The sequence below is a fragment of the Molossus molossus genome, unplaced genomic scaffold (genome assembly GCF_014108415.1).
Source record: "Molossus molossus isolate mMolMol1 unplaced genomic scaffold, mMolMol1.p scaffold_m16_p_17, whole genome shotgun sequence".
Lineage (NCBI taxonomy): Eukaryota > Metazoa > Chordata > Mammalia > Chiroptera > Molossidae > Molossus > Molossus molossus.
Window position 1 is genome coordinate 17,347,589 of NW_023425352.1, and position 1,153,433 is coordinate 18,501,021.

General features: G+C 43.3%; 3 protein-coding genes and 3 pseudogenes across 10 annotated transcripts; 3 read left to right on the forward strand and 3 right to left on the reverse strand.

Moving 5' to 3' along the window:
• Positions 1-251,807: 251,807 nt before the first annotated feature.
• LOC118632843 lies at positions 251,808-251,900 on the forward strand (annotated as a pseudogene).
• A 242,160-nt stretch (positions 251,901-494,060) lies between these two features.
• Positions 494,061-968,919, forward strand: SORCS1 (sortilin related VPS10 domain containing receptor 1). 6 transcript variants are annotated; one of them, XM_036264894.1, is made up of 28 exons: positions 494,232-494,789; positions 663,285-663,352; positions 746,497-746,596; positions 795,602-795,760; positions 806,308-806,381; positions 834,666-834,730; positions 849,684-849,802; positions 852,459-852,548; positions 858,080-858,259; positions 867,816-867,962; positions 876,125-876,227; positions 876,488-876,564; positions 878,570-878,661; positions 879,908-880,015; positions 881,454-881,571; positions 883,213-883,343; positions 886,454-886,567; positions 900,320-900,491; positions 919,573-919,759; positions 928,762-928,895; positions 930,964-931,087; positions 937,016-937,128; positions 941,678-941,809; positions 951,404-951,503; positions 966,745-966,850; positions 966,973-967,133; positions 968,479-968,539; positions 968,634-968,919. In XM_036264894.1, exons 1-28 carry the CDS (start codon positions 494,232-494,234, stop codon positions 968,698-968,700), a joined length of 3,660 nt encoding a protein of 1,219 aa, XP_036120787.1. In that variant the 3' UTR covers positions 968,701-968,919. The 6 variants fall into 6 exon arrangements, with proteins under 6 accessions (XP_036120793.1, XP_036120788.1, XP_036120792.1 ...); XM_036264898.1 differs by lacking the exon at positions 968,479-968,539 and having other exon boundaries at positions 494,227-494,789; positions 968,565-968,919; XM_036264896.1 differs by lacking the exon at positions 968,479-968,539 and having other exon boundaries at positions 968,835-968,914.
• A 58,999-nt stretch (positions 968,920-1,027,918) lies between these two features.
• On the forward strand, positions 1,027,919-1,035,418 carry LOC118632696 (annotated as a pseudogene).
• Positions 1,035,419-1,125,104: 89,686 nt separating this feature from the next.
• LOC118632697 lies at positions 1,125,105-1,131,042 on the reverse strand (annotated as a pseudogene).
• Positions 1,131,043-1,142,249: 11,207 nt separating this feature from the next.
• LOC118632014 (leukocyte immunoglobulin-like receptor subfamily A member 3) lies at positions 1,142,250-1,144,791 on the reverse strand (the record flags this gene model as incomplete). The annotated part of the gene is made up of 4 exons (XM_036264579.1): positions 1,142,250-1,143,214; positions 1,143,521-1,143,802; positions 1,144,024-1,144,335; positions 1,144,482-1,144,791. Coding segments are annotated over 4 exons (1,443 nt in total), but the record flags the coding sequence as incomplete, so codon positions are not given.
• A 1,110-nt stretch (positions 1,144,792-1,145,901) lies between these two features.
• LOC118632015 (leukocyte immunoglobulin-like receptor subfamily A member 6) lies at positions 1,145,902-1,148,190 on the reverse strand. Of its 3 annotated transcripts, none has more exons than XM_036264582.1 (6): positions 1,148,026-1,148,190; positions 1,147,683-1,147,740; positions 1,147,524-1,147,559; positions 1,147,068-1,147,352; positions 1,146,621-1,146,923; positions 1,145,902-1,146,212 (listed from the first exon to the last, which is right to left on the reverse strand). In XM_036264582.1, exons 2-6 carry the CDS (start codon positions 1,147,714-1,147,716, stop codon positions 1,146,034-1,146,036), a joined length of 837 nt encoding a protein of 278 aa, XP_036120475.1. In that variant the 5' UTR covers positions 1,147,717-1,147,740; positions 1,148,026-1,148,190; the 3' UTR covers positions 1,145,902-1,146,033. The 3 variants fall into 3 exon arrangements, with proteins under 3 accessions (XP_036120475.1, XP_036120474.1, XP_036120473.1); XM_036264581.1 differs by having other exon boundaries at positions 1,147,683-1,147,766; XM_036264580.1 differs by having other exon boundaries at positions 1,147,683-1,147,869.
• Positions 1,148,191-1,153,433: the final 5,243 nt, after the last annotated feature.

The following is a 1,153,433-nucleotide window of genomic DNA, read 5'->3' on the forward strand; positions in this document are numbered from 1 at the left end:
CATTATGACCACACTGACTGTATTGAAGACTTTGAGGGAGAGTCTCCAGGAAAAGGCCTCTTATGTGAAGCATCAAGGAGCCTTTCCTACACTTATTTCTCTTCATCACCCACCTCAGGAGCTATTCCAGGAAAATTAATCCCCTTCATTCAACAGAGCGCCTTTCTCCCTCTGAAACCTGGGCATCAACTAGCATTTGGGCAATTAGGCTGAGGTGAGGGAAGTTCAACTTTGACCTCAAGTCCATACCCAAATTGTATCCAACAAATTTCTCTCTCCAAGAGAAATCCTTGAGTTGGTGCTAACATAATACTGTTTTCTCTAGTGTGTTACACCAGCTTATTTCCCTCATTAGATTGTAGGTTACACGAGAGCAAGGAAGTGGCAGGTAGCAATTCTGGTGCTGATTCTTATACCCCTTGTGTGACCTTGAATGCATTACTTCTTCTTGTGGGATGTACTGATATCATACATAAAAGGTTGTTCTGATGAATTGAGTGCATTTAAAACCCTGATAAACAGTTAGTTTGGAGGCTGGAGAAGGAACCAGGGATCCTCTGAAGGTGTGGGTTGTGCTCTATTTATTGATTTCAATAAATCAATTATCAGTTGGTCACAGGCTCCATTCATTTGGTGGAAATTGATTGAGCTGTGCACTTACAATTGTTCACTTCTCTGTATTTATGTTTGTTCAGTAAAAACATTAGCTCTAAAGGCAAATAAACAGCAACAACAAAATAGTCTAAAATCTTTGTTAAAAAAAAAAATAAGGCAGGTATAAATGCATAGAAAATACACAAACAGACAGACGACATCCCCCTCAAAAAAACCTCACATGAATTCTCATCTACTTTGAGAGATTTCTATTTTCAGGGGATGCTGAGATGAAGAGTCACTCTTAGAAGAGAAAGATGTCCCAGAAGTGACCGCAGCTGTAAGGGATGAGTTATTCTAATGTAATCTTCCCTTTGAAATATGGCTTGACTACTTGCAGTCTAAATTTTTAATTAAAGTTTATTCTGAAGCATTATGGTATTTACTAACTTGAACATAGGAGTAGGGAATTGAAACCCACAGTTACCGAAACCTCAGAAGCTCAGCTGCCAGGTTGTCGCCCTCGGGTGCTGTCACCACGTAGCAGGATATGAAAGACCCTAGAACACAGGAAGACCAGATGCAGAGGAACAGAGACACAGTCAACTCTGTGAACACAGATCAATTTGGATACATGCGAGTCTTTCTTTGTCATTAATGGTTACCTTCAATTAGACTGAAAACTGGGTTTGCAATACCGGTCTGCAAATAGTTCAGAGAAGGAAAGATATCTTGGCCTCCAGACACTGAGCACCACTGTGACTTCAAGTCACAAACTGAAATTGGAACTCAGATGATGGCAGGTCCAGTTCTGTTCTTGAACACACAGGAAGTTTCTCAGGAGCTTTGAGACACAGCTCCTTGGGCAAGCCAGGGAGCAAAGACTACCTTCTTGTAGAAGTCAGTGCCCATAAGGCTAAGAGTTTGTGTTGAAAAGTTGAAGTTTTATAAAATAAGGAATCATAGGAGTGTAAATTGAATAATCATTTTTGAAGAGGTGTCTGGTAATCCATAGTAAAACTGACTATATGTATATCCTATGGATGAATGGTTTCACTCCTAGGGCTATTCCGTAGACACACCTGCTTACATGTGCAATCTAAGACATGTATAAGAATGTATATAACAGCATTTTATTGAAAATAAAAAACTGGGGGTGGGGACCCAAATTTCCATCAATATAAACATGTATAAATGAAATATGCTTTGTTTGTCCAATAAAATCCTATTGAGCAGTTAAAAGAAATGTGTTAGAATCTCTCAAGTGTGTAAAAGTAAGCTGCAGAGGGAAGAAAACTATAGTAATATTAAAAACATAAACTATAATGCTGTATATTATTTAGGGATTGATTTGTAAGTAATAAATATGAGGCACACATGAATGATAGCATGAAGTTCAATAAGTGATTACCTCTGAAAAAGTATATAAATAATTAAAAAAATAAAATTATAATCCATCTACCTACCCAGATACCCATTTCTTCATATATGCAATAAATATTTTCGGAGCTGCTTTCTTGTCCTAGTCTTGATCCAAGGGCAAAGAGACCAGCAAAGAGAGTGTAACAGAGTCCTTTTCCTCCAAAGAGAGTCTAAACTAATTGGAAGACACACAGGGGGGTTTAGACCATAGTGTCAGCATTTCATAGTGGAAAAAAACTGTCACAAATGAAGATACAGCTTGAAGCAAAAGTGTACACAAAGCCTGACACCCAGAGTGTGATGAAGGATGGAGAAAAACTGTGTGGGACAAAACCAACTCTGCAAGCACAGAGTTTAAATCCCCCCATTGGCTTCTTCATTTTTCTTTCCAAGATGCAGTGAAATCCATTGATTTGAAAAATGACCCCATTCAAGCCTAGGTATTTCAAACACTTCTTACTGCAGCCCAAAGTTCTGTACAAGGGTGATTTTTATAGTATGGGGTATGTACCTTTTTTTTTTTTTAATGTGGATTGACTCTCCTCATGAAATCATATCAGTCATAGGTGTCATAAAAGTAGTCATTTTTATCTGGAGAGCACATTATTTTCCACACTGTCCTTTATTAAAGAACACAGTGGGACAGACTGGAGAAGAGTCTTCCTCTTAAGAGAAAACAAGGGATGTTTATAGAGAGCCCCATTGTCATTCTTGACTACGTTTGTGTTGGATCATGTAGGGGATGTAAAGGGACAGGTTCAGTTAGATCACTTGCAAGAACCTTTTTCTAGATCCGATACTCAGAGCTTCAGCTTTCAAAAGCAAGAAACATCTTTGCTTCTTGCCATATATCTTTATGAAGCTACGGTGAGGCCATTCTTTAGTATCAGCAATCCCGTGTTTAAGTTGTATTAACACCAGTAATTTTAGTTTAGTTATTGCTTGGGTGATCTTGAAAATAACAAGCTTAGTGCAATTATTTCATTTATTTCTGTCCCAAAATTATCTCTTTTGAAATTCAGGGGACTCTATGTGACTTGTGTTTCAGAAATTTAAAATAAAGGACAGTTCTTCTAATCTGAATTTTTCATAATTTTTACAGCTTGATGCTCCACTCCTTATTCTGACTTCATTTCTCTAGAATAAGAAGCTATTTAATTTCAAACCCAGTTTTACACATTTTATTTTTAACAATTTAAAAGTAGGCAGGGTAGCTACTATTGAATCCATTTTTCAAATAAGCAATTTATCCCACGGAGAGGTCGCTTTCCCTAGAGTATCAAGGTCACCACCATGGCCTGAGGAAATTAGTTTTGAACTCATATTCTTCTCTGCTACCTGATCTTAAACTGTAGGAAAGTTTCACACACACACACACACACACACACACACACACACACACACACTGAGATTGGGTGGAGGGAAAGAGGCTATATACATTTTATTAAATCTGTTTATTTCCCTACAATAAGGAAAATGTGAGGCGAGTTCATCATGAGAAGTTATAAATCCTGTTACATAATTGGGCAGTCTCATATTGCAACAACACCATAGTTTTTAATTAAAAAGGAACTTTTATTGTTTTTAGAGCATTTCTAGGTTCACAGCAAAATTGAAAGGTACAGATATTTTCCATATACTTTCTGCCCCCACAGATGCATAACCTCCCCCATTATCAACATCCCCCACCAAGTGATACATTTGTTATAATTAATGAACCTCCAGCAACACATCTGACCACCCAAAGTCCCCTCTGTTCCAGATCATGTAGAAACCAGTATAGTTATGTTAGGGTCTGATGACTGGCATTTCTGTGACACTAAATATGGTGACATTGCTCGTCTTTGACATCTTTACAACTTCTCAATGGAGCAGTAAAGACAAGTATCACTTCCACTTGATTGATGAGGTTATCTAACCAGTAAAGTATCCAAAAAGGAGCCAATCACCAGACTGTCTGACTTCTTTCCCCCATAAATTCTGGTTACACTATTACAAACTGGGTCCTTTCTATATTCCCACTCTCCCAAACCTGTGAGTCGACTTATCAACAGTGCTAAGAGCACCTGTAACTGCTTTCACTGGTCCTATGTCAGTCTCAAATAAAAGCCATTCTGCAGAGCAGCAAACATGGGGTGACACCCAGACACCACAAAGAACCCCTCTCACTACAAGCACCTTCTTGGTCCATTGGAGAGATAAGCATAACACTCGTGAAAGTTACGAATGGAAGTTATTTTGGAAGCATCATAAGAACAGATATAAATTTGCATCTATTATGAAAAGGAGGAAAACTTGAAAGAACCTGGCTCTTGCATTAGGACTCGGTTCGGCACAGGCTAGATGCCCAACTTTGCATAATTACTGTTTCCTTCTTCGGTTTCATGTTTCTCGTACAAGGCTTTGGTGTATTCCTTAGACCTAAAAGTATAGCAAGCAAGTGTAGCTAAATGGCTTTTCCTGCTTAGATCTTGTCCCAATTTAGGGGAAAAGAGCCTTATCTTGAAATAAACAAAAACTTATGAATGAAGTGGTTGTATGATATGAATAAATAAATAAAACTTAGAGTAAAAGTGCCAGAATAAAAAACCAAACCAAACCATTTTTTTTAAAGTCAAAAGCAATAAAAAGATTGTAATGCCATTTAGTGTAGGGATGCATGATTCGCTTCCTGTTAGAAATCCCAGGATTTGATGTTCGGGTTGTTCAGTGGCTTCTGTTGTCCAGCGAGCATCTATTTATTTGTGAAATATTGAAGAGTAGAGTGAAGCAAACTTCTGAGAAAACGCTTGTAATATATTTGAAAGATGACAGCCCACCAGGGGAAACTAACTGGCATTAAGGCTGTTATAGGTTAAATTGTATTCCTCCCCCCACTCCAAAAAATTACATATGTTGGTGACCTAGACCCCAGCACCTCAGAATGTGAACTTATTTGTCAATAGGTTGTTGCTGATATAATTAGTTAACATGAGGTCATACTTGAGTAGGATCCTAGGGCCCCTACCCCAGTATGACTGCTGTCCTTAGGTAAAGGGGGTATTGGATGCATGAGTGAGAATACCATGTGAAATGAAGGGGAAATGCTTTCACAAGCCAAGGGTACCAAAGGTGGCCAGCAACCCACCAGAAGCCAGACATGCCGGGAACAACTTCTCCAAGCGCCCAGGAAGAACCAACCCTGCCCACACCGAGATGTTGGACACTTCTAGGTCCAAGAACTGTGAGATAAGACGTTTTGTTGATGTTGCAGCCAGTGTGCTGGTTGTATTTTGTCACGAAAGCTCTAGAAAACGAATACAAAGGAAAGTGCGACTTGTCAGGAATTGATAAAAGCCACTCACACCATTGGATTCCTTTACAAAGTAAATTGTGTGCATAAGAAAATGTTTAAAACGAAAACCTCTCACAAAATGGAAAGTGCTAAGTACATTCAGAGCGATCTCACCCTCGGGGTTTAGGTCCGCTCGGGAGAAAATTTCAGATTTTTGTTTCAATTTAAAGCCTTTTCCTGATTTATGATGTATTAAAAATCCAACAGGTAGAACTCATTGAGGAAAAATAACGTTCTTCAAAGATGTATGAATCATTCATCCTCCTGTCTAAGCTATTTAGAGGACATTATCTATGGGATTGTATCATCAATTTAAAAGCTGCTGCAATTGTTTTTTGTGTCAGTATGATTTTAAGCCGTGTAAGAGCATTCGTTTAAAACACACACACACACACACACACTTGAAAAAGTGACTAACATTTTATTATGTTAAAAATGTGATTTAAACAATATTTGGCCCTGGCCAGTACGGCCCAGTTGGTTGGAACACCATCCCATGCACCAGAAATTCACCTGTTTGATTCCCAGCCAGGGAACATACCCATGTAGCCCTTTGATCTCCAGTGGGGGTGCCTATAGGTGTCTCTCTTATATCAAGTATTCTCTCTTTCTCCCTTCTTCCCTCTCTAAAAATCCATTAATAAAATTAGTTCTGGACCTAAGCAAAATAAGTCAGTCAGATAAAGACAAGTATTACATGATATCACTTATGTGTGGAATCTAAGGAACAAAATAAACTAATGAATAAAATAGAAACAGAAGCATGGAAACATGGAACCGAACCGACTAAGCTCAGAGGGAAGGGGAGATGTAGGGGCGGGAAGGGGAGATGTAGGGGCGGGAAGGGGAGATGTAGGGGCGGGAAGGGGAGATGTAGGGGCGGGAAGGGGAGATGTAGGGGCGGGAAGGGAGATGTAGGGGCGGGAAGGGGAGATGTAGGGGCGGGAAGGGAGATGTAGGGGCAGGAAGGGGAGATGTAGAGGCAGGAAGAGATCAACCAAGGAACTTGCATGCACGTATGCATTATCCATGGACACAGACAACAGGGTGGTGAAGGCCTGGGGGTATGGGAACCGGGAGGAGGAGGACAATGGGGGGGCAGAGAGGAGGACATCTTTAATACTCTCAACAATAAAGATTTAACAAAAAATAAAACATTGTTTGGCTCTTTATCTGTAAGTAGTCCCATAGATGGGGACAGGGTTGAAAACAGAACCACCCCTCTTCTGATGTTTTCAAGGCTATAATTCACCTCTAAATTCTCCAGTAGAGATTGCTATGTAGTCAAATACTAATATCACCTGGAAAAATATGTTTTCTTCCAAAGTATAGAGACCTGGATTCCAGATGTGCTGAATCCAGTAAAAAATAACATTTTACAATAAAGGACAATATTTTATCCAAAAAATATTACCATATATGCATATGTGCTTAATAAGAAAGGTACACAATACACATAGAAAAAAATGAGAGAATTCAATCTAAAAAATTCCCAATCACATTTCAAAACTTAAAATTTTTTTTCTTTATTAATTTTTAGAGAGAGAGGATGGGAGAGGGAGAGAGAGATAGAAACATCAATGAGAGAGAACATCAACTGACCACCTCCTGCATGCCCCCCACTAGGGACTGGGCCCACAACCTGGGCATATACCCTGACCGGGAATCAAACTGGCGACCTCTTGGTGCATGGTTCAACCACTGAGCCACACCGGCTGGGCCACATTTGGAAACTTTAAACACTTCTCTCAGCAATTGGTAGAAATACCAGATTAAAAATTCAGTAAAAACATGGACAATTTGAAAAAGCAACTTGATCTAATTTTATTTCCAACTGCAGAGTACAATGCATTTTTTAGTGCATGAGATACTTTGCTCAAATAAACCATTTGTCTATGCAATAAAACAAATGTCAATGTATTTGAAAAGACAGACATCATTACGTTATTCTGAATCACTAATAAGATTAGCAATAATATGTCTAGTAAAATATCATATATAATGATTAAACAATACATTTCTAAATAATGAAAAAACAAGCCCAGTGAGAGTATGATGAAATCTTCGGCAAGTTTAACTCAGTGGTGGGTTGGATCAGGTTTTTTCTGGATCATAAGAGTCAGGAAAACCTTCCTGGGACATGTTGATTCACCAGAGAGCAGAAAAATCAACCACAATTCTAGTAAATCTTCATCGCACTACATATAAAATAAGCTCACATATGATGCTCTGGTACAAGGAGAAGGTAGATGGATATAGTCAAGGGGTTCTTCTTAATTCAAGGAAGATAGCTCAGCAATAAGGAAATGAACAAATGTGGAATAAATAGCCAGTCATATTTTTAAGTATTTACAAGTATTGTTCACCTAACACACACGGAATACTTTTGGTTTTATAGCTACGGTTAAACCCATGTTGTAGATAAAGAATTGGAAGGAAAGAGAAATCAAGTGGTTATAGAGTGGGTGGATGAATTAGAATTTAAGCTTGTGGATAAATAATGGATATTCATTGACAATAAAAAAAGAAAGATATCTTGTCACGTGTGACAGCATGGATGACCTGAAGGGTATTTTGCTTAGTGAAATAAGCCAGACACATAAAGGCCGGTGTTGCATGATTCCGTTTCTATGGGAAATCTAAAAAAGTCTAACTCCCAGAGGCAGACAGGAGAATGGTGGTGGCCAGAGGCTGGAGCAGGCATTGGGGGAACGGGGAGATATTGATCAAAGGGAACCACTTTCAATTATAAGATCAATACATTTTAGAGGTCTAATGTACAGCATGGTGATTAGAGCTAATAATACTGTATCATATGTTTAAAATTGGCTGAAAGTAGATCTTAACTGTTAGCACTACATATACAAAAAGTGGTAACCATGTGAGGTGATGGTGTGTTGATGAACTGGAATGTGGCAATTATTTCACAATGTACACATATATGAAAACATCACATTGTACACCTTAAATATGTACAGTTTCATTTGTCAACTGCACTTCAACAAAGCTAGGGGGAAAAATAAAAAAGCCTTATGCAAAGTTTTGGGAACTGACCATGGTACTATTGGGGCCTCTGGCCCACAGCACATAATACATGGACATTTAGAGAGCATTTGGGGAAAGACGTTGTAGAGGGAAAGTGACAATGGTGAACTGAAAAAGCCACTTAGTGTCTAATTTTTCCTGCCAAAATCTAAAAGAGTATCTTCCAGGGACTAAATCAGATACACGAGGGAAGGTGGAACTTGATGGTAGAACCCTGTGAACAGTTCTAATGCCCTAGAAGGATCATGATTCTCTGGCAGAAGGTCACCAGTCTCCCCCCAAAACAACAGTTGCCCTCTTAGAAAAACCAGGAAATGCATTTATAACTTGCATTTTAAATGAAGGCAAATCGGCAAGTGATATTTTTAAATCCCATTTATTTACATTTGCTGTCTCAGAGAGCAGAGGTAGTATATCTTAACATTGCGGTAATTAATACATGATGTGTGATGTCTTATTTTATTCAATGTATAGTATGAAATGCCTGCCAAGATGCAATAAAAGAAAATTAAAATGACCAGAGAGGCATAAAATATGGCACTTTCTCCCCCCCACCCCCTTGAAGCCTGCTTCTAAATAACATTCAGCAGCGCAGTGTCATCCAGGCCATTTGGGGATTACACATTGTATTATTAATACATTGTTTGCCTGAGATGAATTGGACTGGCAGAGGCTATGCAAGTCGGATGTGTCTTGCAAAGACTGAAGAAACGGACGCATCTGGAAAGATGCGGGGTTCACATTTTGCAAAGACAAATTAACCCATGGTAGGTGACAAGAACAGAGGGGAGGTCTACTTCCAGCTGCCCAAGTCTTTTCTTCCTACTGTTTGTATATACAAACAGCCTTCTTCTCTGTGCGTTTCCTGAACATTGAACCCAGAAAGAGTGGGGACAGGGTCTAGATTGCAGACTAGAACCAAGGTCACAGGTTTCTGCTTCTACCAGCCTCTACAAGGGTCATTATCTCCAAGATGTGTGGTGATTAATTAAGTCTTTGTCCCTATCAGCAACTCTTGCTCTTAAATATTTTCTTATAAATATTCTAAAAAGCTGGATAAAATCAAAATATTTCCTCCATGTAAATGTATGTGGGATATGTGTGTGTGTGTGTTTAATTTTTTGATTTTTCAAGTACAGTTTACATTCAATGTTATAGTAGTTGCAGGTATACAGCATAGTGGTTAGACAATTGCATAACTTAGGACATAACCTTGCACATTAAATCTGCATTCATTCTTAGCAGTCACATTTTCCCATGGGGCATCAGAAAGCCCCTCTCCTCTTCCTCTTCTCTTCACTTCAAATTTGATGGGGGTTGTTTTCTTGGTTTAGATTGCTGTTTGAGATATTTTAATGGCTAAGAGAAAAAGCAGGTAATGTATCTGCATGTTCTGCTTTCCTGCTCAATTTAGATGTCCCCAATTATTCTGGGTAATAGATGACCTATTTGTCCTTTTTCTAAAAATATTTCTCTAAATCTAGTGTTCTGCTTAACTTCTACCATAGAGTTAGGGTTAATGACTGTGTCAGGCTTCATGATACTGTTAAGATGTTCATTTTAAAATGCTTTCTGCCCAAAATTTTATTGTTCATGCTTCTGCTCTATCCCATAATCATACTCTGATTTTTTTGACCCTGACAAATGTACAACTTGGTTGCCTGATTTTCGTGCTGCCTCTCACTTTCTATTTCCAAGGACATGAAGGTCAGTGGGAAAGGCTGGTGGTGGGGAGGAGCCATGGAAACGGCTGGGACATTTCTGGATTTCGCCAGTCACTCTGGACCGAGGTGTCGTGCAAAAGTAAGGCAGGAAGAAATTCAGGTTTTGTGGTGCCTGCATATTAAAAATAAGGAAGCCTCTTTAAGAAAAATATACAAAACTATTAGTATAAAACTAAATAAAAAGAAAAGTTGGTATTTCTTTAGAATGAGGAAAGAAGAGGTCTTGAAAAGGGGCAATTTTAAGTGAGGAACCCTAAAATGGAAGCTAGGTTAATTCATACTGAAACCTGTCATGGGGAAAAGGTAGATCGGGCATTTGAAGAATTATCAACGAGATCCTTTATCCTTAGTCTATTGAACAGAAGTCCACTAGAGATTCGTTTAAATGTAGTGAGAAACCCCCAAACTGTTTTCCATAGTACCTGTACCAGTTTACATTCCCACCAGCAGTGAATTATCTCATATGTGGGATATGAAACTGGAACTCAGACCCAGACAACAGTGTGGTGGTTACCAGAGGCAAGGGGTCGGGGTGGCAGTAAAGAGTAAAGGGAGCACATATATGATGACGGAAGATTTGACTTAGGGTGGTGAGCGAACAATGCAATATACTGATCGCGTACCATAGAGGTGTACACTTGAAATCTATATAATCTATTAACTAATGTCATGCCAATACATTTAATTACAACATTTAAAAATTTAAAAATAAATGTAATGAAATGACAGTAATCTTGTTTACTGAAATGAATCTACGTGAAATGCCCCCCCTTTGTTAAAACGAGATATAGTTGACAGTGCATTAGTTTTATGTGTACAGCCAAACAATTTAATATTTGTATGTATTGCCAGATGATCACTACAAATCCAGTTAACATCTGTCAACATACACTTACAACTTTTTTCTTAAGATGAGACCTTTTAACATCTACTCTCTTAGCAGCTTTCTGATATGCAACATGCAACATAATACTGTGAACTCTCGTCTCCATGATGTTTATTTTAGCACTGGAAGTTTGTACCTGTTGACCCCCTTCACCTATTTTGCCAACTACCACCCCCCTCAAGCAACACACCCATCTCCACCTCTGGAAACTGCCAATTGTTCTCTACCTGAGAGCTGGATCTTTCATTTCACTTAGCGTAATGCCTTCAACGTCCATCCATGTTGTTGCAAATGGCAAGATTTAATTCTCTTTATGGCTGAATAATATTCCACTATGTGTCTGTTGGGGGTGTGAAAATATACATGTGTGTGTGTGTGTGTGTGTGTGTGTGTGTGTATGCCATATTTTCTTTATCCATTTATTCATTGATAGAAACTTAGGTTATAGCCACATGTTAGCTTTTGTAAATAATGTTGTAATAAACATAGGGGTGCATTTTTCTCTTTGAGTCAGTTTTTTTGTTTTCTTCCAATAAATATCCAGAGTGGAATTGCTGGATCATGTATGAGTTCTATTTTTTATTTTTTTAGGTACCTCCATACTGTTTTCCATAGTGGCTACATCAATTTACATTCCCATCAACAATGCACAAGGGTTTTATTTTCTCCATATTCTCACCAACACTTTTATTTCTCATGTTTTAAATAGTATTCATTCTAACAGGTATGACATCATATGTGGTTTTGATTTGGATTTCTTTGATCATTAGTGATGTTGAGCATCTTTTCATGTACCTATTGGCCTGCCATCTGTATGTCTTTTTTGGGAATATTTATTCAGTTACTCTGTCCATCTTTTTATAATTTTTTTTTTTTTTACTATTGAGTTGTATTAGTCCTTTATAAATTTTGGATATTAACACCTTATCAGATATATGGTTTGCATTTTTTAAATAAATAAATAAATACAGTTCTATGACTTGGAATAATCAGTAAGACCTGGACTGCAAACTCAAATGCCCTCATTTCTTCTGCTATGACAGAGATAACACATTACTGTCCTGAGAGAAACAGTAGACAAGAGGGAATAGAAAAGAAATGTTAAAAGAGGGCAGATAAAGTATCTCAGGGGATGTTTAGTGCTGCCTTGGGGAGACCCAGAGAGGGTGATCCTGTTCACAGATGGGCCAAAAGTCCCTTTATAGCAAGTCTGTGTGGGAGAAGGGGAGTTTAGTGGTTAGATTTTTATTTTTTGAGAAGTGTACCATGTAATCCACACCCAACCCCCTCCAGCCCATGCTTGAACCCTCCTTCTATATTGCTGAGGCAAATGCTTTGAAAGTGTCTTGTTCTGAATCTGATTTCCCATTGACCCAAGCCTAGAAGAGATAATATCACAGATTTTATGCAAGAAGTGTGAGATAGTAAGCAAGTGCACGTAAAACTATGAGAAGTGGAAATTCAAAAGTCCTCACTTATATTTATGTTAAAGCATTTAATTCATGTTCCATTAGCCCTGACTCATAACTGGAAACAAAACTAACCAGGTGCCAGTTCCAGGGCGCAGCTTTCTTGCTTCCAAATCCAGCTCCTCAGTTTGCCTGTGCACATGCAGCCCTTTTCTCTTCCCCAAGGAAAAGAACCTCTTACCTGCACTCAGATTCACCCTCTGACATCCACCTGGAGTCTGTGGGCTCGGTCTGCAAAACGCTGCAAGCATCTAAGTTTGCAGAGCTCTGTGAGGGTCTGAGTCACGAAGACGGAGCTTTCAGGGAGCAGAACACTGGTGCAGAGATGCCCAGCTGCCTGCTACACTGTTCCATGTGCTCAGCCTCACAGTTGTCTCCCAGGCCAGGGCAGTCCCTTCGTGAGCAATGCAGTGACCTGGAACAGTAAGCAGCAATGAGAGTCCTCTCAATGGTGCCATACTTTTCAAATCTAATGATTGAAGGAAGAAAAAAAGGAAGAAAAAAGAAAGATGATGACATTATTTTTTGCTTTGCACTTATTTAAAGCTCTCTCTAGGGCACCATGCCATGTACATAAACACAATTAAATGGTGAGTCATCCTGTCCTCTCTGTCTTATGACAGTCCCTTTCTTGGAAGCTTGTAACTCTACCATGCTCTTTTCTGCCGCATCTATTTGAGCCTGATAGAAGCAGGAATCATGCGAGGTGAGGATGGTCTCAATGCAAGGTTGCCAGGAATTGGAAGCCAGTTGGAATAAAGTGTTCATGTTTCGGGGGGAACAGACATGATAAATTTTGAGTGTCAGGCATGGCTTAGAGGAATTTGTGAGTGATCCCCTATTTGTAACACCTTTGCCAATTGTATTTTGGAGTTACTCAGTTTTATTTGTATATAAGGTTTAAAAACTTGAATCATTGTACATCTGCACAGGTACTTTAAGTCTATTCTATATGCCAAAAGCTACATCCAGGCTTCTTTTCAGATACTCCTCTTTGGGTGCATGCATATCAGGCTCTGTGAGACCACATCTTCAGTGTTTCTAAAACCCAGCTGGATATATTTGTCTAGCTAAAGGGATCTATGAGATGTCACCTTAATACTTTCAGAGATCTCAGCAAAAGAATAACAGTCACATCCTTTATTGTGTTTTTGCCCTGATTCTTGGTCTTAACAGCAGTGCCCTGGATTTTATATTTTTAGCAGCTTAAAAATAAACACAATTATCATGCGACAGTTCCTGGGTATCAGCACTCAGGGTATGGCTTAGCTGGATCCTCTCCTCCAGTCTCTCTCAAGGCGGCAGGGAAGGTGTTGGCAAGGCTGGGATCTCATCTAGAAGCGTGACTGGAGGCAGATCAGCTTCAAAGCTCATTGGGTTGTTGACAGAATTCAGTGCTTTGAGTCTTTTTGGAATGAGGATCTCAGTTCACAGCTGGCTGTTGATGGGAAACTTCCTTAAGTCCTTTGTCTCATAGACTTTTGCAACATAGAAGCTTGCTTCATCAAGTATAAACCTTGTAGGCAATAGAGAGATTCTGCAGGTGTAGCAGGAGTCACAATCCTACATCAGCTAATCACGGAAATGACATCCTATTACCTTTGCCATATCTTGTTGATCACCAGCCTGTCATGAGACTACATTGCAGGGGAGAAGATTCTACAAGAACATACATACCAGGGAGTGGCGATGATTGGGGGGGTGGGGGGCATCCCAGAGTCTGTCTGCCACAACAATTAAGCACTTACTATTTTAATTGTGTGGTTAAATTAATGTTGTAAACTACTGATTTAAAAGTAGGAAAGAGAGTTGTTGGTGTAAAAACTACTTTATACCTGGTAAAAACATAATAAAGACAAGTTTGTCGAAGACAAAGATTTTGAATTTATATTTGAGCTGGACCACTGAAAACACGAAACCTGTGATTACATCCGCAGATTCTTTTGTGTGCCCAATTTCTTATTGTATTTTAAAGAAATGGGAATTAGAATTATAGATGATCATTACAGATGTGACTTCAAAGCTCATTGGGTTGTTGACAGAATTCAGTGACAATAAAGACAACGTAGAAACCCTTTAGCTATACTCGAAAAGGTCATGTAACTGCATAAAAACATGGGCAGCACAAAATCATTTAAACAAGTTGACATGTTAGGGAAAAATTATAGGATCTGCATATTAAGTGCTAACTAGGAGAAATTACCTACTGAGGCAAATGTTCCTCAGAGATTTACAGAAGAGTTTAAGGCATTTGTTAGAAGAAAAACTAGATTAAAGAATACCTTTACAAAATATCAGAGGTGAGTCTAAATAAATATATATTATATTTGTCTACAAGAACATAGCAGTATAAAATCAAAATAAGTAGCATCTATATTCAGAAGTCCAAATAAGAAATCAAATAAATTTGTTTTTGGTCTTAACGTTTATAATGTTCAAATGTCCACAGCTTTTAAATATCTGAAAATGAAAGTTTTATTTAATAACATTGCAATTCTCATATTTCTGAGCTCGCTCTCTCTCTCCTTTTTTTTTTTTTTTTTTTTTCTTTTTCTCTTTCTATTCTGTTTGTAAACCTGAGATACTTTTCTGGGCTCACCTCTTCCTTGGGAACCGTATCAAATTCAGCTACTTGCAGCTTATCTTTTCAATATTCTCCCTTGACATTCACTCTGATGAGGCTTTATGTTCCTCAGGTACGTTTTCTCTCTTCACATTGTTGCAAAGGTGTTGATATTTTTCTACCTCCTATAATACTGTTCTTACCTTCTCCTGTCTTTTCCAGTACCAATGCAATGGATGGATTTTAAGTTTTGTGAGGGAATAGTGCAACCTCCAGTACTGATTTCTATATTGGCCAATTATTATGACAGCATTATTGTATAACAACCTACCTTAACCTTTAAAACAACATTATTCTTACGCTCATGGAACAGCAAGTTGAGTGGAGTTCAGCTGATCTGGACAGGCCTCAGCTCCCGGCTGTTGCTTCAGTTCATGTCTACTCCTGGTATTTTGGTTTAGGACCCCGGCTGAAAGTACAACAGCTGCATGGAACAGTCCTTCTCAAGAGAAGAAGCCCACGCATGCAAACACACCTCAATCCCATACCTGTGTCACCACTGCTAGTATTCTGTGAGTTAACCCAAGTCATATGGCAAAGCCCAAACTCAGCTGGGGAGGGATGTATATCCTGCCAACTCTATGGCTATGGCAACAGGGTGGAAATGTGACTCTGTTACTGGCAGTAATAAAATGGAGGCTAAATAATTAATTAACTTACCATTGTATCAGACCAAGCCTGGTCCCTGAGTCCTTTCCTTGGGAATGGGGACTAAAAAACGGCCCTTGTCAGTATGATCTATAGAACTCATTCTACAATAAGATTTGGGCAAAGAGAGCCAATCTGAAGAGAGAGAAGATTGAAGTTGCTTTTATTGGTCTCTAAAAAACACCTTTATCTTGATCATTTATTACATTTTTAAAATCTGAAACTCGCTCAAGTGATTCAGTGTAACTTGAAAGTAAATGCACCCAACCAGTGTTACGGAGGCCAAGGTCATGGACCAGATCCCGAAGAGAGCAGCTCTCTAGCCCCAGGCACTGCAGATACAGACTAGCTGGTCTCTTTGGGCTCCTTGACTTCTAAAAGTCTGTGGGGTGACCCCACTGTCAAGGGGAGCTGGTGTCTTACAAAAAACAGCAAGTGAAGACCACCTAAGAGTGAATGAAAAACTAAATATATCACCATTATTAAAAAAAAAAACACTCAAAATGCATGCTAAACAGGCAGCATGAGTGACTAGTTAAGAATTCACTGAGTATATTCATTCTGGGTCCAGTTCCAGCACACTGACTTTGGGTTATTAAATTTTTCTTGTTTATGTATGTGAAAATAAAAAAGAGTAAGCCATGGCATGGCTAGAGAGCAAAATTGACTTATTTTATAGATTTAAATGGGCTTTGCAGGTAACAATGACTGTATCTATAAAAATACTGCAGCCTGAGGTTGGGGGTGACTAACTCCTTTTATGATGCATAACTTTATGGGGATGCTTGTGCAATTATGTGCTAGGAAGGTTAGGAAATCACTCGTACTGGGAATCTATCACATTAAACATCTAACTTGATGCAATATATAGATCGACCCCTAAAGTTGTCTGCCCTTAAGGGATGGTGGTTCTATTTCATCTTGAATTGGACAGAACACATCGTGTGTTTTCTGAACACTCCAGCTCCTATGACAAAATCATGACATCAATGCCAGGTTAAAGGTACGTACTAATGAACCTGTCTTGTGTGTATGATGGGGGGAAACTTTGTCTGCGCTTTCTACAGAATCCTGCAGCCAAATTTTAGAATGCCTTTTCTCCCTTGATATCCATTTATAGACTTTTTTCCCTACAAGGGACATTTTGCTGTTCTCAGAAAATTCCACGTTCTAGGCTTGAAGGTTAGTCCTATTATATTTTCCCATGCAGTAGGGGCAGGGGGTTTCATGTAACATCATAAACACTACTGGTCATGGGGTGGTTAGTTTTTCTCATCATGACAGTGAAATGATGTTGATAATGTCATAAAGATAATGAAATAAAAGTACCACAGAGTTTTCCTATTGAAAAAAGTCAATATTTCACTGTTCTGACGCATCATTTTTTCTAGTATTTTCGGAATCTCCTGAATTAATGTTTGTTGAAAACACAAGTGCTTTGTTTCATTTATTCCAGAGTATAGAAACAGTGGCTTTAAAATGAGAAAGATGTGCCCTGGCCAGTTTGGCTCAGCGATTAGAGCATCGGCCTGTGGACCGGAGTCCCAGGTTTGGTTCCCGCTAAGAGCATGTAACTTGGTTGCAGTTTGTCCCTACCCTGGTTGGGGTCGTGTGGATGGCAACCAGTCAATGTGTCTCTCTCACATCAATGTTTCTCTCTCTCTCTCTTCCTCCCTTTCTCCCTCCTGCTCTGTCTGAAGATAAATGCAAAAATGTCCTCAGGTGAGGATAAAAATAAAATAAAATAAAATAAAATAAAATAAAATAAAATAAAATAAAATAAAATGAGAAAGATGTGAGTTTGATGATGAGAACACAACTTACTAGCCATGCCACTTTGCTCTCTTTTGCCTTGGTCTTATTATACGTTAAGTTGGAGATATTGTGGTCTCCTTTGCAGAACTGTTGTAAGGATAATAATAATAAGACACTAGGGGGAAAATGTTAGCACAGTGTGGCTGAAAATACATACTTATTTTCATGGGTACTGCTTCACTTATTAAAATTTGATTTGTAAAATAACATTGAATATGAGTATCTCCTTGGTAAAAATTACCTAATGGGTTTCTACATTCTATAAATCTTTATTTAATTCATATATAAATATTTACTAGACTAAGGCAGGTGTATTTCCCTTTTGGCTTTGAAGTTTTTGAACCCTGTGTTTACAAAATTTTAAGTTAGAAAAGATGTCAGAACTGGTTGATGTAGTCTAAGCTTTCGTCTTATAAAGGAAGACACAAAAACCTCAAAAGACGGGGTGATATTTTTCAGGAGAATTAAGTAGGGTAGTGACAGCTGAAAATAAAATCTCTAATAGACTGCTGCAGTAATCACACTCAATCTGTTGATGTCTCCCTATGCACATGTCCAAGTAATTGGAGGCCTCCCACTGCAGTGACTCGGGGCTGAGGCATGATAGCTTGCTTTCAGCAATGAGACATTAGCAGTCTGACACATGCCGAGGCCTCACGAGGGACTGTGCATTGAGAGTTGGGGTGTCATGGAGTGATCCCTACTGCACAAATCAAGGCGGCACTTGGTGTCTCTTAGAATGTTGCCACTAAGACGTATAAAGGCCCATGTGCTAGGAGATAAGAGACTATTTGGGTAGAGACATGGGTCATCACAGCTATCTCATTCAGTCATCCTAGCCAGGCCTCATCCAAAAATAGCAGAACGTTCCCTGTGAGTGAGATGGCCAGCTGAGTTCAGCCCAGATGTGTAATCCCCACCAATTTAAGGAGCTGTCATTTAAAGCCACTCTGTTCTGGGGAAGATTGTTCCCAAGCAAAATCCAGTGAATATAGAGAATTGATCCCAGTCTACCTTGTGCTCTGCCATCTAACTTAAGGGCAGAAAGAGAAGATGTCGATTCTTTTATGGGTTGACTTCCTACTAATTATTCAGCTAGCATAAGTGGATTAAGGACCTGATTTACTTTTCTCTCTTTGTCTTAGCTCTAGTTTCTGCACATAAACATTAAATTTCAAGCCTCATATGCAGGAGGCAGGAACAGGGATAATTATGAGTTTATTTCAGATACCAAAGCAAAGTAAACAAATTCATCAGTCACACAATTTCTAGAAAGCCATTTTTTAAAAAAGACTTCAACCACAATTTCCAATGTGAGATGAAAGAGCCCTCTCATACAGTCTTTGTATCCAGGAACACCTAGTAGGCAACCAGAGACATAACTTACAAAGAAGCCTAATTAAGTAAACAATAGTAGACAAATCTGGACCTCCTGCACTGGCAAGACCCAGTACTTTTGGTAAGCAGAGAGAAGGAAAAAAAGTCAGAGAATTCATCTATTGTAGTTCCAAGAGAAACATGCTTTGGCTGCTACAATATTCCACCAGAGTACCTGCATCAGACAGCCAGGCAAACTGCTGTGCTGTTGAGTATCCAGAACTAGAGCCAACACTTATCGGGAGCTTGTTACTAGAACTGCACTTGGTGATGATGACTGTGATCTGGATGCATGACAGGGCTATTTTAAAACTTAAGACTCTGCATAGGCAACCTATTTTCTGCCACGTACTGTGCTGGCCAAGAGACTAACAGAGATGGAACACGGCCTTCTTGACCATGGTCTCCTCGACCTTACTGAATAGATGAGGCATACAACAAGGAAAACCAGCACCTGAAATATTGAAACCTCATTGCCATCGGAATAAAATGGGCAGGGAGCCGCAAGAGGAATCCCGGTGAAAAGAGAGCTTGCATGTTGGAGGAATGAAGGAGATCTTGATGGACTAGGTTCAGTTAGCCCGTTCTCTTTGGAACCCCTTCTTGAACTCTCCTGCTTGCCCATTGGTCTTGGCATTTAAGTTCGTGGCGTGCGTGCTATAGCTACTGCTGACCTTCACGTTCCAACTTACAGTATTTAGAGAAGTCGCAACCGCAAGCTGCTATTCTTACATTTAGCGTTGTGGGTGGGTGGATGTCTGCCCTAGAGCCTCTTCCCCAGTTCCATCTGAGCATGGCAGCAACAGCTACGCCCTGCTGGCTCGCATTCTAAGCCCTCTGACCTTCCTCGTGGAGACCCTGTCGCTATCCGTTCACTCCCACTCCACATTTTAATACTTTTATACTGATAACGCCTCTGGAAGAGTAATGTCCCTCCCCCAGAGTAATGCCCCTCCCCCAAGCAACAAACAAAACCAGCATTGCTTATTTGCACATGAACCACTGGGATTTCTGTGTTTCTTTTCCTTTTATGCATACCTTTGAACGAAACAGCATCTGAATGATACATGATCTGTACCAGCCCATGAAATACCTGAGAATCTCTTCACTCTTGTAATGCACTGGCAACTTGTATTTAAATATCACAGTTTTACCCACTACATAAGGGAAAAGTACACTGAGGGCCTCTTACATTTCCCAAGATATGTGCTGTGGTCGTTCTCCTTATGTAGTATTGTAAACATTATTTAATAATGTACTGACTGCCATGGGGGAAAAAGTATGGTTCTTTCTCTACAGGCTTACGAGTTTAACTATAAAGATATATAGATGAAGTGGGGAAGGCACAGGGTGTAAATAGAAAGGATGTTCAGGAACGTGAAATTGTTATGCAGGGTTGTGTAATCTGTGTGGCGAGAAGCAGGCTCTTGTCCTTTGGAGCATGGCGTTGATGACTCAGGCAGGCAGCAAACTAGTCGACGTTTGGGAAAAGCTTTGTTTACTTATTTTGCAAACAGGTAGTTGGTAATGGTTCTAGCCAGATGTGGCACAGCTTCCTATAAACAGACATATTTTTATTATGAGCTGTAATCTGCGCAGTCGTTTATTCAACAAGAGCTTGTGGGGATTCATACATCGGTGGACAAAGAGCAGGCACGAGAGGTATGATAATGAGAGAGACAAAGTCTAGGTCCTCTTGGAGCAGGTAGTTCAATGAGGGACATAGTTTTACATTTTGCAGTGCACGTATTTATTATGCCCACGTTAGAGGGAAAGTTCTGGGTCATGTGGAAACTTACAACAAAATAAATGACCCAATCTAAGGGTGAAGTTAGTTAAGGAAAGTCTTCCCGAGAATGTGACAATGAAGCGATACTCCCAAAAGTAAGTAGGAAAGAAAGAGGATGAAGTGGGGTCGAGAAGGAGTCAGTAAAATCCAAGAGAACTGCAGCATGTGGAGACCGTGGGGCATTAGAAGGTGAACCCCATTTGAAGAGGTCCGTACTGGCCAGTGTAGCCAGAAAGCAGGTAAGACTGGCCAGAGGTAAGGCTGGAGGAATAGCCAAGGGCCGGATCACTCAGTGTCCTATTCATTATATTGGCATTTCTGAGTTTTGTCTCCAAAGCAATGTGACCCATTAGATTTGAATTTTCTGGAACTTTAGCTACACACACACACACACATACACATATGTGTGTGTGTGTGTGTGTGTGTGTGTGTATATGTATATATTATAGCAAAGTTCACTTTGAATTAATGCCTAAGTTGGGCTAACAGGAATAAAATACTCTGAATCTCTTTCCCTTTTAGGTATTTCCCAAAAGTACCCAAAGAACTTTTTTTTAATTAACTTTTTTTTTCTCCTTTATTTAGAGAGAAAGGAAGTGAGAGGGAGAGAGAAGTAGAAACATTAATGAGAGAGAACATCGATTGGCTGCCTCCTGCACTCCCCTCCCTGGGGATTTGGCCCACCACCTGGGCATGTGTCCTGACCAGGAATTGAACAGGCGACCTCTAGGTGCATGGGTTGATGCTCAACCATTGAGCCACACTGGCTGGACTACCTGCATGAGTTTATGTGATACTTGTGTCTTATAACGTGGATCCGGAGAACTGTCCTTGACTACCTGAATACCAAGGCAGGGTAGGAAAGAAGCTAGTTCCAGAAAAGCTATTCTGTGCCCTGTACGTCGGCTGTTTCATTTCAAACCCACAAGTTTGGGAACTCAGGTGCAAAGACGACAGTCATGGATATGTAACAAGAAAGCGAGGCTGCATTATCTGTGAGAAAGCGACACTTGCATTGAAACCTGGGGGAGAGTGAAGGTTTCACTCATCGCCACCCCAAACGCCCCCCACAGCTGATGTTTCCCATGTTAGGCCTGTTACCCTGGATATAAACAGGCATTTACATATTAATTTGATGTGAACAATGTGAGATTAAACCAATCCTTAGATGTTGCTGCACTCAGTTTTCTTTCTGGTCCACGGGCCGATGCTCTAACTGCTGAGCCAAACCGGCCAGGGCTGTAATCAGTTTTCTTTAGGATCATTGTACGTCAGAGAGTGCGAAGAATTCAGGAGAGAATTTTCCGTTGATCCCATTGATGGTACTGCCTTCTCAGATCCCCTTGAGAAGCTCTTCTCCTCTCCAGCCCGCCTTTGCTGTGGAAATGACTTGGCTTCCCCCCTCCTTCCTTCCCTGCATGTGCTCTGTGAGCTGGGCTCCCCTACCCCCACCCCACCACTCCCTCACCCCAGCCATCTGCAAAGTGCTTTCTTCTCTGGTTCTGATTCCCATTGATTTCTTTATGGAGGTGAAATTGTGTAGAGGACATTTTTTCAAGAATTGAGCCCAGGGGTAGTACATCAAGAAGAACTTACTCACCTTTAGTTCTATTATATGCCAGAAGAAGTTCCCAGGAGCTATAGTAAGAGACGAATCCCCAGAGTTATTTAAAACTCAACTGGACAAAGTCATGGTGGATGTGCTGGCAGGAATTCCCTGGTTTCAGCCATAAAAGAATTAAAAAGACAAAAAAAAAAAAAAAATCATGAAAAGATTTTTTCTTCTCATCACAGTTTTTCTCTAAGCTGAATTCTGTAATTTCTGCTGAAATCATCTAAACTAATAGACAGCAAGGGTCTCTGCTTTTCTGATGCCAATTTAATCAAGAACTGGAACAAAAGAATGTGGTCACTAAGGAAAATTGTTCACTATAAAAAAGTAGCCTGATCTTATGAACAAAAACGTGAACTTTGAGTTTGGGAGCTTGGGTCCTAATTCCACTTCTCTTTGTGACGCTGTGATCAAAGAAAAAGAAATTGCATAGGGACAGGCAGTAAATCCTGGTTACATCTTATATTAAACGTATATAATTCTGTCATTTCCTGCAGTGTCTACATATTAATCTTGTCATCTAAAATGTATAATTAATGTTAAATTAGTATTTGTTTTGCCATTAAAGTGTTAAGATAATTCTTTTCCTTTTCACCTACTATGACTAGTGATGCCACTTCTAATATCAAGACTTTGATTATGATTATGGTACATACCAGCCTTGAAAAACATTCCAGAAAATTCCCCTAACCCAAAATATGTAAAATATATGCATTGCCATTTCAGGGTACAACTATGTTCCCAGTACTATAGTATTATGGCTTTTCACTACGATATCATCAGAAAGAAGATATATTCTTAAAATGTCCTGAACCTTTAATAAAAATCCCACCATTCTAGCCAGTTTGGCTCAGAGGTTAGCGCATCAGCCCATAAACCAAAGGATCATGGGTTTGATTCCCAGTCAAGGGCATGTGCCTGGGGTGTGGGTTCGATCCCCAGCCCTGATCAGGGTCGTGTGGGAGACAACCAATTGATGTGTCTTTCCCACATTGATGTTTCTCTTTCTCATTCTTTCTCTCTCCCTCCCACTCTTCCTTTCTCTAGGAGAAATCGATGGAAATATATCCTGGGGTGAGGATTAACAACAGCAAAAATCCCACCATGGTTTTATAAGTCAGTAGCCCAGCGTAAATGCAAGTCATAGTTTACAAAATTCTTTCATAAGCATCTTCTCATTTCAGCCCTGTTTGGTATACATTATTATTAACTTTATCTGATACATGAAAAAAACAAAACACTAATGTTCAGAAAGAGGAATGGTTTGATCACAGTAAGAGTAAGTTCAAATTCAAATTCAGCTTGGATTCCAGAGCCTAATACTCTTCTGTTTTATATATCTTCCCTTCCCAAGCATTTTGGGGGCCTCATACTCTAAAATTATTCAGATGACAAGTTGTATATACTAATTACACTTTCCCCTTCCCCTTCCTCCTTATACATTCTATCACAACACAACAAAAACAAATATCACGGTATTTTAAGGAATGGCTCAGTTAAAGTAGAGATTTATTTGCAGGTATTTTTATTTTTTACTTACAAGGAAACAATCATGTTAATTTCTTTTACCTGGATGCCTCTTGGTTGAAGTAATTAACCCTTCACCTCATCACCCAAGAACAGGGTTTATTCTGTCTGCTTTTTCTGCAGGACCTTCTGACCTCTAGTCTTCTTGATCAATTTCATTCACCCACCAGATCAGAGACCATAGCATGTGTCTTTGTTATTTGAGAAAAGAGTGAAGAAACAACTAGTTTTTGGTTAGTTTCAACAGGTAGGAAAGGTAATGTGTACCTTCCATAAGTTGTTAGCAAGAGATGCATTATACATTTCTATTAGGAGAAAGGGGATAGACCTTCAAAGGCCTTTTATTTTATGTTTTGGATATTGTCCTGTAGTAAATGGAAAACACAATGTATATTAATCAACTAAGTGAATACATTTGCATTTTTGAAAGACCACTTGTTGAATCTCTGGAGGATTGATTGTAATAGTAGAGAAGTTGGAGTCAGGTACCTACTCCAGAGCCTATTTAAATAGGCCAAGTAGGGTTTAATGAGAGGAGAGAAAGACAGAGAGAAGCCAATGACTGTTAAGGAGGTTAAATCAATAATACCTAGTGAATACTTGGCTGTGAAAAATAATAGTACAATAAAAGTTAAGGGTTATGTTAAAGTAATGTGTGATCATCTTAACTGAGATAATTTAAACTAGATGATCTAGTACAATAACTCATCAAATTTAAGGATAAGCTAATTGTCTTCCTCCTATATTTGGGGGGAAATATACAAAGAAGTATAAGAGTATGTTTCACCAAGGAGATGTCTTGGTTGGTGAGGTAAGCTTATGAGTCAATAGCATAAACAAATTCTAAGGCATTATCATGTTAAAGATTGTCTGGGGATGTTATTTAGTCAAAGGAAGAGGGTTAGGAATGAGAATATATTAAAAAAAAAATAGTAAAGGATGAGCAGAAGAATAGAAAGCAGAAAGCAAAACAAAGAGGAACAATTAGGAAATCAGAAGAAGATCCAGATGGTCACAGAAGTCAAGGAAGGAGAGAGTTTCAAAGATTAAATGGTCAATGATACCAGATTTACAAAGTTCAAGTAATATACAGATTTTACATTTTCCATTGAATTTGGGTATTAGTGATTCTCAGCAATGCTTTTAATGAAGAGAATTGAGATTAATAATGTGAGTAGAGATGGTGAAACTGATTGTAATGAACCTTGGGAGAATGTGGAAGTGGGACGGAAATTGTAAAAATGACTGTTCAAATCAGAGCGATAGTTAAAAAACATTGAGGTCAAAAACTAGATTCATAAGGTTTTTAATTAATGCTATTTTTATAATATTAGAGACGTGTGGAACTGCACTTGAGACCAAAGTATATAGTTGAAAAAAATGAAAAGAGAAAATAGAACAGCATGGAATTTAATGTCTTGGTGAAATAATTAGTTTTGGACAGAAGCGTAGATTTCCATGCACTTGACATTGTAGGCAAAGATGGATTATAAGCAGTGTGAGAGAATGCAGAGTGTTCCGAATTGTTCAAAAAGGAGGTGGTGAGGGAGTACATCTATGTTATAGAGCAAGTAGAGAAGGTTTAGAATAGATAATGAGCAGAATGGAAGAGGGGTTACAAGCATGCTTGCCCACCTTTTATCCCTTTCAACAGTCTAATACTTGGCTTGAAATATTGAAATATGGTAGCAGATAACCATTCGGATTTAAAAGGTAATTGTAATATAGTTGAGTACAAAACACTACAATCTCTAAGATCAAGAAATAAAACATACCAACTATACCCTGACCCGAATCCCACGTTACCACATAACTGAATGTAAACCCGCCCCCCTTGGTCAACGGCAGCCCTGCTTGAGTACCCATGCTTCAGACAGGCAAGACCAAGGTGAGGCAAGAGAGGCATTCACCTGGGACTCAAAATTTAAGGAAGCATCAAATAACTCAGTAATCCAGATATATTGTAAAGCAATATCTTAAAAATCAAAATTAATGCAAAAAAGCCATACCGAACAAAATAAAATGTTAATGAAACATAGGTCCAGACATACATAACATGACCTGTTTCACTCTCTTCACCCTAATTTCTATCCTGCTTTTGAAAGTTGAAATTTCTCTGAACCACCTGTCTACCACTGTGCTTCTGAAAGTCAGCCAATCCCCGAACCCAGGATTCCTCACACTACTGTGTATAATTGGTTCCCTACTTTGTTCTAAATGACTGAGCTCTGCAACCAAAGTTGTGCTTTGCTTTGCAAGTAATGAATAGAGCTTTGTTTTGGATGTATTTGACCACTGATCTTTTCCCTCAATTCAAGAATAATAGCAGACCATCTATATTTTCAATGTTGAACAAGAGTTCCTAACCCAATCTTATCATTAATGTACTGTGAGATGTTGCTAAAAATTGCCCTCTCTGGGTATCTTTTCACTTGTATTAAGCAGGCTCCTGGGTTTGTAATAAAAAGTATTGTTTTGGATACCTTTAATGAAGAGGGTTATTGTAAGAACTCACAGAAATAAACCCCCCCAAAAAATAATTCTGCTTTATTCATGATAGAGCCAAAGTACTAGTGACTTTCTTTCCTTTATTCTTCAATATCAAAAATACAACATTTTAAAGTGATAAATTGTCCCAGTGGTACTCTCTCATAAAAGAGGATGATAACCTTTGAGGGCTTATAAATAATCTCTAATTATGACATAATCTAAGTTACTGTACTTAAAACAACTAACAAACAATTTGGGAAAGAGATTATTGTGAATTTATGTCAGTCATTGCTAGCTTGGGATGCTAACAAAAATATTATTCATCAATTGCCAATAATGCTCAATGCCATAATCTTTATTGAGATTTTCTTTTAATCATTATATTAATTCTGAGAAACAAACACTATTATTATTCCACTTCATAGATGACGAAATTGAGAAGAGAGCGGTAGAAATTTGAACAGGTATGATAGAGAAAAGCAAGATTTCAACATAGGCCATCTCTCCCTAGAACCAACATTTCTAAGCACTGTGACCTCTTGCTTTTAAAATGTATCATAGCAAATCATATTTTTTAATTAAATAAAACTAGAGAGCAAGACATTTTAAACAAATTTAATATTCATTCAGAGGAATATGCCTCCACAAGTATAAATCATTTGTTATTGGAAATAGTCTTTTAATGATGGCACTATGAAACAACACAGTCTCTTACTTTTGTGAAGTTAAGACGTAGAGATCATAAATATACATTTTAAGGCTGGTTAAAAATATCACTTTAATATTATGTAAATGGATATGTGTGGCTTAGGATAAAGTCTTTAATATTCATATTGGATACTGATTTAAAGAGTGGTGTGTTTCAAACAACCTCTCTTTAGAAAACACAATATCCCTCCTCTTTTTGTGTTATTTGACTTAAAAAGTGGTTCTAGTGAGAAGTCCCTAAGATTAAAGATACCTGTGACGAGTTTAAACGTCCACATATGTTTCCTGTTCATTTGTAGCAGTCGACTGTAGTAACAACTGCTTTGTTTTGCTGGTTCATTTTGTCCAAAAATTCTTCATGTATTTTGTCAATGTGAAATGAGATATCCTTTTACATTCAAGACAAATATGTGAGCACACACAGCTTCATACTTCCCACAAAGAATTTTCATCGTGTCACATTGCAACTAAGATACGGAGCACCCGACACCATCTGAGAGACAGCTGGCCTTGCTCTGCTCTGATCACACATGGTTCCTTTAGCCCAGATGCTATCACCTGTGACCATGTTAAAGGGCTTGATTTCTCTTCAGACGGACTGAGACTTGAAACTGTGAGCATGACAAGCACCTGAGACATTATGGACAACTCCATAGTCTGATCACAAATTCCCACATCTACCCAACAGAGGTAGCATCACCATTCAATTCCTTTCCCAGAGAGGAGATAACAGAGCTGTCATTTCTTTTACCCAACTAGTAATATTAGAAAGTGCTGTAGGAAAGGCAATACTTCTTGCATTATTTAGTGGAATACTTGGATATGTTGTATTGTGTACACCAAGAAGCCTTACAGACCAGTTCTATGAATGTGAGGTGTTTATGACAATAGTCTGCAACCCCACCAGAGTTTTTCTTGCTCCAAATGTTGCCAGACCCTAGCCTGACATTCATTGACATATTCTACTATTTACTGAATTGCCAAAAAAATAAGGGAAGCCTAACCAGTGTGGCTCAGTGGATTGGGCGTCCTCCATGGACTGAGAGGTCCCGGTTCGATTCCCAGTCAGGGCACATGCCCTGGTTGCAGGCTCATTCCCTGGTAGGGGACATGCAGGAGGCAGCCAACAGATGTTTCTCTCTCACACCAATGTTTCAATCTCTCTCTCTAAAAAATAAATAAAAACATATTTTTTAAAAAAGAAGGGAAACCAATAATCTGTCCATCCAGTGTCCAGTGTTAATTGTATTTTCCTCTGGTTCCCCCACATCCTCCAAACTCTGGGCTCTAGCTAACTCTTATATCCCTAATATTTTTTTTCCCAGAGTAAAGTAATGGAAGTCAGAAAATGTCACCCAGAACTGCTTATACTCACATTATCTCTGTATTCTCTAACTGACTGGTTAATAGAAGAATTGTGGAATAGCAAAAAGAGAACCAGTATTGTAATCGGTCATCTCAAGGTTTAATCATCTTACTTGCTTTGTGACTTTGGGTAAGGAACTTCAGCCCATGGATATGCTTTTTCTCCTCTGTAAAAGGAAGGGTTTGAATTACAAGATCTCAAAGTTATTGTTAAGGTAAAAAATATCTAGGTCAATGGTTGCATGGATATCAGTAAATTGAATCATTCTCACGAAAGTTTTGCTGAAGGAAGATTGGCACCTTAAATATGGCTGGGTCATTCGTGAGGATGTGCTCTGACTATTTCAGTGTCACTATTACTGTGACATGACAGCTAATTAACATCCCTATTAATGTGTCATCAATTTACTTGTGTACAGAAAGTCAGCAGATCTCAGGCACCTGACATTAATGAAAAAGCTTGACTTTATGTGTCAGAAAATCAAGGGATCAACTCTAAGCTGTGTCACAGATCAGGTGCTCATGTCATTTAACTTCTCTCTCCCTCAGTTTTTACACCCATTAAATTTGGATAGTTATACCTACTACCAAGGACGTCATGAGTATTACAGGAGGTAGTATAAATAAAGAATATAACGCAGTGCCTGGGCCATATAGAGGACACGTGACAACCTAATTTTCTTTGCTTGCAAGTCTACTAGATCAATACATATCTAGTTCTCAAATAAAATTCTTATCAAAACTAGGCTGAATGAACACTTCTCCCTCCTGACTTCTCTGCCTTGGGATTCAGAGATATGAAATCACTGGAAAACACTAATAACTTGCATAGACAGTAAGATAAATGACTTTTAATGTTTGCCACAAAATACTATACAAGAAATTATCTTTGAGGTGTATATGTTTAGGATGATGCAATCCAGAATTTTTATGCATTATAGATAATATCACTTAAAAATTATTAGTTGGCTGACTTTTTAAATTATTTTTATTATAAGGCTCTATATTTATTAAATATCACCCTGTAATTCTCTATTATGTCAACATCCTAATTCATAATGCATTTGAATTTATATGGATATTGTCCTCTATTTTAATACAGATATAGATATATACATTTACAGAAACTGAAACATATGTGTCTCAGATGTTAAGTCTAACAGTTATTATGTGTTATTTAATCTTGAAAGTGGCAAAACCCAGGCTCTGCAAACACCACTCTTGAGATTACAGCCACCTGAACCTTCTATTGTAGCCTGCATTAACCTTCGTTCATGATGAAAATGCTTTTTTTCTATAATTCTTCTTGTTAGACATCCATATTCTTGACCTTGGGCATTGGGCAATAAACAGCTCATCACTAATGGGTCAGAGTGTCAAGTCTAGTGAAGTATTACCTCAAGGGTTACATCACCACTCTTATATTTATTTTGAATTTATTTGGGTCAAATGTTTAGCTGCTCTAGACATTCTCTGAGGTCCTCAATCTATATAATAGATTGAAGGTAGGGCAAGTCATTTTCTATCTCAATGTAGTCAAGCCAGCAATAGGAATCTCTTCCTATTACTATGGCAAGTACCTTCCACCTTTTTGACTTTATTATTATCATCAGCAATATAGAAGAATTGGACTTATTCATGTGCCATTGCATCATCCTTTAATATTTTATGACTCTAAGTATTTTTGAGTAACTATTATATCTCAGATATGGATTTTTAAAGGAAGAAACCTTTCCTGACTGGAGATTCTCCTATTCCATAAATATGTACAGGCACTGGGGTCATGGTACATTCGACCAGGGGAAGAATATGGAAGAATTGTTCTGTGTCTTCTTATCAGTCTCTTGCCCTGAAAGCAACAAGGAAGTGTTCAGATATTCCTGGGCTGCCCACACAAATAAAGGCATTTTTATTTCCTTATTGATGGTATACAGGAACAATGAAGAAGTTGCCAACAAAAATCTCTTCAATGATAACTGCCCATCTCTTTGATTTAACAACTGTTTAATGAGCCGCCATCTTGGTCAGGTATTGTGCACTGTGCAGGGCACACCAGAGCAAATGGTATACAACTGCTGCTCTCCAGGATGTAAAATCTGCAACAATAATGATTCTCATAGGGAGAAAAATTGATTTGGGAGAAGGTTAACCCATTAAGCATGGCATGTTGAAAAGGGCTAGGTTCAAATCAGGCCTTTTTATCTGTATGACTTAAGAACAATTACTTAACTCTCTGATCCTTGGTTTTCTTATTTATACTCATGATTACAAATAATTTCTTTCTTTCTAAAGACTTTAGTGCAGAGCAGGGAATGAGAAGACAGAGCAGAGACTGATCTCTGGGTTAATATTGCCCTGTCTCAGCTCCTTGTTTCTTCACCTTTGTCACTGAATAGTCTTTAGGTTCAACTTTCTTTAAATGTGTTACTATCAAGAATATTCACTGAATCATTTTTATTGTATAGATGTTTGTTATTTACCTGTTCTATATTCAACCCTGCTGGGTGATGGGAGGCTCATGGAGCTTATTTTATTGTCTCGACTAGTGGAAGAGAAGAACACCAATATATTCAGTGGACATGTATCGTACATTTCTCCCTCGATACCCTCACCGCAGCAGCAGTTTTAATGGCAAAGGAAAAATGACCCAGCCACTCTAGATGTCACATGTTGTACCTTCTTAAGCCTACCAAAGAAAGTCATTGCTTTTTTCCATGGTGTCTCCTTATCCAAACAATATATCTGCAGTAAATTCAGAATGGAAGCTGTGGAGATGAGTTGCATTGGCCAAATTTGCCTGTTAATGGTATTATAATCCTCAGGAAAACCTTGAAGAATAAGTGCTGGTGTGTATGTGTTTCTTGTTTTTCCTTGTTCTCCCTCATTCCCATGTATTCCCTTGTATCCTGGTCATATGTTCCCTCCTCTGCCTTGGCTGTTTCCATAATGAGCATGGGATGGATATTAAGGCCACCAAAAGCCTAGGTAACCATCCTGACCAGTAGTAACAGAAGGTGACTCAGAATTGTTCTTACCATAGTAGTTCGTTAATATTTTAGGTTTGGGTTTTGTTTAAAAGGATGTCTCCATTTTGCCACACCTCTGTCTCTCTACATTCTGTGCCTTACTTTTAAAAAATAAACAAACACACATAACATGACTTTCCCTTTCCCTTTTTGATTCAGTATATAGTGTTTGTTTGTTTGTTTTCCTTTCCTAGATGAGCAGCTGCAGGTGTGCACTAGGGTTCTCACAACACCTAGATTCCTATTCTGTTGATGAACAAAAATAATTTCTCACAAACATTCTCTGTCTGGGAGATTATAATAACTTCTGAAATATTCATATTTTATATCTGTAAATTCACTGATCTAATATTCTATGAGAGCATCTCATACTATTGAGGAAGACCATTCTTCAACCATTATTTACTAAATGTCTATTAATAAATATATGATGGGTGATACGGATGGAATCAAAGTTGAGCAAGGCACACTTTCTATTTCTAAGACACTTATATCTGATAGGACCAGCAGGCATATAGACCCCCCAAAAATCACAAGTGTGTAATTAATGCACAATTTCTATTACCACCATACCCTTTTATGTGCACAATATAAATATTGAAAGTGCATCGTGGGAGATATTTTATAGTCAGCTCTCACTAAAAGAGCCACAGAAGATCTAACGGGGAATTGCTTAAGCAAAGACTTGAAGGAAGAGAAAGAACACACTAAGTGGACCTCATGGGGGAAGGAAGAAGGATTTTCTAGCAAAGGGAACAGCTTGTCCAAAGGCATGGCAGCATTACATACTTTGCAGCGTAGTGTTTTTCATGGAATGCTATGGTGGGAGTAGTGTGAGTGGTCCAGGACCATGCGATTCTTTAATGAAAAGGCTTAAGGTCAAGTTCAGTGCTCTTACCATAGCATCTTTCTCCCCAGTCCGAAGTGTCTGGTCTCTGCCTCGTACATTGAGCTTCCTGAATGGAATGCTGCCCTACAACTGGGTACTCAGAAAAAAACAACCTTTGACATTCTTGATTTCATGCCACATTGCCTTGAATGATCTTCTATAGTGGCACACTGAAACCATTTTGATTATAGTAAGAACACTTGAAGAATAATCAAATGCAATTAAATCGAAAATGCACCATTTTAACCTAGGTTTCTGCTTTTAAAATGTGTATTTAAGTTACATGCCTCTTTAATAATCTGGAATCTATGAAGACTGCCTCTGAATTTGATTTAGTTTAGCAAGTCATCTTACCCTACCCCCAAATTCTAAAGGAAGGGCAACCGCCTCTTTCTGAAATCAGATCGTGTATGCCCACTGAGCTGGGGCTACAGCAATGAAGAGACAGGCAGTTTATAGATAAGTGTATTTAAAATATTATCGCCAGTGGGCCCAAACTAGACTATGTAAAAAGATGTGTAAACAACCTTTATTTAACAAGGGGTTTAACAGTTTAGGCCCTTTCTCATTTTCCTGATGCAGGGCAAAGAGAACAGTCTCTTGCCGATGGTTTATGGTCCAGTTGCAGGTGCTTGATGATTCACACCATATTTATTAGGGACAGGAACTGCTAGATCATAAATGGAGCTACAACAATTGCTTTGAAGATGCATTTTAATATCTGATACTAGGTGTTGTCTTTTGTTTTCCAAAGATTGTATGTTTACTGGAAATGGTTTGGGAGGTGGTTAATGGGGCCTGGAGTTGTACAAGTAGGAGTCTTACGTTACTCAGAGAGACAACACTGGTTGGGGGGCAGGATTCCTTCTACCCACCGTGAATGCAGCAAGCCTTGCCCGAGGTTGATTTTTTTCAAGTAATTGAGCAGCTGTGTATACAGCTTTGCGACAAAACTGAGGCTTTGTGACAATTCACACCATCAAATTGAGATCCAGTGTCCCTTCCTGGCTTCACAGTCTTCATGGGTAGATGGGAAACAGATAGAATTTTGTTGCTCAAATTGGAAGCTTGCTGGAGTGACTGATATTGCATACACTTTGAGGGGACCTGAACTATGATATTGACAAGTCTGAAAATTAAAGTTGTCTATTGGATTTATGGATCCGCACTGTGTACATGTACTGAGGTAGCCTTAAGTACGGTGATCTAAGTCTCATATGCTTTCTGGCCAATGACGTGATCTGTGAGGTCACCAACAATCTCTGAGAGAGGGAAGGAAAGCCACTCCTAGAAATACTATTACCCTCTGTGGATTCTTGATGTAAAAATATCAAAATAAACCCAATGGAATTCAAGTCAAATGTCGCCTACATGATTTTATTATAAAGTACTGTGGACAAAAAGACTGTCTGATAACAGAAATAAAAGAGGCATTTTGAATTAATGGTTCAGAATTTTATTTTTTTAGAAGCTTCCTGGAAAATAAATAAATATCTACTATGGTCTATTTTAACACATTAAGAGAAACCCTGAAACCATATATATTTTTTTAAATGGAAGGCAATAATAATAATAATTTTGTTAATGTATTTATACTACACCCACAATTACCCAGAGCATCTTATAGATATCATCTTATTTAATTCTCATAATAACTGTTTTTAAAAAAAATAGACTTTATTGTTTAGGGCAGTTTTGGGTTCCGAGCAAAATAGAGAGGAAAGCACCTGGATTTTCCATGTACCCTCTCCCCCTTTTGACTGTATCTTTTGCTGAGCAAAGAATTTAAATTCACTGGAGTCCAGCTTATCAATTCTTTCTTTGTGGATCATGCTTTGCTGTTGTATCTAAAAAGTCATCCTTAAATTCAAACAACTTTTTGTGATAGTTTTTACCATCAATAATTTACAGATGAGGAAAGTTAGAAACTTAGATATCAATGACAACCTGCCTGAGAAAATGCTTGCTGAAGGAACAAGTCGAATCAGAACTTGAACCCAGGTCCACCTGCCCACAAAGCCTCTGCTCTTATTCCTTTAGCCTACCTACCTCCACAAAGGGTGGCTCCATTTACTTTTCGTCAGTAATTTGAAAGTCTATTGATTCAAATACATCTAGCATTTTTATAACTTCTCATTTTATTCAAGGCAACCTGCTAAGCATTTGGGACATACAGACATGAATAAGAAATAGCCATGTCCCCAAATAGCTTTATTTTAGGTGTCAAAGTGCTCCACTTAAAAACAAATAGTTCTTTTGCTAAATGTGAGCTCTAGAAACTATTCACATTTTCAGGGCACTCAGTTTCACTCAGTGGTTCAAAACCGCTACTGTGCACTTGAATCATCCAGAAGGCTTGGTAAACAGAGACCGCAGGGCTATTATCCACTCCCTCAGCCCTAGTTTGGTAAGTCTGTGGTGTTACCTGACAACTTGCATCTCTAACAAGTTTCCCCAGGATGCTAATGCTGCTGGCTCAGAACTGCAGCTTTGTTCCTTGATTGAACTAATTTGCATGGATTATTGAATCAATGGTAGATTTGCCCTTCCTGAGGGCGGGAAGCAGATAGAAATGTTGCTGTTATGAATGAGGATAAGAGTGGTTATGGATAAGAGTGGTTATGGCTTAAGGAACATCACAAGGCAAGGTAAGAACTACCTATGTCCTAGGAGTTCGGAATGATGGAAAGCAATGTGGGAATGCTGGGAAACTATATACATGGATGGCAAAAGTATGATATAATATAGAGATGGGCATAGATGGCCCTGGATATCAGACTCACCCCCTGGGTGATTTAACCTAGAGCCCAGCATATAGTGATGTGGGTCAAGGAGAACAGTGCAAATCAGTGCCATTGTTTCTCTGTTGCTGTTGTTGCCTTATTGGGAGAGTTGCATTGACTGGACAGCTGTGTGAGATCTTGAATCTCCCAAATCCCCATCTGATGGAGCTCAGGTCTCAAAAATGATAAGAAGGGTAACACAATGCCACTTCCAGAGAAGTCATCCGTAGTGCAGGTTTGAGGTGATTGCATGCCTGGGTGAGTTACTTTATTGATAATCTCATGGATAGGAAGACTTCTTGTCTCCCAACTGCTTGCTAAAATCTTGGGACAGTTTACAGGCTTCTCCCCGCTACTATCTCTGCAACAGTGAGGTCATCTGTCTGGACCTGAATAATTCTGAGCTTCCTAATTAGAGAATTTCAAGACAGGAAGAAAGAAGAGTGCTTTTGTCCCCCGCTCTGATGTGGTCAGACTAAATTTGTATTGATGGCTTGGACTCCAGTATCCTGGGTCTCATCCGAAGATAGAAATCTTAAATTAAGGACTCTGAAACCACCAGGGTGATTTTAAATTCAAATAAGCTTCTTAGACAAAAATGGGACATGTTGGTACAGCCATCAGGAGAAATGAAGGCTGACAGTTTAATTTCTCTGAATACTGTAAGCAAAAGGCTGTCAGCCCCCTTGACTGGTAGGGTTGCCCGGGTTGAGTGTAATAGACCATGGTGGAGAAATATAATACCAAAACCTATATCTGAAAGATTTTGCATGGGGAAACAGGAGGGACCCTTTTGGGTATTTCAGGCTGTACTTTGTTTCTGGTCCTAATCTTTACAGTGGACTAAAATGGGTTGATTTATTTATGAATACCTAAAACCCTGAAATGATCCTTTCTGTGTATTAAAGTGGCTCTCGTGTCTCCCGCACGTCAGCACAGCAAGTACCTGTCACTTGCTGGGGCAATCACTCTGAAGGACCCTGTTGTCAAAATGAATGTCTAGGCCCAAGATGGATTCCCTCTCCTGCCCAGGTGGTGTGTCAGCAAACTAAAACTTGGATAACTTCCATATGTCTATAAATGCTTTGCACTGATCCTCACATATATATTAGCTATTCAGTGAAGCAATAGGCCCTGTTTCTTCAGTTCTTCAATCTCTCTCTCTCTCTCTCTCTCTCTCTCTCTCTCTCTCATTCTGTTTGGAACATTAGTCTCTCCACAGAAAGATACATTTTTCCTGATCACTCCCAATGAAAAGGCTGAAAGAGAGAAACAAAATTCCATAAATTGTATTTCAGTTTCCATGGGTTCAGTTGGATTTTAAAACATCAAGTGTAAGGAAAATACTTGTGATTTTTCCATCTGGAATGGCAGAGGTGTGAAACAATGGAAATAGACTGTGTGTGTAGGTGCTGGGGTGAAGATGGTGTTTCAGAGGGGCTGTTTTCTTCCTGAGCTACAGTGGGAGACATTGTAAAGAGTTGCTCCAACCTTTTATTCTGTAACTGGACGCCACTTCTTCACCGTCTCTGCTGAGCTTGGTGTTACTGAAACCAGGACTCCACAGAAGAGTTCTGTAGCCACAAATCTGTGGACAAGTTGAGCCAGGGACTGTGCAGAGAAGAGATTCTTTTGTGAGACTGGACATCTCAGGAAATTGGAATACTCTTTCCCTGTAAATATCTATCTCATAATATGAAACGCCTGCCTTTGTTTCTGACCTCGACAGTGGGTGGAACGAAAAGGACAGTGGGTGGAACGAAAAGGAGTCACAACGTGAAGGAATCACTTTCCATCCCACGGTAGCCTTGCCTTCTGGGGAGCCTGAAGATAAATTCTAGTGATCCCCTTTTGCAGTTTCGAAGCAGGCATTCCAGGGCTCCAGGAACCGTGGTCGGTCTTTGGCTTTGTGCAGGAAAGAATTCAAATGAAAGCCAGCATAGAGTTTGGAGTGAAAGCTAGTGCATTAGTGAAGCAATGAGACTGCACAGACAGAACAACTCCTCCTTAGGGGGATTTACTTCTTTTATTGAGGTTCATTTAGTCAAGGGACAGGGCACTCAATAAGGGATAGAAATATTTGAGATTTTTCCAGAATAAGAGTAGAGACTTCTCAGAAGACCACCACTGGCCACTGTGTGTCCTTATATAGGCTTTTTGTTTCTAATCACGGCGGCAGGGACTGTGATATCTAGTATGCTAATGTATTACAATGAGTGCATAATGAGGCTAGGGGTTACCGCAAGGCAAAAGCAGTCACCACATTGGGTTGAGCTGGGCTGGTTTCCTGCTGGTTCTAAACCATAAGCCCGTTGAGTATTGGTCTTACGATCTCCTTGAGAGTTCTTGTAGACCTTACTGGTCACAGCCATTTCGCCACATACCTAAACTCAATCTAAATCTACTTCTTCATCATTAACAAACATGATACTATTCTGAGAAGTTCAGGGAGTTATTTCTTTTTTAAAAGCTAAATCAGTTCCTAATGAAAATCTTTTCTCATCTAGAGGGGGTGGAGTGGGCGTGTTTGATTCAGACTCCCCACTACCTGCTGTGCTGTGTAGCCTGTAGTAGTTTCCCCGTAATGTGTGTTAATTACTAAATTAATGCATTGACTATTCATTTAATTTACCAAGCATTCTATTACTTGGTAACAAATTACCAAAGACTTAGTGACTTTAATAACACCCATTTATTATCTTGTAATTCCTTTGGATTTGGAGTCCAGGAACAGGTTAGCTGCTTAGGATATCACCAGGCTGAAATTAAGATGGCCAAGGATTTAATTCCCCTCTGAGGCTCAGGATTCTTTTCCAAGCTCACAGATTGTTAGCAAAATTCATTGTGTTGTATAAATGAGACCCCATTTTCTTGCAAGCTGTTGGCCAGGGATAGCTCTCAGCTCCTGGAAGCGAACCTCAGTTCATTGCCTCATGGTTTCATAGGCAGTTCACAGGAAGGCTTTCTTCCAGTCTCAGGATTGCATCTCCCTGGCTTCTTCATTCCTCTCCAGTGGGCTATGAGGAGGTCTCATATAATACAAAGTAATCATGGGAGCACTATCCCATCACCATTTGCACAACCTAAGCAACATATGTATTTACAGGTTCTGCTTCAGGAAGAAAGAGGACCATATAAATGGTTGGGAAACTTGGGACATCTAAGAATTCTGCCTACCACAAGTGGGAGATATACCCCCTCTCTCATGATGAAGAATACATATATTTAATTGATATGTAAATCTCATGAGTCTTGTTTAAGACGTGGCCAGATTTTAATTAGCTATCATGGTTAGTCTATTTCCTGCATTAAACAAAAACAAAAACACTCTCTGTCATTAGTGTGGCAGGTAAAAATGATCCCCACACACTAAAAATTGCAGGTAAATTTATCCACATGTGCACAGGTGGTTTGGTTTTTCAGATAGTCCTATTCTTGGTCGGAAGGAAGACCCCTTCACGCTAATGGTCCTTTTATCATTGCCTGCTGAATCTTGGTAATCCTTTGATAGAGAAATTAACTGTTAACACACACTCATGATAAAAAAATTTTTTGACTTGCCATCTACTGTCTTCCTGTGTGACCTCAAACCCTTATCACTATTTATGGACAATGACTAGTCACCAGAACCAAGGTAAGCCAACAAGATCCATCTGGGAATGGGACATAATAAATATGCTCTATGGAAAGGTTGCCATGTGCTCAGGCATATACCTGCCACCGCGAGAAACATGAACAGAGATAACAATAGCCCTTCAGACAGAGCCAGGTATAATGCATCACTTACTAGGAGGAACAACACAGGCCTTCAGTAGTGAGATCTAATTGCCATGCCCAAAAGTCTTTTTCAGCATAGCTTTTGATTATAACTAGGGAATTATTGCTCCATTTACAGAAAGTAAGGGATATCAAAAAGTACAAAATAGGCCTGTAAGGGTGTTTTCAGCCACAATATTGTAACACGTCACCCAGGCCTCCACAGACGTGATTTCCTGGAGGTGCTGAAGCTGAGCCGGGCTCTTTCTCCAGTATTTTTGCATTGACCTGGGAGTCATTTGGAAGCCTTCAAGATCATCCTTCTGTATTTGTCCATAGTGGTAATGTGGCCTAACATTCCTAAGGTCACTTTGTGGAACTGTTTCCTCATGGAGAGGGATTAGATCACATCCTGCCCACCACTGTCTCACTGTCTTCTGCTCAAACCTGATAGTTCCAGTGCAAATATTTACTCCTCGGATGTAAACTTGGCAGTGTGTGTTGTTGTTTTTTTTCCTCGTGAAGTGTGAGGTGTCAGAACATCTATTCATCTATTCTCATATCCTCCAACCTATTAACACTCAAGGATGTCTTTATCTAGTGTCCTCCAGCTTCCCTTTAATGAGTTTATAAACTATTCAACCGTAGGGTAATGACTACCTGCGTTTGTGAAGGGCAACATAGAAGTGAACATCATTATCTTTTCTATATAGAGCTTTATATTTATTCACGGTCAATACAAAATTGTATACATTAAGAAGTAGAAAAGGCAGTGGTCATCAAGTGTTGAAGTAGAATAGACCACCCAAAGCCTCACCGAACTGTGCCTAGACCGCAGGCACAGACACCTGAGCACAGCTGGGACCTTCGGAGTCTCTCCCACAAAATTTGAATGATGTGAGTCTGCACTGGACATTAGAACTGGAAGAACATATATGACTCAGGGAGCCCAGGCCACATCATATTTATGATGTCGCACAGAAAAATTATGTGTAAGGCAGGAATAAAGATAACAAACAAAGGGAGAAGGAGAGTAAAAGAGAGAAAGGAAACAGCAGCTTTGGTTGGTTCTTCAAGGTGTTCTGGTCTTGGTTTAACTCCCTCATAAGGTCCACATACGACATATGCCTTTGGGTTATAGAAGATCCCCGTTTGTTTTTATAATTCTTTCCTCTTACTTGTTTAGCTAGTTTGATTGGTGTCTGCTACTTTTAAGTAAAAAAGTATCTCACAAAGAGAGGCACTAATAATCTTTATAGTTCCAAGCGTGCTTGGAATAGGAATTCAGAGACAGATGAGGTTTATACAGACTGAAACAGTCAAGGCAGGATAAGTTAGTCCTGAAAGAATGAGGGGTATTTGAAAGGCATTACAGGTGAACAGCATGGCCAGAGGCAAAGAGATGGTCATGTGCATGTTGTATACTGAGACCAAATACAACCTGGTTTTCATAGAAACTTCATAGTATATGTTTGTGACACATTTAGGCTTGGGTATCAGAAACGCTTGCTTTGTAAAAGATCATAGTATTTTTCTCTTTGATTATTCATTTCAAACTGTCAGGTTTGCAACAATGAGAGTCCTCATTTGTAATCGCTAGTTATACATTTAATCTAATTTGTTTTGCGAAACGTTATCACAAAAATGAGGAACCCTTGTGGTCAAACCTCTCATATACTTTGGAGGGAGTTAGACCAGGGCTCAACATCAAGCTCCATCTCTTGCCAGCAAGTTATTTCATCTCTCTGAGTTTCCATTTTCTCATCCATAAACTTGGGACAATAATACCTTAGTCACAAGGCTCATATGAAAAGGAAATAAAAGTATCCATATATAATGATGATAGAGTTTCTTACGATGAATGGTGTATGTGATTTTCTTCCCTACCCCACCTATTGTGCATTTATGTCTTTGCCAGATCAGCACCGATCCAAGATGATGGTGATAGCTATTGGCATGACTAATTGAGACAAACTATGATCCAAGGGCTTTGCTAAATGCCTTATGTGCCTTATCTCATTTAATTCTCACAACCTCAAAAAAGCAAAAACAGTAAAGGATTATCATTATAAAGATTTTCTATTGTGCTTACCTCTTGAATTACTTCCAGCTTGTTATCGATTCTGGATACGTAAGTGTGTCTCCAAACTCTGAAATGGAATTAGATTCTGTCATTGAAACAAATGTTATCCCTCCAACCTAAGCCATTAGGTGGGCTTAATGAAAGGCAAGCATCAGTTTCAGAACGTGTGTCTATTCTCAGGGGGAATTGTGGGGGGTGAGTGCTGAGCTACAGGTACATATAGCTTAGTCACAGTTAGATTATTTCTGTAACTCTTGGGCAAGTAACTTGACCTCTCTGAATTAGACTCTCTTCCCTTGTGATAATGAAATTAATAATATGCAATATAATGAAGTTCAGTGTTTTTAGGCCATGGTTTCAGTATCCAGACCCCATCTCAGACCAATTAAATCAGGATTTCTAAAGGGCAGAGCCTAGATATAGACATTTTAAAGGAAGTATACAAATAATTTAAATGTGCAGCCAGGTTTGAGATTACTAAAATAGATGACTCTTACTATCTAGTCTATGTCTAACACTTTAGATACCAGGTACAAGTTACCAGAAAGAAAGAGTAGGAATACTATTGTTGGAACTGAAAAGGGTTAAGGAAAATAAAGTGTTTCAAATAGAAGTCATATACACTGGTGAGTTTGGGAAACTATTTGTAACACTGAGTCCAGCCTAGTGAAAATGATTTTGAAACAGAAGCAGGTATTGATAATGAACTTAGAGGTAGTCCTGCTGACAGATTAGTGTAATTCACTTAGTCAAATGTTTTTGGCTATCTATTATGTATAAACCACTACTGGGTATTATAGTAAGAATAGAGATAAATCGGACATGGATCTTACTTATGAAACACTTGATATTTGGTGGTGATTGATTATGGGCTTAGGAGTGGTGCTCATATTTCTGTATGTGGGCTTCTGAAAGCAGTGCGTGGAGAGAGTGGTAGGTGAGCTGAGCCTGTAAGAACAGCTGGAGGCGCGTGTGTGGACTCAGGGCTGAGGAGGTGGCTAGAAGCAAGTATGCTTTTCTCTTTTTACTCAGTGCCACTGAATTTTGCATGTTGCTTAATGCTGTTGCATCATTCTATGTTGTTAATCAAGCTATCCAACCCTATCTTGAGTGCCCTTCACCTCTTTTCTATCAGGAAAACTCCTTGTTGCACCTGATCTGGTCTGCTACCCCAAGTCCCTGTGCCCATCTCCATGATAATATGTAGAAAGTGGTATCCCAAGTAGGATTTTACTTCTTCAAAGTAGGAATCTTTCATTTGCAGGGTTGTGCCTAGCATATGATCTGGTTCAAAATAGACCATAAATAACTGTTGCATTAAAATGTAAAATCTAAGTAATTTTAAAAAATATGATAAATTGTAATGATTCAATCCCTAGCTAATTTTCCTAATATTATATATATATATTTTTGGCTACACTTAAAATAAAACATACCACCAAATTTTAAGTTCTTTGCAGGTAGAATGTGCATCCTCACCTTAGCCTACAAAGACCCATGCAACTTGCCTTCATAATATTTTTCTACTGTTGTCTCATACCCTTTTCCCTGGTTTTCACTCTGTGCCATTCACACTGTCACCCTTTCTCCCTCTCAGCTGTGAAACTCGTTCCCGTCTTAGGAAATGTGTACTTGCTGTTTCCACTTTCCGAAACACCGTTTACTCTTACATGGCTGACTTCATGTGGTTCTTTTTAAATCACTATTATTTATGCACATTTTCCAGCTTTCCAGTATAATCGACAAATGAAAATTGCATATATTTAGGTTATACAATGCGATTCTTTTTAAAGATACACAATGTGATAATATACATGTACATTGTGAATTGATTCTCATAATCAACTTAGTTAACATATTCATCACCTCACATAGTCATCATTCCTTTTGTGTGGGGGAAGAACACAAGATCTACTCTCGGCAAATTTCAGATATACAATCCAGTATTATAAACTACAGCCGTCATGCTGTGCGCAAATGACAACTCATAGAAGCCTCCCCTGGCCACTTCGTCGCTTTTCACCAAGTCAAGCCCTCTCTCCGATCTAATGTATTCCCTCGATTAATCTGCGGCTTTCTCATTTACCACTTGACACCGTCCTGACTGGAATGTAAGCTATGTGGTAGCTTATCTCTTTTATTCACTCACGTGTCCCTAGTCCTAAGTGGAACGAGACATACAGTTGGTTATTCATATTTATTCTGTTTTAATACTTGAAAATAACTGCATGGGAATGAATAATTTGCCCAATTTGCCAATTCATCTGGTTTGGAAAGGAGAATAATGGAAGGCAGGGTTATAAAGTGTGGCTCATGATAGCCATGTCCAATCTTAGATGACATTTGTCACAGGTCCAGGAGATTTTTGTTGGCAAAAATAGCAGCCCGATAGAAAAAGTGGAGAGGTTCCTAAAAAGACAGGTGCTGTTGTATTTCACACAAAAAAGGCAAGTCTTCCTTTTAACTTCTGAGTTTGTTCTGCACAGGAAAAATTAATAGTGACCATGCATTTAGCTGCCCAAACCCCAATGCATAATCAAGCTGGGTGACATTTAAACAATGGTGACATTTACACTGTACATTCAGAATCTTTCTTTAAAAAAAAAATGAAAAGAAAAGAAAATGTATTTGTAAACTAAGGAGTAAGCATAATCTTTGATTGGCCTTAAATCCATAAAAATTTAAGAACAATGTTACCCAAAAAGTATGAATTTTATTATTATCGTTACTTCATTATTATTTTCATTGTAACATATTTTTTCAGCAGCCACCAGCCCTAAGGTTATTGAAATGAAAGGAATAGCAAGATGTAGAAAAATTATGATTTTTGCCTTGTTTTATGTCAGTCATAGCAATTCTTACTTGATAAAACTTCAGCCCTGTTATACTCTAAAAATAGCCTTTGACTCATTAAATATGACAGAGACAGAGATAAAAATAAGAACTTTCCAAATTATATTAACCAGCCAGCTGCATTGGAAACCCTGACATACCTCCTTCCCCAGAAGAATTAAATTCAGGAAGGTTAAAAAAAATAACTTTGGACATAAATAAATCTGAGTTCAATCATTTCAATGAATGACTAAGAGCTACTTTGTTCCCCCAGGAAGGACAGTAGACAAAAAACTTGATTATTCCTAAATATGTGGGCTAGTTATGCTATGGTAACAAGGGCTCAAGCCCAAGAATCAGTCTGAATTTTACTCCTGGTTTTACCCCTAAATAGTCATGTGAGCTGGTCTAAGTCATTCAGCCTTTCTAAGCAATGATGTTCTCATCTCTGAATGATAGCATTGCATCAGATGACCTCAAAGTCAATTTCTAGATTGAAAATTCAAGGTCAAGGTACATATCTATACTAGAAACCCCACCTATGTGTGGAAGATTTTACACCACTTATCTTGACTCCCACAAATTTGAAAGGAATGAAGTGACCCATACCCCAATTTTATTATACCTCAACATGACTGCCCATACACTCAATGTTCATTTTGCAGTTTAAAAAATGGAGATTTTGCTAAGTTCAAAGACACATGCTTGCTTAGCAATTGATAGCTCTTTTCTGAGCTCCAGCTCACTTACCTTTTGAATTATGGATGTAATAAGTAAAGTGGCCTTGGAAGACATTTAGGGAGTACTACCAGCTCCCTAAGAAGACCCTTAGGTGTGCTCTTGTCCCAGCTATGCCTCTGTGCTGAAATCTCTTGCACTGACTCACAGACAGATGGTATTCTACCCTTTCTCCCACAGACTTTGAGCTAAGCTGCTCCTTGAGTGACTGGCTCAGCCTTTCACAATGTGTGAGCATCTCTGTCTTGTACTTTAAAATGTGAAGGGCGATATATAGACTTCAAATAGATGAAACTCAGCAGCATCTTCCTTTAGTGATGATAAATGCCTAATGTCTTTTTAGGTGAAATCATAGAATAATGTTACAAAAAATATAGGCTTCAAACCAATGCACTTGGGAAGCATATATTCACTCATCATTTCAGGGTAGACTGAAAGTGAATAGGAATCCTTCCCACCTGGAAAATGACAGAACTATAAGATGACCCTTGGAGACTACTGGGAGGGGTTTACTTTGCAATGATTACCACTAGTATTGATAACTTCCATAACATCCATTCGTTTACTTTGGGGCTGATAATGACACTCCATTGCTAGAGTAAGAAAACAGCTGTATTATAATTAACTGAAGTAAAGCCATGTCAGTTTGGAACATCAACATATTTCCACTTTGGCCCCTTTAAGGAAAGAAGGAGATAATTCATTAAAGCTCTGTTTTTATCGAAATAGGCTGCTACATTGTCTTTGCTCACATTCTTCCCTAAACAGCTAAATACTAAACAACTTTAAACATAAGTGACAAAAATATATGTTGAATGTTGATTATTAGTTATTACTTATGTGTTATTCTTTGAGGCCACTATGTATTTGATTGCTCTTTCTAATACCCCCCAAAATTTGTAGAATAGATGAATAATTTCTATCTGTATCTTATGACATGTTTCTCCTAGAAAAATAAAATAAAATAAAAGAGCTGATAATCTTTGTAATATATAATCCCTCTATCATCTGGAGTATTTGTGCTTGGTTCTAACATACTAGTAATAGAATTAATGGTGTGATATACTGTAAATCTTCTGAAAAATTTTGGTCTGAAAGGAAATATTTTTATTTTGATTCTTTAAAACATAAATCACATGGTAGGCACATAATGCAAAATGCAGAACATATATCAGAAATGTACACTTGAAACCTATAGGATCCTATTAACCAATGTCACCCCAATAATTTAATAAAAAACATTATTCAGCTAAATAGCAACCCATATACTTAATCATCATATATATTTAAAGCCATGGAATAATTATAATACCATGCCTAGGGTAGGTGAAATATAGTGTATTCACTCTTCAGTTTGGTAAACTATGAAGATTCAAAGTGATGCTTTAAAATGATTATGCAAAATAGACCCAGAGACATAGAAGTAGGGATCAGACTGACAAACCACAGAGGAGGGGGGCTGAGGGGAGGAAAGAGACAAACCAAAGAATTTATATGCATATGTGTACACCCAGTGGACATAGACAACAATACTGTGAAGGACAGGGCGGGAGCAGGGAGGAGAGTATCAATCGGGGGAAAAGGAGAAACATCTGTCACAAAAATAAATTAATTAAAAAAATAAATAAAATAAAATGACAGTGCTATCGCAAAAGGTAAAGTTCTTTATCCGGACAACTTTATTTGTATTTAGAAAAGTGCTCTTTTGCACACACGTTCAGAGGACACAAATAAATCTGGGCTGTGCCATCTCCCCACAGCCACATTCTGTCTTTGGCTCTGTCATTTCTGCACAGATAATAGTGCTACTGCCACTCTTTACGGGTACAGCTCACGCTGAAAGTGTCCTTCTGAGGACGTTGTTTACTAAATGAATAAAACATTGGCTCCGTCGGATTTTCCCTGGTTTGAAACCACTGCCCCGAACCATCTCGGAGCCTCAGAGGCAGTGCTCCCTCCATCAGAACCAGAGGAAAGGTCAAGACATCCCTCTACCGCCCCCTGAACCCGTTTTCCACTTTGATCTTTTATTCATCTGTCTTTTAAAACTGGGTGTCTCTTTTATCCTTTGGTCTAATTGTCTGCAAACATTATCCTTAGCTTGGCTTTATTTCCTTATATTGATATTTATGAAATTCAGTTTTAGGTCACCAAGTAATATTTATGGAATAGGGAGAAATAGATTCATAAAACTTTCTTATAAAGTATAAAATACAATCCTAGGAACTATACCTAGAACACTGAAAAATAAACAAACTTGCTTGATGTGGTGATTTCTCACTCTAAAGAGTTGTGGCTTTCGCCTTGTTTTATATCACTCGTCGCAATTGTTGTTTGATAAACTTCAGCCCTGTTATACCCTAAACACAGTCTTTGACTCATTAAATATGACACAGACCGGAATAAAAATAAGAAATTTCCAAAGTGTATTAACCAGCCAGCTACACTGGAAAACCCTGACATACCTCTTTCCCCGGAATTAAATTCATGAAGGTTAAAAATAATTAAATAAATAAAAACTTTAGAAATAAATAAATCCGAGTTCAATCATTTCGATGAATGACTAACAGATACCCCCCCCCACCACCACCACCCAGTAAGGACAGAAGACAAAGAATTTGATTGTTCCTAAATATGTGGGCTAGTTGTGCTATGGCAACAGGGGCTCATGCCCAAGAATCAGTCTGAATTTTACTCCTGGCTCTGCCCCTCAATAGCCATGTGGGCTGGGCCAAGCCATTCAGCCTTTCTAAGCAATGATGTTCTCACCCCTGAATGACAGTACTGCACCAGGTAATCTCAAAGTCAATTTCTAGATTAAAAATTCAAGAACAAAGTACATGCCTATACTAGAAATCTCTTTCTCTTTCTCTCTCCCTCTCTCCTTCTTTCCCTCTCTGTCTAAAAAATCAATAGAAAAGATATCTTCTGGTGAAGAGTAACCAAAAGTGGGGAGGGGTACAAATAAAGGATTAAATAAATTATAATACACACATTCCATGGAATTTATGCTCCACACCCACCTGCTAATTCAATGAGCAATTGATGGTCCTTTCTAGACGCTGGGTCTGCAAGTGCACCAGTATAAGCCCTACTATGAATACTGTGTAGTTTATTATGCACTCTAATTAGTAAGCCCATTCCTCCTGGAATCCTTCCATAAACTTTCATTTCTGAAGCTCTCTGTTGCTAATTTGGTTTGCACTGCCCCTATCGGTGTACCCAGCTATTATCTCCAACTGTGAATTTCACCATTGCCAAAATCGCGTGATGTTTGCTAAATACAAAAAAAAAAAAGAGTTGTCTTTAATTTATTATGTTGTTAGGAGAGCCAGAGCATCAAGAGGAAGATTATTATTAATGGACACTTAACCTACAGGAAACCTCCATGGATGATGACTTCCTGTATACTGTTCATTCCATACTTGTTCACAATAACAATGCCCTAGACAGCAGACCAAATTAAAATGCATACCCAGTACAGCTATAATTGTTTAGTTCTAATTAACTAATTCTGTCTTCTTGAATGTAAATGACCTCTCTTCCTACTTTGAGATTTTGCTATTTAAGATTGACTCAGTAAAAATTTTTAAGTGGATTAAACAACAATCTTTTCAAATCTATTTCAAAGATAAATGCCTCTTACAAATTGTGTCATCAGAACTACTCAATAGATTCATGTGAGTGTGAAGCCTTATCAGTGATGTTTGGGGTTGGTAGAGTTTTTATTTCTAATTTGTATTCTTTTCTCCCTCTCCTAACCCCTTTGTTAGCATAGGTAGCTAGATGTTAAGAAAGAAAGCAAAAGGCCCTGGCTTGTTTGGCTCAGTGGTTAGAGTGTCAGCCCATGGACCAGAGAGCCCCAGGTTTGGTTCCCACTAAGGGCACATACCTCGGTTGCAGTTTGTCCCCGGCCCCAGTTGGGGTCCTGTGGGTGGCGAGCACTCAATGTGTCTCTCTCGTATCGATGTTTCTCTCTCTCTCTCTCTCTCTCTCTCTTTCTCGTCCCCCATCTCTCCCTCCTGCTCTATCTGAGGATAAATGTAAAAAAACATCCTCAGTTGAGGATAAGAAAATAAAAAAAGAAAGAAAGCAAAAGGAATTAGACACTGTTGAGCCTAATGGGCCGGGAAGCAACAGTTTCACACACACTCCAGGGGATCAGCACTGCCCTGCCAAAGATGAACCCCCTCCCTTCCCCTGTCCTCATGGGCTTGCCCATTGCTGGGGTTGTGAGCAGGAGGAGGGAAGCACAGCACATGAGCAATAGAAGTCAAAATGGTGCTTGACCCTAGAAGCCTGTTAGTCTAACCTGGAAAGATTAATTGGCTGGGGGACGGACCCATCAGAAGCCCTGGAAAGCTTGGTAAGTTGATTGGTTATTTTGAAAAAGCACCTGGTCTTTCCCAAGCCCCAGATGATATAATCCCAGGGGAGGGACGAAGACGAGCTTTCTCTCTTACTCTGTAACCCAAGTTCCTCGTTCCCCCACTAACTGGAGTGCTCTCTCTACGTAGCCATGTGTCCTTACCAGCTGAGTGGCCAAGAGCCGGCGCAGACTCCAAATGCAGGCTCCAGGCGGGATAGCACAGCACAGCCATGGATCACAGCTGGGAACACAGGCTAAGCTAACCAGATGCTGGACCGGATAGGCTTTAATATGGCACAGGATCTCTGGACATGGGCCCTACTCCTGGCCCTGATTTCCCCTGGTGGGATGGGCAGAGACAGGACATTGGGAACCCAGGAGAGGCACTCTTGATTTTGTATTGAGCATCCAAATAAATCTTACCTTTAGACCCCATCCTCTCTTGTCCACAAAATGCTTTTTCTTGCAACACTGCAGGGATCCCACTCCCACTGGTAACACTCTGAGTGAGGGGTGCAGGGTGGATTTACAGACAGCAGCTCTCTCCTCTCCTGAGCTACATGCAGAGATCTCATAGTTAGTCTTTGACCCCAGGCACTGATATAGGGCTCCTAAATCCCTTTGAATTTTCCAGGTGATAGAGGTGTCTTTTGTTCTAGTGAGGTGACTATGGGCTCCTGGGTGGGATCGGTCACTTGAAAGACCAAACCATGAGTAGAAGCTTGGAATTTTCAGCCACACCTTCTATTCACAAGGGAAAGGAGAGAGGATGGGAATGGAGTTAATAACTGATCATTTACTTAACAGGCTCAAAAAATATTGATCAATAAGTTAACAGGCTCAAAAATAAAAATTGTCTGCCCTGGCCGGTTTGGCTCAGTGGTTAGAGCATTGGCCCGTGGACCAGAGAGTCCTGGGTTCAGTTTCCACTAAAGGCACGTACCTCGGATGCAGTTTGTCCCCGGCCCCGGTTGGGGTCGTGTGGGTGGTAACCACTTGATGTGTGTCTCTCACATCCATATTTCTCTCTATCTCGTCCCCTTTTTTTCTGTCCCACTTTATCTGAAGATAAATGCAAAAATGTCCTCAGGTGAGGATAAAATAAAATAAAATAAAATAAAATAAAATAAAAATTATCCAACAATCTAACTTCTGCGGTGCACTTCTGCTTGGAAAAATAAAGTGCACTAAAGACAAATACTTAAAAAACCGTGTCCCAAAGCAAAGTCTTCTCCGGTTGGAGGAATTTCCCCAAAGGCTAAAACACAACCTTACTCTGAGATCTGAGATCAAACATTATCATAACACAGACTCGCCTCTGTTTTCACAGAAATTGATCATTATCAAAAGAATTTTAGACTTACTAAGAAAAACATATGGCCAGTAGATCAGAAAATGGAGAAAGGGTAGGTGCTTAACTACATTCCTTTACTGGGTCATTTGTAGGTCTGGAAGAATTTCCTGCACTTGTCTTTAAACTTTCCCCTCCTCCTTCTCATTTTGTGCTACATTTTCTGTCCTTGTGTTTCCAGTGGCTGTTAAGAATGAATGAGTTTAGTTGATAATTAGACAAGTTTGTCCTTCTTTGGGAGTCATTAATCAACACAAGGTTTATTGGTAAAAGGACGCAATTTTTTTTTTTTTTTTTAATTTTTTATTTCTCTGAAAGACAGGCTCTCATGTCTGTTGAAGATGAGTGAGAAGACAGCCTGGCCATTCGGAGTGCTTCCGTGCTGTGTGCAAGAAACGTAAAGACCTGACTAGAAGGAACATAACCAGTGGAACAAAGTGAAGTTCAGGTCTTTTTGTGGTCAGTGAGTGTAAAGTACACCTCTTATTTTTCTGTCCAGCATCTGTGTTTTGCGGGAGTTGGCTCTTTTCCACTCTGTCATTTTCACGGGACTACAGATGACGAGACTTCATCACGACCATCACAGAGAGGGCTTAGGTGGTAGGTACCTGCCTCCAGCTAAGCCAAGAAATGGACACAATCTAAGCATCCTTTGATTGATGATTGGATAAAGATATGGTACATAGATACGGTTGAATACTACTCAGCTCAAATCCTACTTCAACTCACAAACAACCTCAAATCAGAAATTAGCGTGTCCAATTCAAGTTTAATCAAAAGATTGAACTTAATTTAGCATTAAAATCTCTCCTCTCTCCCATTTGTAGCCTACTTTGATCTAAAACCTACAGTGAGAGGAGAAAGGGGCTTCTCTACTTCTCTGCTACTACAGTGTATTCAACACAAACAGGTACATTCTATTAGGACAGTAGGGTCCTCACATTGACTGCATTTGGATTCAATTAACCTCAGTCCCGTATGAAAAAGCTCTTTAAAAATAGATGGAAAGAATTAATGGCTTCTTTTGACATGGCCTGTCACTATTCCCTAAGAGAAACATTTGGAAAGATGTTCACTTTTCTTGCTGACCTTCCTCTAGCTGGTGATCCCAAAGAAATTGTGATGAACAGTTTGGGCTCCTCAATTCATTTGTTCCATTTACGCCTTTCAGAGTTGGCTTTGTGAATGCAATACATCATGCTGTTTGTAACCTGGACTAGTGTGTTAGGGAAGTGTAGGGGTTGGTTGAGGATAGTTCATTTTAAGTGAATGTATGAAGTGACAAAACTAAAAAAACTGCGTATATTTTGATCTAATAGTTTATTTTAAGGCTTTACCATAAAAGAAATATTGTGGAAAATCTAATACAGTTGAGATTCTTGGATATGTAGATTAAAACTGCAAAATTTGGAGGTTTTTTTGCCATCATTTCGTTGAATATTTCCTCTGTTCCTTTCCCCAACTCCTCTCCTGGTCCTCCCAGCACACAGATGTTGGAGAGTTTAAATAGTGTCCGCCATTTTTCTAAAGCTGCGCTCATTTTTCTTCCTTATTCTTTTTCTTTCTGTTCTTTGAGCTGCATAATCTCTACAGATCTATCTAAAGTTCTCAAATGCTTTGTTGTTGTTGTTGTTGTTGTTGTTTGCAGTGTAAATCTACCATTGGGCTATCTACTGAATTATTTTAATTATATGTACTTTACAATTCCAGAATTTCCATTTGGTTCTTTTTTTTTTTTTTTTTTATCATTTTTCTTTTTCTTTTTTTGATAGTGTCTATTTGAAATGACATTGGTATCATACCTTTATTGTTTACTTTAATCACAGTTTCCTTTCTTTGAACATATTTATAATGACTGCATCAAAGCTTGTTAAATCTGACATTTGTTTGCTCTCACGGGAAGTTTGTATAATCTGATTTTTTTTCTGGGGGTATGAAAAAATACCTATTTTCTGTTTATTTACATATTGCAATTTTTTTTTTGTAATTGGACATTTCAGATAACATAATGTAGAAATTCTAGGCCTTACCCTTCCTTTTCCAAGGTTAAGTCGTGTTATTTCATTGCTTGCTTGCTTGTTCAGGGCTGGCCTGGATTATATTAGTGAAGTCTATCGCCCAAACACATATTCACACCCAGTGTGAAACCTCTGAAATTCCTCAGAGGACACAGACTTGAATATGTCCACAGTCCCTCTATGATGACAGCAATTATGGTTAAGCTCTCTTGACTGTCTTTTCCTGGGCACACACAGCTGGTAGATCCTTTAATTACTGGCCAATTGCTCTGCTCTTTTCAACAATGCTATAGGGCATAAATTCCTGCCCGATGAATCCAGTCAAATTTGGACTCCTTTGGAAGGCTAGTGACAGAGGACAGTGTCTGATATTTACCGGACCCAGGAGGGCTCTTCCCAGCTGGCACTGTCCTCATTTCACTGAAATCAGGACAACCTCCCTTGTGGCTTTTATCACCTGCGAATCTATCAGTCTCCTCTCGGTTGCCTTCCCCCATAACTCTTACTGTTTCTCCTTACTTCATTGCAAATACAAGCAGTTTGGGGGAAATAGTGGGATTAGAGCTCTCTATTCTAAAATCTGCCTCTCCTCATGGACAAAACTGTTCAGCCATTGCTCTGGTCCTGGAGGTGGGAACAATGGTAGGCTTCTTTAGGGGTGGAACTCCACTTTGAGACGCTGAGTGCTCAGCTGGTCCAAGGCGGACAACAGCCCGAGATTTCTTCAGATTGCCATCTCACTAAGGAACTCCTCCCAACTTATGAGCCAGGACACTGGTTGTAGTGGCCTCCATCCACCCTTCTTTATTTTGTAAATTTACAAGTGTTCTAAAAATATAGCTTTTTTTTTTTCAAATATCCTGAAAAAAAGTGTTCATCCTCAATAAATTCCCATAAATAAATCTCCATTTGGACTTTATAACAGCAGCAGCAGCAGGAACGCTGTCTCGGGAGATACTGTAGTTGTGAGATTAAGCAATTCCAGTCTTGGAAGGTTTTAAAGGTCATTTAATGCAATTTTTTCATTACATTTTTATCATACCAAATTTCTTCATTTTCATTTCTAAATAGTGTCAGACTACAAAAAGTTACTAAAATAAAATTCTTACATACTGTTCATTCAGCTTCTACAAAGACAAATACCTGATACAAGAACAGGGCAATTTCAAAATAAGAAATTAAATGTGATAAAATGCTGTCAATTGATCTATAGACGTTATTTAGATTTTACCAACTGATCCACAAATGTTCTTTTTCTGATCTAGGATCCAATCTAGTATCTCACAATTTCTTTTCTTGTCTCCCAAATCTCTTTTCATCTGGCACGGTTTCTTAGTTTCTTTGACTTACAGGATGCTGACATTTTCAAAGGGTACTTGCCCTTTATTTTGCAAAATGTTCCTCATTTGCTACCCATTCATTTTCAAGCTTAGGTGACCAGGAGTGGTTATGCTCAGGGACCTCGTGGCATAAACTGCTGGCAGAGCACCTTGTACCACACAGAAGCTGCTAACTGTAAGGAAGTTCATCCCAAGATTTCAGGTTTGCTTCATGCTAGAAGGGTGAGGACATGAGTAAATTGGTGAATTTATTCAACAATTATGTAATAGATGCAATACACATATGTCTCTAATGGATTGCTGATTTCCTGTGGGGTCTTGGGTTTTGTGCTAGGCCCTAGGACTGCAATCCAGTGGGAAAAACAAAAATGATCCCAAGCCCAGTTTGAGCTCCTTCTTCCTTCAGTGCACCCCCACCCCCACCCCACCCCAACCGGCCCCACCACAGGATTTTGTACTGTTTTGGAGAACTTTAAAGTGTATGCCCACAGAATATTTAGAACATGTCTAGTAGCAAAGTGCTCTTTCCAATAGAATTATGCAAGGAGACTTGTTTTAGACAGAATGAGTGTTTTAGAAAGTCAGATAAAGGAAGCAAAGCATGGCGACTGATGGGAAAACAACTAAATATACTATCACCATTACTGAAAAGGTGACAGATGATATAGATAGATAGATAGATAGATAGATAGATAGATAGATAGATAGATAGATAATAGATGAACAGCTCTTCTTAGATATACCTAGATGGCAACATATATAGATACTAGATATATCTATACATAAATCTATGTATAGATATCTCTTTATGTATAGATATCTCTATCTATCTATCTATCTATCTATCTATCTATCTATCTATCTATCTATCTATCTATCTATCATCTATCTATTGATCTATCTGTATCTATCACACAACCCCACGCCATCCCCTCTACTGCCGTTGCGCGGAGCCTCTCCCAGGCCAGGACGCACTGCCTGTGCGGTGGTTCCTTAGAGGTGTCAATTCACGGAAACTTAGGAGGGAAAGAGTAGGAATCCCTAAGCCCTCTCCTTCCAAGGACGGGACCAGAGTTCTGGCGACAGAGGATGTGGTCTGCGGAGAGGAGAGAAGTAGACGGATCAAAGTCAGAGGCAGAGAGCAGGAGAAGCTGGCAGTAGGGTCTGAGTCCCCAGGCGTGCAGGTGGGAAAGCGGGACAGGGAACCCTAAACCCCAGTTCCGGCCCGCGCGTGGGTCGCCGGCCAGCAGCGTCCAAGTCCGAGACTCAGCTCCGGCCCGCGTGGCGGCGCCTCCCTCCTGCCCGCGCCTCCCCCGCCCGCCCCGCCGCAGCTCAACTTGGATGGAGTCGGGTCGAGCGCCTGTCCCTGCCGGCCAGGGGAGAGCCCGCGCCGCCACCTCGGTCCGCTCCCCTCCACTGCTCTCCGCCCCGTGTAAGCCCAGAGATGGGACAGTCGGTGCCGGCGGCTGCTCCCCATCCGGCTGGCGGCGCTCCGTGACCCCGGGTCCCCCGCGCGGGCGCCTCCAGCGGCGGCTCCTGCTGGGTCCCGCAGTCCCAGGGCCCACCCCGGGGGCACCTCACCCGCAGCTGCGAGGACCGGCTCTTGCCCAGACCGACTTTCCTTTCCCAGAGCGAGGCGGAGGTGAGCGGCCGCGCAGCAGCGGTAGGAGCCGGGACTCGGGCAGCGGCAGCCTACGGGCAGCGTGGGGAAGCCAGGCTTCCGATGGAGGAGCGGAGGCTGACGCGCAGCGAGGCAGGGGGGCGCCGACCTCGCCCCAAACGCCGCTCCACTGGTCTGACCCCGGCAGCGCTGTGAGTAGAGAGTGCTGAGGGTGAGGGTTGTGACGGTTCAGGCGGGCTGGAGGACCCGGTGGAGAAGGGCATCTGACTCGGGAAGTGTGTGAAATGAGCCTCTGCCGCCTTTCCCGGCAATCAGATCACCTCCAAGGTGTGCCCCAACCCTGCAAGAAACTTCCAAGTTAGCATGTGCATCCTACTGCCCTCAGAACGGCGGGTGGGGTCGAAGACCAGGCAAGGAGTGGGCTGTACTAAGCATCTGGAGTGTGGAGGTGACAGGGTTAACTTGGAGAGCAGTCTGGCATTCTTGGAGTGATTTCCCCTTTACTCGCTACCAGCTTTCCCATGCCTCCAGTAAGCCGAAAATGACGCACTTATAGGGAAAGTGGATGAGAACTGCAGTGGGCAACCATTGCCCTTTAGTGTGGTCCCTTCCTCTGGGCACTCAGGGGACACAAATTAGAGAGAGACCCTGCCTCACCTAAAAGCCCCAGTGTGTGCATGTGTGCTTGTGCACGTGTGTGTGTGTGTGTGTGTGTGTGTGTGTGTGTGTGTGTGTGTTTAGAGCTGGGGCTGTGCAGTTTGTGAATTATTGATTTTTCTCTAGTGTGATCCAGGCCTAGACACATCAATATCCCAGTGACAACAATATCATCCTGCTCTCCCTGGTTACAAATAAAGGCTGGACCTTCCGGTGCGTGGTGGCAGGGTTGAGAGATCGCAGAAGGCTGGCTCCAGGGAAAGGGGCATGTGGTGGGCTTGTTGGTCACAGAGAGGGTGGTAGAAGTGAAACGTGGTGATCTGGGGCCATGCCCGGAGAGGTTTGAGATGTTGGGGAGCAAGCCTGCAGCTCTTCAATCTGTCGAGGCTATTGATTCAAAGTGAATCTGGAAACTCTTATTGGCAGAAATAATAAAACAACATTGGTGGTAATAATTAAAATCCGTTTGCAAAAGCGTGTGGAAGTTTTCCAGGCTATCCGAAAGATCTTGAGAATATCATGACCAAGAATGAGCAAAAAAATAAAAATAAACATAAAAATAAGTGAGGATTCAACCAGGAAACTGAGATTTACTCTTTGAAATATGCACAGATTATCCAGCCTAGCACCTTCCACCATGTCTTCATTTTGCCAGAAACCTTCCCAGAGACATGGCACTTCAGTTATGTTCATTGTTAGCTTTTGAAATAAAAATTTTGAACATTTTAAGATACATATCTGCTCATTAGGAATTACTGAAACAAATCATGATAACTGGATTCAGTATCCGAGCCCAGGCCTGAGAACATCCACATGGCCCTCATATCTAACCTGAGGACACGGGTTTTGCTTTGTACATATAAGTTTACTGAAATATTAATGCTAAAATCATTCACCCCATAGATATTTGAATTTTTAAAACTTTTTAATTCTTCAAATAGTTAATTCAAAATTTGTAGTTTTCAAGGGGAGCTTCAAATGCATCAAATAGGCAGGTACTGGAAGCAAAGAACTTTGGATTAGAAATATATATTGCTATCCAAACTGCAAACTATCCCTTGAGAGATTCTGGACAAAATCAGAAAAGCAAAGGATGTATCTTTGGTAAACCAGATACTCATTTATTTAAGAAATGACTGAAACGTATTGCCAGGCTGTGTGTGTGTGTGTGTGTGTGTGTGCGCGCGCGCGCGCGCACATGTGCACGTGGGTGGCTACTTACTGTAGTAAGTAATAGGGGTGGTTACTGCTGATGTTGAGCACCCAAACTTTGCTAACTAGTGAGCTTTCTCCCTCATCTGAGATCTCCTATTTCTTAATGCCAACCACACCTACACACACACACAGAGAGAGAGAGAGAGAGAGAGAGAGAGAGAGAGAGAGAGATAACTTTTTCAGTATAATGTGCATGTCCTTAAAAACAGAGCTAATCAATTTCTTCTAGCCAAATTTATATGTCTGAGTATCATGGGGATGGGCAAGCTTATAGTTATTATTTTTGTAAAAACCAGAATATGGGGAAACAAGAAACTTCCAGATGTAGGCAACTTGATGAGATGAAAAGCAGAGTGAAGATTTGATTTCCACCATTTATTTGCCATGGCCTTTGGCAAGTTGGCACAATAATCTGAGTTTGAATTTCTTGGTCTCTAATGGGATCAGTGCCAATCAGGATTAATGGGGAGAATTACATTGTTGTGCTAGTGTCCTGTCCAGGCGGGCGTCACTGCCATTCACAACACTTTTCTTTCTCTCAGATCTTTAGAGGGATCAGTTCATCAACCTCAGACCTGAAGACAAAATTACAAACTTAGGTTTGTCACTTAGATTTCCTCCCACAGAAAGAACTGGGCACAGGCATCACAACCTTTGGACCTGTCTGATCTTTATTAAAGCAGGGCTACAAAAGACTCATGATTAAATAACACCTCAATTAAAGGTATGAATTTATGTTGGTTAGGGGATGCCCATCTAACTTTTCAGGAACTCTGGATGATTTCCCTGCCTCTTTCCCCTCTTCTTCCTTTCTCCCTTCTGTGCCCTTTGTTGATGCCCTGGGGGCAACATTTGAAGATGTAACTTCTGCCTTGCCCATGATTGGACCACTCACTCCCTGTCCTGTGTGTGTGTTCAGAGAAGTTCTCAACATTTGAGAGTCATTATTGGAATTCAGGTCCTGCTATTTGAACTCAGGTTCTGATATTGGCAACCTTGTCATATAGAATGGGCTTTTTTAATGGGAGCCTTTGCAAGATCTGGACCAAATGAGGGGTTCCTCTGGCATGAAGGATACTGAGGACAGTTAACGTGTGAGGAGCAAGACGGTTCCCTCTGTAGCACTCCTTGTACAAGTGATCTAATGTTATATAATGATATTTACTGTGTTGTGGTGTGTGTGTGTGTGTGTTATGTCTTCCATTAAGTTCCAAAATGCTAACCAGCATTAGCTCATCAATCCCTATGTAATTCTTTTTAGGTAGGCGGTAAGCATTTGTATCTCTTCCTTACATTTTTTTATGCTGAATATGATTTAAATGTTTGATTTCTCACCCCCAGTCTTTCGCACTTGCGATGTTGCTCATAGACAGTCATCTGCAGTATATTACAGAACTTACGTCATTACAATGATATCAGTGTTGTATTTATCAAATTGCGTTGACTAGCTGCTTGTTTGACATGCATGTCTTTTCCCTCAGCTATTTGTAGACCTGAGATGGTCAACACAATCTTGGTCATTAAACTGGGCCAGTTTTATTAAGTGCCTTATATTTATCATCTTTTAAATAACCTTGTGAGGGTCAGTTTATCACTCCTATTACACAAAGCAGGGAACTGGGGTTCAGAAAAGATAAATTACTTGGCCAAGCTGCCAAGCTGTTGGGGCAGGGAGTCAAGGGTGGAGTGAATTCGAACTTGCTTTGATTATGACTCCAAAGTCTACCCTTGCCTTGTAGATTTTAAGGTAGAACTTAGAAATCAGCCTTTGAAGATCTGTTTGTGAAATTATTCATCATTAGTGGATTTCAGAGGAGTGTGGGAGGTGGCAGGCCGTTTGTGGAAGCTCCATCTTTCCGTGGTAAAGACGTGTTTTCACATGTACCTGTCATATTCCCTTTCTTAGCTCCAGAACGATTGCATGGGTCTCACCTCCTCCTCTTCCTCTTCAGAGAGTCCTAAAGTCAACAACACCTTGGTGATTCATTCAGCACAAGATCATCTGCAAATCTGAGACTGGTCTTGATTAATGTATTTCTGAGTTAACAAGAAAATCTCATTATATTTCAACATTGGCTGCGACAACCAAGTCTCGTGATCATTGTATAAGATTCTTTTACATTTTAATAGAATTGTCTTTCTTTAGCAAATGTTTCTCATCTGAGTGGTGAGGTTGTTCCAAAAGTTGACATCTCCATATCCTCAGGGTCTCTGTCCAGTGATTCCTTTGCCATTTTAGCATGAGTGGTTGGCTTCCAATTCGTGATTCTTCTGAAAACAGGCTGCCGTTGTACACTGTCTTGGTGTTGGGGACTTCCTCGAGCTGGTGACCTCAGAGCTTCACTGAAGGCGTCTTCATGAAACAGGTAACTCATTAGTGCCAAGGGCTGGCTGGGTTCACCTCTACCACACCAGCTGCATGTGTGATACATATTCTTTCTACCTCCATCTCCAAAGTCTTATTTCGATTTAAAAAACATGCATCTGTTCTCTTCTTGTTGTGAAGGCTTGCCTCCATCACTCGTACTTGGTCTGTGGTTTTGGGGCCCTCACAGTCAATGAGAGGGTAACAGGGAGACCAAACCTTAGAGAAACCTACCTCTTCCTGGGAAGGGCATTACTTCCGTGAAAAGCCGTTGCAGACATCCGCAAAATTACCTGAGGGAGGGTGAAACTCCTCATTACAGTCGAGCCAGGGATCCTGCTCATGAGCTCGATTTAATTAATTATTAAAGGTGAAGGCATTTAGAGAAAATTTTAAAAGCGTTCTACTCAGGTCAAAGTGGCTAAGACTCAAGTTCAGTTGGTTTTATCTATTGTGTTGTTGCAAGAAGCCTGTCTTTCATTCTGGGAGGTGAACTGAGGTGTGGGGGGAGGGCTGGACTGAGAGCCAGGACCTGCTGGTATTCCCCTGGCTCCGTTGTTGACTGTCTCTCTGAGCTCAGATGCGGTCCTTCCTCTCCGTAGATGACTGACAATCCCCAGAAGAGAGAGAAACCACAGAACGTATATGCATGTATGCATGAACAGTGGACATGGACAACAAAGCTGAGGACAGGGCGGGGAGGGAGAGGGAGGGGGAAATCAGTGGGGGGGAAAGGAGAAACATCTGTAACAAAAATAAATTAATTAAATTAAAAAAATGCTAAGAAAAAAAACCCCAAAAAACAAAAGCACCATTTCCCAGACTCACCGTGAGGAACCCATGAGCTGTGAGAACGCTGTCAGAGTACATGTCCAGTGAGCATTTGGCTCAATATCTATGTCAATCTCTTCTAAGAGAGTTTATTCGGGAAGTTTCTGTGAGCCAGGAGAACATGGGTCTAAAATGTTCTTTTAGGCTGGGGAAAGGTCAGCAGGCGTGATCTAGCACATCAAGGTTTTCACTCTGATCTGTCCTTCATTCGTCGCATGACTTTGGGGCAAGTCACCTGGCCTTTCCTGAGCGTTTGATTTCCTGGGTGGGGCCACCAGCATCTACTGCAGGCCGGTGGGGAAGCCTGCCTGAGTCTGAGCCTCCGCCCTGCGTCTCACTGCGGGGTAACCTTGGGCAGGTTACAAACGTTCTGTGTGGTCTCCTCATCTGTAAAGTAAGCACAGTGATGACAGCCAGCTCATAAGTGCTTCCAGAGGCTGACACGAGTCACCACGTGGAACCTGCGGGAGCAGAGTGCCTGCCACGTGACGTGGGCTCCATAGACATCCCTTGAATGGTTTTTACTTCCTCCTAACCCTCACTGGAGTGAAATCACCCATCACCGGAAAGCTGTCTACACTGTTCATACATGGTTAATGCCACAGCAATGCTCTGAAGAAAAAGACAACCTGCCGAAGGCTCCCAGTTTTATTTCACCTGAATTTTGTTTCCCTCTTTTGTTCTTTCCCCTGATTTCTCTCCACGGCAGAGCAGCAGTAAGGACAGGGACAGAGTCTGGGGCCAGACTGCTAGACACCAGGATGAGAAAGAGCGCCCCTCTCCAACCCTGCACTTGCCCTAGGTTTTCTTTGGCAGGAACGTTCACTGTCCCTTCAGGATCCACACGCTGTGGGCAGAATCTTCCCGGAACCCGAGGCTGGAGTTCCCTGCTAGGGCTAGGGGATGCATGTGGCTGTCCCTTCCTGGTTCAGCAGCTCCCACCCCAGCCTCAGATGCAGCCTCAAAGCTTTGTGACTTCAGCTGTGACTCTCTCCTACCAAAAGGTGATGTTGGATAAAACAAGGAGGTACTCCATTCACAGGCCAAGGTTGAGGGAAGTTGTCATTTTTCTCCTTCCTGCCTACCATGTAAGGGTCTGATTCCCTGAACCCCTTGTACATAAAGCCTGGTGTTCGAGGGCACACACCCGTACTCACAGCGTTGGCCTGACATCAGTGCTGTGCCGCTCTCTAGCTATATGACTGGCCATTCTTTCATTTCGCTGAGCCTCTCATCGGTATGATGGGAGAGGTCACGCCTGTCCTGCCTGCTTGGTCACATGAAATCTCAGCTCTGTGAATCTGAATCCTTGGTGTCGCAGAGCTGGGCAGGAAACTTGCAGGTTACCTAATGCAGCCTTTGCTGCAGGCGACCACGCCCTCACCAGCACCCTGGACAGGTGGTCTTCCAGCTTCAGACTGAGCTTTGTCTGGGGCACTGCCCTCAGGACTCTGATTGTTCGAAAGTTCTTCCTTGTCCTGGGCTGAAGCCTGAACCCGCCAGTAACTTCCCTGCTGCTTTCTCTTTCCAGCCTGGATGCCACAATACATGTGCTCCCAAAGGTGTACTGTATGTTGAAGAGCACTGTAAAAAATACCATCACAGTTTTTTTAACTGCTTATCAAGTCATTTTCACTTCTTTGCCTGCTCTGTCTTTGGGGTTCTGATCCAGATTGACTTTCCTGGAACAGGGCACAGTGCCAGGTGTTCCTGAGCATTCGCAAGGGTCCCTGTGGCACTGGTTGGAAAACGATCCCTGAGTATCTCCGGAGGAAGCTGTGATTCTTCCTAACACAATGGGTCTGCACAAATCCGAGAGTCATAAGTGGAAAAGCATGTTTCTTAAAATGCTTTAAATTATTTTATTTAACTTAGAAGTAATTCCTGTGCCCTTGTCATCTTGAATTATTTTTTATTCTGAATAATAATACAGATACATCAAATAATAGTTTAAAAAAAAAGAGACCTAGCAAAAAATCTAAAAAACAAAACAAAATAAAAGTTAGGTGTAACCCATCCATTTGTAAAAAGAAAAATTACATTGTTATACCTTATTCCTTGGTCATGTCTTCACATATATGAGTATGTGTTCATGAGCAATTGTTGGAATTAATCACCATATGCTTCCATGGCTGCGTTTTGTTCGCTCACTGTATTGGCCTATGATGGAGGAATCTATATTTTTTACAAACTCCTCAAATGAATATTGTCAGGTAACCTTAAGAAGTAGATCATGACTCGTGCACAATAAACGATCTCTAGGCCCTCAGTTTAGCCTGAAATACAGTTGCTTTACCTGGTCTCCACACCAGTATTTCCGAGGAGTTTTAGTGTCTTTACTTCAACAACTGTTTCATCTTTGGTGCTTATGAAAATCACACCGCTGTTTAGGACTAGCTCCGTAAACCTGCATCAGGGCTGAGGGGAGGGATTTTTCCAATACAGAAGTGATCATTTTCTAAAGAAGCACCCGGCATCTCCCCAAAGACACTATCGCAGATGAAGAACCGACCGCATGTCTCCACCCTGGGCCAGTACTTTTCTTTTGGAATGAATAAAAACTATGCTGTCACCTAGGGGACTGGATGACTTGGGGCAGCAGCATGTGGTTGACTTTTAAAACAAAACAAATACAACCAGAGAAACTTCCGGTTGTTCAGCCCCTCAAAGCCAGTAGAGAGGCTGAGCACAGTCCCAGCCGCGCCCCTGCGCGTCCTCTGCAGCCGAAGAGACATCTGCCCTGCGGGGCCGGGAGGGCGCTTCGCCTGGGGTTTGCTCAGACCTCCTGGACGGCGCAGGGTTCTGTCTGTGTGGGTGAGAAACTGCTCATCGTGTATCTCACGTGCCTATTAGGAAGGAGGAAAAGTCACCTTCCAAGATGACACCCTGGTCCCAGTAGTGAGCGTGCCCGTAACCGGGGGGCGGGTTCTCATGGTGGTGGGCTGCGGTAAAGTTCTGAGTTCTTCTCTTTTCCATGTATAACTTTAACAATTTCGAACACCTGAGTTTCTTTCACGAAAATGTTCCTAACAGAATCATCTGCAATAGGAAAATGCGGAAACAACCCAAATGGCCATCCACAGAGGCATGGACGAACAGAAGGTATATCTGCACGGTGGAATATTCCTTGTCAACAAAGGACAATGAAGTACTCGTACGTGTCACAATGGGGATGAGCCTTGCAAACACTATGCCCGGTGGAAGAAGTCAGTCACAAGAAAAGCTGGATCCTTAAACCTCTAACTGTGACCCTAACACAGACAACAATAATAAATAAGAAGGGCCGTGTGAGGAAGCAGGGAAGGGAGAGTATGGGAAGTAGGGGTGGGAGACAGGAGGATCAGTCTTCTCTACTCTTCACATTTAAAAACAACTCACAAGTATGGTTGTCCTGAGTCTGAAAGTTGTGGGCTGCTTGGAAATAACCACAGCTTCTCTGTTCTTGGGTGGGCCACCTGCAAGAGGCATTTATTATGTTTTCTGTTCCCTAAATATTGTGAGGCTGTTGGATTTTGTGGGTGGGAGTTGGAGGTACCTGCCGGCCCGCAGAGCAGAGGCCATAGCAAAGTGAGGGCATCATCCCTCCATGTGTCTACTTGCTATGTTTCCCGGAAAATTAAAGAAATGAGAAGCAGATTTCTTAAGCATGTCTCAGTTCTTCCCCGGAGGAGGAGGGGAGAGGTGGAAATGGCCCCTTTGTTAGTTCTGGTCATGCTGGGTCCATGAACCCTTCACTAAAGCAGCTGCTCACTCCCAGGGTCTGGGTGTCAGTCCAACCCAGAGGGTTATGGATATTGATAAGGAAGTACTGTTGCATTGTTAATTACCAGGCTTTGGGAATCAGAACACGGAGCGATTGTCCTTACCTAACATACAGCTGTGGTTTCCTGCCTAGACCCTTGGTGGTTCCCTGGGAGGGGCAAAACTACTCACCAGGTAGAGTGTAGGGAGCATGGATTTAGGGGTCAAAAAGACCTTGACCCAAATTCCATATTTACCATATATTGTCTGTGTGACCTTGGCTAAGTTCTCTGTATCAAGAGTCCAATGGCAGGGAGGGTACTTAATTCCTACAGTAAAGTCTTTGGACACCAGTGGATGAACTATCTCCCGGATATAAAGGGAAAGACAGGTCCCCATGCCCTCCCCTCTCTTGGACTCCACCTTCTGCCCCATGGCATATGGAATTAGAAGACAGGTGTGTCTGAACCAGATGTGATGCTAATTAGAACTATTCCCTTATCTCTGTGTAAAACAATGTTCATTAATTAAAAGGGAATTCTCACAGTGACTATAAAAATTAAAATAAGTGAATCAGGAATAGTATATCCTGAAGCAGAAACACAGCATATTTATTTCTGTTCTTGCACTTTAATATCAATCACAGCATATTTATTTCTATTCCTGTACTTTAATATCAAAACTACATCATTTGAAACTGTACCCAATCTAGGAGGTTTTAAGAAGCTTCTCTTTGCTTCTCCTGGGGAAACGTCATAGCTTCAAATCCTTGGGCTCTGAAAGATAGTTTTCTCTGTCTTTTGGCAATGTCACAAAGTGAAAAGTGTGTAACTGTTTCATCAAACACATGCTTTATTCCATTGATACCAGGAGGACATAGAAAATGTGTTATTTACGTTTGAAAATTAATATACATTAGGGTGATCACAGAAACTGTTGTTGTTTGAAAGCCAAGAAGAAATAAACTTCATTTATCTTTTTAAAACAAAAATAAAGTGCATAAGTAAATAGCTATTTTTAAAAGGTGGGAGAGGAATTTACTGGACAGCTGTCATTAGCCCTGGGAATACGGCAGCAGGTACCACAATTAAGATTCTGCCAAAGAGACAAGATGAGTAAAGGACCAGAGAGCTTCAAACATTTCCTAACTTTTGCTCAAGAGGCAAAGTATCATTTGATCAAGGGTTGAAGTTCTAAAAAAGAGGATCCGATTGACTAACACTCAGTCACCAACCCACCTCTCGGCTTTTCCAGGAGGCGGAAGAGGCACAGTGTGGCCCCTTGGCTCTCATCAGGGGAGGTGACAGAGGAAAGCTGAGTTTAACCTTTTCCCAACATCTCACACTTTGGAGAATTCACTCAAACAGGAGATGGCGATGCTACGGAACAGAGGTGGAGACGTTGAACAAAATAAGCTGTCCGTCAGAATAGATCCAGAGACATGGGAGCAGGGAACAGACTGACAAACCACAGAGGGAAGCGGGTAGGGGCTCGGGAAGAGATAAACCAAAGAACCTATATGCATATAAGCACCACCAAGGGACACAGACAATAGTCTGGAGAAAGCCTGGAGGGGGGTGGGAGCAGGGAGGAGGGGATCAATGAGGGGGGAAGGGGTCACCTGTAATACTTTCAACAATTTAAAAAAAAACACAAACCTGTTGAATGCTAAACAGCCAGAAACAATTTTTTTTTCTAGAAACAAATGTAAAGACTACATATATTATGTTTATTTTACATGTGTGTGTGCCTCTCTTACCTTATATAAGCTTCTAAAAAGCTGCATTTATAATGCCTCTTATTTAAGTTGTGGAAGAGTAACCATTTATTTGCAATAATTGGGGTGTTGCATCTTTTCACAACTAGTAATGAAAAACAGAGACTCAAATTGATTTTGTTTAAATATAGAATTGTCAAATAATGACTTCCTTTAAGAGAAAGAGGCTGAATATGTAACCGAACTGCCCTGGGGAAGGAAATTGTGAATTCTGCCAGCAGGAAGCTCCTCTCTGTTCTCTTGGGTAAATCTTGATGAAAATGTCATAACAGATCCCATTATTTAATGTATTTATTATTTCTTTATTGATTTGAGAGAGAGAGAGGAAGGGAGAGGGAGATAGAGAGAAAAACATCGATGAGCAAGAACATCAATTGGCCACCTCCTGCATGCACCCCACAGGGGATTTGGCCCACAACCTGGGCATGTGCCCTGACCAGAAATCGAACTGGTGACCTCTTGGTGCATGAGTTGACCACTGAGCCACACCAGCTGGGCAGATCTCATTATTTTAACCAGACAGCTATTCCTTAGGAAGTGAATGTTCTGGAATTCTTTCTCTCTTCTTTTTCTTTTATAAGTATGTGTGCACACACGAGCATGTGTGTGATTTTTCTTTGCAAGGATGCATGCTATTTCAACACTAACAGGAATGACTGATTTTATCTTCTTTTCCAAAGGATCATTGATATTCCCTTTTAAGAAATACCAATGATTGGTAACTGGTTTTTGTGTCTGCCTTCAATGACCTCACTGGGGACATTGGTTTCTGTTGTTCTGTCCATACCCATACCCTTCCTTCTCTAAATACCCAACTCCTACCATCCTTTGAAGTTCAGCTCAGATCCCATCTTCGTTTTGACTGCCCTGATATGTGCTCTGCCCCTAAAATGGAAGGATTCTCCCTCTCGCCCATGCATAGGAAATATAGTCAATACCTAGGTATGGTTCCAGGTGGGTACTGGAAATAGCAGGTGAACACTTCTTTCTCACGCCTCTGTTGCAATAGTCTTGAATAAAGTCTTCCTTGCTTGTATAACTCTATCTCGTGCATTTTTTTTCTCTGACATCGTCTTTCCCTATTAGTCGTGTTGGCAGGCAGGGAGGCTAGCCGGGGAAGGTGGTTAGAGTCAGCAGCCAGGCTCGGCCAGTAGAAAACTTAGATCTTTTATTATTCTGTGGATGCCTCCCAGTCAGGACCATAGGAGACTGTAAGTGTCCCTTTAGTTAGACTTACAGAAGGACATCAACAGTGTATCTGCTGATATCTTGGAACCCCCACTTAGAATGAGTTGGCAAAGAGCTGGCCTTCGGGAGCCAAGCATGAGAATTAGGCCTAGACTCTGGCTTGACCTGAATGAGCAACTGAGATTTCAGGCCTCAGGCTGCGCAGGCTCTAAACGATACCGAGCATCCAAATCATGATAAACTTGACTATTTCCAAGGGCTCTCCCCACTCTGATGGCTTCGTATCAGCTTCTGTAAGTACCCACATGGGCTTCAGAGAGTTTCTTTGTTATTGTTACACAGCAGTCTATTGACCTGACACACTGAAATGTATTTTACAAACTCCTAGTATGACTCAGGTTACCTATGTTTTGCTGGTTTTGTTTGCTTGCTTTGATGTTATTTTTTACTAGGATAAATTGCGCTAGCACTGGAATTACTGCATCAAGGTGCGTATCATCTCTCTGCTTCTTGTTACCTGTTCAGATTGCCCTTTTGAAAGGTGAAAAAGAAATTACTTTTCTGTCAGCACTGGCTGAGGACACCAGTTATCCAACAGTCTTGTCTATTTTTTTAAGTAATTTAAATTTGTTATTTTTGTTATCTGTTTGATGAGATCTTGTAATTATTTAATATAATTTTCATGTATTTAATTGCTGTCTCGTCTATTTGTCCTCTCCCAACTTTAACAAATTTATCAACTTTCCAGTGAGTCTGTGAATCTGTTTCCCTAGGTTCCTTTTCCTCAAGGGTCTAAGAAAGAACAACTGGAGAGGTAAATCCTAATCCGCAGGAAGCCTGGGGCCACTTTCACACCGATAACTAAGGAGGCCTTTCTTCCCTCGGGGATTTGAGATCCTCTCCTGCCCTCCGCCTCCCCTTGTCTAAGGGGAAATAGTACGGTCAAGCGTATTCTTAGAGCTGCTTACAAAGCACATACCCAACAATATGTCCTGGCACAAACGAAGGCGAGAATACTGATAGGATATTTCTACACAAAAATACAAGGAGCATAGGCACAGAGGAGAAATCAAGCTCAAATGAACTTCTTGCTAATCCCACTGTCTCAGGGGCCAATAAGACCGAGAGTTTTGTCTTCTTTTGGTTTGTTTTAATATTTTAATTTTAGAATATTTTAAATTTATCCAGAAGAGAAAAGTACGATGGGCTCCTATGTACCGTAAAGTATCCTCAACAATTATTAACATAGTTATATTTTATCTATACTCTTACTCACCACCACCCCCAAGACACATCGTGGATGTGGGCTGTGGGCTACTTTTTTAATGCATTGCCAGGATAAGATATTATTAGCCTAAAGGAGTGTGTGTGTGTGTGTGTGTGTGTGTATACATATATATATATACACATACACACACATACATACATATTTACATACATATACACACATATACTTTCCAATGGCATTTCTTATTTTCTGGGCTAAATCCATAGGTACTCAGGTAATACAACTTTGCCTAGATCTTCTGTCTGTTAAGCATTATCTTATTGAATCCTCACAACAATGCTATGAAGACGGTATTATAATTAATTCCATTTTACAGATGTAGGAAGTGGTCTGGTAAAACGAAGTCATTTGCTGAAAGTCACAGAGCTGATAAGTGGCCAGCCGATGATTTGAAGGGGCATCTGTCAGAAAACTGATCAGTACCCTTTAACCAAGACTTCCTCAGTTTCCTCAAAAGAGTTCAATTTTCCTCTTTCCTAAAATAGGTGTGTTGGGTGTTTCCCATGAAGAGGAAGCAAGGTGAGCCCTCACTTTTTTGCTCGTTGCTGAGGTAAAGTGAGATGCCCGAGGGCCGGCGTGATTGTGCTGAAAGGATTTGGGGACCAATAGCGAGGGGTCAGCGGAGCACATCCAGCTGGGATGATGGGGAATAAAGAATAAGAGCAACTGGATCAATGTTTACCAAATGAAACTTGTCTAGAATAGCACTTATTTCTTAAGTCCCATAGGCATTACAAGCTGAGACAGGAAATGAAAAACTATTAAAATAAGTGATCCAAAAGTATTCTTTATACAACTATCAGCACTGTGTCCAGAAGGAAACCCATACCTGCCCCGATCTTCTTATTTTCCCTATGTCCCGACTCATGTATCTTTCTTGGTAGGTCAGCACCAGATTTGGGTAATTTCTGCCAAGGGTTAGACAATACTACCTAAGTTTTAAAAATAAAAGAAAGGGTTTTAAAAATATATGAGTGTTATTCTGGTAAGTAATTTGTTGCCAGACCTAGAAGAAAGTTGAAAACATAGCAAAAAATATATATATGCGTCAAGTGTCACTTTTAATTTAATGTGCTGGATAGAAATTAAATGAGATTTCTAGAATTTCTCTTTCCCTTTCCCCACGAACTGAGAAGACTTTGTTGCTTTCTTCCTTCAAGCTCTAAGAAGGAAATTGGGAAAAGGTAAGGGGAGAAAAAACAGGAATAATGGTCTTCTTTCCCAACATTATTTGTCGTTGGCGCCTGAGTTCTGATTGCTATGTAGTTTTATAGGGCTGAGAGCCTTTTGAAGGGGTTTTGAGGAGGGCAAAGTAGAGGTTACTGTAGTAGGAGTTGAAAATGTGTATGAATATATTCCATTGTATGTATTTATCACAGTTGCTTTATTCATTTTTCTGTTGATGGGTGTCTAGGTTGTTTTCATATCTTGCTTATAGTGAATAGTGCTGCAATAATCATGGAAATGCTAATATAGTATCAAGATTCTGATTTTAATTCTTTTGGATAAATACCCAGAAGTTGGACTGATGGATTATATCATAGTTCTATTTTTAACTTTTGAGGAATCTCCATACTGTTTTCCATAGTAACTACACCATTTTGTGTTCTCACCTATGGTGTGTATGTGTTTCAGTTTTCCCACATCTTCACAAGCACTTGTCTTTTTTAAAAAAAAACATAATAGCCATGCTAACAGGTGTGAAGTAATCTTTCATTGCAGTTTTGATTTACAGTTTCCATAAGTAAGAACTTACTGATTAGCAGGTATAAAGTTTTACCTATACACATTAATGCGCTCTAGAGATCTGCTGTGCAACATTGTACCTATAGTCAACACTACTGTGTGAGACACATGACAGTGTGTTAAGAGGCTAGATCTTGTGTTAAATGTTCTTAACAAAAGTAATTTTTTTTATGTATATGAAGAGATCCAAGTCATTTTGTAAATACTTATGCATATCTGGATTTGGATATTGATCCAAATATATCTGGATTATTCCTTTAAAATGTTCCAGGACTGTCCGGCTGGTATGGCTCAGTGGTAGAGCATCAACCCATGCACCAAGAGGTGGTTTAATTCCCAGTCAGGACACATGCCCAGGTTGTGGGTCTGATCCCCAATGGGGGGTATGCAGCAGGTTGCTGATTGATGTTCTCTCTCATTGATGTTTCTATTTCTCTTTCCCTCCCCCTTTCTCTCTCTCTCAAACCAATACAGTACAATACAATACAATACAATACAATATACAATACAATAAAATGTTCCAGGTCTGAACCACATGTCACAACTTTCAGAAGCAATGCATCCAGTCTGTAAGAAGAGGTAAGCTACATTGTTTTTCTCTGCATTCTTTCCTCCTGTATTGAATTTTGCTGACAGTAGCAAGTGTTGATTTGAATGCCGGGTCAGTGGAGTGGAAAAGTCCTGAATATGCTCAAAGTAAAATTTTGGTAAATTAAATGTGTGAAGGAGTGCTAACAGTCTTGCAGAACTCTGGCTTCAGTTTTTGAAGTTGTGCATGTATTGTCTCCAATTCAGTTCCTATATCAGAGTCCCTTTCCATTCTATTAAACTTCTGTCTTCCCAAGGATGCTCAAAGCAGGCTTCCCCTTAAACTGACTTGTCTGAGCGGCTCATCCACATGGACTGGGATTTACTGAAGCGGAGACTGGTGCATTTGCAGAATACTCAATATCTAACCTTTTGTTTTTGGCAGAGATGTTAGTAACCTTGGGGGAAGTTCAACAGACATGGTTGTGACTGGGGAAGAAGGCAGGGACTTCTGCTGAACATTAGCAATGTTGACTGGGAACAAAGCATCTTGCCTTCTCGGGGCCTTGCAATGAGGCTGCCAACACATCACCTTTAGTAATATATGTAGATTAGTGCACACTGTACCTTCATACCGATTGAATATATTTGAATTCTCATCATGAATCTTGCACCCCTACATATTATTTTGAGAATGAGTTAGGCTTAATAATTACTTGACTGCTGAGTGCGAACCATTTACCCAAACACGGTCACAGTGTAGTGTAGAAACAGAACAGTCAGGACTTGGACAGGCTGTTTACAAAATCAAAACCAACACTGTCTTATGTACCTTTACTGATTTTAATCTGCATCCTTTTGCTGTCATAAGCTGTAACTATGAGTATAAAAATAAACAATTAATAATAAATGACCTGAAAACTCCCATTTAGGGACTTCATTCTAAATAATTATTACTCTTTCTCTCATTCTTTTATTTTCTAAATTTTGCTATAAACCAAAATAATCTCAAACAGTAAAATTTCCCCACTTACAAATATATATATACCTATATAAATTTCCCCACTTACAAATATATATATATATATATATATATATATATATATATATATCTCCAAATAAGTTGCTTTAACAAGATACATTCAAAGTATTTCTGTGTGGTAATTACAAGTATTACTCAGATTTAAAAAATTATACTTTAAATTTTGAGCTTCTCTTATATGTAAGGAGTTTCAACTTGCTGAACCTCAATTTCTGTGCAAACTCTTTTAACAAATACAGGGAGGCTGTAGACAGAGCAGGCACACAGCAGTGCTTAAGGTAGAATCCTGGCTGAAACAGTACACAGGTTGGCTCTAACCCTTATCTGTTGCTGGACCTAGAAGAAAGTTGAAAACATAGCAAAAAATATATATGAGTCAAATGTTAAAAATAAATTAAAGCTCATGGTTTTCTCAAGATCCTTCTCTTTGACTATGGTAATAATAGATGGGTTTGTTAGAGAAAATGGGCATCTTACTGCTGGCTATGTAGACGTTTTCCTTAATAAATACACAAACACTGACATTGACAATTTGCTACTACCCTTAGCATGGTATTATTCTGCAGCGTGTACCTTTCGTAAGCATAGGCACTGGATTGGTGGTTTAGGGAGCGAGTGAGAAGTCCTGTCTATTTTTCACTCTCTTTGAGCCCCGCCCGCTGAGAGCTGGGTGGTGCTGGACCATTGAGACGCTGAGTGATGCTCAGATATCTTCATCTGGCAGATGTGAGCCCTGGAGGCTACAGTAGTTTCTACAGAAGACCTTGAAATGTTGATCCAAAGGTAACGCCTTTCAGGCTTAGCAGGTGTCATCTTATATTACATTCTAGCAAGTTGAACCAAGCTTTGTCGATTAAACACTTATTAAAATTTTTTAAAAAGGCTTAAACTTACAAAAATGTCAACGCAACAATTTAGTTTCTTTTCTACAGTTGGATGAAGTGCCCCTTTGACACGTTATCAGCAGAATTTCTCTGTGAAGTTTGTTCATGAATGAAGGTTGGAAACCTCTTCCCTCCTTCAAGGCAAGGCAGAGATGCTAACATTTGACTTAACCAGGAGCTCCATTTCCACCGTGAGAAGAAACCAAGAAGATGAAAGCACCACAGTTGCCATTGGGGTATTCCTATACAGGGGTGGCAAAAGCAGGTTTACAGTTATCCATATGGAAAGTAGTACAAGAGTTAATAATAATACAAGAATAAACTCTGTGTGTCAGGTACTCACAACTATAAACCTCCTTTTGGCCCACCCTGTCCATTCTGCTGCTGCTATGTGGTATGATTGCACCTGAGATCACGTGTGGACGTGGACATGGGGCACGGCCTCTCCGCTTGTATTGCCCAGTGACGTGTAAATGAAAGCCATAGGCTTGCTGGGAATCGCTCCGATTCTTGGGCCTTCCATCGGGGTGACTTGGAGCAGAGCCCCGAGGTAATGCGCATGCTCTGTGAGAGAGAACTAGGCCTCTTAACGCTGCTGAGATTTGAGTGGCTTCTCAAATGTAAGTTTTTCAGAACCACCAGCAGTGCTTTTAAATAGATTGCTGGGCCTCTCTGCAGTTTCTCATTTAAGATGCAGTTGGTTGGGGGCCGAGTCCGCACTTTGAAAACCACGGAGAGAGAACAAATTGAGAAACAGAGAGGGTGGGTGTGGGACGGGCGGATGCCCTGGTCTAACTCAAGGAACAGAAATAACACAAAAATATATCAGTCATCTATGATATAGTAGGTATCTTATTACTTCACGGTAACCCTAAGACACCGTTTATGTTACACTAATATCTCTCATTTTACAGATGGGAAACCCAAGAGCTATAGGACTGAAACCATTGTCCACCATCACTGAGACAGTACTCAGAGCTGGAATCTAAGGAAGGCGTGTGTTAAAGGTTGTGTGCACCCTGTTCGGTTGCTTAGCGGTTGGAGCATCGACCTGTGGACCAGAGAGTCCTGGGCTTGGTTCCCGCTAGGGACACGTAACAAAAAAATTAAATAAAAAAAGATTGTGCATTTATTACTCCATTTATTCACTGATTCAGACGGTTTAGATTTTGTTTGATCACCAAAGGATGCTGGCTATCACAGTACTGAGTTTTGAACATATTCTCACTTTGTAAGAATATATTAAGTTACTTCTATTTCAGTATAATTAGGATCTTTCAAAATAGACAAATACATTTTAGTATGTTTTCGTGGAATTTACAGTCGGTTAGAGTGAGTATCTCTAAGCAAAGCATATGATAAGTGCCATAGGGCAGGAATAAACAAGGACTATGGAAGTCTAGAGAGGAAGGGGTTTATTTCAGAGTTAAAGAGAACCTGTGCATTAGACAATAAAGGGTGAGGGGTCTTTGGAGAAAAGTGAGAAGAAAATAGTACAAATGGCATATTGCACTACAGTTTACTACTGGGGAAATTGGTTTGATCCATACATTTTTAATTTAAAAATATCTCGGGGCACTCTAATTCTTCCAAAGGTTAATTAATAGATGCATTGATGGTCATGATGAGGATTAGCTGAGGTGATGCTGAAGGAATGATGAGGTTTATGTAAATAGTATTATGTGAATTTTCTGCTAAGTCATTTTCCCATAAGATACGTAAATCTGATGATAGTGACATTACTAAATTCCAAGTGATGTTGCTAAGTAAATTGTAGAACTCCTCAATCTAGTTGTTTTCTAATCTGAAAAATATAATAACAAGCAACCCTAAAACATGCACACAGATGAAAATAATTTGTGTAGACTGTGATTTAAGAAGTGTTTTGACCCTGGGTTAGGTCCAGGGGGGTATGCTAGTCCCTCCAGCAGGAAAGGAATAAGACTTTATCTCAAGAAGGATATTCTAGCATCTTGTGACTTCCATAAAATCGCTGACACTAGTTAAAAGGCTACATTTGCCAGAAATAGGTAGAGCTGCTTTTTTTCCCCACACAAACATGCCACAGCAAAATCACTGTGTAAGCTGCCTCATAAATTTGATTGGGTTTTGAACCTCACTGTAACCCAATTGCTTGCTTGGGACATGTCCGAAACGTTGCTTTGAAACTGCCAGTAAAGCAAGTAGTTGAGCATTTATGGAGACATTATCATGCAGTGCCCAGGCTATTTTTATTTTCCCAAACTTCCCCACGGTATCCCTGCCTTTGCTTCAGCAACATTTCGGTAACCCTGGGATGACGAGCGAGGCCTGTGTGCAAATTGGAGGATTTCACTAACCAGGGTCTGACCACCAACCCCAGCGTGCTCTCTGCAGGCCCCAGAGAGGAAGTCATTAAGGGTGTGGCCTCTACACGTAGGTTGTCTGGATTAGGGTTCAGAACTCCACCTCCTGTTACTGGAGAGTTAGGGCATTATTCCTGTTTGAGGAAATTAAGAGCAGGGATGGACTTTGGAGTCAGACAGTCAGATAGTTTTGTTCAACCCTCAGCCCTACTATTTAATTTTAGGGTGTCCTTGGATAAGTTCCTTAACTTCCCATAGGCAAGGGTTTGGAGGGCCAGGGGGCTTTGTTAGAAAGAGAGATGTAAGAGAGCTGAAATATGGGTTTCAAGGCTCTACTGAGACTCCAAGGCTGCATTTGATAACATCAAATTAGAAGCATCCACAGGATTGATGTGGACATTCTGGTGGGATAGATTTGGGCAATAAAGTTGGCTGCTGTCAAAAGAGAATTGCATTAAATTCTCTGAAAGATTTCCTCTTCTGACTCTGTTCACGGATGTCTCCTGGGCACCATGGTTTCATATGTGTGTGTTCTCTTCACTTAGCCTAGAGCATCCAACGTGAGGCTGAGGGTGACACCCTGTTAGAGGAGAAGAGGAAAGGGCAAGAAAAGTGTGTGTGTGTGTGTGTGTGTGTGTGTGTGTGTGTGTTAGTATAGAAGTGTGTACTCTCAAACTCAGACACATGTCTTTTTTCCAGTCATAATCCATGGTACATACTGCTAGGTCCTATGACTTTTCCTCTTCCTTACAGCCAGCGGGTTTAGTTTAATAACTGCAGGGGGAGTTTACCAGGCGTGGTAAACAGTTCTGGTCATTTTAGTGCTTTTGAGGAACATGGATGGATTTATATAAAGATGACACAGAAATAATTATAAATAGTATACATGTGTGTGGGGGTCAGTATCCATATATATTTATTTCATAAATCCAGCAGGACCATTCTCCCTCCAGGGGCTCTATGGAATAATCCTTCCTTTTCTCTGCCAATTTCTAGTAGCTACCCTGGCATCGCTGGGCTTGTAGCCACATTTCTACCGATGTCTTCACATCACCCTCTCCTCTCTGTGTTTTTCTCTTCTGTGTGTCTATCTTATAAGAATATTTGTAGTTAGGGCCCACCCAGATAATCCAAGATAAACTCCTCTAAACATCTTTAATTAGATCACGTCTTTTGCCATATAAAGTGGTATTCACAGGTTTCTGGGATTAGGGCATGGACATGTATTTGGACCTAGGGAGGAGGGGAGGCGCCATTCAACACACTGTATCTTCTAACTCAGGTAAAGACACTTGTTCAGTGGGAGAGAGAGGAGAGTTGTGTGTGTGTCGTTGTTGTTTTGTTTTCACTGGTTAATTGCTTTTCAATCTCAGCTCCAATAGAGTCAAGAAAAGTTGTATTTCTGTGTGCGTCATCATTGAGAAATTTATTTTGCCAATTTACTTGTTATAAAATGACATCTTGCTGTTTTAATTTTCAAATCCATGATTACTAGTGAAAATGACAATGTCCTATGTTTGTTTAAATCACTGAAAATCCCACTTAAATTTTTGTTTATGAAGAAACATCATCAGAACCTTTAAAGATGGGATAAACTGACAAGCAAAGCCATGCATTTAACATGCCCGGAACTAGTTAAGCATGGGCTAAACAACTACTTGGTAGGCAAGTGTTTAAGATAATTAAAGAGTAACATTTGCAATAAAAGACCTTCAAGTCTCTGAATACTGACAGTGTAGTTGGGGATAAAGATTGCATAGAAATGAGCTGTATCTCAAAATGCTAAATTTGGGGAAGAACTTTTGAGGACTTCTCCCCTCCTTGAAGTTATTTCATTTCCACTCTTTCTTTTTCGTCTTTGCCTCTCAGGCATGAGATGTTGACATCATTTATCTAATGACCACTTCCAGATCAGTTTTCTAAAACTGACAAGTTTAACTAGAATTTGCTGTCTCTCAGCTTAATTGTTTTAAGATTTTTTTTTTTACAAGAGAAATTTCTCATCAATAACTGATACTCACTTTATTTTACAGTGAAGTAGCTGGCCTGGCTGGTGTGGCTCAGAGGTTAGAGCATTGGCCCCCAGACCGAAGGGTCATGGGTTCAATTCCAGTGAAGGATATGCTCCTGGGTTGCAGGTTCAGCCCAGTCAGGGTCCAGCGGGAGGCAATCAGTCAATGTCTGTCTCTCACATTGATGTTTCTTCCCCTCACCCCGTTTCTCTCTCTCCCCTTTCCTCCCTTCTACTGTATCTAAAAATCAATGGAAAATATGCTTGAAAAATATACTTGGGTGAGGATTATTCACATCAATGTCTCTCTCTCTCTCTCTCTCTTTCTCCCCCCTCACTATCTAAAAATCAATGGATAAATATCCTTGGGTGAGGATTAACAAAAATAAATAAAGTGAAGTAGCTATACGAAAGGAGGATTAATTTAACAAATTGCTATACTAATTCTTAGTGACGGCTTGATTTAAAAGAGTGCATAATGTTGCATGAAAGTCCTACAATTGTTGTTATGGGAAGTCACAATTAGAAAAGAAAACACTTTGTTCCCCTTTTCATTTTTTATTTTCTCTTTTCTTCTGGACTATAATGCGGGGATTTGATATTGTTGGGGTGTAAGGGTTCACACACATACACACACACACACACACCTTCTCCAGGAGTCTATCCCTCTTAGTAGGAGGCCAAGGTAATGGTGAGGGTGATCCCAAAGGATACAGTGTAAGGAATAACATTACACAATGTTTGTGACTATTTCCCCCATGATATAAGTACCAAGGGCTGGATAAGAGGAAATAACTAAATTCCACTAAAATTTTATTTTGTATCAATTGATAGAAAACTCCTGGGGCTGTTTTAGTCCAGTCAGAGATCAGTGAGGCCGATACATCCGTTTCCCACCTCTGCAGTGTTTCAAAAGGAAGATTAAACATTTAATATCATCAAAAGATTTGTAGCTAGCAAGTCTGCAGAACTGAATCCTTAGCGTAGTTTTATCATTGACTAGTTTTGTTACTGGAAATTTTTCTCCATGTGTCTGGGTTCCAGGTACCTCAACTATAACATGACAGAAATAGAGCTGAACATTCCCAAGGAGAGCTATAGAATTCTGTGGGACAATCTATCATTTTTCCTCTCAAAACTGCCAAGCAAAGTAACCTCATACATTCCACAATAAGGTAGACCCAAGCTTATGGAGACAGTATATGCCTTGTGATGTATCTAAGTGTCTTAGTGTATAGTATTTAAGACATGGATCAGATGCACTTGAAGTAGCTCCCATTCCAAGCTTCTCCACCATATTCAATAATTGTTCTAACATTGAAGACCTCAGTGGATGTGAGAATGGTTGGTACCTGGTACTTCTTTTTTTTTTTATCCTCATCCAAGGACATTTTTCCATTTTTTGTACAGACAGAGTGGGAGGGAGAGAGAGGAAGAGAGAGAGAGAGAGGGAAACATCGATGTGAAAGGGACACATCGAGTGAGTGGCTGCCACCCGCACGACTGACCTGGGCCGGGGACAAACTGCAACCGAGGTACGTGCCCTTAGCGGGAACCGAACCCGGGTCTCTCCGGACCGCAGGCGGACGCTCTAACCGCTGAGCCAAACCGGCCAGGGCGGTACCTGGTACTTCTGTGGTCAAGAAAAGTCAAATAAAATATTGTAGTAGTTAATTATATTGGGTTCTGTAGTCAATTGACCTGCTTTAGAATTCTAGATTCCCTCTTACTAGTCACATGAATTTAAGCAAGAAATTTAATCTCCTTAGTCATAATTTTTCTTACCTGTGAAATTATGGTATCCTAAACCAACCTATTCAAGTAACTGAGAACATGAAATTAAGCCTTTCATGTATATCATGGTGCTGGTATATAATGGAGATTCAATAATGTTTAGCTATTATTTTTATTCATCCAAACCCTTTTAACTGAGTTAGAAGCCATAAAGTATTGTTTAAAATATGACTGTAATGTCACATGTTTGTGGTGTTGAGGTCTTTTCCCCACTTTATTTTCCTTCTATAATCATGACTGTCATTAATTATGCTAATAGACACTGACTCATATTTTGTACTTCTTCCTCTATCCCCTTAGATTTGGGGGATTTTAGGGATGCTTTTTCTTTTACATAATAGTTTTCTGGTAAAAAAATTTTAGGGACCTAGGAGAGTTTTCTTATTATTTGATTTCTATTCTGTTGAAAAGAGAGACCCTAACTTAGCTCTACCAGGTTATTTAAACCATTCCTGCATTTATTTATTCCTCAAATATTTATTGAGCACTTACTGTGTGACATGTAAACTCTAGTTGGCATAGTGGATGGTGAGAATATTAGGGAGTCTAACTTTTTCTAGCCTCAAGGAATGAATGGACTTGCCCACCTGAATTCATCACTGAGCGTCAGACTTCACATTCTCAGGACCTGAGATAGCTCTCCATGGGGTGTGACTGGGGGCGTGGAGGAGGGTTGGGTTGGAAAGGGTCAACACTCATTCTCTCTTGCTGCAGAGACCCTTCTCATCAGCACCACACGTGGGGATGTAGCCTGAAGGATGGGGCTTTTCTTTTTCCTCTCTTCAGTTTTCACACAGTTACTTTACAGTCCGTGGATGTCCCTCTGCCAGGGTTGAAGTATCTGATTCTATTTTTCTCCTTCCCTCGTCTTGGCTTCTCCCACTCTCTCAACGTTACGTCTCTCCTCTGCACTACTCTTTGCATTTTCTCTTTTCTGACCCTCTCATGGGAGGGGGATTGCAAGTCATGCAGTTTTTAAAAAGGAAAGTGCTTTGTTTATTACACTAATAAATTCCCTTTGGGTTTGTCACATATCCACAGTGGGTTTGAAGATTTTACATGGAAATTAAGGCAACACCACATCTGCCTAATTAGGCAGATATACTCATAAAAGGAGACACGTGTCTGGCTGGAATGGGAGGTGGGGTTGGGCTAGGAGGGGCACTCTTCCTTGACTGTTTTCGTGGTTAATGCAGGGGCTATCTCACAGGCTCCCATCTCTTGAGACACTTCCCTACTTTACAGAAAAGGAGAGGATACATTCTTTTTACATCCAATAAAGTACTCAAATTAACCGCCCTCCCCACTATGACATACTTTATGTCCAATTTAAGAAAAGTAGGTGGCATATTTTCAGAAGAATGTCAGGGACTTAGCTACTTTCCCGGTACAAAGGCTCTACACCCTGGTTGCACCCTGGAATTTCCTGGGGAGCTTTACAAGTTCTTGTGACTAGGGCCACCTAACACAACCCTGTTCATTCAGCACCCTTTCCCAATCAACTTGAGGCATCGGAAATGCAGCTCAGTGTACCAAGCACCAGAATTTAAAATCATCGCCCTGTGTTTTCCATTTCGCCTGTTTGAACAGTTTAGTAACATTGACAGGCCAAGTTAAAGTTGCTCCCCCTCACCTTTGACTACAAAAATTCACATGACAAGTGCTCAGAACTGATATGGACCCGTCCAAACACACGGCACAGGCCAGGCGCAGGGAGACAAACACTTAACATGTCTAGAAACCTACCCCACACAGACACAGACACAATTTCAGGCACACGGGTTCATTCCCGTAACCTCACAAACAGACTCATGGGCGTACACACACTCGGACACACATGGGCACGGAAATCTCACAGGAAAGAGCCACAGACACAGGAACCCACAGACTTGGGCATTGGTACAACAGAGACACAAACACAAACACACACCTAACCAGATGCCTTCAGAAGGGCCTGTGTATAAATGTAGCCCCATACACACTGAACAACCATCAAAGATAGTCAATAAGTGATAAAGAAAAATTATAGAATAAAACTCACTCATGATCAACTATGTCTCAAAACCGCCGTTAAACAATAGAGGAAGAGTCACAGAGACACACTTAGACAACCAGCAAAAGGAGATGCAAGAGGAGACGTACACACTCAGACCCTCTTCTTTCACAGTTGTGGGGTCTTTTTCATCCGTGTGTGTGTGGGTACAGGTCCTCAGGGTGCCATCGTGTTGTCCCCTTGCTTCCTCTTGGTGGATGTGACTTCCCAAACTCACTCGAACGCTTTCTGGCCCTTTGTACAGGTGAGTCATGTGGAAGGCAGGGTTAGCGCCTCCAAAGACAGAATAATAAAGACAGTTCTTGAAAAAGGAGACTGTACTGAAAATGATGCTTTTATGAAAACCTGAAAATTTGAGGAGCAAGCAAAGACTTCGTCACCATGGTTTGGATGCTGATAGAGATCCAGACAGCAGAAAAAAATAAGTCTTGTAATAATAATTAAGAAGCAGTATCTCTGTGGCCTTTTATAGTATAGTAAGTTCTCTTGAACCTATTCACTCAGGTAATCATATCAAGAGCTGTTCAGTGTGATCTCATTTGATCTTCAAAGTAACCAAGTAAATAGAACCATTACATTTGCTGAAATTGCTACCAAGAGAGGTTTTGTAACATTTCTGGGGTCCCCCAGCCACTAAGTTAAATGTCTGGAAGTCAACTTCACGTCTGATGGACGCAGAGTCAGTGCTCTTAGCAGCTGGGTGGCACGGCCGCAGCAAACCCTGAGCTCGGGCTCGATCTAATGGCAAGTTTTATGTTGCATCTGAGAAAACTGAAGATCAGAGTGGCTAAGTACAATACCTCAAGCTCCCACAGGGAACACAGTAGACCCAAATCTAGTATTCTGATTCTCATCTCAGGGTTGATTTCAGCAGAGAAATGAGCCTTTGGACTATTCCAGGGACTGTCTTTGAACTGGACTTGGCGAAGAGACTGAAGCTTAGGGAAAAAAACAGATCTAAAATGCAATGGCTGTGCCTTGAACACCTTTAGAAGGAGACTGGGTTCCCCTAGAAGGCCGTGGGGTCCTCCTGAGCTCTTTGTGGCTTCCCTGAAGACTGTGAAACTACTCTCCCCAGCACGCGGTCCAGCAACATGTCAGGCAGCTCTTGGAAGGGGTTGCATCTGGCCACAAGAAGGCCATGGCCTTGACTCAGGAAGGGGCTTTTTGTATTTGCCATTTTCTCAGGGTGTGAGTCTGGCTAGAATGAAAAATGTTCAATACATGGAAAACCATGTTGATCATATTGTAAAAATTTCTCTAAATTGTCTGCTCAGTATCTGAGTGCGATTATAAAATTTCTTGTATGAATGATTAGAAACCATTAGACTGTTTGAACAAGTCAAGGGCTCATTCTTGGGGGGCATAACATTATTGATGTTACAATGATTTGTAACCCTTCCTCCAAATCTCAGACTTATCTGATAAAATCATTTTATTTTATTTATTTTTTTATTTTTTATCCTCACCCGAGGACATTTTTCCATTTTTTGTTCAGGTAGAGTTGGGGGCGGGAGGAGGAACAGAGAGAGAGAGAGAGAGAGAGAGAGAGAGAGAGAGAAACATCGATGTGAAAGGGAAACATCGATGTGAAAGGGACACATCGAGTGGCTGCCACCCGCACGACTGACCAGGGCCGGGGACAAACTGCAACCGAGGTACGTGCCCTTAGCAGGAACCGAACCCGGGTCTCTCAGGACCGCAGGCCGACGCTCTAACCGCTGAGCCAAACCGGCCAGGGCTGATAAAATCATTTTAGTATTTAATTCCATGGATTATTGATTAAGAAAACATATTTTTCACCTTAAGGAGGTGATAATGACAGAAAGATGGAGAAACGATGCCCTAGACCACACATCACAGATCCTTATATAGTATTTTAAACATTTAAAATTATAGACAACTTTAAAAATTAGGAGATTTTATATAAAAATTTAAATTCCTGGTTTCTTTTTAAAACAAAAATGAGATCAAGACCTGGCAACTGTGGGCCCACGACTCCCATGGCAATAATGGACCAGATGTTTGTGGCGGCTTCACCTGTTAGGTGGGATATGTGCTCTTTGGTCCATCACAATCTTCAACACTCCCCATTAACTATGTTCCTTCTGACCCATTTAACTTCTCGAGGTTACCTGTCAGGACACTGCAGGTATTTATTTACATTTCCAGTGTTCAGATAGAAATCAGTACAGAGTCAGAGACAGACAGATGGTTTTTGCAGTCCAGGGAGGAAGAACTAGATAAAGGGTTGGGAGCTCAGAGACGGCTCTACAAGCTGTCTTATAACAAATCACAATTTAGGGGCTTCAATGGAGGGTCCATGGGAAGGGGAATAAAAAGCAATCCAAAATGAAATTCTGGTGGACCAAAAAGCAACTGTGCAAAGTAAAACTTTTAAACACTGAAAATAAAATGTAAAACATGATATTTACAGCCTTAGTTCTGCAAATTTTTTTTTCCTTTTAAATGACATATAAAAGGCAAATCTAAAAGGAAAAACTGAATATGTTTGAATCAATTCAGTGAAAAGCAGCTGTTCATCCAACGACATCATAAACAAGGGAAGAAGACAAGGAACAGGTTTTGAGAAGATATTTTCAATGCATAAAACTGACAAAAGATAAGTACTTTGAATTTAGAGAGAGCTTCTGCAAAAAAAGATAAATAGCCCAATGAAAAAAAGTGGGCAAAATATATGAATATTTCATTCACAAAAGTTAAAAGACAAATGGTCAATAAGTACATGAGATTATACTCAATCTGACATGTTATCAGAGAAAGGCAACTACAACAATAAGACATTATTTCATACCCGTGATACTGATATAAAGTCAAACAACTCCAAAGGGCTGGGCATGGATGTGGCAAATTGTGAAATTTCTTACAGTATGGTAGTAGTAGTTGGTACCTTCTTTTTTTTGGGGGGGGGGGGCAATTGCTAATAGTAAATAAATTGTATTATTTACATGCTTTTTAATGCTATATATGTATGTACATTGAAATTTTCACATATGTACAATAAAAAGATATAGACTTCACTATCCATTATATTATTGTATGTGGTTAGGAAAAATTGAAAACATCTTAAATGATCCTCAACTTAAAAATTGATATATAAGTTGTGATATAGTAAAAAAATAAAAAACTAGCCCTGGCCGGTTTTGCTCAGTGGTTAGAGCTTCGGCCTGCAGACCAGAGAGACCCAGGTTCAGTTCCCACTAAGGGCATGTACCTCGGTTGCAGTTTGTGCCCGGCCCTGGTTGGTCGTGTGGGTGGCAGCCACTCGATGTGTCCCTTTCACATCGATGTTTCTTTCTCTCGGTCTCTTCTTCCCACTCTGTCTGAACAAAAAGTAAAAAAATGTCCTCGGGTGAGGATAAAAAATAATAATAATAAAAAGCTATTATTTAGTAAAAATAATTATATTAATACAGTACATATCTACTTAGATAAATCTCCAAAACCTTTAAAAAATAAAACATAAGCCCTGGTTTGACTCAGTGGTTAGAGTATCAGCCTGTGGACCGGAGAGTCCTGGGTTCGGTTCCCACTGAGGGCACGTACCTCAGTTGCAGTTTGTCCCCGGCCCTGGTTGGGGTCAATGTGTCTCTCTCACATCAATGTTTCTCTCTCTCTCTTCTCCCCTCTCTTCCTCCTCCTCTATCTGAAGATAAATGCAAAAATGTCCTCGGGTGAGAATAAAAAAAAAAATCAAAATTGAGAAAAATATACACAGCATTATAATTTTTACCAAATATAAAATCATAAGAATCAAAAGAGTGAATAACCTAATTGGTAAGGAATCTGTCAGAATATTATCTGTGAAATATCTGTTAAGATCTTTTGCCCATTTTTAAATCAGGTTGTTTATTCTTTATTGTCAAGTTTTAAAAGATTTTTTGTTTGTTTTGTTTCTGTTTTTTTTTGTTGTTGTTGTTTTTAACTTGGATACTAGTCCTTTATCCAATATATATATATATTTTTTATCCTCACCCGAGGACATTTTTCCATTTTTTGTTCAGGTAGAGTGGGAGGGAGAGAGAGGAACGGAGAGAGAGAGAGAAACATCGACGTGAAAGGGACACATCGAGTGGTTGCCACCCGCACAACCGACCAGGGCCGGGGACAAACTACAACCGAGGTATGCGCCTTTAGCGGGAACCGAACCTGGGTCTCTCAGGACTGCAGGCCGACACTCTAACCGCTGAACCAAACTGGCCAGGGCCCAATATTTTTTTTTGGTCAATATTTTCTCTTACAAAGGAGAAAATGGTTTCTGTTCTCATTTTGTTGACATTTTCCTTTGAAGAACAGATGTTTTAATGAAGTCTAGCTTGTCGATTATTTCTTTACTGGACCATGCTTCTGGTGTGGTCCAGCCTCTGATTTTTGACTCCAGCTTTACTTTCTACCCTTTCTCACCTGTTCACCTCATATGTCAACCAGTGTTTACTGTGAACTTTGTTGTTAACACATAGAGACGAGAGGGAACAGGACAGACAAGAACGTTCTCATGTAGCTCATTTTCCAGGGTAGAGACGGACCATAAACACATGGACAAACGAGAGCATTTCAGAGAGTAGAAGTGCAATAAAATCTGCAAAACAAAATATGGTAGGGTTGACCTGGGCACGCTGCCGTGGGGGTGATCAGGCCAGGTCGTGTTGGGGAGATGAAATCTCAGCTGACACCAGTAGGGTATGAGTCAGTCAGTCACTCAACATCCGTGGGAGGGATGGGTCGGTCTTGTCTGTTGATCTCTGGGCCAACTGGTCTCCCTGCCCTGAATACATGATACTCTTTCAGGTCACCGCAGCCTGTTCTTTTCTGCCTACACAACTTTGCCACCTTCTCTAGGACGACTTGCCTGACTCAACTAATTCCATGCTGTCTATCTTGCAGCAGTAAGGTCAGCACATTCTCTATTTTGATTACAAGTGAATAAGAGGGGAAAAGAGGGTGTATATTGGATTAGTGAGCATGTCATTAAGAACTGATAACTAGTAAGAGATTCCAACCCAATCTAATTTGGTGCATGTTATTATTCTGGCCCAATCTCACTTGTAAGGTGCTTATAAAATGTATGTTGAATAAGTCTGTGTACTACTGTTGTTATTGGCTAATATTCATCAAGCACTTATTATGTCCCAAGCCCAATGATAAGAATTGCTTATATTTGGTCTTATTTAGTTCCTGCATGTAATCTGTGAGTTAGACATTATGATTTTTTTCACATTATAGGTAATCTTTTCAGGAAAAAATATTTCACTACAACAATAACAAGACAAGGGATTATATTTTGACCATTTCTTTGGGCCAGAATAAGCTGGTGAAGCACTTCTCCTTCAAAAACTTTCAGCTAACCTGCCATTTCCTGTTGATCAAATGAAATAAACTCCTAGTGTCCTAGAGTCCGGAGCTGACATATTGGGTCATATCAGTTGGGCCTAAGACTATTTCCCAGGTCATCACAGCCCATAGGTTACGTGCAAGATTATTTTGTTGGCTCCTATTATTTATGCTTCCCTTGACTCTTTTTCTTTTCTTTTCTTTCTTCCTTTTTTTTTTCTTTTTTATTGCATGCTTCCAGCTTTTTCTCTAAAAAAGGTGGAGCTACCTGCCCTCTACTTGCCCCTGTGCTTGGCCTTGTGACCTACTTTGAGCAGGGAAGCGTGGGAATAGGTGACAAGGCTCCATTTTCAAGTCTAAGCCTTAAAAGGTTTGTATGTTTCCACTTACCCTCTTGCACCCCCGGCATCTTCCTAAGAAGGGTTTTCCCTGGGTAGCTCCCACACCCAAAGGAACTCATGTGAATCAGGGCTGCCCCAGCTGACCACCCACCATGGATTGTAGCACCAGGCACGGTGGCAGCTGCCTCAGCGGAGCCATCCTAGGAGAAATATTGTGCATTGTCGCTTATCACTGTTGGTTATACAGCAATAAAATTCAAATACCTCCCTAATATTTTTTAACTAGGAAAACAGGAAGCAGTGTTAGGGGGAAGTGGCCACCACAGGAATTAATATTCTTCATCATCATAGCATCTTTATCCTGAGACACAGTGTCATTTGTCATTTTCTCCTCTCATTAGGTTTCTTGTTTCTTCCTTCAGTATTTTTTTTTTCCCCACATCAGGTTTAATAGGGTTGTTAACTTAATGAGCATGGTGAAGTTTTTTGCAATAGCGGCATCACGCTGTGCTATACCGAACTCCAGAAGAAACAACAAAGGCGACAAGACAGAAAGACGGAGCTGAGAGGAAGCCAGAGTGGATTAGAATGGTGTGATTTGCTCTCTGGGAGTAGAGGAGGCTATTTCATTCATTCTCCATATTGCCGGGGTCTGTCTGCTGCCCAAGTTCAGAGCTCCAGCTTCACAGAGTATTTCCAGCAAAGAAAGAGGCATTCTTACCCGTTCTGGAGGCTGGGGTCTGAAATCAGGGTGTTGGCAGGGATAGACCCACCTGAGGGCTGTGGGAACCTATTCCAGATCTCTGTCCTTGGCCCATAGGTGGCCCTCTTCGTGTTCTTCCTGCCTGGGGATTGAGTAAGACTTCAACACAGGAATTTTAGGGAAAAAAACTCAACCCCTAGCAGGGAAATTCATGGAAACAAATCTGCCTGAACCACTCCTCACTGCCTATGGAATAAAGTATATGTTCCTTATTAGGAGCCCTGAGACCCTTCCCGATGTGGCCCTTCGCTGGCCTCTGCCGAATCTCTCGCCGCAGCGGGGGCTCTAGCCACACTGGACCACTTGCTAAAAATAACTCATATTTATCAAGCGCTTACGGCACTGGGCTGAGTGTCTCACACGTGTGCTTAATGTAAATATATTATGTTTATTTTCTTATTACCACCATATCATTCATTTAGCCATTCAAAATGGTTTGAATGCCTTGTATTATGAGGCTTTGCTCAAGGTGCTGGGGGTACAGCTGCCAATAAAATGGGGAAAAATATCCCCAGCCTCCCAAACCTATATTCTGGTAGGGAAAATAAATAATTGTAGATGAAAACATTATGTAGCACGTTAAACAGTGGGGAGTGCTGCAGAGAGAAATGGGGTAGGGATAAAGATGCTCTAGGGAAAAGATGCAATTTTTAAAAATTATATGAAATAATATGTATGAATGGAAAGGCTGAAAGAATACTCTTCATCCAGATGCCCCAGAATTTATTTATTCTGAAATAAATTTAAATGTATAAAGAAGTTGCAAGAATACAAATATCATGCATTCCCTTAATCTAGGACAATTTCCAATTTCTCCTTTCCACTCTTTCTCTTCCTATTACATTATAGTACTGGGAATCCTTATATAATATACATTTAGTACTTCAACAAATTACTATTCTTGAGAATTTTTATTAGGCTAATATTAATCTATCACAACAAGAACTTGGATATGATTTGATCTTATACATCAACATAAAAGTTCAATTAATTTTCAAATTATTGAGCATTGTACTCTGCAATTACAAATTAGATGTTAGTTAATGCTTCTTTTACTTGCTCATTTATTTGGAATCATTTTTTTTTCTGTCAGACCCCATGAAAGTATGTAAATTTCATTGTTTTTATTAACTCATTAAATGAGTTGTAAAACAAAGTAGTAATTTTGAAAATTATAGCTATCTAAAACCTACATTTGAAAAAGATGCAATATTCTAAAGGATATTGTTAACTAGGCAGCAATTAAAAATCACAGGGAGAATGCTTCACAGCCAGATTTGTGATCATTTTAATGAACTTCTGAAACGAGACAAGCAGATTCTTTAAAGGTCATGTCTGACCTTGATATTCCATGAAATTACAACTAGTGAAATGGTTGAAAAGAAAATATCAGTTAATATGTTTTAACATGAAGATTATTAGAAGGTGTCTAATTATGTTGAACATATTTAGGAAAATTTATTGAATATATAATACTTGTGTTTCATAGTTACCAACTCAGATCTAAAGTTATTTTATTACAATTTTATAAATGAGACAGCTGAGGCCTGGATTTGCTTCGTAGTTTATGTTCTTCTAATGGGAGCCTTCCAGGCAGGGGGGCACATGTGAAAATGTGAAGCCAAAGGGACTCAAGGACTTAGAGAAAGTAAAGGAAGGTTAACAAGCCCGGGCATAAGAGTTGGGGGAAGCGGTCTGAGCTGAGGCCCACGAGGTAGGAGGTAGGAAGAGGTAGATTGCGTATGTGGGGTTTCCAGGAAATGTTAAGGATCTGAAGCTTCGGCCATAATGGTTTGAAAATATCACTGTTGCCACAGTGTAAAGAATTGCTTGAAGACTTGGAGGGAACGAATGGGTGAAAAGATGCAGTGATTAGTCAAGTCCTTGGGAGATGATGATGATGATGATGACGACAGCACAGCCTGTAGAGGGAGAGCTGAGTTGGTGAGAGTTGTAATCGGATCACTCATCGATTGCAGAAAGGTTGATGATGAGGGAGAGAGAGGTGCAGGATGATTGCTGCGTTTTCAGACTTGCTCAGTTGTGTGGAACGTGGCATGGGGCACAGGAGAAAGAAGTCAGCAGAGAATGTCCAAATTTGTTCTACATGAAGAGTTAAATGTGAAGGTACAGATAGGGAGTTCAGAAATTTTTCGACTGGGGATGTAAGTTTGAAAACAAAAGTAAGGAGCATTTGACAATTTTATTTGCATTTTTTTTTCAAAGTATTATTAGGCTACTTATAGCAGAAGCCCTTGCATATCCAGCTCATTAACTCGATGGTTTTCAGGCTTTAAAATACCCCAGAAGCACCTACTTATCGGGTAGTGAGGAAGACGGAAGGTCTAGGGTCCTCTTGCTTTGGTTTGAATAAGCTCAGACAATTTCTAGAATAAAGTTGAACAACGTACTACGCTTCTGTCCCTCAGGTTTTTTTCATTTTGTCCCCTCTGTAAAATGCAGTTAATAGTTCTTACTTCATTGCATTTCTTGAAGATTGAATAAGAAAATAATAAACCAAATAAAATGTTACTATAAAGGCTTTAGAATACTTAGTGACACTTAGCAGTCAGAAAGGGCCAGGCTAGCCATTACTATCTTCTGATAGTTTATTAAATGCAGATTCATGGACCCCGGGGTCAGGATTTTGTTGTAAATATTGAGTTACAGGATAGAGTGGGTATTTCAGTGTTGATTTGGTTGTGTTTCTGGTTGGAGATAAAGGATGAATTTGCTCAGTGGTTCTGCTCTGGATAATCCTGTACCCTTACCACACTTATTCAACCACAGTGTCTTTGTTCTGAAGTCTGAAAATCTGTATTTTTAATAAGCTCCCATGTCTTGACGAGGCTGATCTACAGCCTTGCTTGACAGGGATTATATGAGAAAAGACCCAGTGGTTCTTATTATGTCAGGGCTGGATGTCCACCGGCATGTGCCACCCCCTTTTCAGAGTGGACACTATTTTGCTGGGAAGTGGTTGGCCAGCCAGTGAGCCCACTGCATGCCGGGTATGAATACATGGCTAGTACTGACAGAGAATGTAAATAGATGTGATGACGGTCACTCCTGGGCTAAGGCTTCTAAGAAACTGCCATGTCCTTTCGCATTCTCTTTGCCCCTATGGCCCAGCAGTGCAAAGGACGATAGGTTCTAGGTGATGCTACAGCCATAAGATGAAGGGATCTAGGACATTGCATTGATGACACTAAGTTAGTCTGCTGTTATACGAATGAGAAAAGAGACTGCATCAAGGAGAAAACAACTTCCGATATGTTACATTAGGGAAATGTTGGACATTTCTTCTAAAAGCAATTGGTGTTAGCCTAGTTACTGCTCTTAAACATGAGATGGCACTTCTAAGACAGCAATTTTCAACTGGCATGCTGCAAGAATTTTTAAGACATGCAGTACCAGACTATTTAGTCAGGGGCACTGACCTCTCTTCCCTTAGATTTAAAAAAAAAAAAAAAAAGACAACAGTCAATACAACAATAGCCATCTAGTGTGAGTGAATCAAAATTACACCCTTTCTTTTTTTCAGATAAGCAAATCATATATTTTTTGGTGTGCCACAGAGTTTTAGAAATTAGTTTATGTGTGCCATGAGATGAAGAAGGTTGAAAATTGTTACTCTAAGGCAACATGTAATCAAAAGCTTCTTGATGCCTAGTGTCACTCCATTACAATCAAAGTGCTAGACTCTTACGATACAAAGAATCAAAAGAGGTTGCTCGGTTTTGGAACATAACTCTGTGTTTGAATACTCTTAATGTTTCAGTTGTTACTGGTTTGTATTTTGTTGTTGATTTAGGGAAAAAGTGTGCATTCGAAGGGAATTTTACATTTTTCTTAGTAAAATGTGGTCATGGATTACTTAAAATTAGTAGCTTTCTATTTTGTATTACCACTCTTCTTTGTTAGCTAAAGAAATATCCCAGTGGTTTTGTTTCTTGGAAAGTAGGAGATGGGCCTCTTCTGTATCTCTTCAGATAACCGAGCACCTGTTTTCATAGAATGAAAGAATGTTGTTTGAATTTGAATTGTTACTTAAAGTAATAAAAAACTATTGCCAAGCAATGTAAACATCAATACTCATGAATTATTATTATTTTAAGAATGTTGGCTAAATTTACATATAGATTAAATTTAGAATTTATGAAATGTGATCTTCTTTCAGTATGATGGCTTAACGTCACTAGTGTTTTATGGGTAAGGTTCCTGCACAGAATGCTGTTTTTCCATGTGACTGAGGACACGGAATACCCCATCACTGGCAAACTCCATGGCATTAAATTGTAAATTGAATTTGAAATAGCAGAGGAAGGATGTGTTGGGGAGTGACTGAAGGTTGGAAGTTAAAACTACGGGGAGCTAACTTATTCCAGAGAAACTCACAAAGACATGCCCCCCCCCCTTTGAAGGGGTTTACAGAGGGCAGATTTTATTATTGAAGATAGATGTTTGATATCAGCTTTGAGCAGCCCCAACTCAACTTGATCCCTTTAGGGATAAGCCATCAATCTGCTTTCCGTGAGGTTTATTACACACACACACACACACACACACACACACCCTAGGCCAAGTCCTCTCTCACAGAGCCTGACTGGGGGTAGAAATGAAGCCAGATGCTCACACTTCACCTTGATTGTTAGTGCTCCACACACTAATGACTTCACTTGCAACTTGAGGGACAGGGTGTAATTTCTTTGGTGGACTCGGCACTATTAAATCGCAAAAGGATACAGCAGAAAGTGACTTGAGGATTGGAAATTAGAATGACATGGAGTCCATACATGTAACCTGAGAAACTTAATGATCCTTCCTGCTTTCTGATGAGGGTTTACGAAGAGCAGGTTTAATTTGGGGGCCACATGTTTGCCACCAGCCCTTCATCAGCTTGTTCTCGGATCTCCTTTCCTGGTAGTCTGTTACACACATGCACACGCATACACACCGCACACGCACACACAGCACACAACTGCCTCTCCCTCACAGCTTGACTGTGGAGAGAAGACAAACCACATCCTTATGTTTCCATTTTGATTCTTTTATGCTTTACATCCCGTGGCTTTCCCACTGGGACTTTGGTGACAAAACCTAAGATTTTGCTTCTTTATTATGTGATTTTTCCCAAGAGCATGTGATTTGACACAGTTCCTTGGTGATGACTGACCCCTCAAGAAACAGCCATTGTGACCGGACCCACATATATTGGGCCCTTCCTACACCTTCCACTCCTCTTAACCTTGGCTCAGTCCCTTGACCTCTGCAAATAGTAGTGTCCTCAACTGCTAATTTGTCATACATTGTAATATCGTCCTTCACATATTATTGGGATAATTAAACAATATCATAATATATTTTTCCAAGTGTGTACTTCTACAACTATCATTTAATTGCTGAGAGAAGCAGGGACCGGTGTTCTGAGTAGTCTCATAGGAGATTCCCCCAGTGACCACCTTAAACTCTCCAAGTGGTTGACGGAAGTAGAGGTTGGGGTCAGTGGGAGAAAGGAACAGAAATTGACCAGCAAGTCATGCACAGAATGTTAACAACTTAACCAGCCAGTTTCGATTGCTACGTAATTCCTCAAACATGCTTTCCAGGCCAGCAGACTCTCCTTGAGATTCGCAGACCTGACTCCAGACGCAGGGAGAAAGGTCTGGAGCTGGAGCCTGGGAAGCTGCTTTTAAAACAAGGTGACCCACCCTGGCCCGTTTGGCTCAGTGGTTAGAGCATCGGCCCATGGACCAGAGAGACCTGGGTTCGGTTCCCACTAAGGGCACGTACCTCGGTTGCAGTTTGTCCCCGGCCCCAGTGCAGGTGGCAACCACTCGATGTGTCTCTCTCACATTGATGTTACTCTCTCTCTCTCTCTTCCCCCCTCTCTCCCTTCCACTGTATCTGAAGATAAATGCAAAAATGTCCTCGGGTGAGGATAATAAATAAACAAACAAACAAACAAACAAGGCGACCCTGGCAGTCGTGTGCGTGTGAGAACCACTGGCCCAGTGCTTACTTATTGTGGTGCGAGTTCGAAACTGGATGTAAATAAATTCAATTTTCAAAATAAATGGTTTTCTGTTTTGATGATTAAATGAAAACCCCTGTCCTCTTTCCCTCACCACACTCACCAAGCTGCCCTTTGCTGTCGCTCAGAAAAACAGAGCCAGCCCCAGCCCCTCCCCAGGGCGAGGACAGAGGCAAATCAGAGCCTGGCGAGGACAGAGGCAGGGGCGCTTTAAACCCTGGCAAATCCCTCTGGTAAGTGCAAAGGTGTAGCTTGGGAATAAACACATCAGAACTTCAACAACGACCCGGTGAGCTCCAAAAGGAGCCCTGAGCCTCTCACTCAGGTCCAGGCGTGGCCAGGAGATGGGCCACGTCAGTCACAGGGCTTGCAAGGGCGTCAGCACCATCGCCAGCCCAGCAAAGCAGGCATGGGAGGAAAGGGTCTCTTCTGGGAGGGGATTGTCCTTTCCTAGTCCCAAGCCCAAAGCCACGGGTGAAACACCTCAGTCATTACCCTGCTCGGGTGTCTCTCAACACCTGTGCGATGGGATTCCTTTTCACTCCCGTCCATGGTGACCCGCGCTATGCTATTGGTGTTGGTATTTCGTTAATTTAGGGACAAGCATCACTATAGTTCATGCATTTATTTTCTTTTTTTCTTTTGGTACAGATAGAGCGGGAGGGAGAGAGAGGAAGGGAGAGAGAGAGAGAAACATCGATGTGAAGGGACACATCGAGTGGCTGCCACCCGCACGACCAACCAGGGCCGGGGACAAACTGCAACCGAGGTACGTGCCCTTAGCGGGAACCGAACCTAGGTCTCTCTGGACCACAGGCTGATGCTCTAACCGCTGAGCCAAACTGGCCAGGGCCATACATTTATTTTCAATCTCTAGAGTAATGAGTGCAGTTTTTTCAGTGGGGGTACAGAAAATACCTTCAAGTTTCCCGATTTTTCTGATGATCTGGGGACTCTAATTTGACCATAAGGAAACCATGGATGAATTAGTATACCCTCTGCGGTCATGTTGCTCATATTTACTCTATATGTATGTTGTATGTATTCTATATATGTATTATGTATTCTATATATGTTGATGGAGATATGTTTTTACATGACACAATAAACAAACCCACACCCATACCCTCATTCATGCCAGAGTGTGTGGGAACTGGTCGGTGGATCATTGTGAGAAAGCAATATTCATGATGATTCTCTGATACTTGGTCCTACAAAGTAGAAGTCTAAATTGTAATTGCATTCAGCATCAGCTTAATTTTTATTATTTCATTATTTTCTCTGAAAGAGTCGGAAGTCTTAGATTTGTAATTGGTTATGCTTCCTTTTGTTTATGATAGATGAGTCTAATACAGGAAAGAACACTTACTAAAATGAAAATAATGGATGGATGGTTTTGTCTGGTTTTGTCTTCCTAAATTTAGCCCCCTCAATTTTGCTTAACGCCTGTCTTCCTTTCTCTAAATTTCATCTGCTAATGATTATTGGACATTTAGTATAATCCAAACACTGTACTATGGCCTTTGTGAACATTGTACTATGTCCACATAACTACCCAGAAGAAGCACTTGGTTTTAGAAAAGGAAAAAATTATTCAGGTCATAAAGCTAGTAAATGAAGGCATTCATTCATTCATTCCTCCAGTATTCTTAGGTCATTTATGTGCCATTGTCCTTGACCCTGGGATGCAGCATGAAATAAAGGACAGTCTCTGCCTCATTCTTAACTTTCGTTCTTAAGAGGGGAAAAGACACACCACACACACACACACACACAATACGTATAGATGGACTATAAATGTTGTGGAGAAAAATAAAACAAGGTAAGTATTAGAAGCCTTTGAGGGTGACATATTAGTCTGGCTATGGTGATCAGAGAAGGCATTTATGAAACTATGACATTTGAAATCAGGGGTCTGAATGATGTGTGGGCATTTCTCAGATAAGAATAATACTAAGTAGTATTTGTAATTCTTTATTATTTAAATCAGTCTACCAATTCATTTTCTTTATATTATTTATTTAGATTTTTTAAATTGATGTTTAGAGAGGGAGGGAGAGAGAGAGTAAGATCAATGTGAGAGTGAAACATTGATCACAATTGACTGCCTCCTGCACACCCCCTACTCAGGATCGAGCCCGAAACCTGGGTCATGTGCCCTGACTGGGAATCAAACAAGCAACCCTTCAGTTCATGGGACAACAGCCAACCAACTGAGCCACACTGGCCAGGGCTTGTTTTTATTTTTTAAATAGTATTTTCAATAGAAAGAAAGACATCATAATCACTTAAGACCCTTTTGTTCTCATTTTCCCCTACTCCCCAGTTACCAATGATCACGGGACAAAGTTCAAAGACTTTCTGGAGTTAGAAGACTGCAGTGTTTCCTTTCCTGAAGTTTTCTAGAAAAGGCAAAAGTATCCAAAGAGCACAGGTGGGTAAACGCCGGCTTCCTCCCTCCACATCCTTCAGATGGAGCTGTGGCTCACACGCAATGAGTGAGGCAGTGTGCAAGGGTTTGACCAAAGGGAATAATAACACTGGGCTTTTATCCTTTTCAAAGATCGGTTTACTCTTGGAATCAAAGCCACGGATCCCAGCTCACCAGCAAACATCTGCTGTTGGTTGATAGCACCCTCAGGCACTTCTCAATCAACTGTGAGTGCGGCTGCATAGTCGCCTCCCAGCAAGTTATTTATTCTGAAATGACATGCTGGAGGTTCACCTGCTCCTGGTGGGAGTAGATTGGCTTACTGTTTGAGAAAATACATATTAATAAACTTAGTGAGCAACTTGAAAATAAATGTGCTTATCAGCATTTTACCTAAAGCTAATGGGCATGTAATTTCTAATCTGAATAATGTATTTAGAAGGATGATTATGACAGGGTGGATAGAGCAGCCGCTGTCATGTGACCTTCGGTAGTGCTTCTTAGAGACCTGATATCTTTTAATGCATCCATAAACGTTGCCCAAATTCAATTAGTAGCTCCTTGAATTATTGATCAAACACTTAAACTTCTGAAGTGTCTTGACATCTCAGTCATGCCGGAGGAGCCAAATTAGTGTGGTGTCATCAGAGGAGGCCTGGATAGAATATTTAACTAGCTGTGTGACCTTCAGTAAATGACTTGACCACACTGAGCCTCACTTGTTTTGTTGATAATAATATACCTGTCACATCCTGACTTTAGATATGAAGACACTTAAGTTGGATAAGCTATATCAAAATATACGATGAGCAGCATGGATAATATGTATGTTTAATATTATTCACGGTCTCTTTTACTTCAATATCAAAATTTGATGAAATAGAGTGGGGTTCATTTTGTGAATTTGTAGAAAGTTGATTATATATTTGTAGTAGGTATAGCTATTACATTTATATAGATATTTCATATTTCTAGATATGCAGATATTTATAGATATTGAGTACCTGTTTTGTGCACTAATTGTCTCATTCCACTTGCTCTCAGTAAATTACCCCCAAAAGAGCACTGTATCTTGTTTGACTGTAATCCCTTATAATTTGAACTACATAAATGCCATAGAGTTCCACCGAGTGAGCACCATTATTTGGGGGTATTTGTCTTTAGTCCCACACTGGTTTATCATCTCAAGAGAAGAAACTATGGTATGCTTTTCTTATGCATCCCAAGCAAAGAAATGAAACTTTGTATTTGGAGGCATAAAACACATTTCAATTGATTTATTATCAGGGAAAAACAGAGAAAATTTTGAACCATTTTTAGTTTTGTTGAATGTATTTAAAACTACCAAAGTGGCAGTCATAGATTCATATCAGGTTTCTATGAATACTAAGGACATTACTTATTTGCTTCTAGACGACACTGATTTTTCTTTTTCTTTTTTTTTAAAGCACCTTGTGGAGCCAAACAACACCGACGTCTCATTTGGAGGACAAACACACTAGAAACTGAGGCGTTCCGGTGGATTCAAGAGTCCAAGCATAAAGCCACGCTTAAATGCCTGAGAGGGCCTGAGTCTATTTCTGAAAAGATTAATGCAAACCTCAAGCCAGATCACGGTGTTTCATTAGAATGCGGGGTGGGGAATGTCACTGGACAGTCTGAAGGCCTGAAGCCTGTGAGCAGAACAGGGAAATCACAGAGGACTGGCCTGGAACACTTCGAGCAGTGTGAGGAATCCGAGGTCAGTTATTTCTGAGCCAGTGCAGCAGAGATGAGTGCGGAAGTTCAAAGTTTACCACTGGGACCACATCCATCCGCTCCACAGGGACATAACTGAACCTTAAGACGCATTGAATTAGATGAGGGGGATAGGGGAAAAGCTGGATTGTTTAAATATTTTCCACCCCATCCCAATTTTGATATTAAAAGGAGGGTCAGGGCTGGACTTCGGACGTGGAGAAGAGCAGACCTGAAATTGCGGAACTGGAGAACAGCCAGTGAAGGGGAGCCAAGGGCGAAGGATGGCGCGGCCACCTGACAGCACACCATTCCATTGACAGCACACCATTCCACTGACAGCACACCATTCCGCTGACAGCACACCATTCCACTGACAGCACACCATTCCGCTGACAGCACACCATTCCTCTGACAGCACACCATTCCACTGACAGCACACCATTCCACCGACAGCTTCCACAGTGCGGTGGTGCTGGGCACCTTCCGAGCACACTGCTGTTTTACGGGACACAGACACAGACCTGGAGATCCGACCACCAAGCAGCTGGTATTCGTGTGCTGAGCCCAGTATCAGATCAGAGAAGTCAGTGCAGAATGAGGGGCAAAGGGCAGTATCGGTTCCCTGAAAGTCCTTGGCTTCGAGACAGCGGTTTCTGTGAGATCGAGACTTGGCGAACTTTCCAGAGGTTGGGGAAATGTTGGGAGACATTGAAACTGTGGCTGAACCAAAGTGAAGAGAACTCACGAATCACGGTAGGCATTTCATTGAGACTCCAGCAAGGCCAAATGAGGAGTAAAGAGCATACTCAGAATAAGGGAGTGGGGAGGGATTTAGTACTAAGAACAAAAGAAAAATAAAACCACACTAGCCAAGATTTAAAGAAAAAGTCTATCAATGACAATAGGTCCACTATTAATTGAAGTACTCGATAAAGCAAAATTGAAAACCCTGTAATAGAAGGTATATTTTTGATCCCCTATAACATAAAATATATAATGAATCATACGCAAAAAAAAAAAAAAAAATACTATCCCCAGGAAGAAGCCAGAATATATGGGCCTTATTCAAAGAAAAAAGAGTAGCAACCAGTTAGAGAAAGGACCCAAGTTAAACCTGATGTTGAAATTAGAAGACAGGGTCTTTAAAGCAACAATGGAAATTAAGTTTAAGGACTTAGACAAAATGTGGTAATAATAAATGAACTAATAGGAAATCCCAGGAAAAATTAAGCCTATATTTTTATTTTGGAAATAAAAGGCAGTTTCTCATAGGGAAAAACAATCAATGGATGGACCGAACAACATATTTAAGGCTTCAGTGGAAGTGGCCTATTAATATGAAAATCAACAGAAACTATCCAACCTGCAGAACATAGACAATAATTACTTTAAAAAATAGACACTTGGAAAAGTATGCCACAATATCAATCAATCTAGATAATTGAGTTCCCAGTACGTTTTGAAAGGAATAGCAGGTCATTGGCATTATTTGAGGAAAATAGACAACATGTTCAAATTTGGTGAAAAACATCAAACTGCATATCCACATTACATATCCAAATTCTTGGAGTCAAAAGGATCAAAAGGAATAAATAAAATGATAATATTATATAAGCACAGATAGCATAGTCAAATGGATGAAAATCAAAGATAAAAAGAAAATCTTAAAAGCAATCAGACAGATATATTACAGAGAGGGAAGAACAGTATGAATAATAGTGGGCTTTTCATTAGAAAAAATATATAAAGGTACATTGAATCACATTTCTAAGGAAGAAATCTTACACAAAATCTTTCAGAAAATAGAGAAGCGAGCACCTCCCAATTTGTTTTATGGGGCCAGAATAGACTATTAACAACACTAACAAAAGTGGTTGTAGTAAAGAAAATTACAGTAAAAAACTAATGAATATCGTTGTAAGAATTCTTCACAAAATATTAGAAAAATAAATCAAGCAACATAAAAAAGACAATATATTATTATCAAGTAGGGTTTATTCCAGAAATACAAAAATCAATCAGTATAATTCACCATTGTAAGAGAATGAGAAAAACAACTATATAATCATCTCAATATATGTATCAAAAACAGAGATCTATGATTGGATAAATTAATGAACAGGGATATCTGTGATAAAATTTATGTTAAATATTAAAAGCAGAAATTATTCAGTGGTTATATAAGTATTTACGTTTAAATTGCCAATAATTTTTAAAATGTTCATAGTATATTGTTAAGCAAAGGTAATTTTAAGCATTTTGAAATATACTTTTTTTCTTCTTTAGACTTATTTTCTAAGAATAAATTTCAAGCAATGGGACTATTAGATTAAAAGATCTCAATAATAAATAAGATTTCTAAATTGATAGAAATTTTTTCTGCAAATAGTCTATAATTTATACATGTCATAGTGAACTGAGCATGTCTAGCATGACTTTCCATTTCATAGTTGTAAACACTGAATGTCCTAAAGGAGATTACCTGACTAGCCTAACGTCCAATAAACAGTAGGTATCAGTATGGACTCTTTTATTTCACATTTATTTCTTTTTGTGTTTCAAATCAGGTAATTTATATTAATCTCTCTTCAATTTCACTGATTATTTTTTTGTTGTATCTAATCTGCTAATGAGCACATTAACATGTTTCTTCAGCCCAGCCAGTGTGGCTCAGTGGTTGAGCATGGACCCATACACCAACAGGTCACCAGTTCGATTCCCAGTCAGGGCACATGCCCAGGTTGTGGGCCAAATCCCCAGTGGGGCATGCAGGAGGCGGCCACTCAATATTCTCTCTCATTGATGTTTCTATTTCTCTCTCCCTCTCCCTTCCTCTCTCTCTAAAATTAATAAAGAAAATTTTTTTTAAAATATTTCTTCACCTCTGATATTTTTTACAAAATTGTTTTAATTTCTCATTTGTTCATGTATCTGTGCATTTTCTCAAGACCTTTGAACATGACAATAATTATGTTAAAGTTCCCTTCTGATAGTCATAGTATGTAAGTCATCTTTGATTCTGATTCTATGGAAGTGATGTTAATAGGAACACCCAGATGTGAACACCACTCCTTTTCTCTCCAAATGTTAGTGTGGAGTTCTGAGATAGTCCAGAGAGAGTTGAGCCAAGTCTTGGGTTTCGTTATTGCTATAATTATCTTCAGTGCATTATGTGCTCTCCCTGCTTTTATTGGTGGGCTTCTGGTATCTTGTGCTTAGAATAATACCTAGAATACATGACCTGGTATAGAGAACCCTGACTTTGCTTATCATTTTCATTTGTCAGTTTCCTTAAAATGTTTCCACATATGTCAACCTATAACTCTTCTCTATTGTTTTATTAGGAGAATATTATAGTAATGTTATGGGGACCAAGAAGCTGAAACTTCTTACTGCAACCAGTTTGGTGATAGTTGCTGAAAACTTTATGTTTTTAAATTCTTAGCATAGTGATTTAGGGTAGTTGATGGAGAAAACAAAATTGGTACACAAGGTGACCAAGTAGAACAGAGTGATGTAGGAACAAAGTGAAAATCCTCTAACCTTCATAATGTTAGTATAATATTAAAGTCCACATATACATGTAAATTGCTTATAAAAATTAACTAGGAACAATGCAATCTGAAGTTTACCTTGCTCAATATAGAGGAAAGGGTTAGGGAAGAGTTTTGGAAAATGCCCCAAAGCAAAGGAAAATATCACAAAAATCACCAGGACTAAAACAGTTTTCTCAATTTTGTGTGCTAATAAACTTTAAAAATTCTGTACACTTATTCCCCAATGATGTTAGTCACAGTCTGGTAGGTAGTACAGAATATTGTTGTTGTTTTCTTTCCTTTTTCTTTATTGACTTTAGAGAAAGGAAGGGAGAGAAAGAGAGAAATAGAAACATCAATGAGAGAGAACATTGATTGGCCGCCTCCTGCATACCCCCCACTGGGGATCAGGCCCACAACCTGGGCATGTGCCCTGACAGGGAATTGGACCAATGACCTCTTGGTGCATGGGTCGATGCTCAACCATTGAGCCACACCGGCCGGGCAGTACACAATGTTTTGTGCATATGTATTCCCTTTATCTAACTGATGCCATTACTGTAAAAAAGTGCAAGCTAGAAAAAATAGTTTTATTAATGTGAACTCCAGAGTTAGAGGCAAAGCTAAGAAGCATAATTTCTTTTTTCATGACTCAGTTTTAAGAACACTTGTGTTGCCCAGCTGGTGTGCCTCAGTGGATTGAGCATTGTCCCATGGACTGAGAGGTCCTGGTTTGATTCCCAGTCAGGGCACATGCCCAGGTTGTGGGCTCAATGCCCAGCAGGTGGTGTGCAGGAGGCAGATGGTCGATATTTCTCACATCAATGTTTCTCTCTCTCTACAAAAGTAAAATAACAATAATAATAATAATAAAAGAACACATGTTGAAATGTAGTGCTGAGCCAGTGGTGAGTAAGTCGTCTTATTCCCACTCTCACTCCCCATACCTGTCAATGGATTTTAGAAAATAAAATTAGGCATACCAAATAACAAAGTCAAAATTTTCCTATAATTCATGTTCCAGAATGAACTGATGATATTTTCTTGTTAATTCATGCAATTATTTTTATGCATATTTTACAAAATCGTGTCCTATAACTCTGCTACTTAATCTGCTTTCTTGCTTAATGATTTGTGATAGTTTTCTCTTGCAATTAATTATTCTTCTAAAACTTGAATTTTAATGGCAGAATGTTGATATGTGCTAACATCTTCTGTACTAACATTTAGTTGGTCGATATCCTCTTATTAGAATTTGAACTTTTTCAAGTTTTTGATAAATCATCATGTTTATCAAATATTTGGTGTTTTCAATTCCACATATAAAATATATTCCTGCCCTGGCTGGTCTGGCTCAGTGGTTAGAGTGTTGGCCTGTGGACCAGAGAGTCCTGGGTTCAGTTCCTGCCAAGGGCATGTACCTCGGGTGCAGTTTGTCCCCGGCCCATGTGGGTGGCAACCACTCAATGTGTCTCTCTCATGTTGATGTTTCTCTCTCTCTTCTTCCTGCTCTATCTGAAGAAACATGCAAAAGTGTCCTTAGATGAGGATAACTATATATATATATATATATTCCTACATAGAGAACTGTTAGGCTAAAATACACGAACAATTTTTGTTTTGAAACTTTGATAAAAGCCCAAGTACCTTCTTTATGTCCAAGAACAGTTATTAGCAAGCACAATATACACCCATATACATTTTAGAATTTGGATAAATCAAAAGTGACATTTGATTTTGTTTTTGTGACTACTGTAAAAATATTTTTTCTTTTATCATTCATATTTTTGTCATTTAGATCTATTTATCTAAGAAATATTGGAATTTATCCTTAGCAAAAGAGAAAGAATAATGACTATGCTATAAACTCACATGTGGGTAATTCAGGATTGGTCTTTAATCAGCCATAGCTCCTGTTGGTACACCTATGACTAGAAGACTAAATTCAATTCTGATGCAAATTATATAGTTTCCCTATAATTTGTGATAAGTTTTTCTTTATCTTTGTGCCTTAATTTTACTTTTGGGGTAAAAAGTGGTAACAATGATGAGTTCTGTACTTTGAATTTCATCAAGATGTCACTGGAGCAAGTGAGGTCATATCCAGGTGCTGTCATGGCCTCGGCTACTGATGGAAAGTAAGTTTACACTTGTTCATGTCATATTCTACAATAGTGGCAGCATGACATTTAATGTTATACATTAAAATAAGGCCCTCACGGTCCTTAGCTGCATTGCCTGTGGCTCCCAAGATATCAGGAAGGAAATGGTTTTAGGAGTTATTACACACTTATTCTGTGCCTGGTGCTAAGATAAGGACTTCATTAGCTTCATCTCATTTAATCTTGCCCAAAATCTTACATGCGTGGTGCTATAATCATACTTATATGTTAGATGAAGAATTGAGACTAACAGCATTTTAAACATCTGCCCAAAAACATATAGTTAATACTTCAGGTGGGAGTTAATTCCTAGATGTCCGACTAAAACTATTATGTGATAACTGCTTTGTGAGTCTTGGAATAAAAGATGATTTGGATGCAACATACAGTTACCTTTCAAATACACACAATAAAATTATGGCAGGTTAATCTCTTTCTGACATTCAACATATATCCAGGTCATCATTCTCCACTCTCAGTAAATGAGTTCTCCAAATACATAAAATAGATTTACTATTAGCTTAAACCAACTGTAATTTTCTAAGTAAATCAATGACTGAAAGACATAAAATAACCAAAATTCATTTCCCAGGAAATGCATTCTAGTGACCAGATGTCAACAAGATGGTGAACTAGGAAATCACAGCCTTTTTTCCCTCCACAGAGACACAGCGTTGACAGTATCTAGACCGGAAGACCTCTGTGAGAACTCTAGCGGCAAGTTGAGAAACTACAACAACCAGGTGTATTTGCTCTTCCCCCGGGGTTACAGGTATAACCATGGGGGATGTGCCACTGGGCAGCAGAGGGACTGAGTCTACATCTTGCGATGATGATTTCAAAGTGAGTTGAACACTGAAGACAGAGATGCTGCACACGTTAATGGTAGCAATTTGGAGTTGTCCTCATTAAATTTCCATTCTGCATGTTGGTTTCTTACAGTACTCCAGGCCTCTCTGCTCTCTGCAGCAATGTATTTCCTTCCAAATACAGCTTCCAAAAACCATTTCCTATTTGTAATGGATTTTTTAAAGCCCCCCCATACTACACTCTTTTTATATTTGTTTCCATACAAGCATTCTGCTTTACTTTCATCTGTTTTTTTTTTTTGATTTTTTTTTTTTTGTCTATACTTTCAAAAATTAGTCATCTCAATTTTAACTAGTAATCATTCTGCAATTAGACACTTGGCTATTTGACATTCTTGGCCCATGGGAGATCCTAGTCAGAATTCAGAATCAATTTGTATAATTTGCATTTTATACTCCCATTTAATCACATTGAGTTATTAAAATATAGCTATATAATAACATTAGGAGACATTTGTCATGTGGAGCCCAGTGTCCTGCTTCATAATTAATATTGTAAAGAAATGTAGGAGGGAAGGCTATAAGGAAGTTTGTGTCCATTTACTGATGGACTCCATATTTATTTACAGATTAACTCTTGCTTCACTAAATTTGTGTGAATCTGGATTTCTGGAGATCAGTTTTGTAATCCATTGTAATTCATCTTATTGTTCTGATTCATTTTTATTTTTTTATTTTACTTTTGTTAATCCTCATCGAGGATATTTTTTTCCATTAATTCTTTTTGATAGAGTAGAAAAAAGGGAGGAAGAGAGAGAGAGAGAGAGAGAGAGAAACATGGATGTGAGAGAGGCACATTGGTCACCTCCTGCATGACCCTGACCTAGGCTGGGGAATCAAGCCTGCAACCCAGGTGCATGCCCTTGACTGGGAATTGAACCTGTGACCCTTCAGTTCTTTGACACTCTAACTGCTGAGCCAAACTGGTCATGGCTTCTGGCTCATTTCTAAAGTTTTTTTAGAGTAATACAACAACTTCTATTGACATAATGTAACTTAGGTCTGTGAGGAAGTACAGGATGATGATGCGCATCGTTCCCGTTGAATATTTACTGAATGCTTCCTAGATACCAGGCTGCACAGGTCTGCGTGCACCATCTCCTTCCCTTTGCAATGGGACCGAGAGGTTTCGTTACTCAGTCACAGCTATAGTTAAGTGGGAAAAGCAGGTAAAAAATCTTTGCGTTACTAGAGCACGTTGTCTAAATAAAGATGAAAACTGTGTATTGTTATGTGCCTTGGTCACTTGGATTTATGAGATCAAAAAGGAAATGGATGAACTCACCCACTCTCTGAGTCTCAGTTTATCTGTAGATAAAGGTTATACTCTAAGGACCCTATAAGCTAAAGCAATATACATCAATGAAGCACCAAAATATTTTATGCCTCTTAGTTTCTGCCACTAATTCCAAGCATAGCTATGCTACCCTTCATAACGCCTGCTTTGCTCCTTGTTTGGCTTTTCTTTTGCTTTTTTAAAAAAAACCTATCTCCAGAATGGCTGCTGAGATGGTGACAAGGAGGCCAAGCTGCTGCCGCGCTGTGACATGGCCTGAAGGCTTCCAGCGGGTTCTATCAGCTCCTCTCATCCAGCCCTGCCCCCACCTGTGCCAGACTGCCAACGACCTGCCACCTGCTTGTGGGCTGTCTGCCATTCTCACGGAGGAGCCACAGAGGAGAGAGTCAAGAAACCACCTAAGGAGATCAAACCTGGTTATTAGAAATTATTACTGACAGCTGTTTAGCAGACACCATGAAATGAATTGACCTACCCTTCTAGGGCCCGGAAGAAATGATGGGTCTGTGTGGTTGAATCTTTCTGTGCAATATGCTATAATTTAGACATTTCACAGATAATTTTTTTCAGCCGCTTGAAAAGAATTTGGGGGCTATATGGACTAGAGCAAAAATAACTTCCTATGTGATATTCCTGCAAAAAAATATGTCACTTCAAGTAGCTCAAGGCACTCTAAATTTGGTAATGCCTCTATTGCCACATCATTCATCCACACCCATAATACATGTATACATGCACACTTACATATATTCATCTATACATATATTCCACTTTGTACTAGGCATCTCGTTGATTTCTGGGAATATAGAAACTGTGTTTAAAAGAAGACCATTATTTCCCAAAAAAGCTCACATGATATTTAGACATACTGCTTTTTAGGATTTTACCGTCATCCATTTAAGATAATTGTTGGCACAAATATGTAGGATGCAGAAAATCTAGAATTTTCAGGACGGCATATAGAAAAAAAAATGGAAGTATAGTCTTGAACTATGTCTTTTGGTAATTATTTTGGGTTCTGTACCCAGTTCCACCACCAAGCAATTCTACATTTCAACTCAATTTTGATACTATTTACCTTGAGATAGTGTCAGATTTGATATTGTGTCAGATTTCACAGGTGAAGGGTCCAATCATTCAAGACCCCCCCCAACACACACACACACACACACACACACACACACACACGTGCGCACGCGCAAACACACACATGCACGCACACACGCACACAAACACTCCCACACTTCAGATGCCAAATGCAAGCCCAAGTTGTTACCTGTGTTTTTGACCAACCGGCTACAGACCAGAAGTTTCCATGACCCCCTCCTTAAGTTCTATTAATTTTTTAGCACAGCTCACAGAACTCAGAGGAACATGTTACGTAATGAATGACCAGTTTATTATAAAAGGCGATAGATAACTCATGCACATCAAGGTATGTGGGAAGAGGCACAGAGTTTCTTGGTCATGCGAATTCTCTCGTCTTTCTGTGAAGAATGGTGAGGACCCACATAACAGATTACTGGTTCTGGACTAGAAAATGCCTGATTAAGATTATGTTTCTGGGAGAGGCTGTGTTAAGAGTCCAAAGTTTGTGTGCCTGAGGCTTTGAAAGGCCAAAACTGAAAACGTCAGAGTTTGGACAAAGGAAAGTTTTATGGATAAGAAGGCATCAACAGAGAAGATAGAACACCCAGTGCTTCCTCCAACCCAACTAACCAAAGAACAGAGTTCAGGCTTTTTCAGAGTATAAGGGGAAGGGAAATGGGGGTGGCTGTTTTTGTAAAACCCAAGCCTTAAGCAGAATTCCTGTAATAATTAGCATGTCTGTATGCAGAAGCTATTAGTGAAGGCCACGGAATCCTGAACCGGATGGAGTCAGAGAGACTGAGCATTTCGCTGTTACAGTTGAAACCACAATTAAATCAAGCATTAAATCTAGATTTGGTATCGTGGGCTTGTAGCATAAGTGATGCCATTTTGGACTTGTGGTTCTTTAACAATATAAAAGTGCCTAATTTGCAAAGAAAAGCGAATAATTTTCACATATATGGGTGAAGAGGGGAGAGAAAGGGAGAGTATCGCTGACTCTGTGTTTAATAAATCTTGTTAAACCCTTTCATATCAGAATAATTTAGAAGCAGAGAAGATAATTATACAGTCTGTCCACTGCGAAGCACAGTCATACGTGTAACACCTGTGATGAACGTATTTATTTTCTTATTCAAATAGAATAGATTCCCAGTGTCCAGTTTGTTCTCATTTTGAACACACTGACTTTTTTCAGTGAACCAATGCCTCCGTGAATTGCAAATCAGTGACTAGCTGAGACAAGATCAGTCCCAGCCTTGCTGAAGAAATCTCTAAAAACTTGAAATTGTTCAAATTCCTTTACCCTTCTTGGGGGATCACTGTGGTTCAATTTTATTTATCAACTTGACGGCGCTAACAATATGCTGAAACAGCTGGCAAAACATTATTTCAGGGTGTGCCTATAAGCATATCTCAGGAAGAGATTCACATTTGAGTTGGACTGAGTAGAGATGTCCTGTACCAATCCTGGTGGGTGTCACCCAATACCTTGAGCACCTGAATAGAAGAAAATGGTGGAGGAGGGATGAATTCACTCTCTCAGCTAAACCTGGGGCATCTGTCTTCTGCCCTAGGTCATTATTCTCTTGGTTTTCTGGTTTACATACAAAACTGGGATTTATACTATTGCCTCCTCTCCCCCATTATTAGGCCTTTGGACTCAGACCAGCTTTCCTGGTACTCTAGTTTGCAAAGGGCAGATTGTGGGATTTCTTGGTTTCCATAATCAAATAAGCCAATTTCTATAATACATTTTTTCTTTCTATCTATCTATCATCTATCTATCTATCTATCTATCTATCTATCTATCTATCTATCTATCTATCTTGTCTATCATCTATATATTCTATTGATTCTGTTTCTCTGGAGAACCCTGACTAATATCAGGGTAAATCTACAAATAAAAAGTCACCAAAGGCCCTATTTATGTCAGTGGTCCCAACATCCTTGCTGATTTGGATCCTTTTTCCCTCTCGAAAGTATCCTTGTTTGGAAGTAAATTACACAGTTACACAATTACCTTAGCCATGACCAACCTTCTCTGCACTCCCCCACAAGTCTAAAGGGACCAGAAAAAGCATGGTGCTCCAATACATTCCAGGGAGAGATTTAGCTAATAAAGGTGACTGAGTCATAAGACGAAATGCCTTCATTCCTGTTCACTATAATTTGATTCCTCTGCTCACAGAGATATTTCCATATACTTTTAAACTTAATGCGATATCGGCCATAATGCTATCGAATGCATACACGTGGAGATAATAGCTAACAATTAGATAACAATTAAGCTCAATTGCATATTTAGCGGGATCCCCATGACCCAGGAAAATGTAATACATTTTTAACAGGCAGTGCTAAAAGCCGTGTGCCCATAAAGAGCAAAGTGGATAAAAAAAGTTACTAATAACATACTAAGCCTCTGCTTTCCAGTGTGGGAGTGAGGTGGCTCCACTGGAACATCTGCAGCCTCGATTTCTTCCGAAGAGCAGGATCTCAGCCACAGAATTTCGTTACGAACAAAATGGAGTGGTGATAACCAGTGTGGCTTTCTGCAGAGAGCAGAGAGGCTTAAAAGCACAGGCTTTGAGATGACGCAGATCGGGGTATGAGTTCTGGTTATCGAAATAAGTAGCAGGGTGACCATGACCCTGTTTCTTAATACTTTGAACTTCAATTTCTTCATCTTTATCAGAAGAAGAGTAATTCTTCTCTGATAAGGTTATGATGTTTTAGTAGAAACCCCGTAGTGCCAAATAGTGTCTGATACCTAATGCAAACTGGTAAACGGAAGGGACCTCCTCAGACTGTGCTGAGGACCTTCATCATCCCGTTCTCTTTCTTCTTCCACTATATTTCGGGGTCTGCCTGAGTCCAGGTAACCTGGCCAAAGTGAATTGTGTCTCTGTTGTGTAGAATTCCAAAGTATTCCCATCACTCTGGAGAGGAGTGTGGACCAGCACAGTGCCTCCGCGTTCCTGTTCATCCGATGCTCCTGTGACAGCTCAGGGGAGGCGGGCACTGTACTCAGGAAGTGTCTCAACTCCCCGCCTGGAAATTATGATTCAAACATTTCTGTGTGTGTGCAGACAAACAGAATAGCGTTTCCCCATTTCCCCAGTTCTTTAGTTAGTCTATTTTTTATGCTCCCATTCCAGAAAAAAATGCTTCAGGCCCCCTGTTTACCTTTCCTTTGCTTGGATTCATGCCAGCTTACCTCTGTGATCCTGACTACAGCGACAGCAGCAACAGACAGCCCTTTCTGATGGCTTTGTTTCCTGATTTCAGTCCATGCTGAATTCAGAAACCAGAAGCTCCTGCACCTCCACTGGGTGGAAATAGAGGAGTCCCTCATCCTTTTATTAGAATACAGACTTGCCTTCAGGAGTAGCTGTGAATGGGAAGCAAGCGTCTGAAGATCAACAAGATAATGAACCAGGGATGACTCTTGAGGAAGACATGATAGCTCCGGAAAAGGAAGATAAAGACAAAGGGGAAGAAGACTTCAAATATCCAGAGGTGATGAGGAGGGAAAGGGTATTATTTCCTGTTTCCAGTCTGACGTACATGGAGCATTGAAATGATCAGTCCTGCTATTACTGTAAGAAAAACACCAAATAAACTAAAACCCAACTCTTTTTAGATTCATCAGAAAATTGAGGTCACAAAACAAACTAGTACCCCCAAAATTAGGGGGACAGATAGGCAGATACAGACATCACAGCTCACTGGGGAAGAATTCCAGGACCAGTGCCCACCACTCTAGCCAACAGTGGGGTAAAGAAACACAAACTTTCATTGCTGAACCACTGGAGGCTGCGCAGGAATAATTTTGAGACTTAAAAACTCCAAGTCTTAAAGGGACCTGACACTTTCCTGAGATGAACCTCCAGGAGCCAAAGTTCTTAGAGAGAAAAATCAGAAAAACAACAACAACAACAAAAAAACCCCACACATTCTGCTTTAGGTATGGGAGGGGAAAAGTAACTATTTTGAAATATACCCAATGCATTTTGTTTGCCTTAACTAAGGCAGGTCCTTAAGAGGAAGAAATTCACTAGAGCCTGGCCACCTTGAGTTCTACCAGAGACTAAATGACCCATGAGAAGGGCAACACCCATCCATAGCCCCTGAGTCTTCTATCTCATTTAAGTGTGTGTGTGTGTGTTGGGGGCTGGGGGTCTGAGAAACACTTGTGATGGATACAACTCAGGGCACAGGCACACAAAGGACTCAGATCTAATTATAGGACTGTCACCTCTTACCACCACATCTTCCTCCTGTATAGGGGGTGACAATGGAATGAACTGCACATCAGAAATTATTTACATGTCTAGAGAAACACGAAGACAACAGGAGACAGGGACAAGAGAGGACACTTTAGGCTCTGAAACCTACGTGACAGCAAACAGTAAACTCAGCCTAACTGCAGCCAGGTAAACATAGGAGTCCACACGGAGGCATATTCACTCACTTCAATGACTTCTACCCAGTACATCAAATCCAGCTTCATCCCTAATTACAAGGCATGCTACTAGACAGCATTATTTGAGGAGACAGAAAAAGCAGCAGAACCAGACATAATTATGACAGAGATTTTGGAACTGTAGATGGAGAATTTCAAATAACTATAATTAATAAACTAAGAACTCTTAAGGGGAAATGTGGAAAAACGTAAGACCAGATGGTTAATGAAAATAAATATGCAGAGAATGAAATAACTTGGTCAATACTGAATAAAAAGCAGAATTTACATTAAATTTCAGATCTGTCTTATTTCAGAATATATTCATTCTCTCCGCTACTCCACTGATATATGTCATTCTGCATGCACTTTAAAATAAATGTATCTATATGATGCATATAGTTACTCAGATTTGTCTGCTTCCAAATTAAATACCAATTTAGGTTGAAAATGTGAATCAAAACAGGAAGAACAAGGTAGAGATGTTAGGACTGGATTATTTTAATATGACCATCTTTAAATGCCATATGTAGACTGCTAAATTCAAGATGTATAAACTCGCTAAAAGATCTGATTGGTAAAACATCCACTGTTAAACTCTGTTGGAGTCACCCTCTCAGAACATCCACATTGAAGCCAGGAGGACCCCGAGGATTCTCTGGTTCACTTCCTGCTGTTAGATCTGCCCCCCCTGAATCACAGAGCAGTGGTCCCCTCCATTCCTCAGACCACATCTGCCCAGAGCTGAGCCTGCCTTTTCCTCTCTGGACTTTAATTCCCTGAAAACATGTACATGATCTTCCATTTGGGATTTCACAATTTAGAACAATGTCCAGCATATAGAAGATTCCAAGCATCGTGTGTGTGTGTGTGTGTGTGTGTGTGCGTGTGTGTGTGCGTGCGTGTGTGTGTGTGTGTGTATATGTGTATATATATATATGAACATTTCTGGTCTCACATGAAGATTTTATTTTTCATTTTTATAATCAAAATTTCTCTCTCTCTCTCTCTCTATATATATATATATATGTATATATATATATACACACACACATAATCTTCTTTCTGTTTCTCTCTCCATCCCACCATCTCTTCCTTTCTCCCTCCTCTTTTTCTCTCTCTTTTTCCTCCTTTAATTTCTAAAAAGACCACTAATATGTTGACTGATGTTAAAAAGGATCCACTACCTCTTTCCTCTAAAATTAGTATCTGTTAACTAACTTAGAGGCTTTATGAAACCTCCTTGGAAAATTATTTCAGTATCTATTTACTCCGTATTGCTTTGTCTTTCTTGTATCTGGCCTCAGTTTACCTGTGTTCTGCAGTCCTATTGCTTTCTTTGGTTCTAATTTGTTGTTGTTTTTTACATTGACATCTGCTGTATAATAACGTATATTATTATAGGATTTCTCTTCTTCCCTTTTCCTGGTTTCCCAAGATCAGAGGTTAATGCCGTTCCTTTTCTGAGGCTTACGCTATGTAGGCCTGTGTCATCATGGGAACTTTATTTAAAGTTTTGGGATAGAAAACAGCATTTTTCTGTTCTGGCCTCAGAACAACAGGTTGAAATGTTCAAGGTAGTTGGTTATCCCGGCTGCTGCCACGCTTATGGGATATTTCCCCTACACATCAAAGATTCTCTCTGCTTAATAAATAAAATCTGCTATTTCTTCTCTATTTTGGAAGAAGGTATCACATAAGGAAACTATATTTGAGGTTAGAATGAATGAATCAAGTTACCTTTGGAAAGAAATCCAGTTTTCATTGTACTAAATGAGCTTTTTCACTATTCTATTAAAATCAGATATATTTTGTAATGTCATGTGATTCTTCCTCCTGTTTCCATCTCATTTCTATCGTCCACTGTAACTCCTGAGGAGACGCTTCTGTGTGTTGACATCTGCAGCTCCTGTCCTCCACGGTTCCCATGGGTGGATGTCAGGGAAAATATTGACACCCATAGGGAAGTGACTTTGAGAAGCATTTTGCAATGAAGGAATACAGAAGAGTTCATCTAAACTGTAAAGAGTTATTCAAGCTCATGAATTTCTGCTATGATGTTTGCCCATTTTTAAAACATCAGAATATTTCAAGCTGAACAGAAGGAGACAAATATAACGATTTTGAAAGGCCATAAGGTGAGCAGGCTTTGAGGGAAATGACAAGTTTGTTTTGAGTTAATATTCAGGGGCAAGTGCATTAATAATACGTAAAGATAACCCTTAATTTCACTCAAAGCTAAAGTTGATGATGGGTTATTTAAAAAATGCCGGTCATAATTTATAATGAAAACTGCCATAAAAAGATTAGAGTTAGCAGACTGATATTGATTCATTTAATGGGTTGTAGCAAACTTACTTCTTTTCATCAGCTTTGCATTTGCACATTTATCTTTTCCAGAGGTCAATGCAATAAAACCTCTTACTTCACATTGCCTTCCTGTGTCCTGCAGTACTTTCTTTAGTTGGATTAAATTCTGATTATTGCTACAACTTCCCATGAGCATTGGTATACTTACAATTAAAGAATTATTTCATTCACAAGACTTATTTTTCTTCCTCCCTTCGAGATGGTTAACCTTCCCTCTTTTAAATGACCTAGGTTTGCAAGCAAGAAGATAACTGTGGTATCTGACTGTAACATCACCCAATAACACCTGCTATGCTTAAATAACTTTCCAATTATGTGACCTTATTCAATATTATGATGAGGGACCTGAATAACATTTTCTGTTATCTTATCCACCTCCAGGTAGAAGTTCTAATCTTTGAATGAATAGCATAATAAATCTTTTGGTACCACAAACACCAAAGCCCCTTATTTTCAAAGAGAAGATACTGAACTTTAGAAAGAACAAAGGCTCCCAATTTCCAATTATATGTGATACATTATTAAAAATGAAATTATTTGGGGTGTGAGCATTTTAATACTCTCCCATGCGTTCATGAATTTGCAGCCATATATCTGCTTCTTATTCATAAAATGAAGGTTTGAGATCTTTTTTTCTTTTTTTTTTATCCTCACCCGAGGATATTTTTCCTTTTTTTTTTTGTACAGATAGAGTGGGAGGGAGAGAGAGACAGAAACATCGACGTGAAGGGACACATCGAGTGGCTGCCACCCGCACGACCAACCAGGGCAGGGGACAAACTGCAACCGAGGTACGTGCCCTTAGCGGGAACCGAACCCGGGTCTCTCCGGACCGCAGGCCGACGCTCTAACCGCTGAGCCAAACCGGCCAGGGCTGAGATCTTTTTTTCCATAAATAGAATGAAATGGAACAAAGAAATAGCTTAATGCATCCATGTGTTTTATTTTTCCTGCTCCCCTTTACTCTATTCTGCCCCGTTTACTTCAACACCCTTGAACAGACAGTGTGCCTTTGAGGACAGCATAGTATAGAGGTTCATAGTGTAGACTCCTGAGACAGGTAATCTGCCTTCAGCTCTCACGTCTGCCCTAGTTCTCTCTGTGCCTTGTTAGCCTTAAATGTAAAATAGGAATGAAGACTGCACTTGCGTATAGGATTGTTGTCAGGTTTAGATGACATGAAGAATAAAGGCTTACTGAAACATAAGTGTCCTGCCTTCACCCTATTCAGTAGCCACCTGTTGATTTGCCTGCACAACATCTCTCCTGTCCTTGGTAATAATCCTTCTAATTTTCTCGGGAAACTTTTGTTCCTTAATGTTATTTTGTGAAACTCTTACTCAAGGTGCTCCAATCTGCCCAAGCTATGGGGTAAGCATGACGGCTTCTGTGGCCCATCTTAACTTCATGACATGTAATTTCGTGCTAAGCAAAATAAGTCAGACAGAAAAGTGAAGAGCTATATGATTTCATTCTTATGTGGGATATAAAATGGAAAGCAACAGATGAACAAATAAGAAAAAGAAACAAGAAAAACAAACAACAACTCATAGACACAGACAACTGTGTGGTGATTAACAGAGGGAAGGGGGTGGGGGCGTAACAAAGGGTAAATGGAATCAATACATGGTGATGGAAGAAGATTTGACTTTGAGTAGTGGGCACACAATGCAATATACAGATGATGTATCATAGACTTGTACACTTAAAACCTATAGAGTTTATTAAACAATGCCACCTCAATAATTCTAATAAAAATAATAAAGAATGTTTTTATTGGTGTACTATGCATATGCAATATAGTACACACACATGAAGTGTCCAGACTGATGAATTTTTATATCCATATAAACCCATGGCACCATCCAAAGATAAAGATAAAAAATAGTTCCTATAGCACAGAACTCTGCTTCATGCCTCTCCCTAATCATTACCCTTAAGGTAGCCAGTATCTTGGCTTATATTACTATAGAATAGTTTTGTATATTTTTGAAGTTTCTATGAATGTGATTATATAATATGTACTCTTTTATGTAATACTTTGGCATGGATATTTCCCAAATTAATCCATGTTGTATGTAATATTTTTTCATTGTTGTGTATTATCTGATAGTAGGAATATATCATACATTATCCATCTTTCCTGCTATTGATGAACATTCAGATTTGCTAATTTTAAATAAAGTTTACTGAGTGCTCTGATACATATATTTTGAAGAGAAAATACATTTGCTTCCATTAATATATAACTAAGAGTTGATTAGTGGGTCATAGACTATCATGTATAGAACATTAGCTTTAATAGACACTGCCAGAGAGTTTTCCAAAGAAGATGAATTATAGCTTCCGGTCAGGATGGCGGGTAGGTAAATGCGGTCTCGCCTCCTCCCTCAACCACAATAAATTACAACCAAACCACAACACAACCATCATTCAGAACCGCCTGAAATCCAGCTGAATGGCAGTCCTACGACTACGGAATGAAAGCAGCAGCCGCATCCAGACTGGTAGGAGGGCGGAGGGGACGGGCTGGGCCCACACCCACGTGTGGCGGATAAAATCAGGAGGATACCCCAGCTGGGAAGGTCCTCCCTGAGGACTGAGGGGTCCCCGTCCCACACCAGGTGCCCTGCTCAGGGTTCCAGTGCCAGGAAGAGAATCCCCATCACTTCTGGCTGGAAAACCAGCGGGAACTGAGGCTCAGGGAGGCTGAGGCAGCTGGAGCCCCAGGCAGCTCCTTAAAGGGCCCGCGCACGGACTTACTCAGACTTGCTCCCTCTGAGCTTGGAGGGGAGGCAGCTTGTGGGGCGCCAGAGACATCCAGGGAAGAACTGAGCTGTTTGGCCTCAGGACAAGAGCTGGAGAGGGGGTTTCTCCCGGACAGACGTGCTGGCAGAGGCTGATGTTCCTTTGGTGAGCCCTTCCACAAAGGGCTGGCAGACGCCGCCATACCTGGGACTCCAGCAACCTGGCTCACCTGTTTGCCCTGCCCTGGTGATTCCTGGAGACAACGCCCCACCCAACTTTCAGCTGTTTCCAAAGGCTTTACCATAGGATTGGCCTGTCTTGGATCCTGCTTCAGAGTTTCCTAAAATCTCTCAAACAAGCAGCATCTGGTCTCAGCAAGCCCCATACCTCTCGTTAAGTGGCCCCAGGCCTGGCACTAGAAGCAGCCGGTTTTGGTTCACAATTTGGCTTTTCCTGGACACCTCCAAGCCCAGCAAAAGTAGCAGCCATCAGCAGATCACTTTGTAGCTTAAGCCTGGTGGCCCCAGATAGAACACAGGCAGTGGCTGACCTTGCCCCAGAGCCAGCACACCCAGTGGACAGCTCCAGACCACATCAAAACACCGCCATCCAACCACCTCCACAAGTTACACACTCAGTGAGTGGACTCAGTGGGTACCAGAGACCTACTAAAGTAAATCTTGCTCTGTGTGGTGGGCTGCTACACCAAGGTAGTCAGAGGCCAGTGGTCAGAGGGAACAGCCAGTCTTTGCAGCTGAGCAATCAAGCCTTAATTATAACAGAAGGGTATACAGTCCATACTAGGGGTCACCTCGAGGGCACAGCTGGGGTGATCAGGGAGGCTGTGCCACTGGATCCTACAGGACACCTATAACAATAGACCACAGAACAACTGTACCTAATACATAAAAAGAATCACAGAGAAGCAGCTAAAATGAGGGGACAAAGATACAAGTCCCAAATGAATGAAAATAACAAAATTCCAGGAAAAGAATTAAACAAAATGGAGATAAGCAATAAATGAGATGCAGAGTTCAAAACACAGGTTATAAGGTTGCTCAAGGAACTTGGTGAGACATTCAAGGGATTTAGTGAGACCTTCAAGGAACTTAAGGAGACCCCCAAGGAACTTAGTGAGAACATCAACAACATAAAAAAGGACCAGTCAGAAATGAAAAGTGCATTAACTGAAATAAAGAATAATTTACAGGGAATCAATAGTAGAGAAGGTGAGGCCAAGAAGCAAAACATCAATTTGGAATATAAGGAAGCAAAAAGAGAAAATAATCCAAAAAAAATAAGGATAGTGTAAGGAGCCTCTGGGACAACTTCAAGCATGACAACATTCATATCATAGGGATGCCAGAAGGAGAAGAGAGAGAACAAGAAATTGAAAACCTATTTGAAACAATGACAGAAAACTTCCCTAACTTGGTGAAGGAAACAGACACACAAGTCCAGGAAGCACAGACAGCTTCAAACAAGATGAACCCAAAGAGATGCACACCAAGACACATCATCATCAAAATGCCAAAGGTTAAATAAGAAGAGAGAATCTTAAAAGCAGCAAGAGAAAAGCAGTTCCCATACCAAGGAGTTCCCATAAGACTGTCCGTTGATTTCTCAAAAGAAACTTTGCAGGCAAGAAAGGAGTAGCAAGAGATACTCCAGATGATGAAAAACAATGACCTACAACCAAGACTACTCTATTCTGCAAAGCTATCATTTAGAATCAGTGGACATATCAAGAGTTTCCCAGACAAGAAAAAGCTAAAGGAGTCATCACCACCAAACTAGTATTATATGAAATGTTGAAGGGTCTTCTTGAAGGAGAACAAAAATATGAACAATAAAATGGCAATTAATACATATCTATCAACAACTGAATCTACAAACAAAATAAGCAAGCAGAACAGAAACAGGCCTATAGATACTGAAAACTTTTGTTGCTTGCCAGATGGGCGGAGCTGGGGATGGGTGAAAAAGATGAAGGAATTAAGAAGTACAAATTGGTTGTTAGACTGATTACCTCAAAGGGAAAGGGAGAGAAAGGGCGGGATGAGATAAACCAAAGAACTTCTATGCATATGTGCATAAACAATGGACACTGACAATAGTGTGGGGAAGGCTGGAGGGGGCAGGATTGGGGAGGGGGGGTTAATGGGGAAAAAATTGGGGACATCTGTAACACATTCAACAATAAAGATGAGTTAAAAAATTAAAGAAGTTAAATTCTATTTTACCATTTTTGGATAGTTTCATATCCCTGCCAATATTTGGTATCCAATATTTGTTAACCTTTTTAATACGAGTTAGAATTAGTGGCATCTCATTATTTTACTTTGTTATTCCCCTGAAGATTACTTATATTGAGTTACTTTATTCAATTTTTTGGTAATTTGGATATCTTCTTTTGTAAAGTAACTGTTCAAGTATTTTCTTTATTACATTATCAATTTTTTTCATAATTTCTAGGAATTCTTTGTTTTGATCTTTATTGTTGATAATATTGCCCCCCCCCTTTTTTTAGGAATTCTTTATATATCCTAAAAATGAGTCCATTGCTGAAACATTCACTGTGATTATCTTTACCTATCATAGTTGCATTTTGCTTTTTAATGTTATCTTTTGAGGAATAGAAGTTCTCAATTTTTAAAAAGTTCATTTTATCTTTTATTTTTTTACTAAGATTTTGTGTTCTGCATAAGAAATCCTTATCTATCCCCCAAACTCATAAATGTAGTTTTTTAGGTTTACCTATGGAAGACTTATTGTTTTATCTCTCATATTTCTGTCTGTGATCAACCTTCAATTAAATTTTGTATATACTGTGTAACCCAGCATCACTTATTCAATAGATTATACTGTTCCTATTAAATTACAGTGTCATGTCTAATCACAAATCAAGTGATCTCAAATATTGGTTCTGTTGATGGACTTTTAAAAACTTATTTAATTGAGCTACTTTCTATTTTTAGTTCAACATTTACACTGACTTTATTGCTGTAACTCTATAATTTATATTATTATTTGGTAGTTTAAAACCCACAGTATAGATTTCTTCTTTAGAAATGTCTTGGCTATTCTAGTTCTTCTGTATTTTTATACAAAATTTAGATTCAACCTCTCAATTTTTATAAAAATAAAATACTGGGACTTTGGAATTTTTTAATTTTTACTCTACAGACAAATAACGAGAAATTGATGTAAGAAAAGATTGACTCTTGCACAAAATATAAACCTGGTATTTCTCTCTATTTTATTTATGTCTTTTTATTTTCCTTAAATACTTTGTAGTTTTCAGTAGGAAGTCTTACATATATTTTGCTGGGTTTATAAATAGTTATATGGTAGTATTTTAAATGGTTTTTTATATTTAATTTTTTATTGTTTATTGTTACTATATAAAATACTATTGATTTTTGTGTAATGACTTTATGGCAAACAAATCTTTTAGATTTTTTTATGTGCACATTCATGAGGTTTTTTTAAAAAAAATTGTAATCTTTACAACATTTCCCACTATGTCATATTACAATGGATAGAATATCTAGGAAAATGTTAATTAGAACTTATGAGAGGAAGTATGCCTGATGTGTTCCTAATCTGAAAGAGTTCCTGATTTGTTGAAAATTTTTATCATAAAGAGTATTAATCCTTAATAAATGTTTTTTCTGCAACTATTTGAATTGTTATTTTTTCTTCATTTTTTAAATATGTTTTTCAATTAACATGTCATTTACCTAAGTTATCAAAAATTATTAGAATAGGATTGTTAATAATACAGTTTTATACTTTGATGTAGGTAGATTTGAAGCATATTCTTGTGTCTATTCCTGATGTTAATAATTTGTGTTTTTCCTCCTTTAGAATCATTCTTACTAGGGCTTAAGAGTGGTCATTTAATAAGAAAAACAAGAACAAATTTTGGCATTGATGATTTTATTTCATTTTTGCTTTCTATTTCAATATATTTCTTCCCTCTATTATCATTTACTATCTCTGTCTCCTGAGTTTAATTTACTGTTATCTTTATAGCTTCTTGACATGAAATCTTAGATACTTAATATTCAACTTTATATAATTCTCAACACCCCCCTCTAAAAACAGCTTTAGTTCTATACAGCAGATTTTGATGTCATATTTTTATTTTATTTTGTTCAGAATTCTTTCTAATTTTTATTGCGATATTCTCTTTGAACCATGCAATACTTAGATGCATGTTTCTTAATTTTCAATTTTTTAAAGGAATTTTAATCTTGAGAAGGATACCACAGGGAATTGGTCAGACATGATCACACTAAGTGCTGTGGCCTGACGAGGATGTTTGAGACTCTGCCACTAACATCTTCACAGATACTACATCCCTGTCCTGCTCCCCTTAGATTGAATGAATTGCTCCCTCTCTATCCAATCAGCTCTTCTTTTGCTTGTTACCAGAGTTGCTTTCTGCTTCATACAAGTCCTAACTGACACTCTATTCACAAAATGCCCGTGCTATGATTCCTTGTTATTCATTCAAATCTGCCCCATAGCCATAGTCCAATTTAAGTCACACTTCCTTTTAAAAATGTCTGCAACCTCCTCCTGGCCGGTGTGGTTCAGTGGTTGAGCGTTGACCCATGCACCAAGAGGTCACCAGTTCAATTCCCCATCAGGGCACATGCCCAGGTTGTGGGCCAAATCCCCAATGGGGGCATGCAGGAGGCAGCCAGTCGATGTTATCTCTCATTGATGTTTCTATCTCTCTCCCTCTCCTTTCCTCTCTCTATAAAATCAATAAAGAAAAAATTTTTTTTAAATGTCTACAACCTCTTATTTTTTTAGTGTTATTTATTTATTTTTAATTATTTTTATTAATTTGCTTTTGTTACAAATGTTTCTCCTTTTCCCCCCATGAATTTTCACTGATTCAACCCCTAAGGCAAGAGAAACAAAGGAGAAAATGAACACATGAGACTACATCAAACTAAAAAGCTTCTGCACAGCAAAAGAAACAATCATCAAAGTGGAAAGGGAACCCACTGTATGGGAGAGCATAACTGCCAATGATACATCAGATAAGGGGCTAATTTCCCAAATACATAGAGGTCTCACACAACTCAACAAAAGGAAGACAAAGAACCCAATTAAAAAATGGGCAGAGGACCTAAACGGACGCCTCACCAGACAGGACATGCACATGGCCAAGAGACATATGAAAAAATGCTCAGCGTCACTAATCACCAGAAATGCAAATTAAAACAACAATGAGGTATCACTTCACACCTCTTGACTTATTTACAATCTAATAGCACCGCTTTTTCTGATTTATTCATTAAATTATTTTATATTTAATTATCATTAAGCATTCTTTCAATAGCCAGACTCTTAGAGCTGAGAAGTAGTTAGGGGGCTTAGAAATTATATAGAAGATAAGACCCTGGGTAGGAAGTCTCAGAGATTCCGTTTGAACAGTACCAGTAACTGGATCCAAGCATAGTTCCCTTAACTGTTACAATGCCTACACTCTTTTTCCTCAGAAAAAGTCTGCCAGTATTTGGAAAACATTATCCTGTCTGTACTAAATCTTTTCTTTGACTTTCTGGCCCATGAATTATTCCTGAGGGGAGATGGCCTCCAGCCTGCATATAGCTTCTGGATTACATTATACTTACCTCATCAATGGCTTTCGTCTCATAGAACAAAGCATGTCACTCACGATGTGTTCGGATGATTGTAGGTTAGAGTAGAACTCCTACGTGATATCCCTAATCTAGTTTAGCTTTGTACTCACTTGGAAACAAAATAAATTAGTATGTTGCAGTCAAAAAGGCTGATGCTAAAATATGATTAGAAATAATTTTCTATTAAGGCATTTTAAATAAACTTCCAGTGCAACTCCTAACCACTGAAAGTAAGACTGTGGCACAAGAATAACCGCTCCTTTGACAAAATGTCTTATGGGTTGGATCTAATTCTTTAAAAATTATACATTCAAAAAGTAATTTATGAGCTAAGTATGTTTCAAAGAGATTATTTATTTCCCAAAGGGCATGCCACAATTTTTATCAGATTCACTAAATTTCATATATATATTTATATATACAAAATTTTAATTTATATAGAACTTTCAGGAATGTGTCAATCTTTCACTACATGAAAATTATCCAGTGTTCATTATTGTTTAAAATAGAAAGTCAGTATTTCAAAATGATGAAATAATTTAACAACAATTAAAGATACATAATTTTAATCCAATAAAATTTAATACATGCAATATTAGTGCATTGTGTGTATGTGCGTGTGTGTGTGTGTGTGTGTGTGTGTGTGTGTGTGTGTGTGTGTAAACATTAAAGGAAGATATATTGTGGTAGATATGGATCATTATACCTTTGTCAAAGCCCATAGAATATATAACATAAAGTGTAAACCCCAGTGCAAGCTATGGACATTAGTTAATAGAAATATATCAATAGTGGTTCATCAATTGTGACACATTTACCATACTAATGTAAAATGTTAATAATAGAGGAGATGGTGGGGGAGGCATGAAAGGGGTTATACAGTAACTCTGTATAATATCTGCTCAGTTTTTCTGTAAATGTAAAACTTTTCTTTAAAGTCTATTAATTTTGAAAGGCAAAGTGTAACTATATGTTAATTATAACAGACTCACTTGAATATGAAAGAATAGATAAATGAAAAGAAACAGGATAAAAATAGATAGATATACCAGGCAAACCCGAATCAAACACTAATTAAAGCTGACGTGTCTATACTAATATCAGACAAAATTTAATTAGGAAACAAACATATTACAAGAGGTTAGAGGAGAGGTATCGTATAATAATAAAATGTTGAATTCAACAAAATGACATAAAAATCCTAAATGGGAATGCACTTCAAAAGAGAACTTCAAAATGCACGAAGCAAAGATAGATAAAAGTGAAGAACAAAGAGGCAGATACAAAATTTGAGTAGGAAATCTCAACACTCTTCAATACTACTATTCAGTAATAGAATAAATAACTAGAATATTGGTAAGAAAACAGACCTGGCCCAGGCTGGTTTGGCTCAGCCGTTAGAGTGTCAGCCCACAGACCAGAGAGACCGGGGTTCGGTTCCCGCTAAGGGTGTGTACCTCGCTTGCAGTTTGGCCCCGGCCCCGGTTGGGTGGCTGCCACCCACACAATGTGTCTCTCTCACATCGATGTTTCTTTCTCTCTCTTCCCCCCTCTCTCCCTCCCACTCTACCTGAAGATAAATGCAGAAAGCGTCCTAGGGTAAGGATAAAAAAAAAGAAAACAGACCTGAACATTAATTACAATCAATGAATGTGAACTGATCAATATTTATTAAACACTTCATTCAATAATAGCAAAATACTAACTTTTTAAAAGTGCACATAGGACATTCACCAAGAGAGATCATATTCTGGGCCAATGGTCAGCACTTTTTAAAGGGCAAAATAAATATTTTAGGTTTTGTGAGCCACATAATCTCTCCTATCACAACTGGTCTTTGCTCTTGTTATGCAAAAGTACCTCTGAGCAACACAGAAACAGTCTGATTTTTTTGAATAAAGTGAAACATATACTTACCCATCCCACTCAACAATTTGACTCCTCTCTAGATATTTCCTCGTATGAAGTAAAACTTTATGTTCACACAAAACTCTGTATTCAGATGGTTATATGAACTAATCATCCAAACCTGAAAATACCTGAAATGTCCCACCACTAGGGAAGGGTTCACAGAGGTGGTACAGCCACACAATGAGAGTACTTGGGGTAAAAGGGAACAGGGTTCTGGTATCTGTGTGTACATGGAAACATCTCAAACACTCTGTGCGAAAATGAAATACGGTTTTTAAAATGCTATATACTGTATGAGTCCATTTACTTGTAACCATTCGGGGGAAAGAATACTCTGTCAGGACCACGTATGTCGGTGATGGCCACGGGCTGGGGTTGGTGGAGAGGGAACCACACAGCCCTGGGGCAATGTGGGCGGCGAGGGAGCGCTTGAGATACCTGTGATAGTGATCATATTAATTGATGTTGCTTCTTAAAACTCATAAAAACTGTATACTGTTTACGAGTAAACTTTCTCGTATGTAAATGCGAGGCTGTATTCCAGAGAGCCCCTGAAAAGGGCCCAGAGGCTGACTCTGCGTGGGGAAACTGAAGAGTCCTCTGGGTACTCCAAATACCTCTCAGTTCATCAGAGAAACTCCCTTTGCATCTGTGTTATAAACTAGAGTTCTTAAAAAATATCTATCTAACTTGTTCTTAAAAAATATCTATCCAACTTGAATGGGAGAGTTCACATCCTTATGTGCTTGATTCCGGTTTGTAAGAAAGTCCACTCAGCTCACCACATAAGTCCTGGATCTCATTATCCTCAAAGGCTTGAGAGGATTTTCTGTAAGAAGCTGCTTCTGCTGGGTTGTTGTCACTTCTTGCATGGACTGTTACATGATTTCTTCTTCTTTTTCCTGTATTTGCCAATGCTATTTTCTTTAACTCCATCCCGCATAAAATGATAATACAATATTTAAAGTGAAAATCCAGTCATGTCCTTAAAAATGCCTCGCTAGCTCCCTGTAGTCATGTGCTGCATAATGACATCTCAGTCGCGCGCAGACCACACATACCCTGGTGCTCCCATAAGATTATTTTGGAGCTGAGAAACTCTTACCACCCAGTGACATTGCAATTGCTGCCACATAGCACAACGTGTTACTTACATGTTTGTGGTGTCGCTGGTATAACAAACCTACTGTACTGTGCTGCCAGTCACATACAAGTAAGCATATACAGCCCGGCCGGAGTGGTTCAGTGGTCGAGTGTTGACCCATGCACCAAGAAGTCATCGGTTCGATTCCTGGTCAGGGCACATGCCCAGGTTGTGGGCCAGATCCCCAGTGGGGGCCATGCAGGAGGCGGCCAATCAATGTTCTCTCTCATCGATGTTTCTCTCTCTCTCCTCCTCTCCCTTCCTCTCTCTCTAATATCAATATAGAAAAAAAAATGGTTTTAATTATAGCATATACAATTAAGTGCAGTACGTAAAACTTAATACTGATAAGAAAAGACTGTTGGTTTATGTGTTTACCAGACTATACATTTTACTGTTATTTTAGAGTGTACCCGTTCTACTTATTAAAAAGCAGAGTTTGCTGTAAAACAGTAAGCGTGTCCAGCCAGCAGCAGCCTCACACGTCTCATGCTTACTGCACCTCCTGATCGCATCACTCTCTCTCGAGCTCAATTTAGTCTCGTGTTGTTTCGTGCAGGCCTGTTGCTGAGGAACCAGAGGCCAGACCGTGTATCCAAGGTGAGTAGTAGGCTCTAGGTTTGCGTAAGTGCACTCTATGATGGTGAAATTGCCTAACGACACGATTCTTAGATTATAGCCCTGTTCTGGAGCAGTGTGTGACTGTATTTTAAAGTTCAAACCCTGCAGATTTTCTGGAGGTGTCTTAGGGGCTGCCACCTAGAGGGAGCAGACTATGAATGATGGCCCCTTTCTTTCCCTAATGCACCAATTTCAACAGAGAAACTCCCCTGAGGTTTGTTTTGTGGATTTAAATTCTTTCTCTGGTTAATGAAATAAAATATTCCACCTTCAGAAATCATTTAAAACCACAAACTCTGCTGATAAAAGATGTTTTCTTATCGTCGCAAATAAGTCTGTGGTGGGTTTTTTTTTCCTACTCTCTCCTCCCCAGCACGTTGACTCTCCCTGCCTTTCTCTTCTGCTACAATCACTGAACTACAGTCACGCTGTGGAACCTGTCTTCGCTCGTTTGTCTTATCACCGAGGAACGCCTTCTATTCCTTCCTTTCCTTGGTTAGCTTTTATGTATACACTTAGACTCATTTGAAAAGGTATCTATCCGTATGTAACTTCCCTGAAACCCCAAACTGCCTTAGTTATTCTACCTCGTAATTCCTTTCTACATACTGCTTTGAGCACATTTTCACATTTTATTATAATGCTTCTTAAGTGAGTCAGGTTTGTCCTTTGGGTCTCTTTTGGTCTGGGCTCTTCCCTATTTACACCCACTCCTCGGTGATCTCATCCAGCTCCATACCTTTTTATATCATCTCTATGTAGATGATTCACAAAATTATCCCCAGTTTTGACGTCTCCACTGAAATAAGACTTGTATAAGTTTCTTATTTAAAATTCTAACTAGATGTGTAATAATTTAGGTGGCTCAACTTGTTCAAACTGAACTTCTTGACACCTCCATCCCAAACCCATTCCTTCTGAAATCTTCTTTTTTTTTTTTTTAAATTGATTCTAGACTGGAGAGAGAGGAAGGGAGAGGGGGAGAGAGATAGAAACATCGATGAGAGAGAACATTGATTGGCTGCCTTCTGCATGCCCCCCACTGGGGATTGGGCCCACAACCTGGGCATGTGCCCTGATTGGGAATCGAACTGGTGACTTCTTGGTGCATGGGTTAACATGCAACCACTGAACCATACCAGCTGGGCTGAAATATTCCACTTTTAAGCTCATGGCAATAGCATTAACCACAATATCAGTGCAAATCCATGAACTTACTCCTAAATTTGTTCTCTTTAAAAATTACTATCTGATATATATAATATTATCCCTTTACCTTTATCATCAAACTATACTCAAGTAGTTTGAGTTCTGCCATTTCAGTGTAATCCTCTTAAAGACTAACCCTCCAACTAATTCAAATCCAGCTCTGGACGAAAGTGACTACCTGGAAACTAAATAGATAAAATAAAATAGGCAGATTGGTGGAGGGAAGTTAAAATGTGGAGAAGTAATCAGCGTGTTAAATCAAATTCGGTACTTTTCCCCTACTGTGGCTTCATCACAAGGGTATTTCCCAATTATAGAGCAAAGCAGCATGGCTAACACTGTTGTAACCAAGTCATCTTTATGGCCAAAAGAACCCCAGAAAGAAGATGGTGTAAGCCAGAAGCTGAGGGGAAACTGTGGAGGGGGGAGAGCTAGAGAAGATGATACCTAATTCTATGAATGGATCTGAACATTTCCAGTCTGAACACGGAAACTCACAGGTACAAGATCACCCCCAAATCAGCAGATCAAGAGCTTTGAGAACTGAAGTGAGATTTGTACCACACTGCCCAGTCTGAACCTCACTTGATTATCTTTGAAGACAAAACTATAAACATTCTCCAGAGGATTTTAATAGGACCCAAAATTTGTACAATAGATCATTTATAATGTCTGACATATTTTACTTAGCTAAATGTCCTCAAGGTGCATCTATGTTGTTGCAAATGGCAGGATCTTCTTCTTCTTATGGCTGAATAATATTCCATTGTGCTTATCCATTCAATCACTGATGGACCATCATGTTGTCTCCATATCGTGGCTACTACGAACTGCTGTAATGAACAGGAGAGTGCTTCATGCCAGGTGAGCTAACAGGAGTTTTCCTAGGAACACTCTGCTTTCAGACAGTGAGGGGAATGTGTACTATGTATTGTTCTACCTTTCTCTCCTATAAACAGTTCAGCGCTATGAATGTGGATTTTTTTTCATCTGTTGGAAAAATTGCTAGTACATAGGGTTCATATAATAAATATTTGTTGTTGGCTAAGCTTCTGACCGTTTTGGGGGGGCAGCACTGTTATCTGGTTACCTGGAGATTCCCTGAGATTCCACTGAAGGCCTATCGGCTGGTATACTTTGGGAATGATGATGTCCAAACCCTTTGGCTGTTAGATATTGCTACTCTCACTCCTGATTATTTTCTCTGGAATGAGAAGAATAAACTTTTTAAGATCCTGAAAATAGATCACAAATTACTAATTACCATTTGGTATACTTTCTTAGCGCTAATTAATGCATTTTGTGAAAAAGGTGCTGCTGCTACCTCATCATCAGAATGATTCATTTTTCTGGGCCATGCTTTAAATATAACCAAAACCCTTCATCACTTGGTAAAATCATCCGCAACCTTTCAACTTCTAACAGCCATTTCCCATTACACCTGCTAGCACCTCCACCCTCGACGCACACAAAGTGCTCTGCTGAAAATCTCCATCTGTCGCTCTTGGGGATAAAGCAATAGCTTCTATTACCCTGTTTCTAAGCTGATTTCTTCAACAAATACAATAATCCCAGATTACTAATAAATATGTTTTTCTATATATTATCCTCTTTTATTGATTGTCTTGGGAACAATGGCGGGGAATACCAAGATTGAATTCAGTGTAGGAGAGAAGGAGCAGACAATGGAGCAGTCCCGAGCTGAAGAGCGGTAGCTTTATTGTTACTTAGGATGCTTCAAAGTCGAGCCATACAGCACAAATCACCCTTGATCATTCTGTGAAGGCTGTAAGTCTGTTAAAGTTCGTGACTGGGCACCATCAATTTATTTAGCCTCATTCATCTAGCTATCCTTCAGGTACCTCTAGGCAGCGTAGAACTGAAATACACGGATCCACAATTTGTGATATTACATTTCTTCATTTATTTGTGTAACTTGTTTTATGGGAAGATTTTGAGTGCTAGGAGAGCAAACATGAAGATGGAGGACCTAACCTCAGGACTGGCTATCCCTCCACTGTCTGCAATACTTAGGTTCTGTCCTAACGTGCACTTCCTTCTCGGTGCAGGAAGACATCACAGTCCTGTAGACTCACCCTCTACAGACGGCAGCTGAATGGTCCTCAGTTGCTGCCCTCCTGGGGATGTCAGGCTTCACCTGAAAACATCAAAAAAGTAAAAAAAAAGGCTACACATATATATTTTTTAAACTATCCTCAGTATTTACCTTGAGCTAGTAGCTAAGAAACTCAGTTTTATTCACATCTTGTTCAATGACAGTTTTTAATTCCCAGGTAATATGATTAAAGGCCCTTTTATGCAGGTATATCTGGAAACCATCTGACTTTGCTTTCAGGACTGACTTCAACCCCAAGATATATTTATAGATGACAAATCACATTTATTGAATTACCCACTTATTATTCTTCCCTTTGATTTAAAGAGTTTCACTCTCTTGTTCTTTCAGATGTGTATTTTTAGCCTGAATTTAATAAATATTCATGAGTTGGTGATTTTTGCCCAAATAGCTGTTAGCAGAATAGAAGGAACTGTTACAAACGGAAGCAATTACTCTATGTAGTTTCTATGGTTGGACCTCATTGTAGGGATGTATGAGCATCTGATATACGTTTAACATTTACTCTTTCATTCCTTCATGAATTCACCTAACATAGAATTCTGACCTTGTACTAATTACTGTGCTTAGTGAGGGAAAACTAGGGGAGATGGCAGAGTCTTTGCTGTCAAAGGGCTTATTTTCTAGGAGTAGAAGTGTGTATCTGGTATGCCACCAGTGTTCAGAGTTTGAAGACAAACCATGTCAAATTAATATTTAATCTTGAAGTCACAATGATGGGCAGTCCCACCCCACCCCCAACTTTCTAAGCCATGCCAGAGGCTCTCTTGACATAAAAATCACCCTGAATAATTTGAGAAGCCATTATAGGAGGTTAGCTCATCACATGGGCCATAAAATCATTTCTATACACACGTTCCACTGAATTCTAGCACCATTTAAACACTTTATTTTTTTAATTGTAGGTTTTCTTGTCTGTTGTTTTGTTTTTAATGTGTTTTTTTTTATTGATTTTGGTTTTTTAGAGAGAGAGTAAAAGGAAAAAGACAGAAACATTGATGTGAGAAACATCGGTCAGCTGCCTCCTGCACGCCCCCTACTGGGGATCGAGCCTGCAACCGGGGCATGTGCCCTGATGGGGAATTGAACTAGAACCTCTCAGAGGATGGGGAGACCCTCAATCCACGGAGCCACACCCGCCGGGCCATTCAAACACTTTAAAGGATGTATTTAAAAGATTTTAAACTCAGAATTTTAAAATGCACTGATTGCGAACGGTGACTTCTGCTCACGAAGGACGTGCTCTGTGCGGCCTGTGAGGGGTCAGGGATCCTCTGCTCAGATCTTCCCGTCCCCCCGGCCCCCTTCTGGGTCCCTCCCAGCACAGTGGAGGCCAGACATGTTTCAGCTCATACAGCCGTGTTCACTGGAGCAGTGAGACAGCAGGACCTTAAAATCAGCCGAAGTCTCTGGAAGCAGTTGAGCTAAGTTATTCTTTTCTGGAGCAGCATCAGCAAGTACCAGATGAGGTAGGAAAATATTCACAGAAGGTACCTTGGCCGTGACCAGCATTTAACAATTCCTGCTCGAAGGTACTCTATTCAGCCTCGATATTCTTCCATAGCACTTGCCAGGTTTTTATTTCCCCCCCAAATTTAATTTCCAATGCAGGGCAGTTATGATGAATGTGCGACAGTGGGTCTGAGTCCTGTGTGCATGGTGTGCAGAAGGCCTGGTGGGGAACTCAACAGCAATCCCACTTCGCCCTGTAAGAGAGCGGGTGTTTTCCGTAGGGCAGCCTCACAGCCGGGTATTCGCCATCGTAATTCCGATGTAAATTCGGGGCCCCTCAGGCCGACCTTGCAAGCCGCTTGCAGGTTCCTCAGGTTCCCTGCTAGTGTCTCAGCTCCGCCTTTAAATGGCCCTTGATGCACCACCGCTCTAAGCTGTGCTGCATTTGTGCTGCATCAGGTACTGACCTCCGCGTCTCTTTCCCTTCCCACTCAGTTTCCTAGAAGACTGTTCTTTTCACTTTTTAATGAGAGAGAACGGGTTTGGTGGAATAGTCATAACTCTGATTAGGAAAGAGGTTTTCACGTTCAAAACAATAAGGTCTTGAGATCTCGGCGTCTTACCAGTCTGGACAAAACCTCACAGACATTCCTGTAGAGAATGATTCCGCATCGTGTCCAGGGCTGAATCGGGCCTTTCTCCCCTGTGCTCACATCCCTGATCCTATTATGATGGAAATGGTCTCTGCAAATGAACTCCAATTGCATCCAAACTTCAAAAGCTATCTCATGACTGCTTTCAGTCTGACTGTTTAAAAGTATAACCTCCAGATAAGATTCTCCATCTACCTCTTATCGAAGCAGAGAGCATTAATAAGACAGGAGCAGTATCCCCACATTCCCCTGAGCACAAGAATTTATGAAATTATGCTTCCCTCGGGTATCTAAGATAGAGGACTCATGTCACCGTAATTAAAAATACACCAAACTGTTTTATTCATACGGAAAAAAAATCAATCCAGAAATTGCCTACTGATGGCTTAGAATCAAATGTGCAAATAATATGCTTAACGAACATTAACACAGGCCTAATAAGGTGGCAATTTATTTCCTTTTCAATATATAAGAAAAGAAACTTTAATAATGGCTACCTTTAATGTATTCGCCATGAAGAATGAAAGTCCACACTAATGTGATTTAAAAATCTAGTGTCGCCTGCAAATTTCAGAGGAAGGATTAGAAAGAGCAAAAGCTTAGTAACAGAGATTCCAGGCAGTACTTTTGCCAAATATACAGACTAGATCATCAGCTCTTGCTAAACATTTTCTTCCCTTAACAGTAACCTATGCTTCATTTCCTTTGCTGAATTCAGTATACGTTGCTACTATAAAACCAGAAAGAGTTTTGTTTGTTTTTATGGGCTAGTTGAGACCACTGATTGTGCTGTGGGGCTCAGTTTTGAAGACTGCCTTGCTCTAGGGCCCTATGAGGAGCTAGTTCAAAGCCCCAGGGGTCGGGCAATGTGTTAGGCTAAGCACTGAATTGTCTGTGATCCTCAAGGCAATGGACCTAAGTCTGCCTCTTTCTCACTTAAACATGACCGTCCAGAGTTTACAGCATCCAAAATATTCCTAGTAATAAGTAACAGAGTGATTTAGTTGCTCCTTTCTGTTTGGGAAGGAGTACGGGGTTAATATCTTATAGCACCATAAGGACAGAGCAAATTTGTAAAGGATCATTTGTTGGGCGCCAAAAACCATAGACGTGAATCCTGAAGAGGCCTATTTTTGAAAATGTAACTGACATACCTTCACCCCTGCTTTCTATTTTTTCAGGTCTTGCTGTATTTTGGAGTATTGTTGCCATAATAGAATAATGAGCTGTTATTTATTCTTAAAAATAGTTTCCAGATTTTTGTTACTTATTTATTTTTATTTTTTAAACATATTTTTTTCTTTATTGATTTTTTTAGAGAGAGGAAGGAGAGGGAGAGATAGAAACATCGATGAGAGAGAACATTGATTGGCTGCCTCCTGCATGCCCCTCACTGGTGATCGGGCCCACAACCTGGGCATGTGCCCTGACCGGGAATCGAACCAGCAACCTGTTGGTACATGGGTCGATGCTCAACCCCTGAACCACACCAGCGGGACTGTTACTTATTTCATTAAAAATTTAAATAAAGCCCTGGCCGGTTTGGCTCAGCGGTTAGAGCGTCAGCCTGCGGTCCAGAGAGACCCGGGTTCGGTTCCCGCTAAGGGCATGTACCTCGGTTGCAGTTTGTCCCCGGCCCTGGTTGGTTGTGTGGGTGGCAACCACGTGTCCCTTTCACCTCGATGTTTTTCTCTCTCTCTCTCTTCCTCCCACTCTATCTGAACAAAAAATGGAAAAATGTCCTCGGGTGAGGATAGAAAAAAAAATTAAATAAAAACTGTATACATTAAAGTGCACAACATAGTGTTTTGATATATATATATATACACATAAACTAATTCCAATACTCAAGCTAATTAATATAGATATCTCACATACTTTTAAAAATTTTTTGGTGGGCTAATGAGCTTTAAAAATAAAAATGCTAAATTAGGAAATCATCCTATCTTTGATTAAAAAATCATCAAGGCTCAGTCTCCTGTCCTGGTAATTAAAGCCTACCATGGAATATTCATGGTAGTTACACTTCCTTCATTACCTTTGTCAGCGTGTCTGTGAGTGGCTATTGATATCCAAGGATGGGCTTCCACTTAATTATCATGTTCTTCTCATTAATCCTACATTTTTTTTAACCAAAAACTTCAGCCCTATAATTGTTCATGACTCATTTCTTCTATATGTGAGATGTCGCCCGAGATGAATTGCCTTGAGTTTTATTTTATCAAGTGCTTAATTTTAATGATCACCTGCTGTACAAATAAAATAAGAGAGGCAATGAAGCTCTTATTATTGATAAAAGTCACATGTAATTTTGATACAAAATTATATTTAGCCACTCTCCTTGATGTTTTCTGTAAATTTTGCATGAGCTAGCTAGCAAGGGGTAGAAGAAAATCACAAAGACTGCACACAGAAGTAATTAACAGCACCATGACGTGTTTGAATTGCAGTCTCATTTTAAATTGTCGACAGTGGTTTTATCATTGGCCTTTTGTTTAAAGTTCACATGCTTTGTTGTATAACCAAGGCCATAGTATTCTTGAAGGCAGTTTCTAAAATGTCTCAGTATTTTGAATTTCTTAGAGTGTCTAAAACACAGTATGAACTCAAAACCAGCTCCTTCCTAACTAAGTTTAGGGAATGACAGATAACATGGGTTAGGACAGGTAGGCTGACATAAAAGATCTTGCAAGAAAAGAGATTACCCAGGAGTGTTTAAAAGGTTATACAGGAATTAAACATGAGGATTTATGGGAATATCCGCTTGAAACAGTTTTGGATTTCTGAATAAGCATCAAAGGGCAAATAGAACCAACTACTTTGTAGCCAAGGAAATAACGCATTTCAAAGTTTAGTATGCTTTGATAATGCTCACATTTTCTGGCTGCCAGAAGTACCAAAATCTATAGTAGTGCTGGTAAGTATAATAAATGATGTTTACGGAATAAATTGTCACATGTTATTTGGTAGCAAAAAGGGAAGATTTTTTTTTTTGCATCCAAAAGTAATTTTGCTTTTTTTTTTTTTTTAAACAAAGGAAATAATAGGTCCTTTAGGATGGTATACAATTATTCTAACAATATTAAAATCGAGGTTCTTTTGGGAACAAATCTACTGTGTATGGTGGATACAGGTGATGTTGTAAAGTTCTGATTCTGTGCCATTTCTTACTTCGCAAATATTTTATGACACCTGAAATTCACAGCAGTAAGAATTAAGCATCTTGCTTGGACTTCCTGGAACTGGTGACCTGGGAATATGTCTGTCAGACAGAGGGATCAGAGTAAATTAAGGAAAATTAGCATAGACTTTCAGATTCTCTAAGATTGTAGTGCCCGTCTTACAGTCTCTTCCTAGGGACGAAATTAAATTTCCCTGATGAGGCACAAGGTGATGAGAAGAGAGAGTTCAGCTGCTCTTGTGGTTCTTCCTAATTGGCTATGATAACCCCGAGGCAGGTAATTAGTACAGAGAAATTGGAGAACATGAAATGCCCTATTAATTACTAATAGAGTGTGTAGGTCTAGTTCTAGGACACACAGGGTGGAAAGGGAACCTCTCCTCTTGCTGTTGTTCCAACCTTTTGCCTTGAGCACATCATTCCAGGACTTTCCTGCTGAGGCGCTTCAAGACTTCTCACCTGGATTTCAATCCTCATAAGTAGCTCAGGGAAGGAGTAGGGTAAGAGGGGAAGGCGGTTGTCACCGTGACACCAGAAAAGAAAACATTTCCATTTCCGCCATCCCCACCTCTCAAGCAGCCGTGAGGATGGAGCCCACGCTCCCCTATAGTAACAGTTGGTTTCTGATGGCATGTTCCTGGCTATGACTGCTTTCTCTTTGTATATTTTCTTATTGTATACTTATTTGGCCAATCTCCCCCCCCCCAAAATTATTGAGACATAATTATGTGCCAGGAATTGTGGTACGCCTTGGGATTATAAATGAAAAACAAATCAGTTTAGTGTTCAAGAAGTCTGGAGTCAGACAAACCACCTAAAACATCTCAGTGCCTAACTAGTGTTGTGAAGATAAGCACATGCATATATTTTCTTTACTTCATTTTGCTTACTTAAATTGTGAGATTAGTATCTACATTAACAGAAGTCAATGACTAGTAAATAATGAACATAAAGCACTTAGAAAGGCGTGATTAAAGTTTATATATTGTCAGATGTTAATATGATTGTTTTAGCAAGATTAACTGTGTCAGGCACTATACTGTGTGCTGGATTAGAAAGATGCACGCGTTCTAGTCTGTGTGTACCTGGGACAGAATCCAGAATCAAGCATGCTTCCCTGTAGAATGAAGTTCCTCCTGCTGGGTCTCACCTGTAGGGTTTTCTGGTGAGGAGCTTCTACAGTGCCGTGCTGGTGAGACCAATACCAGGCATTTGAGCAGAGAGGTACTCCTCGCTAGCCAGGATTCTTAGGTATGTCTATCTTTGTGAATTAAGAATTCTGCCCCTTTCCCAGCAGCTCCTCTGGCCAGATTGTAAGGAAGGTGCTTTATTCACTGAGGTTCCTTTCCTCTATAGACCTGGCATCTGATTTTAGGAAGCTGAAAATGGGGCAGGCTGACCCTTAATGAGATTAAGATTTCTCAGTGAAGAAAGAAGGGCAAGCTGGAGGAGAAATGTGGAGAATGCAGTTATTTAGCCTCATGTGAATGTGATGAGTGGTAAGGGGAAAGGTTTTACATTCGCTCTTTTCTGAGATCTTTGATCTGCCTTTCAAAGCTGCTTGAAATGAGCAGTCAATTGCTCTCAACCTCAGCTTGCCCGGCCGTGCAATGAAGATGATCAGCAACTTCACCTCCTGGTACTGCGAGGTGATGGGCCTTGTCTGGTATCTAGCACAGTGCCTGACTTATAACAGTCTCTCAATAAGTGGAAGCAATTACAATGACCCACTGTGAATAAGTCAGGAGCTTTTTAAGTGTGTTTTCCCCCTACCCACAGGGGAGGTTAAAAATCACACAACACAATTTCCAAGTGCGTGTAGGGTGATTCCTAGTAATCGTACAGACTTGTTTGACGGCTGCCTATTTTTCCAATTTTCTGAAGCATCGACCTCTGTTTTCTTTTTTTTCCCTTCCCTTCTACTTTGATTCTTAATAGAAACAAACTCTAAAGATAAGGACTTTCTGTTTGTCAATTATTTTAACGATTTCTGTCAGCCACGGTGCTGTATTAAAATAAATAAAATAAATGTAATATAAATTATAAATGGGAGAGAGAGGTGTGACTGTATATTGGGAGGCTGTTAAATTCCCCGTGCTACCTGTCATTTTCATCTATGTGATCAAACAGTGAGTGCACAAAATTGAATGAGTAACAAGAAATAAAAATTGTGCCATAGTTCTATTAAGCTCGGGATGATATAATACCACAGTTATTTATATGAAAGCCTTGTTTATATTGTTTACAAAAAATTATGAAAGTGAAGATAAAGTTTTAAACAATCCGTTCCTTCATAGAAAATCTCCTCTAGTTGAAATGTTCAATTCTGTCAAGCCTTATGAAGCGACTATTCCACGGTGAAGCAGCCAGGGGTACACCAGGCCAATTATACCGCTGGTTCCAGTCCAACCATGACTTATTCTTAGAAGTTATTAGTGAGTTTATTGGACTGCTAAATCAAACATTTATTAAAATAAACTGTGTTTTTCCTTAGTTTGGCCAAAGCATCAGGGTTATAGAGGAAAGTATTAAAGGCATAAAACTTTTTTAAAAAGATCATACGCTTGAGTTTCTTGTGAAAGTAAAGCTATTTTGATTTAAAATTAACAAAGCTTTCGTGTCAACCTTGAAATTCTTAGCAAAATAATGCCCCTTATGGGGGAAATTTGCATTTTGATCAGAAAGCTCTGCTGTGTGTGTATGGGGGGTGTTGGGGGTGTAGAGGGATGAGCAGAACACTAGAGAGAACTCATGGACATGGACAACGGTGTGGTGACTGTGGGGGAGGGGGCGGAAGGGGGCATGGAGGGGCTAAATGGTGATGGACAAAATAAAATCAATTGGGACGAAAAGGGGAATGTGGGGAAACACCTGCTGCCCAAGTGGTAGAGGAAGAGATGGCTCATTCTTAGAGCCTTGCTTCTAAATGGCGGGTGGTTTCAGCATTATTTGCTGGTGACCACTGTCTTAATTCTCACTGGATTTCCAGTAAAAGCTGCTCTTTCTATCATATGAAACTCATCACTGGTGGTTAGAACCCACCTGTAGAATCTGAATTAATAGAAATCATTGGCAACATGAGTGGTATTTTTTCACTTGGAATGACCACCTCTCCCACTAGCCAGTTTCTATTAATATGCTGGGATGCACCTTTATTGCCTCCCCTCTGTGAATTTTCCCACGACTATTTTCATTCCCAGTGAATTTCTGTGGTAGATCCTGTTCTAACAAACCGAGTCCTGACTTTGTTCCACCTGCAGTTCTCGCCCGAAATCTCATGAGTAACCATTCGGTCTCCCAAATAAACTGAAAACTATTCAGTAGCAGAGAGAGGGTGGTCACGTGCTGAGGAAAAGTGGCTCTAGTTAAAAATCAGGCACCCTTGGAACTGTCCGAAGGACACTCTATTTTCCATAAAAGACCTCAGGATAAGGAGTGTGATCTAATTTATGGGTCATGGTCAGACTAGGCTGAAACTGAATTCAAGATGTTTGCTTCTTTGCCCCCCCACCCCCTACACCACCTCCTCACCCCACCCCTGCCCCAGTAACCGAGTAAACTAGCCATAGATTTAAAAAAAAAAACAAAAAAAAACAAAGATAGGGTCTACATAAGGAAACAATAGCAAGAAAAACATAGTACTTGCTAATGCAGTAATGGGGCTAGAAGGTGGGAAGGGGGAGCCATACGAGGGCAGAGCAAGTGAATGAGAATCATATACTCCTCCCAACCTGTGGCAGGGACATTTAATATCTTTTTGCAGATGTTCCTGGAGAAAACCTGTTCCGCGGGAGAGGAGCGATAATTCTATGTATCCCGGATTCCATCTCTTGGCTGTGTTCCCGGTCCACCCCTTGCACAGTTCATCTCTGAGCTGCATGTGAAACAATGGTTTTCAAATTAATAATAACAAAAACAAAACAGGAGAAATGGTTGTACTCGGATCTCTGAAACATTTTGGGGACATGAGCAGCATTTCTTATGAGCTACTCTGGCTTCCTGTGACCCACGGGGAGAGAAAATATTTCTCCCCTAGGGAGAGTACACCCTACTGCTGTGGCAGGGCAAGACCCGGATGTGCTGGGGGCAACAGCAGCCCCTGGTGGGCAAGTGATGACTCATCAGGGTCCAATAGGCACTGGGCAATTCTGCGGAGCAGAAGCGGTGGGAGGCAGCAGGAAATCGCCTTGTTTCTGAGTGTGCTGTTCATCTCCTGGGGCTCCCTGATATGTTTGGCTGGCGTGGGGGAAGGACTTCTAGAGGACTGGAGATCAGAGTTGATGAAAATTGCTTTATTATTATGGTAAGTCTGTTAAAGCATAAATAATCTTTGATTTCAAGCAAATCTTTCATACTTTAGGAATAAATCAGAATAAAGGATACAAACCTTCTCTAAAGTAAAGTTATTTATAACTTTTGAGTATGAAGTCAGTAAGAACTAGTTGATTCGGGCTCATATTGTAGGAGATAACAATTAATTTTTCCAGAGATACCAGCAATCATCCAAAGGGATAATAATTCCTTTCTTCGAAGGGACAACTGAACAGATTTCCTGCTGCTGGTGTGGGTGACATGGTGACGGACACAGATAAAAAAAAGGAAAACCAGCCCTGGCCGGTTTGGCTCAGCAGTTAGAGCATCCACCTGCGGTCCAGAGATGCCCGGGTTCGGTTCCCGCTAAGGGCACGTACCTCGGTTGCAGTTTGTCCCCGGCCCTGGTTGGTTGTGTGGGTGGCAGCCACTCGATGTGTCCCTTTCACATTGATGTTTCTCTCTCTCTCTCTTCCTCTCTCTCCCTCTCGTTCTATCTGAACAAAAAATGGAAAAATGTCCTCCGGTGAGGATATAAAAAAAAAAAAGGAAAACCAGACTTCAGAATAAAAGTACATTCCATGCTGGTAATTCCACAACAAAAGTCAATACCAGAGAAAAGATGGCATGTTCCTTTATTTTTAAGATAACGCTGCGGTCACAGTAAACAATAAAGGTGAGATGGAAGCTTCTGTCACCACAGAACCAGCTGCAAAGGAGTGTGCGGCCCTGTGGCCCACGACTGCATCCACTGGCAACATAAATCCTCTTCACTTTATTCTGATTATTATGGTGGATGTAATAAATACAGTGAGTTTTATTTTTTATTTTTTTTACATTTAATAAGGCGAGCGTATTTTGGACAAGAAATGGGAGTGAAACTAAGGAATTTAAGCACAACCTGGAAAATATTTCTGCCTCTCAAAAGTGAACTTTTACACCAGATACAGAGGTATTTGGGTAATGTCCTTATTAAACCCAGAGAACAAACTCTTAAGATATCTGGAAGGAACGCAATTCTAGACTGTATTTTGAGCGATCACTGGGAAGGGCAGAGCAGAGGAGGGAATGAGCTCTCACTGATGCGCTGTGGAGCGTGCATGCCTTCCCTCCGGAACGTGTGCGTGCCTCCCCAGACTACCCGAGGGTGGAGAACACAGATGGGCAGATCCAGAGGTCTGGCTCCTCTAGCCAACCACATTCATAACAGTATTTTCACCTTCATCACTATCATGAACGTTTAATGAAATACTTAGTATATACCTGGCAGTATATCATATTTATTGAGTACTTAGGATAGGCTGGCTAAATTATCTACTTATACATTTATTTGATTCTCTAAACAACCTAATGAATAAAGTGGTTTTAATCCCACTTCACGTGATAAAATTACAAACACGTAACGTGTGCAAGTTCAACGGATGTAAGAGGCGAGAGCTAGGATCTGAATTCAGGTAGTGTGACCACAGATCCTGCCTTATGGAGCACTTTATCCTGCCTCCCAACAGCGCCCCGTCATATAAATCCAAGTGCCATTTTATCCACCTGAGAGAAATGATGGACTTCCACATGCTTGTTTTATATTCGTCTAGATAAGGGATTCTGCTGTTGTCTCTCAAGGAGAGCTGTAGCCAAGCTGTTTATGGATTTGCTTCAAGTGAGAAAAAATAGTGGTTAGCCAAAAACAATTTGTCTCCATTTGCAAAGTGATCAGACATGGACTTTCATCTCGCTGCAAAACCAGGACGCGTGCATGTGGGAGAGAATATTAACCCCTTTCATCCTCAGAGTGACAATCCGCATCCCACTCAGTTATGGTGGTCTTTCCCTTCCTGCTATTATTATTAGCTGGAAGAATACTGCCTGAATGACTATCATAATCTCCACCATCACCCCTCACATTCCTAGCTATCATTGTTTTTGAAAATCTAGCAAACGTGTCATTTTGATGGATTGAAGTTGAGATCTTTTTGTCACAATCTTAAACGCAGATTCACCCATTTACAACTTCCTTCCCTCTGTTTCCTTCCTCTACATTCTTCCTTTTTTATTTCTCTTAGTCCCTTCCTTCTAAAAGGAAAGGATATGCCAGGCTCTGTGATAAAAACTGGGTTTTCGATTAAAAAAAAAAATTATAGTCCTTGCATCTGAGAATAGAATACGTGGAGATCAACATAGGCATTCTTTATTGTAGTGCAGCAGAGACACTGTGTACTGGGGACTCAGAAGGGTGGGAGCAGAGGAGTCTTGGTAAACCAGTTCTCAGAGAAAAAAACGATGCGTAGTGTTTACCAAATTCCAGATTGTGAAAAGTCCCATGCTGAAAGGTAACGAGCTACCGAGATCACAGCACTGAACGTGGAGCTGGAGAGGGACCTGTGAGTTTTGCTCTCATAAGCGGGTCCAGCACTCTTGGCCAAGTGAGTATCACTCTCGGGCGCTGGAGAGAGTTGTCACATTAGAGTTGGCATTGATTTGTTTTCCCATGTCTCCTGAACTCTCGACTCCTTGATATCCCCACCCCACGCATGTTTATTTTAAATATATCATAAGTTCACTAGTTTAATACAGAAAAATACTAACTAGTAATATATATTTTATTTATTATTTTGTTATCCTCACCCGAGGACATTTTTTTTTTTTTGTATTTATCTTCAGATAGAGCTGCAGGGAGAGAAGGAGGAAGAGAGAGAGAGAAACATCGATGTGAGAGAGACACATCGAGTGGCTGCCACCCAACCAGGGCTGGGGCCAAACTGCAGCCGAGATATGTGCCCCCAGTGGGATCCAAACCAGGGTCTCTCTGGTCCACAGGCCGATGCTCTAACCACTGAGCAAAACTGGCCAGGGCATAATATATATTTTATTACGAGGCTGAACTAGAAAACATGTAGATAGATAGATAGATAGATAGATAGATAGATAGATAGATAGATAGATAGATAGACAGATAGATACGGATAGACAGAAGCTAGAGAGATACCGATATGGATATAACTACAGGTATATATTCCCAAGGTGCAGGATTATTACAAGCACACCTAAGCTATACCGATTCACTTTTCTGGTCTCTCCTTGCTGCTCCATCCTTTCATTCATCCCTTTTTGACTTCCTGACACTTTCTCATTGCTGTTACAATCGCGTCCACTGTTTTGCAGCCAACAATTTGACTTTTGAGCCATTCCAATCCCTTCCCTTCTGGGATCAAGTTCAAAGCATATGAAGCTCTTCCAATCGGGTGACTCAAAATGCTGCTTGTCTTTGACTGCCTGCTAACGGTTTCCATGGGTGCTCCGGTCACTTTTATTTCTGACTTCTCTGAAGCCTTGTTGCAGCATTCTCCAATATTTGCTCTCACACTTCATACCTCCGTGTCTGTCAGCTGTTTCCCCACACCTATACACAGACTTGACCTTTTGCTTCTGTGAGAGGTTTTCTCCAATTGGATATATCTTCAAACTATACTTTCAACTTTCTTTGTCCCTGCATTGTGTACTTCTCGGGAGGGTTTTCCAAACTAGTTTCCTCTCTTTCTCTTTTTAACTTTAATCCCTTAGTTATAGTCACTCTAGCCTTTAGCCCCACTTCTCTGTGGTAATTTATTTCTTGAAGGTTGCTGAAGAGGAACTCCTGAGACTGTTAGCCGAGTGTGTGGTGACTGGCCTCCTAGAACCTTGTCTTCTGGAAATGTGTTCGATTCTATCATTTTTCGGTCTTCCTGTTTCTCTGACTGCTTTTCTGTCTCATTCCATGGCTTCTTTCCCGATCCCAACTTCATAAGCATTTTTTCCTTTGGCTCCTTCGTATGCCAATTACATCTACTCTGTAACTCCAGATAAGACCGTTAAATTCTCTACATCCTTCTGAATAGTTAGCATTAGACATTTTACTTGAGTCTCTCTGGTGGGTGTGCAATGAAATCACATTTTGTTTCCATCAATGACTCCTGATGTCGAGTACTTTTTCATGCACTTATTTGCAGTATTATGTAGAAATATATAATATTTTCCCTTGGATGGTCTCCTCAAGTCTTTTGCCCATCTTTTCTTGCTTGGTTTGCTCTTGATGGACATGGAGGAGTACTTGATATATGTTCTGGATGCCAGTCTTTTGACCAATGTAGATCTTCTTTCTGGTACCTTGACTATTCACTTTTAAGGATGTATTTTAAAAAGCTGATGTCTTAATTTTAATGAAGTCCAATTTATTTTATTTAAATCTATGACAGTTCTGTCAGTGTCCTATTAAATAAACATATCTTATCTCAATGCTATAAAGTTAGCTTCCTTTATGACTTTCTAGAAGACTGAAAATGTTGGCATTTATATTTGTCTTTGATGCATCAAATATTAATTTTTGTATATCATGTGAGGTAGTGGTTGAAATTTATTTTTCATCCTTATGGAAATTGAATTATTCTGGCACCATATGTTTTAAAAAATACTTTTGTCTTTGAATTGTGTTGGAGGAGGTCATTGAGAAGTATGTGGCCACTGGTTGACCTGTGAACTGGACCCAGGATATCAGAGCCTCCGCACCCCTTCCTTGTCTCTGGGAAGGATGTTCTACCCACTGTTCCCATTGTGGGAACTGTCCCAAGGATGTAGTCTTCAGAAAGTAATGTGCTGTTGAGACCCTCTGGATAGTATACCTAACGAAACCCAGTTTAAGCCTATATATAAAATTTTAATATTCTGGTGACATGATCTATTTATCTTGAGGTTACAAAAAGCAAGTCTCATATGTAAGTTCCCTTGCTTATTAAACCTGCCAACTACCAATCTAGAGTCTCTCCTTGACTTCTGTGTACAAGGCCCAATTTGAGAACCAAAAATGGCTTGGCCTTTTCCTAAAATAAAATAATGGTGTTCCAGTGATCTATTTTTCTATTTCTTACATTACTAACAAATTATTTTGACTAGTGAAGCATTACAGAAATCTTGAAATTACATAGTGTAAGTCCTCCTACTCTGTGCTTCTTTTTCAAGGTTAATTTTAGAATTCTAGGTCATTTTCATGTCCATATAGATTTTAAAATAAATTTGTCAGTTTCTGTAAAAAAAATAACATGGATTATCTCTCCATTTTTCCTATCTAATTTAGTTTCTTTCAGCAATGTTTTCCCTTTTGTCCAATGTATAATTCCTGCACATATTTTATTATCATTATCCCTAAATATTTTATGTTTTCTATATAATGACAAATCATGCATTTCAATATAATATCACAATTCTTATTATTAGTGTATAGAGGTAAATTTATATTGATGAATGACTTTGTGTCTTGTGATTTTACTAAATACACTTACCAAGTTGTAAAAAAAAAAATTTGTACATTTGTTAAAGTTTTATGCATACTTAACTTTATCTGAAAAATATATTTTACATGATTTCCCCAATCTGCATGCTTTATATTTATCTTGCTGTAGATAAACCCTTTGTACAATGTTTAAAAGACATGAAGGCAGTGAATATCTTTGCTGTGTTCCTAATTATAGGGGAACACATTCAATATTTTACCATTAAAGTACGTTGTTTGTAGGTGCTTTGTGAGACTGAGGAAGTTTATTTTTATTCCACGTTTGCTAAGATTTTTTTTTTTTGTCATGAATGTGTGTTGACACAGGCAGCTATGGGAGCTGGTACTATTTTAAAATAGCATTTTTTCTGTTAATGTGAGAAACTATATTTGTCTACTTACAAATATTAACTCAAGTTTGCATTTTTGTGTAAATTTCCTTGTTTCAATGTTCATTTGATTTGCTAGTATATTATTAAGGATTCTGCATTTAAATTCATGATAAATATAGGCTTTGTAATTTTATTTTTTGTAATGTTCTTGTCTTGTTTTGATATCAGAGTTATTCAATTATTCTGGTCCCATAAAATGAGTTGGAAATGCTTCCTCCTTTATTATTTTCTAAGATAGTTTATGTAGAATTGGTATTATTTTGTCTCTAAATATATAATATAAAAATCTGGGCTGGGAATTATAATTGGGGGAAGCTTTTTGAATGTAAACTCGGTTTCTTTAATAAGTATTAACCTCTTCAGATTGTATATTTTGTGTGTCAGTTTTGAAATGAAAGCTTAGAGTGTATAAACTTTACAGTTAACAAAGCACAATTCAATTTTAAGATGAACAACATTTGAAATGTTGTAGAGTTTTAAGATGTATTTACCTAGAGAGGCTTTATTGTGTCAGATAGAGGTAAACACAGATAACGCCAACTTTTCCAAGGGGAAAGGAAATACAGGCAGACCTCATTGGATTGTGTTTCACATCATTACTCTTCACAGATGTTGCATGTTTTACAATTGAAGGTAAGATCTTCCACCAGCCAAAAGACTATAATTCACTTTATTATGACACTTGGTTTATTGCAGTGGTCTGGAACTGAACCTGTGATATCTTTGAGGTATGCCTGTATTTAAAATGTAAAACTCCCCAGGGTTCCCACAGGTAATCACTCACTCAGGTGCTGCCTACTGCACACTGACCACGATGTGGATGTCAAGAAGCACGCAAGCTGCCTGTGGAGGCTTTGGCTGAGTGTGACACTGCACACCCAGCTAATGGGCAAGTGAGCACATCCATGTGGTTGAGACCCTGTCCAGTGTCAGTACAGTTGAACAGTGGTGGAAAGAAAACTGATGTATCTGATGCACTTTTAATGATGAAATCACTGTAATTCTACTTATGACTATTCACCTTCTTTAACATGAACTCATTCTCCAACTAGTAAGAACTCATCTAACAAGAACACTTAAATATTTTAAGTTTATTGACACTTAAAAAATATCAAGTGTAATATGAACATGATCCTTGGAATATTTTGGAGAATACAGAAAAGGCAACAAAGAAACCTCAGAATCCCATTTTCAGAATTAATCCCAGCATATTTACTTAATAAAAGTATGTGTTTATAACAATAGGTAACTAAGCACAATTTAATAGGTAATAACTTGTCAGTGTACCTTGTGTTCATTCTTTCATTATTCCAAAAATATTAGTTGTGTTTTTTTTATATGTTAGAAGGATGGATATTTCCAGCTTTTAAAAAGCATACTACAAATATTGACTATGTATATTTCTGGAATACAAGATAAAGAAGACAACTTTCCACAGGGTAGGCTGAAGAATGGTCATAGAAAAGGGAGAGAAAGAAAGAGAGAACATTCTTTGAACTAATGAGGGAATAATAGAAAGTTTATTTTCACAAGCAGCTTTTGAGCTTTGAGAATTTCCCAGACATGCACCATATGTGATCTAAGTCTTATCATTATGAAATTGTCAACAAATCAAGAATGTGGAATATTTTTTAGGACACTGACCTGTAGTCATCAAAGGAGTCAATATTATGAGAAATATAGGGTGGTGGTGGGTCTACTCTAGATTTTGAAGACTAAAAGAACATCACAGTCATATTAAATGTGTGTATTTTTATAAGAAATGATAAGTATGCACTTTTAGTTAATTGGAGATGGAAAGTGGTTGGAATGTTACAGGGTATAGTTGAATTAATGTTGTTTTTTTAATAGATGGTGGTAGACTTGTGGTTTTGAATGGGAATATCCTTGATGTTGAGGCATGAATTCTTCACTATTTTAAAAAATTTATCTTTATTGTTGAAAGTATTACAGATGCCTCTCCTTTTCCCCCCATTTACACTTTCCTCCCTACTCTTTGCCCAACCCTACCCCCGGTCTTCACCTCACTGTTGTCTGTGTACATTGGTTGTGCATATATGCATATAAGTTCTTTGGTTTATCTCTTTCTGACCTCAATCACCCATCCCTCTAAGGTTTGTCAGTCTGTTCCCTACTTTCATGTCTCTGTATCTATTTTGTTCATCAGTTTAATTTGTTCATTAGATTCCACATATAAGGGATATCATGTCTACAGGACATTGAAAATAGAAATAGAGGAAGATATAAAAATGAAAGAATATACCCTGTTCATGGATTGGAATAAACAACATTATTAAAATGTCCATACTACCCAAAGCAATCTATAGATTCAATGCAATCCCTATTAAAATACCAAAGGCATATTGCACAGAACTAGAACAAATACTGCAAAAGTTTATAGGGAACCTAAAAAGACCCCAAATAGCCACAGTAATCTTAAAAAAGAAGAACAAAGTTGGAGGGATCACAATACCTATATCAGGTTATACTACAAAACCATTGTAATCAAAACAGCCTAGTACTGGCACAAAAACTGGCATATAGATCAATGAAACAAAACAAAGAACCCAGGAATCAACCCAAGACATTATGCTCAATTAATATTTGACAAAGTGTTCTTCAGTATTATTTTTTGAGACGCACATTTGAAAATGTTGCAATGGATGTATCTTACCTTCAAATGGTTTTGGTATATGTAGCATGTGTAGGGAGACAAATGGAGCAGTTAGTGAATATAGGGGTGTTTATTGTAATTATTTTCTAACTGGTTTTATTGGCCTGAAAATGTTTGGAATACATATATGCATACATGCATACATACCTAGGATACTAGCAGTTCCTATTTCATAGGCATGTGATGAGCACTAAATGTTCTGGTCCATGTAAAGAGCTTACCACTACATTTGATAACTTATTACTATTTGATACATGTTAGTTAATAATAAGTAACAGAGAACCTTGGTAAGAAAATACTGAGACTAAATTTTCTAATGGATGATGATGATGATGATAATGAATTATTATTATTATTTAGTCTAATACTTCATGTAATGCCTAAATCTTTCCAAAGCAATCCTGCCATATGATTTTTCCACTTATGGTTGAATGTCTCAAATAAGAGTATCATTTTTATTTTTAATTGTTACCCTTGAACAAACCAATTCTTTTTAAAAAATGTTTTTATTGATATTTTAGAGAGAGAGAAGAAGGGAGAAAGAGAGATAGAAACAGGGATGTGAGAGAGAAATATCAATCGGCTCCTGCATGCCCCTACTGGGAATCAAGCCCACAACGGAGGCATGTGCCCCGACTAGGAACGAACCTGGACCTCTCAGTCCATGGGATAACGTTCAATTCACTGAGCCACACTGGTCGGGCACAAACCCATTCTTTATGCCATTTTAAATCCCTTGTCTTTTCTGAGGTTTATCAAGAGCATTCTTCTCAATTTAGATTATCTTTTCCTCTGAATCTCTGCAACCTGATTTATATTACTGATCTGGGCATTTAGATGACTACCTCTTGTTGCCCCTGCCTTGAACTACACTAAAATACTAACAGCATTCAGAATAGTACCCATTTGTAGAATAAAGCCAAATACAGTGTTAGAGCACAAAGAAAAAATTTAGGTTAAGAAAAGAGGAATAATATATACCATGGCAGGAATAATCCTTTAAGATTGTGCCCAATTGTGAAAATAAAGTTATCCTAAAATCTCTAAAATTTAAAGTGAGAAAAATCATGTGCCTTAAAGTTCCCTCTGATTGCACTATACAACTCAGAGTACAAAGAAGAACTGGATTTGTCTGTGCACTTTAAATTCTAATACCCCTTGTCTACTTTCTAAGGGCACATATATTTTCTGTAATAAAATTTGGCCCCAGAATGGGATTAATGTAGATGAGATTCCCTCAAACACAATACCAACCATGATCCCTTCAATTAAGCTTTCTACTTTCATGGGATTTGCAAGGAAAGAAACTTAATTTTTCCTGAAGACAAATGTATTAATATTTAATAAAAACACAGGAGACAGTGTTAGTAAAAAAAAAAAAAAAGAAGAAGAAGAAGAAGAAAAAATATACCTAAAGCCTTTCTGTGTTTGAATAAGATGACTGAATTGAGCAGCATGATGTGGGTAAGAAGAAAATTTTCAGGCACAAAAGAATGTTTGGTTATTTAGCTAAAATGGTGAATGGATTTATGTTAGGGAAATAGATCACAGATTTATTCTGTAAAAGATTGTCCTTTCAGATACTGGTTAATATAAACATGAATAACAATGCTCTAGAAAACTAGCAACTGTGTTTAGTATGAGTTGCCCAACATAAGATAAATAAAGGTTTTAGACTATATAGTGGACATTTAATTCATTTTCTACCTCTATTCCTTGCATTTTGACTTCTCCAATATTCTATATGGTTTGCTTTTGGGTAGTTTCAAGTTGGGACTGGCTATCCAGATTATTCTAAACCTTTGCCATAGTACTAAATTCAGACATTGGCATGCAAGACAAGTTAGTCCATCAAGGTTTATCTCTGAGACTTGCATTAATTGGGTAGTTGTATTAATCAGGGCAGCATAGAACATGCTGCAGCAATAAATTAATCCTGGATTGTCAATAGCTTAACAAAATGAAGATATATTTATAGGTCAAGTAAAATCCGAATTGGGTTGGGCCACACTCTTGCTTGTGAATTCACCACATAAAACATGTGGTCTTTGAGATCACTATACCAAAGTGGGAAAGGGTTAGAAGACAGAAAAAATATTTCTAAAAGCTGCCTTTATCAAATTAGACCATTTCTTCCCACAACTCATTGGCTAGAGCTCAGTCACATGACTCCAACAACATGAAAATGAAGCTAGACAATGTCTTTCTGTGTGCCTAGAGGGAAGAATTGAAGTGGTGAAAATATCTTTATTTTAATGCTTTTTCTCTAGAGGTTAATAGTCCCATAAAATATGGGCCTTGAGTAACAGGTGTCCATATATCTCTATCTATCTATCTATCTATCTATCTATCTATCTATCTATCTATATCTGTCTATCTATCTATCTATCTATCTATCTATCTATATCTGTCTATCTATCTATCTATCTATCTATCTATCTATCTATCTATCTAGATATATTTTACTCAAGATGATAAAAACAAAACAAAACAAAAAAACCTTCTTAAGAATGATAGCAGACAGAGAGGCATTGCCCTGTATTATATCATTTGAACCTTGCATATGACTTCATAAGTGCTCCCTTCATTTTTTCTAAGTAGAGCTTAATCTGGATTTCTCCTTCTTACAACCAATAGTCATCACTAATTTAGGGCATTTAGACTACCTAGCCCAATGCTTCCTAAAATTAGTTTATTAATTGGTCAGTCAATCAATACATTCACAGGAAAGAATTTATTAATTAAAAATAACATCCTTAACATTATAGTACACTCAGTAAATTTCTACTCCTCTGTCAAAATTTGTTCTAGTGTCACTTGCTCAATGAAGTATCTTCAACTCATTTTGTACACAGCTCTATCAATTCACCTAACTCATGGGCAGCATGGTATGGGAGATAAAAGTATAGGCACTGAAGTTAGACCCCATAGATGTAAATGCTGGTCCTTCCAATTATTCATTAGCTTTGCAGCATTAGCATTGTGTTTAATCTCTCTGCGCCTTAGTTTCTCCAAATGTAAACTGGAGATGGTATAAAGTTATTTTCAGGAACAAAAAGTTAATATATAGAAAGATGTACAAGAGTGGCACATTCAGCCAAGTATCAATAAACATTACATATTTTATTGCTGTCATTATGTTGTTGGTTGAAGTTATGCTCCTCCATGAGATCACAAGAAAAGCATTTTACAAATTCATTCACAGGTGATTACAGTGTGGCAAGATGACTTATAGTCAAACCTCAGTTTTAGAATGTCTCCCATCTTTAACAATTTGGTTCTCAACTGAGTTTTTAATGAAAAAAATGTTTCAGTTGTTGAACAGAACTTGACCTGACTTCCATACCACTACCTGTATGATCAGTCATGAGTCTCTTGGGTGAAAAACAAAGGAGAAAATGTGTGAGTATGAGTCAGTTTACCACTAAACCTCACATTAACATCTCAGGGAATTGTGCTGTGCATATTTTTGTGGTGTTTTATTTTTGTTGTTGCTTATAATTATTAAATGCATACAATAAGTCACCGTGAGTCCCAAGAAGGTTAGTGAGAGCAGCAAAGTAAAAAGGGAAGTTGTGATAACAACAACAGAGCTTTAAAAAGTATGAGAGAAGTGTTCACATGTCTGATCTAGCTTCTGAGTGTGGCATGGCGCAATGGATGACTAGCACAATTTTAAACCCTAAAGAGGCCATTAAGAGTGCTGATGTTGCTAAGGGCGTCAAAGTGCTCTGAACAATGATCTCAGGCAATTGAAGAGGTAGAAAAACTGTTGTGGATTTGGATAAATGAAGAGCACTTAACCGGTGATAGCATTTCAGAGGCAATGATATGTGAAAAGGTGAAGATGCTGCCTGCTGACCTCCTGAAAAACACCCCTGGGATGATTGCTGAAAGTGATTCATTTAAGACTACCAGGGGTAGTTCAATAAATTTAAGAGAAGTGGCATTCATGGTGAAGTGAGGCATGGGGAGGCTGCCAGTTCTAACAAAGTAGCTGCTGATAATTTTGTGATAGGATTTGGAGAATATGTAGAGGCTGAGGGATTTGTTCCCCCAACAAGTGTTCAGTTGTGATGAGACATACCTCTCCTGGAAGAAAATGACAAAGACGACCTACATCACACAGGAGGAGAAGTCATTGCCAGGACACAAGCCATGAAGGACAGGCTGACCTTGTTGTGTGGAAATGTGAGTGGGGACTTTACATTGAAGCCTCTACTTGCCTGCCATTCTGAAAACCCGTGAGTTTTCAAGAAAAATAATGTCATGGAAAACATCATTTGAATGTGATGTGGAGGGTTAATAGCAAAACTTGGGTAACCCAGTAATTTTGTATTGAGTGCATTCATGAAGTGTTTTTCCCAAGTGTGAAAAAATAACGGGAAAAATAATGACCACTCAGGGCACTTGTAATGGACAATACTCCTGCCCACTCTTCAGCCTTGGAGGCCAAATTGGCGGAGGAGTACAGCTTTATCACTGTTAGGTTCTTCCCACCTAACACAGCTCCTCTCGTCCAGTTCATGGACTAGCAGGTCTTTTCTAATTTTAAAATACTCTACACAAAGGCACTGTTTCAGAGGTGTTTTGAGGTGACCTCTGAAATGAATTTAACCTTCAGGGAGTTCTGGAAGGAACTTTTTATTTTTATTTATTTATTTATTTATTTATTTATTTATTTATTTATTTTTAATTTTTTTATCCTTACCCAAGGACATTTTTTTTTTATTTTTTGTTCAGATAGAGTGGAAGGGAGAGAGAGGAAGGGAGAGAGAGAAACATCAACATGAAAGGGACACATCGAGTGGCTGCCACCCACACAACCAAGGGCCAGGGACAAACTGCAACCAAGGTACGCGCCCTTAGTGGGAACCAAACCCGGTCTCTCTGAACCACAGGCTGATGCTCCAACTGCTGAGCCAAACCAGCCAGGGCTTATTTTATTTTATTATTTTATTTTACTTTATTTTTTGGTACTTGCCCCTAGCAGGAACCAAACCCGGGACTCTTTGGTCCACAGGCCAATGCTCCAACCACTGAGCCAAACTGGCCAGGGCTGGAAGGAACATTTTAATATCCACACTTGCTTGAGGCTCCCAGATAAAGCAGGGTCGGGGAAAAGAGTCTTCCAGGACCATGCTATCAGACTGGAAGGAATTGTGGGCTGAGTATGCTGCTGATATGGACTTTGAGGGCATTGAGGATGAGCCTGAGTCTCTTGTGAAGGATACTGTGTCTCTGGACAAGTCCATGGCTTGGAGGTGGATGATGACGATGTGAAGGGGTTGGTAGAGGACCACAACACCGAGCTGACCACCAAGGAACTCCAAGACCTTCAGAGGGAGCAGCAGACAGCAGCTGAGGAGCTCTCTTCAGAGGAGGAGGGAAAGGAGGATGTTCCTGTTTCACTAGACAAGGAAATGCTTGGGAAACAGGGAGAAATGCAAAGCTTTATTGAGAACAATCATCCTGAGAAAGAAGTAGCAACCCATGTGATAAACGTGTTCAACGACAATGCAGTGTTTCCCTTCAGGTAAGTGTTAAATGCAGGCAAAAGCAAACATCATTGGATGGGTTTTAAGAGAGAAAGAGGCCCAGTGAGACTGAAGCAAGTTCTAGTGGAGCAAAGGGACGAAAGAGAGAAAGAGCCCCAGAAACTCCAGTGTGTGTTCACAAATTTCTTTTTTATAGTACATTTCATTTACATCTCACATCCTTTTTGTTTTTAAAGTGTTTATTTATAGATTGAGCAGTACATTAAACATGTACTATATATAAGAAAAGTAAAAATGGTATCATTTGAGGGGCCGGAACAAATTAATTCAATTTACGTTATTTCTAATTAGAAAAAAATGATTTGATTTTCGAACAAATCACTTCTCCAACCGACTTCCGCAAAGAATTAAGTTCGAGAACCAATGGTACACTGCATTTGTGATGCAAAATCAAAGGAGTTCCTCTCCTGGGTTCCCAATGCCCCATCTGTCTGTCCTGCCATGGAAAAAGTCCAACCTTGTCTTCATCAAGGCCAAGATAAAGGCCAGTGACCAGAGTTTCTGTTTCATATTAAAGCTTAGTTCTTTGGAGCCCACACGGGTCCACAGGTCCCAGTTGCTACTAGACCAGCATGGGGGTGTGCTGCTGGTGAGGGAGCATGCAGTGAATGGGAGAGTGAGAAAGACTGAGAGCTCTTTGTCCACTCTGGGTTTTAACCAGGAGCTTTTTCAAAACAACCAATTAACTTCCCAAGCTTTCAGGAGCTTCTGATGGGTCCACTCCCTAGCCAATGATCCCTTTCCCAGGCTAGACTGATAGGCCTCTATGATCAAGCTCTTCCTCTGTGCCATTTGGACCTCTATTACAGATCTGTCAACCTCCCCTTTGTTCTATCCCTTCCCCCAGTGATCTAGGGCAAACAGACTTTTGGGGTGGGGGTTGGGGGTGAAGCTGTAGCTTCCTGGTAAAGAAAACAGGCTTATTCTGCCCAGTTTTTTTATATTCAATAATATCTGATTTCCTTTGCTTCCTTGCCTTTATTAATAACTTGCGAACTACAGTAACATTTACTATTTTATTTGTATTAGACAGTGAACTGCTCAAGAACAAAGATAATGGTTGTTAACTGAATTTTTCTACAGTGTTCAGAATGTGCTTAGTACCTAGTGAGTACTCCTTAAATTTTAGTTGAAAGAACTGCACTAGTAGTAACTATATTCGTAGTAATAATTACAATGACAGCCAGCATTTTTCAGCACCTGCTACGTATCAAGCACAGTTCTAAGTTCTGTGAAGCTCCACTGAAGAACATGCATGTGCCCTGCACGATGAGAAAAAGTTGGAGTGGTGGAAAAAAGAGGAAGGCATTCCAGGTGAGGTGATTGGAACAAGTAAAGGTGTAGAAGAAGACTTACCAGGAAAGTTTCCTGTTAGATACACAAGAGCGGTGAAGAACTCAGACTCAGCGCAAACAAGCCCAGCCACAAACACAGCAAGCACATGGTCATCATGAGCATGTAGCAATTGATACATGCACCTTCTTTCCAAAGAACCCTTTTGACATAGACCCAAATACATTGCTGGTTGCAGGTTGAGATTGACTCTACTGCACCTGCCTGTCAGATAAATAGATTCTTTATATCTGAATCCACTTTTTTTTTTTTTTCCAAATTACTGTGTTCCACAAAAGATGGTCCATTGATCTGGTTTAGGATGATGTTCTGAGCAACACTTTCTGATCATTTCAACCTGTTGCACCAATTCTGAACACTGATTCTTTCCCCACGGTTTAGTCTTACCTCCTCACCCAGACTATACTGTAGCTTTAAAAAGAGACTTGAGCCCTGGCCAGTTTGGTTCAGCGGTTAGAGTGTCAGCCTGCGGTCCTGAGAGACCCGGGTTCGGTTACCGCTAAGGGCATGTACCTCGGTTGCAGTTTGTCCCCGGCCCTGGTCGGTTGTGTGGGTGGCAGCCACTCGATGTGTTCCTTTCACATCGATGTTTTTCTCTCTCTCTCTCTGTTCCTCTGTCTCCCTCCCACTCTACCTGAACAAAAAATGGAAAAATGTCCTCGGGTGAGGATAAAAAAAAATAAAATAAAAATAAATAAATAAATAAAAAGAGACTTGACTCACCCCATGGTCCCAATCACAGTACAGCAAGCACATTGGTTGTTTAAATACCATTTCTTATCTCTTGATTCACTTGACATTTTTGTAGATGCCTAGTACCACAGTTTTTTTTCACTCTGTACAGAGGCTTCTGAAAGGAAGCAACAACATAATTCCTGAATCCTATGTATATTTTTTCTTTTTTCATATTTTCTGCCAGATAGTAAAGAAACAAAAAGCTAAGTTGTGACATTTCAAGTCATGGACGTGTCTTGGTAGCTGTAATTTATTTTGTGAGACTCAGGGCACAGCTGACCATCATTAAATGATTGATATTTGTTATTTCTCCCTGTTCATACAAACATCAGTAATGCATGTGTTGTGGAATGTGTTGGACTTTGATATGTTAATCTTTTGCTCTTCTGCCATATTTAAAGGTTGGGTGCCATGTTAGCTTGTGTGGGTGTCCAAGCTTGGCTTCAAAGTCTAGTGCTTTCTCTCTTCAAGTTCTAAGGCATTTGGGGGAAGTATAACAGTTTCCTGGGAATGTATCTGCCAAATGAAAAGATTAAATAAGCCAAGAAATAGAAATAACATATCATGTAAAACCCAACTGAGGTATCTCCAAGAAGTATCTTTTTAAAACAAATTTCTAACCTATGTTAAATTTGTATCTTTGAGTAAGTGGTCATAGGGCATAAATGGATTATTCTTCTACAGGAGGAAATAACTTACATCAACTGAGCTTCACACTTAATCTGAAACTTGTTTACTAAGAAGTTCAAAATAGGTTCATTCACAGTATTCTATTCTTCAAAGAATCATATCTTTAGGCTTTTGAAGTTAAAAGAATCAAAATCTATATTTCTTCTGCTGAATCAGTGAGATCTGGCCGAAGACCTCTGAATTGAATTTGGGGTTCTGTTGTTAAAAATGCATGATGCCTCCTAGGGTATGTACTCCCATGTTTATAGCAGCACTATTTACAATAGCTAAGATCTGGAAACAGCCCAAGTGTCCATCAGTAGACAAATGGATAAAAAAGCAGTGGTACATACACACAATGGAGTGCTATGCGGCTGTAAGAAAGAAAGATCTCTTATCCTTTGAGACGACATGGAGGGACCTGGAAAGTGTCATCCTAAGCGAAACAAGCCAAAGAGAGAAAGACAAGTATCATAGGATCTCACTTATTTGTGGGAATATAATGAACATAACAGTCTGAGGAATAGGGTAGACCCAGAGACGTGGAAGTAGGGTACAGACTGACAACCCACAGGAGAGGGAGTGGAGGAGAGAGGGAAGAGATAAACCACAGAACTTATATGCTTGGACGCATAACCGATGGACATGGACAACAAAGCTGGGGCCATGGTGGGGGGGATGGGGAGGAGGGTGTCAATGGGGTGAAAAAGGAGAAACATCTGTAACAAAAATAAAATAAAATAAATCAATATTTTAAAAAATTACAATGTTAAAAAAAAAAGTATGATGCCGACTGGAGGTGTATTTTATCTTCACTAATACAGGAAAAAACATTTCCAAGGAGGGGATAACCAATGGGCTAAATGAGGCAGCTTTGTTGTTCTGCGAAACAAGATTTGACTACTAGCCTAATTAAGTGGGGCTAATGAGAAGCCCATGAATGCAGGGCCTCTTTGGGAGCCAGGAAACGTCGTGGTACTTTGTCTTCATTGCCTCAGGATTCAGGGCTGTGGAATTAAACTAATGGAAAAGAGCAGGATTAGAATGAAGACTTTTCTGACAAAAAAAGGAAACAAGGTAGGAGGTTGCTAAAACTGGACTCTCCTCTCCTCTCCTCCCCTCCCCTTTCCTCCTCTTCCCACCCCTCCTCTCTCTCCCTCTCTCTCTTAATTTCCATCCGGTATGGTATCCTTTAGCCTTCAACTTATGACCAACTTTGGTACAAAAGATTTGTGAACAGAATAGAATAGCAGGGTTAGTTTCCTTCACTCAATACATGCAGAAGTAATACATCTTCACCACCTAGTCAGGAAAAAACATGTCAAGGATGCTTTCCTGAGGCAACATGTTCTCCAATTTTTGTAAATGAATAATAAATAATTCAAGAGTTCAACGATCAGGATCAGTGATGAGGATGCTGATCAACTGATCAATCCGTCAATAGACACGTAATGATGCTCCTGCTGACCATTATGGTAATCAGCATGGTAGTGATAAGGAAGTAATTATTAACACGCACATTTTATGTTCTCTCGCTCAGGCTCTGTTTTATAATGTCATTTAATTTGTGTAATCTTCACAATAATACTTTAAAATAAATACTGTTATTATCCCATATTCTAAAGAAAAGAAATTAATTCAAAGAAAGGTTAAATAATTTGTCTTGATCCGCAGAGTAGGTAAATATCAAGGAAAACATAGTAGTGATAAAATAAAATTAAAAAATTAGCTCTAAATTGCAACAGCTGATTCTTTGGGGAAGAAAATAGCATCAACAAGCCTGGTGAATTTCTGTAGATTTTTTTCCCCCAAAGTAGCACAGATCTTCTCAGGGAATTTTCTGTAGAAGAGAGACCATTTTAAACCCATGTCGAACAGAAGAATGGAGTTCCCAGGCATCCCAGTGCCTAAGGCTAATTCTCTTTTCTTAGTGTTATTTACCATTGACTATAGAATGTAATTTGCACTAATTACAAAATTACAGTTGTAGAGTTAAAGAATTCTGTTCTCTCCTTCAACTACATTAGGTATATGTTACAAAAAACTCGGACTGTAAACAATTATTTGCCAATTCCAAATAAATTGCCCAGAGGACTAGATGTGAAGACGTGGGTATACTAGGACTTTTGTGTACACTGGCAGTGGCCACACAGTGAAGTTTCCTACAACACAAGCTTGCCCAATTCCAGGTTAGATAGAGCTTAGAAAACAAAGCAAACAGGACATGCAGGATGGGGATGTGCTCGCACCCAAGCTGTGTGAGATCAAAATGCTAGCTGTGTCTCTGCAGTTGTTTACAGTCCAGGCTCACATCTAGAAGCAGCTTCTTTTGGGCCTTTCTTAGAAGGAGGAGCTGGCCAGGCTCCCAAGGTCTAACAGTCTGCTTACAGATGGCCTTAATCATATTCCCACAGGGTAGGAGGAGATGTTGGAGCTTGGACGGGGTCCCATGTCCTCACATACAACACAGTGTGCATCTAAATCCCAGTAGATACAATGAATGGCTTAGACACTGTCCAGTGACCTCATTCTATGTTTTTACCTCCTCATTAATGAGCCTGCAGTAAAGCCTGCATGCAGACATTCAGGCAAGTTCTGTTTGACTCCTTATATGTGGGGGCTGGTCCTCTGAACAGACTAACAAAAGAACACTCCTCGGGTCACTGATTCCTCCAACTGTGATTCCAAAATCGCATGCAAATGACTTGTTTCAACATTTCTCCTTTCCCGCTATTTCCTTGCTCCCGTGGATTGGCATGTTAGAGGTTAGGCTTTCTCTCACAGGTATAAATGTAACATGTCGACATTCATATAGATTACATGTTAATATGGGATCTGGGAAGAATGGTGCTGGCCAATAAATCTGAGGAGAAGCGTTACATTTCTCTCTGTGTACCAGCGTTGGCAATTAGGTTTGGTTGAAAAATGAGTTGTTCTCCCTGGCACTAGAAGCAGCAGACCTTAAGTATTCATATATCACTCAATAGCTAATAACAGACATTGTATATATCATTAAATAATCATAACAATTATTCTTGCTCAATAGGACTAGAGTACCTTGTGTGCTGCAGCTGAGTAAATCACGCTTGATGGTTTTCTGTTTTACTCTAAAAAGCAAAGACTGTAAATAACATAAGCTGTTAGCTGTCACACATCTCACATCATTAGTAGAAAGAATATTTATAGGACCCTAAGCAAACCTAATGTTATAGGAAAAAAGGATGAAAGGAAGACAGCAAAGGCATAGCTAAAAAGATTAGTAGGAGAAATAGCTAGTAATACAGGAGATGCAATGTAATTATGTAATGCAATCCACCTGATTGTGTACAGGTATCCTTCCAGTCAACTAATAAGTTGATGCCTAGAAGTTGACTTATACTTGATTAGATATTTGGGTGGGAAAATATGTCCTGAGTTCTATTGTTATCAGGACAAGAACAAAATATTTAGTTAGGGTCCAGCCTGTGGGGGTCAGTGGTTGAGCATCGACCCATGCACCAAAAGGTTGCTGGTTCAATTCCTGGTAGGGCACATGCCCAGGTTGTGGGCCAAATCCCCCATGGGGGGCATGCAGGAGGCGGCCAATGGATGTTCTCTCTCATCAGTGTTTCTATCTTTCTCCTTCTCCCTTCCTCTCTCTAAAATCAATAAAGAAAACAAATAGAGCAGGATGAGGAGAAAGGTGTTTGGGGGTGGGGTGGGGGGAAGAAGAAACATCTGTAACAACAATAAAATAATTAAGTTAAAAATAAATAAAATGAAAGTAAAATATAAATACAAATAAAATAGTTAACAGTTCTGTGAAATTGTATTTAGATACGACTTCTAATTTTTAAATGTTTTTTTTTTGCTATTCATATTACATATCATGCATCTTCAAATATGTCTTGTACTTTGAAATGATTTTCTAAACTAAGGAAATCATGCCTGTGTGCTAGGCAACATAGAGGAGTAGGACCAAAGGGGCGGCTCAGTACTTTTAAGAAACTTTCCTGGAAATTGTATGCAACAACTTCTACGTACCTTCATTGTTCAATAGGCTAACATAAAGGAGACTGGAAATATAGTAGCAAAATGGACACATTACAACATTTATTAAGATTAGTATTATGATTTTCTCTCCTAATAATGGCTTAATGATGACCAATGTGCCCTCTGATACCAACTAAAAATATTGGAAGAAAATCATAGATGATAGATAGATAGATAGATAGATAGATAGATAGATAGATAGATGGATGATAGATAGATCATCTGCATGCATTGAGAGCTGATAAGACCCTGAGAAGTAATGGAGACAAGACATATAAGAGGAGAAAACCCAGTGATATTAGCCAGGGATTTGAGGCTGCTGAATTCCAGTTCCTAAATCAGTGGCTGAGAAGCTGGATAAAACTTCTGATATATTTATGGAGTTGTTGACACATCAAAAGAAAAGCCTGATAAATACCTAAGATTTTTGGTTGATCAAGATAAAAGAAAGGTAAAGATGAAATCAATCAGTCCCTGCATCAAATAAAACCCATCTCTAAGTAACTTTACTCCTTAGTTAGATTAAGATTATTTGGGATTTCTAGTGCCGCTGGTTTACCTGCATGTCAGAAGTAGAAGTAAATCCTTCTGGAAGAAAATAGTTCTATGTGGTGCTTATATTATATCTATAGTTACATACTTAGCATCTGGATAGCAATAAATGTACCTACGCACAAGAGAAGAGACTCCCCCCTCCCCAGAAAAAACAAAACAGATAGAAGGAAAATCCACAGGGACTCCACATAATGGAGTCATTATATTCATAATTAAAAAAGAAACTTGATCTTAATGTGTTTATGGAATTAAACAAGACACTGAAGATTTCAATAGAAAAGCAAAAACTATAAATAAAAACAAATATAAATCACATAAGTAAAAATACAACTACTGAAACCAAAATCAATAGATTTACCAAGAGAGATAGACAAAAAGGGGATTATTGAACTAGAAGACAGAAAAAGAAGAGAATATCCAAATATGGACAAAATGATAGATATTGTGAAGAGTATTTGATCCATAGGAATATTACAAAGATCTAGCATCCTATAATTGAAATCCAATGGTGGGGGAGATAACAGGGCAATTGTAAGGATACTGGTATATTGGTGAGAAGGAAGAAGGTATGTATTTAAATACAAAAGGGAGGAAATAAGTGGATAAAATTAAACTCCCTCACTCACAGCATTTAACCAATGTCCTTCCCTGTGGGTCATTCAGAGTCAAGTTTTCTCCCTTGGCTCAAACTCCCTAGGTGGGGTTCAGAACCAATGCCATCCTCATGTGACTACAAGGAGATTATCATACCCTCGATAACTGCCTTTTGCTTCCTTGCCTGACCATGGGAGTGAACCCATTCCTGGTTCAACAGAGACACTGATAACTAAGCCCCCCCCCCCCCATCTGTGATGATGGGAGGAGACCTGTGAGCTATCCACTTAGGTGCTCGCTGGACCCTCTACTATGCAGAAGAGAAATCTTTCTTCCACTTAGAGTGGTAAACCGAATTATCTCACCAATGTTTGTGAGGCCCTGGGATGCTTCTCTGATAGGTCCAGTCTCCACTAGACGTCATAGAGTCAAGGGTTGAAAAGTGAGAGTCTCCTCCAATAGGGTGAGTGGTGGGGAGTCTGATATCTCATTGAACACCAGACGCTGCTTCAGTGCCTGTGGCCTGCCTCACAGATCACTCCTCATCTGTTGGTCATTGTAGACCCTATTTTATCTACTGACAATACCTCTATTACAGTATTTCTGGTGCCTTTCACCTTTTATCGCAGCAAATTAATTGTAGCACCTTATTCACACACAAATGTATGTGATAAAACATCAGTGGGACTATCTACAAGGCACATACAACCTTCACCTTCTTACGCCTTTATCTTTACTTGTAACATTGGAATAATAATGGCTACTTTCAGGGTTGTTGTAAGGATTATGTGAGTCAATATGCTCAGGTACCTAGAACAGTGCCTAGTAGGTGTAAGTCGTACAATAACTAGAAGCTAATGATACTACAGTTATTTAAAATGGACATCTAAATTCAGGCTTGTTAGTAGAATAACAACATTAAGGAGGTGCTCTACAACTATTGGACAGGCACCACCCCGTCCACTATTACCAAAGTGCTATTTCCAGGATGGCAGGCTGCTGTTCTGAGCTAGAATGTCTAGTCTGTCTCTCAGGCCACCAGGTAGCACCAACTGGTACACTGGTGGAGAGAGAGTCTGCTTCTTATTCCCCATCACCTCACCCTTCTGTAACTCAGGATTACAGCTAAATGGGGGCAATTTTTTTGTTTGTTTCTTTTAATTCATCTTTATTGTTGAAAGTATTACAGATATCCCCATTTTCCCCCATCGGCCCCCCTTTACCCCACTCCTGCCCCACCCCAAGCCTTCACCACACTATTGTCTGTGCCAATGGGTTATACAATTCTTTTTTTGATTTGCAATTTCAAGGGTGTGATAGCTCCCCAACAAAATCCCAAAGGTGTATTTCTTTTTCAAACATACTTCCTAGCAGAATATGCTACTATCTTTGCCCCAGAATGCTGTAAATATAAAAGGAATAAACAAAACAAAGAAAACATCCAGGGGCGGTAGTCTGAGTGTATGAGATGTACCCTCAGGAAGAATTCATTCTGTCTTAAAGCAGAACTCTCTGCTCCTTTCCCTTCTCTGGGACCCAGTGGAAAATGTGCAAGAGTTCAGGAGTAATTAAGAATAATGGCAGTGAAAACCTTAGGACAAATGATAAATCTTAGTTTGTTTATGACGTAGAGATGTTATTAATGCTTACTCAGAAGACTACTTCTGAGTTGTAACTAAAGTGGGCTAGAGTAATTCTTTAGCTTCAGGAAGTATGCAGGTATGACCCAGCTAGGGACAAGCCCTAAAACTGTTTTACAACCTATGACACAGGCAGCTATGGGAGTATGTGGGCTAGTTCTTGAGGGCAGTCTTCTCGGCCTTCTTGAGAAGCCTACAGTTCATCTGGGGAATGAAATAAAAACTGTGAAGATAGCAGTACATGAAAGCATCTTCCTGGGACAACCTGAATAGATGAAGAAGGAAGGAGGGAAGAAAGAAGAGAGGCTTAAAAGCATTTTTAAAAATTATTGGGACATTTTGATTTTTGCTATTTTTTTCATTATTTCTGGGGCTTTTCAGTGAACAAATCTGTGCATTAACAGGAGAGCATTGACTTTAGGTAAAGTAGGGCACACAATATGTATTTTTAGAGATTTAATATAGTCCTCAACCCTTTCCTCTGCCTCTTCCATCATACACCCGTTTTCCCCTGCAATGAAATGTAATGAGTACTCTCAGTAGCATCTTGTTTAAATATTTTTTATTTCTTACGTTGCTTTTTTGTTCATGCTGGCTCCATGGAATTTCATATCGAGTGGGAATCACTAAATTTTTATCACCGAGGCCTTCTCGGTTCCAAGAATAACAAACCGTGGCATATAATTTTTACCGAAAGGAAAGAGGATTCTAGCAGGGTTTTGAAATTGAGAATCCCCTCTAAGCAGGCTGTCTCGGGAAGGTGGTCGGTCACCAGTCACAACCGGCGGCTGTTGCAACTTTGTGTTTTCAGAAACTTTCCGCTGCCTTTTTGTGATTCTCTCCCCCTCGAGCCACATTCTCCCAGAACATGATGCCGAGAACTGTAAAGACAGTAAGCAATTACTGATGGGAGTGTTGACCTAGGCTGGTGCTAGAGAAGACGATTTGGCCACTGCTTTCAAAATTATATACGAGGGATCTGACCCCGCAATTCTGAATACAGGCATTTACTCCACGGAAGCACTTCCTGTACCCTCGTGGACGGATGGAAGAGAAAAGGCACCTGTGCTTGGACAGTCAGGCATAATTATAATGATAAAATAATGGGAAAAATTAATTCACCTATAAGAAGACTAGTAAAATAAATTATAATATCTTCATAAAATGGAATATTCTACACCTGTATAAAAGAACACTGTAATTTTAAATGAAAAAAAATCAGCTATAAAGCAATGTGCACACACAAAGTAAGACACGGACATTCAAATATACATGTAGACACACACACAAACATATATCCCTTGTTTCATATTTTATCTAGGATTATTTTTTCCAGCTAAATAATTTTTTTTTATTTCTGTTCATATGACTTATTCTGATAAGGCTTCTACACATCAGAGCCAGAAACAGAAATTTCGCCATTGCTTCTTCATTTGGAATTCTTTCTCCAGCTGAGAGAGAAGACGGGAAATACAAAAGAACTGCTTACATCACAGCAAGAAAAATAGACCTGTGACCAACTAATTATATCCCAAGTTGGAATAAGTACTAAATAGAGGCAAAAGTACTTTGGGGGAAGAAAGAATAATAATGAAAGACAATGGAGGGCAGTGGTGATGAGTGTTGATTCTTATGTCTGAAGATTTAGGTCCAAAGTCCAAGTCATCCCCTATAAACTTGGTAAAGTTAATAGGCAAACAAACAAACAAACAAAATTGTTGAAGCTTCCAGTCACGGTCCTAAAATAAGAAGACGAACAGTTTACTTGAGAGGAAGGATGTGAGGAAATGTCTGATTACCTAACAGAAGCTCTATAAATCATGCAGTTATTAAAAATTCAAGAAAGGCTTCATAGACACTGTATCATTGGTGTTGGTTTAAAAAAATTAATTTGTGTTCAATGTAAGGAGACCAGAAGGCGAAATCTGCCTGGTGAAAACCCAGCAAGAACAATGGCCTGGAGTGTGGGGACAAGCATGTTGAGGGCACAGCAAAGAGCTAACAGGTACCCCCTGAAGTACGGCTCTGGAGGAAGGTGCTTTGGAGCATCATCATGAAATACTTGGAGTGCAACTCAGAGAAGGTAATACCTCATGAAATAGGCAGATGGCCTTCAGTGCAGACATGTGCTCAGCAGATTAAGCATCATTATGGATACCTGTACAGCAATACACACTTGACCATCTTACCACCCAAGGGCAGACTTGTTTGATAAGTACCTGGTATAGAAAAGAGTCATCAGTTCTGAATTCTCTGCCTATTACTCACCTCCCACTCCACTTCCAGCCCCCTTGTCAGCTGAGCAACATAATAAAAGGCTCTCTCTGGGGTCTCCTTTATAAGGGCACTAACATGTCAATGAAGTTTTAAGCAGATGATTTCAATGAACCCTGTCCTTTCGTGTGCTGTAGAGAACTATAAGGTGATGCAGGATCTCAAGGCATATAAACTCCCGCAACTTGATTGTCCTAAATCTGAAAATGGTGGTAAAGAATGTAACTCCAGCCCTGGCCAGTGTTCCTCAGTGGTTAGAGCATCAGCTCACACACCAAAGGGTCATGGGTTCAATTCCTGGTCAAGGGCACATATGTACCTGGGTTGCAGGTTTGATCCCTGGCCTGGTCGGGATGCCTGCGGGAGGTGACCAATCGATGTGTCTCTCATCTGTGTTTTTCTCTCTTTCTCTCTCTCTTCTTCTGCCTCCCTCTCTTCCACTCTCTGTAAAAATCAAAGGAAAAAATATCATCGAGTGAACTGCTCCCGATGTCTTATTAATCCATGCAAGTATTGTGACCTCTACGTCTAAACTGTGACCCCTTGCAACTAAGTTTATAGCATGAGAAGCCACTTTGTAGTTTACAGTTTAATATGCTCAGTTACTCTAATGGCACTTTTTTCTTCACCAAACACGAAGAATTTCCATGACTGAACATAAAAGTAAACTTTGTGCGTGTCTATTGCTTTTGCTTTATTTTCTGTTGTTTGACCCATATGCTGTCACCTTAACACAGACAATATGCTTCCAACCCCTTCTTAGCTGTGTTATTTTCTGCTTTTCTCTGTTTAGTCTGCAAAGACAAAACCAAGTGCAAAAGGGGCCTTCCACTCTGCTGCTCAGGCCCGCGCCACATCAAGTTAACAAATCATGCAAGCAGACATCATTTGTCAAAATTACATTTATCGGAATAAGAATTACTTCATGTCCAGAGAGTGCTGGATTGGTCTGCCAACTATTACTAAATAAGTTATCAAGTCCTGATTTGCAAGGAATGTAATACAAAAGGAACACAAATAAAATTAACCAAAGTGCTTGTATCCTGTAATAGTACTTCAGAAGAAATAGAAATACATCTCATTGACGTATCATAAATACCATCATGTTGAAGTCAGTAGTCAGTATGCACTGATATATTTCAAAATAGACATAATAATCAGTGCTTATATTTTATTACTGTTCTTGATTCAAAATAATAAATATTTTCTGATCCTCCCCATAACCCCTTCCCACGTCTTTCTCTTGCTGATGAAGAAAAAACATAATAATAATCCTCTTTGACAAAGACAAAACCTTTGTCCCCTGAGTTTCCAATTAAACTCCAAGTACTTTTATTTGATACTGAAATGCTATATTAAGTAATATTTTACTATGTATTTCTGAAAAAGATCATGGGAATATCCCTCTAACCAACCCTTGAAATTCACTAGTCTACCTGCAAATTAAAGAAAAAGATGTAGTCTTTAGGGTTTTCTATATATAATATCACCTCACACCTGTCAGAATGGCCACCATCAACAAATCATCAAACAAAAAGTGTTAGCGAGGGTGTGGAGAAAGGGGGACTCTAGTGCACTGCTGGTGGAATGCAGACTGGTGCAGCCACTGTGGAAAACAATATGGTGTTTCCACAAAAAATTAAAAATTGAACTCCATTTGACCCAGTGATCCCACTTCTAGGAATATACCCTAAGAAGCCTTGAAACACCAATCAGAAAGAATATATGTACCCCCATGTTTGTAGCAGCACTATTAACAATAGATAAGATCTGGAAACAGCCCAAATGTCCATCAGTAGACAAATGGATAAAAAAGCGGTGGTACATATACACAATGGAGTACTATGCAGCTGTAAGAAAGCAAGATCTCTTATCCTTTGAGACGACATGGAGGGACCTAGAAAGTATTATAAATGAAACAAGCCAAGCAGAGCAGAAAAAGACAAATATCACATGATCTCACTTATTTATGGAATATAATGAACATAACTGTCTGAGGAATAGGGTAGACCCAGAAACATGGAAGTAGGGTACAGACTGACAACTCTCAGAAGATGGGGTTGTGGGGAGAGGGAGGAGATAAACCACAGAACTTATATGCATGTATGCATAACCAATGGACATAGACAACAAAGCCGGGGCCGTGGGGGGTGGGGTGGGGAGGAGGGTGTCAATGGGGTAAAAAAGGAGAAACATCTGTAACAAAAATAAAATTAAAAATAAAAAAGAAATTAAACAAAATAAAATTAAATTAAAAGTAAAGAAAAAGATGTAAAGCCTTTTCAAAAATTATTACAATGCTTGCCACTGAAGAGCATGATAGTAAACCTTCCTGTTAGCAAATGTGTTCTGTTAATTTATAGCATGATGAGAGCACATCATCCTTGTAAAAACTCATTGGGAAACTTTCTTTCAGCTTCCCGTATAAGACCTGCTTCTGAATCTCTTAAATGTTGTTTCATTTTATATCTTGTGAACCTCATAACTCACTAAAACACAAAAATGCTAGGATTGATTTGGATCCTTACAGAATAGTTTGTTCTGAAATTCTGGCCAATATAGGTTGCTGATTTATAATTCTTCCTGGAATCAAAAGATATCTAGAACAAATGGATACAGTTAGAGGTCTTCGGAACCTTTGCTTCTAGGATTTTGTGTTGCTTAACAATGGAGATACTTTCTGAGAAATGTGTTTTTGTCACTGTGCAGACCTGATAGACTATACTTTTAAGCAAACCTAGGTGGTGTAGCCTATTACACACCAGGCTATATGGTATACCACTGTTGTATATGTGGTCCCTTGTTAACTAAAATGTCATTATGCCGTGCATAACTGTATCTTCATGGCCACTAAATTATACTGAATTTCATTATACATCAATGTTTTTCATATTCATTAAATTCTGATTGGAATGCAGCTCTTTATTTCTACTTTTAAATTCTCTATATATATATATATATATTCTTTATCTACTGTGAGCAAGGCACTCTGACCTTGCACAGGATACAAAGATAGTTAAAGCCACCCTTGTCTTCAATGAACTAACCTAGAGATTGAACAGTCAGTCACCAGTTACAATAAAAAATCAAGAAAAGATGTTTTTATCAAGAATTTAAATGGTGCTAACATTATGGGAATACAAAGGAGAGAAAGATCTCATATGGTTGCGAGGGAGTCAGGCAGGAAAAGATTCATGGAGAAGAAAACATTGGAGATGGTTCCTATTCGGTTTAGAAAGGTCAGTAGTTTCAGTTTATTCATGAAGTATCTCAGAAGCAGTCATTATGTCTGTGTAGGAAGTCAATGCCCCTACCCCCAGGCGCTTCTATCCTTGGATGTGTGTATCTGATGTGTGTGGTGGGTAGAAGTCACAGGTGACATTGAATGTGGGGATCCCTCATAGAACCTGGCAGGTACTAGAATTAAAATGACCAGCAATTGGTGGCTTTGGATCATTCTCCTTGATTTTGTATCCCATGAAATAGGGAATTACCAACTAAAAGACTTTGAAGTTTCTGTTATTTTATAGGGAATTTTGGGCAAGTGAAGGTGCTTGAGGTAAGAGTCTCCATCGGTCTTGTCCCCTTGAACTCTGGGGACTGGTAAGAAATAACGTCATCATGAGGGACAAAGGGACTACGCTGGGATACCCTTTATGTTTGCCCAGCTTTCTTCCAAAGCTTCCTGGAAGACTTCTAGCCTCAAATGCATTAAAATAAAATCTGTCACGTAAATTTAATTTGCTAAAAACAGTTATAAATAAATAACCAAAACCACACTCTAGTCAGTATTTTAAACTGGCATAATGATGTGATGCTGGGCTGGAAGACAGAGGGGACCTCACTGCCTTTACATCCTGCCCAGCATTCACCTCCACACCTGCCTCCCTTCCTTTTGAGGCTTTAATTTATAAAAATGTTTCCTTTACATATGAGGACTGAGAGATAATTGATCAAGGATGCCTTTGAAGGCTCTGACCTCCAAAGGTCAGGGCTAACAATTTAATTTAACACCTGGACATCCATATTCATTTCTTTTCCGTTGGTACCATCAGAATGGCCTTCCTGGGAAAGCAGGACATCTAATTACTAAGCCCTTTAAGTGACATATGCTATCTAGGGTTCTTTTAATATGATGTAGCTTGGCCTCCCATCTCTATCCCAGTTTATGAGGGATAATGCCACATTTCACATTTTACCATGCTGGAGGTTACAATACATAGATGACTGAGGGAGAAAGTTAGAGAGATAGATGATAGATAGATAGATAGATATTTAGATAGACAGATAGATAGATATACAGACAGACAGACTGACAGATGATAGATAGAGATAGATAGATAGATAGATAGATAGATAGATAGATAGATAGATAGATAGATGATAGATAGGTAGATGATAGATAGATAGATAGATAGATAGATAGATAGATAGATAGATAGATAGATGAAGAGAGAGATGGTTCACATTATAGGATACAGAAATGTGAGAGAAAATGTATATGATTTAAAAGTGATCTGACAATGAAGCCAGGTACATCACTATACACAAAAGTGTAACTTTCTGTGTATAATGGTTTCTATATGGATAAATAATAAAGAAACAGAGATCAGAATCAAGTCACAGAAGCAGAGAAATTGGCCATTGTTAAACCTGGTTATGTAGTTGATTGAAGTTCAGAGTAAGTTGTCTCTAGAAGAACTTTTCAAAGGTAATGATTACTCACCCTAAGCTACTGAGATATATTCTTAAGGGATTTTATTATTGGAATAGCCTGGAAAATGTCACAGGTGGAGAGAGGGGTCTGTATTAACTAATATGCCAATGCTGCCAAATGACTATGGTCTATTTCTGGGGTCTCTGGTCCATTCTCCCACACTCTGGATCTTGAAGCCAGCTTTGACTGCTGAGAAGGACATAGTATCATTTCTAGAAAAAGATCTTGGGGCAAACAGTATCAGGTTTATGTTCATTAGGTGACAGATTGATATATCTAGTTGTGCAACTCCAAAAATGTATTTGTATGGGGCCATGATAATAGTATCTATAATGTTAGGGTTTTTTTTTTTTTTTTTTTTTTTTTTTTTTTAGTCTCCTATTGGCAGCGGCTCTAGAAAATATGGAAAGTTAGTGGAGAAAGGCTGTTTTGAATGAACCATGAACTTGGAAAAAGAGGTAGAAGACCACTGAGTAATAACAGATGTGGAAGGGGAGAAGGCAAATGCAGGACTTCCCTGGCTGGGGTTGTGAGAAGAAGGCATATCAGGAATAGAACAAGTCTGGTTATGAGCCAGGCTGAAAAGGAAGGGGTGGTGGTGCCTAAGATAATTAGCAGCCCTGACCATATCACAAACTGCAGAATTTTCAGTCGTTGGTCTGGTTACCATCTTCAGCCAAAGACCAAAGGCAACATCCTTTGTTAACTCGGCACCAGCAGGTACAAGAACCCATACATGTTCACCACTGTCATGGTCATTGACTACGTACAGGGTATGTGCCAGGATCTCCACACATTTCTTCATAAGCATATTATCTACCTCTCACAATGGTCCTAGGAGGAGGTACTATTGTCAATTATGCCGGTGGAAGGAAAAATTGAGCCTTAGAGAAGGCAATAAATTGCTTACAATTTCACGACTAGTGTCTATAAGCAGTGATGTTTGAATCCAGATCTTTATTGACAGAAATGTCTTACTTCTTGGACTGTATAATTAAGATATTTTTGTTACTATTAGGCAACTTTTGAGACTATTGGAATCAAAGAAGCACTTTCTCCTGTTTAGGGGGAATGCTTTTCTGAGGAAGAGAGAGGACACAGACATTCCAGGGCTGTGTTCTATCCTGTCAAGGAGGCCTTCAGCCATTTGCCATTCAGTGTGCGAGCCCATACGATTACCCGAACACTACGGAAGGGAACTCAGGCTCTGAAACTTAGAAATATGCTTTTGAAAGCAATTGTAGGAGGGTCAGGGCTAAAAAAAAAAAAAAAAAAAAAAAAAGTCAGGGTTTTGAAGCAGAGAGAAAAAGGTTTACAAAGAAAGTTCCCTTAAAGTCATCCACTTTCCCTTGCTTCAGGTTAAAAACTTACAGCATGCTGCAGTACTGTTATATCACAAATGAGTTCCAACTGTCACCTCTTTTCCTGTTCTTGTCAGGTCTCTGCCAGGGGTCTTTCTATTTGATCATCGTGTTAATGACCGTGAAGCAATGAATGAGAAATGATACTTAGAGGTGTAAAATGGGGATGGTGGGGAGAGACTATTGGATTGGATACTGTTTTACACAATGGAAGTCAATCTGGTATAGACATTTAATTTTCAGTTGAAGGCAAGGAAATCTGTCGGGGAAGTTAAACACCAGCACATAAACCCTTCTTCAAAAGCAAAAGCCTAAAAGAAAGAAATATGGGAGGCAAGTCCCTCTTCAATATGTGTTGGGCCACCTCACTGAGATCAAAGTTCTAATTCCCAAAAGTAATGCTTCAAAGTGAATTAACCTATGTCATTTATGTAATACATCAAGGTCGGGAAGAACCTTTTAAGTCACTTAATGAAACAAACACATGACTTGTATTTGAATCTCATCAAAGATAGAGACTTGAGCCAGAATATGGATATGTCAGTCAAGGAAGGTATATCGGATTTTTTTTTTTATCCTCACCTGAAAACATTTTTTTCCCATTTTTTGTTCAGATAGAGTGGGAAGGAGAGAGAGAAAAACATCAATGTGAAAGGGACACATCGAGTGGTTGCTACCCGCACGACCCAACCAGGGCCAGGGACAAACTGCAACCGAGGTACGTGCCCTTAGTGGAAACCGAACCTGGGACACTCTGGAACGCAGGCCGAGGCTCTAACTGCTGAGCCAAACCAGCCAGGGCTATAGGATATTTTTGAACTTCCCTAGGGCAAGTATATGAAGAGCAAGCACTTAATAACTATATGAATAGATGGAAGAATGGAAGAAAAGGAAGGGAAGGAGAAGGGGAAATGAAGAGTCTTAAGTGTCAGGATTTATAAGCATGTTCTGTAACTTTAGACCCATCATTGTGTATCAGAATTTTGATCTATAAAATGTTAATGCCTTGGGGGAGAGCATATCATCCTTGGGTCTATGATTTAGTTCTACAAGGAATTTCAGTAGTCATCTACTCTCTAATATTTACAGTAAAAGTTTTAAGGATCAAGGAAATTTAATAATTAACTAAGGTTAAAACCAGTCAATGCCAAAGCCAGATTACAATCCAGAATTCCTGACATTCTCTTAAGTGAATTATATGGACTCTCCATTATTTTGTGCCCAAGGGCAAAGTCAATAAAATTATTGTTTTATTTGTATTTCTTCCTTTTCTATTGATATTAAATATTATCTAATTTTATGTGCTTTTGTCTAATATCTATTGAGCACCTTTTGAATGCCAAGGACTAAGGTTCAGTAATGGATAAAGCAAGTGTAGTCTTTTGCTCTCATTGAATTTATCATGAGAATTAAACAAGTATCTAAGTATAAACAGCCTTTGGAAACAGGGAGTTTAATAGGGTCCTTGTCAGAACAGGCTTTATTATTTCTACTTTACAGGTAAAACAGACCCTCTAGGAGATTGTTATGCAAGTTTTGCAGCAAGAATCTAGGACTTTAATGGTTCAAGAGTCTTTATATTTTTTATTTTATTTTTTTTTAAAGCTTTTGTTTATTTATTTATTTTTAATCCTCATCCGAGGACATTTTTCCATATTTTTGTACAGAGTGGGAGGGAGGGAGAGGAAGAGAGAGAGAGGGAAACATCGACGTGAAAGGGACACATCGAGTGGCTGCCACCCGCACGACCAACCAGGGCCGGGGACAAACTGCAACCGAGGTACATGCCCTTAGCGGGAACCGAACCCGGGTCTCTCCGGACCGCAGGTGGACGCTCTAACCGCTGAGCCAAACCGGCCAGGGCGTGGTTCAAGAGTCTTTACACATTACGCTTTACATGTGAACCTAAAGGATCTTGGGCTTATATCAGATTTTAACCATTTTAAAGTTAGGTGACAACAAAAAATTATACCTTGTGGTTATATTGAGTCCACCTGGATAATCCAAAGGCATCTCCCCATCTTAGTTTTACCTGATGAGCAAATTCGATTCTATTTGCCACCTTAACTTCTTTCAGCCATGTAACTGAACCCATTCCCGAGCTCAGGGGACTAACAGAATTCACAACCTCTGCTGAGCATTCTGACAAGAATGATACCCTGGATCCCTGGTGCGGCAGGTCTCATAGCTCTTCAAGGGGCAAGTTTAGCCAGGAATACCAACAACACCTGACCTGTGTCTGTGTGCCCATCCTTCCTAGACATGCTGCAATCTTCCTGTTCCCAAATAAATCATGGAAGAATGGTAGTGTTCCTCTGTGTCTTCCAAAGTGTGATCTGTGGACCATCCACATGAAAGTCACTTTAAGAATTGTTTTCAATGTTAATTCCTGCTCCTCTTCTTCTACCCAAGATTGTTTCAGTTAGAGCCTCAGAATCTTTTTTAAAAATTAGCATTTCAGATGATTTTTATTCCATCATTTCAGAGCCACACATTGCAAAACACTGGCAAATGTATGTAAAGATGCCAAAGAATACAGACTCTGTACGGTACTATACTATGTATTAGTGTGTGTGTGTGTGTGTGTGTGTGTATGGGAGAGAGAGAGAGAGAGAGAGAGAGAGAGAGAGAAACAGAGGGAGAGAGAGAGAGAGAAACTATGAATGGGAACATGCCTAAATTATAAAAATAACTTTCACTTGGCCTGGCCGGTTTGGCTCAGTGGTTAGAGCGTTGGCCCACGGACTGGAGAGTCCCTGGTTCGTTTCCCATTAAGGGCACGTACTTTGGTTGCAGTTTGTCCCAGCCTCTGGATGGGGTCATGTGGATGGCAGCCACTCGATATGTCTCTCTCATATCATGTTTCTCTCTCTCTCTTCTTCTCTTTCTCCCTCCTGCTCTATCTGAAGATAAATGCAAAATGTCTTCGGGTGAGGATATAAAAACAAACAAACAAACAAAAACTTTCACTTAATCATTTAATGCTTTTTCTAAATCTTGCTCATTTTACTTCATATTGTAGTAATGTATCTTATATTTTGAGTTTATTCTAGTCACTTCACATCTTGTTTTTAATTTTTTTTAATTATATCTTTATTGATTTTTTTAGAAAGAGAGGAAGGGAAAGGGGGAAAGAGATGGAAACATCCATGTGAGAGAACCACCGATTGGCCGCCTTCTGCACGCCCCCCACCAAGGATCGAGCCTCAGCCCGGGCATGTGCCCTGATCAGGAATCAAACCCATGACCTCTTGGTGCCTGGGTCAACACTCACCCACTGAGCCACACCGGCCGGGCTTCACATTTTGTTTTTAATCTGTACTTTGATAGCAGCATATACTACAATGCTTGTTGCCTTTTGAGTCTGAGTAAGAACCTTGTTATTAGTAAAACCCCTGAACTACCACTTTTCTCACCATCATTCAGTGGTGAGGGCTGGTGAAACATCAGCTTGCCTTCTGGCTCTACGCTGAAGCGAAAATAGTTCAAGGACTGGAGCAGCCTGTACAACGTAGAAAATATAGAAAGAAAAAGCAATAGAAGGAGGCGGAGCAGCTTTTCCCCTCTCCTCCTCATCCCCGAGTGAGTCAGCTGAACTGAGAATTTAATACAAAAGGCAGGTTTCAGCCACCTGTACAAAACCAATGTCCTTCACACGCAGACTCCCTGCTCTAGGAGCCGATTGCTGCATGTTCACGGAGAACATCGAGTCCCAGGGCTGTACGTCTTCTGTAATTCCACGGAGTGTATTCCCCCGGAGGAGGGTGGCGAAGAGGTAGCGAACCCCTGGGGAATCCAATCTCCCTGCCGTCTGGAGAGATGAGGTTTCGGAACAGGAGGCCCCACGCGGGACCGTTTCGTTCCAGGCAGTGCAAAGCTGGAGCTGGGCAGGGCCACTAGCCCACTGACCGTGCAGGACCCCTGTCTCTCCGAGATTGGCATCATGGCACTTAGAGCTGCCCGATCTATTCCGCCCTGTCCGTCCCGGGAAGTGTCCTGCTCGGTATTTCCGTGCCTTCCTCTGATCTTGAAAACTTACCTTTGTGGGGTGTGTGTGTGTGTGTGTGTGTGTGTGTGTTCATCAGAGATGTCAGAAGACTCTGCGTGAAAAGTATTTTTTATAGGTAGTCTCATTTAATATTTTAATAATCATAATTATCCTATGCAGTAGGTTATAGTAGTATCCCCATTTAAAAGATACAGATTTCTCTTGTTTCCTGCTACTTAAATTGGAAAAAAAAAATTCCTCAAACCAGACAATGACTTCATGGTAGAGTCATCCTACTTTATTACTTGTGACTGTTGCATAGGGAAGGTTTAATAAGTATGCTCGGACAGAGGAGCAAACTGGGACCGCCCCAGGCCACACAGGACCTGTTGTCACTTGACGTACAGGCTACTCTTAACCATACTCTGCGTTAATGCCAGACTTTCCGGGCTGCACATCTTTTCTCTGTAGTCTCGCCTTTGCTCTTCACGCCAGCCTCTGAGGAAGACGGAGCACTGGGCTCAAACTGCTCGAGACATCCAGGCTGCTGCTGGCCTGCACCAGGGCCGAGTCCCTTTCCGAGGGCCACAAGCTCTGCTGACCGCATCGAACCACCTCCCCCAGCACTGTGCTCGGAGGGCCATTCCCCAGACCTGACACAGGTGAACTCACAGACCTCGCAGTAGGTCTGGAGAGGAGACACAGGGACAGGGGGAGTCTCTGTGGTGTCCCTTCAGTCACAGAACCGAGGCCACCTCCTTCCTCGAGCTAAAGGCAGACCCCTTTAACCCAACTCATATCGAGTGGACCGGAGTCATGTCACAATAAGATTGTTACGCAGTATTGTGGGGTCCTGGGGATTTGGGGAAGGGAAACTCATTTTCCTGTGGTGAAGAAGTATTTAGTTGAAATTCAAATTTTCCTTTATTTTCATATTTTTTTTTGTCTGATAAGTAAAGTCATACACACACACATGCACATATATATGTATGTATGTGTGTGTGTGTATATATATATATATATATATATATATATATAAATGGTAATGCATTAATAGATAAAGATATGTGTGGCTTTCTGTATCATTAATTATATATAATTAAAAATAACTGGACTATGTGATCTAATTTTCATAAAATTATTCTGTCTATGCATACATCCACTCATTCATCTATTCATTTATTCCTCATAAACAAAGTGGTTACTACAATAACTCCATCAAGCAAAAATATTACTGTTTCCCCTTGGTTGGGAAAGCTATTTTAGGTGCTTTCTTTCTTGTCCTATTATATTTTGTATTTGTTTATATACCTTAACAATTATAATGAACATGTTAACTTTTTTAAAGGTAGAAACAAGACACTTAAGGTTGCTTTTAAAGGTAAAAGGCTAATGTCCCGATGGTGTGGTCAGTGGTTGAGCTTTGATCTATGGATCAAGAGTCACGGGTTCGATTCCCAGTCAGGGTACATTGCACATTTCCAGGTTGTGGGCTCGATCCCCAGTAGGGTGTGTGCAGGAAGCAGCCGATAAATGTTTCTATCTCTAACTCCCTCTCTCTCTAAAAATCAATAAAAACATATCTTAAAAAATAAAAGCAAAAGGTTAATTAATGATGTATCCATACCCTGTCTCCTCTGGGGATATCCGCGGTAGGAAACCCTCACCAAAGTAATTCCCTGCTTCAGCTATGCTAACTGAGGGTGACCATACTTCCTCTTGGCCATGAACAGTATTAGTTTAAATCTGTTGTCCCAGAAAAATTATTAACAGCATCTCTTTCCTCTTTGGAGTGTCCTTATTTGAAAGATAAATATAAGGACACCGTAGCAGGTTGGGTTCTTTAGGAGATCAATCCTGATAAAGAGTAGTGCGCAGGATATTTATGTGGAAATGTCCTTGTAATCATCATCAGAGAGGATAGAAGCCCGGTTAGTCAGAGAGTACGCTGGGATGCAAGCCCACCAATAGCACTGGCTGATCCCATGGGGAGTTCTGGAGACAGAATGGCCCTTGACCCAAGTCACAGTTGTCCACGTTGGGCTGAAATGCACAGATCAGTCCTTGGACGTGGGCCACCTTGATAAAAGCTCTCTCCTGCTGAAGAATTTCTGAAGGACCCTTCTGCTGACAGCTCTCAGAGTTGGACAACAAGATCATCGTTAAAGGGAGATATGGGTGGCATCTCAATGTTTCTCTACTCTCACTCGAGTATAGTTTCATCCGGTCCAAGCACCTCTCTGGGGACCACATTGGTTGTCCCATTTCACCACAATGGATAGAAGAGTTGCCTCTAAAAGCAGCTACTTAGCAGTGCTATGAAGAGATCCGTCAGACACTAGTTGAATTGCAGAGCTTTCCCTAATGGTTCAGAGGGTGTGTGTGGTCATAGTGGCTAATAAAAGTCACTTAAGTTGCATTAGGCTCCTTTGTTGTAACTTCCTCTGTAATTATGTCTTGTGATTTCACAAAAAGAACAAAGGCTTTCTCTGAAGTCTTTCCAGCACAAAACTTTCGCCACTGGAGAGAACAGCCAAGATTCCTTCTCCATTTTCTTCTCTGGGGAAGTCAATGTTTTTTACACACACACACAGACACATGCAAGACCAACACCACTAGCACCAACATACCAACAACAAGAAAAAAAGTGAATTGTTGTTACCGATGACCTTAGGGATTCAGGACCCTGGAAGGAGGTTCTGTCTCTTTCAAATTCACATTTTTCTTATTTGAGACATTTTCAATTAACATCTAGAAGGAGACCTTAAATTAAGGGCAGAATTCTTCCAGAATATGCCATTGCAGGTCTTTTATTAGAAGATGTATCTGGATTCTTCTTTTCTTTTTTTATATTCTACTTTTTTTTCTTCTCATTCTGAATTTATTATTTTGTATTATTTAAACTGTTGCCAATAACCCTAAATGTAGGACATATTATTATATCCTTTATTTATTTATTTATTTTAATCCTCACCCAAGGATATTTTCCTATTTTATCTTCAGATAGAATGGGAGGGAGGGAGAGAGACAAAGAGAGAGAGAGAAACATCAACATGAGACGGACACATCGACTGGTTGCCTCCTGCATGTCCCTGACTAGGGCCAGGGATGAACTGCTATCAAGGTACATGCCTTTGACCAGAACTGAACCCAAGACTCTTTGGTCCACTGGCTGATGCTCTAACTGGCCAGGGCATTATATCCATTTCAAATAGACTAAAAAATATTAAGTAACTTGCCCAGTGGTTATTCACCCTGGGATGAAGCTGGGGTCTGTCTAGCTCCAGAATCATTCTGTTCACCAGTAAGATACAACTGTCTTCCTTGATTAGAAGGTCACAATTTGCCCTGGCCAGTTTGGCTCAGCAGTTAGAGCATTGGCCTGCGGTCCAGAGAGACCCGGGTTGGGTTCCCGCTAAGGGCAAGTACCTCAGTTACAGTTTGTCCCTGGCCCTGGTTGGGTTGTGCGGGTGGCAGCCACTTGATGTGTCCCTTTCACGTCGATGTTTCTTTCCCTCTCTCTCTTCCTCTTTCTCCCTCCCACTCTATCTGAACAAAAGATGGAAAAATGTCCTCAGGTGAGGATAAAAAAAAAAAAGGTCACAATTTTAAAACAGGCAACCCCTCAGAATGGACACTTTCCCTTCTTATCCTGTTTCATTGACACTTAGAAAACGACTGAGCGTAGAAGGACTAAGAGAACAGCGAATACTCTAGAAGAGACCTTTGAAGGACCCAGATGCATTCTGGGTCTTGGAGATGCATAAGTCAATGCGATATGTGGGTTATCCAACTTAAAATAACTGATGTTGTGGTAACAATCAGTTCTTTTCAGGGTGGATTGTGCAGTGTGTACAATAGGGTGCAGGGGAAAGTGTGTTATTTAGCAAAGCACCATTACAGCTTTAGAGAAAAACCACCCATCTCTTGTCTTTAATTTCAGTTTGTTTTTTTTAATTCTGGTCCCTAATTTGGACCCAGGGTATTCTCATTAATTGTATAAATGAGATTAATGATTTCATACCAGCAGAGAACATAAAGTACTAACATCCAGCCATATGACACATTATTGTAGTAGCAAATGGTAAGATACTTAGCATTTATATAGGACTCTGTTTGCAGCGTGCCTGTTCTGATTGCATATTCACACACGCATTATAACTCTAATGAACACTTTGTGCTTTTCTATTTGTTATGCTTGTATGTATTTGCAGCATTTAAAATGTCTAATATTAAGTAAAATTAATGTTCATGAAAGCCTGCAGCTGCTACCCTGTGTGGTTTGGTGCTTCATTTATTTATAGAGTCTTTGCCTTCCCTACTGAGAATCCTAAAACCAACTGGGCGGGCTGTTTGGAATCAAGGACTCCGGGTCGGTCATCTTCTGTTGGAGATTGGAATAAGGCCCTAGGGTTATTTGATTCAATGAGTGTCCTCTGTTTAGGGCAGCTTCTTCATTGAGAAGTTTCTGTTTCTGGTTGCAAATTCTATAACCTTCAAGCCCTTTAAATAGTCTTAGGCTTTTCTTGAGGTACCCTGTGTTCTAAATGACCAACTCCAAGTTGACAGCAATCTCAGAACATGTGGAATAGGCTATGGGGCTGTTGCACACCTTTTCTTTGAATGCCATTTATGACTCTTCACGTCTCTGTGTATTAAGTGGTGATGATGACAATATAATGGCAGTAAGAATAATAGAATAATAAATATCACCCAAACTGCTGGGTAAACACTCTCCATACACTGTCTTGTTTAATCCCCAGGAAGCCTTTGAGTTAGTTACTAATATTACCCTCATTTGATAGAGGAGGAAGCTGAAACTTGAACCCTTCAAATGATTGTCTGTCCATATCCCATATCTAGAAAGCCCTGTTTTAGTTTTCAAATTCCATAAAAACAACCAAGAACCTTAAATTTCACCTCAGATCTCACAGTTGAGAGAGAATTTTATGCTGCTCATTGAAAACACACAGTGTCATCTATGATCTGCTGTGTGCACTTGGACTGTTCTGATGTTTACAGTTAAAGGTCAAGGAATTAGCCCCAGTAATATACTCCTCCCTGTATTCTCCTTCCCTCCCTCCCTCCCTCCCTCCCTTCCTTCCTTCCTTCCTTCCTTCCTTCCCCAGTAATATACTCCTCCCTGTATTCTCCTTCCCTCCCTCCCTCCCTCCCTCCCTCCCTCCCTCCCTCCCGTCCTCCCTTCCTTCCTTCCTTCCTTCCTTCCTTCCTTCCTTCCTTCCTTCCTCCCTTCCTTCCCCCTCACTTTCGTCCGTTCAAGAGTGATGAGCACTTTCTCAGCATTGGGCTTTTCCTATTCAAGTAGAATTCGGAGTTTAGCCTCTTTCTGCCCCATATGTTAACAGGATTTAGGTGTTTTTGAGACACTGGTAATACCGAGGTAATGTCTGGCAAGTGGTGTTCCTATTTTTCTGTAAAGAATGTAAGTTTCACAGACGAGAAATTGCAAGCTCTTGTTTGTTTGCTCCTTTCTCTGCCCTCTTGTCTCTGGCTGCTCTAGTTCCCTGAATCACTTGTAGGGACAGTGACCTGGGACCTGATCCATCCCCGGTGGTGTGACTTAATAAAGTGCATCTGTGTCCATTCAAGTAGGTATTTTCCTGGTTTCTGGAGGTGAGGTGAGGGGCTGAGACACATCTCTAAACCCAACTATTGATGAAGGAGCAGTTTGCTCTCATCCACTCAGAGAATCTTCCGGGGTAGCTCCTCTTTGGGCAGAATGAACTCTCCCTTCAGCAATACTAGCAGGAGAAGACCAGGATATCTTTGTGAGGAAGGAGGGGGACCTCTTTTTGAGCACCTACTGTGTACTAGGCACTAGAAGTATCTCATGGAAAATGCATTTTTCAAAATTTAGAGTTGGGGCCTTAAACACTGCCCCATGAGGCAGAGGGTGGAAACAAACCCTCGGAAACTCAGTTTGAAGAAGCATTGCCATTACTGGCTTCATCACGGCCTTCCTTGCCCAAGCGAAGGATCTAGACTGAAGCCTTCCTGCACCTCTCCAATCTAGACTGCTCTGGCACACACAGCCAGGACTCGCTTACTCTGAAACAGATGTGACTCCTGTCCTTTCTCCCAGATTATATTCCTAAAATCTCAGCATGGACCTGAACTTCCTTTTTGTTTTTTACTGTCCCCTTGGATCTGGAGATGAGAGGATCTCGTGACTGTGAGTTATTTTTACTATCAACCCTTCTTCCCCCAAAAGTCAAAACAGAACACAATGTGGCTGAACAATGTCCTCAGTGGTCTGGGGTTGCCTGTCACAGACTGTTTCACAGTGGCATTCCTGTAAATGCCCCCTGGAGATTCTGCCTCAGCCTGCTACCATTTCTAATATCACATCAGATTGAGTAAGTTCCTCTCGGACAGATTTAAAGTCTCTTGAGACCCAGGGAAAAGATCATCCAAAGGACCCGAAGATTAACTGATCTTCGTCTCCTCAATAGGAAGTGAGTAAAAAGTGTCAGTCGGTTTCATTTCATAAATCTGTCAGCAACCTGAACTCTACATGTACATTAAATTAAGCAAACCATTTTTTCTCTCCAATTTTAATTGGAATTTTGCACTCTGCATTATAGACAGATTAACGACTTCCCAGCTGGTAGCCACACTTGTGGTTAGATACGGATGTGCTTGAATTTTAACCTTCTTTGGAGTCAGTTGCTAGCGTGACAGGTGACCAAGTATCAGGTTGGAAAAGTAATCTGTAATAGTTAGGCACAAACCACTTTTGATGGCACCCACTGACATATAATTGGTGATACTGATGACACCTTGAATTTCATTGATTTTTCTACCCAGTTGAAAACATTGGGGTTACTCTTATTTTCACCTGTACTACATCTTTTTTTATGAAACAATTTTACAGTGATAAAAACCCCAGGTAAAATATCAGTTACGTTTCATGCATGTATCTGTGCTGTTTTCTGAAGGAAATGCATTGAATATGTCATCTTCAAAGGCATTGGACTAGTGGTTGGTTAAAGATTGCTGAGTGTTCAGGGCTTCCACAGACTGGTATGCAGGTTTTACATCACACCAGTGCACCAGGCAAGGAGCAAAGTGGTGTCTGGAACCCCACCCTCCTCCACCTGCCAACCTGGCACACAAAGAAAGGGGTATCTTTCTTTAATTTACACACACACATCATATGAGCAAACAGAAGTCAGCTACCATGTGCCAGGAGCAGACTAGAAGCTCTAGTATGACTATATTTAATGTGTACAAACCCATAGGAAATACTTATTCATTTACCCACACTAGAGATATGAGAACTGGGGCTCAGAGGAGACAATAAGCCAGGGCAGCTTAGCTGGGAGGAGAACACGCTGGGCTTTAAAACCTGGTCTTTGCTCACTGCCCTGGATTCTGAGGTCAATATTGACCCTCAGAAATGCTTTCCTGGGTAAAGGTGCCATGTTGTCCTCAGATAAAGAGAAATAAAGGGGCTTCTCTGTGACTGCCCAGCCAGTTTAGAATCTTTTTATTTGGGGCGAGGGTCTTAGTCCCCTGAATTATTCTCACAGCACCAACTACTGTGCACTGGCTGAAGTGAAAAAAATAAGTTAGTTTACAGTTCAGTCTCTACTTTCAGAATGAACACCGGGCTGTTCTTCTAGGGAGGACTCCTCTTGTACCAAGAAAGACAAACAAGCTCAAATTCATAGAGTGGATGGAGGGGCCATCCTCATGAGGTTCCACAGGACACAAAGCAGAACTTCAAGCCTCCGGAAGACTAAGACTTGACATTCTCTTGGCTTCATTGCGTCTTCTCGTGGCTTCTCTGGGTCTCTTTATTCGTGTGACACTCTATTTTCCTCATCTTCTTCCTTTGGGACTCAAATCCTTCATAATTCTGTGTGTACATGTTCTGATACTAAGGACTCCGAACTTGACTTTGTAGCACCTCTCATGTCCACCTCTTGGAATTTAAGTTTGTGTCTTCTGATTCAAATCCTCAACATTGGGGATCCCAGAGCCTTATTCTTCATTCCACACTAGATGTCCTCTTCAGCTATCTTCTTCTGTGACATATCCTGGTTTTCTGTGATGGATCTTGTTTCTGCAGAGATTATGTTGGGGGAAGGGATTTAGGATTAGGGCACATGGTATAACATACACTTCAAGGTGCCAAGAGTAGGAGCCAACATTAGTGGGCACAGATTGGCAGTTTCCAAAAATAGATTGAATGTACTTTCTGAATTCTCTAGTAGATATTACACTTAGGAAGGGTCATTCATAGATCCAATCCATGGGAGGGCTACAGTAGCCAAAGTCTTATTCCAAGGATGAAGTTTGAGAAGATAAAAGAATAGACAAGCCTTATGGTGAAGATAAAGCAAGTGGAATGGCTGTTAGAATTTGGTGAAGAAGATCTAGCTCTCTCTTTATTTTTTGGTGCCTAAACTAATACCACCCCTTTAAAATCTCTAGCCCTTCTGATGTCATTGGCCAGGGGACCTTCAGCGCCTTCAGCCACCTGCACGTCAGATCTGATATGATGCTAGGCTCTAGTTCCCACCCTCTGCTTGAAACCTCCCTTGACATCTGGTCATCTCAGCTGCAGATGTCTTCAGTCTCACGGGAGTGGCCCCCTTCATTGGCAATCAAATTTCAGAAGATCTTCTTTGATTTGGCAGAGAACACTCTTAAGGTGTGGCTTCTCATTTGAAGCCTTGAGCTCATCTGGTCATATCCAGGCTCACCATTTTATTTTTCTTTATCTAATATGTTTGGGGCATTTACTTAAGTCAGACACTACATTTACTTCTTCTCCTGTACTAAGTCATATAATCTTCTAACAGACTCCATGTGGTACCTAATATTATTATCCCTATTTTACAGAGCATAATATAAAGTTCTAGAAAGATAAAATATAATAATCAACATGACCCATAAATTAGGAAGCTTAGATGAGATTTACACTCTAACTCTGGAGCCTATACTCTGAGGCACTACACCACACTGGTCAGTGGCAAAATACCAGATGAAAACACCGAACACTGAGTCTCTTACATATGAGAAACAACTCACTTGTTTCTCTAGGGGTTAGATGTCTGAGAGTTGTTGTAGGATTAAATGATATATATGATCACTTAGTGCAATGCTGACACTTAGTTAATACAGTAACATCACTGTTCTTAGCAGCTATAACGAGTAGTAGTGTTTTTTACATAATGGTTAAAGATCTTTGTCCAAGTCACCCAGCTACCTCCTGCCTTTCAATTCAGCTCCACAGAAACTTTGTTCTCTTTAGTTTCTCTCACCCACATTCCCCAGGGGCTCCCGATAGGTCAGGGAGGTGTCCTCCTCAGGGAGTCAGGCTACGCACAGAAGACTGTGACTACTTTAGATTGGTGCTCGGATCAGCAAGGCCAAATCTGATCATTAGCTGACTCAGAAAGCTGTCCCTCCAGAGTCATAGTCTGGCTGATCTCTGCCAAGACCAGACCCATCTTGTGTTCTTCAGACAATAGCTTATTCATAATTAATAAGATCCAAGGACATCGCCATCATCCACCACCCTAATGTAATGAAATATATTGTCAACTAAAACAGTGGTGCTCGAAATGGCTATCCATTCCAACTTTCAGATGAGGACAAACTAATTTTCTCTGAACGAGGACTTCAATAACAAAATGAGATGAATATCCAAGCCTTTCTCTTTCCAGCTCGTCTGAAGCACAGTGTCACAATTGCTTAAGCGACCAGACATTGACAAGTTGAGCACCAGGAAACCAAGAAAATATTCCTTATGAAACTTCTAGTGGGGAAAGGGCAGATATCAATTCCTGTGGCTCCTAGTTGGAAACATCCTTCTACCATTGGACAGCGTACTGTGTTGCTGGGCAAGAGAAGAGAGGGGCAGAGCTTACCCACCTGCTGCTCAACAACCATTGGGAAAGCCATTCGGTGGACCTGGAGAGAAGCCACATTTTACAGCGTCAGGGGATACTTAGTCAAGAAACCCAGCGTATTGGTCTATTGCTGCATAACAAATTGCCACAGATTTATCAACTTAAAGCATTGCTCGTGTGTTAGCTCCCCGTTCGGAAGGTCAGGAATTCAGCCACGGTGTCACTGGGTCCTCTGCTCGGAGTTTTACGAGGCAGACCAAGGTGTCAGCTGCATCCCCAAGAGGGGGCACTTCCCAGCTCTACAGACGGTTGGCAGCATTCAGTTCCCTTTCCTTGTAGGGAGCCACCTGTATTCTTCAACACACGCCACTCTCCATCTTCAAAAATGAGGAGAATGTTTTGTTAAATCTCTCAGACTTCTAATTTCTGACTTTTTTTTTTTTTTTCTCTAACCTCTAGACCCTGATTTAAGGGGCTCATGTGATTTTTTCCAGGCTCACTTAGATGATCTTACTGTCTTCTTTTTTTTTTTTTTTTTTATCCTCACCCGAGGACATTTTTTTCCATTTTTTTGTTCAGATAGAGTGGGAGGGAGAGAGAGGAACAGAGAGAGAGAGAGAAACATCGATGTGAAAGGGACACATCGAGTGGCTGCCACCCGCACAACCCAACCAGGGCCGGGGACAAACTGCAACCGAGGTACATGCCCTTAGCGGGAACCGAACCCGGGTCTCTCAGGACCGCAGGCCGACGCTCTAACCGCTGAGCCAAACCGGCCAGGGCTGATCTTACTGTCTTAAGGCCAACTGATTGAGGGCCACAACTGCATCCGCAAAACCCTTTGTACCGTTACCTACAATCGTGTTTGGGTATCTGGGAAGGTGTGCATGTACACCAGGTGTGAGGAATTCGATTCTGCCAACCACACCAGGGATAAAGGTTAGAGGGACACCAGTTTGGAAGGCCTCTTAGGGCACCTCAGCTGGGGCGAATAACTCTGGCCAAAGTATGAGCTGCAGAGTTTTGGTGACTGTTTCCTGTAACCACTCTTGCAGAAATAAGAGAAATTCTATTCAGTTCATGTGAGTGGTCATGGAACACTGTATATCGAATGTGTGACTTAGGCATCTTTGGACCAAATAAAGGCAAAAGAATTTCCTTCAAAAAGCAAAACTAATTTGTGGTCTAGAATGTAAAGAGCATCACAATTCATTAATCTAATAATACTAAGTATAATAAATAGCTATGTAATTACATATTTTACTTCCATTATCTCATTAGGTTTTCCTTAAAAAAAAAAAATCTAAAATAGGTGACATGCGGTGGTTTATGGTTTTTAAAACTATGATCCAAAAGTTAATGCTTCAGGCTCAGTGAGGAAGGAAGTGAATGTAAAAATTACAAATTCATGAGCTATCCCAGAATTGACCAAGTGAGAACCAGAACTGACCAAGTGAGAATCTTTGTGGGTTTGGAAACATCAATGAGAGAGAACACTGATTGGCTGCCTCTTGCATGTCCCCCAGCTGGGGATCAGGCCCACAAGCTGGGCATGTGCCCTGACCGGGAATCGAACTGGCGACCTCTTGGTGCATGGGTTGACGCTCAACCATTGAGCCACATCGGCAGGGCTGCATTCTTAAACAAACTTCGAAAGTGATTCGTTTACATTGAGAATGACGGTGATAAAAGCTCACAGTGTCATTTCTGAGCTCTACCACAAGGATATAGAATGATGTTGCTTTTGGAAAAGTGTAAAGTTGCAAAGAATCATGTAGGCATGCTTGGCTTAACTCACCTTCTTTTCCTTGAGGGGATCGGCGTGTGGGAGAAGGTGTCCTCTGCTGTTCTCCTGGGACAGGCTCTTTCTCAGCACCCTACATAAACTGGCTGCTCTGGTCCAAAGTTACTAGATCATAGATCACCGTACGGTTTGTCATAGGTATTAGGTTCCTATATAAGCTATGTCCTCCCATCTAGCCTGTTTTATAATGAAGATGATGTTTTGGCCTCTTATCTTCCCTACGATTTACTTGGTTGCTCAGTTCTTTCAGAATTCAGGTGGGGTAGAGGCAGTTGTTTATAGAGCCTCTCCAAATCCCAGCATCTTTCATCAGCTTTTCCTCTGTTTCCTGCCAAGGTCACTCATCACACAAGAGCATTCCTCCAAAAACAGCACCTTTTCTTTGGTCTGTCTACCTCCATCCTTTCACGCTGGTTGGAGAAGCGCCTTCTTTATAGGACACTGACAACCTATTTTTCCCCAGAGAAAGTATAAACTGGCATCTTTTCCTATAAATTACAAACTCTCTTTCCTCTGCAGACTCTCACTCCCCAGTCTCATCTGCTCACAATCATTTTATCGTTTTGGTATTCTAGCACAGAATTTGTTCTTCAAGTAGAAAAAATAATTTTTTTTCCATTTGATCTTATTTAAATTAAATATCCCTTCATGTATTTACATCAAAGTAAGAGACCCTCAGAGCACCCAGCTGGCCCTGTTACCACTGGGGACTGTAGCCAGGAGAAGCTCCCCTGCCAAGGCCCCCAGCAAACCAACGCCCCTTCTATTGAGCATCACTGTTCCTTTAACCCTTCTGCTCCTTCCTCTCACCTCCCGGGACATGCTACATGCAGCTTTTTAAAAAATTAAACTGTGAGCTTCTTAAAGGTAAGAAGCTTGTCACGTGATTTCCTTCAGCCCTGTGAGAATCCAGCATAGCACCAGGGCAAGAGTAGCTGGGCGACAAGTGTATACTGAACGTGATATTCCTTAGAGTCTCTTACTATTATTTATAACCATGTCAGTAATACATGCAATTGTAGGAAACGTATGGAAATGTGAAAATAAAAACAAAATAATATAAAGCCATTTTTGCTATTGTGTTTTAATACATTTAAAAATAAATTGGGCCCAGCTGGTGTGGCTCAGTGGTTGAGCATTGACCCATGCACCAAGAGGCCATGGGTTCGATTCCTGGTCAGGGCACATGCCCAGGTTGTGGGCCTGATCCCCAGTGGGGAGCATGCAGGAGGTGGCCAATCGCTGTTCTCTCTTATCGATGTTTCTCTCTCCCTCTCCCTCCCTCTCCCTCCCTCTCCCTCTCTCTCTAAAATGAATAAAAAAAAAATAATTTAAAATAAATAAATAAAAATAAGTTGGATAAATATAGTCTTATCATTAACAATGATACGAATATCAACATCTCCCAGTGTTATTATAAACATAAAAAGTAAAAAAAATATATAATGTACTTGATTTATGTAGCAATGGATTTACTAATAAATATATTATCACTTTTCATTTGACTATCGACTATACTGGACATTTTTATGTATAACAGCTTGTTGAATTTAGAGAAAACAAGTCCTTATTGTTTACTTTCATTCTCGAGTTCCTGGGTTCAAACCACTACTGATTACATGATTTTTTGCAATATACCTTTTACCCAGCATTTATAGCAAGTTCCTTCCCTTGCTCTTTGGTGAATGTTCATCAGAGTTGAGTATGCATATCTATGAATGATCTTTGTAAATATATAAAATTATATAAATCTTTAAAAATTTGTAGGACACATTTTTTAAACCTTCTCTTTGAGATCAGAGCTCTTCTGGGCCATTGTATTACATCTTCGCACAACACAAAGGCTCCTGGGCGAGGGAGTAAGTAGGAATTAGTATCAAACTAGTGCTGCACTCGCCCAGCTATTCGGGTTGGGCTGTCTCGGCTCAGTGGCGTTCCTTTACCTTCGTCCACAGGCGTCATATCCTCGCCAAGCCATTTGCCCATTTGCTCATCTGCAAAAAGTACTTTTTCTAATTAGCACAAATATCTCTTGCAGGGCAGAAGGACCCTCACTGAGATGATCAAGGTTAATGAATCCAATTTGTTCAGGGGTGGGCAAAGGTAGGTTTACAGGTGTCTGCGTGGAGAAAGACATGCGTGTTATGATTATTACAATAGCTTTATTAACTCATAAGAATGTCACAATGGCACAGTAAACCTCCTTTTGCCCACCCCTGTAGATTAGGTTTTCGTGCTAATGCTGCTTTCTGAAGGAAAGGAAGAAGCAGTTCTCCAAAGGTCCCTTACGTTTCTGTGAGCAGAGTTATTAACTGTCTTTTTTTCCTGGGTTATCTTTCCAAAGATGCTTGTTAATGAACAATTTTGGCATCCAGAAATAGCAAAGGGCAGGTTCAGTTACAGCCTTGGAAGATAAAATACCACCACCCATTGAAGTCAACATTCTCGTTTGCTTACTGTCCATTATACAAGATTTGCATCCCCCAAACTCAGGGTCCCCTACTGTAGCGTGCTCCTATAAATATTGGGCATTGAGAACTCAGTGGAAATGCTGATTGCTGTGAGTAACAGTGCCCCTGGTCTCTGACCCAGAAGTTTGGGATCTTCTAGCAGCATCCATGAACCTCTGGCAGGCCAACTTGTTAGCTGGTAAGTAGGGTAAAAACATCGGACCCTTTACAGTGTTTGACATATCTGTGTAAATTCCTCATCACTACAATTCATAATTAGCCATGACATCTTCATTTGAAATGTGCTGCATCTATGTTTATGACCATTATATTATGTAGTAGAGCACCTTGTTTAAAAAACAGGTTTGGTGGGTATAAATCTCGTTTTGTCAAATCAACTCTAAGTTATTAAAGGCAGGGCTTTCTCCTCCCCTCCATTGCTGTGTGTGCACGTGTATTTATTTCTCTCTCTTAATTGTTATAGATCATTGCACACGGCAGGTAGTATTTGTGTTTTTTTAAATAAATAACAAAAATGGGCAAGCAGTGATTTGACTGAATTACAGGTTATATCTTTTTTCTTTCCTACTTTCTTCTTCCCTCCCTCCCTCCCTCCCTCCCTCCCTCCCTCCCTTTCTTCTTTTCATGGATTAATGCCTATTTCAACATCCAGGGCTTCAGGGGATCATGACCTAGACCACAGAAGCCCCCAGAAGCAGACCCATGAGCAGGTGGTCGGCATGGGGTGAGAACAGTGCTATTGAGCTACGCCCAGGAGGTTTTGAGCGCCCAGAAGGGGATGACTGACCTGGATGAAACCAGGAGTGGTGTACACATAGCTAAAACCAGGGGAGGTGTACACATAGCTAAAACCAGGGGAGGTGTACACATAGCTAAAACCAGGGAAGGTGTACACATAGCTAAAACCAGGGGAGGTGTACACAAAGCTAAAACCAGGGGAGGTGTACACATAGCTAAAACCAGGGAAGGTGTACACATAGCTAAAACCAGGGAAGGTGTACACATAGCTAAAACCAGGGGAGGTGTACACATAGCTAAAACCAGGGAAGGTGTACACATAGCTAAAACCAGGAGTGGTGTACACATAGCTAAAACCAGGGGGGGTGTACACATAGCTAAAACCAGGGGAGGTGTACACATAGCTAAAACCAGGGGAGGTGTACACATAGCTAAAACCAGGGGGGGTGTACACATAGCTAAAACCAGGGGAGGTGTACACATAGCTAAAACCAGGGGAGGTGTACACATAGCTAAAACCAGGGGAGGTGTACACATAGCTAAAACCAAGGGGCCCATTGTTACGTCAATCCTGACTGGAGTGACACTTGTACAGTATTAAAAAATAGATCGCAGGTGCCAATGAATGATTTGGAAACAATGCCCTCTTGAAAAGAATGCCAAGTCAGCTCTGAGAGTGTTTCTTCATGAACGAGGGCCCAGGTTTACCAACTTATTATAATAATGACTTTCCTATGCAGATACCTATCCTAAATGAGAAATAAAATGAAAAAACCAAAGGAATCCTTTTACACATTATTAATATTCCTATCAACTTCCATCCTGATGAAAGAAACACTTTGGGGATATATTCACAAACATTTTAGCTGAGTCAAGTACTTTTGTTTGATGCCGGTTCAGGCATAAACCAGGCACCAAGCCACTTGTGGCTTAATTACTAGATCCTATTAAAACAAGGCAATTTAATTGCAATTAGTGTTAGAATAAATTATTCATAAAATGCCTGTATATGTAATTTATTTCCTATAATCCATTACTTCTTGCCTGGTACTATGTGTGCTCCATTAAATTATAAAGTACAAGGTCATTAACCTACAATTCTGCTTACAATCATGTTTTCAGATTGCATTCTGTTTGCTCTTTGGTTAGGATTAAATTGTTAACCCTCTTAGGTCATTTTTCTTTAGCTACTTAATTTCTCTGTGATCATCTAAAGGCTCTTATTATTGCTAATTAAACAGGTGTGACGTGCTAAGAAAACACTTGGCTTTGCTCGAACATCTGGGAGGAATCCAAAATCGAGGCTGTTCCCTTTCGTTTTCATTGTTCTTTATCATTGACCCCTGCCATGAGTGATTCTGAAATTGTAACACATGTCTGCATGTTCTGGATTATCAAAGTTTTGGAGGCCTTCGCACAGAACATTTGGCTCATGGATAAGTTCACACGTAGAGACTCTCTTCAATTTTTATTTTTTATGCATCCAGGTTAAGACGTTGGTCAGCGGTGATCAGTTGAGCATACACATAATGAACTTAGAGAGTGAGGTTTCCCAGGCAAGTAATTTCACATGGAGAAAAAACCATGTTTCACCAGCACAGAATGCATGTACCCCTAGTCAAGGCCAGCCTTCCATATATGTCTCTAAGTGTGCTTGGTTGAGAGGGAGTAGATGGGTCAATGGTTAGCCCACCCACAGCATTGGCAGATTGACTGCTTGTTGGTAGAAGGGAGAACTCCAATGTATTAACTTCCTCCTGCCAAACTAGCTGGAAATGTAGAGATAGAGATTTTCAGATCCATGGTCCCAGGCAACTTTCCCAAGTCTTCAAGAGAGGTACTACTACAAACATCATTTTATATAGAGGGATGAACTAGGACCTCGAGATAAAGCTACTTACTCAGGAGAGCTAGTATATAATCCACACCTAGGTTTCCAGGATGCCAAATCTCAATAAATACAACACACTATTTTTTCTTCAGCATTACCATATGCAGAACAATCGATAATTCAGAAATTGGTTAAACTGTTTGTACCCTTTTTTTTTTCCCTTCCATATTTTGCTATCCTTTACTAAGCATGAGAGACACAGAGAGAACATGTGAGCCATCTATATTGTGCATTAAAGTGCATCATCAAGGTCACCTTTTAGGACTAAGGCATCCGCAGCCCAGCTTCAGGGAAGGTTGCTGCTGATGGTCCTCAGCTGAGCTTCTCCCCCAAAAATGTTCTTGGCCAAAGGGAGAGGCTTCACCCATGTTCATAACCCATGGCACTGCACCCTCTTCAGAATGGCAAGACCACTGTAGGAAATAAAGGTCTGGCCCTTGACTCAGTTAGGGGTGTCTCTGGCTATCCCAGGTTAGATCTCCCTGTGTGTTTAGCTGAGGCCTCTATCGTAACTGGCTAATAGTTCATCTTCTTCCTCTGTCTGTCCTTGCATCCCTCACTCCCAAAGAGGTGTCCGAAAAACACCAGCATGCCAATGTGCATCTCATAGTCTTTTTCCTGATTCTGACCCTTAGAACTGAATAAATAAGAAATGGTCCGAGAGAACATTCGAACACGGTGCTTTGGATCAGGATCTCCCACCGACTGGCGGGGGAACCCCACACTGATGGCAGGCAGGACACTGACGTGTCTTTGATAGGTGTGCAGGGCACATGTTTAGCGTGCACAGTGGTGAAATGGGATGAGAACATTGAGAGAGGGAGAGCACTGGCCGGTTAAATATCCGGGGTGTTTGAGAAGCATAGAGGAAGCAGTCAGTATAGGAACAACGGGCAGGATGGTTGTGGCTAGAGTTGTTCAATGTATTGTAGAAAGATAATGAAACACTGAGGGTGATTAATCACCAGGTTAAAAATAAGGGCAATTGGTTTGGGAAGTAGAAGTCAGAAGATACCTAAGGACCAAGCCTGCTACTCAGTTATAAGGGGAGAGAAGTCCAGGGGAGGTAGAATTCTCGAAAGCATCAAGTCTGCTCTGTTCGGGCAGAGCCCTGCATGGAGAAATCCTGAGAAACAGACTGTGGAGGATGTAGGAGGAGCCCCATTATACATGAGTCCCAGTGACCCACTGGGGTTCCTACAGATCTAGTGATCCCTAATAATTCCACTTACTTTACATTGTCACTGTGAGCATACAATTGAATGAGGTAATTTCTGAAAAGTGATTTAGTAGTGTTCAACACAGAGTGAAAATTCACACAATGTGATTTATTGTTGGGATATTTAATTGAGCCAGGATAAAATCTCTCTTTCAATGGTTTCAGATTTATCTAGACCTGCCAATTACCCTTTATAGACAAAATAGTTCATCCATTTCAATTTATATTTAAGTACTTAATCTATTTGACTAAAATTCACACTAAAGTGAAAATGACTAAAAGATCCAGTGTAAAAGAAGGAAACTGGACTAAATCGTGTCCCCCGCAAACAAAACCAAGCAAACAAACAAAACAAAAAAACAAACATACATAAAAGACATTTTGAAGTCCTAACTCCCAGACTTCAGAGGGTGACTTTTTTTGGAAGGAACTTATAAGGGATGCTAACCTAAGATGAAGTCATATGGCGGTTCTAATCCAATATGACTTTTGTGCTTATAAGAAGAGATATTTGGACACAGATACATACAGAGGGAACCTGACATAAGGCTCAGGAAGAAGACACTATCCGCGCACAGGCCAAGGAGAGCAGCCTGGAACAGGTCTTTCCCTCTGAGTCCTCAGACCAACCCTGCTGACCCTGGATCATGGGCTTCCGGCCTCCAGAGCTATGAGACAGACTTCTGTTGGGTAAGTCACCCAGCCTGTGGTGCTTTGCAGTAGCAGCTCTGGTAAACTTTGAGTCAGGGAGGCATTCCCGAGTTCCGGATGAGGACCATTTTATCTTCCTCTGAAGCCTGGCAGAGGAACCGAAGTCACGTGATTCTTGGTACATGCTCTTGAAGGAATTAGAGCCAGATTACACTTTTTGAGGCACCACAAATTGTTCTCCCAGGTGATCAAAGTTAAATATTAGACCAAGCAAGAAGGAAAAGAGAATAAAAGGTTTCCTTAGCAGAGATACTCTGTTTTTCATCGAAGGACAAAGCTGTTGATCTCTTGCTATATTTATGTTGATATTTACAAACATTAAATTTATCTTTTTTTTTTTTGTAAGTGTAAAAAGTCTGGCTTAAAATGTTTTCTTTTGGTATACTCTTGATATTATTTATGTAACTCTATCTGAGGTACTTCAGTAGAATTTCAATTAAGCAACATAATCACAGGACATGAAGGAGCCAATTTGTTGTATGTTATTTTCTTTTGTTTTCTCCCAAATTGGCTTTGCTCTCTTCTGGCTCAGAAGAGTAGGAAAAGCAAAACATTTATCCGCCTCATGTGTTGAACTACTTTGGTAACGTCACTTACAATTTAGACAAATAAAGGCAGGTGCTGTTTTCATCGTTTTAAAGATGAGAAAATAGTAGTTCGGGGACATTTAAAATGTTCCAGCAGCCTTTGCGTAGAGACCACTGAAGCTCAGTTTCGGGTGGACAAGGGCTGCTGCTGCCTCTGCTGTAACAGTCGGAGGAACGCAAGCTCCTACTGTGACCACACTGATTTTCTTTCTTCAGGTGGGTCAGCAAACACGGTGCCTTTTGCACGAAGGGGGAGCCATTTTGCTGAAAGTTTTTGCATTCTCCCCATAGAAGAAAAAGGAGTGTCTAATAAAATAAAAGTATGAACTATTTTCTGTTTCTGGACGGGCACTCTCCTTCTCGTTAGGAATAAGCAAACATCTTTCTCTCTTAGATGTGAGTGGTCCAACTTTGCGTTTTGCTTTTACCATTAACATTGCATAATCAACGCTTATTCCTTCTTTTAGTTGTTCAGCCCCAGCTCCACCCTTGCCCTTGTAGAAACAGAGGAAGGTTAAACATGCCCTTTGCACTTACAAGCCTCACATTCTTTGGAGTAAACAGATACGGATACCAAAATGGTAAGAGTTATACCTGGTCCCTATGCCTGATCAAGTCAAGGACACTTAGGGCGCATGGAGGAAGGTCTCCTTGGTTCAAGTGGGAAGAGTACGAGACAGTGATTGTATATGGCTGGAATACTTATGAGAGGGATGCCAGGTAGTACAACTGAAGGGAAGAGTAAAGATCAGATCATTAAGCTGAGCATCAAAGGATTTGGATGTAAACAGTAAGCAAGCACTTTAACCTCTGTTGCTTGCTTCATAGTCTCTGTAATTGGCAGTCAATGAAAGCAGCATCTTTCTACAATGCCCTGTCCTGACATCTGGTGCAAAGTTACTCTACCACAGGGGGAAATAGAGTGGTTTACTAGAAGTAGAGAAATTTGATGACCATGTTTTCAGAGTAATTTTCAATTTATGCCTGACCACAGCCAGCATATATTAAATTAAAATGGTTAGATGGAATGGAGGATGATTTACTGCCTTTTAGTGTTTTCTAGGGCAGTGAAATTAGATTGCTGTTTTCTTGTTATTCTGTCCCACAGGGTCTGTCCTATTCAGATAATTTGAATATATATCTATCTGGCTCAGAAGTCTGAGAGCTGCAATTCTGACATGGTTTCTAGGTTTAATATTATATCATTCTGTAAGTTTGCTGTTTTTCTTGCATCTCCGTTCACAGGGTGTGTGTTTTTGGCACCACGGAGCTTGACATATGAACTCCCTGGGGCTTGTTGTCTGAATAGCAGCATCACCCAGAGGTGTTTAAAAGCTGTGATGCCCGAATAAGAAGTACAAATTGCCGGCTATAAAAATAGTCATGGGGATGTAAAGTATAGCACCGGGAATACAATAATATTGTAATAACTATGTATGGTGTCAGATGGGTACTAGACTTATCAGGGTGATCACTTCATAAGGTCTATAAATGTCTAATTACTATGTTGTACACCTGAAAATAATATAATATTATATGTCAGCTGTAATTAAAAAATAAATTAAAAACATAAATAAAAGCCCTGACACCCAAGCCAAACCAATGACAAATTTAATCAGAATATCGGATATCTGGAGATGGAACAAAGGGGTGTGTGTGTGTGTGTGTGTGTGTGTGTACACATATCCATATCTACATATAATATATACTTATTTATATTTTATTTCTTAGGTTATTCTAATAGACAGTTAATGTTAAAAATGACCTATATGTGGTCATCAGCCATGACTCATTTATTTTTTTAAGTTCACACACTAGATGTTCACTACAGAGTGCACCTGTTAGCAGAGTGTCAAGCAGGGATTAGAACAACACGGGAAAATATAGCGTCTCTGTTCTGTAGGAGATGACATTTTAAATTGAGGTCTAAGTCAAACATATGAAATGGTTAAATGAAAAATCAACAGGTAGTAGTAATTAGTTGTCACATATATAAGCCCACAAGTATGTAGCCTTCTTAATCTTAAGGGTGACTACACATTTAAGTTTGTCAGAGACAATAATGTCTTACACCTGTTTCCTTGATATAATTATAGCACGCCATGCACTCTCAAGTTTCCAAGCTTAGCATATATGCTCTCCCTAAATATTAAATAATGAAGGGATGGGAGATCATGGAATGGAACTGGGGAAGAGGCAGACATTGATGGGCAGCTATGGAGGAATTGATCAGAGAATAAGAAAAAGAACAACTCACATACATAAGCACTTAGAATTAAGAGTGATCATGGCCAGTGGAAAGAGAGTGAGTGGGAGTTCTAGCCAGCACAAAGGAGATTTGGGGAAATGAATCCATCTCCCGATACAGTACGTTGAACACAGTGGAAGACAAAGGAAATTTGTAAGGAGTTTTCCTTATGTGGGGAAAGCTATTGAGAGTGATCTGTTCTCCCTATGTTTTCTGTACCTAACACGAAGTTCCCACAGTTAACTTCTCATTCTTTGACTTTACTCAATACAGTTCAGATAGCATTGTGCTCTCTCTGTCCAGGCTTATCCTCCACCTTCCTTCCTTCTCCTCCCCTGTTATCTAGGCTATCTTTTGTCTACCCTTTAAATATGAAAGGTCACATTTTCAGGTAGACGTTCCTTAACTCTGAGAACAGGTGACCTCCATGAGGGGTCAGGACTGAATCAAACTTTGTCCTAGGAGTTGGTCTGGACCAGTGAGGGGGAAATGCAATTCAGGACTCACAGAGAGTTCATCTTCATTCTCATTTTCTTTCCTGCCCACCTAACATGGTTTAAAGTCGGTATAGCTTCAATTTATGGATAAGCCCTTTTTGTATCTGGAGAGCTTAAACTACTACTTCTTTTTCTTTTTTTTGTAAAGCAACCATTAGGATCACCTTTTATATTCCAAGCAATAAAAATTCATTTTGCACAAATGAAATGGCAGTTTTGGCTTCTGCTTTGACTTTTTTCCTTTTCTTGCAATAACTGTTTTGTGGTCAGACCTTCAGTTCCTGAGAGTCCATAGCCTGTGCTGGACTCCTGTTTTGGTTTGCTCAGCATCGACTGGCCCACCAAAGTTTTAGAGGATTTTTGTATACTCTGATTGCCAACCCCAAAATAATGTGATTTGCTGAGAGATTTCCGGCTCTGTCACTGACAATAAAATGGCCACATTTGTAATATGTTGACTTTAAGCAACACTTTGGACGAAGTTGGTATTCAGTAGGCTGAAGAAGCAGCATGAAGGCAAGAGAGTAATCAGGTATCTATTGTGCATGACAACTTTTCAGGACCAATACCTCTCCCTTACAGAGTCAAGATAAACACAGGAAGTCAGTTAATTCAACTTATAGTGATTAAATACCAATAGAGTGACAAGCCCTGTGCTCAATCCTAAACACCCAGGTCGGACCCTAGTCCCCATTAGACCTCATGGTCTACCTGCCTCATGTTCTGCACAGAGGTCTACATGGAGTTGTTAAACAAACTGGGGAACTAAGATAATTATTTCCTGCAGCTCTGCCATACCATACTGTCTCTGCTGGCTCCAGGACCCACAGTCTACATGATGTAAAGCAGCTAAGAGTTGCTATATCACAGCACTGGAGCTGTATTATATTTATACAGAGAAATCTGCTCTTCAGCAACTTCTTCAGCCATAAGTATATACAGTTATTTGTTCACAGATAATTTTTATGTCGACATGTCCAAGGAAGCTTAATAAAATCATTGACTTCAATCTGAAATTCCCCAAGGAGCTTGAGGGCTGGCAGGCTAGAAGACTGTAACCAGGTGAAATCAAGGAATATCCAGTGCCTAGGTTATCACAGAACATTTCCCTTAGGGGAAGATTGTCCCTGGGATGAACTAGTTGAGTGTCTCTAGAAGATAATTTAGAGGAATTACTCCATGTCGGTGAATAAATAATTTACCATCAACATATACACCCTGCAGTGCTATATTACATGGTAGGATCAGCCCAATCATTTAGCCTATTTTCCTCTTTCTTTTTCTTTTTCTTTTTGTAAGCCTCTCATCATCTCTCTGGCTTTAGTTCTGTTTTCTTTTTTTTTATCCTCACCTGAGGACATTTTTCCATTTTTTGTTCAGATAGAGTGGGAGAGAGAGACAGGAAGGGAGAAAGAGAGAAACATCGACGTGAAAGGGACACATCGAGTAGCTGTCACACGCACGACCAACTAGGGCCAGGGACAAACTGCAACTGAGGTATGTGCCCTTAGTGGGAACCGAACCCTGGTCTCTCTGGACCGCAGGCCAACGCTCTAACCGCTGAGCAAAACTGGCCAGGGCTGTTATCATTTTTAACCAAACTATTAACTGAACAAAAAATTGGCAGTCAAGCAATTATTGTGCATTGAAAATACAGGTTCACTTAAAACCTCTTGTACACAAAACCTGTACAGTACTAGGCAAAGGGTGTGACAATAATGAGTTTATTTCCTGGAATTTCTTTTCTAGAGTTGGCTTTCCTTAAATCTTATTGGCACGAAACTAGGTTTAAGGGCCAGGTTTACACTATAAGTAGCAATTGCATCAATAGCAATTCTTTTCTATTAACACCTATTAAAAAATAGCACCATGGGGTACAGGGTATGAAGAGGCCCGATCAATCAGAAAGTACAAGAGCAATAAAGTGTTAAAGGCCTTATTTATTTATTCAATATGTCCATCCTGCCTTCTATGTCTTGGACAGTAGCCTAAACTGGGGGATACAAGGATGTGTGACAGAGCACCCTCTCTCCTCGAGGAGGCCACAGGTCAGAGGTGAACACAAACTCACAAGTATAAAAGATATAGATAAAAAAATGGTGGGGCTGGGAATGTAACCTCATCTAAGGAAACTGGAGAAGATTTCTGAGAAGAGGAGACCTTGGAACTAAGATCAGAAAGAAGAATGATGAAGATTGAAAGACAACCAAGGGGCAGGGAGGGAAAAGTGTTTTAGGCAGAGGTGGAAAACACAGAGATGAAAGAGCTCAGGAGAAGTGTCTGTTCAGGTCATCTACCCATTTTCTAACTGGATTGTTTGTCTTCCCGCCCTGGTATATTCTGGAGAAACACAGTTTGTATTTATCAAAAGTATAGAATCCCTAAGATAATCACAGAAATTTAAAAAAAGAAAGAATCTCATTCAAGGTGTCCAGATGGAATTTAGATTAGAAAAATGTTTCTGATGCTCTGCATCTAGTTTGAAAGAATAACCTTGTTTCTGGAAGCTCTGTCTTTCCGAGGCCCCCCTGTGAGCACATTTACTCATAAAAGCCACAAAATGTGACTTAGATATGAAAAGTGATCTTGGGTGTGGGGTTATGGTCTTGGTTTGAGTACACCAATAATCCCTTAGGGGTAGTCCCAGTTTATGGGGTGAGGATCAAATGTTCTTCCCTAAATATCCAGTACCCCACTTTAGGATAAACTGTCCATTCAAAACAACAAGTAATATCAAAGTCATCTTCAAATTCTGAAAAGACAAGCATTCTCTTGATTATGGAAAGTACCTGCTATAACACAATTAGGCTTTGAAATGCTTCTCTGTTTCTTCTTTTTCCTCATTTTCCTTCTATATCATAGAGTTGATGGTGATCTCCAACTAGTGTGCCTTGAAGATCTCTTTATGGGTCCCTCTAAAATGTTAAAGGATCTCTACCATAGTTTACTGCATTTCTATAATGCATCCAGAATTGGTTTAAGGACTTAAAATTCTGATAGGTTTCTTGGTGTCCAGAGACATAAAGGTAGGTAATGAAGTTGTAAAGGTTGTTTATTAATTCATCGAGAAAATACTATTGAGAGGTCATTAGGATTCAGTACTAGGGTAAACACAGGGGCTACAAAGGAGAGTAAGCATGGGTTGTATTTCTAATGTCCTAAAATATAAAGAGTGGATAAGGAGAATTGTTAAAATGATGATAAAGATTGACTAAACTTTTATAATATAGAGTTAGTATCTTGATGAATTATAAATATAATCAACTCTTTGTTGACCATAGTAATGTATTATCTAAAGGAAATATCACACTATAGTGTAAAGAAAACCATTAGATACTGACTGCTCAGGTTTCAATGCTGACTTGGCCACTTATGAGCTATGCAACGATGGACATGTAACATGCTAAGTTGGGCCACCCCCTCCAGGAACAGTGGGCAGGCCATGAAGTGATACACACATATGAAACAATGTAGTTTCTGAGATTGTCCTTTTACAAACATTCCTCATGAACCTGCAGGAGCCATATATTAGAGTATCCTGATTCTCATTAATACATAACTTCCTATGATTAATATAGATAAGCCAACTCCTGTCAAAGGCCATGTAATCACCATTTCTACTTACAGAGTGTTAAACAAATAAGAAAGACTTTCAAAGTGGAAAGCTTTTCTGAAAGGAAGGATTATGGAGCCAAATGCTAGCCAGAAAAAGGCCAGGCCCTGGGCATGAAGTCTAAACCACCAGTAGCAGCGCTACGTGGAGAAGGCGGCATGTCTGCCATCCTAGAGCTGATGGACGTTCTGTTTGGGGAAAGAAAATACAAGATGTTTTGAAAAAATTGACATTAGCCACAGATACAAGGTGAAGTGGAGGCAGTTCTAGGATAGGTGCACAATCCGTGTGAGGAAGAATACTAACTGCTTTTCGTTAATGGCAGGTGTCCTGAAGGTTCTGCACGAACCTATGCAGGATGCCATGGCATCTGCTGCTCGTTACAGAGGTTGACTCAAAGCTCCAGCATACATTCAGGAGTGTGAACAGTCTATTGTTAGTTGGCCCACAGCTATTGGCCCACCTGTCTCTTTCTCTCACTCTCAGGCCCAATGTAATTCAATTGAGAACATCACAGAATTTATTTTTTTGTCAAGGAAAACACATGCATACACAATACATATATACATACATGGGCCTAATTCTAGAGAATAGCCTACCAATGTTTTGTATATTAAGAAAAAAAGAAATGCTACAACCCCACTGTCAGCAGACCTTTTCTTTGAACATTTCTCCTAATAGCGGAGATGGGTTTGCTCTGAATCATCTCTGTATTCTAAGCTAGGTCTCTGTGGAAAAGAGCTGGTTGGCCACTACCTGTATAGACTGTGGCATGCCTCATCCTTTTGGGGACAGTGAGTACCAAACTATTTTTTAATGGCAATTGTCTCCTGCTCTATTGATCTCATCATTCCTATGTAATAATAAAACCTGTATTTTACAATACATCCTGGGGCCCAAAGTCACTCATTCGCCTGGTCTTTAACATTTGGTTTTGGTCCCTTACATGGCCACTTCTTCTTCTTCTCTTGGGGATCCATTCAACCACTATGACTATTTGCTTTTCCCGTGGAGTGTCATGGACCTTCTCGTGTCAGTAGAAAGCCTGATTCACATTTACCACATATTTGCAACAAGGAAGACAAGGATGATTAGTTAATAAAAAGTATTCTAATGTTACCCAGGAACAGCTTACTATATGGAACAAAGTCTTCTTGCACCGGAGTTTAAAGTACCTTCCGAAACAATACCTATTATTCAACACTTTCATAACTAATACCTTATGACTTTTACCTTTTAAAGGACATCTTGCCATTTTCTTATTTGATTATTATAGTAACAGTCTTATTATTTCCACTTTCTAGATGAAGGACATTAAGTTCACAGAGGCTGTGATTCACTAGCAGCAAAGCTAACGTTGGAACTCTGATGGCCTTTGTCCGGGTCTTGTGTTCCTTCCTTCATATCATTTTGTCTGCCATTAATGACATTACTCTTCATGATGAGACACACAGCATGATGATAATGATGATAATGAGATGCATTCAAAGTCTGACATTCTTGTTTTTATTTCTGCAAAAGTAGACTTTTCTTTATGCCCAAACATAAATAAGAGGTCATGTTTCATCATCTACAGAAAAGAAAGAGTTCTTCCAATTTTTCCCTAGGCTTTTTTTTCTTTCCACCGTAACAGATATTTTTTAATGCTATTTTCTTAACTGCGAATAAGGTAACAGGAGTGTATTCAACCAAAACAATTATAATTGGCTACAAACATAATCTCAAGAACCTCATTTCACCCGTACTGTTAAAAGAGCTAATTGGGCCTATATTACTGTGTGCAAACAGGGATCCGATTTCGCCATAAACATCCCTGCACAAAAGAGGCATACATAACAGAGGAAGCAGTGAGGATACTGCAGCGTGAATCCCACACTTTAGCCATTTCTCTATTTCATTCTAAGTAACCCTCTCGATTCTGAACGAGAAGGAAAAGAGAGAACGTGCGCGAGAGAATATGTATCTATATACCTTTTTGAGTGATGCAGGTACATGATAAAAATATATATTTTTTACATTGCAGCCAATCTCAGAGAACCTCTCCCCCTCTCTGCCCAGATGACTAGTAAACATTGCACCTAACATCTATCCACATTCACCTGGACGAGAGGTAGTCATTTGTTCTGGGCACATCAGCAAATATGTTTCACTTTAAAAACGTAAACTATAGTAAAATCTTATTTTTTTCAGATCTTACTGACTTAGAAGTGTTGCCATTCAGATGGGCAGTTACCTCATCCGAGGTGCTAGAAAGATAGCGCGTGTCTCGGGCGTCTGGTCCCACTGCACTGCTTACCCACACTGCAACCTGGAGCAAGTCAGGAGCACCTGTTCGCTTCCGAAAGGGAGTCTCATCCAGCTTTTCTTTTACCAGAGGTGTCATGAACGGGTGTGAATGGATTTTTAAAATGTGAAATACACACAGGCCTGTGAAAATATCACACAAACTCGCCAAGTAATGATGTAAATAAGTGCAAAAATGAAAATTGATCTTAATAGGACAATTTGGGGTAGGTTTTCTTTTTATTTCCAAGTTTAGTTTATTGGTTATGTAGAGTACTGTTTTCTTCCCCTGAATTTCAAAACAGTTGGCTATTTTTTTCTTCACTTTATTTGTCCTCTTTCCTTCTTTTTTTTTTTTTTTTCCTTTTTTCTACCACCCTTTCTTCTCTCTTTCTTAGACTCCAATTATATGCATGCAGAAAACATGCTACTGTCATGAATTCTTTGGTTGTTTCTAATATTTATTTATGTTTCCTGATTGCTTCAATTAAGACAATTTCTATAACTATGAGGTTTATTATTCTGTTTTTTGTTTTTTATTTTCTGCTGTGTCTAATGTTCTGATGCACCGGTGATTTCTTTTTTCAATGTCAAGGTATCTTCCATTTCTGGAAATTCTATCAGGTTCCTTTTAATATCATCCATTTTTCTCTCATTCCACTTGTGTCTTTTCCTTAACTCCTTGGGTGTATTTATAGAAGCTAAGGTAAAGCCCTTCCCTGCATGTCCCATCTTCTCTCTCATCCTCAGAAGGTTTCTCCTGATGGACTTTCCTCCTCATTATGGAGTGTTTATTTCTTCTTACATCTAGTTATTTTTACTGGTTATTTTTACATGGTGTTTTCTGCATTACTTCGCTTGATTTTATTTTATTTTTTTTTTATCTGGGTTTACAGATTAGTAGACTTTGATCTAGAAGACGAGTTAAATTACTTATGGAACAACTTAATACTTTCAAGATTTATTTTTAAGTTCTGGTAAGAGTTTAGAGTAGCCTTCATGTTGGTGCTAGTTTGACACCATAGACACTGCTAGGGCTTCTGTGGAATGTGCTAGATGTTTGCAGTGATTCCTCACTCTGGATGTTTGGAATGTGAACGCCCTCTACCCCTGTGTGAGCCCCAGGAATTGTTCAGCTGTTTGATAGTTCTTTGCCCAGGATTATGGAATTCACATAGATTTCTTAGCATTTATCCAAAGCTTAAAGGGACTTGAAGGTAGATTTCTGATATTCTTTTCTCTAGGAAAAAAATCTCTCTAGCACTCAGCTCCCCAAGTTCCACTTGCCTCAATCACCCTAATTTTCAAACTTTTATCTTGGAGTTCAAGTCAGCAAACCTGCCAAGTTCTATCAGGTTACTCCCTTGAGTCCTCAAATTGTAATCCGCAAAATATTTCTAGCCAGGATAATTATAGGACGCAATTATTAGTTTCCCTTCCAGCAGATATCATAGCGCGCATTTCTGTTGGTTAGTATCTGGAAACAGCTGTTTTACATATTTAGTTCTGCTTTCTCATTATTAAAAGCAGGAAGGTAAGTCCAGATTCAGCTACAGAGCAGAAGTTCCAGTATCTCCTAGCTGATTTTTAATTCCTTGGCATCCCCTCCCTCCATCCTTTATGTAATTAACAATTTTTAAATGCACTAAAAGATATATTACAACAATAATAGCAAAGGCATGAGTGTCCTGTGCAATGCTCCCCATTTTCCACCAAGCCTTCCATAAACAAGTACTTGTTTTCTTTTGAATCTGTCTCTGGAAACAGATTACCCAGTAGTTCCCTGGATCTTCCTTCCAGTGCTCACACCGATTTGTTCTTTTTGCTTAAGAAAACTTCTCCTGCACGTAAATAAGCCAGCCTTACTCTCTATACTTTAATAACACTATAGTCAAGGACAAAACATGTAGTTAATTAATCACTCCAGCATGCACGGAGACCTCCGCACCGGACTTCGGACGTGCTCTCAGATGAGAGGTGGCAGAGCATAATGGCCAACGTCTCAGGCTCTAAATTTAGAAACACGGCTCCATCTCTAGCATTTGCGAAGGTGTTAGCCTTTTGAAGTGGCAGGACTGTTTGATTTACATTTGGATAATGCCTATAGTGAAAGGCCCCACATCATAGGACATTTTTCCTGAGAAGTAAATAAGATAATGGCAGTGAAGTATTTAGCTTAGTATATGGTGTATAGTAGTATAAGGTGCACAGTTATTTTATTAGTATGGCATCTAAGTAGAAGGAGGAAGTGGAGAAAGGAGGAGCAGGAAAAGGAAGGAAAAGGGAAGAAAATATAAAGTGCCAAGAACTATCAAGAAATATGTAAGAGCCCAGCTGGTGTGGCTCAGTGGTTGAGTGTTGACACATGCACCTGAGAGGTCGCCAGTTCAATTCCTGGTCAGGGCACATGCCCGGGTTGTGGGTTCAGTCCCCAGAAGGGGGTGTGCAGAAGGCAGCCAATAGATGTTTCTCTCTCAGGATTCTCTCTCATTGATGTTTCTATCTCTCTTTTCCTCTCCCTTCCTCTCTCTCTAAAAAAAATCAATAAAAACATATATGTATATATTTTTTGGTATGTGCCCCTAGCAGGAACTGAACCCAGGACTCTCTGGTCCACAGGCCGATGCTCCAACCGCTGAGCCAAACGGGCCAGGGCAATAAAAATGTATTTTTAAAAAATGGTTGCAATCATTGCCTACCTTTTAAAAAAAAGTATATAAGAAGCCCCGGTAGGATCTTGCAAAGTTAATTTTTTTTTTACATATTTTTTTCTTTATTGATTTTTAGAGAGAGAGAAAGGGAGGGGGAGAGAGAGATAGAAACATTAATGAGAGAAAACATCGATTGGCAGCCTCCTGCATGCCCCCCACTGGGGATAGAGCCCACAACCTAGACATATGCCCTGACTAGGAATTGAACCAGCAATTTCTTGGTGCCTGGGTCAACACTCAACCATTGAGCCACACTGGTCGGGCTGCAAACTTAATTTTTAATATAGGAGTTTCCTTGTGCCATTGCAGTGGGCATTTGTTTAGGCTCTTGCTATTGTGCTGTACAACTTGTTTTCTCTACCAGAGGAAAATTGGATCTGTCACTAGTGAACTACATGAGTTAAATATCTTGGTAGTGGGAAGAACTCAATGGGAGCAATATCTCCCATATCATTCTGAAATCTTTGTGTGGGTGCAGGTAATGGTAGCTGCATGACACATTTAGCCACATGTAAATATACCTTGTGGCTCCGGGGACTGCCATCAACATTGAACTCCAGGAAAACAACACTATGAAAAATAAAGGAGATGGATGTTTTCCATAGTGTTTTAAAAATAGTCTTCAGGGAGTACAATAGGAAAGTTTTCTGAATCAGACTGATCACTGACAGGTAGATAAATATCATTAACTTCAGTCCCACTGAGATTTTCTTCCTCCATCATCATGCACCTCTTCTTTCTCTCAGGGTGCTGTTAAGACTGCAAGTATGACACAGAGTCACCTGCTCTCAGAACCCAGGTATTTTGTGGACATGGTGGGTGCACTTCACAACCTAACTCACAGGTAAATCTCAGCCAGGGGTAGATATGCAGCTACATCTCTCTGGGGTTCCCAGAAAACTTCTGGACGATGCTTCAGAGAGTCAGACATTGATCCTGTCCCCTCCCAAAGACAACCTGGCCCCTGAGTACGTACCAGGTAATACGATCAAGGCTTCATACAGGTGAACCACTGCATGATGATGATAGGCAGAGCAACCACTAGCAACTCACAGAAGGGTTCAGCTCAAAACACACAATTGATTTGCAACACATGAATGTTGAACTGATCTCAATTCTCTATAAAAGAATGTAACAGCCAGGCTCACCCCACCACCCTTCCAACATATTCCTGGTCAAACATTAAGTCACAGTTTGGTGTTCTAGAAATAGTGGTTTCTTTCACAATAGCTGCCATAAAACTTACTTAGGAAAACAACCTGCTATGAATAAAAATATAAAGCCCTCTGGAGATGATATTAGAGTTTAACTGGTTCTCTATATTCCCTACTGAGTGAAATGGGCTGCCGCATTATATCTGCCAGATCTGGAGGTAAGTACTTAGACAAAATCAGCATGCTAGCTTTGGGAGCCATATTCATAATGATTTAACTAATGCGGGTTTTCATATCACATGCACATATACGACTATATATGTGTGTGTGTATGTATTCATATGCTTATATGTATATATTCAAATGTGTATATAAATATCTGTGAGCAAAGTAAAAACAGCATAAACAAAACACCAGACAGAAGGCCAGTTATATTTGGAACAGGTGTGTTTTTTTATCACAAGTGTACGGCTTGTACATGATACTCAGATAATAAAGCAACACCCACTGCAGACAGTCCATCTTAACACTACGTCCTTTCTAATTTCAAAGCGGGCCATTTTCCCTGAGGAATGTACATATTTTCTTTCAATGAATCTCTGTTGTCAACATATGTCTTTCTGACATCACCAACACCAAAAGTTACTTCTGAAGAATTGCATTTTGAACATGTGCCATAGGGCACACAACACAGTTGCTGGATAGATAGGGACCCAGAATCTGTTTATTGATTGTTTTGTGCCAGGAATTTTACATTTATTCTCATAATAACACTGTGCCTTACAGTGTTCTTTTCATAAATTGAGAGAGGAAGGCTCACAGACATTAAATACATTGCCTAAGGATACACAGCTGGTGACTTACACAGAAGGGATCCCCATGAGTTCTATTTTTATTCAAAATTCTTGCGTTCTCTATTGCATCAAGATAAAAATAAAAGGGAAGAAGGTGCATGGCAGTATCTTTATTGTATATGTCAAAGCAGAAATTACACTGGACAATATTAAAGAAGGACAATTTTATTTGAGGTTATTGCAATAGAGAAAAGAGTCCAGGGACTCAAGTCCACTGGACCAAAAAGACAGTGTGGTTTTAAGAGCTGGTGTGAGGAGAAGATTCTAGCCATTTGTGTTTGCCAGTTGGCTTTACACACAGGAAAATAAACTTCGTCATATCTTCAGGACAAAAGGTAGTTTCAGTACTAGGGGCAAATCAGGACCATGACCCCCACTAGCCGCCTCTCCTCCCATGAAGTTAGGCTCCTACCCTCCCACAGAAACTGGAAGACGGGGGCACCAGGTCCTTGATGATGACATTTCAAAGGTATGGCTCCCAGGTCCTTGACAATGACATTCCTGAATTCTAGAACTGGCAAGAGACTCTTAAAATGATTTATATCTCAAAGGGGGCCAAGAAAGGGATATAATTACAAGTTTTCAACGGGAAATCAGGAGCCTAGAGGCAGAAAGAGTCCTGTTTAAATGCAGTCACGCAGAGGGGACTGGAAGGTAGTCCCGACGGTGTGAAGACCTCTGCGCCTGTTTCTGTATCTTCCCATTTGCCTGTCGTGCTTTCTCTGTCTTCGTAACCTCTTTTGTTTGCCTCTCTACCGCCTCATCACTGGTAAAGGATAAGAGGTGAATAGGACTCTTATGCAAATGTAAACACTGTAATAGCTCACTCGTTGTGCCCATGATGGTGGCATAGTGCCCATAAGGGCCTTCTCTCTGGGCATCTCCTCCTGTCTTACATCTCCTAAAACTGTTTCTTTCAGACTCTTCATGTCCTCCAAGGCATGTGGGTTGTCTAAAAAATATGTTGTTGTCATAGTTACCCTGCATTTATCTTTTTAAATTAATTTATTTATTTTTGTTACAGGTGTTTCTCCTTTTCCTCCCCAGACACCCTCCTCCCTATCCCGCTCCCCCGCCCCCAAGCATTGTTGTCTATGTCCACTGGTTACACGTACACGTAAGTTATTTGGTTTATCTCATCCATCCCCCCAGCCCCCTCTGAAGTTTGTCTTTTGCTCCAGCGTTCACGGAATTAGAACTCAGGTAAATCATGTGTGATGAGTGCTTGGACTTAATTTTAGGAATGCATCTCACATGGAGACTTGTGAGTAAAATGAAATAGCTGCTTGGTAAAATGAGGGTTTTATAGTGTCTTATAGGCAGTTCTTTCACCAGGTGGGTGTCATCTCTCTCTCTCTCTCTCTCTCTCTCCCCCCCTCTCTCTCTGCCCCCTCTGTCATATCTCTACATCTCTTCCTGCCTCTCTGTGTCTCTCTCCCTCACTTATTCTCTTTCTTCTTTCTTAATTTTTTTTTTTATCCTCACCCAAGGACATTTTTCGATATTTTGTTCAGATAGAGTGGAAGAGAGAGAGAAACTGACGTGAAGGGACACATCGAGTGGCCGCCACCCACACAACCCAACCAGGGCCGGGGACAAACCACAACCGAGGCCTTAGTGGGAACCGAACCCGGGTCTCTCTGGACCGCAGGCCGACGCTCTAACCGCTGAGCCAAACCGGCCAGGGCTCTTTCTTCTTTCTCTCTGTCCTGAACGCTGCAGCCTTGCCTGAGCTCCTCTGGGTCCTGGGGAGACCACAGAGCCCCTGCCTGAGGGGTAGCCAGGCGGGTGCAGACCAACCCGAGCAGGCTGCGGCTGAGACACCACCCTGTTTCACTAACCAAATACTCCCTCTGGGCAAATGCTGTTCCCGTGAAAATATGGTCTTTAGAAGATGGATTTTTGAAAAATGAGCACAGAAGGCTGCGAGTGGCGCAATGAACGTGAGGCAGAAGAAGAATTCGAAGGGAGAGTGAACATGCGACAGCAGGGGAGCCTCGCCGCTGTGCATGGAGCGCTGGTGCCGCCCATCCCGGTGCCGCGCGGGGCCCAGGCTGGGGCAGCCCCGGAGGGGTGGGGCGGGGAAGCTGAGTCACAGCCCCAGCTCCAGTTTGCAGGAGGCGACGCTGCCGGGATAGCGGGACAAGAAAATCCGGGCACAAACAAGGGCAAACATCCATCTTTATTTTCTTTCCCTTTTGCTTTCTGTAACATTCCCTTATAAAATGAGAATGTCAGAAAATAGAAATACAAACACTCATACTCTCCGTAAGATGTTGAACTTTCTGTAGACATGAAGGAGACAGACTCCGTCTTTTTGAGACTTCTGTGTTTCAGGAGTATTTACATGGATTTTTGTGAAAAAACAGAGGGAGTCCTGTTGGTGGGGGACTCAGAGAGGGAGGGGTACAGTCTCCCCACCTGATGACACTGGCTCCTTGCGAATGCGGGAGAGCCAGGATTCAATCGTCACCACTACACTAGGCAATGTCTCCCTATGGAATGAAGGCAAATGAGACCCTTCACTCACGCAAGGTGTGTCCACAATGTGCAGGAAGTCCTGGCGGAAGACCAGTCTGCAGGGTCCCTGGGAATGAGGCCCTGTGCCCATAAATATCTCAGCGACCCTCTGCCCTTTTACTCCTGCTAACTCTCAACTAAAGAGACTTGCTCTTCTCCTTTTCCTTAAAATGCATTTCTAGAAAGCAAGCTAAGGAAATGGTGACTATATAGAAAATAATGAATTCTAATTAAGTTTCCAAGAAAACCAGCCAACAATACTGTTGAACTCTTTATTATGAAGATCTATGAACAAGGCCACCGATGCTGCTGGAGAGTGCAAATTGCCTGAAATGCTAAAAATGCTAGTTGAACATTTACTTAATAAATGTATAAAAGACATGAGCCTGTTTGCCACTAGAGATCCTCTGTTCTTGCACTCTAAAATAAAACAACGCAGTAACCTTCACCAATTTTTATTCAATGACATAACTGAGCCCGTCAGTATCTGGTATCACAAATTATTGACGCTTAAAATAAAACTCGGTCCAGTACTTACAGTCAAGAACATTCAGTAAATAGATGAAGGAGGGGGAAAAGGAACATTCAGCAAAATAATGCAGTCAGGGTCTGCTCACACTTCCATTGTAAAAAGTAATTAGTGTTTCATATGCTCAGAGTTCATTATAAAAAGAGAACTTAAGGGGAATCCTGATGTGAAATAATAAAATATATAAATTTAAAAGAAAAATATACAGAGAAAAACATTTTAATGGCCACTAATGTCTTAATTAGGAGAAACAATCACACTGTTAACAAATTACTCTCCCTGGTAGATAGAAGCATACATAATGGATTTGACCATTATTTTTTTCTGCTCCATACTTGAGATAGTTATTGATCTCTATGATACATATTTCTAATGTACTTGTCATCAATCTTTGTGTAGCTAGAAGCTGGTCAGTGTTCACCTGTTGTTTCTATATTTTATTCATGCAACTTCCCTTGACAAGTCCTACTTGGGAGCCTGGGGTGTTAACTGACTTCAAAGCACCGGTTTCTGGCTGGTTGGAAGCACTCAGTCAGAATCAAATGCCTCTTACCTCTTAATTCCATGTGAAACAGGCCTGCCAATGGCTACGTTTTCCCACGTGTCTCCAGCTCTGATTCTATTTGGCCACATAGATAACAGGATGCATGTAAAGCATTGCACTCTTTTTGCCTACGTTGCAGCTCTTTGCTTCTGGATGGACTGAGACTTACAAGCATAGTACATTACACTACTGGGAATTACAGAGCCCACCAATCCGTCTCATTATACTCACTACACAGAATTCAGAGAGAAACTTACATGCCACCACTGAAAGCATGCAATCTTCATTTTAGTCCCTTCTGGGATAGTACTTTTATTTAAGGAAAGGAAGGAAGAGAAAAAGAGAGAGGGAGGGAGGAAAGAAGGAAGGCAGGGAGGGAGGGAGGAAGGGAGAACAAAGGTTTATGTCTTTCTACCCTTTATGCCTTTCAGACCATGGCACAGTTCAGAAGCAATATGCTCTCCCTGTTGTGGCCGAGATTTGGTCAGCAGGAAGAGACAGACTGCAGGCACTCGTAGGATCAGAAAAGGACTGTTTAATGTGCACTGGTGCTGTCCCAGCAGTCACCTCCAAAGGCTGAGCCCTGAGCCCAGGTTCCTGACCCCTTTTATACATGATAAGCCTCAGGGCATTTGGGAGCCTTCTAGTTCCACTGTAGTTTAGGTGGTTGGTGGATGTACGGGAATTACAAAAGCCAAGGGCAGGGTCTCTGCATTGCCCAAGGGGCTGCACCTGGCTTGCCTTCTCATCCCCATTCCACCCCAAGCTCACCAACCAAACAAAAAGGCTAAAAGAAGTGGTGGATAGAACTGCTTTGACTTGTTTACTCTGGAGAAAATGTCTATTTTTTTTTTTTTAAGTACTCACCCGGGGATATTTTTCCATTTATCTACAGATAGAGTGGGAGAGGGAAAGAGAGAGAGAGAAAAATATCGATGCATGAGAGACACATCGATTGGCTGACTTCCTCACTAGCCTGACCAAGGCTGGGCACCAAACCTCTACCGAGGTACTTGCCGCCTTTGACTGGAACTAAAGTCACGACTCTTCGGTCTGAGGGCCGATGCTCTAACCACGAGCCAAACCGGCCAGGGCAAAAGTCTCTATTTTAAGGTTGGAATGAAAAACCACATCATTTTAGTGGCTGAGTACAGGTATCATTGCTGCTTTTCAAGCTGCAGGGGAAAGCTACAAGTTGACTGGTGACTCAGCGGTGGCCGAGAGGCCAGAAGCCTGCCCCCTCTCCACTCTTCCCACCATTTATAGCAAGTTCTTCAATCACTCTCCCTGGCTTCATGAGCTGCTGGCTTCCCGCGAGGACATGCTTGATTCCCCTCAAGAGCTCTGTGTTCTGACATTGTTTGCTGGCCTGGTTTGAAATAGCTCAACCCAACAATGATTTGACGTGGGCGGGACAGTGACAATACTGAGACAACTGATTTGATTTTTATGAGTTCTCATGCTAACCACTGAGCAATATCTGGTTGCTAAACAAACTTTGTGATAGAGGTTCTCGTCCATACTCTGTGCTGCTCACTGGTAGCCATAGGAGCCTTCTCCGAGCAATGGCACGGCTTACTAAGAGACGCCTGCCCCTCGGGGCAATAAAGCAGTTACCTCCAATTCATTGCTTTCTTCTATAAACCTCACTAATCTGAAATTTAAGGTTAAAGAAAAAGTGAGAATCTAATTAGAGAAGATGTGGTGTGAGCAGGGCACTTATTATATATTGTTTTTGCAGCCTTCAAAACACAATAGCTCAGAGAAGGCTATGAAAATATAATTTCCTCATTGTCATTTCTCCTTCCTCCTCACTCCACTGTGTCCCTGTTGTCTTTCTAACCTGCTCTGGGGGAATCCTTCCCAGTTTCATGTAACCAGGTCTTAAAAGAGCATCTTTGCTTGGTATCTGTACTACTTTGCTCATCGTCACAAGAAAATCCATTAGCTTCATAAATCAACAAATCTGACCCAGAACTCCTCCTCTTTTTTAAACAATCTTCTCCACTAGTATCAACAACTCAGAAAATGGTATCGCTTTCTTCTTTGCCATCCAAGCATAGATATGTATTCCCACTTTCTCTTGCTCAGACCTCACCTCTAATTGTAACCAATAGTTGTTGATTTTGCATTCAATATTACTCCCCAAGCTATCAATGCTTTGACAACCACAGAAATTTCATATATATATATATATATATATATATATATAATTTTTTTTTTCTTCACTGATTTGAGAGAGAGAGGAAAGGAGAGGGAGAGTGAGAAAAAAAACATTGATGAGAGAGAACATCAATTGGCCATCTCCTACATGCCCCCCACTGGAGATTTGGCCCACAACCTGGGCATGTGCCCTGACCAGGACTTGAACCAGCAACCTCTTGGTGCATGGGCTGATGCTCAATCACAGAGCCACACTGGCCGGGCATATATATGTTTTCAATTGGATTACTACAAGATCTACAAAGCTATAGACTCCAGTTTGTCCCTTATCATCAATATCCCTACTGTCCCAGTATGATTTTACTAATGCAAACTAAATATTGTTTCAGTATTATTTAAAATTTCAAATGTCAAGTTTCCTAAATCTGTGTATAAAGCTTAAACTTCTTGGTGAGAATTACAGACCAGACTCTTCCTAATCTGTCAGCTTTCCTTAATTATATTCTGGTCTGCCCCTGTTGTATTCTTCGTTCTGTGGCATTTCAAATGTCATGCCCCAAGTGGTTCTGCACTAGTCCATGCACTATTTCTTTTTCCTAAAATGCTCCCCTCATACTTCTTTCTGGAAACCAAAACCAAGACCTCAAAACAAGGCTTGACTATCACCTTCTCTTCTCTCCAGCTTATGAACTAATGACTTTTTCTTTGTGTTTTAATTTTTACCCTGTACTGCACTATTTTCTAATCCAGTATTTTTTGACGTTTCCACAGAACTGTGAGCTCATAATGATAGTAAACTTGAAGATATATGAGGAGACTTTCACTTCCAGCCAACAGGGACTAACCAGAGCCAGATTTGCCTTACTGCACAAAAAAACTAAAAAACTGGAAAAATAACATATATGAAACACTTTTCAATACATTGAATGGTAGGAAACTGAGAACAGTGGTCTCTGAAAATAAGAAAATGGACAAGGGTAACTATGATTAGCAGCATGTTGCCCGGAGAGCATGTCTAAGCCATGACACAGGGACAGGAGCCAAGGGCTGGCCTGGTGGCCTCCGTGTGTGGAGGAGACGGAGCTGGGAGTCGGAGCCAAGTCAGCTACGGCTCATGGAAAGAGTACAGGAGAGGAGAAACCTGCATCGAGAAGAAGAACCAATTAAATATGTTGTGTCGTTCGCGAATTATCATTATAAAATGGCCTTCTCCATCCCTGGGAATATACTTCGCTTTGAAATCCAGTGTTACATAGATTTAGTCATTCCCTTTCAGTGTTGTTTTTTTTAAATTGGTATTGAGTGACATATCATTTTGTACCCTTTTACTTTTCACCCACTTCTGTCTTTGTATTTCAAGTAGATTTTCCCCAGATTTATTGAAATATAATCACCATACAATATTGTGTAAGTTCAAAGTGTATGTTATCATTTGCAAAATGATTACCATGATGATGTCATTTAATACCTCCACCACCTCACATAATGGTGTGTGTGTGTGTGTGTGTGTATTTCACTGTGAAAAGAACATTTAAAATATACTGTCTCAGCAAGTTTCACATATATAATACATATTGATATATGTTCAAAGTTCTAAATAGTCATCCTGCTGAATATTAGATCCCCCTCACTTATTAATTTTATTTTTGAAATTTCACCTTTGAACGACATATCTATAACAAACACTTGCCTTTTTTTGAGCCAAGTTGATAACCTGTCTTTTAATTGGGATGCTTAAACATTTAATTTATTGTAATTATTGATACGATTGGATCTAAAATCTACCAAATTCTTTGTTTCCTTTTTATTCACTTGTTATTTTCTTTTTCTTTTTTTCTGCCTTTTTGGGGGCTTTGTGTATACAAACAGTTTCTATCCATAAATTAAGCTTATGGTTTGCAAAGTAAAATTGTAATCTAAAATGATTCTCTTTGTTAGTATTATTTCTCTTTATTATGATACTTAACAATATAGTTATTATTTAAAAATTAGGAATTTGCAAAGTAAATTATCATGCAGAAAGAAAATATTTGATTCTTCACTTAATAGAGGCCTTAGTGCCAAATCTAACCTAGGAAGGAAAGAATTAATCCCACGGCAATAAAAGCATAGATAATGGAGACAGCGATCGAGATTATAGAGATATAGACAGACGATAGATAGATAGATAGATAGATAGATAGATAGATAGATAGATAGATAGATCTGACATTTCTATCCCTTGGTTGAAGTATATACGAGATTTTGTCCTAATATCTTGACACCTAATTTTACCAATAGCATTAATTTCTCAGAAACATTATTTTAATTTGAGCACACATGCTAAATCTTGGTGACTTCATTCCACCCCCATCCACATTTTTCTTTAAACAGGGCTTACATTTTGTCTCTCTTCCCCCTGACATCTGGTGGCAGTTTTACAAAGGTCTAAGTTGGAAGAGAGATTACTGTTGTTTTATATTTTGCCTTGCTCTGAAATAAATGATCAGAGCAAATCAATAGAGAATGGGTTTGAAGAACATCAGAGGGAGACAGTGTAATTCCCTTCTTATAGCCAAAGCCACTTGTACTACCCGAAATCTTAGCACGCTCCCTGTCAGTGAACCACTCTCATCACTTATTGTTTTCTCTCTGGGGCTGAACATTATTGGGAACTGGGATCAGTGTGCATAATAGTGACCAAGTTAAGCCACTCCTGTATAGAGCTCAGAATCTGAGATGGTTAGGGATTAAGAGCCTCCCCTGGTGGGCAGGGCTGTGGCCCATTCATCACGCTGATTTCTGTATCTTACTGAGTTTGGATAAGCTTTCTGATAAAGGAAATATGATTCTTTACACTTTATATATTTACATATGTTAGGGGCTATATTGCATTCCCCCCAAAAGTTATATGAAGTCCTAACCACAGTACCTCAAAATATAATTCTATTTGGAGACATTTAAAAAGGTAATTAAGGTAAAATGAGGTCATATGAGTGGGTCTTATTCCAACACGTTCTTATGAGAAGAGGATATTGAGACAGGAACACACAGAGGGCAGTCCATGTGCAAACACCAGAAGAACATGGCCAGCGACAGGCCAAAGGCAGAAGCCCTCAGAATAAAATCACACCTGCTGATACCTTGATCCTGGATGTCTAGCCTCCAGCCTGAGGAAATGCATTTCTGTTGTTTAAATCACCCGGTATGTGGTACTTAATGATGGCAGTTTTAGCAAACTAATGCGACTTATTGATTTACTGCATTAAATTGCACTAGTTCACGCTCATTTTTTTAAAATATCACTTTTTAATATTTGTGCCATTTTCTACCAAGATAATTTAATGGGGAAAGAATAGTTTGTTTTTTAAAGATCCTGGGACAGCTGAATCAATCCATGCAAAATAATGAAGTTGAACCCCTTCATTACACATGAAAAATTTAACTCACCATAGATTACAGACCTAAGTATAAGAGCTAAAATCCAAAGGAACAATATATCCAGCAGTTAGCTTTGATGTGGAGAAGACAGAAGGTTTCTAATGGAGAGGAGGCTTCTAAATATCCCTCCATAGTGGTGGGTCCCACCACAGTATGAGGCAGGACGTTCTCAGGATTAGGAAGCGAAATTCAAGGTAATAGGAGGAGAGGAAAAAGCAATGGAAGGAGGGAGAGTGGGAATAAAACTAAACTTCTGTTTTGCTAATGCTGAGTCTAGAATGAGCCCTGATAAAGGTGGGTACATCTATATAAATACAATGTTGTCTGGATGGACTTTAGGGAATGCCCCCTTTCCTTTCAGAGTGTGCATAGGGCTGAGGTGTGGTTCTAAGAAGCAAGAAAAGGAAAGAGAATATAGAAATTCCCAAATGGGGGCAGAGTGGATGGAAGCTACACAGACCATCTCCCAGGACCAAACTGGAATTACAATGAAAATAAAGACAAATCGTCAGGAAAAAGCAACAGAAAAGCATCTTGTAGGACCACATAACCATGGACACTGATTCAATCCTGGTAGGTTTGTGGAGACTTGGGAAGGGGGCTGAGAACCCAAGGTCCTCAGCAGCCTTAGCTGGGAGCAGCCCCCGCAGATTAAACACACAAGCGGCTCCACAGCGCAGAGCAGGGACAGAGGCTAAAATAGTCACAGCCACTCACCTTGGGCTCCGGCAGAGGGAGGGCAGCCTGGACTGGAACTGCGAGGAGACACTCGGGATTTGGAGGACGCTCAGAGCTTTTGCTGAGTTGCAGCCACACAGGACTGTGGTCATCTTACTCCTTCCCAGGGTTCTGGGGAGAGGCTGCAGCCCCTCTTTGGAAATTCAACCACACCCTGTGGGCTATTGAAATGCTAATTGAGGCTCCTTAACAACCAGCATCTGCCCCACCCTCAGGAAACCCCCTTACACTGAGCACCTGAGGGAGTTTTTCATTCAACTGAGAAGCACAGGCTCTTCAGGTAATCACTACTGATAACCTCCAGGCAAAAAGCGGGAGGATAACTGTACCATCCCTGGGCTAGCAACTTTAACCAGGAAAGTAAGACTTGACAGTGGTGTCTGATGTGGGTCCTTCCTAGCTCATCCAAACCCAGAAGAGGGAGCCACAAACAGCAGAACACCAACACCCATAGGGAAAAGTTTGCAGGCTCCAAAGCCCACTGTGATAGCCAAAATGGTGAAACATAGAAAGAAAAGCCAAATGAAAGAACAGAGACCTCTACCGAAGGTGAAATAAATGAGGTGCAGTTAAGCAAATTAACAGAAATAGAATTCAGAGCCATGATCTTGAGGAAGCTCAACAGCATGTGTAAGGACATGAGCACCGTGAGTAAAGACATAGAAATGTTGAAAATCAACCAGTTGGAAATAAAAACCATCAAGAAGAAATGAAGAATGACATATCAGAAATAAAGAACACATTAGAAGGTCTAAATAGCAGAGTAGAGGAAGCTGAGGACCGGATCAGTGAATTAGAAGATAGGATAGAAAAAAATCAACCAATCAGAAAATCAAAAGGAAAAAACAATTAAAAAACAGGAAGACAGCTTAAGAGAACTGTGGGACAACTGGAAATGTAATAATATTAGCATTATAGGAGTCCCCGAAGAAGAGGAAAATGAGCAAGGGTTAGAGAATATATTTGAAGAAAAAGTGACAGAAAATTTCTGTCACTTTTTGGTGAAGGAAGAAGGCATTCAAGTTCAAGAAGCACAGAGAGCCCCAAGTAAGAAGAACCCAAACAGGCCCACACCAAGACACATAGTAATCAAAATGCCAAAAATTAAAGACAAAGAGAGAATCCTAAAAACAGCAAGAGAGAAGCAACAGGTAACTTAGAAAGGAACCCCCATAAGGCTCTCAGCTGACTTCTCAACAGAAACACTATAGGCCGGAGGTAATGAGGTAATCAAGGTCATGAAAATCAAGAATCTGAATCCAAGACTACTCTACCCAGCAAGGCTATCATTCAAAATAGAAGTTCAAATAAAGAGCTTCCCAGACAAAAAATGCTAAAGGAATATATTACCACCAAACCAGCACTGCAAGGAATGTTAAAAGGACTGCTGTAATTAGCAGGAGAAATAGGAATAAAACTATAACCACACTAAACAAAAATAGCAATAAATAAATACATATCAATAATCACCTTAAATGTAAATGGATTGAATGCTCTGATGAAAAGACACAGAGTAGCTGATTGGATAAGAAAGCCTGACTCATCTATATGTTGTCTACAAGAGACCCACCTCACAAAAGACTCACATAGGTTGAAAGTGAAGGGATGGAAAAAAATCTTCCAAGCAAACGGAAAGGAAAAAAAGCTGGGTAGCAATACTCACATCTGATAAAATAGATTTCAAAATGAAGACCATAACTAGAGACAAAGAAGGCCACTACATAATATTGAAATGATCTATCCAACAAGAAGATATAACCTTGATAAACATATATGCACCCGATATAGGAGCACCAAAACATATTTAAAATCTTCAAGAAGACTTCAGAGGAGAAATCGATAGCAATACAATCATAGCAGGTGAATTCAACACCCCACTGACATCACTGGATAGATCTTATAGACAAAAAATTAGCAAGGAAACAGAGACTCTAAATGAAGCACTAGACCAAATGGATTTAATAGATATCTACAGAGAATTAAACCCCAAAACTTCAGAATTCACATTCTTCTCAAGTGCACATGGGACATTCTCAAAGATAGACCACATGTTAGGACACAAACTAAGTCTCTACAATTTCAAGAAGATTAAAATCATATCAAGCATCTTCTCAGATCACAATGGCATGAAGCTAGAAATCAATTGCAATAAGAACATGAAAAGACATTTGAACACATGGAGACTAAACAGCATGTTATTAAAAAATGAATGGGTCACCTAGGAGATCAAGGAAGAAATGAAAAACTTCCTAGAATCCAATGAAAATGAATACACAACAACACAAAACCTATGGGATGTGGCAAAAGCAGTTCTGAGAGGGAAGTTCATAGCACAACAGGCCTACCTCAAGAAGCAAGAAAAATCTCTAATAGACTACCTAACCTCACAACTTAAAGAACTAGAAAGCAAACCAAAAGAAAACCCCAGAGCAAGTAGAAGGAAGGAAATAGTAAAGATCAGAGCAGAAATAAATGACATAGAGCCCAAAAAACAATTCAAAGGATCAATGAAACAAAGAGCTGGTTTTTTTTAAAAGATAAAAAAGATTGATGGACCCTTAGTTAGACTCACCAAGAAACAAAGAGAGAGAACCCAAATACATAAAATCAGAAATGAAAGAGGAGAAGTAACAACTGATACCCCAGAAATACAGAAGATTGTTAACAACTACTATGAACAATTATATGGCAACAAATTCGACAATCGAAGTGAAATGGACAAATTGCAAGAAACACACAGTCTCCCAAAACTGGACCGGCAAGATAGAGAAAACTTGAACAGACCAATGACAACAGAAGAAATTGAAGATGTAATCAAGACTCTCCCAGCAAACAAAAGCCCAGGCCCGAATGGCTTCACAGGGGAGTTTTACCAAACATTCAAAAAAGAACTAAAACCCATTCTCCTCAAACTATTTCAAAAAATTCAAGAAGAAGGAAGACTTCCAAGCTCGTTTTATGAGGTCAGCATAATTCTAATTCCAAAACCAGAAAAGGACATTACAAAGAAAGAAAACTACAGGCCAATGTCCCTGATGAACATAGACGCCAAAATCCTGAACAAAATATTACCAAATCAGATCCAGCAACACATCAGAAAAATTATGCACCATGACCAGGTGGGATTCATCCCAGGGATGCAAGGCTGGTACAATATTCGCAAATCAATAAATGTGATACACCACATAAACAAAATGAAGAATAAAAACCACATGATCATATCAATAGATGCCGAAAAAGCCTTCAACAACATCCAGCATCTATTTCTGATAAAAACGCTCAGCAATGTGGGAATAGAGGGATCATATCTCGACATAATAAAGGCCATATGTGAAAGACCTACAGCCAACATCATACTCAATGGGCAAAAACTAAAAGCATTTCCCTTAAGAACAGGAACAAGACAAGGATGCCCACTTTCGCCACTCTTATTTAACATAGTACTGGAAGTCTTAGCCACAACAATCAAACAGGAAGAAAAAATAATAGGGATCCAAATTGGAAAGGAGGAAGCGAAACTGTCATTATTCACAGATGACATGATTACTGTACGTAGAAAACCCCAAAGACTCCATCAAAAATGTACTAGACTTAATAAATGAATTTGGCAAAGTAGCAGGATACAAAATTAACATCAAGAAATCGATGGCATTCTTATACACCAATGATGAACTCACAGAAAGAGAAACTAAGGAAACAATCCCATTTACCATTGCGGCAAAAACATTAAGATACCGCCCTGGCCAGTTTGGCTCAGCGGTTAGAGTGTCAGCCTGCAGTCCAGAGAGACCCGGGTTCGGTTCCCACTAAGGGCACGTACTTCGGTTGCAGTTTGTCCCCGGCCCTGGTTGGTCGTGCGGGTGGCAGCCACTCGATGTGTCCCTTCATGTCGATGTTTCTCTCTCTCCTTTCCTCTCTCTCCCTCCCACTCTATCTGTACAAAAAAAATGGAAAAATATATCCTCGGGTGAGGATAAAAAAAAAAAAAAAAAATTAAGATACCTAGGAATAAACTTAACCAAAGAAATAAAGAACATATTTGCAGAAAACTACAGGTCATTGAAAAAAAAAATAGAGGAAGATATAAAAAAGTGGAAGCACATACCTTGTTCATAGATTGGAAGAATTAACATCATTAAAATGTCCATACTACCCAAAGCAATCTATAGATTCAATGCAATCCCCATCAAAATACCGACATACTTCACAGAACTAGAACAAATACTTCAAAAGTTCATATGGAACCAAAAAAGATCTCAAATAGCCACAGAAATCTTGAAAAAGAAGAACAAAGTAGGAGGGATCACATTACCAGATTTCAGGTTATACTACAAAGCCACTGTAATCAAAACAGTCTGGTACTGGCACAAGAACAGGCATATAGACCATTGGAACAGAACAGAATGACTCAGAAATGGACCCAAGACAATATGCTCAATTAATATTTGACAAAGGTGGCAAGAGCATACAGTGGAGTAAAGACAGCCTCTTTAATAAATGGTGCTGGGAAATTTGGACAGCTACATGCAAAAAAATGAAACAAAACCATCAACTTACACCATACACAATAATAAACTTAAAATGGATAAAAGACTTAAATGTGACTCATAAATGCATACAAATCCTAGAAGAAACTGTAGGCAACAAAATTACAGACATCATATGCAGCAGAATTTTCACTGATACATCACTTAAGGCAACAGAAACAAAGGGGAAAATGAACACATGAGACTACATCAAACTCAAAAGCTTCTGCACAGGGAAAGATACAGTCATCAAAATGGAAAGGCAACCCACTGTATGGCAGAGCATAATTGCCAATGATATATCAGATAAGGGGTTAATTTACAATATATAGAGAGTGCTCATACAACTCAACAAAAGGAAGACAAAGAGCCCAATTAAAAAATGGGCTGAGGAACTAAATAGACACCTCTCCAAACAGGACATACAAATGGCTAAGAGACATATGAAGAAATGCTCAACATCACTAATCATCAGAGAGATGCAAATTAAAACAACAATGAGGTATTGCTTCACACTTGTCAGAATCGCTGCCATCAAAAAATCATCAAACAACAAGTGTTAGCGAGGGTGTGGAGAAAAGGGGACTCTAGTACACTGCTGGTGGGAATGCAGACTGGTGCAGCCACTGTGAAAAACAATATGGTGTTACCTCAAAAAATTAAAAATTGAACTCCATTTGACCCAGCGATCCCACTACTAGGAATACACCCTACGAAGCCTGAAACACCAATCAGAAAGAATATATGTACCCCCATGTTCGTAGCAGCACTATTTACAATAGCTAAGATCTGGAAACAGCCCAAATGTCCATCAGTAGACAAATGGATAAAAAAGCAGTGGTACATATACACAATGGAGTACTATGCAGCTGTAAGAAAGAAAGATCTCTTATCCTTTGAGACAACATGGTGGGACCTGGAAAGTGTCATCCTAAGTGAAATAAGCCAAACAGAGAAAGACAATCATTTGATCTCACTTATTTGTGGAATATAATAAACATAACAGTCTGAGGAACGGGGTAGTCCCAGACACGTCGAAGTGGGGTACAGACTGACAATCCCCAGGAAAGGGGGTGGTAGGGGAGAGAGAAACCACAGAACTTATATGCATGTATACATGAACAGTGGACATGGACAACAAAGCTGGGGACAGGGCAGGGAGTGAGGGGGAGGGGGAATCAGTGGGGGGGAAAGGAGAAACATCTGTAACAAAAATAAATTAATTAATTAAATAAAATAAAAAAGAGAGAGAGAACATAGATATTATTGGGCCTAATCAGAGGTGCTGGTTACTCTCGATTCTCAGGTGAAATGTGAGACCTCCAGGAGCTTGATCCCTTTCTGTAAGGTTATTATCTGTTTGAGCCAAAGCAAAGCTGCTTGGGAAACACCAGGAGGGCACAGATCACATAGGTTCTGAAGAACAGTTCTGAGCAAGGAACAGTTTGTCCAGCTTTCCCTGTGTTTTTCTTTTTCTCTTTTTGCACTTGTTATTAACAGCACCACGGGCCACCATCTTAGCTCTTGGGCACTGCTATTGTTCCTGGATCCTAGCACGGCCAGAGTACTTTTCTTACATGTTTCCTGCCACACTTAGGTACGCCCTGGAAGAAGCAGTGTGCCAAACTCTTAATGGATTTACAGTGATTGACATAAAGAGAATGTGCTAAATGTTAACAGCACTTATCAGTTACTGAGAACTAGACATTTGCAAGAACCTGTGTTTTGCGCTTCACATATCCTGCCGCCTTGAATTCTCATAGCAACCTCGAAAATTCTAAAAATAGAAAATATATATGTATATGTAGACACCAAGATACATACACATATAGACACATATGCACATACATGTACATTTACATGTACAATGTATACATGCACACATACACATGTGTTTATAATATAATTATATAAAAACACATTCTTAAAATTCTAGGTCTTCCATCAGCTAGTTTGCTCTATATTTATTCCCCATATGTGCCCCTTATATTTTACCTACTTCTAGGGAAATTATTCTTCTGACTGCCTTACTAGAGACATATAGTACAATAATTCAATTCACAGTACCCCAGTGTGTAAGGCAAAAGCAGAAAACAGGAGTCTTCAGGACTCACGCTTTATATCACACTAGTATGCCTATCCGCATGATGCTAACTGGAGAATTTCTCAAAATGGCAGGGGGACTTTTGGGAGGAAGAGGATGGGAGAGAGAAACAGACAGAGAGAGAGAGGAAGAAATAATAGATTATGGACTATGCCGCACAAAATGAAAGAAGAGAGCCATGAACTGAGTGTATACATTATCCCCTTATGGCTGGAAACATAGGCAGATACACATCATGTCATCAAGTACATATTCAATGTAAAAACTAAATAATTACCATATTATTATCTATGTTTCTGGACTAAATGGATAACTGATATGCTGTTGGGGAACTCAGCTTACTCCTTCAATGAATTCCTCTTCTTTCTGTTTCTGAAGGTCACGCATAAGAGAATAATTATTACAAGAATGTTTCTTTCCTTTAATTTTTTCCAGAAATGCTTGACAACCCTACATGTGCAAAAAGCATTTCTAAAAAATGCAATAAGTGATCCAGAATTTGCAATTTCAAAAAATATCACCTAAGCACTCTCCCTGTCCACTATGATTCATAAAAATATGCAATAAGATATTCTGAGAAAGACTGAAAAACAAGAAGAAATGTGTTCTCCTAGCAGAAAAATACTGCTGACATTTTAAATAATAATGAAACCCAAGATTTCAATCCATTTTGCATGTCAAAGAACAGGCACTTCATTTGTTTAGGTTACTTGGTTAAGTTTTATGTTTCTTCTGGAATAAGTTCACGGGTATTAAAAGTAAAATGAAAGTCTAGCGATTGTAGAAAGGCAAGTAACTGATAGTTGACATTTCCAACAACACTTATTTATGCAACAAGTGACTTCTCCTTGGCTTCATCAATATAGCTTTGTTTCATTTTCAGAACTCAATTTACACTAATATGATCTATGTCTCTGTGGCTGGGGAAAGGAAAAATATGATGCTCCTCCAGCATCTGGTAGCACCAAAAAGGGAATAGGAGCTTTGGGTAAAAGATAGGATGGGGCATGTCAAAAAACACAGCTGCAACAAGATGAACAAAATTAATAACAACAGAATTGGATTATAACACATGGAATAAAATAAATACAATGAATATATACAATATATATACACACAGAGAGACACACACGCATATATATATATCGTATATGTTAATTTTTTTAGAAAAAAACAAATGGTAGAGAATAGATATCTTTCTCACATAAGAATTTCAAATAACAAATGGAGAAAATATGGGAAATAGAAAATCACCATAACTACCATAGACAAGATCCTGTGAGAAGTGCAAAAATTAATGGGCCAAACTTGAAAAAAGAAAAAAAAAAGCAAAACACCAGGATCTTTGCATAACCTGAAAGTATCTCTGATCTAATATTTATTAATGGCTGTGGTGGCTCTAATGTATGTCCATAAATGATTTGATGGTCCTCCCTCCAGAAAGTGGAGTTTAATTCCCTCCCCTTTGAGTGTGGGCTAGATTTAGTAACTTCTATCAAATATAATATGAAAAGGGGAACTTATTGTTATAAGAAAATATCTGAAGAAACCATAAAAAATTTTGGCAGACACTACCTGATCCAAGCAAAAAGTTATCACCAGTAGTGAGTCATGCTGATATCATGTCAGAAGGACACAATGCCCAACAAAGAACTTCTAATGGCTAATGTTGGAACAATATGAAGAACAAAATAAATAACATAAAAATATATATATATAATCTCAATGATATAATGCAATTTGTAGAGCATGTCACTTCTGTGGTATTTTTTTCTGAAATATCCGTAACCCCGGTCTAACCATGAGATCTATTCTCTCAATCTACTTTGAGAGAAACTCCACAAAATATCTGACCATTGCTGTAAAAATATAAGGTCAGAAAAAACCTTGGAAATTGTTGTAGATTGGAGATTAGTAGACATGATACTAAATGCTTTGTGGTATCCTGGATTGGATTTTAAAACAAAAAAGGACATGAGTGAAGACACTTTTGGAATCCAACAGTCCAAAGTTCAGTTAATGGTGGTTTTGTTTTTTGTTTGTTTTTGTATTTTTTAAATTTTCACCCCAGGACATTTTTCAATTGATTTTTTTTTAGATAGAGTTGGGAAATGGGGGTTGGGGGGTTGGAGAGAAAGAGAGGCATCAAGGTGAGAGAGACATATCTATTGTTTGCCTCCTGCCTGACCCCGACCAGGGCCTGGGATGGAACCTGCAGCCCAGGTACATGCCCTTGACCAGAATCAAACCTGAGCCTCTCTGGTCCTCAGGCCAACGCTCTAACTGCTGAGTTAAACTGGTCAGGGAAATACAGTGTTTAATCAATATTAAGGTTTTTTATTTTGGTAAGTATACTACGATTATGCAAGATGTTAGGGGAAGCTGGTGAAAGATGTACAGAAATTTTGTGCACTATCTATGGAACTTCTGTAAATCTGAAATAATTTAAAATAAAGTGGAAAAATGAAAGTTACCTTCAAATAAGATCTTTTCGAACTATTTGGTCCTGCACATGGGTCCTAGATACTAAACCCTCACTCTGACGGAGTTTCATTTATCAAAGATGATGTCTGTATATTTTTTAAAGTAGCAGTGCATTTTATTATGTTAATTGAAGGTTTCTTCTAAAATCTGTAATTCCAAATAAGGGTAATACTGGGGTTCACATAACCTGTCCTCCACCTCTACTAACTGTGTGTGGGGTGTGTGTGTGTGTGTGTGTGTGTGTGTGTTTCTGCTTACATATGTGGATGTGTGCTCACACAAATGTTAGGAACTCCAAAGAAACACAGGCAACCAAACTCTAGATTTTCTTTTTTTTTTCTTTATTGATTTTAGAGAGAGAGGAAGGGAGAGGGAGAGAGATAGAAACATTGATGAGAGGGAACATCAATTGGCCGCCTCCTGCATGGCCCTCACCAGGGATTTGGCCCACAACCTGGGCCTGTGCCCTGACCGGGAATTGAACTGGCGACCTCTTGGTACACGAGTCGATGCTCAACCATTGAGCCACAACGGCCAGGCCAAACTCTAGATTTTCATATCGGAAATGTTAATGATTAAGCAGTCAAATCAATTAATAAATTAATTGGAAGTTATTGAGCGCACGTCTCTATAACTATTGCCAAAAATAAATCAGAGCGCGAGACAGAACGACTGAAGGTCCAGGTGAATTCTGAGAATGAGCAGTTCACCTAGATGGACTGACAGTTCTTTCTGCCGTAAGCACACTGTAAAGCACATACATGTTCGCCTCAAGCGTTCCTTCAACCAACACGGTCTGACGATGAGGGTCAGCGAGGATGCCTCGGAAAACAAACGGCCTGTCGTCAGACAGCGTATGTTCTAGCAGGTATAGGACTCTGGGGAAATGAAACAATAAACACATTTTTAATGTGTGTATATAAGTTCAATCCAGATACTGAAAAGCTGCGATGAAGAAAATATGATGAGATCCTGAAGAAAGAGCCACGGGCACATGGCACCCCCACCTGGTATCTATAAATGCAAGATCTTCTGAGAGTTTCAGATTTACTATTCGGTGAAGTGGCGCTTCTCTGAGCGGCCGCTGCATTCGCTCGCGGCTCGCGGCCCTGCATCCACCCTTTAACACTTTGTCTGGGTGTTGGGGCTGAAACTCTGCAAACTGCGAGTTTACTTTGTCAGCTGGCCCTTAGTAGAGTCTCCCAACAAGTGGCACAGAGCGGGGTCCGAGCACCTCTGGAAGGACAGCCACGCTCCCTGTTGCTGTCAGCATCATCTCAGCCAGTGGTTCCCGCCGGGGCGCTGGGAGCTCATCCCAGGAGCAGCACTTCATTCCAGAGCAATTCACTGTGTTCCCAGTGCTTACGTGATGGGCCTGGGGGCATCCCAGCGAGAGGGCAGCACCAGCTGCCTGGTGCCATCCCCTGGAGGTCCCTCTCCTGGCTCCTCCGGGCCCCACGGCCCACCCATGAGGTGCTCACGCCAGCACGTGGCACCCCCACCTGGTATCTATAAATGCAAGATCTTCTGAGAGTTTCAGATTTAGTGATTCTCTCCCCCAGCCTCCACTGTTGGCAGTTGCCTTCTCTGAATGATCCAAACTCTTCCCATTTGGTATTTTCAGTTCCCTGATACCGGCTGACGAAGACATTGTCTCTGTTGGAATGGCCTGTGTGGCTGTCACTGCCAACCTGATCTCCCTCTCTTCACCCTGGCCCTGCATTGAGGAACGGCGAGAGGGAGACGTTCAGAGAAGAGAAGGTTCGCTTTTTAAAAAATCATTACATGTTCTTAAAAACAACTGAAATTTTCATCGTTCATGATTAGGTCACATCCACGTATCTCTACGTGAAAATGGTTATCATGCCAACATTGTAGACTCCTGTTTCTGGAAAGGGGAGACACACTTTTCCTATTTTTCCCACAAAGTACAGCTAAAACCCTGGAAATTATACATCAAGCCCACACACGAAGTGTCTGAAATGCGGTCAGAAGGCAGACGGCACCATGGGAATGGCAGAGTGGTGACTTCCCTGGATTGGCTTTTTGCTTCATGTATCACACGGAGCTAAAAACCTACAACTCAGAAATGTTAACGGATGCAGACTAAATAAGGCCCGACAAAATCCTGTGCCCTCTAGCCAGAGGGCCATGAAGGAGACAGCCTAGCAAAGCTTTATCACCAAGGACTCTACTTCCACAAAACACTACAGAAAATATGCGGCCGCCCTCAGGTCTGAAAGGCTGAGCAGAGAGCGAACTTCCTCACTCACCAGGCTGAATGAGGCTCCCGGTCCGATGTCCGGGTGGTACCAGAGAGCTGAGCAGGGAGCCAGGATCCCATGCCTACTGGGCGATGACAAACTCCTTCACTTTACGGGATGCCTGCCTTGCACACCCACTTGGAAGTAATGAGGCACTCCCTCTCCTCCAACCTAAGACGATGTCAGTGACGTCTGATAGAGAGTCAGGACTTTGAACTTTACAATGACCTTTACTACTGCCCAGTAGTGAGACAGACATGATGTCGATGGAGGCCAGTGTGGGACAGTAACAAGCATTCTACCTCCTCCCAGGGAGGGTAGTACTAGCAGAGGCTAGTGGACCCCGACCTCCCGCCCCACCAGGCAGGGGAGCCCACCGCCCTGGGGGGCCATGGAGGCAGCGTGGAGGACGGGACTTCTACTCCACGCGGCAGGAATAAATCAGGACTCCCCCCTTCCCATGCTGAAACGTTGTCAGAAGAAGCCAGTTCACACAGAGGATGTAAATAAGATCTAGATTCTCATGATAACCAAAGGTCTAGGCTTCGACTGAAAATCACTCATCATGCCAAGAACCAGGATTATCTTAAACTGAATGGAAAAGTTAGTCAATTGATGCCAACATCAAGATAACAGAGAGGGAAAGAAGGACCGAGGCCGAATATTCTCCCTGCCCCTTGGGTGTGTTTTCAAAGATTTCTGTGGTGGATGGCACCCTGGCTGGAGCAGAGGCAGCAAAGAAGTCATTGTGATTTTTTTTTTGGTTTCCTAAAGGTTAGAGGTGATGACACCGAAATCTAAATCAATTTGGAATAACCAGCCTGAGTTTCAGCCAGCATCTGAGAGGCGGGCAGGTGACTTGATCAGGACATTGTGGAGAGGGTTTCCCTGGTGATTGCAGGAGTAATGTGTATACTAGACCTCAGGAAAATGAGGCGGTCTCATACAGAATAAACTGCACTCTAAGGCTTCATCTGAAAAAGAAATAGGAACAAGAATAAAGCTCCATCTGTTTCCAGTAAGATACATAGACAATACAAACTTGAGTTTTTCAAGAAAATTTCTTTTTGACACAGCTTATAGTAAATGTTGATTACTGGACAAATGTGTTGTACTATTTAAGTCAACTAAACCTCATCATAAAAGTATTTTTTTTTCCATATTTTCAGGTATGATCAATAGTTCTGGTAAAGAACAATATGTAAACCTGGCATCTTTTACATAACTCATTATCTTGGTCAGTTAATGACAAACGGCCTGGGTGGACATTTGATTCCATATCTAGAACCCAAATTCCTTGAAGAAGAGCCTATGCTTCGTTCTTTTCATGTAACTCAAGGTTTCCTCTCTTTGGCCCTATTGACACTGGAGATGGATAATTCTTGGTGTGGGAGGCTGTCTTGTGCATTGTAGTCGGTTTAGCAGCATGTTTGGTTTCTAACAATAGACACCATTAGCGTCTCCCCTTCAAAGCTGTGACAACCAAAAATATCTCTAGACATTGACAAATATCCTTGAGGGGCAACGTGGTCCCTCAGTTAAGAAACACTGATATAAATAAGTCTTTCACATAGCATTGTGGATAGGGTTTCAAACAGAAAAGAGAGAGAGGTGTGAATGGAGTTCTCCCACCTAGAGGAACGGCATAGGCAAGAGTGATTGGCAGGTGAGCTGCTGGAGGTGAAAACCGTGTTTATGTTCTGATGGCGTTCAGGACAGGGACCCCCACATATGACACCTTCTCCTATTGAGTATTTTAAGCTGAAGGAGTATGAGAGGATCCAAGATGGCAGCAGAGTAGGTAGAAGTGATGCTCACCTCCTTCCAGGAAAACTGAAATTTCAACTAAAAGATAGAACAATCAAGTCAAATAGCCAGATGAAGACTAGCCGAAGGAGTATGAGAACATGGCAGAAGCAGGTAGGACTCTCTGATGATCCCCTCGCCGCCCTTCCCCCCTGAAGCAGATCCTAACACCCTTATGTGAGAGGTGCCCCCCCCCCCCAGGAAAGGAACAGAAGAATCTGTAGAATGGGACTTGGTAAGCTGTCCACTTTACCACACTTAGCTTATGCCCTTCGCCCTGTTATATATCTCCATGACGGTCCACGCTTCATCAAACCTAGCATACAAACTCTCAGGTTTATCTACTTCCTCGGGTCTTCATTTCCTTATGAAGGCCTCGTGTCACATAAAATGTATACTACATAAATGTATATGCTCTTCTGCTAACCTGTGTTTTCCAGTTTAGTTTTCAGACCTGGCCAGAGACCCTAAGGGCATCAAGGAAAACTTTTCACTCTTCTGTAGTTTTCATCCGTTGTAACTGTAGGGCTTAGCACATTGTCAAGAAATAGAAACTGGATTATGGATCAATTAATAAATAAATGGATATCGACAAAAATCTTCAGCTTGTAAATAGGACTTGAAAGACCCTTTGAAAATCCTTATGAATATTTTCTGTGGGAGAAAGTTAGACTTGTTGTGCTTAGTGGTAGGGATGTTACCCCACAACAGTGCATGGAATTTGAGGTGGGAGAGTACAGTTCCAAATAAGGAAAAATGCTATGTTATGATGGCTGATTCGATTTTATCTCTCACTATATTCTTGCTTCTCCAGAGTAGGAGTCGTATATCCCTTGATCACTGTTGTATTTCCCTCGCTAGCAGAGTAACTGCTCAATATTAGACATTTTGAAAAATTACGTACACTCATAAGTGAAAAAGTTTAGAACTATTCAAACATAAAAGTAGTGAGCTCCCCATCACTGAAGCTATTTTAGCACTCCCCAAAGGATTACACAATGAGAATCTTATAGCAAAGATGCAGACATCTGGCTGAGACTGAACTATATGCTATGTAGGACTATTTGCTTATTCTGACCATAATATTTTAGAATATCATTAAATGCATGTGCCTGATTTGTCTACTCTTCACCATTGCTTGGAATATCCATCCCACCATCTGTAAAGCATCTTGTGAAAAAGAAGCTCCTTGGACCACATGAGATGAGATCTCTTACCCTGGGGTTATGGGATGAACCTTTCATTATGGTTTGCAGACACCAAAAAGCTTATCCCTTCCAGATCATCTCACTGTGTTCCATACAGTTCAGAATGTTTGTGTTTCCCAGACCCGTGGTAGGAGCCCCTCTAACTAGAAGCTAACTGAATAAAAATTTTTTCCTTAATGGTGGCTGCTTATGGGGTTTCGCTCAGGGAATACACCACGGAAGCCAGGCCACCATCAGTAAAATGCATGTCGTTGAACGTTCCTGAAGCATTGCTCCAAAGTGCCATGCAGATGCTGTATCTTGTGATGTGTGTGTCTTTTCTTCCTCGTGGGTGCGTCACCAGAGTAAACAGCAGTAATAGCAATGTCTTCAGGGCCTTCCAGCTCCTGGAGCACTTTTTCCTGGGGACAAAGTCACGCGGGTTGAAATTCCTTTTCTGGTGGAAACAGTGTGTTATGGGAAAGACATCTCCAGAGCGGCACTGTTTGCTGCCGCAGAAGAGCATCTTCGTTTTAAAAATAGCACCTGCTGAGGATTTCTTAATCTGCCCGGAAATGACTGTGCGCCATTTGGGCATGTGCCTGTTTATTTCATCTCTTGGGCACATATTTCTCAACAGAAACATAATTTACGGTTTTCATTTTTTTTCCTCAATTTAAAAATATTATCATCTTTTGAGAGCAAATAGAAATAATAAACCGTAACACACAACAGTTGCCGGATGTTGAAACACCTGCAAAGGAGGTTGCACTAGGTGATAAAGGTGGTCACAAGGCTTTGCAGGAGCTGGATTAAGTGGTGGGGTTTGAATCCCCAGGGCCGTCTGCTGAGCTGTGGCACTTTGGCTTGCTGTGGCAGAGGTGACCTTGTGCAGCTCTGGGCCCAGCCTCAGCTGCTGTGGCTCGGGAGCCCCGTGCTGCATGCAGAGAAACTGAAGCTTGCAGACAGACTGCTGGCGATCCTTACTCCATTATTTTGGATGTTTTTCATACTAATGGCTTTTACTTTTGAAAAATCCAGAATGGAATAAGTGTGCTTAATGAATATTCAGCCAAAGTTAAGAAGGTAAGGCTCATGTCTCAGTCTTTCATATAGTCATGCGTGACGGGACTTCCATGTAGGGACTAGTATAGGGAAATCTTCCCAAATTACTTGACTACATATACTTTTTATTTGGAAGGTTTGTTTATTGATGGTACAAGTTTTCTTGCAGAACATGCTTTGGGGAGATGCTGGGATAGGTAGACATTGGCTATTCTCACTAAGCGTGAACAGTCGAGTGTGCAGAGAGTCATCAAATAACCACTGAAATTTCAGCCACCATCCCAACAGGCCCTGGATTTCTGTGTGACAACTAAAAGGATGCAGCCATTGCCCAGGAGGGTGCCTTCTCAGCCTCCTTCCTACAGTTTTAGTAGTTTATTAAAAATCAAACCTCACACTAATAGCCAAGCTTTCTGCAATCTCTCCAAGTGATTTAGAAGGAGAACTAAATCACTAAAAATCACTAACATTGTAATAAATTACAAAATCTTTTAAAGGGGGTCCTGCATCTCATAAAGGGAAAGGTATCATAAAATCTCAAAGAGTCATCTTCATTGTCAACAGATAATTAGGACATAGTAATAAGCCGTCTTATTTAGGCTAATATGTATTGACACCCACTCTGTGACAGGCAACAGGCTAGAATGACCTGCTACCTTATTTAAGTGGTAAAGAATTAAAATGTGAGCTCGTTTATGCCCTGTGAAGACAGCTGCAGCAGATCTTCAAACCAGGTGTGGGAGCCTTCTGAGCACAGGCCCTGTGTGATGACCTAGATGCACGCCCCCAAATCTGGCCCCTAGTGTCAGGTGTGCTCGCAGGGGCGTCATGCTTAACAAGGTAAACTTCTAAATTCTCTTTATGGGGCATTTAGGTCTCAAAAAATGAAATGTTTGCCCAAGTAATAGAGTTTATCTTGGGTTGAGTTGAGATGGGAAACCACGGCTTCTGGTTCTATCAGTCCCTTCCCGTCTGCCCAATCACACCACGAGCAAATCTGACTTATCCTTGGCGGCCAAGAGGAGAGATATCAGAGGAATACATGAAAAATGAATTGCTTACAAATAGAGAAATGAATTGCTAAGTTAAAATGTTTTATTAAAAGCATGTAGTGGAAAAGCATGGGGCTTGCTAATAAAATAACGACCATTAATAGCTGTGCCTGTTAGAAGACAGGCATTGAGCACAGGGCCGTCACAGCTATCGTCACTTATTCTACACAATGACCCTCTCAGCACGGTACTAGTATTATCATCCTTAATTGATAAATGAGTTAATTGAAGCTTATAAAGAATGAATTTCAGGCCAGTTTGGCTCAGCAGTTAGAGCGTTGGCCTGTGGTCCAGAGAGACCCGGGTTCAGTTTCAGCTAAGGGCACATACTTCAGTTGCAGTTTGTCCCTGGCCCTGGTTGGTCGTGTGGGTGGCAGCCACTCGATGTGTCCCTTTCACATCGATGTTTCTCTCTCTCTCTCTCTCTCTCTCTCTTCCTCTCCCTCCCTCCTGCTCTATCTGAACAAAAAATAGAAAAATGTCCTCGGGTGAGGATAAAAAAAAAAAGAATGAATTCCGTGTGTAAGATCACAGAGCTTGGGATTTACATTTGAACAGCCTAATCACTACATAACCACTCGTTGGAGTCAGGAGTTCTGGCTCTTTCAGGGACTCAGGTTGTGAAATTCTAACCGAGTTAACATTAGATGACTCAGAGCATCACTTATCCATAGACATTTGGTCAAGTCAGTCACTGATACCACACCAGATGCAACAGGATAGAATCTGATTCCACCTCCTTACAAGAAAAGTATCACATGAGTTTTCTGACATCTTTAATCATAAGGAATTTCATTTTAGGTCGTTTTTCATGGGGATGTGAAGTGTAGGCTGGCACTAGGGAACAATGTCAATGGCAAAGAATCCTTTGTTCTTTTTTTCTCTGAAACCCCAGTGTTTTCTCAACTCTATATTTTGTTGAATAATCGATGTTGATTAATCAATTGGCTTTTTAATGTTATAGGTGACTAAAATCTGGCAAAAATCAGAGTTTTAGATACAAATGTTTTAAAAACTCTTGTTCAAAAGAACAAATTTTCTGACTCAAGTAATGAAAGAGATTTAGTGGTGGCTGACTTCAGATGAGGATTAAACTAGAAGATCAAATGAGGTCGTGGTCTCAGTATCTCCATCTTTTGACTCTGTGTTGATCAGTCTCAGGTCTATGCAAGGGCGAATTTTCTAAGTTCTGTAGGCCTATATATTCCTATGTTTAAATCCAGTAGCAAAGATGTCTATTTTTTAAATAATTCAAAAAATTAGTTCTGGTTAGTTCTGATTGGACCTGAAACAACCATTATAAACAGGAAAATAGAATAATGAGCCTAGATCGCATGCTTGTGATCACATACATTCCTGGAGCATGTACACACGAGTGTGTGTGTGTGTGTGTGTTGTGTGTAAAGTCATCTGAATTCAAAAAGCAGGAGAGTGAAACAGACACTTTCACAGAAAACAACTGGGATATTTTTACCTAGAAAATAGAGACCTGATGCCAAGAGGGAGATAAAACTTTGCATCACACACGTATTCATGCTTCACGTGAATAACTGTCCTTCACCATCTCCACCCATGGACTCCCACCCAACCCTGCATGTCTGTCAAAAATGCTACTTATTCTATGAATGTCTTGATTCATTCACCCCCGTCTGTTAGTAGAGGGAGTGAACTAATTATATGCCCTCTCCAATTTTGGTCAAATGAAATTTTGACTTTCTCAGATGGCTTTATATAATGAGCCTGCCTTACAGCTGTTGTTGTACATATCTTAGATTTTCACTAGTATGTAGCATTCTTAAGAGGAGAAACTGTGTTTTAGCCATTTTTGATGTCTTTGCACATCTAGGCCACCAATCCATACTTAGCAGATGCATGTAGAGATCTGTTGAATTGGATGAGCTCAGTGCCACCATGATTATAAGATAGGAATCATTATTATTATATTTTATATATAATCTGTCATTAATATATTATTATATTTTTATATATTTATATAAGACTTTTATATAAATTTATGCAACCAGCCAAAGACATAGTACAATAAACACTGCCTCTTCCTACCCAAAAGATCTGTCCTGGGTAGTAACTCTTCCACCATGTAATTGAAATGGGAAACATTGGTTAATTTAAGCCAAATTTGCCACATTTGTTCTTTTTATTCTTTTAACCTTTATTAGTTAAGGTACGCATGTGACTGATAAAAAATGCGTGAGGAATTATCTTCTGGAGGGGTCTCTGTGTAAAATGTCTTTGCTCTTAAGAAACAAACAAGCCCCGGCCGGTTTGGCTCAGTGGTTAGAGCGTTGGCCCAGAGAGACACGGGTTCGATTCCCGCTAAGGGCACATGCCTCGGTTGCGATTTGTCCCCGGCCCTCTCTCGGTCGTGTGGGTGGCAACCACTCGATGTGTCCTTTTCACGTCGATGTTTCTCTCTCTCTCTCTCTCTCCCTCCCACTCTATCTGAACAAAAAATGGAGAAATATCCTCAGGTGAGGATAAAAAAAAAAAGAAACAAACAACAACAAAAGCATGAGAAGAGACACTCCATTTCCTGGGTTAGACGTTTTTATATCTATAGGTCACATGGACCTGTCGTGGATAATTTGTGGCCATTAAAGGAGCGAAATTTGATGGATAGGAAAAACATGACAAGCTAGAAAGAGCACACACTGTGAAGATGCTGTTAAATGTCTGTCTTCATAATCCTTGAACCGCCAGTCTCGTCACGTTAATGTGTTCATTGTTGAAGGCAGTCGGTGTTCGGTTTTCCATGACTTAGAGCATACAGCATCTTCACTGATGACCAGAGTCAGAGATGGAATGTGGGCTGATTGATTCCCAGCCCAGGGATTTTCCCAGGAGATCTTCACAGTGAGTGAGAGAGAAGACTTTGCCTGGAGTGTGGGAGCAATGCAGTCTGTGGGTCTGGCCCAGGATGATGGAGAGCACTATGCCCCCCGACAGCCGTCGCGTAGACGTAATGCCTAGGAAAGGCCATGTAGAGTCTTTAGATATTCTGGGAACAATAGGACAATATTCAAAACATAGCTTCTGTCCTTATATATCTTTCATTCTTACTCTATGCCTGAGCACTGACCTGCTCAGAGGTGTGATGCATTTCACGGCAGATGTTTCTGTTTGTATCTCCGCGGTGCTGGGTACAAGGTAGGCGATAGGCACACAGTCACTTCACATATACAGGATGGTCGGCGATGGTGTAACTCCAGAGAGGAAAAATATCAAGAGGCAGGGAGGGAGAAGGGCAAATGCGGGTGAAAAGGAACATTTGGCCAATTCCATCTTTGAGGTGGAAACATGATTTAAATTTTCACTTTGAAATGCTGTCGGGCCTCATCTTAGAAACCGACAATGACAGGCACTGAGCGTTCTGAGCTTCCACGTGGATAAAGGAGGAACATCTCTTTTAAATTATAAATTATAAAGCAGACGCTGTCTCTGTAACTCTTTCCAAATTGCCACCTTAACATGGTGATTATTCTGTGTGTGTGTGCCCCGAACACATATTTAAATTGAGAAGCAGAGAGGGAGAGAGGAGAGACGTGGTTGGGTGTCAGTAATGTTTCTTTGAAGCAATTTTTAGCTCCTTAGAGACGAGGTATGTTTCAGAAACATATCACAGAATCAATTGTCACATTTTCCCGGGGATGTGCGGTACCATTGAAACAAAATAAAACCAAAAAATAGTCAGCATCTCCTCATTTGTCATGATATATGTTTTCTGTTGTATCATGTAAGCATCACAGTAGAATCCAACCTGACCCGTAAATGATGGACAGATGAAACTGAATTATAATTTAAGGTCCACAGTTTTAAAATGTGTTTTATTTACTGAAGGAAATATATAGCTCTGAAGTGTTTTGTTTTTTTTTTCCTTGTGAGCTGATTATGACCTTTTAAATTGACATGATTGAAAGGACCCTCTGTTTTTATTACTTGTGGTGTATTTGAGATGAATTTATTCATTGGCTATTAATTGAACACCTAAAATGGGCTGAACACCCTATTGGATGGTGGTGCATACATCTCCTTTCGCTCCTGTAACAATTTACCACAAACACAGTGGCGTAAAACGGCACAAATATATTTTCCTACAACTCTGGAGGTCAAAAGTCGGAAATGAATTTCACGGAGCTAAACTTGAGGTGTCAGTAGGTTGGCTCCTTCCGGAGCCTCCAAGGGAACATGTGTGCCTGCCTCGTCCACCGGCCGTGGGCATTCCCTGGTCCGTCACTCCATGTCTCCAATCTCAGGCTCTGTCCCTGTCCCCTGCTCCCCACTCCGATCACCTGCCTCCCATTGCACATGTCCTTGTGATTAAGTCAGACCCACCCGCATGATCCGGTAAAATCTCCCCATCTCAGGATTCTCTGCTTAACCCCATTGGCAAAATCCATTTTCCCACTTCACGTAACAGTTATAGCTTTGGGGAAAGAAGTGGACATGTGGGGGGCGCTATTCAGCCACAAATGGAAAGGAGATACCTTGCTTCTTAAGGAACATATAGTCTAGTAACAGAAATGAATATATTTAATTACAGTGCTTAATAAAAACAAATGCCAAGAGAGAAATACTGGGGAAATGTAAGGTCGGAAGGGAGAAGGCTCACACCCAGCTGAGGGCACAGGAGAGGTTTCCTGAAGGAGAAGGTTGAGCTGGAATTGGAAGGTTAGGGTCATCTGGGACTGGAGTGATGACACCTAACATGCTTTGAGTACTTTCTAAGAGGCAGGGCACAAAGTGCTTTATAAATTACTGTATTTGTTAATCCATTGTAACAAATCATTAAAGGGAGACAGAGACGGGTTAAACTGTTTGCCCAAAATCACACAGCTCATGAATGACAGAAACTCTGTTGCTGCAGGATACCCCGGGCTGAAGTAATAGTGCCATCCAGGCAAGGGCACCGTCCATGGAAAATGGCTTTGATTCCTGCATCCCCTACACCTCCCCACGCCCGTGGCCCCTGTCACATACAGTGGTCTCAAGTCCCTATCTAGGCAGCAACCACAAGAAACATAGAGACTGAAGACGTGGGGAAATGAATTGCTAAGAGGGTAATTCTTAAGTGTTCTCATCACAAAAGGAAAAAAGGAAGGAGGGAAGGAAGGTAGGAAGGAAAGAAGGAAAAGAAAATCTAACTATATGAGGTGATTAATAATTAGCTCGACTGTGGTGACTATTTTACAGTGTATACATATATTAAAACATCGAGTTACATACCTCAAATATATATAATTTTTAATTTACATTACACCTCAATAAATCTGAAAAAAAGTGAATTGAGTTGGGTGGAAGACTCTGTCCCTGAGCCATGAGGCCTCTGACATGTGGGTGAAAATCATGCTCATGCTGGAGGGAAGTCCCAGACCAGACCCCCGCCTGGACTATAGGACAGAAAGAAACGGAACCAAACACACTGGCCGCACAGACACAGCTGATATACAACAATGGAAAGTTGGCACCTAACTTGTATCTAAGCAACCATCACAGTATTTGGAACTCGAACTTCCGAGATGACTCTATATTTACAAACATGAAACAACACACTCTCTTGTTAATTGAGAAAAAAGGAGATGAAAAATAGTCTCGGCATCTCAACTTTGTTTAAAACACATGTATGTGTACAATGTGAGGATAAACAAGGTGTTAGCAGTGGTTATATTTGCTTGATGAGAGTGTAGATTTTCCTTTTCTTTGTAATTTTCTGTGTTCTGTGTTTTATTCTTTTTTTTTTTTTTTACAATGAACATGGATTTCATTTGTAATTAAAAGAGAAAATGATACCAATAAAAACCTTTAAAAAAGAGTTTCACATTCCCACCCCAGAAGCTGAAAATATTTTATAGGATCATCTCAAGGATATGCCTGAGGCTCAAGAAAAGAAGGTTCCAGAGCAGAGAGGCATGAAAGTAAAAGTGTTTGAGAAAATAAAGATGTTTTTGCTGCTTTTCCTCTCACTGACTTATCATTTCTCAGTGGAATAATTATAACAATGAAGTTGGGGGAAAAAAATGGTACAATTATATTTAATTAGTTCCAGTGGCTATTGGCTATTTTAACCTTCGCCTGTGAATATTATTAGTAGGAAGATTGTATCTTGTGTTGTAACCTGTATAAAACAGTTTTATTCACTTGCTTATTTTGTTTTTACTCCTTGTTTGTTTTTCTCTCCCTTGGCAAGCGCGATCAGGGTAATAGATTAGATTACCGTTAAGCCCATTATATGATATATTATTTTAGCAGTGCCTATAAGACAGTAATAAAGAGAAAACTCAATAGTATTGGCATGATAAAGTGGAAACTATTAATACGGAGAAAGAGTTCATCATAGTCATTACACTTGAGTGCTGGAAACAAGCATAGTAGGTTAGGGGCTGGTGAAATTGCATTACAGAGTCATTTAATTTCTATATGGATTTTTTTTTTTTTTTAGTGAGTAATTAGTATAAATAAGGCTGGCTACTTTTAAAAACCATGGATATTGACAAAAATAAAGGAGTAGATGATGGGAAGCAGATGGATCATTTAATTTATTTCTCAATTATAGTTGACACATCAGGCTCAGAAATCTGCAAGTCATCTATTTCTTTATGGTCCATTTTGCAGCTGTGTTTATTGTCATAACAAATAAATACATTATCTCATTAATGGAGCAGTGAATAATTTTTATTCCAAAAAAAACACAGCCATACCCAATGCTTATGCTTCAAAGAGAACACAAAAAGGGGAGAATATTTACTTCACTGAATTCAGCAGAGGGGGAGGGCCCACGTGGAGTGGGGGCTTTAGAAAATAAGATGTGATCACAGCAGAGTGTAAGCTGTCACCTTTCAGGTATGACCTATTGGTCATCGGGACAGTTTCCTTCTCAGGTAGCCACACTATCAAAAAGAGTCACACTTGGAAATCTGCATGCATGTCCTGGTTCCTATGTATTGAGTCTGATATGCAGATGGATTATAAAGTTTATTACATTTCATTTTAGGATCACTCTTTAACTGGAAATGCCAGAAACCCTGGGGAAATATCAGAGCCTGCCTCGGGGCTGCATTTATAGTTGTAAAAGCAACACACATTGGTTTAGGAGCAGATAGGTCCTTTATTCTCAAGTGAACAACAGATGGACTGTTACCTTCCAACAGCTTCCCCATTGGAGTAGTGCAGCTGGTGGTAGGATTGTGGGGTGGCTGCTAAACATTGGGTCTAACAAGCAAGAAGCATATAAATTCTGATCACCTACTATTTTTTCACCTTGGAATAGGAACTCCTCTGGTCTATGAGATTTCAATATCGGCAAGGATTATAGAAATAGGCATGCTATTGGAAACATAGCATGTTTGAACTTATAACCCATATATTGGTTCCATTCGCTAATTCTCTCTCTCTCTTTTTTTTTATCCTCACCCAAGGACATTTTTGCATTTATCTTCAGATAGAGCAGGAGGAAGAGAGGGAGAGAAACATCGACATGAGAGAGACACATTGACTGGTTGCCATCCACATGACCCCAACTGGGGCTGGGCGGCAAACTGCAACCGAGGTACGTGCCCCAGTGGGAACTGAACCCAGGACTCTCTGGTCCTTGGGTCAATGCTCTAACTGCTGAGCCAAACTGGCCAGGGCCCATTCATTAATTATCTTGACTGGTATACCCTTTGCTATCTGACCAGGAGGCTCTCCTTTATTCGATAGCTGTATTCATGAAAAATACATGCAAATGAACTTTTAGGAATGTTAGAGCTAGCCTAGAGATTCATACTAATCCACATTCAAATCTCACTTTTGCATATTTTAGTTTTATGACCTTAGAGCATTGACCTAATACTGCTGGGCCTCAGTTTCCTCATCTGAAACATAGGGGTGATAAGAGCATCTATTTCACTGGATTGTGACATTCAATAACATAATTCCTTGCCTGGCACAGAGTCTGGGCTAAATTAAGTTTTATATTAGAAGATATATGTCTACATTGCGTTCATATTGTATATTATTATAATTTTTGCTAGACAGCAAAACAACATCAAATACTCCTATAAAGAGAAGAAATATATTACATGTGTTATATCTCATCTTCCTTGGATATAAGCTTGGGGATTTGGGTTGGAAACTATCTTAAAGCAAATTATTTGCGTGCCAGTTTCAGATACAGAAAAATGACACCCGTTTAAGTAACACATGCTGACACAATAAGACTTGACTTCAAACACTTTGTATCTCTGATTTAAGCTGAGGGGGGCGCTGTGCAAATACTCAGGCTCCAGAAGCATCGCCTGTGGTGAGACTAGAGCCAAGTCAATGGTGCGATGACAGATTTAGTGCCATTCAAGAGGTAAGAATCAATCTAGGAAAACTTGTTTGGATACCAGACTATTAGAATGTCTGGTACTTTTTGTAATCCTCTTTTTTTTTTTTTATCCTCACCTGAGAACATTTTTTTTTCCATTTTTTGTTCAGATAGAGTGGGAGGGAGAGAGAAAGAAACATCAATGTGAAAGGGACACATCAAGTGGTTGCCACCTGCACGACCCAACCAGGGCGGCAGACAAACTACAACCGAAGTACATGACCTTAGTGGGAACCGAACCCGGGTCTCTCCAGACCGCAGGCCGATGCTCTAACCACTGAGCCAAACCGGCCAGGGCTTAATCATAATTTCTAAAACTCAAAGACTGTGAATAGAGAGATCCTTCTTGACACACCTATCACACACACACATCCAGGATTCCAGGGTCTATGCATTTTTAGAAATCTGGTGATATGTAGCTGCCCTGTTCTTACCCCAGAAACCGCCTGATGAGTGTCCAATGGTGAGTCCAGAACAGAGAGAAAGGAGAAAGGCAAGTAGGGAAGAGAAGGGAGGAGCTAACAGGGAAGGGAGGGTTGGGTCTAGATCCAAGCTGTAAGTTACTAAAAAGGCTCAGGAGGAAAATGTCTAATGAATACTAACAAACTGATCACTATATAGTTTGTCATGTGATTGATGCTTTCTTCATGACCCCTACATCGTCAGTGAAGTAGAAGTGCGTGAATGAAGTGTGCCGTTGTAGCACTGATGGAGAAAGCATTGCAGGATTGAGTTTCAAGTCTGGATCTGGGTCTAAGAAGTAAATAAGGCTACTTTCCCCAAGAAACAAGAAAGGGCAAGGTAACTGAGGCCACCATAAAGTTCACAGAAATCTGGGGGGGAGCCATGAACCCCCCTAGACCATGAAATGGTGTGTGTCCGCATTTAAGGCAATTTTGCCTAGATCGTCAGGGTCAGCAGCTATGGCAACCATCTGCTTGATAGGTATAATTTTGTAATTTTCCAGACCTTTACCACCGAGAGAATGTTGCCTAGATATGCTGTGTTGTTCAAAGCGTGGTTTCTGCAGACAATGTGGGGAGGAAGGATGGACACAGCAGCTACAGCCTCTATGGAGTCACCTTCACAGAGGATGTTTTCATCTTTCAACAGATCCTCATCTGTTGAAAGAGAATTCAGCTCATTCCACGCCTCCTCAGAAGTACAGTCTGTGAAACTCTGAGCTTTCTGGAACTCCATTTTCCTGAGATTGCAGCTCAACTTACTCATGAGCAAACTCAGACAATGACTCTCGCTCCCTGCCGAGTGGAGGTGTTGCGTGAATACTGGTGACAGCTAAAGACAAGCCATCCTGGGGAACAATTGTGAGAAAGCAGGGGTGGTTGGCAGTGATTTTCAGGAGTGTGAAGGGATGTGTGGGTTTCTTTAAGATGCCAAACCCATGAGTGCCAGTGGGCAGCAGTTGGAAGGGTAAATGGGGAAACACCAAAGTTTTCAACTCAGGTTTAGGTCACAACTGCAGAAGAAAAATGGGTGACAGGTGGTGGCTGCTTCCCTACTGTGATTTTAAACTTATTTTAAAATTATATAACTTGGCTATCAAGTGTTAAAAAACTAAGGTTGGAACAGATGACTTCTAGTTTTTAGTCCAAAGTTGCTTTCTTCCACACATATCATCTCTATCTAAAGTTAGAGCAAGGATTAGACTTGAATTTGTGCATGTTTAAGAGAAAACAAAAATCTTGGTATTAGAGGTACCTGGTATAACCATCCATGGGCATTTCTGCATTACAGAACTTCATACAAATAATCACTTACTCTCAGCAAACTGCACAACACTGATCATTTCTTCCTACATATGGATCCTGAGTCCTCATTAAATTTCCAAAAATGGAAAACTTCCTGTTCACTACCATAGTTATACACCTGTATGTTTGTGCTCTCCAAAGCAATGAATGTAAACAATCTTGCAGATGCTGCCAGTTATGGGTTTCATTAGACTGTATGTAACAGAAACCCCATTATAATGACCACATGGGGGCTGGCGCTCATCATGGAACAAGAATCCAGGGCGAGGCAATCCTGGGCTCCTTCAGCCGTCAAAGAACCAGGCTCCTTCTGTTTCTCCGAATCTTAGGCCGTGGCCTTCTTGCTCAACTTGTAGGAAGAGTTCTCCTCCTCTGGCCTCATGTCAGCAATTCCAAGCAGAAGAAAAGACAGGAAGTGGTAACATCTGCATTCAAAAAGCAAACATCTCCAGAAATTTCCAGCAGATCCCTGCTTCTATTTCCTTGGAAAGTCCTATGTCACTTGGCCTCCCCTACCTTCAAGAAAACCTGGGAAATTTACTATTAGAGTTGGGCACATCACGAACCAAAATAGAGTAAATGCTACTTAAAAGAAGAAAAGCAGAAGGACATCGGAAAGGCAATCAGCCATGTCTACAATGACTGTGATGGTCTCATGCAGAAGAGCTTGTGCTGTGGAGGAACCTCAGCCATGAAGCAAATGGTATTAAGTCATCCATGTACGCATTTATTCATTAAGCAAATGCTGATGGAGTTATTGTAACAGTGGTGCTGATGGTACAATGGTTAACGCAATCTCCTCCCTCAAGCCCATCGTGGTCAGTGGAAGAGGACACACACACAGATGAGGGCACTGTAGTGTGGCACCTGCTATGCGAAGAGAGCCCTGGTGCAGGTAAGGAGCACAGTGGAGGGGCAGCTGGGACCCCAGGAAGGAGGTAAGGAAGACTTCCCAGATGCGCGGCTCTCTAAAGAAACACGCTTCCATTTCCGAAGGCTGGCCTTGAGTATCCTGTTAACGTAAAGGTGAAATATTTCAGAGCAGATGTGCCATTTATTAAGTATGTGATCTTGGCCAAACTACTTAATCTCTCTGAGACTCAGTTTCCCTCTCCTGTTTTTACCAACGTGTTTGGGCCAATATAAAAATCCAATGAGGTACATATAAATGAAACTGCTCGGAACCAGTAAACATGAAATCAGTACTGAGTGAGCACAAGACAGAATGCAGATTCGAACACTATCTCCATTTCTCAGTAAGAACAAGGAGGTTCAGAAAGGGGCTGTACCCTGCCAACAACCTCACAGCCAGCGAGTGACAGACGTCCGGCTGAAACCCCTGCTTCACACCTTCCTCACCTCCACCTCGGGGTTTAGAAAACACCCAGTGGTATCAAACAGACTGCACCGTGTATTGTGACATGCACGCAGTGTCTGTGAGGACAAGTGTCAGTTCTGCGAAGTCAAGTTCGGGCAGTTTGGCCTTGCTCTCCCTTCACTTCGCATCCCAGCGACGCGAACAGCAGTCACGGGTACCTCCTGCGTGGGAAGCTCTGTGAAGACATAGAGAATGCATCCCATGGTGCTCTGTTTCATGGAACTCTGGTGTGTACGGGAACGTGTTTCACTTTCTATGAATGTCTAGTGCATTTATGAACATCGCTTCTTTTTCTCAAGAGCTTGTGAACAAGACTTGAAGCATTATTTAACAAAATGTGCAACTACCAAAACGGGCCAAAACTCACTAACCAAAACTTCCAACTCTACAACAAGCAAAGCTCAGCCACCAAAAGTAAAGGGAGGATTAAGCAATAATGAGTAATAACGATAGGGATGAAATCAGACCATCTAAATGTAAGAACTGTGAGATCATGAGATATAAAACTCAGTAATGATCTTTCTCAGAACCAAGGCAAAAAAAAAAAAAAAGAAACAGAATGAATGACAGAATTTTTATGGTATAATAAAAGGAAGGGGCTCTTCCTGTGTAATAAAAGGAACAGAAGCCAGATTTGAATGTATTTTACTAATTCTAAAATTACGGGAGTTTGTCATTTGAATTTTTATGGAAAAGACACTTCATGGCCTAATTGTCGGTGTTTTTTAAATTACTTACCTATCAATCGTCTTGAAGAACTGGTTTAAAATAGGTAACATGTCCATAGATACGCCTAAGACTAAAAGTGACTTGATGCTAAGGTACAGAGTAGACAGAGGAGCCTTTCGGGGAGGCTTTCTGTCGCCCTGGACAGGAGGGATCTGTAGTTGGGCTAATTCTTTGGTACCAGCTAGGCCCTAGCTCTAGCTGAAACATTCCAGGCAGCTGTCTGCAGACAATCAACAAATTACATCCCAGACAACAGGGCCGGACCCTTTGGTCTCCCTTTCAATTGGCATGATTTTGTTTGCACACATCTTTTCCCAACGTCCATGGGTAATTGAAAAAGAAAGCTTGTTCAGTTTCATTGCAATTAAGCAAGGAGAGAAATCTAGAAACCTCTGATACATGATCAGGCAAATTTACCCTTTTCTTCTGGACATCTCTACCATTTTAAAGTTTACATTTACTCATTCGGGGGACTGCCAGGTGCAGTGTCTCTTCAAGGAAGAATTATTTTGTGAGAAGAAATACCCAAGGATATTGGGATGTGTTTGTAAGTATACAGCTTCTGTGTTTTCTTATTGAAGCATTAGAATGTCATACCAATACAACAGAAATGGAAATGGAATCCGTTTTGTGTGTGTAATTGGAGAACTGGATACTGGAGAGACTTGGAAGTGATCTTATCTGGCAATCAGTGACAAAGGGGGAGTTAAAAAAAATAAGTCCATGCATTTATTAAAATTGCTGAACCGAAGTCTCAGCTTCATATGAACAGGCATAGCATTTCTCCTGTTGTATTTTTCATATACTTATGGGGGCGGGGGGAATCTCGCTTCAACACCGACAGTATCATCAGAGCATTTTGACTTACAATTGGCATGCAAATGCCTGTATAAATTATTCAGCAGATTCATCACTATTCAGAACAGAGAAACACTCCGGGGAGACAGCAGAATCACTGACCTGAACCTTAGTAAACACACATAATCCAGACCCAGAAACTGCCTCGATATGAAAGACCAGGTATAGCAGAGGAGCGGAGATTCTTTGTCATTGATGAGGAAGTTAGGGACCCGTGGCAAAGACTGGCTCTGTTTTTCATCTCCACTTCTCCAGATATGCTCCCTAATCTCTTGTGACCTCTACAGCAGATATGCTTCCCTATCAATTGTGACCTCTACAGCTTACCCAAATGTTTGTCTAACACTATTTCAATTTTATCACAATAATAATGAATTTACTTTACTGAGAAAGAAAGGATTGTTGTTTCATACTTGTAATATCCCTTCTCTCAGCATCACACACATAGATTAGACAAGCACATAGACCAGTTACTATAAATTCAGATATTATTACAATGTCCTGGAGCCCCACATATAAAATCAAGGATTTTAAACATAGCTATACTGTGTTTAAACATAGCTATACTGTGTTGCATCACCATCAGCTTTTAACATCCTAAGTGGAACCAGAAACTATTCATAATGTTTATAAGGTTATTCTATAGGATATTTGAAGCTTATACCCAGAAGAACCTTTCAAATGTCAATCAGCAAATATTGATGGTCTCTTGTATGAGAAAGGCATAATGTTAGTTTCCAAAAGGCTTAAAAACAGCATCTCAGCTATCATGGAGCTTACAAAATACAAGGGGTAAGAGGACAATCATCACACATTGGTTCTACCACATGGAGCTCCAGGAAGTTAAGAGCTAAGAGGACACAGTCATGTATTGATTCTACCACAATTAGTGACCATTCTGATCTGACCACTGTGGTAGGTCCTGCAATTACATTAATGAATAAAACACAAGACTCTGGTTTTTCTGAAACCGCCAATGGAATGAAGAACAAGCTTTAAAGAAGCAATCAAACACATAATGCAGTATCGAATTCTTATGAAAGACGAATCCAGATTACTGTAAAGGAGAAAACACGGGACTTCATTTATGTTAGTCTCCCAAGACATGCTCTTCGAAGATGGGAATTTTGTTGTGAACAAGGAATATATGAAGAGGAAGAGGAGTTAGGAACAGGGGAATTCTGAGAAGACAGAACTAGAACCCAAGGGAGACGTGGTCTTGATATAAGTAAGAAACGGAAAGAAGACAAATGCGAACAGAGCATGCTCCGAGGGAAACACGTGTGGTCCAAGTGAAGGGAGGGGAGGTAGGCGGGGCTTCTCCCTAAGAAGGAACTAGAGTCCTGATGCCCCTGTGGGAAGCATTTCTCCTGTGCCGGGCAAACAAGCCTGACCCTCTCTCACCCGGGTTTCCTCCTGAGACAACTTAATGTCATGGTCTGTGGTCCTGAAGGGGGGCAAAGTCTTGCCACCCCAAAATATGCCTCTTGAGAAATCGATTTTAAGCTGGTGATTAAGAAACAGAAGACTCAGAAAGAACCTTTGACCTCTCCCTGCCTGCCTAAAGGAACCCAGATAGAAATATCTGTTTAATATAAAGTAGATGCGGCAGGCATGGAGAACATTAGCAGAGCCTGTTTGTTATACTTCTGTTTGCCTTCCACTGTTTCGGGGTGGCCCTGAAAAGTTTATTACCACATGTTTGCTCTTCCTCATCTACCTGTGAGTCCCTTGCTTTTCCCTTGAAACCCCAGCCCCTGCCTCCCTCTCTGGTGTCCAGAATGGCATGTCAACTTCAATGCTTCCTTAGGTCTCATGTTCACATGGTATCCCCCACATGTACATCCATGACAAATGTTGGATATGTTTGTCTGTTCATGGGTCTCATGTTAATTTAAATATTAGCCCAGTCAGAAGAACTTAGAAAGGTGGGAGGAAAGTTAGTTTTGGACCCCCACAGTCCTAATAACTTTGATCAGTTCTCATTACCCATTCCGAAGACATTTTCAGGGAAGCCCGTTAGAAAAGCAACATGTGAAACAGATTAAATAAAGCAGTATCTTGGAAAAAGCCTGTGGTTTTCTTATAAATCCTTTGCTTTCCATATGAAGTAATATGCTAAACTATTTCTTTTCAGATGCTCTAGTTCACCTCACTAATCGTGTTGGGCTGAATGAAAGGCCAGTGGTGTCTGTGGAAATTGAAGTCGACAGTCACAGAATTCAATTTTTAAAGCTCCGTATAAAAATGCTCAGTGACATTTTTGCCACTCGGGGTTGATTTAAATGTACTTGTGTTATCAGTGGGGTGCCCTCTGTGTCCCCACCTGTTACCAGTGGAGGTGGAGTTTATGGGGTACCATGGTAAAAATTTCCTGGGGCCCCCAGGGGTGGATGAGGTATCACAGAAAGCTTTTTGTTGATGGAACATTATGGAAGTTCCCTTCCAAGGCCCCATCTTTCTCCACCTCTCCAAAGAAAAATTCCCATCCTGTCTTCAGCAGGGCTAGAATTCAAACCACTGCTCAGTCTTAGCTCCATGAGCTCCATATTAAAGCACAGCCCAGCCCTGGCTGGTTTGGCTCAGCGGTTAGAGTGTTGGCCTGTGGTCCAGAGAGACCCGGGTTCGGTTCCCGCTAAGGGCACGTATCTGAGTTGCAGTTCGTCCTCGGCCCTGGTTGGGTTGTGCGGGTGGCAGCCACTAGATGTGTCCCTTTCACATTGATGTTTCTCTCCCTCCTTCCCACTCTATCTGAACAAAAAATGGAAAAATATCCTCAAGTGAGGAAAGAGAGAGAGAGAGAGAGGAAGGAAGGAAGGAAGGAAGGAAGGAAGGAAGGAAGGAAGGAAGGAAGGAAGGAAGGAAGGAAGGAAGGAAGGAAGGAAGGACAGCCAGTTCAGCATCTGGCTAGCTTAGTTTGTTTTCCCAGCTGCAGTTCATTGTGTGTGGGGTCCACATGACCATGGACCATGTGGCTTCCAGGACCGCATGGCTATGGAGGGAGGACGGGCTAGTGTGGGTCACAGAGCAAAAGAGTACAAGGGAGTGGGAGCAAACAAGAGGAACAATAAAGAGAGAATTTTTTGCCTGTGGATTTTATTTTATTTTCATTTTTTATTTATTAATTTGTTTTTGTTACAGATGTTTCTCATTGTTCCCCCATTGGCACCCTCCTCCCCTCCCCCCCAACCACATCCCCAGCTTTGCTGTCCACATCCATCGGTCATGTTGAGTTGTATGAGCACTCTATATATTTTGGAAATTAACCCCTTATCTGAAGCATCTTTGGCAATTACGGTCTCCCATATGGTGGGATCCCTTTCCGTTTTGATGGTTGTTTCTTTTGTTGTGCAGAAGCTGTTTAGTTTGATGTAGTCCCATGTGTTCATTTTTTCCTTTGTTTCTGTCTGTGGATTTTAACTGGGAGCTTAACCAATGAACCCCTCAAGAGTTCACACATGTGCTTTGGCTCTTCCTTCCTAGCTAATGATCTTTGTCCCCAGGCTAGACTGACAGGCAAGCACCTTTCCTACGTTATATAAACTTCACCGTGCATGCGCCCATCTTCCCCTTTGTTGGACCCTTTCCCTTAGTGATCTGCAGGGAATGGACCAGCAGTTCCCTGGGGAGTATAAAGTTGCAGTTTCCTGGTGAAGCTGACCAGATGACCATGCTTAGAATGTCTGGCCTTCCCTTTGCTCCTTTGCCATTATTAATTTTTGTTGTTGTTATTGTTAATCCTCACCCGAGGATATTTTTCCATTGATTTTTAGATAGAGTGGAGGGCCGTGGGGAGAAACATCAATATGAGAGACACACATTGATTGGTTGCCTCCTGCACAAACCCGATCAAGGCCTGGGATCAAACCTGCAACCTAGGTACATCCCCTTGACTGGGAATCAAACCCGAGACCCTTTGGTCTGTGGGCTGACGTTGCCCTAACTGCTGAGCCAAACTGGCCAGGGCTCCTATTATTAATATTCATAACTAGCTAATTACAACTATAACACTTTCACTGATCACCTGAACAGTGAATGAGCAGTGGATGCTAAATTTTTAGAGTCCACTCCAGGAAAGACTAAATACAAATATTGTATCTTTATCTTGAGATTGTTCTTTCTAGAGGTCTTTGTAAGCTACTCATCATTTGGGGCCACCATAATCTCTTCAATCTGCCTGGGAATGAAAGGTTTTGCATCCAAAATACCAATTAGTTCAAAATAAAAACAGACTCATTAATACAGAGAACAAACTGCCAGCTGTCAGAGAGGAGGAGGGTTAGGGGGCGGAGTGAAAAATGTGAAGGGATTAAACAGTAACAAAAGCCAAAACTCATAGACACAGACAACAGTATGGTGATTACCAGACGGAAGGGGGTTGGGGGGCGGTAGAAGATGGTAAAGGGGGGTAAATGGTGCTAAAAGGAGACTTGACTTGGGGTGGTAAACATACAATATACAAATGAGGTATTCTAGAATTGTACCCCTGAAACATATAATTTTATTAATTAATATCACCCCAATAAGTTCAATACAAATTCTTTAAAAATTGAAAGCTTCAATTAGAATGGACTTGAAGATCTCATTTTCAAATAGTTTGTAGGTTTACCATTGGAAGAATTTTGCTTTGAGGAGACTAATGTGTCATCTGCCATGACCCTGAGTCAGCCTGGATCAATTCTGAGCTGAAGTAAGGACAAGAAAGAACCAAAATTCATCCTTTATTAACAAAACATGCATGCATGCATATACATGTATAAATATGCATATATATGTGTATTATAAGCACATATATATATACATTTATATATGTGTGTGTGTGTGTATATATATATTTAAGAGAAGGCTGTAGACCAAACATAATAATGTCAGCACATCTCCCACGGGTTTTCCGGGCACACACAAATGATCACTCCCACCTGAGAGGCATGTTACTCGCACCATGGGCAGACTTTCTCACAACATTTGAGATGTGAGCACTCTTTGGTATTGAATTTTCAAATCAACTTCTTCAAAAGAAAGGGTAGTGATAGCTATTACTTATTGAGTAGTTACTGGTGTCAGACACTGGGTTAAGCACTTTATAATAACAACTCTATAACAAAGATATATATTATAATATCATCTCTATTTTTTATGTAAGCAAAGTGAGGCTTATATTGGTTACTTAACTTTCCCAAGAACCCACACGTGCGATAAAATCGTATTGGACGTCAGTTCAGGATGACCACAGGGAGGGAAACAGCCCTGGATCTGAAGCCAGAACAACTGAGTTTAAGTTCCAATCGCTCCAGTTTCATGGGTCCCTCTTACTCCACCCTCCCAGTTAGTCAGAGGTGAACCCCTTGAGAAAAAGTTTTTTTTTTTGTCTTGGAAGAAGGGACAAAACCTGTGTGAAAAATGTACAGCACATTACTTGGTATTAAGGTAGGAAACAATTACTTAATTCGAACTTTAGAATTGTACCAACAGTCAGACAGAGAGTCATGATTTGTGTTAATGCGTGGCTACTATGCTGCAATACAACACATGTTGGAGTAATTAGCCATTCATATCCTCCAAACAATTAGGAAATCCTGCCTTTGATGACATTGATACCAATAGTATCCAGGATACTGGAAGACTATACTTTCAGGGATCATTTCTGTAGTTTGCTACCAGTATATTGGTTGGTCAGAACTACATATTGGAAATAATCACATAGAATACTGAGTTTATCAATGGCTTAAACTATATTGGCAATATTCTATTTCTTTGCTGGGAAGTAGGTACACAGATATCAAGTTACTTGATATACACAGAGCTTATGGGAAAAATTAATAAATAAAAAATTTACACATGAAAGTGTTAGCTCTCACATTGCCTAAGGTTTCTATACAGGACTCTATTACACTTCACTGTGCTTGCTTTCCTATGCAGACCTCCCAGAAGCAGACAACTTTCCCCTTATGCCCGGGATCCTCTGGGCTATCACACAGCTAGTCATGCATGGTTCGTCAGTGAACTGTTTCATGTGCAATTCTAATGTCTCCAGGTAGAATATATGAATTCTGAGGATAAGTACTACATCTTTTCATCTAGTGTCTGTTTCCTGATGGCATAAAGATGACTGTAGGACCGCCCTGGCCAGTTTGGCTCAGCGGTTAGAGTGTCGGCCTGCGATCCAGAGAGACCTGGGATCAGTTCCCACTAAGGGCATGTACCTCGGTTGTAGTTTGTCCCCGGCCCTGGCTGGTTACGCGGGTGGCAGCCACTCGATGTGTCCCTTTCACGTCAATGTTTTTCTCTCTCTCTCTCTCCCTCCCACTCTATCTGAACAAAAAGTGGAAAAATGTCCTCGGGTGAGAATAAAAAAAAAAAAAAAAAAAAAAGATGACTATAGGACCAACAAGACTTAAGACCCCAGCTTAACATTTGGCAAGTTACTGCATTGCTCTGGTCCTGTTTCCTCCTCTGGGGAACAGAAGGTTGAATTTGAACACTGCCTTTTCTAGATTATATTCTATGATTCTATGAATTCTTATGGAGAAACACCTATGAATAATCTGAAGAGAACAGATCTCAAATTCTAAGATGCCCCTCAGATTGTAATGTAAGCAAAGAAAGGTGTTTTGTTTATTGTTTTCTAATCTGCAGTAATCAGAACTATACTATAAAAATTGGGGGAGCAAAAAGTCTGACTTTGAAGAAAATGAACGGTGGCCATCTTTCATAAAAATAATGTCTTTTTCTAAAGGCTACACATTGCCCTTTCTGAACTCTGCCATTTAAGTACCAAAGCTCAAAGACTTTTTTTTTCGGATATCCCATATATGATATCCACAGTGCAATCACACTGGTTTTTAAAACGCTTGCCTGCCAAGCAGTCATGAAGTTTCCGAACCGCGCTTTTGAGCATCCTTCGATGCAGTTTCCCAGATGATTTCCCAAGTAAATGAGATACTCTGGTTTTGGTCCCTAGCTAGTTCATGTTTGGAGGCAGAAAAGGCAAAACTGAAGCTGTCCCACTTTGGGCACAGCCTGGGAAGGCAGGGTTCTTTGGAAAAAGACAACAATGCTGGGGAAAATAGAAGGCTGCAGGGAGAGGAGAAAACCAAATATGAGATGGATTGACTCCATAAAAGAAGCATAGATATGAATCTACATGGCTGGAGCAGGACTGTTGAGAACAGAACAGAGTGGACACCACTCATTCACAGGGTCCCCATGTCACAATGGCGTGCAACAGTTAGTTCATGGATGCCCAATGGTGAAATTGGGTTACGGGGAAAGCTAACCTGAAGATCCCTTCATGTCTTCCCCACTCTGCATGCCCATCTCTTGCCCTTACCCTTCCTCCCCACTTCAGCGCACGTACAGGGTCCTCTACGCAGACTGCTGGGATTTGAAGGGTGAGGTTCAGAGTTGGTACCACTTGAACTGAAGTGGTTTCAGGGCTTTGACTCTCTCCATTCTTTCTTTATTGCTCATAAAGGCTGAAAATTCAGCCATGTACTTGATTTCCTAGCAGACCTTGAGGTTAGCTAGCCCTTATGTTACTGACAATCCCACTGATGCCTGATGGATGAACTCTGTACCCTCCAGATCTTGGTTGGTACAACATAGATATACTTGTTCTAAGACATTTTTAGTTGGTGTATCCCATTCATTCCAAATGAAATCTTTCTGATTCAAGTCCAATATATACTCTTTGGGTTTCTTCACCCCACCACCTTTGGTACTATGTTTTAATTCACAGCCATGGCCGGTTTGGCTCAGCTGTTGGAGTATTGGCCTGAGGACCAGAGAGTCCCAGGTTCGGTTCCCTCTAGGGGCACGTACTAAAATCAATCAATCGATCAATCAATCAATCAATCAATCACAACCATGGCAGAGGGAGGTGCTATATTCTCCTCCATGTTTAACAGACAGAGAAATTTTAAATGTAATAAATGAAACTGAACCGTGAAAAGCACATGGATGGCTACATTTTGGGGGTGGGGGAGTCAGAATTATGTATTCTGCAATTATACCAGAAAACATAATTTTGATTAAGGGAGATATAATACCAGTGAAAATCTGGGCACTAGGAGCGGTTGGACAGAAGCTCTGTGCCCTGTGTGTGGCTGGGGGATATAAACATACTTCCTCACAAAATAATAGTTTAGAACTAAGGCTAGCGACACTCCAGGCTCATTCGAGGCTGACGTTTGAGTCAGGCTGATGATGACTCCTGTAGCTGGTGCTCTGGATGGGCTGAGGTCACGTAAATGTGGCTAAGTCAGGGGGTCTATTCCTTGTCTCCTGGCTCTTGTCAGCAGCACTCTAGGGAACGTCACTGAGTCAATAATAACTACATGTCTAAACTGTGGCCTTCGTCTTACTTTAGTGACCAAATCATTTCTTGCACATAGTATTGAAATTCACCGGAAGACAGCAGTTTCTTTCCCCAGAATCCTGTAATAAACAGTTACTTTCCCCAGAATCACTTCATACATAGCTCCCGTGCTATTGGAGACATTTTTAAATATGGCATATTTGTGATCACTTATTAACGCTTTGCTCGCTCTAGAACATTTTTCATTTGTTTAATTATTTTGGAGGTTGGCTTCTGCCTCACACTCACCGATCTCTGGGGATCATACTATGATCCATCCATCAGCTGGGACGGACCGTGTGGAACATATTGCTAGCAATGCTTAGTTGGGTAGCTAAAATAAACAAGGATGTTTTTATTATTGGAATAAAACTAAAGAGTGCAATTTACTTCTGAGAACATAGCCTGGTCAAATGGGAATGAGGGGCATACGGTTAATGCATGGCACCCCACAGATGCTCTGCGTGTCCTGGGCTGGGCTGCCGTCCCTGGTAGAGTTGGTGCTGCTTTGCTGCTCCCATCAGTGTGTCAGACCGAAGTTGTAAAACAAACAGTGTGTTTCAGAATGTCTTCACTTTTACTGAATTATGATAGGGTAATTTGCTTCGATCTTAAGCTAACTCAGAACTTGACAATATTTTTCTTAAAATGTTAAGAAGAACAAGTTTAAAAATGTGTGGAATAAAAGGATGTGCCCTTGCACACTTTTTTAAAAAGAAGTGCAAATGGTTTTTACCATTTTGCTGAACTAGCTGTTACCGATATTAACTTTTTAAACTGACATAATCCTTATATAATCATTAATGAACTATGGAAAACGAGGTCCAGATGCTGAAAATCATTTGGCAATTATTCAAATAGAGTGTCTTTCCCCAGGAAGAATTATGAAAGGTGAAGTGTCAGTTTTAGACAGGAGCATATTTTATACATTCATCAGTAATTGGATAATCAGTGGAGTTATTTCTGATATTGGGAGTGCTGAGAATTTTACAGAGTACTGAGACAAGGTATTCAAATATTTATTAAACCTTTACTGTGTTTATGGGAACCATCCCTCCTGTCCCACGTACTCCTAGCCAATCAGTTACAAAACTGAGATTACAGATAGTTTCCTACCCATGAATAAAAACACCTGCCATTTACTGAGGGCACTTAAATCCAAATCAAAAGGTCTGTTATATTCAAAACAACCCGATAAGAATTTATAACAATGCCCACTTTACAGCCGTGGAAAACGAAAAGCAAAACCCTGGTGGTTTTGATTTAACAGATAGAGCATCAGCCCGTGGACCGAAGGGTCACGGGTTCGATTCTGGTCAAGGGCACATACCTGAGTTGCAGTTTCGATCCCTGGCCCTGGTCAGAGTCATGTGGAAGGCAACCAATCGACGTGTCTCTCTCACATCAGTATTTCTCTGTCTCTCCCTCCCTCCCTTCTACTCTATTTAAAAATCAATGGAAAAATATCCTTGGGTGAGGATGAACAATGACAAATAAAGAGCAAAGAGTTTACAAATCATATTCTGAATCTGACTGAATCAGGATTCAGACAGAGATTTATTTTGTTATCTTCCTTTTACCAGTAGAAGTGGGTGGGGTGTCTTCTTCCCCACTGGGTGCTTGGGGTGAGGTCCTTACAATACCTCAAGAAAAATTATTTTCTGAGACTCGCACGGGGGGATGAGTGGTGCTGATTTACATGATATTCTCTCCCTGGGTTTCCAAAGCCCCATTTCCCTTCCTCCAGGCCTGGAAAAGTGTGACTGGGGCTTCAGCAGAGCTGAGAGCAAAGCCAGCAGCCAGAGTTTCCAGTCCATGTTGGAACTGGGTCCATGCAGCCTCAGGCTGGTGGCTGTCCGTTAATCCGTCGTGTGGGGTCCACGTGACTGTGGGACATGTGCACAAATGCAGAGGATTCAAGATAACACAAACCAGAGCATCCAAGAGGGCCAAGAGCTAAGGGGATGCTCTGGCAGTGGCCATGCTCATTCTGGCCAATGACCTCTGTTCCCAGGCGTGACTGACAGTCAGGTAATTTCCCTATTTCACCCAGACTTTACTGGATGCGTGTCTATTCTCCCCCTGTCCAGTTCCTTCCCCAAGCGATTGGTGGAGAACAGACCAGTGGCTTCCTGGGGAGTGTTGAAGTGTCGCTTCCTGGCAAAGCTGCACAAATGAATGCCTGTGATATCTGGCCTTTCTCTTATTAATAACCAGGTTAATTACAGTGGTATCATAATTAAGCTCTGTTCAACTCAACACGTGTCTGTGTGTGCACACACACACACTCACGCACACTCACGCACACTCATGCACATAAGCAGACCTAGGAGGATGGCTGTAGCACGGTTGCTAGTTGTGGGGAAGGAACAGAGAAAGAAGCCCATCCTTACAGGAGAAATTAATGAAGGTCCATTAACCTTCTCCCACCCAATTCTGTATTATAGCATTCCTTGATGTCACATCAAGCCATTAACAATATGATTCTATATAAAACTCATTAAGTCTAAATGATCATGTGTGGCATTTCCATAGTGGCCAATCTCTGCTCTCAGGCTATTTTTTGTTGTTGTTGTTGTTTCTAACAGATTCGAAATTGCTTTTGATCCACAGATGGTCTTAAATCATACCCTGTTAGTAATCCACAAAACCCACAACATTCTCATGAAACCTTTGTTCTCAAACACAGATCTGTTCCCTTCACAGACAATTCCAGGGCTCCTCTCTCCTTCTACTAGATTAAACTCATTATCATTTTTTTTCAGTCAAAGGATATCACAAAAGGGACGGACCATGTCAGAAACACTGCTCTCGGCCACCTCCCTGAGGACTGCCCGGTGCAGCGCGTCCTCAAGCCCAGGCCGTCCTCCCGCTGTCCCCGCCTCCCTGGGCCTGGACCCTTCCCTGCGGGGGACCCGACTGCAGAGGGGCGCCTGTCTCACAGAGCGCGGGGAATGGGACTCTTCAATATTTCTACTGTATTTCCGCTCAGACTCCGTGTGAGATGCTCAGTGAGTCACCTCACCATTTTGGACCTTGGTTTACTCATCTACAAAATGTAAACCCTGGAACAACAGTCGTGAAAATTCACTAGAACTAAATATTTTTTTTTATTTTATTAAATTTAAATTTTATCCTAATTGCTTGTAAGCTGAAAGAGCCTTATCACTAGCTTTTATAGAAATAAAAAAAATCATTTCTTTCATTATTTTCTGGAAATTAATATATATGTTAATTAATTAATTAATTTATTTTTTTTTGGCATGTTCCCCCAGCGGGAACCGAACATGGGACTCTCTGGTCCACAGGCCGATGCTCCAACCACTGAGCCAAACCGGCCAGGGCTATTAATTTTTAAGGAAATGAGACTCCCCTAGAGTTGTCTCATACACATCCTAAACACTTGTATGCAGTGGTCCCATTAAAAAAAAAAAAGAAATATTGTATGTTAACTAATCTCTAGGCAGGGCCTCCTAGGTACATGATAGGTCTCAATGTGAAGGAAAGAGCATAGAAGAGAATGTCAGGGGGATGAATGAAGTTGCTGGTGTGCGAACAGGAGAAATGGCAAGAGGTCAGGGTTGTCCTGGGGCAGAGATGATACCCGTTTCCACCTGGCATGCCAACTGGAATATATGGTGGCCAAACACTGTTTAGAGAATGACTCTGAGATTGCACCAAAGCAACAGAAGAGAGTTGGATGAGTATTTAACAACAGGTGGAAGGAAGGAGAGGTGTGCATGTATTATCCATCCCTGCCCTAGAGGTAACCCTCCTTCCCAAGCACGCATGGAAACAGGATACTCTTGAGGACAAGAACCAAACGCCTTTTCCCAGGTCCATATAGCCAGTCGGACTCAGTGTAAGGTCTTCAGCTGGAGAGTAGGTATTTGTTGGAGAGAGGGAGCAAGGGACAGTAACATAATTCAAAGGCCTTGATACCTAACCCATTTCACTTTCTAATACTTGTTTATCTGTTCTCACATTTAAGTAGTTTCATAAGGTTATAACACATTGTAAACCAGACTTGATCTTAGAATCTGTTGGTTCTGCTTGAGCAGTTCTAAAAATGGAGAATTCATAATATTCTAATTTAGACATCAAAAAAAAAAAGAAAGAAAAAACACAAAAGATGTTGCCAGCTTTTGAAAGGACATCTCTTCTTGCTGAGAAACATCAACTTGTCCCATTTATACATATTCACCAACTACAAAATTAGTTTCCATTTTTCCCTATGGACAGCTCTTTTGAATATGTGAACCTAACCTTCACATCAAACCAGTTTCATCTCTAGGTGAAACAGTCTCAAAGCCTTGAACTTCTCCTCACTTGCTTGGTGTAGAAATGCCCATCTCTCTGCTCCCAGTACAGTACAATATATTTTAGTTGGCTCTGAAATTAGAACTTTAGATGTAATATGAATAGCCTAAAGGTAGAGGATAAAAAATGCTCATACTATTTAAGAGCTCATCCACACTTTTGAAGACCACATTACAATGAAAAATTGTATTTGAACCCAAACATCTAGGTTATTTAAAAATAGTTAGCTACACCTATCATATACTATGCACAAACACAGAAAATTAACTCAAAATGAATTAAGAACTTAAGTGTAAGATATAAAATCATAAAAAGAAAACATAGGGGAAAAGCTGGACATCGGTCTTGGCAATTATTTTTTAGGTATACCTCCTAAAGCACAAGCCACATAAATAAATAATACAAACAAGTGGGACTGCATCAAACTAAAAAGCTTCTGCAAAGCAAAAGAGGCCATCAACAAAACGAAAGGGCAACCTATGTAATTGGAGAAAATATTTGCAAACCATATATATAAGGGTTAATATCCAAAATATATAAAGAATGTATACAACTCAAAAAAAAATAATAATGTGATTTTTAAAAGGGGAAAAATACCTGAAAAGACATTTTCCCAAAGAAGACATACAGACCAACAACAGGCACATCAAAAGGTGTTCAACATCACTAATCATCAGAAAAATGCAAATCAAAACTACAGCGAGATAGCATTTCACATCTGTTAGAATCCCTTTTATCAAAAAGACAAGAGAGAAGAAGTGTTGGCAAGTATGTGGAGGAAAGGAAACTCCTGAACACTGTCGATGGGAATGTAAATTTGTACAGCCACTACAGAAAACCGTACAGGGCTCCTCAAAACACTAAAAACAGAACTACCCTATGATGTAGCCATCTGGGTTAATTAACCTGACTGTGGTCATCATCTCACAAAGTACTTGCATGTCAAATCATCACACTGTACATTTTAACACACAGTTTTGTCAATTATACTTCAATAAAGCTGAAAAATATGTTAGATAGTAACAAAATGTGTGCTTCTCACTGAAAAATGATTTATAGGTGCCAGATATTGCCTCTTTAGAATGCCTTGATCTCGGGTTCCATTGTACACCAAAAGGGTCATCTGGTTGGGACAGCAGAAAACAGTGATTAGAACCCCCAGGAAGGTAAACCAGAGAGAGACCTATTTTGTCTCAGGAGAGTGGGGAACAGGAATTTCTATGCAGGCATGAGCTGGGAAGCTTCTGAGCCTCCAGGAGACTGTACAACTATTGGGTGACCTGGGCAGACACTCCAAATGCAGTAGAGAACTATCATGTTATGTAGAATTATCACTCACACACACCACCACCACTTCCTCTCCCCCATTCTCTTCATAGAGGTATATCACATATTTTAGTTAAATATATAATCATTTTAAAAATTATTATGTAATCTACATATAGATATGTTATTATGTAGATAGATAGATAGATAGATAGATAGATAGATAGATAGACAGATAGATTCATCACTGGATAGGCACCTATATTTCTTCCTATCAGCTGCTCACTAAATAGACAAATAGTACACAATAATCATGGGCTTCTTTGTTCAAAAGTTTTGGCTTCTACTTCCTAGTGTTAATACTGATTTTTTTTTTTACTTCCATAGTCTGTAATATCCTTAGCATTGCTGATTTTTATCACTATTATCGTGTGCTAATCAGCTGTTGCTGTTCCTTCTGTTTTGTTTCCCCCTGGCACAGTTAAATCTCTCAGAGATTCTTAAATTTCTCTTTTTAAGATTTCCTTAGAGCCTTTATCTCGGAGCTAGCGCCCTCTGTTGCACGGGTTGCTCATGTGTTCTACATCAGAGTTACTATTTCATGAACTTTGTATTCCATGTTTGGGGTTTATAGCCCACATTTTGTTGGGGACATCCTTGGCAGCTTTCTCAGAAAGGATCCTGGGAGAAAAAAAAATGACTCTGCCTAACTCAACATGCTTTTACTCTACCTCATACTCACTTGACATTTTGGCTGAATTCGTAATTCTATTTTAAATTTGTTTCCCCTCATAATATTATTGACATTGTACATCTGATGTCTTTGACAATGAGGGCTTCTATTGTGAAATCTAATGGCATTCTGATCTCCACATTTTTTAGCCATTGTGAAACCCTTTAGAATCTTCTCTTTATTGCTCACATTCTGAAATTCCAAAATATGTTTAGTTTTGGATATATTGACCTTTATTGTGCCAAGCTAACAGTACACTCTTTCTGTCTATAAATTAGTATCATTTAGGGTTCAGATAGTTGGGAAGTGTGGTCAAAGTATTGATTCCCATTATGCTCATTGGAAACAAATTAACATTTTTACATCCTTCTTTCTTCTCTGTGTCTCTGGAGACATTGTTTGAAATAGTCACGATGATTTCTAAACTCATAGCTCACTTCCTCCACTTCATACTGTGCTCAGTTCAAGCTATATGCTGTCTTCAAGCCCTCTCTCTTCTCCCTTCCGCCCATCCAAGTGTTGTGAGTCACCAGGCTGGGCGCATGCCCCGTGCTCTCTAGCAATAACTGACAAACCTAGTTTCCATATCTTTATAAGTTACTGAATCCTGTTGTCAATACCTCACACTTATAACCTTAGCACCAAATCATGGACATGACCATAGGCATGAGAAACTATAAAGTTATTAGCTTTTTAAAAATTAAGTGTATTGAGGTGACATTCATTAATAAAATTATTTAGGTTTCAAGTGTTCAATTTTATAATACGTCATCTTATATTGCATCGTGTGTTTACCACCCAAAGTCAAATCTCCTTCTGTCATCATATATTTGACTCCTGTTGCCCTTTACTAACCACCCCCCTTTCTCTCTGGTCACCACTGCACTAAATTTGTAGACGTTGGTCTTAGAGAGGATTTTATGACTTTGATCTTAAAGGCAAAGGAAGTAAAAACAAAAATAAATGAGTAGGACTATATCAAGCTAAAATGGTCTGTACAGCAAAAGAAACCACCTACAAAACAAAAGGGCAACCAACCAAATTGGAAAAGATATTTGCAAACAACACCTCCAATAAGGGGTTAATATCCAAAATACATGAAGAACTCATACAACTCAACAACAACAACAACAATCCAATTAGAAAGTGGGCAGAGGACCTGAACACACACATCTCCCAAGAAGACATACAAATGGCCAAAATAGCCCTGGCCAGTTTGGCTCAGCCGTTAGAGCATTGGCCTGCGGTCCAGAGAGACCCGGGTTCGGTTCCTGCTAAGGGCACGTACCTTGGTTGCAGTTTGTCCCCGGCCCTGGTTGGGTCGTGTGGGTGGTAACTGCTTGATATGTTCCTTTCACGTCGATGTTTCTCTCTCTCTCTCTCCTTCCCACTCTGTATGAACAAAATATGGAAAAGTGTCTTCGGGTGAGGAAATAGATAAATAAATAAATAGCCAAAATATATTTGAAAAGATGCCCAACTTCACTAGCTATCAGGGAAATGCACACTAAAACTACCATGAGATACCACTTCACACCTGTTAGGATGGCTATTATCAACAGGATAAGTAATGACAATTTTGGAGAGGTTGTGAAGAAATATAAACCCTCATCCAGTGCTGGTAGGAATGCAAACTGGTACAGCCACTGCGAAAAACAGTATTGATTGGTTTTTTAACCTCTTCTACTCAAGTATTTCTTTCTCTCTCTCTTCCTTTTGTTGTCAAAAGACGGTGATTTAAATAGCATAAGAACTAGTAATGGTAAAGTTGCTGATAATTATAGTAGATCACAACTTTAGCTTAATAGATAATTTACTATTTTTTCAATTACTTTCACCTGAAATCTTTCTCCACCATCTTATCTCCCAAATAAACTATATAAGTTACTTTCAACTTTCCCAAGAAAAGAAGTTACACTATTGAAAATTACTAGGAAGTTTTCTTGAAGAAGACAAAAAGTTTTCTGAAGGCTTTAAAAAAATTTAATTTAGAACATTTAATCCCTTACGTTCTTATGGTGAGTAAAATAAATGCGTACACCAATGAAAAGGATCATAAATCAATTTTAATGTTCGCTGAGCTGCAAACTTTGTTATAGTCCCTCTAGCACACTATAGGTGCCATAAACCATGTCTAAGTAGGCAGAAAAAATTACTTCTATTATATGCTTTCAGTTGTATAAGACTCTTTAGGTCTCTGTGTTCTACCTTACAAGTGTATTTTAATTTAAATGCATTCTTAATCATAGCTTAAGAAAACTCATCTTCTCACAAACTAACCTTAGTGCATTAATTTCTACAGTAATGGCATATTTAAAAATTCATTAAAAATATGCTCAGTCAAGGTCTTCAATTATTCTACTTGCATTATTTTCTAGATATGTTCAATTGCACTGTAATTATATAGAGCTTTTTTAAGTAACGGAATACATGATATGATGCGAACTTTACAACTCCCATCTCCAGACACATTATCAGAGAGCTCACCAAAAACAGAGGCCTTCGGGAAGCCACCTAATGAATAGCTGAGAGAAGCAAACTTCTGAAGATTAAGGCAAATTTAATCAAAGACAAGAAAGTAAGGTTGTGAGATGGGAAATAAAATAATTCGTCATTTACACACAGTACATCAGAGAATAGATGACCTGCTGAGATAAAATGGCAACTTCCTGATTTTCATTTTCATGGCAAATCCTCACTTTCAATGCCTTCATTTCGAAGGAGTCTTTGTGAGTCGACGGAAGGGGTTAGTTTGGGTATATGAGTGATAAAAAGGCAGTTTCAGATTTCCGGACATATACCCTTCGAAGGACAAACTGATGGATTTCCACAAGACAGCATATGGATACCGTTTCCATTGAGATGCCCACCCTCCTCAGAATCCAGGTGGGCATAGAATTTGTGTATAATCCATAATGTGCAGAAACACCTGCATTTTCAGAAACACCTGCATTTTCAGAAACACCTCTCTTTGGAGCCTTGAGCTGCAGTGGAAGAAGTTTACCCTGAAGCATTTATGCTTTGAAGAAGCCAAACCAAATAGAATCATCATATGTAAACCTTAATGCCGGCAGTCATTTCAACCATGTGAATTATCCCTCTGATGGTTCTAGTCTCTGGCCCCTGAGTCACCTCTGGTCCCTGAGACTACCTCCCTGAGGCCCCAGAAATCATGGAAAAGGGACCAGTATCCCACAGAACAACAACCAAGTTCCCAAATCACACAGTCTACAAGAATTATAAAATGACTCTGTTTAGCAAATGAGTTTGTAGGTAATTTGTTACACAATAATTTGAACTAGAAAAACATTGTTTGATTTGCAATTTGGGACAAATAAAACAACTTATATCCACCATCGGTGGACAAGGAATACAAATAGTTTGAGTGAAACAGGTGATTTTTTTTGTTCCTAACTTTATTTGGATAGGGATTGGAGTTTCATAGAGAATAGTAAATAATAAACAAACCTAGAAATGTTAGCTTGAAACAATATGTTCTTTGAGTAGAATTTCATTTTTTATACTATTTCAAAAGAGCCAATGCAAAGACCGCCGTGATACCATTTCTCTTCATATCACTCTTAGCAGATTTTGCCATATGTTAGCCTTAATTTTAAAATCCAGTACCCAAGATTTTGCCCACTTTCCAGAGTGTGCCAAAGAATACTCAGGCACAGAACTATTGCTAGTCCCTTTGGGCATTACACACTCATCAACAATGAATGCCACCCTATGGAGCTGTCCTTGAAACAGTTAAGATTCCAAATTGTGTTGTTTATGAATTTCATTTGTTTCAGTCCTAACACAGGGCCTGTAATTAAACCCGAACTTTTATAATAATGTTTTCCGCACTGGCCCGGACCTTGATCAGCCCCTGATCCGTTGAATCCCATTTTACCCAACATCAGTGTACAGGTTACAGAGTGTCTCATACTTTTTTTTTAAGCATGTTTTCTTTGATTTGGAATGAATCCTTCATGGTAAGTGTGACAGAGGCGTTTTTCATATTTTTTCTGAATCTCCAAGCTTTCAGAAATAGAGCTGCTTTTTTCACGATTAACAAGCTGGTCAGGAACTCATTCGGGACTAGAACCCACGCCATCGAATTTAAGAGGTAATTTAACAAATTTAAAAAAAAAAATGAGTCCTTTCCACCTTCAGGTTCTGGGTTAGGCACTGGGCTTGCAAAGTGGAAGGAGACATCCTCCTTGTTCATGGACTGACGTGTACCACAGAAAGGAGATGTTGCAGTCAGCGTGGTGATAAAGCTGAGGTCTGAACCCATCACAATGTGGTTATTCCAGAGGAAGAAGCCTGTGACTTAGAGGCAAAGGAAAAGCTGGTGTGCTTTAAGCTGAGTCATTGAAGATGAAAATGATGAGTCAGGGGGAAGCAGAGGGGCATTTAAATGTGGTCTAGAGACTTCCGGGCAAGACGGCGGGTAGGTAAACGCGGTATCGCGTCCTCCCACAACCACATCAAAGTTACAACTAAACTACAGAACAACCATCATTCAGAACTGCCTGAAATCCAGCTGAATGGCAGTCCTACAACTACAGAATTAAAGCAGCAGCCACATCCAGACTGGTAGGAGGGGCAGTGGCAGACGGGCCGGTCCCACACCCACGTGTGACGGATAAAAATCAGGAGGCTCCCGCGGCTGGGAAGGTCCTTCCTGAGGACTGAGGGGTCCCCGTCCCACACCAGGCACCCAGCTCAGGGTTCCAGTGCCTGGAAGAGAATCCCCATCACTTCTGGCTGGAGAAACCAGCAGGAACTGAGGCTCAGGGAGGCTGAGGCGGCTGGAGCCCCAGGCAGCTCCCTAAAGGGCCCGCGCACGGACTTATCGGACTCTCTCCCTCTAAGCTTGGAGGGGAGGCAGCTCCAGGAGCGCCAGAGACATACAGGGAAGAACTGAGCTGTTTGGCACTGGAGTGAGGCCTGGAGAGGGGGCTTTCTCCAGGACAGACGTGCTGTCAGAGGCCTTTGTTCCTTTGGTGAGCCCTTCCCAGGGGCGGCAGACAACCACCATATCTGGGACTCCAGCAACCTGGCTCACACTGGTAGCCCCACCCTGGTGACTCCCTGAGGCCCCGCCCCGCCCCACCCAACTTTCAAGCCCACCCAAGCTGTTGCCACTTGCTTAACCATAGGATTGGCCTGTCTTGGGTCCTGCTTCAGGTTTTCCTAAATTCTTTCAAACGAGCAGCATCTGGTCTCAGCGAGCCCCATACCTCTCATTAAGTAATACACAGAAACAAACACAGGAAGGCAGCCAAAATGAGGAGACAAAGAAAGAGGTCCCAAATGAAAGAACAGAACAAAACCCCAATAAAAGAATTAAGCGAAATGGAGATAAGCAACCTAACAGATGCTGAGTTCAAAATACTGCTTATAAGATGCTCAATGAACTTAGTGAGAACCTCAGTGAACTTAGGGAGGGCCTCAAGAGCATAAAAAAGGACCAGTTAGAAATCATGGATACACAGTTAGAATTGAAGGAGACATTAACTGAGATAAAGAATAATTTACACAGCTTCAATAATAGAGTACGTAAATCCAAGGAGCAAACCATCGATTTGGAATATAAGGACGCAAAAAAATGCCCAATCAGAATAGCAAAAAGAAAAAAAAATCTAAAAAAATGAGGGTAGTGTAAGGAGCCTCTGGGACAACTTCAAGCGTGCCAAAATTCGCATCTTGGGGGTGCCCGAAGGAGAAGAGCGAGAACAAGAAATCAAAAACCTGTTTGAAACAATAATGGCAGAAAACTTTCCTACCTTGGTGAAGGAAACAGACATACAAGTCCAGGAAGCACAGAGAGTCCCAAACAAGATGAACCCCAAGAGGCCCACACCAAGACACATCATCATCAAAATGCAAAAGGTTCAAGACAGAGAGCGAATCTTAAAAGCAGCAAGAGAAAGGCAGCTAGTTACCTACAAGGGAATTCCATTAGGCCGTCAGCTGAATTCTCAAAAGAAACTTTGCAGGCCAGAAGGGAGTGGCAAGAAATATTCAGAGTGATGAAAACCAAGAACCTATACCCAAAATTACTCTATCCTGCAAAGCTGTCATTTAGAATCGATGGACATATAAAAACTTTCCCAGACAAGAAAAAGTTAAAGGAGTTCATCACTACCAAACCGTTATTATATGAAATGATGAAGGGTCTTTTTGAAGAAAAAGATAAAATGTATGAACAAACAAAATGGCAATGAATACATATCTATCGACAATGGAATCTACAAACTAAATGAACAGGTAGAACAGAAACATTCTCATAGATACAGAGAACATTTTGTTGGTTGCCAGTTGGGAGGGGGGTTGGGGGAATGGGTGAAAAAGGTGAAGGGATTAAGAAGCACAAATTCATTGCTAGACTGACAAACCTCAAATGGAAAGGGGTTGGGGAGTGGGAAGAAATAAACCAAAGAACTTATATGCATAACCAATGGACACAGACAATAGTGTAGGAAAAGGTGGGAGGGGGGCGGGAGTGGGGAGGAGGGGGTCAATTGGGGAAAAATGTGGAACATTTGTAATACATTCTACATTCAACAATAAAGACCTGAAAATAAGTAAGTAAATAAATAAATAAATAAATAAATAAATGTGGTCTAGTCTCAGAGAAGAGAACGGGCAAGGATACTAAGTATCCCACATGTTTAGGGAACAAGAGCATGCAGTGCAACTGGATTAGGGCCAGAAAAACACAAGTAGGAGGGTGAGCCACCTAATATCTAAATGCCCCTTTAGACAATTATAAATAAATAGATTTCAGTATACATACACACACATACAAACACACATAAACATTCCTTTATTTGAAAAGGTGTGGCTTACTGTCAATTAGAATAAAAGCCAAGAAAAAGGACTACTGGGAAACTGTCTGATTTCTATTACAGTGAGACATTCACGTCTGTCCTAACTTCACCTCTAGGCAAACTTATGTCCATAGCCCCGCTTGTCTTAGATGGAATCACAGTGACCAGATAATGAAACTCAGGCATACGTTTTTGGAAGTCTCACTGTAAATCCAATATAGCCCAGCGAAATTTCACTGATAACCATCATAAAGTTACCCCCAAATAACATGTGGTCAGTGAAATATTTTTCTTATTGTAACAATTTGAGAACTCTTTGAGAGCTTTTTATAGATTAGTGTCCGGGCAAGTAGTTGTCATTCTGGCAAAACACAGACAGAGACATGGAAGAAGGGGCAGAGGACCAGGTTGATGGTGAGTAGCCTTGTGCGTCAAGTTACAACATTTGGACTACATTCTGCAGCCCATTGGATGTGTGTGTGTGTGTGTGTGTACGCGCGTGTGGGTGTGTAGACCTCAATCTGGCTGGTTTTAGTTGATAACTAGAGATGGATAAATGCCTCTTCCCTATTTCTAGCATATTTTGAATAGAAAGCCAAGTGCCCCATGGAAAGAGCAGGGACATCTCCTGACTATGTCAGTAGATGCGTGAAGTAAGAACACAGGTGGGAAGGGCGGCTGTGACTTCCTGTGTGGCGATGGGTCCATTACAGTTGGGCCACCTTCTTGGCCACTGAGCCATGGAGCAGGAGGACGAGCTGCACAACCGCACAGGCTTCCTGTAGATGTGAAGAGGAAACACATTCCTTGTGCCCCAGAGGAAGCCCTGGGCCTTCTGCTGCACCACCTCCTTGTGCAACCACAAAGTCAAGGGTCTCTGAAATATTTGCAAACGTTCTGCCTCTCCTAGCAATAATCCAGCTTACGCCAAGGGAGAGGCGGTAACAACAGCATTTCTGTGTCTTGATCTTGGCCCTATAATTGCGATGGCTCATGAAGACACTGGCCTTAACATTTATCTTTGGAATCAGCAGAAAACAACCGTTTTCCATTGTGAAGCCGGCGCAATGACTGATTGGAGTAGTTTAAAAATCAGTTTCTGCTTTATGATGTGTGGATTAATGAAAGTATTAAACCATTCTAATGACAGATAAGGAAATTATTTCCACTGTAGCTGAAAGAAATGAAAACTGTTTCATCTGACATTACAAAGGTCTAAAGCTTTGCAAGCTCATCATAAATGCCCGGGCGACAAAGAGGTACAAGCATATAACCCATTCTGCAGCACCTTAATTCCTTAACATCCATCATGTTTCTGCTTCACTACTATCGGTGTGCTTCCCCAAAGCTTCTGGGAAAACTAATTTTTGCAGAGGAGGATAATAAATATGGGCCAGGCTAATACCATTTTTAATAGGAAATACTGGGATTTCCCCATTTTATTCGATGCCGCACTGTTAATTTTATTCCACTGACACTGTTGCCTTTGAAGGGCTGCGACCTAAGCTTGAATGGCATGACTTAGCACTCACAGGTTAAATCTGGACTTGGACAAAATCCAGGCAGTATCGCTTCTGAGAAGGCCACAGCCTGTGTGCATACCCCGCCCCCCAAATTGGTGAGATGTGGTCAAGTTTCATTTATAGAGACAGAACAGCCTTAAACAAAGATACAGAAATACAAATCCCAGGGTCAAACGTTCCCTGTGCAACATTCTTCCCTGTCAGTCCTCCAGCCGATTTCAGGAACAGCTGTGGTCCCCAGTTCAACACAGACTTTGACCAGCTTTGTTCAAATTCAAACCTCAGGCCCTGGGCCACCTACTCCTTGCTAAATGAAGTCATGACCTGGGAAACTGAACAGGAACTTCTTCAGGATTAATGCATGCACAGTGTGGGAGGTCGGTCAATTTATGACCAAGGAGCTACCCTGCACCGATGAGCCGTGGGCTTGGAAATGCATTCTTTCATCTTTCGCCTCCTGGATAAGACATGTAAAGAGCCATTTCAAAAGCTCTTCAGAAGGTGTCTTAGGATTTGTCACCCTTAACAGTGGCCAAATCATTAACTTGCCTTTGTTTTGGCTTTATTTCCCCTGCACCCCATACCTGCTGTATAAAATTACATGAAAAATAAATGACCTCCTCAGAAGCCTTTTTCATGCTTAGCTTTAAGAGAAACCCATACAAAGGCAACATTTCTTCTAACCTTCAAAGATGTTAATTATAAGTCACATGTGCTGATGCTCTAACCTCCCGTACCCACCACCAATAAATCACGGAACTCTTTGGTATTCAGCTGAGGAATGGCCCCTTCATTAGAAGGTGCACTTAGATTTATCATTTGCTTAATTTGGCTCATATTTAGCCTTCCTGGCTTAGGTCCCTTACCTCTGCTACAGGGGGAATCCAGTGTTAATGTGGGACTTCAATGCTATTTCTGGAATCAGTAATTTTCCACAAGTGCATGAAAATGGAAGGTCTCCACCACTCACCAGGTGTTGCTTTCATGGGTCCCAATCTGGATGCTGGGCAGTAGGCTAAGCTACTCAGCTCACTTTCACTCTGACAGGTTAGCCAGTGGCATTTGGGATTCAATTTTCTGGGATTCACAAAGTATCAATCACTATTGGATTTTTAGAGCCATTGATCACAGTTGAAATTTCAATGTGAGCTCTGAAAATACGTTTCTACCATTTAAAATTACCCAAGAACACGTGTTCCCTGACCTCTGTGCTTGCGTTCTCCCCAAAACACTGACGTTTTTGAGTTCTAGGATTTTGTGTTCCGTAACGAATTACTTTTCTACAACTTACTAACTTAAGTGTTCATCTCTGTTTTACCAAATTAGACCTCTGAGATGCTAAACCATTTCTTGATTTCTTGAATCTAATTTATTTTCTTATTCCAGTCCTGAGACCCTGGAATAGTATCCTTACTCAAGGATGCAAAAGTTATGTCCAGAACTAACAATGAGGAAACTGATCGTATGGACGTTCTGATGCCTGTTTCTCTGCAATGATTCCAAAGCAACGTGAAGGTGAGGTCTATGTCCAACTAGTTACTATGTTCTCCTGAACACCTTTGCACATTAAATACTTACCATAAGTAATTGTTGAAAGAAGTTATTAATGAATGAGCGGATGCTGCCTGGAGAAATGTCAATGATCATGAAGGATGTGGATATCCTGACAAAGCAGAACGAAGAATTTCAAACAGCAGAGGAAAGAGAGCGGCTCCCTGGGCTCATGGTACATAGGCGACTGTGAATTCCTGAAACAGGTCCTGGGAATTGTTTTATCTTTATTGTTTCCTAGAGAAAGAGGAAGGGGGAGAGAGAAACATCGATGAGAGAACATCAGTTGGCCGCCTCCTGCATCCCTCTACTGGGGATCGGGCCCACGACCTGGGCATGATCGAACCAGTGACCTCCGGGTGCATGGGTCGATGCTCAACCACTGAGCCACACCGGCCAGACAGTCGTGGGAATTGCATTTATCAGGAACCTAAAGGGAAATGCACGTGGCCGGGTCCCTGCACGGAGGGGTGAGTGTGCTCCAAAGGGTATCACTTTACTCAGACTCACCACTTCTCAGTACACATCTCGTGCCAGCCCCGCGGCAGCCCAGGGCATGCAGGTGCAGGTTGGCAGCACTTCCCCTGAACTGCATGTGTCTGCCCCAGAACATTCCTGCTCACTCTGAATTGGATACCTGAGAAACCCGCTCCGCCATGGTGATGTGTGTGCAAACCCAGGCTTGGAAGGTATTTACACCCCAGTGAAAATCTTGTGATAAATAGAAAAAGAAAATCTTTGTTTATTCTACATGGTACCTTAGAAGATGCATAGTGGGTTAAATCATAGTTGTGATACACTCAACAATTCACCCTTTAATTAGTTTTCTTTCCTTCCATTTTCCATTTTATTTTTAAATATGCTTTTATTGATTTTTGAGAGAGAGAGAGAGAGAGAAACATCGATGTGCGAGAGAGACATCGATTGGCTCCCCCACATGGTTCACTAGGAGGGTTGAAAGAAGGCCCATTCCTATCTCTACCCCTTAAATCCCAGACCCATCTATTCTACCCATTGGAACCATAATGCCATATAATGACAGTGGATTTAAAATACTGTCAAACACTCACAAAATGTCAACTCAATCTGGTGCCTCTGCTGTGCCTTCGAAAGGCAACTCTTACTGAAGCTTGTTACACTATCCCTGGTGTATTCGGCCTTTTGATGAGGTGAAAGGATTGTCGTAGCTTAAGAGCCTTTTCATGGATTGGACTTAATGTAAACGCTGGTGGATCTGAGCAGCCCATGTCAGACTATACCAGGTACCTTCTGTGGCCTGCTGAATGGAACACCTGAAAGACCTCATTTAGCCAATTTTAATACCTGTGCAAATCCGGAAGTGGAAAGAAGTTAAAACCCCAAGGGGCAATTTGTGACCCACGGAGATAGGCACCAATTCATTTATTCCATTCCTTGCTCATAGAACACTGAGGCTTAGCTGACATGGATTCTCACAAAAGCTGGGACGGGATCCTGCACCATTTGCTCCTAATGGTGAGAAGCTTGATAACACACTGTCGGATTTGCCTCCTCTCTGTCCCTGTTTCTCTCCTGTTCCTTGGGATCAATTATCAGAATAAACTACCTGTACGCAAACCTTGTTTTGCCTACAATTTGTGGGGTGTAGGGATGAAACAGGGGAGCATCTAGCCCAAGAGCAATGTCTTAATGCTTTGTGCAAATCAGAACTCTTGCAAGTGACAGAAGTTGAACCCAAACTGGTTTAAATACACAGTGACATCTTAGCTAAATTAGCTGTTAAATCTAGGCAAGCCTGGAGCCCGGGGCTCTGACACTCCGGCGGGGCCCTGCTGCCTCGTTCTGCTCTGCTTGTTTTCTGTGGCCCCTTGCAGCTACAGACATAGAGTGCCTCGTTCCCAGTCCAGCACAGAGACATTTCCTTTCCCCAAAATTCCAACACACGGCTTGAATTTGGATCTCATACCACTGTCTTAGTTAGGCCTGGGATGCACCTACTTCAGAAAAACATCCTAGCCGAGGATGATGGGTTGCTCTGGAGGAAGGCTCCGCAATTACATTTCAGTCCCTGGAACTGAGGGCAGGGGACACCGTGTCCCTACGTTAACCACACGGTTTGAGAGTAGGCAAGGGAAGCTTCACCTGGGAAAATGAGGAGGCGATGGCCTCCTAAGGGGACATGGATGTGGCAAAATCCACAAGGGTCCACTGCACACTTTGACCCCCTCCATCTTACTCCCACCTCCTTTCACGCATAAAACTCAGGAGCTTGTACCCTTCCCTGCTCAACCTCTGCCCCCGAGAAAACACACACAGCCCTCCCGCTGGGACGCCCACTGCTCTCCCTGGGAAACACGGGTCCCTTTACAAACCCTCCGTTAGTTTGTGCATGTGCCTTTGTGCTCAGGTGTGCTGACCGACTTGTCTAAGATCGGCCGAATCGTCTCCAGTGCTCTCTGCACGATTCTTCCTTTCTTTGCAGGACCATCATTCAGGGGAAGTCACCCTCTTCATCAATATCCTTTAACACCTTTCGCGGGAGTGTGTGACAGCAGTCAGCAGCAGGGAGGACCACGAGGTCATCAGAACTTCACTGAGGCATTGTGTCAAGTACCAGGGAGTCTCCGGAATAAACACAGAGGGAGGCTGAGGCATCTGACTGCTCCATTCATCATGAAACTAACCGGACATCTGAGGTGGGGTGGCGGAGGGAACATCGACAGGATGGGGGAGACATCTTGCTAGAAATGTCTAGCAAGAGCCTCCTATTTTTTGTGTTTCCTGAACAACAGCAGGACTTGAAAATAGACCCGTTTTTAAGAGGTCATGCGACAATTATATCTTAAATCTCCAGGGACGGTAACAGTCTCTGTTCTCTGCTCTGTCAGCTGTGCAGTGGGGAGAACTCGTTGCCCCTGACTGGTCATAACATTCAGCTAATATAAAAGGGACTGAAAATTGAAAATATTGCAACAATACTAATTGCTTGTCCATGGCTGTTGGTGCCCAGTGCACGGACCACAGTGAAGGATTCTGTTCCTGGGTGTCCCAGGTAACTTTAGTTTCTGCCTTGGGCTGACATAATTCTTACTAGTCACTTCATAAAGCGGCATCTCTTTGTCACAGTGTGAACAGGGAGAGAGCATATGTAGGTCAGTGCATAAGCCCTTACACGACGGAAAAGGGGAATCAACATGTGTGCTGCATTCATGGTAAGTTCAGGAATGTTATCTTCAAGGTAAAAAACACTCAGCGATTAGAGCATGATTCACACATGGGCAGGTGGCAGGTGTCTAGTGGACTTGCCAGAACCTCCCTCCCTTTTTATAGCTACAGAAAAGGGTGGATTCCCAGAAGTCTTAAAAGAGTTAATCCTCTCTATCTCTATTTAAGATCTTCATCAAGTGGCTCTATCAGAAGGATTATGCCACCATTTTTCAGAGTTCCAAAGAATTTCTGAATAGCTGGGAACATATATTCTTCCAAAACTGGTTTGTGTATGCACTGACATCGTATTTAAATACCCCACGCTGTATCTCCACAGCGATAGAACATTTCTCATGGCTTTGTATTGCCTATACATTCATTACATTCCAAATACGTCTCTTGCAGGTTAAGATTTTATCACAACCTGACATTCTATAGCTATAATCACACTTTGGCCATTTCCCAAATATACCAGGTTCACTGAGGCCATTGCAAATGCTTTTAGTTTAGGCTGAAACAACCTTCTCTGACTGGTGATATTCTATATTTAATCAATATACTACCTGTGTGAGAACCTTTCCAAATCCTTGAGCAGATTGCTAGACTTTCCCTCCTCTATGCCTCTTAAATAAAAATAATTTAAAATGATTATTATTGTTATTAGTATTTTGCTACCAGACCAAGCTTTTGTCACTATACGGTACATACATGGTTTGTAATACATTTTACTTTATTTTATACATAAATGAGTGAATAGATAAATTATATCTTAACGTATCTTTTCTTCTATTACAATGATTTGTTTTTCCTTTTTCTTTTCTTCCCTTTTTTGGTTCTTTCTTCCTGTCTGTTTCTCCCTTCCTTCCTCCCTCCCCCAATCCTCCCTCCCTTCCTTCTTTCTTAATTTATCCTTCCAGTTTCTTGTCATAGTCACATAGTAAGGGTGTTCTTTTCCTGAAAGTCTCATTACTCATATCTAGAAGCCTGTTAAATAAATTTTCTTCCAAGTTACCAATGATTGATTTACCAATAGTTTTACTACTGTGTAATGTAAGTTGACATTTTTCTAGTTATGCATAACAATTTCTTCATCGTATTTCCAGCCCATTTCTGCTGCTTGCTCTCAAAGGCACTCACCACTACATATTTTTAATGTTTCTCGTGACAATACCTTATGTCCAGCTACCGATAGCTACATAACAAATGACCTAAAATGTAGTGGCTTATTATTACTACTCATTATTGCTTATGACTCTACTGGTTGGCTGGGCAGCTTTGCTGATCTGGGCCAGGCTCAGTTGGTCTCACTGGGACTTACTTATCTGTGGTCTCTGGTCAACGAGTATGCCATTCGGGGGCCGTCAAAGCAAAAATTCCAACATGCAAGGAAGTCTTTATTCAAGGCTATTGCAATAGAAAAAAAAAAAAGACAGAAATCAGTCTAAACATAACTTTGCTAAAACAAAGGGCAGGAGAGTTCTAAACCCGTAGGCTGAGCTAGTGGAAATACACGGAAGGATGTTAGAGGGAGTCACAGAAACTTCTGTGTATGCTAACTGCCTGAATCCTGAAAATAAATAAACAAACTTCTCTTCACTTTTTGACGGGAGGTAGTTTTGCAGCGCGGAGGAAGCTGCCTGTGGGAGTTAGGCTCCTGTTTGCCCAAAGAGACTGAGAGGTAGAGGATCTATCTTCCTTGATGATGCATTTCACAGAGATGGTTCCCAGATATTTGAGAAAGACATAAAACTGTCTTTTCTGCTGTAAAACTGGCAAGATGTCTTTAACAAGCTTTATGTCTCAAAAAGGCAAAGAATTTACAGTGACGAGTTTTCTAAAGAAAAGATTTCCAGCAAACGGAAGGCAGGGGCCTAGAGTCAGGAGAAGCCTGTCTGCAGCTTAGGTGACCTGGGAACCGGCAGGGCCCTCGTGGACTCGGTGGCAGGACTCGTCTTGGAGGAGGCCCCCTGCTTTTGCTCCGTAGCCCCATAGCCTCAGTAAACCAGCTCGGGCTCATTCTCATCGCAGACTCAGAGGTCCGAGAGTGCGAACAAAATCGGAAAAGGCCCCTTGAGCCCCAGGCACACGGTGGCTTCTGCTTTCTACTGACCAAATTATAAAAGGATTTTACAACGGGGCCCAAAAGCGTGGCCGTCAACTCCACCTTTAATGGCAGGAATATGGACGTGTAGGAATATGCAAGTCACTTTGCAAAGCGGTGTGGCTTAGAAAGACGGGGCCCTTGGCACTCAGTCAGTTTCAGCGATTCTCCTTGCAGGTCTGCAGCTGGACAGGACACATAGCAGTATATGTTATTTTTTAAGCTCTTCTGAAAACCAAGACTTGCTTCTCTATAATCAGGGAAGATGGATTTGTGAAAAGCAGATTCTGAAATTTTCTCACAATACTTAGTAATCCATGAAATACATTTCATCGGTCACATGCTAACTTAGTTCAGATGTCAAACGATGGATGTACGCCCCATGTTCACAGCATGTGCAGCCAAGCATCCGGCGCTCTTTGCGGTGCAGAGCGAACACTGATGTGCTCATTGCCTCCACATGTCTGCCTGGTCCCTTGGCTTCCCTCTGTGCTCCACAACCTCCCAGGTTCTTTTGTTTGTTTGTTTGTTAATCCTCACCCGAGGCTATTTTTCCAATGATTTTTACGTAGAGTGGAAGGGAGAGAGGGAGGAGGAGGAGGGGAGAGAGAGAGAGAAAAACTGATGTGAGAGAGACACATCCAGTGGCTTTATCCTGCACAACCCCAACTGGGTTTGGGAACTGAATATATATACTGTATATATAAAAAGTTTGCCTCATTGAACCCCTATGGATTTTACAGGATTCTCAGTTTTCAAATATGAATACACTTAGCAATCCACAAATTAAAAGCCCAAATTCAGAGTGACCAGTGTGCTGATATTCCCAACCTGCAAACAAAAACTGGAACAAGACCCGTGAACATTTTTTCCCTGCGCCAGACCTTTGGAAATGGAAATTAGTCAGCCTTAGGCCTTAGCTGCATTTCTTTGCAAAAAGTGAGCGCTTGTCATTTCCTTACAGGCACTGCTAAAAAACGCTCCCCGTCTCCAGACAACTGCGCAGGAACCTTAGGTTCCTCGGGGAGACGGGGCAGAGGGAGGGCTGCTGGAGGATTTGCACACGCTGCTTGCCTGTGTTTATTGTACGCATTTCCAAATATTTTCCTATAACCTTGACTTATGTATTCAGAAATCAAATAAATTTGAAAACAAGGAATGAAATTCAGAAAAAGTGTGTTTGTGGTGGCAGTCATTTTATGCTCTCAGCGTGAGGGACCTGGTGAAAGTAGCAGAATCAATGTGTCAGAATCAAGCGGTAATATGCATATGTTGAGTGTCCAATGTAGGTCACCTTCGGGCTTAAAGGCCCTGTTCTTGAGTAGTTTGTCATACAATATGGATGCATTTGGGTGTGTAAGATTTATTAGTGATAAATCTACTAAATGGTAAGTGCTTTAGAAACATTATCTCATACCAGCCCTATCAGGTTATTATTCCCACTTGAAAGAACATTAAGCAATTGATTCGAAACGTATAGTCTTTAACTATATACTCAGAATATGTAGTATGTAATGTGTTACTTTCAATGCATGGTATAGACAAAATTTTAGCGTCACTGGGAAACTAAGTATGGTATGAAATGTCTGTAAATAACACAAAACGCACGACTTCAAGCACACGTTGGGTGTTTCAGGCTGTGAAGGAGTTTCTAAGCAAGGGGAGGTCTCTTAGGGGGGCCGCACGGAAATAAGGGAAGACCTTTTCCAGCATGATCAACTGCACACGCAAAGACATGCAGGTGGAGAAACGCAGTGACAACTTTGGGGCTCAGTGGCTTGTTGTATGTATCATGTGCAAACCTTAGGAAGGAGGGAGCAGACTTAGGGGAAGGAGAGAGAATCTGGGAAAAATTCTCCCAAACACCAGGTGTTATGGACTCTCAGTCTTATGTGTATTTCCCCTTCCCCTCCCTGGGATTCTGCTATGGCTGTTAGGCAAGGGATGTCCCACATTTCCTCCCCCTCACCCATCACCAGCTAATTACCCATCGCGTTCCTTTTTTTTTTTTTTTTATCCTCACCCGAGGACATTTTCCCATTTTTTTGTTCAGGTAGAGTGGGAGGGAGAGAGAGGAACAGAGAGAGAGAGAGAGAAACATCGATGCGAAAGGAACACATCAAGTGGCTGCCACCCGCACGACCGACCAGGGCCGGGGACAAACTGCAACCGAGGTACGTGCCCTTAGCGGGAACCGAACCCGGGTCTCTCAGGACCGCAGGCCGACGCTCTAACCGCTGAGCCAAACCGGCCAGGGCCCAATCACGTTCCTTTTGAAGATTGACATGGAGAGACCAGACCACTTCTGAGCCCATGGGTGTTAAGACCCCTTAGAACAGCAGCTGCTGGAAGTCAGGGTGCTACCACGTAGGACAGAATCTGCCTGAGAGAGAAGCAGACGCCAACGAGCCAAGAATCAGAGAGAGAGAATCCTGGCGATGTACTGGAAACCCTAAATCCAGCCTTTCCCACAGGTACAGTTTCGATTTCCTTTCTTTCTTTTTTTTTCCCATGAAGGAGAATTTGATAGCATTAACTGCACTGAGCTAAAAAAACTTAGACATCTCTAAACAAAAGGTACATCAGGAGGAGAACATGAATACGTATTACAAAACATCCGAAATGAGTGTTGTTCCCCTTTGATTTACTCAGAAATATTACAGTGTGTGAGAAGCTGGGAATAGATGCATGTTTCAATAATCAAACATCATTGAGGTAACTCACACTGCTGGTTTCTTTCTTTTACAGGAGTAATTTCACACGCCGCCCTCAGGAGGGCCGCTTCTCCCTGTCGTTTCTCCCCTCCCCCCTTCTATCCCTCGGCAGGCGACTGGATGGTCTGGGTGCTTGGCTCTCTCTTCCCTTCCTTTCCTCATCATTTCCCACCTCAGACAGAGGATCTTCTGGCTCTGAACTGGGTAAATGACAGGTGACCTAGAAAATTCTCTTTAAAGGGGTCGCATTATGTTTCCATGCCCCACCAATACAAGCAGCAGTGACTTTCCCGTCTTCATGTCTTAAATGGAAGTAACCTTTGCTCATCAGCTCCGGTTTCTCATGGTCATAATGTACACTAATAAAGGGTGAGCCAAGCGCGAGTTTGTAATAGGGGTGAGCCTTCGTTGTTCCAACGGATCTTGTGCTCTGGGTGGTCAGTCACTAAATAAGTGTCTCAGGAGTTATAAACACATAAATAAGCTTCATAGTAACAGATCTTTATTAAAGCTAAACTGGGATTGAGCTTAGAATAGCTGCATATGCTTTCTTGTCAAGTGCTGTTTCAGAAATCATGCTGGTGGGAAGAAGATTGGGCACATATGTTGAGGTCCCAGTTGATGGCTGGCTGTAAAATAAAACGTTCAGTCACCAAACGTAAAAAATACTGGTATCTAAGGAAGAGCGGTGAGTGGTCCGTGCTCCTGGAAGAAGTTAGCCTGGGCAGGTGTAAAACCTTCTGAGCACATGGATACAAAAGCTTTAGAACGGAGGCCAGAAGGTAACAATCGGAGCTACATCTCTCTAGGTCCGCACAGGACAGATTCTCGTTTGCCATAGAAAGTCCCACAATGCCCTTACAAGATTACTTCCTTTTTTTATCTTTTCTTTATTGATTTTAGAGAGAGAAGAAGGGAGAGAGAAACATCCATGAGAAAGAACATCGATTGGCCGCCTCCTGCATGCCCCCCGCTGGGGATCTGGCCCAACAACCTAGGCGTGTGCCCTGACTGGGAATCACACGGTGACTTCTTGGTGCATGGGTCGATGCTCAACCACTGAGCCACACTGGCCAGGAGCAAGATTACTTCTTATTACACAAATACATGTTAACACAAGTGTTTGAAAAAAAAAAAAAAAAAGCATAAGAAAGAATAAATTAGATCCCCATGGTTCTGTCTCTAAATTCACTCTTCAGAGAAACGAGAGGAAGAAAAGAATGAGGGGTTAGTGGAGAGAATGTGGGAGCGACCGACTAACTGAATGAATGAGTAAAATGAATGAGGAACATGGCGGAAGTATGACAAGGAAGGAACAGGAGGCAGGAAGAGAGCTCACGGTACATGCATCCGCCATTCAGTGACCCGCAGGCCAGGTGTCATCAGGCTGGAATGAACACGGGCAGTGCTCAAGGACTAGGAACAGGAAGCTGTTACACACACGGTGGCAGCTTTCAGAGTGATAGGTGACGTGTATGACAGCTAGGAGAGGGATGTTACTAGAGTCAACCATCCCAGATACGTCCCCCTCCAACCCCCGCTCAGGGTGAGGGGATGACTTAGACCTGAGATGCTTCTTGTCAATTACACGAGTCCTTGGTTCCTTTTGTGATCTGTTGGGAGTGACGCATCGCTCTTGCTCTCCCTCCATTCTCCTTTCCGTTTCTCTAAATGAGTACATCAAATTATCTGATCTTGAAAGCGGCACAAGGCTAAGCCAGGTGTCCTCATGTGACACATGCTGATTATGGCTGGCAAAGAGAAGAGGGGTGAAGATCTGGAGCCAGCGACTTGGACTGGGAGAGCAGCCGGACCGAGCTGGATGTGATGTGCTGCCTCACCATCTACAGTGCTGGGGCCTCGCCAAGTGTGTGAAGCTCCCCGAGACTCAGTTTCCTCGTCTTCAAAATGTGAATAAACACATTAATATTGGGATTATAATAAACAATTAGACACAACGTACTTAACACGGTTCTTGGCACTGAATATTATAAAATCTCACAGCAATGAGGTATGCAGACTCCAAGACTGAACTCTTGATGCCGAGAAAAAGCAAGTGGCAGTGCCCACAGGGAGCTAGAGAAAGCGTTGGCTTAGGAGACAGGCAGTCCTCAGTTAAGATTCCAATCCTTCGACGGACCAACTGTTGTTGTTGCATTTGCCATTTGAATTTCCTAGGCTTCAGACTGCCCACTCCTACATGGAAATAATGCATTATTCCTGTAGGCTCTTGTACAGATTATTCAAAATGCTCAGGAGAGAGCAGCTTACTAATGAAAAGGGATGATTTATGGGAAGAAGATATTAAAAGAATATGGGTCCATCTTATGCCTCCTCTTGACTTAGGCTACAAAGATTGAAATGGTAATGAGTAGTCCTGGTAAAGATTATCAATCCCTGATCAGAAGATGCAGAAATTTCTTTGATGTGTTCATTGAGGCTTGAAGAACATCTCTTGTTGGCAGTGGAATTAATGTCTAAAGGTTGAAGAGGGAAAAAAACGGGGTGAACTGGTGAGTGTTCAGAGATGACAGCTATTACTATGGCTGGCCTGTAAAAAAGGCAAATAAGCCTAAAAAATGAACCTATCAAATAATCGCCTGTCACATTTACTCTGAACTGTGCTCCTGTACATGCAGCCAGGCCTCCAAAAGGTTCCAGATCCCAGAAAATTAAAACTATCAGGAACCCAGGACATGGCTACTGAGCTTCTCTATATTCCTCATTTTCACTTCTCTCCCTCTCTCCCTCCCTCCTCTTTACAGAACCACTTTCTTTGCTACAGAGGCTACATGATGGCAGAAGATAACTTCTCTCAACTCTTAAATGCTCATGTTGCAATTTCACACATAAGCAAAGACTTATTCTATCCAAATCTTTCCAAGCTTGCATTCAAAACACCTCTTAGAAAGCACTATTTACTCAACTTGCATAAAGTACCAGTGGATGCTTCAACTGACTAAGACCAAGGGGTCAAGGTCATCCTGTGGTCAAGGAAAACAGTAGGAGCTGTAGATGCCACAAACTATGAATAAACAAGATTTCCCCAAAGGGACAGTCCCACCATATCCCTCTTTACAAAAGGCATTCAGTGAGGGGCGGGTTTTCTCTCATTGGCTGTGTTCAGGTGAACTGGTGGGAGGTGGAATTGTGAAGAGAAGAACACAGAAGAAAGAAATAGGGTGACTGTTGTTCCTCTGCCAGTCAAAAAAATGTCATTACTATTTCCATATTGAAGTTTCCCATCATGAAAGAGTTGTTTTTTTCCTTTAGGTTAAGAACTCTTTGCCCTGGCCGGTTTGGCTCAGCGGTTAGAGCGTCCGCCTGCGGTCCGGAGAGACCCGGGTTCGGTTCCCGCTAAGGGCATGTACTTCGGTTGCAGTTTGTCCCTGGCCCTGGTTGGTCGTGCGGGTGGCAGCCACTCGATGTGTCCCTTCACATCGATGTTTCTCACTCTCTCTCCCTCCCACTCTATCTGTACAAAAAATGGAGAAATATCCTCGGGTGAGGATAAAAAAAAAAAAAGAACTCTTTGCGGGGAGCCAGAGGGGGAGAGATTTCCCACCACATCCTGTTCAAATAAAGAACTCTAGCTGGGGCAAATGCACCAAACCCCATTCACTTAGATGTAAACACAGCGTTAATCCAGGACTTATCTGCATCCAGGGTTAATCAACCTTCCCGTAAGTGAAAGAATACATTTCAGAGTATTTTCTCACTCATTAAAGACAGCTGCCAGATGACATTCTCTGCCTTCCCCTCCTCACACCCCACGTGGCACAGATACATTCTATTGTCACTTTTATGGAAGCATCTATATGGATCTAAAAACTTGTATTACATTAGCTTTTGCATCGATCTGTTTCCAAAATTAGCTCACATTGAAGTCTTGTAAATCACCACACATGTCAATGAAGAATGTGAGCATACGTGTTGAGAAGAATCCTGACGCCCCAGTCTAGACTCAGTTTGGAGAGAATGCGGGGGCGGATATTCTGGACTCCCCTGGAGCAGAAGAGAATAACAACACGTGTGCCATTCAGGGCACACTGCTGCCTCCACCAAAGGAGCCTGGGGGGCGCTGTTGTCCCCATACTGCCCTAGACCACTAGGAAGATGACTGACACTCAGCACATACAACTATTCTCAACACAATCTCGATCTCTCTCTCCCACTTACCATACTCAGTAGATGCCATCATCCTTACACAGCGAGGGCGTGGTGGAACGGAATTGAGGCCAGGCCATCTGAGTCTGCACGTTTCAGCCCTGTGCTGTATGGGCTCTGGAGTGCAGGGAATTAACACTGAGGCAGGGAAGCAGGACAGTCAGGTGGGGACTTTTATGAGCTCCATAATGTGCTTCCTCATACCAGCCTCACTGCCAACTTGGTTCAGGTCTCTCACTGTCCGGTTTACTCCACAACACCACTATGGAGAGCTGCGATTCCTCTTCAACATGCACCTTTAGAACTGCTGGCAAATGGTCAAAACTGTGACCACTGTAACCATAAATAACAAGGAGAGATCCAAATGTATCTCACCCTTCAAGATATTTGCATTTAGAAGTGTACAATAGAAACATAAAGGTGAACGCATTTGCAGTCCCTATTGAGTCTCAACAGTACTGTATTTCAATAAAAATATTTAAAGGACAAGTTAAAGAAGAATTCTGTTTACAATGTGGTACTATGTGTGTGGGTATATTGTATCAAACCTACTTCACTTTATGAACTCATTTGTGTTTATAATTTATTGTGCATCTCATTTCTTGTCTGTTACTTATGCTTTATTTTAAGACAACAAATTCATAAAAATTATAATATTAGCAAAAGCTTCCAGCAGCCACGTCTCCTTCCCCTAAGTAATTAGAGTCTGGAGAATCTGTTTCAGGTTGATTTATTTTTATCAAACCTTTGCTTGGAAAGGTTCCTTTTCTGTTTATGACCAGTGCAGATAAATCTTGGTCTCCTCATTTCCAATCCATCTCCTAGGCAACACATGCAGATGTCAACAGTTCACCCATGTAAGCAACAGGCCATGTAAACAAGCCTTCACATTATTACCAGCACATTGGGTAATAGAGCCAAAATGCTGCATAACAGCTTACTGCGTGTATACACTTCCACACAGGGCCCCTTGGGGAAGGCAACCACTAGGCTTTATCATGCTGGTGATTACAGCCTATTATTAGCATGGCTTCTTCACCTGATAGTCAATGAGCATCAGAGAAAGATGCCTCAGTTGGCAGAAAAGGGGTTCATTTTCTGTACCAATCTTTTAGAGTCAGAAAGGTTTATACAAAAGAAATGACACAAAAGGGGGATATGTCAATGTCCCAAGTGATAAGCTGGAATTGTACCTCGAGACAAAACAGGAGACAGGGGATGCAGCCCCACGATGCAGAGAAAAAGCCAGGGCAGTTACAGACATAGACCCAGCATCAAATCCTCTTATGACCATTTACCATCTGTGAGACCTCCAGGCAGGTTACTAAATATTGTGAAAACTATGTCATCTGTGAAACAGAGATTATAATAATCCAGATTGTTGTGCTGATTAAATGAGATAATGTCCACAGTACTCTGGTAAATGTCTACATCAAAGTGATTGTTCAACAAAAGTCAATTCCCTTTACTAGTACTTTCCAGCACCTCCCAACAGAAGCAAGGATTTAATTTGGGTCCTAAACTCATCATTTTTGCAAAAATCTATTGTTAATTGCCAAATGAACAGCCCTACAGGAGAAAGATGGCTTCTCTTTTGCTAAATACTAATGATATCAGGGCTGGTTTTTCTTCTTCTTCTTCTCCTTCCTCTCTTCTTCTTCCTCCTCCTCCTTCCTCTCCTCCTCCTCCTCCTCCTCCTCCTCCTCCCCCCCACCTCCTCCTCCCCCCCTCCTCCTCCCCTCCTCCTCCTCCTCCTCCTCCTCCTCCTCCTCCTCCTCCTCCTCCTCCTCCTCCTCCTCCTCCTCTTCTTCTTCTTCTTCTTCTTCTTCTTCTTCTTCTTCTTCTTCTTCTTCTTCTTCTTCTTCTTCTTCTTCTTCTTCTTCTTCTTCTCTTCCTCCTCTTATTCTTCCTTGTCCCCTTTCTCCTCTTCTTCCCCTCTCTCTCTCTGTTGTGTTTTGTGTATGTTTGTTCACCTACTTCAAGGTCACTCTTGCTTACAATCATCTCTCTTCTCCTAATTGTTTTAATTATCCTTTCCTCTGAGTAATTGCACCGTACACCCCCCTCCAGTATGCTCTTGAGAAATCATGCCTTTCTACTGTCTACCCATTTGATTCAGGTCAGGTAGATTGCATATGTTGGTTCTGGGGGCAAGCGTATGACTCAGGCCCTGAACAAAGAAAGCTTTCACTATTGCTGTCTTTAAAGTAGGCTGTTTTCCTTCAAAGATGGTGGGACAGACCCCTCTATATGAAGAATGTTTTTCCAGAATAAGTTTAACATGGGAACAACAAGGGCTTGGGAAAAGATGCATTTTGGTGGCATGATTTGAAACCTCAGACCCAGCTATATCTGCAGTGTAAGGTAGGGGATGAGTAATCAAGAGTCTAAAATCTTCACGATTCTAAGATGCCAACATTCACAAATCAAATTTGATTAAAATGTACTATTTAACAAAGAGGAGTCTGATTTGTCATAATCCTAGATATTACCATTTCTGTCTTATCTAGTTCTTTGTTGGTGGGAAAAGTGATACTCATTTCAAAATTAAGGCCAAGATCTGACAATCTCCCCAACACCCGAATCCTCTGCTGGTGGTGGCGCATGTTTTAGGAGCACCTGCTGTTCTTCCCTGGATCCCACAGTCACAAAGTCTGTAAATGGCTGACAGGATCTCTTGGATTATTTCCCAAATCGAGTAGCTGTTTTAGTTCTGTTATTAGGATATTCTGCCCTGAAATTCTTTAATCATTCAGCATCCTCTCTTTACAGATTTAATCTTTCTTCCGAGTGACCAAACATTTCATATTAAATGCTTCCTGTGGTCTGAGAATTCATAATGGGCAGTAATTAATTACAGGTTAAGAAAATAAAATAGGGAATAGGTAGTAGTTTTAAAGTTCCAAACAGAGAGAGTCCAGGGTTGGACCTAAACTAATTGGTTTCCTGATAAAGTTTCCCTCCAGGGGCTCTGAGAGACCTTTGATTTTAATGAGTATTTGCCAAGATTAGAGGATTCTCTAAGCTACTGCTATCCAGTTACAATAAAATAAATAAATAAAAATAAAATGGCTGAAGAGTCTAAAAATTCTGTAACAGGCTTCAAGATTTTCTGAACTAAAAAGGATATCATTCCAAAAATGACACCATAGCTTGGGGTAATTAGTTTGTCTTTCTCCGAGTCACCACTCGACAGATCTTATTTGAATTTTATGACTGAGCAGAGCTGAGACAGAATGGATGGGATTTGCTCTGTCAAGTGTTTCCAACTCAGAGTTGAAGCTCCCCGATTCCCAAACCTTTGCCTTCCCCTCTAGCCCATTCAGCCAGGCTCTTAAGACATTTTTATGTTCTTATCAATTATGAAATAATTTCTGCTTCTATTATCACTATAATAAATGACCCTCTGATATCCTAAATCAATGAGTTAGCCATTCAAAGGTGCTCTTCCCTTTTAAGTATTCACGATATCTTTTCAGTTAGGGAGGTAGGACATGTAATGCAAAATGATACCTAGTACTGCGTGCTGTGTAAAGTTCTGAGGAAAGCAGTTCTGACATCAGCAACAGCTTCCATGATAAGTGAAGGTTTCCCAGAGCAAAGGACAGTTAACTGTGATGTTAAAATATATAGGACTTAGCTTGGTCGGTGTGGCTCAGTGGATTGAGCATTGTCCCATGGACTGAGAGGTCCTGGTTTGATTCCTGGTCAGCACACATGCCCAGGTTGTGGGCTTGATCCCCAGCAGGGGGCAGGCAGGAGACAGTCAATTGAAGTTTCTCTCTCACATCGATGTTTCTATCTCTCTCTCTCTCTAAAAAAATCAATAAAACATATTTAAAAAAAAATATATATATATATACACACATCCACACACAAGACTTAAATGAGTGGAAATGGGGTAGTCCTAAGAAATGGTATCTCTATTAATGCAGAATCTTGAAGACACAAATGATTTGTTTAGGGGTGTGATGCTTTTACACTTCTCCAATCAAGAGTTGGGGTCTAGCCCTGGCCAGTTTGGCTCAGCAGTTAGAGCTTCAGCCCGTGAACAGAGGAGTCGCGGGTTTGATTCTGGTCAAGGGCATGTACCTGGGTTACAGTTCCGTCCTCAGCCTCAGTCGGGGTCCTGTGGGAGGCAGCCAATCAATATGTCTCTCTTGCATCGATGTTTCTCCCCCCCCCCCCGCTCCCCCTAACCCCATTATATCTGAAGATACATAGAAAAGTGTCCTCAGGTGAGAATAAAAAAAAAAAAAAGAGTTGGGGTCTAATTCTATTCCCCTTGAATAGAATATGTCTGCTCTTAGTGACATAGTTATAACAATTAGAACGTGCCAGCATGATGCTGCATGCCTTCTAAGGCTAAGTCATAAAAGGTGCTACAGCCTCAGCCTAAGCTTCACTTTCATGGTGCATGTGACTTTCAAAGCCTAAGAACTCTGGCTCCCCTGAAGCTTCCATGTCGGGAGACCACATGCGAAAACTACATAAGGATGGACATGCCTAAGGAGATCCAGCTGACTCCACTCAGGTGTTCCAATCGTCCCAGTATCAGACATGTGAATAAAGGTGCCTTTTAGATGGCTTCAGCCCTTTCTGCTACCCGTCTTCAATGGAATGAGAAATTCAAGCAAAGGGTGCCTCCCTGGATTCAGAAACCCTGAGAGCCATGAGAGGTAACAATAGTAAATAATTGTTGTTCCTGGCTCTAAATGTGGGCTAATGTCACAGAGCCACAGATAACTAAGACAGGAGAATAGTGGCAGGTACCATCTGGCTGGAGGAAAATCTCTTCATCCTGGGACAGAGTGAAATAAAACTGAAGAACATGGTTCGGGGAGGCTAAGGGAACGTTGAATGTTAGGCTGAAAAGTTCAACTCTTTCTCTTTGACAAGAGTAAAGCATTTGGCATCTTCAGAGGATAACTCTGGCAGGGTGGGCAGATGGCGACTTGGAGAGAGGTGACCAGGTCTGGGTAAGAAAATTATTTGAAAACTCTAGGTCTTCACACACAGCACAATAGGAACCTAAAAAGAACAGAATGGTGGGAATGGAGATAAAAGGACTAATTCTATACTCACAAAGACCAGTCTCCGTGTGCCTGCGGGAAGACCATATCTGCTTCCTTCTCATTTTCTTACCCCTGTGCTGCCTGCCACACACTGAGCACATGGTGGGCCCTCAACACGCGTTCACGGGCAAGACAGAAATCAGGGCTCGCTAAAAGTATTTTTCGATTAAGGAAGAAAGAACTTGGTTCTATTTTTGGCTTCACTACTTACTGATCATGTAAAAATTACGTAAACTCCATGGGACCAATTTTCTTCTATTGAAAGTGCAATAACATTATCTGCCTCATAGACTTGCGGCAAGCATCTCATTTTCCTTTTAAATCTCTCCTTAGTCCATTATATCAGTATTCATGGCCTGTGCGACCTGGTGTATGCGGAGAAGGCAAACATACATCTCTAACCTCAATCTGTCACCCTAAACCAGAACAGTGTCCACCAGATGGATGCACACAGACAACTCAAAACAAACATGTCAAAAATGAAATCGGTCACCTTCTTATTCCAAATTCTCTACTGCCACCAAAAACAGTCTTTAAAAAAAAACAAAAAAAAAAAAACGCTCTTTAAAAAAATGACTTTAGCAAAAGTAGTCCATTTTAATGACACAATCTGGCCCAAGTGAGGAAACTAACATTTGATTTGTGAAACTGTCTGGTACCACTTATAATTCCCACCAACAGAACCAGCTATTTCTTTTAATCAAATTCAGGTTTGTCGAAGTTACCTCTTGTATCTAAATTTGTTGTGTTTATTAAATACGAATGAATTAATGAATCCAAAGTCTGATGTCCAGCATGTACACATGTAACTAATGGATTTAAGGCCTTATGCCCACATGTGCATACTTTCATGTCTCCATAGCTGAATCAGCTGCAACCCCAAACAAACCAAAGAAGTAAAATAAAATATATAACCAGGATGCCCAATGGTACCATCGACTACGCAGGTATTTGTGGTCATAAGTTCAATGCCTGTTTTCTGCAACATGTCTCTTCATTTCTTCCTTCACTTGGGAAACACATGACATCTGACTCGGGGGTTCCCTGGAATCAGAGGAAAAGAACTCGACTCCGAGTTAACAGGTTCTGAAGAATATAAATTTGGACTTCACTGGAAAGAAACTAGAGGACACAGTTAGTCCACATTTTGGTGGCAGGGTATATGTGGATCCTAAACAAAACATCAGGAGGTAAAGTTGCTATCACTTTCCCCTGCTAATGATGTTGTGAAAAACTCGGAAAGTGATCCCCGCCCTCCCCACGTTCTCGGTGCACCTTTGGAGGGCTCTCACTCTATGGTATCTCCGGTCAAGGAGAACTCTTAGCTCGATTTCAAATCAATCTTAATTAAGATCGCGGCTGAGATTAGAACCTCCCTTCCGGTCTGAAAAATTGAATGTTTACTCAGTGTAGACTTGATGCATTCTTTATAGGACAAGGAGGGTGGAAGAGACTATAATTCCTCCTTCTAGAGGCTCGTCATGGTCACGGGATGGAAAGTTTTGAAGAACTTCTTCTACTCTTTTATCCCATTTGGCTATTTTATTCCTTTAGCAGCCTGAGCTGACTTCCATGGGCAGGTTTGGAGGGAGCTGGGGCAGAGCCCGGTTCACTGAGCGTGACGGGGGAAGGTTGACAGAGAAGCACACGCCCCGCTCTAATCTGCATAAAGGAGGCCAGGCTCGACCTCGCCAAAGATGCCAACTGTTTTCTGGGAACCCGGACCCGTGTCTGTCTTGCTTTCAGATCATTGTCTATATGTAGGTCCAGCTATAACTGATTCCAAGGAATAAGTCATGCATGACTCTAATGTAGGCTACATCTGCACATGAGATGCATCACAAGTAAAATGATTGCTCCCCTCAAACCCTCAAAACCTATTCTTTAGGAGCTGCTTTAAAGAACCCTAGATGGTAAGAGAAAGACAGGAATGCTTCTAACAATAAGGAAAACTGATGCTTATATAAAGTACACTCATCACCAGAAAACATTGAAGGGCAATTGGGGCAAACGTTTACCAAACAGGGTCATTTAACTACACTTGGAAAGTTTGATTCAATCTAATGAACTAAGCGCAAGCTATAGCTTTGCCTACTCTTCATCACCAGAAACGGCAGACATAATATTTTTAAAGGCATAATGTTTCTTGATTACAAGGAGTAACTTCAGCAGGTAAGAAACCTAGAGACATCTATAAATGGTAAAAACTGGAAGGGAACAGGTTGGTTATTTTTTCAGTAATACAGTAGTGCCTTGTGTTATATTAATCACCGCCACATACATAAAAATGTTAATCCCTATAAACATGTAAAAATACTGTTTGTAGGTACTAGAGAATTACAAAAAGTAGGCCAAAACTTGAGGCCATTTGATGTCTGAACGAAGAAAATCACGTGAAATGTGTTTTATACAGTTTACCCTCGAGTCCCTGCGCATCACAATCATATACAACTCGTGAGGAAAGTTACACTTACCGGTCTGATGTGGCAGAGGACAGAGACTACACCTGAAACAGTGGCTGAAAACTAAGAGAATGATCCTGAACAGGAAAGAGTCACAGTTGGGGCAGCCCCCAGTTTATATGTAAACTCCTCTCTGATCTGTAGCAGACCCCTAAGTTTCACATGCCTAGGGGAAACTCTGAAGGACCCAGCAGGAAACAGTAACTGTAAAACTAAAAAAGCTGAGTATAACTTTCAGCTGCTCACCACCGGAGGGAAGAAAAGGGGAGTTTGGAGTAAAAATACAACCAAGGAAGATCAGTGAGGTAAACACACTGGATTTTCATTGAAACCCCAGAGGCGCTAAGCACATCTGAAGGAAACAAAACACCCTTATGAAGTGCAGAGCCAAGAATGCATCATTTCAAGGTGATTAACTAGTAATTTGTTTACTAGAGTAAAAATAATTACTCTTCAGAAGAAGATAGCTGAAGCCTGAGTCTATAATGTATCCTTTGAAATCTCCAGTGTGCAAAAAAAAAAAAAATGTCTAGCACTGTGAAGAAACAGGACAATTTTAGTTAGGATAAAGAGAAAAAATAGTCAATAGAAAAAGTGTCATATGACACACCATTAATTTAGCAGGAAAGGAAAGATCTGAAGGTGAAACACCTACAAATAAATAAATTACTTGTCAGAGAAGAAAATGTAAATTTTAGAATCTCACCGTAAAACATGAGTTGAAAAATGTAATGACGGTTTTAAGAGCCAGCTGGAGCAGGAAAAGGAAATAGGCTCAATGATAATGAAGCCAGATCAACAGAATTTACCCAGCCTAACCAGAATATAAAAAATAGATGAACAGAAAAGATGGCAGAGGGCACGGCAGGAGGGAGGGTGAGTGTTTGAGAGAGTGAGCTAGTGTGTGAGAGTGTGAGTGGATATGAAGGTGGACAACCAAACTCGTGCAGTGCAGACACACAGAGCAGAAGGTTCCTGTGCTGTGGACGGGAACAGCCGGCTACCTCAGTAAGCGGCTCTTCAGGGCGCTTCTCCCTGTGCTGCAGGGAGGTCCCACCATTTTGTAAGATCCTGGGTCTTCCCTGGGAGGAGGCAGTGGGAGCTGCTAGGGCCCAGCAACCTAAGCCCACCAGTACACCTGGCACCATCGGTCCAGTGGACACTCTGTGTCAACACAGACCAGTGCACAGTAGTGGAGTTGTCAAGGTGAAGGTTGTGGAAACAGCAAATGGCCAGGAGCCCAGCACCATCCCCTGCAGTAGCAGCCTGATCAGAGTCTAGTTATAACCCCAGCAACAGAGACGGGGGAGCAGACATGCATCCCCAGGCAATAGAAACACAGACCAGCAGCTGAGACCCATCCCAAAAAAATACAGCAAAGGCTGAGCAGGAGCTGAGCCCCATTGAGCAGCAGCACTCCCCAGCCGCCAGAGGCAGGACCTAGGGCTCCATCAGGGCCTGTGCAACACAAGAGCAGTGGCGAGCCAGGGATCCATAGGGGCCTGTGTGACCCAGTGGCCCATAAGAGTGGTGGGAAGCCAGGGATCTAGAGGGACCTGTGTCACCCAGCAGCCCACAAGAGTGGTGCAGAGCCAGGGATCCAGAGGGACCTGTGCAACCCAGCGGCCCACAAGAGCAGTGTGGAGTTGAGACCCCAGACAAGCCTGTGTGACCCAGCCGCCCAAGGAGCAGGCAGGGAGTGTAGCTTCAGCAGGGCCTGAGCAATACAGCTACAGGTGACACCAGCAACTAGCTGGGAACACAGCTTCAAAGGGCCCATGCAATCCAGCAGCAGCACATATCAGGACACACAAATACCAGTCCCCAGTAGTCAATCCTCTAAGATCCACAGCATGTAAGAGGCGACACGCAACAGAACAGTCTGGGAGGCACAGTAACCTTATTTGATATACAGTGAGCTGCTACACATCCACACATCCCTCACCAGGTATAGAGCTACCAGATGGCTAAAATGGGGAGACAAAGAAACAATGTCCAAAGGAAAGAAAAAGAGAAATCACTATAAAATGAACTACAGGAAATGGAAGAAAGCAACTTATCAGATAAAGAATTTAAGGCAATGATTTTAAGGGCACTCAAACAATTTGATGAGAACTACAAACAATAAGAATTATGAAGAGCTTATTGGGAACTCCTTCAGCTTAAAAAAAAAGAGGTAGAAGCTATGCATAAAAATCAAGAGGAAATAAAGAATGACATAGCTGTTATGGAAAATACCTTAGAAGGGTTCAATAGTAGATTAGAAGAAGCTGAAGATAGAATTAGTGACTTTGTCCCCGGCCCCAGTTCAGGTTGTGTGGGTGTCAACCAATCGATGTGCCTCTCTCACATCAATGTTTTTCTCTCTTCCCCTTTCTCTCTCTCCTGCTCTATCTGAAGATAAATGCAAAAATGTCCCTGGGTGAGGATTAAAAAAAAATACTTCTGTAGTACTTCAAGGGAGGGATCGATAGCAATACAATCATAGTGTGACTTTAACACGCCACTGTCACCACTGGATAGATCTTTTAGACAAAAAATTAACAAAGACATAGGGTCTTTACAAGACAAACTAGATCAGTTGGACTTCATTGATATTTACAGAACATTTCACCCCAAAGCTACAGAATATATGTTCTTCCCAAGCGCACATGGGACATTCTCAAAGATAGACCACATGTTAGGACAGAAAGCAAGCCTCTACAAATTCAAGAAGATTGAAATCATATCAAGCTTCTTCTCAGATTACAGTGGCATGAAACTAGAACTCAATTACAATAAAAACACACAAAGCATTCAAACATTTGGAGGCTAAATAGCATGTTATTAAACAATGAATGGGTTATTAACAAAATCAAGGAAGAAATTTAAAAATTTCTGGAAACCAATGAAAACAAACACAACACAAAATCTATGGCACACAGCAAAAGCAGTCCTGAGAGGGAAGTTCATAGCACTACAGGTCTACCTCAAGAAACAAGAAAAATTCCTAATTGACTTTCTAACTCTACAACTTAAAGAACTAGAAAGTAAACAAAAAGAAAAACCCAGAGATAATAGGAGGAAGGCAATAAAGATCAGAGCAGAAATAAACGACATAGAAGGCAAAAAACAACAATTCAAAAAATCAATGAAACAAAATGCTGGTTCTTTGAAAAGATAAGCAAGATCAATGGACCTTTGGTCAGACTCACCAAGAAACAAAAAGAGAGAAACCAAATAAACAAAATCAGAAATAAATGAGAAGAAATAACAACTGACTCCACAGAAATACAAAGGATCATTGAAACATACTATGAACAATTACATGCCAACAAGTTGGACAATCTAGGAGATATGGACAAATTTCTAGAAACACACAGCCTCCCAAAGCTGAACCAGGAAGAAATAGAAACCTTGAACAGACAAATAACAACAAAGAAAATTGAAGATGTAATGAAAAAACTCCCAGCAAACAAAAGGCCAGGCCCGGATAATGTCACAGGGGAGTTTTACCAAACATTCAAAGAAGATCTAATACCCATTCTCCTCAAACTATTTTAAAAAATCCAAGAAGACAGAACAGTTCCAAACTCATTTTATGAAGCCAGTATAATTCTAATTCCAAAATGGAAAAAAGACACTACAAAGAAAGAAAACTACAGGCCAATATCCCTGATGAACACAGATGCCAAAATTGTTAACAAAATGTTAGCAAATGGGATCCAGGAATACATCAAAAAAATTATTCACCATGACCAAGTGGGATTCGTCCCAGGCATGCAAGGATGGTACAATATTTCCAAATCAATAAATGTAATACACCACATAAACAAAATAAAAGATAAAAACCATATGATTATATCAATATACATTGAAAAAGCATTCAACAAAATCCAGCACCCATTTCTGATAAAAACGCTCAGCAATGTGGGAATAGAGGGATCATATCTCAACATAATAAAAGCCATATATGAAAAACCTATAGCCAACATCATACTTAATGGGCAAAAACTAAAAGCATTCCTCTTAAGAATGGGAAAAAGACAGGGATGCCCTCTTTTGCCACTCTTATTCAACATTGTACTGGCAGTCTTAGCCACAGCAATTAGACATGAAGGAAAAAAAGGGGAATCCAAATTGGATAGGAGAAAGTGAAACTGTCATTTGCAGATGACATAATATTGTACACAGAAAACCCCAAAGACTCCATCAAAAATCTACTAGACTTAATAAATGAATTTGGCAAAATAGCAGGATACAAAATTAATGTCAAGAAATTGATGGCATTCTTATACACCAATGACGAACTCACAGAAAGAGAAACTAAAAAAACAATCCCATTTACCATCACAGCAAAAAAAAGTAAGATACCTAGGAATAAATGTAGCCAAAGAAGTAAAGGGGCTCTTTACAGAAAACGACAGGTCATTGAAAAAAGAAATAGAGGAAGATATAAAAAAAGTGGAAGCACATATCTTGTTCATGGATTGGAAGAATTAACATCATTAAAATGTCCATACTACCCAAAGCAATCTATAGATTCAATGCAATCCCCATCAAAATACCAATGACATTTTCACAGAACTAGAACAAACACTCCAAAAGTTTCTATGGAACCAAAAAAGACCCTGAATGGCCACAGCAATCTTGAAAAAAAAAAAAAAAAGACAACGTAAGAGGGATCACATTACCTGATATCAGGTTATACTACAAAGCCACTGTAATCAAAACAGCCTGGTACTGGCACAAGAATAGACAGATCAATGGAACAGAACAGAGAACCCAGAAATTGACCCAAGACAATACGTGTAATTAATATTTGACAAAGGTGGCAAGACCATACAGTGGAGTCAAGACAGTCTCTTCAATAAATGGTGTTAGGAAAATTGGACCACTACTTGTAAAAAATGAAGTAGACCACCAACTTACATCACACACAAGAATAAACTCAAAATGGATAAATGACTTAGATGTAACTCGTGAATTCATACAAATCCTAGAAGAAAATGTAGGCAACAAAATTTCAGACATCATACACAGCAGAATTTTCACTGATACCACACCTAAGGCAAGAGAAACAAAGGAAAAAAAAATGAACACATGGGACTACACCAAACTAAAAGCTTCAGCACAGCAAAAGAAACAATCATCAAAATGGAAAGGGAACCCACCATCTGGGAGATCATAATTGCCACTGATGAATCAGATAAGGGATTAATATATAGAGTACTCATACAATTCAAAAAAAGGAAGACAAAGAACCCAATTAAAAATGGGTGTAGGGCCTAAATAGACACCTCTCCACACAGGACATACAAATGGCCAAGAGACATGAAAAAATGCTTAGCATCACTAATCATCAGAGAGATGCAAATTAAAACAACTATGAGGTATCATTTCACAGCTGTCAGAATGGCTGCCATCAACAAATCATCCAACAAGTGTTGGCAAGGGTGTGGAGAAAAGGGGACTCTAGTACACTGCTGGTGGGAATGCAGATTGGTGTAGCCAGTATGGAAAACAATATGGTGTTACCTCAAAAAGTTAAAAATTGAACTGCCATTTGACCCAGTGATCCCACTTCTAGGAATATACCCTAAGAAGCCTGAAACACCAATCAAAAAGAATATATGTACCCCCAAGTTCACAGCAGCACTATTTACAATAGCTAAGATCTGGAAACAACCCAAGTGTTCATCAGTAGATGAGTGGATAAAAAAGCTGTTGTACTTGTACACAATGGAGTACTATGCAGCTGTAAGAAAGAAAGATCTCTTATCATTTGATATGACATAGAGGGACCTGGAGAGTATAATGCTAAGCGAAACAAGCCAAGCAGAGAAAGACAAATATCACATGATCTCACTTATTTGAGGAATATAATGAACTAAACAAACTGATGAACAAAATTGACCCAGAGACACAGAGGTGGGGTACAGACTGATACACCTCAGAAGAGAAGAGTTTGGGGGGAGAAGAGATAAACCACAGAACTTATGTGCATGTACACATTACCAATGGACATAGACAACAAAGCTGGGGAAGGGGGGGATAGGGATGAGGATATCAATGGGGGGAAAAGGAGAAACATCTATAACAAAAACAAGTTAATAAAAATAATTTTAAAAAATAGATGAATAAAGCCTCAGTAATCTGTGAAGCAATATCCAGTGACTTACTATATTTGTACTAGGACTCTCAGAAAGAGAGAAGAGGGAAAGTCGTGGGCTGTTTATTAACAGTTATGATCATTATCATATATTTGTTAAATACTTATCATGGTCTAAGCATTATGTTAAGCCCTTTCATACAGAGTATCACAGTTTGTCCTCTTATCAACTCTGTGTGTTAGGTATTAGAAAACCCCAATTTTAAAAATGTGCAAAATGAGATTTAGAGAACCTAACTCTCCAAAGTTCTCACAGTGACAGAAAATCCTAAGTGCTCTGAGACATATCTTAAGTATGTCTGATCCCATGCTTGTGCTTCTGAAACATCTTACCTTCCATTAATAAGAGTTTCATTAAATATTCCAAGTATTCTATGTCTACCTCTGGTACAGTTTTCATGGAGATGTTATTCTTCATTCTCTCCTGACAAATGAAGGAGGAAGTGTCCCAGGTATCAGGATGTCATAGCAACATTTTACATAACTTTTAAAGTGTACTGTTTTAGAGCCAGTACATATGAGCGTGTGAGAGCTAATTATACACATTATCTTTCTAGGTCTGTGCTCAGCGGCTCAGGCTGATAGCTTCAAGATAGCATGGTAGAGCATTTATACCACAGATATTAACTAACACTGCAAATTAGTGCTGTATTTCCACCCAATCCCACCTCTTCCCCCTCCCCCAGAGCCAGTTAAAATATTTTTTAGATACCACTAAATCCTACCTCAATAGCTTAAAAGAAAACCTATTTTTTTTTCATGAACCCATACAAATGGAATCAAAGATAAAATGTATCTTCATGTGCAGCGTACACTGAGGGGCACATGATACCATCAATTTATTTTCTTTCTATATGTGGGCTCTGCTTTCTTCTCTGCATTGGCCTCAATCTCAGGCAGGATCTCACTTTGTGATGAAAAGAAAAAAAAAGAGACAAAAACAAAAAAACATGTCCCTTTATTGGTTGTCCCAAACATGGTCAAAGATTAGTTTTATCAGTTTCATTTGGTTCCCTCACTACCAGGGCATCCAATTTTGTGACCAAGGACGAGACTCAAGCTAAGTCACCTGCCTCTCTCTGGAGAAGGGAGTGTGCGCCACACCCAAACACAATCTGAGATTAGAAGAGTTGCAGGAAAATGAGGGTGTTTTTACCAAAGTAGGGGGTTTCTAAGTTACAGGGTGAAGATAATAACAGACGTCCACTATACTCAGCACGTACATGGGCATTCTATTATCAAGCGTGGTCTGAAATAGAAACCACAGTGTGATTACTAGACCAACACATGGAATAAAGCTGATAATACCTTTCCAAAATTGCGGAGTCTTTCAGCCATGCTACGGCACACAGGTCTTCATGTCCCCCCAGGGCCTCTCACACACAACACCCTCCTTGCCACTGAACTGTCTGAGTAGCATCTAACCCAAATGCCGTAGCAGCTGAATCTCGTCCACACAGTGCCTAGATGCTGTCTGCTCACCCAGCACGTGCCCACGGCAGCGTGCACGAACAACACTGACCTGGTTAAAGGAGAATAAAAGGGAAGGCAAAAACTTCACTTTTGAATGTCACAAGAGTGTAAAAAAAAGAGTTTAAACTCTGGGTTTTTCAAGTGATCTGGGATTTATCTTAAGAAATATTCAATGCAACCGGAAACCTTGAGAAAGAATGTGATTCTGTCCTTTAGTCTCATTTAAAATGAATGAGGCTGCCAGGTCCCATTTCGGCAGGGATATTTGATAACACGATGCTCTATAGGCTGATCCTGCTGCACACGGATTACCCGAGCGGTGCTGCTCAGTGTTCCCGGGCAAAGAACAGGTCCTGAGACACACCTAAAGGCGCAAGCAGCGATGGGTGAACCTCTGGCTCTCCACTTCCCCCCTTTGGCACTGTCCCTTGCTCTTTGAATAGGACACTGCTGTCACACCTGCTTCTTTCTGCCTTGGGTATGTTTCCCATCTCCTTTCCCCCAAAATGAGGCTGGTCCATGTGTCTCCAGACCAGAGTCTTGAGTGGGGTCAAGGGACTCTGTTGGTCAAACACCTGGTCAAATTTCACTATTATAAAAATACATATATGGCCCTGGCCGGTTTGCTCAGTGGTTAGAGCGTCAGTCTGAGGTCCAGAGCGACCTGGGTTTGGTTCCCGCTAAGGGCACGTACCTCAGTTGCTGTATGTCTCCGGCCCTGGTTGGTTGTGCGGGAGGCAGCCACTCAATGTGTCCCTTTCATGTCAATGCTTCTCTCTCTCTCTCTCTCTCTTCCTCTCTCTCCTTCCCACTCTATGTGAACAACAACAACAAAAAAAGGAAAATTGTCCTTGGGTGAGGATAAAAAACTAAACAAAACAAACAAAAAAATACAAAGATGTTCCTATACAGGATCAAGAGCTCACCGTTTCTCAAGAACACAACAACAACTTGGAAATTGTTGGGACACAGACCCGTTGTTACTACTTTTGGACTCCAATTTGAGTACCCTTTATCTTCAGTACATCCTCTCAACTCTTCATTAATCTAAAGCCTCTATTTGTTACAACTTCACATTTATTTATATTGTTTTTCCTGCCACAAAATCTTTTTTCTCTGTCATCCATCCACTCTGAGTCCTGACAACGTTTTGAGACCTGCCTTGTATCTTATTACTTCCTTCCCAACCATGGCCTCTATGTTCAGTGGCCAGTCACGGAAACCCTCTGTCACTAGCATCATTCGTGTTAGTGCTCGTTCATGAAAATCCTTTTTTTTTTTTTCCTTACATACATCTCACCAGTTATTTGATTGTTTGTTTTGTTTTTTATTTATCACATTTTTAGAGCAAAAGCAACTTACACATTCTTAAACAGTTTGGCCCACAGCATTGTATTCCTCGTATACCTAAGTTTTTAGAGACGTCTATTGGTGCCCCATTTCTCTATCTGTATATTTCAAACTTGATAATATTTCCATATTATCTAGTGCATTAAAAATACACACACACACACACACACACACATTCCTGCGATTTGCTCCTAGGTTTCAGTTTAGAAGATTTTGGACTGATTCAGAAATTTTTATAACAGTAACCCAAATGATTCCTAGGCAAGAGGGGCAAGACGAAACTCTGAAAAAGAAATCTCGGTGAGGAACTAACTGTTAGATCGTTGTTCCAGAAGAGAGTTCTGTGAGGATGTGAAGTTTGAAGACAGCTCGCTGCCCCTGGGCCCCGATGCTGAGCAGCTCGGGTTCCCTCACAGGTGCGTTTCCTACTGGATGACTCCCCAGGGACAGCGCTCTGTGTGAGTGGCCAATCAGTGGTGCAAGACTCAGGATGTGTAAAAAAACATCAGCTGGAATCCCAGCCTAATATTTACTTAACACATCATGTAATTTGATTTTCTCTCCCTCTTTTTTTTCATTACTTACCGATCGCTGTTAAATGTTCATAAAAAAATCTAATCTGATTCGCAACGCAATCTTCTTGTGTGATCAATTGTCATCTCAGAGATTGAGCCTTCGGCATGTTTATTCTGCACGATGTTTAGATGTTTCAGTACTTCAGCTGGTTTCCCTAACAGCCCCGCAGAGGTTTCCCCCTGTGGGCTCCCGACATGGAGGACTAGGAAGGCACTTGAGCGATGGAGGCAGGGCAGAATGGCATGAGAGAAATAGCCCCATTTGGCTCCAGGAGACACGGGTACTGGTGCCCAGTCTGTACAAAATTATGGTGGCTAACTTTATTAAACCTTTTGCTAAAAGTTTCATTCATTTCTCATTTGAGCTTCACAATACTGTTACGTTGTCCATTTTGCATGTTACAGAAGATAAAATGATTTGCCTAATGTGTTTGTAAGTGGTAAAAATATTAAATTAAAATAAAAGGGATTTGAAGCACATAGGCTGATTCTGAAAACTATCGCAATGCGCTAAAATAGTGTTATTGCTTCTCATGTTAGGGACCTAACTTAATCTATACTATACACAACTATGTATATGCATATGTACATGTCAATTCTGGGTATTGCATAGGATTAACCTACATTTTTTAAATTGTATTCAAGGGAAACAGGTAAACGTAAACATCTACAAAATCCAGACAGTAATGTGCAGCATGTAACACCTGTACAAATGAGTATGCAACCTAAGCCTGCAGCCCACTGTTCCTATGTGGGAAGGCTAGTCTAAAGTTGCAGTGTCTCTCAATGTCTTTTCCAGAGTACTATGTGAAAATTTCTACTTTAAAATATTGGCTAAAAATGCTATGATGAAAAAAATGCCTGGACCCAGCTGCTGTGGTTCAGTGGTTGAGCGTCCACCCATGCACCTAGAGGTGGGCGGTTCAATTCCCAATCAGGGCACATACCCAGGTTGTGGGCCCAATCCCCAGTGTGGGGCATGCAGGAGGCAGCCAATCGATGTTCTCTCTCATCAATGTTTCTATCTCTCCCTCTCCCTTCCTCTCTCTCTAAAATCCATAAAGGAAAAAAATACCTGTAGAATGCTAGTCTGAGTTCTATGAATTATACAAATGTAGTCTTATTAATAGAAGTAGCCTTTGTACTCGAAAACAGGAGGAAATCACTTAGCCTACAGGATCTCTGATGTCTTATCTCCAAAGCAGATCTGAGATAAGAAAGTTGCATGCTATGTCCAGAGTTTCTGTTCCATATTGGAGCCGCATCCAATCCAGCATCGGGCTTGCTTAGCTTGTGTTCCCAGCTGCCGTCTGTCCATTGCACGTGGGGTCCACATGGCCATGGGACCTTCGGCACATTGCTGAGCAGAAGAGGAGAGAAGCACAGTGCTTTGTTTCCAATCTTAAGGAGAAAGCATTCAGTATTCTACCACTCAGTATATGATCTTAGCTGTAGATTTCTCACAGATGCTCAATATTATATTAAGGAAATTCCCTTCTATTTTTACTTTCTGAGAGTTTTTATAATGAATAAAAATTGAATTTTCCAAGTTTATTTCTGCCAATAGTGAAACGATCACATGGTTAAATAAATTCTTGCAATATTCCTTATTGTTAACTCATTCCAGCAATTAGTTCTTTTAGGTCACACCCTTGATACGTTTGTTCTTAAACGCCACACATTTTGTGCAGAATAGTAAAGACTGAGATAAACAGCTTTTATCCCTGGAAATGGGCACATTTTTATTTCTGCTTGTTTTTCAGTAATAGATTTTGATTTAATATAGTTATTATTTGTACTGATATTGAGCTTTTTGTTGCTGTGGTTACTATCAGTGTATCATCGCTTTTCAGATTCTTGTAGTTACATCTTGTATCCTAAAAGAGGGCTGCTTTCTGGAGGTTTGGTTTTGTTTGTTGTGTCTTGTTTTGAATGCTGCTCCCCCCCCCCCCCCCCCCAGCTTCTCGGCTTCATTGGCCCTGTATCCTGGGTTTGGGTTGCAGCCTGCACGGTGGTTCTGAGCCCAGCACACAGTCCTGTCTCTGGCCCAGGACAGGGCCTCTTTGTTTCTGTTCTCTTCCCTCAGTTCCAACGGGTCTCAACCGGTGTCATAAGTAAAAAGTGTTTTGTTTTTTTCCCCACATAGATGAAAGCTTTTGTGCTCTAGAGGAGAGAGGAGGAATTCTATCCTCTGCTTGAATTCCTGGTATACTTCCCCAGCTCTGGAGCATATAGAACTCTTTATTTTTCCCAGTCTTTTCTGTGAGCACACAGTGGAGCTCATGGAGAAAAAAAAATTATATTTCTGAAAAGGGTGTCAATCCTCAATTTCTATGGCTTCCGGGGGCTTCACACTCAACAGTTCATGATCAGTTTCTACCAATTTAACCAATGACCATTGCTGAACTCTGTTATTGGTGTCCACCTGCGTCTATGCCAGGTTTAGCCAGTCCTCAAATCTCATTTATCCCTACGTGCATGAGTCCCTCCTCCAGTTTTGGGCCAGATATTTGCCTTGAAAACTCAGATTTCTGATTAAGTAAAAACAAAAAAAAATCATTTTCGTCTGGGGTAATTTTTGTGGCTAGGCTCAGCATAATGCTCTTTCTCTCCCCATGCATCCTAATTAATTCTGGAATAATGGACCCACATTGAACTCTTGGAATAAACAGAAGGTGGACTAATTTATAATAAAACTGCCTGCCATGAATTGCTAGTCTCCAGTTTCACATTTGTAAGGAACTCGGTTTTGAGTTCACTGGCAGCACCATCTAGGATCCCAAACTTTAAATATCTGGTCTCTAGGGACACTTCTGGTATTAAGGTATATATCAAGGTCCAATAAGAAAAATGGAAATCACATCAGATAATTCAACACTGAACATTTCACTCTGTTAAATCACATACAGAATGTTGACAGTGCAGAAGTGGAATCACGGAAGTAATAATGGCAGAAAGTAGCTATCACCCATCAGGATGGAGGAACAATTAAAGACAGACAGTTATCAGAACTGAGAATTTCAGAGGATGGGGCTTGAAGAGATGAATCTGAGGCCAGTGAGCAGAGACTGGCCCCCGGTTGCTCCTGGTATCACAAGAACTTGAAGAAGAGACGTCTCGGAACTAAGAATAAAGTTTTTTGAGGTAATTGTTTAACTATGGCCCAAACTCAGACCTTAAGAGGGGTCTGGTGGGCGTGGTTTTCAGTTTCCAAGGAGAGAGGGCTGCTCAGTCTAACTAGCGTTTCTCCTCGTGCGGGCGGGAAAGGCTGCTTCTGAGAGTGTGGAAAGCAGGTGAGGCAGACCTCAGGTGCTGCTGTTGGGGTCAAGTCCTTTGTTGGGGTCATGCTGGCGGGTAGCAGATAAAAGAAGACTGTGCCCTTTCTTCTCCCTCTAGAGCGTCACTTCTCTTGGTAGAATCTAAAAGGAAGCCACCTACAGGGGAGACTTAGGTTTGCCTACTTCCTTTCTAACATCTTAGAGTAAATAAAGGTAAGTAGTTAACAGATAACAGCATTAATATTTCTAATATACATAAGCTTTAAAAGGCATAATGTCACATCCGACCATATTTTGTGTAAAATTTGGGGGGTATATATAAATTCAAGGAAAAGGAGAATATTAAGGAGGTTTGTGTGTGGAAGAGAAATAAACCTAAATATAGTCATAGGTTACATTTATATATATACTATAGAAGTATAATAGATGTGTTTGCATTGTTTTATTATCTATGATTTTAGTTAAGAAAAACCTGGTGCATATGTATTCGTGTGTGAATGAGTCCAGGTACACCTGTGTATACATTTTTTTATATTCTTACCCTTCCCACAGTATATAAATTTAAACAGTGAGTTTAACTTGGACTCACATCTACTCCAATTCAAAGCAATTTTCATTCATTTTGTAATAAAATTATCTTTCTAAGTATAAGTTAAAGCAATATAACAAACCATTACATAAAAAGGGTATCAAACAAACATAAAACATAAAAATATTAGGTAATGAGAGCTTAGTGAAATTACTTTATAAGAAGTCTTTTTCTAAGTCATTTATCTCTCTTGATAAAACATTGCCCGGGAATGCAAAGGTAATGTCATTTGCCCAATAAAAAAAAGAGCAGAGCCATTTGATATTTCTCATTCTATGTCTCATTATTATTCCTGTATAAGCCACAAAAATATGGGAGATGGAGACATATTAACCCCTCCATAGGAAATGAAAGAAATCAGGAGTGTTTTTTAATAATCAAATATTATATATAAATCATGTTCTCTGGAATAAAGACAAATAGGGAAAATGGGTTGTACTGAAAAGGTTTAAGAGAGATAAATAAGAGGGAAAGTAAACAGCTGGAGTTTGAAAATTGAACTACAAATTGGCAGGCAGAAATTCTGGACTCTTCTCAAGCTCCTATGTCTATAAATGATCACACCGTTAATTGCCAAGTAATCCAGAGCAATCACAAGGTAGTGCTACAGAATAATTTGGATTCATAAGCAAGGATTTATTAAATGAAACTTGCCAGGCTGAAAAATTCTGCTAGGAAGTTTGGAGGTAGAATGTATTATTAAAATTCTGCCCCTCTAGTGTAGTCCTTGATTGATGAGCATGTTTAGGGGATCTGAATAAGAAACAAAAGATAAGGGAAAACAATCCCTTCCACAAATTACAGATACTATCTCTGGTTAAAGAATATATTCTTAACACCAAACATAGCTATTTGTTTTTAGAAAGACCAGTGTGGTCAAACTAATAAAGAACCGATTTTGAAATCCTGCATGATTTAGTTGGGAAATATAACTCATTCCCATGTATGTTGCTCTTGGAAATTTAGGAAAATATTGTCAGATTCAAAAATGTGGCCATCACACTTCCATCTGATACTGATGATAACTTCCCAAAATTTTGGTTTCTCAGTGCTGATATTTTTTATAACAAATCAATCTTTACAGGATTCCTTAACTAACACGGGGTTTGGAATCCACTGAATGTTTTAGACTCAAAATCAGTGTCCTTGGCTTGAGCCATGCAAGGCTTGTCTGGATCACTACTGTTTGTGATCCAAGGTTCTTGAGGCGTACCTGAGTTACCAGCTCTGAGGCTGGACAGCTCTTAGCTGTCAGATATGACCTGGGGGCTGACTGAGTCAGTAACTCCACTGAGCCAGGAAAGGTCACCTACCTCACAATCTCCTCATCGATCGCTCCCCTGTTCATCTTTGCTAACACTGGGCCCCGGCATCCCATATCTTCACAAGGGAAACTCACGTTCACTGAACATCTACAGAAGACCAGACCCTGACATACAAGATTCAGCCCCTTCCCTCAGGATGAGGACCGTCTTCTGAGAGGAGACAGGCATACAGGAAGGGAAAAGGAGGTTTCCTAGCACAGGCTATAATAAAGGTATGCCCAGTGTTTAATGGAAACCCATTGGAGGAATGAGCATGAGATATGACAGTAGAATTCTGGCCCAAAATGCGTCTTAAAAGATGTATTGTTTACGTCTTAAAATAGGGCCTTCAGAAACAGAAAAATGAGGGCACCGAATTATTAGTGTCAATACTTAATGTTGTGGAGTGTGTGTGCCGGTAACTACGCTACCTTACCTGCACACAATACTGCATCCAACACCCTGGACAACCCCGAGGTAGATGGCACCACTATTTCCATTTTACAAATGAGAAAGGGCAGCTTAGTGAGAGTAAGTGTGAACTCAGCATTCAGAAATACCATGAGTGCGCCTCCCGTACATCATAAACAGTGATTTCCAACCTTTTTCATCTCATGGCACACATAAACTAATTCCCACTATTCTGCAGCATACCAAATAAATCACATTTTTTTTGCCAAACTGACAAAAAATTGGTATAATTTTGTTTTACAAATGTATATATATATATATATATATATATATATATATATGCAATTACCTATCCTTTTTGCTCCACAGTTACTTTTTAAAAGTTCAAGTGCCTATGTTTGTATATAAGGATTTCTTGTACCAAGAAGTAACCAATCAGACATAACCTTATTATGCGATGTAACCAATTAGATGTGACTCTGTCCTATGAACCTATGTATTTATGGGTCATGACAAAGCATTCACACTGGACGGCTAGTGTGCTGGCTGTTGTAATTTTTTATGTGACAGTCTAAGGGAAAAGAGGTAGTGCCCCTTGACTAAATAGTGAGGTATTGCATGTTTTAAAATTTCTTACAGCACACAGGCTGAAAATTGCTGTCATAAATCAATGGGGTATCTTCCCCCACCCCTTAAATCTGGGCTAACCTTTTACTTTCTTCGGACAAAAGAATACATTAGGAGCTCGGAGCCAGGGTCTCAAGAGGCCTTGAAAGCTTTCACTTTGTCTCTGGGAACATCACACTGTCGTGATAAGAAGTCGCCACTGATTTGCGGGAGCATGAAAGGTGACATGGAGAAAAGTCCCAAGCGTTCCAGCCAAGGCCACTTCAGAGCAGCCGGTCCCCAGCTGGCACACCAGCCGCAGCACCACAGGGTCCTGGGGACCGTTCCACTGACCTGCAGTCTCACCAGCATAGTACTCGCTTGTTGTTTCAATCCACTCGTTCTTGAAGTATTTTGCTGACTGATAAAACCTCTTTTACTGCTTAAATTATCTTTGGAGTTTTCAGGGGAAAAGAATGAGAACACAAGCTCTAAAAAATTCAGTAATATTAAATAAATGTTCAGTTATATCAAAATGTGGCCCTCATGTTTGATTATGCATATGGATGTTGATGCATGCCCTATTTATATATGTATGTGGTTTGAACCAAATAGAACACAAATGTCACCATATTAAAGAGAGCTGATTTCTGGAATCTGATGTAATTTAGAAAGAGTGACAGCCATGCAGACCCTCAGAAAAGGCAGACCCATGGCTAACTCACACTCTACACATTCGTTACTATCCAGACCCAGAGCAGGAGTCCCCTTGTTCTCCACTTCCCTTTATGATTGTTTTTTCCTATTTTTTTGAGAGCTCATGATCTCTCTTTATAATAGTGAGCAACTTATTCCTTGAAGAGAACAAATATATTCAAATAAATTTTTACCCAATAGTCATAAAATGATTGTACTCTGCCTCCTCAATCTCCAGTCTCTTCAACTTCCCTTTAATTTTATTTTAATTAAGAGGGGATTCTGATACAAGCAGTGGTACATGTACACAATGGAATACTATGCAAAGAGTAAGAGATCTTACCCTTTAAGATAACATGGAGAGATATGGAGAGTATTATCCTAAGTAAAACAAGCCAATCAGAGAAAGACAAATATCGCATGATCTCATTTATTTGTGGAATATAATGAACAAAACAAAACGATGAACAAAATAGACCCAAAGACATAGAAGTAGGGTCCAGACTGACAAACCTCAGAAGGGGGGAGGGGAGATGAACCACAGAACTTATATGCATGTACGTGTAAACAAGGACATGGAAAATGCTGGGGACGGGGCGGGGGTGGATCATTGGGAGGAGGGTGTCAATGGGGGAAAAAAGAGAAACATCTGTAAGAAAATTAATAAAAAACATTAAAAATAAATAAATAAAAGAAGATTCTGATAAAAGATGTTATGTTGACCACATGTGTTCTTCTCTGACCCGGAGCCCAGGAGAGCAGACCTATGGATGACCGTCCTTGCGCAGCTTCCACACGCCATGTTGGAGATCCTTCTGCATCCATCCAGCTAGTTGACTGGATAGAAGGTATTTCTCAGTGAAAGATTTTCAGTCAACCATCTCATTGACTTTTGGCACAGCCTTCTACCATTGTGTTCAAACTGGTCTGGGCCTTAAGTATCACTCCCATCAATTCTGCACTATTCTCAGGCACTAAGCAACCTGAGGTTCAGCGAGTGGATCGTTGTCACCTACAACCACATAAGGGGCATCTGCTCAGAGCTGCTGCCTCTGACTGCCCCAGCCTATGTGGCTGATCAGTCCTTGTTACTAAGGACACAGGACTCGCCTCTGCTCTGATGTCACCATTGCTCTGTGAGGCCCCCAGACTTCTGTCTCTTTTGATTTGATTCTTTTGCTCTTTCTCCACATCTTTCTTTTTTTTTTTTTTTATCCTCACCCGAGGACACTTTTTTTTTTTTTTTTAGATATTTTGTTCAGATAGAGTGGGAGGGAGAGAGAGAGAGAGAGAAACATCGATGTGAAAGGGACACATCGATGTGAAAGGGACACATCGAGTGGTTGCCACCCACACAACCCAACCAGGGCCGGGGACAAACTGCAACCGAGGTACGTGCCCTTAGCGGGAACCGAACCCGGGTCTCTCGGGACCGCAGACCGACGCTCTAACCGCTGAGCCAAACCAGCCAGGGCCCCACATCTTTCTTAACAGTCCCAATTCTGACTGACAAATTCAAGGAGACGAGCAAAAATATGCATGGTCCTTGCATTCATGAAACTCGTTCTTTTTAAGTTGGATCGATAATGTTCACTTGTAACTTTCTATGCCCTAAAGGGGAGTGGAAGTCTCCCACAGGTGCCAACCTAAAGGACTGCAAGAAGCATGTGACCACACACTGAAAGAAACACTTCTCATTTAACCCCCACCCCACCAGTGAGCACACCTGGTCTGATAGGGACCCCTGTAGACGCTCTCACTCCAACGGGAAAATCCAAACTGGCACAACCAGATTCATATGTATTTAGGGTCTTTGCTCTTCAGAATACAAAAGTATTAAAAAGACAGATAACAAATGTTGGCAAGGGTGTGGAGAAATTGGAACCCTCGTGCACTGCTGGTGGGAATGTAAACTGGTATAGCTGCTTTGGAAAATAGTTAAAAGTATTTTCAATACTTAAACATAGAGTTATTACATGAGCCAGCAATTTCTTCACCAAGTATATACCCAAGAGAATTAAGATTATATGTCCACAAACGTGGATATACATGTTCATAGCAGCTTTATTCATAGCAGACAAAGTCTATAAATAATCCAAATGTCGCCCTGGCCAGTTTGGCTCAGCGGTTAGAGCGTCGGCCTGCGGTCCGGAGAGACCCGGGTTCAGTTCCCGCTAAGGGCACGTACTTCGGTTGCAGTTTGTCCCTGGCCCTGGTTGGTCGTGCGGGTGGCAGCCACTCGATGTGTCCCTTCACGTCGATGTTTCTCTCTCTCTCTCTCTCTTCCTCTCTCTCCCTCCCACTCTATCTGTACAAAAAATATCCTCGGGTGAGGATAAAAAATAATAATAATAATAATCCAAATGTCCACAAATGAATAAATGAAATGTGACGTAGTCACCCAATGGAATATTAATTTGGGCAATAAAGATATGAAGTAATGACACATGCTACAACTTAGATGGACCTTGGAAACACTGTACTAAGTGCAAGAGGCCAGACACACAAAAGCCCATGTCCTACAACTCCACTTAAATGAAATGTCCAGAACTGACAAAGCCACGGAGACAGATATAGATGAGTAAGGGCGGTTAGCAAAAATGGGAAGATTCGGCTGATGGCCAAGAAACACAGCATTTCTCTTTGGGACAATGAAAATGTCCTAAAACTAATTGTGGTGGTGGATGGTCAACTGTGTGAATATACTACAAGCCAGTGAATTATACAATTATACACTTAAGGGTGAGTTGTATAGTAAGTGAATCATATCTCAATAAAGCTGTTTGGAAAAAAATAAAGAAAACAAGATGAGTCTTTATATGTCCAGAATATTCACTGCAGATTTTCCTTAAATGTTGAACTGTGTTAACGAATTACCAGGATGGGTATGAAGTTCAGTTTATAGAACCTATTACTCTAGCATAAAGAAAACCCGTAGGTGTGAGAATTGAGTGGATTATATTGCCACCCATGGTCCAGTGAGATCTCTTTTCTAAGAGAAGTCCCATAAATCTGCCAACCTGACTTTCTCCGAGAGGACTTCCAGGTGCAGGGATAATGTGTAGCTCTAGAAAGGTCTCTTACAATTACCTCCCTGAGAGTCGGCCTTTGTAGGAGCGGATCCACCCTTAATGGCTTTTCACAGAGATGAAATTAAGGAGCACAGCAAATCAAATACAGTCAGAAATGATCCCGGGGTCCAGAAGAGTCTCACTCCCAGCCAATCTGTGCTACCTGAAGCTTTTAGGGACTTCTTTTTCTTCTTAAAAAAATGTGTGTACACACACACACACACACACACCCTTCCTCATCAGAAGTTGTGCAGCCTAGTCAGTGATTACCCTTAGGAAAGACAGAGTGTGACCAGGCTGCAGGAGCCAGCACAAGAGAGGAGGTTGGGAGGCGGTTGGGAATAAGAGAGGTGCTATTGCATTCCGGTCCACCCTGCATATGGGGGTGTAACCTGTGTATCTGACAGTCTATCACCAGTATCCCTATGAAGATCAAGTGCATTTTTTTTTCTGTTTCCAAAAAAGTTTGGCTTCAGTTAATACTAGGTTTAAAATAGCAAATGTTGGCTCTGGTGCTTTGTGGGAAATCTTCAATACCATCTTTATTTTGGGTTCCCAGGTGCTGGTACTGTGGGGTCTCCCAGGAAACTCTATCTTCATTCAAGTTACAGTTCAATCTGTGACCTAGACCCACCACCAGCTATGAGTTGGCCATGTCTGCCCTGGAGTTAGAGCTCATGGGGTGTCCTCTGATCACCAGCGCCTCCATCTGTTGCTGACTCTTCCCCTGATATCAGGCGCTTGTCTCCAGCTTTGTATCTGTCCTCCCTGGCCCACGACCACCACCTTGTGCTGCAGTCTGACCTGGCATCAAATCACGGGACACTGTTCCTGTAATTTAGGAGATTACATACAGTCTATGTACAGAGAGAGGGTGTATGTGTGTGTGTGTGTGTGTGTGTGTGTGTGTAAAATTATTAAGAAGTTAGGGAAAACAAAGTTGTTAAGAAATGTAATAAGAAAATGCACTAGTTTTAGAATTTTAAAAAATGACCTTGAAATCATACTGGAAAGATGATACAGGTTAAGCCACTGGTTTCTCTAAGTCTCATTTTCTTAATCTGAAAAGTGGGCAGAGAGTGTAGCAGTTATAGCCTTGTCCTGAAGATAAAGCAGTAAGATGTATGAAATTGCTGCAAATGGAGGGCAGGCTTTGATAATAATGATTTATGGGATCCCTGGAGGGGGAGAGCAGCCTTTAATTTTGCGTGGGTTCTAATCTGAGGTTTACTTCCTTCCTCATGAGAGAGGTGCCCTATCTTCTCACCATTTCCCTCTGCAGGACTAAAGTCTCCCTTCCAGCTCTTTCCAACCAGAAAGCAATCAGGGCAAGCTCTGAGCATCCCAAAATGTGAATCTGCCAGTCGCTTGCTCTTCTCTCCGCATTTTCCGTAGGATTAAGGCAGCTGACCCTCAGAACAGGCTCCAGCTACACAGCTCAGTTACGTGGAAGATGCACCCTGGGGCACTTGCAGCCACCAATGGAGAGAATTTGGAAAATTAGCTTGGGAAACTGGGAAGAAGTGATAAGGGCTGCCCGTTTGCATTTTCCAAACTTCTGGAAGCTAAGACAACCACTTAAATGACGAATAGGTAAATGTGTGCTTGGCAGGTGTGGCTCAGTGGATTGAGTGTTGTCTTATGCACCAAGAGGTCACGGGTTAAATTCCCAGTCAGGGCACATGCCCAGGTTGCAGGCTCAATCCCAGTGTGCAGGAGGCAGCCAATAGATGTTTCTCTCTCACACTGATGTTTCTATCTCTCCCTCTCCCTCCTTCTCTCTCTAAAAAATCAATAAAAACATATTTTTAAAATAAAAGTAAATGGTCCTGGCCAGTTTGTTCAGTGGTTAGAGCTTTGGCCCGAGGACAAATGAGTTTCGGGTTCGATTCCGGTCAAGGGCACGTACCTCGGTTACAGTTCGTCCCCTGCCCTGGTCGGGTCATGAGGGAGGCAACCAGTCGGTATGTCTCTCTCACATCAATGTTTCTCTCTCTCTCCCTCCCTCTCACTCTATCTGATGATAAATAGAAAAATATCCACAGATGAGGATTGGAAAAAAAAAAAATAGCCCTGGCCGGTTTGGCTCAGCGGTTAGAGCGTTGGCCTGCGGTACAGAGAAAAAAAAGAAATAGGTCAATGTTTGGCTCCCCTGCAAGAGTTATGGTATTATTAAATAAATTACAACAAGTAAGGACCAGTCCCTTCCATGCACACAGCATCCCCCCGGCCTGACTGCATGTAAACAAGCCTTGTTCCGCTGAGGCAGCCTTGCCGATGCGTGACCCCCGGCGAACAGACACTTGCACTTCGCCTGAAGGTTATCTGGCAACGCAGCTACCTTTGTCTGAGGCTAGAGTATGCTGCAAAGATGTGCCCTCGCCCAGGATGGTATAACTGGTCCCAATCTCAGCATCTGAATGGAGCTTTCTACCACTGACACCCTGATATATTATAAAATCAGTAGCTGATTTGTTTGAGATCCCAAGACACATTTCTCAGATTTCTTCTTCCTGACCACCATGGTGTCCCTCCCATTAATCAAAGGACAATTTCCTTGGGATATTTTCCCTTTCCACTCTAACTCTCCCATTCTTACTGACCTCACCCCTACTCCTCAGAGTAGACCAAGAAAGGACATAGTATAAGCATTTACCCTTTGTAGTGACTTTCAGGTAGGAAGGTGGAATCACTGACAGTATTTGGGTTTCATTATGTATGTCACTGAAACCAGCAGGGATGATCTAGGGCACTTCATTAAGGGAGATTCCAAATTAATATCTAGACTCAAAGATGGGGCTGTGGTGGGGAGCAAAGTGCCGAGAGGGAGATGCAGCGATCGGTTATCAACGGTCACTATACATTTAGGCAGCCCTTCTCCTCAAAAACAGTCTCCACTGTCTTAGAACTTTGAGCCAAACTTTAAAGGGACTTCCATTAGTCTTGTTATAATGTGTCAGCGAGATACCAGAGACGCACAGCCAAATTGTGAAGGAGCTTTATTCTCGCCGGCGGGCTGCGGAGGGTGTAGTCTCCCCTCAGATCAGCAGCCCTTCTTGCTGGTCTGATTTTAAAGACAGAAGCCCCATCCCCCCCCCCCAGAGGACGGGTACAATAGTGGGCGTGACAGCAATTACAGAAGTCAAAATTAGCATTATTCACCTGCTCACCACTGCCTGCAAATGTCTGCAATTACCAGTACTCCGCACTGCAAATGCCTCCCAACACGTGGGGCAAATATAATCTTAGGCAAAATTCCTTTACTTCTAGGGGTGATTAACCTATTATTGGAAAAATATCGGGGAAGGTTCATTGATGATAAAAATGGAGTTATTTAGTCGCCTCAGCCAAGAGGCTACATAAGAATGGAATCCAGTCCCCTTAGCCTCGGGGCCCAGGCCAGCCTCTCTCTCTGCTTCATTAGTGGGGAAGGACAGAGCCCTGTGTCCATGGCTGTCTCAGTGGGACAAAACAAGGGGGTGTTTCCACGCATTTTGGCCAACAAAATTCTACTTGCGTGGAAAACACTGGTCTTAAGTTATTACAATGTATTTAGTCATAGCACAAGTCTTGCTTTCAAAGTAGGAAATATTATTTCTTCCATTTTCTTTCTGTCACTCATAAAAAGACAAGTCCTCTAAAGATTCTGGCGGGAGGCATTTCCACTTCAGTGTGAGGTAGAGTGGGCATCTGGGTCTTCAGCGTGAGACATAGGTTTCAACTTGAATGCCTTCTCTAGTGATTAAAGCTGCCTGGGGCAATGTAACTAAGAGGGTACTGAGATTTAGTCCTGGCTCAGAGGGGTGGGGATGCGTAAGTCAAGCACTTGCTTATCAACATCTGCCTTAGGCAAAAGACTGGATAGAAAACTGTCTTATAGTGTTGATTAATAAAAAGAACAGATTTTTGTTTTGTAAAAAGAATATCCAAGATACAGTTCTACAGCCAGCTCTGCTTCTGACAAATTGTCTGATCTTGGTCAAGTCCTGTTATCATTTGGGCTTTGACCAGTACCTGGGGCATTATTAATGCATAGAATGATAGAGTATTTTTTATTTCCTTTGAAATTTTATTTGACAAAAAGGCTTATAACAATTACATATACCCTTCATCCAGATCCCCCAGATGTTAACATGTTCTCTCTTGTATTTTCTTTCTTGTGTGCATGCACATGAGTGTGCTCTTACTCTTACTTGCTCTTTCTCTCTCTGTCTCCCTCACCCCTACCGTCTCTCTAACTCTCTTCTCTCTGTCTCTCACATGTGTCTGTCTATGCATCAGCCCAGCATCTATTTATCACAATTATACATGTGTATAATTTTGAAGCATTCAAGAATAATAAATTAAAAATAGAACTACTAAATAATCCAGAAATCCCACTTCTAGGTATCTATCCAAAGGAAATAATATCAGTATCTTAAAGAGATCTCAGCCCTCCCGTTATTCACTGCAGTATTATTCACAATAGCCAAGATATGGGAACTACCCAAGTGTCTGATGAATTAATGAATAAAGATAAGGTGTTATATACACACAATGGAATACTATTCAGCTTTAAAAAGGAAGGGAATCTTGCCATTTGCAACAATCTAGATAAATCTAGAGGACATCATGCTAAGTGAAATAAGTCAGACACAGAAACACAAATACTGTGTGATCTCACTTCTTATGTAAAAATCTAAAAAAGTATGACTCACAGAAGCAGAGAGTAGGATGGTGGTCGCCAGTGGCTGGGGCTGTGGTGGGAGGGGAGAATGTTGGTCAAAGGTACAAATTTTCAGTTATAAGATGAATAATATACAACGCAGGGATCTAATATACAACACGGTGACTATAGTTAATAATAATGTATTGTTTGCTTTAAACTTGTTAGGAGAGTAAATCTTCAGTGCCCCCCACACACACACACACACACTGGCAGCGCTTAGAAGTTGGATGTGTTAATTAGCTTGATTATGGTAATTATTTCACAATGTATATGCATATCAAACACGTTAATTATATACAACTTTTATTTGTCAATTATACCTCCATAAAGCTGGGAAAAAAATAAATTATAGATGGGATGCCTCTTTATCCCTTCACAATACATTTGCTAAGAATAAGGACATTCTCACCCTGGCCGGTTTGGCTCAGCAGTTAGAGCATAGGTCTCCGGACCAGAGAGTCCTGGGTTCGGTTCCTGCAGGGGACACATACCTCAGTTGCAGTTTGTCCCCAGGCCCGGTTGGGGTTGTGTAGGTGGCAGCCACTTGATGTGTCTCTCTCACATTGATGTTTCTCTCTCTCTCTTCCTCCTTCTCTCCCTCCCACTCTATCTGAAGATGAATGCAAAAAAGTCCTCAGGTGAGGATTAAACAAAAAAGAATAAGGACATTCTCTTACATAACCACAGTGCAATTATCAAACTAAGGAAATTAATATTGAGTCAATATTCTTTAGTTTCACAACTGTCCCAGTGAGTTCCAAAGTAAGTATCATTTAATCTGCTGCTTTCAGTTCTCATATTTCTTTAGTTGCCTTTAATCTGAAAGTGTTTTAACATTTTTCTTTCATGACTGACATTTTTGAAGAGTTCAAAACCAGCTTTTTATCAAATTTCCCCAAATTTGGGGTTGCCTGATGTTTCCCAACGATTAGATTTGGTAATTATTGGCTGGGATATTATGTAAGTGATATACTGTCCTTCTCAGTGCATTGTCCCAAGACACATGATGTTGATTTATTGAATTCCTGGTGGTACTAACAATGATCACTCCGTGTCTCCAAGGTACACTTACTACTTCCCCTTTGTTAATTAGTAACTTGTTAAGATATGTTTGGAAACTGTTATAGATGGACTGTATCCCCCTAAATTCATATGTTGAATATCGAAACCTCAATGTGCTTGTATTTGGAGGCAGAACCTTTGGGAAGTTTTAGCTTAAAATGAGGGCATGAATGCAGCCCCCATGCTGAAACTCGTGTCCATATAAGAAGAAAGAGAAAGAGCCCTGGCTGGTGTGGCTGTTGGTTGGGTGTCATCCCATGCACCGAAAGATTACCTGTTCAATTCCCAGGTTGCTGGAAGGTTCCACGGCAGGGACATGCAGGAGGCCGCCTCTGATGGTTCACTTTCACATCGATGTTTCTCTCCACCCCCTTCCTTTCTCTAAAAATCAATAAATCTCTTTTGAAAAGATGAAGAACAAGAGTGCTTTTTCTTTCCCTATTTCCTTCCCCCACTGCCCAGCCATGTGGGGACACAGCGAGAAGATGATTGTTTACAAGCCAGGAAAATAAACCTCACTAGGAACTGACTCTGTTGGCACCTCCATCTCAGACGTTCTAGCCTCCAGAACTGTGAGAAACGCGTGTCTGCTGTTGACCTCATCCAGGCTCTGTTCTTTTGTTCTGGCAGCCCAAGGGAAGACAGAAAATAAGCAAATATCCTCTTACTCATCCATATTTCTTCCACTAGTGTCAACATCTATCAGTGATTTTTGCCTGAAGCAATAATTATAATGATGGCAGCCAATTGGTAGTTTTCTAATTCCATCATTCCCACTACATTTACTGCTTGGATTCTTATTGTACGAAAGAACTCTTTCTTCTTATTTATTTATGTATTTATATGCAAGGGGACTCATGAATTACTCCTTTTACTGTATGCATTCAAAATGCATTGCTATCATTGTTGATCGAGATGTGCTCAGTGGTTTAGGATTGAGCAACTGGTTCTCCATGGAGCTCACATTCTCTGAGTTCTTCTCTACTTTATGGCAATGAATAATATTCTAGGCATATCTTGTTCTGTTTCACCGTATCCCTGATATCAGGCATTTCTCCAAAGAACCCTAGATTCTTTAAGTGGAAAATAGTATGAGAAACCTCAAGGTGTGCTCATTGCCACTAGGGTATCATTGCTTCTAGGAGCTCTCATGCATAGAGTTAGGAACTATATGCATATATAAAAATGTATTCACAGACACATACATACTTATACATTTGTATTTATATGTATCTCTTCACACATCTGCATTTATAAATATATGTAAATGCATGCAACCATACACACATGTGCATATATATACATATACAACTAAAAACATATACAACTATTTATGAACCTATAAATATTAAAATCATAAGTTTACAATGATACCTCTAATTCCAATCTAGTTCTACAGAGTGTATAATATCCTTCCCTTTCACAATTTATAACTTCTTTTTATGACAATGAGACATCTGGTTTACTTTATTTTACAATACTGTTACTTATGTGCTTAGACCTAGAACACACAGAAAGTCATTTTCAGAATCGTTAACCCCTCACTTTATAAAAAAGAAACCTACTAACCACAGTCCCACTTATTTTTAGAATAAATGTTGTATTTAGCCTGAGGCATATCATATAAATACAATTGAAAAGTTACCTGATTTAGTTCTTTTTTCTCTCCCTCCAGTGTGGTTACATTATTTCTCCAAATATGGTTCATAAAATGTGCTTTTATTTGTAGTCTGCTTTAGCCTTCTTCCCCTCCTACATTTTTGTAACATGGTTGTAAAAGTTAGACTCTTCAAAATGCTCTTCAGAGAACCATTATTCCCCATGCTATACTTCTATATTTTCTCTTTCTCACCCATGTCATGTAAGTAACAAATTTCATTAATCTCTAGTTTCTTTTTCTTGTATTTCCATATGCACTATTAAAAGATCCAGACATGTTTTCTCATTTCCTCATCTTTCTCACACAAAGAATAGCATACAGTGTGTAATTTTGTGCATTTTGATTTTTTTCACTTAATTGACTGTCATAGAGATCTTTCTCGTCCCATTTCTTGAAATCTGGCTGCATTGTGTTCCCTTGTGTGCATACATCGCAGTTACTGAACCTCTCTTCTATGTATGAACACACAGGTTGTTTCCAATATTTTGCATTTGTAACCAGTTCTGCAATGAATAAATACCCTATGCACATGAATTTTCTTATTTTTTTGTGATATGTCTTCAAGGTAAATTCCTAGAGGTTGGATTGCTGGGATACAATATGAATATACATGTAGTTGTATTGAATATTGACAAATTCTCCCTAACTTTATCATGAAAGTGTATTCCAGACAGTATCATGTGAGTATCAGAAAGACGGTTTCTCCACATCTTCATCAACAGAGTATGTTTGCACACTTTTTATTTTTTGACACTCTGATACATGAGAACTAGTTACCCCAAATAGTTGTATTTTCTGTTTTTCCTATTAAGGAAGAAATAAAATATATTTTAATATATTTATATACTTTTTAGGAATTATCTGTTAATGTCTTTTGCCCACTTTTCTATCATATTTTTAATACATTTTTATTGATTTCAGAGAGAGAAATGGAGACGAAGAGAGAGAAACATTGATGAGAGAAAAACATTGATCAGTTGTTCCCTGCATGCCCTCCACTGGGGATCAAACCTGCAACCTGGGCATGTGCCCTGACTGGAAATCGAACTGGTGACCACCTGGTGCACGGGACAATGCTCAACCAAGCGAGCCACACTGGCCAGGCTCTATCATATTTTTTTTATATTTTTATGCATATTGAATTATTTATACTTAAGGATACTTATTCTTCATGTGATATACATATAGCAAGTGTCTTATCATTTTTCATCTGTGTCTAGATATGGGATTTTTTTTTTGCCATGCAATTATTATTTTGCTGTCAATTTTATGCCAAGTTTATTAATATCTTATTCTGTTGCATCTTGACATTAAAACACTTTAGATATTTTTATTTTATCCCCATTAAATAGATGAGAAAATTGAGCTCCAGAGAGACCGAATTATCCAGACACACACACACACACACACATACACACTTGCACACATATAGAAAAATTATAGTTAGTTATAATTTAATTTTTGTATTGCTAGAACATACAATAGAAATGATTGACCCTGTCAGGAAAATTATTGTAAATATTTCTAAGTGAGTAAGAAATGAGCTGGGGTTTTAAGAATTTTGCTCTATGCCCTGGCTGGTTTGGCTCAGCAGTTGGAGCGTCGGCCTGCAGTCCGGAGAGACCCGGGTTCGGTTCCCACTAAGGGCACGTACCTCGGTTGCAGTTTGTCCCCGGCCCTGGTTGGTCGTGCGAGTGGCAGCCACTCGATGTGTCCCTTCACGTTGATGTTTCTCTCTCTCTCTCCCTTCCTCTCTCTTCCTCCCACTCTATCTATACAAAAAATGGAAAAATATTCTCGGGTGAGGATAAAAAAAAAAGAATTTTGCTCTGGGTTTGAGATTCTAAGCTTTTTTTTCTAAGCCTTTAGTTCCACTTTTATCAAATCAAGTCAGTGCAGATCTTAGGTTCTCTTAGTAGGTGCCCTAGAGATCGGCAAAAATTTTTTTTTTTATCCTCACTGAAGGACTTTTTTTTTTTTTTTTTTTGCATTTATCATCAGATAGAGTGGGAGGGAGAGAGGGAGGGAGAGAGAGAGAAACATCAAGGTATGAGAAACATATTGACTGGCTGCCACCCACAGGACCCCAACCGGGCCGGGGACAAACTGCACCGAGGTACCTGCCCTTAGCGGGAACCGGACCCAGATCGGTCTGATCCACGGGCCGGCACTCTAACCACTGAGCCAAACCGGCCAGGGCAAGTTCGGCAATATGTTAAGGATGAGCACGTGTTAATTGGAAGGTGGTTGATGGGAAGCAGAATTGTGGATCAGAAAGAAGTCACTGTGTCTGCAGAAACCGTGATGAAGACAAGGAACATAAGGAAGACTGGTGGTTTGTCACAATGAAAGAAAGGGCAGATGTACAATGTGTGAGCCTTGGAAAGAGAGGTTGGCTCATTGATGTGACTCTCGGAGACCATTTAAGCTGGGAAAAGAGAGATGATGCGATCTTGTTCTGCAAAGCATCTAACTCGTGGTGACATGGAGACGTGTTATTGTGCGGCAAATGTGGATCGTAGAGACCAATGCAGAAGCTCCTGAATGGCCAGGCTTTTGCTAGAAGTGTTGATGATAGAGGTTCCCTAATTCAAATTTTAATTACTGAGTTCCTGCTATATGCCAGGCCCTGAGTTGGGGGCTAAACATGGAAAGAGGTAGATAGATATGAAGAATACTTAAGAGCTAAAGTAGACAATACATGTTGGTAGACTGCATAGGAAGTATAAGAAGGGCTACTGTAAGGGTGACACCAAAGTTTCTTGCTTGTGGAAAACAAAACATATAGTGGTTTTAAAGGAGACCTGTTTTTGGAAAGAATTCAGGCTGGACATTTTGACAGTTTTTAAAGACATCTTTTGAGAGATGTCAAAGGTTCAGCTGGTCAAGTGGGTCTGGAGGTCAAGGGAACATCTGAGTCAAAAATGCAGGTCAGTTTGTGAGTTACCTGCAGAGAGCTGGCGTTCAAAGATGTTGGTGTAGCTGAGATCCCCCAAGGTCAGCACACAGAGGACGGAAGAGCTGAGATTTCAGTGAGCCTCCAGGAACACCTGTTTAACCGCTGCAGGTGGAGAGAAATTAACTTGGCCTGAGACAGAAGAAGGGAGATGGAATAACATGGAATCCTACAAACGGACTGGCTATAGTTTTTAAAGTTCAGATGTATTGATAATGTCCAATACTTCTTTCTAGAAGTCAAGTAGAAGTAGACAACTATTCACTAGGTTTAGTGACATGGAGCTCATTCTTGACTTTGGTGAGAACTGGGAATTAAGAGAGAGGAGAGGAAGTAGAGGAGACTAGAAAATTTGGCTGTAAAGAGGGAAAAGAAAGATTGGAAGTTGTATATATATGTGTGTGTGTGTGTATATATATATATATATATATATACACACACACACACACACATAAGTATGTATAAATTTTTTACATTGTGTCCTTTTTATTTATTTAAATATCAATTGCCTTTTTTAAAATTAATTATTTAATATTTTATTACAGATGTCTCTCCTTTTCTCCCCACCGACTCCCTCCTCCCGCTCCTGTCCACCACGCCTTCGCCCGCGAAAAACAGCGGATGGGAAACAGTGCCACGGAGCGTGCGGAGGGGCCTGGAGGGGACAGGAGGGGCCTGGAGGGGACAGGAGGGGCCTGGAGGGGACAGGAGGGGGCAGGAGGGGACAGGAGGGGACAGGAGGGGCCTGGAGGGGGCAGGAGGGGACAGAAGGGGGCAGGAGGGGACAGGAGGGGCCTGGAGGGACAGGAGGAGACGCGCAGCGGGCGTGCGAGTTCTCGCAGCTGCGCGGCGCTGGGAAGCTGCATATTCTTGTCAATGAAAACATTCCGGTTCGCTCCGGGCCTGAGGTTTTCTTTTCTTCCTTAAGTTCCCCGTGTTATCAAACCGTGTAGGTGCAGATCTTAGTAGGTGCCCCTAGAGATCAGTTAAGAAACGCACCCGGGTTTGGAAATACACCTGGAGATCTTCCTCTTAGCAAATCATCTCCGGGAGTAAGTGCCCAGGTTGCTGTTGGAAGGGTTCCCAGTACAGAAAGATAACATTTAACAATCAGCAGAAGGGGTTTATCTTTATTAACCAAAGTGCAGCTCTGGGGAACATCTCAATATGAATAAACGATGTTTTCGCTCACGCAGCCAGCATCCCTAAGTAACAAACCAGGGCTTTACATGGCAACCACGGTGACAGTTCCGTCTTCCTAAAAACTGTCTCATTAACCAGCGCTGTCTCCTTTCTTAGCATTCACTCACGTAATGGTGCTCCTTGAATAAACACAAACTACTGGAAACAGATACATATTCTTTATGATCCCCCAAACCCTGCCTCTCTAAGGCTCCTTTTGTTTTTATTGGGTGAGTTTTATTGTGGAAAAAGGTTGCAAACTGAGACGTGTCACTTTCTGACGGCAGTAATTTAGCATCTAACAAGCAAAACTTGTAAGCCTCGGAGAAGCACAGTAGCTCAGGAGCTGATGATGCTGGGCGTGCAGATGAGGTTCAGGCGAGAGGAAGCAGATGTGACTATGAAACAGAAATCAGAGTGAGAACCCGTTCTCCAGTGTGTATGTGTGAAGGGACAAAGAGGAAACGCGGAATCCGAATCGTTGCAAGATGTTAAACCAACTAGACAAGCAACTAGTGTCATGGCAGCAATGTTAATAAAATAATAATCATGATATTGATATTAGCCCTCATAACAGGTGCCATAAACCATGGGCTGTAAGCTCATCACATTTCATCATTACCTTAAAAATTGTGCAAATGCCTTAACTTCTTGAAACTCCAGTTATAAGTCTGAAAATTGAAATAAAAATGACTGAAGTCACAAAACAAGCTTCAAGTCATGGAGGTGAGTTTTAAATTCATATTTTAAAACAATGTTTTATTGATTTTCTTAGAGAGAGAGGGAGGGAGAAAGACATAGAAACATCAACGTGAGAAACATCCATCGGTTGCCTCCTGCATACCCCCTACTGGGGATCAAGCCTGTAACCCAGGCATGTGCTCCGATTGGGAATCGAACCAGGACCTCTCAGTCCATGGGACAGTGCTCCATCCACTGGGCCACACCAACCGGCTAAATTCAGATTTATTGTTGAAACTTTCAACCATCATGTTCTTCATTGAACTTGTAATCAGGATCTTTCCATACACGGCTACGAGTCATCTATGTGACTCAGTAAGGGAGACATTAAGTAAGAAAGAGATTTACTACATACATTGCCCCATGTTGAAAACGAGAAGATTAAACTAGAAAAATTCTCTGATCCTATTCAGAACTAACCATTTACCCTATTTACATTGCTTGCAACTTCCACAAAAAGGCTACCTCTTCATTTCCTACTCTGGCCAAAATGGAAAACAAAACCTAAACAGTCCTTCACATCTAAAGACCAGGATGCAGGGAACCGAAAGATGGCAGCGGAGTGAAGGGAGCTACACAGACCGTCTCCCAGAACCAAACTGGAATTACAACTATAACACAGACAAATCGACGGGAAAAAGCAACAGAAAAGCAGCTTGCGAGGACCAGACAATGAGGGACACTGACTGCATCCCGGTAGGCTTGCGAAGGCGCGAGACAGGGCGCGAGACGGGGCTGGGAGCCCACGGTCGGCAGCTCGGCAGCGGCCTCAGCTGGGAGCGGCGCCCTCGGGTCACACTCCCAGGCGGCCCCACAGCGCAGCCGGGACAGAGGCTGAAACAGCCACAGCCACTCACCTTGGGCTCCGGCAGAGGGAGGGCAGACTGGACTGGAACTGTGTCGGGACACTCGGGATTTGGAGGGCGCTCAGAGCTTTGGCTGAGTGCAGCCACTCAGGACGGTGGCCACATTGCTCCTTCCCAGGGCTCTGGGGAGAGGCAGCAGCCCCTCCCTCGGAGATCCAACCCCACCCTGTGGGCCATTGAAGTGCTAATTGAGGCTCACTAAGAACCAGCATCTGCCCCACCCTCGTGAAAGCCCCTTGGCTGAGCACCAGAGGGAGTTTTTCAATCAACTGACAACCCAAAACTCATCAATTAACCTAGACTGCTAGCCTCCAGGCAAAAAGCTAGAGGATAACAGCACGTTTCCTGGGCTGGCAACTTTAACCAGGAAAGTAAGACTTGACAGTGGTGTTCAACGTGGGTCCTCCCTCGCTCATCTAAACACAGGAGAGGGAGCCACAAACATCAGAACACCAACACCCACAGGGAGAACTTGACAGGCTCCAAAGCCCACAGTGATAGCCAAAATGGTGAAACACAGAAACAGAAGCCAAATGAAAGAGCAAGACACCTCCACCGAAGATGAGATCAATGTGGAGCAATTAGGCATGTTAACAGAGCTAGAATTCAGAGCCATGATCTTGAGGAAGCTGAACAGCATGAGTAAGGACATAGAGACACTGAAAATAAGCCAACTGGAAATTAAAAACCAACAAGAAGAGATAAAAAATGACATATCAGAAATGAAAAACACATTGGAAGGTTTAAAAAGCAGAGTAGGGGAAGCTGAGGACCGGATCAGTGAATTAGAAGACAGGGTAGAAAAAATCAACCAATCAGAAAAACAAAAGGAAAAAACGATTAAAAAACAGGAAGACAGCTTAAGAGAACTATGGGACAACTGGAAACGTAATAATATTCGCATCATAGGAGTCCCTGAAGAAGAAGAAAAGGAGCAAGGGATAGAGAATATATTCAAAAAAATAGTGAGAGAAAACTTCCCTAATTTGGTGAAGGAAGAAGGCATTCAAGTTCAAGAAGCACAGAGAGTCCCAAGTAAGAAGAACCCAAACAGGCCCACACCAAGACACATAGTAATTAAAATACCACAAATTAAAGACAAAGAGAGAATCCTAAAAGCAGCAAGAGATAAGCAACAGGTTACCTACAAAGGGAACCCCATAAGGCTCTCAAAGGGAACCCCATAAGGCTCTCAGCTGACTTCTCACAAGAAACACTACAGGCCAGAAGGGAATGGCATGAAGTAATCAAAGTCATGAAAAACAAGAATCTGAATCCAAGACTACTCTACCCAGCAAGGCTATCATTCAAAATAGAAGATGAAATAAAGAGCTTCCCAGACAAAAAAAGGCTAAGGGAATACATTAGCACCAAACCAGCACTGCAAGAAATGTTAAAAGGACTGCTGTAATTAGCAGTAGAAATGGGAAGAAAAATAGAACCACACTAAACAAAAATGGCAATAAATAAGTACATATCAATAATCACCTTAAACGTAAATGGATTGAATGCTCCCATAAAGAGACACAGAGTAGCTGATTGGATAAGAAAGCATGACTCATCTATATGTTGTTTACAAGAGACCCACCTCTCAACAAAAGACTCACATAGGTTGAAAGTGAAGGGATGGAAAAAAATTTTCCAAGCAAATGGAAAGCAAAAAAAAAGCTGGGGTAGCAATTCTCATATCTGATAAAATAGATTTCAAAATGAAGACCATAACTAGAGACAAAGACAGCCACTACATAATATTGAAAGGATCTATCCAACAGGAAGATATAACTTTGATAAACATATATGCACCCAATATAGGAGCACCAAAATATATTAAAAATGTTCTGGAGGACTTCCAAGGAGAAATCGACAACAATACAATCATAGCAGGGGACTTCAACACCCCATTGACAGCACTGGATAGATCCTCTAGGCAAAAAATTAGCAAGGAAACAGAGACTCTAAATGAAGCACTAGACCAAATGGATTTAATAGATATCTACAGAGAATTACACCCCAAAACTACAGAATACACATTCTTCTCAAGTGCACATGGGACATTCTCAAAGATAGACCACATGATAGGACACAAACTAAATCTCTACAAGTTCAAGAAGATTGAAATCATATCAAGCATCTTCTCAGATCACAATGGCATGAAACTAGAAATCAATTGCAACAAGAACATGCAAAGACATTTCAACACATGGAGGCTAAATAGCATGTTACTAAACAATGAATGGGTCACCGAGGAGATCGAGGAAGAAATTAAAAACTTCCTGGAAACCAATGAAAATGAACACACAACAACACAAAATCTATGGGATGCAGCGAAAGCAGTTCTGAGAGGGAAGTTCATAGCACTACAGGCCTACCTCAAAAAACAAGAAAATTTCTAATTGAGTGTCTAACCTCACAACTTAAAGAATTAGAAAGCAAACAAAAAGAAAACCCCAGAGCAAGTAGAAGGAAGGAAATAGTAAAGATCAGAGCAGAAATAAATGACATAGAGACCAAAAAAACAATTCAAAGGATCAGTGAAACAAAGAGCTGGTTTTTCGAAAAGATAAACAAGATTGATGGACCCTTAGCTAGACTCACCATGAAACAAAGAGAGAGAACCCAAATACACAAAATCAGAAATGAAAGAGGAGAAGTAACAACCAACACCACGGAAATACAAAAGATCGTTAACAACTACTATGAACAACTATATGGCAACAAATTCGACAATCTAAGCAAAATGGACAAATTTCTAGAAACACACAGTCTCCCAAAACTATCCCCGGAAGAGATAGAAAACTTGAACAGACCAATAACAACTAAGGAAATTGAAGAGGTAATCAAAACTCTCCCAGCAAACAAAAGCCCAGGCCCAGATGGTTTCACGGGGGAGTTTTACCGAATATTCAAAAAAGAACTAACACCCATTCTCCTCAAACTATTTCAAAAAATTCAAGAGGAAGGAAGACTTCCAAACATGTTCTATGAGGCCAGCATAATTCTAATTCCAAAACCAGAAAAAGACACTACGAAGAAAGAAAACTACAGGCCAATATCCCTGATGAACATAGACGCCAAAATCCTGAACAAAATATTAGCAAATCGGATCCAGAAATACATCAAAAAAATTATTCACCATGATCAAGTGGGATTCATTCCAGGGATGCAAGGCTGGTACAATATTCGCAAATCAATAAACGTGATACACCACATAAACAAAATGAAGAATAAAAACCACATGATCATATCAATAGATGCTGAAAAAGCATTCGACAAAATCCAGCATCCATTTCTGATAAAAACGCTCAGCAATGTAGGAATAGAGGGATCATATCTCGACATAATAAAGGCCATATATGAAAGACCTACAGCCGACATCATACTCAATGGACAGAAACTAAAAACATTTCCATTAAGAACAGGAACAAGACAGGGATGTCCACTTTCGCCACTCTTATTTAACATTGTACTGGAAGTCTTAGCCACAGCAATCAGACATGAAGAAAAAATAAAAGGGATCCAAATTGGAAAGGAGGAAGTGAAACTGTCATTATTTGCAGATGACATGATATTGTACATAGAAAACCCTAAAGACTCCATCAGAAATCTATTAGACTTAATAAATGAATTTGGCAAACTAGCAGGATACAAAATTAACGTCAAGAAATCAACGGCATTCTTGTACATCAATGATGAACTCACAGAAAGAGAAACTGAAAAAACAATCCCATTTACCATCGCGCCAAAAAAATTACGATACCTAGGAATAAACTTAACCAAAGAAGTAAAGGACCTATTTTCAGAAAACTACAGGTCATTGAAAAAAGAAATAGAGGAAGATATAAAAAAGTGGAAGCACATAGCCTGTTCATGGATTGGAAGAATTAACATCATTAAAATGTCCATACTACCCAAAGCAACCTATAGATTCAATGCAATCCCCATCAAAATACCAACGACATATTTCATAGAACTAGAACAAATACTTCAAAAATTCATATGGAACCAAAAAAGACCCTGAATAGCCACAGCAATCTTGAAAAAGAAGAACAAAGTAGGTGGGATCACAATACCAGATATCAGGTTATACTACAAAGCGACTGTAACCAAAACAGCCTGGTACTGGCACAAGAACAGGCATATAGACCAGTGGAACAGAACTGAAAACCCAGAAATGGACCCAAGGCAATACGCTCAATTAATATTTGACAAAGGTGGCAAGAGCATACAGTGGAGTAAAGACAGCCTCTTTAATAAATGGTGTTGGGAAAATTGGACAGCTACATGCAAAAAAATGAAACTAGACCATCAACTTACACCATACACAAAAATAAACTCAAAATGGATAAAAGACTTAAATGTGACCCATGAATCCATAAAAATTCTAGAAGAAAATGTAGGCAACAAAATTTCGGACATCATACGGAGCAGAATTTTCACTGATACATCACCTAAGGCAACAGAAATAAAGGAGAAAATGAATACATGGGACTACATCAAACTAAAAAGCTTCTGCACAGCAAAAGAAACAATCATCAAAATGGAAAGGCAACCCACTGTATGGGAGAACATCATTGCCAATGATGTATCAGATAAGGGGTTAATTTCCAATATATACAGAGTGCTCATACAACTCCACAAAAGGAAGACAAAGAACCCAATTAAAAAATGGGCAGACGAGCTGAATAGACACCTCTCCAAACAGGACATACAAATGGCCAAGAGACATATGAAGAAATGCTCAACATCACTAATCATCAGAGAGATGCAAATTAAAACAACAATGAGGTATCACCTCACACCTGTCAGAATGGCCGCCATCAACAAATCATCAAACAACAAGTGTTGGCGAGGGTGTGGAGAAAAGGGGACACTAATACACTGCTTGTGGGAATGCAGACTGGTGCAGCCGCTATGGAAAACAATATGGTGCTACCTCAAAAAATTAAAAATTGAACTTCCATTTGACCCAGTGATCCCACTGCTGGGAATATACCCTAAGAAGCCTGAAACACCAATCAGGAAGAATATATGTACCCCCATGTTCATAGCAGCACTATTTACAATAGCTAAGATCTGGAAACAGCCCAAGTGTCCACCAGTAGACGAATGGATAAAAAAGCTGTGGTACATATACACAATGGAGTACTATGCAGCGGTAAGAAAGAAAGATCTCTTATCCTTTGAGACGACATGGAGGGACCTGGAAAGTATTATCCTAAGTGAAAGAAGCCAAGCAGAAAAAGACAAATACCACATGATCTCACTTATATATGGAATATAATGAACATAACAGTCTGAGGAATACAGTAGACCCAGAAACATGGAAGTAGGGCACAGACTGACATCCCTCAGAAGAGGGGATGGGGGGTGGTGGGGTGGGAAGAGATAAACCACAGAACTTATATGCATGTATGCATGACCAATGGACATGGACAACTAAGCCGGGGACAGGGTGGAGGGGGGGTGTGATGGGGGGTGCCAATGGGGTAAAAAGGTAAAATATCTGTAACAAAAAAATAAATAAAAATTCATAAAAAAAAAAAAAAGACCAGGATGCAGAAGTGAATGATTAAATAGGTGAGTGAGTGAATCATCAAAGGTCTATGTACATGTACAAGGCAGTGTTTGAAGTAATGTGGAGACAGACATACCTGGGGCTCAGAGTGGGTAACAGCCTTCTCTGACACCCCTGGTTGAGGTGTTTGCTTCTGTGACGATTCTTAGGCTGGGTGGAATACTCAGATGTCACCAAGAGGATCTGTCCCTAACAATGTTTTTTTTTTATACTCACCCGAGGACATTTTTCCATTTTTTGTTCAGATAGAGTGGGAAGGGGGGAGAGAGAGAGAAAAAAACATTGTTGTGAAAGGTACACATCGAGTGGCTGCCATCCAAATGACCCATCCAGGGCCAGGGACAAACTGCAACTGAGGTACGTGCCCTTAGCGGGAACCGAACCCGGGTCTCTGTGGACTGCAGGCCGATTCTCTAACCGCTGAACCCAACTGGCCAGGGCTGTCCCTAACAATTTTGATGCAACTACTCTCTTGAGTTTTTTCCATTTTGATGTCTCAATCTGTGGTATACCGGGAGTGTAGAATGCATTTTCCCATGAGGGAGTAAATCGGGTGTTACTGGTAAGATACTATTATGTGACCATTCACAAACACAAGTGTGTTCATATGTCTACACTTATTTTAATATCAGGATCTCTGGGGTAAGGAGTGTATCTGAACATAAAATATGCAGCTTCAGAATGCATATCTTATATATTAGAAAAGTTTATATTTAAATCATTAATATGCTGTCTTTTTTGCTTAATATTTATTTGGTTTATTTTTTTTCCATCTATTTTGGTAGGTGTATCTCTTATTATCATTATATAAAATAATTCTTTAAAAATATGGGACATTTTATTTATCAATTTCCATTTACCAATTTACTACTGCATTTATATTTCTACTTTATTATTTTGCTTTATTATTATTCTCACTTTTTTTTCCTTGAAAATTTGAGCCACAAATCATATGTGTTTCAAGCACCGGTAGCCAAAGTTGTTGTTTTCATTTTTGTCAAAAGCTCTTCATGTTCAAATATTATCATAAGTACTGTTTTCCAGTACAATAGAGATTATCTCATTAATTTAACAAGGAAAAATGAATGTCAGAAGTAAATCAACCAAGGTGATGCATATCTGACAAAGGAAATTAAATAAAAGTTTAGTCTTATATGTATGGGTTCTAGTTCATCTTTTCATATATCTGTATATGAACTCATGGCATTCATTGAAGCTATAGACTTAGTATATAGTAAAGGGAAGAAATAAAAATTATGAATTAGCTGGAACTTTAATTATAATATATGTTTTATAACCTCTGATCCAATAATTCTACTCTAGGAATTCACTACAAGGATATAATTGGAGAAGTGTGGTATTTGTACATCAAGACAAACATTTGTGAAGACATACAGTAGATGCTCCCCCAGTGCTGGTTGATGGATTGAATGATGGCTCGTGAGACAGAGAAAATGGGGAACGAGAAACATGTACTCATACAGACTTCTATTTTGACCCCTCTCCTATTTCTTTTATTATTTCCTCTGTGCAATACTCAGTGAGTTCCTTCATTCTTTCTTGGTTCTCTATCTGATCTTTCTACCTGTTTTATTCTCTCACTTCCTTTCATACTTTGAAGCCGGTGACATACTTTTCCTCCTATTCCTTCTTTAAAAGATTTCTAAGGCTGTGCAGAGAGCTGCCCCCTCCCCTCCTCCTCTTCTTCCTTCTCATCCTCCTCTTCTGTTCACCAGCCACACACTCTGAGTAATTCAGTTTTATTTAGAATGAGTAAAAATAAAATTGCTTCAGGCCTCAGGCCTCACAGGCCAAGTTCTGCCTGGAGACAATATTTACAGCTGGGTGATAAATTAGAATTGTTATCAAGGGGTTGACAGCCTGTTAACTAAGGCGAGGCTGGAAATACTGTCATAAGAATTGCTGAATATGGGAGAGTAAATGCTTAATGGCTCCTGTAGTGAAAATAAGTTGGTAAAGGGCAACCAGCACAATAAGAGTTGCTGTGGGCAGTTTGGGGGTGGAGTTGTGAGAAGCGTAGGACAGAGGAAACAGACTTCACCTGGCCTGCAGACGTGACCTCCAGGGTAAGACAAGGACAGGTTGGGGATCCAGGATGACACTTTGCAACACGGGGTCTTAGATATAGTCCCTGGACAAGTAGAAGCCAAAGGATTCTTCTAAAGTGATCAGAATTTCCTGTCTTGAAGTAGTGGAATCATAGTAAAAGTCTTGAGTCAGACATAGAGAACAAGGCAAGAAACTCATTTTATTTTTTTGGACTGGAGCATAGAACTGTTTTCAATGAACCAAGAAGAAATCACTTGTTAGATTCTGTGAATGAGGTCCAAGTTTCTACTGTGCTCAGAGGTGAACTACATTTGCAGTTAGATTTAGCCATATCCCTAAGTTCTGACCAATAAAATGTGGCAGAAATCTTATATGCTCCCCCAGGCCAGCCCCATAAATCTCTCCCATGCATCTGTCCATCCTCCATACCTGCCCGCATCAGTGGCTGATTGGAGATGGTGGGTGTTAAGGTTCAAGCCCTGAACCCTGAGTTAGTGCTGAAGGGGTATCATTTAGAGAAAATGAAAAAAAGATTATGAACAGATACTCACAGGGACACAGGTTCAATCACAAGCTCAAAGAAAACTTTGTCAGACTATAGGATGAATAAGAAATAAGCATTCCTTTTATGAAGAAAATAAACAATGGACACAAATTAATCTACCATGATTAAGACAGGATCGTAGAACATTGGCCGCAAGATTAGTCAAAATGAACATGAGCTGACATGATCTTCCAGTTTTGACATACTCACTGTGTTCTGTGGTTGATTTATTTTGTTTTGTTTTTATTTGATGTTTTGTTTTGTTCTGTTTTGTTCTGTTTTGGTAAAGCACCTCAGTATTCTCAGAAGACCATTTCCAATCTCAGTGCATGTGATTAGGATTGATTGATCCCAACATTCTCCATATTCAGTGGTAGCATATGAGTCAGGCCTAGAAATTAGCATATTCAGTGTCTCAGCCTCCCAGTTACATGTGGATTCATAACCCCCCAAAATAAAGCCCTTCCTTCCTTCCTTCCTTCCTTCCTTCCTTCCTTCCTTCCTTCCTTCCTTCCTTCCTTCCCTCCTTCTTTCTGTATTTCATAAATCCATTTACAAAACCAACACAGTAAAAAGCCAACCTGAGATGCAGATCCAGCTTCCTGATGACAGTGTTTGAACTCCAAACCCAACTATTCCTGGGTCGTTTGAACTTTTTATTGATGTATAAGGCAATAAATTCACTTTTACTTTTAGAAATTCCAGGTTTCCTTTTTGAGAATCAGAATTAAAATAATTGTTTTGAACTCATACCCAACCTCCGATAGCCCTGCATCTGCACTGGGGGTAAGTGGCCCCAGATAAAGGTACAATGGGCACAGAGGGTGTGGGCAGGATGCCTCTCCGTCAGGTCATCATTCAAAGGAACATGTAAAAATGAGCTTAATACATAGATAATGCTCAATATATGTTTTTGATAGATCAGCTACATATTATACCATGTAAATAATATCCAAATATAATTCTTTGATTTCTTCTACAATCTAAATCATATAACTTTCTTATGACTCAGATGACAATATGCTCTATCATTAAAACTGAGATGAGATTTTTGAGAGTGAAAGAAGGTGCTAGTAATAATGATACCACGATAACATGTATAAACTGGGACCTCCCTAGGCAAGACTGGACATATATATGTTCCCTACATGTAAATATGGATTTTTAAAATATAAACTCATGTATAAATCTATTTATTCAAATCCCAGGAATAATACCCAATTCTGATACCTTCTTTCTAGAAAATAAACAATAAAGGGAAAGTATAAGTATGTAAGAAGGGAGGGGAAGCACTAATAAGTATTATCCAGTGAGGTTTTTTTTATTCCTCCTAATACAAAAAATAAATTCGTGGATATGTATAAAACATCGGATTTTCATGAGGACAACACCTATGAGGAAGTTTGCAGTCAGTGTTTGCAGGCCAACGACTTGGAATGTTGCCTTCACCTCCAGAGTCGAGCCAGCAGGCAGGCTTCAGGTACGTGAGAATATGGTTCTGAAAAGCACGTGGCGGCTGGATGCCACAGGCCGGAGCTCATGGTGAACATCATAATGATGATGGTAAACGTGTACTGGGCACATGCTATTTCCCGGGCACTGTTACAGGCCCTTTACATGTTTTAACTCATGTCATCCTCATATAACCCCATAAATTAGTTACTCTTACTAACATTCTATATTGGAGGAAAACAAGGCACTGAGAATATAAGAAACTATCCAAAGTCATAAACATTGCAAGTAATGTTGCTAGGATTCAAATCCAAACTCTTTTTCTTCGAATCCCATGTGGAATCACTAAATTATAAGACCTCCCCGAGATAAATAAGGCCTCAGGTAAGGGGAATAACCTTAGGAAAAAAGTGGAGAAATAAAATATAGGGTATAGCATCGGAGTGGCAAGGTTTTGATTCTCGGATTAAATAGCAGCGTGGTTGCCAGATCCATGGAGAGGACCAACCTGGAGATAGTTTTAAATTTAGAACTTGGACTCCTAGACGGATGGTGTCCGAGAGCACCGATCTCTTGGAGCGAAGAGGAAGTAGCAGGGTCTACAGCACATGACTAAGCCAGCAAGCAGGTTGATTGGCAGCTTCTCCATACTTAGGACAAGTAGGCAATGAGACTCAATGGAGCAGAATAAAACAGAATGTTAATCACTGTACAGCAAGTAGCAGAACCAGAAGCATGGCAACACCAATTCTTCCGTCCCCAAAGCCCAGCGTGACATGATGAGACTAGGGGGCAGTTACCTACTTAGTGGGTTGCACTGCCACTAAAGAACGCAGGGCCAAGGGCCAGTGCAATTTCCAGCAAGAGGTAAACAGTCCCCAGTCTCTGGGGAGAGAGTGGTCCCACTGTGCTCACGATGCAGCCATCTCGGCCTAACTGATGGTCTACAAGACTAGCACCAGACACCCTCAGGCTCGGAGGGTAGCTAGGCCTTGGGGTTGGCATGCCCAGTAAGAATGGGCAAGGCCAATCGGGTCCTGAGAGAACGCCTCACCCAACAGAGTGATGACCTCTGTCAGAACAGGAACTCTATGTAGTGACCGTTTTTAAAGACAAGACAACACTCCCAAACTGTGTCGAACGTGTTGAATTCGAGATAGCGTCAGGACACCCAGCGGGAGCTCCTTGCCTTGACCTGTCACAGGAGTCGGGGTGAAGGGGCAGGCATGGAGGTAGCATCAGTAAGTAGTTTAAGCCACAGAGATGCAAAAGTTATAAATAAGAGTCTTTTTTTAACTCAATAAAATACATTAAAGAAACGAATCCCTATTTCTCCTCCCTCTCTGTATTTCCTACTTATACCTCAAGGCCCAGCTCAAACATGACCTCCAGCACAGTGCTTGGGACAATATTGGCATTCACTAATATTAGGAACTGATGGACAAACTGGCCGATTTATGAACTAAATAAATTTTGGCGAAATGTTTTTCCAGATCATTCCATCTCCTCATCCCTGTTTCTACAGCACTTCTATCTTGACCGTTTATTGGGTCCTCTGTGTATACAACCCTTTGCAGCTACTTTCCTGCCTACTTCTGTTTTACTGGCTCGGAAGCTATTTAAAGGTAAGGGCTGCTAAGTAAACATCCCTGCCTTCCCACAGCTTCCAGCAAACTACCTTGCCCAGGATTAGCACCAAATAAAGGCCTTCCTTTCGGTACAAGCAAGCCGAGTCCTAGTACATATTTCATGTTCGTGGCTATGTTCCCACAGGAGGAACACATCAAAGGCACATCTTTTATATCTGAACACTCAGTATGTGTCTATCACAATACCCATCTCATTACGTACAGTATCCCATTTAATAACATTTAATCACCACAGACCAGAAAGGCTGGCGCTATTATCCCCTTAAATAGATGGTGAACCTGAGACTTGGAAAGAATTAGTCATTTGCCTAGAAATATAAAGACAGTGGATAGCAGAGCTGGGTTCTGTATCCCTGTCCACCTGATTCTAAATTCCTTTTATGCTGCTTCTTTTATCTTTTTTATGCTGCTTCTTTCTTTGAAAGAGAGAGAGCTTTCACTACCATCATTTCTGGATTCGGGATTTCAGGGACACGCCTACCCTTTGACAGGCCGGCAGGCTCCTAGAGCGCAGCCGCTGAGCAAGCCTGGGTCCACACAATTAAGGAAGTGGGTCCTTGCCCTGGGTCCAGGGCTCAGCCTGCCCAGCTCACCCCTCTCTGCGTCTGCCGCCCCGAGGATGAAGGGCTGATGACGGCAGAGCCCCCACACTCTCCCCTTGATCACAGCAACAGCCCGCCGGGCTCGTGCTCCTATCAAGACAACATGACCAGCCCTAGTGAAGGGTCTTCTATCCACCAGGTCGTCTCCAACCCCATCCCGGGAAGGACACTTCCATCTCGGGTAGTTGACTCTTTTCTAGCCTGGTGTGTGGCCGTTCAGGCCGGGTCGCTCCCAGCTTTAAACAGGCTTATCTGCCAGTCCCCAAAAGGCCCCCAGGAGCCTGCTGTCCCTTCAACAAATCATACTCATCTTTAATCTTTGTGTCTATTTACTTGCATTTTACAAATACCGATTTCCTACCAATAATCAGTTGCGGTAAGATCAGAATTATTTACAAACAACAAAGTTCTAAGAAAACCCCCTATTGGTCTTCACAGAGATCCTGTGCCTAACCCCATGTCCCCGTTTTTCCGACTAGAGAGCCAAAGCTCAGTGACTGTGACAAGCACAGACTCGCTCTGCCGGGAAGTGTCCCCGCTTCGGATGTGAACGCAGCGAGGCCGCCAGCCCAGTAAGGCCTCCCTTGTCTGGGTTCATGGTGCGCGTCCTTCCCATCCGAGCGCTCTGCTCAGTGTGGCCCAGATGAGTAGGCAGGGGAGCCGTGTTCTCTGTTTTTGTCGGTGAAGAAACGGAGGCCCGAGCCGTTAGCAGGTGTCTGTCCTGGGAACTCAGCAAGGGAGACGCTGAGTCAGCAGAGCTCCAAGGTTGCCCTCCCCCTGCACTGCTACGTGCTCATTCATTCTAGAAACTTCCATTTCACAACTTTGTCTTTCCTGTCAATGGCAAGAAGACATGTGTATGTTTTCAAAGGAACACAGAGTTGACTGAAAGGAGGGAGGAAAGCGTAGTTAGGGGGCACAGGATAAAGCCAGTGGAAGACACCACAATAGAGAGCCTGTAGCACCCCATAGCCCAGGTCTCCAGGAGCAGCCCCTGGGCAGCAGGCCTCGGGCCCAAGGCCTTGGTGCTCTCGCACAGACGTCCTGTAGCAGGCTCTTGGTCAGCTTTAGGCATCTCATGGAGCCGGACGAGATCTAGGGCCCCACTTTACCCACTAAAACCGAATGACCTTGGACTGTTCACCTGCCTTACCTCAGGACCACTTCCTTCATCTGGCGAATAAGGAAACAGGGATACCTACTTCACAGAAAAGTTGGGGGGTGGGGGGGTAAATATACCTGTCAGTTACTTTCACAGCATTTGCCACTAAAGAGAGGCCGAGTGAAGTGAGGGTTCATGTATAAATGGAGTGGATGGGAATGTGACGTCTAGCTCTGTCTACTGTGTTATTCCCAGAACTGATTGCGAGTTTAAACTATGACATTTATTTTACTTCCCTCAATCTTACATTGGCACTGTCCATGACAAATTAGAAGGCACTGTCAGAGAAGTCAGTCCCTTGAATCTTTCATAGCCGTTCAAATGAGAGGAGATTGGAAGAAGGAATACTTCCCCAGACTACCCATGTTGTTATGTGTATGCCCCACCTGACAGAGGGAGGGTCATACCCATGGAATAAATGACAGGGGAATGCAAACAAATGACCTTTTGCAGCCGAAGATACCAATTTCAGAAGGATTTCCACAACTAGGCTGCTGAATCTGAGCCTGAGAACAATTTTGGAAGTCATCCATCCATCAGCTGTTCAAGTCAAGCTCTTCTGAGATGATGGTGTGTGGGATCTCTCCACAGTCTTAGACCGTCCTTTCCTTCGCTGAAATTATTTGCTGGTGCTCAAACAAGCCTCCAGGCCCAAAGTCTACCATTAACTTAGAGAACCAACTTTACTCTCTCCTCTACTCATTTAAACAAGAGGAATCTATCTGCATCACTCAAGAGGATCCACTCGTGACAGTTGAAGGAGCTACCTCCCCACATGCCATACCCCACTCAGCTCACTCCTAGGTCTGGAATCTGTTTCTTCCAGCCAGGCCTGCGTATCCCTCCTTCCAGGTCTAACTTAAGGTTTTGCCATAAGTACTCCATCCCTATCTCATGCCAATCTCTCTTCTTTGAATTTTAAACACATATTGTTTACACATTTTTTTTTTAATCCTCACCTGAGGATATTTTTCCATTGATTTTCAGATAGAGTGGGAGGGAGGGAGGGAGAGAAAGAAACATCAATATGAGAGAAACACACCAATGAGTTGCCTCCCGCACGACCCCAACCAGGTCCAGGGATTGAACCACAACCAAAGTGCGTGCCCTTGACCGGAATCAGATCCATGACTCTTTGGTCCACGGGTCATCACTCTAACCGCTGAGCCAAACTAGCCAGGGCTGTTTACACATTTTGTTTGACAAGTTATCATAAAGTAGCTTGTGACTCCATTAGCATATATTCATGTCTTACTGTTCTACCCATGCTGCCTAATCCTTAAAGAAACAGTCATTTTATCTTTTATCACCTAAATTGTATAGACTGGTGCTTAAGCACATACTAAGAATTTGACAAGCATTTGTTCCACAATACATTTAAATCAAAAAGGAGAATAATCTTTCTTGACATTGTGATTGACTTAGTACAGAATGAGCACCCCATCCAGTTAATAATGATTGGGCCTGTTTACTGGGCCTTCCTCATTTGACAGCACTACTGTACACATTCTGCAGGGATTATGTGGTCTCATCATTACAATAATTCAACCTACGAATATTTGTCTGAAGGTACACAGATGTCTGACTTCAGCCCACATTTTTAACTACTACTTTAAATTGTTCTTCAGTACCTGGTCAACCCTGAGATCTCTTTATGAGCAGTGGGTGCTGTAAGGAGTTTGGTGTTGGTCATAGCGTTGGCTGGCAAGATGCCATGGAGGAGATCTATCCTCCACTCAGATTCCTGGAATGTGATTATATCTGAGTAGAGGGTTTCTAATCCAGTTTATGTTCGGTTATATCTCCAACGAAAGAAAAAGTGACATCAAATACATCTGCTTTTATATCCGCTCCCATCAGTTTGGCTCCAAACCCCCTTTCCATGTTTATGCATATGTCTTCCTCGAAAAACATGCAAATGCCCATATCATCTGAGTGGAATTTCATTTTCTATGGCAGTTTCCTTCTCGCCATAACAGGCCAGCTGGCGAGTGTCTCCAGAACACGGCTGTAATATTTTTATCTGTAATAGAAATGTCATTTGTTCAATTATCCCCTTACATAGAAGGAGAAAGAGAGAGAGAGAGAGATTGATTTAGTGTGATTCTACTTTCAAAAGGCGTGGTACGTTCCTCCTTCAAACAAATGTTTCAATCTCTGAAGATCTTTTGAGTCCTGTGCCCAAAATATTTTGGGGGGAGGGAATCGAACATCCTTTTTTCTTGAATTTATTAGGTCAACAAAATCATACAGGTTTCAGGTGCACAATTCTACAACACACCCTCCGCACACTCTACTGTGAGTTCACCACCCCAAGCCTAGTTGCCGTCCATCCCCATTTATCTCCCCTATACCCTCCTCTTCCTCCCCAACCCCTCCCCCAGTGAAATCTTTTAAACACTTGCATTTCCCTATAGTTTTGGCTTTGGGGGAATTCAGAATCTTATTTTTAAAAATAAAGAAAGCAAAAGAAAGAGAAATGCACCATTTTGTCATGTTTTTCTCCAGAAGGTCAAAGGCCATTGCTCCCACTCATTAATGCAGACCTTCCGTGTGGTGCTCCTGCTTCAGCGGATGCAGCCCTGGAAGGGAGACGCTCCCAGACTCACCAGTGGCCCTCGGAGGAACATGATAGAAAGAGTTGTTCCCGTGTCCTGCGTAGCGACCCACCGCGTCAGTTCACAGCCATGACAACGAGAGCCGAGCAAATCTCTGTAACTCCAAAGAGTAACAGAGCGAAAGAGAAAGAAGGGCCCAAGGGAGCTGGACTTCTCTGCAGTCACCGTGGGAAACATCACTGCCTGGACTTAACTGCTTTGTCCCCTGGTCTCTAAAGTAATCAGTTTCATGTGTCCTTCTCTTGGGTCCTGATTCTTTCTGAAGTGTGTTTTAGTGAAGACTTCCCTTTACCATCCATCCCCTTTCCTGGAAAATTTCTCCTCGCCCCCCTCACCTCAGCTCAGTCACTGCTTCACTCATTCATTCATTCATTCACTCATTCATTCATTCACTCCACGTGGATTTTACCAGCTCCTCTGAGTCCTTCACTGACCTAGACGTGGATGATTGAGCAGAGAACAGAACCATGTGTCATCTCACAGAGCTTGCATTATATGCGAGGAGAAATAAGTCGATACTCAAATAAGCACACACACGTATATATATATGATGTCTGGGGATCAGAGATGTTTGGGGGGAAGGAAGATCAGGCAACAGAGAAGGGGGCTATTTCTCTTAGGCTGCTCAGGAAAGTTTTCTTCAATAAAGTGATATGAGATGAGTCTGAGCAATAGCTTGGACCAGATTATAAAGAAGCCTAGAGCGCATGGTAAGGACTTTGGATTCATGCTGACTGATATGGGAAGCCCTTGGCAATGTATAAGGAGAGAGGCGATGTAATGTGACCGACAGTTTCGTGGGGTACTGCGGGGCATGTAGGCTGGCATGGAAGGAGAGGGGTGTCTCAGCAGTGCAGCACTTAGGTGAGAGAGGGTGACTGAACTCAGAGTAGTAGAGGTAGAGTTTTATGAAGGAATCACATTTGGAGATATGTTCTGAAGGCAATCTTCACGATGTCCATGTGGTACGAGAAATAGTGGAGTATTAAGGAATATTTTAAAGTTTTGAGTCTGAGAAAACTAAGAAGAAAAAACTGAAATTGCCATTTACACAAAGAGGAAGACTATCGGCAGAGATGATTTGGGATGAAAAATCAAAATTTTACTTTTGGAGCCATTAGGTTTGAGATGTCTACAAGTTCTCAAGTGAAGACTGTCCCCTTGATTCCTCTATGAAACGATTTTATGTACAAACAGGTGTGGGGGCGAAGCTATCTCCCCCCGACTCTCAAACGGCAGGGTCTTCCCTAGAGGTTTCCAAACCTGGCTGATCATAAGACACAGAAGACATTTTTATATTTCCTTGTCAACAATTGTGTCACCGTTTCTGACAAGCCCGCGACCACTACAGCATGATGCTTCTCTGAAAAGACCAGGAGGACTCAGTGTCTAATTTTACTCATGGTGAAGATTTATGGCAGAGACACAGTGAGAGTCCACAGCCAGAGCAGTCAGGGGAAACAATGTATCAAGCAGCGTCTCACACTAAATCCATACGTGGCCTTCTTTTTCTATCTCTAAGGAGGCCACGCAGAACACGCTCTCCCTCCAGCCCTGAAACACGATATACACACGGTTCTTCTGCTCAGGGAAGCCCATCTGAAACTCAGGGTTCAGGATGCGGATTGGAGACTGGCCACATAGGCACAGTAGTCAGACTTCTGGAAGAAACTCATGTGATTGTGATTCATGCCCCAGGAAAGCAAACGATTCTTATCCCTTAGAGAACTTTACAAAATGCAAGTCCCCAGACACCAATCAAGGGTTGGTCATGCAAGCAGAGGCTTCTGAAGATTAAATCTGCTATATAAACTCTTTCCTATCTAATTACAGATTTTGGAACATGAACACGGCATAGATTCAGGTAGCACAATGTACGAAGTGGGATTTGGGAGCCTATAGGTTTTTAAATAATTTATAGCTAAGTCTGATGATCACCCAGATGTGAAAACTATTTAAGTCACTTGAAGTTCATCACAGCCCAGCCACCTGAAGCAACTTGTCCAATGAATACACACACAGCAAAGCATGGGAGAGGAGGGTGAAGACCCCTCGGGCCACAACTAACCGAGGTTCTGTGGAAATCACTTCACTTCTCTGTTTCTTCATCAGAATTTTAAAAAATGATATGTGTACTCCTATTTTCATAGCAGCACTATTTATAATTGCTAAGATCTGGAAACAATCCAAGTGTCCATCAGTAGATGAGTGGATAAAAAAGCAGTGGTACATATACACAATGGAGTACTAGGCAGCTGTAAGAAAGAAAGATCTCTTATCTTTTGAGACAACATGGAGGGACCTGGAGAGTATTATGCTAAGCAATATAAGCCAATCAGAGAAAGACAAATACTACATGATCTCACTTATTTGTGGAATATAATGAACAAAATAAGCTGATGAACAAAATAGACCCAGAGACATAGAAAGGAGTATGGTTCAGACTGCAGACCTCAGAGGAGGGTGGCGGGAGGGAGGGATGAGATAAACCAAAGAACGTATATGCAATGTATGTGTAACCAGTGGACATGGACAACAATGGCAGGATAGGGAGGAAGGTGTCTGTTGGGGGAAAGGAGAAACATCTGTGACAAAAATAATTAATATACCTATAAAAATGAAATTAAAAAGTAAAAAGTAAATGAGGGGCAGCTTAGCTGATCTCCCGTGCCCCTTTGGGTTCTTTTTTTTTTTTTTTTATCCTCACCCGAGGACATTTTTCCATTTTTTGTTCAGGTAGAGTGGGAGGGAGAGAGAGGAACAGAGAGAGAGAGAGAAACATCGATGTGAAAGGAACACATCGAGTGGCTGCCACCTGCACAACCAACCAGGGCCGGGGACAAACTGCAACCAAGGTATGCGCCCTTAGCGGGAACCGAACCCGGGTCTCTCAGGACCGCAGGCCGACGCTCTAACCGCTGAACAAAACCGGCCAGGGCCCTTTGGGTTCTAATATTCTTTGGCCTACATTAGAGGAAACAGTATGGAATGGAAAGGTCCAAGCATCTTGACAACGCCCCTCCCACTCCCTCCCCACCCTCCTTGAAACCCAGAGAGCAAACCCATCCTGTGCCCTGCATCTCCGGCTGCGCTTGGAGGCCCGGGCTGAGCATGCGGGAAGATCACGGGAAGCAAAGATTGCGTTCACAGATTTTCTCTCTACGTCAATGTCACACGCGACAAGGCGATTTTACAGGGGCAGGAGGAGATGGACTTGTTTTGTGGGAATGATGGAGAGAGATTAGAACCTGAAGAGCCACCGGCCTTTCGCAGAATGTTAAAGGCAAGTCTTTCCTAAGACAACTTGACTAATAAATCTAAGATTTCCGGAGGGAGCCCTTTCGCCTATGTTCTGTCTGGAATCCTTTAGTCTTTAGGAGAAAACTGTGGCTTCATGTTACCTGCAGTAACCAAGATGAAATAAACAATTAAAGCTCGTGACTCTGACACAGGTGTTAAAGATCTTAATGCCAAGCTTCTTCCTTGACAGGCAGGGGTTATAGAGGACTTGCTTGGGTCAAGGTTCCCCAAAGGCTAATGAGTAGATCAGGACAATGGAAATGATAACACCTGACATGTATTAATTAACCCCTTAGTAATGAAGCAGATCACCAATAATAATACAATATAAAGACAGGTTCTCTTAAAATTCTCAACTTCAAAGAAAAAGGCTGCTCCTTCATTTATCCTCCCTCTCGTTGGCTATCTCAAATTCTTTCTGTCTCCTAAATCTCATCAGTGTACAAGCATGTGTTAGTATTCCCAATCGAAAATACTCTCTCCTGACGTTCATCACCAATCCATTGCTGTTATTCTTAAAGTTTCCAAGGGAGTCTTTTAAACGTATCATCTCAAATGTCTTACCTCGTCTTCACTGTTAGACCGACTATAAAAAAAAACTCCACCTTACTCTTTTCATGAAAACTTCTCTCGGGAAGTACACTAATAACCTGTTCGTGTTGCTTGATTCAGTAAAACTGTTTTCATCTTAATTTTCTGACAACATTCTGCACTGTGGGCCATTATGACCTCTTGCTTCTCTGATATTATACTGCACTGATATTTTAATAACTCATGGATCATTCCCCTTAGTTATGTTTGTGTGCATGTGTGCACACATGTATATAGAATGGGGACAACGTACATAAGAGAAAATAGCTCAGCTCTGAGTTTTCGCATGTGCGCACACTTGTGGAACTACCGCCTAGAGAAAGATCTGGACTATTTTCACGAGGCTCCCATGTGTCATTTCCCTGTCGATAACCCCAGTCCAAAGAAATAAGCAGAATGCTGACTTCCGCAGACGTATAGCACAGGACTGCCGCTAGCAGCAGAGGCGGCATGGCCATTGGCGAGCAGTTTGCATGGCCCTGTGCGAGGCACACTTTTCTTACATCCCCTTGGCCAAATCAAATAACGCCGGCAAGCCTAGATTAAAGTGAAGTAGGAGACTCCACTTGGTGAAAGGAGCTGCAAACTCACAACGCAAAGGGATGTTCCCACTTTTGCTAGAGAGAGAAAGATTTGCCTGTGAAGTCTGTCCTCTCCCCAGGCACCACCGTGCCAACTGTGAGTCGCATTGCATCAGGACAGGGACCTCCTTTGCTTTTCAGCTGGTCTCTAGTGCCCGCTCCTCCCCTGACTATAACACGGACATTAATGAACAAACACTTTGCTGAAGAAATGGATGGCTAATGGTTGATGTATTTAAGCTCACGTTTTCACAACTCTCATTGGATGCTTTGAGAGCAGCCGAGAACAGGCTCTCTGTAGCTCTGCAGGAGGAAACTGGATAGAGGTACAGGCTATGAGCATGGGTGGACATCACAGACACAGCGAACTCAGTGACAATCTTTTCCGAAATCCTATGCGCCAATCCAAGAAAGGGTCCGTACCTCTTTGTTTTCTCAAACACAAAACCAAACCAAACAAACATAAAAATCCAGCTTTTGATTTGTTTGCTTGTTAGTTTTGTGATGGAGAAGTTGTTGATTGTCCTCTCTGTTTTTATTACTTTCAATGATAATGACGACAGTTGATATTTGTGGAGTATTTACAGTGTGGCAAGCACCATGCTGCATTACTTATTACATTTAATTTCCAAAATAGGTCTATGTAGTAATATTCTTATTATTCTCATTTTATAGTCTAGGATACTGAGATCCAGAGAAATTAAGTAACATTTTCAAGGTATGAAAGAAGAGGAAGATCTGAGACTCAAACACGAAACTAGCTGGTTCCAAGTTCATTATCTTCAGCACTATGCCATCCTGGCTCCCACAAACATATTTTTTGAGCTAAAAATTTAGTGGAATGTATCTACAAAAATAGATTCTTGGGATTGCACACGGCTTTAAATGTCATCTAGTTCAACATCCAAAGTCTGAAACATCTCAACAGTGTACCTGACAGGCACTCACCTGGATATTTTTGTAATCCCTCCAGTAAAAGGGAGCTAACAACTTCACTAGAAAGCCCATGACATTTCTAGGGTAGAAAATGTATTTTGTAATCATGGTGAAGTTGGAACCCAAGAGACCTGGAATCTTCAGGTGTATGAATCTTGACATCTCCCATCTCGGTTCCTGTGAACTAGTAACAGAAAGATAAAGAACAGAACCTAAAGGAGACAACGTTGACAGGGCACTTACTTTATTACTGGTGAAGCCGGAGAGGAGAATCATTCAAGGCTTCCTACCTCAGATCTAGATTTAAACTTATCTGACAGATCTTCAGCGAAGCGACCGGAAGAGGGAGATTTACTCCATCGGGGGGAAAGTGATGACAGAGCAAAATGACCTGCTGGGGCAAGGCTCTGTGAGGGGGCGTGTGCCCAACATCCAGGAGAGAAAGAGAGTCCCCGTCCCAGTACTCCAGGTCAACACCCACACCTTCCTGTTTGAGACGACACAGTTGGAGTCGGACTGTCTCCAATGCCTCTTCTCAGAACAGATCACTCCTTTCTCGGAAGGGGCCGAGAGCGAGAGAATTGGCAAGTGAAATACAAGTATTCACTCAGAAACGCCCAACTTGGCATGTGAATGTATGTCTATGCACGTGTGTGTGCCTGTCAGGTGTGCAGATTAGCGAAGATGACATAAAATCCTTCTCAAGAGGTCATAAAGACAAGCAGTGTCCCACCCCTGTCTCAACAGACACCTCTCATCAGGGGAGAAAGTGGGCTCCTCTTCCTCGGCAGAGCTGAAGTAAGGGTGGTGGAGATAGGGGAAGATGAGTAGAGCTATTGTTTAGATAAATATGGTCAAAACCCGTTTCCCAGAACACCTTCTCTGCAGTAATTCCCTAAAGAAAAGGTTTTATTTCTCCTTCTTGGGACTTAGGAATACAAAGTCATCCTCTGACCCATCCCGCAGGTCGAGCAACAAGGACTCTAGAGGGGGAGTGAGGATGAGGAGGGACAAGAGACACGAGAAATGGAGACAAGACAAGATTCTGATCAAGTCTCGTTTATTCAGGGGGAGTTCACATAATATATAGGGGAAAAACAGGTGGAACAGTTAATGAGGATCCCACCTGAAGCAAATTCCAGTAAATACCCCAGGTGGAACAAATGATAAGCAAAGAATGGAGTAAACAATTATCTAGAGGAATGCAGACACTGTATTCAGAGACCCCGCCCTGGGGCCAGAGATGGCAGAGCAGACTTTACCAAGATGGATGCCATGCAAAAGTCTCCCACAATCCTCCCGTTTGAAAATCTGTAAAACCCATCAGCCCATTCAAAGATATGACAAGTACAACGGAAACAGAGCAAACACTAGTCATACCACCGATCCCCCTTCTCCCCATACAAACCTTCATGTTCTCTTCTATGGAACCAGTGTCTGAGAAAACACAGGTCAACACCTACTGTCGTCCAAGTTGTATGCTACACAACGGCAAAGAGGCCTTTTCCATCACTGTTCCCATACATCACACAGCTATTCTTCCAGTTTCCTGGCACATGGCAATGCGTGTCTTAAGGAAGGGATGACTTTTTTTTTTTTTTTTCTGATTTACGTAAATCCGCCCTTTACAGATGTTCGGCCTGTGTCACCACCAGTCTCAGAGCCACGCCCCTGATGGGCCCTGGAGGACATTCCCCAAAGCAAGACGTGGTTCTTGGAAGGTGATAAGCTGAGTTGCATTCCTTCAGAGTTTTATAAAGATGTTAAATTCAATTGTCCTCAAATATCCTCAAATAAATTCAACTGGAGACATACTTTTCCCCTCCCCCTTCTTCAAAATTTAATAAAATCAGTCAGCAAACAAATGGAACTTATCTCCGAGCTGGGACAACAAGCCATGCCAAGCCCCAGTGTTCTTCCCCCAGCACTGGGGTTCGTGGGCTTCATTGGCTTTAGGAGCCCAGTCACTGGTGGGTTTATGGGCGTCGCCTGCTACAGTGATTAGACAATGTAGACAGGGTATCTGAGTTCCAGCTCTGACTTGTGACACGTGACTGTGGTATACCAATGGCCTTCCCTCTACTCCAATTTCCTCACATGGAAAATTGAGGTGATCACATTGGCTATTCCTGCCTTTCATAATGGTGGAGCTGAAATGCACTCAATGGACCCCTCCCCTCCAAAAAAAAAAAAAAAATTCTGAAAGGATGTTACAGACCATAATGTACTATACAAACTATAAAGGTTTTTAAAGTATCATTTCAGTTGTATCTTTAAAGCAAAGATTACAAACTTTAATCTTTAAAGACTAATTAGGTACTAGCCATTAAGCTATTGCCTTAACTTCCAACCCATCTTACTTTATATTAATCTGTGACATGAAGGCCTGAAATCCGCAGTTCGGCTTACAAATCACTCAGACTGCCTACAGGGCACATCAGGGTGAGACCGGGAGGTGGAGGAGGAGGAAAGAGCTCGCTCCTTTCGGTTTGCTTCCTTCTTCTCCTTTATTTTAGTTCCTGTTTCCATTCTCTCCCTACCTTTGGATCTGTTTCTATCACAGCCAGCATGACAGTATTCCTCCACCCCACTAACCCAGTACATTCTGGAAGGAACAGTAGATTCTAGTTTGCAGACCGTCCAGCATTTGCAGCAGAAGCCTCCCCGTGTGTCCTCACTGACACCCACACTGGCCGGCACCCCTTCCTCGGGATCCAGAGCGCAGCCTCCGAAGGCGGCTGCTCAGAGGTTCACTTCAGCTTCCCAGGGGCCCTCCCACTCACCCTCAAAGTTCGCCGAGTCCAACCTCTTCCCTGGTTCTCTCCCAGCCCCTGCAGCTGTGCAGGTCCCATCTCCTCACTGGCTTCGCCAATTCAGGAATGTAAATCAGAGCAGCAGACTTGGTATAATTGTTCTTTTTACATATTTATGCTTTGTCTGCATAGTAAACATGGACTGGTTTTTACTTCCATAGGTTTATGTGCTCTTTCTTTTTTTCTTTCCTCCTCTCCTTTATTGAAGCATATTTGGTTCCAACCTGTTGCTTCGATTCCAAACAAATCATTCTGCCTGATGCTGGGCGTCTCCGACTGACTGTCACATAGGAACTTCTACCTCAAAGGTCATCCCTGCAGATCCTCCGGTCTTTATCCAACAAACTTTCCCTGTGTCCATTCATTTTTATAATCTCTCTTGGAGATAACGCCACTAAAACTGCATCTTCACCTTGATGTTTCCCTCTCTCTCATCTCTCACAGCTCATCAGTCACCACTTTTCTTGCTCTTAGTATTTTTCAAGTCTAACTTCTACCCATTCTCCTAACTGCCGTCATCATGGTTGAGGCCATCATTCTCGTCTTACCCATATTCCTGCTGTAAACCGTGCATACGTTATTCGGCCTCGAGTCATTCCATAACCCAACACCCCCTCCACATTACAGCCGCGGAAATTTTACCAGAGCGCAGCTATGATCCATTCCCTTGCTCACAAGACATTCATTGACTTGGTTTACAGATATTTTGTCATCCCGCCCCTGATTGATTTCACAGCTTTCTCTCTGTATCTCCCTCTGTGCCCTTTACTCCTGTGTTCATAGCGGATCATTTTCATTTCACTGAACTCGCCTCGATCTTGAATTTCATATGTCAACGGCTTGACGAGCCATTCCCAACCCCTTTCCTTCTTTTCCTCCTATGTATTCAGTATTCTTTTCTATCACTCCTTTCTTTTACTCAGTATTGAAACTGTATATTTGTTTGCTGATTTCTCCAGTTAGACAAGGGGCAGTATAAAGTTCGTTTCCATACCAGATCCAATCAGTTGGAGATGTTATATAAAGGAAGCTTAGTTGACAAAATTTCTGAAGATTGACAACTCACTACAGAAACAAAATAACATGATTGATTATCATTGTTCCAAAAAAGAGAGCAACAGACACATTTTTTGCATTTCTTACACTGGAAGGCAAGGTTCAATCACACCCATCTGAGCACCTCCTACCTGTAAGATACTGAGTTGGAACACTTGTGTCTATTATTTTACGGTCATTTTCTATGGAATATAATTCCATTTTTTATGTGAGAAGAATGAGATTGCTAAATTATCTTCTTGTATTAAGAACACAATCAATAGCAAAGGCAGGATTAACCTCATAACCCCTAACTCAAAAGCCCATAATTTAGAAACTCATGGTACACCCAATGTTTATAGAATTAAATAGATTAATAGGGGTGCCTGCTATGTATTCAGCCCTGCGCCAGATACTATAAGAATAACAAGGATATAAAATAAGACACCATCTCCTCCCCCAGGGGCTCATGTGACTGACAGAAAGCATGAAGTAGCTGGCAGAGAAATTAAGAGCTAGACCCTGCTCTGCATGCTTGGTTGTTTAGGAAACAGAAACGAGGGGAAGGAAAATGATGCATTTTAAACCTCCAGGCTGTGATGACGGTGGTGTAAATGGAGATGCTGTGAAGGCTCTCCCGGTGAGTTAATTACCCCTTATTAAGACAAATGTCATTCTTTCTAAGAAAAACAGTCTACCCTATGTGGATTAGGCCTTGCTATTTTTGGCATCTTGGAGCTTTCTTGAGGAAAGTTAGAATGGACAGTGTTATTGTTGTTGGAGCTACAAAGCATTGGTGAGAATGATCACCTTTCCCTACAGTCAAGGTCATGTTGGCTACTGGAATACACCTCGACTCAATGTCATCCACATAGAGATGTAAGATCTTGTTCTTCCACTTACTAAGTTCATAACTTCGTGCAAGTAGCATACCCTCTCTGCGTCATCTATAAAATGAGGATGATGATGCCTCCTTGTCAGGAGTCTCAGGACGATGAAATGAAAGAATGCCTGCAAAGGGCCTGCCATGAAGGAGGTGATGAGGGAACGGGAAGAGCCGGATGGGGGAGCGATCACAGCAATGGTGCTGATGACGCAGTGACACGAGGAGTAGGATGGTCTCACAGGCGCCTCCGTTCAGGATGCAGGCCCGGGAGCTGGCAGCTCTCTGTTCTAGACACAGCCCTGGGGCCAGGCCAGGCTCCCAGGCCTCCTTGGCTCCATTGTCGCTAATCCTCCTGGCGACACAATCTACACAAAACTCAGTTCAGAAACACAGGCACCTCCACGAGTCAACTTCTGCTTGATGTGTTCTTATCCGCAGGGGTAATGACCACACATTGGGTCGATTTGCAATACTTGGTAGTTCACAGACATTCTTCTTATTAAACCAATTGACGAACACAACACACGGGAAAGAAAGCCTGGCACAGAGCGAGTCCTATACAAATCGTAGCTGCTGTGACTATCAAAGCTGCTGCCGATGTCATAGGTTAGTCCTCTTCATTCTCGCAGCGGCACACTGTGAAGTAGGTAGAGTGGATTTTTAAATTCCCAATAAACAGGTTAAAATACCAAATCTCTCAAAAGTGGTTGCTAGCATTCAGCTCTGTGCTCAAGGACAGAGGATATTATGCTTCTGACTATGTCTCTGAGCACCCAGGGCAGGGCTGTTTACACAGCAGGGGCTTGGTCGACATGGGTACATGCTGATGTTGCTGACTTATAGGGGCCGTAGTAAAACAGTGGTTTGGAGGCCCACTGGGTCAAAGGAAAGGATAATATCCCCATTACTGTCAAAAATAAGAATTAATAACTCGATTCCAACATTTACATACAAATAAAACAAAGGACTAATTAAATATAGATACAGTACAAACTGTGAAAAAGCATTGCTTAAAATCACAAGGACTTGAGTCTCTACTGACCCTTCAAATAACCTCAAATAACTTTAATTTTCTTGCTGATTTTTACTTTTAAGGAAAGTCTGAAAGGGACTGGTGATCAATACTGTACTTGGGGAGCTGGACAAAAGAAACAAATGCGCAGACTCTTGACTGGGGTGAAAATGATTGCGATGATCTCAGTGATCATCTCTAAGATAACATTGCTGATGAGAAGACCTCACTCTTCCCCTTTATAGGACGTGGTAAAAGAAGCAGAGACCCGGAAACCAGCAACCCCCTTACTCACAACAACCACTTGTTAGGAAACATATTTAACCGAGGTCAAGGGGAAAACGCTCTAAAGTAACGTGATCCAAATGAGGAGGGGGCGTTTGAAATTCCCCACAGGGGACCCACCAGAGGCAGCCTTTGCACTAGGTGGGTGGGAAGGTGTGTGCTACACACATGATTCAGAGAACTTCTATTATTATTATTTTTTTTTACAACAGTTCATCATCCAGTGTGTAGCATCATTTGGACAGATGTTACCATGGTAATTTAAGCTGGTATCTGGCATAAACATATACAGGAGTCTCTCTGTATTATTTTTATAACTCTTCTGTTAATCTAGAATTATTCAAAAACAAGAATTTTTGTTTTAAAATTTCTCACACATTTTCTAAGTTAGTGTGGCAAGGGTCCAGATGACGACTGGGGTAGTCAGGGAATGTGTTCAAAGAAGGTGGCAGTTTAATTGAAAGTTAAAAAAAATAAGTAGGAGTAAATGAGATGGAGCAGGGGTAGGAAACTACATGTTTAGTAACCTAATCTTTTTCCCAAATAATATTTCACAAACCTCTTTCTATGTTCATGACTCAAGATATACATCAGTTTTTTATTGACTGCATAGGGAATAAAATACACTAAGTTAATTATTTCTTTATGACATTTAGGGTATTACCATTTTTCCTTCTTTTATAACCAAATCTGATGGAAATTTACAATATTATTTCCACTTAAATTTTCAGTACCTGCTTAATTCTCTCCCAGTAAACTGTAATCTTTCTAAAGATGAAAGCTATGTTTATCGTGTTCCCTCATTTTTCCCCAGGATATAGTATGATACTCAAAAAAAATTTTATTGAATAAAAGAAGATGTATCATATGCAAAGACATGGATTTAAAAAAAAAAAACAGCAGGGAACATAAGAGACTTGAAAGTAGTTTTCTATAGTTGGAGTGAAGGATGACTATTGAAGAATTGGGGAGGCAGGGGATGAATTGAAGAGTTGACATTCAATCTATAATACGATCAACAAATGTACATTTTGGACCCGGCCTGTGTCACCCAATGTAACTACTCAGATAGAAAACATATTTGTTCACCTGGAGAGTTTATGAAATTAGACAGCACATCATAGGAATATTTTTTTTATCTTTATCATTAAAACTACAAGAAATCTTGACGTATTTTAAATGGGAAACTCAGACAGTTCTTTGAATCAGCTATTCTGTTTCAAAAGGAAACAGAGAGAGAGGCGTGTTGGCTGCAGAAGCTCAGTTAGATGGCTGCTGCAGTATTCTAGGTGGAAATGATACTTACACTAAATTAGTGGCATGGAGACGGAGGAGGGACTAAATGGTAGCTGAGACTAGGAGGTTGTGACCTGGTGCCAGACGTGAGAGGAGAGTCAAGAGGAAACAGATAGGATAAAATCAAACTGGAGGTAGAATCCACTGTCTTCCATGACTGATTTGAGGTGGAGTGTGATGAGCAAGTAAGTGGAGTTCTGAATCCAATGGCTTGCAACACTGGATGGGTGGAAATAGCACACGGAGGAAGGTAAGACGGAAGACAGTATCATCTGCTGTGGGAATGGGGTGGACCATTGGAACACACTGAGTTGGAGATAACTCCAGGACTTCTAGGTGAAGGTGCCTAGTAGGCTGTTGAGTATAATGGTCTCTAGGGAGGGCACTCTAGGCTAAAGGTACAGATCTCCAATTGAACAGTGTAGGAGAAAATATTGATTTAAAAGGCTGTGTCTCTACGCCTTCCTCTACATCATCATTGTAAATTAGACCACTCAAGGAGACTAACTAGACAAGAACAGAGAATCCAGGGTGGGCTCCAGAGGACACCAGCGGTTAGGATGGGAGAAGAGGAGCATGAGAAAGAGTCACACGGGAGGGCTAACAGGTGACAGTGATTGAGGAGAGTGCTTTGAAGTATGGCTCAGGAAGGAGAGAGAGTGCAGCACCGCCAGGTGCAAACGAGGGGTCAAGAGATGTAACTCCCGTAAGCGATAAGATATGCAATTAGGAAACTATCTATAGCTTTAATTAGAGTGATGCAAGGCATTGCACTGATTGCTTTACATGGAAAATTGCATTTAATTTATACAACAGCTGATGAGGCAGGTAATATAATCCTAATTTTACAGATGAAGAAACAGTGGCTGAACTAACTGACTCACAGCCACACAACTAGTCAGCGGTAAAACCCAAATGCAGGCCTAGGAAAGCTGATGCCGAAAACTGAACCCTGAGTAACTAAGCTCTACTGTGCCACCCACTGACACATCTAATCCTGTTCAGTTCAGCACTTGACAGTGTAGAGTTTTGTTCTGCCCTCCAATTTTTTAAATAAACACAATTTTTAATCCTCCAAAGCGATTCTAAAGCATCCTTAGGAGTAAGACAAAGCATAGGCCGCTGTGTATTCCCCCAAGAGGTGTCCTGTCAATTCCATTGGATAAGTTATATTGAAGAGACATGAGTGTTTAGGGTGTTAGAGCAAAGGCTGACCAGCCAGATTGAAAAGCAATGCAACCATTGCCTCTGCCCCTGTGTATAAGCACTAGCCCATTATACTTCTGTAACAGTTTTCCAGCGAAATGTCCAAGGGTATAAGAATAGGCCACGCACAGGCCGTGCAATTGCAGTGGGTTAATAATGCATACTCCATACTTCATGCGTGAGCGAGCAAACCTCAGATATTGCACAAAGAGGTCCAACTCATAGCTCTGTTGGGCAGCTCCTTTCTGTTTAGAGTGTAGAACAAACTATCGTGGAAGGAGAATCGTTTTCATCTTCCAGCTAACAAATCACCAGTTGTTTCATATTTTAAAACATCTGAACAGCACCCCAGACATACGGTAAGGCTGTGCTCTCCAGCTCCATCGGCATGCCAGCCATTGTCCTCATCGTGTGCCTAATCCCCTGCATAAGCAAAGCCAGGGGTGCTGCGCCCTTCTGAGAAAGTGGGCCCTGCAGATAGCTCTCGCACAAAACCGGCTGCTACGGTGCAATTAGAGGAGAAATAAATCTTCCCATCTGATGACAACCCATGCAGCCGAATCTAGGCAATATAGATGGCTTTGAGAAAAAGGAATCTTGTATTCTTTGACAGTGTAATTATTACTTTCTGTCAGCTTATTCTAGTTTTTCATAAAAAAAAAATCACTTAATACTTCACAAAGATATTACTTTTGCCATCAAATATCACTTGGGGAAATGTTAATAATTTAGGAACTTCTATATTAAAAATGGCTAATTCAGTAAATGCCTGTGATGCCATAACCTGAGAGGCCCCCCATCCTGAAAGTTTTATTGAAATAGCTCGGTTCCAGTGCAGGGCATTGGAGAGAACAGGCTCTGCTGTCTGGTATTTGGAGCCCAGACAGTCGAAAACTGAATTGCAAAAAGTTTAGGAAAGCGAAGCCACTATTTTTAGAAGATAATTATTTTTCTCTGTCTAGCAACAGACTAAGATGTTAGTATATGCTTATTTGTTAACTCAAATCTAAAGACTTTTCTCTTTGATCTAAAGTACACTGACATTGAGAAATTTTTACTTTTTTTATTGACTTTAAAGATGTATTTACATAAAGCAAAATGTACTCTTTTTAGTATAGACTCGCCATTTTTCAGCCGGTGTGCTGCAAGAATTTTTAAAACATTCAATACCTGACTATTTAGTCAGGGGAGGTATTCACCTCTCTTCCCTTAGATTGCCAAATGTTTTTAAAAAATGACAATAGCCAACACAACAATAGCCATCTGATGTGAATGAATCAAAATCGTATCTATTTTTTTTTTTGTCAGATTGGCAAAAAGTATAATATATTTTTTGCTGTGTTGAAAAATTTTCAGTAATTAGTATATGGGCGCCATGAGATGAAAAAGTTAGAAAATTGCTGGTATAGACTAACATGAGGTTTCACCAACACATTCAATCTTGCACCCACCACCACAATCAAAATGCTCCCCCACATCCCTTTGTGCCGTCCCTTTGTAATGAACCTCTCTGTCTACCCCTAGCAACCATCAACCTGCTCTCTCTTCCTATAGTTTTGCTTTTCACTATTGTACAAATGAAAGCATACAGCATGCAACCTGTGAGTCTGAATTCTTCCACTTAGTGCATTTCAGATTTATTTATATTTTGTGAATCAATTAGTTTGTTATTTTTTATGGATAAATACTATTCCATTGTATAAAATACCATACAAGTTTGTCCTGAAAAAAGAAATACATTTGTAATCTATGATGGCAATGACATATGGCATCGCGAGAATGCTTATTGATTGCCAGGCGTTGTTCTAGCTCTGCCACATACCATCTCGTTTAATTTCCTCATTATATCAGACAGGCAACACTACTATTCTACTTTGCAGAAGAGAAAAAAGAGGCCAGGACATATTAAGTAAACTCCCTAGGATCACACCATTTACAAATGTCATAGCCTGTGTTTGAATCTGGGCAGTCTAACTCCAAAACATATCAAACTGATCACTGTCGTAAACCACTTTCCAGTTAATAGCTACCCATTGTTGAACATTTGCCCTTGGGCCATGGCAAGCATGGCCTCAATTCATTTTTATAGGAATAATGCTAGATTGAAGAACCTGAGGCTTACAGAGATCAGGCAACTTGTCCCAAATCACCCTGATAATAAACCTAATTTTCAACCAAGTTGTGAAAACAGGGTCTCAGTACCTTTAAGGATATTTGGGTTTTCTCAGTCTCTGGATTTCACTTTTCTGTTTCCTCCTATGACATTTAATTTCAATCCATCTCAGCATGCACAGAGTTGTTTTGCACTTGGAAGAAACTTCTTGGGCATTGGTGCAAACCATCTTCTGGCTTTTATGATTAGATGATTAAATATACTTGGTACGAAAGAGACCTAATCTCTCTCTTGACTTATCTCTGCCTGTGGGGAATCGAAGGAATGAAAAAAATCTGTCATCCTGAATCGAACTACATGGAGATGACATATGGAAAAAATTATTATATCTACTTTAACTTCAGATTGTTCCTAAAGAGGTTAAATCTTCATCCTAGAATAAAGATAAAAGTAAAATGTGACGCTAGGTTGCTTGTTGTCACCATGAGCCCTGGGCAACTGGAATAAAAAATTTCCAGTAGAGATGGCTAAAGGAAAGATGACATTTTATTTTTCAGTTGTATTTATAATAATAATAATAATGTACTCAGAGCACATCTTTAAGAAAAAGACCTTGAAGTATTTTATGCATTTTAATTAGCCCTCACTGTACTCAGGACATAGATAATGTATCAATTTTATTGAGGCATAGAACATAGAAAGCCAATTTGAGGTCTTCGGGTCAAAGTCATGGCCTGCTGGTAATAATGTTTCATGGGGAGACAGATCTGTTAAATGAAAGAATAGGACACCACACCCAGAAAACTCTGTGCACTGACATTTCAGCAAAAGTGCACCCTTGCACAAGCCAATAGTCATTTGCATTTCTAATTTATCAATAAGTTTCCATATAAAAACATATCATGAATCCTCTTTTCTACCCACTTTCTGGGTTCCTTTATAGGGCATAACTGCGGAATAGGGAGAAATGTATAAAATGTGGAAGGTGTGTCTATTACAGGAGCGATGTCACAAAAAGAAGATGTGACATGTGTTGTGCGGTGAGGCTAGGACAGGTCCTGCTCTGCAGTGGGAGGGATATGGCACTGTTCTTAGGTCTTCATCCTAGAGTAACTGTCGGCTCTTGGCAAATGTCAGCTCAATACAAGGGTGATTTTTTCTCAGGTAATTGGAGCCGTCTACAATGGGCTAGCTTGTCTTGAAGGCAGTGAATTAAGAAGAAAAAAAATCCTTCATCCAGTGAATGATTTGACTCGATGAAAAGCAAGACCTCATCTAGTTCTTTAAAAAAAACTATAAAATTAGTTCAAACTTTTAAAAATAGTTTGAGGTAAAATTGACATATAATAAACTTCACCCATTTAAAATATATATAAACGCATTTGAAGTCTGCTGTACAAGAGTGTTCAGTATATTCATACTGTTGTGCCACAGATCTCTAGAAGTTTTTTTATCTTGCTAAACTGAAACTCTACCCCTTCCAGAATGACTCCCCACTCCCCCCTTCCCCCCAGGCCCTGTGATCACCACTCTACTTTCTGTTTCTATGAATGTGACTATGTCAAATGCCTCTAAAAGTGGAATACTACTGATTTGTCTCTGTAACTGGCTTATTTCACTGCGTGTAGTGGCCTCAAGGTCCATCCACGCTGTAGCAGAGGGCAGGATCCCCTTCCCTGTGGAGGATGAATATCATTTGACTGTGCGTGTACACCGCATTTGTTCATGCATTCATCCATCGGTGGGAACTGTCCCGGCTCTCGCCTCTGGCTACTGGGAATAATGCTGCTGCAAATACAGGTGTGCAAGTACCTCTGGAATTCTGCCTTCAGTTCTTTTGGATATGTACCCAAAAGTGAGATTTCTGGATCCTATGGTAATTCTATTTTTGATTGTTAGAGGAACGACCATGCTGGTGGCACCATTTTACATTTCCACCAACAGTGCGCACGGTTCCAAATTCCCCACATCCTTGCCAACACCTGTTATTTTCTGGTTTTGTTTTCTTTGAATTATAGCAGCCATTGTCATAGTTATGACATGTAGTTTAAACTTTTATAACCCGAACATTTATTAATGAAAACCACACAATTTTACTGGTTCAGAGTATTTTCATTCCATTACTAACTATAAACTGACCTTGACCTGTCACTTCACTTCTCCCTGCAATTTCTCTAAGACGTTCAATATGAATAATATAATGCATACCCTAAAAACAAAGAGGGGTTTAAATATTGTATATAATTATATGTGATATAATATGAATTCATAGGTGTATAGAGAGAAATAGATATGAATATATAAATGGATGAGTATATGTGACTGAATCCTTATATATAAGATAAAATAAACAGAGATATGATCATGTCCTTGGACAATTTTCCTATACAGCTGCCTTGCTTTCTCAGTCTCGCTCCCTAATTCCCTGGGATCACCTCCCAATTTAACTTCTTGCCGAGAGTCCTTGTCTCAGGGTCTGCTTCCCAAGGAGCAAGATTAATACAAGAACCTAATGATTCTCAATCATTCAAATATAGTCATTATTTCGGGTTTTACTTAGGAAGAGTATTTTTTATTTACTTAGGAGGAGCACAGTTCTTGGCAATTATCTTTATTTCCGGTGTTACTCCTTGATTGTTGTACTTACGTGTAGTGTGAAGAATGATTCACAACCCCTTCTCACTCCCCCTCCGTCTCCTCCCCTGCAGGAAGAACCATCACATGTATAGATCACCTACACAACCAGAGGCTGAGCGCCTCAGACCTCAGGGAGACCAACAGCAGCAACCGGAGGGCCATCTCCTCCACGTCTGTTAGCGAATGTAAGGGCTGTGTTTCTCTCTACGTTTTCCCTGCCAATGACTGGAAGATGGGCAGTGGTGAAAAATAAGAGTAATAGGAACTAGGATTAATTGTGTGCAGGTTGAAAGAGTTGACCTTCCTGAGGCTGCTTCCTGGAAAGAAGTGTGTAGAGGGAGCATGTGTCTGCCCTGAGAGGCATTAAACACTCCGAACACCTGGGAAGCTGTAGGGAAATAAACAGTTATAAGCCAAATGGCACTGCAGGCAGAGGGGGCCGTCTCCAATTTTATTATGAAATCCTTCCTCTTACTGATTTCTGTCTGCTCTTGTCTATCTCAACAATCATCTGGACACTCTGCCTGGAGGATCAAAAATGAAAAAAGAAGTGTGTTCCACCTCTGTCTGACAATGCCCATTGTACAACGCAAGCTCCAAATCAAAGCGCCCTCACCAAATCCTCCTACAGTTCATTCATTCCCAGTCCATTTGTTTCCTCCTCTTCCCTACAGATTCTATACTTACCTCTGCCTTCGTAACTAACATTTTTGTATTAAATGCCAATTTACTCTCACCTTGGACTGAATGTGAGCTCCCAGGTGATCGGAACCAAACGTTTTTATTCCTTCCTGCTCTGGGATCCAACAAAATGCTTGGTATATGTGCATAGATAGAAGTTTCAATACTTAGCATGGAATCTCTAAAGTGTTTTTATTTCAGTGATTCAAGGGAGCAGCTGACATTATTGACTGCATGCTCTATGTTAGGCACTGTGCTAAATGTTTTACAAAAGCATTTAATCTCACAAACACTCTCCTTTATATTTTGCTGCAAAACAAACCAACCTGTTTTTAGTTGCTTAAAACAAAAGCAACTAAGCATCTGAAGTTAGTCATCCTGAGAAGAATAACTTTCTGAGACTCACACAGGAGAACAAATGAATTTTATTTGCATGGAATGAAACCCCTGTGTTCTAAAGTCCCATTTCATAAATCATAGAAGTGTAATCATAGCAGTGTAGCTGGAATTTCAGTAAGCTAGAAGCAGAGCCAGTGTCCAGAGTGTCCTTTCGATGTTGAAACTGCGTCCAGTGCAGCATCAGGCTAGTGCAGTCCATTAGTCCATTGTGTGTGGAGGGGTCTCATGACCGTGGGGAATGCCAGGAAGCCAAGGGGGAACCATTGAGTCAAGTGTGCCAAGAGGAATCAGCAGAGCAAACTTCTTTATTCAGGGTATTATACATCTCAAATTTCTGCACTTGCAATGACAACACTTGTTGTCATTATAACACCATTGACAGAGGCCAATGAACTCTGTCCCCAGGGGTGCCAGACAGCACCTTCCCTAGTCATCCCAACTATACTGGGTATGCATCTGTCTTCCCTTTGTCTAGTCCCCTTCCCCCAGTGTTTTGCAGGGAACATACCTGTAATATCTGGCCTTCCCTTTGCTCATTTCCTATTATTATAATTAGCTAACTACAATGGTATCAGTAGGACAAACACACGTGTGCCTGCATCAACAGAGTTTATAGTCAATGAGTGGCAAAGCATCTTAATATTTTTTTAAACTGTAAATACGTAAGCATCTTATAAGTGTGATGCCAGTGTATAACTCGGATGTGACATGGCCAAAGAGAGAGCTTATCTGGGAAAAAAATGATTAAATAAAGATCTAAAGGATTACGAGAAAATCACTTTTTAAAGGGGAAGGTGGGGTGGTTTATTCCTCACAATAGAAGAGAAAAATACTTGAAAAGGTCATAAGGAGGCTACAGCAAGTTCCCTCTGAGCCACAGAAGACAGCAGTTATTGGATGCCAGCAGACTTTGTGCAATTTCAGGATACAAATGGAGACAGAGATAATATATATGGAGTTTTGCAGCATAGATTAAGGATAGCAACTTTTATCCTATGAACTGTGGGACGTCATTGAGGGGTCTTAAAGAGAACTCTTTGTCTTATACTGGTGTTTGTGAAGGGACCAAAGTGTTGCCCTCCTGAAGCTGCCCTTTTGGGATATTGATTTGAAAGTGTTTATTAAGAAACAAGACTCAGAGGAAGCCTTGGACCCACCCTCTTTCCTGTACAAGAGATGGAGACAGAGAACCTGCTCAGGAAGGAAGACTTAGGGCACAGCCTTAGCCACCTGTGAGTTAAGTAGGTAACAGGAGGGCTTGGCAGGTGCCTGTGAGCATGCACCCCTGTGTCCAGTGGTTTCTGAGTGGCCTAGCAGGGAATTTCCTGCCAGGAAAGTCTCCCTCTTCCTCAACTACCTGTCGACCATCCATTCTCGTTTCTGAAATCTTGCACCCCATCCCCCCTCCTTTCTCCTTTGTCCCAAATGGCTTATATACCCAGCCCAATGCTGCCTCACAGTCCTCGGGATTTCATGCCTATTTGTATTCCCGTGCACATGTATTAAAAATGTTTTTCTCCTGTTAATCCCCGCTGATTTGATGATTAGCACAGCCAGAAGAACCAAGAAGGCGGGAGGAAAAGCATTACTATTTTTTAACCCCCGCAGCTAGAAAGCGCGGTCCCAGCACACCAGCTGCGAGGCTGTCGGAGCAGCCTGGATGAGACAGCACGTGGGCTTCGCCTGGGGGCTGCCGGGCACAGAGAAGTGACTGATGCCCCAGCTCTGCAGTCACTGAGGGCCAAGCGAAGGGGTGGTAGTGAGAACCCAGCCAGGTCAGATTTTCCCCACATTCATTGCCTGCTGAGATTTAAGTTAAACTTCTGGCATATAAACAAAATATATTTAAGTTTTCTTTATTCTTCTCTGGTAAAACTTGAAACATCCGTTGCTCTAGTAAAATTCTTTCTTTTTTTAAAAATATTTTTTTTTTATTGATTTTAGAGGGAGAAGACGGGAGAGGGAGATAGAAACATCGAAGAGAGACAACATGGATTGGCCGTCTCATGCATGCCCCCCACTGGGGATTTAACCCACAACCTGGGCATGTGCCCTGACCAGGAATCTCTTGGTGCATGGGTCAGTGCTCAACCACTGAGCCACATCGGCCCGACTCCAGTAAAATTCTTAAGAACTTCTTTTTCTTTCTCTATTTAAACAGTCATCTTTTAAATATTTTAGGTAAAATAGTTACTTACTAAAGATAATATTTTTCTAATCCACAATTATTTCATTAAATTGTACAAGCTTTAAAATGCTCAAAATGTGTTTTATTTACTAACTATAATAAATTCCTTTCAAATTATTTGAGAACCAGGGGAGAAAGTTTAGCTGGGCTAATAAGCTCTGTGTTTATTTTGAGATGTGATCGCCTCTGGCACAGGTCAGACAGAATTGATCTGTCATCAAGAAGTGAGGCAGTAATGACCATGTGCCTTGTTTCCTGTGGAGAGTGAATGGGTGTGAACATGTATGTATGTTTTAACCTGAGTGCATGCATGCGGCGAGAGAGAGAGAGAGAGAGAGAGAGAGAGAGGTGTGCCTTGTCATAAAAGGAAAGTGTGTTTCACTAACAGGTAGCCCGATGCTGAGTAATTACACATGTGCGTCTTGGGGGCCAGGAGTTGTAACCAGCGGTTATCATTATGGCACGAACGCTTTCCCACCCTGACCCAATGCCCCATAATACCCTTCTCCAGTCTATGTCTCAGTATCTGAAATGTCTTTGTGTTAAGTAGAAATGCTCCCTAGAGAGGTGTCACAGGAAATTTGGATCAGCTCTTAAATGCTTGATAGGTTCATAAAGACCAGAATTTCTGTGCGTGCTGATGGCAGAGAATAAATCACAGTGCCTATGGGAACTTTGAGCAATAACATGTAAAAAGCATAAATTTGGGTCCCTTGGTACTTCTGGGAACTACAGTGGAAATGTGTAGGGTACTGAACACCTGTGAGTGGACATTTGTGGGAACAGGTAACCCAAAACACACTTAGCTAATTTCCCCAAATTGCCGGCACCAGTCCTGCCTCCTGTCTCAACTGTCTTCCCAGGGTTTCGCATGGCTTACCCTGCTGGGCAGATCTGCGATCCTTGAGGACAGCCATTCTCATAGTCTGTTCTCTAGACCAACAGCATAAGCATCACCAGGGAAAAACATTCACACACATTTATAAGTAAAATCTACTTTACTGGATATTTATATACACGTAGGGGAAGCAGAGGAAGGGAGCAAAGTCTGCCATCTCTGGACGCTCCATATCACTCTGCCTGTCCCTCGTCCCCTCCCTCGGGCCTGTCCTAGGAGTTCCCAAGCCTTTTCCTTTACAAGCTCAGCATGGCTCTCATTTGGCCCCGGGCACCCAGCATCTCACCTTCCACACTTAACAAAAACAATCCAACAAACCAGTCTCCACCAACAGGAAAGCTGGTGCTTGGAAGCAATTTTCTCTGCCTTCTTCTATTTTTCTTTTATTCCCCCTAGATTATGTGCTACCTGAGAGCCAGGACTGTGTGTGCCTTATTCACCCTGTATTCTTAACACTGTGTTTGAGACAGAGATCTAGGAATACATTGCTGAACAAGAATGTGAATAAATGGCAAGTTGATGATTAAATTAGGGGGAACATCATCCACCTATGGGAGTGACTGGAGACTTTGGCCTTGTGACATTTTCAGTCAATAAACTCATGGGTTGGTCAACCCTGTTGGGAGATCATTCAAGGAAATGAGAGGGATAGGGACCACAGCGGGTGTGCAAGACAGGAGATGGTGATCAGCTGGTGCAGAGCAATATGTGTACTGGGGAAACATGAGATCCAAGATCAGATAAGTGCAAGCTTTAGTGGTAGACACCTGGTCAGAGGACAGAAAGCAGTGGGATCTGGGCCCATAACCTATAAGTAATAAGGCACCACTGTAGGCTCTTGAGCAGAAGACTGACAGATGACTAATGTTGGCTAAGTCTTACGAAGCACCTCCCATCAGCAGACATTTGCATACATACAATTTCTACCTCCCAGCTACCTTGTGGGTGGGAGCTTGTCAGTGTGTCCAAGTCTCTGAAGCTCAGACAGGCTGAGGAACTTTCCCAGTGTTGTAGAGCGAGGGAAGCCAGAGCCGAGATCCATCCCAGATCCCCCAAATTCAAGGCCCGGGCCCTTTATAGAAAGAATAATTAGGCAGTAGTGTGGAAGAGGCACTATTTCAGCAAAGAAATCTACGGGCCCTGAAGCAGCCCTCTTTGTTCTGAACGTTGGGAGGCAATGCTGGGAGGATGCAGTGAAATTCTCCACACAGTACATACTCAGAAATATTCTAGGTCAGTGGTTCTCAACCTTCCTGATGCCCGACCCTTTAATACAGCTCCTCATGTAGTGGGTGACCCCCAACCATAATATTATTTTTGTTGCTACTTCATAACTGTAATTTTGCTACTGTTATGTTTTAGGCGACCCCTGTGAAAGGGTCGTTCGACCCCGAAAGGAGTCGCGACCCACAGGTTAGAACCACTGTTTTTGGTTCTCAGTCTACTTGGAATTAATTGAGCTCTAGGAGGTGCCCATCGCAAGGGGGAGTCTGGGAGTCTTTCTAAACTCTCACAGCATCTCTAGGCTATGAATTGTGTCCCAGAGAAATCACAGCAGGGACAGGCAAGGTGGGGAATGACTATTTCATCCCTGAATGTGAACCAGTGTGGAAGCCTTGTCCCTCTAGTCAGTCCATAATGACATTCTTGGCTGAGTTCATGTCCACTTTGAGATTTCTTTTTTTTTTTTTTTTTTTTAATCCTCACCCGAGGACATTTTTCCATTTTTTTGCACAGATAGAGTGGGAGGGAGAGAGCGGAAGAGAGAGAGAGAGGGGAGAGAGCGGAAGAGAGAGAGAGAGAAACATCGATGTGAAAGGGACACATCGAGTGGCTGCCACCCGCACGACCAACCAGGGTCGGGGACAAACTGCAACCGAGGTATGTGCCCTTAGCGGGAACCGAACCCGGGTCTCTCTGGACCGCAGGCGGATGCTCTAACCGCTGAGCCAAACCGGCCAGGGCCACTTTGAGATTTCTTGATTACCTGCTGGGCCTCTAATGAATGTGTGGACCCAGAATGCAACTGTGAAGTTAGGGAAGGGTGAGGCAAGGGGAACAAGGGGGGGAGCAGGAAGAAAGGAAAGGGGGCCACACACAGAGTACTCTTCAGGCATTTACATGGACACGCAGCAGGGAGCCATCTCCGGCAGTCAGACCTTTCTGTGGGAGTCCATGCAGGACCCCACATCAACAGGATTACAGGAGAACGCTGGGGGCCCCAGCAGGTCAGGTCACCTTGTTTGATTCAGGAAATGTAGGAACCACTCAGAGAGGACACTGGACAGCATCTCTGTAGGCTCTCAGCCACGCATGACTGTTGTTGACAATTCCATGAGGGTTCTTTCCTGCGGCGTTCCCAGAGGTACTCCCACCACAGACTAACTCTTTACGTGGCACTTAGCTCTCTTGCTGTCAGATGAATATCTCTGTGGGAGATAAGAAATGGCCCGTGCCACTACATTGTCTCGTATGAGACAGGTACTAAAAATGGAGAATATTAGATACTTCTTGAGTTTTAGGTATTTGCATGATTAGTTTTAGATCTAGTTCTTGTTTATTAATGTATTTTTATGATCCAGGCACTGAGCTCAGCTATTTTTTTTAAATAATTTTTTCTTTATTGATTTTAGAGAGATAAGAAGGGAAAGGGAAGAGACAGAGCCATTGATGAGAAAGAACATGGATTGGCTGCCTCCTGCATGCCCCCCACTGGGGATCTGGCCCACAACCTGGGCATGTGCCCTGACTGGGATTCAGACTGATGACCTCTTGGTGCATGGGTCGACACTCAACCACTGAGCCACACCAACAGGGTATGAGTTAAATTATTATCATTAATTCTGATTATGCACGTTTAAGCAAATATTATGTTTTCCTGTTTTTCAGTAAAAGATCTAAGAATTATAAGCCAAGGCAACTTGTCTAAGATCACACAGCTCATACATGATAAAACTGGGATTCAGACCCAAGTTATCTGCCTCTGAAATTTTAGCACTGTCTGCTATACCACTGGACACTGGAATCTCAATCAATTAAATATGCAGAAATATACTACCTTGGTATTTCTATCATATGAGTTAATAAAAATGTAATCTGGTTTTTTTTTTTTTCATATTTTACTCTTTATCCATCCATAAAGTACCAAAAGTTGTATGTATCCTTCTCAGAAGGATAATTTCCTTCACACCGATAGATGTCATTTAACCCAACATGAGTGGAAAGTGGACAGCCTTGGCCTCTGCGTGTGGCAGTAAAGCGGTGTCATTCCAGGACCAGAGCACGTCTTGTTACAATTCAGTGGAAGAGAAGGTCAGGAGAGTGGCCATCAGATCAACAAGCTGGAGACATGCAGGGTTATCAGGAGGCCAGTGGTCTAGCCCTAAACCTCCCACAATCTCGGTGAGGGCACATCAAGGGAGTTTCTTCACACTGGGTCTCAGTGGAGGCACATGCAAAAGGAATACTTTAACTCATATATATATGAGTTATATATATATAACTCATATATAAAGTTTATATATATAAACTTTAGACACAATTACTAGCAAACTTAAATCCTTATTTTTTTTAAAAAAAGGCTAAGTATAAATATGTACATATAAAAATAAATGTAAAACAAAACACAATCAAAATCCTCCCTGAATTCCCACTTTATTTGTAGGTGTTATCAGTTGAGATAGGAACTCTGGGGACAAAATTAACTGTTAGTAACGAAAGAAATATCAGTAATAATCTTAGCTGTGAAACAGAATGGGCTGATCAAAACAGGAAATTATTAACTGATCAGTTAGCATAAGTTTGCCTTTGAAATATAGCCTGACTATTAAAGAGTTCCAATTATATGAATAAACATCATTCTGAACACCAAAATATTAATAAACCGAAGATAAGAGGCACTGAGTTGAAAGCCGGTTACTTATAATGACCACAGAATCTTAACAGCCACATTCTTGCTTGGAGTGCTATAATCCGACAACATAATAAACAGGATATTAAGGGTGTCAGACAACAGGAAGACCAGAAGTCTATGAATTGGATCCCAGAAAGTTCTGCTAACATAGATAGCATTTAGACAAATGCAACCTTTTTTTCCCCCTTTGTCTTGAAGGCAAAACTCAATTACAATATATCAGAACCTGCGTATAAAAAGACAAAACTCTGAATAGTTGAAGGTTAATAGAAAAAAATTAGCACATTCCAAAAAATGAGCAACCAGTAGAGTTTCATATGATATAGCTGTAGTGAAGGAATAAGAATAATCCTTTTGGATCAATTTCGGACTATTCCCTATCCTTGGAGAAGCTGGGCAGCAATGAATACACAGTGATAGAAGTCCACGCCCAAAGGACCAAAATACAGTGTTAGAAAAATAAAGTTTGTAATGTGAGGATCCGCAGGGAAAAAAATTACACAATTCTCAAGCATTATTGCATAGTCCCTTGAAAAGTGAAGGACAAGAAAACCTAGTGCCTGGCAATTACATTTGTGGGAGTATCCCTAGAGAAACTTATTCACGTATGAACACAAAGACTAAAGAGTGCTTAATTTTTTAAAATATTGAATCAATCAAGATTTTCATTAACAGTAGAATGAATCAATAAATTGTAGTAGGGCATACAATGGAACCCTTTTCAGGAGTGGAACTAAGTTACGTAGAAGAGTATTATCTAAGTTTGGGTTCCCAGGAAGCAGACACTGAGTCCCCATGGCCCACAGGAAGTTTGGTAGGGACTGCTCTCAGGAAGCACATCTGTGAGGGATAAAAGTAGCCGGACTGTGCAGAAGAGGGTGTCCTACTGCAGCGATTTGCAACTGGTGTGCCAAAAGAATTGTTAAAACATGCAACACCTGACAATTTAGTCAGGGGCACTGACCTCTTTTCCCTTAGATTGTCAAATACATTTTTTTAAAATGACAACAGCCAATACCACAATAGACATCTGGTATGAATGAATTCAAATCATACCTATTTATTTTGTCAGACTGGCAAAAAGCATAATATATCATTGCTGTGCTGCAGAATTTTAGTAATTGGTTTATGTGTGCCATGAGATGAAAAAGTTGAAGATCACTGACGTACTCTAATACAGTCCCAACGAAGGCCTCAGTTAATCCCAAATCAAGTTTGGAAATGTCAATGGTTTCCCAAAGTCATCCAAAATCCAGGCAAGAGGGCAGACCTTTGTATCTTAATCAACCAGCATCGGATAGTTACTCCTTGGGAGGTGCCACCTGGGGCAGGGCCGATCCCTTTGCTGAGGGCAAGGCCTAGAGAGGCTCTCAGCTGAGAACAGTAAGCAGCCAACAGATCCAGTTACAAGGGAATGGATGTCTCAATTCTGAGTTTTCTGGAAGAAAACCTGAGCAGCATACCAGAGCGTCCCGATTGGGAATGTATCAACATGATTTTACTCCCCAACATCTTGTCCTTGCACAAGAATCCTGAAAAATACAATATAATAACGATAACATTGAAAAACAGGAAAAAACAATGTGCTATGTTGTCAGACATCCATGAATAAGCAAACAACATATAAAATATGAATGGTAAAGAAAACACCAAGTGCAACGTAATCGTGACCTCTGAGCACAGAGGGCGGTGGAAGTAGACGTCCACTCTCTGGGTGTCTAGACGGTACATTTAATAACTCATACTATTCTTTGCCAGTGTTTATGCTTTTGACATAGTTCATCAGCGAACCTTAAAAGTTTAATCTGAAGAAATAAAATTAGGATTTTTCAAATATTCATTTATCCATCCATCCTCATTTATTCATATATACACTTTTTACAAACAAAGCTCAGACTTTGAGACCAGCCTCCTTCCAAACGATGAGAAACAAGAGAAGTACAGAGTATGTTGAAAATACAATACAGGGAAGTTAAGATATAACATGAGACTTGTATGGAGGAACCTGTGTGTAACGTGAAAATGCAGCTTCAGTGCATCATGGCCAGTCCTCAAGGACCCGGGGAAGGCGAGAGAAGGCATGGTGTGAAGCAAACACATGAAATATAAAACCCTCAAGGAGTTTTTCACTTTCTTTCCAGGATGCGGAGGAATCCCTTATCTTGACAAGTACTCCCGTTTGAGCTTCTGCTATTTTATTTCTTACAATGGCCTGAAATCCTGCACCAAGATTGATTTCCATTCATGGCGTGTGCTTTGACGAAGTATCGCAACTCTCCTCTTGGAAGTTTATCCATGATAGAAGTTGTATTAATCAGCCATTCTAATATTTGGTGTTATTTAATATTTGCAACTATTTTATCTACTCAAAGCACTTTTTTCTATAGGAATGTAAGGGGTCGTTTCAGAACATATTGGTGAAGTGATTTTACCCTAGGAAGGTTCTGTGGTCTGGAGAACCGCTAGTGAAGCATTTACTTGCCACGTTGGGGAAGGCTAGAAGGGAGGAACCAAAGTGTTGATACTCCTTAGCTTCCGCTTTCAGAAGTGAGGGCTGTGTTAACACATCTCTGACTGCCTTTGAGAACTGTCTTCCATGAGTCGAAGTCCTATGATCCATTGTAGTTGTCATTGTGTTATTATTTTTGTAAGATCTACGTTGTGTAATCTTGGAAGTAACAATCTCCAAAAATGACTTCCATTCATGTCAAAGTGAGGGGAGTACTAATTTTTTTCCCTCTGTCCCCAAACAATTTAGTTTGCAATTCAAAGGAAACTTCAATGTTCCAGTATTTTAACATTCTAATCTCTGAAAAATGTACAGACATGTTCAGAGGTCATTGCACACGTCTGAGATAATCTCATGAAACATCCTATAATTGTGATAGTTTCAAAGCCAGCTACCCAACCCGCCTTTATTTTTACTGCATGAGACGCTATTTCATTTTGAGTTATATTTCAAATATGTGTTTATGTTCTTATTTTTATTTTAACATCCTAATAAAGTAGAGAGGTTCAGATGAAGAAACTGAGGCCCAGATTGGTTATGGTTTGCCTCTGGTCACGTGGTGGCTGTTATTTCCAATGAAGACATGCAAATGGAATCAGGTACATATCAGTTAGGTGCAGATCAAAACTACGATGAGATTTCATCTCTCATTTGTTAGAAAGTCTATTAGATCATTTCATCTGAGGGCCGTTACTAACTGTTGTCCTCCAGTGATAAAGGATCTCCTGAACAGATGAACCTGGGATAAGCTCAGCAAAACAATGTGAAGAAATCTTCTGTGCTGTGGGGATTTTCAGAGCCTTTTGTTAGACGACAAAAGGTTACTCTCTAAGCACAGATACAGGAGATACTGAATACACCCCCACCACCCCCAGATTTGTTTGATTACAGAGTTCTTATAGGTGTGGCTGTATTTTGCCAAACACATGTTGGAAAATATGGTCTAAGCCAACTCAATTAATATGTAAAATGAGAAATTAAAGCATAGAGAAATGGAGCGTTTATCCAAGACCTCTTAGCTGATGAATGAGTGATGCCAGAGAAGAGGAAGGAGACGGCTTATTGAATAGCATTTACCCAAGTGTATCTGAAAAAACCTACAGCCATTTTTCATGGCTTGTGTGGTGCTGATGAGAAAATGTACCCATCTGTAAAACCAAAAAGAGAGTAATGTGCAACATGTGATTTTTTTTTCATATATTTAAAGGTGTCCATCATCATTAAGTGGCAGATAGGAAACTCCAAAACAGATTATTCCAATACTAATACCATCCTTTTTTTTTATTTTATTTTTTTATCCTTACCCGAGGACATTTTTTTGCATTTATCTTCGGATAAAGTGGGAGGGGTAGAGGGAGGAAGAAAGAGAGAGAAATATCAATGTGAGAGAGACATGTCAAGTGGTTGCCACCCACATGATCCCAACCAGGGCCGGGGACAAACTGCAACCGAGGTACGTACCCTTAGCGGGAACCGAACCCGGGACTTTCCGGTCCTCAGGCCAGCACTCTAACCGCTGAGCCAAGCCGGCCAGGGCAATAGTATCCTTTTGTTAAATGCCTATTAGACATGCAGAATTTATAGCAGTAGCTTATTATTGCTAACATGATCGTTGTCTTCCATGTCCATTATTTAATAATATGCAGGTTGCTGTTAAATTATGCTTCTCGTGTTCATAGACTGCCAAAGGAGCATGGGGCATTAGAGATCTCATACTCTACACTTTAGTCATTTTTCAGAAATTGACACTGAGACCTCTTATGCAAACAGCAAGGTCAGACAACTAATTTGTGACCGTGCTGAGCAGAGACCTGGCTCCTCATATTTCTACAGAAAAGTGTTTCCAATTGTTTGTGAGCATTTATAACGATGCCACATGACTGGAGATTGCTCGTAGGGTGCTACATTTAATTCTGAGCTGAACTCCCACTAGGTTTTTCATGAAAGAGAATGATTCTAAAGTAAGATGCCTTGTCGTTGCCTGGCAGCCAGAGTCCTTGCTCAGGTTAGCCAGAAAATGGGGACTGTGCCCCCCCTCTCTGGTGAGGGCGAGAGGTGTCATGCAGCTGCTGATCACACGCAGGGTTCACCAGGTACAATCCCTGCCCAAGAAATATTTCCATATAGATCTGGCATATCCTCTTTCTAGGGGATAACAACCCCTCACTCCTGTCTATACACGTCATCATCTACGCTGCAAAGCAGTCAGAGCAGTGATCGGAAGAAATAAGAAGACGATCCAGCTCAGAACGAAGAGCGGCAGATGCCAGATTCAGCTTCTTTATAACATACCGTGGAGAGAAATGTCGAGGTGCACTCTGTCGCTCTGGTTTTCGACTACAGGGAAAAGACGGTCTCAGAGTGGTGCTCCTCAGCCACCTGAACACCGTATCGGGGCTCACTTCTATTGCAGGAAGAAGACCACACGAACTAGCTCTACAACAACGGGCTGCAGCTGCTCCCTCCCCTCTCCCCTCGACGTTCTACATTTAGGAAAAACCAGAGGATCCAGGGCAGCCTGCAGTGGATTGACGTTACAGAAGATTAATTCTGTCTCTTAATGCTTAGGAAGTCAGTTAATATTTTATTACATTAGACATGGCACCTACATTAGACAGAGACCTACATGTCTAAGTGCAGAGCTCAGGAACATGTCACAGCGCCTGGTTCAAGACCAGCCCATCGCTCACACAGCATTCTTTCCCTTGTGTTCTCTGTCAGTCCCCGAGCCCTGTTGGGTAAATACAACCCTCACTCCTGAGGACATGCGTTAAATTTGACTGCTTTTGAATTTTATGAGTGCAATCATACAGTATGCACTTGTTTGTGACTGCTTTCTTTTGTTCAACAGTTTGTTCATGGAATTCATCAGTATTGTTGAGTGTAACTGCTGATGGTTCATCCTTGATGCTTCCAAGTGTGTTTTACTACTTATGCATTTGAACGTTGATTGGCATTTGGGTCGTTTCCAGTTTTGGGCTATTCCAAATAATGTTGCTATGAACATTCTCGTAGATGTCTCATGATTTACATGCATTGGTTTCGAGTAACATATATAATAGTGGAATTGTTGGGCCATGTGGAATATATATCTATTCAATTTTCATAGATACTGCCAAAAAGTTTTCTGAAGTGGTTGTATCACTGTATACCCTCACCAGCACTATGAGGGTTCTGGTAGCTCTGCATCTTCTACAGCATTTGATACTTTTAGCTTTATATGAGTTTCAGGTGTATTGATTCAACATTCATATATATTACAAAATGATCACCACAGTAAGTCTAGTTCAGTGTATTTAATTTGCATTTTATATTAATTATTACTTCAGTTGAGCAGCTTTCCTTAGGTTATATTGGTTATTAAAATGTCCCCTTTGTGACATCCTCGTTAATTATTTTGCCCATTCTTCAATTGTTTTCTCCTTTTTAATAATTTATAAAAGTCTCATATCTCTGTGTGTATATACATGTGTGCATACTATATATATATATACACACACACACATAAATACAAGTCCTTTGTCATATATAAATTATAAATATATTATCTCTCTTTTTATTTTTTATTTTAATCACTTTTTTCTTTTTTGTTTTGTTGTTGTTTGGGTTTTTTGTTTTTGTTTCGGTTTGTTTTTTCATTTTCTTTCTTTTTTATCAGGACTCAGGCTGGGTCTGGGACAGCGTGATGTCATCACATCGATTAATGGGTATTCTCTGTCTTCCAGGGGTGGGAACATCTGGCCTGAGGGCTGTGTACCAGCTGACATCACAGCCTCACCAAATTAGCCTGCCCAAATATAGCAGATCAATTTTCAGTTGATAATTTTGTGTGGCCTGCGAATGATATAAATATCCAAATAGCCCTTTGCAGAAAAAAGGTTCCCACCCTTGGGAGCCTGATTTGTCATGGTTTTCTTTCTTTCTTTTCTGTTCATCCTCACCTAAAGGTATTTTTTCCAGTGATTTATTATTATTATTTTTTAGAGAAATCTAAAGGGAGGGAGGGAGAGGACGAGAGAGAGAGAGAGAAACATGGATGTGAGAGAGACACATGGATTGGTTGTCCCCTGCATGCACCGTGAGCAGGACTAGAGATCAAATCTGCAACCCAGGTACGTGCCTACAACAGGGAATTGAACCAAAGACCCTTCAGTCCACGGGCCTGTGCTCTAAACACTGAGCAATGCTGGCCAAGGCTGAATAGTAGATTCTGTGTCCTGAAATTTTAATTATCTTATGACTATATTTAAGGTTTGCTGTAGATTTTTTAAATAAATATATCATCAGATAGGGAAGTTCTATTTTACTTTTATTTTGCTAAAGTTTTATCATTAATAAGTGTTACATTTTGCCAAAAGTTGATCCTCCTTTGCAAAGACTGTCATTGTGGAATAGGGTTTAGCATTATGTGCATATATGTACAAATAAGGTCAAGTTTTACATTTTCTTTTTTTAAAATATATTTCTATTGATTGTTTTTTAGAGAGAGTGGAAGGGAGAGAGAGATAGGAACATCGATGTGAGAGAGAAACAGCAATCGGCCGCCTCCTGCACGCCCCTTCCTGGGGATCAAGCCCGCAACCCTGGCACATACTCTGACGGGGAATCGAGCTGGGACCTCTCAGTCCATGGGATGATACTCAGTCCACTGAGCCGCACCAGCCAGGCAAGTTTTACCTTTTCTATATCTTTACTGAGTGTATCAGTTAAATTTGTCAGAGAAACAGCCGCAGTAAGTGTTACGGACGGAAAGGCATAGGGTGGGAGAGGCTAAGGAACAGAACCCCCAGGAGAGAATTTCACAGTGTCAGAGTCACTAATCAAGTGCTGGTGTAGGAGGACAAGTGAAAACTCAGGGAAATGTAAAGGCCAAGTGTCGACACCCACTGACATGGGACCATGAAGAGGGAGTTCGTGAAGAGGTCTATGGGAAATTGCACATCGAAGAAAAGCAACCAACTGTCCACTGTCGGGCATTTGGCGGAACTCGTTTTATAAGACTTGGCAAAGGAGAATCAGATGAAGTACACTTTAACGCAAGAATAATTAGTAAGATAAAGAGGCATAATGATCAATGGCTACTACAACATGAAGATATCAGCTTAAATGTATGCAGTAACATAGTTTGAAATGTATTCAGCACAAATGGACAGAGAAGAAAGGAAGAGTAGAAAGATCCGTAATCCGAGTGGGCAACGTAAACCTCTCCCAACAGGTGGAACAAGCCAAGGGGGAACAAATTAGTGTGCTGGATTATGTTATGACAACTTGGCCAAGCCCCCTTTTCTTTTCCCAGACCCCCCTTTTCTTCATCTCTTTGGGTTACAAATAACAAATAAATTTGCACACCCAGAAGGCAGAGCAAAGCATACATATTTCTTTAGGAGTTTCCACAGTTAGATGTGGTGATGGACAGACCGGGAGCGGTCCCTGCAGGTTTCAGCTCCTCTAGTTCCCCTCCTGTCGTTCCTCCTTGTCTTTTACACCGGTTCCCTTGCCTCACAATAGCATCACTAGGCCCCTCACCAGAGGCTTGATTGTGAATCAACAGGGACTTGCCACTGATCAGACATGAAGATGGACAAATGTGAGGTTCCACAGTCTCCTAGGGGGGAAACCTACCACAGCCTATACCTAATACAAAGCCCTTCCTTCTGGCTCGCAAGCAAAACGAACAGCTGTCCACATCACCTAGCAAATGAGACATGCAGAATTCCTGAGCGCAGAATATGCAACCTGGGTCAGCCTAACACGTTCTGTGTTCTTTTATTTTTAATGGAAAGAGATGCCATGTACAACAGCTTGTTCCTTACTTTGGATGGTTCTCCTGGCATGCCCCAAACCATTTGATCCCTAAAAACCCTCCAACATGGCAGGACCCTAAATTATTGCAGGATTTATCTCCTACCATCTGGAATACGTGTATGTTACTAGGGCATGTAGAACACATGAATTTCAAGTTCAACAGGTCTAAAGGTATTAGTATAATTGATTACCATGATGGCCTTTAAAGTGTCTCGATGACACAGGTCTTTTCAGACTACTGTCAAGTACTACTTAGTGACAGTGTGTGTTCTCAGAAATGCATCATTAGGAGATTTCATTATTGTGCAAACACCACAGAGTGCTCACCGATTTTTGTGGGATTTATGCAGCTATACAGATATATATATAATGGGAATGCCATTACTGTATCCTTTAGGTCCTAGAAGGTGGCATTTATCTCTGCCTTTGCAACTGAGCTCCTTTTGATTTAATGTAGCCAATATGAGTGTTTTCACAGCCTTCTACCTTTCCTATAACAATAGCTCTTCAACATGTCAAAGAACCAATGTAAGGCTTCTGCCAACTGTTAATTATGTCTATTACAATTATGCATTTGGGAAACAGAAAATGACTACTGTGCTACAGTCTAAGCCAAAAATCCATTAATTACTTGACCTTGATACGTTCTTACTTTATCAGAGGTCCTTAACAGTGTTTTGGTTCTCCTAATAGCTGAGCTTGTTTTATAAATTCAGCATTGTAATAGCATCTTCTGAATAATTTCCGTTTTCCCAGATTTACAAGCAGACATTGTGAACCAGCAAAATGACTGCCTATGACACAAACCTAGGCGAAGACTCTATAACTTGAACACCACATGCTTTACTTTTTAGAGGGAGCCTGAATTAGTCAGGTTTCTGCAGAGAAACAAAGCCAGTAGAACGTCCAAAATTTGCAGGCGATCCCAACTGGGGACCCAGGGAAGAGCCAGTGCTGTAGTTCAAGTTCAAAAGTGTTCCGGTGGCAGGATTCCCTCTTGCTCAGGGAGGTCAGTCTTTTGTTCCATTCAGACCTTACACTGATTACATAAAGCCCACCTGCATTATGAAGGCCAATCTGCTTGACTCAGTGTTCAATTTAAATGCTAATATAATCCTAAAATTTTCTCCTAGAAATACCCAGAATGATGTTTGACCATATAGCTGGGCACGGTGCCCAGCCCAGCTGACACATAAAATTAACCATCACTGCCTTAGGGCATTTTGTTTCCCCTTGTTCCTGTAAGGCCAGCTCTTGGGTCTGAAAACTCCTGAAGGACCTGGGCGTCCTTCTGTCTCTACGTAAAGATAGTGGACTAATTCCAGGAAAGTCGCAATCACGGAGCCATGGCACATTCGACTGTTTTCTCAAGTTGGTTTTGCCTCTCTTTGTAGTGATGTGTTCTCCGTCTGAGAACTGGATCTGATTTAGAAACTAGGCCAAGCATCATAAAGTCCTTGTCAGCTGCTCATTCAGCTTGAACCCAAGAATGCATCATCTTGAAATCATCTCCACAAATCCTCGCAGATCGGGGTTTGCTGAATGTCCTTTACCATAATTATATCTACCTTACTTTTTGATGTGTATGTGCTATCATCTGCCATCTGCCACCCCGAATCCTGTGAATTCTGTTGATACTGGCTAGGGAGCCCAGTTTCCTAACAGAATCTGCTACTGTCATCTCTGGCCTGCAAACTGTATATGTGGCTGAGCTGCTCAGCAATGTCAATGCCTTTCTCCAGCCTATTTCTCATCATCTTATCAAGGGGGATATCTTTTGGGCCTTCTTAAATCATGATTTTTCAAACTTAGGTAATATACCCATTCTAGCATTCTAACACCTCTGCGCCTTTTAATCTCTACCCGCACACTCTACCAAAGCAATGTTGGCATCTCTACTTTGCTTAATGCGGGCTATTACTTTTTTCCAGCCTTCTAAGAGCCATCCTGGAAGCATATTAGAATCAGCTTAAGGGATGCTGACCTGAGTGTCAAGTCTTGAGATTCAGAAGAGTAGCCCTAAATAGACAATATCTAGTATCAGATGTAATCTCTGTATTCCTGCCTGGACCTATAGTCCAGGTCTTCCACAGTGTACAATCCCTCAATGGAATCCCTGCCGCCCCTTAGTTGCTACAGTACTCTCCCAGTCAAACCATGTTGAGACTTGGCTCAGTTACTGTTCTGATACCCAGAGCAGGGACCCTGCAGGCATCTGTTTTACTTAGGGTCTCTGCGGAGTCTTCAGTGAAAAGATGGTGCAGAGGCTCAGGGAAATCGACAGGTTCAAAGCTCACAAGTAAATCTCATTGAAGGCCCCCACCTCAATTATAAGTATTGAACTTACTCCCTGTCTGGGCCTGATTTTGGTATTAGAGAACTTACCACATCTACAAATTCAGTCTTCTCTGAGGGTCAGCCACTTCTATCCTTGGTGGTCACTATGTTTTGTTTTCTGTCTGCTGGTGAGGGACATTTTAAATGCTGTCGTGTAAATAACCAGGATTGCACATATTACCTTAAACTGTTCTTTGGTCCCATTTTTCATTTCCTCTCTTCATTGCTTCAGTGGTGCTCAGCAGCAATGACCTACTTCTCCTGTCCTTTTAATTATCTTTTTCCCATACCTCTCAAACCTGAAAGGTACTGCATGGCCCTTTCACCAGCATCCCTCCTCAACTCAGAGCAGGTACAAGCTCTGCAGTTGTACCACCACATGCCAGGGGCTATCACCATTCTGCTTTCCACCAGTAACAGATTCCTCATCACCAGCTGGCCCACGAGTGCTCCAACTCTTACACCAGGTTTTCCAAGAGGAGGCCTTAGAGTGAGTTAAGCAGTTCATTAAGTAAATGAAACTAGTGAGCACATGGGGAAAGCGCATTCATGAAAGAGAAGACGTGGAGCTACGACTCGATTTCAGTTGAAGCCCCATCTTCCGTCTGGTCTTATGAGAAGCTCTAGAATCAAAACAACTCAGACTGTGTCCCACATTGCCAAAAGAAAGATGAACTGTTGTGTTCCCTTACTGACTGTGAGCTTCGGAGGAGCAGGATGAATGGTACAACTCCCCCAAATGTCTAGATCTGCATAAAAACTAAGTGCCTCTAGTAGCCCCAGGGCATGTTCCGAAGAAAGTTGCGGTAGGGTGGACGCACCAAGCTTAACCAGAAAGCTTATAGAAGCTGGACTGTGATCAAGCCTTTAACCAGAAAGCTTATAGAAGCTGGACTGTGATCACGCCTTTAACCAGAAAGCTTATAGAAGCTGGACTGTGATCACAGAGGCGCTGTGAATGGGGTCCATGTGAACCTGGAAGAGCACCAAGAGCATCCGCTATACTTCTGTATTTTTCCTGGCACGCAGAGAGCACTACAGAGCCATAGAATTAGCTTAATACTGATGCCTGGGAATTAGCATGACATGAAACATTTCTTTTCATCCATTATGTCCTTCATAGTCATAATATCCAACTAGGATAGGCAAAAGAGACAGTATCTCTTATGATTGATGAAGAAACACAGGTATAAGGTCATCAAATTAGTTAAGTGCCACACATAGATCTGAGTCCTTGCCCAAGTCTCTGGCTCTCCAGGAGATGCACCTTACTGTATATACTTGAACATTCCCCAATCTTTTTATTTACCCATCTAAAGCAGATTTCACATTTGTGCGTCCTTTTACCTGCCATTAGTCAATTTTAAACAAAATTGATCATCTGCAGTGCACCAAACAGTGACTATTACTGTGATCGACGCTAGGCTGGAAGACACAGGGGACCCAGCAGAGGACAAGAACACTTTCTTTATCTATAAAAGGCTTATAGTCCATTATTGGTTGAATTGTTTCCCTAAAAAAAAAAAAGAAAGAAAGAAAAAATGGTACGTTGAAGGCCTTATCCCCAGTACCTGTGAATGTGACCTTATTTGGAAATGGAGTCTTTGAAGATTTAACCAAGTTAAGATGAGTCATTAGGATAAGTCTTAATCCAATATGACTGGTGTCCTCATAAGAAGAGAGCTATGTAAACACACAGACACATAGGGAGAATTCCACCTGATGAAAGAGGCAGAGATTAAAGTGATACAGTTGCAAGCCAAGGACTAGCAGGATTAATATCTTGCAGTAGAAGGGAGGGCAAGGCAAGGAAGGATGCTCCTTCCTTGGCATGCCCTCCAGGTCTCTCAGGGATGGTAGCCTTGCCATCACTTTAATTGCTCACTCCTAGCCTCCAAATGTCTGTTGTTTTAAGCTTCCCGTGTGTGGCTCTTCGTTATGGAAGCCCTAGGAAACTAATACATGTTCTGCATGGAAAGACAAGAGTAACATTCATGATAAAACTCAGCATAAAGCTGAGTGTAAAGAAGAGACATCAAAACACTTACTTTAGAATCCTGAATCCACAAAGTCTAGGTTATTTTTTTAAAATATTTTTTCTTTATTGATTTTAGAGAGAGAGGATGGGAGAGGGAGAGAGAAATAGAAACATCGATGAGAGAGGACATCGACTGGCTGCCTCCTACATGCCTCCCACTAGGGATCGGGCCCACAACCTGGTCATGTGCCCTGACCGGGAATTGAACCAACAACCTCTTAGTGCATGGGTCGATGCTCAACCACTGAGCCACACCGGCTGGGTCAAAGTCTAGGTTTTAACTTTGTATAAATCATTTATCTTTCCTGAATCTGAAATTCCTCCTAGAAGCTGTCTTGGGCCTTCCTCAGACCATGCATCAAGTTCAGAAATGAAGCAATTAAATAATAAAGAGTGAACAGTACTACTGGCCTAATTTCTATTTTAATTTGAGAGGAGAGATTTACATTATTACTTTGAATGCTGGTTTAAAGCAAATTTCTCCATGTTATTCCTTTAAACACATTTCAAAAGCAGTCCAAAGATACAAAAGCTCTCTGGAGGCCGGCTGCATTTAATTTCCCTTTGCAAATCTCCAGGGACCTACAGACATTTGGTTAGTTAAGGCTCCTTTCTTAACTAATAAGCATTCATATACCTGTGCCATATTGAAGACAGAGATAACATGAGAATGGAATATTGTTTTTTTATTTTGTTGTTGTTGTTGTTAATCCTCACCTGAGGATATTTTTCTGTTGATTTTTAGATAGAATGGAAGGGAAGGAGAGAGGGAGAAAGAGAGACTGGTTGCCTCCTACACGACCTAGACCAGGGTCAAGAATTGAACCTGCAACCTAGATATGTGTCCCTGACCAGGAATCAAACCTGTGACCCTCTAACCACTGAGCTAAACCAGCCCGGGCAAGAATGGAATATTGTTATGAGATTTAGACAATGGCACTCCTCAGGAAAACGGTAAACCACAATCAGGGAATTAAAACCTGTGTAGAGTTGTTAGAAATCGCTTATGTCACTCAAATAATGCACCAAGTCACTGTGCACAAAAGAGAGGTATTTGGAACACAAGCCCTCCCAGAGTGTGGAAAATTCTAAATATAGCCACAGCTGTCTCCCCTTAGGGTTGAGGTTTTGCTCCAGAGCCAGTTTGAGAGTCTTATTTCAAATAAAAGCTTTTTACTCAATATGTAATGAATTGAGATTCCAGCAGGTAGAGCTCATTGAGGAAAATTGCTTCCTGCAATGATATATGATTCATTCATTCACAGTCTTTGCTATTTAGATGAAATTATCCATAGATTGTATTATTAGTTTAAAAGCTGCTGCAATTGTTGCTTGGCAGTATAATTTTAAAACATGTTAGAGTATTAGTGAAAAAATATCTTTAAAAAGGCATCTAATTCTTTCCATATTGCTGAAACTGGGACATCATATATATATATATATATATATATATATATATATATATATACACACACACACACACACACACACACACATATATATACATCATATATATGTATATATATACACACATATATATACATCATATATATACACACATATACACACACACACATTTATGTATGTGTGTGTGTATTGAAACCAGTTGCATGATGGGTTTGAAAAGAGTTCTCTTTTTATTTTTTACTTTTTTAATTGTTGAAAGTATTAGAGATATTATCCTTTTTTCCCCCATTGGCCCCCTCCTTCCCACTCCCACCCCCCTCATGCTTTCCCCAACCTAATGTCCATGTTGATTGGCTGTGCATATATGCATGTAAATTCTTTGGTTTATCTCCTCCCACCCCTCCGAAGTTTGTCAGTATGTCACAAACTATAATCTCCCCTGGGTATAATGAGAAAAAAAGGTGCCAAACTTCATTCTTGAAAGCTACTCGATGATGGGAAGCCTAAATATATCAATTGCCTTTCTGCATTTCATACAGCATTTGTGCTACCATTCCAAATTCAAAATAGAATTCAAATAATTCCTGACTTGCATATGAAATTGTTTTTGCTAATAGGACAAAAATAGAAAATCATATTAATTAAAACTCTGGGGAAATAAGTGGGGACATTATGCCTAAGCAACCTGTCAGCTGGGTTTTTCTGATGAGAGAATTTTAAATGTCTGAAGGAAGCAAGTAAATAAATGAATAAACAAGTACTCCAAAAATAAATAAATAAAAATGGACAGAAAATTTAGTTGAAGCTTTTGCTTCAGATAAACAAATGCATCTTTAGTTTGTACGCTTTTTACTGGTTTGCGTTCCTTATAAGATATGTTTGTTGTTCTATATGGGGAAAAGTGGGTGTTTTTCTTTCCTAGATTATTGCTATGACATTTAATATGTAAAGTTTGTCTGTTGGAAGATACTGTTGATTTAATATATCGAGTTTGTTTGTAGTAAGCAAGATACAGTTTTTTGCCTGTAAAAAGTCTAACAATCTGAAACTTTTACCTGAAATAATTCACCCAGTTACAATTAATGTTATTAATGATATACTGGGTTTGTATCTGCTATCTTAATTTTCTGTTCCTCTCTTTTTATTTCTTTTTCCATTTGAATTGTTCTCTATTATTTTATTACTGTATCAGTTGATTTTTTATCAATTGTGTTAGAAATAACAGAATGCATCCTTTGATTACAATCTAGTGAAAAATCATTACTTTTACCATTTGTTCTTCTGATGAGAACTTAAAATTGTTTAAATAGCATGTACCCCATCCTCATTCTTAAGTGACTTTCATTGGCTATCTGCTTCTAAGTCAGAAATTATTTTCTTTTATTACTATTTTTTCAACCTGAATATATGTATTGATAAATTAACTCAGTTTTATTGTTTTTCCTTTCAAGATAATGGCATGGAGGGACCTGGACAGTATTATCCTACGCAAAACAAGCCAATTAGAGAACAACAAATATCACATGATCTCACTTATTTGTGGAATATAATGAACAAAACAAACTGATGAACAAAATATACCCAGAGACACAGAAGTAGGGTACAAACTGACAAATCTTAGAAGAGGTGGTTGAGGGGGAAGAGATAAACTACAGAACATATGCATGTATGCATAACCATGGACATAGACAACAATGCTGGGGACAGGGCAGGGGGAGGGTGGATCTGAAGGAGGGTGTCAATGGGGAAAAAAGGAGAAACATCTGTAACAAAAATAAATTAATAAAAAAATTAAAAATTAAAAAAATAATAATGTATTTTATTCATCTGGTTTGCTTTTAGGATTGTTTGCATGATATGCCAAAGTGTGTGTGTGTGTGTGTGTGTGTGTGTGTGTGTGTGTCCTGGTTAGTGTTTGCTGAGTTTCTTGAATTTGTAGGTTCCTTTTATCAGTTCTTATTTAAACATTCTATCTTTAAATATTGTGTTTCACTCTCCTTTTCCATCTTTGACTCTACTAATTCTTTAAAAAATTTTGGTATGCCCAAATATCTCTTACATTTTTATTTCTCTTTACTTTCTATATTTTATTATTCTGTATATAATTCTGCTTGGAAAATTTTATTGGAATTTGTTAGATTTTGAGCTCATTAGTCCTTTGTCCAATTAGCTGATAAATCCCTTGACTGAATAATTTTCCTTTTTTTTTTTCTCTTCAATTGAAGTATACTTCATATAAAATAAAATTCAACAATTTAAAGAATGTCATTTAATAGGTTTTGATACACAGTTTTGTAACCACCATCTTGATCATTACACACAAACTTTCCATCATCCCAAAATAGTTCCTGTGCACCTTTTAGTAATTCCCTTCCCCAACTACAGTCTCTGACTACCATCAGTAGGCTTTCATTCATGATAGTTTTGCCTTTCTAGGAACTTTATATTAATACAGTCATGTACTGTATTTTGTTTCTGGCTTCTTTCACTTAGTGTATATCTTGAATCTTATCAGTGATGCTGCTGAAATCTTAATCACTTATTTTTTGCTGTACTAATGGGCGGCAAGCCCTGTATGGCTCTATAACAATTTATTGCTTCACATGCTGATGGATATTTGCTTTCAAATATGCTTGCTATGAATAAAACTGTTGTGAACATTGACATATGAGTCTTTGCATGGATATATGTTTTCATCCTGCTTAAGACAATAACAAGGTAGAATGTCTGGTTCATTTGTAGGTATATATGTAGCTTTCCCCACTCCAACTTTATGGAGGTATAATTGACAAATAGAATGCTAATATATTTAAAGTGTACAACATGATGATCTAATATGCATATACATCATGGAAGGATCCCTCCAATCAAGTTAATTAACACATTCACCTCACATTCTCTCTCTCTCTTATTTTTAGTGAGATACTGAAGTTCCACTCTTAGCAAGTTTCAGTGATATAATACATTATTATGAATTCTATCACCAAGTTATACACATTATATCTTCAGACCTTATTCAACTTAAAACTGAAAGTTTACAGCCTTTATAATCCTCTTCCCATTCCTCCATCCCAATCCCTGACAACCACCATTCTGCTTTCTGTTTCTATAACCTTTTTTTTTTTTTATTCCACATGGAAGTGATAACAAGCAGTAATTGTCTTTCTCTCTCTGGCTTATTTCACTTAGCACAATGCCTTCCACATTCATTACATTGTTGCAAATGTCAGGTTTTCCTTCTTTTCCAAGGCTGCATAATATTCTATTGTGTGTGTACCTGTTAAGAAACCACCCAAAGTTTCTAACATAACTGTTGACTTCACATCCCATTTCCAGTGTATGTGAGTTCCCACTGCCCACATTCTCATCAACACTTGGCATGGTGAGTCTTTCTAATTTAATATGTTGAAAATCTTTTCTTATGCCTATTTGCTACACAGTTCTGATCAACAACATATAAATTTCATCTTGATATGAAGCCTCCTAGAAAACACTCAGTAATAAAATGAGAGTTATAAAAGAAAACCCACATTGTCTCCTGCTCTCATTTTCTTATTTGGAACATCTTACTGTGTGAGAAATGGATGCTTAAAGCATGTTGCAAAGGTAAGAAATGACCTTTGGCTTGTGGGCACACAGTACAATATACAGATTTTGTATCATAGAAATGCACACTTGGAACCCATAGAATCCTATTAAAAATTTTGCCTCTATAGATTTAATAAAAAATTTTAAAATATTTTTTAAAAACACATCATCAACATAGTGAGGGTGGGAGAGTTGAAGATCTAGGTCTTTTATGACATTATTGGCACCATTTCATGCCTGTGGGTGTCTGATGTATTGTAAATGCCATTATTACTTTAGGCCATTGCTTTTTTTTGTTAGTATAGTTATATTGTTGTTGCTTCCAGTCTAAAATGCCCTAGGATTTTTTTCAGGCACCATGTCTGTGTAAAATGTGTTAATTTGTGGGATAGTAATGTGCTCAACTCTTTTATAGCAGGGATCTTTGATATTGAGAAGAACATTTAAGTGTCCCTGGGAAGGAAGTCTAATTGATCGTAGACGCAAGAATCTTTAAATTGATAATTCTTTTACAGAAAAACTATGAGTTACATTATAGAAAAACAGAATTGAAATTAGATGCTGACACTACAATTATCTTCAGAAAAGATATCTGAGCCTCTCCTATCCTTAAAACCTCTCCATAGCAATCTGCAATGATAATTTATGCACTGAAATACATCCAAAATGTTTTAAGATAGATCTAGTAGTTCAGAATGCTACTTAAAAGTAATTTCTAAAGTAGCTACGATTATAAAGTATGACTATGTTATCTCATTTAGCAAACTCCCAGAAGCCATCCCCAAGCCTCATTATTCTATTGTGGTACTGACAATGAGTGAATTCTGTTTTCTAAGTGAGATGTCATTCTTGGGAGTTTGTATCTGGCTTCTTACAGCTTCTGTGGTCATGAATCAGGAAGCAGCATCACTATTTCCATCTTTGCCAACTTGATAAGGCTATCATAATTTAGGTATTGAGCCCAGCCTGTGGGGCTCAGTGGATTGAACATAGCCCTGTGCATTGAGAAGTTGCTGGTTGATTCCCAGTCGGGGCACATTCCCAGGTTGCAGGCTCGATCCCCAGAAGGGGGTGTGCAGGAGGCAGCTGATTGATATTTCTCTCTCATCCATGTTTCTCTCTCCCTCCTTCTTCTCTCTCTAAACAATCAATAAAAATATATTTAAAAAATAATAACTTAGGCCCTGGCCAGTTTGGCTCAGCAGTTAGAGCGTCAGCCTGCGGTCCAGAGAGACCCGGGTTTGGTTCCTGCTAAGGGCATGTACCTCAGTTGCGGTTTGTCCCCAGCCCCGGTTTGTGTGGGTGGCAGCCACTCGATGTGTCTCTCTCATGTTGATGTTTCTCTCTCTCTCTTCCTCCCTCTCTCCCTCCCACTCTATCTGAAGATAAATGCAAAAAAAAAAAAAAAGTCCTCGGGTAAAGATAAAAAATAATAATAACTTAGGCAATGATGTCAACTGTCCTCTCTGTATTTGAGAGTCAAGGTGAAAAAAATGCAGTGTCTCAATATCTGCTTTTCCAAACACAATCCAACTTTTCAAACCTTGGTTTGATGTAAAATTAGAATGGCAAGGGGTAGACGTGAGTGTTCATTTTGAGACGCTAAAGTGAGAAGTAAATTCTAATAGAAAGTCAGAGAGACGAATAAAGTGAAAAACATTTTAGAAGACACAAAACACAACTACATTGTGTTTTAAAACAATAGCATTAGTGACACTGGGGGCTTACACAATCCTGTGAGAAGTACTAGATCCTATTTCAACCCAACATTTCTGATTACATTTAAAATAAACCCTAATGTAATAGTGAACCTCATAGCTTTTCAAATGAACATATATTTTATTTCCTTTCCTATGAAAGTCTACTTAAGGTTACACAAAGAGAAGAAAAAAGGAGGGGACCGATATCTGTAGACTATGCCATGATGAGCAGGCTCCTATTTCTACAAATCCCAGAGAAGTGTGTGTTTTACACACACACAGAGCCTTTAGATTAGCTACTATACTCTGCTAATCTTACATATTAGGTAATTATAGTTCGGAGGGTTAACGTCATTTGCCTGAGGTCACAAAGCTAGTACATAGCAGAACTGATGTTTAAAATAATGAAGTTTGATTCCAGAGTGCAGGTAACTAACCACTATGCTGGTGCATCTCACTCTGTTCTACGTCTGGCTAGACGGACGCTCACACACTTCAGGAGAGAATGGACGGCACGTAGAAATGGCATTTGGGGACGGACCATCTAGATCCAAAAAAGGGTCAAGGTTGGACGGAAAAAGCCATTCAGTGCTTCTCTTTCCCTGCCAAATAACGACAGGATATCAGCCAAGAAATAAATTACATGTGTAGGTGACTCCTGGTACGGTAGACCTTGGATAGCCTCTGTGTTCGAGAAGGTCGTCAGTTCCTGCCTTTCTCTTGCCTAGGACCAGAGCTACTGTCTTTAGAACCGAAGAAAAGCCATGAAAAAGGAAACTCCTGTCAAATGATGGAAAAAAAAATGTATATATGTGTGTGTGATTCCCAACTGAGAGACAACACACCTGACCAGAATCCCTCCAACTGTTAAGGTCATCAAAAACAAGGGAAGTCCAAGAAACTGTCACAGCCAAGAGAAGACTAAGGAGACATGACAATTAATGTAATGTAATGTGGTTTTCTGGATAGGATTCTAAAACCCAAAGAGAACATTAGGTTAAAAAAAAAAAAAAAAAAACCCTAAGGAAATTGGAGTAAGGCATGAACTTTGGATAATGTTATTTCAATATTGGCTCATTAATGGTAATAAATGTATGCTACTTTTGTAAGATGTTAAAAATAGTCAGAAAAGTGGGTGTTGGGCTGATGAAAACTGTCCGCTATCTTCACAGTTTTTATTTATTTTTTGGTTATTTTCAACTTTTAAAATTAAAAAGGTTATTTAAAAAAATAAAATTGAGCATCTTTTATTATTTTTATCATTTTTATTTGTTTATAGGCCATTGAATAAAATACATTATATGTTTCTGTAAAGACCCTGAATTCAATGACCTTATTTAATCCATTTATTAAATGTAACCTTTGTTTTAGATTTGTATTTGGATTTTCACATTACAAAAAATCAAATCATTTGGAAATAGTGATAGTTTCATTTCTTCCATTTCAATCCTTATACTTTCTCTTTCATTTGTTTGTCTTGTAACATTGGCTGGACCTCCCATCTGCAACTTCTTTTCCTGTAATGTCCTTGTTAGATTTTGGAATTGAAGTTATCCTGACCTCAGAAAAAGACAATTAGGAATTGCTTGCTTCTCTTATTCTTTGGAAATATCTGCTCAAGTTGGAGGATATTGTTTTCTTAAATGTGTTTTTTTTTCACCCCGGGGACATTTTTCCATTTTTTGTTCAGATAGAATGGGAGGGAGAGAGAGAGAGAAACATCGACGTGAAAGGGACACATCGAGTGGCTGCCACCCGCATGACCCAACCAGGGTCAGGTACAAACTACAACCCAGGTACATGCCCTTAGCGGGAACCGAACCCGGGTCTCTCTGGACCACAGGCTGACACTCTAACCACTGAGCCAAACTGGCCAGGGCTTAAATGTATTTTTTAAATCACTAATGATTCATATGGGTTTGTACTTTCTTTGGTGGACGGGTGTTTGTTTGTTTGTCTTAATAACACTCTCAGTTTCTTTAACACATGGAAGAATCCTCAGCATTTTATTTATTTTACTGTTACATTTGGTCGGTTTTCTTTTCTAAGTATTTTGATTGCTTAAATTAATACACTTAATAAATGTAATGTCTGTCAGATTTGGAAAGATGCTCCCTTTAATCTGAAAGAATGAAAAGTAATAAAGACCATATTAGACAATATAAAGATATGTGTAAAATTTCATTGAATATTTAAAGCAACAAAAATGGCAAAAATCTTGAGAGGATTATAACCTAAGCATGACTAGTCCAATATTTATTTAAAAATATAAACTGATATTTAAATATTAGATAATTAAATATTTTCCCCTCAAAACTTTCTGGCTCAGCTGTTTTTACTGATAAATTTTTTTCGTATATTTAAGCAAAACTAATTGTAATCTTATGCTAATGTTTTTAGAAAAGAAAAAGAGAAAACACTTCTCATTCATTTCTTTGAGTCTGGCATAACCTTGATGTCAAAACTCCACAGAAATTTCAAAATAAAATCAAATAATAGGGCTATAATCTGCCTAAACATAAATGCAAAGTTACTAAATGAATCATTAACAGAATACATCTTGCTTTTTTAAAAAATATTTTTTCCTTATTGATTTTAGAGAGAGAGGAAGGGAGAGGGAGAAAGAGATAGAAACATCGCTGAGAGAGAACATGGACTGGCCGCCTCCTGCATGCCCCCCACTGGGGATCGGGCCCACAACCTGGGCATGTGCCCTGACTGGGAATCGAATCGGCGATCTCCCGGTCCATGGGTCGATGCTCACCCACTGAGCCACACCGGCCAGGTAGAATACATCTTTCAACACCTCTATTCATCATACATAAATAATTTTCAAACATCAGATATTTCAGAAAAAAACCCAACCCAATTAAAACACGGGGAAATGTTTTTGACTTATCTTTATTACAGATGTCCCTCCTTTCCCCCCCACTGACCCCATCCTCCCTGCTCCCACCCCACCTGCCTTCACCACACTATTTTCTGTGCCCCTTGTTTCAGTGTATATGCACATGTTCTTTGGTTTATCTCTTTCTGCTCCTTCATTCAACATGGGGAAAATTTTGAACAGACATTTTACAAAAAAGGATAATCAAATGGCTAATAAGTATATTAAAAGTTGCTCAATATCACCCTTGATCAAAGAAATGAAAATATTAGCATAATATGATACCACTACGAACCTACCAGATTAATAAAATACAAAGACTGCTATTGCCAATGTTGGCAGGAATAGAAACACCTGGAAATTTTCAATATTGTTGGGAGTTTAAGTTAGTTCAACCATTGGAAGAAAGTATAGGCTAACATTTCCATTCCTTATAACAGACCCAAGACAAATAAGTATATAAATCCATCAAAATATGAGTATAACTATATTCACCATGGCCCTAAACTAAAAATATTACAGAAGTCTGTTAACAGTGGAATGGGCAAACTGTATGTTCATAAAAGAACAAATTATTAATACACATAACAACATGGATAAAACTCACAAATTTTATGCTCAGCTAAAGAAGCCACAAACAAAACAGTGCCTGGCATATGATTCTGCTTATATAATGCGTAAGAACAGGTTAAAATAATCTATGTGTTAGAAGTTTTAACTCAAGATCATCTCTGTGGAGGTTCTGACTTGAAATGGACATCAGGGACCTTCTGGGTTTCTGCTAATAGTTTGTGCCTTGATACTTTTACTTACCAGGGTGAGGACAGATGAAAAATGCATTGAACTGTGCACGTAAGATCAGTATACTGTGCATGTTCATCTAACTAAATGAATGAAAGAAGGAAATAGGAATGTATGAATGAATGAATGAATGAATGAATAAAGCGGCACACCCTACGCTTTCTTTTTCTTATATATTTATTATAAAAAATATTTATATATTTATTATAAACTGACTACAGTTTATCAAGTCAATACGTGATTGGAGCTGTCAATAACGTGCTGAGTATCACGATGTCCATTTCATTGTGAAGGAGATGAACAAAATGCAAATGAGCATGGAATTTACTCATTCTACCATATGCTACATCTCAGACATTACCAATGAATAGAATATTGAAATGACCTTATAAAAGTTTATATAAGGTACCATATGAGAATGAGCCTGTATTCGAGAGGTTGGCATGCTGCTCTTTAAAACTTGTGTTATACTTTCAAACAACAGCCATTATGAATGGGGTAATTTCCCTGATATGTAGAAAACGTGGGTGGGAAACCAGAGAGTGGAAATAGGAATGGATCTAACCACTATCACTCTTGGTGATACACTTGGGGACTCTGTTCTTGCCTGTATTGTAAGTTCAGTTTCCCAAGATGAGAATGCTTCTGTTAAGGGATAAAATAAAAATTCTATTAAACCAGAGAATATAGATGCTGTTGGTCGTTGGTCTCTCATTGTTGGTATATAAGCAGGCAATAAAAGAAGCTGCTATTCTGGTAGTAGTAATCTTTCCAATTATCATGAGGTCTGGTTACTGCTACATAATGGAAAGAAAGAGCTGGCTGTAATTTAGGGTGTTCACTGGGATATATTTTGGTACATCTAATAAACATGAATGGGCAATTACAACCAGAGCTTAACAAGGGCATAATAAATAGATCAGACCCCATAGAGATACAGGTCTGGTTTATACTACAGGCTAAGTAATCTGGAGTAGCCAAAGTGCTGGACAAATTTGAAAGGGAATTTTAGAAAGTTTGGTAGAGGAGAGAGATGTTAAATAGGGGTGGGTGTCTTAGCCACAACTGCAGTTGCAGAAACCATATTCATTCATTCATTCATTCATTCATTCATTCATTCATTCTCCCCCCCCCCCCTCCTCTAATATGTGATAGGCAATACATTGAAGTATCAGTGACAGACTGAAGCAAGTTTAACACACTTCTGGCTGATGCAAGGACAGGAGAAGGACTATAGTAGATGCTGCACTGCCCAGCACACTTGCTGTCTCAACCATACTCTTCTCCAACCTCTGTCACATGCATCTCTTTGAGGTACACTTGATCTTTCAGTGACACAGGTTTAAACTGCATAGGTACACTTATATGTGGATTGTTAAAAATAAATACTGTGAATACATTTTCTCTTCCATTATAGTTTTCTGTACATTTTCTTTCTCTAGCTTACTTTATTTTTAAAATATAGTATATATAACACATATGACATACAAAATAGGTATTATTGTTTATGTTATTGGTAAGGCATCTCTTCTAAGGCAGCCTCTTAGCAGTTAAGTTTATGGAGAGTCAAGATATTTATGTCGATTTTCGATGGTATGGGGTCAGCACCCCGAACCTTCGTGTCGTTCAAGGGTCAACAATATTCTCTGGTTATTGCTGAGAGTTTTCCTATATGTCCTGCATGCTAAACATTCCAGGAGTCCATAAGATCTCGGAGTCAACTTGAGCAAATGAGTAATGGGTAGAAATACACAAACGCTCTGTCATTCTTTGGGGGAAATAGCTCTGAGCCACATGTATTATATTGGCTTCATCAGTGGCTTGATAAGGTCTATCACAAAATCTCTTTAAATTTAGGTCATTCCACTATACAATCAGGGTTTAATCTCCATTTGCTTCTCAACATTGGTTGTGAAAGGCTTGTATGTATTTATTCATTTAGATATTCATTCATAAAATATTCTGAATGCTCCTATGTGTCAGCAATTGTTCTGAGTTGTGGATATCATGGCGATAAACAGACAGCATTGTCCTCATGGCATTTATAGCTCAGTGGGACAGCGCCATCAAGTCAAAGGGGCTCGTCAACTAAAAGGTAACTGTCTCTTTGAGGAGGTGATGCTGGAACGGAAACCTGAAGCCATGAGGGAGACAGTGTGCTCAGCTTGCTGGAGAGCGTGTTCCAGCTGCAGTCAACACGAATCTCAGAGATTCAGAAAGGAATGAACTCCATGGACCCGAGGAACAATATATTAGTTAAGACCATGTACGCAAAATGCTTTATTTTTACTTATTCTGAATTATATTTCATCTATATTTTTAGTCATAGTTTTCATGAAAGAAGCAAGGTTTAATAGTATTTTCCTTTTTCATTTAAGATCGTATCAGGCTTCATTTCCTTGCAGTCAAGTGTTCTTACTAGCAGTTTCTATTTATTTTCTAATTTGATCATCACGATACCTGTGTAAGATATAAATTTTTTCTCTCTCATTTTATTTATAGAAACTCGATCAGAAAGTCTAAGCAAAGAGCCTAACGTCACACAGATGCTGAGTGGAAGCCCCCCACCCCGTTAGCCTGGCCTTGAGCACGAAGCCATGCAGAGCAGGAGCACGGGGATACACACTGGGCTTGCATTCATGAAGACTTGTAACGGCCAATCAGAAAGAGTCCTTCGGTATGGCACGCATTGCTGACTGCGAAACTTGTCTGCCGGCTTGGTTTCCACGGGACGGATGCTGGCTGGTCCTGCGAAAGTACACACTGAGGTAATGGGAGTGGAACGGTACCTCCCACAGGAAATCCCCTGAGCAACTGATGGCCATTATCAAAGTGCCCGCTAGCCCCAAATTCCAGGAGAAAATGAAGGCCTTTAAAAAATGTCAGCATACTGGCGCAGGACACGTGCCCGGCCTCCATCAGCTTTCCCCTCCTCTTCCTCTCCTGTTTCCATGAGAACATGTCCCTCTCTCCCTCCAAGGCTAATCATTCCGCCTACGTGTTTGAAATCTTCCTCACCTGCCCCTTTTCAGGGGCCTCATCCTCTTAGGTATCATCGCTCTTTTACCTTTTCCCATTCACCTGAATAATTTATTTTTTATCCTCACCCGAGGACAATTTTCGATATTTTGTTCAGGTAGAGTGGGAGGGGGAGAGAGAGAGAGAGAAACATCCACGTGAAAGGGACACATCGAGTGGCTGCCACCCACACGACCCAACCAGGGCCGGGGACAAACTGCAACCGAGGTACGTGCCCTTAGCAGGAACCGAACCCGGGTCTCTAACCACTGGGCAAACTGTCCAGGGCCATCTGAATAATTTTTAAAGAAATTAAAATACCTTCCCATGATCCCCTCTGTCTTCACAAGACAAGTTCTTGAAAAACTAGTTCATACCTGTTATAGGCACGTATTTTTCACTCCCTGTAATCCAGCTTCTTTCCCCACAATGCCACAGAAGCTGCCCGCTCCTAGGTTAAAAAGACACCTTCTTTCTGCTAAAAGTCAAGGGACTCTTTTCAGCTGTCCTCTTTCTTAAACGCTGGCTTTGTTTAACTGTTGACAATTCTCTTGTGCATAAACTGATCTTTCTGTCCTTCCTAAGACCCTGACCATTCTGCTCTCTCCTCTGCAGGATTTCCTCCATTTTTCCTCTGTTCATTCCTTACTTATCAAGGGTTGTTCCCTCCAGACGCTCCCTTCCCAGCCCACAGCCAATCCCTGGGGTCACCTCCTCGGGCACGGTGTCATTAGCTGTCTCTAATGACTCCACGGCGGATGCCACTTCCACCTCCCACTGCTAAGGGGGCATTTCTCTCTGCGTGTGTCACCACGTATGCACTGTTTGCCCACGCAGTGAAAGCCATGCCGTCAGCCAAGCTACTCAATTCAGAAAATAAGACGTTACCTGTGAGTTCTCCCTTGATGTAGCCCACATTGCCAAATTAACGCCAAATTAGAGTTTCACCCTCTGAAATGTTTCCCAAATAGGGCCCCAACTCAAACACCACAACCCACGTCACCCTTTGCCGTGCCCTCTGACTGCAGTCTTGTTCGTCTGTCCGGTTCCCCACACTGAAGCTCGGAGAGCCCAACACGGCATCACTCTGACCTTGCCCAACATTGGCTTTAGGCCCTTCAATAGATCCCGGCTGTGAGCATAACACAGTTTGATGTCTTAACATCTTACCTCTTACTCCAAGGCCAGGGATTGTGTCTTTCTTCCTCACAACTGTGTCCTCACAGCCACTGGACAGTTTCTATAACACATTAGGGGTCATGGATATAAATAAATGCATGTTCACCTACTTTGCCTTTTTGTCACTATTTCTAAAAGGACTGTATAATAAAAATACCTTGCAATCCAGAGAACTGAGACCTGATATCTACTCTGCTTCTAACCTAAAATGTGACCTTGGTCCACTCTGAGGCTTTTGCAAACTGAAGAATCAACCAGCTGGTCTCCAAGGTCCCTAAAAATCTGATACTCTGTGGTTGTTTATTTGCCATCCTCTAATTAGTCTATGTCAGTTTACAGATGAACCAACAAGAATATAAGATCAGCCTGCAGTCCAGAGAGACCCGGGTTCAGTTCCCGCTAAGGGCATGTACCTCGGTTGTGGTTTGTCCCCCACCCTGGTTGGGTCGTGTGGGTGGCAACCACTCAATGTGTCCCTTTCACGTCGATGTTTCTCTCTCTCTCTCTCCCTCCCACTCTATCTGAACAAAAAAATGGAAAAATGTCCTCGGGTGAGGATAAAAACTAAATATATATATATATATATATATATATATATATATATATATGATAAAGAGTCAAAATTTACTAGTGAACAGAGTCTATAAAAATAAAATGGTTCAAACCAGCATCTTATTACATGAACTTCTAGTAGTCATGTATTAAAAACACAAAGGATGCACCCAGCTCACCGTCTTTATGAAACTGAGCATACAGAGCATTAACTGGGATGCCAAGTGTGAAATTAATTTCTGTTGCCCACATAAATGAAGGGGGGGAAAAAGGAAAATTGGTATGTCAATGTTTGTTAGCTTGTAAACAGCAGAATACACTGTTATAATTTCATAAAGTGGCCACGTTAATCCATCGATACATTGCCATCTGAATTTATTTCTGCCAAAATAGTTCAGCAAGATGAGAATACTAACATTTTTGAGGAAACGTGTGACAAGGTTAATGCTGGGGAAAAAAGGTGACAACTGGCTTTAATTGCATGGATAATCTCAAAATAATCAGTGCAATAAAATTCCTACAAGAAAAATCTCAAAGCAACACCTAATATTAAAAAAGATGTAGTGAAATGATTCGCCACCTGAGATTGTAAAATCTTATTTGAAAAAAAAAAAAAAAACTCAGTGTGTTTTCAATGACGCAAATGTGTTTTCTTTTTCTTTTTGAATAATGTTTAATGGCATCTACAATGCTTTTTTTCATTCACACCATAAACAACCTTGGAATATTTCATTTTAATTCTTGTACTCAGTTTTAATTAATTATCACCAACTGGCAATAGCTTACTAAGGAATAACGTGTTATATCCTGGGTATCCTGCCACCAAAGGTAGCAGGTATGTAAACAATATTATGATGAATATCTTGAGAATAATTAATAATCACATTTACTACTTATTAGATTTTTATATCACACATTTATTATCCATATTCAGTTGTCACTAAATGTTGGTTGATACTTAGAAAAGTACAAAATTCATAGCAGCTGAAGTTGTTAATAATACAATGTGATCCTTTTGGTCCACTTTCAATCTAGAGTCACATGCCATTGTAAAATTAAGGGAGATTATCTTCAGCATTTTCTCAGTTCTCCTTTTTTTTTTTTTTTAAATCTTCACCTGAAGACATTTATCCATTTTTTTGTTCAGAAAGAGTGGAAGGAAGGGGGGGGGGGGGGAGAGAGAGAGAGAGAAAGAAACATCGACGTGAAAGGGACACATCGAGTGGCTGCCTCCCACACAACCCAACCAGGGCCAGGGTCGAATCGCAACCAAGGTATGTGCCCTTGACCGGAATCAAACCCGCTACTCATTGGTCCATGGACGGATGCTCTAATCACTGAGCCAAACAGGCCAGGGCTACTTAAATTTTCTATGCCTCTGTTTACACATCTTCAGCCTGGGGATAATGTTACATAACTTATAGGATTGTCTTGAGAAGTGAACAAATTAATGCCTAAAAATTAACAGAATAATACTTAGAACATAATAAGCATTCAGATTCAATAAATATTTGTTATTATTATGATGATTTTATTTTATTCCTTCTTTTCTTTTTTTTTTTTTTTAATCCTCACCCGAGGACATTTTTCGATTTTTTGTTCAGGTAGAGTGGGAGGGAGAGAGAGGAACAGAGAGAGAGAGAGAAACATCGATGCGAAGGGACACATCGAGTGGCTGCCACCCGCACAACCAACCAGGGCCGGGGACAAACTGCAACCGAGGTACGTGCCCTTAGTGGGAACCGAACCCGGGTCTCTCAGGACCGCAGGCCGACGCTCTAACCGCTGAACCAAACCAGCCAGGGCTATTTTATTCCTTCTTTAGCTCTCAAGTTTTTCATTGTATCTTGCTCCCTCCCTTCTTCCCTTCCTCTGTTCTAATGAGTTTCTCACTTTTGTGTTTACTACAATATATTGATTATACCTACTTCTTTCACCTTGGGACGCGCTCTCTTCTGGGGCTTGGGGGAAGTTTCCATACGCAGTTCACCATCAGTAATGTACTGAAATTTAGCAGGATATTTGGAATATGCCAAGCAACTTAAAGTGTTGGTGATATTTAAAAGTGTTAAAGCTAATTGCTCCAATTGGATTTTATCCAGAACAGCCATGGAAAACGCATTGTGAAGGTTTTATTGACTATAAGTGGCAAAGACCTTGATTTTCCATGTCCTCTAAATGACAACACTTCCTTCTCTTAGTTGTCTGCCAGGAGTGTACAAGGAGATAAATTTGGGCTTCTTGACATGGATTACTTAGACCAAAAATGTCACAAGACTAATTTTGGGGGGGGTTAGCAGCAACATATAAAGTGTGTGGGAGGCTAGGTGGTCGATTCAAAATCTCAGTTTCCCTTGGACAGATAACCTATTGCTTCAGAATCTCAGTGTCCTCGTTTGAAAAAAATGGGAATAAAAACATTCATTTGACAGGTTTTCTGTGAGGAGTAAAGGAGGAAACATTACTAATGTGCCTTGTACAGGGCCTGAGTTTAGTATGTATTAATAAACATTCATTTTATCCACCTGATTTCAAAACCTCCCGTCTTCAGATTTCCCTTTTGCTGGCATATGGATGAAGAAGCCACGTTCTTCCCGTCAGTACTCAAACATAGAGCTAGCCAACAGTACCTCCAAGTCTGAGCTCAAGTTCAGAAGGCTCCTTTTGCAAGTCTTTACAGAGATTCCTGCTTGGGAGGAACCCTGGACTCAGTCAATAGCCGGGATGCTAAGTCATTATTCATTCATGCGATGCATTAAATAAAGAACTTCTAACACCTGCTGTGAACTAGTGACTGTTGAAAGTCCTGAGACACGGTTCCAGCACTCGAGGGGCTTATAGTCTAATGATGGAGAGTCAGCATAAACAAACAAGCAAGCAAGATAATAAAGAAAGTCAAAAATGCAATAAACTAAAACAGGAAACTGTGGGAGATGAAGACTGGGTGGGGGGTACAATTATATTGATGAGTTCCTTTGATCAATATTTAAACTTTATATTTTTTATTTTTTAAATGTGTTTTTCTTTATTGATTTGAGAGAGAGAGGAAGGGAGAGGGAGAGATAAAAACAACGATGAGAGAGAACATCAATTGGCCGCCTCCTGCATGCCCCCCAATGGGAATTTGACCTACAACCTGGGCATGTGCCCTGACCAGGATTCGAACCAGCGACCTCCTGGTGCATGGGTCGATGCTCACCACTGAGCCACACCAGCCAGGCTCCACATGCATTTTGTTTCCTAGTCTCCAAATTGACACTACTTGAGCAAGAGACTCACAGAGCTCCCACCAAAACACTTCCACCACTGTCATCCTTAACCACTCTTTCCTCAGAAACCAAAACTGAACCCAGTAACCAGGCGAGAGTGAGCACATTCATTTCTCTCTGCTCCCTCCTACCTTTCTCCATCCCTCCTGTATAAGTTTACAAACATCCTGCTGCCAAACTCCAAGCCTAACCTACAACCTATGCATTTCAGTATGAGCCATTGGGTGCTCTCAGTCGTGTGTCTCCATAGTTTGGTTTTTCAAATAGCCCAGGTCTGCCAGGCCACTCAAAGTTTCCTGCTGAATGAGAACAGAAGAGACATGGCTGCTGCCGGAGAGGTTGCTGACCCTGCCCAGAGGCCTCCCTGCTGTGGCTGAGCAAGTCAAATTTCGCTTTTAAGGGAGGTGCTACCTTTTCAAAGGATAGCCCTGCATTTGTCTGTGACTTAAGTGATGCCATTACTGCCTTGAGGATGGTGAAAGAGAGCAGTTACTGCTCTAAAGAGTTCTTAATAAGTCACTGGCCTCAGGAAAGTACTTTACTTTAATAGATAGAAGAATGATCAATCACATCCTCCTCGTTAAAGTGAGCTTTTGGCTCTTGCCTGCTCGTCCCACTCAACTGGAGGGTCTGGGCCAAGGTTACATGGATGGCTTCTCCCTGCCATGGGTTTTCAGAATACAGGTAGGAGTTTTGTCGCTTCATCAGCGGCCCCCAAGCTGAGAAATGAGCTGAGATCTGAAGCAGGTGTGCGGGATAAGACACAAGGGGAAGACGAGGTTTGGATTTCATGGGGCCACTGGAAGCAAGAGGTTTCTAGCTCTTTCTGAAAGTATAAATTGTGTACTGTGTGTTTGTTGAGGAAAAACGAGGAATTAAAGAATCTATTTAACTAGAGCAGTTGAATAGAAAATAGTGCCTTTGTTGATCGACATGGATAAAATGGGAGAAGGGCATTGTATGGAAGAAATTCATGGTTATACTTTGGTCATTTGATGTGTATAGTGCCCCTTTTCCCCAAGTGAAAATGTTAAGGAGCCAGGTGAAATGGTTAGAAAAGGGAAGTATTTGAAATAAAGAGTTGGCGGTAACTGACAAGGAGAAGATTCAACCAGATTTGAGTTTTTCATTGGAGAACAGTGGAGGGGAGAGAGAGGCTCATTCATAGTGTTTGTAGGACGATGAAATGGAGCATAGAACCTAGCAGGGCAAATGGGATGAGAAGGATATAAAAATATAAGGACAGTGAAAAATAATAACATCAAAAGTATTGAAGATTGCAATGAGTTGTGTAATTGATAAAGTGGAGGTGACAGGTAAGTGATTCGGAAGGACCAGAAACAGTGGTCTTAGAATGTAACTCAGGAGTCAGGGCCCTCCCTGTCCCATGTATCTCCGCCCTTAAGCTTTGACTAAGGTGTTGTTGTCATGATCTAAGATGCTGTGATGCAATGTAGCAAAACTTTTCTAAGAGGGCAATTTATATCAATAAATTCCTACATTGAACAAATATAGCAAACAAATAACGTAACTTTGAAATTAGGAAAAATAAAATTTAAAAAAGAACAAATCAAGCCCAAAGTAAGTAGAAGAAAAGAAACTAATAAAGATCAGAGCACAAATAAATACAATAGAGAGTAGAAAGACAATGGAAAAGATTAATGGATATAAGAGTTGGTTTTTTGAAGAGGTAAATGAAATTGACAAAACTTTTAGTATGCTAAGACAAAAGGTAAGAAGATTCAAATAAGTAAAATTGGAAATGAAGCATGAGACATCAGAACTGACAACACAGGAATATTAAAGACCATAAGAAACTGCTATGAATAATTATGCACCAAAAAAATAGATAACTTAGAAGAAATAGATAAAGTCTTAGAAATATAGTAACTACCAAGACCATCATGAAGAAATTGAAAATCTGAACACGTCAGTTACTAGTTAGATTACCGAGTCAGTAATTAAAACCTCCAACAAACAAAAGTTCAAGACCAGATGGCTTCACTGGTGAATTCTACCAAATATTTAATTAATGACAATATTTCTCAAACTCTTCAAAAACTGAAGATTAGACACAAATTCATTTTACAAGGCCAGTGTTACCCTGATACCACAGCTAGACAAGGACACTACAAAAAAAAAAAAGCAACTTACAGGCTAATATTCATGATTCACAGAGATGTAAAAATCATCAATAAAATATTAACAAACCAAATTCAACATACATTATAAGGATCATACACCATGATCAAGTGACGCTCATTTCTGAATTGGAAGGATGGTTCAACATGCATATCAACAAATGTGACACAATATATTAACAAAATGAGACATAAAATCCATATGATCATCTCCTGTAATGTGCCTCAACAGCATAAAGGCCCTGTACAACAAGCCCAGAACCAACATCACACTCGACAAAAAACGGAAAAGCTTTTTCCTTCATTATCAGGAACAAGACAGGGATTCCTGCTCTTGTCACTTCTATTAAGGACAGTACTGGAAGTCCTAGCTAGGGCAATTAGGCAGGAAAAACAAATAATGGTCATCCAAATAACAAAGGAAGGAGTACAAGCCTTAAGGACTCTACCAAAAAATATGTTTTACAACTAATAAATGAAGCAGGATACAAAATCAAGCCCCAGAAATTAGTGGTGTTTCGACGTAGTAGCAATAAATTAGCTGGAAAAAGAAAAAAACAGTTACATTTACAATAGCATCAAAAATAATAAAATATTTAGAAATATATTTTACCAGGGAGGCTAAAGATCTACACACTAAAAACTATAAAACATCGATGAGAGAATTTGAAGATACAAATAAATGAAAAAATAGCTGGCATTCATGGATTGGAAGATTTAATTGTGTTAAAATGTCCATGCTACCCAAATTGATTTACCAATTTCATGCAGTCCCGATCAGAATTTCAATAGCATTTTCACAGAAATAGAAAAAATATCCTAAAATCTGCATAAAACCACAAAAAACTGAGAGTAGCTAAAGTAAGCTTGAGCAATAAGAACAAAGCATTACAATTTCTAATTTCAAATTATATTACAAAGCTATAGTAATCAAAATAATATAGTACTGGCATAAAAACAGATACACAGACCAATGAAACAGAATCAAGAACAGAGAAGTAAACCCACACATAAATGGTTAACTCATCTTCAACAAAGGCACCAAAAACACATAATGGGGAAATGATAGTCTCTTCATTAAGTGGTGCTGGGAAATCTGGATATCTGCATGTTAAAAAAGAAAGAAAGAAGAAGAAGAAGTTGGATTGCTATGTTACACCATATGCAAAATCAACTCAAAATAAATTACAGAGTTCAACATAAGATCTGAAACTGTAAAACTCCTAGAAGAAATCATAGAAGTTCCATTATTTTGGTCATAACAATGATTTATTGGATTTGAACCAAAATACGGGCAACCAAAGCCAAATAAGCTAAATCTTCTGCAGAGCAAAGTAAATAATCAGCAAAATAAAAAGGCAACCTTTGGAATGGCAAAAAAAATTTGCAAACCAGATGGGGTTAATATCCAAAATATGAAAGGAACTCATATAACTCAAGCCAAAAAAGAAGTAGCCTGATTAAAAAGTGGGCAATTAACCTCAATAGACATTTTTCAAAAGATGAAATACAAGTGGACTACAGGTATACGAAAAGATGTTCAACTCACAAAAGATCAGGATATGCAAATTAATACCACAATGAGATGCCACTTCACACCTGTTGGGATGGCTACTATGAAAAAGTCAAGAGGTAAAAAATGTTGGCAATTGTGCAGAAAAAAAGAGACCCCGTGTACATTATTGGTGGAAAGGTAAATTGGTATCGTTATTATGGAAAACAAAATGGTGGTTCCGCAAATATTTTAATCCCATGGGATTCAGAAATCCTGCTTCTGGGTATATATCCAAAGGAAATAAAATCACTATCTTGAAGAGACAGCTGCACTGCCATGTTTATTGCAGCATTATTCATAGAGGCCAAGATACTAAAACAACTAAGCATCCACTGGCAGATGAGTAGATAAAGAAAACGTGGTATATAAATATATAATGGAATATTAACCAGCTATAAACAAGAAGGAAATTCTGCCACGTGTGACAACATGGATAGAATTTGAGCATATTCTGCTGAGTGAAATAAGCCAAACACAGAAAGACAAGTACTGCATGATCTCCCGTTCATGAGAAATCTAAATAATGTCAAACTCATAAGAGTCTAGAATGGTAGTTGCCAGAGGCTAGAAGGTGGGGAAAATGAGGAGATGTTGGTCATGGATACAAACTTTCAGTGGTAAGATGAATACATTCTGAAGACAATGTACACCAGGGTAACTACACTTAAAAATAATATATTGTATTTTTGAAATTTGCTAAGAAAGTAAGTAGATCTCATATCTTCTCAAACCACACACATGCTCACACAAAGAAGTAACTATGTGAGCTGATGGATGTGTTAATTATCTCAGTTTTGGTAATTACTTTATAATTTAAAAGTTTATTACATCATCACATATACCTTAAATATGTAAAATTTTACTTTTCAATTTTATCTCAATAAAGATGAAAAAAAAAAAAAAAGAATCCAGCACAGTTACACACACTCACAAATATTCTGGTGATTGTTTATGAAAATGACCTTTTTTTTCCTATTTGTTTCCATATCTTTATGGTAATGTCTCTTTAGATATTTATTTTTGATGATCTGAAGCTTGTTTTCTAGTTGAATTCTGGAGAAGAATTATTGGGAATGATAGTCTCTGAGTTAGAGTTGATAATAACAATTTACCTTCAATCATCATGCTTGGAAATCTACGTAGTTGGCATAAAATCTTTGGATTCCAATTTCTTTCATTAGAAATATTAAAAGTGTCACTATATTTTCTTCTTAAATAAAGTGTTACTATAAACCAGACTGATGGTAAATTGATTTGCTTTCACTTAAATTAAGTATTACTATAGACCAGACTGATAGTAAACTGGTTTGCTTTCATTTATAAGTGCTGTGGTCATTTTGATGGTGGGAGCAGAATTTTGTTTTTTTTCCTTAGAACTTGAGAAATTGTACTAATTAGATCTGTTTGAGATATTCTGAGAATATTTCTTAAGTATGTAATGGATTTTTAACATGTAATTTAAATCTTTTTTTCAGATACTTAGAATTATAATTTTTAATACTTATTCTGTTTCTATATTTTGTTATTCTTCCTTGGAGACACCTATATATCAAGCTGTATCATCCTGTATATGTTTAAATTGACCACTTATTCACAAATCATTTTTACATTTCTTCTTCTTCTTCCTCCTCCTCCTCCTCTCTTGTTCTTCTTCCTCTTCCTCTTCCACCTCTTCCTCCTCCTCCCCCTCCTCTTCTTCCTCCTCCTTTTCCTCTGTTGCTTCTTCTTTGCTTTTATTCAGTCTTCTGTTCATTCATAGCTCATTTTAATTTCTGAATTTATTATTTGAAATTTTTATTATCTTTATTAAGATCTAATACATATCCAAGTGTTTTGAATTATGATTCATGTTATCTTCATATCTTATGTCATTATCTTTCTGTCATAATCTTCCTTTGAAACATATTACAGTCATCTCTTTTATGATCACGCTTTCTGGCATGCTTTTCTTGATGTGGAAATATCATTCTGCTACTTATTTTCTTCTTCTTACGAGATGTTGTATAATGTTTCATTTTAATCTTCTTGTTATTCATTTTACAAGAAATAAGTTCCCACCCCACCCCTACTTTGTGGCTTTAGAGTACCCTCTTCTGTTGTTTTGTTGTGATGTTCAAAATTTGTTTTCTCCCTTTCTATGGCTCCTTTCCCACTTTTATCTGGACTTTCTTTTGTTTATGGACCACCTCTCCTCCGTGCAGAAATTTGCCTGAAAAGGAGTTCTGGATCACTGATGTTGAGAGTTCATGTGACTCGGCCTGCTCGGCGTCTGTGGGGCTCCATTCACCCCCTACATTGACTTGCTTTGGAAGTTATCAAAGCCCCTTCGTTTCACTAGCTGATTCCATGGCTGCCTGAGGTTTACGTGTCCATTTGTGTGCTTTTTGGTTTGTGTTTGGGGATTGTCAATTCATGTAAATGCCTATTTACTTACCTTTGCTCCAGCCTGAACATTTTATAACATAGTTATTGTAATCAATGGTGGTTTATCCCCACATTCTTGTATGATGCAGTTTATGTTGAAAGAAAAAAGTAAGGACTATTCATGTAGACATTTTCCAATTTGTTATATTGTTGGTGTCTTTATTGCTAAATGGCTTCTCTGCTTCTGTCATGGAACTGTAGAAAGACTAAATTATACCGTTATTTCCACTTTTAAGAAATTCTTTAGATTATTTTATTACATTTCATAATCCTCAGAACTAATTATTGTTGTTGTTCTTGTTGTTGTTGTTATTATATGGAGAAGACGACTAACGCTTTAGATATCAGGCAGATTTTTTAAGGTGGAACCTCTAGTAGGAGAAATAATTCAGGTACAAATTTCTCATGTTTCTGACACGTATGAAGTATAGACCACACTATAGGCTGCCCCTAAGTGTACCGGAAGCTGACAAGGGAAGGGTAGGTAGGAAGGGGACAGTGAAGAAGAGAGAGGGGACTATACTTGTTCCATGGAGGGAGAAGCCGTCATGTTAGTGTTTGAGAAACTGCAAGAAGGTGAGTGTGCCCAGAGCCTGTGGGCCAGGAGAAAACTGCTGACACGTAAGAGGTAAACAGGAATATGTGGTTCAGAACATTGTAGAACATAGCCAAGACTGGGTTTTATAGAATGAGTGCTTAGAAGAATAAATTAAGTATTAGGTATATTGTGCTTTGAATCATTCACAATCTGGAAGTCTAAAAGCAAGGAGATGGGACATGTACAAATATTCATGGATCAGTGGGGACATTAACCAAACCCAGAATGAAAGTGGTACGCAAGTGGGGAGAAGCCGATGAAATGAGCTGGGCAGGTGAGGCCAGTCCTTGCTCAGAGGATCTTGGGAACAATGGCTTTGCCATCACCTCGATTGCTGTTGAGTGAAGAGTTGTCATGGAGACCATGACACAATGTTGCATAATCAGAAACTGAAGAGAACAACAGCTTTAGTCTGAAATAGGAAAACACATTTATTTTTTAAAGGCACATTCTCTTTTATAGTTTTCAGAGCCCTGCATCAGAAGAGCCATGATATGTACTTGTGAAAATACTATGGCAATGACTTCACTTCCTTGCTTTTTATATCCGCTATCTTTTATTACTGCCACTGAGACTTTGAGTTGGTTTTGCGATGTATCTTAATACACTACAACAGCCGGTACTTTCTTCATTCTTATTCAACAAAGCAAATGCATCAGGGAGGGCAGTGGAAAGAAAATGCCTGTGACTCAGATGGCATCTTTATATGCAATCGAATGAGTAAGGATGTGCAAATGTATCTGTTTATAAAAGACAATATCCAGCATCACTAAGCTATAAATTAAAAGAATATATAAATTAAAGCCAAAGTCTACACCCCACTGTTCCTTGAGTATCAATCTATTATGAAGTCTTATGTCTCTGCGTAAACTTCGGGTTCTTCTATGTTTGGCATGTGTAGGACATAGTTGTGTAAAATCCACTGGACGATGCAGATCAAAGAACATTATTAACTTCAAGGAGGTAGTTAGTCAGCAATATTTTTAAGGACCTATTTTGTTAAACTTTTACATTGTTCTGAATTTTGTGTCATCTCATCCCCTCCAAAGAGTTGAGGATTGTATCCTAAGCATGTTTACAATGTACATGCCCAGCTGCACTCAGCATGATAGTCTCAAGAAACAAGAGACATACCTGGACATGTGCTCTGTGTCAAGCACTGGCGTTGGTGTCAGGGACCACAGAGATGATGACAATGCTATACTTGCTCTTCGTGAGCATACAGATTGTTATGCTCAAGTCTGGGCATTGTAAGTAGCTATGGATGAAATAAATAACTCAACATGCCTTACAAATAGTCTTCCCTGTGTTAATTTCCTTTACCTAAAGCCTCTATGAGAGCACTCACTGGGTCCTAGTCAGCTCTGCATCTCTAACGTGCCTGAAACAATATAGTTTGTTAAAATAATGATTGTGCTGGGAAGACAAAGCAAAACAATCTGAACAATGTTAACATTAGAAAGATGCCATATAATAAATCAGAAATGATAAGATTTATTTATCTGAATTCCATTTTTGAAGACAATGTAAGAATAGATTTCCGATTTTCATTTTTTTTTAAGACCCTGCCATTGTATGGGAAAGTAGGAAAATCAAGGACAGAAGATGCTCTGGAACGTTTAGAAAGAACGAAAAGGCACACAGCAATGCAAAGTGCAGGGGTGGGGGAGACAAGAGCGCAGGCGACTCTTTGTTTGGATGCTTACTGGTAGTGTAACTTTTATTTGGGAAGCAAGCTCCCCTGCATGGTGATTAATGAGGAGGAACAGTGCAGTTGAGGTCAGGTGACAGGCAGTGAGCTCCAAAACGCAACAGGTGCTTTGACTATGTTTGTGTTGTAAAACTGCACAGTTGCGGCCTACCGAAGCATTCTGAAAAGATTCTGCCCCTAGCATTAATAATCATAACATCTCACTGCGCATCCTCTCTTGATTCATCCCTTTATTTAGAACTGATAGATTTTGCCTTCAGATTTCTCTCTTGGAGGAATACTTTGTGTTAAATACTTTGTTAGCCATTCTCCACAAAATGCATTTTTCTCTTACATCTTAAGGGGGGGAAAAGGGTCCTGTTGTAGTTTGCAACAAGCAGCAGGGGAGAGAAGTCAAGTCATTCAGACAGTGTGTGCTTCTCTACCGCCTATTTAAAATGTCTCCAACATCCCTCCAGTGTCCCTACATAGTAAGTTGTCGCTTTCCTCTTCTATGTTTTTCAGCAGTTCTCCAGCAAGTAATTGTACTACTAAGTCACATCACATGTTTAGGGTCCAATAGCCCTATTTTATTTTCTGCTAGTTATAAAATCATCTCCTTCGCCCAGAATCCTACCTTCTGTGCCTCTAACCATCTCTCACATCCAATGAGCAAAGCTATATATAATTCAACCTGGGAGACTGGGAGGCCGACAGAAGTTAGCTAGTTCTCTCTTCCTGTGATACTGCCTACCTGGCCCGGGGGGAGTTAGGGCAGCGGGGAGGTGCAGACGAAAACAGGGGTACATCCTCACCGCATTTCTAGGCTGCCCGTCCATCATCACAGGAAAGGTCATACACACAGAAAGAGGGCAGAGCTGAATGCAGGTTTTATGAGCTTTTATAAAAAGGAGACCAAAAGTTAATAACAATCAGATGCTAAAGTAATTATTTATTAGATTAAGAAAAGAAGGAGCTTTGCCTTCTTATGAATTCAGCAAAGTCTTCTGCCCTGGATATTAAAGACATAAGTCCTGGGATGGGGGATACAATATAAAGGATATAAAAATATTATTCATGAAAAATGCTCTTAGGGACATGATTTGGGGCTAGAAGGTAAGACCCTAAGTGCAAACCCACGTACTCAAAAATAATCACTGGACTCTTTGTTATGTCAAGAAAGAAAGTGTGTAACTACTAACAGATAACAGTAAATAGAAGAAGGAATGAAGAGGTGTTCTAGAATATCCTAGTTTTCCCCTTGGGGGTGCAGCGATCAAAAACATGTTTAGGAGACTAATTCTCATAGGTGGGTCTTAGATCGTCTGGTTGAAAGCGCACAACATAAAACACCCCGCTGCTCTCAGCCCATCCTTATGTGCTCCAGGGGGTCCTCAGTCAGGCCTTGTGCTCACTAATATACTACGGGAGAAGTTCAGAAAGTGCTTTGTTTTGTGCCCAGAAAGTCATCATCAATAGCCAGGCCATGCACAGCTACATCCGATACTCTACAACCAGGATAAGCATGAGGGTCATGGTGGGAACGACGCAATAAGAACAAGGAAATTCTTTTGGGTGTTAACCAACTGCAGAAGCATTTTGGTTTCAGCTCCCACTTGACAGCTGGAGAAACCAAACACAACCCTAAGACCGAGTGTGCTTTGTACAGGCTGGGTTGTGTTCATCCCAGAGCACCGGCCCTTTGATCCCATGTCTGGCTTTCTCCGTGTGGACTAAACCACATAGAGCTTTACTTCGACTGGCTTAGCGAATCCCTTTTCTTTCCTCCTGGAGATGAAAGGAATATTAATAACCTGCACTGAGATCTGAGCACTGACTTCTGCTGGGCGTCCACAGACAGAGTCAGCAGAAACTCCAGAGCTCGGGACCCTCGGCCTGCAGGTTCAATCAGCGGGGCCTTGGTTTGAAGACACCAGAGTACCCTGCTCCTACTCTTTATACTCAGATTCCTTGTGGTCCTCGGGGCAGACTTCTTCCAAGCGGGAAATCACCCTGGAAGCATTAAGCATTGATGAGACCCTTCTCCATAATGCTATATGTTCCCAGTTTAATGATTAAACAAGAAAGGAGAACAAAAGGTCACATTTCCTTTGCTTTGCATGTTGTTGATCGGAACTCATGATTATTTAAAGGTCTCTCTAGGTACTCTCATGAACACAATAACATGCTGAGATTTCTGTCTCCTCTGTTTTGGAGGCATCTCCTGCTCCGTAGCTCGTGGGTCATTCACCCGGCCGTTCTCTGTCTCACCGTGTTATCCACTCAGGCCGAAGAGACAGAACACTGGGGAGGTGTGGGTTCTGACTGTGTAGTGTGGCCTCAGACAGGCAGTCCAGCTGTGTCTGTCTGCTTCCTGGGTCAGAGAAACCCAAGTCAAACTTACAGACAGAAGCAGGACTGAGGAAGTGGCGGATAAAACACTAGAAGACCTCACCTGAAATCCTTTGGCCAATTGCTGTTTTGCGATGTCTGTTTTCTACCTATATATATATATAAAATGTAGTCTGCAGTTACTCTGAACGTGTACTGTTGATTGCAGAATACAAGAAGTGCCTAAAAGCCACATTCTGTTTTTGGACGTGTCTCGGTCTTCTTCAGAGTCCAGACTTAATCAAGAAGCTTTGGTTGTATTGGGTCATGCCCTTCATACTTCTGAGAATCCTTTTGTCCAGCTGATAGGATAGAGTTGTATCCCCTTAAATCACACAGAGGTTTTTAACAAAGGACGTGACAACCACATCCTTGACTTGCCCTTCGGTTGGGTATTAATGGAAGAGTTCAGTTTGGGACTTTCTCCTAAAGCTTTGTTTGAATGGGCAAGCATTTAAAATCATTAAAAAGTTTTATTTTTTATTCCTGCATATCTTGGAAAGTGTGGGCGGTGTACATTCCCTCGTAATTACATTTACAATTCTTCTAGAGAGGATTATTTTTTCTGTAATAATAACATCAAATTCACTTAGTACCATCACCCCACGTTCAATATTATGTCACAAAACCACTTGCCTGAAGGCTCAAGTTTATTAATAATATCCTCTGTATTCCAAATTACCACAAATGATAGATATACCAAATATTCTACAGCCACATAACATAGATTACCACTTTTTTTTAAATAATTTTTTATTGATTTTTGGAGAGAGAGAGGAAGGGAGACGGAGGGAGGGAGGGGGAGAAAGAGAAAGAGCAAGTCGATTGGCTGCCTCCTGCATGCCCCTACAGGTGATCGACCCCACAACCTGGGCATGTGCCCTGACCTGGAATCAAACCAGCAACTTTTCAGTGCACAGGATGACACCCAAAACCAGGACAACACTAGCCAGGGTTCAGCATCCTCCAACAACTGTTCTCACTGCTCAATCCCCAACCCAAAGACACTATTTTAGATTTTTATTTCAATGCCAATTTCTGTATCAGTTGGCAACTGTACAATAATGTTGCACAATATATTAACCCCACATGTCAACAGTTTACAACGATTAGTACATAGTCTTGTTTTTATGGGTCTGCACAGTAGCTGCAGCTTAGCTTACCCAGACTGGCTCAACTCTAGGGTGCAGGCTCAATTTATGTTTGTTTCACACACATTTATTCTGGGGACCATCCTGAAGGAATAGTAACTACTCAGAGCATGATCTTCTAATGGCAGGTCACTGGTGTATAAAAGGACAACCTTCGGAGCACAGTTAAAGCTCCTACTTCTATCCCATTTAAATTCCATCAGTCAAAGCACAGCACATACTAAAGGCCAAAGAACAGTCTCTACCCACCATGAAGCCATTGCAAGAATATGAATGTTATTACTTTTCTATAGAGAAATGACTAATTAGAACCAACCATTTAATCCACCACAGCATCCAGCACATGCTGGGCCAATCAGAAAACGCTCATTTACGTTGAACAGTTGCTTTGGATTTAAAGAGCCTAAGAACAGGCCTTTGTGCGATGTGATTGGGTGTGGGGGTGGAGGAAAGGGTGTCTACAGAGAAAGAGGCACCCAGCGGAATGGCCACCTGAAGTGGACTGTGAGAGGCACAGAGGGCTTTCTTGATTCCTGACACATTTCCTCTCCTCCTTCCTGTTCCTGCCCAAGGCTCAGAAGGTTTCCTCTCCTTCTTCAAGACCCTTCCCTAATCCTCAAAATACAGTTTAATTTTATTTTTACACTAGATCAAGATGTCTTCCTATAATTTTAAACTAAATGTCTCCATTGCATACAGAAGGAAGTTAATGAGGACACAATCCTGCATTAGATCTCCACCAGATGTATAACATCTCATCCCTAGCCAGAGGGGCATTAGATGACATGGTTCCCTGGGTCACTTCTAGCTTAGAAGCTCTAGAGGCAGTTGCTCTGAGGGTTTGTTCTTCACTTCATCACACCAACAAGTGTTACGAATGTCAGTGAAGACCATCAAAGTGGATGGATAACTCAGCCCACTCCAATGCTACACAACCAACTCAAAGCATATACACTCTTCTGGTAGAGCATAACAATTATCTAAGCATCTACCATGTACCTCCTTACTGCTTCCAGAAAAAGCATGTTAACTCAAGGATTTTTTTTTAATCCTCACCCGAGGATATTTTTCTATTTATTTTCAGATAGAGTGGGAGGGAGAGAGGGAGAAATATCAATGTGAGAGGGACACATCAACTGGTTGCCTCCTGCATCACCCCAACCAGGGCCGGGGACCAACCACAATAGAGGTATGTGCCTTTGACCAGAATCAAACCCAAGACTCCTTGGTCCGCAGGCCAATGCTCTACTGCTGAGCCAAACCAGCCAGGACAAGGGTTCTTTTCTTTTTAAATGTGATTGTGTGTGTGTGTGTGTGGGGGGGGGGTAATGACAAGCCAAAGAATGAAGAGGAAGTTAAATGAGCTTCTAGATGGCAATCTTCGTAGATAGCACAAACTGTATATTCATCACTGTTTGAAGGTAAATTGCTCTTTTTTCTGGGCATAGAACCATGCTTCCAGTCATGCTACTCTCCACTTCTTCCAACAACGGGATGGCAAGTTGAAGAATGATGGCATTGGTGATACTGTTGGTGAACAAGCAGGTGCCATCTCCTGGGAAGGAACAAGCAGAGCAGTTGGGCCACCTTGCATCTGCCAACAGGAACAAGAATTTTTCTTACTTAGACAAACCTATACTGCTGACAGAAGCATGTGAATTCCAGATTTCTTCACACAGCTCAGCCTCTTACAGCCTTTCCTGAGAGAGCTGGACTGAGTTCCCCGCTGTACGTCCAAATAGTAAACCCAGCAACACAGTGAAGAATGTGGTGTGGAAACAACACTCTTTCCCCCTTGGGTTGGTTTGTTCTTCACTTCAAAAACATGTGGATTGGAATGTGATATATACAATTTGTTGATCTGACATTAAGCAATCACTCCATCTCTTAAGGCTGATGGGTAAGGCTTGGATAGAATGCCTACCACATGGAGCTGGTGTGCAACGAGATGAGCTACGCCAAGAGCTCAGCATAGTATCTGGCAAATAATGAAATTGGTTTGTATCTCTCCCAACTCTTTTCTCTTAGCTTGTCTTATTGCAGTAACATATATGATTATATTATGGATGACACACCTTTTTAAGGAGAAAATAAAGTCATTACCTCTTGACACTGTAACATCCATTGATCCTCAGTCTTATAAAAGGATTCACTAGACTAAAACAGTGCTGTTTCTCTACAGAGCCTTCTGGCTTCTGGGCAATGTCTTCTTCGGATATTAGAAACAGAGAGTTGGAGTTACTCATTTTGCAGATGAAGAAAGAGACCGTCAAAAGATCAGGTGTCTTGCTCAAGGACATGCAGCTAGGTAGTGGTGACACCGAGTACAGACGATCCAAGCGCACACTTCACTGCACCTCCCACCCTAATGTCTGAAGATGAAGAACCCACAAGTTTCTCTGGTTAGTTGCCTACTAATGTTTTAGCTGAAATAGCAGCCAAAGAAATAATGATAAAAGAGAAAAGGTTGATTTTTCTAACTTCTTAGCACAAAGAACACAGATAGCTGATGGATTTCAGCAATCTGTTTGCATTAAGCAAGCTCATGGATCCCAAGTATGTCCAAAAACAAATATTTTTGTAGGGCCCATGAAAGTACGCCATAAAAGAGCCCTCCCATAACCCCCACAAAGCTTAGGATCCGGGAACACTCAGCAGGGGACCCACTACATGACACACAACAAGCTTAATTAAAGCAGAGAGCAGCCTACAGAGCTGGACCACCTGCGTCGTCGCGGAGACCTGGAATTTCTTCAAAACAGATAGAATGAGGAAAGAAGAGTTCAATACAATGCTGAGCTCCAAGACAGACGTGCTACGGTTGCTATCATGCCCCACGAGAGGGTGTCTGCATGAAGTAGCCAGGCCTGAAGATTTACAGCTGTGCAGCTGGGAGCTTCGTGTCAGGGCTGAACTCTCTGAGGACAGTTGCTGGGATGTGCCTGGTGATTGCTGACGCTGCAGGTGGGAACGACGCCTGGGGCTCAGATGCAGAGAACAGCTGTTTCTAAACCTGAGACACCCCCAGGTACCAGATCTCGTGCCCCGCACAGAGGTAGCAGAGAGAATGGCTGAAGATGCTACATTTGGAGATAATAACCTCCAGAAGCACCAAAACCTCAATTCCTAGTGAGCAGCAGGCTAAGAGTACAGTCGTCTGAGTCAAAGAGACGGCGAGGGCGGAGGGGTGAAGAAGGACTTCACGCTGGAAGTGAGACTGGGCTCCGCTCACCCAGGCCCCAGGACCCGTGCTCAGCTCTGTGCTCCCTTCTGTCATCTGTCATGGGGTCTTCGGGCACTTACCTTGGCATTCCAATCCAGGTTGTTGCAATATCATCCTTTGCTAAACTTGTCATTACAACTCAGACATTTCCTAAAAATTGTGACCGTAGACCTTATTTCTGAAGTTGCTTCATTATGTTTTCAACCGTAAGAGTCGGTTGATGTGCAATGCTCCTTACCAGCCCAGACGGAGCACTGACTGGTTGTGGGCTTCTGCTCCCATGACTTCCAGGCTCCTGGGTCTCCCTAGCAAAGGCCATCAGACACGATGTATTCACTCCTATTCTCCACGGACCCATGTCCTTTTGCCCCAGCAATGACTCTGCAAAAGATTTCTCCTCCCCAAATTCCTACCCTTGCTCTGTTTTTACAGACACCTGCAGAGGCTGGATTTAAATTTTCCAGTTTTCTTTATTCACATCTGTGAACGATTCGGCTTCTGAACGACTGAGGAACGTTGCCGACCTACGTGTAATAGGGAATCTCTTCATTCCTCCGAGCCGGTCTTTATATCGCATGGATTTGAATATCACAGTTCACTCTATCACAGTTAGTGACCCAATAACTGTAGACTGCGTGGAGAGCCTTCAATTTTCTCAAAATATAGGAGAAAAAAAGGTATTTATTTTTAACTAGTTTTATAACCATTTTTTTGCTGGTCAATATTTAACAGCTCTCTCTCCAGGGAAAACAGGACTAATTTTTCGTTTTTGTTCATTTCTATGGTGTAAATACTCCCACCCTGTCTAACTTCAAACAAGCTACCTAATTACATGACTGATCACAGAATTGGGATGAGATGCTCACAATCAGCTTCTGCAAATCAATATGAGCTGCCCAGCCCACCAGCGAATCCTTAACGAGGCCCTTTCTGCTGTACCAACGTACGGATGTCACCATGTTCCCCTGGTGTACAGTTTGAAAATGAAAAGAATACACACCCTCTCACAAGCATGCATATACACACATATATTCTAATCAGGTGCAAAGCATAATGGGAATATTCTCCGAATCCCGAGTGGAAAGGTCACTATTAGTGAGGATATTTTAAGTGCATGGAGAGTAGTGTGTGATATCATGTTGTAAGAGAAAAAAACCCAGAATCTATTGTAATAGACTTCCACATACTTAGAACATTGCCATTGATTTTAAAACACAACAAATAAGTTTGCAGATGGAAAACATTTTTAACTCTGTTCAACACACAGTACCTGACTTTCGATGGTTCGAACTATGACCTTTCACTGTTACGGTGGTGCGAAGGCTGTACGCATTCGTTAGAAGCCATGCCTGATTTGGATCAATGCTCAGGTCAGCGGGATGTGGTGTGACCCGCTCCCATGATGCTGGGCAACTGCAGGAAGGTGACCCTGCCCACCTGTAGGGTAATGTAAGTGTTCTGGCCACATTTAAGATACTCTCTGAGCATCACTCCCATTTCTGAGTATGTCTTCATGAAGAAGCCCTAAGAATGTCATCAGATGCTTTTATCTTTGTGGCACCACCTGGAAGCCATGCCCTAGGTCAGTCTGCCAGGTGGGTGGGGAATTGGTGCTCTTTCCCTCTGGGGACAACAGAGACTCTTCAGCGCTGCCTACCAGCCTCTGTTGTCAGCTGCTGAAATTCGGGACTTTGAAAACTCATCGTTTCAAAGCTGATGGACGTGAGGCTGTCTTATGGGGCACAGGGTGGGTGGGTGGGGGAGTGAGCGTCTATGGGAAAGCAGCTGATAAGAAATGATTTCAGACTGTGGAAGAGAGTTCAGCTAGCACCCCTCCAGGTTGCCCTGACCCTCCAGCACAAATGTTCAAATTTTATTGTGCAGGTTACATTGAATAGAAATGGACTTTTAAATGGTTAAATATCAGTTTGATGTTAACAACTTGAGACTTAACCAAATCAATAGAAATTACCGAAATCAGGACCCTGTGGTTCATTTCACACGTAAAGTGAGAGAAATTGCACCGGGGACTGGCTATTGATTCTCAGCTGTTGGTGCCTCCGCAGATCCCTTCTGAGGGACATGTTTTATTTCTGTCTCTCCTCAACCAATTCTTTCTTTCACTGTGTCCTGGTATGACCTGTGCACCCCCATCAAAATGAAACAAACAAACAAAACAAAACCAAAAACCACTCTCACACCCCCTTGCCTTGACCAGTGTGGCTCAGTTGGCTGGAGCTGTGTCTTCTGAACAAAAGCTCACGGATTCCATCATCAGCCAGGACACATACCCTGGTTGTGGGTTCGATCCGTGGACAGGGTGCATGCAGGAGGCAACCGATCAATGATTCTCTATCACATGGATGTTTCTCTCTATATATCCCTCTCCATCTCTCTCTCTCTCTCTCTAAAATCAATAAAAATATATCCTCAGCCCTGGCCTTTTGGCTCAGCAGTGAGAGCATTGGCCCTTGGACCAAAGGGTCATGGGATCGATTCCTGGTCAAGGGCACGTACCTGGGCTGCAGATTCTATCACAGGACCCAGTAGAGGCCCGGTGGGAGACAATCAATCGATGTTTCTCTCACATTCGTGGTCCTCTCTCTCTATATATATATGTATATCCCTTCCAATCTATCTGGGGAAAAAAAACTTCATGAAAAAATATCCTTGTGTTAGGATTAACAGCAACAACAAACATATCCTAGGGTGAGGATTAAAAGAAAATGAAACACACACACACCCTTGGCTCAGTTGATCTCACAACTGCTCTCTTTTCTTGCTTTATAAGTTTTATTCTTTTATTTTTATTTTTCTTATCACCTGAGGACATTTTTCCACTTTTTTGTTCAGATAGAGTGGAAGGGAGAGAGAGGAAGAGAGAGAGAGAGAGAAACATCAATGTGTTTCACATCGAGTGGCTGCTACCCACACAACCCAGCCAGGGCCAGGGACAAACTACAACCGAGGTATGTGCCCTTAGCCAGAACTGAACCCCGGTCTCTCTGGACCACAGGCTGATGCTCTAACCGCTGAGCCAAACTGGCCAGGGCATAATTTTTATTCTTGTTGACTGCCTTATGGAGGTAACATTGAGTAAAGCAAAATTTCACCACGAGAATGTCATATCGCAAACTCCCTAACGACTGGCACCATCGGATAGTGTAAATAGACCCCAAGAGACACAGTAAGCTGGGAATCCTCTGCGTTATTTAAAACTCAACTGGACAGCCCTGGCCAGTTTGGCTCAGCGGTTAGAGCGTCGGCCTGCGGTCCGGAGAGACCCGGGTTCGGTTCCCGCTAGGGGCACATGCTTCGGTTGCAAGTTTGTCCCCGGCCCTGGTTGGTCGTGCGGGTGGCAGCCACTCGATGTGTCCCCTCACATCGATGTTTCTCTCTCTCTCTCTTCCTCTCTCTCCCTCCCACTCTATCTGTACAAAAAATGGAAAAATATCCTCGGGTGAGGATAAAAAAAAAACAAACAAACTCAACTGGACAAAGTAGAGCCAGGGGTTCAGTGCCACCGCTTTGGCCAGCTGGGAAGGAGGAAAGTGAACACAGGAGATTCCCTGGCCCTCAGCTCGGTTTCACTGGCTGAGCCTGAAGCTCCTTCTCCCTCAGCGACACCCCGGGACAGGACAGAGCCTTCCTCGTTCCGCCACCACAGAACTAAATCAGAAGAGGGGAGGGTCCCTCCTGCAGTCCCCAGATGCAGCACAGGCACCCAATCAGGACCCACGTCCTCCTCCCAGGCCTGCTCCCAATTAGGCAGCAAGTCCACGGACATCAGTGGGGAAGCGTCAGCGTGTGACACTCAGCACAGGTGCGCGGTCACCCCGCACCGTCCGCAACTTCCAAGGGCACTTTCGTCCACACACGGGAAAGCGTTCGTGCCGCCAAAAGCACCTGGATTCTCACGGCAGAGCATTACAGCCATGATCCAAGGGCGTTGCTATGTTCCTTTGCTCACTTTGTCACAGCTGAGGGCCTGGCTCCAGGCGGAAACCCTGGGACATCGCCCAGCCTGCCCACGGAGGGAAGGCTCAGCCCGCACCTGGTGGGGCAGCCCGTCCTCCCGCGCGGACTGTGCACAGCCGTCCACGGCCACGTGCCGCAGCAGGTCACCGTCAGGACCGAGCTGGGCGCCTCCTCAGAGGGTCCCCAGGGGAGGCCTCCGCACAGGTCCTGCCCGGATCCCCTGCCAGGACCACCTCGCGGGCCTGGGCTAAGGCACCTTCCTTCTCTGACTGGTTTCCTCCCCCAGCTCCTCCCCGCCCTCTGGGCCCTGGGGCCACAGAGAGTCGGGGCTTTGCTGCAGGCTCTCATGAGAGCAGGGTCCCCTGGCCCGGGCTGCACTTCATCTGACCAGAGTGCACGCCTTGCTGTGGAGGAACCGGCACGCAGAGGTGGCCCTCTGGGCGCCTCCTGCCTGAGCCTTCTGGGAGGATAAAGGCTCCTGGTGAACTTTCAGTTAGGCTCCTCGTGTCCTCACCAGGGAGCTGGACGCCAGGACTTCATCATGTTGCAGAAAACTGTTCTGACCCCAAACACGGGAACTCTGTGCATCAGGGCAGGGAGGCAGGTCAATGTCCCCATCACCTGGCACCCTGGACCTAGGGCAGTGGAAGTGGCGTCCTATGAGAACGGGGCAGGGACATGGACACACTCTCCTCCCTCCCCAAACACCAATGAAACAGCGCCTTCCCCTAAGCCAAGGGCGCCCTGTGCACAGCTTAACCGCTCAGCGGGCTCTGGGGGGAGTGTTCCTCCCCCTCCACCGAGATGTGCCCTCCTAGTCCCTGGACCCTGGGACACGTCACATTACACGTCAGACGGACTCTGCAGAGGTGGTGACCTCAGGACCTTCACATGGGGGGAGGGCACTCATCCTGGAAAATCCACTGGGGCCCCACGTAACCTCAAGGGTTCTGAGAAGTGGAAGAGGAGGTAGCAGAGGACGTTAAAATGATGCACCGAAGAAAGACCTGACGCCACCCTTTCTGGCTCAGGAGGTGGAAGGAGAGGCTGTGAACAAGGAACACTGAGGGCCTCTGGGAGCTGCAAAGGGCGACAAATGGGCTGATCCGAGACCCTTCAGGAAGCAATGCAGCCTTGCGACCTTCCCTCTACCAGGAGACCGGTGCTGGCTCCCGGCCTGCAGGGTTACAGTAGATCCTGGAGTTCGGGGGGCTCAGCACGGAGTCAACATTACAGCAGCCACTGGGAACCAATGCGGGCTCCTCACAAGCTTCCTGTCACCTGATCCTAAAACAACTCATCACGCAGGCATCACTATTATTATCTCTATTTGCAAAGTATTGCCTCTCCCTAAGCTTTATATTTTCAATTTTTCCTTCAAGTTTAGAGGAAGGGACATAATTTGCTCAATGTTGCATACCTAGTAGGAGGCCAAGCTGGAATTCTGACATACGGATGATTCAAAGTTATGTCCCTTTTCTATTATATCCTCGGCCCTTCTCAAGTGTTTTTGCGACCCCAGCCTCCAGTAAAGTTCAGATGAGTTTTATCACGACATAACCACTTACTGCCTCGTACCCCAGTCCTGTACACGCCTGCCCAGAAACCAATTGCTGCTTGTCTGCTCATAATCTATTGTAATGCACAGGGAGATTCTCATGCAAATTCTCTTGGATTTTATACCACTGATTGAAGAAAATAACCCAGCCCCCAATCGTCATCATGATTACTTTGCAGGTCACTCTGTCCCTGGTTCCCTTATCAGCTCAGCCTCCAGGGCCACCAGGCCGCTGCACTCACGGGCCACTCATGTGCCCTGGGAAAGCAGCCTGTGTGGGCAGCAGCAGCCCACAGAGTCCAGTTCACAGAACGGCCAGGCACCACTGTCATTGCAAGGGTGTGCTGTGTCCTTAGCTGATTGGTCCCTTTGTCAAGCACAGATAACCATCTAAACTGCAACACCCTGGCCTGATGGATGACAAGTGTCAAGTACAAGCTGGTGGACGTGGACTGAATACTTGGAATATTGGTAATCGTGCTCAGGAGGAAAATGTGCCTCAATGAGGAGGTTAATCAGACCTGCACTCAGTTACCCTCCAAGGATGACTCTTCTCCATTCGCTCCTCATGTATCCCCCAAAAGGGTCTGCCGCTGTCACCTGCTACGGAGCCACGTGCCTCTGATCGACTGTGTGTCTCCTCTTCTCACTTAACCAGTTCTGTGTTACAAGGCACTGTCTTCTGGATTTTAACGATGAGTCATCTCAGAAAAAATAATAGTTACATCTTTCAATTTTTGACTGTGGTTCCGGCTGCCATGGCTCCGAGGACAGACTTGCCTTTGTAGGAAGAGCTGCCCCCGCAGCCCGCAGCCCGCAGCCTGCAGCGCTGAGACCCGGAGCCAGGGCAGCGGGAGTCAGCAGGCGACACTCTTCTCTAGAAGCTGCCAGGAACATGGAGCATAAAGAAGTTAATTATTTCTGAAGATCACACACAAACCTGCTTCGAATCGTGAGCACATACTCTTCTCCTGCTGCCCCAGGTGAGAACATGGACTGGCTTCCCCGTGGGTGACTCTGAGCCACAGGAGTCTGAGTCTCTCCCATCTCACGACCGCTGGTGTGCTGAGCAGTGCCAGGGCTCAGGGAAGAGGTGGAGATCCATGGTCAGAAGGGCACGAAGTCCAGGGAGAAAGCCAGGCCGACGGCTGAACAGAATGATTCGTCTACAGGATTCAGGCAGAAACAATCAATCTGGATTCAAAGCCAGTGGTATCGATATTAGCCCAAAGAAGTAAGAGCTGATGCCCTGGCTAGTTTGGCTCAGCTGTTAGAGCATCGGACTGTGGGCCAGAGAGTCCTGGGTTCGGTTCCCTCTAAGGGCACGTACCTCGGTTGCAGTTTGGCCACAGTCCCTGTTGGAATCATGTGGGTGGCAACCAATCGATGTGTCTCTCACATCGATGTCCCTCTCTCTCTTCCTCCTTCTCTCCCTCCTGCTCTATCAGAAGATATATGCAAAAATGTCCTTGAGTGAGGATAAAAAATAATATTTTAAAAAAATAATAAAATAAATAAAAAGAAGAGCCCGGGTTGGTGCAGAAGTAAGTGCGGAGCCTGCAGTAACTCCCCAAGCTGCCTGGCACCAGGATGGTCTCTGATTATAATGAAAACATGAGTGTAGGGTTAGGAAGCCAGACTAAAATAAATAAATAAAATATCACGAGAATAAAATAAAATAAGACATGCCTATCATCCCTATGGGCAGAATCATGCTGGTGACTTGCAGGAGAATTTGGGAGGTGCAGCGAAAGACTTGTTAAAATATTATTTTCATGATATCAGAAAAAAGTAAAGCTTACTAGAGCATTCAATTCATGATTTCATGTTGGGAATGAGGCTAATATTAGATAGATAAATAGATGGATAGATAGATGATAGATGGATGGATGGATAGACAGACAGATAGATAGATAGATAGATAGATAGATAGATAGAGAATTTAAACCCAATTTAGGGAGGCCCCACTAGGTAAATAAGATGAGTGATGAACTATGGCCAATTGAATAAGACAAAGTTATTAAGCTCTAATGAAACTACGGTTTGAAATAAGGAAAATCCTTTATTAATCAACATAATTCCAGCATTCCCAACCAAAATGGACAGAGACTACACATTTCATTGAGCTGTATGTTTTGTGATTCTTTTATAAGGTCACCAATGTGCTGGCTTTTCTTAGTATTTGACAAAACAGAGAAAAGATAAGATACCTACTATCTGTCCCCAAGAAATATATAGTCTATTATGAAGAGAGGATAAAAGCCATGGAAAAAAATGACCAAAACAAATTGAGTGTGAGTCTGAGAGGACCTGATGCTATCAGAGACAGGAGGAAATAGGAGACATGCAGAGTCCGAAGACATTTAATGGAATAAAGACGGCCTAGTCTGGACCTCCCAGGATTTGTGAAATTTGCCTAGGTATGGAGGGAAAAACAGTATACAGGAGGCTAAGCGGTGTTATTCAAGGTGGAAGGAACATGTTGCATATTTGTGGGTAGGAAACAGGCATTAGAGAGCTAACTCGGCAGGAAACATTAGCTAGTAAGTGAAAGGCAGAGATTTCTGCTGTTACTCGGGCTGGGGAGAGTGAGGTTGGAGCTCCACCACCGCCAAGAGGGGCTTGGTAAGCCCCTGGGGGTTTCTGTTTGCACCCCAGAAGGGTATGGCCTTAGGAATAGGGACCATTTCCTAGGACTAGCACAGAACTGAAAGGGATCAATAAGGCCTGAAGCCATTCGGGAAAGGGTAAAGCTCATTCGCTGTAGCACTACCCACCTCCTTGACAAAAAAAGTGAGTGTCTGTGCAAAAACAAAACATCAAGTTTCCCTTTTTAAAAAATTCATAAGTCCAGCATGCAATCAATAAATTATGATACATGACAAAAATAAAGACTAAGTGAAATAAAATCAATAGCACAAAAGAAAGAAAAAAGACCAAGAGGAATCGGATCTTCAGAAAAGAGCTATAAAATAAGTATAATTAATACATTCAGAAAGACTTAAACATAAAAATGTGTCAAGCGAAAAATTATAAAAATGAAAAATTCAATCACTGAAATTAAGTATTGGGTATAATAGCAGAAAGAAACAGCAGAAAGCCTATCTAAAATATACAAATTAAAGGCAGAGATCAAAATTGATAGAAAACAGGAAAAAAAGACTAAAAAAAACAACAACACATGATATGCACTCAAAAGATACACAAAACGGTATCTGCATCTCAGGTGAAGAAAAATGTATAAAAATATTGGCCATTTCTTTTTTCCTGGCAAAATTCAAGAAACTCCAAGAATCCTAAAATGGAAAGAGACAGGAAGGCTCCATTTAAACAAATAATGCACAAATAATTAAAAATCAAAGATACTGCTAATAAATTAGGAGCATCAGAGAGAAGGGAAAAAAAGATGAACGGCCTTCAAGAAAACAATAATAAACTGATGGCCGTTTTAATCATGTAAATGAATGATTGAAAACAGAAGCCAATTAACTAATATATCTAAAGTACTAAAATGAAAATAAAAGACATGCAACCACCTAGAATTCTATACCAGGGAGAACATGCCCCAGAGTTAAAAGCAATTTATACATTTTTACACATTTTCAAATTAATAGATCTAGAAAAATCTGTTGTCCATATATGTCCTATAAAACATACTAAAAGCTGAAAAATATTTATCCCAAATAAAAATATTGAACTGCGTACAGCAAAAAAGAGACACAGGAAAAGGAAATATGAGGACACCACAGGTTAGCTTTTGTAGAAGGTATACAGGGAGTTCCCTGGGTGTGCTCCAGAAGCAGGATTGGACAAGCCCATTTGGAAGCATGCAACAACCACCAAGATCTCAGCTGCTCCCCCAGGCCCTTCTACGCTCTTAGCTTCCATTCACTGGGCAGAGACGGTGGAGGGGAACCAAGTTTCATGCTGTTGGGTACTAACACTACCAGCAGCTGAGTGATGGAGTGTTTCTAATGCAAAGCAGTTAGATCTGGGCAGTGCAGCACCATGTCTATTACAGTCCACCTCTTGGGCACTTGGATGTACTTGTATCTTGTAAGTTCTAGAAGCAGCGTCTTCAAACCTCTGGTAGGCTGTGCTTTGTTCCTAGATGAATTGTATAAGGAGAGTATTTGTGATCATAATTAGAGCTCTAACTCCTGGACCTGGTTTCTACGCCAATCCTGATACTTCCCATCGTCTTTCTCTACCATTAATTTCAGAGGCCTCACATCCTAATGCCTCTGCTGCTATAGGTGAACCACCTGGTGGGGTGACAGACCCTCACTCCAGGTAGAGTGACCAGGGCTTTCTCTGGGCCAGGTCCCTATGTTTGTTCCATCAAAGCATAACAGTAGCCTCAGCTCCTTCTAATGATCAGAGCCATGACACGTACCATGATGGCGACTCCTTCCCTGGACTGATGGCTCTAGGAGCTCAAAAAGTTTGGGTGGCAGTCGCCATGTGCAATTTAGTAGCACTACTGTTGTCTGCAAATCAAGTCCTCTGAACTTCCACTGCCCGGGATTGCGTTTTCCTGGCAAGTCCTGGGCCCTGTGGGGCCGAGACCATAGCAGGGACCTGAGGATGCAGACTCACCAGAATCATCCTCCGTCTGCCACCTGCGCCAGCCTCCTCCTGGGAAGGAAAGAACCACGCCCCCTCATTCCTCTCGTCAAACTGCCAGTGTCAGAAAGGACTAGAGAGCTGCGTACAGGCAGGGAGCTGCAGTACTTTGCAGTACTTGGAAGAATGGCAGAGTAACTTATTTTCTCCAACAGAAGGAGCCACAGTGAGGAAGCCATGGGCGTGAGGTGTTTGCCGCAACCGTCAGCCTCCCCATCACGGCTTTGTTCCCCCCAGGGTTGCCAGGTTCCACCTTGGCTCCCATGACACGGTCTGCTATTTACTGATGTGCATCGTGACTAAAGGGAAAAGAAAATCAATAAGCTGTCCGTCCAGCATCTGATGCTAACGATGTTTGCCCACCTCCTCCGCACTGCAGGCTCTCGCTGCCAACTTCTATCAGACCCTTGCTGTTCGTCCTGGTGTGCGGTGAGGACAGGCAGGAAAGTCACCAGGACGACTTGCTTTCCTGGTTCTCTGTGCTTTCTCGCCCTCCCTGGCCGCCATGGCTAGCCTATTGCTGGAGACGGTTGGAAAACAGCAAGAGGGCAGAATTTGATATTCGGTAACAAAGGCTCAGATCTTTCAACATCACTTTGGGCAGGGCACTTGACCCTTCGGGACATCAAGCCCTTCATTTCTAAAAGAAAGGGGTTTAACTGAAATAGTATCAATTTTCCTTTCAGCTACATAATTCTGCGATTCTATACTCAAAGGTAGTTCAGGGATTTTCAGTTGTCTAAGATTCGCCAAAGGGAGAGAAGGGTCTCACGTACTCCTGAAGCTTTCTGAGGATGAGGTAGCCTGAGTGCTCCTGTTTCTGCCACGTGGCATCTCTTCAATCAGATCTGGGTTCGTGACTCGTGAGTCGAGTTCGTTTAGCCAGCTAATTTTTTGAATGTGGCATAATAAAAAAGTATAAAAAGAGGGTGACATGGGACCAAATATCAGGTGTCATATAAATGCCTGAGTGGCCTTAGTTAAATCTCAGCTTCCTTTCTATAACTGGGGACGTTGCCTACTTCACCTAGTTTCCATAACAGTACTATCATGTAGCCAGCACCTAAGCACATTAACTGTTAACATACTTGGCCGCTGTCCCCAGATTTTGAACATAGCTACCCTTTCGAGGTCAGTGATTCTGTAAACAGTGGCCATGCCGAAAAGATCAGGAAGGATGCCCCTCCACCCACTTGGACTAATAAGCCTCCTACACAGGGCCATGGAAATATTGACTTCTAACCCTCAGTTCCTACACGGACGGTAAAATAAATGAACTTTATTGCTTACGGTCATCAATACCGTACAAGCAGTGAAGGATGGGGAAACGGAATCCAAAATGTGTTCCTCTCCATCGAAATACATTCCACAGCCACAAGGAATGTTAATAGCCCTGCAGACGCCCCTGGCTGGGGGCTGGTGCAGTCACAGACCCCGCCAGGTAGACACTAGCCTCACATCTGAGAGGAGAGTCTATGCTGATTTCTAAACTTTTCATATAATATAAAAGTTTGTAAGTTTCATAAAGTCCACTTAATCCATTTTCATAGTTCTTCCTGATTAGGTCCTAAGAAAACTGTGATTTCCCAACAGTCATCGAGATTTTTCTCCTGTAATTATTTCACGTTGTATGGTGTATGGATTTAGTTGAATTATATGATACATTTTGAATACATTTTTGCATATTGTGTGAGGTAAGAGTGAACATTTATTTTTTTTTTCCAAATAAATGTCCTGTTCTTTCAGCTTTCTTTATTTCACAAAAAGTTTATTCCTTCATGACATCTGATATTTTTATTGAAAATGAACTGAATGTAGTGTGTGTGTATGTGTGTGTGCGCGCGCGCGCGCGTATGTGTACACATTCGGTCTAACTGTTCTCTTCAATTGACCTACATGTCTATTTTTAGTGCAAAAATGATAATGTCTTAACTACTGTAGTCAGGTACTATGGTTCTTCCAATGTTTTCCTTTTCAAGATTATTTTGTTTATTTTAAATCTCTTTGAGTTTCATAAAATATTAGTACCAGATTGTATCTTTTTTTAAGACTGCTCAGATTTCGACAGGGCTTGTGTTGACTCTGTAGATAAAATTTGGTAGAACTGACATTTTGACAACTTGGAATCTTCCAACCCATCTGCCTCCGTTTATTCGGGTCCTTTGAAATTTACTGGGGCAATATTGTGTAGTTTTCTATCTACAATTCAAGCACATACTTCGCTCCATTTATATCTATGTATTTTATGTTTTAATGTTACAAATGCTGTTTTAAATTATTATTTTTAAGTATTTATTAGATATATAAATAAAATATTTGTGATTATAAATTTTGTATCAGGTGACTGCTACATTCATGCGTTAGTCTAGTGTGTGTGTGTGTGTGTGTATATATGTTTGTTGAAAGATCATCTGCAAATTTAGACAGATTAAATATTCTCTAACCTATATGCCTTTTTTACAAAATCCTCACCAAAGGATATTTTTCCATTGATATTTTTGAGAGTGGAAGGGAAGGGGGGGGAGGGAGCAATGGAGAGGGAGAGGGGGAGAGAGAGAGCGCGAGAAAGAAACATCAATATGAGAGAGACACATCAATTGATCAATTGGTTACCTCCCACAGGGCCCTGACTGGGGCTGGGGAAATCTAATCTGCAACCCAGGTGCACACCATTGACTGAAATTGAACCTGTTACCCTTCAGTCCACTGGGTAATGCTCTAACCACTGAACCAAACTGGGGGCTAACCTGTATGCCTTTAATTTACTCTTTTTGTATCATTAATGACTAGGACCTCCAGTACAATATTGAATAGAAGTAGTGAGAGTATATAACCTTGCATTATTCCCAAACCTTAAGCAGATGGTATGCATACTTTCATCATTAAGTATGATTTTAACTGTGGGTTATTTATAAATGGCCTGTATTAATTTTAGGACTTCTTTTCTGTTCTTCATTTCTTTAGTTTATTTAATAAATGTGTGTTGACTTTGTAAAATGCTATTTCAGCATATAATCATAGGGTTTTTCGCCTTTATTTTGTTAATACGCTAAATAGAATCGATTGCCTTTTTAATGTTAAAACTGGGCCCTAGACAGTTTGGCTCAGTGGCTAGAGCATCGGCCTGCAGACCAGAGAGTCCTGGGTTCGGTTCCAGCTAAAGGCACGTACCTCGGTTGCAGTTTGTCCCTACCCAGGTTGGGCTCGTGTGGGTGGCAGCCACTTGATGTGTCTCTCTCATGTCGATGTTTCTCTCTCTCTCTTTCCTCCACTCTATCTGAAAATAAACTCTCCCTCCCACTCTACCTGAAAGTAAACACATAAACGTCTTTAGATGAGGATAAAAAAAAAAACAAAAACAAAAATCCTAAAAAAAAAACAACCTAAAACTGGCTTCTTGGTATAAATCCTATTCAGTCCTTACATATTATTAATTTTACATTTTGGATTTGATTTTCTAATACTATGTTAAATTTTTTTCTGTCTAAATTCATGAGGAAAATTGGTTAGTAATTTTTATTCTTTATAATGTTTTTACCTGGTTTTGATATGAGGATAAATTTCTTCGGATAAATTCCCAGAAGTGGGATCGCTGGGTCAAATGGCAGTTCTTTTTAATTTTTTGAGGAAACTCCATACTGTCTTCCACAGTGGCTGCACCAGTCTGCATTCCCCCCAACAGTGCACTAGGGATCCCCTTTGTCTGTGGGAGACCATTTGCATGGCATCCATCTTATTAGAGTCTGCTCTGCTGTCTCCGGCCCCAGGGCGGGGTCTCTCTGCATACAGTGCCTGCATTCTTCTAGATAATTGTTTACTCCATTCTTATCATTTGTTCCACCTGGGGTATTTACTGGAATTTGCTTCAGGTGGGATACTCATTAACTATTCCACCTGTTTTTCCCCAATATATTATGTGAACTCCCCCTGAATAAACGAGACTTGATCAGAATCCTGTCTTGTCTCCATTTCTTGTGTCTCTTGTCCCTCCTCATCCTCACTCCCCATCTAGAGTCCTCGTTGATCGACCTGCGGGCCGGGTCATTTGTCCACATCCTGACCAGCACTGGTCATTTGTGGATTTGTTGAATATGGTCATTCTGAAAGGTGTGAGATGGTGTGTCATTGTGTTTTTTGTTTTTTTTTAAAGGAATAAACAGAACTCTCTCTCTCTCGCTGTCTGTACGCACACACACACACACACACATGCACACGCACACACGCACGGTCCTGTGAGGACACTGTGGGAAGGCTTCTATTCACCGGTTTACCAGCCAAGAAGAGCTCTCTCACCAGAAACCAATGTGGACTTTGTGAGCTGGGAATTAAAGTTCTAATTTACACTTTCGTGAAACCGGGGATGCATTTTTCTTCAGGAGCACGTGTCAGATGCTTGTAAGGAGAATGATCTCTCAAGAGAACACGGGAATGATTTCAATACCGTGGTTGTAAGCCACAGACCGATAACACTGTTAGAGAGGGCAATGTTCAGAGGAGTCCTCCAGGGAAAGGCCCTACTGTACCCACTGGTGGCCGTGTCGGTGCTGTAACTTCTTGACAGAGAGACGTGGCTACCTACCTATTCTCAGATTTTATCTCCCAACCTTCAGGTTATTTGATATACTGGATCCCAGGGTTGCGGGAGTCCAGGGCAGTCGTATCTCTTGCTTCACGCCCAGAGGGAAAAATAAGGAGGCAGAACAGGAAGAAGGAGGAGTCCTAATACTCAGCACAATGCTGGATAACCAATGTTCTATAAAATAATTAATATTACTTTCTTTATGCATGTAAAAATAACTAAGACAGTTCAGGGCTCAGATACCATAACACTGGGACATGACTAATACACGTATCACAGAGTAACAGGTGCATGTTCCTCAGAGGTTACAAAGAGGCAACTTGTTGGTTAAATCTGGTCAGCAGGTTATTTATTTTATTTTATTTTTGGCCTATGCAGTATTTTTAAATCATCTTAATTACTTGCCAATATCTAAAACTAAGATTTCATATAAGTGAATGGATGATTGTCTCTTAAAAAATCAAAAGGTCTGGAAATTGCCTACATTTCTCCAAGGCAGCAATGAGCTGAGCACACAGCAGCACCTGCCCATTGGTCAGGAATATGAACTTCTCTATTCATCAAAGTTCCTACGATTTCTCCCTTTTCTCATTTGTAGTAAAATCCTGGTCCTTGCAGGTATTCAAATTGGGGGGCTCTAATGGACGTGTATAAAAATCTCACCAGTTCTGCTCGGCTGGTGTGGCTCAGTGGCTGAGCATCGACCCATGCACCAAGAGGTCACTGGTTCAATTCCCGATCAGGACACATGCCCAGGTTGTGGGCCAAATCCCCAGTGGGGGACATGCAGGAGGCAGCCAATGGATGTTCTCTCTCATTGATGTTTCTCTCTCTCTCTCCCTCTCCTTTCCTCTCTCTCTCTCAAATCAATAAAGGGGAAAAAATTTTTTTAAATATATATCACCAGTTCTTTGATATGTGAAATAGGTTTTACACACACACACACAAAGAATTACTACACCAAAATGATTGGATTGCTTCATAATGAAACCTCCCCTTCCTAGAGCATCACAATGAACTTGTCTCCAAGAAATGCTTAAGAAACCCGCTTTTAAAATTAAATTAAACCAGTTTTTCCAAGTGTTTTTCCCCAAAGAAGGCATATTAATTAGTGCTAAGAAGCAGTGTGAATGTAACACAATTGCAGTCTGCTGGTATAGTTGTAAATGGACCTCTGTGTTCATCCGAGGGGAAAGTTCAGTGCTTATGTCATCTATTTGTAATATTTGATACACTATCCAAAACAGTGCTTCAGAATGGAATTAACACATAACCTAAGAGTAAGGGGATATGTTGGTTACAGCTTGGGTATAAATAATGTTATGAGATATACGCTGGACTCTCATGAAAAGTGAGAGTTATGGAAAATTAACCCAGGTCAAGTTTTGACACCATTCCTTGAGATGTAGGGTCTCTGTGATAACAGCACATTTTAATGAAATCTTAATTTTGAGCTATTTTCGGCTTTGTGTGTTTCTCCCTTTCCTCCATATTTTACCTTAGGATAGTCATACAGTTGGCATCAATGTGGCCCTTCTTGGACTCACATCTACGGGAACCGCATATTTTCTTGTGTGTCATCAAAAGGATTAGCCGACTGGAGGGCTGATTTGCTCTCCTCTGACATGCACTCAGGGTGATCAGTCAACTTGCAGTGAAATCTTGTCTCCTGTCTCTTCCCTTGGAAGCGTGGGTTTGCTCTGCACCATTGACTTTACTTGGCAAGTTTTCAAATGTAACAGATGCCAATAACCAAAATGAGACTGATTAAGATATTTGTTATGTATAGTAGACAATTGGAAAAGTAAAGAGCAATATAAAAATAGTGAGAAATAAGTCATTCAACTGATTTTAGGTAATATTTTAACATGTTTCCCAGGACCAAGATGGCATTAATTTCCCTCAGCTGAACTGAACTTCAGACTGGTTTCTTACTGACTATAGACACCTGCTTTTCCCTTTCTTGGACCATTACTTTAAAAAAAAATAGCAATTGTGAATCCTTTCTCTGCCCATTGTAGATGTATCTCTTTCCACAGTCTCTTGACAGTTTTATAAGCCGGAAATACCTTCCTCAAGGACCTGAGAACTACCCCACTGAAATATTATCATCCAGGAAGCTATGGCCCCTGTCTTCCAGGCTCTGTTGGAGGTTAGGGGCCTAACTTCAATAGGAGTCAATTAGCAAGCACAGGTGGCCTACTGTCCTAGCCTGACCTCCCCATAATGCTCTTCAGTACTTTCCATCAGCTCGCTGCAGTGGTCGAAGGCTCTCCTGCCTTTTGTGTTAGACTTGATGAGTTTAGTCTATGTTGCCTAGGCTCAGTCTTTTTTTTTTATCCTCACCTGAGAACATTTTTCCATATTTTGTTCAGATAGACTGGGAGGGAGGGAGAGAGAAACATCGATGTGAAAGGGACACATCGAGTGGCTGCCACCTGCATGACCCAATCAGGGTCAGGGACAAACTGCAACCAAAGTACATGTCCTTAGAGGGAGCCGAACCAGGGTCTCTCCGGACCCCAGGCCGACGCTCTAACCGCTGAGCCAAACTGGCCAGGGCTAGGGTCAGTCTTGATATCTCCCTTTGCCTGTTTAATTCTGTCAGGTGCAATGTTTCTTTGATATCTGTTGATTTGTTCATTTGCTTTTCCCCTCAAAATACAGCTTAGTCTTTATCTTGTTTTTAAATCTCATATAATATGTTCTTTAACCACAGGATTATAAAATGTTCATTCAAACACCATTTAAAATCAGTCTAAGAAAGCTACTCAAATGCTCATCAACAACAGAAATTGCAATGTAGTATATTTACAAGTAGTATAATATACACAAGAAGAGTAAGCTACAACTACATGCAGAAGTGTGCATGAATCCCAGAAGCATATATTGAGCAAAATAAGACAGATATAAAAGGATAGATACTATATGATTTTATTCATAAATATTCAGAGGAGGCCAAAATAATCTATGGTAATATAACTAAAAATAAAGAAAACAGATTACCTTGGGTGATTATATATATATATATGATATACTATATATACAGCATACATCATATAAAACATGTATAATACTATAATATTATGCAAAATTCATCATTCATATATATCGGAACCGTTAAAGGACATGATGCTGATGGAGACACTGGTCTTTTATTTTTTTAGATTCAAGAGTACTTAGTTTATTATTGCACTTCATAATGTTATTTTATAAGATTTGAATCACATATTCAAAAACTTTTAAAAAGTCACTAAAAAGATTACTTAGGTAAACAACAAAGTAGAAGGAAAATTCCATTGGTAAGGTATTGTATCCAGATTTAGTATCTTTAATCAATATAAAAGGCTTTTACAAATCAATAAAAAATAATCAAGAAAATATATGAATAGGCAAATCACACAAGAAGAAATACAAGTGGGCAAAAATATAGAGAAAATATTCCACCTAACTAGTAAACAAACAAACAAGAAATTAAAGTGATACCACTTTTCACAAAAGAAATGGATAAAAATTTAAAAAGGTGTTAATACTTACTGCTGAAGATACAGAAAAAGAGGAAACTTTTGCCACTACTGTTTGGAGTACAAAGTAGTTCGACATTTTTACTTGTTTGTGTATTATGAGCTTCTACAGCTTTTGTCAATTATACCTCAATAAAGCTAAAAAGAAAAGCAATAAAGGGAGGACGTGGGGGAGGGGCGGAGTGCAGCCCACTGACCTGCCAACAGACTGAAACTCGGAGACCTTCCTGGTTCTCGTCCGGCTTCGTCTCCTCAGTGGCCACCACCTGCTTTATCAGGTAACAGGAACACTGCGCCCTGCTCTAGGTTATTTATTCACCGATAATGTTAATTGAAAAGTCCTTAAATATATATTTAAGTATATATATATATATGTGTGTGTGTGCATATATACACATAAATTAACATATATATAGTTATTTTTAATTGATACCAGCCTGCAATTTAAAGCAAATAACTCCCATCTTGATAACCTTCATAGTTACTTATCATAAAATAATTACTGATTCAAATCCATAAATAAAATTAAACTTTCTATTTTTAACTAACAGAAGTAATCATTACCCTCCTAAGTGCCATTTTAATTTTTTTTGTTAATCCTCACCTGAGCACAAGCTTTTATTGATTTGAGAGGGAGAGGAAGGAAGGGGGGAATGGGGAGGGGGAGGGGGGGAGGGGGAGGGGGAGAGAGAGAGCTCTGCTGTTTCCTGCACATGCCCTGACTGGGCTGGATTCCGCAACAGGTGTGTACCCTGATGGGGAATCAAACGTGTGACCTTTTGCTGTGCTGGACAACTCCAACCAACTGAGCCCCACTGGCCAGGGTGACCCTCCCAAATTCAGTTTTAGCCACAGTGTTCCAAATTTACAGAAGGCCAGGGGTCATTGGCGCCCACTGGTTTTCACTTACTCTGGGTTGGCTCAGGCCAAAAGCATGTCATGTGGATTCCAAGAAGTCATTCCCTTCGAGGAGGGGGGCTGCATCCACGCAGTTGCTGCTGGTGCTTGGCTGGTCCTTGAACCCTGCACAGTCAAAAACCCGCAGGTATCTTCTGACTCCTCAGAAAGTCACTGCAGCCAGATTCTCTCATCAGCAGATTCAACCAAGGGCAGATGGAAATTAGTCCTGGGTTCAGACCCTGGCTGGGAGGCCCTGGTGGGGAATCTGTGGTTGGGAATGCAAAAATACTGTTTTCCCTTCCTGGCACTGGATCCCCAGATGCAAAACCCACGGAGAAGGGCCCACTGTGCTTACTGAAAAAAATACCCACCTCTAATAGACCCACGCCGTTCAAAACTGTCCCAGGTAAGCACTGAACATGGATTACTGTTACAGACCGAATGTCTGTTTCCCTCCAACATTTGTATGTTGAAAACTAACCCCCAATGTGGTGGCATTTGGAGATGGGGCTTTGGGCGGTCATGACTGGGAGCAGTGCACTTGCAAAGAGGTCACAGAGACCACCCTAAGCCCCTTGGCCTTGTGCGGACACAGCAGGAGGGCTGTTTATGAATGAGGAAACAGGTGCTCACCAGACACTGAACCTGGGGCACTCCAGCCTCGGAACTGTGAGAAGTAAAATTTCGGTTGTTTATAAGCCACCCAAACTATGGCATTTTGTAGTAGCAGCCTGAACCGACTAAGACACTACTACACATGGAACAAGTTGGCTTTGGGGATTTGTTTCAGTAACGGGCATCTACAAACGTAAATGCAAAGGATAACAACATGTTTCCCCTTGAGATTAATTCCAGTTTTCACATGGGACCGTTTCTCTCAAAAGACAACATACTGTTTATTGGGTGTTCTGGAGCTGAAAAATCATTTCCTGTGATGACTAAGAGATGCATCCTTGAGATGGTCCTTCAAGCTGGGGATTGTGTTCTCGCTTTTAATACTGTTTAAGCAGATTCACCTGTGTGGGAGTGGGGCTCCTCCCTCCCTGTCCCGCAGCTCAGAAACAGCATTCTGATTTAAGACAGCGTGTAAGACAGTGTTCTGATTTAAGGCCTGTGCAATCTGTGTCCTCATTTTGGAAATGTTCTTCCAAGGGCTGCAACCTAGGGCGCATTTCCTGTTGGCCTCGAGCAGGCTTTTGCTGAGTGGGAGGGCAGAGATGGGGGACAGATGGCCAAGCGTCTCCCGCAACTTTAGAAATAGGAGGTATTCGGTTCCACCATCCTGATACTTGTTATCACTTATTAATCCGCAGGCTCTCAGACATTTTTTAATCACAGAAAACACATTTGTTTACCACTGCTGGAGCAAGACTTGCAATCAGAAATCTACTTACTAAGAGGGGAAAAAAAACCATGAATAAAAATTCTAAATGAGGTTTTTTAAAAGCTTATTGTCAGCATGCGTGTGGTCTAACTGTTGTAAATACTGAGGCGTGATCAGGGCATGAGTTTTCAAAAACTTTTCACTGAATGATGTGTACCTAACTTGATCACAGATTTTGAGATGGACCAGAACAGCCTAGGTTTCATGACTCAATAAAGAAACTTACTGAACTCAAAGATATACTGAAGAAACATATGTAAGTTGACTGGCCCATGAGTTACTTAAAAAAAAAAAAAAAAATTCCAGGTGGAAATATTATGGGATAGAAGAGAATGTATAGCTGATCTATTTGGGGTGGGGGGAGCCAGGGAAAGAAGTGTTGTCTGCCCCAACTGGAGGCTCTGAACTCACCAACGTCCAGGTTCTGTGATGATTATGCAGGGGATGTGATAAGAGTAAACATAGCTCAGCTCCCAGGGTCAGTGCTATGCCCTTAGAAGACTTTGTAAATAAAGCTATTTTATATTAAAACACATAGATGCGCTATACATTCAAATGAGAGCTTTGCTTGAATTTGAAACAAGTCAATATTGCCAGGACTTTTACTGATCGTTGTAGGTTGCTTAGGTGTGCCCCACCCCACAGGCATTTGCCTTTCCTCCCCTCTGCCATCAGGAAATGGAGGAGCGGAATCAACTGCCTTGTTAGCAATTATGAGATGGCGATGGGACTCAGAAAGCTGAAGTGAGTTGTAAGACCACACAGCAGAGCTGAGTCCCCTTTCTGCTCGGGCAGGACCCTTGCACTGACACGCAGGGTGGAGAGGCTGCCCCCGGTGCTGGGCAGATCCAGCCTGGCTGACTCCACCTGATCTCACTGGCTCCGGCCTGGAGCTCTGGATCAAGACAGATTTCACTGGATGTTCTTTGCGGGGAGAAATCAGTCCCTGGGCTATTGGCGCCTGCATCTCTGTCAGAGCCCTGTCTTGTTCCTCCCATCTCCTGTCTCCACCCTCCTGTAACACTCTCCCTGAAACAGAGAGCCAGGCTCCCTTCCCTCTGCATGGGTTGTCTTAAAATAGTCGTTTATTTTTATTTAACAGTCATTCATAAATTAGTGTGCGTTATAGTCCACCCCACTCCTAAGAATATACCCAAGAATGGTTAGTACATATGACCACATGAAAAATGTATAAATAATGTTCACAGTACAAATTGAAAGCAGCCAAACATGTCTATCAACAAACGAACGTGCATGTTGATGGAAAACAGAGCTAGGAGCATCCGCCATCTGGGGAGATGCAGTTGAATCTAGCCAAAGAGTCGAGCAGCTCTATGTCACACATCCTTGAACCCCATCCCCCAACAGGAGCATTACTTTCCTCTGTTCTGTTACACATGCTGTTGAGGAACTACATACATGGAGTAAGGCACACATCTTGAATGGGCAGCTCAATCATTTTTCATACCTATATACGACATTTCCAGGACCCAAGCCTCGCTCATTCTCTTTCCCACCCAAAACACACCCAGAATTAATCAGTATTTTAACTCCCATCAACATATATTACTTTTGCCTGTTCTTTATCTTCATTTATATAGAATCATACAGTGTGTTTTCTTTGAAGGCACTGGCTTCTTTGCTTAACATTACATCTGTGTGTCACGCACACTATTGCATTAGTAAAGATTCGTTTTTGCTGTATAGCATTTCAGTGCGTCTCTAGTGCAATTAACTTTTTCACTCGTTGTGGGTGGACATGTTCTGATGCACATGCTCCTGTGTCGTGGTGGGGAGCAAGTGCCATGCGCATTCTCTCCTACTGAGTCTTTCAGAGGCGGGGGAAGACCCTGCACTGCAGTCAAAGCTGTTCAGCAAAGTGTAAGATGAACCAAGATATATGTAAATAAACATTTAATGGGAATTCAAAATAGCTCATCATCTTGCCACATATACATCTGTCCACACTCTACATCTTTCTTATAAGCGCCGCATACGGACATTCTTCCCCTTTCTAACACAGGATAGGATAGGTCTTTACGTTCTTGCTGAGCAGCAGAAGGAATGAGCTTGGGTTCTCACCGCATCTACATCACAGTTGTATTAATGAGCATCTTGGTGATTCCTTACACGGATTTCATGTATCTCATTGGGAGAGCATCCTAACATCGGATTTGTGTAGAGTACATTTAGTTGACACAGAATTTTCATGCACATCATTTGTTTCTGCCAACAACTCAATAATATGAAAAGCATAGATACCATTATCCTCATTTTATAGAGGTGGAAACATATTAATATTTATTAAATGTCTACTCTGTGTCATCACTGTTCTGAATGTTGCAATATAAAATTGAGCAAAGCATACCCCCATCAAGAAATCAGTAGCCTTTGCGGAAGATGGATATATAAACAGATAATTAAAATACAAAATGGTGAAGGGACCCTAATAACCCCATATCATCTTACATACATGAAAATAATGTTAACATTATTATTACTCATGGATTTTTTTTATAATTGGGAAATCGAAGGGAATGTATATTAGAGGTGAAACTTGAAGGAAGACCACACCAAGAAGATATTGGGGGGGGGAGAGGGAGATTTTCAACATCTTATTTGTACAAAGCCCTGTAGGCATTATGCATGTAGTTTGCAGCATCAGGCCAAGGTCACGCAACTATTTAAAGACAAAGCTTAGGTTCAAATTCAGGGCTCCTTCTACAGGACATTTCTCCCCAACTGTCTGGTCACACTCTAACCAAAGCACTGCTTTCGGCGTCCTGAGTGACGTGCTGCCTGACCAATCACCCCTCGAATGGGCGCAGAGCACACTGTCATGTGGTATTCTTGATTTCATGCCATATTACTTTTGGGAAGCAGTCGCTCTGTCCTGACAAATTGCAACAGTTATGAGCATAGTAATAACCTAACAAGAACAATCAAATGCAAGTGAAATAAAAATGCATCCGTTCAAGCTAGGTCTCAGCTCTTATAATGTTCACTCAAGTTTAATGTCCTTTATGATTTTCTAGGAACTATGATAGACTGGCTTCTGCCATTTGGTGTTGTTTGGAAATTTATGTTCCCGGCCTCATCTTCAAATTTGTACAGGAGGAAAACCCACCCACATTTTGTCATCTGGTCATACACGGAAAGCTAGAGCTAGGGTAATCAAGGTTGGGTAGTTTATATTCATGTTCAGTCTATTATCATCATCCGGCTCAGACGGAGCGAGTGTAAGTTTATGTATAAATAACCTCGAGGAAGCAATTTGCTCAGAACTTGGTCCATTTATTGCTTTTCTGAGGATGTCAGAGATGATAGAATCTTGCCAGTTGGTGGCTCCATGCTGGCTGCTCTGGTTACTTTAATATTCTTGGCTGGTGACAGTTTCTGCCATTAACTTTCTATTTGTATAAAAGGGGGGGGGTGGGATCTGGTTGAAGTGGGGCTACCAGACACATTTTGAAGGTTGTTTTTTGTTTTGTTTTGTTTTTTTTTAACTGAGATGGAAAGTTTCCGAGCCACTCTTCGGTGCTGCCGACGGCGTTCGGGTTTTCCTCTCTTCCACTGTCAACGGGGTGATGTCTCCCCAGGGCTGCTGCGTTGTGTGTTTAAGTCGGCTGTGGACACATCCTGTAAATAACCCAGTGAAGGAAGATGCTGCAGCTGTGGGACGACTCCTATCAGCAAACAAAGACTTAGCATCTCCCTCGCTGGCTTTTTCCGCACCGTTTGTCTAGATAAGAAAAGCCAGAGGAACCCTGCTACTCTCTAAAATTGGAAGTTTGTGCAGTATTTAATTTCCTAACCAACCATTTTGGGAAAACAAAGAAGCACAACCTGAAAACACGAGGCTGACAAGCTGCGAAAGCTTGAATTCTTTCACCCTGGCTTCACGTCCTAGGACAGTGGTTCTCAACCTTCCTGATGCCGCGACCCTTTCACACGGCTCCTCATGTTCGGTGACCCCCAACCATGAAAGTACTTTCGTTGCTACTTCATAAGTGTAATTTTTCTACCGTTATGTCTTAGGCGACCCCTGTGAAAGGGGTGTTCGACCCCCAGAGAGGTCGCGACCCACAGGTGGAGAACCGCTGTCCTAGGATGTCTCGCAAGGTGTGTCTTATGAGCTGATATACTCTGCTGATACACTTAGGTCACCTTTGTGTTGGGGAGAACGGGCTTCTCTAATGTTTTACCTGTTCTTAATGGAAATAAGAGTGAATTCACTCTGACTCACCGGTTATGTTGTGACCCCTGATGATTTGATGTGTGGAACGAGGCTCCAACCAACCAAGCCACGCTGGCCAGGGTTCCTGCCACCTTCTAATAAATTTCAGTCACGATGATATCACGCCCTCGCCTTTTTTTTTTTTTTTTACAGAAATAAAATAATATTGGGAGTTTAAGTATTAGAAATTTTATTTTTCTTGCAGTTCAAATGAATCAAAGAAATGATTTAGCCCACTAAATTAACTCTAAGTCTATAGTCATAAAGAAACAATTATTTCTATTAGAATGATTATTACTGTGTTATTATTACTAACATTCATTACCCATGTCAATGTCACTATGCAGAACACTTTACAAATGTCTTGTCATTTCCATATCAACCCTGGGAAGTAGGTAATGTTGTTATGCCCATTTTATGGATGAAAAGGTTGAAACTCAGCAATACTGTATAACTAGCCCGCAAGTCCATGATAACCAAAAACCAGAGTCTAAGCCCGAAAGCTTATGGTTTTAACTACAAACTAAGCAGCCCAATGGAGTGTGTGCCACAAAGTTCCAGCTGGTAATTTTAAATGCATTTGATCACAGTAAATCCAACATTTATCTGAACTCCCACTTACTCAAGGCACTGTAATAAACACCGAGAAACACAGAGACGGGAAGAAGACATTGATACGTCTTTACGGAGCTCGGTTTTGGTCAGCAGGTGCTCTCCCTGAAGAACTTCATACTCCACAGATGCTAAAACTTCATTCTCGCTCCCCTGACTCTCTTTCATCAGTTTGCTTTCCTCTAACCCTGAGCTAAACAAACTTGTTTTGGTGGAGGTGTGATTGATAAGCTGTAGCACATTCTGAACATACTTGGACGTAAATTGGCTATTAGGAGGATAAAGGGATCTGGTTTGGAGCTGAGGAACATCGCAGTACTAGAGGAAGGACTGAATAGGCCTCCGGCTGGGCTATGGAAACAGCCAGAGCACCCTGGGCGTCTGGTAGTGACGTGGAGAGATAAGGGAGGACCCGTGCACCCAATCAAGAGGCCCTCAATAGCAAACGTGCCTAGTGGGCCATTTAATCAAAATCCAGCTGGATGGGAAATTTAGCAAGAAGGTGAATGAGCACCACGGCAGTCTCGAGTAGTTCCATCCGCGTGGCATGTTTGGAGGGTCCAGCTGGTTAAAAGGCTGTGCTGGGTCCTGAATCTATGAGGTGCCCTCAGGGATGTAGCGCAGACAGCTGAGGTCACCCCAGGAGTGCCCTCTGAGGTCCCCCCGGGAGTGCCCTCTGAGGTCCCCCCGGGAGTGCCCTGTGAAGTCCCCCAGGAGTGCCCTGTGAAGTCCCCCTGAGTGCCCTGTGAAGTCCCCCCGAGTGCCCCTGAAGCCGTGGAGGTGCGGTCACCGCTCTGAGGGCTCTTACTTTGCATCTCTCCAGTGGGAAGATCCCTCCTCAGGTCTCGTCTATTTGATATTAACTTGGGTCACAGTCACAGGCTCGTCTTGCACCCCGTCTCGCACCCCATCTCTGCTCATCGATGAGGCCATTGCTGGGCCTGGAACTCTCCCAAGCTGCCTAATTAGAGAATTTCGAGTCAGGGGAAAAGGAAGAAGTTTTTTCCTGCTCGTGTGCTGCCAACCTTCATTCCCCTTGATGTCTTTGTCTCCAGTATCCTGGGTTTCACCGAAAGATGCCCATCCGAAAACAAGGGCTTTGAATCCCATCTCTTTAAAATTAATGTTAAAAAAAAAAAAAAAAAAACCAAAACCCGCAAACTCTTAGTCAGAAATGGGTACAGTCCTGAAACCATCAAGAGAAATGAAGACGGACAGTTTAATTTCACTAACTACTGAGAGAGAAAAGACGTCAGCCACGGTGACTGGTGGGCCTGCCCGTGGTGACAGTGATGGACTATGCTAGAAAAAAATTAAATTATTTTAAAAATCCTTTCAAGAGTGTAAGTGCCAAACCCTGCGGCTTACTCCTGGGGGAGGACTTTGGGAGACACCTCTCTTCCCCTTCCTTCAGTTCAGCAGGGAGGACGAGCTGGACGTACTGGCTTAGGGATGCCTCTCCGTGTCACCTGGTCCAGCGGTGTGCCCCTGTGCCTCCCCCGTGCCCACGATCTTGGAGGGGTGCTCCAGCAGCGACGGGTGCATTGACAGGGCTGAGGGCTCCTCCACTCAGAGACTTCTCCATTTAGAATCCATCCAACTGTCTGGTGCAAGGGCTTTGACATGATTGAAATAGGCAAATGAGACCTACCAGGTCCTTACTTCTTGGAGGAGACAAGGGCTCTCACCTTGGAATGAATTGCTCTCTGAAAAACCGAGATTGGTGCTGCAGGTAGAAAACAAGACTCCACGCAGAGGGGAGGCAATGATGCAAGTGGGGAGTTCAGACTATTTAACTAGTATGTAAGTAGACAGGACAGGAAGAAGAGTGAATTCTAAGGTGATGGCGATGTGTGGAGAGGATGTCAGAGGTCAGGGCACCTGGGAAGCGGACTCTACAGGGAATGTTTGAAGGGAGCACCATTAGGGCTACACCTGTGGAAGAGGTGAAGGAGGCAGACTTTTCAGGAAGAAATTGAGCTGTGATGTAGTCAGAATAAAGGACCCCGCGGATCTTATGGGGGACCTCAAAACTGAGATGGCCCTGGGGAGTCGTTTCACTTTGGGGCCCTTTTATCTCCACGTGTACCTCCCGAGAAGAGGCTGTGATGTTGGGAAAGGTGTTTTTTATTTCAGCCTGTGGCATGAATTTGTGGATATTCAGCTGCTAAATCTTCTTTCCAAAACCACTGGCAGCTGGAGTTCTGAGGGTGGGGAACTGGACGGTGCAATGCAGCATCCACGGGGCGTCCCCATGAGTCACTCAGATCCACCGCCTTCCTTTACGGTCTGGAAGCCACCCCTTCAGGATCCTGGCGGCCTCTTTCCCTAAAGTAAGCTTACGGGAGGAGGGGCAGGAAGGCCAAGGACCCGACCACTGCCGCTTGCGTAAGGCCACGACTGCACTCCTCACCTCCCCCTTCTGCTGTTCCTTCTGGATTCACCTCTGTCCAGGTGAGTCCTCAGAGGGGTAACCCCGATCTTTATACCTTAGAGTCTGAGACACCTCTCAGGCTGTGGCAACTATACTTGTTTATTAATTACCAACATTGATGTTAAGTGACCCGGCCCCCAGGTCGAGCAACGAGGACTCTAGAGGGGGAGTGAGGATGAGGAGGGACAAGAGACCCGAGAAATGGAGACAAGACAGGATTCTGATCAAGTCTCGTTTATTCAGGGGGAGTTCACATAATATATAGGGGAAAACAGGTGAAACAGTTAATGAGTATCCCACCTGAAGCAAATTCCAGTAAATACCCCAGGTGGAACAAACGATAAGAATGGAGTAAACAATTATCTAGAGGAATGCAGACACTGTATTCAGAGAGACCCCGCCCTGGGGCCGGAGACAGCAGAGCAGACTTAACAAGATGGATGGCATGCAAATGGTCTCCCACAGTTAAGAGATAATTCTGCATCTGTAGGGTGAAAATCCTATTCTACCCGTCTCCAAGGTAGAAAATCATTCCTGCTTCCTCACAATGAACAGGATCATGATCGTTGTCATCATGGTGACAATTTTCTGTGTATGTTGGTCTCTCAGTTCAAGGAGCCCAAAGTGACTAGGTATCAGCCAAGGTCTATATTTCTAAAACATGAGTACATTGCTGCAAATTACATAGTCTTGCCCCCAAACCCAGGGTAATACATTGGGACTCTCCTACGTATGCTTGCCATTCCTGAGCATCAGTTCCTACCACAGTCACTTCTCCTACACAAGGCTCGACATGTCCGATACACCAAGAAGCAGGGCTGCTGGCAACAGAGCCTGGCCTGCACACGGCCCTGTCCTAGCCTTTTATGTGACCTGCTGTGTGGGTGACTGCAGTGTTTCCAAAGGTAGAATAGTCTGCCTCCAAAAGCCAAGCGGGCACTGGGCTTCCTTCTTCATGGTAAGGCCTGTGCGATGCAGTAGTTTGTCCTGTACTTTGAAGGTGATCTCCCTAGATCCCTAAATCATCTGATGTAGCAAGTTCCTGAGTATTCAAGGGCTTTATCTGTCACTCTGGCTCTCTGGTCATCGGAAGGGAAAGCTTAGAGCGGAAACACGTGCACAGGTAAAGAGGGCTCCGAAGACTTTGGATCTGGGCAGAGTACTGTTCAGCATCCCTCTCAGGTTCAAACATGGCTCAGATGGAAGCCCCCTGAGAGAGACGATCTGGTTGGGTCGAGGTTACCCTCAGGTAGAGAGTGGCCCCTACTGGCTGCCGTACTGGGTCACTCACTGCACAGACTACTGGATACATTTAGAGCTGGTGTATTTCTCTGGTATTCTCAGTTGGAGTTCCAGTTATAGGCTCACATGCTACAGTGCATGGTCACCTAGGTACAGTAGCCTCCAACAGGTGGCTGCGGCTCCGACCCTTGTGCTGAGGACCCTAGAAGAGATCAGAATCGCTGGCCTGAGTCCTGTACTGTGCATGGTTTGCTCCAGTAGAGACTGGCTTATTTTGTCTTAGTTTATCTGCACTTAGATTTGTTACTTTAATTTCTTCTTCTTCTTCTTTCTTCTTCTTAAAGAAGTCTTAAAAGTAAGCCACCATCCCTGGCTGTGGTTAGAGCATCAGTCTGTTGACTGAAGGGTCACTGGCTCGATTCCCAGTCAAGGGCAGGGTCATGCGGGAGGCAACCAATCAATGTGTCTCTCTCACATTGATGTTTCTCTCTCTCTCTCTCTTCTCCCCCACCCCCTTCCACTCTATCTAAAAATCAATGGAAAAGTATCCTTCGGTGAGGATTAGCAACAACAACAACAACAAAAAGTAAGCCACCGTTGCCCTGGCCAGTTGCTCAGTGGTTAGAGCATCGGCCCGCAAACCGGAGAGTCCCAGTTTCGGTTCCTGCCAAGGGCACATATCTTGTTGCAGTTCGTCCCTGGCCCCGGTTAGGGTGTGCAGGTGGCAACCAGTCGATGTGTCTCTCACACTGACGTTTCTCTCTTTCTTTTCCTTCCGCTCTATCTGAAGATAAATGCAAAAATGTCCTCGGGTGAGGATAAAAAAAAAAAAAAAAAGTAAGCCACCATCTCTTGATCTCAGATTTGATATTTTAGATGAGTAAGTGTTTAAAATGTAATTACTATTCATGTATAGTAATGAGAACAGATGTTTCATATTTTCTCATTTAACTTATTTTTTAAAATCATATTTCAAAACGAGACCCTGCTAATACCTACCCAGTAGGTCCGGGGTTATGTCATGGGAGTCTGCACTTTCAGTAAGCACGCAGCGGAGTCCAAGTCTGAGGAGCGCTGTGTGCGAAGTGGACACTATCCACTCCGTTTTCCTGTTAAAGAAACTGAGGCTTTAAAAGGCTGAGACACTCACCTGCTATGACTAACCCTGAAGTGTCTCCAAAGTTCTTTTCCATGAAAGGAAATGTCCGCTGATGTCTTTGCAATGTGAAAGTTTACTTGTTTACAAAAGTGCTTCCTATCCACTTGCAGCAGATGTCAAGGTGTCTGTGACCACACTGTGACCCTGCATTTCCTCTCATTTAGGCTAACGGCAGCCTCCCGGCTCTAGGTGACTGCACCGTTATAATCTGATACTTCCACATTCCTGCTGGAAAGGAAGGCCCGGAGACAAAGGCAGCAGTCGAGCAGTCTGTGAAGCAAAGGGTGAAAGACAGAGGTGGCGGGACGTCACCCAGGGATTAAAGTTGTGGGTCAGCAGTTCTGTGCCAACAAGGTGAGAGTTTGGTGAAATGCCAAAAGGGTTCGGCCCTCCAGACTTGTTCCACGTGGTAGGGCCAGGAATGCTGTCCTTTAGAATAGCCTGATCATGTGTGTGGCATTTTAAAGTGTCACTTTTGAGCCCGGCTGGTGTGGCTCAGTGGTTGAGCATCGACCCATGCACCAAGAGGTCGCTGGATCAATTCCTGGTCAGGACACATGCCCAGGTTGTAGGTCAATCCCCAGTGGGGGGCGTGCAGGAGGCAGCCAATCAATGTTATCTCTCATCGATGTTTCTATCTTGCTCTCCCTCTCCCTTCCTCTCTCTCTAAAATCAATAAAGAAAAAATATTTATTAAAAAAAATGTCGCTTTTGACCCAGGAGAGAGTGCAGGATGAATGGGGATGAGCTTCTGTCACGTGCAGCATACACTGCCGAGCAGCCCAATATTTCTTGAACTCCTAGCCCTTCTTTGCTAGACATTCTCTGGGGGACGCATGTTCTCAGTGGATTCATGGACACCGTTAACTCTTCTCTCCCTCCCTGAGGGCTGTGGCACTAAACCCATCACCAGCAGCTTGCCCAGCCTGCCAGGACAGCCGTCTTCCATTCGCCAGCATCTACTGGACGCACACGGCTCTTTCATTTCAAGACTGAGAACCCAACCGAACAACGGCAAGAATGAAATCTCCTCAGGCACAGGCACGCCAGCAAGCCTGCAGCATTAACTTAAAACTTAAATGTATTTCTGCTTGCATCCGCATGTCTGTTTCTTTACACGGAGAGCATCATTAAGTCCACGCATCCACATGCTTGCTGTCACATGGATAAGAAAAATCCTAAAGGCCCTCAGTGCATTTTAAAATTTACTCTAAGAAGGTGAGTAATTCCGAAATAAGAAATTCAAATCTCTTTCTATGTACATTATTTTTTTTTAAAAGAACAGTTAATAGTAACGTCTGTGAGTACAAGGGTTTTAATTTAGTTCTCCTCTATTTTGCCCTATTCATCTGTGTGTCCTTTAAATAAAAGAGACTTATTTTATACTCTACACATAATTATGGTCTTGTGCCTCTGTTTTAGTACCAGGGGATGTCTCTTTCCATTTCCACTTCAAAAGAAGGTTTTATAATTTCAGAGGAACAGTTAGGCATCTTGAGACAGAGCATGTAAGTACAGATTACCAAGTAGACACTGATCAAATATCACTGATATTAAGACCTACACACCACTTTCGGATGCTCAGGGTAAGTAGCAAGAAGGAGCCCCAAGAGCGCCCAGTAAGCTTAAGAGGCTTTTAATTACATAGACCAAAATAAAAGTACAAAATGTATTCAATTAATATTCATGTTCCTTCCATCACGATACAGGATGCTTTCATCCAGTCAATGGCATTGGCAGCATCCTAGCTCTGTTAGGGATGCAGGTGGAGCTATTTATTTTCCAAACAATAGCCTGTGCAAATGAACTCTGCTTTTTGAACAACTGTTTCTGGCTCTCCACGTTCCTTTCTTTTGCCAAGTGGTATACCTACCTACCTGATCTTCACTTCAAAAAGTGGTTACAGACTTTCTTTGAAAAAAGAAACCTGTTTGAGGTCAAGAAGGTACAACATTTGGGGCACATTTTGCCCTGGGCTGTGATGCTGTTGTCAAGGGTTCGGTGGAGGGGAGTGATGGATTCTGGAAGGAGTCTAAGCCGAGCACACATGAAGCCCCGAAGGGGTGGGTGCTGGCTTTGGGTGCGGTATAGAGGATAAGTGGCCCCCAGGCCCCTTGTTTTTCTCGGGTCTACCGTTCCTGTTCTACCTTCCTTAGAAATTCTAAACTGTGAGGGAGAGATGGTAAAGGGAGAGAAAGGAGGTAGGGCAGGGAAATAATGCGATATAATCATGGGAGAAACTGGTGTAGAGACAAAAACAAGAGATAATTTTAGGGAGTAGGAAGAGTGAGGGGAAAGATTTTTTTTAATATGTTTTTTTTTTTATCCTCACCCGAGGACATTTTCCCATTTTTTTGTTCAGGTAGAGTGGGAGGGAGAGAGAGGAACAGAGAGAGAGAGAGAGAGAAACATCGATGTGAAAGGAACACATCGAGTGGCTGCCACCCGCACGACTGACCAGGGCCGGGGACAAACTGCAACCGAGGTACGTGCCCTTAGCGGGAACCGAACCCGGGTCTCTCAGGACCACAGGCCGACGCTCTAACCACTGAGCCAAACCGGCCAGGGCTTAATATGTTTTTATTGAACTTTTTTTTTTTGTCCTCACCCGAAGACTTTTATTTTTTATTTTTTGCATTTATCTTCAGATACAGTGGGAAGGAGGGAGGAAGAGAGAGAAACATAGATGTGAGAGAGACACATTGACTGGCTGCCACCTACACGACTCCAACCAGGGCCGGGGACGAACCGCAACCGAGACACATGCCCTTAGCAGGAACCAAACCTGGGTCTCTCTGGTCCTCAGGCCAATGCTCTAACCACTGAGCAAAACTGACCAGGGCAATTTTTATTGATTGATTTATTTTTTTAGAGAGAGAGAGAAACATCAACATGAGAGAGAAACACCAATTGGCTGCCCCCTGCACGCCCCCTATTGGGGATCAAGCCCACAGCTCAGGCATGCGCCCTGACTGGGAACCGAACCCGGACCTCTCAGTCCATGGGAAGATGCTCAACCCACTGAGCAACAGCAGCTGGGATCTTTTACATAAAATTAATACTACATAACCAAGCAAAAGACTACAACTAGAGCCGAGATACCAACTGACTGAAGAGAAGAAATGTGTGTGCCGAGGGGAGCATGCTGCTCAGGTGGGGACATGCGTGGACTGGTCGGGCGAGAGCGGAGCTGGGCTTCAGGCAGCTCCGCGCGGTGTCCGAGAGTCCAGCTCTCTCCTCCACCTTGAGGAACGGTCTGTTCGGTCGACACTTCTGCTGGACGTCGAATCGAGGCTTATGTTCCACAAGTGTTTTAGCTGATTTGCGTACTTTTTAAGTGTATTTGTATTTATTTTTTTTAACTGTTTCTTTGGAGTTTCTGGATGTGTATCCGAGAGTCCCCGCATTGGCTGTACTCCACTTCTCCTGATGCCAGCATCTTTTATAACCATAGCACGATGATGAAAACTAAGGTGTTCACATTGGTACTTGAGTGTCAACTAAACTACAGACTTTATTTGGATTTCACCATTTTTCCCATTAATGTCCTTTTTCTGTTTCACGTTACCACATTGCAGTTAGTGGACAGATTAGGTAGTGCTATGGACTAAATGTTTGTTTTCCCCCCAAATGCATATGTTGATCTATAATCCCCAAGATGATGGTATTTGGAGGTAATTAGATCAGGAGAGTGGAGCCCTGTGAATGGGATTATAAGAAGAGGCCAGAGAGCTGGCTGCTCTCTTTCCACCATGTGGATAACTTTACAACTAGAAGTTGTCCATCTGCAGCCTGGAAGAGGGGCTCCAACCAGAACCCCACCTTGCTGGCAACACGATCTGGGACTTCTAGCTCCCAGCACTGTGAGAAATAAATTTCTGTTGTTGATCAGCTGCCCGGTTTATGGTATTCTGTTACAGCTGCTCGTGTTGATTAAGACGGTTCTCTGTTACCACATAACAAATTGCCATAAACTTAGCAGCTGAAAAACAACACATTAATTATCTCATAGTTTCTGTAGGTTGGGAATTGGGGCCCAGCTTCCCTGAATCCTCTGCTTAGGTTCTCACGAGGCTGCAATCAAGGTGTCAGCTGGGCTGGTCTCATTTAGAGACCAGATGGCAAGGAATCTGCTTCCAAGCTCACTCAGGTGTTGGCAGAAGTCATACCCTTGAGGCCACAGGCAGACCTCAGAGATATCGTGGGTTCAGTTTCAGACCAAGACAATAAAGCAAGTTGCAATCTTTTTGCTGGCGGAGCGTCTTGCTTTTAATTTGTAATAAAAAACAAAAAACCCGCAACATCTGTGTAGTGCAGCAGAGCAAAGCACAATGAAACGTGTCTGTCTGTCCATACAGAACTGAGGGCCCTACTTCTTGCTGGCTGTTGGCTGGAGGCTGCCCTCGGCTCCTTTGCCTGGTGGGCCTCCCAAAATGCCCACTACCATCTTCAGAGGCAGGTAGGGACAGAGATGTCCTGAGTGAATCCACCAGCGATGTGGAGTCTGTATAAGTAACATAGCCAGAGAGTGACATCCCACCACCTTTGCTATATTTCATTGATTAGAAATAAGTCAAGGAGAAGGGATGATTGGGTTGGGGTCCTGACGGCCGCCATTGGTTCTGTCCTCTCTTGTCTCCTTAGTCTCCTCTACCCTGTGACAGTCTTCCTGTCCTTCATAACCTTGACACATCTGAAGAATGCTGATCAGTCATCTTGTTGATCTGTGCACTTTCAAACAGTGTGGTTATAACAGATATTATAATATTCTTAGAAAACCGTGGGCATGTACATATCCTTTATCCTCTCCACTAGTATCACACTCCTGAATAGTAATCCCTTGTATCTGCCTCTTTGTTTTTATTTCTTGAGACATGTTCTGAAGAGACCATGTCACTCATAAGAGACCATATGAAGTAATAGAGTATAAATATAAAATAGTATAAGCCCAGAAGAATAATCACATCTTTGATAGAAATCATAAGATTAGGGGGAAGCGATCTGGCTTGGGACACCTCCCAGACTGTCTGTGCAGTTCACGTGGACAGAGCTCCGTTCTCGGCTCCAGCAGTGCGCACATCTGTGAAACCTGTCCAAGCCCCAGCCCACAGGGATTGGTTCAGGGATTGGCCCATGACCCAATCACAGCCACCGAGATGCTCAAATGACACTCTAGGAATACTGAGAAGGAGGTAGGCAGAGTGTGCTAAGAGACTTTACCTGCTAGAATACAAGCCTGGAAGTGTGGTAAGCATGCTGCTATGGGTATTGATTAACACGGGTTTTGCTCTGAGACAGAAAATCTCTTTGAAACCCACATACTACTCACCTCACCTGTACATCCCTATAAATGGCGTAACATGCTCATTCTACCTTGAGGAACACCCTTTAGCCTCCTATATTCTTTCTTCCCTCCATAGTTGGGCAAATTTAACATATCTTTGGAGGTCCAGACCAGGCCTGCTTCATTCCATTACATCTCTCCGGACTCTGCATGTCTCCTATTTCCTCCTGTCCCTGATAGCATTGGGTCTCTCAGATTCACACTCAATTTGTTTTTGCCATTTTTTCTATGGGCTTTATCTGCTCAAAATAGATGATATCTTTCTTGGGGATAGATAGTAGGTATTTCAACTTTTTCCTGTTTTGTCAAACACTAAAGAAACCAGTGCCTTGGTGAGGTTATAAAGAAATCCAAATAAATATTAGTCAATAAAATGAGTAGTCATCTGTCTTTTTGTTGGAAATGCTACAATTTTATTGATTAATAAAAGGTGTTTTCATTTTTAACAATAGTTTCATTAGAACTTAATAATGTTTGTCTTATCCAATTTGCCATAATTTCATCATCTATTATAATTCTTTAGAATGGGTGCCTCCCTGAACTGGGTTTAAATTTTTTCATTTTCATCTATCTGTTGATTGATCTATCGATCTATCTAAACAGCCTCATTGCAAACATGATATCATGAGTCATTACACTTAAGTATGCACTATTTAAGCTTTATTTTTTCCTGCTATCATGAAAATAGTATTTGAACAGGTCTCTGCACCACCCAAATTCTCCTACAAGTCACCAGCATGACTCTACCCATAGGGATGATATGCTTCTTATTTTATTTTATTCTCATTGTATTATATTTATTTATTTTAGTCTGGCTTCCTTACCCTACACACATGTTTTCACTATAATCAGAGACCATCCTGGTGCCAGGCAGTTTGGAGAGTAACTCCAGGCTTGGCAGCTTACCTTCTGCACCAACCTTGGCTCTTACTCCTTCGGGCTAATTTTGATACGACTGGCTTTGAACCCAGAGTCTTTCTTTCTCCCTGGATCATGTAGACAGATCATTCCGTCCAGCCATCAGCCTGGCTTTCTCCCTGGACTCCATGGCCTTCTGACCATGGATCTCCACCTCTTCCCTGAGCCCTGGCACTGCTCAGCACACCAGCGGTCCTGAGATGGGAGAGGCTCACACTCCTGTGGCTCAGAGTCACCCACGGGGAAGCCAGTCCATGTTCTCACCTGGGGCAGCAGGAGAAGAGTATGTGCTCACGACTCGAAGCAGGTTTGTGTGTGATCTTCAAAAATATACTTAACTTCTTTATGCTCCATGTTCCTGGCAGCTTCTAGAGAAGAGAGTGTCGCCTGCTGACTCCCGCTGCCCTGGCTCCGGGTCTCAGCGCTGCGGGCTGCGGGCTGCGGGCTGCGGGGGCAGCTCCTCCTACAAAGGCAAGTCTGTCCTCGGAGCCATGGCAGCCGGAACCACAGTCAAAAATTGAAAGATGTAACTATTATTTTTTCTGAGATGACTCATCGTTAAAATCCAGAAGACAGTGCCTTGTAACACAGAACTGGTTAAGTGAGAAGAGGAGACACACAGTCGATCAGAGGCACGTGGCTCCGTAGCAGGTGACAGCGGCAGACCCTTTTGGGGGATACATGAGGAGCGAATGGAGAAGAGTCATCCTTGGAGGGTAACTGAGTGCAGGTCTGATTAACCTCCTCATTGAGGCACATTTTCCTCCTGAGCAGGATTCCCAATATTCCGAGTATTCAGTCCACGTCCACCAGCTTGTACTTGACACTTGTCATCCATCAGGCCAGGATGTTGAAGCTTAGATGGTTATCTGTGCTTGACAAAGGGACCAATCAGCTAAGGACACAGCACACCCTTGCAATGACAGTGGTGCCTGGCCGTTCTGTGAACTGGACTCAGCCGTGGGCTGCTGCTGCCCACACAGGCTGCTTTCCCAGGGCACATGAGTGGCCCGTGAGTGCAGCGGCCTGGTGGCCCTGGAGGCTGAGCTGATAAGGGAGCCAGGGACAGAGTGACCTGCAAAGTAATCATGATGATGATTGGGGGCTGGGTTATTTTCTTCAATCAGTGGCATAAAATCCAAGATAATTCGCATGAGAATCTCCCTGTGCATTACAATAGATTGTGAGCAGACAAGCAGCAGTTGCTTCTGTGTGTGGTTTCTGGCCAGGCGTGTACAGGACTGGGGTACGAGGCAGTAAGTGATTATGTCGTGATAAAACTCATCTGAACTTTACTGGAGGCTGGGGTCGCAAAAACACTTGAGGAGGGCCGAGGATATATTAGAAAAGGGACATAACTTTGAATCATACATATGTCAGAATTCTAGCTTGGCCTCCTACTAGATATGCAACATTGAGCAAATTATGGCCTTCATCAAAACTTGAAGGAAAAATTGAAAATATGAAGTTTAGAGACAGGCAATACTTTTCAAATAGAGATAATAATAGTGATGCCTGCGTGATGAGTTGTTTTAGGATCAGGTGACAGGAAGCTTGTGAGGAGCCCACATTGGTTCCCAGTGGCTGCTGTAATGTTGACTCCGTGCTGAGCCCCCTGAACTCCAGGATCTACTGTAACCCTGCAGGCCGGGAGCCAGCACCGGTCTCCTGGTAGAGGGAAGGTGTCCCAAGGCTGCATCGCTTCCTGAAGGGTCTCGGATCAGCCCATTGTCGCCCTTTGCAGCTCCCAGAGGCCCTCAGTGTTCCTTGTTCACAGCCCCTCCTTCCCCCTTCTGAGCCAGAAAGGGTGGCGTCAGGTCTTTCTTCAGTGCATCATTTTAACTTCCTCTGCTACCTCCTCTTCCACTTCTCAGAACCCTTGAGTTTACGTGGGGCCCCAGTGGATTTTCCAGGATGAGTGCCCCTCCATGTGAAGGTCCTGAGGTCACCACCTCTGCAGAGTCCTCTGACGTGTAATGTGATGTGTCCCAGGGTCCAGGGACTAGGAGGGCACATCTCGGTGGAGGGGGAGGAACACTCCCCCCAGAGCCCGCTGAGCGGTTAAGCTGTGCACAGGGCGCCCTTGGCTTAGCAGAAGGTGCTGTTTCATTGGTGTTTGGGGAGGGAGGAGAGTGTGTCCATGTCCCTGCCCCGTTCTCATAGGACGCCACTTCCACCGCCCTAGGACCAGGGTGCCAGGTGATGGGGACATTGACCTGCCTCCCTGCCCTGATGCACAGAGTTCCCGTGTTTGGGATCAGAACAGTTTTCTGCAACATGATGAAGTCCTGGCGTCCAGCTCCCTGGTGAGGACACGAAGAGCCCAACTGAAAGTTCACCAGGAGCCTTTATCCCCCGAGAGGGCTCAGGCAGGAGGCGCCCAGAGGGCCAGCTCTGCGTGCCGGTTCCTCCACAGCACAGCGTGCGCTCGGGTCCGATGAAGTGCAGCCCGGGCCAGGGGACCCTGTTCTCATGAGAGCCCGCAGAAAAGCCCTGACTCTCTGTGAACCCAGGGCCCAGAGGGCGGGGAGGAGCTGGGGGAGGAAACCAGTCAGAGAAGGAAGGTGCCTCAGCCCAGGCCCGTGAGGTGGTCCTGGCAGGGGATCCCCGCAGGACCTGTGCGGAGGCCTCCCCTGGGGACCCTCTGAGGAGGCGCAGCCTCGGTCCTGAAGGTGACCTGCTGGGGAACGTGGCCGTGGACGGCTGTGCACAGTCCGCGCGGGAGGACGGGCTGCCCCACCAGGTGCGGGCTGAGCCTTCCCTCCGCGGTCAGGCCGGGCGATGTCCAGGGTTTCCGCCTGGAGCCAGGCCCTCAGCTGTGACAAAGTGAGCAAAGGAACATAGCAACGCCCTTGGATCATGGCTGTAATGCTCTGCTGTCAGAATCCAGGTGCCTTTGGCGGCAGGAACGCTTTCCCGTGTGTGGACGAAAGTGCCCTTGGAAGTTGCGGACAGTGCGGGGTGACCGCGCACGTGTGCCGAGTGTCACACGCTGACGCTTCCCCACTGATGTCCGTCGACTTGCTGCCTAATTGGGAGCAGGCCTGGGAGGAGGACGTGGGTCCTGAAGCGGGTGCCTGTGCTGCATCTGGGGACTGCAGGAGGGACCCTTCCCTCTTCTGATTTAGGTCTGTGGTGGCGGAATGAGGAAGGCTCCGTCCTGTCCCGGGGTGTCGCTGAGGGAGCAGGAGCTTCAGGCTCAGCCAGCGAAACCAAGCTGAGGGCCAGGGAACCTCCTGTGTTCACTTTCCTCCTTCCCAGCTGGCCAAAGCGGTGGCACTGAACCCCTGGCTCTACTTTGTCCAGTTTCGTGCCAGCTTTCTGTGTCTCCTGGGGTCTAATTACACTATTCGATGGTGCCGGTGGTTAGGGAGTTTGCAATATGACATTCTCGTGGTGAACTTTTGCTTTACTCAATGTTACCTCCATAAGGCAGTCAACAAGAATAAAAATTATAAAGCAGGAAAAGAAAGTAGTTGTGAGATCAACTGAAGCAAGGGTGTGGTTTTTGTTTATTAGTTTGTTTTATCTTGATGGGGGTGTACAGGTCATACCAGGATACAGTAAAAGAAAGGATGGGTTGAGGAGAGACAGAAATAAAACATGTCCCTCAGAATGGATCTGCGGAGGCACCAACAGCCGAGAATCAATAGCCAGTCCCCTGTGCAATTTCTCTCACTTTCAGTGTGAAATGAACCTCAGGGTCCTGATTTCAGTAATTTCTATTGATTTGGTTAAGTCTCAAGTTGTTAACGTCAAACTGATATTTAACTATTTAAAATCCTCTTCTATTCAATACAACCTGCACAGTAAAATTTGAACGTTTGTGCTGGAGGGTCAGGGCAGTCTGGGGGGTGCTAGCTGAACTCTCCTCCCCAGTCTAAAATAGTGACTTATTGGCTGCCTTTGCCACAGACACCCTCTCCCCTCCCCTCCCAACCCTCCTTCATCCTCATGTCCATCAGCTTTGAAACTGAGTTCCAAAGTCCTGAATCTCCGCAGCCAACAACAGAGGCTGGTGGGCAGCAGTGGAGAAGTCTCTGTTGTCCCCAGAGACAAAGAGCCCGATTCCCTGCACCTGGCAGGCTGACCTCGGCATGGCTTCCAGGTGGTGCCACAAAGACAAAAGCATCTGATGACATTCTTAGGGTTTCTTTGTGGAAAAATACTCAGAAATGAGAGTGATGATCAAAGAAGTATTTCTTTGTGTTGCCCCAGAGCAGAAATGCTTTAAATAGAGTCCAGACACGTTCCCTGTTCCACACACTTATCCCATTGTATTGAGGCCCACAGGGTGCCTGTAATTTTACCCTCTCCTTTTAACTTCACCTCCAACCTCCAGCTCAATGAGGATCCTAGTTCTTGGAATGAAATTCAAGATCATAAACACCATTCATCAGACCCTCCTGGCCGGGCCTTGGTTTCTCCAGCTCCATCCCTGGTCTTCTTCCCTGCATCCTGTCCACACTGATCAACTTTCTAAAGAGACATACCCCTCCGTGCCTCCCAGGTCTCAACATGCTGTGGTTCCCTTGGCTTTTCCTGCACCTTCCGATACCTTCCTCTTTCCCTAGTTGAACTCCATGCACTTTCGTGTTGTTGTTTAATTGCCACACCCTCACAGAAAAGTCCTGAGAGCACCCCAACTGTGGCCCCAAATCAATTTCCCTGTCGTGAGCTCACAGTACCATGCAGGTCCCTTTCACAGCAGGTATAAGTGATCACACAACTGCACAGGTGAATATGCACATGCATCTTTTCCCCACTGGATGGCAAGCCCCATGAGGGCAGGGACCTTGTCTGTTTCACTTTCCATGCCTGACACGGGGTACCTGGCATACACCGTTTTGTTGGATAAATAACTTTATATGTTACAACCCTACCAAAAATGAACAGAGAGCATCTGTCCACATTGAGACACTTCGGGTGACTATTCAAAGTACATATGCTCTTTGACTTACAATGGGGTTACCTCCCAATAAATCCATCTTAAGTTGAAAATACCTTAAGTCAAAGAAGAATCTGATACACCTCATCAACCGAACATCATAACCGCGCTTAGTGTACCTGACATGTGGTCAGAACACATATTAGCCTACAGTTGGGCAGAGTCATTGAACTGCCGCCGCCCTACATCATGAGAGTATATTGGACTGCATATAGCTAGCCTGGGTAGAGATCAAAGTTCAGTATATGGTTTCTAATGAATGCATCTAGCTTTTGATTCATTATAAAGTAGAAAAATCATAAATTGAACCATTGTAAGAGAGGAACTACATGTAACTGAGTTGTTGTTTTTTTAAAGCATTTTCCATGTGGAAACTTGTTTGTCTTTTGAAATCATCGATTGCAATGTTCTAACCATGTCCAAGTGTCTTGTAATAGATTCTTTTTTTTTCTTAAACAATATGATAACACACACTACTTTCCATAAGCTTAAAATATCCCCACTAATAGTTACATTTCCACTAAAAGGATTGAGAAAATATTCCCCTTACACTTGGCAACTTATTAGAATATATATATATATATATATATATGTATATGCATGTATGTGAGAAAGTGTGTATTTATTTTTCTTATTCAGGCTGTAAACCACCTGCAAAATGGTGACATCTGTTTGTTGGCACAGCAGAAAGTGCATTGCTAAGGAATACCTACTCACTGGTGTGCTGGGCCAGCTCATACTGATTTGCAAGAGCTGGTGGTCAGTTACTCTCTCCAATTCCATGATCAGTCATGTAATTATGTTGCTTGAAGTTAGACAGGGTGAGAGTATTTACATCATGGAAATGAACAAAAATGAGAAATTAGTCCTGTTTTCCCTGGAGAGCGAGCTGTTACATATTGACCAGCAAAATAATTGGTTATAAAACTAGTTAAAAATAAATACATTTTTCTGCTATATCTTGAGAAAATTGAAGGCTCTCCGAGCAGTCTACAGTTATTGGGTCACTAACTGTGATAGAGTGAACTGTGATATTCAATCCATGCGATATAAAGACCGGCTGGAGGAATGAAGAGATTCCCTATTACACGTAGGTCGGCAACGTTCCTCAGTCGTTCAGAAGCCGAGTCATTCACAGATGTGAATAAAGAAAACTGGCAAATTTAAATCCAGCCTCTGCAGGTGTCATTGTGAAAACAGAGCAAGGGTAGGAATTTTGGGAGGAGAAATCTTTTCCAGAGTCATTGCTGGGGCAAAAGGACATGGGTCCGTGGAGAATAGGAGTGAATACATCGTGTCTGATGGCCTTTGCTAGGGAGACCCAGGAGCCTGGAAGTCATGGGAGCAGAAGCCCACAACCAGTCAGTGCTCCGTCTGGGCTGGTAAGGAGCATTGCACATCAACCGACTCTTACGGTTGAAAACATAATGAAGCAACTTCAGAAATAAGGTCTACGGTCACAATTTTTAGGAAATGTCTGAGTTGTAATGACAAGTTTAGCAAAGGATGATATTGCAACAACCTGGATTGGAATGCCAAGGTAAGTGCCCGAAGACCCCATGACAGATGACAGAAAGGGAGCACAGAGCTGAGCACGGGTCCTGGGGCCTGGGTGAGTGGAGCCCGTCTCACTTCCAGTGTGAAGTCCTTCTTCACCCCTCCGCCCTCGCCGTCTCTTTTGACTCAGACGACTGTACTCTTAGCCTGCTGCTCACTAGGAATTGAGGTTTTGGTGCTTCTGGAGGTTATTATCTCCAAATGTAGCATCTTCAGCCATTCTCTCTGCTACCTCTGTGCGGGGCACGAGATCTGGTACCTGGGGGTGTCTCCGGTTTAGAAACAGCTGTTCTCTGCATCTGAGCCCCAGGCATCGTTCCCACCTGCAGCGTCAGCGATCACCAGGCACATCCCAGCAACTGTCCTCAGAGAGTTCAGTCCTGACACGAAGCTCCCAGCTGCACAGCTGTAAATCTTCAGGCCTGGCTACTTCATGCAGACACCCTCTCGTGGGGCATGATAGCAACCGTAGCACGTCTGTCTTGGAGCTCAGCGTTGTATTGAACTCTTCTTTCCTCATTCTATCTGTTTTGAAGAAATTCCAGGTCTCCGCGACGACGCAGGTGGTCCAGCTCTGTAGGCTGCTCTCTGCTTTAATTAAGCTTGTTGTGTGTCATGCAGTGGGTCCCCTGCTGAGTGTTCCAGGATCCTAAGCTCAGTGGGGGTTGTGGGAGGGCTCGTCAATTTTCTTATTGGATCCTGGGGTGGGCCCTTAAAAGCTTATTGGTTTTTAGACATGTATGGATTCCATGAACTTGTTTGGTACATGCTGACTTCTGAAATCCACCCAGTTATTTGTGTTCTTTGTCCTGTTTGTGCAACTTTCGATTGAATCAATATGCACATAATCTGGAGCTAAGAAAACGTTAGAAAAGTAGACCTTTTCTATAAAATTATTATCCATGCTATGTATTTTTGCTGTGTATTCGGCTAAAACATTGGCAGGAAACTAACCAAAGAAACTTGTAGGTTCTTCATATTTCAGACATGAGTTTGGGAGGCAGAGTGAAATGTGCATTAGAATAGGCTATACTCAGTGTGGCCACTACCTTGATGAGTACCTTCAGCAAGAAGGTCCTCTGGCTGTGATTCGTAGCTTTTAATAACTGGTTAATTGGCCCTGGGGCTTCTACACGTACTTCACCGGATTTATCGCATCCAGGAACCAGAGTATTGTACCGCTGTGCCTGTCCTTCACAGTACCCTCCCAGTGCATCACTGGTAAAATTTTTAAAGTTATACTGCTTTGTTGAACCTGGTGTATCCATTGTCCATATCACACCGGTGATGGGGTTGTCACTGTCGCCCCTCGATGGGTGCTGAGGCTCCAAAAGGGCACGGGAAGTCTTGCTCTCTCAGGCCACTCTTGGACACCACTCTCCCAGGTTTTGTTCCTGGGAGTCAGATTCTGAAATGGAGACTGTGGGTGCAGGAAATGTATTGGGGGATGGAATGCTCTTGGAATCCAGCAGCTCCTGTGGAGGAAGTGAAGAAAGTAAGGTTGGCCAGAGGGAAAAGTGGGCTGTGAGGCAGTCACAGGAAAAGCCCAAGATAATGAAGCCCTGGAGGTCCTCCCAAGATTTTTCAAACTGGGACTAGGGGCCTGGACTCATATCCCACATCTGTCAGCCGTTATCAGTGGATGTGCCTGGGAAGGGCAGGGTCATCTAGACATAACGTCTACCATTGGTGAAGGCTGGTCTCTGGAAGGGGTTTAATGACGAGCCGCCTGCAGCGCTCAGCCTCTGAGGGAACGATTGTGCAAATCCTTAACTTGGACCCAGCACCGCATCCGATGCACAGAAACATCAGTAGGATCAGACTGTGTTCAGTGCTGGGACGAGGGTGAGGCCGGTGAGGCCTCAAGAACAACACTGAAAGGGGCCCCAAGAAAGCCAATCAGAATAAATAATGTTCTTGTCCATCTTTAACTCAAAGGAATGCAGAAAGGATGATGGAGAGGTATCAGATTTTAAGATAAAAACAGGGTCAGTATTATAGTTTTTCTCTTTGCCTCAGACTCTAATGTAACTTGACACAGCACTGATACATAGGATTGATTTTGTTTTATTTGTTGATAATAATTTCTTAAAATATAATTAACTGTTCATGAATCCTGGGAATGGTGCACATAATAAAACCACAGCAAAAATGTATTTTATCTAAGGGGTTGAGCTAGGGACTTCAGTAAAGCACAAGCTCCAAGATTTGCAAGACAGGTCTTACAGTCCTGTTTCACAGAGGAGGCAGGGACGAGCCAATAGATTGATAATTTGTATGCACAGGAAATATGCATTTTTACACAAATCATAGTCTGTGTTTTAAAATAAATCAATGTCATTGTTTTAGAGTCACACTGCGGTCTCAGGAAATGACTCCAAAACCTTGATAAAACTTCACATCAGCTACTACAAAACATCAGGTGCAAACAAGAACTTAACAATTTCTTGCCTTGCCTTGATGAGTGTTCAGCACAGCTCTCGAGGCCTTTGCGGGCCTTCCTCATGGAGAAACGATGCCTTGAAATTCAAGGTCTCTATGGAATTCTGTTTTCCCAAGGATGCTCTAGGCAGCCCGCACTGGCTACCATTTCCCTGTCCGTGGTCTGTGGGATTTTTCACCTTCCTCAGAGCCCTTTTCACAGTGTTCTCCTAGATCATGAGTCTCACAGATAGAGTGACTCATTTATCTTTGTCCTACGTGTGTGCTAAAGGTCAATGAAGGTACCTTAAGATGCATTCAGGTAATAGATGTAATGTGTATGCCCCTCTCTTGCTATTGGTTGTCTGTCTATCTCTCTGTTTCCTCCTTCCCCTCTCTTTCTCCTCTCCCTCCGTGTCTTTCCTGTCTGTGTACACACACACACACACACACACACACACACACTTTTGGTCTCCTCGGACAAAAATAAATTAATACTGACCTTTCTCCCTGCACTAGCTCTCTGGTTATAATATATTCAGAAAGAGGACTAGAAAGAGTCAAGAAAACGGGGACTGCCTATAAGTGTTTTTAACTAAATTGGATTTTTAAAACAGATCATCGTACACACATCATACACATCTCACTGACAGCGTTAATTGGAGAGGAGTAGAAAATAAAAGGAGAGGGGTGTGTGTGTGTGTGTTGTTTCTTAGACTGGGTTCCCCAGAAACAGTTCCTGAGATGAAGAATTGTCTGTAAGGGATCCATAAAGGATGTGATCCTTGGAGAAATCATAAAGAGAGTGGAGGCTGACATCAAGACAAGGACAGGGAAAACACCAGGAAAAGCATTGATTATTGGCAAAGACCAAACATCAATCTGATCCCAAAGGGTGATCTCAGTATTTAAATCTCAGCATTTGCCCCATTTTCAGGCACGGGAGTTACGATTCTATACTCCTATCAGTGAGTGCCCAGGGCTTGCTAGTGAGATACAGGGGCTTCCGGTTCTCCGCACCAGGCTAGCCCAAGGTCAGGCTTCTGACAGATCACAACATGGCCATTAGAAGCAAAGCACAGAGAAGACAGGGACCAGCACCCACCATAGTCTACCACTTGCTCCATTAAAATCTGCTCACTTCTTACATTGCATTTACTCTCTCTGGCCGTGCATCCTCATGGTTATGGCTGGCCACCATTTATGAGGGAAAATTCAGAAGGAGGTCTAGGAAGATGAGCTACATCACAGCCCTTGTTGCTGTTATGTAACCTCCTGAACATAACTGAAACTCACAGTCTGTGGCATAAAATATTAACCGACCCGCTCCACATTCCACCTACCTTGTGCTCCTACTTCTGATCGAGGAGACTCAGCAGATAGCATCAGAGAGCCCTTCATTACTGAGGCATCCGAGTGCCAGGTTGCCTTGCACATTTAAGGCTGTGTCTACTGTAAATACTCGTTTAGAGGGAAATGTGGTCAAAGAAGTCACAAGAAACCCCATATGGGTCACCTGAGTAACCTATGTTCCCTACCACCTTCTTATAGCAGCAAACCTATCTCCTCATGATGATGAGGGACAGTCACCCTCATCAGGCTGGTGGCTCCCCTGTTTGCCTTTGGGACCACTGTCACGAGGAGATTGAACTGACCGGGCAGCAGTGGCAGCTGTAAGGTGGCTGAGGTGTGTGGTGTGTCTCCTGGGGTCCAGACTCCCTGCTCAGGAACGAGGGCCCGAGCATCCAGTGTGGTAGCCACTGATCACGTGTGCCTGCTGAGCACCTGAAATATGACGAGTTCAACTGGGGAACAGAATTTTTTATATTAATTCAGTTTGATTAGAAGTTAAATTTGATAACTAAAACAGCATAGTTTTTTGGGGGTGAAACACAACCTGATTATAGCATTTTATTTTGAAGTGGAACATGAAAAGTATTCTTGTTTTGTTGTGGTGTTCATTTAAGGTCTGTGTGTAATTTCTGGTATTAAACACGAACACATGACCAATGTAAGTTGTATCAATAGACTGATTTGATTAGGAGGATTGTTTCCATGCATTGATATAACATTGTGATGTGTTTATTTGAATATTAGCCACACAGCATGAATTAAGAGCTAGAGATCTATGTGAATTATAATTAGTAACTAAGTTAAAGTACCTACTATTTTTATGACAATATAATTAATGTGAAGTACGGTGTGTATGGGGTGAGGGGTGGTGTCAGCACTATAGCCAGTAGTTTTCTTTAGAAAAAAATAAATAGGAAGGAAGTATGTCATAAACTTCATACTGAATGACAATTATAATTTTTCTAAGATGGAACAAAATGAAAAAGCAGTTTGTTCCTTGCATAAAATTTAAGATAATAAAATGGACAGTGTTAAGACACAATCTCGGCAAATGCATAGTGGAATTGTTAAGTTTCTTCTCAGGTCATATGCCATCAAAATTAGTCAACTGATATCAGAATTAAACATCTAATAACAACTTTTTAGGGGGGGAGAGAAAGAGAAAGAGAAACATTGATTTGTTGTTCCACTTATTTATGCATATATTGGTTGATTCTAGTATGTACCCTGACCAGGTATCAAACCTGCAACCTTGGCCCTGGCCAGTTTGGCTCAGCGGTTAGAGCATCGGCCTGCGGTCCTGAGAGGCCCAGGTTCAGTTCCTGCTAAAGGCACGTACCTCGATTACAGTTTGTCCCTGGCCCTGGTTGGGTCGTGCGGGTGGCAACCACTCGATGTGTCCCTTTCACGTTGATGTTTCTCTCTTTCTCTCTCCCTCCCACTCTACCTGAACAAAAAATGGGAAAAATGTCCTTGAGTGAGGATTAAAAAACAAAACAAAAAAAACCCTGCAACCTTGGAGTATCATGATGACACTCTAATCAACTGAGCTACCTGGCCAGGCCAACAACAAATGTTTAAATGACTTTTTAAGGGATCAAGATCGTAACTGACCCAATATAAACGGTATGAATGCTTGCACACACACACACATACACACACACACACACACACACTAGCTGTAAAGAGTATTGCTTCGGTTGCATAAATTGTGTTGAAAATCTGTAAGGAACAGACTAGAAAAGATATTTTACAAAAGTGTAAGTTTCTCAATCGAACCGACAAATAATTGTTCATAAAACAAGATCTTTCTAACAATACAGTAGTCCTTCCCTTATTGGTGGTTTTGCTCTCTGTGGTTACCCATCGTCAACAGTAGTGCAAAAATATTAAAGAATTCCCAGAAATAAACAATTTATAAGTTGAAAGTCGCACACAGTTCTGAGCACTTCATTCATCTCATTTTGTAGGCGTTGTATCAGCTCACAGTGTCACAAGGAGAACGGTCAGCACAGTACAATAGGTGTTTCAAGAACAGGAGAGACCATATTCACGTAACTTTTATTATCGTGTATTGTTATAATTGTTCAATTTCACTATTATTGTTGTTGATCTCTTGCTGTGCCTAATTTTTACATTAAACCTTATTATAGCTCTGGCCAGTTAGCTCAGTGGTGAGTGTTGGCCCACAGACTGAAGGGTCAGCAGGTTTGATTTCTGGTCAAGGACACGTGCCTGGTTTGCAGGTTCCCCCCCCAGACCTCCAGGGTGGTTTGGAAGACAGCCAATTGATGTGTCTCTCTCACTTCAATATTTTTCTCTCTCTCCTTCTCCTTCCCTCCCTTCTACTCTATCAAAAAATATCAACAGAAAAATATCCCCAGGGAAAATTAGGAACAACAACAAAACATTATCATAGGTACATATTACAGAAAAAATTATGACAACTAAATGCGATGTTTGACTGGATTTTGGTTTGGAGGGAAATAATACTCTAAATGACCACATATTGGGTCAATTGATGAAACTAGAACATAAACAGTATTCGATGAAAATATACTAATGTTAAATTTACTAATGCTGATAACTGCATTGTGGTTTTGTTAAACATTATAATCATCAGTAGTAGTAGTATAATTATTCTTATCATGGTCATGACATTGATTGAACACCTGCTGTGCTAAGAGCTTTAAGTGTGTTGTGCTCCTCAGTCCTCACGAAACCCAGAGAGGGAGACAAATCAGCAGAGGTTTGTCCGTGTACTGATTTTCCAACAAGCGTATCTCTAGGGTTGCAGCCAGCTGATTACTGAGTCTGGACAAGTGAAAGCATCTCTCTTGTGAAATGGTCTTCAGTTCTGCTTGAAAACAAAATCTGTTCCTTCAAACCAAGCACATCAGCATGGACTTGATGAAACACAGGTGAGAGGCTCCGGTGGGTGCGCTTTATCTGATGTGAAGCGGGGTTTCGGGAGGGGTTCAGGAAGCAGGAACTGAGGGTGTCTTCACTTGGAAATGTGAGGAAGAAGGCAGCACGAGGTGGTCATGGTCAACCGTGTAATATAAACCACGAGACGAGTGTAGTTCCAGAGACAGTCTTGGCACTAACACAATGTGTTGTGTGTCCCTTCGGGTAAGTCGCTTGACTCTCAGGGTTGAATTTCTTTGTAACTGATAGTGTGCAAGTGTACAAGCTACACATTGGAATCACCAGGGCAACTTGCCAAAGTAAAGTACGACGAAAGCAAGGCAGGCCAATTGAATCATTCTCTAAAGGGTGGAGTCTGGAGATGTATACAGTCATACACCACTTAATGACGGGCTTATGGTCTAAGAAATGCATTGTTAGTTGATTTTGTTTTTGTGAACATCATAGGGTGCACTTACGCAAACCTGCATGGTAGACCCTACTACACACCTGGGCTTTACGGTATAGCCTATTGCTCCAGTGCTACAAGCCCGTACAGCATGTTATTGCACAAAACAACATGAGATTAAATCAAGCACAAGAAAAAATGATGCAATTAAAAGAGTGGTAAACACAAGATGTATAAGGCTGCTGCCAGCATAACACCACATACTGCTTTCTGCAGGCTTATTTTTAATAAGTAGAATGAGTACACTCTAAAATAATAAAAGTCCAATGTAATAAATACATAACCCAGTAGCACAGTGGTTTATTATCATTATCAAGTATTGTGTACTGTACATAGTTGTCTGTGCTGTACTTTCATAGTGCAGTAGGTTTGTTTACACTGGCATCACCACAACGATGACCTGAGGACAGCTACACTGCCTGTAAGGGACAGGAACTTTTCAGCTCCATTATGATCTATGGAACCACCATTGTATATACAATTGGTTGCTGATCGAAACATTATTCGGTGCATATGTATATATCCCCAAGTGATTTGTATTGTTTTTATTGCACTTACATGCATTAAGGTGAAAAAAAATTAAGTGTATAGTTCAATGAATTTTTACCATGAATATGCATTATGCAATTACCTGCTGGATCAAAGATGTAGTTGAATAATTCTTCCACTTCAGAAGACTTTCTTAGGTTCTCGCCCAATCGATACCCCACCCCCAAAATAACCACTGTGCTCATTTTAAACACCATTGATTAGTTTTTGAACTCTATATAATTGGAATCATACAGTATTTGTTCTTTTGTCTGGTTTATTTCACTCAGCATTAAGCATGTACAATTTATGTATAATATGTTACGTAGTTGGCTCATTTATTATTGCTTCATCATATTCCATTCTATAAATACACCATCAATTTTTAATCCGTGTCATGGTTGGTAGATGTTTAAGTTGCTTCCAAAACCTTACATATTGCAAGCAGTACTGTTGTGAAGAGTCGTGTACAAGTCATTTAGAAGACAAACACTCTTCTCTTTCGTAGGAGTATTGTTGGAGCTCAGGGTAACTGTATTTATCTTTAGTTCCTACTAAAACATTGTCTTTCCAGATGTATGCTTTAATTCCTGGCAGCAATGTATGCGTTATCCAGTTGTCCCACATCCTTATCAATATTTGCTATTGTCCATCATTGTAGTCTTGGGCCTTCTGGGGAGCGCGTAGTGGTATTACATTGTTTTGTTGTTTGTTTAGTTTTTGTGGTTTGATTGTTTTTTAGTCTTACTGGTGCCTGGAGAATTGAGCACCTTTATCTATACTTATAGGCCATATGGACAGCTTATTCGTGAAATACCTTTTTGAATCCTTTCTCTATTTTTAATATCATTATTACCTTCGTATGAATTTGTAATTCTTCGTGAATTCTGGATGCAAGGCAGTGTTCAAGTACGTTGTAAATATCTTCTCCAGGGCAGTGGCTTCCCTTTTCACTCTCTGAATAGTGTCTTTGGTGAACAGAAGCTCTTCATGATAAATGACTTCTAACACAGTTCGGGTTCTTCAGACAGCAGGCTCTGAGGTAGTCTAGTGTTCAAGATGTTTATAGACTGTTTTTGGACAAACGCCCATGGGAAGTAGAGGAGAAAGGCAGATGTCTGGCATTGATGCATGCCCAGCCTCTCAGCCAACCACAGGGAGCTCTGGAGGATACACACACACATACTCACACACACACACACACACACACACACACACACCCTCTTAGAGCTGTCCTGCATTAGGCCAAAACATCGAAGTATTACACCTCCGTCTGGATCTGTCACTGACTAGCTGACTGAGAGAGAAGGACCTTGGGCAGGATGGCTCTAATACCTGAGGCAGTCCCTAAAGCAGGATGATGGCTGGACACTGTCTCCTGACAGCCTTCCCCGCAGTGGGGGAGCAAGTCTGTTCTTCCTTGAAGGGGAATCTGGGTGTCACATCTCTGTGTCTTCTCCAGTGTCCAAATCATAAACCTTGTATTTCATGGTTAGTGCTCTTTTTGTGTTATGTTTAAGAAGCTTTTGTCTACTTCGATACTAAGAAAATTTTCATCTTGAAGATTTTAAATTTACCATTCCTATTTAGGCCTTATATCTAATTTTTGTATACAATATGAAGCAAGAGTCAAGGTTACTTTTTTCAATATGGATTTTTAATTGAATATATATATATATATATATTTGTTGTTGTTTGTTTGCCACTACACTTCAGTGACACCTTTTCTGTTTTAATGTGCAACCAGAGTTGTGAATTGATGATAGATATGCATTTTAAGCTCTCTTTCAGGTCTAAGAGTCTAGGTACAAGATAATAGGTATTAGGGTGTGAATAAAGGGAAATTATGCTTTGGCTAACCTGCGAGTGGTCAGTGATAAAGGTGTGTAACAAACAGAAATTGTTGCAACCTAATACATTTAGAAAAATGTTTGTGAGGCTGAACCAAACCTGAAGAAATGGTTTGAGTTCTGATAAAGAAAATTGAGACGGTAATGGAAGATTTGTTGGCTATGTGCAAGTTATGAAATATAGTGGAAACATATAAAATAAGTATTGATAATACTGTCAAAATCCTTCCAAGTCTATCTGGATACAATTAGATACATAATAAAGACACAAATATATTTTTCCTGTGGGCATCAGAAAATGTTTCTTAGAGCAGGCAGTATTATAAGTGTTATATGAATTTAATAAAAAGTGAAGAGTGAAACCCAGCTGGTGTGGCTCAGTGGTTGAGCATTGACCCATGCACCAAGAGGTCACCAGTTCGATTCCCAGTCAGGGCATATGCCCAGGTTGTGTGCAAAATACCCAGTGAGGAGCATGCAGGAGGCAGCCAATTGATGTTTCTATCTCTCCCCTTCTCCCTTCCTTTCTCTCTAAAATCAATAAAGGGAAAAAATCTTTTTTAAGTGAAGAATGAAGAATATGCACATGGGGAACTCAGTGTTGAAGACTGGAGAACATTGAAGAGAAGAGGAATTCTGTAAACAACGCTTTTCATTCCATCCAGCAACACTGAAGTCTGATCAGTTCTCCACCCACTTCAGATTGTTTCAATTCTCCATAACCGTCTCCCCCTCCCCCTTCCCCTCCCCCTCCCCCTCCTCCTCCTCCTCCTCCTTATTCTTCTTCTTTTTGAATTTCTCATTCTTTAAGAGCTATCTAAGGGTTACCTCATAGAGGAAACCACCTCTTTTTAGTCTGTCTCCAAACCCATCACTGCTTGCTGCCATCATATTTATCATGTCAAATCCTCAACTAGATTGTGAGCTCTTCAAAGCCAAGGAACAATTATATATTCCTTCATTGTCTTGTTCCAAGTGCCTGGACCGTAATTTAACAGAGATAAATCAGGTAATGTCATTTCCCAATTTAGAAGCTTAAAAGAGAGCTTGACAAATAGTAGACTCTCAAGATTTCTCTGGTTAAGAAAAGTAAATTCTGATCACAACATTTTCATTGTAATGTTGTAGCACTAAATCACTTTGTAATATATAGGTGTATTAAATCAACACATTATATACATTCTACCTACACAGTGGTATGTGTTATTTATACCTCAATAAAGTGGGAGAAAAGAAGTAAATATTTTTAAATTTAAAAAAATGAAAGTAAGTGTGTAGGAAATAATGACCCGTTCAATTTGATGAATGAATCATGTTTATGAATTAGGGAAGTGATAGAAAAAGCCAACTTTGAGTGGTACCCAATCATAGGCTATTTGGCTTTTTAAGAAAAAAAAAAAAAGCCCAATAGATGATGTGGGAGGACTCCTGGAAAGTTGTCTAGCTGCCTTACTTTCTGGAAGTTTGTATTTCAAAAAAATGATGTCTTTCTCACAAATGTACTCCTGATTTTGAGGAATGGGTTAGCTGTGTGGCTATGCATTTAGCTTTCCAAGTCTCCAGTGTATAAACAAGCTGGGTGATTTTTAAACAACACATTGACATTTAAGCCACATTCTCAGAAGCTGTCACATTCTTTATAAAGGAGAAAATATACTTGTAACCTAGAAAAAGTAGTAAGCATACTCTTCCTTGTCACTAATCAATCAATATATTAAGAACATTAACAAAAATGGTGATTTGGGAAGATACTTTCAATAATTAATTTTATTTTTGCCCTGATATTAATTATAACTATTTTAGGTAGTCACCAGGTATAGAGGTTCCTAGAATTGAAGGTATAACAAGATGTAGGAAAATATTGCTTTTGCCTGAGTTTTATGAAGCTGCTATCAATCTTTTGTTTCATAAACTTCAGACTGGTTATTAGCCTAAATGTAGGCTTTGGTGCATTAAAAGTGACATTGACAAAAAAAATACAAATAAAAAATTCCTAATGATACTAACCAGTAGGGCTGAGAAAGGATTGACTTCCCTCCAGGCCTGGAGGGTGGAATTCAGGAAAGGTCACAAAGCAGACAGACTTTGGAAATAAATTTGAGCTCAACTGACTCAATAAATGACTCAGAGCTATAGTTTTCACTGTTATTTGTTTCCCAGAAAGAGGAGAAAGGACAAAGGGTTTGATTGAGCCTCAGGGTGTAAGTTGAGGGTAGTGTAGTTGAAGGTGCCTAAGACTAAAATCAGGAGATCTGGAGGATTTTATGACCCAGCCTCTAAGGGTTATGTGACCTTGGGCAAGTCAATCAACTTTCTGGTTCTCAGCATTTTTGTTTGGTTTTGTTCCACTCAGTTGTTTTCTATTATATGAAATGACAGCACTGAATAACTAATTCCTAAAACTCCATTCTGGCTTAATATTTTTATGGGCCTATATCTGCAATCCTTAATACTTGTGAAACACCTGAACACACCAGCTGATCACTCACAACCTTGGGAAAAATTAAGAATAGATATTATCATCCAAATTTTACAAGTAGGTAAGCCAAAGCTATCCTAGGCAAATGACTCCCAACTGTCTACAAGTTATGAATCTGATTCTAGGCTTCATGATTTCCAGTCATGTGTCTTTTCCATTCTCCCACACTGCTATGCAACAACAACAACAACAAAAAAGACAGGTCCTGTTTTAATTGAACATTCAAATAAAACTGGAAAATAGTTCACTTAGTCTCACGGCAATACCCAAGTTCAAGAGAGGAAGGAAATGAAGTTCAGTGAAATGGCTCCATGTTGGACTAAAGCTCTATTTTTATCTAAGAAGGAGAGAATGGGTAATTAGGGGTCAACAGAAAATGAGCCAGAGGGAACCATCAAAGACTTCTAAGGGAAGAGTGATGTGATTACATTGTTGGAGGAAGAGATGATTATTATGTATATTTATATAATCATCTAAGACATTTCAAAATACATTACATAACTACTTAAGCTTTATCTTCATCAAGAGAAGTTGTAGCCAGAAATAGTGTATATAAAATATAAACATTACTAAGCAAAATATATAATTCAAGCAATAAATGCTTTGGGTAATCAGAGAGTGGGCATATCTGTATGAAGAAAGGCTTTCATTGAAGGCTCCATGGAGGAGGTGAGACTGGAGCATGATGGGTGATCATGTGGCAAGAGCTCCTTTTCTAACAGCACCTTGATTTTTCCTTTATAAAACAGGACAAACTTAGAAGTACGCAGGTAGCAGATTTCATGTGTAATATAGTCCAGGGTTAGTCTTTAAAAAGAGTAATTAGTTGTATCACGCAGGTGACAGATGAGTGACCATCAGGGATTCTTCAACAGAAAGGATTCTTTCTTGGAGTTGGACTAAGTATCTCCTATGTATGAGGCACCATCTCAGCACTTCACATTTCACTTAATTTTCACAATTTTGTTCATGAATCAGCTACACTTTATAGATGGGGATATTCTAGTTGACAAAGGTGAAAATACTTGTCTTAGGGCACCCACTAGTAACTGACTTAATCTCAGGTCTCTGATATCTCAGATCCCTTCTTTAGCAGAAGATACAAGGACGTTCTAGTTGGAAATAACTGTTAGCTTATTCCCTGTGTCACAGACAGCCAACTGATTACCAACTGCAAGTTCACATCTCTATTCTGACACAGACCAGGTGGAGGCTTTGCCATATTCAGCATGCAGCCTTCAAGGTCTTCATGGTGGTTTTGTGGGTCCTATCCAGCCAGAGGGAAGAGAAGACATGTAGGAGTAGGCATGCGAGTTTCTATCTGCGCTGTTTCTGGAGTGGCTTGATCACTTTGTTTACACTGATGAGCAGAACTCAGTCTAATGGCCGGGCGTGGGCCACATTCACAGAAGCCCGAACGCTTCTTCACCATGGTCTTCTCCTTCCGGTCAAGGATGAAGTAAGATCCAGTGAAGGATTAGCTTTGCCTCTTTAGGTCTTCATTTTCACAAAGAAAGGGGTGTATGTCTTACAGTCCTGAGCTTGCTGTAACTTCCACTGCTAGCGGGGCGATGGTGCTTTGCCACTTCATTAGGGTTCATCCAGAGTGGGAGGTGGGAAGCATTTGGAAACTCCTGGGTTTTCTCTGCTTTACAGCTCCCTCAAAACAAATCAGAACTTCTTGTTTTAGCATCAGTTAAGCGGGGGGAGGAAAGGACTTTATTTTACATGACTTTGATGAATTTCTCCATTGCCCATAGAATTAAAAAAAAAAAAAAATCCTGAACTTGGCTCTCAGGGTTTCAATTGGCTGGGTTTTATTCTTCCTTTCTAGTCCTATCCTCACAACTACAAGTTTTCTCTGTTCCTGCCCCATGTTTTCCTAACATCACATTTTACTCACACTATTTCCTTTGTGTCTAGTGGTTCTCACCCTTACAATGGCCACTTCCAGGAGCCAGTTCCTGGTCCTCCTAACTTCTCTCTCTCTCTCTCTCTCTCTCTCTCTTTCTCTCTCTTTCTTGTTGTCCCATAAATATTTGTAGTCACATTACTTATCTTCTTTATTATAATCTTTTCTAAACCTTCCTTATCACCCCAATTAAATGCTGTATTCCTTCGGGGCCAGAGGGAATTAGACTTCAACAAGACACAGAATTACGGTCAGAAGGCAAATGTATCTGTATTTACCCACTCCCAGAAGACCAAGCGACATGCCAATTAAATAGGGACATTTAACCACTAAAAAGTTTGTGAAGTGAATGTGTTCGTAAATATTTTTTGAGTTTTATTTGTTTGATTGATTTTTGAGGTCACTTGAACATTAAAGTTATTTCACTCTATTACTATATTAATTAAAACTGAGCACCAAATATATATAATTTATTACTATATTAGTGTTCTCTTACTGTTGCTATTAATTATTGCAAACAGTGGCTTAAAACCAAACAAGCAAGATTTTCTAGTCCTGGTGGTCGGAAGTCTGAAATGGGTCTCAAAGGGCTAAAATCAAGATTCTAGAGGACTGCATTGCTTCCAGAGGCTCCAAGGGAGAATCCCCTTCCTTGCCTTTTCTGGCTTCTAGAGCTACCTGCATTCATTAGCTGGTGGCATCTTCCCTTTTTTTCATGCCAGAAGCATATCTTCTGCTTTTTCTCTCTGATTATGACCTCTGCCTCCATCATCAAGTGCCATCTCAAGATACTTTCATTAATCACAGCTGCAAAGCCTCTTTAGCCATGTAAAGTAACATAAACACAAGTCCAAGGATTTGGAGGTAGCCATCTTTTAGGGACATTCTGTCTACCATCGGTATCAAAATAAATGTGTGGCCTAGCTGAGGGTTTGTAGTCAGAATTTTTAGAGCATTTCCTCCTGGCACAGGAAATAATTGTGAATAACAACTCAAGACTCTTCTCTCTCTTTGGTGTTACAAGGAGAATATTGGGTTTGGTCCTAATATACAAGAAATAAAATGAAATCTGTGATGTATTTTCAAGGCTCCCAGATAAAGCAACTTTTTCATTTTGATGCTGTAATACATTATTCATTTGACTACTAAAACACACTTAATCGTGGTACATTTATAAAGCCATGAAGTATTTACAATCCAATGTCTAAGGCAGATGTCATACAGTATATTTGTTAAACAGTTCCTCAAATTATGGAAACCAACAGTCAAACTGATGCTTTCAAGCGTGTTAGTGAAAACAAATCTTTCCTTAAAAGTTGGTTTTTTATTGGAAATTTTTATTTTTCATTCTAAAACATACTGTTTCCTAGACATTTCTAAGATGACATAAATAAACCTAGCTTGTAAAATTCTTTTTCAGCCCACATTCAGTCTTTTGGCTCTATCATTTCTGTACAAATAAGATGCTCTAGCTATTCTTTACCAGTGATGGTATACCATTACTGTACCATAATTTCGGTACACACACTTAAAGGTGTTTAGATGTATTTTAATACCTTTAAGTGTATTTTCAAATATATATATCTATCGTTCTAATCTCTTTACAGAGAGATTATCGAAGTATACATATACAGCTATAGATATAATTATTTTCTCATAACCTATTTTCCCACAGCTTTAAACACCTCTTCACCACTGTCACAGCCTCTCAGAAGTAGTTCTGGTGTATAAATGAGTTTGCAGTCCCTGGGAAACCAGAATTTTATGACCACAGACACAATAAAGCTGAGTCACACAAGGAAACTTTTCTATGTAGGAGATTGAAAGTGTTTGATAGCTTTTATCTTATATACATTTACCTTTATTATATTGATTCTACTTTTTGGTTCCATAACCATTATTTTTCCATTTTTTTTTCATTTAAGCAATTTGTCACAAATTTAGTGACATGGTGCTCATTAAATATTTATTGAATGAACAGAACATTATTTATGGAACCTACTAGGTACCAAGTATTGCACCATGATCTGAGATGCAACATTGAAACAAAGTGACATTGCCCCTGTCCTTATGGAGCTGATAGTCTAGTAAGACAGACAGACATTAATTAAAAATGTGACTGAGTTCTATTATCACAGAAATGGAGACAGTTGTGCTAAGCGCCAAGATGGAGAGGCATGGGATGATACCAAAGTAGGATGCAATGATATGCCAGCTCATCAGGAAAGTCAGGGTGAGCTTCCCTGAGAACATGTGCTTCCCTGAGACCTGGAGGAGAAGCGGGGGGGGGGGGGGGGTGAACAGATGAAGGAGAGAGAAGCTAAGCAACGGCATGTGCAAAGGCCTGTGTGAAAACCTGCTCTTAGCTGAGAGAAGGAACTGGAGCAAAGAGATTTAAGGTCAGTGTGATAAGAGATAAGTCTGTAGAGGAAGGGCAACATTAGATGATGCAGCCTCTTAGCTCCCTGTATACTGTCTTTATTCTAAAGGCTATGGGACACCACTGAAGAGTTCTAAGCAGAGAAGGAACATGATTGGTTCAGATTTCAAAACCAACGTGGATATTTTGAGGAGTATGGCACAAGGCAGGAAGGCAGCAGGACTTCATGGTCAGAAGAAAGAAACAGTAACAATATTCATACAGTCTCATTATTTCTCTCTGGCTGTGCGACAGACATTTGGTTACACTGTCATAGCTGATCCTAAAAGAAAAGTTCATTCCAAATTAATTCCAAGTTTATCCTTGGCAGCCTGACCTCTTACTGGCCTTTTGACCTTCAGAGGTATTATCATTTCAGTGAAAATAACGAAGAAAAAATAATGGAAAAAAGGTCATCATACGTGAGCAGATATTTGAAAGCATGATGCTTCTGTCATCAGTCGTTAATTATTTCGTTCAGCATGAGCTGGAGACCAGAGCTCAGGGGCCGTCTGGCAGGCAGTCCCAGGGCCTGATGGACTAAGCAGTTTCACATTGTTGTTAAATTCCAGACTTCCTGCTCTGATGGCCATCCTGCGACAGGTCTTTGTCACAGGAGCCCAGCTGGCAGAGTGCCACCATCTCTACAGAATCTGAGCATAGGACTGATTGAGCATATAGGTCAATGGCATTATTTTTATGATGAATGAATTGCTTATCGTCTAGGACATTAATGCCAACGACACCCAGTAGAGTTCTGAACTTCCAGTTCCTGCTACAGAACTATCTATGTTATATAGCTTAATAAATAAGGATCTTACCCAGTCGTGATTTTAATCACCTTTTCATGGTTTATAAGATGGATGTTTGGATTATAATTTAGTTATAGTCCTCTCTATGTGCCAAAGGCTTTCTGATTAAATATTTGAGTCTATTACTATTAATTTCTGCCTTCTTCATTACAACTAAACAGACTATCCTTGGGGATGGAGCCTCGTTATTTGCAAGTGACATTATAGTTTTGAATCCAAACACAACTCAATAGCTTTTCCATGTCCTTTTCTTCTGTTGAAATCCCAACCGAACTTCAAGGTCATGCTACCAATAATACCACATCCACTGAGTCTTTGCTGAACGCTGCTTCTCAGGTGGCGCTGATGGTTGTGTCCGAGTCCTCAGATCTTCCTTTGTGTCTAGCATGAAACATGTCACATGTTGCCTTCTGTAAACACCATCCACCCATGTTACGTGTTAACTTACTTAAAGGCAGAGATGCCCCCTTAATATACAGCACATTGCATAAACCTGATACACTGATTTTACCTTTCGTCGATTTCAGGAGCGCCCCGAGATCCCTCCGCGTTGCTTTGACTCTGTGGGGAAATGTGCTTCTCATGTTAATGCTGCCCCAGCTCTTCTTGCCAAGCTAATAATAAACACGGATCCAAGCTTCTCAGCCGAGATTTTCAGCTGAAATGATTTCAATCCGAAGTGTTCCAATGTGCGAAAGTGGCCAAAAATAACAATGAACGCCAATAATTGTGTATAAGGGATTTTTTTTTTTAAGCTGTTGTTTTTTTCTTCTAATAGAAACAGACTGAGAGGAGCAAGGACTGATTTTATTTGTTAGTTGGTTATTGGCCTGGTTTTTTTACTACCTGCATAAGAAAATATTTAATAGTAGTTGCTACGAAGAGATAATATAAAGAGGTTGTGATATAGACTTTAAAAGTTTACAAGACAGAGAAAAATACCGACTACCTAAATCAGTCAAACTATTAACAAGGATGGAATGAACATCTATTTCCTATACCAGGTCCTGCGGCTTTTTAAAAAATTTTTTTGAAGTGACTATGTCTATAGTGGTTACTATATGGAAAGAATGGTTTTACATGTTTTATGCTAAATGGAAGCTGATCCACCCACTACTATAATCTCCACTTTCCAGATCAGTAAATCAGAGTTATCCCAGCAGGAATTTTTTTCTTTCGGATCTCAGGAGCAGCAAGGTAACCATTTTCTTTAGCACAGGATCTATTATCATAGTTGACCTGTGTAATCAAAGCAGGTTCTTACATGAGGGAAACTGCCTGGTCCCGGGGCAGGGGAGGGCTTCCTCTAGCATCTTACCATCGTCTTAAACTGCCATCATAATGAAATATAGCCGTGGGAAAATGTTAACTAGGGACCATTTTTAGAGGTTTTTGTTTGTTTGTTTTACTGAAATTCTGACTTGTATCTGGCTCCCACCTAAAACTATGTAACCAACAAACTCCTCCTTCCTCGCTGACACGCTGTGGGGAACATTTCCGAGCATCACGCGCTCGGTGGGTTCTCCCCGCTGTCGGAGAAGGTACACATTTCCATAGTTTAAGTAGCTCCGATTTCAATTCCCTCTCAGTTCCTCCTGCTCTTCTATCCTGTGCCAAGGCAGGGAAAGCGGCTCCGGCAGACACACTTCCAAAAAAGTTGAATGAAAAATAAGATGTGTGTGAAAGTGTATAAGATGATCTACTAGACTCCTTAGTTGTTTGTCTTCATCTGAATTCCTCTGTAACTACCCCCGGCCACCTTTGAGTGATTTTTTTTTTTTTAATCCTCATCCAAGGACATGCTGAGAGAGAGAGAGAAACATTGATTGGTTGCCTTCTGTATGCTCCCCGACTGGGGATCAAACCCGCAACCCAGGTATGTGCCCTGACTGGGAATCAAACAGTTAACCTTTTGGTTCAAGGAAAGACGCTCAACCAGCTGAGCCACTCAGCCTGGGCTCCAGCCCCCACCTTTGAAAGGAGCATTTGCATACTTGAGAAAATTAATTCCCTTATTCCTTTAAGTGCAGATCTGGGGTTGGTGGGACATGTCTTAGAATCTGAGGCTTTTTTTTTTTCTTTTTAGGAAGCTGCTGTGTGTCTCATTTCACACTTTTCTCTTTAAAATGGTAACTCCATGAAGCAGGTGGTCCCCAGTGTCATAATTATATTTCCTGAATTTTCTGAGTGCAGTCCTAGAAATAACTGTCAGAACTTTTAGCAGTGGAGGGAAAGAGAAGTGAACAGAATTGCCTCCTCATCCTGGAAGCCCAGGTCTGCAAGAAAGATCTTAAGAAATACTATGTCTCTGCTGATTTCATGCCTTTCAGTAGGCAACACTGTCTCCTTTCCATGACAACGGGCAAGAGAATCTTGGGCAGGGGGAAGGCAGCTAGAAAACCAGGTATACGCTCATATTTTATTGATCACAAGCAGTAAACAAACAATTCTAGCAATGTTATACTGCACAGATAAGCCAGTATCCCACCTGGAATTAATTTTTAATTTTTTTTTTTTTTATTTCTTGTTTTTTTGTTTGTTTGTTTTTTTTTAACCAGTGAGAAACTATATAGTCAACCCGCAAGTCTGAACCATCCTGAGATTGAATAAAACCCAAGACCTTCTGAGAGATGGACAAAACCATAAAAGCAAATGCATTCACCATTATATTTTATGTTTCTAGCCTGGAAGCTACAAGGGAACAATTCAGATGATGAAAATATTATTGTCTATTGGCTCAAGAATTTGAAGTCACAGATACAAGGGAGAAAGGAGACCCAATTGTGTCAAAATTCTGGAGAACAAATGTTCAGATTAGGAATAGTTTAAAGGGATTTTATAGCAAAACACAGGATGAAATCATCATGTGAATGAACTAGCTGAGCCATCAGGGCTTATGAAATGTTATATATATGCAACATCAGAGATGTTAGATGACAGAATTTTGTACATGCACTATCATTATTTGTTGGTTTGGGCTTTTTAAACACTATCAATAGTGAGTGAATCAGGCCAGGTTGTTCTTCAGAAACATTTTCCTCCTTGGTTTCTAAATACAAAATGGAAACCATTCTATTTCCATTTAAATATAAGTCAAGTTCCAATCAGAAGGCGAAAACAAGACCTTCTATTTTAATAAAAAGAACTTAATACAGTATACCACTAGCCATGTATTAGAGGACTGGAGAAAACAAACACATATACCACCCCCAGGGCCTGGGAGAACAAACGGAAGAAGACGGGAGAGAAGGGGCCCCGCGGAGTTGAGACCAGCCCTCTGAGGAGGGGCAGCCGTGGATCAGAGTCCATGTCTCAGAGTCTCAAAAGAAGCATTCCCACCAAGATGGAACTCAAACCTCCAAGGAAAGTGTGCTGGTGTTGCTGAGGGGACATTAGGAGGCTAGTTTTGCAGAGTGGAACTAACCACTAATACTGAAACAAGCTACAACAGCCCAGCTGAACTCTTTCTGTGGTGACAGATTGCAAATAAGTTCATTGGTCATTCTTGCCTTACAGGTTCCGTTTAGCTCCCCCTGGTGGTGGAGCCTAACAGGTGGAGCCAGAAGGGAAAAGAGAAATGTCATTTACACAGTCCCAGGCCCAGCCTCACAGAGATGAAGGGGTGGGTTTTAAAAGAAGAGACACTTGATAATCACCACGTACTGAATAATCTGAATAACCAGAATATCCAAACAAATCACAAATGTTACCTAAAAACAAGAATTAAAAGATATACTTTGGTATTGGCTCAGAACTTATTTAATGTGGGAATAGATCACTATATTAATGTGTAGAGGAGAGTTTGCTTTTCTTTAGGGTAGCAAAACTAAGAATAAAATAATTATGTGCTTTTAGAAGAATCTGTCCTAATTAAGATGAAATTAATTTTGCAGTAATAAAAATGGTAAGATTCTGAAAGTGGTGACTAAGAGTATTTGCTGAATTTCTGTGCATGAGATATTTAAGAAAAGACTATACCATCTGGCTAAGAAGAATGAGCCATGGAGGAAGGAGTAGGTTCTCTGGATAACCTTTAGAATTTCCTCCCCACTCTTGGAGGCATTTTTATACATATTTTTTAAATCAATGTTCATTTAAATCCTTTTAGAATATCTAACTTTATCACCACCAGAGCCGGTATTTGCATAGGGAGTTGAACTTCAAAAAACTGTTCACATTGGGTAATAGTTTTCTGTGGCTGCCATGGCAAATTACCACAAATGTAATGGCTTAAGCAATACAAATTTGTTATCTGGAGGTCAAAGGTCTGAATGGATCTCACTAGACTAAAATCATGAAATTGGCATGGCTGTGTTCCTTTCTGGGGACTCTGAGGAAAAACATGTTTCCTTGCTCATTGTAGCTCTAGAGACCACCCACAGTCTTTGGCTAGTGGCTCTCATTCTCCATCTATAACAACTCAGTATATCTTTCACCATTGTTGTATAGCATTTCTCCCTTTGACCATAACTGGGAAAGGTCATTTAATGTTAAGGACCGTGTGATTAGATTAGGCAGACCTGGATAGTCTCCTCATTTCTAGCTCCTTAATTTAATCACAGATGCAAAGTCTCTCTTCCCAAGTACAGGTATGTTAATATATTCACAGTTTCCTGCTGTTAGGATAGAATGTAGACATCTTTGGAGACCAGTATTCTACCAAAGCATACTGGTAGAATATGCTTTTCAGCTGCCCGGCCGCCTCATCGGGATACAAGGCAGCGTTCTATGGGTGAGGCTATTGTAACATTGAGCCTGAAGTAAACGGACATGTCCCACAATTCGTTGTTTTATAATGATGTCATGGAATCATCACTGCCAACATTTCAAATGATCCATCCCAGTCTTCTATCACACAGATGAGAAAACTGAAGCCTCAATTAGTGACTATACCACACGCTAGGGAGTGTACCAGAAAAGCGAAAGCAGAAAATCTATATTTAATTACACTACTACAATATCGCCCCGTATCTTCATAAGTGATTTTAAACATACAATTTATAGTCAGTGGTTGTGGGGCATCTGGGCATCTGTCTACACGTGGACTTGCTGTAGAATACTCTTCACATGCACAGTGCGGGCTCAGTGGTGTTTTGTTTTGTTTTTTAATATAATTTTTTGTGCTTGAACCAAATTGTTTAAGTCTCTGTCTGCGTGTAAACAGTATGCTGAGTAAGCATGGGTCCTGACATAATCAAAACACAATTTTATTTTTGTCTCTCAGCATCCTTCTAAAGTGTGTTTCATTTTGATAATGTGTCTGTGCCCTCTGGTTGCAAACTTCAAGTCCATCCCACTTTTGCTCACTTCTTTTGGTTAAAATATCCCCAAGCTGCTAAAGATAACAAGCTGGGCTGTAATTCAAAAATTTGAATGTCGAGACATTAATGCAAACTCTGGATCTGACTAGCATTGAATGTTCTCACCTTCTGAGCCCACAGAGGCCCGGACCTCCTGGAAGCCGGCAGGGCAGAAGGGCGTGGTTGACTTATTTTTATTCCCTTCCCTTTGCTTCCACTGCTGTGCCCACCTTGCTAGTTAATTTCTGTCTTCTACACAGCTGGAGCAGAGTGAGGGGGGAGTGGAATAGAAAAGTGTAATCTGGTAGTTTCATCAGCTAGTTTTTTGCTCCCTGGGTTTTTAGAGCGGATCCTTTTCTCTTTAGATGCTGTCAGAGACTATATTGCGGATGGTGGCTTGCCCTAACTCCGGCAACCCCTAGATATGGAGGGTGACTCCTTGGTTTTTTGCTGATGAGATCTGAAGCTCTTATTCCTGAAATGTCTTGGTGACACTAGTAGACTGGACCCAAGATGATTCTAGACTGGAGCGTAATCTCTCACGACCCTCCTCTGGCCCAGTACATAGGAGTTTTGATGAATTCTCAGAGTGCAGATTTATTGCAAGAATGCTACAAGTCTGTCCAGCACTATCTAGATTTCATGAATGTGAGGTGAACACAGAAATCATATATTGATCACAGAAATCATATATTAAGTTTTCTGTGTTCTCGGGAACACACACACACACACACACACACACTTATATACAGAAAGGTCCATGAGTTATACTAGTTTACAGAATTTCCTTTGAACATCTGCATATATTAACTTGGAAAGTTACTTTGGAATTTGCCATCTATTGTACCTTGGTACCTAGTTGAAACAGCACCTTCAATGAACTTTTCTATGTGATTTATTGCCAATGTATTAAAATCCCCGTGGAGCAGTGGTTCTTTAAGTTTCATGTGCATTGTGATCCCCTGGAGAGTCCATAAACTTTCTTTTTCTGATTCAGTGAGTCTCAGGTGAGGACAAGTAATTTACATTTTCTTTTTTTTTTTTTCTATCCTTACCCGAGGATTTTTTTTCGTTTTGTTGTTGTTGTTCAGATAGAGTGGGAGGGAGGGAGTGGAAGAGGGAGAGAGAGAAACATCAACGTGAAAGGGACACATCGAGTGGTTGCCACCTGCACAACCCAACCAGGGCCGGGGACAAACTGCAACTGAGGTTCATGCCCTTAGCGGGAACTGAACCCGGGTCTCTCTGGACCGCAGGCCTATGCTCTAACCACTGAGCCAAACCGGCCAGGGCATAATTTACATTTTCAACAAGTTCCCGGATCATGGTAAGGCAGGTGGTTAGGGGACCACACACTGAGACACACTGCTGTAGGACAACAGATTGTCAGGGTACTCTGCTCTGGTACTGTTTGGGAGTTAACATTGGGAAGATATAGGAAATTCTAAGTTTGCAATTCTTTTTTTTTTTTTTTTTAATTGTCAGTATTACAGATGCCCCCCTTTTCTTCCAATTGACCCTACATTTGCAATTCTTATATAAGATGTAATTAATGTAACTTTTCCTTCCCCCTTCTTTGATCCTAGTGTTACATTTAGATAGAAACTTTGTTACCAAATTGCAAGTGATTCTATATAGCAGCAGGATTAATTTAATCAATCTACCTATTTATTCAACTATTCAGTAAACACCTACTGATCACCTGAATGTACCAGGTATTGTTTCTCTGGGACAGTGTTTCTCAACATGTGGTCTTGCTGCTGGTAGAAATGGGGCTCTTGGGGTGTCATGTAAAAAGCATTTTCAGGGACCCACAATGGAGGAAGAGGTCCGGTGGTAAGATTTATTGGGGTGAAAACAGAAGGTGCCAGGATTTCCAATGTCCATCTCTGCGCGTCCTGCCACGGAAAATCAGGGCCAGACATAGGGACGACGTGCAGATTCTGTGCCATGTTAAAGCTCGTCCCGTCCAGCCTTTTCAACCTCCAGCCGGCTTGGCTTGTGTTCCAGGCTGCAGTCCGCGGCTGTGCGGCGCCATTCAGGCTCCTGGAACCTTCTTCGGGGTCCACACGCCCTTGGCCCTGCAGCTGCTGGCGCCACGTGGTTGTGGAGAGAGAAGGCTGATCAGCGAGGATCAGAGCAAAAGGGAGAGGGAGAGGCAAGGCCAGAGGGAGAGGGAGAGGTCTTTGTTTCCTGGGGTTATATCACCCTGGGTTTGAGAAGACCAGGAGCTTTTTCAAAAACAACCAATCAACTTCCCAAGCTTTCTTGGGCTTCCAATGGGTCCGCCTCCCAGCCAATCTCTTCTTTCCCCAGGCTGGGTTGGCAGGCCTCTATGGTCAAGCACTCCCCGCTGTGCATGTGAACTTCCTTGCACTTGTGCTTACCCCCCCTGCTCCGCCCCACCCCACACCCCAGCACTGGAGGGGAAGGGGGGTACTCCTTGGCGGGGCAGTGCTGTGATCCTCCGGAGTGTGCGGAGCTGTTCCTTCCTGTTGAAACTGTAACTGATTCCCTTCGCTCTCTTCCTGCGAGCATCTGGCTAGGCGCTAACAGCCCTGCACCAACAGCATGAGCAGTACTTCTGCGTGAGTCAGAGGCACCAGCAGGGCTTGTCACACAAGATGACTGGGCTCCACCCCCGGTTTCCAGTCTAGGAGGTCTCAGGTGAGGCCTGAGTCCAACAAGTTCCCAGTTGTTACTGAAAAGACGTCAGTAGAGACTTCTAAGCTGTATGGAAGTGCGGGGCCTTTTTGTTTGCTCTTTGCAGATTTAAAAGTCATAAAAACAAATAGCTTTCTTTAAAAGTGAAAGTCCCCATCTAAATCATTTTGAAATGATTTGCCAACGGAAGAAAAAAGACATGTTTTTAGCAGCGCAGGACACGCCGTCTTTAATAGGAAGAAACTACAAACATGCTACGTGCAATCTCCTTTTTCTCATTATTCTCTGCCCTCTAATTAGCACTTTCAAAATCCAGTGAAGGGCTCTAGGTGACAGTGACCGACAATAATTTTTGTCATCTTGTCAATAAAATTAGATATCCGGCATAAAAAATGCTATTGTTGGCAGTGACTCCCCTCCAGCGACGGATTTAAAAGGGTCCAGTGGATGCGAAAACAAACGAGCAATGCAGTATTTTAGACTTCTGGTCACAGCCCAGGTGGAAGTGCTTAAATCAGACCAATCCCCCTGTCGGAAGCAGCTGAGAAACTTGGGCAATAACATAAGATAGCTGATCTAAAAGGCCTTGGAAATAAACTACGGATAGAGGACTTGGGGGCTACAATTCACACAATGAGTTGAGCTCCGTATTCCCAGAGATTTATGCATGAGTCCATTTGTCAGTTCATGCTTTGGGGAATATTTTCCTTAAAAAAAAAGTAGCAGTCTTATTGGACCAATGAGACAGAGGCTTGAGGTTAGGGTGGACAAAGCAGTCAAGATTTTAAGAGGAGATACTGCATGTAATGGAGACACATGAAGTGAGTATAAAAATATCCACGTAATCTCCCCTCAGGAAATCACGATTTGCATATTGTAGGGTAAAGCTTCCCGAAAAACAGCAGAAGGTAGCAGCTGCTTGGAGACTAAAGAGTTGAGCTCTACAACGATTTTAACCATACAGTTATGGGTAACAAAAGTTGAAGTTCAAAGCCCATCAAAGTGGTGTGGTCCTTTTCATAGTTTTGGGTTTTTGTTTTTGTTTTTAATTTTTTCCCTTATTGATTTGAGAGAGACAGGGAGTAAAAGGGAGAGAGAGATAGAAACATGGATGAGAGAGAACATTGATGGGCCACCTCCTACATGCTCCCTACTGGGGATCGGGCCCACAACCCGGGCATGTGCCCTGACCAGGAACTGAACCGGCAACCTCTTGGTGCATGGGTTGATGCTCAACCACTGAGTCACACCGGCCGAACCATAGTTTTGTTTGAGACCCCAGAACTATATGTCATAGTAGGAATGGAAAAATTGGCATAGAGAAGTTCTAACAAATTCTACAGCTGAATCTCACCCAGATAAATTTTGTGTGTTCCATCCATAATTCAGAAGAAATGTTTATACAGTTATGATAAAGATAGTACTGTCCAGAGTATCTAAATATTTTTATTTTATCTGGGATCCAAATAAAAGTACAAAGCATTGGACCAAACAGGACTAAAAAAACCTGAAAGAGACAGAGAGAAACTGAGACAGACAATAAAAACAGACCTACACACAGGTGATTCACAAAGACAGACACTTGAGGATAATTATAATTAATATGCTCTAAAAAATAGAGGAAAACATGAACAACGCCAGAAGAATCCTGTGGGCTATAAGAAGTAGTCAATTAAAAATTCTAAAACTGAAAATAAGATGTCATTTTGAACCTAACAATTAAATAAAGGAGTGTACCAGAAAAACAAAAAATTATTTAATTGGAAATTGTGTCAGAATAATGTAAGCAGTTTAATGCTCAGAGAAAAAAGATGAAAGCCTAAGAAATGAGCATAACAGTTTTGACACACTTCTAATTGCAACTCAGAAGAGGGGAGAGAAAGAACAATAAACAGTATTTGAGAAAATACTGGTCATAACTGTCCAAAACTAGCAAAAGAGGGAACTATAGCCTCAAGAATGAATAAAGATCATGTAATCATGAGCTCCTAACCAGATACCATTACTTAATGAGAATTTTGAGAGCCTTAGATTGGTTGTGTGGCTGGCTTTTTATCTCATAAAGGGTAAAGTGAGCATCTTTGATTCCTGATTTGGGGCTCAGTCACATGACTTGCTTAGGCTAATAAGATAATAGCAGATAAGACCCAGCAGAGACTTGAAATATACTTTCATGTATGGGCTTCTCTTCTGATTCTTCTGCTAGAAGCATGGAAGAATGTACCACAGACAGCCTACTTATCCAAGGAGGATGGCAAACAACTGGAGCACTTATGCAAGTAAAATGCCTCGTATAGGCAGGCCCAGCTGAATTCACTGAAGATCACCAAACTCCAGCCAACCTACAGATAGATGACTAGGAACTAAAGACTATTGTTTTTAAGGCAGCCAACAGTGTTTTCTACATTTAAGAGAAAAAAAAAGTTGTCTAGAAGAAACAGAAACTGGCTTAGGTAATAAGGAAACAGAACATCCAGATATGGGGATTCCAGAGAGTTGATTCATTAACTCTGTGATCTCATCTGGAGCCCAGGTTCTTTCCACATCTTTGCTCTGCCCTCTCTTAGCATTGGCTTTAGCCTCAAGTAGATAGCAAGATGGCTGCCACAATTTCAGTGTAATATCTACATGAAACAATGTCTGGAAGAAGAAAAAGGGCAGCATTTTCTGTATTTTGTTCCATCTTAGGAACACAAACATCTTTCCCAGAAGCCTCTGTATTGATTTATCCTCAAAAGAAAGAAAAGGAAAAAAGGAAGGCAGTCTTTTGTTTGAGATTCTAGGTGTAAACTAATGATTTGAAGGATAATTTCTTATACAGGACTACATAGCAATAGCAAGCAATATAAAAAAGTACAAAATTCCCTCATTAAAAGGAAAAGACTGGCCTTGGATTCTGGGAAGATGGAGTAAACATATTTTTCTCTATTCTTCCCAGTAGTACACTTATGAACTCTGAGCATTATATATTAAATGAACATAAAATGATTCTAAAAGGCAGAAACAACAAGGTAGATCAACTAGAGAACCTTGGGGCCCGAGGAATGATATCTGGTTTCCTTTTTGCCTTGTATACCACGGACTCGGAGTTGCAAAGTTCACAACCAAAAAATGCCACTAGGCACAAACAAACAAGACAATAGTCCTACGTAAAGCCTGCTTCTCTCTAGCCAAAGAACCAAGAAATGTACAGATTAGCAAGATATGAAACTTTTAGACAATATCTGTGTTACTCAAATCAGACTTCACAGCAAAAATAAATAAAACTCTAGCCCCATTCAGGCACACCAAAGCCAAGGAGGGAGCCTCGACTTCCATTCTTGCCGAGCTCCCCACCACCAGGGCGGTGTTACACATGACAGAACAGGGAGCCAAGATGTGCATCCCACCAGGCAGGGCTCGTCTCCCCTCATAATGGGGACCAATAGGGAGCCTGGACTTCCTCTACTGTAATAACGAGGAGCCCCTCCCTCTGCCTGCTGAGGTGGTCTGCAGACGTTCTAAGGGAGAATGAAGACTTTCTCCACTGTCTAGTGGTAACAAGGCCACCCTCACTCGGGAGTCATTAGAGGCAATGCAGAGCCATACTAGGATTTCCTAATCCCCCAGCCAGTGTGGCACAATGAAGAGCCAAAACTTCCACTCCACCCACCAGTAGAAAGAAGACACCCTGTGGGTGCCAAAGAGACAGAGGGAAACCTGGAATTTTTTCCCCATCTGGCAGTTGTGAGCTTGCCTGCCTCTCTTCCTGTTTGGAAGAAGCAGCTAAACCACAGATTTAAATAAAAGCCTGAGTCTTATAACATAAAAACACAAATGTCCAGGTTTCAGTAAAAACATCTCTCATCATACCAAGAACCAGAAAGATCTCAGTCTGAGTGGAAAAAGACAAGCAATAGATGCAAACAAGAAGATGACAAAAATGTTACAATTATCCAACAAAAATTTTAAAGTTCAAAAAATACTTCATTGAGCCCTGGCCAGTCTGGCTCAGCAGTCAGAGAGAGCATGGGCCCACGGACAGAAGGGTCTCAGGTTTGATTCCTAGTCAAGGGTGTGGGTCGCGGGTTCCATCCCCAGTCCCAGTCAGGTTTGTGTGGGAGGCAACCAATCAACTGGTCTCTCTCACATCAGTGTTTCTACTCTCTTTTTTTCATTTTTCCACTCTCTATAAAAAATTCAATGGGAGAGAAAAAGATGTGACTATAAAGGGCAACTTTCTAGTGAAATAATGAACCCTTTGCATCTGTTAGGTAGTCCATTGCCGCCATTTCTAGTCAATATTGTATTTGTCTTCCTAGCCAAAGCAATAAGCAATAAAATATGTTAGAATTATTTGAAGTAACAATGTAGAATTTTAATTTGCACGTGATATCAGGCACAAAAAATTCTAAAATAATCTAAGAAATATTAAAATTTATAAGTAAAATTAACATGGTCACTAGATACAAAATTAATGTAAGAATTAATTTTGTTTCAATATACTATGAAAATTTCATTGAAACTTAAGATAAGATAATATTCACAATGCCACTAAATACTTTCAATACCTGAGAATAATTTATTGAAAGACGTGCAGGGCTTTTACATGAAAAACTAATAAATATTGCTGAGAGAACTCAAATAAGGTCTAAATAAATGAAGAAAATAATATATTCATGAATTGGAGGACTCAATATTTTTAAGATGTTACTTTTTCCCTAATTGATTTATGAATACAATGCAATCCATTAAAAACTCCATCATTTCTTTCTCTCTCTTTTTTAATGAATAAGCTAAGTTTAATACAATCTGGAAGAACTGTGTAGGAGACTTTATACCAGATAGCAACATGTACAATAAAGCTACAGTAACTAAGAAGTGTTTTATAAGTAGAGAGTTTGACAAACTAAAAAATTCAGAAGCAGGATACACACACACACACACACACACACACACACACACAGTCACCTGATTTTTAATAATTACGTCACAGCAATGCAATGGGAAAAGAATGGTCTTTTAAATTAATAGTGCTGGGTTCACTGCTATCCAAATGAAACAATATAAACTTTTACCCGTTCCTTGTACTATAAACAAAAATTAATTACAGATGGATTATAGACAAATACATAGAACACTACAATGTACAAAAAAACTAAAAAGTTTTTTCTTGTTTGTGATTTTTTTTATCCTTATCCAAGGACATTTTTGCATTTACCTTCAGACAGAGCGAGAGGGAGAGAGGGGTGAAGAGAGAGAGAGAAATATTGATGTGAGAGAGACACACCGACTGGCTGCCACCCACACCCCAACTGGGGCCGGAGATGAACAGTAACCGAGGGACGTGACCTTAATGGGAACCAAACCCGGGTCTCTCTGGTCCACAGGCCGACTCTCTAACTGCTGAGCCAAACTGGCCAGGGCCAAGAAAAGTTTTTTTAAGCTAAAAATAAGCATTAGCCATGAAGAAATGGTTTGGAGTAATTGATAAATCAGATTACATACATATTAAGAACTTGTATTAATCAAAAATAGCACATATAAAAAGCAAATCATAGACTGAGACATATATATTATTACTACTGTGTATAAATTATATATGGCAAAGGATTTGTATTTAGATGATATAAAGAATTCCTACAAATCAATAAGGAAAAGACTGAGCACTCAATATTTTTAAAGCTGACCAAAGCCTAGAACACACTCTCCAGTAAATAGGATATTCAAAGGGCTAATAAATACTTTTAAAATGCTCGGTAATCATTATCCTTCAGGAAAATGCAAATCAAACAACTCTGGGATACCTCTATACTCTCATCAGAATTACATGTTGGTGAAGATGTGAAATAACTAGAACTCTCATCTATTGCTATTTGCAAAAAAATATTGAAAAACTGGCACCATGCAGTAAAAATTAACACATTCATTTCTTAGGACTCATTGATTCCAGGACTGATGTTACAGAGAATGAGTGCTATGTTTACCAAATGACGTGAACAATGATGCTCATAGAGCTATATTCTTAATGGCCAAAAAGGGGAAACTATCTAAATATTTATCAACAGAAGAATGAATGAATAAATGTTTCTCTGTTCATACTATAAAATAAACGGGTTGGCAATAAACCAGATCAATCACTATTACACAATACAGACATAATAAATATCACAAATACAATATTGAATGATAAGAGCTAGACAAGAGTTTATACTGTTTGATTCTATTAAATATGTTCAAGTAGAACAAATTAATTTATATTTATAGAAGCCCGAAGGCATTCCTTCGTCAGAGAGGACATAGATTGGGGGTGCTGACTGGCAGGGTGTAAGCAGCAGAAGACTTTGGGATGCTGACAAGATTTCTATTTTCGCGTGTGTGTGTGTGTGTGTGTGTGTGTGTGTGTGTCTGTGAGTAAAAATAAAATCTTTGAGCAATATAGTTAAGATTTAGACAGTCTTATAGGTGTAGGTTAAAGTTGAAAAATATTTTAAATGCTAAAAAGCATTGTTATTGCTATTAGACAAGGTTCTCTTCAAACGCGCTTCAGCCAATAGCAATAGACTGACAAACATGAACATTTTTAGATAACGATGATTTGTTTTAAATTGTTTTATTCACTGATTCAACTTGTGTCTTAGGTGTAAATTTATTGATGGGTGTCTATGATTCATCCTAGATATGATTTTCTGGTGGTATCGAGAAAGGCTATCAGCCCAGGCTGGTTTGGCTCAACAGTTGAAGCATCTGCCCTCTGACTGAAGGGTCACAGATTTGATTCCGGGTCAAGGGCATGTACCTGGATTTCAGGTTTGATCCCTGGCCCTAGTTGTGGTCGTGTGGGAGGCAACCAATCGATATGTCTCTCTCACAACAATGTTTCTCTCTCTCCCTCCCTCCCTCCTTTCTACCCTATCTAAAAAGCAGTGGAAAAATATCCTCAGGGTAGGGTTACCAAAAAAAAACAAAAAAAAACAAAGGCTATCAAAAATATAAGAACATCAGCTTTGTCATTCATTCAGTCACTCAACAAACACTTAATGTCTATTCTGTGCCTGCATTGGGCTAGGCACTAAGTCTAGGGGGCCTAAGTGATGAATATACAGGGTGGGGCAAAAGTAGGTTTATAGTCATGAGTATGTGAAACAGAGTTTATTCTTGTATTATTATTTCTTAATTATTGTATTATTTTCCATACAAACAAATGTAAACCTACAAGACATACAGGACCCCTAACCTCCAGGAGATCACAGTCTAATGGAGAAAAATGCATGAGTAGGACAGATGAGTATAACAGCCAAAGCCCACTGTCGGAAGAGATGCAGGGTACCAAACAAAAATGGAGGAGAGATACTGGTTACCTACTTTGGATATCGGACACATATCCCAGTTTAACGATGAACCAACTGCGTTCTTAGATGGGGCGTGTTCGATTCCCACTGCTAGAAGGGCAGTTGACTCTACAGAATAGATAGGACTCCGCCTACAGTGTGACTCCCTCATAGCTGGTGATAATGACTGAGCAGGTAAAGGTAGCTGCGTGCTCCCTAGTAACAGTTTTTCATGGCAAATAGACATAGGTCTACATTTAGGCATTTATCTAAGGTTATTTATCTCTTCACACCTATTATATCTCCATATTATAAATTGCATATATTTACTTTATGATGTATTAAATAAGGGATTCCCTTTGACCTTTCTAAAGTTATTTTTTAAGCTACAAAAAGTAATTCCAGTACATATTTGAAACTCAGCCTCAATCGACTCTTGACCTCCTAGAAGTTTGAGAGGCTCAAATGCAATTTTGTACACAGTGATCCACACGGAATCTCCTCGTTTCACAAGAATGAAGAAGGCGATAGTTTATTGTATCCTTTCCGTTTGTTTCCAATGCAAAGCTTCTGGGTTCCAACCCCTGCTCCCTAACCCTCTTGTTGTAGCTTATAGAGTATAGTGATCTTTAAATTTTATGTTCTATCTAAAAGGAAATACATACATTTATTTATTTATTTTTAAATGGACTGGATTCTCAATGTTTGACTCCCGTCTAAGGAAGCGTGTTGAGAACAGTATCACACTGACATTGGTATTTGACGTGGAAATAACTTGAGCAATAGTTGACATGTATGGAGCATTTGTCCTGTGCTGTGTAGAACAGCGTCACTTGAGGGAGGCGACATGACAACGGAACGTCAGAGAGTCCAAGGATAGTGTTCGGCTAGTGAGTGACATACATAGGATTTAAAACTAGGATCTGGCTTCAATGTTTAATATTTTATGCCTCGCACTGGACTGCCCCCAAGCACCAAAGACAGAGAGACACAATAAACTTTGATCTTTTCTCTTCCCTTCCTCCTCAGTGGACTTCTGTGTTGCTACCAGAGATGAACCTACTGTTGGGTATATCTGGGCTCATGGGGGCTGGAATATATCTGCTCTTTGTCCACATCAAACAGAAACGGGAAGCAGCACAGGTAGTTAATGTCTGCCCAACGGTGCTAGTTATTCTTTGATTTGTTTCTGCCTTTCCTTTACAAGTTACTCTTGTGCTCTGAGAGAGAGGTCCTCGTGATCTTATTTCTCAATAGCTGCTGTACATTTATAGTTGTATTCAGCAGGAATGTTATACCCTAGAAATCTACAGAATTTGGCTTCCATATTAACCTCGTCCGTTTTTGGTGTGGTTCTTTAGAAGAGAGACAGAAATAACCGAGACTTCTTGTGATATGGGAGCTTTTGTCGACAGTCCTCAAAGAATGTGGGGGCTGGCTATCTGTTTCTCCTGTCTGTTCTCTGCTAGTCGGGACTCCCAGAGACACAGAAGTGAAATGTGCTCCAGCCGGGTTTTCTTCTCTTTGCACTTTCAAGGAGCTGGGAATCAAACACGTATTATGACGTTGGTTTTGTGATTTACTACCCGAAAGCCTTTTTATGTTGGACGAGCAGACTAGAGGAGGACAGGAGAGAGAGATGATAAAAGTTACTTTTTACAGTTTCTAGATCATTTTAAGACTATAATGAAATTTTTAGGTACCATCTAAGGCTTCTGGTAAAGGTGTATTTTTTAAAGTCTAATAAAATTTCTCCAAAAAAAACTTAGACACAGTGCACACTTTATCTATTTCATATTAAGTATGATTATTTTGAATGGGAAAAATTTATGCATATATGAGTTCACACAATGACAGTGATATGATTCCATGCCTCTCTCTTTCTACTTAATTATATTTTTGAAAACTGAAATGATTGCATAAGCAATGCATAATAGCCAAACAAAAAAATAATGTGGCATTTTAATTCCTATCAATACAAATTGGTGGTAGATTTGAGCTAAATGGGGGGGGGGGGGGAGTCAACAAAATTCCGTTCCAAGGTTTCTTTTCTCTAACTCTATGACCTTAGATAAATTTCTTTTTTATTCTGTAAGATGCAGGCACAATCTGCCCCCTACCTATCCTTTGGAGCTCCTGCAAGATTTATTAAATGATGGGGGAAAAAAAACTGTTTAGAGGTCTGATGAAACAGGAGTGACATAAATATAAGGTATTATTGTTATCCCCAAGAGGTGCATGACATTGAACTAACTTTTACGGCATCCATAGGAGTGAGGTTCATAATCTTAGACTTATTTTTTTACAGATAAGAGGGCTGAAGCCCTTCTCATAAAGCCACGTAGATTGGGTGTACGAGAAGAGGTATAGTCACCGGATTCAGACCTAGGCTGGTATTTGCTAAAACCTGAAAATACTTTAAAAGGAAGTTGTTGTCTTTGCTTTTAATCCCATCACCTCTTTGGCAGGTAACGAGAAAAGTCTGCATATTATTCTCCCCAGTTTTCTTTCTTTCGTTCTTCATGAAATTGATCTGAGATGCAAGACCCTTTGTCTTCTGGTATCCAAGGCAAAGCAAGTATTTTCAGAGCTATACAAGTACATTGTTCTGGTGATGAGACATAGTGTGACTTAGTGCAGCCAAGGTCAAGGTGTCCATCAGCTATGGCGAGAGCAAGGAAAAGGAAAACCAATGTGATGTTGCTGTAGTTCATGTAGTGAGGTTGTGTGTGCAGCAAACACACCAGGCTTGTCAACATTCCCTCCACCCTCCACCAAATAACAGCAAATGTCAATTGGAGAATACATTTTCCCTTCAGCCTAAACAAACTTGCTTACTTGTTCCCAAAATTGCTTGCTCAACATTACTGAAAATGATTCTAACTACTGTGCTTGGCACATAGTAAACCATCAATACACGTTGTCTGTGATGAGTTGGACTAGGAGTAGACATAGTGTTGCATCAAGTCAAGAACATATGAGGAATAAGATACCTGGATTGAGGTCTTGTCTCTTGTACTAACTGGCCTTGTGGCTCTGGGTAGTTTAATGTAATCTGTAAAGTGGTACTTGATGAGACAACAATATAGTACTCAGCTGACGTAAATTTTGTAAAACAAACAAACAAACAAAAAACTCCAAATGAGCTGATACATGTAAATGCTTGGCCTGGGTTCCAACATATGTGCATGTCTGATTTACAAAGGGTTAACTACTAGAAGTTGTGCAGGTAGGGTTGCTATGCCTGTGTTGCTCAGCCAACCAGTTTGCTTACTGAGTTCTTACAATGAACCAGACAATTAAGGAGGCATTGAAGGAAAAACAGATGAATAAGGGAGACAGCCTTTATGTACATGTAGCTTTGGGGGAGAGTATTAACAAACAAACAAACAAACACATTCAAATAAAATAATGGAAGGCTGTAACACGTGCTAAGAAGTAACTTGTAAAGGACTGACACACAAACAAAAGGAATTTCTTCTTGGGTAGGGAGTCAGAGAAAGTCGAAGGAAGTACATTTAAAGTGAAGGTCTGCAAGAAAGGAGGGCAGCTATGCGAAGTGGGAGTGGTGGTGAGCATTCCGGGGAAGTGGGACGGCGTGTGCAAAGGTCATGGGTTGGAAGGGACTCCCCAGAGGAGAGAGTGCTGCCGGATGTGGATGTGAGTGACGGAGGAGCAGGCAGGCCCTGATTGGCTATGGTGAGGGTGTGGGTTGTACTCTGTTTGCAATGGTAGGTCAGGGAAGGGTTTCCAATCGTGGAAAGAGCACTTTTGCTGCTTTGTAGGGGAAGGCAGCTGAACTTTATTGATCATGTACACAAATGAGCATGTGGTTTCAGATGTTTATAAATACAATATTCTCTCGCTTTCTCTCTCCACACACACACACACCATATATTAAATATTAACAAGGCCATTATTTTCTTCCTGCACACAATGAATTATCTTGTGGTGCCACTGAGTACTTGCATTCCACGTTGGCAATGACCTTTGTTGGGTTAAGTTGAAGGAAAGCAATTGTGGAGTAGAGAGAGTGGACAGGAGCTTCTTGTGCTAGTCCAGGTGAGGAAGGATGGTACCTAGACTCAGGGGTGGCCTATTGTTCACAATGAAAAGACCCCTCACTGGAATTACAGATCCATGTTCTCTACTGGCTTTAGGTATCAACTCTTTTCCTAATAAATGACCCATGCTTAATGCACTGTATTAACGAAACCCATTAGGATGTTTAGTGGGTTGTTGGAATGAAAACGCTTTGGAATAGACTAGCCCACTTTCCTCCATGATTAGCCTATTTCTTCAAGTCTTCTGAGAAAAAAAGGATGGTTGAAGTAATTTCTGGCACTTTCTCTTTCTGCTTGTTGACCAAAGTCATGGGGTTCAGAGCTGAAAGATACAAAATACATTTATTTTAAACAAGAAAACCAATACAACGATGATTGGAGCCAGTTTCTCATATCTGTGTCACCTTTTTCTCAAATGAATAATCAAAATCAGGCCATAAAAAAGTGCCTGCCCTCTGTGAATTCTCAGCAAATGGGCTGCAAATGGTTTCACGTTAAGAGGATCACTGTAATGGGTGTGTTTTAAAAGACAGGGCTTACAAACTCTTTGGGGAGGAAACGTCAGCTCTACTGGTACCAGTTCTTCTGGAAGAACTTACTTTTGAAACCAAACAATCTAAGTTTTGTAATAATAGATTAAGACCAGAAAATCAGAATCCACTAATTTCTTTTTTTTTTTTTTTCCCATTTCACTTTTCCCCGTCCTGTATTTGGATGGGAACTTATTTGGGTTCTGACTCTTCAGACTGGTTTTCCTCTCTTGGAGGAATTCTCATGCACTTCTGCAGGCTGGAAAGGAGGTTAGCAGGGCATAGAAAGAAGTCATTAAGCAAACAATCCTGCAAAGCTCTGAAAACCTTTCTTAGGAGAGAACAGCTGTCTCAGGCTTTGACAAAGAGCACGTGAAGTTTTGGGAGGAGGAAGGACCTCTGGCTTTCCTTTCCTCCATCTAAAAGCCACAACCTACCAGACAGTGTTCCTTTTACAGGAGGGTTCAGGTGTGGGTAGTGAAGGTGCTTTTGGAAGAACAGGCTGTGTCTGCTCTGTTCACAAAGAGGACACTCCTTTGTCCTTTTGAGTACACACATTTAATGGCTGAAGAGCCTGCCCTCCTTGGATTGGTCATAAGAACAATAATTTAAATTCATTTTTTGTAATACAACTCTGGGTTGGATTGATATAAGAGAAATTCCTCTTGGACAGCATCAAAAATGGTCATCATTAATTGAAGAATAATGATCAGCTTGTAACTTTCAAGTTGGTCCCATCGCAAACTCCGAATTCAGATTTTTCAGGAAGGTTACCTTTGCAAGTTTGAAAATGGGCAAAACGTGTAGTTAGAAATTGGAAATTGTACTGTTTTGTCATGGCATTCATTTATTCATTGAATAGTTTAATAGTTACCATGGGAAAGGAATTGCTATTAGGCACATGAGACTACAAAGAAATACGAAGGTATTTCAACGCTTAGAAGCAAACTTTCTATTTGAAAGAGGCTTGGATATGGAGAAAGTCTTTGTAGTTTTCAAAGCCCATTCACCTACTATAAATCTTCATCTGAACTTTTGAATAGTAGCAGGGGAGCTGGGCTGGGCAGACATAATCATACAATTAGAGAATTTTAGGAATGGAAGGAATTTTAAAGGTCTTTTAATGCAACCGCTTCACTTAGAGCAGAGGAAAGCTAGGGACTGCTCCTTGTCTGGGGTCCCACAGCAAACCAGTGACCAGCATCCGGCGCAGACTGACTTGCGAAGGAGTCTAAAGCCACGTGTTAGAAACTCCGGGTTAGGCACAGATGTCACAGATCAACAGAGCATCACGCCTCCTCTCCTGTATTTATTTACGTACAGGCACGTAATAGACTCAATAAATATGTATTGGATTAATGACTTACATGTCTTACCGTGTTGAGGGCACTGTGTCAAGCACTGAGGATAAAAGCAACATCAACTGGTCACTTCTTCCACGTTGCTCACAGTTTGCTCTTCCTGTCCTCAATGAGTTTGCAGTCTCGTAGGAAAGCCAAAATATACGCCCATACAATGCAGGGAAGACTGAGTTCCAACACAGTGCGTGCTTTTTGGAGGTCAAGAAAGGAATCTAGGCGTGATCATTGTTGGACACCCCACCCTCCCGCCCCCGCTCCTCATTTAATTACATCATTCTCCGCATAGTCTTTCCGGGATCTCCCCCAGGCCTGGCTCAGATTCTGCAAAGGGTAAGGTCGAGATGCCAACTCACGGAAACTAAGGGAAAAATCAGGAGCCCAACCATCCCCGCTTTCTAAACTGGAAATCACCAGGGTGGGGAGGAGGGAGAAAACAACCGCGGAGACTGATAGAACATAAAACAGGAATAGGAAGTCCCCGGCACTGTGACCACCCCGCGAGCTCCAGGCTGGCCGCCCCCACGGGAGGCGCGCGCGGGCTCCTGGAGGAGCCCGGCGGGGGCCGCGCGGGCGCAGAGCGGGCGGCTGAGAGCGGGCGGCGGCGGCAGCGCAGGGAGCCCACGGGGAGGGTCGGCGGCGTATCCAGTGCCCGCAGCAACCCGCACACAGCACAGCTCGCGAGCGGGACGCGGAGCCCGGAGCCCGGCAGCCCGCCCTCCCTCCCGCGTCGCCCGCCAGCGCGCCAGCGCCCGCTCCGCCCGTGACTTCAGTTCAGCTCCACCCCCGCGTGGCGGCGGCTCGCTTCGTCCGAACCCGTGCTCGGCACCAGCCCAGCCTGGGCGAGCGGCCGCCACCTGCCCGGCGCCGCCTCCACCCGCCCCGCCGCTGCCCAACTTGGATGGAGTTGCGGTCCTGAGCCCTTGTCTCCCACAGCCGGCCAGCGGAGAGCCCCGCGCGGCCACCTCCGGTCTGGGACCCCCTCCACTGCTCTCCGCCGCGATGGGAAAAGTTGGCGCCGGCGGTGGCTCCCCACCCGGGCTGAGCGCGCTCCTCGCCGGCGCTGGGCTCTTGGTCTTCTGCGCCCCGGGAGCCTGCGGCGGCGGCTCCTGCTGCCCCCAGCTGCACCCCAGCTCGGGCCCACGCTGGGTTCCGACCCCAGGGGGCTCCCTTCACCAGGGGCCGCGAGGCAGGGCTCCTGCCACGCCCACGCCCCTCCTTGGGCGCCCCCTGTTCACAGTGTCCCCCGGAGACCGAGCGCTGTCCCTGGAGCGGGCCCCGGGCACTGGGGCGTCCGTGGCGGTTGCTCCGCGCTCCGGCCGGAGGAGAAGGAGTGGAGCGGATCAGGAGAAGGCAGAGCAAGGTGAGGGCTCAAGTAGAAGCCCCCGAGGAGTCCTAAGGGATGGAGGGCAGCAGGAGCCCGGGACTGTGGAGCAGGACCCGGACAAAGCCACTCGCTTCCGGACGGAGGAGCTGAAACTGACCAGCACCACGTTCGCGCTGACCGGCGACTCTGCACATAACCAAGCTATGGTCCACTGGTCTGGCCACAACAGCAGCGTGAGTACGATGGGGCTGAGGGCAAAGGGGTGAACGACGGAAAGGGTTAAAGGCGGCTGTGTGATCTGATGGGGAATTTGGAGAAATTGGGTTTCTGGACTGGAAAAATGCTGCAAAGTACAGTCTTGCCTACTCACTTACTCCCCACCCCCACCTTCCGCCGGAGACGACCCCCACCCGCTTCCCACCAAAACCATCAGAGTCCTCCCCATACCCCAAACAAAGGTCTAAACGGAGCCCACAAATCCGTTTCCTGCCTCTCCGGTCGCATGGTGTAGTAGTATGGATCTGAAGACCAGAGGGAGTTAAATAAAGTATTCTGAATGTGGGGGTGAAAGGGTTAAATTTCCGGGCAGGCTGACATTCCCTCCAGGGACTTTCCCTTTACTTGCTAGACTAATGGATGAGCGAAAGTAAGATCAATAGGACTTTATTTGAGGAATTTTCTTTTATTTTTATGGAGAGCCCGTAGCCCCGTCTTCCCCACAGGGGAAGAGAAATGCAGTGGATACGGTGTTCTCTGTTTCTGAGGGCCCAGTGGGTGCAAGTTTCTGGGGGCCCAGTGGGTGCAAGTTTCTCCAGCATCTTCCCACAGCACCAGCCAGTGTGTTCTGAGAGCTGGGCTTTCCAGCCTGTGAATGAGCGGTTGTTCTCCGGCCTGATCAGTCCGGGGAGATCAGATACATCCCAGCGACAACACTGCCTGTTCTCTCCCACTGCCTGACCTCCTCTGGGGAAGAGAACAAATACAGACTTAGCCTCCCTTTAGGAGAGGAGGAGCGGGGTTGCGGGTTCTAGGAAGCTGACACTGGGTGAGTGAAAGTCCATGAGCACTGGCCAGGTCCCGGAAGGTTTTAGATTTTTGGGAAAGTCTGTCTGGAATCTGAGCTAGTGGTTGCAGTTTAAACTGCACCTGGAAACTTCAATGAGCTGAAATAGCAAAGAGACAGCTTTGGTGGTAACAACTGAAGAGGGCTTAAAAGTGTGCAAACTTCTCTAGGCTGCCATTGAGCAGACAAGAAGATCATAAAAACCAAGGATGGGTAAAATGAAATAATAAGTTGCAGCTTCCAGCAGGTTATTGAGATGGTAGTATTTGTAATTTGCACAATCTATGAGCCTGATACCTTTCAAAATGTTTGCCGTTGTGATGTAATTGCCAGAAACCTTCCCCGGAAACAGCCGCTTTAGTGAGTTGTGCTCATTGTCAGCTTTTTAATGAAAGTTGGGAACATTTTAAAATAATAGTCTGTCATTATGGAGTCCTTGGGTACCTACATATAAATGTTATTAAGGCAAATCATGATAAATCGCATTTTGTATTGATGTCTCTGTTCTGAGTGTCAGCAGGGTATTCCCTACAATTGAGACTTCATGACTGAGGCGGTGTTTTTTATATAGTTCTCGGGACTGGTTTAATCAAATAATTGAAGCTGAATCCTTTTCATTCAAGTTCTGGAGACCCTTGCCCTCATTCCTCACCTTAACTATCATATCTTTCATATCATAACCACTAAAATTAATTACCCAATTTGAACTTGAATCTCAAACTAATTGAATAACTTTCACACTGCTTTAAGTGATTAGCTCGAAGCTTCTGGCTTTAAGGGGAGATTTTAAACACATCAAACATATTAGATCTGTTGTATCAAGCAGTAAAGGACTTTGGACTCAAAATATCTCTGGCTTTTAGTGTAATTCAAGCTGTAAAATATCACTCACCCATTAGACCTCTACTTTACTTTGTCTGTTGAAAGATCTTGGAAAGAGCGAGAAAAGGAGAGTACATCTTTGGCAAATTTAAAACTCCATTTAAGAAGTGGCGCCAAGCACTGCCAGGCTTTTTTTTTTTTTTTTTTTTAATGGTGCTTCTAAGCCCAGTAGGGCTTCTTAGGGCCAGGCCTTGGATAGGAGACACAGGGAAGTCTGAGATAATGTAGGAAATAATCAAGGCGGTGTATGTAAAGGTTGAAGCACTCAAATGATGTTAACTAATGATATTTCTACTCTATTAAGTGTCTTATTCTTGTAAGAACACCTCTTCCCTCCCCTGCTCATTCCTGCCTGCTTACACACACAATGATCATGGTTTGTTTGGGTTTTTTTTGGAGTGTGTGTGTGTGTGTGTGTGTTTTGGTGTACGTGTACAGATGGTGGAGGAAGAGAAACAGTCTGTATCCAGGCCCTCTGAAACAAAGTTGGCTCAGATTCATAGGTGAGACAAAGTTTCAAATATTTGTTAAAGGGAAAAAAGGAAGAATGAAACTCTTTTTAGCCAGATGTCTGACATGAAAAGCAGAGTGGAGAGCTGAGTTCCAGTTCCGCTTATCTGCATTTTCCATAAGAGGGCGCTGTGATCGGGAAGTGCGGAACCTGTTTGGAACTCTGGTCTCAGCGCGTGCTGCCCAGAGCTAGAAATCCGCTGACCTGAACCTGAAGATAAGACAGGGATTCTCATTTGCTCACTTTTTTAAAAATATTTTTTTTTTCATTATTGATTTTAGAGAGAGAGATAGAAACATCGAAGAGAGAGAACATTGATTGACTACCTCTTGCATACCTCCCATTGGGGATTGGACCCACAACCTGGGCAGGTGCCCTGACTGGGAATCGAACCGGCGACCTCCTGGTGCATGGGTCGATGCTCAACCAGTGTGCCACACTGGCGGGGCTCATTTGTTCACATTTAGTGGTCTTCTCCTATAAATTCCCCCAATGCATTCAGGGCCCCAGGCAATACACATCTTAGGAACTCAGCTCACCTTTAGCTAAAAGCCTTTGTAAGTGGGGCTTCTGCATTAAAGGTGTACATACATGGTAATTATAGGCTGCCTTTCAAACTTGCAAGGAATTCTGGATGGTTTTCTCACCTCTTGCCTTTCTCCTTCTCGCCCCCTCCAGCTGCTGGACTTGTGCAGGTGGGAGTTGGGTCAAGACAGGACTGTTTCGCTTCTCGGTGGGTGGGATGTGATTCCTCTGTACTGCAGTCTAGCTGGATGGAAACTGTTCGTGAGAGTTGGTGGAACACCTTGGGGGATCTTTTGGCATGAAAGGTGGTGGGTATGAATCATTTGTCATGAGCTTGGTGTCATAAGCAAGAACATATTGTTGCTACCCTACTCATCCGAGGCATGCTGTGCCCTGATCTAAATTTATACAATATCTTCAGTTCGTTAAAATACATATTTATCTATGTATGCATATGTGATGGGCATGTGTTTATTCCTCATTTCCAAGGAATGTCAAAGTGCCCCTCTCATTAGTTCTTATCAAATCCTTGTTAGGTAATAGGTGGGTGGCAGGTGTTAATATCTCTTTCATATTTTTATGCTGGAGTCAATTTAAATATTTCAGTTCACCGCCATGTCCCTTTCTGACTGGAAATAGTGTTGTAAGATGTGTTAACAGAGGCTTTTACGTGACATTCGTGGCCCTTATAAAATCGTTCATTTATCATTGAGCGTGACAATCTGGTTGACTCCCATGTACCTGTTTCCGTCCGTTGTTCTGGACTTGACATTTACCATCCACCCTTAGAGAACAAACTGAGTTGAGGCGCATTTAGGTCAGGCTTTTGGGTAGATGCTTTCCATTCCCTGATCTCACTTCTCTTTCACAAAAAGGTGCTGTTCATGGCTGTTATTATTCCCATTACATAGACGTGGAAACTGAGGCTTTATTAGGCTAAAGGGCTTGCCAAGAGGATACAAAAGGGCAAAGCCAGGGACTGGCACCCAGAGTGATCTGACTCTGAAACCCCACCGGATGCCCTGTCTCAAAGACTTTAAGGTAGGACAGGAAAACTCAGACACTTTGGAGTCTGTTTTTGAAATAATCTTACCTTGGGTGACATTCAGATGATGGTGGAGGAGGCATCGTCTTAGCTGGAAGTTCCACGTACTTGTAGAAAAGCAGGGACTGTAAAATGCACCTGTCACATTGCACTCTTTGCCTTAAGGAGTGGTTTGGTTGTTCACTTATCCGCCCACCTCGTCATCTTTAGTGAGACGTGGAATCTGCAACCGGTGATTGACTGGGCAGGAGGTAATCTGCCATGGTTCAGCATTCTGCTCGGCTCCTCGGGAAGGGGTTCCTTTTCTGAGCTAATCACAGACCTGAACTTGTAGGCAGGTTGGAGATGAACACTTGATTTGGCTATACGTTTTGACCTAGGTGTTTTGTTTTGTTTTTTACCTGTTTTTAAAAGTAAAATGATAAAAGATTTTAGCTTTCTCTAGAAACCCACCTGACTCCTTCTCTGATCAGTGCCTTATGCTATGAGTGAATGTCACTGTGGTGTGACATGGACGGAGGTGGGCTTGGAAGCAGACGGATTGGAGTGTGACTGTTAGCTCTCCTGCTTACTGACATTTCGCCTTGAGCAAGACACTTCCATTCTTTGAACTTCCATTTCTTTAACTAAAATATGGGGCTGGCACATCTTTTGCAGACTTTATCTTGAAGAGTTGACGTATATATGAAGTGGCTACTACTTAGTAAGTGCTCGGTAAACACTAGTTCATAGGTTAGTTGAAGAAATACTTCTCTACTGGGAATGAAGAATCCTGGGGTATAGCCCTGACTGGAGCTGAGACTACGTGTGTTCAGAGCCTGCTAAAATTCTGTGGTCCCAACTTCCTCCTTTGTAAAATGGCACTGATAGACTAGGGAACCAGTGAAATCCCTGACAGGTTAAAGTTAATTTAACAGTTTGTTCCGCTGGTAGGTATTGTGCACCTCCTACCTTTAATTACGTGCAGCCGGAGGAGTGTTGAGGGTGCAGAAATGACACAGTGACCTACATATACCCTTGACCTGTCGGTGAGAAAGCCTTTTACTTCACACGATTCTTCCTTTTCCTATGGCTCATGTACATATCTATCCATAGGAAATCTAGTCCTTTGAGACCCAAACAGGCATTCATTTCTATGTGAATTTGCAGCAAAATAGTTTATTGGGTTTACTGTATCACACCTTTATATTAAGGAACTTGCTGTCTTTGGACAAAACAATTTCCTTAATGTGAAACTAGAAAGTAAACTTCTATTATAATATTTAATTGGATTTTCTAGAATAAATTGACATGCATGTTGACTCTGGGAACTATATCCACATCCATTTCAGGAGGGACCCCAGAAACTCATAGAAGAGGGTACAAATGCTAATGGAATTTTATTATTTAAGGGAATAATAATTGCTTACATTTAAGGAGAGATGGCTGTGTGGCAGCATTATGCCCAGTAGGTTACACAAGTTATTTTGTCTTAATTTCGCAAATAGGTATTGAGTCCTGGTATTTGTCAGGCAGTGATAATAGGGACGTTGGTGGAGTGATGCTCAAAGATGTCTGCCCTCAAATGCCTTTTGTCTTCGATGCAAAGACTCCTGGGAAGAGCAGCTGCAGATAAGGGTGTTCTGAGGGTCTGACACGCTGCAGAAGTTCAGGGGGAGGATGGCCCCTTCTGACTGTGGTGGTCTTCAGGCTTTATTGCAGAGCTGGTACTTCAACTGAGCCTTGCAATGTAAAGAACATTTTAATTAAGAAATGGAGGATAGGACAAGGATGTTTTGAGCTGAATAGATGGTGTGTGTCAAGGTCAAGGGTAGAGACGTAAAAATTCCTATCTATACCCAGGAAAGTATCTACGTTCAATGTAAACTATGGTTAGCTCACGTTTTAATATTAGAAATAGTTTTAAAAATATGCTCTAAGCAAAAAGTGTACACATTCATCTTCTAGTGAGCTGGGGATATTCCAAGCCCACAGAGAAAATAAAAACTGTGTGGTCACTTAGAGACACGACTGCCCTTGCTCGCACATGAGGTCCAGCTGGAATCATCGCTGTTGCATTTTCACCTTGACATTCTCCCCACATGGTTTTCACAAAAGGACTTTCTTTTGTTTAAGTTCTTGCTCAGAGGTACTGGCCAGACTACCGGGAGGGTACATGCATTTGGTTCCCTGCCAGCTCACTTGGAGTCGCTACACTCGGGTGAGGTAGTCGTCCTGTCTGTGTGTCTCCACCGACTGTCCTGCATCTCTGGCTGGGAAGTGTGGAGAAGGTATCTGCGTGTCCCAGAGGGGAAACCAGCCCAGCGATGTGGCCCCAGCAGCCAAGAGGGATGGCAGAGAAGAGGCGTGGGCGGCATGAGGTGAAGCCAGGCCTCGTGGAGGGGTCTGGGCTACTCTCGAAAAGGGCCCACTCTATCGATGCGACGGACAAAACAGTCAAGCTGCTGGCAAGAAGCAAAGGTGGAGCCTGACACAGACCACAGTGTGGTGACTCCCAGAGGGAACGAGGGTGGGCGGGGTGTACAAGAGGGTACAGGGGGATAAATGGTGTTGGAAGGAGACTCGTGTGGGTGGTGGACACACGATAAAATATACAGATGATGTATTATACACTTGTATACCTGAAGACTATATAATCTTATTAACCAATGTTATCCCAATAAATTCAATAAAAAACAAAAATTAAAAAAAAAAAAAAAAAAAGAAATGAAAATAATAGTGGAATCTCCCCCTGGCCGGGTAGCTCAGTTGGTTAGAGTGTCATCCCAATACACCAAAGCTTGGGGTCAATCCCCAGTGACGGCACATGCAAGAATCAATGAATGCATTAATAAGTGGAACAACAAATGGAAGTTTTTCTCTCTCTCTCTTTTAAAAGAATAAATACATTTTTTCAAAACACTGGAAACTTACTGTGCAAGGTTTATAAGGAAAGAACGGAGACTATTCTAAAATGTAGGTGGGGGAACAGGATGTGCTTGCTCTGTAGGAAACCCTACATGACATTTTACACATGCATAGAAGGTACTGTGTCTATTCTTTTTTCTTTATTGATTTTAGAGACAGAGAGAGAGAGTGAGAGAGAAACATCAATGAGAGAGAACTTGCATTGGCTGCCTCCTGCATGCCCCCCACTGGGGATCAGGCCCAGAACCTGGGCATGTGCCCTAACGGGAAATCGAACCAGTGACCTCTTTATGCATGGGTCGATGCTCAACCACTGACCATACCAGCTGGGCGGTGTCTCTTTCTGTAGCGCTACTGATTAAGTGCTTACCCCTCATCTGGCCACAGGGTAGCCAGTGATTATCCCTTCCCCCTTGCAAAATCTTCAGTTTTCAAAGATTGGAACATTACTCTCATTACCTCCGTTTTATTCTGACCCCGGTCCAATGAGACGGTACGACAAATATTATCTACATTTCTCAAATAGGGAAACGAAGGTGTTACTGTGAAGCAGGTCAGCTGGTGGCGGAGGTGGGCCAGAAGCATTCGTCACACTGCAGAACTGACTCTTGGTTTGCCCACGTTGGTTTTCCAAAGGCAAGAGTTTGAACACAGTCGTCTCCTGTGTTCATGGTGTGTCGGAAGCCCATGCACCTGTGCCTATGATGTTTGCCGTTGCAGCAAGTGTGGGTGTTGCCCGTGGAGCCCCTGAGCTCTAGGTTCGCTACTCAAGTTGTCTATCCTGGGCTTCAGAGCAAGTGGCCTCGCCAAACGTCACACTCTTGGCATTGTTCAAACCTTTCTGCCAGTAAGGTCTCCAGTAAGAAGCTGTCTGTCATGTGCTCTATTGCTGATGGACTTTGGAGATAAGATTACCTATCACTGGGCTTATTGCAGCAAGGGGTTGGGGGAGACAAGAGGGTTAGCACCTCTTTCCTCTTTAATTGTTTTATGCAGATGAAATCTCGTTTTAAATGTGATCTCAGTGAAGGGAACCTAGAGTGTCAATGTTTGAAGCAGCAGTAGTCAAACCAAAGGGGCACCTGTTGATACTAATGGATTCCATTAATTCAAGGATTATAATTGAGTTTTCAGCTTTGCCTTTTCTACTTCTTCTAACCTCTGAGGGTGGGGTGGGGGAAGGGAGCAGAGTAGCCTTGGCTGGTCACTCCCTGTAGCCAGAGGAGAAATAGTCAGATGACAGAAGTTCCTCTGAGCAACAGTAACATGAACCACCACCAAATTAGTGAGCCCCGCTTCTGGAAGTACATTCGAGAGCATCACCAAACAATTTCCCTTCATCCTCACACCACGCGTGCAAACTAGGTGTCACTGCTCTTATTCCACAGCTGTGGAAGTCAAGGTTTAGGAACTTCCCCAAGGTCACCCCACAAGAAGGTGCCTGGCTCCAAAGCTGCAGCTTCTTCACCAGGTTGTCCCTTTGTAAGGGTTTCTTCCTGAGTTTCTTTAGAGAGAACTGCATTCATCATCGCAGAGGGGCGGTAGGGGAAGTTGTCATGAGCACCCCACCTCAGGGCTCCCCTCTCACATCATCCCGAGCTCAGGGCACCATCATGATACACTGACCTTGGTAATAAGCTGCTCCGTCATGCAGCTTGATCAGACCTCTAACCTTTGTCCGTCCCCACATGGGGGACGTCTGGGTATCAGTGTGTCATGCTGTTATCCCAGGAGGATGTGAGGGATGTGCTATTTGGTTTCTCCCTGCTGGCTAATGGGCCTAGAGTGACAGTGTGGACAACTTGTATGCTTTATAAAGAAAGTGCTAATAAGAATCATGTTGTCAGACAGCCAACTAATCTGTTGTGCCCTGGAGCCAGGGGATTGATGCCTCTAGTCATCTTTCTGAAACCAGCGCAGCCGGGGCCACTGAGACACCGCGTGTGTCATCATCTTTCTGCTCCGGGGCCCGTGGGTGGCGTGGTTAGAAGCGCAGGGTCTTCCCCTTGTTTAGCACCTCCAACATGCACTCTGGGGTTCAGATGTCAACTCTTCCTGGGTGATGACTTGTCACTTCCCACATGCACTCTTGATTCAGATCATTAAAGGGGACAAAGGCTGTGCTGGCCCTGCCTGTCATCCTGCTTCGGCCCTGTCTGCAGCCCTGTTTACCCTGACGTGTATCCTGCTGAATTGTCGGAGGGATTCTTATCTGGGCAGCCATGGGCCGGTCATCGGGCACCTAGGGCCGCATGTCTCACAGGCTGTCCTCATGGGACCTGCTTTTGAGTCTGCTGGTGGAGCCTGGGAATCTTGACGCTTTGTCAACTCCCTGGGAGATTACTGGGAACACTGAAGTTAGAAAATCTTTTCCCTAAGGCTCATGTGGGAGTTTGGTTGTCCATGACCCCCTTCATCGTCTGCACAATGTCATGTCAGCAGGCTTGACTTCCCCATGGTAAAAGCTGAACCCACAGCTTCCATCCAGTTTCTCGGTGGAAACTCTGACCCCCGTGGCGATGGTCCCCGGACGGCTCTGCAGGAGGAGGAGCGATGATAACGTGGGGAGCACTGGTCCCCCAGTGAGAGGAAGGCTGCGCCTTTCTGCCAGACGGTGATATTTCTACCACCGAATATGTTCTAGGCAGTTGCTTTTCCTGGCTGTCCATGTGACCATGGGAAAGGCATGTCTCCATGGCTGAGAGTACAATATTTCACATACAACATAATGTTTAGTGCCTGATTTCAGTTCCCATTCCAGAATCTATTAGGTAGGTGAACTTGGGCAATTAACTTTATAACTCGGCACCTTAGTTTTCTCATCTGTAAAATGGAAATAGTAATGGTGATTTCTCACATGGCTTCTCCATGGTTAAAGGAGACAACAGACATGAGTGCACTTGGCATCGGGCATATAGTAAACAATTAGTGAGGGTTAGCTGTTATCATTGTTGTCATGACTACCATCATTATCACTTTGCTAATAATACTAGTACTGATAATGCTCGAGTGTGGCCTGGTGAAAGACATTTGTAACATGTTACTCATGATATTGCTTCTATTTCTGCATTTATGTTCTTTCATCCCAGTTTCATTTACTTATAATGAGGGCTGGGACTCTGCTCTTTCCGGCATCTCTCTCACCATCTCTTAGCTGTTGGCGCATAACACTTCTCATAGGGCTCTGGACCCAATTTCCAGTGCCTGTGTGTGGGTGGGGGAGAGGTCTCCCCGCACCAACAAGCCATCCTCAGACCCAGCTGGTGTCCTGCGATTTCACTCCGTTCTGACGCTGCACCCAGAGAGCGCAGCGGGCTCCGCAGGTTAAGCCTTCGGTCCTGCAGGACTGCGCACACGCTCTTTCAGGGGCCGGTGGCAACCCCGGGGCATAGCCTGTGATTCTGGTAGATTGGCCATTGATAGGAGGTTCCCACAACCCCCTCCTTGGGTTTAATTCATTTACTAGAGCTGCTCACAGGACTCCGAGAAACATTTACCTACTAGATTCTCAGTTTATTATAAAAGGATATAACTCAGGAAAGGCCAGATGGAAGGGATGCCGAGGGCAAGCTGTGGGGAAGAGACGGGGAGCTTCGGTCCCTCTGCATGAGCCATTCCCCCCACACCTCCGTGAGTCCACCACCGGAAGCTCTCCAGCCTGTCTTTCCGGATTTTTATGGAGGCGTTGTTGATAGTCATGGTTGATTAAATCACTGGCCACTGGCAGTCAGTTTACCTCCAGCCCTGCTCTCCTTCCTACAAGGCCAGGGGACTGGATTGAAAGTTCCAGCCCTCCAATCACCGGGCTGGTGCTCCAGGTAACCAGTCCCCGTCCTAAGGTACATTCCAAATAGGCACTTCATTAACATAACAAAAGAAACATTTTGTCACTTTTACCGTGGGAAATACCAAGGGTTTGAGGAGCATTGGGTCAGAAATGGGGACTAAGAGCAAATGTATATTTCTTATTATACATCACCATATCAACCTGCTTACTAAATATTTGCTCTTTTATTTGCTATTTTCATGGGGGACAACTGGCCCTTCACCTAGAACGGATAACAAGTAACCCATTGCCTTGCAGGTGGGTGTTGTAGAGCATTCGGCCATGACAAGATTGCTTATGTAAATATATATGTTGAATTGGAAAACCTCCCACAAAACACCAGAGGGGGAAAGAGGTTTAAACCGAGTACCAGTGTGAGCCCCCGGAAGTCGGGGTGCAGTCTGTGTTATTTTGTCTGCGTTGCTTTCTTATGTATTCCAAGTCCCCGGAAAGATACCTGGATATCAAGGGGCTTAATACTTTAATTTTTTTTTATTGTATGTTATAAAATTCCACTTTTGCAAAAGAAAATAAGAAATATTTGCCTGTAATTATGATGAATGTTGGGATTGCGGGTGTTTTTGTTGTTGTTGTTGTTGTTTTGGTCCATGGATTTGCTGTTGCTGTTTCTCAGTAAACATACTTTGCTTGAGTTATTTTTAAAAGTTATTTGAAAAATGAGAAAAACAAACAAGAACAAGCGAGTTTGTGAACTTGGCCTCATTAGAACTGAATTCCAGGCGAGAGACAAAGAGCCCACATTCAGGTGGCCGCCTTGCGTCGGTCACTCTGGTTGGGCAGAGCCACCTGCCTGGGTTTGGCGAGGCGGCCAGAGCCCTCTGTCTCTCTCCAGGGTGTGCAGCAGCGGTTGTGGGGCCCTTTGTTTGCCATCCTCTTGATTCTAGGAGACCTCTAGGTAGTTTCACCAGCCTGAGTACACCTTCTGGAAATTCTAGTAGTTTTCAGTTCCCAGTAAAGGAGCATGTATTTCTTTTGCTTTTTTTAAAAATCCTCACCGCAGATATTTTTCTATTTATATACAAATAGAGGGGGAGGGTGGGAGGGACACAGAGGGAGAGGGTGACAGCCGGCTATGTGGCTACGTGAGAGACACAAGGATTGGTTGCCTCCCACAGGACCCTGACCAGGGCCAGGGACTGAACCGTAACCCAGGTATGAGCCCTTGATTGGAATTAAATCCGAGACTCTGTGGTCCGTGAGCCAATGCTCTAACCACTGAACAACTGGCCAGGGCGAGCATGTATTTCAATTTCAATCTGTCTGGATCTTGATATCGACTTCTCCATCATGTATGTACATGAGCGTGCACGCATACTGACGGCTCATCACAGAACCGGTGATCGTCGTGCACGTACCTCTCTGCACTCGCAGCCCCGATGTACTACAGTTAGGTCTCCAGTCCCCACAGTGAAATATCAGACGGTGTTGTAAGGCCAGGGTAAGGATGTGTGCTGATCGTGAGAGCCGAGTGGAAGACGCACCTGAGAACAGGGAGGCAGGAAGAACCCAGGAGAAACAGACCGAGAGACAATGGAAGAAAAGAGATGGAAAGAGAAAACGTATTAGGGAGAAAGAGAGAGAGAGATCTCGACAGAGGCAGAGACAGAAATGGCAGAAGTGGATGATGAAGAGAGGAAAATAAAGAGATGAGAGACAGAAAGACAGAAAGACCAGAGAGCAGGGCAGATGGAGAGACAGAGGAAGACATGGAGAGACAGAGGAAGTCGGGAAAGAGAGTGAGAGATGAAAAAAAGAGGAAAAGTGTCTGCGAGTGGAGAGAAGTTTTGGTTATCAACTCGTAAAAAGTGCCCAGTGAAACTGACCCCTAGTGGGGCCGGCGTCCTCTCTGCTGTAGCCACAGCGCTCTCTGGCCCTCTGCTGTCAGGGTTGTCCCCAGCCAGGCTGCTGCTACAGGAGCCAGCCGGCCTTACAGACCTGCCTCTTGAGAGTCCTGCGAGTTGCTTAGCTGGGTGTGGCCTGGAAGGGAGGCAAATTGTATTTATGCATTTTGAAGAATCTCTTAAGAGTGATTTCTTTTGGGAAATGGGACTGACGGTCTGAGTGGCAGAAAGACCTCTTTTAACCTTTCATTTTATGCTCCTCTGAGCTGTTTTGAATTTTTAACATGGGCATGCATTTCTTTAATAATAAAAATACGAAAACATGTTTTAAATGGCTATTGTGTCAGCACTGTGCTGAGCTCTGAGGATATAAAGATGAGTGAGACCTGATCTTTACCCTTGAGGGTGCATATTCTGGTGGAAATAGACAGACACAAAAACAGATAATTGCAATTTAGTGAGATAAGTGCATAATAGCCGTAATAGAGTTTTCTGCAAAGTGCTGTGGGAGTGGGAGACGACAAACTCTCCCCGCGAGTGGGAGACGCCTCTTTAAAGGCAAGTGATATTTAACTTGGGCCTTTATAAAAGATTAGGAGTTTTAGAGACAGACGAGGGCTGGGCAGGTGTTTGCCCATTTTAAACACCTCAGATCTTGGGTCTTGGGTTCATTTTAGGTTGTTAGCACAGTCAGCAAGCTGTGAGGGGGATGGCACCGTCTTTATCATCTGAGTGCCCAAGATATTTGGAACAAGTGTTACAGTGTGTTTAAATATTACATTAGACTTCCCAGTTTAAAATGTCCCTTTAAGTACTTGGCCTCCAACTGGCCAGAGGGTTCTGATTTTTCCCAAGGGAGCAGTTGTTCCTCTGCATCTGTACACACCCGTGTGCGCTTGCACACGTACCCGGAGGCACAGGACAATTTAAAGGTACTGCTCTCTGCTCTCTTCCCAGTAGAACCTGATTAACTCAATGAAGATGGATTTTTTCCTTGATTATTCTGTATATTTCTGCTTTTAAAGTTAGAAGTTGGGGTTCATGTCATTTTCCTGGACATGCTTTCCGAAGCAATATAAGGGACTCGGTGCGTTAGGGTGAGTTGTATGGTCGCCACTTCGGATTGTAGTATGATTATCCAAGGCAGTAATAGAATAGTGTATTCTATACTGTTGTCCTCCATCCTTACATAGCTGCGCCCTGCAGAAAGGCATGTGCTCCTAGAACTGGTGCCCCAGCCCATGAGTCACTGAAGAGACACACAGAACTCTCCAACGGCGATTTGAGAAGATGTTACATGGTCTAGATCTGGCTTAATCCTGTAGCCAGAAATCTCATTCAATGTTTCTGCTTTGTTTTCGAATTTTGAGGCAAATTCTATTATATAAGGTGATAATAAAACTGTAGGACTGCTTTCTATGAACACCAAAATGCTTGTCTCAGTTGTATGGTTAAGCAAACATTTTATGCGTAGATAAAAAATGGTAAAACTATTTCAAATCCAATAGTAGGTATAGCACTGAATTAAAAATAGAGCCAAACAAATAACAGTTGTTTACCAAAGAATTTGGGGTCCTTCCTCTTTGTAATAGTTTATTCTTTTACTTGGAAAATGAGCCTTTCTAGTCAAGAAAGAGTCCTTGGTTTCTCTTTCCAGATCAAGTACTGTGTGTGCTACATTGTGTTCTGTGCATCCTGTTATATTTCAGCCTAACAGCTAAGTTGTTTTAATTCCATCAGAACACATTTGAATCCTGTGACCTTGATTTATTATTAAAACTACCCTATCGCCAACTTGTTTGTGTTTTTAATGGACTTTCATATTTTTAGGCCTGCTTAAATTTTAATTATGCTAAGTTGCTTGCAAGATCATGGATTTCTAATTAAGACCTATTCTCTTTCTGTGTTAAAACACTTGGTGCATGCTGGTTAATTTTCCTGCACAGTGATTTAGTGTTGGACACAGTTTCTTAAAGTGCAGTATTTGGACTGCAATGGAGAGAGAAAACCAAGATAGTAAGTGGATTTTTCATCCTTTAGACAAGACCATTTCTAAAATCCGTCCATCTAGGAGGACTGGCCTAATGTTTCCTTCCCAGAAGTGGCTGGTCGCTGGCCTTTCTCCAGTCTCCTCGTTTTCTTCTTTAGGAGATTCAATTCAGTGACTTTCTCTTCACTATTCCTGGTAGTTCTAATATACCATCAAGAAATGCCTAATGGGTTTGCCCAAGATTTTTCTACCAAACAGTTTGCTTTATTCATGGCTTGCACCTATTGCAACACCACCTACTGCCCACTCTGGTGTTGATCACATTGTTGGTGGTTATGAGCAGAGAATCGAAATGTCTTCACACACACACCCCCTTCATCCACAGGAAGGAGAGATCATTATCACCTTGCTTAAGAGGGAGATGAATTAAATAACACCATGCATCCCAAAGGCTTAATTCTTTAAAAGAGACACCACAGAAAGCCATGGTATACTGACATAACCATTCCTTTTTTTCCGTTTCAAGTGGAGGTGTGGATATTTGTCACACATCTATCCTTACAGTTCTGTACACAATGCAGTCAAGGGACTCGTTGCAGAATGCCTTCCTGTTTCTTCTGGGATGCTCTTTCTCAAAAATCGTGACCACTCCTACACAGGTTCAAAGGAAAGTGTGCTGAAGGGGGAGAGGAACATCCATGAATTCAGCAGGTGGAGCTGTTCTCTGTGAGACGGTGCTGAACTTGGCTCCTGCCTGGAGCCTCAGCCACTCACTGCTGAGTGCAGACTGGGCCAAGGCCATGGGCTTTCATTTGTGTGGCAGAGACCAGCCAGCTTCAGGGTCCTGCTCTGTTTGAAACCAAGGCAGTGTTCTACATGGGTATGTCCCTTTTTTAAAAAAATTAATTAATTTATTTTTGTTATAGATGTTTCTCTTTTTCCTCCCACTGATTCCACCTTCCTCCTCTCTCCCCACCCTGTCCCCAGCTTTGTTGTCCATGTCTATTGTTCATGCATACATGCATATAAGTTCTGTGGTTTATCCCCCCCCCCCCTTCTGGGGACTGTCAGTCATACAAATGGCTAAGAGACATATGTAGAAATGCTCAACATCACTAATCATCAGAGAGATGCAAATTAAAACAACAATGAGGTATCACCTCACACCTGTCAGAATGGCCGCTATCAACAAATCATCAAACAACAAGTGTTGGCGAGGGTGTGGAGAAAAGGGGACTCTAGTACCCTGCTGGTGGGAATGCAGACTGGTGCAGCCACTATGGAAAACAATATGGTGTTACCTCAAAAAATTGAAAATTGAACTTCCATTTGACCCAGTGATCCCACTTCTAGGAATGTACCCTAAGAAGCCCGAAACACCAATCAGAAAGAATGTATGTACCCCCATGTTTGTAGCAGCACTATTTACAATAGCTAAGATCTGGAAACAACCCAAATGTCCATCAGTAAACAAATAATAAAAAAGCTGTGGTACATATACACAGTGGCGTATATTTCCTTTTATACAACGACAAAGGGTCACCTTGTGGCTAGTACTGTGGCAGACCATACTGATACAAAGATGGAGAGAGTAGCAGTTAAAAGTATGGGTTGTGGATAGTGGTGCCCCAGGGTTTTGTTTCCCTTTACTAACAGTGCCTTTTGTTGTGGCATCAGTAAGCACTACCATGTGCTCAGTTATTAGTAGGGCTGAAAATACAGAAATCATCCTCCTCTCAGGACTTATTCCTTGTGTGGGTGTGCAAAGCAGTGATGAGGAAGAAGACAGTTACCTAAGACCAAAGACTGCCGGGAAACGTAAGAACAAGGCTACCTGGGAGTTTTTTGTTTGTTTGTTTTTTTGTTTTTTTAAATCCTTGCAATCTGTAATAGCTACCTACTGAGAACTGGATTTCCAAACAAACAAAAACAATTTCTTGACAGTGGACTTAATACCCAGCAGTCCCTCAGTTGAGGAAAATACCAGGTGTGGATGTGTGATTCTTACTCCTACCTGTCAGGACACTTGCTCACATGCACCGTCCCCGTCAAGCCTCCTCTGACTCATCCTGGCAGCAGGTAAGGGATGTGACAGAGGAAGAGTGTGAGCTTCGCCGTCGGCACAGGTGGGTTCAGGTGTCTGCTCTTCCTGTGTGATCATTGGTCAGATCCTTAAGCTTAATCCCAGTATCAGGAAAATGGGGATGATGATGACCTTCCTTCCAGAGTCATCCTGAAGATTAATGGAGATGATACCCGTGAGAGCTCCTGATTGCTTGCCAAGGTACAGGCTTCCAATACATTTTCATTTCCTTCAAAAAAAAATTAAAAAGAGACAGTCCTCTCAAGTGTCTCACAGTCTAAGCAGGGGACATACATAGTTGGGATGTAATTTGGCAAGTGTTCCATGTGGGGATTTTAGAGGAGGGGAACCTGGCTGGATGGGGTGGGCTGAGATGATGATACCAGCAGGACTTCCAAGAAGAGGTGACATAGGGTGTCCCCGGTGAACATACATGGTACACAGGATTTTCCAGATGAAAAAGGGAAGGACTGGCACTGTGGCAGCTCAGAGGTGGGGGGAGAGGGGGCAGCTAGGGAAGGGACCGAGAGAGCGGAGGGGGGTGGTGGTGCAGCTAGGGAAGGGACCGAGAGAGCGGGGGGGGGGGCAGCTAGGGAAGGGACCAAGAGAGCGGGGGGGGGGGGCAGCTAGGGAAGGGACCGAGAAGCGGAGGGGGGGAGGGGGGGCGGAAAGGCAAGCCAACGGCTGGCTCATAGTGCGGGACCCAGCCCAGCCTGGTCTGAGGGCACAAGGGAGTGACATGATCAGTGTCTCAGTTCGGAAGAAAAATATGCTATTGCAGAATTCGTCTGTCCATGGGGCCCATTTGCAAGGCAGGAGGGAGAAGCCGAGTGCCTGACCTGGAGGCTGATGGGGCTTTGGGGTTTTCACACATTCTTTTTTTCTCTCTCTGTTCATATCTCTCTAACTATCTATCTATCTATCTATCTATCTATCTATCTATCTATCTATCTATCTATATGTGCATACACACACACACGCACACATACACATATACACACACATATACACTCACACGCATATACACACATGCACACACACACGCACACACATGCGCACACACATTTATATGCATGTGTGTATATCTCACACACCCTCTTTTCAGATGACACTGCAGAGGTCAGGGCCACCGCACGATCTGTCATGGGATGTGTGTGATCGATATCAGTATCTTTTGTCTGTTCTGCACGTCATCCTCTGCTGCAGGAAGCACAGCATACATGATCTCAGCAATGCCAGAAGCTAGCTGGAGGGGGGCCCGTGCTGGGAGTCAGGGTGTCTGGGTGCTGCCCCATTTCCACCACACATTTCCTGTGGGCATCAGGAGAGCCGCCGTCGTTCCCTGGGCTCATTGCCTCCATTCCAGATGACAATGCCAGGCCAGTCAATAGCACAGGCTTCGTCCACTCTGTAAACCTGTCAGTGTGATCCCCCTGTGATCCAGTGGATGAGAGGACTTGGAACGGCAGGTAAGAGGGGCCAGTGCACGGACGCACTCAGGATGGGGAAGCCTTCATGGGGATGGAGAACACAGATTGGAACGATGCTGGGACATGTTAATAGCAATCAGTGCACAGATAGCATGTAAATATAGGCTGTGGGAAAGTCTGCTGAGCATACAGGTGGTGTTTAATATTCAGATTCGTTTTAAGCAGCTTTAGGGAACAGACGATATCTGTTTGCCTCTGGTCGCCTACTTCAGTGCCCTTCTCACACTGGTGCTTGAGAAATGTCAGTTAATGAAGGTGATGTAAAATGTCTCCTTCTGAGCAGAGTTGAATATTTATGCAAGAACAGCTCTGTGGTTTCAGCTGCTCCTTGCAGTGTGGCTTCTCTGGGCCACAAAATCCAAGCTCCCACCACAATCCCCAGGACGGTTCATCCAATCAATCCCCTGTAGGAACTTTTCTAGAATCCTTATCTTAGGGACTCGCTTTTTAATATTCTTCCTCCCCTTCCAAACCTTCGCTGCCCTTGGGCATCACAACACAGTGGAGTGGGGCCCCGGAGACAGCAAGGGAGAGGGCAGACCAGGATCCCTCACCCCGGCACGGACGGCAAAGCTTTGGAGACTGAACGAATTGAGTCGCTGGGGAGGACAACGCAAGAGGCCGGTGACTTTCCTCCTCCACCATCATCTCCACACCGGGGAGTGACGGAGTTCCTAGCGTGTTAAGTCTTCAGGGGTGCTTCACCTTGGTGTCGCAAGGCAGGAGAGAGGAGGAGGCTGTTTTTTAGGAAGGAGAACAAACATTTTTTTTAATTGGCTGTATTCAGGGAAGTCGAGGGACAGAATGTTGTGGATGACAGAAAGTGACAGGACCACCTTGGCATAGCTCCCTGGGTGCAGGGGCGCAGGGCCCCCGGGACTGCTCTGGGAAACTCCTGTGTTCAGCATGAAGCCGGGCACCTGGGGATGGTGATCAAAGGCAACAACTCCGCTCTGCTCTAGCCAGCCATTAAAATAGACCCAATTAGGCCCTTACCTAGGAACCCAAGGGACCCATCCACCACTGCACACCACCCAGGACGCATGCACGCAGACGGGAGACAGTAATAGCAACTGCTTTCTGTTACACGAGGAAGAGCCAGGGACGATTGCGACTCAGTGATCTGAGCACTTCCCCAGAGCAAGTCTGCGTGACACAGCCACCGCCTTGGCACACCGCACCCTCTCAGCCGGTGCAGGCTGGAGGGGCAGCGAAGGAGCCGCCAGTCCGCCCAGGGAGGCGATGTTGACGTTTATTCCCCGCGGGAGGCAGACTTAACCTTAATTTGTTCCCAGGTTAAATGTGTGTGTGTGTGTGTGTCTCTAGAAACGTGGTCAAGATAAACTTGGCCAAAGGGCTGCTCAGCACAGACTCATCAGCACTCAGTTTGAGTACACGTGGGGACCTTGCTGGGTACTTTCATTCCAGCTTTGTCCCCAGTCTGAGTGTGGCCATGGAGCGTTGTTAACTGTTGGGTCCCTGGCAAAGGGGAAAGCTCTCTGAGGTCGTTGTCTCCAATGATGAGAACTCGTAGGACTGCATTGGCTGAACTAACTATGTCGTGAAGGGTGCCAGGGTGCGGGCGGCCCTGATGTTTATGAAGGGTTCCGGACACAGGCATGGCAGTACAGTGGGTAAGGACTGGGTTAAAAGTCTTGGTTGTACCCTGGCCAGTTTGGCTCAGCAGTTAGAGCGTCGGCCTGCGGTCCAGAGAGACCCGGGTTCGGTTCCCGCTAAGGGCATGTGCCTCGGTTGCAGTTTGTCCCCGGCCCTGGTTGGGTTGTGCAGGTGGCAGCCACTCGATGTGTCCCTTTCACGTCGATGTTTCTCTCTCTCTCTCTCCCTCCCACTCTATCTGAACAAAAAATGGAAAAATGTCCTCGGGTGAGGATTTAAAAAAAAAGTCTTGGTTGTGCCATTTCCTTACTGGAAAACACTGGCTAGGCCATTTAATTTCTCCAAGATAGTTTCCTCACCCATAAAATGAAACTAATATTGCATCCACCTAACAGGGTTAACCTGAGGATTACAAGAGATCATGTATATAAAGCAGTTTACACAATGTCTACTTCAAATTAAGTGCTATGTGTGTTAGATGTTGGGATATCGACGGACCTTTTGAGAGAATGTCTTGAAGACAATTAGTTACAGGAATACGTGTGTGTGTGTTTCCTTTCATAACAGACATATTTTCTACTAAAAGCAGGTTGTGGAATCCATTTCACTTAAAAAGCAACATGATAGGCATTCACTGGGTACATTCAGAGCTGTGACAACATGGTCCATTAATAACAACTGTGTGTTCATTTATTTGAAAACTCAATACTTCAAACCACAAAGAAACCACAAAAATGGCAGTGTGAAATTATTGCTGTCAGCAAAACTGCATAGATCGTGAAATTAGAAACTTGGATTTTCACACCTTTAACGTTGTATACTTCTCAAATGCTTCTTAGAAACCCGGAGTTTCTGGAACTGATATGTATGAAGGAATTGTGAAGGTGGTGTTAAACCTAACTTCACAGATTTTGCAAAGAAATAGTGGTTGCCCAAGCTTAAGATATTTAGTGCATGTTTGCATAAACATAGCAGCCTTTTTTTTTTTAATGTCAGACAAATGAAAATGATATGATTGTGAGATTAAGTTTAAAGTTGTTTTATTGCTGAGTTGAATTTGTGTGGTGGTTTGACATTTCCTGTGTTCATGTGGAGAGTGATATGTGATGGTGGAGAGAGTCACTGGAAATCCACAACCCTGGGTTGGTGTCTTTTCTCCACCTTTTACCAGCCAGGTGACCTTGAACAGGTTAAACACTCTAGACCTCAGTTTCTCCCCATTCAGAACAGGTCCATTATGATGACTCCACAGGACTGTTGAGAGGCCAATGAGAGAACATGCATAAGGCTTTGTGTTCTGTTAGGTGCATGGAAGGTGGAACACCTGCCAATATCATTATTAGATTTATGTCCGAGGTATTATTTTTATGTCCTACTGACTCCAGGTGTCTCAGAAAGGACTGCAATTCTTAGAAATAGTTCAAAGAAGAGCCTGTTAAAAGACTCGTCTACATGAATTGGTTACACGTTGTCTGGTGGGGCATGGAATGCATCAACGCAGTCAATGGTGGTGGAGCTGCCTAATGTACACAGACGTCACTAATGTCTGAATCTTGGTATGACTGTATGAGGGCCTGACTGTACCTTTAAGGATCCACTCTCTGTTTTTTCCTCTATTTTTCCCTTTCTCTCTCCCTCTCTGTCTTTCTTTCTCCTTACCTCTGTGTACTCTAGGATTTGCTAGGCGTTTGCTGCTGTCACTAATTGATTTCAGAGACAGACTGCAGGGTCTGGGAGGCAGTGTCCTTATTTCATTTGGAAAGATTTTAGAAGGATAAACAATAATGGCAATTGTGTTTTGTTTTGGCTCCCTGCCCCCCCGCGCCCCGACTTTTCAGATAGGCTGATCTTCCATCAGTAAGACTGAAAATAAGTGTACGCCTCTGCTTGCTATCAGCTTGGTTTCTGCTTTTTAAAATTGTGTTTGTACGTGTTTTCCCAAAACCAGTGACTTAAATATTCTTCATTCTACTTGGAATTATTTTCCTTTAAAGAAAGAAAGAACATCCAGGTTACTTAAGCAAATGGGAATTTAATTCATCAGATTTAATCTTATTTCTGTGCGGAGATTCATAGCTTTAATCTGTAAACAAGCACATCATTAGGGAGATAGGTAATTACACAAATTAGATTGGAGAAACTTTGCCAGGGGAGATGGATTTTGTTTACCTTCATGTGTTTGGCAGCAAAGGAATCTCTCTCACATACAAAGATACATCTTGTGTGGCTAGAGAAGGAGAAAAAATAGAAGGTGTAGGAAAGGAACACTCTCACCCCTAGGACTGCATTTTGCAGTGATGAGATCTTGTCCAGCCTCTCGGCCAGGCTCGGTCTGGAGTGAAGCACAGCAGGGAGCAGGGAGCAGCTAGAGACACTGAGTTTCCTACTTTCCAGGAGCCTGATACTTATTTGTGGCTCAAAATATGTTCTTTGGCTTAAATGAAAGTCTTTTCAAATTTTAAGATGTGTTCTGCACATGCTGAAGTGTATTCACGAGCAATCATTCAAACGGCCCTGGGGAGCTTTACTCTGAAAAAGAAAGTTTAAGCCCAGCAAGAGTGGCTCAGTTGGTTGGAGCATCATCTCATGCACCGAAAGTTTGCTGGTTCAGTTCTGGTCAGGGCACATACCTGGGTTGTAGGTTCAATCCCTGGTCGGGGCATGGATGGAAGGCAACCTATTGATGGTTCTCACTCTCTCTCTCTCTCCCTCTCTTCCTCCCTCTTTCCCTTTCTCATTCTCTCTCCCCCTCTCCCTAAGCATGTCCTCAGGTGAGGAGTAAAAAAAGAAAAAAAAGGATTTTTAAGATTTAAAGAAAATATGTATGTAGTTCTCAAAGTGTGAATAGTCTACATGAAAAGTAAAATGTAAATATGAATTGATGTTTTTTTCTGGCTGACCATCTTCAAAGGAGAGTGGTCAAAGTTTGATGATGTTGTTGACCATCAGCCTTGGAAGGAGTTTACAGGCTGATATGATTACTGAGGGTCCAGGCAGGCTGGGTTTGTATGGACGGAGGAAACACATTCCCTTGGGATAGATGGATCCTCGTGAAGTATAATAAGCAATAAACATGCAAAAAGAGTTTGGATCCTGGACCCTAAATGTTGTCTTTCTCTTATGGGCATTAGGGGGGTAGTAAATACTGTAACTAAAAGGTGACCTAAAAAAGTCACATTAAAATAAGAATGGTCAGTCATGAAGTTCCGAAAAGATTGGATGGGTACAAAGATCATTGAGAAGGTAAAGCATCCACTCATTTATTTTTAAAAATACTAATTGAGCACCTACTATGTGCTGGGCACCATACCAGGAAGAGGAGATTCAACAATAACAAAATGAACATGAGTTTTGCCCTGAAAAATTGTAGATCTGAGAGAGATGAGTACAGCTTTGACTTTTTTTTTTTTTGAAATCCTCACCTGAGGATATTTTTCTATTTATCTTCAGATGGAGTGGGAGGGAAGAAGAAAGAGGGAGAGAGAAACATTGATGTGAGAGAGACACGTTGATAGGTTGCCTCTCGCACGACCCCGATCAGGACCAGGGACGAACCGCAACCGAGGTACATGCCCTTGACCAGAGTCAAACCTGAGACTCTTTGGTCTTCGGGCCGACACTGAAACCACCAAGCCAAACCGGCCAGGGCTAGCTTTGATTATTTTAATGATAATGAGGTCAGAAATAAAACTGTTCACCCATCCATTCAATCCCTGACTCAATAAGTACATACAAAGAGCTTGTTATATTCAAGGAACCCTAATAATATGAGACAGAGGTCATGTAATGAACAGGATACACATGGCCCATGTCCTCATGAGAATCAGTTCCGTAGTTAGAGAAAGATATAAAATACAGAACAGCATTGTTTTTTCTCTTGATAAAAACATATTGAAGTGTGTCGTAACACGAATCATAGCTGGTGCATTTCCACACAGTTACACTATGCAACCAGCACCCAGATGAGGAAATAGACTTATGAGCACTCAGAAACACCCTCGCTGTCTCTCCCCGACACAAGCAACCAGGAATGATCACTTTCTTGCTTTTAAAGGCAAAAAAATTAATGTTGCCTGTTTTTCAAGTTGAAATCAATGGAACAAAACTATGTGAACTGGTTTGTAACTGGTTTCTTTTGTGACATTCAACCTCACTACTCATACAGTAGCAGGTGCCAGTTCATTTTTGTTGCTGTATAGTATTCCACGTGACTATACCACAGTTCATCCCTCCCCCCAATAACATGTAGCATGAGTGGTTTCCAGTGGGTGGCCAGACACTGCTGCTGTGAACACCCCTGTGAAGAGAGTACTACAGCCATGCGATCCGTCCTGCAAAACTCGTATCAGTGAGGTTGGCCAAGCTAGTGGGCAGAAGACACTTTGTGAGGAAGTGGGACTGCATTGGAGGGGTGCAGTCCAGCCCGAACAGAAGGAGGGGATTTGATTGAAGAGCTCCCGTAGAGAAGGAGAGGGAAGGCCTGAGGGGACTCAGAAATGGGTCTTAGTCGCAGTGCCCCCCCGGGGCCTGCCACCTCGGCAGCCCCCGAGCTCAGCTCCACCCCTCCAGCTTCTCCGTTCCCACCCTGCAGGCCTCCCCTCTGTGTCTGGCTCCCAGGCTGGAGGAGCGATGACTGAGGCTCCGGGCTGGTAACTACAGAATCGGGGGTTGTCTGGGAGCCACGTGAGCACAAAGCCCCAGACTCTTCTATCGGTGAAACACTTCCTTTCCAAAATGGAGCACTGGGCATGGTGTTCACTAGGGGAGGTGGCCAGACCATGTCTACAGCCGGTCTGGTTGGGCGATTTGGAGGGACTTTGTTCCCAATGGAGTGAGATGGACCAGACTGGTTCTCCCAAATTTGTCTAGCGAACAGGAGAAAGACCAATAGGGGAGCTCAGTGGAGTTGGGGGGGGGGCAGTCAATATGTATTATGGAAAGGCCCAAGAGAATCAGCATTTTCTTAGAAACTTGACCTGTGGTCTTTTTCTGCTTGGATGCTGGACGAGGACAAAGGCTGAGCGGCTTACCTCACAGACACACGTCCCGAGCAGAGACAGTGTCGTATGGAGGCTGAGAAAATGAGCCCTGAGATGGGATGGCCTGGGTTCGAATCCTGACACCCCTGTTGAGTAGCTGAGTAATCTCGACCCTGACACTAAATTCCCCATGTCGTCATTGCATCCTATTTAAAAGGGGCGAACTACTAAAGGTGGTTGTGAGGATCCCGTTATTACGTAGGAGGCATGCAGAATAGCTTCTGCCACATCCCAGCATGTTGTGTTAGATGTTATTGTTAATTGTGACTTTGAACTGGTCACATTCCCTCACTGAGCCTCAATTCCTTCATCGGTACCCAAACGCTGAGGTCTTCCAGGCTCCTTCTGATGGCAGCCATTGTGACTCTCCAGAGCCAAATGGTATGATCACACAGCCTGGTGCTGACGTGCTTTGTGCGATCCGTGTTGCGGTTATGGCCCCAGATCTGTCTGGCAGAACCTGCTGGGTTCAGGCTGCCGTGCCACGCGATCTGACCTTGATGCATTTTGTTCTAACTGCAGGCTGCACGGGACCCTGGTTTGGGTCAGGAAAACATAAAGATTTATTGCTGTGTTCTCTTTGGTTATTTCCGCTGGTTTAGAAGAGTTTAACAAATCATTTGTACAAAGAAAAGCTAGGACTCTGCCCGTCTCCCTTCCCAGATGGGTGCACAAGCCACTTCTATGAAAAGAGTTGATGAACAATGCCCCAGAAGTTTTGCAAAAACATTGTTGGCTTCTGCCTTTTTTATTTCAAGTCATCTTTTTCTTTAAGCTCTTGTTTTCTTTCTTTCTTTTTCTTTTTCTGCTAGGACTTCAGGATCTTGACTGCCAAACAGGGACCATGGTTTACTTTCACCCTGATGCACAATTTAAAAGAAAAACCAGAGGATATTTATCTGAAAACAGAATCATGACAAAGGGTGGGGAAGAAATGAGAGGGGGATCAAAATATGCTTTCAGTTGCTATAACAACCATATGTAACATCCGTATTTTCTTCCCTCTTTGCTTCTAGTGCCTTATTTCATCTATCTTCTGGTTTCTGATTCTGAAAATCTCCTGGGATCATTTTATGAAAGGACATGTGAATTTTAACAATACTTGAAAAGAAAGGCAGGTGCAATAATAGCTATCAGATATCAGGGTCTGCTACCTGCCGGATACTTGGCCGGGCGTTATGCGCGGTTGGCAAAAGTAGGTTTACTGTTGTGAGTATGTAAAGTACAGAGGTTCTTTTGTATTATTATTTATTAATTACTGTATCATTTATTTGTATTAAAATTGTAAACCTACTTTTGCCCACCCCGATATGTCATTGCATCATGATTTTTTCTTTTTTTTCTAGAACACTCTGAAGTATTGCTGTCTGGACAGTACAGTGTTAATCTGATATATTGGTAGCTAGAGTCACTAGCAGGTGCTCAGTACATGTTCTGAGCTTCTAGATTGGCGAGTGTTGGGTGGGGAGGATAATTTGATTAATGCCCTTTCATGATTTGTCTGGTGACTTCTGTTCATTTCATACAGGTAAAGTTGTGTCTGGCCGTGTAATTGTCTGGGCATCTTTCTGCTTGTTGAAGGGAATCCTGGTGTGTGTGGATGACCCTGTTACTTCTTGAATGCTTTGTTAGAAGAGGATATAGACACGGTCACACATCAGTGTATCCAGTTCTGCACCTACTACGTGCAAAGCACTGTGCTTAGTGGGTGAATAGGTATACTCTTCAGCCTTCTAAAGTTCTTATTTCAATAGGGGGGAGAATCACACACACGAACAATGACAATAATCTTACAGTTGTGCTAAGTCTTAGAAGAGATGCACAATGACTAAAGGAAGCCGAAGACCTTGTTTTCTTCAGAATAAATGGACCTCAATGAAGACTCGCCTGGCACTGTATAACAGCTCTTTCTTACATCCCTTTGTTGGCTATCTGAATTCAGTTCAGAAATACTGAGGAGCACCTCCTGTGTGTTAGGTTCTCTGTTCAGCACGGTGTTCACAGGCGTAAACAGGACTGGACCCTCGTCAAAGGTGTACGTATTTGTACAAATTTACATGTGGGATAACACGAGTGTGATTTTCAAAGCAACTTCGTTCCAAATCTCCATCATGTCATGTGACGCTTACCGTAGACAAAGCCTCAGTCACCCCGACTAGTGGCCCAAGTCATACACCCCAGCAGCCAGAGTCAGATGGTTAAAGATCAGCTTGATTTTCTCACTCTCCTTAAACTCCTACAGGGCTCCTTATTACGTATCTGAGAACAATAGCCGTCTGTCCCCTGTGACCTCGCCCTGGCCCAGCCACACACCCCTCCCATTGTTGTCCAGGGACATTAAGCTACTGTGGAATGACGGGAATGAACTCTGAAACCACCCACTCGAGTCAGAGGTGGCGGGAGGGAATGCGGGTCAGTAGGCGTTAATAATTCTAAGGTTAAAAGTTATGAACTATTTTAGTAGTAAAATGATAGTTATTTCTTTATGGGATGAATTGTACCTGCCTAGTTTCTTTCCTTCCTCCCTCACCTCTGTTCCCACCTGCCCCTCTCTCTGCAGTCCTCTGCCCCCGGGCGGAAGACCCCCTGACCCGTTATTGTTTGTAGTGGAGGGGTGGCAACGAGCAGGACCTGGGAGAAGGGGCTCAGTGACTCTCAGAAATTTTGCAGTCGTGGCAAAGGTTATTGGAATGCATAGCTGTGGATACTTTTCCTTCTTCACTTGGTGTGGAAGTGTTGGCGTGAGCTGTCCATGTTTGTTAGAGATGGAAACAGACAGGGGAAGGGACGTATTTCACCGCAATTGAAACGTGGAGGTCCCTGTAGCATGTCCTTACCTTTGGAGGGTGGGGCTAGGCTCCCTGTGGCTTTGCACATTTCTGAAGCTCTGGTTTTTAGAGATTTTTAAGAGTCATGGGGTCTGTATTCAGGTGCCAAGAGCAACAAAAGAGGCACAGGGGGAGCCCGGGAAGGAGGAGGCTCAGGGGGAGCCCCGGAAGGAGGAGGCTCAGGGGGAGCCCCGGGAGGAGGAGGCTCAGGGGGAGCCCCGGGAGGAGGAGGCTCAGGGGGAGCCCCGGGAGGAGGAGGCGCAGGGGGAGCCCCGGGAGGAGGAGGCGCAGGGGGAGCCCCGGGAGGAGGAGGCGCAGGGGGAGCCCCGGGAGGAGGAGGCGCAGGGGGAGCCCCGGGAGGAGGAGGCGCAGGGGGAGCCCCGGGAGGAGGAGGCGCAGGGGAGCCCCGGGAGGAGGAGGCGCAGGGGAGCCCCGGGAGGAGGAGGCGCAGGGGGAGCCCCGGGAGGAGGAGGCGCAGGGGAAGCCCTGGAAGGAGGCAGCAGGGGAGTCAGGCTTCTTCTCACAAAAGTCCATTCTGCTTTCTAGATTGCTAACTTTTTTTAAAATTTATTTTTTAATTGATTTGAGAGAGAGAGGGAGGGAGAGGGAGAGGGAGATGGAAACATCAATGAGAGAGAACATCGGTTGGCCGCCTCCTGCACGCCCCCCACTGGGGATCGGGTCCACAACCCCGGCATGTGCCCTGACCTCCTGGTGCCTGGGTCGACGTTCAGCCACTGAGCCACACCGGCCAGGCATGAGTTGTTTTTTTTTTTAAAGCAAAGCAAAAGCCTGAGTGTGCATGCTGAAGTGAGCTGTGCAAGGACTCATTTTTCTAGATTTTATTTTTAAGATACGTATTTGGGCGCGAGGAAATGGTAGCTGAATACGGTCGCACACGCGGGGTGCCAGGGCTGTTGGAGACGGGATCGTGGTGGAGCTTTAACAGTCAGACAGTGGTCACCATCACCACACTGAGTCTTTGAACGGAAGCAGCCTCAGAAGTGCTGCTTAAAATAGTGTGTTGGCCCTGGCCGGTTTGGCTCAGCGGTTAGAGCGTCGGCCTGCGGTCCTGAGAGACCCGGGTTCGGTTCCCGCTAAGGGCGCGTACCTTGGTTGCGGTTTGTCCCCGGCCCTGGTTGGTTGTGTGGGTGGCAGCCACTCGATGGGGGTCCCTTTAGCGTCGATGTTTCTCTCTCTCTCCCTCTCCCTCCCTCCCACTCTATCTGAACAAAAAATGGAAAAATGTCCTCGGGTGAGGATAAAAAAAAAAAATAGTGCGTTGATTTTCACAGGAAAGTGGGCCAGACTCTCTCTGTTTACAGTATTAACTTGCTTAGCAAGCCCTTTATTTCCTTGACAGTAAGGAGATAAGCTTCAGCCCAGCTGTGACTGGCTGGTCAGTCAAGCAACAAGTATTTGTTGTCTACTGTCTGTGTGCTCAAGGTCACTAGGCACCGTGGTGGACACGTGCTGTAAGTAATTCGTGACATCTCCAATATGAGAGGGGATTGAGTCCCGGTTGAAGGCGACTGTTCACTGATGTGAAAATGAAGTGTGTGCTACCTTGTGTACGTGAACACGTAGCACAGGACAGAGAGCAGAGAGGTGGCTGAGTGCTTAGTGTGACAAAGCTGGGTGGTATAAGGACAGGTAGGTTTGGGCAGGAAGAAGGTGAACTTTTCCATAGATGGGTCATAGGAATAGATAATGGGCTTCCCTAGAGTCTATGGAAACGTGACTCTGGTCAGGAGGTGTGGCTGAGGAAATGGGAGGAGCCCAGAGAGAAAAGGAGCAGAGAGATGGGGGGAGGGGGAGAGGGAGAGAGACTGGCCAGTACTGAAGGGCTTTGCGTGCTAGGCGAAAGAGCATTAGCATGAACTTCAACTCAATTGCATCGGACAGGGCTAATTTTTGAGGTTTTATTTTACCACTTTCTTCTCCTAAAAACAAACATTCTTCTGATGAGCAACAAATATTCCAGTTTTGGTCAGTAGTGGTCATTCCTGTTGGAAGGAGCTGGGGACAGGTGACAAGGGTTTTCCCATGTGGCTGTGCCTCAGCTGCCCAGTCTGTAAAGTGAATGGTAGGCAGCTCGGCCACAGAGAGTTGCCGTGACCGTGCCTTTTGCGTAGTGTAGACTCGGCGTAGGAATATTCTCAATGATAAAAGGGTGAGGTACCTTCTCTACATCCCCAGCACAGGGGCTGAAGCCAGACCGCGGGGAGCGGCCGTTTCTGAAGAAGCCCTGCCGTTGGGGGAGCAGGCAGAGGAGGAGCTGAGACAGGAAGAGCTGGGATCGGGTTGGAGCCCAAGCAGACGTGTGATCTGAAAGCTGTAGGTGGAGACCCAGGCGAGGAGGTCATGCCAGTACTAATGGCTGTGCAACACCAGTGGGCAGGCAGAAAGAAAGGAACCCAAATGCAGGGAGCTAGCTCGGAATTAGCACGGTGTGCGGAGCAGGAGAGAATGTGCAGGGCCTGGCAACCCATGTGTGGCCTTGGCCATCGCGGGAGCCTTGAGAAGTGACTTCTGTGTCTCATTGCACGTGCAGGAGGTACCTAGAACAGGCAAGTGCACAGAGAAGGAACGTAAAACAAGGACCAGGTTGGGGGAAGGGAGGAATGGGAGCTATTGTTTGCGGACGCACAGTTTGTGTTTGGGATGATGGTAACATTCTGGAAAGAAGCGGTTGTGATGGTTATGGGACATTGTGAGTATTCTTCCTGCCTCTGACTCTCACACTTAAAAATGGTTAAAATGGTACGTTTTACATTAGGTATATTTTACCACAATAAAAAAAAAATTGAGCCCTTTTAGGGTGAATAAAATAACTGCCTGTTCATAAGGAAGTCTAGGGTGTACCATCCATAAGGCAGTCTGATCGACGACAAGTTGTCTGAGCGCCCAGCGTGAGAGCAGAGGGGGTATCAGACGGTCCTAAGTCTTAGGATCTTTGGGTTTGTGTTTGTCATTGTGAGCTGTTCAGAAGTCCTGAGCCGTGTGAGCCCACCGTGGTGGTGAGTTATCTCAAAACCCCAAGTAAATGGTTTCCAGCCTTTGCTCCCCTGGGTAGGTGTTGGAAGGTTTTTGGTAATCCCGTAAAATGCAGTTCACCCCAAAAGTGTTGAACTTCGCCACTGCCTGGAGAATATTCTCCATTTTAAAGCCACATTGGGCTTGATTGCAAGAGATGCTGACTTGTGGGGTGCTACGCAGTCTGTAACTCTATAGCAGAGCCAATGTATTCCTCCTCCAAATCAAAGCAGCCACGGGACGAATTCTGAGAAATCTGCTGTGCCCCAGCACCGCCCAGTGGCTGGGTCTTCCAGCTTCCCCTGCCGCTGGCCATTCTCCTGGGAGCGTTTGGGTTCTGAACTCACAGTGGAGTCTCAAGGTCAGGATTGTAACAGTGATCCCTTCCAGTCGGACCGTCCTTTATTGTACGCGAGGCTCATTCATCCCCCCCACCACCATAGTTTAGTCTTTTCTTTTTTCAGGAATATGTAGATAACTTGGACGTATCTGAAAATGGTATTAAGTCGGCTGCAGCTACGGAGCACGCAGTCTCCTCTGTGGAACAGAACAACAGGATCCCATTGCCAGTAAATACACCGACCCTGACATCCAAACACTCCCACTCAAGCAGGGCGGGGCTTTGGTGAACTTCAGAAAACGATCCAGGCTCTGTCTCGGAGGACCCAACAGTAGCCATCGTGCCGGCGACGAGAAAGCCAAAATCAACCCAGGAAAGAGATCTCAGCCACGGCCTCAAAGAGGTGGTGGGGCAGCGAGAAAGACCCAGAAGAGCAGTTGTAAAGGGCCTGGAAGATCTCCCTTTGAAGGGATTTATTCCAAGAAGCCCCTTAATACACAATGGCAAGTCCACACGCCCCTTTGGACTTGCCACTGTATTCAAAATAAATAACGAGTTGGGAAAAGTGGATAAAATAGAAAAACTTAAATCATGCGCACGTAAAACATTTTCCTGATTAATGAGTTGATCCCTCTGAGCCCGGTTTCTCCCTGATGATGGACAAAGGCAACGGCGTATCCTTCAGGCCGCACGGAGGCTTTGAAAGCGGCAGAGCTATTCGGACTCTCTCTTTCCTCCTGCCTTCTACAGTCAGCCTGCACTTGAGCCTCATCATTGTATTTCCCAGTGTTGAAAGCAATGGCAGCTCTTGCTTGAGCCTGACTGATTTACTCCCTGTTCTTTCGTCCCACGACAACTAAATTCTAGTTACATTTATTTTTGAACAAAGGTAGTTGGCCTCCGAGGGTTTCTCTTTTGAATGAGTGACAGGAGACAGCTCCAAGACCATTCATTGGCTCCTATCTATTTGTGTATCTCGACCGCTATTATCATGCATGTGGCTCTGCAGAACATTCCACGCAGTCTGCTGTCAGTAGCAACCAGCCGGAGGAGCCCGCTGCAGCTGGACCTCTGCTTGGCATCTGGAATCTGAACGGAAACTTTCAAAATGGCCTTGATATTTGTTCAAGTGCGTGCGCAGAGGCTGGGGTTGGGAAAGAGCGTCCTCATTTGGAAATAATTTATTGGTTTAAAGAAGTTTTCGGTGTGCGTTTTGTGTTTTTCGGCAACCATCTTATAAAGAACTTTGCAGAAATGGTATGTGTTCCTCCTCAAGGCCTGATCACTAGAGATAGTGACCACCTGGGAGTACATCTGGGAACCCTCCTCAGATCCTGGGGTAATACCCAAAACGCAGTCAGGAGCAACACCCGAAAACTACTGTTAATGGACAGCGTGCACCTGCAGGGTGAAACGGGACAAGGGGGAATACTCATCTCTGAGTTAAGAGGATAGTAGAAGTAATGAAGTCCCAGGTAGAAAAATGTGTCCTAAGAACATAATACTATCAATTATTCAGTAATCCCCTGTGTTCTAGTGAGGGTTTGCATTGGCTTGCTGGTCTGTTTTGGAGGAGCATATTGTATGGATTTCTTCATTACATTTAATCCTCACAAGAAACTGTAACTTTTATATTACAGAAGAGAAAACTGAGGTTCAGAAACTCCTTACAGCCAAACTACTAGGAGATGGTGGGGATGAATCAAACACAGGTCTGACGGTTCCCAAATCTTGGCTGCCCTGGCCACTTTGCCTTTCCTCCTGTCCTTGGCCTGGGACCGGTCACTCCGCTTTCTGAAGGCTTCCCCTCCGTAAGGAGAACGGAGCCTGCGGTCCGCCCTACATCCTGTTGTCTCAAAGGGCCCTCTCCTCCCTCGTGGCTTTGGTGTAAATTCTTTCTCATGTAGGGGCATGATGTAGGCTGTTGATCTTTATCTGGAAGACGGGATGAACACTCCTGAGCAGAGATGGAGGTGTTGTGAATTTGTTGCCCGCCTACAAAGATTTGCGAGACCTCATGCTTACCTTGAAGAGCTTGCACTCTAGTAGAAACTTGGGGAGAAAGGTAAAGCCATGGGTATGGAGAAGCTCCTGAGTTCCAGTCATTTCGAAGCTACCTGCAATAACTTCCGTGCAGCCCTGAAACAGCTGAAGACCGTCAGCGTCCCCATTTTACAGTGAGACAAGGTTACAAGGTGATCGACTCGTGGCCAAAGCTCGCACAGCTGCTCAACGAGGAAGGCAAGATTGAAACCCAGGCACCTAACTCCAAAACCAGCCTCCTATCATGAATCACGGTGCCATCAGACTCAGAGGTGGGAGGCGGTTTGCTTACCGTTGGAAGAAATCAGAAATGGGGTAAGGGAAGGCCGGATTTGAGCCCAAGGGCAGGAGGGGAGCAGTCCAGGCAGGGAAGAAGGGTACGAGGTCACGTAGGCTCAGAAAGGCACGGCCCGTCCACGGAGGACCTGACTGGAGCTTCCTCTGCTGGTTAAGCTCCCCCTGCTGTCTTCAGGGAGATGATTCCTCTCTTACTGTCTTGAAAATTAACAAGACAGGAGGCAAGGTGATGCCACGTGGACACACAAACACTCAAGCAAATAAACTAGAAGACACGCCAGTGACACAGAAAGGTCTAGAAGCCACATGTCTGAGGAAATCAAAGTAATGGTGAGGTCAGAACCTCTGCAGGGTCAGGCAGATACATCCTGGAGAATGAGGATTTAAAACGTGGCTCTGGAAGCAAAAGGGGTTTGTATGCAAGTGTTGTTCCAAGATACATAAGGAAGAAAAAAAAAAATGCCCTAAATGGCAACATAGAATCCCGCACCAGTTAATTTCTCTTACCTGGTAAATCTGGCTCATTATCAGCTGCCTTCCTTGAAGATCCAACGTACCATGGGCATTTTTTTTTTTTTTGCAATTACACCTCTCCTCTGAATAATAAGCCTGTCACCAACAGGATTGAGGTTGGCATCTCATTTGCTGCCGAAGCCACCGAAGCTCTGTAAATCATGTTAACCACCGCTGGGCTCGGATGAGCGGGTGGGGGAGGGAAGCCTACTTGCCTATGTTGGGAAGTCGCACTCTGTTTCCTTGCTGTTGCTATTTATGGCAAGTGGAGTACTTACAGTATTCTCCCAATTTGCTCATTAGTTCCTAACAAATCTTTTAGACTCTGTTTTCTGTCATGGACAGACTGTGTCCCTTCTGGTTGGAATTGATTCATTAATACAATTATGTTGAGGTCACAGATCTTCTCTCATAACTGTGATACAGGGAAATGCCCACAATTAGAGGAGATAAAAGCCACATCCATCAAAAGAAGTGCCTGGGCAATGAGCAGAACTATTGTGTCCCCTGTCCTTGGTGTTTCATAACGAGGCTGGAGGCGGGAAGACAAGACCTCCATGCTCAGGGACGGAGCCCTAAGAAAGATTTCTGACTTCATCCCAGAGGCCGAAAATGGCTTGGAGCAGATTATTGGAGTACTGGAGTGCAGAACATCACAGGGGTTCTTTTCTCTTAAAGGTCAACAGTAGGTCAGACTTTTTTTTTTTTTTTTGGTTTCTCATTAAAATTTGATTACACTCTAGAATCCAAGAATTTTAATAAAGAAGAGACTGGCCTATTTAAGACTTTTGTTGTTGGTGAACCTCAGTATTCTGAGTGGTACGGGAACATTTTCAATGACTGCGTGTCCTAGAAGTCCCCAGGAGTCAGCTTCTTCTAGGCTGATGATCTAAGTGTTTTATTCAATTGCAATTTTGAAATTTAGGAGCCGGCATTGGAGGTGCTGTCGTTTGTTTGCTTGTTTGTTTGTTAGACAGAGTGAAGTGATTGTTGGTTTCTTTGGAGGTCAGGCTTAAAGTGAGCTTAAAATGAAAAGGAACAGACCGACTCAAGGGACCCCTCCAAAGTGTAGCAGAAAGAAAGGACAAGCGGGTCAGAGAGGAGATAACAAAGTCAAGCGGAGATAAATGTGACCTAGAGTAGGTATTTAATCAGATTGAATCATGTTTAATCATGTGTTATAGACATTTGCCAACGTGTTTAGTTTATTGGCAAATTACCTTAGGGACAAAGGAAGGAAGAATATTCCATTTTCGAAGCATTGGTAGCCTTTCTTTGGGGACCTCAAGCATTTCCCATAATGATGGTTTAATACGATCTTGGTCAATTACCTTTCTGTGAGAGCTGGGGATGTGTGCCACCTTGCTGGAAATGTTAAAATCCCATTAAATTTCAGTTATTAGAAGCAGAGGAAAGCAAAAAAAAAAAACACACACCCCTGAGTGATTCAATTAAGCATAAGCGACCAGATGTCTGTGGCACTGAATGAGTTTTCCTGTTACGACCAAGAAATACTGAATTTCAAGTTGGCTAAGAGCCTGTTTCACACCCTTATTTGCCATTATTATTAGCTTCCCGCCTTCGGATGCTGCGTCAATGGCCAGATTTTCGGAGATGTAGCCCGTATTTAGAAACATTGGGCAGTTTCTTCTGTATACAAGGCGGTGTAACCCCTGGCAGGAAGACAGTGAGCAGGAGACGGAGTATGGATAATCCCTCGTTTGTCTGCAGAGCACAGAGGTGGGGAAGTCCTGCCAGAGTGTGAGATTCTGCTTCTTGGGACCGAGGAACGGAACGAAACTCCCTGACTTACGTGTAGGGCACATTTGTGGAGAGGTCCCTGGCAGTTCTAAGAAGCCAACAAATCACGTGTCCTCAATCATTCTGCAAAGGAGCCTCGGTGTCTGTTGGGAAAGGGAGAGGGTCACCCCTCCACAAGTTGTCGAGTTTGAGGTCCCGCTTTGCAAATATTAAATAGTGGATAATATGCTTAATCCTTGAGAGCACCCTTTTTTATTTTCTTCCATAAACCGAAGAGAGGGTTCTACATGATTTCTAAGGATTCTTCCAGCAACCGTGTGACATAGTTTTGTGCAATGGCTGTGTTTTGGTCAGGAAAGACCAAAAGAAAGAAAGGGAAAAAAAAAAAGCCCCACAAAATTCTTAGCATCTGTCTATTAGGTATCAGTGGATTTTCTCATAGTGGTAATTTTTTACATCGAATCTCTTGTCATTGTGTGTCCATAGGTGCTCTAGTTATTAATTTTGGAGGCAATCTGGCTTGATTTTAATCATGCTGTGATACTCAGGGATGCTGGGTGAATGGATTTATTCTGGTTAGTCATTAGTTTATGATTGATTCATATTACAATGGTAACATAAAATCCGGCTGATCTAGCAAGCTTGAATGCAGCTCAATGTCAGTTGCGTGTGTAATTACAAGGAGACGTGGCCAGGCAGCCCGGCCGGGCGGGCACTGTGAGTCATTCAAACGTCCCAGAGCACAGCCAAGGCACTTTGCACGTTGGAGTGACCACGTCACTCTCATCTGTGCAAATTCCTGGCTGAGCCGACTGCCAAAGCTGTCAGGTCTTTCTGGAAGTAGGAACGTGGGCATTTTTTGTTTGAGAAAGCTGGGAGTGGGCCGTGGGGAGAATTCAGCTCTCCACAGCTGCCTTTAGCTGACCAAAAAGGCTGACAGTTTCCTTGATCCCGTTGGATAAGTGTTGTCTGCTCTGTGAGTTTGTAAAGAGAAAAAATCGCACGTTTCACACACAGTCTGTCTGGTTGTTTACCAGTGTGGGAAGTGTGGATGTTATTCTTCTCTCTCTGTTTTGTTTTGGCTTTGCTATAACATAACTCTTCAAGTTGCTGGATCGCTGACTCATAGGCTACATGGCCTTTTTGTCCTTTTTTATATCTTGGTTGTTGGCGCTGCTGGCACTGGTGACTAGACCGGTGCTGAGATCCAGGTGGCCGCCTGTTCCCAGGAAAGGTACGAACGGTACGCTCACCTTCTTTTGCAGGTGTCCATGCTCCGTTATGAACACTTTGGAACTAGCTCCAAGTCACCAGTTTGGGAGAGAAACATAAATTTCAAAACTGACCAGCCTTGACTCTGTTTTACATCAGCTGTTCTTTCCTGGCACACAGAGGCCTGCTGCCGGAATCAGACGTGCAGAGGGAATCAGACATAGGTACGTTCCTGAGGTTGGTCTGCTTGCAGACGGAGGCTCAAGTCAGGCCCTCGGACGCTGGACCCTGTCACGCGTGCCAAGGCCAGCTGCACGCGTCTGCTCCCGTTCTGAGGCTGCTCAGCGGGCACACGGATGGCACACGCTCCGCGGGAACCACAGGCCTGATGCACAGCGCACAGCGCACAGCTTTCGTACGCTTATTTCATCCTCACTCTGACCTTCTTGGGCCAGTTTTAGTTTTGTCTCCATTTCACAGATGAGGAGACTGAGGCTTACCCAGAGCAATGTGCTCACACTGTCTAGCTGATAAATGGTGACAGATTTAAACCCTTATTTGCTGTCTCTGGGGCCCCCAGATTTAAACACAAAGCTATGCGCTATATTTTGAGTTAAATTAAATATTCTAAAAATTACCCAGTGATAGTCTCATCCTCAACCCTGGACTGACCTGAATCTTATTTATAATATTGATATGCATTTACTGTCCATTGCATTTATTGAGTATATCTCATATGCTAGGTTCTGGGCAGTTGGTGGGGTAGAGAACTGTGTTCAGACATATTTCGCAGTCTCTGCCTTGTGACTTCCCATCTTTGCACATCAAGGTTCTTTATTTGAACCAACTTTCAACAATTAACCTTCAAGTAGTTCTAGTCAATTTTAGTTTCTGTTTTACTGGTTATTGAACAATATGGTCATCTGCCTTATTACCATATAAATGTATTCTAAGTATTTAACATCATTTGTGGGCAAGATTATGAATTCAAGGACCAATTCTTTTCTTTTTTCCCCCAATTTTTATTAACTTATTTTTGTTACAGATGTTTCTCATTCCCCGCCTAGTCACCCTCCTCCCGATCCCGCCCCCTTAGCATTGTTGTCTATGTCCATTGGTTATGCATACGTGCATATAAGTTCTTTGGTTTAGTAGGGAGATGAAGCATCATTTAGAATCTTTTACCATGTACCCGCTTCGAAGTTGGGATTGTTTTAGCTCTTCAATTACACACCATGGGCCTCATTCAGTTAGCTTGCTTATTTTCTTCTTTTTTTTTTTTTTGCCAGTTTACCTCTGCTCCATATTTTTAGAAGTTAAAGAAAATGAAAAGGAGAGAGTAGAACTTTGAGGCATAAAGGAGTATATTTTCTTGTCTTGGATGTGATTGAAGCCATCACTGGGAACACGGTAACAGTGAACAGAAGGGGCTTGTTGAAATGACTGATATTGTGTGTGCGTTGCTAACAATGTCTAGAATGACATCAACAACTCCAAGGATTTACTTATTATCCCAATTTGGGTTTTCTTTCCTGCTCCTCTTCATACCCAATTCATAGCTTCTCCCCAGCTGCGAATTCAGCCTAAGACAAGTGCCAAGTCTCTGCCTCACTGTGGACCGGGACACAATTGCCCCTCTTTTTGTTGTTAGCCCGACAAGTGATGATAGACATTGATAATGACAGAGAGGTTTTCCTGAAGCTGCCATCATTCTATTGCACCGCCAATGTCAAAGCTAAAGAAAATGAACTTAAAAGCTTTTTATTCAGTAACAAATTACGAAATACTAGAGCTATTCATGTATGAATCATTTAAGATTAAGGTCTTGTGTTGTTTCCTTCTTCAGATTCACACACACACACACACACACACTCACACACTCACACGCAGCCTGGTGCCCTATTTTGTCTGTAATTAGTTTGAGCATCTTCTCCCCCACCGTCCCTGGCTTAGCAGTCGGGAGAGCAGGCCCTGACTTCAGAGTAGAACCCATGCTTCCTGCTCAGCAGTTCTCTTTCTGAACAGGGAAAGAGGAAGGAAATGAAGAAGACAGCTGATGCTTTTACTTGAGGAAAAACCACATAGCAGAACTGTCAAGGTGACCCAAGGTCAGCAAAGGCAGGCACTTGGTTGTCTTGGGTTTAGTGGTAAGGATGGAGAGATGGAAATAGGATGTAATTGGAAAGCATACTTCCCCTATAAAGTGACCTCATTGTGGCCTCTGGAGTAGACGAGCCCAGAACCAGGCTCCAGCCTGGCACTGAGCACAACCTCATTCATGGGGGCACCGGGCACCAGCCAAGTTAGGCATGTGGGTCGCTGGCCTTCATTTCCTTTTCTCCTTTGTTGTTGTTGTTGTTATAAAATTAACACTTGAGCAAAATTTTATTGTAAAAGATAACAACAATCAATAAAAATATCGATTTCTCTCTGGCCCACTCTCCCTGTGTCCAAACCACAGTTCTCTTGCCAAAGGGAAACACTTTGCATTTTTTTCAGCTAGTTTAGGTTTGTTATGCATGGAGACACATAAACAAGGAAATAAGAACGCATTTTTTTCATTATTTAAATAACTCGTTTTATACTGTATATACTGTTATCCAAGTTTTGTCTTTTCTCTAAATGCTATTTCTTGGGTAATTTCCATGTTAAACAGTGCTGTATGGTTTTTACTATAGAATGGTGTTTTGGAATGTGGTTCAATCACAGATTGTCAACTTACTATTAATGTATTTAACGATAAGGTGGTAACAGGCACCATCTAGCCTTCTAAGCTGCGCTTTTCTTGAAAGAACTGAAAGAGCTTATACAAGGAGGTCCCAAACCCACCACACTGCAGACACCGCCCCGTGAAAGCCCAGCCCACGGAGGGCGGGAGGATGCTTACGGTTTTGGGGTCAGCTCATCTCTAAACTCCCCACCTGCTTCACTCTGTGCATTTCACGGACGTTCTCAATAGTCCACATTCAGAGCCAGAAAGGAATTGTATTTACGAAGCTGCTAGCAGCCCACCAGTGTGGCTCACTGGTTGAGCATCAACCCACGCACCAAGAGGTCACCGGTTCGATTCCCGGTCAGGGCACATGCCCAGGTTGTGGGCCTGATCCCCAGTGGGGGGCGTGCAGGAGGCGGCCAATTGATCTTCTCTCTCATCGAAGTTTCTATCTCTCTCTCCCTCTCCCTTCCTCTCTCTAAAAACCAATAAAGAAAAAAAATTAAAAAAAAAAAAAGCTGCTCGTATATACCAGATACACGTGTGAGCGACCTCATGCCATCCTATGGCAACTTTGAGAAATAGGTGACACTGTCCTCAGCCTGTAAGGGACGTTGAAGCTCAGAGAAATGGACTAATCTGCCTGAGATTACACAGGTTTAGTAAGTGGTGCACTACAGTGTCAGTACTGGCTCCAAAGACATCTTTGCTATCCACGATGCCTTGGTCCCTTCCGACTTGAACTTCATTTTCAAAGTGCTGGAAGTTTGGCTCTTTACCCCCTTCACTGCTCCATGCAGCCCCTAAGCAAAGGTATCCCGTCCCCCACCTCCCACAGCTCCTCCGAGTAGGTCAATGCTCACTGCTATTTGCACTTGAGGCTTGAAGTCTGGGCCTGAGGGATTTTCTCCCTGTGGTCTCCCCTCCAAGGAGCACGTTGCCAGAAGGGATGTTCTCTAGAAATGAGATGGGTTTCCTTGAATGCGGTTAGCCTGTTTTCCGCATTTTTAGCTGTAGCAATTTGGCGCTGGGAACGCATGGCTGGTTTACACACTCGTGTTTGTGTCTCAAGGTAGTCGTCGCGGGTTGCAGGGAAGGCCTGCTCCCTTGGAGAGAGAACAGGTGGGAAGATCTATTAGGTTATCCTGTGCCTTATGAGATTGCTTATGCTGTGAGTTTGCTGGGTCTTTCCTTTATACCTATTTGCAGTGACCTATGGTATGAGTCTTAGGTCTCTTTCTATAAACTAATAAGTATCACTGTTGTGATTTGCTTAGTCTGAATATCCTTTTTCATATTTTGAATCTGCCAGTCTAAATCAGACTTTTACCTTCAGAGAATAGAGGCCTGTAGTACTATACAACCCTCTCTTCTGGGCCCTTGGCTACAGGTAAGTGAATTTCTTTTATTAGTTTACTTCTTTATTCATGCATTTCTTTATTCACTTAACAAGTACAAACCGAGTACCTGCTATGTGTATAACAGTAGAAGAGATAGGTTATGCTCTGTCAGTGTGTGATGTATTTTATGATGTTTGATGATGCAAGGTAGTTAATATCCAATACCTACCTGCAAAGAATTTGGATTCTAATTATTTTTGACACTAAATATATTCACTTGCAAAGGTAATGCCGATAGTAGTAGAATCCACAGCACTGATAAAATAGGAGCTGTGTTACAAAGCAAGGCTGCAGTTAAACGCCTGGGTCCTGGCTGGCATGTGCTTTATGCTCTGAAAGGCAGACATCAGCATGAACTGGAAGAGGCGATGTAGGCTCTGCTGAGTGAGCGGAAGGTCGGGACAGCTGGGGTCAGGCTTAGCTCTCAATGGATTAGCCCATACCGAGAGTCTCCAGGCTTCTTCCTTCCCACCACCACGTTGTCCTGATAATCAGTACACACTTTACTTTATCAATCTGCAAATCATTTGGACTTAATTCCTTGCAGATCTACATGTTGGGTCCTCAGGAAATATACAAACTACCCAGCACCAGTGAGGAGTCACAAGACTGTTTTCTTAGCTCTAATGACCAGCTCTGGGACACAGACAACTGGGTTAACTGCTTTGGGGATTAGACATTTCATTGGTAAAAGAGAACAAAGTTTGAAGAGACTACTAACAATTACTGAGCTTTATTTCTCAGCCAAGAATTTATTTGGATTATTTTATTTAATAGTTTCAACAATGCCACAAAACACACACACTACTCTCCATTTTGCTAATAAAACACAAATCAAAGCCAGGCGAGACTCTTTCAATAACTCTTTCAAGATTTCAGCCATAGTAGGTATTTCTGATTCCACATCTCATGCTTCATAATTCCCCTTGAAGGGTTAAATTGGATCACCACTAAGGTCACTTGAAATGCAAATCTTATAGAACCATATTCTTTTTTAAAAAAAACTAATTGCATCCTCAGACAAGTGCATAACATGTACAAAGCGGCATGGTTCTGGAGGTAAATAATAGCTGCACTGTCAATATTTTTCTGTATCTGCGTCCATCCTAACTTTCATCATTCATCTCTGAACCCTTCCGAAGTCTTGTGCACAGTTTTGAAAGCGTACTTGAAAATTCACCGTGAATGTGTGATATGTTGCCTTCTTCTTTTACTTCCTGTGCTAGCAGATGCAGGTACTTTCAAGGATTCAAATTAGGGCTGCTAAGCGGGTGGGGTGTAAACCCAGTGCAAGAAGTTGGCAACCTGGTGAGAATTTGCTTGAGTATAACCCAACAGCAAGGACACCTGGGCAGAGAGGTGGGGAGAGGCTGATTTCCGCATTCAGTACCCTGAGGAGTCACTCTTTGAACTTCATTGAATGGGCTACATATTCCCTTCATTGTTTAAGCTGGATAGAGCTGGGGCTCTGTCCTTTGTGTTGAAAGGGTTCTGACTCACCCACCATCCATTAAGGCGGAGGAAAAGCCCTGTGTGCAGTGTACTTGCCAAGCAGAGGAGTGGACCTGAGTGAATGCATGATGAAATGGTGCCTGCTTAGAACTTACTTGCCTTGCTCTAAAATTGTGTCCCTGGCAGTGGCCACATGTGGTCAGAAGGATTCGGTCTTTGAGTCACTTATGGAAAGCACAAAAGGCCCTGGGTTTGCTCAGTGGGTAGAGCGTGGGCTATAGTTCCGAAGAGTTGTGGGATCGATTCCCAGTCAAGGGCATGTACCTCAGTTGTAGGTTTCACCCCTGGCCCCAGTTGGAGTCATGCAGAAGGCAACCAATCAATGTGTCTGTCACATCGATGTTTCTCTCTCTCTCTCCCCCTCTCTCCCTTCCACTCTATCTAAAAATCAATGCAAAATAGCCCTGACCAGTTTGGCTCAGCGGTTAGAGCACTGGCCTGTGGTCCACAGAGACCCGGGTTCGGTTCCCGCTAAGGGCATGTACCTCAGTTGCGGTTTGTCCCCGGCCCTGGCTGGGTTGTGCAGGTGGCGGCCACTTGATGTGTCCCTTTCTCTCTTCCTCTTTTTCCCTCCCGCTCTATCTGAATAAGAAATGGAAAAATGTCCTCGGGTGAGGATTTAAAAAAAAAAATCAATAGAAAATATTCTCAGATGAGGATTTAAAAAAAAAGGAAAGCACAAAAGGTCATTATATGCTACTGGATTCCTTTCTGGGATTCCCTCCTCTGCTTCCTACCGAAAGGAAAAGCCTACACAATGCAGATGGCATATTTCATTAATACAAACAGAAGTCCAGGCAACAGATGCTTCGGGGAACCAGGAGAGAGGAGATCTCTATATTTCTCCAACAGCAACAACTCCGATGACAAATTTCTCCCACTGAGCATATTGAACCAAGAGCAAAGAAACATGGAGTTTTCAAGCCAAGCCGTAGGCACTCTCTGGTATTTAAAAGTAGGAAGATCAAAGTCAGTATTTTTGGACAAAGAGTGCATATGCACAGGGCGCTGTGGCGAAAAGCAGCGACCAGGAGTATCGGGGGACACTCTGTGACTTTCCCAGGGCTGCAGACGGCAGGACGGCTACTGTTCAGTGTCTGCCCAAAGAGCTTATATTAATAAACCTGAGTTGGGGCTGCTGTCCTCCGTAATAACAAAGCCAAGTCAGGCCAATCATGTGCACACGAGAGCAGGGTCGGGGTGGCTCCTCTTCCTTTGTCTCTGACACTGTTTTGTGGGAAATGTAACGCGGAAATGATTAATTGCCAAGGAGGCCCAGGTTGCTTATTGCTTGGGATCAGGTGAAATCGGAACGCCCAAGTTTAAATTATGAAACGATGTCAAGGTGTAGTGATGAAAGAATTATAAAAAGTGTGCCATACTCCCCGATCATATTCTCCTGAGCTCATTGTGACGTTGGACAACTGTCCAGGCAGGAGTGAGAAAGAGAGAGGTACGGGGATAGAGAGAATAAGACAGGCAGACAGTGCTAGTTCACTGAAGGAGCCAGATGGCTAGCAAGCATTGGAGGCAATGATGTGGCAGTTTCTGTGACTCCTCCGTAGGAAGGCATAATGCTGATAAAACATGTGGGCAGTGATCACAGGCCATCTTTTTAACTCAAAAAATGTAAGGAATATATAGAGAGAGATATTTTTAAATGCTTTTACCTGTAAGTGTGTGTGCATTTTAGCCTCGCCAGTCATCAGAGCAGAAAAGACTGAGTTAGGATAAAGGACCACGATTCATAGCTTTGCATCCAGTCTGAGCTTTGCTCAGACTCCTCTGCTTTCACAAGGCGTTTTCTTTCTTTTTTCTTTTTAGTGGTGAAGTAAAACGCTAATGAAATGCCCACTGAGATATAGGAAACAAACTAAAACACCTTTAGCAAATTGCAGTTAGATTTTCTTTTTTATGTGTAACTCAAAAGAGGTGATAGCATGAAAAGTATGAGCCAGTTGCCATTCAGTACCTTGCTGCTGCTGCTGCTGCTGCTGCCGCCGCCGCTGGAAACCAGTTTTCACTTGGTAACACTTGCTCGTTCCTGCCTCTGGCCCCGAAACCTGACGGTTGACTTCCCTGAATTCAGAAGTCTCCTCAAACCCAGCTCCAAGAAGGTGAGGCCCGCTGCTTTGTTTGCGTGAGAAAGTCCGTAACTTTTTCTTCCTAGACACAGTATTGAACAAATATTAAAATAATGAAATCTGAAGAATGACAAGGGCCTGACATGCAATGATGATTTTTCACTGTTCATGCATCTATCCATTCATTTACTCATTCATTCTTTATTTACTGATGTAACAAATACATACTGTGACCTGCATCATGCTAGTCATTAGGGGAAAATGGTGAATAAGATATGTACAGTCTCTTGAGGTCTAGGCAGGAAACCTCCGTTTTGTTTTGTCCAACCCTATTGAAGACACACAGTGAATATTACGTATCAAAGGAAAAAAATAGGTAGAGTCAATGACAATCAAGAATCACATACTCAGCAGACTGAAGGGAATAGGTAGGTTCCAGAGATGCAGAAACGGGGTCAGCTGAGAGCTGATAGAACATGGTGGGGTGCGTAGTTAAATGGAGAATGTCATACATAAAGATATTCAAATTATTTTTACTTTAAATAATATTGAGTTGACTTCCCCAGACACACACACACAGTCCATGGGCGAGAGGCAGATGGGAATGGGAGGGGGGTTAAAATCTCTCCCTCTTTCTAGCCTCGGAACTCCAGCCAATTCCTCCCATTGGCAAGGTGGCCCAGTTGCTAGAGCCCCACAGGTTAGCATCCTTTGGGAATGGGGGGTAGGAAAAAATCTGGAGGGGCAAATGGACATGATCCAGTCATTTTTTTGGCCTTTGTTTTCCAAATAGGGCAATTGAGGCCTAGGGAAAACTAATGATTTGCTTCATGACACGTAACAGAAGATTCAAAGAAAGCATTTCTGATTTTAAAAATGTGGTAAATTCTCCATTTCTGGTTCACTTATTTAAAATAAAGTAAACTGGCCCTGGCCGGTTTGGTTCAGCGGTTAGAGCATCGGCCTGTGGTCCGGAGAGACCAGGGTTCAGTTGCTGCTAAGGGCACACATACCTTGGTTGCAGTTTGTCCCTGGCCCTGGTTGGGTTGTGTGGGTGGCAACCACTCGATGTGTCCCTTTCACGTTGATGTTTCTCTCTCTCTCTCTCCCTCCCACTCTATCTGAACAAAATATTGAAAAATGTACTCGGTGAGGATAACAAAATAAATAAGCCCTGGCCGGTTTTGCTCAGTGGTTAGAGCGTCGGCCTGCGGTCCAGAGAGACCTGGGTTTAGTTTCCGCTAAGGGCACATACCTCAGTTGCAGTTTGTCCCTGGCCCTGGTTGGTCGTGTGGGTGGCAGCCACTCGATGTGTCCCTTTCACATCGATGTTTCTCTCTCTCTCTCCCTTCCTCTCTCTCCCCCTCTCTCTCCCTCCCACTCTATCTGAACAAATAATGGAAAAATGTCCTCAGGTGAAGATAAAAAAATAAAAAATAGATAAATAAATTAAAATAAATTAATTTATTAAAAAATAAAAATAAAGTAAATTGTAAAAGGTTTCTGGATCCACTCCCTGAGTACAAAAGATTTTATATAGTTTATTTATTTATTTTTAATATGTTTATATTGTTTCTTTTTTTTTTCTTTTTTAGAGATAGAGGAAGGGAGAGTTAGAAACATCAATTGGCTGCCTCCTGCACAACCCCCACTAGGGATCGAACCCACAACCCAGGCATGTGCCCTGAGCAGGAATCGAACCGGGACCTCTCAGTCCATGGGACGATGCTCAGTCCACTGAGCCCCACTGGCTCGGCTTATCCAGCAGCTTTTTAAATTGAAGACTAAGTCCTAACACTGACCAGTCATTTTCCAGAACTTTACACTCATCTCAAGTAATTACGGTAAGAGTGAGTGTGTTTCTGTGTCTTTGAGCAAATATCTCAATACCAAGAGAGGTTATTGTTTTAAAAGTACACTCATTGTTGTTTCTCAGGGTATGGGGTTGTTGGCCCATTCGCTGTGACAGCACAGAAACGTGGATGGAGAAAGGGAGATGGGAATTTGAGGGGAAAAATTCATGGACAGAAAATCTTGGGTTAAGAGTCAGTTCCCAATTGGTTATGTTAGGAATTTGGCCTTTTAAAATATTGATTATTTTATTGTTAATCCTCACCAGATGATATTTTTTTCATTGATTTTTAGAGAGAGTGGAAGGGATGGTGAAGGAAGAGAGACAGAGAAAGAGGAGAGAGAGAAACATCAATGTGCGAGAGGCACACCCATTGGTTGCCTCCCACACACACCGCAACCAGGGCCAAGGATTGAACCTGCAACCCCGGTGTGTGCTCTTGCCTGGGAATTGAACTCCTGGCCCTCTGGTGCTCAGGCCAATGCTCTAACCACTGAGCACGCCAGCCAGGGCCAGATGTTGATAATTTTAGCAGAAACTACTGAGCGCATGTGCTATGGCAAGCTGTGTGCTATAGCGTGGTCTTTACGTAGATAATCTCTGTATTCCCTGCAGCTCTTTAACAAGTCACAGGTGAGAGAATGGCGGCATTTAAGACGTTGAACGTCTTAGCAACAGCATGTGGTAACCACGATGCTTACCTCGTAGCCCATCCCGTTGACCTTTTAACACTGGCTGAAGCAAAGCACACAGGATCGTATTCCTTGTTACATGTGGGTGAAAAATAGCTGCATCTGTTTCTTGCTTTGCAACACAACTATAACTTAGTCGTATAGTATCTGCATTTAAGGTGATTGCAAACACTGGATAAGTGGTAATTCATCTATTAGCTGAATTGATATGAGCAATTCTCATGATACGAGCAACTTCGTTTATTTTATACGGGAGGTGGTTCTCTCTAGTTGGATGGAAGTGGGGACTAGGCAGTGAGGGTTCATAAACACAGGCGGGACATTCCTGGGCAGGGTATGAAGTGTGTCTTTATATGCAGATTGAATCCCACAGAGCATTTTGAAATAACTATGTTGGGGTTATAATGGTTTATTGTGAGCAGTGCACATACTATTTTTCACATTTGGCTTTATCATATTTTAGCTGAAACACTTTCACCCTGCTTCCTTGGATGAGAGGTGGTTTGTTTGTTTTCTTTTCCTTATGATTTCTGCCCTATACTTAGTCATTTAGGAACTTTCTAAAATTTTATTTTACTGTAAAACTCATCACTGATAAATCATAGGTCTTCCATACAGAGTGGATTTAAAATTTATATGGCGTGACTCAGGTGAGTAGAAATATAACTTTATTCTTCCATAAATGAATGTTGCTTATTCACCGGAACCATCTCTGCTTGAGGAAGGATGCTCAGATGCCACTTGAATTCATCTCACTCACTCGCCGTTTAAGTCTATTGCTTTGAGGTTCAATTCAGCTCTCCGGAGAAGATGCTATTATTTCGGTGTTTTTCCCTTATGCCTTCTCTTCCTCTCTCACCTGGACTCGGTAGGACGATGAGTTCAAGGTCCACGTGGCACGGTGAAGTGGAGAAGGGGCGTCAGGTCATGTGTGACCTCTGATCTTAGTCTTCTGCTGGAAAATGTCACATTTTGGTCTTCTGGGTTGACTCTAGTGCAGCTGCAGGTGAGGACAACTGTCTTCTGTTTCCTGTGGTGTGTGAGGCCGCGAGGTCCCTCCTGGTGGACGAGGCTTACAGTGCAGTGTTCGCCCCAGGATGGCCTTCGTGCCCAGCTTGGACCCTCTACCCTAACTCCTTCCCCACAGTCACTTCACCGTCTGCACAACACCCACCCAGTGCCCATAGGAAGCTTCTGTGTCCTCCACTAGGCAAGGGGGCATCTCCACACCTGCCTCACAACCGGGCTGCCGGAGCTGCTGCGAGATGTCCTGAAAGACTGCTTCTCCCAGAAAGGGAGCAGGCAGGTCCCGCCTGCTGCATCATCAGCCTGTCTGAGAGAGTTCCCGGCCCCAGCCAGAGGTCTTATCTCCAGAGGGTGCAGAGCAGGCTCGTTTAGGAACCACACTTACATCTAATCATGTTGCTTCTCCAACTCAGGGATCCTCCCTCCAGGTCAAAAAAGCCCCCCGCTCAGGGTGTGTGTTGGAGGGGGGCTTGAACCTGCTCCTGTATCCTTCCTCACTCGGTCCTCATCCTCATCTCTGCTTCTCCCTATACAGCATGGGGCAAAAGTAGGTCTACAGTTGTGAGTACACAAAACAGGTTTATTCTTGTATTATTATTTATTAATTATTATATTACTTTCCATATGAACAACTGTAAACCTACTTTGGTCCTACCCTGTATATGGATATTTTCTAAAGATTCAAAGCAACAGCCACTTCTCTGATTCTTGAATTATTCTCCGTCTGAAGGTCGTGGGCTCTAAATATCTTGTAGAGGCTGTGGCTTTGAAAGATACAACCTTTGGGTTTTTTTTTGGAAATCACAAGTTGGATGATGAATTTATTTCTCTAGTCTGTATCTGTTGTCGACTTTTTGAAACTGTATGCCTCGCCCTCCTTGCCTGTTCTTACATTTTTAAAAATATGTGTTTTGAAATTGATTTCAGAGAAAGGAAGGGAGAGGGAGAGAGAGAGAAATATCACTGAGAGAGAAACATTGATCGGCTGCCTCCTGCAACTGGGCATGTGCCCTGGCTGGGAATTGAACTGGCGCCCTCCTGGTGCGTGGGACGACGCTCAACCGCTGAGCCACGCAGGCAGGCCCTCCTTGCTTATTCTTAATGAGAAAGGGCTGCTGAAACAAAAAATATTACCAAGAAGGAGTACGATTTGGGAAATATTTTTCAATACTATCAAACATTTGCCTGTTGCTGTGGCTCAGTGAGTCTGGTCCCATGGAGAGGTCCTGGTTTGATTCCTGGTCAGGGCACATGCCTGGGGTTGTGGGCTCGATCCCCAGTAGGGGGCATGCGGGAGGCAGCCGATGGATATTTCTCGCTCAGATCGATGTTTCTATTTTCTCTCTCTAAAAAAAAAAAAATATATATATTTTAAAAAATAAATAAAATATTATCAGACTTTAGTAATAGATTATAGCTACTTAATATCAACTTTGAAGAATACCTAATGGAAAGGATTGCCCACTGAGATTAGATTCTTTATGTGATTGACTAATATTAAGACTAGGTATTTATTATGTAATCATACAGCAAATATTTACCACCTGCCAATGTTTGAGGTGCTGGGGATATAGTAGAGAATAAAAGAAACAAAAACACCTTCCCTCAGAGGGCTGATACTCTAGAGAAGACACAGAACTTGGATACACACGCACATTATGAAGGTCATTATACGGTTGTCATTGATATGGAGGAGAGAAAGCAAGGAAGAATGGTAGGACGTCTGGGAGGAGCAGGCTTTTTTCGGTTGTATGTAGAGTGGTGAAGGTTGAGGCATCTTGAGAAGGTAAGGAAGTGAGCCTTGGGCACATCCGGGGGACAGTGGTCGAGGCAGAGGGAGGGGCACGTGGAAAGTGTCTGAGGCAGACATGACCCTGCTGTGTTCAGAACGGGCAAGGAGACACTGTAGCTGAACAGACGGAAGGAGAGAGATTACCAAGGGATGAGGTCAGAGGGTTCCCGGAGGGAGAGGCAGGTTGTGTGAAACCTGGCTGGTCATCACAGGCTATATTTGTGACTTTTGTTCTGAGGGAGACGGGGATCCAGAAGGTTGTAAGCAAGAAGTGATAGGAAATTGCTCTAGTTGAGAAGAGACTGGAGAGAAGAGTAGAGGGAAGAGATTCAGTATTTGGGAGGCTGTTTCAGAAGTTGAAGCACCTGACGGAGCTGGTTCAGATCAGGGAGTCCACAGTCTAGGCTGAGGGAAGAGAGCACGTGTTGTGGAAATCACCCATACCTTTGGGAGCCAGAACTGCATTGTGGTTAAATCACATGGTGTCTGTTCTCAGGCTGCCTGGGTTCAAGTTGTAGCTCAGACTTGCTAACTATGGAATCTTGGAGAATTCTACTAAAGCCCAAGCCGCAGGGGGGGCATTTATCAGGATTCAATGCGAAATGACATGAAAGGCAACAGAAACGGTGCCTAGCTCATAAAACGCAAACCATTACCTGGCACTGTTACCATGGTTCCTTTTAGCATTGAACTTGAGAGAGCCAAGGTGGAATCGCCAAGCGTTTAGGTTTCATGGATTGCTTTCAGCCTGTGAATGAGAAGATTTTCCAGAGAGCGTTCCATGCCTTCAGGCTGCGTCGGGTACAGGTGCTTAGAAGTAAAATAGAGAGCCTGCTGCTTCTTAGGTCTTGCCCTTGGTTTTTGGTTCGAAACCCACAAAAAGATGCAGTTAGCATCTTGCGGTCATTCAGAAAAGACGGTGTGCAAATGAAACTGTGATAGGTCTCTCACGTCGAATTACTACCTTCTGAAGCCAGAGCGTCACTCGTGTGTAGCGCATGCTTGGTTACTGAATGGACACTCAGGATGTATGAAGCAGCTTAAGAGCCGTTTGACTGGCAGGCCTATTGGCTGCAGCTTTTTCATGTCTGAGGCTAGGAGAATGATACCATTGAGAGGCAACATGAATAACTGTCATACAGTCAGTCCTGAGGGGGTGCCAAGCCCTGTGCTGTGTTCATTAACTCTCGTCTCGACAGTACAGATGATATTATTCCTACTTTGCAGATACGTGAGGGTCAACACCTCTCAGTTTCCATAGACATAAACAGCCTTGTCTCGCATTCTGGCTTTGCACCGCAGAGGACGCTCCCCTCCGTCTGGGGCATCAGCAGTTCTTGGAGTGTTCTTGGCATCCTGCCGTCTAACAGGATGCATCCAACAGCCAGGGAACTCCCTCCTTCCGTGGCTCACATTGTTCAGTTGCCCTGAGCATGGCTTCCAGTCCTCCCCGTGGGAATGCATCTGAACGTCGGGGCTGTACACGTGCTCTCTCTACCACAGCTCTATAATTGGCTTAAGGGAGAGATCATCTGCCTTCATAAATCAGCTTTTAATACTGCTAAGTCATGTTTGCAGCTCTTCTTGGAGTCCTCTTGGATTTACTGGCATTTTCTCACCCTGGAAGGTGCTCCTGTATGTACTGTGGTACAGAGTGTGCTGCATTCCGAAAGCATTCCTGAGGGACTCACTGGTGCACAAAACAGGACCATCAGAAAGTGAGCGATGGGTCATGAAACTGTATGGCACATACTTAGCTGTTAGGGGATACTAAGGTTTCTTTCATTTCTCCATCCAAAAAATAAGGTGATTTGAAGAAATTAAAATGCAACCACATGGACGATTTAGGCTTTGAGGGAGCCGAGTCCAGCTGTTAGAAGCAGGTGGGGGTCTCCAGTGGTTACTATATCTGCGGCATCTTAGGGGATCTGTGGTGAGCATCCCTGCAGAAGGTGAGGACTCTCGGTGACTATTCTCCACCTGGCACCTTAATGCAACAGCAGACGAACTAGTCTCTGGAATGTCAAGCCCATGCCCATGCATAAACTGTTCACATGACTCGAAAAGAGGTACTCCATTCATCTTCCGGAGTTCACAGGACTGTCAGAAGGCCAGAGACACAGGTTTAAAAAAATCGGGAGAGTTATCCTCCTGGAAATGGAAATTAATGTCCCATCTTAACTTCAGATTTCCTGTTTATGTGCCCCCCTTATGTGATGAAACCGTGGATTGCCATCATCAGAAGGTTGATTGCATGAAAAAAGGGGGGGGGGGCAGTGTTCACTTTGCATCGTAAGGCATCAGTCATCGCTGATGCTGGGGACTCACACAAAATGCAGGGATTATGGGCTTTATCAGAGGAAGCTCAAGCGGGGTGCTCACCAGCTCTGTTGCACAGGTAGGAAGGGATTAGTGAAGGAGTAATGTCAGCAGTAGCCTCAGGACAAATTTGCGACCAAATGTGGTAAAGGATAACTGTGTTAACTACTTCTGTTGGTATTTTTCCAAGTTGTACCACGCCTGAGTGTTTGGGTCTCTCTTGCTCTTTTGTCCAGAAATTCCGTGAAGGGGGTAGTTTTTCCCATATGATTGTTGTCTTTTAGGTCACTAGACATCTCTCCTTTCATTTAATTGGTGTGTGTGTGTGCACGCGTGCACATGAATACATTTCTGGCCATGCTGTTTAGCCTGTCCATCCAAGAACCAGAGCTTCTCCTGAGAGTTTATCTCTATCATTTCATCTGTGAGCTCTTGGGGTAGTAAAGACAGACTCGGGCTCTGTCTCCCAGCTCAGCATCTTACTGGCCACTTCCAGAACCCTGGTTTCTCAAAATACGGGGTTGGTCCGAATTAAGTGGCACGCAATGAGGCTGTTATCACTTACCTATTTACCATCTCTCCCAGCTAAGCATTCAGGCTTCATGTTGGTCCCACGCAGTTGGAAAAAGAATGACTGACAGCTACCTACAGCTTCAAAGTTTGTAGAAGATTTGCACACTCTCATGTAGTCGAAAGCTCTGGAAGAGAAAGCGTATGGTTGTGGTCCGTTGCCATCATCATCATCATATCATTACTACCACTCTCATTTCATGTGTGAGAAATAGAACATATGCAAAGTAGTGATCTCCAGCCCACAGCACAAACCCAGACCATTCTGTTCCTCTTCCGATGGGGATGATGCTCCAATGGGAAGCGTCACACCAGGGACACACTTAGCTGCTCCCTAGCTTACGTGGTAACTGGAGGCTGAGACCTCCCATTCCATTTTCTCCGCGGCTCTACTTCCTGCTCACGGTGCCCGATTAAGCGTGTGCGTCCATGGGGTTCTCCCTAGGGCTGGATAGACTGTGACAGGCCACTGGTGGAGAGTGGTCTCGGTGCCCCTCCCCCTCTCCTCACAAGGACTTTGAATGAGAGGGGAAGAGGTCAGGAAGGGGTGGGCACCCCAGAGAGGGGGAGGGGCCTCGGCGTGGATCCCGTCCAGACGAGCCACCTCTTCTCACTCGGTAATGCCTCCCTGTCCTCGTGGGCCTGGTTGTGAAGTGGAATAAATACAGACTGAAGGGATTTGGTGGGCTTATGGATAATTCTTTATTTTTCTTAGTGTACTGTTTAGGATTTTTAAGTCTGAAAAGAGCTTTAGCATTCTTAGATCCTTTAAAAAATTGTAAAGATGGATGGAATAAGTATTGCTAAACTTCGGTGCATTTATTTTAAGATTAAGAACTTACAGGAACTTGAATCTAGTTCTGCGCCATTTTTTTTTTTTTATCAGTTCAGTGCTTTAGGTGGGTACAGATGGGGCTCAGGGAGGTGTCGAGGTGACAGGTGGCATTATATCCATTTCACACTTGGGTGAACTGGTTTGCCTTTGCCCAAACGCGTCAGACTTGAATCTGTTCTCTTTTTGTTGGATTGTTTTACTTCTCTACTTCACTCATTTATTCTTTCATTTGTTTGCTTATCATAAAATAACCAATATAAGCCCCTGTTCAAGCTTTGACTCTGTGCTTGGTGATGGGGACACAGCGCTGAGAAGGACGTGTTTTCTGGCTCCTCAGAGACAGATAGGCAGTTTGTGTTAGATGATGTTAAAACACACGAGTAGATGTTTTCATTTCTTCGGATTTTTCAAGAGAAGATAGATTTTCATGTGCCTGGATTCATTTAGGCTAGTCTTTCCTGAAGCTCAGAGGAATAGACTATATATATTATTAGTATTATTTTGGTGGAAAACACATGAAAACTAGAAAAATCTACACCGTTTTTTTATTTAACCCAATAAACATCCTTAGTTCATGTCAAGTGACATCAGTTTTACAATTTATTCGTTTATCTTATGAAGGCTTTAGCTTTCATTTTATTTTAGCAGAGATGCCAACAAAATAAAACTAACAAGCAAGACGCTCCTCAAAATGACAAGTTTTTCATATACTTACATGAAAAATAGAGGAATTTGATTTTGGGTGACTAAGCCTATTGATGTTTTAGAGCTTAGCCACTGATCAGTACAGACTAGTTTTCAGGAATGACTTTAGCATATCATGAGATTCTCAGTCAGAGTCTTATTACAGTAGGAGTTCAGTTAATAACAGCAATACTATTAGTTCTAGTAATAAATGATAGTCACGTGTATGGTAATTTTCTGTAATTGGCTCAGATAAAAAGAGCACTGATTAGAAAGGACAGGGATCTGCCTCCTGTCATCCAAGGAGAAGCTGAGCAGGAAGGTCTCCGGGGAAGATGTCTCCAGACCTCTGCAGGGACCACAGTGGGGCTGTTTGTTCATAAGCCCTGCTATTGGTTCAGCTGAAACTCTGCATCTGCATTCCACAGGACTAGGGGAGACACTCTAGTTGTCCCAGTTTGGTTCCACCCAGAAGGATGGAGGCAAACACCAGCCACACCCAGTGTGTCCTTAAGAGCTGACTTTATGAGAGCAGGTGAGCCAGACAATTGACCCATATGCCTGCTTCATTACACCTGTGGGCCCGCCATGTCCATTCACACAGTCCCTGTATGTCTAAGAGACCCTGCCTTACCCCAAGTCAGCTATCACACAGCCCCCCAGAGTGGCAGGCAGCCCCTAAACAACCAGGGGAAAGAACAGTTCCCCCCCGAGGCTGCATCCTGATACGGTACATGCGTCACTGCGAAAACTGCTCTCAGCCACTGAGTTTCCTGGGCGATGTGTTTGCCTCCGTAACGGGATCTCGACTTTGTCTCCCAGGTACGCGATCTGTAGATAAAATGCTCAATTTTACTATTAGCAGTGCAACCTGTATACAGTATTTGGGGGAAAGTGTAGGGAAAATAAAACCCAAATCAAGCTATTATTACAAATAAAATGATTAAGTTGGTGAGATAATTGCCCAACCCACAGCTACTGAGAAGCTCTAGGAACCAAAAAAGGAACAGCTAGAGGCTATCAGGAAGGTTTGTGCAGACTGGGGTCCCTTCCATTTTCTCCATGATGAACGAAGTGTTTATTCTGTAAACATTTGACTCCTTGGTGTCCATGCCTATATAAGGTTCTAGTAATCTTCCAGTTAATTCACGTTACATTGCATCACCTTTATAATCATTATTACTGTGAATTAAGTACCTATCCGGTGATAGGATAGGATTTGGAAATATCTATAGATACAGATATCTCCAGTCTTTACAATTGAAGAGATCATTACTATATAGGGATGAGTTGGCTATTTAGTTGTATTAAAATTTTGCATAATATTATATGCAGGAAGCACTAGAATCAATCTGCATAGGTCTTATAGGATCTTTCTATTATACTATATTGCCCTCTATTCGTGAATTGAATAATTTTTTTTTCCAGGAAAACTGAACATCTGGACCAAATATACAGCTGCTTAATAACACCAGACTGGCTAGCACCACTATGAAATGATTTCCAGGGGAAACATGACTGTCCTGAGCTGCTGATAATGCTCCAAAGCTAAGGGCCCAGCCAGCCACATGGTGGCAAGTTCATTGCAGTCGGCTTCTTGAATTTTAGCGCAGACAATTGTTTGTCCCTATTAAGAGCAAGGACAAGACCATCCTAAAGTAAAAGAGAGGAAGTCACAGAGGAGTAAAAGTCAAATCCAAATTTTGTAACTCTCAGTAATATTTTTCAAATGGAATTAAACAGTGTGACTAACAGAACTTTCTTTTCCAGCCATGCTGATAGGTCACTTAATTCCCCCAATCACTATAATGTGCCTATTATTTCAGTAGCTTTAATTTTTTCAACGAGAAACAAACAAACAACCCAAACCCAAGAGACTGGTTCGTTCACCTAAAGTCACAATATGTGGCAAAGAAAAAATGTTGACTCTAGACCTACTGACTCATAACTCATGGTCTTCCTACTCTGAAATATTATTTAGAGTTTGATGCATTTATTATTTGAAGAGATTAAAACATCTAGGGTAAACATTCCAGAATATCTCAACATTTGAAGCCATTTTATATTAACTTCTCTCTGTTATTAAAAACTGTATGTCACCTGGCCAGTGTGGCTCAGTGGATTGAGCGTTGTCCTGTGGACTGAGAGGTCCAGGTTCGATTCCCCATCAGGGCACATGCCTGGGTTGCAGGCTCGATCCCCAGTAGGGGACATGCAGGAGGCAGCCCCTCAATGTTTTTCTCTCACATTGATGTTTCTATCTCTCTCTCCCTTTCCCTCTCTCTAAAATACCAATTTAAAAAAAAAAAAACATATAAAAACAGTATATAATTTCTTAATGAGTTTAGACATCCCCCACTCACTGCTGCAAAAATAATCCATCTATGTCATTATATGTGGCATCTCTCACATTGGAGGTCTGAGGATGGAGTCCTTTTGCACCTGTGTAATCTCATCTTGGACTTTCTGTGGGTTTCACTTTACTACACAATGGCCTAGGATGTCGGTGTCAACCGTGAAACTGTTAAATGATTATGTGTCTCCGGAAAGCGATGAGCCCTCTAGGAGCTGTGCTTATATGAGATTACTCGGACCATTCTCCAGTGCCTGAGTCCTCTTCACCGAGAAAGCGAGCTCTGCAATCCTTATTTTGACAGCATCTGTGCAAGTGCTTGAAACCCAGGCCACTTTCAGGCTTTGGGCTTCTTTATTCAGTCACATTCTTCTTTTGAACAATACCCTGCTTAGAAATTTGTTTGGTAATGGGGAAAAGGCCTTGGTTTGTTTTATTGTCAAATTCCAATTGCTTTGTGAGTGATTGTAAAACGTAGGAGCAGGGTCTGTAATGCAGTTGCGTCGGCAGAATACAGAATGCTCATTGTCGAGGAAGCCTGAGAGCAACACTGGGTAGCTGTGGAAAATCAGAATTCCGCCTGTGCTCCTGCAGGGTTCAGCCAAGGAGGGTCTTAGAGACGCGTCTTCAGTGTGGGACATACGTCTGGGTGTTCCTGAACTTCTCTCTTTTCTGGGCCGGGGAATGGAGCAAATGCGCCTGGGAACTTGATTTACTTGCCCTATTTCCCTGCACAAGAGCCCCTGGCATTTTTCTCTCCCACATTTCCCCGTGGCCACATTGCGTCTCCCTTATTGTCGCCTCTGATTAGGATGCTGCTCGACAGTAAAGAAATTATTTAAGAGTTTAATAAAATAAAGAACGGCATGAGTTGTCCATAAAAGACAAACTAAAAAGGAGCTTTAATCATGTTTCTGGGTTTGGGAAGTAAATTTCGCATTTATTTGCAGAAGACGAACCATTAAACTCTGCATAATAGGTCGCTGCAATCTGAGGAGACCCATTCTGAGTCGCTTCAGATATTGTTGGTTGATGCTCTAGCCAGTCTTGTCGGTTGTTGTGTCTAAGTGGAATTATCAGGCTCCTTAAGCATCAGTTTCTTTTTCAGAGTCCTTTGAGATGTGATGATTTAGGACAGCCTAGGCTCAGAAGCGACCTTGAATGACATTCCGTCTGTCTCTCTCTCCCTGTATCCCTGTCTCTGTCTCCAAAGGTGAATAGGCTAGAGGACTTGCCTCCAGTGTCCCTGAGATTTGAGGTACCTGGGACCCGAGGTCTCACCAATAAGACAGAGGCTTTGAGGGCTTCATGCAGCTCTAACCTCTCATCGGGACCCAACATTGGTACTGAGAGACGAGCGCACAGTTGCAGAAGCGGAGCTTTTGAAAATTTACGAGCTCCTGAGTTTACACCAGGAAAATCGTCAGCTTTTATAAGATTGCACCCAGGAGCTCATGAAATATGACCCTACTGTTTTTCAGGAGAAGGAATAGATTAGAGGCCCAAATAATTTGGGATCTATATTCTTTTTAGATAAACGTACGATATCTTTGGAATACATTATATTTGTGGTTTTGTACCATTTACTTAGTATCATTTTGGGGCAGGAAGTGAGTTGAGAAATACACCAAATAATGCATTAGTGCGCTTCTCTTTACCTTTCAGGTTAGGAAGCCAAGGGGTGTATTTGATTAGCGGGTATTTGTAACTCTACTGTACACTATTATTGAACATTAACAGAAGAAATTATAATTTAATTTTCCAAGTATTTTATTTTACAGAAAATTTAATATTTTCACTCTCTCTTTTCCCCCTTTTCTCCCTCTTTTCTCCTTTCTCTTTCCTCTCCTCTCTTCTCTCTCCATAAATATGCATACACACACACTCCCCGACATCTGTGCTCATTATACAGACTGTGACTTCATGAAATCTTGGCTTCTAATAATAAGTAATATATTTCTCGTTCATTTACAACACCCCCTCCCCGCTCCTGTAGACATTTAGGTATTATTCCTTACAGCTTTAGATATAGTATGCATACTTTCTTCTTGTTGTTAAAGAGAAAAGTCCAGTTTAATTGTCTCATGACTTTTTCTTTTTTTAATTGTTGAAACTATTATAGAAGTCCCCCTTTTCTCCTCACTGACCCCCTCTTCCCCGCTCCAACCCCTCTCCTGCTTTCCCCAACCTAATGTCTGTGTCCATTGGTTGTGCATAGAGGCATATCATGCATATCAGTTCTTGGGTTTATTTCTTCCCACCCCTCCCACCCCCATCCCGCAGAGGTTTGTCAGTCTGCTTCCTACTTCCATGAGTCTGGATCTATTTTGGTCGACAGCTTATTTTGTTCATTATGTTCCATAAAAAGTGAGATCATGTGGTAATTGTCTTTCACTGACTGGTTTATTTCGCTCAGCATTATACTTTCCAGGTCCCTCCATGTCATCGTAAGAGATCGTTCTTTCTTACAGCTGCATAGTATTCCATTGTGTACATGTACCACAGCTTTTTATCCACTCATCTACTGATGGGCACGGTATATTTACTTTAAAACATTCTCTTAGCTAGAATATTGGATATATGATATTCATCCAATCCTGGCTGGAGTTGACACCTTTCCTTACATTATGCCTTTGATATCAGGGCAGAGACCACATGCCGTAGCCCTAGTATCCTGTCCAAAGCCTGAATGTGACCCCTTTGTGGTCAGAATCTAAATGGAAAGCAACGGGTCACCAGTCAACCCCCCACTGATGTTTCCCATTGGAGCGCCCAAACGCAACTTGGTTCCATGTACCCTGGTTGTTTCAAGATGTAGATCCCTTGTGAAGAAGAAAGGCTTCACTTAGAATAATTCTGACTCTTTTTTTTTAATCCTCACCCGAGGACATTATTCCATTTTTGTTCAGATAGAGTGAGAGGGAGAGAGAGGAAGAGAGAGAGAGAGAGAGAGAGAGAAACATCGATGTGAAAGGGACACATCGGGTGGCTGCCACCCGCACAACCCCAACCAGGGCCGGGGACAAACTGCAACCGAGGTACGTGCCCTTAGAGGGAACCGAACCCGGGTCTCTCTAGACTGCAGGTCGACACTCTAACCGCTGAGCAAAACCAGCCAGGGCTAATGCTGACTCATTTTGAAGACTAGGGGTAGGTTAGGAATCCTCTAAAGGTATGTCCTTAAAAAAAAAGCCTGGCCGGTTTGGCTCAGCAGTTGGAGCATCAGCCTGCGGACCAGAGAGTCCCGGGTTCGGTTCCCACAAAGGGCATGTACCTCAGTTGCAGTTTGTCCCTGGCCCAGTTGGGGTCATGTGAGTGGCAACAACTCGTGTCTCTCTCACATCAATGTTTCTCTCTCATTCTCCCTCTCTCCCTCCCACTCTATCTGAACAACAACAACAAAAAGGAAAAATGTCCTTGGGTGCAGATAAAAAAAAAAAAGGTAAAATAAAGGTATGTCCTGTTTCCTAGATTGGGGAGGTGATTGGTTTGAAGGATGACGTAAGTTCACATAGGGGTTATGAATACGAGTAAGCCTTCTGCAGATAAGGGTTAAGAAAATGCATGACCAATGACTCTCATCCCTGAGGCATGAAGGGTGTCAATTAAAAAGCATCTGAAATGGGATTGGAATAATAATATGAGAAAAACTACAAACCAACAATGGAAATTAAACGATTTGAAAGTCTAATGGTAAAAAACGCAACGAAACCAAATCAAAAGTTTATCTTGAGTACGTGAGTTGTAAGCGCTGAGGGTCCTCCAGGCTTTCATGTCGCAGGTTGTCGCTCTGTCCTCTTGGAGTAAGCTCGCCACCATTGCTCGTTGTCCTTCCTGCCGTGGGAACGACCAGGGAGAACCGCTCCACCCGGCTGCTCTTACCTTGCCTTAGTCATACGCAACCGTCGCACAGGTTGAAGCTTCGGATTCCCACGGGTGTCTTCTCGCATCAAGAACCCCGCTCCGGAATAAGGGCCTTATTTATTTTTTTAAAAATCCACTTCTCGCCCTGGCCGGTTTGGCTCAGCGGTTAGAGTGTCAGCCTGTGGTCCAGAGAAACCCGGGTTCGGTTCCCGCTAAGGGCACGTACCTCAGTTGCAGTGTGTCCCCAGCCCTGGTTGGTCATGCGGGTGGCAGCCACTCGATGTGTCCCTTTCACGTCCATGTTTCTCTCTCTCTGTCTCTTCCTCTCTCTCCCTCCCGCTCTATCTGAACAACAACAAAAAAAATCCACTTCTCTGTGTGATGTCCAACCTCTTCACTTCTGCACAGAACTGTATCTAAAATGAAAAACAAAGTATAACTAAAAAATATTTAAAAAGTAGAATAATTCATCTAAGCTCATTTTAAAGAGTCAGTGTTTCTCTCTCTCTCTCTCTCTCTCTCTCTCTCTCTCTCTCTCTCTCTCTCCCCCTCCCTCCCTCCCTCCCTCCCAGTCTATCTGAAGATAATGGGAAAATATCCTCAGCTGAGGATTTTAAAAAATACAGAGTAGTGAAAATAAGGTTCCAAACAGTTGAGGCCACTTGCTCCCCGCCCTGGAGTCCCTGCGGGCAGACCAGGTGTCGTTCTGAGCTGGGAAACCATGCTTTGACAACAGGGGCATCTTTGCTGGGAGAGTTTCTGGAAGTGCAGGTGTGATTGAAAAAACAAATAAACCCTGAAATTAAAGTGAAAGAAAACTGTGTAATTCCCCAACAAATTGGACAATTTAGAAATGGCACTGTTGCTTCGAACGTGCCCATTGGGGAAGCGCTGGTACCCCTTGGTGGGGTCTCTTTTATCAGTTTTGCACTGATGTTTTTCTTTGCAGACATCTAAAGACAACCATGTATGTTTTCTTTGTGGTGAGTTGAAAGACACTCAGCACTGCTCTGTTAGTCCCGGTAGCGCACAGCCAAGTGTTGCTTTGTGAATTCTTCTCCGTGGTTTTCTGGGCCGTGTTACTGACCCGTGACCCGGGTGACCACAGAGGGGCCAGTGACCACGGAGCAGCTTTCGCCTTCTGGCCTGTTGATGTGGTTTATGTTGTTCTTTCTTACTGTGCTTTTCTTCTCATCACACATTCTGTTCTTCTCTTACTCTTTGTGTTTCGTGTATTTACTAGCTCCAAATATCTTCTGCATAGAGAACTAGACTGAGTGGTAGCCATGAGCAGGCAGTACATGAAATATGACTAACCTTTTCGGAATACAGCCGGATTTGGCTGGTACAGAATGCAAAGAGAGGAAGAATAACTGAAGGAACTAGATTCTCAAGTCTTTCACCCACAGGATGCAGAGTTGGGGTGGGCATGGTTGAGAACAATTCTCAAAATGTGGGGCTTTGCCCTGGCCAATCTGGCTCAGCAGTTCACAGGATCGGCCCGAAGACCAAAGGGTCATGGGTTCAATTCCAGTCAAGGGCACATACCCGGGTTGCAGGTTTGATCCCTGGCCCCAGTCAAGGTCGTGCGGGAAGCAACCAATGTGTCTGTCTCACATCAGTGTTTCTCTCTCTCTGTGTCCCCCTCCCTGCCTCCTCTCTTCCACTCTCTATAAAAATTAATGGAAAAATATCCTTGGGTGAGACAACAACAAAAAGGATGTCAGGTGTTGTGGATCCAAGATACAGTGGTGTTACGACAATGGTAGGTATGCCCCTGAGTTCACACTCTGTTCTCTCCATCTATAAAATCAGTGAAGTCCACTCAGTTTCAATGAGTTATAGAAAATTGTCCTTGTGGAAATGCATGGTTCCCTCTTAGACAGTTTTATTTGAGGTCAGCCTGTCACTAGATTCTGGTTTCAGAAAAATTTTCCAGGAGTTGTGTTTTTTATGTTAGCCTGAACCCCTGAGTTGTAGAATTATGAGGAGGTTGTACTCCCATGGAAAGATGAGGAAAGATTAAAGAGGTAGTTCTGCAGAGTGGTTAGGGGTCGGGTTCTAGAATCAGACAGACCTGAAACTGAACTATGTCCACAGTGCTTACAATCTGTGGGGCCAAGCAGACTGACCTCTCTGAACCCCTGTTGATTCGTTTATAAAAGAACACCAATAATACTTCTTAATATAGTTGTATGACTTAAATTAGATGATAACTATGACGCACTTAACACTGTCTGTCCAGGAGTGTATTAACTATACTCATGAAAGACAGAAATCCGGGAATAGGGAGAAGGCTCTAGGTTTGGAATGGCACCCTGTGGCGCCTTTGTAAAATTTTATAAGCTTTTATTTGAAATATTATATTTTAAAGCCATTGAGATCTGTCAGTATAATCAGGTTACAATAAATTCAGGAGATTGTGTATGCTTTTTATTTTTTTTTAATCATCGAGTTTTAAGGATGAGTAAGAGCAGAACATTTGCTAAAATTTGCTTCTCTAATTATCATAGCAGTGGGGCATCTTTCAGCGTCTGTACGCAGAAAGCCTCCACGTAAGTGTAATTCTTCCTTGATGTTTTCACTTCAGATCTGCGGAAGGCTGCAGAGGCAGGGGGGAGGGGGTAGAAGAGGGTACCGGGGGAGAAGTGGTGATGCAAGGAGACTCGACTTGGGGTGGTAAACACACAATACAATATACAGGGGATGTATTATAGAATCATACACCTGAAATCTACATCATTGTATTAACCAATGTCACCCCAAAATATTCAACATAAAGAAAACTGCAGAAGAACCTTCACATGCTAAGCTCTTTATGAGATGCTTGATTGAAGATGCTCTTATCGCTAAGTATGCTGTTAGCAGACACAGGGACTTGGAAAAGGACAAGAGGTGGTGGCTCAAAAACGATGTGACTTATTTAGTTTTTACTCGAAGGCAACATGTTGTCTTTAAATTGGAGGCATTACTGGTGTTCAGAATTCCTTCTGGCTAACACTGGAATGACCTGGGCTCCAGAGAGACCTTTTTCCTAGTTTCCTGTGGATTGCAGAGGCCTCTCCGGGAGAGATTTAGAGCCAAGGAACCTAAGTGAAAACTGTTAACTTGGCGCTGGGAAGGCTACACATTGGAAAACAACATTATTGGTCACTGTCAGCCACTCAGAAAAAGCACAGGGGGTTTTGTCATTCACTGGAAGACTTTGAGGGTGTTAATAAAATACATTAGAAGCAGGCTGTTCAACATGGTTCTAAAAATGGAAAAGAATCCAAGTGTTTATTGCAGCAATTTTATTGCCAGGTAAGACGGGCTCTGTGACCAGAGTGTTGGTGATGTGTTCAGCTAGGTCTGTGAAGAACTTCAGGCTGATGAGTGTTATTTGGATTGCATGCGTTCAAGAGCGAAGTTGCTCTCTTTCTATCATACCTTTTATTTCATTAATCTTTTAGATGGGAGCAGTTCATGGGGAAAATCGTAAGCCAGCCAAAGGCAGGAGCTGGGATATGTCTAGGCCTTTATCACTGGCCAGTAAGTCCGGGTTGGCATAGCACGTGCTGCCGTCCACAGGGTTGGCACCACCGCGGATGCCAGTCCAGTGGAACAGGTTTCTCACACAGGACCTTCCTGGCTTGTTTCTGGGGAATCTCTTGCCTCTAATTTTCATTATCCATTTTCCAGAATTAGAGGTCAAAGATGTTTTTGGAGGGTTAATTACCCGATAGCTCAGCATCTAGCAAATTTTCTCTGGCCTCGTTCTTTGTACTGAAAGATGTGTCAGAAACCTTTGCTAATGGTGGTTACCGGCGCACGAGGTGGCCCTTCCCTTCCATGATGTCTTCTTCAGGAGTAAGTGCTAAGATCAGGTGAGGAGTCAAAGCCAGCCCTGCACTCCCACCAACATTCTAGAATGTGGCTATTTCAAAACATGTGTAGTTCTTGGTTGAGTCACACCAGTGACCCAATCCCGGATAGAGTCAGTGTTGACACACCTCTGAACCCCTCCCAAAGAATGGTGAGACCCATTCTGAATCAATTAACCTCTTCAGTGGTGGTTCTACTGGCCATTACCAAATGGTCCTACTGTTGGTAAGTGATAAATGATGGGCTGTAGGACGTCATTGTTCTGTGAGCTAGGAAGAGAGGTGTGTTGGTTGGTTAAGCCCAGTGGTGGTCCTGGAAGCATCACCAAGTACAAAGTGTTAGGTGATTCGAAATGAGAAAAGTTTCCTAAACACAGACGGGAGAGAAAAATGCAGAGGACGCTTGTGCAAGAAGATCGGGTGCTGGGGAACGGGTTGAATGGGGGAGGTGTGTCCTGATCAGAGAACACTTCAGGCAGACCTGAGCAAGACTGTGATGCAGAAAGTCTTCGCATGCCAAGTTCTTACCCCATAACCCAATGTCAAAGACAGGCTCTCCTCCCTGGGGTGATAAATCACCTTCCCTTTCTAATCGTGTTTTGAATTCTCTGCAAGCTGAGCCAGAACTGGGCTGAATTGAATGAGTATTTTTTTTTTTCAAAATCTATTTGTCACTCCGGGGGAGAACCCCCTTTTTTTCTAGCTATAAGTTAGTTAACACTGTGGCCTTCTTCTCATAAAAATTAGAATCATTACAGTGGAAGATTTTGTTGGTGAATTAATGAAAATAGAACCACTGGCCCAAAGCATTTTTCAATAGCATATACTGTTGTATATCACATAAGAAAGACACTTAAAAACTAACACTGGGGCCCTAGCCAGTTTGGCTCAGTGATTAGAGCGTCGTCCATGGTACATGAGTTGCAGGTTTGACTGCCTGTCCCAGTCCGGAGCATACGGGAGACAACCAATTGATGTGTCTCTCCCACTTCGATGTTTCTCTCTCTCTCCTCCCCCCCCTTCCATTCCTCCTCTCTCCCTCTCCCTCCCTCCTCTCTTGCATTCTACCTAAAAATCAATGGAAAAATATCCTTGGGTAAGGATTAACAAAAACAAACAAAAACACTGGGCATATTGAACTTCCTTTCAATTTTCTAATCACCCTGTATTCACGTAAGACTTCATATTGATTATAAGTGATCAAGGAATGGATGGGAAGGATGAGTTTCCCAGACATTAAATGATGTTTTGGAATTGCAAAAATTAGTGAACTTTCCTGATTTCCATAATTTTCTTCCTAAATGTCCACTTACCTCTCTTTCTAAATGTTCCCTTCTTGCCCTGACCAGTTTGGCTCAGCAGTTGGAGCGTTAGCCTGTGGTCCCGAGAGACCCAGGTTCGGTTCCCGCTAACGGCACATACCTGGGTTGCAGTTTGTCCCTGGCCCTGGTTGGTCGTGCAGGTGGCAGCCTCTGGATGTGTTCCTTTCACGTCGATGTTTCTCTCTCTCTCTCCCTCCCACTCTATCTGAACAAAAAAATGGAAAAATGTCCTTGGGTGAGGATGAAAAAATAAATTAAAATAAATAAATAAATAAATAAATGTTCCTTTCTCCCTTAATTGACATATTCTCATCTAACCCTCTTTCCTCTTGTATGTGTGCAGCATCTGTAGAGTAGACTGTCATTTCCTAGAAGCAGCAAAGCATGATGGTTAAGAGGGAAAGCTCCCAAGTCAGTGGGACACAAGTCTGAAACCTGGCTCCTCGTTTCCCCGCACTGTGACCTTGAGCTAGTCATTTAACCTTTCTGTGGGTCGGTTCTCTCAACTGTAGAATGGGTTTAATCATGATACCTACATAATAGACTATTGTGAGGATTAAATGAGATATGCTATGTGAAATGCTTAATGCAATACTTATTTTATTACAAATGCTAAAAAAATGTCAGCAGTTATTAATGACTGCATGTTTTGCTGGGTATAGCTAGTTGGTTATTTACTTTATGGTGATCATTATTTTATGTTTTCCTAAGGTTCATCCTGCATGTTTCTTTATTATTATTATTATTTTTAATCCTTACCCAAAGATATTTTTCTATTTATCTTCAGATAAAGTGGGAGGGAGGGAGACAGAGAGAGAGAGAAGCATTGATGGGAGAGAGACATCGATTGGTTGCCTCCCCCACAACCCAACCAGGGCTGGGACCAAACTGCAACTGAGGTACGGAATCAATCCTGCAACTCTGGTCCGCGGGCTGACGCTCCAACTATTAAGTCTAACCGGCCAGGACACTCCTGCATGTTTTTTTAATCCATAAAATACCAGGGCCGGGACCAAACCGCAACTGAGGTACGTAATCAATCCTGCAACTCTGGTCCGCGGGCCGACACTCCAACTATTAAGTCTAACCGGCCAGGGCACTCCTGCATGTTTTTTTAATCCATAAAATACCACAGTCACATCATGCCTATTAATGCATAAATTTGGTGATAATTACCTGGCCAGTTGTGCAGAAGGCAGCCATTTGATGTCTCTCACATTGATGTCTCTCTCTCTTTCTCTCTCTCTCCCTCCCTCTCTCTCTTCATCCCTCCCATTCTTTAAAAAAATTTTTTGATGGTAACTAGTGCTAGATAGGTAGTAATGGTTTATAAAATGGTATATTTTACAAGACGTATTTTTCAAACATTTTGAGACTGAGTTTAGAATGTATACAACAGGTGACATTCATTATGTTACCTAATTTGAACACAACATGATTATAAAATGGAATTCGATTCTGAGAATTTGATTACCTAATGAAATGTTGAAGTATTTCAGAAACCGGAAACATAGCCAGACCGCATGCCCACCCCAGGGGTGCGATGGGAGGAGAACTAGTGGACTGTCTGAGGGAGCCGGGGACGGGACCACGTGGAGCTCTGGTCAGTGGGACAGGACGTAGGAAGGAAGAGACACATGGTAGGAAACAAAATACCAGGGTGAATCCTCCGAGGTAGAGTCTCAGCAGTGACGGTGCACACTCTCGGCAGGCTGCTTTCGTCCTGAGAAAGCATGGAAGGTGGAGGACGCTGGCAATCTGAGTGCTGCAACCTAAGACTCCTCCCTAACTGATCTTCCGACGCAAACCTTCCACTCGTCCCAGTGTCCCGGACACCTGCGCTATCGCGTCGAATGGCTTGGGGGTATGAGCGGAACAACAGCTGTCATGAGAACAATCAGAAAAATAAACTCCAGGGGACACCTGTTAGGGTCCCCGGCACCCTGGTGCTCACCTCAGTGGGAGCCAGAAGAAAACAGTTTCCTCTGTTTCCTTAGAAATGGCTGTTCGTTGCTGTCTCTCGAGCTGTCACTGGGCTCATTAATGACTCTGAGAACAGGGCAATGAATCATGTTAGACTGAACCAAGCGACTTTATATATTATTAATTATTAGTAGATGTCCGCTGGATGAGTGAATTAAACCTTTTCAGACATGGCACGGCATGCTGGGAACAGCTAGCTTTGTTCTTGTTGGGGTGTTGTGCGTATGACGGCCAGGAGGGGTGTCAGTGCTGTGCGTGTTGGTATGTGACAACAAGGAAGTTACAAAGGCTGCCGTGGGCCCTGGCTGGTTTGGCTCAGTGGTTAGAGTGTCTTCCCGCAGACCTACGAGTTGCGGGTTCGATTCCGGCCAAGGGCACGTGCCTCGGTTGTGGTTCCTCCCCGGCCCTGGTTGATCCAGGCAGGAGGCAACCAGTCGATGTGGCTCTATCACATCGATGTTTCTCTCTGTCTCTCTCTGTCCCTCCTCCCTTCCACTCTATCTAATGATAAATAGAGAAATATCCTCGGGTGAGGAATAGGGAAAAAGAAAAGGCTTCCGTGATAAGTTTGGGGTATGTTGGCTTATGCAATGTTAAGCACGTAGCTGTCTTGCTGAAAGAGTTTAATAGGCTAGTGTGCACTGTGACCCACCAAGAAGACTGCATTGCTAAGCGCGTTTCACCGCAGCCCCTCAGAGTTATCTCCCAGTCCCCGTATCCCGCTAACCGGTGCCTCGCAAGAGGCGTTGACATTCACACTGTCACTTACTGGGGTAAAGCCTTGCTGGTCATCATAGGGCATGTGGCTTTTGTTCAGGGAGAGATGGGGATCCAACAGCCTATGAGCTGAGCTAATCTGTAATTTCGTGCAAGTCAGTGTTTGAATGTCACGCCTGTACCGAAAGGCGCTTAGCGAGCTAGTGGGCACCGCTACTTCCCACAGCCCCGAGTTTTCTTCCTGGTGGTATTACCGGTTTAAAGTAGAGCGTCGGTTCTTACTGGGATAAAAGGGCATCAGAAGAAAGTCAAGCCGATAGGATGGTGACAATCATTCTGTGGATGCGAAGCCCTCTCAGGAAAGCTTAGCCAGAAAATGGAAACTGTGGAGAGATTGAGGAGTGACAAACGGAATTCAGCCGTGGTTTTCCTGATAGGCACACGTCCAGCACGTGACTTGTGGGGAAGCAAGAACGATTCAAGAACAGGTTTTACCAAGTTCTCCAGCGAGTGCAGAGGTTCCTCTGCATATGACAAAAAGAACGTTACTGCAGCGTGTAAAGGGGGACGCTCTGGGCATAAAGTTTCCCACAGGAAGTGCGTGAGGTTGGAGACCTCAGAAGAATGCAGGGGTCTGAGGAAGTGCCCTGTACTTGTGAACTGGGGGGTTTCTGACCGTCTCCAAGATTTATCCTGTGAAGGAGAAACCAGCTCGCTCTGGAGGGTGAGGACGTGTATCCAGTTCCCCGTGCCGTCTTTAGTGCCGAGAACATTAGCTCTGAAGAAAGCATGGGCTTCGCTTTGCAGAGGAGGGGACTGGGGTGCAGAGAGATCAAGGCACTTAGACGTCATCACACGACTCGGGGGTTCAAAACAGAGCCCACCCGCTTCTGAGCTCTCTCCACCGCACCTGCTGCCGTCTGACAAGGAGATGGCATCTGACGTTAGGGTCAGCTGTGGAGACACCATCCTGCCTTGTGCCAGAACCCGAAGCCCACTATTTCGACATATACAACTTAGTACAGTCTGATGTTATAAAACTGAACTCCCTGTTTATATAACCCCCAGCGATTATTTTGAAGATTTCTTCTCGGGGAACGTATTTAATGAGGCTGATTTCTATAGATGAATAGCATCTGGTTTTTGATAGGTGTGCCTTGACCCTGTACCGCCTAACAAACAGGATCCAGTCGATAAATGTGAGTTACCATTATCAGTGGAAGCTGTCACAAAGTGTGTCTTACTTAAAAGATATCCAAGCCCAGATGAAATGTTTTATTCTCCACGTAACCTTCTGTGGTCCGTTAATTTAGAACATCTGTCTCCAGTCCCTACGTGTCCACAGTGCTATATGACATTGAGCATTTCTTTGTTTCTATAAAAGAGGCAGCGGGGCCTAGGCAAGCAGAGGATTCGGGCCGGAATGCCTGGAATCAAATGCTGCTTCCACTATGGATTAGCTTTGTGACTTGGGCAGAACAGCTTCTCTGTGCTTCAGGTTCCTTACCTATGAAATGAAGATGCTAAGACATCTGCTTTATAGAGTTGTTCTGTTTAGTCCGTTAGTACAGGTTAGGCACTTGGAACAGGGACTGGCAGGTGTTAGGACTCAAGAAATGGTAGTTGTTGAATTCATGCCCCTGCCCTCAGTTGGATTATAAGCTTCTTCGGCAAAGTGGCCATGCCTGATGCATCCCCGTCTGGCAGATTATAGGCACCAGATAATTATCTTTATTGAACAAGTGCAGCGAATGAACGCCTATGGAGGGTTTTTCCCCCACAGGTTGCTGTATTTTTCATGCATTTTTAAAGCACTGTCAACACCAGGTGAAGGCTCCTTAGACAATTAGTTGCATCTCTTTATCCTTTTATTCATGGCCTTTCCACCTTCGCTGATCCCATCTCTCCAAACCTTTTTCTCAGTTTAAAGTGGTATCTATCCTTAGGGAAGAATTATACAAGAATATCTGTGCTACATGTAATTGAAGCAGTAGCTCATTGTAATTAAAAGTAATTTAGACCATGCAGTGAATGGGTTCTAGTGGGAGCGCAGCGGGCCCCGACCAGACAGAGTGTCCTGGTGCTTGCCTAGCTTCCTGAACTCTAGTAACCCTGCAGCACGGGCACAGTGGGCCTTTGTGCCAGTGTCACCGAGTATCACCGAGCACCCTGCTGGGGAAGTGGCCTTTCAGACAGAGATCTGGTGTGTGCCTTGCTGGCTTTGGACAGCAGTCTAGATAGTGCAGTTAAGAGCACAGGGGTAAGTAAGGGTCAGATCTGCATGTGGCGTCTGGTGTAATTATTCAGACTTTCCCAGTCTTGCTAGTCCCTTTTGTTGTTGTTATTTTCTTTTGTTTTGTGTAGAAATGAGTATTAGACCAGATCTCTAGAGTTGATACAAAGAAATGCATGCGCTTTTACTTTCTTCTCTCTCTCTTATGCACTATTTAGTGCTCTTATTTTTTCTTTCTCATACGTATATGTAATATATATGTGTGTGTCTATAGAGAGTGAGAGAGAGAAAAGGGAAGAGGAAGAGGGAAATGTGTGGTATGGAGATTAATTGAAATCATACAGATTTAATGAACTAAATCATCACACTACCATGTAGCAAGTGTTCAATGGATGTTAGTTTGATTACTTGTTCTAAGTCATCTGTATGGGTTAGGTAGATAAACATTGTTAATTGCTGATTTGAAAACTGGAAACAGAATTGGAGCATCTTACTGAGAGAATGTGGCTTGCCAATTTTTTTTGGGGGGGGGGAGGTACGTGCCCCTAGTGGGAACCGAACCCGGGACTTTCTGGTCTGGAGGCCAACACTCCAACTGCTGAGCCAAACTGGTCAGGGCTGGCTTGTTCATTTGTATTGGCTCCAAACCTGCCCCTCTATACTTGACTCGGGCGCTGAGGTGGGACTTCCAATAAGGAATGGCCTTTCTGCTTTCCTTGGGGCTTCGTGTTAGGCTCTGCCCATAGAAGGCGCTAGAGAGAAGTGGCAAGGTTGGCCTGGAAGGAAGAACTCACTCCTTTTTGGCTTCTGGTGGGCTCCCTGCCTTCCTGTTACCAGGAGCATCTCCCTACACAGCCTCTTCACTGGGAAGCATTCCTCCGACTGCAGCCGAATCCAGTTTGTGGTTTTTCCAACGCTGGGAGACCAACCAACCTCACGGTGCTTCTCAGAGAGGCCACACAAGCCTCGCAGCACCCAGTCCTCACAGGTCTGAGTTTTCTAACGTGTGGTAATTGCAAGCTGTTCCTGTTTTCTTCTCAGCTTTCTGCAGTTATTCCCTGTGAGCACCCTTTGACTCTGTGGGTTAGCTAGTTAACAGTTTTATACCTAGCTAACAGCTCCCTTTCAATTCTCCCCTGTCAGCATCAGTGGTATGTGTCCTGTCTGGTGACTGGACTGACTGAGATGTGTGTTAGGACCCGTGTTTGAGCCGGAGTGAGTACCAGTGGCAAAGTCTAACCTGGGGTCGCGTGCTGAGTAGAGTTCTCAGATCCAAGACGTGGATTCCATCTGGAGAGATTATTTTCCAAAGGACATGGTGTCCTCAGTGCTACTTAAACAGAGAAATCACATTAATCGTGGAACCTAACGATTGTAGAGGACATACTCTTCCATATAGTCAGGGCCATAGAGGGGAAACACAATCAGCTCTAAGGCGGGGTGAAATGAAGGGAAAGTGAAGTGTCTTTCTTGAGGCAGATGTCCCTAAACAGTCTCCTAGTGTGCCTCCAGGTGGTTTGCCCAATCTCTCCCAACTGCGTGCCAAGTCAGTGCAAGGATACTTTTCAAAGGACAGGCTTTTCCTTTCAGTGGGTTTTTCATGGAGCCCTGACCCATAAAAACGTAAGAAACACTGTGGCAGTCAGTTTATTTGGAAAGAAGATATAGTTGGATTAAAAGGAAAAGAAACCTGAGAATTATTTTGGGAATGAGCATAAATAAAAATCACTACATAAAAAGATCTACCGGGATGTTTCCTGCCCTTGGGGCTGATGGCCAGGAGAAGGCACCTCTTCCCTGCCAAGGTCCCCGCCCCCCGGCCCCGCGGTGCCGAGCCAGATGGGCTGTGGTTCTCATGTGCCGACCTCAGGTGCGATGGAGCCAAAGCCAGGGTTTACATTTTGCATTTTTGCATTATTCAGTGTAAACACTTAGTAGATGGTCACTTGACTTAGGTCCATAACAAGCCTCATGAGTGGAACTTTTTTAGTTGTTGTTTTGAGACATATTGCCTTCTCTTAAAATGATCATTGGGAGATAATATACCAGTCTCCCTGTATAGCATATCTAGTCACAGGATAAATATATATTAACTTATTTATAAATATATACATTTATATAAACACATTTATAACTATGTGTTTATATATGAACATAGACATTCATTAGATACTCCAAATACTCAAAAACCATGAAATAAATAATAATGGTAATTTTTGTTTTGAGAATTACCCAACAATCCATGCAATCATTACACACCATGTATTGTTTTTCTGTGTTCATCATGCCCTATGAGAATGGATTTAAAAAGAGATATTTTAAAACTTGATGAGTCCTGGCCAGTGTGTCTAATGGTTAGAGTGTTGGCCTGTGCACTGAAGGGTTGTGGGTTCGATTCCCAGTCAAGGGCACACACCTGAGTTGCAGGTTCAGTCCCTGGCCCTGGTAGGGGTTGTGCAGGAGACAATCAAGCGCTCGCACTCTCTCTCTCTCTCTCTCTCTCTCTCTCTCTCCCACTCTCTCTAATAATCAATGAAAAATTAGCCCCTGGTGAGGATTAACAAAAACAGAACAAAACACCCACCCGATGTGGGAAAGGGGATGCCAGCTTTTTCAGCCAGGGAGCCCGAGCGCAGGCAGGGTCCTGGGAAAACCTGCGTTAGGTGGAGGACAGAGCTCAGAAGCCCATTTTAAAGCCTGCGGGTCTACTCTGTTGTTTCCATCAGCTCTCCTTCTCTCAGCGGGAGGAAAGACGCAGTCAGGTGGAGTGTAAAACGGTTCGCTTGCTGTGGAAAAGAGCCGGGCAGTTCCCCCAGAAGTAAAGCGTAGTTACCGTGTGACCAGCCAGGCCTCTCCTAGGTCCTCACACGCCAACGAGTGGAAAACATGCACTCCCGCCCGAAAACTGGGATATGCGTGTTCGCAGCGGCGTTAGCCCTCCGAGCCAGTGTGTCAAGAACCCAAGTGCCGATCAACTGATAATTGAGTAAACAAAATGTCGGCTGTACTTTGGAATATTATTCAGCCGTAAAAAGGCATGAGGCACTATCCCCTGCTACAGCATGGCCTAACCTGCAAACACCGTGCTGAGGGAAAGCGGCCAGACACAAAAGGTGACACGATGAGCCGTTTCACTTACATGCACTCTCCAGAGCAGGCTGTGGAACAGAGAAAGACACAAAAGATTACACTAGTGGGTTGAGGAGGGGAGACTGGCAAGTGACCAATAAAGGGTATTTTATTTATTTTTTTGGAGCAATGAAAACACTCTGGAATTTGACAGTGATGATGCTTCAGAATTCTGTGACTATGATAAAACCCTGGCGTTTTGTGCTTTAAAATGGTGAATTTTTATAGTAGCGAATTATATCTCATTTAAAAACAGTGCAAGAGAGACAGTGGGTAAAAATTCATCCTTTAAATTGAAGGAGCATCATTGCAAAGACATTGAATCCTGTACTCTTTCCTCCTTCAAACAAAGACTGGCTAATTCATGAAATGCAGAAGGGATTTTTAGAGGCAGGTGCATGGTTTGCAAATCGAATCGGCAATGGAGCTCTGGAAACAAGAAGATGATGGCCGTGCAGATGGGGTGAGCATGATGCCTTGAGGTTCCTGACTGCACCCCTTCCCCAGGGCAGAGTCCCCCATGCTCACCTGGCGGACCCCCCACCTGGAGCGTGCTGCCTTGTCCAGAGGTGCTTATTCTGTCACCAGCTACACCCACAGTGACAAACCAAATTCAAGATACTTCCTGGATGGAGAACTCAGTTTCTGGTCAGAAAGACAAGAAAGAAACAAAAACAGCAAAGTAGCCAGCGCGTGCCCTAGGACTGCTGGGGTCTGTGAGCAGTGTGCCCTCTCACCACCTAGGTTCCACGTAGAATCAGTTCACGCGGCGCTCGCGTGATGCCCCGCCAAGGTCACGGGGAGTTTCCAAGGGGAAAACACCCCTCTCGTTTTAGAGTCAGACTGACTGATGCCTGCAGCAGTGCTTGTTCAAGTGCTAGTCACGCAACCTTTAGGAAAGTACCAGCCACCTTAGGACCCAGTTCTTCGTGTTTTGTCATAAGATTTGATAGGGATAATGCACGTGTGGCTTGATAATATTTGAGGGAATTAATCTGTTGTCCCTTCTTGTTACTACCTACTGTGTCACCAAATTCAAACAGGCAGTGTGTTTACTGCTCCATTGCCTCAGTGAGGAAATCGGTAGAACAAAACGATGTGTGTGGTTTGGGCCAATTCTTTCCCAAAGCCCAAGCCCAGAGGGGATGGGGTTTAAAATTTAAAAAAAAAAAAAAAATTTTTTTCTTTATTGATTTTAGAGAGAGAGGAAGGGAGAGGGAGAGAGAGATAGAAACATCGATGAGAGAGAACGTGGACTGGCCACCTCCTGCATGCCCCCCACTGGGGATCAGGCCCACAACCTGGGCATGTGTCCTGGCCAGGAATCGAACTGGTGACCTCTTGGTGCATGGTCAACACTTAACCACGGAGCCACACCAGCCAGATGGGACTCAGGGTTTGTAGTAACAGGCTTCCCTGAGCACATCAGAGATTCCTATAAGCTAGGGAGTTGGGAGGATTCCCGCTACCTACTGTCCTTGCCTTGTGTCCCAGCAATAGCACAGTGACAGTGACAAGCCCTCGGCGAGGGACTGAGTTCTCGGCTAGCAGAATTATTCTGAGCCAAGCCCGCCATGGAGGCAGTGGAGGGCTAGCTTTTCCTTTTTTTTTTTTATGTGTTTATTTTCCCTTTTTTTCTCTGGACACTTTGTGGGTTAGGGGCTTAGAATCATCATCATCATCACTATCACCATCATCATCATCAAAATGTAGGATAGCGTTCTTAAAGTACCAGGCATTTTCTGAGCACCTTACGCATATCGCCTCATCAGTCCCCACAACAGCCGTGGAGGGGGCTCTTCCTACCGCCCTGTGTGCTGAGGAACTGCGTGAGGACCCAGAAGAGGAGGGAGTTGCTGAAGTAGCACAGCTAATCACCGAGAGAACAGGCATTTGAGAGGATGGCATCTGATTCCATCCGCGTGACATGTCTCTCTTCCTGAGACATTAGATCTTATGGTTTAAAATAAGGCCACTGATAGTTCCTAAAAAAGCTGTGATTATGGACGAATTTCAGCCGCTTTGCCTGGTAAAAAGCACATGGCAGTCCATAGATCTTATGGACAGAGTCATATGCACAAACACATTATACTAAGGTGTGTTGGAGTGCTAGGCTAATGACACTCCACCCCAATGGACATCTTCTTGACTGGAACCTGGCCGAAGGCACAAGTCTAAGAGGCTGATGTGACCTTCTCTCAGGCCACTTGGCAAGGATCAGAAGATGGTCATCCCTGCCCGGCTGGTGTGACTCACTGGTTGAGCATTGACCCATGCACCAAGAGGTTGCCGGTTTGATTCCTGGTTAGGGCATGTGCCCAGGTTGTGGGCCAAATCCACAGTCGGGAGCATGCAGGAGATGGCCACTTGATGTTCCCTCTCACTGATATTTCTTCCTGTTTCTCCTTCTCCCTTCCTCTCTCTCAAATCAATAAAGAAAAAAAGTATTTAAAAAAAGAAGAAGATGGTCATCCGATGGTCATCCAGAGACTGGCCCGCATCTTGTTACCTGGGGAAAAAGTTAAACTAGCCACTCTTCTTCCCATGATCTGGATTTGGATCCAGGGAAATTGTGCCAATTAGTGGGAGAGAAGGCAGGTTACATTTAGAGAGCAGTTGAATGCGTGGACAGCAGAATTTAGGGGGAATGACCTCAAAATCCAATGGCTGAAATCCCTCACACCGCCTCATCTCCAGAACGATTTTGAGTTCCAGCCCAGCTCCCCTGAAGCCATGCTGCCTTATCAGCTCTGTAGTGTCACCACATGCTACCCACATTCTGCATTTTTTAAATCTTTGGATTGAGTTTCTCAGCCTAGCAAAGAACCGTGTCCAATGCAGTTGGTCTAAGAACTTTTCTGTATTAACCCAACATTTTAGTGTTAGGGTTGGCCAAAATTAGGCAAGCAAGATTATATTACAGAGGGCCCAATGATGGCCAGAAACAGGGTTTTTCATACCCTAGTGTGACAAGTCAACTTTTGTCCCTCTTCGTTTCCATCCACTTTTATGGTTGGGGACCTAGTATTTATTCACCCTGCTTTTATGAACTCTCTTAATCTTTAATAGAGGGCAGGGCCCAGCCTTGCTTTATGTTTCTTCCCTAGAAAAATGTCAACAGTGTTTAGAAAATAGTAACAGAAATGATCAAGCTGTTATAGTAGGCATTTTGGATCTTATGATGGGAGAGTCAAGGCTTAATCAGCGTTAACAAAATGACTCTTGATCACTGACCCTCATTTCTCTTTAGTCTTGGGTCTCCAGGGTCTAGGGCGATCCATTCCTTTGTGGGTCCTTGCAGCACATGACTGGCTTTTCACTTCCAGAGGCTATTATCTCTGAAAGGGAGGACTAAGGATGCTGACAATATTTCCAATTTCCTTGTGCTTTGCATAACACATTCTCCTTTCATTCAAAACCCTTTTTCTTTGGGAGAGTGATTGAAGAATAGTGAACATGGTAGGGACTCACAGGGTTGTTTTCTGCCCGAAGGGATGTGAGGCTCTTGGTACACAGGGTACCAGAGGCAACTCCAGTGAAACGTGGGAGCTGTTTCATGGCAACATGGCGATAGAAAATGCTCATGAAGCGTGGAGCTCAGGGGTGGACTCAGCTACAGATGTCCGCTCCGTTTCAGGCAGAATGAGAAAAGAAGCCACCCACGTGGACTTGATGCAACCTTCAGACTTGGAAGAAAAGTTCTAAAAATAGTAGCGACCATGCACATTTTGACTACCGTCTCCCTAGGGACTGAGAACTTTCTTTACGAGGGTTGAAAAATATGGTTTCATTGTAATGAGGAAATGGTTAAGTTACTGTCCTCGGGCTCAGAAACGTTGGAGTTGAATCCTGTCTCTGCAACTGATTAGGCTTGGGAGCTTGAGCCTTGGTTTTTTAGCGTGCAGAACGAGGGAAATAATAGTACCCATCCTTAGAAATTCTGACAAAACTAAATGAGGTCATGTGTGCGAATGTTCAGCATAGTATTAGAAGCGTGAAGCACTCATTGAAGGTAACTTTGATCTTTTTATTATTGCCTTTTGCCACATTCCCTTGGTGGAGTCGAAACATACTAGTTAGGAATGCTGAAAGTAGGAGTTCAAAATAGACATTTTTAGTATTTCAAAAGAAAGTGGTGTTTCCTTAATTTGGGTTCTCCACTCTGCCACTGTTGAGATCATGTCCTTAGGCAGAACCCCGGCCTCACTTTCTTCGATGAAACGGGAGTCCTGGTAAATGACACTTCAGGGTTGTCTTGAAGATGGATGAAGGTCACTGGGATAGAAGCTATTTTCAAAAAAAAAAAAATCGCGCTACAGAAATACTACTCCTTTCATCTGTACCAAGACCCTGGGGATGTATAATGAAGTCTTGTGGACAGAGCTTACGGAGATGGCATAATTACACAAGCCTGTAACACAGGGCATCAACAGTAAGACAGATCGCTGTCAGCAGATGTATCTGCCGGGAGATGGGTAGGATCAGGCAGGTAGATCCCACTTGTGGGTAGACTGTCAATAAACACACCTTCAAAGAGATTAGCTATAAATAAAGGTTCAGCATTTGAGTGCAGCTCAATGTGCAGCAGGCTGTTAACATAAAGGTAAGCTCGATAGGAGGCTGGCTGGAGGGAAGTCTTCAGAGAAGAGTCGCTTTACTGGTTATGGCTTCTTGCCCTCAGCACCATGTCCTGGCCAACAGCTGCCATCTGTGAGCCAGAAGGGATTTCCTCCTTCCCACTGCTTCTCTCCTTCAAGTAGAAAAAGTATAGCTTTGAATGACAGGCTCTGCAGACCTGGAATTAACCAAGCCAAATACGTCAATTGATCGTGGATTTCAGTGGACACGGGGCGGGACAGGTAACTGAATGATTTCTAATGTCCCTTCCGGTTTCGAGTGTAGGATTCAAAGACAGTTGGCCCAGCTGAGGGTCCCTTGTCCAATCTTTCTTATTCCTAGCCAAGATGATTGTTTAAATGCAAAAGTAGAAATGAGTTGAAATCCTTGGGAAAAGGAGAATTTAAAGCCGAAGAGAATTTTAAATATTTGTGAACAAAAAATTATGAGTCCATGGAGGTGGTAAGGGTGGAGAGGGGTGTAATGGAGATGGTTGGTCAGTGTCTCTCAACCCGGAGTGGTTTGGCAAGATTTGAACTTCTACTGAACATTCTAAGTGTTGTATCTTTACTGTTCTGCCCTCTCTTTGTTTATTTCAAGTATTTGAAAATTCACTCAGGCCCTGGCCAGTTTGGCTCAGTGGTTAGAGCGTCGGCCTGCGGTCCGGAGAGACCCGGGTTCAGTTCCCGCTAGTGGCACATACTTCGGTTGCAGTTTGTCCCCGGCCCTGGTTGGTCGTGCGGGTGGCAGCCACTCGATGTGTCCCTTCACGTCGATGTTTCTCTCTCTCTCTCCCTTCCTCTCTCTCCCTCCCACTCTATCTGTACAAAAAATGGAAAAATATCCTCTGGTGAGGATAAAAAAAAAAAAAATTCACTCAGATTTCATTGCAACTAAAGAATTGCTGTCTTGAACTTGATGAACAAGACCCCAGTGAGTTTCCATGTTTAATTGGGAATGTGGGGAACTGAGGAAAAAGCTGCAAATTCTTCAGGAACTTTCTCATTGATGTTTCTCTCTCTCTCTAAAAACTCAATAAAAATGTATTAAAAAAAACTGAAGTAACTTCTAATATGATGGCATATTTCTTTACATATGCATATACATTTATATCAATATGTATATGTACACATATAGATATATGTATCACATATCTACATAAACCATTGTGAGAATAATTACACACAAACACACACACACCCCTTCTGTCTAACTTTCTAGTGTCTAGCACTCATTCACCTGATAAGCTTCTTATGGTTCAAAGAAAAGTCATCCACTTCCACTGTCTGATTGTTTGACTTTATGGAAGTTCATTCCTGTACAAATTCTAAATAAGCAGCATGGAATTTTCCCCTTGGCAAAAAAAAAAAAAAAAAAAAAAAAGTTATTTCAAAAAATAAAAACAAAATGCCACACTGAACCACGGTCAAAGTCCTGTCTTTATACATCCTTATCACTGACTTCACATTTCACGATGGAACATCTCTGACCTTGCTGAATTTATGGAAACTGGAGAAAAAAGAGGGATCAACAGGAGGAGAAAAGAAGTGATATGAGTCCAGCCACTGTGGCTCAGTGGTTGAACATTGACCCAGGCACCAAGAGGTCACCAGTTCGATTACCGGCCAGGGCACATGCCCAGGTTGTGGGCCAAATCCCCAGTGGGGGGCATGCAGGAGGTGGCCAATCAATGTTCTCTCTCATTGATGTTTCTATCTCTCTAAGAAGGGATTCTTTTGTCTCTAAAATCATTAAAAAAAATTTTTTTTTAAAGAAGTGATACAAGCAAGACATCAATCCAGGTGATTCGCAGATCAGTGCCCATGCACCTTGGAGTGGCCACACCTGGGAGAGGCAGTGTGTCAGGTGTGTTTGAACAACTAACTTCTGTTATCTGCACCCCAAAATTCAGACATGGCATCTCAGCCAGGCTGTGTTAATTATTCTGGGCTATGGCGGGTAGGCGATCATTAGTTTGAGCTTCCTGTGGTGTTTCAACATTACATCTCCTTCTGTTTTCATTTGTACTGTAATGGAAAGGTACACTTAGCTCTAAGTGTAATCTAAATGTGCCCCCACTCCAAGTCCATGTCACCTACCTTGCTGTCCCTAGTACTGCCATTCAGATGATAGAAAGCAATGTTGTTGAAGTATTCATCAGTTCAACATGTTAACATTAGAGAACATGGTGAAGATTAAAGGGATGACTTTGGATTTTTCCATCAACTTTATTGAATGAAATTAAATTCAATATTCATTTCTTTAAGAATGTTATTGTTTTATGAATGTAAGCTTTTTAAAAAAACTTTTTTTTTTCTTTATTGATTTTTAGAGAGAGGAGGGGTGAGGGAGAGAGAGATGGAAACATCGATGAGAGAGGATATCGACTGGTCACCTCCTGCATGTCCCCCACTGGGGATGGGACGTACAACCTGGGCATGTGCCCTGACCAGGAATCAAACCAGTGACCTCCTGGTGCATGGGTCAATGCTCAACCATGGAGCGACACCAGCCAGGTGAACATAAGCTTTTTAAAGTTAACAACCCTATATTTGAAATTATATATGCAGCCTGCAAGCTGTGTGGTTTGGGACAGACTATTTAAATTCTATGTATCTCAATATCCTCATTGATAAATGAAGAACTGGAAGTTGTTATCTATCTTATAGGGTTGTTGTGAGGATTCATTGATAGAATAAAATGTGAATTGCATTTAACAGGGTCGGATACAGAGTAAAACCTCAATAAAGATTAATTACTAATATTAATTACTATCAGTTCAGATTAGCTTCTAATATTTGTTTCACATTTATAGTCTGAACTTTATTTTGTTAATGTATTTCTCCATTGCTTCTTTGCAGCTTTTTATTTTTCATGATTAATTCATGTATTTATTGTGTCCTACTTATTTCCAAAATAATTTAAAGATATCTTACATTAGCCCTGGCTGGTTTGGCTCAGCGGTTAGAGTGTAGGCCCGCGGACCAGAGAGTACTGAGTTTGGTTCCTGCTAAGGGCACATACCTCGGTTGCAGTTTGTCCCCAGCCCCATTGGGGTCGGGTGGGTGGCAACCACTTGATGTGTCTCTCTGACATCGATGTTTCTCTCTCTCTCTTCATCCCTCTCTCCCTCCTGCTCTATCTCAAGATAAATACAAAAATGTCCTCAGGTGAGGATAAAAAAATAAAAATAAAAATAAAGATATCTTACATTAAATGATACAGATAAAATGAAACCATACGTTATATGAGTGACATTAAAACAACCAAATTATTAAAGGAATGAAAGAATAATTATATCAGAAACCAGATTGAAAGTCATTACCTTGGAGCCCTGGATTTTGCTCTGAACTGCCCACAAAAAGTCAGAAAGGAAAAGAGTGAATTACGGAGCTTTTACTGTATTACAGCGGGAAGTATGTTTGTTTTGCAGACGTAGTTTTTTCTTTTGTACTCAGTCTGAATGGAATGCGTGCATTGGCCTTTCACAGATGCTGAATAACCTAATGGATGGGGACTTCGTGAGCAGTTTTACTATGAAAAAATGTATCATGGGTAGTCTTAAAGTCATGTGCTTTCCTTTGCCTTTTATCGGCTGGAAATAATCATTTTAATTAGATATGTAGTATTTTGCTATGATGTCATGGTGCTATTTGCTTGGCAATTTGCTTATTCAATTTATTTTTCATGTGACGAGCATCCGTTATGGATGTTTTAGAACAGATTATTTTTTCATGTTTATATATTCTTCACTGAGACATTATAAAAGTGGTAACGTTTCTTGTTGAAAACCATTAGATTACTTCATAGAGAGTCTGAACTGGTTCATTTTTACGTTTAATTTTCCTTAGTGTTGTTTTTCCTTTTTCTTTATGGAATACATCACTAGCATAGCTCTTATATTTGTCAAGCAAGAGTACTGTTATTTTTTGTTCATAGATGTATCTGGGTGGAATACGGACAGAAGGTGAACTTTCTTGAGCTAATTTGGAAAAAGAAAGGGAGGATATGTTTGCACATTTCAACACCCAACTCAGCATACATTTATTGAGCATCTTTAAGCATTGGTTCAGGTGATAGAGATTATGTAAAATTAACTAGTATGATTTTTTTAAAGCTTCTTCAAAACCTGTGGAAAAGAAAGACACCCAAACATGATACAAGGCAATAAGGAAAGTGCTAAAATATGGTGCATTCAGTCATTTGTTTTAATGTAAAAAAGATACTGTCTAAGTTATAGGAAACATAATTGCAAGTGTCAAAAAAGAGGAGAAAATTGTAGCTACAGCTTGAGGTCACAGTTATGACAAAGGAAAGGGAAGGGGTCCTTGGTGAAGATGTTGAATTGGGCAGCTCCTTTCATGATTCAGTGGGGCGCCTTTGATCAAAAGGGGGCATGTTGGAGAATATAAGGACACAAGGACCCAGTGTGAGCAGAGGGTAGATAGGTCTGATAGCCTCATTTGTAGGTTTGGGACACGTGAGACCTCACTAAGTACACGACAATAAAAATTGTAGCAAAAGTAATTTCCAAAGGCCTTTCACGTCTATTAATTAATCTGAACCTCACAAGAACCCTCCTCAGTCCCATTATCCCAGCTTTAAATATAGAACAAAAGAGATTGGATGGCTGATAAATTATTGACCACTGGCTGGAGGAAAAGCACTGCAGACAGGCACAACCTGTCTTTCTGAATCCTCTTGCCATTTCCATCCTCCTCTTTGCATTTGAACGCTGCCCTACACATGTGTACATATGTGGTGTGTGTATGTGTGTGTGTGTGTGTGTGTGTGGGGCGAGGTCTGGCGGGGGATGTGCTGGTTGCCCTAGAGCTGCGTGCTGTCACCCACAAGCGTTCTGTGTCGGAGGCAAATGATAAATTAAAGATCACCGTGTCCGTCAGCACACTCTTTCCCCCTCGTGATAACCAGATCTGTGGCATCCTGATGCACTTTGTAATTGGATTTTATTTCATATGGTAGAACATCTACTCTCAGGTCTGTAGGTAGATGACCGAGGTTTTATATTTCAATTAATTTTTTTATTTTTATTTTTGGACATCCAAAAACATAACATAAAGAAGGATCTCCACTGTGCGGGCTTGTGGAGCAGAAACCTGCCTGAAGGCGGGATGGGCCGATGGGCTGATGAATTTCAGAGGGCCTTTCACCTTACAGAATCCGTAATTCTCATCGCCTCTTGCTCCAAAGGTCCCTTCACTATGAAGCTCATCGTCACGCAGGAAGCAGGCCCGTCCTTAGGACAGAGCCCTGGGCTCGGGCAGCGGGGCTGCGGGCCTTGAGAGGGGCATCCAGTGTTCCCAGACGGTCGTCAGCCACGACCTCGCGGGCAGTCTGCGTTTCTTGTCTTACTGGGCCTTTGAACATCCCTTCTGCCATCGGAGTATTACCAGGCCGCACAGAGCCTTGGTCTCAACCTGTCTCTCAATGGTGCAGAACCTCACGGCATAATTGGTTTTGTTTTAAGGTTCTTGTCTTGAAATAGAAAACATTGAAAAATAAAATGATGTGGGAAACTATAGCCCTATCGTGTCACAGTGTCAGCAACACTGGTCTGTTCGCACTGGCCCCTGGGCAGAAAGAGTTTCCTTCTGCTGTGTTTGGGCCCCTGGGAGCTGGCCCATGGGGTGAGGAGTCTCCTTTGGAGCCGACTGGCTGGCCTGCCTGTAACCCGAGGCTCCAAAGAGAAAACAACAAAGGCAGGTTTTATGTTCTGTGTTAGAGATGATTTAGTTTATGCTGAGGAATTTTTATACAGACATTAGTCATAGGAGGCAAATTCAGATCAATGAAAACATAAAAATGGCTTATTGGCTTCCCGTCACGAGATGCACAAGAGGGAAGAGCTTCAGCACACGGGGGGCGGGGAGGGGGTGCCGGGGTGCACCCAGAGCAGCACTCAGCCATGTGCTTTCGTAGTCGGTGGTTTCCCCAGTTTTCTCTGAAAGGTTGAAAAAGTGCGTTTATATTTTAATGCCACTAGACACTCAACAGATTGAGATTCTCTGTGTTTTCAGTTGTGTTACTTGAAAATGAAATCGTAGATGATTGGGGTTGCAAACCAAAATTCCGTGTTAACCAATGGTAATAATATTTAATATTCGCAATAGTGGTGATGGCTCATATTTGAGTTTTCTGGTTCCCATGTGCCAGCCACAGCGCTGTGTAGACGAATCCATGGCTCTGCGGTGCATCGTCCCATCCCCGTTTACACAGAAGGGAACTGGAACGTACCGACCGGGAGCAGCTGGCTCAAGACCAGACAGATCAGCACTAAGGCTGAGATCCAAACTCAAGTCCAGAGTGCGTGGGAGCCCCGCTCCCTGCGATAGCTCCGCTCCTGAGGCAGCAAGGAAGAGCACGGTCAAGGAAATGCCATTGTTGGTGCTCAAACACACTCTGTCCTTTTGAATGACAATCCGTGCTGACTACTTAAATAAAAACCCTTCGTTAGCCAGAATATGTATTAACCGGAGATTCCTCTTTCTCTGTCATGTTGAAGGCAAGTTGACTCGAGATGTCGCAAACGTCCTTAGAAGAGGGCCAGTGGACACGAGTGCCGAGGGCTAGAGGGGGGTTGATGCTCCTGTCCTGGGGGAGCCGCATGATAAAGGGTCTGTGTACTTACTTCCCATCAGCAGCAACAGAAACGTCCTGCCCATCAAACAGTCCCTTCCATGGAAGGCTCTAGACTGGATATTTTGATCTCCTCGAAATACCTTTGTTGAAAATGAATTCCCAATGCGATGGGATTTGGAGGTGAGGTTTTGGGGGAGCACCCATGGGTGGGGTGAGTGCCCTTACTCAGGAGCCCCGAGGGTTCCCTTGCCCTTTACACCTTGTGAGGAACGGCTGCTGCGAATGAGGAGACGGGCAGAAGAATTGGTGTCACTGTGTCGACTGTGATACACTTCTATTTTCATGTATGATTTAAGTATGCAATTGAAAGTAAGCTGTCTATATGGAAGTTAGATTTCCAAACTGAAAAAAAATCTTATTTTAAATGGTTTCGTTGTTGTTGTTGTTACTGCCCTCTTTTTTTAAAATTTGTCTTATTCCTCACCCAAGGATATTTTTCTATTTATCATCAGATAGAGTGGGAGGGAGGGAGAGAGAGAGACAGAGAGAAATATCGATGTGACAGAGCCACACGAACTGGTTGCCTCTGCGTCACACGACCCAACCAGGGCCGGGGATGAACCGGTACCGATGCCCTTGACCAGAATCAAACCCATGACTCTTTGATCCACGGGTTAATGGTAACCGCTGAGCCAAACCGGCCAGGGCTGTTATCCCCCTTTTTTAAAAGGTAGACCCTATGGGCAAAATAAGATATTGAAGCTCAGTTCTATTGGACATTGTAAGAACCTGGGTGAAGAGAGTGAGGGAGGACAGGAGAAACAGCCACAGTTCATGGATAGACTCTTTATCTGACTCAGGCTAACATGAGAAAAAAAAACAAAAACACACCTTGTTCCGGTTCAGGGATTGAGTGCAGTTGGATTCTTGTAGGAGGTGATACAAACTGGGGAACGTGGGCCCAAGTTTTGGGGCCAGACCTCCCAAGAGGCAGAGACTAATGGCATTTTATAATGCCTGTTATATAAAGGTTAGACCACTATCTTAATTTATTCCACTTTATAACGATGAAACTTATTCAATGAGTTATGTTTGTGTGTGCGTAATAAAGAATGCACTTGCTGGCTCTATAGTACTGATCTCTTGAAGCTGAGATTTGTGTCTGAGAAACTCATTTATGGGCAGTTTTGTGTGTGTGCATGTGTGTGTGGGGGGTACGTCTGTTCCATAAAGTGGGTGTGCACTGATTATTTGAGAATAAGCTATGGATATTTTACCTTTTCTTGTCTTTTGAGCTCGGGTGGTGGGTTTTCTGTTTCTCTACATGTTCCTGTCATGTTATTTGGAGTTTTAATGACGACATTTGGAACGGAGAGAGGTCAGTGGTCAAGCCGTTGAGGATTTGGGATGGGTGGATTGATGCTCAAGTTGATGACGAGTTTCTGAGCATATGGTGATAAGAAAGCCAGCGAGGGCATGTTGAAAGAGGGACAGACAGAAAAGATACAAATAGTAAATAGAAATAAGCGCAACTTAAAATGTCTCAGTTGTGGGTATATCAATTAACAGTGGCTTCTCGGCGACACGAGTCCCCCCCCCCCCCCCCCCATATGAGTGGGCATCGGATCATCAACTTTCTCTGCCCAGGAAGACGTTCGGCTGAGCAGAGAGCGAATGTCATTGTCATATCCAACAGCTGGATCAGCGTCCTCCCCTTACTTCTTGCCCTTTATCACTGATAAATGATGAGTTGAATGAAAAAGAACAATATTTTGCTTCCTATAAATCTTTGAATCAGCTATCAGTAGTTATGTGCTGATTATACAATTAGGGACAGTTTTTTCCTGCCCTTATGAGCCATTTCCTTCAGCAAACTCCAGTTTCCCTGTCATTAGACTACATGGCACATCATTATGTTTCCCAGTAATTGGCAGAGAACAATTATAATTAAATGAAAGCTCAGTGGAAAAGGAAGGACGTTGTGTCTGTCTTACGCACTGATAGGCTGCGGTTCTCCTGTGCACCTGCAAGGTCAGGCAGCGGTCCTGTGCCCATGCTGTCCCAACGAGGCGAGGGAGCAGAGTTTGCAAGTGACTTGTTCTTCTAGGACCTGGTGGCAGTTTGGAGTCTCGGGGGTCCTGGCCCATTGCTCAGCTCACTGGACCATACAAGTACATCGCTTCATCTCGGCTCTTTTGTGAGTTTCCCATTTCCGAGTACATTTTTTATAATAGTTGATAGGATGCTTGTCGCAATTAAAGCCCCCCAGAGGTCTGTGCTCTGTAACCATCAGTGTCTACAAGGAGCAGGTTTCACAACTTTTCACATTTGTTTTCCCACCGCCAAATGTTATAAAGAAACTACTGGTTTCCGAAGTTAAATAGTTTTGTTTCTCTACGGCTGGACTTCAAATTATTGAAGGAGGATGGACAACGAAGAGGAATCTCTCCAAGAAATCCCTCACTGGAGACTTCAGCCTTCGGAAGAGACAAGGGAGCTCCTGATTGGGTCTGAGAGAAACTCCTTGGAACAGAATATTTCTGTTTCTGTTCCAATACTTCCCAGGCCGAGGCAGGCGGGGCCCTCAGCAGACCAATATCTTCATTATTTCTGAAGCAACCCCGAGTCAACTCCAGGTGTTAATGGAAAAGGTCTAGCTGTATTATTTTCCCTGTCTCCTGTCACCCAGACAGGCCTCCCTTTTCTCTGAAAACTGCCCTCGCTGCGCTCTGGTCGGAAGAAGGCGCAGACCTCCGTGCTGGATGGACAAGCTCCACCCCCAGGTGAGGTCCCGCCGGGCGCCCCGTCACAGCACGGTGTGCCACAGCAATACCCCTGCCCACGGGTGAAGGGTTAAAATGTAAGGTGGGCATCAATTTTTAAAAGTGGATTTCTTCTTCATCACTGTTCCATAAGTTATAAAAATACACCAAAATCCTCTTCTTTGCAAGCAACAGGAAATCTCGGGACGGGTGGAAGCCCTCTCCTTTGTCAGTCCCATCGGTGTACTGACACATCTGCTGCTCCTTTGTGTCTGCCCCCCCTCCGGAGCCAGGTCTCACGTCTCCTCTCATTCTGGCCTGGCATGAAAGGAGACCAGTCTTTATTCGTGCTAAGAGCACAGAAGGAGCCGCCGCCTTCTGAGCATGGGCAAAACAAACCAGAGAACAGGATGCTGCTGCTATTTCTTCTCCCGGGCTTCTCTTGGACGTCTCTCCCCACAAAGACCTCCCAGGTGTCGGGGTTCAAAGTCAATCCCCCTTCGCTCTGTGTTCTTACAGCATTTTATTTCCGCTCCCCCATGGTCCTTAGGACACTCGCTGTTGGATCCGAGGTAACTGCTCGTGTCTGGTCTCTGACTATATGGTAGGCTCTTGTTAGTCCTAACAAAAGTAGCTAACACGTACTAGACATGTCCTAGTGACATGGGTGATCTTAATTGTCGCCTAGGGGGCCCAAGGAGGAGAGCCCTCTATTGAATTTTCTAGATACAGTGAAGAGATGGTGAGTGATTTACTCAATTCAGAAAGGAGTAAGTGTTGGGACTGAGTTTGACCACCCAGAACCCACTCTGGTCACTGAGTAGTTCCTGCTCTGTAGTTGCCACTTGGCTACCGGTTAATGAATGTCCCAGAGCATGGATTTCTCAGCACTGTCATCCCCTGTCCCGAGCTGTCAAGTTCGTCTTCCAGCAGAGCTCTGAATGAGACATTTCCCTGGTTACCCTTGACTCCCAGTGAAAATCCCTCCTTCTTGCACTCAGTTCCAGCCAGACTTCCTTTCTCTTTGTCCACTGGAGTTTGTTTTCTGTTGCATGAGTAAGATCCACCTGCTGATCTCTCGGCCTGGGATCCTTCCCTCCCCACCTGGTTCAGTGCTTCTCCTCACTAGGATCGCAGCAGAAACTTCCCAGTAAAGCCCCTGGTTACAGCTGCACAGCGCTGTGGACCTGTCTTTTCGTGAAAGTTTGCGCCCTTAGAATTCTGTTTTCTTCCAGGGCTCATGGAGGGTGGCGCTCATCACTCTGACATCCTCACCTATCACAGCGAATATATTCAGGTTTAAAATGTTTACATTTGACCCCCTTTAAAGGGGATCAAAAATATGGTAAGGGGGAAGATTAGACTTTGGGTGGTAGGCACACAAAGCAACGTACAGATGATGTATCATAGGATTGTGTGCTTGAAGCCTGTATGTTTTTTATTACCAAATGTCACCCAATAAATAAAAAAGAAGAACAAAATTAATAATAATATTGAGTATCAACTGTAATTTAAAAAGAAAGCAGGTTCTTACAGTGTACAGACCTTTCAATAGTATATATACACATACACACATATATATGTATGTGTATATATACATACATATATATATACATGTATGCATGTATACACGTGTGTGTGTGTGTGTGTGTGTGTATTAAATTTTTCACCTTTCCACTTGCGTCTTACCTGTTCTGAAGGTTTCTACTTCCGGTCTCCCTTTGTTCACATCCCAGAGACTTCTGCAGTCACTCGTTTCTGAAGCATGTTAAAATAAATATCATCTAAAGCAGAGGCCTTCAACACTTGATGCATTTCAAATCACCTAGGGAGCTGTTAAACTTTGTGATGGACAGGTTGCCCCACTCCTGATCAACTGAAATGGAATATGTTTGGGGAAGTTCCCCGGTGTTGGCATTTTTTATTCCCTTAGGGGAATCCAAAGTGCAACTGGAATTGAGAATTACTGATTTGAATGGTGATCTCCACAGGGACTCGGTGTAGAAATGCCCTTTGCCAGAAGGTGTGTGTGTTTCCGATGTGCAGACAGGTTCTGTGCAGCAGGAGGTGACCTCCTATGATTGAAGGAGCCCATGCAAACTCCTAGCAGTGGTGGTAAGAAACCAAAATTTTCATGAGAGACCAAGATTTCTGCTTATTCAGGTTTTTTAATGGAAACTTTCTGGCTTTCGAATTATTTGATTTGCCTCTTCTTTTGCCGTAGGCAGGATTTTGCAAGCATTTTTAGTGAACCCGATAGGAGGACTTTGTGTTGCTGTCCATGTCTGGCTTTCAAATATTGTAGCTTTTCGAAGATGCAGGTCAATCTTCTTTTTCATTTGGAGTCACTTTTTCAATGGACTAAAGCTGTTTTTCTGATTCCAGAAAAAATAAATACACAAATGGAAAGAATAAATGTCGTCTTTGGCTCACTCTGTGGTTCTTATTCAACTATCTTCTTAACATCTCCCTCTTCAACTTCATTCACCTGTAGCAAAATGTGACCTGCGATTTTTTTTTTTTTTTAAGAAATAAAGATTTTTAAAGGCTTCCAGTAATGGCAAAAAAAACTGCTAAAAGCTGTTCTTATTTCAATATAATAAATTATAAGTGTGTAAAGTGGATTTCCCAGGAAGTATCAATTTTAAAATTTAAGTAGCTGGTACATATTTGGAAAGACTAATGCATCATTACTCTGCTGGAGGAATCACAATGAAAGAGTTTAAGTAGAAGAATTGGCTTGGGACAGGGTTTCCTAAGTAGCTGAGTTCCTGAGTGTGAAGGAAAAAGCAATGTTATTTTTACTGTAGCGTTTTAATTTACACACAGGAAATCTTTTCCCAAGGTATATATGTCACTGCCTTATGGTTTTGTCACACCTGGAAAGCAGTTGATTCCTGCTTTGTCCTGATTGTGTCTTTAAAATAGTAGTGAGACACATGGCTTTTAGTAAAAAAAAATTTTTTTTTAATTGTTTGCTGTGGTTTTTCTGACGTTCAATGAGGAACATAAATTATTTTGTGTAACTATTGATTTCAGGCCTTTTCCTATGGTATTCTAAAAAGAGTCTATTCTACTAAATTATAATCCACAAAATTTGAAGAAATAATAATTCCCACTGTAGGATGGAATTTGACAAGTAGCCGAAAAAGAAGTCATAGGGACAAGTTAAAAGAAAACAGGAACAGCCCTGACCTGTGTGGCTCAGTTGGTTGAGAGTCATTGTCCTGTGCAGAGAGAGGTTCAATTCCCGGTCAGGACACCTGCCCTGGTTTTGGGCTGGATCCCCAGGGAGGGGCGTGCAGGAGGCAGCTGATGGGCGTTTCTCACATTTGTTTTTATCACTCTCTCCCTCTTCCTTCCTCTCTCTAGAATCAATAAAACATAAAAAAAAAAGAAAAGAAAAAGAAAATGGAAACAGATCCATGAGAGGCTAGGAGCAGATTTTGGATTTCTGTAATTTTGTTGTTCTGAAAAGCGCTTATGGGACTGTGGAAGCTAGAATTCAGCTTAGGTCTTTGCATTCTCCTTTAAGGAGGTAAGATCGATCGATCGATCGATCGATCGATCGATCTATCTATCTATCTATCTGTCTATCTATCTATCTATCTCACCTGTTTATATTTATCCTGCCACAAATGGAGTGGTACTTGAATCTGAAGATGCAGAGAACAGAGAACTAAGGTGACCATACATCCTGGCTTGTCCTGGAAGATTTCAGTTTATGTCCTTTATCCTGGATAATTAATTATGGTGTCCTTTTAAAATCATTCCGGGTAACTTATCATTTGTATGGGCACTTTCCTGAGAATCAGGGAGTCCTAACTCTTGGGCTTGATTAATTGAGATTCATCTGATTGCATGAATCTCGAAATTTGAAAATGATCTTTGACTTGGGCTAAAATGCCGTCCCGATGTCTGCGATTATCCATAGACTCCATCTGCTGAGAAAGGATACATGAGTTTATCCTGTAACCTGCAGGCCTCCGCACGGGGGTCAGGACCAGAGATATTGAACAGCCCCATGAATGGCCTGGAAGAGCTGTGATGAGCAACTTGCTAATGAAACTTGCAGATGACAGTAAATGTGTAGGTGTTGGAGGCAACAGTTGAAGCATGAATAGAAAAGGATCCAAGCCCAGGCAGGGGCTGGAATATAAGAATCTAGTTAGGGCTACTTTGTAAAGTAATTATGTGCAACATCAGTAGTTCATGAGACCAGGGCGGGACGGGGCACAGAGATGAGTTATGTCATCGAAATGCCTGTGGTAACAGTTCACTTAGTCTCTGAAAAAGGGAGAGGGTAGTGGCAAGACATTGGCTCAGCATCAAAAGAACTGGGTTCAAATTCCAGCCCTTGCATGGATTACCATGTTTGTAGCAACTCACTGCCTCTTTGGGATTCTTGGTTCCTTTTGTAAATTTATATTAACAATGTTACCTGCAAATGCTTGGCTCAATAATGCAACTCAATACAAATTGGTTAAACCAGATTTTTAGAGCAGCAGCATAATACCAAAAAATCATTCTTTCTTCCATTATATCAAGAGTCCATGAGTCTCCAGTAAATATACAGATGGGCCTCATGGGATCCACAAAACCAGTGAAGTAATATATCAAATATTTGGCGTGTGCCTGTGAGCATGGCTGGCTGGTTTTCCCGGGGGTGACATGTATCATGTACCACGTATGATGGTGACAACCAGAAACACTTTAAGAGCCCCTGCTGTGGACAGTGAGGTCTTGTAAGTTCACGTGTATTCTAAATTCAAAGGATGTATTTTGATTGCAGAGCAGTTCAGTAGAAACCACAGTGATAAAAATGCTTCTCTAGTTAAGCTGTATTTCTGGAAACACACAAGCTTTCTGTCCTTCAACACCCCACGTGACTCGCAGCACAGGGTCTGGGCAATGGCTCTTCCCTCCACCAGCCTCCAGATATTTTCACGGCTGGTAAAATGTCAGTGGTATTTTGGAAAGTTCTAAAGTATCACCCCATTTTCAGGCACTCTCTGTTACTGTGTCTCATTTGACTATTCTCATAGCACAAGAGACTAGCTAAAGTGTACAGTTCTCTTTGCTTGTGTGCTGCCACCATGAAGCTACGGGCTCCGTGAGACTATGCCCTTGATGTTCTTGTTCATGGACATATGCCTGATACGTAAAAGTGTTTGATTTATATTAGACACTCAGTGGTTATTTGTGGCAGGGAAGTAAGGGAAGGGAAGGGAGGAGGGGGAGGGAGGGAGGGAAGGAAGGAAGGAAGGAAGGAAGGAAGGAAGGAAGGAAGGAAGGAAGGAAGGAAGGAAGGAAGGAAGGAAGGAAGGAAGGAAGGAATACATTTCACGTGGAACCTGTCACATTATATATGTTTCATGATTTAATGAATGAAAGACTTAAAGGGTAAATGAATGAATAAGTATGGCTCACAGAGATCGCTGTAATGATGTGGGGAAGGATAATGATGTAGGAAAATTCATCCTTCTCTTCTTTGGACACAATAGTCTTTCCTGTCTACCCTGCAAAACCTTTTATAATCCTAAGTAGTCCACGGTGGTGCTTTTGGTTCCAAAAGAACATCCCCAGTCACATTTACTCTTGATCATAAGAACAGACTGGACTCTCCATTGATCCATTTCGTGGATAAAGAGGAGAGGAGCTTTGGTTCAACTGCCGACGAGATGAACGCCTGCCTAGCAGATGAATTCTCTCCCGAATTCGGTTTTGAAAAGAGGGTCCACTAAAAGCTTTTTGTGCCCACTTGTATTTAGCAGGGCTAAAAGTTTCCAGAAATGCAGCTTAAATGGAGAGACATTTTTATCACTGCAGTTTCTATTGAACTGCTCTACAATCAAAATACGTCCTTCAGAATCAGAAAGCCATGTCTTAGAGTCCCCTCCTCACAGGGACCAGCCTCTTCTGATTGTGGGAAAGGAAGTTCCGCACTCCTGTTCTTTGATTGACTCATAGCTCACGTCTGATTTTGTCTGTCAGGAGTTTGAAAGCCACCAGCCTGCCAGCCCTCCACAGTGAATTTCAGAACGAAAGAAAATGTCTGACCTTTCTATGTACATCAGCGATTGAGCCAAATCTATCAATATCTAGGATCCAGAAAGATAATTAACTAACATATGCATTTGTTTGGGCTCAGTCTCTCCCTGAGGCTAGCTTTTAAAATTTAAGATTTCTGGTTGGTTAGATCTCTTCCTCCAGGGCCAGGTTCCCTGAAACTCTCAGGATGTGTGTGTGTGTGGACAAACAAACCCGATTTCACATACTCATATCTTTTATTAAAGGGGCTTGGAGCCAAAATCATGGACTGAGGCGTATTGCATTTCTTTACTGATTATTTTTACAAGTCATCAGCCAGAGGTGGAATTTTAGTAGCATCAAATAGATGCTAAAAATGGGGGGAGGGGGAGATTCCTACCAATCCAGATTTACTGTTAGACTTTTGTAATTTTTAGCTGCATAATTAACAATAATGTTTGACATGCTATCCTCTTGACAGATCTGACTTGGAGCATCTGGTGTTACTTAGCCAAGAGCCTCGTTCTCTTCTCCCAATACAAAAGGGTTCTGATTAATTAGTCATTGTCCCAGCCTGAATAATACATTAAAGATAAACTTCAGTGCTTGGCCAACCACAAAGGGGCACGTTTTCTTAGGTTATAGAAGACGGACTGTCCTATTAATGGAAAGGTGAGAGCAAGTGAGAGGTGGCGCCTACTCACCTGCGGTCCGAGTCCGAAATGAGATGATGGGCAGGGATCTTCTGCAGCGTCTGCAGTGTGGGGTTCAACCGGCAGAGCTGGGCCCCTGTTCCTCGCTCAGCCGCTTCCTCTCGCTGTCAATGCCTGTCACACACCTCGCACCTCTAGCTGCCCCTGGCTGTGTGTGCCGAGAAGGACTCAGGAGAGGACATTTCAGTATGAGTCCAGACTGTAAATACCGTGTGAGCATGATCTATTTCCTCCTCTTCTGCTCCCAGTGCCCAGCGGAGTCCCTGCCGTCAATAGACCCCAGTGGGTATTTGTTTTCTTCATGAGTGGGAACCCCTTTGCTGTGCCAATTAGTGGCACCATAGGCTTCCCGGCTGTTGTTGCCCTCTTATGATCAGTGGCTAAATGTTGGTGTAGTTTATCATTCCATCTGTTTTTCTCTTTCTGAATGTGGCACTGTGACCTGCAGACGTTATATCCGCTGACCTCTAAAACACCTCGTGCATGGTCTTCATTGGATTAAATAAGGTAATAACCTGTTTGATTTGTGTTGCTTTGTCTTTCTAAGAGTCCTTAAGGTAGGTTGTCAGACAGAAAGTCACTGTGACTGTTGTTGAATACGGCCCTGGGTGGTTTTGTCAAGACTCCTGTATAAAAGCCATCCTGCTGTGTGCTGGTTTGTCCCGTCCATGGCTTTCCCTTAAGGTCTAGTACAGGTGACTTTTCTACCCTAAAGAATTCTGTCACTGACAGTCTGAGTGAGTGAACAAATGCACTTCACAACCATAGATCAACTCTGAAGACCATGACACATTTTTCATCTTCACACAAAATATGTATTCCTGAGTATCAGTCATGCTTGCATTCATTCAGAAATATTTAGTCTGCAACTGTTACATCCCAGACAAAGTCCTGGGCACTGGAGATGCACCGGTGAATGACAGGCTCCTGCCTTCACGAATCTGACACCCTCGTTGCAACATAAATTAACAAAAAAGTGTTGGGTATCCTCTGTTAGGCGGTATTAAGTGCTGGAAAGAGAAAAGTAAGGCAGAGTAAGTGGAAAGACAGGGAGATGATATGCTGAGATTATTTGTGTTTCACTAAGGAGCTTATGGGCATTGCTGAGCGCCGATTATTAGGCAGTGCTTTGTGCTAAAAACCATTCCCTGTAATGCACTTTCCGTTTAATGATGGAGATAGGAATGCATAAAAATAGCTGAAACATAATGTTGAGAATAATGAAGCCAATAAGAGAGCTACAGAACTGTATCAGCAGGCTTTGCGAGGGAAAGGGCCCATCTGGGCAGCGGCACTGCAGAGGCTTCTGGGAACAGGGAAAGGAATCCAGGTGAGGAGGGGGCGGCCTTCGCAGGGACAACCTGAGCAAGGACGTGAAGCTGGGGAACTTGGCAGTGAATGCCCTGAAGTGACAAACGGTCTGTACATTTTGGCAAGAGTACAGTGAGTGAGTCGGATCCTTTGAGAGAACCGTGTAAAGGTTGCTTGTCAAGTTCTGAAGAGTTTCGAGCGCCAAAGGGAGACATCTGAATACAAGAGCCCTTTAAAATATATGTATAGTTAAAACAATTCTTGCTGATGATCAGAATAATACACTTTCGTTATGTAAAATGCAGGCAATTTCTAACAATGAAGTTTTGGGATGTAAGGTGAGTTGTCAGAGCTAGAGAAACAAAATATAACATATCTGTGATGCATAGACAGTCTTTAAAAAATTTATTTTTCCTATTGATTTTAGAGAAAGAGGAAGGGAGAGGGAGAGAGAGAGATAGAAACATCGATGAGAGAGAACACTGATTGGCCGCCTCCTGCATGCCCCCCACTGGGGATCCGGCCCACAACCTTGGCATGTGCCCTGACCAGAAATCGAACCAGCCACCTCTTGGTGCATGGGTCCATGCTCAACCACTGAGCCACACAGCCACACTAGACAGTCTTAGCGTGCAAAGGGTTGTACAATGTCATGTCAGTTTACTGATGTCACCCAACGTGGTTTTGTTTTTATCGCTTGTTCTGCCGACATCTGGGTTCTATCTAAAATAAAACGGAATGCCAGATGAGCCTTTTCCAGAGACCTTATGGAATTCATACATGTGGACACCATCGTGGCCGGGGACCATCTGAGGTGGCCCGGGACTTCTTTGCTTCATGCCCTTTCTTGCACCTTCTGCTCTGAGTGGTTGTCTGGAATGCTGTGGGTCCCGAGAAGGAGGCTGCTGTTAATGGAAGATTGCCCTTTCTGCAGGGATTTTAAATCCTAGCCCTTAATTCGGGAGTTTATAAATCGATCTATTCTCTGGAAACAAAGCCCTTTCTTTTTTCAGATCCTTTGCTTCCTGTCGGAATAATAGCACGTCTCCTTCCCCTTTCCCTGGCGTGTGTGAAGATGCTCACCGGTGCCCGATGAAAATAGGTTTCAATCCTTTTGCATTTTCTCACCCTCTTTTCCTGGGCTGCGCGTTGACGTTTATGGGCTCTTTTACTTTGCCTTTGGGGCCCCTTTATAAAAATACATTGAAATTACATTTTATAACTGCCTTGGTTTAAAGACAAATAGATGTTGTTATTTATTTAAACATTTTCTTTCGGCTCAAGTTTATTTTTTGTCTCCTAATTTTAAAATAAAACATTGCCTGGTTCCCTAAAACAAACGTGTTAACCAAAGGCACTCTGTGGACTGTGCGGACAGGTAGGTGGGCTGTTCTTCCCTTCGGTGGAGAACTGATGATGAGCTGAGTTGAAAACCAGTATGCACGGCTGGGTCCGCCGACCTCAGGCCCCGTGAGACTCTGTCAAGGTGGACGTCAGGTTGGATATTGCATGCTGTGAAAAGCGCCTCCCACGTGTCCACTGGGAACATGGGAAAAGGTCATTCATTTTACTGACCTTTTCACTCTGGTCAGCAATGGCAGCTGCAACCTCTTATTTGCAGTGAATTTAGGCAAAAGTCACATGAGAGCCACTCAGTTCGTTAGCCAGGCCCCTTGTCATGGAATTTCCGTTTCCCGGGTCTGGTTGAGTGGGATCGGGTGTTTTAGATCTGAAGCTCAGGGTCGGAGGCGTGTAAATCTCATGCACCCTTCAGCGGGTAGCCAGGGTCCTGAAACAAAAATCCACTTGGATTACTCTCCTCTCACACTTCTCCACTGTGGATCAAGCCCCTCTTTACCCCGCTATTGACTGTCCTTCCTGATGTGGCCCACACCCTCCAAGCCTGGCATCCCGTCCTCCGGCTGTGCCGACCTGCCCAGAGCACTCAGGTGCCGCTTTGGGCCTGAAATCCCTTCTCTCACTGGCCTGTCAGTTCGTGAGCATTTCTGAAGATTCACACCAAATGACACCCCTTTTCGAAGCTTGGTATAAAATTGGCCCCAGACTTCTTTGTGCCCTGCCAGATACCTGATATGCAGCCTATGACACATGATAGCATCTGTCTATATATATCTATATAAAATATATCTATATAAAATATATAGAGATATATTTTAAAGCAGAGCCGCCTCTTACTGATTTGTTTACTTACTTTACAAATTAGGATACTTGTTTCTCAAAGGCAAGGTCCATCTCTTTATTTTTTTATTTCATTGTTGACACTGTTACAAATGTCCTCCATTCTCCCCTCCTTCGTCCACCTCCACCCAGCCCCTGCCCTCTCTCCCTCTGAGTGTCACCACACCGTTGTCTGTGTGTCTGTGTCCATGGGCTGTGCATATATGTTCTTGGCTAATCCCTTCACCCTTTTCTGTCCAGTCCCCCACCATCCCCCTTTCCTCTGACCTCTGTCAGTCTGTTCCATGTATCCATGCCTCTGGTTCTATTTTGTTCATCCCTTTATGTTGTTCAATGGATTCCATATATAAGTGACATCATATGGTATTTGTCTTTCCCTGTCTACTTATTTAGTTTCGCATAATCATCTCCAGGTCCATCCATGCTGTCTCAAAGGGTAAGAGATCTCCTTTTCCACAGCTGCATAGTATTTCATTGTGTAAATGTACCCCAGCTTTTCTAGCCACTCATCTACTGATGGGCACTTGGACTGTTTCCAGATCTTAACTGTTGTAAATAGTGCTGCTATGAACATAGGGGTACATCGTTCTGATTGGTGTTTTGGAAGTCTTAGGATATATTCCCAGAATTGGGATCACTGGCTCAAAAGGCAGTTCCATTTTTAATTTTTTGAGGAAACACCATATTGTTTTCAACAGTGGCTGCACCAGTCTGCATTTCTTATTTTTGTTTGTTTGCTTTTTGTTTTGTTTTTTTTATCCTCACCTGAGGACACCTTTCCATTTTTTTTGCTCAGGTAGAGTGGGAGGGAGAGAGAGGAACAGAGAGAGAGAGAGAAACATCGATGTGAAAGGAACACATCGAGTGGCTGCCACCCGCACGACCGACCAGGGCCGGGGACAAACTGCAACCGAGGTACGTGCCCTCAGCGGGAACCGAACCCGGGTCTCTCTGGACCGCAGGCCGATGCTCTAACCACGGAGCAAACCGGCCAGGGCATTTGTTTGCTTTTTGTATACTTGTGTATGTTTATTTATTTATTTATTTATTTATCTTTGTTTATAATGTTGGTCTTTGAGACTAAACAAAGCATCTAGCTAATGTTAGGCATGCAGGGTGGGATATTTTTATTTCTTTCTTATTCTTCTTCTGCATTTTTCTTTTTCATAAGTAAGTAGCCAGGCATGTATTTGGTTAAGATTGAGATTCAGAAGCAAGGTGAAAATCACCAGAAAAATATTGGAAGCAAACAGTTACAAATGAGAGATCCCCTGACTTGATCATAAACAGTTCTCCATCACAGGGTGGTTGGCTTGTTTTCCAGCAAGAGCTGAAGAGAGAAACCAGCAAGGAGCCTGTCTTGCTTGTGGCAGGTGGTCTGTAGCTGATGTGAGCGGGGGGGGAGGGAGGCTGATGTGGGAAAGGCACCTTGTTGGGAGAATATAAAATAGCACAAGCTACGTGATCCCTACTTTTAGGGAACTCATAAACCTCATAGTCTAATGCAGACAATATTATCAAAGACCCAGGGACCAACGAGTAGGACTTTTGCAGGGACAGTTTAGTTCAATTCATTGAGTATTTATTGAACCAAACAATGGCAGAGATCTTCCCTCATGGAGCTTTTTCATCTAGTAGGTAGACAGACATTAAATATCAAATTCTACAGGGCGCGATATAACTGAAGACTCTGGTAAGCATTCCAGGCCATTTCCCATGCAAGGGGGCTGGCGATGCGTGTGAGGCTGAAGGGTTAAATAAGAGGCCAGCCGTGGGCGGTGCGGAGGTGGCTTGAAGACCATGGTAACTTAGAACAGTGTAAGGCGACGGAGGAAGTTGACACGTAGCAAGCTTCTGGCGTGGAAGGAAGACAAGAAGCCCACCACAGGCTATGAAGGACGCGTTCATTTGTCAGTGATTTCAAGGAAAATCAGAAACACCATCGTTGTATGTGTTTGGAGAGCTATTCTCCCTCCAAACTCGGTGCAGCCATTGCCTGTTTCCCATGTGTCCTCATGGAAAAAGCATCACTTCATCCGGCCAAAGAGAACATGAACCACGCAAATGGCAAAATCAATGTTATGAGACTTGCTTCCCAATATGAAACCCCCAGGTTGAAAGAACCTGTGACAGAAAGGAGCCAGTGCACTGCTCATTCCCAAGTCCTCCTCCCTGAAGACAGGAATCAAAGGTTCTCCCTTCTCCTTAGATGTTTTTCCGCTCTTTGCCTGGACTACATTTTAATAACTGAGGATCGAGAGGTTTCGGTCTTTTCCTGGCTATCCACTCGACTTCACTTTGACTATTCTTTTCTTTTTTTCCTTTTCTCGTGGCAACGTTTTCTTTGTTTAACATAGTTCTATATTCGAAGGTGACAGAAGATAGAGAGAGATGAATGAGAAGCCGGGATTTGGGGATAACATGAGTTGGGGAAGCTAGCCGAAGTACTTTAACAGACGGGTGTCACTGGGGATAGCTGGAGAAGCTCGGACGCGCCACCCTGTCCACGACAGCAGCATAGACGCAGTGGTCAGTCATCACCTCCCCGCTGGGGAAATGCTAGCCGGCGCTAAACCAGGGATTCCCCGAACGCAGCCCGGGAGCCGAAGCTCTGCCTTCCTGTGCCAAGGGCGGACACCGTGACTGTCGCTGCACTGCCCTGGCGTGGCCCCGTGAAGGTGGAGGGACTGAGAAGTACAGAGTGGTAGTTACGAACGGTCCCGGGGATGTCAAAGTGCAGCATAGGAAATATAGTCAGTAGTGTTGTAATAACGATGTATGCTGACAAGCGGGGACTGGAAATATCAGGGGAACACTTTGTAAAGTATATGATTGTCTAACGACTGTGCTGTGCACCTGAAAGTAATACAAAATAATATTGAATATGTTAACTGTAATTGAAAAAAGAAAAAGAAAAAAAAAAGGAATTTACCAGCAACACATTTGCATTAGCCTAAGAGAGAAAAGGTATTTGCTGTCCTTATTCTGTATTATCTCCAGTTTTTTTTTTAGAACTCTGGACTATGTGAAACCCCTTGAGGTCTTTGTTTTGAGAACTTACTAAACTGCAGGCCCCTTCCTGCCAGGTTAGATTTGTTCATTATTATTATTCCTGCTCATAGTTCTTGTTTTTGTTGAGTTACTGGATGGCTTTTCCATGAACAAGGCCAGAAATGATTACAACAGACGCAAAGACAGTAAAATCTGTAGGCCCACATTCTAACTCACATCAGGAGATCGGAGGCTGTCTGCTGCGTCAGGACTTTTTATTCGGGATGGCTGGGGAGGCATCACTACGAGGAGGTGCTTCAGGTTTTGCTGTACTTTAGGGCGATAGCATCGTGACGTTGTGAAGACTTTCATCTCGGCTCGAGATGGAGCATTCTAAGGTTAATGAACCTTTACTGTGAACTCAGACTCGAAACCAGAACAAGGATTTTAATTTTAAAAAGCTTTACATTTTTGCCATGGCCAGGTGGCTCAGTTGATTGGAGGATCATCCCGTACACTAAAAGGTTGTAGGTTCAATTCTGGGTCAGGGCACATACCTAGGTTGTGGATTTGGCACCTACCCCTGCCCGTCCTGGTGTGTACAGGAGACAACTGATCAATGTTTCTGTCTCACATAGAAGTTTCTCTCTCTCTCCCTCCCCTTCTCTCTAAAGTCAATGAACATGTCCTCAATGAGGATTAAAAAAAGAAAAGTAACTTAAACACTCATTATTGGTAAAATTTTTAAATAATCAAGGTTTTCTTTGTACAGTGTAAACCAGGCAACTGTTGAAAAGAATTGGAGAGATATAGATATAGATATAGATATAGATATAGATATAGATATAGATATATAGACAGTCCCAAAAATATCTGCAAGGTGTATCGTATGTGAGAGGAAAAATGCAAGTTCAAAACCAATGTGTAGTGTGATGTAATTTGTATCCGGAGGGCAGAACTGAAACGCGTACATTGCTCCGTGCAGTTTCTCCCGGAGAGCACCCGGCTCTGTCTGATGCTGCGAGAGGCCACTGGAAAGAGGGCCTGTCCTTCAGCCCTGGGCTGAGCATTTCACGACTGTTGCCGGTCACTGCGCCTTCAGAAAGAGCCTGGACAAGAAGGCTGCGTATTCAGAGGAATGTGGGGATGAAAGCTGGGAAGAGAGATTCCTGATGACGAAGCACCAGGACCCAAGGGGCCTCAGCTAGGGCTGTCCCTTCACACTGTCCCTTTACGGGGGCAGCGATTCTCTCTATGATGAAGTCAGTTTGAGTCCCATTGATGTTTTCCTTTTTTTTTTTTTCTTTATTGCTTTTAGAGAGAGAGGAAGGGAGAGCAGAGATAAAAACATTGATGAGAGAGAACATCGATTGGTCGCCGCCGGCATGCCCCCCACTGGGGATTGGGTTCACAACCTGGGCATGTGCCCTGACTGGGAATTGAACTGGTGACCTCTTGGTGCATAGGTCGACGCTCAACCACTGAGCCACATGGGCCGGGCTCATTGGTGTTTTCACTTGCAGATGAAATACACTCAGACTCCCCGGTCATTTCTCCTTCCTTTACGCCAATGACTTTTAGACAGTTTAGCCCTACATTTAAATAGAATCTTCCCATAAAGACCTCGTCTGTAAATTCAGCTCTGCAGTGAAAAGTGAGGAGGGTGGAAATCAGACCTCAGAACCCCGAGCCAGCTGGGTCGAGACTGCTGATCCTTTTCTGGTGTTTACCTCAAAGGGATGTTACAAGAATTGGATGTGTCATTTGTAAGAACAACACTATAATATTCAATATGTTGAGAACTGCACCAAGTTTCCCTGTGATGTTTGCATGGAAATGATTTTATCTGAGACAGACATCCGGTTTCCCCTACTCCCACAGCTCATTTATAAAATATGCCAATATTTGTTTGAGCCTCTTTGGATCCAGAAACCATATAGAAATGCAAACATCTTATCGTCGCTTAATTCTTATTCAGCTGCCATTGGGGTTATGTGCAGCCTGAACCAAGCAGGGACCCGCCCCCTCGGGGGAGCTTGCGCACCAGTGTGCCTCTTGCACTTCATGGTTAGTCGTGTAACTCATGTCGCCACGGGAGCACATTACAGCTACTGAAGGCCCTGATGACCAGCTTCCTGTCTTCAGTTCCTGATTTAAAACATACATGGCCGGAGAGAAAACTAGCACAAAGGGAGCCTCCTCCTTAAACGGCATCCTGAGTAATAAAGGAAGACGACTCCAGCCCCCAGTTAGATACTTTAGAACTTGACCTTTTCTTCAGCCAGAGGTTTCCTGCACCCCGATGAGAGTTGGGTGGTCTGAGTCTAGACAGTTTCACGGGGAATATTGAGGAGATACAGCAAAGGAGGAAGCACTGCCTAAAGAGGCCCCGGGTCTTAGATCTGAAGCTATGGCTGATTCTAACAGCTGGAGCTCTCAGTTCTGTTGACGTCACCATTACGACGATGGTCCTATGGAACCAGCTCAGAGGGATCAATGAATCTCCGGGCCAAGCAACCTAAATGGCTTGATGAGGCCACCTACAGGCGTGCTGGGCCAGAGAATTTAAGTTCACTTGAGTAAGTATCAGTCTGGTATGTGTGTGCATGTATACGTGTGTGCAAAGAAGAAGTATACTAGCACCAGTTCAAGCTCCTTATTTGTACCTCACAGATACGCTCTCAAACTGGTCTCTAAAATGAAAGGACCTGACTCAGCATTTCTTATTAGCAAAGTGTCAAACACCTTTCCCTTCATACTGGCTAAATTAAGCAAAAAAAAAAAAAAGTACATTTAGGGCAGGCTTTAATGTCACTCTGTCCCTGGCAGGAATAACATCCTGGCCCATATAAACATGCGGCCTCAGGAATCACAGTCTGAGTTCAAATCCTGGTTCAGCCACTTGCAAGGAATATGACTTTGAGATATGAAATGGGGATAGTAATCATGTCGATTTCATATAAGTTTGTGAGGACTCAGACCATCCAGGTCAAGCACTCCGGGGCCAGAATTCTCCAAGTGTGATTCCTTTACCTGTCAGTCCGAGAGACGTATTCCTGCCAGCCTTCAGGTTTCGGATGGTACTGGAGAGGCGTCTTCTCTAGTAGAATCACTGGTGTTGGTTTAAACTGAAGCAGAAGGAAGGAAAGGGAGCAAGTTCACAACTGCCTCTGGCAGATTCTGGAAACATGGCCAAGCCTTGAGGTCCCCCCTCACCCCCACCATTTCTGTTCATGAGCTCTTCCTCACCACACAACCTAAGACGAAGCCAGGGCACTTTCCGATGTGACAAAGAAGAGATCTTCTCGTCGAATTGGTCTGCCCGTCTCTGTTCTCGCCGAGCTGTTCTGTGGCATTCTCTTTCTAAATATGTGTATGAAGCTGATTAACCATTCTCCCAACCCGCAACCAGTGAACTAGGGGATTCACGGACTGAAAATTATATCTGGCTTCTCTCAACGCATCAGGAGTGATTAGCGTGCCTCCAGCAGCTGCTTCCTGAACTGTAGTTCATTATCCGGGAGGCTCCCCGGCTCCCGGCGCCCCAGCGTCACAGGGCTGAGACGCTCTCCTGGAAGCAGAAACCCCACTTGCCCTGTAGACATCAGAACTGGGAAAACAAGGGAATGGGGTGAGGACTCATGAAAAGCAACAAAGCCCAGCCGGTGTGGCTCAGTGGTTGAGCGTTGCCCCATGGACTGAGAGGTCCCAGTTCGATTCCCGGTCAGGGCACGTGCCTGCAGTGCAGGCTAGATCCCTGCTAGGGGGCGTGCAGGAGGCAGCCGATCGATGCTTCCATCTCTACCTCTCTCCCTTCCTCTCTCTTTGAAATAATCCATGAAATTATTTAAAGAAAGAAAAGCAGCAAAAAACTTCATAAGCCTCCAGGAGAGAAGAACAACCAGCTGAACTCCAGTCTATATTGTTAACAGGAGCGTTTCATTTCTCTCACCGGGTTTTTCTGTCTGTAAAACGAAGGATCCCCTCCCTCATTGAATTGTTACAAGATATTTGCTAATCAGGTAAGAGCTTCACATAGTTCCTGGCACATAGAGATTAGTGTGCACTCTGAGAGACGTGAGTGTTTGTGATCAGGGTCCTGTTGGCTGCAGCGACCTGATCCTTTGTGCTGTGCCCCAGACAAGGATCAAACCACTGCCTTCCGCAGCTGTGGGCCCGAGGCTCAGTGGGAAATACGAGTTGGGAAGGGGATAGCCCATTACCTCGGTTCTCGGCAACTTGTCTCTTTTTTTTTTTTTTCCTCACCCGAGGATGTTTTTCCATTTTTTTTGTACAGATAGAGTGGGAGGGAGAGAGAGAGAGACAGAAACATCGACGTGAAGGGACACATCGAGTGGCTGCCACCCGCACGACCAACCAGGGCCGGGGACAAACTGCAACCGAGGTACGTGCCCTTAGCGGGAACCGAACCCGGGTCTCTCAGGACCGCAGGCCGACGCTCTAACCGCTGAGCCGCGGCCAGGGCAACTTGTCTCCTTTTAAAACGGAAGGTGAGGGGCTTGTTCTGCTGACAGGTTGTGGGGCGGACAGATGTGGTCACCATCCCATCGTGGCAAAAATCCTTCCAGTGGTCACTTTTGTTTCTGGGTTTATGGCTGCAGCAGGGAGTGTGAGGTGTGATGTCGTCTGAAGTGTGCTGAGGAACGGGGTGAGGAGGGAGCCTCAAATGTGTTATTCCAGCTCTGTCGTCATGTCCCTTTGGAATGACCCAAATCACGTGACCCCTCTCCCCTGGAGACATCTCCACGTGTGTGTGGGCAGAGAGGGGAGGTCCCAGCAGGCTTGTTCATGGTGCCTTACCTCTCCTGACAACAGCTGGTTGATAGCAATCTGAGCTTCCATCCCAGGAAACTGGGATTGGGCCTGAGCCCGAGTGACGGTTTCTGTAACGGGCGGAAACCCTGCGAGTTCTGGGAAGGGCCTTTTCCACCCAGCCTGGGGACTGAGGAGCCGGGAAAAGGGAAAAATGTAAATTTTAGCACGGGGAAATCAACAAAAGATACGGGCGAGGAGCACTCCTGCGACCGTCACGGTCTTTGTGCCTGATTTCAGCCACGCCGCGTGCCTTTGTGCGTGTATTCATGATCCTGGTATGTCTCTTTCTTGCTTCGCTCGTTCTAGCTGGAGCCATTAATTGGTGCAACCACAGGAGTCCTTACTAATAGATGTATGTCTGTGAGTCTCACGTGTATGTTGGTGTCCGGAGTGCAGCTTCTGGTGACAGGCCCCCTTCAAAATGCGACCCCCAGAGTCCCAGTCCCACAGAGAAGCAGAGAGGCTGTGCTCTGGGGTCTGACCATCCAAAGGACGAAGACGCCGCCACTGGGTTCTGCATCCTCTCGGCATGGCCGGACTGTGTGTGTGTGTGTGTGTCTGAGGTTCTGAGCATGATACAATAACACCGGGAAAGAATATTACATCCCTTAGTCCACATTCCTGACTTTGGAAAGCAGAAACACAGGGTCGCAGTGTGGAAGAGGGGACGGGGCCCGGAGGGGAGCAGAGAGGATGCGAGCTCAGTGTGGACGCATACACTTGGAAGTGGTGAGGGAGCCCAGGCAGGATGGTCCCCGAGCAGTGAACAACGGCCTGAAAGCCAGGGCTAAACGAGGATTGGGGTGCCGTTCACATTTTGGGGCTACTAATGCAACATTCTTTCCAACCAACATCTCAGAAACCTAAAAATATGGGAGTCATTTTCAATAAGAATGGAAATAATGTTATTCCAGGCAGGTTGCCAAATGGTGTCACTCTGTGCCTCCCAGACCTAGGCATGGACTCCTAAAACGACTACGGATGTGATCAATTGCTTTCAGATTGCTAATTTGATGAATATTATGGACCATGGCTGAAAAATTGCGTTAGAAATGGGAAAAAAATCTGGCAGGTGTTGGAAAGGATCAGTGGAAAGCGACTTTCTAATGAACCCACATAAGGTAGCCTGGCCATATATGAAAGAGGGAACTCTTGAGGTGCCTAATAGTTCTCACGATGTCCACTTATTTCAAGGGTTACGGGAAGAAGCGTTTATGTCAATATTTCAAACAGGGATGGGGAACCTCTGTCTTTCGGTGTGATTTCGGCGGTTTAGACAGCTGCTGCAGCCCAGGTGATAGATAATGCCCCCCAGGTAAGGCCAGCTGTCCATTGGGAAACAAGCCAGTTTCTGGGCAAAGAACAGTTTGGGAAGTAGGAGCAGTAGTTATACGTCTAATTGTCTCTCTAAGGACCGCAGTGAGCAGCACAAGGTTCTGAGATGCAGGTGAAACACTAGAAGACTCTGCCCCTGTGTGTCTCCTGCTGTGGCCCTTGTCGCTCCTGCTGGTATTTCTCAGTTCCCTTCTGTGTTCAGGATGTTTTGACTTTTTCCATGAGACGATCTTTCTTTCCTCTTGTATTGTCTTCCCTTCCTGTATTCATCTTTGTTTCCCTATATTTTTCAATCTTTTCAGTATAACAGAAAAGAGTTTTGCTCTTAAAATGATTATTGTATTAATTGGGACAAGTTTTGTTTCTGTTCGGAATTAAGAGGGTTAGGCCATACATCTGCTTTTATCTCAACTTTTTACTATTTGTCCCAACAAAGAGAAACACGGAGTAATTAAAGTTGCTATTTCACATCTGTGAAATTAGATTTCAAGCATGTTGTTATTATATGTCTATACCTGTCAAGTGCGCAATTTCTCCGTCTGCACAGCAGAGCTCAGGGTGTGCAGAACTAAGACACAAAGTGTGGACATAGGTTAAAGCACAGGGGAGTTTTGAATAGTACAGATTTTTTTATTTGGTTGTGTTCAATTACTTAATATGACCTCAAGCAAGATATTTAACCTGGTTTTTCTTATCTGGCCCTTAGGGCTAAAAATAATACCTTCCTCATGGGAAAGCTGGGAGGATGAAGTACTGTGTGCTGCAAGCAGAATTGTTAGCCCAAGTGTTTAAGCATTCTCAATCAATGGTGGTCATTATTATTAATAATGCTATTATTAGGCTCATCTGAGGTCACCTGGTGCTTAGGTATTGAACATGGGAACTGGCCCTTGACCAAGAAAAGAGATGTTTTATGACTAAAAGAGCAATATCGAGGAACCAGTCTTGATGCCTTGACATTTTTCAAGTGACAACATGGTTAAAAGAGTGTTAAAGTCTCTCAGTTCTCCTGACGGCACACCCCTCCACAGCTCACCTCAGGGCCTGTATTTTCCACCTGCTGCACTCTGAGCACACCTTCCTTTTGTCAACCCTTCCACTGCCTGCCGCTCCTTCCTGCCCCGGAGAGGTCACCAAGCTGTCGCTCTGCCAGGGCGCAGCGTCTGTTTGCAATACTCGTCATCAAGAAAATGTCCCGGCCAGCTTGGCTCAGCAGCTGGAGTGTTGGCCCAAGGACCAAAGGGTCGCAGGTTCAATTCCTGGTCAGGGGCACGTACCTGGGTTGCAGGTATGACCCCCGCGCCAGTGGGAGCCCAGTGGGAGGCAACCAATTGATATGTCTCTCTCACATCAGTGTTTCTCTCTCTCTCTTCCTTCCATTCTAAAAATCACAATCAATGGAAAAATATCCCCAGGTGAGTCTTCAAAAAAAAAAAAGAACAGCTCAAGGACGTACCTACCAACCTCGAACTTGGTGAAGAGTCGGGTAGAGACATGCGCATTTACATACGTACATCACACTCTGTGTGCCTGTGATTGACCAATGTCTGTTCCCCACCCTGAATTCTAACGCCTGTGAAATCAGGGGCCTGCTTTCGTTTCCTCCTCTTGTATCCTGAGTACCTAGTTTTCACACGACATGACATAATATTTAATTGGATTAATGGGCCCATGGAAAATGTAGGCGTAAAACAGGCTCTCCTTTCCGTCCTGGGGTTTCGCTGGGAGGGAGTCAGCTGACATGTACTGCACACTGTGGTTTGGGGAGTTGCAGGAACAGGCACATCCGGACTGCTGCCGGCAGTTGAAGGCTTGAATGAGTAGTGCATGGTCAGGAGGCTGTGAGCTCCCCTGTGACTAGGTAGAGTTAGTGTGACTTTTCCTAATGTCCTCCTGAATCCATAAGCCCACCCTCCCGACTGTGGAGGGGACACTGACCGCCAAGCGAATGCCTCCGCAGTATTCTCCCAGCTTTACAGAGAGATGCCAGTTTGGCAGAGAATGACCAGAACACCCTGACAAAACATACACGTAACGTCAGACTTGCCTTAGGAGATTTGCTTTGATGAGGTAGAGCTCTTGATTGAAATCCCCTATGAGAGCTTCTAGCACAGGGTCTGTGTATCCTATGGGCTTAATATAGATTAATCTTCTTTCCATTAGACCAAAGTTAAGAGAATTATAGGGCTTCTTTTGGCTTCATGTCTTCAACTGGGCTGGCTTCTTGATTTGTTATCTAGGAACGATGAGTATTCATTTCCTAGAATCACAGCTCAGTGAGCCGGAAAGACTTGACAGATCAGCTGGTCCCACTGACTCGTGTTAACAATGAGCAGAGAGAAGCCGAGAGGTTAAGTGACTCGGCAGGGGTCACACATCTGCATCTTTGATTTAGAAGAGAGCATGTGCCACCAGTTGTGCCCTGCAGTGGAGAGAAGGGGCGGACTGGCTGGAGGTGCCGCCTGGCAGGCAGGGCCGCGGAGGTGGCACAGGACTGGCGATCACCTGCTCCCGTTTCCCACGGCTGGCTGGCTGGCTGGTGGTGGTTTCCTATGACAGTGCTCCGCTGAGTCGTACTGGGTTTCCTAGGGGTCCAGTCACCTGAGGCAGCCACTCACACAAACCAAATATTGTTCATCTCCCTCAAGAGATTGGGTTGTATTAGAGTCCCCTTTCCTCCACACCCTCGCCAACACTTGTTGTTTGATGACTTGTTGATGGCAGCCATTCTGACAGGTGTGAGGTGATACCTCATTGTTGTTTTAATTTGCATCTCTCTGATGATTAGTGATGTTGAGCATTTCTTCATATGTCTCTTGGCCATTTGTATATGCACACTGGTGCAGCCACTATGGAAAACAATATGGTGTTATCTCAAAAAGTTAAAAATTGAACTTCCATTTGACCCGGTGATCCTGCTTCTAGGAATATACCCTAAGAAGCCTGAAACACCAATCAGGAAGAATATATGTACCCCCAAGTTCATAGCAGCACTATTTACAATAGCGAAGATCGGGAAACAGCCCAAGTGTCCATCAGTAAATGAATGGATAAAAAAGCTGTGGTACATATACACAATGGGTACTGTGCAGCTGTAAGAAAGAAAGATCTCTTATCCTTTGAGACAACATGGAGGGAGCAGGAGAGTATTATCCTAAGTGAAATAAGCCAAGCAGAAAAAGACAAATACCACATGATCTTACCTATATATGGAATATAATGAACATAACAGTCTGAGGAATACAGTAGACCCAGAAACATGGAAGTAGGGCACAGACTGACATCCCTCAGAAGAGGGGGTGGGGGGGATGGGAAGAGATAAACCACAGAACTTATATGCATGTATGCATGACCAATAGACATGGACAACAAAGCCGGGGACGGGGCGGGTGTGGGGTGGGGACGGGGGTGCCAATGGGGTAAAAAAGGAGAAACATCTGTAACAAAAAAATAAATTAATTAATTAAAATAAAAAAAGATAAAAAAAATAAAAGAGGTTGGGTTGCCTTCCACTTAATGAGCAGCTGTTGAGTCCCAGGCAGTAGGACCTTACTCTCGGTATGTCACCTGAATCATCGTAGTCACTACAATTGCTGGACTGAGATTACGGAGAAAGAAACGGGTGCTACGAGGAAATGAACACATTGCAGAGTCTACAGAAATAGGAAGCGGTGCAGATGGGAGTCGAAGCCAGATCGCCTGAGCCTACACCACTTCCTGTTCGTCTGCTGTTTCACACTCGGAAAGGATGGGAAATTCAACACTTGAGGGCAGTCTGATGAGAAATTGTGTAGCGCTGCCTTCTGGTATGTTTTAGCCTAAACCTTGAAATTCCATTTGAACTTAGTGGTTTTACCAGGTAATAATCCAGTGATCCCTCATCCACTTGGCAGGAGTCAATGGTCCTCAAAAAGCACCTCTCTCCCCATCAGTAACTGAGTAATGGGTGCAATTTGGGAGGGATACAAATTTCAAAAATTAGACAAGAAGATTAAACCCCTACTTCCTGTTTTCTTTGGTAAAATAACCATTGCATTACAATGCATTTCTTCATTCTTTTATTCAGTCACCGAACACAGTGTGAGGAGTTATTTGTACCAGACGCTGGGTGAACAGACAGGTCTCTGCTCCCACACCTGGGGATGATCACCAGGCCAGCAAATAATTGAGATGCGGCGATACGGGCTCTTTGACAGAAATCCGTTCGCCTCAGAGCCTGTGTGTTTGGGTCTCAAGTAATTCTGTGTGCAAGGACCTGCCAGAGGAGTGGAGATGGGTACCTTCCCCTGCAGCAGCAGGCGATGAAAACCTCCGCAGTGCCCTTGCCGATCCTGCTAATAAATCAGGCCGGGTGCACCGTGTGGCTCTCCGCGCTGTCCTTGAGGGAAGGTGTCATGCCGCTGCTCTGGGATGAGTGTGATGGTTTATGACTTCAGCACCTGAAGCCCTATCACACAGTGAGTTCCCTGGAGATGGTGATCATACAGAACGAATATTGCTTAGCTGGTGATAATGTCACGCTGCCATGCTGAGTTACACGGATTGCCGGATTCCTGCAGCTAAAAAACCCCTGGCTGATTAATCCCGATGCCATGTAAATAGAGTCAGTGTCAAGGAGATCGTAAATGAGAAAATGGATGCTCGGACGGGGACATTAGTGAGGAATAGAGAACCACCATCACCCTGCTCATCCCTCAGTCAGCCCCTGACAACATCATTATCAAGGTGAGAGGAGGCACATCGCTCAGCCGGATCCTGGAAGGCTTTCAGACCTTCCTTCTGCCTCCCCAGCCCCTTTCTCAACAGTAAAGGTTTTACAAATCAGCTTTCTCTTGGACCCAGCGTTCCCTTGCTGGTCACGCCTTCAGGGAGGAGTTACAGGAGCACCCCAGGATAAGAACATCTGATAGTAAATTACCAACCAGGTAAACCGGGGCACATGCTAATCATGTTAGAGGACTCATGCGAGAGTTCCTTTAAGTGATGCTCTCACATCTGACTTAACAGAAGTTGAATTGCTCATATAAACTGGATTCAGGTTTGCTGACAGCTCTTTCATTGGTTTATCCCTGGAGACATATAGGTCATGTCAGTTGTCTTGCATGTCTGGTGACTTTGCTGCCAATGTGAAGGGTCACGAGGGGTTGTCACATTACACCAGCACCATCTCCCAAGGTCACACTTGCACTTCTCTTTGCTCGTTTCTTCTAGCTCCCTCTCCTCTCTCTTCTTCTGTATCTCTGTCTCTCTGTCTGGGGGAAACAAAAAACTATTTTAGAAGTAGCCTATGCTTCAAGCTTTAATCAACACATCCTGTTCAAATAAATCCATCACTCTCTTCAACTGAAGATATTCACATTGTTAAAGAAATTCAGGTGAACGGCATTCTTCTCCATCTTATTCAGCTTTTCAGAAACATTCCAGAATGCAAATGAAGTTCCACTCAAAGTCATCTGAACGTCTATGGAGACCTGGAGTCATTTATTCCTTTCGACGATGCCCGAGATGTCCGCCTAAGGAGGGTGACCACGCTCCTGTTCTGCAGAGGGTGGGTTTTCAGTTTGGATATCATGCGGTCCTTTGTGGGAGAGAGGAGAGCTTTGAGTTATGTGAAGACCAGCTGATGCAAGTCTCCAGGCTGACATTCAGTTGACCTTCTTGAGCCATTCCAGGGCTTATCTCTCCATGCCAGGATTATTTCAGCAATGCCTTCCCCGGCCCGCCCACTTCCGGGCGCTGGCTCTTGCTTGCTGCTGTTGTCTGATACACCTTCCTGAAGAGCTGTTTTTATCCCATCAAAGACTCCTGGGGCTTCCTCCTGCCCCTGGAGTTAAGTTCCCTCTCTTCAGTCTGACATCTAGGGTCCTTCAGAAATTAACTTGCCTCTGACCAAATGTATCTTCCTTTCATGTGCCATGATATTTAGATTCCCCTTGGAGCATCCTTGAGACACAGAAATGATCCATTTTGTCATACTCTGTAATCATTTGGTTTTATTTGTGGTCTTGTTTCCAAGGTATCTGAGTTTCTTCATCTTCTTTACATTCAAATATACAAAGCATTGTAAAGCTGAGCACGGTCACCTCTCTCCCCCACCTGAGCGCTCACGTAGCTCAGCATAGTTCATCGCCTGGCTAGGCTCATGCCATGGTTTAAGTCACCTGATTCATAGGGGGCGTCGTCCTTGAAAGCTCTGTGAGAGGACAGTTATTTCTACAATTTTAACCACATATCTGAGGTCTGCTTGAGTCTTCAAGAACCATATATATACCCAAGCTGGCATTTTGGGGGTCTGATCTCTTCTTTTAGACAGTTGTTGCCATGATAATAGTTCTAAATCTCTGTGTTTTAACCGAAATTCTCAGCTGAGGTGTTACAAATTTAGGTTTTTAAATAGCCTAATTATTCAGAATTTTTTGGTTCATTTGTTTTAACATTTCTCTGTCCTTTTTATTTCCTGGTAAGCCATTTATAACAGTGCCTTCTTGCTTTTTTTGCTTCAGTTGTGTGACCCCCTTCTACAACACCTGACAAAAGTCATCGACATTATTATTAGTAACATATTGTGCTTTACATCAGGCGACTGTGAGCATTATTCATCGTTACAATTTCCTAATACTGAGAAGACTAGCAGCTCCAAGCGGGCTAGTTAAATCTCTCAAGGTTCTTCCAAAATAGAATACTATTCTTCTTTTTACCTATTCAGATCCTTCCAGAATATTTAATGATACTCAGCAGTTATTGCATTTTTAGATGTCATAAATGTCTTATAGTTATTATTCTTTATAAGAGACCATGTCTTTTAAAGATGTACCCTTGTGAAACAATAAACATGAAGTGATAGGATGTATTGTGTTTCCTTCAAAACAATACAAAAGGAAAGTGAGGAAATGGACAGAGGTCCAAGCGAAACACGATGGACGTGCTTTGGTAACTGTTGAAACTGGTGGTAGGCACTTGTGTGCCTATTTTGCTCCTACCTCTCAATCCTCAATGCACATAAATCAATCACTTGAAGATTTTGTTCAAATGCAGATTCTAGAAAAATCTGCATTAGGGCAGTTGAGGGTCTTGCTTTCAGTTTGTAAAACACAACATATGCGAAGCACAGTGAAGCCAAGCACAATAAAAGGAAGTGTGCCTGGATTCAGAATTTTCCAAACAACGACAAAAATGGAATCCCTTCCTCCTCTGTCCAACTCAGGTCCAACAGCTTTCTTTTTCCTTCATTTCAGGACAAATTGATTTCTCCATGTTTAAAGCTTTACTAGGCCTTTTAGTCTCTACTATATAGAGATATATAACCATATACTTTCTTGAATTATTAGTTTAAATTTGTGCATTATTTTTCTGAGATGGCCAAAATTCTCAAGTTCCAAGCTATGCCCTATGTCTCTTGTACCCTCTAGCACATGTTTATGTGGTTAGATTTAATTCACAAAAACAAAAAGAAACAGAAGAGGTGAATATTGCCTAAATTCTGAAATGCTAAACTGAAGACAACCGATGTAAAACTCTAGAAAGGCAAAGTTTGGGGACAGAGACTGGCAGAAAACGGAGTGTTATTAACCTGAGGGGGAGGGCCCTTGATCATTTTCCTTTGCGGGACGTCAGTGAGAGGGTGATTTTCCTCTATCCTTCCGAGTTCTTCCGGCTGCTCTAACAATTACATTGACATGAGACAGATTGACCAAAGAAAAATAACCAAATTTAATTACATGGGCATGTCCGGGAACACCACGTATACTTGAGTGAATCAGAGATCACACATACGTGAGAGGTTCCAAGTCAGAAAGGTATATGTGTCTCCCGCACTAAGGAATGACGTAAGCACCCCAAGGCTGTGGAGGGGAAGCTAGAAGAGCAGATATTCAGTAATCAGCCATTTGCCCTCCCCCACAGAGAGGCCACCACAAAGTTCTTTCTGGCAGTACCTCTTCATATGGGCAAGGCCCACAATTTAGACTCTTCTAGGCAGGAAGGGAAGGGAGGACATTTCTCATGAGCCTGAAGGATCTCAGTTTTCTTCAGTGCGAAATAATCCACATGCCAAAGCAGCACATCTTGGGGAGGCCTGTTCTGAACCCCTTCAGCAGGAGAGTCGGCATTTCCTAGAAACCACTACCGGTGAGCGAGCACTGTCCTGAGGACAGCTGGGAAACCTGGGTGGGGTCACAGCGGTAAAGTGAGCTGCGTGGCCTGAGGCTAATGGGAAAGCTCGGTGGCTGGTGGCCGGAACCACATGCCGTGCCCTAGAGGCAATCATTTACATGCATCACCTGATATACCTCTCACGGTGGCACTGAAGTTAGTTCATATTAGCTTTGTTTTCCTGAATGCTGACTTCACTGGGAACTTGGGCAGGCCACCGAATCTGTGCCACATCAGGATTCGAACCCGTAACTCTGACTCTGGAGCCCAAGCTGTTGTTATGAGGATCTCATTCTGTTGAAAACTGTCTCAAGGGTGGTCTGCTGACCAGGAGGACTCCCTGGGGTATTTCGGTTCCTCCCCCACAACATCCTGAATCAGAATGTTGGGGGTGGGACTTAGAAATGTGCATTTTAACAAGTCATTGAGGTTGGTTTGGGCATCCTAAAGCCTGAACCAGTACTATGTTGTTCTTCTGACTGGTCTAGTCACACACACACACACACACACACCCTCAGCTTTAATCTAGAATCTGAATGTCTGTGGCTTTGGGCATGCCCTCTGACTCTGTTTTCCTGTCTCCACTTTCTTTACTTGTTGTGCAGTTTAGCTGAGATTTTATTTGTAAAATGCCAGACACACAGGAGGCACTCACGACATATCAGTGATATTTTTTCTTTAAAAAATTGTATCACATTTTTTTTAATGGAGAAATTTACCAGGAAGACCTGTTTCTACATGTGCAGGGAAGAGAAACATGATGCACAAACACACCGTGTGTGTTTCCCATGCTGTCTGAGGGCTCAGACGCCGGAAGTGAGCCCTGGAACAGAACACCCTCAAGCTACCTTTTGGGGAACAGTGATTCCATCAGTGCTCATCGACGATGTTAACCACAACAACGTTCAGGAACTTCAGATTTTCAATGGGTTTCCTCATTGAAAAATTGTTTGGGGTCTTTAATATGCTAACATCAATAGAAACAAAAGTTTAATTCCTCAAACATATGGGCACTAGACATGTTCCCTCTCTGTCACCCCAAGCATTGCGAGGACAGATAAACCAGAGAACACACCAGGGCATTAGTCTTTAACAAAACAGTCCAGGCCAAGCCACCTGTGGTGGGTTCTAGTTCCATCCTACAGTCCATCGACTACATGTAATTCTAACAAAAGGAGCTTTAAAAAAAAAAAAAGAAGAAGCCCATTAGTGAAATCCTGAGATTGGAGGTCGTGCATTTATTTAGCATAAAAGGTAAAGGCATCTGTCCTATTCCTATCTCTTAGTTATTCTTGCCAGGGCAAAGTGACTTGCATAATGTAGGGTGAAAGCACTCATCCCAAATTGACTCCAGCTCATTGGCCACTGCGTAGGGATGACATGGGATGACTCTCCCCTGGAAGAGGGAGCTGAATGGCCTTGGCTCATTGAGTTGTGGGCCTGTGTCTCAGTGACATCATTCCTTCTGCAAAGCCTTCTGGGACTTTCTGCAGTTCAGAAATGGCTCCTTTTGGAACCCCAAACCACTTGCTTTGCAGCCCTTGTTCTGGCATTTCCTTTCCTTGTCAGGCCAACAGACTCCTGTGTTGAAGCTGCCTCTCTAAGTAGCTCGTGAGTTCCAAAAGGTCGGAGTCACGCCCCAGCGGGCTCTGCACAGCATACACATGCGGCGCACGCCTGGCAGACACCTGCTGCGGGAACCGGATGCACAGCCCATCTGGACTTGCCTTTGGCATTTGAGAAACGTCAGTGCTACATTTGGATGGAATGGCACGTTCCCCTCTTGGGCTCTCAGGGCTTTGAAAGGGTTTCCCTTCGAGAAGCAGACTGCAGAGATGGAAGGATGTCGTGAATGGGCGCCCTGTCCGGCAGACCCTGACCTCTGGTTCAGTCCAGAACTCTGCGATCGGATGGCCTTTTCTGATTTAGACAAGTGTAATGTTTTTTTAATAACTTTTTTTGTGGATCCCAAAGTTATTTTCCTATAGTAACCAGTCTAGCAACAAGAATGAGTAGGGGGAACAAGGAATGAATGGGGGAGGCTGGTGAGCAATGCGTGGCCATGGGCAGAGGAGCAGCCACTACTCAACTTGACGCATGTCACTGTCAGGGATTTGAGCCGAGGACTGCAAGAACTTCTTCCAGTGTTAAAAATAACAATAATCTGCCCTGGCCGGCTTGGCTCAGCAGTTAGAGCGTAGGCCTGCGGTCCGGAGAGACCCGGGTTCAGTTCCCGCTAAGGGCATGTACCTCAGTTGCAGTTTGTCCCCGGCCCTGGTCGGTCATGCGAGTGGCAGCCACTCGATGTGTCCCTTTCACATCGATGTTTCTCTCTCTCTCTCTGTTCCTCTCTCTCCCTCCCACTCTACCTGAACAAAAAGTGGAAAAATATCCCTCAGATGAGGATACAAAAAAATAATAATAATAAAATAACAATAATCTGAAACCAGGGTTTATACTGGCAAATCTCCTGATTTTTAGAAAGTTTTGTTTATTGATAGAAAATTAATATTTACAATCTAGATATTTACTCAGATTTTACAACTTATCCACCAGTAAGCATCATATATTTATATGGTGCTTAAGAGTTTACAAAACAGCTCACAATTATTGTCTCATTTAGTATTTATAGCTACCCTGTAGAATGGACAGGGACACCCTTCACCAATGCAAAATCCGAGTTTCACATCGGTGAAGAGCATTACCCAAAATTATAAAGTTCTTATATAGCAGAGCTGAGACTAGAACCTGGAACTCCCAGGTGTTTAGTTAGGTGTTCCGTCCACCAAACTACTTTGTCCCAAGGCTGCTTTTTTTCTCTCCAGTTTTTAAAATGCATTTTCTTAGTAAAGTATAAGTTATGCACATAAACCGCAGAAATCATGAATCCACTGCCGAATGAATCATCACAAAGGGAATGTGCCTATAAAACCTTCGCCCCTATGAAGAGGCGGAACATAGCCAGCATCGCAGGAGCCCCTGTCGTATCCCCGCCTTTCTCCTTCAAAGCTACCCCTCTCCTGCCTCCCTTCAAAGCTACCCCTCTCCTGACTTCCAACTCCACAGACCGAGTGTTTTAGATTGTGCTTGTTTTTGTTCTCTTTGTAAATGGAATTATACAGTCTGTGTGATGTCTTGTCCGGTTTCTTTAGCTCAGACTTGTGATTCTGAGAGTTAACTGTGTTTCCTATTCCATATAGCAGTATTTGCACATCTCACCGCTTTATGGTATTCTATTGTATACATATTCCACCCTTACTTTATCTGTTTCATTGTTTATGGACATATGAATTGTTTCTAGGTTTCGGTTGCTACAAGTATTGCTGAAATGAACATCCTTGCATTTGCCTCCTCAAGTGCCCACCTTTTTGTATTTTTGTTGTCAATATCCAGAATTGGACTTTCTGGGTTATTGAGTAAGCACTGTTTACTTTTAATAGACACTGCCAAAGAGTTTTCCAAAGATTTGAAACCAACAACCATATTCCCACCAGCAGTGCATGAGAGTTGCAGTAGCTCTTCATTTCACCAACACGATGTTCTCACATCCTTCTAATCTTAACAATGCCAGTGAATATGTTCAGATGTATTACTATGGCTTTCATTTGCATTTCTCTCAGGAATGATGGGATGTAGGCTTGTTTCAAGTATCTGTTGGCCACTTGGCTCTCCTCTGATTTGAATTCCTCGTTCATGACCTCTTTCTCTGTTAGGTAATGATTTCTTTAGCTTCAAAGATTCTTTGTATATTCCGGATACAAGTCCTTTATCCGTTATTTGTATTGCAAATATCTCCTCCTACTCGAGGCCTTCTCTTCCTGCTCTGTTAGTCGTTTCTTTTGATAAGTAGAGGTTTCTCACTTCTAAATAGCTAATTTATCATCCTTTGCCTCTCTGGTTTGTGCTTTATGTTCTATTTTAAAATCTCTTGTGTAATCCAAGGTCACAAAAACATTCTCTTATATCATCTTCTAGAAACTTTTGTGTTGCCTTTTACATGGAGGTCTACAGTCCACCTAGGATGGACTTCTGTGTAGGGTGCAAGTTAAGCATCGCTACTTACATTTTTTCATGAGGACACGTCCAGCGGACCCAGAGCAGTTTACTGAAATGACCCTCTTCCCAGGACCGCGCACGGCAGCCCTGCCGCACGGCACGCGCCTCTCGCCCTGTGCGCCTGTTTCCGGATGTTCGTCCTTTCTCGCCGGCTTACCCTTTAACACTGTCTTACCGGCTGGATTTGTGGGAAATCCTACTGTGCAGCATGTGAGTCCTCAAACTTCCTTTCTATTTAGATCTTCATGACTAGTTGTGTTTCCCTATTCATTCATAACCAACTACTAGTAGTCTATATTTTAATATGTTTTTATTTTATTGATTTTTAGAAAGGGAAGACGGGAGAGAGAGATAGAAACATCAGTGTGAGAGAGAAACATCGATCACTGTCTCCTGCACGCCTCCTACTGGGGTTCAAGCCTGCAACCTGGGCACGTGCCCTGACTGGGAATCAAACCGGGACCTCTCAGTCCAGGGGACGACGCTCAATCCCCTGAGCCACGAGGCCGGGCAATAATCTGATTTTGGCTTATCAGTTTTCTGGTTCAAAATTTCGTCTTGGAGACCCTTACATGTTTGCCACCTGTGATCAGAAATGACGGAGATGAAACCCTCACTCCTAACTCACGCACATGTGAGCACATGTGAGCACATGTGAGCACATGTTCACAAGTTGGGAATGGCGATGACTCCTTCCAAACATCTGCCCTGATTGTTGAGACCAGTTTCATTTAGAGAGCCAGGGGCCATGCGTTACATGGTATTATATTATTCTAGTCATTATTTTAAAATCATTTCAAAGTCAGTGTATTGTTTTCAAATACAGCATAGCAGTGCTCTGTGTGTTGATTCTAAGAGAACCGTCCAAGCCAAGGGTGTTTCAGCTGTTGGCGCCCAGATCCGGGCCCAACTTCCTCACCTTTCTCTGTGCCTGGTTCCAACACCCCTTTTGGCTGAAATCTAATTTAATTAATTCCAGTTGGACTTTGAACTTCTACCCACTCACCCTGCCCTAGGGTTGTGTGTGAGGCTTGTCTCTCTCTGACGTGCACCTAATGTACACTCTGACCAGGGGCCACCTGCTGTCCGTCTGTCTTTCCGCAGCAGCAGAGGTCTTGGCCGTGTTGGCTGATGTTCTGTAAGGGAATGACAGTACCCTGCCCAGAGTAGGTGCTCCACCAACACTTACAGAATGAATTGAATGAGGCAAGTTTTCTTTCTTAAGCCTAATTCGTTTCTACCTGTCGTTTGGACGTACAGGGGGCGGTCTAGGGAAAGGGTGTGGCCGCCTCAGAGAAGTTAGTCGGTGAGGGTCCGAGCTTTCTGGGACAGCCGGTCAGAATCTTGAACATGACATTTCATGCAGTAAACCTTGTCTTAGTGTTTGCAGGGAAGGACCATTCTGACCACACTGCAGTACCGGCTCTCTCTTCCTTCAGGAATTCACATCCATGCCCTGCAGCGAGGGGAGAGGCAGGTTAGCCAGGCAATGCAACACTTTTTCCATAGAAATTCTGTAAAATAAAGGTTCTCAAACTCGATGGTGCATCAGAATCGTTTTGAGGGCTTGTTAAATCAGAGAACATTGCTTCAACACATCTTTTAAATTAAATCTTAGTGTGGGGCCAGATAACTTGTATTTGTAACAAGTCCTTAACACAGACGCCCGGTCCAGCCGCACTTGGTCCAGCCACTCTTGGAGAAGTATTGTTACAAGGTATCAAGGCAAGGGAGCTAGGCTTAGTACACCCTGGGGGGTGACTTTAAGGAAGAAAGAAAGCATTTTGGCTTTCCCTGGTCCCTCACTTTGCCACAGAAAACTTTCCAACTCTGATGTTGCATTATTTTAACATCTCTGAAGCATCCACCCAAATGGACAGTGGCCCCCACACGAGGTAGGTGTCTCGTGTCACTGAGCAAAGGCTAGAGAAAGAGGGGAACAAAACGACAGATACCACATGTTCAGGGATGTTCCTCCCTCCCCCTCCTTTTCCCCCTTTATGTGTTCTTTCTTTCTTCCTCCATCCCTCCCTCCCTCCCGTTTCTTCCTTCCTTTTTATTAACCAGCACATTTGAGCCACCTCCAAGGATGACGCGATCTAACTGAGTGGGCCTTCTTGGTGGGAATGTAGAGATTCTGAATGATTAGGAGCAGTACTCAAGAGTTACACATTTTTACAGAGTTTTTAGCCCTGACAAGCTCATTAGAAACAAAATCTTCAGCAACCTGGACCTACTTCCTCGTAGCGCGAGGAGGTCAGGCACGTGGGCAGGAGGAGCCTGGAGGGAATTCACGGTGTCACTGCAGTCGATGCTTTATAAAATCCCACTTCCAGCCGCTGGTGAAAGGTAGCCCACAAGCTGGGATGGTGCTGCATTCTAATAAATATCCCTAAAGAGCTCTTTGGGTTTCACCTAGGCTTAATTACAGTGTGTAAATATGCAGACAGCCCGTTATTAATGTCAACCCTGGTCTATGCAGGGAGGGGGAGGACGCGATGGAGTAAAGGATGGACGGGTAATGGGCTCATTAGCTCATCCGAAGGAAGAGGGAGTCTCGTGCTGGTGCCTGGGATCTGCAGGTACCTCCTGACTCCTCTGGGAGGCAGGTTTCCTCTCGGTGCTCCGTGGAGTCCCTGGCTATGTCTGAAACCTTTTCATGCTATTTACTTTAACTTCTACAGGGCTTCTTGTTGAATTGCAATGAGATCTGGGCTTTGGGTTAAATGCCACCCAAGTTACCCAGCGTCTTCTACAGCTTTGGTTCCTTGCTCTCCCCCAAACCTACTGAAGGTGGACGTGGTTGAGTTTTGTGAAGGGAGTCCACCAGCCGCTAGGGGGCAGTACCTGGTTTTCTTTCTGTTCATTAATTGAACACTCATTAGCTACCTACTGGGTAGTGGGTTCTCTGCAAGCTCCTGGTAGTATACACCATGTCCCTGCCCTTCAGGGAGAGAACTGGACATATAGACGAGGGACAAGACGCTCCACCTGGAGGGGGGACAGGCACTGAGTGGCCTGTTGTCTGGCCAGTTCCACGTGGTGAGCATGTCGTCCTCAGGCAGTTCCTTCTGACATTAAACATTAGCCAGGAAGAGGACGAAACATTAAACGTATTTGGTGGTTTTATTTTTCCTGTTTGAAATAAGGATCTCATTATCTCCCTGGTCATTATAAAGATAAAATAGTGAAATTGCAGTGTTGAAACAGATTGGCCCTTTTCAATGAAGTGTCTTCCAGCCTAAAATAGCCCAGGTGTGGAAATGAACTGCTTCTCTGTGGCTCACTCTAGAAGAGGCTGGGGAGAGAGGACCCATCCTAGAGGCAATGACTTTTGGTGGTTAGGGAAGGCGAAAATTACTGCATGGGAGTTTGTAGGGAGAAGGTGGAACATTCTGTTGTTTGCACTCTTGTATTTCTTTGGATTGTCAGATAAATTTTTAAATACCCCAGTGAACCAGGTTTCTAAGGGGTGGGGAATTGTCAAGACATGCAGAGGACTGGTTTCTTCAAGAGGCTGTGGCTAGCTGTGAAGTAAACCTTGTGTTTATAAGATTCATTAAGCCCTGGCAGGTGTGGTCCAGAGGTTAGAGCATCGGCCTGTGCACCGAAAGGTCTCAGGTTCAATTCCTGCTCAAGGGCATTTACCTGGGTTGCAGGTTTGATCCCCAGCCTGGATGGAGTCATGTGGGAGGCAGCCAATCAATGTGTTTCTCTCACACAGATGTTTATCTCTCGCTCCCTCTCCATCCCTCCTACCTCCATCCCTTCCACTCTCTCTAAAAATCAATGAAAAAAACTTCCTCAGGTGAGGATTAACCAAGATAAAAAACAGGTTGGTTAAAAGTCCACGTAGCCTCAAAAGGAACCATCATCAGGCTGTTTGCAGGGCAGAAGCAAGGACACAACATTTGAAGGAGAAATTGTTTGAGGTTTGCATTGATTTCTGTTAACACAAGAAGAAGCTTTTCTCTCTTTTACATTGGGAAGGCTCATTTCCTGTCATGTGTTCTCGGTGAGTCCCATCTCTTTGTTAGACTTCCCTTTACCCCATTCTTCCTGCAGGAGGCATCCTTTGAACACGGAGTGAGACGTGGTTTGGGGCCTAGGGACTGCCAGGTGTTTCCCATTGCGGATGATTCCCCGTAAGAATGAGAATGGAACTAAGATCCAGAAAGTGGACTTCGTTTTGTCCATGGCCAAAACGTGGAGCGGTCAGTAAAAGGAGCTGCTGTTCACTGGGCACCAGTCCGCTTTGCTTGGTGATGAGCGCAGGATTGTTTGCTTCTTCCCTTCCCAGGTTCCTCTGCTCAGCCTGGTATGCAGGAATGTCCCTGTCACTCTGGTCAGATCTTACAATGTGTCACAGGAGAACAAGCCTCGGCTCCGTATGGCTCGGTTGACGTATGCATTGTCTGGTGGGGTGTGTGAAAAGCGTTGTGTTCCTGTCCCTGCTGGGGATGTCTGATCTGGAACTCCTGTGACCGAAGCTAAAATCATATGCGAGACGTGTCAGGACAGTGGGGGACCCAGCTCTGGTGCAGCTCTGCCCAGAGGCTGCCTTTGCCTGTTTGGACCATCAGCACTTTAAGCTCAGCCTTAGAAAAGAGAAGAGCCCGGCTGGTGTGGCTCAGTGGTTGAGTGTCAGCCCGTGCACCAAGAGGTCGCTGGTTCGACTCCCGGTCAAGGCCCATGCCCAGGTTGTGGGCCTGATCCCCAGTGGTGGGCACGCAGGAGGCGGCCAGTCGATGTTCTCTCTCATCAACATTTCCATCTCTCTCTCCCTCTCCCTTCCTCTCTCTCTCAAATCAATAAAGAAATTCTTAAAAAAAAAGACAGAGAAGAGAGGGCTCTCATTCAGAGATGTGAGCCCTCCCTAAATGACCACTGCCCGAAGGTTAACTTGATTATTCCATCCGTTCTTACTCAGCTTGCTTGAGCCGGCTGATTTTCGAGTCCTGTGCTCGGTGGCTAAGGGAGGAGCCGGACGGCACCGGACTTGACACCACAGAGCTGAGGCCCGGCGTCCGCAGGAGACAGGAGCTGAGTGGTGGATGTTCAGGTCGCAGGGTGTGGAACCGAATGGCATTTTCTTTTCAGGAGTCATTAGGCGAGGACCCAGGAAAGTGCCCTGCCTGGGAGCAGGGAAGGCGGCCTCAGGCCAATGGAGCGAGATCAACGAGGCCGGAGTGTTCTTTCCTCTTCCGTCCTGCAGAGCAACTGTTGGAGCATGTTTCTGGCCCACTGGGTTTTCAAACACATTTAGCTGGGAACCTGTTTTATAAATGCAGCCTTCTGTGAAATCCCCCTTACTCTCCACTTCCAACAGGACTGAAACAGCATTTCATGTAACGAATTGTTAAATTCCGATTAGCACGTAGTTGTCAAATCCGTAACTTCAAACCTGAGATTGTGTTGATGAACAAAACACTGAGAGCAGGTGTTATGGATGACCGTTAACTGCCTTCAGAAATATGTGTGATGCTCTGGCTGTTTGTGTCAGTTCAGTTTTTCAGAAATGAGAAGATGCTGGCTCCCGTAGTTTAATTATAAGTTGTAACAATTTTCTTTTTTTTTTTTTTATCCTCATCCGAGGACATTTTTCCATTTTTTGTACCGACAGAGCGGGAGGGAGAGAGAGGAAGAGAGAGAGAGGGAAACATCGATGTGAAAGGGACACATCGAGTGGCTGCCACCCGCACGACCAACCAGGGCCGGGGACAAACTGCAACCGAGGTGCATGCCCTTAGCGGGAACCGAACCCGGGTCTCTCTGGACCGCAGGCGGACACTCTAACCGCTGAGCTAAACCGGCCAGGGCAGTTGTAACAATTTTCAACAGCTCACCTCTCAATCTGAAGATATTCTTTTGTTCCTCTGCTGGTGTCCTCTCTAGTTGAGTCCATTGAGTGGATTGAATCATTACCATCATTTAATAATTTATTTGTATCTCTCAATATGTAAAATCCCAGTTTCAAGGAAGTAAAAAAAAGTTGATTTTTCAATAAACTTAAATTTTTGTTTGTTAGAAAACGACGTTTGTTTATATTATGATGTTGTGATTGTTCAGTCTTTTTTTTTTTTTTTTAATCGTGTATGTTTTGGTACTTTTCTCAGTGACTCAATTCAAGTTTCCAAATAGAAGATCTTGCCCTGGCCGTTTTGGCTCAGCGGTTAGAGCACTGGCCTGCGGTCCGGAGAGACCCGGGTTTGGTTCCCGCTAAGCGCACGTACCTCAGTTGCAGTTTGTCCCCGGCCCTGGTTGGGTTGTGCAGATGGCAGCCACTCGATGTGTCCCTTTCACATTGATGTTTCTCTCTCTCCTCTTCCTCTCTCTCCCTCCCACTCTATCTGAACAAAAAATGGAAAAATGTCCTCAGGTGAGGATAAAAAAACAAACAAAAAAATAGAAGATCTTATTTTGCTTTGCATCTTGACTACAGGCTTTGAGTCTCTGTTTAGTTCCAGTCGCTTTGCCCCCAGCCGTGAGCTCAGTGTCGCTGTCCCTGCCTTGCCAAACTGAGCGTGTTCTGCTTTCCAAGGACCTCAACAAAATCCACCAGGCTCGCGTCACAACTAGATGCGATTTTAGAGAGAAACAAACATAAAAGTGGTGATTTCTTGTCTTGTTTGCGACATTCGTACTTGTACCTTGCATTGAGCAGAAGAGCTGAAACGCTTCAGTGAAAAAAGTCAAAATTGGAACTCACGACCCAAATAATGTTAAGATGTCGGCAATCCGGTGAACGGTATACAGTACACAGGGCTTTATTTAATAAAGATGGATCTTAGCCCTGGCCGGTTTGGCTCAGCAGTTAGAGCGTCGGCCTGCGGTTCTGAGAGACCCGGGTTCGGTTCCCGCTAAGGGCACATACCTTGGTTGCAGTTTGTCCCTGGCCCTGGTCGGTCATGCGGGTGGCAGCCACTCGATGTGTTCCTTTCACATCGATGTTTCTCTCTCTCTCTGTTCCTCTCTCTCCCTCCCACTCTACCTGAACAAAAAATGGAAAAATGTCCTCGGGTGAGGATAAAAAAAAGAAAAAAGAAAAACTGAGAGATGCCATGGTCAGTTAGGCTCAGCGGTTGGAGTGTCGGCCTGCAGACCAGAGTCCCGGGTTCAGTTCCCACTAGGGTTACGTACCAAAAACAAACAACTGAGAAAGACCGTTAAAAGTTCCTGTTGTGTAAATATAGACTAATTGAACCAACTAGGAAATATCTGATTATTATTTATGTTCTACACCCCCCACCTCCCCTCACCCCCCAGCACATACACACACCAGATAAAGCTCTTTCGGAGCAGGGACTTGGTCTTTCTTGCTCACCTGGACCTCTAGCACCTGGAACAATGTTTAGCTCAAAGTAGGTGATTGATACATTTTTACTGGATGAAAGAAGACCCCAGAAGGTTCTTGTATGAATTAAATGAGATGATTCTACATGAAGATTTTGCAGAGGTCTTGGCACATAACAAGCACCCAAAGGACCCAAGTAACAACTCCCTTATCTGACAAGATCAAGACAAGTTCAGTGGTTAGTCAAGAAGTTGGATAAAGCAGGGATCACTATAATCTAAGCAAACCTTAAACAGTTTTTCAGCTTAAACTAATTCTTGCTAATTTTTTGATATAGAGTCAAGGCCTCCACGAGAGCTCTAACCCCCAGTTGGAATTCTGTGCCTGTGATTTTGATAGCTCATGCGCTTCCCATGTCACATGTGGTCTCGGGATGTGGCCTTAGCATGGAGAAGGCACCTCAGCTCACATCTGATGCAATCGGAGTGTAACATGCTTCTTGGATTATGTACAAATTTATTGTAATCTTCCCCAGTTGCTCTGCCCACAATGAATTTGATTAAATCATATTCAAAAAACTGAGACCCTTAAGAGCTTCTGTTGTATAAATAAAGAATAATTGAACCAATTAACAAATCTCTTTGTCTAATCACAACTTACCCAAACAAGCAAAATGAAGAGAGATCTACAAAAACCATTTATATGTACAGATGAATTCTCATGAGCTCATATAACTCAGCAGTTTTTTTGTTAAATGTATCAGGGTAACAACTTGTTAGTAACATTGTATGAACATCAGATATACAACTTTATAATGTGACATCTGTATACTCTATTATGTTCTCACCACCCAAAACCTCATCTCCTTCCATCACCATTTATTTGACACCCTTTCCCCTCTGGTAACCACTGTTCTGGCATCTGTATCTGTGAGTTTGATTTGTTTGTTAGTTCGTAGTTTTTTATTTTATGTCCCACATATGAATGAAATCATACCGGTATTGTCCTTTTCCATCTCATTTCACTTAGTGTGGTGCTCTCAAGATCCATTTGTGTTGTTGTAAATGGCAATAGTTCATCTTTTTTAGGTTGAGTAGTAATTCATGTGTGAGTGAGTGTGTGTGTGTGTGTGTGTGTGCACGTGTGTGTCTTCTTTATCCAGTCATCCTTTGAAGAACACTTCGTTTGCCTCCATGTCTTGGCTGTTGTGAATAATGCTGCAGTGAACACAGGGGTGCGTATATTGTTATGAATAAGTGTTTTCAATTTTTTCCGGTAGGTACCCAGAAGAGGTATTGCTGGATCACAAGGCAGTTCTGTTCTTAACTTTGTTTTTTTTTTTTTTAGCAACTTCCATAGAGTTTTCCACAGTGGCTGTACCAGTTTCCATACCCACCAGTAGTTCCCTTTTCTTCACATCTCTCCAACACTTAGCTTTCGTCTTATTGGTAATAATCATTCTGACTGGTGTGAGGTGGTATCTCATTGTGAGCTTTTTAAAAGATTTTTTTATTGACTTTTAGAGAGAGAGGAGGAGGGAGAGGGAGAGGAACAGCAATGTGAAAGCAAATGCCCCCCACAGAGATCTAGCCGCAACCTAGGCATGTGCCCAGACATCTTACTGTGGTTTTGATTTGCAAATGTATCAAGTGTGTGGAATTCAGTTTCTTTGTTCCATCTCTGCGCTAAGTTATCAAGGAATGCTTCTAATTCCAGTTTTTAATATGACCTATTCATCAAAAAACTTATTGCAATGTCAATATCAGAGGCATTAGCAAACTTTGTGTATTATGGGCAAATCTTCCTTACATGTCATGAAGCAGTTTCTGTTGAACGATGTACAACTTCATTCTCATCCACATATTTGAATTTGTTTGTGCACAATTCTTCAATAGCATTTATATGTTTAATTGTTTCTGAGAGACTCTAAAATTTATATTTGTGTTTTATATAAAACTGACCTTGTGACTTGGCTGGAACACCACTTTACAAAATTGCATAGCATAAATAACATTGAGGGCTTGGACTTATACCACCTTAAAAAGTGAAAACGATGATAAATTCTTATCGTTCTATATCTTTATGAGTGACTTTTTTAAAGATATTGGGGACACTGCTATTTTATGTGTTATTAACATTGTCAATGGCATTAGTTGGGGAATTATGTGATGTCATATAGTAGGATTTGCTCTCACGTTAAAGCTTATCAATGTAATCACAGTCTAATTTGAAAAATTCTTTGTAATGATATATTTCTAATATAAGTGCTTAACCTGCAGTAATAAATAAAAGAATATCAAAATTTAAACAACGTGCAAAAATTTTATAATAATTATGGGAAGACATAAAACTTCAATAAGCCCTGAAACCCTGTAAGAATATGATGTGTATCTGTCGTATTGCAGTTAGCAGACAGTCCAGACACGGGCCTGCACCTGCGCGGCACTGGACTGGCTGGTGCACAGATGTGCTGAGTGTATTCACTACTGGTATTCATGTGCAACGGGCAAACACAGGTTTGCTTTTCTTAAATATTTCTTAAAGACTCATGAGCAATATTTCACTTATCTAATGCTGAGTTACCAATCACTTTCTAACATTATAGCCTAAAAGCCCAACTTTTATTTATATATATATTTATACACACACACACACATATATATATATGTTTTTATTGACTTTTTAGAGAGAAAGGAAGGGAGAGATAGAAACATCGCATGTGAGAGAGAAACATCGATCGGCTGCCTCCTGCATGCCCCCCACTGGGGATCCAGCCCACAACCCTGGCATATGCCCTGACTGGGAATTGAACCAGGACCTCTCTGTCCATGTGACAATGCTCAATTCACTGAGCCACACTGGCCAGGCACGATACTGAATTATTAACTACAGTTTTATGGATTGCTTTTTAATCGTCAGTGTCTACAGTCATAATACTTCCCATTTTCCCACTTCCTTCCTCTTCCTTCCTGCCTCTCTCCTTCCTTCCTTTCTCCCAAATATCCAGGGCCATATTAATTACACGGTGAGGAGCACCGTGGTCCTGAGACAGTGGTATAATCTTCTCTGAGACATGGCCTCCATCCCACATCTTCTCTCCCAGGGGACCAGAGGCTCCATCAGTCACACAGATGCTGCTGATAACGTCCTTACCCAGGGCTGCAGTGCCGTGCATGGCGTGTTTTCGTGGCTGGAGTTTTAGATTTGGAGGAAACACCAGGAAAGCATCAGAGCTCATGTTCTCCCTTGGGCATTTATGTAAATGGCTAATAGCAGGAAGCAGGTATCCAGGAGATGGATGTATTGATTGAGTGATCGATAGGTATGTATATACATATTTGTGTGTATATACTTATATGTATATATTTGTATATATACATATATACACTATAGCTTTCTATAAATATACATGTCCTTACATTGTCACTCCAGTTGAAGAATGTGAGGTGCAAATATTTTATCGATGCAGCTGGGTACCTTTTGTAGAACAACTTTTTATAGTAATGAGTGGGCTGAGCGGTACAACCCTCAGCTGGTTTCTGTCAGCATGTCAGCCCTCTGTTGCTGAAGGATGCATGTCAGCAAATCGTGGGGCAAAGGACACGTGGCACCGTCCACTTTCATTTAAAAATAACCGAGGTTCTCTCTGCTGCGGTTTAAAAATCTGCGGTGTTAAGTGACGCCGAGACAGTCATGGAAACTGCTGGTTGAACTCTGGATAGATACAGATGAGTTCTCTGCAGCTTGGGTCTGCTGAGATAATTATCTGCGTTTGTGTGTCGGCCACTCCAACACACACAATTCACAGGCTACAGCATACTCAGGAATATTATATGGTGTTTTGTTAACTTCTCCCAGGTTTTTGCAGCTGTAGAAATTCGGGCTCATTAGCTACAGTTTCTGCTTCGGTATGTGGCCTGGAAGGAGTTACATACTGGGAGACAGATAGCATGTAATAGCCTCAAAGAGTGACTTCCTCAAAGCTGCCTAAATTAGTCGCAGGTAGGAACTTTCCCAGGGCCTGGATCTCACAGGGTAATTAAAGGCGACTGGGAAGATTCACTCACTCCATAATTATTTTTAAGTTCTAAGATAGCCTGACCTTACTAATTTAGAATTATTGGGAGAGATATGAGTTTGGCTTAATGAGAAGCATGAAAAATGTAACATTTTAAATTGAAACATGGCTTTATTACTTGGGGCTATATTCAAAACCACCAGCTAATAGCTTAACACCTTTTGTGGTGATGCCCTGGGCCTGGTTTAATGATGAGAAGGTGATTGTTAATTCTCTCTGGGCCGCTCTTTTCCCTGCTTTGGCATACAGATCCAGTGGTCTTTGCTGTGCTCGTTTGCTGTGTAATGCGTTTCAAAAAAATTATGCATCTTAGAATGTTTTTCCTTCTGAGTCATTAGAGTGACACATCAAAAGAAATAGGTGGAAAATGTTTCAGTAACTTTATTCTCTTCCCATTCAAATCACAATTATAATCTTTGGGTAACAGTTTAACTGCCTTCCCCAGAGCACGCAGTAGATGCTCAATAAATAGCTGTTGAACCGACTTGAAGAAAGTCCCTGCTTATAAACAGTCTAATTCTGTCTCTCCCAGGGCTCTGCTCTTTTTCATTTCTATTACTGTAACCCCAGCTGGAAACCCGTGGCTTTGCTTTTTTTTTTTTTTTTTTTAGTTAATCCTTACTCGAAGATATTTTTCCCATTGATTTTTAGAGAGAGCAGGAGGGAAGGAGAGAGGAAGGGGAGAGTGAGAGAGAGAAAGAGAGAGAGAGAGAGAGATTGGTTGCCTCCTGAATATGCCCCAAATGGCACAGGATCTAACCCGAAACCCAAATATGGTGCCCTTGACCGAGAATTGAACCCGAGACCCTTCCTTGCACGGGCTGCCGCTCTAACCACGGAGCACACTGGCCAGGGTCCATGGCTTTGCCTTTCACTAGACTACGGGATGGCTTATTCCGAGCTTCCCAGCAATAGACTCGCCCTCCTCTGTTCTGCCTCTGACGCTGGAGTCCTCGGTCTGAAATGTGCCCGGTGCTGTATTTTCTTGACCAGGATCCTCCCATCTCACTTCTCATTACAAAGAAAACACCGGACCTCCGTTTCAGATACCGCTACACCTGGTGGTCCCGACACATTCACGCCTAACGTAACCACATCCCCATGTAGTTTTCTATCTCGCGCATCTGAATGCCAGACAAACCAGGCTTTTGAAATTTCCTGTCTACACCTTGCTTCTTCCTGTTTCTCCGCTTCTGTTTATGCTGAGCCTCTGCCTGCAATTCAATCGAATGTTAATTTGAAGGAATGACTATGTTCAGGACGTTGTAGAGGATCAGACATTTTCACTGCCCTTCAATTGAATAGGAAAGGTGTTGAGATAATACACAAGAAGTCTAATATAATAACCTTTCCCTCACCTCCCATTATTTTTGTTCATACAGACATCATCTTTTTTTATAATCTCTCCAAATGGTCACTGAGCCTTCCTTTCCTCCCTACCCCCAAATTGGAGTTGATCCTTGTTCCTGATGTGTGTTCCCTGTTTTCTGTTCTGCCTCATATTGTAATTGTGCCCAGACTTTACTCCCCCGTTAGAGTGTAAACTATCTGAGGTCAGGGGCTCCCATTCATTCCCAGGACCCGCGGAGCACAGTGCTCAGGGGAGTGTGTAACAGGATGTGAGCATCACGGATTAATCTGTGTGTATTTCTTCAACGTGGCCTGTGCAGTCTAAGCTCCATGCTTGCTGAGGGTAAGCCAAGTATTAGCTTCCGACTTACTGAAATTCAAGTTTGGGGTGAAGTGGACTTTGTCCGTTAATGACCGCCCTGGGGTTTCCATCAGTTCTTGGAGAAGGTGGGAGCATATTCTCAGGGCCACTGTGGCATCCAATTCCTGGGTGTGCAGAGCACACAAAATACATTTTTCTCCGACTTCTACAATCACAACTGTTTAACAAAAATCCCGTATCTTAAAGGTGTGTTGACTTCGTGGACCTCATAGAAGATTCGGCAGGGCGCGGGGAGAGGAGTGACCGGGCACGGGAGTCTACTGTGATTCCGGGTGGTTTCTCCCTTCCCTGTCTTTCACCTCCCTCCTCCTCACCTGCCCCTTCTAGATGGTTCCCAGAAGGGAACCATGACCTAGTTGGCACCCTCCGAGGTCATTTTCCAAAACAAACAAATAGGACAAAACAAACAACAACAAAACAATTAGGATCCTGCTCTCATTCCCAACAAAGGCTGTTTTCCTCTTAAGAGGAATTCTGCTGTCAGTTGCTGGGATAATACGGTTTCCCCCTCTCGTTACACCTGAGAAGTCCCATCGCTCCTGCAGAAGCACAGCCGCGGCAGGAAAGAGGTGTGTAAGGGGTGTGGCCGGGAGACCCGTCAGAAAGCGCTGAGCTGCTGCTGCTGCTGCTGCAAATGGAATCGGTTTGTCTTAGGCACCGACTCAAAGTGATTTCTCTTCCGACACAGTGAAGAGATAGAGGAAAAAATATGTACCCTGAACTCCGGAATCCTGTGTCTGCGGTGTAATTGAAGGCCGGGGACTAAACACATCTTCTTAAATGAAACAAATAGTGCTATCAGCGGTCATAGAAACCGTGCGTTTTCACTTTCTGACGTGGCTCCGACGAGCTCCTGCTCGTGAAACAGGACACAGCAGGTGCTCTGAGCACAGCAGAAGACAGGGGTGGTTCCACCTGCAATGCAGACCCTCGTCCCTGGGGGGCTGATCTCAGAGAAGGAACATTAGGTTTGTCTGTGTGTCTGTGTATGTGGGTGTGTGAGTTTGGTGGTGGCAGTGTGTGTGTGTGTGTGTGTTTGATGGGATATGTATGTATATTTTATAGGATGTGTTTGTGTGTTTGAGAGTGCATGTTCTTGATGTGTGTATATATGTGTGTATGTGTGTGTGCTTGGCAGTGTATGTGTGTATGGTGGTGTGTGTATGTGTGTGTGTGTTTGGCTGTGTATGTGTGTGTGATGGGGTGTGTGTATGTGTGTGTGTATTTGGCTGTGTATATGTGTATGAGGTGTGTATGTGTGTGTTTGGCAGTGCATGTGTGTATGATGGTGTGTGTGTGTTTGATGAGACGTGTGTGTGCGCATGCATATTTACTGGTTTGAAGGTGCTAGGCATTCCCTGTGGGTTCCCATTAAACCTCAATAGTATACATCTATTTGAGGATCTGCCTTCATTTGACAAAATGTGGAACTTTAGAATCTTTGTTACTAGTTATTTCTTAAGACTTGACTTAGAGTTGTCCCTTGCCAAGCTCAGATCCCGAGAATTATTCAGCACTGAGGACCTGTCGTCGGTGACAAGTGGGGACCTGGAAAACAGTCCAGGGAGCGCTTTTTAATTGCTCATTTATTGTCCTTACTGTCTGATTCCGCTCTAGAGACCGTTAGCTTTACTAACCACAGGAATCAATTTCGTGAAGTCCGAAACTTCAAGAGCTCAGTGTATCAGAGAGGGTGTTTTTAAAGGAGATGAAACCGCTCATTGTTTAAAATGAGGTAATGGTATGTGTGTGGAGGGAGGGAGTTTAGTGCTAATGAATAATTCAGTTTGATGTACTGGAGAAATGAAAAGGGATGGCGTGCTGCCCTTCGCTTAATGTAAAAAAGATAATGGCCGTTTCGCTTTAACGGTATATCTGAAAGTATCTAATACAGCGCATTTTCATCCCAGGTCAATTCATCAGCCTTTAAACGTAGTTTAAGCCTGGCTATCATATTAAAGTGCACTTTGAAAAATCCAGGGAGTCTGAGATGAAATGGTGCTCAATGGCCCCTTCACCCCACTCCTACCCAGGTCCCCTTGCAAAAACAAAATGTGTTTCTTAATTGGACATTAAAGACGTGAAAGACGCCAGAGGCTGGGAATTCCAATGACACGGAAGGCCTCGTGGGTCGCCCTTGTGCGTGTGGCTGTGTGGGCCCAGGCACGGGAGTGTGGGACCTGAGCTTCTGCTTGTCGCTGATGCTCGGCACGGAAAACTCGACACCGCTGGATTCAGGCATGCTAACCAAAAGGCTGACAGGTCACGTGAAGGCACTGGGTATGCACACACGTGGATGTGGGTTAGGGTGTGCTTATGAAGAGTGGCTCCCCACATCACCGCTGCAAGGAGGTCTTACACATTAGGCTTCTGTTCCTACCTTAATGTATGGGGCTGCTCACCCGTTGCATTTCAGTGATCTCTCCTAACCTAAACGCCGTAATGAGAGAATCTGCCGAATCTCTGAGAAGTAGCCACAGCGAATTCTTTCTCTTTCCTCTCTGGGCTCATGTGGCTGAGAAGAGGGAGGTCTTGGGGGGCCTGGAGAAAGAGGGCTCCTAAGTGTGCTGGAGGGAGGGAGCTCACGAAATGGAAGCGCAGCTTTGTAGTCACTTACGATTTTCTACTGCAAAATGGTAGAACACTTTATCTTTATAATTTTTTTTTTTAATCTTCACCTGAAGATATTTTCCCATTGATTTTTTTTTTTTTTAGATAGAGTGGAGGGAAATAGAGAGGAACATTGATGTGAGAGAGACACATACCACCCTGATCTCCCATCCCCCACCAGGGCGGGTTTAGAACATGCAACCCAGGTACTTTCCCTTGACTGGGAATCAAACCTGTAACTCTTTGGTCTGTGGGTCAATGCTCTAACCACTGAGCAACCAGCCAGGGCATATTCTCACACTTTAAACCACAGTGTACATGTAGACATTTAGGAAAAGCCTTTAGCACAATGACATGTATTTGTCTGACTGTTGATGTCCTTTGCAAGGTTTCCCGAATAGGGAGCATCTGTCTGTCCTGGTTATAGTGTCACTTCAGGTGACTTGGACCACGCCCTTTGTTTGCAGGAGTGTGAGGTGCCGGGGAACGAGAGGAGCTGGGACAGTCACTTCACTGGGGCTGGTTGGGGGGCTGTTCGGTGGCAGCGTGCTCAGACGGAAAGGCCATGGGTCGTGTCTAAGACATGTGCCAGCAGGGAGGTCCTAGGAGCATGTCACAGCTGAGAAGCAGGGACGGTCAGCAGCTGGCCTGGGAAACGGTGAGGGCGGTCACAGTGAGGACTCAGGCTGAGGACTGAGAACAAGGGGAAGGCTGCGTTCAACAACCATTTATCACACACCTGCGGTGTGCCGGGCACACGTGCGTAAAGATAAGGAACGCGCGGTTCTGGACCTCTGGGTAGTTGCAATGACTGGGACAAAGACAGCAGACTGGTCTGTGTGGTACCGGCTTTGTGGTGGCGACACTATGCCCAGCAATGTAAAGACACTGGGCTGTTCCGCTGCAGCTTAAAGAAAAGGGGTAACATTTTTGTCATATGTTCCTCCTACTCTTTCCCTTTTCCTAAATGAAAATAAGAATCCAAGAAAAAAGATAGCAGTGGAAATGACATCCCATCTGCTTCTCTTGTGATGTTAAACATGTTTCCTTTCATTTTTAGAAAACATCATGGCTCTTCTTTTATAGCTGCCGTACAGGCGCTGGGCAAGGTTCCCTGAGTGTTAGACACCGAGTGTACGTTCCTTACAAATCGGGCTCTGTCGCTTTCCCAGAGGTCAGCACGAACCAGTCGCATTGTGCAGGTGACAGGCACGGTCATGTCACACCAGACGCTCACCTCACTGCCCCGTGCTGCTGGGCATTGGGACCCTCCATGCAGATGGAAGAACGTAGCTCTGACAACACGCTTCTGGTCTGTTGGTGCAGAGAAAGTGGGTGGAGGTTGAGGTGGTGCCCGAGAGAAGGGATGCAGGCGGTTTACTGTACTGTTCTGATTCTAAGGACCCTGGGTTTCCAGTGTTAGCACAAATAATCGACTGTTTTAGGGGAAAAGCTGTGCCTCACTGATAAACTAAACATTGTCTCTAGCACACCCTTCTGGTTATCTGATTCAGATTTTATGAGAGCTATTTTATAATTCCTTACGTGGTAGATACATTTTCACAATGAAAAATAATTTTTGTCTACAGATAAGCAAATTCTGTCTCGACCTGTAGCGGTTCCTTTGACTCCCCCAATCCTTTGAAGGTAGTCTGGCCTCCATTGGCATGTCCGTTTCAACATTCTTGTAATCTATACAAATTGGTTTTGTTTGGGATTTCTCCTTTGACCAGTTATAACATCTGCCAGTTTCCTTCATTATGAGAGAAAACGATCTTTAACCTGTGTTCTTTGTATATCTGTATGAGCGTCATGATTTTACTGTTTTTGGAAGATTACCTTTCAGCACTGTTATTACTGTCATTGTCGTTGCTGTTGTGGTGGCTGCTGCTTCAGCTACTACTTCTGTCATGACTGGTGCTTTGGGACCATGACAGTGTCGGTGCCCAATGCCCAGGGAGCCCTAGCTCAGGAAGAAAATAGCAATATACTGCTGTGGAGAAGCAGCACTTCAGGTAACTTCATTGAACATGCTTCACCTGGCCAAGGGAAGACAGAGTCCCAAGCCTGCATGGACCGTTGTCCCCTACCCCTTCCCAACTGACAGGACCCCTGGCATCAGCTTCCTCTGCGGGAATCCTCGCGAGAACACAGCAGAAACAGTACAACCAAATGAACAGATCCCATTGGTTTTCCTGCCCCCCAGCCCCCTCCAGACAGGTGCATGACCAAGATCCGGTTCCTTTTTTATAAAAAAAAGTTTTCTTTATTGATTTTAGAGAGAGAAGAAGGGAGAGAGAGAGAGAGAAAGAAAGAAAGAGAGAGAGAAACATCAATGAGAGAACATCAACTGGCCACCTCCTGCATGCCCCCACTGGGGATCGGGCCACAACCTGGGCATGTGCCCTGACTGGGAATTGAACCAGCGACCTCAGTGCGTGGGTCTATGCTCAGCCGCTGAACCACACCAGCCAGGCCCAAGATCCAGTACCTTTTGATTCAAATTCCTAATTCGTTTCTAAGGCTGCTCTTCTACACTCTATTATTCCGACTTCACATATAGCTCCTAATATCCACCCTCCCATGAGTGTTTTATCCCTGCTGTCTGTGATAAGGAGTCATCATTCCATTGACAGCGTTTCCATTTGATTTTTATCAGGTCAACTGGTGCTTTGCTTTCTGTGCACAGAGGGTGGCGAGGTGGCCAGCCACAGTTTGGTGCCTGCCTCTAGGGTATCTGTCCACAGAGCCAGATTGCTGTCACTGAGTTCCTGTCTTCATCTCACCTCCTCCTCACAGACAGTGGGCACCTATCAGCCGGTGGTGTCTGACCCCTTCAACCCAGCCCAGCACTTTCATATGCAGATAACGCTAAATAGCATATTTGCCAGGAAAACGTAAATTGAACCTGAACTATTACTTCTACTTCAGGGCAGGAACAGCTCAGTGGCATGTACTTCTGTTCCAGATAGTTTTGATCAGCTGCCAGAATCTAAGTCCCCACTGAAGTTGATAGCATTTTCAAGAAAAATAGTTTCAGAATCTTTTCCCAAAGTGTCTGCTTGCTTAAATATGGGTCAACTGCTATAATTGTGTCTCTGTAATCTTTATTTGCTATTTACATGATATCATCCTATTTTTTCTCTCTTGATTACTTACAGTAACATACTGATGAAGAAACAGATACCTGATTATGTTATTTTTTTCTCTAATGCCTATTTTTTAAAGACATTCAGTGTATTTCCTGGGGATTTTTGTCTTGCTGTGGTCATAAAGAGCTGACCTAGAAAAATGAGTTCTGTAGGTAGGAGAACTGTAATATCACACAGGTTCTCTGAAACTCCTTGGGACTGGGTTTAATTAGAGTTTTAATAAGCTTTTATTAACAGCAAATTGAGTTTATTTTTCTCAGCAGGATCATGAATTAAAAATACTTTTCTTTCTAATTTTCCCTTTTTTATATCCTGTTTCTCCCTTTTCATAGCACATCCAGAGATGAATAAAATTTACTTAGTTGATTATTAACTTCCAAAAGAATATTTTTCTCATATATAAAGTGCTGATAGTTTCAACTGTGAACACTGGAACGTGATGCCGTGGCCTTATAGTTGTTTCAGAATGAACAAAAATATTTTCTGGTTTTTAGCTGTAAGACACTACTATTTTTTAAACAAAGGAGTTCCTGTGCATTCATCTAGATGGCAAAGCTTTTGATGCAAAGTTCAGCCCTCATCATTTGCTTTACATCAGTGGTAGTTAAACCCTTTATTTATCTGAGCATCAATTTTCTAACCTTGAAATGGAAATGCTGAGCAGTAGCAGGGATGCTTTGCGGGTTATATTAAACTGGGAGTGGAGTCTGTGCTCAGTGATAATTAGAATGACCAGCGGAACTTCATACGAAGTTGGTGCCACAAACTGCAGCGAGTGAGCAGCGGGCTGTCAGAGCGCTTGCAGGAGAGGCGGGGAGTCTTCCGCCCCTTGGGGAGAGGCAGGCGGTGCTCAGAACCTTGGCCCAGGAAGTAGTATCTAGACCTGACCCGAAAGGCCTGTGAGAAATTAACCACATCTTAGATTTGGCAAGAAAGTCTGGTATCGACTTTGGACATTAGAAACATTTGTCGTTTTCCCAACCTGGAAAAAGCTATGGTCAATGTATATTTTTCACTCTATTATAATCCATTCTACTGAGTCTAAAATTGGCTCTCACTTGCCTGGCTTGAGCCTATACAGAGACCACTCCAGTCGCTCATTATCGGGACTAGGAGAGGAAGTCCGAGCATGGTGAGTGTTGCGGAAGCATGTACAGAAGCCGGGGGCTCCTTTGTCCCTGCCTGTGCCTTTGAGCCGGAGCAGACTCATTCTGCAGAGATGCACCTAGAAGCACATTACAGACAAGCTCCCAACTGCTGTGCATTGTGCTGCTGTGTTCTTGCTCCGTCCTCACACCATTTCCTGCGCTCTCTTCTCTCCACGTTATTGAGACAGTCTTCACACTGTCACACTAGGACACACGGTATTTAATTGCATAAAATATTTCAACTCTTTCAGAACCGTCGCTGGTACAAGTGGAGATAAAAAGGCCCAAAAGAGTAATTTACTTTTACCATCAGAATCAGATTCTAAATGTAGAAATTAATGAGACGCTTGCATAGCTTTGAAATGAAGCTACAAAGGAAACGCAGAAAGGACTCGGTGCCATGTCAACGCCATGCTCGCTCCCTCTGTTCTCGTCTTTCTCTTCTCCCCTTCTCCTCCTCCCCGTGTTCTTCCCCTTCCCCCTTCCGACATTTTCTGTAACATATAAGGGGGTTAAAATCCAGCTGTGCTCCAGGGGTAATGGCTTTTTAATCAAAGAGATAATTATTCTTGATGTTCAAGGCTGCAAACCACGGATTCACCTTTCTCTGGATCTGTTGACTCTGTTTCAAAAGGCGTAACTACTTGTGTCAGGACCACTGGCGGGCACACGTTGAGAACTCACACAGAGAAGGTCTGTTCAGAGAAAAATCAATTTTCAAGTTGGAATTACCCAGGACAATTAAGATCTGTGCGCTTTCAGACGGTTCCGCTCAACTCACCGGTCCCATCCAGCGGAACGCGTGTCCTCATCGTTTCTGGTTCGGGTTTCGTATCTTCGAGGAACGAAAAGGCCAGGATGAGCCTGTCATCTCCCCACCCGGCGTGTCAGGCCCATCCCTGTGGGGAGATTTATTGAGCTGTTTGACTCCTGCAAGCAGGAAACAGGAAAGCTAAGATAACGCTCCGGCTCCTAGAGCACATGCTGAGTAGGCATTGGCTTGGGTGGAAAGCTCTCTTGTATCCCAAGGGCCTTACATGTCAAATAGAAAATGTAAGTCAGAGGCAATGGGACATAAAGTTCTGTGCTGTGGCTGGTGTTTGACAAATGGCTTGACATAAGCATAAGTCAGATTAGTTAGGCCGTGGAATACTGAGCAGGTGAGAAGGTGAGAGATTTCTTTTCCACACGACGGGGAGCAACGGAGCTCAGTCATCGGTGGCGGTGGATGCGCCTCCGCTTAGGAAAAGCTATTTTGTCAACGGTCACGGCCATGAGAGCCATCCATTAAAAGGTCATTATTCACTTTGCAGAGGGGCAATTTGCCTCCATGAAAAGAAGTGTCTGTAAATACCTCCAAATTATAAACTCTTGTCATGGGATTATAGTCATCTTTGCATTTTGATTCGTTGTGTGTATTTTACTGTAGGAATTAATTTTCCCACAGTCGTTTGCACGTAGACACGGGGCAGTAACTGTGCGTGTGCGTGAGAAACGGGTAGGCAGGCGGTGGGCGCGCCAAGCGAAGGCTTCGGCCCGCTCCAGGCTTCGGTCCTGTTGCTCTTCCGCGCAGTGGTTCGGTCCCCACTTGCCCTCACGGTGTGTACCGTCATGTACGTGACGTCACTGGCGTCCCTCATGCTGAGGAAAGAGCCGTCTGCAGCGTGACGTGGCTTCCTAAGCTGTGCGTCCGTGCGCGGGATCTGAGTCTGCAGAGTGGGAGGAAAGCATGTTTGACTCCATAAGACGTTAGGGCTGCGGGGACCTCCAGGCAGTCCCCTTGTACTACTTGCTCCAGGGCAGATGATCTTAAAAGGGGAGCTGTATACTATTCCAGAGGCGTCTTCATGGCAGGAGAATTTTCTACAAGGTGACCCTCGCTGTGCCCGTTCAATAAATGGCCCTTGGTTGCATGAGCTGCGTCCAGGAGGCTGGGTGCACAGAGAAGCCATGCTGTAGAGTGGATTCTGCCCCCCAGGGCCCACCCGGAACCCATTGCTTCCACGGGGATGTTGCTGTGATAAGGGAGCATGATGGGGGCTAGTGGGAAGCGGCTCTGCTGGGAAACGAATCGGGAGCTTTACGACATCAGCAGGTCCTGGCCCGGCTTGAAGATGATGGTGGAGCGGAGGAGTGTCAGAGAGTGAGCTCCCCGTCCAGCCAGGTCACCGCTCGCTCGTAGTGAACTTGACAGAATGAGGCTGTGGCCAAGGGAGAGAGACACCCTGAAGGGGAGCTACGGGGAAGGCCCTCGCAACATTCTAACATCATTAGATGAGAGGGAAAAGCCCCTCCTAGGGACATTTGATTCTTGTCTCATCGGTACAAGATTGTGTTCTATAGAACAGTCTCCTCCACTTGGCTCAGTATACGATAGTTTTACTTGATGAGGCTTTGGCTGTTTCCCCTGGGAAGTTATTACAAAGTCTAAAGATATTTCCGTGTTGCAATTGTGTTAAAAAAGGCACATTTTGAGACCTGCATTTATTTATTGTAGAGCATTGCAAGCGTTTATCCTGCTCGATGAGTATTAAATATTAATGCATTTTCCCTACTCTGCTGACTGCCAGGCGTCACGCGAGGGTACGATTCTGGAAAAGCAGTCAAAAGCCTCCTAGGTGCTGTCCTACTTTACTCTTAGAAGACTGCCCTCTTGCAGAGAATTAAAAAAAAAAAAAAATTAAAATGATTACCCACTTGTCAACACCGTGGCTCCCTAGAAATGGGTTTCTCTCTAGAAGCAAACAGATTTTCTTTGATGCGGAGACATCCAGCTGAAGGATTGGCATAATTCTCTACCTTCCAGCTCCAAGCTATTCTAAGCAGCCTTACCTTACCCAGGGGTGAGCAGAGAGGATATATTTTTCATCCCCCACCCTCCTTGTCAGATGAGATTAAGATAATGACCTTCCTCTGGTTCCTCTCTGAAAAAGCAGTGATTTTAAACTCCCTGCTTTTTAGATCTTGGGAGTATGTAGATAGATCCCGTCCGCCCATGTTAATGTGGATATGGTGTGACTTGTTTTATAGAATTAAAGGTGTTTTGCCATGTTGCCATGTAAGATAGAGGCCCACTTCTACCTTCCTGTGACTTAACTGGACATGATACAGGAAATTCAGCAGGCATGGGGAGAAATGCAGATTGATAGCTTCCCACACGCTCCTGGAAGACAGTGTGAGGAGGAGGATGGGGCAGTAAAACAGCCTCGCTAGCAGAGTCCGTATATTTCTGTCTTGATCACTTTTTGTTGAAGTCAGCCCTGAAGGAATCCGCCTTGAACAAAATCAGAAAAAACAAAAGCATAATAAAACATAATGTGGGCAAGTGATTTTGTAATAATGATAATAATAATAATCACCCTCCAAAGGTTGTTTAAAGTACACGTGAAAGACAAAGTGTTTTGTTTTGAAGAATCAGCTCCAGGGTGGCAGAGAACCAGCTGGTCCTGGACCAGCCCTTCTGTAGAGAGTAAACTCAGAAGGGGGAAGAAAAAGACTTGAAGGCATTGGAGAGGGATCAGCCACAGGCAGAAACTGAAGGGGCTTTACCTCATGAAAGACAGGACTGAACTGGGTGGGATCTGTTTTTACAGTTTTGCCTGGAGGGCATGCTCCCATCCTTGGGCGCAGGGTGGCTGGACCTCAGTGGGTTGCTGTGTTTAAGCTGTCAGTGGGTGGAATTTGGGGTGTCCAAAGAAGCTAGTGATTTTGGAGATAATCTCAGAAATGAAGACACCCCAGAGGTGGGAGAATCAAAACCTGTATCAAACACTTGCTGATCCCTGAATTCCAAGGAGCCAGCAGACAGAACCGGCGTTCAGACTCAAAGGCGGAATAGGTCTCGAGCTGCTTCTTACTGCAAGGAGAACAGAGCTTAGAGTTTGAATTCCGCCCAAAAAGAAAGGCTAAGTGAAATCCTTGAGTCCTCCCTTGGAACATGGAAGGGACATACCGAAGGATAAAGACTATGTCCCAGAACTAAGGAATTTCCCAGAAGCCTAGGTGAAAATCCACACTATCTCACGCTGATAAAGTATAAAGCTAAGGCTGCATGAGATCCAAGTGGTTAGACATTATATATATTTTTTTAACAGTATATTAGAAGAAAAGTATCGACATGAGAAAATAACAAAATTCCATTCTCTGCAACATACCCAGGTGTTCAGTGAGCAATGAAAGATTACTAGTAATACAAGGAAAGTAAAAAATGTCACCTGTGGTCAAGGGAAAAGTGGCCAAGAGAAACCAACCTGAGGATGGCCCAGAGGATAGAGTTAATAACAAAGACTATCAAGTAGCTCTTAAAAATATGTTCAAGAACTTGCCTGGCTGGTGTGGCTCAGTGGTTGAACATCGACCCATGCACCAAGAGGTCACTGGTTCGAGTCCCAGTCTGGGCACATGACCACATTTTGGGGCAATTCCCCAGTGGGGGGCATGCAGGAGGTGGCCAATTGATGTTCTCTCTCATCGATGTTTCTCTCTCTCTCTCCCTCTCCCTTCCTCCCCCTCTAAAGTCATGAAGGAAAAATACATATATGTTCAAGGACTTAAAGGAGAAGGTGATTATACAGATAGAATAGTTGGGGCTTTCAGAAGTGAAATGTCAACTTTCAAAAAAAGAGCCAAATGGAAATTCTAGAAGTGAAAAATTAATATAGTATATGAAATGTTTATTGGATGAGAAGATTAGACAGAGTATAATGAAGGATCAATACATTTGAAGATAGGTCAATAAAAAGTACCCAATCATAATCATCAGTAGAATACAAGAATATAGAAGGAACATGCTAGCTCTGTGAACAGAGAGACCAGGGTTTGAATTCTTGCTCTGATGCTTAATGACTGAAGCCTTGGAGAAAAGGGAATTCTGGGTCACATTCCATCATCCATGAGATCACCAGGCACCACATGTACCCACAGGGCTGTTGCAAAGTTTGAATGCGATAAGAGCACACCCCACACACAGACGTGATGTGATGCCACATAGAAGGCAGTATGCTCACTTCCTTCCTCCTCTTCTTCTTCCTTCTGGGAATTGGGAGTGTTTTTGAATATAAATAATTCTGGTTATTCTGTGATATAAGACATAAGGTGTATTTTATGAGAGAGAAAAATCTACTTTCTAGTTCTAAGTCAAAGGCCTCTGGTAATTTTAACTTGATTTTTAAAACATTTCATATATTGTTTCCACTTGTAAGGATTTGGGGGACATGCATGGGAAACAGAACTCCGAAGTCTTGCTCATTTGTGTATATATATATATATTTTTTAATCCTTACCCAAGGATATTTTTCCATTGAGAGAGAAACATTGATGTGAGAGAGACACATCGATTGGCTGCCTCCAGAGCCAGGGATTGAACCTGCAACCCAGGTATGTGCCTTTGGCCCAACACTCTAACCGCTGAGTCAAACTGACCAGGGTTCATCTGTATTTTTAAGCAACTTAATGAGAAGATAGTTCGAGTTTGCTGACATTTTCATTGTATTCATGTGTCCGTGAAGTTTCGGGGTGGAAGCACCCCTGGAATATGTTTATAAGTGTGTGCCTGCAGAGAGAAAATGCACTTTCTTGTCTGTAGGAGCGCATTGAAGGAAGGTGAGAAGCGTAATTCTTACAACTAAGGATGCTGATCATCATTTCGCTTCTGAACAATTGAATTGGTTTCGTTATGCCGAAAGCTTTCCAGGGCATTTTGAGAAATACTTGAGACATTGGCGGGGCCATTTATGTGTTAGTAAATAAGCATGTGTCACTAGAAATAGTTCTAAATTGGTTAAAGAGAGAAACTAAAAACTCTTCCCTATTAGTTATCTTTCTGTTCTCTTGGAATCTCACCTTTTGATTATAGAAATAATGCTTCAGTGAGATGTTTTTCCCACTGAAAGAAGTTTAATGATTCTCTTGAATAATTGATTAAAATGTATCAGCCTGTTTAAGTATGCGGTCTCTTATTACACTCCAGTTCTTCTGTTGGACAGAGCACATTGGCAATTTCCATTAACCCAGAACGTGGTAAAAATCATTTGCTCTTGCATTTTGAGGTTCTCAAGCCTTTAAAAATTACATGTTTTTTTCCAGCTTTTTCATTAACACTCTACTTCTGAATGTCAAGTTAGATGTGACCTTTACAGGTTCCTCATAGGGCGCTGGACAACTTAGAGGTGACAAGAATTATGCCATTGGTTCCCCAGCTGGAAAATGCCTCACAATGACTGTCGTTAGATGATTGGGCTTTTGTTTTGTTCTTGTATTGTTTTGTATTGAGTTCTTCCGTTTGAAATTTGGCTTCAACAGTCCAACACAGAGAGCGCTGTGCCCCTTCTGAGCTGTGATACATGTTTACCAGTGATTACTATTCATCAGAACCCTGTTAATGTGGGCACAGGCTGGTTTCAAAGACCATGGGCAGTGTTGCTTCTGGGGAATCTAGTAATGACAAAAGACAGATAAATCCTCTGGAGGCAGGAAGCGCTTTTTAGCTGAATGACATTCAATTACTTTACAGAAAAGGGCAGTGCTGTCTTTTCTGAGGTGCCCATTGTCCCAGGCAAAGAGAGAACCCACTGTCTCTGCTTTAGGAATTCTGCCCATTGGATTGTCCACTGCCTGAAACATAGGTTCTGTGAGAAATACGGTCACAGTGCAACTGTATATGTAACTATTCTGAGTTAGTGAGGCGATAAACTGCATGTTGTTGCCAAACTGAATATTCAGAAGTTAGGGCTAGTTTGAAAGTCCTTTTTTTTTTTTTTTTTAGCAGCTTTAGTATTTCACTAATCAGACCACCAGTTAAGCACCCCTGCGCCAGGAAGTTAGGCAAGCATGACCTCAGATGACTATAATAAGGTCTCTGATATCAAAGAGCCTTCAGGACTAATCAGATGTTCTTTATTTAGTTATTGCCTATCCTTAACACCAGTGCTGGGGAGAGCAACATATTAATGGGTAAGTTTTAACCAAACTCTGATAATATTTCAATAATAGTAAAATGCAGTTCCTGTAAGTTGGGACCAGCAAGCCAGAGCTTTGTCTTTTCTAGGATGTGAAATTTTTCCTGATTGTAGCTTTCACCAGTTATACTGATCCCTTTAAGGAACAAAGAGCGAAATCGCACCCACAAGGAGAGGCAACAGAGAGCTTAGCTTACCAATTGAGGGCATGGAAAGATATTTTTCTTAACTGTTGGGTTCAGATAGATTTCACGACATGATAATAGTTCGATGAAAGAGAAGTGCCCCCAGCCCCCCCCCCCCTAAAATCTAGTTTGCTCATCTTTGAAACTGGGCAGGTCTCTGTGATATTTCCTCTCTTCACGGACTAACACAGTACTGTGAAATTGCAAGCTTAGCTGTCTTGGCTAATGCATATACGATATGTTGAAAAAGCATGACCCTTACCTTGGCAGGCAGAAGCATAATTTGGTTAGCAATTCCTTTATATCAATATTTATTTAGTTCTAGTTATATACATTTATCTTCCAAATATATATATGTATATATGCTATATGCTTTATTTATTGACACATTAATATTGTTCTTATAAGTTAGCACAGTGAGAATCATAGTCATTAGGCCCTGGTTGGTCTGAAGAGCGCATTGCCCTTGATCAGATTTCAGTAGCGGCCTTTCTTATGGTTACAGAGTGCAGTTCAGCCCCTTACATACCATCTACTCTAAGGCTGTGCCGTGACTCTCTTAACTACACCTGACCACCTCCAGGTGCCAAAGTCCTGAATGGGTCTCACCTTCGGAATGTTTGTTGCTTATCACATTTTCTGAGCTTCTCACAGGAGACCCATGAGCAGTTCAAACCTAATGGACACAGGAGAACCAAGTAGTTGGGAGTGCATTTACAGGAAGGGAGGCGACGGGGGCACAAACCATCACACAGATCTTCTCATAAATGCCCCCTGGTGCTGTGATGAGTCCTGTCCTACTTGTCTTCTCCTGGGATAACTAAGCAGTTTTTCTGAGCACTGCCGTTTTTGTTGTTGTTGTTGTGTGTGTGTCCCCAAAGGAGCAATCACATTGTCTGCCTCTCTCTATCTTCTGTCTGCTTGGAAAGCATGTTGGTTGTATGAGAAAGATCATCTGTGTTCTGTAACCCCAGTTCTATACCCAGGGCTAAAGAAATGAGCTTCAGAAGATTGCCCCAGAATTTCGCTGAGCCACTGTTTGTTAGAAGTGGTCTGCAGGGCCCACAGCTGTCATCAAATACTCAAAGAAATGTACAGCCTCCCAAAATACCCAGGTACAAGTTCAGCAGTCATAGTTTCACTGGGTTTCAGGTTTAATTGTCCTCCCAAATAACGCGTTTGGGCGGACCCCTGGCAGTGCACAGCGATAGCAAATGCATTCTCAGCAGCAGGCTGAAACTCCTTTAGCTTCCGGTGTTTGGTGCATTTCAGCAACATTTGCCCCCCATTTTATTTATTTGGGCGGCGGGGGGGGGAGTCCTAAGCCTTTTGTATACTGACAACATAAACATATTTTTTAGATCATGCCCTGGCTGGTTTGGCTCAGCGGTTGGAGCGTTGGCCTGTGGTCCAGAGAGACCCGGGTTCAGTTCCCGCTAAGGGCACGTACTTCTGTTGCAGTTTGTCCCCGGCCCTGGTTGTGTTGTGCAGGTGGCAACCACTCGATGTGCCCCTTTCATGTCGATGTTTCTCTCTCTCTCTCACTCTCTCTCTTTCCCTCCCTCCCTCCCTCCCTCCCTCCTTCCCACTCTGTCTGAACAAAAAATGGAAAAATGTCCTCGGGTGAGGATAAAAAAACAAACAAACATATTTTTTAGATCACTGGAATTCTTGAAAATAGACTTTTTAAATCTCTCCTATCTGAACTGTGGGTCTTTTGATTGGTTCAGATCCCTTGGAACTTGTGAAGGAATCACTTACAATGTCCCACCCCGCCCCCCACCCCAATAAATAAATGAAAGCTTTAGTTCAAAGTTCAAGGAATTACACTTCAGTGAAATAAATTAAAGCTCTTAGGGGAATGCATGTTGAAGAAGAAAAGAATTTATCCATGAACAATTGCAACCCTCCATCTTGAATTATTGACACAATGTGACATGATAACCTTACAAATTGCAATCTATAAACAGATTAAAAATATACCCTTCCCTTTGCAATTGGTCTCACACAGCATTCAGCGTGTGTCCTAGGGGCTGCAGAGAGGAGGGAATGCATGTCCCTGGAGCGCTGCCTGCTATTTAGACAGAGCTCTTGCAGGCCCCTCGCAGGCAGAGGGATGGATGGCAGGCAGCAGAGACTTCTGTGCCAGGCTGGCAGTATTCGAAGTTTGCCTGTCATTGATTTGCAGCCGCCAAATAGAAAAAACTAATTAGCCCAAGTTGGTTGACTTAGCACTTCTGAAACAGACAGCAGTGAAATAAGCCAGTGGGAGAAAGACAAGCACTGTTGGATTTCACTCATATGTGGAGTTTAATGAAAAAAAACAAAACAAAAACAATGACCAAGCAAAATAGAGACGGACTCATAGATGGAGGGAGGGAGGTGCTGAGTGAAGAAGAGCGAACTCATGGGCATGGACGACAGTGTGGTGATTGCAGGGGGAGGGGAGGGGGGTGGGAGAGGGCAGAGAAGGGATAAATAATGACGGGAAGAAATACATTTTAGAAAGTGAAACAGACAGGAACTTGGAATTTATAAATAGGACAAAGTAGCTCCAGGATATTTTTGCCCGTCTTTCTACCTACAGTCATTCTCCAGGAGATAATGCAGCTAAAAGTCACCAAACTGATTTGAGATATGGCTTTTCTCTGCCACAAATGGTAAAATAAATGTTTATGTCCCTTTATGGGGCCTTGGCAAAAAAGTAAGTCACAGACACAGTTTTTATGTTTGTTTCCATATGCTGCATTTGGGTAGAACCTGTAGAAACAGTGTGCCACATTGGCCCATCATCAACTCTGACCAGTTCTTTTTACTTCGTCTTCTTGGGTCAGGGCTCACCTTCGTTAGCTTTGCAAGCATCCCCGTTGCTTTTGTGGTGGAAGACATTCAGAGTAGTGGAAGTAGCCCGGGAGTCATGAGAAATGAGTTCTGTTACTGGTTCTCCTACCAACTTGGGCCGTTCCCGTAACCTCTGGGCTTCACATTCCCATAACGCCAGTAATCACGACAGCTAACACTTGATGGACTGCATGCTAGCACTTCGCACATCATATTTCAGCGGGTCGTCACAGCAGTCTTGTGAGTAGGAGCTCCCCTGATCCCGCACCCCCAGGATGCGGGAACTGAAACTGGCAAAGTGACGTTACCTCCGCAAGGAGGTGGCAGCGCCAGGACGGCAGCCTGGCCGTCTGCCTCTAGCCCAGGCGTGGAAACCAGGCTCACAAACTCAAATGCCTGCTGGGACCACACGGGCGATGACAGTGACTAATGTCATGGAGTTTGCTCCAGCAGATGCAGAGCCCATGTCCTGTGAGCAGGAGCTACGGATACATCCTTCCAGCCGACCTTGCCGTGTGGGAATGTAAGCCTGGCATTGCCAGATCTCTCTCTCTCTCTCTCTCTCTCTCTCTCTCTCTCTCTCTTTTCCAAGAGAAGTGAGAATCCCAGCTTGATAGTTGAACTTCTGAATTTTAAATGCGGGCAACTGATGCACTTTGTTTTTAAACATGTTGTGTTCCACAAACAAATCATGCTTTGGGACCCCTGTGGCCTGACACTCATCTGCTTAATGCTAAAAAGACACGTTTGGATTAAATGGTCTCCAAGTCCCCTCTGCACCAACATTTTCTACAGTTCTTTTTTTTTTAATCCTCACCTGAGGACATTTTTTGATATTTTGTTCAGATAGAGTGGGAGGGAGAGAGAGAGAGACATCAACATGAAAGAGACACATCAAGTGGCTGCCACCCACAACCAGGGCCGGGGACAAACTGCAACCGAAGTACGTGCCCTTAGCGGGAACCAAACCCGGGTCTCTCTGGACCACAGTCCAACACTCTAACAGCTGAGCCAAACCGGCCAGGGCTGTTCTTTGATTATCTCAAGTTTCTGTTTTCCATATATGCATCTTTTCAAGTTGCTTTCTTTCATATTTTAGGAGAGTGGTTGTGACAAGCATTTTGTGGTCCACAAGCCTAGACTGTTTACTCGCATGTCCTTGAAGAAAAAGTTTGATGATGCTGGCGATCACTTCATGTTTACCTACCTGTCAGATTTAACAGTGCATGTCCAGTAGTGTGCGATCAGCTCTGTGCTCAAAGTCTTGAGCTGCTCACCACATGCACTGACTTCCAGGGATTGACTCCATCCAAAAATGGCCCGAGTCTGTCTTTCTAACTCTGTATGTTTAACATCACTGTGCTGTCTGATCAGGCTTGAATGATGGACCGCACTTCTGAGACTGTGCTCGCACCGATCTGCAGTACGATCGTTCTTTGAAGTATGATATTTAATGGACATTTATGACTCTAATCAAGCTAATTATTGAGCACCTACTTTGCCTCAAGGCTGGCCATGGGCTGGCACAGACAGATCATCTCATTTGTCCCACATTGACTTAGATTTTTAAATGTGCTTTTCTATTCACTGACCATCTCCTGGAGGTTCTTTCATTTCGAGTTTGAAAGAAATTACACAGAAATAACTCAACAATTAGATCACGATCTAATGCAAGAGACGGGCAAAGAGGTAATAAAACTGATGAGCTTAGGCCATAGTAGAAACATAAAATTCTAAAGAAGCGATGATGGAGCTGCAGATTCAGTGCAGAGAGGTTGGGTTGGCCTCATGTGGGAGGTGCACCTGAGCAGGCCTGGATACTGAGAAAGGCCTGGAGGCCTGCAACGTAGAACAAGGAGGCAGGATTGCAAGGTTGCAAGAAGTGGCAACAGTGAGCACTGCAAAGGAGATTTGTGCTATAGAGAATGGACCGTGGACGTCTTGTTACAGACCGGGGAGTTCATCCTTCCAAGGCAGGGGACACTTGAGTGTTGCTCAATAAGTGAGTGACAATTAGATATTACCTAGCTTGTGAGTTCCTGGATGGCAGGAATCCCCTGTACGCGTCTTTTTGTCTCCTGCTCCTGCAGGGTCTGCCAACTCTGCCTTGAAGGTAGCAAACATTCAACAGAGAGTTGTTCATTGATTAATTGCTTCCTGAGGGTGAAACATTTCTGGCTGGCTGGTAGCCAACGACATCTGAGTTTTCTCTGAGCTTGACAAAATGCTGACACACCAAGAGAGTTATTTTTTTAAAGGCAGCAAATATCATTAAGGTGATGAGAGGCATCAAATTCATGGCATTTCTCAGTGCCTGTCACTGTCACTCTCGTAGCCAGTGTTTTGAGCTTTCAGCAAATTTTTGGAAACGTCGAAATCATCGAGAAGAGGCTAGAAGTTCATTCTTTCTTAAACCACTTAAGATGGGGTTGGGAAATACTGGTTCTCTCCGAGGAGGCCATGCGATTATTTGTTACTATGTGAGCCTGAGGGAAAAGACATTCAGACACCCCGGAGGCAGCTGATGGGGTAGGAAGGTTTTCCTCTTCCTCCCGACGTGCAGATGCCACGCCCTCAGCCTTCTGCACTGTGACTGCGGGCGTCCCAGCCTAGTGTCAGCCTTCGGGTGATGTTTGTGGCATTGACTTTGAAGAAAGAAGAAAAGGCGCTTCGGAGTTTGTAATCTGCGTAGATTAGCCCTGTGGGCCCTGCTTGGTTTCTTTCCGCGGGGAACACTAGGATTCTGATTTAATTCTGAGAACTTCACTGAGCAGGGAAGTAGGGCAGCGCCTTGTCCAACTTGACCGTAAGGAGAGCACCAGAGTTACTGTGCCTTTGGCCCGGGAACACTTTCCCTTGCCTGGTTCTGGGGCACCTGGATCTGGTCCATAGCGAGGTTGGGAATGATCAGTCAGCAGCCTTGCAGACAGAAACCGGTTTGGGTTTCTGGTCTCTAGAGCCAATTTCTCTGGGGCCAGAGTGTCTCGGGCTCACAGAGGTCATACTGCCTCTGCTGGTTCCCTTTACACCTCTCCTCCTGTCTGCCTTCGCTCACCTCCTTCTCCACCCTCACTGAACTGTACCACGTCAGCACCTGCCCTCTCTACCCAAACATCGCGTCTGCCTCTTGCCTGCATTCTTCTGCTCCCACGCTGGCTTGTCACGGATGTCCTTCCCCTTTGCCTAGATCCTGGTCTAAACCAAGGTCTGGATGCTCTGTGAAATGTTTCCAGATTCCCATCCTCCTACTAGTCAAGTCCTCATAGCCTTTATGCATCTCCTGTCACGATACTTACCATGTTGTGGAAAGTGGTCTGAGGCCTCCCAACAACAGTGATCGACTCAGGGGCCAAGAACTCACTGTTTTGTTTCAGTTGGTGTATCCCAAACACGTAGGCTCTGTGCTTGGCCCATAGTCATTGCAATAATAAAGTAATAGCTATGACAGTGATGAGTTGCACTGTGCTAGACACTATCTGATACGTCAGCACAAGTAGGTGCTCATTTAAACCCTGTAAATGAAGGGAAGGGTCTGATACTGAATCGCATTCAGACGTAGCCTCCTCTAGATCCAGTGAAAATCCCATTGTACAAGGACATCACCTTTATCTTTATTTTGCCTGCCTCCCTGCCAGGCACTGCCATTCAGTAATTCTGCCAAGTGGTATATTTTCCTGGAGACAGAGTGCTAAACAATGATTTATTGCTTGAATACACATTGCTTTCATGGAAGTGATTTGTTTAAAACAACAGTAAAGCTCTAAATAAATTATTCATTCCATGCTAATTCTTCACTTTTATGTGCTTTAGTAAGCGTCAAAATAAGCAGCCTGTGGGCATTTTATTTTTGCCACATTAATCTTGGACAGTTTAAAGAAAAAAAAATGGAGGAAATCTAAAGATGAGGTTCCCTTCTCAAGAAAACAGATTTCTTTTCCCCCACAGCCTCCTGCAGCTGCATGTGCTTTCCTGTCCCCCAACCGCCGTGGGTCCTGAAGCCCCTGCCTGGCCCCGGGGACCCCCACGCTCTCCTGTCCAGCACGGAGAATGGTGTCGCTGCTTTTCTCTGCAGGGAGACAGTCGTGGTGGCCAATCCCTGTCTCAAGGCCAGGAATTGGGTTCTTTCCTGGGATTTTACATTTCCTAGGGCATCCAGGGTGTTGGGTTTCTACATTTCACTGGTGACTTGATTTAGGATTAAAGGGTAAACAAGCGAGAGAAGGGGCAGTGACCTACGTACCCATCATCTGGCTGATTTCCCACGTGGGATGGAGACATCCTCCTTCTCTAACCTTCGTTAACCGATGCCCCCTTTCCTGTTTTGAGTTAGGGACATCTGAATGACTTTCAGTTTGAGTCCTTCAGTAGCAGAGGAGCAGATAGATGTTCTTGTAGATTCTTGAGAAGCTTCTCTGCTCTGGTCTGAAATTGACCCTCCATGTTTTTTTGTTTTATAATTTTTGGGGGGTACGTGCCCCTAGTGGGAACTGAATCCGGGACTCTGGTCCACAGGCTGATGCTCCAACTGCTGAGCCAAACCGGCCAGGGCGACCCTCCGTGTTTTACACCTGCTGGTGTGCAAGGAGAGATGTGGCCGTCTGGCCTGGAGTCCCCGGAGGTCCCAGCGGGGAGACGTCACAGCACCCTCAGCTCAGGATGGTGGAAGAGTTAACTCGGCCCATCCTCCAGGCCCCAGCTCCAGATCAAAAGCCAGGAAGGTCCAGGCTCCAATATGTGTGACCTGCACCCCAGCCCATCCCACCTCCTACGTGAGAATAACACAAACCTTCTCACCAGGATTATGACGTGAACTAAGGGACGTACTGTGTGCAGAGCATCTGGCTTGTGGGAAGAGCTTGCAAAGGTCCCATTTCCATGCAGCAAGGGCCTGGCCTTTCTCCTCCCCTCAGCAGTTAAGTTTCTAAAGCATTCAGTTCTAACCTGTCAGCTCAATGAATCTCTCCCCAGCGATACTGTGTAATGAGTGGCAGGCATCTGTTTTCTCTTTTTGCATCCTCGACAGCACTTAGAAGAACAAATATGCACTGTGGTCAGTTGGATAGGTGATAGATAGATAGATAGATAGATAGATAGATAGATAGATAGACAGACAGATAGATAAAGACAGACAGAGCAAGCAGATGGGCAGACAGAGCCCCTAGCATCAGGCTAATAGAAAGCAACAAATATAATCTTTGAAATTCTTTGAAGCTCGTATCTTTCTCTCTCCATAAAGGCTGTGAAGCCTGGTGTAAGTACCTGAGCTCTGGGCTCAGTTTATTTGGGTTCAAAGGGCAGCTTTTCTGCTTAAGCACTAGCTGATCTTGGGCAAATTCCTAAAACTGTCTAATCTGCCATCTGAAAAATGGTGGAGAAACAAAAAAGAAAGGAAGGAAGGAAGGACAGAAGAAAATAAGTATCAGCTTTATAGGACAGCTAAGAATGTATATAGATTTTGTTATGCAAAATGCTTAGCCAGAGTGATAAAACTTCAAAAGTGCTCAATTAAGTAAAGTGGTGAAAATCCAGTTAGAAAAGGGAATTCTAAGTTTATCAATCCTATTTAATAGGAAAAGGGGGGAAAAATCAAACAATTGAAGACGGTCATACAAGGAATTAAACTCAGTTTTGTACCAGATCTGGGAGTCTCGACATCCATAGTTAGTATCCCCCCCCACCCCCCCCACCCCCCGTACAGCCTCTATTTGGGTTTGTGCTCCTTGTACAGTGGAAGTGATTTTGAGGGTCTCATAAGAAACAGGTGAAAGACCCGGAATTCAGACTTTGATTCCAGATCTGCACCCTGACGTACTGGGTGTTTTTTCCAGGGCTGTCCATCTCTTGGTAGGAGAAACTCACTGAGTGGGCAGTGGGTCTCTGCATGTCCTGGCCAACCTTCAGGTGTCCCATGGATCTGTGCAGGACAGCCAGCGCTTTTGAATGAAAGGACAGAAAAATCAATAAACCTTTTGATTGGAGCATAGACATGATTTACATCTATTCAGCCCTCCCCAAAGAGGTACCCGGCCTGGACTTTTCTGTAGCATCTAATCTTTTAATCAGCCTAAACTTTCAAGAGCAAATTGGAAGTGTTTGGCAGATGCTTCCCAACACTGGGACTTGAGGACATGACAGTGTTCTTGTGTGGAAATCACTCAGGACATTGCGATCCCACTATATCCTCGAGGCTTTTCACAATAATTGCCCGTGGAACCGGCACCTGTTATCAATGCCGCACAAAGCCCATTGCCCGTACAGCCAGACTGAGTCCGGCCATCAGCAGACACTGAAGGTGTTCATGTCGGCAGCAGAACATTATGTCCAAGTTCACAGGGAGTTGTGAGGGTAAAGGACACGTGGAGATGCCATTGATTCGAATATTAGTGCAGGCCCTTATGCTTGACCTTGTCGGTCAAACTATGAAATTCAAATTTTATTTTAAGATTAATAGGAGGCCACAGAAATGTTTAAAGAGTGGGGAAAATGACACGAATGCTATTTAGAAAATGATGATGGGGTAGCAGTGTGGAGGGTGATTGGGGGAGGAGACTGACAGATGTCAGAGGCTATGTGTTCCTCTGGGTGAGAGCTGGTGGGGCCGGAGGGGGGGAGGGGAGGATGGTATCTCAGAAGAACAGTACACGTGCCTTTATGGTGCTAGTCACTTATTGTGATCTGTTTTCCCATTCTAATAAATATTTACTTTCCCACGTCATTTTATTCATATGTTTGTATGATTTCTCTTAAAGAGAAGCCCCCAAATTTTATGACTCTCAACCCCCCAAAACTTGGATCTTTGCATCGTCCTACTGGTTGCGGCCCTTGGTCTACACCCCTGTTCCAAATCCCCCATCAGAGCTGGCCCCATCCGGTCCTCCCTCCTGCACACAGGAGCTCCTGCCTCATGCACTAAAGCAGCATATTGTATGTGGAGATGATTCTTTTCCCTTCAGAGTCTTCTTATTCAAGCAGTGATCCTTCTGAAAGTATAACCTAACACTGTGTGTCAAAGGAGATGCTTGCAGTTTGATATCTTTCTAATACTTTCCAATTCTCTCTTAAGTTTCTTTGAAAAGAGTGCCAAACAGCTAAATTTTTTATAGCCGCCCACTAGCTTAGATGCCATTGTAAAAGATTAGAACTAGAATCAGGGAGAAGCATTTTGGTTCTGGGATTACAGGACAAGGGATCTATACGAATCACTGAACTGTTATAGGATTTTTTTTTTCTCCACCAGAGACCTTTGTTATTTATTAATATGTTTTACTTGGGATTTCAGGATGTTAATTACATTTCACTTTCAAGCCAGCTTTTTTTAAGCTTTTGAATTTTTTAAGCCTCCATCAAATCTTAGCACTCAGACAAAGGAAACAAAAGATGTGCTAATAGAGAAGTCAGTTGTTATTGTTTATTTCCTTTACTTTTTAAAGGGAGTACAATGTTTCTCTTCTTCCCTGGTCTACTTGAAGACTTTAACAGAGTAAAGGAAAACCTTTGAACTTAGCATGTGACTATCTCTGGTATTTTATTCTTGTTGATTTGAATATTTGTATGGTAAATGAGAAGGCAAAATGAAAAATAAAATTGTATATACATGCTAACATTCTTTTCATTTTTTTTTTTTATCCTCACCTGAGGACATTTTTTTTTTTTCCATTTTTTGTTCAGATAGAGTGGGAGGGAGAGAGAGGGAGAGAGAGAGAGAGAAACATCAACGCAAAAGGGACACATCGAGTGGCTGCCACCCACACGACCAACCAGGGCCGGGGACAAACTGCAACCGAGGTACGTGCCCTTAGCGGGAACCAAACCCGGGTCTCTCTGGACCACTGGCCGACATTCTAACAGCTGAACCAAACCGGCTAGGGCATTCTTTCCATTTTTTATTCCTGTATTATTGAGGTTCATGTCCCGACACTTGGATCACCGGATTGTGCATCTTTCTTCATTAGCTTCCTCTAAACATGGGTTATTGATCTTAAAAAGTAATTTTTTAAGAAATGGAATTAACCTCTTCAGATCCATGGATAACAGGATAAAAACCAAGATGGAGAAGTAGAAAAGGGAAAGACTTGGTTCATTTCTTTGTGTTTCAGCTTTTTATAAGGAAGCATCTGAACAGAAGGGCCCCTCGTCCTTAGAAGGCAGTTTGCTGCTTAATGGTGTGTTGTCCACTTGGCGTGCGGGGCCTCACACAGGAAGAGTCTTAACATCGAGATCATTTTCGTAATGCAGACGGGCAGTGATCTGGGAGCCTGGTGAGCTCCTTCCTTGGACCAGGGCATCAAGAAAGTTGAACGGGAATGTCTCCTTCCTCACACCACCCCTCTCTCCTACCAAACTCAGGTTGTACCCCTTTTACTTAAGCATATAGGAGGTTTCTTCTCTTTATTTCCTGGATGTCTAGAGAGAGGATAATGCAAGAAGTATGTTCTTACTGTTTTACCGCTCTGAATTAGCAATTTTCTGCATCATCTGCGTTTCTATAACTTTGTACCAGGTGACCGTATCTGAATAGGGACTCATTTGAAGGAGGATGGTTTGGGTGTTATTTCCATTCCCTTCTAAGCACTATGAAGCAGGAGTAAGGGAAACCTGGGATGTGGTGTGTTTCTTCAGCTGTGAAACCATGGACTTGCACAGATATTCTCCGTGGTTCCTTTGAGCTGGAGCTCACAAGAGAACCCTCTGGGCCTCCTGCGTCTCTGCCTACTCCTGAGCTCAGTTGCTTTCATGTCTTGAAGCTTCGGCTATGAATCTCCAGGTCTGTTTAATTTTCTGTGTTACTCCTCCTACACAGACAAGTCTTGTTTTGAATATGTATTTTCCTCGTATTTTATTCAATCATTTTTTCTCTTGGCTGTCTATTAGAATTACATTGGTGCTGTATCTGGCTCTTTTCTGGGGGAGGGTCATTTAATTTAGAGTCTCCCTACTTCCCCTGGTGTGTGGCAGAGGAGGGAAAGGGAGTATAATTTAGTGCAGAGTAATTTACGTAGAAGAAGACAACTATGAAATGGTCAGCAGTATCCAGTAGATACGGATATGTTTGGGAATTATCCTCTTTTTTATTGTTCAAAAAGGGGAAGGGGGCGAGGAAGAAGAAGGGTGTACAGGAATGAAGTGTCCTTAGTCTGTTTGTTTGGCATTGTGACTTGAATGCAGATTTTTGGGTTGATAGTGCCCCTCACCTTGGGAACAGGGAGCGAGTTCTACTTTCAATCTTTGCATCAAAAAGCAACTCAGATAGTGGATTCGATGAACTTGGATTTGTTTGCTAAATATAATGACCCGGCTCTTGGATTAGACTGTAATACCCTTTTATTACAAGCATTTTTTTTTTTTGCTTGTTACAAACAGGAAAGAACTTGACTTGCAGCAGACAGAGGGGAAGAGACATGAGTTGCCTTGAGTGGGGGGCTGCCGTTTTTCTCACGGGGGAGCTCCTGGGACAGTGTTCCAGAGCCCCGTGCTCGCCACGGCTTTGCTCTTAGCAGCAAATGACCCCCACAGGGAAACACATTCAGAAGGAGGACATGCCAAACTTGACTGAAAAAGGCTCCCCTTTGCCCAAGGGCTCTTTCATAGGCCACGGTTTGCTCTGTGCAGGCCTGGAGTTGGTTAGGTTATCTGTATGCCTGTTTCTGTCTGCATCCTTGCTGTTGGCTGTCTTTCTAGTTCTGCAGGGGAGGTGCCTTGGCTGCTGAACTCACACCAGTTCAGTGTCCTGCAGATCATTTTACATAAATAAACATTACATTAAATAATGCATGGGCTCCTACAAAAGGGGAAGGTCTTTTGGAGATTAAAGACTTTCCAGAAACAAAAATCTAACTGCTGCCTGGCTGGTGTGACTCAGTGGATTGAGCATCATTCCACAAACTGAGAGGTCCCGGTGCGATTCCCAGTCAGGGCACACACCTGGTTGCAGGCTGCAGGAGGCTGCAATCGATGTTTCTCTCTCTCTAAAATATATTTTTAAAAAATCTAACTGCTTTCTGGCTGGCTCCACATGCCCAATGCCCAATTCACCCCATTTCTCTACTGGTTTTCAATTTCAGATGGTGTTTGCATTTTCTGGGTTTCCTCTGTCTGATGCCTTCTAGTGCATATGTGGGGTTGTGAGTGTACCATCATTTCAGCCTTTCATCTCCCCTCTGGGGGTTCTTTTTTTTTATCCTCACCCGAGGACATTTTCCATTTTTTTGTTCAGATAGAGTGGGAGGGAGAGAGAGGAAGAGAGAGATAGAGAGAAACATCGACGTGAAAGGGACACATTGAGTGGCTGCCACCTGCATGACCAACCAGGGCCGGGGACAAACTGCAACCGAGGTACATGCCCTTAGCGGGAACCGAACCCGCTCTGGACCACAGGCCGACGCTCTAACCGCTGAGCCAAACTGGCCTGGGCCCCTCTGGGGTCTCTTAATCCAGTTTAGTAATTATTGATTTCTCCTCCCTTTGATGATTCAAATGGAACGCTATTACACATTCACTTAAATCTTCGGAAAATTATGATACTCGAAACCACTCCGTGGAAACCTGCCCTTAGATGTGTGTACATTGGCTGTAGGAATCCTTGATCTGGGGACAGCCAGGTTCTGTAGTGTTTAAGTGGAAGTTTCAACTCCTAAAAAATAATTTCACTGCCCTGGCTGGTTTGGCCCAGAGGTAGAGTGTCAGCCGGAGGACCAATGAGTCGTGGATAGATTCCAGACAAGGGCACGTACGTCGGTTGTGGTTCGTCCCTGGCCCTGGTAGGGTCATGTGGGAGGCAGCCAGTCAATGTGTCCCTCTCACATCGATGTTTCTCTCTCTCTCTCCATCCCACTCTGTCTGAAGATAAATAGAACAATATCCCCGGGTGGGGATTAAAAAAAAATTTTTTTTTCACCAAGGTTCAACATTTTAAAAAAGAAATGAGAAATGATACATGCACGTGCCATTGGCGTGAGGTCAGTAAAGAGTTAAACATCAGGTTTGTCTGTTACAAGGAAACAGCATTCCCGGAGTCTCTGGAAGAAGGCAGAGTGAGGGAGCAAGGGTCGGGGCCTGTGCCCTTGAACGGGAGGTAACAGGTCCTCAGTACTTCTGACAGGAACAGAAGGGGAGGAGCCTTCCCAGGTGCTGCCTTGCTCCGGTGGGGTCACACTCAGGCTTTATCCATGGGGACAGTTAAGGACTGTGATGAAGGGTCTGTATATAATGTAAGTTCAACGTATCCACCTCTTACAAGCTGAATCATTTAAACTAGTCTCTGTGGGACTCAATTTTCTCATTAGGAAAAAAGAAAAAGTTCTTGAAATAACTTTAATGAGGAAATTCATGTGGCACCCAGAGTAGGCACCCACTAAGAGCTGGATGTTATAACAACAGCAACTATTTACATTTGCTTAGCACTTTAACATTTACACAGAGTTATGGTGTTTCTTTTCCACTAATCTAGAAGGCTGGAAGAAAGGTTATCTCTTTTCTTTTTTCTTTTTAAATAAATCTGTTCAGTATTTGACTTACTCAAGGTCCCACCATGGCAGACCCTCCTCATTGTTTCTCAACAGCCAATCCCCAGTATTTTTTTTTTTTCTTTCTTTCTTTCTTTCTTTCTGGTACGTGCCCCTAGCGGGAACCGAACCCGGGACTCTCTGGCCCGCAGGCTGAGGCTCCAGCCGCTGAGCCCAACCGGCCAGGGTTTTCCTCTGTTTGCGGGCAGAGCCCACCTCCTACCATCTGCCCGGGAAGATCCAGCGCCTCCTCTTCCCCGCCTTCACTGTGGCCACACTGTGGGCACAGGGCCGGTCCCTAGTCACTGAGACTACAGAGTCGGCCGGGAGGGCTTTTGGAAAAGAGTCGCCTTTCTCATTTCAGAGCAAAACGGAACAAAGCCAGGCGCACACTGGTTTCCTCCGCCGGGTGGAGCGGCGCCTGTGTGCAGAGATGTGTGCCCGCCTCGCAGCACGAGGGCTGCCGCGGGCGCTGTCGGAGGGAATAGCACGTGGCGTGGACCCTGATGCCATCGGTGGGCTAAGCTGGTCCTGGAGCTGCAGGAACTCTGGGCCTCCTGTTGTAGAGGATCATGCATCTCAATGTGTGAGTCTCTTTTCGTTTCCCATTCCTGCTGCGAAAGGTATTCCGGCAGATGTGTTGTCTCAACCACGACTCAAAACTGGTCCCACGGACCCGATGCCTCTCTGCAGCGCACACTGCCGTCCGTGCCGATCGGCAGGCCTCCGCGGGAGGCCAGGCCTGTCTGTCCGCTGCTCCGTGTGCTCCATCCTCGTGCGGGTGGTGCTCAGCCTGAAGACATGCTCCCTGCGGCCGCTCCGTGGGCCTGCACCTCGCTGAGCTCTCCCCTGCTGCCTGCCGCTCTCTCCTCTGCATCCGCACACTCAGTCCCCTGGATGTCCTCGGTGCCTCCTGGATAAGAACCTGTTCCCGGTACCTGTTCTTCCTTGCGCTCCCGAAGGTAGAAGCGCTTCTCCTGGCTGCGTACCTTCCGCACTGTGGACCATCTGCGTACCTGCGCCTCTGCACTTGACCGTGAGCGTCCAGGGACCGGTGCCGAGTCTCTTCCCCCTTTGTGTCCTCACGGCACAGATTTTTTATTCCTGCCTCTTTAGAAGGTTTAATGAATGTTTATTGAATTAGTGTAGAATGTGAGAGCTGAAAAACCTTTCTTCTGAACAACGTCTCATTGTCTGGGAATCATGTGTGACGCCCTAGGATTCGGGAGCTCGGGGATGTCCTCGAGGTGGCACTCAGGGTTTCCTGGGCGGAGCTTCCATTAGATGGGATTGTGAAAGGACACGTGTCTCTCAAGGGAATGAGGGCTCTGTGGGAGTGGGGGAGCAGAATGAATGCTTACTGAGCCGCGGACACAATCCGGGGCTCTCAGGTTGTCAGGGCACCGCTGTGGCCGGTTTGTTTCTTTTCCTTAAAACTGGAGTGTAAGGAAAGCGATCGAAAACCAAACAAATTTCTGGCTGTTGACCACCCCTATAGATATGGATATGGATATGGATATGGATACACACACACACATATTTTCTTTATTGGTTTTAGAGAGAGAGGAAGGGGGAGAGAGAGACACATCAATGACAGAGAACATCGATTGGCCGCCTCCTGCATGCCCCCCACTGGGGATGGGGCCCACAACCTGGGCAGGTGCCCTGACTGGGAATTGAACCGGAGACCTCCTGGTGCATGGGTTGATGCTCAACCACTGAGCCACACCGGCTGGGCCCACCCCTTATATTTTATCCAGTTGCCCTGAAAGGTTATCCCAGATCTCTTCAGGTCCCTTATAATGCTCTGTGCGTGTTCACTGCCATCCGCATCTGTAAAACCCCCACCGAATGCACAGGTGAGCTGCTGCAGGAGGCAGAGAGGCAGCCATTCGAGACGAGGACGAGGACACCGGGCACAGCTGGCCGCGGTGGGTGAAGGGTGGGGGTGGCCAGCTTCTGCCCCTGGCCTGGCCTGCTGGCCTTTGCAGACAGACGGAATTCTGAAGGACAGCGTGGCTGAGCCGTGGGGTCCTCGTGGAGTACAGTGTCCGAAACCCCTGCCCAAGCCAGGCCTGAATCACTCACGTCTGAGAGCTATAGAAAAGAAAATGTCTTGTTTTATAGAGGAAGACCTCCCCCCATTGTTTAGGATTATTTAGGGTGTGGAACTGTAGACCATCAGGAACGAAAGACTTTGGAATCTCGTCCCCAAAGCCGCGTTGCCAGGAAGCCCAAGGTCACGCTCCCTTCCCCTGTGACGAGGTTCCATTGCCACCACTGGACGCAGGGAGGGAACAGAAAGGACTGTCAACAGCAATAACTGAAAAATGAGGAGACATGTCCTACTTTCCCAAGGTTTCCCGTCAGGGGAGGTGAGATCCAGGGAAGGGCAGTGGCCAGGCCAAGTGTCCTGGAGGGACTCCGATGTCCCTCAACGCCCGTTAGTTTCTGAGAGCTGCCCCACACCCAGGGCATAAGAAGAGTCAGCTCACGAGGCCAACTGCTCCTTGAAGAAGGATTCTCGTTAACCCTGCTTCCAACCGTACTGCTCCTCCTAAGCCAAACACTTAGGAGACACCGTTCCTGGGGGATACGTGCCTTCCTTCTCGGAGGTGAAGGAAATGGGAAATACCTTTCCTCCCGCCTCAGCCGTCCACGAGCCCTGCTCTGGGTGCATCCTCTACGTTACCGGAGGCCACACAAGGCATTATGCTTTGCCCTGTCTGGGTGCCCAGTGGGTGGAGTGTCGGCCTGAACACCAGAGGGTTGCAGGTTCGATTCCTGGCCTCAGTCAGGGCGTGTGCGGGAGACAATTATTCGACGTGTCTTTCACATCAACGTGTCTCTCTCTCTCAAAAATTAATGGATAAAATATCCTCAAGTGAGAATTAACAACAACAACAACAAAGACACTATGTTTATCCTTGAGAAAATAAATGGAGAATCCCTATGCTGTTACTTTTGAAGTGTGGGATACATTTTGGTTGTCTACAGTCTAATAATGAATGCAGATGTTTACAGAAGCATATTGTGTAGAATCGGGTTACCAGGAAGACGTTTTAGGGGTTCCTTAAATGTGTGGGTTTTGTTTCTAAATTATAGATTTGTGTTAATTAAAAAGAAAGCCTGCTGTCGCATTCAGAGATGTCCCCTAAGTACTGGTCTGATGGAGACAGCGGGGTATGACCTTAGTCTGCCCCCTGGATTCACTCCGGTGCGTCCCTGGAAGTAAGGCTCGCTCTGCCGTCGACACAGAGCACGTTTCTTACTGGCTCTTGTTGTACACTGGACGCTCTTGTATTAGTCTTCTACATACTGGCGTCTATCTTGACGAATGCTTCTGTTTTGTCACCGAGCACAGAAAGAAGTTTGGGTTACAAGAGGGGAGGATTGGATTGACATCACCCCTCCCCCCAAGGTGCTCTGTGATGGTTTCTTTTTGTAAACTTCATTAAGGAATAATCAACACGTGTGACTGTGTATATTTAAAGTATACAAAGTGATACTTTGATATACATATGCATTCTGGAATGACTGCCATGATCAAAGTAATTAACATCCATCACCTCACGTAGTTAGCGCCATGTGTGGGGTTTTATTGTTTTATTTGGAGGGTGTGAACTTGTTTTTGTAGTGATTGGTTTTTAGAGAGAGAGAGGGAGAGAAAGAGAGAGGGAAATGTGGATTTGTCATTCTACTATTCATGCATCCGTTGGTTGCTCCTTGTATGTGCCCTGACCGGGGGAGGGGGACCCACAATCTTGGCGTATCAGATGATGCTCCAACCACCTGAACTACCCAGCCAGGGCTGTAAGGGGTTTTTTTTATTATTATTTTGAAAATGCTTAAAATACACTCTCAGTGCCTTTCAAGTATACAGTATTGTATTATTAACTGTAGTCACTATGCTGTATATTACATCCTCAGAACTTATTCATTTTTCTTTTTTAATCCTCACCTGAGGATATTTTTCTATTTGTCTTCAGATAGAGTGGGAGGGAGAGAGAGAGAAAGGGGAAAGAGAGAGTGAAACATCAACATGAGAGGGGCACATCGACTGGTTGCCTCCTGCACGACCCTGACCAGGGCAGGGGATGAACCACAACCAAGTTATGTGCCTTTGGCTGGAATCGAACCCATGACTCATTGGTCCGTGGGCTGACGCTGTACCGCTGAGCCAAACCAGCCAGGGCACAGAACTTACTCTTTTTGTAACTGAAAGTTTACACCCTTTGGTCTCCACCTCCCCATTTATCATTCCTCTAGCCCCTAGCAACCACCATTCTGTTTCTTTTCTACAAAATCATTTTTTGTTGTTGTTTGTTTGAAGATTCCACATATCAGGGGCACCACACAGTATTCGTCTTTATCTGGCTTATTTCACTTAGTAAAATGCCCCCTCCAGCTTCACCTCTGTTGTTGCAAATGGCAGGATTTTCTTCTTTTTGTGGCTGAATAATATTCCATAGTGTAGCAGGGTAACGCTGCGTTTCTTTCTGTGATGGTGTATGAGCGCCTCTGCACAGAGGTGGGGGGGGCTGCATCGGGTGGTAGTTCAGCAGGAGCTCTGGCAGACACTGGGGGAGGGCAGAGCAGTTGGGGAGCGAAGGTGAAAAGAAGTGGATCGGGCCGGGGGGAGGCCTGGGACCGCTCCCTGGAAGCCCCTCGCCCTCTCTGGCAGAGCCTGGCAGTGTCTGGCTCCCTCCCACACCTTGAGGACCGGATCCTCGGATAGCAGCTGGCTGGGGACGCATGCTCCTCAGAAGCAGGGACGAGTGGACTTTCCCCCCGAGGCTTTGTAAGCGGTGGGTGTGGCAGGAAGGAGCCACCGCAGAAGAACAGCACAGATGGCCCGTGGTGACCGCAGCGTCTAGCCTGCTTGGGAGTTACCTGGATACGTGACGGTAGAACGTCCTACACAGAACTGGGCACTGAAGGCTGCCGTGATGCAGGTGGGAGCTGTCAGGAGTAGATATCTGGATTATAGCTATTGAAAGAAAGTATCCTAAGATTTAGAGAAGAACCCAAGACAGTCGAATACTATACGGTCTCCACTGATGGCTTTGGATCAGGGAGGTGCTGGTACTAGAGAGTGAAAACAAGGAACAGAGAAATGAGATGCTGATGTGAATGTTGTGTGAATGTGTGTTCACACACCTTCAGCCTTGCTCTTACTGATCGGGTTTGTGACTAATTACTGTGCACTTGGACTCACAGAGTTAACGCTGTACCTGAAAATTGTTTGCTGAATGAATAAAAATAAATTACCATTATATACTATTTAAGTAAATATAACATTTTGCTTGATTAAGAAGTTCCATTGATTTTTTTTTTTTTTTAAGATACACAAAATATGGTAGACTAGATGTTTGGACCAGAATAGGTAGCAATTGCTTCTTCCTTTTTTCTCATCCAATGGCGGTGGTTTTGGCTGTGGCCACTGTAACAGGTGCTAAGTCTGCTAAATAGTATGACTGATAAACCAAAACACAAAAACAAACACCAGCAAACAGATCTAATATTACGACGCATCACCACCCCGGAGTAATGTACTAAATCATGCCCATGGACAGTCAAGGGGGAAAGAGGGGAAGACAGATTTCAAATAATCGATTGAAAACATAAGTAAAAGTTAGCAGCTCTCCCTTCTGTCTTGCTGTGATCATTCTGAAAACAGATTAGATCGACTCAGGCCGATACGCTTTGAATGCAGCATTGATGAACTGCCCAAGGGTATCGCTGGCATTTTCGATTTACTAGCCCAGTAAGGAGAGCGCTTGTACCTCACTGCCCGCCTGCCTCACCCATGACTGTGCCTGTGCGTGGGGCGCCCACACCATTGCATGCTGGGTTAAAAGGTTCCTTCTCTGGGGTTCCTCTGAATTCCTGCATCACATGGATCGGAGACCCAGCCTGTGACCAGCTTGAACTGCGTTATTTGGTTTGCTGCCGTATTGTAACAAGAGAGCAACTACCTAGAGATGCTTTGTGCCCTCACTCCTCCCACTTTCTCCGAGGGGGATGTACAGGCCTTTTGGAGGTGCAGCAGCAACATCCCTCTGTGTCTTCAAACAAACAGCCACCCCGCTGCCGCTGATCAGCATTCCCGGGATGGCGGTGATTGAAATTTAGCACTTAGAGCAACTTAATTGGCACACGGATCTGTTAAGCATATGCCCTAACCATAGGCATGCCATCTGATGTGCCCACAGGGTGCCCAGTGCTTCACACATGCTCTCATTTTGCTAAAGAAGCAAGTTTCGAGCAGATCCTTGAAGGCAGCCTGTGCGGTGGGTTAGGAGAGGGGTGGTCTTGGAACACAGGTCCTCGGGGCTTCTGCATCCCCTTGAACTCGGGGCAAACCTAAGGAGTTCCAGTTTGCTTGCTGAGGAGGAAGTCTTCAGAGTCTGGTGTTTGCATTCAGTAAGTCAGGCCCGGTGCTCGCAGAGTGCCACTTGGAAGGATTCGACTCTCCTTGGCAACTCGCTGCTGGAAAATCAAGGTTAGGATGTTCCGTGCTCACGGTGGCTAGAACGGATCCCTTGGCCTTCAGACAAAATCCTGGAAATCGATGTCAACATTTTTCTTCTGAGTTGGAAACGGCAGTTCTGGGCCAGGTGTTCTAGGCTGTGTTTTTCAGGAGAGGAATCTGAACGTCAACAGCAAATGGAGCCTCCCCCGTAGGCTCTTTTCATTATGTAAGAAGAACAAGGGGCGAGGACATTGGGGCTTAGAAACACACTGCTCTGTTCAGTCCTCCCAAGTGCCCTGGTGCTTCCTGTCCTTCGTGTCACCATGTGGACCCTGGTCACTGCTGCGGGTGCCAAAGCCGGCCGCCTCTGAGGCGGGGCATGAGCTTCAGTGGGGCTGAGCAGAGGTATACCAGCTCTCTGTCAACTTAGTGTTATTTGATGAGTGCGTCCTGTCCTAACGACCCTGGATCCCAGGCCTCGTCTGTGTTTGTATTTCACTCTGGCATTAGGCAAAATCCCAGGATCCTAATAAATGCTGACGTGTTTGTTGAATTCTGAAAGAATAAATGGAATCGCCTGGGTTCCTCTGAGTGAGCATTAGGTTAGAACCACCGGAAGCTCGGCTGTGTTCATGAAGCTTACATTTCAGCGCCCCATATCATACCCGTCCCTTTCCAGGACCTGCTCCTCTTATGGAGGGCTCCCCAAATTCCATAAGCCTCAGGACCCCATAAAACATAGAGCTGAGCCTGTTAAAATGTTGTTGCTTAGCCCTTGTGGCTTCTTCCATCCAATGTCTTTTCCCCAAATCGGGAGATCAGAAGCCGAGAGAGCCCAGCCTGTAGGAGAAAGGGAAGGAGCGGATCTCTGAGAACCCCGCTAAATCAGGGCGGCTTGCCATTCTTACCTGATTTAACCCTCACAGCAACGCTCTCTGGGAGGCAGCATGCTGAGGTTCCCAGGAGCTAAGTAACCTGACAGGTATGGTACAGCTTCTAGGGCTGGGGATGCTACCTCCCTGACCGTGCCCTCTCCAACCGTCTGCCCAGTGGCTCCTGACAGCTTTGCAAGTCCTCCCTGAAAGTGTTAAGCCCACGGGGTAAGAAATGCCAGGAAGGCCAGGTAACTGGAGTGAGAGGGAGAAGCTGGGAAGGGACCAGTCTTGAGCCGTCCAGTGGAGGGCCTGGCAAACCCTTCCGGTCAGTGTAAGTGAATGGGTAACAATTCATTCAATTATGTTAAGCACCCACTAAAGGAAAGCTAAGCCCTCCCTCGGGCCATTTCACTTCTATGAGATTGTAATTATTGGAGACTAACCCTGATGTCTTCTTTTGCCTTCAGGTGATTCTCATTTTGACCAAGCTCTACGACTATAACCTGGGGAGCATCACCGAGAGCTCGCTGTGGAGGTGAGTAGGTGAACTGGGCTAATGGTTACTGTGTTGCGTAAACATGCCCACGACGGCCGTCCCACACCACTTTATTCCAGGCGAGGTTTCTGGTCATTCGTCCCTTCTTCCCTCTGCTCTGTTCCCTGTGGCCATGGCTGGGTTCATCTGCCGGCAGGCCAGATCCTTACTTCTTTACAGACTCTTTCTTTTGATCACGATCAGATCTTTTTGCTAAACTATTCTTTGGTTGTCGTTACGTGTTTGGTATCAGTTCTCATTGATGTGTGAGCTTACTGGAGCAGAAGCAGAAGAACGGGGTGTCTTGGCAGAGGGTGTCAACAGAACTTCGAGGTCTGCAGAACCCAGGCATGCTCCCACACCACACACACACACACACACACACACACACACACACACACCCGCTTACCTTCTGTGACCCTGCAGCTCCTTATCAGCACACAGGTGTGCACATACTTCTGTGCACAACTTCATTGCTGGGATCCACACTACACTGCCTCACACATATAGGGTGTGCAATGCTTTTCAAATAAATGATACAAATCCTCCAAGAACTGACTATCGCTTTGGATACCAGCACAAAAGAAATTCCTTAGAAATCCACAGAGCTATTGTCTCCATTCCATCTTTTTTTTTTTTTTTTGGAGATTAGAAATTTGTTGTTTCTGTTTGTAAAAATCTGCTTTATTTACCTCACTCCCACACAAGACTTCTCCACCAGCCTGTGTCATGTGCCCACACCTGGACCTATCTCTGAAGCCCAGGAGAGCACTGCCTCTGATTGGTCAGGCCTGGGTCACATGATAATCTCTGGGCGAGGATGGAGACTGCCCGGGAGGTAAGATGCAGTGGTCACTGGCTCAGTGTCAAGTCCAGAGTCTGTTCTTGCTGCTGGAGGGGTAAGCCCCTAGGGGCGACTCAAACCCTGGGCCAAGATGGTTCTTGGCTTCATGCAGGAAAGAACTGAAGATTCGAGCCAGGTGAGAGGTTAAAACAGAAGCAAGTGTACTGAGCAGAGAGGAGAAGCCGGAGAAGCCACTCCACAGACAGAGTGGCCACTCTGCTCACAGGAGAAGGAAGAGAGACCCTACCCATCTCCAGAGGGTGAGCTCGTATCTGTTTGCAGTTTCTGGAAAATGACTGGTGTGAGGAATCGAGAGTGGGAGAAAACGCTGGGATTGGCTTTACTTGTACCAAGTATATTTTATGGCCTGTTTCCCACTGGGTCTGGGTAAGCTATGAGTTGTGGGTGAGGTGCTATTGCTCGAACTTTGCAGGGAGTTTCTTTGCTCCGGAGGCTCCTCGCAGTCGGCCTCATCTCCGGTCAGCTGAGGTCCTGCCCGGGAACACGGGGCAGGCCCCTGGCTTAACTCTGACTTCCGTTAATTTATATAGTCTCATGCCCCTCTCCCATATTATTCTGATTCATCGGTTCCCTTATCATAACAATGGCTAACTGTGCTGAGTGTCACTTCGGATCATACACACACACACACACACATGCACGCGCGCACACACACATGCACACACGCACATGCATGCACAGGCGCACGCACACAGGCATGCACAGGCACACTCACACATACGTGCACCGACTAAGTGGGAGTGGTTATAGCTAATTCCAGAAAAGGGGGACGTGGTCTTGGAGCAGATAAAAACTAGTGGGTGTCCTCTGCTTAAGCTCAGTGGGCATTCTCTCAGCTGTCAGTTCATGTGACGGGGAGACTGGCTACCTGTTCTCTGTCTCAGTGCAAGGGTCTGGGGGAAAGACTCCAGTCACCCCATGTGTGTCCTGTTCCCCCTGATAAGTCCACAGCGACTGGGAAGGGAAGGTTGATTTACAGAGCAGCCTTTAACTTCAGGGCCTGCACCTGCTGGGGGTGCAGTTGTCATACAAGAGGAGGATCATGGACTGGGGAGACACCCCAAAGGAATCTCCCATACGCTGCAAGGGGATCATTCATTACATTTTATTTTTACTTGACATCTGTTTTCCATGAGATGTGACAGCATATACAGGCAGCTCCAAATCGAATGTTCTGTGCTTCGGGAAAACTCTGGTAGACCACGGCAAAGGCCGGATTCTGCTCTTCAATGTCAGGCATTTAGGTTACTGAGCTCCTCCTCCAACTAGGAGGTCAGTTATGCAGAGTTTATATCACAAGGACATTTTGTCACTGAATTAAAGTGTGGGGAGTTTGGTAGAGCCTCAAAACATAGGGACTGATACCTGCTGTATTGTTTAAATCCAGTCCCTGTTTATCGGAATCTCAGAGATTCTGAGTGAGCTCCCGCGTCGCTGATAGATTTCTCTAATGAATTTACATAGATGCAAGTAAAGATTTCTCGAATGTATTTACATATGCGAAAGTAAAGATTTCTCGAATGCATTTACATATATGAAAGTAAAGATTTCTCGAATGCATTTACATATATGAAAGTACAAGCCAGCCTTTATTCTGCAGTGCACCTGTCACATACAGTGTAGTCGGCGTGTTAGGGAATGGAAAGACATGCAATTCTGTCTCAGCGGGACAGTCTTTCAGCAGCTGTAAGTCTCCACCTGAGCAGTGGGAAGGCTGTGCTGGAGGGACGTGAGGGGCAGCTCGTCCGAGACCCGTGACGCTCATGTTCACCGTGCGCCTTCCTCTCGGGCGGGGACTGCTACCCATGCCGCCGCCCAGGAAGAATGCACTTTTCTGACCTTAAGGAGGAGTTTACTGATATAGAAATGACACCATATTTCGGTAATATCGGGCCTCCCTTCTGAGGGAACAACCCTCAGAGGCTTAAGCTTGAGAGAGTGGCAAAAATGATCTGCTGATGTTTCTTTTTTTTTAATCATTAAAAATTTTCTTTTCATTATTGATGTCTAGAGAAGAAGGGAGAGGGAGAGAGAGAGAGAAACATCAATGAGAGCAAACATTGACTGGCCACTTCCTGCACGCCCCCTACTGGGGATCAGGCCCACAACCTGGGCTTGTGCCCTGACCAGGAATCGAACCAGCGACCTCTTGGTGCATAGGTCAACGCTCAACCACTGAGCCACACCAGCCAGGCAACTTTTCAATCTTAAAATCAATTTCACACACACACACTGGAGGAAATTGTGTATATATAATGTATATAAATATATCATGGTGTATATATACATATACATATATATAGTCATATATACCATGATATATATCAATCATATATGTATGCATATATACATGATATACATATATCTATATATACTTAAAATACATAATTATATATACATACACACACACATCTACACACATAGTATACCCACTTATATTTCTAACAGACCCACAATAGTCATATATGTCACACGTTATATGTGGCAAATGATCACTGTGGATATTTTATACTATTAGAACCACTTATGTTAATACTTTGATAGATGAGCACAAGCCTCAGCGAAAATATAATTTAGAAAAGAAAAATGGAAGAAGGAACAATATTTAGCACACTTCACAAGTGCTTTGGCAGAACTTGCATTTTTGGTCAGCTCACGAGCCCCTCTTTGGTCTTTCGGCACCTCCGTGGGCGCGTTACTGTAGAGGTGATGGGGGCCCGGCCGGAGCAGTCAAGGTTGGGGATCCAGGAGAGCCTGCCTCGTGGTTCTGGTCATCCAGTTCAGCCTCCCCGGAAGGACAGCAGACTGCTGAAGCGTCGACTCATTGTCTCCTGCGCCAGCTTGGACTGTCTTCTCCCTACCCCCCAGCTGGGGGCTTGGTAGGGGTGCAGGCCAATTGTTAGAGCTTCTCATGGCGCCCGCAGCACTGAGCACTGGACTTAGCCCAGAGATGCTCTGTAAGTACCTGGCTTTGAACGGACCAGTCGGTACTACACTTTTACCTCTAGTGCATGGTCCTCAACATATAATTTTATTTCTCATTCATTTATTCAAGTAGATGAATTGATGAACTCCTTTAGTCTTTCTTGTTCCAGGGGAAGGAAGGTGGGTGAGCACATGGATCAACAGCATAAGGGCTTTGTCTTCCTGGTTCACTGTTTAGGGGGCAGAGGTCTGTGGACGGTGAAAGGGAGGAGGCCTGTGTACTTGTGGGTAATCTGCCTGCCATGTGTCATTGTATCGGAAAGGTGCTGAAGCAGCCAGAACTGCTGGGTCCCAGACGAAGATAAATCTAATGTAAATAGACAAACTGTCATACAACCATAAGTGTCGTAATAAAAATACAAGGGTTGCTTCTTTACTTTGCTCATGTGTATATTTTCTCTTCTCAACTAGACTTGAAGTCCTTAGACCTAGCACCTTGCTGGTTTAATGATGATGGCAATGAAGCTGGTGATCATGGTGATAATGACGACAATAAAAAACCAGCTTTTATTAAATAGCCGCTACGTATCGGGTGCGGCGCTGTGAGCTGGGCGTGCACTACTGCAGCCTCTCGAATTGTGTGCGCAGCGTGCTCAGTGTCACTCAGGAAACAATCGCCCGCACACTTACAGGGGTGCCAGCGTATACCCCTCGCCCGTCACTGCCTCTGTCTTCCAGAGTCCCGTCTGCCTGAGGGCTGATCTTTCTATACCTGAGCAAATAAGCAAATACCATTTTAGCACTTTTCTTTTATTGATTTTAGAAAGAGGGGGAGAGAGAGAGACAGACGGACAGACAGACATTAGTTTGTTGTTCCACTTACTCATGCATTCAATGGTTGATTCTTGTACCTGCCCTGGCTAGGGATTGAACCAGAAACCTCGGTGTACCAGCGCAATGGGTGCTCTAACCAACATGCCCAGCCAGGGCGCAAATAAAACGTTAATCTTCTAGGTCTCTGTTTCCAAACTCTGACATCCTGAGCAGCATTTGCCCTTCTCCTGAAAAACACTCGACAACCCGGAATGGCTTCTTGTTCAACAAATAGACACGTGCACTTTTCAGTTGAGCCCTATTCTTTGCGCCCTTGACCAGCTGACCCTTTGACAGGTTACAGCTGTCAAATGCCGTTGAGGTGCTGGAATAGAAGAGAGGCCAAGAGGCAGCTGACCTTGTGGGGCTGTCCTAGGGCTTCAGGCCTCGCTGGGTCAATGAGCAGGTGACAGAAGTGCTGGACCGAAGTAATGGGTTTCACTCCCTGTCGGTCTTGCCACTGAGTACACCTTAATCCCGGAGCAAGTTGTTGATCAGGTTTTGCGTTGTGCCCTGGAGTCAGCCTGAGATGGGAGGATGAGCTGGCGCAGAACAATGAGGTGCACCCCGGAACCTCGTCCTCCTCGCAGTAGATTAAGCTGTGAGACCTGGGAGAGCTGGTGGTTTTAACTATATTGAAGCAAGATAAGCTGAAGGGCTGGGATAAATAAAACATCAAAATCTAGACACAGTACTTCTGAGTAGAAATAGATTCAGCCTTTTCCCTTTTGTGCCAGGTAATCAGCACTGTGCTGACAGGCTTCGCTGGTGAGACAGCCCGGGCGAGCCCGGCAGGACCAGAGGCATGTGTCTGAACGGGACACCTGCAGTGTCCTCTGATGGAGGTGCCCGGCAGAGCCTGGTGCCTTTCGGTTTCAGTAGCATCTTACCTTCAGATCCACGTGAAACACAGTCTTCTGAAAAGATCTCCAAAATGACGTGCTAGTCAAACAACGATACCTGTTTTTGGGGGGACAGAGGAACACATGGTTCAGGTCCAGAGGGTGGGTTAGGCTGTGTGTGTGATTCTGCACTGAGGGCAGCGCTGCGTCCCTATCCCAGGAGCCACTTTGTGTCTTCTTGGGTATTACACGTGGTGATCGCTGAGGCCGGTCCCAGGGGAGTGTCTGTGGAGAGAATGGCCAGGGCTGGGGGCAGTGTTCTCTGGAGAGCAGTGGGTTCAGGCTGGTAGAAGCCGACCTGAAGCTGGCAACTCTGCCAGCCGCACGGTGACTCCCGTTAGCTGAAGGTCTCTTTCCCTTCCTCCTCCTCACCCAGGGGACAAGCCAAGGGCAGCTCGGGACAGGTTGTTAGTCTCTGCCCTGAAGGATGCTTTGCTCCCAAACCCAGCTTTCCGCCCACTGTGAAAACAGGGACGAAGAACAGGGACACCCACCCTACAAAAGAAAGGGGGGAAAGCTAGAGTGGGGTCACGGCCCTGCACCAGGGCCCTTGGATGCACAGCCGAGACGTTATCCATCCCGTGCTTGCAGATGTCCGTGCCGCACGCTGGCCCCAGAAGAGCCATGTCCCCAGCTGCTTCGGACCTGGTCCTTGGGATTCTGGTCTCTGTCAACAGTTAGCCCTCTTGCTCCCATCCCTGTCACACAGAGCAGCGTGCGGTTCCTGGACTTACACGTGTATTTCATTCAACCGTACTGTTATTTCTTTTTCTTTAAATTTTTAAATAGAGGAAGGGAGAGAGAGAGATAGAAACATCGATGAGAGAGAACATTGACTGGCCCCTCTTGTATGCCCCCCACTGGGGATTTGGCCCACGACCTAGGCATGTGTCTTGACCGGGAATTGAACCGGCAACCTCTTGGTGCGTGGGTTGATGCTCAAACACTGAGCCACACCGGCCAGGAACCTTACTGTCACTTCAAAAATAAATGCCCTGGCTGGTTTGGCTCAGCTGTTAGAGCATCGGCCTGCAGTCCAGAGAGACCCGGGTTCAGTTCCCGCTAAGGGCATGTACCTCGGTTGCAGTTTGTCCCCAGCCCTGGTTGGGTCCTGCAGGTGGCAACCACTTGATGTGTCCCTTTCACGTTGATGTTTCTCTCTCTCTCTCTCTCTCCCTCTCTCCCTCCCTCCCTCCCTCCCTCCCTCCCACTCTATCTGAACAAAAAATGGAAAAATGTCCTCCGGCAAGGATTAAAATAAATAATAATAAAAAAAGAACGTGTGCCCACAATGACGAGACCTAAACAAAAACCAAAACTTAGTACTGTCTGATTTCCCACAAAGACCCAGCTTCCCTGAGGTGTGTGATGCTGAGAGTTTGGGGTGATTCTGTTCATCGTGTTACGACCTGACTAGAAAATGCCGACGGATACATACATCTATCAGGAGCACATGTTCGTGTAAGAAAATAGGAGCTACTATTCATGGGACCCGGTGACCTGCTTTTTTCACTCATGATCACGGGTGCCTGTCCACAGAAATGTATTTTAAAAAACAGGTCACGTGTATAAGCATCAAATGGTATGGATGATGCATACCGAGTTAAACGACGGCATGCTTAATTAACTGATGCAACACTTCAGGTTTCTCGGGGCCTTTTTATCCTCATCACAACTCTATAACCAGGCGGTACTGGGAGCCCGGGTTCACGGATCAGAGAAGCGAGGCTGAGAAAAATTAAGTAAAGCGCCCATTGGTCACACAGATGGTAAGTGGCCGAGCGGCTCCCGGGTGCGTTGTCTTAATGCCTGCGCTACACTGTCTCTGCGTTACCTTTCCAACGGGTCTGGAGCGAATTTGCCACGATATTTGCTATTTTAGTGCTTCAGTAAAAACATTTGTAAGCAGGTCCTTACACTTTGGGGATTTTCTCTCTGAATTCACAGCCAGGTGGGGGGGACAGATAAATAAATGAGAGATGATACAGTGTGCCCAGCGCCACCATGGAGGTAGCAGGGTGTGCCCTGGGCGGAGGAAGGGAAGCTCTCTGGATGAAAGGTACCTGCTCTGGATCTTGAAGAGCAAATAGGACTCACGTCAGGGAAGGAGGCCGATGGCCTCTTGACTGAGTGTGCACCGTATCCGAGGCACCTTTAGGTGCTGACAGCACCCTGAGGAGACTGGAGTGTCTGCGCGCAGAGTACCTGGAGGTGATTTTGGAAGAGGGGAAATGGCTGGTTTTGCGTACAGGTGCATCCTTTCCTGTGCTGTATATCCCCAGAGGAGGTAGCATATCGTGGAAAGGTTTGGAGCGAGGGAGACTCTCGATGTGATGTGAGTTTTAGGGGGAATGATCTTGCTGTCATGCTGAGAATTCCCTCGGAAACGAGCGGAACTGCCGACCACGAGAACAGCAGTCGGCGAGGGAAGAAGTAGGAGATGAAGGGAGCTGATGCTTGAGGGCGCGGAGGAGTGTGATACGGGATGTGGGGTGGGAGTCCTTCCAGTTGGTCTTATGAAGTGAAAACGAGCAGGACCAGTGAGGGGGGTGGGGAGGCGAGAGGACGGGGCTGCCTACAGTGACGTCCCTGCCTCGGTCTGGATGACACAGCTGACAGTGAGGCGCTTGATGCTCTACTAACACCTGCTCCTGGTGCGTGAGGAAGGGCTGCTGGGGCAGCTCTGCTGGAAGGAGCCGGAAAGGAAAGAGAGGAAGAACCGTGACTCAGCATTAACGAGGTCACTGGTGGAGGGGACGGCTTCCGTCCTTCAGTGAGGACAACCCGACCACGGTTTGTAGGGGGAGACATCCGTGGGAAGAGGTGGAAAACGTAGGAAAACTTAGGAGGCAGTCCACCTGATAGAGGACTGAGTGGCAGAGAGGATATGAATTTGGAGCTCCCGGGGAATTGTCCAGCCACGGCAGATCAGGGCGGGGAGGGGGCAGAAGGGGGGCAGAGGGGGGCCTGTCTCTCACCCAGCAGGGAGGCCAGAGCGGGGCCCACACAGAGCAGCTCCGAGCTGAGGGAGCTCCCGCCATGGGGGGTAGGGCCGATGGACTTCAGAGGAGGCCTGGCAAACCGGACGAGCTCCTGACGGGTCGTGGAGGGGCTGACTGCCCGAGCAGGCAAGGGCTGCGCCGTGCTGAGCCCCAGGGAGCCTTGAGGATGCTCAGGAAGCAGCTGACTGCAGCTTGGGACAGGCCTTGGGAGAGCACACGGAGGCCCAGGGACGGGGCGTGTTGGAAAGGTCGATGAGGGGGTCTGGGCTAAACAGAGAAAACAAGTGAAACGGGCTGGGGGAGGGCGCACAGTGAAACAGCAGGACCCTCCGTCGACTATGTTTAAAAGCCTAAGGAACACTTAAGAAACACTATCCAGAGAGGTGTGACTTTTTATATTAAACTTAGAACATGTGTAGCCCCCAGGGGGCTCTTTGGAAAACTGGTCAGGGCAGGTGGAGTTCATCAGAAAAGCCTTTTATTAAAGCTGCTGTTAAGAAATCCACTGAGCTCTGTAGGGGTTTTCTGCGCGCGTGTGGGGGACAGCCAGGTCTGACTTCAGGTCTCCTGCGTTCCAGAGGTACACCTGACAACCCACTTCGCTCTTCGGGGAGCATGAAGCAGCCGTCTGTCCTCTGGTTGTGGCACATTTTCACCAGGCAGCTCCTCACCCTGAGACCTGAGACCTGAGACCTGTGTGTTAACCCCCCCCCCCCCACACACACACACAGTCCCTGTAGGGTCTGCATAACCCGTTAACCCCTTAACCTAACCGAGAGGGGCCGGCCCAGATGCCACACTGAGGTGACGTCCGTGTCCTTTCTGCTCATTCTTCTCAAAGAATGCTGTTGTTTTTCTTCCTACCGTTTGATCTGGAGCCCTTGCCCAACATTTGCTCCGTTTATATTTAAAAGTCCTTTTTTCTTGTTGTTTAATCATTTGGACTTTTAATTGACCTTGCCTTTGGCGTCTCCTATTGGGTATTCATATTCCTTGGCTATGATCACTCCACTTACCAGAATTCTCAATGAAAGACGATCCTCACAGACACCCGGTGACGGTGAACCCTACTTATAGTCCTGCCAAACAGCACGTGCCCTGGGAGGGCCGTTCCGTAGACAGGTCAGCGGTCGGCTCGGGCGCTGACTGCCTGGGCAAGAGTCTAGGCCCTGTCCGCTTACTCCGAGAAGGTGGGACTTTTTTTTTTTTTTTAATCTCCCTGCTTCATTTCCTTATCAAAAATAGGCTGTAATAGTATTTATCTCTAAGAATTATGGTGACACGGGTTAAATATGCACCACCTACTAAATAATACAGAACAGAAGGAAACCTCGGCCCCTGTGCTTCTCTGGTCTTTGCTTTGGCCTAGGAAGTGAGGCTAGACAGGTATTCTGACGTGCGAGGCAGGCCTCTGGGCACTGGGTACGTGTCAACTAAACGCATCCTCACCGTAGCCCTGTGAGTCTGCTACCGTCACTGCACCCCTTGCATAGGTGAGGAGACTGCACACAGGTCCGTGCTAAGCAGTGGAGACGAGATCTGACCCCGGGTGGCCTGGCTCCAGAGCCCAGGCCTTGACACCCACACAGACTCCCTCGCGGGATCCTGACCACCCTCTTCTCCACGGAATAAATTACTGCTCGTGTGCTAACTGCGACTTTGTCATCTTTTCCTTTTGAATGTGCCACTTTGAATTATAAGCACTTTTTGTATATTTGTTATCCTTAACTAGGACTATTTTAAAGGTTGCTTGCCCAGGTGGTGTGGCTCAGTGGTTGAGTGCTGACCTATGCACCAAGAGGTCACCGGTTCGATTTACAATCAGGGCACATGCCCAGGTTGTGGGCCCGATCCCCAATGGGGGGCATGCAGGAGGCGGCCAATCGATGTTCTCTCTCATCAATTTTTCTATTTCTCTCTCCCTCTCCTTTCCTCTTCCTCTAAAATCAATAAAGAAAAATAAATAAATAAATAAATAAATAAAGGTTGCTTGTCATCTCATTCATCTTTGTACCCTCTGAAGCGAGCACAGTTCTTGGCCCATAGGCGGTGTTCCGTAAAGAAGATCAGCAGGACACGTGTACTGGGGAAAGAAGATTTAAAAAATTATCTGTGTCACCTGCGGATTTAATGAATTGATGGGAAACTTGTCCCATGCTATACATCACAGGTAATCAAAGGTTAACAGAAGGTAGTTGACTGAAATGTCAGGTCTTGCTCTCATTTATTGTCATCGCACATCAAGGAGACAAATATCACTTTGGTCTCCGCATGCGCGTGGCCGCGCAGTGCTGCCTGACTCCAGTGATGCGTCCTGAGCGTGGGAGATCGGTGCGGCCGTGAAGTGGAGGCGTTCATTTCTGCTAGCGTCTCTCGGGCTGTTTTCCTGCTGTTCACTGTTTAAGAACAAATGTAACGTCGAGCCCATCTGAATGAATCCCGCGCACGGGGCACGGTGCTGTCGCCAGAGAGTGAGCTGCAGGCAAGGGCACATGGGGACACCACTGCAGACCAGGCTCAGCTGTGAGCCGTGGCCAGGGAGCTATGCCCGTCAATGCAGCTGGCATCCCGGGGCGGGGCCTTTGCCCTTTGTGTCCTAGGACCAGAGAAATGCAAGCAGCCTCAGTGGAGAATGTCAGAATATCCTTTTCCTTTCTTCAGGTGAACTTTCCGCAACTCTGTTCATCCGTGAATGGAGCCGGGCCCTTGCAGCTCGGGTCCCTCTCTCCGGAGGGAAGTCCTATGCTGAAGACCGATTCCTCACTTCAGCTTTATTTATTTCTCCTGCTGGGACGTATTAGCAAGGTCATCGCCTTTGGTTTATTGGTTTCAAACAATCTGTGATTGCAGAGGATTATGACTTCTTAGCTTAGCTGGCAGAAGCCCGGGCTGCAATCAATTCATGAAAGGCACAGGACTTATTTTATTTTTCTTTTTAAAAAAAATGTACTTTTTTTTTTTTTTTTGCCAGCATTTCTGGGGACTGAGACTTAAAAGAGCTTTTGAAAGGAATTTATCTTTGAATGCCCTGCTTCATCATGCCTTTCGAATGAGAACATTGAGTCAGGCCAGTGTGAACTTAGCTTTAACTCTGAGTTTGAAAGAAATAAGATGACTTCACAAAAGTCTGTCTTTCCCCATCCCCATCTCTAAACCAAATTATTTGGGAACTTCATACTCATTGCAGTGCGCCAAACACAGACCCTTAGAAATAGCTGGGGGCTTGGATTAGCCATGCCTACAGGTTGAAAAATAAGTTCTGTTTTTTTAGTGGGTGGGGCAAGGGGATTTTGGGTCTGAACACCCTTGGAATTTGATTGCTATGTATTGTGGTATCAGTTTTCTTACTTACATTGCCATCATCCCCAGATTCCTGGATCACCCTTTCTCCATGTGTTATTGTCATTCTCCTGTTTAGAATCTATGCTTCTAACCTTAAAGGAGGGTCGGGATTTAAATCCCCTCTTCCTTGTACATTGCATGGGAAATGTCCTCCTTTTGGGTTGCAGAAAGCAATTGCACACAGTCGCAACAACCTTTCTCTTAAAAACAAGCAAACGTTGCAACACGGAGACTCCTTCCAGCAGGCTCCAGGGCGTGCCAGCCTGCAGGAGGCTCGGCAGCAGGCTTCTGCTGGCACCACGTGCTCCTAATGACCACTGTTCTCGGCTAGTCTGGCCTCAGAGGCCCCCTTCCGGGCAGCTCTGCCGGAGTCAGAGGCTCATGCTTGATGCTGAAATGACATGTGAATCTGTGGACCCTGCCGATCGATACCCACCACTTCTTTAATTTGGGTCCATTTTAGGGTATCTATACAACCGTAAGACTCTTATTCGAAAGGACCCTGCTGACTTACTCGTGGGCAGTCAAAGCACAGGATGCAATTGCTGCTCCAGGCCCCAGGCAGCGTGCAGGGTGGGGAGGTGGGCAGCGCAGGCCGCTGCTGTCTGTCCTCCAGGAAGCAGGGCTCTGCTGAGGACAGCGGCCTCCATGGCTGCCCCGGCAGCTGTTCACCCGCCAGCACGGCAGCCTGCGCCACGGCTGCCCCCTTCGCTCTTGGGTCTGAGTTCATTCATGTTCCTCCTCTGCTCCAGAGGTAACTCCGCTGGATGTATTCAGACGGAAAAGTAGGGGTATTTCTCTTTCCAAAGACCCACTGTAGCAGGACAAAGGTCAACGGGCAGGTGTCGATCTAATTACCAAAGGCAAACCTCAGGGTGTGTGGTGTTCAGCCCTTGAAATAGGCAGAGGGCAGAGCAGGATTGTGGATTTTGGTTCCACTTCTCTCCACTTCCTAGGCCTGTTTTCTTCATGGATTGGACACTTTCTGCTACTCAGTGGTCCTCTGTACCCACCCACTGGAAAGTAAACTTCCCTTCCTTTCCTTGTGGATCCTTCGTGGAGAAAATATTGTTGAGTTGGTCACTTTATCTCTTCAAAGCTTAGTTCCTGTTAATCCTCTCGGGTCCCATTTTCATCTGATAAATTGGCTCAATACTACTTCAGCATTTCAGATCCAAGGGAACACACGTATGCTAATTTAAGATTAGATTGAGCATCCATTGTATTTAACCTAGGGCAGAAATTGATCAACAACAAGATGGTCCCCAAGAGCTGCTCATGTTTTGCCGGGGTAGGGCAGTGCCCTTCCACGTCTGGGAAGCCTACTACTTGCATTTTCCGCAGTGCTGTTATAGCTGAGCTTGCATTATATTCCAGAACAAATTTTTCAGGTAATATTTTTAAGGGAATGGAGATACAGTTTACCTCTGGGGCTTACGTGAAACTTGTTATCATCAAGGCCACAAGTGATCTGTGGAAGAAATCAGTGCGATGAATCCCTGAACAGCAGCTTTGTTTTTAGCTTCCCGGGACCCACGAACACCTACTTCTCGGCAAGCACATCTCATGTAGATTTATGTTGAGGAGAAATTTATCTGAAGCCCAAGACACATAGTATGGTCTCATGAAATGTAAGTTTCCTCTATTCATAGCATTTTCCATACATTGTTCTTTTCCTGATGCCTGAAGATGTTGGTATTGATCCATCAAAAAATGTACTAGGGGTAGTGGAACACCTGCACTTAGGTCGACTAACAGAAATCGTAGATCCTGTCTTGGACTTGAGTGTTTCTTCACTACATGTCATCTGTTTTGTGGTGATGGTTGGGGGCAGGATCTGAGAAAGTGGGTGAGTAACCATCCTGTAGTTTTGTCTAAGAAAATCATGCAACTGGTACTCACAAGATGCAACACAGGACTCAAGTGGAAATAGGAAGCAAAGGTCAGGGAAGTCCTTATGCCACCACTGATGGCTTGGAGCCAAGTTGAAAGTTAGACAAGAGGGGAACTGAAATTTTCATCAATTGATCAATGTTTAAGAATAGTTAGCTTTCCTGCACCATCCTGCAAAGACCACTTTTGTAGATTTTCAGGAGGTAATAAAGAATAGTTCACATTCAAATGTGCTCTAATCAGATGGTGATGGGGAATCTGTATTCAAAAGATGGAAGCTGGCCCGGCCGGTGTGGCTCAGTGGTTGAGTGTCAACCCATGCATCAAGAGGTCGCTGGTTCCATTCCCGGTCAGGGCACATGCCCAGGTTGTGGGCCCAATCCCCAGGGATGGGGGTGTGTGCAGGAGGCAGCCAGTCAATGTTCTCTCTCATCGATGTTTCTGTCTTTCTCTCTTTCCCTCTCTCTCTCTAAAAATGTTTCAACATAAAATAATATTTTAAAAAAAGAAATAATAGAAACTAGAGAATTACCTTGACTAAGTTACCTTCTGTCTTTGAACCTTGAATTCCATCTCATATATTGGGGATAATCCATTAATCAGGTTACTATAAGGAATAACTAAACATTTGTAATAACTTGTCTGGCACATTTTAAGTTATGAGAGAGAGAAACATAACTGGAACTCAGGTCTTCTGGTTGTCAAGGAAACAAGGGACAAGAGCTGGCTGTCGCTTACTGAAAAGCCTTGGTGAGCCTCATCTGTAAAATGGTCCTCCAGAAATCCTTTCTCTACTTAAAGTGGTTACAAATATCTGATAACCAGATAGTATGCTGGTCCACGTGTTCCATAAGTTGCAAAGTGCTCTGCGGATGTCAGTTTTCTTCAGTTGGGAGTTGAAGTGGGAAGAACTTGACCTCTGTGCCTTCCTCCAGCGTGGCAGGGCACACTCTGGATGCAACTGTCCGGGTCTCACTGTAGCTCCCCAGATAAGTAAGTGTTTCGTTTGCAGCTATTTTTCGCCTTGACGCACTGCCGCAGAGAGCAATGCCTATCACAGAGTGAGTACTCCGCCTGTAGCTCTGTAATGAAATAGCAAATTAATAAATCATTGCTTTTATTTTAGTGTCTATTCTATTGATCATATGCTTGGCAACATACCAAGTAGATTTCATACTCAGGGGTTTAATCCTGGCACATTAAAGTCTCCTGGGGAGCTTTGAAAATTATGTGTGGCTGCACCGAAAATGATTGAATCAGAATCTCTGGGACTAAGCCCGGGGCATAGGTAGTTTAAAAGCTACCCAAGTGATTTTATTTTATGTTAATCCTCACCTTTTTCATTGAATTTTAGAGAGAGTGGAGGGGGGGGAGAGAGAGTCAGTGTGAAAGAGATACGTTGATTAGTTGTGTCCCATACTCACCCTGGTCGGGACTGGGGATCAAACCTGCAACCCAGGTACATGCCCTTGATTGGGAATCAAACCTGTGACCCTTCAGGACATGAGCTGATGCTCTAACCACTGAGGCACACTGGCCAGGACTACCCAAGTGATTTTAATGTATGAGAGACATAGAATCAATGAACTCTTTTAAAAAAAAAATTATATTGATTTTTTGGAGAGAGAGGAAGGGGGAGAGGGATAGAAATGTCGATGTGAGAGAGAAACATCCATCAGCTGCCTCCTGCACACCTCCTACTGGGCATTGAGCCTACAACCCAAGTATGTGCCCTGACTTGGAATTGAACCGGGACCTCTTAGTCCACAGACATTACTCAGTCCACTGAGCCACACCAGCCTGTCATCAATGAACTCTTGATCTGTTGTTTTCCTGGGGTTTGCTTGACTGGGCTGCTTGCTAATGTTGCCAGTTATTTCTGGGTGTGCAACTTGCACTGGGCATGTTCTCCCATCTTGCCATGTATCATGGCTAAAGTCTTCTATGTTAACAAGGATGCAAATTTATCATCCGCATTAAGAGAGTCATCTTTTCTGTATCACGTCCTGAAACACAGTCGTGATGTCCATGTAAAGCATCAACTTAGATCCTTTTGTCATCTGTAAGAAAACATGTAAATTAGGGTGGAGAAAATGAACATTGACAGAGATCCCTGATATGTTGTAAATTGCTGAGGCCTGGATCTCAAGAATGGTTTCAGAATTGGTAATAACCGTAACCGCGAGACAGGAGGATCAGTACCTGCAAGGAGGTGTGAATTGGGGGCGAATTCCTATTTGCTTGGTTCGCAACTCTGTTGGCACAAACCAGCTCAAAGCCGCCAAGGCCACTGGGGGTGGTGCTCTTACCCTGAAGGGGCTTCTGATTCTGAGCAGGGCAGAGCAGACAGACTCACTTGGGGTGTTTGTGGAGGAAGTGCTCAGAGCAAAACCTGTCTGGATTCTTTGGAATTATGTTGCTTCCCCCCCCCCCCCCAGATGGTTAATGCTTTCATTCTTCTTTAGTTCCTGAGTCCCACAAAAGTGTGATTTTGTGCAAGAAGCAAACCTAAGTTATGCTGCAGACAGATGTGCACACATGTGGTTTGGACTTGGAGAGGGACTAGTATCACTGGGTATCAACGTGTACCTTTGCTTTGTCACCCAATGACCCAGTGACACAGTTAAATAGCAACTCGCGATCCCAGCAGTGTCGCAGGTGCGAGGAGGCTGTGGGGCTCCCAGGAAGGGTGATTAGACGCCAAACGAATGGTATCCGGGGAGCTGTCAGCAGCCAGGTGTGAAATCATTTTCACTCAAGGCGGTGACTTCTACTCTGCTTTTAAAAACCTTAGGGTATCTCCAGGTATTTCAAAAAACATCCTACAATTCTCAAAAATAATAATAATATATTTGTAGAGTATTATATTCACACCATCATTTGCTTTTAGCAGTGAGTGCGGATGTGGGGGAAAATTCACGTCCTGTCCCTGCTCCAGAAACAAGGGATCATCAAACAGGCAGCCGATCTGCTTGACATATCATTTCCCGGTGAGAACACCCCCAGAGTACAACTGTCCATGTCCCCAAGCCCTGTGCTTTTCGGAGCCCCCGGGAACCCTGCGTGTCTGTGATTGATCCTATGGCTATGGAGGAATCTGCATTCTCCCCACCAGACATTATTCCTGTTGCCCTGGCACACACCCCCAGATCTGTGGTGCATCCATCTCCCACCACCCTTTGTTTCTCTTTTTGCTCTTCCCTTCGATTCCAGAAGTGTTTTAAACATAATGGATGGTGGTTAATAAACAGCCTGGCAGGCAGGATAAAATGAACAGTGGTGCACTCATTTTGATAGACTGTGCTGTCCGCAGATAATTTACCAGGGCAGAGTGCTGGCATACACAGCCCCACAAGAAGGAACTCTCCCTGATCTCAAACCAAAATCATTCTCGAAAGTTTCCATTATTCACAAGGCGTGGGGCACGGGAACTGCAGGAGGCTGTCCTGTGTGATGCCTCCGAGCTGCTGGACCCCTGGTCCAGGAGTTAGAAACACGCAAACATCTGTGTCCGTGCACGTGGGGAGATGGCCAGTTTCCAGAGAGAGAACTAGACGCTGGAGTCCTGCACGGGAAGACAGAGTGTTCCGCCCTTTCTGCTGAGTGGTTCTCCCTCCCCCCTCCAGGCTCTCCCCAGGGAGTCCGGGGACCCAGCTCTTGCAGCTGCTTTTTAGCTCCAGCACGTTGACTGTATTTCATTACTTCCCTGTCTTGCCTCTACTGTAAACCCTTTGATGACAAGACAACGTTTCTTTGTGTGTTCCTCGCCTACTGGAGTGCCAGGCACGTTAAGGAGGCTCATTAAAATGAACTAAATGAATGAATTAGTAAGCAAATCGATAAAGATCCCAAAGGCTAATTCTGGGATTCTCTAGGTAGGATCTAAGTGAAACCTCTTCCCAAATATGATTGAACCCTCAGGTCCACCAGGAGAGGAAGGGCAGGACACAGATGTTCAAGACTTCTCAAAAGTAGGCAAGACATCAGACAGTATTAATTTGCTCAGGGTTCTACTCCATAGCCTGTGGAGTCTTCCAAACTCGCACCCATAGATTGTGGGGAAGCATGGCCACAGTGTCGGCATTAATGCAGCTCATGGATGGTTGCCCCAGTTCGGCGCCAGGGAATCCTGATTGAGATGCTCCTTTGAAATCTGCTCAGGTCATCCGGTCTCCGAAGGGCAGATTTCATCACAATCTGTCGTCGGTTCCTAGAGCTCTTGAGATTTGATTTGTGGAGGAGGTCGGTCAAAGCACCAGGACATAGGATTCCTGGACTTTTCACAGAAATTTCACTTAAGAGTCTTATCTAACAGTATGATTTCAAAAAACAACAACAATACATGAACAAAGTCAAGAACCAAAAGATTTTACTCACACGTGAGTGATAAAACTGAAACCAATAGTAAACAAGACAAAGATTCAGAAACACAGACAGCAGTGTGGTGGTTACCAGAGGGAAAGCAGAGTGAGGGGAGACAGTACAGGGCACAGGTCAACTCTGGGGTTGGCAGAAGGAGAGTCAACGTCGGGTGATGAACACACAATGCAAACATGCAGATGGTGTATCACAGAATTGTACACTTGAAACCTGTATAATGTTATTAAACAATATCACCCCAATACATTTAGTTGAAGAAAAATGAGTCCTGACTCCAAAGAACCACTATGTCTTCCCGGAGTTTATTAAAAAAAACAGAACAGCCCCGGCCAGGTGGCTCAGTTGGTTGGAGAGTCATCCCTTACACCAGAAGGGTCGTGGCTTTGATCCCAGGTTGGGGCATGTTCGGGAGGCAACCGACTGATGTTTCTCTCTCACATTGATGTTCCTCTCTCTCTCTCTCTCTCTCTCTTTATTTAAAAAAAAAAAAAGAAGAAGAAAGAAAAAAGAAAAGTCATTAAAAAAAAAAAAAAAAAAAAAAAAAAACACCAAAAAAACAGAGCCTTGGGTGAGGAGAAATAAACAAACCTAAAGAAAGATGTGGCTGATTTAAGCACGTGCAACCCAGAGCGCGCCTGTGCATGCTGTGCCTGTGAGCTGGCTGTCTTTCACACAAGGACAGTACTTCAGAATGAGATGCACTAATGTACACATACATGCATAAACCTACACATGCCCGCTTCTGCATATTCCCGGTGGTGAAATGAGGCAAGCCTCGCAGAGGGTTCTGCAGATCATTTGTATTCAGATACACAGCAGCCCTGACACTTCCTGGGCAAGGTAGGCTGATGCTGGTTTACTCAAAGCATCGTGCCTCTGTTAGGAGAGTCTGTTCCTGGTGATTTTCTAACCCATCAGTCCTAACCCTTTAATTCATTAATTTTCTCAAGCAAATTTCTTCTCTCTCTTCTTTTCTGAGCAGTCATTGATTTTAGACCATCCTCAAAATTATTAGGGAATTTCAGTGGCTGTGCATCATTTATTTTCATTTTTCTAGCTGGGGTCTTAGCAACTGAGTGTCTTGATCTGTGTGTGTGTGAGTGTGCGCGCGCACATGCAGATGCATACACCCTCACCGGTGTGCGGGGTCTTGTTTGTTATGGAAACTTTGCTGACTGTTCTAAACGTCAGCCGAGGACAGCAGCCTAAGCGGCAAAGCTTGATTTTCCACATCCTCAGGGTACTGGAGCGATGGAAGGACATGGACCAGGAGGCCGGCCATACAGCCTTTCTCGGGTGATCTGCTTTTGCACAAGCCGATTAGGGCGATGATGTGCCTCCGCGTGGCTTCATTATTAGAGACAGGGAGAGACCGGGAGAGAGACAGGCCCTTCCTTTTAAAATAAGGCCATTTTCCTCAGGAGGAAGAGTGAACACAAGCCCTGTCTCTGTGGATCTCAGTTTTCTCAAATGGGCCAGTTCACATCTTTTTTTTCTGTTCTAATAGCCCAGGCCTACTTTTTATTATTTGAATTGTTCTCTTATTGCCGACAGGGAGACTGACATAAAATGTATTGCAGAAAGCAGATGGGGGAAGGATGGACACCTGAGAATGTTTTAGAAACCTTTTGTTCTGGAAAACGTCATTATTTTCTGGTCTTCCATACAGTCCCCTTTCAAGTGCGCGTCCGAGGCTCAGCCACCCCTGAACAGGAGGCGCCCTCCGCGCGTGACACTGCGCAGCGCAGGAGGACCATCCCCTTCCCCCGCTTGTCTGCGCCTCCCGTGGGTGTTTGCGTGGGCCTTGTCCGCAGCATTCATGCTTTAATCGCGTTCTTTAATGGCCTGTAACTTCAAGTAAAAGAATTGTTCTCTTTTCCTCTAAAATTACATGCATGCAAACACATACTCACTGTAGAAAAACACTGGACAAGTATAGACGATTTATTTGCCAAAAGAAAGAAGGCACAAGTGAGAAAAAGTAGACATGGGTAGGTAGGAAGAAACAAACTTACCTCCCGTGTGGGGCATCCTTTCTCCCCTTCCTCCTCTGTCTCCTCCAGGAGGGGGCGATACCTCTGCCCCTGGGCGTTTTGGGAAGAACGGCTGTGGTTTAAGACCCTTGATCTAATATCTTACTACTCCTAACACAATTGACCAGCTCTGCAGCGGTGCTGTTAGATGTGTGCCCAATGTATCCTTCCGCATGCGGTTGGGGACTGCTGCTTGTGTATCCTGTGTTCTCTCCTAATGTTTTGTTTCATTGATTTTAACCGTACGAGATGGTCATTTGGGGCCGTTTTTGAACTACAGAATGGTTCAGTCTAAGCGCAGCAGTGATGCTAGTGAAAGGTAACTATCATTGGCTCAGCCTGTCACACAGATCATCTGGTTAATTCTCACAATACCCCACTGCGGGAGTTACTCGTTAGAACCCCCACTTTTGCGATGAGACGCTTGAGGCTCAGAAGCGTAAAATGACTAGTTTAATATTAAGTGGCTGGTAAGAAGGGAGCCGGTGTTGAGGGCAGTTCTCTCTGACTTTAGAGTTTTCTATTCAAGGAACGCAAATTATTTTAAAAATACCGATTCTTAATGACTGCCTGATAGCTTACTGGATGGATCTACTTTCCTATTTTTTAACTTAAACATATGAAATCCCCAGGCTAATATTAACATGGGTTTTATGTTTCCATTACTATGAAGACTGCTGTGAGGAGCATCACTCCTGGTTTGCTGGTAACTGTTTAGCTGGGGTTCAGTGCCCTTGCTGTCTCTTGATTCACTCCTGTGTTCTCCGTGGTTGGATACTATCTAATATGAGCCTCCAGACTGGTCAACAAGGAAATTATCTTTTTTAAAAGAAAGTAACTTTTCACTTTCAAAGTGTTTTATTTTAGAATCCATTTAATGACAGAGCCCTGGTAGTGTGCTTATGTAATCCGTCCATTGTATTCCCGAATCTCCAGGGACCGAGCTATTGTAGAGATCCTGGTATACCTGTAACTGCAGCTTTTTTTCATCAAGGAAATCTTAACAAAACACAGGCGTCCCTTCTCTGCAGAACCTACTGTCCCCTGGGTTCTAGTACTACCCTCTCAGATATAGGACAGTGGTTTCTATTGTGTTGTTTTGCTGGGAAGGAACAATTTTATCATAAGAACACAGAAATAGACTCAAAGCGATTATGTGTGAAATGCTGCATGAACAAATTTCAGGTTATTTTATACCTGAAAGGAAAAACTGTTTGCCTAGCTCAAAACATTCATACTTCTCTCAAGCATCTGTCAAACAGAGGCCACAGTGAGGGTGGAAACTGCTCCTCAGGATGGAAGAAACTCAGGCTGTTCGTGCTGGGGTCTCAGGGGGTACATATCAGCGAGGGAACTTGGGGCCGTCAAGAGGGGCTGCGGGTCCTAGCCGATTTGGCTCAGCGGTTAGAGCATCGGCCCATGGACCAAAGAGTCTCTCGTTCGATTCTGGTCAAGGGCTCGTACCTTGGTGGCAGTTCGGTCCCCGGCCCTGGTCAGGGTCGTGCAGGAGGCAACCAATCGGTGTGTGTCTCTCACATCGATGATTCTCCCCCACCCTTCATGCTGTCTGAAAATAAATGGAAAAGATTAAAAAATAATAAGTAAAATAAGAATGAACTCTGTTTCACATGCTCACAACTGTAAACCTACTTTTGCCCTACCTTATATAATATATAATACAGGTTCAAAGAGTAAAAGTGTAATTTCAACAATAATTTTTGAAGTAGCTATGTTTTAGAAAGTATGCCTGTATTTCCTTAGTACAAATTTATCCTGTGAATGACCAAAAGAATGATCATTTTGCATAGATCGGAACCTCTGATGTTTGTTGAAAGCAGATCAGAGACTTATAAAGCCCTGGATTCTCAGGACGGTTACACAAGGGATGCATTTTGCTTGTCTGATCTTGTAGAGAAAAAAAGTGAATTCACACTACAATCATGTTACCTAAAAATGCAAACCCCAAACAAAATTTAGTTAAATGTAAAGATTTTAAAAATTGAGCAGGGTGTCCCTGCGCGTCTGCCGCTCAGGGATGTCCAGATATCCAGCAGCGGCATTGACGTCGGTGGACGTAGAGAGTGGAGGATGGGCAACTCTGAACCAAACCTTCCATCCCACCAAGACTTCTTGTTCTTAAGCTTCCCTTCATTTTTTATTTCTGCTGTTGCCTTTTACATACCTTCTGAGACAGTTCCTGTATATATCCTTATATGGTTACATATACTTATCTAGCCATAAAAATAGTGAAATTTTTGGAATTTTTATAATATTAACAAACATTGGAGCTTTTGTTTGTTAATTTTATTTTGCTTTTTTTTTTTTACCATCATGGTCAGTTTTATATCAAATAGGCTAAAAGATTTCTCTAAATCATTGAGCAATTTATCATACACCCCTGTCATCATACATTTCTCACTAGAACAGTTGTTTAAAATGAAAAAAGTAGACAATCATTTAAAGAGCCTTTTCAAAAGAATGAAAAGAGAAGATACAAACTGGGAGAAAGTATTTGCAGAAGACATATCTGATAGAAGATTGTGTTCAAAGATATACAAAGCACACTTAAAACCAAACAGTAAGGAAATAGCTCACTTTAAAAAAAAAAATAGGCAAAAGGTATGAACAAACACATCACCAAAGAAGATAGGCATATGGGAAATAAGCGTATGAAATGATGTTCAATATCATATGAGGTAAATGCAAATTAAAACAACAATATTATCCCACACACTTTAGAATTGCTAAAATCCAAACCACAAAACAAAATGCTAGGAAGGATATGGAGTAGCTGAAACTCTCATTCATTGCTATTGGGAATGAAAATTGGGACAGTCATTGGGAAGACATTTGAGCAGGTTCTTACAAAACTAAACATCATCTTACCATATGATCCAGCAGTCTTACTCCTTTGTATTTACCCAAATGAGTTGAAGACATGTCCACATATAATACCTGCATATAGATGTTTATAGTGGCTTCATTTATAATTGCAAAAATGGGATTCAACCAAGGTGCCCTTTAGTGTGTGAATAGATAAATAAACTGTTACATCCAGACAATGAAATATTATTTAGCAGTGAAAAGAAATGAGGTACCCAAGCCATAACATGGAGAAATCTTAAATGCATACATACTATGAAGTAAAAGAAGCCAACCTGAAAGGCTGCATCATTCCAACTAGGTGACATTCTGAACAGGGTGAAACTGTGCAGCCTGGAAAGCGGGGGTGGAGAACGTCCGGCCCACGGGCCGTATAAGGCCCTTGCAATCAATACCAGCTAACATCTCACGTGTCACCAAATCAGCCTGACCCAATAGAGCAGGCTAATTTTTAAGTTGATGATTTTGTATGGCCCTTGAAGGATTTAAATATCCAAATGGCCCTGGGCAGAAGAAAGGTTTCTCACCCCTGCAAGGAGTCAGTGATTGCCAGGGGCAGGGTTGGGGACCGAGGGAGTGATGAATCGGTAGAACAAAACACAATGCTGGGGACGATATTTAGGGCAGTGAAACTGTTCTGTAAGATACTCTGATGGTGGATACAAGTCATTATGTACATTTGTCAAAACTCATAGGGTGTACAACACCGAGAATGAGCCCTACTGTAAACGATGGACTTCAAGTAATGAGTGATGTATCATTGCAGGTGCATTCATTATGACAGATTTACCACGTTGTGCAAATGTTGGTAGGGGGTGGGGTGCATGTTTGGAGGCCGGGGGAATATGGGAACTCTATATTCTTCCCACGTAATTTTGCTCTGAATTTAAAATTGCTCTAGGAAATAAAGCCTATAAAAAAGAACATAAAGAAGTATTTGAACAATTCTATTTTTTGATGATCTCTATACTTTGCCTTTCTGATCAACACTTTTGCCAGTGTGTGTTGTTGGTTTACTCTTGTAAGTCCTTCAAAGGGGAACTGGGGAATTTGTCCAGGTAACCCAGCCTCCTGGCGTCTTCATGTTGAGCTGAAACTTACATAGTCTCACACCCCATGTACCTAGCAAGGCAACCCTATCATTTCTTACTCTGTTGAGGCTCTCCATTAGTGCTCAGTGGTGGCTATGTGTTGAGCACGTGACATGTGGAAAATGCTCCAAGGAAATAAAAATGTGTCCTTGGCTCCAAATTAAAGTGCCCAAAGTAACTTTATCCCTTTCATTCTTTCTTAAGCCCTCATGCTCACTGCTTGAGGGGACCTGCCTACTCAATAAGACTCCATTTACAAGTGGCATTTTCAGATTCTTGACCTTTTTATATGTTTCATGGTGTTTTTAATTTCTGGGACTTCAAAAGATCAACAGATCAAAGGGGATTTCTCAACTCTGGATAAGATATAGCACACAGGAAAGCACTTTCTTAGATTTCCCTTGTGCCAGTCAGGTGCTTGGATTGTGTGAGGTAGGACCCTTGAGAGAGTTTTTCTGGAAACCCAGCCCTCGGGGAAAGAAGTAAGCATTGTTCAGATTGATTTGTAGTGGGCGGTGGAGGGATGTCAGCCTGCTTACCTGATTTTGTCTTCCTGGGCATCAGACCTTTACTGTTAATACCCACCGGGGGTTTATAGTTTCTTACTGTTTCTACTGAGTCTGCAGTTTCTGCTTCGGTACCAGTGCTACAGATGTCATGATTCTAAGGTTCGGGGTGAGATGGAGGCTCCCCTCCCGCCTCGACCCAGGCCTCCCGTGTGCTGATTTGCAAATGTTGCTGTAACCTGTCAGGTCGTGGACATCCTGCTGTCAAGCAGAGGAGTCCATCAAGGACAGACAAACAGGTCAGGAGGATGGGAGGATTTTGTAGGTTGTTATCTTTACAAGGAGTTTCAGAAAAAGTTGCACCCATCCCCGTCTTCCTTATTTCAGGTGATGGGTGCCCGTCCCATCAGCTGGTCCGGCAGGGACCTCGGAGGCAGAGGCATTCAGGAGGATGGCATTTGAGGTGAAGGGGGTTTCTTGAGGAGTCATCAGAGTGCTGGGCTATTTCCTGTTCCTGTCACAGGGCGGTGAAGGAATGGGCTTCATTCAGGACAGTGATACAAAGGCTGGTACCTGGCCCTGGACTGAGACAAAGTGGTCTGTGGATTGGGTCTGACGTCAGCCCAGGAAACGTGGAGGGAGAGGCGGGAGCTGACCACCTGCCAGATGCGGGGTCCTGGGGCCGTGCCGCCTCAGTGTATTGGGCCTGGGAAGCAGGAGGGCCAGGGAGGACCATGCAGAGAGTCCCTGGGGTTTCTGGGGTCTTTTTCTGCAGGCCTGTCTGAAGTGGTGAGGAGGGCACAGTGAATATGGTTGAGGATGGGCTGCCAGGTGGCAGAGGGTCTCTGGCTGGTACTTGGATGAGAGATACAGCCATCCAGGTCATGGGGGCACAAGGGAAGGGGCCCAGCAGGAGCTCTGAAGACTTCACCAGAGTCCCTTTCACCATCTGCCAGACCCGGGCCCCTGCTGGAAGCAACCAGCCATCAGAATGGTCCTCACTCCTTCCCTCCGCCCTGTCCTGCATTCCCGAGCAAGGCAGCAGGTGGAGCGTGGAGTATTCAGAGCAGAAGACCCCTCCCCTTTCCACAAGGCTGGGGTCTGCCTGGACAGGGAAGAGGAGTTCAAGGCAGGAGGTAGGGCAATGGTAGGGATGAGGGGGATGGTTTAACATAGACAAATAACAGCCTGTTATTTCTGTCTTCCACTGGACATTTTATTTATGGAATTCAGATAGCACTTGTGTTTTAAAGTGACTCTGGGCTATTACAGTGAAATAAACAGAGAAGCCCTGGTCAGGTTGTTGGAGTGTCATCCCTTATGCCAAAAGGTTGTGGGTTTTATACCTAGTCGGGCGGGTACTGGAGGCAATTGATCAATGTTTCTCTCTCACATTAAGGTCTCTCTCTCTCTCTCTCTCTCTCTCTCTCTCTCTCTCCCCTCCTCTCCCTCTAAAAATTGATTAATTAATTAAACAAAAAGCCCAGGCACCTGCCAGAGATTTGATCTAGGAGTAGGGGGAGATTTCTCCAAAAGACTAAAGTTTAAGGGAAAATAGAAACCAAACTGTGTCGAAGTCCCTAGTCAGGTTCCAGACACAGGTGGGCGTGCGGCTGCTGGCTGCGTCCAGAGGGCGGGCTCTGGCCCCTGCAGCTCAAACCCGGTGTCTGCCACACGGTGACGGGGTAGCAGTGTGTGGGCTACAACTCCCTTTTGGTTCGGGGGGATGTACTGTTGTAGCCACTGAAGAAGGTGGAGGGATTTGTTGCCCACGCCCTGAAACCTGTCTACAACCATGGACAGTCTATGGAGGAAGCTAATGACCACTGTCAGTGGGATTACACAGGACACAGTGCACTGAGCCGATCGTGTACATGTGGAACTGAGCCTCGTTTCGGTGACCGTCTGAGGTCGCTCTCCAATCGGGACTCCACTGGGAGGGACAGAGAATAATCGTGTCGAGACTCAGGAGCACGCGGGGTGTCCAGAGCAAACCGGGGCAGACAGGATCACTCTGCTCATACTCTGCTGCTTCCACACTGTGGAATCTTATCTTTCTATTTTATTTGCTAGACGTGAGAGATAAAATCATACCCTGCTTTTGTCGGCATCATGACCTCCGCTGGGTAAGGCCGTTACGCACCCCTGAGCAAGGCGCTCAGGGCGTTGACTCTTCAGTCTCTTCCTGCCTGACGGCGTCGTGGTCATACACCCTGAGCAGAGGCCAGCCACACACTGAGGCCAAGGGAGCTGATGACGAAGCAGGGTCCATCCGCTTCCCTGGGAATCCTCGCGTGCCCCTGGCTAGAGGGCCCAGCACATCCTCGTCCAGGGCAGCCCGCGTTCAGGGAAGAGAGAAAAAATGACCGCAGCTGGTGGCACAGAAGACCAGGAGTCCAAACTAGGTTTGCTCCTTTCAAGTGTCGGTGGGATCAGGGCTGAAAGTGTGCAAGCTTTAAAATCAGGGGTCCTGGGTTTAAGGACGTCACACCGGTGGTCTGTGAGATCTCCCAAATATTTAACTTCTCCGAGTGAAAAGTCATCACTCTCACGCCATGCCCTCTGCACAAAGACGTATTTCAGAGGTTGGTGTTACAGAGGACATCAAAGGTCACTCTGTGTTATACAGTGTCCAAGGCAGTAAGAGTTCCAGTGATGAAAACTTAATTGGAGAGTTCAGAAGAAACTAGCACAGGAGCCTTCCAGGGGAGAAGATGACCAGTTCAGTTCTAGAAGGGTTGATGGTGAGCTGGGTTTGAGATACCCATCAGGAGTGACCGAAGGCCAGTCCGGGCTGCCGATCCGCCGCCGCCGGACTTCCATTTAATTAAAGGCGGACACTTTCCTGTGCAGGGTCTGGCATGTCGCCCCCATCACAGTCCCGCCTCTGCTCACCCACGGGCCTGCAAATGGTGCAGCCCACCCCACCAGCTGACCGCACCACCGATCAGAAACGAAGCACAGAGCCACAGAGAGTTTGAGTCCAAGATCAAGGGTGAGCATGTGTTGGGGGAGAGAGAAAGGGAAGGGTCAGACATTGGATTGGCCAGCCCAAGGGCGAACACTTCCGCCCACGTGACCTGGAGAGAAGGGAATTGGGTCTCTCCTTAGCCAGTCATATGCCTTGTGGTAGCTGATTAATGCTCTTCTGGCCAATGAGCAAAGTAGATGATAGGATTATGCTGTAGAAAGGGATCCTCAACGTCGTCTAGACCAATCTAGAGGAAACTGAGGTCCAGAGAGGATAAGTGACGAATGCACGTTACTGTGCTTGTCAGTGAGTGTGGCTGCCATCTGTTCCCATCTGTTTCACTGTCCTGCCTGGTTCCATCCCCCAGAATTTTGACTGTGAAGAGAATGATACACAATATTATTTCAGTGTCCTGCACCATGAGTATAAATGCTGATTAAATAGCCCTAGGTTCCTTCGGGGAAAGTGTTCTGCTAGTACACGCTTACAAATCACTCCACTGGCCGGCGTGGCTTGGTGGCTGAGCAGGGGCCATGCAAGAGGTGGCCAGTCGATGTTGTCTCTCATCGATGTTTCAGTCTCTCTCTCCCTATCCCTTCCTCTCTCTCTCTAACCAATAAAGGGGAAAAAAAATTAAAAGAAAAAAACAAAAAAAAACAAATCACCCCACTGAAATCCAGGAGATTAACTAGGAATAAAGCTGTTTGTTATGGTATCTGGAAAGTTTAGTTTATCACTGCCCGAGGGGAGAAAGGGGTGGGGGGAACAGTATAAGAAACAAGTTAATCAATTTGATTTAAAAACACAGCATCTTCCTCCCGCCCCCAGCAAATGTGATAAATTCTGGGAGTTTATGTGATGCTGAGGGACCAAGCTGGATGTCAAAAGTGTTTTAGTAGCCTTTGCTTTTCTTTTAAAGTGCTTATTAGGATGGCTGGTGACAGTGTTTTGACGCCAGTCACTGACTTGGGAGAGAGGGGAATTCATTCTTTTCTTCCTTCTGACCGGGGTATGTCCTGGTGGTTTTGGTTTGGGGGGACTAAAAAGCAGAGCAGGGATGAGACCTGGCTGCCTTTTCTCCATGAGTGGCAGGGTGGCTCTTATTTTTCCCTTTGTCACCTATAAGAAGGTGGTCTTGACACAGGACATTCTGAAGCTCCTGTCTCCCAGGTGCTCAGTTCCTGCAGCTCCCCCCCCCCCCCACACACACACACAGAGTACGGATAGAGTGGCCTGGTCTGGGGGCTTCGTCCTGCCTTTAACATTTACAGGGAAATGTATTTTCCTGTGTGCTGTCATGAACTCAGACCAGAGCTCCATCTGCATGCCTCAAAGTCCTACTGGAAAGCGAGCCAGGCCCTCCAAGTGCCGATTGTCTTGTTCCATTTGTTCAGGCCACAACACCCTCGCCACGCACAGTGCCCAGCAGGACAGCTCCTCGCTCCGCAGTAGACGGAATTAAGTTGCATGTCATCCTGTGGTCAGTCTCTGAATCCCCCGTGGCCAGCATAGCTCAGAAGGCTCCAGGCTCAGGCCTTTGAGATGGAAATGCTGCCCTGGCCGGTTTGGCTCAGCGGTTAGAGCGTCGGCCTGCGGTCCGGAGAGACCCAGGTTCAGTTCCCGCTAAGGGCACGTACTTCGGTTGCAGTTTGTCCCTGACCCTGGTTGGTCGTGCGGTGGCAGCCACTCGATGTGTCCCTTTCACATCGATGTTTCTCTCTCTCTATCTCTTCCTCTCTCTCCCTCCCACTCTATCTGTACAAAAAATGGAAAAATGTCCTCGGGTGAGGATAAAAAAAAAAAAAAGAGATGGAAATGCTCTCGCCTTTACAAGGAAATCCATGAAGTCCGTTCCCGGGTCTTTACTTACAAGCCTTTTAGCTGAAGAATCCATGGATTTCAGTTCCGGCAGCATTTTCCTTCCCTGTAAATCCGACCACAGTGTCCGTCGATTTAATAGCCCCTGGGAGACGCTGGCCCAGGCGCTGAATGATGAACGCTGTCGGGCCGCTGCTTTAAACGCTTCCTAAATTTGCGTTCCCTTCTGTGCAAAAGGCAAATGTATGGAAAGGAGACTCTCTGTTGCTCAGTCTAAAGAAAATTGGCCCAGAAGGGAGGAAGCTCTGGAGCAGGACCTGTTCGGGGGACGCAGATCAGAGATGCAGTTTCGCGAAGCTGGTTTCGAGGTGTGGGGGGGACGTCAAGGGGGGCGATCACACCTGGCCAAAGAGACGATGCTGGAGCAGTATCGTCCCTGCATTTCTTTACCTATTACTGCCCAGTGGCACTCACATTGTCGCAGAGGCTCAGGCCCCTCTGTGTCCCGTGTCCACGTAAGTAACGTCCAACCTGTAAGAATTAAGGATTTATTTGAGCCAAACTCATGACAGTGGCCGGGAAGCCAAATCCCAGTGGGTTGAGGAGGTGCTCCGGGAAAGGCCGTTCTACCACTTAGTTTACACATCGGCATCAAAGGGGAAGACCTAAGGGGTCCCGTGGAACCCACTGGTGATAGATTAGGGAGGCAAGAGAAAGGGGAGGGGGAAGATCTCTGGGGCTGGATAAAAAGTAAACCAAATAGACACAGGCTTTACCTTGGTGGGTGTAGGCTAGCGGGCAGTGAACATTCGCAGCACACGGAGATGCTGTGCAGGGGAGCGAGAGAGCCGTGAGGGGTTCCGGGGGCTGCGGTGGGACATTGTGCCTGAGGGTCTGGACAAAGGGGCCTGACATTCCAAAGGTATGTTACTGCAGACGCAGGAAGATGACAGGCAGGCTCAGTTAAGGTGAAGGTTGACCTTCCTGAAGGAAGACACTGGCCTAGGACATGCCTCCCATCCACGGCTCGCCTGTAGCTGGGGACTTTTCGTCTTGGACCATCCTGTGTGGTGACTTTAGCTCTCTGAGTCTGTAAGGCTGCCATGCAGGCCTCCCTGCACTTGTCAGGGTTAGTATGTGGCCCCCACTTCATCCACAATTACAGCTCTATATGAAGCTTGAAAAAACTGAGCAAGGCAAGTCCCACCCCCAGATTCCTGGGGTAGCACACGGGTGCTTGCAATTTAAAGCTCAAATAGCTCAGTTCTTCTCGCATGACTAGAGTGGAGGACCCCAAAAGGATGGCATTGTCAGTAAGGACTACACGGTCTCTAATCACTGTACACGCAAGAGAACAGTGGCCCTTCAGTCCTGTGGACTTCGATACTCTGGGGCGCATGCTCAAATGCACATGTTCTAGTCCCCAGAGACTGAGTCCCATCGACTTGGGGTGAGGACCAGGTATCTGCAATTTAACAAAATCTTACTGGGCAAGAAAAAACAAAATCATCTTGTGAGAAATGGTGGTGGGGGGCAGACCGTCAGGGGTTGTGGCCATTGTGTGTTTCTTGTTTTAGTTGCATTTCTGGTTTGGTGATTCCACCTTATAGGATTTAGCCAACTGAAGTTTATTAATTAGATTTTGTTCCTGCTTCTCTCCATGCTCAGTAGGAGCAGCCTGACCATCTGGCCACGGTTAACCTACAGCAGTGGTTCTCAAGCCGCCTGCCTATTGGAGGTGCTTTTAATATAACCTGATGGGAGAGCCCCCACTTCCACCGAGAGATCCTAATTAAACGGGGTCCAGGTCAGTATTTTAAAACGTCTCCCTGTGCGAGGCTAACGTGCAGCCAGGACGGAGAACCACTGGCCTAGAGGAACGTGCAAAGCCGCAGGCAGCCGGGAGTGGCAGGGAAATGCAGGGGCTGTGCTGACAGTGATGAGTGGGGTCAGGTCTTCTGTCCCTGGGGACCTCATGGCTCAATAGTGAGTTCAGGACCCTGTCTTCCCGATACTGATGGCATGAAGATAATCTGTAGAGGAGATAGAACTGAGCCTGTGGGACTGGGGGAAAAAAATGTCAAGAAAGACAAAAAAGGACATTTGCAGGTTTTTTTCTCTTTCCTGGGCTCTGTGGGTGACGTGGATCCTCTGTACCTCTACTGTAGGGAATCGGGGGTGCTGGCGGCTGGGGGCGCCCTCCTGGCTGGGGTCCTGAGTGACTCATCAGCAAGGGAGCTCACGGGCAAAGGAAGCTCCCCTCCCTTGGAAAGCCAGCTTCTTGGTGGCTGGAGCTCCATCGGGACGTATCATCACCTGCAGCAAGCAGTTCTTGGCTGTGTACTGAAAAGGATCACCATCCACGTGTGCGGTACTTTACCGTGTACAAAACACTTCCAAACACATTTCCTCCCTTGACTTTCTCAAGACACCTGTGAACTGGACCAAATGAGCCAATGGGGTCCTGAGTTTAAATGACTCATCCGAGCACAGACGTCAAGAATGCGTTGGCCAGAGGGGGGAGGGGGGAGAATGGGTGCAAACAGTGAAGGGAGTAAGGAGGACAAATGGGTAGTTACAGAACAGTCGCAGGGATGTAAAGTACAGCATAGGGAATATAGTCAGTAATGTTGTAATAACTATGTAGGGTGCCAGGTGGGTATTAGAATTATCGGGTGGACCACTTTGTAAATTATATAATTGTCTAACCACTATGCTGCACACCTGAAACTAATATCAAATCATATTGAATGTCAACTTTAATTCAAAAATAAAAGGTATATTGACCAATATTGGGACAGTAATTCAAGTCTCATGATTCTGCTTTCAATACAGGTAATTTTCACAGTTAAAACATGAGTAGCCCTGGCCAGTTTGGCTCAGTGGTTAGAACGTAGGCCTGCGGTCCAGAGAGACACGGGTTTGGTTCCCGCTAAGGGCATGTGCCTCGGTTGCAGTTTGTCCCCGGCCCTGGTTGGTCGTGTGGGTGGCAGCTACTTGATGTGTCCCTTCCGCGTTGATGTTTCTCTCTCTCTCTCCCTCTCCCCCCCACCCCCGACTCTATCTGAACAAAAAGTGGAAAAATGTCCTCGGGTGAGGATTAAAAAAAAAAAATGAGTAGACATATATAAAATGTTAGTTTTTGCCCCTTATTTTGTGCACATTAAGCAGTGTTGAACAGCACATCAGAGCTATGAAGTCATGGTTATTCCCTTTTCTCAAGTGATATGAAAAATAGCACATGGTTTTGTCCAGGGACCAGGTGGAACCCGGAGGTGGCACACAGATGAGCAAAGGTGAGGTAATGCTGGCATTGTACGTGCATAGATGCTCAGTAGATAATGATCACTGGCTTGGTCAAGCGCAGAAAAACTGTAGTACCAAAACCACCTGCTAGAGCTTCCTTTGTCTTCCATGGGAGACACTTGCATTAGCTAATGTCACTGGTTATAATGCATCCACACACTATACAATTCTTGCAGTGGCTGATGGGGAGAGAGATGGAACGGGAACTCATGTGTGATCTTCTGTGTCAGGTGGACTCTACAGAGAGTTCACTCTGTGCCAGGCACCTGGCAAACACCTTTCCTGTGTCATCTCACTTCATGAAGCCCCAGGATTCAATATCGGCATCAGCCACATCTGATATATAAAGAAACGGAGGCACAGAGCTGGGGCAGCGCGAATCCCAAAGTGTACACTAGTAGAAACTCAGCCTCCTGATACCCAGAGCCCCGTTTTGAACCGTCCTTCACATCCGCCGTGTGAAAGCATCTCTACATCTGCAAAGAGAAGCAGAATCACACCTACGTTGGGTGTAGGGGCCACGGAGAACAGAGTTGTTCCAGTAACGTGTTTAGAGGAATAATTTTGCTTTGCTAAAGCAGACTGGTGTGGCTAGGGGAGAAAACAATGCCAAGAAGTAGGTGGGGGTGACTGAACATTGCCAAAGAACTTGTAAAGTCCTCTTCCTGCTGTGGTATCACGGGGATTCCTCCCCTTTTGTCAAGCACTGGAGACTTAACTCTTCCTCCAAATCAACAGCCACACCACAGCAACACCTGCAGTCTATGTGCACAGAGGAATCCGGGGTCTGTCTGTATATATGTGTCTACATGTTGTGTTGAGAGATGTGTGTGTGTGTGTGTGTGTGTGTGTGCAGAGAGATTAAGGAAAGGGACTGCATTTCATGCATCAGAGGAAAACGAACAGACACTAGGGGTAACACAGACACTAGATGGAGAACCAGCTTGCAATTGAAGTAACTTTGAAAATTAAACATTCTGAGATTGCATGAAAATCTTGGGAAGGACATGGCAGGAGGAGATTGAGCCCCTAACTGGGATAGATAAGCACTCACCGCCACCCCCATTTGGGCAGCACATGTGGTTACCAGACGAGGCATCCGTGTGCTGGTGGCAGAGGGGAGGTAGGGAAGGGCTATTTCAGCGTTGATGTGGTGCCATGGCATGGGGGTAAAGACTGTCTCTGCAGCTGTGTGCGTGTGTGAGCGTCTGCTTTTGTCTATCGCCGTTTCTATTCCCGAGGATATTGTCTTTCCCCCTCTCTTGCTCTCTTTTTGTCGTCTTCTACTCTCTAGCTATAGCCACTATGCCAGGGAAAGATGGTGACTTCTGACAACAGGAAATACTTTATTTCCGCCCCAGTGAACTCAGCGAGGGTCCCCAGCATGAGAGCGATGGATTGAGGACAAGCGAGGCAGCCAGGCGGTCAGCGTGACATCGAATGCAGTCCACAAAGGCCCTGTGTTCCACGGATTTCAGAAGGCTGTGTCACAGGCCCCCTCCCAAACACCGTGGGGCCAGGATCCTACACCCAGGGACGGAAGGGGTGGAGAGGGCAGGATGCTGCCTGTCTGGTCTGCATCGCAGGGAAGAGCTGATGCTGGAAGATGGGCACACGTTCCTTCCAAAGTATCTGAAGCAACAAGGAGGATGGGGAGGATAAAGCACCATAAAGACAAAACACCGAGTACATGGAATAGTTAAAAGGGAGGGCCAGGGGTCGGGTGGTGGACCCTGACAAGCCTTAGAGCTGACTCAGTTTCCGCAGGCGCAGGCTGGGGTAGTTCCGGAATCAGGGAGGACCCACCCGGGCTGACTCAGAGCAGAGCAGTGCAGCCCGCCCACCTAGGAGGGCGCTACTGCCTTAACGGTAATGCTCAAAGGTAAATGGTGGAGTCAGGAGTTCAGAGGAAGGACGGTGGTTTGTGGCTATTAATTCAGCTCCCCTAGGACATTTGGAACCAGGACTGTATTTGCAGTATGCAGAGTTTCCATGTTTGTGTGCCATAATATTTTTTTTAATCTTTCTCTTGGATACTCTTATTTTTGTTATTAAAATGGGAATGCCTTTTGTTGTTTTTCTGATTTAAATGCTAGAAAGCATATTTATATCCACTGTAATCCCAGCACCCTGAGATAATTCATGTGTAGTTGTCTCTTTATTTCTGTTTGTGTAGATACAAGTAGATAGCTAGTTTAATCATAATACATTTGATCTATATATTTACTTTTTCTAATAGCAGTGTGTACTGATCATAGTTCCATGTCAGTAAATACCAATGCGCATCATTAGTTTAATATGTGACAGTAGTTATTTAATGTTCGCAGGGCCTCCATTATTGGATATCGGGCTCTTTCTAATGTGTAATTTATATGTAATTCTGGGATTAAGTCCTCTGACCTAGTGATTTCACTACTAGGAAATAATGAGGAATCTTGCAAAGTTCACGCAAAATGTTGTGAACTGTTGTTCTCTAGACTAGTTGCACTGAATATACTCCTAATGAAGTATTCAGTAGGAGTTTTCTGGTACCTGTTTTCTTACACACGTGGCAGAAATGGATGTTAATCATTCTTTTTCCGTCTTTGTCCATCTGCGACTTGGAAAGAAGACATGGTGAAATAGCATTTTTTGGTCCATATGACCTTTGTGTCTGGAGGCCGATTCCTTTACATTGTGGCAAGTTGGTCCCTTGGCACACTCTTTAATCCCACACCTCCCCAGGGTGTCACAGCTGAAGGTCCCACACCGGAACGACAGGATGCTCTGGGCTCCAAGCAGAACAAGTGTGTATTTAAACCACACTACCTGTTACTATAACTTAGAGTTGTGGGACCTAAACGTTTCCCTAAAAGAGAGAAAAGTGTTGACATGAGATAGATGAGATTGGGGTTATAAGAGGATAGAAATTGACTTAGTTATAATATCGGAAATAGTACAAAGAGTTCTTGATAGATTATAGAGGGTCTGATAATAAATTGTGAGATTGTTTTAAAACATTCTAGAGCTGCCCTGGCTGGTTTGGCTTGGCGGTTAGAGCGTTGGCCTGTGGTCCAGAGAGACCTGGGTTCGAGTCCCGCTGGGGCTACATGCCTCGGTTGCAGTTTGTCCCTGGCCCTGGTTGGGGTCGTATGGGTAGCAGCCACTCGATGTGTCCCTTTCACGTCGATGTTTCTCTCTCCCTCTCTCTCTCTTCCTCTCTCTCCCTCCCACTCTATCTGAACAAAAATGGAAAAAGGTCCTTGGATGAGGATAAAAAATAAAATAAATAAATAAATAAAACATTCTAGAGCTTCCTAACTGGAAACTGCAGTGTGTCCTCAATGGATAGCAGCGTTGGCCAACATTTGCTGTAATCATTCTTCTGACACACATGAAAAGCACATGTATGCGCACATGCACACCTGCACCAGTACTTGTATTTAAATCACTGCCCAAACAGCCTTACACTAGAGCCTCTTTGGGGTAGAGGGGTAGGTAGGGAAGAAGGAACTAATAGTCTAACTTTTAATAATCTTTCCCCATAATTCTGGTTAAATTTTTCAAGTTCTTTATTACATTTTGATAATATCTATTTTCTTAGAAATGTATATATTTCTTCTAGATTTTTCAGTATATTAACTTCTTCTCCAACTTATTTATTTCCCTTTAATAAATTCACCAGATTCACATATTAATGCTTACTATTAATATACTAATTATGCTTCTCTAGGAAGCAGCTCCTGGATTTATTGAGCAATTTTAATGTTTTTCTTTTTTTTTTTCTCCTCTCTAAGTCATCCTTTTCTGCCTTTATTTTTATTAATTCCTTTCTACTGCTTTTGTAAGGATGGTGGTTACTTTTCTACTGTCTTAAATTTAATAATTGCTTTTTTTTTTTTTTTTTTTACTTTCATTTTAACTACTGAGTTATTAAAGCATTTGATGTTAAACATTTATTTTATCTGCTGGTGGAGTTGTGGTATACCATGTTTTGATAGTGTTTGTATTTTCATTATTTTCTAATTAGTCTGTAATTATAGCTTTTATTTCATCTTTCACTCAACACTTCTTTTTGGAGAATGATTTTGATTTGTTAGTATAGCATTGCTTTTATCTAACAGAATGTTAAATGATCTAGGTTTACTTCTTGAAGTTAGCAAATTCTGTGGCTCATTACAGAGTCATGGGTCTCATCTTCCTCCTTCTGGGCCAGATGTCTGGATGTCGGTGGGCCGGCAGTGGTCTTACCCTTGGAGCCATCTCTGGGATGACGGGACGGGATTTTCCCCAACTCGGCCCAGTTCAGCTACAATCTGCTCCCTCATCTCCACTGCTGGCTTCTTTCTGTGATTTCATGGGCTTGTCCTAGGGACAGGAGGGAGCGCTGGACGCTACCAAATCCTGAAGCCCTCTGGACCGCAGGCCGATGCTCCAACCACTGAGCCAAACCAGCCAGGGTGAAACCCTGAAGTTCTATAAAAAAAAAAAACCCAGCTGATTTGAAAAATCCCATTTACCATTGCCACCAAAAAAAAAAAAAAAAATTAAGATAACCAGGAATAAACTTAACTAAGGAGGTAAAAGACCTGTTCTCAGAAGACTACAGGACATTGAAAAAATAAATAGAGGCGATATTAAAAAGTGGAAGCATATACCATGTTCATGGATTGAAAGAATCAACATCTTTAAAATGTCCATACTACCCAAAGTAATCTGTAGATTCAATGCAATCCCTGTTAAAATACCAATGGCATATTTCACAGATCTAGAACAAATATTTCAAAGTTTATATGGAACAAAAAAAGACCCTAAAGAACCACAGTAATCTTGTAAAAGAAGAACAAAGATGGAGGGAATCACAATTTCGGACATCAGGTTATACTACAAAGCCATTATAATCAAACAGCCTACTACTGGCACAAGAACAGGCATATAGAACAGAACAGAGAACCCAGAAATCAACCCAAGACATTAGACTCAGTTAATATTTGACAAAGGAGGCAAGAGCCTACCATGGAGTAAAGACAGCCTCTTCAATAAATGGTGTTGGGAAAATAGGACAGGTACATGGAAAAAAATGAAACTACACCACCAATTTACACCATACACAAGAATGAACAAAATGGATAAAAGACTTAAATGTAACTTGTGAAACCATGAAAATCTGAAAAGAAAAGTTAGGCAGCAAAATCTTAGACATCACACAAAGCACGGCGCTCACTGATACATCGCCTAGGGCAAGAGAAACAAAGGAGAAATAAAAAATAAATGGGACTACATCAAGCTAAAAAGCTTCTGCACAGCAAAAGAAACCAGCATCAAAATGAAAAGAGAACTCACTCTCTGGGAGAACATATTTGCCAATGATACATCAGATAAGGGCTTAATAATCAAAATGTATAGAAGAGTCATACAACTCAACAACAGAAAGACAAACAATCCAATCAAAAAATGAGCAGAGGACCTGAATAGACACTTCTCCAAACAGACATACAAGTGGCCAACAGACATATGAAAACATGCTCAACGTCACTAATCATCAGAGAGATGCAAATTAAAATGACTATTAGGTATCACCTCACACCTGCCGAAATGGCTGCCATCAACAAATCATCAAACAGTAAGTGCTGGCGAGGGTGTGGAGAAAGGGGGACTTTAGTACACTGCTCGTGGGAATGCAGACTGGTGCAGCCTCTAGGGGAAACAATATGGTGTTACCTCAAAAAATTAAAAATTGAACTGCCATTTGACCCAGTGATTCCACTTCTATCCTAAGATTCCTGAAACACCAATTAAAAAAATATATATGCACCCCTATGTTCATAGCAGCACTATTTATAATAGCTAAGATCTGGAAACAACCCAAGTGTCCATCAATTAGTGAGTGGGTAAAACAGCTGTGGTACATTTACCCAATGGAATGCAGCTGTAGAAAGAAAGCTCTCTTACCCTTTGAGATGATGTGGTGGGGCCTACAGAGTATTGTGCTAAGTGAAATAAGCCCGTCAGACAAATGTAAGTATCATATGAACTCACTTATTTGTAGAATATAATGAACAAAATAAGCTGATGAACAAAATTGATCCAGAGACATGGAAGTAGGGAACAGACTGACAAACCTCAGAGGGAAGAAGAGGGTATGTGTGGAGTGTGGGGGGTGGGAAGAGATAAACCAAGAACTTACATGTGTATATGCATAACCAACAGACACAGACAACAGTGTGGTGAAGGTGACGGAGGGGGGGTGGCGGGGGGACAGGAACAGGGAGGAGGGTAACAATGGGGGAAAAAAGAAGGACATCTGTAATAAAAAACAAATGAAGAAAGATTGCTGATAAAGCAAACAAACAAACAAAAAATAGCTGTGATATATGTAAAGGGGTGGGGTTAGCATCCGGGTACTGTCCTTCAATCTTCCAGCAGGCCCGGGGCTGTGACTGTTTTCTCACCACTACACCTCTTTGGTCCTCAGATGCATTCTTTTCTGTGGTACTTTGTGCTCTTCTTCTTTCTGGGGCGGAGACATTGATATATGAGTCTCCTTTTTTCCATTAGAAGGGACGCTCCTAGAAGACATGCTGGGTTCTTATATATCTGGATATAGCCCTGAGGATACACCATGCACATAAGCACTAAATAAAGTTGTTGTTTTTTCCCAAATAAATTTTGAGATCAAGTTTAAATTTGAAACTTGATGTAAAGCTCCTTGACCTCTATTTTCACTGTAGAGGATTTCCCTGGTGTTGACATCAAAAATGTTCCAGGGAGAAATTTAAAGGAGCTGGATGATATCCATGCTTCCAGTAGCCAATCTGTGAATTTAGGCAATGACAATTCACTTCTCTCTGCTTCATCTACAAGCAAAAAGAAACTGTGATGTCCTTGAACTAAGAGTCCTGATTTTGTTTTGGTCCCCCCAAGGCTGGGACAAGAAGGATGTTTTTTGTTATTACAGTGCAAAACCCATCACTGGTCTCAGGGAGACTGCAGTAAACAGGCACAAACCAATACTATGTCAACTGCACAGTCCCATGGATACAGCCATGGGCATCGGTTATGAGATTTGCAACTATCTGAAGTCAGATCCCTAAAACAAAACCCAAACAAATGAAGAAAGGAAACCTTTACCCAAGCTAATGAGATGTCTTATAGTAAGTAGGAGTTGATGTCTTTGCCCGCTGAGAATGTTGTTATTGATGCAATTTAAAGGTAATTAAAAATCCATTTGGTTTAGTTGTTACTATCCTTTTGAAATCTTCACTCTTTCTTGTCTCTGAGAAAGTCCTGCTGAGTTAGTTTGAGCTTCCAAAATAAACAATGTTCAATTTCTAAAAGTTTAGAAAAAATTCAGAAACGATGGCATGGTAAATCAGCATAGGACCAACGCAGAGCAGGAGCATCCTGGTTTGCATTTTTATTTTTCAGAAGTTATGCTGCTGCAAATCTTGGAGATGACATGAAGCAACAGGTACTCACAATCAACCTCATTTATCTCAATTCAGGAAAGTAGTTAATTACCAGATGGATAGTCTTGGCTTTGCTGCTTTTTATGCTTGTCAATTGCCACCCTATTGGAAACGGTAGAAACAAATGCCTTTGTAGGGTCCCTGAGCCCTTAGAATGAGCATATATTGATTAACCACCACGAGACTCTCCAATGGTGGATGTTATGACTGAAAACATGACAATGGAAGGGGGAAGGAGCAGGCACCATCTAGAGTTGGAGGATGCATTAACACAACATGCATCCTTTAGTTGATTTCCCCTGCTGGTGTTTATTCTTGATTCCATGACTGGTATCCTGTGACTTCCCAGACAGCCAATGCATATTTAAAAATCGGTTCACCCGATGGTAAAAATGATGGGCGTGTGTTGCGGGAAATTGGAAATTTTGTAAATATAAATAAGAAAATAAGTCACCCACAATCCCATTACCGATTATAATAATTATGAATCACCTGCTGTGTTTTCTTCCCTTTTTTTTCTGGATTTATGAACATTAAAAAAATAATAATAAGTTTGGCCTGGGCAGTTTGGCTCAGCAGTTTGAATGTTGGCCCTCTTGGGATTGAATCCCGGTCAAGGGCACATACCTGGGCTGCAGGTTGGATCCCTGGCCCCACTTGGGGTCGTGCAGAAGGCAACCAAGGCAACCAATCCATGTTTTTCTCTCACCTCCCTCTCTCTCTCTCTCTCTCTCTTTCTCTCTCTCTCTCTCTCTTTCCCTCCCTTCCGTTCTGCACTCTGTCTAAAATCTATGGAAAAATATCCTAGGGTGAGGATTAAAAAAATAAATAAATTCATACCATTTGTAAAATTATAAACCATAGATATTTTAAAGCGTTACATATTATTTCTATGCTATGTTGTAGTTTTTAAAAGCTCAAATTTTAACATTTAAGTACTCTATAATATGGTTGAATAACTTTTCTCATGTTAGGCATTTAGGTGATTTCTTTTAATTGGCTGTAATAAGATTGTGATTTTCATGAAATATTTTTGTTGTATGTACGTATATGTAGGTGTGAGTTATGCTCTAAAGGCAACTCTATAGGGAAGATACTGGATTAAAGATTAGATATTACTTTAAAAATTATTGGATCAAATTGCAGGGTCTGTATTAAGCCTTGTATTATAAACTTTCAAATTAGTATTTTTTCAATCCTCCCCAGAGGATATGTATTTATTGATTTTTGTGAGAGAGCGAGAGAGAAAGAGAAATTGATGTGAGAGAGAAACATTGATCAGTTGTCTCCCACAAGTGCCCCTACCAGGAATCAAACCCACAATCTTTTTGGTGTGTAGGACAATGTTCCAACCACGTGAGCCACCTGGCTGGGGCTCAAATTAATTTTAAAATATTTTCTACCAATTTATACTCCCACTGACAACATGCCAAGTCCTTGTTTTCCTGAAGTTACACCAGGATTGTACATTATTTCATATTAATCTTTGCTAATTTTTTAATAGAATAGTGAAAATCTCATTTTTAGAAGTTTATTTCTCTTAGGTTGCTTAGGAAATTGATCATTTCCATGTGCCGTCCTTCTTGTCTTTCATGTTGTAGATAAATCTGTCTCTTGCATACCTTTCTAACATGTCTGGTTTTCATTAAAAAAAAAAAAAAAAAAAAGCTATAGAAATGTATTTTTGCTTTGTGCATTGTGTTGGTCTGCTTTTTAGTTATTGTTAATGAATCTCTCCTCTCCTGGGTAACCATCATGATGGCGATACTGTTTCTAGATACTGTTTCTAAGAGTCTGGAGTTATCTGTGTGTGGCCCTAATGTTCTCTTAGGTGGGGGAGTTTAGTTTGCAAGTCTACTGAGTTGCCAAGCTCAGCTATATTAGTTCCTACTTCATAGAGTTATATAACTGTTTTTACACATTAAAAATAGTATTGGCCCCAGCCGGTTTGGCTCAGCAGTTATAGTGTCGCCCTGCGGACCAATGAGTCATGGGTTCGATTCCGATCCAGGGCACGTACCTCGATTGCCCCTGGTCAGGGTCATGTGGGAGGTGGCCATTCGATGTGTCCCTCTCATGTCGATGTTTCTCTCTCTCCCTCCCTCCCTCTCACTCTATCTGAGCAAAAATGGAAAAATATCCTCGGGTGAAGATTAAAAACAAAAATAGTATCGTGTAGTCTTAGTTGAGTTCCCCAGAAACAGATTCTGAGAGTAGGATTTTGCAACAAGTCATTTATTCATGAGATGATCCCTGGAAACATCTGGAGAGTGGGGAACGGAGACAGGCATAGAAGTCAGCCAGTAAAGGGGCACATTGCCAAGCTAGGCAACACGGTGGACACTGGAGCTTAATCTTACTGGGGAAGCCCAGGACTCAGTGTAGAGTTTACAGCCCTGTGTTATCCGATAGTAGGGGTGAGAGACTTCGATCACTTATGCACCAACACTTACCTGTCATTGACTGAGGACTGCTGCAGGGGATGTTAATTCTCTGGCCCCTCCGCCTCTGCAGTCAAGGGTGGGGAGGAGGAGGCCCTGAGTGAGAGAAAAGCCAGGTCGCTGGAAGTAGAGCTTGTTGCACATCATAGTGGGGAGGTCGAGGAGTGATGGGGACAAGCCGGCAGCTTTGCCACTGTTCCAGTACCAGAGACACCACAGCTCCCCGGATGGGCTATACCTGAACGTGCTGCGATGGTCGTGCCCTACTCGAATAAGCAATATGACTTCTGGTTTCAGTTCTATTCAACAGACATTGTTGCCAGGCACTGTGAAAGCCACGGGGGATATATTGACTAAGACATGTTTCCTGAACTCCAGTAGTTCACAGTCTTGTTACAAACAGAGGAGTAAGTCAACAGACAGTGTGATAAATACACAGTTTCAGATTCGAAAACAAGGTGCAATGAAAACTTGTAAGAGAAACAACCATGAGAACTCAGGATGGGAAGCCACAATTGTTTAGTGTGGTTTGGGTGGGGGCATCTCAATAGAGGTGACCTTTTAAGGTATGAGTAGGTAAGGCCTTTCCAAGAAAGAAGGGACATCCCCGGGAGAAAATGGATGCAATGTAATGAACAAAGCACACACTAGCGCCCTGGCCAGTTTGGCTCAGCGGTTAGAGCGTCGGCCTACAGTCCAGAGAGACCTGGGTTTGGTTCCCGCTAAGGGCACGTGCCTCGGTTGCAGTTTGTCCCTGGCCCTTGTTGGTCGTATGGGTGGCAGCCACTCAATGTGTCCCTTTCACGTCGCTGTTTCTCTCTCTCTCTGTTCCTTTCTCTCCCTCCCACTCTACCTGAGCAAAAAATGGAGAAATGTCCGCGGGTGAGGATTTAAAAAAAAAAAAAAAAGAAACAAAAGCACACACTAGTGGAATAAAATGGGTCAGCCTGGGATTGACAATACCTGGCAGGTATTATCCACATACCTGGCAGGAAGGGTTCGTTTGGTCAGGTGGTAATTGAGTCCAGAGAGCCATGCTGCCGTCAGCCCGTAGAGGACCTGGGAAGGAAGTTGTGAGGACCTTGTGAAAGTCTTGGGAGTCATCGAAGGACTGCACACAGCTCTTTGAATATGCTCTTAGGAAGATACTGTGTGGAAATGTGATCCTAAAAGCAAGGAGACCAGCTCAGGAATAACTGTAGAAATTTCAGCAAAATGGTAGTACTCCCTGGTGACAGAGTGGATTTAAGTAATAATAAAGAGGATAGAATCGGAAGGATGTGAGGTAGACTTTGAGGGCCAGGGAGTTAGATGAGTGAGATGGAATAGCCCTGGATGACCTTTAGGGTTTCAGACTAGGCAACTGATTGCATGGTTACACCACTCACCACTCTCTAGAATGTGGATACTAGAAAGAGATTGACAATTTAGGGGAGGACGGGATGGTGTAATAGGGCACAGTGTTGGTATTAGTCAGCCCTTCCCTTCTACTTCCCCCATTCGTGCCTAGTTGAATCCTCAGTCCCGATAGAGCAAATTTCACTTTTCTTGCCAAACCCTATGGAAACTTTATGGCTGCCACTTGGGTACATGTGTAGACAGAAAGGAAGAGCAAATGGGTTGGGATAATTGGTTTTTAATTACAACAGAAAACAAACAAACAAACAAGGAACAAATCATGATTTGGTCCTGGTTTCTCATCCCAGCAGTACCATTACCTGCTAGTAAGACATTGGGCTGTGTCCTTCACCACCTGGAAAGAGTGTTATGAGAAATGAGGGACAGAGGAATAAAAATATGCTGTGTACACCCTTATGAAACATAAACAAACAACAACAACAACAAAACGAATCCGTAAATTAAGGGAAGGACATGAAGAAAAGCCAGCACTACTCTCAGAAGTCCAGACTATTCAGTGGGTCCCTTACGCGTGAGCTGGGGACATAGTATAAATAACTGTTCTTTAAGGTTTGTGGGAAAAGGCAACAATAAAGATATAGGCAGAAATCAATGGCTTAGGATGGAAAAATAAACCATCAGAATGATAAATAAAACCCAGGAGCCATTTCCTTGGGAAAAAATAAGGTAAGATATAAAAAGAGAGAATAGAAGAATGATGTAATCGGACTAGCAGCCCCCCTCGTCTTTCACTCCCCCACAAGGCTGGCTCTGGCTCCTGTCAGCCACACCACCTACATCTTCTCAGCAGTGTTACCTAAATCTGCACCCTGAGATCCACCTCCTGGCCCCCCGTGCAAACATGCATCTTCTGATCAGTGACAGTGGCCATTTGTTGGACACTGGGCTGCAGCTCCCTGTGCCATGTGGGTTTTGGAATGGTTCTTTAATGGATAAACAGAGGACAAAGATTATGGATGTGGGTGGTTAAGTAGTTCCTAATCTACCTATAAAACTCCTGCATAGAAAGCCCAACAGAAGGACAGAAATCCTGCTGAAGAAGTTGGCTGTCAGACATCTAATTAGGTGGGAGGATGATTAGCAGACTCGGTGCTGTAGGTGGATTTATTTTAATAGTGTTTGGGACATCATTGGGGAGAGTAGCAGCTGATCGGCATGGATTTAAAGAAATATGAAGAGCAAAATGACAGGACTGGAAGTAGAAACATGGAGACATTTTGAAAACCTTTATATAAAAGAACCAAGAGGATGAGTGGTATTCTGGATGCTCTAGGTCTAGGAGCTTGTTAAAAATGCTGGCCCCAGCATTGATTTCTGAAGTTACCTGTGCAAGTAAACATTGCCAGGCAGTGTTTTCTTTTGCAAGGAACAGGGACTAAGTGTTGCTAATTAAATTTAAGGAGAGTTTGCTTTCAGGGTAAATGGTGATACACAACCCATAGGGGTAAAGTCCCAGTCTCGGAATGGGGGGTGGCCAAGCCTGCAGAAGAAGACTAAGAAACAGGGACTTTGGTGACCATCAGGCCAGGATGCTCATAGGAAATGCCCACACTTCAAAAGTTTTCTCCCAGGCTTATGTTTCTCACTTAAAGTTCAAAAGCCCCATTGGCCACGCTTTGATTACAGGATCACTCTATGGTTCTGAAGGTAGAGGGGAGAGGGTTCTGATGCCTTGGAATTCCACAGCAGGAAGTAGACACCTGTTTTTAACCATTCTACCCAAGACCCTTATCAGTGCTGGAGCGGTAATTCCCTATAAGAAATTCGGATGTTGGGAAGGAAGAGTAAATTCAGAGTCACACACCTACACACACACATGCAGACAGAGTTTCATGGTGGAAGCAATGTGGAGGAGGTAGAAAATCTAACCACAAAATTTGAATTGTATAGTGTGATTGTCAAATATTAAGATTTCAGACCCAAGGAGAATTGGTAGAAAAGGTATATCCCTTTTCCTATGGGTTGTACTTGAGGATAAAAGATGGAAAAAATGTCATGAAAGGCAGATCCATCATGAGCAACCAAATATCCTCAAAATCTTTTAACAGTTCTGGTCCCAGATGAATAAAGTAGCATCAACAGTGGAAAGAGTGGGTCAGAACACCTGAGCCTGCTACCTTCAAGTGTCTCACCCTCTTCATGACCTCCAAGAACACTGACGTTCAGCTCTGGTATCTGTTATTGGTGGGTGCTTTAGCTGGGGGAAGTGTCCATTATGTAGACATTTGAACACAGATATCATACGTCTGCAAAACTCATTCTTATCTTGTTTTGTAAACTGTGGTAAACATTATAACATAAAATTTACCGTCCTAACCATCTTTAAGTGTACAGTTCAGTAGTCTTTTTAAAAAAATCTTTATTGTTGAATGTATTACAGATGTTCCGCATTTTCCCCCCATTGATACCCTCTTCCCCACTCCCACCCCCCCTCCAGCCTTTCCCCACACTGTTGTCTGTGTCCATTGGTTATGCATATAAGTTCTTTGGTTTATTTATTCCCACCCCCCAAACTCCCTTCCCTTTGAGGTTTGTCAGTCTAGCAACCAATTTGCTCTTCTTAATCCCTTCAACTTTTTCACCCATTCTCCCAATCCCCCTCCCATCTGGCAACCAACAAAATGTTCTCTGTATCTATGAGAATGTTTCTGTTCTGCTTGTTGATTTTGTTTGTAGATTCAATTGTCAATAGATATGTATTCATTGCCATTTTGTTCATGTTTTTTATCTTTTTCTTTAAGAAGACCCTTCAAGATTTCATATAATAATGGTTTGGTGGTGATGAACTCCTTTAGCTTTTCCTTGTCTGGGAAACTCTTTATATGGTCATCAATTCTAAATGACAGCTTTGCAGGATAAAGTAATCTTGGTTGTAGGTTCTTGCTTTTCATCACTCTGAATATTTCTTGCTACTCCCTCCTGGCCTGCAGAGTTTCTTTTGAGAAATCAGCTGACAACTTTATGGGAACTCCCTTGTAGGTAACTAACTGCTTTTCTCATGCTGCTTTTAAGATTCTCTGTTTTGAACCTTTTGCATTTTGATGATGATTGTCTTGGTGTGGGTCTCTTGGGGTTCATCTCGTTTGGGACTCTCTGTGCTTCCTGCACTTGTATGTCTATTTCATTCACCAAGTTAGGGAAGTTTTCTTCCATTATTGTTTCAAATAGGTTTTCAATTTCTTGTTCTCTCTCTTCTTTTTCTGGCACCTCCAAGATGCGAATGTTGGCACACTTGAAGTTGTCCCAGAGGCTCCTTACACTATCCTCATTTTTTTGGATTTTTTTTTTTCTTTTTGCTGTTCTGATTGGGGATTTTTTGCTTCCTTATATTCCAAATCGATGGTTTGCTTCTTGGCTTTACCTACTCTATTATTGAATCTGTGTAAATTATTATTATTATTTTATTTTATTTTTTTCATCCTCACCTGAGGACATTTTTCCATTTTTTGCACAGACAGAGTGGGAGGGAGAGAGAGGAAGAGAGAGAGAGGGAAACATCGATGTGAAAGGGGCACATCGAGTGGCTGCCACCTGCACGACCAACCAGGGCCGGGGACAAACTGCAACCAAGGTACATGCCCTTAGCGGGAACTGAACCCGGGTCTCTCTGGACCGCAGGCGGACGCTCTAACCGCTGAGCCAGACCGGCCAGGGCTAAATTACTCTTTATTTCAGTTAGTGCCTCCTTCATTTCTGACTGTGCATCCTTCATTTCTGACTGGTCCTTTTTTATGCTCTTGAGGCCCTCACTAAGTTTGCTGAGGTTCTCACTAAGTTCATTGAACATTCTAATAAGCAGTATTTTGAACTCTGCATCTGTTAGATTGCTTATCTCCATTTTGCTTAGTTCTTTTCTTGGGGTTTTGTTCTGTTCTATCACTTGGGACCTGTTTCTTTGTCTTCTCATTATGGCTGCCTCCCTGGGTTTGTTTCTATGTGTTACTTAACGAGAGGCATGGGGCTAGCTGAGACCAGATGCTGCTGGTTTGAAAGAATTTAGGAAAACCTGAAGCGGGATCCAAGACAGGCCAATCCTATGGTAAAGTAACTGGCAACAGCTTGTGTGGGCCTGAAAGTTGGGTGGGGCGGGGCCTCAGGGAGTCAGCAGGGCGGGGCTACCAGTGTGAGCCAGGTTGCTGGAGTCCCAGATATGGCTTCTGTCTGCGGCCCCAGGGAAGGGCTCACCAAAGGAACAAAGGCATCCGATAGCACATCTGTCCCAGAGAAAGCCCCCTCTCCAGCCCTCGCTCCAATGCCAAACAGCTCAGTTCTTCCCTGGATGTCTCTGGCACCCCTCGAGCTGCCTCCCCTCCAAGCTTAGAGGGAGAGAGTCCGATAAGTCCGTGCGCGGGCCCTTTAGGGAGCTGCCTGGGGCTCCAGCCGCTTCAGCTTCCCTGAGCCTCAGTTCCCGCTGGTTTCTCCAGCCAGAAGTGATGGGGATTCTCTTCCGGGCACTGGAACCCTGAGCGGGGCGCCTGGTGTGGGACAGGGACCCCTAAGTCCTCAGGGGGGACCTTCCCAGCCGCGGGAGCCTCCTGATTTTTATCCCCACATGTGGGTGTGGGACCAGCCCGTCCCCTCCGCCCCTCCTACCAGTCTGGATGTGGCTGCTGCTTTAATTCCGTAGTTGTAGGACTGCCATTCAGCTGGATTTCAGGCGGTTCTGAATGCTGGTTGTTCTATAGTTTAGCTGTACCTTTGATGTGGTTGTGGGAGGATGGATACCGTGTTTACCTACCCGCCATCCTGACCGGAGGTCTCCGTAGTTTTGAATATATTCACTTTATTGGGAAATGCATCTCCAGAACCTTTCCACCTTGTATATCTGAAACTCTGTATCCATTGAACAAAGAACACCCTCCCCCAACCCCCCTCCCCCAAGCCCTGGTAACCACCACTCAATTTTCTGTCTCTATGAATGGGACTACTTTAAATTCTTCCAGTAGGAGAACCATACAGACTTGTCTTCTTGTGACTAGCATATTTCACACAGGAAATGTTTTCTGAATCCATCCATGTTGTCGTCTGTGACCGACTTTCCTTCCTTTTTCAAGCTGAAAAAAGTTCAGTTTCATATATATCACATTTGGTTATCCATCCATCCACTGATGGACGTTTGGGTTGCTTCCACCTCTTGGCTACTGTGAATAGTGCTGCTGTGAGGCTCTGCTTTCAATTATTTTGGATAAACACCCAGCAGTGGAATTGCTGGATCTTATGGCCATTCTAATTTTACTCTTTTGAGGAACATTCATACTCTTTTCCATAGAAGTTATACCATTTTATAATCCCACCAACAGCGCACAAGAGTTATAATTCATTCACTTCCTTGCCAAATTTATTTTTATCTTTTAAACAAAACCTATGCTACCTAAAATTCACGGACCATGCATTGAAGAATGAGTGAGTGTCTAGAGTAGATTGGGATCCTGGAAATGCTGTTTTCCATAATCTCCTGGGAGCCCCTAGAGCTTCTAAAACCTCTGCTGTACAGGATGGGACAGAGAAAGCGCAAAATGAGGACGGCTAGCAGGAAACTGGCTAACAGGCAACTTAGCTGAACTGAACTGACCGATGAACTAAGGTGAGAACGTAGTGCGTCTAAAGCTTGACTAGACCAAGTCTACCTGTGAGCCCTGTCAGGAGAGCTGCCAGCTGACGTCTAATTACCTTTATTATGAGAAAAGCTGTATGTTTGAGTACTTAAAAAAAAAAAAAAAAAAGACTCACACAGTTGTGTAATCCTCCCAACAGCCAAAGGAAACACATACTCGAACTGCCTCCATTCTGTGGGGTGAGAAAGCCGAGGGTGGTGGGAGAACACCTGCCTACGGTTACGAAGAAGGATGTGTCTGAATCCGGCCAGAGCTGGCTCTTCTTTCGGAATTTGGGATTCTTCGTAACGTCAATAATGTTAGAAAATAACAAGCCACTTGTTGTTTTCCCTGTTTAAAAGCTTTGTTTGGCTGGCATTGCATACATCTAAAACTAGGTGTAACTTGTTTTGAAACTTCACGAGCAACTGCTTTTCTTGGGGGGCTGACAGCCGGCTCCCTCAGCTCCTGTTCTTCCAGGCGTCACAGTTCACTCCCCGCGGCCTTGGCAGTCCAGCGTGGGAGGTCTCCAGCTCTGTACTGTCGTCCTGGGCCTATTTTTGTAAGTTTATTCTTTTAAGGACCTGGCCTAAGATCACCACATCTTATTTAATAAAGACGGTCTCTACCGCTTGCATATGGCTTTACACTGCTCTCGGCCTGGATGGGAACTAGTGACTAGTTTTCGGACATGGGGCATGTAACTGCAACCTTCTCCTTCCTTCACCTTTACCACAGGCACCTTCCTGTTGTCTATACCCCCCCCCACACACACACACACACACTGACTCCCCACATGCTGACAGATTGTCCCAATTTGCTTTTCATTGAGTTATATTAATTGGAAATAAAATAGGTCACATGATCCAAAGTCACTAGATACAAATGAATTTGCCACCTGCTGCTCCCCTCCCGCCCCTCCAGAAGATCAAAGGGATTGAAGTTGCTAAGAAATCTCAGCCTTGTATTTTTTTCCCCTTAAGAAACCTCATGTGTCAGGGAGAGAGCCACAGCTGTGTAAGTAGTGGAACGTCCATCTCTGTTATTAATGAAGAACTTCTATGAGAACAAAAAGCTTCATTTTGTAAGACAAACTTCCTGTTTACTTGCAAACTCGTGTTTCACTGCAGAACTGATGATGTATTCAGCCTCATGCTGCAGGCCTGAAAAGCTGAGGAGATAATCATCTGTTTTTGAAGACCACAGTGTATTGAATAAAAATGTTTATTTTGTCATTTGAGCTGGAATTCTTTCTTTATTCTTCTTTTCCTATTTTTTTATTCCCATTTTTTTCTGTGAATCCTCCAGAAGTGGGGAGAAAGAAACACAAAGATTTCCTTTCCTGGCCCTTTAAAATTATCTGTAGTGGTTTTCAATGTATTTTACACTAGACTAGACGAAGCATGTGCAACAGCATCTTTTAATTATTTTCCTTATTGATTTTTTTTTAGAGGAAGGGAGAGGGAGAGAGAGAGAGAGAAATATCAGTGAGAGAGAACGTCGATTGGCCGCCTCCTGCACACCCTACACTGGGGATCTGGCTCACAACTTGGGCATGTGCTCTGACTAGGAATCGAACCGGCGACCTCTTGGTGCATGGGTTGACACTCAGCCACTGAGCCACGTTGGCTGGGCAGCATCTTTTAATTTTAAGGCTACTTGGAGTTGTTCACAACTTTTTGTGTGTAAAGTTCTATTGCATTAATTTCATTCACTGCATAAATAATTACTGAGTGTGCACTTGCCAGGTATTGTGCTAGGTGAAGATAATAAATTAATGATCAGAAATACACATAGCCTTTGACTTCATGGAGAGTTTAGACAAATGGGGAAGGAAAAATAGATAAGTAACTTTATGATGAATGTATTATTATAAATTCTGAGCTAAACTAATTGTTTTACATCAAAAGAAGTATGTATCCATTATTTTGTTGACGTCATCCATTTTTAAAGTATTTATGAAGATGACCAGCTTTGGCATCTGATGACAAAGCTTTATCCTTTGAACCAGGCTCTGGAGAAAAAGGCTCTGTCCTTGGGTGGGAGCAGGGGACAGTTGACGACATTTTCAAATGGGTCTTCCCCCACCCTCTGTGATTTAGAAACTATAAAAATACCATAAGTTTTCTCCATTTGAAACATGGAGTTCTGTAGAAAATAGATGAGGTTTAATGCATTTAAAGCCCTTTAGAATGCTAATACTACACACTATGAACCGTAGAAAGGTAGGAACTTCCTTATTTATATTTACATCTTGTCTGAAGGAAGTTCCTTGAAAGATTGTAGACTGTGGAATAGATGTATAAATAAATGAATGTGTAAATGGATGGATGAATGGTGGGCCTTTGATAAAGTCCCAATATATGTGCCTACAACCTTTGTTATTCAAGTTTCAAGGCTTTGGACTGTAAGAATACTTTGGTTAACGCTCACATGGAATGATGAAATGTGTTAGGTGTTCTATATAAGCATAAGAACGACCCAGTTACTGAGCTTTCCCAACTAACGCCTGTGTTAAGGGCATTGTGTAGGGACTGTTTGAAATGGTGAAACAGCCACATCTGTTTAAAACAAGTCAAACTCTAGGTGGCATAGAATAAGAGGTTGTTTTTGGATCAGAGAATCGGCATGCAGTTGCAATCCTATTGGAACGGTTGTTTAATTCTAGGGTCACCGAGGAATGTTGATGACCTGTTGATGGGTACCCCAGTCAATCTGACTACAGGAGACATCTTGGTCTGTTCTATTTAAATTCACATCTGCAGATTAGCCTAGTAGCAAATTTATAAAGGGTATAAAATGCCAGGAGACTTTGCTCACAGATGTGGAGAAGGCTTTGTGCCTGCATAGTCAGGGATACATGTAAATGTAGTCTGGCAAAGAATGGTAACTTTGGATTGAATTGGTCAAAATTAAGGCAGTGTTGGTGCTTGGCAAACTGAGAAAGCAATAGTGGAAGGAATGGTCTGTCTCCTGCCCCAAAGAAATGAAAGAACTATATAGTCGTTGAAGTGAGTTTTTGCATGGGAATAGATTGTCAAATTAAGCTAGAGGTCTTTCAAGTCTCCTTGATGTATTTTAAAGAGGATGGATGGATGGATGGATTGGTTCAGTTGAGCCTTACATTAAAATGAAACTCTGTGAGGTTGATTCTTTTTTGGTCTGTTTCAGCCTTTTATTGTGTAATTGTCAAAGAGGAAATCACTGGATTCAATTTAAAGAAGATCCCAATAGACACATCTGATTACTTTAGTGTATTGAGATGGGTCAAGGGAACTCAAACGTCAAATCTGTCCACACATTCATGCATTTGGCATCTACTCTACACAGGCATTGGCATTCATTCTGATCCCTCTGTCAACTGTAGGCTAACTTGTTTCTCTCTCATCCAAAAATGCTTTTTCTTTAAATTTCTGAGGGGCCACTGGTTAATAGCACAGTTCACTAGGTGCACTATAAAAACAGCTTCCTACTCCCTCCAGACCAATCATCAGCCTGATTAATTAATTTAATCAAACACTCCTGTGTGACAGTTTATCTTAATTAGCTAATAATATTCTGTTCCTCAGCTTACTCTTGGGACCTCGATAGTTTTGTTGTGTGAAATAACATGGCCACCGTATTGCCTTTCTGTTCTTGAAGGTCTGGGGGCTACCCCAGTGTGGAATGCGTTCAGGAGATGTGCCCCACTGAAAGGGAGCTAGAGAATAAAACAGATCACAAATAATACTAAAGGAATACTTCTTGAAATGGGACCCATGTTGAGTGCTGGCCTTGTTGTCTGCAGAGGCATGGTTACCACGACAACATGGCTCAGCGCTACAAACTCGGTCCATAGGACAACTCACTCAGTTTCTGTGGAAATATGCACCCCAGGTTCTGCTTTCAGCATCGTTATACAGAAAAAAATAATCCCTATAATCACAAATGGTGCCAGTCACTGGCTTTCTTCTGGGGTTCACAGTGCCACAGATAGGGCTAAGCTCTCCCCACCCCAAATCATGAGAGTGTTTTGTCAATTTCCAAATTCCTGGTGAGCTAATAATTGAGAAAAGTGCCCTAGGTTTCTGTTGCGCATTCTCCTCTGCTAGTGCACTGATTTATCAGTCTTCTGTTCCTTTGTCTTCCCTAAGATGCCATTTCGAAAGTTTTCCCATCACTGATGCCTCTCAGGGCTGATTCTACACACTCATCACCAGTGATCACATTTTAATTACATGGGCCTTTGTTTTGGTTTCTCCTTGGTAATAAGGCTCCACTGAGGAAATCTTCCCCTTTCTGGGTCTAATCAGATTGTCAGATCAATTAGGTAATTGACAGTAGGTTTATCACATTCCTTAATCAGGAGTGTAGCCATTTTATTCAAGGAAAACAATCCTCAGATGGTTTCTAGACAGAAAGAAATGGTTCAGTCTGGATAAACAGAGGGAAAAAGAAGGTCAACCTTCAATGTCCGGCGTTGTGCATGAGAGAGGGGGAGGGGAGAGAAGCTGACCTGAGGTCTTCAGAGTCAGCCTCCTTCCAAGAATAACTCAGGCTTCCCATGAGTGTGGCTCCGGATCACCTGGACTGACTATTTAAAAATCCAGATGCTGAAATTGATGGCGGCCAGAAACCTGCATTTTTAGAACATCCCAGAGGATTCCCCAGAGGATTCCCCACCGGAGGTCCTTTCTGTGCACAGTGCACTTTGAGACATTGTAAAGATATTGGCAAGAACAGGGCGGCCTAATATCAACTTAGCCTAGGGCAGTGCTTCTTAGCTTTACTGTGTGCGCCACTCACCTGGGGCTCCCTGTCATTGGGGGTGTGTGAGTGTGGAACTGTGCTCCTAACAAGCCCTCAGGTGCTGATGCCATTGCTGTTGGGCAGTGGGGTGCACTTGGGGCAGCGGGGCTCTCCAATCTTGGTTCCCCAGGGCTTTGCCCACTGGAAAGTTGGCAGAGAGAGGAGCCGGGTTCTCTGCCCATCAGAGCTACTAAAACCCTATGGCAAGGTCTGGCTTTCTGCCCATGTCTGGGCTGCCTGGTGACCGTAGATGAGGATGAGTCCCAAGGTGCCTCAGCCTGCTGTCTCAGAAAAGTAATATCCTGACATCTCCCATCCTTCTCTGAAGCTACAGAAGAATTATACCTATTTTCTGAACACATGCACAAAGACAAGCATTCTTTTCTTTTTAATGGCCCTCCCATTGAAAGAAAGGGTTTATAGGAATGACCTCCGTGCTCTGCAAATATTTATTCTCCAGCAGGTCTTGTGTCACATAGGTCTCTCCCTAAAAACAGCACCTTGCACTTTGAAGTACTGTCAGACTTTCCAGATTCTTTTCTGCCTGTGGTTAATTGCTCGATGGAGCCTGAGTTCTGTTGCACCCCTCCAGTCCCTGACGCAATGCATGTGGTGAGGGCCAGGACATGGGTTCTACAGAACCTTAAGAACTCACAACCTAACTGAGGAAATCAGACATCGCTGCATGCTTCGTATGATTGGCTCTGGTTTTCTTTTTGTGTGCAAATCGGATATTCAATCCAGTGGAGAGTAGGTTATTGCTATCTAAGATTCCCTGCAGTGATGCTTGAATGGGTCATGGGATAAAAACCTTTCATGTCAACAAAGCAGACTAGCACTACCCTCATTTCATGTACTGTAACCAAGGCTCATTGATTTCCCAAGAGTAAAAGTAGGATTGAACACTTTTTGCATAACACTGATGGGTTGCCTGCCATTTCCGGATACTTAGCCAAACACTACCACTGCATCTGTGGTCAAGGGTAGTCCTGATGACCACCCCTACGCTGCATGGCCGTCATCTTTTTATGTTCTGTCAATGCTATTCCTGTCATTAAAAAACAAGGAAAGGTTCTGACCCCCTTAATGCACAGACTGGCCTCGAGTACCTTCTAATTTTTGAGCTGGCCTTGGTCACCCTGAACTTATTAAAGAGACTATGAAGTTAGAAGGCTGGAGATGTTATCTCTTTATTAGACCCCTGATATTTTATTATTTTCATTCTGTCTATAAAATATATACTGCTTTAGCTTCTAAAGAACAGAAAAGTATTTGTGTTCTGTGTTGTCCTCGAAGAACCCAAAGAGCATTCTCAGATTCTGCTTCCCTTACAAAATCTTCCATGACACCATAGAAGGCGGGGAGAAACCAGCCCTGGCCCGATTTGTAGTTCATAAAACCAAGGCCCAGAAGGTCAGGGACTTGCTTCATGTGACCCAATAAGTCAGTGACAGAGGAAAAAATAAAATCCTGACCTAGCACAGAGTTTTGTGATTTCTTCAGCAGGGTGTCTCTGTCTTCAGACGTAGTGTACCTGTATGCGAGGGAAAGAAAGCAGAAATACAGGGTATTCAGTACATTTCCCACACTTTAAAAAACAATGCATTTGCAGTGGAAATTATAGTCCTTTAAACTTTACAAAATGTAGCTTAAGAAACTAAGTATCTGAAATGCTCAACACTAGATCCCATTTCTTTTTTTTTTTTATCAGTTTACTTCTTTATTTAGATCAAGCAGGGAGAGGGGCTAGGGAGAGCCATCGAAAGAAGGCTGCCATTTTTTAAAAATTGATTTCAGAGAGGGAGGAAAGGAGAGAGAGAAACATCGATGTGGGAGTGATACATCGATCGGTCGCTTCTCTATGCACCCTGCCCAGGGGCTGAACCGAAACCCAGGTGTGTGCTCTGACCAGGTACGGAACCCTCGACATTCCGGTGCCCGGGAACTAGGCCCCAGTGCTCTGGGCCATACCACCAGGGCCTGTTTCTCTCTTTGGGTGAGCTGTGACTGCCACGCGCAAGGGTTTTGTAAGCTGACCACTTTTTGAAAAGCCTACTCTGTGCTAAGCGCTTTTTGTCTCCTTTTTTTTTCTTCTTTTTTTTTTTTATCCTCACCTGAGGACATTTTTCCACTTTTTGTACAGATAGAGCGGGAGGGAGAGAGAGGAAGAGAGAGAGAGAGAAACATCGATGCGAAAGGGACACATCAAGTGGCTGCCACCCGCACGACCAACCAGGGCCGGGGACAAACTGCAACCGAGGCACATGCCCTTAGCGGGAACCGAACCCCGGTCTCTCCGGACCGCAGGCGGACGCTCTAACCGCTGAGCCAAACCGGCCAGGGCTCTTCTTCTTTTTAATCCTCACCCAAGGATATTCTTCCATTCATCTTCTGAAACAGTGGGAGGGAGGAACAGAGAGAGAGAGAAAGAGAGAGAGAAACATCCATATGAGAGAGACACATGGACTGGCTGCCTCCCACACAACCCCGACTGGGGTGAGGGACTGAACCTGAAACCAAGGTATGTGCCCTTGACTGGAATTGAACCTGTGACTCTTTGGTCCTCAGGCCGATGTTCTAACCGCTGAGCCAAACCAGCCAGGGCTTATCTTCTTTTTTTATTGAGAGGTTACATTTAAATTTAGTCTTTAGACTCTGTGTCACAGTAATAACATTTAAAAAATTTTTCCAATAGCTCTTTTATCCAAGGTTATTAAATGTCAGGTGTGATTTTTCCATTTTGATCTCTATTCATTTTAACCCAAAATACTGTAAGGAAGATGGTTTGAATTATTGCTGTGATCAAATAGTGATGTTATCTCAAAATAGTATACATTAATACATTTTTTTATTTCATTCTACCTTATCAACAGTTCCATCATTTTAACAACTTACTGAATTTTATTGGATTTACTGAAATATTATAATCACGATCAATTGTTTATTGATATTAATATTAATTACCATTAATACTCTCCAATGTAACTGATATGTATCCATTGGTAGTTCATTGGTGTTTGTGAGTCTGTTGTGACTGATATATTTCAGAAAACTTGGACTCTTTGGTCTACAGAGATGACTATGCTTCAAAGTCATAAGTCCCTCCCATGTCCCGGGTCCTCTCTTTCTGAACATTCTCTGTTTAGTGACTAGCATGGCCCTGGATACATGATAGATTAATAAATAACTGCTGGTTATCTAGTCCAGCTCCTCCTGTCCTGGCGTGGCTCAGTGATTTGTTCTGTGTAGTGGAGTTGAGCGTCCACACCGCGCTTTGAGAGAGTAGGTGTTTCCGCTTCACCCTGTCTGGACTTTCGGACATTTCGAGGTTCAGGATTCTGGAAAGGGAACGAATCTGTTACACGGTCCTCTGTATGCTCGAAAGTCGGTATATTTAGTTTGCTTCTAATGAATGATACCTGCAGAGCAGCGACTCGGGACCTTTAATGACATCCATCGTTCTTCCACGACCAGCCTGGTAATGTTGAGTTGCAACGAGTTGAACAAATTGATAGTAATCACAGGTGCTTGGAAAAGACAGACTCCTCTGTAATCGTGGGACAGCTTAGTTAGGGCTGCCACTCAACCCAAGATGAGGATGTGTGTGTGTGGGGTGATAATCCTTAAGATCAAGGATTTCTAAGATAGGCATGTAATTGAAGCAGGGGGCACCCCAGCTTTCCCTCTTCTGGGGGTGTTTTTACTTCTTCCCCGAGTGGTGCTGAGAGAGCCTGCCTAGCTGCGGATTTGCTGGAACGTGAATCCAGTCTTTCTGTAAGGCCCGCCAGATCTCCGTCCTTTGCTGCGAACCCCAGGGGCAAACATCATCTTTACATATTTGGCCGTGAGACCTTTTCTTCAGAGTGAATTATGAGCCATTTAATAAGTAAGGGCCAACAAGCAGACACACCCGGGCATCAGTCCTGTTTGATCAGAACTGACCTGAGGAAATTGTAGAAGACTTCTTTTTTTTTTTTTACTCTTTTTGTCCAAGCGCTGTCTTGACTATTTATTCATTCATTCATTCATTTATTCATTCATTCATTCATTCATTCATTCATTTTTAGAGAGAGGAAAGGAGAGGGAGAGATAGACACTTCCATGAGAGAGAACATGGATTGGCTGCCTCCTGCATGCCCCCACTGGGGATGGGGCCCACAACCTGGGCATATGCCCTGATCGGGACTCCAACTGGCCACCTCTTGGTGCGTGGGTCGACGCTCAGCCACTGAGCCACACTGGCCGGGCTGTCTTGACTGTTTATATCTTTTCTGTTCCATGAAGCTATCCCCAGAAATCCAAAACAACATGGCCTTTCTCCTCTCCAACACACACACTGTCTGCAGCCTAACATGAACACCATGATTTTTTTTTTTCCTTTCCAAACTTTGTCCTTGATGATTACATGTTAATTTCCGATGGTTCAGGTGCTTTTGTTTCTCTGAGAGATTCATTAGCTTCAGAAAGGGTTGAAAGCCTCCTTCTCTTCCTTCCTCAACAATAGATGTTCAAATGCTTGAGGCACTGAATTGATTTTAATTATCCAGTAAGATAGTGTTTTGTTTTTCCATTACCAGTATGAAAAAAAATCTAACTCTTGAATAAATACATATTCAGGTCTTCTTAAAAAAAAAAAAAAAGTATTCTGTTTCTGTTGTTGTTTTAGGTGGTCTTCCTAATTGACAACCACTGGTGATAGTCCACATTGAAAGTGTTTGTACTTCAGAAAAGTGGAGGAAAATTGAATTTGTCTGGTATGGGCTTTAACTGACAAATGTTAGAGATTGACCTTTTCAACAGAAATTTACTTGGAAGTCCTAAGTGAAGCTCTGCTTTAAGCTAAATTTGTCACCAAGACATGATTAAATTCTCTTAAATGTAGATCAATTGCCCATATTAATAATGGGAAATGAAATCTCCTTAAATGGTGTTCATAAATTTCAAAGAGAGGGAAAAAAAGGATGTGAAGGTGAAGGTGTCTCATCCACCAAGTGGGTAATCTTATCTAAAAATCTTGGAACTCTATTTGAGGGAAAGAAAGTCGTTCATTCCACAGTAGGATGTGGCTGGATGATTCAGAATCGATAAAGGCACAGAATGTTAACGTTTTCACATTACTATACTCCAAGGGCTCCGTATCTCATAACGCATGTTAGGAATATCATAAGTTTAGAGTAAAAGAAGGAAGAAAGGAGAGAGGAAGAAAGTTAAGGGAGAAAGGAATATGTTTTTACAACTTTCCTTGTTTGCAGAATTAGAGACAGGATACAATGTTACAGAGACGTGGTCTAAAAAATGCCTGATGTTCTCAGCAGGGAAAGGAACAGTGGATGGCTCAGTGCTCTAGTTGCGGGTGTATTATCAAGTTTGAGCATGACTTCATGCCTTGATTAGGGATGACAACATATAAAAATTAAACAAGCCAGGTTCTTTTTTCAGGGACAATGTGCGAAGGGTCAGCTTACCTGTTTAAGGTCAGAAGCATCAGTATTGTCTTACAAACCAGATTCTTTCTCCTGTGATACTATGTGAAGGGTCCACTTACCTCTCCAAGGTCAGGAGCATCATTATTTTCTTGTTTGTTTGTTTGTTTGTTTTGTTTTGTTTTTACCCCAGAAAAGGTTAAATCAAAGAAATGAGTAGAGAGCAACAGAGATCCAACCTAGACCTTTGGTTAATAGATTTGCTAATTGTTTGTTTATGACTGTGCACATTATTAGCTCCTGTGTTTCCCATTCAAGGGAACAAGGCATAGAATCTACAAGATAGGAAAAGAAATGAAACACTTTCAAAGGTGAAAAATCTGAAGGTGTTATTAACATTTCTGATAGTATATTCTAAGCTTATGAACCTCACCCCTCATTGAGGGTACTCTTGGGGCTCGTAGCATGCTTATGTAGATCAGACACATATCTCAGGTTGGTGGCAAGTGGCCCTTCTAAAATCAAATCAGATTGAAATACGTCTGCTTGCTCTGAAATTTCAGTGACTTGATACAAATGGAGCAGCCTGGGTGGCCATCTCCCAAGCATGCCTGGACCACCTGTGTCAAACCTCTTCTGGGTCTTTCAACAATTATTTCTACATATCACCAGGCTTAGTGGGCAGAGTGATATAAATTCTAATGTATCTGTGGTAATAGTTGTTCAGTATAATCAGAGTGGAAATGGAGTCTGTAAAGGGTTTGTATTTGTTTTGTTTAGGGGATAATTTATCACAGAGCTTCAAATCTAAGCCTGGGCTATATCTCCAGACACTGTAATTGTTTTTTGTGTGGTTTTTTTTTTTTTTTTTTTTGCCATTCTCCTCCTAGATTGTGTGTGTGTGTGTGTGTGTGTGTGTAATCTCAGGATAAGAAGGTAAGGCCAGCAACTAGGAATTCTGGTCTAAAGAAACTAGCATCTAGAACAGGGTCAGCAAGCTGTAGTCAAAATCTGCCAACCACCTGTTTGCATAAAGTTTCATTGGAACACAGCCACGCCCATCTGTTTACATATTGTCTAAAACCGCTTTCCTGTTACAAGGGCAGATTTGAGTAATTGGGTGACAGACGCAGTGGCACGAATATAGTGTCTGGCCATGTATAGAGAAGTTTGCCAAAGCCTCATCTAGATCCTATTGCCAACAGTATGCCCAGTTATCAGGTTGGTAGACCAGGCGAATTGCATGCTGTTCTGCAAGCATCCTGGTAAAGATGAGGATGATACACGGACAACCCAAAGCAGCCACAGTAAACCCAGAGGCAGAGACTTTAGGTATTTACTGCCTCCACTGAGCATCTGAAAGAGATGGGCACTTAGATTTCACTTTAGGTGAGTTTGCCCTCAGAGGTGCTAATGGGAAATGAACCAATTCATATTCATTTCTGTGTCCAAGGTATTTACAGGGCCCGTAGCATACAATAAAAAATGTTAAGTTCGCCCTGGCCGGTTTGGTTCAGCGGTTAGAGCATCGGCCTGCGGTACAGAGAGACCCGGGTTCGGTTCCCGCTAAGGGCACGTACCTCAGTTGCAGTTTGTCCCCGGCCCTGGTTGGTCGTGCGGGTGGCAGCCACTCGATGTGTCCCTTTCACATCGATGTTTCTCTCTCTCTCTCTCTTCCTCTCTCTCCCTCCCGCTCTGTCTGAACAAAAAATGCAAAAATGTCCTCGGGTGAGGATTAAAAAAAAAAAAAATGTTAAGTTCATGTTGGCTGAATAAATACAAGGCTCTCAAAGGGCAATTGGCAGCATAATTATTACCAGTCCACTGGTGATTCATGGCATCAAGGTAAGAAATGGATTCTCGGGTGCAGACAGTTAGGATGGCAGCAAATTTTCAGCTTCTCATCGCTGGCTGTTAAACCCATTTAAACATTTTCTCTTCTCCCTCCATAAGTACATGTTCTGGATAAACAATAGGCCTGAGTTTTATTAGGTGGACTTTGACAAAGGCATTCTTGTTATAAATGATGTTACTGGAACAGATGACTAAGAGATGTTAATGAATTTCCTTTTCTGGCTATTAAAAAATAATGGGATGCAAGCTCATCTCTCTGAAAAGGTTAAAGACCAGGGGCGGGATTAGCCAATTTAGAACATATTTATCACCCTTGGAACTTTTGTGCCTGACAAGGAGCACACAGAAGAACAGATATTTATTAAACAACAAAGAGTGCCAGAATCGGAATAGTCGTTTTAATTTTCATGACAACGCATAAGTGTTAGTGTCCTTTAAATACACTAACACTTAGAGAAATTACTTGTAGTCACCTTGTGAATGAACCAGGCAGGACAAGAAGGAAGGTCCAGCTCTGTCCAAAGTCAAGGTCTTCCCACTGGACCACTGCAGCCTTCCTGTTGGAAAGTCACTGCACCCTTTTGCCCTTTTCCTAGGGACTCGGTGTGCTATTGAAGGGCGGCCCGCTGGTGCTTACGGTAGCACCCATTCTGCGCACTCGTCCGGGGCGGAATTCTAGTTTTGGTCCATGGTGCCTTTTCTCTCACACAACAAGCAAGTGACAGCCCATTTCTTCCTTCTACCCATTCGTTACTCCTTGTTCATCCTGTAGAGTTCCAGACACTAAACCTTTTCTCAGAATGGATTGTTCTGCTTCAGGGACGTTTTACGAAGCTGTAGATTCCTGAGCACTTCCAGACCCGTTGGACTCGAAGCTCCGAGAAAAAGACGAGGAACCTGAATGTGTGGCCAGCTTCCCTCCTCCTCCACCCCCTCTGCACTGGAAGTGTCCAGGGAGACTGTCCGTTAGAGCTGCTCTCTGATGCCCTTCCATGACCTAAGGGTTAGGAACTCCTCAACTTAGGACTTTTTTCTAATTATGTTTTTAGATTTTTTTACCCTCACATGAGGACACTTTTGCATTCATCTGCAGATAGAGCGGGAGGGAGAGAAGGAGGAAGTGACAGAACCATTGACGTGAGAGAGGCACATCGAGTGGCTGCCACCCACATGACCCCAACCGGGGCCAGGGACAAACTGCAACCAAGGTACGTGCCCTTAGCAGGAACCGAACCCCAGACTCTCTGGTCCATGGGCTGAAGCTCTAACTGTTAAGCAAAACCGGCCAGGGCATGTTTTTAGATTTTTTTTAACATAACAGTACTACTTTCTAGTTCTTTTAAAAAAAATTTATATATATATATATATATATATATATTAGAGAGACAGAGGAAGGGAGAAGTAGAGAGAGATGGAAACATCGATGAGAGAGAACATCAATTGGCCACCTCTTGCATGCCCCCCACTGGGGATCAGGCCCACAACCTGGGCATGTGCCCTAACTGGGAATCGAACCGGTGACCTCTTATTGCGTGGGTCCATGCTCAACCACTGAGCCACACTGGCCAGGCTTTTTCTAGTTCTTTACTCCCAAGGCTACTCTAGTTATTAATTTTCCCTGCAATATGGCAGAAGTGTGAAGCACTTCACAGAGGTTTTTCAGCTGGGAAATACTGGTTGGCTCTATCTGTATCTTTAAAAGAAGCCCTGTCTGTTCTTGGCCTACTCATAAAGGTTTCACAAGTTGCCAAAAACAAATTCCCTAGGTCACACGTGACCTGGCCATTTATACCAGGGGGGCATGGATGGGTAAGGAGTGAGGACTGGGAATCGCCGCAGTATTCCATTCATTCCTGGGGAGCGGGCTGGGCAGACAGTAGCAGAGAGAGGTTGCAGATGTAGACTCGGGGGTCAGGCAGACAGACCTATGAAGCCAGGTTCTGCCTAAGGTCAGTGGTGTGAGCGTGGATCACTTCCCTCCATTCCTGGAGCCTGTGCTCAGCAGCAGTAAAGCAGAGGTGTGTCTTCAGGAACAGCTTGGCGGGTGCTGGGGAATGCTCCCCCGCTTTGCCAGGCGTGCCCTCTCCCATGGCCCCTGCTCTTCGCCCCCTGCACCGGAGCAGGGTTCCGCCTACTGTCGTGACTCGTCCTTAGCGGGGAGGTGTTGGTTGACTCTGCACAATGAGGTTGGGTTCCCAGAGGGACCCTGCTGTTCCAGGATCTGCAAATTACCACCAGGCCCGTCTGCAGAATACTACCAACAGGTCCAGGGAGTTTGTCGTGCTGAGTTCATCAACGATTTACTTTATTTTTCACTGGTCACCAAACTTTGCCCATGTGTTTTGCTGAGGGCCATGTCCGTTTATTGAGTAAAGTCCTACCTCTTCAAAAGGACATTGACGCTTGAACTTTCTCTTCAGTCCCTTTAAGCAGCCTGGGTTTCTTCTCTGAATTTTGAGGATGGTTGGTTATTATTTATAATTTATATAAAAACCCAGCTGTGGCAAAAAAAAAAAAAATCTGCCTCAAGATTTTCAGAAAAATATTTTAAGCAAAAGGGTTGAAATGCCTTGGGAAGGATGAAAAGAGTAGTTGATTCTCATTAGTCACATTATTATCAGAAACGTTTGGTAAATGCCTGATTACTTAAGGCCGTATGCGAGGCACCCTGCAAACGAGGAGACTTCATGACACGAAAACGCCACATCTTCAGGTAGCAGGGTGGAAGACAGTCAGCTGGTGTTCACGGCGGGGGGATTTGTAAGAGACCCAAGCTACCTGGTGGTGTGGGAGGAAAGTCCAGCTCGCGGCCAGCCACAGAACCGATGCTCCTTGAAGAGCTGAAGATTGAGTTAATGAGTCAGTGAGGCCTGGAGACTCCTTTCCCAAGGCCATCTCTGAGCAGGATTTGGGGTGCCACAGATTTAAGCTCGTACACGTTGATGTGGAAACATCGGGGCGTTCTGTCTGTCATCCCTCTGCCACCCCTGCGTGCAGCTTTGACACACAGTCCCTATCGCTGAGCACTGTTCTCCGGGGAGGGGCGGGGAGCGCGTTGCTTTGACCTCCAGCCACGCCGCTTCCGGCAAAGATCCAGCTCACATCCCGTGCTTGACCTAAGGTTAGATGTCAGGGGAACAAATACTGATTCTCATTTTGAATCACAACTGTTGCTATAAATAGCAAATTTTATAACCTGGTAGATCCTGTGGATGCAAAGTGATGGATGAGCTGCTGTTAATTAAAAAAAAAAAAGCCCATAACTCCCAAACTATAGTTCACGTCAAAGTAAACGATAATAATAAAGCACAGCTAATACGCTGCTGAATTATTTATGTTGATTATAAAAACCGCATCCTCAGTCTCCAGGAAGGTACTCCTTACAGTATATCGGTAACCAGAGTGTCTTAGGAATGGCCTCGTCCTAAGTGAAGAGGGAGGATCAGGCGTGGAATGGAGGTTATGCTAAGAAGTGCAAACGGGTAGTTACAAAATAGTCCGGGGGATGAAAGTACCGCATAGGAATTATAGTCAGTGATACTGTAATCATTCTGTACGTGCCAGTTGGGTACTGGAAATATCAGGGGGAACACTTTGTAAATTTATGATTCTCTAACCACTATGCTGTACACCTGAAACGAATACAAAATAATATTGAATGTAAATTAGAATTGAAAAAAATTAGAGGAAGATTTAAAGAAAGACTATGCTAAAGGAGAGCCTAAATTGAAGAAATTATTATAAATGATTAATGGAAATGTTATAATAAATAGAAATTATTATAAATTGTTAATAGAAATAGTTCTGGATTACTCTGCTTTGGGGCAGAAGTATTCCTCACTGACAAGTCACACCCAGGGGTGAGGGACCCCCGGCCTCAGTCCGCCGTCCAAGCCAACCTTTCACCTAACGGGACTCCGTGCTTTGTCACATCTGACGTGGTCTAGTTGCTTCTCCACTCAGCAGCCCGAATTATCCCTTAAAAATGCTGTCAGTTTTCGGCATGCCTTTGATCCTGTCCCTCCCATGCCGTCCCATCTCACGTGTGAGAAAATCCAAGCTGCTTACCTGTCCTCCAGGGGAAGCCTTCGGTGACCGGCCCCTGCCTGTCCCTCAGCATCACCCTCTGAGCTGCCAGCAGGAGACTTTTCTGTGGCTCCTCAGATTCACCTGAAGGCCTTCGGACTTGTACTTCGCTTCCAGCACCACCCACCCCATCCCCAGCCCAGGTCGGCTGCTCAGAGAGGCCCTCGAAGGCCATTGGATCAACAGTAGCCACCAGGGTGTCACTTTTTGCAACAGCACTTGCCTTTGTTTTCATCTGAAAATGTCAAATCGTCATGCGGGTGGGATTGATTGTCATTCATGCCAAAATGCAGGCTCTCGCAGGTAACTGGACCTTCACTGATCTGGCTCATGCCCCTCACTTAGTATAAGCAGCCTACCCCATCTCAGCATGGTGGTGTTCGTAAATGTTAAAAGAACCACTTTAGGCATAATGTTCACTCTTACTTTGGAGTCCAGACAGGGTTTTCTGTGATTATGCAAATCTCAGATGCGGTGAGCTCATGGTGTATTAGTAAATATTTATAAAGCACTCTATATTGACTAAATGTTTTTTCACAAACGGATTGATTAGCGATTCCTCCCAGCAACCTTGTAAGGTCAATCAGCATTGTTAAAGAACAGCCCAGAGAGGTTGGGCAACTTGCCCAAGGTTACTCAGCAGGCGATTGGCAAAGCCTGCATTGGCAACTTCAGGGCCCATTACTGTGACAAGCCCTGGGCTTAACTCCTCTGGGAAGGGTGACCCCTAATCACTTTTCTTTTTTATCCTCACCCAAGGACATTTTTTCCATTTTGTATTCAGATAGAGCAGGAGGGAGATAGAGAGAGAAACATCGACATGAGAGAAACACACTGAGTGGCTGCCACCTGCATGACCCAACCAGGGCCGGGGACTAACTGTAACCAAGGTAAATGCCCTTAGCAGGAACCAAACCCAGGTCTCTCTGGACCGCAGGCCGACGCTCTAACCGCTGAGCCAAACCGGCCAGGGCCTAATCACTTTTCTTGTAAGGCGGGCATATGAACACTAAGTGTTCTGCAGGGAGAGGACTGGGAAGTTCTTGCGTGAAGGAGTCATTGGTGCAATTAGAAACCGGAGCCAGCCACTGAGAGTGGTCAACACTGCTGGATGGAAGTCAGCCGGGGGACATGCTAGTTTTGAGAGAATGAGTGAAATGGAGTTTGAAAAGTAAGACTGTACAATGTAGGGAAGTGTATAGAAAATAAATGTGAGTGTTTTGGGGGGATGAGAAATCATAACTTACAGGGCAAAAATATTTTAGAACAAGTCTGGGTCATGGTGTCAGAAATAAGTTCTGTTTAGAGATGAGTTGCGTTCTCTGAAGCCAATGCTGCCGGATCACCTCCGGAAAGCGAGGTTCCGATGTTCTGGGAGGGCGGACGCTGGTTGTCAAGTGTGGATGATGACAGTCCTTGCAGGCCAGTAGACATTTGCACAGGCTCACTGCTACCAACCTGTCCCGCTAAACCTCCTCTAGGAACATACATCAAGGGAAGCAACCTCAGTTTTAAGAAATCTTTCTGCACTTGGCATTCATATATTTTATGTTTTTCTTCCTTTAGGACTTAAGAGAAGTAGTTCTAGTCAGTGATTGATGAAGTACTAGACAGGGTTGGTCCTTCGGACCTTCTGTTTATACCCCCTAACTCTGTCCTTGGAAGCACTTGAACTAAGCACAATAATAACTGCTTACATTGACTGATACTTACTGCAGGTTAAGAACTTTCTAGGGAGCATCTCATCTAACCCTTCCAACAATCCTGTGAGACCTATACCATCGTGATCCCCATTTTACAGACAGGGAAACTGAGCTCCCATGTGTAAATCTAGAACCTTCATTCTATAAAACCTCAGTGAGCTTGGCTGGTGTGGCTCAGTGGATTGAGCATCATCCCATGAACTAAGAGGTCCCTGTTTGATTCCTGGTCAGGGCACATTCCTGGGTTTCGGGCTTGATCTCCAGTAGGGGGCATGCAGGAGGCAGCCGATTAGTGTCTCTCTCTCACATCCATGTTTCTCTCTCTCTCTCCCTTCCTCTCTCTAAATAACAAAAAATAAAATAAAGTTAAAAAACAGCCCAAATATCCATCAGTAGACAAAGGATAAAAAAGCTGTGGTACATATACACAACAGAGTACTATGCAGCTGTAAGAAAGAAAGATCTCTTATCCTTTGAGATGACATGGAGGGACCTGGAGAGTATTATCCTAAATGAAACAAGCCAAGCAGAAAAAGACAAATATCACATGATCTCACTTATTTGTGAAATATAATGAACATAACAGTCTGAGGAATGGGGTAGCCCCAGAGATGTGGAAGTGGGGTACAGACTGACAATTTCCAGGATAGGGGGTGGAGGAAAAGAGATAACCCACAGAACTTATATGCATGTGTGCATGAACAATGGACATGGACAACAAAGCTGGGGACAGGGTGGGGAGGGAAGGTGAGGAGGGTATCAGTGAAGGAAAAAGGAGAAACATCTGTAACAAAAATAAATTAATTAATTAAATTAAAATATATATTTAAAACCTTGGAGCCCTGGTTGGTTTGGCTCAGCAGTTAGAGTGTCAGCCTATGGAACATTGGGTTGCGGGTTCGATTCCGGTCAAGGGCATGTAAGTCTGTTGTGATTCGTCCCCGGCCCTGGTTGGGGTCATGCGGGAGGCAGCCACTCGATGTGTCCCTTTCATGTCGATATTTCTCTCTCTCTTTCCCTTCCTCTCTCTCTCTCCCACTCTATCTGAACAACAACAACAAAAAAATGGAAAACTGTCCTCTGGTGAGGATAAAAAAAAAGAAAAAATTCAGTGAAACACCTCATCTTCCTCTTGTCAGGATCCTCCAAAGACTGACCAGGGCACGCGGGACTCCATGTGGTTAGGTACCATTATGTTGGTAAATGACCAGCTTTGACACCAAGTTCCTCTTTGTTTCTAGCTTTGCTCCCAGAGTACTATCCCCCTTACCACCTCTCAGACACCCTGAGCTGAGGCCTGATGGGGGTCTCTGTGCTTGCTGTCCCCTCTGCCTGCGACACACTCTCTCGACACGCACCTCCCACTTACGTCATCCAGGTTACTCGCAAATGCCCCATCCAAGAGGCCTCCGCTACCTGCACGGGACAAAGCAGCACACCCCGTCCCCATGTCTGTCCTCCTTCCTCTTCCCTTTCCTGCATGGTCTCAGCATCACCTGCAGAAGTCCACGTGTGTGTGTGTTTGCAGCCTGCTTCTCCCCACTGGGGTTTGAGCTGCACAAGAAGGGCAAGTGTGTGTTATTTTTCTCCTTTCTCTGTTTTATTGCCAGTGCCTAGAGCAAGGCCTAGAACATGGGAAACAAAGTATAAATAACTGTTGAATGGATGAATGGACCATCGTACTGCATTACTATATTGTATTTCTAATCATTGAATTAGCTTCGTGGAAGCTGCACATTGTGTCTGGTTTTGGAGACTCGGTCTTGGACTTTTGGTGACCATTTGGAGCACCTGTTCCCAGGCATTCAGGTGGCACCAGTGGCACAGAAGGAGGAAAGCCAGCAGGGGTCTGAGCGTGTCAGCTGATACTGTGGTCACTGTGAAGCATTTACGAATTCAGGGAAGGGTCTAGGGAAAGACTGGATGGCGCTGCCAGTTTCTCCTGGATTAGTCTGCTTTTTAAATAACATTGGGAAAGCAGAGGGCACTGGGACCTGGCAGTTCTCCTGGTACTTGTGGACAAATGTCATGCAGTGTGGAGTGATGGCGCTCGTTAGAACTCCATCCTCAGGCAGCTGTACCGTGCAGATTTTATGAAACACATAGTGTTACCTTTGGGTGGTTGTACGTCACTGCATGTAGACTGGAGGGGGTAAGGATTAATGAAGTGTTCCTGGGCTTACCTTTTAAATCTCTGTTCCACGAGGGAGGCTTCTTTGGAAGCATTCTATGTATTTCTTTAATTGTTAATATCCTCTTTGCTGGACAGCCATTCCTAGCCCGGGTCCCATTCCCAAATGTGACCATAGTTTTCAGTTTGGTTGATGGGGTTCTGAACTGCAGTTGTACACAGCTTCTAACTCATACAAACCTCTAGGTTTGTTTTGTTATGGAGAAGCAGCAACTTTTTCATACAGTGTTGCATTGCATTCTTAGAATATTGATTGTAAGATGGCTACACTTGATTAAGTTTCTTTCTCTGATGATGAAGGTCCGTTTCATAGTTGATCACCTGTAATTCCAAGAAATGTCATAGCACAGGAATCAGAAAACCTTAGGTTCTCTTTTCACTTGGGCACCAACTAAGGCTTGAGTACTATCCTCTGAGTTCCAGCCTCTTCATGTGCAGAATCATGTGGTTGCACTTGTTCTAGTCTGTGGAAACTGCTTTACTGATCCCACGAGGGTACGTGAAACTGTTAACGAGTTACTAAAGGGGGAATCAGGATGCGCGCAGGGGTGGGTTGGGGTGGAGGACAGGTGTTTCAATGAGATATCTGTTTAATATATAATTAGGCTGGGGCTTAAACTCTCCCACTGACTTTTTTTCTTTTATTGAACCTAGATGAGATCATCTAAGACCTTACTGAAGCTCTAACATTCTAGAATGTTTACCTGTCTTCAAAATAACAAGTAGGGACCAAACATTTTTAAAAGCTGCAATTTACAGATCTTGTTTCATAGAAATGTACACATGGAACCAATATGATCCTATTAAACAATGTCACCCCGATAAATTTAAAAATAAACAAAATTTGTAAAAGCTGATATTTTAAGACATTGTAAGGATGTGCATTAATGAACACACCGTGGTTTCTGACCAGGTTCAATCACTTCTCCCTCAAAGATGCTAAGTAGAAAGCAGACAGGATGTACCAGGCTGAGAGCATATACCTCCATCCTGACACTCTGACCCCTGGTTGTCTCCTGCAATTTCAGATCTCTAAGCCCAACATCTCAGACGTGTGTTGTTGGGCTGTCAGTGTAGAATTTCCCTAGAACCCTGCCTGCTAGAGAAATGCTCGAATGTCACAGCCACGGCTGGAGATCAGCTGCTCCATTCCTGTCTGATGACAGACGAGGAGGTAATTCACTCATTTTCCACTTCACTTTTACCAAACCCAAGGCAGCAAATGCGCAGTTATGCACCATCATGGGAAACCGAAGCTCCCACCATCTACGGGAGAAAACGTAACGCGATGACATGACCCTCACAGAACAATGTTTACATTTTAGAATAAGTGGATCATGTTTATCTCTGGGAATCAAGTACATGCTGCTGTCACCACTAAATGTTTAGTTGCTTTGGCTTCCAGAATGCATGTGTAATTTTCACTTGTGGGTTCTGATCGAAGGGCGTGGAGGACCAAGTAGCACTGGCTTCATTTGATAAGTGTGTTATTTGTTTTTGCACATTGCCAGGCAAGACATTCCCAGGCTCCATTAGCCAACCAGAGTGCCGTGAGAGAGGAGACATAGCAGTGAGCAATCGCAGCTGGAATTCATTTTCTGACAGGGGTTCCGACGCAAGGGGGATGCGTGTGCCATTGCAGCTCCGGGACAGGGCGTTCTTCACACCGAGGCCTGGGACTTGGGAGAGACAACATAAAGAACTGTTGAATGGGCCCTGGCCGGTTTGGCTCAGCGGTTGGAGCATCAGCCTGCAGTCCTGAGAGACCCGGGTTCGGTTCCCGCTAAGGGCACGTACCTTGGTTGCAGTTTGTCCCCGGCCCTGGTGGGTCGTGAGGGTGGCAGCCACTTGGTGTGTTCCTTTCACATTGATGTTTCTCTCTCTCTATCTGTTCCTCTCTCTCCCTCCCACTCTACCTGAACGAAAAATGGAAAAATGTCCTTGGGTAAGGATAAAAAAAAAAAAATAACTGTTGAATGGATGAATGGACCATCTCACTCTATCGCCACACTGTATTTCCTAGTAATCAGATTAGCTTCATAGAGACTACGCATTATGCCTGGTTTTGTACCCTAGCACCACCGCTACCTTTGGAGTCTTGGTTCATTAGATGCTTGAGCTAAGGATTTTCTTTCAAATAGAAAACTGACTTTACGATGATAACTGGCAGGTGCTATGACCTGGCAGATACCCCTTGTTTGGGAGGCAGGGTAGCTAAGTTCTGGGCACTGCATTAGAAAAATTTCATTTATTTCCAGACAAACCAGTCTATATTTCTGCAAAGACAACAACGCTTAATGTCTGAGCCCTCTTGTCTCTGTATTAGGCGTGGTGGCTTCAGAAACCAGCTGCCTAGGTTTGAATCCAGGCCCTGCTCTTATCGTTGTGTGGCATTGGGCACGTTGGTCATCCTTTGTACGTCTTGATCTCTAGATCTGGAAAATGTGGATCATATCAGTACTTAACTCAGAGGTGTTCTGAGAAGTAAATGAGGTAATCCTTGTAAAGTGCTTGTCAGCCAGAGTATGGTATGTTTGGAGCACTCAATAATGTTCACTATGATGATTCATAGACTATTTAACACAGTTGGATGTGAGTGTAGAGAATGCAGCCGATTCATGGGTGACCTCAGCATGAAGAGAGAGGTAATGGGCCAGAAATGTCTGGGGATTAGGTTCATAGTAAAAGACAGAACCCTTTATATAGCTGAACAAACAATCCCACCTTTTTAAAATGTATCTTCACCCACATAAATGATAAATGCATAGTATGTTTCCCATTGCTATATTTATATGTAATATTTTAATAAATTAATGCATAATACATTGGACAAAAACATTTGTATGAGTTCTTCCTAAGCCCCTAATTTCTCTGATATTTGTGCTGTAATTGACCGTCTGGCGCACACTCGGCGGGGATCCCCGAAGTGTTCTTGCTTCCTCACTCTCCAAAAAGAAATGCAAAAATCACACATAAAATTTCTCAAATTATATTTTCTGATAACAGAGGAGAACATTTCAGAGTGGGGAGTTCAATCAGCAGCATTGTTTGAGCAGTGTTTGGATGGGAAGGAGAAGCTACAGTGGTGGGGAGGGACAGAAGGGTGGTGGGGATGCACCTGCTCACTAGTAGAAGGCCGGCAGGTGGGGACATCAGATCCATTTAAGGGTGATACGTGGCGGAGGATAAGAAGCCTGCAGGAGAGGTTCAGATAAGGGTTGTAAAGGAGAGAGTCATCCCATTGAACAGAGGGATGTGAGTAAGATCGGTGAAGGACAGGACACCTACGTCCAGCCTTGAAATAGACAGATGGGTTTTGATGGGCAGAAACAAGGTGGAAAGGATCACTGTGAACTCATCCCGCCTTTGGGGAACATACTCCATTAGCACAGAAAACTCTGAACATCAACAGTTTCAATGTCGAGGTGTCTGGGATGTCGTGGAAGAAAGAAAAAAGACGACTGGTCCCCTGGCATTGTCAGGCACCGCTGAGAACGTGACTGTGGAATAGAATCTCGAAAGATGAGAAGCAGTATGTGCCCGGCCTCCAGTACCAGCATGTCTGTCTAGCAGGTGGTACTGTGTTTGCAGAGAAACAGGAGCATGAGAGGCTGCATCTGTGAGAAAGAACAAGTAATTTTACCTGTGCTGCTGGAACACAGGTGAGTGCTGGACACCACAGGTGGTCGGGCCTGCCCCAGTGTGGAGCTGGAGTGGAGTGGAAGGGTTGAATGAGAGACACTGGAGACAGACAGGCGCAGGCGCACGTGTGTGTGTGTGTGTGTGTGTGTGTGTGTGTGTGTAAGAATTCTCCTCCTGCCCTGGCCGGTTTGGCTCAGTGGTTGGAGCGCCGTCCTGCGGACCAGAGAGTCCCGGATTTGGTTCCCGCTAGGGGCATGTACCAAAAAAACCTATGCCTGTTCCCCCCAAAAAAACTGAAGACCTCTGCTTAAATAGCTTTCCCTTTCTTAAGCAAAAGAGTCAGAGATCCAGTTATCAGTGCCAACCAGTTTTGGTTATTTTTATGCTCAACGATGAACTGGAAGGTATTTCAGAGGTAAAGGTAACCCCCGTCTTGAATGTCATCATTATTGTAGACCTCCAGTTTTATCCACAGCAGGAATAGACGGCATGTGTGTGGCGTACTGTATTGCCTCCTTTTCCCAGGAGAAATAGCACACATCACAATCAGATACATTGTTTCTTATCTCAACTGCGCCCCACCCCTGCAAACACCACCTCGGCGTGGTGAGCCGAGGAAGAGAAGGACCACAGAAAGATGAGGGCATCCTCACAGCGTGTGAACCCGCAGCTACCCACCCATGTCTTACATGGAAAAACTCAATCCTTTTCATGTCAAATTAATTTCCAAATTCTGTGACATATGGCAGAGTGGAGGCATCTTTGTATCCATTGGACATGCCCTGCCCCCTAGTCCCACTGCTTAACCTCCTTCTCTCTAGTTCTGCAAGTTAACCTGAAAAGTTCAGGGAATCCAGGACACAGGGAAGCTTATGCAGCTAGGGCTGCACCGTAATGTCTCATCAGCACGTTTAAACTGTGTGTTTAGGCTGCCGGGCAAACGTACTCAGGGCAGATCCTTTGCAAGCAGGAGACAGTTCCCTTCAGCTCCCTGTCATCTCTGGATGTCGATTGCCTCTTCCAGTCTCCAGGTATGACAAACGGATCTGGAGATCTTTGCTTGACGGTGGGTAGACTAATGGAATCCGCTGATTGTATTTAAAATGTGCAGGGGTTTGTTGTAACACGGGGATAGAAACATCAGTTGCACTGACAGGTTACAAAAATATGTGAATGAACGATAATGAAGTTATTTAAATGTTGACTCACTCACAAACATTTTGCAAACCCTAAATTATTCTCGCCGCCTTAACCGCACGCATCCTCTGTTACCGAGGAGCGGCGTCTGCGAAGCAGCCCGTGTGCCTTTGGCTCTGGAAGCTATTTTTATGCCGCCAAGTGCACGAGGAGCAATGAAAGTGGTCATTCCTAATGGTTTTAGGAAAGAAGCAAAGCCCAGAAGCCGCAGCTGTGCGACGTAGAGGCGAACTGGGTTCTGATTTGAGGGCACCTCCTGGGGTGGATTTGAGTACTGCCCTGGTGCTTTGGTCCCGAGCTCCCCCATAGCTTGAGTCTTTGTTTTGTGACCTTGGCGATGTGGCTGGATGTGTCTGGGGTACAGCATCTTTCCTTTCTGAGGCCTAAAGGTGGAGGAGGAGCTCAGGTCATGTGGGTACGTTCTGAAGCCTTTTGAAGAAGTCGCCTGGCTCATCCTTGGTTCGGAGACCGTGCCCATTAGGCACCATGCATTCATTTCCCCTCTGTGAGCGAAGGCACCTGCGACGTGCCGGCCCTGCCCTGGAGCCTGGGGGTTCAGGCTGAGCAATGATACAGTTATCGCTCTTGGGGCACTGGGGGTAGTCAGGGAATGGATGTCAGGCAGAGGTTTCTTGATGAAAAAGTGGAGGAGTGTGGGCCTGCCCACCACCCTCACCCCACATCGCCCCACGCAGGCGACTGTCTGCTAACAGCAGGGATGGCCGTAGCCCTTGCCAGACCGCGGGGGCTCCTCCTTGACTTAGCGGAAATCCGGCGGCCACACCAGAAGAGCAACAGGACGTCTGCGAGCTGTCCAGAACTGAACTGCGAGGATTCGCGGCGTCCGGGTGCTGCTCTGAGAGCTAGGCAGCCGGCCGTAGGCAGGACGGCACCATTCCTGCTCCCGTGCAGCTTACAGGCTGGTAGGGGAAGGAGATGACAGATAAGTAGAGGCAGCAGATGGGGGTAAATACACTCAGAGAAATGGAAGTGTGCCGGGGGAGGGGCAGGTGGCTGGGTCTTACAGCATGGCCTTGTCCAGAGGGAGGGAGGGGCCATCTGCTGGGGTCTCTGTTGTCCAGAAGGGAGGGAGGGGCCATCTGCTGGGGTCTCTGTTGTCCAGAAGGGAGGGAGGGGCCATCTGCTGGGGTCTCTGGGGAAAGATCTTTGGAAGGACAGGGCGTAGCAAGACTAGGGTGGGCAGGGGCAGGGATCAGGCAGAAAAAAGGAGAGGGAGTAAGGGTTGGGCATCTACAGCTATCATATTGCAAACCTCTTGGGTACAGAAGTAAATGTGAAATGGCAGATCTGCAGCTTATTCGTGGAGGGATCCAGGGCGCTGATTGGTCCCTCAGTGAGTGAGTGTGACTTCAGGCTCCCTTCCTCGATGGCATGTGGATAACATGACACACCATCACATCGTTAAGAGGTTGACCCACTCCCTTTGACAGTATTTCTGGTCATCCCGGGCGCCAGGGTGGACCAGATCAATGACATGCTTTCTCTTCTTCGATGGTGGTGAGAGTTTCTGCATATACTTTCCTTAAAATTGATTCTCCCTGGCAGGCCCTCGGTCCTTTTACCTGATGTGAGGAAAAGGCAGGTTTTGAGCTGCACCATGTTGGACTTCGAGCAGTTTCAGTTCCTGTGTCTTTTACTAAGAAATGCAAGACTAGATTTTGTAAATACATCCTCTGTACCTCTTGTAGCTTTTGAGAGCAGCAGTGGACCGTGGGCTAAAGAGGCAGCAACTTCCAGGTTCTGTGGCCTGGAGGAGGCTGGATATACTTCTGGGTTCTCCTTATCTGTACATGGGGTTGATATCAATATTCATTTCATAGGAATCTGCATGTGAAGTGCTTAGATCACTTCCAATTTTATTATCTGTTAGGTCTGCAGCGTAATGGTCTATTAGGCAATGGCATCCCGGCACATTTATTATAGAAGCAGTGTGTGAAATCTTAACTCTTAAACTTCAGTTCTTACCCTTCCCTCTCTAATCCCAGTCCCACACAAAACTAACACACGTCTTTTAAAAATGAAAAAATGATGCCCTGGCTGGTTTGGCTCAGCAGTTAGAGTGTCAGCCCTCAGACCAAAGAGTCCTAGTTTGATTCTGGTCAAAGGCAGGTACCTTGGTTGCGGTTTGGCCCACACCCTGGTCTGGGTCATGCAGGAGGCAACCAATCGATGTATCTCCCTCACATCGATGATGTTTCTCTCTCTCAATATCTCTCTCTCTCCCCCTCTCTTCCTCCTTCCCTCCCTCCTGCTCTATCTGAAGATAAATGGAAAAATATCCTCAAATGAGGATTAATATATGTGTGTGTGTGTGTGTGTGTGTGTGTGTGTATGTATATATATATGAAAAATGATAAAAGGAAAAAATAAGACAGTCTAAGTTCGGTTGCATTTAAAAATGGTAATAGCTTCACAAATAGCTTCTGTTCTCAGCCAACTAAATCTCAGTCATTTTCAGTGGTTGAGGTTTTCCTTGAGGGTTCATGTTATGGATTTTAGTAAGTGTTAGGCAAAGAATAAAAAAAAAAATCAAGATAAAAGTGGCGATAACATGGATCACAGAAGCTGCCATTTATTGAGTGTTTATTGTATGCCAGTCATTGTTGCTTGTCTTGTTTTATGGTCTCATTTCGTTCACAAATGATTCTGTGCTTGCTTATTCTCTCATTTGATGGTGTGAGATCATAGCAGGGGAATCCAGTCCCACATTCTGCTCCTGCTGCTCCTGGTGGAAAGGAGTCATGCCCGGTATTGATCCCTTCGGTGTGATGGGAGACGGTGCTATCTCAGCACGATCATACCCTCTCAGAGGGCAGGTGCCGTGTCTTTACCATGGTTCCTACACCCCTCGGAGCAACCGATTTTAACTCGATGCATAGAACTGAATAAAGACATGCTTTCAAATTTTCTAAAAGTCACTATTAAAAATATGTTTGTAAAAAGGGTAAAGTAGGGATTAAGTTTCAAAAGCGAAAATATCCCAGCTCTGATTTAATCACTTGCATATTTATTTTCCTGGAATGCTTATTTTATTTATTTGTTTGTTTAGTTATTTATCTGTTTATTTATTTATGTTACAGATGTTTCTCCTTGTTTCCCCATTGACACCCTCCTCCCAATCCCATCTCCCCTGCCCCCCCCCCGCATTATTGTCTGTGTCCTTGTTTACATATACATGCATATAAGCTCTGTGATTTATCTCTTCCCTACCCCCCACATCCATCTCTTCTGAGGTTTGTCAGTCTGTACCCCACTTCCATGTCTCTGGGTCTATTTTGTGCCTCAGCTTGTTTTGTTCATTATATTCCACAAATTAGTGAGATAATGTGATATTTGTCTTTCTCTGATTGGCTTTTTTTGCTTAGGATAATACTCTCCAGGTTCTTCTATATCGTCTCAAAGGATAAGAGATCTTTCTTTCTTACCGCTGCATAGTATTCCATTGTGTATATGTACCATAGGTTTTATTTTTATCCACTCATCTATTGATGAACACTTGGGCTGTTTCCAGATCTTAGCGATCATAAATAGTGCTGCTATGAACATAGGGGTATGACGACCCATGGAATGCTTATTTTTTAACATTTTTGTTTTTCTAGTACAACATAGGTATTGACAGGTGTTCTGTTTTTCTGTAGACCTGTAAACAAAACCTGAAAAAAAATGCTTCCTTTGGAATGTTTTTATTTATTTCTTAATTTTTTTCTTTATGAATTTTAGAGAGAAAGGAAGGGAGAGGAGGAGAGAGAAACATCGATGAGAGAGAACATTGATTGGCCACCTCCTGTATGCCTCCCACTGGGGATTTGGCTCACAACCTGGGTGTGTGCCCTGACCGGGAATCTAACCGGCGACCTCCTGGTGCATGGGTCAGTGCTCATCCACTGAGCCACACTTGCCGGGCTGGAATGTTTTTAAAAATGGTACAAATTGAGAATTCAAAGCTACTTATATTGTATCTTAAATATGTCTGTGTCTTTGTATGATACATAATTTTTAAATATTGTTCCCTTGGTTGTTGTTTTTTGCCTTTACAACAATAATCACTTTATGGTTAGCATAGGTTGGCCTTTCTGTTTGCAATTTTGTTTTATATAATTTTATTGTTCCCCTTTTCTTGTAAAACCAAGATCCATAATCTTTCTTTTCCTTTATTAAAATATATGTGTGTGTGTATGTGTGTGTGTGTGTGTGTGTGTGTATATATATATATATATATTTGATATTGTGTTCCCCAAAGTATGTTGTTCAGAACACGTATCTCATTACATAACCCTCAAGAATGATCTTATAATCAAATACCTTTGGGAAATGCTATGACATATGCACTAAAGAGGGTCACAGTATTAATTAGAATAATATCAGTTATGTACATATATGAGAATAATGAAATTTATTAGTTCTGAAGTAAAGGAACATTAACTCTTGTTTCATCAAGAATTTCCTAACATTCTTTTTTTATCTTGGATAATACTTCCCTGTCCCCCTCCCTAGGGATACTTAGAATACTCAACCGCAGTACTTTGGCTCGCCAGCCAGCCTGCTGCTCCCTGTCTGTCTCCTCTGCTGGTTCAGAGCCCACATCCCCGGGAGACCGCAGTTCCCACAGACCGTGCAAGATAACCGGAAGCATCTGTTAGCTGTGAAGGGGGTTTGCAGATGGGCATGGGAGTTGCCTCTCAGGGTGCAGTGCCGCCTCCAAGGGCACTGTCTTCTTCACTGGGATTGGCTGAGGCACCGACTAATGAGAACAGGGCTCCTCTTAGTGTTGGAGCAAGTTCCTTGAGGACCTCTGCGGTGCCAGCCCCCAGTCCTTTGACTGCCGGACTGTCAGGAGATCAAGGAAGACCCAGGGAAGACGCCATGTGGTGAGGTTGGCACAAGTTCTACTCAGACAACTTGCTGCAGTAAATATTTACCAGCTGGTTTGCAAGTGTTGGCATTCCTGTACCAGTGTACCCGTGTATCCCAGCTGATTGTTAGTTTATCCACGGCACATGCCGACACTCCAGTTCTAGCTTTATGGGACAGCCTTGGGCAGCTGCGAGTCTGTGACATTCTGGGTTGTGGAAAGGCATCGTCTTTTCTCCTACTGTCTGTTGGTTATTACGGTGCCATAATGTTTAAACATGTAGCTTTGCTGGAACTGAGAATTACAATTTTTATTTTACTTTTGAGGTTTGAACATTCAAGGGGCAAGAGATAGCACAAAAAGACACGAAAGATACTGTGAAGGATCTAGATGACCTGCCAGAGCTGGGGAGTACTTCTGCTGCCCAGGGCCATTTGGAGATACATATATATATATATATACACACGTGTGTGTGTGTGTGTGTGTGTGTGTGTGTGTGTGTATGTATGTATATATATAAAACATTATTTGCTGGCCATACAAAATGATCAACTAAAACTTAGCCTGCTACACTTGGTCAAGCTAATTTGGTGAGGCGTGTGATGTTGGCTAGTATTGACTCCATGGGCCTTACACAGGCCGCAGGCCGGACATTCCCCACCCCTGTAAGAGGAAAGCCTCCAATAACATAGCATAAGATCTTTGAAAAAAATGTTGCTAATGTACATCTGAGCTAGTTCCTCCATTATCTTGTCACATTGAGATTTCAATTAAATACACACACACAAACACACACACAAATGAGGATGATTTCATACAGAATCCTTATAGAACAATCCTTATTTGTCCTTGTATTTTGTAGTGTAAAAATATTCATTGAGCCCTGGCCGGTTTGGCTCAGCGGTTAGAGCATCAGCCTGCGGTCCAGAGAGACCCAGGTTCGGTTCCTGCTAAGGGCACGTACTACCTCGGTTGCAGTTTGTCCCCGGCCCTGGTTGGTTGTGCAAGTGGCAAACACTCAGTGTGTTCCTTTCACGTCGATGTTTCTCTGTCTCTCCGTCCCACTCTATCTGAACAAAAAATGGAAAAAATGTCCTTGGGTGAGGATAAAATACAAGGACATTGAGTAGCTCAGAGGTCAGGTTGATAGAAATGACGAAAACTAATCATCACCTCTCTATGGACGGGTCCCTACTTCTCTAGCCTCCTTTCCCATTCGCCCCCATTCGGAAAAGTGAACATTTCTTCATCTCCAACAGAGTCCTACTAATTTCCCCATCGCTGGTCAAAAGTTATTAATGTAACAGTATTTGCACATTTCATCCTCCTCATCCCACCACTCCCATGTAGATTTTGCATCTAGTTGTTTGTTCTTGATTCATAAGTATTGTTCAGAACAATGAATAGAAAAAGCTATCCAAGAAAAGGAGCTAGAGAAAAGCTAGTAACATTTCTGAGACAGATAAGTCTTAATAAGAAGAGAAAGTTCTCCTTTTACTCACCTTTCAACCTTCTCACTTACACGAGTAAGGCCAGGGTCACAGTGGTGGGGGTGCAGGGGGAGAGCCAAGCACCAAGACTGCGCTGAGTTATGTAATAAATCTCAGATATTTCTTAGAGAGTAGGAAGAAATTTCACATCAGCATGAGTTTGAGGAGAAATAAAAGATGAATGTGGTCCATAAATGAGATCTCCTATGAAAGAGCTTAGAATGCTCTTCAAACGGTGCAGAAGAAAGCAGGTTATATCTTTGGTTTACACAAAGTGCCTTCTAGTTTACGGTGTTCTTACCACTTCCCTTTTCTAAAGTCTTACCTATTTTCCAGTTTCAAGATCCATAGTTCTTCCAAAAACTTGTGCATAATACCCCAGTCTTCCATGATTTGAAGTATCATCTAAATCTATGAATTATGGACTATTTGTAATATATACAGATATAGTACATATTATATAACAATGTATCATTGTAAGAATGCAATATTATTTAAAATGTTTATGGGTAATATATATAACTTTTAGGGTGAAAATACCCCAGATCATCAGCCAGAATAAATTCTTATTTCTTGAATTCCGGATTTACATGTTACACAGCTTTCTTTTCTTTCTTTCTTTTTTTTTAACCTCACCTGAGGACATTTTTGCATTTATCTTCAGATAGAGCAGGAGGGAGAAAGGGAGGAAGAGAGAGAGAAACAGATGTGATAGAGACACATCGACTGGTTGCCACCCACACGACCCCAACCGGGGCTGGGGACAAACTGCAACCGAGGTACATGTCCTTAGTGGGAACCAAACCCTGGTCTCTCTGGTCCACAGGCCAATGCTCAACCGCTGAGCCAAACTGGCCAGGGCTGTTACACAGCTTTCATAGTGCAGTGTGTGGTCTGGAGTGGGTCCTTAATGCACGGTGATGAGATTGTTATCACGAACTTCTTCTATTTAGTCTTTCTGGCCTATAGGAATTTGTATTTTTTATAATACTAGAAATGAATTAAAATGATTACATTTTTGTGTTTTTCTAATTAAACCAACTGTATTTTCTAAGCCTTGTTAGTTCTTATCTGTATTGTTGCACTTAACACATTATAACTTTATGTATCTGCCTTTCACGGAAAGCTGTTGGATTCTTGAGAGTAGGAGCCATGTGTTGGATGCTGGTAGGGCCTGGTACATTTCCAGGAGCTCTACAAATAAGTATGAATGGATGATAAATGAATGAATGAATGAACCAATTGTATCGGGAAACTCCTATATGTAAAAAGAAGGCTGAAAGAAACTTTTAGTTATATCTGTTTTCTTTAAATTAAAAAAAGAAAAAAATCTGTGGTATATTAGTGACACAGGGTTAGGGCTAGAATCCCTGGATTCAAATTCCAGCTGTCCATTTATCCGCTCTTTTCTTGGAATAGGCCACATAAGTTCATTCAACTACTTTCTTCAAATACAGATAATATTCTCCACGGCACATAGTGGTAATAATGATCCGATAAGATTAAAATTCTGAAATATGTAATATACTTTCATAGAGAAGGCGACTAAGTCCTATTTATTCAATCTGAATGAATAAGTTATTGACCAATAGCTCGATAAAGATGAAAGAATCTCCACAAAGGTAGGATCGGTGCCGAAAGGTAATGTCCTCTCAGCTCCATGTTTCTTACCACTGGATAAGGCCAGCAAGTAAGAGTGTGAAATTTCACATATTGAGACATTTTCTTACTCTCAAATAATAGGAGAAGACTGAATGACCTTTGAAGGGACTGACCCACCATATACTCTGACTCACGGAAGAAAACACAATCTGTTAATAAATCTGGAGAACCTGCTTTTCCACTGCGCTATAGATAAAGCTTAAGTTTAGAAATGTCAAATCTAAGTAAAATCTCTTTATTCTTTGGTCAATTCAAGGGACACGCTCCTCTCTTAATCTTTTAAAATTAACCACATCCTTTAGGCAACGCGCACATTAAGGAGCTGTAGAGAGATAGAGTTTTAATTTTTACCAATTCAATTTAAATGCAAATGCTAACCACTCACATGATGCTACTGTGTACATAATTAAGCATCATTATGTTCTACATGAATCATTGAGCAACCTCCTGAGAGCCATTCTACTACGTAAAACATACATTAGACTGACAAGCAGCCAAATGACGTATACTTCTGTCCTCACTAATGCTACTTTTGAATTATAGGTCAACCGACTATGGAACAACCTATGAGAAGCTGAATGATAAAGTTGGGTTGAAAACAATTTTAAGCTATCTCTACGTGTGTCCTACCAACAAGCGCAAGGTAAGAAATGGATATTCAGCATGCTACTTATTCATGATGACTTCTGTCTTGGTTGGCTAGCCTCTTCAGCCACATAAAGACCCATTACAGTTAAGCGTTAAGAGCCGTACAGATGAGTTGATGAACGTTAAGGTGGTAGATGCCTGACACATCGTAATTTTCAGATCAGCAGCTGTGACTATAGGAGGGCAGGGGGTAGGTATGTCGTTACCACTTCCGAAAGGCACCTACAGGGAATGAGTCTTGTTAGATGGCTGGTGCTGACTCTCTTATAAGACTTCTGGCCAATCAGTGACAAGAGTCAGAATGAGCCTGGACAAGATAAAAGCCAAGATGGGATTTTCATCTGCTGCCCCCTGCTTTCCCTTGATATGGGGTAAATAGATTAACTGGGATGAAAGCAAATGCATTGTTCTACAGCAGGCTGGATGTTTCATTTCTAAAGTGTACTCAACCTGCATACAGATGCCAGGAGGGAGCTACTATGGAATGGACCGTGAATGGACCGTGTAGATCAGTGGTTCTCAACCTTCCTAATGCCGCGACCCTTTAATACAGTTCCTCGTGTTGTGGTGACCCCCAACCATAAAATTATTTTTGTTGCTACTTCATAACTGTAATTTCGCTACTTTTATGTCTTAGGCGACCCCTGTGAAAGGGTCGTTCCATCCCCAAAAGGGTCGTGACCCAGAGGTTGAGAACCACTGGAGATCATCACAGACCACACCCTAACTGCATAGATGAGAAAACTAAGCTTTAACTAAAGGAAGTGGTTTGCTCCCGTGGCAGAGATGTGGGCACAGTTGGGACTAGAAATCGGGTTTCTTGGTTGGCAGCCATATACATCGTACTGTTCCTGTTACTCTTCCAAGACTGGTGTTAGCTTCTTAGGAAGAAAATGTTTGCTTTTAAAGAAGGACACCCTATTTATTTTTTCCAGGAAGAGAGTGGTGCTACACCCACTGTTTGCTTGTAAAAGCTTGTTGTCAAATTGTGAATTTCGACATAATTTCTAAGTATTGCATGAATTACATGAAGTGACGGCATTCATCAGGAAACAGAAAAGTGGTGTTCATGAATACGCCCTTAGCCCTAGTCTGTAGGATTCTGCACTGATATCTAGGTTCTCATTTCTGATCTGTCAGTGGTGACTGTCAGTGGCCTCGGGTAGGGTCTACACTTTGTTTCTGGACTGTGGGAGGTGGAGGAGAACATCTCTACACAGTTATCTTCAACACTGGCCTGCACATCCAAAGCACTAGGCGGTCCCCAAAGGTACAAGCTCCGGTCCCCCCCCCCCGTTACTCTGGATTAGGGCTCAGGCATCTGTACCTTGAGCAAGCTCCCCAGATGCTTCTGGTATGTATCTAGGATAGAGAACCACTTATACAACATGTACTGTTCCCTCTAAACGTTCCAAGTTCTTCAGTAGGAGCTGCGTAAGTTACCAGTTGCCCACTGACTGGTCTGATGGCTGTAGTGGAAACCCAGCTGAGCTAATGATCAAGTGTACAAGCACGGCGACTTTTTAATCTCTCCAGGCACAGTCATCGGAATTAGAAACGGGATAATTATAGTCCCCACCTCGTGAGGAAACTTGTGAGAAGTATATGAAATAAGTCATTTCAAGTGTTTAGCACAGAACAGTTAAGCTTAGTCAATGTTTTCTCTTCACATTATTCTCCTTTTCTCGCCTTCCTCCTCCTCCTTCTTTATATAATTATGAAAGATAATAGTAGTGATTATCTTCTATAAGTCGCAGTGTTATTAGAACTTTCTATAGTGATGGGGATGTTTCTCTAAGCTGTCCAGTACTGTAGACATGAGCCACATTGGGCTACTGAGTATTTGAAATATGGCTGGTGTGACTGAGAAGCTCTTTGGTCTAAGTATATATTTCATTTAATTTTAATTAATTTAAATGTAAATACCCACATGTGGCTGACGGCCACAGCCTCACACGCACAGTTCAATGATGTCCTTCTTACACATTTTAGAGATCGACCCTGCACATTCTTATTGTCCCCTTACTGGCTGGTTATTGGTCCGCCATCAACAATTACAATCTGCTGTATATAGTCCTAAATTGAGGAGATGAACTTATATCTTCCATTTTTTTTAATGAGCTTTAGTTATGTTTGTTGACTTTGAATTAATCTTGTAATCTCTATTGATTTTTCCTCTAGTTCACATTTTTAGTCACTTTAGTTTAACAATCAACAGACTACAGGCAACACAGGCCACAAGGAGAAACAAAACCAGCATGCCACCCTCAGAGGTCCTGTATCTCCATAAAAGTGGAATATGACCTTTGTAATCGGAAGTCCCCTTGAGAGTGTGTCCACCTGGCAGGTGCCTCTGGGGGAGTCATTTACACGTTCCCGTCTGTAAAGTGATAGACGCCAAGCGAAAGCTTACTAGAAGAGACCTGAGAATCGTCCGAATCTAGTGATAGTCTGTTTTCATGATGCCATTAGACAAGAACATGATTTAAACACAGAAGATGTCACCCTCTGGAAGCGCAGTCTCCTCATTTGCATCTGCGTGTGTGGTGACCTGGGGATTCCACGGTGGTTTGTAGGAGCAGGACCTGGAGAGACTGTGAAGTCCTGACGTGGTCCGGGGCTGGAAGGACAGAATCCAGCCAGGAGCCCTGCCGTCGAGCCTGCTGTGTCAGATCACCAGCAGCACCCCGGCTGCTACTTCATGTAGCGTTAGCCGGAGGACCACAGAGGGGTTTGGCCGTGGGCCTCTTGCTGAACCCAGGACGCGGCCAACCCTACCGCAGAGGCAGAGAAGACACCGCCTGTGCTGGGAGCACCAGTGTCCCTGGGGCAGGGACCCTTCCAGAGCAGCCAGGTCTGGGCTGTTTCACCCACCGTGTTTGTGGGCGGCCGAAGAGGACGGTCTTCACCCCTCTTTTCCTCTCCAGATAAACGAGGCCTTCGGGTCACTTTCTGCGAGGCTGATAGATTTAAGAAATATTGGAGGACGATGAAGGTCTTTACAATGGTGCACAAATCGATACAGTTGACACAGCAGTATATTTGTGTACAGTTTTTCTTCGTGTGAGGTGAATGTATCCCCATGAAATATGTATTTCTTACCCCCAAAGGGACATACTTGGACCAAAGAGATAGTGCCTGCACAGAATTTCAAAGTGTGAATCTATTTCCCCAATCAATGGGAATTTACGTTTATAAAAAGGGAGGGAGTAAGGAGGAGGAGGAGAAGGAGGGAAAGAAGAAGAAAAGAAGGCTCAAGCGGTATTAGTTATGCAGGACAAAGGCAGTCACGTTCCTCCCAGGTCTCCCAGGTCTCCCAGGACTTCTACCCCCGGCCAGGGAAAGGGCAGGGTTGCTTGGTTCTTTGAGTTCCCTCGGGTACTATGTAACCAGTTAACATCTTTTGTACCAGATACTTCTGTTCGCCTTTCACAACCGTGGGAGCAACGAGAATAATACTGACATCAGAGTGACTATCTTGGGGTCCCAGAGACCTGTGTTGCCTTCCTGTCCTTACTGCTATTTCTAGCTGCTTGTGAGGACCAGTGGGGTTCTTCTGTCACATCTCCACAGCGGTCATCCTGCCCTGGCCTTGCAGGCAGCTTGGACGGGGCAGGGCTGGGATCAGAGGCCAGAACAAAGCGGGCCTTTGCTTACAGTTTAAATGGATGAGCGTCCATGGGCTGTGTTGCTGCAAACCTGTTGTAAATTACAGCGGCTTTCCGTGGACAGGTCTGTTACAGTAAGAACTGTAATCTCGTCGTAGGTCAGCAGAGGAAGTCTTGACTAAGAGACATAGACGGGCTGCTCCCAGGTATTATTCTGGCTCATGCATACTGTCTTCCAGAATGAACCCTGCACCTGGTCTCTGAGGTCTGAGGTAGGCTCAGAGGAACAAGGATCGGGTGGATCCTAGGGACAGCGGATAGGCAGGCTTAGCTCTCTGTCACCCCGCCTCAAAGGGAAAGCACCCCGCACCCCCAGGTTAAATCCCAGTGCTTGCGGGTGTCTGCAGATTATTACATATACATAATCTTCTATGAGAAGGGATGATTTAACTGATGCTGAAATGAACAGCTGGGATGTAGAGGGTAAATGAGAAGAACAATGCAAATGGAGCAAAGAAAAAGAAACAAAAAAAATTAATGCTGAAATCTCAGTCTCCTTCTTAAATTCTCCCTGAGTGTGTCTGTATTTTTCCTTAAAGGAAAACTTCTGTATTTCTATCACAGAACCTTTCCCATCACCCCCGACCCCTTAGCTGGTCTCCCTTCATGAGATGTTAACATCTTCAAGGATTAAAGAATACAAAATCCCAATTAGAATTCACTGGAAGAGAGAAAAAACAAAACTGTTTTTCTTTAAAAACCTGCCACTTGCCCTGGCCGGTTGGACTCAGCGGTTAGAGCATTGGCCTGCGGTCCAGAGAGACCCAGGTTCGGTTCCCGCTAAGGGCACGTACCTCGGTTGGTTTATCTCCAGCCCTGGTTGGGTCGTGCGGGTGGCAGCCACTCGATGTGTCCCTTTCACATGGATGTTTCTCTCTTTCTCTCCCCCTCCCACTCTATCTGAACAAAAAATGGAAAAATGTCTTCAGGTGAGGATAAAAAATAAAAACCTGCCACAGACAATCATTTAGTTGTTAGACCCTTGTACTCTCTGTGCACTGTTCCCAGCAAAGAAAAAAACTAGAGAATATATGTTCTTTATAATTCCTGTGCCCCCTCCCCACTCCCACCCCTTCTCCTTGCTGCGTTATCGCCACTTAATGAATATTATCTCTGCTGAGAGAGCCTTTGAAGACTTTCATCCTTGACCAGGACGCTAGCTCCTCAGAACACATCGATCAGCCTTATGGGTCTCTTGGTACATGCCGACATTAAACACTGTTTTCCCCAGGTGTTTAGGTTTTAATTACCATCCTGTCTGTACGTGGCACATTCTCAAGAAGCATTTCATCATCGACTCCTTGCCTCTTCTCTCTATGTCCTGGGCTTTCCTGATTCCTCTTGTCCTTTGCTGGGTGGTCTGGATCACGTATGTTGACAGAGTGTGCCAGCTTCTCATAGGGAACACTATGGAATCACTGGATCCGAACCTGAGATGTTGGAGGTGTTCAGAGTCGGCCTGTCCACTTCACAGGTGTGGAAAGCAAGTCCGGGAGTCGTCTGACTTGCCTGAGTGAGGTTCCCTGCAGCTGCTGAACAAAAAGCTAAGATTAGGCCTTTAAAAAGAACCCAGGATGCCACGCAATCCACACTCCGCAATCCACAAATTCTAATCAGTTTTCACTCCCTCTTATCTCCAAGCCTCTGCTTTTCTACCCTAGCACTTTTCTCTCACCTCTGATCAGAGATGTTTTGTTACTATACCTACCCGCCCACACCCCAGAATGCAAAGCCCTAGGTGGGAGAGAGTACCTCGATCAGTTTTGTGGTCCCAACGTGCCAAGCCGAGGGTGTTGGGACACAGTAGGTGTCTAGCTGATGACTGAGGGTTTGAATTGAACTGAGGCTGGATTTTGGATTCCTAGGCCAGACCTTGAAAAGGAAAGTACATTGTAAAACCAGCTTCGACTCTCTTACTTTCTTTAATTATATAATTAATTCTTTCAAGTGACTAAACAAAGAGAGTGGAAAACCATCCCTGTAGGTTTTAGTCATTTCTAGGCCATGATGTATAATTTTATCTTTTCTAGCCAAAGAGAACACGATTAATATTTAAAATGCCGAGACTTTGCATACCACTCACTTGATATTATCTGGCGAGGCCCCGGGGAGCCCGCGTATTGTATAATACATCAAAGGGGCTGCCTGACATTTCCCTTGCGGACATTCAACACTTGCTCATTCCACCCCAGCCCTTTTATCTGTCCCTTTGTACACAAGATCATGCCTTTGCCTCTAATCTTTTTAAAATAATGTATGTTTCATTCATAAAGAAGTGCGATACGTGAACTCAGACGTGGTGGCGGCGGCGCTTTGCAAACTCCGGTGTGAGTTGCTTTCTTTAGCGCGCGGATGCTGACTGCTGCCCTGCCCGTAGCCTGGGCGGGATGGCCCAGCTCAGTGTTTGTACTGCGGTCCCTGAGGCGCTGGTCCGTCCTCCAGCATCCCAACGTCAGTGAAAGCCTAGAACGCAGCCACATCTGTATTTTCTTCCATCGGGTGATTCTCCAACAGTCATCCAAGCCCCTTGGGTTTCAAACAAGTTACAGGATAATAAGTGCAAAGTGCTCTCTTTGAAACGGGCAGAGTGCCGGGAGCCATGCCCACTAGCGAGCTCCCGCTTCGCCCCGAGGTGGCCCTGGGGAGCCCCCTGGAAGTCCTGGGCTCCACAGAACACAGTGGGGAAAACACAGGGCTCCAGACCATTCCTCCTCTGTGTCCCTAACAACACCCGACATAGCCACGCACCTTGTACTGTTCCCCAGAACCAGAGCCCCGTGGACAACACTCATAAATTCAGAAACTACTAAAATAAGTCTTTTTTAAAAAATTTCAGCACAGTATGTCACATAGTAGGTACCTTTATTGAATCGTATCTGTGTCTAACACTAATGTTTAAGAAGAAAAGCAGCTCCCAATATGTCTGGTTTCTCAGAACTGATCGAGTTAAATCGTAGTTTACAGTGTTATTTCATGTAGCATTAAGTAGTACTAAGTACTTTTTGGTTGGAAAGAAGCTTCTTGCATAATTACCACATATGTGTTACTCCTGTTAGTCTAGCCGAATCCATATCATAAGCACCTAATACAGTAAATGTTCATCATGCATTGCTGATCTAAAATAATATAGTTATCTGTTATGAGGATCGAAGTTTATAGGATGTTGATGTTATAATTCAAAGTTTTATTAGCCCCATTTGTGTTTAAAAAAATACAGGTGGTAACTAGATAAACAGATAGGAAGATAAATGATAGATAAATCCACAGATGAACTTTATTTTTATTTTTATTTTTTTGCATTTATCTTCAGATAGAGCAGGAGGGAGAGAAGGAGGAAGAGAGAGAGAGAGAAACATCGATGTAAGAGAGACATATCGAGTGGTTTCCACCCACACGACCCCAACTGGGACTGGGGACACAATGCAATCGAGGTACATGCCCGTAGCAGGAACCGAACCCAGGTCTCTCTGGACCGCGGTGGATGCTCTAACTGCTGAGTTAAACCGGCCAGGGCCATATGAACCTTTTTAAAGTTTAGATAATGCCTTCTAGTTGACTTCAGGTGGTATTTCTTCACCAAAAGGAAGAAAGAGAAATAAAACTTGGTGTTTTGGCTTTATTCCCTTTTAGTAAATGAGGTTAGTCAGGACAGAGATAGCCTGTGTTAGTTTCCAGAGAGTTATGAAGTAAGACTGACCTGGAAAGTACCTATTTCTTACACCGCTGACTGGGTCTCAGAAGGCAGGTTGCCTCTGTGGCCAGGTGAGCAGAACTTCTCACAATGGATCGCAGCCAACAAAGGGGCTGATCATCCTTCAGATATGCGTATTAGATTATCTGCTTAACCTTCTCTGAGGAGCCCCCTATCCATTTAGTTGTCTATCTACCCACACATTCCTTTGTTTGTTTGTTTATTTTTGCCTCATCATCTGTCTCTATTGGAACCAGTATTCTCCGAAGCCTGACTGGCCGTATGTTAAAGGCCCATCCATTATCCTTTTATGAAGGTCAAATGCATTATTTCGCATTGGTTCCAAGTTACGCTCCACTGTGGAAACTGGTCAGAGGTCTTTTCAACATTCTGGTCTGTTTGCTTCCAGCATACTCCCCGCGGTTTCTCAGAGATTTTCATCATCCGGTGTTTGACACACTGTATCTAGAACATTTGTTTCTAGTGAATAGCCCGTGCTGCTCTGATGATGGATGGAGATGAATGCCAGCCACTCCAGGAAATTTGCCATATTTACTAGGGTGGGGACGTTTCACTGCAATATATCAGATCTGCCCCAAGCTTTCTCTGGGTGCTGTCATGAAAAACCAAGTTAATATTGATGAATCTTTAATAAAACTACTTTCTTTTTTCCTTCCCTGGAGAAATTAAGAGAGTGCCACCAGCCGCAGGGGCTAAGTTGTTTCCATGTAAACATTCCATTCTCTGATCTGACCTTTCTCTTGACCTAATCCTCTTTTGATGGTTTTGTCCCTCTGTCCCTCTAGGCATCCCCCTCCCATTTGACTGGATCCCTGACTCTAACATGCTTCTCACGCCATCATCCTCCAGGTCAACTATTCACAATAACTTTTGCAGAACAAAATAGTATAGCTTGTAGGCAACAGGATGGGCTTAGATCTTTGTAGGTAAAAAGGCCTGTAGATTGGGAGATGCAGTGTGATGAATGAAAGAGCAACCTCCTCTTCTTAGGCCGCCTGGGCTGTAAGCGTGTGTCTGGGGACCAGAATACCAAGTATTGCCATGATTGACAGCACCTGTCACCAGGAAATGAACACGCCTGTAGAGAAGAAAAGGATGCCGTGGATGAATCCAGAAAATAAAGTGCGGGGAAAATAAAACACCCTGAATACACAACCTCTTACAGATAAGAGAAGAGATGTAGGAGGAAAAGCACGGCTGTTAAGTCAAGAGGGCAGATGGCAGAGATGGCTACAAAGCATTGGAAGTAACCACGTAGCGACGAGAGAACGCTAATACGAAGAGCACAGTGAAGACGCAGGTAGAAGAAGAAGAAATAACAGAATCATAAATATTTTCAGCACTCGATTTAGTTAGAATCTCCTGAGATCTCTCAGAGGGAGGAGGGCCAATTTACCAGGAACTTATTAAGACTTTCAGAGGGAGTACAATTTGCCCTTATCTCTCTGTTCTTCCTGAGTGCTCTCAAAGGGGTGAAAGATGTTGATGGCTGTGGCCGAAATTGGTTTTGCCAGGAAGGAAAGCACAATTATGACTCAAGTGTGGGGGAGTGGCAGGCCTAGATCTGGGCTCCCTAGGCCCCCAAGGACAGATTCAAGTATCATTGCCACAGCCTGCAGTTAATGAACGCCTGTCCTTTTAATGCTCTCTCTCCCCACCCCTCTGTGGAATGGCCTTTTCTATGTATGTGTAGGATCTGCATGTGTTAGCTATAGCAACTCAGCACCTATTTGCAATCACTGTGGAGCTACACTTTGACATTGGTCACTGTGACTGGTGGAGTCATCAGATGTGGTTTCATGGTGAGTCTAATGGACCCTGGAGCCAGTCTGGCTTAAATTCCAGCGAAGCCACCTTCCAGCTGTAAACCTGTAGACAAGGTTTTATGTGTTGGTTTGTTTGTTGTTAACCTCTCCACGATGTTTCCTCATCTCTAAAATAAAACATAGCGATTGCTGCATCAATATCAAAAGGTAAGATATGAGAGGAGTCAAAACAAGCCAAGAACAGTGCCTGACTCATAGCAAACATTTGAAAAAGATTAGTCTCATTATTGTTGTTACTTTCTGTTTAACTGATATGGTCATGCCTCATGCTGTCATTTGTCAATTCAACCAAAATTATTAAACACGTATGCTGTGGCAGATCTTGATGAAGAACTAGGAAGTAGGGTACACATATGACATTGTCTTGGCTTTTAAGGATGTGCACTGTGATCAAGGAGATGAATGTGTCCACAGTCAAGCACGGGGCAGAGCTCATGCAACATAAGAGTTGTGTGCATAGAGCGCTATCTTTGGGGACTCAAGGAAGGCTTCACAGAGACACAGATATTTGTCAGCTTGAGAAGGAGGAAAAAATGCAAACTATCTTTCAGTGTACGCGTTGTGAGAAGTCAGTGTTCACAGACCGCGCAATGCATAACACAGCTTTGATTGATTTGAAAATAGCAAATGAATAATCATGTGCCTATTCTGACTCTTGAAACATGCTAATTTCCATTCATATCTGACTATACTGACTAATTAGACAAAAAAAAAAATTTCAGTCTCCATGATCCAATTATACTATAATTCAAACATAATAGCACAATTTCTTTTCAATTGTTAGAAACTTTTTTCTGTGTTACTTATGAAATCAATAAATGGGCAGTGGTAACATTATTAAGATTAAACTAATAGTCCAGCTGGTGTGGCTCAGTGGTTGAGCATCAACCCATGCACCAGGAGGTCGCTGGTTCGATTACCAGTCAGGACACATGCCCAGGCTGTGGGCTCGATCCCCAGGGGAGGGCATGCAGGAGGTAGCCAGTCGATGTTCTCGGTCATTGATATTTCTGTCTCTCTCTCCCTCTCCCTTCTTCTCTCTCTAAAATCAATAGAGGAAAAAAAAATATTTAAAAAAAGATTAAACTAATAAAACTAAAATTTACCTTATGGATTTGCAATATACAGCATTTATCTTAAGTAACTTTTGGTCAGTTAGAACTCTTAGTGAGACTTGGAGGTGATTTTTTTTTTTATCATCCTCACTCGAGGACATTTTTCCATTTTTTGTTCAGGTAGAGTGGGAGGGAGAGAAAGGAACAGAGAGAGAGAAACATCGATGTGAAAGGGACACATCGAGTGGTCGCCACCTGCACAACCAACTAGGGCCGGGGACAGACTGCAACCAAGGTACATGCCCTTAGCGGGAACTGAACCTGGGTCTCACCAGACCACAGGCCAAAGCTCTAACCGCTGAGCCAAACCGGCCATGGCTGAAGGTGATTTTTAAGAACAACTCAATTGACACATATTTCATTGACCATCCTACTTGTGCTCAGTTCTTTGCAAGCACATTGGTGAATAGTTAAAAAAAAAAAAAGAGTGACCCTTGCATGGCCTATGCAGTCTACCCTCCTGGGGTAGGGGTGCAGTTCAAACACAGTGTGAGACAGAAGGTGCAGGATGATCGCGTCAGTGAGGCGTGGCCATATAACTTGAAATAGAAAATAAGGATAATAATGAAACTAACATTTTTTGAATGCTAGCTATGAGTCAGGCACTATTGGCCATGTTTGGCTCCTCTCCTAAACCACCTTTTGATATTGACACGATATTACCAGATGACAGGGGTTTGGAGAGGGCTGTAGTCTGGAATAGTTAGGAAAGCAGCATGAGACGGCTCTGATGGTCCAACGAGGCTCCAACTGCCCAACGGAGGCTTCAATTGCCCAACAAAGGCTCCAAATGCCCAACGGAGCAGCCTGGTATAACACTCACCAAAAAGAAAAACGAAAAAGATTTCGGTAACTGACATTTATTGAGGGCTATGCAATAGAGACACAAGCATGCATAAAACAGGGCCCTGTCTGCGGAGACAAGAAGAAGGAAGGGACAGGTGGGTAGGTCGAAATGAGCATGGAGTTCACATCAGCACAGGTACTGTACCTTTCATTTCCTGAAATCTTAACAGTTTGATAATATCTATTACATGTCCGACTGGTTCACATCCTAAAAATGCTCCTTAAAGTGCTCCTTTGACACATTGTTTATTCTGTTGGCTTTTGAAAAGGCAGTCACTTAAATTCATTGAGTACTCAGGAGAGTGCCTGGATCAGGCAGTAGGTGAACATCAGGGTCCCGGATGTGAGAAGCCTGGAGTGAAGCAGTCAGGCATGTGGGGGCGTCCTGAGGGGGAGGGGCTTCTGGGTTTCAATGACTAGCAGCTCATCTTTTTCCCCGTACTTTCTAAAAGTGGCCCCAATTTTTTCAAAAGATAGGATAGCTAGAAGTATTAAATGCTGATGCTTTCTCCTTCAGCAAACCCAAATTTTACTAGGTTGATTGTAGCTTTAGGAGCCAAACCACCCATCTGGCTTGACTCAAAGAATTACAGTGTTTAAATTCCAAGGCAGGTCCAGGAAGGAGTCGACTGGTGCTAGGGAAAACGATGTTGTATCTTAGGAAGGCACTTGTCTGACACTGGAAAGTCTACTTCCTTTTGAATGTACATTATGTGGTGTGTTGGTGCGTGTCCACCCCTTATGTTTTATTAATGCATTATTTAACCAGCAGATTTACATATTTTCTTGACTAGCCAATGCTGTCTTTGTTTCTTGGGCCCAAGCTCTCTGTGCTCCATTTGGAAGTGCCTCCCTGACATTTACAAACTCCCGCAGAGGACTCAGTCAATTACCACCATAGATGCCCATTGTTCCAGGAGAGCTGACCTTCACCCCTAGGCACCAATTAAAATCTACTGCTTTTTCCTCCTGCAGTGCTTGCTGGAATTCTGGCTCAGTGCCCAGTAAAACTGGTGGGATGCATTCTTCTTTGTCCCACTTTTCTTATTTTTCTTTTTAAAACAAGAAGAGAGTGCAAATGGAAATAGAAGCTTTCTCTAGAAGCAAAAGGAGCAGACAGCTAGAGTTAACATGTTTTCAGCTAAATCACCTTTTGTATCAACCCAAATGAAGACCCTACATTCATAAATAAAATAAGTAGGCAGAATTTGCACATTGCCTGCAGGTTTATCCCAGATTCACATATCAGCAAAGTGCTCCAGTTACAACATGATGGTGATTTGTTGCTAATTTCAGGCCATTCTGCCCTAGCCTAGCCGGCCTGCTCCACAGCACGCTGATAGACCCAAGTCCCAAAGAGTGGAAGTCAGGCACCCAGCCCTCTCTGCATGTCCAGTTATGGGAGTTATTAGCACAGTGCTAGGATGGTAACCTTTTAGGTAAACTTATGTTTCTTTTTCTTTTTATTTATTTTTTTCAATGTATTTATTGATTTTTTATTATTTTATTTTATTTTATTTTTTATCCTCACCTGAGGACATTTTTCCATTTTTTGTTCAGGTAGAGTGGGAGGGAAAGAGAGGAAGAGAGAGAGAGAGAGAAACATCGACGTGAAAGGAACACATCGAGTGGTTGCCACCCGCACGACTGACCAGGGCCGGGGACAAACTGCAACTGAGGTACATGCCCTTAGCGGGAACCGAACCCGGGTCTCTCTGGACCGCAGGCTGACGCTCTAACCGCTGAGCCAAACTGGCCAGGGCTTTATTGATTTCTTAGAGAGAGGGAGGAAGAGAGAGAGAGAAACTGAATTGTCATTCCACCCATTGGTGCATCCTTTGGTTGCCTCTTGTATGTGGCCTGACAGGGGTTCTAACCCACAATCCTATTGAATTGGGATGATGCTCCAACCAACTGAGCTACCCAGCCAGGGCATTTCCGTTTCTTTTTATCATGGAATCTGAGATCAGGGCATTTAGAGCTGGAAGTAGTTTGTCTGTGATCACAGAAGTTTATCTGAAGACGACTGCTATTTTTGGCAGACCAGGTTTCCTAAAATGTGTTCATCTAGGGACACAAATGTGGCAGTGTGTTCAGAGGTGTATCATCTCCTTTGTAGCTCTTTCTACTTTTTCCTTCTCGTTCCCCCATCTTCTGTTGTGCAGGGGGTACGAGGATGCGGACATTTTAATGGAATTCGAAACCAAATTCTACTGACCCAGTCATTTTAGCAGAAGTGACCATACCATAAACACAATGGCCCAGGGACAAGTGTGCTATACTCAAACTGAGACAAGAAGTCCCAATTTGCTAAAGGGAAATGGAGCTTGAAATTTGCCTTTCCCTGTTTAGTTTGAAATTCCGGATCTAAGCAAGTTAAAGCATGATGGAGAGCCCAGTCCGGGCGCAGGAGCCCCCCCAACCCGTGTCCCGGCTCAGGGAGTGCAGCTAGCTCTTCGTCTGCAGATGCGGTTCCTGCAGCTACATTATCCTCCCCCTTTACCCCTCTTGACTATTTGAAATTTTATAGACTTCTGAAGATAATACTTGTACGATGGCTTCAGATTTCCCAAGAGCCACAACAGTTCCCATTTCCCACCCACACGCCGCGGTTCAGCCTGGGAGGGTAATGCGGCGAGTGGGAAGCAGTCTGGCTCCTGGGAGATCCGCGTCAGCCTCCCATTACCCGGCAGCCAGTGCGCACTGGTTCAGCTCATCTAATAAAGCCCAGAAGATGATCAATCCCAAACAATTTGGCTCCATTTATTACAAACACTAAGTTTTGCCTATGTTTCATTATGTTCCACCCATAGAAACTCCACCCCGGGGAATAACAGAGAAATAAAGATGTGGGAGAGAATGGTGTTGAAATTGAATGTTACCTGTCTACAACTACTTAGTGTTTCTTCTTTGGTTTTCTTTTCTTATTTTTTTCCTTCCCTCTCATTCTCCCTCCTCCCCTATTCCCTCCCTCCCTCCCTCCCTCCCTCCATCCCTCGCTCCCTTCCCTCCTTTCTTCCTCCCTTCCTTCTCCCCCTCAAGCTCATTTATATCAAAGATGAGTACCAAGACCACCTTATATATTCAAAATGGGATATATTATCAAAATGCTTACAAAAGTGTGTGTGTGTGCGTGTGTGTGTAACCATCTCATCTCTATAAAGATGCTGTGGGATGGGAGGAGAGGCTATGCTATATCATACCCGAGAACTCGTTAGTGACTGGTGGTCTTTAGCTAGAACCCAGAGCTCTGCACTCTGGCCTACCTCTCTTCGGCCACAGCTCACCATTCTCCAGACATCACTTCGGTCTTCTTGTCTGGGAGGGCGACTTTTTACTAGTGTTCTTGAGGCCAAGGGCTGATTTCTCTGCAGACCTTTAATAAAGTTCATGTTTTAAATATGAATTATATCGCCTCAGATAAAACGCAAAGCACGGAGAAAATGTAAAGGCAAACCATATGCCACATCTTCAATCAGCTTGTATAAAACCATCCAGCCTCCTGCTTGTCATTTCATAGCGGCCTTGACAGCTTTACAGGGGAAACCTGGCGCTTTTACAAATCGGAAAAGGGTTCCAGATAGAGGGTCTGAAGGGAACCTCATTTTAACCCCGGATCCCAGTACTGGCTCCCAGTGAGAACTCAACAAATACTTGCTAGTGACTGAGTGAGTGAATGAATGAATGAATGAATAACAGGACGTTTGAGAATATTTTTTCCCTCAATATTTCAAAGATTAGAGTTGCCAACAATGATCAGGGCAGATTTGCTATGGCAGGAGGATGGATAAAAGGACCCTCTTAGGACTTTTCAAACTCTGTCCTATCATTCCTGTAACTGGCACTATTCCTTGTCATGAGTCTAAGCTCTCCTGATGGCCTCGCTGGCTGCCTCTACTTACTCACAGTGTGTATCCATGTGCTCTTGGTGGCTGTTTTCCCCCAGAGGGAGCGCATCTCAGAGATGCACCCGCCTGCTCATCACACCTGTGGCCAGTGAGAGAGCAAGCAGCTTGGCCAAGGTAGAGTCCATTGTCCTGAAGATGCTCCTTGGAGGAACCACAGCTGAGAAGTGCTTCTTCCATCATTGCACGTCCATGCTGGGCAAGTCCTGTTCTTCCCCTTGCTTTATTCACCGGCTCTGGTTATACCTGTGACTCTGTCTTTGCCTTTAATCCTGGAGTAAACATAATTAAATCTCTACACACCCATGTTTTCTACAGGAGTTACTCCCGCTCAGTTACGTAGGAAGTAGATCAGCTTCTCCTTGGCATCAGTGGCAAAAAATAAATAAATAAAACTAAAAATCAAATAAAAAGATGAAGGACAGACATTGCATTTCTCTGTTAAGATTGGACAGGTGGGCCCTAATGAATACTCCCCCACACACTTGTTTTATTTTATTTTTTCCTACATCAAATGCATTAAGGAAGCTAAAACTCTAAGAGGGAGAGATGTAAGAGGAGCATTAGAAAGGGAATTGTTGAACTAGATCTGAATTGGAACTGGTAATCTCTGTTTGCCTCTTGAGCTAAGATGTGCTTCAAGTAATCCAGACTCACACTTTCCGGAGAAGAAACTGAACAACAAAGCTTCCTGCTTCTCAAGTCAGTGATTATAATAAACTGGAGGCTGTAAGATAACGCATATGGGAAATGTTCTGAGAATATTCCCACGCCTGATGATAGTTGATGCAGAAACAAAACAAAACAAAACCAAACCCTGAAATTAGCAGCGTGAGTATATGGACTCCCTTTGAATGTTGAGAGAACCCAGGCTCAGAGTGGGTGGTCCAGGTCGAGCTGGTAACTGCACAAGGACTTGGCAACAGGGGGATTTTCCCAAGCTTCCTGGTTAATACTCATCATCGTTATGCATTAACTGAAGAGTCTAATCCCCCCAGGGCCACAGTGGTTTCTCCTAAGGGTACCTGAGAGAGAACAGCATCCGCTCAGTGGAGTGAACAGTAACAGTAATTCTGCCTGCCAGCCCTTTGTAGGAGAGCACCATAGCCCAGGCTTTGATAGATTTGGAGTGCCCAATACACATGAACACCCGTAAAGAGGTGTCCGCCTGCCTTGCAGAGATTGGTGGAATGAAGTGGCCAAATTACTGCTGACGTTGCTAAACCTCAGCTTATGTAAGAATCATCTCAAGAGTTTAACGTTTCAGTTCTGAGGGGCTGTTTCTCAGAAATGCTGGGTCAGAAGCCCCGAGAATCTGCATTTTAACCAGCAGCTGCCACCTGCCTCCCCATCTCCCCATAGTTCTATGGCTTGCGGACTTAGGACAACACTTTACTGAACAGAGGTGAGCTGTATCACAGTGGGTATCCTTTTTCAATGAACCTCTTGGTTTCATTTTTCTGTATAAAAATAAAATAAGTCAGTCCATCTTTTGGTGTCAGTGAGGCACTACAGAATATTGTCATGTGTTTAGACCCAGCTGCCCTCTACTGGGCGGCGGGAACTTCCACATTTCTCCATTTATCTCTGACTAACATAGACACAGGCTTCGTTATTCCGCTCACAGACAGACAGGTGTGGTGTGCTGGGTGGGATAAAGATCAAGGGCACGGAGACGTACGTGCTCAGGACCCCTTTGAGATTTAAGGGTGTGGGTTAGCCAAAGACTCTCAGCGTGCATGGGGCACCCTGGCCAGTTTGGCTCAGCAGTTAGAGTGTCGACCCTTGGTCCCAAGGGTCATGGGTTTGATTCTCAGTCAAGGGCATGTACCTAGGTTGCAGGTTTGATCCCGAGCCCGTCAGGGTCATGCGGGAGGGAACCAGTTGATGTGTCTCTCTCACATCAATGTTTCTCTCTCCCTCACACTCTCCCTCCCTCCTTTCTTGTCTTTCTAAAAATCGATGGATAAATATCCTCAGGTGAGGAATAACAAATAAACAGAAACAAGAGTGAACCGGGGAAGCTCGGGGTGCAGGCAGCATGCCCCTTCTGCTTTTCCACCCAGGAGTGAAGCAAGTGGGAGCTGGAATAACTAAGCAGAGGTGCTTACTCGCCATTGAACTTCGCCTTGGTGGGAGGGTACCGGCTTCACAAAGACGTTTGTCAAGCACAGGGAGGGGTGCTTCTTGAAAAAACAAAAAACAAAAAAACACTGTTTTTGAGAGTTCCACTCCATTATTCCAGGTTCAAACTTCGTTTCTTTTCACAGCAAGTGGCTCTGTCTTGGTATGAAGCACAGGCAGCCCACACAGGCTTATTAGATACAAAGTGCTATTCAAAGACTCCGTGAGAGAGAAACTTGAGAGGAAAAAACTGTGCAGGTATTTTTTGAATAACAGATTTGGGGATCATTCTAAACCTGTGTCATTTTCTGCAAGAGGAGTGGAGGGCGGGGTGTCATTGCTTTGAGTTGAGACCAACGAAAGGATAGTTTGAAGGAAGCATGGACGTGTGAGTGCTCCCCTCATCGCTGAACTTAAACTCTTCCCCACCTCCCCAAAGAAAGATGCTACTTAACATGAACATGTTGTTGTTATTTAAATTTATCTTCTTTATTGCTTTTAGAGAGAGGGGAAGGGATAGGGAGAGAGAGATAGAAACATCAATGAGAGAGAATATCAATTGGCTGCCTCCTGCATGCCCCCTACTGGGGATCAAGCCCACAACCTGAGCATGTGCCCTGACCAGGAATCAAACTGGTGACCTCTTGGGGCATGGGTCAGTGCTCAACCACTGAGCCACACTGGTCAGGCAACACGAACATGTTTAATTTCATGACTATGATGCCCCTTTTTCCCACCTCCAACACTAGACGAGTGAAATAGAAAACAAGAGAAGACAGGACTCCCGTGGGGAGAGAGGGTCCCGAATGCAGGAAGAGTGTTCTCACTCGACCCGAGGCGGGCGCCCGACCAGCTGCGGGAGCTTCTGGTCAGAGTGACAGGGAGTCGGTGAAGGAAGGCTGGGAGCACATGGTCGAATAAATGGTCTGGACACCATCTGATGTGTCTCCTCCAGTTCCTTCCTTTGTGCTCAGCAGCTCGGCTTCCTCTGCCCCAGCATTGCCAAGGCCTGGCTGTCACGGACCTCTCTCCTGCAGTTTGGCTGTCATGTCTTTCAAGTTCCTGCAGTGACAAGTGGAATTGAACTGGGCTGGCAGGGGGATCCTGGCCACATGAGAGCGCCCGCCAGGGAGACCAGTGCAGAGCGGATCCTGCTGCCTTCTCAGAAGGCATCCTGGCCGCAGAGCATCTCAGCCGCGAGGAGAATGAGTCTCCTTCCGTCCCTGGGCGAAGCCAAGGTCCAGCTTCATTTCTGATGTCCAGGAACTTGCAGGAGACTTTCACTCTGGGAGGCTTTTTGTTTTATTTGTATACCCACCATCTCCCACCAAAAAAAAAGACAGAAGGAAAGGGGAGGGGATTAGGGAAGAAGAAGGGAAATTGGAAGATAAAAAAAGGAGAAAACACACCTTGACTAGAAAAAAAAAAATGCAAAGACTGAATGTGAGTCTGATGACTTGGCTCGAAGCCCACATCTTGTTTTCTTTACAATTGGCAGTAAAAGGGAAACAGCTTTGCACCCTCCCCGCTTTTCCCCGAACACATTCAGTATCCATTTTATTTCCTTTCGCTCTTCTGCTTTAGCTCTGAAGTGTTGCAGGGAAACAGGAAGAAGCAGTGTGGCTACCCAGGTGGCAGTGGGAAGGGACAGGATGATCAGGGACATGGTACCCATCCTGCCTGCAGTTAGGTGAGGCCAAAACGTGATGAAGAGTGTCTGCCAGGTCTCGGGCTCAGCGACATGCCCCTCTTCTGCGAGGAGAGGATCCCGGGTGTGGGTGGTGTGGCGAACGTGAACCGAAACAACACGGGAAGCACATGGCCGACGCCGCTGAGCACTGATTATGTAGTAGACACAGATTTTCTTCCAAGGTGCGAAGTTGGTTTAACTTTTGTGAACTCAGCATCCATGGGACATTTCATCCTTAAATGCCTTTTGTAAGGAAAAAACTCAAAGTCCAATTGCAAAGGAGGGATTCTTTCCAATTCTTTCTCCTCATGAAGGTAGTCTACACCCACTGTTTCAGGGCAAGGGGCCTAGACTAAAGGGACCAGTTTTGGGGAAATCGAAGTCCAGAGGGATTTGAACCTTTTGTGCTGAGTCATAGGAGATTCTTGAACATCTTATTCCATCTGGGAAATGGGGAGGGACTCCCTCTCCTGCCTCTCAGGAATACTCGAAGAGTAAAATGCAATCTCATATGAACAGATATGTTAATATTTGAAAAATAAGTTTCAGATGTAGAAGATCAGTGTTTTTTAGTCATTCCCAAGACAACTTTTTGGAAAACTGTCACCATGGAGAAAGGGTGTGCTTTGTGAAAGGAGGCATTAGCAGAGATAGGGAGAAACGTGTATGGGGGTGGGTGGGTAGGAAGGAGAGGCCTCTGATTACACTTTGCAATTGCATATATATGCTTGGTTTTTGCAAAATAAGCAAAGTTCCACCTATAGAACAGAGGGAATTTCAGAGGGAGCAGAGGTCTCTAACTGGGATGAATGCAACAAAGTCTTCTGATTTTAATTACCACCCCACTTAACAAAAGACATCAAGGCGTCCATTCATGACTTTGCCTTAAATATACTCTTCTCTGAGTACATGCAAAGCCACACAGTTCTGGATGCTACTATTTCTTCATCTCTGAAGAGAGATAATAACAGATATCTTGTTGGCTCATTGCATGGGGTGGGGACCAGGATATCACAACACAAAGAAATGCATATTTGTTGAGCTGAATTCAGTATTTTGACACTGCATTTCGGGGGCGGAAGCTGGCAGAGGGTGTGATCAATCCCTACAGGACAGGCCTTTGGAGGACCCTGTGGAAGAACAAAGTTTTGGGCTGGACCTTGGAAAATGGGAAGACTTAGGAATGCTTTGACATGGTGAGCTAATGGGGCAGTAATCACTGCAGGTGACAAGGGAGGCCCACTGTACATATTCTCCAAATGACTGAGCTCTAGAAACTCGGTTTCCGCCCAAAAGCAGTTGGAGCTCAGCAGCTGGTATTTTATTGGCAGAGGAGCCCAAGAAGACAGCATGGGAAGAGGCTGAGTTTCAAACTGGCTGGTGAAATGCAATTACTTGAAATGGAATCTGGCCAGGGCAATTGCTGTTAATATCACTACCCTTGCAGAAAGTTTCCAGGGAGCCTTAATGACTCGGAGTGGTCAGGACCTCTGTTTTACATCTCAGTGAAAAGCCTGCAAAACCACAGTCAAAATCATCAGCCAAGAGAAATCACTATTCTTGCATAGATCTGCAATCTCAACATCTGAGCCCAAAGGGGAGGGGCTGGCAGTAGGGCCCACGTGCTCTTGGGAGAGACGCAAATCAGAGTCCCAGTGCTTAGTCAATGGAACAGTTTATTATGGCGTGTCTTAAGTGCCATTTAAACAGAGGTTTACATGTTCAGAAGGGTCAGCTTCCCTTCTGTGCAAACACAGGGAGAATTTTTTATTTTATTTTATTTTTTTTATCCAGCCTTGCATCGTACCTGATGGAATCCCTCAGGAGATCGTCATGTTAGCAGGAAACCTTTTGATAGTGTCGTTGACTGACATTACAGAACACGCCAGGCAGCTGCAGAAGTAATCTAAAGAATGATGAGGAAAGAAAGGGAAAAGGAATTGGGTTCCCCTGAGTTAATCTCATTGTGCTGAATTTCCAAAAGAAGTAGGGTGGTAAACATATGTGCTTTTCTCCCCTGCCTTCATTGCTATTCTGTTCAGGACTATGAAAATTAAAATAACAGTGTCTCAGCTCCACTTACAGCGTGATAGTAAGTGAAGGGGACAGGATGTTGAAAAGAGCCAAGCAATTATGCATTTGTCATGGGTAATAGGGAAGGTGGAGTTTTCTTCTTTACTTAAAAGGCTTCTTCTCCCATCAGATGGGCTCTGGTCCCACAGGACTTCGCTTGCTGGATCATTTGTAGTTTCAGTATTGTTCTGAATACCCAGGAGTAGAGGTCAGGAAATGTGAAATGTGTAGCATTATGTTCTGAATGTATGTGTGTGTCCAGAAAAACAAACAAAAAACACCCTGAAAGATACCATACCCAGATGCCACTTGAGCATAGATATTAGTTTACTCTTGGGGACTCTGAATGACAAGCCAGTCAACAGGCTGAGTGGCCTTGGGCAAAGTCTCTAATCTTCCTGGCAAGTGGGAATAAAACAGCATCATGGGATGATGTTGTTGAATGAGTTCAATGGATAGTAACCTTAAGAGCTCATATGAATGTATGGGGTTCCTTTCTACTTAATGTATTCCGGTTCTTTGATGTCTACCGCAGTCTGTTCGCATTACTTGACCTTTACTTTGCAAAACTAAGTCAGAATTCGCAGCTGCTGGCTTTCTGCGCAGGGCCCTGAAGGTAATAGATCTCAAGCCTTACAAGACGGAGGCACATACTTCATCAAGGAACACGTTAATCCTTTCAAATCTCCAGTTAGTTTTACACCATCTTTATCGGGTTTTCTGATACTTGTTTGATAGCGTCCTGTAATCTAATCAATGGACTTGTTATCTCTAAACACCATTTTAGTCTAATTTGCGGCTATTATGTCCATTAGCAAGTGATTACAGTGAATGGACTTAAATGCTGTATATTGAAATAAAATACCTTTGCCAGCCCTTCGGAAGGGCCTGGGGAGTCATGAATCTGTCGTGCTCAGAAAGGCTTAAAAGGTTATGACAATGGGATCCTGAAGTTGATACAAATGGTTTTGAAATTTAATTTTTCATATTTATGGTTTGCACATAATCTCAGGCATCAATGAAAGGCCATTCTGGAAACACTGCGTGACCAGGAGCTGGTTTGCAACAGTGAATATAAATGAATATCCTTTTCTTAGTGCATCTGTATCCCAAAGAGTGGGTTATCTAGCTTCAGAAACAATGAGATTGTTTCTCAGAACCTCCGATTTAATTCTGGGTACACGTCTGTGTGGGGGCGTTGCTGGAATATGCTAACGTTCAGTAAGGGATCCCCATATTTCAGTATTGCTTGTGGGTGCCCCATGCTAGGGGACCTCAGTGCTGTAGTTAAGTGGATTTTCTAGATAACTGAAGCTTATCGTTAGACACCCATGGTGCCTTTCGTCCTTTTATTTTACTTAAAAAATATTTCAAAGTTACATTATCCTCTCACTTTCTTATTAAACAAGGTAGTCTGTATTTGCTATTTTCTTCATTATCAGAACTTTAAATGTGTTGTTATTCTTTGTTATGATTTCAGTGTGTGATAAATATTTTCTTTATTGATTGAATTAATGTTTTGTTCGAAATACGGGTGTGGCTAAGTTGCTTTTCTGGCTCCTCTTTACCACATGGAAAAATTTATCCTCGGATAAAAAACTTTCTTATAGCAACATTGTTAAGGGTTTCATTTTGCTGCTCTTTGGTTTTCTTTAATCCTCACCTGAGGATATTTTTGTCTATTGACTTTTAGAGAGAGTGGAAGGGAGGCAGGTAGGAGGGAGGTAGGAGGGATGGATGTGACAGAGACACGTCGACCGGTTGAATCCCGCAGGCACCCCACCAGGGTTGAAGATTGAACCCGAAACCAATACATGCCCTTGACCAGGAATTGAACTTGTGACCCTTGGGTCTGAGAGCCGACACTCTAATCACTGAGCGAAACAGGCCAGGTCTCATTTTGCTGCTCTTAAACAATAATTTTTAAATCTGAAATGAGAGAGAAATGAAAGCTTTATAAAGACTTAATTTGAAACAATTATATTTTGATTAGCCTCTTATTAAAATGAAGGACTTCATTGGCCCTCTTAACTAGTAGCTCCCTCCGTGACCTGCACATCTCTCTAACAACAAGTCTCATTCTTTCTAAGTGCCTTACAGTTGCCCTGCCTTACTTTCGGTGCCGTCTCAAAACTCTTCAGGCCCGGCCGCTGTGGCTCAGTGGTTGAGCGTCGACCCATGTACCAGGAGGTCGCTGGTTCGATTCCCAGTCAGGGCACATGCCCACTTTGTGGGTCTGGTCCCCAGAAGGGGGCATGCAGGATGCGGCCAATGTTCTCTCTCATCCATCAATGTTTCTATCTCTGCCTCTCCCTTCCTCTCCGTCTAAAATCAATAAAGAAAAAAATATTAAAAAAACACTTCAGATGGTGGTATTTGCTTATCACTGATGCATCACCAGTGACATTCTAGCTTTATTCCCCACACTTCTAGGATGCAGCTTTGCTTGGGTGACATTTATACATGAAGTTCCATATAGGATCTTCAGGGTAGAGTCACCCAGTGTACTGAAGGAGAGAAGAAAGGGGCACCTTCTGAGTGAAAGACGAACAAGCAAACAAACATGACAACAAAGACAAGGAACCATCTTTCCACACCTACGCCCATTCTCCCTTTCACATCCAGAATGGATGGCAGCGCCCCACAGAGGTGGTCCTTGGGTCAGTGTGGCATTACTAGGTTGGCAGGAGCCTTCTATTGGAGACGGGACAGGGTCCAGAGTCACACCATGTTCCTCCACTGGTGACACTTGTCTGGGTGACTGAATGCGGTTCTTGCTCAGGGTGAGGATGCCTTTGAAGGGCAATATAAAATATATCTGGAAAGAGACAGAGACAAATCCTACCACAGGCTTTTGAATGGCTTTCAGGGCCGTCAACTATGTCTGTCAAGCTCTCATGATCCTCAGCATGTTCCGGGCCTGTCACGAACAAAGCCATATGCTTTATGGTTCAGCGAACACCTACTGAACATCTACAGTATGTGAGGTACTGGTCTAGGTATGGGATCAGAAGGGCAGGAGACATCTTCTCAGTAGTTTGCGATCTGGTGAAAAATGCATGATTACTTAACTTCTCATGATTGTGGCACAGAGAAGGTGTGGTTCTTTACATGAAAGCACATGGAAGGAGCAGGCGACCCAGATTTAAGGTAGGCAGAGGGTTAGGAAAGGATTCCAAGGGAAGTGATGACTCATTGGGATTAAGGAAATAAAGAAGAATTAGTGTCTTAGTGTGGAGGATAAAGAAGAAAGTATCTCTCCTAAGCACACTGCAGGGAGAGACATTGATAGGCATCAGGTCATTCCTAAGAGTTAGCGTTGTTGCTGGGGGACATAGAGTTATAGGAGGCTGCAGGAGGAGACAGACGTCAGACCATGAAAGGTTTTGTCCACCATAATGAGAAGTTTAACTAGTATGCTGAAAGGGAGACATGCATTGGAAATTTTAGTTAGAAATGGACATGATTAGACATTTCCTTTAGAGAGTCAGAGAGGGGCAGGGTGGAGACGGTGTACGGAGTTAGGAGCTGGGGGCAGAAACCTCTGAGATGGAGGATACATTTCTATACCCCAGGAACTGACTGAAAGAAACCAACGAGTGAACGTAACCTAGTACCTGGCAGCGACGTCAGGTCTAAGCTGTCCACCATGGACGAGGCAGACGGAAGTCCCTGTAATGGACTGGGCCCAGGGAGCCGGTCAAAGAGCTAAGTCCGAGAGTGCTCAGATCTGATCGCTGGAGATCTGGGAAACCAGGAAGCAATCCCCGTGCTATTCCGCCAAGTCCTGATGTCAAAGGCCACGGGCAGGTGGAATCTGTCTCCTGAAGTATTTCAAGAATTCTCCTGTTCATGCCTTACCCGCCATAGATTCTGAGATGACAATTCCTTTTCCCTCCGGAAAAAAGCAAAAAAGCAAAAAAGCAAAAACAAAACCTCTTCAAACATCCAACGTTTGCTCATGGACTTCCGAGGAGGGGTTTTGCAGGGACGACTTAAACACCAAGTCCTCTGCGTAGGAGAGTATGTGACCTGACCTGTGACTTCAGAGGATCTGGGGGACATCTGGATGTTTCGCTTTCCTAGAGCAGAGTTATTTTAGGGTCTGGGTGTGTGTGTGTAGCTAGCGTACCTTTCTTCCCCCCTTCTCCCAGATGACACCCAAAACTCGTACAGTCTGGATCCGTGACATCATTGACCTGGAGGTTTCTCCTTCTCGGGCATCGTTTCCAGATGTTCAGATTCCGGAGTGTCATCCTTCTCTGCCTCCATGAAACGGCATTTCACTCTGCCTTTTCCCCCGAGCATGAGATTAAAGGTTTCCACACACACCATTTATTAATTATGCTTCCGAATCGCAGCTGATCAGGAAACTTGCCGAGTTGGCCCCTGGGCACGCTGTCCTCTTTTTTGCATAAGAAGAGTTTTTTTGTTTTTGTTTTTCTTTTTCGATGAAGCAATTATGACAAGTCCTTTTTCACTTCCTCGCCCATCAGTCTGTTTGAATCGCCTGTGCCTTGCCCAGATGACGGGTCTTTCTGATGAAATGCCAGGCCTCTACATACCCATCTTCTTTGATGCTTTCCCCGCAGCTCAGCCCCTTCCCCTCCTGACATTTAACCTGTGAGATAGGCTTACTGCTCAATGGGTGCATGTTCGTTTCACTCACAGGAACCATCTGTACAGTAGATGGTCGGAGAACTTGGTATGAAAAATGTCCTTGTAGAAATCAGCTGTAATAAGAAACTTTCTCCAGCAGTTCTTTGCCGCAAGCCCAGATTGGGAGCCGAGCAGACGATAGATGTACAGTAATCTATCTCATTGAATCCCTTGGCTCTTACGATCCAGACAGGTACTACATTCAGAACCTCTTTTATCAGTTTTTTTTTTTTTTTACAACTTTCAGAGAATGTTCTACTCTCTCTACCTTATTCACATCAATCAATAAACAATATACTAGCTGGAGAGAGGCCAAGATGTGTCATTGAGATAACAAGGCCTAAAGAGCAAATAGATGCCAGAGGAGAGAGACGGAGCGTTTCCAGTGCTCGAACAGCTTGGACTCGAACCACCTTCAGCCACGCTGTCACGAGGACGGGATCTAATCGCTGAGAAGTGCGGAGAATTGTGAGAGGGCAAAGCTCTGCCAGGCATCGAGATGGTGTGGGTTTCTGTGTGTGCGTGTTAGGTGACTGGGTATAGGTTCTTACAAAGCATGTAAGTGCGGTTAGGTGCCCCGGTTTTGCTTATTTCCACACTCTTCAGTATTTTCCATATAATTAGGTGCTCCTTCTAGAACATAAAAGATGCACCCTTGTGAAGGCCTGGGTAATGAGAGGGATGATTGTGTTGTCATGCATCTGTCTCATGAATTGTGGTACCCTCATTCTCGAACCAGGGTTTTCATCTATTGGCACCTTGGTGAAGGGCCTCGATTTCAATCTTGCAAGCCAGTGGTTTTGCTTTGGGGAACAAGTCTTGGCCCGTGGTCTGTGCTCTGAGGCTGTCACATGTGATCCAGTGAAAACAGAAGTATCTCAGTTTTCCTAATCAGAGGGGACAAGGTCATCCCAGATTACTTCGTGTCAACCAACACTTTCACCCCAAAACATTATACTCCTTCAAGAAAACATAGGAATAAAGCCTCTTGTATCTTGGTAATAATTTTGTTTATTTATTCATTCATTTATTTATTAATCTTCACCCGAGGACAATTTTTTCCATGTTTTGTTCAGATAGAGGGGGAGGGGGAGAGAGGAAGAGAGAGAGAGAGAGAAACATTGATGTGAAAGGGACACATCGAGTGGCTGCCACCCACATGACCCAACCAGGGCCGGGGACAAACTGCAACCGAGGTACGTGCCCTTAGTGGGAACTGAACCCAGGTCTCTCTGGACCGCAGGTTGATGCTCTAACTGCTGAGCTAAACTGGCCAGGGCGGTAATAATTTTATTTGACCCCTGAAGCACAGGCAGCAACATAACAAAATAAACAAGTGAGACTGCATCAAACTAAAAAGCTTCTGCATAGCAAAAAACAAACACACACACACACACACACACACACACACACACAAACACCATCAACAAAGCGATAAGACCACCTACAGAATGGGGAAAAAAATATTTGCAAACCATATATCTGACAAGGGGTAAGTATCCAAAATATATAAAGAACACATACAACTCAATCACACACACAAAAAATAACGCAATTTAAAAATGGGTAAAGGGCCCTGGCCGGTTTGGCTCAGCGGTTGGAGCATCAGCCTATGGACCAGAGAGTCCTGGGTTTGGTTCCTGCTAGGGGCACGTACCAAAAAAAACAACAACAAATGAATGGGTAAAAGACCTGAATAGACCTTTCTCCATATATGAAAGGCCAACAGGAACATGAAAAATGCTCAGTATCACTAGTCATCAGGGAAATGCAAATCCAAACCGCAATGAGATACCGTGTCACACCTGTTAGAATGGCCATCATTAAAAAGACAAGAGACAGCAAATGCTGGCTTGGATGTGGAGAAAAAGGAACTCTTTGTACAATAACCAAGACATGAAGCAAACGAAGAGTCCACCGGGGGACAAATGGATAAAGAAGCTGTGCTGAACACACACACAGTGTACAGACGGTGTGTTGTGGAATTGTGCACCTGAATCCCGGTTATTTTTGTTAACCAGTGTCACCCCAGTACATTCAATAAAAGGGAAAGAAACAACAACAAAAAAGTTTGGGAATATATGTATCCAATGGAATATTATTCAGTCATGAAAACTGAGGAAATCCTACCATTTGCACAACACGGATGGACTGGGCAGGCAGTATACTGAGTGGAATAAATCAGCAGAGAAAGACACATATTTAATCTCAAATTGTGCAATCTAAAAAACAAAAACAAACAAAATTGATAGTAAAAGAGCAAACTTGTGGTTCGCAGAGACTGAGGGAGGGGAATTGGAGGAAGGTGGTCCCAAAGGTATAAATTTCTAGTTCCACAATAAATACATACTAGGGACGCAATGTTCGGCATTACGACTATCGTGAACACTGCTGGGTGATACACAGGACAGTTATTAAGAAAGTAAGTCCTAAGAGTTCTTCTCACAAGGAAAACTGTTTTCTTCCTTTTTATTATATCTATACAAATAGATGGATGTTAACTGAGCCTATTAGGGTAATCATTTCACAATATATGTAAATTAAACCATCATTCTATAGGCCTTAAACTTATACAGTGATATATGTCGTGTTTTTTTCTCAACAAAACTGGAAGAAAATATCTCCACCAAAAATAAAATAAAATGGTTTCTATCTGTAGACAAAAAAATAAGCAGACTTTTCCTGCCGTTTTTTTAAGTTCTCTAAAGTCCGTTTTGCGAAGCACCTACTCCACGGTACATGTTTTTCTCCACAGAGAAGTCCCCCCTGAGGCCAGGCTTACGGTATCGTCCTTCCAATACTTTCTGTAACTACTCAGACTGCACCCGTTTCCTCTAATCTGCGCACTGCTTACACCCTGCTTGGGAAGTTGTCTTCACTCCCAAGACACTTACTTTCTACTTCTCAGAGTATGACGTGTGCTTAGCAAAGGAGCTGCCGCTGTGAGGCAATGGCTGGGGCATGCGTACCTCTCCTGCACCCGACCAAATGGCCTGGACTTTGAAGGTGCTCAGTCCATGCTTCGAGTTCAAGGGGAGGCTGGACAGCATGATGGCTAACACACTGTCTCTGCAGCTCCGCTGTTTACATCAGCATCCGTGTGATCTCGGGCTGGTCACTTCATCTCCCTGTGCCTCGGTGCTTCAGTTTGTAGATGATAACACTGTCGCTGACTGATAGATTTATAGGTGTACATGAGTTAATATGTGTAAAGCCTTTAGAACAGGTCCTAACGTATTGTAAGGGCTGTTAAATGTTTGCTATTAATATGATTTCTTATGAATTAGTACAAAATCAAAATTATAGACTCTGGTTAATATATAAAGCATGTACAAGGATTTGGTTCAATGTCCCAAACAAGGTTATCTGGAGACTTTCTTTCTCCTTCCTTTCTTCCCTGTTCCACTTTCTTCTTTTCCTCTTTCCCTTTTGTTCTTGTCTCAGCTGCTCTCCTGAAAGTGATGAACAATGGATCATTTATTATGTAATAATATGTGAGTATTAAGTGCTCATCTAAGCACCTAATGAGTTAATTTCTGAATAAAAACTCTTAAAAATCCTAAAATGTATTTCAAAAAAACACCCTGTCCCGATCCATTCCGTCAGCAGGGATTGATGAACAACTTATTAGGTAGAAGGCACTGGCGGAAGAGGCAAGGGTCAGTGTCTGGGGTCACAGTCCGGCAAGGAGACACAAATGGCAGCCTCATGGAGTCCTTGGTTTGGGGATGACATTCCACTTGGCGCCATCTGCAGGACAGAGGACGGTCCTCCTACCCAGCGTGCTGAGGACATGCGAGACTTCCTGCTTCTTCCCAAGATTGATCCTCTTTTCGGCTCCTCGGTCTGTGGTGGCGGGGGTTCTTTGGTGGCCTACAACACAGTGACCCCTTTTCTGTGGTTTGTTTATAATCATAGAAATGTCCTGGAAGACACATACCAACCTCTATGAAGTCTTGTGTATGTTGGCTTTAGATAAGTATTGTCTAGGGAATACTTTTTATTTTTCAAAACGATTCATGGAAGTGGGCATGGACCAACTACGGTGGCTGAGACCTACGTGTGCATTTAGTGATTTCCAAGAGACCACCATTTCCTGCTGGAGAGGTTGGAGCCCTAGCTTAGGGCTGGAGTGTGAGAAGTCACCACTCACTGTAGGTCGATGACAAACGAGACAACACGTGCGACGCTCCAGCCGGCTGGAAGCGTCCTCTGGGCTGCAGCAGACAGGCAGGGCAGAGGGCCCTGATTCCCCGAGCAAACTGCCTGAGCCTCCAGCCCAGCGCGGTGCCTGCAACAGTCCGTGCTCAGGCACCAAACCTCTGCTGCGTCTGAGAACCGAAGGCTTCTTTGAAGGAGAAGGAAGAATAAAGTGACAGAGGCCATTCCTGTTCTAGGACCCTTAAGAAATGGCGCCTCCTGTTGCCAAGGAAGGTCCAGTCAACTTTGTGTTTCTGATAGCTCTACTTTTCTGGCCAATCTGTGCCTCCGGTTCCTTTTTCTTAAGATATATATTTCGGAGGATTGCGTGCTTAGCTTTCATTTCTCCATCTGTGAGCCACCTTGGTGATGCGCCATCCCCGGTGCCCTGACAGCTCAGGCCGAGCCCCAGCCCGCAGAAGCCAGCGCCTGGGAGCGCCTGGCTGCTGGGCTGAGTGTGGTTAAAGCAAATCGGCCATCTGTCTGGGGCTGGTGGAGACACAATAGAGACGGTGCTGGCTAACATTCAGATGGATGTTCCCCCCAAGGGTGGTTGGAGGGGTTTCGTTTGGCGTGTTTTTCGGCAGGACCTGCTTCAAAAATTCATGGCCGCACCTGGCCGTTTGTTTCCATGTTTTGTTTTTCACATATTCCAGCACAGCCCCAAACCGCCTCGGCGAGACACTGAATTGGAAAAGGGTTGTGTTCAGAGCTTAGAGGAAAACGCGCGCGGTTGTCATGAAAATCACCTAAGTGTGGGTGCTGTGACCTGAAAACGTGGGGCGTTTTTCAGGTCAAGGTTCCCAAAGTTTGCAGCATCATGCAGTTGACTTTTCAATCTGACGCGGAGCACAACATCCTTTAGCCAAGTGATGGATTTGCAAATTGGAAATTCAGGTGGGGTTCTGTTGCCTGTGAATTCCAAAATGCTCAGAGCTGCTCGATGAACTAGATGCAGACAGAAAGAGCCAGAGCAAAATGGCACTGTTTTCCCAGTAGATAATCTTACCGAATCTCATAGAGTAAAGATGATTGATCAGTGAGAAAAACGGTTGTTGTTCGATCAGAGGAAGGTGCTCTCTCTTCCATGTAAGATTTATTCTTGGTTCCAAATGAAAACTCTGGTTCAGCTATAGATGAGTCGATTTAAATTTTGTTAGGATCCAGGGAACTCAGTTTCAGATTACTTCATCAGTGAAAGTGTCCATTTCCCAAGCTTTCTCTTTCTCTCTCTCTCTCTCTCTCTCTCTCTCTCTGTTTCTCTCTCTCTGTTTCTCTCTCTGTTTCTCTCTCTCTCTCTCCCCCTCTCCCTCTCCGTCTCCCTCTCTCCCTCTCCCCCTTTCTCTAGGAAAAATGAAGAAACATATTTAACCTCAAGGCAGAGCTTTTACTAAACAAAATGACCTTTACCTTTGAGCTCAGAGAAGTAAATACAATCTTGCAGGTACCGTATCATTGGCAACCGAGCCTTGGTGGGATGGGGTAGATGGGTAAATGCAGCACTGGAAGAATTTACCTTCGGGGGGAAAAAACAAATTTGATAAAGGACTGTTGAAAAAGGTGGTATGCCAAGAAGATCTACATCTTCTCCAAAATGTGCCACCTTAGATTTAGAAGCATGTTGACATTCCTGCAATTTAACGCTTCCATTTAGCACAAATGTTCTTTCTGCTGTCCTTGTTATCATAGGTTTACCTTGATTCCAGAAAATCTGACTGCCAATGTGTAGATGAAGAAATCTTTCACTTGCCACAAAGAAACAGCACAGCCTTCTTTTACATAGCCTGTCTTCCTCATGCATTCTGCCAAATTAGGGCAAAACGTAAGACTCTCAGTATCAGCATCGAGTGCCAAGCTCAATTAAAGATGAAACATGGTGTTTTGGGGGGAAGATAACATTTTTTATAGGTATATAGGATTTGATTCACTAACATTTGGTCTGCTTGTCACCTCATTAGAATGTATCTTTCACCCCAGAAAAATTATATAATGTTTGAGCTGAAAGAGACACTAGAATAAAAATATCTTTTGGTTCCAACTCAACATTTTAAGATGTTGGGATTAAGGCTCAGAGAGGTTGAGTGAGTTTCTCGATGTCCCCACACTAGACAGTGGCAGAAACGGACCCCATTTCCCACTCCGCTGCACACTGCCTCCCCCCGCGCCCCTCAAGCAGTTCACCCACCCCCACGGACATTCACATTCAGAACACTGGACCTCTTTCTTCGTCCTACGGTTGCAGCAAATTTTTTAGCTTTATCGTGTTGCATAACTTGAGTATGGAAACATCTTGTTTTCCATACATACCGAAGATAACAACAACAACAACAACAAAAATGCGTTCGGAATAGATGCAAATTTGGTCATCTCTTCAAACACAAAGGATCAACAGAGCCAGAGTTTCTCCCCACCCATGTAGCCAGTGACAGCACCCTGTTCCCATCCATATTGCCGTGTACCTTGTTCTCATATATAAGTGTAGAAGTGATGCGTGATCGAAAGCCACGGAAAGTCTAGAGCCCAGTTGCAAGAGTGAACTAACATATGTTACATGTCTCATATGAGCCAGCAATGTAGACCATCGATTGGTAGTTCCCCAAAGTATGTTCCTCAGAGCCGTAGTTCTTTTGAAGTTCCAAAAACAAAAACAGATTTTGTCTTCGAATTCATGGCAAATGTTACAAATATATGTTCCTCTTTTGGCTTCAGAATGTGCTTTTCAGAGACATTAGCAAACCAAAGGAAATTAAAAAAAAAAAATTTTTTTTCTAGTGTTCTTGAAATTTCCTTGACTATTGAGTCTTCATGATGTCATAACAATTAATTTCACTGAGAAAACACTGTGTTCAGTGCTTTGGCTCCATTTAATCATCACAGATACATACTCTGGGAAGTGGGCATTTTAAGCCCCATTTCATAACCATGGAAAGGAAGGATCAGATATAATAAGTGATTTCCCAAGGTCACATGACTGGTGACAAGCTGAACGAGGACTCACAGAGGTGAGTCTGTGTTCTTAGCGCCTATATGATCTCAATTCAAATACCTGCTGGTTGCACAGGTGATTATAGATGAGACTAGGGATTTTTTGAGCACAGGCACTTTTTTTTTAAAGAGAAAACATATGAATTGGGAGAAATGAGGAATAACTCTAGTGTTTAATATGCTCTCTATCCTCTCAATCAGTTGCTTGTTGTCCCGTTTTGAACAGCGACAAAGATGTAAATAGTACATACTTACCTTTTATTTTAGCCCTGAATTTATTTGTCATCTCATTGATGACAAATGCCAACAGAAGCCTGCTTTCAGGGTCGAGAAGACCACGGAGGGTGTGTGGACGGTGGTGAACTGGAAAACACAGGACCTCTCCAGAGGGGGCGGCAGTGCCTGAGGGTGAAGCCTAGGATTATAGTCCCAGTAACTCTGGACGGGATTGGAAAACCGGCTGGTCAACCATGCTCATCAGGCCAATATTATCTACTTCAAACAGAACTGGGGTGCCAGAGTCCACCTTGGACATGGGGTGTGACAGGTGCGCTTCGCGGCTGGCCAAGGAAAACCGTCTCTCCCTGAAATGACCCTCTTTAGCCTGATGGTTTCCTTCGTGGCAGTTCCACATTCTGTGGCTTAAGGAATGTGTGGAGCATTGAAAAGGCACATATGCTCATTTACATTGGTGAATGTTAAAGTGGGGAGACATATGTTTTCTTTATTCTCCCCTCCTGTTGGATTCTTGGAGAGTGCTGATTGTCAGACTCAGCTGTAATTCCCTAACGGGTGTGCTTCTGAAAAATCGGTTTCAGAATCTCCAGTGCTTATAGATTTGCCTAGAAATAGCTATAAAGTATGTTTGGAGTCCCAGTGGATTGGAAGTCTTCCGGTAATGCTCAGCTGCCCAGCTGAGGGATATTTGATTAGGTCTAAGATTGTCTGTGTTCCTGACACACTTCTCTTAGCTGAACCATTGCAACAGTGTCTTAAGAACCTCCCCAGCTCCATGTTCTCTTCTCTTATCCACAGTCTGTATTATCTCCAAAGTGATCATACTCAGTGAGCCATAGTCTATTTCCTTCTTGGAAATCGTGAATCTGGATAGATGGCTCAGAATGAGGAGGTTCTCTTGCTACTTAAATCAAAACCCCTTAGCATGACTAGTGAAGCACTTTCAACTTGGCTGTAGACTGCTTGACGCCGTCTGCCATCCTGAGGAACTTGTTGTTACCTGAGCAGGTCATGCATGTCCACCCTTCACTGTCCTTGCTTTTATGTTAACTCCCCTATCACAAAACCCTCCCTGCCCCTCCGTCAAACACCTCCACGTCCTGCAAAACCCAGTTTAGTGTCTGGTGTTCTATGGCTGCCTTCACCCCTATATCAGGAACATCGTTCACATGATACTTTGTGTGTGCCTGGCTGGTGTGGCTCAGTGGCTGAGCATCGACCCATGCACCAAGAGGTAGCCGGTTCGATTCCCCGTCAGGGCACATGCCCAGGTTGTGGGCTCGATCCCCAATGGGGGGCATGCAAGAGGCAGCCAGTCAATGTTCTCTCTCATTGATGTTTCTCTCTCTCTCTCCCTCTCCCTTCCTCTCTAAAATCAACAAAGGAAAAAAAAATAATACTTTGTGTGTGTCCGCACCTCACACTGTCCTTTTCCCGCTGGGTTTTCTCTCTGCCGTGTGGGAGTAGACTGGAGAAGAATTCACAGGCGAGCGGGCGTTCTGTGTCCCATTCATCATTCTGTCTTCCGTCCCAAGCACAGTAGCTGTCTCTGGTGCCTAACACTCCTTAAATAAATTAGAGGGGACAAAGTAGAAATGAGTGGTTGATTGGAGAACATCTGGCCAACCCGCAAGGAGTGAAAAATTGTTCTAAAACAACCATTTTGTTGCCAAACTCCTGTTTTTCTATTTGTTCTTAGAATGACTAAAAAAAGGATTCTAACCATTTTAATTTTGAGGGTATTTCTATGATTTTATTGAAACATCCTGTAGACAAGACAGATGATACGATTGCATTTAGTGCAAGTGTATCAAGGAGGAAAAATCCCATTTAGTTTACATTTTCTCTTGTGTTTTGGACAAATTTAAACGTGTTGTTAATAACCACTCCAAGCCCGTGCTCACTGGTTAGAAGAGCTGCCTATTATGTTGTCTAATGTTTACAATGAAGATCTGTGGAACCAGGTTTTTGGTTCTGAGATGTAGAAGTGCCAAAAATGTCCTCGAATTATCTTGGAGAAACATGTCCCTCTCTCTCTGATTTCCCTCCCTTGAGATTTGCTTCCATTTCTGTCAGAATATCTTCATTAGCATTTGTGAAGCGCTGTGCAGTTCTTAAAGGAAAACGTCATGTATGTATGAAGTCTTCTGAACTAGTAGTTTAACAAAGTTGTGTTTCTTTGTACAGTGGACTGTTTAGCAGCTTACAATTTATGATACATGGGTGATACGACGTTCTGCCTATGAATTGATGTGAAAAATGGAGAAATGTTTTTGTTTTTTTCTTGCAGTTCCTTTATTCAGGGAACCCTAATATTGAAGTTTTATAAAGTTTGGAGTTTCTTATTTCTTTGCTGTCTTTAAACTTGAAAAACTCACCTGAGTTCACCTATGGGTATGTGTATACAATATGTGCAGAATTATACTTTATTGCTTTTTAAAAAAAATAAAAATCAGTAAGAGAAAGAGAATCACCCTAGCCAGTTTGGCTCAGTGGTAAGAGCATCGGCCCACGGACCAAAGAGTCACGGGTTTGATTGTGGCCAAGGGCACGTACCTCAGTTGCAGTCTGTCCCCAGCCCTGGTTGGGGTCGTGCAGGAGGCAACCAATCAATGTGTCTCTCTCGCATGGATGTTTCTTTCTCTCTCCCCCCCTTCCACTATATCTAAGGATAAATGGAAAAAAATATCCTCGGGTGAAGATTTAAAAAAAAATAAAGAAAGAAAAAGAGAATCAATCATAATTTAAAATGAAGAAAAAGCATGAACTGGCAATCTACAAATGAGGATATTCAAATGACTAATCACAAATGACAAAAGGAAGAAAGGGAGGAGGAAAGCAAAATTCACTGTGATTGGCAACGCATATTGACACAAAACGTACCTCTTTTCCCAGTCAGCTTAGAATATATTCTAAAACTAAAAAAAGAGAGAAAGACCTAGTGTTGGTGAGAGGTATTTCCCGAGTCCCTGCCAAGGAACCCCGAGTTCCTATTCTCTTTTTCTGAAAGGCATTTGGTCATATGTATCAAAAGGGATTATGAAATTTATATGCTTTGATCCATAAATTCTACTGCAAGGAGATTACTTGAAGAAATAATAATTGATATACAGAAGTATTAATCTACATTAGGTCATAAAATTACATTAGTGAAATTTGGAAATGTTCTAATAAGGGATTGATTGCATAGTGGCTTATCCATTACAATCAATTCAATGCAGCCAATAAAAAATGATAACAAAGAAGAATATTTAATAGCCGGGGGAATGTTTGCAGTGTAGTTTTAAAGGCGGGAAAGTAGGTTAAAAAACAGAAGGTATGTGGTAGCCTCTTGCTTTACAAATTTCTCTCTCGCTTGCTAGCTTTCTCTTTCTCTCTGTCCACACACACACAGAGTTATGCATATATGTGAACCTATATATACATAGAAACAAAGATCCAAAGATCGGGAAAGCAAACTTCAAAATGTTAGTGATCATTATCTGCATAGTGATGTTTGAGTGATTTTTTATTACGTACTTTCTGGAAGACATTTTTCAATTTTTTCTGTAATGAATGCATGCTAATTTCTGCTCATATTTGAACAAAAATACCACATTTTAAAACAAATGAGATGAATAATTCAAAAGAAAAAAAATTATTGTGTCATTGGCATAGACATTCCAAAAGCTAGACACCTTTCAAGTAGCTCTTTATCCTTTTATTCCCAAGTGAAGAAATCAGGTCCAGTACCCGCGGTCTGTGCACTGAGGAGGGGCCAGGTTTGAGGGCTCCCCAGTGACAAGGCTAATCTGTAGCCTCATACAAAGCATGGCCTTTGGAGGACAAGGTCATGATTGACTGGGGCTCTAAAGAAGAACCTGCCCGTATTACAGGCTGGTCCACACACGTGGAAGTCTCAAATGTCTACCAACTGGGAAGGCACTCAGTGTTCTACAGGTGAGACTTCACTTGGTGATCAAGATATTTACCTAGAAAAGCATACATTTGTTTTAGGATAGGATTGACTTAGGAAATGTCTTCTTTTTTAAAAATCTATGTTCATTTTATTTATTTATTTAAATGTATCTTTATTGTTGAAAGTATTACAGATGTCCCTCCCTCCGTTTTTCTCCCATTGACACCCTCCTCTCTGCTTCTGCCCACCCCACCTTCACTACCCTGTTGTCTGTGTCTACTGGTTGTGTGCGTGCGTGTGCGTGTGTGTGTGCGTGTGCGCGTGTGTGTGTGTGTGTGTGGGCGTGTGCGCGCGCGCGCATGTGTGTATTTCTTTGGTTTATCTCTTCCTGCCTTCCCCATCCTATTGTTTTTTTAATTCAATAAAATATGTCTGAAGAAGTTATTTATATTATATGTGGGAGAACGATTTCTATTATATTAGTAGGAGCCTGTCTGACGGTGGAAAGGTATGGGGTTGTGGAGTGGTAAGAAGAATGATTGGAGCTATAAAAACTTTAATTTGCAGGGGAGGGCTCAGCACACTTCAGTAACTCCAGAAAGCATTGCTAGCCTATGGTAAAGTGAATTAATTGAGATATATTTTCATGACCCTTACTTTCAGTGAAAGGTAAATGATTGTCTATCTGCTCTATTCTGTTAAGGAAGGTGTCAGTCTATCAGTCTGAGAATTTCTTTGTCATTAAGTATGGACAGTATTTTAAAAAAAATGGCTCAGTTACCTGGAAAATTCACTTTTGAGAGATATTCTCTAAGGGTACAAGATTCAAACATCTTCTTCTCACTTGGATGACCATGTCATTTATCATCCAAGACAGAGATGTGTGTCGGTAATAATATTTATGATGGTGCAGTAGGGTAAACCAGGACTTCCCAGGACAAAATATGACATATATTCACCCTGTCTGTGATCCATTCAAAGAAAGCCAAAATGTCCATGAACTATATCTCATATGGTCAATGCAGCTTCTAAATCAAGATCAGCCAACTTTGTAAGTGATAGTGTCTTTGTGAGTGGTACATCCTCATGGGCATATTTAACCCTTCATGACTATGAATCTAGGTCTCTAATGCTTTGGTACAGTCACAAAACAGAATGACACTGTTATACCTGGTTTGCATGGTAGCACCTTGATCATTTTGATTGTTGAGCATGCTAACTTCTGAGCAGTTGTACACAAAAGATACTAACCCAAACACATAAAAGATTGTGTTGTTTGCTAATGTTCTTTGAAGACAGGTTTTTGTTCTTTTAGAAGCCCCTCTCTCTTTTTTTTTAACCCTTTTGTTCCTTTTGAATCAGGGTGCTGAGAAATAATCACTGAAGTCAAGAGATCGATTTTGTGGCTATTTTCTTAACGTGTGGATTCCCTGTTGGCAGTAACCTGGAGCTGATGATTGTTTTATAGGGTTGGCATAGTAGCAGGATGCATATAAAATAAGAAACATAAAATAAAAATTTTGGATGATTTTTGTGCAGGCCTGAACATGATAAAAATCAAACTCACTGTACGTTTCTGGGACACATTTACCATTCATCTGTTCACCCTCAGAACCAAGTGACCTTTTGTTGTTTTTGTTGGTCCAAGGCTACGTAAAAGTCAATCGATTTATTTCAAGACCCACGAGAACAATAAGTATTCTATTTTGAGTTGCTAGGTTATATTGTAATTGATATTGGTGCTTTTGTTGTGAACATAAAGGGACAACGACTACTTTATGAAACCTATTTTTTAATGGTGTCGTATTCTAAATTGAATGGTGGAATTACAATGCCTAGATATAGGCACTCTTCTTAAAGAGTTAGTCATGTACCTCCAATGGGCATTTAACAGTTCTGCCCTTCTGCAAAGGAACCTGGGTAATTGGTGCATCCTGAAAATCCACAGGCTGCACTTCCTTGAACTGTGGTCTGTTGATGTCTCTGAGCCTGAGTAACAGTAAAATTCACTTGGTCTTCAATAAGTACTCGCCTTGAACTGATACCAGATTAGGAATTTACAGCTTTCAAAAGTTTAAAGTAACAGAACTATTTCATGGCCCAACACACCTCAGAGGGAAGGGGGGCGGCGGGGGGAGCGGGAAGAGATAAACAAATAACTTACATGCGTAGATGCATAACCAATGGACACAGACAATAGTGTGGCGAAGGCAGGGCCAGGAACAACAGGGAGGAGGGTTTCAATGGAGGGGAAAAAAGGAGGGACATCTGTAATACTTTCAACAATAAGGATACATTTTTAAAAATAAAAGTAAAAGTTACATATAAAAACAAAACAAAATAAAATCAAGGGGCTCATGAAAATAAAATTTTAAAAAATCTGATAACCTCAAGCTCTCTGTATATCAGATATAGTATGATTACGGGAAGAACTTGTTATTCATATGGCATATAAAGTAGTATCTTTTTATCATAACCCCCTTTTTTTCACTATAAGGGACAATTTGTACAGAAAATTATGGTCATATAGTTTCAAGATGGCTGCCATCATACTTGCCATTCTGTGTGTGTGTATGGGTTTACACATGTGTGCATGCACATGTGTATGTCTCCTTCAGAGACGGAGTCTGCTTTTCTCCTCCCTTTCAGTCTAGCCCAAAGTCGGTGACTTGTTTAACCAATAGAATGATACAGAATGGATGTCTTGGGACTTCTGAAGACAGGTCATTAGAATCCTGGCAGCTTCCACTTGAGACCCTTGAAATGCTTCTCCTAAGACACTCACACTGGGACAAGCCAGCCACTGATCACGAAATCCAACTACTGTCAAGGTGTGATGTATGTGAAGTTCAAGCCACAAGGAGAGGGCCAGAGGATGGGATTCCACGCAGAGAGAGAAGCTGAGGCCAATACGTGGGTGAAGAAGTCATCTCTGAGGTGGGGCCTGCAGGTCCACCGCCATGTTGCTGTCATGTGGATCTGAAGCTGCCTACCCCACTGAGCTCTTCCCAGATTCCCGACTCAGAACCATGAGCACATAATGTTGTCTTCAGCCACTGTTCTGAGGTAGTTTATTACATAGCAATAAAGTAATGGAACAGAGGTCCTTTTCTTTTTAATAAAATGTAGCAATTCAGCTGCTTCTGAAATATTCATTTGTTGTTGTTATTCCTCACCCCAAATATATTTTTTCCATTGATTTTTCGAGAGTGTGAAAGGGAAGGAAGGAGAGAGAGGGAGAGAGAAGCATTGATGTGAGAGAGACACATCGATCAGCTGCCTGCGCACACCCTGACCGGGGCCAGAGATCAAACCTGCAACCCGGTACATGCCCGTGACTGGGAATCGAACCCAAGACCCTTCCGTCCACAGGCCGATGTTCTAACCACAGAACAACTACCACGGCTGACATGTGCATTTTGAGCTGGAATTGGCCAAGATATAGAACTGCCTAGAAAAAAAAATCATGACAAAAACTTCCTAAACCACTGCAGTGCTCTGTCGCCTGGTCCGGCTGAAGGGAGAGAAGAGGAGAGTGTAATTACAATCAGGGCCAGGTCTGTTCAGCACATTCGCCCCTTTCTGCCTCTCGGAAACAACTCGAGATGATGAGTGTCTGTCACTCGACACCTGAAGCAGGTCTCCTTGCTAAAGGAGTCCCTCTTCCTGATGCTGCCCCTCAGCCTTGTCCTGCTGAGAGCCCTGCAGTGGAGGGGCCCAGGCGACCCCCGCGTCACTGACCTGCAGATCCTGCTGGAGACACAGCCCTGGCCGTGTCCATCATCCTCTCGGGAAAGCTCACAGCCAAAGGCATTAGCAAGGTCTCATGTGGCCGAGACTTTGTTACCCTTCCCCATGCATCCTACTGGGTTTGCCCGCTCGCCATGAAGCACTAAGCCGAGTGCACTAACCATGCCAGGCAGGATGCGGATACAGTACAGCGAGGAATGAAGAACGTGAGGACAGTCTGTTCACTCATTTTTAGAAGGAACTCATTCCTGTGGGCGCTTTTCATTTCCCTGAATTTCTGCTTGACATTTTTTTCAAACTCTCCAATCAGGTGTACAACTTCGAGATTTCACCAAAAACGCTGTGTCCCTCACCTAAATCGATGTTAAAATATACCAGTAGCTTCTCTCTCTTTCTCCTCACCTTCTCTCCTTTATCATTTCTAGTGGAATAAAGAGATTTCTTATCATTAAATGAACATCATTTCTTGTAAAGTTTCCTGTGAGCAGAGAAGATGAATGTCCATTTCTCGCTGTATCTCAGCTCCTTCTGATAGCAGCTAACATTTTAAAATGATGTAACCTTTTGGCATTTATAGATCTTTCGGGATTTAAGAGAGAATTTACTTTGGGACTTGTAATAACCATGAAAGTGTGTTCTGATTGAGTTTGAGCAGAGGCTATCGAATAATGCTGAGATATTTAAGAAGGCTCAAATATTCTCAAGGTATTTGATCAGTCTCCATAGTAACTGCAATAATAAAAATGTCTCTCAAATTCGTACATCATTCTTTTCCTCTGAAATGCCATTTTTAAGAAACAGATGACACAGTGCTAAGCGTTCATGAATATTCCGTATTTTCTACCATCCCCTTAATATGGTGATAATGGCTTCTCTGGCAAAATGAGTTCATATTTTAGATGCCAATTAGACATAAGATCAGTTTATTAGGAAAACAGTGATAGCGTGCTGATTCTGATTGGTTTGAGCACACGCTTCCGTGAGAACTAGCTACCGGGGAAGTGTTGGTTTCCGTCCTATGCTATCACGAGGACAGAGCTTTTTACCTGGTCTTCACCCATCCTCATGACGAAGCACATAAAACAGTCTTTCAGAGGAGCGAGGCTAGAAGGATAGTATAAAGGAGGCCAGGGCCATCGGGCAAAATCTGAGTGTGCAACAGGACTCTTTTGATTCCATAGATTAATATTTAAAGCCAAAAATATATGTATTTCTTCAGGAATATGTTACCGATCATCTCGTTAGTGGGAGCCTCCATTATGTAGCTACTTTGTACATCCCCCTGTTCTCATCCGGGCGAAATTTTTGTGAGATATTTATAATGAAAGTCTTCTCTCTCTCTCAGAACTCCACCATCACATTTTAGCAGAACATATAGTGCTAAATGTGCCATCCTTTGTGAAGTCATAACAGTAACATTTGCTCAAAAGTCAGCATTGCTTCCACGCAGACGAGCCGATGGTCACAGCGCCTGCAGTGTACGCGTGGATCATTTTCCCACCCATCGGCTGTGTGGCCTGGAGAAAGCGGCCTCATTTCTCCAAGCCTCATCTCCCCAACTGTCAAGTGGACATAATAATATCTGGTTGAAGTATTTTTTAACAATATAATAAAGTAACATATTTTAAAGGTCTAGTGGAGTGCCTGGTACCCAACAGATGTTCAATACATGTAAACGTCTTTATAGTGTCACTGTCCTCCAAGAGAAAACTGAAGCTCATGAAAAGATTCAATGAGCTATGAGCTCTTCACGGTGGCGGAGATGACACTCAAATCTGTCTTTGAAGTCAGATGGTGTTTTAGGTGGATAGAGTTTATATTTATGGTTTGCTTTCCCTTCTTCTTTTAATGGTATGCATGACCTTCAGTAAGCACACTCTCCCTTTTCAGAGAAAGTACACACACCCATGGCAGCATTGACTCGGGTCGGGTTTAGGATTTGGTCAGAGCTGTTCCTGTGGAAAACACGTCTGTGGTTCACGGACTCCACGGGCAGCCCTGCGGATCAACCCACCCAAACATGTGGGCGTGTGTCTCCGTGGTGGTCAGCAAGGAAGCAGAGTCTCCTAGTGCTGTGGTGCTGTTTGGTTTACGAGTCTCAAAGTTGACTCAGGAAAGGGTTGTGTTCAGTAATCCCAAGATAAATTAGAAGACATCTGCTATAAACTTTCTTGAATTGTCTTCCAAGGAGTGTAGCCCATATGTGGTCATTCCTACGAACCGTATTGTTCTCCTGTGTACTCTATACAGTTGGGCAAAAGGAGTATTGGATGAATTATCATACATGTTATATAATAATAAGTGTGGTCTTCTGACAAGGCTAGTAAGAAACATGTGAAGAACTAAAATAGTATTATACACTCCTTGAAAACTCATATTTTCCCTAAAAAATATAAGTCTCTGGGCCCACATTAAAAAGTAGTTTTAAAAGTAAACTCACAGAATGAACTCTTTAGAATGCAATGCCAAGCTTTTCTAGCAATTTCATTGAATTAATGTGCAGATCACAGATAGATGGTCTATTGCCCAAACATTTTCTTGGTCTCTTAGTATCAAATGACCCTACTTTGTGTTAATGACCATGGGTGGTGCATTAAGTGAGCTTCACTGAGTTTGGGGAGTTGGAAGTAGCATTTAAGATGAGTGATTGTACACGGGGTCCATCTTTCTACAGATGTTTTCTATCAGTGTACACTTATTTGAACATTTTTCTATTTATTTGGTTTTTTCCCTTTTCCTCACTACTTTTTGTATTTCAGTGATTTTCTTTTCATGGATAATTCTGGAATCCGGTGTAACTCCCCTTAATACTGCCCTCCAATCACCAACAGATAAGCACGCGTTGCTCTCACCTTCAATTCACCTGGGAAGGATACATGCTAAGCTAACATTGGGAATAGGCAGCTCATCACCTGCAGTGGTCAGCAAATGACTCAATTGCTCTGATTACAGTTTGCTTAATTTATTTTTAATATTAAAGCCAGGAGTTTGCAAATAGCCCTTTATATTGTTTCTAGATAGAACTTTGTTTGGATAAAGTGGGTAGATAACCGGAGTGCCTAAGTCTTGCTATTGCAATTTTTCATTGCCATTGTCCTTATCGTTGTGAAAAGTACTTACTACACACCTGGGATATGGGCATTTGAATTTGAGTTAAGCCTTCAGCAAATCAAGAGAGCTATCCCAGTACATTGTCTCCTCTTGATTCCAGTCCACAGATGACAAGGAGTAGACAAATGAGAAAACAAAAACAAAAAATGAACAAAACATAAAATCAGTGTTCTTTGCTTTAGGACCGAAGAGATGGGGAGATAAAGTATATGCCTACAGGTAGTGGAGCTGCTCCTTATCCACTCCACCCCATCTAAACAGGTAAATGATGGAATTCCAAGAACAACACACCTAGGAAAAGAATCTGGAAAACTAAATAGTAGTGGCATTTCTGTAGGAAGACTGTCCCTAGCAGAAAACCTAGATAGCTCAGAGAGCTCCCAACCAACCTTTTGCAGAATTACATGTAACCATATGTTGAATCTGGGGCAAGTCAAAGACAGTGAAGATCCATTTCATTTTTGATGACACTAAGCTGTCAAAAGGACCAATACTAAATGAAGTGAGAAGTGACGTCTTTGAAATCTATAAATTGCATGTCATGTTCATTTGTCACCTCTAGGAAAAACAAATAAAGTTCTTCCTTCTCCCGAAGTGGATGATGAATGATCTCATAGAGTTGGGCGGCGGAGCCTGTGTTGCCGTCATTGACTTTCTATAGAAAACAGTTCATCTGCAGATGCGGTCAATGCGGCTTCTGCCCACCCTGCGGGGCATCCATAAACTGGCTCAAATCGCTCATGGGCCGATCTGAACAGAGAACAATTGCTTTCCTGTTAAGGACAGACTCTTCCCCTTGTTTCCACCCTCCTTGCCTCCAAGTAGAAGGGCAGGGGTTTATTTCAGAGGGACTCAGATCCCCAGGGTCACAGGGATGCAGAGGATTGGCCTATTCACTCATTCCCTTGTTCATTCAGTTACCAAGATGTATGGACCTCTACTGGATACCAAGCTCTATGCCAGGCAAATAACGACCCCTCTTTTTAGAGAGCTCACTTCAGGAATTGTGCAAAGTTTGGGTTCATGCCTCTAAAAAATCCCAAAATTCTCTCATTGAGATCATATTCCAGAATGCAGAGGATTAAACACAATAAAACACCATTTATTGAAAGTCACCTGAAGGGCTGAAGGAGTAGGCAGCCTGTGTGAGCCACTGGACATGTGTGAGGAGTGTAATCTACTAACTTCTGAGTGTTCACCAACCTGAAGTTGCCAATTGGCTATTTCCCAGTGGAATACCTTCCTGGGAAGATAGAACGCATCTATTTATAAATGACATCATTTGTGTCTGAAGGTTGGATCGCCTGTATCATTTACATGTTTTTTTTTTTCAAATAGGTTCAACATTTTTCTTTTTTTTTATCCTCTTCCGAGGACATTTTTCCATTTTTTGTACAGACAGAGTGGGAGGGAGAGAGAGGAAAAGAGAGAGAGGGAAACATCGATGTGAAAGGGACACATCGAGTGGTTGCCACCCGCACGACCAACCAGGGCCGGGGACAAACTGCAACCGCGGTACATCCCCTTAGCGGGAACCGAACCCGAGTCTCTCCGGACCGCAGGCCAACGCTCTAACCGCTGAGCCAAACTGGCCAGGGCTCAACATTTTTTATTTATAGCTTGCTTGAAGACTTGATTTACTTATTAACTTACTTAATTTTAGTAACCTACAAAATGACAGAACACACCTCAACCCACTTGAAATAAAAATCACGAAAAATTTTAATTTAAAGACTGAAATAATAAGATGTTACTTTTAGTTATCAGTAATTTATGAAATACTTTCTATGGTTCACGCGCCGCACCCCTTGCAACCTCATTATGTGGAAGGTTGTGATGAAGTGATGCCACGCAGTGATGTGTATGAATGAGTGTACATGCATCTGTGTGTTTTTCATTCCGTTGGACTTGAATATAGGCAATGATGTTCATTTAAAATCTTAAGTGAAAAAGAGCAGAATAAAAAAAAATCTATGATACAATGTATAGCTGTGGAAGAGTAGAAGGAAGCATAAACATCGCTTAACTTGCTGAAGGGACAGTGTCGCGAACAGTTTATTTTTCTTTGATTTTCAAGTTTCCTGGTGGTCTTACAGAATTTGTGCAATAAACAAAAATAGATCCCGATTGACCTGTTTGTTTCGAGCGGATCTGAGCAGAGGTTTGAGAGAAGAACCACTGGAAGGTTTGTGTAACACAACACACTTATAAATCTTACAGGGGGGATTTCCTAGCATCTTTCATCATTTCTAAACATCAAATTCCCAAATAGAGGGTTTCAGGGGAGGACTGTATAGGGAAGGTTAGACTTTATTCCACATATTTTTAGTACCCAGAAAAAATCTGCTACGGAATCCAGCAGTTTTTATTTATTCACTCTTTAGCCATCTGTTTGAAAAAGATTTGCATTATTCTGCCTCCACCCTCCCTTATTCAGTATTTCCTGGATGCAGAATTATCTTATACAATATACAGTCTCATGGCTTAGACCACAAACGGCTATCAGAAACATTTAAAATAAATGATAACTAAAAATCAGCTTGATTGGAGGATATTCTGTGGGCACGGTGTTTTTATTTTGCGAAGCGGTCTGCCAGGAGAAGCAGGTGGAGAGGGCTGTCCTCACGGGGAGAGAGGAAACTGTATTCCGGTAGCGGGAAACAGAATACCAGAGGGGGACTCACCTGGCCCAGGCAGTAGGTGCTCCGTAAAATCGAGCCTCTTCATATTATTATGGAAATTACTCTTGGCAGTGCTGCGGAAAGCTTGTTATATATTATTGTTAATTGTGGTTGGAGACACAAAGCAATATGATCATTTGACGACTTATTTGTTGTTTGAAAAACAACAGCTTTTATGTGCTAGGCAATAGGAAGTCACCTGGAAATATTCTTCCGAAGTTAGCAGCCATTGGAACATCCTTGTTTAAAGCACACAAGAGATTTTAATGAAGCCATGTGAGTTTGTACTTAGCAGATTTCCTGATGGCCCCATGCCAGGAGGGGGCCCCAGCAGCTTGGTGAGCCCCAGACAGGAAGACGATTACTTGGTCAGAATTTATGGTTGGACGGGGCTTCACCGGAACATGGATTGAGAGGCAATTAGTCTCCAACTTTGTGTGGGCTTTGCGTCCTGTCTGGAGTACAGCAGACTGCCACAGCATTGCAGTCCCTGCTCCCAGACCCTTTTCTCCTCTTCAGGAAGGGTGGTTGAGCCCTGGCCGGTGTGGCTCATTTGTCTGGGTGTCGTTGTGCATGAAAGGTTGCCGGGTAGATTCCTGGCAGGGCACATGCCCAGGTTCCAGGCTGGACCCCTGACAGGGTGCGTGCAGGAGGCAGCTAATGGATGTTTTGCTCTTACATCTCTCTCTCTCTCTCTCTCTCTGAAAATCAATTTAAAAAAATCTTTTTAAAAGGGGAGTGGGGGGAGGTCGAAAGAACAGCAAGGAACCTTCAAGTCGCCCGAAGGACGTAAAGACCATTCAGGCCGAGTGTATCTGTCCTCGTGACGTTGCAGTGACAGGGGACCGCTTTTGAAGATGCACTAACCGTCCGAGGTTTGAGCCTCCCAATGCTGCTGAAATCCCCGTGTGTGCCCGGCGCTCTCTCTACCTTCTATGTGTGGCTCTGTTTCATTTTTCCTTTCTCTCCTGCTCTTCTTCGCCTAGAACTGCTGCCTCCTTGGCTGGTAGTCTTTAAAAACCGCAGGCTGCAGTGATCTCTCTTCATACAGCCTCACATTAAGCACATCGTTCATGCTCCTCCGAACGAAACTCAGAGAGTGTCAATTAAGACGTTGACGGGGAGGAAGTCGGCAGGTAGCATTAGGGCCACCTGTCTGGAGGCATTAGGTGTGTACTTTGACTGAGGGGAAGGAGCCCCGCAGAGTCAGGAACGAGGTACTTTATCACATATTCCTAGAGGCACAAAATGAGGGAATGAAAATCAGTGTTCAGGGCAGCTTCTCCATCGTGTTCCTACTGTGGGTTGTTCATTACTGCTCCGACCAGGATGAACCGTCCCGGAGAGTCAAAGCGTCGGTCGTGCCTGTCGTCCTGTGGACAGCCCAGGGAGGACCGGGAGGAGGCCAGCTCCGCCCTGTGTGGAAGGTCCATTCCTGTGTGCTCACACTGTCCTGGGCACCCTTCTAGGGCCTCGTGACTGCTCTGAAAGCCCTTTTCATTCATTCATTGGTTTGACAAATATTTACTGAGTACGTATATAATACATTCTGGGTCTCACTCTAGCTACTGGGAATATACCTGGGGGGACAAACAGAGAGAAAGAGCAACTATTCCTTTTCTCATAGAGTTGATGGTCTAGTAGAGGGTATGTAGACAGTAAACTAAATAAATAAGTAAATCACAGAATAGGTTAGAAGGGGATACATTGGCCTTTGTACAATTCTCAGAGAAGGCTTCAGAAAGCCCAGCCTTGGACACACACTCAGATGATCAGGCTAAAGGGCAGGTGATGTGGGATATGTTGACAGGAAGAGGAGGGCTGTGTAGGTGAGGAAATCCAGTGAACGTGGTTTGGCCGGTGTGGCTCAGCGGTTGAGAGTCGACCCATGCACCAAGAGGTCGCCAGTTCGATTCCTGGTCAGGGCACATGCCCAGGTTGTGCGCCAAATCCCCGGTAGGAGGCATGCAGGAGGCGGCCAATCAGTGTTCTTTCTCATCGATGTTTCTATCTCTCTCTCCCTCTCACTTCCTCTCTCTCTAAAAACCAATAAAGGGAAAAAAAGTTTTGTAAATCCAGTGAGCACTGTCCTCTCTCCATTCCCTCACCTTTCCCACGACAGACTGAGTCTTGCTGTTTAATTCCCCGAAGTGAAGTGAACCAGGCACAGCAGGAAGGAGGACTGGGGTTAGGGGAACAGTAGGAAATATTTTAGATTAAGGAAGTAACACTGGGGGAAAAGAACAACCCGGAGCCCCATCGAAGCGGAGAAATGCAGTCTCCTGTTTCCTCTCCCGGCCTCCCAGCTTGGCGTGGCTCCCGAGAGAACGTCTTTGAGTGGCAGGGGGTCAAGGCCGGGGAACAGCCCTGGCAGAGGCCAGGTCTGCTGCTTGGCCTGGTCTTCCTCGCCTGCTCCTCTTCCTCCCTTGTCAAAGATCTTAGCTCATTCATTGTTCAGTGGTTGGAAACTGGAAATATAACGTCCTGTTGTTATCTTTCCCCAACAATTCTCTGCTGCAGATTATGTTGCTCACGGATCCGGAGATCGAGAGCAGTTTACTGATCAGCTCAGATGAAGGAGCGACCTACCAGAAGTACCGGCTGAACTTCTACATCCAGAGCCTGCTTTTCCACCCCAAGCAGGAGGACTGGATCCTGGCATACAGCCAAGACCAAAAGGTGGGCCCGAGGACCTCGTTTGAGACAGTGGTCACGTTCTCCAGGGAGAAGCCCGCTAGGCAGTCATCTCTACGTTTCTTCTCCACGAGCACGTTGTTCTGTGCAGTGGCCGGGGGGGTGACCGGTGGCAGGAGTGTCTCGGGTCGTGGCCTGAGCTTGTGCACATCTAACCCAGCACCCAGGGAAAGCTAGACACGGAGGAACTCACTGCAGAGGGGCCGTTTCTAACGTAGATGTTTCAGGCTGCAGGAGCCCCTGACCCCCGTGGAACTCGACAGTGTTTTGTGTATGTGGGGAGGTGATCATTTTCCTAGATATAAAACCAGGATAGCTATTGTAAGACTCTTAAAAGGAAGGATGATCCCCCAAGGCCAAGAACATTAAGAATTTCCTAAAATGGTAATGAAGTACACAGATAGCATTCCTCAGAACCACGTTGTCTCGGGACTTTTCTACTCTGCTGCTCGGATTGAAGGGGAGTTCCACTTTTTAGAGAAAGCCTTGCATGGGGTTTTGCTGCTCAGAGTCTCTACCTGTGTGTGTATGTGTGTGATATATGTGTTTATATGTTATGGGTTACACATTATAAAATACAGGATATACTCTCTGCTACAGATACACTACGAAATACATGTAGCCGCTGCTTTTAAAGACCTTACCTTCCCAGGCGGACTATAAGGCTACCAACAGAAAATACAATTAAATTAAAATTAAAATGAACAGAATATACATAGGCAAGTGTGAGAGGGACTCTAGCCACAGAAGCCCAAAGGGAAATACTGGGATGCTGTTTGTGACACGCACAGTTCAGAAAGTCATTCTTAGAATTCCCCTCAGAGGGCTCACGTGTCAGAAGTCACACGTATTTGGAGGCGTGTGGGCTGACCTGAATGAGGGGGAGATTGCAGGGTCTTAGTTAGAGATGGTGGAGATTGGGGGGTTTCTTCCTGAAGGTCCCTACTGATCTGCGCATTTTATAGGAAGCAAATTGAAAGTCTTGGGACTGGAGTTGTATTCATGCTGCCCTTACTGCCAAATAAAATGCACATTAAGTCTAAAAATAGAAAAGATTTACAATTAGTATTTTTTTCCTCCTGAGCAGCCGGGCTACCCTGTCAGCAGAATGCACAGTTTCGTTCCTGGAGCCGAGCCCCCGTGCCTCTGGTCCAGGATCGGGCGCTGCCACAGGCCAGGCGGAGGAGCTCAGGACGCCGGACATTAGCCATTTAACCTGCTGGGCTATTGTATCTTATTTGACAGTTGGTTAATTTTCCACGTGATGCTCGAGGCACAGCGAAGGCCAGATTTGCCTGGCGACGTGAACTCTATGCGTCTTTGCAGTTGGGCTCAGAAGATGCCCAGGATGTAACCCTTTTGGTCCCAGCACGCTCCCAAGACCCCTGCGGCAGAGTGGGTAGCCCCGGAAGAGGCAGGACGTCCGGGCTGGGCCCAGCTCAGCCACATACAGTGAGCAGTGTTTAGTGTTGGCTTCCTTTGCTGTAACATGTGTTCATGCAGATCATTATAATAGCAGGTGCACTTCCAAAAAGATCGATAAAAACACAAATATTAGACTCCACGTGCATTTCCAGTGCTTTGCATGCTGTAGTGTTGGTATCATATCCCCATAGCAGGGCCATTCAGTCCATCTGGGGAGAGCAGATGCAATACCCACAAGTCCCCCAAGAGTCTAGGAGAGGCCACAACACCAGTGCCCTCCTTCACATTCAGTAGATGCCCAATCTAGATAGCTGAATTGATTACATGAAATGGGCAGCCCAGAGTTCAGGAGATGATCTTATGAAATGATTTCACTTGGACCTTAATGAGTATGTCGTATTTCTTTTGGGGGGACACACAGTTACACAAGAGGGATGTCACAAACCATAATACAAAGTTAGACGAACCGTGATTGGGAATTCGACTCTGGCTGAAACCAGAATTTGGCAATCCTAATTATATACTTCTGGAACAGAATCTTGATTATCGTGGACTGTTTTTGACTGTTAGGTTGCTAGGCAAAATCATTTTTGTGTTTCTAATTTGGCACCTTTTGAAAATGTTGGCCAGTGGAATGATGTGTCCAGAGCTATAGATTACAAAAGTTAACCTGCTGGAAATGTAATGATGAAATGTGGTGTAGTATAATGTCAAAAGCAAGAAGACCCGTTAGGGTGACATCACAGCCATCCTGGACTGAACCAAAAAGTATCTTTTGTGGCCACACACCAAATGAACTCTATCATTTAGGAGCTGGAAGAAGCCTTAACCGTTGTCTTTGCTCTGTAGAGTTCATGAGTGTCCCCAAAGAGAAAACCCACGCACTGGCGTCACGTGGTAAAGGTCAGTGAATGAATAAAGCCGTACCCAGAATGGTAGGCTTCTCCTTCTTGAGGGTGCTGTCTTGAGATTAGCAGTTGGGCAGATTTCTGCTCACCCCTCTGTTTCTCCAGAGAGAATGAAGGAGAAATCATGCTGGAAGGAAAAGTGTTGGTACGAGGAGGGGCTGGGGAAGAACTCGACATCACAGGGCTGGAATCACAGAGAGGCGCGGGCGGCGGCCTCCCCGTGAGCCATTAGCTAATGGGGTTGTCTGGGAATCAAGTTCAGAGTCTCTGTGGCCACTCAGGTGGGTCAGTGATATGGAAATAATAGCTGGCAATTACCCATGAATCATGGAGCTTTTAGCACTAATGAGATGCAGCTATGGGCACCAAGGAGGGCCCCGTGCTGCTGTTGGCAGACCGATGACTGTGTTTGCCCCGGAAGAGGAACGTTTATTCACTCAGGTAAGTATTGCTCATCAGTTTTTCTGTGACGGCTGCTCTCGCTGTTGCTGCTGCTGCTGCTGCAGAACCCCCAGCTCTGAGCTCAGCCTCGGTGCTGGTTGGCGCTGCTGGCGAACAGAATTTTCAGGCCCCACGTACCTTAGAAGGTACTGCGTGTGGGTGGCAGCTCCTTCAGAACTCACCCGTGCGCAAAATCCCCCTCTCCTTTTGCCTTGTGTTCACTCCCTGGTGTCTTTGCAGGCAGATCCTCTCGCTCTTGAATACATACCACCTTCGTTCCCTGCCACTGGCTTGCTTTCCCGAGGACAGGGTCTGCGTCCCTGGCTTGTGGGATGGAGCCCATGTGGGCTGTGCGGTTCTGTTCCAATTGCCTTTCATCGTGAGTGCCCGCACCCCGCTGGGGGCTTTGCGATGGGAGCATCGTAAGACACTCAAAGAGTTTTGTTGAGTGGATTGTCCTTTCTGGTCCAAGATCTGGTTTTGCTGGCTATCAGTTCCATAGCAAGCCAGGCTTTTATTGTTTTCTTTGTTTTTTTTAAAGCTTTCACCAGGGAGAACTGTGAATGGCCAAATGCCGTCAGAACCCAAGCAGTCAGGATGTTTTGATGTCGTAGGCTTTTGTCTTTGAGAGAGAAATCTCTCCCTGGTAGTCAGTGTCTAGGAGGTTGCCAACAGGTGAACGTGTCCTTGCATCGGCATGTGGATCCCCTGGAATGGCTGGAGGGAACGGCTGGAGAACTTTCCCTCTGAAGTTCTCAAGGAAGTGGCCTGGGCGCTGACCGGGTTGCTCTGTTGGTTAGAGCATGTCCCCATATGCCAAGATTGCAGGTTCGATTCCCGATCCGGGCAAGTACAAGAATCAACCAATGAATACATAAATAAGTGGAACAACTAATTAATCTCTCTCTCTCTCTGTCTCTCTCCCTCTCTCCCGCCATCTTGCTCTCTCTTCCCTTCTCTCTCTAAAATCAATCAATAAAAAAGTAAATAAATAAAATAAAAGCAGTAGCCTGACTGGTTAGCAAGCACCTTCGGGAACTTAGCATAGAAATAGGAGTTAGAGTTAGGCCTCTGAAACCCTGGCATCTCCAGAAAAAGAAACATTACAGACATGGAAAGTTTGTATCAAACGCAAAGAGGAGTAATGGTCACACCATGTCACTCCCCTTATGCTTCTTCCAAATAAACAGTAAGTCACTGTGGACCCTGTGAAAAATTCCGTGGCATTCATTATAGGAGCACCGGAACCTTGCTTTCCTTTCTGCATTGCTGTGCCTATTTCTGAGCGGGAGCAGTACACAGGCCAAACACTCTGCTGGTTCCTTGGTGTCTTTGCGTCAGGAAACCAAGCAGGTAGGAGGACAGAGGGAGAGACAGCCCTTCGCCTCGCTGCTAGACGCCCTCACTCTCGCCCCAATACAGAAAACACCCAAGGCAGGCTTAGCAGCAGGCTGAATCTGCCAGATTACATCTTTATTTTAATTTAGCAATAAAGTAGTGTACAAACCATGCTACGAAACACTGCCTCCAATGGCCTCTCTCAGTCTGTCTTAAACACCTCACTAAACATGATGTGTTGGGAAACATTCAAAATGAGAGAAAACGAAACTGTAAGAAGTGGGAGGCAAGTCCAAGAATAGACAGAGACTTTAGCTTTGCTGGCCATCCTGGGGCACTGGGCTCCTGCCGCTCTGTGGGGGGCTGGTTGCCCTGATGGGGTGATCGGTAAAGGAAAGGGAGGGGTCTGCAGTGTTGTGAAACCTACGTGGACACTCCTGAGACTCAGGCTAGTGAGGAGCTTGGGAGGAGACGCCCCACGAGCTGCTGATCTAGGACAGCAGTTCCTCTTTGGGTGGCTCTGCAGAACGGCCTGTGCCCCTGACCAGACGCACGAAGGACCACTTTTCTCTGGTCCCATGGGGTGTGCTTCTCCCCAAGATCATGGATGCAGAGGCGCATCTAGCATGACCTCAGTTCCTACACACAAGCAAGAAACCCAGCTGAGCTCTGGGCTGGGACAGAGCGATGGGGAACTGGAGAGCAGGTGTTCATTTGGAAGAGGTGTTGCGGGACTCCGGACTGCTGTTCTTGTCCCAAGGATGGCTTTTCCAGGGCCATCGGTCCTTTCGTTTTTTTTTGAGAAAAGTGTTCCCGCTTTGTTTGAAACGTGACCATCTCTCATTGTTCATTGTTCACAAAATGTGAAACAGAAATGTTGCAGGACAAGGAAGGTGCTTTGTGTCAGTCCCCAAATCACTTTCTTCTTTTCCTTCTGCCCCTCCCATCGACTTCATTTTTCTCCTGTTTATGGGTCTCTCTGTCTCCTTTATTTCAGGAGATGTTACTTTTTTTTTTTTTGTGATTTAAAAAGTACATCCAAATGAATGATCGATCCTGGGGAGGGAGTACAAGACTTCCCAGACCGTTTGGTGGGCCTCCCTTCTCTCCGGCAGTTCTGGAATATTCGCAAGGTTATCCTCCCGGTGACCTTGGAGCTCCTGGGGGAGCAGCGGGACCACGGCACCTGCCTGCACGGGTCCTGCTCTCCTCTGTACTCCAAAAGAACCAGTTTATGGAAGAAATACCTCCAAAGCATGCTTGTTGGCCTCACCTTCCACAGTTTGAAATATATGCCTAAGGGGCGTGCAGAACTAGAACGTGGTTAGAAAGGGGGGAAACTTGCTTTGATAAGGAGACTCTTTGCACACAGTTCAAACCCCAAATGCTAACAGTCAGCATTCTCTGTACAGACGAAGGCTGACTTTGAATTTAAATCATATATTGCTAGAAGAGGACAATTATACTGCCCATCTTTTGATAGCATATCACAGAATAGCATCGAGTTTTAGTAACTGGCGTAAAAGTACATTTAAATAAAAAAACTACTCTTGGTTCTCTCCTCTCTACCAGTGCCAAATTTTATTTACACAGTTTTATATCCATTCTTTAAAATATATTAATATATTTCTTTCCCCTCTCTCTGTCTCTTTCCTTTTTAATCCCTTTTTTCCTGCCTGGACCCTAAGAGAGGGATATAGCTTCTCATGCCTGTTTGGAACGCCAGCATGTCCTGGGAAATAATGACTACTTGATAAGGGAGTAAATGTCAGTATTGTCCAAAATTCAGTCGTACTGGTTTCTCGCCACTGAGGGACGATACAGCAAACTGGGTAAGAGTATCAGCTCTCGGCTCTGTTGGGCCCTGTTCATGGCTGTGTGACCCTCAGCAGGTCACTTAACTGTATACTTTCTCCATCTGCACAGTGGAAGAGATAATAACAGTACCTGCCTCCCAGGGCTGTCGGAGGATGCTGAGATCACATCCGCCAACACTGAGCACCGCGTCTGGCACGCAGCAAGCGCGGGTGCTACCCAGGGTACTAGTCACAGATCCGAGACCAGCCGGCCCGGTGTGGCATCGCTGGGTTTAGACACTGGTCTGCCTTTGTAGTCGCTCAGTGTCTTCTCTGTACCTAAAAGTACAGGCACTTTAGTTGGCGTGGAACGCCTTCTTAATCAATCACTAAGAGGTACCATGGAACCAGAATGAATGCAGCAGGGAAGATGTGCTGTGCTCAGAAAATATTATTGATTATAATAACAGCAAACCATTAAATATTAAAGTATTTGTCTTTTGCAGTAACTCCGTTTGCTTTTGAATAGACCTAGCAGCCCCTTAATGTCAAAGGGCTAATTGAAATAAAAGATAAATGGATCCTTGAAATGCAAACCCCCTGGGGATATTCAAATGAGTTCTTTGCAAGCACAAACACTCAGGAGACTGATACCTGCCTAATGCATCTCGCTTCCCCAAGGGCTTGCATTAAATAAAAAGGCACTCAGTTATTTATAAGGAACGTGTTGAGCATTATATACCATGCTGGTTTGGCAGGATTTCCATGTGCTTGAAATTTCCCAGTGTCAGGGCTGATTTCCAATCTCATGAATATATACATAATTTAAGTATCCAAGTACAAAACTGGCAATTAGAGTGGAAATCGGGGAGCTTGCTAAATGTCAACCCCAGTGCTTGTTGATAAAACACCTTTTCAAGCTGAAATTCCATCCCCGGCAAACACGGGAGGCCGGCGTTCACCTGAGACACCTTGCTTACCCGGTGTGCGTCACTGCTTTTCAACGGCCGCCTTGAACAGTTTGATGGACCTGGTCCTAATGATCTGCGTGAAAGGGCAGCAAAAACGAGGACAAGTGGAGTTTTGGAAAGGAGGGATTGGGGTTGGGGTTTGGACAGGCACGACTGTGCTATTTGGTAGCTTTTGAAGCTTTGAAGTAGAGTTCCACCCTTCCTGTGCAACGTTGGAGCCAGCTCGTTTGAGCCAGTCTGTCCACCGACATTTGTCTGGATGGATTGAGATGCCTCCTCAATCCGGGTACTAGTGGGGACGTCTGAAGGACATTTGACCTCATGAGAGAGCACAGATCTCTTTCTTAACTGAGTTTGGGGACACCCAGAAAAAGGCCTGTCTCTAAGACTGAGCCTTTAGAAATCTAGCAAAGCTCAGGATTTCTTGCCAAGAGTGGTCACAGCCAAAGGTGTTGCCAAGGAGGGAAGTGGTTTGGGGAGAGGGAAGAATAGACACATTTTATGAATTTATGGCTCTATTGTTTTCACCCATTTGAAAAAAAAAACCTTAAAATGTTGTCTTGCCAACCTCCGACTCCGTTGTAATAGGATACTGTCAGTGCAGTTCATGCCCCGGCAGTGTTCTGAGAGATCAGAGCCCCAGCCAGGTTCTCTTCGCTGCCGGAGGAAGAGAAACCCATCAGTCCCTCCTCACACTGCCAGTTCCCATAACCGAGCCACAGATTAACACACAATGTCACCCAGTGAAAAGGCGCCCACGCAGATCCACCAGGCTCTGTTGCACGCGCGGACCTCCAGTGCCTCTGCAGGCGTGACGAGGAGGTGTCCCAGCGCAGGGAGAGTGGTGGGGCAGGGCTGGCTGCTCCTGGAAAGGGAGGTGTCCCAGTGCAGGAAGAGTGTGGCGGGGCAGGGCTGGCTGCTCCTGGAAAGGGAGGTGCAGGGAGAGTGTGGCGGGGCAGAAGGAGAATAAAACACACATGGGTGCTGGCACCCAACAGTTCCTCGCCGAGATGGGTTCAGGGGGAGCGGGGATGCCCATCACTTGGGGCGGCCGTCTGAGCACTCAGAGTTTCTGCATGATTTTCAGCGTATATGTGAATCCGCCTTCACACAGAAGTACGTCGCAAACTGCCCTGGTGCTGTGACATGGGCATACGCCTTTGTATGTAAATATAGATATTTATATACATCTTTATATGCACAGAGGCACACACAGTGGTGTGCACTTGTGCAAAGCAGCGTGGCTGTGGATTTTTAAAACAAAGGCCGAGTCAGGGGAGCGGGAGAAGCAGACAGTCCCAGATCCGGTGCTGGCTGTTGATGTTCCGCCTGCACGTTAAAACACGAGGTGTTCGGGACATGCTGGGGATTAAGACGCAGCACACGGGCAGTCTGGCTGCTTGGGTTTGAATTAAGAGGGAGTTGCCCCCTCCTCTGTTATCTTTACGCGGGGAGCTGTGTCGGCTTCCCTCCTTGGCACTGTTAAAATGAATCAAGCATGAAATGTGCCCAGGAAAACTTTCTTCCCCAGACATAATGGGGCAGGAAAGAATAATAAGCCTTGAGAGAAAAAAGCCACAGATTCTCCTTGGCTGGATGCCCGAATACTGTGTGGTTGGAGCCGATCGAACTGCTTACTTTAGTAGCCGGATAGCTCAGCTTTCTCGGGCTGGAGGATGTGTTTTGAGCCAGTGGACACAATGGTGGAGGGAGGTTTTTCAGGGGTCAGTGCTTCCCCACTTGAGCTGCCTTGTTCCCGGGTCATGCCTGGTGCGTCTGCAGCCCTGGCCTGTCACTTGGTGAGTTATTGAACTCTTCCCTGAGGGCTGGGCTGGGGAGAGAGGACGAGGCTGGCAGACAAGGCGATGGTACCCCGTGACTCGCCATTCATTCGCTCTGGCATTTAGCAAATGCAGTGGTGGAAGTTTGGGGTTTGTGAGTGGATTACAGGCCAGCACATAGCAGAAAGCAGATGTGTCAAATGAGATACGCATTGTTTTTGTTAATCCTCACCTGCGGATATTTTTTTTCCAGTGATTGTTTTAGAGAGAGTGGAAGGGAGGAAAGTAGGGGGAGCGAGAGAAACATCGAGATGAGAGACACTGATCGGTTGCCTCCCGCACATGCCCCAGTGGGGACTAGGGATTGAACCTGCAACCCAAGCGTGTGCCCTTGACCTGGAATCAAACCCACGACCCTGCAGTGCATAGGCTGACGTGTTATCCACTCAGCCACACTGTCCAGGGCCCCCGTGATATTTTTCAAGACAATAGTCAGGGGGCCAATGGAAACCAGAATGCTACAGCAGCAGGACTCTCGGGGCTACCGTCAGGGGTCATTTCTGGAAGCACTGGAGGGTTCCACAGTGCAGTACGGTATTGGAGAGGTGCAGGGGTTTCGAGGGAGCAGGGAAGAACAGGATGTCGGAGAAGAAAGACATTCCGGGAGATGGAGTAGTGGAGGGTTAGACCCTGTCTCCTGAGCTGGGTTCCTGCGCAGTCGCCCTTGGAGAGTACTGACATTGTGTAGCGGCTGGACTCGGACTGTTACCAGCTGTTTGCCCTCTGTAAAGTATTCATAATACCTATATACCCCAGGGATGGTCAATGAAATAGCAGGCGAGAAGCACTTGGGTGACTTAAGTAAGAACTTAGTCAATGTGGGCTGCTATTGTAGTCGCGAGTTCCTCTTCCTCTGGTCATTGTTCACAAGACTAACTTTGGCTCCTCTTGCCTGAGGGATGTAGTACAGTCTCCCTAACTTGCCATTCAAAGCCTTTTCCAAGTTGCCCTCAACATTTTCATCCAAACTTACTTAGATAAGCAGGCTTATTCATATCCTGTGCCTCCATCTCTCACCTCTGGGATCTGCCTGTTCCCGCAGTGAGTTATGCTTGTCCCAGCTTTGTCGGGTCTCAGCTGAATCTGCCCAGCGTCTGTGGAGCACCCCGATTGACGGCTGAGACCCCTTCCTCTGCATCCCTTTAGCACTGGCTGCCTCTTGCATTTCTCACTAGTTTAGGCAGATCCCAGCTGTATCCTCTGCTCTTTGAGAACCGGGTTTATAACTTGCACTTCTGTGTATTCCACACAAGGGTCTGCACATCCCCGGTGAAGAGGTTCAGCGGACTTGGTCACCAGGTAGAGTGGGTGTGAATCCTAGCCCGTTCTACTATTTAGAGAGCATGTGATTGCCAACAAGTCACTTCATCTTGCCCCGCCGGTGTGGCTCAGTGGTTGAGCGTCGACCCATGCACCAAGAGGTCGCTGGTTCAATTCCCAGTCAGGGCACATGCCCAGGTTGTGGGCCTGATCTCCAGTGGGGGGCATGCAGGAGGCAGCCAATCAATGTTCTCTCTCATCCATGTTTTTGTCTGTCTCTCCCTAACCCTAACCCTAACCCTTCCTCTCTCTCTAAAATCAATAAAGGGGGGGAAAGCACTTCATGTTCCTGAGCCTCAGTTTCCTCACCTATAAAATGGGGGTGTTCATGTCTGCCTGCAGAATGTATGTGAGGAGTAGAGATGATACGTGGAGTGTTCACCAGGCATGTGTCAGGTGCTCAGTAAACAGGAGGTACTATTACTACTATCGCTGATCTGATGAACTGATGTTATGTATTCAGTGATGCTAAGGAATTTCTTTTCTCTGCAGTTATACAGCTCAGCTGAATTTGGGAGAAGGTGGCAGCTGATCCAGGAAGGGGTTGTCCCAAACAGGTTCTACTGGTAAGTCTCACCTTATTTTGTAGCGTATTGAGACATCACCTAGTTATAAGCACTGGATTCTTTTTCTCACCCAGATCTCACATGTGGTCTTTCCGATTGGGATGTGCCCATATCCTCCTGGTGCAGGACGTGGTGTTGGAGCAGACAACATTTTGAGGGAATAGTAAAGTTGTGTCACAAATTTCTTAATAAACCCAAAATCGATGATTGAGATTAGTGAACAACAGGGGCTTTGTAACTGTTGTTTTGTTCTATTTTGATGAGACTTGCAAGACAGACACTTAAAATTTTAATAGTGAGATTTATTATTAAAAGCATGATGCAGCCCGGCCAGTGTGGCTCAGTGGTTGAGCTTCAGTCCATGCACCAAGAGGTCGCTGGTTCGATTCCTGGTCAGGGCACATGCCCAGGTTGTGGGCCTGATCCCCAGTGGGGGGCATGCAGGAGGCCCCAGTCGATGTTCTCTCTCACCGATGTTTCTATCTGTCTCTCCCTCTGCCTTCGTCTCTCTCTAAAATCAAAAACAAATAAAAATGTAAAAAGCATAATGCAAACCATGGACATAGACAACAATGCTGGGGATGGGGGGGGTCAAGCGGAGGGTGTCGATGGGGTGAAAAGGAGAAACATCTGTAACAAAAATAAATTAATTGAAAAAGGGAAAAAAATAAAAGCATGGTGTACGCATTTATTACATGTTCAAAGAAAGGTTTTTGTTGTAAATAAGTAGATCTTACTTAGTTTAAAATTAGATCATCTTCCCATTCCTGATTTCAAGTTTCCTAGACCTTCTCCTTATCATAAGGGATGTAACCAATATTCTTAATTATGTACTTACCATTCCAGAAGTGTTCTGTGAATACATTCTTAGTCGGCTTAAGCTGCTCTAACAAAAAGAGCTCGGCTGGGTAGCCGAGACAGCACATTGGTTTCTCCCGGTTCTAGAGGCTGGGAAGTTCAAGATCAAAGGCTGGCATGTTTCCATCCTGGGGAAGGCTGGGGGATTCCAGAGAATACTGCAAGATACTGCTTCTGTGTCCTCACGTGGTGGAAAGAGGAAGCCCTGGGCTCTCTTCCTCTTTCATAAGGGCACTCATCCCATCAAGGGACTTCACACCATGACCTCAGCCAAGACTATTACCCCCAAAGGCCCCCCTCTAAATACCCACACACTAGGGATTGGGCTTCAGCATATGAGGTGGGGGCCATACAGCAGTCCATAACCTTCCCAGCCCTGGCTCCCCCAAAGTTCTTATCTTTACATATGGAAAATGTATCCCTAGAGCCCCATCCCTTAACCTGTTCCAGTGTCAGCTCTAAAGGCTAAAGTCCAGTGTCTCATCGAAGTATAGTTAAAATCAGATATGGATGAGACTCAAGGTATGATTCATACCGAGGCAAAATGTCTGTCATCTGTGAACTTGGGAAAGCAGATAAATCATGAGCATCCAAAACACAGTAGTGGGCCAGGCACAAGGTGGACACGCCCATGACAAGCGGGAGAAGGAAGCAAGCAATTATTGAGCACCTGCCATGTGGTAGACCTTTGGTCTGTTTCTCTTCTCAAACAGACCCTGATCCCATCCTGGGAGTGCACCTCATGATCTCATCTAACCCTCATTACCCCCCAAAGACCCCATCTCCAGGTACTATCACTTTGGGGGTGAGAATTTCAATGTATGAATTTGAGGGGGGCAAAACAGCCCGGAGATTCGCATTGGCATTAATGTTAGCATAGCTCCCTGTTCTGCGCCTTGTTTGTTTGAGGGGATGCAGTTCACAGTCACGCCGTCATTTTCTTTAATGGCTAAGTATTATTTTACTCGAGGATATAGATTGGAGGTCAATACTAGGCGTATTTAATGTGCAAAATAAACTGTGGATGATTGTGGGGTGTGTGAGGGGAAAGAACTGTGGGGGCAGGAGAGAGAGAAGAAAAGAGAAGGAGACGGGAGGAGAGGGCCTGGAAGGAACAACAGAAGAAGCAGAGAAACTAACGTATGTATAAACCACCTGAGCCCATCCTCCCGCTTAGACTAGAGGTGGCCTCCGTCCCTGGGAATGGGTGGCCACCCATGAAAAGAAGGGAAATTGAACAAGTTCCTTTGGCTTTTGTGTTTGCCTAGATCCTGGCAAGGTAAGAACAAAGTATGGAATATTCTAGTGTGATTTTTGACATCACATGACAATCCTGTTGAATTTACATCCCAAACTCTGCCAAAAAATGGGACTCCTCACCCTAATGTATCTAATCTGCCCATGGAAAAGCCACTTTGGTTGTTTCCAGACTTTTGCTAGTATAAACAGTGCTAGAAGGAGCTAGCTCAGGCAGGAGTGGGAATATACCTTGCTCACATCATTCATCATCCCTGGGGTGATGACCTTTTCAGAGCCATGAAGCGTCCGGCAATGGGACAGTAAGAGGTGTCTCCCCTTTACCACTCCTGAAGTCACACCACCTCTCAAGGACTTGCATGTTCTTCTAAGAAAAATGCATTTTCATATTTCTCATTTTCAAACACCGCCCTGCAACCCCCGTGGGAGCTGGAAGCCAAAGACATACATTAGAGAAATGTTGTTTTTTTTTTTCCTGGTTGCATATCTTTTATTGATAGAGAAATCTCTTAAAATGCAAGTGAAACAGCCTGAAAAAGTGAAAGACAAACCATTTGCAAACACACTGGGCCAAGATAACATGGACTTCCATATGGAATATCTTTTCTCCCCCATCATAAAGTGACATTGATAACTCAGGGGGTGTTTGTCCAAAGACGCTGCTCACCTCTTTCCCACGGCTGCTCTTGCCATCCGCCTTGGAATTCACCTCTAGCTGTCCCGAGTATCCCTTCCCTGATCAGAATTTCCTCTTTCTCTTTGGGTCCCCTATTCCTGAGACACCCTGCACCTCTCTGAGTTTTGCCTAGAAATTATGAAGTCACTTTGGGAGCTAGGGTCTGTGTGTTTTTTTTTTTTTTTTTAGTCTCTCTCTCGGTGTTATACATACACAGAGTGGCCTCGGAAAATAAACAAGTAAAGAACTAAATAAACGTGGTCCTCCTAATTTACTCAGGAAATGGAGCTGATGCTCTGCCAATGAGAACGAGTGAGGGAAAAACCTTCCCTCGAGTCCTGCTCCCAGGGGACTGAAAATACCTCCACGTGAACCCAGCACTAGAAGGCAGAGCGTTACAGTTCCCTGGGGACTGGATGGAAGTTCATCAGTCCCCACAGGAACGAAGAAAACCGTTGACCAAAAAGATGGACAAGGGGAAAGAACAGAGATGAGACTATTTCCCACAGAAGTGGCGCCTGGTACGCAATATTTCGTGGTTGACCGAAGGTCTTGTTCACACACAGCATCATGAGGTGATCGGACCCCACCCCTGCTTAGGCGGGTGCTGATTGCAACCCATTCTTTCCTGTTCTTTGAATGAGGCTCTTCTATCTGAAAGCCGGATTATCAGAGCCCTTGGAACCAAATGTGATAACATGACCGTCTTTGAAAGTTTATGAAACCTTGTAAGCTTTGCACATGGTTGTATATGAATTCTAATCCATCTGTCCGCTAAGTAAAAGAAATAGCGCCCCCTACCTCCTGTGCCTTTGGGGACAGAGACACACTTCCCGGTTCAAGCCCTCACAGTGTGATCAGCATCATTCAAAGCTATGGACTCCTCATCATTTTATGAAGTAAGCGTCGCATTATCATCAGGACCAGCTGGGGAAACTGGCATGAAGAGGTTAAGTAATTTAGCTGTGGCCACCCAGCCAGAAAGCGGCAGGGCCGGGATTCATATCCGGGATCCAGCTCCAACATCTATGCTCCACCAAGCCAGTGGACTCTGTCGCCTCTGCCTGTGGCCTCTTCTCTGGATTGGAGCAGTGAGCCCCCGAAATCCTGCCCATTCAGGCAGACGAGGAGAGAAAACCCAAGGCTCTTTCGACCACCCTGCCTGCCCGTGCGTCGCTCCAGCTGGGCTTGGCAAGTGGCTCCCACGGGTTCTCTACCCTCAGTTGGTTTTTCCGGAGAGGCCATGAGACCTGGTGAATGTTACAGTGCCCATGACAGTTAGTGAACATCTCCTGGTCTCCGTCCACATGGTCTGTATTTTTCTGACTCTGTGCAACTTTCTGGGCTGGCAGACAAGGTGTCAATCAAAGCAATATATAAATACATTAGACTTGCTGCTAGAAACCAGTTAGTTCAGATGACGGAGGAACGAGGGGCTGTCTGGGATTATTCAGCAGGTGTAATTAGAAGAAGCCCCCTTTGGTCTTCCGTGCCTGGAGCCTGGCTGTGGGGGTGTGGGAGGGACTCAGAAGAACTTCTGGTGCTAAATTTAATTGCTCCTCCGAGTAGTCACATAGCATTTCCCACAGAGAAAAGTGAAGATGAATTTATAGCTTCTCCTCATCATCTCGTACACTTGAGAAGTATCTTTATTTTGCGTGGTGTCACTATCGCCTGGAAGTAGTCACTGGCAATTGTAAAATCATTATGGAATATAAAAGTTTATTCTTATACTATCTCAGTGGTTGCTGTTAGTACTACCATAACTAACATCAATGTAAGTATTCCTCCGAGGAATTTGAGTTGCTTCCAAAACCAATTTACATGTATAGGGCATATTATAAAACACATCTTACCATAATATTGCCCTTCAGAAATCAATTATATTGGGAGGCAGTAAAGATCGGAGTTCAGGGCCTCAGAGATACTGAAGTGTAAGTTCCAGAGTTGCCATTGTCTAAGTAAGGGATCATGGGGAAGTTACTTAACTTCTGGGTACCTCAGTTTTGATCTCTATAAAATGAGTACAATACCTACTTCATTAAATTAAATGTTTCTTGTGAATTGGTTCTATGCCTGGCACCTAAAATCTATCTTGACTGCCCACTGACTAATAGTAATACTACTATTAATAGTGACTGCCTGCCCTGGCCAGTTTGGCTCAGCGGTTAGAGCGTCAGCCTGTGGACCAGAGAGACCCAGGTTTGGTTCCCACTAAGGGCACGTACCTCAGTTGCAGTTTGTCCCCGGCCCTGGTTGGGGTCGTGTGGGTGACAACCAGTTGATGTGTCTCTCTCACATCTATATTTCTCTCTCTCTCTTCCTTCCCTCGCTCCTTCCAGCTCTATCTGAAGATAAATGTAAAAATGTCCTCAGGTGAGGATAAAAAACAATAATAACAATAATAATAATAGTGACTGACTTTTTCCCTGGCCGGTTTGGCTCAGTGGTAGAGCGTTGGCCTGTGGACCAATGAGTTTCAGGTTCGATTCTGGTCAAGGGCACGTACCTTGGTTGCAATTCGTCCCTGGCCCAGGTTGGGGTTGTGCAGGAAGCAGCCAGTCAATGTGTCCCTCTCACATCAATGTTTCTCTCCCTCTCTCTCCCTCGCTCCCACTCTATCTGAACTAAAATTGAAAAATGTCCTCAGGTGAGGATAAAAAAAAAAATAGTGATTGACTTTCTACATCTATCAATTTTGTTTCCCCCTATGTTGGCTTCCTTCTCAGATTGGCTTTCCCCAATTTGTGGCAATGAGTGACCTCATCGGCTTAGCCTTACTTCTAACAGCTTTGACACCCCAGCAAACCAGTCTGTCTGTCCCCCTCTATATCCAGGGATTGGATCTGAGTGTCCTGGCGTGGATCAGTGGATCAGGTTTAAAAAAGGTCACGCAAGACTTGTGCAGATCAGACATCTGCTCTGGGAACTAAAATAGGAGATGGGATTGAGAACCAGTCAAACTGCTTGGTTCAGGTTGAGGGACAGGTGATTCCTAAAAAGGAAAAAATGGATTATGTTAACATAAAGTGGGAGGCTAGATTCTCATTAGGGAAAAAATACAGGTGGGAGAACTGAGTGTCAGCAAGATCAAGTTTCTTAATAGGGATTCGCATTTGTTAGGTAACTACAACGGTCCAGGCACATGACAAACCGTACCATTGTATTCTCAGAACAAGATTGTGAAGTAGGGCTTCTCACCCTCATTTGGATGAAGTGAAAAGTCATGTAATTCATCCAACATAATACATGATGTGTACTACAGCCAGGGTTTGAAACTTGGTCTGTCTGGGTTCATGGCTCTTGTTTGCAGTAGTTGAGATCAGCCCCGAATTTAATACGTATTTCCCACCCACGCCCCCCGGTAATAACTGTTAGTTTAACAGTCCAGCAGTTAAGAACCTAAGTGTTGCATTTGACATTGAGGAGGAACCTGGTACTGGAGGATCGGGGGTGCCCAAATGCCTGGACTGGCGAAACCCCTACCACACACCAACTTTGCTGTTAGAGGTTGATGAAGGTGGTTTGTTGGCGTCTGATTCAAGCTTAGGTCAACGCAATGGAAGACAGTTTCAATTATAACCCACTCAGCAATCTATCCTCCATGCAATCTTAGGCTGCTTCACTTAATTAAAAATAGGTTCAGACTCACCTTATTGATTATGTTTTTCTGACACAGAGGGGGCTGGCTGGAAGCGAGGACAGATGAATGGTGATTATATTATTTTCTGTGACTCATTCACACATGGAACATTAAGAGTTGGCTCTGCCAAGAACCTTTGTTATGGTAGAACACCAGCCTTGTTTCAGTGAGGTCCCTCGGGGGCACATGACAGTGGCCTTATATAGCAGAGGGATGACTCCATCCTTCACATGTTGAGCATGTACACACTTCTTCCCCATGGCCCAGTGCCATCAGTTGAACGTTTCCCCATTCCCCATCTTTGGCCACAAGTCACATTTGTTTATCACTTGTGTGCCAACCTAGATGTGTATATATTTTCAAGTAATCCTCAAATCAATAACATGAAATAATTTATGGATCAAAACTCATTTGCATGGTATGATGGGAAAAAAATGCATTCTATTTTTAGGAAAAAAATAAACAAGAGATATTGGCTCATGAGTTTGCAAAGTCAGGCTGCACTAGATGCAGAAGCTCATTAACGTCATGGGATCCTGGTCTCTCCCCATCCCTCAGTCCCACTGTCCTCGGTGTTGGCTCCACTCTCAGCCAGACCCTCTCCTCCTGCTGGCCTTGACCCCCTACACCTTCCCAGCTTCATTCTGGGGGAAAACAAAACACCTACCGTTTGCTTTGGCTCCAGGAAAGCTGCTGGAAACACATCTTTTGGGCCCTGATTAGGTAACATCTCACATTTAGACCTGGGGGTCCAATCAGTTCCCATAAAGCACATGGGCAGAAAGTAAAGAATGGCAATGCCCCAGGAAAGATTGGGGACCTTTTACCAAAGGAAGGGAGAGCGTTAATGGGAAGGTATCAACAAGAGGTTTCCAGCCCAGCTGGTGTGGCTCAGTGGTTGAACGTCAACCCATGCACCAAGAGGTCGCAGGTTCGATTCCTGGTCAGGGCACGTGCCCAGGTTGTGGGCCAAATCCCCAGTAGGGGGCATGCAGGAGGCAGCCAGTCGATGTTTCTATCTCTTTCTCCCTCTCTCTTCCTCTCTCTCTAAAAATCAGCAAAAGAAAGAAAAAAAAAAAGAGGTGTCCATTAGTGGGAAGTGTTTTAATTTTCTTTTTTTAAACCTTTATTGTTGAGAGTATTGCAGATGTTTCACCCCTTTTTTCCCCCCATTGCTCCCCTCCTCCCGATTCCCATCCTGCTCCAGGCCTTCTGTGTTCATGGGTAATACATATATACATGGAAGTTCTTTGGTTAGCCACCCGCCCCTACCCTTCCCTCTGAGATTTCTCAGTCTGTTTCATGTTTCCACACCTCGGTTTCTATTTTATTCATCAGTTTATTTGGTTCATTAGATCCCACATTTACGTGAGAGCGTGCAATACTTATGTTCCTCTGACTGGCTTAATGTCCTTTTTAAGATGGGAAATCAATAAGATAAATACAGAAACAAAATCCTAGGGAGGTCAAATAATTTCGCCTGATGTTACATGTTATTAAGTTATGTGATGGAATTTGAATGCGGGTTCGTCTGGTTAAACAGCCTGTGCTCTTTAAGCACCATGCTGTTTTCTCTCCAGTGACCCTACTCTTTGGGGGACGTATGAAGCCCTGCTTGAGTTCCAACTCTCCTTAGAGCTGCTCCAAGGACCCACCCACAGAGCTTTCTTCTTACTCAGAACTGCTCTGTGGGCACGTATTTCCTGTTGCTTCATATCTGTGGGCCCCATATCCAGTTATTAAAGTCACATGTGTGTGTCTACCTGGCCCACTGTCCTTACCAGAGTCCTCTCCTCTAACGGCAGGAGCCAGAGGCAGATCCAGGAACTTGTGCCCACATCTCTAGCTGTGGTCGGAAAGCACCCAGGACTTACGCCACCTTCTCCTTCTGATTCCAGCTCACGTCACACTGCTCATCCTCCCGTGCTTGTTGAAGATCACTGCTTGGCCAGTTTCAGGGTTTTCTTTTTTGATTGTTGATGTTTGATAGGTCGTTTGTTTTATATTCATCAGGTCCTTCCTCTTCCCCCTGCCCATGTGCCAGTCATCAAACACAGCATCTTCAGACTTCTCATCTGCGCATGCGAAAGAGACTCAGAGGACGGGGCATGAGATGAGTGTGATACTTTTCTTCCTCCCAGACGGGCTGGATGCATTCAATACCAAAGGACTCCTCAGCTCTTTTTCTTCCCCAGTTCTGCAAACTGCAAACGGGATGGAATCTAGCAATGTTACCAAAAAAATACTAAAACTCCATTCTATCAAAATAACTAGATAATTTGGTGCTATAGTCTGATGGGCTCTGCCTCGTCCTTCGTTTAGAGCCGGGAAACAGGTCGTCACCTGCAAGACCTTCCAAAGGACCGTCATCACTCATCTTCAGTTTCTGTCGAGCCGGGAGTGGAACACTGCCCCTTCAGAACCAGCTTGTCTTCTAGGCTCCCGTATTTCTATGTTCCTCGTACCCTAGCCTTAGCTCGTAGAGCCCCGTTCAGCCTTATTCTCATGCTCACCCCCTTACATGCTTGGATTCCCCGGTCCCCATCAGTTCTTTCTCCGTAGAATTACGCCTGCCTTCTTTCCCTTCCATCCTCCCTGGCATTGGGCCCTCCTTGCTTCTCACCAGGAATAGTGGAAAAGCCCCTCTGTTCATCTCCCCGTATCACATCCAGTCTAAGGAAGCTTGTAGGCATGTCCCTGATCAGGTGTCTGCCTAGTTCCTCATTGCTTACAACATGCAATTGAAAAGAGTTAATTTAAAAATATAACTAGGCTTTTGGCCAGCGTGGGCTTGCATGTATATTTTTCTGACCCACCTTTCATATTCTCCATTCTGTGCGCTCGATATCAAAGAGTTGCTTAGTCTATGGACCAGTCTATACTTCTGATCTCTGTGGTTTTATATATGTTCCTTCCAGGGGATAAACTCAAGTTACTTGTTTTAGCAGCGACACCTACCCTGTGTCAGGACAGATTTGGCTTTGGCTGTGAAGATACGTGAGAATCGATGTCTTTATTAGGATCATAGTGTTGGACGTTTATGGCCTTTGGCTTGTGCCTACCTCTACCGTGGAGTCTCTTTTGTTTCTTACTTCTGGTTTTCCTAGGCAAGCAGAATCTCTGCCTTTGCAGTTACTGTGTCTATGCCACACATAAAGTGCTGCGTCGCACTGTGCACTGCGTTACAGGTGTGTATACGTGACTGGTGACAACAACACAGGCTTAGAATCAGCGTAGCCACGTTCAAGTCCCAGCCTCACTGTTTACTAACCAGTGGATCCTGCAAAACTGCCTCTGCCTATACTTTCAGTTCTTTCTTCCAAGGCTCATTTTGAGAATTTAAAATGTTATCATAATAAGTGTTAAGTTCACACTTAGTATGTTCTTTATATTTGTCTTTTTGGTTCCTATTTCTTTCTCCTGCTAGAGAGAAAGCTAAGTTCTTTAAGGACAAAGACTATGTTTAACGTGTTCCTATCTATCTCGCGTACAACAGTAGATGGACTAGCAGAAACTCGTGTGCATACCCATAAGGTACTGACAGTGCACACACATACACGCAAACCCACACACACATACACATTGGCACACATCTTGAATTGACTTAGTTGTTAATTAGGCAGCACTGGGCTGGAAGGTTAGACCTCTAAGCCATCGACATTTATATTGAATGGGGGGCGTGGAACCCTAGATCAGTAACAGCAATGCTCGCCCATGCAGTAAGCTATTTATAAACTCAACAGGCTGTCCTAAAGGATAATGAGATACATATAAGCAGAAGAATTTAGGCAAAGATGGAGCGACCGCATCCTAAATTGCTGCCATGGAGTTCTGCCCTGGACTGCTGATATTGTCAGATCCTTGGCACACTTTGGAGTATGAGGTTCAGAACTCAGAACCCCTTCTCTTTGGAATATGGACTTTATTCTTCTCTTATACTATCCCTCATCCTCCCTGACAGTCCCCTCTGGTTCTGTGTCCCCTACCCTCTGAGCTGCACCGTGTGTGTGTGGATACGGGGCAGGGGAGTAGCAGCAGACTACTCCTGAGATCTGACACCCTGCCCTCCCTGGAGGTCCACGGGGCACGTCTGGTACCCGCACTAGGAGTGCTAGGTGAGAGGACTTTTCATCATTCTTGAGAGGGCTGCTCGTCTATCTTTTTTTATTTTCTGTTAATGATCTCCACATGATTGCTATTTTCCCACCCTCTTGCGCCTTCCTCCATTTCTTAATCTCTTCCTATGATTAGCAGGTGTTCCCTACAAAGGAAATTAAATGTCCCCTGCTTCCCTGTGAACCCGTCACTTTTCTCGTGGCCATCATCGTTAATGGCCATCACTGATTCCTGTCCTCCTTATTTCGATGGTTTCCTGTCGTCAGGGACTGCAGCTCCTCTGTCAGCGACTGAGACTCGGTGACTTCTCTGGACTTCCAACAGGCGCTCAGGGTGCAAGAGATGGCAGGAAAGGACAGCGGAAGAGAGGGGGAAATCATAAATATGGCTGAGTGGTTTGGAATACTATTAAAGGAAATTGACTTATGCCCCAGTGATCAGACTTCACTTAGCCTTCAAGTTCACGATCTTCTGGGTTTGTATGGTGTCTGTGTGTGGTTTCTCTTGCTCGTTCAGTCATTGGTCACCTTTGTGTGTTGCCTTCAGTCGGTAAAAGGTGCTGTTTAGTGTTGAAGAGAGAGCTCTGGAGGCAGAATGCCTTTGTCGGAATCCTGTTTTCAAGGGCTGTGACCGATGAGCTGTTTGTTTAGTTAACCTCTGTGTGACGGTCATCATGCTCGACTTCCTCATACTGTCAGGATGAAAGTGATAATTCAGATTAAACTCTCAACCTGTGTAATACAGGATGAAGAAATATTGACTGTTACTTAAAAGAGAAATAGAGAAGAGTTGAATATTAGTGAGTTTCTGAAATGTGGCCGTCTCCTTTTGATATTCATCTTAATAACGTGTTTTCAATGAGTACATGTATGTTTTTCTTTGTTGCCCCCGAATCAAGAATGATGGCTAGACCATCAGCTGAGTGTTCCATCTTGTAGCTTCTCAGTTATTTGAAAACTTTTGCACCAGCTCATACAGTTTGCTTAAGCTGAGTGATTTTCAGAGCTAACTCTTGCCTATGAGGATAAAGGAAACTTGCCCTCGAGGGCTCGGCAGCTTGAGCTGGGACTGCAAGGGAGCCCCCCCAAAGGAGACGGAAGGGTCTTGCCCCCGCATAGTTTGCAGCCCAGCATCTGGCTGGGGGCCTGAGGGCACCAAGCTGGACGTGGAATTGGGAAGGAAGAGCGAAGGCACATTCAGACCGCTCAGTACTTCTGCACAGCGTCTCACCACCGCTGACCTTAACAACCTTCAGAGTGAGGAGGCTGCTGCTTCTCTCCTGTCTTCCAGATCTCACACACTTCCTTCTGGTCCGTTCTTACTTGAAACCGTGCGCAGACTCTGGGAAGTGTTTGTAAGTTGGCCAAGTTGATCCAGCACAGAAGCATCACCATCTACCCCTTGAAAATCCGGCCCCCATGCACATCTCTTTAAACCACGTATAACTTTCAAATGAAAATGGAAACAGTGATGCTTCTACCTAGCATGATAGGATTTTCTCCGTACACCTGAAAACATGGCAAAATGAGAAAAAAATCGCAAATGCCTCATTATCTTTCTTCGGGTGACATTTCTCTTCTAACTGAGTCATACTTCCACCTTCTGTACAGAGGTGGGCACAAGGAGGCTTACTGTTGAGAGAATGTGAAACAGAGTTTATTTGTGTATAATTATTTATTAACTATTGTATTATTTATTTGTATTATTTATTTTCCATACAACTGAGATGTAAGGTCAACCACTACTAACACATCTAATATTGACACACAGAAGAATGGGAGAGAGAAGGAAGAAGGGAAATGATGCGCACACACACACACACACACACACACACACACACACACATTCATATTCGCCTGGCCGGTGTGGCTCAGTGTATTGAGCTTCTTCCCAGGATGGAGAGGTCCGGGTTCGATTCCTGCTCAGGGCACATGCCCAGGTTACAGGCTCGATCCCCAGTGGGGAGCATGCAGGCAGCAGTTGATCAACGTTTCTCTCTCACATTGATGTTTCTACCTCACTCTCTCTTCCTCTCTCTCTCTAAAAAAAAAAATATCAATCAAAACATATTTTTAAAAAGCACACAAATACATTCATATTAATTTATGATTTGGTGAAAAGTCTCTAGGGAATGTTTCCTAAGGAAAAGGATTTGTCTTTTGATGGGCCAGAGATAAGAAGAAATTGACCAAAGACCCAGGATCGAAAGTCCCTAGAACAGTGTCTGGCACATGCCATGTCTCATCAGCTCTAAAATGCATTGAATGGTGATGTGTCTTATTATGTGTCTGTCAAAAATGTTCTGACAATTTATCATTTCAATGATTGTAAGATACCTACTGATTGAAGAGATGTTAAAATGAAAAAAAAAAAAAGAGCATTTTGGAATTGAGGATATGGGTGCATCAAGAATATTTGGTGGATGAGTGAGAACTGAGGAATGGATATTGGGGATGAGGCAACTAAAGATATTTATTTTAAATCAGAGGTTAGCTAAGGCTGTCTCAGTAGACAACGAACAAGATGTGGGATGGTAAGTTCTAGGCAGGAGGGTGGGGAAGACCCGGCAACTGGCTCATTTGACGCAGGAATGAGAGGCAGAGCAGGCTGGGAAACATCCTAAAACAACGGTAAGGTGAGGAGATCCATGTAGATGACTAGCTGTGATGTGTTTGTGCATCACAATCTCGGGATTCTTACAGACCTTAAAAACTATTGCATCTGACCTCCTAGGACCTGCAGGAATTTCTTCTACAAAATTCGAGAGAAATGGCTGAAAACAGCCTTTTGGATTGAACTAGAACTTTGTTTGTCTGTCCATCAGGATTTATATTTCTCTAAAGAGAAACATCAGAGAAAATGGACCTGTCCCACGTTTTTTTTTCTTTATTGTTGTCTCTGGCACTTAAAACAGCAACACCTCTAAACAGAGCCATTCCATAACTTAGAGAAAGCTGTCAGGGCCTCCGCAGGCCTAGCGAGATGTGCCCCGGGGTGGGGACAGAACCTGGTGCAGCACTTATGAGATTTATGGGAAAGGGATTTACATGAGTGCTGAAGTTTAAGGCAGATAAATCCCACAAGACAAATACGACCAGTAATTGAATTACAAAGCCATTATCATGTGCTGAACAGGGCAACTTTATGACTCTATTGTGACAAGATGAAACTTGTTAGAATATTTATGTGCCTGGGATCCCTTCTGCATCACCAGCCCAGAGAACACACCGCCTCTCCCGTGTGCCTCTCGTGAGCAGTTTTGCTTCCCGAGTAATTCACTAGCCAAGGAAAACACGGTGCCTAAGGGTGGAATCCAGAACAGACTTGGCACACAGCCGCATCAGACACCACCCTCACATCCAACCTCACGCCTCTGCAGCTCCCACACCCAGTGTGTTTACATCTCAGCTGAACTCAGCCTCTTCCCATGTAGCCAGGCAGCCCTGGAGTAAATCAAACTCTGGGTGTCCGTATGGTTTTCTACTTCTGCACAAATAGAGAGTAAGAACATTTCAGTAATAAGAACCATTTTTCCAATCTTATTTTTGAAAAATAACATAATTGTTGTTGTTTTTTTTTGATCGCTGAAATCTATGAATCAGAAACTTATGGCAACCTGCAATGTTCACCTGCTTTACATGATGAAATGATGTTATCAGTCCATTCCAGGTGGTGACAATGATTTGGTAAAAACAGATCACTTGCCTCTTTATCATAGCTTTGCTATATTAAGTATACTCCTACGAGATTGGGTATAGTTGTTTTTTTTCCCTTGACTTTTTATTTTGAAATAATTCTAGAACTACAGAATAATTGCAAAGACAAGGCAGAGTTTCCATACCACTTCACTAAACTTCCCCTAATGTTAACATCTTGTATAATCAAGGTGTGATATTCACAACTAAGAAAATAATATTGGTATATACTATTAAGTAAAATGGAAATTTTATTTGGGTTTCCCCAGGGTTTCTACTAATGTCCTATTTTCCCATCGAAGATTCAACGCAGAATCTTACATTGGATTTATTTGTCAGATCTCCTCAATCTTGTATCTCATTCCTGCTCAGATCTGTGGCAGCTCCTCTGTATTACCTTTGATGACCTGAACAATGTTGGAGCTTACTAGTAAGGTTTTGTTTTTTTTGTTTTTTTCAATTACAGTTTACATTGCATATCATTTTGTATTAGTTTCAGGCGTACAGCATAGTGGTTAGACAATCAGGTACTTTACAGTGTTCCCCCAATATTTCCAGTACCCAACTGGCACCATACATAGTTATTACAATATTATCGACTAATCAGTTATTTTGTAGAATGACCCTCAAATTGGGTTCATGTGGTATTTTTTCATGATTACAGGGTTGTAGATTGTCAGGAAGTATATCACAGAAGTGATGGGCTCTTCTTACAACATCACATCAAGACGTACAAGGATCTTGTTACTGCTGATGTTCACCTTGATCACCTGACTAAGTGGTATCTGCCCAGTTTTCCCATCGCAATTCCTGTTTTCTTTGTCCCATACTCTATTTTTTAGAAGTTCATACTCAAGGGAAGGAGAATTAACCTCCAAATCCTGGCAGGAGGACTATGAAAAATTGTGTGAACATATGTTAAGATTGCCACAATAATTAGTAAGTATTTTGGGAGAGATACTTTGAGCCTACGAATTTCACCCACTAATTTCAGTATTCATCAGTCGATCTTGTGTGTGGCAATTATTGCTGTGGTGTTCTAATGGAGTTTTCTCTTTTGATCTCTTCTTATATATTGGAATTCTCTATAGAATAATTGCCCCCTCTTGGCTGCTTACTCACTAATACCTTTGTTTGGTTGCTCAACCAACAAGGTGACTGGAAAAGATGGTGAATAAGCCCAATACTGGGTTGTGTTTGGTTGTTTCTTCTTTGTCTCAGGCATCTCTCTGCCCTTACTTGGAGCAGGTGCCCAGATAAATCCCGATAGACATCAATGTGCCATTAAGATGTCACCTGCTAAGTAAGGGCAAGAACTCTCTGCCTAACAAAGTTCTTTTGAAAGGAGTATTTTGGGGTCTGACCTGGATGAAGACCTGAAAGTAAGTGCATTGTCCTAGCAGCACGTTCCCTTTGTTGGCTGTGGGGCTGGGGATTCCCAGTGGTTCTGTGCTCCCCCCACCACATCTTCCCCGTCAGGAGGGGGACATTCAGGTGCTGGCCATCACACAAACACACCTCTCCCTTCTCTGTCTCTCTGTCCGAGCCAAGGAGAAATGCAGGGCTTGCTGCTTCCCAAAAAAACAAACAAACCTGTTGCAGGGTGCTGACCTCTGTTGTTTAACAGTGATTTTAGTTCCCTAAACAAAGAATGCAGGTTTTATGTTGACCAGTTGCAGAATATAGGAAAAATATGGTATAGAAAATGGGTAAATATCCTAAGCAGATAAACATTCTTATAAATGAAAAACTTGAATAATAACGTCTCGTCTCTATAGATATGAGGACTAACATCATGAACAGGCAGCTTATAAAAGAATCAAGTGACAATTAAATAAAACGATTTAATCCTCACACATAGGAAATAAACATTGGAACAAAACGGTATGCCTTCCATTAGTCTTTCAAATGAATAACATTTTTGAGAAGATAACACTTAGCCTGGGTGAGAACTTGGGAAATGGACGTGCTCTTATACTGTTCCTAGGAGTTTAATTTGTATAAAGTTTCTGGAAGACAGTTGGACAATGTATGAGGAGTCTTACACAACTATCCATTCTCTTTGTGCCAGTGACATTCCCACTTTTAATAATTCTTCCTGTTGAAAAAGGGAGAGTTCAGAGACAGGCAAATGTTTACCTCCAAAGATAATGAGCAGAGCATCAGGTCGAGACGGTACTGATTCCCCACGGTCAGAAATGAGTCGAGTAAGTTACAGAATGTTGTGCAGCTAGCAAAACAGTACCTTTCAATAGTACATTATGTTGTGCTATGATTTGTTGATGGTATGATGCAAAAAATGTTTTTAAAGTGGGGATGCCTGCACAAACATAAAAATAGTTCTGAACACAAAAGGGTACACAGCAGAACGCTAAAGGTGGTTATTTCTAGATGGAAGGATTGTGGGAATGCTTTCTTTTTTTCCTTTTTAAACTTTGGTGCACTTTCCATTATATTTTGAATGAACACATTTTGCTTTTAGTATTAGATTTTTCAAAACCGTGTTATTTACATCAGTGACACCAATTGCATTGATAAAGCAGTCAAGCCTCTTTCCCGGGGGAGGACGGGGGGCAGGCGACCATCGGGAAGGTGGCGTGACCACGGAGGAATAGCCACGGAGACTGGGATCTCTCTTCTCCTCCCCGTCCCGCCCTTTCATCCACCTCTCTTTTTCTCCTGTGTTTCATTTCCCCTCTTCTCCCTCACTCCTTCCTCCCCCTGCCCTGTCCTCTCCTCCCCCATGTACCCTCCTTTCTAACCCCCTCTTCTCCCACCTCTCCTCTTTTCTCTTCTCTTTCTATCATTCCGAGATGTTTTCAACTCTAACTTTAGGGATTTACCCCCTTAGAAGGGTACTGATTTCTCTTAAAAAGGTCAATTGAAAGGTGTATGTTTTGTATTCCATCATCACACTGGTGTCCGTGGCCAAGCAGTTGATCAGTGTGCCCAGGCGAACGGGCACCGCCTGCAGAGGGCTCCACAGAGCACTGTTCCCTGTCCGCCCATTTCCAGCCCCTGGAGCCTGCAGCAGGTCCTCAGCTGCTTTGTAAGACGCAGAGAGCGGGGCAGACCAGCGCCTGCCCGCAGCCCGGAATGTTAGCTCTGCAGTGAAGGAGGATTTCAGGCCCTTGTACATCTAACCCGACTCGGTCCTTGCCACCCTCCAGGCCTTACTGACGACACCACCGTCCCTTCTCCGTGAGGAGTTTGTAGGCAACAGCCTCTCAGGGTATATTTTCAGAAGTACCAACACCCAGCAATAGAGCATGCTTTTGTGTTCTAATACAAAATATAATGCAGACGCATAGAGGAGCTATTCAGAGTGGGTTGAACCAGCCTCAAGTGAGGGCCAGGGCCCGGGCAGTGCACTGTGGAGACTCACTCTGTGTGTCTGAGGAGGGTCAGAACTCGTTAGGGGTTTTGCAAGTAGTTACGGAGAAGCCACCTTCAAACTTAGAAGCCCTAATATTTCAGGGTCTAAACTGAATATCCAGTCTGTTTCCAGCCCCGAGGACATGAACTGTCCACTGTTCCTCGGCCTGTGCCTCCCTGGTTGCCAACACTCGGTCTGTTCTGGCGGCTGTAACAAGGCCACAGGCTGGAGCCATATAAACAGCAGACATTCGTCTCACAGTTCCGGAGGCTGGGAGGCTGAGCTCCGGGTGCCAACATGGTAGGGCTCTGAGGAAGGCCCCGAGTCTTAGCTGGCCTGTCATTGTGTCCTCGTGTGGTAGAAGGGACCAGGCATCTCTGGCCAATCTTAAAAGGGCGCTCATCCCAACCATTAGGATTTCACCCTCATCGCCTAATCACCGCGCAAGGCCCCACCTCCTGATATCATGCTCTTGGAGGCTGAGTTTCAACATTAGAATTTTGGGGAGACACAAATATCCACACCATAGTAACACGCAATCCGTAGAAAGTCAGAATGGTTGAAGTTTCCTCGTGATGTATCTGATCATTTTCAGTGTAAGGCACACACATTGCTTTCTGAGTTAACACTATCTTCCCTGAGATACAAAGAGATAAAAACAAAAGGGCTTATTGGGTTTTTGTTCTTATCATGAGAAGGATCACTGGAGTGAGTTAAGAACCTGGATTAGGAGTTCCATCCTTGTCACCATGTGAGTGGTTGACCTTGGACAAGGCATTTGCTCTCCTGAAGATTTGGTTTCCTTCCTCGTGACATGAGGGGTTTGGACTGGTTCATCTCCGGCACACGTTTCATCTCTAAAAGACCCCTTAACTCGTATTTTTGCCTTTACTCTTCGCAACTTTATTATTAAGTATTGTCATCATCCTTTTCGCAGATGGTACTTAGAGCTGCAGAGAAATGAGAGCCTGGGCTTCAGTCTGATTGCACCATTGGTTAGGGGTGTGAGGTGCATGCCCTCGGGCAGCTAATTCTGCCTTTCCCTTATCTCACCACTCCCCCTGAATGTATGTCATGTGTGCATTTTCTAGGCACACGGTGTGTATCCTCATCCAAGTTGGTGACAGTTGATGAGCAGGTCACCCATGAGGGCACAGCCTCACGGGGCCGATGTGAATCCCACACATAAAATTTGTGCATCAGCCCTGGCCGGTTTGGCTCAGCGGTTAGAGCATCGGCCCGCGGACCAGAGAGTCCTGGGTTTGTTTCCTACTAGGGGCATGTACCTCAGTTGCGGATCGTCCCCGGCCCTGGCTGGGGTCGGGTGGGTGGCAACCACTCGATGTGTCTCTCTGACATCGATGTTTCTCCCCCTCCCCGCCCCTTTCGCCCTCCTGCTCTATCTGAAGACAAATGCAAAAATGTCCTCCGGTGTGGATAAAAGAAAGAATTTTTTTAAATGTGTACACCAGCCACAGATCAATACCATATAAAAATGACAGTGTTTTTTTTTTTATATAGGAAAAGCCCCATATAGTTCAAATTCATATTTTTTACTACACAACTTTCAAGAAAGGTCGTCACCATCTGATACAGTCTGTATTTATATCTGTACACACCCTGTCTGCTCTGTTGAAATATAAGCTGCAGGTGGGCGAGGATTTTGCTCCTAGTCTTTGCTGAACCCTCAGCATCTAGAACCATCACCGGCACATTGTGGGTGTTCAGTAAACACGTGTTGACTTTCTTCACGGAGCCACTCGTTCACTAGTCGAATGACGGCTTCACTCTCTTCCCCGCTGGTGTTCAGTGAAGGGTGCCCCGGGAGTCTCCAGGCAGAGCCGTGGTCCCCACGGCCAGTTACCAGCACCGCAGCCCAGGGGGCGCACAGGATGATTCGCTGAGATGTGGGGAGAACATTTTACAGTTTTTTATTTATTCCTTTAATCCTCACAGCTTTTTATTTGTTTGCTTCTATTTTAGTTTCTATCTTGTGTACATTTTCTAAAGTGAATACATACATACTCTAGTGCATTTCCACAACTTACAACTAGCATCCTGTACTGGGCATGTGCTGATTTTCCCCCCTTGCTTGATGTGTTCAAACAAACATTTTGGAGGTGGTCATTCTTTTATGGAAGATCGTGTCTCGGATCAGATGGTTTCTGGTAGCACAGTTCAGGTTTCGATGTGTTTGTGCGTGCATTGTCGCTAGCCTCTGTTAGGAAGTCCATGATCTCCCTGCAGCGATGGACGAGGGGGGGGGCGCTCTCTCTCCTTGCTTCCGTTGCTGTGGCCCTCGGGTGCCAAGCAGGACCGCACACCTCTTCCTCTCAGCCTGGATTTGAGGTCAACACAGACACCTACCTCCTGGCGTCCTTAGCATTGTCCTTCATTGCCATGCTCTTTTTTTTTTTTTTTTTAATTCTCACCTGAGGACATTTTTCCATTTTTTGTTCAGACAGAGTGGGAGGGAGAGAGAGGAAGGGAGAGAGAGAGAGAGAAACATCGGCGTGAAAGGGACACATCGAGTGGTTGCCACCCGCACAACCCAACCAGGGCCGGGGACAAACTGCAACCGAGGTACGTGCCCTTAGCGGAAACCGAACCCGGGTCTCTCTGGACCGCAGGCCGACGCTCTCATTGCTGAGCCAAACCGGCCAGGGCCATTGCCACACTCTCTCAGGGCTTTAGCTTTCCTAGCGCTTGGGAAGATGTTGTCAGGGTTCTAAGTATTGTGAGATTTGAGAAAATTCCAGATCTCCTCATCTAGGTTTCACTCATCTTTCCTGTATCCCTTTGTGATTTGCATACATTGATTACAGCTCCTCTTAAACTTTGTTTTCCAGACTTAAGAATATTCTTGTTTTTATTAATAATACAGATGTACTGCCCTGGCCGGTTTAGCTCAGCGGTTAGAGTGTCAGCCTGCGGACCAGAGAGTCACGGGTTTGATTCCGGTCAAGGACAGGCACCTCGGTTGCGGTTTGTCCCCAGCCCTGGTCAGGTCGTGCGGGAGGAAACCAGTTGGTGTATCTCTCTCACCTTTCTCTCTCTCTCTCTCCCTTCCCTCCCTCCCCCCACTCAATCTGATGATAAAAAGAAAAATATTCTTGGGTGAGGATTTAAAATAATAATAATAATGATACAGATGTATTAATATTAAGAACAATCTATAAATCCATCTTCTTTGTAGAAGGTTTTAAAATTACTGAAGAGGATAATGATCCCTTTGACGATCTCCCCCAATTCTATAGCCTCCTGAAGTGGTTTCCATTATGAATTTTGAATGTATATCTCCAGTAGCAATTTTCCATGCATATGCATGTTTTGCTTTGGCTTAATCAGTAGACAAATATTTAGATAAATTGAGCATTTTCATTTAATAGATTGCAATAAAGTAGTTAGAGATCCATCTCATTAATTTTATGTTCTGGCATGGCACAGTCTCCAAGATAAATTATTGAGTAAAATTCACAAGTTGCTAAAAATACATAGAGTATGATATCACTAACATTTAAAAAAGACAAAAAGAAACCTTATTTAAAAAATATTGTGAGCTCCTCCTTTAACTCCATCCCCAAACCTTTGATTATTTTAAATATATTTCCCTGAACCTCACCAGCGCTGTTATTTCTGTTTGGGGATCAGGGTGGTGATCTGGTCCAGCTCCCTGGTGTTGCTCGAGGTCCCTCATCTGTACCTAGGAAAAGACAAAGCCAAGCCTGGGGAGGAGCCATAAAAGGGGAGAAATAGGAAGGAACAGGAAATGCAGACAGTGGTATAAGAAGCAAAACCATTGCCTTAGAAAAAAGGAAAGTGGGGGAGGGGAGAGCATCGGGGCCACAGACTGGTTTGTCTTGACCCGTTTAGACCCGGTCAGTTTGATGTCTGGAGAGACATGTGCTTGTTTCTAAGCCCTGCTCTTTAAACTGTCAGTGAGCTTTATTTCTGCCACGTGCGCCGTGCAGCAAACCTTCCTACCTGCCACAGCCCCCCTGAGCTGTGTGTGCCTTCATTCTGGGTCAGACACCCCATTCCTTGATTCTCATCTTTCCCTCCCTCCCTCCCTCCCTCCCTCCCTCCCTCCCTCCCTCCCTCCCTCCTTCCCTCTCTCTCTCCTTTCTCTCCTCGTCTGGCGTGGGGAGTAAGGAGGACAGAATTCAGAAGGTGTGAGCTCCAAGTTGTGGACCATGCTGATTCTCAGTGACCACTGCATGCACTCAAGAAACTAAGCATCGTTTTTATTTCTCTGTCTATTTATTTGTAATTGTTACCTTCGTTTCTGGGCAACCAGTGGGACGGTTGGAGGCCAGAAGGAAGAAGGCACGCTTCTTAGGGCTAAGGTCGGGTTCAATGACAGCTTCGGGCTGTGTTGTTTGTTTCCAGCCTGCTTCCCATAGATGGACACGAGCTGAGACCTAGCGCTAAGCTGCGTGCCTCGGGAATACAAGTTGCAGCGGCAGCCAGGACTTCCCTGATGATGTTTGTCTCGGGAGCCGACCTGGAGTGGCCGGTGAAGGGGAAAGGCCTGTCTACAGAAGAGGAAATCATGGCATCGGGCGGCACGGTTCCCTCCCTCTAGCAGACAGGACCACATGCCTCCATGGGCTTGTGTGTGGAGAGAGCCCGGGAGCAGGGATGCTCCTCCATCCAGAACAAAACCAGGAAGGCAGGCGGCCCCTCCCCGCAGCCCTGGTTCCTCTGCGGAGCCCTCCTCATCCTCCCTCTGCTGCGCACTGCGGATCTCAGCCGAGCACCTAGGTGCTGTGCCTCCACGTGCCTGTTTGGAACACTTGCCCTGCGGCTAAGTCAGGACATTCGGTGGCTCCGCAGCATTTACTGGGCACTATTTAAACGCAGACAAAATGCCAGGACAATGATAAAGTAGGGACGCTTCTGAGTGTCCCTGTAGAAAATGCCCACATGTGGGGATTGAATTTCGGGAGACTGACGCCGCGTCACTGACATCACAGCGGACTGTATCGGGGAGGGGTCGCTTTATTTGCATTCTTGACTTGGGTCATCCTTAGATTTTATGCAAAAAGGGCTCCGGAGTGGGAACCCACTGAAGCCCTGGAGGTATAGATGCGGGAGGCTGGCTGTGTCTTGTTCTCGTGATCAGAGCTGGACCGCGCGTGACCTGAGGGCCTCCCCCGGACACTCTGGATGCACGGGGAGGACATAGACAGGTGGGAACACAGCCTTTTCAGCTGTCTGTGAGCTGGCACCCTCAGCTTTCTTCTGTGGCATCCCGTGGCCTCTAGCATCAGATACCAACCCTGAACGTGGTTCACACAGTGCCCCTGCCTAGACTTTTATCTTATCTTCTGCTGCTCTCCTCTGAGAACATTAGGTCCACCCTGTTGACTTGCTAGTGGACGCCTACCGGGGCCACCCGCTCTCTGACCGAGGACCTTTTTACCTGCGGTTGATCTCTACACAGAATGCTCTTCTGCCCTCTCTATCTCTTGCTCAGATTGTAGCATCTCCTTTAGGATCCAGCCCATTTACTCGAAGGCTTCCTGCGCCTTCCTTCTCCCCCAGATCTCCCTCTGCACGTGCAAGGACAGCAGTCTTCGGTCTTCAGAGAGCACCTTGACTGTTAGACCCCGGCTCGTTGGGTTATGTCCCCCCCAGCTCATGGCCCCTCCGGGCAGGGAACCTGCAGCCCTTGTTCTGATCACACAGCAGGGCATTGAGATGTTCCGGTGAGAGAATAAGTGTTTTTACTTGTACTTCATCTCTGGGCTGTTGACTCTCTTTTTTTTTTTTTTTGTCTATTGATTTATGATGATTAATCATTTCTGTTAACAAGGTACCCATGATCTCTCAAGGAGCTTTTATTACCAACATTAATTTTAATTTTGAGATGAGAATTAATATTCTCCATCTATCTCCTGAAATAAGAAAGGGGAGGAAGAAAGGAGTCAGATGCCTTTCTGAGCCCGTGCTGTGTACCAGGCATCTGCTAAGTGCTTTGAGAAGTATGTTATGGGGAAGCGTATTTCTGCCTCACTTTATATATTAAAAAACATCGAAGTACGGAGATGTTAAGCAACTTGCCAAATGTCACACACGCAGCCAAAGTGATAAAGGCTGGTAGGGCTGGTTGAACACTTCTTCTCTATCCAAGAACATTCAGTCAACGTGTATTGACTATATATACATGGCATGTTCGGTGCCTGCGTGGAAACTCAGAAAGATTTGAGCTTGTCTGTGAATAAGTGAGATAGACAAACGAGTCGCCCATTGCAACATGGCCTCATGTAGGCCATGCAAACATATGTTCATGGTTCTGGAAGTGTCAGAAGTGAGCCAGCTTAGCTGAAGGGGCACCCCTGCTGGGAAGCCCATTTTCAACTCCACTCAGCTGCAGCTGAGCTGCAGGTGGAGGTGTTAACAAGGCAGAAGAGGGTCAGGAGGCGCTCTGGACCCAGGCGCCAGTCCCTGCCAAGGCCCGAAGACCTCCCTTATGTGAGATTCAGGTCAAGAAGGGAGTTTTATTCTCCCACTTACACATAAAGGCAACCTATAAAGATATACAAGATACAGCCACCCCACTGCCTTGTGATATAATTAAAGGACCCTCTCTTACTTAGGGTGAGGTTCTTTCTGAGTCCCAGAAGACCAACCCAACATAGCACATGTATGATAAATATGACCAGTGTAAAAATGTTACCTATGTATTTATTGGGGGGAACTTTTTCTCTATGTTCATAAGCACAGACAATTTACTGATACAGATGAGCATCTGCCTTTTCAGAGTTCAGGGAAATAAGAGAAGCATTTATGCGAAGAGATGCAACACGCCTCGGAGAAGCACGGCGAAGCCCTGTGTGGGGGTGTCCGCAGCAGAAAGCATGGTGGCCCCCGCTGCTCTGGCCAGGGGTCAGACCTCCTGGCCAGACACACCCGAAGCCTGCTTGAGATCTCACTCTGAAAATAAGATCCAGCGAACATTTGGATTAAATTTGATGTTTATGCTGCGTTTCTTTGATTTATTGTAAGTTTTGAGCATTGTTTAGGTAAAACTGGAAGATAGAATTATGATACATTTAAAGTGCACAATGAGATGATTGGGTGTCGTGTATATGGTGAAGGGGTTCTTACACTTGAGTTCATACATCCATCACCTCACGTATTTACCTTTGTGCATGCGTGTGAGAACTCGTAACTTCTATTCTCTTAGCAAAATGCAATTATGAACACAGTACTATCAGCTGTAGTCACCGTGTTATTACACATTAGATCCTCAGATCTTATTCATTTTATAATGGAAAGTGTGTACCCTTTCACTTACCATCCACTCCCCATTTGCCCCACCCCAAAGCCCTTGGCAACCATCCGTTATTGTCATCTTCATCATCATCATCACCATCATCATCATCATCATCATCATCATTATCATCAAGTTCAATAGTTGGTTTGAAATACACAGAAAACCACCAAACCTCAGTTCCAGCCAAAACATATAAATGGACTACAAAATGCTGCACTGTGGTTCATTTGTAGCCGTGTGCTCCTGCAAGGTGTCTGGCCAGTGACAGGACCATTAAAACCAGCACCTCTGCAGACACTGAGTACCATTTGGTGTCTGCTTTTGAGAATTCACCAGAAAGTTAAATTCGCCAGAAAGTAAAAGCAGCAATAATTCTTTATAACCTGTGACTGCAGACCTGGAAGTACTCCTAGACTCCAAGACAAGGGATGAGCACATCGGCAAATAAAAATAGTTGGAAACCCCGTGGTTTGACTTTAAAGTTTTATTCTGTCATTGCAGTTGTGTTACTACAGATGGACAAAAATTCAGGCAGGGTGAGGGAGTTGGTTAGGCAGAGCAGACGCTAGAAAACAAAAGGATCTGTTCTGCCCTAGTTTCTTTTCGTTAATTAGTAAGAGGGACATGTCGCTTGAAACAACAGCTCCTGCCTTTAGAGATAACAAAAGATCGTAAGAGAATACTTCTTTTATTGATTTGGGGCCGTGAGCACTTGACACGATGCGACTGGATGCAGAGTAGTTATTTTGCCTCCTGCTGACACTAGCGTGAGCCAGGCAGATTGCACGCTCGCTGCAGTACCCTGTTCCTGGGGTGCCGGTCTTCTAGGAGTGGGAGGTGCTACTCACCTCAAGGAAGACACGCTCAGTGGGCAGAGTGGGAGGCGAAGAGCCTGTGACTACCCAGGAGTAATTTGCAAAACCCAGTTAACCACTGAGCTCTGTGACTTGAGGGTGGTCAGGGAGCTTGTTTTCTCTTTAATGCTCCTAACGATGGCCGTGTCAGAAGAGGTCACCCGTGGGTCCTGTCACCGCCGCGGCACGGGAAGGGCAGAGCCATGTCCCTGGACAGACTGCCGCAGCAGAGCTGCCTTGACGGTGAAGGGGCACGTGTGCCCGTGTTCAGATGCCAGCGATGTGCAGTCTGGGGGACAGTGTAAGCCCTTATGGGACACGTCTGCTTTCTGCGGGTAGAAAGCAGGTTTTGTTGTTTGGGGCATGGACTGAATTTCAGGCCACCTATCACTCAGAAAACTTACAGTGATAACAGGGCCTTACTGAGACTCCTTCCTCTCTCTCTCTCTTCTCTCTCTCTCTCTCTCTCTCTCTTTCTTTCTTTCTTTCTTTCTTTCTTCTTTCTTTCTTTCTTTCTTTCTTTCTTTCTTTCTTTCTTTCTTTCTTTCTTTCTATGATGAAGAGAGACTAAGTTACCTAGGTTTCAGAGTCTTTGAACTGGGAACAATGAGTTCAAGTAAGAAGAGTTCTGGTTGCCCGGCCGGTGTGGCTCAGGGGACTGAGCATTGCCCCATGGACTGAGAGGTCCTGGTTCGATTCCTGGTCAGGGCACAGGCCCGGGCTGGATCCCCAGGAGGGGCCTGCAGGAGGCAGCCGATCGTTGTTTCTCTCTCACATCGATGTTTCTATCTCTCTCGCTAAAAAATCATGTGTGTGTGTGTGTGTGTGTGTGTGTGTGTGTGTGTGTGTAAAAAGAAGAGTTCTATGAATGCCCTTAGGACAGTGATTAATTTAGGTATTCGAAGAGCTCACAGACCATGACATTCCCACCCTCCCTCCCTCTCTCCTTCCCTCCTCTTCATTCATTTATTCCTCCTCCTTTCATTCAGCATTTAACTGTTATAGCTCAGCAGTGTATCTGGGAAACATCTCCAGTAGCTCTCACCGGGGTCAGGCTGTGCGTGTTTCGGAAGGGACTGCTGTATCCGGGGAGACACCAGCATCGTGCTAACAAACTGTCACAGGCTTTACGCAACAGAAACAACAAATGTTTGTAGGAGGAGAGTGACTGTCCTGGGGTAACTGGGACGTATTCAGTGGAGAAAGTGACTTTCAGTTGTGTCTTCAAATCAGAGTCCAAGAAAGTTAGGTGAAGCTGGAGAAGAGCATCTCAAGCTGAAGACGGAAACTTCCCGAGGCTTACAGAGGGCTGGGAGTGGAGGGCCCCTCTGGGGAACAGCAGGTCTTTCAGTGTCAGGAGATGGGCCCATCCGCCAGGGCCGGGGGTGCCACACTGGGTCCTGCCTAGGATGATTATTTTTATTTAAAAAAAAATTTATGTTGTTAATCCTCATCCAAGGATATTTTTCCTTTTTTATTTTTATTGTTTTATTTTAAGAGAGAGTGGAAGGGAGTGAGGGAGGGAGAGAGAGAAACATTGATGTGAGAAAGACACATCAATTGGTTGCGTCCTGTAGGGCCTGACCGGGGCCAGGATCGAGCCCTTGACCCTTTGGTCTGCAGGCCAATGCTCTAACCACTGAGCAACCAGCCAGGCCATTACCTTTTGTATTTTCTCCCATGGATTTGACAGCTGGGCTGGCTCAGGGCAGGCCGAGGCACCAGGTCTGAGGCATGTGACAATTTCCACGTGAAAATGAAACATAGGAAATGGAAGTTCTGCAGATCCCGGTAAAAACAGATTATAGATGGTCCCAAGTTTAATGCATCTTCCTGTAGAGAAGTCTTAGAGAGAGAGTATGACGCCTGTAGTATTTGCGTAACGGAGTAATTATTTTCTATTTACTGCGGCTCTCTGCCAGATGCCACTGCGCTGGGTGCCTCCAAGGCGCCGGAAATAGCTTTTACTCTGCTTACACACCGTTTCGGCCCACGCGGCGCGGTGCCCTGGCCCCACGTCCCAGCCCCCTAACGTGGGCTCGACGATGCAGAGCCTGCTTCTTCTTTGCTGTGCTGCGGGCACGCTGGTGGGGCACGTGATTCTTCATAGTTCCTGGGGTAGCAGTAGGTCGTTCTGCACATTTCCAAGGAAAGAATTAATTAGATGAGTTGGCTGTGTAATCACTGTTCAAGTCACGCAGCGACAACCATCCGCCCGGCATCTGCCGCCCGGTCCTGAGAGTTGAACGTGCCGTCAGGGAGACCGGTGCAGGCTCCTTGGAAGGCCTGGGCTGCTTTGCCAGAGCCAAGCCTGGCCTTCCCCAGATGGAGGTTTCCTTACCGTTTCTATGAGAAGCGGACATTCGACTGTCCGGCTTTATAAAGAAATATGGTAGATGTATCCCGAGAATGGTGGTTTTGGAATCCTGTGGACAGGGATCGTCTGTGGGCTCAGCTGAGTTTCTCCAGGGCGCGTGTGAGGTCACTGAGGTTGATGTTCCTTTTCAATGTCTCTTCGTTCCTGTAGGTCCGTGATGGGTTCGAACAAGGAACCGGATCTCGTGCATCTCGAGGCCAGGACTGTGGATGGTCGTAAGTAAACCGACTTTTCCATGATGTTCAGTGATATTGGTTTCATCAGTCTGCCACGAATCACGTCTGTGTTCAGGAAAACCACCGGCGGTGAATCCAAGTCATTGGGACGGGAGGACTTTCCCTGTTCTCGGTTATTCAGAAGCGTCTTAGGAGTTTTCGACAACCCACTTAATCAGGGTGGTTTTCTTTCCAGGGAATGAGACAGTTCCAGATTCCTTATTTCTGCCAAGCTCTGTTGTTGTGATGGCTGCTGTTTTGTTTTGATTTGTTTTTTGTTTCCTTATTTTATCAGATGTCACCCAGACAACGCCTCCCTGTGGTGTTGGGAGCCACCCAAGGCATTGAGAACGCGGGGAAGGGACGCGTCCCGCGTGTCCCCATGAGCAGCAGCAGGCGGGCCAACGCTCGCCTTAGGTTTCAGAACAACCCTAGTTAGACGTTGTGCAGTGCAGGACTGCGTCTGGTGTGGCGATTGTGGCTGTAGGGACATGATGTAGAGGAAAGGAAGGTGCAACTCCAGAATTTAAATTCATGTCTGAAAAAAATCCAAAGTCCACTCACTAATTGTGTGACCTTGAAAAACCTACGTAAGCTCTCTATGACTTAGTTTCTTCACTGTAAATTAAATAAGTTAACAATAATGCGTCCTGTAGTAGCTCACATCCACGGAGCACTTTCCTTGGACCAAGACTTAGGCCAAGCGCTTTACATACTTTATCGTAAGGAAGCCTCACAATGTATAGGTTGTTGTTCCCGTTTTGCAGATGAGGAAGCCATGTCATAGAAAGTTTAAGTAACATATTTAAATAACAACATGACTTTCCTTCTCCTTCTTTGGTCCTGAGGTTCCCCAAAAGGTCCAAGACCTAGAGGACCAGGTACCCCAGACCTAAGATTGGGCACTAGAGGGAAAAGACAATGGCAGAGGGAGAGTGTACAGAAGGAAAAGGGAGGAGGAGAGGAGAGACGAGGAAGACAGAGGTCCTGAGGGTGGAGAAGAGAAAGAGAACGGACTATCTCCAGTCCCACAGAGCAATGAGGCTGTTAGAGTTTGCCCAGCACTGAGCCGCAGAGTGACAATCTAATTATGGAGACATCCCCGTCTCAAAAACATCCCTCACAGCTCAGAAGCTTCACCATCCTGGCACCTGTGTCTGTCTGTTGCTTGTCCTCAGCCCTTCTGCACACAAAGGCAGCAGTACCTGCGCTTTACCGGCCGACAACTCAAAGAAGGTCACCGGTCTCCCCTGCAGCCCAGACTCTGCAGAAATCACACGTGCTCCGCTGATGTGCACACACCACGAGATTTTCCATCTCTGGAGCTTTTGCTTCCTTTTTGGAGAAGGAGTATATTCTTTGGCAGAATCGATGGGAGGAGAGAGTAGGGTCTGAGCTGGCCAGCACCCTCCTCCTTTATGAACTGAGGCAGGGCTGCTGCCGGTCATGCCACGCGCCCTGCCCTGTGCCTGGCACAGCCTGAGCTCGGCAGCGGAGCTTCCGCCCCACCTCTTCCGTGCAGTGAAGACGCCCCCATTGCCCTGGAGCCGAGGATGCCCTCTGGGATCCCAGGGCTCGCTTCCTGCACAAGAGCCAGGGCAGCCTTTTCCTGGGGTGAAAGCAATCATGTCTGTTCAGGGCTTTCATTTACTTCCCACTGCTGTGGCGACAAAGGGCCAAGCTCTCCCCTCCCCTGTGGCTGCGGCGTAAGTGGCGCCTGCCCATTTCCTCAGCCGCCTCTCGCTCTGTCCTGTCCTCCCCGCCTGCAGGCCTTGCTTTGCGTCTGCTTTCAGGTCTGGGAGCATGCAGGTTCGAGGTCTCCTGTGAGGCTCAGACACCTGCTGTTCCTCTGGCTGGGATACCGGCCTCTCTCCCCTCGTCCCTGCTGACTTCAGTGCAGTCAGTCACTGCGAGTGGTTCAGAGCTCAGGTGAAGCATCCATTTCTTTTTTTTTTTTAACTTTTCCTTTTGAAATAATTCGAGATGTTGAAATAATTGTAAAGTTGCAAAAAATAGTAGAATTCCCCTGCATTTTCACTTAGCTCCCCCAAAGCTCGCATCCAACAAAACCATACAACTATAACAAAATCTGGGGCAGTATCAATTCTTAGGGGAAGCCTTTCTGGAACTCCCAGTCTACACCGGTCTCTCAGTTTGTTTGCTTTCATCTGACTGTCTTCCGTCCCCTCACTGTGCTCCGTCTCGGTTTGAAGTGACACATTCCATGTACACGATCATTTGATCACAGCCTTTTCTCTCCATCAGTCACTATGGGAGCAGGGGCTATGCAGGCCTTTGTCCGACAGTCCGTCTCCAGCACAGGCCACCGTGTCTACATAGATAGAGCTTGATAAATATTTATTCGAAGAATGAATGCATAGTTGACCAGTTGTCAGGGTGACCAGCTAGCTACCTAGCTTCGCTGACCAGGCTGTCCGAAAACTGGACAGCGTGGCATCTCAAATGTTAACACGCATATGCCTCACCTGGTTAAATGTAGATTCTGATTCAGGAGGGGCCTGAGATTCTGCATTCCTAAGGAGCTCCCAGGTGAAGCTGATGATGCTGGTCTGGAACATGCTTAGGGTCAAAAAGTCCCAGGATAAAAACGGATGGAAGAGCGTTGGGGTCTGTCTCCTAGGACTACCCCTTGTTTGGAAAGCTCCGGATGGAACCGAGATTGTTTTCCTGTTTGAGCTTTTTAGGGGTGCTGCAACTTTCTGGTTTGTGGCATTTAATGAACATAACTCTATATCCTAAAAACAACAAGGCCATTGCTTCCCCTGATCGGCACTTTTTTTTTTTTTTTTTTTCACCCGACATTATTCCTCTGTTCCCTGCAGGCATGGAGGTTGATAATGTCAAACTGTCATCTCAGGCTCAGCTTGCACGAGGCATGAAATGTATCAGTTCTAATTTTATTTATTTTATTTTACTTTTTTTGCAAAGGCAGCATCTTCAGAAACTATCCAAGAGTGAAAATTCAATAAAGGGATTTAATTTGAAAAGTTATCCCTGTCAAAACAAAACAGAAAAAAAAAAAAAAATTGCCTACCAATTGAAGTAAAGGATCTAAGCCTGACCTGACGTGAGTGTAAAAAAATGAGATTTTCTGGGTATTGTGTCTTGCCTCCTCCTCCCTCCCCCGCCCCTCCCCTCTTCTCTCTCTTTCTTTCTCTAGGTCTCTCTCCCCCTCCAACACAGTAACCATGGCTCCAAGGAAGAGAAACAGAGAGGTGGAGGAGGAGGGACAGAGCCCAGGGCGAGCTCAGAGTCAGCAGCAAGGTGTTGGCAAATGTAGCTGAGAGTGTTAAGTCAAAATGAGGGTCCAGGCTGGTCAGCCACTCCAAGAATTCCAGCATCTATACATTATCTCCTTCCCCATTCCCTGATTGAAATCCAGTCTCTTGATCTCTTTGTTACTATTGAGTATAAAATTTAAGTATATGGAGCTCGTTGTTTATATTCTAGGTCCGACATCCTGCAGGGAATATGCACAAATAATATTTACTTTGAACAGGTGTTTTGTTCTGACTGTAATGGGTTTAGGAATTTTGTAGCCACGGCACTGAGACACGTGACATGAGAGGAATTCCTCACTAGCTTACTTGCTGGTCCCCATGGGACGGGCCAAAAGCGTGTGTGGGTTTCTTATTGAAAGTTCAGTCTCAGTCTCATTTCCAAGCTCCCTGGATGGTATTTCATGATGACTGTCCGTTTCATTTGAAGCCTCCGTGTTTGAGGGAGGTAAGCCCCGGGAAGCCCCTGCCCTGCGAGGCACTGTGATGGGCACAGACGTCTCCGGCACATGGTGCCGTGAAACCTGGGTGTGTTGCGGTTCCAGTCATGATAGGGGCGTTGTTCTCTCCTGCACTGCCTCCGTCTTGAGAGACAAGCTGAATTACAACCTCAATCACAATCATTCACGGGGAAGTTTTGAACATATTTACTGAATGTGGCATTTGTTATTGGCTTCCACATTCACCTGAGGACAAATGGACAGGTCCTCATCCAGGAAACAGACACTTTCATGTTTACAAATCACGTGCGTGAATGTGTGTGTGAATGTGTGCACATCGATGCATTGTGTGCACCCAGGATATCGAAACTGCCACCCGGTATATCAGAACAGGGAACAGGAAACCTGCATTCTGTTGGCTTACCGAATGGAGGCCCCTTGTGTGTGTGCATGTAGTGTGCGCAGTTACAGAGGAAGTGCGCAGTTACACACTGTTGGGTTGAAGCTTTGGAATAAATCGCATCTGATTTAATTTTGGTTTTGTGTAGAAATCATAGCTCAGAGCCTGACATGTTTCATGTTTGCTGAATTTATTAAATATATATGTTTATTTATTGATTAAATATAGATATAATGTCACTGTATTGGCACGTGCTTGTAAAGAAGGGCTTTTAACCAAGGGTCTGTGGAGTCCTGTGGGGCTAAGGACGGGTGTAAAAGCATCCACCCCCCCCTGACGTTTTGAGCCACGTGCTATATGTGTGTGATTTTGGAGAAGGACACACCTTGTCTCAGAACCCTTCACGTGGCAATCCCCAGGGAAGTGTACGGTTCTGTAGTCACGCTCATCGTAAACGTCACCTTGTAAAAGAACCTGGAGTCCCAGCTTGACGGTTCTCGCTTCCCAACATGAACGGCCAAACAGGTGACTTGAATGTTTCTGTACCGGTGGCGATCCATGCTGGCACAGACGGGGCAGTCACTGGCCTGGGGGTCTATTTGCCTGAGTAAGTATCCTTGTAACAACTTGCCCAAGGAACAGTCCCTTTCGCTAGGGAAAAACAACCAGCACCCTTTAACCAACCGTGAAAACGACTGCTCAAAACTCTTCCTGAAATGGACTTCCAACGAGAACTTCACCAGCTGAAATCAAAGGAAACTTTCATCCCTGGCCGGTTTAGCTCAGTGGTTAGAGCATCGGCCTGCAGACCAATGAGTCGCGGGTTTGATTCCGGTCAAGGGCATGTACCTTGGGTGCGGTTTGTCCCTGGCCCTGGTCGGGTCCTGCGGGAGGCAGCCAGTTGATGTGTCTCTTTCACATCAATGTTTCTCTCTCCTTCTCTCTCCCTCCCTCCCACTCTATCTGAGATGAATGAAAAAATATCTTTGGGTGAGGATTAAAGAAAACAAAAGGAAACTTTCAACTGTATATAACCATCATCCCACTAATTCTGGTTTGGGGTGAGAACTGGACACCTCCTTTCTACTTTCCATTTTCCAGCACTCCAATCTAATTTCTTTTTTTAAATATGTTTTTATTGATATTTTAGAGAGCAAGGAAGGGAGAGAGAGAGAGAAACATCGATGTGAGAAAGAAACAAGGATTGACTGCCTCCTGCAAGCCCCCTACTAGGGATCCAGCCCGAAACCGGGCATGTGCCCTGACTGGGAATCGAACCAGGACTTCCCAGTCCATGGGATGATGCTCAATCTATTGAGCCACTCCAGCTGGGCCCTCCAATCTAATTTCTACATGGAGCAGTGTATGTATCAAAATCTGGATAGTCCTGGCCGGTTTGGCTCAGAGGTTAGAGCTTCGGCCTGCGGACCAGAGAGTCCCGGGTTCAGTCCCCACTAAGGGCATGTTCCTCGGTTGCAGTTTGTCCCTGGCTCCGGTTGAAGTCGTGTGGGTGGCAACCAGTCGATGTGTGTCTCTCTCTCTTCACCCCTTTCTCCCTCCTGCTCTATCTGAAGATAAATGCAAAAATGTCCTTGGGTGAGGATAAAAAAATAAATAAAACCTAGATAGGGCAGCGCTGCTGGGACACTGTGGGGAGGAGGTAGAGACCTCAATTCTCACCGGTTCTCAGTAGGTTAGCAATGGGGTGTTTTGATTTTCTACAAACATAAATTACTTTTATACCACCAAGAGTAGCAACAACAATAAAAAGGATAAGCACTACTCAAGTGTACCCAGGGCTGATGCACATAAATGTGTATGTGTGCACACATACTTATACACTCACAAACGTCCATGTTGTAAAACTGTTACACCAAGTGCAATGTTAGTGGACACAATAGCAAGTCAAAAATCTCTTCATGTCAGCACATATAAATTTAACACTTTAGCTCAGCCGGTGTGGCTCAGTAGTTGAGCGTCGACCCATGCACCAAGAGGTCGCTGGTTCGATTCCCAGTCAGGGCACATGCCCAGATTGTGGGCCCGATCCCTAGTGGGGGGCATGCAAGAGGCGGCCAATCGATGTTCTCTTTCATTGATGTTTCTACCTCTCTCTCCCCTTATTCTTCCTCTCTCCCTAAAATCAATAAATGAAAAATAAATAAGTAAATAAATGTCCCACTTTATAGTGAATCACTACCTAGATCCCTGTTATACAGTTAACTATAATATAGTTAGTCGCTATCTCATTAATAGATTCATAGATGTCTGGCCGTTTCAAACCGTGCTGACACACGTACACACACAGATGTTATTATTTGGTTAGTGAGCATTCAAACGTACACAAGTAGCGAGCGCTGCTGAGAGAGAAGTTGCTGAAATCTGGGGTCTGAGAGCGGACGTGTTTTGAGTTTCTGTAGATGATGTCTCTTCACCTCTGAACATGCTCTCCAGAGGACAGTGCCTGTGTCTGCAAGACCTCGGTCACCCAGGGCCTCGCAAACAGAATCCATCTGTTGGGTAGCATGCTTGGTATTATCTTTATTTTTTAAAATTGCATTTATTGAATTAGGAGTGAGGTTAAGTTTTTTTTTTTTTTTTTTTTTTCTATTTGTATCTCCTCTCTAGTGAACCTTCCAAAGATATCAGATCTCTTTAATGTTCTAGGTTCGCCGGACACTTTGGCATTTATATAAACATCGAAAAATATCCAAGTCGCCACCCCTACTCCAGCCACAGCTCCCTTACCGGCCTGCAACGTGACCTTGTTAGACCCGCGGTTCAGAGCCTTCGTTTCCCTTCCTTTTCAGTCGATTAACATGTTCACCGCTCCTGGGGAAGGGGTCAGAGGTGTCCTTTCTGCTCGGCCTCAGGTTCCGGGAGCTCCCCCCACCGCCGGCACACTGAGCAAACGCAGTGTCCCTCTGTCCTCACGTCCTCACGCCGGGCATCGAGGACCAGCTAGTGCGGGCACCCGACCCTGTGCTCCTCTCCAGCAATGTCATTTTGACCCCGTGTTTCATTCTGCAAAAGTCTCTAGGTTTCAACTACTGCTGATTTCAGCCCGGCCTCTCTGATTGGCCGAGAGACAGCAGGGAAACGCACTGGGAGGCCTGAGAGGTGGGAACACAGGCGTCCTCGTGCTGCGGGGGGGGGGGGGGGGGGGACACCTGAGCGGGACACGCACCGCAGGCTCCGCTGCGCAGCTTCCACGTCCGGTTCCCTGGGCCTGGCCTGCGCCCCTCCCCGCACCCTGGGTGTCCTCCCTTCTGTGCGAGGTCTGTGCCCTTGTGGCCCAGGCTGAGGATGATAGCACAGAGCACAAGGGAAACCTGTCATTCCCCAGCCTTCACTCCAGGACAGAGGTCTGGGTATCTGGGTATCTGTTGGGTCCTCAGGATCCCAAACGTGTATGTGTGGCAACATCCAAATGTTCGGAAGATTCCTGATGCTTCTGACTCTTGCGTTTTGCAGACAGCAGCAGCGTAGAGATGGTGGCAGGTGCTCAGACACGCCTCCTCTGCCCTGCATCTTCTCGGCAGCATGAAGCTAGTGCCATGCAGTCTATCCCCATCCTTTGCCCAGGGTGGGGTGGGGGCCCGGATGCGGCAGGAGAGACTTCTCAGCTGCATGACTCACACCAGCTCTTGGAAGTAAGCCCTTTTGTTATTTTCCTCATTTTAACTGAGCGGAAACGTGGCCTCCAGGGATTGAGTGTTTCTGCCATTGCTCCGGGGCTAGGATGGGAAGCCAGGACTGGCTCACCCCTGACCCTCGTCATTCATGCGGTACATGTTGTTAGACGTGTGTGCCGTGGCAGGGGCTCTGCTAGGCCTGAATGAGGATCCCAGGGGACGGTGCAAAGGCTCTGGTCTCATCGTTTTACCTTTCGTTGAGCGGGACAGGTTATAAGCACATGCACAATGCCAGGTGGTAAGTTCTAGAAAGAAAAACAAGGCAGAGGAATCTCTGGTCAGGTGACATTTGACATTTTAACCAGGTCCTTATGGAAGGGAGGGAGGGTGCTGTGTGTCCGCCTGGTGGAAGGACATTCCAGATGGATGGAGCAGACCGTGGGAGGACGGGGGCCTGGGCAGGCTTGGCATGGCTGAGCTGTAGCAGGCAAACCAGGAGGCTAGACCAGAGCGAGGGCAGGGAGATGCGTCCCCTGTCCCTCCTTATTCCCCTGGGGAAGGCAGGGGTGGCACCTAGTGGGTCTTTGCTGAACAACTGCCACGGCCTAAGTATGATATTCAGGGTTGAGGGAGATAAAAACAGAAACTTAGGCAGTGAAATGAGCCTACCACCACTGTCTCAGAGGGAGTCCCTTGGCCTCTTTGTCCTGGGTCCATCGCGGACAACAGGAACACATCTGAGTAAATACTGCACACCGCTCCCCACAGAAACCCGGAGAAGGAATTCTGTATATTTGCTCCCCGTGCACTGACCTGCTTCCATTCTCCCTGCGCCCCTCCCTCTGTCCTTCCCGCCATCCTCATGCCTGCTGCCTTCTCTTCATGGCTGCTTCTCTCTCTCCCTCTGTCCCTGCCCTTCCACCCCCTTTCCTTTGTAAACTTCCTTTGGGAAGTTCTCGGAACAAATGCACTTCCCAGTTTTCCATGGCTAGGTGTGGCCTTCTGGATAACTTCGTGTCTTTTCTTAGTTTGAACTGGATTTCTAGTGTGGCTCGCTCACGAAACACACAGCTGGGATTCCCCAGACACACGCCCATTCTCTCTCGTGCCCAGTGCCCCCTTCTGGAACGGTGACTCATCCTGGCCACCCTCGCCTTCCAGGCCTTCCATGGGGGCCCCACCCTCATCCCCAGCAGGGGTAGTGTCCCCTCTGAGAGTCAGAGTGAACAGTGACGTTGTCTCCATCCTCACAAGTACGACAGGCCACGGGGCCAAGCAGCTTCCCAGGTCTGTGTGATGCACAGAGAAACGCGGTCACGGGAGAAGTCCGGCGGCGCAGAGGGGGCCACCTGTGGAGAGGGGCAAGGTTGGATGTCCTCACCTGTGGGTCCTCAGCACCTGCACCTGTGCCTCTCCTGGGAGCCCTTCACCACACTGCATGGGCGTGGGCGACTTTTCCATTCAATGATCACGCCCTTGTGTTCTCTCCCATGTGCCCAGTTCCTAGCCCCATGCTTGGCAAAGCAGTTATGATCCCAGAATTTTCTCTGCAGCAACCATGGCCTCCAGAACGTGCAACGACTAACGTATTTAGAAGGTCACACTAGACCCAAATCAAGGGATCTCCCGGAAGAAAGCAGTGCCCCGAGCTCCTCAGCGAAGCGGCACGTGTGCTCCGGGGCACAGTCCACGCGGGAAGGTCCTGCGCCCCTCGCGCTCTCGGGCCGAGGCTGGAGCTCGCTCCCGAATGTCCCGCCCGCAGATGGGTGCCCAGCTCCGCGGGCCCTGGAGCCCCGGTGGGAACGACGTCCATGAGAGCACAAGCGTGTTCCTACATGTGTGCACACCTGTGTGTGCTGGGTGGGGACATTTAATAAGAAGCTTCTGAAACAAATACTAGAACAATAGAAAGAACGAAAGGAAGACTTTTCTGCAGAAGTTTGTTCTGCTCCAAGTTGAAAATTATTGAGGGTGGGTGGGAGGAGCTTCACAGTATTCATGTTTGCCTACATGGTTTATGGGTTTGTTTAAAATTAACCTTTTACAATAGTAAGGCGTATTGAAAGGCTTGGCGCGGCCCTGGCCAGTGAGCTCAGTGGTTAGAGTGCCGGCTCACACACCGAAGGGCCTCGCGGTTGATTCCCAGTCAGCGGCACATACCTGGGTCGCAGGTTCCATCCCCAGCCCCCAGTCGGCCAGGGCATGTGCTGGAGGCAACCAATGGACGTGTCCATCTCAGATCAGTGTTTCTGCCCTCCCTCTCTCTTTCCTCCCTCCCCCTCCCCCACTCTCTAAAAAATCAATGGAAAAAACATCCTCAGGTGAGGATGAACCAAAAAGTAAAAATAGAAATAAATAAGGAAGTGAGGACTTGGTGCTAACTAAACTGAATGACAGTCTCACCAGGTAGAGCCCTGGAGATCTGTGATGTAGTTTCGCGGTGTCATTTACTAACCTACAGACTTCTACACATCTCATCCTACGTCTGCAGTTCTTCACCTGTGCTCAGTACGCTTTCTCGGTTCTTTTGCAAAGTTACCAAAAAACGAGTGTGTGATCCATTTAGCGCTGCTCCGGCCCCGGGAGAGGTACTCTGGTGAATGTGGAGGTTCATGCGTTGCTGATGCTCTCGATGGGGACACGCCGGAAGGGAGAGGTCTAGCCGAGCCTCAGGAGGAACTTCACAGAACAAGGCCAGGATAGCAGGGTAACCGGACAGGAAGAGGCAGTTCGGACCAGGGGACCCTGCGATGGTCTCAGCCAGGAGCGAGCACCTCTTTAGACACAGCGAAGCCCTGGAGGCGCAGACCTGCCAGCGACTTCAGGGAGTTTTGTTTGGGCAGGGATGGGAGGAATCAGGTGTCCTGGGTAACGTATGGAGAAGACCTGTTCAGTCTTAAAGTAATAGTCTTATTTTTAACTTCCTTTTTGAGTTCTAAAACTCTGAAAACCTTCGTTATCTGGAGAACAAGTCTGAAGCCTGGTCAGTGACGTTCTCAGAGCGGCGCGGGGGAGGCAGAGGTGGACCTGGAAGGTCACTCCAGTGGGAGGGAGTGTTCCCAGGACGCGAAGGCTGTGGGCCAGGGGGCCCTGTGTTCGGGGCCCACGGTGACTTCCAGCCCCGCCCTGGCCACTCCCTCAAATGGCCTGCCCAGAATATTTGCCATCTATTGATGATAATCTTTTTCATGGTGTTTGAAACATGACTTGGAAAAACTTTAACCCAAACCAAACACTGACTATCAAGAAAGGTAGAAATGTCTGTAATACATGTTACCGTTGGTTCCCTTGGGACACAGCAGTGCCATCGATGGAGGAGGGGGAATGTCAAGAGCTGCAGCAGACACCGGACGGACACGTGTCCTGCTACAGGTCCAGCGTCGTCACAGCCCCGGGCAAGGTGGCTCTTCCTGATCCCCACTTTACAGATCAGTTTAGAGGGGGCCCGTGAAGGCTTGGGTTTACCGTGCCGGCGGGCTTCAGGCTTGCCTCTCACCCCTGCTCCAGTGCTCAAAGCCGGGCCTTTAAAAATTTCCCCCCCTTTATTGATTTTAGAGAGGAGGGAAGGGAGAGGAAAAGAGAGCTAGAAACATCGATGAGAGAGAATATTGATTGGCCGCCTCCTGCATGCCCCCCACTGGGGATTGGGCCCACAACCTGGGCATGTGCCCTGACTGGAATCGAACTGGTGACCTCCTGGTGCGTGGGCGATGCTCGGCCACTGAGGCACACCGGCCAGGCTCAAAGCCGGGCCTTTTAAAGGCAGCTTCCTCTCGGTCATCACCGGGTTGGTTTGGGAGGATGGGATCCCATGGTCCCAGACGCAGCTGCTGCAGACTGAGCGCTTGGAAGGAGCAGCACCGTGTCCTAATTACCTACGGCAGGGAAAACATCTGCGCGGGGGAAGGAATGAAATTAATTCTCAAGTCTAGCAGATGCATACATTAATTGACGTTAATTAATGCCAAATTACAAGATACTTCCTATGGAATCACATCCTACACTCCCCGGGATTGAATATGGAAAGAGTTCCTCATACTTAATGCGGTGACAGCTGCCCCAAGGGCCGCGAGATCGCCCCCTGGCCGCGGAGGCCTGACCGCGCTCCGCTGCGTCAGGAGAAGGGGCACCCGGAGCCCTCCCGAGGGCAGCGCCCGGAGCGTCCCTCCCGCTCCCCATCCCACTGCGAGCCTCTCGAGCGAGGGGCGCTTTCCAGACCCCTTCCCGGGGCTTTCCTGGCGGCGCCCAGTTGTGCATCTTGTACAGTGCGCCCAGGACAGGCTCATCGCACAGCTCACCCTCCGCATGGGGAGATGGGGAGTCCGGCGGCAGACAGGAATTCGAGATGGCTCTGTAATTCTTGGGAGATGGATTTCGCAGGCCCCCATGACCCCCTGAATCATACCAGGTGCGTGTGGGCCGGAGACTTGCAGGCAGGTCGTCCCCTCTGTGCTCTTGTCGACGTCTCCTATCTTTTATTCATGTCTCTGTGCGAACGTACGTCCACAGGTACTATATATACACCTGGCAAAAATTGGGTCCATATGCACATATTTTGGTAACCTACTTTTAAGAAAGTTTTATTTTGGAATAAATGTAGATAAACAGAAAAGTTACCAAGATAGTACAGCTTTTACCCAGCTCCCCCTAATGTTAGCATCTTATACAACCATGGTGTATTTTTAAAGAAGTGAATGTTGATTAAAAAAAAAATTATTAATTGGTAACTTTTTATAATATAGACTATGGTAAGCATTTCTGTAAATTCTTATATACTCTTTAGAAGCAAGATTTTATTACCCACTCCTTATTATTTACTAGAAATGGGTTTAAATGCCCTTTCCTAAACCAATCAGTGTCCAGAAAGTAAGAAGACCTTGAAGGGGACCCAAGAGGGTTATGGGAACTTCTGAGTCACATTCAGAAAGGATGAGCCGACAGATCTGGCTTGACTTTTCCAGCAACGGCTCAGGGAGGAACAGGTCTGGGACAGGTCACCACCAGTACTGACACATTGGGCTGGAGTTCCCAAATTCAGCCCAACCCATCTTTGTTTATTTGTGTTTTTTTTTTTTTTTAAATATGTTTGTTGTTGTTTTATTGATTTTTTTAGAGAAAGAAGGAGACAGAGATGGAAACATCGATGTGTGAGAGAAACATTGTTCGGCTGCCTCCTGCACGCCCCCTACTGGGGATTGAGCTCAAAACCCAGGCATGTGCCCTGACTGGGAATCTAACCGAGACCTCTCAGTCCACAGGACAATGCTCAATCCACTGAGCCACACGGGGCAAACCCATCTTTTTAGAGACCTACTGTGTATCCCAGACTGATCTAATCACTTTGCAGGAGAGCAAAGGAGAAAACAGGAATTTTATCAATCAATGAGAACTGACATTAGTAGAAGTGTGTTTCAGAACATTTAGCACACACATGATTTATTTCAGTTAATTCGTACAGCTCCCCCACGTGAGGCAGTGGACATTGGCATCCACATTATGAATGAAGGTGGCAAGACTCGGGAAGACGGAGGGATTTCCTTATGGGAAATGAGTGAATCCTACAGGGATACAGGTCTTTAAGTAAAGGTGGTCCTGGACATGTCCTTAAGGGAAATTAGAGAATCCTTTTGTCCAACTCTACATGGTATTGCCTACCCCCATTTTATGTATATACTTATCTATTGATTTTATCTTATTTGAAGGAAAGGATTTCTGCATGCATTGCTGATGTGTTAAAAATCAAACTTGCCATTCATTAAGCACCAAAACAGTAAAATAACTTTGTTTTTCATTCACAAAGATACATTCTAATGAAGAGGCGTGTGTCAGTGAATATGTATTTGTTTTCTACTCTGTGCTGGGAATGGCAGTAGAACCTAGGGTACCACAGGGAACAACAACAGAAGAATTCTTCACGGAGAATGTATTCTAATGTGGGCGGTGGGGTGGCGAGAAACAAATCATGAACAAGGTAATTTTAGATACATTACCTTGAAGGGAAAACACTAAATGTCATGAAGGGAATCCAAACAGTGGCGGCGAATGATACAAAGTAATAACAGAAGGTCCTCAGAAGTACCAGCCAGCTGAAATCTAGAGCCATCTTTTATTTTTTATTAATTAATTTATTTTTGTTACAGATGTTTCTCCTTTTTCCCCCACTGATTCCCCCTCCCCCCTTCCTGCCCTGTCCCCAGCTTTGTTGTCCATGTCCATTGTTAATGCATACATGCATATAAGTTCTGTGGTTTTTGGAACAACCCAAGGAGAAGTATTTTAAGTCGAGGAAATACAAGTGAAAAGTCTTTCAAAGGGTAGAAAGCTTGGCCAACTTTCTGAATATAAATTGGGACAGATTAGAAGAGTTACAGGGGGAGAAGAAGGGATTAGCATGAGGGAGCTCGGGTCGGTGGGCATTGGGAGGTTTGAACTTGTCCTAATTCCAAGGAGGCGAAGGGAGTTTTAAATAAGGAAGTGACCGACTGCTGAAAAGCTCAGGAGGCCAGATCAGTTGCGGTTGAAAAGCGGGGCCAGCCGCCCTGATACAATATACGTCCACCAAAGATCTAGTTTATTTAAGGGTCATAATTACATGTTTATCACCTGCTTGCAGAGTCTCAGGTGGGAATCTCGGTCTTAATTCACTCATCTATAAAATGAGAACGACGTTTTTGCCTCAGGAATCGCTTCTGCCTTCTGTTTCACTTCCAAACAGGCGTAGAGGAAAAACCTCGACCTTGACGTAAACTTGATTATTGATCACAGCAGCACTTCTAACATGAGACGATCGACGATTGCGTGCACGTGTCTGTTTCTCTATTTGTTAATCAAAGGTCAGAGTGTGGAGGTGAAGCCTCATGAGAAAAAAAATGCCATAAAGCACAGGCAGTATTGCCAGTTTTTGAGAATGTTTTCATTGGGTGTAGAAGGGAGACGAGGAATGAATGAGGATTTCGAGTCCCAGGGTGGCGGGCGCCGGTAGAGGCCCTGGGAGACGGCGGTTGACGGTGTCGATGGCAAGCGAGGGAAATAATGGCGATGATTTTCACAGTCATGATGGTAACAAGAATGCGGTGAACGAAGAACGGGAGGCTTGTGTAGAGGCTTGGAGATGGACGGGACACAGGAACTCTCCCTCCGGCTCTAAGTCCGTGTGCACGGCCCTCCCCTGTCTCCCAGACTCGCAGTACCTGACCTGCCGTGTGTGGAACTGCACTGAGGCCAACAGGAGCAGACCCTTCCCCGGCTACATCGACCCCGACTCCCTGATTGTGCAGGACGATTACGTGTTTGTCCAGGTAGGGAAGACCCTCTTCTGCTGCCTGTCTCGCAGACGTGTCCCTGTCCCCACGGCAGCCCCGCCTGCTCCCTCTCCTTTCAGAGTAAAAGAAAAAGAACAAAAAGCATTATCTTTTCAACAGAAGGCACATCTCCAAGTGTCAGGTCTCCTATACTAACGGAATGTAAATTAGTTCCTCTGGGCAGTGTCGGGAGGACCTTATCAACACGGGGTCAGGGAGGCGTGCTCAGGCCTGCGCCCCCTCATCTGCATTCTGCAGAGGCTCCCCCAGTCATCAGCGGGACTGAGCGGAAATGTCAGTCTCTCCCCATCAGGAGGGTGGTCAGCCAATCAGCCTCCTCCCCACATCCAGCTTAAAAATAGAGACACAGGTGGGCACGGGAGGCTGTGGGGTCGCTGGGGCGGGAGGCAGAGGAGAGGTGTGCGTAATCAGCCCTTATTGTCATGCCCGTGATTGGGAGGAAGAGGATTTAGATGAGATGCATTCAGACAGGTTCTTCACCTCCTGAGAGAGAGGGAAGCCGGAGGGGGAAACAGTGTAAGAAGCGGAGGTGTCATGAGTGTTTAGAAGAGATAGGAAGCAAGTGTGCTTTACTTCTTTTCAGCATCTAAGGAGCATCTTAGGCTTATTTGGACAAGGCATTTAAAAATTCAGTTATTTCCTTCCATGTTAAAATGGCAAAGGTATAATTGCTAACTCACACACACACACACACACACACACACACACACACTCTATATATGTGTGTCTCTATCTATATATATACACATACACACAAATACATATGATTTCACTAAGATTGAGGCACACTATTGTATTTATAGAAAGAAGTCATAATTTAAAATATTTAATCCCATAGTTTAAAGAAGCAAATGTTCAGAATGCCCAACATCAGCTTATGGACTTTAAAAATGGTTCCCAAATGACAGCACACACACATACACACACTGTCTTTTTCTGCAGGGACATGAGTGATGAGCACTCTGATAACTTCAGCATCAATTAGCACACGGCATTGAAGGTTCTCTCTCTAAGTCATTTCTCTATCAGTGTTGCTTCCGGGAATCTTTTTCTGTTCTCTAATAACCATTTATAATCCACATATAGGACTTAAATATAAGAATCAATTCTGCAGTTAGAGTTTCAGATATTTCCCACCCATGACCCTGCAACTCAGCACCGGGACTGAGAGATGATCTGGCCACATATGGGCAGATATGGTAATTTTGGTCATGTTTTTATGCATGATGAACAGTCACCCAAAGCATATGTTGACATTCTGAGTATGCAAACTCCAGGTGACATTCACACTCCAGAAACGTATATGGGTTAAGAGTGGCTACAAGGAAGCCATGAAAACAAGGAGTGATGGATCCCAGGGGCTGGGAGGTAGAGAGATGGGAGCTGTTGGTCAGGGGTACAAACTTCCAACTATAAGATGAGTAAGTTCTGGGCATCTGATATACAGCATGGTGGCTATACATAATAGTACTGTGTTATATCCTTGAAGGTGTTCAGAGAGTAGATCTTAAATGGTTTCACCACACATGTATAATAATCTTAATTAAGTGAAGAGATGGAGGTGTTAGCTGACCTTATCTGTGGTAGTTATGTTGTACTGTGTATGTATATCAAATGATCACATTGTACACCTCAGTCTTACGTATGTATATGTACGCGATTTCCAACCTTTTTCAGCTCATGCGTACATAAACTAATCACTAAAATTCTGTACCACAGCAAAAAATTATATTACTTTTTTTTTTTGGGGGGGGGCAATCTTGAAAAAAAAAAAGTATAATTTTGACTCATTCACACCAGACGGCTATTGTTGTGTTGGCTGTTGTTTATTTGACATCTAAGGGAAAAGAGGTCAGTGCCCCTGACTGAATAGCCAGGTGCTGCATGTTTTAAATTCTTGGGGTGCACCGGTCGAAGATCACTGGTGTGTGTTAATAATATCTCAGTGAAGCTGGGGACAGAAGCGAGGCTACAGGGAAGGGTTTGGCACTGAGGTACTCAGGCTGGTGTAGACACCACACCCTTCTCGCCCTCCCTCACGCCCACTGGTTCCCTGGCCTGGGCACGCTGGCAAACCATGGGGAGGTCGCTCACAAGTCTTTTCGGGGAGATAGAGACCAAGAATGACTTTGGACCTGGCTTGAGTTTGCATCTAACATGCCAGCAGCACCGCTGTGCGTGGGACAGGCTCACAGTCATCGTCACCGCAGCAACCTGGAGTCCAGTGCCCAGGGATGTAACCCTCCAGCTCAGCCACTGTGTGACCGGGACCACTTCCTTCTGATGTGGCCTGGGACCTGTCTGTGTGGCCATGGTCTTGGGGCTAGGTAGCTGGGCTGCGGAGGGACATTGATCCAATCTACTTCGAGCCTTGTGTCTTTAAAAATCCGCAATAACTGAAAACGTCTCCTGGCTTCTGAGCCACAGTGCACATTGAAGAATTGTATTTTTGTCCAGTGGGTTCAGGGCCTCTGACTGACGCATATTCACTGTTTAAGTTGTTTGGAACTGAATCCAAATCCCCCACACCTGTCACACTGCTGCGCCGGCAGCCACCTCCCTTCACCGATGGCTGTTCTAGGACATGTAACTGTCACAGTCGCCCTCTCACAGCTGTGTGTTTCCGATGCAGCTGACGTCAGGAGGTCGGCCGCATTACTACGTGTCCTACCGAAGGAATGCGTTTGCCCAGATGAAGCTACCCAAGTATGCCTTGCCCAAGGTAGGACCCGAATCGTTTCTTCATTTTAGTATTTCCTCTGATTCACATACTCCAGCCTCCACCCTGTTTCCCAAGCACCTTTCAGTCTCTCCTTGTCATGCACTTGTTTTCATCCACATGGCATCTCTGTTCCTCAAGTTCGCTTTGCATCACTACTTTTGGCCGATCTTATCACTCTCCTCTCTCTCTCTCTCTCTCTCTCTCTCTCTCTCTCTCTCTCTCTCTCTCTCGGCTTTTTCCTATGTAGGAGCATCTGAATAAATTGATAACTGATGGTAGAGATTTTCAAGCAGCATGTATTGGTGTTCTAGCAAGACAGAAATATGCTTTGGATACACAGTGTCTCAATGCAACGGATATGATGTGTTTGCATCCCAATTTTTTTGTTTCCTATAAAGCGGTGATGTAGCTACACGGTATCCAACCTTTGCTTTCTCTTTCAAAGCAACTTGTGAAACAGGTTGTCTTTAGAGTTCTGAGACCTGGCTAACTTTCTAGACCGCCCCAAAGACATACTTCTTTGAAAACAGGGGCGGACAAAAGTTAGGAGACCCTCAGCTTCTGAAGTCTCGGGCTCCTTCCATGAACACTGAAGAACTGCGTTAATATAGAGCGCCACCTAGTGGAGGTCCAGCTGACTCGGGCGCTCAAAGCTGCAGCTCTGGGGTCTCGCTGCCATTGCATTTCAAGTGACCATCAATCGTTCATGCACCGTACCTTGATCCTAGAGCAGCAGAGACGTGTGTGGCTGTGAGGAGACTGTGTAGGTTTAAATGTAGTTATAGCTCAGCTTTGAAAACTTTGGGTTTGAAAAAGGTACATAAAGAACTGTCTTTTGATTGAGTTTTTATGACTCTAGGATTTTTAACCTATAATTTGTCGTGTACTATTTGCACCCAGCGGCAGCAAGCTGCGGGAAATCAGGTGACAGCTGTAACACAGGGCACTGCAGGACTCCTCTAGGCGAGCAGGGGGTGGCTAGTTGCTCTGCCTTCTCCGGGCTGCGTTCCCCCTTGTGGCCACCACTCTGTCCCTAACCCGAGAATAGTGAAAGGTGAGCTGTAAGCCCCAGCCCATTAGAGATAATAACACATGTTAAATTGTGCTATTAACTCCAAAGAACTATATCCATGTTAGTAGTTATTATTTTCAGCGGCCGAGAGATTCATGCCAGTGGTAATTACCCAGAACTAACTCTGTGTGTCTACCTGTGTACATTTAAATCCTCCTTGCTCTTGATTTGGCTTAAAATGGTTATGAAAAAGACAAGAAGTTACCCTCTGGGGGCTGTGTCCGAGAGGAGAAGTGTGTAGAGTCAGATATAAGGGGAAACGGAATGATGTAAAATTACCCTGGGCAGACCCTTAGGAAGGTTCACAAGGGATGAACACACCACCTCGATTCGTCCAACCGTCCTGGTGTTTCTTTCCCTCGAGCATGGAAATAAATAGCTTTTTCATTAATTGACCAACAAATAAAGCAGTTGGCCTGCGAGATTTGCCACCTTTAAAGAGAAAAATGATACCCAATGCAGCGAGATGCTCCTGTTCAAGAAGCACCTAGGACTTGAGACCGAATTAGTAAACAGGAGATTCAAACCACTCCTCTCGTGCTCAGTCTTAGGAGTTCACTTTCCGAGTGGAATAGTCTCGGCCAAACCAGATGCTATTTGCAGCAGTACCGAGGCCAGAGCTTACATCTCCTGATTCCCGAACTAGCATCTTTATATGACACTTTTCCTTCCTGAGGATAAATCAGTAGGTTCTATTATTAGAAGATAGCATTTCTCCCCCCCCCCCCCAAATTTTGATAAGCTGAGGGGCACCAAGAAAAATATTCCCATTGACCCAGGAACGCCAGAAATGATAGTTGAACATCAAAGACACCTCTTTGGACCTGTTGGGGAGGGTGAGGAAACACACAGGTCGCATTGCATGTTCAGAGCCATCACCGATCCCTGTTGACAGATGCCCCCTTTGGCACTGAGCCCATCCCGAAGGACAAGTTTGACTTTAAACCCGAACCGGCTGTCTGCCTCCTCCCCCTGCTCTTCCACAGAGCCTGATCCATTCCTCAGCCTCATCTGCGGTCTGAGGGTAGAAGGCAGTGATTAATTTAGCTTGTCCCCCTACAGCAAATGAATGTACTATTCGGTCCAAGTGGGTGTGTCCTCTTTAAAGCGATGAGATGCCTCATTACTGTTCCATTACACCTTCAAAGAGTATCCCCTGCTGGGGGAGTGATCCGTAGTGAAGGTGCATCTATTTCCTGGCCCCTGTCAAAGCCGTGGCTGCCGGCTGATAATGCACAAAGCTGTGTGCCCGCCAAAGCAATGGAGACGAACCAGCACTTTCTTGCTCAAATTTGCTTTAATCATCCACTGCCATTGTACCAGCTCTTCAAAGACCGTGGTTCCACGGAGCAGTGTCTGAAAAACGCACCCCAGGTTTAATATAATGGTGAAGATGACCAGAGAGGGGGGCGGGCAGAGTTTAATATCGCTGTCACCATGAGGAGCACGAGGCCCGCCAGACAGGGAGACCTAGTGACAAGTTTCCTTCCCTGAGCTTACTGGGAGCTCATTCTGAGCTACTCAAGTGGGCTAAGCGATGCAATACCTATGAAAGTGCTTTGAGCACTTCCGAGGACAGACGCTCTATAAAAGCGCGGTGGTGTTGTTACCGGTATGGATCTGGTTGTCAGTGTGGTAGAAGACGGATGTGACCTGGGTGTGGGTTGTGCCAGGGCAGCCTGATTTGCAGCAGGAGCCCGGATCCCAGACCCACGCCGGCCACTAACCTGCTTCGAAGCCAGGGCTGGTTTGCCAGTTTCTCTTTCCCTGTTTCCTTTTTGTTTTGTTTGTTTTTCTTTCTTGCATGTTTAAAATAAGGAGCTTGGACTCACAACAGTATTTTCTCCCATGTGATACTCAGAATAAAATGTCCTTAGAGATGCTTCAGGAAAATTTGGTTCTAGGGTCAAATACATTTAATAAAAGGAATAAACTCTTTCCTGTGTTCCTTGACTAGAGAGAAGAGTAACTAGCTGGTATGTCGAAGGCTCTAGGACATCTTGCAAACAAGAAATCTATAGTGATTCAGCATTGATCAAACCGTTTTACCAAAGACCGATTTCTGTTCCATCTGTTAAAACTGAACCATGCCGGTATCCTACGGAACAGATTTTGGGGAAAACTGTAGTAGAAGATCTCAAAGATCACTTCTTGGTCTGCAAGTCTGTGGCTCAGGAAAAGCATTCACCATGAAGTGCCCCTTGGGGGAAAGAGCACATTTTCCTGGTAGAGGAGGCAAGTGTAGGTGAGAAGGAAAAATCAGGATGTCATTCAAATACGTCAGACCTATCAATCAAAGCATTTAAGACCAACATCGCTTTAAACTATCCTGTTCCACGGCCCTGGCTGGTGGCCCTCAGTTGGTTGAATGTCATCCTGGGCCCCCAAAGTTCGCCAGTTTGATTCCCAGTCAGGGCATATTCCTAAATTGTGGGTCTGGTCCCAGTCCAGGAGCATACGGGAGGCAATTGACCACTGTTTCTCTCTGGCATTGGTGTTTCTCTCTCTCTCTCTCTCTCTCTCTCTCTCCCTCCCTCTCTCTCTCTCTTCTTCTCTCTCTAAAATCAATAAAAACATATTTTTAAAAAAATGTCTTCGATGTATGTAATTAGATTATATGGAGAGAAAGACACCCCATCTTGGTCTTTATTTAGAGGTGGCCATGTGAATCTGCTATTATTATGTGGCCAGTTCTTTACGTGACATAAACACTCGATGTGTATATGTTTCCAGTTCCACATCCAAAAACTAAAGGTTTCAGCGACTGGCACAGTGATGTACTCCAGCCCCTAGGATTAGTTAATGAGATGTCTGTCTATTGTGACCCAGACTTCAGAGGTTCACCATTGCCTGTATTTACCCCAAAGGCACAGGAATGAGTTTTGTAGGGGCCAGTTACTGCAGAAATACTTTAACTTGAACCCATGTTCCCTTCCCCACTGATGAGGAAGGGAGGGAACATGGACTGGGAGTAGTTATTTGAGGGTTCTACCACCCAGACAACTGGAACACATTGAGTCAATTGGCAGGATTCCTTTCGGCCTTGCCACCCCGGATTCTTTCTATAAAAGTGTTGCCAAACTCTAGGCTGTGGACACAAAAGCCTTTAGATAAAGCCTTCTTCCTTCTGGGATCATCTAAGTTCACTTTGATCCAGGCCAAGAAAGAGAGCCTTTCCTTCCACGTCTAAAGCGTAGTCTGAGATGCACTGCTGATTGGTTGGTTGGTTGATCGATGAACACGGACATCTATTACAAGGAGAAAATCAGGCTAGAAGGTAGGTGCAATTGTGCAGTCCTGGAATTTCGGCCAAGGAAGGCGGACAGAGCCCCTGAAGCTTTTCAAGGGCAGAGGATGGTTCACCTGGGACATTTTGAGTGCTAAGCTACACAGAGGCCGAGAATCTTTCTCTGTGTTCTTCTGTCTTTGTGCTCATGTATAATTTTGTTGTTTTGTTTAGATTTTTGGTTTTTGAAAGTTATACCGATGTCTACCACCTGGGGCAAAGGGGGCAAGCCTGCCGAGAGCCCATGCACAGGCATCTGCTGAGGGGCACAGCAAGCCTGGTCTTGTCAGCTTTGCTGGGAACACCCACCTCTCTGGAGCTTTAACTGCAGAAGAGGGGTGTGAACACCCCCCCGCCCCCCGGGACATCTATCACTGCCTTCTTTCTCTCTTCCCGACTACCAGGGTCTGAAAACGTCATCAATTATGCGGTCTGTTTTTTCCCTCTTTTACTGAGGGCTCCTGATGAACTCAGAATAAAGGTGCAGATAAGCAGCCAAGTCCTTGAATACTCATTAACATGGAGATTAGTGCTTTGGTGCTCAGGTGAACACGATTCCTCAAGGGCTTCTGGGTGTTGCTGAGCCTGTGGGCATTGCTTCCCAAACGCTAATGTGCCTATTAATCACCCATGGGTCTTGTTAAAATGCAGATTTTGATTCAATAGGTGAGGCTTGAGGCTCTCCTTGTCTAACACACTTGCAGGTGCTGCCCATACTGGTCCATGGGCCACCCTGAGGGATGCAGCTGGTCAGTTTTCTGTTTCTGCAGCTTTTTATGAAGGAATATGCCCCCATATAATCCTTCTGAGCACATACCCTGCTGTGCTTGGCAAATCTATCAGGGTAACTGATTCTCCAAAGTCATACCTATTTGAGAAAGTATTCTTCAGTGATCTAGTAAGGCAGTTCAATGATAACTGAGCCCCCAGGCATCTTTCTGCCCTAGTGTCTGAAAACGTCATCAATTGCCTAGCCCTGTAGGTTAGAAAGGAAATATATGAATAACCCTTCACTCATTGAGTGTTACTTCACAACTATGTGAAAAGGAAATCTCTGTCTTCCGATACTTTGGCTGAGTGCCTAGGGCAGGATTCCTGAGACCCCAGCTCTTTGGAGGCAGGTCGGGTTAACCCATAAAACTCCTCTTCTTCACTTTCCTGTGCTCCGTCCAGGACATGCACGTCATCAGCACGGACGAGAACCAAGTGTTTGCAGCGGTCCAAGAATGGAACCAGAACGACACCTACAACCTCTACATCTCAGACACCCGGGGCGTGTACTTCACCCTGGCCTTGGAGAATGTCCAGAGCAGCCGAGGCCCTGAGGGCAACGTCATGATCGACCTGTATGAGGTATGTCACGAGGCGCATGTGGTCCTGAGCCCCTCCTGTGCCTGGACTGGCTGGTGAGGGCCCAGCACTGGCTGTTTCCTCCATCACTTTAATTATGAGCAGACTGGGGGCCTCACCCCGTTTGGGAGAGGGAGCGGGCGGCAGAAGGTTCGTGTCGGTTCATCTGCAGTCCACAGAACAGCTCTGGGAGGGATCCTTTGGCATCAGGTCCACAGGCCAGGAAGCCCCAGAGGACAGGAGAGCATCGGAGGGAGCAGTAAGTAATGCAAAGGTTTGTGAGTTTGCGGTTTGAAAAGAGCCTCGAGGGGCCAGCAGGGTCCAGGATGTAGGGCAGAGGGGCTGGTGCCCCCGTATCTGTCCAGGGAAAGAATGAAGGGGGCGCCTTGCCTGCATCAGAAGACGCTCCCTTGGACTTGCAGGACTTTCTAACTGGACCACCTCCACTGGCTCGCTGCCAGTCTCTCAGAGGGACATTGAGTGACCTCCGATGAATAAGATAAGAGTTTGCCAGTCTCCCCTAAGGGGGCTTTGGCCCTTTGTTTCTCGAAATGACCAAGATTGGAAAGAAAACCTGTATGTTGGATTGGCTAGCTTTTACGGCAAACACCGTGGCTCTCCACTGTAGGCACCATTAGGCAGAAGGAAGGCTGCTATTTTGGGGTGGGTTTCAGCCTTTGGTCCATCTTTTTTCAGCTGTCAGTCTTATCTTGTGCTCCGAAAGATAGATAATGGCTTATAATGACCCATTAAAAGCCACATTCAGAATGTGGGACGTACAATCCTACACCTATATTCTGTCTGAAAAATACTCCAAAACTGATTCAAATGTCTGCAGTCATAATGATGCCTTCGTTTGCTTGAGTATAAATTCTGACCATGAAGAGGCTATATAAAGCGAAGTGTGTATCCAGTGTGTCAAAGAAAGAAACCAATTCCACTGAAGAAATTTAAATCTATCATTTTATTTATTTTTAATGCTATTGATACTCTTTCTCCTTTAGCGGTTTTTAGGGGCTTTCTTCCCATATTTAAACTTCTCGGTATGTATAAAGGTGCGTTAAACTACTCTATACCCGACCCGGAACGCAGGGATTTGTCATGGAAATTGTGGTAAACTAGTTTAGGACACAGTGTGTGTGTATATTTAGAAAAACACTCTGCAAACTTTTTAATATATTCACAAATTTCTTCCACTTCCTTTCCTGGTCATGTTCCAGATAAATATAGCATCATATATCTGAGCCTCGAACTAAACATGTATTCTTGAAAACATTTACATATTCTGGTGATTTAGTTTCAAATCCGTGTTGGATAAAATCGTGATTCAGAGTATACATTTTGGACTCAGGTTGCCTGGGCTTAAATCCTAGCTTTACCACGTATATGTGTGCTTGAGACGCATCCAGTATTTTCTGAGCCTCAGTTTCCTTGGTGAACACGTCGGAGGTAAACGGAGTACCTACTTGACAGGATTTCTCTGCACATTAAAGAAGTCCATCTTCTTGGAACAGAGCCTAAAATACTCCACAAATTCTAGGTGATGTAATATTGTGTTCCGGTGAGTTTAAGCCCTGTACCATGTTCTAGTCTTAGAATCTGCCCACATGGTTTAGATGTCTAACATATTTCCACTATTTTGGATCTCTGCTCCTTCCCATATTGCAATTAGCATGGCCAGATGACATTCTTTAACACCAACGAGTTGTCTTCTCATAAACAAGTGTAAATTGCTACATTTCTTTCCTCATTTGTAAATGTCTTATAAACATTTAAACTTTAAGGGTGTTTTGTTAAAACGCCACGCGTTGTCGTGCCTTGATCCAGCCCTTGCTGCGGAAATGTGTTGTTCGGTGTCTGGCCGGTAGGAAGTCAAAGCAAAGCCGCTGTTCCAGGTTCATCACCCAGTTCGCTTCCCTGACCGTGGCTCTGTCCTGGGGTCTCCCCAAAACATGTTCCAATTTTCAGAATGCGTTTGTCCCTTCCTGAGGATCCCCTCCCCTCTTCTCAGGTCAACTTGGAACCATTTCGCTGGATCAATTTTGTTTTCTGCCAAAAGAGAGACCGTTTTAATTGGTCCCTGGATGACAGGAAAGATGACAGGTTTGGACAGGAATGACTTTGCAGTGTCCTGTTGTTCGCCACTCTCTCCTTGAGTGCTTTTCGGAATGTAAACATCACTAACAGGTACAGCACGAGAGGAGGACACGGCGACCTCTGGCCAGGGCAGCCACTCTGGTAACTCCTCGTGCATCCCCTCACGTCTCCCTAGCGGTTGACTCTCTCTGGGGAATCTGCTGGCTCTTCTCATCATCACTGTGAGCAGTGGCGTGCCGGCCGTAGGTAAAGGTGTCCTGCGTCCTGGGGCCTGGGAAGAAGAGTGTTCCTTTTATTAGCCCGACAGTTCCCAGCAACTTGCATCGGAACGGATGTGATCAGAATGGCAGAGCCGTGTCTGCCGGTTACCCGGAGAGGAAGAATGCTGGCCGACCCGCGGCCGGCGCAAGCGCTCGAGAGCCCCCTCGTGTGGATTTCCCAGTAGAAGTGACATGAATGACGAGCGCTTAGAGACAAATGAAAAGTACGAAAATCCGTAAATGATTTCATAAGATGAGCAACACAGGAAGTGGGGGGGTGACAGAGAGTCAGGTCTGCTCGCTTTTGGGGGTGCCCGAGGTGACCGTCGGTGTGTGTCTTTGTGTGCGTCTGCCTGCCAGTCACCTGCTGGTCCCGTATGTGTGTGCTCTGTAAGCCGGTTAGGCAGAGGGGCGCTGTGGCGTGTCGGTGTATGATGAGCCTGTGTATCAGGGATATGTATTGTTGATGAGTCTGCATGGGAAATGCAGAAGGAAGCACGGTTCTAATTCAAGTCAATCATTCTGTTCCCACACACGTCGGACCCTGGCGACCAGTGCAGTTCTCTCCGCACTAGAACGAGCGTGTACGTGATGAGAGGGGAAATGTCGGGCACAGGGAGCCAGAGTCCGTGGCTTCATTATGGAAACACCAGACGTTTCCCTCGTCAGGGGTTGCTCACTGAATGTGGACCCCATTCCAGAGCATCAAGAAACGGGAGCCATGGAAAGTTCACACCAGCGCACAAGAGCTGGAAACTGATTTTCGCTAGTGAGAGGTCAGAATAACCATAGCTACGACTTGGGGTGCCATCCTGTGCCAGTGACTACCTGATTCAACGCCTACACTAACTTTTTGACTTAGGGATGTGATCACTCCCGTTTCACACACAGATAAATGGGAGTAGAGGGAATACTGTCAGGTTTTTAGATTACAGAGCTAGTAAGTGGCAGATTTAGGATCTGAAGCCTCGAGTATGCAGACTCGTAAGCACGGACTGTTTTGTGTCTCTGGAAGGTCAGTATCTGGGATTGTACTTGTGGCCGAGTAATAGCTGCAAGGTAGAGGGACACGGCAGGGCAGGGTAACTGGGATTAGACTTTACCTGACAGTGGACACAGTTAGACGGGGGAAAAGCCAACATACACGGAACGAGCAGGTGATTGCTCTGGACCCGTTCACTGCCTTCGGAGCCAAGTCCGGAGCCTGCAGTTATAGCCGAATTCTCGTAGTATCATGACATGGCTCCCAATTATGTCTAGTGATGTGTTTGTGTAAAAAAAAGCCTAGAAACAGGTGTCTGAAAATCCCGTCATTCCTGAAGAGCACAGTGGCACCATGCGAGGTGGCTAACAGAAGACAGTGTACCTACTGGTGGCCAGAACGAGAGAGAGGCCACCCGGTGTCCGCGACGTGGATGCCTGGTGTGCTCATCTGATGTGGGTGGTGAGCAGGGCTTGGACAGCTTTGGATGCGACCCGTCCTGCCCCGGGAAGGGGATATGAATTGATGATGATGAAGAGCACTTTGGCTGGATGGACAGTGACAGTCCGCGTGACCAAGTGGAAAGGTTTGGGTTGGCATTGAAGCCAGCTGGCCAGCAAACTCAGAGCACCCAGAATGCGCGCATGCGCGAGGGAGCCACAGTGGGTGTCATAAAAGACACCGTGCGTGTCTCGTCACCCACGTAGTATCGTCACATCCTGCGTGTCCTGTCTTTCACAGAGAAAGCTCAGCAGTTATGGCTAATACCTTGATTTCTTAGGGGAGTGGGGGCTGCCTCTTACGACCCAGCACAGGGGCAGGGAAGGAAAAAGCTCTCGCGTCCAGGACATATTTATTACAGAACATAGCTGGTATCATCTACCTGCTGAAGGCTGCTAGCTCCCTGGGTGGGGGTGCTGCCTGATCAAGGCGCCGGGGGAGGAAGGAACATATAGACGCGTTGGCATCGGGTTCCCTGGCTGCAGAGGCACCCCCGGTACCGGCGGTGTGCGTCCGTCCTGGCTGGCATCCTCTCCCTGGCACAGAACCCCCAAAGCCCAAAGAAACCATGGTCATGAGTATGTTCTCTTTCTCACCACAACTTTTGATTCATCTTTTTTATTTCTTTCCAATGTGGACACTTTGAATTTGTCATTTCCTCCTGCGTCAGAACGGGTGGGAGGAATCAGCTCCCCGTCAGCACCAAAGGCAGAAATGAGCAAACACGCCTGCGTGAGGGTCTCCCAGCCAACCTCACCTGCAGCAGAGATCGGGCCGGGCAAGGGCGCTGAGCGGTAAACATCACAGCACCAAGGAGATCGCTGGGTTCTTCCTCTAAAACCCCGAAGAAGCCCGAGTCCCAGTGCCTGGCAGAGTCTAACGCTCAAAGAAGTTCTTTTGCATGAATGTATAATTGTTTAGACATCCTGGGTGCCACATCCCAGCACTTACAAAAATGCATGATAAAGAGCAGAGGCTCATAAATATGTATTGAGCAGCAATGAAGTAAACGTTCTACTGTATGGATAAAAGGCAGCTTCCAGTGCGTGTGACATCCATGTGGTAGTCCCCTCGGAATGCTCTAGGATGAGAGGGGACTTTAAAGAAATAGTACAGTTAAGTGTGTGGGCTCTAGAGGTAGACAGTTCTAAGGTTCTCTGGAGAATGACTTTAGGCAAGTGACTGGCCACGTCTGAACTCTGGTTTTCACCCTGGCCAGTTTGGCTCAGCGGTTAGAGCGTCCGCCTGCGGTCTGGAGAGACCCGGGTTCGGTTCCTGCTAAGGGCATGTACCTCGGTTGCAGTTCGTCCCCAGCCCTGGTTGGTCGTGCGGGTGGCAGCCACTCAATGTGTCCCTCTCACATCGATGTTTCTCTCTCTCTCTCTCTCTTCCTCTCTCTCCTTCCAACTCTACCTGAACAAAAAATGGAAAAATGTCCTCGGGTGAGGGTAAAAAAACAAAGTTAAACTCTGGTTTTCTCCTCTTGACATGAGGGTAACATGGACTCGACCACTTGGAGTGCGTGGGCAGGTTGATGTTGTCATGCTTACCAAGCCTTTCATCAATGCCTCACACCTCATAAGGGCTCAGTAAATGTGGGGTACTATTGTTATATCTTCTAGTATAGAATGCTTGCTACCTATTCTATTAAAAACAAAACCAGGACTTCCTGGACAAAGTGATTTTTCTGTGATTAATTTTAATGAAGGAATGTGGTGGGTTGAATGACAATCCAAAGGTACGCTGGAGTGGAAGACTATCATGTGAGAGGTAACAGGAGTCTGGTTGGTGTGGCTCAGGGGTTGAGCATGGACCCGTGCACCAAGAGGTCGCTGGTTCAATTCCCAGTCAGGGCACATGCCCAGGTTGTGGGCCTGATCCCCAGTGGGGGGCATGCAGGAGGTGGCCAGTCGATGTTCTTTCCCATTGATGTCTCTGTCTCTCTCTCCCTTTCCCTTCCTCTCTCTTTAATTTTAGTGGTTCAGTGCTCAACCACTGAGCCACACCAGCTGGGCAAAGGAAATAATTATTAATTACCTTTGAGACTCCGGGTTCTAGTTCCCACCTGAGAGGCAAAGGAAGACACGTGGCCTCTCAACACAGAATTTGGCCACTTAGAGAAGTAACAGGTACCCCGCAGGAGGACACGCTCCATGGTAAAATAGCCATTCCCACAGGAGCAGCTGGCGTGGAGACTCTGAGTCTGCACGAAGGCGTCTCCCACCCGGAGCATCACTTCCCAGCCCACTCCATCCTCAGCCCCGCCCCACCCCACAGACAGGCGCAGACCTTGGACAGGAGGGAGGTGGTCTGACAACAAAAGCAGGTCTTCCTGCCCCGGCTGCTTTGGCTCAGCAGTTAGAGCGCCTGCCCACAGACCGCAGAGTCCTGGGTTTGGTTCCCACTAAGGGCACATGTCTTGGTTGCAGTTTGTCCTCAGCCCCAGTTGAGGTCGTATAGGTGGCAGCCACTCGATGTGTCTCTCTCACATCAATGTTTCTCTCTCTCTTTATCCCCCCCCCCTCACACCTACTCCATCTGAAGATGAATGCAAAAGTGTCCTTGCGTGAGGATAAAAACAAAAACAAAAACAAAAAAAACGTGTCTTCCCTCCTCAGTGGAACCCCAGACCTTACATACACTCATAAACATATAATGTACACACAAGTGCACACATGCACATAATGTACACACAGACACACACACGTGCACACAATTACACATATTCTGCAATCTGGGCACTAATACTGCCCCTTGATAGCTAAGTCCTATAGTAAGAGGGAGAGGTTCCAGGAGATACCTGATGAGACCTCACCAAAGAGCCCTTGGGGACAGTGCCTCATGCATTGGGTGCACGGTGGCACCAACAGGTGGGCTGGTCAGGCTCAGAGCAGAAGGAGCGGGGAGTGCACACAAACACCTCGGAGCAGAGGCGACCTCTCGGCACACAAGTCCAAAGGAGCAAAGAATAGAAAGACACCTCACAGGGGACTTCCGTGGAAAGAGGGTAATAAGCGGACCCTCTCCAGCCCCACCCCTCCTGTCCCACATTCCCTCTGCTTCTCCAGGTCTTTATTGCTCAAGATGAACCTGGAAGCAAGCTGCCCGAGATGAATTACAAAGCACAGCCCTTGGCTCAAGTGGCTGTGATCATGCCAAGCAGTCGGGGGCCAATAAAGTCAGGGCTTCTGCAAAGCAAATGAAGCAGCTGCTAAACGCAGCACCCTGCTCTGACACCCTAGCCAAGAGGGAGAGCACAGGGGGGAATGGGCAATGCAACTACCGGAAGAGGAAATACTTTCAGCCCCTCTGCACCCACTGTCGCCCCCTAGCATGTCCGATGGGTAGGACAGTGCGTTTCTCATATACCGGGATGCTGTGGAGGGAAGACCAGGAGGACGTTGTGAAAATTCCATTTCATGAAATTTAATTTTTAAAGAACTGACAGTTGTTGTATTTAAATATGTAACAGCCTCTAGAACATCTGCAAAATCAACATGGGTTTCCCTGGTGAGTTGTCCTTCTGCAGCTGGTGCAGTGAGCAAAGAGCGAAGTGTTACTTGTAATGAGCATGCCGTTGTTGGGAGGTCAGGGTTCCTGCAGTGTGTGTCTCCCACACACTGAGGATCTCAGTGAGCAGAGGCTGCTCTGGCTGGTGTCCATCGCCCCAAACGAGGCGTGTTTCCGTAAGTCATTCAAAGCAATTCATTTATACGATTTATTTGCTTAACAAACTTGTCTTCCAAAAGTGTATGAAGTTGGCCTAACTCTAAATTATGCCAGATGCCAAGTCAGCAGGTATGAACTAATGAGGTTTATGAGGTTTGAATGTGTTGAAAGAAAGCAAAGGCAAACCCTGCATCTATGGATTGAAACCCAGCCTCCTTGAATAGACAGAATCCGAGCTGTAGTTGCTGGGAGAACATTGGAAATCCGAAACTTTGGGTGTGAACCCTACTAACTCTCTGTTATCTTCAGCAATTCCCTAACTCTCCGTTATCTTCAGCAATTACATTTTGTTGACACTTCAGTTTCCTCATCTGTAGAATTGGTATAATAGCTGTCATGCAAGTTTGCTGTGAATGGTGAAGGTTTTATATATACAGTACTGGGCATCGTGCTTGGTACGTGGCAAGGACCAATGCTATTGCTTTGCTCTTCTGCCTAAAAAAAATTATAAGATAATATAAAGGGCCTTAGTAAAAGTAATTAGACTCAAATATGCCTGCTATCTTATTCACTTCTTCCCTGGCTGTGCTATAGAAAGCTGGTTAATCTAAGTGTTTCCTCATCCTTGAAATGTGAGTAATGAGGACGATATCTCGTGCTTACTATGAGCATTGAGATAACCTATGCATAGAGTTGGAATGCATGATTCAACATATTCCAGACCCTTCCTTCACTGCCTTCTGGTTGTCCTGGGTTGTCATCATTTCAAGCAGAGTAAAATATGTACAAATGTGTTTAATAGACTCGAAAACAGCCGAAAATATAATGCATAATTAATGATTTGTTAGAGCACAGTTTAGGCAACTTACCAATGGTACCTCTTTGGTAACGTATAGAATAGAGAAAGCGGTCATATTTTCAGGGCCAAATAATGAATAAGGTCTTTTTATCGTGGGAACAGTGGTGTTATGGGAATGGAGGAGGAGTTACTCAACAGTTTAGGGAAATCATTACTTCGTGGAGTGTAGTAGCAGTTCTCTTTTGTTCAGTGTGTTTTGGTGGCTTAAGAATAGAGCAATCTTTTTTTTTTTTTTTTTTAATCCTCATCCGAGGACATTTTTCCATTTTTTGTACAGACAGAGTGGGAGGGAGAGAGAGGAAGGGAGAGAGAGAGAGAAACATCGATGTGAAAGGGACACATCGAGTGGCTGCCACCCGCACGACCAACCAGGGCCGGGGACAAACTGCAACCGAGGTACGTGCCCTTAGCGGGAACCGAACCCGGGCCTCTCCGGACTGCAGGCGGACACTCTAACCGCTGAGCCAAACCGGCCAGGGCGAATAGAGCAATCTTTTACAGGAAGCAAAACCCAAAGACAATAGTAATTGGATCATGAGTTTTAACTGACCTGTTTCAAGTGCGCAGGGTTCTGGGTAGCACCACGACTTAGGTCGCTGTTAAGAGCGTGGCTGTGAAGACAGGGAGGTGTGGGCTGAAATCCCAGTCCAGCCAGTTACTATCCTGTGTGTCCAATGTTTCCTGTGGCTGTGTGACCTTGGGCAAGTCACTTAACCTGGATGAGCCTTAGTTTCCTCATCTGTAAAATGGAATAAGTGATACTCACCCAAGAGGACTGTTACCAGATTGAAATGAAGTACCCGAGACTGTGGGTGCTAGGCCTCACATAAAATAAAAATAGCCTCTATTTATCATTTGCCAAGCAACAAAACTGAAAACACCAGAGTTTATCTCTAGGCAACAACAAGCTACTACCAGCCTACCTTAGGGAAATAAAAATTCCCCATCAAACTTGCATTAGGATGCCCCCCGCCCCGCCCCATGCCATAGGGACACAGATCATTTGCTTTCCGTCCCACTGTCCAGAGAGTGATTGTTCTTGCTCATCCCCACCCTTCATCATCCTCAACCTCTCTTTCCTCCAGTGCTGAATCGGACGGGCTGCTTTCCTTTTGTCAAGTAAACAAATGCATCCCTTTTCTTGTGTATTGATGTATTGATGTATTTTTCAGCCATGTCGATTTTTCCCAGGTAGCAGGCATAAAGGGGATGTTCTTGGCTAACAAGAAGATTGACAACCAGGTGAAGACCTTCATCACGTATAACAAAGGCAGAGACTGGCACTTGCTGCAGGCGCCCGACGTGGACTTAAGAGGCGACCCTGTGCACTGCCTATTGGTGAGTCTTCATCTCGAGGCAGAAGGCCCGAACAGGGAGGCTGGGAGAGGTGTCAGACAGGCGGATGAGGCGGTGCCAGGCTCCCTGCGGAGGTGCTGGACAAGAGGGGCCGGGGGGGGCATGGAGGCAGCCAGGGGGAGTCATCCTGCTGCCTTTGGACCAGAGAGAGAAGAGGAAAAACAGGAAGTGTCTTATGTCCAAGGATGCTCAGTTGTGGCCCAAATTCTGATGAGGAGCTCACACCGTAGTTTAAGGGAGAATATAACCGTTTCCATCCTTGTGTGGAGAAACGTCTTTAATTTCCTATGAATAACCTATTATGGAGCAAAGGACACGGAGGAGATTCCACTGTGGAATCGATGGACTGAATGCAGAATTGTGTAGCTTTATTTTCTAGAGGAGATGTTTATTCATGTTTTCAGAGGAGTATATGCCTCAAACAAGGGTAGGAACAACTAGTTTAAACTTTCACGGGTACCCTTTATGATATGTTTCATTCATTAGGTCACTTTATATATATAGGTGGTGCTGGCAAACCGTGGCCTGTGGGGCAAATATGGCCCTCCGCTTGCTTTTTTAAATAAAGTTTTATTGGAAAACAGTCATGCTAACTCACTTATGTATTGCCTTGGCTTCTTTTGCTCTACAGTGGCCGAATTGCGTAGTCATGACAGGGACTTCGTGGTCCACCAAGCCTAAGATATGTAGTACCTGGCCCTTTACAAAAATGTTTTTTGACCCCTGCTTTGAAGCATGGCTCTTTCTGAAGCATCTGACATCTGGAGAATAAGTAGAGCAGCAAGAACTTATTTCTGTATTGGATGATATGTTGGTGTCTGAGAGAGGGAATCAGAAATGGATCTTGCCTTAGAGGAGTTTGCAGTTTTCTTGAAGGAGACGGGATTAAGAAAGGAAAGATTGTAGGGTTACAGCTCACTTCTCTTAGTGGTCTGGTGCCCGCCCCATCCTGCAGGATGAAGGGACACCGAGTGAATGCTGAAGGTGGGGAGGGAGAGAGTAACTGCAAAACAATTAAACGGCAATGTCTGTAAAACAATTCAGAAGTTGATTTATATTCACAAAAGAGAGAGACCAGTATGTGAAGCTGGAGGAAAGACCTCTTAGTTTTAGTAAAGGCTTGGAGTGTGTGTGTGTGTGTGTGTGTGTGTGTGTGTGTGTGTGTATCAGTATTCACAGTCCTCACACAATTCAAACTTGAATGTTATTCACACTCAGCTGGCTTCCTTGTGCCCCGTGAAGTCTAAACAGTCACTTTGCAGGTTCATCCATTGAGCCGTAGGCAAGTCACCCTCCTACTCAAAAAGATGCCAGCAGCCATGGCTTGACCTTATTAGTTGCAGAGTATACCACAGTTGTCACTGTGCATCAGGGATGTGGTCTGCAGTTCAGCCTCGCACCCCACTTCTATCCTTAGTACTGGCAACGCACATGGAGGAAAGCCAGGTGTTATAGTGAGTGCACAAAGCCAGTGACAGCGTAAGTCAATGCAACAGTTATTACTGACTCCCTGCTCTATGCAAGACATAATTCATTAGCATTTTTAAAAACAGGGCCACCTTCGCCCTGGCTGGTTTGGCTCAGCGGTTGGAACGTCGGCCTGCGGACCGGAGAGTCCAGGGTTCGGTTCCCACTAGGGACACCTTCCTAGTTCAGCTGTTTGAAGTTGGAGCACCATGATGTTTTGCGCAGGATCCGTGGCATGCATCATTGCCTCAATGTGTCCTCCATCCTCTCCTGCACTGAGAGAATTAGCCCTGTCATGTAAAGGGGTCCAGCTTTGTGGAGTCAAAATGTACAAACATAAAACGTACCCATTTTGAGAGTGTCTTCTGATGAGTCTTGACAAATGTGTATACCCGTGTGACCACTGCCACAGTCATGATAGAACATTTCATCACCCTCAGAAACCCCTCTGGTCTGTTTACAATCACTGTCCACACCCTGGCCCTGGCCCACCACTAATCTGCTTTCCTTTAGTACAGAGTTCCCTTTCCTAAACTTTTATGTAAATGGCATCAACGTGAGCTTGAAAAATTCAGATCATGTCTCTCTTTTACTTAAACCTTCTAATGACTAACTCAGGTCAAATGAAATCCAAATACTGAACCACAGTCCACAAGGTCCCCCACGGTCTGGCCTGTCTGCTCCTCCTGCCCAGCCGCAGCCCCGCTGCCCCCCGCCCCCCGGAACCGGTGGGAGGACGTGCCTGCGTCCTCACCATCACCTGACCGTGCTCGTTCATGTCTTAGACTCTTCGTATTTGTCATTGTTTGTCTGAAAGTGCCCTTTTCCTAGTCTGGCTCTTTCTCAAAGTTCAGATCTTAATTCAGGGAGCTCGCCTGAGCCATTTCTGAAGTTGTACTTGTCCCTGCTCTTTTTCATTTGTGACCCGCTCACTCTTTGAAATCAGCACACGTATGTTTCCATGTTCCCTGCTAACGTGAGCTTCATAAGCAGAGGAGCTGGGGCTATTTTTTTAGCCACTAAAGAACCAGCTCAGGAATCGTACCTGCCACAGGGCGGGTGCTCGATACAGGAGTGTGGGTGCCTGATACGGGAGTGTGGGTGCCCGATACGGGAGTGTGGGTGCCCGATACGGGAGTGTGGGTACCCGATACGGGAGTGTGGGTGCCCGATATGGGAGTGTGGGTGCAGGTGCCTGATACAGGAGTGTGGGTGCAGGTGCCCGATACAGGAGTGTGGGTGCCCGATACGGGAGTGTGGGTGCCCGATACGGGAGTGTGGGTGCCCGATATGGGAGTGTGGGTGCAGGTGCCCGATATAGGAGTGTGGGTGCAGGTGCCTGATACAGGAGTGTGGGTGCCCGATACTGGAGTGTGGGTGCAGGTGCTCGATACAGGAGTGTGGGTGCAGGTGCCCGATATGGGAGTGTGGGTGCAGGTGCTCGATACAGGAGTGCGGGTGCCTGATACTGGAGTGTGGGTGCCCGATATGGGAGTGTGGGTGCCCGATACAGGAGTGTGGGTGCCCGATACAGGGGTGTGGGTGCGGGAGTCCAATACAGGAGTGTGGGTACGGGTGCCCGATACAGGGGTGTGGGTGTGGGTGCCCCATACAGGAGTGTGGGTGCCGGTGCTGTTTGAAGCAGATGCTCCGCTGAAGGTGTTATCTGGGTTTTCCATTTGGACTTTAGTGGAAGCCTTTTCTTGCCACTGACTGTCACTCCGAAGGGTGTGTCATAATGACCTTCTGAGGCTCCTGGGCCCACCTGGACCCCAAAGTTGACAAGACCAGTAGGCTCATTAAGCGGGAGTGAAGATAAATTAATAGCATATGACGTGCAGTGCCCAGGGGTCTTTGGCCTCCCCCCTCATTAACCTTGTTGCTTGAGGTGGTTGCGGTCTCCTTCTAGAAATCAGGCAGCAGGACGAAGAGGGGAAATGACCAAGGGGGTGGGGAGGAGAGACCAAAACCACTTTATAAAAATGTGTCCGAGGCAGGAATAGGACAGGAACTCTGTGAGCCACGGGAGACCCAGACTGTTAGTCTTCTCTCAGCTTGGGAGCGGGTGGCAAAGAGGAGATTAAAAGTGGTTTTAAATTGTGGGCACTTGGAAAGTGACAATGTCACCAAGAGCACAGCCTAGTGATTAGACAAGAGATTGTCCAGCAGGGCTGTTGGAAATGTGGAACAAGTTCAGAATTATAGCCCCAAAAGGAATGTTCCTGGTCAAAGGTATTCTATAGAAATAAGACATCCAGGGTAATTTGGGGCTGTAATTCAGGACTTTCAGACCGCTGGCCTGGAGGGCTCCCCCGGGATTTCTTCCCTCTGAAGGCGGCATTGTGCAGTTAGATGGGGTATTACAGGTCCTGGTCCACCTGCCTCCAGAGCCTCAGGCTTGGACTCCCAAGACGCGAGAGGTGACTGAGCCCGGGACAACTCCTTGGGCCCCCAGGGGAGTGCAGTGTGTCACGGGGAGAGGCCGTGATTTCTTTACGGATTCAGGCGGCCGTTTCTGTTGGAGCTGCGCACCCAGCTACCCCTGGAGATTCTTGACTCTGCTCTCCACGCCTTCTCACCTTCCTGCACGTGCTGTGTGGATTGGGGGGGGGGGCAGATGCCCCAGACCCAGCATGTGGTCCAGGGCCTCCCTTTCTTCACCGTTGGCCCCTGACTCAAGATCTAATGGAGTCCTCGCTCCAGCTCAGCGTCAGAAACAATTAGTGTATGGGGGTGCGATTGGGGGCTATTACCTGTGAAGTTACCTGCTACCCCATTATTTATGAAACCTCTGATCGAGCTTTTCAGGACAATTCTCAGACGAGGATCCCTAGGGATAGTGGTCCCCTGAGGATGAGAGCTGAAGGCTATTACTGCAGAGGTTGGGGGATAGAGGAAGTGGGATGAGAAGGTGGTTGACCCTCAAGTCATCTGACCGTTTTTTGAGTTGCTTTATTTCTTGCTGGGTAAATCTATTCTATCATTTAGTAATTCTCCACTGGCCATCCACATGCTAGGAGACATGGCTTGTTACTGACCAGGTAAACCCAACAGATAGTCACTGAGTGCCTGCCATGGCCAAAGGCTTCTGTAAGAAATAAAAGAATTAGACAAAAGAAAGGTCATCAGGACCGAGAAGTGCCCCAGGGACTCTAGGAGTTTGTGTACTCCCGGAAGTCCAGTGCGTCCTCTGTGTGCCCTGCCCGGGTGCGTGTTTTCCTGGGAGAGTCCCTGATTTGCTTCGGGCTCTCAGACTCTGTTCCTCCCCCTGAGAAGATGATAGACTGAGGATCGAGTTGCTCCTAGAACTGACTGACTGATGATGTTGCCCTGTGACTATGTGGGGACACTTCCAAGGGACGCCGCTGAACACGAGTGCTGGGCCCTCCAGCCCCTGTCAGTCAGGTGCTGGGTCATGGTGGTTTCAGGGTAAGTGTGATATCCTCCTAACTTGGAAAAGTAGAACAGTGCCTTTGGGACGAGCTGTGTTTTTTCTCCACCGGATTGGAGACAACTCAGGAAAGAGACTCTCACACTCAACACGTGTTTGCTCCTGGGAGACAAGGAGGCAGGAAGGCAGGAAGGAAAGGAGACAGAAGTGGACAGCGTGCCCCCTGCCGGCACAACAAGCACAGAGAGTTGGGGAACTTGTGTGCGGTCCTTCAGGGTCTGCAGGGCCTCCGTAGCCATTACGATCAACCTCGCTAATAAAGTTTTAGTGACTTCACTTTGATGAATGCCCCAAACTGGTCAGGTACAAAAGTCGAAGTTAAAGAAGTGAAGATGCATCACTTCACATTGTTTTGCATTGAACATTGATGGAGACTATGTAACTTCCTTGCAAAAAAAAAATTGGAAAAAGGAAAAAAATAGAAAGCCACAGAATACTCTCCTTGCACCAGCTGGGGGCAATCCAGTACTACGAATATGAGCACGGAGGAAAAAGTGCACCAGGAAGATAATTTCTCAGCTGCTGCTGCTGCAGGAACTGGTGTCTTCTTAAATTAACTCATCCTGGGCTCTGAAAGCCATAGCCACCAGCAGGGCTCAGATGGTCAATTGAAAATGCTCTTTTCATAGCAAGTCCCCATAGCAAACAAGCCTTGGGGCGGGTGGCAGCTGATCTTCACAATCTTCTGGACTGTTAACTGATGAAATTTGTGACAAAAGGGTGCTGACGATTGCGTGCAGGGTGCCCCATTGTCAGGGATGTCCTGTCCTGCGGGGTGGTACAGAGATGCTCCATTCAACCCATAAACCTACACACCGTTCCAGGAAGTGGTGTACCCCTCATGCCATGGAGATACTCACATTACTCTGGTTCTCTGGTTTACAGACAGGCCCGTGTACTTCTGACATTGTTCTGAGTACAATAGTAATGTCTTTCATTTCCTAACATGAAAGCATTGCTTGTTACTTTAAACTTTTATCGACTGTCTTTTTAAAAAAATATTTTTTCTTTATTGATTTTAGAGAGAGAGGAAGGGAGAGGAAGAGAGAGATAGAAACATCAATGAGAGAGAACATTGATTGGCCGCCTCCTGCATGCCCCCCACTGGGGATCGGGCCCACAACCTGGGCATGTGTCCTGACTGGCAATGGAATCGGCGACCTCTTGGTGCAGGGTCGACACAACCACGAGCCACACCGCCCGGGCTTGCCTGTCTTCTTCTCTTTTTTTTTATTCTCACCTGAGGACATTTTTACATTTATCTCAGATAGAGTGGGAGGGAGAGAGGGAGGAAGAGAAGGAAGAGACAGAGAAAAACATCTACATGAGAGAGACACATCAAGTGGTTGCCACCCACACGACCCCACAGGGGTCGGGAACAAACTGCAACCGAGGTATGTGCCCTTAGCAGGAACCGAACCTGGGCCTCTCTGGTCCGTGGGCTGACACTCTAACTGCTGAGCCAAACCGACCAGGGCTTGACTGTCTTTTTTTTCCCTAGGCTAGGTTTCACAGATGATGCAACATAGTACTTGATGTTTACTCTGTATTTGCAGAGTTTATCTCTTTTGGGGATAAAACCGTATGTACCTCACATAGGTAGCACAGGACTGTGTGTGGTAAATAGACTGTTGTAGGTCAGAGAAGGGTAGTTTCTGATAGGCTGCGGTCATCAGCAAAAGTTTCCTGGACAAGCGGTCGGACACCTCTACTGAACCCTGTCTTAGAACCTGCTAACTGTGCAATGGTCCCTGGACCTCCGCCTCATGACAGTACCATTCTAACATTCCCCTGGGATGAGAGGAACCGAGTGTGTGGTCTGACCATGTCTTCTCATTGAGGATGGTCTTCTTTACTCTTTCGGTACATTATGAAGTAAAAATTCCTTTGGTGCGAACCAATCATGTATTACTATCATTGTTCCTTGAGCGTTTACTGTCTGTGGACAGTGAGAACAAGACCCTGTGGTGATCCACTGTTTTATTTCACCAGTATTTCGGCTGCTTTATTCTTGGGTTTCATTTTTAGCTTGTCATTTTACTCTATCTCATATAAATTTAATCACTGCATCTCCAGCGCTTCGAATCTCTGCTGGTTGAGATTTACAGAGCAGAATAAAAGTAATAACAGAGATACATGGGTGATTCCAAAACTCAAGTTGAGAAGATTAGAAAGTAATCTTCCTGAGCGATGAAAAGAAATGTAGGTTCAGACACAAATTTGTGGTTTCTGACAACTCAGTACAAGAACTGTTTTAAATGAAGAGCGTATAAGATTTATTATTGTGTTTTTGAAACCCACTGATATATTCATCAGAAGATTTGATCGAGATTTTCACATACAAATAAACAAGTCCCTTAAATTTTCATTGAAATTGCTATTACTAGTACATGTTGCCTACAAGTATGACTTTGCTATTGAATAGCACTGATTCTGATAATAAACACCCTGACACCTGTATGGTGGATATTTGGACAGTTTTCACATGTCATACAGCTTCTTCTGTGCACCTGAGCCCAAGGTCGCACATGGGGAGTGGCTAAGAGATGACCGCTGACTTCAAAGCTGTCCCCGCCTCATCAAACCTCTCCTCATGTCCTATCTCATTTCTCCTCCTCTGTCTTACAGACTACATACTGTATTACAACTCAAGTCTTTTGCTTTTTTTTCTTTGTTATCCGTGTTAGGCCTGAAATGTCTCTTTTCCTCCCGAACATCTCATCTGCTGTTCATAACCTCACCCATCTTTGCCTACGGCACCGTTTTCTCCTCGACACCTTCCCTGATCCAGAGGGGACCGTCATCTTCTCACCCTGTAGCATCTCATGTTTCATCTGTGCTGAACTTACGGCTGTTACACTGTTTACTCTTTGTGCGAATCAATGGAAAAGATCGCACATTTTACACGCCATGACAGTCAAGACCAAATCTGAGTCAATGTTACTTCTTTATAAGCTACACCTAGCCTTTAACAGATAAAGTACTCAGGTGTTTGGTGAATGCCCAAATGGCAGCTAAGGCAGTCAAGTAAACAAACTGAAGATGCCTTCCTCCACCAGCTTGGCAGTGGTCCTATGCTCTGTGCACCGCAGGTGTTTGGGAACGAGAGATGGGAGGATGGAAGGGTACATGGATGGATGCATGACCGGATGGATGCTCCGAACATAACACTGACGTGACTCTGTAGATCGTTTGCTATCGTGACACTCATTTTTCCTCTTCTCAGCCTTATTGCTCACTACACCTTCACCTTAAGGTCTCTGAGAATCCCTACACCTCGGGGATCATTGCCAGCCGAGACACAGCACCCAGCATCATAGTGGCTTCAGGTAAGAAGCTTTCCTGGTTCGCTGACTGTTGTGAATTGTGTGTATTTTAAGACGCTAGCTATCTCTGCTTGGAACCCAATGAGCAAGCTAAAGCGATTTTTAAATGGCTCCCAAACCAGTGACCCCGAAGCCAGCATGCTGAAAAATGCTGCGCAGATGTGTGGCCATCCCAGTCCATCTCAGGAGATGCGGGCTGGCCAAGTCGCTCATGGTTACCTGTGCGGAGAGTTCCTTCACTAATGATGCTGTGCTCTTTCTAGGCAACATAGGTTCCGAATTGTCAGACAGCGACATCAGCATGTTTGTCTCTTCAGACGCAGGGAACACGTGGAGGCAGGTAAGAAAGCATTCTGGGTCGAGTTGCTGAGGCTTAAATGACATTAAAATTGCCCCACTTGGTTCAATTCTGGGAACTTACTCTGCTACACATAAGAACTGATTCAACTACCTATGAATCCTAAAGTTTGCCCGTGCATTTATTTAGTCTTAAGTCTTTGAGGTTAGCGAATCTTCTTGCAATTTGATTGATTTTTTTTTTTTTTTTTTTGCCATTCAATAAAAATGAACCCTATTCAGAAACTATATGGAAGAAAGTTTATAAGTGACAATGAAACCAAATTAGATCTTACTGATTTTTTTTCCCGTAGAAGAAAACCAGAATACCAAAGAGTGGATCCTATAGGGAGCATGGCGCCTGGAGGGGTAGAGTATATACCCAGTGCCGACTTAGCTCCACAAATTCCCTTGCCTTGAAGTCAGAACAGATAGCAACGCAGTCATATAGAAATAGCAATTACCCAGGTGGTGTTCTGAGATGTTTAAATCTCATGTGCAAAACACAGAGTAATAACCATCACAGTGCATATGCTAGGGAAAGGAGAAACGGAATCACTTGAAAGCAGTGCGTTTAGCTTAAATGCTTCCTCTCTCTCTTCTGAATGAAAATTAGATACCCATAGCTTCTAAAACAGGCATTTAATGAGGTTTAGCAATCATAACAAGATATGTGCCTAATGCATGGCTGTTACCCTTCAATAAATATGTTTTAATAACCCACTGACATTTAATTATCATACAATAACTAGCACAGTAAATTGGAATTTAATGCACAGGTAATCACAGAGCGATGAGAACACTCTGCTTTATATTTAAGACAGAGATCTGCATGCTGTGGTCCGATTGCTATTCCCTAATTGCAGACCCCTCCGTCCTCGGTGGGATTCCCATGTTTTGAGAAGGGCATGACAAGAAGGAAAAGTGCTCAGGACTGTTGGTCTTGCAGCTACATAGGAACAAGGACAACCAAGCCTCCTCTGGAGAACAGGTGGAGATCCAGGGTCCCATTTTTATTCCTTCCAACACCCCCAATGATGCAACATAAGTCTCTACTTCTGTCGTCCTGCGATAGGACATATCTTCATATGAGTAGAAGAAATAAATAAAGGAGACTTGATTTGGGGTGGTGAACACACAATACAATGTACAAGTGACGTAGAATAGAATTGTACACCTGAAACCTATAAAATATTAATAACCAATGTCACCTCAATAAGAAAATTTAAAAAGCCCAAAACCAAGGGGAACAAAGATTGTGTCTGTGGCGTAACCACAGACAAGGCTGGGCTGGCGGTGTGACCGAGAAGACAGGGTGCCTCTCGCGTAGAGAGGGCTCAGCAGTTTGCATCCTGTCCCCATTTGACGTCACACTGGCCTCTCCGCCTTTGGAGAAAGATCCAGTGACGCATGTACCCAAAAATGATGATCCCATTTTCATCAGAGCCACTTCATGACTTGGTAGAGAATCCTTGAATTGAACAGAAACACCTCTTCTGTAGAATACTTGGAAATTTTAAAATAACTCGATACGGAGGTCACTGTAACCCAGCTCCAGGAGGCACTACATGTGGTCTTAGGCCACATGTGGTCTCCAGCTCCCTCTAAATGCAGTGGCCTCATCTGTAAGCATGAGAAGGTGAGAGTAAAGTATCTCTGAGGCTTCTTCCATCTTAAAATGTTACTCAATGTGACAACTATCCAAAATCCTGACATCATCGAAAGTGAGAATCGATAGAATGCACCACAAAACGGTAAGAATATAAACATGAATGCATAACTGTTGATTCTTCACATGTGTTTTGTGGTGCCCCTGAAATAATTGTGTGCAACAACAGGGGCATATGTAGCCCGCCCTGGGAAGCATTGCTCATAACTACGTCTTCCCAGAGATTTGGGGAGCTGTTACTGGGTCAGACGGGCTTTTTCTCCCCATATGGACGAATTCCGTGAACGCGGGGTGTGTGGATGTGGCTGAGCGTCCATCTGGATGTGGTCTCCTCTTGCAGATCTTTGAAGAAGAGCACAGTGTTCTGTATCTGGACCAGGGCGGGGTCCTGGTTGCTATGAAGCACACGTCTCTCCCCATTCGACATCTCTGGTAAGGCACCGTTGCCCACGACCATGGCTCCTCACTGCCGAGGGTGGGAGTCAGGCTCTGACAGCATGAGCACATTTGCTGTAAAACATCAAGATCTACAAGTTTGTACAAACGTTTGCCTTTGCTCTATTAAAACACGATCGTTGCTCCTAGGAGGAGGAGAGGCGATAGGGAGGGAGGAAGGGTGAATTCTGCCCCCGGAGAGGAAGCGCATCCTAGTGGTTAAATGTGACAGTACCCTGTCCAGTGTCTTATTCTTTCAGCACAGTCGTGGGTAGAAGGCTGTGTCAGGTGTAACCTCTGACTGGCCGAACTTCTTACAGTCACCGTTCCCAAAGAACATCTCCTGGGGTACGTTTGCATCCATTATGTGTGTTCTGCACATAGATCGCGACTCTTCTGTTGCTGATGGTGCTTCCTTAGTTTCCCGTTTGGGAGCGACATTCTGTCGTGCCACCCGTAGGTCTCCCACAGAGGGCCATGCAAGTCCTGACTTCCAGGGGGCTTTCCAATAGACTCCTTCATGTGTGTTTTTGAAAGTGACTCTCTCCACATGCAAGGTTGTTCAAAGTCAAAAGCCTGATTTTCCCTCACCCGTTAGTTACTTTGGTGACCGAAGGGAAAGCTGGGGGAAATAGAGCAACAGAGGCTCAGCCTGGTGGAAGCTTCCACAGAGAAGGACAGAGCAAAGGAAGGATCCTGGGTGACCCCGAGAATGGCAGACTTCTCTCCTCTTGCTCTCGAGAGCCTGTCCCTCTGTACCCACTCACTCACTCAGCAAGTCAACCAGGATTCCTAACAGTGGAGGGGGGACTCTGCTAAGGGGATCACTTGGAGGTGCCTGGTTCAAGTCCATGTGAATAGGACCCCCAAGGTCATCATTCTTCAGAATCACCTGTAAGGCTTGCTACTCAGTGCACTGAGGTTTTGGAGAGAGTCACACTGAGATCTAAGATCTAATCAAATATCCAAATTTAAAAACAAATCCTATCAAAGACTCATTATTATTCTGTTTCCTGCAGCTCTCCCCTGTTAATGTTATAACACACCTGGGTCCCAAATTGCTGGCTAACTGTTTCTGCCTCCTGATGTAATTAAGAACATGTATTCAAGGGTCACTTTGACAACGCCTTAGGCACTTTTAAAATGTGTCCTCTCCTGGTTGATAGTATCAGTCCTTTGAAAGGATTTTCTTTTTTCCTTTTGCGATCTGAGGACTGTTTTCTCTCTCTCTGTCTGTCATTAGGTTGAGTTTTGATGAAGGGAGATCTTGGAGCAAATACAGTTTCACATCTATTCCCCTTTTTGTGGATGGGGTTCTGGGTGAGCCCGGGGAAGAGACCCTAATCATGACGTAAGTGGAACACGATGACGTTTTCTAGTTAACAGTGCCCCGGGGACGTGTGGTCATTCCCGTTGCTGCTGTTAGGTCTGGGGTTTCCAGCCAAGTCAGCACATCTGATTTCGCGACTCCCCAGCACAGAGGATGAAATACGGAGCCAGTTTCTTGGCTTTTGACTCGTTATGAGGAGACCCACACGGAAGGCAGGTGGCAAACTAGCTTATTTCTTCCCCTACCGAGTGGGCTGAGGGAAGTTAGAAGAGATTCTTTCCATAGACAGGAAGGCTATGCGTGTAACATTTTAATAGTAAACAAGCTCAATGTATGGGGAGATCGCAGGCCTGTCAGGAACGGCCTCACTGTGAGGCGCAATGCTGAGCATGAGCCAAAAGCCCCACACAGGCCTTTATTGTTCCTTGGCTCGCTACCTGACCGATTGTGAGGGGTATTGGGGAACCCCGAGAACAATCTGTTCTCGTGAATCTGCATTTGCGCTCACTCTTGTCTGGAGAGAGGTGATCATTAATTTGTGAAAGACTTGATTAATGACTGGCCTGCCTGGGGGGTTTGCCTTTGGAGTATGAAGCCATGCTTGTGCCCTCCCCTAGAAAATTGGACACAGGAAACAGGGAAGGTTGTAAAATAGTCGATCTTGTGGTCCATGGAAATGTACAAATCAAAGTGAATAGTTGGTACATTTTCTAAAATTTTCTTCCCTCCTCCATTTTTTTTTTTTTGAAATGAGAGAAAAAAAAAATCAACAAATGTTTAATATGCCTAATAACTACACTTTTGGCCATGGTTAACATAGCTAGATTAGCAATTTATTCCTCAATTTGTTTTCATTTAATTTTCATATGCGTGAAACACAGATTTAAAAAGCTGCCTGAGAAGGCTCCTTTGTGGCTTTTATCCTTGTCTATGATTTGGGATTCAAACACCTCATTAAATATCTGAGTCTCTCCCAGTAAGGAGAGTAGAATACACGGTGTAGGAAGCAATTATACAGCTGCCCACCTTCCCTGGTGACTGGCGGGGTAGGTAAATAGCATGGAAGTCATGGAAACCATGTACATTAGCCAGAGAACCCAGAAGTGTAATCTTGGACCATGCAGAATGCAGCATTTGTGATTGTTTTCTCCATTATCGATTGATTGATTGATTACTTTTGTTAACCGTTCTGTGGTACAATATATAGAAATGGTCTTTTCAGTCAAACACCCTGCGTTCTGGCTCGACCAGTTCTTCCGTGGTTTGACATTGTTTTTATGCCAGCTAACAATTTACTGTATTTTGCCCATAAATGTGTTTTGAGGTTAAATGATATGATCAGTGGAGTGTGCTTAGCATCCCGCTAAGCTTATAGTAGGCACTCAGCAAATGCTAGCTGTTGTTGTAACTGTTGGCGTTGTTATGACTGCGGCTGTTTTTGTCATTGTGAACTCTGTAGAGTGTTTGGACACTTCAGCCACCGCTCGGAGTGGCAGCTGGTCAAAGTGGACTACAAGTCCATCTTCGACAGACGCTGTGCCGAGGAGGACTACAGACCTTGGCAACTGCACAGCCAGGTAGGAGGGAGGCAGCTGAGTGGGGTGCTGAGCACCGTGTACGGGGCGAGCTAGTCATTCAAGTGTGGGAAGTGGGGTCCTCTAAGCCAAAATGTTCACCTCGTGTTTTGTGTTCCATAGCAGTGAACAAACTCTACATTGTATAGGTTGTTGTGAAGTAATTTCTGTGTTTATTGTACTAGGATATAATGAGATAAAATTCAAATGTGCTTGGCTTAGACTTACAACTCAAAATGAAATACCGACTCAGCACGGGGACTCTAAACAGGATTTATCTGAGCGTGTCATATGGATGCAGGGTGAAGACAGGGGTGAGCACAGGATCTTGAATGTTACCTACCGGTGCAAACAGACATAAAGCAACAGAATTATGCTCTGTGAGCAGCGCAGAGAACGTCCTTTCTCCCTCCTCGGGTGACTCCCTGGGGTGAGACACTGCTTCTCGCTCTGCTGAGGTGGCCGTGGCACAAGAATGCAGCATTGTTAACAGGAAACTGTCCTTTGTCCTGGCCCCTCAGCTGTTCAGCTCTTATCAGATGCTTCGAGAGCGAGACGTCATCCTGCAGGTCTCGAATGCTGGTGGAGGGTCCTGCTGAGACAATAACCCAGCATTTACCCCAAACCTAGACTAAGTGATATGCCTACACACAGATGTGGAATGGAGCCAGTTAGAGTGAGTTTGCTTGCCCGGCCGGTGTGGCTCAGTGGTCGAGCATCGAACCATGCACCAAGAGGTCACCAGTTCGATTCCCGGTCAGGGCACATGCCCAGGTTGTGGGCCCGATCCCAGTGGGGGGCATGCAGGAGGCAGCCAATCGATGTTCTCTCTCATCAGTCTCTCTCTCTCTCTCTCTCTCTCTCTCTCTCTCTCTCTCCTCTTCTCTTCCTCTCTCTCTAAAATCAATAAAGAAAAGTAAATAAATGAAGTAAGTTTGCTTAAGAAGACACGTAGCAGCTGAGATACAACCGCGCTCTGGTCCTCGGTTGCGCAGAGAGCGCCGGGTTTGATGGTGCCGCTGCACCGGCTCAAACACCCACTCCATCCAGACTCAGTGATGAAACCACTGCTCGTTTACACGGCTGACATTTTCCCCTTTGGGAGGCAGAAGCTTTGTGATGTTCAAAGCTTTTATTTATTTCGTAGAGAAACCTGAATTTAGTTCTCTTGCTTGTCTGATAGAGGGATATAAAACCAGTGTATAAAGTTGCGTGGGCAGAAGTATCATAGAGGAAAATGGATATTTATATTTCTTAGCAACGTTCTTTTTTCATATACTCATAAGTGAGCAAGTGTACACATCTGTTCTTTAGGAGAATTGAACCTAATTGTCACGGCTTTGTTGGCAGTACGCTTCTTATGGGGCTGAGTCTCCATGATCTGTGTGCCCCTCACAGCACTGTGCCAAGCACCTTGCCAGGGGACACTTTGCTGGGTGCATGAGGAGTGAAGGACGTATTTACACACCCTCTCCACGCTTCTTCACTTTGCCTTTATCGGTCACATTCCACACTAGAGTTGCAGACACGGACAAGAAAAGGCCGTTAGCACCCAGCAGCCCGCCCAAGTCCAGATCGCACTGAGGTTTGAGAGCATCTCCCTGAACTTCCAGGTGTGGACCTGAGCTCCTTGTCTCCTTGCAGGGGGAAGCATGCATCATGGGAGCGAAAAGGATATATAAGAAGCGGAAATCGGAGCGGAAATGCATGCAGGGAAAATATGCAGGAGCGATGGAGTCGGAACCCTGTGTCTGCACAGAGGCTGATTTTGACTGGTGAGCTTGTGCCGTTATCCCAGGGACACCTTGCTGTCAGAGTCACGGGCCTCTCTGGAAGCTCAGCTTTGCAATGGCAGTGATAGTCATAAAAGAGGTGACAAGCCTCCTATTCTTATGAAATTAACTTTGGTGTGCTTGTACCTGTGCATATGGGAAAACCAGGCATTTCTGTAGAGTTAAAGAGGATGTATGGTAATTATCTTCATCTGGGTGCTAGGTCTCAGGGCATAAAGGAAGGAGCTCTGATCCCCCGGAGTTGCTTCACATGGTGACAATGAAAACAAGAAGTGGTCTCCAGAGATCAACCATAGTTGTGTGCTCGAGACTAAACTTTCTGGAATCTAGGGATCCCGAGGGTGGAACGGCTTACTTATAAGGCAGTGAGTTTTCTGTCCCTGGAGGCTTTCAGTCAGGGGCTAGCTGACTATTTTATGTGAGCATGGAAGGCGTTTCCAGACTCGATGCAGGGAAGGATCCAAAGCCATTGCCAGCCTGCAGCTCCACGATTCTAGAGCTAAAGGAGATGTCTCCTTTACTGGGAATAGGCTAGTTTAAACTGGGAAAGTCCTGACACAGTTAGATGTTACACGAACTCAGAGTGACATTGTGAGTCTCCTGGAACACTCAGAGCAGAAAGCCAGCTGGTGGGGCCAGTGATTCCCTTGCTTTGGTCTAGGTCAGTGATTAGCCTTCAGGTGATGTTGAAAAAGTATTGAGAATGGGGAGGTGGGAACTCCCTTGATCATATTCAGTTCATTTTCTGCTCCTTTTCCCCCCTCTTATTTTTCCATTTTATTTCCTTCTATATTTTTAGTTTAGAGAAGGTGATTGCTAAATAGGTGGGTGAGTATTGAATGATTGAAAGCGGACCTGTATGAGAACCAAAGTCATTCCTTTAACAGTTTGTTTAGAGCTGTGTAGCAACCACTGGTCACATTTCTTACCATCAAAATATCATTGAACGGGCTGGGAGGTACTATGTATACACACATCACAAATCTTAGAAAAAGTAAGTCTTCTCTCATGTTAGCCTTCTGGAGATGTCTGAATAAGCAGATCTGGGCAGGCCTGGTGGAATTGGCTGCCAGCACTCAGACTGATAACCCAGGGCTGTTCTCTTGTTGGTAGACAGGTAAGTCTCGAGCCGAGAGCCCGTGCTCCATCTCTGGGCTCAGCCAGAGGGCACAGGGCTTACTTCTTACACTGGAGCTCACAGGAATTCTGCAGGGGCCTCCCCAGCCATGACTTGTGTTTTAGTCAGTGCAACATTGTTACAATGACAGAAATACTTTGTCCCTGGCCTACCTTTCAGGGTTGACACCCTGAAATACAATTACAGGAAAAATACCCCTGGGAATTTTAAGTCATTCATCATATCCCCCTTTCTAAAGCCAGAATGCTTCTCCTTCATCCACTGTATTCGAGGAGGATTTGTAAAGGAAGTTAACGTTTTATCTGTGGAGTTAGCTTCGGTCTTACCAAACCATCCTTCTTGTGCAGGGAGCGGATATGGCGGCTCATAGGGAGAAAGGGAGGTGAGATGTCCCAGTTCCCTGACTGCTCCGGGAAACACTTCTTCCTTTGGGAACCTTTCCTGAGAGGTTCCAGACTGAGCTAGACTTTTGTTGTCATGGCCATTTTTGTTTTCCTTTTTCCACGTTAAGCTGGAGTGAAAGGAACACAGGCAAGGAAAGCAAGTGCGTTGCTCCCCTCCCCCGTCTCTCATCCCCCGTCTCCGCCCCCATCTCGGTCCAGTTCTTGTATTCATTTGAGATTGGAATCTGCTACTCTTACTACTAACTAAAATGTATTCTGAGAAGTGGGAAATGAATTGAGAATAAAGCCATCGTATGGTTCTCTGACCAAAGGGAATTTTGCAGCTGCAGTTTCTGAAACGATTTTGGAAGGCTTACCATGACATTCCCGAGGCTCCTCCAGTAGCTAGAGCTTCCCTGATTCCACTTGACTGCAGCCTAAGGAAAGGGGGTTGTCATCGAATGTTCCCTTTTGCCTCGGCTGGCCCCTGGACCATGCCCTAGACGACCTTGCCTGTCGTTCCCCAGCACTGGTAAATTAACTCTCTGGAATGAACACTGGGCGCCCTGTAGGCGTCAGTCCTGAAGCCTTCCTAGCCATGCTGTGTTGAGGCAGCACCGAATCCAGCTGGTGTGTGCAGAATGGCAAGTGCCAGCTGCCATGACAGGCCCCTTAGCTGAACCCATTTCTCCTTACCCGGCCCTCGTGTGCCAGCATCTCACCTCCACCTCACAGATGGCCCAGTCCACACGCGTGCTGGCGGATCGCTGCCTGCGATTCGTGCCTGTGGAGGCACAATTTGTTGTCATCCTTGTGTGGGTTCACTTTCCAGAAGCCCAGAATATCAGGCTGCTCGGAGGCCCCCGGGGCTGGGCTGGGAGGAGGCTGGGAGAAGAGGCTTTGACTGTTTCCACCTAGAGAGCGGATTTAAGGGACTTAGTCCCAGCCGGCAGGGCTAATGACTAGGACAAAACTCGTCCCTGGGGGACTGCTCAGGACACGCCTGAAGGACATTTCCTTTCCTGCTGTGACTTCGAAGCACGTGGCTTCTGCACAGACAGACCGGGCTCGGCTCTACCTGGTAGGTCCCGATGTCTCGGAAGAGCACCCCAAAGACATCAGCACAAACGAGGATCACGCACACGTTGCTGTGTTAAACTCTGCAGTGAAACGTTCCGATGAGGGTTGAGCTCCCGCCGTGGCCTGCTCACCCGTTTAGCTTTCTCTGGGCCAACCGCAGCCAGTCTCGTGTGTCCTCTGATGGGCACGTGGTCCACGCTCTCAGCTTCCACGTGTTACTTGGAATTCTTGGGCCCTGAGCTTCATCTCTACACAGGCAGCCCTCTTGCCTCCAAGTCAGCATTTCTGCAAATGGGCTCTGTAGGATGTTTTCATGGGTAATTGATAGTCCACGTGCAAAAAGATTCCTTTTTTGGAAATGCATTGATTCAGCGAATACCTCTTTTTTGACTAATTGACTGGAGTAGAATTTGGCTGTGGACTAACATAAAATTGTCGTCAGTGATTTTTTTCACCTACTGAAGGATTTCTCTCTGCTCTTTCCCAAACAGTGACTATGGTTACGAGAGACACAGCAACGGTCAGTGCCTGCCAGCATTTTGGTTCAATCCGTCTTCTCTGTCCAAAGATTGCAGCTTGGGACAGAGTTACCTCAACAGTACTGGGTGAGTGTCTGGAACAGTGACCTTGAGAGGTCAACCTTGGCTGCGTGCCAGCATGTGTTAAACGGACAGAATTCACTTCTGCACAACGTATCTGCTCTTGTTCATTTTAATAATACAGTGCAGATTTGCGTTAATACTGCAGATTTCATCTGATGCTAAAACCCCAGTTGTAAGGAAAGAAATAAAGCAGGGTCAAAGATGAGGATGAGGATATATAAATGGCTTCATTTTGTTTGATACTTTAATTCAGAATTCTTTCATCAAGGCAGCCTTTTTCCCTCACTGCATCCCTGTGAGGAAAGCCAAGTGAGCAATTCCTGTTTAGACACGGAAGCTGGAGTCAGAGCAGAAGCTCACGGACTTCAGAGGATATTCCCGTCAGTCAGAATGGGGTTCGTCTTCTGTGTCCCGTCGGGACTCATCGAAGGCATGCGTTCTGGTCTTTATAAATCTGGAATCAGATTCTAAAGTTTTGGCTTTAATGTTCTTGTTGTGGAGTTTATCCAACATTATTTAAGAAGTGGCATAAAAGGGAAAAAATTCCATGACTTTTCCACAATGTAACTGATGCTTATAGCCTTAAACAGTGCATGTGATTTATTTGAATTCTAAATCAATCTATAAGAGGCATTCTTTAGCCATTTGGGGAAAACTGAATATGGATTGGTGATTAGGTGATGTATTAGGGTTTTCCAGAGGTATGATTTTATATCTTATAGATAGATAGATAGACAGACAGATAGATGGATGATGATAGATGATAGATAGATAGATAGATAGACAGACAGATAGATGATGATTGATAGATAGATAGATAGATAGATAGATAGACAGACAATTTACTTTTAATGTGGAATTGGATCACATCACTATGGAGGTGGGCCAGTCCAAACCCCGAGGCCTGCAGGGTGAGGGGAAGCTAGAGACCGGAGAACCGACGGCCTGTCCCCGGGCCTCCTCTGAAGGGAGAAGCCGGAGGGCTGACGGCTGAGTTTCCACCGAAGGCCAGCGGGCTCCAAGCCAGGAGGAGCCAATGCTCCTGCTTGAGTTGGAGGCAGCGGGAAGCCAGTGTTCAGGTGAAGGCCCTCAGAAAGGAAGAGTCCTCTCTCACTCGGGGGGGGGGGGGGGGGGGGACACGCTCTCTGTTCTGTTCAGACCTTCGCAGGCCGGCGGGCGCCCACCCAGGCTGTGGAGGGTGGTCCGCTCCACGCAGGCTCCAGGTCCGCACTCCATCTCCCTCAAACCACCCTCACAGAAACACCAGGACAGCGTCTGACCACATGTCCGGGCACCTTGTGGCCTGTTCAAGTTGACAAATGAAATTAACCATCTCAGGGGATACTAGGTTACATCTAAATCCAAATGTTTATATTATATTCATGATATTGTATTATCAACATATAGTTATATATTTAGGTATGATCATCGTCTTTTGGTTAGGCAAAAAAAGAAAGAAAGAAACTTTATCTTTTAAAGGTGCATAATGTATGAGATTTTCTATGAAATGTTAAAAAAAAGGGAAAAGATATTGGTAATATTCGAAGATGTTAATGGGAGCATGGAGATTTACTATACTATTTTCTCTCATTTGTGTATGTTTAACAGTTCGATATTACAAAGTTAAAAGGGGTAGCAGGCTGGGAGGAGGGGAGGTGTGGGTGTCCACCTGATGACACCCCTTCTCACTCTCATGCAGGACAGGGGTGCGGACCTCCAGGTTTCCACCGACACACTTACCTCCAGTGGAAAATGTTTAAGTTGTTATTTTTAATAAAAAAGAGATCGTCAAAATAATAACATACTATTCTTCAACAGGAAGGGAAAACACACAAAGTACTTCAAATACAATCTTCTCTGAGTTATGGATTTCTTGAACCTTGGAGTGAAGGGCTAAGTTGTTGATTTGTTTGGTCCGGAACACAAAATCTAAGGAAAACACAGATAACTTTTTACAGCAATGGGTCAGTGGTGTCTTCAGCACTCAACACGGTGGGGAAAAATGGAAGAGGGCTGATGGAATCGATAAACAATGTTATCAGGAAGTTAGAATGAAACAACTTAAACTTTAATAACTTAGGTTTTTTTGTTTTGTTTTGTTTTGTTTTATCCTCACCCGAGGATATTTTTCCTTTTTTTTTTTTGTACAGATAGAGTGGGAGGGAGAGAGAGGAAGGGAGAGAGAGAGAGAAGCATCGACGTGAAGGGACACATCGAGTGGCTGCCACCCGCACGACCAACCAGGGCCGGGGACAAACTGCAACCGAAGTACGTGCCCTTAGCGGGAACCAAACCCGGGTCTCTTGGGACCGCAGGCCGACGCTCTAACCGCTGAGCCAAATTGGCCAGGGCAATATAACTTAGGTTTTTATTAGTCACATGTACCAGCATGCTCAGACCTTGTAAAGGACATCAGAAAGCCCTGAAACTAATTTCAAAATTGATTTTTTTTTTTTTTCGCTGCCTCAGTCAGTCAGGGAAGTGATATTACTCTCTCTTTGCTGTGGAGGAGAAGAGACCAAAGTAGAGAGGGTTCTAAGATGCTACGCAAATCACTGAACAGGCAGAATGAATACAAGCAGGTAGATACATGTACATCCACACACACACATTGTTTTATCCTTACCGAGGATATTTTTCCATTTATCTTTAGATAGAGTGGGAGGGAGGGACGGCGGAAGAGAGAGGGGGAGAAAGAGAAGCATCTATGTGAGAGAGACATATCAACTGGTTTCCTCCCGCATGACCCGACCAAGGCCAGGGACCGAACCGCCACCAAAGTACCAAGGTACGTGCCTTTGACCAGAATTGAACCCATGGCTCCTTGGTCTGTAGATACGCTAACCTCAAAGCCAAACTGGCCAGGGCACAAACAAACCTTTTTAAAAAATTTTTTTTTTAAATTCATTTGAGAGAGAGAGAAAAACATTGATGAGAGAGAACATCAATTGGCCACCTCCTGCATGCCCCCACTGGGGATCAGGCCCAAAACCTGGGCATGTGCCCTGACCAGGAATCGAACCGGTGACCTTTTGGTGCATGGGTTAATGCTCAACCACTGAGCCATACTGGCCAGGCCAAACAAACATATTTAAAGGTACCTCTAAATAGGTTTCGCCAGTCTTTAGGCAACCTCAATATTTGAAATCCAAATAAATCCTGACTTATATAAAATAAAATATCAGAGATGTTTAAATTATAGTATTCTAGTCAATGAACTTTTTCATCTATTTTCAATAAATTAAAAAATTAAATTAAAAAATGTGATCCAGCCCTGGCCGGTTTTGCTCAGCGGTTAGTGTGTCGGCTTGCGGTCCAGAGATACCCGGGTTCGGTTCCCGCTAGGGGCGCGTACCTCGGTTGCAGTTTGTCCCTGGCCCTGGTTGTGCGCGTGACAGCCACTCGATGTGTCCCTTTCACGTCGATGTTTCTCTCTCTATCTCTTCCTCTCTCTCCCTCCCACTCTATCTGAACAAAAAATGGAAAAATGTCCTAAGGTGAGGATAAAAAAATATGATCTAGTGATTATTGTCCAGGTATACAAGTGTCTGTCAATGCTATTATGTCTATTAATCACAAGGTCACAAGCATTGCTTCCTAGGGCTCGGTCTTCCCTCTCAGAGGTTGGTTTATGTCAGTGGCTTGTACATGACAGCATCTGACCCTAAAGGATGTTTAAGTTGCCATAGCTACTGGTTTCATCGATTCCATACATTGTGCAAAAATGCACCAGCATCAGTGAGCAAGCTTGTGTAAAGAGAGCGTGTGATGAATACCAGTCATCGGAAGGTGTGATCAATGCATCAATGCATCAGTGCCCTGCTCTAAAAAGTAAGGTGCTCACAGGTTGGGGAGGGACTGCCCACAGAAGGCCCAGTGGGCTGAAGTGTGCATGGGGACAGGGGGTGCGTGACAATAGTAACCTCACTGGTTAGGAACAAGAAGACCCTTTGTTGGGATGGGGGTCTGCAATTATTTTCTTTTTTTTTTTTTTTATCCTCACCCGAGGATATTTTTCCATTTTTTTTGTACAGATAGAGTGGGAGGGAGAGAGAGGGAGGGAGAGAGAGGGAAACATCGATGTGAAGGAACACATCGAGTGGCTGCCACCCGCACGACCAACCAGGGCCGGGGACAAACTGCAACCGAAGTACGTGCCCTTAGCGGGAACCGAACCCGGGTCTCTCCGGACCGCAGGCCGACGCTCTAACCGCTGAGCCAAACCAGCCAGGGCTGCAATTATTTTCAATAAAGTTCTCATACCATTGAATTTTCATTCAGTCTGTAGCCACTTAAAGAGTTGGCAAGAGGTAAAATGTGGATGAAACTGAGAAACAACTTTCTGCCCTTTTTAATGTCACTCCAGCCCCTCACGCAGATGTCACTTGGCTGTGTTGATTCATTGGCATCTAAACACAGGTTCAGTATTTAATGTTATGGCCGCCACAGTGTTGCCATTAAACTCTGGGCTTTTCACCGAACATCTTTAATTGCAAAGGAAATGTATACATAGGTTCTGTGTTTAAAAAGTTCACTTAGGTCATCACCCCAGTCCTGCCCCCTTTTCCACACAGCTGTGATCTGGTTGGCATGTGTGTTATCGGACACTTTTCTTTTGCCAGTGAATAATTATGCCAAGAAAAATTATACAGAATTAATTGGGGAGGTTGTTTGGTTTGTTTGTTTGTTTCTCTTTGATTTTAGAGAGAGAGGAAGGGAGAGGGAGAGAGAGAAAGAAACATTGATGAGAGAGAACATTGACTGGCCGCTTCCTGGATGCCCCCCACTGGGGACCTGGCCCACAACCTGGGCATGTGCCCTGACCGGGAATCGAACTGGCGACCTCTTGGTGCATGGGTCAACACTCAACCACTAAGCCACACCAGCCGGCCTGGGGAGGTTGTTTTTATGTGCACCTTCCAACTAGATATATTTCTTTTTTTTTTTGCCTTTTTCATTCAAAAATATAATGCCATCTTTCCAAGTCAGATTATATAAAGTTACCTTCTGTCTAATTACTTTTAATTTTATGGTATGAAAGCACCTGGGATTCTCGGTCCTCCCCTTTCATCAACATTTTGCTCACTTCCTATTTTCTGCCACTATCCACAATGCTGCAATTAACATTCTCACAGCATAACAATTATTATGGTTATTAAAAGTGTATAGCAATAGTTCGTCTCTTTTGGCAACTGGAGGTGTTTCTGCTGACTTGTAAAGCAGAAGCCACCCAGCTATCTGGTTCCGTCTGAGACCTGCATCCTGGCTTCGCCAGGTGTCCCCTGGGGAGGGTCAACACCGAGCTTCCTGCTCGCACACCTCCCGAGTCCCGCACGTTGGCCACGGATGTGTACTAGCTGCCATTCTCCTTTAAAACGCAAATGCCAATGGATCCTGTGGGGGAAAGCTGAGAGGAAGGGTCAGCAGCATTTCCCGAATGAACAAGGTGAGGAAGGTCGTTTCAGGCAAGAGAAACGAGATGAGCTGGGTGAACGGCCACCAGGGCAGTTTCTCAAGAACAAGCCCCGTGTCGGTGCCTGGAAGCCTATAGAATTAACGAGGTGGCTCCAGCGCGGGTCGGACCCATCCGTGGGCATCACCGGCTCCGTCGGTACAGAATCCGTACTGGCTTCAGGCTGGGATGGGCCGAGGCGGCAGGGGGCAAGGTCAGCCTGAGGGTGGCCTTCCATTGGTGTCACTCCCTGGACCCCTCGCCGTGTCCCTTACAGAGGAGCCCACCGGTGGTCATGCAGTCCGAACTTGAACCGAATGGGGCCCAGTAAACATCGTTTCTTGTCCGTCGGGCTAAACAAGCAAATCTCCCAGCATCACCTTTCTGAGGGTTTAGCTGAAAGTGTGGAGGTAAACCTTCCTCTGCCTTTTATTCTTTTTTAACACCTCGCTTTATAAATGGTTGCGCCTGCCCTCCCAGTCAGCTTATTACCCTGTATCTATAGCACTGCTCTCGGGCTCGCTCGTGATGGAAACATTCTAGCGTCGGTTAATATCATGCCCAGCGGAAATGCTATCTTTAGGGGTTACCAAACTATTTGTCAGCCTCACCGTATGGAATGGCTGTGCAATTTTTGTTTTAGGTCTTGGTTAGGACTTCGAAGAGAGAGTCGGAGTAAGAGCTGAATGAGTGCACAATGTCCCCCGGCGGCTGTGGCCCCCAGTCCTAAGTCCTTGGGCCATGGGACAGCCTGTGAGCAGTTCTGCTGGGTTCCCCAGGCAGCTCCCTGCCTCTGTCCCCCTTTGCCCTCACACCTTCCATGGGCCATTCCATGGGAAGCAAGGATGCTGGTTCAGGAGCCTCAGCTTGTTGTAGATGGAGAATGAAATACAATGGGGAGGATTCATTTGCTAAAAAACACTTAGCGTAAAACAAATGAGGCTCTTACTGCAGCCTCTACCATTCACCATTCTTAGCAGGTGTCTTCCTTCCTTCGAGCCGTAGTCTCACCTGTGACAATTCTCCGTATGAAGCATACAGCAAAGCCTAGCGCACAGAGGTCACTTTATGAAGTGCAGACCACCGATAGGCACCAGCCAAGGGCTCCTCTGGAGAAAAGGGAAGAGGAGGGAACGTTCTTTTTATCCTGTAGATAGTCCAGACATTTACTTAATGCTTAATAGTCGTTGCAGTCCTGATATCTAGGACATATGTAATCTAAGTCTTTGTCTCATCTGCAAAACAGAAATAATAACCCGCATAGACGGATAAAGTCCCGTGATTAGAAACCACTGTCCATCAAAACACTTCTGTCCCTTACTACCACTCACAGCAAACACCTTTGCCCGATTAGTGAGGGTCCTTTGGTTCAAGTAAAATGAAATCAGTATTCATTTGGACATTTGCTTGTGTGAGATGACCCCAATACCATTTCTCTGTTTCTCTGTTGGCATCTGTATGTATCTCAGTTTGCACACACACACACACACACACACACACACACACGCAGCTCATTTCGTTGCACTTGTGTGCGGTTCCATCTTATTTATACTGTGTGGCACCCAGGGAACATGCTGCACATTTAAGCTGCTAAATTAACCAGGATGTTGCTTGTTTCATGCCAACCGTGAAACATTCTGTAAACATAAATTGAAGTGGGCATTGGGCTGCTTTATTCTAAGAAACCAAGATAATCTTCTCAAGGGACAGATATTTTTCTTGCTACTAAGCTAGAGATATTTCTAGATGTGTTAACAGCAACAACCACAAAAAGGTGTGTATAGAAATGTCTGCCTGTGGAGTTTTTTAGAGGAGCCATGAATTCCTCTTGGATGAACGTAAAAATGACAGCTTTTATTGTTCCTAAGGGTTAGTTTCTCAATATGCAACAGGGATGTATGCTCGGGAAGCTTAAAAATGATTTGAAAAGAAGATTAATTTATATTTATATGTGTGTGTGTATATATATATATATATATATATATATGAACATTTGGTCCAGGAAAAAATATGTATACAGAAATTCTAACAAAACAGTAATCTTCATACTGTCAATATATATATTGGAATATTTTTAAATGCTTCCTATAAACATAACCCTCCCTACATCAGGCATGGAAACAGTGGACCCTGGCTAGCCTGCCCTTGCCCTGGAGTTGCTATTTCCAGGGTCTTCCGGGGCTGTGTTTTTTTTGATCCTCACCTAGGACATTATTGCACTCATCTTCAGATAGAGCAGGAGAGAGGGAGGGAGAAAGAGAGAGAGAAACATTGATGTGAGAGAGACACATCGACTGGTTGCCACCCACACAACCCCAACCAGGGCTGGGGACAAACTGCAACCGAGGTACGTGTCCTTAGTGGGAACCGAACCCGGGATTCTCTGGTCTGCGGGCCGACACTCTAACCGCTGAGCCAAACAGGCCAGGGCAGGGCTGTGGTTTTTAACCCAGGTAACCACCTCTCTATGCTTGGTGGGGATGTTGATGTTCCGTTTTATCTCCTCAGCGAGACTTAGTGATGTGTGCCTTGCAGAATCACTGGTCCTGGAAGTAGTGTGTGGGTTTCCGGTGCACAGGAAGGACGTCACTTGCGTTATCTGAGCCCCGGCACCGCGAAAGCTCACGGAGCTGCCTCTAGCACACCGTGTGCAGTGTCCGGGCAGGGACCAGTAATGGTGGCCACCGAGCTGGCTCTTCAGAGTCCCTTTCTCAGATGAGGTTTCATGGATGGAGATCCTGTTACTCACATAGCCGTTCTTGCCCACCGCAGTGGTGTTGGCATTACCAATTCTCAGGCAGGTGGTAGGCACAGGGGCCCAGAACTGCTACTGGGCCCCCGGGTGAGCTTGGAAAACTCTCTAAGCGGTGTCTCCTTTCTCTTGTGTGCACAGTGAGGGGACTGTATTGGCTGCTCTGAGACCCCTTCAGGCTCCGACATGTCCATGGCCAATCTGAAGTGCTTACTAAGGTTTCTTGGACTGCAAGGTGCTCAAAAGAAGGGGAAAGTTCTTTATGTAAATTAGTTGTGCAACGAGTCGACTCGGAGAGCGGATTCCGAGAGTCATCCCCACGGTTCTCGACTGTGAGCCATTCCGCCTAGCGTTGCCATATGTCCCGTTTCATCGAGGTGGCGTTTGCAACGAAGCCACTCTCCGTTTTCTGTCGCAATTAAACGACTTGTGCCTCCTCCTGCTTCACGCAAGAAAGGTTCCCCCCACCCCCGTCTAGGACTGCAACCCCCCAATTCCAAGGTCTGCTTGCTCGGTTTAAGGGAAGCATCCTGAAAAGGGCTGCTTTGCGCAGAGAAACTTGGAGAACCTGCCTCGTCAGCCGAGGAACCCGGTTCTTTAAACGTGGCTGTTCCACCTGCTGCACAGGATCCTCGTTCAACACGGGCACATCGGCTCCAGGAAGATCTCTCCCCAGGCAGCAAAAGAGAAACTGGATGGGGTTGCCATGGTCACAGGATGCAGGCAGAAAGCTACCTGGTGGGCCCGAGGAGGTGGTGGGGGCCTCATTTAACTTTCTTTTTGGGGTGCAGGTTGTTGGTGTGGCAGATTGTCCTTGCGGCAGTGGCCGCGTGGGGGTGAGGCGGGTGTCACCCTGTGGCAGTTGTACTTCTGGTGGAGGAGGGCTTGACGACGCCCCGTGCAGAGGTGCCAAGCGCAGGGTGATGTTGTGTCTGAGAGCGCGCCATTCTCCAGCTGTTTGCTCGCAGATCCAGCAGGACGCCCTCCTTGTCTTGGGTTTTAGCTTTGACGTGCTCAGTGCTGTCCCTGGGCTCAGCCTCAGGGTGATGGTCTCGCCAGCCAGGGTCTGCACACAGGTCTGCCTCTCTGCGTCTGCCAGGGAGGCTGCCCTGCACCCTCGTGGAGGGGAAGGGGGGGTCTGGAAAGATTTTAAGTCTGAGCCCTACCCTGTACCCAGAACTAGCTCCCTTCTGTCTCCCCAAGGCTCGTTCCATTTCTTGTTTTGTTAAGTGTCCTTGTAACAAAGCAGTGTTGCTTGGAAAACAAAGGCATACAGTACGGTTCAAAATAGTAAACAATGCAAATTCTTCCCATTGTGCACGCAAATGAGGGACTCCGAGCTCAGGGTCAGTGCGGCTGGCCTTGGCCACAGTGCGGCTGGCCTTGGCCACCTGGGGACCTAGAGTCCCAGCTCCACCTTGGCCAGTGCCTGAGACAGCGACTGTGGAAAGGGAAGGGCCAGCTGGACAGACAAGGATGACGTCTGAGGCGGTTTTCGCAGAATGAGGAGGAGCTTGGCAGGAGGAAAGGGCATTCCAGGCGGAAAGAACAGAGCAGGCAGACGAAGGCTGGAGGGAGCCTGCCCGACCGTGGACAGAGCAGATGCTGGAAGTACGTGTTCAGGCCGGACTGTGGACTGCTTGGCACCTGACCCGTGCCCTTCACGAATACGCCCACAGCAACTTCTGAGGGATTTTGAAAAAGAAACTGCCATGGACTGATTTGATCTTAAGATAATCTTGGCAATAATAGGATAGCTTCTATTTTCAGAGAATTTGCTATTTAATAAAAGTTAATAGTTATTTAAATACTTTTTTTTTTTTTAAGTAACTTTCAGTATTTTAATACTTTTTTAGGTTCTTACAGTGTGCCAGACTCTAGTCTAAGCCCCTTTGGTTTCATAACCTCACTTAATGATCCCAGGAACTTCATGAAAAGGTTCTGTAATTTTCCTGTTTTAGAGGCGGAGAACTTGAATACTGGAGAGAGGTTGGCCCAGGATCATAGTATGTAGGAGCCTGAATTTAAACTCAGACAGTTCTATCCTACAGCACTGTAAGTACCAGGGCAGTGGTCTGTGTCCCTGTGCACTAGAATCCTCAGGGGCCTTAAAACAAAACACACGGATGCCCAGAGTTCTCACAATTCCTGGGGTGAGAGCTCTAGACATTCAATTATTTTATTTTATTTTTTAATAATTTTTAATTGAGTTTAGAGAGAGGAAAGGAGAGGGAGGGAGAGAGAGAGAGAAACATAAATCTGCTTCTCTGCACACACCTGACTGGGGATTGAGCCTCAACCCAGGCATGTGCCCTGACAGGGAATCTGACTGGTGACCTCTTGGTGCACGGGCCAGTGCTCACCCACTGAGCCACACCAGCCAGGATATCATTCATTTATTTTAAAAGTGCCTCCCCGTGATACTAAAAGAGCAGATAGGGTTTCTATCGGCTGAATCAGATGATGCTATCACCTTAGCATAGACTGAATAATGATAAACATTTGTATTCCACCCAAATTCACAAGATTTAAAAAAAAAACAAAAAAACTGCTAAATAGTAAAATAACGGTTTTACTCTCACAAAGAAAAACGATGGTCTCCATCTTTTTTAAGGCCGGCAGGAAGCTCAGAAGCGAAATCAAAGAAGGTAGCCGTAAAGTAGAAGGGGACAGGGGTATCAGGATAGGAAGGCAGAGAACAGTTGAAATCGGCGTTACTGAAGTAACACCCTGTCGACTGATGAGCAGTCGGTAGCAGCAAAGGCACGCTTGCAGAATGTTTCCTTGCCAGTAATTGCACAAAGACTCCCCTGCCATCAGAGATCACTTTTCTTCTCGGTAGATTGAAGAACGCGTTACCACTAAGTGCATCCCAGTCATATTCAGAGCTCGGGCCCAACCTAATCATAAGTTGCCTTGTTATTGCGGAGCTAGCTTCCCTATTTAATAACATATTAAATGCATTATTCATTTGTGTAGCTCAGTCCCAGGGACAGCTGCTGGTATGAAAATAGGAGCATTCTGTATTGCAAAAAGCAGGTGTGTGCTTACTTGAGTAAATTGACTCTGTATTTCTGCACAATGTTCTTCTCAATTTCCAGCACAGGTCTGGTAGGGCTAATGCGATGCTATTTTCATCCAGGGGGAAAAAAAAATAGTTTCAGAATGGTTTTTAATGAGCGTTTAAAAAATTACCGAGTCTTCTCTGTGGCAGAATCCCAGGGGGATGGATCCGTGCTTTGGATTTGAGCAGAACTCCTGTTGCTACAGGATTAGGGAAAGCCTGAGGTGCTGATTGGTCAGAGCAGAGACAAACAAAGGAAATGTTCCCAGGGTTATGATGACAATGGCGATGGTGAGTCCGTGCCTCTTATAGCTGCCCGCCAAGACGGAGTCACAGGTGTGCTTGGATGTGAGGTGATTAAAAATCATGATCTGCCTTTCTTTGGCCTAGTGCCCTGCTTTAGAAGCACACGGGGAGTTTCTGACATGCGGTTAAATTCACTGGGATGCTATCGTTTCTGTGTAACAGCGTTACCTACTCCCCTTGCTGGTCCCAGAATGCCACCGTTCTCCAGTGTCGGCACCTTTCTGTTTTCCTCCCTTCCCCACCTGCCATCATTTCGTCTTTTAGTCAGCATGTACTGATAAGCACGTCCAATGGATTTCAAAGACCATCAGATGGGGTGATGTCAGACAGGCTCAGACATGACAATGGCCAAGCAGAACGTGCAGGGAGCTCAGTGCAGTAGCAGGGGTTTGGGGGCTTCCTGCTTGTGCTCGTTGTTGAATTTGAAAGGCAAGCAGGAATTCCAAAGACAGGGATCAGCACAGCTGGGCTGGTGGGTGAGGTGCCCGAAGGCACCCTTCAGTATTGAAAAGGACACAGCCATCCCGGTGTGGACCTCCTGATTGTCAGGCTTGCGAGTCCGGGGCTCAGGGGTGCCCACAAGGAGCTTACCGTTCAGTCACACCCAGGAAGACAGTCCTACAAGGCGCACATGATCCCTGTGCAGTCAATCATGAGGATCCTTGAAGAGTGGAGAGGAGGGATGATCTTGCTCCATTTGAAGAACCAGGGCAGTGTAGTGGTTAAAAACAGATGTGTTCTAGAGACAGATTTTTTGGAGTTCTGGCTGTGGCATCTTGAGAAAACTAGTTAACTTCTTTGAATCTTTTCTTCATCTTTACGTTAGGAATAACAACACCTTCCTTACTAGGGATACTTTGACGATGGAGGAGAAAGGTCTCCTTGGGAACTTAGTGCAAGGACAAAACCACAGCACAGTGAGAACTCTCTGAACGGGAGCTTCCTGTCTCACTACTGTGCTACCAGGAGGAGACAGGCGGTGAGCTGAGGCTGAAGGCATGGGCAGCCACGGTGCATACAGCAGGTCAAGTGGAACGAGCGGCAGAACATAAATGCTTTCAAGGGGATCGAAGAGAGAGGTGTGGCTGCATTGGGAAGGTGGAGGACAAGAGCCTGCCAGGCAAAGCCGGCACACTGCCAGTGTTTGCAGAGATGCTTTGTCGGGACCCAGCTGCGTTCATTCTTCTGCACACTGTCTGTGTCCACTTCCATGCACAACCGAAGAGTCGAACACTTGTCACGAAGACCGTGCAGACTGCAGAGCTGAAGCATTTACTGTCTGGCCCCTTGTATATAAAGTTTGTCAACCCCTGGTCTAGCAGACTGCAAAAACCTAGGGGCTTTGCTTCCAGTGTGAGCTCTACCACTAATTATAGGCAATAGTCTTGGGAAATCAAATATATGAATACATAAAGTGCTGCGGACCTCACACTGTACCCCCAAAGCCTTACAGGCTCATCAGCCTGAAACCACAGATTTAGTTTATTAGTGAATGATCAAGTGTATAGTGTACCTCTATAGGATAATTTAATTTTTTATAAAGCACAAACAAGAAGAAATAAGCAAAAAGGTAGGAAGGATTTACTCAAGTTGCAGACTGAAGTCTCCTGAATATGAGATTTCAGTGGTTTAGCCAGTCTAACCCCACATGAAGTATTGAGCAGAAAAGATCAAATTTAGCCAACTTTCTGAACCTCGCCACTACAATAGCACGCTCCGTGAGATCTAACGTCAAACCATGTCATCCGGAACACTCTCTTCTTCCTCTGACTTGCAAATTCCCGGGCAATGTATATTTCTCATGCTAACCCTGTACAGCCTTCGAAGTATCGCCCGGATTACCCACACGTATCTCTGCACCGAGATTATAAACGTTGTGAGGGCAAGGACCATGTCTCCTACAGCTCTGCGTTTCCCGCGGCTCTGAAGTGAAATGATTGATTGATTGATTGACCAAATGGATGAAAGAAGTATATGAAGGTGCTAGCAATAGGTACAGTGTGTTACTATGATGACTTGTCTTCCTGTTGGGTGCTTGGATGAAGTAGCTGTAACCCTCAGGGCAACAGGAAGTGTAGTTATTGATAGCCCTCAGGGCTAGGCAGCAGGTTCAGCTGCAAGAATTGGGAGTGATCCGAATTATAATGAGCTGTGTGACGACTTGAGCTTCTCTCCGTTTAGGTATAGGAAGGTGGTTTCCAATAACTGCACGGATGGCGTGAGAGAACAGTACACGGCCAAACCACAGAAGTGCCCGGGGAAGGCCCCGCGGGGGCTCCGCATCGTCACTGCGGACGGGAAGTTGACAGCGGAGCAAGGGCACAACGTCACCCTCATGGTGCAGCTGGAGGAGGTAGGACTGCTTGCCGTCTCCCCTCTGCCTGCCAGAGCCAGGGGTGCTTCCGAAGGCGTCCTGGTTTGGTTTACATGGCTTTTTGGTTTTATTTACAGATGTTTGACATTTTTATTTACATTTTTATTGTGTTCTACTTTTAGTTTCTCGTGTTTGTTGTTACTGTTTTATCTTCTCTGACACATTTTTTTAAAAGGATTTTTATTTCCCAGCAAGAGTTCTCCGCCCCCACTAAGTATCTCGCTTCTTGGGGGCTTCTTTTGGGTGTAGCTTGCCTTCATGCCACTTGTAGCAAAAAGTTTTTTCCGGAATACGTTAATAATGATAATTCTGAAACAATGTAGCATACACACATGCTCAGCCCACGTAGAAAGTACTGATGCTGTCTTCCTCTCTCAACCTGAGGTCTTGCTTCTCTCTTCCGTAGGCAACATGCTGGCTGAGCGTATACCCCAGGGGCCCATCTGCACACCCTCGCGTATGCTTTCTTTGGCTATTGAGAGTTTGTATTATTATTTTTTTTTTGGTAGCACTTCAAGGATATTATTATGAGCATTAATGTTTTTCAAGCTATGGTTATCTGAAATTTCTGAGTGTTTAGATGATAGATAACATGAGCTTTCTACGATGTACCTTAGAATGTACACAGACATCTTTGTCATCCTGTGAATGAGGAAGATGGTCTCTGAAGGATAAATACTTTCATTAAAGGATCTTAGTGGTTCAACCAGGCAGTCCTACCTCTAGCCATGTTTTCTGAGCACTGTGCTAGGCCTTGTGAATACAATGGGACTTAAATAGTTACTCACGACGGAGGAGTCGGATTTATTCACTGCAGTCAGTGACTTCAGCGTTCTCTTCTGACAGTGCAGAGGCTTTCGGTCTTCAACCTTCATAAGAATCACCAGGGAGCACCGTACAAGGGTTTTCTGAGCCCCGTGTCCAATGACTGTAATTTAGCAGGTGGGGGTGGGGCCCAAAAAGGTGCATTTCTAATGCGGTCACAGGTTAGGCATTGTGCTTCCAGGAAAACAAGTCAAGGGGCAGGGAGGAGTCTGGGAGGCTCTGCAAGGTGACTCGAAGGGGAAAGGTGAAGTAATTAGGGTTATATCGTCAGATTTGATAAAATTATTAGTATTTTAATTTTTGTAGAAAAAAAACAACTGTGAAAGGAGTCTGGAGCTCTGGCGCAGAGGATGCTGGTCCTCCTGGTCCAGGGACCATTTAGATCCACTACTCTAACTAGTGCCTATCTCCTTAAGGGGTGCCTTTCAACATACCCAATCTTCTAACTACTGAGGTCCCTCAGTATTCTTCAGGTGGAACGAGAAAGATATAGGCCAATTCAGGCCAAGTGGAGTTGTTCGCATTTCACAGAAGTAAAACCTTTGGGGACTTCTGCCTGCGGCTATAACAGATTGGCTTGCCACAAACCAAACGATACATATGTACTTAGAGCAAGAGTGAGAGAGGGGGCCGAAGGGGGAAGATGAACATGAGAATGATCAAGAGGATTCGAAAAGCCAAAATTGTTTCCCAAGAGACGGGGGATTCATTGCAGCGAGGCCAACATCGTGTGCTGTGTCTCCCGCGAGAACTTGGCCAATTCATCCATCACTCTGCGTAAGAGCTCAGATTTCAGATCCCCTGTGGAAGTCCAGGTGCAAAGTGCTGGCTCAGCAGCTCTTTGGGACCCACAAGGCCGGACGATACGGGTTGGTCTGGGGCGAGCCAAAGCAGCCAGGCCGATGAGGCCACCTCCCAGGGGGCAGGGAAGCACAGACAGCCTGTGCTTTTTCCTCCTGGAGTTATTTGACAATATCTAAGTGATACAGGCTAAAGAAAAAGTAGCCACTAAGAGGATTAGAAGGTGAGCTTAGATTTAAAAAGTATTAACATTTTCAAGAGATAAAAATGTGAGTTCAGTTGCTGTCTGGGAACAGCCACCCCCAGGTGAACAGTGGGAGACCCGGCTAGGTTCATGGGACCCCTGGAAAGCTCTGCCCCAGGAGAGGGCACCCCAGAATCAGAGCAGGCTGTCCAAACCCTGCAATCCCACCTGAAATTATTTCAGTATCTGAAGAGTTGAGAATGATTTCTCCCCTCCTCGAAATGCCTGTCAAATCCTCTTTAAGGAAAATGAAACAAATCAGAGACCTTACCTATTTTTTATATAAATGCTGAGCATTTATTTTTTGGGAAAAATTATGGATATATCAAGAAACAGACTCAAATGGGGAAAAAGCAACCGAAAAAAACAGCTGTCTGATATGCAGTTGACTGATCACTGAAAGAACAGTTGTCTGTTGTATGAGTGATATGTTCGTAAGTATGGGACAAGACCCTGCAGCATTAATCAGGAAGCAGTAATCCGACGGAAATTGTAGAAATAAAGATAAAATAACTGATACTAAGGACTTCAGTGGGTTTCCAGGAAATTGAACCCAGATGAATAGAGAATCAGTTAACTGGAAGAAATGACATTAGGAAATCAGGTCATTTGTAGCATAGGAGAAAACATAAAAAATAGGAGAATTTTAAGAGACAGGTGGGAAATGGTGAAAAGCTGATTTTACACAGATGTAACTGGAGTCTCAGCAAGGGATGAGGGAGATAAGGAGCCAGAATCATTTCGAAGAGATAATGTCTGAGAATTTTCAAAATTGATCAAAGACACAGCATGTCAAACCCATGGATTTAAGAGAATCACCAAACTCCAACCAGGCTGTATATAAAAAAGGACCATGCTCAGGTATCACATTCAAACCACTGAAATCTAAAAACAGAGAAAATTTTTAAAGTAGCCTTAAATAAAATAGAATGACATTTTTGAAGTGCTGGAGAAGAAAATACAAATGTGAAGGTAAAATAACGATATTTTTCAGATGAGCCTGGCCTGTGTGGCTCAGTGATTGAGTGTTGACCCAGGCACCAAGAGGTCGCAGGTTTGATTCCCGGTCAGGGCACATGCCCAGGTTGTGGGCCCGATCCCCAGTGGGGTGGGGGCGGGGTATACAGGAGGTGGCCAATCGGTGTTCTCTCTCATCAATGTTTCTATCTTTCTCTCCCTCTCCCTTCCTCTCTCTCTCTAAAATCAATAAAGGAAAAAAAAAATAGTTTTAAAAGATATTTTTCAGATGAACAAAAGCTGAGATGAATCATATAAGTTGATTTCTATCAAAAAAAAAACAAAAAAAACCAAAGGACTACTTTGTAAAGTAACCACAATGCTGTACACCTGAAACTAATATAAAATGATGTTGGATTTAAATTGGAATTGAAAAATAAAATAAAAAATACTAAAGGTAATGATGTAGCATAAAGAACATGATCCTAGACAAAAGCACAAAAATAATGGAGAAAATGAAGAGTAGAAAGAGAGTATATATGTGGGTAAATTGAAATTAATATTTAATAACTTTGCCGACCAATAGTGATAATCAGCTATGGGACTGAAAACAGAGAGAGAATTAATCTACACGACAACAGTGATATAGTATGTAGAGGGACGTAACTAGAGTGAAACTGCTTTAAGTCCCATGAATTGTCTGTGAAGAGGTAAAAGTAGTCATTTATATTAGACACCAACATGGCCAGAGTGCTTGTTTTAATAGTTAGAGTAACAACTAAAAGAATAATAAGGGAATATTTAACTATCAAGTTGTGACAGGGAAATTGGAGTAACAGTAAAAGTGCCTCATTCAAAATAAGCCAAGGAAGAGAGAAAAAGGAATGTACTACAGTTGAAACAAATAGAACAAATACTGAAATTTAGATAGAAAACCAAGTATTATCGGTAACTATATAAAATAAGTAATTAAGGACTTCTGCGGCTTGCTTAAGAAGTCTGTACCTACCCTAACCCAAGATCATGAAGACAGACCCCAAGTTTGTTCTTTAGCTTTCAAGGCTATGATCCATCTCGAGAAGATGGTTTCAGGTAGGGACCAGTGTTTATATATTTTTCCATATGCGTATCTAATGGACCCAGCACCACCAAAAGACAATTATTTTCACATTTAATTGCTATGAGCTTGTATCATAATATCATAAGATATATGTGTGAGTCTATTTTTAGACACTTTATTTCATTCCACTGGTCTGATTTTCTGTGTTAATTGATGATTACAAACACATTTTAATTACTCTAGATTTAGAGTAAATCTTGACATTTTGCATATAGATCCTCCAAAACACATAGAAAATAACATATATATGTGCACATATATGTATAACGTATAATAGCATCAGAATGCAACCCATACCTACAGACAAATCTAACAACTTGTTTTCAATAGCTCTCCCCCGAAAACTACAATACATTTCGAAAAGTAAAAGATGCAATGTTATGAGATGGCAATTTTTTTCATATTGATCTTAGATTAAATATAATTCCAGTAAGACTCTCCAGCATTTTTTGTGGGTTATAATTGACAAGATGAATATAAAACATATGAAAATGCAAGGGCTCAAGAATAGCAAAGATAATCTGGAATATGATTCACATAATAGGATGGCTTACTTTACCAGATTTCAAGATTTATTATATAGCTATAATAATTTAAAAAGTGTAGTGATTTCATAGGAAAAAAATTATATATCATTATATATATATCTTTATATATATATATATCACATAAACAAGTTGACAAGAAAAAGCAATAGAGTCAAGAAATATATCTATATCTATATATCTATATCTATATCTATATCTATATCTATATCTATATCATCGATAGACCCACTTATTTATGACAAATGAGACACTGTAGTACAGTAAATAAATTATAATATTTTCAGTAAATGGTGCTACAACATTGGATATCCATGTGCGCCTACATGAAGCTTGACTTGAAAGATACAGCTAAAGTGTTCAAAGGAAAACACAAAAGAGTATCTTCACTACCTTAGGTTAGGCAAACATTTTTTTTAAACAGGAAACAAAAACCACCAAATATAAAGGAAAATATGGTTTAATTAGACTACATTAAAATTAAGAATTTCTTTTCCCCAAAAGACATCATTTAGAAAATAAGCCCTAGAGGGGAAGAAGTTTTTGTAATACATAATTTCAATAAAGGATTTATACCCATAAAAAATATAAATAAATCTTACAAATCAATAAGAAAAATTCTGGCAAAACAATAGGAAATGCACAAATGACTTAAGTAAGTTTTTCAAAGAAGGTAACCAAATAGCCAATAAGCATATGAAAACATTCTCAACATTACTATTCAACAAGGGGATTTAACCAGACACTAATCAGATATTACTGTGGGCCCAACAGAAGATATATATATATTTTTTATTTATATATATATATTTTTTTTAATCCTCACCCAAGGACATTTTTGTGTTTATGTTCAGATAAAGCGGGAGGGAGAGAGGGGGAAAGAGAGAGAGAGAGAAACATCAATGTGAGAGAGACACATTGACTGGTTGCCACCCACACAACTCCAACCAGGGCCGGGGACAAACTGCAACTGAGGTACATGCCCTTAGCGGGAACCGAACCCAGGACTCTCTGGTGCGTGGGCCAACGCTCTAACTGCTGAGTCAAACCAGCCAGGACCGGAAGATTTATATTTTAAAAGACTAGTATCAAGTGTTGTTCAGAATGTGGGTCAACTGGTCATTTGTGCAATGCTGTTTTGAGTGTAGATTGGTACCCTCACTTTGGAGACCTGTTTGCATTAATTAATATAGCTAAACATATGTACCTGTGTACATATATTTCAACATCTCCACTCCTATATATATATATACTCACCAGAAATGCATACAAATATGCACCAGAATATATGTAAAATAATATGCATAGCAGAGGTATTCATAAGAAACTAACAGCCATCAACTGTAGAATGGAAAAACAAGTTAATTAGCATATTTAGAAAGTGGACTACCATACAGCAATGAAAAAGAACAAACCATTGCCGCATACAAAAACTTGGATGGATTTTATATCGAATACTGAGCTAAAGAAATCAGTTTAATTAGACTGCAAGAGTAGGCAAAGCTGATTTATGGTGATAGAAATGAGAATAACTGTTACCTTGGAAGGAGTGTGGCAGGGGGAATTTAAGAGGTATTGGTAATTTTTAATTTCTTGCTGATAATTAATGGATATATTTACTTTTTAAAATTTAAGTTATATATTCAATTTTTGCATATTTTATGTGTATTATGCTAAAAAAACTTACTTAGAAATCATTTTGGAAATTCGTATAACAAATAGTGGTTTTTATCTAGGTTTTTAGGAAAAAGAAAGAAACCTTTTTGGGGACTCCTAGGGAGGGATTCCTTTTGTGGGCCAATCCTGTACCCTCTGTTTGCCTTCATGGTGAATGTACAGTTCCCTTTCCCCGAGACATAAGCAACCCAGTTATACTCAGAAGAATATCATTTATTGAAACAGTAGATTTAATGCTGGAGCAGACTTCATAATTCCGGTTTTTGTTTTCTTTCTAAGAACACAGTAGAGCCAGATCTGAAACAGGAACTCACTCCTGCTCAGCTCCAACCTTTGTGCAGATGGAGTATACCCGCCAGGGGCCGAGGCCCGGTTCTTATCTGTTCAGCGTTGCTTTCCATGTACATTACCAGGCACCTCAAACTTGGCCGAGCGAAGTGGGAACAGATTGGGGAATCTGGTTCTAAGATATGTACATGCATGCCCTCTGGGCACAAGAAGGGACAAAAAAATTACAAGTCAGTTCATTCCACTTGCGCGGGCAAAGCGACAGCAGCAGAGGTGAAATCGGCTGCCTTCCGCTGTCAGACTCGGCCCCTTGACGCTTCTGCCAACGGGGGCACAGTCCCAAGCCCGGGGGCTCGCCCACATCAGGAGGCCCTGGGAACCTCACCTCGGACCATGGGATTCCGTGCTAATGATTCACCAGCTCCTCTTGCAGAGACAGCCTCCGTTTCTCCATTAATCTCTGGGCCACAGATGTGAGCGCGGATGATGCATGCCGTGAGTTGGGCAGAATAAAGAAAAGAAGAATGTTTCTGAGTGGCTGGTGAGCATCGGATAGGACACCATGACAATTCAGATATGCCACCTGGATCGAGCACTAACTGTGGGCCCCTTTGTGAATGCTTCCTGGATTGTCTCCCTTAGCTCTCTCGGCGACCGTCAGGGAGCAGGGATGGTCGTCATTGTCATTGTAGAGATGGACTAGCCGAGGCACAGAAAGCCATGCCTGAGACCACAGAGTGGCAAAATAGTAGAGTCGGGAATTAAATGCAGCCTCCGTGGTATCTTGCCTTTCTGAGGTGGAAAGAATCATCTAGGAGAGAAATGCTCCCTAGAAATGCTTGGCTGGGGACAGGGAGTAACAGAGATCAGGAGTAAAAAGAATAGGCTGGCCTATGGCTGCTCCTATTTCCTCAGATACTAGTCAGTATACAAACCAAGATTGCCCTGTTTGTCTGAGGATGTTCACGGCATGGGATCAGTTTGTTAAAAACCATTTTGGCAAGGGCAGGAGTGACATTCGCTCTGGGTCCCCCGTGGGAAACCATGCCTTTGTCGAATGGCTGTTGTTCCCTCCATTCTAAGGGTGTGGAAACACAGACCAGGAAGCACTCCTCAAGGAGTTCACGGCCCCTGGACACCAAACTCCTTCAGGCTATTCTATTCTTTAAACTTACCTAGAACGAAAACAAACATCCCTGACCTATGTCCCTGGCAATCCACGGGGTCTCTATGTCCTAAACTCTGAGTCTGCTTCTCGCTGGGTGTGGATGCGTCTAGATTTACTTTGAATATAGGGTCTGGTTCATGGCCCCACACCTCGTGCCCGTTCCTCAGCACAGTGCAGGAGTCATGCTGTGGCTTCTGATGCCCTCAGGCAGCTGGTCCTCCGGGTGCCAGAGGGACCGAGAGGCTGCCGCTCCGCTCTGCTGTGACACTACCGTGCGATTAACGCTGAGGTGGGCAGAAGACTCACCTCTCCAAGTTGGTATAATATTTTGTCATTTGGCACCAATAATTGTGCCTGAGTCTCATGGCTTATCTTTCACCTACAGGCTGGTCTGTCTGTGGGCTGGGCTGGCTACAGGCGGATGCGACCTTCCTTCCTTTGCCCTATGACTTGCCCACAAACCCCTCCGCGGAGATTCATTCCATCTCCCATGCGTGTCAAACAAAGCATGAGAGGCCTGAGGAGTCCCCTGTCCCACCAGGGAGTTAGACATGTGTGGGTGTTTATTTGTTCTTCAAAAAATAGTTCACTGAGTCCCCATTTCAAGTCATGTACTTTTCATTCATGAGTAGACCTAGTTCAGTTTGTGGAAATAGATATTTTGGGTTAACTAGGATCTCTGCTGTATCAGGTTTTAAATAAAAATCTCACCATGTGAAATAAAACATATTAAATAGTTTGCTTTCACGAATTTACTACATTATAGTGCAATAATGTTTAGCATCCCCCAGTAATCTATAAGTAATGATCAAGGTAGGAACAGCGCCAGCATCTCTGCTCACTGTGCCCGACAGAGCGATACACTGGACACATCTGGGTAGGCTTCCAGGGTGGTCGCAGAGCCCCAACTTAAAAGGAAAACACTTAAAATTTGAAATTTGAAAACACTTAAAATTTTCAAACTTATTAAAGTCTTTCTCTGAAACCTAAATCCCTGTCCTTATTCTGTACTAGTGTATGTCCTAACTCTAACAAGAATATCAATGAAAATCTTGCTAAAACCAGAGCAAAGAAGAAAACTTTGTATGGACAGAAGATAATCGAAGGCTAGGTACGCGGGTACTAGCTTGTAACTCCATGTACACTACTATGTGCCTGAGTCAGAATTTTGCAGATTTTGACATGTGTGAGAAACAGCATTTCTTCCTGCAAAGAGCGTGTGAGGCCACCCTCCACATCGAGGTGACAGTAATGACGCCATAACAGAGCTCCTTCAAATCCCACAGCTCGGCTCACCTGGTGTACTACCCAAGAACCACATGACTATTGAAGTTGATGGGAAGCCCCGTCATCAGAACCCCATCCCTGCTGCTTTAATGCTTCTCTCCAGCATACTCTAATGAGAGAACCTTCACTAGACGCGATAAAGGAGTGAGCCTTGCTTTCATCACACACACACACACACACACACACACACACACACACCCCCAGTGTATTCATGCATAACTGTTTCCTTAAGGAAAAAGTACAGTTGATCAAGGGACCAACCTAGAGGGGAGAGGAGGAGTCCCTAAAACTGTGTCTAAGAAGCCACTTTCCAATTACACCTGCATAGTAGGAAGCTGATTAAAGGTGTGTTCTGAGACCCACGCATTCAGTGAGAGGTGGCATCCCTCTGTCTGGAGACTTGCTGAAGACGGATGCCCTCTGGACCACTAACGAGCACCTAATGAACCTATAGACTTTCAAGGCAATCACTTGGCTTCCCAGAGAAATCCATCGCTAGCGCCTGAAGGCACGGGATGGATGGTGAAGGGCCTAATTATCCTTAAGAACTCAACAAAACCGATTTGGAAGGCGTTCATTTGAGAGGACCGCTAGGCAGAAGTAGTCTCTGCATGTCCTGGAAGATAATTAAATATGTTTTAAGCAGCCCTAAGAATGAAGAGATGCAATGCTCGGCATAACTCAAGGCTTTGAAATTAAATCTGAGGCGAGAGACGAAAATGAAGACTTTGATCCGGATCTCATTGTTTTCATACTTTCCTTCCCATACGAAGACCAAGACTGAACACGGGCCATTCATGAGTATCATTTCTCCTGTGAGATTGGACTTCCAGACTCGAAGGTGGTGTCCTCCTTTGGCGGATTCCAACGAGCTGTCATTTCACATACACTGAAAGACTTACGCCCAGAGAAGTGACCGTAAGGTGACACCCCTTCGTAAATATGCAGGGTGCAGCCTGCTGGCCATTGGTAGAGAAGATGACTCTTGCTGAAATTTTCTGAGAGACACTTTTTGTTGCATTCCTGAAAGAATTTGACCTACTTATTCATGTGAAGGAAAGTGGGGCCTTTGGAGAAGGCACAATGAACAGTGCTGTCTAGGCAGCTGTTAGTTTCTGAGCCAGCGCAGATCTGAGTGAGAAACCTTGGCCCCTTTCTCCTTCCACACAAAGGAGCGGAGCTGATTTCAATGAGACCTGGGGTTTAAGAGGCTCTCCCAGGCATTATTCCCTACTGCATTCAGCTTTATTCTCTTTGACTCCAGAAAGGTAATTGAGCCTCTTCTTTCTTCTCTCTCGTCGCCTCAGGTAAAAAAGGGAAGAAGGAAATGAGTCAGGCAATAGAGGTTGTCTTTAACCAGAGGCCTCGTGTTCAAAGTTCAGGTTGGATTGGTTCAAAGTCTTTCTAAGGCTCCTCTTTTCTCTCCCCTGAAACTGGTCTGCAAACACTGGTACGTTGCTATGCTGTTCTTTAGGGTTTCGGGGACTCAGTGTTTGCAGAAAACTTCAGTCTAGCTTGACAAGCAAGGAGAAAACCTGTCTCATTACTGGGAGTTTTTTAGCTCAGTGAACACCCCAAGGGCTCGAGTCATGAATTAGTCTTCAGTTTGGGTTTTCAATCTCTCAGCCTGTCTGCTGTGGGCCCTGCAACGCTGGTGTCCCACTTCATCCACAAGGGTGGCAACCAACCCTGAATCAGGGCTTCACCAAATCACAATTCTTGCTCAAGGGTGCACTTGGCAGGCCATTCATTATTCCACGACTCTGCCTTACCAGCTCAGGCCTCAGCAGAGGCCACCATTAATGTGTAGTGTAAAGTCTCCACCATGTGGCAATAGCATTTGAATACATTCTGTGTCTTCTACTTAGAGCTGAGGTCATTTCAGCAGCCTCAAGGGATGTTGGGATATGTGTGACTGTCCAATCATGGCAATAACAAGAATAATAGAATGATAAAAAATTACAGGTTAGGTGGACTGACAATAACAATTAGGGTCATTTTCATTCTGCCCATTTTCCATTTACAGGTAAAGAAATTGAAGTCCAAATATAAGGGCATATAACTGAGTGTCCTAACACTCAGGTAGTCACCTGACTTCAGAAGACACCTCTCTACATATGGTACCTCTGTTGACTTCTGTAGACCTCTATGAGGTCACTTAGATCTCACAACAATCTAATAATTGGGAAAGGTGCTGAAGTGACATCCAGGACAAGAAAAGTTATATTAATTTCATAGATGGTATCTTATGACTTGGTTAATTTAAGGCCACCAAGTAATGCTATATGTAAAATTTTGGAAAGCTCTTTTAAAATGTTGACAGTATAACATAGAACAGTATAATGATTCCAGTGTTCTTGAGTGGTGGTGGTGATGGTGGTACATTCTCACTGGCTAACATGGTATTCACTCGTCTGTTAAAAATGTAATCTCTGGGTGGTACAATTATGGGTGATTTGAATTTTTCCCCTCATGTTATGTATTGTTTCCCTTTTCCTCAATGATACATCACATCTTTTCTCTTTGTTTTTATTTTCTAATAGAGCTAACATATTTCTATCACGTATTTTGCTATTAGGAAAAATGTGTTACATAGGTGTATTCCTTCTATATTTTTTTGAAGTGTAGATTTTGTTCTTATCACATACCAACATGTTTTACGTTTAGAGTGATTCTTTTTTTACAGTCATTCAAAAACATTTGTCACACTTAAGGCATTTGGCAGCCCCGTGGTTTTCCTGCCAGAGCCTGCCGAGTTGACTCCTGAAGCCACCACGCAGTGATCGCAGACGGCAGGGTTCTGCTTCACCGACACGGAGTCCCCGAAGCACAGTGGGCCAAGGTCCTGACCTCCTGTACCCCAATTTCTGGATGGAGTAAAGAGGCCTTGGCGTATAGTCATCTACCTGCTTACACAAGCCACGTTTTCCTTCTGCCCTAGGAAGGGGGTTCTGTTCCATTCTAAGCCAGGTGCCAAGTACAGAAGACATAGAAAAGGTTTATTTGCAAGTGAAGATTTAAGCCATTTTGATGTAGCTATTGGAAGTTCTTGGTCTGAGCATTAGATCCAGAAATGCTTGATGGCTAGCAAGTCCCGGGGATCAGAGTCCTTGAAGAAAGGCCCAGCCAACTGCATTTCTTCAGAGAAATGGGGAAATATCACACATCTGGTCAAATGATTCGGTGGGTCTTCCTGGCTTTGTCACTGGTGAGTTCTCTGGTGAGCTCCTAAAACTCTGTGCACTGCCCTTCTCGCTGTTGTGAATGTTCTCCCTCCAGGTCAGGGCATCCAAGTTCATGGACACCTTTGCTTTCAGAGAAGTTTGGAGATGTGGGCATTTAGAGAGACATGTGTGCTACAGAAAGCTCTCTCTGAATAGGCACGAGAGGAGGCTGACTCTGCATTCTGCACTTATCCCGTATCTAGTTATCTGGAGACTTCTCCAGAGCTCAGTTTTGAAAATAAGCTCATAGGGCGTGAGTCAGACAGACATCCAGGAAGGACTCTCTCCCAGCTGATCTAGTGAGGCAGCCTCAACTTTCAGCAGGAGTAGCACACCTCTTGGAAGGGATACTACAGAGGACCAGAACCTACTTGGGGAGAGAAGATGCATGTGCAACTTCCTTTCGTCACGGACGGTGTGCACTGAGCTGAAGGGCTCGGTTTACTGTTACATGATAATGGCTGGTCCAGTTGATTCCTGTCTAGAGTCATCTCACTCTGTCAAACGCTCCCATCACCAGGGATCTAGGCAGGCTCATCTTACACTCCCGTGGTCTTTCATAGGGCCAGGCACGTTCCACTCGGCTCCTCCGACATCATTTCTTGGAGGATTGGATGCATGTTGGCATTCCTCTAAAGGGTTTTAGTCACCGAAGCTTACAAAAGCTCTCTGGTTGGCATGTGAATGACCCCATTCTTCAGCAGCCCATTAGACTGAGTGTCTTCTGTGAACAAGTCGCAGGAGTGATGAACTTGAAGTTACTGAGAGCTTGGTCCAAGCTTGTCTTGTGATGCTATGCAAATTTTAAGTCTTTGAAGTCTGACTCTTGAAGATGATGAGATACTATATAGACAGCAGTGATCATTTCTGGCACACTAAAGTTTCGAGAAATGTTCTCTGTCTCCTGCCTTAGAGACCACCAGGGGATGTTCTAGAACATTCTTACTTGACACTTTCTGTAAGAAGCCACCTGCCAGAGGTGAACATGAATAAACACGAGGCCGATGGTACTTCCCTCCCCATGCTCATGCCTATAGGCTGATGGGATCTCTTATTCGACAGCCAGGGTGCATGGCATTGTAGCTGTCTCCTTTCCTGCTTCTGGTCAAGACCTCACTAACCCGAGTCCTCACTGACCTCAAGAAAGGTTGGCAAGGCAGCTGGGACCCTTTTACTTCATGCTCCCCTCCACTGCCTAAATCTCTTTAGCCACGAGAAGAAAGGGCTGAGTATCCGATTTTTGTTTCTGTCATGGAATGACACTTAATGATATTTTTTCATCTTACTTTGTGGTCAAAAGAGCATGAAAAGAACAACAGAAATCCAAGGTCAAAGTTGGCTGTATCCCATCATCTATCTAACCAGTATCTGTGTTACCTTCTGGTTAGTTCCCATATACTTCATCAGTATTGAACTAGTTACAGTAATAGTGGACATAGCCTGGTGTGTTTTTACTGTGTCTTGTGCTATCACACACTCCACCCCCTTTTACATTTGGCGAAATCTTCATGGCCCCTCACTGGCTCCCCCTTTCTCTTAATCCTGCTGCTCTCTGCCCCTCCCTTCGCGCACCCCTGTCAGTGTTAACAGGTGGGTTACACCTACAGGTACCTTTCCCTATACAAACACACCCTGGCTTCTAGCACACAGACTGCGACATCTGTTGCTTTTCTTTTTTCTTTCACAAAAATAGGTTTTACTCTAATCATTTCTCCACAAGGTTGTTATTTCTGCATACACTCTCAGGTCCCTTCCAAGACTGAATTGTAGTGACGCCTGAGTCAGGCCCCCGCTGGGGCTGTGCAGGGACCAGGTTCCAACATATGAGCCCGTGTCTGCCTGCCGTGGGTCCTCAATGCCGCCAGGGAGTCTCAGGCGCTGTCCCTGTTGAGTTACTGCATCATTTGTTTTCCCATTTTTCTCTGAAGCCATGTTATGGGACCTGATAGGTTCACACACCTTTCATTCCTCAGGTTAACCTTGGCTTCACTGTGGCCATTTGATATCTTTGCTTTTCTATTACCGTCGGTGATGCCCTCAGAGAATCCCCAGATTGGTTTCATTTGGCTTTTGTGCCTTTCTCAGACACCCCTTTAGCTGGCGTTCTCAGTTCTGTGTCTGTATTAGGGCATGTGACTAAATGGGCTTCAGCCTAAAGAATTTTATACGACAGTGTAGGTATTTGCCAGGCTAGGTCCTGCTTCAGGAATGACGACCTGTGATTTATTAGCTTGACGTTACTCTCAGTTCTACACAAGGTTTTCCCGACTACCAATTCCGAATACCTATTGTTTCCCATGTTCTCTATCTTCTTTATGGCTTGAACATGATACCGCCTCACCAGAGGGAAGACGTAAGAATGGCGTATGGAGGGAGCGTTTGAGAGCTTGCTTCCCGGCAACTGTCATCAGTTTGGCTCAAATAAACTCATAAAAATTCTCAAAAAAGAATGGTGTATGGAGTTCCTGACAGCCCATCTTTCCACTTGTAAGGAAAAGTGTTGTCAGAGGGGAAGACAGGCAAAGGCAGGAATAGAGTCCAACAAGGAAAGCGATGCTGTGCCTTCGCCATTCCTCCCTCACTCAGAGGTATCGCAGGTAACCTTCCATCAGAGACGCCGGGGCTTTAGGCAGCTTACCTAACCTGTCCGTGACCCAGTTCTTCTGAAATATCCAGCAGAAATGACATCTGACCTCACTGTCCCCGGGAGTCCTAACAGCTAAATGAGGTAATACATAGGAAGATGCTTTGATGGACAAACACATTAGAAGTGCGCAGTATTCAGAATTTATTGAGCGAAAAAGACGCCTCCGTGGGCACTGTATTAGGTACTGAGGATGGTACATTTCGGCCCTTAGAAGTTTACACACACTGCCCGCAGCTCCTCCATCAACTCCTTTTCCTAGGGAAGTGAGCTTGGGTGGTGAAACTTCTGTTGGCGGTTATGTACCAGTCACCAACAACGGGTTGAAGTCTTCACTCCCGACTTTATTGATGCACCCTTAGCACTGGACATCCTAAAACGTCCTGGGCAAACATTACCGTCATACCAAAATAAAATAAGGATAGCAGCAGCTTGTCCTGGACTAGATTCAGCTTCAGATGAATTTCATCACAAGAAAATCGAATGTTCAAGAGTCTGAACCTGAGGGCCTCAGCCATGGATGCATCCCAGCATCAGTAATGGACCTTCTCAGACCACAGCAGGGCCCAGCATCCTCCCCAGAGGACTGGAGACAGGAGGCGGGTCTTGGGTGGTAGCTGGACATCAGCATTTCTCCTTTTCATTTCTGTAAGAGATGCTGCTATCAAAGGCTGAGACTCACTGATTTCAAAACTAATAAACTATGGGAGTTAATTTTGACAGGAAGGTGTATGTAATTTCCTGTTGTAACTCATATTTCAATGCACCCTCATCTGCCCTGAACGCCCTTAATTGGATTCCCAGAATACATGCCTCTTTCAAATTTACTCTTGGTATTGTAGCCAGAGTGATCTTTTTGAATTAAAAACGTCATGCTATTATCCCCCAAACCCTGCTTAAAACACTTTAATGGCTTCCCAGTTCTTAGGAAAAAGATCAAAATCAGAAACTTGACCCACAAGACCTAAAATATTACTTTGTCCCCTCCAGTCTCATTTCATAACATGGTCCTACCGTGTCTGTATCCTCAGCCTCCTTCACTGTACCTCCCACTTCTGCCACAGGCCCCTGCATATCTGTTTCCTCTGTTCTCATTGCATGGACAGCTCACCTCCATTATATTCACCGATGTCCTTTTTTACTATTTTTAAAAAATTTTCACTCAAGGATATTTTTTTCATTTATCTTCAGATAGAGTGGGAGGGAGGGAAGAAGGAAGAGAGAGAGAGAGACACATTGAGGTGAGAGAGACACATTGAGGGGTTGCCTCCCTAACCAAAACTGAGGTACGTGCCCTTGGCCAGAATTGAACCCGTGACTCTTTAATCCGCGGGCCGACTCTCCAACCGCCGAGCCAACCCGGCCAGGGCTCGCTGATGTCCTTTGGGTGATTTATTTCTCTGCCTTAGCTTCCCTGAGCTCAGATGTCACTCTCTGGAAAGCCTGCCCTGGAGTTCTCAATCAGACCACCTCTGTCTATTGTACAAGCTTAGAATGCTGTGCGCTGTCCTTCATATTATCTCTATGATAACTTTTTATTTATTTGTGATGTTGTGTATTTAAACTTCACCTGTCTCACTCGTAGTCTGTATGCTCGTGAAAGCCCAGATCACATCTGTTTGGTTTGGTTGGTTATATCTCTTCTTCTCATTTAGGGCTGGACACAAGATAGACACTCAATAAATATTTACCCATTGGTTGGTTGGTTGGTTGGTTGGTTGGTTGGTTGGTTGATTGGACGGACGGAAAGATGAATGACCAGAGAGCCACTGAAAGCCAGGCCAGCCTGCCTAATCAAATGGTTACCTAGGACTTCAGCAATCTTCCTTCCGCCCTGTTTCTTATTCTCCAAAAGGAGTTGGCATCCCTGCCTCAGATGATAATTACAGCCCCCCAAATTCAGAAGCGGATGTCAGGTGAGCTCCAAACTTATGAAGTGACAGTGGTATTAGGCTTACCAAGTGCCTGAGAACCCCCAAAGGCAAAGGCATGGGATCCAGTTTGTTCCACTCAAGTGGGCAGAGCTACAACAGCAGGGATGAAATCTGCATCTGTCAACGGTCAGACTCCACCCCTTGATGCTCTTGCATCCTCCTGTGGAGTGACCAGCCCAGAGGCCTGCGCCCACAGCAGGAGGTCCCGATTTCATAAATGGTGATGCCCTGATGTCTACTCTGTCCCCACAAAGAACCCTAATCATCTCTCCCCCCTTTTCTTCCCTCTCCCGCTTCCTCCATTCTCCCTCCCCCTCCCTCTCTCCCTACCTCACCCCCACCCCCCGAAACCATATTACTTGTTTTATTCCATGGTTAACTCTAGCTACTCCTGATAGCTCCCTGAGACACTTATCCCAAATAATGAGAGTCGATTATAAGGTGGCTCCTCTTCTAGGGTTGGCTGGCAGCAACGCTTGAAAATCCAGCCAACATGGGCGTGGGAACTGACCAGAAAGAGGAGGAGAAACTGGCCAGTCCAAGTTGGTTGTCCAGATGAAGGACAAGTCAGCAAGAATGATTGACAGTTATATTCATTAGTGAAGGCAGTTCAGGTATTTGCACAGTGTCTGGGCTTGTGGATATTTGTTTTGTAATTTTGAATGGAGTTTCCCCATCCTAGGGAAGAATTTTTGCCCATACCCCCTAACAAGGAGTTAGCTGCTGTGCACCCCCCCCCCCCCCAGTGCTTGGCTGGGCATAGATCAGAAGAACAGGTCACATAGATTTATAGGTTTTGAACTGCTTTTTCTTCCCCTGTGAATTAATCTTTTAAATGTCAGCATTTTAAACATGGCCTTTTCAAAAAATATGATACCATATGAACCTTACTTAATCGAAAATACATTTCTAGTTCAAAGGTGGTTTTCCTCTCCCGGAAATGGGAACCCCTAACAAAACAAACCAAAGTGTATTCAAGCACAGGCTGCGTGTGGTGGAAGCTGGTGTCTGTCAGCCGTGTCGACGAAGTCTAAGAAACTTTCTTCCTTAGGAATCTCCGACTGCGACTCCAAATGGTTTTTTGTTTTTGTTTTTTAACAGGTCTGGGATTTTAGAAATCAGACTTCATCGTCTGCCTCCCTGCGGGAAATTTAGAACCCTGCAGATCTTCCACAGTTGCCTTGTTTATACAGTCATTTGTTTGGGTATAGAATTTTACAGATTGTTAATGACTCACATGTCTTTTATAACAACCCTTTGAGTCAAGACAGGAAGGTATTATACCCATTTCTTAGACCAAAGGAGGCTGAATGACAGGCATGAAATCATCTAGCTTGTGAATGGCATCCTGAGATTCAAGCCTGGAAGAAGGGTCAGTTCTTTACCCACCGATAATGACTGAAATGCAATGCAGAGACGGGTTCGAATCTTGGGACTGCTGCTAACTAGCTTTGTTAACCTGAGCAAATGATTAAATCTTTCTTCACTGAAGTTCTTCATCTGTAAGGTAGATGAACAACTCCTGCTTTTCTCTTCAGATTAAGACCCCGTGAAGAATAAAATGAGGTCATTTTGACAGTAAAAAGTGCTGAAGTATAAAAGAAATAACCATCATTATCTTAAATGATAATAGGGCTTGCCCAGCTGGTGCAGCTCAGTGGTTGAGCGTCAACCCATGCACCAAGCAGTCGCCAGTTTGATTCCCAGTCAGGGCACATGCCCAGGTTGTGGGCCCAAACCCCAGTGGGGGGCGTGCAGGAGGCGGCCAATCGATGTTCTCTCTCATCGATGTTTCTCTCTCTCTCTTCCTCTCTATCTAAAATAAATCAATAAAGAAAAAATATTAAGAAGAACGATAATAGGACTGAGCCTAATGTCATACCAGATGTAAGGCAAGGGTCTCCTATCCTTTTGCCAGCAAAGTCAGGGAACCAGAAAAAAAGGGGACCTGGGGCGGGGGGTCTGAACACACAGGGAGTGGTCTCTGATCATGTCAGGTAGGCGGAATATTTAAATCTATGTACACCTTTTTTATTCACATGGCTGATAAGACGATAAGCAAAGCCTCCAGAGAAATTGACCATCAAATTGGAGCTGATAATCAAACACTTAATTTCTCAAACCTGGAAACTTGTGGCAGTCAGTGCCCTTCAGGTTTGGAGAACGTCCACAGTGAACGCCTGCTGGCCAGGGAGTCACAGGGATTCTGGCCGACCCAGACAGAGCCTGGGGGGGGGGGGGATCCGGGCTGCCACGGTTCCCGAGCCAGTGCCCAGGACGGCCCGGCCCCAGAGCAGACGCAGCCTAGCACAGGCTCCCTTTCCTCTGACGGTGGCTGTCTTCCAGGGCGACGTCCAGAGGACATTCATCCAAGTGGACTTCGGAGACGGCATCGCGGTGTCTTATGTCAACCTGAGCTCCATGGAAGATGGGATCAGACACGTCTATCACAACGTGGGCATTTTCCGAGTGACCGTGCGGGTGGACAACAGCCTCGGGTCGGACAGCGCCGTCCTGTACTTACATGTAACGTGTATGTTGTTACTGTTGTTGATTTATGACATCACTGAAATACTGTGGCCTTTTAAAGAAGAATCCAAAATTCTATTTCTAAAAGAAGCTCAGTACTTAGTTTTAGCCGGTGGGGGAGGAGAATAAGAGAGCCGAGTGGAGACAAAATAAGAAGAAATCAGCCAGTGGGATTTGAATGGTCTCAGACCCTGGTTGGCTTCACAGGTGTTCAGTTTTCATTGCACTTGCCACGCCCATGCTGGAGCTGGAGCCACGCCCATGCTGGAGCCAGAGCCACGCCCCTGTCTGGGGCTGGGCCTGGGCAACTGGCTCTGCTGTTTGATCAAATAGGAATTTGTCTTTTTATTTTGGTCAGAAATGTTTGTAAACAAGCCACATGCGTGGCCCAGTCTCGTGCATTGATAATTAGCACCAGTAAAGGAGTTTCTCCCTATCCAATTTTTTTTCTCCTACATGATGTCTCACTATTAATATTCTTTTAGATTTTGTTCTTTTTTTATATTTTATTTATTTATTTATTTTAAGAGCTAGGAATACTTCTTAACTCTTCTTTTTCTTTCTTTCTTCTTTTTTTTAATCCTCACCTGAGGACATTTTTGCATTTATCTTCAGATAGAGTGGGAGGGAGAGAGGGAGGAAGAGAGAGAGAGAGAAACATCGACATGAAAGGGACACATGGAGTGGTCGCCACCCACACAACCCTGACCAGGGCTGTGGACAAACTGCAACCGAGGTACGTGCCCTTAGCAGGAACCAAACCTGGGTCTCTGTGGTCTGCGGACTGATGCTCTAACCATTGAGCAAAACCGGCCAGGGCATTTTGTTCTTTTTTTTTAATATATATTTTTTCTTTCACCATTTATATCCTCTATACCTTTCTCCATCTCCACCCACATCCCTTCTTTCCAAAATCACCACACTGTTGTCCATGTCCTTGAGTTATTTCTCTCTCTCTCTCTTTCCGTTTTGCTCTTTTTATTTTTTTTATCCTCACCCGAGGACATTTTTCCATTTTTGTTCAGGTAGAGTGGGAGGAAGAGAGAGGAAGAGACAGAGAGAGAAACATCGATGTGAAAGGAACACATCAAGTGGCTGCCACCCACACAACCCAACCAGGGCCGGGGACAAACTGCAACCGAGGTACGTGCCCTTAGCCGCAACCGAACCCGGGTCTCTCTGGACCGCAGGCCGACGCTCTAACTGCTGAGCCAAACTGGCCAGGACTTATTTTTAAGAGTGTTTCCCGGGCCGGGGATGATGTGTTGTTGCAGGGGAGGTGGTGTGGGAGAGAGTGTACACGGTGTTGGAGAGACTGCACTCGGAAATGGTTCCCAATGCGTTCTCCCCGCGGTGGGACCCAAAGGCGTGGACTCATGACCACAGTGGTAACTCCTGGGTCATGTGGAGTTAACAGAAGTGCGTGGACGCCTTTTACAGCAGGTTTGTGAGTGTCCCCGCGTAGGCATCGGACCTGTTTAAGTTGCTAGAGAAATAGTTCACTTTAAAATGAATGTGGCTCCTTTATGTGAGTGACCTTGTTCAAATTAATTCCGAGTTCTAGGCGGAGAGGATTAAGGCCAGGCCATATTTCATGCCTCTCACCTGCCCCTTGTCCGGCGAACCAGATTGAGTGCGGAATGCACTAACTAAAATATATATTTATCTTCTAATCCTCACTGGAGGACATGCTTATTGATTGTAGAGGGAGGGGAAAGGGGAGAGAGAAAAGAGAGAAACATCGATGTGAAAGAGAAACATTGATTGGTTGCCTCTTGTATGCTCCCGGACTAGGGATTAAACCCACAAACGAGGTCTGTGCCTTGACCGGGAATCAAACCCAAAACCTTTTCAGTGTATGGGGTAATGGTCCAGCCACCTGAGGCTATTTTTTAAGCTGCTGTGGTTCAGTGGGAGGACACACGAGTTAGGGATCCCGGAGAGACCTTGGGCTCCTGGAGAACCCTGCTCTGTCACCCTTGTTCACTCTCTCCCATACACGCGTGAGCCAGGGGCTTTGAAGAAACACTCGACCTTCTTTGGGTTTAAACAGAGTTTTACAAGATTCCCAGTTTGCCAGCTCCATCTCCCTCATTTCAGTTAAAAATTTTAAATTCTTACTCCGCGCCAGGCTTTGTGCTAAATAGGCTTTTTCTCAGTCCTCAAAACAGCCCTGTGCAGCAAGTATAATCGGAAACCCTACTTTCAAAGAATAGCGAGGTCCCAAGCGCTTAAATAACCTGTGACGTGGCAGAGCCAGGGTTCAGACCTGGGCCCTCCTATCTCGAACCCCAGCCCTTGGTCATTAAGGCTGTCGTCACTCTCAACAGTGGCTTGTGGTTAAAGGAAGCAAGTCTCCATCAGCCTCTACCCCCTTCCACGAGTTTGCAGCTCATCCTGACGCAACGTGAACATAAAGTTAGAAGCAGTGCGTTTGCTCAACAGCTCCGTAGGTTCAAGACACATTCCATGGGCTCCCTTCCTGCGCTGCCAACCCTACACCATCGGGTATAGACTTTCTGGAGTTGTCTCTTACCGAGAAACCATCTCAGGTGAGGACATCCTAGGGATGATCATAAAACTTTCAGACAGACATCACAAACCTCGGTTATTGAAATAACTTGCAACCAGTGACAGCACATTCGCAGAGAATGGGCGCCGGCCTCAAAGCCTGTCATCACCCCAGTTCTGAAAGGGGGTTTTGTTCGAGACCTGCTCTCCTGGAGAACTCCAGTAGTTTTATTCTATATCCCATAGATGGATTAAACAGCCGCCATACCTAAGCATGTGTGAATACTGATTTAAACCTCAGCAGTGTCTTTTTGTCTTCATTTCTCAGGGTCACGCATAGAGTCACCCACAGTTTGCCTTCCTAGTTGCTCTGTGGGTTATTTTTCACCCCTAAAAATGATCCTGTCCCTGAGGGGTTCCTCCCTCCCTCAGCCCTCCCCCAGGATGACTAAATCCTGAGGAGGAAAAACAGCACAGAGCTCACCTCTGTCAAATTCAAGGTTGCTGAAGCCACGACTTGTAAAAGAAATGAGCTTCACTTGCTTTTTGTTTCTGTCTCCGCCTAGCTGAGCAGCTACAGGCTTTGCCCGTAACCGTGGTGGGAGATGGTTTGTAATGGGAAGGCTTGTGTTCTGATTTTAATTTTGTTAGACTCATTTAGGGTTCAGCGGTTGGATTAGCACGCTTCATATAACGCAACCCCTTCCTGAACCTGGCCTTGGGAGCAGAAATGAACTCTTTTGTACTAACTGATTCAAGAGGGTTATTGTAAAACTTTCACTGGTTCACGTACATCCAAAACGCACGTCCGGAGCGTTTTCAGCACCTTCTTGAGCGCCTTTAAGGAAAGGCCCCACCGTGTGTCGCCAAGCACAGGGCACCCTGCGATTAGCCCCGCACCTGCGCCCTGACAGGTGCACGGCCCTTTCCGATGGAGAAGAGAAGGGGAGAAGGGCCCCGCCTTCTACGATCTTTTATTTATCTTTTATTATTATTTTAAATCTTCACCTGAAGATATTTTTTCCATTGCTTTTTTATTATTTATTTACTTACTTATGAAGTATTTAATTAATTTATTTTTGTTACAAATGTTTCTCTTTCCCCCCCATTGACACCCTCCTCTGGCTCTCCCCCCCGCCCTCCCCCCCCCCGCCGTCCCCTCCCCCCCCGCACTGTCGTCTATGTCCATTGGTTACACATATGTGAATGTAAGTTCTTTGGTTTGTCTCTTCTCCCCCCATCCCCATCCTCTGAGGTTTGTCGGTCTGAACTGTGCTCCTTTCTAGGTCTCTGGGTCCATTTTGTTCATCAGCTTATTTTGTTCATTATGTTCCACAAATAAGTGAGATCATGTGATATGCGGCTCTGATTGGCTTGCTTCACTTAGGATAATCTACCCTCTTTTAAACCAACAGGAAGTCAGCACAAGACCGTAATTGATTCATACCTCCCCAAACCTCAACCTGAAGGGCATCATGGAAGTTGTCAGTGCCAGAGCGGCAGGGTGGGTGGGTGGCATGTAGAGAAAACAACTGAGCTCTGGGCCGAGGCGGGAGTCGGAGGCCCTGAGGCTGTCCTGAGCTCCTGGCCCGGCCACCCCACTTCTCCGAGCCCAGAGTTTTCTGTCCCGTGAGGAATGCGCACTTTGTTTCTGAAAGGTTCAGGGAGCGTGATGTGCTGTGCCCTGCCCACCAGTAAAACCTGAGTCCCCACTGTCTCGGAGCAGCGCGGCACAGGTGCGTAGTGGGTCTGAGCAGCAGGGCTTAGCTCAGCTGGCCAGGCCGCCTCTGCCCCGCGACCCAACGCCCTCCCCTCTGCCTGGGACTCTCCCCCACTGCCTGTCTTGAACACACCCCCTACACTTTCCAGATCAGAAAGGTGATTTGATTCCAAATCAGAGGCTTCATGATAGGAGTTTGCAAAGATCATCAGAAACAAATGGAGATGATATTCCTGCTGTAACGTTTCTAGGAGGGGGTAGGGCTGGGCCGTCTGTGGTAGCCCGACAGGTAGACACTCCTTGGGGAAAGTATTCACTGTGCTCTGCTTGTTTGCAAACTAATGAGACCCCCACACACGCTCATGGTGCAGCCAGGGTTGCCTTGGACAGAGAATTTAGCGGATGTGCAGATTTCTGCTCAGTGAGCTCCCCTATCTAAGCCAGTCTTGTAGGGGGAAAAAAATCACTAAAAACTGCAAATTTGCAGAATGGAAGGTAAAAAAAAAAATGAAGTGGATTTCCTAGTCCTTCCCACACCTCTCTCAGCTGCCTCCTTCCAAAGGTGTCCTTCACAGATATCTCTCTGTCCCCATCTTACTTGGGGTCAAGTGAACAGTTTCCTGAGATCCTGTGTAGCTCTGCAACTTTTCCACAGTCATTATGTTGACCGGAAAATGTCATGCTTGGGTTTTGTAAAGTGTGGTTTAATTACATAACAAAGACTACATAACAGAAATGTAGTGTCGGGGGCCATCCCAGACCCACTGAATTAGAACCCCTGGGCGTGGGGCACCAGGATCGCTTTGAACAGCCTAGGGGGGGGCCCATGCACACTGACGTTTAAGGAGATCTGTTTTAGGATCTCATCTTTAGACTTTCTTTTCTTCTAGTGGGTTTGTAAACATCTCAGACAAACAGCAAGATGATGCACACACAATATTTAACATGCTGGTCAGTGGAGGTCTCGAGAACAATTGGTGCCTGTGTGTGCGCGCGCGCACACACACACGATGTCCAGTCTCACAAACATCAGCTGTTTCCTGCTGCACAGGGGGCGCTAAACAAGAAAAGAGCCGCGGAAGCCTCACTCCCACAAGTAATTCTGCAGTCCCCTCAGCCACCTTGCCAGGAAGATTCTTATGGAGTGATGCAGTGCCACCTGCTGTTCCTTTCGGGCACTGCAGGCACCTGTCTGATGGAGAAGCATCTGCCAGCTTGTTCAGCTCTGGTCTGGTGCAGCAAGCCAGCTGGGGTCTCCAGAGGCTGGAGGTTCACGTCTGTCCGTGGGTAGCTCTGTCAGGGCAGACCGTGCCCTCTGTGCAGGAAAGAGGTGCTGAAAGGGGAGGCTTTGGGGAGCAGGAAGTAGGTATATTGAACACGTGAAAGTAAATGAATACAAGAGGGTGTGGGACTCTGAAAGATAAATCCCACACGTATGTATGAATGTATAATGTATAAACAGGCAGGGACGAGCTCATGCAAACACACATATGCATACTGCAGGGCCTCCGAGGCCGACGCGCTGCATGTCCTGAATGCCTCTGGGACCTCGCAGGCTTCCCGTCCGTCCGCCCTCTCTGCACCGGAGCCCACTCGCGCCGCTCCTGGGACATCGAGCGCACACCCGTTGCTCAGGGTCTGTGCACTCGCTGTGCCCTCACCGCAGCCTCGCAGACAGACACTCTGCGACCTCCTATATTTATTCAGGCCAGTGCTCAAGTGTCCTTTCTTCTGAGAGACTTGCCTTGACCAGCCTGTCAAAAAAATAGCACTCTCTCACCGAGCCCATGCCTGCCTCCCTCGAGAATACTGAGCTCTGCCTAGTGCCACGTGTCCCAGCTCCTAGAAGAGTGCCCAACATGTAGTAGCACCCACAAGCTATTGAAATGGCCCTGGCCAGTGGGGCTCAGCCGTCAGAACAGCCCGTGCACCAAAGGGTTGCAGGTTCTATCTATTCCTGCTATTTCTTTTCTCTCCCCCCCTCCCTTCCACTCTCTGAAAATCAATGGGAAAAAATAACCTCTGGTGAGAATTAACAGGAAAAAACACTTATTGAAATGAATGAATGACCATATTTCAGGAGCAAGTTTCCATTTTGTCATTAACAGGACACCTAGGCATCATCCTTATTTTGATGTTCCGACTTTAAAAGGTTGTTAAAAGCTCATGTGTGACAGAGACCAAGAAAATGAACCCTTTTAGAATGGAACTAACAGAGCTGGTCCAGTTGTTGTATTCTAATGGATTTGTTTAACTCAGACCCAGGGAGTCAGGGGGACCGTCACACAAGAGGGGACCCTGGAACTGAGACTTGAGGTTGGATAGTGCCCTACGAAAGGTGTCAAAGCCAAGGCCTTAGGGTGGGGCCGGACATGGCCGTCTGGAGCAAGCAGGGGACTGGCAGGAGCCATGCAATCTATGACACCATGTGTCAAGTTCATTTTCCAGTGCCGGGATCATACTGAGATCATCAGTAAGTAGTGACCCTTCGTAGCTCTTTTGTTAAAATGGGAAAGTCTTATCGAGCCTTTTCAGCGGGCTAGAGCATGGGCTCTGAAATCAGACTGCTTTAGTTCACACCCAGGGACTGAGGGAGGCCACCTTCCTGTTCATCTCAGATGCGGCTGAGGGTGTGCCTGCTCCGTACGGTGGCTGTGAGGATGCGGGAGAACAGACATCATTAGCAGAAGAGAGGTGCACACCCATCACTCAGTAACGTCGCCCTCTGTCTCCACGCTGATCATTCTGACAGTGACCTGCTGCTTTTTATCATATGGCTTATAAGCCAGGAAATCAATTCTCTTCTGTATGCTGGTCATGGAGCCTCAAATTGTATTAAGCGAGAGAAGCGTGGACAAAAGCAGAGCCAGGAAATGCTGTCGTTCCCTGCAAATTCTCGCTCATCGGCTATGGCTTGGAAAGTGTGAGCCTTGTGAACAAAGGGGAATGTGAAGGGCTCCTATCCTCCAAAAGTTTGTGGCCTGTGTTCTCTGTCTCACAATGATAGATCGATATGTGTTAGCTGTCATCATTACTATAATTAGGTAACGGCGATTTTAATTTTGAGCAGGTGACTAGCGTGATCAATTTGGCTTTCTAGGAAAATCGCTCTCAGAACCATTCGGAGAGTGAGCAGGTACATAGTCATCACCATGCGTTGTGTGAATATATGTATATATTATGTATATATATGCAAGAGTGAAGTCACACAAACACACACACGTTTCAGGGCCTGTAAGCCCGGCATGCCATGTGTCCTGAATGCCTTAGATCTCCCTGGTTCCCACCCCTTCCCTCCATCTCTGCAGTGCAGCTGGTTGGGCTTTATTCCTGCTCCTGAAGCGTGGAGGGCCACCTGCCCCCCAAGGTCCGCATGCTTGCTGAACCCTCGCCCCGGACCGTATCTGTCATTCTAGGCATGGGGACACCTGGCCCTAGGTGCAGCTTGTGTATAGAGGCGGGTACTGAACAGGCAGAGCAGCAAGTGGATCAGGTAGGGCTAGGTCAGAGGCAGGGACATGGTAAGAGAGTCCAGGCGAGGGGGATGGGCGGATGTGACGAGGGCAGCATGGAACTGGGCGGGAAGCACTCTGACAGATATTTATGAAACCAGCTCGGTGGTTGTCTAAACGGTTGTGGGTGGTAAGAAATCAGCAATCTAGATGGACTTTCCGCTTCTGGGTTGCTTCCCTGGATGAACACTGCCTTGACTCATCAACCACTGGGGAATACAGAACGAGGAGGACCACGGGTTTGCCCGAGCCACTTGGCTGCTGATTGAGTCTCAGTCGGAAGATGGCTCTGGAACCCTCCCTTGTAGCTGATGGTTGGTGGTCAGGGTGTGGATGGCATTACTCAGCAGAAGAACACATGGAGGGAGGAAAGGCCAGAGCCAGTGTCCCAGGAAACACAGGTACGGGTCAAGTGGCCGAAGAGGCAGGGACCAAGCAGGTGGAGAGGCCCGAGGTACCTCTTTCTTCTCCGCCTCATGGAACATGGTGGGGACGATCGATTTCTGTCATGATCCTCAGAGGAAACTGCATTTTCCCGAGAACAGGGACTCAAGGAGAAGGTCAGGGCATAGGGAAGGTCCTAGTGGTTCTCCGTGAGGAGGATATTCCTATCTTAGTGGACTTGTTCACCTGATGAAGGATTCTGGTCGCATGGGCCCCAGCAGATTGCATGGTCCTTTGTTCCGTGGAGGACATCCTGCGACACGAGAACCACAGCGAGAACCACAGTGCCCTCCACCCACTCCTGCATTCGGTGTCCTGGGCACGTTAACAACGCCAGGCACAGTTTGCTCCATGCTGACCAGGTGCTTTACAGACCAGCGCACGCGCACACACACACACACACACACACACACCTCTAAGATCCAGTAAATTATAAAGAATGATGATTCCTCCCTCTCTTACCACCCAACGCGGCCTCTGTGAGGTTTTTCGCAGTCCGGGTGTGCCAGCAAGGGCAGAACCTCTCGGAGAGGCGGTGTTTCCCGGGGGCATCTCATACCGCGCCTGTTCATTTCAGGACTTCCCACGTTACTTGTAGTTTCCAGGCATCCACACACCTAGCTCGGGTTTCAGGAAGAGCGTCGGCAAGTGGAAACGCTGAGACGCAGTTGTTCACTGTATCCCTGCATCCCTTCCTCCGAGGCGGGGGAGCGGATCTTCTCGGGAAGTCCCCAGTCCGGGAGGCTCCCCCGAGGACTCAGAGTCCCCTCTTCGAGCCCGAGCCCTTCCCGCTGAGCCCCCCTCTCCTTCGCGCCGCAGGTCCCCTGGAGCATGTGCACCTGTCTCTTCCCTTTGTCACCACGAAGAACAAAGAGGTCAACGCGACGGCGGTGCTGTGGCCCAGCCAAGTGGGCACCCTCACCTACGTGTGGTGGTACGGCAACAACACGGAGGTGGGTGGCGCTGGAGAAACGCGTGGGGGTGGGGGCAGCTCACCCCGAACTGGCTGGAGCGGAAGGGGCGGAGGTGGCGTCGGGCGCTCGCGGGCCTGGGGTCCTGGCCGCGGGGCGCGCTCAGTGCACCCCGTATCTCTGCCTGCATCTGTCCCTTTCCCTCCCCTCCGCCCCTACTTCTTGCCTCTGCCGCCCTCTGTGCTGCTGTCCTTCCTCCAGGTGGACATTCCTTTGAGTGACCCTTAGCCACAGCCCAGGCCGCCACCCTCACAGCCCGGCAGAGAAAACAAACCCTTTCCCCAAAGTCCTAGCACAGATCCTAGGATCGGCCAGGCCTTGCTCACAGTGCTGGGTGGAAAGAGGGGTGTTGCCGTCAGCCTCCTGAGAACCACGTGGGCTAAGACAAGGGAGCGATCGGCCCCCCAAAAGAAAAGACAAGGGATGCGGGCCAGGCCAAAGCAGTAGAGGCCACACCGTCCAGCCCCCAAACGGCCTCCTCACCGGCCTCAGGCACGCCCCTGTTTTAGGTCATCTTTACCCTTGATGTTTTCCCAAAACATTTCCTCGTGACCCTTTGAAAACCAGGAGAGACCTTAACCTCATTTCCTCTGAGTCCTTCATTCTGCAGAGCAAGAAAGTGAGGACGAGGAGGATGGTGGCCTGTTCCGGCCTAATTCAGCCGCTCCACGCGGGGGACCCAAGGCCCCCTGACGCCTGCAGCGATTGGTCTTCTCCTCACACCGGCGGCGCGCTCTGTTTCTGATTCGAACGCCCTCCACTCGCAGAAACTAACATTTGCTTCCAAGTGTAGGCAGGAGGATGAGGCCGCAGGCACTGGACAGACTGCCCTGGCCTGGGGAGCCCCCTCTTCTTCCAGCAGAGTCGCTTCCGCCGGATGACTTCACTGTTCTAATGCATTCATTTGGTTCCAGTGCAAATATTTTTCTACCCCAGAGCTGAATGTTGGCTTTGACTGGAGACATCATTTTGCACCGGCCAGTGAGAGTCCCCCTGCTCCTATCCCAGCTGCAGCCAGACGGTGGAAGGAGGCTCCACCGATATATATAACCCAGCTGGGGGAAAAAAGCCCCCCGCCCATTTTTTTTTTTTACTTCTGAAACTATGCAGGCGAATCCAGCCCAAATTGGGCCCAGGACCCACAGTAGCAGAGCAGAAATCTATGCTCTTTGCCCGAAAGCTAGTACCAGAAAGTGAAAGTCCTCAACAACTTGATTCTGTGTCTCCTGTTATTTACCTTCTAGCAGAAAACCGAATTTTCAACAGGTCATGCTGAGCAGACTTCTCATGCTGGCTTTAGTCTTCCCTCTGCCACACAGGGAATTCGATGAATTTTGATTTTAAAATTAATTAAAACACAGGAGAGAAACGATCGCCGGGAGTGAGTGGAGGGAGGTCAGTAGGCTAATAATCTTTCCCTCCAGGACCCCGGCCTCCAGCTGGAGTTCAGGCAGCGCTCCAGCTCATTTTATTTATTTATTTGCCTGAGTCCTCAAACCACTGTCCAATTAGTGCTGGTTTCCATAGCAGCTGCTTCCCGGAGGAAGCCAGGCCACCCCTGTCTGGCTGCTGAGGGTTTGGTGTTCATGGCTGCTGTGTTCTGTTGACATTTATCATGAACAGTATGTCCTGGAGATAAACAGTCGACAGGTGGTAGACTCTCAGTGACTACTGCTTAAATCTGGATTCATGTGGGCCCCCTGTTTTGGTCTGACTTGAATGTTTCCTTGGATTAAAGGATCTGCTGGATACGAGCAGGGTATCCAGAAGGAGACATATACCCCCCAGCAAGCAAGACCCGCCAGCCTCCGGGCCCTCCGTCAGTACCAGAAGAGACGTGTCATGTTCACAGGGACGGGCAGAGCCTCTGGGGGTCGCGGCTCCAGCAGCCCCATTCTGGCCTGGGCTGGGATGACGGGAAGTGTATTGGAGTCCGTCGTCACCCGAAAGAGCCTCGCTGATTTAAGTAGCTTGCTGGTTGCTCAGAGCTAGCAAGGCCTCGTCTGTCAGCGAAGGGCTGTCCCCTCACTCTGTGCCCTTGTTATTTCAGCCCTTGATCACCTTGGAGGGCAGCATATCGTTCAAGTTCACGGCCGAAGGGATGAACACCATCACAGTGCAGGTCTCCGCTGGCAACGCCATCCTGCAGGACACCAAGACCATCGCGGTGTATGGTGAGTGCCCTTCATCGTCATTGGTCCACGGCCGTGCTCCTGCTCAGAGGTTGCTGGGTTCCCCGGGGAAGAGGCCAGCTGGGTGACGGCCTCTGGCCAGAGCACAGAGGACAGACGTGGAGGAAGAGCGGAGTCGGGTCTGGTCCCCTCCTTAGGGAAGATGTGGTTCACCAGCAAAATGGGAGTTACGAGACCTCAGAGGGTTTCTGGTTCTGTTTCTCAGTGTGGCTCTGTTGCGCGTAGAGAGACCGTGTGCTCACTCGCCGTAGGCAGGTAGAGTGAGTGTCATCACAGGGAAGGCTCCTTCATTCCATGTGGCATGTTGATGGCATTTGAATAGCTAAAACCGGTCATAGAAGAGAATTAATATTCAGGCTCTTTATAAAGTTCAGCTTTAAAAGTCTTGATTATGAAAAGGAATCTGCCAATTTCTAAATACCCTGCAAACCTTGACACAGATCTGTGTCATAAAAAAATTCTGCTGGATTAACAGAGATGGAGGGGCCGTAGCAGGCAGATGCCATGCATTGTCACAGGCTGCCTATTGGTTCGAACGAGTCATAGACAGAGCAATTTTATAATCCACTGCGGAGGTTGAATATGGTTGAGTATTAGATGGCATGAAAATTACTGAAATGGAAAGGTAGAATTGTTTATTAAGCGATCTCATTTGGGGAAATTTTTTCTGCATTGAAGGATATTCAGATGGACGCACTAAGTGCTGTTAGTGCATGATAAAAATTTGAGCTTTTATTGTTAATATGGAAATGGTACATATGCATTATGGAAAATTAAAATACAAAAAAAGCATTTAAAAGAGGATAAAGGAAATGCTATGCCAAGAAAGTACAAAAGGGAGGAAGAAAGGAGAGAGGGAGAATGAGATGATAGATAGATAGATAGATGATATATAGATGTAGATAGGTGATAGATGATTGATGATAGATAGACAGATAGATGATAGGTAGATGATAGATATAGATAGATGATAGGTGATAGATGATAGATAGATAGATAGATGATAAATATAGATAGGTGATAGGTGATAGATGATAGGTAGATAGATGATTAGATAGATAGATAGATGATAGATATAGATAGGTGATAGATGATTGATAATGATAGATGATGATGATAGATAGATAGATAGATAGATAGATATGGAAAGAGAGAGAGGTAGGCAGATACCAGTTTGTCATTCAGATGATATCAAATGTCCCAGTTTCAAAATTAATTGATTATGGTGCAGGTTCTGTTTTTCATTTCTCATCTTACCCACTTAACCTTCAAATTCAGAAAGTAATTTAGAAGCAACTCTGAACATCTGAGGATGAAATTCCTTGCATAGCTGGGTGTTAGATTTCATAATATTTCCCCCTCTTTTCTCCCCTAGGAAGCTTGATAAGCCCAAATAGTAAGTGAAAGTAACCAGGGCTGGGAATTTCCTCACAAGGTCCCCTCAGGGAGGCCACCTCCTAGCCAGAGCGCCAAAAAAGAGGACACTTTTTGCTTCTTTTTCCTTCTCTAGTCCTTTCTATGCCGTGGGATGCAATTGAATCCTCATAGCAACCCTAGTATAGGGTAGGTGTCAGCGTTCTCGTTTTCTCAGAGGGTAAGCAACTTGCCTGCTCTAGTAAGTGGTGTAACCAGGCTTCCAACACAGGCCGTCTACCTGGGCCCATGCACTCAGATTACCCCACTTAGCTGCCCTCGTCTCTTTCCCATCTGATGCTCTTTTCCCCTCTCGCCTCCCTGGATGTCACAAGTGTTGCTAAGGGACACTGACCCCCTTGTCCCACAGATGTCCCTTTGGATAAGTGTATCAGCGATTTTCTCATTAGAACGACAGAGAGAGCTTTAGGCCTGGATGGTTTGGGGACTTCTGTGGTCCAACTAGTCACTTTACAGATAGGAAATTGTGGCCTCGAAATGGGAAGTTGTTGTTAGGGAAATCGGGGTATCCCTTTCCCCACTGCGTGCTAGGGGCGGAATCCTTACAATACCTTGAGAAAAATAATTTTCTGAGACTCGCACCAGAGGAGGAGTGATTTTTGTTTGCATAGAATTATATCCCTAGGTTTCCAACGTCCCATTCCAGTCGTGGAGAGAAGTGCAGCTGGGGTTTCAGCAGAGCTAAAAGCAGAGCCAGTGACCAGAGTTTCTGTCCCATGCTGCAGCTGGGTCTAGCTCAGCATCAGGCTGCAGGCCAGTAGTCCACTGTGGGGGTCCACACGGCCATGCGCGGATGCAGGGGAGCCGAGGGAGTGTGCCCCCTGCAATGGGGGTCCCAAGGGCAGCCAAAAGGGTAAACTCCTTTGTTTAGGGAATTAGTGTCCCAGATTTCACACCCTTGCAGTGGCCATGCCCATACTGGCCAGTGACCTGTTCCCAGATGTGATTGACAGGCAGGCACCTTCCCTGTGTCACCCCAACTCTACTGGGCGTGCCTCTGTCTCCTTTCTGTCGGACCTCTGGGGAGTGTAAAATTGTAGTGCCCTGGTAAAGCTGCACAGATGACATGCTTACAATACGTGGCCTTCCCTTTGCTCCTCTCCTGTTATTAATAACTAGGTTAATTGCAATGGTTTCAGACTTACTGGCTTAACATACTCTGCTGTTCCAATTATAATGGCAGATCCAGTTATAACGGTGATGGTGGTGCTAGTAATCAGCATTGATGGAACCCTTACCGGCATCTGTTCTAAGCGCTTGGTATACATGATTTGTTTTACTGAACACTGATGAGATAGACTTAGGAGAAACATGCTGTGATTATCCTTGTTTTACAAATGAGAAAATGGGAGATAAGTATAATAAACAGGGCCTAAGACTGGATCCAGAGGGAGTGTTTCCAACCCCTTTCCACCCTTTGTTTTTCCTCTTCCTCAAACTTCTTGAGAAGCATCATCCAAAAGAGAGTCACCCCGTCACGGGTTATCTTCATTTTTGAAAAGCCTCTGCATTAAAAGCTTGAGCAGGGGAAGAGGTTCCCCCTCCTCTAAACACATCCCTGAACCGTGACACATCCTTCATTTGTCTTCAGTCAGAGGAGTCATTTGCCTTCAGTTGTCCAGAGTCCCGCATTTGTGACTAGAGCGCGTTAATGACACGTGTGACATGTTGAAGGCACGTGCAGCAAGGAGCCAGGCCAGACTGGACTGCACTGGAACCAAGGCTGGAGATGCTTACACTCTGGGAGGAGCTAGTGGAAGGCGCTGGAGGACTTTGGGGGTGAAGGGGTTATCAGTGCAATCAGGACATCAGTGTTTGCTGGGGGTCCTATTTTTCTTGGTGATTACGTTTCGCAGGGATGACTCCCAGGCCCATCCTAGATGATAGAGGATTTCCCTCTCACAGGGCAGAGAAAGCATTTACAGTCGCAGGTTTTCCACAGTGGGTGCTCTCTGGAAAGGAGGTCAGGGACCTCTGCTCAGGAGAAACCTGTGTAATGGCGTCACATTGGGGGAGCATGAGGCCGTCCTGTTGAGACGGAGGGGAATTCCTATTTGGGAAGTTGACAGAGGAGAGATTACTCCGCAAAGCCATACATCCTTGGAAAGAATATATCCTTGGCATTATTTCCCTTAATTTGCTTAATCAGGGCACAGGTTAACTTTTTTTTCAAATACAAAAAAGAAAATGTGAATGTGCAAAACTCCTCTCTCAGAAGCTACTATGTATGTGTGTGTGCATGTATGTGTGCACACATGTGTGTGCATGTGTATTTGTGTGCATGTGTTGTATGCATGTGTAGGTGCATGCATGTGCATGCATGTGTGTGTATGTGTATGCACATGTGTATATTATTGGTATGTACCCTCTCATTCCTCCCATATACATCATGTTGAATAAACTTAAGTAGAACATGTCTCAGCCGCCCTCCCTGCCTGTCCTGCTGTTTAGCATGCTAAGTAATTACAGAGGGAGCTTTATCATCATCTCATTTGTGTCCTTTTATGAAGATAAACATCTTCCCTTTTAGATGAAGTTTCTACAGTTCGATAAGAGGTTCTGGAAATGTGGAAACGGAATAAACATATCTTTGAAGTGAAAAGTTTAGACTCAGTGGGTGATTTTGTGGTGCTGCCTTTGACCAGGCTACTAATTAGTATGCATTTCATTATTCTCCACCAGAACTGAAGTGGCCGTATTCACACTGGTGACCAGTGACTCATAACGTAGTCCCGCTCTGGACTGGGCTCACTGCCAGGCACACACACCTCACAATGTAAGAGGCACCAGTGCCTGTGTCCGATGCATCTTTAGCATCGCGGGGGGATGCAGGCAGGCTTTGTGTTCCCCGAATGTGTAAGCAGCATCCCTGACGTTGCCGAACCCCCACTGAAACACAAGGACCTGCTTAGGACAAGAAATAAACCTTTGTTAAATAGTAAATGCAGAACTTACCGAGCGTCTGCACTGTAATTTATGCTTTTATTTATTCAGCAAGAAAGGTGTTCATTAGATGACTACAGTTAGGAATTGCAAAGCCGCCAGGAATCGGGTCCTGCTTCACGGGGAGGCCAGGGACACAGTGCCTTTCCTCACTGAGCTCATATTCCGCGGGAGACAGACAATACAATCAAAACGGTTGAAGTAGCAAGAGACAGGAAAGGACAAATGGGGTCATATGAGGAAGGGTGTTTGAGTTGGTGAAAGGGAGGATCCGGAGTTGCTGGGGGGAAGGGTTCTCCCAGGAGAGACTGGGTGATAAGACGGATGAGAACGCTGTGACCAGGGCATGTGGAACACACGCCCAGGTGGGAGGGAGAGTGGAGGGTGGAGGAACCCGGGAAGGACGGTCCTGGCGTGGGGAAGCCCGCAGGGCGGGAGGCAGCAGAGAAAGTCAGCCCTGGGATGTGTGAGACCATGAGGCCGTGGGAAGAATCCAAATCATACTCTAAATGCAGCACGGAGCCACGTGCCCAAAGCTGAGCTAAGATGCCGGTCTGAGCTCTGAAACCCAGCACCATCCTCCGGCCAAGGCCGCGCCTTCCTGGGGCTGATGCCAGCCAGTGACGGAGTGAGACAAGAATACTAGGGCAGATCCATCCCTGCAACAGGGGGCTCCGGATGACTTTGGCTGGAAGGCTCCCCAGCAGTCTTTCTGAACCTCACCCACCGCCAAGCAGCCGCCCGCCCCTCTCCCCTCTCCCACCAAGAGGTCGTGTATGCATCACGGTCGGCAGGTGCTCCGAGCTCCACTGGCTTTCTCCCCAATTCTCTCATCGATGAGCCTCCTCGTAAAATCCTTGCTTTTGTAATTCCGCCTACTTCCTGGAGGACAGGGAGGAGCTCAGGGACCCACAACTAACAAAACCCTGGAACTAAGGAGCTTTGAATTCCATTACATAGAATTTTCATGCAAACGCAAAATAGCAACAGAATAACCATAATTCTAATGATAATTATGTAACGATATAATAATAATTATTGTGCAGTCCTGTAATAACGATGAAAGTATGTGCAAAATAGAGTTGGGCCATAAGCGAGAAAGTGAACGCGTGGTGGGAGAGGGTCTTCGTTCAGGAAGTGCTCTAGCGGGAGCTTGACTGTTGTATGCTTGGCAGGTGGGAAGGATGGGGCACTCCGGGCAAGGGCTGATGTGTGCACAGACCCAGAGTCATGAACATGAGTGCATTTGGGGTGCTCCAGGTCACTTTGTGTCAAAGGTGCAGAGTCTGGAACTGGGACAATGGACAAAGTCTGCGGAGCTAGGCAGGGGCCAGAGCCTGGGGTTTGGGTCTGGAAAATGAGGAGCTGGGAGAGACCAGGGGTGGGATATTGAACTTGCTTTCTAGTCGGGTCTTTTTGGTGAATGTGGAGGAAAAGGACCTTCCCTTGGGGCTTTGCATAAAATACAAAGTATGCAGACTTCTTGAGAGAACCATTTGACTTAGAGCGATCCCCCTACTCTTCTATCCCCAGAGGAATTTCGATCTCTGCGCCTGTCCTTTTCCCCCAACCTGGACGACTACAACCCGGACATCCCTGAGTGGAGGAGGGACATCAGCCGAGTCATCAAGAAGTCCCTGGTGGAAGTGAGTGTACACGGTTCCTTCTCTTGCCCAGGTGCATTTCCGCTCTGTCCTCACATTGCTCCGTGGTGAGGGGATCCTTGTGCAAAGAAACGTCAGGAAAGAGCCGGAGCCCTGGGCGACCTGTCTGGCATCTGTGTGGCTGAGCTCCACGCTTGCAGGCGCATCAAAGATGCTTTGAGGGCAGTGAAACTCTCAGCAAACATGTGGTCCTTAATTCCACTTTGAGAAGAGCGTGGCAGTCTGTGACAGTCATAGAGCAGAGTTCATGCTGAGCCATTAGTAAGTATAAAATCTGCTGCGGATTTTATGTGTCTTAAAACTGAGAGACACAGTGTGAGCCCAATTAGGAAGAGTGGCCCTGGGTTCCAGCTCCATGAACAGTGAGCACAGCCACACAGTGAGCACTCAAAATGTGACTGTTGTCGTCCTCCTGTGTCCAGCACTTTGGAAGGCATCTGCTGCCTATAAGGGCCCTGACAGTCAGGTATTATTGTCCCCATTCTGCAGATTGAGCAGCTGTGGTTCAGAGAAGTTAAGTGTCTTGCCCAGTGCCTTGAAGCTAATAAGTGATGAAGGTACAACGTTGAATTGAAGGCCCTAGTCCAATGTTTGGGTTCTAACCTATGAAACATAGCTCCTGGGGTTCCTGGGAAAATAACCAGGTGCTGTAATTTATCCCTCCCTGAGCAAATGCCACTGACATTTCGAGAAGACTCTTTTAGACACATTGCCCTGCGTGTGCTCCATTTCCATTGATGATCAGAGCAGGGATGTCTGCTCATGGAGCTGCTTGGATTCATTGCACAAACCTGGAAAAGTCAGAGGAGAGGCGTTATCCAAGGGTATATTCTTAGCCCCAAAGGAAAGTCAGGGTAGGGGTTTTTGTACATTGTTCCCTGCACCCAGTACATTGTGCCTCATGCCACAACGCGATGCAGGATAAAGGCATTCAGATAGCTCCTGCGCCCACACTTTTAGGAGAGAGCTGGCCTTTTCTCCGTTCATGCCATTGTTTTGGTTGATTTTTACTCAGCACTTAACAATATTCCAAAAGTCTTCTCAGTACTTTGCAATTATAGCACATTTCATCAATAAAAAACAAGCCAGTATGATCAGTCCTATTTTACAGGTGAGAAAACTGGACTTGGAGACAGGTAACTTGTCCAAGGTCATACAGTGAAAATTCAGGCCCAGAAGTCAGACATCAAGGTTTGTTTGAGTCTTGATGTCGTGGATTTATAACCACTCCGCTCCTCTTCCATCATTTGCCTTATTATGCAGAGAAACAGGGTTAAGGAGAACAGTGGGGTGGAGAAGGGGTCCCTTCAGGCGCCTCTGGGTATGTGCCCTCCCGCCTTTGTCGTCAGGATGCAGCATCCATGGCATCATGGGTGGCCGAGCATCGCAGCCATGAGAGGCTGCAGCTCCTGGACGGCAGGCCCCACTGGAATGAGCCCCCCCGCCCCGCCCGGAGCGTTCGGCTCTGGTGTGAAAACTGGTTTCTCTGCTATGTAGCAGAGGCATCTTGCACCCACTCTTCAGTCTGCAGCGATAGGAATCCGGGTCCCTATAGATCTCCCAGGCAGCTGCTCAAGGTTCCTGCATGATTTATCCACCGGGCGTTAGCTCAGCAGTGACCAGTTTTCCAGGCTAATTTCTCTCCACATCTATCGTCTGGGGATCAGATGCGCTGGGCCTCCACCTGCCCCCAGCTGTGGAAACGACTGCTCACCAGTATTTCCAGGCTGCCATGCAGCACCATCAGCCCAGGGCAGACGGACAGGCCGGAACCCAGCTCAGGACGGGCCGTGATGGACAGAGCGAGTTTCGAAACGTCTTGGCTCCCCAGTCCTAAGAGGCAGCTGACCCAGGCCCTGGTTCCTGGTGCCCAGCCCTGTCTTTGGTCATTTCCTTAAGTCCTGAGACGCCACATTGCCAAGTTTACCTTAACAAACCCTCCAAGAGATAAAACTTAGGGGTCAACTTATTTGTACTCTTCTTGTTCGTGATGTGACAGAATTGGATTAAAAATCAGTTGCCTTTTCTTCGTCAAATGGGGTTTTTCTATTGACATTTCACCTTGGAATCTTTCTTTGAATATCGTTCATGAAGCATTTTTTAAGATGAGAAGGGTGGATTCGACATACTCTCTGAGTTAAAAATCTAGTAGGGCCGTAAGCCGGTCTGAGGTTGGCGGTAGCAGGAGATGCTATGTGGTCACTGTCAGGAGAAGGGACCTGAGGAGCACCGGTTGTGGCCAGACCAAAGTCCCAGGCTGAGCATCACCACTCACCACCCAGATGGCCGTGAGCCACTGTTTGACGTCCCTCCATCTACCATCTGTCCAGTGACAGAAATCGAGATGCACTGCCCGGGTCCCCGCGCAGGGTGGAGGCTTCGGCTGCCTTCCCAGCGTGCCCGCGTCCGGTGACTGGCTGATGCAGCTGTAGAAGGGCCGGCCTGACCCCAGACACGTCTGAAGCACATTCTCACTTCCTGCCAGGTCTCCCGAGGCTGCCGCTGGCCTCCACCGCCGCTCAGCTTCTCCCTCGCGCACTCTCTGTCTCCTCGCTCCCACGGCCTTTGATCCCGAGAACACCCGTAAGAAACACCCTGACGGCTGAACTCAAGGCAGCTTCCAGCCTGTGCTGTGTCTTCACCAGCAGGGAGGGCACGGGAGTAATTGCATCCGAGAGTTGTCATGGGAGGTTGCATTACACAGTATCAGCAAGTTGCTCAGCACAGTGCTAGACACAAAGACCCAACCAGATGGGATGTCTTACTACTTTTTTTTTTTTTTTTATCCTCACCCGAGGATATTTTTCCATTTTTTGTACAGATAGAGTGGGAGGGAGAGAGAGGAAGGGAGAGAGAGAAACATCGATGTGAAAGGAACACATCGAGTGGCTGCCACCTGCACGACCAACCAGGGCTGGGGACAAACTGCAACCGAAGTACGTGCCCTTAGCGGGAACCGAACCCGGGTCTCTCCGGACCGCAGGCCGACGCTTTAACCGCTGAGCCAAACTGGCCAGGGCGGGATGTCTTACTGCTTTGAAAAAGGCATGAGGGTGGGGTTGGGGTTCAGAAGCAATGAATCGCCTACTTGGGAAATCTGGGAAGAGTATATTGAAGCCAGTGGACTGGATGAAGGGAAACTCATGAAGGAGCGTAGGGTTTCAGCAGCAAATATAGAGAAAAGACATTCTGGGGGGGATGAAACACACATCGTTTGCAGGAACAGGCTGTAATATTGAGAAATGATACATGACTGCATTTGGCCGGAGCCTAAGAAGACGTGTGAGCTGTGGCTCATTCATTTGGAAAGGAAGGGCGGGGCCGTACCGAGAAGGCTTTGAATGTCCATTCAGTCCAGTTGGAAGTGGGAATTATTGCGACAGTTTGGACAGGAAACCGCAATCCGAGTTGGGCTGAAGGAAACTGAGGGCAGCAGCCTGTGTCCTGGAAATGGGGAGACGGTTGTGAAACTGGAGGGGAGACGGTGCAGTGCTGGACTGGGATCGTCACGGGGGGTGTCAAACAGGACGGGCCGCTCGGTCGTTGCTGTGGACGTCGACTTGCCAGGGTCTCACCCTGGTAGACACAGCGCGGGAAGGGGAGGGGCGTGTCAGAGGCAGATGGACGGCTTCAAGCCAGGGTGTCAGGGAGGGGACCCCTCGAGTCATCAGATGTAGAATTGATATTTTACTCCTGGAAATCAGAAGGTCCTTTTCCGACATTTGTGGGAAGTCCTAGTAAAACAACCAGATGAGTGACCCTCTGGACTGGCCACGGGAAAGGGAAGCTGGAATGGAACCATCTGGAGAGCGGACTCGGGAAACCCTGGGAGAGCAGCTCAGAGGACAGCAGATGAGCTAAGACAGGAAGCTGCATGGCCGCTGTAACCGGCAGGATTCGGCGGGGGAGCGAGGGGCTCCGCATGCTTCAGGAAGGGGCTGGCCACCAGGCTCCGGACGTGGAGCAGTCAGCAGCTGCCCGGGCTGTGACGTGGTGCGGAGGGTTACGTCAGGTTGGCCACTCAGATGAGATGGGCTGACGAAGGAGTAACTCCAGTGCCACCACGGAGGAGGAGGCTGAGGGGCAGATGCCGTCAGTGAGCCAGGACTTCTTGCGGGCACGGTCCACTGACCGGAGGGCCCTGTAGGAAGAGCGGACAACTGAATCCCCAGGGACGACTACAGGGGCCTGTGTGCAACTTATTTAACCCTTAAAGCCACGCTTTTATCAGTACTGCCAGGATCCCCCCTTTACTTGATGGGACGTAGGTCCAGGGAGATAGTGTTTAAGGTTGGACAGGGATGGAGCTGAGCTCAGACCTCGGACTGTCTGATGCCGGAGCCGGCGCTTGTGGCCCGGTGCTGGCTCTCAGGGCCTTTCCTACCAGGTGCACCCAGGAACCTGCTGGTGCGCCCCACCCCCGCCCTCCTGTGTCTTCTTACCACCCCTCACCCCCCAGCCCCCGGAATACGCGGTCCCTTCTCCTCATCTTCCCTGCAGGACTCACACGCTCCCCGTGTCTCTCCCACAGGCCACCGGGGTTCCAGGCTCCCACATCTTGGTGGCGGTGCTCCCGGGCCTGCCCACGGCCGCTGAGCTCTTTGTCTTGCCGTGTCAGGATCCCACAGGAGAGAACAAGCGGTCCCCTGAGGATCTGGAGCAGGTGAGTTCCCCAGAGGGCATTTCAGCCTCTCCCGCCCCCCTCCTGCTAGGATCCAACCACCAGACAGCAGCTCCTCCGAATCGCACCTGGGGAGCGGGGGCGCCACTGGTTGGGGCCTTGGTCTTTCTGGTCCGCCACTTCTCTTTCGCAATCTGGTGACCCTGACCACAGCGTCACCAAAACACACGTGCCAGAGTGTTTGCGTAGGGGTGGCCAAGTTCCTCAGAGCATACGCACACATGGAAGGCGCCGCAGTTCACCGCGAACACCATACCTCTGTGCACACAGACACGACCTGCTGCCCGGGACGCTGAGCACGGAAAAGCCAGTGGCTGAAAAAAACCTAGAGGTTGAACCCATTTTTATTTACTTGGCTTACTTTCATCACGGGTGTTACGAGAATTAAACGACATGATATGCATGATCTCTTTCTTAAAAGGGACGCCTGTGGCACCAGTCACGCATCCTCTTTGTCACACCATGATAAGGTGACCTAATGTGTGGTTGAGCAATATTGGCCCCGGGGCACCTCCACTGGCTGTCCGGGGCCCACTTTCTCCTCACTCCCACCACCTCAGGAGTATGTGTCAGCGTGTCTGTGTGTCAGCGTGTCTGTGTGTGTCTGTGTTTCTCTCTCTCCCAAGTGCCCCTTTGTTCTTTCTTCCTCCCACTCCTCCTTTTCACTTCAGAAGTTCTCCAGCTGTGGCCAGTAGTCTCAGTGGTTAGAGCATCGGCCCCAGCACTGAAGGGTCATGGGTTCGATTCCCGGTCAAGGGCACATACCTGGGTTGTAAGTTTGATCCCCAGCCCCTGTCAGGGTGAATGTGGGAGACCGCCCATCGATGTGTCTCTCTCACATCGATGATTCTCTCTCTCCCTCCCTCCCTTCCTCCACTCTCTCTAAAAATCAATGAAAAATATATCCTCGGGTGAGGATTAACAACAACAAAACAAAAACGTCTCACCAGTTTCTGTAGTGGGGATTATTCTTATGTGTGGTGGTTTTTCTTGTTCTTCTCCATCTATTGAGTGAATATGATCAGCCTTGGTCTGGTTACCTTGTTAGAAACTATATAATTTCAGTTTCTTAGTTCTTTTTGGAGAATAGATTAAAAATAGGATTTCTCTGGGGCACTCCATAAATATCAGCTTTTCCCCCTCCAGTACTGGGGCTTTTCCGTTTCCTTGGAACGAACCCAAAATCTAGTCCTGTGACCTGTCGTCTTCCATGGTGGCCTGAAACCTCCACAGCAGCCTGATCTACCACAACCCCAAATGACAGCGTGGCCCACTTCCTAGCCACGCCCTTCTTCCACCTGCGAGATCTCGCCGGGCAAACACTCACCCCCGTATCTGCTGCAGGTGCAGGTGACAAAGCAGAGCCTGTGGAACCCCACTTCCTAGTGAACTGCAATGGGAGGGGGAGCTGGTGAACCCACCAGGTGTGCATCTGACCTTGCTCAGCCCTGCCACTCAGCTCCCCACCTTACTCTACAAATGACCTGCACCTGCAGAGCCCTAGGAGCGAGGGTGGGCCCCTCCTCACGGCATTGCTGATGGGAACCCGGAGGGAAGGGCGGTCGCACTCTCGGCCCCGCCCCTGGGATCCTGCTGCTTGTCTGTGAAGTCAGAGCATAATCCTTGCAGGTAGGGAACCATCCAGGTTTAGAGCCAGACAACTTCCAGCAAACATCATCTGCGCATCTCTGTTTCTCAGAGTTTTCATTTTCCTCTTAAAGTGTAATTCACTATAGAATGTTTCCATGAGGGGAACAGTGGAAAGACGAGCAGTAACTTCTGCTTCTGTAGGAGGGAATCTTGCTTTGACTGTCTGTCCTCCGGAGCTCTTGTTTCTCCTCGTTCTGTCTTCTCCGAGTGCCCCCCACAAAGGCGTTCTCAGAGAGCCGAGTGATTGTCCCCAGGTGGCTGGTACCTGGTGTTGATGAACCATTCATCAGAGTCCTGACGGCAGCTGGCTTCTTTGAAGGCCGTGTGACTTTGCATGTGGAACATATATAGGGAGTCCATCTATTTTATTAGAAAGAGCACAGGTTTGGAGAAATAGAAACGGGGTTTCTGGTTTCAGCTCGGATATTAATTGTGTCTGTTTTATAAATGAAGAAAATAGGACCAGAAAAGTTCAATAATTCAGCCAAAGGTACACAATCGATAACACTCATCTCATGGGGTGTTTGAAATATCATTAAAGAAATGATACAGCAAGGGACTTGTCCTCTAGTGGATGCCTCATACATGGTAAATGGTTGACGGTGAGATTTATGGATGTTTAGGGGGAGAAAATATGGAAAATGCAAAAATAATTTAAGACTGTTTGATATAGTCAAGGGCATGCATTGGAAGAAAGAGGATGGTGGGAGTCAGGGGAAAAGGATTAATGAATGAAATTACGTGAGAGACCAAGGTCAGTATGAAATGGAAAGAACGTATATGAATGACTAGACTGGAGTGAAGATGACACATCTAAGTTATCTTGCAGATTTATAGCATGAAAGGAAAACACAGCACCAAGCTGGAGATTATAACCATTTCAGGAATTTGCCACTGTTTCTGCCTTATTCAGGACTCAAACGAAATGAAGTGCCTCGGCCAAACAAATGCCAAACCAATGCCAAACCACGCACAAGAGATCAGTATCTCGGCTGGGGGGGAACAGCATTACCCTGATTGAAAGGCACAGCAATGAAATCAACATTTAGCACGGAGCCAGGTGCCCAGCACCTGTGAAACGGGCTGCCCATCAGAAACCTGTTGTTTTCCTCCAACGAGGGCTCCTTTGATCCTTCTGTCTGACTCAGTCACTTTACAAGGAAGGACTTCAGGCCCCAGGGTGCTGTGACTGGCCTGAGGTTCCGGTTCTGTTTTCCCAGCTAACTCCAAGCCTAGTGCTCTCCTCCCGGCCCCCGCCCGCCATCCTGCAGATGTGGATTTGGAGGCCACTGGACTTCTCTGGACCCAAATACCAAGGCTGTTGTACCAGGAAATGAATGAGAGATGTTTTGCTTTGTTTTACATTAGTGTGTGTGTGTGTGTGTGTTTCTGATGCAGTTAACAGCTATCCAGTTCAAACACATCGAAGGGCAAAAGTGAACGTATGAGCTTATTTAGCTGAGACATCTGAGAATCTAGTCCAGGCCTGGATGAATTCAGGGGTCATTGAATTCCTGTCCTGTCTTCCTTGCTTCCTCTTTTCTACCCCTTTTCTTTGCTACCAAGTTGGAAGTCAGCGTAGGAATGAAGCCAACACTCAGGAAAGCGAGAATGGCCACTGGAAGTCTGAGCTTCTATTCAGCCAGCCTGCCCGCCCCTCCAAAGGACAGTGTCTCCCCGATTGCATCCCAAGAGCCCCAGGCTGACAGTTCCCGCTGGCCTGACCTGGCTGATGTGGGCACCTCTTAACCAGCCCGTGGTCGGAGGGACTCAGCTCTGGTGTCTTACTCTCCCCACATCAGGGATGTAGGGGGCCCTCCTCAGTCAAATGGACTGAGATACAAACAGGACGTGGCTCTTGAAAGGAAAACATGGGCAAGAGAGAAGGAACTCTGAGCAGGAAAAGCACCTGACTTCCTTTGCAGTAAATTACACAGACACTTTAAATGAATTAAAAGCTAAGCCAAAGAACAGAGAGGACCCCCTCCTCCCCTTATTTGAAAGCTACACTCCAAATCCCAGATAGATCTGGAAAGGGCTGACCATAAACCCTCTCTTAATACCCAGGTGCCTTTTTTGTAAAGATACAGTGTAGGACCCCAGCAGGGGATGGGGCTCTGGCCAGACGGACCCCAAGGACTGCGGGGACAGCCCCGACACAGGCCGTAGCCCCTCCTCCTCAGCTTCCTCTCACGGCTTAGGATACAGGCTCAGACCAGCCATCTTTGCTGTGAAATAAATTGAAAATCCTTCCCAGTGAGAAGGACTTGACCTTGTTATCAAGTAATGTGGGCTGGGTTAATGAAGTGACCTCCGTCTGGGAGGGTCCCGCCAGTCTTCAGCTCCGATTTCCAGTGAGCGAGGAGCTCGCTGGCCTCACCGGGGGGCACATCCTGCTCCCCAAGGCCGCTGCTCAGAGGTGCAGCATCCCTGCCCCACCGTCCCCGCATCCTTCCCACTGACCCTCAGAGGCCGGAAGGTGTGTACCTGCTTCCCTGGAGGGAGCAGAGACCCTTTCGCTCCTTCAAGGTTGGTGGTGGTGCTTCGCTGGGGAGATAAGGAGCCTGCAGGTCGCCCAGCAGAATCCTGGAAGGGTATAAACGCATGTGAAAGGCACAAGGAACCCAGGCCAGTTTAGCTCAGCAATTAGAGCGCTGGCCCACGGACCAGAGAGTCCTGGGTTCAGTTCCCACTAAGGGCACGTACCTCGGTTGCAGTTTGTCCCTGGCCCCTGTTGGAGTCGTGTGGGTGGCAACCAGTCGATGTGTCTCTCTCACATCGATGCTTCTCTCTCTCTCTCTTCCTCCCTCTCTCCTGAAGATAAATGCAAAATGTCCTCGGGTGAGGATAAAAAATAAATAAAATAAAGGTACAAGAAGATTATGGAAAAAACGTCAACCACCAACCACTGTTCCTTCTTTGCTGGTTTGTGTTCCCCTGTACACAGATGCAGAATCTAAACTCCAGGGACAGGAAAGGTTCCTCTGAAAGTGGAACATTCGCTCCATAGCATTGGAAGGAAGTAAACATTTATTCTGAAATATAATTCACAATCTCAGAGTGTTTTTTGTTTGTTTTTTTAATTCTTACCCGAGGATATTTTTTTTTATTTATCTTCAGATATAGCAGGAGGGAGAGAAAGGGAGAGAGAGAGAAACATCAATGTGAGAGAGTGGTTGCCACCCACACGACCCCAACTGGGGCCAGGGACAAACTGTAACCAAGGTATGTGCCCTTAGTGGGAACTGAACCCAGGACTCTCTGGTCCGTGGGCCGATATTCTAACTGCTGAGCCAAATTGGCCAGGGCTCAGAGTGCTTTTAATACATCCACACAGTCTACCTTGTCTAGATTTGTTAACGTGGGGGAGTTGACCCATGAAAATGCTCTGGAGTTCACAAGGAAGGTCATTAATGCAACAAACTATGACTAAAGGTAGAGTAGGTAAGAGCTGGACCAAAAGTCATGTGGCAAAAGGAGACAGAGCTCAGAGCTGATGATGGGGAGAAAAGAGGGGGCATATGTATGGCCAATTTATTTCTATTACCCAGGAAAATTCTTAGGTACCTTAACCAAACTATGCTTTGGGGCTAAGACAGAATGGAATCAGGTGAGCTAGTGTAACTAGAATTAGTATTTGGCTCCATCGTATGAACTGGGGAGGTCTTCCTCTGTGGAGCCCAAAAGGAGGGTTCTTCAACTGCCATCTGCAGGGACCTCGATAATGTAACAGCCTGAGGATTGACGGACTAGGTCAGCTGCAAGGTCACTCCAGGCAAGTCTCTCTGTAACCATGGCACCAGAATGCTATTCGTGCTCAGTAGGGCTTACATTCCTCCTGCCGGTTCAGAGGTAAGCACTGGGATTTCAGCCCAGTGTGGTTGCCATGGGTACACCTGCCAAAGCCCCCTGTGAAGCTATAGCTCATGTAGTATCACTTCTTTGTGTTACATGTTTTATAAATGTATCCACCACTCTGTTGTCCTTACCCTCCTCCTTTCCTGTTTCAGTGTTTACCACCATTCCAAGGATCTGAGCATGTGTTCCCCCTATTTGTTTTATCAGAAATTGTTCAGATGTGGAATGCGTCCTTTGTGTGTGTGGTGACTGTCACCATGGTTGACTACGTGTTTCCAGCTCACTGCCTGCTGGATGCCCGGTGGGGTTGTACCCTCAATTCTCTTCTGTGGGCAGACCCCTGGGTCTAATTCTGGCCAATGACTGGGAAGTGATGTGTGTCACTTCCAAGTTGAGGCATCCAAATGCGAACCCGGGAGAGCTCCTTTGCCCTCCTAGGGTGTGGTGAATGGAAGGAACATTGGAGGGTGCGGCTTCACCAACCTGTGTCCCTGGGCGACCGTAAGGAGCACAGCTCTGCAGCTGCGCAGGGAATGACCTGCCCTGTCACAGGTCCCCGAGATGTCAGCACGCAGCCTCCCCTCGCACTGTCATTGCTGCACTTACACTTCCTACTTTGTGAAGAAGGTCAGGAGAAGGTGGGTGTTTTCCCTTCAGCAGGTTCCTCCCACTGCATCCTCTCGATGGTACTTTCCCAGGACTTTCAGTGAGTCCCCACTGACGGCACTTTACGTGAAGTGTGGGTTCTGTTTGAACCGCAGGCGTGTTCCAACATTTGAAGATGCCAAGAATAATGGGTTGTTTCTTTGGTCCTGATTATCCAGCCGAAGGAGAACAGGAAACGGACTGTGTGGGGGCAGCGCAAAGGGAAGAAGCCTGCTACGCCGACGTGCTGCCCTGGACGGAAGAGAAAAATCGATTCGACTGGCTTCAGAGGGTCCAGTCCGCCAGCAAACACACATGCTCCCCTCGATTCTCATCTGCGCGGTTTTGTCCTCATCCAGGCCGGCACCCCACTCTCCTGTTGGCTCCAGTTTATTCTGCTCCTTTTGTAGCCGAAGAGGCTCCCAAACATTATGTGTTGTGGTCACGGGTGAGCGAGCCGTGGCGGTTCTGAGGGCCGTGTTCGGGCCGCCTGTTCCTGTGGGGCACGTGGCTGCGCTCACTCTGGCTGGTGTTGGGGTGTGTGCTTCACAGACGAATAAAAGACAGCAGCGTCGTTAGCAAAATGCACGTGTAGAACCCCTCAAACTGGCTCAGTCTGGCCTCTTTCCCAACATGTTTCTCTCTCTTTGTTTGTTAGCTGATTAAAGGAATATGTTTTTGATGGAAATGCCCTAGAATTAGGAGTCAAACAATACTGCAGTCTAGTCTCAACTCTTCAAAGAGTGACTGGGTAAACTGAGGTATATCCTTTAAGTTCCATGTTCCTTTCTAAGGAGGTACCAGCATTGACACCTGAAACAGTCTGAGTTAGGGGAAAAAAAAACCAATAGGAAATAGAAAAATTTACCAGCATGGTGTTCGGTGCACAGATAATATACCTAAACCATATGCATAACAATTGATCTGGTGAAAACAATACAGGAAAAGACTTCTGCCAGTGACGTGGAATACATTTCAAATATTGTCAAAATCAGTGCACAGTTTCACACTCATTTATCTGAGTAGAGTACATGGTTCTAATTGAGATTTGCCTTGTATGCAAGGAAAATTTTATTTAGTTTTATCTTTCTGCATAATTTCTCTCCCACGAATGATGTGTTCTTGATTGCTTGTCCTTTGATACAAGTTAAATACATGAAACATACTTTGTGCTGTTGGATGATTTTTTCACAGCCTGTTTAATTTTGTAAATGACACAGATAAAGCCAACGAAGCAATGCTATAAATGAAAACAAATAAATCTTGGGAGTTCATTGTATTCACTAGGGACTCTCCTGGAGATTATAAATTAGAAGAATGTTGTTCTGATGAACTCTGTTTTCTGGTTTAGTGATTTATATCTCTCACTTGAGGACAAAACATTCTCAGGGATAAGAAACATGTATCACTTCATCTGATGGGAAAAGAAAAGTCTTTCTTTGACAAATACACATTCCATTTGGTCCACGTGGTAGACTCTGCAACACAGGGCAATTCCTTGATTACTCTGACAAGTCTTTCCTATTTGAGTTAAAACATTTTCTTTCAGTAACTATAAGTGTGTGTATGTGTATATACATATACATAATATGTAGATCAACATATATATTTATACATACATAATTACATTTATTTCACTTATATTTACACATTTCTATATGTGCACATGTGTGTATTTCATAACCAAACCTTTTCTGATTGACCTCCACTAAAAAACCAGGGTCAGATTTTTATAAAGACCTTGCCAGTTGAAGAAGAAGAAGGTAGAATGGGAACTTGTCTATTGCAACAATGTAGATAACACAGAGGTAGAGCCTTCTGAACTCTGTTAGAAATCTGCTCCTCCTGTAAACTGGGAGCATAATGAAAGACTCCCAGTGCTCAGGGAAAAGAATAGCCTAATATAGAGAACAAGTTGTTTTCGGTGTAATTTTATTGCAGCCTTGTTCTTCTGCATGGCTTGCCAAGTGGAACTGAGAGGCTGAGCTTGCACTGGATCCCAGGTGCTCGACCCCAGGTCACTGACAGTGATCTGGAGTCCCTGCTGTTCAGCAAGGAAGTTCATCCGCAGGGCAGTTGGGTTCTGTTACCAAGCAGGGGCTTCTGGGAGGGACTCTCTGCTTCAGAGCAAAGCCATCTGACCCTGCTTCACTGATGAGAGAGTCAAAGGTGGCATTTCTGCAACTCAGTGGACTCAATGAAACTCAACAAATACAAAACGGAAAAAATATAAACATTTAGCAGAATCATGGTCAGGGAATATCTAATTAGACTGTAATATAAATATTGAATGATGAGTAGAATATTAAAAATAAAGCAAGGAGACCAGATAAAAATACGAGGGATGAGCCCTGGTAGGTGTGGCCCAGTTGGTTGGAGTGTCATCCTGTGCACCAAAGGGTCATGGGTTCCATTTCTGGTCAGGGCACATACCTAAGTTTCGGATTCAATCCCCATGCATACTGGAGGCAACTGATCAATGTTTCTCTCTTGTATCTATGCTTCTCTTTCTCTCCCCCCCCCCTCTTTCCCTCCCTCCCTGCCGCTCTCGCTAAAATCAATGAAAGCTTATCCTTGGTGAGGATTTAAAATACTACTACTACTACTACTACTAATAAGAGTGTGGGGATAGCTTTTCAGAATTTTCTCAAAATAAGCAAACTAAGCTGGGTTTTCTACTTTGAACACGTGAACAGCATTTTACCTTGACTCTAAGACCTTACCTTAACTACCCAAACAAGGTTCCTTGCCCCATGTTGGGGTTAAATATTCTCTGGCCCAGAATTCCCTGCATTTGTCCAAGATGTCAGCCAGAGTAGCGGGTCAGCCGATGTTCACACCCATGAAGCAAGGGTCAGCCAACTCATTCCTTAAGTTGTGGTTGCACTTTGTTTTAACTGTATAACTTATTATTTTAGAAGAACTATATTTGCCATTCAATAAATTATTCATGAAGTATCTATTCTGTGAAAGCCACAGAGCATGGTGTGGGGAAGAGGTGGAAGGCACAGGGAGCAATACGTGGAGTCTATCAAGAAATAAGATAAATGCACATTAATCTCACCACCATGTATAAATTGTGCTTATCTACTTCTTTCAAGCTCTTTGTATAACAAATTAAAAATACTAGGGGTGACTCTTCTAAGCTAACACAGGATAATTTTTTATTGAAAAAAATCACTTGATGTACCAACAGTTTGTCCTCTTTTGTAGCATTAAGGATGTAAAGTCAGATCATGCTTGAAAATAATTATTTCTGCATATTCTGGAATAAAAACTCAAAATCCTATTAAAAGTCATTTACATAATTCACAGGCATACTACTGAGAATGCCTCCGTAAATATGGTAAATATTTCTCAGCATATCTGTGTATGGTCAGTGTGACAATTTGGTGGTCCTGACAGTGACTCTTCTTCTTTCAGATATCAGAACTACTGATCCACAAGCTCAACCAAAACTCAGTGCACTTCGAGCTGAAACCCGGCATCCAAGTCCTGGTCCATGCAGCCCACTTGACAGCAGGTCAGTCCTCATGTCCTTGGTCTGAGCTAGTGGCTCCAGCAAAGGGGACCCCGATCTATGTTTTAGCAGAACAAGACTAGATGATGCCTCTCCTTATCAGAGACAGCATCATTCTTTGGAGATTTCTTTCTTTTTTTTTTTTTTTTTAATCCTCACCCGAGGACATTTTTTGTTCAGATAGAGCGGGAGGGAGAGAGAGGAAGAGAGAGAGAGAGAAACATCGATGTGAAGGGACACATCGAGTGGCTGCCACCCGCACGACCAACCAGGGCCGGGGACAAACTGCAACCGAGGTACCTGCCCTTAGCGGGAACCGAACCCGGGTCTCTCTGTACCGCAGGCTGACGCTCCAACCGCTGAACCAAACTGGCCAGGGCTGGAGATTTCTTGCTTGGCATTTTTGCCTTAATAGAGACCCTTAAGGCAGCAGAATGAAGTGACTTTTTCTTAGTCCCTGGCCAAAGCCATCAGTGACTCTCCTAGATACGCACACCTCACATGATAGCAAGCTGCATCCGAACAAAAGTCTTGACCGTAAAGTTAATTCTACAAATAACTTTTTTTTTTATCATTCTGAAAAACCTTATTTTCAAATTATTCCTGTTACAAATCATTTTTTCAAGTTTTGAGTAGTGCAGCGGAAGTATCTGGGATTTGGGCAATGCACACGGCCATAGCCAGGAATTGAACCCCAAGTCAGTCATGATCTCCCAAATCAACCAATGCCAGAGCTTCTGTCTCTTCACCTATAAAAGATGGGGGGGGGGAGAAATCCTCTCCCTAAGGCTATATAGAAGTCTCAGTGATAATTCAGGTAATCCCAAGTATATGGAAATAGATATCATTGTGTTGTATTAATACTGAATTAAATTAACAATCTTTATTGAGTACTTATTTTTGCTGAGTACTGCGCTGGTGCTGCATAGAGTATAACGGGCAGCAGGAAATGATCTTTGTCCTCAGAATACATGTAATCAGGCTGTGATGTGACAAAGTTGGATGTAGCGGTGGCGTGCTGGGGTGGGGGACAGGGGCAATGGTGGGGTCTCAGTGAGTCAGGTGCATGCATTCTCATGCAGAGAGGCGACGGGGCGTACTTGAGCGCTTGGACTTTGTGATCTTGCAGCCGGACCATTGGGTTGTCTTGGCTCCATCACACACTTACTGTGTAGACCTTGGAAGAGACTTAACTTCTCTGTGCCTCAGAGACAGCAACAGTGCCTGTGTTCGTTCGATTGTGTGAGGATTACGTTAATTCAGGTAACACACTCGGAGTAGTGCCTGACAGAGTAAACCACTGTGTGTGTTTTTCTTCGTCTTACTCTGTGTATTGTTAACAAAGCTGTATAGGACATTTAAAGCAGAGATAAATCGCACCCAGTCAAAAGGATGCAGGAAAGCATCTTGGAGAAGGTGGATAGATGGATAGGATTAAGCTGGAGACATTCCAAGCTCCGAAGCACAGGGAAGGCACATGGATGAGTCAAGGGCTTTGGAGATACTGAATAAGTGGGGACAGAGGGCAGCTGCTTCCAACTTCATCCTCTGGTTCCCTGGAGATTTTGGAGGTTACCTAGGTCTACCAGAAGGCCAAGTGGGTTGGCTGCTTTTCCACTTATATACTATCTTTTATCTTTACTAGTAGGGTTTCATTAAAAAAATTTGTTTTAAAAAAAGTCCCACTGCCTAAAATGAACAACTATTTGACAGTCACTATTCCTGAGCATGGGATTGTGGAGGGAAAGTGTGGAAATATGCCGGGTAGTCTATGCTTTCTCGACTGGGCTCTGGGAAGCCCTAGAGACCTTTGAGCGGAGCTGTGACTGATTCAAAGGGTCACTTGAGGAGATGACTCAAGAGGAAGGGGGATGAATCAGGTTGATGGGCTGTGCTACAGCTTGCTATCCTAATCCATCCAATGAACAGACATTTACTGCCTGCCCTCCTGCTCTGAGCCAAGCAGTGTTCTCCGGAAGGAATAGTTTCTGCCTTCATGAAGCTTCCATCACCGGGGACAGCTGGGTGGGAAGCAGATGAACCACTGCCACTTTCTGAATTGCATTGCTGATGAAAATACCCTGAAGAAGTTAAGGAAGTGTAAGAAAACAGAGAACAATTAAGTAGCACCTATAAGAGCAACCACTAAGCCTAAGGTGTGCCTACTTATCTTGGTGCATTTGATGATCTAGATGGGCTGTTTCCTACCCAGAAGGTTGACCCGTGGCCGTGGGTGAATGGTGGTGACTGACACAGGAATGTTACACACGGGTGACTGAAGTGAACAGACACTGTCCAGACACATCAGTTGTAGTCTTTCTGAGAGCTGAGCCACTGACACATTTTGTCAAATCAGTAGAAAGTAACTACTTGAAATGAGTTTACATAGGTTTAGTGATTTATTAAATCTAATGACATGGTCCAGCCTGCTTAGGGGGAAGACTGAACCTCATCTACTTCATTCCTTCTGATGCAAAATTTGCTTTACAGCTACTCACCTTCTAAAACAAGTACTATCTTTGGGCAGATATTTTGCTGTTGAGCCCCTTGATTTATTAGGAAACTCCCCCCTATCATATTCCAGGGGCCTCTGTTAGAAAGGGGAGCATCGTAGATCAAGATGGAGACCTTGCCTACCCATCCAGTTCTCCGATTCTGGGGGCACATTTCATTCCTTTCCCCCTCTCCAGATCTCTCTTCCATCAGTTATCTTATGATCCTGGTTTTTATTTACCTGATTGTCATACCACATTCCCAAGGTTGCTCAGATCACTTTTGCTGAATTTGAAATCTTGTTTCAAATGTTTCTGAAGGATGCCTCCCTACTATGGCATCATCTGATATAGAGCTGGGATCAAATTGAAAAACAGGAATAAAAAAAATGGGTGTTTAACTGAAACTGGTTCTTCAGTGGTTTGGCCAGGGAAACAGATACAGCGTCATCCATGAACCCACGTGGGAAAGAACACCTCTCCCTCATGGCCATGAAGGGTTTGTCGGCACGGGTCTCAGCTCCAGATGGCCAGGAATGATGCAGAATTTGGAAGAGCTGGAAAATTTCTCAAATGAATGTTCATAGCTCATTCCAAAGCGGGGACCATGGGGAACAGGGCTCAGATCTCGGGGAGGAGGAGCGGCAGAGGGAAGAGAGGGAAGGACCTCCCTGGGAGCTCAGGCACGTACATGGAGATCTGCAGAAGAGCCCCCGCCGTCTGCGTCTATGTGATGGGGAGTTGCCCAAGACTGAGAGAACACCCAGAGCAGAGATTCAGTTCAAGGCCAAAGCCCAGTCATAAACTGGGCCAGTTTGGATAGAGTGAGGAAATCCTTTGACATCTCTGACTTCCTGAGCTGTTCACAGCAATGCCCTGTGAGATCTGACAGTAGGGGCTTTGGGCACTGTCATTATAAACCCGATCAGCTGGCATCATGGAGCTTTGGGACTGGCTCAGGGACAGGAGTGGTGCGGATTTATATGTGAATAACTAGCTCCCGTTTGGAGAGGAGGAAGAGAATGCCAAGGGCGGACCCAACCACTGAGTCTTGGAAACATCTGTCCTACTGAGTGCAGCCGCGTTTGTCCTCATGGGGTTAGGACTGGCAGTACCCACAGGGCAGAGTCACTCAGCCAGACTTTTCTAAACAAAAGACACTGTCGTGTTAAGGCTAGTACTTCAGTGGTTGTGCTAAGGACGTCAAATACGTGCGGGCTGGGGATTGATCCTAAATTAGCCGTAACTATATGATTAAAACAAAAGCGAGAACTATTTGATCAGGGTGGTAGATTCTCTACTCAGACAGGTGGAGGAAATTATTTCATACGCAGAAAGCTCGTTGGGCGGGGAATCGGTGCACTGAGACACTCGCCACAGTTTCGTTTGTTAAGTTGAAATGAACACACTCCTGTTTGGGTAGGAAGAAGCCCAGGGAAAGAAAACAGTGAGGGAGAATATTTGATACAGATATTTCACCGCAACTTCCTTTCCCTTCCTCTCTTCCCCCTGCAGGCAGGGGAAAATACAAATAAAATTTTAAAAAAAGAGGGAAAAGGACCACCGTCTGCAGCATTTCGTGTCTCCTAAGCAGGATTGCTAATACCTTCCCGGGGACCATTATAGCACACTCCTGCATTCCATTAATTGCTCAGCAGATGTTCAACAGCCTTCTTTTAAAAATGTTTGAGCCAGAATGTGTTGCTGGCGAGAGAGGCAATGCATAATTTGGTTTGTCTCCAAGGAAAAAGAACTGTCTCCTTTCAGGAATTTACTGGCCTTATTTTGTGTCTCCAATGCAGCTCCCCGTTAGGCTTTATGGGAACCAAGGTAAGCATTTCCAGATACCTGGGTGTCACTGGAGACTGGATTTAGTGTGTTTCCCAGCCCCACTCTCTGGTCTGCTGGGAACTCGTAACTTCGGTGTCTAAGCTGAGCTGAGCTCGGTGTTAGCTGTCCTGCACTGTTTTTGGCTATTCCTGGGCTTCTCGGTTTCTGTGTGGTTACTCTTGAGACCATGAGCACTCCTGCCTGAGTTGCTTCTGAAATTCTCTTTGTGGAAAGGACAGATGTGAAATTGTGTGAGGGCAGGGAGAGAATGAGAAGCTGTTGTGCAGAAGGTTGAGGGAGGGCGGTGGCCGGTGTAGCTCTCTGGCTTTTAGGCCCCAATGGCAGCTGGCATGGATGTTTGGCAGACAAAGGCTAAGAGGTTACAAAACAAGCCAGGGAGCTGGAACAGGAGTCGAAATCAATCAGGCTGAGTATTGGACTGGACACGCTGGTGTTTTGACTGAAATGTACCTTTGCTCATGCTATTCCCAAGTGGAATATTTCTCCCTCCTTCTCCACCTGTCTACATGTCCTAAGTCTGTTTGTCCTTTAAAGCTCGACTCAATGCCAACAACGTGCATGATGTTTTTCCAGAGGCCTTTACCTGGATGCCATCTATTCCTTATCTGAACTCACATGGCTTTTAAAAATTTATGTCATCATCATCAGCATCATCAGCATCATCAGCATCATCATCATCAGCATCAGCATCATTGCTCTTATATAACTTCTTAGGGATACAGTACGTATCTTCCTATTGTCTCCACCGTGGTACCTAGCAGAGAACTTGCAACCTATCAGGTGCTCAGTAAAAACTGCTTTTATAAGTATTTACACAGATAATCAATTTATAATTTATAAGCTGTAGAGATATATTTTAAATCCTCTCCCCCCAGTAACCTGCAGATTCCGTTTATTTAATCGCGAACCTGTTCTGAGACACGCTGCCTCTTACCCTGTAACTGGTGAGTGGAACCTTGCACTCACTTCTTCAGTTAGCATCCGGGGGAAACTCGCCTGTGTTTTGCGGAAGTCAGGTAACCCTTCAGTGCACATGATAGTCATTCACGTGCACACGTGGGGAAGGGTGGGCTGGAGAGCAATGAGATTTCTGTGTTCCGGAACAAGAGATCCCAGAGACAGCAGGAAGGGGCTGGCATGGAGGCTGTTCCTGAGAGAGACTAAAGCACGTGTAACGGAGTGGCCCTTATTTTACTGCTCGGGTCACTGGCGCGAGGGTTTCCGTGGGCGAGAGCAGCCTCACTCCACGACAGAGTTCGGGGCCGCACACCTAGGGTTGCAGTGTCCTCACTTCATCAAACAACTGGACCTTCTTCACGTCTTTCGTGACATCCCTGAGTTCTCTCTCATCCCCACTTTACCCTGGACTTCCAGTATTCATTTACCTATTTATATTATTTTGTATGTATTTATAATCTTCGTTAAGAGCTGTGATGTCCTCAGAGGGATACGTGTTTGTGGTTGTTTTGGATTTGTTTTATCCAGAGAGACTCACTGGATGGTCTGAACCCAGTGCAGAACGTTTTGTCTCTGTAGGTGCTTCTGGAAGAAGATACTAGGCCATTCAGGACATATCCCTGAAATGCTACTGGTTTTCCCATTGCCCCTAGTGCCTCATTTTGTCATTGTTTCTCTAAAACTATGGTTCTCCCAGGGATCTAAGATGAATTAGGACCCTCACTCACTCCACACTGGCTAGACCTGAGGCACAAACACTAACTGCATGAAGCTTTATCGATTCTAAGTGAAGAAGATGGAAAATATCATATAGAAGGTTCAGTAAGAATGAGACTTGTTCTGGCCAGTGTGCCAAGTGGTTAGAACATCATCCCGTGCACCAAAGGATCATGGGTTTGATTTCCAGTCAGGGCACCTACTTAGATTACGGGTTCCGTCCCGGTCAGGGCACATACAGGAGGCAACCCATCCTTATTTCTCTCTCACATCAATGTTTCTCTCTGTCTCCCTTCCTCTCTCTCTAAAATTGATAAAAACATATGCTCGGGTGAGGATTCAAAAAAAAAAAAGATGAGCCCTGAGCCTTCCTTTGAATAAGCACTCACCAAAAAGGGCAGGAAGCATGCCAGGTCGAGGTGCTGTGCTGACGGGCACAGCAAGGCAGCCTCGCGTGGCTTCTGTGTCGGGCAGGCGTAGTGGCCGTGATTTGGAACACCTCGATTCATACCCTGGAATCTTCCTATTTGGATATTTGCTGAAGGAAGAATGATGAGCAGTGGAAACAGAAAGGGATAAACTTCAGGGAAAACCAATATGCCCTGTATGATGACCTTTTTGTCCACCACCCATGTAGGCTGCGGGAGAACGTTCATGAGTGCAGCTTTGAGATGATGGGTTTGGGCAACAGTCAATAACCCTTTCTCTGTTAAATAAATCATTTACACGTTTTACAAGAAGTTTTCAACCCAAGTGGTCAGAGACAGAGACCCAGGAGTAGGGGCCTCTTTTTTTGGTTGCGAAGGAAGATAAGTTTCGTGGTTCATGTTGAGTTTGATGTCATAAAGCATGTAAGTGAGAAGCCCAGTGAGGAATTTGGAAATAGGGGCCTTGAAACTCATGTCGAAGACGGGGACCAGTTAGACTGAAAGCTGTAACTTTCCACCTTTCCGTAGATTGCCAAGTGAGGGGCACCTGAGGACAGGTGGGAAATTAAATCCCTAATTACTGGTCAGATCTTTCAGGCTACATCAACTCTCTTTTTGTTCCTATGAGGACCCATGGTCATGAGTAAATTCAGGGAGGAGATGGGGAGAAGCTTAAAACCTTGTGGATCCTTCTGTGATGGAACAGATAAGATTCTTCATGAGAACAGAAGTTCAGGAATGGACCAGCATTTTTTTTTTTTTTTTTTTTATCCTCACCCAAGGACATTTTTCCATTTTTTGTTCAGATAGAGTGGGAGGGAGAGAGAGGAAGAGAGAGAGAGAGAAACATCGATGTGAAGGGACACATCGAGTGGCTGCCACCCGCACGACCAACCAGGGCCGGGGACAAACTGCAACCGAGGTACGTGCCCTTAGTGGGAACCGAACCCGGGTCTCTCTGTACCGCAGGCCGACGCTCCAACCACTGAGCCAAACCGGCCAGGGCTGGACCAGCATTTTATCTGAGAACACAAGACCTAGCTAGAGCAATTCATACCAAATTACAGACAGTGCTTCCGAGACAAATTGCATTTCACAGGATTTATTTACTGGAAAATGAATGGGAAACGGGGAGTGGGACTTACACGTTGGGGGGAGTGAGGAGAGGGAGCCCACTGGTTCCTTCCAAGCGTGTGGGATGGGTGACACCCTGTTTGCGGTTGGGAACACTCTTCACCACCCGTGCAGATCCCTGCGCTAGAGAAGCTGTCCTGGAGCCTGCCTCTGAGTCCTGTCACCTAGGAAGCTTCACAAGAGCAAAGATGCTTCAGGCTTCACTGCACACCCGGAATCAGAATCCCAGGGAGTGATATCTGGAAATCTCCAATTACTAAAAAAAAATATGATCTTAGTGATTTGAGAGAGACAGGAAGAGAGAGGGAGGAGAGAAACATCATTTGGCCGCCTCCTGCACGCCCCCTACTGGCGATCGAGCCTGCAACCCGGGCATGTCCCTGACCAGGAATTGAACCTGCGGCCTCTCCGTGTAGGGGTGAACGCTTAACCAAACTGAGCAACACTGGCCAGGGCTGGAAATCTGCTATTTTAACAAGTGCCCCCAATGATGCCGATACAGCCCATCCTTCACCAGTCTCAAAAACGGCTCTCACAGAGCGGTCCAGGGACAGGCATTCATCTGCAAAACAAGGAAAGGGACACATCCATCTCCAGTAATGAATCTGATTTACAACTCAGGGTATCCAGTGAAACAGGCATGCTTTAAAGGGGGTGGAGGGGCTGTGATATTACGTGGAGGAGGAGATTCATCATAAACATTAAAATCTAATTTCTCTGCCTATCTGGAGCCGACCTAATTGGCAGCCTGGGTAGACGAGTGGGAGTGAGGGGAAAAATGAAGCATGTCTCTGAATCTGGGAGACACCACATCCATAATCCAAACGAATGGCAAAGGCCAGCCGGGTGCCGCAGCCCTGCAGCAGGTGAAAAATGGTTCCAGTGTGCGCCAGGATCTTTGTGGCAGATGCACTTGGAGAGCCGTGAGTTTTATGCAACTTAAACAAATGATATTATCTAGATGCCGTTAACGCGCTAGTATGAACAGAAAATGATGCATCCACATGTCTTAGAGAAAGAGGGTGTTTGCCAACCCTTGACTTTCCAATGGGCTCTTCTGGAGTTTCTGAGACATGGTTTTATTTTTTTAAATATGTTTTTATTGGCTTTCTTAAACATTTTTTTTTCCTTTATTCATTTTATAGAGAGAGGAAGGGAGAAAGACAGAGAGATAGAAACATCGATGAGAGAGACCATCGACTGGCCGCCTCCTGCATGCCCCCCACTGGGGATCAGGCCCACAACCTGGGCATGTGCCCTGACCAAGACTTGAACCAGTGACCTCTTGGTGTATGGGTCACTGCTCAACCCCTGAGCCACACCATCCAGGCTTCTCTATAGGGAGAGAGAGATAGAAACATCATGTGAGGGAGAAACATCGATCAGCTGCCTCCTGCACAGCCCCTACTGGGGATCAAGTCCACAACCTGGACATGTGCCCTGACTAGGAATCAAACTAGGACCTTTCCGTCCAGGGGATGGTGCTCAATCCACTGAGCCACACTGGCCGGGCGAGACATCCGATTTTAAAAAGTGAAAGATTAATATTTCCCAAAGGAAGGTCCTCAAATCTCAGGTTGAATAAAAACATAATAATAATACACAGTAGCTGCTCCCACTCTGTCTCGTCTGGCTGGCAGTTGTCTTGTGTCAGCTGTTACATTCTAAGAAAACTGTCCTTTGTCAAAGGTATGTGTGGGTTTTTAATAAAACTGTTATCCTGGCCTTCATCGTTCCTGCTGACTAGTTTAATTTCTTTTTTCAGATGTAATAAAAGATGTTATCACAGAGATATTAGAGAATTAATATTTCCAGGTTTCGGCCGGTACCACTGGATACATTCTGAGGAAATGCGGGAGGGGATAAGGATGTCAGAATTTCAGCTGAGGTCAGAATCCTGCGTGAGCGCCTCACGCTGAAGAAGACTCTTTCCACTTGAAGGCAGAATTAACATTGGTCAAGAGGCTTCAGAAAATACAATGGAATCGAGGCCACATTGTCATAGATGCAGATGCCAGATTGTGGAGTTACAGAGCCCTGAACTGTGCAGTGAAATAAATGGTTGCAATAACATTTTCCACTTAGGGATGCAATTGGTACTCGTGAAATTCTTCCACAGCCAATAAATTGATCTGTCTCTCTACTCTCTGGTTTTCTTATTATCTACACAGTTATCATTTACAAGTGTTTTGTGAGTAAAGTCATGCTGATTGTATTTTTCTCCAAAGTAAATATTGTTTTCCCTCTATAAATAATTAGGCCGCTTCACAGGACATGCGGACACAGTGGCTTTTGCTAGGGATCGAGCTGCGTTGGTGTTATGATAAGTAATAACAGGTGGCAAGATATCTAAACATAGCCCTCTGCCCAGTGTGATTAAATGAATGTGATATCTCATGAATGTACAAGGGGCCAGCAACACAATTGCTCTTTAGCTTCGAACACAGTCTGTCTTCACCATTTTATGACTCTCTGGGCCCATAAAAGGGCCTGAAATGACTGGCCTGAGTTGGCCAGGCCTGAGGATATACCTGGATACCCTTGGGCAGAGAACGGTCAGCGGGTAGGGAGTGATCAGATGAACAGTTCATGAGCAGGGCACACACATGCACCAGGTTAGAAATAAATGGTAGTGAGGTAACACTCTTCCCCAAGGAGAAGGCAAGGCAAATAGTCACAAAAAATCGGCAATGAAAAAAGACAGGAGAACACATATACATGATAGAGAAGGTGCCAGAATCTGGTTTCTTACACCCCGAGTGGCCAGGGCTGTTGGGTTACATCTTTCCTGATCGCATGAGCTCTACTAGCTCTCCTGTCCGTTCTTCAAGTGTCCTGGTTTAGAAGTGAACGTGTCTGGCCCTCACGCTTATATCCTGCCACCCTACCACTGGGGACAGGTGTCCACAACAAGAACTGGATAACGTAGAGCCCAAAGGTGAGACTTGCTAATTGGAGGTTCAACCAGCTGAAAGAGAAGAGTTTTGTGGAGAGAAGGCGTAAGCTCTCGGGTATCGCAGATCACCTGGACGGTCAGTGGCTCAGCAACAAGCATGTACTGTTGCCTAGGAGACTGCGGGCCAGCTGGAGGCTCTGGTTCTGTCTGTTTGTTGTGTGTCTACAGTCAGCTGTGGTTGCTGGGCAGGGAGCTCCCGGATCTGGTCTGGGCGGTCCCACGTGTTGGGCGCCCGTTGGCTCTACAATGGCCGCAGTTGGAATAACTAACCCCCCCCCCATACTTTCACATCCTTCAGCAGGCTTCTCGCACATGGCGGTGAGAGGGTTCAGAGAGGAACAGGGAGAGAAAACGTGCCTGGAAGCTCACCATGGACACCATCACTGCCCTTCACCCATGTGAAGTCACGTGACAGCGTGAGCTCAGATTCGGGAGGCGAGGGGACCGCTGCCACCGCGTGGGGGCAGAAGCTTCAAACCCGGATTGTACAAGGTTTGAACATAGGTAGGGCGCAGAACTGATACAGCTCCGCAATGAACCCGTAGCCGGATGGAGCCACTGTTAACAGCGGAGAGGTGTGTTTTTCTGTTTTGTTTTAGTGACCAAGAGAATGTACAGTTCGGGCACACTGGAAAGATGAGGACCGGATGTTTTCTGGGTCTCCGTAGGCGGGGCCTTTGCAGTACTATCAACTGGTGTGCATAATTAGGACCTGTGCAGTTTGCTATGTGTTCTGGGACTTACTCTCAGAAACTGGTGTGTGTTTTCTCAAGCGAGGCCTGGGAAGGGGCATTCTCACAAGTTCTCCAGGGGGTCTGATTCAGGGGGTCTGTAAAGAATCTTCTTTGACTTTCAACCCCAGAAAAGCACCCTTCTCCTCCTGTCTGCCAGTCATGGTGAGAAGCTTGGTCTTTGTGGTACCCATGGTTGTCAAATAACCTCAACTTCTGGGGACTGAATGTTCTTAGAGACTCATCCAAAGTTTAAAATCTTCATGAGTCAGGGAATCCCACTCAATCTGGTCTCCGAGGTCACTGCTTCAACAAAGTAGGGCATGGCCACCCCTAAGCCTCTCCTGGCTGGGCTTGGATTTGAACCAGAGAGAAGGTCTGTTGGACCAGCGAGGGTGCTCTGTACACATCAACCCTTCTGCACTGCAGATAATCCGTGTGCTATGCTCATACCACCTTCATTTCTGAAAAAGAGATGTCAGATCACGTGAATTTTGTGATATTGAAGGCACGTGACTAAAAGCCTCGCCTGGGTCTCTTTGGAGGAAAGAGCGAGAAACAGAAAATAAAGGTCTGGAAAACTTGCTTTGGCATCTTTCGATAGCACAAACTTCTGGGTTAGAATACAGTAAGAGTTCCGTGTCAGGGTCATAGTGCTGTAGACGCTCTCCGAGAAGGTCCCTTTGAAGGAACCAGAGTGCATGCAGACAGCCAGGAGGCTTTCTGCGTGGCTGTACCTGGTGAAGCCCCCACAGTGTGCACTTTAGAACTTGGAAGTAAACCGAACGGAGAGCCCAGGATGCAGCAAAGGGGGAGTGGTGCTCGGGGTGGGTCATTTCTGGGTCTGTGTTGTGGGTGTTCTGGGTCTGCGGTCTGATGAGCCTGTGAAACTCTATGGTCAAGTTACATGAGTTTCATTCCTGCAAGATTGCTGTGAACTTTTGATATACTGATGAGCATCATGAATCTCCAAGATGGGGGATGCCCATCTAACACTTCTGAGAGTCATCTGACCACAGAACTCTTGTCACCTTCCAGGGCTGGTTTTCTACAGACTGTGCTTTCAGATATCTGATAGCAATGGTATGACAGTATTAAAAATATTGGGCACAGACAAGACCCTATGCTAGGACTTTAAACATTCTATCTTACTTTGTTCTCACAACTTTCTAAAATAAACACATTTTATCCCATTATGCAGATGAGGAAATGGAGGTTCAGTTTAAGCCATGTAACCCGTAAGTGGCAGAGTCAGAATCTGATTCCAAAAAAGGGACCATCTCCATCAGTTGCTTCACCCTAAATGTGGGGTCTTGTCTTTGCTCTCACACATGCAATCTGTGATCATCTATTTACACTCACTATGTATCGTCACCTTTCACAAGAAGACTATTGTCATTACTGTAAGCATGGCTGTTATAATCAACGTGTGTGCATAGAACGTAGTCATGAATAGAACGTAGAATTCGGTGCATTTCTGAGCTCCTCGCGGGACCTGAGACCTGGGTGCCGGCACCCAGACTGAGATACGTCTGGTGACTTGCAGAACCCCGTCCTTGCTGTGCTCTGGGCACGAATACTGGCAAATGAACTGCTCAGCACTTTCTCCTCCTCCTCCAGCCTGTTTATGCTGCAATGGAGAGGGATTAAGTTATGCTAATTCCACACAACAAGGTAAAGCCCATTTATCACGAGTTTCCATTCCTCAGCAAAACGCACAAACTCACCTGAGTGCTGGGCGAACGGAGTTGTGCAGCTACGGCTGTGCAGAGCCCTGAGGGCCATCCATGCGCGGGACCGGAGCGCGGTGCGGAGCCCTGACGGCCGTCTGTGCGCGGGCCCGGAGCGCAGTGCGGAGCCCTGAGGGCCGTCAGTCCGCAGGCCCCGAGCGTGGGCGCAGGCCCCGAACGGGGAGCAGAAGCCACCCCAGAGCACAGAGGGCAAAGGCGGCAGGTCTCTGGGGTGGCTGGTCCGCCTCCGGGCCATGCAGAGGGGATGCAGGGATGGGAGGGGGAGCGGATACACACAGTTTAGAACTCAGGACACCGAAGCCATTTTCCCAAAATGTGCTAATTACTAGTGTTAACGCAGCTTGTTTAGGGGTGAGGATTTGAATGGGAATGATTTAGGATTGGAAGATTGAAGCTAGTGATGGGGGGAGAGAGAGGAGAAAGGGAAGACAAGGGAAATAGAACCCATTTGTGTGTGTGTGTGTGTGAGAGAGAGAGAGAGAGAGAGAGAGAGGACTTGGGTTCGGGTCTCAGTTCTTCCGTTTACTGGTTCTGAGTCCTTTGGAACAGCGTTAGCCAATAGGAATCTCACTGTTCTGACCTGTCCAGTGGAGAGCACAGGGCCTGGCTTCCATTGAGTTAGTGGCTGTGATGCCCAGACAGATGGAGGCGTCTCTTCCCTGATGACATCCTACCCGTTTTGGTGGGAATTCTGAAGTAGTTCTGCAGCCCCTGGCCGACCACACTGTGCTTACCGGAGTGAATGAAAGAGGCTTCTGTTTTCTGATTTCGGGCTAAAAGCACGTGCGCCTTGGGTGTGCCCCTGCACCCTGCACACACAGACCGGCACACTCACTCTCACCTTCACAGTGTAAGTGCTGCCGGCTCCCAGGGCAGAGAATCACGAGTGCAGCCTTGTCGTGCCTCCTGAAAGCTGATTCTACGAAAGCAGCAGCGCCCATGCGCCGAGAGAGAGCTTGGCTTTGTTTTCCACCAAAACGACGTGGTGTATGGTGTATACTTCTCAGTGCAGAATGGATATTGAGTGGCTGGGTTGTCATCCTACGGATAACCCGACAGGCCAGATGCAGCCTCCAGTTTATCTGAGACCATCAGTACTACCGTCACCTGTCCCTGAATGCATGTGCCTGGTTACCAGAACGTCACACTTGGGGCTCTCCACAGAGAAAAGCCACAGAAAATGGTGCTTGAAGGTCACCCACATTTCTGAGTATCAGGCTTTGCTTAAATCGATAGGAGTTAAAAGTTCAGCATTCAGGGTTCTGAGGGGTACACAGTGCTTATCTCTCATGCTTGAGCAATGCTGTTTTTGAAAAATGTCAATTTTCAGGAGGGTGAAAATTAATTGCAAACGAAGTCTTAAAGTACAAGATAGAAGCAGTTTGGGGTGGAGGTGGAGAGAGATGGTCTGTAGGGCTGCAATCTAAGGGCCATCTCAGGAGGGGAGAGTCTTTGTGGATGCAAAGATATTTGTTTAGTCTGAGAGGTGAACTCAACTGGTCTAGGAGACTGGTGCTTCCTGGTAGGAGCTGTCAGGAGTTCCAGAGGTTGTAGGAACAACACCCGATTGCGCAGCCCTCCTCTAGCCCCTGTGAATGCTCACTAAGCCATCAGGTCTCTGAGTGTAGGAAACCTTAGCATGCGCCATTACTACTTCTCATTTCTTTCCTTCGCGCAACAATAGCTGGGCTAGGGGAGAGAGAAAACAGGTAATTCATAAACATGTATTCCTTTGGTGGTTTTTCTGATTACCTGCATTGCACTCAGAGCACAGGAAAATTATTATTATAAGTATTGATTAGAATTAATAGCAGCAGCAGTGATAAGAGCTAACATTTATGGAAGGATAAAGATGTGCCTAGCACGTGCATTAACTTGCTTCATCCTGACAAAACCCCGATGAGATATGTACTGTTATCCTCATCTCAGCCCACGAGGCCCATTTCGCTGAAATAACTTGCCCAGGAGGGCACACGTCGCACTTGGAGCCGGCCTTGATCCAAGTAATCTGGCTTCTCTGCACCTCTTGGACAGGCCAGCTAGAGCATCGCGGGGGCAGGGACAGGCTCACACACATCCACATGTCAGCTGCGCGACATGCATCTCGTGTGTAGGTTCCATGCGGTTTTCTGGGCCTCGCCGTGCCTCTGAGTGAACACTGTGAGCCTCTCACAGAGTCCTGCCTGCCCACGTCTCTGCTCCTGACCATGCCTTCTGTCTTCCCCAGCCCCACTGGTGGACCTCACGCCCACCCACAGCGGATCCGCCATGCTGATGCTGCTCTCCGTGGTGTTTGTGGGGCTGGCTGTGTTTGTCATCTACAAGTTTAAAAGGTATGCATCCCTCCATCCATGTCCCCCCGCCCTCTCCCTTCTCCGTGGCAGGTTCAGAAGCATGTGCCGCCGTGACGTGCATCTCCCGTGCCTAGCAGTGATGCTTTCTGTTAATGTTTTAGGAAGATTCCGGGGATTAATGTTTATGCCCAGATGCAAAATGAGAAAGAACGAGAGATGGTCAGTCGAGTCAGTGCCACTGAAAGCAGGCCCCATATGTCTCAGACTGAGCTGAGGAGGCCTGGCCAGCTGGTAGATGAGAAGGTGGAATCACAGCTCATAGGTAAATGATTCCCAGTAGCTGTCAGGTCTTCGGCCTGAGTAGTCAATGGCTGCCTCTCTCTCTAACACCTTTCTGGCTTGACGTGCCTACTGTTGTCTGCTCTAACATCCCTGAAGGAAACAGCTAAGGGCCTCTTTCCCTGCTTCTTCCCACTGGAACGAGGGAAAAAACCTTCTTGCTCCTGTCTAGTGTTTTTCTTTCTCTCATGAGTGTGCTTGTCCTTTTGCAGAAACCCCTGCTGAAATGTGGGGCTTCAGGTTCTTGGGCAAAGAGCACAGCATTTGCTCTGACAATATGACAGTGCTCAGGAAGGGCAGGCCTCAGGCTGGCTCTGGGTCGGGCGGGCCAGGCGGGTTTGAGGGATGGGGTACGTAACGTCTGGAGCAAAGTGTGGGAGCCTCATCTTGAGTCAGCTTTAGGGCGGGCACACTGATGGCAGAGGAGCGACAGCCCCCTCACCCTGAGATTTAAGAAAAGAATCTAGCAGCAATCTAAACATTGTCCCCCAGAAAACACAGAAGCTGAGAATGTTAAGGACAAGAGGCATCCAGTTTGTAGAAGGTCCCAGAAGTGGGCTCTCCCAAGACAGGCTGCAGAGGGCTCGGCTCTTACAGAGCAGACGGACAGCTCCTTTCTCCTCTTCATCTGTCCCTGCCATGAGTGTTAAAATGACCCTGCCTGTGATGTAAGCATGCGGACCCAATAGCCAGGAGTAGAGTCTCAAGTGTGACTGCGAGTCCTAGCGTTTATCGCAGAGAGAAATTTCCGAGAAGTTAGAGGAAAGCTCGGAGCCACCATTGTGACCAGCTTCTCTGTTCCTCCTGCCTGTCGGCAACAGGAGTTGACGCTGTAACTGTTCCCATCTAGACCCTGCGTTGCTGACTCGGGTGGATGAGTCACTATGGAACCATCCCTGCTTCCCTCTAATGTGATAATGCCCACACCTAGACGGCCCTGATGAGATGGTTATTTGGGGGGGAAATGAGGACCTCAGTGAAAACAACCCTGCTGGCGGCAAGTCCCGTGGCTGTATTAAGCGGATGTTTACATGCCTTGACTGGCTCGCATTGGAGGTAATGATACCACTGCAGCCACATCTGGTGTCCGATTTCCACACTGTGCTTCCTTTTATTTGGGGAGACAGGGCGATACACGCGTAATTGCCGTGGGTTAAAAGGGGAAAGGCTTTTCTGTCTTCGAGTCCAGAGAGGCGTTCGCGCTGTGTGTTCCCCGGGAAAGCGTCTAAGTGCATTTCTGGGGGTCATTTGCTTTCCAATCCCATTTGCGCGGGTGTGAAGCACAGCCGCTGTTTACTTGGTCAGAGTAGCCCTCCCTCCTTCGCCAGGGATACCTCGATCCCATTGCAAAGTCTCTGACACCTTTCTATTGCCAGTGTCATTAAATGAGTAAGTGTCACACGTTTTCTCTTAGGAGAGTAGCTTTACCCTCCCCTCCCTCCCCTTCTACTCAACCTGGTGACTCATCTCTCCGATTGCAAAGAGCAAGACAAGCCACTCCACCGGCAACGCCAAAGCGGGGATCGGCTGGGGCACACTTTGCAATTTAAGGAAAACCCCCAGAGGCTGCGGGAGACCTGCTGATCAGGAAAGAATGTCGCTCTTGTCAAGGTCGTCACCCTTCATGACCACTAACTTTATGTTTTCTCTCTTTCCCTTGTTGTTCTGTTTCCTATTTTGCCAGGAAGTATTTCCATAGTTGCTGAGAATCAAAGCACAAAAGAAATCCCTACCTATGTAAATGTTTGAATGGAGGACGGCAGTAAAAACAAACAAACAAAAACAATAAAACAAACACAAAATAAAAGTAAAAAACGATCAAAATGCAAACAAACAAACACTCACTGCATCGGGACTTTCCAATTCTTCAGACACAGACAAGGGTTTTTAGCTTTAAGCCTGTGCATGCGGACTGTACGTTGAGAACACGCTGGGAGGGGCAGTGTACAGGTGCTCTATTTTAATGGAAAAAACACTCCCCTCCCCCTTCTTCTCCTCTCTCTTTTTCTGATCTGTCGTGTTTGTAGAAAATTCCTAACATATATAGGCCAAGGAGATCTGCATGTATTTTTGGAACTATTCTTGGCTCTAGATTTAACAGCTCCTTTAGCTCGACCGGCTGGCTGATGGGTGGGTTAGCCGCCAAGCCCTTTTCACAAGACACAAAGACATGCGCAGGAGTCTGAAACCCTGAGCTGTTCTCTGTCCCCTCTTCCTTATCGTCATTTCCACTCCCAAGGCATCTGGTCGCTCTGTTGGCCAGCAGTGGCCACTGGGCTGCACTCTGTGTGGCCACGGGGATAAAGACATTAGTTGAAGTTTTATATACACAGGCAGAGGAGGCGGGCAGGCAAGGACAGGCGTGTCAGCAGTGGGCCTGTGTTTCCTGTGCACCCTTCCCATCCTGCCTGCTCCCCTCACAGCTTCCTCTACCCCCCCCAATTTATATGGAAAACACAATCTTAGTTACCCCTCGACCTGCCCTCCCATTTGTTTGTGGTCATGATCTGTTGATGTCTTTGTATCTTTTCCCTCCAATCCCCAAGTGCCCCTTCACCTGCTCCTACCTTTTCTACCCAAACATGTTACTGGATTCTGGACCTTAGCCATGACGTTCCCTAAACATTGGCCTAGCCTCTGCCAACCCTACCTCCACTGCCCACAAGTTTCTGCTTTCTGTCGATCTTGGACACCTCCCAAGCATGCCAGCTTCCTCCCCGCTGACCAGCTGCGTTCTGTCCTGCAGCGGTCAGCTTCATGTACCCTCTGTCTCCTCCCTAGACCCCGCCTCTTCCAAATATCTCTGTCCTCCCCCACCTGGACACATATCATGTGTGTGAAAGAGCTGGTGTGTGTGCAGAGCCATTCAGTCTGGCCGTGTGCATCAGAAGAGAAAGCGTTCGGATGCGTGGGGGCCTCACACCTCCACCAAAATCTCGCACAGTCAGACTTTAGAAGATTCTCGTGAGAAATGTTTTGGACATGTTACTCTATGGGAGGGCATCTTCCTTCTGTGATGGTTGCTGTACCCAGTATTTCCTCTCTCACAGTAGAGTAAATATATTTGTACAATAAAAACGGTTTTAACCAGAAGAAGAAGCAGGTTAATGGGTTTAATGTTCAAAAGTGTCAAAAGATGTAAAACGATACAGTGGTCTTTTCTTACAGTAGGATGAGATGCTGATTCTCTAGGCCGATCCCAGACATTTCACATGTGGGCTCTCTGATCTCCGAGGTTCATAGTATCCGCAAGGGCAAAATTACTAGCAGAAAGGGGAGGAGTTCGCTCACTAACTAGTGGATTGGCTGGAGCAGGAAGCAAGTCCAGTCTTCCCAGGGCAATCAGGAAAGAAGGCAGAGAAAGAAAGGAATGAAAGACTGTGCAGAAGAAGCCCTGGTAGTATTCCGGATTGGGCGAAGCCCACTCTCAGCTATAGGAGGAAACAGTTCTGAAAAACCACTCCGACAACAGCCTTCTCCTGGGTCACACCCCCAGCCAACAACAGGGTATAACAGGGTATATCAGGGCCCTGGGGTCCTAGAGACCCCGGGGCCCCTGCCGGCAGGTAGCCCAGAACGAGGAAGGCTAGCAAAGCCCAAGTGAGAAGTGAATCGAGCAGACGGTTGGAGACGCCCAGTATGAATCTGGGAAATGGATTACGCCCGGGGTGGCCATCTATTTGTAGAAATCAATTGATCCCCGATCTGCCAGGCTTCCTATCCCATAGGAAACATCCTCATTGATCCTCTTCAGTTGGAGCCTCCCAAATTTAATCTGGAAGACAAAGTGTCCGGGAACCAAAAGAGGCTCATAGCACAGGGAGTCCTCAGAGTTGCAGTTCAGTTCATTTTAATTGGAAAACGATGAAAAAAGGGACTAATACTCAAATCTAGCACAGTGCCTTCCTAGAGTATAGAGAGAGAAACTTATTTGTGGAAGGAATAAATGAATGGCATGAGGAGACATAGGAAAGAATGCTTGTGAGTCCTCAGTACAAGTAGAGGGGCGGGAGACGCCCGGTGTCCTGGAAGACAAGCCGAGGTGGCCAGCAACAGGGGCAGCGTCTCCTGCTTCTCACGTGCCTCCCCTCCCAGCCGCTTCCCACCTGTAGGAGAGTCAGGAGGCCAGGTGCTGCTCAGTGGGGACCTCGTTGCTCTTGGGATCTAGCCCCGTGTTTCTCAAAGCGTGGTACTGGACCAGCAGTATCAGCACCACCCTGGACTTGTTGGAAAGGCCGGTGTTGGGTCCCCACCCCGTATCTACTGAATCAGAACCTCCAGGGGTGGAGCCCAGCGACCTGTGTGTACAGGCCCCTCGGCGGCCGTGAAGTGCACTGACATTTGAGAACCACTGCACTCGGCCATTCCCGCTCGGTCCCCGAGGAGTTAGTGACAGCAGCCTACAGACGGGAGACCCAGGTGCCTCCTGCCCACTCACGGCAGGCGCACACACGAGGCAGAGTTTGGGGGCCTTGAGGCCAGAAGAGAGGGGGGGCGGATGGATGTAGAGAGTAAGTTTCAGGGCAAGATAACAATCTGATATTGTGATGTTTTTCAAAATCCCAGAAGGCAAACTGTGCATGCTGTACCCTGAGCTACCCAACCCACATTTTCTCCTTTGCCTTATTCCTAATTGGGTTCACGGTCCCAAATGCAGAGGTTTGCTTTGCTTTTTTTCAGAAGTTCAAACAGCAACTTTGAGAGCAGTGGGGTGCTTGGTAGCTGTTCTGTGTTTTCCAGGATTCCAACTGAGCATTGAAATCCCTCATTTGCCAACTTATTTTTATAGGAAGCCAATTTAAAAAAGAAAAAAAGTTTTCTTATAGTATCGGAACTACTTCTAATTTTCAAATGACTTTTTTGATGTATTTTTTGTTAAATACTATGTAGTGTAATGTATAATTGCTCTTGTTTATTGCTTTTACAATCATATTTATTAAACAGAAAATGTCTCTAAAATCTTGGCTTTGGGGTGTTTATTTTATCCCAAACCTTAGCATTCAGTCTTGATGTGGAAGCAATGCACCTATAGGCTTTCGGAAAGGTGAATTGTGTGAGAACATAGTAAACACCACAGGCTTAAAGGGTGATTCTTACTCATTTATTTGCTAACAAAGGATAATATATTCTACTGCCTGATTTCTACCTACATTTCAGTTGACTAAATAATGCCTATTGCTTGATTCTATTTAAAAATCATTCCAAACTGGTTACTTTGAAATGAGTAACATGCTCATTATAGTTAGTTCAAATTAGAAGTGATTATTATGGAACAAACCTATTCAAATTGGCTCTTAATCTTGGAGTTACCGAGGGCCCAAGCCTGCGTGAAATGAACCTGGGAGTGGGCCGGGCTCCAGTGGTAGCTACATTTGCCTTTGGACCTGGAGTTCAGAGAGTGCAGTACCCCTGGGCTGGAAAGACAAGGATTCCCAGAGGCCAGGGCCCAGGACCACCAGATTGAAGCTGAAGTCCCCGAGGATGTGTCTGGCAGCTATTGGAGCCACAGAGGAGACACGGGGCTGTCCCCGGCCAGCGAATGCTGCCCAAGCTGGGGAGCCACTGAGCACCTCCCGCCACCAGCCAGGCCAGGGGAGCCTGGGAAGCGTGGTTTCCTGAAATACAAGCCGAGCGAGGAGCAGTGGGGAGTGGACCTGAGAGACGGCAGGCAGGTGACCGGCACAGCACCTCTTTCAAGTCCAGCCCGTATCAAAGCCAACGAATCGCACCCAGCCCAAAGGCACTAACTAAACAGAAGCCGCTGCTTTCTCTGTGACATTCTTTCGTGCATTTCTCCTTAACACGTATTTCAAGCTTGCATTGTGCTTCTGTGTGCTGTGCCACGCCTTTCTCGCCAGGGTCTGTGCTCCTCTAGGGGATGATCTTGATGTTGTTTATTTCCGCCTCCAGCCGTAGCACTGGGCATGGCCCTTAGGGGGCACTGCAGAGGTGTTTGCTGGAGCTCACGGAGACTGGCAGTGGCTGGTGTCCAGGGCAAGTCCTTGGCAGCGAGTTCCGAGGTGTCATGCTGGTCTTACCCCTTCCCAGTGAGCAGTCCTGATCACAGGTTCACTCGGTGTGTGTCCCGAGGCGGTGCCTTGTGCCTCCCTCCCAGTCACCGCTCGCTGCTGAGGCCAGGAAGCTCGTCTTACATAGTAATTTAAGTGAAGTGATGGCTCTTTAGACTAAGGAAAATAAACAGGCTAGAAAGCACGGGAAACGAAAGGGTAAGTTTGCTTTCTGGGTTATTGTGTAACCTGTTTCCCTGTTTCTTAGGACTCACTAGTATTTTGAAAATGCATGTTAGGCTCATGCTTGCATAGTAGGGGAACCCCGAAATAATTCCAGATGGACACATACCAGGGAGAGAGCTGTTACAGTTTTCACTCTGGATACGTGGAAAGGAACGTCTGGTCTGCAGAACACACACAGATATGTATCGGTCATATGCGGGAAAGACTTCTTTGGGCGATTAAGCAGATCCGGCATTTGCCTTCACAGAATGTATTCCGATAGGGACAGCGGACAGACAATAAAATTCAGCGTAACATCGGCCATACCATCATACATGTCAGGTAATTTTAAGACATTGATAGGTAAAAATAAAATGAAACATACGGGAGGGAGCAGAGTGACCAGGGATGGGGGTGGGACAGGAGGTGTTGGTCCCTGGCTTCTCTGAGACCTGAAGGCTCAAAAGAAACCACCCATTGGAAGACACATACATTGTCCCAATGTTTTCACAGTCAGTCTTAGAACCTCAACCAGAAAACAAACAATTTTGGACCTCAACGACAATCAGACATGCTTCTGAGTTTAAGGAAATACCACTCTCACAGGGAATCGTATGGACAGTCAGTTCTATTATGTGACATACGTGTTCCTGAAACTCGCCTCATGATGCAAAAGGGCACAGTAAAACCCGAACGGCTTAGGGGAAATGGGACTGGGACACAACACAGCTCTGTGTGTGCCCAGTGGGTCAGTGACACACGAGAGGTCCAAGCTTGTCCTAGTCTACAAGCAGAACCCAGCACCACAGACGAGGGGCTTATAAACCACAGAAATTGGTTTCTCACAGTTCTGGAGGCTGAGAAGCCCCAGATCAAGGTGCCGGCAGATTCGGGAGACTTGTTTCCCAGTTGCCGGGCGTGGTGCCTTCTCGCTGAGTCCTCACGTGGTGGGAAGGGCAAGGGATCTCTCCGGCGTCTTTTCATCTAGTGTTACAAAGCACCCCAAAGACCCCGCCTAGTGATACCTTCACTTGGGCGTTAGATTTTCTTGTGGGGGACACAAGCATTCAGACCATAGCAAAACCCAATGAAAACGGTAGCACGGTTTTGTGCATGTTAAGGCGTTAAGAAGTGCACGGATTAAACACTTCCCTTGAAAATCTGCTTGTGAAGGCGGGCACCAGTGCTCACAGCTTGTCGTTATTGCTACGAGTTGAATGGAGAGTTATGTAAAATATAACTCATTCAGTTGTAGCACCAAATGGATGGTGTGGCTGGAAACACACACAAGGCGAATGGAGGTAGCTGGCAGATATTTGAGGGGTGTGTGTGTGCGTGTGCATGTGCATGTGTGTGTGCTATTTATTTTTGCGTAGCTGAATTCAGCTGGGTGTAGTTTTCTGTGTTTACCTAGTATTTCTCATTGACAAAACCACACGAACAAACACAAAATTTGCATTATTCTCAAATTTGTCCCTGATATATCAGTTGCAGTGAACAAATTTCCATCTTCAAAAAGTTTTATAGCAGAACTGGCAGTAATTCCGCTGTCTATTTAAAAGTAATTTGGATATACTGATAGAGGAAGAAGTCTAAGGACATCAGAGGGACAAGACAAGTAAATAGTGCCAGTCTTTTCTGTTGTTGTTAATCCTCGCCTGAGGATCTTTTCTCCATTGAATTTCAGAGGGAGCGGACGGGAGGGAGGAGGAGACGCAGACAAAGAGAAACAGATGTGAGAGAGACACATTAATTTTTGCCTCCCGCACATGCCCCTACCGGGGCTGGGGATCAAATCTGCAACCCAGGTACTTGCCCTTGACCAGGAACCAAACCTGTGACCCTTTGGTGTGAGGGCTGACACTCTATCCACTGAGCCACACAGGCGAGAGCAGTGGCCCAGTCTCCATGGTCACCAGCAACGGAAGCCTGAGGACCTCAGGTGTGGGACAGCCAGGTGCTCCTTTCCACAGACCTTAGTGTATCATTGTGTTTGCCGCAGCTCAAACATCTGCTATTTAGAAATACGCCTTTGGTCCTGGCGGGTTTGACTCAGCGGTTAGAACGTGGTTCCTTGGACCAAGGAGTTGCAGGTTCGATTCTGGCCACAGGCATGTACCTTGGTTACGGTTTGTCCTGGCCCTGGTCTGGGTCGTGCCGGAGGCAACCAGTTGATGTGTCCCTCTCACATCGATGTTTCTCTCTCTCTCTCTCTGCCCCCCTCCCACTGTATCTGAAGATAAATAGAAAAATATTCTCAGGTGAGGATTTAAAAAAAAGAAATATGACTTTGGCCAAAGACTGTTGTATTGTGGTCAAAACTCTTTGTTAAAGAGGAAGATAGAATGAGAAATACATTTATAAAGTATTTTGTGTTTAGTGAAACAAAGAAAGCTTTTAAAGATTAAAAAATAACCTTACTTTATCCAGATAATAAAAACACATGATGAACAATACCAAGCAAGATATTTCAATATATGCATATATAGATATAATAAAATCGTCCTGCCAACGTAAACATTGTAATAGCTTGCCGGTGCATAAAAGGGATTTAGTAAACAATATTTGTAAACTAATTAGTTAACAATAAATGATAATATAGATCTATATAGTAGAATTCTTTCATTAAACTACTTTTTCAAAGAATATTTACTGGCATGAGAAAATTCTCATGTAATATTAAGAGAAAGTACAATTTAAGACCTTGCATAGTGTGATAATTTGTATGGAAAATATATAGGAAAAGACTGAGAGATTCAAATACAGTAACACTGGTTATTTCTAACTTGTAAAATCCGGGTTTTAAAATTTTTCCTGCTTGTCTTTTTGTACATTTTCTATGTTTTTCTAAAATGAACATAAATTAGTTGTATGGTCAGAAAAAAATGCTGTTTTAAACTAAATTTATAAAAAATATATTGTGAAGTAAATCTGAAATAATATATCTTTTATTGTATTAATCATATAATTATTATGAATAATAATATTTTTAATATAATAGGTAAAGTTTCTAGAAACATTCAAAATTCTTGACAGTATATACTTAAATTTCTTTCATAAATTAAAAGTAGCTTCTCTAGATAAAAAAGACAGTTTTTAATCTGATTTTTATCAATTTAAACTTATATTTTGATGAAAATGTTATATCTCTATTATGGTACCTGGACGTTTCAACTGTTTAAAATGTTAAATTGTATAACTTTTCTAACCTTGTGTGTATGTATGCATATATGTATGTATGTTCACATATGTGTGTATATGCACACACATACACACATGCATACATATACATGCATGTGCATGGTGGAATTTATAATGCAAATATGCATTCATATAAATGTACACATCATTTAGATATTTGCACATGCACATGGCAATAAATCCAGACACATAGACATAAACACATAATGAGGGAACAGTAATATATAATGGGCCATAAACGTACAGAAACCTGTTCTATTAGTGTGTCTAGACTGTGTGTTGAGTGTATCAAGCCCGTGTCCTCTGAAGATGTCATTCTTAGGTCCTCAGGATCAGCGTCCACAAGGGGGTGGGGAGGGGAGGCACAAGCAGAAAGAGTCTGTTCCAAAGGAGACATATACACGGGACACATGGGACCCGCTGAGCCAAGTGTCTGCTGCGTTATGGGGCAGGATGTCCTCGTTGGCCAAGGCGAGGGCACAGGAACACTGGCAGCCCGAGCTGTAAGCAAACCGAATGCATAGGGTCGAGTCTGGGTCCATGGATGTGAGCGCCTCGAACACAAGTCCAAAGGGCCAAAGGTATCATGATTTTAAGCCCCAAGCCGAGAGTTTAGAGTTACAGAAAAATGTTAATGAGTCAAAAATACAGAATGCAGAAGTTGTCAGTGAAAAATGTAGTCACGATAAAAATAATGAAGCAGCTACCATTTTTTAATAATATGCGTCATTATCTAATGTGTCGTATACCCATCATCTCATTTGCTCCACCCAGGTCCCCAGAGAAAGGACCGCTTTCAGACTTGGGGAAAGCAGGGCTCAGGAAAGGGAAATGACTCCCGTGGCTGCGGGGTAGCCCGTCTGTAGGACGCCAGAACGTTTGCTTTTTCTTCTGTGCTGTGCTTCTTCATAAAAGATGTGACGTGTCATCTCTATGGTTGGTAGGTGTCTGGTTAATTGATGGTCTGGACTGATTTAAAGGGTGAGTCAAGACTCAAAAACTACACAGGCCTGGAGCTTGGGCGGCTTAGAAACACCACTGGATGGGTTCCAGATCCCGGTGCTGGGTTAGATAAGACAGAAATGCAGAGGACAGCGTTGCGAATCCTTCAGTGTGCTGCCTATCAGATGGCTTGGAACGAGGGCGACCCGTCGTCCTCAGGGACATGCCTGGCCAAGTTACCGCCTGGAAGACTAGCCAGACGATTCTTCTCCCTTCTCGCTGTGCAGAGGTTTTCTCCCGGCTGGGGTTGAGTTGATGTTCCTGGGGGTTAACGAAACCAGATTTCTGGGCGTCCATGAGGGAGGGTGGACATACATTGGTAAAATGGATTTCTCTCACACACTTTTTTGTTTTTTGGATGAATTGCTAGATTAGAAAGAATAAGGAAAATAATTATTAACATGAGATGAGATTTTTCCTATAGAAGTAATCTGAAAATGCTCCCAGGAAATCAAGAAGGGCAGGTAACGATTGATTTTTAAAAATATATCAGATAAACAAATCAGAAAATTCTTTGGTCTGTCTAATATTATTTCTTCCTTTCCCTATGCAATATATTATAAGGGTATCGGGGCTATGGAACAGAAGGATATAAAGGGTTTGATATAAGTAGGGGTCAATGAGCTGTCAAAGGAGGGAAAAAATGATGATGTGTAGTCATTTCCAATGTCATAAAGAATAAATGCTTTTAAACATACACATGCTTTAAGGTAGAAATATTATTTTAATAATGCAGAAACTGTGTTCTGAAAAGTTTAAGACGCCATGTCCAAGGTCAGGGTCACATAGCCCATCAAGTGGTAAAGCCAGAATTTCAGCTCAGGGCTCCTGATGGACACGTGTGCTCCTGTCTCCACGCTGCCACCCTCCCCTCCACCCCCTCAGGTAAGCCACAGATTGGTGATGGGTCAAAACAAGGCAGGGGCATGTTCACACAGTGCCCTGCTCCAAGTGTGTTGTGGGGAAGAGTTTACACAAGGAAAGGCATTATCATTCTTTTGAAAGCACAGACCAAATCCCATCTCAGCCCTTACCACTGCGTCGCACAGATACAGACATACTCCTTTTGACCTTACTTGACGCGGTGCTCGGGACGATGGGCCATGTAAGCCCTCCCGGAGGAGAGACCTGCCGTTTCCTCCTAACGTCAGGGCGCAAGTGTTCTGGAGAAAACGTTTTCCAAACACCAACACTCAGGGATCTGGGATGCGGCCGCACGCACAGCAGGCAGAGTGCTGCCCGTGAACCCAGACAGGCTTAGCCCCTTGGAGGCTGGACCCCTGACTGCGGCTGGCATGCCTCTGTGGGGGGGTTCTTTGCAGGGCCCTACCTGCGGGCAGGCCTTCCTCCCCACGTTGGCCCGTGGAGTGAGAGGGTTTTGCGGAAACTCGAAGTGGAGCTCCGTGCCTCTAATGTCCAAGAGCACGGGTGACCAAGAGCTGGTTTTGCTTTTGTTTTATAACCAATGAGCGTCCACGGTGTTAGTGCAAATAGGAAACACAGCGGCACCTGGTTGCTGTGCCCTGTCCTGCTGAGTCATGACGCATCGTGAGACTTCACATGCGACGAAGGAAGAAACCAAGATTGGGAAGGACTGACCCAGGTGAGTGGCTGCCTCTGGAGTTGAATGTGGTGTCTAAACAGACATGAAACACTTCAGTGGCAGGAGGTGCAGTCCCAGGTGTGCAACTTGCCACCTGAAGATTCCAAGCAGCGGTCGTACCAGAAGTCAGCCTGGTGGCCATAATCCAGGTGGCACCTGGGTATCCTCAGTCATCGGGATTGGGCATTCTAAATAAGACTACTGAGGCCCCAGGGGTTGGGATGTGGGCAAGGTCTGACCCTGCAGGACAGGGAATGGCAGACACCAGTCGGAGCATCACCTTCAATTTAAGTGCCCTGTTAGGGATCTGGAGTCTAAGCAAACAATGGAGGTCAAGGCCAACACCTAGGTGGGATTCAGTAAAATCACAGCATCCAGAGCTACTCCCAGACAAGCGTCCCAACCTTTCCCAGACCGAGATGGGAGCTGGTGACCCCTAATAGACTCTACCGTCCTGGTCGCGTGGGTTCTGGGACAAGATGGGTTCTACTTCCACACCCTCTGGGAATGGATCGGTGATTTCCCAACTTCTTGGACAGTCTCTCAGAAAGTGAAGTGACCAAAAGCCAAATAAATAAGAGCGACTGCCCACTGTTATCAGGTGAAACAGGTTTGTCTGCACCTTCCTCTCCACCCCTCATTCTCCACTCTGTTCCTCTTTGTTTGTTACCAACTTTGATCTGGGTCCTGGTCTGTGGTGTTCGGAGACACCTTGAACTCTCTCTCAGGAAAAACTTTCAGTGAACAAGCAGACGTGTGGACTGTATATGCAGCTACTCAGAGGATAGTGTGTGGTAGGCAGTTTCTGGAAGCAAAACAAGACGGTCTAGTAGGCATCTTGCAGTACCCACTCTGTGTGAGCTCAGAGGCTGCACAAGTGACTGCCATCCTCCCGCTCCTGGGAAGCAGAAGCAACAGCCTGAGTCCAGATTTTCAGAGTACAGGGGACCAAGATTTTGTACTAAGAATCAAGTCTGCCAACACTGTGTTGCTAGAATCACAGACTCAGAATTCTGGAGCTGGAAGGGAAATTAGAAATCATTCTCTAAATACTTCTCTAGTACTGATTGGCTGCTGTGTATCACTCTGTGGACTTGCCCAATAACCTCATTTGACTGCGGTCAGCTGATTTCTCGTACACCCATAGCAAGTTAATAGCGAAGATGGATGTATCCAGATTAAACTCTCTCTCCCATACCACATTGTCAGCCTCTGTTCTTTGCTCTGTGATATCTTCTCTGTCCTCATCTACACAGAACACAGCCAAGATCAAGGTGGGGGTGGAGGGACCCAGAAGTGTAAAGGTGCCACAAAACCCAGGCTTGGAGGGTGTGGAATGGCCCTCAATCCATGAAAAATACAATATTTCATGATTCATTCATTTGTTCAACAAACACAATCTGAATAACAATTGAATCACCACACAGAGTCTGAGATGTGGCCTTTTAAAGGCGCAGTCTGAGCATCAACTAGTGATTAAGAAAAACTCTAACCTTTACTTGTATCTTTCTAGGGATATTACTGGGATGTGATTCACAACTGTAGCAACAGTTTTTAAGAGCACTTTTTTTTTTATCCTCACCCGAGGGCATTTTTCCGGTATTTTTGTTCAGATAGAGTGGGAGGGGGAGAGAGAGAGAGAAACATGGATGTGAAAGGGACAGATCGAGTGGCTGCCACCCGCACAACCCAACCAGGGCCGGGGACAAACTGTAACCGAGGTACGTGCCCTTAGCGGGAACTGGACCCGGGTCTCTCTGGACCGCAGCCGACACTCTAACCGCTGAGCCAAACCGGCCAGGGCTTTCAAGAGCACTTTTTACATGTGCCCATTTTCGGCTTCTCACAGTTGCTTTGGTAACGTCTCCTTTCCTCTCCACTCCCCCAGGCACCCACCTGCCAGGGCTCGCTCTGGTGTAAATCAGCATGGATGGCTGCTTCAGTCCAAACTCTGGCCAGATATCCACCCCTTCACTGGGTTCTGTCTTCCAAAAGATCTCTTTTAGACAGTGGACGACAGGGAGGCAGGAGAACGCTTACTCTTTAATAAATCTTATTTGAGAACTATAGGTATTAATAAATCACATACAGATGAACAGGACAAAGTAGATTCAATACAGTTGGGCAGCATGTGAAACATGAACAGCAAGAGACAAAGAGCAACTGAACAGTAGCACGGAATTTGGAGCCCGGAGGACAACAGCGCTCCGTGGGAAAGGATCCGGCAAGGATAATGATTTCAGATTTAGGGAACTTGCACCCAAGAGGAATAAGGATCCCCTTGGAGCTGTGGTGAGCAGGACTGGCAAGTAGTAGAAGTAGACACAGATATGAAATCTCAGACATTCAGGGCTCTCGAGTGCAGGGGAAAATGCTCTAAATACGTCATTAGTTCTAGAAGTGTCTCAGTGAACACCACCAGTATCATCAAAATGGTGTCCCCATGTCAGAAAGATGCCTTAGTATTATGGTCCGAGTCTCTTTTTGGGAGGAGGGGGTGGCATATTTTAGAACAATCCATTGACAATTATTTAAAAAAATGAGTTGCCATATATGGTTCAGCTATTTTAAATGAAAATAAGGAAACCTCACTTATGTAAAACTAATGCCCCAATGGGCTGTGAACCTTTCATATTCAAATTATCCTGAAAAGCACTGGCCGCTTTGGCTCAGGGGTTAGAGCCCACGGACAGAAGGGTCCTGAGTTTGTTCCCAGTCAAGGGCAGGTACCTGGGTTTCAGGCTCCATCCCGGCCCTGGTGGGGGTGCTTGTGGGAGGCAACCAATGGATGTCTCTCTCTCTCTCATCAATATCTCTCCCTCTCCCTTCTTTCCACTCTCTCTTAAAAAAAAAAAATCAATGGAATAATATCCTCACGTGAGGACTAACAACAGCAAAAAAGTATTCTAAAGAAACCAGCCAGGCCAGAAGTTTGATTTGTAGATTGTCCTTGGTAATGACCGATCTTCCTCATTTTTTTCAGTTCAGTTGTACCCCTTCTCACCGAGGCCGGCTACTTAGAAATTGCCCCAGTAATGCTAGTGAATATATTGCTAAACTGGGTTCTAGCAGCGTGGTTGGGGCCACTAATACCGCAGGCTGAGTTCACCCGTGTCCGATGGATGTTCGTTCCTGCAGCTCAGATCGGAGGACTGTCGCAGTGGGGTGTTCGGTGTTCGATGTGGGTCAGTGTCCTGGTCTTCCTCACTGCTTGTGTGGGCTCAAGTTTCCTTTCTTCCCTTCCCTTCTTTCCTATCCGCCTCTTTTTATCCCCCCCACCCCAAAACCAAATTGTATAAAATGAACTAGACAGAAACTTCGAATGTCTAACGTATGGTTACAAAATACAATCTATGCAAAATAGTTGGTGCCGAGTGAGTTCTGTATGGAGCGAGAATTCCACAAATGCTGGACATGAACTCTAACAGCAGTAAGCGGTGCTGGGAGTCCTACAGTGCTGCAGGTGCTACTGCTTCTGGTGATTTACGTTAACAGGTAGTAAGCATGGCTTCAGTGAGGTAGTTCTCCAGAAAAGCAGAACCAACGGGACATGTACACAGAGAGATTTTACATGGGACTGTGTGATTGTGAGGGCTGGCCAGTCTGACGTCCACAGGACAAACCAGCAGGCTGATATTTCTGAAGAGCAATCTGGAGACACAATTCCCTCCTCCTCTGGGGAGCTCAGCCTTTTCTCTTGAATGCCTGCACACATTGCGGAGGGTAATTTACTTCACTAAACATCTGCTCATTTAAATGTTAATCGCATCTGAAAAGTACTGTCTTGGCAACATTGGGACCGTGTTGGACCAAACAACTGAGCACCATGGTCAAAGTGTCACATAGAATGAATTAATCATCACACGTCATCAGCATCAGCCCCTCGAATAGGCACGGGTCTGGCAATTAGGTCGCTGCATTTGCCCCTCTGATTTCACCCGGAGGAAACCTTAGTGTCCTTGGTCAGGTCACCTCTTTTCCTGAGACTCTCTTGTCTCCTACAGAAGATGCCGTCCTTACATTTTCTCATGCCCTTTTCTAATTCATTTCCACGTGGGAAAGTTGGTAGACAGTCAGTGTGTAAGAACTGTCACACAAATATGCCACAGTCTTGAAGAAACAAATATAGCTTTATTCCTTTTTCAGGTACAAAAGCAGTAGAGTCTGGTGCTTGAGGAGGTAACCAGAAGCCCACGCTGAGAACATGCCAGACAGCCGGCGCACGCCTGGCTACTGCGTCCTTGTGGAATTTGAGCAAAGCGAGGCCTCAGTTCACTCATATAAATAAATTAAGATGGTTTAAGTGGGCAGTGTGTACCTGGACTTCAGCTGTCCCCACCATGAACCCAAAGGCACCAGGCAGGAGAGGCCAACAGGTCTACCCCCCCTGCAGCAGCTGCGGGCACTCGAGCACTGGGCTACTGGGGTTGTTTTCACCCACTAAAACGAGAAATATTAACATTTCCCACAGGGTGAAAGCATGAAGACTAGCACTTGGCAAGAGAGAAAGAAAGGACAGAGAAGATAGATTAAGAAGTTAAAAGCCAGGACAAGGGATAACAGGAGAGCGAAGGAAAGGGAGTAGAGAGGTTTCCCTAGGCAGCTGACGCATGAAATACCCTTCATCAGCTCCACGAGGTCACCACCGCACGCACGGTGAGCCGCCCTGCAGGGGACACCCACCGCTTCCTTCTGCGGTGTCCTGCGCCTCCCGGCAGGGTGGGGATGGCTGGGACGCCCGCGGAGGAGCAGTGGGGTGTACTGTCCACTTTGCTTTCTAAGAAATCAAGGTGCAGAAGTGAAGTGAAACCACAGGTCTAAGTGGAGGAGCCACAGGATGAGGAAATGGCTCATTGAGGGAAACGAACAGTGGTCCTTCTTACTGTCAAACTGGGAACTGGGCAATTCTCTAAGGTTAGGGAGGTGGGAGCAGAGTTCGGGAGCCTGGGCGGTGGGCCTGGGGCAGGGCCCCCCAGAAAGCAGCGGAGCCAGAGGAACTGGGCCCGAGCCAAGGCAACAGAGGGCAAGAGCAAGGAGGACAGTTACTTTCCTGACCCCTCAAAACAGAGTGATCCCAGAGTCTTTTACTCCGAAAAGACCGGATGCCCTGATGTATATTCTAATCTCATCTTCCTTCTGCGGCTCTATTCTGCTCTGCTTAGGAGAAGCATGAATGTTTGGGTTTTTTTTTAAATAAAAGGTTTGAAAACGGGGCGGAGCTAAAATTCTCAGTAATCACCATGACAAAGCCGCCCGGTTCCTCGGTAGGGTTAGGAGTGGGCTGGAGGCGGAGCAGCCATACAGAGAACGGAGGAGCTTTCACGTTGGCTAAAACAACTGCTGCCCAGAGGGGCACCTGGGACAGAATGCTGGAGAGACGGGGTCAGGGTATATTGTAGAGGGCCTTGAATACCAGACCAATAGGACAGGACTTTAGTAGACATTCATTTTCAAAGCCTTTGAAAGTTTCAGCATTAAAGTGGCATAATCAGAACGCTACTCTTAAAGTCTACTTTGGAAAGGGTAAAGATGGATGGTGTGTTTGTTATCTCTTTAAGACTGTCCACAAACTCGCTGAGCTGGTGTGGCTCCGTGGACTGAGTGGCATCCCATGGACTGGGCGGTCCCAGTTCCATTCCCCGTCAGGGCACATGCCCGGGTTGCAGGCTGGATCCCCAGTGAGGGGTGTGCAGGAGGCAGCCACTTGATGTTCCTCTCTCACATAGTTGTTTCTATCTCTCTCTCCCATCCTCTCTCTAAAAAGTCAATAAAAACACATTAAAAAAAAAAAGACTGTCCACAAAGTTAAGTTTCAAACAATAAATATTTATCATCTCACGATTTCCAAGGGGTAGGGATCCAGGAGTGAATGAAGTCATTGGCCAGGACAAAAGTCATGAGACTTGCAGTGGACTGGAGGATCCAGCTCAATCTCATGGATGTCACAGAAATCTTTAGATGATCAACACGACCTTTCTACGAGGCCTCCTGAGTGTCCTATTGCGTAGCAGCTGGCTTCCCCTAGCCGCATGGTCTGGGAGGAAGTGAATAGGACGGAGACTGCTGGCTTCCCCTAGCCGCATGGTCTGGGCGGAGTGACCAGGATGGACAGAGCCTCCTGGCTTCCCCTAGCCGCATGGTCTGGGCGGAGTGACCAGGACGGACAGAGCCTGCCGGCTTCCCCTAGCTGCATGGTCGGGGTGGAGTGACCAGGACGGACGGAGCCTGCCGGCTTCCCCTAGCTGCGTGGTCGGGGTGGAGTGACCAGGATGGACGGAGCCTGCTGGCTTCCCCTAAGCCGCATGGTCTAGAAGGAGTGAATGGGAAGGGAGCCTCCTGGCTTCCCCTAGCCGCATGGTCGGGGCGGAGTGACCAGGACGGACGGAGCCTGCTGGCTTCCCCTAGACGCATGGTCTGGGCAGAGTGACCAGGACGGACGGAGCCTGCTGGCTTCCCCTAGCCGCATGGCCTGGGAGGAGTGAACGGGAAGGGAGCCTGCTGCTGTAATGACCTAGTCTTGGTTCCGTCCTGTCACTTCGGCTCTATCTCGGTCACGAGAAGTGGGTTACTGAAGCCAGTGCATAAGGAGAGGGGAATGAGGGGGAGAGAGCTAACAATTTCAGGATGTAAATACAAACTAGCAGAGTTTAATATCAAAATGTTCTTGGGGTTTTCTACCTTATATCTGATGCCTCCCATTTCTTTCTTCTTCTTTTTTATCCGCAACCCAGGACATTTTTGCATTTACCTTCAGATAGAATGGGAGGGAGAAAAGGAGGAAGAGAGAGAGAAACATTAATGTAAGAGAGACACGTCAGTTGGTTGCCACCCGCACGACCCCAACCAGGGCCGGGAACAAACTGCAACCGAAGTACGTGCCCTTAGCAGGAATCGAACCTGGGACTCTCTGGTCCACAGGTCAATGATCTAACCGCTGAGCAATACTGGCCAGGGCTGATGCCTCCCATTTCAACAGGTGTTTGGCACAAGAAAACACATTAAAAGTCCAGGGCAATGGGGAGAAGGACCAAACAAACAAATCTTAGCTACAGTGGTGTGGTAATATAAATAGCATAAGTGACATATGAAAGATATATTAGGAAGGAAGATTGTAGGAGGAGGGTAATTAGATATAAATAATAAGGAAAGAAAAGGAGATTGTTCACATTTTTCATATTTATAAATTACCAGTGATCATCAGATATGGTAGATGGGACCGGTCCTGTGATGATGTCACAGGCAAAAATAAGGAAGTCAAAGGATAATCTGAGGAATGATGAGGAGAGGGTGTGCTTGCTTCTGGAAAGGATGAGTGTGTGATATCAGAGGGCCCACCAGGTGAAAACACGTGGTGGCCAGAGCTGAACTGGGGGTCTGGAACAGGGGCTGGTGTGGTCATGACCTGCACGAGGCAGTAATGTAAGCCAGGCAGTGACTGGGTTGGCCAAGGGAGACATGAAGAAGGCTCAGTTCAGACTCATGAGAAATAGTTCCATTTAAGGGAAGGAGGGAAGACACGGGCCTCTTGAAATTGATCAAGGAGGGAATTTGGAGTCACATGAGACCCAAGAGTTTGCGGGAGGAAGAAGAAATGGAGACAGTTTGTACCACCAAATGCTGAGAGGTCAGGGGATATGGACGGTCCCTGCGGATTTGGCGATTGTACCATCTGTGGTATCTAAGGGAGGCTTGCAAGTGAAATGAACAGTGAGGCCGAAAGCCCATGGCATGGAGCTGGGCAGTGAATGGCAGACCTCAGGGGTGCACTGGACAAAGCTTGACTACGGTTGTCTGGGCGCAGGAGGTGGATTTGTTGCATTGGCTGGATTTTGTCACGTAAATGCTTCCATCGGGGCCAATTTTAAGCTATCAGTGGGGTAACGATGGTCTCACACGATTCCTGAACAGATGACAATGGGTTCTCGTGAGCTGTTTGAGCTGGCAGTACATCCCTGGGAGATCTGGACAGTGAATGCTTATATGTAAGGCATTCTGTAGAGCTTGGTGGAGACAAACACCTTAACTGACACCGTGCTCTGTAAGTGTGGAAAGGCGTAGCATCCTCTTAGAACGCCCCCAGCAAGCCTCACAGTATCCAGAGGAGAGAGGCTATCATTGTTTTGCTCCTCTCTCCATGCTCCTTTTCATCGTTGTGACATGGGCACCTGCAGTTCACACGGCCACCTGGTCACTTCCCTTCAGTTTCTCTCTTTCTTTCCTTTCTACCACCCTTCCCCTAGGGCTGACTTAACTGCACAGCCTCTATATTTTTCCAGTATGAATCTTTTGTCTAGAACACTCCAATTCTTTCTGGATGGAGTCTCTAAAATATAAGTGAACTTCCTGCTATCTAGTATCTGTTATCTCTCAGAGTAAAGACTAGCTGTCCGCCACCTCCCTCTGCCAAGACGCTCATATTTCTCATCATCCTGGTGACTTTGTCAGCAGTCTCCTTGGTCTCCAAGACGTGACAAAGACAAGGTTCTCTTCTACCCTGTACGTCCTTCTTCAGTGCCAGGAGATACTGCAGCTTACTGGAGGGTTTTGAAGACACTCAGTGCCAACATTTCTTCGTGATGGTATGTTCTTCCAAGCCGAAAATGACCAGACTTGAAAGCTGTGTGATTTTAAAGCAAATTGATCAAGACGACAACTGTTAATAAAATGCATGACTACAGCCTGTATATTAGCTAGGATCTGGGAGGAAGTACACTTGGGAATCCCACACCGGGTATGTCGCACTTGAGCTTTGAATCCTCGCTGTCTTTAAATGAAACTTTATTGTGACTGTTAACCTGCAGAAATTTTAATTATTCTTTCAGCGCTTGAAAGTTCATCATGAAGAGGTGCTGGGAAAATCCCACTGCTAATTAAATCCAACTGAGTATTTCCTCTACGCGAAGATGTAGAAGTCTTTCTTGTTTGTTAAATCCCTTTCAGCCAAATAACCGCTTAACTAGTCCCAAATTGAATATCTTATTTAAGATTTTGAATTACCTTTCCCCCCCAGGGAACTGCTGTTGAATATTGCCAGAGCATTACCCAGGGAAATATTTCTTCCCCTTCTGACTGGAGGAAAGAGAAATTAAAAAAAAAAAAACACGTTTCTTTATATCACTGAGTAGATTGAAGTCTGGGAAAATGAACACGCTGACATTTTTAAGCAAAGGGGCATTAGTAGAAGGTCGAAACGGCTTCCGTGCAATCTTAGTCTGGAGCGCACCAAGAAGAAAAGAGGAGTTGGATCTTTTTATATTTAGACAAAATGTGACCCTTCCTTCTGAGAACTTTAAATTGTGTCTCTAATAATCGAAACTCTGAAACACCGAATAATAACCTGGAGACTCTACAGGTTGGAGGAAGGGCAGAATGACCTGGATGTCAGCACATTACGGGAGAGAAAAGAATCAGATCTGGCTCTGCCACTTGCTGGCTTTATGAATTTCAATAAATCCACACAAACGCTTTGAACTTCAGTTCAAATGACAGCTGAAAACATGTCTAAAATACTGACTGCCTTTCTACCCTTTAGGCCTATTTTAATGGAAGTCATATCAATAAAAGCATATTGCAAAATTAACTCACGTTATTTCTTTGCTCATATCATGGGATGGCTTGCTGTTTTGCTCAGATTAAAGCCCAACGTCCATTCAGTGGCCTCCGATCTGACGGCAATGCCCTCTGACCTCGGCTCCTGCTCCTTTCGGCTATGATCTTGCTGCGTGACCCAGCCACACTGGGCTCCTCCCTGTTTCTTACAGAAATACGCTCCTACATGAGTCCTCTGCGCTCACTGGTTCGTATTCCTTGAATATGCTTCCCCTAGTTTCCTCTGAGACTTGCCCTTTCACTTAAATCTCAATAGGATCTTCTAAAATTTCAACACTTCACTATCGTTAACATTTTCTGTCCCTCTTGTTGATAGACACTTTATATAAAAAAAAATCTGTAAGTCTCGCATGAACATCTACAATTTTTAAATGTGTGTGTTAACTTGGTGGGTGTTTTTTGAGGTTAACATTTAAATCGGTGAACTTTGAGGAAGCAGATTGCCCTCTGTAATGTGGGTGGGCTTCAACGGATCAGTTGAAGGCCTGCATAGAATAAAACGACTTAGAGAATACTCTAGCAGACTGTGTTTAGACAGGAACTAGACCACCAGCTCCCTTGGGTCTCCAGCTGCTTTCTTCAGACTAGAATTGAAACATCAGCTTTCTTAGATCTTTAGGCTGCTAACCTTCAAAATAGAATTGCACCATCTCCTCTCCTGAGTCCCTAGTTTGCAGATTTCAAACTTGCCAGTCTTCATCGTTATACAAGCCAATTTCTTATAATAACTAGATAGGTAGGTAGGTAGGTAGGTAGGTGGATAGATAGACAGATAGAAATACAGATGTCAATCTCCTATTGATACTGATTCTTTGCAGAACCTTAATTAATACAACAGAAAAGTACTGGTGTCAATCATTATACATAACTTGTTAATTAATGAGTAAACCAGTAAGATAAAACAGCTTCTAATGAAAATGGCACCCACAGTTTCTGTGAGTCAGGAGTCTGGGAATGGCTTAATCTCTGTTCAGTATCTAATCAGGCTGCAATCAAGACATGGGTCAGGGTTAGGTTATCATGGAAAATCAACTGGGGAAGTATCCATTTCCAAATTCACGCATGTTATTGGCAGAATTCTTTCCTGTGGTTGTGGAACGGAGAACCCGGTTTGTTGCTCGGTGTCACCTAGAGGCAGTCCTGAGCTGCTGGAGGTGATGCAGTGTCCTACAGACAGGCTGCAGTTCCTTGCCCTGTGGGCTTCCACAATCCGGCCACTTACTGCATCTGACCTGGAAGGAGAATCCCTAGAGCAAATCTGCTAGTAAGACAGAGACTTACAGAACAGGAAGTCATCATGGAAGTGACCCCTGGCACCTTGTTACAGATCCTGGTCACACTCAAGAGGAGGGAATTATACAAGGTCATTGATACTGGAGGCGTGAGTGACTGGGGTGGGTGCAACTAGGAGTCTGTCTGTAGCACAGTCAAGGTCGATCAAAGGCTCAGATGTCTGTAGAATCATGTGCTCCCCAGAGAGCCTGCCAGATGAAGCCCAGCATTCCATTGGAAAGATACCCAGCCATCTTTTTGCCCAGTTCAAATTCTTCTACAAAATTTCCTAAAATTTTTCTTGCTTTCTTCTTCTAGGACTTCTAGCACTCTAAACAACAAAAATAAGATAAAAACGTGACATACATCACATCTCCTGTTTTGCTAGAAAGTGAGCCCCATGAGGACAGAGGACTCTGTCTGCCCTGGTCACTGCTGTAGCACAGCTTCCAGACAGTGACGGACAGAAGGTGTGCAATGATGTTTGCTGAAGGAACAAATGAATAAGTGTCCTACTTTGTACGGGGTATCGAGGAAGATGATCTGCTGAAAGAACACATTGGTACACAATCCTGAAACCTGGGTACGAGGGTAACTTTTGAACTTATTCCTACAGATGGAAGTAGGGATGGGAAAAATGACGTCACAGGGCTTTTCTATGAATGAAGTGAATGAAACTGAGATCTGGTTTTAGCTCTGACGTGTAAAGAGATTGCAAATTGTTCAGGAAAAAAAAACAAAACAACCTAAACAAACTAAAAAAAAAAAAAAAAGACTTTTCTGGGACCTGTCAGAGATCTGAGGTCATCAGACAAACTACCACCCAAATACTGAAGAGACAGATGACTCCCAAACGTCCCAGCTGAAATATACTCACTTGGAGCAGAATTTACTGAAGCCATGAACATGTAGGAACACTGCAATGGTCATTTCAGTGAATTGTTGAAGAGAACATGGATTTGCATGAGAACGAGAAACTCCTGAGGTACTCAGTTTTGGGAGCCCCAAACTTTTGTGAATTTTACCTGCAGGAAATATACCAGGTTTTCATGGTGAAAAACCAAGAAAGATGCTGTCATGGTTCTGCTCGGGGAAAACACCCAGAACAGTCTCTATGACAAAGGTCTACTCTCCAGAGGACAATGCTTTACGGGAACCTTAACCCACCTGGACTGGGGCGATCTCCATCTCCAGACCCCTCTACCTCTCCTTTCACCCAAGGGAACAATGCTAAGTAACACTTGTGAAGGTCACAACCACCGAGAAACACAAGTTCACAAAAAGACCGAGACATAAGATTGCAGAATACTTCCCCTCCCCCCGACTTTACCAGCACACGTTGGAGGCTCCAGCTTAACAATAATGGATTACAGCTAAGAGAGCTGGAACTGTATCAAAGGAGTTCTTGGGAAAGACCAGAGGCAGCAGGGACACCCAACGGGGCTAGACATGAAGAAGCACCTCATCAAAGAAACAAGCATATGAAAATGCTCATCATCATGTGTCATTAGGGAAATGCAAATTAAACAGTGAGATATGACTTCATACCTGTCCGAATGCCTGAATTTCAATGTCAACACCAAAGGCTGGTGAGGATGAAAAGCAATGGGAATTCTCATTCATTGCTGGTGGGAATACAAAATAGTACCGCCACTTGGAAGACAGTTTGGCAGGGTTTTGCGAAGCTCAGCACAGTCTTACCACATGTCCAGCAATCGCGCTCCTAGGTATTTACCCAAATAAGTTGAAAATGATGTCCACACACACAAAAACCTGCACACAAATGTTTATAGTGGCTGTCTTGAAATCATCAAAAACTGGTTGCAAGGGATCCTAGGGGAGTGGAGGGAGGGTTGGAGAAGGTACTGAAACCATTCTGTATGATACTGCGATTGTGAATACGTAACATTATGAATTTCCCAAAACTGTTGCACTTTCCTGTACAAGGAGTGAATCTTCATGTATGAATTTTTTTAAAAATCAGGAAAATCCTAGGATGGAATATAGAATATGAAGAATATAAAATTCTCAGGTGAATTATCTTCTCTTTACTAATGAGAGAATTAGGTGGTACACGAGAGGACAGGACAATTGTTTGCCTAGTGAGTCATGGGTCCTTTACCCATGAACACTCTGGTCAGCACCGCCATCTGCTCAGGGGCCTGTATTATAGCCTCATGGACAAACCAGGCCCTGGAGGCTCCAGGACGCTCCCAGGCTGCGGGTTGGATAGCACCAGGGCTATTGATTTCAGAGTAGCCAACACCTGTGTCCCTAACGCCTCCCCTCCAAATTGATGCTTCTCATATTGGGATAGAAGATGTATTTGCAGAGACTCGGAAGCACGGTTTCCTTTTGCATGTCTTTTCTAAAAAGGTGGCCCATTTGAAAGTTTCAGGTGACTACTACTATTCTACATTACGCTTTCGCCTAGAAAAACCTTCAATTATTTCACCACCATTTTTTCCCCTTAGGGTTTCCCACCAGCAAAATAGCAAAAGGAGCAAGGAGAAGTGGGAACACAGGCAGTGGCGTGGAGAATAGGTAGTGGGGCGGCAGAGAGGAAAATGCAGGTTCGAGGGCAGATGAGAAGAATCAGTGATGCTGGTGGGATCCACCCGGAGAGGCCAAGCTAGATCCGTCTACAGTGATTGGAGGATGAGTTTTAGTGGCGAAGCTCCACTTTGATAAATTACCAATCGGTGCTCGGTAGTGAGCCAAGTATATCTCCGGAATGGCACAGGCTCTTTCCTGGTCTGTGGGCAGCCCTGGCACAGGTACCAGTGAGGGAGCTCTCCTGCCTGAGGGGCTGCCTGATGTTCCCAGCAGCCCCACTAGCTTCTGGTGCCCACACGAAAGGAAACAAATCTGTGACGTCCTCTAGCCTCTGATGTTACTGGAGAGCAATAAATTTGTACACAGTTTTCATCAATAATTACTTTTACCATTCTTTTAAGATCTCAGCAGAGAAAATAAACACGGCACCTCAGGATAGACATGAAATGATATCCCACAATTTCTGGCATCAGCATTGGGGTTCTTAGCAACAAGGAGAGATATATGTAGACGTCACCCACAGAGATGCATCCCTTGCTTTTGTTTTCAGAACTGTCTTGTTTTTTCTCCTTCCCGCGAGGGAGAGATGGGAGATGAGAGAATAAGTTTGGTTTGGGTTTTGTTTCATTTGTCTTTTATTTAGGAGGACTTTCTTCCCCTATGGAAAGAGCCTTGACTCATCCTTCTCTTCCTCCACAAGGTACAGGTGAGCCTGAGAACCTCGTCTAGACTGTTTTAGACGTTTTGTGTGTATTGGATTACCTGATCCTCAAAATAACCCAATGCGGTTGATTCTATGACATATTCATTTTACATATGAGCAAACAAAGTCACAAGAAGGAGGCAAACTTTATTCAAAGTTATACAGTTGTGAAGAGGTGCCTCAAACCCAGCAGCTTGCTATTGAACACACTTCATCAGCCGACTGGAGCAGGACCAGACAGCTGCCTCCTCCACCCACCTCGGTGATATTGCTTAAATCTTTACCCAAGACACCTGCCTTGTCGTTTGTCTTGCCTTTATTTATTAATTTTATTTATGAGAAAAACTTAATGGAGCCAGTAGGAAAACTCAAGTTATGACCCGAGCAGTCTCTCTGCTCATGGCCCACTTTCCTTTGGATCTTAAAATATCAGCTCATCACCACCTACTTATTCCCAGAGATATAAGAAAGCAACAAATGGTAATCTTAAATATTAAAGACACTGAATGAAACCACCCAGCACATTTAAACAATAAGTCCTGAACTTGGTATACAGTACTCACGTCGGGATTGCTTGAATCTTTGACATGGAAGGCAGTGTTAACATCCTGCCACAGGTCTGGAGTGTGAGAACTGAGCTTTGTGGAAGAGTGGGTACTGAAATACAGAGATGTCTAAAGAGATTGATTTTGTCCGTGTGTGTGTGTGTGTGTGTGTGTGAGGAGTGAGTTGGTTTTGTTATCAAAGAAACACAATATGTCTTTCTAAAAACACACCTGTAGAGTATCACTTTGTGAGAATGAAAGCAAACAAACAAACAAGCAAACAAAACACAAAGAAACCAATAAAACAGTCTGACATTACCACTATTGTGTACTCACTTAGAACCTTGAACTCCCAAACTCAGAAATGATGCTGTTGACTGGTGGAGGGTTGAGGGAGAAAGAAAGAGCTCAATGATCATTTATTTATTTTGTATCTCTTACATTTCAAGGTCATGCTGTACATTATAATAAATAAGACAAAGAAGATCAAGTCATTCTGAGGGCCCTCTGGGAACTTCTAAACCGTGTGGGGCATGGGAGATAGACATATGGAATAAGGAGAAAGATCTATGGAATCATTTAGCTTGGTCTAGTTTTGGCTTGGTTTAGTATTATTTTCAGATCAACTTACATTATAAATGACTGAATACCACCTCAAATTGACTTAGGCACAAGGAAGAATTTTAACCATTGGACTTGGCAGAACAAATCCAGAGGTTCATGATGTGCCTCTGGAAGTGATCTGTGTCTCTTGGTGTTACTTCACACTGTGAATCTAGAATGACCTTTAGAACCTTCTTTCAGATCGGTCAGTCCAGCTAAAGGAGAACATCTTTCCAAGTAATTCCAGAAAATTTGAGTCTAACAAGCCTAAGTTGGGTAATGTGCAATTTTTGAATCTGTGTCTATGGCCAGTAGAAATTCGGTGATTGACAAGGACCAGGTTGGTCTTCTAGCCTAGGCTTGAAGTGAGTCAACATTCTCCAAATGGACTAAAATTGGGAGTTCCCAAAGTGAAAATCAGGTACTCTTAACGAGATAAAGGAGCCATAGATGCTGCATGGGCATAACAGCATTCTGCTCATAGGATTATAAAACCATGGTGTGTAGCGTTGTGTGGCCCTCCTCGGTGACATTCAGGCCTATTGCGGTAACATCAGCTCCACAGGGTAGGTTCACTTTGCAGATAACATGGCAGTTTTCTTTGGCCTGTTTCTAGTGTGCAGCTTTTTCCAGAGCCAGTTGGCTGACTTCCAGCCCAGGACATGAGCTTTTTAATTTACACTGGCTCTCAGTCAGCTTCCAAGTTTAAGTCAAGGTGTTGATTTTAATCCAATGTAAAAACCTTTAACTCCCTGGCCACTGTAGGAGCAACAGCAGAGTTTGCATTTTTTTTTTCTAACTTTTGCAGACTTAACTGCTTCAGACTGATGGCTAAATTACAGCCTCATTTTTGAAGCCATGACCATGGTCCTAACTCCTTTATTTTTCTGTCTCCTATTCAACAGACCTCTAAAATAAGGTTTAACATGACATAGTCATTGATGGGAAGATCTAGCATTGAAGTCAACAAAATGAAAACATCATCATGGGCTCTAGAAGAGACCTTCATTTTTGCTTCCTGCTTCAACTGCCTTTATTGCATATATCTATTGTCATTTACTAAAATTTTGGTAAAAAAAAAACAAACAAATATATATAACAATATTTACCAACATTATGAGAGAGAGAGAGAGAGAGAGAGAGAGAGAGAGAGAGAGAGAGAGGAAAATGATCCAGTAACCCAACCCAATATTGAAGGAGGAGAACCAAATTGGAGGATTTATGCTATCTGACTTTAAGACTTAGTCAAGCTACATTTATCAAGACAATGTGATATTAATGGAAGAATAGACGAATAGATCAATAGAACAGAATAGAGAGCTGGACTCTTAAATGCAGTCAACTGATCTTTGACAAAGGAGCAAAGAATAAAATGGAACTAATATTCTTTTCAACAAATGTACTGAAACAAGTGGACATTCACATGCAAAAATATGAATAGAGTCACAAACCATATGTCCTTTAAAAAATTAACTCACAAAAGATCATACATCTAAGTACAAAACACAGTACTATAAAGCTCCTAGAAGATATCATAGGAGAAAACCTAGAAGGCCTTTGGTATGATAATTACTTTTTAGATACAACACCTAAGGCAAAATACATGAAAGAAATGATTAGTAAGCTGAATTTTATTAATATCAAAAACATCTGCTCTGTGAAAGACAATCTAAGGGAAGAATAACAAAGGCCAAAGAATGGTGAAAAATATTTGCAAAAGACACATCTTATAAAGGAATGCTATCCAAAATACACAAAGAATGCTTAAAAATCAACAATAAGAAAACAACCCAATTTTTAAAAATGGGCCAAAGATCTTAACAGATGCCTCACAAAAGAAGATATACAGATGACAAGCATATAAACAAAGATGCTTCACATCATATGTCATAAAAAAAATAAAAACAATAAAAACAATAAAATACCACAATGCACCTATTATGGTGGCCAAAGTCTGGAACACTGACAACATCAAATGCTTGAGAGAATGCGGAACAATAGGAACTCTCATCCATTGCTGATGGGAATGCAAAATGGTACAGCCACAAGGAAGACAATTTGGCAGTTTCCTACAGAATTAAACATACTCTTACCATATGATTAAGCAATCACATTTCTTGTATTTGCCTTAAAGAGTTGAAAATTTAGATGTTTATAGCAGTTTGATGCATTGTTGCCAAAACTAGGAAGCAACCAAGAAGTTATTCAGTAGATGAATGAATTAGTAAACTGTGGTACATCCAAACAAAGGAATATTATTTAGTGTTAAAAGAAATGAGCACTCAAACCATGAAAAGACATGGGGGAACCTTAAATTCATATCTTACTAAGTGAAAAAAAGTCAATCTGAAAAGGCTACCTACTGTATGATTGCAGGTATATGACATTATGGAAAAGCCCAAACTATGGAGACAGTAAAAAGATAGTGGTTTCAAGGTGTTGGCATGGGGAAGGATGATGAGATGAAGTGCAGAGAATTTTTAGGGTAATGAAAATACCCTGTATGGTACCATTTTAATGGATACATTCCATTGTACATATATCCAAACACACAGAATGCACAACACCAAGAGTGAACTGTAATGTAAACTATGGACTTTGGGTAATAATGACAGGTAATATAGGTTCATCAATTGTCACAGATGTATTACTTTGGTGGGAGACGTTGATAATGGGAGGCTATGCATTTGTAGGGCAGGAAGTACGTTGGAAATCTGTATCTTCCTCTCATTTTTGCTATGAAGCTAAAGCTGTTCTAAAAAAGTCTTTACTTTAAAAAATCCAGAAATGAGAGAGATAATAGAACTAGTTCAGAGGATATGAAAATAGCTTTCATAGATATGTAAACATTTTCAAAATTTAACATTAGAGAAAGGAAAAATATATAGAAGAATCAATGGTACCTCTAGAAATAAAACATTAAAAAATATCTAAGTTGAAAAATTCATAGCATGGAATTTATAGAAGATTAGAAATTGCAGAAGAAAAGATAATCTGACTTAAACTAGAAGCAACAGGATATATCCACCCTGAAATATATAAATGAAAAGGAGGAAGAAGATCATTGCCTTAGTGACATGTGGAGCGAGACCAGTTGGTACAACACACATAAAATTTGAGTCCCAGCAAAAGGATGGGAGGGGCAGAAAAGTATTTTTAAAATATTTTAAAATAATGACAACTATTCCATATTTAATAAAAACTATAAACACACAGCTTATAGAAAACCACACCAAGGAACATCATAATTAAATGGTTAAAAAAACAGTGACAAGGGAAAAAATATACAAGTACCAAGAGGTTAAAAGACATAAAAAACTTAGGAACAAGGGTCAGAAATGACCACAGAGGAAAAGGACACACGAAACACGGAGAAGCAAGGATAAATGACTTAAGGTGTCTTATCATGAACTATGCATATAATCGAGCAAAATTAGAAAGTGCTTGTGAGAAAAATCTGACCACCAAGAATTCTCTATCTTTCCCCTCAAAAAAAAAAATTCTTCAAGAATTAAGGTGAAATGTGTGGAATGAAAAATTTTCAGTTAACAAATGCTGAAATAATTTAATGCCAGCAGATTTGTACTGTGTGGAATATATTAAACGTTTTTCAGGTGGAAGGAGGTAACACCAGAAAGACATTTAGATTTCTATAAGTAAATGAGAGTCACCACAAATGATAAATGTAAAAGATACTTCCCCTAATTTTAAAGTCTCTTTAAAACAACAATAATATGACAAGACTAGCACAAAAGATAAGAGGAAAATGCAAGAATATTGCTGTAAGAATATTGCTCTAGGTGTTTATATTTTGGATGTATATTGCAAACTTGGAAACAGCCACTAGACCAACAGATGAGATAAAAGAGAATAAATTAATCCAATCAAACACAAGGAAAAAGGTGAGACAAACACAGACATGATAAATAGGAAAAAAACATGATTGTAGATTTAAATGTATTCAAATTTTAAAATTATGAATTTAAATTATGTAGATACTCTTATTAAAAAGCAAAGATTTTTTTAGACTTGATACAAAGGTAACACCAACTGTATACTATCTACAGCAAAATGATTGGAAGAATAAATATACAGATAAATTGCGATAGGATGATAAACTTGATGTGATTGAAATTATTTCGATCTTGATTGTGGTGTTAATTTCATAAGTATATAGCTCAGACTCTTCTACTTGTGTGCTTAAATGCGTGCCCTTTACTGCAAGTGACTTTTATCACATTATTTATATTGTATGTATTTTATATTACATAAGCAGAATTTATATATAAATCCTATCATTTCGCAGATGATATTCTTAAGGACAAGGCTGGATGTATTTTATTAAATTTTAAATCAATGAGATGTGTTTTTTAAAAAAAATCAAAACTAAACAATCTAGTTAAAAGGAAAACAAACTACTATGGTCAGAGATGTTCTGCTTCCATGAAGCTCAAGCCCACCCATGTCTTTGCAGTAAAATTGGTCATACGGCCTAGTGGCCTCTATGTCTCTTAGGAATACAGGGTCCCCTGTTGCCTCTCTGACCCTAGACTGAGAGCACTGACTTTCCCCAGGAATGAAGCTGAGTTGGGCTGAGCTGGGCATTTCCCCTCCGCTGTGCTGTGGTGCAGAGCCTCCCTGTGCACAGGGCTGGTTGTGATGTGGGCCGGGAGAGCATGTGCAGACTCCCTGCGCCTAGCCTGTCCAGACCTGGTTCTCCCTCTCGGATCAGTACAACTAGCAGGATGACTGTCTAGCGTTCAGGAGCTCCTGGAGACCCAAAGAGCCACAGTACCCCCTCCATATACTTCAGCCAAGTATACAGGCCTAACCCTTTCTGCTGTGTTGAACGCTGAGAACGGTCTGTGCTAGTAAGTCAAGCGTGTGCCACCATGAATCTTAGTGAGAAGTTTTGTCATTAATTAAATGAATCCAACATGGTTTCAGAAGTTCTTCACAACCCCATTTGGGTCTAAGAGTTGTTGACAGTACTATTAATAACATTAGGTCTATCTGTTTTCCCCAAAGGGAAAAGGACCACTGGAGAGCTCAGGTCTCAGGAGTCTAAATCCATGCACTGAGAACATTGCTCTGGGTTGGCATATTGCCTTTCCAATCAGAAAGCATTTTCTTTTGGGTTAACTAATATCCTTTAGAGATCTCATATGTTAAAGTTGTTTTCCAGCTGGATTTTAAGTTCCAAGAGGCCCCTTGCAAGCCTGAATTCTGTCTTAGATGTACAATAGGCAAAAACATTCTCATCTAGAGTTTGGCTTTTTTGTCCTCGTACAATGACCTTGAATGTCTTAGATGGTGAGTCTTCTAGAGCAGTTGCCCAGGGTGCAGTATACAGTTTACTGATGATAAATACACAATTTCAGGTGCCACACAGATCATTTAAAACAAAACACAAACTTTTAAGCATTCTGTATTTATTTTAGTATGTATTATAAAATATATAAGCAGAACATAAATCCTATAATTTCACAGATGATATTCTGAAACACAGGCTTAAGGTGGATATTGAGCTAAACATAGAGAGGTGAGGAAACATTGTAATTCATACCCAGGGAAGATGAAAAAGATGGCGTGGAAATGTTTGGGTTTTGTGGATGGCGGTAATAACCACTTTAAGACGCACATTGGAACAATTTATTACCTAAACTTAAGCACTTTTATGTTTAGTGTTATATTATGCAGCCACCTTATGCCCCTCCCTTCCTCCCTCCATGCTACTCGCATACCCACAATGCCCCTTCTTAGACACACACACACACACACACACACACACACACACACACACACCATGGCAAACATCCCAGCTGGCCAGTGTTGTCAGGATGGCAATGACTTCCTCGTGAACCTGAGGGCCTCTAGGAGTGAAGCCCGAGTCTCTGAGCGGAGATCCCCTGACCTCTCGCGGGAACCTCACCCTGTGCTTTATCAAGAGGAGGCTCCAGCAAATGGGTTTCAGGGTGTTTGCTGTGATTTACGAGCTTACAAACTAGGTCATGAGTAGGAAATCAGGGCCATTTATCAACTCTCCAGAGTCAGTGGCATGGAATTGGAGTAAGAGCTGACTCCTAGGCCTGATAATGAAATAGCTCCCACCCACCCAGAAGAAGCAGGGGCCACAGCTCACCTAGAGCCAAAAGCAGGGACTTCATTACATTTCTCACCGAATTCTACTTTCGCCAAGTGATTTTTCAGTTTCAGTTGGAAATCTTAAAGAAAAAAGGACATGTCAAAATTAATGCTGAGAATTGATTTATGAATAAAAAATTGTGCCAAATTTGCACTCTGGATTTAATTTTATATGTAGCCTGCTGCCAAGACACTTGGAACATTTGCAGATTGTTGGGAAGTTGTTAGCGATGGCAAACAGCGTCCTCCAGCCCCCCCCCCCCCGCCTCTGCTCCCCCCTGCCCTGCGGATGTAGTGTTTCCTCTGGGAGAGACAGTCATTCTGCATCTCTATGTGTAGTGGATGGTGGGGCAGAGTGATGGATATCAAAGAACCTTGATGACTATAGCAAAGTGTGTGCCCTGGAAAATTTTAGATTATTTCCAATCTGCATTTTATTTTTATTTTTATTTTTTTTAATTTATTTTTTTGTTACAGATATTTTACCTTTTTACCCCATTGGCACCCCCCCACCACCCCCTCCACCCTTTCCCCGGCTTAGTTGTCCATGTCCATTGGTCATGCATACATGCATATAAGTTCTGTGGTTTATCTCTTCCCACCCCCCACCCCCCATCCCCTCTTCTGAGGGATGTCAGTCTGTGCCCTACTTCCACGTGTCTGGGTCTACTGTATTCCTCAGACTGTTATGTTCATTATAAGTGAGATCATGTGGTATTTGTCTTTTTCTGCTTGGCTTCTTTCACTTAGGATAATACTTTCCAGGTCCCTCCATGTCGTCTCAAAGGATAAGAGATCTTTCTTTCTTACCGCTGCATAGTACTCCATTGTGTATATGTACCACTGCTTTTTTATCCATTCATCTACTGGTGGACACTTGGGCTGTTTCCAGATCTTAGCTATTGTAAATAGTGCTGCTATGAACATGGGGGTACATATATTCTTCCTGATTGGTTTAGGCTTCTTAGGGTATATTCCCAGCAGTGGGATCACTGGGTCAAATGGAAGTTCAATTTTTAATTTTTTGAGGTAGCATCATATTGTTTTCCATAGCGGCTGCACCAGTCTGCATTCCCACCAGCAGTGTATTAGAGTCCCCTTTTCTCCACACCCTCGCCAACACTTGTTGTTTGATGATTTGTTGATGGCAGCCATTCTGACAGGTGTGAGGTGGTACCTCATTGTTGTTTTAATTTGCATCTCTCTGATGATTAGTGATGTTGAGCATTTCTTCATATGTCTCTTGGCCATTTGTATGTCCTGTTTGGAGAGGTGTCTATTCAGCTCCTCTGCCCATTTTTTAATTGGGTTCTTTGTCTTCCTTTTGTGGAGTTGTATGAGCACTCTATATATATTGGAAATTAACCCCTTATCTGATACATCATTGGCAATGATGTTCTCCCATACAGTGGGTTGCCTTTCCATTTTGATGATTGTTTCTTTTGCTGTGCAGAAGCTTTTTAGTTTAATGTAGTCCCATGTGTTCATTTTCTCCTTTATTTCTGTTGCCTTAGGTGATGTATCAGTGAAAATTCTGCTCCGTATGATGTCTGAAATTTTGTTGCCTACATTTTCTTCTAGAATTTTTATGGATTCACGGGTCACATTTAAGTCTTTTATCCATTTTGAGTTTATTTTTGTGTATGGTGTAAGTTGATGGTCTAGTTTCATTTTTTTGCATGTAGCTGTCCAATTTTCCCAACACCATTTATTAAAGAGGCTGTCTTTACTCCACTGTATGCTCTTGCCACCTTTGCCAAATATTAATTGAGCGTATTGCCTTGGGTCCATTTCTGAGTTTTCAGTTCTGTTCCACTGGTCTATATGCCTGTTCTTGTGCCAGTACCAGGCTGTTTTGGTTACAGTCGCTTTGTAGTATAACCTGATATCTGGTATTGTGATCCCACCTACTTTGTTCTTTTTCAAGATTGCTGTGGCTATTCGGGGTCTTTTTTGGTTCCATATGAACTTTTGAAGTATTTGTTCTAGTTTTATGAAATATGTTGTTGGTATTTTGATGGGGATTGCATTGAATCTATAGATTGCTTTGGGTAGTATGGACATTTTAATGATGTTAATTCTTCCAATCCATGAACAGGGTATGTGCTTCCACTTTTTTATATCTTCCTCTATTTCTTTTTTCAATGACCTGTAGTTTTCTGCAAAGAGGTCCTTTACTTCTTTGGTTAAGTTTATTCCTAGGTATCGTAATTTTTTTGGCGCGATGGTAAATGGGATTGTTTTTTCAGTTTCTCTTTCTGTGAGTTCATCATTGATGTACAAGAATGCCGTCGATTTCTTGACGTTAATTTTGTATCCTGCTACTTTGCCAAATTCATTTATTAAGTCTAATAGATTTTTGATGGAGTCTTTAGGGTTTTCTATGTACAATATCATGTCATCTGCAAATAATGACAGTTTCACTTCCTCCTTTCCAATGTGGATCCCTTTTATTTTTTCTTCATGTCTGATTGCTGTGGCTAAGACTTCCAGTACAATGTTAAATAAGAGTGGCGAAAGTGGACATCCCTGTCTTGTTCCTGTTCTTAATGGAAATGTTTTTAGTTTCTGTCCATTGAGTATGATGTTGGCTGTAGGTCTTTCATATATGGCCTTTATTATGTCGAGATATGGTCCCTCTATTCCCACATTGCTGAGCGTTTTTATCAGAAATGGATGCTGGATTTTGTCAAATGCTTTTTCAGCATCTATTGATATGATCATGTGGTTTTTATTCTTCATTTTGTTTATGTGGTGTATCATGTTTATTGATTTGCGAATATTGTACCAGCCTTGCATCCCTGGAATGAATCCCACTTGGTCATGGTGAATAATTTTTTTGATGTATTTCTGGATCCGATTTGCTAATATTTTGTTTAGGATTTTGGCGTCTATGTTCATCAGGGATATTGGCCTGTAGTTTTCTTTCTTCGTAGTGTCTTTTTCTGGTTTTGGAATTAGAATTATGCTGGCCTCATAGAACGTGTTTGGAAGTCTTCCTTCTTCTTGAATTTTTTGAAATAGTTTGAGGAGAATGGGTGTTAGTTCTTTTTTGAATGTTCGGTAAAACTCCCCCGTGAAACCATCTGGGCCTGGGCTTTTGTTTGCTGGGAGAGTCTTGATTACCTCTTCAATTTCCTTAGTTGTTATTGGTCTGTTCAAGTTTTCTATCTCTTCCGGGAATAGTTTTGGGAGACTGTGTGTTTCTAGAAATTTGTCCATTTGGCTTAGATTGTCGAATTTGTTGCCATATAGTTGTTCATAGTAGTTGTTAATGATCTTTTGGATTTCCGTGGTGTTGGTTGTTAATTATCCTCTTTCATTTCTGATTTTGTGTATTTGGGTTCTCTCTCTTTGTTTCTTGGTGAGTCTAGCTAAGGGTCCATCAATCTTGTTTATCTTTTCGAAAAATCAGCTCTTTGTTTCATTGATCCTTTGAATTGTTTTTTTGGTCTCTATGTCATTTATTTCTGCTCTGTTCTTTACTATTTCCTTCCTTCTACTTGCTTTGGGGTTTTCTTTCTGTTTGCTTTCTAATTCTTTAAGTTGTGAGGTTAGACAGTCAATTAGGAATTTTTCTTGTTTTTTGAGGTAGGCCTGTAGTGCTATGAACTTCCCTCTCAGAACTGCTTTTGCTGCATCCCATAGATTTTGTGTTGTTGTGTGTTCATTTTCATTGGTTTCCAGGAAGTTTTTAATTTCTTCCTTGATCTCCTCGGTGACCCATTCATTGTTTAATAACATGCTATTTAGCCTCCATGTGTTGTAATGTCTTTGCATGTTCTTGTTGCAATTGATTTCTAGTTTCATGCCTTTGTGATCTGAGAAGATGCTTGATATGATTTCAATCTTCTTGAACTTGTAGAGATTTAGTTTGTGTCCTATCATGTGGTCTATCTTTGAGAATGTCCCATGTGCACTTGAGAAGAATGTGTATTCTGTAGTTTTGGGGTGTAATTCTCTGTAGATATCTATTAAATCCATTTGGTCTAGTGCTTCATTTAGAGTCTCTGTTTCCTTGCTAATTTTTTGCCTAGAGGATCTATCCAGTGCTGTCAACGGGGTGTTGAAGTCCCCTGCTATGATTGTATTGTTGTCGATTTCTCCTTGGAAGTCCTCCAGAAGATTTTTAATATATTTTGGTGCTCCTATATTGGGTGCATATATGTTTATCAAGGTTATATCTTCCTGTTGGATAGATCCTTTCAATATTATGTAGTGGCCTGTCTTTGTCTCTAGTTATGGTCTTCATTTTGAAATCTATTTTATCAGATATGAGAATTGCTACCCCAGCTTTTTTTTGCTTTCCATTTGCTTGGAAAATTTTTTTCCATCCCTTCACTTTCAACCTATGTGCGTCTTTTGTTGAGAGGTGGGTCTCTTGTAAACAACATATAGATGAGTCATGCTTTCTTATCCAATCAGCTACTCTGTGTCTCTTTATGGGAGCATTCAATCCATTTACGTTTAAGGTGATTATTGATATGTTCTTATTTATTGCCATTTTTGTTTAGTGTGGTTCTATTTTTCTTCCCATTTCTACTGCTAATTACAGCAGTCCTTTTAACATTTCTTGCAGTGCTGGTTTGGTGCTAATGTATTCCCTTAGCTTTTTTTTGTCTGGGAAGCTCTTTATTTGATCTTCTATTTTGAATGATAGCCTTGCTGGGTAGAGTAGTCTTCGATTCAGATTCTTGTTTTTCATGACTTTGATTACTTCATGCCATTCTCTTCTGGCCTGTAGAGTTTCTTGTGAGAAGTCAGCTGAGAGCCTTATGGGGTTCCCTTTGTAGGTAACCTGTTGCTTATCTCTTGCTGCTTTTAGGATTCTCTCTTTGTCTTTAATTTGTGGCATTTTAATTACTATGTGTCTTGGTGTGGGCCTGTTTGGGTTCTTCTTACTTGGGACTCTCTGTGCTTCTTGAACTTGAATGCCTTCTTCCTTCACCAAATTAGGGAAGTTTTCTCTCACTATTTTTTTGAATATATTCTCTATCCCTTGCTCCTTTTCTTCTTCTTCGGGGACTCCTATGATGCGAATATTATTATGTTTCCAGTTGTCCCATAGTTCTCTTAAGCTGTCTTCCTGTTTTTTAATAGTTTTTTCCTTTTGTTCTTCTGATTGGTTGCTTTTTTCTACCCTGATCCGGTCCTCAGCTTCCCCTACTCTGCTTTTTAAACCTTCCAATGTGTTTTTCATTTCGGATATGTCATTTTTTATCTCTTCTTGTTGGTTTTTAATTTCCATTTGGCTTATTTTCAGTGTCTCTATGTCCTTACTCATGCTGTTCAGCTTCCTCAAGATCATGGCTCTGAATTCTAGCTCTGTTAACATGCCTAATTGCTCCACATTGATCTCATCTTCGGTGGAGGTGTCTTGCTCTTTCATTTGGCTTCTGTTTCTGTGTTTCACCATTTTGGCTATCACTGAGGGCTTTGGAGGCTGTCAAGTTCTCCCTGTGGGTGTTGGTGTTCTGCTGTTTGTGGCTCCCTCTCCTGTGTTTAGATGAGCGAGGGAGGACCCACGTTGAATACCACTGTCAAGTCTTACTTTCCTGGTTAAAGTCGCCAGCCCAGGAAAGGTACTGTTATCCTCTAGCTTTTTGCCTGGAGGCTAGCAGTCTAGGTTAATTGATGAGTTTTGGGTTGTCAGTTGATTGAAAAACTCCCTCTGGTGCTCAGCCAAGGGGCTTTCACGAGGGTGGGGCAGATGCTGGTTGTTAGTGAGCCTCAATTAGCACTTCAATGGCCCACAGGGTGGGGTTGGATCTCCGAGGGAGGGGCTGCTGCCTCTCCCCAAAGCCCTGGGAAGGAGCAATGTGGCCACAGTCCTGTGTGGCTCCACTCAGCCAAAGCTCTGAGCGCCCTCCAAACCCCCAGTGTCCCTGCATAGTTCCAGTCCAGTCTGCCCTCCCTCTGCCGGAGCCCAAGGTGAGTGGCTGTGGCTGTTTCAGCCTCTGTCCCGGCTGCGCTGTGGAGTCGCCTGGGAGTGTGACCCGAGGGCGCCGTTCCCAGCTAAGGCCGCTGCCGAGCTGCCGACCATGGGCTCCCAGCCCCGTCTCGCGCCTTCGCAAGCCTACCGGGATGGAGTCAGTGTCCCTCGTTGTATGGTCCTCGCACGCTGCTTTTCTGTTGGTTTTTCCCGTCGACTTGTCTGTGTTATAGTTGTAATTCCAGTTTGGTTCTGGGAGACGGTCTGTGTAGCTCCGTTCACTCCGCCGCCCTTTTTTTGCCCCCAATCTGCATTTTATATGAAGAACTTTCAGGTTCCAGATTTTAGACAATAGGAACTACTGAAATTCAGATCCCTGTACTTTAATTCACATTCTTTGTGTCAGAAAAGGTAACAAAATCGACCTGTCGTCATAACCTGTTCTGTCCAAGAACCTGTAAGAACGACATGGTACAAAGTTTCTCTCTATTAAAAAATGTGTTTATAATTTTTCAACTTTAAGATGTAAGTTAACTTTTGCTTTTTGTTTACGTTGAGCACTACTGTGAAATAGGCTGTGGTTTGTGTCATGTGGAACCTGACCTCTTTTTCCTGTCCCCCCTATTCTGACTCAATATCAAGTGATTCTTTGATATTGTCCAGTCTTGACTGAATTAAATCAACTTGATCTACTAAAATGGGACTTCTATTTTCCTGAAGTGGACATCAGAATACTTTTATTTTTAACTATTCCTTTCTTCATGCTAGCCTAGTTAATTCTACTATGTTTTATTATATGTATTACACATTTAGATTCATACACAGTACACTTGGAAGAATCTGAGAGGACATCTGGTTTACCCTCTTCTGCAGAAGGACAACAGGTCCGGAGAGAAGTTGCGTACCCTAGCTCACATAGAGAGTGATTGGTAGGAACTCTGGTACTTCCTGCTTTCACTCTTAAGCCAGAAATTTCCACGACACCCTTGTGTCTCATGCAGCAAGGTCGAGGTCTGTATTCAAGAAAAGACTCTGCTTTGTCCCTTCTGGAAAGAATATCTTGAATGTTGGACAAGCACACTTGGCCTCAAAGCTACTCTTAAAATGTTGACGAATTTTCTAGTCAATCAACTGAATGTCCAGAATCCCATTCTGCTCGTGTGCCCTGGAGTCTAAGTGCCTTCAGCATTGACAGGAGGAGTTTGGTCCTTTCTTAATGGGCCACAATACAGCGAGAGCTGAACACTGGCAGAATCTGAAAAGGGAAGGAACTTTCCATAGGCTGGAAGAGAATATAAATATCAGACTGTTGTGGAGGTAGAAGACCTAACAAATGAAATATTCAGAGGAAGCTTAGCCAGAGGCCATGCTCCAGCAGCCAAGCAAGTTGCTCATTTATTCCTGCATTCACATAGCACGTCTTCTACGAATGCCCTCCACTTGATGCTAAGGAGAATGCAGAAATAATTAGCTCATATATTCCTATCCTTGAATTGAATTAGAAAGCCACACCTGAACACATTTCTAGAAGAGGAGCTGTCACACATAGAAAAAGTTAGTGCTGACATCCAAATGGGAGGCACAGGCAGAAAAAAGTTGCACGATTTCCACATAGAGTAAAAGTTTTCTAGGGCTTTGTATTTACAAATCACAACACCAATGGCCATTTCTTGTTCACTTATTATGTGCCAAGTACTTGGCTAAAAATATTTATATATATTAGCTTACTTAAATTCTTACCGTGGATGACATATTTCCTCTTCTAAGGATGAAAGTACTCAACCTTGGTAAGTTTTACGTAACTAGCCCGAACTCACACAGCTTTGAGGTATTGGAGCCAGGAGTCAAGTATAGGGACTTTAAGTAACAGCTGAACATTGACCAAGGAAGCCTGCATAGAAGGAGTGGAAGTAAACCCCAAATTGTTTGTGATTTGAGTAGATGAGGATGAGAAAGAAGGACACATCCTGGGGGGAATAAGGAGAGATAAATAATTCATTGGTTTGAAAGCTTGTCATTCATGCCACCATCACAACAATTGGGAATGGATAATTGGCATGCAGGTACCCGACAGGGTGGTTGCTTAGGACATTATTAACTGGGAGCACAGTGATAGATTACATCCCTTATCACGACAGATGACTTATGAAGTTACTTTCCATTTGCTACTTCAACTAGATCAAAAGCAAGACAAGCCGGTTGAATCATCCTGTTATTTCTCTTTTATTTCATTATTCCTCTGCTTTAAATATGGATAATATCACCAACCAGACCTTCTCCACCTAAGAAACATCAGCCTGAAGAGGAGAACAAGAGAAAGGAAAAATGAGATATTTTCCCAAGTAAAAATGCTATTTCTCCAAAAGCAACTTAAGTCAACTTTGCAGCTTTTTAATAGTAAGTCTTATACTGTACAATTGTAGACAAAGATTAAATACATTTCATAGTTGAAACTAGAGATAATATTATCTTGCACGTGAATAGTGCTTTATTCTTTCTCTAGGTGGTTTTTGACATGTTTTATTTTTTTAATTTGATCTGGTAACCTATTTCACTCTTCATAGATGAGGAATTTGGGACCAGAGAGTCCAAAATTTTGCTAAGATAATGCTGATGTTAGTGGCAGAACTATGGGCCGTCTAGATTGTGCTTGGTCAAACGAGAAAGTCTATGCCTTTGCTATTAGTTCATTGATATAATTGGGTGGCTCATATTTTAAGGAAGAAGAGAAATTACATATTTTTTTTTTACAAAATTATCACTTTTATTTCTTATATACTAAGTGTTTCTGTCTTCTTACACTGTTTTTTTTTGTTTTGTTATTGTTATTTGTTTGTTTTGAGCATTGAGACCATGTCTTAACCATCTTAGTATCCTGCTTTGTGTGTTGAGTGAATACCTAACTGTCCATATTCCACAGAAGCAGAGAGATGCATGTTGGTAGGTAATCACATTCGCGGTAAGAGGTAAGCATCTCTCACTCTGTTATTTACCACTTGTACAAGTCATTTCAACTTTCTAAATTTTAGGATTCCGTTATCTTTTCATTTGTTTAAAAAAATGGAAATAGTAACAGAACTTTATCTGATAAAAATCTCTGAGAATTGAATTGAAATGAATGAATACATGTGAAGTGATTAGCACCGTTTGTGCCATTAGTAGGTTTTTGATTAATTGTAGCTATTATTATCTAACCCTTCTCATGCTTGGTGAAATAAGAGTCAAAAGGTCTTCCACTGCCATAGTCGGTTACTGACACGTTTAAATCTGTAATGTTCCCATTGTGTCAAAACCCCCTCCCTTGAAAGCATCTCTTTGAACTCAGCACGGTGTTAATTTATAAAGAAGTACTCTGTGTTCATTGAAAATGAAGGCTTGAGTTTACTGTAGTGTATGAGAGATAATTTGACGTTCTCCTTTATTAATGCAGGAGAGATGGTTTTTGTGACTTTTTGTCTTTTTCATCTTGTAGCTCAGCTTTGCGGGGATGGTAGGCTGTGATGGCGATTTTGATGAAAACCCAGCAACTTCGCCCCTGTAGCTCTAAGAGTCTGCTTTGTGTTCCAATCAGTGAGCAGAAGGCCTTACTGTTCTTCAGAATGACATACACATTGCCAGTAATTACCTTCCTAAAATGGAAAAGGAATTAAAATAAAAGCCTAAATGTAGAAGGGGATGGCAGGTTTTTGGAAAAGTGTATCAGCAATTTAAAGCATGAATAATTAATTTTGTCTTGAGATTAAGTTCAGTCTGTGTTTATGATCTGTTGGAAAAAAAAAAAAAAAGAACCTCTAATGGGTTCTAAATAAATTCAGTATCAATTTAAACTATTAGAGGAAGTTAAATCAAAATAATTAGGATATTAAAATACTTTGTGCATTTCCAATCACTGCCTTATTGAGGCGCTGGATCTTCTCCAAGGAGCAATAATAGCATGAATATATTAGGGTGTTTGCTTCCCTTAGAATGTGACTGTTTGCTCCTGTACAGATGATTGAAAACTTGTAGGAGACAGAACGCCAGATTGATGTGTTGACTTATTTAAGGTTGTGGGTGCTGTATAAATGCCACATTATTTTGTACAGACAGATTAAAAAGAGCATAATGACAGTTTACTGTTTAAAATAGTTGAACTTTATTATTCCTTATTCACAGTGGTTGTTAATTCCACACGAGGAAGGGAGGCATTATTTTTGTGACATTTCCAATTACTCTAGAGTGGGTTGGTAAAATCGGAATGAGATTAAGGCGGATTCCAATACAACCCAGGCCTTGGTCATTTGGGTATTTTGCTTATAGCTATCAAGTCTCTTGTAATTTAAATGGAAATCAAGGGAGTCTTCTTCTATGTCTTGGTTATTACAGCACCCCTCCTCCTTTTATGTCTGTGTGGAGAATAGCAAGTATGAAAATTAGAACATATATAAGAGATTTTGAGACCTATTTTGACCCTTTTCTGAAGCAACAGCTTATTTGTGTGTAAATGATTTTGGCGAAGCTGTTCCGTGGCTGCCATGGGGAGTACCCCTCGACATTCACGAGCTCGGGATTCCCTGCCCTGGATTGTTTTGGTGGCTTGGAGGAAGTGGTCTCCCAGCGGTTTCCCTGCAATATTTCAACGCCATGTTCTTTTGTTTGCTTCTTTTCTCCTAAGCATCATCCAGCTCATCTGCATTGAATATTATCCCTTGAAAGAATATTAATTCATCCAGCAAAATATAATTTGATAACTGGATATCAGACCTGCCAGACAATTATTATGACAATGTATAGCTTGCTTTTCTTTCTTACTTTTTTGTTTGTTTATTTCAGAGAGAAGATAGAATTTCAGTGGATCCTGAGTCATTTATTCTGAAACTGAAACATTGCATTGAATACTTTGCTTCTCAGAGAATCAGGAAAGCTAGGATTTACAAAAATGGGTGCTTTCTCTCTCACAGATATCACAAAGTATAATTCCTAGTAATATTACAAATAACCCAGCAAATCAATAGCAATTTGAGCTCTGAGGAGTTTAATAAAACTATAAACAAAAATTAACCAGCAACTACAAATTATTCTTAGTAAAATTAGGCAAATGTTTGTTTTGTATCTTAATGAGAATGAATAATGGATACTTCATTCACTATTTACACAAATAAAGTGAGCTTTCCTTTGCTTGAAATACCCAGTTTGTAATGGTAATGGTAATGGAAAAGCATTGTTTCTCTGCCTCATTAGAAAGAGATTTTTATGCATTCAACATTTTTATATTTTCTGAAATAGGGCTGAGATTCAGCAATTAGAAAATTATCTTTAAAGGCTTTTGTCTCATTTCAGAAGATTTGATTGGAGGAGGCTCTAGTACTGATGAAGGAAGGATTTTTTTTTTTTCTGAATTAATTTCCATAATATTTCTAATAGACAAACCGTGTCTGCCTTTGTCCCGGGACTGTACTCACTGTTTCTGTCACTTTCTTCCTTTGGGGTCTGCCTGGGCTTTCATTCCTCCTACGTGCAGTAGAGCTAAGCTCACCCTCTTCCAGTCTCCCTCCACCTGTGAGCAAGGACTGCCTGAGAGATGCCAGGGAGGCTGACAAAGGGGAGACAGGTGGGAAAGCACTGGGTTCGAATACATCAGCAATGTATTCACAGATTATTGTTTGTTTTTGCCTTTTAAATCCAGGGCCGACGGGGCCAGATAGCTGGCGTGGATGAGTGTCTCAGAGAAGTGTGACGTGAGGGATGGCACGTGTCACTCATGCTTCTGGTCAGGGAGGCAGCAAGCACCTCTGGTACCCAGAACACCCGGCAGCACGGGCCCTGTCTGAACGGGCCAGATACTGACTTCCAGCCAGCTTTTCCCCTTTAGTAAACAAAGACTTCAGTGTTAACCAAACCTTCCGTTTTTTCCTAAGAAAATCCGGAAATCTGGATTTAATGCAACATTTCCTCCTTTAAATGTGGACAACAAGTAAAAATATTGTGTATAACAAACAAGACTGTTAGATTGAACAGGCGGTGACTGCAGAACAGATCCAGCCTGTCAATCAATGCCTGTTTGAAATGTCTCATCTATATAATAGACAGAATAGGGTCGATGCTTATTTAGCATATACCATACGCTGGGTGGGCACACGTTTAAGAACTTAACATATATTAGTATATTTAAGTCTTCCGATGACCCTATAAGATAGGTATTAATGATCAGTAGTATTATAACTATCACTTTACAGATGAAATAAACAAGGAAAAGAGACGTTTAGTAACTTGCCCAAGATCTCTGTTGCTTAGCAACAAAGCTGAAATTTGAACCTAAGTAATCTGACTGCAAAGTTCTTGCATTTGACTCTGGGATGCACAGATTCCAGTAAGGAATTCCTCTTATTTGTAGAAACCGTTTATTCAATGTGGTAGTAAAGGACACAACTGTATAGAGATTAAATTTTATTTTAGATATACATCAACATTTATTGAATATGTTCAAAATGCAGAGCCCTGAATAAGGGCAATGATGAGGGGAAGATATGTAAGTTTAGTAAAAGTAAGAGAGCCGTTTACGTTCTTAGTAAGAGAGGGAATACGTGACCGGCTCTTTAATAGGATATAGAGGGTTTTCAAGGAAAACACACACACACACACACACACACACACACCATCAAACTAACAGGAAGTTTCTAGAATATACCTCAAAATACCTCAAACAATTCAGCAGGGTCAGTTTTTTAAACGAGTTACTCTAAGCATCTGCTCACCCCGCTCTAATAGAACTGTGAACAATCAAAGACAGAGCCATGAAGAATCTCCTTTTCTTGCTTCATTTATAAAATCAAAATCACAGGAGACAGAGATATGTCAGAAGGAGAATATAGAAAGGGAAGGGGCTTGTGAATGACCGTGACTGTGAGCTGAGAATTCCTGGATGCTGCCTGTGCTGAATTACAATTCTTACTCCCCGTAATCCATGGCTAACACAGCACTGTTAGGGGGTCTCGGTGATTTCAAAACCTCTCGTAACTGTTTGTTTCTAGAATAAAACGTTCATGCTTTCTGATTACCCCAAGTCGGTAGAAGTGGTTCTTTTCCATTTTCTTATTTCAAAGACGACTTATTAGTTTAAAAAATATAAATGCAATTTTATGTCTATCTATTATGAAGCTATTCCGAGCCAATGCAGAATACTTCACAGAAATCAACTAGGGCTGTGAGTCAGGGTTATCCTTACTTTCTGGCTCTTAAATCTCCTTGTTCAAACATCTCTTCAAAAATACATGTTTTATGTATATAGCGTGTTCACAACAACACGGCACAGGAGTGCTCCGTGCATTTCCTATTATCACAATGTTACTTATTATTTCCATCTGTGGTGGCAGATTTCCCAGGCTGCATTGGGAGACTCGTGCCCTAAATTTATCTTGGTCATTAACCTCTCCTGAGGTGCTGCTGGATTCATGAAGCCTGACAAGGCAGAATTTGGACACTATCCTGTGTGAGGCCAATACATTTTGCACAAATCACTGTGAATCTGTTTATTTGCTGCCAAAACCTTTAATTTGCTGTGTTAAATCACAACGGTAAAAATTGTCAAACCAAATTTTCTCATCAAATAGACAGCATGAAAACACAAATTACATTTTTAAAGCACAGATTTCTTATTCTTTCTTAATTTCTTTCATAATATATCATTTTCCCCAGGGGGCTGGAGAGTGGACCAGAGGGGCCTATCTTTGAAGTTATTTTAATCTTTATTCTATTTAGTTCTTTCCTGGACTCATTTAATCTGCTTGATTTTTAAGTTATGATTGTCTCCTCCAGATACCAACTCATGACATCCTTCTAAAGAATTGTTCATTAAAATATAATTTTTACCTTCTAATGCTGGCTTTTTTACTAACAAATACTGCTGTAATTATAAATATCTATCTTGAAAAACCTCAGAATTATTGGCATTTATATACACAGTCAAGAAATTGGAGAATAATATTAACATGGAAGTTAATTCTCCTCTTTTCATTTCGATGAAGTCTGTACGTATATAGTTATATATATTTAACTAAAGGAATCTCATTTAGCTTCTTTCAGTATTTTTACACTGTCATTAGAACTCTTTTGAATGGTGCCCAGGGGAGACCACATCTAATTTAAACTTCACGGCAGAAAATATATCAGGAGTCTTCAGATTCATTATTTAGCTCAATGATCAGCAAAGAGTAAGTGGAAGTTTCTGTGATATTGGGCTCTGATCTACCCAAGGTGCCCTGTAGTGATAGCTTTCCCTCATTTTTTTTTGGTTATGAATGATCAAATTTTTATCAGAAATTTGATGTTAAAAATCACTTATGAAAAGTTGGGGCATTTTGCTAGCTCATAAGTTAAAGTTTTGCATAAGCAAAAACAATAACCTCGAAATGTCGTCGACACTAACAATGGAGGAGCAAGAATGTGCAGCCTGTGCCGGGTGCGTGTGCAGAGGGCTCAGCGCCGATGTGTCCGGTGTGTCCAGTCCAAAGCCAAGTTTGCGGGATGGATGAGGAAGGTCCACACATGTAAGATCTACTGGAGTGGGCTGTTGGAAGGGAAACTGGATATATTATGGTATAGTGGAAAGAGGACACACTTGGCCCAAGGATACAGGGTTAGAAAGTGGAGAAGCCATCATTCAAGTTTCGGGTCTGTGGGAAGCCACACTTACATGATGTACCTGAGCCTCCATTCCATTATCTGCAAAATGAGAAGAAAGCCTCCAGCAACGGGGCTGATCCAAAGTTTAGATAAGATGTTACTCGCCATTTACTGAATGCTGCCTATATACCAGTTTACTGTTTTCATTTAATATAAATGTGCCCTGGGGACTAGAACGGAAAATTAGCCAGTGTTCTCCAGTGATTGAATCAAGCCCATTGCCACTAGAACGGAGCACAAAATGAACCCGCTGCTCCCAAGCAGAGAGCCTTCCGTTTCTTTCCCTCAGGCTGGTGCTTCAACTCCAATTCTTCTGTCTTCCTTGGAGATTTAAAATGGGAACTACAAACTTCTGGGTCCCTGCACGAAACTTCTGCTTTGGGAGAGCAACTAAACTGACATTCAACATCAAAGGGTATTTTTGATAAGTATAGTTTTTATTCTTGCAGCATAAAGTGAGAGAAACCTTAAAAAGGTTTATGTGCTTCTTCTTACTTCCATAACAGATTTCATTCCAAACACCTTGGCTGAGTCTGATAGTTTCCATCCAGTATTTCACGAGGGATTGCACTGGCTGCCCTCTTTGATCACACCTCGAGAAACACTCAGTCTTGGCAAACTGAGCAAATCTTTCCTTCCTAATGATTTTGCTTATTTGTTCTCATTTTGCCTTGAATAGAAAAAATAAATTATTTTATTTTGGCTTTCTATATAATTTATTGGATTCACAGTAAGTAAACATCTATGGTTTTAGGTGTTTTTGAGGTTCAATGTTACCTATGTGTCATCTCTTTATGTGGGGTCCACAGCAAGAACTCTATTTGTTCATAATCGTGTATCTATTTTATAAATATTCATTTACTTAACATATATTTGGTATTAATTAGTGTGAATCAAGAAATCTGTGGAGCAAGAGTAAAAATAATAAAAAAATAATTTGTTCCTGTCCTCTGAGCTCTGAGAGATGATTAAAATAGATATGACTAATAAGGAAAACTAAGTACAATGTATCATTAAAAACAATTTATCTCTAAATAAATGATAGCTCTGTGGCATACACTGTGCATTTATTCTCACTTATAAAATCACATGTGATCTTCACCAAAATTCAACAAGGTAGCTAAAATCTGTCTCTTTCTAAAGGGAAGAAATAGAGATTGGGAATGATGACATGGCCTGTTAAGACCACTCGCCAAGTTTACGGAATAGGTAAGACAGGAACTAAAGTCCAAGGTCTATCCACAGTTGTAGACAGTGTCCTACACATAGAGAGTTACAGCAAAACCAAGGGGAATTAAGGATGGAATGAGATTACCCGAAAAAATTTCAGTGGAGATGTATATTCTCTCCACATATCAATATGCATGCCTGTTCTAGGGCACACACTGCTATCATGTTATTTAGTACTTTTTTTGATGCTGATACTAAAATGATGCAGTTGTTACAACTATTAAGGCCCTTGGAGGTCTATAGATTAGGAATATATATTTATTTACAGGGTGAAGTGAATATATACCTGCAGCTGGGAGATAAACCAGAGAGGCCATTAAAATGAGGTTTAACCTTTGTTTTATAATGAAAGAAATGAAATTCAGTTGCATGTTCAAGTCTGTAGACATGTTTCAGGGGAGCTGAAAAATTGGAATGTGTGTGTTTGTTTTTAAAACACATGATACTTAACATTCTGGAGAAAGATTTTAGTGTTTCTAGTTAGTTTATTCTCTTCATTCACCCGTTCCTTCCTTGCACATTTACTCTCTGACTCGGTGCTAGAAGTGTGTGTGTGTGTTTTATTGTGAAACAAAACAGCATGGAACTCAGAGTGAAAAATCCCCGAGAGTTAAGTCAAAAGATGTGGTTTCCAGTGAGGTCCTGCCAGTCAGGAGCCACGTGGCCACAGGCAACCAGATGTAACTTTCTAAGCAGACCTTGCGACAGGCGCAGTGTCGACTCCCCCTGAAGCTGTTTTCCTCCTCCCCTCCCTGCTAACAGAACACTGACGTGGTCCCCGGCAGCAAGCTGGCGATGTGCTTGGGGTAATACAAACCCCTTGTCTCGCACCAAAGGCTGAATCATTTTCGTGCATGCCAGTTATGATGGGCTCACTCCCCGTTCCGTCACGCCTTAGGGAGGACACGTACCTTACGGCGGCCAACAAGAAATAGGGGAACATTGGCTGCTGAATGAATTCTAGCAAATATTTTCCATCCCAATGAAAACAGAAAGTTCAAGAGGAGAAAACCTCCCCCTCCTTTATTCTTACCCTTCATGTGCTAAAGGCTATCACATGAGTACATGATATTGCTGTAGCCATCCTGTGAACATGAACCAATATGGAAGAGTAGAAAGTTAGAAACCCCTGTCTATGTATATTACCTTGCTTTATTGTTCTTAATAGTTACACTATCTGCTCTAACATACATATGTGTGTATACACACACACACACACACATATATACACACACTTCTATCTATCTATCTATCTATCTATCTATCTATCTATCTATCTATCTATCATCTATCTATCATCTACCTATCTATCTATCTAATTTCCATTTGTCTCTTACTTCCAAACCCAAGCACAAACTAGAATAAAAGTTCAAGAGTAACCATTTATCTGTTCACTACTGTGTCCTCAGTGGGATAAATAGATAAATGGCTCTCTGACAACATTGCTGAATTGTCATACACTCCTCTAGGTTTCTTATAAACCCTTGTTATTTAAATGGCTTTTACCCAAGTGTTCTGTTATCAAATAGATTTTAATTTATATAACATATAACCCAGATTATGCTAAACCTATAAAACGTTGTGTGCAATGGTAGCCTGTTGATTTATTTTACATGGCCTTAACAATTTGTAAGGTTGAATATCTGTTTATACTCGTAGTTTCTACTTGGCTTCTCCTTTTGTGAGTTATCTGCTTATTCCCTTTGTGTAAATAAAAGACAGTTTTAAAACAATGTATCGAAGAATGATATAAAATAGTGTATATATATACACACACACACACACATATATGTATGTGTATGTATGTGTGTGTGTGTGTGTGTGTGTGTGTGTGTGTATACATATATAAATCAATCTGGGCATCTTCCGGGAGACAGGGAAAATCAGCTAATAAGAATTCCTGTGCTGGCAGTGAGGACAACTCATGAACACAATGTAATCAGACATTGTTCTTGTCTTCAAGGAGTGTGTCCTCAACCTGAAAAACAAATTGAACATTTATATAACATCAAAAAGCAACCAGTCGATAAGTATTCAATGTGTTCTCAAATATGTGAAGGCTAGAGTAAGAGTTATAAATGTACTCCCCTCGCCATCTGTATACACCCAGGCTTGTGCTTATCTCTCTATATTGTAATTATTTGTTTTTATGTTGATCTTTTCCACTAGAAACAAGAATATGGAAACTGGGACCTGCAGCATACTAATATTCGTATCTGGCAGCCGGTTGCTATATCTCAGCAGATAGTATGTCAGCAGTGACTGAATGAGATACAAATAAGACATCAATTGTTGGAAAATACTTCACAGAGAATCTGCACCTGAATGTTGAAGGCTGAGTAAGATTTGAAAGGACAGAAGGGAGCAAATAATGTTTGTTTGGTTTTATTTTTTTGCATGGAAAACTGATGACATAAATCACAGACATATGAATGATTCTGGAATGGTTACAGATCAGTAAGGCATGGGCATTAAAGCAAGGAGAGAATAAAGTCACAGGAAGGAGACTGATGGGAAATGGGGTTCAGGAGACCACAGATCATGAAAATCCTTAAAATCAGGATGAGACATTGCAATTCACAGGTATTACCACAGAGAATGAAGCGCTTTGGGCAGAGGAGCGAGATGGTGGAACAGTGAGCAAGCATGGTGTTTGGAGAAAGAAGTGCTGAATGAACAGAAGAACCCGCTGGACATGTGCCATGTGATGGGTTTCAGCAGGAGAGCAGTCACACAATGACATATAGTAATCTGACTCCACCATCCGTGGTCCATCCTACAAAGGCTATTAAGTCTAATGCAAGTAGATAGTTGCAACTCTAATGTACTCTAACATTCCTTCGTTTGTTTATTCAATACCCATTTTTGAACATCTGTCACATGTCAGGGAACATGTAATTTGTGGGGATTCAGATGTTCAGAGAACAATGAAATATTTGAAGCTGAAACCCTTTGCCTCAGATTGTTCCCCTCAAATCTCTAAATTAACCTATAAAATTTCTTGTACAGAGGACTCTTCCTTTTATAATGTCGTGAAAGTAATTATGTCTTTTATAGCAGAGTGCCAAACTCAGTTGTGTTCTACTGTCATGTTTCAATTTTCTGAGAAAATAACAAAACTCCAGTGGCAATAATACATATATATACATGAAAAAAAATACACACAGAAATAAGGTTGAGTGGAGAAGCTTAAAATATGCATCATCTTGTTACTGCAGTTTGTTTCACTCTGCTAATGATATGAGATTATATTCCAAAAGTCAGTATTAATCACTGTGTTGGTTTCTCCCAGAGGAGGGAGACTGCTATCCTGTGTATTAAAGGACTTCAAGGAAAAAGAAGGTAAGCCAAGAGTCACGAGCACTCAATTAAGAGAAGATCACATACATCTGAGGCTATCTAGACATTTTGATGGCCTCATGACTCCATGTTTCTAAGGATGCTGTTGCCTAGATGTGCCAATAGAGACATGACAGGAAAAGTTGACTTCTAAGTATTAGGGGGAAGTAGCTTATTTAAGGAATGAGTCATAAGTCACAGGATAACTGGAGTACGGTAATGTGAACATATGAAATTAACAAGACTATCCTACTTAAGAGTCGACACGAGATCACAGTAGGGGTAATGGAATCTTACTGTGGTTTTTGTTGGTTGTGTTCAGCTACAAAGACTCTACTTTCTTCTAATACTTCCTGATTTTGATAAGGTCACAAGTGAATTATCTTTGCTATAATCTGTTTATTTTGTATTTCTTTTTCCTGTACTCTTTATAAAATTGGGGGTGGGGAAGTTACAAAAATGCAGTTCAATCCAAATAGTTATCCAAGTCTCCAGGAGGCATCCTATATTTGTTCATGAATTCATGTTTATTTTTATTTGTTTTATTTTCATTTCTCCTCTGTCCATAATCTTCTGCTGAACCCATCGGAAACTTGTTGATATACTATGTCATCTTTTTCTTTCTCTGGTCCATATTTTGCTCACACTAACTTCCATATTTTTTATTCTCCAATACGTAAGACCAAGAGAGATGATATTTCATTCCCTTACTTTTGGTTTATCCTGTTACCCAAGTTACAAAGTACAACTACCTCATTTCCTCAGTGCTTTCACAAAGTTTGGCAAGACAGTGCTTTCATTTTTACTGCTTTAAAAAATTCTATACTCAACCATCAGATGTCAATTCATGAAGACCGGACTAGAAAGTTGTTGGTGACCAACAATCTTCTCTACTCAAGATCACTTTTCTCTTCAGCATTATTCTATTGTTCTTGGATGAACTTAGTGCTCCCCAACTCTTTTCTCATGAGATTAATTATTTCTTGAAAGGCTACTGGATTCATTCTATATTATGAGCTTAGTTATCTCAGTATTTCCTACACTGAGGATATTATAGTTCATCTTATTACCTAAACAAGCAATAGAGAGAACACAGAGGTTTCCATATGCAGAGACATTCCATGCTGATACTTGAGACTAGACTATGAAAGAAGTTTGTATCTACAGTCCAACTACAGTAGTCCATATCAAAAGCAGGTGTATCAACCATTGTATAGTAGATCAATCCTTACACTGTATAATTGATAGAATTATTAGTTTTGCCATCATATAGCAGCAATATTCCTATTAAAATAGTACACATATTCTTGACTATCCATTTGCAATGTAATAATTGTGCAAAGTTTGTATCCCTTTAAAATTATTTTAACTTGAAAAATTGAGAGCAAGGTCGAAGGCACAACTGTGAGATGCTGTAACTAGCCCTCAGTGACCCACAGTGTAGGTCTGATTTATTATGCAAATAAAGAAACAGAATAATGTATTCTGTTTAATCATGTAGCATTTTTTTGTTTGTTTGTTTGATGGAGTGTCCAGGCACACAAATGAATATTCTATGAATCCAACCTCTACTTCAGAAAGGAAGATATTTCTACGGGGATGGAAGAGCCACGTGCCAGAACTGTGATTTACAGAAAATGCTCGGTCCGTGTTAGAAAACAGTTTGTCTTTAAACAACTGAATTTTATAATGAGAAAATTACCAAAAGCTTTTAGCTACTCAGGTTATTTAAGTGAAAGATGAATTCATCCATTATGAGCTATAAAACTCATTGATTACTTGACTTGATTACGGAAACCTTATGGCCTGAGAATCTTGTCTGACTGATATATCCACCCTTCACTCAGAATGTATTACTGCAGGATGATTTTATGATACTGCAGCATTTCGGGCAGGCACTGTTCTCTAACAAACAGGAGGAAATCATTCACGTAGGTGAATGATAATATATTTGGAGGCCAGCAGCTTTTCCTGCAGCGATTAACCATTCCCACACCAGTGCTGAAACTCACACTTCCGGCCTAACACCTGAACTCAGCGGAGAACCAGGAATCATTTTGTTCCTAGTATTTTTTTTTCAGGGTCCAAATACCTTTCAGCAAACTTACCTTTTTTTGGTAAGGACTAATACACGTCAAAGAAGAGTAATTAGGAAGGTGAAGACCATGTGAATCATTGCTAGAATCAGGTTGATTTGGGTTGTTTGGAGAAGGAAAAACAAATACTGCAAAATTTCTGTATTCCGTTAGGGTAACTTGTAAAGGTAGGTAGTATTATCCTTATTTTATGGGTGAGAAATCTTCAGAGAAGATAAGTAACATTTCCAGAGACATTCGGCTGAGGAATAGCAGGGTTAGGATTTTGAATGCCTTCTCCTGCCTTTTTGTGTACTCTTAGACAAGGTAAATCTGATTTCAGACCTGGATTTTTAAAAGTTTTATGCATGTACAGAAATATAATATATATGGAAACAACCACCGCGAGTACAAAATTTTCATTAATTTATTGTTAACATGTCAACATACTATGGGCCTATGGAATTGACAGCTACCTTCTAGCTCACTTTAAAAATCAGGGCCCTACTTATGACTAAGTTAGTAAAAATCGCAATGTTCCTTGAAATACTCTCAACCCCAAATTGAGTAGACTTCTCCCAGATTTCATGCTGTCTCTACAGACCATGAGATGTGAATACATTCTTTCAAGAAGAATACTTTGAGGCTTTTTAAAAAATAAAACATATGAGATACAATTTGCACTTCAACTGGCAGATTTTTTTTTTTTTTTTAATCCTCACCTGAGGACATTTTTCCATTTTATTGTTCAGATAGAGTGGGAGGGAGAGAGAGGAAGAGAGAGAGAGAGAGAGAAACATCGACATGACAGGGACACATTGAGTGGCTGCCACTCACACTACCAACCAGGGCCGGGGACAATCTGCATCCGAGGTACATGCCCTTAGCGGGAACTGAACCTGGGTCTCTCTAGACCGCAGGCTGACTCTCTAACCACTGAGCAAAACCGGCCAGAGCTCAACTGGCAGATTTTAATATTTTTTTCTTTATTGATATTAGAGAGAGAAGAAGGGAGAGGAAGAGAGAGAGAGAAACACCGAAGAGAGAGAATGGTTGGCCGCCTCCTGCACGCCCCCCACTGGGGATCCAGCCCACAGCCTGGGCATGTGCCCTGACCGGGAATGGAACTGGCGACCTCTTGGTGCAGGTTCAACTGGCAGATTTTAAAGTTGTGTGACTTGTAATGTCTAAAGGAAGCCAAGGTCAAGATTAACTCATGATGTTCTTAAAATAATGACCATGTGCCTTCCAGTATGTTTAATGTAGAACCAACCTCTGAAAAATGCTCCTCGTTACTGAAGTAACAAAACGCGGAGTGTGGGGCCCGTCATGTCTGTTTCCTCACTACATCATGAGGGCCCTTGATGCTTCAGGGCTGTCTCATACTGTTCAACAGAATTTGGAAACAATTCTGTCTTGCTCATATTCTTCATATTTGGGGGGCTACATTCTTCCATAAGACAGTCAGTTGAATGGAGACAAAATTTTGGCTTTTAAAAGTTTATCCATTTCTACTATTATATTTCTACTTGAAATAGAATTTCTACTTATTTTTTTTCCTTCTGTTTTTATCATTAGTTGCCATGAGGAGGAATGAGCTGCTTTGTTCTAGATGACAGGTAAGTTTCTGATTTAATGATTTGAGGAAGAAAAAAATTAGATTTCATAAAGTCCCATGAATGTCCTAGTTTAAAATAAGGCCAAGAAGAATAGGAAAGAAAAATAGATCCCATCATGATGTTGCCCAAATGGTTTTTGCTTTTGCATTTCTTCTCTGTAGCCATACGATTATGAGCATGGACTTCTTTTCACGGTACCACACGTGCCTTCCTTGGGCAGCACCGGACACTGGGACAGTAGTTGGTCAAGTCAATGCCCCATTAAACTTGACCCCTAGACCGATCTCTCTGACAGCCGAGAGCACAGTGCCTCACACATGGTAGGAAGTCAGCAACTTTTATTTAAAGTGACAACCCGTTTTCTTTTACTCACCGTATCTAGGCACGTTCACACCAACCCGTCTGTGACTCCTTTTGCTTAGCTAAGGGACCGCCAAACCAGACTGCTTGGTGAGGCTTGTTGGAGAAGTTACAACAACGTTTGGAGTAATTCTGCGTGTTGTCTAAACAGACAAATGTGATGGAGTTGTGGCGGAAGGATGACGAGAGGGAGGAATAAACCACAGTTGATTTTAACAGACATATGAGCCCGATAAGGAAAGGACAGCCAGAAACTTTCAAAAGAAATATTCAAACAGATGCTGATCTCAGCGACCTCGCAGGGTTTTATAAAGAGCCCATGCTTTGAATCCTAAGAACAGTAAATATGCCAAACAGTATGGCTGGGGTCTGAAGGGGCTAGTTAATACCTGCATTTCCCCTCAAATTCCAAACCAACGGGGCCGCTTATTTCTGCCTATTTTGATTTAAGAGCAGAGCAGGGATGTGGACTTAGAATGGGTTTCCTAATAGACTTGCCCTCCTCTCCAAGTCCAGAATCAGGTGGGGAGACCCATCTGCAGAGCACACTCTTACCTGGCGACAGAAGACAGTGGCCAACCCCGACCTTGTCACGCCCAGAAAGGCCAAGATCCCAAGCTTCGTGGGGCACCTTCAGCCTTTAGCATATTAGTCCTGCCTAAGAGGGGACGAGGGCCGATGTCTGGAGAACGGGAGTGGTCTCACCAGTTGGATCGTGTTCCACCTCCACGAGGAGCAGCCGTTAAGAGAGGGAAGAAGGGGTAGATTCTTTCCCCCTAACCTCCGAGCAACAGAAGTTCCTCATATGCAGATGGGCAGGGACGGGGGGAAGAAACATCTTCTATTAACATTATTTTCCCCATCATCAGGGGGCCTCCCTTCTCTGCAGTGGCACAGGGTTCAACTCTTCCGCGGATGTGCTGCGCAAAGGCGTGTGACCCGGGGCGTGTGACCCGGGGCGTGTGACCCAAGACGTGTGACCCGAGGACTGCCCGCCTGTCCACCATGAGGCGAGGGGCAGAGGCGGGAGCTCAGAGCGTGAGTCCTCTCCGGCTCTGCAACCCGTTCTAACCACCCCAGACAGTCACCCCAGAGCCTGGTTGCTCCCTGCTCCAGCTCTTTCCTAGTCCTCCGTGTCCCACACCCTGTGCGAAGGATTGCTGACCGTATCTTCTAGAAGCTGTGTGAGCACAGAAACTCGAGAGAATCCTCTTCACGATTGATGTCTCTTTGGACCTCTTTTCATAATTTACAGAGACTCCAACAGAAAGGACACACGGAGTTCTCTCCCTCTCTCCCTCTCTCCCTCTCTCCCTCTCTCTCTCTCTCACACACACACACACACACCCAGCTCCAAACTGCATGGTTTGTAAACCTTTCTATGTAAATATGGGTTGGAGGTGCATGGGGGGGACACTCAAGAGTAATTATGTATCATGACTCCACATGACAACAGCAGCTAAAAGTATAAACCCTTTGTGAGATCGTGGACAACACAGTGCACTGGAGTTGACGCGCTGCCGTGTGTCTAACCGAGCGGCCTTCTGCGTCTCCACAGTGAAGCCTAGGTCAAGGCGCGCAGTCTTCTGCTGCACCACCCTCGTCTGTGCCCCAGAGAAAGTGCAGTTTTGTCTCGGGATGTCCAGTAGGCGTTAGACCACCCCGGCTCCTCCCATGAGGCTTCTCTCTCCTCCTCCCAACGGCAATGTCCTCGGAGCCCGAAAACCAGTGTGGACGCCTGACAAGCCTCAGACAGTGATGGAGGAGATCACGCCAGTATCTTTACCAACTGGGCCGATCACACAATTCAGAATTGTGACTTGGTCATATTTTCTAATTTTGTATCCAGTGTCTTTGATGGTCATTTGTAAAAGTAATCCCTGGCCGGTGATTCTACAGCCGGTCTACACATTAGACTCACCTGAGCTCTTACACCCACAGATGCCCACATTCCCACGGCAGAGCAATGTGACCAGACTCTAGGGAGGACCCGGCGGGAGGTGATTCTAATCTGCACCACAGTTGAGAATCACTGACATAGACTAAAGGTCAGCCGTTTCTTTTCAGCGAAGGGCCAGTGGGACGTGTTTTAGGTTGTCACCACTGCTCAGCTGTCACAACCGTGCAGCTCTGCCATGAAAGCAGCCAGAAGCAACAGGGAAGAGAACGGGTCTGGCTGCGTGCAGCAACCCTCTCAACTGCGACCTTGCGATGGATAATAAGAAACACATGTTTGGTTTCTTCTCGTTTCTGGCACAGAGCTCCTATAACCCTTGACGTTTCCAAGGTGATGAGATGGCAAGGCGACGTTTGGTGAGTTACCGCAGCGGCTTGGAGCACACACAGATGGCGTGGGGTTGCCGGGAGAAATATTGCTGGGAAAAGAGGGTTGGAACTTTCGGTTTCACCCTCTGACCCCTGGGGAAGGAAGCGGGGCCAGTGGCTACCGACTGGCGATTTCGTCCATCGTGCCTGTGAAATGCGGGCTTCATGCACAGGGTTTTAGAGCTTCCAGGGTGGTGGACACGTGGAGACGGGGCGAGTGCTGTCCTCGAGGGGGCTCCGCAGCCCCTGGGCCCTTGTCTGACCTCGCCCTGTGTATGTCTTCCCTCTGGCTGTTCCTGAGTTAATATCCGTTTATAACAAAGCAGTGATCTAGTTAGTAAGTGACATGTGTTCTGAGTTCTGAGCCGCTCTAGCCAAGTCACTGAACCTGAAGCAGGGATTATTAGAAGCGCCAATCGGTACCCGCTGGTAAGAAGCACAGGCAACGAGGTGGGCTTGGGGCTGGCACCCGAGGTGCGTGTGCACTGGGGGTGGGCTTGTGGAGCAGGCACTCAGTCTGTGAAATCTTTTGAAGTCTACAGGTGGATAGTGTTAGAACTGAGTTCAATTCCAGGACACGCAGCTAATGTCACAGAGTGGTTCGGTGTGGGACCCCTCCCCCCACCCCACATTGTAACTGGGTTCCCGAACCCTTTCAATAACCCAAGGCAGCAAGCCATAGTTGGCCTGACGGTAAGGATTTGGATTAGCCACCCATTCATCCTGATTTTCGCCCCAGAATTCAGTAATTCAATAGATGAGCACCCACCGCTATGTGTTGACGGACAGCAAACGATGCTGAAGAAAGCATTAGTGTTATAGTGAAAAATAAATCGGTTCGAAACCTTGCTTGCACGGCCACTACACGCCGTGTAAACATACGGACTGTCGCGGGGCGCGCCTTCATCACTGCTGACACGGACGACGTTTCACAAGCGGGGGCGGTGGCGCCGGCTTCCTGGGGAAAGTGCAGCAGCTTCTCAGCTAATGCCACCTCCCCTCCATGGAGTCTCCCTACGGCACGCACTGCTATCATCGTTTCGATTCATCATGTTATTTCATTCTCTCCGAAGAAGATAAAAATGGCACAGACTTGCCTTCAGTGCATTTTCACCACAATCGCTACCTTGTTAGGGGGAATGCGATTAAGCTAGAAGATGTACCACCATCTGCTAACCACTGAGGATGGAGAGGTCACCGATAGGGGGTGTTGATGAAAATTTTCAGGAAAACAACCGGTAGCTAAAGGCTGGGTGGGTATTTGTAGATCTGGAAGGAGAAAGAAGGGGGGGGGCGTGTCTGTGGGAGTGGAAAACACGGGTCGTGTTTAGGGACCTGGGGTAGGAGTTGTACTAGTGGAGTAGAAGGGGGTGATGCAGGGACGTTAGCTTCAAGTCAACAGATGTAACACTGGTATCCAGGTTAGGCACTTGCTATCAATCAATAGACAAACATTTAAGGTTTTTAGAGGTGAGTGCTATGCGTGGAGTGGTGATTTGGAAAGATCTATTTAGCGGTGGAGGAGGGAACGGTGGTGTTATTCCTTTACTGTACTCATTACGTAGAGATGTAATGGTTAAATGACCTAACCCAGGTGAAGCTCTCAGAGCTACTGTCTGATCAAGAGTAATACTGTGTAATTGGCAGGAATTGTTATTGTTCCGCAAATAACATGGAATCATTATCCAGCCTTTTTCTTCTTTTCTTTTCTTCTTTTCATTTGTCTAGTTTAACATAGCTTTAGAAGAAGTTATAGATGACTGTGCACTTACCATTATTTACTGACTTTAAGGAAAGAATGCCAAAACTCGGAAACACGGCAGAGGAGATGGTGACGAGCCTGCCCATGTCCTCCTGGAGCACTGACAAGCCTGTCCACAGATCGCCGAGCTTAGACCTCACGCCTCCGCCAACGCAGCCGCAGGAGGCTCGGCGCAAAGCAGGGCCTGTGTGCCTGGAAGTACAGCAGATGAACGGTCAATGGATTCATCAGGAGAGAGGAAGCCGGCACTCGGATAAGCCTTCGAGCTAAGAAGTAAGGAGACTCTGGAAGCTCCTGATGGCAGCAGCCATGTAGAGGAGATGGTTGGTGCTGAAGCTCTGGTTGGTTTGTGGTGGGTTCTATTAGACTGTGTTCAGTGGGAGGTGTTCAGAGCAGAGCGGTTGGAAATGGGGGAAATAACCAAAATCAAATAGAAACCCTGTGATTCCATACATGGGAAAACCAAAACCCATGAGTGAGTTTCCAGGCAGAGATTCCCTACTGCCTCTTCCATTCCTGATGGCTCAAGATATGGTCAGGGCAAGGAGATGGTCAGGACATAACCCGACTGTGCAGGAAACCTCGTCCCCCAGCAAATCACTAGTCTATTCCGTGTGCCTAGGGATGTGCTTTCCAACCTGTCTTCCTTTAGGGGAGACTTTTACTGCCTTTTTGATCTTTGTGTTTCATAGTGAGCTAGTTAATTTTTCCTGTTTTCTCATTTCATGGTTGATATGTTTGAAACACTTCTTTTTTACTCAAGGAGAACAAAGACCGAACAATCTGAAGATGTCATACAATCTATCATAAAGTATTCCAGCGGGGAAATGTACGAAAGTCAGCATCGTGCTCTGCACTTTCCTGTGGAACGGTGGGTCTGCGATGGTCTAAGTGTTGGCCGAGGTCTCCAGGAAACAGCAGGGATGAGAGAGGTCGAAGGGGCTGGGAGCAGGGTCTGAGGGTAACTGGCAATCTTTCAAGTGTGTGACGAGTACGTAACACAGTAGACGAGACTAAGAGACGGGTGAGTTAGGAGCTCTGAGAGTGGGCCATGAGACTGTGAATATTAGAAAAGTACATGAAAGACACTACACAAGTAGAATTGATAAGGGTCAGCACATTTTTAGATAGAAGGAAGGCGTACTGAGAAACGTGAATCAAGACTCCACCTTTTCTGAAGCCTGGTGGCTGAAGAGCTTGTACTACCTTTGGGGGAACCATTAACCATGTCAGGAAGGCTGGGAGGACAAGGTGGAAGTTTGTGCTGTTCCTGAGCAGGGAGGTTTATGGACACGAACATTAGATTATCTCCGTTAAATACATTGGGGGGCGGGGATGCTTTTGAAGTGAAGATTAGGGAAAGGTTTGGGTTGCTCTTTGCATTGGATTCGAACAGAAGAAGGGTGTCTTTCTTTTGCTGACACAACAATGATCTGAGCCACCAATGGGCTCCAAGCCCTAGTATAGTAAGAAAGTTTCCTTGGCTCATCTTCTAGGAAGTGTCATTACAAGAGACAGGGCGCCTGTGGTGAGCCCTTGTCCCAGGAGAAAGCCACACACCTGCCGGGTCACTGCCAGGTCCCAAGGGCCGTGCAGGGGAGCGAGCACAGGCTCTGTGTTCCGTGCGCACACCACCTTCTAATATTGACCGAGTGCTACCTTTTTATGCTTTCTGTTTGATTTTTATTTTATTTTTTATTATTTTTTCAATTTTTATTAATTTATTTTTGTTACAGATGTTTTACCATCCCACCCCCTAAAGATAATTCAAGACTGCTCACTGCCCAGCTGGTGTGGCTCAGTGGTTGAGCATTGACCTGTGCACCAGGAGGTCGCCGGTTCGATTCCCAGTCAGGACACATGCCCAGGTTGTGGGCCCGATCCCCGGGCGGGGGGGGGGGGGCGGCATGCAGGAGGCGGCCAATTGATGTTCTCTCCCATCGTTGTTTCTATTTCTCTCTCCTTCTCCCTCTAAAATCAATAAAGGGAAAAAAAATAAAATAAAATAAAATAAAATAAAAAGACTGCCCACAAAATGCTTGCCAATTGTTTTTCCCAAACAAAGGTCTGCTAATATCACTGTAGTAGTGCAAGACAAGTGCAGGCTTTGCTGTCCTCTCAGAATATCAGTAAGGGCCAACCCTCCGCATGTTCCATCCTCTGTCACTGGGAAATTTATTGGTTTGTTTAGGGAAAGAGGCACTTTTTTTTTTTTTTTAAAGCTTTGTCTTACATCCACAAGTAGCCTAGCAAATGTAACAGCTTCTGACAATAGTTTGTGGTTACATTAATTGTAGGATGGTGCTACTTATTATGACCTTTATATTTTGGGTGACTGAACTAAATCCTTCATTGTGGCTACAACCCCTATTTCCCCTGAAAGAAAGACCTACTCCAAAACAAAGAAAAAATACATATAAAAGCAGTTAAACTTGTGAATTCCTATATGATCAGTTTTTCTTTCTTTTTTTTATTCCTCACCTGAGGATATTTTTCCATTTATTTTCAGATAGAGTGGGAGGGGGGGAGAGAGAGAGACAGAGAGAAACATAGATGTGATAGAGCCACATCAACTGGTTACCTCCCGCACAATCCGAACGGGGCCGGGGACAAACCGAGGTATGTGCCCTTGACCAGAATCGAACCCGTGACTCATTGGTCCAAGGGCCGGTGCTCTAACTGCTGAGCCAAACTGGCCAGGGGAAAATATATGACCAGTTTTACACAGCTAATTAGTAATCCATTGTTGTAATACCTTCAATTGCTAGTGTTAGTAAGAATTTTTTATCTGTAATTTATTTTATAGTCCTTATATACAGTGAGCACTTTTAAGATTGTGCTAGTGAAACTGATACTGATATCATTTTTTTTTTAGTTATGCTCAATTAGGCTTTATTCTCTAGTCCTTTTGAAAAACCATCCTTTGAGTGAATAACATCAGAATTCTTGTCCCCACAATCTTCCACAACGACAGCCTGTACCTGTGCCCCTTTTTAAAAAGAGCTATTGATGTAGTTACTTTACAACAACCAATTGTCTAATTGAACCAACCAGATTGCATGGATAGCTAAAGGCGCTTGTATACTTCCCAGGAGGATTTATTATCAAGTTAAAGGGAGCCATTTCATTTTACAGCAACAAATACCTTTTATTATCTTTCCCACTCATTTTTTTTAACTGTATTAATATCTCGAAGGTTTCCCAGTTCAGTAACAATGTCCACCTCCTTGCCACTCAAAACAGGCCAATCTTGACTCAGCAGTGTCTTTTTTTTTTTTTCCCTTAAGAAAAGAAGCAGCCTTCCAGTTTCTGTGATGAGACAAAGAGACAAATAGCCTCCCGAAGACGGAGATGAAGGAAAACCCACCTGTTTGTTGCATCCAGCGACTCCACCGCCAGGCACCTGGTCCCCAGAAGTCATCACGTGGCCGCTTTCATTTCGAAGGCAGCAGCGAAGGGGTCACACCAATCCTTCTCCAACACGCCGGCACGTCAGCGAAAGGGGTGGAATTGCAGGGGGAAGCATCCTGGGTCTGAAACAACACAAACGAAGCTCACAGGGTCCCTGAGAGGGTTTCATCAGCACAGACGGCGTCAGTTTAGCTCACGGAGTTTGGAATAAAGACCCACTGTCGTTGGTCGGTGCGTCATGAGCGCAGAACGTCCTGCTGCGTGCCAGGCGGTCCTGGCGCCAGCACTTTGGAAACAGAGGTTCTCTCTGCGACAGGAAAGTCTTTTCTCATTGGAAGCTAACCTTCTCTCCTTACATTTTGCCTCCGCATCGAGATTGGCACGTTTCTCTGCTCCTCGTAACATTCGGCATTCTGTGCTCTTTGGTGAACCCAACCCAACTCAGGGGCTTAAGCCAAAGAGACTTTCCTGCATGCCACCCTTCTCAAATAAGTCACGCCGGAGCTAATGGGGAGCCCAGTGCTGCACTTCAGAACCTCCAGTGATGTCATTGGGGTGTAGTCTATTTCTTTAGATCAGTTCTGTCCTCCTCTTGGGCTGTGTCCTTGGGCTGTATTCTAGGTTGGTACATGCAGCCCCAGGTATTTATCTCATCAGCTGAGCACAACCAGTACTTCCCACACCTGTATTTCCCTGGCGTGGGTCCCAGGCCCATCGCTGAAACAGCGGCTCCATCGGATGCCTGGTGTGCACCTAGGTGACCGGCACAGCTCATTTGTCAAAGCTTGAGATGAAAGTCGAAGGGAGATCATTTCCTATTGGAAAAGCAGGGTGCAGTTATTGGTTTATGGGTGGATGGATGCCAAACACACAGAAACAAATGTCAACAAAATACCAGCCTCTGAAATGTTTTCATCGGTGGCTTTACTTTCTCTTCGTGAAGGAAGCGCCTCCCAGTCGTTGGGCAGAGCAAATTCCTCGCCACCTGGCGTTTTCCTAGCTCAGGTGTGTTTTGACCGTAGACTTTATTACACGGCCACGTTACTATTTCCTAAGATATCTTTATCTCCCATAGAAATGTGAGATCTACGAAGACAGAAAAATGTACCTTTCCCCCCCTCTTGTACCAACTCCAACATTGCTGTCATAGCAAAGACTCAATACATGTTTACGGCACAAATGATTTGATAGTTGGTTTTCATATGTTCAGACCATTGGACTTTGATTATCATTTGCTTTTCTTGCAACAGGTCCAGGCTTTTCTTCCCCTGAGAAGACTGCAGTAATGGTTTTTACTTCTACTTTCTATTTTCAACAAGTAGATCGCTAAGGAGAACTTCACGTCATCTTCTCCAGGAGTCTTCTTGGGCACCCTGACCTTATAGATCATTGCCTGTTTATTAAGTGTGTTAGTTGTTAATACGATCACTCTTGCTATTTCAGCAACATTTTATGTGTTTTTGTATTGTGCCCAGTCAACTGTACTGAAATGCCAGAGTTTACTGCATATTCTTCTGTAACTTTTGGAGATGTTACATGAATGCTTTGATAATATGTGGCATATTGAAAAGCACGAAACACAAGAAGTAAAAGGGAAGAAAGTGTGTAATAAAATCTGGAACTACTGAAAGGACTCCGGCTAAATATGTGTTAAGGATATAAACTAAAATACCAGTAGTCAAATCTGTCCAAAGGTGAACACAGGTGGCATTTTTTCATTCCCTAATATTCTACCACAGATGTTTTATTTATGTAGTTAGAAAAAAAATGTGGGTTTTAAAAAAATTCAAAGGGGATAATTTGGTTTTATATTATTCATGCTTACTCTAATATAATTTTGATATTGTCAGTAATTCTCGTGTGTGTGTGTGTGTGTGTGTGTTATTATATAAGATTTGTACAGATAAACTACAAATCAACTTCTGGTCATAGGTATTTCGAATTCTGGACTATTGGCATTTCAAATTAACAATAACATTTGTACTCTTGGATTTACTATTGTATCAATTCCCATACAAAATTCAATAGGTAACAATCTCTTTGCCTATAACTCTTCAAAAATAAGGAATAGTTTTTAAATTATATAATGATCATCTTAAAACATTATATCATCATGCAGTGGAGAAATAGAAAACCTAAAAATTAGATGGTATTTCCCTAAACCATGGATGGATTAAATATTAGGTAAAGAAAGTATCAACATTTGGGAAACACATATCTAATGAGAGTCTTAAGTGCCCCATATTCAATTTTGATCAAGGAGAAATTCACATGCTTTAGAATAATACACATATAGGTTTATAATAGCAGAATATAAACTTGTGTTTTGATTACCCAAATATAAGAATAGGAGAATCAAAGGGTAACATCTAAATTTTCCTGGATAAATATACAGCTGAGACTTTCAGAGTTTTGTAGTATTTAATATAGGAGACACAGTTTACACATGGCAAAGTTAATGGTATGTGTTCAAACTAGCTGTCTTGTCTATATGAATGTCTCTGAAGGGCTCATATAATCATTGAAAAAATGTACTGTCTATGAGTTGTCTGGCTCTGAGCAGGATGCTTGGAACAGGTGATGAATAAACCATGGTAACTATAATCAGAGACCGAAACTGTGGTAGAAGAAACAGATAGAATAGACTTGTCATGTGCAATAACAATGGTGGTTTCACGTGACTCCCGTGGCTGTGCTGGGTCCAGTGGACAACTGGTTCTTGAGTTGGGTCAAAGGCACCTGTAAGTGTTTATCGTGGGCAAAGGCAGGGTAGAGGGTATGCGAGAGGAGCTGTATAATTTCCAATCGAGTATCTGATGTTGAAAACTGAATTGTGCTCTACCTACTAGCATAATATTGGTCAGTTAGGTTTAGAATAGTAAACAAAGTAAAATTAAAATCATTTTACATTGGTTGAGTTTTGGAGACTGTCTATTTAACATAACCAATTTTGTTTTAATTTAACCTGTTAAAGTCTTCTGTTTCATTAAAATTTATTAGTGAATCCAATGTCTTAAAATATTTTGAAACTTCCTAAATTTATGATGATAAAATCACAAATCATTATGAAAATATTCTCAACTTTTGTATGCTACAGCTGCTAAAAATGCTGTAAAATGATTTAGCAATGACCTCAAGTTGTTTAAATATAATTTTAAATATAGGGGTCAGCATTAAAGATACAGATGGGCATTTTGTATTGTAATGTAACCTGCAAATATAATGTTTTGCTCATTTCTGATTATGATAACTTTTTTAATAGGCAGACCTGAGACACATTACTAGAATAAGATTTGTACTAAGAGTATAAAACTTGGTAACACTGAGAAGTAATTTGGAGATGGCATCCTCTAAACTAAAAGGGCCACCCACAGCGGCTGAGAAATGTGAATTTTGTGACCAGAAGTAGAAGACAGAGATGAATCAGAAATCCTCCCTGTTTCTGGGATTGGAAGGGACCTGCTATTTCCCGAGAGGACAATCCCAGAGACCCCTTGAAGGAGGGCAGTTTTGCAACTTTGTTCGCAAATGCAGAGGCTTACTTGAAAGAGCGCTGGCCACTGGTCCAGAAAGTGTTGGATGAACAAGCATTGGAACTCTTAATGAACTGTTACATCACGGTTCAGGGAAACGCAGTTTCAGCCACTGGGACTTCGAGTGGCTTAAAAGAGTTCAAGCACATAGATGTGAATAAACCCAAGAAATCAAAGCAAATACTGCTGAGAAAGAGTACACACTATTCTCACCACCACAGCCAGAACTCGGACTAATGAAGCCTTGGCGAGTGGCGAATACTACTCACAAAAGCCACAAAAAGGGACAGAAAATGGAAGTGGTAAGAGCCAAACAAGCACAAGCTCTCGGAGACAAGAGGAAAGAAAAAAGCTGTCATTCCACCTAAAGGAAAACGAGAGTGCAGCCTGAGGAAGCTTCTACCAAAACTAAAGTTGACGTGGCTGCCATCACGGAAAAGATTAAGAAGCAAAGCACAAAACACTGGGAGATCTTGGAGCTGAAGACGGTAAGCTGAAAATAGAAGCAGATCAAAAGGAAAAGAAGAAGAAGAGGAAAAAAAGATTATAAAAAACCCTGAACTAGAATTTATTCAGGTATCTCCTTTTAAAGATTTCGAGGTATTAGGATATTAGTTTCCTTGTATATATGAAGTAAGACTCTGATTAATGTTTTACTGGTTTGTCTTGTTCTTTATAACAGTGTTTATATATACAGCTGTTCTTTGTAAATAGGGAGTATCATATTAAAAGTAAGAGCATGTTGTTAAGCTAGTTTCCGTGATGACCAGCTGGAGTTGTATCCAGCTGTGGGCTCTGGAAAGAGTATTGGAGGCTGCTGCAGGTGGCCCACGGTGAGGCGAGGGACGTGCAGTACTTCACCAACTTCCATGGGTCATGGTTCAGAACTTCTCCTGCGGGTACTCCGACCTGCCGTGCACACGACAGAGAGGCTCCGGTGCCGGACACAGATACATGGCTGGTGGTTGAAATTTTAACCCACATGCACTGACATAGAAAAGGGTAAGGTGACGTGTGTGGGTCCCGACAGCGTCTGTGCTGAAGCTGGACATGAAGGCTGTATTAGAGTAACTTGTGTAGTGAGTATCGAACTCCTTAAGTATAACAGAACCTCAGTAGTTCCGACACTGACATTCCCTGAAAGTCATGTGCTTAGTGACTGATACTTTTGAACTGATTACTCTCCCAAGTCTATGCTTTAAAGAACCAGCATCCAGCGTTTGGGGAACTGTTTGAAAAGTCAAGTTGCTATTCTTACTGAGCGAACATTGAATGCTCGCCAGGCATCTGGTATAATACCAGTGACTTTTCCTATATATTTTCCTATGTATTCAAAACTCAGAATTCTGCGAGGCAGCCCTCATGCATTATGTCTACAAGTCAGTGTGAAATCAGAGAGATTGTGAAGCCAAGCAGAACTAGATTTAAATTCTAGCTATGCGATTGAATAGCTGCTGTCTCTGGTCAAACTATTTTAATGTCTTAGACCTGTAGGTTCCCAACTTATGTAATGCAGATAATATTAAACACTCAACAGATCTGACGATTAAATGAAGTAACATGCATTTAGCACAGGCAAGAGCCTGGTACAGAGCAGACACAAAGTATTAGAAAAACAGACATTTAATGATCATCCTGGTAGTAAGTGTTAGAGCTAAAATTAAATCCAGATGCCTGACACTAAATGAAGTAGTCACTCCATAATACCAGTCATCAGGAGGAATCTACGCCTCTGCTTCCTCTCGTTAGAGGCCATTTTATTGGTGACTATAATTATTGTCTCTGAAGAAGGAAACCAAGGCCTCCCATGGAGATCCATTATAATCCAATTTATGTTTCATAAGTTTAAATGGCTAATTAAGTGATCTCAACACAAACATCATATTTGAATGTTAGCTTTGTTTGGAGTGCTTTTCTGCTGTAAGTATTTTGCAATGAAGCTGGTATATATTTAACCCTATCAATAACACTTGAATTTTCTTAAAACAGTAAAGCTAGAAATCTGGGGTCTGAAACGAGACTGTGTGGGTTTGAATCGTCTTCTACCATTTTGTAGCTGCATCTGTGCCTCGTGTTCTCATGTGTAAGAAGCTGGCCGAGTGAGGGAGGATCGGGCAGGCGGACCAGCGCCGGAACGGGCCCAGGGCTGGGAGGGCCTGGAGAACGGAAGGCCTGAATGGCGTGGCCCTAGTGTAAGGGTGGCTGGAAATGCACTTGGGAAGGGAAGTGAAAGCCAAGAAACACAGCTTTGTAGGTACGTATGGCCAGGACTTGGGTCTTTGTCCAGAGGCAAATGAAAAGCCATTGAGGTTTTGGGGTGGGGAAGGATGAGATCGCATTTTAGGAAGCACACCCCAGTTGTTGGAGGAAAACCGATTGTAGGGGGCAAAGGGGCAAGTGGTGGGAGAAGTGAGGAGGCTGCTGACATCGTGGAGCAAGAGTCTGTGCCTTTGACCAGGGAAGCCCCCTCTTTGCCCCCACACGGAGACCAGGGAACCAAGCGACCATTCAGCTGGTGTTCCATCAGGACACTCACTGATTCCCACCCCATTTTCTCTGAAGAATCCAGTGTGTGTGTGTGTGTGTGTGTGTGTGTGTGTGTGCGCGCGCGCGCGCATGCACATGTGTACATTCTTATTTCCTTGAAATTGCCCAAGTTTTACTTAATCTCAGTAGCTTTCCTGAATCCTAAAGCTCGAAGCTGCGGGTGCCAGAGTCCTGGGGTTGCCCACCCCTGTGGGTAAGTGACATGGTGACCTGTGGCCCCTGCCTTCAGGACCTCTGGATGGAAGCTCTGGTGGGGGGATGTGCAGCTGATGCAGGCGTGACCCCTCCCAGATCCCTGCTCTCCCGTACCCCATCCAGGCCCAGTGCCTTCCTCCTTCCGGGAGGGTGGAAAGATGTGGCCTCCAGTCTGTCACTCTGTACTTTCCAGGTGTGGCAACTGCCCTTTATATGTACCTTCTGCCACCCAAGGGAGAGACAAGAGTCAGGGCTGTTGACTGGGAGACAATCCCATCAATCCCACCCACCCCACCCCACCAGGACAGCATGAAAGGCACCGGGACAATATTTCTGTGTTTGAGGCAAGAAATGGGTGTTGATGAAGAAGAGGAATCACAGGGATTGGAAGCAGGGGCGTCCCCTTCTCCCAAGGCTCACCTGCCAACGTACTCGCTGTGGTGAGTGACAAAGACATGGATCCTTGGCCTGATTCCTTGCAAGGGAAACATTAATTCTAAATAATTAAATGAGAGACATATGTACCCACACACTTAAAGTGGCCTACCCTTCGACAGAGCAAGTCCTGTTAATAAAAATACAGCCTCCATTTGTGGCGGGCTTACTAGCTGTCGAACAAAATCTTCATTTATACAATATACATAGTAATGTTTTCACCATAGAGTTACTAGAAAGATCAAATGAGTGCATACATATAAAGTGCTTAAAACAGTGCATGTTTCCATAGTAAAGGCTCAATAAATGTTTGTTATTATTTGGGAGAAAATCTTCCTAAGAGAAATGTGTAAGAATGCCATAAGATTAATCTCGAAATAAATGTGGGTTAGGAGCCTGGACTGGGAATTTAAGTCCTTGGAATAGTAATTGAGAACAGAGGAATAAGAAGATGATAAGAACGAGAAATGAGTCTGTACTGGTCAAGGGAAAGCCATGTAGACAAAGAACAGAATAGAAACTATAATTTAAAAAATTCAGGAAGGTTGCCGCCTGGCATACTGTTTCCATAAGCCTCAAGTCAAGAATGGGCTGGTTGGCATGATTATTTAGTGGCCAGTAATCTTCTACAAAAATGGGAACAAAAGCAGATAACTGAATGGGAACTCAGGAGATGATACCAGATGTGAGAGAGAGCAAAAATAGCAACTCTCGTGATAGATCTGAGAATATATTTACTGTCTTGTACCAAGGGAGTATATGTTGTGAATGAAAGTAAATTCTAGAAAGGAATGAGTCACATCACCAAGAAACATGCCCAATAAGCCTTAACTGATAGAAACAGAAGGTGGATAAGGAGATGGTGAGGCACCAGAAGGTGGATAAGGAGATGGTGAGGCACCGTCTTAGATCAACTTAAGGATCACCATCCCCTTCTGGCCCTGTTATTGAACTTGTTTAATTTTGAAACAACTATGTGTATACATAGGAAGATTTTCTTTGTTTCACACCTTCAAGGTTGAACTCAGTTAGTGTATCCAGTCCAACCTGAACCTTAACAATGGGCGATTTCCATTGAGACAGGCCAATCAAGAACTATAGCCGGGATCTCTTTCATGGGATATTTGGGGAACTTCATGCTGGTCACAGGATGCCCCAAGACAGTGCTGGCTGGCAGGCCACCACAGCTGTGGAACTCAGGGGCCCTCTGAGGAAAGTTGTCTAAATCTAGAAGCCAGCCTAACAGCATCTTATCATCAAACCCATTGTACTGTTACATGACATGAACTTGTTACAATGTGTATGGGTGTTACCAGGGAAACACAGAGGATGCTTTGAGAGTTCATCACAGAGAAAATCAAAGTTAGTTTTGGAAGGGACATTTAAACTGACCTGCGTGAGCTGGCGTGAATGAAGTAAGAACCCTCCAGGGGTAGAACTCCGAAGGAGGAAGCCTCTTTCTGCATTTAAGGAATGAACAGAACTTGGGTTCAGCTATATGGGGTCAGTCTGCAGGTAAGTCTAGCAGTCAGACTGCCAGAGATGACAGCGAAATAGACCTCTGTAGCCAGAGCTAGAAGCAAATTCTGTATTCTTCTGGCCCGTTGGCTTGTCCGAATTCATGCTGATCCCTAAAGCAGTGCTTCCGAAAGCACCCCGTACACCTAAATGAGTAGGTGAGGGGGCATCAGGAAGCTCATGGAAGTTTGTCAGTCTGCACCACACTCCTCTTAGACTGAAAGGCTTCAGAGGATGGGGCCCGGGGGAGGGACAAGATAAACCAAAGCACAGCACGTATATGCATGTATGCTAACCAATGGACATAGACAACACTGCTTAGATGGGGGAGGGAGGACAGGGAGGAGGGTGTCTGGGGGGAAAAAGGAGAAACATCTGGAACTAAAATAAATAAATTAATGAAAACTGCAAAAAATAAATAAATAAAAATATATTGGAACCATGAAAAAAAAAAAAAAGTTCCCAGAAGAAGGAACAAGCTGATGCTAAGACCTCTGAATCCAAGCTTGATCATCTGCTAGCTCTTTTGGGGGCTGACTTTGTTCTTAAATGGTGGTGCAAGTGTTTTGATTTTGATGCAAATTCATAATTAAAATGTATCATAGTGAATAGGGCACAGTCATTGTTTTATTATTCTCTTGTGCTCTAATAGCTCCTCCTGAGTTAACACCATTTTCTTTGGTCTATGGTTTCCCTTAAGGCCAGTTTCTTCTGGGAATCAGAAGAGCCAATTATAAAATGACCCAAATGAAATAATGAATATATATATGCACTTTCTCTGTGGTTGTAGATAAAAATGCAACAACAGTGGAAAGGACTGAATGAGAATAAGAAAAAGCTATTAATGGCCGGGATGTGTCCTAACGGGTGCATCTGTAATGCAGATGGCTGCTCTGTGGGAGGGACCTTCACCTGTAACATCCATCAGAGCTTAGTGTGAAGATGACTGTAGCTCTGGCATTTTCTTGGCTTTTCATATTTTTATATCTAGTAGTAGGGCTTAAATGATAAGCATGTGAGCCTTGATAAGTTAAAAGGTAGCCATTAGTAATTATCGTGTGGTAAACTCAAGAATAGTCCCACACCTATGAAGTAACCAACACCATGTGTTTAGAAATATTATGTTCAAAGAGAAAAGAAGCTCTGTATCTCTGAACCAGCTTCTGTGTACGGGTCAGGTCTATTTCAATCATCTCTGGCCAGCCTTTGGGGCCATAATAATCTTGCACAAAGTCTCAGGGCAGAGCATTTAAGCCCCAAGCATGTGTTTTTGTGGATTTAATGAAATGATCAAGAATGGGAAGTGCTTTGGATGGATTCCAAGCAGTTTCAATAAAAGGCAAACAGGGAAGTATTTATGTGCAGGGATACTAACATGATTGCTTTGGAATGGCTGCCTCCGAGTTTCTACCATTTTCCAGTATGTTTGTCACGGAGCTGAGGTACCAACCAGACCCGTGCTGTTCAGTCAACGTGTTCGGGTAAGTCATTCAGTCCGGATTAGTACAACCGGTAATCTGTGCCTCAGCGTGCAGAGAGAGCCAGGACCCGGATCACACACCTGTTTCTCCTTTGTTCACTTTAAAATGCCGTTGTAAGTTGGTTGTAAATTCTCACCGCCTTTTCTTCAGAAGGAGAGTTCCTACACCAGGTCAGGACCCCAAACTGATGTAACTTATACTGCAATAATGTGGTGAGTCTTTGAGTCGAAGCATCGAGGCAGGGAATGGAGGCAAAGGAGAGAGGAGGCAGGAGGGAGCACGTGAGGGAGCGCATTCAAGGGTGAGGTTATGAGAAGAAGGAGTGTCGTTTCCTTTTTATTTTAAATTTGTTTTCCTTTTATTGATTTGAGAGGGAGGGAGGGAGGGAGAGAGAGAGAGAGAGAGAGAGAGAGTGATGAGAGAGAACATTGATTGGCCACCTCCTGTGGGGATTTGGCCCGTAACCTGGGCATGTGCCCTGACCCGGAATCAAACTGGCGACCTCTTGGTGCATGAGTGGACACTCAACCACTGAGCCACACCAGGAGTGTGCTTTAGGCTTCATTCCAGGGCACATGGCTGACCCCAAACCGAGTAAGATTTGTACTGGAAGTGTCCTTTCTGCCTATGGTTCTCTCACCTTCTCCTCCTCACCCAGGCTCTTCATGTCCCTACACCTCCCACTGTCATACCCGCCCTGGCCTACGATTCACCCCATGATAACCTATGCTTCAGGAGTACGTACTCGACGTGTTCCATCTCCATGGTACTTCGGGTCTGATCTATTTGTAAAAGGAAAAGTAAACCGAATGATTCTACACAAAATTCAGGCCTACTGATAGAATGAGAACACTCCCACAGGCACTTCTATTTCTCAAAACTGTTTTTATTTAATCAAACCGTTTTTGCTTACTCGAATAGAAGATGGTTTGAGGATGAATGAACAAAGTCAAGTAGCGTGGAGGAAGAGATGTCCAGGCTTGAGGCCTAGACGGACCTCCTTTGGCAGGAGACTGCCCACAGCCAGCTGTCCGTGCCTTTCCTGACTCCACCCAAAGCATATCTGAAAATTATCAGATTTTTCAAGAGGATTTCGATTATTTCTAAAATTTTATTTTTCTTTCTCTTACTGGACTATTAGTGCCATTGAAGTTGGGGTGATGTTAAATCATCTGCGTCTTTCTTGACCCATCTCCCCTCCATCATCTGGTCTTAACCTGACTATAGTGTTCACTATCCACTAAGCTTCACACAGGGAGTGGAGTTTTCTCTACCTCCCTTGTAAGGCTCAAAGCATTAAAACTATTTTCTATTGCGTTCAAAGAAAAGAAAGCATGACTTTTATTTTCTTTCTCTTCAAAAAGTCACGGTCGCTGCATTTATCTGTGTTAAAAAAGAAAAGCTTCCAATGAACATATATAAAAACAGAGGGATCTCCTTTTGTAACCTGGGCTGTTCTCCCCAGCTGCAGCATTGAGACAACTCGAATGCCACTCGGAAATGGAAACCAATTTCGCCTTCTCTTTGAAGGAAAGGGAACTCTGAGGAGAGGCCCCTTCTCCGTGGTCAAAGGCGCCGACCTTTCGAAGCACACCTGTCACTCTCTCAGCACCTGCTGGAGGACAGGCTGGGATGGGCAGGACGCGTTCCAGTCACTGGACAGATCTGCGGCCTGAAATGATAGCGAAGGGATTCGATAAAGATGGAGATAAAAGGATCATGACACTGGAACTCGGAGGGGTGCTGATGATTTCAGCACGTGGTCTCGTAGGCACCAAATTCAGCAAGAGGAGGATTAGCATAATGTCAAGAGACTGGAGTTTAGGAACCAGGGAGCCGAAAAGAGGGTAGTGAAATGACTCTTCACTTCGGGAAGACAGATCAGGGTAGAAGATGAAAGAAAGCAGAGAATATTCCTGTCAATCAGACACCGTATCGTCTAGAACTGGCCCCCGTCCTTAACGAAGAAAGCCTCCAAGGCAGGGTTATAAGTGCCAAGTTATTTCATAGATAGTTCCCTGGCTGACAGGATATTTTCTTTTCTCATCCAACTCAGACAACTGAGGAAAATGGAACTTAAAAAAAAAAAGACAAATTAAATTCCGTTTGTAAATGGATCAGTAAAAAGGCCAGGTTGTCAGAATTTTAAAACCTGGGTGGAAAGATGGAAGACATTTGCGTCACAATTACTGAAATCTGGGTGACGTCACTGGGTGCTAATTGCCTCTTCATGGTTGAAGAAGGGGCTTGTTAAAACGGATTTGGTTGGAGTTAACACACAGCCCAGGAACAGGTGACTGACAGTGATGAGCTCCCTGAAGGAGGCGCTGTTCATGGTGGGACTCCATGAAGTAGACATAAAGAGGTTGAGAAAAGGCATGTAAAGGTGATGATCAGGTACAAGCCAAAAACAACTGAGTCATGTCCTGGGAGAAAAATGGAATTTTATTTTTTTTAATTCATCTTTATTGTTGAATGTATTACAGATCTCTTCCTTGTGTTCCCCATTGAGCCCTTCTGCCTCTAACCCCGCCCCCCTCCTGCCTTTCCCACACAGTTGTCTGTGTCCATTGGTTATGCATATAGGCATAGAAGTTCTTTGGTTTATCTCTTCCCACCTTCCCTCCCTCCTTCCCTTTGAAGTTCATCAGTCTAACAACCAATTTGTACTACTTTATTCCTTCATCTTTTTCACCCATCCCCCCAGCCCCTACCCATCTGGCAAGCAACAAAAAATTCTCTGTATCTCTGAGTCTGTTTCTGTTCTGCCTGCCCTTTTTGTTTATAGATTCAATTGTTGATAGATATGTATTAATTGCCCTTTTATTGATCATATTTTTTTCTTTTGAGATCTTAATAAGGAATGTATAGCGATTTCAAGCTGAGTATGACTGTTTGCCTTTAAAAACATATTGACGTTATGTGGTTCTTCAAATACTCTTACCAAGTTTTCTCTTTACTGATCAATTTCCAGGGAGGGTCAAAGGGGTAGGGATAAAATGCTCATATTGTCGTTTCAAGGGAGGTATCCTACTGTAATACACGTTCTTTCAAAGAACAGCATGTGTTAAATGGCCTTTGGGTTGTTGCTAGAGTGATTAGGAATCATCACGCAGCGGGCCCGTTGGTCCTCTAGGGTTATTGTCGTGTGCAGTCTTATTTGGAATGATGCTGAAAATTTACAGTAGCCTCTGCGCAAGGCTTGGCAGCAGAGACCGGGGAATGAAATCAAGAGAAAGCTTTCTATTTTTTTTATTGTCAAAGTATCTCACACTTCACGCCCTTTCTTTTCTTATTCTGGAGGCTGAGGCACTTGGGAAAATCTATTATCTCATGTGTGTGCCGTTCTTGCACCAGGATGAATGTGCAAGGCACACTCTGGCAGTTCTCTGTGGAGCACTAACAGATGGTCAGGATGTCCCCGAAGATGTCAGGCTGGATAACACACACAGAACGGTCACTGGGCTCGGTGTGCCTTGCACGTCTGCATCTTTGTGGATTGTGAGTGATATGGTCTTATAAGAGCCCAGAGTGGAATCATCTTCTCTCTAGCTATTACCATGGGTTAGAGTTAGCATGTTCTCCTTCCTTCCTCCCTTCTTTCCTCCCTCCCTCCCTCCCTCCCTCCCTCCCTCCCTCTTCCTCCCTTCCTCCCTCCCTCCCTCCCTCCCTCCCTCCCTCCCTCTCTCCTCCCTCCCTCCCTCCCTCCCTTCCTCCCTCCCTCCTTTCCTTCCTTCCTTCCTTCCTTCCTTCCTTCCTTCCTTCCTTCCTTCCTGCCTGCCTGCCTGCCTTCATTCCTTCCTCCTTCCCTCCCTCAGCCATCAGATGACATATATTAAGGACAACTCTAGATCAAATAATCTGGGAATTGAGATTGTACATTATTTATACTCTTTTGTTGTGGGCAATTGAAATAAACAAAGTTGAACTTTACCGGAGCCCTGAGATTCTGGAAAACAGTGAAGCTTAAGAAATCTTTCAACGCTTTTGTGTTCTTGGAAATAGCTTACTAGAATAAACCACCTTCCCCCCAGGACTTAGAATCATGGGTGTCCTTATGCGTGGACAAGAGCCAGGTGACAAGGCCAGATGCGGACCCTCCAAATTCCCAGGATTTTTCCTCCTAAATCAGTGGTTCTCGACCTTCCTAATGCTGCGCCCCTTCAATGCAGTTCCTCATGTTGTATGTGGGCGGACCCACCTGCAGGATAGAGGAGCGGTGTCTTGGTTCCTAAGAACATCAGAAATATGTGTTTCCTGAAGGTCTTAGGTGACCCCTGTGAAAGGGTCGTTCGACCCCCAAAGGGGTCACGACCTACAGGTTGAGAATTGCTGTTAAATGATTGGCTGAAATATTTGTCCCCACTGATCAAATGAAACAAAATGTTTCTTAACCGAACTTTGGAACTTTGTCAGGTTTCCTTCCTGTCCCTGAAGGATCCTTCCCTCAGCCTGAGTCTGTAAACATCTCACAGTGCCCTGGGCATAGGCTGGTCTCAGGGAAAAACACGGCCTGATCTGCTGTCCATCAAGCTACCCTCGCACCCCAACTTTCCCACACCAATTTTTACAAAGGCGTTTACTCTTCTTTAGAAAACAAAACTCTGTTGCCTAACCTTTGCGAGTGCTTGCCTAGCCCACGATGTCCACATTCCCCTCGTCTCAAAGCCCACCTCGCCCTGCTGCCGGAGTCCCTCGCCTCCCCACCCCTTACAGCAATCCTTCTAACAAGTGTCTCCTTAATAAGTACAGATTTTTTAAAAATTAGCAACACCAATGTGGATGAAGACAAAGGAAGACATGGAGCAGCTCAAGGACACAGAGTAGTTTACTGAGTAGATGAGTCTCAGAAGGACAAAGTCTAGGCAGAGATGATGGGACTCAGCGGTGAGCTGGCTTAGACGTGCACCATTGGGACTGATCAGCTCCACGTGTCCTGCCCTCGTATCATTTCTCCAAGAGACACATTTCAGGGAGCAAGAATTAGCCTTGCTTACTCGAGTCACCAAAGGGCCTGCAGGGCACCTTGATTGGAAGTCCCACCAATACAGCATGCAGTGGAGAAAGGTGATTTCTCCAGGAAAAGCCGGGATCCTATTCCAAAAGGGAAGGGGGAAATGTTGGGCAGGAAAAGACATGTTGGGCAGTGGTTTACTACAGGTGTGTTACTTACCTGGGAGGCTCGGCACATTTAGATTTTTCTACAGGAACGTAAACTAAAATATACAAGAGAACCACAGATATTTGTGTCCATACACATTGACTCTGTGCTAAGAATACTCATGGCTAATTTACAAAGTAGCCACTTGGTGTCACTTTAATATATACATTTCCATTCTCTGTCAAGCAGGAATAAAATATTAACAGTTCCAGTTGTATAACATAATTCTGTCTGGATGCTTGTAACATGCTAGGAGCTCAGCCTGGAGAGCACCTCTGTGCAGCAGCCTCTTTCAACCCATGTGTATTCCATGGATAGTCTGCATGAAGTAGACGCAGGCTTCTCTAGGATTTCCTGAATCTTCGGCTTTCTAAGCAACTGTGCAGAACTATTTATCTCTGGTTTTATTCTCTCATTTATTTTGGCAGTGTACAGGCATGAGCTAAATGATGGCAGCTTTCCCCCACCAAAAGGCATGTTCTATTTCAACTATTTAACGATCGTGCTAGAGTTGTGTCTACGAGATGAAGCCTAACTCTTTTAGTCAAAAAGCAAGACACTTCCAAGAAATGTCCTCTCTCCTCGGGGTGTGTGTGCGTGTGTGTGTGTGTGTGTGTGTGTGTGTGTGTGTGTGAGAGAGAGAGAGAGAGAGAGAGAGAGAGAGAGAGAGAGATCACTTATCAGTTTTCCATTTAAGAAGGAATAACGATACTTTTTACCAGGGGCATGCTGTCCTTGACTTGCTTAGATGGCACCCATATATTTTTAACGTAGAGCAGTTTCTGGAGCTGCTACTGAGCTGAGCCTGGTAATTAATTTCAAGTGAGGCCCGAAACGGAAGTGCCAGGAGAGTGTCTTCGTTTCCAAGGGGCAGGTAGCCCGAGAAGCCAGGGGTCAGGCTGACTCCCAGGCCGGATGAATCGGCTCAGGTGCAGCTGACCTGAATTCAGCGGGCTCACGAATCAGCTCATTCATGACTCGGACGGAAGACTCATCAGACTGTCTGACAACACCCTGGGGAAAACAAGACAAACTAACGAAACAAACTACCACCACTACCAGGTCTCACGGGAAGACCTAGAGGTGAAAAGATAATTAGGCCAGGGTTTGAAAATGGGCATATTTACTTATGGGGTTTCTAGAAAGTGGAAAGTACTATCTTAACACTCATCACTGAGACTCAGTAAACTCTTACAAATTGATCAGAGCAGATCTTGCCTATCTGCAAAGACAATATGACTGTCATTTGTTCTTGGTTCAAATACTGGCTCCGCCATTTACTAATTTTAGAGCCTCTGACAAGTTACTTAAACTCTGTCTGAGACTCTGCATCTGGAAAATGGAGATGATAACAGTAGTTTGTTTCTGAGAAGATTAAATGTATTAATACATCATTGAATCATAAGAGTGTCTGTCACCTAGTAAACTCCCAGTAGGTGCTAGCCATTATTATTATTATTATTATTATTATTATTATTAATTACCCACATCTGCATTGGGAAAGTCAGGTTCTCAGTTGCCTCTTCCATACAATACAAAAATTTAACCATTGATCTCTGTGATTATTTCTAGTTTACAGGACCATTTCAAAATATGATGCCATGTAACCCTCTCAACAACCCAAGGAGATAGAGAAGGCAGCTAAGATTTTTTTCTTTTTTCTTTATTTATTGAACTTATTGGGGTTACATCAGTTAACAAAATCATACAGGTTTCAGGTATACAACTCTACAATACATCTTCTGTATATTGCATTGTGACTTGACTTGGGGTATTTTATATATTATAGATAAGACAACAGAGGTCCAGAGAGATGAATTGACTTACATAAGTTATTGTATTGCCATGACTTAAATGTCATATTTTTTGGCATAAAGTCCTATACACTCTTAACCATTTCTAGACTCTCTCCAAACAGAAAGATGTTTATAGAGTTTCAGTTTTGTTGAAGCCATGAATTTGCTGGGCAGGCAGTCATTCATTAAATATCTCTGTCTCTTTGTCTCTATCTCTCTGCCTGTCTCTCTCTTTTCATAGTAGCCACACGACTATATAATGTTACATTAGTCAACTTAAGTCAATTTGAGCATAAGACCTTGATGTATTGCTGAAAGCATTACACCCAGGTGATTCTCAACTCTGGTTTATGGCAAGACACTCATTTTCATGAACATGTTAGGTTGCCAACACCTCCGGTGTCAACAGACCTTGTTATGAAGCCAGAGCATGACTCAGTCACTTGTAACGGCTGTAGCTGGAGATCTTCAAGAAATGTGTTCGTCTACTTTGATTTTTTAAAAATTGATTTTAGAGAGATAAGAAGGGAGAGGGAGAAATAGAGAGAGATAGAAACATCGATGAGAAAGAACATCAACTGGCCCCCTCCTGCATGCTCCCCACTGGGGATCGGGCCCAGAACCTGGGCATGTGCCCGACCTGGGTATCGAGCTGGCGACCTCTTGGTGCCTGGGTTGACGCTCAACCACTGAGCCACACTGGCTAGGCTCAGTCTACTTTCTTATGTCATGGTTCTTCTCAATAGCATGAACTACAATGTCATAGATGTTTGCAATGGTTTATTAACCTGTCAGAGGTGTATCTATGAATAATAATGAAGCAAGAAGACAATGCTGGCTAAGAGAGAGTGTTGGAGACCTCTTCCTGCCCTCGGCCTCACCCTACGCCATGCAACCGAAGGCAGCAGTAGCATGCTGTCTCCATGCAAGCGTCCTTGCTGCGTTGCATTCTCTCAGTAACTCAGCGCCAGGGTCCTACAACCAAACAAATAGCAGCATTGGATGATCACCAGTAACCTGTTACAAGGAATGAAGTGCTCCTTTAATTCCCTCAACAGCACAGGTGTGCTCTCTATCAGCAGGAATTCCAAGAACAGTGTCAGTTACCCTGACAGAACAAGCTCAGATTGACAGGAAATGTCACACACGGGCTTCTCAAGGCTCCTGGAAAGCTTTTATGTATCATTATTCACCTTTAAATACAATACAGCTAAAGCTGACACTCAGGTTTGTAATGAGATGAGCAGCATTGATGTTTTCTGTATAGTAAGACAGGGAAAACATTCTGAAAATTCGCGGAGAAGAAGACCCATCATTTTTAATGAGAACCAGCAGTCACCAGGTACGGCTTGGGTATCACTTTAGTCAGCCCTCAGCTTGACGCTGTGTGGGAGGCTTGGAATAATTAAACGAAGCAGAGCTGTTCTTTAGGGATCCGTGACTTCCCTGGGGATGTAAAACGAAGATGCTAAAGTAATTTTCCTAAATGAACTGAATGCTAAGTGGAACACAGGCAAGTGTGTGCGGATGGTAAAGGGAAGGCATGTTTTGCATGATTAGGAAGGGAATCCCGGAGGAATGAAGCATGTTTAAGGACAGCTGAATCCACTGCCCCCTGACCACCTCACAGGCTGAAGGCTAGGTGCTCAACACTTTGTGACGTTGGAGGGGAACGGAAAGGGGACCATGAGGAATACTGAGGTCAGTTGATGAGAGCTCCTAATTTTTCACTTTCCTAGAATAGAATTATACATATACACATACACCCAGGTGTATGATGTGTGGATGTACCTTCTCTTCACTTTGGTCTTGGCCATGTGACTTCCTTTGGAAAGGAGTTGTCAATGAAGGTGATGGGAATAGAAGCTTGAAATGTACTGTGTGGGTGGAATTACTCTCGTATCTTTTTAAGAATTATATTTATTATGTCCTGACTGAGTGGTTCAGTTGGTTGGAGCATCATCCCATCCACCAAAAGCTCGGAGTGCATATGAGAGGCAACTTCTATGTTTCTCTCATACATTATGTCTTTCTCTCTCTCTCTTCCTTTCCCTCTCTCTAAATCAATAAATATGTCCTTGGGTGAGCATTAAGATGTAAAAACTTATGTTAATTGGGATAATATTGGTTAATAACATACAATTGACTTAATCTGCCTCGTAAAGCAGGTTAAGTACCCTTCCTCCTGCCCAGACCCGAGAAGGAACAGGCGTCAATCCAATCCCAGCCCAACAGCAGAGGGTACCCAAGTACAGCTGGGTCCTGTTGTCCCGAAACACGCTGCCCAGCAGAGCTCAGACCAGACCAGCTAACTAGTTTTTACCCTGAAGATCAAGAGCAGGAGAGAAAAATGCCTCTTGTTATAAGCCACTGAGATATTGGAGTTTTCTTACTACACAGCAAAATCTGATTTATATAGACATTAACATTGCCTTCATATAAGTTGTAAGGTAGAGGACAAATAATGGCTTATGTTTAAAAAAAACGATGCTATTCAGTAAACAGGACGTGTGTTTTGAAAGAAGTATAAAGTATTCCGGGGAAGTGAGGTCGCAGAGCCGGGTTTACAAAGACTGTGAAGGTGACAGCAATATGCGTGCCTGGAAGGAAGGGTAGGTTTTGAGCAGATTGTGGCCAGGGAAGGATGGGGAGAAGGTTCCTGCCGTGCAGGCACATGACAGGTTTTAACATTTATAATGCAGGTGCCTGACATGAAGCTTCTGATTGCCCAGCATCTATTTCAAAGACAGCTGTCTGGAGCAAGCCCGTTGCCAGCCACGCCAGCCGATCCAGAGCCGGGCCACCCACCCCTGACGGCTCCTTTGTTTTAAGAGGCTTCTGGCTGGCTGAGATCCCTGGCTGTTTGCCAGCTTGTGTTTCCTTTCCGGCAGTAGTTCCTGCGCTTCTGTTTTACATACACCAATGAGGAGAGAACCTGGGAGACCGAGGGGAGGCGGCTCCCTGACCCGGATCAGAGCAGAGCCCCAGGGCTGAGCTCCCTCTTCCTCTCTTTACCATAATCCCCGGTGTGGGCTCTGGCATGCCCTGTACCCTCCAGGACTTGTGGGTCATAAACCTTGTCTGTCTTTTCAACGTGTACTGATGGCTACTGCTGAGGTTTATTGTACAATCACAATCAGCACCTCAGGGGCTGGCCCTGCGGCTATGGCCTTTGGAAGGAGTAGTGTCTGTGGTCTCTCCAGGAGCCCAGCGGGGGGACCCCCCATGCCAGCCTGTAGTGTGGGTAGCACAAACCAGTGTCCCGAGTTACAAAGTGGAATGCACTGGGGAAGGAGAGCAGTGTAGAAGTGAGGTGGGTATTTGGTTTCTGTTACAGCCAGAACAAAGTGCCACAAAGCCCATGGCATGAAACAATGCCCTTCTATCGGCTCATGGTTACGGGGGTGAGCTGTCTGCTACGGCGTCACTTTGCTAGGCACCCTGCGTGGCGTCTCTCGAGGCCAACGGCAAGGCAGGGCCGTGTTCCTTGCCGGAGACTGTGAGCATGCATCCGCTTGCAGACGCACTCAGGGTGTCGGCCAGCTTGCAGCAGGGGTCTGAGGTCTCCATTTCTGTGCTGGTTGGTGCAGGGGCTGATCTGGGCTCTCAGCGGCTGCTGTCCTTGGTCTCAGGCTTCCGGTGGCCTGGCGGCAGCACTGAGCAGCTCTGGGTGGAATCTGGCTCCCGCCTTTGAATCTCGCCTTTTCCCTCTTCTACCATATCGTTTCCTTCCAGTTCTGCTTTGAAGAGCTCCTGTGATTACACTGTCCCCACCTGGGTAATCAAGGACAAGCTCCCTATTTTAAAATCAGCTGATTAGTAATTTCAGTTTTATCCGAAAAGGCTTTTCACAGCAGTCCTTGCATTAGCGTTTGATTGAATAACCAGGGGACAGAAATCCGGGGTGGGACGCTGGAGACGTCTTTAGAATTCTACCTACCACAGGTGGTACATAAGAAAGTTAGCCCTATTGGAGTGAAATGGAGGTAACAGGTAGGGCGTGGAGAGAGAAGCCTGCACAGATTGACTGGGGTTTGAAAACGGGAAGCTCCATGTGCCAGGACAAAGGTGACGGACACGCTTGTGCCCAGCAGCCATGCAGTCAGAATTGTACGCCGGAACCCACCACGGGACATCAGCAGCACATTTGTTTGAGAGAAGTTTCAGGAAACAGAAATTCTAATGTGCAGGCTATCGCTATTGTCCATGGTCCTTTTAATAAGATTTAGCTTTGCTTTTAGTGATGAATATAGCAAGAGGGGCCCTGGCCGGTTTGGCTCAGTGGTTAGAGCATCAGCCTGTGGACCAGAGAGTCCTGGGTTTGGTTCCCGCTAGGGGAAAATGTAATATATATATCAAGAGGGCCAGGTATGGAAATGAATTAAGGGAGGCGGGGCCAAGGTTAACTGTAGTTTCAAGCATCAGTAATTAGAAAGAAGGCAGCGTTCTTAACTAGAATAGGAAATAAAATATACTGGAAGAAGGTGAAGAAGGTTCTATTGGATGGTTTCTGGGACGAGTTGCCTGCCAGGCAGTTGGAAATAGGTAATCTGGGCTAGCAATACTGACTTGGCAGCTATCTGCAAAGAGATAAATCCCAATGTTTGGGGGCACCGAAACCAGCGAGAGAGATTAGGGAGACATATAAAGATACCACAATGAGAGGTTGAGAACAAAACTTTGAAAACTGTTTACATCTTGTGACTAGGAGTAAGAATAGTGTGTAGTGAAGGAAGCTGTAATGACAGTCATGGAAAAGATGTAGGGAGATATCAGTGCCACAAAATTTTGTGAAGACGGGAGAATTTTTAAGGAAGTGGTCAACAGTCATGTAGACAGAGAATGATTAACTTACTCATGTCTTTGGCAAGCACTAGAAGATGTCCAGAATCCGACCTGCTCTCACAGAGAAACCATCTGAAGTAAGTACATTATGATGTCAACATTGTGGAAAACACATGTCACAGTGTGTTTAACTGTGTTTTTCTGCCCTTCATTTGCAGAAAACTCCTAAATGTTGTCCACTAAGAATCCCTGATAAACTAAAGTGTCTTGATTTCAAAAATATGTAGATAACTCAGGAAATTGTGAAGAAACAGAAATTCAGATTCATTTTTCTTAGACTTTGAGGGGGCAAAGTTCTCCCTGAAAAGCATTTTAAAAAAATTATAGTTGAAATTCAATATTATATTAGTTACAGGTGTATAGATAGGATAGAAGGTAGACATTTATATACCTTATGAAGTGATCTCACAATAAATCTAGAACCCACCTGGAACCATATATAGTTATTACAATATTATTGATTAATTTCCTATGCTGTACTTTACATCCCTGTGACTGTTTCAGTATTTGGCAAGGTTTACATCTTAATCTCTTCCCCTTTTTACCTACCCACCCAATACCCCTTCCGTTGGGAAACCATCACCAGTTTGTTCGCTATATCTGTAAGTTTGTTTCTGTTTGGATTGTTCCCTCATTTTGATTTTAGATTCCACATATAAGTGAAAGTATATGGTATTTGTTTTTCTCTGTCTGATTTATTTCACTTAGCATAATACCTTCCAGGTCCATCCATGTTGTCACAAATGGTGATTTCATTCTTTTTTATGGCTGAGTAATATTCCATTCTGTATTTGTACCAAATCTTCTTTATTCAATCGTCTATCCATGGATGCTTAGGTTGCTTCCATATCTGGCTATTGTAAATAATGCTGAAATAAACATAGAAATACACATATCTTTTTGAATCGGTGTTTTGGAATTTCTTCAAGTAAATACCCCAAAGTGGAATTGCTGAGCAATGTGGTATTTTTAGTTTTCAAGAAACCATTCTGTTTCCACAGTGGCTGCACCAATTTGCAATCCACCTGCACCAGGTTTCCCTTTTTTCCGCATCCTTGTCAACTCTTGTTGTTTGTTGATTTATTAATGATAGTCATTCTAACAGGTGTGAGGTGATGCTTCCTCATGGTTTTAATTTGTATTTCTCTGATGTTTAGTGACATTGAGTATCTTTTTATATGTTGGTTGGCCATCTGTATGTCCTCCTTGGAGAAATGTCTATTCAAGTCCTCTGCCCATATTTTAATTGAGTGATTTGTGGGTTTTTTTTTTATGTTAAGTTGTATGAGTTCCTTATATATTTTGGATATCAATCCCTTATCAGGTATATATCATTGGCGAATATCTTCTTCCATTCAATAGGTTGGTTATCTGTTAATTTTTTTATGGTTTATTTGCTGTGCAAAAATTCTTCAGCTTGATATAATCTCATTTGTTTATTTTTTCTTTGTTTCCCCTGCTCAAGGACACATCTCCAAAAAAGTTTTACTAAGAATGAAGTCAAAGAGTTTTCTGCCTATGCTTTCTCCAAATGCTTTTAAATCCGGAATCTCCCTTAAAACACTTTCTGAACAAAACTGCAATTCTTGAATGGTTTAATTCTGAGAAATTCTGGGATAGAGGAAGATATGTTTGGCGGAATAGTAGGCTAACCATGAATCTAATAGCACTTTAATGTTAGTGAACAAGGAATTTACCAAAATTATGGCAAGTTAAGTTCATTCAAATAACTATGAAATCAAATAAATATTTAGCATAAATTTAAGATATCACAGCTAAGATTATAATTTGAGATTCCATTTTTACCCACTGACAGAATGACCAGAAAATCCTTTTGACCCTGTAGTTATAGTCCCTATACATATTTACAAAGGAAACAGTGTAATAAACCCATCTATTGGTAAAGATGTAGAATATAGAGGTGATACTACATTTTTTTGGCTCACATAATGATGATGACAAATGTTCACTATTTTTTAGTATTATATTTATTGCATATTTAAAAATTTACTAACTATTGTTAGCATTTGAGAAGGTCTCTGGGTAAATTTTAATTCCAAGGACATATATTTATAAGCCTTGAAATATATCATTCATGGGTATCGCACTGGTAAATTTTTACAAATTATTTCTGGTGATTTTAAACAACATACTGCCTCCATTTTTACTGCTTATAACTAGAGTATGTTCAATTTCTCATGGTTCCAGCAAATCTAGAAATGTCTCTAGAACAGCTGTTCTAACAGAATTTTGGCTCACTGGGTTTCTGTCAATACTCAGAACTACAAATACTGCTCTGAATACAGGCAGCGAGGGAAAGCTTTGAGTGAAAATGATTTTAAAGCTCAAAATAGCTCACATTGGTTTGGCATGGAAGGCTTTTGTTTCTTGTAGTTTTTTTTTTTTTTCTTAACTGAATCCTAGCTAGGCTCTTTCATACGTTACATAGAGTTTGCAACTTTTATGAATAATCCTGTCATTATCGAGGTTAATTTTCATTATTCGTTTTCTGTGAAGGAGATGCGGAGAGGGGGGTCACCCATTATAGGGGGGTAGAACAGTGGTAACACAGTCTTAGCCCGGGTTGAAGTCCTGTTCTGTTGTTAGCAGTGGTATGACTTGGGCAGGTCCGCCTAGGACCCCTGTGTACCTTGGAGCCAAATGAGATGGGCGATAATGCTGCTTCCTAGAGTTATTATAATGGTTAAAAACAGTCCCTGACACATAATACATACTCCATATCATTAAAAGGCTCTTTTAATTTAGTCTATTACTGAGAAGGAGTTCCTTTGCTTGGTATATGCAGCTAGCTCCTACTTTTAATTCTTCTATGTTATTTTTTAAATAAGTAACATTCTCTTCCTTAGAACGACTCAGATCAGCAAGACAGGTCTTCGCAATCTTGATGACATTTCAGTCTTGGTGGGTGGGAGCCCACAGCCCGCTCTGGAGAGCTCTCCAGCGTTCTACATCCGGAGCGAAATACGCTTGGAGAGAGTGAGAAGAAGCAGCCTGCTGCGCTGTAGTTTGGCAAAAGTTCTTTAAATAGTTGCGAAGTCTTTGCCTGGGGAGCCAAGGTGTTCTTACGATGGGCTTTAATCTTCCATCTTTTTATTTCTGAGGACCTTTTCAGTTCCTGAAAGATGACTCATTTTACTTTGGATATGGAGCCAGAGAGGTTATGACAGTTCCTGATTCTTGTAAATTGTCTGGAGAGCAAGCTTCTTTCAGATAATATTACCGATTTGCAGTGAGTACTAAGTGATTTGTTAACATGGTGAAACTAGTCAACCACAGGAGACAGGGTAGCCCCCTGGGGTCTCTGAATTCTCACAGTGCTTCCACTTTATGGCCGTATCCTTCATCCAGGAAATAGATCTGCTTATTTGAGAGCCCTGTAAAGAGAGAGAATTGTAAGGTATTTGAGAGATGGGAACTTGGATACTTTGGCCAACACGAGGTCAGATTTCTTATTTGGAGGTGGTACTATTTGAACAAGTGTTCTTATATCTTTGTTTCTAGACTAAATTTATATTTAAAGAAATTCTGGATGCAATCATCTTCAAGAAAAATACTTTCGTACAGCTATTTGGAAAGGGGAGGTATTAGCGTGTATTAATTACCTTCTTTTTCACAAATTCCATGTCTTTAGCTACAACTCTTTTTATTTTATTTATAAAAGACTTAATAAAATGTCCGTGGATGAATTTCTCAATCAGAGCCCTCATGACTTATAATTAAGTAATGAAGCTCAGATTTTTTAAGGAGGGCTTTGTGTTGAATTAGAGGTAGGAGAAATGACTTAACCTGGCTTTGTACAAAAAAAAAATTGTGAAGAAGTACAACAAGAAGGAAAGCACATAGATGAAGTGATTAATGAAACTGTTCTTGTTTTAAATTATAACATTACCCCTTGAAAGGGGTTGAAAGTAGTTATGTTTGTTTATGCTATTAATTCTGTTGTAATCCCTACAGCAAGTCACAGGTTTTAGTGTTCATAATTCCTGATGGCTATTACGGAAGCAGATTTCTTTGTTCCCCTAAGAACCACTGAGTGAGGAGTTAGAATCACACACAGAACGCAGGCTGAGGTTAGCTGGTATAAAGCATCCCCACCCCCATGTCTCCCGTTTTTCTTGTCAACAAATTCCCTTTGCTAAATCTCTCACTGGAGTCCTCACTTCCCATTTCTGTCTTTCCTCCTCACCAGGCTTTTGATTAATACAACTGTATATATTAGAAGTGTAAAAACATGATGGTTTGATATATGTGTACATTGTAAAATGATTCCCACATCAGGTTACTTAGCACAGTCATTACCTCACATGGTTACTGTTTGTGTGTGTGTGTGTGTAATAAGAATGCTTGAATGGACTCCCTTAGAATATTTCCAGTATGTAATACAGTCTTATTAACTACAGTCATTCTGCTGTGCAGTGAATCCCCAGAACTTACTCATGTTACAGCTGAAGGTGCCCAGCATCTCCCAGTTTCCCCATTTCTCAACATTCCATAACCCACCATTGTACTCACTGTTTCTATGAGTTTGACCTTTTTTTTTTTTAATTCCCCTTATAAGTAAGATCACACAGTACTTGCTTCTCTGTCTGTTTTATTTCACTTAGCGTAATGTCTTCCAGGTTCATCCATGATGTTGCAAATGGCAAATCTTCATCCTTAGGATGTGGGACTTTGTCCTGAAAGCAAAGGGAAGGTTGGCAAGAGGCTTTCTGTCAGGCACATCCGTGGCAGAGATGGCACACGACTGCAGCATCTTGGTATCAAATGGCAGAACTATTTGTCCATCAGATAAGTTTGTCGTGTAGGAACAAGACTCCCCAATCAATCGATTAGAGAGGGAAGAAAACAAAACAAACTGGAATTATATGAGTGTGGAGGAGGGAGCAGGAAGGAGTGACGAAAAGAGCAAGAAAGAAGGGGAGAGAGAGAAAAATAAGGAAAATTAAAGAAAGTATAGGAAGGCATTATGATTTAGGATCCAGATTCTACATACTAGCTCAGTGACTTTGGGAAAATTACTAACTCTTCTTAAGACTCTACTACTTCCTCATCATTAACATGAAATTAGCCCTGGCCGGTTTGGCTCAGCGGTTAGAGCGTCGGCCTGCGGTCCTGAGAGACCCGGGTTCGGTTCCCGCTAAGGGCATGTACCTCGGTTGCAGTTTGTCCCCGGCCCTGGTTGGTTGTGCGGGTGGCAGCCACTCGATGTGTCCCTTTCACGTCGATGTTTCTCTCTCTCTCTCTCCCTCCCACTCTATCTGTGCAAAAAATGGAAAAAATGTCCTCGGGTGAGGATAAAAAAATAAAAAAATAAAAAATAACACGAAATTAATACTAGCACCTATCTCACTGAGATTTTATGAGGATTTAAAATTAGCTAATATGTAAAACACACCATTTTCATTCTTGTATTGTGCTGAACATCTATCAAAATGAGATGATTAAATAAATTGCGGTACATCTGACCTGGAGCTTCGTGGACCCATAGGCACAGTTAGGCACAAAAAAGAACTGTAGAAGATAGTGGCTGGTGTCTTTCCATTTCCATGAAAATTAGTATTTTCTTGCATATTTGTGTATACATAGATTATTTCTGAAAAAAAAAAAAAAAAGACCCAGAAATGGATTATTCTGTTTTCTCATACAAGTTGTCTGTGATACCTTAGATCATGACTAAGCAGAGCGACATTTTATAGTATTCCTTTTTGTTCCATTTGAAAGTTTTAATTTTTGCACATATTAATTGTTACATTAAACAATAATATTAAATAAAATGAAAAAAGAAAGAGAGAGAGAATAGCTCCTGTCCCATAAGTTGAGAAGAATGAATGAGATTTTACATATAGGGTGTACGTCAACAATGTATACAGCTTTGAATAATGATAAAGCCAGTGTTTATTAAAATAGGTTTTATTTTCAAAATGTAATAGAATCTACAGATACCCTGTATACATTTTATATGATATATATGACGCACATATATATATCCATATATATCATATATATATGTATATATGTGTGTGTGTGTGTGTGTGTGTGTGTGTGTGTATATATATATATATATATATATATATATATATATATGAGTTAACACGTGCCTGGCAGTTAAAAAGACCTCCAAAATATTGACAGTGATTATTACTTTTATTAATAAAGGAATATTCCTTTGGCTTTCAATGAAATTGTAGAATGAATGAAAAATGAATAATTATGGAAGGATGGGGCGCTGGGTCATGACTGATGTTGTCTGTGTTGCCTTGCTGCCTCCCTTTGAGGGAAAGATTGACCACATTCTGTGTGGTGTGTTGACCGGCACGGTGAGTGTTGGCTTATCCCCGTGGCTTTCTAATCTTCTAATGCAGTGATTTACAACCCTCTTCATCGCATGACACACATGCTAATTACTAAAATTCCGTGGCTCACACAACGTATATATTTTTGCTTATTTGACAAAAATATAGGTATAATTTTGTAGATAAATTTAAAAAATATTGTATTAATTTTAGAGAGTGGGGTAAGGGGAGAGAAACATTGATATGAAAGAGAAACATCCGTTACCTGCTTCCTACACACCCCCTACCAGAGATTGAGCCTACAACCTGGGCATGTGCCCTGAACAGGAATTAAACCAGTGACCTCTGATGCATGGGACAATACTCAGCCAACTGAGCCAGCTGGCTGGGGCTAAAAATAGGTATCAAATCGATTCATTCACACTGGATGACTATTGTTGGCTGTTGTCATTTTTCAAAGTTGATGATCTAAGGGAAAAGAGGTCAGTGTCCCTGCCCATTGGCTAGAAGGAATTTAGAGGTTGGATCTCCACGTGCTCCTGAGATTCTCTAACGGGAGGTTTCCTGTCTCCTGGGAAGAGCTTTGATCTTCTTTCATGTGTGGGTCAGTTTTCAGTTTAAGGGGAAATCCCGGAAGAGGAATGCATGCTTCGGAACGAGTAGTTTACTGGTTAATTTTGGTCCTCACAACTGGAATATTTAAAAAAAAAAAAGGGCAGATTCCCTTAAGCTTTGGTTTGTTGCCATTAAGCAACCATGGATCAAAAACAGAACCAGTATAGATAGTTTGAAAGTGTTTTTAAATTATTCACTGGATAATGTCTACTGAGTTTTCTGGTGTTAAATCGGAGCAGGAAAAGTAGAGTGTTGAAGGGCAGTTCTTCTCTAGGTGCTAGGTGGTGGCTCAGACCATTCTTCTCATCTTGATTCTTGGCACACATCTTTATTTATGGATTTATTCCAGAAGCCAGAATACATCAATCTATGTCCCACTTAATTTCAGCAGACTGGTGCTGGGAAACCTGTTTTATTTTCTCCCGCTGTACCTACACCAACAAGAGGCTACCTTTAATTGGTGATCTGTGGGACAGCGACTAGACTCGAGCTCATTATTGTCTGAGCTGGTGAGTCTGAGGCCACCCATTGGAAATGAGCTGAGAAAGTTGCCCTCCATTGAAAACTTTCTCTCAAAGTACCATCCAACTTCATACCTGAAAAAACAGACACTGGGGAAAATACTTTGTTTTTATTACATTTCTGTTGTGTGCAATTAATTGTACCATTGCAGTAGGTATATATGTAGCCATGACATCTACTTCACCTTGGTAAGAACACCTCTCTCCTTCTTGGCAACACTCCACACTCTCAGAGCCCAAGGGGCTGTGGAAATTCTAAGTGTCTTTTGCTGTTATCTTGGGTCTTCTTTCATTATACTATAGTTTTTAGTTGGTTAATTATATTTTCTAGTCTGTACATTACATGGCAATAGGAAACCCATTTAGTGTAAAACATCTATCTTTTGCTGTTGGTAAACACTCAAATGTAAGTTACCTTGGAACCAGAAGAAAGAATAATGGGTTTGGCTGTTTCCTTTGGTTGCTGTGGTGACAAGATAACTATTAGGTTTTATTTTCTCAAGGTCCTACAACTCTGATAATCTGAAATGTTTCCCAGATTAGTCTATGTCCTTAGCTGTCAAATTGAAAATGACTCTAGTTCCTCAAATTACAGCTTCAGGCTTGCTTAGTTCGTTGCTCCTTTCTGAATTAGATTTTCATTCACTTACTCATGCATACATGTTTGTTTTCAATCAACATTTATTGAATGTTTATCATAGTCCGGGTGCTGGTTGAGTAGCCAGAGATAAAACTATGAATGACAGTGTGAAATCAGATATGAAGGGTCTTTGGTCTAGAAAACAGACAAGTAAATACACGACTTTACCACAGTGTCTAGGTAGTAAATACAGGGTGTTCTAGGAACACAGAGGAGGGGCACCCAATTTAGACTTGGGTGGGGTGAGGGATAAGAGAGAATTTCCAGGAAAAGGTGCCAACTAAATTGAGTCTTGAAAGATAAGTGGATGTTGACGAGGAGAAGAGTTACTCAAATTTACTGCTTTGAGACTTAGAATGACCTCTTCTTACTACTTAATGGAAAAAAATAAGATAAAAATCCACTGAAAAAACTTGTAAAAGAAAAAAATCTATGTAAAGAAAACATTGAACCTAGAGTATTTGATGGAGTGGCATTGGCAAGGAGACTCGGGATAGATAGGGTGGCAACACTTCTGCTTTTTAATGTCCCCTTGGGCATAAGGATAAACTTTGGTGTCCTGATGAATCACTTGGAATGCTTTTCAAAAATAATGATTTATTGGTTCTCTTTTCCATGAATTCTGATTTAGTAGATCTGGAGAGAGGCCCAGGAATATGAATTTGTAAGAAGTCACCCAGGTTGGTATAATTTCCCTTATCTTAGGTTTTTTTTAATTTTTTAAAATTCTTACCAGAGGATATGTTTCCATTGATTATAGAGAGTGAGGAAGGGGGTAGGGAGAGAGAGAAATATTAATGTGACCGAGATACATCAATTGGTTGCCTTCCATGTGCACCTGAACCAGGGATGGAACTGGCTACCTGGGCATGTACTCTGACCAAGAATTGAACCTAAACCCTTCAGTGCATGGATGACAAATCCAAGCAACTGAGCCCCACTGCCCAGGGCTCCCTCACCTTAGTTTTTATTCCCAGCACCCTACACAGCTTCTTTTCTATACTTCTACCAGCACATCCACAGGAGTCTGGCATTTTCAACAAGAATTCTTTTCAGTACTAAGCAGCAATTGAAAAGACACGAGAGTCATACAATTAGTTAAACATATGCAGCACCAGGTACTGTTGCTACTGTAAGCACATTCTAGGCTTGAGACTTGGAGTAGCTTTACGAGGTCATCCTTGGATGTCTCCCTCCCAACATATTTCTCTGTGACACAGCTCACAGCTCTGTTCCTGCACCATAAGCCTGTCAGTTGTTCATTTTACCTGTAACTCATGTGAGCATAAACATTTACTTTCAACTCTACTACCTACCTGGAGTTGTTCAGCTCTGTTTGGGTTTTCTACCCAAAGGAACACCCTCATCTTGATTGATTGTAAACAGTGTGTTAATATCTCAGATCGGCTGACACCCTGTTCACTCTGCACACTGAGGGGCCTTCGCCGACTCCTTTCTAATGATACTGCCACAGCTTAGAGATACCTTCACACTGAAATAGTGATGTGTGTGGCAAAGGACTTGTATGTATATCATCCCAGGCATACGCATGGCGCTCAATGGATATTTGTTGAAGAATGGATGAAACTATAATGGCGAGACATTTAGAGGCACCTGTGTCTCAGGATACTGGTATCGAGGAAGACAAACATGATGTCTTACTTCGAGTCTTCCATATGACATCAGGCAAAGTGACTCTGTCAAGGCTCTATTTCAAGAACTCACTGAAGTAGGAAGGAACCTTTATGCCCACCTAATCCCAAATTGTTAGCTTACTTCTTGTGATCTCTTCAGAGACGGCTGATTAAGTAGGAATTATTGGACAATGGTCACTAGGTGACTCTGAGAAATCAGAACTGTCTAAGTACAATTAGGATATAGGTGGTTTGAAGATACATTCATTAGAAAAACATTTTAGAAGTCTTCTGTATGAGATTTAGGGTTAAAAGAGAAAAGCCTTGTTGCCCACTAAGAACATCACATTCACATAATATGACAATAACCACATTTGATTTTTATAAAAAGGAGCCTGCAATTCTGCTGCTATATATAAACTTGTAGATCTTTAAACTAAGTCTCAGGCATTACATGGGACTTTTTTTTTTTTTTTCAAAGTGAATGGGTCTGGATAAATAATTCAGTGATATGAAGTGATCTGAATTAGAAATGCAGTTATTAAGTTAAGTCTGGATTATGCTGAAAAGTCGCCAGCTGCACAACCAAACTCAGAAACCCGGGCAGGGAGATTTATCATTTCATTTTGGGTTCAAATATTCCAGACAACACCTCCTTTTATTTTTCGGAATTTAGATCTCTGATATGTACAATGCAAGAGGGGCCATGTGCTGCCCTGTCTCTTTTATTTTTCCTTCTGATGTCTTGGAGGCTGTATTCTAATGATGAACCGATGCACTTATTCTCCCGAGGAGGCTGCTCAATTAGGAGGGTACAATAATCTTTGATAAAAGAAAGATGAAATGTTGATGAGCTGACATAGAAATTAACATTGAAAATTCACTTCCGTACCAGTTCACAACATTGCTAACAACGGTAATTATTGTTATTTCAAAAAACTGTTAGTCTCAGAGTGGGTGTGGAAAGTCAAGCAAGAGAATAAACTTGCTTTGTTGGGTGATGTTTTGGAGACAATTCTCTTTCCTATCCCATCATTCAGCATGTTTTAATTGAATACTTTCTGTGTGTTAGGTATGGATTAAGCACTCTGAATTCTAGATAGGAAACTGTGCCCTTTGTGATTACTCGGGGGTGGAAAATGGGCTAGACAGATTCTGTTCAGTATTGGCCAGTGATTACCACAGAATGTAAATGGTAAGCATTCTGGAAGTACTGAGACCTAGAAGATCATCTTTATGAAGTGATCAGAGAAGTCTTCATGAGGGAAAGTGCATTTGAAATTTGCCCAAATGAATAGAAGGATCTAAGTAGACAGCAATTCAATTAGAAGGCAAAGAACTTTAGCCCTGGCCGGTTTGGCTCAGCGGTTAGAGCGTCGGCCTGCGGTCCTGAGAGACCCGGGTTCGGTTCCCGCTAAGGGCATGTACCTCGGTTGCAGTTTGTCCCCAGCCCTGGTTGGTTGTGCGGGTGGCAGCCACTCGATGTGTCCCTTTCACGTCGATGTTTCTCTCTCTCTCTCTGTTCCTCTCTCTCCCTCCCACTCTACCTGAACAAAAAATGGAAAAAAAAAAATGTCCTCTGGTGAGGATAAAAAAAAAAAAAGAACTTTATATATATGTAGTAACTTATGAAAATGTACCAAATATGTTCAGAAATGGCTGGATTTACGTATGTGTATGTATGGGAAAGGTTTGGGCCAGATTACCGAGGGTTTTAAATGTTATACAGTGGTGTTTATGATAGATTAAAAATAATAGAGAACCATTAATTTGAAAAAGAAAGTGTTCATGGAATAGTGCTTTAAGAAGAAAAATCTGGCACTACATATGCATTGATTGGAGTTGGGAAAAAATAGACTACAGACACCCACTAAGGAACTAGTATTAGGCTAAGACAGAAACATCTAGGACCCAAATTAAGTTAGTGAGGGCTGAAATATAAAGGAAATAATAAATGTGAATTATATTGTGATGGGAGTCTACATAAGAGTTTGCAAATTATACTTACTTTCAGAAATATTTTAGATCTACACTTGCATGTTAAAGTAATTCCTGGAGTGAATGTACATGGACATTGGACTTAGATGTGAGACAACCACATGGGAAATGTATTTCTGTTACCAAATAGACAAACCAAACAAAATAACAAAACTTGTTGATATTTAGGATTTTCAATGTGGTTGAATTGGGAATAAAAAAACATCTGCTTCCCATATCCGAAATAGTGCATTAACTCTGTCTTACATAGGAATGAAAAGAGCCGTCAGTCATCCATGTAAAATAAGCACATCAAAAGAGTGCGTGCCGGGGGCCATCTGATCACATTTCTCTACACGTTTTCAGGTCAAGCAAAGAGAGGTGTCAGCTCGTGCTAAATTGCCAGTTCTCAGATAATGTACACCTCCAACTCAGCTCATTTGAAAAAATTTATCTCCTGTAGAACATACACACAAGTGGCATTGTTTATCTTCTGTGATTTTCTTGCAGAAGAGACATTACATACACAAAAGCGTTGATTTTCTTGTCTCACAAACCCTTCCAAAACTCGTCACTTGACTCATGCAACCAAGAGCAACCATTTTACGTTTGTCAGTGGTCATGTCTTTTCACAGTGTTTTATGCAGGATGGCTATTTGCTTTCTTTTGCCTTTATTGCATGATCAGGCCTTAAGTTTGGATGAGAAACTGAGTTGCAGATAACTAGAGCCTGTTATTTGTAAATTTTGGCAAGATTTTGCAATTCCTCTTGTTTTATTTAAAACCAATCCCAAATATTACCTCTTTGTTTTTATTTATTTTTATTTTTTTCATAATGTTTTTATTTATTGTTACTATTATTTTTTCCTTTATTGATTTTAGAGAGAGAAGGAGTAAGAGGGAGAAAGAGATGGAGACATTGATGAGAGAGAACATTGATTGGCTGTCTCCTGTGTACCCCTATGGGGGATTTGGCCCACAACCTGGGCATGTGTCCTGACTGGGAATTGAACCAGTGACTTCTTGGTGCGTGGGTCAACGCTCAACCACTGAGCCACACTGACTGGACTGTTTTTATTTTTTAACTGAAATGATACAAATATACTAATATATGCAAACAATAGAAAAGTTCATCCAATGAAAAGCAAACTTTAACCCTATCCAAAAACTCAGGTTAATGAGTTAACATTTTGTATGTTTTTCAAGAGAGTTGACCTGTGTATATGAATGTGTGTATGTTATCTGGGTTCTGTTACACTGTATGGAAACACTGTTTTATTTCCAAATAAATATAAAATACAGTTCATTTTTGTAGCTGTCTAGTTTTATAAAATTTAGCTTGCCTTCACCCCAAATTGCTGGTAACCATTGATCTAATCATTACTATAGTTGTCTTTTCAAGAAAATCATCCAAGTGAAATCATACAGAAATGTAAAAATCTTGACAGTTCTTTCACTGACAATAATATCTTTGAGATTTATACAAGTCGTCATGTGTATTACTAGTTGGTTTTTATTTCAGAGTAGTATTTGACTACATTAAAATACCATGCTTTGTGCATCCATTCACCAACTAAAGACAATATATTTCCAGTTTCATATGATAATTAGTAGACCTGCTATAAACAATTTTGCAGAGGTATTTGTGTAAACTTAACTTTTCACTTCTGTAGGTAAGTACTAGGAGTTGGACTATGGCAGTAATATGGTAAGTGTATGTTTGACTCCAAGAAACGGGCAAACTGTTTTCTTAGTGGGCTGATTTACCAACAATCTAGGAACACTCGTTTCTTTATATGTATCTGCTCAGTGCTTGATCTTGTCAATATTTTTGTTTGTTTTAGCAATTCTAATAAGATTTTAGTGATATTATTGACATTTTAATTTTCATTTCCTTAATAACAAACTGTATTGAACACCCTTTCTTGTGCTGATTTGTCATCTTTTTTTTTTTTGGTAAAATGTGTAAGTCTTTTACTCATTTTAAAAACAGAATTTAACTTTCCTATTTGTTGAGCGATTTGAGTCTTTTGTCATTTGATTTTCTTAGCAGTGTCTTTTTGAAGATCAAACATTTTTAATTCTGTTGAACTGTAGTTCATCAATATTTAGTTTAATGCATCATGCCTTAGGGGTCATGTCTAAATAATTTTTGCCTAATCCACACATGGCAAAGATTTTCTTCTTAAAGTTTTATAGTTTTACTCTTAATGTTGATGCATTTTATTTTGTATAAGGTAAGTAATTTAGGTTAAGTTTTATTTTCTTTCCCAATTTTCCCAATATTATCTGATGAAAGGATTATTCTTTTCTTTGAATTAGTTTTGCAACTTTGTAAAAAATTGAAGGTGCCTATTTTTGTTGGTCTACTCCTGGACTATATATTCTGTTCCACTGAAATATGTCTAACCCTTAACCAATACTACCTTTCTTGATTACAGCAGATGGATAGTAATATTAAAATCTGGTAGAATGATTCCTCCCACTTTACTCTCTCTCTTGCTTTTTCAAGGTCATTAAGCTAGTTTAGGGCTTGTACTCTTTCCTATAAATTTTAGAATAAGTTTATTTTTGTCTACAAAAAGACTTGCTAGGATTTTGATAGGAATTGCATTGAACCTACACATCAGTTTGGGGAGAATTGACATCTATACTATAGCAAATCTTCAAATCCATGAATATAGTATATCATTTTATTTATTTTGATCACCTTTGGTTTCTTTTATCAACATCTTGTAGTTTTCAGTATATTGATCCTGTACATGTTATCTTATATTTATAATAAAATTTTTTACTTTCAAACTATTTCAAATGGCATTATTTATTAAATATAAGTATACAATCATACATTAGTAGTATATAGAGATATGATAATTTTATATGCTGACCTTGAATTTTGTGCCTTCCTAATCTCCCTAATTAATTTCAGAAATATATTTTTCATAGATTTGTTGGGATTTTCTAGGTAAACAATAATGTCATCTGTGAATAGTGATATTTATTTCTTCCTTTTCAATTTGTATTGCTTTTATTTCTTTTTCTTGATGGGTAGGTTATGATTTCTGGTTTAAAGTTGATTAGAAATAGTGAGAGTGGATATTTTTCCTGACATTGATATTTGAGGAAAAGCATAGTCTTTCATAATTAAGTATAATGTTATTTATAGGTTTTGTTTATACATAGATGCTCTTTATGAAATTTCATTTATAGTTTGCTGAAGTTGTTTTATTGCAAACATTTTGACGTTAGCAAACACTTTTTGTAACTCAATTGACAAGATAATGTAGTTTTTCACCTTTCCACTGTAAATATGGTGGATTACATTGAATGGTGAACCAGTCTTGCATTCTTGGATAAACCCTACCTGAACATCATGTAATATTATTTTCATATGTGCTAAATTTGATTTATTTACATATGGTTGAGGAATTTGACATCTACTTTTATGAAGTATAACCTTTTTTTTATTGTTGACAGTAGTACAGATGTTCTCCATTCTCTCCCCTTTGCCACACCATCCAGCCCCTCCCCCTCCCCCCCAGGCCTTTACCACATTATTGTCTGTGGCCATGGTTACGCATATGTTCTTTGGTTAATCTCTGCCCTTCTCCCACATTCCCTCCCCTATGAGATATATTCTTGCATGGTAGTATTTTCTCATATTATTTTGTCTAGTTTTGGTATTATTGGCCTCATTATATGAATAAGGAGTATTTCCTTCTTTTAGACTTTTCTAAAAGTCTTTAGTAGGATTGGTTTTATTTCTTATTTACTGATTGGTAGAATTCACCAGTGAAACTGTCTGGGCCTGAAGATTTCTCTTTCAGAAGAATTTTAATGACTAATTCAATATAATTAATAGTTATAGGGCTATTTAGGTTATCTATTTTTTTTTCTTGAGTGAGTTTGAACAATTTGTGATTTGCAAGGCATAGGACCATTTCATCTAAATTGTCAAATACATTCATAGAGTTATTGTAGCATTTCCTCATTATGGTTTTAATATTTGCAGGGTCTGTAGTAATAGATTCTCTTTAAATCTTTGTGTGAGTAATTGGTGGATTTTCTCTTATTTCCATAGTCAGCCTTGCTTGAGATTTATCCATTTTATTTTATATTTTTAAAGAATCTCTATTGTTTTTCAATTTTTTAGTTTCTACTTTTATCTCTGTTAGCTTTGGATTTATTTTGCTCTTCTTTTTATCATCTTTAAAAATTTTGAATGTGGAATCTGAGATTATTGCTTTAAAAGTTATTTTCTATTTTGCACCCCCACACACATACACATTTGGGGGGTTATAATTAACAAATAGAAATTATATATATTTAAATTGTATAATCTGATGTTTTGATATATGTACACATTGTGGAATGATCACCACAGTTAAGCTAGTAAACTTATCTATCACTTCAAATAGATATCTTGTGTGTGTGTGTGTGTGTGTGTGGTAAGAACATTAAGGCTACCCTCTTATCAAATTTCAAGTATGCAGAATGGTATTGTTAACTCTGGTTACCATACTGTGCATTCCATCTCCTGATCCTGTTTATCTTGTGGAACTGAAACTTTGTGTGTTTTGAGCAACATATTCCTATTTCCCCATCCCTTTTTCCCTCTAGTATCAGCTTTATTGCTCTGAATTCCCTATGCACTGCTAGAGCAGCATCTCACAAAATTTGATATATTTTCATTTTTGTTCAGCTAAAAATATTTTCTAATTTCCCTCAAGACTTTTTAATTGACCATGAGTTACTTAAATGTATGTTGCTTAATTTCCAAGTGTTTCCAGATTTTCCTTTTATCTTTTTGTAATTGATTTCTAGATGAATTCCATGATAGTCAGAAAACATATTTTGCATGATGTCAAGTTTTTTACTTGTTAAGGTTTATTTTATGGCCCATAATATGGTCTATTTTGATAGATGTTTATGTGCACTTATAAAAATGTGTATTCTGCTGTTGTTGGAGTGTTTTGTAAATGTCATTCACATCTAATTGTTTGATGTTGTTGCTTAGTTCTTCCATATCTTTACTGATTTTCTGTCTACTAGTTCCATTGACCATTGGGAGAGATGCGTTGAATCTTCCAACTATAGTTATAGATTTCTATGTTTCTCCCACAGTTCCTTGAATTTCTGCTTCGTGTATTTGGAAACTCTAATTTTAGGTAGATACATATTTGATATCTCTTGGGAGAATTGATATTTTTATCATTATCTAATGTTTCTCTTTATCCCTTATGATTTTCTTTGTTCTAAAATCTATTTTGTCTGATATTAGTATAGTCACTGCAGGTATATCTTTGCTTTAAATTTTACCACTTATTTTTATTGTTATTTACTATTTATAATGGAAATATTTAAGACTATGGTTGTTTGCATTGATCTCTCCTTTAACAGTTCAGAGACAATATGGTTTCATTATCACAACTAAATTTATTTGGTCTCAACATTAGAGAGGATTTTGTTGACTTCTGTCATTAGATATTCCATTTTAATTTTATTGAGAATGCCACTTTTATGCCATTTTAAAGAAACTATTAGTGTTTTATTTTGTAATGTTTGGTCAAATTTAATACACGTTCCATAGATATCTAAAATATTATTTTTTCATATCAGGATGTATATATTTGGCAGAGACTACTATTTGTCTATTATTTCATTTTATATTATAACTTTCTGTTGGTTGTATGGTTTGTTAGAATAAAGAAAATATGTTCAGCCTCCATGAAGCAAGATGCTGAAGTTCTGGCCAATGGGATATAAGCATGTTATCTATCATCTTCTGAGAACTTCCTTAAGAGATAGATGTCAAGCATTGCTAGTCTGTTTTTCTTAATTTTTCCATTCTACAGCTTGGAATATAAATATTATTGCTGAGCTCTGGCTGGTTTGGCTTAGTGGTTGGAGTGTCGGCCTGTGGACCAGAGAGTCCCGGGTTCGGTTCCTGCTGGGCCCTAGAGGCTAGGGGCACATACCAAAAATGAATGAATGAATACATGAATATTATTACTGGAATTTCATCTTAGACCTCACGATTGAAGGGTTATTTCTTTACCATAGTGGAGTGAAAAACAGAGATTGTTGTTCCCTGAAAACTTTGTGAAACAGAGTCACACACCAGGCCTGAATTGACCAACTACATATATATATATATATATATATATATATATATATATATATATATAAAAATACGGAATTATTTTGCTTAAAGGACAATTATTTTAGGTTAACTGTTACCTACCTGAACCTAATTCCAATGACATCCTTATACTGTTTTGTTTTTCTATTTTTACTTTTAATGTATTTGATATGTCAAAGGCATCACTACCACTAATAACTTTATGAATTTATTTCCAGAATTCCTTTTGGGTATCTATAGATGTTTCCTTCTATGTCCTTCACTTACCCCTTTATGAATAAGTAGTATTATGTTTTGAGCATAGGAATTAGCTCTTTATCACAGATCATTTTAAATATATTCCTTTTTCTCTCTTGTGGCTCCGCCAGCTCCCTTTCGTTCTCCCCTGTGCTCCATCTGGGGGTGCCCGTTTCCCTGTGCCTTTGCCATCACTCAGTATTATCATTTTTGGTCTATTTTCTTTTCTACACTTGTTTCGCATGGTTTCCCAGATCCCGCATCCTTAGGTGCGAAGAGGAGGATTGGTCTGAGGACGTGCCTTGACTCCGGGGCCGCGGATGACCTCACCGGCAGGGCTCCACAGGAGTGGTGCTGCCAAGGGCCCCGCTCGGAGGGGTTGTAAGCGTCGGCTATGTTTACAGACCTAGAAGAACAGTTTTGGATGAGTTAATTTTTTCCTTTGCAGTGAAACACGAGCAACCCCTGACCTATGACTCTTTTCGTTTCTTCAAAGGGCAGTTGCGTTGAACTGAGGCCATCATTTCTCTTCTTTATCCAATCACTTTAAAATTTTACAACTGTTTTCTTTTATATTTGTAGTCACTCCTATTAAAGTCTGTGGGTAGGGATCAGGATCATGCTCGTATCTAGTGACGGGAACAAACAGCTGCACTTGCAAATCCCCCACCGGTCCTGTTGTTCAGCGGTGAAAGTGATGGACTGAGAGCCCCAAAGTGTTATCCAGTTCTAGGGGGAACCCCACCTTCCCAGCTCTGCCGATGTGTGAATCTATGGGACTGCAGACATGAGACTGTGATTCTGAAAGAGATTAGAAATTACTATCATCACACTTCGTGCTTTCCTTCTACTCGAACGCAAATGAATACAAAGTAAAAGATTTTTATATTTAAATATCACTGACCACAGTTTTACCATTTTCCCTCAAAGGGTCTGTATGCATTTTCTACAGCCGCCGTAAGAATTCACCACAAACCGGATAGCTTTAAAACAGCAGACATGAATTCTCTCAAAGGTCTGAGGCTGGCGCCCAGGATCAATGTACCAGCAGAACTGGTTTGTTCTGGAGGCTCTGGGACTGTCAGCCCACCCCTCTCTCCCCGCCTGCGGGCCAGCAGCTTCCAGCAACAGAACTCCACTTTCTGCCCTTGTCTTCATGTGACTTTGCCCTGTGCATCCTGTGTCTCAAGTCTCCCCGTTCCGGGCCTTTCTCTTACAAGAACACCTAACTCAGGATGAACTCATCCTGAGATCCTTAGCTTAATTACTTCGAAAAATATTCTTTTTCTGACCAAGACCCCATTCACAGGTTTTGGAGGTTAGGATGTGGGTGTATCTTTCTGGGCATCACTTATTCAATTCACTACAATGTCTATCCTATATTTATGTAAATGTGATTTCTTTTCTTTTTAAACATTGTTTTTTTCTTTATTGATTTTAAAGAGAGAGGAAGGGAGAGGGAAGAGAGAGAGAGATAGAAACATCTATGAGAGAGAACATCGATCCGCCGCCTCCTGCATGCCCCCCACTGGGGATTGAGCCCCCAACCTGGACATGTGTCCTGACCAGGAATCGAACCAGTGACCTTTTGGTGCATGGGTCAATGCTCAACCACTGAGCCACAGCGGCTGGGCACATGTGATTTATTTTCACTATCAGCAGCCGTAGAGGATGTCCTGGGATGTGACTAGGATGTCCTCCATACAGCCAAGAGGGAAAGCATATGTTGGAGCACTCAGAGGAGGAAGGAGATGATCCCTAAACACAGACCTCACTACTGCGTTACCAGCTCATATGCGCCTCTCTTCAGAATACTGTCACTTTTACCGGACAGTGTGAACATGGGAGTTATATTTCACACAAAGAAATTGTTTTACACAAAACGATTATTTTCACTGTAACATAATACTCTCAAAAACAGCTGCTGATTGAAAACAGGTGAAGGTACGCTGGGGCCAAATAAGCGTGCAAGGTCTGAGCGATCTACCGTCTGAGGTGCTAATGGATTTTGCTGAAAAACGTACTGAACCACTGCTGATGGTTATTTATGAAAATTTACTGAGAACTGGGAAATGACAGAATTAAATGCCAACATTGTATCAATTTTCCAGGATAGAATGAACTGCTATCATGGTAATTATGGTTCAGAGAAGGTAACTTAAATCCTTCAGTAATGATATAACTATTAAATAGAGGAAACTGTAAAAACCTCTCAAAGGTAACACAATCATGAACAATAAATAGGATAGATTTATAAAAAATTATGACAGATGGAATTTAATGGCTTTTAGATAGTATTACCAAATTAATAGACTATGGAAAGGACGCGATTATAATATGTTTTTATTTTATTATATATGCTAGTGGCTTCTGAAATTTACATCAATTCAAATTTTCTGGAAAATGAGTAGTGCCTGGTGAGTTGAAAACTACTTAAGGTCTGAAAGAGTGAAAAATCAATAGCAAAGTATCTAGTTTGGGGAAGAGTAGTCTATTGTGACCCATTTGGGTTTAAATTAAAGCAGAATTTTAATAACTCACTTGAGATCTCAAAGAGATAATTTTATTGCTAGAAGCTTTTGTCAGTTTAGAAAAAAAAAAATTAACACATTTATGCATGCCAATGAGACCAGCAAACAAGGGGCATTTTCCCCTTGCTTTAAAAAACATTAAATTTAAAGAGAAGCAGGAAGGTAATAGAATCTGGAAGTAAAGTGATCTGGTAGCTAAAAATAAGATAAAGAATTTGAACCCGGGCTTTAACTATGAATGCTGTCTTGGGTTTAAGGGGCGTTCTGATATTATGAGCACTTTTTTTCATTTTTTAAAGAGATATTTTCAAATGTATTTTCTTGTTCTAGGGTGTGTTAGATTCTTAAGAGAATCTTTGATCCAGGGAATATATATATGATCCAATAGAGAGAAAAGAGATTTTTAAGTGTGAAAGAATATGAATTATTTTGGTGTGAGTTAGGACTCTGGTTAGGAAAGAAGGAAAAATAGACTATAGAACTGAGAATTGCAGCTGAGAAAGAATTGTGTCAGAATCACTTCATGAGAGAGAGCATAGCTTTGAGCATGGGATTCACCAAGATTTTAAAATACATTGTTCAACTATAAGATAAATACAAAAATCAAAATGAAAAATTTTATACATAAATAGCATGTGTTTAATTATGTAAATAGTATGCAGAAGAAAGTGAAGGTATCTTAAAATTATAATCATTTTTATTGTGCGTCACAATTTTGAATGATCCTTATTTGATTTTTTTATGCAGATTTAAAAATTTTTCTACAGTGAAAATGCAATATGACATTAATCAACCTTCTGAAAACCTATAATTTTTTATATGTACCAGTAACATGACCTTGGGATAGGACATAAAATTGGGGGAGTTAAGAGCAAGAACTTCATAAGTATTTATTTTGTGCTAAAAATGTGAAAGAAACTTTATGTACATAATTTCATTTAATCTTTGAAACTATCTTTTGAGATAGATATCAATTCTAATTGTCTCTTTACCACATGCCTTTGGGATTTGGATAACACATTGATCAGAAGATGTCAAATGAATGAATTGGAGACACTTTAGAAAAGAGGAGAATGATTAAAGGGCTTTGGGTACTGTTTTATGAGACAACTTATGGAGAGTCTGTCAGGCATAAATGTAGTCAAAAGAGAGAAAGTAAGGACATTCTGTGGCACAATTATTTAATGAGCAGACAGCACATAAAATTGGTGGAAGGTACTGAATCTTCATGGGATAGTGGAACATTAAAAAATCTCACCAGGCATATAATGAACAAAAAAAGCTGACGAAAAACACAGACCCAGAGACATAGGAAGGATTATGGTTCAGACTGACCAACCTCAGAGGAGGGAGGCTGGAGGGAGGGATGAGATAAACCAAAGAATTTATATGCATATATGCGTGACCAATGGACACAGATGACAATGCTTAGGGTTGGGGTGGTGGCGGGATAGGGAGGAGGGTGTGTGTGTTGGAGGGGGGGGGGGAAACATCTGTAACAAAAATAATTTAAAAAAACCCGACCAGGGAGTTATATTTAAATCTCCTGAAGAGCCTATAGTTTGAAAACAAATATTTGGTATTTTAATATTTAATATTAATACTTGTCAGTAAAGCTATTGCTTTGTACTATCAAGAGAAGCAGAACAAATCCTAAGAACAGGTGTGGAAATACAGAAGTCAGAGTAATTTCCATGGGGACACTGGTTAAAATGGGGAGACAACCGCTGATAATGGGTCATGGCAGTGAATGCTAAATCTATTAGAAGATAAACTGATATGGATCATTATAGCTGATGCATCACCTACGCTTATTTCTTAGGACTAAGGTCACAACGAGAGTCAACCAAAAATTGTGTGTCACTGGCTGGGATACAATACCACCTATAATATGTTCTTGCAAAAAAAAAACTCCCCAAAAAATGATTAAATCTAAATCTGCTTGTGCTTCTACCTTTAACATTCAGTTCCAAGCAATAGAAGGGGCAGAGGAAATTGGAGAAACAAATCAGAAAATCCATAATAACACAGAACAAAAATCCAGTTTAGCATATAAATCACAAGAAAAGAAAAAGCAGGAAGAGGAACACATTAACTCAAAGACAATTAGGAGGGAAAATGCCAATTACTGGTAAGAATGTGCTGGAACAGAATCTCTTCTTCATTGCTGGTGGAATTCAAAGTGTTACTACGTTCATTTTGGAAGACAGTTGCTCAGTTTCCTACAAGGCTAAATAAAGTCTTACTAGTTGACTCAGTGAATGTGCTCCTAGGTATTTAGCCAACTGATTTCAAAAGGTATATGTACACATAAGTCTGCATGCAATGTTAATAACAGCTTTTTTCATAATCACCCAAAACTGAAAGCAATCAAGACATTCTTCAATGAGTGAACGCATAAACAACTGGAGTACATCGATACAATGGGGTACTGTTTAGTCATAAAAAATAAGTAATCTATCAAGTCATGAAATGACATGGATGGGTATTAGGTACCTATTTCTAAATGAAGAAGGCAGTCTGAAATGGTTATAAACCATATGATTCTAATTACTTCACAGCCTGGAAAAGGCATACTATGGAAACAGTAAAAGAATCAGTGGTCAGGAATTTGGGGGTAGAAAGGATGGATGAATAGGTGAAACAGAGGACTTCTTAGGGCGGTTAAACGATTCTGTATGATATACATGTGGGTGTATGACAGTCAGCATTTGTCAAAACATTGAGCTTTAGATCACAAAGAATGAACCTTAATGTATACAAAGTTAAAAATCATTTAGGAAGTGGGGGAATTCCATGAGGAAATGCAAAATGTGACCGAACAATAACTCTGTTACAAATATGTGAAACAACTTACTGCAGGGGGTGGAGGAAAAAGTTGCTAATGCAAGTAAATTTGGAAATAAATAGAGTTGGGCGAACTAAGCAAATGAAACTTCACGCAAGTGCTGTGTGCCAGCTGATAAAGGTGTTTCCACAGGGACACAGGTTAACAAATATGAAACTACAATACATGTACACTGGAACTGAACAATTAAATAGACAGATGGCAGACGATGTAAGCCAGGTTTCTTACTGTTGGAGTGGGAGTTTATAGATAAGTGCGGAGGTGGCTAGAGTAATTTGTGTGTTAATAAATTAGTGTTGGAGATGTCAGTATAAACTTGTGTTAATATAGATGTAGATGGTTATATAGAAATTAATAGGTATGTGTATGTACATGGATTAATACACACACATGTTTCTCTGCTCTGTCATCCGATACCCCCACGACAATGAGCACACCTAGTACCCAGACCTTGGATTCCTATACCATTCTCTCATAGAAGGAACCGGGATCCATAACGAAGTGGCTGATTTTAGAGCTACAGGAGAAATACACAAAAGCGGGCTGGGGTATGTTGTGTTGCCAGACAGTAAGGAGGTGCTTGCAAACAACAACAAGAACACCATGGTGCAGGTGTACCAGAAGGACGCAGGAGTGTACTGAGAGAGCTCCCAACGGCTAACCCTAGAATACTTTCAGCAACAAAATAAGTAAAGTAGTATTGAATTATAAATGCAGACAAGGTCTCTTGGATTATAACCCAAAGTACAAACATTCAGGAGTCCATACTGATATGAATAAATGAATACATAAATGGAGAAGTGAAACATGGGCCATGCAAAAGAGTTCCCAATGTCATGTGGGCACTCTGCCCGCACAAGGTGGAGCATACTTATTGCTCCTTCGGTGAGGGCTGCGTGTGGTGTCCTCCTTCCAGAGTGCAGTGCGGGACAAGGGCAGGGGAACCTGACGGCTGCCTCAGCAAGGTGCTCAAGGTCAACATGAACAGCCCTGGCCTGCGTGGCTCAGTGTTGTGCATTGTCCCGGGCACTGAAAGGTCGCTGGTTTGATTTGATCAGGGCACATGCCCATTAACAGTGATACGCCACTATGTCAATGGTGTATACTTTTGATACGATATGATGAAAATGGCACCTTATCTCTGTGATCTTCTTCCCAAAATCTATAACTCAGTTTAACCATAAGAAAGTATCAGATACATCCCAGTAGAGAAACAATACCAGACTAGTACTCTTCAAACTGTTCAAAGCATCCGGCATCCATAGAAAGGAAAGTGAAAAACTATCACAGCCGAGAGGGGTCAAAGGAGACATGATGACTAGGTGTGAAGTGGGATTTCAGATGGGATTCTGGAGCAGAATAAGACGTTAGGACAAATCGTGGTGAAGTAAGGACTCTGCATAATAATAATATATCAATATTGGTTCATTAATTCTAACAAATGTAAGACAACAATAGGGGAAACTGGGTGTGACGTATGAAAACTTGTATTTTGCACAATTTTCTGTACATGTAAAAGTCTAAACATAGTTTCTTAAAATAGTTTTTTAAAATTTGAAGACAATCTAAGATATTTATACTAAGTTCATGGTACCTCTCTAGGTAGTTATTTAAAGAAACCAACTCTACAAAACAAAAAGAGGAAACTTCAATAGTGACTAAATATTTGAAGATATTACAGAGGTATGTTGAGTTGTTTTAGGTATGATAAGGATATAATAATTTTTTTAGTGAAAAAGAAATCCTGATTTATTTTATTTTTTTAGAGTTGCATGCAGAAGTATTCACAGAGGAAATGACCTCATGACCCAGTTTGGAAGGAGAAAGGGGTTAGTAGAAGTTTGCATAAAGCAATGTTGGCTATATGTTAGTAATGCATTAGAAGTAGGTTCTGGGTATTGGGGTTTATTATGCTACTCTTTTTACTTCTGTATATATTTCAAGTGTTTTAAAATTTAAAAAGTGTTTTTTTAAGCTTGAGAAAATATATGTGCAAGAAAATGAAAGAATTGGGGACATCTAAAAAGTCACTGTCATGGATTATAGGGAGGATGGTGCAAATCTATTTTGAGTTTTATTTCTAACTCTATCTGATGTTGAGGGTGTTTATGTCCTAGATGGTTTTAGATGTCTAGAAAGAAAAATATGACTCACACTTAGGATGATTTCTGAGGGCAAAGGGAAGGTTAGTCTCTGAAAAATGTTTGATTTGGCTAGTTTTGAACCATTTCATCAAAAGCATTTTTGTCTCAAACTCATCCGTAGCACTGGTCTACCAACCAATTCATAATCCACTGAATAGGTTTATGGAAATGGATGCAATAAAAGGTTTTGTTCTATCAGTGAGCCTTAAATTATTTCTTCAAAAGCAGGCATCAATCCTTTTTGTTTTTCTAAACTTTCTCTTTCTTATTCACCTTGTGCTTAAATATCTTTATGTATATATCTGTTTCTATGTGGAATAAAATTATTTATCTGTGGAAAGTTCCACTGTGATTAACAATCACGTAAAATACCGCTATGTGCAATGTTTTAAAGATATTAGTTACTGCTACTTAAACACAAGGTAAATCTGCAGATGACCCTTATGTCATAAAAATAGTTTGGTATTAATTTGGTAATGGGTCACTGCTGTAGGGAAATGTGTAATGACCAGTTACGACGAGTTGGTGTTCGCTTTTCAATTTCTCATTTCCGTTGTACCTGTAATGTTTTGCAGAGTGATAGAGAGGATTTAGCCACAGTGAGAGCCAATGCTCAATTTTTGGCAAATGCAAATAATCATGATGTCAGCCAGATGATTTCAAATGGATTCTAATAGCTCACTTGAAAACAGATGTTTTATTACCTTACTGTAGGCATAAGATATTATTGAAAAAATGTCCAACTGCATCTACTAATGTATGAAAACATTGTTTATGCGATGTAATTCTATAAATATTAAGGACTTAATTCTCTCCCTTACCCCCTCCTTCACTTTCTCTGTTTCTTTCTGTCTCTGTTTTTCAGTCTCTATTTATCTCTGTAATCATTTACTACTTGAGTTGAAAACAGTCTTTCCCAAGGTCACTGTTAATTAGTGGCACAAAAAAAACACAACTAAAATCCAAGGCATCTTTCCTCTAAATCTTAATGCCTCTGTTGAGCTTCGAATATCCTGATTTTACTGTGCTAACATGATCCCCTTTAGAGAACAAGTAACCTATAGACATTTTTTTTTTTTACTTCATATCAAGTCTGTTTGTTTTCTCATGCATGTATATATGTATGTGTGCATATTTGCTTTGCAAAAATATGACAGAGAGGCAGATGGGAAAAGCTAGTAAATAGACCAAACCTGGACACTGAGTAAATATCAAGTGTTCTCACACCGAGTCTATAGATTTTGCTATCACCTTTGGCTAATATCTTCCTAAGTAATCAATCACAAAATGTGCCTCCTTGTGATTAGAGTTGTTTTTTTTCCACCTTAATCGACATGAAAACATCTTCATAAGTTTGTTATCTAACATCATGACCTGCTACCATTCGATTCTCTCTTGGCCTCTCATTCTATTCCTCAGCATAAGCCATCTTTACTCTTCTCAAATGTCTTAACTTGTGATTCTTGTTTGTGGGAGTTCAGTGGTTACCTCCCCCACAATCACTTTTTTTTCATCTTTAGTTCTAATTCTAGCTACCCCTTAGGGGTACCACTTACAGTGGAATTTTCTGCCTTCACGAGCTCCCACGACCTTTTTTTCTGAATGCCTGCAGCAATAATTCCTACTAGTAAAGGAGGCTCTCCAGACTGCTAGCAATCTGTGGACAAGCACTCTGTATCTTTGAATGTGCAACCCCAAGTAGATGTAACATAAATGAGAGTCCAGTAAACAATAGACAGTTTTCTCCAAGACACAGGGTTGCATCCTGAGCCCCAAATGGTCAGTGGTTAACAAGAAGACAAGAGGCAAGATCATCGGTCTCTAGCAGTAGCTTCTAAAAGCCTATGAATCATGGGTCAGCCAAAAGGGTTGCATCATAATCACTTTGGGAGCTTAAAAAAAATTACTCAGCACCGACCCAGCAGGTTTGACGCTAATTTGTAGCCATGTCTCAGAATTCTCAAATGTAGCCCAAAAGAGTCAGCACTGAGGAAGGCATTGGTGATCGTATTAAAGAGAAGATTTTTAGCTTTAGGCCAAGGATTTCTGCCATAGCTGCACATTACCATCACCTTTCAAATCAAGCTCATGCCAGGGCCTCAATTCCAGAGATGCTGGTATAATTAGTCCAGATCAGGCCCCAGTAGTAGTGTTGCTAAAAGCTCCCCAGGTAGTTCTGATGTGCAGCCAGGATTAAGAACCACTGAAGAGATATCTCGTTGAAGTTCAATCCATCCAAACCACTTGACATGTATGACTCCAGCCTGTAATTTAAGCCATTTTTTTTCATGCTTTTTCTTTTTCTTCTCTTATCCCACTCTGCCTTCTACCCAAAACAAACCAGGAGACACTTTCTTCTCTGCTGGAGCAATTCCACTCCCCCGCCACCCACCCCTGCCTTAGTTTTTAAGCATTTGTATTTGCTGGAAATGACTAGTGGAATGAGTTTACCCCGAATGCAGCCCACAGGGGGAGGCAAGGGGGCTTTAAGGTGTCTGTAGCACGATTCTACCATCCTATGTATCTTCTTAATTAGCAAAGGAGCTGAAAGATTCTTTAAAAAATGCTTTATATATGAAGGTAACAGCATGAGTTTAAATGGTCGTGGGAACTAATTCTCTGCTCATGTCTCAAACAGGTCAGCAGAGGAGATCGTTTCAAGAATTAGAAAGGAAAACAAATGTGAATTGGATTGCTTGTTTCCTGGCAACCCAAGCTATCTTGTCCCCTCAGTCCATGACTGTCTTTTTATTTTATTTTATTTTTTTTACCTGAACATTTTATGCCCTCTTTCCTAAGAATTTATCACTTTTGCAAGAGTTGTGATTTGGCTTGGGAGAGGTTTCAATAATCGGTCAAATGCTGGCTTTTGAATCATTCTGGCATCCATTTGAGTTGTGATTCCGATTCATCATTTATTCTTTCAAAATGAAAGAGAACAAAACATGTGTCTATTTTTTAAAGCAAGCCAAGCGTGTAGGGGCATTTCTGACATGTACAGGTGATTGGTATGTATGGGTCCGCTCATCCCTAGGATATACTAGGTGTATGTGTTGCAGCCTCTGATAATTGCAGTTGAGAAAAACAAAGTGAGAAATGTTCTGTGTTGGCCTTTGATTAATTAGGTCCTCAAGGCACCAAGGACTGAACCTCCTAGTTTTAGAAGCAAAAGGAAGTAATGCCCAGAATACAAAGGCGTAAGGGTGCACACAACCTCCTTCCTTGGGAGACTACAGTGCGATTTGTGGTCGCTCTCTTTTAAATTGACCTCTATCTGGTGCTTGTATTTGTATTCCCGTGGCAGGGTTTTCGAAGCAACAAGGGCCTTGGATATAATCAAGGAGGTGTTGATGAGCGTTGACATGTCAGCATCAACTAACTGGTTGTTATCACAGTGATATTCCTGAAGGAAGAAATGCCCATTGTTTCTGCAGCACAAAAGGAGTCCCAGAAAATGTCTGCTTTATTTAGAGGAGAGGTTTTTAAATGTTAGGCCTTTGGAATGCATTTTTGAAGTTGGAACTAGCCAAAGAACAGTGTGTGGTGGATAGACTCTAGGGTCACACCCAACCATCCCTACTTTCTGGTGCATGCATGCTGTGTGATCCCTCCCTCTGAGTATGGGAAGGACCTGTGGCTTTCTTTGAGCAGTAGACTATGGCAGTCATGGGATGTCAGTGCCCTGACCAGTGTGCTACATGGCAAAGACGACGGGATGTTACTCCAGTTCTACACTATGTCACAGGAGACTCCTTCTGAGCAGATGGAGACTCTCTGTGGGCTTCACGAAGTGTGTGGCCAGGCTGCAGAAGCCCGGGCGGCAGGGAGCTGCAATGGGCCTTTAGAAATTATAAGTGGCCCATAGGCCCATAGGTGTTGACTTCCAGCTGACAGTCAGCAAAAAGCTTAGGCCCGTCCGTCACACAACCATAGAGAAAGAAATTTACTCACAACCGGTGAAATGAGTTTCAAACTGATTCTTCCCAATCAAGTCTTCAGATAAGAACGCAGCCCATCTGCCTTGTTGACAGTCGCCCTGTGAGACCCATAGCAGGGGACTGAACGAAGCCATATCCAGAATTCTGACCTATGGAATCTGGAGGACAAAAACTGTTTTATTCTAAGCCATCAAACTTGTAGTAATTTATTATGCAGCAAAAGAAGATTGTGCTATACTATGCTATACTATACTATACTATACTATACTATGTAATAGAATATAGTAGACTAATATGAGAGATGTCTTGGAGCCTTTTAAACTAGGATAAATAAATTATCACAGATGAATTTTCTTACCTAAACCATGTAATTAAAAAATGGCAATTTAAAACTGCAAAACATCATGATCTTCTAAATTGGCAATGGGTTTTATTATTTTAGAGAATTTTCACTCACTCCTACCAGACACCAAACTTAGAGGAAAAAAATAAACTTCCATGTTCTTACCTGTTCTCATTATAACATAGTGGCATTATGTGATTCCTTTTTGCTATTTGCTCTCATAAATTTTCATCATAGGGAAGAGAGAATAGTCTTCATTTCTCATCAATGAATATTCTTCATTTCCCATTCTGCATTTCCAAAGGATCACTTTTGAAAAGTAACAAAAGACTTCATTACAGAAGCTGGGCTTCTGGGGCTGGATAATTTATTCACCTTGTTATTCACTGTTCAGTTGTTATAGCTCAAGGCAGGTGCCTCGATCTTTAAAACAGGACAATCATATGATATATTTCCAATCAGAGGCTAGAAGGAAGGTTGCAGCCCACGTAATGTAGAATTTAATTAGGCACGTTGGTTTGTAAAGAAGGTCTGCATTATTGCATACAGATATAGATTACCCAGTTGTTAGAAAGATATTATTACTCCATTGCTTTCTCTGTCCAGTCATATGTTTCTGTTTTCTCTATCTTAAAAACGTAATTTAATTATTTTTCTTTATATAATTACTAGGATACTGCTAATTTTATCTTCAGTGCTCATCTGGGGTATAATTGCAGAAAAGTTAATAAACCATATTTAAAACTGTCAGATGATACCAAGACAGGAAAAAAATGTAATTATATAAATGATTCTAGCTGAACCAACATCTCAGTTTATTTTTATCAAGTACATAGTGGCACTTATATCCTCTGGCAGGGCTGATTTCTTTTTATACAAAATAACTCATATTGATATCTGGATATACTCCTACCAGGTGGCCATTGGGCTTTAGTTGCAGACTAAATGTGTGATTCCAAAATAACAACACAGTACATTAAAAAGTGATCAGTGCTACACACTGCTAGCACCCACACACATACACGTGGATATGTAGAGATAATGAGTATGTGGATATCTGTCTCCCCGGCTAGTGGCCTGGGCCCCGAGGCTAAGGGGACTGGATTCCATTCTTATGTAACCTCTTGGCTGAGGCGACTAAATAACTCCGTTTTTATCATCAATGGACCTTCCCCGATATTTTTCCAATAATAGGTTAATTACCCCTAGAAGTAAAGGAATTTTGCCTAAGATCATAGTTGCCCCATGTGTTGGGAGACTGCAATTTCCAGTATCAGTATTTGCAGGTACTTGTGAGTGGTGAATAATGCTAATTTTGACTTCTGTAATCCCTGTCACTCCCACTATTGTACAGGTCCCCTGGCTGGGGGGGGGGGCTGGGGGGGGGCTTCTGTCTTTAAAATCAGACAGCGAGGGAAAAAAATGGCGGCGGAGTGAACGGAGCTACACAGACCATCTCCCAGAACCAAACTGGAATTACAACTATAACACAGACAAATCGACGGGAAAAACCAACAGAAAAGCAGCTTGCGAGGACCATACAACGAGGGACACTGACTCCATCCCGGTAGGCTTGCGAAGGCGCGAGACGGGGCTGGGAGCCCGCGGTCGGCAGCTCGGCAGCGGCCTCAGCTGGGAGCAGCGCCCTCGGGTCACACTCCCAGGCGGCCCCACAGCGCAGCCGGGACAGAGGCTGAAACAGCCACAGCCACTCACCTTGGGCTCCGGCAGAGGGAGGGCAGACTGGACTGGAACTGTGTCGGCACACTCGGGGTTTGGAGGGCTCTCGGAGCTTTGGCTGAGTGCAGCCACTCAGGACGGTGGCCACACTGCTCCTTCCCAGGGCTCTGAGGAGAGGCAGCAGCCCCTCCCTCGGAGATCCAACCCCACCCTGTGGGCCATTGAAGTGCTAATTGAGGCTCACTAACAACTAGCATCTGCCCCACCCTCGTGAAAGCCCCTTGGCTGAGCACCAGAGGAAGTTTTTCAATCAACTGACAACCCAAAACTCATCAATTAACCTAGACTGCTAGCCTCCAGGCAAAAAGCTAGAGGATAACAGTGTGTTTCCTGGGCTGGCAACTTTAACCAGGAAAGTAAGACTTGACAGTGGTGTTTAACGTGGGTCCTCCCTCACTCATCTAAACACAGGAGAGGGAGCCACAAACAGCAGAACACCAACACCCACAGGGAGAACTTGACAGTGATAGCCAAAATGGTGAAACACAGAAACAGAAGCCAAATGAAAGAGCAAACCACCTCCACCGAAGATGAGATCAATATGGAGCAATTAGGCATGTTAACAGAGCTAGAATTCAGAGCCATGATCTTGAGGAAGCTGAACAGCATGAGTAAGGACATAGAGACACTGAAAATAAGCCAAATGGAAATTAAAAACCAACAAGAAGAGATAAAAAATGACATATCCGAAATGAAAAACACATTGGAAGGTTTAAAAAGCAGAGTAGGGGAAGCTGAGGACTGGATCAGGGAATTAGAAGACAGGGTAGAAAAAATCAACCAATCAGAAAAACAAAAGGAAAAAACTATTAAAAAACAGGAAGACAGCTTAAGAGAACTATGGGACAACTGGAAACGTAATAATATTCCCATCATAGGAGTCCCCGAAGAAGAAGAAATTGAGCAAGGGATAGAGAATATATTCAAAAAAATAGTGAGAGAAAACTTCCCTAATTTGGTGAAGGAAGAAGGCATTCAAGTTCAAGAAGCACAGAGAGTCCCAAGTAAGAAGAACCCAAACAGGCCCACACCAAGACACATAGTAATTAAAATGCCATAAATTAAAGACAAAGAGAGAATCCTAAAAGCAGCAAGAGATAAGCAACAGGTTACCTATAAAGGGAACCCCATAAGGCTCTCAGCTGACTTCTCACAAGAAACACTACAGGCCAGAAGAGAATGGCATGAAGTAATCAAAGTCATGAAAAACAAGAATCTGAATCCAAGACTACTCTACCCAGCAAGGCTATCATTCAAATAGAAGATCAAATAAAGAGCTTCCCAGACAAAAAAAAGCTAAGGGAATACATTAGCACCAAACCAGCACTGCAAGAAATGTTAAAAGGACTGCTGTAATTAGCAGTAGAAATGGGAAGAAAAATAGAACCACACTAAACAAAAATGGCAATAAATAAGTACATATCAATAATCACCTTAAACGTAAATGGATTGAATGCTCCCATAAAGAGACACAGAGTAGCTGATTGGATAAGAAAGCATGACTCATCTATATGTTGTTTACAAGAGACCCACCTCTCAACAAAAGACTCACATAGGTTGAAAGTGAAGGGATGGAAAAAAATTTTCCAAGCAAATGGAAAGCAAAAAAAAAGCTGGGGTAGCAATTCTCATATCTGATAAAATAGATTTCAAAATGAAGACCATAACTAGAGACAAAGACGGCCACTACATAATATTGAAAGGATCTATCCAACAGGAAGATATAACCTTGATAAACATATATGCACCCAATATAGGAGCACCAAAATATATTAAAAATCTTCTGGAGGACTTCCAAGGAGAAATCGACAACAATACAATCATAGCAGGGGACTTCAACACCCCGTTGACAGCACTGGATAGATCCTCTAGGCAAAAAATTAGCAAGGAAACAGAGACTCTAAATGAAGCACTAGACCAAATGGATTAATAGATATCTACAGAGAATTACACCCCAAAACTACAGAATACACATTCTTCTCAAGTGCACATGGGACATTCTCAAAGATAGACCACATGATAGGACACAGACTAAATCTCTACAAGTTCAAGAAGATTGAAATCATATCAAGCATCTTCTCAGATCACAATGGCATGAAACTAGAAATCAATTGCAACAAGAACATGCAAAGACATTTCAACACATGGAGGCTAAATAGCATGTTATTAAACAATGAATGGGTCACCGAGGAGATCAAGGAAGAAATCAAAACTTCCTGGAAACCAATGAAAATGAACACACAACAACACAAAATCTATGGGATGCAGCGAAAGCAGTTCTGAGAGGGAAGTTCATAGCACTACAGGCCTACCTCAAAAAACAAGAAAAATTTCTAATTGACTGTCTAACCTCACAACTTAAAGAATTAGAAAGCAAACAAAAAGAAAACCCCAGAGCAAGTAGAAGGAAGGAAATAGTAAAGATCAGAGCAGAAATAAATGACATAGAGACCAAAAAAACAATTCAAAGGATCAATGAAACAAAGAGCTGGTTTTTCGAAAAGATAAACAAGATTGATGGACCCTTAGCTAGACTCACCAAGAAACAAAGAGAGAGAACCCAAATACACAAAATCAGAAATGAAAGAGGAGAAGTAACAACCAACACCACGGAAATACAAAAGATCGTTAACAACTACTATGAACAACTATATGGCAACAAATTCGACAATCTCAGCGAAATGGACAAATTTCTAGAAACACACAGTCTCCCAAAACTATCCCCGGAAGAGATAGAAAACTTGAACAGACCAATAACAACTAAGGAAATTGAAGAGGTAATCAAGACTCTCCCAGCAAACAAAAGCCCAGGCCCAGATGGTTTCACGGGGGAGTTTTACTGAACATTCAAAAAAGAACTAACACCCATTCTCCTCAAACTATTTCAAAAAATTCATGAAGAAGGAAGACTTCCAAACACGTTCTATGAGGCCAGCATAATTCTAATTCCAAAACCAGAGAAAGACACTACGAAGAAAGAAAACTACAGGCCAATATCCCTGATGAACATAGACGCCAAAATCCTGAACAAAATACTAGCAAATCGGATCCAGAAATACATCAAAAAAATTATTCACCATGACCAGGTCGGATTCATTCCAGGGATGCAAGGCTGGTACAATATTCGCAAATCAATAAACGTGATACACCACATAAACAAAATGAAGAATAAAAACCACATGATCATATCAATAGATGCTGAAAAAGCATTCGACAAAATCCAGCATCCATTTCTGATTAAAACGCTCAGCAATGTAGGAATAGAGGGATCATATCTCGACATAATAAAGGCCATATATGAAAGACCTACAGCCAACATCATACTCAATGGACAGAAACTAAAAACATTTCCATTAAGAACAGGAACAAGACAGGGATGTCCACTTTCGCCACTCTTATTTAACATTGTACTGGAAGTCTTAGCCACAGCAATCAGACATGAAGAAAAAATAAAAGGGATCCAAATTGGAAAGGAGGAAGTGAAACTGTCATTATTTGCAGATGACATGATATTGTACATAGAAAACCCTAAAGACTCCATCAAAAATCTATTAGACTTAATAAATGAATTTGGCAAAGTAGCAGGATACAAAATTAACGTCAAGAAATCGACGGCATTCTTGTACATCAATGATGAACTCACAGAAAGAGAAACTGAAAAAACAATCCCATTTACCATCGCTCCAAAAAAATTACGATACTTAGGAATAAACTTAACCAAAGAAGTAAAGGACCTATTTGCAGAAAACTACAGGTCATTGAAAAAAGAAATAGAGGAAGATATAAAAAAGTGGAAGCACATACCCTGTTCATGGATTGGAAGAATTAACATCATTAAAATGTCCATACTACCCAAAGCAATCTATAGATTCAATGCAATCCCCATCAAAATACCAACGACATATTTCATAGAACTAGAACAAATACTTCAAAAGTTCATATGGAACCAAAAAAGATCCCGAATAGCCACAGCAATCTTGAAAAAGAAGAACAAAGTTGGAGGGATCACAATACCAGATATCAGGTTATACTACAAAGCGACTGTAACCAAAACAGCCTGGTACTGGCACAAGAACAGGCATATAGACCAGTGGAACAGAACTGAAAACCCAGAAATGGACCCAAGGCAATACGCTCAATTAATATTTGACAAAGGTGGCAAGAGCATACAGTGGAGTAAAGACAGCCTCTTTAATAAATGGTGTTGGGGAAATTGGACAGCTACATGCAAAAAAATGAAACTAGACCATCAACTTACACCATACACAAAAATAAACTCAAAATGGATAAAAGACTTAAATGTGACCCATGAATCCATAAAAATTCTAGAAGAAAATGTAGGCAACAAAATTTCGGACATCATACGGAGCAGAATTTTCACTGATACATCACCTAAGGCAACAGAAATGAAGGAGAAAATGAGCACATGGGACTACATCAAACTAAAAAGCTTCTGCACAGCAAAAGAAACAATCATCAAAATGGAAAGGCAACCCACTGTATGGGAGAACATCATAGCCAATGATGTATCAGATAAGGGGTTAATTTCCAATATATACAGAGTGCTCATACAACTCCACAAAAGGAAGACAAAGAACCCAATTAAAAAATGGGCAGAGGAGCTGAATAGACACCTCTCCAAACAGGACATACAAATGGCCAAGAGACATATGAAGAAATGCTCAACATCACTAATCATCAGAGAGATGCAAATTAAAACAACAATGAGGTATCACCTCACACCTGTCAGAATGGCCGCCATCAACAAATCATCAAACAACAAGTGTTGGCGAGGGTGTGGAGAAAAGGGGACTCTAATACACTGCTGGTGGGAATGCAGACTGGTGCAGCCGCTATGGAAAACAATATGGTGCTACCTCAAAAATTAAAATTGAACTTCCATTTGACCCAGTGATCCCACTGCTGGGAATATACCCTAAGAAGCCTGAAACACCAATCAGGAAGAATATATGTACCCCATGTTCATAGCAGCACTATTTACAATAGCTAAGATCTGGAAACAGCCCAAGTGTCCACCAGTAGACGAATGGATCAAAAAGCTGTGGTACATATACACAATGGAGTACTATGCAGCGGTAAGAAAGAAAGATCTCTTATCCTTTGAGACGACATGGAGGGACCTGGAAAGTATTATCCTAAGTGAAAGAAGCCAAGCAGAAAAAGACAAATACCACATGATCTCACTTATATACGGAATATAATGAACATAACAGTCTGAGGAATACAGTAGACCCAGACACATGGAAGTAGGGCACAGACTGACATCCCTCAGAAAAGGGGATGGGGGGTGGGGGGGTGGGAAGAGATAAACCACAGAACTTATATGCATGTATGCATGACCAATGGACATGGACAACTAAGCCGGGGACAGGGTGGAGGGGGGGGGGGGTAGAGGGTGCCAATGGGGTAAAAAGGTAAAATATCTGTAAGAAAAAAATAAATAAATAAATAAATTCATAAAAAAAAAATAAAAATAAAAAAAAAATAAAAAAATAAAAATAAAAATAAAAAAATAATAAAAAATAAAATAAAATCAGACAGCGAGAAGAATCGGGGCTGCTGATCTGAGGGGAGACTACACCCTCCGCAGCCCGCCGGCGAGAATAAAGCTCCTTCACAATTTGGCTGTGCGTCTCTGGTATCTCGCTGACACATTATAACATCTGAAGGCCCCAGCAAGATTCCTGGTGTTTTGCTACCCCAAGGGATTGATGCCTGGACAGGCAGCCTCTCTTGATCCGGCCACCGGACCCCTATAGCTCTGAGGGGAGGCGCCCCCTGAGTTCCAGGGCCCTGAAGATCCTACTTGGGGTTCCAACGAGAGGCCGGGAGATGCCAAGACATCCCCCAAAAGATTGCAGGAGACCTGGTAGAAGCCTCTGGAGGAGAGTTCATGGTGACCGGTCTATCTGGATGAGAGGGAGAGGGCTGGACGCGGTGTGGCCTCTCCTCTCCTGGGAATCCCCCTAAGACAGTAGGTGGGCTTCAAATCTGGCAAATTCTGCTCATTCAGACCCGCCACTGGGGCGGAAAGGGAGATTGATCACCTCCCAAGCGGCATAGGCACTGCTCAGTATAGGGAATCTCTGGAAGGAAGTTCCAATGGTGTGAGTGTGGCTGTGTGGATATAACTGTGTGTGTCTGCCAGCCATCCAAGTTGGGGCTTAGTCCACCCTGCCACATGCCAAGTGACGTCTGAAACCTCCGCAAGGGGAGTGGCCGGGCAGACGAAGTGTAAGTTTCTGTCTTGTGTGTCTTCCCTTGTTTTTGTCCTCGTCTGCCCCCCTCCTGTGTCTCCCTCAACTTTGCTCCGGTTGGTCTAGTCATGGACAGCAGCCTAGTGCCCAGAAGACCTCACTGGGCTGCACTTTGAAACATTCTTAGAGAAGGATTTGAGGACGGTTCTGATTAGGGCACAAATACTGTTAATGGGCCCCAATATAAACCGGGGCAAAGGTAGGGAAGTGTCTGCGAGGCAGAGATACAGCACAAGGCCCTGCCGGTGTGGCTCGGTGGTTGAGCATCGACCCTGCACCTGGGGATCATCGGCGATCTCAGTCCGGGCTCATGCCCAGGCTGCGGGCCAAGTCCCCAGTGGGGGGCGTGCAGGGGGCTAATAAGGTGGGGACGCAAGGTGTAGGGAAAGACCCGAGGTAAGCCGAGAAAGACTACGAGTCCTTAAAGACGCCCCCACTGCCTTCCCTACAGCTGTGATTAATATTTGTGCTTTGAAGGCCTGGAAAGAGCTCCCAACAAAAGGAAAAAATTCACTAGATCTTACATCCATCAGACAAGGACCTGAAGAGCCATATCAAGATTTTGTAGCTCGATTGCTACAGGCAGTTAACAGTAATAAGTGATTCAGGGGCCGTCCCTGCCGGTGGGCCACCCTGTGTGTCCTGCATGGCTCCGAGCATCAGGACTGGGGTCCGGTGTGGGGAGCCCTTTGACCTGGAAAACGGGCCAGGGGCCTCAGGGGCTGCAGGGTTCCCCCGAGGAGGGCGGTCAGGCCACGAAATGGGCGTGTTCCTTCGATGCCATCCCAGGGCAGCTCCTCTGCCCCCTCCCCCACCAATGTTTGGTGGCAGCAAGTTTTCAACAGGCTTCTCTAAACTTTGGGGAGTTGAAAAGAGGGATTCCAGGCCCGGCGCAAAGTGCTCTTGGAGAGAGTTGATAAACACTCTGCCCCATGTAAACATGTGCACTAAGATGACGCTCCCCTTTCCTAGGTCCTTTTGAAAACCTGGAGTCAGAGGAAATGTTCCCATCCCTCTGCGGATGGTGGGACCCAAATACTGCTGGGACCCAAATGCTGCTGGGGTGGGAGGGGGGGGCTTCCTTGAACACTTTTCACCATGTTCTCCTGTTAGGCCTAAAGAAATTGGCTGACATAACAAAGGTGGTAGTAGCAGCCTTAAGGGAAACATGAGGAAGGGTCAGGACGGCAGACCTAGGACCCAACTAGGGGAGAACCAACGTGCCTACTGCAGAGAAGGACATTGGAAGCGAGAGTGCCCAACAGAAGTGCCCCAGCCGTCCTTGACTTAGAAGAACGACAGGGCCAGGGCTCCTTCAACTCAGCCCCGGGAGCCCAGGATCATTGCACAGGTAGGGGGCAAACCAGTTAATTTCTTAATAGATGCAGGGGCTACACATTCAGTCCTAACCGAGCCTCTGGGTCCACTAACAACTAAGAAGACCTCAGATCAGGAGCGACGGGTCAGACTGCCCTCTATCCTTGGACCACTAACAGGACTGTAAATCTGGGAAAGGGCACCATTACACACTCTTTCTTAGTTATACCTGAATGTCCGTATCCACTGTTAGGGTGTAATCTCCTCTGAAAGTTACAGGCTACAATATCATTTATTGGAGAAAAAGCACACTTTACTGTAAACTGGAACATCAGAATCAACTCCCAATTTCCCCTTCAAAAATACTTGTAAACTGCCCTGGCTGGTTTGGCTCAGCGGTTAGAGCATCGGCCTGCGGTCCTGAGAGACCCAGGTTTGGTTCCCGTACCTCGGTTGCAGTTTGTCCCCGGCCCTCATTGGGTCATGCAGGTAGCAGCCACTTGATGTGTCCCTTTCACGTCGATGTTTCTTGTTCTCTCTCTCTTCCTTTCTCTTCGTCCCATTCTATCTGAACAACAGCAGCAACAACAAAAACTGTAAAAATGTCCTTGGGTGAGGATAAAAAAAAAAACAATTAAAAAAAAAACATGTAACCTGCCCTTTGTTGGAGGAATATCTTTTACAGGAAGAAACCCCAGGCTCTCCAGAAATGGACCCTGAGACATCAGCTTACATGAAGGAATTACAACATCTCTTCCCTTCTGTCTGGACTGAAAACAATCCTCCCGGACTAGTGCGCCACCAGCCACCAATTGTGGTTCAACTGCTTGCCACAGTGACTCCAGTCAGGGTAAGGCAATACCCCATGAGCCACGAAGCAAAGAAGGGCATTGCCCCTCATATTGGTTGGCTCCAGGAGGCTGGGATTCTGGTTCCCTGTCAATCATCCTGGAATACACCCTTATTTCCAGTGTTGAAACCTGGCACCAAAGACTTTAGGCTGGTGCAAGATTTGAGGGAAGTAAACAAACGGGTTGAGACCATACACCTGACAGTCCCAAACCCCTATACTCTATTGAGCCTACTTCCACCAGAACACCCTTTCTATACAGTTCTGGATTTGAAGGATGCCTTCTTTAGCATGTCTTTAGCCCCTATTGGCCAGCCTGTCTTTGCATTTGAGTGGACAGACCCTGAAGAGGGATTTTCGGGGCAGTTAACCTGGACAAGGCTGCCCCAGGGCTTTAAGAACTCTCCTACTCTATTTGATGAGGCTCTCAGTTCTGACTTACAGGCCTTCAGACACGAGCACCCTGAACGTACCTACTCCAACATGTAGATGACATTCTCCTAGCGGCAAAAGACAGGGAGAACTGCCAGACAGGTACTGAGCACCTCCTGGGCACCTTACAGACATTAGGGTACCGGGTCTCAGCCAAAAAGGTTTAACTCTGTTCCCTGGAGGTTACTTACCCGGGATATAAGATCATCAAGGGCCAATGGACTCTATCCTCTAGCGAAATAGAGGCAATTTTGCGGATCCCGGCCCCAAAAACCAAGAAATAGGTCTGGGAATTCCTAGGGGCAGTAGGATACTGCTGCCTATGGATCCCAGGATTCACAGCCTTTGCTAAACCGCTATATACATGTACAGGAGGGGCACTACCTTTGACTTGGACTGAGACGGAACAGAAGGCCTTCAAGACTAAAAAGGGCTCTAATTTCAGCACCTGCTCTTGCCCTACTGGACGTCACAAAACCCTTACATTTGTATGTAAGCAAGGCTAGAGGCATAGTAAAGGGAGTCCTCACTCAAAACTTGAGACCCTGGAAGAGACTGGTAGACATGGAAGAGACTTATCCAAAAGACTAGATCCTGTAGCAACCAGATGCCTGCCTGTCTCAGAGCAATAGCAGCTACTGCATGCCTAGTACAGGGGCAGACAAGTTAGCTCTAGGGCGAGAGTTAGCGTTAACTGCACCCCATGCGATTGAAGCCCTTCTCCGAGTGCTCCAGAGCACTGGATGTCAAACACCCGAGTCACCCAGCTCCAGGTGCTCCTCCTGGGTCAACCCCGCCTCAGATTCCACAAAACACAGGCCATCAATCCTGCCAGCCTGCTCCCTGACGATGACCCGGAGGAACCTCTACACGACTGCCTGGAGGTGATCGATACCGTACAGACAGCCCACCCAGACCTCAAGGATGCCCCACTGCCATCATCAGATGAGGCACTGTTCACGGATGGGAGCAGCTATGTCCAGGAAGAAATCAGGTATGCTGGGGCAGCAGTAGTAACTCAGGACCGTGTCATCTGGTCACAGTCCTTGAATAGGGGAACTTCAGCCCAATGGGTTGAACTCATAGCCCTAATCCAGGCTCTCTGATGGGGCAAGGGGAAGTCCGGCAACCATCTACACTGCAGCAGATATGCCTTTGCCACAGCACACGTGTGTAGCGCCATCTACAAGGAACGAGGGTCATTAACCTTGGCCTGGAAGGACATCAAAGAGGGAACTCCATAGAGGCACAGGGAAATCTGTTGCACCAGGAAGCTCAAGAGGCAGTCCTAAAATCAGTGGGGCCTCTCCAGATACACTAGGTCAGAAAATGACCTAGCCAAGCAGAAACAAGACATAAAGGATATCAATGGATGGTAGACACTGCCCGATGGGAGGTTGTTAGTCCCAGAGCCTCTAGGTCAGACATTAGTCAACCAGCTGCATCAGACCACCCACTTAGGTTACACCAAGCTTACTGAACTCCTGAGAGGCAGGTAATGTCCAGCAAGGTCACAGGGAAAGGGAGAAGGCAGAGGAAGCAGGTGTGTAGGTCTGAGTAGGGGGGAGGAGAAGGAAAGCTGGAGGACGTGCAGACAGCAGGTGGACTGAGAGAGCTCTCAGGTGAATGTCACGGGAAGGACTAGGAAAGTCCCAGAGGGTCTATGTAAGTTAAAGAAGGATTACACGGAGGAAATAAAAAGATAAAAAGGGATAAAAGAAAGGGACATACATACTACAGGAAGACAGGACATTGGAGGAACACTCAAGAAGGAAAGAGAATAGGACACAGAGAGGGGGAGCTTGCCCCTGGTGATGGAATAACAGTCTGGGATGTAGTACAGGGAGTAACAGGTTTAGGCTACTCCTGACCCTTGGATCAGACAATGGCCCCACCTTTATAGCAAAGAGATCCCAGGATATCTCTAAAGGGTTAGATATAAATCGGAAGCTCAATTGTGCTTACCGCCCACAGAGTTCCAGGCAGGTAGAGCACATGAACAGGACCTTAAAGGAAATCTTAACCAAATTTACTTTGGAAACTGGTGAAAACTGGACCACTCTGCTCCCTCTTGCCCTGCAGTCTGTCTAGAAAGCTGTCCATAAACACATCTGTGATGCCCTGCCTGTGCCCACCTGGGACCCTGTGCACCCTTTCCAGCCCGGGAACTCAATATGGGTAAAGAAGTTCACCACCCGGGGACTAACTTTGGCCTGGGAGGGACTATACACTGTCATCCTGACTGCACCAATGGCTCTCAAGGTCAGTGACATCCCAATCTGGCAGCACCATTCCTGGCTGAGGGGGAAAAAGCAAAATGGACAATTCAGGTCTCTCCAGGTAAGGCTCTTGCATTTACTGAGACTCTGATTTTTCTGGTTATGACTGTTCGGGGGAATCCTTATAGACCCAGGTCCCAGTGGAACTGGGAACTTAGAAGTGGTCCTACAAAATAGGCGAGGACTAGACCTCTTATTTCTTAAGGAAGGAGGATTGTGTGTTGCACTGGGAGAAAAATGCTGTTTTTATGTGAATGATTCAGAGATTATTCAAAAAAGTTTATCACTAGTTAGGGAAAATATCAAGGAACAAGAACGAAAAGGGCGACGATCTGAAAATTGGTTTACAACTCTATTGTTTGCCATTGCTGGCCCTCTTGCTATATTGTGTTTACTCCTGGCCTTTGGGCCATGGCTAATAAAAGGTCTCATAAAAACTAAGTCGAGTCAATGATTTGACTTGTCAGGAAAACCAGCGAGGAATGACCTGGGCCCCGAGGCTACGGTGACCAGACTCCATTCGTATGTAGCCTCTTGGCTACGGGGCTAAACAACTCCATTTTTATCATCAATGGACCTTCCTCAATATTTTTCCAGTAATAGGTTAATCAACCCTAGAAGTAAAGGAATTTTGCCTAAGATTATAGTTGCCCCACGTGTTGGGAGGCATTTACAGTTTCCAGTACTGGTAATTGCAGACATTTGCAGGTATTCACAAGCCTGGTGAGTAATTGTAATTTTGACCTCTGTAATCGCTGTCACGCCCACTATTGTACTGGGGTCCTCAGTCCAAGGCGGGGGGGGGAGAATGGGGCTTCTGTCTTTAAAAATCAGACAGCAAGAACAATCGGGGCTGCTGATCTGAGGGGAGACTACACCCTCCGCAGCCCGCCGGGGAGAATAAAGCTCCTTCACAATTTGGCTGTGTGTCTCTGGTTATCTCGCTGACACATTATAACATTAGCTGCCTATCTATGAACACTTAATTAGATTCCATTAATTTATTCATTTCTCCTTATGCCAGTACTACAACTATATGGATTACTGTAGCTTTGTAGAAACCCTTTTTTTATTGTTGAAAGTGTTATAGATGTCCCCCGTCTTTCGCCATCGACCCCACCTCCTCACTGTTTCCTTAACCCATCCTGCTTTCCCAACCTAATGCTTGTGTCCATTGGTTGTATTTATATACATATAATTTATTTTGTTTGTCTCTTCCCACCCGTCATCCCTCTGAGGTTTGTTAGTCTGTTCCCCTCTTCCATGATTCTGGATCTCTTTTGGTCTAGTTTGTTCATGATGTTCCATAAATAAGTGAGCGGATGTGGTACTTGTCTTTCTCTGACTGGCTTATTTCACTCAGCATAATACTCTCCAGGTCCCTCCATGTCATCTCAAAGGATAAAAGATCTTTCTTTCTTACAGCTGCACAGTACCATTGTGTATATGTACCACGGCTTTTTTATCCATTCGTCTACTGATGGACACTTGGGCTGTTTCCAGATCATAGCAATTGTAAATAGTGCTGCTATGAACATAGGGGTGTATATATTCTTTCTGATTGGTGTTTCAGGCTTCTTTGGATATATTCCTAGAAGTAGGATCATGGGCAAATAGCAGTTTCATTTTTAATTTGAAGAAGCACCAAATTGTTTTCCATAGTGGTTGCACCAGTAGTAACCTTTGAAATTAGGAAGAGGGAGTCCTCCAACTTGTGTTTTTCCAACTTTTGGCTATTCTGGGTCCATTGCACTTTCAAATGAATGTTAGAATCAGCTAGTAAGTCTCTGCAAAAATGGCCATTGGAATTTTGATAATCAATTTGAGGAGTTTTGCTGTTTTAACAACATTAAGTCTTCCAATTTATGAAGGCAGAATATCTTTCCATTCAGCTAGGCCTTCATTACTTTCTTTGAACAAGGTTTTGTAGTCATGCACTTCTCATCTCTTGCAGGAATGCATTTACAAATTTATTTATTATTTTATTATTGCTGATGCCATTTTATATGAAATTATTTTAACTTTGGTTTTTAGATTATTTACTACCAGTGTTTAGAAATACAATGAAATTTTATATATGCATCTTTTGTCCTTCAACTTGCTAAACTCATTCATCTGCTCTAACAGTTTTTGATGGATTCCTTAGGATTTTCTACATACAGGTTCATGTCGTTTGCAAATAGAGATACATTTCTGAAGTGATTGTCTTCTTTTTTCTTTTCTAATTTCCTGACCTGCAGTACAATATTGCCTAGAAGTGGTGAGAATGGGCATCCATGCCTTGTTCCTGATCTTAGAGGGAAAATCTCTTCGACTTTCACATAAAATACAAAATTACTGTGGATTTTCACAGATAACATTATGTTGAAGAAGTCTCTTCCTAGTTTGCTGAGTGTTTTTCTCATGAAAGTGTTAGACTTTGTAAAATGATTTTTCTAAGGCTATTGAGATTGGCTTTTTCCCTTATTTTATTTATCATGTAGGTTTTTTCTCTATTCTATTAATACGGTGTGTTGTATTGATTGATATTTCTATGTTAAATCAATCTGTGATTTCTCAGATAAATCCTATGTGGCCATGGTATATAATTTTTTTCATAGGTTTCCATGAGTTTAGCTTGTTATTATTTTGTTGAGGACTTTTGTGGCAGTATTCATGAGGGATGTTGATCTTTAATTTTTGTTTTTGTTTTCCTTTAAAAATCTTTTTCTAGTATTGTTACCAGGGTAACACTTGCCTCATAGCATGAGTTGGGAAGTGTTTTTCTCCTTGTCTAATTTTTGACAGAATTTGTGAAGTATTGATGTTAATTTTTCTTTAAATGTATGATAGAATTCACCAGAGAAACTATGTGGTACTTTTCCTTGTGGGGATTTATTTGTAATTACTAACTCAATCCTGTTTTATATGTCTAACCATAATTTCAATTTTTATGAATCATGTTTAATAGTTATATATTTCTAGAAATTTGCTCATTTCATCTAAGTTATTTATTGACATGCAAATATTCATAGTAAACCCATAAAATCATTTTAATTTTTCTAAGGTCAGTTGAATGTCTGATTTTAGTAATTTGTTATAGAATAAAAACTTGTGGGCTTTAAAAAAATTGATTTTTTTTCTAGTTTTTAAATTTTTCTATTTCATTCATCTCCTCTCTAATATCTATTAATTGCTGCCTCTGCTTGCTTTGGGGTTAGTCTGTTCTTATTTGCTAGTTTTTTAAGGTGCAAAAAAGGTATTGATTTGAGATCCTTCTTCTCTTTAGAGGTGGTATTTGTAATTATAATTTCCCCTTAAAGACTACCGCTGTTGCATTCAGTAAGTTTTGGTATTTTGTGTTTTTGTTTTCATTCATCTCAAAGTATTTTCTAATTTGTTGTGATTTCTTCTTTGAATGATTGGTTATTTATGAGTGTGTCGTTTAATTTCCACATATTTATAAAGATCCAAAATTTCATTTTGTTATTCATTTCTATATCATTTTAGTGTGGTCAGGGAACATACTTTGTGAAATTTCAAAATGTTTTAAATATATCAAGACTTGTTTTCTGGTCAACCATCCGCCCTGTCCTGGGGAATGCTACCCACCTGTGCCCTCGGGAACCTCGTGTACCCTGCCACCGCTGAGTGGGCTCTTCCGCAGACGTCTGTTAGGTCAACATGGCTTCCATTATTCTTAAAGTATCTTCTTGCTGGTCTTCTGTCTTGTTTCTCAATATATGTTAATTGTAGTACTGAAATCTCCAACTATTGTTCATTGAATTGTTCATTTGCTCCTTCACTTCTGCAATTCTGTCAGTTTTGCTCCATGTATTTTGGGACTCTTTTGTTAGAGACTTATATGTTAGTATTAACAGGTAGCTAGCTTTATCATTATAAAACACCTTTCTTTGTCTCTACTAAACATTTTTGCTCTAAAGGCTATTTGTCTAATATTACCTTAAGTATACCCACTTAAGGTTCTATTATTATTGTTTCATTGAATGCATATTTTTTATCTTGTCACCTCCAACCTATTTGTGTCTTTGAATCAGTATAGTTGGGTCATTTAAAAAAAATTCTAACACTCTCTTCATATTAATTGTGACATTTAATCCACTTAAATTTAATGTAATTGTCTATACGGTAAAATTTGTGTCTGCCACTGATTATTTGTTTTCTGTTTGTCACATGTATTTTATTAGTCTCTTTCTTCATCACTCCCTTATTTTGTATTAGATAGATTGTTCTAGTGTACCATTTTAATTCTCTTTTATTGATTTTACTATATTATCTTTAAAGTTATTTTTAATAGTTGCTCTGGGGAGTTACAATTGACATCGTAATTTATAACAATCTATTTTGAATTAATACCAAATAATTACACTACTATGTCAAAGCTCCTCTCTGGTAGCTCCATTCCCACCTCCCTTCTTTGTGCCGTTACTGTCCTACAAATTACATATTTATACGTTGACCGTATTTCAGTCCAAATGTATGATTAGTACTTTATGCACTTGTCATTTAACTAAATAGATGAAAATTTGTTATAATAAGAAATATACTTATTATTTGTCATTTATATTTACCTATATAATTATCTTTAATAGTACTCTTTAATTCCTAATGTGGATTTTAGTACCTAGTGTTCTTTCATTTTAGACTTAAGAACTCCCTTTTTTTAATAATTATTTTTAATTCTCACTCAGGGATTTTTTTTTTTTTTTTTTTTTAAGAAAAAGGGAGGGAGAGGGAGAGAGAAACATCAATGTGAGAGAGAAACAAACATCAATCGGTTGCCTCCTGCATGCACCCTGACGGGGGATTGAAACCACAACCTGGGTATGTGCCCTGATGGGGAACTGAACGTAGGATCTTTTGATGTACGTGGCAATGTTCCAACCACCTGAGCCATACCAGCCAGGGCTGAACATCTCTTTATGGCAGATCTTCAATGGAGACATTTAGATTTATATATTTGAGAATCTCTTAACTTCACTGTCATATTTTAAGGATATGATACTTGATATAGGTTCCTTGATTAACAGCTTTTGGTTTTGTTTTAATTCTCATTTAAGGATATGTTCTATTGAATTTTTAGAGAGAAGAAGGGAAAGAGAGAGAGAAACATCAAAGTGAGAAAGAAACATCACTCCTCTGCCTCTCATACATGCCCCGACCAGGGATCAGACCTGCCACTTAAGTATGTGCCCTGACCAGAAATCGAACCTACATCCTTTTGGTGCACAGGGCGATGCTTCAATTAATTGAGACACCTGTCTGGGGCAATAATTTATTTTTAATAACAAAGTCACAGAGCTGAATTGATGGATCAAATGTCTTCTATTGGGCTTTTGATATATACAACTAAATTTCTAGTATGTAGGTTAGCAATTTGCATTCTAAAGAGGTTATGAATATAGATAGTCCCTGACTTATGACCCTTTGACTTAAGACTTTTTTACTTTAAAGATGGTGTGAAAGCAATATGCATTAGATTAAAATGGAACTTTAAATCTGGAATTTTGATCTTTTACCAGACTACCAGGAATAGTCTCTCATGATGCTGGTCAGTAGCAGCAAGCCATAGCTAATCATCAGCCGTGTGATCATGAGGGTCAATAACCGAAAATCTATGGTATTCCATGTTGCCAGTGTGTTTTGAATATTTTATTCTGAGTACATTTAAGGTAGGTGTGGCTAAGCTATAACATTTGGGAGGTTGGGTATATTAAATGCATTTTCAACTTACAATGGGTTTATTGGGATGTAACCCCATTGTAGATTGAGGAACTACCTGTACTGATTTTAACATACCAAACAATGTTGGATCTTACCATTACCCTTGATCTTGGCCAATTTTTCCATTTTAAACAGCATCCATTTGAAAACCAGAGACCTTGAACTTGTTTTTATCTGTTTTATTTATTTACTTTTTGTAATGTTTCCTTCTAATATTTTCCTTTTTATATTTGTGGGGTGGTCTTATTTTTCCAAATGATTTACAATAATTTTTTCAATGGTTAGGATATTTAGTTTCTCCCCTACAGGTTATATTTTGTTTGATTATTAAAGTTCTGTATTAATTTGGGGTTCTCCGGAGAAATAAAACTTATAGTCTTTTGTTCTGTTCAGACCTTCCGCTATTTGGGTGAGGCTCACCCACATCATGGATGGTGATCTGCTTTTCCCAAAGCCCCCTGATTTAAATGTTACTTTCATCCAAGTCCCAGAAACATCCAAGATACTGTTTGACCACAGATCTGGCATGTCCCAGTGAAGTTGGTGCATAAAATTAACCTTCCTTGAACAAAGATTTTATAAATACTGCTCTCACGATTAGCATTTAAATGTTTAATCTTTGTGTAATTCACTGAGGTGGATAATGTGAGGTTTAGAAATAGTTTTATATTTTTAAGTGGTTAGGCAATTTCTCTAACCATCGTGTAGTTAACGGAATACACGCCATCCAAAGGGGTTCATGTGCTAATCTCCTGAAAGGGGGAGTATGTTACTTACATGGCAAGAGGAATATTGCAGATAGGATTAAGTTACGGATCTTGGGATGGGATGTTCTCCTGGATTATTTGGATGGACCCAATGTAAAACACAAGAGTCCTAACAAAAAGGAGGCAAGTCAGAGAAGGGGCTCAAATCAAAGTCAGAGAAGTTGATGTGATGACAGAAGTAGACATTGGAGTCATCCATTCTTATGATGAAAGAAAGGGCCATGAGCCAAGGGGTGCAGGAACCTTCTAGAAGCAAGGCAAGAAAATTGATTTCTGGAGCCTCGAAAGACACCTGCCCAGCAGCACCTTGATTTCCGCCGACTAAGGCTGATGGTATACTTCTGACCTACAGAACTCTAAGATAATAAATTTGTGTTCTTTTAAGCCACTAAATTTATGGTAATTTGTTATAGAAGAAACAGGAAACCAATACACACCATTTATTGAATAATTCATCATTTTACTCACTGATTTGATATTTGACATTTATCATGGTTCTTCTAGGCATAATATTTCACAAAGGACAAACTGGTGTATTTTAATCTTAAATCATGTTCCCTTGTAGCTTTCCATCTCAGAAGCGTAACTATCCACCACCAAAAAAATTGGTATTTTACTTCTTTAGGAAAAGAATCTGTAGTCTTCAGCAATATAACCAGAGTGACTTTTTAAAAGAACAAAGCACAGACTCAGATCCTCCTATTTCTCCTCTCCCAGGGAAAAAGTATGCCTTTACCTATGGCAGTCTTGTTTCTAAACACTAGAATAATATGCTATAAAGGCCATTAAAAGAAGTTGACCCTTTTTATCCCGGAGCATTAAAAGGAAGGAGGGGAGAATAAATAAGGAGGAAGAGAGATGCCCCCCCTTGTGTCCGTGTCTACCTCTCTAGGTAGAATGGAGGCACAAGACATAGCACAGGTACTGTGTTCGACGCTCTGGGAGAAATTCTTCTTGTAGTTCCCCCACCCCCAACAGTGGGAGACCCAAGTAGGACTAAGCAAGGACAGAGGTCACACAGTGAGAAGAGAATGGGTTTTTAAAAAATATGTTTTTATTGATTTTTTACGGAGAGAGAGGAAGGGAGAGAAATAGAAACATTGATGTGAGAGAGATACATCGATCAGTTGCCTCCTGCACACCCCTTACTGGAGATCAAGCCCACAACCTCTCTGTGGGACAACACCCAACCAACTGAGCCAGGCCAGCCAGGGTGAGAATGGATTCAACACTTTGCAGTGATGAGCCTCCCTGAGCATGCGTATATTTGAATACAGATCTGAGAGTCAGAAGATCTGCTTCAGTGCTCATCATACTCATCACATGAGGTGTGGCAGCCTAGGTCAGTCACTCAGAGAATTTGGCAGGCTATATAAGTTCCTGATGGCAGCTTCCACAGGAGGAAGGCTGCTTGAACAGGTAGAGCCTACCAGGTTAGGAACAGCCCACTGGGTAGGTCCAGGAGGAGCTGAAAAGCAACAGACCACACATGCACCAGGGATCACTTCATCTGAGCTGCCATACTTGTCATGTGGATCATTACAGTAGACTCATAACTTGTTTTCCTGGTTCCACTTTTACACGCTTACAGTCTGTTCTCCAGAGAGCAGCCAACATTTGTTCACCCCAGTTCAGAATCCTCCAAAACCAGTGAGATGGTTTCCTATCTCACTCAGAGTAAAGGTCAATGTCCTTTATCACTTAACTCCTACCATCCTCTTGCCTTATCCCCTACCACTTCTCTCAGTCATTTCTATTCAGCTGCCAGTCTTTGTTTTTTTTTCTAACATGCTAAGCACACTCGCACCTCAGGGCCTTTGCTCTTGCCTCCCCACCCTGCCCCCGAATGTTCTTCTTCCAAACATATGCTTGTCTCACCCCCTCATGTCCTTCCTATCTCTGCTTAGATATCACTTTATTAGAGGGTTATGTCCCATTACTGTAGACGAAATGCCTCCCTCTCCTTGTCCTACCCTCTGCTTCATTTTTCTTTTCATGTGCTACCACCTGACATACTCTATATGTTTCATTATTTTTTGTCTCTTCCCATTAGAATACGGAAAGAACAATGCCTGGGGCATGACGGCGATGCTCTACACATCAGATAATTTTAATGAATTAATCAGCCACAGTCAAAAGAACTGTAGTAGAGTAGTGAGAATATATCTACTCCCTAATATTGAGGAGCAAAATGCATGGTTTGGGATACCTCTGTATTTGAATTAATTTCGTTCCCATTAACTTAAAATAAGGGCCCTATCTCTGTAATTCAGACTGTGGCCTTGGACTCAATATTTAAGCCATAGTCTTCTATTGCGCACAAAGGAAAAGCCAAATTATAAAATTCTACTTGAACCTTAGACGTTTGGGTAGAATTTAGGCATGCAGTCAAAGAGAGCAGAGTTCGGTGGCTTTTATAGAGCAGGAGTGCTCATTCCAGCTCATTATCATTAAACATCTTCCAGAGGTTTTGTTCTTTCTCTCACATTGTTCTTCCTTTGCCTCCAGTAGTATAATTAAGCATTGCATAAAAATAAAAAGAGAGAAGAAAGTGAATAGGGATGTCAGAGTACATTTTTTTCCCCTTCAAGAATATGATACAGGTTTGTGTGATACATTTAAATGTCATGGTATATCTGATTCCCATGTCACTACCCCTCAAAACATAGTATTGGACTATTTTTGATATATTGGTCAATTCATAATGACCTTTTTTTCAGTGTATTCATGTCACACAGCATCGAAATAAATGATGCTATGAGGAATGGCACTACAGAAAATGGACTGGCCCCAGAGGATCTTGAAACATTTAGTTTCTGAAAATTATTTCTCAACTGTATTGGAATCTAGTGGTGATATAAATATAAAGAATACATTTTAGGAGACACGCTACATATAACTTTAAGGCAAAGTTACTTAATCTCTTTCTAGCTTTGTTTGCCCGGGAAATTCACTCTAAACATCATGGTTTCTCACAACCAGATCAGATCGCCCATCGGGCAGCGTGGAGCAGGAGGCACAGGCTGGCGTGGAGCTGAAGCTAGAGAGCATGTGTGCTGGGTGGGAAGAATCCTGGTCTAAGAATGAAGAGAGTCAAGTGTCCCACTCTAATTCGGTCACTAACTGAGAGCTTCAGGTTCTCTAGGGGCAAAATAGTGGAGTCGGATGAATTATATTGAGGGACCATTTGGGACACTAGCTTATCACAAGAATGATTAAATAACCAGAGAGTTGGCCTTCTGACTAATATTTAAAAAGAATTGTGTTGTTTGGAGTAACTAACTTTCATTCGAGGGAGTGTTGAGGACCAAGAAGGAATGTGGGGTGACTATCTTATCCTTAGTACTAATAAGAACATGTAGCAATTTGCAAAAGTGGACATAGTAGAAAAAAACCTTCTGATTCTACCACCTGAAATCCCACCTGAAATAATTTCCTTTTGGGGCACCTTTTCTTGATTAAGAAATGGTAAAACCACCCTGGCCAGTTTGGCTTAGCAGTTAGAGCATCGGCCCGCGGACAAGAGAGTCCCAGGTTCGGTTCCCGCTAAGGGCATGTACCTTGGTTGCAGTTTGTTCCTGGTCCCTGTTGGGGTCATGTGGTTGGCAACCACTAGATGTGTCTTTCTGACATCAATGTTTCTCTCTCTCTTCCGCCCTCTCGCCCTCCTGGTCTATCTGAAGATAAATGAAAAATGTCCTTGGGTAAGGATTAAAAAAAAAAAAAGAAAGAAAGAAATGGTAAAACGTCTGCATGACTCCAAAGTTTAACAACTAAATCCCAGCCTTCACAATATATTCCCCAATTTAAAAAATCTACCTGAAACAGCATTATAAAATCATTTTCCATTATTTCCTCTTCTTTATTTTATTAAAATAATAAATATATGAACAGACTACTTTTTCTTTTTTACTTTTTAGTTCTATCAAGTGCCTAGTTTTGAAGTGAAATTAGAAGTTTGGGTACTCATCATTTTATAACAATGAATAATGGACCCTGTAGATCAGGTTATTCTGCTAACAGTACATTCCTCAGGTTCTATGCATTAAATTCAACTATATTTCTGGGACTATGATGATAAAATGAAAAAAATAACGATCATTGACTGATGAATTTATCGGAAGTGATTTGTTCTACTTTCTTTTAGATTGCCAACATGTACTCTGTGAAAAGTATCGGATTTCTATTTGTAATATATTAGATTTATCTTTAAAACAAATGAGCATGAGACTATCATTGTCTTAGATAAGCTCCTACATACTAACCTTTATGCCACACTTTGCCTAGAATTTATTTCGTCTCTGAAATGTTTAAACAGCTTTCTCAACTCCAGGTCATTCAGATCATGACTTTCTTGAGCCATGAACGTGTTGACCTAGCACATAGTGTTCCACATCTAATCCCAGGAGAGCGTTTCCCAGTTATCCAGAATGTTATATGAGCTAAGAGAATGCAACGAAGATTAGTGTATGCTTACACAATATTGCCTCAGAACAAGGACAAAAGATACATTTGTGTGTGAAAGTTACTTTTGCAAAGGCACGGGTAATTCTAATACCGAATTTAAAATGCCCTTTGAGAAGTCCCTTGAAACTAGAAAAATAAGAACTCAAAGACCCTCAAGTACCTAAGGTTTATCTAGCTGTTCTGAAGAAATTTTGCCTGCAAGTTAATTCATGATACTCAAAAAATAGTAATTCAGAGCAAAGCTCTGCAAGTCTAGAGAGAATATAAGTCATCAAAACGCAGGTATGGGCCAGGAACTATCTGGCTAAATATGAATAAGCGTTATGCATTTTCTTCTTCATATAATTTTTTTTAAAGAGTAGATATTGTCTGAGGAAAGGAGTTCTGTATCCTGGCAACTTAGGGATGGCTTTTTATTTTTTTAAATTGATATGAGAGAGAGATGGGGGGGTGGGGTGGGGCTTGTTGTTCCACTTATTTATGTATTCATTGGTTGATTCTTGTATGTGCCCTGACCTGGGATCAAACCTGCAACCCTGGTGTATTGGAATGATGCTCTAACCAACTGAGTTACATGGCCAGGGAATTAAAGGGAAGGGCAGGGCATTGGTAGTAATGAATACTTTTTCTGCACGTATAATGCCATTCATGCTTGCATTCATCATGTTCAATATAAAGAGTATTTAGTTAGATCTGAAGTCTTCTTATAAGAACACCAGTCATTTTGGATTGGGACCCATCCTAATGGTCTCATTTTAGCTTAATCATTTCTTTAAAGACCCTATTTCAAAATATAGTCACATTCAGGGGTACTGGGGATGAGGGCTTTAACATATGAATTTGGGGAGAGGGGTACAATTAAGCCCATAACACTGCACAAGAGGTGAAAAATGCTGATTTTTTGTAAGCACTCAAAAGGCAGTAACTACCTAAACTTGAGATTCAGTTAGGAGTGCTGAGGACCATAGACTTTTTTCGAGTATCTTCAATAGGCCACACCAGGGAACTGAGGATGTGATTCTGGAATAAGTACTCCCTGTTTAGTTTGTGGCCTTCAAAGAACAGTGACCCCTGCATAGTTGCCATGCTCTGGGACAATTTAGTTGCCACAGGCAATTAGAATGGCCTCTCTCCCAGACTCCCTTAGGACAGAGGACTCTTCACCTCCTAGGCTCCTGATTTGCTCCGTACACTCCAGAATCCCTGCCCCAGGAAGACTAGGATACTTTCTGTAGTTATAGCTATCCATAAAATGTTACGTATTCTTGCTAACACACATAATAATTATAAATACGATTTTAAAAATAGGTAGTTGCTTAATATTTGCCTTCTCTACCATATTATAGAAGTCTTATTGATCGCCATATGCTTAGTACATCCTCTGTGATATAATAGATGCTCAATTATTATTTTCTGAATGAATGAATGAGTGAAAAAATGTAAATCCAATTAGGATCCCTCAGCCTCTTGCTACATGCTCAGCAACATGGTTTTTCTGTGCCAACTATGCTGCATGATTCCAACCTCAAGAAACAGAAAACCTGATTGAACAACAAAAGTAAAACTAGTGAAATGAAATTTACTGTTCGAATGGATGGTGCTGGATGATATAATAATCAGGGGAGAATATGTAATATAAAAAATGTTTGTTGAAGGAGGTGGAATAATACAGTATATATCATTTTCAGGATTGGCTTCTTCCACTTAATAATATACATTTAAGGTTCTTTCTTGTCTTTTCATGGTTTGAGAGCTCATGTATTTTTAGTATTGAATAATATTTCAGTGCTTGGATGCACCACTATTTATTTATCCACTCACTGAAGGACATCTTTGCTTTTTCCAGGTTTGGGTAATTATAGGTATAAACATCAATGTGTAGGTTTTTGTGTGGATGTAAATTATCAACCGCTTTGGGTAACTATCAAGGTATATAACTGCTGGATGATATAGTAAGAATTATTTAATTTTGTGAGTAATTGCCAAACTATCTTACAAAGTGTCTGTACCATTTTGCATTCCCAACAGCAACAAACAAGGGTTTCTGTTGCTCCAAATTCTCACCAGATTTTGGTGTTGTCAGTGTTATATATTTGACCGTTCTGAAAGGTATCTCAGTATTGTTTTAATTCGTCTTTTCCTGAAAATATATGATATGGAATATCTTTTCATATGCTTATTTTTCATCTGTATATTTCTGACAAGGTGTCTGTTAAGCTGTTTCATCCATTTTTTAATGTGGTTGTTTTCTTATTGTTGAATTTTAAGAGTTTTTTGTATACTGTAGGTAACAGTACTTTATTAGACGTGTTTTTTGCACATTTTCACCCCATTCTATGGCTTATGTTGTTATGCTCTTGACATTGCCTTTTGCAGAGCAGAAATTTTTCATTTTAATGAAATCCAACTTGTCAATTATTTCTTTCATGGACTGTGCCGTTGGTAAATCTAAAAAGTCATCGCCATACCCAAGGTCATCTAGTTTTTCTCCTGTGTTATCTCCTAGATGTTTCATAAATTTGCATTTTACATTATGTCTGTGGTTTTGGGGAGAATCAACAGAGAGCTTAGGGGTATTAGAGTGTGAAGAAAAAATCAGATATAAGCAAAAGTAAGATGTAGAGAAAGAGAAGGAATAAAGAACAAGAACGAAGGTGATAAAATAAATTCACCTGTATATAAGAATTGTCTTAAAATTAATGCTCTCTCAGGCTGATGAGATTTTAGGTAATTTTTCATTGATTCACCATACTTTAATCTTTCATTTGTTATTTTAAAATGAACATGCAATGTATCATAAACAGGAAAACATAATAAATCTGAATTTAATGGATTGGAAAGAGTTTTTAAAAGAAAATTTTATGGTTAAAAATCTAAAAGTATTCATGTCCATATTGAAACAAAAATCTTGTATGCAAAGAATCGCAAAAGGTGACCAGCCTATAGACAAAAATCCATGTGATTTTTTTTTTTCCATTTAAATCATACCCTACTTTGAGAGATATTTATTCTGGAAAATAACTCGGGGGAAAATATAACCACAAAAGCACTTTTATCTAAAGCTTTCTATTTTGAATATATGCATTATATATATATATATATATATATATATATATATATATATATATATATCATCCCATGTTAACTACAGGATGCCTTCACTATTTTTCTTCCTCTGAGTAATAAAACTATTAGAAACCACAATACAGACTATACATAATGCCTGGCGAAATGGTGAGCTCTGAGTTGAAGAACAATCATAATTTGTTAATTTTTCTAAAATGCATTTAAAAAATCCTTTCACATTAATCTCCGTGATTCATAAAGAAGGGAGGCAGACTGGTAAAGTTAAATGATCGAAAATGATGCCGGTGGCCTTCTGCAAAATCTGATTACTGCTTTGATGATTGATTGCTTGCCATTAGCACAGAGGGGGAAATCGCCTAGAAATTGAACCAAGTAGATCAAGCAAAATCTTTCTAGTTTATAGTGAACACTTAGACATGACTCAAAAAATGTTTTAACCAAGATTTCATTTTCTGTAAATATATGTTGCCTTCGGATACAGAGTGTTCATTTCAGTGACTTTTCCCTGAACTACACTTTAATCTTATCTTTAAGAAAGTCCAGCTTGCCCTGCTATCGTCCCCAGGCTTCAAGGCTGATGTGATTTACTTCCGTGACAGTATACCACTCTGTTTGTGTTCCCGTTTTTGTTTGGCAGCTTCTAAGGAATGCATGTTGCTGTTGCTGAGGAGACTTGAATGTTGGTAAAATACCAAAGTGAGTGAGTAGAGTTAGGGATCGTCCTTTGCTTGAAATCGTTCTTGCATTTGCTAACTGCCCGATGCCCATTTGACACGTAGGGTGAGCTATTGAAGCTCCTTAGTTGAGCATTAGTGCATTGATTGTCCATTCATACCTCTCTGTGCCATCATGGACCAAAGAAGACAATTCATAGTATACCACCACAACAAATGAGTTCTTTCAAAGGGATGTAAACAGAGAATAACTATGATGGTAGGATTTCTTATCAACTGACACACGACACAGGACCTATTGTAGCAAATTTCCAATAAGCATTCAGAGGAGTTATGATAGTTATGGAGAAATTATGTATATTTACATATCATCCTTGCAGTGTATAATATACTTACAACTGTCTGTAAGTACTGAGTAGCCCACCATGTCTTCATTGTGGACATTCACTGTGTGCAACAACATCAGACTGACAAGGTGTGATCAGGGGAGCAGGTGCTATACATGCCAGCACTATAGGATCAGTATGTACAGAGAACCTGCGGTGCGAGGCCAAGCACTTGGAAGTTAGTAGGGCCATGTCTATATTGTTTATCTTGTGAGTTTACCAAAATGTCTACTATAGAGTAGGTATAGTTCCTGCAAACGGTTTTTTTTCTAAAAATAATAGTTACCATTTATTAAAGCCCCAACTATTCTTTTAACTTTATTTTTGAGCATATTACAGATGTCCCTCCTTTTTTTACCTCATTGTCTCCCTCCACCTAGTTCCTGCCCCACCCCAGGCCTTCATTACCTTATTGTCTGTGTCCATGGGTTATGCATATAAACATGTAAATTCTTTGGTTAATCCCTTCCTGTTCCCCTCTCCTCTTCCCTCTGAAATTCCTCAGTCTGTCCCATGTTTCCATGCCTCTGGTTCTATTTTTATTCATCAATTTATTCTGTTCATTAGATTCCACAGATAAGTGAGATCATGTGATATTTGTCTTTCCCTGACTGGCTTATTTCACTTAACTTAATCATCTCCAGGTCCCTCTATGCTGTCTCAAAGGGTGATAGATCTTTCACTTTTATAGCTGCATAGTATTCCATTGTGTATAGGTACCACAGCTGTTTTATCCACTCATCTATTGATGCACACTTGGGCTGTTTCCAGACCATAGCAATTATAAATAGTGCTGCTATGAACATAGGGATACATATATTCTTTCTGACTGGTGTTTCAGGCTTCTTAGGAAATATTCCTAGAAGTGAGATCACAGGGTCAAATGGCAGTTCAATTTTTAATTTTTTGAGGAAACACCATATTGTTTTCCATAGTGGCTGCACCAGTCTGCATTCCCACCAGCAGTGCACTAGAGTCCCCTTTTCTCCACACCCTCGCCAGTACTTGTGTGATGATTTGCTGATGGCAGCCGTTCTGACAGGTGTGAGGTGATACCTCATAGTTGTTTTAATTTGTATCTCACTGATGATTAGTAATATTGAGCATCTTGTCATATGTCTCAGGGTTTTTTAAAATAAATTAATGGATTAAGCTCTATAATTTGTGTTTTCGCCTGTCTTAACACCCCCCTCCCAAAGTTTCTATGAAATAGGTGTGTTTATTGACCTTGATTTAAAGAAATTAAGAGGATAATTAACTTTCCATAAATTCACACTTGATTGTGGGGTTGGGGGGTTGGAAGATGGATGTTTTTCAACCTTGTGTTAATGCATTCTTGGAATCTTAGCCCATGGGGAAACCTAGCCTGCCCAGGTGTATTGGGTACTTTATTTGCGTGTGAATAAGGGTTTGCTGAATTTGGCTTCAAGATCTCTTCTGGTTAAGAGCAAGGAACAAAGCTAGGGTGTATACAATAGTGCCATCTCAAGGAAAAAATTCACTTAAGTACACTTGAGACCTGGGGGTACCAATCTGCAAATAAATGGGCTGCGTCCAGAGATCTGGAGCATTTGCTCCCTTGCAAAGCTCCCCCTCACTCCAAGCAGCATGTGTTTGTAGTCTCATTGTGTTGCACTAATCCTGGCAAGCCAAGAGACAGCACTTGATTAGTGTCATATTGTTTTTAAGATATTTAAAAACTTGAAGGCATAGATAGTTACTGGGAAAATTATTTTTTAAAAAATAAAGTGGCCAGAATAAAGATGTTCTAAGAATTAACTTGAGAAATGGGTCAATGAGCCTCTTTGACCTTCAAGATGCTCTCTATATGTAGTTCTCTCTCAAGTTATTGAAATTATTCTGTATTGTTTTTCCTGTTGCTGCTGAAACAAATTACCACAGGCTTAAAACAACTCAAACTTATTATCTCACAGTCCTTAAGGTCAGAAGAACAAGATGGATTTCACTAGACTAAAAGTGTGCCCACCAGACTGTGTCCCTTCTGGAGACTGCAGAAGAGAATCACTTGCTTTGTGTGTTCCGGCTTCTAGAGGACACCCCATTCTTTGTCTTATGACCTTCCTTCCATCTTCCAAATAGCAGTTGCGGCTTGCTCCTATCATTACTCTGACCCCAGCTTTCCTGATCACATCTCTTTCTCTGACTCTTTCCCTTTTACTTTTTCCTTTTTATTTGATTTATTGGGGTGACAATATAACAAAATTATGCAGGTTTCAGGTGCACACTTCCACAACACATTATCTGTACACTGAACTGTGTGTTCACCACCCCAAGTCAAGTCTCCTTCCATCACCATTTATCCCCCCTATTCTCTCCTTCACTTCCCCTCACCCCTTTCTTCAGCAGTCATCATACTGTTATTCATGTCCATGAATTTCTTCTTGCTCTTTTCTTTTCTGCTCAATCTCTCCATCCCCCCTGCCCCCACCACCACCCTGACTTCTATCAGCCTGCTATCTATCTATGACTCTGCCTCTATTTTGCTTGTTAGTTCATTTTGTTCATTAGAAGGACTCTTATAATTGCATAGGGCCCACTTAAGTAACCCAGAATAATCTCCTCTCTCAGGATCTTTGGCTTAATCACAACAGATAAGTCCCTTAATAATAGGTTCCAGGGATTAAAACATAGACATCTTTGAGGGAAATTATTCATCCTACTACATGGTCTATATAAAGAATACAAAGACATTGAAAAAGCATCTCAGGGGCTTTGAGATTCTTCAAAAGGTAAATCAATCAGTACTGTTAACCCATAGCAATATCATATTAAAATTGTTCAGTGAGACATGGTTTGAGTAAAAGCAAATGCTAATTTGCTGAGTTTAATATTGCTTGTGTTTGGGATTCTGGATTATAGGTAAAGATAAAAAGTACTAATGTAGATGTACATGGTCATGGATATGAGGAAATCACTGTGGAAGAATAGCTACATGCATTTGGTTTCACACGAAATATTGTCCACATTTCTAAAGGTGATAGGAAATAGGACTTGATTCCTTCTCTTTTGAAGGAGACGCTAAGAGCTTTATGCAAATTCGTGGTTAGATTTTTATTGTACTCAGTCCATCTTGATTTCACTACAAGGATCTTTGGACTTCATTACAACGGGACTGTCGTGATATCCATTTGGTCATCTTGCAGGCAACATTTTAGTCCCTTGAATCAAACTGTTGATCTAAGTCAGGTGGTTTTTTCTCAATGTGACTTGCATTACATTCTTTTCCTATTCAAATTCTTCATTCAATGTCTGTTGTGTGCAGGCTGACTCAGACTTGTATTCAAAATTCTTGTTAGGCTGTTCTCAGCTGAATGTTAAAACTTTCACTACTCTCTTAAAGGAGCTTTTTAAAAAATGTTGATTTTTTAAAATTTTTTTTAGAGAGAGAGGAAGAGAGAGAGAGAAAACCATCGATGTGAGATAGAAACATTAATCAGCTGCCTCCTGCATGCCCCCTACTGGGGATCGAGGCCACAATCTGGGCATGTGCCCTGACCAGGAATAGAACCGGGACCTCTCAGTCCATGGGACAATGCTCAATCCACTGAGCCACACTGGCTGGACATTAAGGGAGCTTTTTGTCTTTCTTCTGTTTACATTTTGTTCCAAAAAACACTGACGAATCTCTGCACATGTCCTGAAGCAAAAGGCACACTCATAGAAAGATCTCTGGACGTCTTTCCCCAACTTCAGTGAGAATCCCTCAGTGTTGTCTGGGTAATACATTGGGTTTTATTTCAAGGTTATTGTTAAGGAAAATTTCCATAGGGAGTTGGGAGAATGAATACTAATGGCTGTTCCTTATCAACTGTTTATTTAACCCTTACTGATGAGCAAACATCTCACAAATTCTGGCTTCTTACATTTTGCTTCTGTCCTTCCCCGTTCCTAGATTATGATGCCCCCCCCCCCCAAATCCTCCATCCTCAAGAGCTAACTCTAATGGCATCATATGTGGAAGGCTGTCCCTGATCACTTCAGCACACAGTAGTCTCTGCCTCTGGAACATTAAGAATGGCACTTCATTGTATATTTAGTGTTTTGTTTGTTTGTTTGTTTGTTTTGTTTTTGTTATAAGTCCACTGCTGTGTATGCAGCATGGCATGGAGTGGCTATACCACATAGGCCACGGGCCAGAAGGAAGGAGGAGGAAGGAAAGACAGGAGGAGGAAGGGACTGGATATTGCATGCATTGTGTTAAGGTGTCACTAAACTTCCACTTTCCTGACTTCCCCTTTCACATATAAATAAAAGTCTACCCTCTGGTTTAAAGGAAAGAGAGCCAACAGCAGGATTCATTAACATTGATCAAATACCCTGAGTGCATTATCCTCAGTGGAATATCCTCTCTAATTTAGTCTTCATAGCAGTCCTGTGAAGTTTCACCAAAGAGGAAATTGGAGCTGGCAGCGTTTAGTAGCATTTAACCTTTCCCCATGTCACACGGCACCAGCAGAGTGTGAATCCAAATCCCAGGGTGTGTGTACCGCACACACGTTTCCTCGGGTCCCGCGAAGCGAGTCGCAGCTTTCTAAGTCCCACTGGGTATCTGGCAGGAAGCAAATACCCATTTCACCGTTTATGAATAGATAGACAAAATATTGAATGCCTTATTAAAGAAGGATGACATTAATGCCTTTTAATAAACTTCTACATTTCTCTAAGTCTATTACCCAGTATCCCCATAGCCCTAGCTCTTACGAACTCATACATTAAAGCCATCTTGCCTTAATTTCAGCTCTAACTCCACCACAGATTGGCTGTATATTCGCAGTCAGTTTGCTTAGTTTTCCGTGCCTCGGTCTTTTCATTTGTAATGAGAGAAAAATAATTGCACTCACTTCATAAGGTTGTTGGGAGGATTCAATGCATTTAGCCCAGTTCCTAGACCATAATAACAACTAACATTTATTGAGCACTGACTACTACCACCAGTTCTGCTGGTTATTTACTGGGCTGTTAATAAAGGCAGGCATTGTGCTCGCCTTCTCACTATAAACCTTTTAATAGACCCATAAACTAGGTACCACTACTGTTCCCCTTATAGATGAGCGGACTGAAGCTGGGAATAGCGATTGCTTGGCCAAGGTTACTCAACTAGTAAATGAAAGAGCCGGGCTCCAACCCAGGCCTGTCTGAGTCTCACAGTGTAAATTACGAAGTCTCTGCTGAAAAGTACGGGCTTCTATAGGCTCTGCTCTTCCTGGGCTTTTGCGTCATCTCCTCTGTGTATAGCACCGCTCCCAATATGTGTGATGTAGACAAGTCCCTCTCATTACTTTCATTATTGTCCTAATTCATTGTTTATGGCTGTACTCAGTGACTGTCGCCAGGTCTCCTTTATTTTGTTGTCAGGTCTGAGGTTCCACCAAATTAGAAATGCAGTCGAGTGTTATTTTGGCTATTCCTGGATCTCCTTTTTTGGGGGATTGTATCACACACACACACACACACACACACACACACACACACGAGTCATTCTACTCTCTGGGTTCCCTGAAAACATGATCTGTTATCAAAACGGGATGCCATCAGTCAGTGGCAGCACCATGGGTCATGGCTCAGGGAAAAGCCTCGTCTACAGTAGTGCTCCCAGGAGAGTCCCATTTAATTCTCCCTCATAAAAGCAACACACCATACGCAGTGACAGAGGCTCTCACCAAGTAAGTTAATCTGCTGCCCAGAAAATGCTTCAGCCTACAATGGGTCAATCTTCACCCCTCTGGGACACTGATCTCCTTAGGAAGCACCCCAGCATATGGGTTTGAAGCAAAATATCTCCTGAAGAGGTTGTACTTTGAGTTAAAGCAGTGAACTCTCTTACCTTTCTTGATTCTCTATTTTCCCCAAAGTAAAGGAACAATCCATGTGCTGTTCTGCGGATCCCCAAGGCCAACGAAGCAGCTATTACGTAGGTTGTCTTTTATGTGCTATCCATTCAAAATATATGCATTTAACTTTTCCCATGGATCCAAAGCGAGGAGCTTAGACTATAAATAAATACAGATTTTAAAGGAGATTGGAATCCAATAATACCAGATACATTATTATGTGACTTCACATAAATTTTCTCCCTTAATCCTCATAATAGTCCTGAAAGGAACAAATTATTATTACAATTTTTACACATGAGCAACGAGAGGCTCAGAGGGATTTCGTATGTAGTATTTCAATGCAGGACTCTTTGATTCTGAAATCCATCCGTTTTAGACTGCATCAAAGTGGCCACCGTGGGAAAGCTCAGGGACCTTTTGCATAGCAAGGCTCTTTTGCTGGTCACGGGTTCCCCCTTGACCTCGTTCCCACCGCCTGCTCTTCGGGTTGCTTCAGCCCCGCCGGCCACCTGACGGGTCCCTGCGCTCCCCAGGCCTGCTTCTCCCTGGGCAGCGTGCCCGCGTCCTGCCTGCAAAGCTCTCCCACTACATCTTCCTCTGCTTGCCCCGCTTCATTTACATCCTTCAACAATATGCCCTCCTCCTCTCACACTGTTACCTTAACATGCTACCTTGTCTGGCTGGCACAGCTGGAACATCCACCTCCTCTGTCCGTTACTCGTCCACTAGTCACCCTCTTTATCTTCACCTGAAATCATGTATGCACATACCCACACATGCAAACACACACACGTCCATATACTAATTTATTATTTGAATTACTCTGAATATTTCCTTAGTAGACTTTTCTAATAAAACTCTCTCTCCGCTCAAGGTAGTGGACACCTCAGGACCTGGGACCATGTCACTCTCTCTGCCTACTGCAGGGATCAGCATATAATAATTACTCAATAAGTGTTCGTCAGATTGAAATGAATCAGTGTAGTGCCCTTCACATTTATTACTCATTTGCTGGTATAGATTTTTAAATGGACTAAAAGATCAAACGGCTTTGCCAGTTCATACAAAGCATTAAAATAGTTAAAATAGAAATATGTTTCTCTCTCTGCTTTGAGTTCAATGACAATTTATGCTTAGAAGATGCATGGTGGTGGCTTACCTGTATAGCAACACTCTGAGGTCAATACTGAGTGAATATTTGTATTGCCATCTTTTGAGTTAAGGACATTGAAAACCTACATTGATTTTAATATCATATAGCATACAAGCACAAGTGATTTACTAGAGATTTGTTAAATTCACTTAGAGAAAAATACTCTGCAGCTAAGAAATACTAACAGAATTTCCAAAATTCTTATAAACTCTTAGAGGACTGAAGCCAAACATGTGAAGTATTGGTGATGTTGGAAGAAAACATTCTGCTTACCTGGTCCATCTTTCGGAGTTTTCCCATGAGTCTGTCTGGTCTTCTGTCCTTTCTTGAAAAGCTGTCATCGCAGAGGGAGGGAAACCCTGTGATGGAAACACCTTGGATCCCAGTGCATTCATTGCTCAGGGCATCCACACTGACATCAAAGAGCAAGTTCCAGCGAATACTAGATGTTGGCAGTCATGACGATTACTTTGTCCTTTCCCATCCCCATGTTTCTTCTCAGGTGCCAGGGTTCTCCATAAGATTTAATTGTCATGCAACGTATAAAGCACCTAGATTTATATAAGGGTGTTTAAAGCAACAGTCATTATTCAGATACATCGCTTATCTTGTTTGACCTTCTCTAACCACAAGCATCACGCCTAGAACAGCCAGGAAGTGTGCGCGTCAATTCCATTGAGTTATTTATCTTTAACATTATCTGGGAGGGATCTTAGGTTTAGAAGTTCATGAAACTAAGAGAAAGAGCAACTGAGACTGAATGAGTCCACGCTATTGAATAAGTATATATACTGTGCTACATAATTTATATTCGCATGATTAAATATGGCAACTCTGAATGCTATGCAGAGGGAGACTGCATTTTTATTCTTCCAAATTAATTATAAAATCTCTCAGCTGAAGAAAGGGTCTCCGTTTTCATAGAACATGAATTTCTACTTAATTTTTTCTTTATCTCCTGTGATTAAGCACATGACGGTCCAGATGGGCTCTACTTCCTCATGTCATCTGTGGTTTTCAGGAGATTCTTGCTGTTGCTCATGTTCTTACTCAAAGATTCTCTCGTAAGCCCTTGGAATCTCTTTGTTTGCAAATGACAAAAACCCACTCAAAATGCTTAGACCACAGAACAGACCTCAGTGTGAGGATATAGGACTTTCTTCCAGAACCATAATGTAGGGAACAGCATTCTACTGACTCTACCAGATCCTTATTGCTGCTACCTCTTATTTCTGTTCACCTTTTCAATGAGATTCTTACAAGTGTGATGTATGGTTGCTACTTCTACTTCATCATTTTGTATTCTTTAATCAAACACTATAATTGTGCCTCTGTTCCTGCCACTCCACTGAGACAGTGATTGTCAAAGTTATCATGACATCCATGTTGCTGATCCAATGATGACTTCTCTTTCTTTACCTGAACTCTTTAAGCACTAACTGTGGATGATTATTCCATGACTGTTCAAACATTTCTTCTCTTGGTGTCTGGGACAGAACACTCTCCTGGCTTTCCACCAAATGATGGCCACTTGTTCTTGACTTACTTTGCTAACTGGTCCTCTTCTGCTCAACTTTCCAATGTCTCATGACCCTGATTTAAACCTAGACCCCTTCTCTTCTCTAACTACTCACTCTTCCCTGGTGAACTTACTCAGCCTTCTGCCTATAAATGCTGTCTATATGCCGTCTATATGCCCTTCACCTTCAAATCCAATGCTCGCAGAATGACCTCTTCCTACAACTCTATGCCAGTATTTGTAACTAGTTACCATATTGCATGGATGTCTAATGACATCACTTGTCTGTGACTGCCCATCCTCACTCTATTCATCCTATACTGTGTGCCCCTCAAGTACATATTAAAACCAGTCACTCAGGATCTTATGCCAGCAATCTAAGCACAATCTGTAGCCTTATATTTCACTCATAGATCTCTCCCAATTTTTTTTTTTTACTCTTTTTATAAAACATCAGGTATGTACCCACTTCTCTCTCTCTATTGCTGCAGCTCTTATTCAAATCACCATCCTATCTTGCCTGGAATTCTTTAAAAACCTTGGCTTTCTTTTTTTCCAAAACAATATTTTGTCTGTATACCTTCCAGGTTAGGTGTTTTTTGTTTTTTTTAAACATACAAATCAGTTGTTCCCGTGCTGAAATAAAACCTCCAGTGGAACTCTGAATTTTAATCTAATCCCTTACTCTGATTTAAAGAGATTTACATGACCAGGTCTCTGACCCACTCTCTAAACTCATTTCATACCAGTCTTCCCTAAGTTTATTGTAATCAAGCAAAACAAAACACACACACACACACACACACACACACACACACACACAGTTTTCTTTCTGTTCTCAACACACCAACCTTGTTCACATTTCAGGATCTGTCTTGGACAGTTCCACTGCTATAAAAAATACCAGAGACTTGTATTATTATTATTGCTCAAGCAATAATTATTTCTCACAGTTATGGAAAGTCCTGGAAAGTCCAGGATCAAGGTGAGAGTAGATATGGTATCTGCCAAGGGCCCGCTTCCTGGCTTGCAGACAGCTGACTTCCTGTTATACCCTCATGTGGCAGGAGGAGAGTTAGCTTACTTTCTGACCTCTTGTCATAAGGCCACTAATTCCATTCATAAGAACCCCATCCTCATGACCTAATTATCCCACAAGGGTTCCACCTGCAAATACCATCACACTGGGCATAGGGCTCTGACATGTGGGTTTGGCGAAGATGCACACCCAGACCCCAGTGGTTTTGCACTGGGTGTTGTGGAATGCTCTTCTCTTTATTCATGCTTGGCTACCTTTCTTGTCATCCAGTTGCAACGTCATCATTGCCTTCCGGAAAAAGTCTCCTTGACCACCTAGTCCCTTTTTAACGTGTTGTGCTGCAGACATCACCTACAGAGCCTTATCTTTTGAGAATGAAACAGTATTATTTTATGGTACTATATGCTCAATAAATATTTGTTGTTGCTGTATTTGTGCAATGCTATTGACAGTTTTTAGGGCATAGATTTGTTTGTTTTTTAAAGAAATAAAGAGCGACATCTAATTTGACTTGAATTAAGTCAATAAAGAAATGCAACCGAAAATAAAGCAAGGAGAAAACTGAGCCCCAAATTGAATATTTTCAGAAGCAGCATGTCAGTAACCAAAGTGGAATAAATCTGCTAAGAAGAAAGGGGATGGAGATGAAACCTTATAATGATCATAGTTCTTAGGATCCTATTTCCACATCTTATTTAAAAGGACATTTTTATACTGGAATTTTACTCTTATTTTTTTCTGTTTATGAACTTTAAAGCTCTGTGGTATATTCTTTGTGGGAGGTGTGAAACCAGACTGGTACTTTGTCCTTTTATGTCATGTCTGTCTCTACTAGTAGCCCAGGAAGATGGGCTTTGGCAATTACAGTCATACTGCTGAATGATTTGGGGGTGTCAAAGGGCCATTTAATGGGGAAACTCAGACTGTGAACTATGGTATCCAAAGAATTATTCTTAATTGTCGACAATGTGCTCATGAGTATTTCCTTCAGGAATTAAAAAGAAGAAATATGTATGAGATGGGATAATGAGATCATTTCCATATTTATAGATTTAAATATCAACCAACTAGTCACTTTCTACCTAGGAGAGACATGTGTTGCTTATATTGCCCAGAAGCCGTTCACCTTTTTTTCTAATAACATTTCAGCGTCCCCCTGGGAACCACCTGTTAGCTTACTTTCTGGTCGCAGGTTTTCTGTGGAGTAGGCTACGTGGTGAGCTCCAGGAGTAGGTGTGTTTCTCAGCCTGACCACTCAGAACATCACACACCCCTGGCTGTAGTAATTGGTTCAATGACAGGCAGGTCATCAGAGTTAATGAAATGAAATAAGCTAATTACTAGAATTGCTGATAGAAAAGCACTCATTTCTATGTTATCACCTCTGTGATGACAGCAAGGAGGCCTGGATTTGCAGTGTTGCTACCCTGACGAGAGCGAGAGTGTGGCTGGGCTGGCCCAGTGGTCGCAGAGAGATCAGGCCAGGCATTCAGCTGGCCCCCTTCCTGGTCCTCATCACCTGGGAACTAGTAAGTTTTCATTCTGAATCGTGTTTTCTGGTGTCTGGTATTGAAAGTCCTCCTCCTACGACATTCACCTTCGGGTTCTTTTTCCTGGTCCCTGGTATTTTTGTTGTCTTCCTTTCTCCCTTCCCTTGTGAACTGGACTCAAGGAAAATTTTCAATATCCAGTTCATTTTGATGCCACAGTATGTGAACTTGTACTGATCCCTCTGTTGAGTTTCTGGTTGTCTTTGTGGTGGTGTGGACATGTCACACTGTATTTTTGAGAGTACTGAGCATAGAGACAATACTTAGTAACTATGGTTACCTGATAGAGATTTATCTTTCTATACTGCTTTGTGGATATCATGGCATTTGGTGTTGAAGGGAGTAACAAAGAGGTTTAAAAACCCGGTTTTGTGAGACGACATGGAGGGACCTGGAGAGCATCATGCTAAACGAAACAAGACAAGCAAAGAAAGATAAATATCACATGATCTCACTTGTTTGTAGAATATAATGAACTTAACAAACTGATGAACAAAATAGGCCCAGAGACATAGAAATAGGGTACAGACTGACAATCCTCAGAAGAAGGGGGAGGAACAGAAGAGATAATCCACAGAATTTGTATGCATCTACGCATAACCTATGGACATAGACAACAAAGTGGGGACAGGATGGGGGGGGGGAGTTAATGGGGGAAATAGGAGAAACATCCGTAACAAAAATAAATTAATAAAGTTTTTAAAAATTAAAATAAATAAATAAGTTAATTAAATAAGCTGGATACAAAATAAAAACAAGACAAAACAAAAAAAACCAGATTTAGATGAATGGATTAAAAAAAAAAGGCATATATAATCTAAATCTATAATCTAAAACAGAATACTACTTAGCCATAAAAAACATGAAATCTTGCCATTTGTGATAACATGAATGGATCTTGAGGATATTATGCAAAGTGAAATAAGTCAGAAATAAGGAAGAGACAAAAAACATGTGATCTCACTCACATATGGCATATAAAACAGAAAAGTAGCAAACAAACCAACAAAACAAGTAAATACATACTCAAAGATACTGGTAATGGAAGGAAACTAGGCTTTTGATGAGCATGTGATAGAACATACAGATGTCAAATCATAATGTTGTACACCTGTAACTTATATAATGTTCTTAACCAATGTTACCTCAATAAAAACAAGTAAACAAAGGAAAGGAAACAAAACAAAAACCAAACCAGGTCTTGTCACCCCGAACTTTGATTTCCCGTTGGGAAGCCAGGACGGGTCACGTGAAGCAGCGGACTGGGGAGGCAGCTTTCTGTGGTTGCCAGAATGCGAGGTACTGTTCAATTACATAGTCAGGAAATGGATAGGTGGGTGCCGTGTGGGACAGGCAGAGAAGGTTAGTAGAAGACTGGCGACTGGACTGACATCTTAAAGGTTCCGTAGGTGTGTGGTTGGAGAAGATTGAAGAGCCTGCTTTTGGTGAGGAGCAAATAGCAAAACTTGGGTGCTTGTGGAAAACAATGAAGCCAATGTGACCGAACCTCAGGATGGTCCTTCGTAATGACTTACTCTTATAAAGTGCCAAATCAGTCACCTGATTAATGTGGTTTTGTCAAATCTCAGAACAAACCTACATTACAAGGATGTACTTCCAGTATATGGTCCAGAGAATGGAGTGTTTTTGCAGTCATGTTACTTGCTCACACTGATTGGTGATACAGTGTTCGGTAAACTGGACCACGTGTCTCACTGCGGAGCCTGTGTGTTTGAAGGTTGCGCTGGCCACCAGGAGCAGGTTCATAGCCAGCTTCCAACACCGGTCTGAGGAGTCTGGTGAAAATCCTCTGAAAGGGACTTATAGAATTTTCTAGTTGCCCATATAGTGAGGTTTTTAAGTTGAATCAGAATTTTGGTGCAATCTGAAAAAACATAAGCAATAAGGCATCTTTATTTGGGTCCATGAAGCTACTTTAATAAGGAAATACGTATTTTAAGTTAGAAAAAGGCTTTTCTATACTTCATTTCATCCCAGTTTCCCTGGGACACCTCCTGTCCTCATTCCTGAATCAGTTTTCCTCCTTGTGTCCACAGGTAAGAGTAAAATTATAATCGGAGGAGGAAGGTTAAAGGCTGTTTTGCCTGAGGTGTATTTAAAGTCTATTTGTAAATTTTCTAACAGCTGCAGAGTAGCTTTTTAACATGTCTAGTGATCGGAATTATTCTGCAATGCGAGTCTTGTCATACATCATTAAGATCATCCTCCAGCCTCTAGGCTGATTTCGGACTGCCCTGCTGAATATATCGAATTTGTGTATAGCTATCAGAGATGCAACATTAGGTTTGGTGATTCCAGAGTGACTACTTCATTCAGATGTTCAAAGTCTTACCAGCTGTAGAGTTGTTTTGCAGAATTTGTCCTTCTCTTGTTTACCAGGGTGCAGGAATGCCAGTCTCTTGTTATTTATTATAGGAGTTAATCCTTTCCCCTGAGATTTGTGTCTCTGTCTCTCACCATTAAATTCAGAAATGGAGACCTGCCCACAGTGCTGTCCTGCATGGTACCAGTGCTTTGGCCTTTGAAACTCCCTTTCTGTCTTGTTTTGACTTTTCTGATGAATTCCATCAGCTATCGCTGCTCTTATACCATCACTTTCGCTGTTTTACATTCATAGTGGTACCGAGGAATCAGCAAGCTGAAAACAGCGTTTTGTTTTTATTAGGAAAATTGGTTACATAAACCCTTATCAGTATAAACATACTAGAATTTGGCAGAGGCAGCATCCAGGGGTACAGCGACCATGTCCTAAGCCAGAGGCAGGCATCAATATATGGGCATACCGGAGATATTGCCGGTTAGCTTCCAGACCACCACAATGAAGCAAGTTGTAATCTTTTTGGCTGGTGGAGGGTCTTTTCTACATTTTGTATAAAACACTACATCTGTGAAGCACAGTAAACTGAGGTATGCCTGTACTCATCTGAAAAAGTCAAAATCTGGACAGAAGGGTAGAGCCAGGCTATAGCCATAGCAGGGGATTAGGGACAAAGCCAAGGGGACATCAGAGCTGAAGAGCGAGAGGAATTCAGGCCAATGCAGAAGCTAGAAAGCCAGTGTGGGGAAAACCCAGCACACATCAGATGTTTCATCAGGAGCGAAGAATCGGCACTGAGAGAGAACTCTCGTCCATTCCACACCGACGCTTCTATTTCCAGAGATTCTCTAAGACCCAAAGTGAAGGGGAACAGAGGGTCCTGCAAAAGATGACAGAAGAGGGTGAGGGTCTGGGCCTGACCCTGGAGACCCCACCTCACTCAGACTCCTCCTCCATCTGCTCGGATCACCCTAGAGCCCCTCCCATGGCCCACGTGGCATCTTCTCCACCGAGGTGAGTGGAAGGGGTACCCATGGGTAGGAGGGTCTCTGAGGGGCAGATGTCTTCTGGGTGTCTCCTTCCCTCCCTGTTAGCTCATCTTTCTTCTGAGGACAGGACCCTGAGCCAACAGCATAGAAAGACAGGGCCACGGGCCCCTCACCTGAGACCCGCAGCTCCAGGGCTCACTGGGCTGTGACAGCAGGTAGGGGGCGGTGCTGAGTGAGCTGTAGCACCTGTAGGTGCCCCAGTGGGCGGAGGTCACAGGACTCATGGAGAACTCTGCCTGGTAATGCCGAGCTCGGTGCTTTGATGGAAGACGCAGGGGGGGATCGGCTGTCCCCTCTTTGGACAGAAGGAAAGTGTTCCTCGGGTACTGTGACTGACACAGCAGGGTCACCTTCCCTCCTGAAGTCACTGGGGTACCCGGCTGCATTGAGAGGGAGGGTCTGTCATAGAGCCGTCCTAGAGAGAGGGAGGGTGAGTGAGGAGCTGCCTGCCTACCTTGTTCTGACCTGAGAGTCAGCAGGCCTCTCTCTGAGGACCCTCCTGTCTGTCTGTCTCTGTTCTCTCTGAGTCTCTCTTCTCTCCTCACACCCTCTGTCTCTCTGTCTCTCTCCCTCTCCGGGCCTTACACTTTCATTCTGACCATGACCACCTGCGACCCCCCAGCTGGGGCTGTGCAGAGACTGGTCCCTGACTGAATCCATAGTTTCCTCACCTGCCACCAGGATGTCCAGGGGGTCACTGGGGGCCGACCACTCGGAGGAGAGGTAGTGTCCACCGTAGCATCTGTACCGGCCCCCGCGCGAGGCCCTCAAAGTGTCCAGGGGGAAGTCGGCCTGAGAGAGCCCAGCCTGGGGCTGCAGGACAAGGCTCTGTGGGAGGCTCTGTCCCCCCTCTTTAGACAGAGCGAATCTGTCATAACCGACATCAGAGCGACACTGGAGGGTCAGGTTCCGTCCAGAGGCCACGATGGGGCCCTGCTGGGCCAGGAGGGAGGGCTTCCCAGACACACCTGAGAGACCAGACGTGAGTACAGGGGTGCTCCTCCCATAACCCCTTCTCCTGGCCTGGCCCGCGTCTCACTGTCTCTGTGTCTCTGCCCCAGGAGCCCTTGTCCTCCCCTGACTTCACCCACTTACACGGGGTTCCCCTCCCAGCCAAGAGGCCAATACCCTGTCTGGTGCCTTAATCCATGGAAGGGACAATAATGGGACTCACCTGAGACTAGAAGCTCCAGGGGGTCACTGGGGTGTGACCACACCTGGGAGCTGTTCCTGTAACAGCCATAGCATCTGAACTTCCACCTGTGGCTGGGGGTCACGGGGCCCACAGGGAACAGAGCCTGGTACTGCCCCGGGTTGGGTTGTTGTGAGTCCAGGATCCAGGAGAGCCTGTGTTCTCCTTCCTTAGTCAGCATGAACTTTTCAAATCCCTGCCCTGAGCCACACTGGAGGGTCATGTTCCCTCCTGAGGTTACGACAGGGCTGGGCAGGGTGGAATGGCTGGGTTTGCTGTAGGATCCTAGGAGGGAAGGAGACAGCATGTTAAATGGGGTTCACACCTCCCTCGTGTCCCCCAGAACTGGGTTGTGAGAGGTCAGAGGCCCTGAGAGCAGAGCCTTTTCTGAGGGCAAATCCTGAGGCTGGGGCCCTGAGTGTCCACTCACCTGTGAGCACCAGCTCCAGGGGGTCACTGTGCTCTGACCTGCCAGAGGGGCTGAAATAGTAACACCGATATCTCCCTGCATCATGGTCTGTCGTCCGTGTGATGGAGAACGTGGCCTTGTCTCCAGGGTTCGGTGGCTTCTTTGTTTTCCATGGTGGTGTGTTTCCCTCTTTATCTAAACGGTACTCCTCAGCCCCCAGAGTCCCCTGACACGTGATGGTCACGGGCCTCCCTTTTTGGATCAGAGCCTGTCTCAGCCTGAATGGTAGGTTTGGGGAGGGTCCCTGGAAGGAATCAGAGGCTGGGGCCTAAGACATTCCCACCCCAGTGCCCAGTTCCCCATCCCCGATGTCCCTCATCTGTCAGACAGGTCTGGTCTCCTCCTTCCCCAGCTGCCTGGGAGCTGACCCTTGTGTTCAGAGGGAGTAAGACCTGGGAGACCTGGGGACCGACTCACCTGCCTGCACTCTGGTCCTCTGGCCCAGGCTCAGCCCTGGAAGAGAGTCCCTGTGAGAAGTTCACCCTGACTCCTGACAAGAACCCTCCCTCCACCCACCTCTCAACAAAAGACACACATAGGTTGAAAGTGAAGGGATGGAAAAAATCTTTCAAACAGGGAAGGAAGAATAAGCTGGGGTGGCAATACTCATATCTGATAAAGTATATTTCAAAATGAAAACCCTAACTAGAAATGCAACTAGAAATCAACTGCAACAAGAACATGCAAAGACATTTGAAAACATGGAGGCTAAATAACATGTTATTGAACAATGAATGGGTTACCATGGAGTTCAAGGAAGGAATTAAAAACTTCCTGGAAACCAATGGAAATGAACACACAACAACACAAAATCTATGGGATGCAGCAAAAGCAGTTCTGAGAGGGAAGTTCATAGCACTACAGGCCTACCTCAAGAAGCAAGAAAAATTTTGTACAGAATATCTAACCTCACAACTCAAAGAACTAGAAAGCAAACACAAAGAAAACCCCAGAGCAAGTAGAAGGAAGGAAATAGTAAAGATTAGAGCAGAAATATTGACATGGAGACCAAAAAACCATTTGAAGGATCAACAAAACAAAGAGCTGCTTCTTTGAAAAATTAAACAAGATTGATGGACTCTTAGCTAGACTCACCAAGAAACAAAGACAGAGAACCCAAATACACAAAATCAGAAATGAAAGAGGAGAAATAATAACTGACACCACAGAAATACAATGGATTTGTATAAATATTATGAACAATTATACAGCAACAAATTCGACAATCTAAGCGAAATGGACCAATTTCTAGAAACACATAGTCTCCCAAAACTGAACCAGAAAGAGATAGAAAACTTGAACAGACCAATAACAACAGAAGGAATTGAAGATGTAATCAAGACTCTCCCAGTAAACAAAAGCCGAGGCCCAAACGGCTTCACGGGGGAATTATACTGAACATTCAAAGAAGAACTAATCCTCATTCTCCTCACACTATTTCAAAAAATTCAAGAAGAAAGAAGACTTCCAAACTCGTTTTATGAGGCCAGCATTATTCTAATTCCAAAACCAGGAAAAGACACTACAAGGAAAGAAAACTACGGATCAATATTCCTGATGAACATAGATGCCAAAATCCTGAACAAAATACTAGCTAATTGAATCCAGCAATACAGAAAAATAAAATAAAATTATTCACCATGACCAAGTGGGATTCATCCCAGGGATGCAAGGGTGGTACAATATTCTCAAATCAATAAATGTGATACACCACATAAACAAAATGAAAGATAAAAATCATATGATCATATCAATAGATGCTGAATAATCATTCAACAAATTCCAGCACCCGTTTCTGATAAAAACACTCAGCAATCTGGAAATAGAGGGATCGTAGCTCAACATAATAAAGGCCATATATGAAAGACCTACAGCCAACATCATATTCAATGGGCACAAATGAAAAGCATTTTCCTTAGGAAAAGGAACAAGTCAAGGATGCCCACTTTCGACACTCTTATTTTACATAGTACTGGAAGTCTTAGCCACAGAAATCAGACAGGGAGAAAAAATAAAAATGGGAAACGAGGAAGTGAAACTGTCATTATTCGCAGATGACATGATATTATACATAGAAAACCCCAAAGACTCCATCAAAAAGCTACCAGACTTAATAAATGAATTTGGCAAAGTAGCAGGATACAAAATTAACATAAAAAATCAATGGCATTCTTATACACCAATGATGAACTCACAGAAAGAGAAACTGAAAAAACAATCCCATTTACCATTGCAGCAAAAAAAATTAAGATACCTAGGAATAAACTTAACCAAAGAAATAAAGGACCTATTCGCAGAAAACTACAGGTCATTGAAAAAAGAAATTGAGGAAGATATAAAAAAGTAGAAGCACATACCTTGTTCATGGATTGGAAGAATTAACATCATTAAAATGTCCATACTACCCAAAGCAATCTATCGATTCAATGCAATCCCCATCACAATACCAACGACATACTTCACAGAACTAGAACAAATACTTCAAAAGTTCATATGGAATCAAAAAAGACCTTGAATAGTCACAGCAATCTTGAAAAAAAAGAACAAAGTTGGAGGAATCACATTACCAGATTTCAGGTTATACTACAAAGCGACTGTAATCAAAACTGCCTGGTACTGGCACAAGAACAGACATATAGACCAGTGGAACAGAACAGAGAACCTGGAAATGGACCCAAGGCAATATACTCAATTAATGTTTGACAAAGGTGGCAAGAGCATACAGTGGAGTCAAGACAGCCTCTTTAATAAATGGTGTTGGAAAAAATGGACAGTTACATGCAAAAAAAAAAAAAAGAAAAGAAAAGAAACTAGACCATAAACTTACACCATACCCAAGAATAAACTGCAAATGGATAAAAGACTTAAGTGTGACTCATGAATCCATAAAAATCCTAGAAGAAAATGTAGGTAACAAAATTTCAGACATCATACGCAGCAGAATTTTCACTGATACATCACCTAAGGCAATAGAAACAAAGGAGAAAGTAAACACATGGGACTACATCAAACTCAAAAGCTTCTGCACAGCAAAAGATACAATCATCAAAATGGAAAGGCAACCCACTGTATGGGAGAGCATCACTGCCAATGACATATCAGATAAGGGGTTAATTTCCAATATATAGAGAGTGCTCATACAACTCGACAAAAGATAGACAAAGAAACCAATTAAAAAATGGGCAGAGGAACTAAATAGACACCTCTCCAAACAAGACATACAAATGAAGAGACATATAAAGAAATGCTCAACAGCACTAATCATCAGAGAGATGCAAATTAAAACAACAATGAGGTATCACCTCACACCTGTCAGAATGGCCGCCATCAACAAATCATCAAACAAGTGTTGGCGAGGGTGTGGAGAAAAGGGGACTCTAGTACACTGCTGGTGGGAATGCAGACTGGTGCAGCCACTATGGAAAACAATATGGTGTTACCTCAAAAAATTAAAAATTGAACTTTCAATTGGCCCAGTGATCCCACTTTTAGAATAAACCCTAAGAAGCCTGAAACACCAATCAGAAAGAATATATGTACCCCTATGTTCATAGCAGCACTATTTACAATTGCTAAGATCTGGAAACAGCCCAAGTGTCCATCAGTAGAAGAATGGATAAAAAAGTGGTGGTACATATGCACAATGGAGTACTATGCAGCTGTAAGAAAGAAAGATCTCTCATCCTTTGAGACGACATGGATGAGAGATGGGACCTGGAAAGTATCCTCCTAAATGAAACAAGCCAAACAGAGAAAGACAAATATCGCATGATTTCACTTATTTGTGAAATATAATGAACATAACAGTCTGAGGAACGGGGTAGTCCCATTGACGTGGAAGTGGGGTGCAGACTGACAATCTCCAAAAGAGGGGGTGGACAGAGGAGAGATAATCCACAGAACTTACATGCATGTGTGTATGAACAATGGACATGGGCAATAAAGGTGGGGAGAGAGGAAGAGGGGGGAATCAGTGGGGGGAAAAGGAGGAACATCTGTAACAAAAGTAAATAGGTAAATTAAAAAAAAAAAGAATCCTCCTTCTTATGAGCCTGCTGAGTTTTGATAACTTCTGACAGAGCAGGGCTTCCCCTCCCCCTTGTCATATCTCACCCAGGCAGAGCAGGGCGGTGAGTGTGGGGGCCATGATATCCACTCCCTCTGAGGTCAGCTGAGCAGATGGAGAGGACCACAGTGCCAGAAGGATGGACAGACGCACAGGTTGTGGTCCCTTGGAGTCCGAGCCTGCTGGACAGGGGGTTGTCACATCAGCAGCCTATAAGGGAGGAAGCAGCCTTTTCCTAGCAGCCTGACTCTCACTTTTATGATAAAGCAGGAAACAGGTGAGGTAACCCGGGGCACATCCTTTCCTGTCAGAGCCTCCCCCATGGGGTCTCCATCATCCTCAGCCCATCCCTCAGCACCTCCCTAAGGTCCTCACCTTGGATGTTGTCAGGTCCTGGAGATGCTTCAGGAAGACGTGGTTTCCTGTGGGGCTCAGATCAGCAGAGACACGTTCACCCTGTAACTGAGCAGGGCAGGCAAGTGTCCCTGTGACAATGAGCACAGAGGAGAAATGCAAGCAAATAAGGGAAGGAAACACATCCCTCTGTGGCCCCAGGTCTAGGCTTCTATCTCTTGTGTTTTCATGAACTTCTCCTTTTCCTTAGGGACAATCTCCAGCCCCTCCTCCCTGGGCACCAGCCTCTGGGTCGTGATCCTCCTCAGTTCCCCCTGTTCCTTGGGCAGAGCTGTCCCCAGTGTCATGGCTTTTTCTTAAAAATTAAAGGGCAGTGATTTGGGCTGGAGCTTTGATTGTCGAGGGAAATTCATCTGTATCTAAATATATGTGTACCACCTCCTGCCTGTGTGAACTGAGCAGTAATGTCTCCATTGGATGTCCCCCTTCTTTATGTATTTATTTTTACAAGAGAACACATCTACCATTATTTATTTACTTTTCAATATGTTTCAATCCTTGAGGGGTAAGCATTACACAAATTCTGTGTCCAATGCCTTAGTAAGAAGGGAGCTTCAAAATTTAGCCCAAATCATCCACTGTTGGCATGAGCATGAGTGGCCCTCCCCCAGGTGACTGATTTTGTTCTGTTTGCCTCTAGGGGTCACTCTTGTCCTTTGCTTTGTACACATGGGCCCATCTCTTGCCTGGACAGAATCAGGTTCATGTCCAGCATGCACTCCTTCAGTCATAGGACAGCGGTGTGTGCCTTCTGGGCCCAGTCCCTGCTGAGAGTCGGGGAAAATGGTGGGAACCACAGCCTTCCAGACCCATGTGTGCTCCTGGAGTCCTGTTCCCAGCAGCCCCGGAGTCCAGCAGCAGGAAATCCACTCACCTTTGTCTCTCCTTCCACTTTTAAATGTTATTCTGCTACTAAGTTTGTGTGGAAACTCTAAATCTGGGCTTTGTGACCTGAAACATCCTTTTCAGACTTTACTGCTCGCCTATCTCAATGCGTTTGCTCTGTAAAAATGTCTATGCAAGCAGTGTCTAATCATTTATGGTTGTTTGGAAGAAGTCACTGCATGTTGTGATGGACGTGGAGCTAATTTTGTGCAATAATTTCAATTATCAGGTGCAATTTTTTTTTTATCCTCACCCTAGGACATTTTTGAATTTATCTTCAGATAGAGTGTGAGGAAGCAAGGGAGTAAGAAACAGAGAGAGAAACATTGATGTGAGAAAGACACATTGACTGCTTTCATGTACACTACACCAATGGGGGCCAGGGACAAACTGCAAGAGAGTTACGTGCCTTTGGCCAGAATCAAACCCGGGACTCTGTGGTCTGTGGGTGATGTTCCTACCATTGAGCCATACCGGCCAGGGCTGAGATAGTGGATAATTAAGGCCACTGTGTTCTAGTTGATTTTCTGTCTGGAAGATCTATCCATTGATGTCATATGGGTGTTAAAATCCCCTACTATGATTGTGTTACTGTCAATCTCTCCCTTTATATACATTAAGGTTAGCTTTATATATTTAGGTGCTCCTTTGTTTGGTACATAAATAGGGTTATATCCTTCTGTTGGATTGCTCCATTTATCATTATGTAGTAGTGTCCTCTTTGTTTCTTCCTGTAGCCTTTGTATTAAAGTCTATTTTGTGAGATATAAATATTGCTACTCCAGCTTTAAAAACAGATTTCCAAAAGAATCCAATTAAAAACTGGGCAGAGGAACTAAATAGACACCTCTCCAAACAGGACTTACAAATGGCTAAGAAACATATGAAGAAATGCTCATCATCACGAATCATCAGAGAGATGCAAATTAAAACAACAATGAGGTATCACCTCACACCTGTCAGAATGGCCGCCATCAACAAATCATCAAACAAGTGTTGGCGAGGGTGTGGAGAAAAGGGGACTCTAGTGCACTGCTGGTGGGATTGCAGACTGGTGCAGCCACTATGGGAAACAATATGATGTTACCTCAAAAAATTAAAAATTGAACTTCCATTTGACCCAGTGATCCCACTTCTAGCAATATACCCAAGGAAGCCCAAAACACCAATCATATGTACCCCCATGTTTGTAGCAGCACTATTTACAATTGCTAAGATCTGGAAACAGCCCAAGTGTCCATCAGTAGACGAATGGATAAAAAAGCTGTGGTACATACACACAATGGAGTACTACAGAGCTGTAAAAAAGAAAGATCTCTTATCCTTTGAGGCTACATGGAGGGACCTGGAAAGTATCATCCTAAATGAAACAAGCCAAACAGAGAAAGACAAGTTTCATATGATCTCACTTATTTGTGGAATATAATGAACATAACAGTCTGAGGAATGGGGTAGTCTCAGAGAGGCAGAAGTGGGGTACAGACTGACAATCCCCTAAAGAGGGTGTTGGTGGGGGAGAGATAAACCACAGAACTTATATGCATGTATTCATGAACAGTGGACATGGACAACAAACTGGGGAAAGGGCAGGGAGGGAGGAGGAGGGGGGAATCAGTGGGGGAAAAGGGAGAAATATCTGTAACAAAAATTAATTAATAAAAAAAAAAAAAAAAAAAAAATTAGCCCTGGCCGGTTTGGCTCAGCGGTTAGAGCGTCGGCCTGCGGTCCGGAGAGACCCGGGTTCGGTTCCCGCTAAGGGCACGTACCTCGGTTGCAGTTTGTCCCCGGCCCTGGTTGGTTGTGCGGGTGGCAGCCACTCGATGTGTTCCTTCACGTCGATGTTTCTCTCTCTCTCCCTTTCTCTCTCTCTCCCTCCCACTCTATCTGTACAAAAAAATGGAAAATATCCTCAGGTGAGGATAAAAAAAAAAAAAATAAAAAAAAAAAAATAAAAAAAATTAAAAAAAAAAAGAAAGCTTTCCAACAACAAAAAATAAATAAATAAAACAGATTTCCATTTGCATAAAATATCCTTTTCCACCCTTTTACTTTTAGTCTGTGTGTATCTTTCATTCTGTGTTGGGTCTCTTGTAGACAGCATATATATGGGTCTTGCTTTCTTATTCATTCTATTAGTCTGTGTCTTTTGATTGGATCATTGCAGCCATTTCCATTTAAAGCGATTATTGATAGTTACTTATTTATTGCCATTGAATCCTTTTAGTTATGTTCCTCTGTTTTTGTTTCTTCTTCTTAATGCAGGCCCTGTGACATTTCTTGCAATACTAGTTTGGTGGTGATACACTCCTTTAGCTTTTTTTTTTTTGTCAGGGAAGCTCTTTATATATCCTCAGTTTAAAATGATTGTCTTGCCGGGTAAAGTATTCTTGGTTGTAGGTCCTTGTTTTTCATCACTTTGAATTTAGGAGTCTCTGTGCTTCCTGAACTTGTGTGTCTTTTTCCTTCCCCAGGTTAGGGAATTTTTGGTCATTATTTCTTCAAATACCTTCTAAATCCCTTGCTCTCTCTCTTTTCCTCTTGGCAACCCTATGATGCTGATATTGCTATACTTTATAATGTCTGAAAGGTCCATTAAACTATTCTCATTAAAAAAATTTTTTTTCAATTTGCTGCTCTGATTGGGTGTTTTTTCTACGTTGTCTTCCAAATTGCTCATTTGTTCTACTGCTTTCTTCAACCTACTGTTTGTTCCTTTCAGTGTATTATTTGTTTTTTCAAAAAATACTCAACTGAGGATATGTTTTATTAAAATGGATTTTAGAGAAGAAGGGAAGACGGGGGGAGAGAGAAAGAGAGAGAAGCATTAAAGTGTGTGAGAAACAATGATTGCTTACCTCCTGTATGTGCCCTGACTGGGGATCAAACTCAAAACCTAGGTATGTGCCCTGACTGGAAATTAAACCCACAGTCTTTTGGGGTGTGGGACAAAGCTCCAATGAATTGAGCCACCTGGCCAAAGACAGTGTATTTTTGATGTCAGAAATTATATTCTTCAGTTCTGACTGCATAAACACTTCTTTTTCTTTATTGATTTTAGAGAGAGAGGAAGGGAGAGATAGAAACATCAGTGAGAGCTTTGCACAGTGCCAGTATTGTAGCCAATGAGGTTCATCTGAGGCATGATTATTACTACATAAATAAAAAAACATTGATGAGAGAGAACATCAATTGGCCACTTTCTGCATGCACCCCACTGGGGATTTGGCCCACAACCTAGGCATGTGCCCTGACCAGGAATTTAACCAGCAACCTCTTGGTGCATGGACGACATTCAACCGCTGAGCCAGAGATGCTGAGATTTGACTGTTTTTCAAATGTTTTCTTTTTTAGTGTATGTTTTAATGCTATTGTCATTCTCAATAAGTCGCTTGAGCATCTTTATAACCATTACTTTGAACTGTATATCTGATCAATTTCTTGCCTCCATTTGATTTAGCTTTTTTTTTGAGATTTTTACTGTTTTGTTTTTTCACTTGGGGCCTGTTTTTTGTCTCCCTATTTTGGCTGCCTTTTTGTGTTTTGTGTCTTGTCTCTATGTATTACATAGGTCTATGACTCCAAGGCTTGGTGGGGTGGCCTTATGCAGTAGGTGTCCCGTGGGACCTAGTGATGTAGACTGCTTGACCACCTAAGCGTGGTGCTCTAGGGAAGTTTGGATGGGCTATGGCGCCCTCCTCTCGCAATTGAGTCTTGATTACTACTGGCTCACTTGTGAATGGGATCAACCCTCAGGCTGGCTGACTGTGAGGCCCCACTTTGAGCATGGCATGTGAGCTGTTGTGCAGATGCTGACCACACAGAGAGGAAATTGCCTCAGCAGGATCTGGTGCCTGCCAAAATCTTCCTTTGGATAGCTGTTTGTGAAGCTTATTGGATCCTGCTCTGATGTTGTCTAAAGCTGGCCACTGGGTGTGTCGGTTTCTGAGCCTCTTGAGAGGGACTCTGGTGCAGGCCAATGTCAGATGCTGTCTGTGACTGGCCCTTGTCAACCGGTTTAAGGCTATAAGTGATGCAAAGGTTGTGGCCGCCTCTGCTGGGCTTGGGTGCATGTAGGAAAGACCAAGCTGTGTACCAAGGTTGGTTTTTTCCAACACTGGGCACAGGGGCAGGACAGCAAATGTCTCAAGGTACCCCGGGATCTGCTTCTGCCTGCCTCTGCTGGCTGGCTGCCTGTTATGCTCAGTCACTGAAAGAGCCTCTGCTGGAATCAGGAAGATGGGGCTAGTAGATCTCCCATGAGGGAGAGGTGCCTGTCAGGTTTCAGGGAAGGTGGTGGGTGTGGTCCCTATTCCCAGAGCCACAGGACTCAGTCTGTCTTGGATTTTGCTCTGACCTCAGCAGAGAAGAGCCACTAGGAGTCAGGTGGGTGGGGCTTCTGGAGCCTGGAAGTTGGGTCTGCCACGAGCTGGGAAGGTGGTTTTATCAGATCTCCCATGAGGGGGAAGCCTCAGTCAGGTTCATGGGAAAGTGTGCGTGTGTGTGTGTGTGTGTGTGTGTGTGTGTGTGTGTGAAGAATGGTGCTGCCCCAAAGCCAGACATTTCAGTCACTGACACCCTGAGTCTGCCCAGATCTCTACACCCTGGTCAAGGCAGCTGGCTCCTCAGCAGGGCCTAAGCTCTGCAGGTTGGGATGAGCGGGACTCCACAGTGTGGGGCAGTTGCTTTTCCCAGGCTGATGCCACACCGAGGGACATGCTCCACCCAAGAAAGATGGCATCTGTGATATGGAAGAGTGATTCAGCACAGGGATCCTGGTGGCTCTCTCCTCAGTCCCTCCCCCCAAAACCCGAGCCACAAACCCGGACTCTCCTCATAGGACTCTAGTCTGCTCCACCCTCTCTCTACTGGAGCTCAGGGTGAGTAGCTGAGAAGAAAATTTTGTGCGTTTGCTGTTTAAGTGGGTGTCTGTGTCTCCAGCAGACTTTGTCTCTCCCTGACAGACAGAAATCTTGCTGCTTTTCACAGCGGGGTGTTATGTGGGTGCTTCTTCTCGGCTGTGGTTCTCTGGGCTGGGGAGACTGGTCTGAAATTTAGGCCCCACATTTCGCAGGTTGAACTCCCACCTTGCAGCTGAGATATTCCTCTGGAACCTCAGTTGCCACCCATGGGTATGGAGCCAGCCCTTTTCACGTGTCTGCCCTTCCTACCAGTCTCACCGTGGCTTCTTCTGTAAATCCTTGGTTATAAGACTCCTCCTCAGCTGGTAGCCAGTTGGTTATCCCGGGTGATTGTAATTTCAGCTTGGTCCTGGGAGGAGGTGAGTGTAGCTTCCACCTGCTCCACCGCCATCTTGAAATCTGCCTTTGCAGTTAACATTGGAGTTGTGAATCATCCCCATGCAAAGAATTCGAGCAAGAATGACAATAGCAGCATGGCACACACTTGACCAACCAATGCCTTGTAGAGGTTCTGTGGTCCTAGAGGCCTGCAGGTCAGGGGGCGAGGCTGGAGGCGGGGAGCAGGGGAGAGGAGGAGAGCTGCTGTCGGGGCACCAGTAGTAGCTGCCGTGCATCTGGAGTGGCCCTCAGCGGTCAGGAGGCCACATCTCACCCCTCAGCTCCGGCCCAAGCCAGGAGTGGGCTTCTGTGTGATATATATGCAATGACCAGGAGTTTTACTGTGCTTTATGGGGGGTTAGGGAGACATCCATCTACTACCCCTTGGTCTAAAACAGGAAGTCTGAAATGCAATTGATTTTTATATATTAATAATGTACCCAGTGACATTGGATAAATCTTTTTGAAAATAGAATAATAGATCTGCATATTATTTTGGATTTTGTGCACGTTGGTGTGTCTGTGTATGTGTATGTGTATGTGTATGTCTGTGTGTGTCCATGTGTATGTCCATGTGTGTGTATTTCATACACGCGTAAGTGTTTAGAAGCATTTAGCAGAGAAGCTTTTCAAATTCTGAATTCACTTTACAGGGAGAGTTTAAAAATTTAAAAAAATATATTGATTTTAGAAAGGGTGTAAGGGAGAGAGATAAATAGAAACATCGATGCAAGAGAACATCGATGGGCCGCCTCCTTCATGCCCCCCACTGTGGATTTGGCCCACAACCTGGGCATGTGCCCTGACTGGGAATCGAACCAGTGACCTCTTGGTGCATGGGTCGACGCTCAACCACTGAGCCACACTGGCTGGGTGGAAAAATTTTAATCACATTTTCAATATATTTAATATACAGGACAGTTCAGAGTTTCAGATTTCACCCACATATGAGTGAAGTCATGTATTTCTTGTCCTTTTCTGACTGACTTATTTCACTTAACATGATACTCTCAAGATCCATCCATGTTGTGGCAATGGACAATATATCATTTTTTTGTGGCCGAGTAATATTTGTCTTGTCATCTGTTGAACACGTAGGTTGTTTCTATGTGTTCACCTTTCTCTTTCCTAATGAATTCATTCATGGTTCTTACTTTTCCATTTCATAGGTTTGATGCGTAATACTTACATAATCATTCATTTAAAACATTCTCTCAATCCCATTTTGCTTCAAAATTCATGCATTGATTATTGAAGAGTCTGTTGCTTTGATTTCAAAATGGAGAGATATTGGTTATGTTTGACCGTAGAATCCAATGACTCGCCGAGGGTTCCAGAAGCTTCTAGGGGTCCACATCTGGTGTCCAAATGGCCGGGGTCACTAGCTGAGTGTCCATGTGGGAAGCTCCCATGTTTTGTGGGGTCCGTCTCCTGGAGTGTGGGGTCTGAGACCTTCCCGGGCTAGTGGGTGGCCAGAGTCACATACACACTGGGTTCCTCTGGGGGTTCCTCTGGTGGGGAGGAGCGGGGTGCAGGTTCCTCCTGTCTGAGGGCCAAGTGGTTCAGCTGGGCATAGGTTACATCCTGGGGGGCATCAGATGCAGCAGCCTGGGGCAGGGGGAGGGTGAGAAGGATGAAACATGGTGGATGTGGGGGAAGCCTGGATGGGTGGAGGGGATGGGACCCACCTGACTGTCCATCCGTCTGTCCTTCTCTGCCTGTCTGCCCCTTGCGTCTAGCAATTCCTTTGACTGTGAGGAAGGAGAGGTGTCCATTCCCTTCCTGGGTCTTGATCTTGAGGGGTTCACCTGGGTGTACGTCACTTCCTGGGGGTCTTCATAGTGCGTGTTCTGCTGCAGAGAGACAGTGAGACAGAAACAGTGTGTCCTTGATTCCACTGTAGATCAGTCATTATGCACATGTAGCCAGAGTGATGATTTAACTTTGAATAGATTAGGTCCCTCCCCTGATGGATCTGCAGGGAGTTCCTAAGCCTTGGGGCATCTGGATGCTCCTAAGGTTCTGACTCTTATCTTAAAATACATTTTCTCACTCATTTTTCTCCAGCCACATGGCCCATCTTCTTGAAGAAGCATGTCCTGCTTCCGGACCATTGCACCTGTTATTTTCTGTGTCCCCTCTTCCTACCACCACCATGGACTCTACCCCCTCCTCTTGCTTTATTTTCCTTCACAGCACTTTGCTCTCTGGGACACTGTCACTTGTTTGCATAGTGTCCCCCTCACCCACAGGTGAGCTCGAGGAGGGTGGAGACAGTGTTGCTCAGGCCTGCACTGCGGCACCTAAAAGGATCTGTGAACAGTGGGCTTCTCGTCCTATCTGCTGGGGGAATGAATGAGGGGATCCTGGGGACCTGAGAAGGATTCAGTTATTCATGTATCCTCCTGAAACCTGGGGCGGCACAAGGTCAGACAGAGGACGAGGAGCTAGCAAAGGGGACCACAAAAGAGGGACACAAGGAAAGCAGGAGCAGTGAGTCACAGCAGGACGACCTGGGCACCCAGAAGCAGAGGTCAGTGTGGACACTGCTGAGAACCAGGTGATGTGAGGACAGGGAAGTGTCCATTGGACTAAACGGGGCAACATGAGGTCCTTGGTGCCTGGCAGAAGCAGGGTCTCACCTGAGAGTCCAGCTCCACGCTTACCCCAGGCTGTGGGTCCTTCATGGCAGCATCTGCTGGAGCAGAACAGAGTGTGTCTCCTGACAGGGTCCCCAGTTCTCAGGGTTGCAGACTCCTCCTGCTCCCAGATGGACCACTAACCCAGGGGTGAGGTGAGGCACTAAGTCCCTCATGTGGACTTTAGTCCTTGTCACCTCTGACCCCCTACTTCATCCCAGCCTATCGTGCCCATTGCCTCGTGGAATCCCTGTGCCCCTCCCCAGGCAGCTGTCTCTTCCTCTCACAGAGGGGCTCTTCCTGGGCGTCCACAGGGGGATGGAGCTGGGGGAGGAGACTGAAGTCTTAAGGGCAAAGTGGGAGCATGGTCGGTGAACGTCTGCCGTCTTCAGGGCAGGGGTTATTGAACTGCAGGTCTCTGTTTTTGGGCTCTGGGTCTGTGGCCCCTGCAGGAGGTTGGACATGAGCCTCTCTCTGGGCTGGCCAAGCGGGACAGCACCAGCCCTGGGAGGTCAGGAGCCCCATCCCCGTGCGACTCCGCAGGAAAGAAGGAAACCTTAGCACACACTGTGCGCATGTTTCGCAGTTCATGACATTGAAAACGATGGAAGATTAATCACATCTGCACATCTGTGCTGACGTGGAGTGTTTTCTCTCTCGATTTCCTGATGTGAGATTCTGGAGGAATCTTTTTCTCCGCTGACCTCCAGCTATTCAGTTTTCCTGTGGCTGGTTATGTGAGCGCCCCCTTCTGTGACCCAGGTCACCCCATTCGCTAACTCACCTGATGTCCGGCCTTTGTCCTGACGCTGGTGTCGGAAGAAGAGGAAGAGGAGGAGAAGGAGCAGCAGGAGGAGGGCCACCGAGACCCCGATCAGGACGTACAGGTGCCGTGGGAGACCTTGGACATGAGTGATGTCATGAATGAGCTGATGATGTCATTTACTGAGCACCTACTATTCCCTCTCACCTCACACAGTCATGCACCAGGGAATGCTGACCCACCACCCATGTCACTGAGGCTCAGAGAGGTTAGTCACCTGCCCCAGGTCACTGGAACCCAAACAGAGGGAACACTTGTGTGTTATTATTTTTTTATTATTTTAAAAAAAATTTTTTTTTTTATCCTCACCTGAGGACATTTTTTTTCCTTTTTTTTTTGTTCAGATAGAGTGGGAGGGAGAGAGAGGAAGAGAGAGAGAGAGAGAGAAACATGGATGTGAAAGGGACATAGCGAGTGGCTGCCACCCGCACGACCCAACCAGGGCCGGGGACAAACTGCAACCAAGGTACATGCCCTTAGCGGGAACCGAACCCGGGTCTCTCTGGACCACAGGCCGACGCTCTAACCGCTGAGCCAAACAAGCCAGGGATTGTGTGTTATTAGTATTATTATTAATTATTAAATATTATCTATGCTGTCCCTGTATGCTCCAGGTAGAACACTAGTGCAGAGACTTGTCACCAAAGCCAATCACCAACAGTCTCCAGACCAGGCCAGACCCAGCTCCCACACTGCAGACTGACACCCCACCCACCGCAGTGGGGCCTGTGTGCACATGGAGTGTGTGTGTCTGGGAAGGGCAGGGGGAGGGCTGTGTCCTTCCTGAGCTGTAACCAGGGTCAGGCTGTGAGCTGAAGGCTGTCACTGTGAGGGGGGTGGCGGGAGACCCGTGCACACCCATGAACCTAGGACTCGGGAGGAACAGATTGTCTGAGATCCCAGTGGGGAAGGGGCAGAGCTGGGATTTGAACCGGGGCTGTGGCTTCTTTTTCTGACTTCACTGCAGCTCCTTGTAGGCTTGTGGAGGAGAGCTCAGACACCGTCGGTGTACCCAGCACAAACGGACATGCACACACGTTTGCACGCACACAACACACTCATGCGCACACCTGTACACACACACACACATATGCACACATATGCACACACAGGCACGACCAGGCACACATATGTACACACACACAGTGTCCAAGCATCTTTGGAGACATCGGTTTTCTGAGAAGAAGGAACTGTCCTCAGGCCATTACCAGGAAGTGGCTGAGCCAAGACCAAACTGAGCTCCTCCCCCACCTCCTCCCCACAGACACTCACTGAGCCCTCCCTGGGCCTCACTCAGGGGCACCAATTTTCAGAGCCTCCTGGGATCAGATGGGAGCTGAGGGGTAGGAGCTGTTCCCTCTCCCCATTTCCTCCCAGCTGCTCCTCCCCAGGGAGGGACCACAGCGTCTCCCTCTTTCATGGCCACCCCACCTGTCACCTGCCAGCCTCAGAGTCCTGGAGCCCTGTGGGTCCCCAGTATGTCTGCCAGGCCCCACCCCCTGGGAGACCAGCCATGCCCCAGCAGGGGGTCTTGTCCTCTCTGGGGCCCAAGGCCTCTGCTAGTCCCCACTCTTGTCTTGGTCTCTCAGGGTGTGGACTCAGGACTGGAGACGGAAGGGGGTCGGGATGGGTGTCTTTGACCTTTTCCCCTTTTGGTCAGTCCGAGTCTCTCCAGCCTCCCTCTGCCCACCGGGAACATGTCTGGGCCTCAGGGATGCGGGTGACGATGAGGCAGGGGTGGGAGTTGCTCTGCCTTTTTCCATCCCTCTGGGAGGTGAGGTCCTCTCTGGCTGCCCCTCCTGTGACCCCCTCACTGCTATTCCAGCCCATGGTGGCCTGTGATCTGGGTCCTGAACTGACCATGAGGACACAGGGGCAGGGCTGGGGGTCCTCACCTGAGTCCAGGAGCTCCAGGGGGTCACTGGGGTGTGACAGCAGGTAGGGGGAGGCACTGCGTGAACCATAGCACCTGTAGGTGCCCCTGTGGGCTGAGGTCACAGGACTGATGGTGAAGTTGGCCTGAGAGGGTGCAGTCGTCTTCTGCAGACGAAGGTGCTGGGGGGGATCCAGAGACCCCTCCCTGTGCAGGTGGAAGGTGTCAAACCAGATCTCAGATCCACACTGCAGGGTCACGTTCGCTCCCCAGGGCACTGAGGGGCCCGGCAGGATGGAGAGGGAGGGTTTCCTGTACATTCCTGGGGAGGGGAAGGTGTGATGTGTAGAGAGCCGCCCCCTCCCACATGCCCTTGACCCTGAGCTGAGGGACCATGTCCTTCCCCAGGGACGCTGTCTGTGATCCTTCTCAGCTCCTCTCAGTGCCCCTGGGTGGGTGTCTCTATGTCTGAGCCCCTCACTCCGCCTTCCTCCCTCCCTCCCTCTGCACCTCTGCCCCTTCTCAGCCTCTGCCCCAGGACCCTCTCCTGCCCCCAGCACCACCAGGGGACCCTGCTCCCAGCGCCCTGAGCAGACAGTCAGGACAGGGCCAGGGCTGGGCTCCTCACCTGTGACCAGGATGTCCAGGGGGGCGCTGGGGGCCGACCACGCATAGGAGAGGCTGTGTCCACTGTAGCATCTGTACCGGCCCCCGTGGGTGTGGTCCACATGGCCCAGGGGGAAGTCGGGGCTGTGCTGCCCATCAAGGCGCTGGGGGTGTGTGAGCCCCTGGTCCTTGGTCAGAGCGAATCTGTCAAAGCCAGCCTCCGAGCCACACTGCAGGGTCAGGCTGTCTCCAGGCAGCACCAGGGAGCCCGGCTGGGCCGAGAGGGAGGGCTCCCTGTGCACACCTGGGAGAAGGGGACGTGGCATCAGGGGACACACACCCCATTGCCCACTGGGGCTGCAGGGAGAGTCCTCTCCTGTCCCTCCCTAAGCCTCCCGCCTGAGGTTCTGTCCCCCAGAGGCCAGTGTCACTGACCCTCGGGTCCCAGGGCTCCACTGGGAACAAGCCTAGGTCAGTCATTTTGTGTTCAGGAAACACATGGGTTTGCACAGTGTTTCCACTCACCTGTGACCTCGAGATGCAGAGGGTCACTGGAGTGTGACCACAGATTGGGGTAGGATCTGGGGGAACCATAGCATCTGTAGGTCCCCCCGTGGGAGGAGTTCACGGGGCCCACAGGGAAGGTGGCCCGGGCATAGGTCCGCCCAGCACTGGACTTCGATTGCGGTTCCATGTGTCGGGACGGGTCAGCTCCTCCCTCCTTCAGCAGATGGAAAGTGCCCGATGTGTCCTGTGAGCGACACACGAGGGACACGCTCCCTCCTGAGGCCACCACAGGGCTTGGCTGGGCTGAGAGGGAGGGTGCTCTCTCCACTCCTGAGGGAGAAGGGGGATCTGTGTTAAAGGGACCATCACCCACATGTTCCCAGTGTGGACTGTGGGGTGAGGTCCCCATGAGCCTACCTGATAATCCCTGAGTGTGAGGGGAGCCACAGTGGGGAGGGCACCCGGGTTCCGCTTACCTGTCACCACCAGGAGCAGGGGGTCACTGCGCTCTGAGAGTTTGCGCTCAGGGGTGTAATACGCACACTCGTAGGGCCCTGCATGCTGTGAGCTGGAGGATTCAATGAGGAAACCGGTCTTGTTGCTGAAGTTCTGTGGGGTCTTCGTATCCCAGGGCTCAGAGCCCCTCTCTTTATATAGAACGTAGGCAGTAGCCTGCAGAGACGCCTGACACCAGATGGTCACAGGGCTCCCCGTGGTGACCAAGGGACCAGGTTCCACCCAGATGGAGGGTTTGGGGACAACTTCTGAAAAGGAATCAAATCCAAAATATCAGGGGAGCTCTTCTCTCCCTTATGATGTCATGAATAAGCCTATGATGTCATGTAATGAGCACCCACTATGTGAGGCACCTGCTGGGGTCTGTCATTCATCCCTCTCCCCTCACACAGTCATGCACCAGGGACTGTGCCCACCACCCAAAACACTGAGGCTCAGAGAGGTGAGTCACCTGCCCCAGGTCACCCAGCCTGGACGGGGCAGGGCTGGGACTGGAACCCGGGACTGTGGGTGCCCTGTGCTCTCCTCATGCTGCCCCAGAGGGACCTCAGCTTCGTGCTCTGAGCTCCTCATCTGCAGGGGCCTGTCCATGTCTCATCTGAGCTGAGGGTCCTTCCTTATTCCCCACCCCCAGCACAGCAGGGACACAGGAGGGGCAGGGGTGTGGGGTGGCCTCTGTGTCTCCCCTGGATCCATCTCCACCCTGCAGATGCCCCCTAGGAAGGTGGGGTGGGCTGGGGCTCTGCCTTCCTGAGCTCTGTGGGGCCCCTTATGTCACCTAATGTGACAGCAGCCTGTGAGCAGGAGGGGACCAGGGATGGACAGACATGACCCAACACTCAGGGAAGAGAAGGGACCACCTGACCCCCCGCAGGAGCAGCAGAGCTGGGAACTGAACCAGGTCTGACTCCAGCCCTCTCTCCTCTGAGCTGAGCCTGGGCTGAGGGAAAGGACCTGGATGCCCCAGACCCTTGTCCTGCCTGCCCCTCCCTGTGCATGTCACCATCACTGCTACAGAGGGGACAGTCCCCACACCACGTCCTGGGTGACCCTGTGAGGCCCCCTCCCCCAGGAGGTCAGAGCCAGAACTGAAAGGAAATCTAAGCTCTGGGCCATGAATCTGTCCTTTTACACTTGGGGACCCTGTGGCCCAGACACGGGAAGGGCGCATCCAAGTCAGTGTCTGCAGAGGGGCCTGAACCCCTCATGACTCAGCCCCTGTCCTTCATGAACACCCCCACCACCTCCCCACAGAGACCGTCAGTTACCCCGCTGTAGGCCTGACTCCGTGTGGGGAAGGGACCCATCCTCAGTTCCTCCTGGGATCAGGATTGGTGGTGGGGGGTCTGTCTTGTCCTCACTTGAGCCCAGGTACTCCTCCCCCATCCCGGGCCCCAACATCTCCCTGGGCCATGACCACCCCAACTGTCACTTGCCTCACTTAACCCTCTGTAGGCCTATCCATTGTGGGGTGAATCCTCAGAGCCCTGAAGCCCCTGGTTCACCCTCAATCTATCCCCTGCTCCCAGCCCCTGGGACACAGCCTGTCCTTAGTGTCGGGGGCATGAGACCCTCTGAGGGAATCAGAAGCATCCGGGGTGGTCTGTGCTCCCTCTGAGCACACACGCCCCATGACTCAGCAGCTGTGGAGATGGGCCCTGTGGGTGTGGGGCTGGGGGGAACAGAGGGTCCTGGAAGAGGACAGAAGGGGTGAGATTCTGGGGCTGACCCTGGGGTCCCCACCTCACTCAGACTCCTCCTCCATCTGCCCGGAGCACCCTAGAGCCCCTCCCATGACCCACGTGGCATCTTCTCCACCGAGGTGAGGGGAAGGGGTAGACAGGGGAAGAGGGTCTCTGAGGGGCAGATGTCTTCTGGGTGACCACCCCTAGAGCCCTCTCTCCCTCTCTTTCAGCTCTTCTTTCTTCTGGGGACAGGACCCTGAGCCTGGCCCGCGTCTCACTGTCTCTCTGTGTCTATGCCCCAGGAGCCCCTGTGCTCCCCTGACCCCACATCTCACATGGGGCTCCCCTCCCAGCAAAGATGCCAACAACCGGTCTGGTGCCTCAATCCATGGAAGGGACAATAATGGGACTCACCTGGGACCAGGAGCTTCAGGGGGTCACTGGGGTGTGAACACAACTGGGTGCTGTTCCTGTAACAACCATAGCATCTGAACGTCCACCTGTGGCTGGGGGTCACGGGGCCCACAGGGAACAAGGTCTGGTTCTGCCCACTGGGGTGTGTCTGTGAGTCCAGGGTCCAGGAGAGCCTGTGTTCTCCTTCCTTAGCCAGAATGAACCTGTCAAATCCCAGCCCTGAGTTACACTGGAGGGTCACGTTCCCTCCTGAGGTCACGACAGGGCTGGGCAGGGCTGAGAGGCTGGGTTTGCTGTAGGATCCTAGGAGGGGAGGAGACAGCATGTGAAATGGGGTTACACCTCCCTCGTGTCCCCCAGGGCTGGGCTGTGAGAGGGCAGAGGCCCTGAGAGCAACTCCCTTCCTGAGGGCAGAGCCTGAGGCTGGGACCCTGAGTGTCCCCTCACCTGTCACCACCAGCTCCAGGGGGTCACTGTGCTCTGACTCGCCAGAGGGGCTGCGATAGTAACAGCGATATCTCCCTGCATGATGGACTGTCGTCCGTGTGATGGAGAACGTGGCCTTGTCTCCGGGGTTCGGTGGCTTCTGTGTTTTCCATGGAGGTGTGTTTCCCTCTTTATCCAGACGGTACTCCTCAGCCCCCAGAGTCCCCTGACATGTGATGTTCACGGGGCTCCCAGGGGAGATCAGAAATCCTGGCTCAGCCTGGAGGGTAGGTTTGGGGGGTGTCCCTAGAAGGAATCAGAGGCTGGGTCCTAGGATATGCCAACCCCAGTCCCCAGCTCCCTGTCCCCGATGTCCCTCTTCTGTCAGTCAGGTCTGCTCTCCTCCTTCCCCACCTCCCTGGGGGTGTCCCTGTGTCCAGAGGCAGTGAGACCTGGGAGACCTGGGGACAGACTCACCTGCCTGCACTCTGGCCCTCAGGCCCACGCTCAGCCCTGGAAGAGAGTCCCTGTGAGAGGTTCGCCCTGACCCCTGACAAGAACCCTCCTTCCTGTGAGCCTGCTGAGTTTCAGGAACTTCTGACAGAGCAGGGCTTCCCCTCCCCCGTCACATCTCACCCAGGCAGAGCAGGGCAGTGAGTGTGGGGGTCATGACGTCCTGTCCCTCTGGGGTCAGCTGAGCAGATGGAAGGGACCACGGTGCCAGAAAGATGGACAGACAGACATGCAGGACAAAGAGACAGACGACAGGTTGTGGTCCCTTGGAGAACGAGCCTGCTGGTCACCAGGATGTCACATCTGCAGCCTATAGGGGAGCCTCTTTCTATCAGCCTGACTCACTTTCATCACGAAGCAGGTAACAGGTGAGGTGACCCAGGGCACATCCTTCCCTGTCAGAGCCTCCCCCGTGGGGTCTCCATCATCCTCAGCCCATCCCTCAGCACCTCCCTGGGGTCCTCACCTCGGACGTTGTCAGGTCCTGGAGATGCTTCAGGAAGACGTGGGTTCCCGTGGGGCTCAGATCAGCAGAGACACGTTCACCCTGTAACTGAGCAGGGCAGGCGCGTGTCCCTGTGACAATGAGCACAGAGGAGAAATGCAGGGAAATGAGGGAAAGAAACACATCCCCCTGTGGCCCCAGAGGTTGGGCTTCCTATCTCATGTGTTTTCATGAACTTCTCCTTTTCCTTAGCGACAGCCTCCAGCCCCTCCTCCCTGAGCACCAGCCTCTGGGTCCTGATCCCCCTCAGTGCCCCTGCTCCTTGGGCAGAGCTGTCCCCAGTTTCATGGCTTTTTCCTAAAAATTAAGGGGCAGTGATTTGGGCTGGAGCTTTGATTGTCGAGGGAAATTCATCTTTATTTAAATATATGTGTACCACCTCCTGCCTGTGTGAACTGAGCAGTAATATCTCCATCGGATGTCCCCTCGTCTTTATTATTATTATTATTGTTATTATTTACAAGAGAACACATTCACCATTATTTATTTACTTTTCAATATGTTTCAATCTTCTGAGGGTTATGCATTACACAGATTCTGTGTGTAATGGCTTTAGCAGGAAGGGACAGATGGACCCCAGGGTGTGGTCACTCAAGGGCTGGCCCTCGCTGTCTCTGGGTTATCATGTCACCAGCCCCTGGGGAAGGGGAACATTCCATCCCCAGAAGCCTAGCACCTGTTCCTGGTGGATCAGGAAGTAGATTGGAGCCTCCTGAGATGCCCCTTGCAGGTGAGGGGACCCAGGGCACATCCTTCCCTATCAGAGCCTCCCACGTGGGGTCCTCCTTTATCTTCACGTCGTCCATCAGCATCTCCCTGTGGGGTCCTCACCATGGACAGTGGTCACCGGGTCTTGGAGATGCTTCAGGAAGACATGGGTTCCTGTGGTCTGCAGAGCTCAGATCCACAGAGACACGCTCACCATCAACTGTGCCGTTCGGGTGAGTATCACTGTGACAATGAGCACAGAGGACAAATGCAGGAAATGGAGACAAGAAAAATGGGTTCTTCTCCTGGCCCCAGAGTGTGGGTCCTCTTTCTCTCTCAGCCCCTGGTGAGCTTCCCTTTCTGACCACAGCACCCATCCCATCAGCGTGGGAAGAAGCCTGTGAGTCATTCCTGCCCCTCAGCACCCTTGCCCCTTGGGAAGGTCTCTTCCTCCTTATCCTGTGACCTTGTCTTCAAGTTTAGTGGACAGTACGTGTGTCATTGCTCTGATTTGGGGAATAAAACATGCTTATGGAATGATTCCTCCGTGGCCCATTTCTGGTGTGACCTTAAGCATCAACGTGCAGTTTCCTGAGTCTCCGTGTCCCCACCTGCAGCAGGTCATCAGGAACCCAGGGCCTGAGAGTGGTTGTGGAGTCCTCGCCCCCGGGACATGGAGGGAGCCCTCCTTGTTCATTTCCACACCTGCCTAAGGCGCGTGAGGTGAGGCATGAGAGGTGTTGTTGAAAATCCACACAACATGGACGATGCTAGACCCACTTAGGAACCTTCACCTGCTCCTCGTCTGAGAAAGGCTCTGTACAGTATTTCTGAAATATGGGGCCATGCTCAATGCACAAAAAGGAAGTGAAATTCCCCCGAATGGAGAGAGAACATGTACAGACAGGGGAGGTCAGAGTTGAGTGGCCACTGGTGCCTGGGCATAGCGAAGATCATCAGTGTGGAGTTTTCTCTGTCTGTGGGGAGAGAAGAGGGACCCTGATGTCATCACAGGCAGGGAGGGGATCAGGGGAAGGAAGTTATAGAACTGACTATTGCACCTTGAAAATCTGAGATTCAGAAGCATGAAGAGTTCTCCTGTCCTAGATCAACTGTATAATATACTTCTTGAACACAAAGGAGATTTTCAGTGTGTGTCAGAACTACCTGTGGGCATGGGAACATAAAAGGTTGGAGATTCCTGCAAATGTGCAGTTGTAGTGAAGACACGATGCTATGGAAGGCTGTGCACAGAGGTACAGTGGGAGTCATTATGTCCAAGAAAACAGAGCTCTAGAAACACGTGGAAGTCATTTTAATGGAAGAATATTCAAATGTCTGATAACATAAGAAAATTTGAATTCTTGCACAACAATAATTGGGGTTATATGAAAAAAGGAAGTGACATTTTAGTAATGAATTGTGCAAATATCTTAGGGGTAAAAATGCCCCAAATGAAAATAATTTGATTTAGCACACTCAAAATATTCTTTCCATCAGGAAGCAGATACAGATGAAGATACAATTATGAAATTGGAAGACAACGTTGGGGAAATTTTGTAGACTGCAATACAGAGAGTCTGGAATGAGAAAGTTAAGACCCAGGGGAATAGAGAGAGAGAGGCCAAAGGGTAGTGTGAGATTCAGGAGGAAAGCAGTGAGGATGACGTCTGCTACAGTCCTAGAGGTCTATGGTTGGGTATTTTACAGAGAAGTGTAGGGAACATGCAGTGCCAGGGTGCATGAATGTATACATGAAATGTGTGTCTTGACATTCATGACAAGAGGTGAAAATTGATGGGAAGTCACATTCAAGCAGAAATATAATGTCAAAAGTTAAGGGGGAAGTCCATTCAAATACAGAATTGTAAATGAAGAATTCTAGACTCATCCACATTTTTATTAAAAGGCCATAGTGAAAGAGTCTGAGGGGAGAAGTCTGTTAGAATGAGAAGATGGGGGCCCATCTGACATCCAGAAACTCATGTCTCATGTGTGAAATTCACACACCAGGTTCCATCTTCAGGAGAATGAGGAGAATTTTGGTGGTCGATCCTTAGCTTCAGAGAATTTCTACTTCTTTGTATTGGAATTATATCGTCTATTAGATATAAGAAAAATTTCCAGTATCTTATTGGAAATAAATCATTTGCAGACATACATGGTCTCAAATATTTTATTGTTTACACACTCACTAAAAGCACACGAAAATAGTAATTAACCCAACAATATTATAGACAAAAAGTAGAGACAGTGAGTTGCAAAAGTGAGAAAAGTAATGGCAAAACAAATAAACTTAGGAAAAGTATATTTGTACATATATTCACATATACATTTAAATTCAAGGAAGGTTAGAAAATATTTGGTGCGAGTGTATGTATGTGTGAGTCCCATAAACACAGAGATTTTCAAATTAGGCCCAAGGAGTTCAGCTAATGTGTAATGACCTTTTCTTACCTAAAAAAGATAATATAAAATGGTTCAGAATTTTAAATATAAATACCAATACTAACAATGTTGGTACTACGCAAATTTGAAATGTAGATATAACCTCCAAATTGTTTGATGAAATTATATTAAACAAATAAATCTCAATCAGTTCGAAGCAGGCTGGAAAATTTAAAAGGAACTATTTGTTTTTATTTTTATTTTTTATTAATTTATGTTTGTTTCGAATGTTTCTCCCTTTTTTCCCCATTGACACCCTCCGTAGCCAGCCCCCTCACCCCATACCCGGCTTTGTTGTCTGTGTCCATCGGTTCTGCGTACATGCATATAAGTTCTGTGGTTTATCTCTTCCCTCCCCCCACACCCCTTCTTCTGAGGTTGTCAGTCTGTACCCTACTTCCATGTCTCTTGGTCTACCCAATTCCTCAGACTGTTATGTTCATTATATTCCATAAATAAGTGAGATCATGTGAGATCATGTCTTTCTCTGTTTGGCTTGTTTCGCTTAGGAGAATACTTTCCAGGTCCCTCCATATCATCTCAAAGGATAATAGATCTTTCTTTCTTACAGCTGCATAGTACTCCCATTGGTGTACATGTACCACAGCTTTTTATCCATTGTCTACTGATGGACATTTGGGCTGTTTCCAGATCTTAGCAATTGTAAATAGTGCTGCTACAAACATGGGGGTACATATATTCTTTCTGATTGGTGTTTCAGGCACCCATCCCATCAACGTGGGAAGAAGCTTGTGAGTCATTCCTGCTCCTCAGCATCCTTGCCCCTTGGGAAGGTCTCTCCTCCTTGTCCTGTGACCTTGTCTTCAGGTTAGTGGACAGTACGTTTGTCATTGCTCTGATTTGGGGAATAAAACATGCTTATTGATTGATTCCTCTCCGTGGGCCCATTTCTTGTGTGACCTTAAGCCCCTTGCAGGTGAGAACTGCCCCTTGCAAACGTGCAGTTTCTTGAGTCTCTGTGTCCCCACCTGCCAGCAGGTTGTCAGTAACCCAGGGCCTTAGAGTGGTTGTTGGAGTCCTTGCCCCCGGGGACATGGAGGGAGCCGTCCTTGTTCATTTCCACACCTGCCTAAGACGTGAGGTGAGACATGAGAGGTGTTGTTGAAAATCCACAAAACATGGGATGAGTGCTAGAACCCACTTAGGAACCCTCACCTGCTCCTCGTCTGGAGAAAGGCTCTGTACAGTATTTCTGAAATAGGTGTGGGGGGCTCGGCGCGTTATGCCCGCGGTTTCACAGCGTTGACCCTGCGCGACCCTCCACCGCCACTTAGGCGGTAGAGTTGGGCCTTGTCTGGTGGCGCCGTCGGGAGGGCCTGCCCTGGCGCGACACCCGGCTTCACCATGGTCCCGCGCTCCCTGCTCTGCTCCCAAGGCCTTATACCTGTGGAGGGCCGCTTAACCATCCTTCTTTCCCTGGGTAGTTGCAACCAACCGGCCTTCTTCTACCCACATCGTGGCGGCTCCCTAACAAGTATCCCATCCCACGAGGGCGCCGGACACTGGTCGGCGTGTGGGTCGTCTCTCCACACTTGTGGAAAATAGCCTCTGGGTCTTTCCTGGCTATTTTTTCCCTCCGCCTCCCGTGCTGCTCACAAAATGCGGATTAGGCGGCACGGAACCGGGCACTATGAAGATCTCTTCGCGTAACAGAAAACAGATGCAAAGTCGCAGAAACAAAGCAAGCGTGCTTCAGTGAGCACAGTCGCATGAACCCGAGCTCAAGGTAATTACCCACCCGTCAGCCCCACCCTACAGGTTGCAAAATATTCTGCCATGGCCTCCATATCGTCTTTCAGGATCATCTTTGAAAAAGAACAATCTATTAATTCTTATTCTTTGGAAAAAACAACATGTATATGACCGCGTGACTGCAAATGTGATGTCACGCTGTTTTTTTTTTTTTGCCAAGAAACAAACAACCTAATATGGACTTGCACGTATTGAAGAGTTCCGCAGTGGGAGAAGATAGGCCCTAGATTTCTGAGTAAGGGGAGGAGCGCATGGGGGAAGGGGCGTGGCTTCTATAAGGCTACTTCTGCTTCCGCTGAGTCAGGTGGCTCCCGTGGTAGGAGAAATCAGGACTTCCGCTCTGCTCCGCTTCCAAGCTCTTGGACGCTAGCCCTTCCAGGCTCCTCTTTGCAGCCGCCGTAAAGTGACTCCGCTTCAAAGCTCGTGGACGCTAGCCCTTC

Excerpts from the sequence above, each read along its gene's own strand:
- SORCS1 (XM_036264894.1), top strand. The coding sequence starts at position 494,232 with ATGGGAAAAGTTGGCGCCGGCGGTGGCTCCCCACCCGGGCTGAGCGCG. Across the intron at positions 876,228-876,487 it reads CAGCATCATAGTGGCTTCAG|GCAACATAGGTTCCGAATTG; the intron begins GTAAGAAGCTTT and ends TGCTCTTTCTAG. Across the intron at positions 919,760-928,761 it reads CCTGTACTTACATGTAACGT|GTCCCCTGGAGCATGTGCAC; the intron begins GTATGTTGTTAC and ends TTCGCGCCGCAG.
- LOC118632015 (XM_036264582.1), bottom strand. The coding sequence starts at position 1,147,716 with ATGACCCCCACACTCACTGCCCTGCTCTGCCTGG. Across the intron at positions 1,146,924-1,147,067 it reads CCTGGAGCTGGTGGTGACAG|GATCCTACAGCAAACCCAGC; the intron begins GTGAGGGGACAC and ends CTCCCCTCCTAG. Across the intron at positions 1,146,213-1,146,620 it reads CCTGAAGCTCCTGGTCCCAG|GACCCTCTGTTCCCCCCAGC; the intron begins GTGAGTCCCATT and ends GTCCTCTTCCAG.